Here is a 1,153,433-nt window from a genome sequence, read left to right on the forward strand (position 1 = left end):
GGTAGTGGAAGCAGAGTCATTAGGGACATTTAAACAACTGCTGGACACGCACATTGCCAGCAGTGAGTTGAGGGGCACGTTGCTTAAGTTACTATATTTTACATGAAGATTAATCCTCAGCACAATATCATGTGCCAAAGGGCCTGTTCTGTGCTGTACTTTTTGATGTTCAAGTGTTGAAGGCTGAACTGTAGTCAATGAGTAGGATTCTTACGTAGCTGTTCTTGGTGTAAAGATGTTCTAGGGAGGAGTGAAGGGCAAGTGATATGGCATCTGACATGGATCTGTTGGTCCGATAGGTAATTTGGAGTGGGTCAAGAGTAGTGGGGAGGTTGGAGTTGATTAATGCCATAACCAGCCTTTCAAAGCACTTCATGAAGTTAAGGCCACTAGTGGTAGACGTTGAGACATGCTGCATGATCCTTCAAGATGTTGGCCCTCTTGAAACAGGCAGGGGCAGTGGCCTGTTGCAGGGAGAGGTTGAAGATGTCTGAGAAGACCTCTGCCAGTTGATCTACGCGTGCTGAGAGTGCATGTCCTGGTACACCATCTGGTCCCATCGCTTTCCTTGGATTCACACGAAGGAAAACTGATCTGACCTTTGATTCAGTGACTGTTGGGATAGGTTCATAAGGACTTGTCGGAATAGGTGTTCAGGGGAGATAGGAGGAGGTGTCTGAGAGCTGGCGGTCACCCTTTGCAATGTAGAGGGCAGTCCACTGGAGACAATATTATCAGCAGGCTATTATGTCATATAAGATTCTTAGGTGACTTGACAGAGTAGAGGCTGAAAGGTTGTATCCCCTTGTGGGAGATTCTGGAACCAGAGGATATAAGCTCAACATCAGGGTCACACATTTAAGACAGGGATGTGGAGGAATTTCTTGTCTCAGAGGGTAATGAATCTGTGAAATTCTTGACCACAGAGGACTATTGAGGTTGGAGCAGTATATTCACATGGAGATGGACATGTTTTTAATCAGTAAAGGAATCCAGGGTTATGGGGAAAAGGCAGGATAAGGAGTTGAGGTTTATCAAATCAGCTAAAATCTCATTGAATAGCAGGGTAGACTTGCCAGGTTGTATGGTCTACTTATGGACCAGTGGATGATCCACACTGAGCATCCAAATGCTGCAGATTAATGAAAAAGAAGGATGTTCCAGTTAATACCTTACTCACCCACAACCGTGCTTTTCAGACCTTCTCCATGTTGGTTGCTGCCAATCTGATCTCAGGGCACAGTGGAGAATGTCATCATAACATTTGATGAGTTAAGAAGCCCCTCCCTCAGCTTAGAGAATTTTTATTTCCCCAAATATAGTCCAATGATTATTCAGAATGAGACTCACCATCTCTATAAGCCAATTAGGTCAATAGAGCATTATTCTTGTGCACGGGATCTAAATGGTGAAGCTGAATTGCTCGGTTCTGGATCTTATCAGTTTCTGATTGATGTCCAGGATGTTGATCGGTCCAACCCGTCCATGCCGACCAGATATCCCAACCCAATCTAGTCCCACCTGCCAGCACCCAGCCCATATCAAGTTATTGTTTATGCACAGTCTGATAGTGGCCATGGTGGAGTTAGTATGTGAGCCAAATACACTGAAAATTGAGCTCACCTCCATGGCTCTGGAAAACAACACCCCTCAGATCTGCACTTGTGGGTAATGCTCACGTTTTAATATTTCTTCTGATTACTTAAGTGTCTGTTCCCATACATATAGCTCTACCATCCTTGTTCTCAGTATTACTTGGTTTATTCCTAATAGTGATCACTACCTGAGCAAATGAAGGAAACTAATATTTTAAATTCCTGTTCATTCTTCCAGTCACACAGAAATTTTAGCAACCAATGAGGCTGTGTGGCGGCTCAGTGGTTAGCACTGCTACCTCATAACGCCAAGGACCTGGGTTTGATTCCACCCTCGGGTGACCGTCTGTGTGGAGTTTGCACATTCTCCCTATGTCTGTACGGGTTTCCTCTGGGTGCTCCAGCTTCCTCCCACAATCTAAAGATGTTCAGGTTACGTGGATTGACTACAGGAATTGTAGGGGAGTGGGTCTGGGTGGGATGCTTTGCAGTGGGTTGGTGTGGGCTGAATGGCCTGCTTCCATGCTGTAGGGGTTCAATTTCTCCCCGGTTGTGGTGGGAGTGCTTTCTGTGTTTCTCTCATTTTGGGTTACCATTTCAACAGATGGGCCAGTCAATGTTTATTATTCCTCTTTTATCTTTCTGAACAACTTTTACAATTGTTTGGCTTGCTGGGCCATCTTAAATGGATCAACAATCACTTACAGATAAGATCAAACAACAATAGCCATTTGTTTTTCTTCAATGCTGTTACTGAGCCAGTTAGTACAACAATCTGATAGTTTCATGCGAGTGTTACTGATACCAGCCTTTTCTTTGAGATTAATTTAATTAATTCAATTCCAATCCACTGAAAGCCTTGATGTGATTTGAACATACACCTCCTGAGTATTAGTCCAGCCTCTGGCTAATCAACCCAGTAACATAATCACTATACCACCACACCCGAGACTTAACACAATGAGATCAGTGTTAAAAATCACACAACGCCAGGTTATAGTCCAACAGCATTAATCGGAAGCACTAGCTTTCGGAGCGCTGCTCCTTCATTAGGTGGTTGTGGAGAATAAAATTGTAAGACACAAAAGTTTACAGTGTGATGTAACTGAAATTATATGTTGAAAAAGACCTGGATTTTTTGTTAAGTCTTACATCTTTTAGAATGACCATGTTGGTTTCGGTTCTTTCATACGTAAATCGCAAAACGTTTTTAAAAAATTACATTCTCAAGAGAACTTTAACAATTGGTGTCATGTTGACCCAGATAATGTCATAGAGATGTACAGCATGGAACCATACCCTTCGGTCCAACCCTTCCATGATGACCAGATATCCCAACCCAATCTAGTCCCACCTGCCAGCACCCGGCCCATATCCCTACAAACCCTCCCTATTCATATACCCATCCAGATGCCTTTTAAATGCTGCAATTTTACCAGTCTCCACCACTTCCTCTGGCAGCTCATTCCACACACGTACCACCCTCTGCATGAAAACGTTGCCCCTTAGGTCTCTTTTATATCTTTCCCCTCTCACCCTAAACCTATGCACTCTAGTTCTGGACTCCCCCACCCCAGGGAAAAGCCCCTCATAATTTTGTAAACCTCTATGAGGTCACCCCTCAGCTTCTGATGCTCCTGGGATAACAGCCCCAGCCTGTTCAGCCTCACCCTATAGCTCAAATCCTCCCACCCTGGCAATATCCTTGTAAATCTTTTCTGAACCCTTTCAAGTTTCACAACATCTTTCCGATAGGAAGGAGACCAGAATTGCACGCAATATTCCAACAGTGGCCTAACCAATGTCCTGTACAGCCGCAACATGACCTCCCAACTCCTGTACTCAATACTCCGACCGATAAAGGAAAGCATACCAAACACTGTCTTTACTATCCTATCTACCCACTTTCAAAGAGTTATGAACCTGCACTCCAAGGTCTCTTAATTCAGCAACACTTCCTAGGACCTTACCATTAAGTGTATAAGTCCTGCAAAGATTTGCTTTCCCAAAATGCAGCAACTCGCATTTATCTAAATTAAACTCCATCTGCCATTCTCAGCCCATTGGCCCATCTGGTCAAGATCCCACTGTAATCTGAGGTAACCTTCTTCGCTGTCCACTGCACCTCCAATTTTGGTGTCATCTGCAAAATTACTAACCAATACCTCATATACTCACATCCAAATCATTTATATAAATCCTTGTGGCACTCCACTGGTCACAGGCCTCCAGTTTGAAAAACAATCCTCCAACACCACCCTCTGTCTTCTATCTTTGAGCCAGTTCTATATCCAAATGGCTAGTTCTCCCTGTGTTCCGGGAGATTTAACCTTGCTAACCAGTCGCCCATGGGGAACCTTGTCGAACGCCTTACTGAAGTGCATATAGATCACATCTACTGCTCTGCCCTCATCAATCTTCTTTGTTACTTCTTCAAAAAACTCAATCAAGTTTGTGAGACATGATTTCCCACACACAAAGCCATGTTGACTCTCCCTAATCAGTCCTTGCCTTTCCAAATACATGTACAGCCTGTCCCTCAGGATTCCCTCCAACAACTTGCCCTCTACCGACGTCAGGCTTACTGGTCTATAGTTCCCTGGCTTGTCCTTACCACCCTTCTTAAACAGTGGCACCACATTAGCCAACCTCCAGTCTTCCGGCACCTCACCTGTGACTATCAAAGATACAAATATCTCAGTAACGGGCCCAGCAATCACTTCCCTAGCTTCCCACAGAGTTCTAGGGTACACCTGATCAGATCCTGGGGAGTTATCCACTTTATGCATTTCAAGACATCCAGCACTTCCTCCTCTGTAATATGGACATTTTTCAAGATGTCACCATCTATTTCCCTACATTCTATACCTTCCACGTCCTTTTCCACAGTAAATACTGATGCAAAATCCTCGTTTAGTATCTCCCCCATTTTCTGCGGCTCCATACAAAGGCCAGCTTGCTGATCATTGAGGGGCCCTATTCTCTCCCTAGTTGCCCTTTTGTCCTTAATATATTTGTAAAAACCCTTAGGATTCTTCTTAACTCTATTTGCCGAAGCTATCTCATGCCCTTCTGATTTCCCTCTTAAGTATACTGCTATTGGCATTTTGAAATCCATTGAACAGGAGACCCCCAGCTTCTGTTGTGACACTACACATTTCTTACAGAAACTCAGCACCCATGGACTCGTCAAACCGGGAACATTCCTCGTCACAAAGGACGTTTTGGCACTCTACACCAGTCTCCCCCACAATTACGGCATCATGGCAACAGCCTCAGTACTCAACACCAACAACTGCCAGTCTCCAAACAGCATCCTACAACTCATCTGCTTCATCCTCGATCACAACATCTTCACCTTTGACAACCAGTTCTTCATCCAGACACATGGATAAGCCATGGGGACCAAATTTGCACCCCAATATGTCATCATTTTCATGCACAGGTTTGAACAAGACTTCTTTCTTCACAGGTCCTCCAACCAACACTATACACCAAATATATTGATGGAATTTTCTTCCTCTGGACCCATAGCGAGGAGTAATTGAAACAACTACACAGTGATATCCACGTGTTTCATCCAACCATTAGACTTACCATGGACTACTCTTTAGTATCTGTCTCATTTTTGGACACATGCATCTCCAGCAAGGATGGACACCTCAGGACCTCACTCTACTGCAAACCCACAGATAACCTCACGAGGCTCTACTTCTCTAGTTTCCACCCTAAACATAATTAAACAGCCATCCCCTATGGACAAGCCCTACGCATACACAGGACCTGTTCAGAGAAAGAGGAACATGACAGACACCTCAAAGTGCTCAAGGGTGCCCTCATAAGAACAGGGTATGATGCTCAACTCACTGACCGTCAGTTCCAACGTGCCACAGCGAGAAACTGTATTGACTTCCTCAGGAGACAGACATGGGCTGCAACTGATAGGGTACCCTCCTTTGTCCAGTACTTCCCAGGAACCGAAAAACTACTCCATGTTCTTCACAGCCCGAAACACATTATCAATGAGGATTACCACCTCGCCAAGACCTTCCCCATACCTCCACTGCTCGCCTTTAAACAACCACCAAACCTCAAACGGATCACTGTCCGTAGCAAACTGCCCAGCCTTCAGGACAACATTGAGCCTATCACGGCAAACTCTGCAAGATGTGTCAGACTGTTGACATGGATACCACCATTACATGTGTGGACACTTCCCACCATGTAAGCAGCAGGTATTCATGTGACTTGGCCAATGTTGTCTGTTTCATATCCTGAGGCATGGTACATTGGCGAGACCGAACTACAACATTGGGTGAATGGGCAAGGCGCAACAATCACCAGGCAGGAGTATTCCCTCCCAGTCAGGGAACACTTCAGCGGTCTGAGGCATTCGACCTCGGGCCTTCGGGTGACCATCCTCCAATGTGGACTTCGGGACAAGCAACAACGCAAAGTGGCCAAGCAGAGGCCTTTAGCCAAGTTCTGTACCCATGGGGATGGCCTCAGCTGGGACCTTGGGTTCACGTCACACAACAGATGACCCCACTACACCATACACTCTCTCTCACACACATACACACTCCTACATACTTACACAAACCTTTCTCATATACAAGCTCTACCTCATGTGCACATACATGCACCCCCTTCCCCCTGCAATCACACCCATGCACGCACCTTCACACAGGCCTATAACCCCATCACACTTACACACATACTTGACCAAGCTTATACACATACTTTTTCACATGCACTCACACCCACACGCACACACTCACATGGACACAGTCACTGTCTCTCCTGCACATACACATATAAATGTTTATGGAGTGAATTTGTATTTGCAGAATAAAACTTTATTTTGCTCAAAAACTGCATAAATCTATGTAAGATTCTGTAAGTCCCACTTTAGAAATAGAAACAGTCTGACTCAGTATTGGGACACAGAAAGATTTTAACCTCACACCTTTAAGGCATTGCCTAAGCGGAGATGGCACTTACTGCTGGAAAAGCTAAAGCTACCTTGAGAATGTAACTTAAAAGGAAGCCTGGGATTTACATATTAAATAACTGAAACTAGCATATCCCATTCTAAAAGATGAAAGACTTAATCTAAATTTGTTTAATATATCATTACAGCTCCATGACACTGTAACCTTTTTGCTATAAATTCAGTGTCTTATGATCCTGTACTCCACAATCACCTGATGAAGGAGCAGCCCTTTGAAAATTAGTGCTTCCAAATAAACCTGTTGGACTAAATCCTGGTGTTGTGTGATTTTTAACTTTGTCCACCCCAGTACAACACCGGCAGCTCCAAATCATGATTACTATCAAGTTTAGAAAAGAGAGACGTAGTAGTTATGAAGAAGGTAGACTTTCATATCCCGAAACATTGGTAAGTGGATGAAATGCTTAACCAAGCTGAAGAATGTACAAAAAAGTTAGAGATTGGAAACTCTTTGGACAAGGCTTGGAATTAATAGGTAGTGCTACAGAAAGAAATGATAGGAAAGAGAAGAAAACGAAGTGAAAGGAAATGTGCATGATAACTCGAAAGATAGAACTAAATTAAAGATGCATAGGCATGGGGCCAGAAAACATTACATAAGGAACAAAGTAAAGTTTAAGAATACTCAAATATTATGTAAATGTAGGTGACAGCAACTGGCTAGGGAATTAATGGGAGCACCGTTGAACAGTTCTTGTCCACTGAATAAAGAAGATTTAGAGCAGGTAATTATAGAGAAATTATTCATACCAAATGGAAAAGCAAATATTACTAGATCCGCTACCTATAAGGACTTAACTCGGAAAGATTGACTTATGTAACCTGTTAGTATACAGGAGGTTGAGGTAGCTATCAGTGGATTAGATCCAAAAACTGCAGCAGGGCCAGTTGGAATGAATGTTAAAGATTTGCAATCTATTTATAAGGAGGCTGATAATCGACGTCCTAGACTCTTTTCCTTATGGATAAAGACAAGAGTCATTCCAGGCTGTTTAATAATGAGTAGAACTACATTAATTACAAAAACTAATGATGCAAAAAAATTTAAAAATATAGACAATTAGCGGCCAATCACAATTGGACCACTCCTACTTAAGATTTTTACTAAAAGTTTAGCTAAAAGATTAAGTGAAGCAGTAGACCTAAATCAACAGCAAAAAAGGGTTTTTATCCAGGGTTTCAGGGTACAATGATAATATTAAAATTCTTGATAATATTATTAAAGAAGCAAAAAAGAATAAACAGAAGTTAGCTGTAGTCTTTGTTGATCTAGCTAATGTCTTTGACACAGTTGGGTATAAACATTTACTAAAATCACTCCAACATGTATCTCTCCCTGAAGAATTTATTAAATTAATAGCTTATTTATATACAGGTAATATCACAAGTATAGAGGGATATAAGTGTAGGACGCCACTTATTAAAATAAGACAGGGTGTTAAACAAGGTGATTCTTTATCACCCAGTTTATTCAGTATAGCTATGGATCCCCTGATCTGTACATAAGAAGAATTTAATTGGAAAATAGCTAGAATTAAGTGGAGAGATTCATCATTGTGCATCTTTAGCATTTGCTGATGACATTGCTTTGTTAAGCGGTTCATATACTGGAATGGCAGAGAATTTGAAAATAGTGCAGAAGTTTTGTGAAGGTTAACATAAGAAAGACCAGGGATTTCATTTAATATATAAGAATAAAACTTGTGTTTATAATTATCAGAGAGAATGGAAATTCTCTCTAGATATCCAATATATTATCCCTGGTGAGATCAAGAAATATTTTGGTGCTAAATTTGATCCGTGGGTGGGAGCAGATATGACAGATTGGGAGACTAAAGGAATGGATTTTAAATTTAAAGAAAGTGGAATTACGATTATGCAAAAAATAGAATTCTTTAAAACAGGTTTTGTCTCGCAGTTATATTATCATTTAGCTTTTATAGAGGCTTCCCAAAATTTATTACAAGAGTTAGATTTGATTATAAGGGGTTTTATTAAAGAGATCTACATCTATCACCATATATTTTGGATGGTATTTTGTACGCATGGAATAGGGATTGAGGATTAGGAATTCCAAATTGGGTGTTCTAATACCTATTGCTATTATGAGAAGGCTTTTGGATATTCATTGGACAAAGTTATGCGTGCCTCCTTTAAATTTAATAAGGGAATATTTTAGAGTAATTAATGAAATTAGGTCAACTACATTGTCTTCGATCCAGCAGTAAGTGGTTTGGATTTGAGGGATGAAATGAATTCAGATGAAAAAGAAGAAATTATAGTAGGTATTATATTAACTATGGAAGTTAGAGACAGAAAGAGACGAGTAAGTGGATATCTCTCCCTTATCAAGGTCTAGGGACGCAGTATTTTAAAAATGATAAATTATCAAACGCTTGGATTTAGAACGCTGTACATATTAAGACATCTAAATTGATAAATATAATTCTATAACAAACTAATCTATATTCTGCAAGAAAAGTTTTGACTCATGGTAGACCACAGGCCAATAGGATTGTTGTAAATGTGAATTATCTCTGGAGACTGTACCCCATTTTTCTCGATGGTGTGTTAAGCATGTTAAGATTAAAACGCATGCTAGTCATAATAAGATCTTCGAGAAACTATCAGATTTTGTTGGTAAGCATGGATTGAAGATATAGTTAGAACTTCAATTGCATGATGAGAAAATCCAGATACCGGATTTTCAGAGTGTTACAAGGGGACATAAATTTAAGGGTGGAAGGGTGGAAGGTATAGGGGAGATGTCAGGGGTGGGTTCTTTACCCAGAGAGTGGTGGGGGCATGGAATGCCCTGCCCGAGGGAGTGGTAGAGTCAGAATCATTGGCGACCTTTAAGCGGCATTTGGATAGGTACATGGATGGGTGCTTAATCTAGGATAGATTAATCTAGGATAGAAGTTCAGCACAACATCGTGGGCCGAAGGGCCTGTTCTGTGCTGTATTGTTCTATGTTCTATGTTCTATATTCTAAAAAGAAAAGGAAGTGTTAGTCGTGGATGTTACTATACATTTCGAAAATGAATCCGATTCATTGGAGAAAGCCTGGGATGAAAAATTGAGTAAGTATAGACATCTTGGGGAACAAGTGAAAGAATTAACTAATAGTGAAATATTCTCATGTTATGGCTTTGTTATGGGAACAAGGGGGAAATGGGTCATATGAACAATAAATTGATCGAACATTTGGGAATCCAGAAATTTAAAAGTATTTTCTGAGCAGACCTCTAGCCTGACAATATCATTGACTCTGGAACTACTTTGAATATTTAATAACTTTTAGAATTTTATATAAATGGACTTCTTAATTGCTCTTAGGTTATTAGTTTTAGAAATATTTTTGGAGTAATATTGTGATTTTATATTAGATATTTTAATTATTAATGTTTTAGCATTGCTTAATTGTTTGTATATATATTTTTATTGATATTAATTTTAATCAGTAAAATTTAGGATTTTAAGTCACTATAAGGGTGATGTGTAGAGGGATATAATTGTAATTTCACTAGACACATCAACTTATGTTTTTCTGTGTAAAATAACTTGCCTAGTGGTTCTATAACTTTGGCTCTGTGTCCCTTCACTCGGTGGATAGTACCATCTCTGAATGTAGGTTTGCTCGCTGAGTTGGAAGGTTCATTTTCAGACATTTCATCACCATACTAGGTAACATCATCAGTAAGCCTCTGGAAGAAGGTTCATCCAGAGGCTCACTGAAGATGTTACCTAGTATGGTGATGAAATGTCTGAAAACGAACTTTCCAACTCAGTGAGCAATCCTACATTCAGTACCATCTCTTTTACATCTAGCTGTGGTTTCAGCATTGTAGAGTAGTCATTTGCTGCCGACAAGCAATGTTAATACTCTGAAATTGCACTTTGTATTTTTATATAGTTTAGTGTTTCAACATGCCAAGACTTTCTCTGCCATTGCACATTTGAAGCAGCTGCAGGGGGATCTAATGGGTGGCACTGTGGCTCAGTAGTTAGCACTGCTGCCTCACAACACAGGGTCCCGGGTTCAATTCCAGCCTCAGACTGTCTGCACGTTCTCCCCGTGTCTGTATGGGTTTCCTCCAGGTGCTCCAGTTTCCTCCCACAATCCAAAGATGTGCAGGTCAGGTGAATTGGTCATGCTAAGTTGCCTTTAGTGTTAGGTGATTAGTCGGAAGGAAATGGGTCTGGGTGGGTTACTCTCCGGAGGGTCAGTGTGGACTGGTTGGGCCAAATGGCCTGTTTCCACACTGTCGGGAATCTAATCATCTAATCATGTAGAGACTATCACAGATCTCCTGCAAAGGAAGTCTGGAAAGAGATGTAGTGGTTTTTGTTGAGGTTCATCCCGAGCAGCTCTATGACACAGGACTCTGTGCTATACAAGCTGTTACCTGGGACACACACTGAGACAAACACTGACTGCGCCTGGAGCAGACTGGCACAATCCAAGATCCGTGACTACTTGCTGAGGGACACACTAAAGCTTAAGGCAGCTGCCACCAAGAGGAAATAGGGAAAGACCACCATCTAAGTTCTTTCTGTCGAAGTACAATGGAGATTCATTCAGATATCAGTCCCTTCCAATGCCTCAAACATGTACATTGTATCTTACACAATTAAGATATGCCTTTGGGTTTGTTGTAACTGTCAAGAAAGCCAAACCCCAATGTTTGTTTGTTCTAATGCAAAGACTACAGAACTGAACTACTTTACTGTGTATATATACATAAAGCTTTCTTTATGAATAAAGCGTACTTTTGCAACAAAAAGATATCCCCCGAGTCCAGCCAAAATGCCTTCTCTTCAGAAGGAGGGATTAGGATTTTATATAAATGGACTTCTTAATTGCTCTTAGGTTATTAGTTTTTGATATATTTTAGGAGTAATATTGTGATTTTATATTAGATATTTTAATATTTAATGTTTTAGCATTGCTTAATTGTTTGTATATATTTTAATTGATATTAATTTTAATCAGTAAAATTTAGGATTTTAGGTCACTATAAGGGTGGTGTGTAGAGGGATATAATTGTAATTTCACTAGACACATCAAATTATGTTTTTCTGGGTAAAATAACTTGCCTAGTGGTTCTATAACTTTGACTCTGTGTCCCTTAAAAAACAAGGTTAATTGGGGAGAAAACATTTCTAGGAAATCTCTTCAATCTCCAAAGGCAACTGAAAACCAGTCCAGAACTCTGCTCCAAATAAGGCCATTGTGTGCAAGGTGGTTGCTTTTTACAGTCCTAGCAAAACAAATCCTCAGATCCTGGCTTCCAAAAGTCTCCACCATTCAAGTCCAACATCCTGAACGTTTCTCAATTGTTCAAAAGCTGTTAGTGATTGTTCAGAATCCCTATTTTTTGTGACATTAAAAAACACTATTCCAATTTTTTCTTTTAAAACTGTTACATCTTTAATTCACTGAGATCTCATTGTTTGGTTAGAATCAGTCTGACCATTGTGGCACATACAGCCTCCACAGGGAAGCTCACACCTTCAATACATGGCACAGGAGCTGGTGTGTGGGAGAAGGATTCACATTTTTGGATCATTGGAATGTCTTTTGGGATAGAAGTGACCTGTACAAGAAGGACAGATTGCACCTGAATTGGAAGGGGACTAATATACAGGCAGGGAGATTTGCTAGAGCTGCTCGGGAGGATTTAAACTAGTAAGGTGGGGGGGGGGGAGGTGGGACCCAGGGACATAGTGAGGAAAGAGATCAATCTGAGACTGGTACAGTTGATAACAGAAGCGAGTCAAACCGAAGTTGGACCTAAGGTCTCGTTCTGTGCTTTTATTTTAGATTTCCGAAATGTGGAAACAGGCCTTTTGGCCCAACAAGTCCACACCGACCCTCCGAAGAACAATGCACCCAGACCCATCTCCCTCTGACTAATACACCTAACATCTTTGGATTGTGGGAGGAAAGTACAGCACCTGAAAGAAACCCACACAGACACAGGGAGAATGTGCAAACTCCACACAGGCAGTCACCCGTGGCTGGAATCGAACCCAGGTCCCTGACACTGTGAGGCAGCAGTATTAACCACTGAGCCACTGTGCCACCCAGTGCTGTACATCTCTATGACTCTATTCCCTTGAAATAGTCAGAGGGGTTCTCATACAGGATCCTATTGCCTGATACAATGGGACATCCTGGTGTGTTGGCTTTGTGTATCTTTGGAAGGCAGTAGAAGTCACCTACGCGAGATGAGGGCGTGTAGGGAACTCTGAAGGTCCGGGTCCAGAGTCCTGATTAATGTGTTTAGTTCACAGGTATGCTCTTTGGTCGGATCAGCCTGTAGTGTTCCTGGTTGTTCCGTTGTCGGTAAACTTCCTTGCCCTTTAGTGCTGGACTCTCCCACAAGGGTCTGGATTAGTGGTGCTGGAAGAGCACAGCAGTTCAGACAGCATCCAACGAGCAGTGAAATCGACGTTTTGGGCAAAAGCCCTTCATCAGGAATAAAGGCAGTGAGCCTGAAGTGTGGAGAGATAAGCTAGAGGAGGGTGGGGGTGGGGAGAGAGTAGCATAGAGTACAATGGGTGAGTGGGGGAGGAGATGAAGGTGAGAGGTCAGGGAGGAGAGGGTGGAGTGGATAGGTGGAAAAGGAGATAGGCAGGTCACCTAAGCTAACCTACAACTAACCAGAGTGTATAATTAAGTCTCTTACATTATTCAAAGACGAGAAAAAAAAACAATGGATAACACAGAAATTGGGTAGTGAATGTATTCGGAATGTATTAACATCAAATCGTAACAAAACCCGTACTCTTGCGGGATTCCTCTCCCAAGGGGCCCCAGACACCCAGGTTCGCCATCTCAATTAAATAAAAGCCCTTATTAGGATGGCCAAAATATCTGTATTTATGTAATTCAAGAAGGGCTGCCATATTTTATGGAATAATGCAGTCTTTTGGCGCACCATATTTGTAAAGAAGGCCTGAGTTCTGTTGCAGATGGTGATTCTTCTGGCGGTTTCCCAAATGTCATTCCACGTTTCTATAGAGATTTCCAGTCCCAAGTCCTGATCCCATGTTTTAAGCAGATTGTCCATATCTCCCGATACTTCATCATGTAATAAATGATAAATAGTGCTGACGGAAGATACCCCCATTGACCATAGCACTCTACGTTCTCTATCTGATTTATAAAGACTATCTAATTATTCTGTACCAATTCGAAAGTCCAGGGGGGTCCCTCAGCCACCCAGTTTACCAAAATATTTTTCCCTGTACAGAAAGAGAGAATAGAAAATAATCTCTTCCCGTGCATAGCCAGGGAGGGTAAGTTCGAAAAGCCCAAAAGGAAAGATACAGAGTCCACTCTAATTTCCATTCCTAAGATTTCTGTCAGAGCACTTGCTACTTTAGTCCAATATCTACGGATCTTATGACAGGTCCATAAGCAATGTACAAGAATGCCCACCTCTATTTTACATTTGGGACACATTGGAGATGCTCCTGCCTTAAATTTTCCAATCGATCCGGTGCTATATGGGCCCTATGAAGTATCTTCAACTGAATGGCCTGAGTTCTGTTGCAGATGGTGATTCTTCTGGTGTTTTCCCAAACGTCATTCCACGTTTCTATAGAGATTTCCAGTCCCAAATCCTGATCCCATGTTTTAAGCAGATTGTCCATATCTCCCGATACTTCATCATGTAATAAATGATAAATAGTGCTGACAGAAGATACCCCCATTGACCATAGCACTCTACGTTCTCTATCTGATTTATAAAGACTATCTATTAACGTGGTCTTCTTCTGTATGTAATCTCGAATTTGGAAGTATCGAAAGAGGTCTCCATTAGGTAATCCAAATTTCTGACGTAGCTGTTCAAAAGACATCAGGACCCCTTCTTTAAACAGATCCCCTAAACAGGAGATACCCTGGATCTCCAGAGTTTGAAAATGACATCTGTAAACCCCGGTTGGAATCCCCATACTCCCACTGTCGGAGCATAGGGGGATGTTTTATGTGAGTTGCCCTCATTTTGCCGCATTATATTCCAAGCTTTAATTGTGTTTAGTATTATAGGGTTTTTACAGTGATCTGTAATGGTTTTCCTCTTGTCTGAAAATAGAAAGTTAATAAGTGGGCATTTTACTTGAGAAGCCTCGATGTCCAGCCAAATTGATTGCGGGTAAGACAGGACCCAATCGGCTATGTAACTTAATAGGGAACTTAACTGATATTTCCTAAAATCTGGGAAATCCAATCCTCCCCTTGCCTGTGGAAGCTGTAGCTTCTTCAGCTTAAAGAGGGGCCGTCTATGATTCCAGATAAAGGAACCCAACCAGCCATATAATTTACGTAGTGCCAGCCTCGGCAGCATCACCGGAAGCATTCTCATAGGGTATAGGAGACGGGGCAGGACATTCATTTTAATTAGTGCTATTCTACCCAGCCAGGAAATTGGAAGGTCTCCCCATCACTGGAGGTCCTGCCTTATCCTTTCCAGTAAATGCACAAAGTTAGCCTTGTATAACTGACCAAATACTGGAGTAATAAAAATGCCTAAATATAAGAAGCCCTCCAGGGACCACCGAAAGGGAAAATGGGATCCATCCACTAAGTGGGGTATCATAGCAAGGCCACCCATTGGCATAGCCTCCGATTTTGAGAAATTAATTTTATAGCCTGAAAATACACTAAATGTATTAATAACTTGGATTAAGCGAGGCATGAACATCAAAATTGTGTGATTTTTAACTTTGTACACCCAAGTCCAAAACCGGCATCTCCAAATTGTGTCTTTCATGTTGTCCCAATCTTATTCTTGTTGTAAATTTCATCTCACAGTGCTGACATTGAAATATCCTTTCCTACAACTCTATATTATTTCCTTTACGCTTGGGATAATGACGTCCTATGGCACGATATTCACCATCTTTATCACATTTCCGACATTTAGTGCGAATCGACCAAATGCCTCGACACTTCTTAATATGTAGTCTAAATACTCCTCATCAATAATTGACATTTATCACATACAAATACACCTCCTGGATACTGAATAACGAATCCCTTCCCTTCATTATACACTTGAGATGGTGTTATAACTCTAGGCTATGTTTGTAAATGATCATCCCTCTCTCCTTTATCTTCCTGCTCTTGCTTTAGATAAAATCACCCTTTTATGCTTGCTATTATACGATGTCCTAGTCTTCAAAATACATTCCTCTGAAGGATGGGCATTTCCATCAAGTTCTTTCCATTTTAGTCATTTCATCCTCAACCTCTCTAAAACCTGATTCCTTTAGCTTGTTATTGGACATCAGGAGGGGGAGGGAAATTATGGGTCTCATCTCATCAATTTGTATAGAGATGGATTTCCTAAGCCAATTGGAGTGGTGTGGTGGCTCAGTGGTTAGTACCGCTGCCTTACAGCACCAGGGACCTGGATTCGATTCCAGCCTGAGGTGACTGTCTGTGTGGAGTTTGCACATTCCCCTCGTGTCGGTGTGGGTTTCCTCCCACATTCCAATTATGTACAAGTTAGATGAATTGCCCACAGTGTTCAGAGATGTGTAGGTTAGGTGCATTCGTCATGGGTAAATGTAGAGTAATAGGGGAAGGGAATGGATCTGGGTGGGTTACTCTTCGGAGGGTCAGTGTGGACTTGTTGGGCCAAAGGGCCTGTTTCCACACTGTAGGGATTCTGTGGTTTAGTGCAAGTCACCACCACTAGTGAGCATGCAGGGCAGTTGTTCATCCAGTTTTCTGTCCTGCCCGGATGTCAGGAGATCTGCCAACATTGGGCATATCTACTACTTTTTTGTTTGAGACACCACTAGGTGTTTGATCTTCACAGGCCACCAGCCATCTCGTATCAGTTCTGTGGTCGTATTAGCAGGCCAAGGATCAAGGAAAACCCTTACAACTGACTATAAAACAAGCCTAAAATCAAAACACTTATGACACAATGATCTCACAGGTCGTACCTTTCTCACCAGCAACCACGCATTGTCTTGGTGCTTGTTGGTAAGTTTTGGTAATGGGGCATTTTGGCAAATGCCTTTAACAGCCTGCTCAGGGAATAACCCAACAGGATACACCCTCTCTTTTTCCCTCAGTCTTGAGGATGCTACATGCTGACTGCTTCCTGTTGGACTTGTGGTCAGAGATGGTCTTCTTTCACAAATTATTCCACGCACGACAGGGGAGACGGAATGGTCCAACTGCTTGGTCTGTTCTGTGGCAGCAAGGCCAAAACCATCCTTTGTAACACTGGAGATAGGTAGAACCTCAGTATGTATTGACACCTGGTGTTTGTGTACTGAGAGTCTGCGCGCAGCTTGATGCAGCCACACACAAAGATTGCCATCAGGATGGGTGCAGCATTGGGCACATTCCTCTCTACCTCCTTATTTAGAGATTTATACATGATATCCCTTTGGATCTGGTCCATCTTTGACCTCCAAATGAAGTGTAAGATGGCTCAGGGAATAGGTCAGCCGTGCGCCACATACAGCCTAAGCAACATTGTTGATGAAGGGCTTATGCCCAAAATGTCAATTCTCCTGTTCCTTGGATGTTACATTACCTGCTGTGCTTTTCCAGCACCACACTTTTTGACTGTGATCTCCAGCATCTGCAGTCCTCACTTTCTCCTCCTCAAACCTGATGACCAAGTTGCTACATGCAAGGGAGAAGGAGCAGTGTTCCCATCTGCCAAGCTTCTGCCTCACTTTGGCAATACACTCCTCCCAAGTTTTGGCACACACCCACTGCCTTCAGGTAATAAGACCATAAGACACAGGAGCATAAATTAGTCCATTCAGCCCATTGAGACTGATCCATCATTCAATCATGGCTGATAAGTTTCTCAACCCCATTCTTCTGCTTTCTCCCTGTAACCCTTGATCCTCTTGATACTCAAGAACTCATCTATCCCAGTCTTAAATATACTCAATGACCTGGCCTCCACAGCCTTCAGTGGCAATGAATTCCAGAGATTCACCACTCTTTGGCTGAACAAGTTTCTCCTTATCTCCATTTTAAAAGGTCTTCCCTTGATTCTAAGGCTGTGTCCTCGGGTCCTAGTCTCTCCTATCAATGGGAACATCTTCCCAACATCTACTTTGTTCAGGCCATTCATTATTCTGTATGTTTCATCCTTTTAAACTCCATCGAGTATAGACCCGGGGTCCTCAAACGTTCCTCATTCGTTAAGTTTTTCTTCCTGGGACCATTCTCGTGAATTACCTCTCAACAAAGTCCAGGGCCAGTACATCCATCCTGAGGTATGGGGCCCAAAACTGCACAATACTCCAAATGCGGTCTGAACAGAGCTTTGTAGAGTCAAAGAGTGCAGCGTTGGAAAAGCACAGCAGGTCAGGAAGCTTCCAAGGAGAGTCAATGTTTTGGGCATAAGCGCTTCATCAGTACGTAGGTGAAGGGAAGGCAAGGCAGAAACTTGCCAGGTGAGAGCACTGCTCTTTCTCAATTGCAGGTCGAAACTAGGTCATCGGGTTTGAGGTACTGTTGCTTATGCTGCATGTGGCACAGGTCTGGCCTATTCCCTGAACCTGCACCATTAGTCACCTGAGCCATCTTCCACTTCACTTGAAGGTCAAAATGGAGCAGGTCCAAAGGGATACCATGTGTAAATCTCTGAATAATGGCGTGGAGAGGTTCATGTCCAAAATTTCTTACTCTGCTGCTCCTTGGATGCTGCCTGAGCTGTTGTGCTTTTCCAGCTCCACACTTTTCGACCCTGATCTCCAGCATCTGCAGTCCTCACTTTCTCCAGAGCCTCAGAAGTACATCCCTGCTTTTATATTCAAGTCCTCTCAAAATAAATGCCATCGTTGCATTTGCCTTCCTAACTACTGACTCAACCTGCAAGTTAACCTTGAGAGAATCCTGGACTAGAACTCCCAAGTCTCTTTGCACTTCAAGCTTCTGAATTTTCTCCCCATTTAGAAAATAGCTTATGCCTCTATTCTTCCTACCAAAGTGCATGACCTCACACTTTCCCACATTGTACTCCGTCTGCCACCTCTTTGCCCACTCTCCTAACCTGTCCAAATCCTCTCCACCTCCTCAATATCCTGATGGTGAAAGGGATTGGTTGGTCCAGTTCGCAAAGAACATGGCCTCGTTCTTGCCACAATTTACCTTGACATCCCAGGCCAGTCAAACTGGGTATGTCTGTACTATATCTGATGTTAATACATGATAATGTAGTTCAATGGTATAAGCTGAATAAATAAGTGTTTTTCCTGTCCATCATTTTCCAAATCGTCTTATCTTTTCAGGGTCACATTATTTCAATGATTTAAATTTGAAGCATTTAAGATCTGGAAATAAACACAGAAGAAAAGTGTGTGTTTACTCTGATTTATTCTTGGATCATACCAAGGAACAGAAGATGATGAGATGAGTTCATAATGGGGGGAGTTAGAGTGGGGACTGACATTGGGCTCAGTTACCGACTGGGTGAAGTTTCTCAACCAACACAACCAGCAGGGCCCAGATATACAGTCCAAATGTGTACAGAATTGGCAAAGAATCGTACTCATTCTGCACAGTAGGTAATATCATCATGCAGGCTGCTGTTCAAAAACTTGGTATACTGTCTTTGGGGATGGTACAGAAATATTACTGCTTTAACTCTCCACAATTCCTCCCCCATTTGAGAGACTTCCGGAGAGTCATAGAACATTTCAAATTCACCATGACATCTTCATAACTGGCCGTGTTCACACAAAAATTTTACAAGTTCCTTCTAAGGGACTATCAGAGCCACAAATGCACTGCTCATTGCAGATCCTTGCTTGAGAGCACGAGGACTCTGACAAGTCCTACTGTCAAGTATCTGTTGGCCCAACCTCCAATCTCACTGACCAGTCCCATTGCAAATAACTAGACTGTTTCCAATCCTTTTACAATTTTTAAAATAAGTATATTTATTAGCAATTTTTTAAACTTTCAAACATATAAAATTATTGAAAAATACAATTCATAACAAATATCAGTATAATAAAAAGAAAACAAACACAAAAACAATACAACTACTGTCTCCTAACTATTAACCTACCCTCTAATACAAAACAAACCCTAACACTGTGCAAAGCAATACCAAAACAAAAACCCCACAAAATACAGAACAGCTATGCTCGGCACAAACCTCCCAAACAGAGGAACAGGAGCATTGTATATATACCCGTATTAACTCAGGAGACCCCCTCCAGGCCCAGGGCTTGGTAAATCTAACCACCCTGGTTAAACAAACGGCCTAGTTAAGACAGTTGACAAATCTGTTTCCAAATAACTCAAGTAGGGCTGCCATGTCTTAGAAAAATGGTCTGTTGCGTGGTGCACCATGTTTGTAAAAATGTCCAAGGGAATGTGCTCCATAATTAATTTCTGCCATCCCAGCAAGCCCGGCAGGTTCTCAGACACCCAATTCATCAAAATATTCTTCAGAGCACAGTATGCAAGAATATTAAATAGTTTCTTCCCATGCCCGTCTAAAGATGGTAAATTCGGTAGACCTAAGAGGAGAGATATTGGGTCTATTTTGACTTCAGTCCTTAATACCCTCCCTATCTCTCCCGCCACAGCACTCCAATAAACATGGAGCCTGTGGCATATCCAGAAGCATTAGGTAAGAGTACCTACACTTATTTTACATTTGGGGCACAATGAAGATGCCCCTTTTTTAAACTTCGCCAGATGGTCTGGTGCCAGATGAACCCTGTGCAGAACTTTTAACTGCGAAGCCCATGTCCTGTTACAGATTGAGATCTTTCGAGTATTCTCCCATATGTTCTCCCATGTTTCAGAAGAGGTCTCCACTCCTAGCTCTTGCTCCCAGACCTCACATCCTGCCTGGTTAATATCCTGCCAGGCCCTGTCACCCAGCAGGCGATAGAGAGCACTAACCGAAAGGGTGCTTGTGGAACATAGCAACAGCCTCCCTGTATCGGGTTTATAGTGCTTAGTGAGAAGCGTAGTCTTCTTCTGGATGAAATCCCTAACCTGAAAAAAATGGAAAAGGTCTCTGCTGGGCAACCCGTATTTGCGGCTCAGTTGCTTAAAAGACATCATAACTTCTCCCTCAAACAAGTCTCCCAAACTAGAAACTTCTCTCGCTGCCCATAGTTTGAACCCTGAGTCCATCATCCCTGGTCAGAACCCTAGCATGCCAACTATAGGTGTAAGTGGCGAAGTCTTGGATAAACAACCCTCACTCTGACGCATTGCCCTCCAAGCCCTGACTGTACTAATGACAACGGGGTTCCAGCAGTGGTCCATTACTGTCCTCATCTTATCCATGAACAACTGGTTAATAAGAGGGTACTTTGCCTGGGAGGCCTCAATATCCAGCCATATTGAGTTTGGATCGTTACCTACCCAATCGCAGACAAAGGACAGCAGGGAACTCAATTGATACCTTCTGATGTCTGGGAAATCAACTCCTCCCCCTTCTTGAGGCAACTGCAATTTAGTAAGTTTGATAAGGGGCCGCCCAGGATACCAGACAAAGGAACCAAACCACCCCATAAGCTTCCACAGCGTTGACTTGGGAAACATTATAAGGAGCATATGCATGGGATAAAGCAAACGAGGAAGAACATTCATCTTAATGAGAGATAATCGGCCCAGCATGAAATTGGATGAGCCTCCCATCTCTGGAGATCTCGCCTAATATTGTCGAGCAAGAGAGCAAAGTTGGGAAATAACAGATCAAACTTGGGGGTAATCAAAATGCCTAGGTACTGGAACCCTTCCCGTGACCACTTAAAAGGGAACTTAGGGCCACCTTCAACTTCTGGTACATCCTTAAGGTTCCCCAAAGGCACAGCCTCCAATTTTGCAAAGTTAATCTTATACCCTGAAATAACCCCAAATGAATTGATACATTGTGCCAAATGGGGTACGGAGGTGATTGGGTTTGATAAAAACAGAAGGACATCATCCACATACAGTGTAATATTGTGTACCCTCGATCCCACTTTCGGAGTGGTTATGTGGATGTTCTGACGAATGGCCTCTGCCAGCAGCTCTATCACCAAAGTAATAACGGTGAGAGGGGGCAGCCTTGCCGACTACCCCTACCAATCCTAAAATTCCCAGACTTCATGCTGTTGGTGATGACCTCGGCCAGAGGGTGGTGATATAAAGCCTCCACCCACCTAGCAAAGACTCCACCCAACCCAAACTGTTCTAATTAGATACAGCCATTCCACCCAGTCAAATGCTTTCTCTGCATCTAAGGAAATCACCAAACCATGAATCGATCGTTGCTGACAAACTTGGACTATATTCAGCAACCTCCTAATATTATTAGAGGACCTCTGGCCCCTTATAAAGCCTGTCTGGTCTCTTTAATTATATGGGGCAATATCCTTTCCAATCTCAGTGCCAGGATCTTGGACAGAATCTTGTAATCTGAATTTAATAGAGAGATGGGCCTATATGAGGCATAATCCTCAGGAACCTTCCCCTTCTTAAGAATTAAGGAAATATCAGCTTCTCTCAAAGATGGTGGTAGGCATACATGCATACAGGAGTGATTGTACATCTCCAACATCGGCCCTTACAGAATCCCTATAAACCCCTTATAAAACTCACCCGGGAGACCATCAGGGCCAGGCACTTTCCCACTCTGAAGTTGCCTAGCTGCCTCCTTTATTTCCTGAACTGTCAAGGGGGCATTAAGGAGAGAGGCCTGTTCCAAGGTTACCCCTGGGAGGTCCAGGTTCTTAAAACAGGTCTCCATTTTAGCCCTCCTGTCTTCGCAACCTTCAGACTGATACAATTCAGAGTAAAAGCTCCGAAAAGCCTAAGTAATCTTTTCAGCATTGTATGTAAGGACCCCAGTGCTGTCTCTGATTGCAGTATTGGATTGGGGAGCACGCTTTTTCCTAGTCAGGTACACTAAATACTTCCCTGGCCTATCCCCATATTTGAACAGCCTCTGTCTAGCAAAAGCAAGTTCTTTCTTTGCATTTTGTGTCAGTATTGAATTCAAGGCAGCGCGGAGGGCCGTGATCCGCTGTAGCTTAATCATCGAAGGCTGTGCAAAATGTGCTGCCTCGGCGGCTTTCAACCGTGTCTCAAGTAGACGCTGCTGTTCCTCCTTCTGTCATTTCCGGCTAGCCGAATAGGAAATAACTAATCTCCTAGAAAAGGCCTTAGCAGTCTCCCTTGGCATGGATGGACTACTAGCCGTGCCTGAGTTGATCGTCAAGAACTCCTGAAACTCCTTCAAAAAGTATTCCACAAATTTGGAATCCTTAAGGAGAAAAGGGTCCAAACGCCAGTGCCGCAAATCTAGCCCTAACCTCCAAATAAACTCGCGCGTGATCAGAGATAGCTATATTCCCAATTTTACACCCCACAATCAAATCCAGAAGGGCCGAGGGATCCAGAAAGAGGTCAATCCTCGTGTGACATTTATGTGGGTTTGAAAAAAAGGTGAAGTCCCTGCCGGTAAGGTGAAGACATCTCCAAATATCCACCAGCCCCAACTCCTCGCATAAGTCAACCACCTGCTTGGCCTGTGAAGAAATAGTTGGGGGTCCACAAGGCATCCTGTCCACTGTCAGATCCAAAAGACAATTAAAATCCCCCCCTCTATAATAATGTGCCGTGTTCCAAAAGCACTCAACTTAGAGAAAGCACTAATCAAAGATTTTGAGGGGATGCGCCGGAGGACAGTAGATGTTTAAAATGCCATATTCCTCCCTATGTGTCTGGGCTATAAGTATCACAAACTGTCCCTGCTCATCTTTCACCTGCTCTAATAATGTGAACGGAAGATTTTTCTGGATAAGTTCCGCCACTCCTCTACTTTTATTAGTAAAGGATGAAAAGAATACCCGGTCATAACCCCCCTGTTGTAATTTCAGGTATTTCCCATCATCAAGATGGGTTTCCTGAAACAAAGCAATATCAACCCTTTCCCTCTTAAGATTAGAAAGGTGAATGACTTCCCTTAATGTTCCAGATGCACCATTTAATAAGACACTTAGCCATATCCCCTTTCAGATACCCTTGAACTCCTCGGAGGGAAAACCCTGCTTACAAAGCGCCTAGCATAAGCAAATAAAGACTCATAGAATTGAAAAACTATATATACAAAAATGACTCTATCATAACCATAGACAACTATTACAACCAAAAAACTACAAAGAAAACCAACTACAGAACCTTGAATGGAAGACTCTTCCCCCTGCCCATAGGGGCCTCTCACCTTACCCATCCCCTCCTTCACAGCTCCTTCAAACCCGAACTGTGCCCCAGCCTTAGGCCAGAAAAAAAACAAGGAGATGACCCTTAAATCAACAGAAAAAAAGTCAAAGTCATGATGAGCACTCCACCTATCCTGGCTTCATGTCACCCCTACTTGTGACTAAAAGAGAAGCAGAACAAACAAAAAAAAGGGGAGAGACAACAAAGAATGTGAGGAGCAATTGCAAATGTTGTTGTCTGCAAAAATCACAAGGCTGAATCATGAAGGAGGAAGTGGGATGTAGGTTAAGCTAGATATTATGCTTTTATAAACAGTTATAAGCATCTGTTTCCCGCTTCTGCAAAAACAAAAAAAAAACCACAATCAAGAGGTCATAAGGCTCAGTGTGGACAAAGAATAGGAGGAAATGTTGCTTTAGCAAGCAAGGAAACAGATGGCAGTGAAGGAGGATATATGCTAACAATAGACCACAGAGGGATGTGGTGAAAAGGCCAAGCAAAACCTGCACTTTGTCACACACAAGGCCAGAAAGGCAAGAGATAAACAATGGGCGCCGGGTTTAGAGTAGTGGGAGATGTAAACAGGGGAGGAGCAATGGGAGGAGGAAAGGAGAAATGAATTGTATGAGATTGGATTCTGGGTAATCCAAGATGGAGGATGTGAAAAATTTTTGGTTGTAAGAGTTGCTCCTTTTTTGAGGTATTTTAGGTGCTGGAGGTGATTTCCTTGAATTCCAGGAGAAGAAATGACTGTTTTATATGCTGTTGCATTGTTTTGGAACTTTGGAAAATAAAAAGTCAAAACAACAGCAGTTTGAAAGGGAGAAGACCAGACAAAGGAAGCACATGGTGAGTGTGAGTGTGGCATCGCTGGACATCGGAGTGCATCTGGGAAAATTAACGAACAGTGAAATTCACAACTAATCTTGGAGGATCTATTGGGCGAAGTTCACAGCACAGAATCAAATAAGTTAATTGTTGTTTTAAGTCTGTCCAATAGAAAGGCTGCAGTAGTGAGTATAGTGGATTCTTTCTTGATTATATGTTTTTGGAGATAAGTCTCTTGATTAAACTTAAAATATAAGCCATAGATATTAATTTAACCTGGGGCAGTGTTTGTAGAGAAATAAGACGGTGTTATTTTCTGGGTCTGAGGAGCAAAAATGGCCTTTGCAGTGATATGTACTTCTTGTCAGATGTGGGAGTTTAAAGAGAGTTTAAGGGTTTCTGCGGATTATATCTGCCATAAATGCTGTTGGATGCGAATTTTATCAGATCGAGTGGATCGGTTGGAGAGACAGATAGAAGCGATGAGGAATTTGCAACAGCAGCAGTATGTGATGGATGGCAGCTATAGGAAGGGAGGAAAGTCTCAGATACAGTCACATAGATGGGTTAACTGCAGGAAGGGTGAGAGAGGTCGACACCTAGGGCAGGAGTCTTTTGTGGATAGACCCATTTCAAACAGGTATGCTGTTTTGGAAAATGTAGGGGCTGATGGATTCTCAGGGGAACGTAGCACGAACAGCCAAGTTTCTGGTATTGAGACTGGCTTCAACGAGGAGTATATCGGCTTCCAAGAGATCAATTGTGTTAGGGGATTCTGTAGTCAGAGGTACAGACAGAGAGAAAAAGCAGAATGGTGTGTTGTTTCCCTGGTGCCAGGATCAAGGATGTCTCAGAGGGTGCAGAATGTTCTCACGGGGGAGGGGGCCAGCAGGAGGTCATTGTCCACATTGGAACCAATGACATTGGAAGGGAAAAGGTTGAGACTCTGAAGGGAAATTACAGAGAGTTAGGCAGAAATTTAAAAAGGAGGTCCTCAAGAGTAGTAATATCTGGATTACTCCCAGTGCTATGAGCTAGTGAGGCAGGAATAGGAGGATAGAGCAGATGAATGCATGGCTGAGGAGCTGGTGTATGGGAGAAGGATTCACATTTTTGGATCATTGGAATGTCTTTTGGGATAGAAGTGACCTGTACCGGAAGGACGGATTTCACCTAAATTGGAAGGGGACTAATATACTGGAAGGGAGACTTGCTAGAACTACTTGGGAGGCTTTAAACTAGTAAGGTGGGACCCAGGGAGATAGTGAGGAAAGAGATCGATCTGAGACAGGTATAACTGAGAACAGAAGTGAGCCAAACAGTCAGGGCAGGCAGGGACAAGGTAGGACTTATAAATTAAACTGCATTTATTTCAATGCAAGGGGCTTAACAGGGAAGGCAGATGAACTCAGGGCATGGATAGGAACATGGGACTGGGATATCATAGCAATTACAGAAACATGACTCAGGGATGGGCAGGACTGGCAGCTTAATGTTCCAGGATACAAATGCTACAGGAAGGATAGAAAGGGAGGCAAGAGAGGAGGGGGAGTGACATTTTTGATAAGGGATAGCATTACAGCTGTGCTGAGGGAGGATATTCTGGAAATACATCCAGGGAAGTTATTTGGGTGGAACTGAGAAATATGAAAGGGACGATTACCTTATTGGGATTGTATTATAGACCCCCCCTATAGTCAGAGGGAAATTGAGAAACAAACTTGTAAGGAGATCTCAGCCATCTGTAAGAATAATAGGGTAGTTATGGTGGGGGATTTTAACTTTCCAAACATCGACTGGGACTGCCATAGTGTTAAAGGTTTAGATGGAGAGGAATTTGTTAAGTGTGTACAAGACAACTTTTTGATTCAGTATGTGGATGTACCAACTAGAGAAGGTGCAAAACTAGACCTACTCTTGGGAAAGAAGGCAGGGCAGGTGACTGAGGTGTCAGTGAGGGAGCATTTTGGGGCCAGCGACCATAATTCTACTCGTTTTAAAATAGTGATGGAAAAGGATAGACCAGATTTAAAAGTTGAAGTTCTGAATTGGAGAAAGGCCAATTTTGACGGAATTAGGCAAGAACTTTTGAAAGCTGATTGGAGGCAGATGTTCACAGGTAAAGGGACACCTGGAAAATGGGAAGCCTTCAGAAATGAGATAAGAAGAATCCAGAGACAGTATATTCCTGTCAGGGTGAAAGGGAAGGCTGGTAGGTATAGGGAATGCTGGATGACTAAAGAAATTGAGAGTTTGGTTAAGAAAACGAAGGAAGCATATGTCAGGTATAGACAGGATAAATCGAGTGAATCCTTAGAGTATAAAGGAAGGATGAGTTTACTTAAGAGGGAAATCAGGAGGGCAAAACGGAAACATGAAATAGCTTTGGCAAATAGAATTAAGGAGAATCCAAAGGGTTTTTACAAATATATTAAGGACAAAAGGGTAATTAGGGAGAGAATAGGGCCCTTCAAAGATCAGCAAGGTGGCCTTTGCGTGGAGCCACAGAAAATGGGGGAAGATACTAAATGAATATTTTGCATCAATATTGACTGTGGAAAAGGATATGGAAGCTATAGACTGTAGGGAAATAGATAGTGACATCTTGCAAAATGTCCAGATTACAGAGGAGGAAGTACTGGATGTCTTGAAATGGTTAAAGTGCATAAATCCCCAGGACCTGATCAGGTGTACCCGAGAACTCTGTGGGAAACTAGAGAAGTGATTGCTGGGCCGCTTGCTGAGATATCTGTATCATCGATAGTCACAGGTGAGGTACCGGAAGACTGGAGGTTGGCAAAAGTGGTGCCACTGTTTAAGCCAGGGAACTATAGACCGGTGAACCTGACCTCCGAGGTGGGCAAGCTGTTGGAGGGAATCCTGAGGGACAGGATGTACATGTATTGGAAAGGCAAGGACTGATTAGGGATAGTCAACATGGCTTTGTGCGTGGGATATCATGTCTCACAAACTTGATTGAGTTTTTTGAAGAAGGAACAAAGAATATTGATGAGGGAAGAGCAGTAGATGTGATCTATATGGACTTCAGTAAGGCATTCAACAAGGTCCCCCATGGGATACTGATTAGCAAGGTTAGATCTCATGGAATACAGGGAGAACTAGCCATTTGGATACAGAACTGGCTCAAAGGTAGAGGAAAGAGGGTGGTGGTGGAGGGTTGTTTTTCAGACTGGAGGCCTGTGACCAGTGGAGTGCCACAAAGATCGGTGCTGGGTCCTCTACTTTTTGTCATTTACATAAATGATTTGGATGCGAGCATAAGAGGTACAGTTAGTTAGTTTGCAGATGACACCAAAATTGGAGGTGAAGTGGACAGCGAAGAGGGTTACCTCAGATTACAACAGGATCTTGACCAGATGGGCCAATGGGCTGAGAAGTGGCAGATGGAGTTTAATTCAGATAAACACGAGGTGCTGCATTTTGGGAAAGCAAATCTTATACACTTAATGGTAAGGTCCTAGGGAGTGTTGCTGAACAAAGAGACCTTGGAGTGCAGGTTCATAGCTCCTTGAAAGTGGAGTCGCAGGTAGATAGGATAGTGAAGAAGGCATTTGGTATTCTTTCCTTTATTGGTCAAAGTTTTGAGTACAGGAGTTGGGAGGTCATGTTGTGGCTGTAGAGGATATTGGTTAGGCCACTGTTGAAATATTGTGTGCAATTCTGGTCTCCTTCCTATCGGAAAGATGTTGTGAAACTTGAAAGGGTTCAGAAAATATTTACAAGGATGCTGCCAGGGTTGGAGTATCTGAGATATCGGGAGAGGCTTAACAGGCTGGGACTGTTTTCCCTGGCCCGTCGGAGGCTGAGAGGTGACCTTGTAGAGGTTTGCAAAATTATGAGGGGCATGGATTGGATAAATAGACAAAGTCTTTTCCCTGGGGTCGGGGAGTCCAGAACTAGAGGGCATAGGTTTACGGTGAGAGGGGAAAGATATAAAAGAGACCTAAGGGGCAACTTTTTCACGCAGAGGGTGGTATGTGTATGGAATGAGCTGCCAGAGGATGTGGTGGAGGCTGGTGCAATTGCAACATTTAAGAGGCATTTGGATGGGTATATGAATAGGAAGGGTTTGGAGGGATATGGGCCATCTGGTCGGCATGGACAGGTTGGACTGAAGGGTCTGTTTCCATGCTGTACCTCTCTATGACGCTATAAAAGTCATGTACTCGTTAAACTCGGGGTGCCTACCTTGTAGACACCACTCTTGCAAGAGTGTAATAAATGATACTGCTGCTTCAGATCTTGTCTTGGACTGAAATTATTGAAGTGAGTGGGTTTTATTTCCCACAATTGGGGGCTTGTCTGGGATATCTTCTGTTGCTGGGAGGGAGTGGCCAGCCCTGGATACTGAGAAGATGCGTCCCGTTCCTGGTTGAGGAGTGGTCTCGTGTCTTGGATTGGTCCGCTCCCTTGGGCGACTGGTAACAATCCTTGAAAGGAAACATCTGAACCACACAGTGGGGAGAGTAAAGCCGGCTCTGAATGCGGAGAAGGGCCAGGCAACTCCGTGCACGGACCAAGGAAGGAAAATTGACCTTTAAGTACTGCCTTGGTGGCTGGGATTGAGTTTTAGTAGTTAATAAGGGACTAACGAAGAAACTCAATATGTGCTGTGCCGAGGGTAAGAAAAAAGCCTATGGGGAAAAAAAATGAAATTGAAATGTACGTGGGGTCCCTGACAACATACCTCCAGAAAGGCCATTGGGCAGGATGTTGTGGAATTGGAAAAATAATACTTGTACAAAGGGAAAAGATAGGAAAAATATGATTAAATATTGTTGCTTTGTATGGACTAAGAAATCCATTCTTCGTCCCACCATCTTCTGGCCAAAGTATGGGTCGGACAAAGACTGGGTTTGTAAATATTTGAATTTATATGTCAACGGAAAACAGCCTTACAGTCAGGAGGAATCAGATTATGCTTCGTGTCGTAAGGGCTAGTAGCTGAAGGGCTACTGAGGGTACATTTTGTAACTAAATCACGGCCAGACATCCAGAAAAATATTTAAAAGATAGAGGGGTGAAGCGAGAAGCCTCTAGAGGAGTTGTTGCGGGAAGCTCAAAGTGTGAGAGATATGGTGTGGTGTGTGTGTGTGAGAGAGAGGGAGAGAAAAGAGCTGTGCAGCTGGTAGAAAGTTTAACCCTTTGTTATTTGGTTTGAATGCACATTTGTTTGTTGGCGATTGAGTGTTTGTGCTTTGTTCCCTGGAGCTTGAGATCCGGGACTCTTTTGAATCTGATTTCTATTATGGAAATTTAACATGATTTCTTTTAAGGTTAAGGATTTTACAGTGATTATGAAATAAAATGTTAACTCCTGTTCTTTTTACACGTAACTGCCTTACGATCAGTTTCTAACTAATCTCTTTTTTCTTTACATAAAAGTGATTTATGAAGGACAGCTGAAGTTTCAGTTCAACATTAGATTGTAATAAAAAAAATTCTATGGTTAATATCTGTCACCTTGGATTCGGCCATTATTCATGAATTAGAATTTTTAAAAAAAACTTGAATAGACAAATCCTTTTAAGACAGCTCCAGGTATTTCACGACCTATAGCATTGTAATTGAGAAATGACTGGTCAGGACTACTTCAGAAAACTAATTTTGGATTTAAATTAAGGGACTAAATCTGGGTAATTATAGTGGATTTCAAAGTTGGTAACTGTATGCATTTTACACTTTAAATATTAAATACTGAATAAATGAATTTATAATATATAAATATATATTTACAAGGAAGGTTCCAAAAAGTATAGTTAGGAACTGGCTTTAAAGTTAGACAAGCATAAATTGATGAATTGATATTTGAGGTTACAAGGAGCAAGAAATATTTCAATATTTCTTAAAAAAAATTCAAGGTCTAACCAAAACATTGGGTGATGAAGAATGGCCATTAGGCGGCCCTAAAGCTGTTCAATTAGTTAAATCGGCTCAGCAATTGATCTGGCAACATAACATGAGAAGCAGAAACAAAAGGCAAAAATAATGATAGCCACGGTTGATGAGGTAATAAAGAAAAGGACAAAACTAAAAGGAGAAGGAAACTGGAATGGTGGCGGGCAGCATGTTGAAAATAAAGGGAGGAGAAGAGATCAGGGAGGAGATGTTAAGGGGTCTGGTGGATCAAAGTGGAAATCCCCATAAGCGGGATGTTACTACTGTGGAAAGACAGGTCACTTTAAGTGGGAGTGTCCGGATCTGAAAAGGGAAGAGAGGGCGAAACTGCTTATGAACTTTGAAGAATAGGGATATCGGGGTTCCTGCCCCCGGAGACCCACGAGGAACCCTTGTTAAATTTAAAGGTGGGACCTTACAAAGAGGACGTGGTTTTCCTAGTCGATACGGGGGCAGCAAGGTCATCCTTAAATTTTAAGCCCAAGGGAGTGGGAACGAAAGAGTTAATTGGATTATGGCAATGTTTTGTGATGAGAAGCACGAGGAATCAGTTTTGCGCTCATTACAAGATACTGCTACCAAATTGGGGATTGAATCAACTGCAAATGGTGCTATGAAATCTGTTGAAGTTCTTAAAAATGAATGTGCTTGAGCAAAACAATTAGAAGAAACAGAATGTTTACCAGTCACTTGTGATTTCTCAAACATAACTACGCAATTACAGTTTTAAAAATGTTTTAGTCGCTTGTTGCATTTCCAACCTGAATTACAGATAATTATTTTATTAATATAATTAATATTTATAATAAATTGATTGTGTTAGCCTGAATCAATATTAATTGGCAGAATTCCTTCACAGATTCTCAGTGACCTGTCATATTGTTTCATGGTTAATTTAAAACATGACTGCATTAATTCATTGTTAATTAAAGAATGGAAAGCTACATTACTGGCCGACCAGGTAACTAAAGAAGCAGCCCTGAATCCATAGGGAGCAGTGATATTCTCCCTAATACCTGCAATTCCAGATCTTCAGGGTGCCCCCGTTGTTTACTGCAAAGGAGGAAAAGGAACTAAAAGATTTACAAACTGCAAAGACAGTGGATGGGTGCTGGATGTTACCTGATGGGAGAGAAATGTTGAATAAAATGATGGTGCGAGAAATTATGGCTGTCTTACATCAGGGGAGCCACTGGGGAGTGCAAGCAATGTGTGATTTAGTCTTAAGGAAAGTGGTATATACAATAGCCAAACAGATATGTGAGGGATGCATAACATGCAAAAAAGTAAACAAGAAAGTGTTAAGGAAACAAGTCCCAGGAGGAAGAAACCCAGGATTGAGACCCTTCCAGGGCATCCAGGTAGATTATACCGAATTGCCCCGAGTGGGAAGTTTGAGGTATATGTTGGTAATAGTTGATCATTTATCCGGATGGGTGGAGGCATATCCTCTGGCCACTGCCAATCCCAGAAACTAAAGATTTGTTCTTAAACAAGTATATACTGGGCTTGTCCTCCTCTTTGTCTTTCCTCAGGGAACAGGGTTTATTGGTACAGACTCCACCCTTTAATTTGTTGTTCATCCGATCCAACCGGGAGATTGGGTCTTAGTTAAATCATGGACAGAGACTAAATTGCAACCGGACTGGGAAGGGCCGAACCAGGCTCTCTTAACCACTGAAACAGCAATAAGAACGGCAGAAAAAGACTGAACTCACTACACTCAGATCAAAGGGCCAGTGGAATCTCCAGTTGAGGAAGAAGTCTGGACAGCCGAATCAACGCAAGAACCACTGAAACTCAGGCTAAAGAGACTTTGAGCAACCGATCATACAGTGGCAACCCGAGTGCGGGATTATTTCTGTAGGATTGTATATTAAGTCTCTTGGTGCTTCAGCATGATTTTTAGAATGTTGGGGATGCTTAGAGTTATGACACTAGCGCTCTCAGTATTGGGATTTTGTCAAACATTGTCTTCATATGTGCGATTAAAGGTCCCAGAGTCTGATAATCCACAAGTAATAGACACCGATGCATGCAGCTTAGTAAATTGTGGGGATGTAGATAATCAGAGACAGTACCATAGCTCAGAGATACATCTTAAGTCCTACGGGGATGGTACTTGGTATAATGGTCTCGTCACAGTACACTGGGCACCCTTCTGACCAGCCCTCAATTGTTCCAATAAAACCTGATAGGTGGGGGCACCTATCAGGTACAACAGAATGATACATTTGGGATAGAAATTAAAACAAACGGGAATGATTTCTCAGGCTGTTGTTTTCAAATTACCGTAGGAAAGGGAAAACATGCAGAACTACTAGATAATACGATACAACCTTTCACCCCTCCCGATGACCCTAAAGTGGTAAAAATTATAGAGGCAAAGGACTTTAAACAGACCATCAAAATAGAAACTGGATACGGGGATGCAAATGCCTGGGTTGAATGGATAAAGTACACTGTAAAACGTCTGAATAAGAGCAATTGCTATGCATGTGCCTCCGGTTGACCAGTGGCCCAGGTGGTTCCCTTACCGCTCGGGTGGAAGGGAGACAGGAAGGGCATGAAATGTATGATAGCCCTGTATTAGGATAAGACTGCATTGAATGATAGGAGCTGTACTTCCCTTTCTCTAATGTTCCCTCCCTTGGAGAAGAAAGACTTAAATGCCCTCCTACGTTTTCAGCCGCAGTCGGAAATCACACATCGTGCGTGCGTAGACGAGGTACAAATCGGTCCAGAGACTTGGGGGAGCTGAAGTTATGTACAGAAATTAAGAATGTCACTGAAATGGACAAGGGAGGGAACTATTCAGCACTAAAGGTTCCCCGAGCGGATCTATGGTGGTACTGTGGAGGCAAAATATTGAGACCCACCCTATCTCCAGATTGAAGAGGGATATGTGCAATTGTACAATTGGCAATTCCATTTACTCTGGCATTTGTGAAGGAAAAGATAGTAGGGAAAAAGGGAAGGAGTAAGAGATCACTGTTAGACACTTCTTTTGATGACAGGATTTATCTCGATTCTATGGGAGTCCCTAGGGGGTACCTGATGAGTTCAAGGCTCGCAACTAGATTGCAGAAACAATTGAACGTTAAAAAAAAGAAGTGGGTTCTATTTCCCACAAAGAACACTCACAAAATTTCCCATCAGAAAATCCAGCTCTTAAAAAAAAATAGGAACAATTTATCCCAAAGTCTTTTCCCCCTTTCCAAAAAGGAAACTATTAGGGAGAAAGAAATGAATAAAAAAGGGAAAACGTGGGGAAAGATAGAAAAGAGAACAAACATTAACCATATTCTTCAGACCAATCCATATATTTTAAGGTGTCCACAAAGTTTTTAACCTTTTCCGGCGAGTCAAATGTATAAACTGAGTCCTCGTGGCTGAAACGAAGCACTGTGGATATCTCATGGAGTATTGGATGTCCAGGTTCCTCAGCCTCTTTTTAACTTCATCGAAGGACTCCCTCTTTCGAATTAAAAATGCTGAAAAATCCTGGAAAAACATGATTTTTGACCCCTTCTACAGCAGTGCCTATGGATCTTTTCCCAGGGATCTGGAAGCTTCTATGACTTTTTGCTTGTCCTGATATGAATGGAAGTGCACTAGGACCGGCCCTGACCTGTGCACTGTAACCTGATAAGCCCTTTCAATCTGAAGCCTGCTGGACTCGACGTGAAGGCCCAAAAACTTCGACAGCCAGCTTTCAAAGAAGCTGACTGGCTGCTCACCTTGAGGGAGCCCGACAATTCGGAGATTTATCCTCCAACCTTGATATGGTTTCGCAAGGCCTGCACCTCTCGCTCCAGCACCTGGATCCGACTGGATGAGGACTCCACCGCAGCTTCCGGGGCCTTAGTTCGACCCTCCACCTTCTTCAGCCTCTCCCCGAGGCCCTGGATCTCCTGCTCATGCTTCTGCAGCGTGGATGTGATAGATTGGACCTGGGCACGAACCTCCCCACGGATCTCCTCAATCGCAGCTGCAACTTTCAAGGTATGTCTCTCCATCACCGCAGCCAATTCCTGTGAGTCTGTCAGGTCCTAGGGTGGGGGGAGAGAGGGTTTGGTCAGGAGAGGCAGCTGCTGCAGTCTCTGGTGTTGTAGGTGCTGCAGGGGAGTGTCCTCCCTGCTGCTGTTTGCTTGCTCCTTTTCCCTTTGGCATCCTTCTCACTCCCAAATATTAACAAATGTGTGTTCTGTAAGGTTTTAAACTAATAATTCCACCATATAAGTTGGCCAGGGATGGCAAAAAACACCAGTATGCCTTGGCTGTTAGGCAGAGCTGTCCACAGCAGTTCGACAGAATTATCGCCATCTTGCTGAGTCCCTCTTTTGCATTTTAAAAGCATCGATTATCTCATTTCTCAGCCTATTCAGCAGCTGCCTGATCTTGCCACTGGCCATCTCAGGTTATCTGTTCTAACTCAGGATGACTGCCATTGACATTGGGCTTGCCCTTCCCATTGGCAAGGAAAATGGAATGTTGCCTTCCTTTCAAAGGAAATGGAGTCTGAAAGTAGGGAGGTTTTACTAGTCAGATCACATCTAGAATACCGTGAACCCCTATATAAGCAAAGATGTACTGGCATTGGTAGCAGTCCAAAGAAGGTTCACTTGGCTGATCCAGCTATAGAGTGTCTGTGTTATGAAGAGATTGGATGTGTATTCATTGGAGCTTAGAAGAAGACACCTCATTTTTACAAGATTCTTAGGAGACTTGACAGATGCTAAGGGGATGATTCCTCTATAGGCGAGAGTAGGACCAGACGGCATAATCTCAGCATAAGAGGTCACACTTTTAAGACTGAGATGAGGAGGAATTTTGTCTCTGAGGCTACTGGATGTGATGTTCTTTACTGCAGAGGGCTGTTGAAGCTAGGCCATTAAGTACATGAAGGCTGAGACAGAATGTTTTAATCAGGAAGGCAATCAAAGGTCATTAGGAAAAGGCAGGAAAGTGGAGGGGAAAATAATCAAATGAGCAATGATCTCATTGAATGGTGGAACAAACTCGATGGGTTGAAGTCTTATGGCTTTATGACAAAGAGGCAAGTCCTGAATTCACTCCAGCTGGAATGGGTTTCAAATCCTGGTTGTTAGCATCAATCTGACATACACTGGCCATCTGGCCGACTTTTGAAATCACTATTTGTGCTTCCATGGGCCCTCTTCACACTTCAACTGCACATGCTCAAAATGTCAAAGCTGTGTTGTCCAGCCCCTGTATCATTTTCAAGTTCGCATCTACTACATGCAGGCCTGTCATCAGCGTGTACTCTTCGATCATATCTCCCCTCAACCTTCTCTGCTCCAAGGGCAATAACACCAAGTTTTTCAATTTAATTTTGTAATCATGGAATCATTTTGGCAAACCTCCTCTGCACCCTCTCTAGGACATTCACATCATTCCCATGATTTGGTAACCAGAACTGGATACAATACTCTGGCTGGACCTCATCAGAGCTTTACAAAGATCTTGCATAATCTCCCCACTTTGACAGTTTATATTAGATTAGATTCCCTACAGTATGGAAACAGGCCCTTTGGCCCAACAAGTCCACACCGACCCTCCGAAGAATAACCCACCCAAACCCATTTCCCTATATTTACCCCTGACTAACATACCTGACACTATTGGCAATTTAGCTTGGCCAATTCACCTGACCCGCACATCTTTTGGAATGTGGGAGGAAGCTGGAGCACGCAAAGGAAACCCACTCAGACAAGGGGAGAATGTGCAAACTCCACATGGACAGTTGCCTGAGGCTGGAATTGAACCCAGGTCCCTGGCGCTGTGAGGTACTAGTGCTAACCACTGAACTAGCGTGCCACCCATTAATATTTAAAGCCCACGATCCAAATATTCTGCTACTTTGAAACAATATCTCAATTTTCAAGTTCTGTAAAACAAATTGACAAACTCTAAATATTCCAATGTTACTCTGCATCTCTACACACATACACCTAGTATGCCCTCAATAGGTTCACCCATCCACTTACTCTTTACAAGGTGGGAAATGACTTACTTTCCTTATGGTCACTCCCATTGTATTCTCAGACTGTCTGTTTGCCAGCTTTACTTCTGTCTCAATCTACTGTATTGAATTCACTGGACATTCACTAACTCTATCAAATATCTTCTTTTTTGTTCTACTCTATGACCTATTGCTCTCATTGCCCCAGGAGGCCCTGGTTTGGGTTCTCTCACAATGCCAATTTAGAAATGTACCTGTTCCTTCAGGGTCACTGGGTCAAAATCCTGAAACCCCTTCTCTAATGATATTGTGGGTCTATCTATATCACATGGACTGCAGTGGCTTATTAAGGCAGTTTACTACCACCATCTCAAGGGCAATTCTGGATGGACAATAACTACTGTTTCAGGCTATGACAACCCCCCCCCCCATATCCTGTGATACAATCGAAAGAAGTTGAACCATCTCCCCACTGATGTTTTCTATCATATTTCTGACTTGTGCCATGTAGCTGGCGAATAGGTTTGGCACACATTTGGGGAGCAATTCATTGTAAAGTTTCCAGCCTCTGACCAACCCTTGTAGCCACAGTATTTAGACTGTCAATTCAGTTAACTTGCCAGTTGATGACTTGCCCCATGATGTTGATGCTGCAGATTCAATGCTGGCAACACAGTTGAACATTAATGGGTAATTGTCACTGTCAGAAACGATCATTGCTTCACACAATTGTTGTGTACCACTTAATAGCCCAAGTCTGGACATTTTCCAGATATTTCTGTGTTTGGATATAGGCTGCTTCTGAGGAGTCACGAATTATGAATGGTGGGCAATCAGCCAACACCCCCACTTTTTTATTCCTTTACGGAATGTGGGCATTCCCTGCTGGCTAGGCCAGCATTCATTACCCATCCCTAATTATCCAGAGGCACTTTAGAGTCAGCCGTGTTGCTTTGGGTTTGGAGTCACATGTTGGTCAGATTGGCAAGGATGGAAGATTTCCTTCCCAAATGGACACTCATAAACCAGTAGGTGCTTACAACAATTGACAAGGGTTACACGGTCACCCCTGTCACCAGAATATTAGACTAGGATTCTGGATTACTGGCCCTGTGACATTACCACGATGTGACCACCTCTCCCCAATGATTTTCACTGATGAAGAGGCCAAAGTTGGTTGGGTGGAGAATGTTATAAATGTACAGATATAAGCAAAGAAAGCCCTGTGCATTTGGTTGGAAGTTTAACTTCAGCAACTCCTGTAAAGAAATAATGCATTCTCCTCTGTGGCTAGCAGCCGGTGATTCAGGTTTGCATGGTCCATGATACTGTTTGCCCAAAGCAATAGGATTATTTTAATTTTACTTTAACTCAGTAAACCTGTTCAACAACTTGTATGGAAGCAGAAAAAAAAAGGCAAAGTTTAACAAATGCAGTTTGGCTTGAAGGGTTATTGGACCCAAAACAGTGACTCTGCTTCCTTTCCACAGATGCTATCAGGCCAGCTGAGTTTCTCCAGCAACTTCTGTTTTAGTACCTCATATGTCCAATTTGAAATTGTTCTATTTTAATGCTGGATTTCAGATAACATTTGAAACCCTGCCCCCACCCACCAAAGATAAATTAGTCTCTATCTTTAGTCCCTCTTGAGCCCCACACACTGATGGCAAACACTGTAAACAGAGTGGTTCTGGGAGCATGCCCTACTCCCATTTTGCTTCCTCCTTTGCTGGAATTAGTTTTTACCCAGCTCACGGGCCCGTTTTGTTGCAGCTTCCACCGCATTCATGACAGTGCAGCGTAGGTTCCCCTTCTCCAGCTCATACAGGCCCTGGACGGTGGTCCCACCTGGTGAGCAGACATCACTCTTCAGTTTCTCTGGGTGGTCCTCAGTCTCCAAGATCATCTTTGCAGCTCCCTGAGAAGTTCACATACACAGAAAATAAATTATTAAAAATAAATGTTCTTGTAACTTTATCATCTAGATCATCAAAAGTTCAGGAGAAGTGCAGCAGGGCTGGCAGCATCTGAACCGAAAGAGAGTTACCACTGAGTTCAAGTTCAAGCACTGAAGGTCAGAGCCTTCCCCACTGTGAATGGACGCCTCTTCCTTTCTCTGCTCTGACCAGGAAAGAGGGATCATCTATTTCTGCCTCATCATGAGCTGCAGTTCTCCTTTCTCTCTCCTTTCCCACCAGCTGTATTTGGCAGTTCCAAGCAAACATATTCATCACAATTTTATTTGTCCCTCCCAGATTTTCTCACTCTCTTTCCCAAACTCACCAACTCAGGTTCCCCAAAGCCTTTCTACAATATACAAGCCACAAGTCCGGAATGTGAAGGAATAGAATCTATTTGCCTGGATGATTGGTACCACATCCATACCTTCAACATTTCCTCCCTTCATCACCGACACTCAGTAGTAACAGTAGTGCGTACCATCTACAAGGTTCACTGCAACAAATCACTAAGGGTCCTGTGATAGCACCTTCCAAACCCATCACACTTCCACCCAGAAGAACAAGGGCAGCTGACATATGGGAACACCAGCTCCTGCAAGTTCCTCTCCAAGGCACTCACCATCCTGAAGTGGAAATATATTGTCTTTCCCTCAGTGTTACTAGGTCATAGTCCAGGAATTTCCTTCCTAACAATATTGAGTGTCCCTACCAATGGACTAGGAGGTAGGGAGGACTGCAGATGCTGGAGAGTCAGAGTCAATAAAGCATGGTGCTGGAAAGGCACAGCAGGTCAGGCAACATCCGAGGAGCAAGAGGGTCGACATTTCGGCCAGGACTCTTCATCAGGAGTGGGTAGGTGGGATGGCGATAGATAGATGCAGGTAGGTAATTGTGATAGGTCAGCGGGATGGGTGGAGTGGATAAGTGGGAAGCAAGATGGACAGGTAGGTCAGGTCAAGAAGGCAGTGTCGAGTTAGAAGGTTGGATCTGGGATGGGGTGGGGAGATTATGAAACCCACAAAGTGGACATTGAGGCCGTGTGGTTGTAGGCTTCCGAGGCAGAAGATGAGGTGTTCTTCCTCCAGTTTGCATGTAGCCTTGTTTAGGTGGTGGAGGATGCCCAGACTGGGCATATCACTGGGGGGATATGAGGGAGTTGAAATGCTTGGGTAGTGGAAAGTGGGGATGGTTGGTGCGTATGGACCAGAGATGTTCCCTGAACCATTCTGAGAGTTTGCACTCACTCTCTCTGATGTAAAGGATACCACATCGAGAGCAGTGGATGCAGTAAATGAAGTTCGAGGATGGCCTCAACATTAAATCCATGTGCTTTAGGGTAATTAAGGACAGGCAATAAATGCTGGCCCAGTCAAAGCTCATGCCCCACAAATTTGTTGAAAAAAAAGCCCTAGCAAACCACTCAGTTAAATCAATCTGCTACAAAGTCTAAGAAAAGGAATGAAACTGGATGGGCCACCCTGCACTGATCGAAGGACTGAAGCCAACAGTGACAAACACAGCACTGGTAACTCTACAAATCGCCCTTATTAAATTTGGGAGAGTTGCCCCACACCCTAGTCAAGCAACAGAATGACATAGTCATACACATGGAAAGATACCATATAGATAATGTCCTAGACATCACTATCTCCATCTCTGAGATGGATGTCCTTCTCACCGGCCAGATAGAGATTAGGTATAACAGTGGTATACTGTTGGGAGGGAGTTGCCCTGGGAGTCCTCAACCCGGACTCTGGGCCCCTTGAATTCTCATGGGGTCAGGCCAAATATAGGCAAGGAAAACTGACACTAGCAACACTAGATACATTACTATCGGTCAGCCCACTTTGACTGATGAAGCAGCACTCTTCCATGCTGAAGTGGAAACAGCACAACGGTACAAAACTCTGGGTGGAGAACTTCAATATCCATCAGCAATGGTGGCTAGCTATCACCACCACAGACCACGCTCACTAAGTCCTAAAGGAGATAGCTATGATACCAAGTCCACAACAGGTGCTAAGGGAACCAACAAGACCGAAAATCTACTTGATTCTGTACCTGTCCATGACAGTATTAGTAGGAATGACAACCACAAGGTACTGGTAGAGATGGAATCCTGTTTCCACAATGGGGATAATCGCCACTGTGTTGTATGGCACTACCACCATGCAAATTGGAGATACTTTCAATAGATTGAGCAATTTAAGGCTTGGCATCCATGAAATGCTATGGGCTATCAACAGCAGAATTGAATATAACCACAATTTACCTTTACTATCAAACCTGGTTCAATGAACTTTACATGAGCTCACACCAGCAGCAGCATCAGGCACACCTGAAAGTGAAAATAGCGTGCTAGTGAAGTGACAACATAGAATTACTTGCATGTGATAACACCAAGTGATACCACAATGGATCAGATCTGAGCCCTGCAGTTCAGAAGTCCAATCATGAATGCTGGAGGAATTAAACAAATCATTGGAGAAGGCGGCTCTACAAACATTCCCTGCTTCAGTAACGGGGGGAATCCAGTACAAAAGACAACGCTGAAGTATTTGCATCAACCTTCAGTTAGAAATGTCCAGAAGATGATCCATCACAGACTCCTTCCAGGTCTCCAGCATCAAAGATACCTGTTTTCGGCCAATTCATTTTGTTCCATTTTGCTGATATCAAGAAAAAGCTGAAGAGACTGGATACTGCAAAGGCTCTAGGCGCTGACAACATTCCAACAACAATACTGAAAAACTGTACTTCAGAATTATGAGCACTCCTAGCCAAGATGTTCTACCAGAAGTTTACCAGATTCCTGGATAACAGGACTATCACACAGGTTGTGAATGGATTATTTGGGATTATATTCACTAAAGTTTAGAAGAATGAGGAGGGATCTTATACAAACCTGTAAAATTCTAACAAGATTAGACAGGATAGATGCAGGAAGAATGTTGTCAATGACAGATGAGTCCAGAACCAGAGGGCACAGTCTAAGGATAAAGGGATAGGCCTTTTAGGACAGAGAGGAGGAGAAATTTCTTCACAGTGGTGAGTCTCTGGAATTCTCTACCATACAAACTGCTAAGGCCAAACATTGAAGACTTTTAAGAAAGTGATGGAAGGAATTGTCAACTGTGCTGTCAAACAGCACTTGGAAAACCACCCATTCAGGCTTCCACCAGGCCATCTAGCTGCTGACTTCATTACCCAGTCTTGATCCAGAAGGACAAAACAGTTAAACTCCAGAAGTGAGATAAGACTGACTGGACCTGACATCAAGGCAGTATTTGACTACCTCATTAAAAAGCAAACCAAAACATGATTTATCAAACCAGCTTTCAGCCTAGGATCTGACTTGGCCAGTAGTATCATCATAACATGTGATAACTGGCATGTAACATTGATGCCACACAGGTAACAGGCAATGTCAGGCACAGATAGAATCCCTAACTATCTGTGCCTGACATTCAACGGCACTACCAACACTGCATTCCCCATTATCAACATCCTGTGCACTGCCACAGACAAGAAACTGAACTGGACCAGCCACATAAATATTGTGGGTACAAGAGCAAGTCAGAGGCTAGGAATTCGGCAGCAACTAACTCATCTGCTGAAACTCATTTCATTGGGATGTCTTCCCAAAGTCTGCTCAGGATCTACAAGGCACACTTCAGGAGTGTGATGGAATTGTCTTCAGTCACTTGAATGGGTGCAATGCCGGCAACACTTGAGAAGTTTGACACCATCCAGGACAAAGCAGCCATTTGAATGGCACCACATTCAGCATTGACCACTTTTATTCATTCACAAGGTGACAACGTCTCTGGCTCAGCCACAGGACAGTTAAGACTCAAGTGCATTGCTAAGGATTTGGAGTCACATGTAATCCAAACCAGAAAAGGATGGTAGTCACCCTCCCTAAAGGACTTTAGTAATTCAACATTCACTCATTTCACCAACACTGCTGTGGTAGTACTTTCTACAAGATGCTGCACAATAACTCACCAATGCTCTTTCAACAGCAGTATTCAAACCTGTAGCCTCTACCTTCTAGTAGGACATCAGCATCAGATACACACAGGAACACCATCATCTAAAAGTTCCCTTCCAAGCAACTCGCCACCTTGATTTGGAAATATATTGCCATTGCTTCTTAGTATTTATTTAAAACCCTGTAACCTGCTTTCCCTACACACCAAGGACAACAGTGGTTCAACAATACGGTACACCATCACCTTCTCTCGGGCAGCTAGGGATGGACAATAGGCTTTTAACTTGCCAGTGATGCTTTCATCACATCAATGTTATTGAGCACTGTTTTATTCAAAAAGAGAAGACAACTTCAATTCAAAAATGTCTAAAGAGGTGTCACCTACCAATAGTGTCTGAGCAACCATTTTCTTTGACAATTCATACGGCATTCCCATCCTAACACCCCCCTCTGCCAGAGCCGCAGCAAATACGTAAACCTGTGGAATGAGAAAGAACAGCTTGCATTTATATAGTATCACTCACAAAATCATATTTTCCAAATACTCTTGACAACTAAGCAAGTAGTTCTGAAGAAATTGCTGTAACGCAGAAAACACAGCTACCAAATTGCATTCAGCAACGTGAAAACAACGAGATAATTAGGTTTTTGAGGACGTTGGTCAAAGATTAAATAATGGTCAAGCATCTGAGAGAGCTTTACTGCTCTTTGCTGAAACAGTGCTCCTGTATCAGAGTAGGGAGGTAAGTTCTAGCAAAGAATTGGCAGTCATGATGGACTGAATGATCTCTTTCTGTGCTGTATCATTCCAATTCATGATACAGCTATGTAAATTTTGGAAAGAAAAAATTTAGCATTGCTATGATGCTGACTTAAGTTGAATTACTGACACTTATTTCTAATACTAGAGAACATCGAATAAGCCAGCATGGGGGTCAATAGTTTCAAGACAGGAATGAAGGTCTGGTCTTATCCTTAGAGATACTGACCGGGAATGCCACATATGGCATTGTGCTTCACTAAAGTCCATCAAGCAGCATATTAACATATTGGAGTCCTTGGTTTCCTACAATACCTACATATGCCACTCCACTCCCACTGATCCCTGTGTGGATGTCTATGTAGGATTCTGGAATTTCTTCACACAGTCCACAGGAAGATAGCAGGCTCTTCAGGACAGCACCATCCTGCTCCTTGGCATTGCTCCCACGACAAAATACCATCGTCCCCTGCTGCACCACACACGGGAGGTTTGGCATCATTCGTAACACCTTGGTGCCAACAGGCAGCAGCTGAGGAGAGAGGCACACAGGACAGGGTATGAGAATTACCTCAGAAAATTTGACACTTATGGCAGCAGAGGTGGAGCTCATGAAGCACATGCATTTCATTTAAATAGATCCAAGGGTTTACTTTCATATACATTCACTTTATGAAGCGATCACAATTGGAGTACTTTTGGGAGGAGTGCGTTGGTCTAATCTGTTTTCCTAGTACTCAGCAATGAGAGTTTAGTGAGGCTGAGGTAATTTGCTTGTCATTTATTGACAGGGAACTGTAGGGGCTGGTGACTGGAGGCCATTAACTTATAATCAAGTTGGTGCTGGTGATACAGGAAGAGGTGAGTTTGTAAAGTCTTCTGTTGGTGGAGGGCCCCTGTCCTTGGAGGTGGGTTGGTGGGTGGGGAAGGGAAGAGAAAATTCCACGTGCTCCCACTGGTCTGTGATTCTTCAGTTTCAGATGGAAACACTCCATCATAGCAACAAATATTCTTTAGCGAGAAAAACGCCCATCCTTAGTCCGGACTACATGTGACTCCAAATCCATAACAATGTGGTTCACTCTTAACTATCCTCTGGGATGGGCAACAAAACGCTGGTCTAGCTAGTGGAGAATAAGATTGTGGAGAATATTCTCCACAACCACCTGATGAAGGAGCTGATGCTTCCAAATAAACCTGTTGGACTATAACCTGGTGTTGTGAGATTTTTAACTTTGTCAACTCCAGTCCAACACCTCCAGGTCATGGAAAATAATTAAGGTAGAGACATCATACGTTATCAAGGTGATGGTGTCAAAACAGGACAGTAAGGGTGATTTTACAAATACTGAATAGTATGGTGGGGTTACATGTAGCGTAACATCATGGTTGACGCCATCTTCATGGGTATAGGACTTGGCTATCAACTTCTGCTCGGACAGTCTGTGTTGTTGCATATCTCGAGGGCTGCTTTGGAGGATGCTTACCTGCAGATCAGAGGCCGAATGTCCTCAACTTTTGAAGTGTTCCCGACTGGGAGGGAACATTCCTGTCTGGCGATTGTTGCACTGTGTTCATTCATCTGTTTTTGCAGTGTCTGCATGGTCTTGCCAATATAGCTCACGCATTCTTGCCTGCTGCATATGAGGTAGACAAGACTGGCCGATTCACATGAGTATCTGCTGTGCACATGATGGGGGGGTGCTCCCACATGATGGTGGTATCCATGTTGATGATCTGAAATATGCTAGAAAATCTGTTGTGACAGGGTTATGTGGTGGTGTGGTCGATGTTGTTCCAATGTTTGCTGCAAAAGATGGCCTGTTTAAGGTTTGGCAATTGTTTGAAGGCGAGAAGTGGGGGTGTAGGGATGACTTTGACAAGGTGGTTCATCTGCATAGATGACATGTTGAAGAACATGGCATAGTTTCTCTGCTCTGGGGAAGGTGACGACAGATACTCTATTGGTCATGTCTTTTGTCTATCTTCTGAGGAGGTTGCAGTTGTTTGCTGAGGTACGTCAAAACTGGTGATGAGTTGAGCATTGTATCCCATTCTTATGAGGTCATCTTTCAGCATCTTTAGGTGTCCATTGCATTCTTCCTCTTCTGAGCAGTCTTATTTGTAAACTCTTCCTTACTGTCCTGTTTTGACACTTTCACCATGATAACTTGTTAATGCTGCTGTACCTTAATTGGTTTGTACAGTTTTGGATTATTTATAACTTTGGTTATACCCTCAGCATGCGACTCTTTTACCTGTCATGTTATTCAGCGCCACCTTATTTTTTAATTTTGTAATTATCTCTCTGCCTCAATTATTGGATTATAGGTCATCCTTTCACTTGCTATTCAGTTGTTGACACTTTACTCACACCATCTGACACTTTTGATCACTCTCAGAGACTTATTATTCAGCCCATCGACACTTGATTTTTATAATGTGCATGATCTCTTGATCTCTGCCTACAAACTTTGTGCCTGTGTGCTTTTCTTCATTTCACCTATCGAAGGAGCAGTGCTTTGAAAGCTTATAATTTCAAATAAACCTGCTGGACTATAACCTGACATCGTGTGACCTGTGACCTTGACCACCCCAGTCCAACACCGGCACCTCCACATTATATTAAGACAGGCTGTAAGGAGAAGCCTGGGAACTATAGACTTGTGAGTCTGATATCAGCGGCAGGTAAGTTAGGAGATGATTCTGAGATTCAGATTCACATGTATTTGCAGAGGCAAGGACTGTGTCTCACAAACTTGATTGAGTTTTTAAGGACGCAACCAAAAATATTGAGGGCAGAATGGTAGACATTGTCTACATGGACTTTAGTACAGCCTTTAACGCGGGCCCATCTGTTAGACTAATTAGTAAAGTTAGATCACATGGGGTTCAAGGAGAAATAGCCAATTGGATACAAAATGGCTTGATGGTAGAAAACAGAACTTGGTGGTGGTGGGTTGTTGTTCAGACTGGAGGCCTGTGTTGAGCGATGTTCCGCAGTGATCAGTGCTGGGTTCACTGTTGTTTGTCATTTATATGAGCAATTTGGATGAGAATTCAGAAGGATCATTAGTAAGACTGCAGATGATACCAAAATTGGTGGTATAGTTGACGGTGCAAAAGGTTACTTAAGATTATAAAGGGATCTTGATCAATTGGGCCAATGGGCTAAGGTGTGGCAGATGAAGTTTAATTTGAATAAGTGCGAAGTTTTGCATTTTGGTAAAACGAACAAGGACAGAACTTATACAGTTAATAGTAGGGCCTGAGGAATGTTGTTGAATAGAAAACCAAGGGGTTCAGGTACATAGTTCTTTGAAAGTTGTATCACAGGCAGACAGTGTGATTTTGAAGGCCTTCATTGCTCAGACCATTGAGTAGAGAAGTTGGGATGTCATTGTTGACGTTGTGCAGGATATTGGTGAGGCCACTTTTGGAGTAGTGTACACAGTTCTGGTCTCCCTACTATAGGAAGTATATTAGTAAATTAGTAAATCAGAGAGGGCTCAGAAGAGATTTACCAGGATGTTGTAGGACTGGAGGGTTTAGGTAATAAGGAGAGGCTGGATAGGCTAGGACTGTTTTCACTGGAACATAGGAGGTTGAGGGGTGCCCTTAATGTGATTATAAAATCAGGAGAGGCATAAATAAGGTGAATAGCCTCCCTAGGGTGGGGGAGTTAAAAATTAGGGGGCATATTTTTAAGGTGGGAGGAAAAAGATGTAAAATGGACCTGAAGGGAAATATATTCAGACAGCGGGTGGTTTGTATGTGGAATATACGAGGAAGTGGTAGATGCAGATACAATTGCAACATTTAAAAGACATTTTGATAGGTACATGAATAGGAAAGGTTTGAACGGATATGAGCCAAACACAGGCAGTGGGACTAGTTTAGTTTGAGAAATGTGGTTGACATGGACAAATTGAACTGAAGGGTCTGTTTCCGTGCTGTATGACTCTATAAATTCCAGACCTTGGAGCTTGTCAGCTGAAAACATGGCCAGCAATGGTGGGGCAATGGTAGGCTACGTGAGAAGAGCCCGTGGTGTTGACATAGTATATTAGAATGGATACAGAATTGGCTATATAATAAAAGATAGGGTTTGGATAAAGGGGTCATTTTCAGTATGGCAACATGCTAACTAATGGTGTGCCAAACAGATCAATGCTGAGGCAACACAATATACATGAATGACTTGGATGAGGCAAATGAATATATTATCATTAATGTTGTGGATGACAAAAATAGATAGGACGACAAGTTATGAGGATCTCACAAAGAGTCTGTAGATGGACATAGAAAGCTGACACAAGTTGGTAAAAAATTTGACAGATGGAATATAATGTGAGAAAGTGAGAGGCTATGCACTTCAGAAAGAACAACAGAAGAACTGAATACTATTTAAATGGAGAAAGACTGCAGAAAGCTACAGCATATAAGGATTTGGGAGTCCTTGTGCATACATCACAAAACAAATTAGCATCAGAGTTCGCCAGATAGTAGGGAAGTATAAAAGGAGGGAGGTCTTGGTAAAGTTATACAAGAAACTAGTAAGACTTCAGCTAGAATATTGTGAACAATTTTTATCTAAGGAAAGATATACTAGCATTGGAGGCAGCCCAGAGAAGGTTTACTAGGTTGATTCAAGGTATGGAGTAATTGTCTTCTGAGGAGAGGCTACTCATTGAGGTTAAGGAGAATAAAAAGCAATCTTATTGAAACATACAAGTTTGCAATGTCACAGACACCAAACACTTTAAGTCCAAATGTAGCAAGACTTGGACAGTAGCTAAGTTTGGGCTGGCAAGTGGCAAGTAACATTCATGCCACATAAGAGTTAGGCAATGACCATCTCCAACATCAGAGAATCTAACCATTTCCCACTTGACATTCAATGGCATTACCATCATTGGATCTCCTCAACATCCTGCAGGCTACAATTGACAAGAATCTGAAATGGGATAGACATATTAATACTGCACCTACAAGACCTAGTCAGAGGCTAGAAATACTGTGATGAGGAACACATCTCTTGACTGCCCATAGCCTGTTCACCATCTACAAGGCACAAGTCAGGAGTGTAATGTCATACTCCTCACATGCAGCTCCAACAACATTTAAGAAGCTTGCTGCCATCTAAGTTAAATCCTTGTTTGGCACCACATCCACCACTATCAATATTCATTATCTTTAAAAATCAATGAAAAATGGCAGCAGTAGTACCAACATAAGACGCACAGTACCAAATTGCCAAGGATCCTTTGACAGCACCAAATCCACGACCTCTATCCTTAGAAGAACAAGGACAGCAAATACAATACCTTGACTCACAAATTCCCCTCCAAACTATTCAGACTTGGAAATATATCACTGTTCCTTCGTCATCACTGAGTCATTACCCTAGAGCTCCTGATCAAACAGCGCTGTGGTGTTTCATTTATTCGCTTATAGGACAATAGACAATAGACAATAGATGCAGGAGTAGGCCATTCAGCCCTTCGAGCCTGCACCGCCATTCAATATGATCATGGCTGATCATTCCCAATCAGTATCCTGTTCCAGCCTTATCTCCATAACCCTTGACTCCACTATCTTTAAGAGCTCTATCCAATTCTTTCTTAAATGAATCCAGAGACTGGGCCTCCACTGCCCTCTGGGGCAGAGCATTCCACACAGCCACCACTCTCTGGGTGAAGTAGTTTCTCCTCATCTCTGTCCTAAATGGTCTACCCCGAATTTTTAAGTTGTGTCCTCTGGTTCGGCACTCCCCCATCAGCGGAAATATGTTTCCTCCTGCCAGAGTGTCCAATCCTTTCATAATCCTATACGTTTCAATCAGATCCCCTCTCAGTCTTCTAAACTCAAGGGTATACAAGCCCAGTCGCTTCAGTCTTTCTGTGTAAGGCAATCCTGCCATTCCAGGAATTGACCTCGTGAACCTACGCTGCACTCCCTCAATAGCCAGAATGTCTTTCCTCAAATTTGGAGACCAGAACTGTACACAGTACTCCAGGTGTGGTCTCACCAGGGCCCTGTACAGCTGCAGAAGCACCTCTTTGCTTCTATACTCAATTCCTCTTGTTATGAAGGCCAGCATGCTATTAGCCTTCTTCACGACCTGCTGTACCTGCATGCTTACCTTCATTGACTGGTGGACAAGAACACCCAGATCTCTCTGAACAGCCCCTTTATCTAATTTGATACCATTGAGGTAGTAATCTGCCTTCCTGTTCTTGCCACCAAAGTGGATAACCAGACAGTTATCCACATTAAACTGCATCTGCCATGCATCTGCCCACTCACCTAACTTGTCCAGGTCACCCTGTAATCTCCTAACATCCTCATCACATTTCACCCTACCACCCAGCTTTGTATCATCAGCAAATTTGCTAATGTTATTGCTGATACCATCTTCTATATCATTTACATATATTGTAAAAAGCTGCGGTCCCAGCACGGATCCCTGCGGTACCCCACTGGTCACTGCCTGCCATTCCGAAATGGAGCCGTTAATCACTACCCTTTGTTTCCTATTAGCCAACCAATTCTCTATCCAATTTAGTACTTTGCCCCCAATACCGTGCGCCCTAATTTTACTCACTAACCTCTTGTGTGGGACTTTATCAAAAGCTTTCTGAAAGTCCAGGTACACTACATCCACTGGATCTCCCTCGTCCATCTTCCGAGTTACATCCTCAAACAATTCAAGAAGATTAGTCAAGCATGATTTCCCCTTCATAAATCCATGCTGACTCTGTCCTATCCTGTTACTATTATCCAGATGTGCCGTAATTTCATCCTTTATAATAGACTCCAGCATCTTTCCCACCACTGAGGTCAGACTAACTGGTCTATAATTTCCTGCTTTCTCCCGCCCACCCTTCTTAAAAAGTGGCACAACATTAGCCGCCCTCCAATCCTCAGGAACCGACCCCGATTCTATTGAACTCTGGAAAATAATCACCAGCGCATCCACGATTTCCCGAGCCACCTCCTTCAGTACCCTGGGATGCAGGCCATCAGGTCCCAGAGACTTATCAACCTTCAGACCTAACAGTCTCTCCAACACCAAATCCTGGCAAATATAAATTCCCTTAAGTTCAGGTCCTTCAGCCACTGTTAGCTCAGGGAGATTGCTTGTGTCTTCCCCAGTGAACACAGATCTGAAGTACCCATTTAATTCCTCTGCCATTTCTTTGTTCCAGGATGCGGGCATCACTGGCTAAGCCAGCATTTACTGCCCATCTCTAATCATCAGGAGGGCAATTATAAGGTAACCACATTGCTGTGGGTTTAGAGTTACATGCAGGCCAAGTTGGGTAAGGACAGATTTCTTTCATTAGAAGGACATTATTGAACCAGGTGGGCTTTTATGACAATTAATATTAGTTACATGGCCACCATTAGGCTAATTTCTGTTTTAGATTTTTACTGAATTTAGGTTTCACCATTCGCCATAGTGAGATCGGAGAATGTTAACTTGAGGTTCTGGGTCACCAGTCCAATTACATTACCATCATGCTACCACCTCCCCCTCTGTTCATGCAGGCAGCTCACCATCTTCTCAAGGGCAATCAGTGATGGACAATAAATGCTGTACACCCAAGAATGCCCACATCTCACGAATGCACAAATAAAAAAAATGTTGGTGCTTGGATGTTGTCCAAGTCCCAGAAAAATTTAAAAAGTTCTTGTGCAGGCACTGCATGTAATTTTTTTTAGATTAGATTCCCCACAGTATAGAAACAGGCCCTTCGGCCCAACAAGTCCACACCGACTCTCTGAAGAGCAACTCACCCAGAGTCATTCCATACAATTACGCCTGATTAACACTACAGGCAATTTAGCATGGCCAATTCACCTAACCTGCACATCTTTGGACTGTGGGAGGAAACTGGAGCACCTGGAGGAAACCCACACAGACACAGGGAGAATGTGCAAACTCCGCACAGTCGCCAGAGGTTGGAATCGAACCTGGGTCCCTGGCCCTTTGAGGCAGCAGTCCTAACCAAAGTATATTGTAAGGGGTTGGAGTTCAAGCACAAAGAAGTTTTCCTGCAATTGTTCAGGATTTTGGTGAGATTACACACAGGTTGTATTCACAATTTTGGTTTCCGTTCCAAGGAAGGATATACTTGCTTTAGAAGGGGTGCAACTAAATTTACTAGATTAATTCCTGGGCTAAGAAGATTGTGCTTGAGTGAAGATTTACACTCTGGGGTTTAAAAGAATGAGAACTGTTCTCAGCGAATTAAATTGGCATTTGACAGAAAAAAACGCTGAATGGTTTTCCTTGTTGAGACATTTAGAACTGGGGCTCAGTGTCAAATAAAGGGGTGGCCATTTTCATCTGAGATGAGGAGAGATTCCTGTCTCTAGAGGATTGTGGATGCTCAGCTGTTGAGTTTGTTGAAGACAAAGAATGATGGATTTCATTGAAGTCCAAAAATCTAAGAGAAATGGTGAGCAGATGGGAAAGTAGAGTTAAGATCAAGGATCAGTTATGATTCTAATGCCTGTTCCTGTTTTTTATGTAGGAGGGAGACATAAACATTTGCAGATGGTTATAGCATTGGAGGACAATTAGCCAATATGACACAATTTTCAAGTGAAAAGTTCACAACAGAAGAGAGATGAAAACAGTTGAAAAATACTCACCTCAAACAGCCTATACACTTACTTTTTCCAGAGTTTCTATGGTAACCCCAGCGGCAATAGAGACGATGAGGTGTGCTGGTGTGACGAATGGAGAAATCTCTTTCAGGATGCTGGACATGAGAGAAGGCTTGACACTCAGAAAGAGCACATGGCATTTCTCCACAACAGAGGTATTACAATGTGTTGTCTGCATCCCAGCCTCCTGCAGAGCAAGGATCAGAAGGACAGAAGGAAACCTGGATTGAGAAAAGGCCACTTCAGCAGCAATTTTACCTTATTTCTCATGAAGCCCCATCCTGAAGTTTATCTTGGGAAAGTCTGTTTGACTTCTTGCCTCCCCAATGGACTGCAGTTGTTCAAAAAGGCAGCTCACAACCACCTTCTCAAAGGCAATTGGGGATGGGCAATAAACAATACAATTTTAAAAATTCAATCGTGAATTCTTTTTTCTCTCTCTGACTCTTTTCTGGATATAGCTGTTCAAGCTCAGGTACGATGAATTTCACTCGGCTATTCAGCTGTGGGACACTTCACAACCTAAGCATGATTCCGTCCTTAATCAGGACCCACATGTAGACTTTGAAGGACTGAGCAGGGCGGTACTGGACCGCGATTAGCTGCAGCATGTTCCTTTTCTTCAGCTCAGTGGGCACTCAAGCTAATATTTGTTGAGCAACTGAAGCAGGAGGCCAGCTGCAGCAGCTCAATAACCGATGAAGCCAATATGTGTCTGAGTGTGAAAGTGCACGTGAGAGACAGAGAGAGAGAGAGCGCGCGTACAAGAAAGAGAGAGCGCGAGACAGAAAGAGAGAAAGAGCGCACGCGTGAGAGAGCACGTGTGTGTACATTGGGGTGGGTGGTAGGTGCTCAGCTACCTGTTGAACAGGTTCCGTGGTTCCAGCTGCCTATCCTTGCTAACCCTCGTTCCCCCACCACCGAGCTATAATCCAAAGCAAGTACCTTGAATTTATACAAGTTGTTGTTTGATGGAGCTGAAGCTATCACCTTCTCAGGTTTCACATTTCCTAAGGAGTAGAAAAAGATTTACTTTAAAAATTCACTTTGTACCTTATAGCTCCCTCACCTCCCCAGACCCCAGTAACACAAGAGGAAGCTGGTTTGAAAAATAATCACCAACATTGACTGAGTGGGCCAAATGGGCTGGATATCCCATATAGTCTGTGTCTTTGCTAAATCAGTAATACCACAGTACAAACAGTATGATTGAGATGTGATGTTGTACAAGACCATATGGAGCTGGAGTTGGATGAACTTCGGATCATTCGGGAGGCAGAGGGGGTTATTGACAGGACTTACAGAGAGGTAGTCACTCCCCAGATAAAAGAAAAAGACAGATGAGTAACAGTAAGGGGACAGAAAGGGAACCAGCAGGCAGTGCAGGGATCCCCTGTGGCCATTCCCCTCAACAATAAGTGTACTGTTTTGGATACTGTTGGGGGGGATGGCTTACCAGGGGAAAGCAGTGGGGCACCTGCTGCTCAGAAGGGAAGAGGAGCAGAGCAGTAGTCATTGGGGACTCGATAGTTAGGGGGACAGATAAGAGGTTCTGTGGGGACGAGAGAGACTCACGGTTGGTGTGTTGCCTCCCGGGTGCCAGGGTCCGTGATGTCTCCGATTGTGTTTTTGGGATCCTTCGGGGGGAGGGAGAGCAGCCCCAAGTCGTGATCCATATTGGCACCAACGATATAGGTCGGAAGAGAGATGGGGACTTGAGGCAGAAATTCAGGGAGCTAGGATGGAAGCTTAGAGCTAGGACAAACAGAGTTGTTTTCTCTGGTTTGCTGCCCGTGCCACGTGCCAGTGAGGTGAGGAATAGGGAGAGAAAGGAGTTGAACACGTGGCTACAGGGATGGTGCAGGAGGGAGGGTTTCGGGTTTTTGGATAATTGGTGCTCTTTCTGGGGTAGGTGGCACCTCTACAAGCAGGATGGTCTTCATCTAAACCAGAGGGGTATCAATATTCTGGGTGGGAAATTCGCTAAAGCTATGAAGGCAGATTTAAACAGCATGGTGGCACATGGGCAGCACAGTGGCATTATGGGCAGCACGGTGGTACAGTGGTTAGCACTGCTGCCTCACAGCGCCAGAGACCTGGGTTCAATTCCCGCCTCAGGCGACTGACTGTGTGGAGATTGCACGTTCTCCCCGTGTCTGCGTGGGTTTCCTCCGGGTGCTCCGGTTTCCTCCCACAGTCCAAAGATGTGCAGGTGAGGTGAATTGGCCATGCTAAATTGCCCGTAGTGTTAGGTAAGGGGTAAATGTAGGGGTATGGGTGGGTTGCGCTTCGGCGGGGCTGTGTGAACTTGTTGGGCCGAAGGGCCTGTTTCCACACTGTAAGTAATCTAATTTAATCTAATCTAAACTAATACAACAGGGGGATGGGAACCAAAATTGTAGGACAGGTACAGAAGAGAATGAGAGGAGGGAGTTCCAAAATCAAGTATCTGACACTGGCAAGCGAGAACCTGGTTTTGAGTGTGTGTACTTCAACGCGAGGAGCATCCGAAATAAAGTGGGTGAACTGGCTGCGTGGGTTGGTACCTGGGACTTCGATGTTGCGGCCATTACGGAGATATGAATAGAGCAGGGACAGGAATGGCTGTTGCAGGTTCCGGGATTCAGATGTTTCAGTAAGAACAGAGAAGATGGTAAAAGAGGGGGAGTGTGGCATTGTTGATCAGGGACAATATTACAGTTGTAGAAAGGATGTTTGGGGACTCGTTAACTAAGGTAGTATGGACTGAGGTTAGAAACTGGAAAGGAGAAGTCACCATGCTGGGAGTTTTCTATAGGCCTCCGAATAGTCCCAGAGATGTAGAGGAAAGGAGAGCAAAGATGATTCTTGATAGGAGTGAGAGGGGCACGGTAGTTGTCATGGGGGACTTCAATTATCCAAATATTGACTGGGATCACTCCAGTACGAGTACTATAGATGGGTCAGTTTTTGTCCAGTGTGCACAGGAGGGCTTCCTGACACAATATGTAGACAGGCCAACAAGGGGCGAAGCCACTTTAGATTTAGTACTGGGTAACGAGCCTGGCCAGGTGTTAGATTTGGAAGTAGGTGAGCACTTTGGAGACAGCAATTACAATTCTGTCAGGTTTACTTTAGTGATAGAAAGGGATAGGTGTACTCCACTGAGCAAGAGTTACAGCTGGGGGAAGGGAAATTACGATGCAAATAGGAAAGATTTAGGAAGCGTAGAATGGGGAAGGAAACTGCAGGGGATGAGCACATTAAAAATGTGGAGCTTATTCAAGGAAAAGCTCCTATGTGTCCTAGATAAGTGTGTACCTGTCAGGCAGGGAGGAAGATATAGAACTCGAGAGCCGTGGTTTTCTAAGGAAGTGGAATCCCTAGTCAAGAAGAAGAAGAAGGCTTATGTTAGGACAAAATGTGAAAACTCAGTTAGGGCACTTGAGGGTTACAAAGAAGTCAGGAAAGACCTAAAAAGAGAGCTCAGAAAAGCCAGGAGGAGACATGAGAAGTTGTTGGCGGATAGGATCAGGGTTAACCCTAAGGCTTTCTATAGCTATGTCAGGAATAAAAGAATGATGAGAGTTAAATTAGGGCCAATCAAGGATAGTAATGGGAAATTGTGTGTGGAGTCAGAGGAGATAGGGGAAGCACTAAATAAATATTTTTTGACAGTGTCCACTATAGAAAATGAAAATGTTGGTGAGGAAGATACCGAGATATTTGCATTTAGACTAGAAGAGATTGAGGTTCACAAGGAAGAGGTATTAGAAATACTGCAGAGTGTGAAAATAGACAAGTCCCCTGAGCCAGATGGGATCTATCCTAGGATCCTCTGGGAAGCCAGGGAAGAGATTGCCGAGCCTTTGGCATTGATCTTCAAATCATCATTGTCTACAGGAATAGTGCCTGAGGGCTGGAGGATAGCAAATGTGGTTCCCTTGTTCAAAAAGGGTAGTAGAGACAACCCTGGTAATTACAGACCAGTGAGTCTCACTTCAGTTGTTGGTAAAGTGTTGGAAAAGGTTATAAGAGATAGGATTTATAACCATATAGAAAAGAATAATCTGATCAGGGACAGTCAGCACGATTTTGTGAAGGGTAGGTTATACCTAACGAATCTTATTGAGTCTTTTGACAAAGTGACCAAACAGGTAGATGAGAGTAAACCGGTTGATGTGATGTACATGGATTTCAGCAAGGCGTTCGATAAGGTTCTCCATAGTAGGCTATTATACAAAATACGGAGGAATGGGATTGTGGGAGACATAGCAGATTGGATCAGTAATTGGCTTGCTGAAAGAAAACAGAGGATTGTAGTTGATGAAATATGTTTATCTTGGTGTCCAGTTACGAGCGGTGTACTGCAAGGGTCGGTGTTGGGTCCACTGCTGTTTGTCATTTTTATAAATGACCTGGATGAGGGCTTAGAAGGGTGGGTTAGTAAATTTGCGGACGACACTAAGATCGGTGGAGTTGTGGATAGTGACGAAGGATGTAGTAGGTAGCAGAGAGACATAGATAGGATGCAGAGCTGGGCTGAGAGGTGGCAAATGGAGTTTAATGTGGACAAGTGTGAGGTGATACACTTTGGACGGAGTAATCAGAATGCAAAGTACTGGGCTAATGGTAAGATTCTTGGGAGTGCAGATGAGCAGAGAGATCTGTGTCCATGTACGCAGATCCCTGAAAGTTGCCACCCTGATTGACAGGGTTGTTAAGAAGGCATATAGTGTTTTGGCCTTAATTAATAGAGGGATCGCGTTCCGGAACCAGGAGGTTATGCTGCAGTTGTACAAAGCTCTGGTACGGCCACACTTGGAGTATTGTGTACAGTTCTGGTCACCGCATTATAAGGATGTGGAAGCTTTGGAAAGGGTGCAGAGGAGATTTGCTAGGATGTTGCCTGGTATGGAAGGAATGTCTTACGAGGAAAGGCTGAGGGCCTTGAGGCTGTTCTCGTTAGAGAGGTGGTGGTTAATAGAGACATACAAGATAATCAGAGGGTTAGATAGGGTGGACAGGGAGAGCCTTTTTCCAAGTATGGGAACGGCCAACACAAGGGGACACAAATTTAAAATGAGGGGAGATAGGTACAAGGGGAGGTAGTTTCTTTACTCAGTAAGGGTATGGAATGCTTTGCCTGCAACGGTAGTAGATTTGCCAAGTTTAAGTGCATTTAAGTCGTCATTGGACAGGCATATGGACGTACATGGTATACAGTAGATGGGATGGGCTTCAGATTAGTATGACAGGGCGGCGCAACATCGAGACACTCTGTCCTCAACGTTTAGCATGAATCGTCACAGCTATCAATACAACTGCTTTTAGACAAAACAATAAAACTGAGACTGCTTCCACTCAGGTAGGTATAAAAGATCCCGAGGTATTATTTCAAGAACAGTGGGAAAATTATACCCAATGTCCTGACTGTTATTTATACCTCAATCAAAATTGCAACAGGCTAGAGGGCCATTAGCTGAGTATTTCCTATGTTACAACAGTTCACTCCTCAAAAATATTCCATTACTTGAGAAGCATTCGAGACATTGGTGATCAAGTAAGGCATTACAAAAATTCAAGTGTTTTTGTACTTTTCTTTTGGATGGAACTTAGCTGCTTTGTCAGCAAGTTGGGAATCTCACAAGACTAAGAAAAATACAAAACCTGAACACACACACACACACACACACACAAACCAAACATGGTCGCCTCACCAAAATCCTCACCCAAACCCGGAGACATCCTTCCCCATAAGTTGCAGACACACTTGCCCCAAACCCAGACTCTCTCCTCTCTGCCCTTCTTTTCTCCCCCTCCCATAGAAGATAGAACCCACTCCAGTTTAATAATATCCTTCCTATATAGGCTGACCAGAAGTGGACATAGCACTCCAGAAAGGCCTCACCAATGTCCTGTATAACCTCGACGTGGAGGTGCTAGTGTTGGACTGGGTTGGACAAGGTCAAAAATCACACGACACCAGGTTACAGTCTAATAGGTTTATTTGAAAACACTAGCTTTTGGAGCGCTGCTCCTTCATCAGGTGCTTTAGGAGCAATGCTCCGAAAGCTAGTGTATTCAAATAAACCCAATGGACTATCACCTGGTGTTATGTCATTTTTGACCCTGTTCAAACTCAACTTGACTTCCCAATTCCTATACTCAAAAGGACTGAGCAATGAAGGCAGGCGTACTAAATTTCTTTTTAACCGCCCTGTCTACATATGATGCAAAATTCAAAGAATTATGTACCTGAACCCCTAGGTCCCTCTATTCTACAACACTACCCAAGGGTTGAAAAGCATAGCCCTGGAAAAGTACAGCAGGTCAGACAGCATCTGAGGAGCAGGACAGTCGATGTTTCAGGCCTAAGCGCTTCATGCCTGAAATGTCGATTCTCCTGCTCCTCGGATGCTGCCTGACCTGCTGTGCTTTTCCAGCACCACACTTTTGAAATTAACTGTATTAAGTCTTACTCCATTGTACAAAAATGCAATACTTCACATTTATCCAAATTGAACTCCATCTGCCATTTTTCAGCCCATTGATCCACTTGATTAAGATCTCTTTGTATTCTTAGAAAATCTTCTTCACTGTCAACTATATCACTAACTTTAGCACTGTCTGCAAACTTACTAACCATGCGTTCTATGTTCTCATCCAAATCATTTATAGAAATGACAAACAGAACCAGTCCCTGTGGAACACCGTTGGTGACAGGCCTCCAGTCCAAAACGACCCTACACCACCATACACCGTCTCCCGCCATTAAGCCAATTTTGAATCCAATTGGCAAGCGTGACCTGAATACCATGTGACCTAACTTTGCTAAGTAGTCCACCACACGGAACCTTCTCAAAAGCTTTCACAAGTCCAAGTTAAGCAACATCAACTGCTCTTGGTAGCTTCCCGAAAATAAAACTCAATCAAGTTTGTGAGACATGATTTTCCTCACACAAAACCATGTTGACTATCCCCAATCAATCTGTGCCTCTCTGAATGTTTGTAAATCCTACATTTTAGAATTACGTCCAACAATTCTTCTTCCCCTCTCCTTTCCACACTCCCCTCTCTCTCATACCCAACCTTCCCTCTCACCCTCCTCTCACCCACACCACCCTCTCCTTCGTCCCTCCTCTCACTCCCTCCTTCCTCTCATTCACTCCCCACCACCCTCTCCTGCCCCCACTCTCTCTCCACGCACTCGCCCCACCCTCTCCGCCCTACCCCCCCACCCTCATCTCCACTCCCCCCCTCCCTCTCTCCACTCCACTCCCCCCCCACCCTCTCTCCTCTCCACTACCCCCCCACCCTCTCTCCTCTCCACTCCCCCCCTCCCTCTCTCCACTCCACTCCCCCCCTCCCTCTCTCCTCTCCACTCCCCCCCCACCCTCTCTCCTCTCCACTCCCCCCCACCCTCTCTCCTCTCCACTCCCCCCCACCCTCTCTCCTCTCCACTCCCCCCCACCCTCTCTCCTCTCCACTCCCCCCCACCCTCTCTCCTCTCCACTCCCCCCCACCCTCTCTCCTCTCCACTCCCCCCCACCCTCTCTCCTCTCCACTCCCCCCCACCCTCTCTCCTCTCCACTCCCCCCCACCCTCTCTCCTCTCCACTCCCCCCCACCCTCTCTCCTCTCCACTCCCCCCCACCCTCTCTCCTCTCCACTCCCCCCCACCCTCTCTCCTCTCCACTCCCCCCCACCCTCTCTCCTCTCCACTCCCCCCCACCCTCTCTCCTCTCCACTCCCCCCCACCCTCTCTCCTCTCCACTCCCCCCCACCCTCTCTCCTCTCCACTCCCCCCCACCCTCTCTCCTCTCCCCCCCACCACCCTCTCTCCACTCCACTCCACTCCCCCCATCCTCTCTCCACTCCACTCCACTCCCCCCATCCTCTCTCCACTCCACTCCACTCCCCCCATTCTCTCTCCACTCCACTCCCCCCACCCTCTCTCCTCTCTGCCCCTTCTCTCCACTCCCACCCCTCCACTTCCCCCCACCATCTCTCCACTCCACCCCTTCTCTCCATTCCCCCCACCCTCTCTCCACTCCACTCCCACACCCTCTCTCCACTCCCTGCCCCCCCGCCCCCTCTCTCCACTCCCTGCCCCCCACCCTCTCCTCGCTCCCTCCCCCCCACCCTCTGCTCGCTCCCTCCCCCCCACCCTCTCCTCGCTCCCTCGCCCAACCTCTCTCCAGCCCACACCCTCTCCATGCTCCCTCCCCCCCACCCTCTCCTCGCTCCCTCCCCCCCACCCTCTCCTCGCTCCCTCCCCCCCACCCTCTCCTCGCTCCCTCCCCCCCCACCCTCTCCTCGCTCTCTCGCCCAACCTCTCTCCAGCCCACACCCTCTCCACGCTCCCTCCCCCTCACCCTCTCCACGCCCCCTCCCCCCCCCACCCTCTCCTCGCTCCCTCCCCCCCCACCCTGGCCTCGCTCCTTCCCCCCCCCCCACCCACTCCTCGCTCCCTCCCCCCCCCACCCTCTCCTCGCTCCCTCCCCCCCCCACCCTCTCCTCGCTCCCTCCCCCCCCCACCCTCTCCTCGCTCCCTCCCCCCCCCACCCTCTCCTCGCTCCCTCCCCGCCCCACCCTCTCCTCGCTCCCTCCCCCCTCACCCTCTCCTCGCTCCCTCCCCCCCCACCCTCTCCTCGCTCCCTCCCACCAACCTCTCTCCAGCCCACACCCTCTCCACGCTCCCTCCCCCTCACCACCCTCTCCACGCTCCCTCCCCCCCACCCTCTCCACGCTCCCTCCCCCCCACCCTCTCCACGCTCCCTCCCCCGCTTCCTCCCCCTTCACCCTCTCCTCGCTCCCTCCCCCCCCCCCCACCCTGGCCTCGCTCCCTCCCCCCCCACCCTGGCCTCGCTCCTTCCCCCCCCCCCACCCACTCCTCGCTCCCTCCCCCCCCCACCCTCTCCTCGCTCCCTCCCCCCCCCACCCTCTCCTCGCTCCCTCCCCCCCCCACCCTCTCCACGCTCCCTCCCCCCCCCACCCTCTCCACGCTCCCTCCCCCCCACCCTCTCCACGCTCCCTCCCCCGCTTCCTCCCCCTTCACCCTCTCCTCGCTCCCTCCCCCCCCCCACCCTGGCCTCGCTCCCTCCCCCCCCACCCTGGCCTCGCTCCTTCCCCCCCCCCCCCACCCACTCCTCGCTCCCTCCCCCCCCCACCCTCTCCTCGCTCCCTCCCCCCCCACCCTGGCCTCGCTCCTTCCCCCCCCCCCCACCCACTCCTCGCTCCCTCCCCCCCACCCTCTCCTCGCTCCCTCGCCCCCCCACCCTCTCCTCGCTCCCTCCCCCCCCCACCCTCTCCACGCTCCCTCCCCCCCCCACCCTCTCCACGCTCCCTCCCCCCCCCACCCTCTCCAAGCTCCCTCCCCCCCCCACCCTCTCCTCGCTCCCTCCCCCCCCACCCTCTCCTCGCTCCCTCCCCCCCCACCCTCTCCTCGCTCCCTCCCCCCCCACCCTCTCCTCGCTCCCTCCCCCCCCACCCTCTCCTCGCTCCCTCCCCCCCCACCCTCTCCTCGCTCCCTCCCCCCCCACCCTCTCCTCGCTCCCTCCCCCCCCACCCTCTCCACGCTCCCTCCCCCCCCACCCTCTCCACGCTCCCTCCCCCCCCTCTCCACGCTCCCTCCCCCCTACTCTCGCTCCCTCCCCCCCACCCTTCCCTTGCACCCTTTCCCCACCCTCTCCTCACTGCCTCATCCCACCCTCTCTCCAGCCCCCACCCTCTCCACGCTCCCTCCCCCCCACCCTCTCCACGCTCCCTCCCCCTTCACCCTCTCCTCGCTCCCTCCCCCCCCCCACCCTGGCCTCGCTCCCTCCCCCCCCACCCTAGCCTCGCTCCTTCTCCCCCCCCCCCCCCCCACCCACTCCTCGCTCCCTCCCCCCCCCACCCTCTCCTCGCTCCCTCCCCCCCCCACCCTCTCCTCGCTCCCTCCCCCCCCACCCTCTCCTCGCTCCCTCCCCCCCCCACCCTCTCCTCGCTCCCTCCCCCCCCCACCCTCTCCTCGCTCCCTCCCCCCCCCACCCTCTCCTCGCTCCCTCCCCCCCCACCCTCTCCTCGCTCCCTCCCACCAACCTCTCTCCAGCCCGCACCCTCTCCACGCTCCCTCCCCCTCACCACACTCCCTCCCCCCCACCCTCTCCACGCTCCCTCCCCCCCACCCTCTCCACGCTCCCTCCCCCGCTTCCTCCCCCTTCACCCTCTCCTCGCTCCCTCCCCCCCCCCACCCTGGCCTCGCTCCCTCCCCCCCCACCCTGGCCTCGCTCCTTCTCCCCCCCCCCCCCCCACCCACTCCTCGCTCCCTCCCCCCCCCACCCTCTCCTCGCTCCCTCCCCCCCCCACCCTCTCCTCGCTCCCTCCCCCCCCCACCCTCTCCTCGCTCCCTCCCCCCCCCACCCTCTCCTCGCTCCCTCCCCCCCCACCCTCTCCTCGCTCCCTCCCCCCCCACCCTCTCCTCGCTCCCTCCCCCCCCCACCCTCTCCTCGCTCCCTCCCCCCCCCCACCCTCTCCACGCTCCCTCCCCCCCCACCCTCGCCTCGCCCCCTCCCCCTCGCCTCGCCCCCTCCCCCCCGACCCTCGCCTCGCCCCCTCCCCCCCGACCCTCGCCTCGCCCCCTCTCCCCCCCACCCTCGCCTCGCCCCCTCCCCGCCCACCCTCGACTCGCCCCCTCCCCCCCCCACCCTCGGCTCGCCCCCTCCCCCCCCCCACCTCGCTCCCTCCCCCCCCCACCTCGCTCCCTCCCCCCCACACCCTCTCCTCGCTCCCTCCCCCCCACCCTCTCCTCGCTCCCTCCCCCAACCTCTCTCCAGCCCACACCCTCTCCACGCTCCCTCCCCCTCACCCTCTCCACGCTCCCTCCCCCCCACCCTCTCCACGCTCCCTCCCCCCCACCCTCGCCTCGCCCCCTCCCCCCCCCACCTCGCTCCCTCCCCCCCCACCCTCTCCTCGCTCCCTCCCCCCCACCCTCTCCTCGCTCCCTCCCCCCCACCCTCTCCTCGCTCCCTCCCCCCCACCCTCTCCACGCTCCCTCCCCCCCACCCTCTCCACGCTCCCTCCCCCCCCACCCTCTCCTCGCACCCTCCCCCCCACCCTCCCCCCCCACCCTCTCCTCGCACCCTCCCCCTCCACCCTCTCCTCGCACCCTCCCCGCCCACCCTCTCCTCGCACCCTCCCCCCCCACCCTCTCCTCGCACCCTCCCCCCCCCACCCTCTCCTCGCTCCCTCCCCCCCCCACCCTCTCCTCGCTCCCTCCCCCCCCCACCCTCTCCTCGCTCCCTCCCCCCCCACCCTCTCCTCGCTCCCTCCCCCCCCCACCCTCTCCTCGCTCCCTCCCCCCCCCACCCTCTCCTCGCTCCCTCCCCCCCCCACCCTCTCCTCGCTCCCTCCCCCCCCCACCCTCTCCTCGCTCCCTCCCCCCCCACCCTCTCCTCGCTCCCTCCCCCCCACCCTCTCCTCGCTCCCTCCCCCCCACCCTCTCCTCCCCACCCTCGCCTCGCCCCCTCCCCCCCCACCCTCGCCTCGCCCCCTCCCCCCCCACCTCGCTCCCTCCCCCCCACCCTCTCCTCGCTCCCTCCCCCCCACCCTCTCCTCGCTCCCTCCCCCCCACCCTCTCCTCGCTCCCTCGCCCAACCTCTCTCCAGCCCACACCCTCTCCACGCTCCCTCCCCCTCACCCTCTCCACGCCCCCTCCCCCCCACCCTCTCCTCGCTCCCTCCCCCCCCACCCTCTCCTCGCTCCCTCCCCCCCCACCCTCTCCTCGCTCCCTCCCCCCCCACCCTCTCCTCGCTCCCTCCCCCCCCACCCTCTCCTCGCTCCCTCCCCCCCCACCCTCTCCTCGCTCCCTCCCCCCCCACCCTCTCCTCGCTCCCTCCCCCCCCACCCTCTCCTCGCTCCCTCCCCCCCCACCCTCTCCTCGCTCCCTCCCCCCCCACCCTCTCCTCGCTCCCTCCCCCCCCACCCTCTCCTCGCTCCCTCCCCCCCCACCCTCTCCTCGCTCCCTCCCCCCCCACCCTCTCCTCGCTCCCTCCCCCCCCACCCTCTCCTCGCTCCCTCCCCCCCCACCCTCTCCTCGCTCCCTCCCCCCCCACCCTCTCCTCGCTCCCTCCCCCCCCACCCTCTCCTCGCTCCCTCCCCCCCCACCCTCTCCTCGCTCCCTCCCCCCCCACCCTCTCCTCGCTCCCTCCCCCCCCACCCTCTCCTCGCTCCCTCCCCCCCCACCCTCTCCTCGCTCCCTCCCCCCCCACCCTCTCCTCGCTCCCTCCCCCCCCACCCTCTCCTCGCTCCCTCCCCCCCCACCCTCTCCTCGCTCCCTCCCCCCCCACCCTCTCCTCGCTCCCTCCCCCCCCACCCTCTCCTCGCTCCCTCCCCCCCCACCCTCTCCTCGCTCCCTCCCACCAACCTCTCTCCAGCCCACACCCTCTCCACGCTCCCTCCCCCTCACCACACTCCCTCCCCCCCACCCTCTCCACGCTCCCTCCCCCCCACCCTCCCCCGCTTCCTCCCCCTTTACCCTCTCCTCGCTCCCTCCCCCCCCCCCCCACCCTGGCCTCGCTCCCTCCCCCCCCACCCTGGCCTCGCTCCTTTCCCCCCCCCCCACCCACTCCTCGCTCCCTCCCCCCCCCACCCTCTCCTCGCTCCCTCCCCCCCCCACCCTCTCCTCGCGCCCTCCCCCCCCCACCCTCTCCACGCTCCCTCCCCCCCCCCACCCTCTCCTCGCTCCCTCCCCCCCACCCTCTCCACGCTCCCTCCCCCGCTTCCTCCCCCTTCACCCTCTCCTCGCTCCCTTCCCCCTTCACCCTCTCCTCGCTCCCTCCCCCCCCCACCCTGGCCTCGCTCCCTCCCCCCCCACCCTGGCCTCGCTCCTTCCCCCCCCCCCCACCCACTCCTCGCTCCCTCCCCCCCCCCACCCACTCCTCGCTCCCTCCCCCCCCCCACCCCACCCTCTCCTCGCTCCCTCCCCCCCCACCCTCTCCTCGCTCCCTCCCCCCCCCACCCTCTCCTCGCTCCCTCCCCCCCCACCCTCTCCTCGCTCCCTCCCCCCCCACCCTCTCCGCGCTCCCTCCCCCCCCACCCTCTCCGCGCTCCCTCCCCCCCCCACCCTCTCCGCGCTCCCTCCCCCCCCCACCCTCTCCGCGCTCCCTCCCCCCCCCACCCTCTCCTCGCTCCCTCCCCCCCCCACCCTCTCCTCGCTCCCTCCCCCCCCACCCTCTCCTCGCTCCCTCCCCCCCCACCCTCTCCTCGCTCCCTCCCCCCCCACCCTCTCCTCGCTCCCTCCCCCCCCACCCTCTCCTCGCTCCCTCCCCCCCCACCCTCTCCTCGCTCCCTCCCCCCCCACCCTCTCCGCGCTCCCTCCCCCCCCACCCTCTCCGCGCTCCCTCCCCCCCACCCTCTCCGCGCTCCCTCCCCCCCCACCCTCTCCTCGCTCCCTCCCCCCCCACCCTCTCCTCGCTCCCTCCCCCCCCACCCTCTCCTCGCTCCCTCCCCCCCCACCCTCTCCTCGCTCCCTCCCCCCCCACCCTCTCCTCGCTCCCTCCGCCCCCACCCTCTCCTCGCTCCCTCCCCCCCCACCCTCTCCTCGCTCCCTCCCCCCCCACCCTCTCCTCGCTCCCTCCCCCCCCACCCTCTCCTCGCTCCCTCCCCCCCACCCTCTCCTCGCTCCCTCCCACCAACCTCTCTCCAGCCCACACCCTCTCCACGCTCCCTCCCCCCCACCCTCTCCACGCTCCCTCCCCCCCACCCTCTCCACGCTCCCTCCCCCGCTTCCTCCCCCTTCACCCTCTCCTCGCTCCCTCCCCCCCCCCACCCTGGCCTCGCTCCCTCCCCCCCCACCCTGGCCTCGCTCCCTCCCCCCCCACCCTGGCCTCGCTCCTTCTCCCCCCCCCCCACCCACTCCTCGCTGCCTCCCCCCCCCACCCTCTCCTCGCTCCCTCCCCCCCCCACCCTCTCCTCGCTCCCTCCCCCCCCCACCCTCTCCTCGCTCCCTCCCCCCCCACCCTCTCCTCGCTCCCTCCCCCCCCACCCTCTCCTCGCTCCCTCCCCCCCCACCCTCTCCACGCTCCCTCCCCCCCCCACCCTCTCCACGCTCCCTCCCCCCCCACCCTCTCCACGCTCCCTCCCCCTCACCCTCTCCACGCTCCCTCCCCCCCAACCCACTCCTCGCTCCCTCCCCCCCAACCCACTCCTCGCTCCCTCCCCCCCCACCCTCTCCACACTCCCTCCCCCCCACCCTCTCCACGCTCCCTCTCCCTTCACCCTCTCCCCGCTCCCTCTCCCTTCACCCTCACCCCGCTCCCTCCCCCCCACCCTCTCCACGCTCCCTCCCCCCCACCCTCTCCACGCTCCCTCCCCCCCACCCTCTCCTCGCTCCCTCCCCCCCACCCTCTCCACGCTCCCTCCCCCCCACCCTCGCTCCCCCCCACCCTCGCTCCCTCCCCCTACCCTTCCCTCGCACCCTCCCCCCCACCCTCTCCTCACTGCCTCCCCCGACCCTCTCTCGACCCCCCACCCTCTCCTCACTGCCTCCCCCCACCCTCTCCTCACTGCCTCCCCCCACCCTCTCCTCACCCCCCACCCTCTCCGCGCTCCCTCCCCCCCACCCTCTCCGCGCTCCCTCCCCCCCCACCCTCTCCTCGCTCCCTCCCCCCCACCCTCTCCTCGCTCCCTCCCCCCCCACCCTCTCCTCGCTCCCTCCCCCCCCACCCTCTCCTCGCTCCCTCCCCCCCCACCCTCTCCTCGCTCCCTCCCCCCCCACCCTCTCCTCGCTCCCTCCGCCCCCACCCTCTCCTCGCTCCCTCCCCCCCCACCCTCTCCTCGCTCCCTCCCCCCCCACCCTCTCCTCGCTCCCTCCCCCCCCACCCTCTCCTCGCTCCCTCCCCCCCACCCTCTCCTCGCTCCCTCCCACCAACCTCTCTCCAGCCCACACCCTCTCCACGCTCCCTCCCCCCCACCCTCTCCACGCTCCCTCCCCCCCACCCTCTCCACGCTCCCTCCCCCGCTTCCTCCCCCTTCACCCTCTCCTCGCTCCCTCCCCCCCCCCACCCTGGCCTCGCTCCCTCCCCCCCCACCCTGGCCTCGCTCCCTCCCCCCCCACCCTGGCCTCGCTCCTTCTCCCCCCCCCCCACCCACTCCTCGCTGCCTCCCCCCCCCACCCTCTCCTCGCTCCCTCCCCCCCCCACCCTCTCCTCGCTCCCTCCCCCCCCCACCCTCTCCTCGCTCCCTCCCCCCCCACCCTCTCCTCGCTCCCTCCCCCCCCACCCTCTCCTCGCTCCCTCCCCCCCCCACCCTCTCCACGCTCCCTCCCCCCCCCACCCTCTCCACGCTCCCTCCCCCCCCACCCTCTCCACGCTCCCTCCCCCTCACCCTCTCCACGCTCCCTCCCCCCCAACCCACTCCTCGCTCCCTCCCCCCCAACCCACTCCTCGCTCCCTCCCCCCCCACCCTCTCCACACTCCCTCCCCCCCACCCTCTCCACGCTCCCTCTCCCTTCACCCTCTCCCCGCTCCCTCTCCCTTCACCCTCACCCCGCTCCCTCCCCCCCACCCTCTCCACGCTCCCTCCCCCCCACCCTCTCCACGCTCCCTCCCCCCCACCCTCTCCTCGCTCCCTCCCCCCCACCCTCTCCACGCTCCCTCCCCCCCACCCTCGCTCCCCCCCACCCTCGCTCCCTCCCCCTACCCTTCCCTCGCACCCTCCCCCCCACCCTCTCCTCACTGCCTCCCCCGACCCTCTCTCGACCCCCCACCCTCTCCTCACTGCCTCCCCCCACCCTCTCCTCACTGCCTCCCCCCACCCTCTCCTCACCCCCCACCCTCTCCGCGCTCCCTCCCCCCCACCCTCTCCGCGCTCCCTCCCCCCCCCACCCTCTCCTCGCTCCCTCCCCCCCACCCTCTCCTCGCTCCCTCCCCCCCCACCCTCTCCTCGCTCCCTCCCCCCCACCCTCTCCTCGCTCCCTCCCCCCCCACCCTCTCCTCGCTCCCTCCCCCCCCACCCTCTCCTCGCTCCCTCCCCCCCCACCCTCTCCTCGCTCCCTCCCCCCCACCCTCTCCTCGCTCCCTCCCCCCCCACCCTCTCCTCGCTCCCTCCCCCCCCACCCTCTCCTCGCTCCCTCCCCCCCCACCCTCTCCTCGCTCCCTCCCCCCCCACCCTCTCCTCGCTCCCTCCCACCAACCTCTCTCCAGCCCACACCCTCTCCACGCTCCCTCCCCCTCACCACACTCCCTCCCCCCCACCCTCTCCACGCTCCCTCCCCCCCACCCTCTCCACGCTCCCTCCCCCGCTTCCTCCCCCTTCACCCTCTCCTCGCTCCCTCCCCCCCCCCACCCTGGCCTCGCTCCTTCTCCCCCCCCCCCCACCCACTCCTCGCTCCCTCCCCCCCCACCCTCTCCTCGCTCCCTCCCCCCCCCACCCTCTCCTCGCTCCCTCCCCCCCCCACCCTCTCCTCGCTCCCTCCCCCCCCACCCTCTCCACGCTCCCTCCCCCCCCCACCCTCTCCACGCTCCCTCCCCCCCCCACCCTCTCCACGCTCCCTCCCCCCCCCACCCTCTCCACGCTCCCTCCCCCCCCACCCTCTCCACGCTCCCTCCCCCCCCCACCCTCTCCACGCTCCCTCCCCCCCCCACCCTCTCCACGCTCCCTCCCCCCCCACCCTCTCCACGCTCCCTCCCCCCCCACCCACTCCTCGCTCCCTCCCCCCCCACCCTCTCCACGCTCCCTCCCCCCCACCCTCTCCACGCTCCCTCCCCCCCACCCTCTCCACGCTCCCTCCCCCCCACCCTCGCTCCCCCCCACCCTCGCTCCCTCCCCCTACCCTTCCCTCGCACCCTCCCCCCCACCCTCTCCTCACTGCCTCCCCCGACCCTCTCTCGACCCCCCACCCTCTCCTCACTGCCTCCCCCCACCCTCTCCTCACTGCCTCCCCCCACCCTCTCCTCACCCCCCACCCTCTCCTCACCCCCCACCCTCTCCTCACTGCCTCCCCCCACCCTCTCCTCACCCCCCACCCTCTCCTCACTCCCCACCCTCTCCTCACTGCCTCCCCCCACCCTCTCCTCACTGCCTCCCCCCACCCTCTCCTCACCCCCCACCCTCTCCTCACTGCCTCCCCCCACCCTCTCCTCACCCCCCACCCTCTCCACCCTCGCTCCCCCCCACCCTCGCTCGCTCCCCCTACCCTTCCCTCGCACCCTCCCCCCCACCCTCTCCTCACTGCCTCCCCCGACCCTCTCTCGACCCCCCACCCTCTCCTCACTGCCTCCCCCCACCCTCTCCTCACTGCCTCCCCCCACCCTCTCCTCACTGCCTCCCCCCACCCTCTCCCCGCTCCCTCTCCCTTCACCCTCTCCCCGCTCCCTCTCCCTTCACCCTCTCCCCGCTCCCTCTCCCTTCACCCTCTCCCCGCTCCCTCTCCCTTCACCCTCTCCCCGCTCCCTCTCCCTTCACCCTCTCCCCGCTCCCTCTCCCTTCACCCTCTCCCCGCTCCCTCTCCCTTCACCCTCTCTCCACTCCCCCCCTCACCCTCTCTCCCTCCCGAATGAACGTTCCCGTACAGGTTGCCGATGTCTGAGTTTTTTCCTGAGGACGGTACTGTTTCTCTTTACCTGACACCAGAAGGCCGCTGGCGATGCCGAAGGCCATTTTCCCGGCTCCAATGAAGCCCACCGTCAGCTCACTCACCATCGCCATCACCGCCAGTCCCGCGCAGACCAACTGACAGTTGGAGGTGGAGTTCACCCACTGCGGCTGGCCGACCGCCCAACTGCCCGGAGTTCACCCAGTGCAGCCGGCCAACCATAACCTGCCTACCCATGGCCAACCTCCCACAATCACTGCTGCCGACTGTCCAACATTACCCAGATCCCAGCCAGATCCCCAAAACTTAATGTTCTAACATCCGCCATGAGAGACTCAAATCATTAAAACATGTGAAACTTGTTCCATGTTGCATGTGGTACTGATGCAGATTGGGCAACCAGGAACATAGGAACAGGTTTAGGCCATCAGCCTTTCAAGCCTGTGCCGACATTCAATAAGATTGTAGTTGATCTGTGGACAACTCAATATGCCTGCCTTGTGCCCCAATCCCTTGATACCATTGCTTTATATTTATGGAAATAACAGCGATTTAGCTCAATGCAAGGCAGGACTGGGGATGAAATATTCGTGGATACAAAGTGCTCAGGAAACAAGATAGAAAGAAAGGAAGAAGGTGGCAGTGTTTATTAAAGAGTGCGTTAGTGCTGGTGAGAGGACAAAACATATAAATAAAGTAAAGAACTGCAGATGCCAGAAATCTGAAACAAAAACAGAAATTGCTGGAGAAACTGTTGAGAAAAGTATGTACTGTATGCAGGATCAAATTTACCAGGAAATTACAGCAAGGAACAAGAATGATAGAGTGACTAATAGGGAACCTTAATTAAACTAATGTAGTGGGCTAGTTGTGTAGTTATTTATATTCATTTATGAGATGTGGGTGTCACTGGCCAATGTCTTCATTGCCCATAATTATTTTTGAGTGGGCAAGGAAATGAAAGATAGAATTTGTGTGCAGTTTTGGTCGCACTGGAGGCACTGGAACGGGTGCAGAAGAGGTTTACCAGGATGTTGCCTGGTAAGATAGGAAGATCGTATGAGGAAAGGCTGAGGCACTTGGGGCTGTTTTCATTGGAGAAAAGAAGGTTTAGGGGTGACTTGATAGAGGTGCACAAGATGATTAGGGGTTTAGATAGGGTTGACCATGAGAACCTTTTTCCACGTATGGAGTCAGCTATTAACAAGGGGGCATAGCTTTAAATTAAGGGGTGGTAGGTATAGGACAGATATTAGGGGTAGATTCTTTACTCAGCGAGTCGTGAGTTCATGGAATGCCCTCTTTATGGGCATTTAAACGGGCATTGGATAGGCATATGGAGGATAGTGGGCTAGTGTAGGTTAGGTGGGCTTGGATTAGCGCAACATCGAGGGCCAAAGAGCCTGTACTGCGCTGTATTTTTCTATGTTCTATGTTCTATGTTCTACAATATGGGAAATTAGGCGGTCAAGCACTTTGGGAGGAATAATAGAGACGAAAACTCTTTTCTAAGTGGGAAAAGGTTTCAGGAATCTGAAGCACAAAAGGATCTAGGATTCCCTTAAGGTTAACATGCAGGTTCAGTTGGCAGTTAGGAAAGCAAATGCGATATTGACATTCATTTCAAAAAGGACAAGAATACAAGAGGTGTATTGCTGAGGCTGGATAAGGCTCTGGTCAGACTGCTTATTGAATATTATTTGGGTGCTGCATCTAAGGAAGGATGTGCTGGTGTTGGATGAGTTCCAGAGGTGGGTTATAAAAATGATCCAAGAGGCGAAAGGCTTATCACATGAGAAGCAGTTGAGGACTCTGGGTCTGTACTCAATGGAGTTTGGAAGAATGACGGGTGGATCTGATTGAAACTTACAGAATACTGAGAAACCTAAATAGAGTGGACATGGAGGACTATGAGGACACAGCCTCAGAATGAAGGGATGACTCTATAGAACTGAGATAAGGAGGAATTTCTTCAGCCAGCGGGTGGAGAAACTGGAAAACTCGTTGCCGCAAAAGGCTGTAGATGCAAAGTTATTGAGTGTTATAGAGACAGAGATAGATAGGTTCTTGATTAGTGAGGGGATCAAATGTTATGAGAAGGCAGGAAAATGGGGTTGAAAAACTTACCAGCCATAAACAAATGGCAGAGCAGACTTCATGGGTTGAATGGCCTAGTTCTGCTCCCATGGCCTTATGGTCTTGGAGAAGGTGGTGCTGAGTAGCCTTGATGAACCAATGCAGTTCTTCAAGTGTAAGTACACCCCACAGTTATGAAAAAAGTTCCAGGATTCTGGCCAATGGGCTGAGGATTGACAGATGAAGTTTAATTTAGATAAATGTGAGATGCTGCATTTTTGGAAAGGCAAATCAAGGCAGGACTTATATATTTAACATTAACGTCCTGGGGAATGTTGCTGAACAAGAAGATCTTGGAGTGCAGTTCCTTAAAAGTGGAGTCGCAGGTAGATAGGATAGTGAAGAAGGCATATGATATGCTTGCCCCTATTGGTCAGTGCATTGAGTATAAGAATTGTGAGGTCATGTTGTGGCTGTACAGGACATTAGTTAAGCCACTTTTAGAATACTGTGTGCAATTTTGGTCTCCCGGCTTTAGAAAGGATGTTGTGAAATTTGAACAGGTTCAGAAAAGATTTACAAAGGTGTTGCTAGAGCTGGAGGGTTTGAGCTATAAGAAGAGGTTGAATATGCTAGGGCTATTTTCCCTGGAGCGTCGGAGGCTGAAATCACAGGGGGCACAGGTAGGGTGAATTCATAGAATCCATACAGTGTGGAAACAGGCCATTCAACCCAAAAAGGTCCATACCAACTCTCTGAAGAGTATTCCACCCAGACTCACCACCCCCACTATCCATTGTAACCTTGCATTTCCCATGGCTAATTCACCTAACCCACACATCCTTGAACACGACGGGAAACTTTAGCCTACCTAATTTGCACAGCTTTGGATGGTGGGAGGAAACTGGAGCACCCAAAGGAAACCCACGCAGACATATTCAAACTTCATACAGACACTCGCCTAAGGCTGGAATTGAACCTGGGTCCCTAGCACTGTGAGGCAGCAACGTTAACCACTGGGCCACCATGCCACCCAATAATAGCTAAGACGGGGGAGTCCAAAACTAGAGGGCATAGATTTAAGGTGAGAAGGGAATGATTTAAAAGGGACCTAAGGGGGAACTTTTTCATGCAGAGGATGGTGCACTTATTGAATAAGTTGCCAGAGGAAGTGGTGGTACAATTCCAACATTTAAAAGACATCTGGATGGATATATGAATAGGAAGGGTTTAGAAGGATATGGGTCCAATACTGGCAAATGGGAATGGATTTATTTAGGATATTTGGTTGGCATGGAGCAGTTGGACTGAAGGCTCTGTTTCCATGCTGTACAGCTCTATGACTCTAATCTGCCCCTGCTAAACTGAAGGAATGGCAAAGTAAATTCCAAGTCAGGACGGTGGATGGCGTAGCTAGATACCTGCATGTGGTGGTGTTTCCTTATATCTGTCTTTTCCCTTCTAGGTAACAGTCTCAGGTTTAGAAGGCACTGTCTTGGTGTTTTTGTGTTCACAGGATATGTCCTTCACTGGCTGCGCCAGCATTTATTTTCCATCACTTACTGCCCTTGAGAAGGTGATGGTGAACTGCCTTCTGGAACTGCTGCAATCCATGTGCTGTAGGTAGATCCACAATGCCATTTCAGGACTCTGACCCAGTGACAGTGAAGGAACGGCGATATATTTTCAAATCAGAATGGTGAGTGGCTTGAAGAGGAACTTGCATGTGGTGTTGTTCCCATGTTTCATTCCAGATGGTAGTGGTCATAGGTTTGAAAGGTGCTATCTAAGGATCTTTGATGAATTTCTGCATTGCATCTTGTAGACTGTACCCACTGCTGCTATTGAGTGTCGGAGGAGGTGGTAGTGGATGTTTGCGATATGGTGCCTGTCAAATGAGCTGCTTTGTCCTGGATGATGTCAAGAATCTTGAGTGTTGTTGGAGCTGCAGTCTTCCAGGCAAGTGGGTGGTATTCCATCACAGTCCTCACTTGTGCCATGTAGATGGTGGACAGGCTTTGGGAGTCAGGAGGTGAGTTACCTGCTGCAGTATTTCTAGCTTCCGATCTATCGCTGTAGCCAGTGTATTTATATGGCAAGCCCAGCTCAGTTTCTGGACAGTGGTAACTCCCAAACTGCTGATAGTGGGTGATTCTGCAATGTTAATGTCACTGACTATGAATGGGGCAATGATTCGATTCTCTCTTGTTAGAGATGGTCATTGCCTGACATGTGTGGTGCGAATGTTAATTGTCATTTCTCAGCATTAGTTATCCAGTTTTTAGTTAGTTTACTGCAGTAAACTTCAGTATCTGGGAAGTTGTGAATGGTGTTGAACATTGTGCAGTCACCAGTGAACTATATTTCTGATATGTAATTACTGTACCTTTCAGATATATAATTACTGTATCTCTCCAATATATTACCGTGTCTCTGATATACAATTACAGTCTCTCTCTGACATAAAATTACTGCATCCCTCCAATATAAAATTACTGTATCTCTTCAATATACTACCGCCCCTCTGGTTTGCAATCATAGTCTCTCTCTGATATACAATTGCTGTACCTCTGATATAATAATTACTGTATCTCTGATATGCAATCGCAGTATCTGGTATATAATTACTGTATGTTTCTGATCTATAACTACTCTCTGATATATAACTACTGTATCTCTCTCGATATACTAATTCTACTACTTGTTTGATATCCAATTGATGTGTCTCTGACATATAATGACTAACTGATTTGTTCTGCCATATCTGATATACAATGTCGTATCTCTGATAAATAATTACTGTATCTCTCTGCTATAAAACTACTGTCTCTCTGGTGTACTACTCTGATACACTGCTATCTCTCATATATAACTACTATATCTCAGATATATTACCATCACTCTGATATACAATTACTGTGTCTTTCTACTAGATAACGATTGGCTTTCTGCCTGAACTGCTGTGCTCTTCCAGCACCACTAATCCAGTCCTGATATACAACAATTGTCTGAAATACAGTTACTGTATCTCACTTATATAACTACCATTTGTCTGATATGTATCTTCTATATCTTTGACATGTAACTACTGTATTCACTGATGTATAATTAATGTCTCTCAGATATATACTTCCTGTCCTTCTCTGATATGTAACTACTATATTTCTGATTTATAATTGCGGGATCTCTCATTTATAACTGCTATCTCTCTGATATTGAACTACTATATCTCTGATATGTAACTCCAATCTTTCTCTAACATAGATAGTCAATAGATGTATGCCCGCGATGGTCCGCTCGCTGATTTGATTGCAGTTTTCCAGCTGCTGCAGTACATTACACTTGTAGGCGAGGCCTTGGCGAATAGGCGGATCTGATTGGCCGCTTGGAGGGCCCGCCCCTTGAAAGACAGCAGCGCGCGGCGGATTCAAACCCGGAGACGGTTTAACGGCCGTTTGAACGGGCTCGCTCGCGGACCACCTACCGTCGGTCAGCTATCATGGCGGCAGGCCTCCGTGCCCTTTTCCTTCTCGCTCTCTCTACCCTTGCCGCCAGCAGCTGTTTGGCTGCTTTCGGTTGGTTCCTTCGTAGCGAAGCGGCAGGGAGTCCGACCCCCTCTCCCTCTGCTGCCGGGCCCCCGCACTCCCTGTTCGAGATGACCGTGGTGGACGAGACGTTTGTGCTGGAAGGCCGGCACCTGGAGCTGAGTCCGCTGGACAGCTGTCACCGCCAGGTAAGGCTCGCACTGCCGGCTTCATGGGAAAACAAGTATTGGGATTTAAACAGCTCGCCTTTTCCACGTGGTGGTAAAGCTTTCATGTTGTTTAGATTTATTTTTATTCTTCATTTGAAGATGTGCGGGCATTGCTGTCATACCATTGAGCAGGGACTAAGGGCAGACATACCACAGGCTGTGATAGTGACCTTCAGTGTTCCTTCCAAATCTCAAAGTTAAAAATCTCACAACACCAGGTTATAGTCCAACAGGTTTAATTGGAAGCACACTAGTTTTCGGAGCGACGCTTCATCAGGTGATTGTAGAGGGATCGATTGTAACACAGAATTTACGGCAAAAATTTGCAGTGTGATATAACTGAAATTATATATTGAAAAATTGATTGTTTGTTAAGCCTTTAGAATACAGTGATAGTTTCACTTCTTTCATGTGTAAATCACAAAACCCTTTTTTTTAAAAAAAAATGTTGCATTCTCGGGTTAGCTGTTAACAATGGTGATAGCTAGACAATATGTTGAAGGTGTTAGCCCCCTGTGTTCTCTGCCTATGACCTGATGTTTAGATTGATTCTAATCTAAAAAGTGAGATGAGTTTTACATAAATTCATGCAGTTTTTGAGCTCCGAGTTCTACATGAATGTATGCAGTTTTTGAGCAAAGTGCAATGTAACTCTGCAAGTACAAATTCACCCCACAAAATATATGTGTGAGTGCAGAGTGTCTTAAGTCTGTGAGGGGGTGCATGGGAGTGTGTGTGTCTGTGTGTCCAGTACAGGTGATCCCCATTGCAATGTGACATGAATCCAAGGTCCCGGTTGAGGCCTTCCCTATGGGTACCGAACTTAGCTATCAGCCTCTGCTCGGCCACTTTCCTCTGCTGCCTGTCCTGAAGTCCACCTTGGAGGATGGTCACCCAAAGGTCCTGGACCACTGAAGTGTTCCCCAAATGGGAGGGAACCGTCCTGTCTGTTGATTGTTGTGTGGTGCCCAATCATCCATTGTCTTAGCCTTTGCTCAATTTCCTCAATGTACCATGCCTCAGGGCATCCTTTCCTGCAACGTTGGCTGAGTCACATGAGTGCCTGCCATGTACAAGATGGGAGGTGTTCCCATGCGTAACAGTGGTATCTATGTCCATAATCTGACACAGTTTGCTACGAACAATGATCTGTTTGAGGTTTGGCGGTTGTTTAAAGGCAAGTGGAGGTGTGGTGAAGGTCTTGGTGAGGTATGCACCGCACAACAATCAACAGACAGGAGGGTTCCCTCCCAGTTAGGGAACACTTCAGTGGTCCAGGACATTCAGCCTCGGACCTTCGGGTGACCATCCTCCAAGGTGGCCTTCGGGATAGGCAGCAGAGGAAAGTGGCCGAGCAGAGGCTGATAGCTAAGTTCGGTACCCATAGGGAGGGCCTCAACCGGGACCTTGGGTTCATGTCACATTACAGGTGATCACCATTGCACACTGCACACATTCGTACACACAGACGTGCATACAGGCACCCACACACCCCCTTATAGACACACACACACACTCCCACACATGCACCCCCTCACAGACTTAAGACACTCTGCACTCACTAAACCCACACACACACTCAACCCCCACCCCAGACAGACACATACACAGACAAAGACCCACATGCACACATATATTTTGTGTGGTGAATGTGTACTTGCAGAGTTACATTGCACTTTACTCAAAAACTGCATACATTCATGTAGAACTCTGAGCTCAAAACCTGCATGAATTTATGTAAAACTCTGATTCTAATCTTAAAAAGTGAGATAACAATCTAAACATCAGGTCATAGACAGAGAACACAGGGGGCTAATACCTTCAACATATTGTCTAGCTATCACCATTGTTAACAGCTAACCCGAGAATGCAACATTTTTAAAAAAGGTTTTGTGATTTACACATGAAAGAAGTGAAACGATCACTGTCATCTAACAGATGAAAGGCTTAACGGACAATCAATTTTTCAATGTATAATTTCAGTTACATCACACTGCAAATTTTTGCTATAAATTCTGTTGCAATTGATCCCTCCACGTCAGCTGATGGAGTGTTGCTCTGAAAGCTAGTGTGCTTCCAATTAAACCTGTTGGACTCTAACTTGGTGTTGTGTTTTTTAACTTTGTACACTCCAGTCCAACACTGGCATCTCCAAATCTCACCTCGCGTACGACGAGGTTGGCGATGGCAGTGATAATATTGCTGAGCTAGCCGTTTCTTCCATTTCCTCCCAGGGATGTCTGTGTCGCATTTATTGCATACTCCAAGTTACCCGTTGAGACAGTGGTGGTGAGCTGCCACCTTGAACTGCTGTAGTTCACTTGCTGTAGGTAGACCCCACAGTACCATTTAAGGAGGGAATTCTCAGGATGTTTGACCCAGCGAGAGTGTAGGATATTTCCAAGTCAGGATGGCGAGTGGTTTGGAGGGGAGCATGCAGGTGTTGGTGTCCTCATGCGTTTGCAGCTAAGTGTTCTGGATGTATGTGATTTGAAGGTGTTGTCGTGAAGCCTTGGCAAATTTCTGCACTACATCTCGTAGATTGTGCATAAAAGTAAAATACTAAATATGCTGGCGCACTGAAAAGTGCATAAAGAATGCTGGGGAAACTCCGCAGGTCTGGAAGCATCTGTGGAGAGAGATACAGATTTAATGTTTCCAGTCTGGTATGACTGAAGGAATGGTGCTGGACTTGAAATATTAACTGGAGATTAATTTTGGATAAATGTGAGGTGCTGCATTATTGGAAAGGCAAATCAGGGCAGGAGTTGTACACTTAATGGTCAGGTTCTGGGAGTGTTGCTCAACAAAGAGCTTGGAGTGCATTTTCATAGTTCCTTGAAAGTGGAGTTGCAGGTAGATAGGATAGTGAAGAAGGAAGCATGCTTTCCTTTATTGGTCAGTGAACTTAGTTTAGGAGTTGGGAGGTTATGTTATGGCTGTACAGGGCATTACTTAGGCCACTGTCTAAATATTCTAGTCTCTCTGCTGGAGGAAGGATGTTGCAAAACTTGAAAGGGTCCAGAAAAGATTTACAAGGATTTTGCTATAGTCTACCAGGTTTGGTTGGAAGCACTAGCTTTCAGGGCGCTGCCTCTAAAGCTAGTACTTCTAAATAAACATGTGACCTGGACCATGACCTGGTATTTGTTTTTTTTTTTTTTTGCTTTGTGCATCCTAGTCCAACACCAGCATGTCAAATAAGTACAAGAATTTTGGTGGGCTTTGAGCTATAGGGAGAGGCTGAACAGAGGCAATTTTCCCTGGAGTGTCAAAGGCTGAGGGGTGACCTCCTAGAAGTTAATAAAATAACGAGTATGGATAAGGTTATTAGACAAGGTCTTTTTACCCCTAGACTAGAGGGCATAGGTTTAAAGTGAGAGCGGTAAGATTTAAAACAGACCTGAGGGGCAATTTTTTTTGAGGGTGGTGCATGTATAGAATGAGCTGCCAGAGGAAGTGAAGGAGGCTGGCACAATTACAACACTTTAAAAGGCATCTGGATGGGTACAAGAATCAGAACAATTTAGAATATGGGCCAAATGGGACTAAATTATTTAGGATATCTGGTTGTCATGGATGAGTTGGATCGAAGGGTCTGTTTCGCTGTTGTACATCTCAATGACTCTATAATACTCTTCAGAGTTTCACCACAACCCTTCAGATTTGGAACTGTTACTAACTCCTTGCTCTAAAATAATTGGTTCTACTATTTTCTTAGGAGCGCTGCTGTATACATGCATCTCTATGCAAGGCCTTCATAGAAGTGCCCAGCACAAAGTAAAGCTGAAATAACTTGAACATTGTGAAAACCCCTTATTCAGAGTCGTCTTGCAGAAATCTTGAGATACAATTGTCTACTTTTGAGGGCATATGTTTGCAAACTTACTAACCATACCTCTTATATTCATATCCAAATCACTTGTGTAAAATGACAAAAAGCAATGGACCCAGCATCAATCACTGTGGCACATCACTGGTAACAGGCCTCTGGTCTGCAAAGCAGCCTTCCACCACCACCACCCTTCTGTCTCCTTCAAACAAATTTTCTATCCAAATGGCTGGTTCTCCCTGTATTCTGTGATCTGAACTTGTTAACCAGTTCTACCATGTGGAACCTTGCTGAACGTTAATTCACCACCCGGCCTTCATTAATCCTGTCTGTCAATTCTTCCAAAAAAAACTGTCAAATTAGCCAGACACAATTTCCCATGCACAAAGCCAAGCTAACTATCCCTAATGTGTCCTTGCCTTTCCAAATACATGTAAATCCTATCCCTCTGAAGCCTGATCTGTTCCAGACGTGTTGTAACCCTTGTGATCTAAACTTTGAACTTAAATTTGCTACTCCAATTCTAGAGTCCCTTATGTTCACTAATTGCACCGTGGACTGTTGATTCAAGGTCCCTTTTGCAGTATTTAATGCAGAAATTGTCCAGTACTTTAATAAATAAATGCACTACCAGATGTCAAACCGAGCTTTTAATGAGTAAGAAAATCCTGGCTTTGGTTTCCTGTCTGCTGGCTTGATTTCAGCCAGATAAGAAATCACCTGATCTAAGCTAGAGTGGAGAAGAAAGGGAAAATTAGTGGGAATGTAAAGGGTTTAAAATTGATAGAGATATATTGGATGGGCCATCAGTGTGAAGAACAAAGAGCAGTACAACACAAGTTCAGGCCCTTTGGCCCAGTGAGGCTGTGCTGGCATATGATGCTGTTCTAAATTAAAAACCTTTTGCCTTCACATGGTCGATGTCCCTCTATTACCTGCATTTTCATATATCTGTCAAGGTGCTTCCTAATGTTGCTTCCATGTTTTCAGACAGTGCATTCCAGCCACTTGCAACCCCCAGTGTTTTTTTTTAAAAAAAGCTGACCAGTCACATCTCTTAAATTTGCCTCCTTTTTTACCTAAACACGTGTCCCCTTGTAATTGGTATTTCTACCCTGAGGGAAAAGACTGACAGTCCATTTTATCCATGCCTCATAATTTTGTAAACTTCTAACAGGTATCCCCTCATACTTTGATATTCGAATGAAGAAAATTGTGTTGATCCAATCTCCTCTTTGCTAAATCCCTCCAAACTTTTTTCTGTAATTCCTCCAAAGCCTCTGCATCCTTCTGACGGTGTGGTGACCAGAACTGTGTGCAATATTCCAAACGTAGCCTACAGTTCTATACAGCTGCAACATGACTTGCAAATTTTTATACTGTATGCCCTGAATAATGAGGGTAAGTGTGCTACATGCTGCCTTCTGTTCCCACTTTCAGGGAACTATGGACCTAGATTCTCTGTATATTGATGTTACTAAGGGTTCTGCAGTATTCTGTATACTTCTCGCACTCATTCCATGCTCCTCCTTCTGCCCCCAAGATTAAATCTCCCAAAATGCATTACCTTGTATTTGTCCAGATTAAATTCCACCTGCTACATCTCCACCTGAGTCTCTAACCTACATATATCCTGCTGTATCCTCTAGTAATCCTCCTCACTATTTGTAGCTACCCAAAACTGTCATCTGCAAATTTACTAATCAGACCAATACATTCTTCAAATCATTTACATAAATTACAAACAACAAAAGTCCCAGCAGTAATCCCTGTGGGAACACCACAGGTTACAGATCTCTAATCTGAAAAACTCTTTCTTTTTTCTATGACTGAGCCAGATTAGATTATTTACAGCGTGGAAACAGGCCCTTCGGCCCAACAAGTCCACACCAACCCGCCGAAGCGCACCCACCCACACCCATTCCCCTACATTTTACCCTGCACCTAACACTATGGGCAATTTAGCATAGCCAATTCACCTAACCTGCACATTTTTAGACTGTGGGAGGAAACCAGAGCACCTGGAGGAAATCCACGCAGACACAGGGAGAATGTGCAAACTCCACACAGTCAATCGCCTGAGGCGGGAATTGAACCCGGGTCTCTGGCGCTGTGAGGCAGCAGTGCTAACCACTGTGCCACCCACCGTTCTATATCCATTTTGCCAGCTTACTGGATCTCATGTGACTTTGAGTCATAGATGTACAGCATGGATAGTTATCCTGTATTCTGAGAGATCTAACCTTGCTAATCAGTCTCCCATGGGGAACCTTGTCAAATGCCTTACTGAAGTCCATATAGATCACATCTACTGCTCTGCCCTCATCAATCTTCTTTGTTACTACTTCAAAAAACCCAATCAAGTTTGTGAGACATGATTTCCCATGCACAGCCATGTTGACTATCCCAAATCAGTCCTTGCCTTTCCAAATACATATACACTGTCCCTCCAACAACTGGCCCACCATTGACGTCAGGCTCACTAGTCTATAGTTCCCTGGCTTGTCCTTACCGACTCTTAAATAATGGCACCACGTTAGGCAACCTCCAGTCTTCCGGCACCTCACCTGTGACTATCGATGATACAAATATCTCGCAAGAGGCCCAGCAATCACTTCTCTAGCTTCCCACAGAGTTGTCGGGTACACTTGATCAGATCCTGGGGATTTATCCACTTTCAAGACATCTAGCGCTTCCTCCTCTGTAATCTGGACATTTTTCAAGATGTCACCATCTATTTCCCTAAAGTATATATCTTCCATAAAAATACTCATTTAGTGTCTCTCCCATTTTCTGCGGCTCCACACAAAGGCCCCCTTGCTGATCTTTGAGGGGGCCTATTCTCTCCCTAGTTACCCTTTTGTCCTTAATGTGTTTGTAAAATCTCTTTGGCAAATAGAATTAAGGAGACTCCAAAGATTTCTCAGGTCCCTTTTTTTTTTTGCCCTCCTGATTTTCCTCTTAAGTACACTCCTACTTCCTTTATACTCTAAGGATTCACTTGATCTATCCTGTCTATACCTTGCACATGCTTCCTTTTTCTTAACCAAACCCTCAATTTCTTTAGTCATCCAGCATTCCCTACACCTACCTGCCTTTCCTTTCACCCTAACAGGAATATACTGTCTCTGGATTCTTATCTCATTTCTGAAGGCTTCCCATTTTCCAGCTGTTCCTTTTACCTGCAAACATCTGCCCCCAATCAGCTTTCGAAAGTTCTAGTCTAATATCGTCAAAATTGGCCTTTCTCCAATTTAAACTTCACCTTTTTTAGATCTGGTCTATCCTTTTCCATCATTATTTAATTTTAAATCTAATAGATTTATGGTCGCTGGCCCCAAAGTGCTCCCCCCACTGACACCTCAGTTGCCTGCCCTGCCTTATTTCCCAAGAGTAGGTCAAGTTTTGCACCTTTTTCTAGTAGGTACATCCACATACTGAATCAGAAAATTTTCTTGTACACACTTAACAAATTCCTCTCCATCTAAACCCTTGGTATTTAATGGAGAAGTTGTTGCCTCTATTGGTCTGTGCGTTGAGTATGGGAGTTAAGTGTCATGTTGCAGCTGTACAGGACATTGGTTAGGCAACTTTCACTTCTGGCCTCCCTGCTATAGGAAGGATGTTAAACTTGAAAAGGTTCAGAAAACATTTACACAGATGTTGCCAGGGTTGGAGGGTTTGGGTTGTAGGGGGAGGCTGAATAGGCTGAGACTTGTTTATTTTTTTTCTCTTTTTTTTTAAATTAGTGGTGTTACATTAGCTAACCTTCATCAGTAGGAAGTGGGATGCAGCTAATGTAGTGCATCATCCTTCCTTCTATCATGAATGTAGATGTAAATACCCCTTTTAAAACAGGTCTTCTGGCTCCACTCAGTTTAACTTGGATCCCCAGTGGACCTCTTTCTCCATAATTAACCATTTGTCCCTAACATACTTACCGACTAGTGTTTTTCATGTCCTCTCCTTTGCTTTCCTAACTTACTTTTTAAATAATCCCCTGCCCTTTCTATACACCTCTAGGGATTCTAGTGTTCGGAGTCCTTGGTAACTACAATAAGCTTCCCTTCTTTTCCTTATCCAATCCTTTGTCCCTTGATATCGGGTGTTCTGTGGGATATTTGGTTTCACTCTTCACCTTTTACAGGAACATGTTGACCCTCACTTTTAGTATTTTCAGTTTTGAAAGACACTCATGGTTCAAATGTGGATGCTACCAGTCAATGACTTTATTCTGTCTGATCACATTAAAATTGGTCTCTTCTGTGATTCCCATACTTTATTTCTGGTCTTTCTTCCCTCCTTTTCTATGATTACCTTTTAAATTTTACAGAAACAAAAGCAGGAATTGCTAGAGTGACTCTGCTTTCTCTCTACACATGTCAGACCCGCTCAGTTAACAACATGTTCGGATTCAGTTACCCTTCTGAAGAGTGTTTACTAATCCAGCAGCAGTACCACTATACTATTGATGTTGGGTGTTTTTTACTATTTTCCTGTGAAGATACTAACTATGATAATGTCAATGACTTAAGTGTCAACTGCCATCTGTAAATGTTCTTTGGTTTAGCACTTTTTGTGTTAACAGTAGGGAATCAGAATGAGTTTTTTTTCTCCTTATCGCTGCGTTAGTACCATACTTAATTATGATACCCAAAAGTGAATCTTTTGCTGAGATTGGGTAATGTCTTTCTCAGTAGGCAAACTGGCAAGCTGCTTTCTGTTCTTGCAGTTCATGATGAAGACTGAAAGCTGAAAATTTTGTATTTAATTCTATATTTTGTTTTCTCTCATGGTAGGTAATAGCTCAGTTAACAACCTCCTGCAGTGATCTTTCAGAAGAGGAGCTGGCCAAACTTGGGGTGTCCTTATTCAACTGTCAAGCGGCTGCTGAACATCGGTTAACTTACCTGTGCACTGCAGATATGGTAATCCCATTGGGTGCATTTCTTCCCTAATGAGGTTGGGAACAGGGAGGGAAGAATTGCAATCAAAATACTCAGTCTATTGGTCTGTGATTTAAGTGTCAAGTGTTCTTTAAATAGTGGAATGTAGCTTTCAGGTTATAATTTCATATGGTTAAATTTCAATCCCTTTTGAAATATGCAATTGAACAAAGAATCAGTACTCCTGCATTAAATGTGTGCTGTTCTTTCAATAATAGTTTGGGTGACTAATGGTAGCAAACTGAACACAGAAAAGCTGGTTATTATTAAAGTGCTGCTTAGTCTTTTGTGAGTGACATTGGGTGGTTTCCAGAAAGCTAATTTATGAAGGAGCCAATCTTTGCACACTTATTTTACAGGGGTACACACCACTGATAAACAGTACACTGCTAATGCAGCAACCATCATTTTGGTTGACTTCTAGGGTGCTTAGATATTTTCTAATCAACCTGTTCAAATGTTATACACCACTGGAGTAAGTGGAACTTGAACCTGAGCCTCTTGGCTCAGAGGTAGGGAGAGTTAGAGGAATGGATAGTTGGAGTATTTTTCCCAGGATAAAAATGCCAGTTTCTAGGGGCATAGGCAGAAGGGGATAAGTTCCAAGGAGATGTGAGATACAACTCTAACAGAGGGTGGTAAGTACCTGGAATGCGTGACCAAGAAGGTGGTGGAGATGGATACAATAGGATGTTTAAGAGGCACCTTTGCAGATATATGAATAGGCAGGGAATGAAAAGATACGAACTGCATAGAGGCAAAAGGCTTTTAGGTTAGAAAGGCACAACATGTTAGCATATGTTTGGGCCAAAGGGTGTGTTTTGTGCTGTACTGTTCTCTTGTAATGCCACTGCACCACAAAAACCTCTCTAGATATTTTCTAATCAACATGTTCAGAGACAGACAGACCTGCCTCCCAAGTAGGTGGGGTTTAACCCCAAGTTTCCTGATTCAAAGTGGGGATACTACCACAAGGGTCTTTGCTCTTTTCTGTCAATAAATGCCCATTACATGTTTACAATTAATATGTAATTAGAAGTAGCTGCATCTTCAGTGTAGAATAGAGATGTTGAACATGACGCACCACTTGAATTTGTGTACTATCGAAATAGCCTGTTCTCAACTATTGCGTGAAACATGTGGGCCACCCAATGGGTTCATGTTCTGAATAATTTTTTGGGAATGTGGTGCCCTTTCTCAACCATTCATTGGAGAGAGTTAATTCTCCCTGTTGTTGTTTTGTTTCATTCACCCAATAGACTGAGCTGAGTTGTCCGTCCGTCCTTTGTGAGAACTAGGTTCTCTCCAATCTGCTTTATTGATCCTCAGCACTCTACTGTATTGGAAGCCCTTTGTGTATAGCTAGGAGTTGGTGTACATTCCTTCTTTCACCTTGAGATGGCACAGTGCACTATAGCTATTTTAAAAACTATTAGATAAAATTAATGTTGATGATGGAGTAGTTGTTGTAAGGAAAGATGTGTGTGTCTGGTATTTAAGCTGAATTTTTATTATTCTTCCTTCTTTGTTCCAAGACGTTGGCTGAATGTACAGAAGCTATGGACCCTGACACCTGGAATGCATACCATATAGTCAGTAATCGGGCACGTTCTGTGTGTTATGCCACACGACAGCAGGACTTCAAACAGAAGACTGAGATGACTGTGAATGCACTAGTAGCTTCAGCTTCCAGTCAGTTAGAAGCCATGAAAATGCTCAAGGTAATTGTGCTGTCTTCCTTCACTCAGCATAACTTCTCAGAAAAAGGGGCCCAAAGTGTTTTCTCTATCTTTAATGGCCGCATAAAAATTGATGGTATGTATGTTCAAACTAAACAGATGTATTCCATCCTGTGTAAACCAATGTTTTAAATTACTTGTTCAATTGAACTTGTTAGCTTTTGGTTATGGAGAGCAACATAGATTAAAATGCTGTTTATTATTTTCCCTGCAGTTAACAAATCTCCCTGTAAACCACCCATTAACTGGAGCTAGTCTCCACCCTATATAAAGAGCACTATCTGGCTCTGATTTTTAGCCTCTAGCTGTCTTCTTTTAAAAACTGTCTTGTGCCTTCCTCCTGAATGGAATGCTCGTTTTCTATTGAATTTTGATAGTGTGACTTGGCTTATATAACTTATCATAGGTTGGACAAAAGGAACTACGAGAGCTGACTGCCTCGTCACTTGAAAAAGTTGTTAAGAGTCAGAATGAGTTGCTAGAACAACAGGAGCAGCTTCAGGGGAGTCAGCAAGAGCTGGAGACTTCAATCAATGGAAACTTGGAGAAGCTGACTAAGGAAAAAGAACTAATTGCTAGTGGACACCATCAAGTTGCCAAGTTGATTGAGGGCATCACGTTAACAATGGGTAAGATAATCCTTCCAACTGAATTCACTTCAACTTTTGCAGAGGGCTATAAGTATTTAGTCATTGAATTTATTCATAACACTGAGAATGGGCTCTGAATCTGAGGGATTATGGGAATTGGAATGTGAAATGCAGGCTGATTGCTCCACTATTCAATAAGATCAAACTCCATAGTCTCTTTCCCATCATCTTAAATATATAGCATATAAAGGCAGAAACTACAATCCAACAGCATAAATGAAGATAGAAATAGTTAATGTTTCAATATCTAACTGCAGATCTTCCAAGAGTGAAGTGAATAATGTATTCTGAACTCGCTTTCCCTTTTATAAAAAACTTTTTTTAGTTTCAGTAAATTGTGTGCACACTCCTAACAAGCTCTTATAACGTTTGTTCACTTAACTGCTGGGGTAGGCAATGGCTTGGTGGTAATGTCAGTAGACTAGTAATCCAGATCCCCAGGTGGTGTTCTGGGCAACCACCCTTAAATTCCAAAACAGCAGATGATTAGAATTTTGATTCAATAAAAATCTAAAATTTAAGTCTAATGATAACCATGAAACTATTTCCAATTGTTGTAAAAACAGGAAAATTCTGTTTAATGTCCTTCAGGGAATGAAAATGGCCATTAGTCCCTGGTCTGGCTTGCACGTGACTCCACAACCACAGCAATGTGGTCGGCTGTTCATTATCTTCTGAGATGGCTTAACCAGTCACTTAGATGTATCACATTCTGGAAAAGGGAGTAAAAAAGTGAACCTGGATGACGAACCAGTTACTAATCTAAACCCTGAAACATTAACGACAAATAGCTTTTTTTTTAATGTGGGTGTCACTTAAATTTAAATTCCTGTCAATTCTTGGCTGCCTCACTAAAACAATTTACTTTTGAATTGTTGGTGGAGTTACTTAGTAAATGAGGTTGACACCTTTGCGCACAATACAGGATATTTCTTATTCAAATCAGCACATGGGAGGGGTTTTGATTAAATCCTTTGAAAACCAGTATTCTCCTTGGTTTTTAAGTTCAATTTTGGGGAATGTGCCCAGCTGGTAGGAAGTATTTGAAAATGTACTGAATGAAGCCAATAACTGTAGTATACTCTTCTCCTTTGTGTCAAAAGAGACAGGAAAATTGATAGACTTTTGATTAATCATTTGAGAGGGAGAAGATAGCCTAAATGTACAATCACTAGATGATTAATTCAAAACTTGGCTAATGTTCTGGAGGCCCGGGTTCAAATCCCAGCACAGCAGATGATGGAATTAGAATTTTATTTTAAAATTTGAAATTTAGAATCTACTAATGACTGTGAAATCCATCTCACTCGCTATCATCCTTCAGGGAAGGAAATCTGCCCAGGTTCATCGGGTCCAGCCTACAAGTGACACCAGACCCATTGCAATGTGGTTGACTTCAACTGCCCTCTGAAAAGGTTGAGCAAGCAATGAGTTGCTGCAATCACTATGAAGTCTCATCAAACAAATGACACCAGAGAGACCATTTGGCATTGACCTAGAGACCAGAAAAGATAACAGCACAAACTGCACTGTTGACCCTGCAAAGTCATCTTACTAATATCTGGAGCTAGTGCTAAAATTGGGAGAACTGTCGCACTGCTTAGTCAAACAGCCTGCAGTAGTCATGCTTGCAAAATTTGCAGAAACCACAATCACCACCCCTGAATATACACTGCCCTACCAGCGGGATACACCAGCAGAGATGCAGCACAGTGTATGCAGTCCGGATGGAGTTGCCCTGGGAGTCCTCAACATTAACTACACACCACGTAAAATCTCATGACTTCAGGTTAAACATCGGCAAGGAAACTTTCTGCTGATTACCATGTACAGTCCTCCCTCTGCTGATGAAACAGTACTCCTCCATATTGAACATTTTGGAGGAAGCAGTGCAGGTGACAAGGGTGCAAAATGTACTCTGGGTGGGAATTTCAATGCTCATCACAGAGTGGCTTGTCAACAGGTGACTGATCAAACTGTTCAAGTCCTGAAGGAAATAGGTGTTAGATTGGGTCTGTGACAGGTGGTAATAGAACCAACAATAGGGAAAAACCTACTTGCCCATCTGCTGGCTGTAGATGCATCTGTCCTTGACATTATTACTAAGTGAATACTGCATAGTCTTTGTGGAAATACCTTCACATTGAGAATAACCTCCATTTGTATTGTGTGGCACTATCACTGACAAAGGAGACAGACTTTAGAACATATCTAGCAATTCAAGACTGGGCATCCATGAGACACTGTAAGCTGTCATTAGCAGCAATATGTGCTGTGCAATCTCGTGGCCTGGCATATCCCCCACCCAACCATTACCATCAAGGCAGGAGATCAACCCTGGCTCAATGGAGAGTGCAGAAGGACATGCCAGATGCAGCAACAGGCATACTTAAAAATGAGGGGTCAACTTGTGAAGCTACTGAAACATGCCAGACACCCTAAGCATCAAGTGATAGAATGAAGTGATCATACAGCCAAAAGATTAGAACAAAGGTCTGCAGTCCTGTCACATTCAGTTGAGGTGTTTGACCAATTGCACAACTCGCTGGAGGAGGTGTCTTCTTGAATATTCTCCTCAATGAAGCTATCCAATGCATCAGTGCAAAAGGTGAGGCAGAGTCATTCGCATCATTCTTCAGCCGATAGTGCTTTGTGGATGGTCTATCTCTGTCTCCTCCAATGGCCTTCAGCCAATTTGAAGAACTCCTTATGATATAAAGAAATGGGTGAAGGCACTGGATACTGCAAGGGTTCCTCAGGGTGGTGTCCAAAGCAAGCTATTTTCAGCTGCTTCATAAATGACCTTTCATCAGAAGTGGAGATATTTGCTGACTCCTCAGTTACTGAAACAGTCAATATTGAAATGCTACACAATCTGGCCAATAACCAGGCTTGGGCTCCCAAGTGGAAAACAACACACATGCTAGGCAATAATCACTTCTAATCAAAGGCAGTCTAACCTCTGGCCCTTTATGTTCAATGGTGTTACTATCAAGGAAATTCCAACTAACGACATTCTGGGCATTACCATTGATCAGAAACTGCATCAGATTCGTCACAGTATCTATAAGAGCAGGTCAGATGCTAGGAATACTGAGATAGGTAACTCTCTCCACCTGATTTCCCTGCCACCATCTACAGAGCACCAGTTAGGAGCGTGAAATACTCTCCACTTACCTGGATGAGTGCAGCTCCAACAGCAACTCAAAGTTGCATACCATCCAGGCCAAAGCAGCTCATTTGATTGGCACAATCGCCACCAGCTTCTGTTCCCTCCACTTCAATAGCAATCGTGTGTACTATCTACAAGATTCACTGCAAGAAATTCACCAAAGATCCTTAGACAGCTCATGACCATTTCCATCGAGAAGCACAAAGGTAGTTGATGATATATAGGAACGCAACCACCTGCAAGTTCTCCTCCAAGCCACTCAACTTCTTGATTTGATAATGTGTTGCCGTTGTTTTGCTGTTACTGGGTCAATATTCTGGAATTCCCCATCTAACAGCTTTGCGTGTCAACCAACAGCATCTTGACTGCAAGAGCAATGAGGGAATGCTGGCTATCCAGTGACATCCACCCCTCGAGTAAATGTTTATCATTGCAAGAAAAACTATTTTGCAGCTAGACAGGCTAGTTGGGCTGTATAGGAAGAAATTTTAGTACTTGGTGCTTGTGTCTCCAGTATTCCAAAGTGTTTCACAAAATATAAAGTGTCTTGTACCCTTAATTATGTCAAGAAAACCTCTTTAATTTACGGGACCTACAAATAGTGTTTTTCCGGTGTCAGGAAGACTAGCTTTGAGATCTTTACAACTGACTGAAACATTAGGACAGGTGCCAAGATCTCAATTTCTTAGACTTAGTTACATAAAAGTAGCAGGTTCATCAATGTAGCATTTTAATTGTTAGTCTAGATGTTTAATCTTTGGAGAGGGGTTTGAAACCATAGCATTCCTGACTTTGAATGGAACTATAATTGAAATTTTTTTTATTCACCTGGGCCCATTGCTGTTTAGTATCTACATCATTGTAGATATAAGATGAGAATGTACAAGGCATCATTAGTAAGTTTGCAGATGACACTAAAATAGGCAATATCCTAGACAGTGAGGAGGTTTATTAGAAGTTGCAGCAGGGCCTTGATCAACTGGGGAAGTGGCAAATGGAGTTTAATACAGACCAGTGTGAGGTTTTGCATTTTGGAAAGACAAATCAAGGTAGGAGATTCATGGTGAATGGTAGGTTCTTAAGTGTAATGGAACAGATGGACCTTGGAGTTCGGGTGCACAATTCTCTGAAAAGTGGAGTCATAGGGTGGACTGGGCAGTGGAGAAGGCTTCTGGCACACTGACTGAAGTCCAATGCATTGAGTTGGGAAGTTGTGTTGTAGTTGTGCAGGATGTTGGTGAGGCCACGCTTAGAGTATTGGGTTCAATTTTGGTCACCTTGCTGTAGGAAGGATATTACTAAACCGGAAAGACTGCGGAATAAATTTAAAGCACGTTACCCTGAGTTATAGGGGGAGTTTGAACAAGCTAAACTCTTTTTTTTTTTTTTTTTTCCCTTTGGAGCATAGGAGGCTGAAGGGATCTTTACAGAAGTGTATAAGGTTGAGAGGCATGGGTAAGGTGAATGCACTCAGTCTTTTTCCCAGGGTTGGAGAATGAAGGGCTAGTTTAAAATAAGAGGGGAAAGAATAAATGGGATCCTGAGAGGTAATTTGTTTTACAGAGAGGGTTGTAAACCTATGGAATGAGCTGCCAGTGGAAGTGGTTGAGACAGGTAAGTTAACAACATTTAAAATGCATTTGGACAATACATGGATAGGAAAAGTTTAGAAGGATATAGATTAAGTGCAGGGAAATGGGTTAGCGTAAGTGAACATTTGGTTATCATGGATCATTTTTGGGCTCCAGGGCCTGTCTCCGTGCAATAGGACTGACTCGTGGGATGTGGATGGTGCTGGCAGCCAACGTTTTATTGCCCATCTCCAGCTGCACTTGAACCGAGTGGTTTGCTAGGCCATTTCGGAGGGCGGTAGTGAGTCAACTACATTGATGTGGGTCTGGAGTCGCATACAAGCCTGACAAAGTGAGGATGTCCTGAAGGGTACAAGTGAGCCAGATGGGTTTTTCTGACAATTGACAATAGTTTTGTGGTTTTCAGTACATTCTTAATTCTAGATTTGTTTACCATTTTTAAATTCCACCATCTGCCATGGTGGGATTTGAACCCAGGCCCCAGAACATTAGCTGAGCTTCTGCGGTAATAAGAGTCCATAGTGAAGTATAGCATGGAAACCCTTTGGTCCAACTTGTCCATGCTGATATCCTAAATTTAATCTAGTCCCATTTAGCTCCTATGCCATTTAAACCCTTCAAGAACTCACTAAGATGCTTTTTGAATATTGTAATTGTACTAGCCTCCACCATTACATCTATAGGTGTGATCAATATGGACTTCAGTAAGGTGTGCGACACAGTTCCCCACAGGAGACTGATAGCAAGGTTAGATTTCACTGAATACAGGGAGAACTAGCCATTTGGATACAGAACTGGCTTAAAGGTAGAAGACCGGAGGAGGAGGTGGTGGTGGATTGTTTTTCAGACTGGAGGCCTGTCACCAGTGGAGTGCCACAAGAATCGGTGCTGGGTCCTCTACTTTTTGTCACTTACTTAAATGATTTGGATGCCAGCATAAGAGGTACAGTTAGTAAGTTTGCAGATGACACCAAAGTTGGAGGTGGACAGTGAAGAGGGTTATCTCGGCATACAACAGGATCTTGACCAGATGGGCCAATAGGCTGAGAATTGGCAGATGGAGTTTAAATCTGATAAATGCGCGGTGCTGCATTTTGGGAAAGCAAATCTTAGCAGGATGTATACACTTAATGTTAAGATCCTAGGGGCAGAGACCTTGGAGTGCAGGTTCATAGCTCCTTGAAAGTGGAGTCGCAGGTAGATAGGATAGTGAAGGAGGTGTTTGGTATGCTTTCCTTATTGGTCAGAGTAGTGAGTACAGGAGTTGGGAGGTCATGTTGTGGCTGTACAGGACATTGGTCAGGCCACTGTTGGAATATTGTGTGCAATTCTGTTCTCCTTCCTATTGGAAAGATGTTGTGAAATTTGAAAGGGTTCAGAAAAGATTTACAAGGATGTTGCCAGGATTGGAGGATTTGTGCTATGGGGAGAGGCTGAACAAGCTAGGGATGTTTTCTCTGGAGTGTCAGAGGCTGAGGGGTGACCTTACAAAATTATGGGGAGCATGGATAGGGTAAATAGGCAAAGTCTTTTCCCAGAGTCCAGAACTAAAGGACATAGGTTTAGGGTGAGAGGGGAAAGACATGAGATCTAAAGGGCAACTTCACACAGAGGGTGATACGTGTATGGAATGAGGTGGTGAAGGCTGGTACAATTTCAATATTGAAAATGCATCTGGATGGGTATATGAATAGGAAAGGTTTGGGGGATATGGGTAGTGCTGGCAGGTGGGACTAGATTAGGTTGGAATATCTGGTTGGCATAGACAGAGATCGGACAAAAGGATCTGTTTCCATGCTGTACATCTGACTCTATAACCCTCATGATTTAAAACTTGAATAGGGTCACTCTCCCCATAGCTCAAAGCCTCCAATTCTTGCAACATCTTTTGTAGATCTTTTCTGAACTCTTCCAAGTTTCACAATGTCTTTTTGTTAACAGGGAGACCAGAATTGAATGCAGTATTCCAAAAGTGGCCTAACCAAAATCCTGTACAGCCACCACATTGCCTCCCAACTCCTTTACTCAATGCCTGACCAATAAAGGCAAGCATACCAAATGCCACCTTTGCTTTCCTGCGACTATGAATCTGCATTCTTTGTTTGGCAATGCTTCCTTATGACTTTACCATTGACTGTATGAGTCCTGCCCTGATTTGCCCTACCAAAATGCAGCACCTCATTTGTCTAAATTAAATTTCAACCACCATTCCTCGGCCAATCGACCCAAATCGTCTAGCGATGATATTACTAGGCCATTGCCTAGTGAATGGCCTAGCTAACGAAGCCGATAAGTAGTGAAAATGGCACTTTGTTTCCTGTGAAAATCTGTTTTGTGACATTCCAGCTCTGGGAACTCTAACTGCAAAGCAACATATCAGCACTACAAAAAATGCTAACTCCAGCAAGTTATAAATTGCTTGTCTTTTTATGGTACTGATTTTTTTTTTGTGGTCTCAATACTTATTCACTTTTTCAATTACAAACATGCCAGCAATGAAAATAGAGGAGAGGATTTTAATAGGTCAAAAGGGAGCTAATCAACGGAGGTCCTAGTGGAGTGTAGAAAGTGCAGGGGTATCTTAAGCAATTGGGAGAGGAAAGATGGGGCATTTTAAAAAATTTTTTAAAAGTGGCAAGTAAGATTTGGGAGAATTCTAAAATATTGCATAGATATAACAAGGGGAAAATGGATAACCAAGGAAAGAGTAGGTTCTCTTATGGACCAATGGGGCAATCAGCATGGAACTGGAGAACAAATGAGTAGTTCGCATCTGTCTTTTTGGAGGAGGATGCAAGTATAGAATACAGCAGAAGGACTGAGGTTCTTGAGCAATTTGATAGAGTGAGGAGATATTGGAGGTTTTGGCAAGATTAAAAGTGGATAAATCCCCAGGATCAGGTAACTTGTATCCCAAGCAGCTGTGGGAGATGAGGGAGGCATTTACACTGGCTCTGACCCAACTTTTTAATTCCTCCCTGGCCACAGTGGACTGGAGGACAGCCAGTGTAATTCCACTTTAAAGTGGGGTAGTAGAGGTAAGCTAGAGAATTATAGATCAGTGAGTCTGGCATCATTGGTGGGGAACTTTTTTTTTTCAGAAAATTCTGGAGGAGAGAGTTGATCACCTGGAAAGGCAAGGTTTATTCAGGAATAGCATGACATTGTCAGAGGGAATTAATACCCAACAAATCTGAATGAATTTTCAAGATGATCAGATTTCTAGTTGAGTGCATTGCAGTTATAAGCTCGCATGGATTTCAACAAAGCCTTTGACAATGGAAGATTGTTAAACAAAGTAAAAACACATGTGATCCAAGTTAGATTCAAAATTGACTTTGTAGGAGATGGAAGGTGATGGTAGAAGGCTTTGTCTGCTTGGAGCCTGGTGTCCTATAGGATATCATGGGGAATAATCTGATTTTTAGTGTTCATGTATAAATCATGTAGAAAGATATGGGGGCGATGATATGCTTGCAGATGACAAAAACCTTGGCCAGGTGATTGACCGTAAGGAAGAATGTCTCCTCTTCATAGGAGGCTAGAGATGGGTGGATCAGATGGGTATGTCCGCAGCAGATAGAATTTAACCATGAAAAGTGGAAGGTGATGCATTTTGGAAAATATAACAGTACAAAAGAGTACTTGAAATGTGATAAGTCAAGGTTATTGTCTGTATAGAAAGTGGGACCAGTGCAGATTTAGTAATTGGAACATTTTTATCTTTATGGAAAATACATAGTCTCTGGGCCTAAAAACATCTGTTAAAATTGTAGGGTAGTTGCTGAGAATTTAATTTCAATTGTCCTGGAGAGGAGGGTGGATGAAAGTGTTCACCTCTAGCTAGGGCTCAATATGAGTTGCTAATAAAGCCAATCAGAATTCTGGTAAAACCTTGCCAAAATGATGAGAATGTGACATACTCTACTACATGGACTTGTTGAAGAGGTTAGTATAAACCTTTATAAAGGGAAGCCTGATTTAAGCAGATGAAGAGAATAGAAGGAATAGGGTGAGAAGTGCTACTATCATAAACTTTGTTTGTTTTATAGAAAATGTCACTAAACAATTGGCTCATCAGGACTCTGAGCTACAAGAAGGTCATCGAGCAATTCTAACTGACTTGATGGAGGTCAGGGCACGTGCTTATCAGGTCTACACCAAGCTGGGTAAATCGCCTATTAAGTCTGGCATTGTGAATGTTGTGCTTGAATGTCTTTCTCCAATTGTGTATGTGGTGAAGATCTCATTGAATGAGGGCAGTTATAGATTTTCAGTAGACTAGTTTGAGACTTTGCGTCATTGAGTTTCCAGCACTAACCACATTAGCTCATCAGTAAAAACATCTGTTTGCTCTGTGTATCTAGCTTGCTTGTTTTCCAGTAGACTGTTGCTTCTGACATCTGGCTCACCATTTGAGCTGTCTTTTTATAATGGCAGGATTGTAGTTTACATAGTTGCAGGGTGTCTTCCTATCTCTAGGCTGCGTATAAAAGAAGGAAAATGAACATTGGAACATCAAATAACCTAGATAAAGTTAAACAGCAACTGAGGGAAAACTGGCTCAATATTGGGTCTTCACCCTGTATTGGGAATTGGTTTAACACAGTTGGCAGGATCGTTTGGTTTACAGAGTAATGTGATGCCAAAAGCGTGAGTTCAATTCCCATCACCGGTTTGAGGTTACCACGAAAGACTCCCTTCTCAACCTGTTCCCTTGCTTGAGGACTGGTGGCCCTCCGGTTAAATCACCAACAGTCGCTTCGCTCTAATAAGAGAGCAGCCTCCATGGTCTGGTAAGACTGGCGACACAACAGTGCTGTATTAGAACCTCTGGTATGAGATGATATTGGATACAGAATGGAGGAGAGAAAGAAAAAGCACTTTCTCCTTTTCCCTACTGCATCACATTCCTCAGGGAGACCATAAGACATAGGAGTGGAAGTAAGGCCATTCAGCCCATCGAGTCCACTCCGCCATTCAATCATGGCTGATGGGCATTTCAACTCCGCTTACCCACATTCTCCCCGTAGCCCTTAATTCCTCGAGACAACAAGAATCTATCAACCTCTGCCTTGAAGACATTTAGCGTCCCGATCTCCACTGCACTCTGCGGCAATGAATTCCACAGGCCCACCACTCTCTGGCTGAAGAAATGTCTCTGCATTTCTGTTCTGAATTTACCCCCTCTAATTCTAAGGCTGTGTCCACGGGTCCTAGTCTCCTCACCTAACAGAAACCATTTCCTAGCATCCACCCTTTCCAAGCCATGTATTATCTTGTATGTCTCTATTAAGTCTCCCCTTTAATCTTCTAATACAATCCCAGGATCTTCAGCCTTTCCTCCTATGTTAGACCAACCATTCCAGGGATCACCTGTGGACCATCTGTGGATCATCTGTGAATCTCTGCTGGACACCTTCCAGTGCCAGTATGTCCTTCCTGAGGTGTGGGGACCAAAACTGGACATAGTACTCCAAATGGGGCCTAACCAGAGCTTTATAAAGTCTCAGTAGCACAACAGTGCTTTTATATTCCAACCCTCTTGAGATAAGTGACAACATTGCATTCACTTAATCACTGACTCAACCTGCATGTTGACCTTTAGAGAATCCTCGACTAGCACTCCCAGGTCCCTTGTACTTTGGCTTTACAAATTTTCTCACCGTTTAGAAAGTAGTCTGTGCTTTTATTCTTTTTACCAAAGTGCAAGACCTCGCATTTGCTCACGTTGAATTCCATCAGCCATTTCCTGGACCACTCTCCCAAACTGTCTAGATCCTTCTGCAGCGTCCCTGCTTCCTCAGTACTACCTGCCTGTCCACCTAACTTCGTATCATCTGAAAACTTCGCTAGAATGCCCCCAGTCCCTTCATCCAGATCATTAATATATAATACGAACAGCTGTGGCCCCAACACTGAACCCTGCGGGACACCGCTCGTCACCGGCTGCCATTCTGAAAAAGAACCTTTTTATCCCAACTCTCTGCCTTCTGTTAGACAGCCAATCCTCAATCTATCCCAGTAGCTCACCTCTAACACCATGGGCCCTCGCCTTGCTCAGCAGCCTCCCATGTGGCACCTTATCAAAGGCCTTTTGGAAGTCTAGGTAGACCACATCCACTGGGTTTCCCTGGTCTAACCTACTTGTCACCTCTTCAAAGAATACCAACAGGTTTGTCAGGCGTGACCTCCCAGGCATACCAAAGCTATTAGGATTGCAGGAAAGCATGATAAAATGGATCATCCTTCAGGGGACTCTACTTCTCTTCTAGTGATACAATCTAAGTAAAGCACAGTGCTAGAAGAGTGTTTCCCCTTTTAGGAGAGAATGGGATGAGAGGACAGTGTAGTTTTTTAAAGTTTCCCATTTTAAAACTGCCATGAGAGTTTCATCTAGATGGTTGAGAGTCTATGGAATTCCCTTCGCCAGAGAACAGTAGAGGCAGAGTTATTGAGTATTTGTTTCTAAGGCAAAGATTACTTTTTTGACTGAGTCAAAGGTTATTGGGGAGAGGGGTGAAATTGTCTATTTCTGCTTCTAATTATTTTGTAATGGTCACAGACATCACTTATTTGCACCAATCTCACCTTGAGCAATCCAGTCAGGATAACTCCACCGCCAAAAACCTGGTATTTTTTCTTTTGTCTGCAACTATTTATCCAATTCTCTCATTGAAAGTTGCTATTAAATCTGTATCTACCAGCTAGTCAGACAATGTATTCCAAATCCTTACTAATTGCATTAAGAATTATTTTTTTCTTGTCACCTCTGGCTCTTTTGTCACTTGCCTTTAAATCTATATCCTCTAGTTTTTGATTGTTCAGGCTCAGAAGCTTTTTTTTATGTCCCCAGTTTCTGCTTTTAGGGGATAAAAACTGGGGTTGTATCATTTTAGTCCCTCTGTCCTGAACCATTCTAGTTTATCTCTTCTATGTCCTTAAGCAGAAGGCTGTTTCCAGAATTGGTCATGATGCTTAAGCTGGTGTTTAAACAAGTATTTTTAGTTTTAGTAAAACTTCTTGATCTGTGTATTTTGTGTATGAAATGTGGGATTCTATCTACCTTTATCACCTGCAGGTGAAGTGGACCATTGTACCTATATATGGCATTTTGATAATTCTATATTTACTTAAAGCCCCCACCACCAGGTCTCATTTGGCTCTCCATTGTTTTCTAGATTTCCTCCATTTATAAAGTACTCCTATTCTATCCTTTTTAAAGTCCAAAGTGAAATAACTCCTATCTGGCAATGCTCTTATCCTTTCACTTAAATTTATATTATTGTGATGCTGAAGATCTGTTTGTTTGTAGATTCGAACCTGGCTTTATTTTCTGCTCATCAATCCCAAACTGCCATTTATTATGATCAGTTAATGGAGAAGCTGCAGAAGATGAACCAGACTGTATGCATGGTGATGTACATGATTGACCACCTTGAGCTTGGAGTAAGTCAGAGGTTGAACAGCATCCAGCACTTCCTGAGCTGGACAGGTAAAGAACTGAGTAGAAGTGGATTTCAATGTTCCTGACTGGAGTGCTTCCCAGACTTTCCTATTGTGATCCCATTGGAGAAAGTGAGGACTGCAGATGCTGGAGATCAGAACTGAAAAATGTGTTGTTGGAAAAGCGCAGCAGGTCAGGCAGCATCAAAAGAGCAGGAAACTCGACGTTTCGGGCATAAGCCCTTCATTCCTGAAGAAGGCCGTATGCCCAAAACATCGTTTCTCCTGCTCCTTTGATGCTGCCTGACCTGCTGCGCTTTTCCAACAACACATTTTTCAGCACTGATCCCATATCATGGCTTGAAAACTTTTGGTACCCCTCAAGTGAGAACTGAACAGATTAAGGATCTATGATCAGGGGCTTATTAGTTGTATTACATTGTTAAACTTAGTCACAGCTCCCATAACGTTTTTTTAGAGCTCAGGACCCAAGAATTTGAGCTCACAACTGTGCTTGGGGTCCCAACTACACTTTGATAATAGAGAAGAGATTCCCAATGGGTGCAACTGGTCATGTGAAACTTTCTGATATTTGTATGAACAATGTTCATTCTCATCAAGTCTTTGTGAATAAACAAATGCTCAAAATCTGTTTATGGGGTGGATCTGTTCCAAAACAATGGTTGCCACAGTCACCTAAACAAGTTGTTTAAGATGTGATGGTATTATTCAAAAACGATGGTTTCTATTCTAGTGGTAGTTGGGTATTGAGATCTAATGTTGTTTTACAGTAAAATTGAATGAGAGACTTATTTATATAAATTCCCTTGTTCACACTTGTGTACACTCACATCTTCAGTGACTGAGTAGGCTCGTTCACTGTCTGCTTTTTTTCTTTCTCTTTTTCGCTTCTTTTTATTTTTAGCTTTCTTCTTCTACTTCTACTTCTACTTCTACTTCTACTTCTACTTCTACTTCTACTTCTACTTCTACTTCTACGCGGCTTTGTCAGGACCTGAATGGCTGGCGAGGTAGTAAGGGAGGGTCTCCCAGCATCTGTGGTTGTGGCAAGAGCAGGCAGTCCGAGGTCTCCCAGAGAGTGGCCTAAAGCAAAGGAGATTTGAGGAGTGCAAGCCCAGTATGGCTAAGCATTTAAAAGGCTGTTAAAATGTAACTTTATTTCTTTTATTTTTCTAGTCTGTACCTAAGATTTTGCACCTAGGTACCTTTTTGTACCTAAGATGGCACCAGGAACAACTATGCTGTACATTTTTCACTATACTCTTCTGTATTTGACTATACATGACAATAAAATCTAATTAATTCCATCTTTTTAATCTAACAATAAATACCTCCATTTGAGGTGCTGTTCTAGTGAGAAACTTACATGGGAAGCTTTTTCTTTTGGAACCTTCTATTTATTAAATATGAATTTGAGCATTGACAAATTTTTGTTGACGTATGTTTGTAAAGCTGTTGTAAATTTTGTGGGGGTTGGGGGGCATGGAAAAAGAAAATACTGTGAATATTGCCAGTCCACATTTCTGGAAGTCCCCTGCAGATGCAACTCTGAGTCAACTATCCAGTGAGGTATGAGATGCTGCAAACCTAACACCCAGTGAAACAGCAGAATATCCTATTGTTATCCAAACATGTTTTGGAGCATTGTGTTGCATCAGAAAAATCTGGTTGCTTTACTAGCATTTAGTCTGCTAGCTTCTAACCAGTTGGTTGTAAAATTCAGCCAAGACCAGGTTTGAATGACTTTCCTGTTTTGTATGGCTGTTTTCTTTTAAGTACTCTTGTGTGTCATGACAGATACTCCAGATAATTTGGCTGTTAGTCTTTTGAAATGTTGAGTGTGTAAACTGTTGTGATTTAAGATCATGCTAGGTCTAGATTGTAAACTCTGCTTTTTGCTTTTTTACACTTTTACCATATTTTTGAAATGACCTTCACCAGACTTTTGGATTGCAGTGATTTGTTATTACAGACTAGTAATTAACCCACTTATAATTTTCTATACTGAATTTATATTTTCAGGAAACAACCTTCACGTGATCTATACCTGTACAGTACATGTCGGTTATTTTCTGGTCGCAGCTTTCATCATGACATTCTTGCAAACACCAGGTTTCTCTCGAGCAGTGTTGTTAATCCTGGTGATATTGAATGCTCTCTCCAAGTTCAACCATTGTGTTTCCATGGACTTAAAGTGTCTCAGTCTCTTCCTGTCTATGACGGTAATTGGTAAGTGGAGGAATGAAGGGCATGTTCTGGTTACATGATGGCTTTTGGATAATTAGCTCAGACATAAGATATTGTAACAAAATCTGAGGCTTGCGCAACAGGTGGGTCAATGTTGAAGTAGATGAAAGAAATCTAGTTTGATGCAGGAAATGAGTTATGGGGTTGGTTACATTTCAAACCAGATCTGTCTGGTCCTCAAAAGACAATTGCTTTTCAGCAGAAGGGATAACAAAGCAATGAGGACTTAAGGCAGTAGGAGTATACTTAAGAGAAATCAGGACGGCAAAAGGAGACATGAGATAGCTTTGGCAAATAGGGTTAAGGAGAATCCAAAGGGTTTTTTCCTTACAGATTACATAAAGGACGAAATGATAACTAGGGACAGAATAGGGCCCCTCAAAGATTACTGTGGAAAAGGACATGGAAGATAGAGAATGTAGGGAAATAGATGGTGACCTCTTGAAAAATGTCCATATTAGAGGAGCAAGTGCTAGATGTCTTGAAACACATTAAAAGTAGATAAATCCCCAGAATCTGATCAATTGCACCCTAGAACTCTGGGAAGCTAGGGAAGTGATTGCTGGGCCTCTTGCTGAGATATGTGTATCATCAATTATCAACCTCCAGTCTTCTGGCACCTAACTGTTCAAGAAAGGTGGTAAGGATAAGCCAGAGAACTATAGGCCAGAGAGCTTGACGTCAGTGGTGGGCCAGTTGTCAGAGGGAATCCTGAGGGACAGGCTATACATGTATTTGGAAAGGCAAGGACTGATTAGGGATAGTCAACATGGCTTGTGCGTGGGAAATCATGTCTCTCAAACTTGATTGAGTTTTTTTTTTGAAGAAGTAACAAAGGATTGAGGGCAGAGCAGTAGATGTGACTTGTATGGACTTCAGCAAGGCGTTCGACAAGGTTCCCCATGGGATACTGACTTAGCAAGGTTACATCTTATGGAATAGAGGGAGAACTAGCCATTTGGATACAGAACTGGCTCAAAGGTAGAAGACAAAGGGCTGTTTTTTTTTCAGACTGGAGGCCTGTGACCAGTGGAGTGCCATAAAATTAGTGGACCCAGCACTAATCCTTATTTATATAAATGATTTGGATGTGAGCATAAGATGTATAGTTAATAAGTTTGCAAATGTCATCAAAACTGGAGGTGTAGTGAACAGCAAAGTAGGTTACTTCAGATTACAATGGAATCTTGATCAGATGAGCTGAGAAGTGGCAGATGGAGTTTAATTTAGATAAATGTGAGTTGCTGAATTTAGGTAGGACATGCTTTCCTTTACTGGTCAGAGTATTGAGTACAGGACTTGGGAGGTCATGTTGCAGCAGCACAGGACATTGATAAGGCCACTTTTGGAATATTGCATGCAATTTTGGTCTCCTTCCTGTTGGAAAGATGTTGTGAAACTTCAAAGTGTTGAACCTATTCCATATTGTGGTAGCCAAAGATTTTTCAACAACCTTTCCTTTCTCTTTTTTTTTTGAAAAGTTTCTCACCCCTGACTGTCTCGTTACCAGCTTTGATTATATTGTAACCTTATCTCAAATGGCTGTACAATCATACCCATTTATACTCTTAATTTTATTTTGATTGCTATTGCACTTAAGTTTTTAAAAGTTAAAAACATTGACTTTTTATTTTCCTCCTTCAACCCTAATGTCTGTTTGTATATTCTCGTCTTGTCTTGCTCTGGGTATCATTGCCTTAATACAGTAAGGAATCTGTTAATTAGTACCCAAGCCTTTGGAATTCTCATGCTAACAGATCTCACCGATTTTAGTATTTGTGAGTGGTCCTGATTGTTCATTTTAAAAATGAACATTTTCATCTTGTGCCAATGATGAGTCAAGTTCTCCCAGTCATCACTCGCATTTCTCATGTAAATGTGCATTGCCCATATGTGCCAAATGCAAGGGAGGCTGCCACAGCCACATTGCAATACGGTCATACCTTTTTGGGATTTGTAAGTTCTTATTCAAAGTTTTTGGTAGAAGATTTGTAGCTCGGGTGCTCGTTGTTATGGTTCTGTTCGCCGAGCTGGGAATTTGTCTTGCAAACGTTTCGTCCCCTGTCTAGGTGACATCCTCAGTGCTTGGGGGGCCTCCTGTGAAGCGCTTCTGTGCTGTTTCCTCCAGCATTTATAGTGGCCTGTCTCTGCCGCTTCCGGTTGTCGGTTCCAGCTGTCCACTGTAGTGGTTGGTATATTGGGTCCAGGTCGATGTGTTTGTTGATAGTCTGTGGATGAGTGCCATGCCTCTAGGAATTCCCTGGCTGTTCTCTGTTTGGCTTGCCCTATAATGGTAGTGTTGTCCCAGTCAAATTCATGTTGCTTGTCATCTGCGTGTGTGGCTACTAAGGATAGCTGGTCGTGTCGTTTCGTGGTTAGTTGGTGTTCGTGTAAATGGATCGTTAGCTATCTTCCTGTTTGTCCGATGTAGTGTTTTCTGCAGTCCTTGCATGTGATTTTGTACACTACATTAGTTTTGCTCATGTTGGGTATCGGGTCCTTTGTTCTGGTGAGTTGTTGTCTGAGCGTGGCTTTTGGTTTGTGTGCTGTTATGAGTCCTAGTGGTCGCAGTAGTCTGGCTGTCAGTTCAGAAATATCTCCTGATGTATGGTAGTGTGGCTAGTCCTTTGGGTTGTGGCATGTCCTCGTTCCGTTGTCTCTCCCTTAGGCATCTGTTAATGAAATTGAGGGTATCCGTTTTTGGCGAATACCTTGTATAGGTGTTCCTCTTCCTCTTTTTTTGCAGTTCTGGTGTGCTGCAGTGTGTTGTGGCCCTTTTTGAGTAGTGTCCTGATGCAACTTCGTTTGTGTGTGTTGGGGTGGTTGCTTTCATAGTTTAGGACTTGGTCTGTGTGTGTGGCTTTCCTGTAAACCTTTTGTGGTGAATTCTCCGTTCGGTGTTCTCTGTACCATCACGTCTAGGAATGGGAGTTGGTTGTCCTTTTTTTATATTTCCCCTTGTCTAACCAAAGCCATCCCACACCCACACCCTGGTTTATGTACTCTCCACAGCCCTAGTCAACTATGTTGTTGCAGGTCAACAATCTCACATTGGGCAGATTTCATTTCCTAATGGTCATTTGTGAACCAGGTGCCGCTGTTGATGGTTTTATGCTGGTGTCCTGTCCAATATCTATTCCTCAATCAGTATCACAAACTGATTAGACATCACCATGTGAGTGTGATACTGAGACAGTGACTACTCTCTTCAAACATACTTCATTATAAACTGTTTTGAGGCATTCGGTAGTCATGAAAACTTGTGAGATTTTCTTTTTAAATTGAATTATGTTTACTGGCTCTTTGAAAGAGGTAGCTTTTTGTCAAGTTCTGTTTGACTTTTTGTTTAGGTAACTGGGTGTTGATTAAATGTTTTAGTTCCTGGAAGAGGAAATCTCTACAATGTCATCCATCTACGCCCGTCATTGAACCTTCAACCATCTATGACTCAGTGAAGACTGGATTTTGCACCTCCACACCTGAGCGGTATGGGTTATACTTTATGGCTTTTTGACATTAATTTCCCTCCTGTATCACTGACTTGCAAGGATAACCAGCTCCCCTTGATGGCTCGTCAGCTGATGAGCATTCAAATTTGGGCAGTCTCTAGTTTTAATTTTAGTATCTGTCAATTGATCTGACTTGACAATGGTGAAAATGCTTAATTTTCCTTTCTTTGGGCTAGGGGAAATAGAAAGCCAAGACGCTCATGCTTTTGGTTGTTATCCAGTGATTCTCCCTGTTGGGGCATGGTTTATATTTTCTTTGTTTAACTGAAGTGCACATAATAATGTGAAAAACAAACCTCTTTACTTTGGTTTCCCAGGAAGTATGACATCCTCAGCTTAGAGGAAGAACTTGAGAAACTGGAATGTGATGGCCTGGAAGGTAAAAAAAAAGTCACAAATGGCATAGGGGTTTGGAAGTGTTATTTGGAAAATGTAATTGTCACTTCATATTGTCATGGTGTAAGAATGAGAAGAGTAAATTTGAAGAGGAGCTCAGTAATAATTACATAAGTATGTATTGCAAATGCTGTTGAAGGTCTCCAATTCAGAGAGCAGCTTTGAGTTGAAAGATTCTTGAGGAAATGTGAATGGAGAAGCCATAGCATAAATGTGTGCAGTCTCTGGCATGGCATGAATAAAAATAAGTTCAATAACAAGTAAGCCTTTGGAAATGAATGCAAAGGCTAATGAGGTGGGAAAACTGAATAACACCTTGGTTATGGAGGATGTCATAGGAACATAAGGGATAGGAGCAGAATAAGCCATTTGGTCCATTCAGTCTGCTCTGCCATTTGATTATGGCTGATTGTTTCTTGATCCTATTCTCCTGCCTTCTTCCTATAACCCTTGATCCCTTCCTAATCAAAAACCTATCTATCTCTGTCTTAAATACACTCAATGATTTGATCTCCACAGCCTTCTGTGGCAAACAATTCCAGATTCACCACCCTTCTGGCTAAAGAAATTCTTCCTCCTCTTAACTTTTAAAGGATCATCCCTTCATTCTGAGTTTGTGCCCTCTGGTCCTAATCTCTCCTATTGGTGGAAACGTTCTTTCCATATTTATTCTTTCTAGGTATTTTGTGAATTTCAATCAGATTTTTCCTCTGATCTGTCTAAACTCCATTGAGTCCAAATACAGACTTTGAGTTGCTCCTCATATGCCAAGCTCTTCATCCCTAGGATCATTCTTGTAACCTCCTCTTGACTCCCTCCAAAGCCAGCACATTCCTTCTTTATAATATGGAGCCCAAACTGCTCTCAATATTCCAAATGTGGCATGACTAGAGCCATTTTCCAGCTTTAGCAGTAGTTTCTTGCTATTGTATTGTAATTCTCATGAAATGAATGCCAACATTACACTTGCTTCCAAACTGCCAACTGAAGCTGCATGTTAACCTTAAGTGAGTCCTGAACTGGGACTTCTAAGGCCCTCTGTGCATCAGATTTCCAAAGCTTTTCTCTGTTTACAAAATAGTCGACGCTTCTATTCTTCTTACCAATGTGCATAACATCACACTTCCCACATTGTATTCATCTGCTACTTCTTTACCCACTCTCTCCTAGCTTGTCCAAGTTCTTATGCAGCCTCCCCACTTTCTCGATATTAACCTGTCCCCCCCACCTATCTTTGTGTCATCTGCAAACTTGGTAACAATGCCTTTTTAGTTCCTTTTTATCCACATTGTAAATATATAACATGAATGGTTCTGATCCCAACATGGACCCTCTGTGGAACAGCACTAATTACCCCTCATTATTGTGGTTTTTTTTCCCCTCTGGTTTTTAAACACTTCCCAATCCTTTGGTTTCCCACTATTCTTCACCACAATTTTATGCTTTGTTTTGCTGTTATGCTGTCTCTGACTTTTCTTGTGGCCATGGTTGCCTCATCCTCCACTTAATGTTTCTTGTTCCTCGGGATTAATTTTTGCTGTGCTTCCTGAATTACCCACAGAAACTCATGCTATTGCTGCTCTGATGTCTTAAAGGCTCCCCTTTCAATCAACTTTGGTTTTCTCCTCCCTCATGTCTTTAGTTACTTTTAGTCAGTTGTGATACATCACCTCTGGTTCCAACTTCTTCAAATTTTAAAACTGTATGGAAACCTTGACCACCGGTCCCTTTGTTTTGGAACCGTTGCAAACTGGACTGGTGAGAGGTGAACACAACTGTGGCTCGTAGTTGGAATAGTACATGATTTTAGGGGTGGATGGAAAAATGCTAGCCATTTTGAAAGAGGAAAATGAAAACTGATGAAAGGGAAGAGCTAAGTGGCCAAGAATGTAGGTCTGCTGGAGAATGGGGTGGATAGAAGGAATCTTTAACAAACCTGAAGATCCTTGCTGGGTTGCACAACTGTCTAAGGTAAACAAAAATCTATTATTGGTTCACAAAAAAATTCTAAAGCTAGGTCTCCAAAACACACACTAAATAAACTACCATGGCTAAGAAATGCAAATTTATCTATTAACTTCAGGCGCACACAACCCAGGTGCTACTAATTCAATAACCAACACACATTCTCTTACAATAAATGATATTTAACCACTCTTTTTACATCATGACATACTGGTGTTAGGGTCTCTGTAAAATGTTTGATAGGTTGATTCAAGGTATGAAGGGATTTTGAGGAGGTTGGGTTTGTACTCACTGGAGTTTAGAAGAATGAGAGGCAACCTTATTGAAACATTTAGGGAATTTGACAAGGAGGTATGAAGAGGTTCACAGAATTTCAATTATTACAGAAGGTGGCCATGGGGTCCATTGTGCCTGCAGCAGCTGTTCAGATCAGTGTTATCTAGTCCCAATCTCCTGTGTTTTTTGTCCACTATACCCTTTTACATTTCTATCCAAATAATAATCCAACAGCCTCTTAAATGTCTCAGTTGAACCTGTCTCCATGTTTCAAAATCCTAATCACTTATTTTTCATGTGAAAGTTTGTTTTCTTCCACTATCCTTGTTTCATTTGCACATCACTTTACCCTCTGTTCTTTCATAAGTGGGAACAGATTTTTTTCTTATTTACTCTGTTCAGCCCCTGCTCATGATTTTGAAAAAAAAATTAAACTTCATCTCAGCCTTTCCTTCTCTTGAAGGAGAACAGTCCCATCCTCACTGCTCCAGTTCCTCATCCAGGTCACTTCTTGTGATTACTTTAGGACAAGAGGGTATAATCTCAGTCAAGGGTCACCCAATCAAGACATCCAGAGGAATTGCTTATGAATGTGTGGAATTCTTTATTGTAGATGCTGCAAAGTATTTACAGACTGAAAATGTTAGTAAATGTTGGAATTGAGTTATGGTAATGAGGCAGGTAAGTGGATCAGATCAGCCATGATCTCATTTAAATGGCGAAGCAGGCTCAACAGGCTGAATGACCTACTTCTCACATGGAAGTATGATAGTGCAGTTGAGATGTTTGACACTTCAGTTAACACTGTTTCTCAGATGGACAAATGTCAGACTGGGGAGAGAGACAGATGCTTTAATATAGCACCTTTATCTCCTCCAAGTTTGACTGCATCACCCAACCGAATTTCTTGGATATACAGGGACTTGTATGTGTATTTTAAATGGGGTACTAAAAATAATTATCAGTTAGTTGGTTCTGTCAATATTTTATCACTGGAAGCTGAGATTAGCCTAAACTAGTGAAAGCAGGGAACACCATTCAATTATATTCTTCCTCTGATTAAGTCAGTGAATGTATTTGGTTAAAGTAGTGACTCTTTGCAACATTTCAATTTTAAGTTTACTCTGTTGCTTTTGAGTTTAATGCTCATGCCAGCAGGCAATTTTCAAAGTGAACTTATAAAGGATTTCACTCCCCATCCTTCAAATCTCCAGAAAGAGGATGTGTTGAAGTAGTTAATCAAATTAAATAGTGGATATTCCATAGCTACATATTCAGGATTGACACTACCAGATTTTATTAAACTAATAACACTGGCTGCAACTTGGAAGTTTGTGCTCTGAAGAGGTGCCACATATTGGCCAAGAGATTGTGTGGGATAGGGGAAGGTGAGGTTTTGGTCACTATATATCATGTCCTGTCTGCAAGACTGTGTTTTCCTTGAACCATATTCACGCGCTCTTTCGCTCTGTAATAAAATTTTCTTTTATGTTGCTGTTTTTTGCCAAACTATTTTAAGTCTCATTTAAATCTGATTCTCAATTCTTTTGTCAAATGGAATTGTTTCTTTGGAAACAAAAACAGAAATTGCTGGAAAAGCTCAGCAGGTCTGGCAGCATCTTTGAGTGACCCTTTCTTACAACTCAACTTGAAACAGTAATTCTTTTCTCTCCACAGATGCTGCTAGATCTGCTGAGCTTTTCCAGCAATTTCTGTTTTTGTCTCTGACTTACAGCATCTGCAGTTCCTTTTTTTAAATTCTGAATGGTTTCTTGCTGTTTGCTCTCTATATATTTTCATGATTTTGTGCACCATTATCAAAATCTCCTATTAACTTTTCTGTTGAGAACAATTAGTTTCTGCAACCTACCAGCATACTGAAATCCCTCTTCTCTGGAACTATGCTCGTAAAACTTCTTTGCTTTGAGAAATTGCTTGAACTACATGATGTCTTAACCTTTTCAGTCTGGAGTGTTCATTTGAGAAGTACAATTTATATAGATTTGGAAATCATAAATATACAGAATTGTCCCATTCCTGAGAAACCTCATCAGGAAAAGGAAGGAACTTGAACTAATTTTTTTTAAAACTCTGATTCAGACAACTATGATTTGCGGAACGTAAGAAGCAATACACTGATAAAGACTCCTGTCCAGGCATCATCACAAACTACGACACAAAAGGAATACACCTCCAAAGTTCCTGTAACCTCCATACCCATCTTGAAGAAAAGGCTAGGATTGACCAACTCTGTCCATTGGGAGGCCACTCAGAGAAAAGTATGTTCATCCTTTCAAACAAAAAATCCACAAATGTAGCTGACCTTTGGGAACAAGGTATTTATTTGGCTTATGCATTTCAATTCAATGGAAATACTTGCTCTTGAGTTTGGATAATCCATCTCTCTCCTTCCTGTTTGTGTTCATGACAATGTAACTGGTTTAACGATAGTTCCTTCCAGCAAAGCCCTCCAAGGTGATTGGATTGATTGCATCCTACCCATGAAAATTAGATTGTCCAAGTGACAAAAGAAGTTTCTTGTAATTCAACCAGATGTTATAACTGTTGATGCTTATTGATAGGTGTAGTTTTTTCTTTACAAACTTATTGGACAGCAGAAAGTTCTCTGCTTCATGCAATTCCTTTATTCTTGGCTCATCTTGAGACTACTAAGCTTTCTAAAGGATTAATTACCTCAACTGCCATACTAACTTACCATTTTGACATTTAACAAGTAAACTGTGGCAGAAAACCATGCCATCGTAACTTCAGATAGAATCCCTGTCCTAACAGTTGGTTTTCACCAGAGTTGAGATGATGGGGGCATTCAACCTAGCATCAGCACTCAAGCTAAGGAAGTGAGGAGATGAAGTGAGGTTTCCCATTTTAAAGGGTTTGCAGTCCTAGAACAGTGCCGTACAAGAACTAGTCTTTTTACTCAGTGTTGGTGCTGTCTGTATCCCTTTTATTTCCTGGCTGTTCCTGTGCCTAATTGCTGCTTAAATTTTGCTATTGTATCTGCTTTTGGCACCAATTGTGTTTTGCAAAAAAAAATTAATTACCTTTGTGTGTTTCCTTAAAACTTTACCTCCTCACCTTTAAACGTATTTAACATTTCCATCCTGGGAAAAAAGACTGACTATCTACCCTATCCATGCCTCTCAAACTTTTGTGCTTTGATCACATTGCCCTCACATTCTCTGATGCTCTAGTGAAGTCAAACAATTCGTTTGTCCAACCTCTCCTTCTAGCTAAAACACTTCAATTCAGGCAACATCCTGGTAAATGTCTTTTGCAGCTCTCCAAAGCTTCCATTTCTTCCCTACAGTGTGATGACCAGAACTGTGCACAATAGTTTTATAGAAATAAAAGATAGGTGTTGTAGTGCCGATTTGTCCATGACTAAGTTACTGGGTGAAGTGAATCAGGTTTCAAACAGTTAATTCCTTTTTTTTAACTAAATGCACATGAGTGATGAATTTCTCAAAACACTAGTACCATCAGATCAAATGATTAGGCTGGATTGACTGGTGACTTTTTTTTATTTTGTCTTAGGAAGCCTGGAAAAATCCTTTTGGAAGAGGGGCTCAGCTCTGAAACTAGATCACAAAGGCAAAGAAAAAATGTCTAATCAGCTGTTTGGTCAGATTTGAAATATGAAGATGCCCTGATTGGTCAGAATTTTTAACTGAATTTGAAGTTTTTTTTAAAAAAAGGCTCTAGTTAGAAAGTGGGGTGAGTGAAAGAAAATTTGTGGTGTGCTGTGGAGTCCAGGACAAAAAGGGTCTTCAGACAGTTTTGTCCTTGGCTTGGATCTCATGGCCAGATTTCAAACTCTAGCATTGAGGACTTGGGAATCCAGCATTAATAATCCAAAGGGCAATGCTACTGAGGCAGGAAAAGTGAGAGCTTGCTTTATAGGAATAGCTACAATTAAAGAAAAATACAAGTGAATTTTTAAAAAAAATCTGCCTTTGGCGTTTCAGCTGAACTCCATTTGAGGATCTCCTCCAATCAAGAGATCTGCTGATTTACCACTGGGATAGGGCCAGCTTAGTGATGAGCAATTGGAGCATTCATGGCTTGTGATTTTTTTTTTTAAATTATTGTCTACATTCTGCGTAATTAATGCATTTTGTTGTTTTAGGCAAGGGATGATGGACCCCAGAGTCACCATGTGTGGATGCTTGAAAGTGAAACTTTCAATCTCAATAATTCTGCTGCCAGTAGTGGGTGAGTACCTGACGTGCTGCAATGTAAGGCTGGAGTGCCATAGAGGAAAAGGTGTTTCAAACCAATATTCTGGGAAGGCAGGTGGTGAAACCAGGAAAATTAGAAAGATGAGTAGAAACTACAGAGGAAGTGAAGAAAGCTAATAGGAAATGTTAGAAGTTGATTTTTAGTAGATTGATGCATGTGGTACCATGATGTACTGGTAGTTATGTGTGACAGTATGGTAAAGAAAGTAGGAGGTCTTGGTGAGCAGGTATAGAATGAGAAAAATCACCAATTCATTTGGCTAGTCTTAGAGTTGGAAATACTTGAACACTTCTGTTGTACAATGTATCTCTCATACACTTTTATGCAGGTTCTGCTTGCTGAGGTCTATCACCTCCTGAACTTGTCCGACCTGATCAAAAACCGACCATGGCGAATTTTGGGCTGACGGGGCTTGTGAAGGGGCAAATATAACTGCTTTTCTTCATACTTTCTTCCCACCGACCCCTCTTGCTGTCTTTTTTTTATATTTCTTCTGAGGAAGCTATCACTTGTGTCCATTGACCTTTCAAATTCTGAAGTCCATCAGGGAATGTTCAATCTGATACTTCCCTTCAGGATCATTTTACATTTTGTAATAGTAAAAAGCAAAATAAAATCATCCTTGTTTTTGTATCTAGGGGTATATATTTATTTCAGAATGTGGGCTTTGCCTATCCTTAATTGCCTTTAATAATAGTAAACTGCCACCCTGAGCCACTAAAAGTCTTCTGGGTTTAGGTATGCTCAGTGCTGTTAGGGAGGGATTAAACAGAAGCAAGCAGGCAATTTTCATTAAGCTGTGTTTGGAGTTTTGGCTAATCTTGTGGGAAGGATGTAAAATGTGCTTTGTAGAATTCCTGGGATTTCACCCAGTGAGATGCTCTAGCTGTAGAAATATTTTAAGAAGCTGTCTTTTTTTTTCCATTGAGCTAAAACTTTGAGGTGACATGAATGGGTTTTGTATAATTGTAAGACACACACTGTTTCCCTTTGGTCAGTGAGGATGCAATGTAAACATCAGTTTATTAGATTAGATTACTTAGTGTGGAAACAGGCCCTTTGGCCCAACAAGTCCACACCGACCCGCCGAAGTGCAACCCACCCATACCCCTACATTTACCCCTTACCTAACACTACAGGCAATTTAGCATGGCCAATTCACCTGACCTGCACATCTTTGGACTGTGGGAGGAAACCAGAGCACCCGGAGGAAACCCACGCAGACATGGAGAGAATGTGCAAACTTCACAGTTAGTCGCCTGAGGTGAGAATTGAACCCAGGTCTCTGGTGCTGTGAGGCAGCAGTGCTAACCACTGTGCTGCCCACACGATGGTCTGAGTTAGGGAAAATTTGAGGGTGATTTAGATTGCTTGATTCTTCAACTACTGCCAGAAGAAAGGTGATCCTTTAAACAGAACGATGGATTGGGTTTATTGTGATTGGCAAAAGAATTGACTTTCATATGAAGGACCTGGTTGTTCTCGTCCAGTTTTGGAAAAGCACAGCAGGTCAGGCAGCATCCGAGGAGCAGGAAAATTGACTCTGTCTATATTCCTGATGAAGGGCTTTTGCTGATTCTGCAGAGTGGAGACATAAATGAGAGGAGGGTGGGGGTGGGGAGAAAGTAGCATAGAGTACAATAAGTGAGTGAGGGAGGGGATGAAGGTGATAGGTCAGGGGGGAGTGGATAGGTGGAAATGATAGGTAGGTCAGACAAGTCATGGGGACAGTGAGCTGGAAGTTTGGAGCTGGGGTGAGGGGGGGGGGGGGGAAGAAAGAGGAAATGAGGAAACTGTTGAAGTGTTCTAAGGCAGAAGATGAGGTGTCAGGTGGTGAGGGAGTGGCGGTGAAGGAGGCCCAGGACCTGCATGTCCTCTGCAGAGTGAGAGGGGGAGTTAGTGTTCTGCCATGGGGCAGTGGTGTTGAGTATTGAGGGTGTCCCGGAGATGACGCCTACTCAGAGTGCTTCGGGGAGACTGCATTGGGAACAACTGTCAGTACCACAGTCTTGATTCGATCTCCAGCATCTGCTGTACTCCCTCTTGCCTCATCCAGGTGGTGTTGTGCCAAAACGAAAGACTAGAACTGTCATTCTATTCCATGCTTGTATTTTCTGGAAGCAAATGAGAATCCATAAGGACTGGGTATATTTCCACCTCTTTCTTGGTTTTCCCCCACTTTTCTTTTCTTTTCCCAGGACTATTCCTGATGTCGTGCCCATAGTCAGAGATGTACAGCACGGAAACAGACCCTTCGGTCCAACTCGTCCATGCTGACCAGATATCCCAATCTAGTCTCAGCTACCAGCACCCAGCCCATATCTCTCCAAATCCTTCCTATTCATAAATCCATCCAGATGCCTCTTTAAATATTGCAATTGTACCAGCCTCCACCACATCCTCTGGCAGCTCATTCCATACACATACCACCCTACTGAAAACATTGCCCCTTAGGTCTCTCTTTATATCTTTACCTTCTCATCCCAAACCTATGCCCTCTAGTTGTTGCCCCCCACCCCCCCAACACAGGGAAAAGACTGTGTCTATTTATCCTATCCATGCCCCTCATGATTTTATAAACCTCTATAAGGTTTCCCCTCAGCCTCCGCTCCAGGGAAAACAGCCCCAGCCTGTTCAGCCTCTCCCTGTAGTTCAAATCCTCCAACCCTGGCAACATCCTTGTAAATCTTTTCTGAACCCTTTCAAGTTTCACAACATCCTTCCAATAGGAAGGAGACCAGAATTGCACGCAATATTTCAGCAGTGGCCTAACCAATGTCCTGTACAGCCACATGTGACCTCCCAACTCCTGTACTCCATATTCTGACCAATAAAGGAAAGCATATCAAACACCACCTTCACTATCTTATCCTACCTGCAACTCCACTTTCAAGGAGCTATGAACCTGCACTCCAAGGTCTTTGTTCAGCAACACTCCCTTGGACCTTACCATTTAAGTGTATAAGTCCTGCTAAGATTTGCTTTCCCAAAATGCAGCACCTCACATTTATCTGAATTAAACTCCATCTGCCACTTCTCAGCCTATTGGTCCACCTGATTCAAGATCCTGTTGTAATCTGAGGTAACCCTCTTTGCTGTCCACTACACCTCCAATTTTGGTTTAATCTGTAAACTTACTAACTATACCTCCTGTTCGCATCCAAATCATTTATATAAATGAGGAAAAGTAGTGGACCCAGCACTGATCCTTGTGGCACTCCACTGTGTCACAGGCCTCCAGTCTGAAAAACAACCCTCTACCACCACCCTCTGTCTTCTACCTTCAAGACAGTTCTGTATCCAAATGGCTAGTTCTTTTTGTATTCCATGAGATCTAACCTTGCTAACCAGTCTCCCATGGGGAACCTTGTCAAATGCCTTACTGAAGTCCATATAGATCACATCTACTGTTCTGTCCTCATCAATCATCTTTGTTACTACTTCAAAAAAACTCAATCAAATTTTGTGAGACATGATTTCCCATGCACAGCCATGTTGACTATCCCAAATCAGTCCTTGCCTTTCCAAATACATATACACTGTATCCCTCAGGATTCTCTCCAAAAACTTGCCCGCCACTGACATACGGCTCGCTGGCCTATAGTTCCCTGGCTTGTCCTTGCCACCTTTCTTAAACTTTAAACATGATTTAAGTTTTGAGGGATCCTGGTCACTGCACTTTACTCTGATCAGATCTAGCCACAATGAGCTATTGAGAAATGGTTCACAATGCAGCTAACTTTTTTTCCCTTGCTCGTCTCTCTAATGCCAGATCTCTAGCACAGAGGCAACCGTGTTGTGCAATCACGAAGACTGGTCAACCATGTCGAAATAAAGCAGTTACCGGGCAAGAATTTTGTCGAGTCCACTGTTCAGGACAATCTTCATACAATTAAATTACTGTTGCTTAGTTGTAGAATTTTACAGTTGTTTTGAATTTGATTAATTTAGTGTCATTTTAAAAAGTGACTTCCTGAATATTTAAGAAACACTGATTTAATAATGTCTCATTGTTGAACAATCTCTCTTTCCCTGCCAAAACTCTGCAGAATCAGCAAGACTATTTGGAGCTAGGCATCTGAAGCACAATTGACTGTATCATTTAATTTTAAAAACCTTGTACTCGGCCTGTCTAGTTCTGAGCTTGACATTAGACTATCTTTTCACTCTGCCAGAAGACCTGCTATGGATTTTCAGCACTTTTTTTGCCCCTTTTGATCTCAAATGTTGATTTATTCACTTGGAAAGTGAATAAGTGGTTACTTTTCCCTTTTTTTTAATGGTGTTATTTGAATGTTCTTGACTGACTTATCCCTGGTTACTAATAGCAAGTGAGCCACTGCCAATGTGCAATGCCTTTATTTTTTGGAGTGTCTGAAAGCCAAGAATGGTTAGATTCTGGCTTTCAGTAAAATGAGAATAGTGTTGCAATGCTGTCACAATATCTGCTTACAACTCCCAAAAATTTGAGTTATGGCAAAACAGTTGCAACTAGGAAAATTGTCCAAGTGAGGGGGTGTAGAAAGAATAGTTTCAGAATTATGTACTCCTTTTTGTCTTCTACCTTTTTTGAAAGAAGTCCGATCAGGACAAACTACAATGTAGTCTCTGGAGCCTTGTATTAATTTGCGCACTCATGTTTGTCACTGAAATTTTAAACTGGTTGGCAGAATAGGGGTCCTCCTGCTGACCAGATACTTTTATACAATTGTACAACATTTTATTTAAGATGGATTGAGTCTGACCTCTTACTCTGTGCAGTGTTGGTGCACAAAACCGTAGTCCTGACTCTGCTGTCCCTTGCTGTTCAGTCATGTGTTCTATGTCTGCAGCATTGCTCAGGACAGCAAGTATCCTTTGTATGTTTTACTTTTTGTAGTATGGTGTCACTGTTGCAGATATTCATACAGACAATTGAGGTGGATGGATAGTTTTGACCAATTGACTGTGTTTGGCTTGGAAGTACTCTTTTTAGTGTAACTTGGTTTTTGGGCCTCCCCATTAATCTAGGATTGCAGTATCTTCCTCTGTATTAAATCTGAACTTGACTTGCATGAAGAAATCATTGATATCAGAATTCCTATTGGCTTTTGTTGTGTGGTCTCCCTGGTTGCTTTTTCTGAGGCATAACTATCTGAAGTGATTGGGGTAGAAATAAAAAGATTGTGACCAGGTGGTAATGAACCAGTTAAATACTCTGTTCTTGGACTAGGTTTTTGAACCTGTTTTGATTAACAGTAAAGCTTTATATTTGGACAAGTTGGGCTTGAGGTTTTGCTTGCTTTCCTACTAAAGGAATCCATCACAGTAAATATCAAAATCTTTGAAGCTTCATGTAAGATCTCATTTTTTTTTCATTCAAAATGTTGGAACTGTTTAGCTTAATTGATTTCTCCACGATTTAAAATTTTAAGTTCAAAATTATGATTAGCCATATTTTTGGATCTGCTGATCAATCCTATATTTCAGTTACACTCAATAGATTCTCTGAATTGTCAGTCAAAAAAATCAATACTTCCTATGATTAAAACACTAAGCATTTGTCATATTTCTATTAATCTCACTGGTGTCAATGTAATACAATGTATTTATTTTAATTGTATTTTTAACAACATTAAATAAATTGATTTTGTAAAAATTAAACTTTAGTTTTAAAATTACCTCCCCTCTAACTTAAGGATTTGAAGCATCTCCTTTTTTTTGCTGGGCCTTTAATTTCACTATACTACTGATGGATTGCAGAACTGGTAGAGCTACTATTGTTTAAGACAGGATGCTAAATCAAATTTCAGTCTGCCCTGGGTCCATCTAAAAGATTGAAACTAGGAGGAGCAAGTTATTTGGCACATTGAGCTTGATAGGCCATTCAACCCTGATCATGGCTGATTCTCTATCTCCCAGCTATACTTCCACACTTCCCATTTATAGATTTGGAACAGGTCAATCCAGTCAATTAGAATGAACACACACTGCTATCCTGTACCTTTTTTTTTTAGCCCATTACCTTTTTACAGGTTTTTATTTTCTCTAAACAATTTTTCCTTTTTTTGTCTTCCCTGCCTCTCTCCTCGCCCCCCCCCCCCCCCCCCCCCCCAAGCTGTGGATTGATGTACTGTTTCTCTTGCTATGACACTGTGCAGAGATGGAGTGTTGCAGATGGTAGTGCCCAACTTTTATTCCAGTTAATTCATAGACCAATTTTGCAAGGGAGGAAAGGTCCAAAATGAACAGAGGTGGCATCATTAAAATGATTCAACAGTGGAGATCATTTATCCTGTCAGACTTGTGCCAACTTATTCAACTGAGGGCCAGTGACCCTTGATCAGAACCTCTTAAAACATAACTTTTTGTTTTCTATCCACTTTGCTATCAGACCTGCTGAGTTTCTCCAGCAATTTTGTTTTCAGTCTTTCTTTCCAGTTCTTCTCGGTGGGGCTAGTTGGTTGATTTGATTGGAAAGAGTTTTTTGAATTATTTGTAAATGCATTTTCCCATTCTTAACCAGAAGTTTTTAAAAACCTGAAACTCTAACACAGCTTGTAATTTTTGCACTTATTAAAACCCCAACCTTGTTGCTTTCACAACCGAATTCTAACCTTGCACTTTCTAACTTGCACTGCTGCTCCAAGTTGAGTGTGAAGCACTCCTTTCTCAGAAAAATAAGTCTTAAAAGTGGAATATTTGGAATTCTTCTTCAAAGGAGATGGAAGCAGACATCTGAATATTAAAGTTGGGCAGCATAGCAGCTCAGTGCTTAGCACAGCACCAGAGACTTAGGCATCAGAGACTGGAATTGTACCGAACCTGTTTTCCCTGTCTGCATGGAAATGGGTTTTCCTGCATGTTCTAGTTTTCCTTCCACAGTCCAAAGATGTGCAGGTCAGGTGGATTAGCCATTGTAAACATGAGATCAGATTGGGACCTCATTCAGCACATGAGAAACACACTGGCAGCTGTTTCTCAGAACCCCTTGTCACCCCTCCACACCACAAACTGATCCCCTGCTGAGACTGCAACTGCACACTGCCTGTTTAAACTTAGGGTCTGTCCATAACATGCCTGTTGTCCATGTACCAGTTGCAAGTGTAAAAATGCTATTTTAAGATTATGTAACCATTAGTGTAATTCATCTTTATTATAGCTAACAAAGAAAGTTGGTCACCATGACCAAAATAATTTGCAGTAATGTCTATAATCTGGAAAAATATCCTAAAAAGAGGGAATACACAAATTATTTTCAAAGACCAATTTTATGATAGACAAAAGAACAATGTCACCCGTGGGAGAGAGGGTGGAAATGTCCCTGGACTGGTAGCTCCTAAGTCTGAGCTACTGTTTTGGAGAAACTGGTTAGAATTCCATCACAGCAGCTAGTGGAACTAATTATTATAATGTTCTCTCCAGAAGGAAATCTGCCATCTTTACATAGACAGCATAGTGGCTCAGTGCTTAGCACCTACACAACTCTATATCTATAATTTACTTAAGTCAAGGACAGTTAGAAACTGGTAATAAAGTCACTCATTTCACAAAAAATAAAAACATTTGCTCCCACACTGGGCTGAATTACAACATCACTTGCACATCCACCATCATTCCCTGGCTTTCACAGGGTCAGCAGCAGCTTACTGCAACGATGGGACCATCTTCACTGCCAAAGCCTCAGTGAGGATCAGAAAATACAGAGGAAAACATTGAATTGGAAATGGGAAATAATTGTTTTTTGATTAGTGAGACTGATAACAGCCAACCCTCAGGATATCTACTTTCAACCCAACCCCATAATCATCGTGTGCATGTTTGACTGTGCCAGCAGCTCCATGGTCTGATGTTTGATCACTCTCCACCTCCTCACTTCCTTGCCAGCTCATAATTGGCCACAAACCAATCGCAGGTCTCCTTGATAGCTGAAACAAATGAAAACTCACCCTTATTTTTAAGTGCAAAAAAAAACACATTGTAAAATGCTTTTTAAAACTGTTATTTTAAAAACAAAACATGCACAACAAGAGGGGAAATTGTGGCTGACATGACTGGATTAATGAACAGATCCAGCAGTAATGGGGAAACTAAGGCTTGAATCCTACACACTGCTCCTGAGCAGCTTCTGGAATTGAAAGCCAGTCTCTAATGCTGACCATGAAATTATCAGGTTACCAGTAAAACCCATCTAGTTCATTAACATTCTTTGGGTGAGGATGGGATATTTCCTTCCCTAGTCTTCCCGACATCTGACTCCAGAGTCAGTGATGTGCTTCACTCTGCAAATTCCCTCAAATGAACTCAAACTTCTCATTGTTTAAAGCAACGGTTAATCATGGCCTGCTAAAAGGGAATGAAGAATGGGTGACAACAATCAATCACATAGCTGAGTCTGAAATCACATGTAAGGATGCTAGCACATCAACTCAGTTTTTTCTTTCCTGTAGGGGAGGTGAAGCCAATTAAAAACATTATATGCAAACAACCCCACCAGCCAGGAAGATACTAGCTAACTCTATTCTACAGTATGACTATTGCTGATTCCCACAGCAATATCCATTATAGGGGTCACCACGGGCCAGGAACTAAATAGGCCAGCCAGATAAATACAGGGGCTACAACAATGTAACTCAATGCCTGTCCTCTACTGACAAGGCACATGTCAGTAATGAATCACTTGATCAACACCCACTTCACCACCATTAATGTACAATGGCAACAGTGTGTACTATCTACAAAATGCACTACAGCAACTCACCCAAGCTCCTTTGAAAGTACTTTTTAAATCTATGACCTGTACTATGCAGAAGGACAAGGGCAGTAGAAATATTGGAACACAACCTTGAAGCCACTTATCATCTTGTCCTGGAAATATTTCACCTTTCCTCTAATGTTCCTGGATCAAAGTCCTCAAACTCGAGTCGACTGAAATCCCAGAGACTGCGGCAGTTCAAGGTGGAACTTATCACTACCTTCTCAGGGTAGCAAAGTTCACATTCCACAAATTGAAAAACCAAAATGTAGAAAAGCGTGCTGGCAGTAAACACTGCGCTTCACTGTAACTTCAGAGTTTGTGGAAGAGATGTCAATGCAAGATAAATGTGCTGAAAACATTGAGACTCACCTTGGCTGAAGGGGGTAAACTTGAAGTCTGGCAGGTATTTCCTCAACTTGCTGTTACTCGCTGTCTTCTTGTACTGCCCATCAGACTTGCTGGTGTCAAACTTGATACTCATAATTAAAGAAGAGAGAAAGAAGCATTTGGGATGTCCTTGGTTGCCTGAAGGCTGTCATGCCACAACCTGATGGATATTCCCCAAGCATGGATTAACAGACTCTTCTGGAGTACAGATCACTCAGCACAATACACCCATGAATACATTGCCTGTAATCAGACACTTGTGAATGCAGTAAATTGTTACACTGCAGAAAGCACGTCACAGGTGAGGCTCAGTCCCATGTAGGCTTGCACTTGGATTACCAACCCCATAAGAATTCAGGGTTAAACTCCTGGACAACTGTGGTGAACAATACCTAAAAACAAAGGAGCAGAGCAGATGTCTGCATTCATCGGTCAGGGTTCTTTTTAGAAAAAAGTTGGCCAGTCCTGTTGCAGCTGTATAAAACTTCAGCCACGTCACATTTAGAGTATTGTGTGCAGTTCTGGTTGCCACATTATAGGAAGGATGTGGAGAGTCTGGGGATGTTGCAAAAGAGGTTTACCAGGACATTGCCCGGATTGGAGTGTATTAGCGAAAGGAGAGGTTGGACAAACTTGGATTGTTTTCGCTAGAATGTCAGAGGCTGAGTGGCAACCTGATAGAAGTGTATAAAATTAAGAGACATGGACAGGATAGATCATCAGAATCTTTTTCCCAGTGGAATGTCAAATACTAGGGGACATAGGTTTAAGGTGAGGGGGGGGAAGCGTTTAAAAGGAGATATGCAAGGCAAGCATTTTTACCCAGAGGGTGGTAGGTGCCTGGAACACTGGCAGAGGAGGTGGTGGAAGCAGCAACATTTAAGAGGCATTTAGACAGACACATGAACAGGCAGAGAATAAAGGGAAATTGACAATGTACAGGCAGTTAAAGTTAATTTAGAAAGGCCTCATGGTCAGCACAGACATGGTGGGCTGAAGAGTCTGTACCTGTGCTGTACTGTTCTACACTTAGAAGGAACAGAAGTTGGCCATTTGATCCATTGATTGCTCTGTCATTCATTGGGATCATGACTGATCTGATTATTCTCAATTCCACTTTCCTACCTCTTCCTCAACAATTCTTGATTTCCTAATTAAAAATATCTATCTCAGCCTTGAATATACTTAGGACAGTCAGGAAGAAAGCCACAGAGACCATTAAATGGAACATAAATTGTCTCGAGTAGTAGAGAACTTCACTGTAGTTGAAGAGAACACGTTACTGAAGGATTTCAGTCTTGGACTCAATAGGATAAAAGCTGGAAATCAAATGAGCATAATGACACTACAGGACAAAAAGGACACTGCTTGATTTGCAAGTTGACTCGAATTGACTGAAGTATTGCCCTGGAGAAAACAATAGGGAACTATAAGCTTTCCACAGCAATTCAAAAAAGGTGCAAGACTTCAAGGTATTCTGTTTATTTGTACAGAACAGGTTCCTGTTATGAGGCATATTACCAGCTCAATGCACGTTCTGAAATGGGTTGTTCATGGATCTATTGTGCAGCTAGGACTGTTCAACTGCTGCCCGACTCCAGAATCATATATGACAGCAGACACCTGCTTTGGGTATAGTGAGCACAGGTGTCCACCCAGCTCAAGGAAAGAACTCAAGTGAGAGGAGGACAAAGAGAGCGTTTGAAAGATTCCCTGAAGACCTCCCTTGAGAAATAAAACTGAGGTTAACACACAGGAGACCCTTGTTCAGAAGAAACAGACTTGCAGAAAGCTCCTTTAGAGGGGTACAATTCTTTCAGAACATCCATTGGCAAGAGGAAGCATAGAAAAAGAAACTGGAGAAAGGAATGCCAGCAATCAAAGACAAAGTCTCATCCCACCTCCTGGAAACACCTGCCAAATGTGTGGCTGGAAATGTGGCTCCAGAATTGGGATCATCATCCACACACGGACCTCCAACACCCAGGACCAGAGACATGGAGTCCCTGAGGTGGACAAATCAAAGTTGGTTTTTTTTTTGGCTTGAAACAGGTGGCCTTTCACTGAAATGTAAAGACACAAAGCTGCAGCTCCATGTTTAGCAATTAATAGCACAAAATATGTGAAAATAGGATAGAATAAACCAACTATTTACATAGTTTAAAGAATTTGAAATGCCCAACAAAATACAACCCAATAACCCCCAAAACGCACCTTTACTCACACCAGAAAGAAATCCATTCCCATTCACATTTTTACGGCTTCAGTTGGCTGTGTTTAAATGTCTGAGCTCAAGAATCTGACAGTCTCTTCCTGGAGCCTTATGCATCAGAGCTTAAGATCTCTCAGCTTCAACTAACCCTTTTGCAGTTTTAACCAAATGCTTTTGGTCTGGAACTTTTTGACTGATGTTGTCTATGTGGACTTCAGCAAGGTGTTCAACAGACTCCGCATCGTAAACTGGTTAGCAACATTCAATCACATGGAATCCAGGGAGAGCTAGCCATTTGGAAACAAAATTGGTTTGAAGGTAGGAGACAGAAGTGGCAGTGGAGTGTTGTTTTTCAAACTGGAGCCTTGTGACCAGCGGTTTGCCGTAGGATCGGTGCAGGGTCCATGCTTTTTTTTCAGATATATATATATACTATATATAAAAGACTTGGGTGTGAATATAGGAAATTAGTAAGTTTGTAAATGAGGGGCATTTTTTTCACGCAGAGGGTGGTGTGTGTGTGGAATGAGCTACTAGAGGTGGTGGTGAAGGTGTGTATAATTACAACATTTAAAAGGCATCTGGATGGGTATATGAATAGAAAAGGTTTAGAGGGATATTGGCCAAATGCTGGCAAATGAGGCTTGTACATGCGTTTTTGAATTCCTTTTCGGGTTCGGGTGGCAGGAGCAGAGAGCAGAATAAGAGTCTGTTGGGAAAGTAAGGGTTTCTATAAAGGGACCTACTTTCTTATGCCAGCGGCCTTTTGGGGTTCGGGTGGCAGGAGCAGAGAATGGAAGAAGCGGAGCCTGCTGGGAAGGTAACTGATTGTTTTTTAAGTGGGTGTGATCTAAACCAGAGACCCTATACCATAGGGCCTCCCACCCACCTCCTCTAACCTTAATAAGAGTCTGGAGACTCTAAGTTTTCTCTTTTTTTCCCTTCCTCATTTAGTACTGTGTGGGTTTTCAGAGCAGTGGGGTATGATGTTAGGGCAGTTGCATATTCCTCCTGTGGAATGCGGCAGGGAAAGAGATGCTGGCCACATCTGCGGGAAGTGCACCCAACGCCAGCTCCTCGAAAACAGAGTTAGGGAACTAGAACTGGAGCTGGATGAACTGCGGATCATCCGGGAGCTGTTTTTGTCAGGTGTATTCAGGAGGGTTTCCTTACTCAGTATGTAGACAGACCAACGAGGGGAGAGGCCAGTTTGGATTTGGTGCTCAGCAACAAGACAGGACAGGTGTCAGATCTCACGGTGGGAGAACACTTTGGTGATGGTGACCAAAACCGCCTCACAGTTACCACAGCCATGGAGAGGGAAAGTAGTAGTTATCATGGGAAATATTTAATCGGGGAAAATGAAATTATTATGCTATCAGACAGGAGTTGGGAAGTACAGTTTGGGAGCAATTGTTCTACAGAAAGGGCACAACAGAAATGTGGAGAATGTTTAAGGAGCAGTTAATGCGAGTGATGCACAAATTCGTTCCTCTGAGACAGACAAAAAGGTGTAAGATTAAGGAGCCTTGGATGATGAGAACAGAGGAGCTTCTCGTGAAAAGGAAGAAGGCAACTTACATAAGGTGGAGGAAGCAAGCAAGCACAGCTTGAGAGGATTACAGGCTTTAAAGGCTTGCTAGGAAGGAGCTCAAAAATGGACTTAGGAGAGCCAGGAAGGGGCACAAAAAAGTCTTGGCAGAAATATTAGGGAGAACCCAAAGGCATTTTACTCATACGTGAGGAATAAGAGCATGATCAGGGATAAGGTAGGGCCAGTCAGGTGTAGCATAGGGAACTTGTGGTCTGAGCAGATAGGTGAAGCCCTAAATGAGAATTTTGTTTCGGTTTTCACTAAGGAAAGGGACCTTGTTGTGAAGGAGAACTTTGAGGAGCTGGGAAACAGGCTTAAGCAGATCGAGATTGATGAAGTTGGTGTGCAGGAAATTTTGGCAAACATTAAGATTGATAAGTCCCCAGGGCCAGACCAGATTTATTCTAGGTTGCTCTGGGAAGTGAGAAAGGAGGTTGCTCAGCCAGTGGTGAAGATCGTTGTTACCTCATCCTCCACAGGAGTCACACCGGAGGATTGGGGGGAGGTGAATTGTTCCTCTTTTCAAGAAGGGCAATAGGGAAATCCTTGGCAATTACAGACCAGTCAGTCTCACGTCTGTGGTCAACAAAGTTTTGGAAAGAATTCTGAGGGATAGGATTTATGACTATTTGGAAAAATATAGCGTGATTAAAGGCAGTCAGCATGGCTTTGTGAGGGGCAGGTCATGCCTCACAAACCTCATTGAGTTCTTTGCAGAGGTGACGACACAGGTCGACAAAGATCGAGCAGTTGATGTGGTGTTACGTGGACTTTAGCAAGGCATTTGATAAGGTTCCCCATGGTAGGCTCATTCATAAAGTCAGGAGGTATGGGATACAGGGAGATTTGGCTATCTGGATTCAGAATTGGTTGGCTGACAGAAGACAAAGAGTGGTTGTAGACGGGAAGTATTCTGCCTGGAGGGCAGTAGTGAGTGGCGTCCCATAGGGCTCTGTTCATGGGCCGCTGCTGTGCAGTTTTTATAAATGACTTTGACGAGGAGGTTGAGGGGTGGGTTAGTAAGTTTGCTGATGGCACAAAGGTTGGAGATGTCATTGATAATATTGAGGGCTATTGTAGGCTGCAGCGCAACATAGATAGGATGCAGAGCTGGGCTGAGAAATGGCAGATGGAGTTCAACCTGGATAAATGCGAAGTGATGCATTTTGGAAGGTCAAACTTGAATGCTGAATATAGGATTACAGACAGGATTCTTGGCAGTATGGAGGAACAGCAGGATCTTGGTGTTCAAGTGCATAGATCCCTCTCAAAGTTGCTACCCAAGTGGATAGGGTTGTTAAGAAAGCATTTGGTGTTTTGGCTTTCAATAACGGGGGAATCAAGTTTAAGAGCTGCGAGGTTTTGCTGCAGCTCTACAAAACCCTGCTGAGACCACACTTGGAATATTGTGTCCAGCTCTGGTCACCCTATTATAGGAAAGATGTGGAGGCTTTAGAGTGGGTGCAAAGGTGGTTTACCAGGATGCTGCCTGGACTGGAGGGCTTGTCTTACAAGGAGAGGTTGACTGACCTCTCTCTTTCCAGATCTTTCTCTCTGGAGAGAAGGAAGAAGAGAGGTGACCTGATCAAGGTGTACAAGGTAATGAGAGGCAAGGATAGAGTCGATGGCCAGAGACATTTCCCCAGGGCACGATTGACTCCCATGAGGGGTCATAGTTTTAAGGAGTTAGGAAGAAGGTATAGAGGGGACATCAGAGGTAGGTTCTTTATGCAGAGAGTTGTGAATGCATGGAATATGTTGCCAGCGGTGGTGATGGAAGCAGTCATTAGGGACATTTAAACGATTGCTGGACATGCACATGGACAGCAGTGAATTGACGGCAGCGTAGGTTCGGTTATTTTATTTTAGATTAGGATTAATCCTCGACACAACATCGGGAGCCAAAGGGCCTGTACTGTGCTGTAAATTTCTATGTTCTACTGTTTGGGAATCCTGGTCGGCTTGGACAAGTCTTACTGAGGGATTTGGTTCTGTGCTGTGTGAATCTTTAAACATACATGAAAAAGAGTAGTTGCCATCAATAATGTCTGTAGAAACAACCAAAGGCTCAAAACAAAGTTGCTTTCTGTCCAAACATAAAAACTTTGGAATTAGGGCTGGGGCAGAACAGGTTATTTGACTGACACACAAGGTCCATCCAATCAACCAATGAAGTCTTTAGATTAGATTAACTACAGTATCGAAACAGGCCCTTTCGCCTAACAAGTCCACACTGACCCTCCAAAGAGTAACCCACCTGGACCCATTCCCCTACCCTATATTTACCCCTGACTAATGCCCCAACACTATGGGCAATTTAGGATAGCCAATTCATCTGAACCGTCCATTTCTTGGATTGTGGGAGGAAACCCACACAGACATGGGGAGAACGTGCAAACTCCACACAGACGGTCGCCAATTTGGGAATCGAACACAGGTCCCTGGCGCTGCGAGGCAGCAGTGCTAACCACCAAGCCACTGTACCGCCCTCTTTATTTCCTAGTTGATGGATTGTAGCTGTGGTACAGCAAGGGTCAATGTATCAGTTGGTTAATAGTGAGGTGGTGGGGGGGGAGCGCTGGGCAATCTCTGACACATACCCACACCCACACCCAATAATGCACACCATAGACACACCCACATGCACAGTCACAACACACATACCACTACCCACCCACCCAGAGCTCATGGCTGGTTGGGTTGTATCACTGGCCACACTAATTCAATGAGGAGGTTCCTGGACCTGGGATGCTCCCAGTGGATGTAATACATTACAGGCTGGTGTTCATGTGAAGGATACAGTGACTTCCCCCTTGAAGCCCATCGCTGTCACGATGCTCTCCGCTGCCTCTTTTATGGACACTTCATCTTCCTCACCCACTGCAGACAGAAACACAGCAAAACGGGGCTCAGAAACACTATCCAAAACCCTGCTTCTCAGCCAAAAGCAACCTCTTCACAAACTCCCCCTGCAGCAGGACGAGAACCTTAGAGATGGTCCCCAACAGAATCAGAAGGACACAGTTTCCAGTTTTTACAAAATTGCCCCATTAAGTACTCCCATGGCAAGTTCAGCACAGAGTCAGATACAGAGTAAAATTCCCTCCAAGCTGTCCCCATCAAATACTCTCAGGACAGGTACAGCATGGGGTTAGATGCAAAGTAAAACTTCCTCAACTCTTTTAAGCTAAAAGTAAATGGAAAATAAATCTTTCTCTACTCTTTCAAACTGAAAGTAAAGCTCACTCAACAGTACCCCATTAAATACTTCCAGGACAGCATGGGGGTAGATTTAAGATAAAGCTTCCTCTACAATGTCCCCAGCAAACACACTGAGGACAGGGGCAGTGCAGGGCTAGATACAGCATAAAATTCCCTCTATAATGTCCCATCAAATACTCCCAGCACAGGAACAGCATGAGGTTAGATAGAGTAAAGGTCCCACTACACTCCCATTAAACACTCCCAGAACAGGGACTGCATGGGGTTACAGAGTAAAGCTCCCTCTACACTGTCCCATCAAATGCTCCCAGGACAGGAACAGCATGGGGTTACAGAGTAAAGCTCGATACACACTGTCCCATCAAACACTCCCAGGACAGGAGTGCCATGGGGTTACAGAGTAAAGTGCTCACTTTTCTAAGCTGCAATGGATACAGGCTCGACCTGTCTGATCTTCCCCAGACAGAAATCTGCATTTGAATGGCACCCCTGACTAATAGTTGACAGAAGCTCAATCATACAAACAAATCATTCATACCTGACAGAATGATGGGCTGAATCTCTTCATACTCTCTCAAAACCCAGAGGAAGAGACGGGCCAAATCCTGGAATATGCAGTCATTGGTTATCAAATTGATTCATGAAGCTCAATTACCCTGTCCTGTTTTAATGCAGTTCTCTGTTTATGTATGTGCCATGTACTCAGGACACCCAGGTGATGGGATGGGGACATCCGTGACCCCACTGCTTCCCGGTCAGGAGAGAAGACCAGGCAGATGAGGTGTCAATTTAGACCCTTAGAGGGACCCATCAATCCCAGTGAGCAGACAAAGACTGATTCAATCACACCCCACTCTGCAATTGATCTCCTCCCCTCAGAGAGGGGCACCTCCACACAACTCAGCATCAAGTTGCTGAGTTTTTCTTTTGTGGTAATCTCCTCCTACTGCACCTGTTGTGGATGGGGACAGAGATACAGAAGATTCCTGTGATCTATGGATCCAGTTTCTGGGCTTGGTGAGGAACTTTCCGCAAGTATTTTCATCCATTTCTCTGTGGAACTCACTTGCCCAGACGGTGCCAGATGCTGGGACTCTGAGTAAACGGAAGGAGGTGACAGAATTTTAATTAGTAATGTGTTGAAGGCTTAAGGACAGCAGGAGGGAAAGTGGAGTTGAGGCCAGCCATGATCGTATTAAATGGCAGAGCGGGCTTGAGGGTATGAATGGCCTACTCTTGCTCCTAGCTCTGATGGTCAGGAAGGGGCAGGGAGGAAGATGAAAGGTCCAGCCCAGCTGCTACCTGAAGGTAACCAGTCAGCAGCCTGGGCTGGAGATGGACATGAGAGGCCTAGTTAACCAGTAGCTGGGTTCCAGCTCTCTCCATGGTTCCCCTGCTGGATCTGTTCAGAGGATCAGCTGTGCACGACAACCTACCAAAGAGTATATAAACTGCCTCTTGGGTTTGCCTGATCCCCACACCTCCAGCGCTGTGCCATTTCCTGCAGGAAGGAACCAACAAGAGGTCAGTAACTTCACTAACCTCCACACCTTCAGCTGCCTTGGCCCCTCCCTAAACGTCTCTAAGATAGTGGCCGAAAGTGACATGGTGTCATAAGCTTTTGCTCTTCACTTGTCAGGACGGCACGGTGGCACAGTGGTTAGCACTGCTGCCTCATAGCGCCAGAGACCCGGGTTCAATTCCCGCCTCAGGCGACTTTCTGTGTGGAGTTTGCACGTTCTCCCCGTGTCTGCGTGGGTTTCCTCCGGGTGCTCCGGTTTCCTCCCACAGTCCAAAAATATGCAGGTTAGGTGGATTGGCCATGCTAAGTGTTAAGTGAAGGGGTAAATGTAGGGGAATGGGTCTGGATGGGTTGCGCTTTGGCGGGTCGGCGTGGACGTATTGGGCCAAAGGCCTGTTTCCACACTGTAAGTAAGTAATCTAATAAGGACAGATGCAAGAATGTCAAATATCAGAAGCTGTTAATTTGTTGGCACGTCAACTCTTAGGTCTGCGGTGCCTCCTGGTCAAACAGGGAGCAGACTCACCTTTCACACTCATCTCCGCACTTTTGTAACCTGGTCCAGCCCTAGCCCCACAATACTCAGAGGGACTCAGTTTTATTGGAAGCCACTCAGAGAAGAGCCAATCAGCCAATTTCTGGGATGTTGATGGTGGGGACAGTGAGTGTCTTATGATTGGAGGTTGAGTAGGTTGCCAGGGGGAGGCAACAGCGTAGTGGTATTACCACTGCGCTGTTATTCCAGAGACCCAGGTAATGTTCTGGGGACCAGGGTTCGAATCCTGCCACGGTAGATAAAAATCTGGAATTAACAGTTTAATGATGACCGTGAATCAATTGTTAAAGGAACAAAAATCCATCTGGTTCACTAATACCCTTCAGGGAAAGAAACTGCCATTCTGACCTACGTGTGACTCCAGGTCCACAGCAATGTGGTTCACCACTTAACTGCCCTTTGGGTAATTAAGGATGGGTAATAAATGCTGGCTTAACCAGCGATGTTTTCATCCCATTAATGAATTTTTAAAAACTCACTGGAGTTTAAGGAATTGGTGATTAAATTGAAATGAGATGCACAGGGACCTTGACAGTAGATGTTCAGAGGAGGGTTTCCCCCTTGCTCCTAATGGGGTAACCCACAACAAAATGACATGGTGTCGAAACCTTTTACTCTTCACTTGTCAGGACAGATGCAAGAATGCCAAATATCAGAGGCTGATGATTAGTTGGCAAGTCAACTCTGAATGGCCGAGGCATTGCCATGAGGTAACTATTGTTCCTCATGGGGGCATTGGTCATTTCAAAAGGGCAATGCCTGGACAAGCTCCTTCTGTCTCCAGAGGTTAGGCCTCTGGGTATATATGTACCTTCTTCCTCAAATGCTCTTAAAACCCACCTCTTTCACCAAAACTACCCAAAATCCTAATTATAGAAAGATTTGAAAAAGACATGAGGGGCAACATTTTACACAGAGTGCGTGCAATGAACTTCCAGAGGAAGTGACGGATGTGTGTACAGTTACAACATTTAACAGACATTTGGATAAGTAAATGAATAGAAAAGGTTTGGATATGGGCCAGGAGCAGACAGGTGGGACTAGTTTATTTTGGGATTATGGCTGTTATGGACTGGTTGGACTGAAAAGGTCTGTTTCAGTGCTATATAACTGTACAATATTCAGATGGCTTGTTGTCACTTAAAGCATTCCAAGTCTGATTAAAAATGGTTTCAGGAGATCACAAGAAACAGGCCTTACGGAGGAACGTGTTAAAATCTAACAAAGAAAACTAACAAATAATCAGAGACTCAACTCTGTGCCAGGTACGTCTTGTGAATCAGTCCAGGCAGAACGTGACCGTCCTCGATATTAAAATTGTCATACTTTCCGAATACGTTAGTGGGGATCACGGATGTGAACATACGCTCATGTTGCTCAGAGTAGGCACTGCGACAGAAAAAGAGCAGGGTCAGTGGCTAACCACACCCGAGATAAGGCAACCCCAGCCCTGCTGGGTCAACAGCATCTGTGCAACAAGGCAGAGAAACGGGTGAAAAACATACAAATTGGAGGACAGACTCCATTTCAGATACTTGCCGGTTCTGCACATCAATCATTCGCTTTGCATATGAATATCCAAAGTTTGAATGGTGTGGGGGCCCATTGTGGATCTACGAGGGAGAGAGAGAGAGTTTTATTAAATTTATACTGTCCAGTCAACTCCAAATCCCAGATGGTAGTTTCAGCAGGATTCGCTCTGTAACTGGATGTCAGCTAGCTTAAGACTGCATTACTGGTAACTAGAACAGTGACCGGCCACCAGCTCATACCCAAATGTGGCTTTGAACACAGCCAAGAGCCAGATTAGAATGACAGAATCTCACTTGATGACCCAGATGCAGGCCCTTCAACCCATCGAGTCTGGGACTGGCCTTTGAAAGGACTATCCAGGTAACACCATCACCCTGCAACTGCCAAAACTGCTCTTTCTCCATTGGATATTTATTATTCATACCCCCTTCCATCTCTTTTTGAGGCAGAGCATTCCAAAACATCATCGTGCAGAATCTTTTCCCAGCTCCTCACTGTCTCTCGTGCCAATGCCTATAATTATATCCCCTCTGGTCACTGGTCCTCCGGGCACTGAAATAGCCTCTCCTTCGTGACTCTATCAAAATCCTTCGTGATTTTCAACATGTCTATTAAACAGTCACTTGGTTTAACGGGACTTGACCTTTGTTGGCCAGGACCATTTATCTAATCTTAACATCTTGCACTCAAAAAGAAATGTCTAAAAGGCTGGCAGAGCCAGGAGCCCTGAAGACATTTAAGAACCATTTTGATCAGCACTTGAGACACCACAGTGTACAAGGCTACGCGCCAAGTGCTGGGAAATGGACTAGTATAACTGGATGTTTGATGATGGATATAACGGCCTATTTCTGTGCAGTAAAAACCCTCTGACTATCAGGATAACTGCAAGAATACCATCTTTTACATAATCTTAACAGTTTACACCACTGGAAAAAAGGGTTGCTCAGTTGACTCCTATTGGCTAAGGCACTGCCATGGAGAAAGCAATGGGGATATGAGACTTTTTCAGCTCCTTAATAATCTGAAAGAAACAGAAAAGGAATGGACTTAAATGTATTCCTTTTGTTCAGAGACAACTGGTCCCTCCATATGAACGTATTCGCTTCAAGCAAACACTCCATGTGCCAAGGTCAGAGCTTGACTGATCTTAAATTGGCTGTTACCAGACCCAGAGTACTTGGGAACGTGGACCAACTGTTGCCCAATCAAGAATCTAACTATGGACGCTTTATTTTGGCTGGTTCAGTATAATCCCCACTCAGGAGAAAGTAAGGACTGCAGATGCTGGAGATCAGAGTTGAGGGTGTGGTGCTGGAAAAGCACAGCAGGTCAGGCCGCATCTGAGGAGGAGAGTTGACGTTTCTGGTGTAAGCCCTTCGTTAGCCCTTCACAGTTAACACTCAGTCAATTACAAACGACAAAGGAACGTGCTGTTTGATTATATCGGCCAATTGCTGGGACATCACTGCAGCTGGTTGGATGGACTGAATGGCCTTTTTTTTTGGAGTGATGGCATGTCCTGTTAGGGCAAACAGCTGCTCCTCTCCAGGGAGCTCTCATTCCCAGCTATCACCTTCAGTCCTTCATCAAAAACTCCAGTAGCCCACATCAGGGCTACCCAGAACATGGTACACAGTCCGAGTCCATAAACCTCCAACTCAGGAAAGTCAACTGTTCCCTCAGTATGAGGACAGCCCTAGGGGGAGAGATTGACTAACATTGCTTACGTCACTATTGGAATACTGTGGACAATTCTGGGTCTCCCTGCTCTTGGAAGGATGTTGTGAAACTTGAAAGACTTCACAAAATATTTACAAGGATGTTGCCAGGGTTTGAGACATAGGGAGAGGCTGAATAAGAACAAAGAATATTACAGCACAGGAACAGGCCCTTCGGCCCTCCAAGCAAAAGACTAGGGCTATTCTCCCTGGAGCGTCGGAGGCTGAGGGGTGACCCTTTTAGAGATTTATAAAATCATGAGGGGCATAGATAGGGTAAATAGACAACGTTATTCCCCCCCACTCCCCCACCCCGCCGGGAATAGGTTTAAAAAGGTGAGAGGGGAAAGATATAAAAGGGATCTAAGGAGCACGTTTTTTATGCAGAGGATGGTGTGTGTATGGAATGAGCTGCCAGAGGAAGTGGAGGAGGCCAGTACAACATTTAAAAGGCATCTGGATGGATCTATGAGTAGGAAGAGGTTAGAGGGATATGGGCCTAATGCTGGCAAATGGGACTAGATTAATTTAGGATATCTGGTCAGCATTGATGAGTTGGACTGAAGGGTCTGTTTCTGTGCAGTACATCACTATGGCTCTTTATCTGAGATTATCATCCAAGTTCCTGACAGGATAGACAACCAGAGGATTTGTATAGCTGGAACTCAGCTATCATGGCCTTAGGATAAAGGAGACAGCTATTTCAGATTGAGATGAGGAGTCAACGAGTCCTACAGCATGGATACAGGACCTTTGGCCCAAACTGGTCCACGCCGACCAAAATGCCCATCCACACTAACCCCATAAAACCCTAAAAGGCTGGCAGTTTGGGGTGGGGGGGTGGGGGAGTGGGGTGGGGTGGGGGGGTTACTCTTCGGAGGGTCGGTGTGGATTAGTTGGGCCAAAGGGCCTGTTTCCATACTGTAGGGAACCTCAACCTGATCTAATCTAAAACCTCTACAAAGCACCCCCCCTCAGTTTCCTATGCTCTAAAGAAAAAGTCCTAACTTGTACAATCCCTCCCGAAAACTCAGACCATTGAGTTCTGGCAACATCCTTGTTAATTTCTTCTGCACTCTGTCCAGTTTAATAACATCCTTTCTATAACAGTGATCAAAACTGAACACAATACTCCAAGTGCAGCCTAACCAACATCCTGTACAACTTCAACATAACTTCTATACTGAATACTCTGAATGATGAAGGCCAGTGTGCCAAAAGCCTTCTTCATTGCTCAGTTTACCTGAGAAATTCCTTCACTCAAAGAACCTCTGGAATTCCCAACTCTGACAGATGTGGATGTTTGGTCGCTAAGTAAATTTAAGAATGAAAAGGATAAGTTTCCTGTTACTAAATGAATTAGAGAGATCCAAGAATCGTGTAGGAGGTTGGAGTTGAGGAGATCAGCCATAATCATGTTTAATAGCAGAGCAGGTTCGATGGGCCAAACAGCCAACTGCTCCAATTTTGTTTGCACAATTACAGAACTGGAAAAGGTTCCCTGTCTATCCTTTTGTCTACTTTCCTGGAGTCTCTATCTGCTCTTGTCTGGATTGATTGCTGTCAGCAGATCACTGTGACCTCACGCAGTGGGGTCATCTCCAGCTGGGACCATCCAGGGGACTTTCTTCAGACCTTTAACATATGCATGAATCATCGGAATGCTGTAAAAACACCTCTGAACCCACAATATCCCATCAGAACCTGCTTCCTCAGCTGCCTTCAGTGGGCGGCACGGTGGCACAGTGGTTAGCACTGCTGCCTCACAACGCCAGAGACCCGGGTTCAATTCCCGCCTCAGGCAACAGTCTGTGTGGAGTTTGCACATTCTCCCAGTGTCTGCGTGGGTTTGCTCCGGTTTCCTCCCACAGTCCAAAAACGTGCAGGTCAGGTGAATTGGCCATGCTAAATTGCTCGTAGTGTTAGGTGAAGTGATAAATGTAGAGGAATGGGTCTGGGTTGGTTGCACTTCGGCGGGTTGGTGTGGACTTGTTGGGCTAAAGGGCCTGTTTCCACACTATAAGTAAGTAATCTAATCTCTACCTGGGTCTATGTAACTGCAGTCTTGTACTTAAAAGCCCGGGGGGAATCTGTGGCTGGGAAATAAATATTGGATTCAATCTCTAGTTGGAGGTAGCAAGAGGTTATATTCAATTTGAGATGAATCCACAACTAGACAAGTGTTAGATGGGCATTTTGGAACCATACAGAACACCTTTCAGCTGGATCACGGCAGGTACCGATGTATGAATGAGGGGTAGTAGCCTCTCAGACCCTGAGCCTGCTCCAGAACTCAACAGGATCACCGCTGATCTGATTACTCCACATGTCCATCAGCTCACGTGACCTTCTGAATCACCTCAGCTGCCTTCAGTGGGCAATGCTTTAAACAGTGATCCCCAGTTCTAGATTCTCCTTCAAAACATCTCCGCCACATCAAAACCTTGTATTTTAACCAAGTTACTTCTCACTCCTCTAAACTCCGGAGGAGACAGGACTAACCTGTCCAGCCTTTCCTCATCAGACAACTTGCTCGTTTGAGGCATTAGCCTGGTAAACCTTGTCTAGAATGCTTCCAATGCATTAACATGCTTCCACAAGTGGTGACCTGTCCTGTACACAGTATTCCACACTGGTCTCAACAGTGCCCTGTATAACCGACACATTAACTCCTTACTCTTGTATTCAATTCCCCTCATGACAAACTATGTTTCAATAAATTTCCTGACTACTTGCAGCCTCTGCAGACTAACCTTTTGGGATTCATTCCCTGGGACACCCAGATCCCTCTGCACCTCAGAGCTCTGCCCAGTCACTGAACCTATCAATATCACATGCAGTCTCCTTACATTCTCTTTGCACCTGCTTTCTAACTTTCGATCATCAGCAAATTTGGCAAATTCAGTCCCTTCACCTAAGTCACCTACACAAATTGTAAAACGTTCAGGCTCCAGCACTGTTAGCACACCATTTGTTACTAACATGACAATGGCCCGCAAATCCATGCCAACGCTACCCTCAACACAGAACTAGACAGTAGAGAGACAGGAAGGATGCACCCATTAAATGGAGGCGTCTTGATCCAGGGGCTACTGCCTGAGGACATGGTATAAATCATTTAGAACTGAGATGAAGATAAATTTCTTCACCCAGAGAATGGTGAGCCTGCAGACTTCTCTGCCACAGAAGGTGGGTAAAGTAAAAACATTGTATAATTTCAAGAAGGAGTTGGATATAGTACGTGGGGCTAAAGAGATCTAAGGATACAGGGGAAAAGTAGGAATAGGCTATTGAATTGGTTGGATTAGTGGTGCTGGAAGAGCACAGCAGTTCAGGCAGCATCCGAGGAGCAGCAAAATCAACGTTTCGGGCAATCAGCCATGATCAGACTGAATGGCGGAGCAGGCTCGAAGGGCCAAATGGCCTACTCCTGCTCCTGTATTCCATGTTTCTATGTTACACCACGAGCCTTTATTTTTCACACTGTCCACTGATATTTATCTGTGAGCCTTTTATCCCAGGCATGACATTCGAAGGGGTGGGTGGGTGGGTGGGTAAGGTGGAGGATGGAGGAGGCTGGAGGAGTGTGGCGGGGTGGGGGGGTGGGGAGAAGGGGTCTCACCATTGTTTCATCAATAGGATAGCTGGTCTTGTCTGGGAAGATGCAGGTCGAGAGGCAGGAGACGACCTTTGTAACTCCGTGCAGGTGAGCAGAATGCAGCACATTGTCGTTCATGTGAACATTGTTCCTCTGGGAAAAAAAAATGGAAAAATCAGTGGCAGGTAACAGTCAACAACCACATGATCTCCCCGTCTCTCTCTGTCTGACTGTATCTTGAAACGACTGTCTGTAAACCCAGCTCTCCCACCAATTGTATCCGAACTCCGCATCTCCGTCCGACTGTATCCTGATGCGACTGTCTCTGAGCTCCCTGCCTCTCCCTCCAACCGTACCCCTGAACTGCCTGTGAACACCTGCCTCTCCTGCCAACTGTATCCTAATCTGACTGTATCTGAACCCTGCCTCTTCCTCTGACTGTATCCTGATCTGCCTGTCTGAACACTCACATCTCCCTCCAACGGTATCCTGATCCAACTGTCTCTAAACTCCTTGCATTTTCAGTGTCACTGAAGGTGCTTTTCCCTTTTTGCTTTCAAGAAGGGATCTTGGGTGGAGGGGGAGGGGGAGAGAGACAGAAAAAGAGAGAGAGAGAGAGACAGAGACAGAGAGAGAGAGAGAGAGAGAGAGGGAGAGAGAGAGAAAGAGAGAGAGAGAGAGACAATGAGACAGAGACAGAGAGAGATGTTTTCTCATTCATAGGAAGGATGTTCCTACAGTATTGCAGCCATTCACCCAACCAAGATGTTGTTGCTGTGCTGAATACTCCTGAATAAACACACTATTGGTCCTGGTTGAAAAACTAGTCAAAAGTCTGTCACTGGACAAAACTACACATGGATACCATTCAATGCCGAAAAAACAATCCCAAAGAAACCATATTGTGTCTACTCTTTTTGCCAATGATACTAAAACTTATCTACCTAGTTAGTGTCAATAAAGTGAAATGGTTTCTATCAAACCTCTTCTAATTTTAAACACCTCTATTAAATCTCTCCTTAGCCTTCTCTTGAGGCCAAGGGGAACAGCCTCCGCCTCTCCAGTTTTCCCAGGTAACTTCTCTGAAGCTTTCACATCCTTCTTAACAGCTGGAGCCAAAAAATAATCATGCCCAGGGGATTGTATGTTCCTCTCACACTCCCGACGACATTGGTCAGACACAGTGCTGGAACAAACTGCCACTCACCCAGAAATCCAGGTTGTATTTCATGTTCCGGAAGAGTCCACCCACCATGGCTGCCAGGTGAATGACGTGTGTGGGCTGGTATTTAGCAAACAATGCACTGGTTTCTGCAGCATTTCTGAGGGAAAGACAAAAGACTTTACATTTCTAGAATGAATCCCACCATTCCTAGATTTTCTTCATAGGACATGGGCATCACTGGCTGCGCTCAGCATTTACTGCCAGTTGCTCTCAAGAGCTGCCTTCTTGAACCACTGTAGTCCATTTAGTGTAGTTAAGGAGGTATTTTGTTCCAGTGACACTGAAGGAACAGCGATATATTTCCAAGTCAGGACGGTGAGTGGCTTAAAGGGGATCTTGAAGGTGCTGGTGTTCCCATGTATCTGCTGCCCTTGTCCTTCCAGATGGTAGTGATGTCCCTAATGCTCACATCCCCTAAATTAATTTGAAAGGCTGCCTAAGCATGAACTGTCCTCCAGTAGGGAGAAATGAAATGGTGAGAGGTAATATAAAGAGCTGGTGGGAGGGGAACAAAGAAGAATCTAAAGACATGCAGGCTAGGTGGAATAGCCATGGGAAATGCTAGGTTGCAGGAACAGAAGGGTGGGTCTGTGTGGGATGCTCTTCAGAGGGTTGGTGTGGACCTGATGGACCAAATGGCCTGCTTCCACATTGTAGGGATAAGAAAATGAATGAGTACAAACTGATATCATCAGCACGCCCTGTGACATGCACTCACGTTAAATCTGCATCCTTTGAAGACAGGAAGATCCACTCCTCGTCTGCTTGTCCTTCGCCCTCTGTCACCAGCTGCTCAATGGCTTTACCAACCAAACCTGAGCCTCCGGTCACCAGGATCCTCTTGCTTTTCATTCCCATCCTTTCGCCATCTGCCATTTCTGTAATTTCAGAAACAGACGGCCTGATCTCAGTTGCACTTAGAACACATTCATCACCCAGGACAGTGCATTGCTATAACACCTCAGCACACCCTAGGTACCTTTACTGGCAAAGTTTAGTCATATTTTGAATTAGTGTCAGGAATAATGCATAACTTTAATTGTTATTTAGTGTTAAGAAGGAAGTGACCTGGTTTTAATCTTTTTTTGTAAATAAAAAAGGTTATTCTTGTGGGTTTGGTGTCAGGATGGTTGGTGGCCTTACATGCATTTTTAACTTTTTAATTTGCTGATGACACAAAGCTAGGTGGCAGGGTGAAATGTGATGAGGATGTTAGGGGATTACAGGGTGACCTGGACAAGTTAGGTGAGTGGGCAGATGCATGGCAGATGCAGTTTAATGTGGATAAATGTCTGGTTATCCACTTTGGTGGCAAGAACAGGAAGGCAGATTACTACCTCAATGGTATCAAATTAGGTAAAGGGGCTGTTCAGAGAGATCTGGGTGTTCTTGTCCACCAGTCAATGAAGGCAAGCATGCAGGTACAGCAGGTCGTGAAGAAGGCTAATAGCATGCTGGCCTTCATAACAAGAGGAATTGAGTATAGAAGCAAAGAGGTGCTTCTGCAGCTGTACAGGGCCCTGGTGAGACCACACCTGGAGTACTGTGTACAGTTCTGGTCTCCAAATTTGAGGAAAGACATTCTGGCTATTGAGGGAGTGCAGCGTAGGTTCACGAGGTCAATTCCTGGAATGGCAGGATTGCCTTACACGGAAAGACTGAAGCGACTGGGCTTGTATACCCTTGAGTTTAGAAGACTGAGAGGGGATCTGATTGAAACGTATAGGATTATGAAAGGACTGGACACTCTGGCAGGAGGAAACATATTTCCGTTGATGGGGGAGTGCCGAACCAGAGGACACAACTTAAAAATACGGGGTAGACCATTTAGGACAGAGATGAGGAGAAACTACTTCACCCAGAGAGTGGTGGCTGTGTGGAATGCTCTGCCCCAGAGGGCAGTGGAGGCCCAGTCTCTGGATTCTTTTAAGAAAGAATTGGATAGAGCTCTTAAAGATAGTGGAGTCAAGGGGTATGGAGATAAGGCTGGAACAGGATACTGATTAGCAATGATCAACCATGATCATATTGAATGGCGGTGCAGGCTCGAAGGGCAGAATGGCCTACTCCTGCATCTATTGTCTATTGTCTAATAATTTTTACATCTTTAAAAATTTTTAACAACCTGAGAAGGGACGGGGTTTAACAATTTAGTATGTTCAGAAAAGGTAGAAAACTCTGCTACAGCTCTTCAGAGAGAGACACAGATACCTAGACGGGAGTCAGTCAGTGTATATACATACATACAGTCGGTGTATATGTTTGTGCCAGATTGTGGAGGCAGGACTTGTTAAGCTCTCCAGTGAGAAATCCCACAAAACTGCGGGGAATTAAGCTGAGGGAATTTGTGTTTGCCCTGAAGTTAAGGTAACAGTGAGTTTACTTTTAAGTTTTTTTAGGTCTTTACGGGAAAGAGATACCAGCTGAAGTAAAAGCATTTTGCGAATGTGCAGAAGTTCACTGGTTGCAGCTGTGTTGGCCTGAACCAGAAGTCTCAGTCTGGAGGTCATGGTAACTGATTAGATTAGATTAGATTACTTACAGCGTGGAAACAGGCCCTTCGGCCCAACAAGTCCACACCGACCCTCTGAACAGCAACCTACCCAGACCCATTCCCCTACATTTACCCCTTCACCTAACACTACGGGCGATTTAACATGGCCAATTCACCTAACCTACACACTTTTGAACTGTGGGAGGAAACCGGAGCACCCGGAAGAAACCCACGCAGACACGAAGCGAATGTGCAAACTCCACACAGACAGTTGCCTGAGGCAGGAACTCCACAGGTTTTCGTGTTGTCAAGATTTTGTTGGGTGGCAGAGATAATGAGAGCCTGGATAATTTTCTGGTGTTTGTGATGAAATATTTTCAACCTTATGTCTAATGTAACACTGTTCATGCTTTTACTTTATTCATGTGTTTAGTAACTAATCTCCAGAATCAGCAGAGACACAGCTACGGTCTATTAGGCCAGGATTTGTCTGGTGTTAATAGCACCTGAGATTGTAACACAAGCGGCAGAACAGTGGCAGGCAACCTCTATGCAGCAATGTGACAATCAGAATATATTTTCATGCTGTTCGCTGGAGGATAAATGTTAATCAGAACAGCAAGTCACATCCATTTTCTAGCCCCAACAGGAAAAAATAGTCATACTCATACCAAAGGGCAGAAATTTGTAAAACTTGACAGGGTTCAGAAAAGATTTACAAGGATGTTGCCAGGGTTGGAGAGTTTGAGCTATAGGAAGAGGCTAAATAGACTGGGTTATTTTCCCTGGAGTGTAGAAGATTGAGGAGTGACCATATAGTAGTTCATTAAATCTTGAGGGGCATTGATAGGGTGAATAAGCAAGGTCTATTCCGTAGGAAAGTCCAAAACTAGAGGGCATAGGTTTAAGGTGAGAGGGGAAAGATTTAAAAGGGATCCAAGGGGCATCTTTTTTGGGTGGTGAGTGCATGGAATGAGCTGCCAGGAGACATGATGGACGCCGGAACGATTACAACATTTCAAAGGCATCTGGATCAGTATATGAATAAGAAGGGTTTAGAGGGATATTGGCTAAATGTTGGCAAATGGGACGAGATTCATTTAGGCTATCTGGTTGGCATGGACAATTTGGACCCAAGGGTCTGTTTCTGTGCAGCATGTCTAAGATTTTAATAAAGGCCTCACAAAAGATACAATCCCATCGACAGGTGAAACACAGACCCCTACCTCAGGCAAAATACACGTTCCTTGGAGAGGTGGGATACAGACCCCGCCCCCCCGTCAGACAGGTGGGATACAGACCCCACCCCCCCCTCCTCAGACAGGTGGGATCCAGACCCCGCCCCCCCGTCAGACAGGTGGGATACAGACCCCGCCCCCCCGTCAGACAGGTGGGATCCAGACCCCACCCCTCCTCCTCAGACAGGTGGGATCCAGACCCCACCCCTCCTCCTCAGACAGGTGGGATCCAGACCCCGCCCCCCGTCAGACAGGTGGGATACAGACCCCACCCCCCGTCAGACAGGTGGGATCCAGACCCTGCCCCCCCGTCAGACAGGTGGGATCCAGACCCCACCCCTCCTCCTCAGACAGGTGGGATACAGAGCCCGCCCCCCGTCAGACAGGTGGGATACAGACCCTGCCCCCCCGTCAGACAGGTGGGATACAGACCCCGCCCCCCGTCAGACAGGTGGGATACAGAGCCCGCCCCCCGTCAGACAGGTGGGATACAGACCCCGCCCCCCGTCAGACAGGTGGGATACAGACCCCGCCCCCCGTCAGACAGGTGGGATACAGACCCCGCCCCCCGTCAGACAGGTGGGATACAGACCCTGCCCCCCCGTCAGACAGGTGGGATACAGACCCCGCCCCCCGTCAGACAGGTGGGATACAGAGCCCGCCCCCCGTCAGACAGGTGGGATACAGACCCTGCCCCCCCGTCAGACAGGTGGGATACAGACCCCGCCCCCCGTCAGACAGGTGGGATACAGAGCCCGCCCCCCGTCAGACAGGTGGGATACAGACCCCACCCCTCCTCCTCAGACAGGTGGAATCCAGACCCCGCCCCCCCGTCAGACAGGTGGGATCCAGACCCCACCCCGCCCCCCGTCAGACAGGTGGGATACAGATTCCTCTCAAATAGTGCAGCACTCCCTCTGTCAGACATCCCCATCCCCATCCCCATCCCTATCCCTATCCCTATCCCTCGCCCCACCTTCCTCTGTATTTCTGTCAATTTCTGCCACGTTCTCTACATCTTCCCCCGTCTGTCTATGGCGATACCTGTCTGTTTCTATTTCACACTCTCTATCTATTTCACACACTCTCTCTATCACATATCTTTTTTTTTCTATCTTCCTTTCTTTCCGTCCTTCCTTCTTTCTTTCTCTATCACTATCACATTCTCTCTCTCCCACTCCCACTCTGACTTACTCAGCTCCTTCCTCTGGTCTTCAACGTGTCCCCCTCACACATCCGGGATCAGAGGGCGCAGACACTGCGCAGGCGTCGAACGGTGCCGCGGGGGCCTCTGGGAGTTGTAGTTCCCGAAATTCCCGCCCGCCAGCAACCGCCGTAACCGCCATGAATGGGTCAGGGAGGACATTTATGTTTCAATCACCGTTAATAGTGGGATGTGATCTATGGAGCCGCAGTAACATGGGACCAGGGATGGACAGTTGGCTCCCAAAGAGCACTATCAGGACCTCTATGTCTGTATTCTGGCTCTTATCATTTTCCTAGGTATTTAAAAGTAGTGGATTTTGGGAGGCAGTGACATAATGCTGATGCTAATGTTAATAATCTAGTAATTCAGGTCTCCAGACTAATGTCTGGGGGCCATGGGTTTAAATTCCAAAATGACAGATGGTGAAAACTGAATTCAATGAGGATCTGAGGTAAAATATTGAGGCTGTGGTCAAGGAAACGAAGGGGGCATATTGTCAGACATGGACAGGTCGGATCAAGTGAATCCCTTGAAGTGTGGAGGGGGTATGGGAGTGAACTTGAGCGAAACCGAGAGGGTAAAAATGGGAAATGGGATGGATTTGGCAGATAAGGTTAAAGAGATTGTAGAAGTACGTGAAGGCAAAAGAGTAACTAGGGAGAGAATAGGGCCCGTTAATTAGATTAGATTACTTACAGTGTGGAAACAGGCCCTTCAGCCCAACAAGTCCACACCAACCCGCTGAAGCGTATACCACCCAGACCCATACTCCTACATTTACCCCTTCACCTAACACTATGGGCAATTTAGCATGGCCAATTCACCTAACCTGCACATTTTTGGATTGTGGGAGGAAACCGGAGCACCCGGAGGAAACCCACGCAGACACGGGGAGAATGTGCAAACTCCACACAGTCAGTCGCCTGAGGCGGGAATTGAACCCGGGTCTCTGACGCTGTGAGGCAGCAGTGCTAACCACTGTGGTTCCACATAGTTAAAGATTAACTATGTGGAACCACAGGAGATGGGTGAGACCCTAAACTAATATTTTGTGTTAGTATTTACTATGGAGAAAGACATGGAAGTAGAGTACTCTAGGAAATAAATAGTGATGTCTTTAAAAGAGTCTATATTACAGAAGAGGAGATGCTGGAGGTCTTAAAATGCATAAAGGTGGATAAATCCTTGGAACCTGACCAAGTGCATCCAAGGACATCGTGGGAAGCTAGGGAAGAAATTGTTGGACCCCTAGCAGAGATATTTATATCACCAACAGCCACGGGTGAGGTGCCAGAAGACGAGGGCAGCTAACGTGGTGCTATTATTTGAGAAAGGGGATAAGGAAAAGCCAGGGAACTACAGACCAGTGAGCCTGGTATCAGTGGTGGGTAAGTTGTTGGAGGAGACTCTGAGAGTCAGGATTTACGTGCATTCGGAAAGGCAAGGACTGATTAGGTATTGTCAGTGTGGCTTTGTGTGTGAAAAATCATGTATCTCCAACTTGATTGAGTTTTTTGAAGAGATGACGAAGAAGAGAAATAAAAGCAGAGCAGTAGACGTTATCTACACAGACTTTAGGAAGGTCTTTGACAAGGTTCTGCATGGTAGATCAGTTAGTGAAGTTAGATCACATGGGAGCCAGGGAGAGCTAGCCATTTAAACAAAGAACAAAGAAAATTTACAGCCCAGGAACAGGCCTTTCGGCCCTCCAAGCCCGAGCTGATCCAAATGCACTGTCTAAACCTGTCAGCCAATTCCTAAGCATTTGTATCCCCTGCTCCCCACCTACTCATGCATCTGTCCCGACGCATCTTAAATGAATCTACCGTGCCTGCCTCTACCATCTCTGCTGGCAACGCATTCCAAACGCCACCACCCTCTGTGTGAAGTACTTGCTGCGTGTATCCCCCTTAAACTTTCCATGATTTGGAGATGCTGGTGTTGGACTGGGGTGTACAAAGTTAAAAATCACACAACACCAGATTATAGTCCAACAGGTTTAATTGGAAACACACTAGCTTTCGGAGTGTCGCTCCTTCATCGGGTGATAGTGGAGGACTCAATCCTAAGACACAGAATTTATAGCAAAAATTTACAGTGTGATGTAACTGAAATTATACATTGAAAAATACCTTGATTGTCTGTTGAGTCTTTCATCTGTTTGAATACCATGATAGTTTCACTTCTTTCATGTGTAAATCACAAAACCTTCTTTTTAAAAGTTGCATTCTCAGGTTAGCTGTAACAATGGGTGATAGCTAGACAATATGTTGAAGGTGTTAACCGCTGTGTTCTCTGTCTATGCCATGATGTTTAGACCAAAACACCAAAATAGAGGAAGACCTTTTTCATACAGAAGGTGGTGTGTATATGGAACAAGCTGCCAGAGGCACGGTGGCACAGTGGTTAGCACTGCTGTCTCACAGCGCCAGAGACCCGGGTTCAATTCCCGCCTCAGGCGACTGACTGTGTGGAGTTTGCACGTTCTCCCCGTGTCTGCGTGGGTTTCCTCCGGGTGCTCCGGTTTCCTCCCACACTCCAAAGATGTGCAGGTCAGGTGAATTGGCCATGCTAAATTGCCCGTAGTGTTAGGTAAGCGGTAGATGTAGATGTAGGGGTAAGGGTGGGTTACGCTTCGGCGGGGCGGTGTGGACTTGTTGGGCCGAAGGGCCTGTTTCCACACTGTAAGTAATCTAATCTAATCTAATCTAAAGTGGTACAGGTAGGTACAATTACAACACTAAAAAAAAGATATTTGTACAGGTACACTGATCGAAAAGGTTTAGAGGGATATGGGCCAAATGCGGGCAAATGGGACTAGATCAATTTAGGAAACCAAGTTGGGCCAAAGAGTCTGTTTCCATATTTTATGACACTGCATGAGAGAGACCGTGAGAGGAAGAGAGTGTGGGGAAGAGAGAGACTGAGAGAGATAGAGAGATGGTGACATGGAGATGGAGATCGATAGACAGATTGGAGCGGGGGAGCAAAGGAACAAGAAAGGAGAGAGATGAAAGAGAGAGGGTGGTTGAATGGGGGAGGGGGGTTGACAAAAAGAAGGTGGAGACAGGAGGAGAGGGGAGGTGGAGAAAGAGTGGAGAAAAAGTAGAGAGGGAGCGGGGAGAGACAAATAAAGGTGGAGGGACAGGTAGTGTTGAGGAAACTACAGAAGGACTTGGGCATGCTTGGAGAGTGGACAAAGAAATGGCAGATGGAATACGATGTGGCAAATTGTGAGGGTATGTACTTTGGTAGGAAGAATAGACATGTAGACTATTTTCTAAATGGGGAAAGACTTCAAATATTTGAAGCACAGAGACTTGGGAGTCATAGTTCTGGATTCTCTTAGGATTAAAATGCAGTTTCACTTGGCAGTTAGGAAGGCAAATGTAATGTTAGCATTCATTTCGACAGGGCTAGAATACACCTGCTGCGATGTCCTGCTGAGACTGTACAAGGCTGTACTCAGACTGCATTTAGAATATTGTGAGCAGTTTTGGGCCCTGTATCTAAGGAAGGATGAGCTGGCATTGGAGGGATTCCAGAGGAGGTTTACAAGAATGATCCCAGGAACAAAGTGTTTATTGTATCAAGAGTAGTTGAGGACCCTGGGTCTGCATTTGAAGGAGGTAAGAAGGATGAGAAAGGATCTGATTGAAACTTACAGAATACTGAGAGGTCATATGACCATAAGAGTGGAAGTAAGCCCATTCGGCCCATCGAGTCCACTCTGCAATTTAATCGTAGCTGATGGGAATTTCAACTCCATTTACCCACACTCTCCCAGCAAACCTTAATTCCTTGCGAGATCAAGAATTTATCAATCTCTGCCTTGAAGACATTTAATGTCCTGGCCTCCACTGCGCTCCATGGCAATGAATTCCACAGGCCCATCACTCTCTTGCTGAGGAAATGTCTCCTCATTTCCGTTCTAAATTGACCTCCTCTAATTCTAAGACTGTGCCCATTGTTCCTAGTCTCCCTGCCGAACGGAAACAACTTGCCAGCATCCTGTAAGGTTCTATTAGATCTCCCCATCAAACTTCTAAACGCTAATGAATACAATCCCAGGATCCTCAGCCATTCATCGTATATTAGGCCTACCATTCCAGAGATCATCTGTGTGAATCTCCACTGGACATGCCCCTGTGCCAGTGTATCCTTCTTGAGGTGTAGGGCCCAAAATTAGACACAGTATTCTAAAGGGGCCTAACCAGAGCTTTGTAAAGACTCAGAAGCACATTGCTGGTTTTACATTCCAACCCTCTTGAGATAAATGACAACATTACGTTCCCTTTCTTAATCACAGACTCAACCTGCAAGTTAACCTTTAACAATCCTGGACTAGCACTCCCAGATCCTTTTGTACTTGGACTTTATGAATTTTCTCACCATTCAGAAAATAGTGCACGCCTGTATTCTTTTTTCCAAAGTGCAAGACCTCACATTTGCTCACATTGAATTTCATCAGCCGTTTCCTGGACTACTGTCCTAAACTGTCTAAATCTTTCTGCAGCCTCCCCACCACCTCAGTACTATCTGCCTGTCCACCTAACTTCGTATCATTGGCAAACTTCGCCAGAATGCCTCAGTCCCTTCGTCCAGATCATTATTATCTCAGGTAAACAGCTGTGGCCCCAACACTGAACCCTGTGGGACACCACTTGTCACCAGCTGTCATTCCGAAAAAGAATCTTTTATCCCAACTCTCTCCCTTCTGTCAGACAGCCAATCTTCAATCCATCTTAGTAGCTCACCTCAAACACCATGGGTCCTCATCTTACTCAGCAGCCTCCTGTGAGGCTCTCCTTCCTTATTTCTCTCTTTGTTAATCTGAGGTAACCTTCTTCGTTGTCCACTACACCTCCAATTTTGGTGTCATCTGCAAACTTACTAACTGTACCTCCTATGTTCACATCCAAATCATTTATATAAATGACGAAAAGTAGTGGACCCAGCACTGATCCTTGTGGCACTCCACTGGTTACAGGCCTCCAGTCTGAAAAACAACCCTGTCTTCTACCTTTGAGCCAGTTCTGTATCCAAATGTCTAGTTCCCCTCTATTCTGTGAGCTCTAAACTTGCTAACCAGTCTCCCATAACCTTGTGGAATGCCTTACTGAAGTCCATATAGAGCACATCTGCCGCTCTGCCTTCATCAATCCTCTTTGTTCTTCACAAAACTCAATCAAGTTTGTGAGACACAATTTCCCACAGACAAAGCCATGTTGACTGCCTTTCCAAATACATGTACGTCCTGTCCTTCTGGATTCCCTCCAACAACTTGCCCATCACTGATGTCAGGCTCACTGGTCTATAGTTCCCTGGCTTGTCCTTACCACCCTTCTTAAACAGTGGCACCACATTAGCCAACCTCTAGTCTTCTGGCACCTCACCTGTGACTATCAATGATACAAATATCTCAACAAGAGGCCCAGCAATCACTTCCCTGCCATTGTTGCTCTACTGTTTTCCCCACTAGGCTCTGCTTCCAGTCGATTTTCATCAGTTCCTCTCTCATGCCCCTGTAATTACTTTTATTTAACTGTAATACCATTACATCTGATTTTGCCTTCTCTCTTTCCAACTGCAGACTGAACTCTACCATATTATGATCGTTAGGCAGAAGCCTTTTCCTCAGCTACATTGATGACTGCATCGGCGTCACCTCATGCTCCCATGAGGAGGTTGAGCAATTCATCAACTTCACCAACACATTCCATCCCGATCTTAAATTCACCTGGACCATCTCTGACACCTCTCTCCCCTCCCTGGACCTCTCCATGTCCATTAATGATGACCAACTTGACACTGACATTGTTTACAAACCCATCGACTGCCACAGCTACCTGGATTACACCTCTTCCCACCCTACCTCCTGTAAAAATGCTATCCAATTCCTCCGCCTCTGCCATATCTGCTCCCAGGAGGACCAGTTCCACCACAGAACACACCAGACGGCCTCCTTCTTTAGAGACTGTAATTTCCCTTCCCCCGTGGTTAAGGATGCTGTTCAACGCATCTCATCCACATCCCGCACCTCCGCCCTCAAACTGCAACCCTCCAACCGTAACAAGGACAGAACCCCCCTGGTGCTCACCTTCCACCCTACCAACCTTCACATAAGCTGCATCATCCGCTGACATTTCTGCCAACTCCAAACGGACCCCACCACCAGGGATATATTTCCCTCCCCACCCATTTCCGCTTTCCACAAAAATCATTCCCTCCATGACCACCTGGTCAGGTTCATGCCCCACAACAACCTACCCTCCCATCCTGGCATCCTCCCCTACCACCACAGGAATTGCAAAACCTGCACCCACACCTCCTCCCTCACCTCCATCCAAGGCCCCAAAGGAGCCTTCCACATCCATCAAGGTTTCACCTGCACATCCACTAATATCATTTATTGTATCCGTTGCTCCTGATGCGGTCTCCTCTACATTGGGGAAACTGGACGCCTCCTCGCAGATCGCTGTAGGAAACATCTCTTGGACACTGCACCAATCAACCCCCCCCCCGTGGCCCAACATTTCAACTCCCCCTCCCACTCTGCCGAGGACATGCAGGTCCTGGGTCTCCTCCACCGCCCTCCCTCACCACCCGACGCCTGGAGGAAGATGCCTTATCTTCCGCCTCAGAACACTTCAACACCAGGGCTTCAATGTGGACTTCACCAGTTTCCTCATTTCCCTTCCCCCCCGCTTACCCCAGTTCCAACCTTCCAGCTCAGCAGTGTCCTCATGACCTGTCCTTCCTGCCAATCTCCCTTCCCACCTATCCACTCCACCCTCCCCCCTGACCAATCACCTCCATCCCCACCCCCATTCACCTATGGTACTCTTTGCTACTTTCACCCACCCCCCTCTCTGACCTATCACCTCCATCCCCACCCCCATTCACCTATTGTACTCTTTGCTACCTTCTCCCCAGCCCCATTCTCTCCCCCCACCCCAATTTACCTCTCCAACCTGGAGGCTTCCTGCCTCTCTTCCTGATGAAGGGCTTTTGCCCGAAATGTCAATTTTCCTGCTCCTCAGATGCTGCCTGACCTACTGTGTTTTTCCAGCACCTCTCTAATCCGAACACATATTATGATTGTTGCCTCCTAACTATTCCCTTACCTTAAGATCTTTTATAAAGTCTGGCTGATAACATCGCACTTAGTCCAGAATAGCCTGCTCAGTTGAGGGCTCCATCACAAGCTGTCCCAAAAGCTGTCCCATCCTGTAAGCATTCCATGAATTCCCTTTCTTTGGATCAACCGGCAACATTATTCACCCAGTCCACCTGCATATTTAAGTCCCCCCATGATCACTGGGTCCTTACCTTTCTGACATGCCCTATCTATTTCCTGGTACATCTTGTGCCCCTGGTCCTGACCACTGTTAGGAGGTCTGTACGTAATTCGCGTTATGGTTTTCTTTCCTTTGTGGTTCCTCAACTCCACCCGCACAGATTCCACATCATCTGACCCTATGTCATTTAGTGCCATAGATTTAATTTCATTCTTAATTAACAAGGCAACCCCACCATTCTCTGCCTACTTCCCTGTCTTTACAATGATTTGTAAATCCTTGGATGTTTAACTGCCAGTCCTGAACCCCCTACAACAACACCTCTGTGATGCCTACCACATCATAATCATTCATGATAATTTGTACCATTAATTCATCTACTTTGTTACAAATACTATGAGCGTTTGGGTAAAGTGAATTAATGCTATTTTTCTTATCCTCATGATTTCCAGCATCTCTTGTAATATGTCTTAAGTTATCTTTCCTTTTTGCTTTGTTCCTAGTCTGCCTTGAATATAAACCCTGCATACATGGCAACCTGGTGTTTATCTTTCTACTTTATTCCATACTCCCTGTCACTTTCCCTTCCCTCCGATTCACAAGTTTAAAGTCCCAGTGACCACCCGATTTACCCTTTTCGCCAGAACACTGGTTCCAGATCGGTTCAGGTGGAGACCGTTCCATTGGTATACAGATCCCCCCGGTTCCAAAACTGATGCCAATGTCCCATGAAATTGGAATCCCTCTTTCCCACACCAATCTCTTAGCCACGTGTTTACTTCCCTAATTTTCTTACCCCTATGCCAATTAGCACGTGGCTTGAGCAGTAATCCAGAGATTAAGACCCTCGAGAACCTGTTCTTCAATTTCCTTCCTGGTGCTTGATAGTCCCAAAACAGGTCCTTCTTTCTAGCTTTGCCTATGTTGTTAGTGTCAACATGGACCACAACAACTGGATCCGCTCCCTCCCACTCAATATCCTTTCAAGCCAGTCAGAGATGCCCTGCACCCTGGCATTGGGCAGGCAACACATCTTGCGGGACTCCCAATCCGGCTCGCACAGGATACTATCTGTCCCCCTAGTTATAGAATCCCCTATAACAACTACTTTTTGCTCCCCCTCCCCTCTTGAGAGGCCTTCTGCACCATGGTGCCGTGGTCAGCTGGCTCATCCTGTCCACAGCCCTCTTCCTCATCCTCACAGGGGGCAAGAATCTCATACCCGTTGGACAAGGTCAGGGGCTGAGGATCCTCCACTCCTGTACTCAGAATCCCCCTACCTGCCTCACTTACCTGTTGTCCCTGATTATTAACTGAGTTTGAATGACTTAATCTACTGGGTGTGACTGCCTCCTGAAACAAAGCATCCAGGTAACTCTCCCCCTCCCGGATGTGCCGCAGTGTTTGAAGCTTAGATTCCAGATCATCAATTCTGATCTGGAGTTTTTCCAGCAATCATCACTTGCTGCAGATGTGGTCACTGCCGTTCACAATGAGATCAGCCAGCTCCCACATCATACAGCTACAGCACCTCACCTGTCCAGCCATCTCTACTTATTTAATTAATTTAAACAAATTTATGAGTTAAATAATTTCTAGTACTTGGCTATGGTCTTATTCAGTTAACCAACTAACAGTAAACTTTTAATCTATCACATGATGCACAAGAAATATCAATTGAAACGCCTTACCTTCGCAACACACGAGCGTCCTTTTGTTTTTGGTTAGAGGAGGAGGACAGGTGGGAAACATGTGTAGTGCCTCTGGAATCAAATATATACTCAGCAGCAGTCCTTTACGCCTTGCTGTGGCCTCTCCCTCTGCTGCTCCTTTAAAAACAGTTCTTGCACTCTGCCTTCCCAGCAGCCCTCGCCTCTCTCGGTCCTCTCTCCTTGTCGCTCTGTAAAAATGGAGGCTGGACTCCGGAAGTAAGTCCATTTTGAAGTGGGAAAACTGACCCTGCCTGGCAACCCTCATTCTCTCTGCCCTCTCCTCACCGCGCTGTAAAAATGCATAAAGATAGAGAGAGAGAGTGAGGAAGGGAGATGAAGAGGGGGAGAGAGTGAGGAAGGGAGATAAAGAGAGAGAGTGAGGAAGAGAGATAAAGAGAGAGAGTGAGGAAGGGAGATAAAGAGGGTGAGAGAGAGTGTGAGGAAGGCAGATAAATGGGGAGATAGAGTGAGGAAGGGAGATAAAGAGTGGGAGAGAGAGTGATGAAAGGAGATAAAGAGGGGGAGAGAGTGAGGAAGGGAGATAAAGAGGGGGAGAGAGAATGAGGAAGGGAGATAAAGAGGGGGAGAGAGTGCGGAAGGGAGATAAAGAGGCGGAGAGAGTGTGAGAAGGGATATAAAGAGTGGGAGAGAGAGTGAGGAATGGAGCTAAATAAGGGGATATAGAGTGAGGAAGGGAGATAAAGAGAGAGAGAGAGAGTGATGAAAGGAGATAAAGAGGGGGAGAGAGAGTGAGGAAGGGAGATAAAGAGGGGGAGAGAGAGAGTGAGGAAGGGAGATAAAGAGGGGGAGAGAGAGAGTGAGGAAGGGAGATAAAGAGGGGGAGAGAGAGTGCGGAAGGGAGATAGAGGCGGAGAGAGAGTGTGAGAAGGGATATAAAGAGTGGGCAAGAGAGTGAGGAATGGAGATAAAGAGGGGGAGAGAGAGAGAGTGATGAAGGGATATAAAGAGGAGGAGAGAGAGTGATGAAGGGAGATAAAGAGGGAGAGAGAGTGAGGAAGGGAGATAAAGAGGGGGAGAGAGAGTGAGGAAGGAGATAAAGAGAGGAAGAGAGAGTGAGGAAGGGAGGTAAAGAGGGGGAGAGAGAGTGAGGAAGGGTCATAAAGAGGGAGACAGAGTGAGAAAGGGAGATAAAGGGGGGAGAGAGAGTGAGGAAGGGAGGTAAAGAGGGGGAGAGAGAGTGAGGAAGGGTCATAAAGAGGGAGACAGAGTGAGAAAGGGAGATAAAGGGGGGAGAGAGAGTGAGGAAGGGAGATAAAAAGGGGGAGAGAGAGTGAGGAAGGGAGAAAAAAGGGGGGAGAAAGAGTGAGGAAGGGAGAAAAAAGGGGGGAGAAAGAGTGAGGAAGGGAGATAAAGGGGGGGAGCGAGTGAGGAAGGGAGATAAAGAGGGGGAGAGAGAGTGAGGAAAGGAGATAAAGAGGGGGAGAGAGAGTGAGGAAAGGAGATAAAGAGGGGGAGAGAGAGAGTGATGAAGGGATATAAAGAGGGGGAGAGAGAGAGTGATGAAGGGATATAAAGAGGAGGAGAGAGAGTGAGGAAGGGAGATAAAGAGGGGGAGAGAGAGTGAGGAAGGAGATAAAGAGAGGAAGAGAGAGTGAGGAAGGGAGGTAAAGAGGGTGAGAGAGAGTGAGGAAGGAGATAAAGAGAGGGAGACAGAGTGATAAAGGGGGGAGAGAGAGTGAGAAAGGGAGATAAAGGTGGGAGAGAGAGTGAGGAAGGGAGAAAAAAGGGGGGAGAAAGAGTGAGGAAGGGAGAAAAAGGGGGGGAGAGAGTGAGGAAGGGAGATAAAGGGGGGAGCGAGTGAGGAAGGGAGATAAAGAGGGGGAGAGAGTGAGGAAAGGAGATAAAGAGGGGGAGAGAGAGTGAGGAAGGGAGATAAAGAGGGGGAGAGAGAGTGTGATGCAGTGAGATAGAGAGAAGGGGAGAGAGTGAGGAAGGGAGATAAAGAGAGGAAGGGAGATAAAGAGGGGGAAAGAGAGTGAGGAAGGGAGATAAAGGGGGGAGAGAGAGTGATGAAAGAGATAAAGAGGGGGAGAGAGAGTGAGGAAGGGAGACAAAGAGGGGGGACAGAGAGAGAGAGAGAGTGAGCAAGTGAGATAGAGAGAGGGAGAGACAGTAAGGGAGGGAGATAAAGAGGGGGAGAGAGAATGTGAGGAAATGAGATAAAGACACGGAAAGAGAGAGTGAGGAAAGGAGATAAAGAGGGGGAGAGAGAGTGAGGAAGGAGATAAAGAGAGGGAGACAGAGTGAGAAAGGGAGATAAAGGGGGGAGAGAGAGTGAGGGAGGGAGATAAAGAGGGGGAGAGAGAATGTGAGGAAATGAGATAAAGACACGGAAAGAGAGAGTGAGGGAGGGAGATAAAGAGGGGGAGAGAGAATGTGAGGAAATGAGATAAAGACACGGAAAGAGAGAGTGAGGAAAGGAGATAAAGAGGGGGAGAGAGAGTGAGGAAGGAGATAAAGAGAGGGAGACAGAGTGAGAAAGGGAGATAAAGGGGGGAGAGAGAGTGAGAAAGGGAGATAAAGGTGGGAGAGAGAGTGAGGAAGGGAGAAAAAAGGGGGGAGAAAGAGTGAGGAAGGGAGAAAAAGGGGGGGAGAGAGTGAGGAAGGGAGAAAAAGGGGGGTAGAGAGTGAGGAAGGGAGATAAAGGGGGGAGCGAGTGAGGAAGGGAGATAAAGAGGGGGAGAGAGAGTGAGGAAAGGAGATAAAGAGGGGGAGAGAGAGTGAGGAAGGGAGATAAAGAGGGGGAGAGAGAGTGTGATGCAGTGAGATAGAGAGAAGGGGAGAGAGTGAGGAAGGGAGATAAAGCAAGGAGGAGAGAGAGTGGGGAAGGGTGGATAAAGAGAGGGAGAGAGAGAGAGAGTGATGAAGGGAGATAAAGAGAGAGAGTGTAATGAAGGGAGATAGAGAGAGGGAGAGAGTGATGAAGGGAGATAAAGAGGGGGAGAGAGAGATTGAGGAAGGGAGATAAAGAGGGGTAGAGAGAGAGTGTGAGGAAGGGAGATAAAGAGGCGGAGAGAGAGTTGAGAAAGTGAGATAAAGAGGGGGAGAAAGAGAGTGAGGAAGGGAGATAAAGAGGGGGAGAGAGAGAGTGAGAAAGGGAGATAAGAAGGGGGAGAGAGAGAGGGAGGCAGATAAAGAGGGGGAGAGAGAGAAAGTGACGAAGATAGATAAAGAGGGGGAGATAGAGTGTGATGAAGGGAGATAAAGAGGGGCAGAGAGAGTGAGGAAGTGAGTTAAAAAGGGGGAGAGAGACTGTGAGGAAGAGAGTTAAAGAGGGGGAAAGAGAGAGTGAGGAAGGGAGATAAACAGGGGGAGAGAGAGAGTGAAGATGGGAGATAAAGAGGCGGAGAGAGTGTGGGTGAGGAAGGGAGATAAAGAGGGGGAGAGAGAGAGTGAGGATGGGAGATAAAGAGGGGAAGAGAGTGGGTGAGGAAGGGAGATAAAGAGGGGGAGAGAGTGGGTGAGGAAGGGAGATAAAGAGAGGGAGAGAGTGAGGAAGGGAGATAAAGAGGGGTAGGGAGCGTGAGATAAAGAGGGGGAGCGAGAGTGAGGAAGGGAGATAAAGAGGGGGAGAGAGAGTGAGGAAAGGAGATAAAGAGGTTGAGAGAGAGAGTGAGGAAGGGAGATAAAGAGGGGGAGAGAGAGTGAGGGAGATAAAGTGGGGGAGAGAGAGAGTGAGGAAGGGAGATAAAGAGGGGTAGGGAGCGTGAGATAAAGAGGGGGAGCGAGAGTGAGGAAGGGAGATAAAGAGGGGGAGAGAGAGTGAGGAAAGGAGATAAAGAGGTTGAGAGGGAGAGTGAGGAAGGGAGATAAAGAGGGGGAGAGAGTGGGTGAGGAAGGGAGATAAAGAGGGGGAGAGAGAGAGTGAGGAAGGGAGATAAAGAGGGGGAGAGAGAGATTGAGGAAGGGAGATAAAGGGGGGGGAGAGAGAGATTGAGGAAGGGAGATAAAGAGGGGTAGAGAGAGAGTGAGGATGGGAGATAAAGAGGGGAAGAGAGAGAGAGTGTGAGGAAGGGAGATAAAGGGGGGGAGAGAGAGATTGAGGAAGGGAGATAAAGAGGGGTAGAGAGAGAGTGTGAGGAAGGGAGATAAAGAGGCGGAGAGAGAGTTGAGAAAGTGAGATAAAGAGGGGGAGAAAGAGAGTGAGGAAGGGAGATAGAGTGGGGAAGAGAGAGAGTGAGAAAGGGAGATAAGAAGGGGGAGAGAGAGAGGGAGGCAGATAAAGAGGGGGAGAGAGAGAAAGTGACGAAGATAGATAAAGAGGGGGAGATAGAGTGTGATGAAGGGAGATAAAGAGGGGCATAGAGAGTGAGGAAGTGAGTTAAAAAGGGGGAGAGAGACTGTGAGGAAGAGAGTTAAAGAGGGGGAAAGAGAGAGTGAGGAAGGGAGATAAAGAGGGGGAGAGAGAGTGAGGATGGGAGATAAAGAGGCGGAGAGAGTGTGGGTGAGGAAGGGAGATAAAGAGGGGGAGAGAGAGAGTGAGGATGGGAGATAAAGGGGAAGAGAGTGGGTGAGGAAGGGAGATAAAGAGGGGGAGAGAGAGAGTGAGGATGGGAGATAAAGAGGGGAAGAGAGTGGGTGAGGAAGGGAGATAAAAAGGGGGAGAGAGTGGGTGAGGAAGGGAGATAAAAAGGGGGAGAGAGTGAGTGAGGAAGGGAGATAAAGAGGGGGAGAGAGAGAGTGAGGATGGGAGATAAAGAGGGGAAGAGAGAGAGTGTGAGGAAGGGAGATAAAGAGGGGGAGAGAGAGAGTGAGGAAGGGAGATAAAGAGGGGGAGAGAGAGATTGAGGAAGGGAGATAAAGGGGGGAGTGAGAATGTGAGGACATGAGAAAAGAGGGAGAAAGAGAGTGAGATAAAGAGGGGGAGAAAGAGTGATGAAAGGAGATAAAGAGGGGGAGAGAGAGTGAGGAAAGGAGATAAAGAGGTTGAGAGAGAGAGTGTGGAAGGGAGATAAAGAGGGGGAGAGAGTGAGGGAGATAAAGTGGGGGAGAGAGAGAGTGAGGAAGGGAGATAAAGAGGGGTAGGGAGCGTGAGATAAAGAGGGGGAGCGAGAGTGAGGAAGGGAGATAAAGAGGGGGAGAGAGAGTGAGGAAAGGAGATAAAGAGGTTGAGAGAGAGAGTGAGGAAGGGAGATAAAGAGGGGGAGAGAGAGTGATGAAGATGATAAAGAGGGGGAGAGAGAGTGTGAGGAAGGGTGATAAAGAGGGGGAGAGAGAGTGAGGGAGATGAAGGGGAGAGAGAGCGAGGAAGGGAAATAAAGAGGGGGAGAGAGAGTGAGGAACGGAGATAAAGAGGGTGAGGGAGAATGAGGAGGATAAAGAGGGGAGAGATAGTGAGGAAGGGAGATAAAGAGGGTGAGAGTGAGAGAGTGAGAAAGGGAGATAAAGAGGGTGAAAGAGATGAAGAGATAAACAGGGATTGAGAGCGAGAGAATGAGGAAAAGTGGGTGTGGGGAGAGAGAGATAGGTAGAGAGATATAGAGGGGGAGAAGGAGTTGAAGAAAAATATAGAGAGTGAAGAGAGAGGAAGGGGGAGAAAAAGGGGGGTTGTGAGAGGGAGTGCTGGGTCGGCTAGGGAGTTGGGGAGAGGGAACCAGGAGGTGGAGTTGAGGAAGTGGGAGAGATGTAGGAAGAGGAATGGACAGAGAGAGAGAAGGGGAGAGATGTAGCAGGATGGAGAGACAGAAAGAGGCCATGATGAGATTGAGGGAGGGGCAAGAGAGGGAGAGGAGAGAGAGAGAGAGAGTTGTGGTTCTGTTCGCCGAGCTGGGAATTTGTCTTGCAAACGTTTCGTCCCCAGTCTAGGTGACATCCTCAGTGCTTGGGAGCCTCCTGTGAAGCGCTTCTGTGCTGTTTCCTCCGGCATTCATAGTGGCCTGTCTCTGCCGCTTCCGGTTGTCAGTTCCAGCTGTCCGCTGTAGTGGCTGGTATATTGGGTCCAGGTCGATGTGTTTGTTGATAGAGTCTGTGGATCAGTGCCATGCCTCTAGGAATTCCCTGGCTTGTTCTCTGTTTGGCTTGCCCTATAATGGTAGTGTTGTCCAAGTCGAATTCATGTTGCTTGTCATCTGCGTGTGTGGCTACTAAGGATAGCTGGTCGTGTCGTTTCGTGGCTAGTTGGTGTTCATGGATACGGATCGTTAACTGTCTTCCTGTTTGTCCGATGTAGTGTTTTGTGCAGTCCTTGCATGGGATTTTGTACACTACATTGGTTTTGCTCATGTTGGGTATCGGGTCCTTCGTTCTGGTGAGTTGTTGTCTGAGAGTGGCTGTTGGTTTGTGTGCTGTTATGAGTCCTTGTGGTCGCAGTAGTCTGGCTGTCAGTTCGGAAATGCTCCTGATGTATGGTAGTGTGGCTAGTCCTTTGGGCTGCGGCATGTCCTCGTTCCGTTGTCTTTCCCTTAGGCATCTGTTGATGAAATTGTGAGGGTATCCATTTTTGGCGAATACCTTGTATAGGTGTTCCTCTTCCTCTTTTTGCAGTTCTGGTGTGCTGCAGTGTGTTGTGGCCCTTTTGAATAGTGTCTTGATGTAACTTCTTTTGTGTGTGTTGGGGTGGTTGCTTTCGTAGTTTAGGATTTGGTCTGTGTGTGTGGCTTTCCTGTATACCTTTGTGGTGAATTCTCCGTTCGGTGTTCTCTGTACCATCACATCTAGGAATGGGAGTTGGTTGTCCTTTTCTTCCTCTCTAGTGAATCGGATTCCTGTGAGTGTGGCATTGATGATCTGGTGTGTGTTCTCTATTTCTGTGTTTTTAATTATTACAAAGGTGTCATTCACATATCTGACCCAGAGTTTGGGTTGAATTTGCGGTAAGACTGTTTGTTCTAACCTTTGCATTACTGCTTCTGCTATGAGTCCAGAGATGGGTGAGCCCATGGGTGTTCCGTTGATTTGTTCGTATATCTGGTTGTTGAATGTGAAATGTGTTGTGAGGCACAAGTCCAGTAGTTTAAGTATGCCGTCTTTGTTGATAGGTTCAATGTCCTGTTGTCTGTTCTGTATGTCCAGCAGGTTAGCTATTGTTTCTCTAGCTAGGGTTTTGTCGATAGAGGTGAACAGTGCCGTTACATTGAATGAGACCATAGTTTCGTCCTTGTCTATGTGTATATTTCTGATGATGTTCAAGAATTCCTGTGTTGATTGTATAGATTGTCTGGATCCGCTGATCAGGTGTTTCAGTTTCTGCTGTAGTTCTTTGGCCAGTTTGTGTGATGGTGTCCCTGGTAGTGATACTATTGGTCTGAGTGGGATGTCTGGTTTGTGCACTTTGGGTAGTCCATAGAATCTGGGGGTGTTGTTGCTTTCAGGTTTCATTCTTTGTAGGTCAGACCTGGTTATCTGTCCGTTTTTTTGTAGGTTCCTCAGTGTGTTGTTTATCCTATTGGTGAGCTGTGGGGTGGGGTCAAACTCCCTCTTTTGGTAGGTGTTGGTATCTGCAAGTAGTTGTGCTTTTTGGATGACCGTCATTCTGCCTTTGTCTGCTGGTAGTATGATTATGTTCTTATCGTTTCTTAGTGATTTTAGTGCTTCCCTCTTCTTGGTGTTGAGGTTATGTGTTTGTCTTTTTCTTGTTATCAGAGGTACGATACTTTGTCTCACTGTTTGTTGTGTCTCTTCTGTCAGTCCATTGTTCCTGAATGTGCATTCTAGTGCTGCTAGGAAGTCTGCTGTCTTGGCGTCCCTGTGGTTGTAGTCGACACAGGAATTCTTGGACATCATCAGAAATATACACATAGACAAGGAAGAAACTATGGTCTCATTCGATGTAACGGCACTGTTCACCTCTATCGACAAAACCCTAGCCAGAGAAACAATAGCCAACCTGCTGGATATACAGAACAGACAACTGGACATTGAACCTATCAACAAAGACGGCATACTTAAACTACTGGACTTGTGCCTCACAACACACTTCACATTCAACAACCAGATATACGAACAAATCAACGGAACACCCATGGGCTCACCCATCTCTGGACTCATAGCAGAAGCAGTAATGCAAAAGTTAGAACAAACAGTCTTACCGCAAATTCAACCTAAACTCTGGGTCAGATATGTGAATGACACCTTTGTAATAATTAAAAACACAGAAATAAGAGAACACACACCAGATCATCAATGCCACACTCACAGGAATCCAATTCACTAGAGAGAAGAAAAGGACAACCAACTCCCATTCCTAGACGTGATGGTACAGAGAACACCGAACGGAGAATTCACCACAAAGGTTTACAGGAAAGCCATACACACAGACCAAGTCCTAAACTATGAAAGCAACCACCCCAACACACACAAAAGAAGTTACATCAAGACACTATTCAAAAGGGCCACAACACACTGCAGCACACCAGAACTGCAAAAGGAGGAAGAAGAACACTTATACAAGGTATTCGCCAAAAATGGATACCCCCGCAATTTCATCAACAGATGCCTAAGGGAAAGACAACGGAACGAGGACATGCCGCAACCCAAAGGACTAGCCACACTACCATACATCAGGAGCATTTCCGAACTGACAGCCAGACTACTGCGACCACTAGGACTCATAACAGCACACAAACCAACAGCCACTCTCAGACAACAACTCATCAGAACAAAGGACCCGATACCCAACATGAGCTAAACCAATGTAGTGTACAAAATCCCATGCAAGGACTGCACAAAACACTACATAGAACAAACAGGAAGACAGCTAACGATCCGTATCCATGAACACCAACTAGCCACGAAACGACACGACCAGCTATCCTTAGTAGCCACACACGCAGATGACAAGCAACATGAATTTGACTGGGACAACACTACCATTATAGGGCAAGCCAAACAGAGAACAGCCAGGGAATTCCTAGAGGCATGGCACTCATCCACAGACTCTATCAACAAACACATCGACCTGGACCCAATATACCGGCCACTACAGCGGACGGCTGGAACTGACAACCGGAAGCGGCAGAGACAGGCCACTATAAATGCCGAAGGAAACAGCACAGAAGCGCTTCACAGGAGGCTCCCAAGCACTGAGGATGTCACCTAGACAGGGGACGAAACTTTTGCAAAACAAATTCCCAGCTCGGCGAACAGGACCACAAAAACGAGCACCCGAGCTACTAATCTTCTCCCAAACTTTGAAGAGAGAGAGAGTGCGAGGTGGGGGCAGAGAAGAAGAAAGCAGAAGAGGGAAACCAGGAGGGAGAATGGGAGGGTGAGGAGAGAATGTGGGAGCCAGGGAGAGGCAGTGTGTGCTGAAGAGAGGGAGGGGGAAGAAAGAGAGAAAGGAAGAAAGAGGTAGGGGAAAGAGAGAGAGAATGGGTTAGAGAGGAAGGGAGGGTGAGAAGAGGGAGGGGTGGTGAGAGAGAGCAAAAGAGGGAATATGGGGAGAGAGACGAAAAAATAAACCTTATTTTTGTTCAGTATCTGACAGCGATCTGCTCAGAATGAGGACTGTTTATTTTACTTGGATCCCCTTCAGTTGCACTTTGCTGTCTGTTGAAATCTTCAGCAAAAGCAGGGAATATAACATCATGGAGTCTGTAATTCTGTCCCCAGCCAGCAAGTGGCAGTGTGTCTGCAACATGGGGAGTTCCAAGGAGCCTGACCGAATTCATTCCCCAAACCAGGGCAGTTTGGAAAAATGAAAGCAAGCCACTTCTTTTTAGACCTGTCCACCTCCAACAATTTACTCCATACAATTTCTTTGTTGATTGTGATTTTCCTGAGGTTCTCCTTCTCTCCCATTTCCTGATTCATTGCTGCTTCTGTGAAAACGCTAACATTGTTAACTTTAAATATTTATAGAATATTTATAACTCCTACCTGATCTTATATTTCTGGTTAGCTTTCTCTTGTAATCTTAACATTTCCCCTTTTAAAAATATTTTTTCGGCTATTCTTTGCTGTTTCCAAGATTCATGCCCCCTCAAGCCTTTTTCATGCCCCCTCCTGGCTCTCCTCAGACCATTTCTGAGCTCCTTTCTAGCAAGCCTGTAATCCTCTAAAGCTGTGCAAGATCCTTGCTTCCTTCACCTAACATGAGCTGCCTTCTTCCTTTTGATGAGAAGCTCCTCTGTTCTTGTCATCCAAGGTTCCTTAATCTTACCTGTCTCTGAGGAACAAATTTGTGCATTACTCGCAACAACTGCTCCTTAAACAGTCTCCACATGTCTGTTGTGCCTTTCTGTGGAACAATTGCTCTCCCAGTCTGTAATTCCCAACTCCTGTCTGATAGCGTAATAATTTCCTTTTTCCCAATTAAATATCTGCTCCTTTCCCTCTCCAAGACTATGGTAAATGTGAGGCAGTTGTGGTCACTGTCACCAAAGTGTTCTCCCACCGTGAGATCTGACACCTGTCCTGGCTCATTGCTGAGCACCAAATCCAAAATGGCCTCTCCCCTTGTCAGCCTGTCTACATACTGAGTAAGGAAACCCACCTGAACACATCTAACAAAAACGGCTCCATCCAAACCATCTGCACTAAGGAGGTTCCAATCAATATTGGGATGTTGAAATCACCCATAGCAACAACCCTGCTACATCTGCATTTTTCCAGAATCTGCCAGCCTGTGAGTAAGGTTAGAGTAAGGGGAGGAACCATACAAAGTTCAATCCAAAACAAGTCCTCAATGGAGATCCAAGCAGAAAGTATTTGCATGATATCAATGGTTGTGACAGAGGATTCAGACTGCAGCAGTACGGAGACTTCCAGTTGTCAAGGTTTCATTGCCACTGGAGCTTGTGTCAACTGATGTGCAACAGCATTCTCACATTAAAAGAGGTCCTACACAAGAAGTGTACCTAGAGCGATTCACCCTGCAACCCACACCACCAGCCCTGCAGTGAAACGTAGTCGGAACAGGATTGTGGATCTGGCAGTCCCTAGTTTTAGACTGGCATGTAGATGATGGAGTTTGACTCAGTCGTTTTGCTCTTGCAACAGGAACAGGAGAGTGTTTCAGTAGCTTTTTTCACATCTGAGCAGCTCTCTTCAAGATCCACGCTGCTGCAGACTCCTGCATGGGGTAGAGACTAGAAAAGGTGCTCTAAAAATAGTCTGTTCCATCACCAACCTGGCTGGGAAACTACATCCAGTGAGCTCATCTACCTACGGCCTGTAAAACAAAGTCAACCACTCCCATCTCCTGGAAACTGCTGCTAAATGTGTAGCCGGAGATTTGGCTCGAGGATCAGGCCTATCAGCCACGTAAGGTCCAATGGAACCCAGGACCAGTCATATAGAATTCCCGAGGTGGCTAATATACTAGAGAGCGAGTGATCACTGACAATGATTATGATATGCTTTTCCTTTTAGTTTGATGTTATCTTTAACATTTCTATTTAATCACAAAGAGTGGGTCCATCCTTGGAATTTTTTTTACTTCTTGGACTGCATCTATTCTGTGTATTGTGTAATATCCCCTTAAATGTCTGTCATTACATTTCCCCATCCTTTAACCACATTTGCCAATGCATTTAAGCCAACTTTGCTTTCGTGCCCACCTAATGCCCCTCATTCAAATTTAAACTACTTATCTTGGACTCACTCCTCTCTTCCTCAAACTGAAAGTGAAATTCAATTATACTATGGTCACTGAAACTTTGGGGCAGCTTCTCATTGCATACACCTAGGTCGAGTATAACGTACTCACTGGTTGGCTCCAGGACATGATGTTCTAAGAAACTATAGCAAAGTTAACTCTATGAACTTTGAGACAACATTTTTTAGGCTGAAGTTTCGAGTCTATGTGTTTGTGAAGATCTCCCAGGAGTATCACCTTGCCTTTCTGACAGTCTCCTGTTATATCTTCACTGTATACTGCTCCACTGTACCATGGGGTTACTGTAAGGGGCCTATACCCCACTCCCACAAGTGACTTCTTGCCTTTATTATTTCTCATCATAACCTCAACCATTTCCACATCTTTGCTGGTTATCCATCTCTATTGTCCTGCTACGATCATTAATTAATAGAGCTTGTCCTGTATTCTTCAAAATTGAGGGCTCAGTCCATGCCATTATGTAGCCACGTGTTTATTATCAGATACTTGCTGCCCTTGTCTGTAGAGCTGGAGCCGTTGCTGCCAATCTTTTGAATGAAGTGGCTTCCAAGGACAGAGCCTCTCCTTCAACAGGTGTAAGAGAAAGAATTGGAACCTAGCAAAATAGGTCTTAGGTCACACTCTGGGTGAAGAGCTTTCTCCCATTCTCAGTCCTAAAATATTTACCCCTTATCCTTAAACTATGACCCCTAGTTCTGGACTCCACCATCATCTGGAACATTCTTTCTGTGTTACCCTGTCTAGTCCTGTTATAATTTTATAGGTTTCTGTGAGTTTCCCCCCTCAGTTTTCTAAACTGTAGTGAATTCCATCCTGACTGACTTAATTTCTCCTCATACATCAGTCCAACTATTCCAGAAATCAGTCTGGTAAACCTTCCTGCACGGCCTCTCTAGCAAGAACATCCTTCTTCAGATCAGCAGACCAAGATTGCACGCGGTATCCCAGATGTGGCCTCACCACTGCCCCATATAACTACAGCAAGACATCCTGTATTCAAATCCTCTTGCTATGACCATACAACCATACGATAGAAGAGCCGAATTAGGCCCTTTGGCCCATCGAGGCTGCTCTGCCATTCGACACGGCCAACACCCAGTTTGTTTCCCTTACTGCCTGCTGCACTTGCACGCTTACTTTCAGCAACTGATGTAAGAGGACACCCAGAGCTCATTGAACATTCATTCCCCTGTCTCAATGTATAACCATTCAAATACTTATCTGCCTTCTTATTTTTGCCACCAAAGTGGATAATCTCACATTTATCCACATAATATTGAATCTGCTGTGCCTTTAGATGATGACCACCAATGCATCCATTATTTCTAAGGCTCTTTCCTGAAGTATTCTGGGATGTAGGTCGTCAGTCTTTGGGGATTTATCAGCCTTTAATCCCATAACTTTCTTCAACACCATTTCACTTTTGTTTCCGCCCCCACATTAAACTTTATAATCCTCATCGTTTTTGTGACATTACTTGTCTTCCCCTTTGTGAAGACAGAAGTGAAGCATGAAGTTAGTTTGTCAGTCATTTCTTTGTTCCCCATTTTGTATTCCCTGTTTCTGACTGTAAGGGATTTACATTAGTCTTCACCAAACCTTTCCTCTTTACAGATCTGTTGAAACTTTTAGAGTTAGTTCTTATGTTCTCCCAAGCTTACTTGCATACTCTCTTTCACCTTCTTAATCCTTTGCTGACTTCTAAACTGTTCTAATCCTCAGACCTATTGTATTTTTCTTGCCAATTTGTATGTCTCATCTTTGCATTTAATACTATCTCGAACTTTCTTCATAAGCGATGGTTTGGCCACTGTTCACTTTCCACACTTGTGTCTGTCAGGAGTAAACAGTTTTTGTAATTCACCAACTTGCTCTTTGAAAGTTTGCCATTGCATAGCTACTGTCTTTCTTTTCTGTTACATTTTCCAATCCATCATAGCCAGCTTATGCCTCATGCCATCGTAGTTTCCCTTATGTAGATTTTGGGTCTGAGTCTCAAAATCAACTGCCTCACTCTCTATCTTGACAAAGAATTCTATCAAATTATGGTTACTCATCCCCAAGGGGTCTCTTTTCCAAGTATTCCTTTCATATTGCGTAATACCCACTAAGTTGGCTTGATCTCTAGCTGAATCCTCAATGTATTGGTCTAGAAAACCATCCTGAAGACGCTCCAGGAACTCTTCCTTCATGACATTGTGACTAATTGACTCACTCAGTCTGTATGCAGATTAAAGTCACCCATAATTACAGATGTTCCTTTACAGCATCTCAAGTTTCTGTTTAATGTCATTCCCACCATCACCAATACAGCTTGGGTGGTCTACATACCATCCTTACTAATGTTTCTTACCCCATGGTATTTCTCAATTTTACCCACACAGATTCTACACTGTCTGAGCAAATATCTTTCCTCAATATTGTAGTTATATCCTCTTTAACCAGTAACACAACTTCACTGCCCTTTCAGTTTTTGTCTCTCCTTCCTAACTATTGAATACTCCTGATGTTCTATTCTTATTGTTGGACATCTTGCAGCCATGTCCTCATAATCCCAATTATATCAAAGTCATTTACATCGATTTGCATCCACTTTATTTCAAATGCACCATGTGTTTCAGGCACAATGCCTTAAGGCTTTCTTTAAAATGTCCTTGTCCAATTCCCACTAATTGTTACTGTAGCCTTTTTGAATTTGGCTTTGATTCCTCTGCTTTTCACTTCTCTTATTCCCTTTCAAATTTTTGTCCTTGATTTGCCTTCCTCTGACTTCTTGTATAGGTTCCCCTTCCTCAGCTAATTTAGTTTAAACCGTCCTCAAGCACTCCAGCAAATACTCCCCCGAAGGCATTAGCCTCGGTCCTGCTGGGGTGTAACCTGTCCAGTTTGTGCTGGTCCCAACTCCCCCCCCCCCCCCCCCCCCCCCCCCCGAATTGGTCCCAATGTCCCTGGAATCTGAAACCCTCCACCTCACAACTCCTCTTTAACCACCTGTTCATCGATATTTCCTGCTATTTCTACCCTGATTTGCACATGGCATTGGTTGTAATCCTGAGATTACTACCTTTGTGTTCCTACTTCTCAGCTTGCTTCTCAACTCCCTATATTCAGTATTTAGGGCATCATTCCCTTTTTTTTAACCGATGCCATTCGTACTGGCTGTTCAGCCTCCCCCTCCAGGATCTCCTGTGGCTGCTCGGAGACTTCCTTCACCTTGGCACCAGGGAGGCAACATATCATCCTGGAGTCTCATTTGCTGCCACAGAAATGCCTGTCTATTCTCCTTTCAGCTGAATCCCCTATGACTTTTGCGTTTCCACACTTTCTGCACCTCCGATGTGCAGCAGATCCAACTATGGAGCCAGGAATTTCTGTTGCTGTTTTCCCCTGAGAGGCCATTCCCCTTGACAATACTCAGAGGTTTATCAGAGGAATGGTCACAGAGGAAAATTGTAATGGATACAAACCTCACTGTCCAAATGTTCTTCTCTCCCTTTGAGCTCTATCTTCACCTATTATTTACTCCTTATCCCTCCCCCAACCCTATCTCTACATAAAAAGCAACTTTCTCCTAGCTACCTAAGAAACGGTTACTGGATCAGAAATTTTAACTCTTGATTACTCTCCACAGATGCTACCAGACCTGCTGTTTCATTTTTTGGTTTCCAGCATCCACAGTTCTTTCAGTTTTTACAAATCTAACCTATTTAATCTTTCCTCATATGACCAGCCCTTCATCCCAGGGATCAGATATGTGAATCTTTTCTGAACTGCTTTTAAAACAATGAGACCTTTTTCTTAAATAAGGAGACCAAAACTGTGTGCGGTACTCCAAATATAGTCTCACCTTTGCTCTGTGCAGCGCCAGTAAAATGTCCCAATTTTATATTTCAGTCTCCTTGCAATAAATATCAACATTCCATTTGTCTTTCTAATCACTTGCTGAACCAGTAAACTAGCTGTAATGGATTTACCAGGACATCCATGTCCCTCTGTACCACCAAGTTCTGCAATCTCTCTCCAGTTAAACAGTGGACTGCTCTCTCATTCTCCCAGCCAAAGTGGACAAGTTCACATTTACCCATACTTTACTTCACCTCCCAAAGTTTTGCTTTCTTACTTAATCACTGTATATTTTGTTGTAGTCTTTTTAACCTCCTCTTCACAACTTACTTTCTGACCTATCTTTGTATTGTCATAAAATGCAAGGATTCTTGCAATGAATAACTCACCTCCTAACTCCCAAAGTCTGTCTACCATCTACAAAGCTCATGTCAGGAGTGTGATTGAATACTCCCAACTTACCAGGATGAGTGCAGCTCCAATAACACTCAAGAAGCTCAACACCCTCCCGGACAAAGCAGCCCATTTGATTGGCACCATATCCACTCCCTCCATCACCGATGCTCAGTAGTAGCAGTGTGTACTATCTACAAGATGCACTCCAGAAATTCACCAGGGCTTCTTCTTAAACAACTTCCAAAGCCACAACCACTTCAATCTAGAAGGACAGGGACAGCAGATACATGGGAACGCCACCACCTACAAGCTCCCCTCCAAGCCACTCCCATCCTGACTTGAAAATATATCGTCGTTCCTTCAGTGTCACTGGGTCAAAATTCCTTTTTTGTCATTTTGTGGCAATCATGACCCAAATTACTGTTGTGTTCTCTTAGTTTGTTCTTTCCCTTTACTATTTCTCTCCTCATTTGATCCCTTGCCCCAACTATTAGCTTAAAAACCTCTCTGCTGCCATAGTTACACGACTCAGGGTGAGAGGGGAAAGATTTAAAAGGGACCTAAGGGGCAACCTTTTCACACAGAGGGTGGTACGTGTCTGGAATGAGCTGCCAGAGGAAGTGGTGGAGGCTGGTACAATTACAACATTTAAAAGGCATTTGGATGGGTATATGAATAGGAAGGGTTTAGAGGGATATGGGCCAAATGCTGGCAAATGGGACTAGATTAGGTTAGGATATCTGGTCGGCATGGATGAGTTGGATCGAAGGGTGGGATACCATGCTGTACATCTCTATGACTTGCCAGAATATTTGGCTGGGTCAGTGTGACTTGAAATGAGTTTTGTTTAAGCAATATTTAAGGACAGGCTGAGCTATTTGCATCCAGAAATGAAGAGATTAAGTGTGTCTTGTGAATCTGGTGCAGAGTAGCATTGGGCAGTAGTCCACAGCTTGCAGGTCTTGTATATGTGGTCAGTTTAGTTTTCCATCTTGGTTGTAATTAATACTTATACAGGGGGACAGTTGAACTTTTATATGGTGTATAACCACTGTCAATTACATAGGAAATAGTGTTAGAGCTTGTTTAGACCACATCTACACAGTTTCAGTCTTATCTCAGGAAAGAGATTATTGCCATAGAGGGAGGTTTACTAGACTTGTTCCCAGGCAGGTGAGACTGTCCTCTGAAGTGAGACTGTGAAAATGGGCCTGTATTCTTGAAGAATGAGAGGTGACCACCTTGAAAATTTACAAAATACTTAAAGGGACGGACAGATAAATGCAGTGAGGATGTTTCCCCGGTTAGGAGTCTAGAACCACAGGTTATAATTGTAAAATAAGGCACTTAGAACTGAGATGGGAGTTTTATTTTTACTCAGATAGTTGGGAACTTTTAGAATTCTCTACCTCAGATGCCAATGGAAGCTCAGTCTTTAATTGTTGTTAGAGTCAGAAAATGATACAGCACAGAAACCGACCCTACAGTCCAACTCATCCATGTTGTCCAGATATCCCAACCTAATCTAGTCCCATTTGTCAGCATTTGGCCCATATCCCTCTAAACCCTTCCTACTCATATACCCATCCAGGTGCCTTTTAAATGCTGTAATTGTACCAGCCTCCACCACTTCCTCTGGCAGCTCGGTCCATACATGTACCACCCTCTGCATGGAAAAGTCCTTCAGATCCCTATTAAATCCTTCCCCTCTCACTCTAAACCTGTGCCCCTCTAGTTCTGGACTCCCCCACCCCAGGGAAAAGACCTTGCCTATTTACCCTATCCGTGCCTTTTATGATTTTATAAACCTCTATAAGGTCACCCCTCAGCCTCCACCATTCCAGGGAAACTAGACCCAGCCTTTTCCAATAGCTCAAACCCTCCAACTCTGGCAACATCCTTGTAAGTCTTTCCTGAACCCTTTCAAGTTTAACAACATCTTTCCTATAGCAGGGAGACAAGGATTGTGACCGCAGTATTCTAAAATATATCAGAGTGGAGACATTGTGTTGTGGCTGTATAGGACATTGGTGAGGCCACTTTTAAAATACTACATTTAATTCTGGTCTCCCTGCCATAGGAATAGATTAAAATAAATGGGCCAAAATATGGCAGACAGAGTTTAACATGGATAAGTGTGAGGTTATCCATTTTAGTTAGAGAATTAGAAAGGTAATTTATCACCTAAATAGAAAGAAACTTCACTGTGCTTCAGTTCAGAAGGATCTGGGTGTCCTCAGGTAGGAAACACAGAAAATTAGCCAATGGGCACAGCAGTTAATAAAGAAAGAAAGTGGAAAAGTTGCTAAAGGGACAGAGTATACAAGTGGGGAAGTATTACTGCAAATGTACAAGGCATTAGTGAGATTTCACCTGGCATATTGTGTACAGGTTTAATCCTCCTACTTGAGGAGGGATGTATTTGTATTGGAGGCAGTTTAAAGGAAGTTCACCAGATTGATCCCAGAGCTGACGTAGGGTTGAACAGTGTCTCTGGGATTTAAAAGAACAAGAGATTTAATCATCCAGCAACAGAGCTAACTAAATCCCTTTAGGCTTCTTCAAGACTATAGTAACTAGGAACAGGAGCAGGCCATTTGGCCCCTCGAGCCTGCTCCACATTCAATAGGATTATGGCTGATCCGAAACTCCCCATGTCCTCTTTCATGCATTTTCCCTATAATCCTTGATTCTCTGATTGATCACAAATCTATCTCTCTCAGCCTTAAATATACACAAGTACTCTGTCTCCACAGCTCTCTGTGACCTCCAACCTTTGTGTCATCGGCAAAGTTACTAACCCATCCCTCAAGTTCCTCATCCAAGTCATTTATAAAAACTACAAAGGGCAGAGGCCCAAGAACAGAGCCCTGCAGGACCCCACTCAACACAAGATTGATGAAGTTGATGTACTGGAAATTTTGGCAAACGTTAAATTGATAAGTCCCCAGGGCCAGACCAGATTTATCCCAGGCTGCTCTGGGAAGTGAGAAAGGAGGTTGCTAAGCCACTGGCAAAGATCTTTGCCTTCTCACCCTCCAGGAGGATTGGAGGGAGCCGAATATTCCTCGCAGAATACTTTCCATCTACAACCACTCCCTGCCTTCTGTCAGCCAGCCAATTCTGAATCCAGATAGCCAAATCTCCCTGTACCCATTCCTCCTGACCTTCTGAATGAGCCTACCATGGGGGACCTTATCAAATGCCTTGCTGAAGTCCACATACACCACATTCACTGTTCGACCTTGTCGAAATGTCTTGTCACCCCCTCAAAGAACTCAATAAGATTTGTGAGGCATGACCTGCCCCACACAAAGCCATGTTGACTGCCTTTAATCATGCTATACTTTGCCAAATAGTCATAAATCCTATCCCTCAGAATTCTTTCCAAAACCTTGCTGATAACAGACGTAAGACTAACTGGTCTGTAATTGCCAGGGATTTCCCTGTTGCTCTTCTTGAAAAGAGGAATATTCGGCTCCCTCCAATCCTCCTGGAGGGTGAGAAGGCAAAGATCTTTGCCAGTGGCTTAGCAACCTCCTTTCTCACTTCCCAGAGCAGCCTGGGATAAATCTGGTCTGGCCCTGGGGACTTATCAATTTAACGTTTGCCAAAATTTCCAGTACATCAACTTCATCAATCTTGATCTGTTCAAGCCTGCATCCCAGCTCCTCAAAGTTCTCATTCACAACAAGGTCTCTTTCCTGAGTCAAAACCAAAGCAAAAAACTCATTTAGGGCTTTCCCCAATCTGCTTAGACTCCACGCACAAGTTCCCACACGCAATTCCTGATCGGCCCTACTTTCTCCCTGATCATTCTCTTATTCCTCACGAATGAGTAAAGCGCCTTTGCGTTCTCCCTAATCCTTCCTGCCAAGCCTTTTTCGTGCCCCCTCCTGGCTCTCCTTAGTCCATTTCCAAGCTCCTTTCTAGTAAGCCTGTAATCCTCTAAAGCTGTACTAGATCCTTGCTTCCTCCACCTTACGTAAGCTGCCTTCTTCCTTTTGACGAGAAACTCCTTTGTTCTTGTCATCCAAGGTTCCTTAATCTTACCCCTTTCTTACCTGTCTCAGTGGAACAAATTTGTGCATCAGTCGCAACAACTGCTCCTTAAATAGTCTCCACATGTCTGCTGCGCCCTTTCTGTGGAACAATTGCTCCCAGTCTGTATTTTCTAACTCCCGTCCGATAGCGCCATAATTTCCTTTTCCCCAATTAAATATTTCCCTTAACTGCTTCTTTCCAAGGCTATGGTAAATGTGAGGCAGTTGTGGTCACTGTCACCCAAAGTGTTCATCCACCGCGAGATCTGACACCTGTCCTGGCTCATTGTCAAGCACCAAATCCAAAATGGCCTCTCCCCTCGTCGGTCTGTCTACATACTGAGTAAGGAAACTCTCCTGAACACATTTAACAAAAATGGCTCCATCCAAACCATCTGCACTAAGAAAATTCCAGTCAATATTGGGAAAGTTGAAGTCACCCATAACAACAACCCTGCTTCATCTATGTTTTTTCAAAATCTGCCAGCCTATCAGTTCTTCAATCTCTCTACTGCTATTAGGGGGTCTGTAGAAAACCCCCAATGAGGTGGCTGCTCCCTTGCTGTTCCTAACTGCCACCCATACTGACTCAGTAGACAAACCTTCCTCAACAACCTTTGTTTCTGTAGCTGTGATGCACTCTCTGATTAGCAATGGTACAGCCCCTCCTCTTTTTCCACCCTCCCTGTTCTTTTCAAACGTTCCAAACTCTGAAACATCTAGCAACCATTCCTGCCCCAGTGAATCCCACGTCTCCGTTATAGCCACAACATCATAGTCCCAAGTTCTGAGCCATGCTTTAAGTTTGTCACTCTTATTTCTGACACTCCTTGCGTTAAAGCAGACACACTTTAACCGATCTCTTTGTTTAATCACGTGAGAAAACTTCCCAATAGATTCACTACATCCTGTCACTGCTCCATCTATAACTACCCCCCTCTCAGATGTGTAGCTCTGGTTCCCACCCCCTGTCAAACTAGTTTAAACCCTCACGAATCACATGAGCAAATCTCCCACCCAGGACATTTGTGCCCCTCCAGTTCAGGTGTAACCCGTCCTTCATGTATAGGTCCCACCTTCCCCAGAAGGTATCCCAATGGTCTAGGGTATCTGAAGCCCTCCCTCCTGCACCAGCCCCACAGCCATGTGTTAAGCTGCACTCGCTGCCTGTTCCTCACCTCACTGTCTCGTGGCACCGGTACCAAACCTGAGATCACTGCTCTACTCGTCCTGATCTTCAGCTTTCATTTGTCAAGAGTGTGAGGGAGGAGCAGAGGACTGCTGGGAAGGTGAGTAACAAACAAAATTTTTGAACAGATCGGCGAGGAGAGAGGGCAGAGGGAAATGAGGGCTGCTGGGAAATTTTTAAGTGGGTGACACCATAGGGCCTCCCTCCCACCCACCTCCTCTAACCTTACAAAGAGTCCGTAAACTCACTAAGTTTTCAGGTTTTCTCATTTTTCTTTTCTTCTCTTCCTTGTTTAGTCCTGTGTGGGCTTTCAGATTAGCAGGGTGTGGCTGATGGGGCAGTTGCATGTTCCTCCTGCAGAATGTGGCAGGTGAGAGACACGACATTTCTCTGCTGACCACATCTGCAGGAGGTGCACCCAACTCCAGCTCCTCAAAAACCGAGTTAGGGAACTGGAGCTGGATGAACTGTGGATCATCCGGGAGGCTGAGGAGGAAATTGAGAGGATGTACAGGGAGGTAGTCACTCCTCAGACACAGGATAAGGACAGCTGGGTTACAGTCAGGAGAAGGAAAGGGAACCAACAGACAGAGCAGGGATCCCCTGTGGCTGTTCCCCTCAGCAATAAGTATCCCGTTTTGGATACTGCTGGTGGGGACGGCCTACCGGGAGAAAGCCATAGTTGGCAGGTCTCTGGCACTGAGGCTCAGAAGGGAAGGGGGGAGAATAGAAAAGCACTAGTGGGAGGGGACTCAATCATTAGATGGATTGACAGGAGATTTTGTGGTCAGGAACGGGACTCCCAGAATTCACCATTTCTGTTTTGTGATGTTTAAATGACTAAAATATAACTTACTGCAACCCCCACCAAATTTACTGATCTGTTTCTCTCCATTTCAAATGCATTGGCTTTAAGCTGGGAGCTTGTGATGGAGAGCTTCTTATGGAGCAGTGACAGAGTTGAGCTGAGGGGCCTTCATCTCCCTCCAGCTGGGTCAAAATCCTGGCCTTCCCTCCCTAGGGCATTGTGGGGCATGTCAGAAATAAGGTGGGTGAACTTAAGGCGTGGATCGGTACCTGGGACTACGATGTTGTGGCCATCACGGAAACATGGATAGATGAGGGACAGGAATGGCTGTTGGAGGTTCCTGGTTACAGATGTTTCAGTAAGATTAGGGAGGGTGGTAAAAAAGGAGGGGGGGTGGCATTGCTAATTAGAAATGGTATAACGGCTGCAGAAAGGAAGTTTGAGGGGGATCTGCCTCTGGAGGTAGTATGGGCTGAAGTCAGAAATAGGAAAGGTGCAGTCACCTTATTGGGTGTTTATTATAGGCCCCCCAATAGCAGCAGAGATGTGGAGAAACAGATTGGGAAACAGATTTTGGAAAGGTGCAGAAGCCACAGGGTCGTAGTCATGGGCGACTTCAACTTCCCAAATATTGATTGGAAGCTCTTTAGATCAAGTAGATTGGATGGGGCGGTGTTTGTGCAGTGTGTCCAGGAAGCTTTTCTAACGCAGTATGTAGATTGTCCAACCAGAGGGGAGGCCATATTGGATTTGGTACTCGGTAACGAACCGGGACAAGTGGTGGGCTTGTTGGTGGGTGAACATTTTGGTGATGGCGACCACAATTCTGTGACTTTCACCTTGGTTATGGAGAGAGATAGGTGCGCACAACAAGGTAGATTTTACAATTGGGGGAAGGGAAATTACGATGCTGTAAGACAGGATTTGAGGAGCATACGTTGGGAGCATAGGCTGTTAGGGAAGGATGTGGTGGAAATGTGGGACTTTTTCAAGGAGCAGATACGACGTGTCCTTGATATGTATGTACCGATCAGGCAGGGAAGAAATGGTCGTGTGAGGGAGCCTTGGTTGACGAGGGAGGTTGAATGTCTAGTAAAGAGGAAGAAGGAGGCTTACATAAGGTTGAGGAAACAAGGTTCAGACAGAGCAGTGGAGGGATACAGGATAGCCAGAAGGGACCTGAAGAAAGGGATTAGGAGAGCTAAGAGAGGGCATGAAAAATCCCTGGCGGATAGGATCAAGGATAACCCCAAGGCATTCTATGCATATGTGAGAAACCTGAGAATGACGAGAACGAGGGTAGGTCCGATCAAGGACAGTGGTGGGAGACTGTGTATTGAGTCGGAAGAGATAGGAGAGGTCTTGAACAAGTACTTCTCTTCAGTATTTACGAACGAGAGGGACCGTATTGTTGAAGAGGAGAGTGTGAAACGGACTGATAAGCTAGAAGAGATACCTGTTAGGAAGGAAGATGTGTTGGACATTTTGAACAACTTGAGGATAGACAAGTCCCCCGGGCCTGACGGGATATATCCTAGGATTATGTGGGAAGCAAGAGAGGAAATTGCAGTACCGTTGGCAATGATCTTCTCGTCTTCACTGGCAACTGGGGTGGTACCAGGGGACTGGAGAGTAGCGAATGTTGTGCCCCTGTTCAAAAAAGGGAATAGGGATAACCCCGGGAATTACAGGCCAGTTAGTCTTACTTCTGTGGCAGGCAAAGTAATGGAAAGGGTACTGAGGGATAGGATTTACGAGTATCTGGAAAGACACTGCTTGATTAGGGACAGCCAGCACGGATTTGTGAAGGGTAGGTCTTGCCTTACAAGTCTTATTGAATTCTTCGAGGAGGTGACCAAGCATGTGGATGAGGGTAGAGCAGTGGATGTAGTGTACATGGATTTTAGTAAGGCATTTGATAAGGTTCCCCATGGTAGGGTTATGCGGAAAGTCAGGAGGCATGGGATAGAGGGAAATTTGGCCAATTGGATAGAAAACTGGCTAACCGGTAGAAGTCAGAGAGTGGTGGTAGATGGTAAATATTCAGCATGGAGTCCAGTTACAAGTGGAGTTCCGCAGGGATCAGTTCTGGGTCCTCTGCTGTTTGTAATTTTTATTAATGACTTAGAGGAGGGAGTCGAAGGGTGGGTCAGTAAATTTGCAGATGATACAAAGATAGGTGGAGTTGTGGACAGTGAGGAGGGCTGTTGTCGGCTGCAGAGGGACTTAGATAGGATGCAGAGCTGGGCTGAGGAGTGGCAGATGGAGTTCAACCCTGCCAAGTGTGAGGTTGTCCATTTTGGAAGAACAAATAAGAATGCGGAATACAGGGTTAATGGTAGGGTTCTTGGTCAGGTGGAGGAACAGAGGGATCTTGGGGTCTATGTACATAGATCTTTGAAGGTTGCCACTCAGGTGGATAGAGTTTGTAAGAAGGCCTATGGAGTATTATTGTTCATTAGCAGAGGGATTGAATTCAAGAGTCGTGAGGTGATGTTGCAGCTGTACAGGACTTTGGTTAGGCCACATTTGGAGTACTGTGTGCAGTTCTGGTCGCCTCACTTTAGGAAAGATGTGGAAGCTTTGGAGAGGGTGCAGAGAAGATTTACCAGGATGTTGCCTGGAATGGAGAGTAGGTCGTACGAGGATAGGTTGAGAGTTCTCGGCCTTTTCTCGTTGGAACGGCGAAGGATGAGGGGTGACTTGATCGAGGTTTATAAGATGATCAGAGGAATAGATAGAGTAGACAGTCAGAAACTTTTTCCCCGGGTACAACAGAGTGTTACAAGGGGACATAAATTTAAGGTGAAGGGTGGAAGGTATAGGGGAGATGTCAGGGGTGGGTTCTTTACCCAGAGAGTGGTGGGGGCATGGAATGCGCTGCCCGAGGGAGTGGTAGAGTCAGATTCATTGGCGACCTTTAAGCGGCATTTGGATAGGTACATGGATGGGTGCTTAATCTAGGATAGAAGTTCGGCACAACATCGTGGGCCGAAGGGCCTGTTCTGTGCTGTATTGTTCTATGTTCTATGTCACAGCATATGGACTGCAGTGGTTCAAGAAGGCAGCTCACCACTAACTTGTCAAGAGCAGCTAGTGACAGGCAATAAATGCTGGCCCAGGCAGCGGTATGGGTCTCATGTAATAAGTTGTATTCATATAGAGCTGTTGACAAATTAAAAACCTCCCATGTGCACAGGAATGTTGTAAATCAGTGAGGTGGGTTTGGGAATGACTTAAAGGAGGAAAGTGGAGTGGAGAAATGGAAGGGTTTGGCAAAACAATTCAGAGCTTGGGGCTCTGGCACCAAGTGACTGAGGTAAAGTTGGGATTGGGGTCTAGATTGGAGTGGTGCTGGAAAAGCACAGCAGGTCAGGAAGCATCTGAGGAGCAGGAAAATTGACGTTTTGGGCAAAGCCCTTCATGGGATTGCTCGAGAGGGCAGCATTAGAGGCATTGATAGTTCTGAGGTTAGTGGGATTGGAGGAAATTACAGCGATAGGGAGGCCATTGTAGGGACTCAGAAATAAAACTGACCAAAAATACAAATAAGGAAGCAGAGTTTTCCATTTTTTTTTATTCATTATTCACACAACATGGAGTCTCTACATTTCCATGCGTTATAATTACAGAGTTAGGCTGACATTGCACACTCTTAATCTCTGCACTCCTTTCTAGCCTGGACACTCAGATAGGCTGCAAAGGTGGAAGGTCAAATATTGTGTACAAACATCCATCTCTGTCAACTCAAAAGGGAACTGATGTTACTTGTATTATAAACCTCTGGGCTCATTCGTCCCACCTCCCTTTGTATGAGAGAACAGTGTCTCAAAATTGCCAGCTGATTACTCACTGGCTCAATAAATAATAAATCTCAGGTTGTCAAGGTCAACATATAAAAACTGGAGAAACTTTACAGCAAAAAAAACAAAAAAATTACAAAGATACATGAATAATCTTGAGTTTTGTCTTAAAAAATCCCTCACATGCATGTTATTGTTTTGTGTTACATGTGGACTAGGGCAGGGGTCTTCTCCCTCCTCACACTCTTCATGGAATTATTTGTTGTGTTTGGTTAACAGTGAAAATCAAAAGGATCCATTGATGGAGCTTAAACATAGCTGTGTCATGGCACCGAGAAAGCTATTGTTCTATGGTTACTGTTCTGATGGCCTTTTTTTCTGTGCAGAGTGGATATAAAATAAATTATTCAAAGAATATCACTGTTTGCACACTGCAAAATCAAGTACCAGGTGGCTGACAGTATGTCAGGGAACAGTAGTTCAAACTCCAGTGATCTGGGATGGGACAACTCATGTGGGTGGAATGTGAGCTGCATATAACGACCAACTGCAGCCCTGCACCACCCCAACCACTAAACACACACAAACGTTCATACTCAGATCATAAAATTATTCAGATTCTAAAGGTAACATTTCTTGAACTTGCATCACTGTTAACGACGTCATGGCAGCACAGTTGAAAAGAGTAATGAGAGTTAAGTGACATCTCTGGTACAGTGACCTTTTGTACATAGCATTTAATATTTTTAAAAAGTTTGTGTGTCTGCACACATTTGTGGTAAACCTTTCCCTTGTAACATCCTATGGCCACATATATATTGGGAATTGCTGATGTAAACATGCCTTGCTGTAGATGTTTTCACTGCAGGATGTAATCACTACATGACAAATTCACATTGGCCGTTTCCATTGCAAACGTAGCCATAGAAATTTGTAATGGAAGTAGAATTTGGGCAAAAAAAGAGGCATTGATTTGGGGACGGAATCATGTCTTTGCAATTGGCCCAATTATCGCTCTCTCTATTCCATTCCACCTGAACACTCATGTGATCTCGACTTCTCGTGATATGCCACAAATCAATTCGTGTTCCATATAGAATAGTTTGGGAGGCAGAAGCAAATGGTGGTTACGATATGTGGATTTGGACAATATCACATGTCACAAAACTGAATTTTGTAAGACTCAGGTACATTTATTTATTTAACTTTGATCCTAATTACAGCCTTTTACTCACACACTGTTAGATTAGGTTGTCACAGAACTACAGGACTGATGGACAAGGAAAGAACAAAACCACACGAAGGCCCATCACTAGCTATTGTGCCATCATTGCAATGAAATAATGACATTATCGGGCAATTCACAAGTGGTTGTAAAAAGTGAATAAAAGGCAGACGCTTGTTAGATTATCAAACAAGACAATTCTCTGCAGTTAGGCATCCAATTTCCACATGTCTTAATTGCAAAACCAGGTTAAGGAAGGATAACTGTCAATATCCCAGAGCTTCCCACCAACAACAGTGGGAGCTTCTTCGACGCAGTTGTTCAAGAGTAAAAGTTCACCAACACAACCTGCTCAAGGGCAAGAATGAATAGAATTCACCAAGAATGGATAGAAATTATGGGAAGAATTCTTATAGAAGACAAGGTAAATCAGAAACAGTGACTAGCTGACAGCTTAGGATGGAGGAAGGTAAGGAGTTTGGTGGTCTCAAGTGAAAATAAAAGACAGTATAACGAAGGTTGATTAATAAAGAGCTTTGCATTGGTGGCTTGGCCAATACCAGACAACTGTGTACTTCAATACCTAGTCATAAGATGCACAGTTTAGTATGAAAAGAAGCATTATATTAGAAATTATTTCATTACAAAGTGGAATTGTGGGCTCTTGAGGATAATTTTCTTGGTTTTTTGCAATTAGAGATGAATTTTTCTAAGCAGTGTTTCAAGTTAGTTATAGCTCACGTTTTCCCTTATTGCCAAGGGTGACTCCAATTGTTAGATTTGCTGTGTAAGTGGATGGTGAACTTTAATGGACATGGAAGGATGGGACTCACTGCTCCACTTGTCAATCCATAGACATTCTACCTCTCCTGCCTTGCACTGAGCCCATCTGCAGCATTTTCTGCACACTCTACAACTCTTCCCCCTCATCAGCCAGTTCCTGCCTAAAGCAAAAATACATTGTGTGTAGGTTAAGACTAAACTCCCTGGTTTTTAACATGAAGAAATCAGGGAGAGATGGTAGATTGGTGCAAATATTAATGGACCAGAAAGCCCAGGCTAATGCTGTGGGGACATTTAGGATCCATAAGGGGCTGGATAGGGTCAATGCTGAGAGGATGTTTCCCTTCATGGGAGAGTCTAGGACCAGAGGGAATAACCTCAGAATTAAGGGGTGCCAGTTTAAGATTGAGATGAGGAGGAATTTCTTCTTTCAGAGGGAGAACTTGTTAACATGAGATCTGTGGGGATAGAGTCCTATTTCGGACTAGGATAGATTCTTTATCCATGGGGGAATCAAGGGTTACAAGAAAAGAGTAGGAAAGGTGATGTGAGGAATGTCAGATCAGCTATGATCTCATTGAATGATGGGCAGACTTGAGGGGCCAAATGGCCTCCTCCTGTTCCTATTCCTTATTGTCTTACAGATCTGGGCTCAAATCCCAACATGGCAGATAGTGGAATTTGAATTCAGTTACTAAATCAGGTATTGCAAGCTAATTTCAGTGACAGTGACCATGACAACTATTGATTGCTGTCAAAACCCATCCAAGTTCACTAACGTCATTTAGGGAAGCAAATCTGCCATCTTTATTTGGGTTGGCCTATATGAGACTCCAAATCTATAGCAATGTGATTGGCTTTTAACTGCCCTTGGATATGTTCCCTCTCGGTGATGCATGTGCAGAGTGCTCCATTGTTCTTGGCTCTGCAAGTTGCTGCCTTGCAGGAGCCTTGGAGAATCACTCAGCTGGTAAGGAAACCATAGGGAATGCTGCTTAGCAAGCCACTCGGTTCAAAGGCAATTAGAGCAACAAATGCTGATCTTAAAAGTGACTCCCACATCTCCCGAGAAAACAAAGAATGGAAATTCTCAAGCAATTTCAGTTCTGGTGTGCTTTAGGAACAAAGTGGTCATTTTTCATGTAGCATTATTTGGTTTACTGACGTGGGATAGTTTCTTAACAATTACACATTTCCAGAAACAAAACAAAACTAAAACGTCAAACAGTCTAGCACTCATAAATGTAAAGTTTCTAAAGATGTAATAGTCTGATGTGTTTCAGACAAGAGGATTTTGAACTGAATTGTTAATATTCAATTCTCAGCAATTGATTCACTTCAGTCTCTGTCTCAGTTGCTTCTGCACTTATACATTCTTGATAAATTTATAAAACTACCAGATCTGAATGACATAATAGTTTAAATGATTCAACCTTCAGTTTCAGAGAGGTCATCCGGACAAGGCAAAAAACTCAGAATACTCCCAGGATGAGGAAAATACACCCTTACATTCCTTCAATCATATCAATGTGCAGATTGAACATTGGGAAACATAAACTGTAAGTATTCTGACTATGGCTGGAAGCTCTACGCAACTTTTCCAAGTTAACAATTTCCAGTTAAAGTCCAGATTTTCAAGAAATGATAAAAAATGTTATGGAAAGCAATTCAAGGAAACAGAAGCAATTCAGGAAAGATCATGTTAATATTGGAGAAAGGACATGAATATGGCTTTGAATTCTGGTGGTGGTAGAATGATGAAGGAATGGAATTTGGGTTCAGGGGAAAAGGCTCTAGATTTACAAAAAATCAAAAGTAACATTGCAGGTCTTATAAAGCACTGATATTAATTTTGAAAAGAATAGAATTGAGATGTTCGTTGGTGAAAGTATTGGTTAGACTATAGTTGGAATACTGATCACAGTTCCAGTTGCCACATTACAAACAGAGTACAGTGGTTTTGGAGAAGATGCAGGAAATGTTTACAAGGATGATATCAGAACCAAGAGATTAGAATGATCAGGGAAGATCAAACAGAGTGGGGTTGTTTTATCTAGAAAAAGGAAAGGTGAAAGATTACTTAATAGAAGTTATTAAAATAGTAAAACGAGTTAATATAGGATTGACTGAAAGAAATGCCCAATAGATGTTGCCCAAAATCAGGGGTTATAAATAAACTGTAGTTGACAACACATTCAGTGAGGGATCCAGGAGAAACCTCTACCCAGAGAACATTTAGATGGTGGAATCTGCTACCTCGAGGAGTAGTTGAGGCCAATACCACAGATGGATTAAAGAGAAAGTTAGATAAATCCTTCAAGAAAGAAAAAGGAGCTGATAATATGGTTATAAGAATTTGTGCAGAGCATAAACCAGGTGGACTAAATAACCTGCTTCTATGCTGCAATTCTTGACAAAAGTATGCGCACCCAGCAATTTATTCGCACATATTTCCATTGTCTGCATTTTACACTTGATATACAATGAATCCTGTCATTGTTACTTCAAATAAATGCAATATTTTAAATAATTCATTTCCATTCTAATTCTGTGTTATGTCCCTTACCAAGATAGAAAGTGACCAACCTCATGTGTGTTATGGTTTCATATTTATTTTCAATCCTACTCTTTATAAAATGTGTCAGAGTAACATGCATGAAGACAGTGACATTCGTTTGGCTAACTGCATTGTTGTGGGAAATCAGATTCGGTGTTGCTGAGCAACATTATTTCAAACACTGAATCATGCATCGATGATTTAAAATTATATTTGTGGACTATTTACAGAGGTGAGAACTAATCCAGACCTTTTAATATAGTTCACCTGCATGAAGACATCAACAATACTTCAAAAGCAAAGATTGGGACTTTGGTTAAATCTTGGATGTGTAAGAAATTGGCTGAAGGTGACAGTAAAATGTTTTTTTGCTTTAGCAGGGGTTACAAGGGAAGACATCCTTGTGGTGGTAATGTTGCTGGACTCGTACTCCAGAGGGCCAGGCTAATGTTTTGGGGACATGGGTTTAAATTACACCAAAGCAGCTCGATGGATTTGAATTCACTTAATAAAATCTATAATACTAATACACAGCTAGTTTAGGGAATGAGGCCATGAAACTACCATCAATTGCCGTTTAATAAAGAAGTTAATTTAGTTAATTAATGTCTATTAGGGAAGGAAATCTGCCATCCTCATCTCGTATGACTGACATGTGACACCAGACTCAAAGCAATATGGTTGATTTGTAACTGGGCAATAAAGGATGAGTAACAAATGCTGGCTTAGCTAGTAACACCCAATCATATGAAAGACTAACAGAAAGAAGGATAAGGGAGGAATATTGAGAAGGGCTATCTCCCAGGGCCCAGCAATCTGTGTAACTTCCTCTGATTGAGGAAGCCAACGCAAATTAGTGACGGAGGACCCTGTTTCATTCTGCTGTGAGGACCTTTCTTGTGTTCACTGTTCCCAGTGTAGGAAATATGCAGGAATCCTGGCTGTTACGCTCCTGAAGGCACCTCCAGCACTCTCAGCTGAGACAAGGTTTTCATTGTACGTTCACATCAGGCACACATTAACAGAGGTTTGTAAGGACATGAGAGCAATTACAGGAAAATAATCTTATTCAAAGGTCCAAACTGTCACCTGGAAGAGGAAAGCTTTAGCCAATTATGGTCTCAATCCTACAGTGAGGTTTACACTGTAATTACTGTTAGGCATGTTTTAGACAAGAGCCACCCGCACAGTGCGACCTCCCACATTTAATTTAACAAGGAATCTCCTGAGACACAATGGGGATTAGTGGGGATTTATTGAGACCTGACTATTTCTGTTACACGTGTTACACTGATACCCTGGGCATGGCAGTCAATGTCAATAAATACCCAAATGATGAAAATAAAGATGAAGTCAGCATCTGAAATTCACATAAAAGTGATGTCTCAGCCAAATCTTTTTGCTGAGACTTATAACTTTTTTGATGAATACAAGGAGTGAGCATAATGGATTTCCATTTCACTGCCACACTCCAGGCTTGTAATAATTGTCTCTAATTTCTTATTAATGGTTGTGAATAACTTTTTGCTGTTAGCCTTGCAGCCAGTGTTACATCCAGTTAGATGTTGTGATATTGTGAAAAATGGACTGTGAATTAATCAGAGAAGAAGCTGAAAGTGTGGCATAAGCAAATCAAACCAACACATGGATTACAACAGAATCTTTCTTCACGATGTTATACTGATGCTGCCAGAGGCTGGACAGAAAATGTCTATTCAGTGAATAGTAGGCTCTTCTACTTTAAGTGTAGGACTAAGAACGGCTTACAGTGCCTAGAGAAAGAGAGAAGGATTTAATACCCCTGCAGGGGTGCAAGAGCTTATGGGGTGGGGAAGGTTCAGATGGGGCTGTACAGAGGAGAGAAAGAGAGAGAGAGTAAGTCTAAATAATATCATGTCCCAGACCAAGCAGTGAGGACAACAGATAGGGTTTCTGAAGGATCTTCCATCAAAGCTTCAGTGTGTTTGGCTGCTGCCACTCATTTCCACATGTGAACAGTCTGATCGCTGTGGTCTAGGACCAGGAGAGAAACCAAGCTCCCTGCATATTAAACACTGGAAAACTGGCATCGACATTACTGCAGATCCCAGATTTGTATCTGTGACAAGCAAGTCAGCAGTTCTAGTACAAACTTTACAGGGGCACTTATTCACTGTGGCACACTCGACAATGGCAGAACATTCGTATATAATGATTCATAACGGAAGGTACAGGACAAACTACAGTAGTGTATCATTGTGCTTATGTGACTGGTAGCATTTCCTGAAGCTGCCAATTAAACCATTGTTTTGTTGCTTTCTTCTAATCAAAATTGCTGGCATAAACACTTTATAGTAAGAGTCTATGACTAATGATATGTGATATAATCCTACATGATACAATCACCTATATCAGACCCTCACAAAGCCACATTACATGAAGAGGCTGTAACATGATGTGATGGAAGAGGAGAGCTGTTGACAGGGACAGACAGGCCACCAGGAATAATTCATTGTGACAGCTGGAGTAGGCTGGAAGCTAACTTTCACCACTAAACATACATTGAACATACTTCAACATAGCAATATCTGATATAACATACAACTTTCTGATACGAGTGTCATGGACAGTCACAAAACTCAAAGGCACCAGAACCAGAGTGGTTAAAAAAAGAAAGCCTTCTCATTTAAATTCACATCAGAGCTTAGTTGGGAAGAGTCACCTTGCTGTTTACAGCTCTGAAATCAGGATAAGGAGGTGCTGAAAAAGACACCAGGAAGTGAAATGCAAAAAGGTAAGTTTGAAAGGACAAAGACAATTAGGCAAAGCTCATGGTGCCACGATTAGCGGGGCCCAGCTGAGAGACAAATGGATCGAGCTGGGTGGTTACACAGCCTCATTGGGATCTGGCCCCTCTAGTCTTACAACAAACATTCACTCAGGAGAATAGATGCATTCGGAATCTAAATATACCAGACCGTTATAAATCGAGAGTGAGTAGGATTTATTTAGACAGTAAAGGGGTGGTGGCAGTTACCCAACTTTAGCAGGTATAATTAGTGTGCCCAGTAATGGTGCGCCTGCTGCATAAGGCTTTTTAAGGTAAGGTCCGGAAGTTTCTGCATCATCGTCACTCACTGGAAGTTGGTTGCTAAGGCAGCAACAAGGCTCTTGTGGAGAGACCAGTTATCAAACCTGGACTGTGCTCTGAAAGCAAGACTGAACAGAATAAATCAACACAAATGAAATGTCACTGGCTTTTGCAATGAATCAAATATCTGTCCAGCTGATTCAGTTCAATATTAGATCCGAAGAAAATGGAAGCCAATTTTAGTCCCCTATTACCACACTGAAAAATAGGAGCTTTCCCAGCCCCAATCTGGAAACTATTTATCCTTACAGCAAAGCTAACATCCATCTTTACCAGGGGTGAGACATGAGGAGGAGGGGGAGATGGGAAATGGAGAATTGGGACGGGGGAGCACAGAAGAGAGGGTAAAGAGTGGCTGGGAAATGGGGAGAAAGAGTGGGAAGGAGGGAGAAGTGGAAGAATGTGGGGGGAGGAGCAGAGGGGGCATGGGGAAGGGGGGCAGAGGTAGGGAAGCAGGGGTGGGATGAGGAGGGAAGGATGTTGGGGAGGAGCCTGGCAATAAAGGGCATAAGGGGGCAAGAAAAATATTTCAAAAAAATGAAAATCTGGGTTGATAATAGAAGGGAGCAGCTTGAAAGTAACGATTTTTTAAAAAGGTAGTTATGTCATCTCAACTTGGGTTTTAAAAACCTGCAGCTTGTTTGAAGAAGGGAACACTGAGGAACTGGGCTAAATATGGAAATGAGAGAGGGTGTGACTGACCAGTGGTGACTTCAACTCTACAGACAGTGAGATTACGTATCAACCAGAGAACAAGCAGATTATGGATGCTGAGCATTGGACATTACTCCGAAATAGGTGGGGCTATTCCCCAATAACAGGAATAATTTCTTCCCTTTCTCTCACATACACACAGACACACCTTATTAAGTTTCAGTTGTCGAGCAGTCATCCTTTGACGGAGGACCTAGAAACTTTGTTTAGCCTCTGTGAAAGCTCTGAAATTGACTTTTGTCCATCCAAGTCTATCTGTGCTTTTACCAAGCATCACAGCCAATCTACCTGTTCTCTATCCTCATCCTCAGCCACTGGACCCAACTCAGCATGTTGGCTACTTGAGGGTTCGTTCCAAATTAGACAGTGATCCAGAATGGTTCTGGCACGTTCTTGAGTTTATACGTAGTTCACATTTCAAATCCTTTCAGAGAAGTGGTGATTATTATTCGATGCAGTGAGAAAACCGAAGTTCAACGTTATCAATTAAAAATAGAGTTCATTATAGACTATTAGGTTGCGGCAAGCAAACAGGTTGGACATCCACCTTCACCATGTCAGACTCCGGGACTTCCCACTAACAGTGACTCTCATCTTTGTATGTAAAAACTCACAATCTTGCTGAAAAGGATTAACTATGTAAATCCTGAACCGGGCAACTGGATTAAAACACTTACACTGACGAGAGTTAGCACCAAGTGGGGCAATTCTACACTGACCAACACACCCGAGAAAGAATTGAACTGAATTTAAAAAAACATGGATCATTTAGAGAGAGAGAAAAGAATGCAGCAGAAACATCATTTTTGAAAAAAGGAAGGAAACTGCAGATAGAGTGAATTCCTTTCACGCAAAAGTTAAATGATGTAAGGTTTGGAATACACTTGGTTAAAATTCACAGCAAAGTACCGTCGAGATGGCAAGAAGTGCCAGAAGAAATGAACAGTATGGGGGCATTTTGCCCACATAAAGGATGTCTTGTGTTTTTTTTTAGCCCTGTATAATTAAATGCTATAAAAATAAAGTTACTTTATAAAGAGGTTTAAAAACCCAAGTACGCATGCTAAACGAAAAAATAAACTATTAGTAAACTGTGCCATTGGTGGGGATGGACCTGGATGGGAGCATCATACACAGCAGACCAAAAAAAAAAGCAGCATCAAAACCAGCATCAAAATTTACATATAATACTTTTTTCTTTTTTTTCCCCCTTCTTATTTTTTTATAATGTAGACAACATCGACCAGTAAGGGACTGGCAAAAAAATCTTAAATTGTATAAACAAATGCAGACACAAACCCATTACTTTTTATTATACAAGGCTTATCTTTGCACTTTCTGTTTGTTTCTGTTCCTTTTTTTTCTATTTTTCTTTAACGCTCCTTGCTATAGCACATCTTGCATGAAGCTGGTGTCCAGGTGTTGGATTAGCACTCGGATGAATGACATCTCTTTGCGGGTGTTCTCGAATATGATGCGGGGATTGTCTGATTGACAGCGGAGACAGTTGGGGGCCATGACCATGGCGAGGTTGTTGACATCCATCTTGGTCACAGAGACATTGGCCGGTTGGACAAAAATCTAATTGAAGGGAGCAAAGAAAAAGAACCGTGATAACATTTCTGTTTATCTCACTCAGCTTTGAATACAGGGGACAGGAAGTAGAATTTAGAATTCACATTTGGATTCCTTCCCTGCTTCTTCTGATCTAAATGCAATGAATTGGTGGAAACAGCAGTAACAGGACAGTCAGTCAACCAATAGTTCAGGGAAGTACTGATGGAGTGTACCTCAGCTGAAGGTGCCATTTCTGAGAAATTGGTTCAATTTCTAGAAGCCACACTGACTCTCCAAACAGCAATCCACTCAAGCCCAGGCCCCCAGTCTAACCCTGTAAACCCTGCATTTCCCTTGTCTAATCCACCTAACCTGCACATTCCTGGACACCACGGACAATTTAGCATGGCCAATCTCTCTAACCTGCACATCTTTGGACTGTGGGAGGAAACTCGAGCTCCTGGTGGAAACCCACGCAGACACGGGGAGAATGTGCAAACTCCACACAGTCACCTGACGCTGGAATCAAACCCAGGTCCCTGGCAATGTGAGGGAGCAATGCTAACCACTGAGACACAGTGAGAAAGTCTAAGACTGGGTAAAAACAATGACTGCAGATGTTGGAAACCAGATTCTGGATTTGAGTGGTGCTAGAAAAGCACAGCAGTTCAGGCAGCATTCAAGGAGCAGGAAAATCGACATTTCGGGCAAATGAAGGGCTTTTGCCCGAAACATCTATAGTATAAGACTGGGCCATTCAATAAAATCATGGTTGATCTGTGTCTCAACTCCATTTCCTTGCCCTTGCTTCGGTATATCATAATGTCCTTATTCAACAAGAATCTCTTCATTCTCAGACTGTGCCCTCTGGTCCCTGGACTCTCCCACGAGTGGAAACATCCTCTCAGCATTTATCCAGTCAAACCCCTTAAGAATCATATATGTTTCAATGCGATTACCCCTCACTCTTCTAAACTGAAGTAAGTAGAGTCATAATCTGTTTAGCCTTTGCTAATAAGATAATCCCCCCCATGCCAGGGAATCATACATCACACACACCCTTCTAGCTGCAGTACCATTCCAGTGAATCTGTGGTGCATCTTCCAAGGAGGCTTTCTGAGGTGCAGTTCCCAGAACTGAACACTATATCCAAATGGGGCCCGAACAGTGCTTTATACAACTGTGGATACAACTGTGGATAATATACACTTTCTGTGCTCTGAAACACCTCCCGCAGAGGAGAAAACAAAACTCAATGGAAAATAAAGAGCACTGAGAAAAAAACAGCCCTGGTCAAACTAAAGTCATACAGATCATTTAATAGATGCATTAAGTGATGTGTTGCCTGTGACTCAGGATTAGGGTGCCATAAGAAATAAATGCGGTTTTGACTAAGGATAATGATCCATTTGTGTAATTCTATGCTTCATAAGGAAACCAAGAAATCAAATGTGATACTGAACTGTACAGGACCAAAGAAAAAAAAACAAATTACATTTCTAAATTCACAGCAATATTAACTTGACAAATAAAGCCCCTTGCAGTGGTTAAGTTTGTAGAAATGTGATTGACCTACATGGCTGACACGATTATAACACTCTACCATATAATAAGAGTGCTGCTTCTGTGTAGTTGCCCATTATAATTGAGATGTTACTTATTTACCTATTACATACTTAGGGCACTGTATAACTTACAGCAGAGAAACAGGCCATTGGTCCAACGTATCAATATTGCTGCCACATGTGCCTTCCCCCATACATCATACTCTTCTACACCACCCTCCCCTCATACATTTACCAGGTTTGCCCTTATAAAGCTGAAAATGTGTTGCTGGAAAAGCGCAGCAGGTCAGGCAGCATCCAAGGAACAGGAGAATCGACGTTTTGGGCATCAGCCCTTCTTCAGGAATCAGCCCCCGAAACGTCGATTCTCCTGTTCCTTGGATGCTGCCTGACCTGCTGCGCTTTTCCAGCAACACATTTTCAGCTCTGATCTCCAGCATCTGCAGTCCTCACTTTCTCCTTGCCCTTATAATGCATCAACTTAGGTCTAATCTTGCCTTTAATGCACCATCAAGAGGTACAAGTAAGTATTTGTCCACAATAAACAGAACATGCCTTATTGGGCATCTCTGCACTTGACCTTAGTATGAATGGATGATAGTTATGGTGTTTTGATCACCATGCTGAGTGGGTGTGTAAAATGTGGATACCCTGGGAATAGGCTGTAACTGTGTATACCTGTAGGAAGTGGATGAGGTAGCCAAGGACCAGCCGGTTGAGCTTGGGTAGGGAGTGAACAACTGCAATCGCTGCCTCCGGGTTTTCGTAATGGTTGATGGACTGTTCATAAAACTCATGAGGGATGAGTGGGTCCTCGAGTTCCCGGTACCATAGCTTCAACAACGAGGCTATCAGAAGTGCAAAAAGAGAGGGGAGAAAGAGTCATTCAATCTTATTAGAGATGTACATTTGTCAAATCCAAACTCTAGTCTCCATGCCTGGCATGTTCCCACCTATCAAAATCTTTGTTTTAAAAAGAGTGACATAGGATTCAAAATGTTAATTCTGTTTCTCTCTCCACAAATGCTGCCAGATCTGCTGGGTTTCTCCAGGACTTAGTTTTTCTTAAAATCCTAAATTAAACTCAAATTTTATACTTTTCAAAATATCTCAAGGTAACTGAATGTCAGGCTCTAATCAGAGAATCTGAGCTTTTTTGAAGAAAAAACGACACTTGAGTTATGTTTAAAATAACTCCGCAGATGCTGGTGTCCTGTCATCAAGTCCCCCTCTATTTATAAGTGAACAGTCCTTGACACTGGTCCAGCTCCCTCAATGCCAGAGTGAACAGGATATCTGACACACTGTTTATTTATTTTTTTCTTTTTTTCCTTTCACAAGTATCAATTTTGATGACCATGGTAGCTAAGGAACAGGTAATGAAGGCAACGGTTTTGATATTCCCATGATTAAGCTTGAAGTTCAATAAGACACAATGGAGAAGTTGAGAGAGGATATATATGATAAAGCTGTCAGCATACATGTGGAAACGTAATCCAAGGAGCAGCTTATAAGGGAGAAACTAATTGAAATAGCCCCACAGAGGCCAGTATCCCTTAATCATGTTACTTCCATGTTCATAATACCTGCCACTGATCCAGCTTCCTCAGAGCCAGCTCTCAGAGTGAACAGGATATCTGACACCCTGTTTATATCTGTCAACTGGGGCTCCCTGATTGGACCAGATTAATAGCCCCAATCAGGGAACTCATATTCCATGAGGTCCACCTGGCTGACCTCACTATAATGTCTACATGGATAAAAATGGCCCAATGATCATAACGTTGGTTTGCTCCCAAGATAGTCTTCCTTTTATCATCGCATAATGCATTTTCACAGTTAAAAGCCTACAATCCCTGGCAACTGGATCCAAAATTCTGATAGAAGGTCATCATAAAACCTTAACTCTGTTTCTCTCTTAAAGTCCCTACCTGACCTGCTGAGCATTTTCCACGTGTTTTCAGTTTTTGCTTCAGCCTGCAAGTTCATCTTCAAGCCTCACGCCATCCTAATCCAGAACAATATCGCTATTCCTTCACTGTCACAGGGTCAAAATCCTGCAACTCCCTGCCTAACAGCACTGTGGTGCCCCTACACCACAAGGACTGCAGCAGTTAAAGCAAGCTTCTCACCACCACTTCAAGGGCAATTGGGGATGGACAAATGGCACTGACATTCCATGAAGGGGAAAGGAAAGCTATAGCATTTTACGTATTTGATATTCAGGCTGAGGAAACAAGCCTTACACTAATCACAAACTGGATAGCACAAAAGACACCACTCACTTCAAAAGATGGCTAAAATTATCTATTCTGCATACTTCCAATCATACTAATAACATACATCACATATCCTTTTAAATGCTGTTAAAAGTTCTCAGATGTTTCACAGTGTGATCAGACAAATTATTGACACAGTGACAAAGCTGGAGATAATATGACTCTAACTAACTGTCCAGCTGTACAGGTTTATTCGCAAATAGAATTATTTCCAAAGAAAATGTTGTTGATGAGATATTGAATGGTCAACCAGGAGTTTGGAGAGAGAACAGAAGGATTAATGAAAGATTAATCAAACAGGGTCTTTTCAATTCTTGGCACAGAGCCTGGGGTGAGGCATTACTCAAAGAAGTAAATGAGCTTTCTGATCAGCATAACTGAAGCAAGCAGAACAGGTTTACATCACTCCCATGTGTCAGGGAGAGATAAACTAAAGACAAATATAACCGACACTTCTGGAACATTCAAGACCCAGATTCCACTTTGTTTTAAAAACAAATAGCCTCAAAGAATGTGTCCTCTTATGGGTTTTTCAATGTGGCAAAACATCACAATGGCACTTTACAAGAGCAAACCAGACAACAGTTGATAATACGCCACATGAGATATTAGGGCAGTTGGACAAACCTTTGTCATGGAGGAATTCTTTAAGGAGGCAAGGGGGAGACGGACAGGTGTAGGGAGCTCAGAACCTAGACAGTTGAAGTCACCATCACCAGACAATCTGACAATGCAACCAGTCAAGTCCAGAATCACAGAACTGTCGTGGTGCCATTCAGCACATTGTGTTAGCACTTTCTCTCAGCATTTTAGGATCAAACAAACTGTACTGATGTACAACGTATATAACAAGTTAACAGGACAAGCTCTTGTGGTGAAATAACTCTGGTTAATGTTGCAATTAAAACAAGCTCCTTCAAAGACGTACTGTGGCAGCAAACCTGACAATCAAAACATGAAACAAACACTCTGACCCTTAGGCTCCATTTCAAAACTATACTTGTTTTCCTAAGCAAGTGAGATTTTTAACTAGGACCTTTTCATTTACTGCACGGAAGTATTTATTCTATAAAATGCCCTTTAGTATTTATGATAATGTTTCGAATGCTGCCTGACCTGTTGTGCTTTTTTACTGCCAGATATTTTGATTCTGTTATCCAGCATCTGCAGTCCTCACTTTCTCCTATAGCATTTATCTAGACTAGGAAGAGGACAGGACTGTGAACAGGGCTTCATTCACAGGTACTGAGCCACCTGCCTGGGAGGTGGTCCTCAGGTGGCCTTTTTGATGAGGAATGCACATTAACTGTCAGGGGTTAAGGGTTGGTCAGACAGTGTCCAGGCACATACTTTCCTAGTCAGCTTTTATTTCATCTTAACACATTACAAAATGCCAATCCCAGGTATTATTTATACTTATTGAAGAGCCCATAACCACGCTTATTTAATGTTGTAATTGTACCAGCCTCCTCCACTTCCTCTGGCAGCTCATTCCATACACACACCACCCTCTGCGTGAAAACATTGCCCTTGAGGTCTCTTTTATATCTTTCCCCTCTCACCCTAAACCAAGTCCAGTCCCTATCCACTGTTCCAATCCCTTATCCACAATAAAAAAAAACTTAACGATGTACTATTCTTGCTGACTGACACAATCTGGTTGCCAAATCTGCAAAATGAAAATCTTTTTTCTTCACCCCACACCTTTAAACCTATAGCCATTTCCTCATTTAGATCCCTTGCGAAGGGCAGTTATATCATTGACTGTGATGGTGTCCTTTGGTCTTTCTTTCAAATCTCACATCATGTACTTACCTCTCGTCTAACCTTATTAATAGGGCGGTGGTGGCATTGTGGTCACGTCACTGGGTTAGCTGGTTTTTCTATTTACTCATGGGATGTGGGTATTCTTGGCTGGGCCAATATTTATTCCCAGTTGTCTATGAGAAGATAGTGTTCAGCTGCCTTCTTGAACCACTGCAATCTATTTGGTGTGACTATTAGTTAAGAGAGTTTCTGATTTTGACCCAATGACACTGAAGGAACAGCGATATATTTATCATCCACAAGATGCACTTGTAGAAATTCACCAAGGCTCCTTAGATAGCATCTGACAAAACCCATGACCACTTCCATCTAGAAGGACAGGAGCAGCAGAGACATGGGAGCACCACCAACTGTAAGTTCCCCTCCAAGCCACTCACCAACTTGACTTGGAAACAGATCATCATTCCTTCAGTGTCATTGGGTCAAATTCCTGGAGCTCCCTTCCTAACAGCATTATGGGTTTACCTACATCAAATAAACAATAATAGTTCATGAAGGCAGCTCACCACCACTCTCCAGGACAACCAGGGATGGGTAATAATTGTGGGCCCAGCCGGTGACATGCCACATCTCTTGAATGAATTAAAAGGAAAAGTTTTCATGACACAACCAAAGAAGAGCCACTTGAGATCTCCCCAGTGTCCTAGTTAATATTTATTCTCCACTGAAAAATGTGTTGCTGGAATCCTGAAGAAGGGCTTATGCCCGAGACGTCAATTCTCCTGCTCCTTGGAAGCTGTCTGACCTGCTGTGCTTTTCCAGCAACACATTTTTCAGCTCTGATCTCCAGCATCGGCAGTCCTCACTTTCTCCTAATATTTATTCCCCAACCAACATCGCTTGAAACTAATTACTTGGTGATCATTACATTTCTGTTTGAGAAGTGGCTATTGTGTTATCCATGATACAATAGTGACAGCACCTCAAAAGTACTTTATTGACTGTAGGATATTCTTAAATAATTAAAAGATGCAACATAAATGCAAGGTCATCTTTCTTTTTTTCATTCCAGTCAGCTTGCTTTCTCCATCCCATCCCAGTAACCCAGAGAACTGAGTTTAAATAGCAGCCCTACTCCACCCAAGTGAATTCTGTTTGTGATGCACATCACCAAAGCTTCCTCTGCAGAAAGAGATGGGTAGGTTTACATACTGCTATTCCCTGGCACTAGTGCTACTGCTGTTTACCATATCACAAAAAGGGAAGTTAATCTTTTCTGGCACACAAAGGGTTATTTTGCAAGCAAGCACCAGAGGCACAGCAAGAATTCTAATCAGGTTCCTAACAAATTGCAGCAGTATTGCGGTTACTTAATGTCTTCAAATGTGAAAACAACTCCTGCTGCACTAATAGTGTCTCATGGGGCACCATGTGCCAAAAGTTGCTTTATATTTAATTTGTTAGAATGACATCAAAGCATGACCCTTGCATGTAGTGTGACATTTCTGAGCAGAGGAACAGCAATATTTCAGTTCACCACTTCATCAAAGCTCTCTGCTCTTGTCTGTTCTAGGGTGACATGAAAATCTGCAGCCCATCCTCGGTGTTCTGGCTTTTAAAGCTGCTGCTTACGTTGTCTCACTGATCACTGCCAGCAATACAATCACTTAGAGTCATAGAGATGTACAGCATGAAAACAGAACCTTCAGTCCAACCCGTCCATGCTGACCAGATATCCCAACCCAATCTAGTCCCACCTGCCAGTACCTGGCCCATATCCCCCCAAACCCTTCCTATTCATATACCCATCTGGATGCCTCTTAAATGTTGCAATTGTACCAGCCTCCACCACATCCTCTGGCAGCTCATTCCATACATGTACCACCCTCTGCGTCAAAAAGTTGTCCCTTAGGTCTGTTTTATATCTTTCCCCTCTCACCCTAAACCTATACCTTCTAGTTCTGGACTCATCGACCCCAGGGAAAATACTTTGTCTATTTATCCTATCCATGCCCCTCATAATTTTGGAAACCTCTAGAAGGTCACCCCTCAACCTCCGACGGTCCAGGGAAAACAGCCCCAGCCTGTTCAGCCTCTTCCTGTAGCTCAGATCCTCCAACCCTGGCAACATCCTTGTAAATCTTTTCTGAACCCTTTCAAGTTTCACAACATCTTTCCGATAGGAGGGAGACCAGAAATGCATGAAATATTCCAACAGTGGTCTAACCAATGTCCTGTACAGCCGCAACATGACCACCCAACTCCTGTACTCAATATTCTGGATTAGTGGTGCTGGAAGAGCACAGCAGTTCAGGCAGCATCCAAGAAGCAGCAAAATCGACATTTCGGGCAAAAGCCCTTCATCAGGAATAAAGACAGAGAGCCTGAAGCATGGAGAGATAAGTGAGAGGAGGGTGGGGGTGGGGAGAAAGTAGCATAGAGTGCAATAGGTGAGTGGGGGAGGGGATGGAGGTGATTGGTCAGGGAGGAGAGGGTGGAGTGGATAGGTGGAAAAGCAGATAGGCAGGTAGGACCAGAGTCTCAACCTTTTCCCTTCCAATGTCGTTGGTTCCAATATGGACAATGACCTCCTGCTGGCCCCTCTCCCCCATGAGAACATTCTGCACCCTCTCTGAGACATCCTTGATCCTGACACCAGGGAAGCAACACACCATTCTGCTTTTTCTCTGCTGGCCACAGAAACGTCTGTCTGTACCTCTGACTACAGAATCCCCTAACACAATTGATCTCTTGGAAGCCGATGTACCCCTCGTTGCATTAGAGCCAGTTTCAACACCAGAAACTTGACTGTTCGTGCTACATTCCCCTGAGAATCCATCACCCCCTACATTTTCCAAAACAGCATACCTGTTTGAAATGGGTATATCCACAAAAGACTCCTCCTCTAGGTGTCGACCTCTCTCACCCTTCCTGGAGTTAACCCATCTATGTGACTGTATCTGAGACTTTCCCCCCTTCCTATAACTGCCATCCATCACATACTGTTGCTGTTGCAAATTCCTCATCGCTTCTAACTGTCTCTCCAACCGATCCACTCAATCTGATAAGATTCGCATCCAACAGCATTTATGGCAGATATAATCTGCAGTAACCCTTAAACTCTCTTTAAACTCCCACATCTGACAAGAAGTGCATATCACTGCAAAGGCCATTTTTGTTCCTTCACAATCTACAGTCCCAGAAAATAACACCGTCTTATTCCTCTACAAACACTGCCCCAGGTTAAATTAATATTTATGGCTTATATTTTAAGTTTAATCAAGAGACTTATCTCCAAAAACATATAATCAAGAGAGAATCCACTATACTCACTACTGCAGCCTTTCTCTTGGACAGACTTAAAACAACAATTAACTTATCTGATTCTGTGCTGTGAACTTTGCCCAACAGTTCCTCCAAGATTAGTGGTGAATTTCACTGATTGGTAATTTTCCCAGATGCACTCCGATGTCCAGCGAAACACAAATTCAAACAGCAAACGTCTTGAAGCACAGTCTATTTTCTTCCTCTGCCATTTTTAAATCCTCCCTCGATATGAATGCAATGACTTTCTTGTTAAGGTATAATCCCTCAGGGTGCTCCTGTACCATGCCCAACCAGTTGTTCTTCTGGCCGGGAGAGTCTTTACAACAGAACGGAATTTTACTCCTCATGCCGAGAGGCTCTCGGGAGTGGGAGGAGGACTGATTTGGCCCATTTAAATCTGGAACCTTTCTGGTTAGGCTACACGTAGAAGCTTTTCAATCAAAGAAAGGAAATATAATTGAGGTGATATTATAAGAACATGGCTAAAATAAATAAGCTTTAGTTCCCAGTCTGATCTCACAGGGGAGATAGTGAAAGAATGTTCTTGATAGGAGATGGGAATGAACCATCCCTTTCTATTCTGAGTCTATATTCTCTGGATTTTGGAAGAATGAGGGGAGATCAAATTGCGGTATTCAAAATGAAAAAGATGCAGATAAAATAGACGCGGAGCGGATGCTTCCTCTTGTGGGGCATTTTAGGGCGAGAGATCAAAACAGAGTTGAGGAGAAATTACTTCTCCCAAAGGGTTGTGAATCTGTGGAATTCTTTACCCCAAAGTGCGGTGGGTGCTGGAAGAGTGAGTAAATTTGAGGAGGAATCAGACAGATTTTTAATTGGAAATGGGTTGAAGGGATACAGGAGAAAGTGGGAAAATGGGGATGAGGAGCATATAAACCATGATTAAATGGTGACACACACCTGATGGGCCAAATGGCCTAATTCTGCTCCTGTATCTTACGAGCTTTTGTAAGCACCTTTAACCAATTTAACCTAAATGAGACGACACATGCTCATCTTTTAGGGAAGTAGCTGGAAGTTAACTTCTCAGGCCTAATGGGACAAGGCTGGGAAGGACAGGGGGGGGGGGGGGGGGAAGGATGTGATATAACGGCTGGCATCTCTTCCACAGGTGATAAACTAAAAACTGCACTCCAGAATATGAGCAACAACAGGTTTTACTCTCCTCATACTCCTGACTATGATCAGCGTGTGGCATTACCTGGAACATGGGGGTCTGTCAGCCCTTGTGGAATAACCCACTGATCCACTTGAAGCTTGAGAGCGTTAACCTCATCGATATCCCCGGGAACTCTGCAGAGAGGCAGATGAAGCACACAAGACTCAGCAACAATGTTAATGTAATTCACAGTCATTTGTCAGCAAGCAGCTTCCACCACAAGCCTCTCTTTGTCTCTGTTCTATGCTTTAGTCATCTTGTAATCAACTGACTCATTCCACCAAATGAAGAAGAGCCACGACTTTCTGCAATATCATCAAGAAGACACTAATGAGGTCAACTGGCCAGTGCAGAACAGGAAACTAGCAAATAGGACAACTGCCACACGTTAGGAGTAATTTCCACTCATTAGCAGATAAAGGTGTATAATATTTTATTATCATTGGGTAGATTAGTTTAGATTACTTACAGTGTGGAAACAGGCCCTTCGGCCCAACAAGTCCACACCGACCCACCGAAGTGCACCCACCCAGACCCATTCCCCTACACCTAACACTACGGGCAATTTAGCATGGCCAATCCACTTAACCTGCACATTTTTGGACTGTGGGAGGAAACCGGAGCACCCGGAGGAAACTCACGCAGACACGGGGAGAATGTGCAAACTCCACACAGTTAATCACCTGAGGCGGGAATTGAACCCGGGTCTCTGGTGCTGTGAGGCAGCACTGTGCTACCGTGCTGCCCATTTTTTTTTGGATTGGATTGGATTTTAAAGTAGAGCATTATAAAGTTCGGTTTTGGGATTTAATTAAGAACAGGACTTGTTTGGTTTGAGAAGTCAAAGTCATTTTACAACATAGAGTTCAACCATAAGTTGCACGCTTTCTGGGAAATTAAGTTAAATGACTAGATAAATGACAGGACGTCCCCGGGTCGCAAACAGGTTCTGTTCTGGAGTCATAAGTCAATTTGTGCACAAGTCAAAACATAATGTAGGACAATGTAAAGCAGCCATTCATATGTGCAGGAAATGTTTGTACGTTGGGTCTTTAAAATTACAACCATGTACAGGATCCTGTCCATAAGTACAAGCCTTCGCACGTCGGACATTTGTACACTGGGGTTTCCCTGTACTGGGGAGATAACTGATCAAATGTTTATCAACTAGAAGTTTTATGGCAGATAGAAAGACAAGCCAGGGACCAGTTCAGATTAACTATTTCATATGAGCTCTCCAATTAGCGGCAGTCCAGACTTTCAGAGCCAGAAAGAAGTTTTAAAATAGCTTTAGCAGTTTAAATAGATGGAAAGTTTCTTAAAGTCCAGTTAGAAAAAGTTAGTGAAGTAGATAAAGTCTGTTGATCTTGAGAGACAGCAACGGAGAGAATCATGTTTGGTGAATGCATAGACAGGTGCTGAAAGGAAGTGCTTGTGACCTCGTCACTAAGTAAGAAAGTAAGTTGGGAGTAATACACCACTGGGGTTGACTGTCTCTAAACGATATTGCTAGGGCAATTGTTAATTTTTTTCTTTTTGCTGTTTAATTTAAGATCTTGACAAATTATTTTACATACGTATTTCTTTATGTTTACTTTAACACTTAGTGAATGGTTAAATAAATGTGTCCTTTTGTTTAAAAAGTAATGTTGGCAGTCTTGTAGTTCAGTTACTGATTGCCATGTTAAACAAAACTGCAAAAAAATAAATTTTTGATCTATAAATCCAAGTTTTATTCTGAGCTCAGATTTGCCTAGTCATACCTTTTGCTGGGATCATATCAAAGCCTTTGGCTCAACTCTAATGTTGAGGATTTGGGGTGTCAATTTACTGTCAACTCACTGGAATCTCCGGAGTCAAACGTTAATCTCCAGAACTTTGCTGTGAGCACTTAGTCAGGTAAAACATCGAGGATCATTAAAAAAATGTTTCTTTGTTTTGAAAATGTAATTTCTAATTGACATATTACTGGAGATTAGGAAGTGGTCATTAATAATTCAATTAGGAAAAGGAAAGTCTACTTATTTTTCAACTAGAGACAGAAGCTGCAAAGACACGGGCTGCATATACTGAGTGACCATTGAGGGGGGGAACCCGAGCACAAGGAGATTGGAACCTACCATCAGCTAGTGAAATGTCTCAGTATGCATCAAACCAATGTTAACAATCAACTAAAGAACACTTAATTACCTGATGAAGAGTTATGAGATGCTGGAAGTTATATAAGTGAGATAGATAGAAATTTATTTTAGTAGTTTGATTATGGCAGTAGATTGATAAATTGGGAGTCAATTACTCAATTATTTTTGGGAGTCAGACAAGTTCGATCTGTGGGCAGTCACCTTCACGGTCTATATTATTGACCACAAAATTCAACCCAATGAGAGACTGTTTTTTGTTTCCTCCATTTCTCTGCAGTCTTCCGTGAGGTGTGTGTATGTAAGAGAGAGCATGTGTGTGTGACTGAGTGTCTGGGAGACACTCTGAGAGTATGAATGAGTGTGTGAGTCTGTATGTGAGAGGGTTCGTGGGAGTATGTGTGTGAGACTGTGTATGTGTGTTTCTGAGATAGATATTGATATTGCGAATAAGTGTGTGAGTCAGTTTTTGGGATGGTTTGCGTGATACTGTGTGTGTGTGTGTGTGTGTGTGTGTGAGAGAGAGAGAGAGAGAGAGAGACAGAGAGAGAGAGAGACAGAGAGAGAGAGTGTGAGTGAGTGAGTGAGTGAGTGAGTATTTGTGACATATTATGTACAGTTCTGGTCCCCATATTTCAGGAGGGATATGGAAGCATTGGAAAAGGTGCAGAGGAGATTTACCAGGATGTTGCCTGGTCTGGAGGGAAGGTCTTATGAGGAAAGGCTGAGAGACTTGAACCTGTTCTCATTGGCAAGAAGAAGGCTAGGAGGGATTTGGTAGAGACACACAAGATGATCAGAGGATTAGATAGGGTAGACAGTGAGAGTCTTTTTCCTAGGATGATGACGTCAACTTGTATGAGGGGGCATAACTACAAATTGAGGGGTGATAGATTTAAGACAGATGTGAGAGGCAGGTTCTTTACGCAGAGAGTGGTAAGGGCGTGGAATACCCTACCTGCTAATGTAGTCAACTCAGCCACATTAGGGAGATTTAAACAATCCTTAGATAGGGACATGGATAATTTTGGGATAGTGTAGGGGGAATGAGCTGAGAATGGTTCACAGGTCGGCGCAACATCGAGGGCTGAAGGGCCTGTTCTGCGCTGCATTGTTCTATGTTCTATGACAGAGTGTGTGTGTGTGAGAGAGAGAGAGAGTGTGTTTGAGAGTGTTTGTCTGTGTGAGTAAGAGGGGAGCTTGTATGTGTGTGAGTCTGTGTGTGTGAGAGAGTGGGCGTGCACGTGTGCACGCTTGTGAGAGAGAAAGTGTGTGAGTGTGAGCGTATTGACTTTGTTCAGGAATGCTGAAATTCAAACTTTACCCTCAACTGGCACTTTCCTTGACTTTCTCACCCCATGGTGGGAGTAAGTGAAACAGAGTGGGGTATATTTGTCCAATATCACACAAACTCATCAATATTGGTTTCCTCGCAGTGATACAATGTAAAGAAAATCCTAATTTCATCACCTTGCTTGCACATATACAGCAAAGATCAGGTAAGTAGCTTGAAAAAAGGCCTATTGGAACCGTGACTCTTGTAGTACTCAATCATCTACAAACAATCCATTCTAATTGTATGAAGGGGATTGAGACTACCTATTATGCAGAAAACAGCACCATTCCAAATTCCTGAGACAGAGTTGTATTTATTTAGTAGATTCAGGTCATCAAATACATCTGTGAGGAATGTTTCATTGGAAAGGGCAGACACGGCGGGCAGTATATTGGGGTCTCCTTCTCACTCCTCTCTCGATTGCTTCTAATCTCTGGGAAGTGTTAGTCAATTCTATTTATTTTCCAAAACTGATCAACGATGGGTTTTTGTGTTATGGTTATACTGTCCCTACTTCTGAGCTAGGAGGTGCAGTTCAAGTCCCATCTACTCCAGAGGTGTACAACAACATCCCTGAACGCGTTGATTAGAAATTATGTAAACTAGTTAATACATTTCTTAAATTTAACCTACTGCAATAGATGAAAAACTGATGAAAGGAGGCTGATATGGGGAGTATATGATCGCTTGGATTAAATGGCCCATTCCTTTGCTGTAAAGGCAATATAAGGATTCATATCATTCATCAATATCAAATTAATTTTTGTGGTATTATTGAGAATGTAATGTATTGCTGCAACTCCCTTTGGTGAGGGTCACTGCTCCCAATTGCCAGTCTATAACCTCTGCTGGAACTGTGAGAGAGGAGGACACTGAGATTGGCTTGGATAAGAATGAGCCATTACAGACACTGGACTGCACAGATTAGGACCTGACTCTTGAAGGACATTTAGAACTGACAGGGATGTTGGAGTGGTGGCACTGTTAGTTAATGATGAAAAAAAATCATAACAGAGATCAATCAGATCAGGTCAGAAGTGGTTGGGTAAAAATGAGAAATGATAAAGGAAGAGTTCACTTGCTGACTGTGTAATAGCAACCATACAGTAGGGTAAAGCATAAAGGAAGAAATAATGGAGGCATCTCAGAAATACACAGCAATAATCATGGGAACTATAAACTACATATCAACTGGAAAGCCAGATGGCAAAAGTAGCCTAGATAAGTTGTTTATAGAATGTTTTGAGGCTAGCTTCTTGGAAGCCACAAAACGACATGATCGTCTCTCACTAGTATCCTTACATACAGATAAGGAAGAACACCACTTCGACTGGGAGAACACATCCAGCCTAGGACAAGCCAAACAGAGACACACACGAGAATTCCTAGAAGCATGGCATTCCAACCGGAACTCTATCAACAAACACATTGAGTTAGACCCCATCTACCACCCCTTGAGAAAAACAACAGGAAATGATATCACCACAGGAAATGACATCACCAACCCAAAGAACCTCAAACATAAATTGAAAGCAGGAATTATCAGCAATGCTTTGCCCGGAGGCCCATTGAAGATGTTACCTAGTATGGTGAGGAAACATCTGGAAATGAACCTTCCAGCTCAGCGAGCAAACCTACATCCAGAACCTTAACCTGAGTTACAAATCTTCTCAAAACTTGCTAATATCAGATCTGTATTGTGCAATGAGTGGCATTAATGAAATGAAGGGCAATTCTAAGTCGCAGTGTCCATAATATGATTTAATTTTATATTCAGTTTAGGGGAGGGAAGAGGGATGAGTCTGAGACATTTTTAAAAATGTATTTAAGAGTAATTATGAGAACTTATTATGAAATTTGAGTTGGCTCAACTGAATTGACAAATTTGGTTAAATAGGTTAGTAGAGATACAGTGGCAGTTACTTAAGGAGATATTTCAGAATGCACAGAATAGATACATTCCAAAGAGTAAGAAAATTTCCGACGGACTGACCCACCATCAGTGATTAACCATAAGTATGAAAGATAATGTCAAACTTAAAAATAAAGCACTTCATTGTGTGAAGACATGTGGCAAATCAGAAGATTAGGCAGAATATTAAAAAAAAACAAAGAATGACAAAAAATATTAATGAGGAGGAAAGAATTAGAGCATGGACGAAAGCTAGTCAGAAATATTAAAAACAGGTAGTATGAGTTTCTGGAAATATTTTATAAAGAGGAGTTAATAAAGTGAACATAGGTCTTGAGCCTGGAGAATTGGTAAGGGGAAATAAAGTAAAGCTGGATGAACTGAGGAGATATTTTGCATTGGTCTTCATTACAGAGGAAATAAGTAACATCCAGAAGCAGCTCACAAGACCATTAGGTATATAAGCAGAATTAGGCCATTCAGCCCATCAAGTCTGCTCAGCCATTTGATAATGGTTGTTATGTTTTTCAACTCTGTGTCTTGCCTTCATCCCGTAACCCTTGGTCCCCTTACTAGTCAAGAACCTATCTATCGATGTCTTAAATATTAACAATGTCATGGCTTCCACAGCCCTTGGCGACAATGAGTTCCACAGATTCCCCACCCACTGGCTGACGAAATTCCTCCTCACTTCAGTTCTAAAGGGTTGTCCCTTCACTCTGTGGCTGTGCCTTCAGGTCCTAGTCTCTCCTACTGATGGAAACATCTTCACATCCACTCTATCCAAGCCTCTCTATATTCTGTATGTTTCGATCTGAAATCCCCCCTCATCCTTTTAAACTCCATCAAGTACTGATGCAGAGTCCTTAACTGTTCCTCATATGATAAGCTCTTCACCACCAGGATCACTCTTTTAAACTCCTCTGGACCACCTCGAAGACCCGCACATCCTTCCTTAGATTTGGGGCCAAAAACTGCTCACATTGTAAGCCGGGAATTGGAAGGAAGAGAGGAACATGGGAAATTATGATTAACAGACAAATGGTACTGATTAAATTGTTGGTGGGAACACTGATAAACCAAGGGTGTTAAAATAAGTGGCCAATGAGATAGCTGATACGCTAGTTTTAATTTTCCAATTTTCCCTTTATTTGAGGAAGTTCCCATTAGATTGTAAGAAAAAGAATATAACTCCTTTATTCAAAAGGGAAAGGACACAGAAAGCAGGAAACTACAGACCAGTTACCTATCACCTATCTTGGGAAAATGTTAGGGGCTGTTACTAAAGACATTATAGTGAGATACTTAGAAAAGTTCAAGGTGATCAGGTAGAATCAACAGGGTTTTGTGAAGGGAAGTTCATGTTTAACCAATCTATTGGAGTGACTTGAGGAGGTAATATGTGCTGCAGATTAAGGGGAAGCAGTTGATGTACTGTACTTCGATTTCCAGAAGGTATTTGATAAAGTAGCACATCAAAGTGTACAGCAAAGACAAAAAGCTCATGGTGTAGGAAGTAGTACGATAGCACAGACAGAAGATCTTCTGGCAAACAGTCTGTAAGCATAAATGTGTTTTTTTCAACCTGGCAAAATGAAACGAGTGTGCACCACAGGGATCAGTCCTGGGACTGCAAATATTTGTAATCTGTACAAATGACTTGAATGACGGGATAGATCATTGTCAAATTTGCTAACAACACAAATATAAGTAGGAATATAAGGTGAAAAGAAGACATTAATGAGGCAATAAAAGGTTATAGCTAGGTTAAGTGAGTGGGCAAGGATCTGGTAAATTTTGTAAAGTGTGGCAAAATGTGAAACTGTCCATTTTGGCAGGAATTAAAAAAAACATTTTATTTAAATAGGGAGAGATTTCAGAGCTCTGATTTGCAGACAGGTCGGGGTGTCCCAGTGTATTTAATAAGATCATGATTGATCTGATTGTAACTTCAAATCCAAAGATAGATAAAGTAATTAGTAAAGCTCATAGGATATTATTGATTGAATCATTGATTACGAGAGCAAGGAAATACATAAGTTTATGGTTCAGTTGGACAGGTCTCATGCCTGGAATAATGCATTCTGGATTGATCACCTTATTTAAGGAAGGATGGAAATGCATTGGAAGCATTTTGGAAAGGTTTACTAGACTAATATCTGGAATAGGCGAAAGACAGGACTGCAGATGCTGGAGATTAGAGTCGAGAGTGTGGTGCTGGAAAACCACAGCAGGTCAGGCAGCACCTGAGGAGCAGGAGAATCAATATTTTGGGCAAAAGCCCTTCTTCAGACTGAAGGGCTTTTGCCCAAAATGTTGCCTCTCCTGCTCCTCGGATGCTACCTGACCTGCTGTGCTTTTCCAGCACCATACTCGACTAATATCTGGAATAAGTGGGCTGCCTTATGAGGAAAGGCTTGCTATTACTGGCGTTTAAAAAAGAGACACCTTAACTGAAATATTTAAAATCAAGAGAGGTGTTCACAGGATATGTTCCCTCTTAGCACAATTAAGAACTGGAGTCACTGTTTAAAATTAAGGGTTGTCCATTTCAAACAGAGAAGAGGCAAACTTTGTTTTATTCCAGAGGGTTGAGTGTCTTTGGATTTCTTTTTTTCAACAAGGGGCAAGAAAGCAGAGTCCTTGAACATTTTAAGACAGTGGGAGGTAGGTTCTTGTTCAGCAAGGGGGTGAAAGGTTATCAGGGGTCATCATAAATGTGGATTTAAGGTCACAATCAGATCAGTCATGAGTTTATTAAATGACCTAGCAGACGAAGGCTAACTGGCCAATTCCTGCTCCAGTTCATAAGTTCACATGCCTCTCACAGACCCTTGACATTTGAGGTCTAGGTTCCCTAGGAGTAGTCTAGATCAGATTTGACATAGATTACCCACGAATGGTGGACCAACTCGAGGGACGTCATCTGCTCCTAAGTTCCACTTGGGTAACATATGAGAAGGCTCATAGTGCAAATGAACTGTTTCCAAGGATTTACAATAACTCTTTGATTTCAATAATCAGTCAACAAGTGTTACCTGAAGATACCCTCAGTCTGTGCTCCATTGAGTTTCAGCACTTCCTCGGAGAGTCTAGTTTGGACCCATGGAAGCTGTCGGTCTGAATAGTGCTCATGTTGCATATTCATGATCTCTTCCAGAGAGCTACCAAACATGGATGGGCAGAAAACAGCATTTGTGGCATGTCTGATCTCGTCCGCATTGGGTTTCCGAAGTCCCTGGTTGAAGATCAAGAAGAAAAGACATTGTTCCTTTTTCTCTTTCAAAATCTATTTTCCATCTGAACACTTCCATTTGCTGCAACAAATACCAAGACAGGCTGCTTTTGGCCAACCATTTACTTTCAAATCACAATAGAATTATCAGAATGTACAGCACAGAAACTAGTCATTTCACTCAAACGCGTCTACAATGGTTTGTAGCCATGTCTCATTATATTTCTGTAGCCTATCAGCACATCCTTCTATTTCTTCCTCTCCCACATATACGTTTACGTTCCTCCTAAATGTATCTATGCTACTCATCTCATCTAATTCACACGTCCTCAATGTTCTCTAGGTAAGCAGGTTTCTGCTGAATTCCTTATCAGCTTTTTGAGTGAGTATCTTATGCTTATGACTGGCCGTCTGAAACATCCCATCACAGAATTGTCAAAGAGCAACAGGAGGCTATTCAGCCCAGCATGTCATCACTGGCATCTCTCGATATTCCCATTCTCCTAACTTCTCCCTGTAACCCTGCACATTCTTCCTTTTCACACATCTAATTCTCTTTTGAATACCTCAATTGAATCTGCCTTCACCACATCCTGAGGCAGTGCCCTCCTGAACTTAGACGTTTGCATCGTGAAGAAACAGTATTTATAAGGTTCCCCACAATAGGTTGTTGCACAAATTACGGAGGCATGGGACTGAGGGTGATTTAGCAGTTTGGATCAGAAATTGGCGAGTTGAAAGAAGCTGAAAGGTGGTGGTTGATGGAAAATATTCATCCTGGAGTTCAGTTACTTGCGGTGTATCGCAAGAATCTGTTTTGGGTCCACTGCTGATGTCATTTGTATAATTGACATGGATAATGGCATAGAAGGATGGGTTAGTAAATTTGCGGATGACACTAAGGTCAATCGAGTTGTGGATAGTGATGAAGGATGTTGTAGATTACAGAGGGACATAGATAAGCAGCAGAGCTGGGCTAAGAGGTGGCAAATGAAATTTAATGTGGAAAAGAGTGACGTGATTCACTTTGGAACGAGGAATAAAGAGTACTGGGCTAATGGTAAGATTCTTGGTAGTGTGGATGAGCAGAGACATCTCAGTGATCATGTACATAGATCCCTGAAAGTTGCCACCCAGGTTGATAGGGTTGTTAAGAAGGCATATGGTGTGTTAGCTTTTATTGGTAGAGGGACTGAATTTTGGAATCATGAGGTCATGCTGCAGCTGTACAAAACTCTGGTGTAGCCACACTTGGGAGTATTGTGTACAGTTCTGGTCACCGCATTATAAGAAGGATGTGGAAGCTTTGGAAAGGGTGCAGAGGAGATTTACTAGGATGTTGCCTGGTATGGAGGGAAGGTCTTATGAGGAAAGGCTGAGGGACTTGAGGTTGTTTTCATTAGAGAGAAGAAGGTTGAGAGGTGACTTAATTGAGATATATAAGATAATCAGAGGGTTAGACAGGGTGGACAGGGAGAGCCTTTTTCCTTGGATGGTGATGGCCAGCACAAGGGGACATAGCTTTAAGTTGAGGGGTGATTGATATAGGACAGATGTCAGAGGTAGTTTCTTTACTCAGAGAGGGTGGGGTGTGGAACGCACTGCCTGCAACAGTAGTAGACTTTCCAACTTTAAGAGCATTTAAATGGTCATTGGATAGGCATATGGACGACATAGTCTAGGTTAGATGGGCTTCAGATTGGTTTCACACAGGGCAGAGCAAGATCGTGGGCTGAAGGGCCTGTTCTGCACTGTTCCATGTTCTATCTACTTCTCTCATAGAATCATATCACACGGAAACAGATCCTTTGGTCCAACCAGTCCACGCCGATCGTATTTCCAAACCAAATTAACTGTATCTGCATCTACCACTTCATCTGGCAATTTATTTCACACACTAACCACTCTCTGTGTAAAAAAAGTTGCCCCTCATGTCCTTTTAAATTTTTCTCCTGTCATCTTAAAAATATGACCCCTAGTTTTGAACTTCACAATTTTAGGGAAAGGACCTTTGCTATTCACCTTATCTTTGCCCCTCATGACTTAATAAAGCTCTGTAAGGTTACCCCTTAACCTCCTATGCTCCAGTAACAATATCCCAGCCTATCCAATTCAAATACTCCATTCCTAGCAACATCCTGAATATCCTTTTCAGAACCCTGTCCAGTTTAATAATATCCTTCCTATAACAGGGTGACTAGAACTATTTACAGTACAAAGTTTGGGAGAAGATTTGTAGCTCGGGTGCTCGTTGTTGTGATTCTGTTCGCCGAGCTAGGCGTTTGTGTTGCAGACGTTTCGTCCCCTGTCTAGGTGACATCCTCAATGCTTGGGAGCCTCCTTTGAAGCGCTTCTGTGATGTTTCCTCTGGCATTTATAGTAATTTATAGCACCCGGAGGAAACCCACACAGACACGGGGAGAATGTGCAAACTCCACACAGACAGTTGCCTGAGGAGGGAAATGAACCCAGGTCTCTAGTGCTGTGAGGCAGCAGTGCTAACCACTGTGACATCTCAACTCCTACACTCAAAGGTCTGAGCAATGAAGGCAAGTGTAGTAAACACCTTCTTACCCAATCTATCTACCTGTTATACAAATTTCAAAGAAATATGTATCTGAATTCTTAGGTGTCTCTGTATAAGTCTCACCCTTGTTTGTTTTACCAAAATGCAGTATCTTGCATTTATCTAAACTCCATCTGCTCCTCCTCAGGCCACTGACCCAATTGATCAAGATCCCTTTGTAATCTTGGATAACCTTCACTATATCACCAATTTCGGTGTCATCCGCAAACTTATTAACCATGCCTCCAAAATTCTCATCCAAATCATTGATATTAATGACAACAAAAGTGGACCTAGTACCGATTCCTGTGAAACACCACTGGTCACAAGCCTCTAATCTGAAAAACAACCCTCCACACTCTGTCACCTACCACAAAGGCAATTTTTTTTATCCAACTGGCAAGCTCACCCTGAATCCCATGTGATCTAACATTACTAATTTAGTCTACTATGCAGAGCCTTCTCAAAGGCTTTACTAAAGTCCAGATAAGCAATGTCTACCGCCCTGCCCTCATCAATCTTTTTGGTTACTTCCTCAAAAAACTCATCAAGTTTGAGAGACAGTTTCCCATGCATAAAACCATCTGATTATCCCTAATCATTCATTGGCTCTCCAAATGCATGGAAATCCTATCTTTCAGAATCACCTCCAAAAATCTTTTTACCACCAACGTCAGACTCACAGATCTATAGTTCCCAAGCTTCTTCTTACAGCCTTCCTTAAACAAATGTGTAACATTAGCCACCCTCCAGTCCTCCAGCAGCTCACCTGCGGTTAAAGATGATACAAATATTTCTGTTGGAAGCTCCACAATTTCCTCTCTAAATTCTCACAATGTCCCGTGATTCATTAGATCAGGCCCAGGAGATTTATCCATCTTTATGTTTTCTAGCACTTCTACCTCCAGCACTTCCTCCTTTGTAATGTGAGCTGTTTTCAAAACATCAATATTTATTTCCCTGAGTTCTCTAGCCACCATTTCTGTCTCTACAGTAAAAACTGATGCAAAGTATTTATTTAATTTCTCTCCGATCGCCTGAGGTTTAACAAAAAGATGATCTTATTGATCTTTAAGGGATCCTACTCTCCCTACTTGCTCTCTTTCTCTTAATGTACTTGTAGAATCTCTTCGGGTTATCCTGAACCTTACTTGCCAAGGCTCTCTCATATCCCCTCATTGCCTTTCCGATTTCCCTCTTAAGAACGCCCCTGCACTCTTTATATTTTTCCAGAAGTTCTTTCATCCCAGTTATCTACATCTAATATGATTATTTTTTTATTCTGGACCTGAGCGTCTATATCTTTATTCATCCACTGTTTCCTACTCTTACCAGCCTTACCTTTCACTCTAACAGGAAGATAATGCATCTGAACTCTCGTTATCACACTTCTGAAAGCCTCCCAATTGTCAGTTATCCTGTGAACAGGCGACTCCAGTCAACTTTTGAAAGTCCTTCTCTCATACCATTAAAATTTGCCTTCCACCAATTAAGAAAGTTAAAAATCACACAACATCAGGTTATAGGCCAACAGGTCTATTTGGAAGCACTAGCTTTTGGGGCGCTGCTCCTTCATCAGGTGGTTGTGGAGTATAAGATTGTAAGTCCAAATCCGGCACCTCCAAATCTTGACTACTATCGACACCATTAACTACCGGCTCAAAGTGGAGAGGATCTCCAAGAACATCGCAGCACAGGTGTCTTATGATCTTATACTCCACAACCACCTGATGAGGGAGCAGCGCTCTGAAAGCTAGTGCTTCCAAATAAACCTGTTGGACTATAACCTGGTGTTGTGTGATTTTCAACTTTGTACACCTCAGTCCAACATCGGCTCCTCCAAATCCAATTGAGAACTTTAACTTTTATAGTGGGCTTATCTTTTTCCATGAATATTTTAAAACTAATAGAATGATAATCACTGTTGCCAAAGTGTTCCCTTCAGTCACTTGCCCTGCCTTGTTTCCCAAGAGAAGGTTAAATTTTGCTCCATCTCTAGGAGGAACATTTACATATTGATAAAGAAACTTTTCTTGAACACATTTAACAAATTCCTCACCATCCAAACCTTTAACACAATGGCAGTCCGAAACAATGTGTGGAAAATTAAAATTCCTTGTATAACCACAATCTGTGTCCCTCTATACCTTTCGTATTCGTATATCTGTCCAGTTGCCTCTTACTTTAAGCCTAATTGACATTTTAACTCTGGGAAATAGACTCCAACAATCCATGCCTTTCAACTTTGTAAACTTCTATCAGGTCGCCCCTCACCATTGATGTTCAAGCTCATCATAATTAATGCTCTTCAAACTAGGCAACATCCTGGTAAACCATTGCTGTATCCCTCCAAAGTTTCCATTTCCTTCTGGTAGTGTGGCAATCAGAACTGTACACAATATTCCAAATGTGGCCTAAGTAAAATTCTAAACAGCTGCAACATGACTTGCCAGTTTTTATACTCTATGTTCGTCAATGAGGGCAAGCATGTCATATGCCTTCTTTATCACCTTATCCACTGATGTTGCCACTTTCAGATAACTGTGGACCTGTGCGCAGAGATCCCATTGTATGTTAATACTACAAGGGTTCTGCCATTTACTGTAAAGTTCCCTTCTGCATTAGACCTTCCAAATGCACCACCTCACAGTTGTCCGCATTAGACTCCATATAATATGTTGCAAACAGCAGCGGTGCTAGCACTGAATTACACAGGGTACAGAGGGATATGGATTGTGTAAAGGCAAAAGGAATTTAGCTGATAAACGCACTGTGTGTTGGAAGTGCCTGTTCCTGTGCTATACTGTTCTTTGTTCTTCATATAGACAGCCCATCCAACACATCCCATTATCAATCTTTTGAATGTCTGAATTATCATAGCCTGGGCAGCATCTTCTTCATTGTGAAGGACACTAGCAAAGTGTACATTTAATACCTCAGCCACGTCCTCTTCTCCCCTCGGCTTATATCTGTATTAATGAGATTACTGAGACCAGTACTAAATCCAAGATTTAATTAATTTACATTCCACCAGTTGCTGTGGTGGGATATGATCCCTTGTTTCTAAAGCATCAGTCTGGGCATCTGGATTAATAATCCAGTGTCATTAACATGACGCATTAACTTTGTGTTGTGTGACTTTTGACTCTTTTCATCGTGGGTGCAAAAATGCAAATTCTCAGCCAGCAGTAAGTGCAGAAGATGAGTCAATATACAGTAACAAGAGGAAGGTCAGGGTCACATAAGAAGAAATACACCAATACAGATGGGAAGGACCGAGTGTTCCTTTGCTTGAAGATAGTTTCATTTCACCATTACCCCAATTACAATTACTACACAACTTAATGCACAGAGGCAGTCTCATGGTGCTATAACAATCGAAAACAGTAATGCTATCTCAATGTGCTCTAACAAATGAGAACAGTAATGCTGTCACAATGTGTAACAAGCTATAACAGTAATGATGTCTCAATGTGTAACAAACTAGAACAGTAATGCTGTCTCCATGTGTAACAAACTAGAACAGTAATGATGTCTCAATGTGTAACAAACTAGAACAGTAATGCTGTCTCCATGAGTAACAAACTAGAACAGTAATGCTGTCTCCATGTGTAACAAACTAGAACAGTAATGCTGTCTCAATGTGTAACAAGCGAGAACAGTAATGCTGTCTCAATGTGTAACAAGTGAGAACAGTAATGCTCCCTCAATGTGTAACAAGCGAGAACAGTAACGATGTCTCAATGTGTAACAAGCGAGAACAGTAAAGCTGTCTCAATGTGTAACAAGCGAGAACAGTAATGCTGTCTCAATGTGTAACAAATTGGAACAGTAACGATGTCACAATGTGTAACAAGCGAGAACAATAATGCAGTTTCAATGTGTAACAAGCGAGAACAGTAATGCTGCCTCATTGTGTAACAAGCGAGAACAGTAATGCTGTCTCAATGTGTAACAAGCGAGAACAGTAATGCTGTCTCATTGTGTAACAAGCGAGAACAGTAATGCTGTCTTCATGTGTAACAAGCTAGAACAGTAATGCTGCCTCAATGTGTAACAAATTGGAACAGTAACGATGTCACAATGTGTAACAAGCGAGAACAATAATGCAGTTTCAATGTGTAACAAGCGAGAACAGTAATGCTGCCTCATTGTGTAACAAGCGAGAACAGTAATGCTGTCTCAATGTGTAACAAGCGAGAACAGTAATGCTGTCTCATTGTGTAACAAGCGAGAACAGTAATGCTGTCTTCATGTGTAACAAGCTAGAACAGTAATGCTGCCTCAATGTGTAACTAGCTAGAACAGTAATGCTGTCTCAATGTGTAACAAGCAAGAACAGTAATGCTGTCTCAAAGTGTAACAAGCGAGAACAGTAATGCTGTCTCAATGTGTAACAAGCGGGAACAGTAATGCTGTCTCAATGTGTAACAAGCGAGAACAGTAATGCTGTCTCAATGTGTAGCAAGCGAGAACAGTAATGCTGTCTCATTGTGTAACAAGCGAGAACAGTAACGATGTCTCAATGTGTAACAAGCTACAACAGTCATGCTGTCTCAATGTATAACACACTAGAACAGTAATGCTGTCTCAATGTGTAACAAGCAAGAACATTAATGCTGTCTCAATGTATAACAAATTGGAACAGTAACGATGTCTCAATGTGTAACATGCGAGAACAGTAATGCTGTCTTCATGTGAAACAAGCTAGAACAGTAATGCTGTCTCACTGTGTAACTAGCTAGAACAGTAATGCTGTCTCAATGTGTAACAAGCGAGAACAGTAATGCTGCCTCAATGTGTAACAAGTGAGAACTGTAACGATGTCTCAATGTGTAACAAGCGAGAACAGTAATGCTGCCTCAATGTGTAACAAGTGAGAACTGTAACGATGTCTCAATGTGTAACAAGCGAGAACAGTAATGCTGCCTCAATGTGTAACAAGCGAGAACTGTAATGCTGTCACAATGTATAACAAACGAGAACAGTAATGCTGCCTCAATGAATCACAAAGTGCAGCAGTAATGCTGTCTCTATGTGTAACAAGCGAGAACAGTAATGCTGCCTCAATGTGCAACAAGCTAGAACAGTAATGTTGCCACAATGTGCAACAAGCTAGAACAGTAATGCTGCCACAATGTGCAACAAGCTAGAACAGTGATGCCGCCTCAAAGTGTAACAAGCGAGAACAGTAATGCTGCCTCAATGTGCAACCAGCTAGAACAGTAATGCTGCCACAATGTGTAACAAGCGAGAACAGTAATGCTGCCTCAATGTGTAACTAGCGAGAACAGTAATGCTGTCTTCATGTGTAACAAGCTAGAGCTGTAATGCTGCCTCAATGTGTAACAAGCGAGAACAGTAATGCTGTCTCAATGTGTAACAAGCGAGAACATTATGCTGTCTCAATTTGAAACAAACTAGAAGAAAAATCCTGTCTCAATGTGTAACAAGCAAGAACATTAATGCTGTCTCAATGTATAACAAATTGGAACAGTAACGATGTCTCAATGTGTAACAAGCGAGAACAGTAATGCTGTCTCAATGCATAACAAACTAGAACAGTAATGCTGTCTCAATGCATAACAAACTAGAACAGTAATGCTGTCTCAATGTGTAACAAGCGTGAACAGTAATGCCGTCTCAATGAGTAACAAGCGAGAACAGTAATGCTGCCTCAATGTGTAACAAGCTACAACAGTAATGCTGTCACATTGTGTTACAAGCTAGAAGAGCAATGCTGTCACAATGTGTAGCAAACTCGAGCAGTAATGCTGTCTCAATGTGTAACAAGCGAGAACAGTAATGCCGTCTCAATGAGTAACAAGCTACAACAGTAATGCTGTCACATTGTGTTACAAGCTAGAAGAGCAATGCTGTCACAATGTGTAGCAAACTAGACCAGTAATGCTGTCTCAATGTGTAACAAGCGAGAACAGTAATGCTGTCTCAATGTGTAACAAGCGAGAACAGTAATGCTGTCTCAATGTGTAACAAGCGAGAACAGTAATGCTGTCACATTGTGTTACAAGCTAGAAGAGCAATGCTGTCACAATGTGTAGCAAACTCGAGCAGTAATGCTGTCTCAATGTGTAACAAGCGAGAACAGTAATGCCGTCTCAATGAGTAACAAGCTACAACAGTAATGCTGTCACATTGTGTTACAAGCTAGAAGAGCAATGCTGTCACAATGTGTAGCAAACTAGACCAGTAATGCTGCCACAATGTGTAACAAGCTCGAGGTGTAATGCTGTCTCAATGTGTAACAAGCGGGAACAGTAATGCTGTCTCAATGTGTAACAAGCGAGAACAGTAATGCTGTCTCATTGTGTAACAAGCGAGAACAGTAACGATGTCTCAATGTGTAACAAGCTACAACAGTCATGCTGTCTCAATGTATAACACACTAGAACAGTAACCAGCAAGAAAAGTAAAGCTGTCTCAATGTGTAACAAGCGCGAACAGTAATGCTGTCTCAATGTATAACAAGCGAGAACAGTAATGCTGTCTAAATGTCTAACAAGCGAGAACAGTAATGCTGCCTCAATGTGTAACAAGCGAGAACAGTAATGCTGTCTAAATGTGTAACAAGCGAGAACAGTAATGCTGTTTCAATGTGTAACAAAGTAGAACAGTAATGCTGTCTCACTGTGTAACAAACTAGAACAGTAATGCTGTCTCAATGTGTCACAAACTAGAATAATAATGCTGGATCAATGTTTAACAAGGGAGAACAGTAATGCTGTCTCAATGTGTAACAAGCGAGAACAGTAATGCTGTCTCAATGTGTAACAAGCGAGAACAGTAATGCTGATCAATGTGTAACAAACTAGAACAGTAATGCTGTAACAATGTGAAACAATCCAGATCAGTAATGCTGCCTCAATGTGTAACAAAGTAGAACAGTAATGCCGCCTCAATGTGTAACAAGCGAGAACAGTAATGGTGTCTCAAAATGTAACAAGCTTGATCAGTAATGCTGTCTCAATGTGTAACAAGCGAGAACAGTAGTGCTGTCTCAATGTGTAACTAGCTACAAGAGTAATGCTGTCACATCGTGTTACAAGCTCAAAGAGCAATGCTGTCGTAATGTGGAGCAAGCTGGAACAGTAATGCCGTAACAATGTGAAACAATCTAGATCAGTAATGCTGCCTCAATGTGTAACAAACTAGAATAGTAATGCTGCCTCAATGTGTAACAAGTGAGAACAGTAATGCTGCCTCAATGTGTAACAAGCGAGAACAGTAATGCTGTCACAATGTGTTACAAGCGAGAACAGTAATGCTGTCTCAATGTGTAACAAGCTAGAACAGTAATGCTGTCTCGATGTGTAACAAGCGAGAACAGTAATGCTGTCTCAATGTTTAACAAGCTACAACAGTAATGCTGTCTCAATGTGTAACAAGCGAGAACAGTAACGATGTCTCAATGTGGAACAAGCGAGAACAATAATGCTGCCTCAATGTGAAACAAGAGAGAACAGTAATGCTGCCTCAATGTGTAACAAGCGAGAAGTGTAATGCTGTCTCAATGTGTAACAAGCTAGAACAGTAATGCTGCCTCAATGTGCAACAAGCTAGAACAGTAATGCTGGATTACTGTTTAACAAGGGAGAACAGTAATGCTGTCTGAATGGGTAACATGCGAGAACAGTAATGTTGTCTCAATGTTTAACAGGTGAGAACACTAATGCTGTGTCAATATAAAACAAACTACAACAGTAATGCTGTCTCAATGTGTAACAAGTGAGAACAGTAATGCTGTCTCAATGTATAACAAGCGAGAACAGTAATGCTGCCTCAATATGTAACAAGCGAGAACAGTAATGCTGTCTCAATGTGTAATAAGCGAGAACAGTAAAGCTGTCTCAATGTGTAACAAGCGAGAACAGTAATGCTGTCTCAATGTGTAACAAGCGAGAACAGTAATGCTGTCTCAATGTGTAACAAGCGAGAACAGTAATGCTGTCTCAATGTGTAACAAGCGAATACAGTAAAGCTGTCTCAATGTGTACCAAGCGAGAATAATAATGCTGTCTTAATGTGTAACAAGCGAGAACAGTAATGCTGTCTCAATGTGTAACAAACTAGAACAGTAACGCTGTCTCAATGTATAACAAGCGAATACTGAAATGCTGTCCCAATGTGTAACAAGTGAATACCGAAATGCTGTCCCAATGTGTAACCAGCAAGAAAAGTAAAGCTGTCTCAATGTGTAACAAGCGCGAACAGTAATGCTGTCTCAATGTATAACAAGCGAGAACAGTAATGCTGTCTAAATGTCTAACAAGCGAGAACAGTAATGCTGCCTCAATGTGTAACAAGCGAGAACAGTAATGCTGTCTCAATGTGTAACAAGCAAGAACAGTAATGCTGCCTCAATGTGTAACAAGCGGGAACAGTAATGCTGTCTCAATTTTTAACACACTAGAACAGTAACGATGTCTCAATGTGTAACAAGCGAGAACAGTAAAGCTGTCTCAATGTGTAACAAGCGAGAACAGTAATGCTGTCTCAATGTATAACAAACGAGAACAGTAATGCTACCTCAATGAATCACAAAGTGCAGTAGTAATGCTGTCTCTATGTGTAACAAGCTAGAACAGTAATGCTGCCACAATGTGCAACAAGCTCGAACAGTAATGCTGCCACAATGTGCAACAAGCTCGAACAGTGATGCCGCCTCAATGTGTAACAAGCGAGAACAGTAATGCTGTTTCAATGTGTAACAAGCGAGAACGGTAATGCTGTCTCAATGTCTAAAAAGCGAGAACAGGAATGCTGTTTCAATGTGTAACAAGCGAGAACAGTAATGCTGTCTCAATGTATAACAAACTAGAACAGTAACGCTGTTTCAATGTATAACAAGCGAGAACAGTAATGCTGTCTCAATGTGTAACAAGCGAGAACAGTAATGCTGTCTCAATGTGTAACAAGCGAGAACAGTAATGCTGTTTCAATGTGTAACAAGCGAGAACAGTAATGCTGTCTCAATGTGTAACAAGCGAGAACAGTAATGCTGTCTCAATGTCTAAAAAGCGAGAACAGGAATGCTGTTTCAATGTGTAACAAGCGAGAACAGTAATGCTGTCTCAATGTATAACAAACTAGGACAGTAACACTGTTTCAATGTGTAACAAGCGAGAACAGTAATGCTGCCTCAATGTGTAACAAGCGAGAACTGTAATGCTGCCTCAATGTGTAACAAGCGAGAACAGTAATGCTGTCTCAATGTATAACAAACTAGGACAGTAACACTGTTTCAATGTGTAACAAGCGAGAATAGTAATGCTGCCTCAATGTGTAACAAGCGAGAACAGTAATGCTGTCTTCATGTGTAACAAGCTAGAATAGTCATGCTGTCTCATTGTGTAACAAGCTAGAATAGTCATGCTGTCTCATTGTGTAACAAGCGAGAACAGTCATGCTGTCTCAATGTGTAACAAGCGAGAACAGTAATGCTGCCTCAATGTGTAACAAGCGAGAACTGTAATGCTGTCACAATGTGTAACCATCTACAACAGTAATGCTGTCACAGTGGGTAACAAGCTAGAGCAGTAATGCTGTCTCAATGTATAACAAACTAGAACAGTAATGCTGTCTCAATGTGTAACAAGCGAGAACAGTAATGCTGTCTCAGTATGTAACAAGCGAGATCAGTAATGCTGTCTCAATGTGTAACAAACTAGCACAGTAATGCTGTCTCAATGTGTAACAAGCGTGAACAGTAATGCTGTCTCAATGTATAACAAACTAGAACAGTAATGCTGTCTCAATGTGTAACAAGCTAGAACGGTAATGCTGTCACAATGGAATTCCACAATTGGAGGAATGTGTCAAAAAACATGGGGCAAGCAACTTAGAATCGCAAGTTGGATTTGCTGTGAGGCGACTGGCAAGTACCTCTGTCAGACAGGGCAAAGGCAATTTCGGCTTTCGTGATGCCAAATGGACTATATCAGTTCAAGGTCATGTCATTTGGTATGAAAAACGCTCCAGCCAAATTTTAGAGACTGAAGTCAAGAGTGTGTTGCTGGAAAAGCACAGCAGGTCAGGCAGCATCCTCGGAGCAAGAAAATTGACGTTTTGGGCAAAAGCCCTTCATCAGTCATGAGGCTGGGAACCTTCGGGTTGCAGAGATAAATAGGAGGGAGTGGGGCGGGTGGGGCAAGGTAGGTAGAGTGCAATCGGTGGATGGAGGTGGGGGCAAAGGTAATAGGTTGGAGGGGAGGGTGGAGCAGATAGCTGGGAAGGAAGATGGACAGGTGGGATCGGTCACTGACAATGACTAATAAGATCATTGCCGATTACCGAACTGTGTAGTGTACATTGATGACCTGGTGATTTTTAGTCACTCATCGAAGGAAAATTTATAACATTTATTGGATTTGTTTAATCGACTTTGGAAGGCAGGCTTGGTGGTAAACCTAGCTAAAAGTGAATTTTCCAAAGCCCAAGTCACCTTCCTGGGCCATATTATTGGACATGGACAAATAGCCCCACAGGATGTGAAAACGAAAGTAATTGGGAATTTCCCACGTCATCAACAAAAGAAGCAGTATTGTGGTTCCTGGGGTTAAGTGGATTTTATCCTAAGTTTGTGCCGAACTTCAGCAGTGTGGCTGCTCTACTCACTGAATTGTTAGAAAAGGGCAAGAAGGTTCAGGGGACAGTGGACTGTCAAAAGGCATTTGAAGCCTAAAACCTGTGTTAGCTACTGCCCCAGTATTAGCCACACAGGATTACATGAAGCCTTTCAAGGTGGTTATTGATGCCAGTGATGTGGGTGTCGGTGTGGTGTTCCTGCAGGAGGGTGGCGAGGGGATAGAAAGACCCATCAGGTAATTTTCCAGGAAGTTGAATATTCATCAACAGAAATATTCAACAGTGGAAAAAGAGACTTTAATCTTGGTGTTGGCATTGCAACATTCCAGTGTTTATATTACCAGCAATACATCTGAGACAATCATAGGGGATTGCCTAGAGTTCCTTGAGGAGGTGTCAGATAGGGGAAGCCCTAAATGAGTTTTTTGCTTCGGTTTTCACCAAGGAAAGGGAACTTGTTGTAACTGGAAACGTTGAGGAGCTGGGATATAGTCTTGACCAGATCAAGATTGATGAAGTTGATGTGCTGGAAAGTTTGGAAAACATTAAGATTGATAAGTCCCCAGGGCCAGACCACGTTTATCCTAGGCTGCTCCGGGAAGTGAGAAAGGGGTTGCTGAGCTGCTGGCGAGGATATTTGCCTCCTCACTCTCCACGGGAGTCATACCGGAGGATTAGAAGGAGGCAAATGTTGTTCCTCTTTTCAAGAAGGGCAATAGGGAAATCCCTGGCAATTACAGACCAGTCAGTCTTACGTCTGTGGTCAGCAAAGTTTTGGAAAGAATTCTGAGGGATAAGATTTATGAGTATTTGGCAAAGCACAGTGTGATTAAAGGCAGTCAGCATGGCTTTGAGAGGGGCAGGTCATGCCTCACAAATCGCATTGAGTTCTTTGAGGAGGTGTCAAGACAGGTTAACGAAGGTCGAGTAGTGGATGTGGTGTATGTGAACTTCAGCAAGGCTATTGATAAGTTTCTCCATGGTAAGCTCATTCATAAAGTCAGGAAGTATGGGATACAAGAAGATTTGGCTATCTGGGTTCAGAATTGGTTGTCTGATAGAAGGCAGAGATGGAAAGTATTCTGCCTGGAGGTCAGTGTTGAGTGGGGTCCCACAGGGCTCTGTTCTTGGGCCTCTGCTCTTTGTAGTTTTTATAAATGACTTGGATGAGGAGGTTGAGGGGTGGGGTAGTAAATTTGCCGATGAAACAAAGGTTGGAGGTGTCGTCGATAGTATAGAGGGCTATTGCAGGCTACAGTGCGACATAAACAGGATGCAGAGCTGGGCTGAGAAATGGCAGATGGAGTTCAACCTGGATAAATGCGAAGTGATGCATTTCGGAAGGCTGAACTTGAATGCTGACTATAAGATTAAAGACAGGATTCTTGGCTGTGTGGAGGAACAGAGGGATCTGGGTGTTCAAATGCATAGATCCTTCAAAGGTGCCACCCAGGTGGATAGGTTTGTTCAGAAAGCAATGGTGGTTTGGCTTTCATTAACAGGGGGATCGAGTTTAAGAGCTGCAAGGTTTTGCTACAGCTCTCCAAGGGAATATTGTGTCCAGTTCAGGTTGCCCTATTATAGGAAAGATACAGAGGCTTTGGAGAGGGTGTAAAGAAGGTTTACCAGTATGCTGCCTGGACTGCCTTATGAAGAGAGGTTGACGGGTATGGAATGAGCTGCCAGAGGAAGTGGTGGAGGCTGGTACAATTGCAACATTTAAGAGGCATTTGGATGGGTTTATGAATAGGAAGGGTTTGGAGGGATATGGGCCGGGTGCTGGCAGGTGGGACTAGATTGGTTTGGGATATCTGGTCAGCATGGACGGGTTGGACTGAAGGTTCTGTTTCCATGCTGTACATCTCTATGACTTTGTGACTAAGCTCAGACATTTCCCTCTGGAGAGGAGGAGGAAGAGAGGTGACCTGATTGAGATATACAAGGTAATAAGAGGCAACAATAGAGTCAATAGCCAGAGACCTTTCCCAGGGCAGGATTGACTGGCACGAGGGGTCATAATTTTAAGGTTATAGGAGGAAGGTATAGAGGAGACGTCAGAGGTAGGTTCTTTACGCAGAGAGTTGTGAATGCATGGAATGCGTTGCCAGCGGTGGTGATGGAAGCAGAGTCATTAGGGACATTTAAGCAACTGCAGGACATGCACATGGAGAGCAGCGAGTTGAGGGGTGTGTAGGTTAGGTTATTTTATTTTACATTCGGATTAATCCTTGGGCCGAAGGGGCTGTTCTGTGCTGTACTTTTCTATGTTCTATGTAATGCTTTGATCAAGAGACACCTTGCAGTATATATCACTGATTGGTATTTATGAACATGAAATTAGTAAGAGGAGTAGGCCATTTGGCCCCTCGAAACTGCTCTGCCATTCAATAAAATTATGGCTAATGTAATTTTCTGCACACTCCTGCTCATCCCAGATTAAAACCGTGCTTCACAAGAAACGTGTCTGGCTGTGCCTTAAAAATTCAAGGATTTCACTTCCACTCATATTTGAGGAAGAGAGTTCTAAAGACCCTCAACCCTCAGATGAGGAGAATGTTTTCCTCAGTGTTAAATGTGTGACCCCTTATTTTTGTTCTAGGTTCTCTCTCAAGAGGAAACAGTCTTTCCAGAGTCTCTGTTTGTTTATGAGTGTGGTTGTCTGCGTGTTAGAGAGAGAGAGAGAGGGAGAGAGGGGTTAAGGATGTAAAAACATTAAGAACCAAGAGCAGGAATTGGCAATTCCCCTCCTTGAGCCTGCTGTGCCATTTATTATAATCATGGCTGAGTTCATCTCTGACTCAACTCCTCTTTCCTGCCCTTCCTCCCTAACCCCTCCACCAATTACTTATTAAACATTTGTCCATTTCTTCTTTAGACTAAAACAAAGAACTGCAGATGTCAGAAATCAGAAAAAAAAATACAGAAACTGGCGGAATCAGTGAAGAGAAAACACAATTAACGTTTTGGGTTTAGAACTGATGGTAGATAGGAAAAGGATGGTAATTATGCAGAAATTGGGGTGGGAGAGAGGAGAGGAAGAGTAAGAGGAAACAATGGTGGAGACAGAGTCCAAATAGAGAGAAAAACAGCTGGACAAAGGAGTGGGTAAAGGTCAGCCTGGAGGAACAATTCGCTGCTTATGGGTTGTGTGTAGTAGCAGCCTGCATGGTGACAAGGCCTGGTGTGTAGGGGTGGGGGAAAGACATGGAAAAGATGCTGATGCCCTAAAGTTGTTGAACTCAATATTGAGTCCAGAAGGCTGCAGAGTTCCCAAATGGAAAATTAAGTGCTATTCTTCCAGCTTGTGCTGGGCATTGCTGGAGCACTGTCACAAGCCTGAGACAGAGATGCAAACAGAATGAGGGGAAGTGTCCCTGCAGAAGGCTGACAAGAGAGGGGAGAGGAATGCGTGTTTGGCTGTGGCTTTCCATTAGAGGAGGCAGAAATGGCTGCTAATGATCTTTGGAGGCAGATGCTGGTGAAATAATAGGTGAGGACAAGGGGGATCCTATTGTTATTGTGGAAGGGAAGAGAGGGGGGGTGAGGGCTGAAGTACCGAAGATGGGTCGGACCCGGCTGAGTGCCCTGAGAATTGCAATGCTGGGGAATCCTTGATTGGGGAGGAAGGTGGACATTTTGGAGGCCCCCTTGTCGAAGATGGCATCATTAAAACAGATGAACGGGAGATGGAGGAACTGGAAGAATGGAATAGTTATGGGAAGCAGGGTGTGAGGATGTATAGCCAAGATAATGGCAGGGGTCGGTGGGTTTGTACTGGATATTAGTGGCCAATCTATCCACAGAAATGGAAAGAGAGATGTCGAGGAAAGGAAGGGAGGAGTCAGAAATGGATCAGGTGAAGGTGAGAGTAGATGAAATTAGAAGCAAAACATATAAACTTTTCCAATTTTGGACGAGAGAGAGAAGCAGCACTGATGATATCATCGATGTACTGGAGAAAGAGTTGTGGGTGGGCATCAGAGTAGGAATGGAACAAAAAATGTTCCATGTGTCCCACAAAGAGACAGACATAACTGGGGCCCATATGGGTACCCATAGCAACACTTTAAACAACTCCTGTCATTTCCTTCAGGTCAGAGTGAGGATGAGCTTGGCTAAGTGGAGGACGGGGTGGAGGATGGGGACAGTTCAGGCTTTTTTTCCAGGGAGAAGCAGAGACATCTGAGACCATCCTGGTGGGTGATGGATGTGTATAGGGATTGCAAGTTCATGGTAAAGAGGAGGTGGCTGGAGCCCATGAACTGGAGCAGAGTGCTCAATATGACATTGGCTGCCTCAATGTCTCTGCTCCCCTCACCCATTCCAACCTGTTTCCTTCTGAACTGACTACACTCAGTACTCTCAGATCCAACCCTGACTTGGTAATTAAGCCTGCTGATAAGGGTGGTGCTATTGTTGTCTGGTGTACTGACCTCTATGTTGCAAAGGGTGATTGCAAGCTCTCAAATACCTCCTCCTACTCCCCCTGGATCATGACCTCACCACTGAACATCAGGCTATTGTGTCTGTGATGGTCACTAATCTCATTCCATTTGGGGTGATCTCTCCTCCACTGCCTCTAAGCTCACAGCCTCCTGAGCCTGCAAAGCCCACTTCTATCTCCTTCTCAAAACTCACAAACAGGACTGACCAGACACATCCATTGCTTCTGCCTGCTCCTGCCCCACAGGAACCATCTCTTCCTACCCTAACTCTGCTTTCTCTCTCATTGTCCAGTCCCTTCCCCACTTACATCTGTGATTCCTCGAATGCTTTACCTCAGTTTCAGAATTACCAGTTCCCAGGCTCTAGCCACTTCCTCTGACGTGGTTTGAGAATTGATTAGCAGACAGGAAACACAGATTATGAATAAATTATTTGAGTGGATCATAGTTATTAATAGAGTACTTCAGGATTCAGTGCTTAGGTGTGAGCTATACACAATTGTGATTTGGATGAGAAGTTCAAATATAATATATTCCAAATTGCTGATTGCATAAAACTGGGAGGAATTGTGAACAGTGAGAAGGAAATAAAGAGGCTCAGGCAATTTAGGCAAGTTGACTGAGTGGAGAAATGCACACCGTTTGCTATATAACATGGATATCTGGTAATGTTGATGTACATACCCGTATGCAAGTCACTGAAAGCAAGCATTCAGATGGAGCAAACAACGAGGAAGGCAAATGGTAAACTTGCCTTGATTACTACAGCAAGACATACTGTAATCAAACCCACTTGTAGAGTTTTAGTTTCCTCACTGAAGGAAAGATAGACATGCTGTGGAGGGAGTTCAATGAAAGCTCTGCAGTCTGATTCCCGGAATGGCATCATTCGACAACTACATTAGCTGGTCGGCATTCTCATCCGATTCTGCCACAAATCTAGCCATAGCTCATATTGCTGAGACCCCGATAAGATTCCATCATTTGCCTCAGAAGGCAGTGGAGACAGTACAATAGAGTATTGATGCGTAAGAGGTGGATAGATTCTGAAGAAGAGAAACTCTGTTTTTCCCTCTTCGCAGATGCTTCCAAAGTTGAATTTCTCCAGCACTCTATTTTTATTTCAGATCTCCAAAGGTGCCAACTATTCCCAGGTACTATTCCTAGGTACAATTCCACAGGTGCCAACTATTCCCAGGTAAAATTCCAGAGGTGCCAACTACTCCCAGGTAGAATTCCAGAGGTGCCAACTATTCCCAGATACTATTCCCAGGTACAATTCCACAGGTGCCAACTGATTCCAGGTACTATTCCCAGGTACAATTCCACAGTTGCCAACTATTCCCAGGTACTATTCCCAGGTACAATTCCACAGGTGCCAACTATTCCCAGGTACAATTCCACAATTGCCAACTATTCCCAGGTACTATTCCACAGTTGCCAACTATTCCCAGGTACCAACTGCCCTCAGGTACAGACCCACAGGTACCAACTGCCCTCAAGTACAGTCCCAGAGGTACCAACTGTCCTCAGGTATAGTCCCACAGGTACCAACTTCTCTCAGGTACAGTCCCACAGGTACCAACTGCCCTCAGGTACAGTCCCACAGGTACCAACTGTCCTCAGGTACAGTCCCACAGGCACCAACTGCTCTCAGGTACAGACCCAAAGGTACCAACTGCTCTCAGGTACAGTCCCACAGGCACCAACTGCCCTCGGGTACAGTCGATTTTCCTGCTTCTTGGATGCTGCCTGACCTGCTGTGCTTTTCCAGCACCTCTCTAAGGTTGACTCTAATCTCCAGCATCTGCAGTACCCACTTTTGCCTACAAGATATCATGTTGCTACTTTTAAGACTTTGGTTAGGCCATACTTAAAGTAATGCATTCAATTCTAGTCGTCACATTACAGGAAGGATGTGGAGGCTTTGACAGGGTACAGAAGAGGTTTACCAGAATGATGTCTAGAATTAGCGGGTATGAACAATTAGGAGGGGCTAGTAAAACTGACGTTATTTTCTTTGGAACAGCGGATGCTGAGGGGAGACTTGATAGATGTCTGTAACGTTATGAGATGCATGGATAGGGTTGACAGAATCTTTTTCCCAGATTGAAATGTTGAATAGTCGGGTATTAGTTCAAAGGAGTTGCGAGGGGCAAGTTATTTTTAGGTTAGAGTGTTAGGAGTCTGCCAGGGTTGGTGGTGAAGGCACATACTACAGGGGCATTTAAGAGACTTTTAGATAAGTCTGTGAATTTACATGGAATATCGGGATATGGATTAAGGGCAGCCAGAAGGGATTAGTTTAATTTAGTGTCATGTTCAGTACAACATTATGGGCCATAGGGCCTGTTACTGTGCTGTATTGTTCTAAGGGAAAGTTCTAAGTTATCTTTTTATACATTTAAGTTCATGAGAATGGCAATGATGCATGGAAATGGTATAAACTTTTCACCGTATTTTATATTAACTACAAATGACAATAAATGATTCAATTCAATTCAATTCATAAAAAGTATAGGTGAAGGGTTTAAGATATTAGACTCATGAACTATACCATTTACTCCTTTGGTGCAAAAGTTCAGTGTAAGATTTTAACTTCATAATTTTCACTCATTCCTTTGTGTGATTCTATACAATTAATCAATTTGGCTCCACCAATACATCAATCCACTTTCTTAACCACAAAAACACCGACAGTCACCTGTTCAAAATGAGCCTTCACACAAATGTTTGGTCTCAATTGCGCAAACACTTAGCCTAAGGTCAAGCAGAGCGGAAACAGCAATCAGCTCACACGTCAACAAGGAGTTGGTATGAGTTAGCACTGAATGGGAACAGGTAATAACTGGGGATTGTGAATAGCTTTCTGTCCTGCTCAGACCACGAATTTAACAAAAGGCGCCAGAACCTATTTAGAAATTTGAAGCCGGAGTTGTGTTTCCAATTAGAACTTCTATTGCAGACTAACAGTTTAAGCCTGTAACATAGGGAAAACCAGCTGGAACATCAAAACAATGACAGGAAAGGTTATGATAGACTGCAATAACCAGTTGGAGAGATGGATGAAATGCTACGTTATACTTTAGGAAGAACACAGTTACAAAGAAGCTCGAGATGCTAAAGAAAACCTGGCTATCATTGAGAACTAGATATTGAAACAGTGGAGGAGCTCAGCAAACGTAGCTTCTGTCTTGCCAGGGTAAAGCCCTACATGCTGCTGTTGTGGCTACTTGAAAGCATCAAGTACTCTTGAGGTGTCTGCAGGACTTCGTCGGTTTCTGTTTGGGTGGGGGGGGATGGAGGGGCAGTGTCTCAGGATAAGGGTGATACACAGATCGTCATCCTGTATAAGAACAAGGGTGACCGCAGCAGCTGTGACTATTGAGTGTCATAGAAAGATGTGTCAGAATGCAGACCCTGGCTGGTCACACCTGGAATCCAAGCATAGTTCCAGACTGAAAAATGTAGAATTGGCCTAATTTTCACAGTCTAACAAAAGAATTTCCATGAATGAAGGCATTTGTCAGTCTCACTCAGTGAGCAGTGGCAGTTTACCTAATCTGCTAGGGAAAGTAAAGCTGCACATGATGTCACCTCTCCTAACAGCAGTATGATGGATATGGTCAGCTACATTAGGGCAACACTAGAAATCTTTGAGATCCTCATTCGGGTCAAACAGGACTGTAATCTGGCACTGACACTCTCTGAAACAGTGTTCTCTTTGCAGCTGCCATATGCCTTCAGCTTGATTCAGGGATGATGCTTTCTCTTTGTGAGATGCCCAGAACAAACAGTCATGGTCTTAGGACATGGTGTAGGACATTTCAGATGTGAATTTGTTTATGCAGTGAGTTTTTAAGATTTGACTGACCATCTGAAAGGGAAACTAATAAAATATCAGCAGTCAAAATGGAACCAAATATATACTTGAATAAAGAAATGTATACAGGGCTGCCCTAGGTGGCAGTGGAACTAACTGGGAAGCTCTTTGAAGGCATTAGAAAGGCACATTGGTTGAATAGCCTTCTTCTGTGCAATTATAATTCTCAATATAATTGCATGTACATCATGAGTGGTACACTTGGCTATGTAATGGAACCCAGTGGGGTTAGTCACGCAAATCTCACCTCAAAGAAACAATAGATTTTTCTAAAGATTACACTTCGACTGACATAGCAAAGAATCTGACGCAAGTAGCTTCTCATTTGTATCATCATATGTGACAAGCCCACAATGTGATAGTCACATGGTAAAAATACCTATGGAAATGTTAAATTACATCACAATGACCAAGTAACATCATCTATTTTCTCCTTAGCTTGCTTTGGAGAGGACAGATTTCAATAAAACACACACATACTGTTAAATTCCCAGTACTTCCTTCCTTCTTGTTTGCAATTCAGAGGCTGGCATTGCACTGAGGTCAGGATTACAGCTTGCTTCCCTGATTATGTGGAATTGCTACACACTTGACCTTTTAGCAATGGGAAAAATTAGCAAACTATCATTGTCGGTGTTGATATACAAGTTTTGATTTGACTTTATTCATTATTGTCACGTACCAGTGAAAAGTTTTGTGTGCACTATAGGCAGATCAGACCTTACAAAATGCATCAATGTAATAGAACAAAACAAAGAATACAATGTTAACGGCTGCAGAGAAAGTGCACAAAGAGCAAGATGAACATCTATATTTAAAAAGCTGAGAGGTCTATTCAGAAGTCTAATAACAGTGGGGAAGAAGCTGTTCTTGAATCTGTTGGAACATGTGTTTAAGCTTTTGTATCATTTGCCCGGTGGAAGAGATTAATGTAACGTTGGTGTACATCACAGTTTATAGTCAAGATATATTTTTGTTCATTGGACAGTGATCACAGAGAAGAAGCCCAGACTAGTTGAGTGCTAGATAAGTTATTTTCTTGAAACAGGAATGTTCCTCCTGGACCTATAAAGAGAAATCACAGTTGCTGTTGTCCTTCCTGGTGACTGCAACCGCCTTACCTACACTTACCTTACTCTCAACTATGGACTGGGGCCAAATGTTTCTGATTGCTCTCTTCAGAATGTATACCTCCCCATTAACAAAGTATGAGAGTAACAGAAATATGTCAAGAGACGATTTACTAATTTTATAATTTTGTCAATTTAAATTAGCAAGTAACACATTGAAGTGAATAAGTTAACTGTTATGCCAAAAAACTATCAAAAAATATAATGCAAATCCAATAGAATCCAATTAGATATTCTTCAACAGTTATGAATAACATCTAAGAATAGAAAATCCATCAACATCAGTTTTACCTTAAGTCCCCAGAGAAATGTATTTTTTCTCCCAGTGAGAAAAAAGTACCTTTTAAGAGATTGTGTGACACAAGTACTAGGTGGTGGCTTTCTCATACAGGGGAGAAGGTAATCATTGGCCCAGATGCTCAACAGCAGCATCATCAATGAGTTCCCCAGTATCAAAGTCCTGAGGGATATCATAAACTAGAAACTGAACTGACTAGCCGTAGAAATACTGTGGTTACATTAGTTGGTCAGAGACTAGAACTCTGTGGCAAGGATTTCACTTTCTGTCTCCTTATTCCCTGTCCATCATTCAAAAGGTACATCAGGAGGGTGACGGAATACTCTCCACCTGCCTGGATGGGTGCAGTTCCAACAACACTCCAGAAGCTTGACACCATCCAGGAAAAAACAGCCTACTTGACTGACATCATGTCTACTACCTTCAACATTCACTCTCTTTACCATGAATGCACAGGGGCAGCAGTGTGCACCATTTACAAGGTTCCATAGCTCTGTGGAACCTTTGACACTCTCTACCACCAAAGGACAAAGGAGGCAGATGCATGGGAACACACCATCCTGACTGAGAAATGTATCACCATTTCTTCACGATCATTGGGTCAAATCCTCATTTCTAACAGCACAAGGCTTGCAGCGGTTCAAGAAGGCAGCTCACTATTACCTTCTTCAGTCCAATTAGGAATGGGCAATAAATACCACCTTAACCAGCGATGACTACATCCCACGAAAGAATAAAAACAGTTAATAACAAAGTTAAGTCCCATGAGATTGGAAGTAATATACTGGTATTGATTGAGAATTGATTAATGGTACAAAACAGAGAATAAGTAGGTTGGTCTCAGGTTGGCAGACGAGCCACTAGAATCAGTGTTTGGGTCCCAGCTGTGAAAATCTACAATCAATGATTTGGATATGGTGAGCAAATTGTAATGTTTCCAAACTCACAAGTGGGAATAGGAAGAGTAGGCCATTCAGACCCTCAAAGCTGTTCCGCCATTTAATTATATTATAGCTGATTTGTGGCCGAACTCCACACATGTCTTTGGCCCATATCCCTTAATGCCTTTAGATTCTTAGGATGCTTAACCAAAATTTATCAATCTCAGATTTTAAATTAACAATTGATCAAGCATCAACTGCTATTGGTGGAAGGGCTACCACCATCCTTTGTGTTTGGAAATGCTTCCTTGCGTCTCTCCTGAATGGTCTGGCCTTCATTTTTAGAGTATGCCACCGAGTTCTAGAATCCCCAAGTAGAGGTGTCAAAGAAATTTAGATGGGTTAAGTGAATGGAAGAAAGTGAGGTCTGCAGATGCTGGGGTCAGAGGTGAGAGTGTGTTGCTGGAGAGGCACATCAGGTCAGGCAGCATCCGAGGAGCAGGAAATTCATGATGAAGTGCTCTGGCCCGAAACGTCTAAATTCCTGCTCCTCAGATGCTGCTGGGTAAGTGAATGGGCATCAACCATGTTTGTGTTAGTACCGGATTCTAGTCAGGTGCAGATCAACCACTCCATCCACCTCTTTTTTTTTATCCCCTTGTTTATATTTGTCTATCTGTGTGTTCAAGGGAAGGTTTATGACAGGTTTAGGCTTTTAATTTGTAGAGTTGACTTTATTTAATTTACTTGTTTATCCGTAGCTAGGATCTAATAAGACCTGTAATAAATAAGATTCTTGATAAGTAAAGAAACCTGGTCTATGCTTTCGAATAATCTGGGTCTAAAACTCTGGTAATTTGAGGATTTCACATGTTTCCTTTGAAATCTTTTACTCGCTTATTCCTAGAGTTGGCTCAAAATTTAGCAAACGAGTGAGTGAGTTCTGAAAACACACAGAAATGCTTTCACTGTTGCTGCTATGGCAATGATATTGCAAATTATCATTAATCTATTTAGAAAATTTGTGTTCATTATTTCTGTCTCTATTGATCACATCATAGTTGTACTGTGAGTCGACCTACACTAAGTGGACTGCAGCAGTTTGAGAAGGCAGCTCCTTACCACTTTCTCATGGGCAACTACGGATGGACAAATAACGCTGCCCTAGCGACACCTACATCCCATGAGGGAATAAAAGAAAATAGAAGGAACATCCACACCCACACCTTCTTGCACACAACCACATAGATTAGGAGCAGAGGTACGCCTTGCATTCACTGGGGAATGTTTTTGAGAGTAAGGTCATGGTTTATTGGGTTGCAGTGATCTCTACGTTCCTACATACTTCAGAGACTTGGACAAACTACAGCTTGTATTTCAATAATGGAAAAATATCCACCTGCAGTGCCTTTCAAAACTCCTCCAAATTCAGTGCAGAGAAAGATGTTGTGCCCTTGTTCAAGAAGGGCAGTAGAGATGACCCAGGTAATTATAGACCAGTGAGCCTTATGCCTGTTGTAGGAAAAGTTTTGGAAAGGATCATAAGAGATAGAATTTATAATCATCTAGCATGCAATATTTTGATTTCAGTTAGTCAATATGGTTTTGTCAAGGGCAGGTCATGTCTCCCAAACCTTGAGTTTTTTGAGAAGGCAATGAAGCATGTGGATGAGGGTAGGGCAGTTGATGTGGTATACATGGACTTCAGTAAAGCCTTTGATAAGGTTCCACATGGTAGGCTGTTGGAGAAAACGCAGAAGCATGGGATTGAGGGTGATGTAGCAGTTTCCTTTATTCATTCATGGGATGAGGGCATCGTTGGCTAGACAACATTTATGACGCAAAAGTAGTACTGTAGATGCTGGAGATCAGAGTCAAGAGTAGAGTGGTGCTGGAAAAGCACAGCAGGTCAGGCAGCATCCCAGGAGCAGGAAAATCGATGTTTCGGGCAAATGCCCTTCATCAGGCTGCCTGACTTGCTGTGCTTTTCCAGCACCACTCTAATCTCGACAGCATTTATTGCCCATCCTTAATTGCCCAGAGGGCAGTTAAGAGTCAAGCACATTGCTGAGACTCTGGAGTCTCATGCAGGCCAGACCAGGTAATGATGGCAGATATCCTTCCCTGAAAGACATTAGGTTGTTGTGAAATTTTAGAGAGTTCAGAAAAGATTTACAAAGATGTTGCCAGGGTTGGTGGGTTTGAGCTATAGGGAAGAGCTGAATAGGCTGGGGCTGTTTTCACTGGTGCATCAGAGATTGAGGGGTGACCTTATAGAGGTTTATAAAATCATGAGGAGCACGGATAGGATAAATAGACAAAGTCTTTTCCCTGGGGTGGGGGAGTCCAAAATTAGAGGGCATAGGTTAAAGTGAGAGGGGAAAGATATAAAAGAGACCTAAGGGGCAACTTTTTCACACAGAGGGTGGTGCGTGTGTGGATAGGTTGACAGAGGAAGTGGTGGAGGCTGGTATTGCAACACTTAAAAGGCATTTGGATTGGGTATATGAATAGGAAGGGTTTGGAGGGATATGGGCTGGGTGCTGGCAGGTGGGACTAGATTCGTGTGGGATATCTGGTTGGCATGGATGAGTTGGACCGAAGGGTCTGTTTTCGTGCTGTACATCTCTATGACTATGACATGGATAGGATACAAGGTCTTTTCTCAGGCGCTGAGAGATAAATGGGAGGGGTAGGGTGGGGCTGGGTGGGGGGGGAGGGAAGGTAGCTTGGAAGGCGATAAGTAGATGCAAGCGGGGGGTGATAGTGATAGGTCGGAGCAGGGAGTAGAGAAGATAGGTGGGAAGGAAGATGGACATGTGGGACAGTTCAAGAGGGTGGTGCCGAGTTTGAGGTTGGATCTGGGATGAGGTGGGGGGAGGTGAGATGAGGAAACTGGTGAAGTCGAGCTTGATGAGATGTGGTTGGAGGGTCCGAAAGTATAAAATGAGGCATTTCTCCTCCAGGAGTCGGATGGCTTGGATTAGGTGGGAGGGGGCCCAGGAATTGCATGTCCTTGGGGGAGTGGGAAGGGATGTTGAACTGCTTGGCCACATGGCAGTGGGGTTGGTTGGTGTGTGTTCCAGGGATGTCCTCCGAAATGTTCTGCGAGTTGACATCTCGTCTCCCCAATGTCGAGGAGACCACATCAAGAGCAACGAACGAAGTAGATGAGGTGTTCAGAGGTGCAGGAAAACCTCTGCTGAATGTGGAAGGATCCTTTGGGGCCTTGGATGGAGGTGAGGGGGGAGGTGCAGGTATTACATCTCTTGCTGCAACAAGGGAAGGTGCCTGGGGTGGAGGATGGGTTGGTGGGAGACATGGACCTAACAAGGGACTTGCGGAGGGAATGGTCTCTGTGGAAGGCTGATAGGGGTGGGAAGGGAAAATATACTTTTAGTGGTGGAGTCTGACTGTAGGTGGTGGAAATGGTGGAGGTTGATGCATTGTATCCGAAGATTGGTGGGATGGAAGGTGAGGACCAGAGGGATTCTAACCTTGTTGCGGTTGGAGGGGTGAGGTTCAAGGGCGAAGGTGCAGGAAGTGGAGGAAATACGCTGAAGGGCATTATTGATGGTCTTTTCTTGATGGTAGTGGAGTCCAAAACTAAAGGCTTAAAGTGAAAGAGGAAAGATTTAAAAGGGACCGAAGGGGCAGCTTTTTCATGCAGCGGGTGGAGCATGTATGGAACGAGCTGCCAGAGGAAGTGGTGGAGGCTGGTTCAATTACAGCATTTAAAAGGCATCTGGATGGGTATATGATTCGGAAGAGTTTAGAGGGATATGGGCCAAAAGCTGGCAAATGGGACTAGATTAGTTTAGGAAATCTGGTTGGCATGGAGAAGTTGGATCAAAGGTTCCATTTCTATGCTGTACAGCTCAATGACTCTGTGACTCTAATATGTTTCAGTGTGAGCAAAATTCTTTACAGTTGGCTGTTGCTCTGTCTAAAGCTCGTGTTGAGATGGCTTGGAACTCAGAACAGTTGTGACCTCCCACTCACATGAACAAAATGTGTCATTTTAATAAGGAAGGAAGTGAAAGTTAGTTTTAAATCACTGCAGAATAAATCTAAATGAAACCTCAACTCCAGTCAGTTAAACTGATTAAACACAGTACAGTAGCTAAGGGTGATTCATTTGTCACAACTATTTTCAGACAGCTAAACACAGGTGGGCACAGTTTCTTTCTTAAAGTAATTAGGTATAATTTCTGTAAAAACAGACTTTGAAATAATTCATGCTGGGAGTGTTGCCCTGGCATGGGATACTGCTCACTTGAGCTTGGCCAGCTGGACAATTGATAAGCAAATAGACCATCGATAATTCGATGTTACCAAACACACCATGAGCCATTAGACTCCAATCAATCATTCACACAGTCATATAGTCATAGAGATGAACGGCACGGAAACAGACCCCTCGGTCCAACTCGTCCATACCGACCAGATATCCCAATCTAATCTAGTCGCACTTGCCAACACCTGGCCCATACCCTCCAAACCCTTCTTATTCATATACCCATCCAGATGCCTTTTAAATGTTGTAATTGTACCAGCCTCCACCACGTCCTCTGGCAGCTCATTCCATACACGTACCACCCTCTGTATGAAAATGTTGCCCCTAAGGTCCCTTTCATACCTTTCCCCTCTGACCCTAAACTTATACCTTCTTGTTCTGGACTTCCCCTCCCTGGGAAAATACTGCCCATTTACCCTATCTGGGTGCCTCTTTTTTTTAAAAACCTCTCTAAGGTCACCCCTCAGCCTCTTTTCACGCAGAGGGTGGAGCGTGTATGGAATGAGCTGCCAAAGAAAGTGGTAGCTCCAGGGAAAACAGCCTCTCCCTATAGCTCAAATCCTCAACTCTGGCAACATCCTTCCTTCATTTTCTCAGTGGCAGTTGCAGTGGGAGGAGCGACAGTGAGGACTAGGGGCCTGACAGGAAGTTTTTCAGTAGTCTCGTTGGGAATTTAGAATAGGGGGATGGAGTTTAGGGCAGTAGAGTGCTCCCCCTGCAGAATGTGGGAGGTAAGGGTCACCACTAGTGTCCCTGCCTCCTGCATCTGTGGGAAGTGCACCCAACTCCAGTTCCTCAAAAACCATGTTAGGGAACTGGAGCTGGATCTGGATGAAATTCGGATCATTCAGGACGCGGAGGGGGTTATTGAAAGGAATTACAGGGAGGTAGTCACACCTCAGGTACAGGAAAAAGGCAGGTGGGTTACTGTCAGGGGATGGAAAGGGAACCAGCAGGCAGTGCAATGATCCTCTGTAGTCATTCCCCTCAACAACAAGTGTACCATTTTGGATACTGTTGGGAGGGATGACTAACCAGGGGTAAGCAATGAGGCACAGGTCTCTGGCACAGAGTCTGTTCCTGTTGCTCAGAGAGGAAGGAGGAACAGGAATAGAACATTACTCATTAGGGACTCCATAGTTAGGGGGACAGATAGGAGGTTCTGTGGGGACGAGAGACTCACGGTTGGTGTGTTGCCTCCCAGGTGCCAGGGTCCATGATGTCTCTGATTGTGTTTTAGGGATCCTTGAGCGGGAGGGGGAGCAGCCCCAAGTCATGGTCCACATAGGCACCAATGACATAGATAGGAAGAGAGATGGGGATTGAAGGCAGAAATTCAGGGAGCTAGGACGAATGCTTAGAGCTAGAACAAACAGAGTTGTAATCTCTGTGCCACGTGCCACGTGCTTGCAAGGCGAGGAATAGGGAGAGAGAGGAGTTGATCCCGTGGCTACAGAGATGGTGCAGGAGGGAAGGTTTTGGAATTCTGGATAACTGGGGCTCTACAAATAGGATGGTCTACACCTGAAGCAGAGGTGTACCAATATCCTGGATAGGGGAGGGAGGCATTCGATATTGCTCTTCAGGAGGGTTTCAACTAATTCAACAGGGGGATGGGAACCTGAATTGTAGCTCCAGTGTCCGGGAGGCGAGGTCATGAATAAGGTTTCAAGGTCACAGGAGTGTACCAGCAAGCAAGAAATTGGTTTGAAGTGTGTCTACTTCAATGCCAGGAGCATCCAGAATAAGGTGGGTGAACTTTCAGCATGGGTTGGTACCTGGGATTTTGATTTTATGGCCATTTTGGAGACATACATAAAGCAGGGACAGGAATGGTTGTTGCAGGTTCTGGCATTTTGATGTTTTAGTAAGAACAGGGAAGGTGTAAAAGAGGGGGGAGGCTTGGCATTGTTAGTCAAGGACAGGATTACAGTGGCAGAAAGGATGTTTGAGGACTTGTCTACAGAGGTAGCATGGGCTGAGGTTAGAAACAGGAAAGGAGAAGTCATCCTGTTGGAAGTTCTCTATAGGCCTCCAAATAGTTCCAGAGATGTAGAGCAAAGGGATTGCAAAGATGATTCTTGATAGGAACGAGAGTGGCAGGGTATGTGTCATGGGGGACTTTAACATTCCAAATATTGACTGGATAAAAACTGACCCATCTAAAGTACTTGAACTATAGTATTCCCAATGTGTTCAGGAGGGCTTCCTGATACAGTATATAGACAGGCCAACAAGGGGCAAGGCCACATTGGATTTGGTAGAGGGCAATGAACCCAGCCAGGTGTTAAGATTTGGAGGTAGATGAGCACTTGTTAGGTGAGGAGACTAGGACCCGTGGACACAGCCTTAGAATTAGAGGGGGTAAATTCAGAACAGAAATGCGTAGACATTTCTTCAGCCAGAGAGCGGTGGGCCTGTGGAATTCATCGCCGCAGAGTGCAGTGGATGCCGGGACGCTAAATGTCTTCAAGGCAGAGATTGATAGATTCTTGTTGTCTCGGGGAATTAAGGGCTATGGGGAGAATGTGGGTAAGTGGAGTTGAAGTGCCCAGCAGCCATGATCGAATGGCAGAGTGGACGCGATGGGCCGAATGGCCTTACTTCCACTCCTATGTCTTATGGTCTTAACTTACTAACTACACCTCTTAAGCTCACATCATATCATTTATATAAATGATGAAAAGTAGTGGGCCCAGCAATGAACCTTGTGGCACTCCACTGGTCACAGGCCCCCAATCTGAAAAGCAACCTTCCACTACCACCCCCTATCTTCGACCTTTGAGCCAGTTCTATATCCAAATGGGTAATTCTCTTTGGTTAGCAAGGTCAGATCTTATGCAATACAGTCTTCCACTGGGAATCTTAAGAGATGGAGCAAAATGAAAAGGATGGTGATGTTAAAGTGGCAATTTTTGAGTAAAAGGTTTCAACAGAAGTACAATTCGGACAGAATCACTGGTAGTGAGGTGCGTGTAGAAGCTGAAGTTTATATCAATTTGTGGCAACACATTGGGAATTATAATATAATGGTTGTTATATGACTAGTAAACTAAACACCTGACATAATAATTTGGAGATGAGAATTCAAATCCCAAGCCAGCTGTGAAAGGTAAAATCTTGCTATTTAATTAAATCTGAAATTCAAAGATTGTAATTGTCATTTTCAAATCCCTTCATGACCTCACCCCTTTCTAAGTCTGTAATCCCCTCAAGATGCACAAACCTCCCCAGATATCCATGTTCCTCTAACTGCTTCATCATTGATGACCGTGCCTTGATTTTCCTAGTCTTGACCTGTTGATGATTTTATCAAACCAATACTCGCTCTCTGCTCTTAAAGTTTTCAGTGACCAACCATTCACATAACAAGAGCCCAGTTGACTGCTCTGAACCAATCCTCTTGTAAAACTCTTCCTTAATGAGATAAAATGTTCAAGACATGCCCATGAATCCAACTCACCCTCCTCCTCTAGACACTTTCCATAGCCATTGCAGGTAGCAAACAGAAATAGGAAGGAATATAGACTTCGGAGTGAGTGTAGGTTGGTCAGTTCTTCCAGCCTGCGCTGCCGTTCAGTAAGATCATAGTTGACCTGATGTTGCCTCAATTCCCTTTCCTGTCTGCCCCTTTAACCTGACATCTTGTCTATCATAAATCTACATAATACAGCCTTGAAGAGGTTCAATGTGTCACCTCCACTGAACTCTAGTGGAGTAAAATACTTCCCTCATGTCCATCTTAAAAGGGAAACTTCATTCTTAAACTGTGACTCCTGGTTGTAGTCTCTCTAAAACTTACCATCTTATCTAGTCTACTCAGGATCTTAGTGTTTCAGTAAGATCACCTTCTAAACTTCAATGGGTATAGGCCCAACCCTTTTTTCATAAGAATCATAGAATCTCTACAGTGTGGACGTAGGCAATTCGGCCCATTGAGTCCACACCAACCCTCCAATGAGTATCCCATCCTGACCCACCCCCCACTCCATCTCTGTAATCCTGCATTTGCCACGGCTAATCCACCTGGTCTGCATATCCCTGGACACTATGAGCAATTCAGCATGGTCAATCCACCCTAATCTTTGGAATGGAGGACGAAACCAGAACACCTGGAGGAAACCCATGCAGACACGGGGAGAATGTGTAAACTCCACACAGACAGCCAGCAAAGGCTAGAATTGAGCCCAGGTCCCTGGCACTGTGAGGGAAACAGAGGTAACCACTGAGCAACCATGCTGCCCCTAAGTGGAGCCCTTCATTAGAGTAGTCATTTCCTTTCTAACTCACTTAGCATTTTCAAAGAAAGCCAAACTGTAAACACTATTTCAGATTTGGTCCCACCAAGATTGTAGGAAAATCTCTCGACATTTATATTCCATTCCCTTGTGATAATTACCAACATTCCAATTGCTTTCCTAATCATCTATGGTAAATGCATACTACAGGTAAGCGAAAGGCATGGGTAAGGGTGGAAGGAAAAAAGTAACAGGAACAAAAATAAAAATCAGCAATAGTCTGATTATACAGCAGCTAATTGATATTTACAGTGGTCAAGAGGAGCCCTAGGATTGATACAGTCATGAGGAATGAAAATAAACCTGAATTTGGATGAAGGGCTGAAGAGAGGAAAGACATGAATTATGTAAATAAAGATATTCAGAAACAAATGCAGATAAAACTGCTTAAGACATTCAGAACTGTGCTTGAATTGCAATTGCCTAATCAACTGTTTATATGCAATTAAAGGATGCAGTTGCTCAACCTTCACAAAGATTAACTAAACTCCTTCAACTGGTTGGAAGTGTTTGGGTGAAATTCATTCAAACCCTTCTGTAAGGTTTTGTCAACCGAAGACATGCACATATGAAAAAAATTGTGTAGCTCTCATAAACAGAGATTTAACAAATTGCCCAAGAGTGACATAATAGGTTTATAATGGGAACAATTTATGAAAAATTCTTTATTATTGGCAACAACCCTGAATTCTGTGTATCACTTTCTGTACCACAGCTGGCACTGATTAAATACAGAGTGCTCCACAATGACTGCCTTGTGATATATGTATGTAGTTTATCCACACTCACTAAGCAGTAAATTCCAGGATATGGAGCTGTTGTACATACATGACTCCAACTGCAGCTTAAATGCTTAAGCTGTATGATAGTACATCGATTTCAGCAGGATTAAATATGTTTCCTTTCTTATTCAGTTATGAGGGGGGGGGGGGGGGGGGTTGAAAGGGCAGTTATGAACATTGAAGAAGGACATCCTTAATATTCCAGGTGCACCACCTCATCAAATTAGTTACGATTCCTAGGCACGAGCTCCGTCTGAAACAATCATGCTTTCAATGAGCCACTGGGCCTTACTGCCAATATGTTTATGTTTCATGTTACCAGCAGTTTTCTTTTACATCTGATTCCAGCTCCCAGCATTTGCAGAACAAAACCTGGCATCGCACTAGCCATGACACTGAGAGGTGTTAGGGATGCACCAAAAGAAGTGCACCCACTCCTGCATATGGCACTGATGTGAGGCAACTGTGGCTGACCAGGAAAGTCAGGGACAGCATAAAAGCAAAACAGAAAGCATATAATGTGGCAAAGGGCAGTGGGAAGCCTATAAAGACCATCAGAGGACAATGAGAAAAGAAATAAGGAGGGAGAAGCTAGCCAGTAATATAAAAGAAGATTGCAAGAGTTTCTTTCTGTATATAAAAGGCAAAGAGAGGAAAGAGTGAACATTAGACCGCTGGAAAATGATGCTGGAGTATTAGTACTGGGGAACAAAGAAATGCCTGAGGAACTGAGCAAATACTTTGCATTAGTCTTCACGGTGGAAGACATGAGTAATATTCCAAACATTCAAGAGAGTCGGGGGGGGGGGGGGGGGGGTTAGCAAAAGTGAGTATGGTGGCCATCACCAAGGAGAAGGTGCTAGAAAATTCTGAAGGAGATAGCTGAAGAGATAGTGGAGGCATTTGTGGTGATCTTTCAGGAGTCATTGGAGTCAGGGAGGATCTCAGAGGACTGGAAAATTGCTAATGTAACCCCCCTGTTTAAAAAGGGAGTAAGGCAAAAGATGGGAAATTACAGGCCGATTAGCCTGACCTCAGTTGTTGGTAAAATCCTGGAATCCTTAGTGAAGGATGAGATTTCTGAATACTTGGAAATACGTTGTAAAATAGGGCAAAGTCAGCATGGTTTCATCAAGGGGAGGTCATGCCTGACAAATCTGTTAGAATTCTTTGAGGAGGTAACGAGCAGGTTAGACCAAGGAGAACCAATGGATGTTATCTACCTGGACTTCTAGAAGGCCTTTGACAAGGCGCTGCACTGGAGGCTGCTGAGTAAGATAAGGGCCAATGGCATTAGAGGCAAAGACTGGATAGAAGCTTGGCTGTCTGGCAGGAAGCAGAGAGTGGCAATAAAAGGGCCCTTCTCAGGATGGAAGCTGGTAACTAGTGGTGTTCCACAAGGATCAGTGTTGGGACCACAACTTTTCACTTTATACATTAATAATCTAGATGAAGGCATTCTCGCTAAGTTTGCAGACAATACAAAGATAGGTGGAGGGGCAGGTAGTGTTGAGAAGACGGGGAGGCTACAGAAAGATTTAGACAGGTTAGGAGAATGAGCAAATAAGTGGCAGATGGAATATAAAGTGGGAAAGTGTGAAGTCACTTTGGTAAGAAGAATAGAGGCATGAACTATTTTCTAAATGGAGAGAAAGTGCAAAGTGGCTTGGGTGTTCTAGTCCAAGATTCTCTTCAGATGAATTTGCAAATTGTGTTGGTAGTTAGGAAGGCAAACATAATGATGCCATTTATTTCGAGAGGACTAGAATATAACAGCCGGGGTGTCCTTCTGAGGCTTTATAAAGCTTTGGTCAGATCACATTTAGAGTACTGTGAGCAATTCTGGGCCCCATATCTCAGGAAGGGTGGACTGGCCCTGCAGCAAATTCGGAGGTGGCTCACGAGAATTATGCCAGGAATGAAGGAATATTTGAGGACTCTGGTTCTATACTCAATGGAGTTTAGAAGGATGAGGGGGGGATCTAATTGAAACATACAGAATACTGACTGGTTTGGACAGAATGGACATTGGGAAGATATTCCCATTGGTAGGAGACTAGGACGAGAGGGCACAGCCTTAGAGTAAAGGGAAGACCTTTCAGAACAGAGATAAGGAGAAATTTCTTCAGCCAAAGAGTGGTGAATCTGTGGAATTCATTGCCACAGAAGGCTTTGGAGAGACCATTGAGGATAGTTAAAACAGAGTTATGGGGAGAAAATTAGAGAATGTGATTGAGAAACTTATCTGCTATGATGGAATGGTGGAGCAGATTTGGGCAGATGATGGAATGGTGGGCTGAATGGCTTAATTTCTGCCCCTATGTCTAATGTCTATTATTCTATCTGAAGCAGGAAGGAAGAAGTTTACTTTGGCGGAAGAAGTTAGCAGTATAGTGGGAATGTCACTGCATAATAACCTAGAACCCCAGGTTAATGCTCTGGGGAAACACAAAATACTATGGTTGCTGAAAATCTGAACCAAACAGAGAGAATGTTGGAGGAACTCAGCAGATGTTGTGATGCTGCTCCACAGATGCTACCAGATTTGCTGAGTTTCTCCAGCATTTTCTCTGTTTGTTCAGTTCTGAGAAGTCATACTGGACTTGAAATGTTAACTTTGTTTCTCTCTTCACAGCGCTGTCAGAGATCCTCCAGCTTTCAGACTGTTTAATGTTCTGTGGACAAGTGCACGAATCCTGCCATGGTTGATGACCAAACATTGTTAAGCACTATTCATAACTCCTCCCATACTGAAGCAATCCATGTCCAATTACAGCAAGAGCTGGACAATACCCAGGTTTGGCTGATAAGTGGCAGGTAACATTTAATCCAGACCAGGATCAGACAATTACATCTCCGACAAGAAAGAATCTAAAAACTGCCCCCAATATTCAATGGCTTTACCATGATTGAATAACAGACAAAGGAGAAGCAGTGGATGTAAAATATTTAGATTTTTAGAAGGTGTTTGATGGGATACCACACATTAGGCTACTTAATAAGTTAAGACCCCATGATATTGGAGGCAGTATATTAGCATGGACAGAGGATCTTCTTTATTCATTCACAAGATGAGGGTATCAATGGCCTATTTATTGCCCACCCCTGATTGCCCATGGAATAGTTAAGGGTGAACCACATTGCTGTGAGTCTGGAGTCACATGTAGGCCAGGCCAGGTAAGGACAGCAGTTTCCTTTCCTAAAGGACATTAGTGAAACAGATGGGGTTTTTTTGACAATCAACACTGGATTTATGGTCACCATTAAACTAGATTTTTGTTGAATTTAAATTCCACCATCTGCCGTAGCAGAATTTTAACCCCACTCCCCAGAACATTACCTAGTTCTCTGGATTAACAGTCCAGCGATAATACCACTAGGATGTTGCCTCCCCATTAACTAACAGAAGACAGAAGGTTGAGATATGGAAGGCATTTACAGGATGGCAACTTGTAACTGGTGGAGTGCCACAGGGGTCACAATGTGCTGGGGCCACAATTATTTTTTAAAAATTAGTGATTTAGATGAAGAAAACAGAGTCAGCAGAAGGATACAGACAGATTAGGTGGGTGGGCTAAAATTTGGTAGATAGAACATAATGTGGGGAAAGGCTATGTACTTTGGCAGGCAGAAAACAGGGACTGAATATTATTGACAAGCAGAATGTTTGCAAATAGCTACAGAACACAGAGATTAGGAAGTACTCAAGAATGAATCAATCATATAAAGCTAGTATCCACATTCAGTAGGTAATAGGGAAAGGGAAACAGAATGTAGGCCTCTATTTCAAAGGGAATGGAGCATAAAAATAGAGAGGCTTTGTTAAAACTGTACAAAGTGCGAGGTAGAGCACACCTAGAATACTGTGAACAGTCTTGGGCCCTTAGCTAAGGAAAATATACTAGCATTGGAGACAGTCCAAAGAACATTCACTAGGCTAATACTAGGTACGGAAGCACTTTGATATGAAGAGAGGTTGAACAGGTAGGGCCTGTACTTATTGGAATTTAGAAGAAAGAGTCACAATCTCATTGAATCATGCAAGATTCTGAGGGCTTGACACGTAAATGTGGAAAGGGATTGGTCCCTTGTGGGAGATAAACACTCTGGGACACCCGCACCAATCAACCACACCGCCCCGTGGCCCAACATTTCAACTCCCCTTCCCATTCTGCCGAGGACATGGAGGTCCTGGGCCTCCTTCACCTCCGCTCCCTCACCACCAGATGCCTGGAGGAAGAACGCCTCATCTTCTGCTTTGGAACACTTCAACCCCAGGGCATCAATGTGGACTTCAACAGTTTCCTCATTTCCCCTTCCCCCACCTCACCCTAGTTCTAAACTTCCAGCTCAGTAACTGTCCCCATGACTTGTCCGGACTTGTCCTACCTGCCTATCTCCTTTTCCACCTATCCACTCCACCCTCTCCTCCCTGACCTATCACCTTCATCCCCTCCCCCACTCACCCATTGTACTCTATGCTACTTTCTCCCCACCCCCACCCTCCTCTAGCTTATCTCTCCACGCTTCAGGCTCACTGCCTTTATTCCTGATGAAGGGCTTTTGCCCGAAACGTCGATTTCGAAGCTACTTGGATGCTGCCTGAACTGCTGTGCTCTTCCAGCACCACTAATCCAGACCCTTGTGGGAGAGTCCAGCACTAAAGGGCATATAGAACACAGAACATAGAAGAATACAGCGTAGTACAGGCCCTTCGGCCCTCGATGTTGCACCGATCAATGCCCACCTAACCTACACTAACCCACTATCCTCCATATACCTATCCAAAGCCCGCTTAAATACCCATAAAGAGGGAGAGTCCACCACTGCTACTGGCAGGGCATTCCATGAACTTACGACTCGCTGAGTGAAGAACCTACCCCTAACATCAGTCCTATATCTACCCCCCCTTAATTTAAAGCTATGCCCCCTTGTAATAGCTGACTCCATACGTGGAAAAAGGTTCTCACTGTCAACCCTATCTAACCCCCTAATCATCTTGTACACCTCTATCAAATCACCCCTAAACCTTCTTTTCTCCAATGAAAACAACCCCAAGTGCCTCAGCCTTTCCTCAAAGGATCTTCCTACCATACCAGGCAACATCCTGGTAAACTTCCTCTGCACCCGTTCCAGTGCCTCCACATCCTTCCTATAGTATGGCGACCAAAACTGCACACAATATTCCAGATGCGGCCGCACCAGAGTCCTATACAACTGCAGCATAACCTCAGGACTCCGGAACTCAATTCCTCTACCAATAAAAGCCAGTACGCCATATGCCTTCTTCACTGCACTATTTACCTGGGTGGCAACTTTCAGAGATCTGTGTACATGGACACCAAGATCCCTCTGCTCTTCCACACTACCAAGTATCCGACCATTAGCCCAGTACCCCATCTTTTTGTTACTCTTACCAAAGTGAATCACCTCACACTTAGCTACATTGAACTCCATTTGCCACCTTTCTGCCCAGCTCTGCAGCTTCTCTATATCCCGCTGTAACCTGCCACATCCTTCCTCACTGTCTACAACTCCTCCGACTTTCGTATCATCCGCAAACTTGCTCACCCAACCTTCTAACCCCTCCTCCAGGTCATTTATAAAAATGACAAACAGCAATGGTCCCAAAACAGATCCTTGCGGAACACCGCTAGTGACGGCACTCCAAGATGAACCTTTGCCATCAACTACTACCCTCTGTCTTCTTCCAGCCAGCCAATTCCTAATTCAAACCTCCAACTCACCCTCAATGCCATATCTCTGTATTTTCTGCAGTAGCCTACCATGGGGGACCTTATCAAACGCCTTACTAAAATCCATATATACCACATCTACCGCTTTCCCCTCATCTACCTCCTTAGTCACCTTCTCAAAGAATTCAATAAGGTTTGTGAGGCACGACCTGCCCTTCACAAAACCATGCTGACTATCCTTGATCACATTATTCCTATCCAGATGTGCATAAATCCTATCCCTTACAATTCTCTCTAAGACTTTGCCCACAACAGAAGTTAGACTCACTGGCCTATAGTTACTAGGATTATCCCTACTCCCCTTCTTGAACAAGGGAACCACGTTTGCTAGCCTCCAGTCCTCTGGCACTACTCCTGTCGACAAAGAGGACACAAAAATCAAGGCCAATGGCTCTGCAATTTCCACCCTTGCTTCCCAGAGAATCCTAGGATAAATGCCATCAGGCCCAGGGGACTTATCTATTTTCACCCTTGCCAGAATTTCCAACACCTCTTCTCTACATATCTCAAAGCCATCCATTCTACTTATTCGTGCCTCAGTATTCATATTGACAACAATGTCCTGTTCCTGAGTGAATACTGATGAAAAGTATTCATTCAGTGCCTCCCCAATCTCTTCAGCCTCCACACGCAACTTCCCATTACTATCCTTGATTGGACCTATTCCTTCCCTAGTCATTCTTTTATTCCTAACATACCTATAGAAAGCCTTAGGGTTTTCCCTAATCCTGCCAACTAAGGACCTTTCATGTCCCCTCCTTGCTGCTCTTAGCTCTCTCTTCAGGTCCTTCCGGGCTACCTTATAACTCTCAATTGCCCCTATCGAACCTTCACGCCTCATCTTTTCAAAGGCCGCCCTCTTCCATTTAACAAGGGATTCCAATTCCTTATTAAACCACGGCTCCCTCACACGACCCTTTCCTCCCTGCCTGATAGGTACGTACTTATCAAGGACACTCAATAGTTGCTCCTTGAACAAGTTCCACATATCAATTACGCTCTTGCCTTGGAATCTACTTTTCCAATCCACACATCCTAAGTCATGCCTCACCGCATCATAATTTCCCTGCCCCCAGCTATAACTCTTGCCCTGTAGTACACACTTATCCCTCTCCATCACTAGAGTGATCTCAGAATAAGAGGAGATATTTAAGAATTGAGAAATTTCTTCTCTCAGATGGTAGTGAATTTGTGGAATTCTTTACAGAGGAGGGCAGTTGAGGCTGGATTTTCAAGCATTTGAAGCTGAGATAGACATTTTTAATCAGTAATGAAATCAAGAGTTTTAGGGAAAAGGCAGGAAAGTAGAGTTGAGGACTGTCAGGTAAGCTATGATCTCAATAAATGGTCAAGAGCTTCAAGTTCCTAGGAATAAATATCGCCAACAATCTGTCCTGGTCCATCTATGTCAACACTACTGTCAAGAAAATATCCCAATGCCTTTACTACCTCAGAAGGCTAAGGAAATTCAGCATGTCCGCAATGACTCTTACCAATTTTCAGAGATGCACCATTGAAAGCACCCTATCCAGATGCATCACAGCCTGGTAATGAGGACTGCTCTGCGCAAGACTGCAAGAAATTACAGGGTTGTGAACACAGCTCAGCGTGTCATGCAAACCTGCTTTCCATCTGTTGATTTCCGTTTGCTTCCTGATGCCTTGGGAAAGATGTGCAGGTCAGGTGAATTGGCCATGCTAAATTGCCCGTAGTGTTAGGTAAGATGTAGGGGTATGGGTGGGTTGCGCTTCGGCGGGGCGGTGTGGACTTGTTGGGCCGAAGGGCCTGTTTCCACACTGTAAGTAATCTAATCTAATCTAATCTAATCATCAAAAACCCCTCCCACCCTGGTTATACTCTCTCCCACCCTCTTCCATCGAGCAGAAGATACAAAAGTTTGAAAAGACATACCAACAGGTTCAATAACAGCTTCTTCCCCGCTGTTATCAGGCTTTTGAATGGACCCCTCACATATTAAAGTTGATCTCTCTCTACATGTTTTCCGTAGCTGTAACACTATATTTTGCATTCTGTTTTATTACCCTGATGTATTTATGTAAGGTATGATTTACGTGACTAGCATGGAAAACGATACTTTTCGCTGTATCTCAGTACATGTGACAATATAAATCAAATCAAATCAAAAAATCATAGATTCCTATCTTGTCTGTGCTACATGTGACTCTAGGCCCACGGCAAAGTGAACTAAAGAATTTAAAAAAAAGAAGCAGGTGCAGACTATTTGGCCCCTCAAGTCTGCCCCCACCATTCAACAAGATCGCGGCTGATCTGTGTAAGGCCTTAACCCCTCTTTTGTGATGGCTCAGCATAGCTCTCAACTCTCCGTTATTTCTAAAATCTTTTTACCTTTGCTTTAAATTCAATGATCTAATCTCTTTAGGATAGGGAATTCCAGACATTCACTACCCTGTGAGAAAAGAAATGACTTCACATCTCAGTATTAAATAAGCTTCCCCTTACACTGTAACTATGTTCCCTTGTTTGAAAAGGTGAAAAAAGGTGTCAGCATCTACCCCAAAAAGCCCCCTTAGAATCTGATATATTTCAATAAAGTTAAAAATCACACAACACCAGGTTATAGTCCAATAGGTTTATTTGGAAGCACTAACTTTCGGAGCGCTGCTCCCTCATCAGGTAGTCGTGGAGAATAAGAAAAAAAGACACAGAACTTCTAGCAAAAGATTACAGTGTCATGCAACTGAAATGTTATATTGAACAAACTTGGATTGTTGTCTAGATTAGAGTGGTGCTGGAAAAGCACAGCAGGTCAGGGCAGCATCTGAGGAGCAGGAAAATCGCTGTTTTGGGCAAAAGCCTTTCATCAGGAAGGGCTTCTCATTCCTGATGAAGGGCTTTTGCACAAAACATCGATTTTCCTGTTCCATGGATGCTGCCTGACCTTCTGTGCTTTTCCAGCACCACTCTAATCCAGACTGTGATCTCCAGCATATGCAGTCCTCACTTTCGCCAAACTTGGATTGTTGTTAAGTCTTTCATTAGATTAGATTAGATTACTTACTGTGGAAACAGACCCTTCGGCCCAACAAGACCACACCGACCCGCCGAAGTGCAACCCACCCATACCCCTACCTTTACCCCTTCACCTAACACTACGGGCAATTTAGCATGGCCAATTCACCTGACCTGCACATCTTTGGACTGTGGGAGGAAACCGAAGCACCCGGAGGAAACCCATGCAGACACGGGGAGAATGTGTAAACTCCACACAGTCCACACAGTCAGTCGCCCGAGTCAGGAATCTTTTAGAATGGGTTGTAAGTTTCAGTTCATTAATATGTAAATCCCAGAACTTCTTTTAAGTCACCTCCGCGAAATAAATTCAGGTTTTATTACAAAAGGTGACATCTCAGCTCAGATAATGCATTAAAGGTGTGAGGTTAGAGTCTGGCTGTATCCCAATCTTGAGTCAGACTGGTTCTATTTCCAAAGTGGAATTGACAAAATATAACATGGATTGACTGCCTGCAGCTTGTGCATTTTTTCAGCAAAATAGAATGTATCTGCAAATATAATTCTGTAAATACAAATTCACCCCATAGACATTCAGTCGCGCATCTTCGGGTGACCATTCTCCAAGCGTACTTCAGGATAGGCAACAATGCAAAATGGCCGAGCAGAGGCTGATAGACAAGTTCTGTACCCATGGGGATGGCCTCAACTGGGACCTTGGTTTCATGTCACACTACAGGTGACCCCACTACACTATATTTCTATTAAATCATATGTATAAATGACGAACAACTGTGGTGCCAGCACTGATTCCTGTGGGGCGCACTGCTGGTCACAGGCCTCTAGTCTAAAAAAAACCCTCTACCATCACCCTCTGTCTTCTACCATCAAGTCAATTTTATATCCAATCTGCTTGTTCTCCCTGAATCTCATGTGATCTAACTTTACTCAGCAGGCTACCATGTAGATCTTTGTCAAAGTCGAGAGTGTGTTGCTGGAAAAGCATAGCAGGTCAGACAGCATCTGAGGAATGTTTCGGGCAAAAGCCCTTCATCAAAAATGAGGCTTGTGGGCGGGGGACTGAGAGATAAATTGGAGGGGGATGGATTGGGGGGAAGGTAGCTCAGAAAGCAATAGGTAGATGAAGGTGATAGGTCAGAGGGGGGAGTGGAACAGTTGACTGGGAAAGGTGATGGACAGGTATGTGGCGGTGCCGAGTTGGAGGACTGGGACTGGGATAATGTGGGGGGTGGGGGGGGGGGAGGGAAATGAGGAAACTGTTGAAATTCACATTTATCCCGTGTGGTTGTAGGGCCCCAAGACGGAATATGAGGCGTTCCTCCACCAGGCGTCAGGTGGTAATGGTTTAGCGGTGGAGGAGACCCAGGACCTGCACGTCCTTGACAGAGTGGGAGGGGAGTTGAAGTGTTCAGCCACAGGGTGGTGGATTTACAGGAGACCACACCGGGTGCAACAGATGCAGCAGATGACATTGGTAGAGGTACATGTAAATTTCTGATGGATGTGGAAGGATCCCTTAGGGCCTTAGACGACGGTGAGGGGAGTAGTATGGGCACAGGTTTTGCACTTCCTGCGGTGGCAGGGAAAGGTGCTAGGTGTGGGGTGTGGGCTAGTGGCGGCTGTGGACCTGATGAGGGAGTTGCGGAGGGAATGGTCTCTCTGGAATGTTGATAGGGGTGGGGAGGGAAACATCTGTCTGGTGTAGGGTCCGTTTGGAGGTGGTGGAAGTGGCGGAGGATGATGTGATGTATGCTGAGATTGGTGGGGTGGAAGGTGAGGACCGGGGGGGTTCTGACCTTTTTGTGTTGGGAGGGGTGGGTTTCAAGGGCAGTGGTGGATGAAGTGGAGGAGATGCACTGGAGGGCATCGTTACCACGTGGGAAGGAAAGTTGTAATCTAGGAAGAAGGAGGCCATCTGGGACTTTCTGAGGTAGAATTGGTCATCCTGGGAACAGATGCAGCAGAGGCAGAGGAATTGGGAATAAGGGATGGTGTTTTTACAGGAGATAGGGTGGGAGGATGTGTAGCCTAGATAGCTGTGGGAGTTGGTGGGCTTGTAGTAGACGTCTGTGGTTAGTTGGTTGTTGGAGACGGTAATGGAGAGGTTCCAGGAAGGCGAGGGAGGTGTCTGAGATTGTCCAGGTGAATTTGAGGTCTGTGTGGAAGGCATTGGTAAAATTGATGAGTTGTTCAACCTCCTCGTGGGAGCACAAGGTGGCACCGATACAGTCATCGATATAGCGAAGGAACAGGTGGGGGGTGGTGTCGGTGTAACTGAAGAAGATGGACTCCTCCACGTATCCAATAATAGACAGGCATAGCTGAGGCCCATACAGATGCCCATGGCTACCCCTTTGGTTTGGAGAAAGTGGAAGGATTGGAAGGAGAAGTTAAGGATGGGGACCAATTCAGCCAGGCTGATGAGGGTGTCGGTGGAAGGGTACTGGATGGGACGACGTGAGAGGAAGAAATAGAAGACTTGGAGACCTTTGTCATGGAGGATTGATGTGTACAAGGACTGGATGTCCATGGTGTTGATGAGGCGTTGGGGGCCGGGGAAATGAAAATCTTGGAGGAAGCGAAGGGCGTGGGTGGTGTCACGAATGTAGGTGGGGAGTTCCTGGACTAAAGGGGACAGGATGGTGTCGAGGTCGGAAGAGAGGACTTCAGTTCTCACCTTCTCCTAGATCTTTGTCAAAGACCTTACTAAAGTCTACATAGACAACATCTACTGCTCTGCCCTCATCTATCTTCTTGGTTGCATTCTCAAAAAAGCTTAACTTTACTTTCACTTGATGTAAAAGTACAGGTTATATGAATCAATAATTAGATTACAGCCTTGTAACCATTTCAGTGTCAGCAGTTCCTTAAATGCTGTTCATTTAACAAAGGAACTTGTTCATTCTATACTCGTCCTGTCCCACTTGCGTCAATCACACTTTCATCTTTTGGCTGCATCTCATACTTATGTTCAATCATAACTCCACATGACAGCTGGATACAGGCAATTTCTAATAAGTTTACGATCAGGAGCATTAGAACAGGTAGTGGTCATGTAGCTGTATTCGTCCACCTCAAAAGAAAGACAGATTTGAATTTCTTTAGCACTTTTCAGCACTTCAAGACATCTCAAAGTTCTTTCTGCCAGTACACTTTGAATTACTTCCATTGATGTAAGAAGGAAAGGTGCCAGAAAATTTACATACAGCAAAGTCCCACAAACAAGGGACAGTGACTCAATGTGTTGTTTTTATACTGCTGACACAGTGATGAATATCAGCAAGATCACCAGATAGAACTTCCCTGCTTTGCTTTGAAATAATGACATGAAATCTCTTACAGCCACGATGGGTCAGGTAAGGCCTTAATCTGAAATCTCATCAGAAGTCAAAATTCTTAGGGTTACCATTGGCCAGAAACTGAACTGGAATAACCACATAAATACAGTGGTGACAAGAGAAGGTCAAAGGCTAAGAATACTGCAACGAGTAACTCACCTCCTGACTCCCCAAAGCCTGTCTCCAAGTCACAAGTCGGATACTCCCCACTTACCTGGATGAGACCAGCTGCAGTGACACTCAAGTGGCTTGACACCATCCAGGACATCATCCAGTTTGATTGGCATCACATCCACAAGCACCCACTCCCTCCACCACCAATGCTCATTGGAGCAGCGTGTCTCATCTACAAAATACAGACATTCACTAAGGCACCTTCGACAGCACTTTCCAAACTCACAGCTGCTACCTTGTAGAAGGGCAAGGGTAGCAGCTACGTAGGAACAGTACCGCCTACAAGATCCCCTTCAAAGCACTCGCCATCCTGACTTGGAAACATATCACTGTTCCTTCACTGTTGCTTGATCAAAATTTTGGAGCGTCCTTCCATTTGTGGGTTTACCTACACCAAATGGACTGTCACTGCCACTATCTCAAAAGCAATGAGAGATGTGCAATAAATGTTGGCCCAGCCAACAATGGCCACATCCGCTGAAACAACATAAAGAATATGAAAATGTCAGTCCATCAGTCATCGTTTCCATACTCAAATCCTGAAGTGGGACTTGAATCCTCAATCCTCTGACTCAGGGGTGAGGGTGATACCAAGAGAATCAGAGTTGATTGTTCCATCGACCAATTACATCATACTGACTTGTACCTCAACTCCATTTTTTCCCCCAAATTCTTGATAAGGTTACTCAACAAAACTATATAAATCTTTTCTCAAGATTTCGTCTAGTATTGGGCAGGGGAGCTAGTTGGTTGAGTGGGAAGAAGAGAAATCTCAAATTCCACTGCCCTTTGTGTGGAAAGTGCTTCCTGAGTTAGCTGTGCGTGAATGTGATTCCTTGTTCTTGTTGCTGCCCCTACAACAAACAGTTTCTCTGTACTTACCCTATTCAATCCTTCTAAAATTTTAAACAGTTTGATCAGTCCTGAACTTTTGTACCCAAAGGGGACACATGGCAGGCTTACACATCGAGTCCTGAGAATTTAGCCCCTGATGTCTAGCGGTTTGGTATTATTCTGCTGAATCAGAGGAGGAATGTTTTGACTGATTTTCCTCCTCCCTAGCAATTAGGAATTGGAGTTCATTCCAGCAAGTGAATCACTGCTGAGTTGAGACTGTCACATGTCATGAATCTGTCTTGGGACTTCCTGCTTTCATATCACAACAGTCCATGGGTGCCTTTTAACCAAGTTGCTAACACTGAGATTTTGTTCGGGTTGTTGCACTGACTGGCCCTGATTGCCAGTATATTTGGTACTGTATATGAGCAATGACATTCGCACTGTAGGATAAATGAGCGTCACGCCACTTGTGCAGTTTCACAGGGATGTAATTTGCAGCTGATTACAAGGAAATTGTGAGACCGCTTAGACAACCTGCTTATTAGGAAGCAGTCGACACATCTGCCCCTGCGAGTGAAACGGCTGCAGTGCAAATGAGATACAGCTGGGACAACAGGAGGCTGCCTTGATCTCCATTTACATATCGTGACCTACACCGAAACAGTAAACATAGCCACTAAATATTCTGTCAGCAAACCACTGTCAGTGTTGTGTAGCGTTTCTCTATTCATCCACAGAATGGTGGCATTTCACCATCTTCCACATGAAGCACACACATACGGGTTAAATTTTATAACACGTAGTCCTGGCTAAATAGTCGGGACAAACTGTCACCATCCCGAAGGCTGTCACACAGCAATTTAACACTGGGATTCACAAGCCAACATGAGCCCTGAACAACCACAAACTTGTCACTGACTTCATCTCTCTATTTCAATGTATTGTTGAAAGACTGAAGTTTCAGCCTTTGCCTAATTCGGTCAGTCTACACACCACATTTGCCACTCTTGCAGACTCCGTAAAATTCTCCCATGTGTCAAGTTGTAAAGGCTTTAAATAAATAACCTTAGCAACAATCTTGCCTTCCTCACAGTCCGTTCAGAAGCTGAATTGCTCCTGTAATGTTTGAGTATAGCCAATATGACATGTAGGTGATGCTGGCTGGGCCAGTACATATTGCAGAAGTTCAGCTGAATGATTCAGATATATATAGATAGTTTGTGTAATATAAAAAGAAGGAACTAAATTTGCACCTTGCTGCAGTGCTAGGCATCCATACTGCAGTGCTAGGCATCCATACTGAAGATAAGGTTGGACTTGTAAGATGAAGGAAGAGTTTCACATAAATTTGAATTTGTAGACTGTTGTATAGAAGAAAGTGAGGACTGCAGATGCTGGAGATCAGAGCTGAAAATGTGTTGCTGGAAAAGCGCAGCAGGTCAGGCAGCATCCAAGGAACAGGAGAATCGATGTTTCGGGCATGAGCCCTTCCTGAAGATTCCTGAAGAAGGACTCATGCCCGAAACGTCAACTGTTGTATAGAGCCATAGAGCATGGAAACAGACAATTTGGTCCAACTTGTCCATGCCGACCAGATATCCTAAATTAACTTTGTCTCAAACCAGCATTTAGAACATAGAACATAGAACAATACAGCACAGAACAGGCCCTTCGGCCCACGATGTTGTGCCGAACTTCTAACCTAGATTAAGCACCATCCATGTACCTATCCAAATGCCGCTTAAAGGTCGCCAATGATTCTGACTCTACCACTCCCACGGGCAGCGCATTCCATGCCCCCACCACTCTCTGGGTAAAGAACCCACCCCTGACATCTCCCCTATACCTTCCACCCTTCACTTTAAATTTATGTCCCCTTGTAACACTCTGTTGTACCCGGGGAAAAAGTTTCTGACTGTCTACTCTATCTATTCCTCTGATCATCTTATAAACCTCTATCAAGTCACCCCTCATCCTTCGCCGTTCCAACGAGAAAAGGCCAAGAACTCTCAACCTATCCTCGTACGACCTACTCTCCATTCCAGGCAACATCCTGGTAAATCTTCTCTGCACCCTCTCCAAAGCTTCCACATCTTTCCTAAAGTGAGGCGACCAGAACTGCACACAGTACTCCAACTGTGGCCTAACCAAAGTCCTGTACAGCTGCAACATCACCTCACGACTCTTGAATTCAATCCCTTTGCTAATGAACGATAATACTCCATAGGCCTTCTTACAAACTCTATCCACCTGAGTGGCAACCTGCAAAGATCTATGTACATAGACCCCAAGATCCCTCTGTTCCTCCACCTGACTAAGAACCCTACCATTAACCCTGTATTCCGCATTCTTATTTGTTCTTCCAAAATGGACAACCTCACACTTGGCAGGGTTGAACTCCATCTGCCACTCCTCAGCCCAGCTCTGCATCATATCTAAGTCCCTCTGCAACCGACAACAGCCCTCCTCACTGTCCACAACTCCATCTATCTTCGTATCATCTGCAAATTTACTGACCCACCCTTCGACTCCCTCATCTAAGTCATTAATAAAAATTACAAACAGCAGAAGACCCAGAACTGATCCCTGCGGAACTCCACTTGTAACTGGGCTCCAGGCTGAATATTTACCATCTACCACCACTCTCTGCCTTCGACCGGTTAGCCAGTTTTCTATCCAATTGGCCAAATTTCCCTCTATCCCATGCCTCCTGACTTTCCGCATAAGCCTACCATGGGGAACCTTATCAAATGCCTTACTAAAATCCATGTACACTACATCCACTGCTCTACCCTCATCCACATGCTTGGTCACCTCCTCGAAGAATTCAATAAGACTTGTAAGGCAAGACCTACCCTTCACAAATCCATGCTGGCTGTCCCTAATCAAGCAGTGTCTTTCCAGATACTCGTAAATCCTATCCCTCAGTACCCTTTCCATTACTTTGCCTACCACAGAAGTAAGACTAACTGGCCTGTAATTCCCGGGGTTATCCCTATTCCCTTTTTTGAACAGGGGCACAACATTCGCTACTCTCCAGTCCCCTGGTACCAACCCCGTTGCCAGTGAAGACGAGAAGATCATTGCCAACGGTACTGCAATTTCCTCTCTTGCTTCCCACATAATCCGAGGATATATTCCGTCAGGCCCGGGGGACTTGTCTATCCTCAAGTTGTTCAAAATGTCCAACACATCTTCCTTCCTAACAGGTATCTCTTCTAGCTTATCAGTCCGTTTCACATTCTCCTCTTCAACAATACGGTCCCTCTCGTTCGTAAATACTGAAGAGAAGTACTTGTTCAAGACCTCTCCTATCTCTTCCGACTCAATACACAGTCTCCCACTACTGTCCTTGATCGGACCTACCCTCGTTCTCGTCATTCTCAGGTTTCTCACATACGCATAGAATGCCTTGGGGTTATCCTTGATCCTATCCGCCAAGGATTTTTCATGCCCTCTCTTAGCTCTCCTAATCCCTTTCTTCAGGTCCCTTCTGGCTATCCTGTATCCCTCCACTGCTCTGTCTGAACCCTGTTTCCTCAACCTTATGTAAGCCTCCTTCTTCCTCTTTACTAGACATTCAACCTCCCTCGTCAACCAAGGCTCCCTCACACGACCATTTCTTTCCTGCCTGATCGGTACATACATATCAAGGACACGTCGTATCTGCTCCTTGAAAAAGTTCCACATTTCCACCACATCCTTCCCTGACAGCCTATGCTCCCAACGTATGCTCCTCAAATCGTGTCTTACAGCATCGTAATTTCCCTTCCCCCAATTGTAAAATCTTTCTTGTTGTGCGCACCTATCTCTCTCCATAACCAAGGTGAAAGTCACAGAATTGTGGTCACCATCACCAAAATGTTCACCCACTAACAAGCCCACCACTTGTCCCGGTTCATTACCGAGTACCAAATCCAATATGGCCTCCCCTCTGGTTGGACACTCTACATACTGCGTTAGAAAAGCCTCTTGGACACACTGCACAAACACCGCCCCATCCAATCTACTTGATCTAAAGAGCTTCCAATCAATATTTGGGAAGTTGAAGTCGCCCATGACTACGACCCTGTGGCTTCTGCACCTTTCCAAAATCTGTTTCCCAATCTGTTTCTCCACATCTCTGCTGCTATTGGGGGGCCTATAATAAACACCCAACAAGGTGACTGCACCTTTCCTATTTCTGACTTCAGCCCATACTACCTCCAGAGGCAGATCCCCCTCAAACTTCCTTTCTGCAGCCGTTATACCATTTCTAATTAGCAATGCCACCCCCCCTCCTTTTTTACCACCCTCCCTAATCTTACTGAAACATCTGTAACCAGGAACCTCCAACAACCATTCCTGTCCCTCATCTATCCATGTTTCCGTGATGGCCACAACATCGTAGTCCCAGGTACCGATCCACGCCTTAAGTTCACCCACCTTATTTCTGATACTCCTTGCATTGAAGTATACGCACTTGAGCCCATCTCTGTGTCCGCAAGTAGTCCCTGTCAGTGCTACCTTCTCCACAGCCTCCCTACAGTCTTGGGCATCCTGACACACAGCTAGCTTACTTGCTGGACTACAAGTCCGGATCCCATCCCCCTGCCAAATTAGTTTAAACCCCCCCGAAGAGTGCTAGCAAACCTACCCCCCAGGATATTGGTGCCCTTCTGGTTCAGGTGCAACCCGTCCTGTTTGTACAGGTCCCACCTTCCCCAGAATGCAGTCCAATTGTCCAAATATCTGAAGCCCTCCCTCCTACACCATCCTTGCAGCCACGTGTTCAACTGCACTCTCTCCCTATTCTTTGCCTCTCTGTCACGTGGCACTGGCAACAACCCAGAGATGACGACTCTGTCTGTCCTAGCTTTTAGCTTCCAGCCTAACTCCTTGAGCTCTTGAATGACCTCCCCACCCCTCTTCCTACCTATGTCGTTGGTGCCAATGTGTACCACGACTTCTGGCTGCACACCCTCCCCCTTAAGGATTCTGAAGACACGGTCCGAGACGTCTCGGACCCTGGCACCCGGGAGGCAACAAACCATCCGAGAGTCTCGCCCATGTCCACAGAACCGCCTGTCCGTCCCTCTAACTAGAGAGTCCCCTATAACTAGCGCTCTCCTCTTCTCCCCCTTTCCCTTCTGAGTCTCAGAGCCACAGACCCCTTCACTGCAGCTTACAACTGCAAGGCTGTCCCCCCCAACAGTTTCCAAAGCTGTATACTTATTTTTTAGGGGAACGACCACAGGGGAACCCTGCACTGGCTGTTTCTTCCCCTTCCCACCTCTAACTGTTACCCAGCTACCTCTGTTCTCCGGCGTAACTATGTCCCTGTAGCTTCTATCGATCACCCTCTCAGCCTCTCGAATAATCCTCAGCTCATCCAGCTCCAGTTCCAGTTCCCTAACTCGTTCGGTGAGGAGCAGGATCTGACTGCATTTCCTGCAGACGAAGTCGGCAGGAGTATCGGTGGTCACCCCTACCTCAAACATCCTGCAGGAGGAACATTCCACCGCCTGCGCTGCCATGACTGTACACTTTGTCTCCAAAAACAAGAACACTGAGTCAATAACCTGTGGACTTTAAAGTTAGGTTAGAGGAGGAGGGTGGGAGGGTTTGAATTATTTATTAGAATGGCCCTACAGTGAGGAAGAGGAGGAGAGATTGGGACAGACGTTCAAAAGCGTAGGTTTTAAGGAGTATCTTGGAGAGGGGAAGGAGGCAGGCCCAGGAGCTGCTGGAGATACCACTTCAATGGTGAGGAAGGACCCTTCAATAGCAAGCTGCCACTGTCTGCCCAGTTTAAACAGACTGGTCTCTTGATTTTTGCTTATCTTCCTGTATCGTTGAAGCTCCTTTAACTCCCCTGCTGGAAGCTGTTAACGTTTTTGCTTCACTAACGTGATTAACAGAGTGATATAAAATAAAAGATGGAAATTACTGAACATCTGACAGAATTAAATGGCAGGGTAGATTTTTCAGAAGAAAGGTCACTAGGCCCAAAATGTTAACTCTGCTTTGTCTCCACAGATGCTGCCAGACCTGCAGAGTTATTTAAGCAATTTCTGTTTTTGTTTCTGATTTCCAGCATCCATAGATCTTTCAGGTTTTCTGTGACGTGGTGTAATCCTGTAAGGAGTAGGGCAAATTGGACTCCTTTACATATCTGAGCAACTTTATGAATAACCACACTGGCTTTTAAAACCATGTCAAACTGGAACACTAGAAGACATGGAAGTTAATCAAAGTAAAGTCAAAATGGCCCCCACACATGTACAGTGGTAGCCCGATATGTCAGCTGGTTATGTGTGGAGTGAGGTCAGCACCTACGCGTGCTCGTACAGTCACTGCTCCTTCGGTATGCCTGACGTGGTGCTGCTGCTGCCTTGCTGCACTCAGCCTCTCAGTCACTGCACTGCCTGGGCTGCTGTGGTAATGGTCCATTTCCCTTCACTCCCCACAATATCTCCTTACTCAGGTTCCAGACGAGCCGTGGTACCTGCTGGAACAGTGCCACTGCCCGCCCTTCAAACACTTCAGAATCTGACCCCCACCACTCACACTCAATATGGAATGGGATTCAGGCCACTGGGCCCTGGATCACAAGAACTGCCCATAGTGTCACCTTTGAAAGCGGCTGCTGCTTTCTCTCATTTCAGTATGACACCAGGTGCCTCTTCATGTATGCTCTTGCTTCATCCCGAGATAGCATTTGTAGCATTCACAGTCTTTAGAAACACCAGCATAATATAAGCACCATATCTAAACTGATCTGTTATTTTTCCTAGATTGGCCAATAATCCATTAAAATGGTGATTTTTAAAAAAAAATTATTTCATAGGATGTGGATCGGTGTAGCTGGTTCAGCCAGCATTTGTTGCCCATCCACAATAGCCCTGGAGAAGGTGGAGCCTTCCTCAATTCCTACAATCCATGTAGTGCACGTACACTGGCAATACTTTTAGTGAGGGAGCTGCCGAATTTTGACAAACAACAGTGAAGGAACAGTGATATGGTTCCATGTCAGTGTGTGTGTGTCAGACAGTGAGACATTGGGAGGGGGTGTGAATGTGAGTGCAAGACTAGGTGTTTGTTGGAGAGACAGTGGGTGCGTGTGTGAGAGAGGGAGCGTGTGTGAGTGTATATGCCTCATTCGAGTCTTGATCGCATCCGCGATCACGTTTTCACGACCTGCCACATGCACAACTGCCAAATTGAATGCTGCAACAAGCTCCGTCTAAACAGCTGGCATTTTTGTCCTTAAACTTTTCCACAAATGTCAATGAGTTGTGATCAATGTATACAGAACATGGAACATAGAAAAGTACAGCACAGAACAGGCCCTTTGGCCCACGACGTTGTGCCGAGGTTTAGTCCTAATGTAAAATATAGTAACTTAACCGATGCACCCCTCAACTCACTGCTCTCCATGTGCATGTCCAGCAGCCACTTAAATGTCCCCAATGACTCTGCTTCCACCACCGCAGCTGGCAACGCATTCCCTGCATTCACAATTCTCTGTGTAAAGAACCTACCTCTGACATCTCCTTCATACCTTCCTCCTAATATCTTAAAACTATGACTCCTTGTACCAGTCAATCCTGCCGTAGGGGAAAGTCTCTGGCTATTGACTCTATCTATTCCACACATTATTTTGTACATCTCAATCAGGTCTCCTCTCTTCCTCCTTCTCTTCAGAGAGAAGAGTCCAAGCTGAGTCAACCTCTCTTCATAAGACAAGCCCTCCAGTCCAGACAGCATCCTGGTAAACCTCCTTTGCAACCTCTCCAAATCCTCTGTATATTTCCTATAGTAGGGCGACCAGAACTGGACACAATATTCCAAGTGTGATCTCACCAGGGTCTTGTCGAGCTGCAGCAAAACCTCGCGGCTCTTAAACTCGATCCCTCTGTTAATGAAAGCTAAAACACCATACGCTTTCTTAACAACACTATCCACTTGGGTGGCAACTTTGAGAGATCTATGCACTTGAACACCCAGATCCCTCTGGTCCTCCACACTGCCAAGAATCCTGTCTTTTATCCTATATTCAGCATTTGAGTTCGACCTTCCAAAATGCATCACTTCAACCTGGATAAATGTGAACTCCATCTGCTATTTCTCAGCCCAGCTCTGCATCCTGTCTATGTCGTGCTGCAGCCTGCAGTAGCCCTCTATACTATCGATGACATCTCCAAACTTTGTGTCATCTGCAAATTTACTAACCCACCCCTCAACCTCCTCATCCAAGTCATTAAAAACTACAAAGAGCAGAGGCCCAAGAACAGAGCCCTGTGGGACCCCACTCACCACTGTCCTCCCGGCAGAATATTTTCCATCTACAACCACTCTCTGCCTTCTGTCAGCCAACCAATTCTGAATCCAGATAACTAAATCTCCCTGTATCCCATACTTCCTGACTTTATGAATGAACCTACCATGGGGAACCTTATCAAATGTCTTGTTGAAGCCCATATACACCACATCCACTTCTCGACCTTTATCGACCTGTCTTGACACCTCCTCAAAGAACTCAATAAGATTTGTGAGGCATAACCTGCCCTTCACAAAGCCCCGCTGACTGCCTTTAATTATGCTATGTTTTGCCAAATAGTCATAAATCTTATCCCTCAGAATTCTTTCCAAAACTTTGCTGACCACAGACGTAAGACTGACTGGTCTGTAATTGCCAGAGATTTCCCTATTACCCTTCTTGAAAAGAGGAACAACATATCCTTCCTTCCAATCCTCCGGTACGACTCCCGTGGAGAGTGAGGAGGCAAATATCCTCACCAGCGGCTTAGCAGCCTCCTTTCTTGCTTCCCAGAGCAGCCTAGGATAAATCTGGTCTGGCCCTGGGGACTTATCAATCTTAATGTTTTCCAAAATTTCCAGCACATCAACTTCATCAATCTTGATCTGGTCAAGACTATATCCCAGCTCCTCAAAGTTTCCAATGACAACAAGTTCCCTTTCCTTGGTGAAAACCGAAGCAAAAAACTCATTTAGGGCTTCCCCTATCTGACACCTCCTCAAGGAACTCTAGGCAATCCCCTATGATTGTCTCAGATGTATTGCTGGTAATATAAACACTGAAATGTTGTAATGCCAACACCAAGGTTAAAGTCTCTTTTTTCCACTTGAATATTTCTGTGAATGTTCAACTTCCTGGAAAAATACCTGATGGGTCTTTCTATCCCCTCGCCTGCCTTCCAAAGTTGATTGAACAAATCTGATAAATGCTATAAATGTTCCTTGTTGTGGTTCTGTTCGCCAAGCTGGGAATTTGTGTTGCAGACGTTTCGTCCCCTGTCTTGGGGACATCCTCAGTGCTTGGGAGCCTCCTGTGAAGCGCTTCTGTGATGTTTCCTCCGGCATTTATAGTGGTTTCTCTCTGCCGCTTCCGGTTGTCAGTTCCAGCTGTCTGTTGCAGTGGTTGGTATATTGGGTCCAGGTGGATGTGCTTATTGATTGAATCTGTGGATGAGTGCCATGCCTCTAGGAATTCCCTGGCTGTTCTCTGTTTGGCTTGTCCTATAATAGTAGTGTTGTCCCAGTCGAATTTATGTTGCTTGTCATCTGCATGTGTGGCTACTAAGGATAGCTGATCGTGTCGTTTCGTGGCTAGTTGGTGTTCATGGATGCTGATCGTTAGCTGTCTTCCTGTTTGTCCTATGTAGTGTTTTGTGCAGTCCTTGCATGGGATTTTGTACACTACATTGGTTTTGCTCATGCTGGGTATCGGGTCCTTCGTCCTCGTGAGTTGTTGTTTGAGAGTGCCTGTTGGTATGCGTGCTGTTATGAGTCCTTGTGGTCGCAGTAGTCTGGCTGTCCGTTCAGAAATGTTCTTGATGTATGGTAACGTGGCTAGTCCTTTGGGTTGCGTCATGTCCTCATTCCGTTGTCTTTCCCTAACGATAGCTAACAATCCGTATCCATGAACACCAACTAGCCACGAAATGACACGACCAGCTATCCTTAGTAGCCACACACTCGGATGATAAGCAACATGTGTTTGACTGGGACAACGCTACTATTATAGGACAAGCCAAACAAAGAACAGCCAGGGAATTCCTAGAGGAATGGCACTCATCCACAGATTCAATCAACAAACAAATCGACCTGGACCCAATACACTGACCACTGCAACGGACAGCTGGAACTGACAACCGGAAGCGGCAGAGACAAACCACTACAGATGGTGGAGGAAACTTCACAGAAGCGCTTCACAGGAGGCTCCCAAGCTCTGAGGATGTCACCTAGACAGGGGACGAAACGTCTGCAACACAAATTCCCAGCTCAGCGAACAGAACCACAACAACCAGCACCCGAGCTACAAATCTTCTCACAGACTTTGAAATGTTCCTTCTATCAGTGACTAAAAATCACCAGGTCATCAATATTCACTACACAGTTCGGTAATTGGCAATGACCTTATTAGTCATGCAAAGTATCTGGGCTAATGCAAAGTATGCAAAGTACCGGGCTAATGGTAAAATTCTTGGTAGTATAGATGAGCAGAGAGATCTCGGTGTCCAGATATACAGATCCTTGAAATTTGCCACTCAGGTTGACAGGGCCGTTAAGAAGGCATACAGTGTTTTAGCTTTTATTAATAGAGGGATCGCGTTCTGGAACCATGAGGTTATGCTCCAGCTGTACAAAACTCTGGTGCGGCCGCACTTGGAGCATTGTGTACAGTTCTGGTCACTGCATTATAAGGAGGATGAGGGAGCTTTGGAAAGAGTGCAGAGCAGGTTTAATAGGGTGTTGGCCTGGTATGCAGGGGAGGTCTTTTGAGGAAAGGCTGAGGGATTTGAGGCTGTTTTCATTGGAGAGAAGAAGGTTGAGAGGTGACTTAATAGAGACATATAAGATAATCAGAGGGTTAGATAGGTTGTACAGGGAGAGCCTTTTTCCAAGTATGGTGATGGCGAGCACGAGGGGGCATAGCTTTGAATTGAGGGGTGATAGAAATAGGACAGATGTCAGGGGTAGTTGCTTTACTCAGAGAGTAGTAAGGGTACGGAATGCTTTGCCTGCAATGGTAGTAGATTCATCAACTTTAAGGGCATTTAAGTCGCCATTGGACAAGCATATGGACGTACATGGAATAGTGTAGGTTAGATGGGCTTCAGATTGGTATGACTGGTCGGCGCAACATCGAGCACCGAAGGGCCTCTACTGCGCTGTAATGTTCTATGTGACCGGTCCCACCTGTCCATCTTCCTTCCCATCTATCTGCTCCACACTCCCCTCTGACCTATTACCTTTGCCCCCACCTCCATCCACCTATTGCACTCTACCTCCCCCCCCCCCCACCCCCCCACCCCCCTCTTTCCCATTTATCTCTGCACCCCTGAGGCTCCCAGCCTCATTCCTGATGAAGGACTTTTGCCTGAAATGTCAATTTTCCTGCTCCGAGGATGCTGCCTGACCTGCTGTGCTTTTCCAGCACCACACTCTTGACTCCAGTCTCTAAAATTTGGCTGGAGCGTTTTTCATACCAAATGACATGACCTTGAACTGATATAGTCCATTTGGCGTTATGAAAGCCAAAATTGCCTTTGCTCTCTCTGAGAGAGGTACTTGCCAGTAGCCTCTGAGCAAGACCAACTTGCAATTCTAAGTTGCTTGCCCCATTTTTTTGACACAGTCCTCCAATTGTGGAATTGGATATGCATCAGTCTTTGTAACGGTGTTAACTTTGCAATAATCCACCCATAACCATTGGGTACCATCTGGCTTTGGCACCATGACTATGGGTGAGCTCCACTCACTGGAACTCCACTTTGATTATGCTTTCTTGGATCATGCGCTCTATCTCCTTCTGAACCTGTGCCAGCTTTAGAGGGTTTTGCCGATAAGGATGTTGCTTAATCGGAATAGCATCTCCTATACCTACAGCATGCACAATTAGGTTGATACTTCCCAGCTTATTTCTGCATATCTCCCCATGTGATAGTAATAACTCTTTAAGGTCATTTTGATTTTCTTGTGGAAGGTAACTCAATAATTTATCCCAATTTTTGACAACTTCCTCCTTGTCCAATTTGATTTGAGGAATGGCCAGTGCAGAATCCTCTGAACTTGGTTCTTCCTTCTGTACTGTAATCATTAACACCTTCTCCTCTTGCTTTCCTTCCCGAACAAAATACCTTAAAAACATATTCACATGACACACTCTGTGAGATTTCTTCCTGTCTGGAGTCCTTATCAAGTAGTTCACTCCACTCAGTTTCTTTTCAATTTGATAAGGTCCACTAAACCTTGCTTTTAAAGGCTCACCTGTTGCTAGAAGTAACATCAATACCTTATCCCCAATTGCAAAATTGCAAATTTGTGATTTCTCATCCGCTTCCTGTTTCTATCCCTCATGGACTGAAATTCATTCTGTAAGCCAAACCGAGTTTTATGGACCAGCTCATTATAATCAGCCACTTCAGCTGCTAACCTTGCTGCATTAACTCTCTGCTCTTCCACATGAGTTCGTACCTCTCCCACTGCAACTCCCAGGTCATTTCCTCTGCCCTGAAGCTCTTCAACCATGTCGTGAAACACACTTCAACCCCAGGGCATCAATGTGGACTTCAACAGTTTCCTCATTTCCCCTTCCCCCACCTCACCCTAGTTCTAAACTTCCAGCTCAGTAACTGTCCCCATGACTTGTCCGGACTTGTCCTAACTGCCTATCTCCTTTTCCACCTATCCACTCCACCCTCTCCTCCTTGACCTATCACCTTCATCCCCTCCCCCACTCACCCATTGTACTCTATGCTACTTTCTCCCCACCCCCACCCTCCTCTAGCTTATCTCTCCACGCTTCAGGCTCACTGCCTTTATTCCTGATGAAGGGCTTTTGCCCGAAACGTCATTTTCGAAGCTACTTGGATGCTACCTGAACTGCTGTGCTCTTCCAGCACCACTAATCCAGAATCTGGTTTCCAGCATCTGCAGTCATTGTTTTTACCATACTGCTGTAATTATCTGTCCTTTCCTCACAGAAGCAGGCAGTTCCAATTCCAGCATCTCTGCTAATTCTTGCAACTTGTTCTTATTTACTTTTTACAAAACTTCCCAAGTTACTGCATCTACATCCAGACAACTTTTGGTGACTGAAAGAGGCATTACTATCTCAAACTTTGTCTACCGAACCAAACCAACACTTGGAATAAAGACCCTAGCACCTACAACTCGTTGTTTAAAATCCTGCAAAGAGTCCCCAGTCTATTATGGACGAGGCCAGACCATTCAAAACATTGTTAATCAGGCAGCCCTAAACCTAACTTTGCAATTTATTTCGGTAAGTGTACATTGAAAATTACCCGGAGTAAGTTAGCTAGGTTGATTACAAGATTTTAAAACAGACAAAAATATATTCACAAAAGTACACAATGAAACACAAAGAACAGAATAAAGAACCCTATAGAACTCAACCTATCCAGCTTAATTATGCTGTTCCGAATACACACAACAGTCCGAATAAGCAAACTTCCTTTAAAATCCAGTATAGATGGAACACATGTTTACAGGTTGAAGTGGAAGGGCAGAAAAGAGAGAGAGTTTCCACACAGCTCCCTGTTGAACTTCCCAGTTCAACAGTGAACTAAAAACTGCCCAGCTCAGCTAGCTAAAGAGCTGACCACACTCCTCTCTTTATACAGGTCACTGCTAAAGCATAACTACTTTGGCCTGAAGTCTCATTTGTTTATATGTAAACAGAAGACCTCTCAAAATCCTTTTCATCTCTGTACCAAACCAGACTGATTGGAGCCCAGCCTGGTTTATGCCCCTCTGAAACAAATCAAGGAGAGAGGCTCCATGAGCCAAAGAACAGCTTTTAGCAAAAAAAAAGGACTAGCTTTGTGACAGCTGTCCTTGTGCCTCTAGATGCAGACAGCATGGGTTTGGAAAGGTGTTGTTAAAAGAGCCTTCCTGAGATAGCGTAGCATAGTTTTTAGATGGTACACACTGCTGACATTGTATGTTAGTGGTGGACCCACTTTGTTGACCGTCAACAATGACTCCATGCACTGCAATACTATGTAATTGTCTCACTTACACCTTCAGATTCTTCCATTAATGCAGACAGATTGACACTAATGGGTCAGGGCATTGCTCTAAGAAATGAACCAGTGAATGGCTGTAACCTATTGTGCTGAGTTGAAGCAGGTGCAGTACATGTTCAAATTGAAAACAGCCTGGCAGTTAACTGTCAATCAGCATATTGACAGCATTCTCCATGATATTGCTTATCCCAGAATCCACTTGCCAACCAATCCACAATCTCCTCTCATGCACTAGAAATGTCGGTTCTCTCAGCGATTGGTATTCTTGTGAAATGTCCTCACGAGGCTGAGAAAAAATGTCTTTTTTTCAATAATAAAGTTGTTTACTTGAATAAGAATCATTGATTTAGCCTTGCCAAATCATACAATGACTGGAACTTCATGTCATTTTGTGAATTCGGCAGCTGGCATTGTTCACCTTAGCTCCCTGGGAAGGTCATTGTTCGAGCTGTCAGTGGCTTGTGTCTAGGATACCTCCCAGAGGTACTCCTGCAGTGACAGAGCATGCAAGATGGTTCAGGAGTAAGGCAAATTGCATATTGCATAAACCATAGGTATAAATGGCAGAAAATTGTACTTTCACCTCTGTGAGGGTCTACAGTGAATAAGAAAGATCTTGTGGCCTTATTTAAAAAAGATGGGAACAAGGTTCTTCCTGGTGTCTTGGGCAATAATCATCTCTCAACCAAAACCATTAAAACAGATGATATAATTGTTATCTAATTACTGTTTATGGGACCTTGACTGCTACAATTCCTACATTATAACAAACAATACTTTAAAAAAAATGACTGAACTGGATGGAAAAATTCTGAAAGGTCCTATAGAAAATCAATTCATTTAAATTTATTTACAATGTGTATAAAGAAGAAGGGGCAAATATTTCTTGCCAGTTATGATATATGTAGAAAATTCTAAGGGTATAATACATATACACATGATATTTTATTTTGTCTGCACAACTATCTTATAATCTTGTAATCAAATACTACTCAGTATAACATCATTCAAACCCTGCTGAATAAAGTAAAAGGTTAGATTAAATTGAGACGGGCCAGAGAGAATATTGCAAATTATATCAGCCAATTTAAAAGAAAATTCCAGGATATGAAGTGATTAGCAATGACTTTGATGACGACTTTCTGGAAAGCAGATTGGATTTATTGAATACATTCCAAAATAGATCCAAACATTACAGAAAATCCTAGAAAACCATGTTCAAAACTGGAATTTTTCAATCTATCGTCAAGTCAAACAGATGACCTATAAGCATAGGATGCAGAAATGTGGTACGAATTTCAGTATTAATGTAACACCAACTAAACAGGTCAAAGTAATGGATCACATTAAATAGCATGTCCCTTTGACTGCTCACAATGGGATACTGACCATAGTCATACAGCTTGGAGAAGGTCAGCACTGCAGATGAAGGAGATCAGAGTCAAGCCCTTCCTGATGAAGGGTTTATGCCCAAAATGTCGATTCCCCTGCTCTTCAGATGCTGCCTGACCGGCTGTGCTTTTCCAGCGTGATACGCAACCAGCTTGTCTTACAAAATGCAAAACAACGTCTAACATTAGATGGGATTCTGCAATTGTACAACACCAACTGAAGCGAACAATCCCAAGTGGGCTAATAATTACATGAAAAACGGATTTAAAATGATCAACTGAGCTCATAGGGTGGCTCACATATGTTTGCTGCAAGTGAAAAGTATTTATGTTGCGGTAATTATTTTACAGAAGAGCCTCAAGATACAGGGTAATGATCATTTACTGAGCCAACATTGGGGAAAGTCTATCCCACAAAAGATTCTGAGGTAGCACACTAACTCAAAAGAGGATTCATCAGATAGTCATATATTGTGAATCACGTAGATAATACATTACTTGAACTCCTAAATGGTCTACTTTAGACAAACACTGTTTTTCCTGTATCCTCAAAGGCAGCAAGGCATCTGTTATCCCTAATCTTACTACTCCCTATCTTGCCAGGTGCCAACCTGCCTCCTCTCTGAAGCCTGTACTGAATTCCCACCCCTGACTAAACCCTATTCTTTGTCCTTCTCTGGGATCATCCTCACATTCCATTTTCAAATAAGGTCTCAGGGTTAATGCTGTTTCAACCATGTTGCATTTTCATAGAAATTCTGTCTGCTGCGTCAGCATTTGATCAGACTTATGCAGTTTAACTAACTTTTAACCTGACTACTTTCTTCACTTGATTAAGTGAAAATGCATCTTAAATGATTTATATTATTATTGCTTATGAAGTTAACTAAACTCTCTACCTCATTCTAATCCCAGCTGGCACTTCATGTGGATTTACAGATTACCTCAAGTCATACCCAAACTTCCCCAAAAGTATAAAAATAGAACATTAGTATGCAGTGCCCTGTGCTCTGCAAACAAAAAGAACATGTCCAGATTTCTAGATGGATTCTGCTCAGGACTTTAACCACTGGATAAATTAAAAATATAATTTTTGCTGGTGGAGGCACTTAGCAGGCACCAGGCTGGTAATGAAATGGACACACATGTTCCTGATCAATAATACTTCTCAGCATAAATTAAAAACAGGCCAGAGATACAGTTACAATTACAGATTCTTATAGAACTAATTCCACGGATTTACAGCAGCCTCTGCTACAGCCTGAACAATGAAACAGATCAGTTTCTCCAGGACCTGCATGATGCAGTCTCCTCCATCCACTCAATTATGGAGCTCAAACATGTAACTATTGTTTCTCTAATAGATTATTGTTAGTGTTTACTGAGTGAGGAGGAAAACACGTGAGGTTATACTTTTCAGGAAATAGATAATGTCTCCTATTTAGTTGTCCTTAAGATAATGAAGGAATTCAATTGGGGAAATGTGGAGAAGTTGCTTCCTGATGACACAGGACCTAGGAATAGGAGTTCGCCTTTTGACCCAAAACAAAATTCCTGCCCTATATGTCGTATTTGTATAGCCTTTGTGCCTTCTAATTTTATTTAGCTGTAGATCCGCCATCAATATCACGCGGATACCTTCTGACTGGATCATTGCTGAGGTCTTGGCCCTGCCAGGAGTTGGGAATGCCTGACAGCATCACCCTTGGGATCAATGGAACACTTAAGTCTCTCCATTGTAGCAAAGTGACAATCTACAGAATGAAAAGCCATTCATCTAGATTGTTCTATTCTGTAAACCTAATACCTTTCTCTACCCTCACTTGGCTCCTCACTGTTTATGGGTAGATATATGTCTTGTCCCAGAACCAGGCTCCTTTAAAATGGCCTGGAACCGGGACCATGTTGGGAACTGCCAGGCCCCTTGTCATTGGCAGTCTAGATTACATTACAGTGACTAGATTAGATTACATTACAGTGTGGAAACAGGCCCTTCGGCCCAACAAGTCCACACCGACCCGCCGAAGCTCAACCCACCCATACCCCTACATTTACCCCTTACCTAACACTACGGGCAATTTAGCATGGTCAATTCACCTGACCTGCACATCTTTGGACTGTGAGAGGAAACCAGAGCACCCGGAGGAAACCCACGCGGACACGGGGAGAACGTGCAAACTCCACACAGTATGTCGCCTGAGGCGGGAATTGAACCCGGGTCTCTAGCGCTGTGAGACAGCAGTGCTAACCACTGTGCCACCGTGCCGCCCACCATATCTCAGTTCTCCACATCTCAGCCCATAGAGTCATTCATGTTGCGGTAATTATTTTACAGAAGAGCCTCAAGATACAGGGTAATGATCATTTACTGAGCCAACATTGGGGAAAGTCTATCCCACAAAAGATTCTGAGGTAGCACACTAACTCAAAAGAGGATTCATCAGATAGTCATACATTGTGAATCACATAGATAATACATTACTTGAACTCTTAAATGGTCTACTTTAGACAAACACTGTTGTGGTTCTGTTCGCCGAGCTGGGAATTTGTGTTGCAGACATTTCGTTCCCTGTCTAGGTGACATCCTCAGTGCTTGGGAGCCTCCTGTGAAGCGCTTCTGTGATATTTCCTCTGGCATTTATAGTGGTTTGAATCTGCCACTTCTGGTTGTCAGTTCCAGCTGTCCATTGTAGTGGTCAGTATATTGAGTTCAGGTCGATGTGCTTTATTGATTGAATCTGTGGATGAGCGCCATGCCTCTAGGAATTCCCTGGCTGTTCTCTGTTTAGCTTGTCCTATAATAGAAGTGTTGTCCCAGTCGAATTCATGTTGCTTGTCATCTGTGTGTGTAGCTACTAAGGATAGCTGGTCATGTCGTTTCGTGGCTAGTTGGTGTTCATGGATACGGATCGTTAGCTGTCTTCCTGTTTGTCCGATGTAGTGTTTTGTGCAGTCCTTGCATGGGATTTTGTACACTACATTGGTTTAGCTCATGTTGGGTATCGGGTCCTTCGTTCTGGTGAGTTGTTGTCTGAGCGTGGCTGTTGGTTTGTGTGCTGTTATGAGTCCTAGTGGTCACAGTAGTCTGGCTGTCAGTTTGGAAATGCTCCTGATGTTTGGTAGTGTAGCTAGTCCTTTGGGTTGCAGTATGTCCTCGTTCCGTTGTCTCCCCCTTCGGCATCTATTGATGAAATTGCGAGGGTATCTGTTTTTGGCGAATACCTTGTATAGGTGTTCCTCTTCCTCTTCCTCTTCCTCTTTTTGCAGTTCTGGTGTGCTGCAGTGTGTTGTGGCCCTTTTGAATAGTGTCTTGATGCAACTTCTTTTGTGTGTGTTGGGGTGGTTGCATCAAGTTGCATCAAGACACTATTCAAAAGGGCCACAACACACTGCAGTACACCAGAACTGCAAAAAGAGGAAGAGGAACACCTATACAATGTATTCGCCAAAAACGGATACCCCCGCAATTTCATCAACAGATGCCTAAGGGAAAGACAACGGAATGAGGACATACCGCAACCCAAAGGACTAGCCACACTACCATACATCAGGAGCATTTCCGAATTGACAGCCAGACTACTGCAACCACTAGGACTCATAACAACACACAAACCAACAGCCACTCTCAGACAACAACTCACCAGAACGAAGGACCCAATACCCAGCATGAGCAAAACCAATGTAGTGTACAAAATCCCATGCAAGGACTGCACAAAACACTACATCGGACAAACAGGAAGACAGTTAACGATCCGCATCCATGAACACCAACTAGCCACGAAACGACACGACCAGCTATCCTTAGTAGCTACACACGCAGATGACAAGCAACAGGAATTCAACTGGGACAACACTACTATTATAGGACCCAAACAGAGAACAGCCAGGGAACTCCTAGAGGCATGGCATTCATCCACAGACTCCATCAACAAACACATCGACCTGGACCCAATATACCGGCCACTGCAGCGGACAGCTGGAACTGACAACCGGAAGCGGCAGGTACAAATCACTATAAATGCCGGAGGAAACATCACAGAAGCGCTTCACAGGAGGCTCCCAAGCACTGAGGATGTCACCTAGACAGGGGACGAAACGTCTGCAACACAAATTCCCAGCTCGGCAAACAGAACCACAACAACGAGCACCTGAGCTACAAATCTTCTCACAAACTTTAGACAAACACCAGTTTTCACGTATCCCCAAAGGCAGCAAGGCATCTGTATCCCTAATCTTACTACTCCCTATCTTATGAAGCATTTCTAATAAAGAAATTTGTTTGTCTTGTCTGTTCTGAAATACAAAGTCCTGTAAAAATAAATTCAGTGTTTTTTTCTTCTCGTACCACCTTGTGTAACTAGTGAATCACAATATTAAACCATTAATCTTGCTCACTGGTGATAGAAAATGAGCCTTCCAGCTGTTCAAACAACAGAAATTATCAGCATTTTCTTTCAATGTCCTACTGTTCAGCGCACAATGTTTTTCAAAGACAAGGTTCCCAATGACAATACAATTCTTATCCACAAAACCACAATCAACAATTTCAACACTTAAATACGCAAAAGAGGAGCTTGATTGGATTCACACAGAACAACCAACAGGGAAACGTTTGAGCCTGCTAGAATCACTGACTATAGGATATGAAGTATGTACGAATAGATCACAAAATTACAGAAATGTGAAGGTGCAGGAGGCTATTTGACCCACCAAGCTTGTATCAGTTTATTAAATGAGCATCGTTACTTAGTGCCAATCCTCTGCTTTCTGCCCATTCTCCTACACATTATTTCAATCCAAATAATCATCCAATGCTCTCTTGAACACCTCAATCGAACCTGCCTCCACCTCATTTCCAAGCAGTGCACTCAGAGTGAAAATAGCTTTCCTCTTTTCACTTCTTTAGCAGATCACTTCAAATCCATGGCCTTTTATTCTTGCTCACTTTACAAGCAGCTTTCCTCTTAAACTATTAACTCATTCAAGAGCTACCCATAAGGAATTTAAATCCACAGAGTTGCTTTAGGTTCCCTTAAACAAGACTAATCATATTTAAAAGGCATTCATATATTTATAACTGGTAAATTAACACAAAATACAAAGTTGTCTTCCACCTTTTATGACAAATATTACTTCCATTGTCAAAATACTCTTTAAATTCTATGCACTTTAAAATGCCCTGGCATTGACATCTCACGAAGGGCACCTTAACAGATGCCAAACACAGGAAAGAGGAGTCGGCCATTTAGCTCCTTCAGCATGGTGGCTGTTTGTAATCTAACTCCATTTACCTACCTTTGCCCCATATCATGCCATACCTTTAGTCAACAAAACTCTATCAATCTTAGCTTTAAAATTAACAATTTATCCAGCAGGAATCACTATTTGTGGCAGAGAGTTCCAAACTTCTACCACCCTTTGTGTGAAGGGTTTTTCCTAACTTCATTCTTAAAAGATCTGGCTCTAATTGTAGACTGCCTCCTCATCCAAGTTTCCTCAAATGGAAATAGTTTCTCTATATCTAATCCATCGATTCCTTTAGATATCTTAAAAGTTCAATCAAATCATCCTTTAACAGTCTAAATTCCAGGAAGCTGTAGTTTGCTTAATCTCTCCTCATATCTTGACCCTCACTGTTTAGGCATTTTTGCAGTAAATTCACACGTCACTCCTTCCAAGACCAATGAAAGGTAATTTCCAACACTGTGTTTGTTTCAGAATTCCAGCATTTGCAGTTCAACATTTATGAGAATTAGGTACAGGAGTAGGCCATTTTGCCCTTTGAACCTGTTCCAACACTCAATAAGATCATGAACTGATTTGGTTTTAACTCTATACTCCTGTCTCCCATCCCATAATACCAGAATCCCTTGAAAACTAGATTTAACATCAGCCTTCACTAAATTTAATGATTTAGCCTCACTGCTTTCGAGGGAATAGAATTCCACAGTTTAATGATCCCTTGAAGGAAAAAGAATCTCCTCCCCTCAATCTTAAAAAGGAGTCCCCTCTAGACAACCACACCATGAACAATATTCACCTGAAACACACTTTCACTATAAACTTACTTCAACAGAAACAATTTGGTAGTGCAATTAAGGATAACACTAAATACATGATAACTTGCTCTCAGCAAATTCTCTCTGAAAATGAGGAATTTGTTCATGCACATGGGTTCAACTTTGGTGCCCTCTCACTATCGTAAATGGGAAGAGGTATTCGCTGAGATTGAATTCCTTCATTACCAGTTTATCTAATCACAAACTACTGTCGAACAAGGATGTTTAACCTGAAGGCAAGCCTGGCAGATCGAGCACATGCATATTGTGAAACACCTAATGACTTGACAGATTTCCATCCACAATATGAATGGCTGGTAGTGTTGAGTGATCTTAAGACAAACCCTGATACACACCTATGTAAACCTGACAAAGTGACTGGAATTGTTAGACTCAAACATGACTACAGCAATAAAATGGATGCTGTGCTCAATGATGGTCCAAGTTGATATCTATAGAACCTGCCAATACACATGACCAAATAGCCACACTCAATAGCAAGCTAAATAGGTGCAAATTGGACTTGTGTAAGGATGGTAACCTGTGGAGAGATATCATAGGAATCAATCTCATGGCTTACCACATACCCAAGAGAAATAAAAGTTATATACTATTGAGAATTCCTTTATACGAGAGTGACATATTGAGGGCATTAGAATATCCATGTCATCTTTCAACATTGCCAACTTGCTTACTCATAGAGACATACAAAGGTCTCTTTAAATGGTATATATCATGACAAAATAGATGGATCAATGGTGTCTGAATCTGTGTTCTCCAAACTTGAACTGTGCAACTCATGCAGTTAAGTTCGGTTTCACTATCACCATGTGCAACCAAATAGATGATGTTCTCATGGGATCAACTCCAGGCCCCACCCTTGATACCATCTTTGTTGCTGAGGGAAGACGTATCACACGAATGTTATGGTGCAGAAGGAGACCATTCAGCTCATCGTTTACCAGATTTATCCTGAGCTGCTCCGGGAAGTGAGAAAGGAAGTTGCCAAGCTGCTGACAAAGATCTTTGCCTCCTCACTCTCCACGGAATCGTACTGGAGGATTGGAAGGAGGCAAATATTGTTCCTCTTTTCAAGAAGGGTAATTAGAGACCAGTCAGTCTTACATCTGTGGTCAGCAAAGTTTTGGAAAGAATTCTGAGGGATAAGATTTATGACTATTTGGCAAAGCATAGCTTGATTAAAGGCAGTCAGCATGGCTTTGTGAGGGGCAGGTCATGCCTCACAAACCTTATTGAGTTCTTTGAGGAGGTGACAAGACAGGTCGACAAAGGTCGAGCAGTGGATGTGGTGTATGTGAACTTCAGCAAGGCATTTGATAGGGTTCCCCATGATAGGCTCATTCATAAAGTCAGAAAGTATGGGATAGAGGGAGACTTGCCGTCGATAGTATCGAGGGCTATTGCAGGCTACAGTGCAACATAGACAGGATGCAGAGCTGGGCTGAGAAATGGCAGATGGAGGTCAACCTGGATAAATGCGAAGTGATACATTATGGAAGGTCAAACTCGAATGCTGAATATAGGATTAAAGACAGGATTCTTGGCAGTGTGGAGGAACAGAGGGATATTGGTATGCATGTACATAGATCCCTCAAAGCTGCCACCCAAGTGGATAGGGTTTGTTAAGAAAGCATATGGTGTTTTGGCTTTCATTAACAGGGGGATCGAGTTTAAGAGCTGCGAGGTTTTGCTCCAGCTCTACAAGTCCCTGGTGAGACCACACTTGTGTCCAGTTCTGGTCGCCCTACTATAGGAAAGATACAGAGGCTTTGGAGAGGGTGCAAAGAAGGTTTACCAGGATGCTGCCTGGACTGGAGGGCTTGCCTTATGAAGAGAGGTTGACTAAGCTCGGACTTTTCTCTCTGGAGAGGAGGAGGAAGAGAGGTGACCTGATCGAGGTATACAAGATTGTGAGAGGAATGGATAGAGTCAATAGCCAGAGTCTTTTCCCCAGGGCAGGATTGACTGGTGCAAGGGGTCATAGTTTTACAATATTAGGAGGAAGGTGTAGAGGGGATGTCAGAGGTAGGTCTTTATGCAGAGAGTTGTGAATGCGTGGAATGTGTTGCCAGCGGTGGTGGTGAAAGCAGAGTCAATAGGGACATTTAAGCTACTGCTGGACATGCACATGGAGAGCAGTGAATTGAGGGGTGCATGGGTTAGGTTATTTTATTTTACATTAGGATTAACCCTCGGCAAAACATCATGGGCCAAAGAGCCTGTTCTGTGCTGTACTTTTCTATGTTCTATGTTCTATTTCTGCATCATCTCGTTAAATGAGCATTACTTATAGCCAATCTCCTGTCTTTCCCCCATATCCATTTAGATTATTTTTATCTAAGTAATCACCCCACATTCTCTTGAACGCCTTAATTGACCCTGCTTCTACCACACTTACAGGCAGTGCATTCCATACTCTACCTATCAAAATGATCCTGCATGATCATGGATGATCAAATCACCATTTGTTGTACATTGTCTAAAATTATGATAGGGTGAATAGCCGCCATGTTTGGCCTGAGTGTTTTCCCAGTCTATCTCAGAGCACCCTGGAAGGGGAAGGCATCTCAGAAATTTGAATATGAAGTTAGCCAGTATGATTATGATTTATCCAGTAATAGGATGCTGCTGTGCAGTCAAGAAGAGATTTTTGCCACCTGCACATATGTGTATAATGTGATACGTGGGTTTTGGTGTCAGTCTGGTGCTAGGTATGTAGGCTGTACGTCCCAGCGACTAGGGGGCTATATAAAACAAAACACCCCAGTGACCATTCACAGATGGTAACACACTGACTGTGCACAAACAGCCTGCATGTGCAAGCCTCAGAAAATTATATCCACCACTAGGATTGATTCTGCTATTGGAAATTATTTAGTAAATAATCTGGATTATGCTAAACTACATTGGGAACTAGTTTAAGATCATCTGTTGGGCTCATTGTGATATATATTTATGCATCCTTGATATATAAATAGGCAAAAGTAAGGACTGCAGATGCTGGAAACCAGAGTTAAGATCAGAGTGGTGCTGGAAAAGCACAGCAGGTCAGGTAGCATCCAAGGAGCAGGAAAATTGATGTTTTGGGCAAAAGCTCTTCATCAGGAATATATATATAAATACACAGAGCTGCTTTATGTGGGGAAAAGGAATTTGTACATACATTGCACTTTTTCATATAAAAAGGTCATAGGGACAACCAATCTCTGCTGTATCTGCATGGTAGTACACTGACCATTCAGAATGTACCTACCTAGTCTGTGAATTAAGGTTGAGTATTAACCGTTTTGCTGCATCTGAAATGCCAACGATGGCACAACAAACCAGCATCCTCTTTTAATTCTGTCTAAAATGGCATCCCTTTATTCAAGTCTGTTTCTTGTGTCATAGTTCTGATGAGTGCAAGACTAAAAGCTTCAAATTCTAGTTTCTTTTAGCAATGTCTAAATTCTTTACTGCTAAGCAATCACTTACAGACTTCTTATCCTTAATCTGATTCTCCTAGTTCTAGTCTGCCTCACAAGGGGAACTATCCTTCTAGTATCTACCCTTCCAAATTCTCATGGGATCTTATAGTAATCCAATAAGATGATTCCCTCATTCTACTAGATTTCAAAGGGTATAGAGCCACCTTCACATTAACCGTATGTGAGTCATGTACCAGAATACCCAGGTCCCTCTGTACCACGGACGTCTTCAATTTCTCTCCACTTAAATAGCATCTGCTTTTCTCTTCACATTCACATTTTCTACATTATATTCCAGCTGTCAGATTTTTGCCCACTCAACCTATCTAGATTGCTTTGCTGACATCCTGCTTCCTCTTAACTTATTTTTCTAAATATCTTGGTGTCATCAGAAAATGTACCACCATAGATTTGGTCTCTTTGTCAGGAAATTGATGTAGTTGTACACATTTGAGGCTCAGCATTAGCCCTTCTGGAACATCATTAGCTACTGTTTGGCAGGGCAAAAAAAACACATCACCTCTCTCTATTCTCCTGAGTAGGTAACAGGAAACAATTCTTAATTCATGGTAATATGTCATCTCCAGCATCATGTGCTCTTATCCTGTGTAGTAATCTTTGATGTGGCACCTTTTCAATCATCTTTTGGAACAAAGATCAAAGAAACAAAGAACAATACAGCACAGGCATAGGCGTTTCATCCCTTCAAGCCTGCACTGACACATTTTGCCTTTCCATACTAAAACTGTCTTCACTTATAGGATCTGTATCCCTCTATTCCCTTTCCATTCACAGATTTGTTCAGGTACCTCTTGAATGCTGCTTTTGTGTCTGCTTCTACCACCTCCTCTGACAGCACATCCCAAGCATGCACCACCCTTTGTATGGAAATCTTACCTCGTACATCTCTTTTAAACTTGCCCTCTTGCACATTGAACCTCTGTCCCCTAGTAATTGACCCCTCTGGCCTGGGAAAAAGCCTCACGTTTTCCACTCTATCAATGCCATTCACAATCTTATACATTTCTATCAGGTCGCTCCTCAACTTTTTGAGTTCCAATGAAAACAAACCCAGTTTATCCAACCTTTCTTTATAGCTAAAATCCCTCCTACCATGTATCATCCTGGTAAACCCTTTCTGTGCCCTCTCCAAAGCATTCGCATCCTTCTGGTTGTGTGGTGACCAGAACTGTACACAATATTCCAAGTGTGGCCTATCTAAAGTTCGATAAAGAAATCCTAGTGCTCCCCTATTTAAAGGCTTCCCTTCATCCACTTGTTATTTTCTCAAAAGCTTTCAAAAGGTGGGCGGCACGGTGGCACAGTGGTTAGCACTGTTGCCTCACAGCGCCAGAGACCCAGGTTCAATTCCCGCCTCAGGCGACTGACTGTGTGGAGTTTGCACATTCTCCCCGTGTCTGCGTGGGTTTGCTTCGGTTTCCTCCCACAGTCCAAAAATGTGCAGGTTAGGTGAATCAGCCATGCTAAATTGCCCATAGTGTTAGGTGAAGGGGTGAAATGTAAGGGAATGGGTCTGGGTTGGTTGGGCTTCAGCGGGTTGGTGTGGACTTGGTGGGCTGAAGGGCCTGCTTCCACACTGTAAGTAATCTAATTTAACCTAGATTAGATTTTAAACACTATTTCCCTATCACACATCCAAGATGACTCTTCAAAATTACATCATGCTTTTCTAAGTACCCTTCTACAGCCTCCTTAATAATGAATACTAGCAACTTTCCTATGATGATATAAGCCAAACTGCTCTATAGCTTTCTGCTTCAGTTTCCCTCCTTTCTTGAACAGAAAAGTTATAATGGCTATTTCTCAATCTGCTGTGACTCTTCCAGAGTTTATGGATTTTTAGAGAATTATAATTAATGCCTCTATAGCTCTGCTGACACTTCTCTTCCAACACTACAATGTAGGTGATCTGGTCCTGGATTCTTGTCAGACATTAATTACAACATCTTTTGCCAGCATTGTTTCCTGTGTGATAGTGATTATTTTAGGTTCCTCCCTCCCTTCAACTCATGCTTTTGAAGTGTCTTTGAAATATTCACTCTGAGGCCGTGCCTTGGATCCTAGTCTCTCCTACTAGTGAAAACATCTTCTCCATGTCCACTCTATCCAGGCCTCACATTATTCTGTAAGTTTTAATGAGATTTCCCCCCTCATCTTTCTCAGCTTCCCTGAGTACAGACCCAGAGTCCTCAATCACTCTTCATATGAAAAGCCCGTCTTCCCCAGGACCATTCTTATAAATCTCCTCTGGAACCCCTCCAATACCAGCACAGCATTCCTTAGATACAGGGCCCAAACCTGCTCACAATCCAAAGGCTTGTGACCAGACTCTTATTCAGCCTCAGAAGTATACCTCTGTTCTTGTATTCTTGCCTTTTTGAAATGAATGCCAATATTGCATATGCGTTCCTGCACATGCATGTTAACCTGAAGAGAATCCTGAGTTAGTACTCCAAAACCCATTTGTGCTCAGATTTCTGAAACCTTTTCCTATTTAGAAAATAGTCTAAGCTGCTAGTCTTCCTCCTGAAGTGCAAAATCTCATCCTTTTCCACATTGTATTCCATCGGTCACTTCTTTGCCCATGCTCCTAGCCTGTTTTCTGTAGCCAAAAAGTGTGGTGCTGGAAAAGCACCGCAGGTCAGACAGCATCCAAGGAGCAGAAGAGTCCATGTTTCAGGCATAATCTGCAGTCCTCATTTTCTCCCTGTCTTCTGTAGCCTCCTTACTTGCTCAACACGACATGCCCTCCAACCTGTAAGTCTGCAAACTTAGTGCCAGTGACCTTCATTCAGCCTAAATAGTCCATTCCTGTGTTTCTGCTCTGTTTGACCTTCCTCTAATTTATTCTCATCTGGAAGTCTGAAAACACGTACCAACAGATTTAAGAACAGTTTCTTCCTCACTGTTATCAGATTTATTAATGGATCTCTCAAATATTTTAGTTGATCTTTCTCTGCACCTTCTCTATAGCTGTAAAACTATATTGTACATTCAGTTCTATTATCCTTATGTACTTATGTAATGTATGATTGATCAGGTTAGCACGCAAAACCATACTTTTTACTTTATCTCGGTGCATGTGGCAATAATAAATCAAATCAAATCATCCAAATTGATCATAACTATATAATCTCTTCTCCCTAGCTTGTATGTTTTCCCCTTAAATGCACCTATATGACTCACTTTAATCACTCCCTGAATTGGCAAGTTCCACATTTTGATCACTCTTTTAGTAGACAGATTTCATTTGAATTCCCAGTGGGATCTCTTGGTGACTACCTTATAGTGAAGACCTCTATTTATGTCCCATTTCCAACAAAAGGGAATGTTCACTCTCTATCCACTCAATTAAAACCTCTCAAAAATGTAAAACTCTCATAATTCTCTGTTATGTCACCCCTCAACCTTATTTTTCCCCTAGACAGAAGAGGCCCAAGCCTGTTAATCCTTTCCTGACATTTACCCAGAGTTTTTTAGTGTCATTTTCCTAAACCTTCCCAGTTCCACTGTAGAAAGGCTTTCCAATGTGGGGGTCAATAACCCAAATGGGACAATGAGCTAAGATTTTGGGGTTGTGGGATTGAAGCTGTAATGGCTACTGTGGGCTTCTGAGTAAGTTACAACAACTATGTGCCCACTCCAACCTCTTGTTTTCACAGCTGTCTCTGAAGACTCACCACAACTAACGAGCTTTGAAATGGGGTCACAATGGAAAAATGCATAGGGGGCACTGCTCTCCACCTTTTTAAAAGCAGGACATCCAAAACTGCACTCAGCATTGAATCAAGATTTGATAGAAACGCAGAGAAATCAGAGGAGTAGGCTATTCAGCTGCTCAAGCCTGTCCTGCCATTCCTTTTGATCTTGGCTGATCAACCAACTCAACAGCCTATTCTTGTTTCTTTTCTCCTCAGCTTGATCCCTTTAGCCCTAGGTTCTATATCTAACTACTACTTGAAATCATTCAGTGTTTTGCCCAATAACTGTTTTTGTGGTCGTGAATTCCACAAGCTCACCACTTTCTGGGTAAATAAATTTCTCCTCACCTCAGTCCTAAATGGTTCAGGCTGTATCCATACACTGTGACCCCTGGTTCTGGACTCATCTGCCATCAGGAACATCCTTCCTACATCTACCTTGTCTAGCCCTAGGCGATGGTCTAGTGGTTTTATTCTTAGATTATTGATCCAAAAACTCAGATAATGTTCTGGGAACTCAGGTTTGAATCCCATTATGACAGATGGTGGAATCTGAATTCAATGAAAAAAAAATCTCCTGATGATCATGAAACTATTGTCAATTGCTGAAAAACCAAACTGGTTCAGTAATGTCCTTCAGGGAACAAAATCTGCTATCTTCACCTGGTCTGGCCTACACAGGACTCCAGACCCACAGCAATGTGGTTGACTCACAGTTGCCCTCTGAAATGGCCTAGAAAGCCACTCAGTTGCTCAATTACCACAAAGTCTCAACAAAGAAATGAAACCAGATTGGCCACCTAGCATCGACCGAGGCACCAAAAAAGATAATGGCAGAAACAGCCCAGTCAACCTTGCAAGTCCTCCTGACTAACATCTGGAGATTAGCACCAAAATTGGGAGAGCTTGACATAGTCATACTCACGGAATCAAACCTTACAGATAATGTTCCAGACACTACCATCACTATCCCTGGATTGTTCTGTCCCAGCAGAGGTCGCAGCACAGTGGGATACAATTGGGAGTTGCCCTGGGGGTCTTCAACATTGAGTCTAGACTCCATGAAGTCTCATGGCTTAAGGTTAAACATGGGCAAGGAACTCTCCTGCTGATTCCCATGTACCATCCTCCCTCAGCTGATGGATCAATGCTCCCTCCATGTTGAACAACACTTGGAGGGAGCACTGAGGGTGGTAAGGACACAGAGTGTACTCTGGGCGGGGGGTTTCAAAGTCCACCATCAAGAGTGGCTTGGCAGAAATACTATTGATCGAGCTGGGCAGGTCCCAAGGGAGATAGCTGCTAGACTGGGCCTGCAGCAAGTGGTGAGGGATCCAACAAGTGGGAAAAACATACTCAATCTCGTTCTTACCAATCTGCCGGCTGCAGATCCATACGTCCATGACAGGATCAGTAAGAGCGAACTTCTAGTGGAAACAAAGTCCCGATTCACATTGAGAATAACCTCCATCATGTTGTGTGGCACTATTACAGTGCTAAATGCACAGACTTCAAACAGGTTTAGCAACTCAAGGCTAGGTATCCATGAGGTGCTGTGGGCTAACAGCGGTACCAGAAATGTACACCAATACAATCTGTAACCTCATTGCTTGGCATATCCCCCACTCAATCATTACCATCAAGTCAGAGGATCAACCCTGGTTCAATGAAGAGTGCAGGAGGGCATGCCAGGAGCATTCTTGTGCAATGCCATGTTAGAGAAAAATCACGCTTTAGAAACAGTGTGTAAAGTGTTGGCATTGTAATCACGTTGCAGCCAATACACGTTTTAAAAATTCGTGTTGAGGAACTAGCATCCCCAATTCATCAATCACATTACAGCGAATTTGTGTTGACGAAATGTGCGTTATAACAGAATGACCTGTACTTTAATGACAAACAGTATAAGCTACAAGAGATCGAGCTAAGTGATCCCACAACCAATGGATTAGATCTAAGCTCCGTAGTCCTGCCACATCCAGTCGTGAATGATGGTGGACAGTTAAACAACTCACTGGAAGAGGAGGCTGCACAAATATCCCCCCCTCAATGATGAAACAGTCCAGCACATCAGCGCTAAAAAGAAGGCTGAAGCACTCACAATAATCTTCAGCTAGAAATGTCAAGTGGACGATCCATCTTGGGTCTTCCAATGATTTGATTTGATTTATTGTCATGAGCACCCAAGTACAGGTTTGTTTGCGAGCAGTACAGGCAGATCACAGAAAGCAAGGAGCTACAGATCATAGGGTGAAAAAAACTTGGACATAGTGAGGCATACAGGTTACACACATACAGGGCGTGTGCGAAGCCCGATCAACATTAACAAGATCAACATTATTTGAAATTAGAGAGTCCATTCATCAGTCTAATAACGGCAGGGAAGAAGCTGTTCCTGAACCTGTTGGTGCGTGTGTTTAAGCTTCTGTATTTTCTGCCTGATGGAAGGGGTTGTAGAAGAGCGTTATTGGGGTGGAAGGGGTTTTTGATGATGTTGGCAGCCTTTTCGCAGCAACGAGAAGTGTAAATGGACCACTACAGTGGTCTCCAGCATCACAGATTCAAGTCTTCAGTCAACTCAATTCACTTCATGTGATATCAAAAAAGGTTGGAGGCAGTAGACAGTGCAAAGGCCATCGGCCCTGACAACATACTGGCAATAGTTCTGAAGACTTGTGGTCCAGAACATGCCACTCCCCTTGCCGAGCTGTTCCACGTACAGTTACAATACTGGCATAGACTTGACCAGGTATGCCCTGTGCAGAAAAAGCAGGACAAATCCAACTCAGCCAATTACCGTCCCATCAGTTTACTCTCAATCATCAGTAAAGTGCTGGCATGTGTCATCAACAGTGATGTCAAGCAGCACTTGCTCAGTAATGACCTACTTAGTAATGCCTAATTTGGGTTCTGCCAGGACCACGCAGCTCCTGACCTCATTACAGCCTTGGTTCAAACATGGACAAAAGAGTTGAATTCCAGGGATAAGGTGAGAATGACAGCCCTTGACATCAAGGTGACATTCAACTGACTGCGACATCAAGGAACCTTAGCAAGACTGGAATTAATGGGTGTCGGGGGCAAACTCTCTGGTGGTTAGGGTTATAGCCAGTACAAAGGAAGATGGTTGCGGTTATTGGAAGATCAGTTATCTTAGCTCCAGGACATCTCTGCAGAAGTTCCTCAGGGTAGTGTCCTAGGCCCAACCACCTTCAGCTGCTTCATCAATGACCTTCCCTCCAGCATAAGGTCAGAAATTGGGATATTTGCTGATGATTGCACAATATTCAGCACGATTTGCAATTCCTAAGATATTGAAGCAGTCCATGTTCAAATGCAATAAATCTGGACAATATCCAGGTTTGGGCTGACAAATGGAAAGTAACATTCACGTCACACAAATACCAGGCAATGACCACCTCCAATAAAAGACAATCTAATCGTCATCTCCTGATATTCAATGCTGTTAACAGTACTGAATTCCCCACTATTAACATCCTTGTGGGTATCATTAACCAGAAATTCAACTGAATTCACCACATAAACACAGTGGCTAAGAAAGCTGGTCAAACGCTAGGAATACTGCGACTCCCCAAAGACTGTCCACTATTCACATGGCACAAGTCCGGAGTGTGATGGAATAATCCCCACTTGCCTGGATGGGCGCAGCTCCAACAACACTCAAGAAGCTTGACTCAAAAGCAGCCCATTTGTTTGGCACCACATCCACAAGAATCCACTCCCTCCACTGTCAAAACTCAGTACACACTGCTGCCAAGATCTACAAGACACACTGCAGAAATTTACAAAAGATCCTTAGGTAGAACCTTTGAAACCCACAACCCTTTCAGTCTAGGAAATGGAATAAAGGAAGCAGATACATCAGAACACCACCAACTACAAGTTCCTCTCCAAGCCACTCATCATCCGAACTTGGAAATATATCGCAGTTCCATCTCTGTTGCTGGATCAAAATCTCGGAATTCCCTCCCTCAGGGCATTCTGGGTCAACCTACAACACAAGCACTACAGCAGTTCAAGAAGGAAGTTCCCCGGGCAACTGGGGACAGGCAATAAATGCTGGTCATCCAGTGATGCCCATGTCCCACAAGTGAATAAAAAAAACGTTTCAACTTGCTTGGCCAACTTCAGAGAACTGTGCAAGTGAACCCTGAGGTCCTTCTGCTCCTGTACTCCTGTATTGTTCCTTTTACCAAAGTGCATTACCTCACATTTCTCTGCATTGAAAGTCCTCTGCTAGGTACCTGCCCATTTGGCTAACTTGTCAATGTCCCTGTGAAGTTGTTCAGTATCATTGTCATGATTCACTATTCTCCTTCACTTAGTATCATCTGCAAGTTTAAAGATTTTGCCAAATTGTTTACTTAAATCAAGAAAATATTAGGGTCCGAACACCAATCCCAGGGGAACACACCTTCAACTCACCTCTAAACGGAGAATTGCCCCTCGGTTTCCTACCTTATAGGCAACTTCTAATCCATGCTGCCATAGAGTCATCAATTCCAAATATTTCTAATTTGCTAACCAAATGCTAGCACCTTATCAAATGCTTTCTGGAGGTCCAAACATACAGCATTCACAGCACTAGCCTCATCCAGAGCCAGTTTCACCTCATCAAAGAACACAGTCAAATCCAGCCGCTGAAGGTTTGTTTGTGTGAGCTCAGTGTTTTTCTGATTCCTTGATGCCATTTCAATCGGCCAATGCCTAAATATCAGGATAGCTATCCTCACCTGTCCTTTTAGATGTTTGATAACGTGGAGATGCAAAGCATTTTCTTGATGTCTATGTGAAGTAATACTATCAAAATCAGATTCTCTGGCCATTTCATTCACTTGCAAGTAGGCACAAAACCAGTGTCACGTTTACCTGGATACCATCAGTGATTGCATGATGAAGGTAATCCACTGAAAGTGCTTTGTGACCTCCTAGTAATATGAAAGATAGTTAGACTTTTAAAAAATTTATTGTTTTAAAGTCCTTTAGAAAGCAAGCAGTTACTCTCATGTGATTTCTTTTTAATCTGTTCACTCTTAATTCTGGCTGAGACTGATTATGCAAAGTTGTGTCTAATTCAATTTCTACCTCTGCTTTGATAAGGCAATTACGCACCAGAGATGCAGAGCACACTCTCATGCTCAATAAAACATTTCTGTTGAAAGGGGCATTTGCTCTTCATTAAAGCAGACCTTAACAGATACAGATTAAAGGCAACTCCTGGGCTGTGAAGAAAAAGGTTTCCAATTATTTTCTCTTACTTGATGTGAGACAAATGAGCAGCCAAAAGGTGAAATGAATGGTGGCAGGATTAACATCTGCTGAAGGCAATGGTAACCTTACACTGATTTCACTTGTCAGCCAGAATCCTCTGGAGCTGCATGCTCACATTTGTTTGCAATTTGCAGTCAGTGCTTCTGTTTAAACAGTAAGAAAAATTCTTCCCTTAAATAAGTAGGAGCTGAGGTAGCTAATACTGTGAACCACAATTGCCTGTCAGGTAGTTTAGTTCAAATGAATTATTTGCGCCAGTAAATATGCACCCTATGTGCACTGAAGTAGCAGTCCATAGAGTAAATGGTCTTGTTCCAATATCAAAGATCAACAAGTCTGTTGCACCGCTCAATTAGTTCATGGCTTGTTTGAAGAAATAACCACTTCTACCTGCTCTGGCTCCATATCCATTGACGGTCTTGCTGATCAAAAATATTCATAGGTTTTGGGAAATTATTGATCAACTCCTAGTTGTTTGGGGAAGTGGAAGAGAGAGTTCTAGATTTCCATGTTGAGTTTTGTGAAGAATCACTTTTGGACATCACATCTAAGCAGTTTGGCTTGTTAAAATGTTAAAATTAAGATCATATTAAAATAATATTAAGATTAAATCCCTTTACTTTGGATTTCCCTAGCAGGGGACATAGATTGTGATAGGATTTAATGATGTAGATATAGAGAAACTATCTTAACTACCTTAATTAATTCTTTCTCCACATACACTGTCATAATATACTTCCAGCATTTTCAGGTTTCAAGCATCTGCTTCATTATGAGTTCCAAATAAGTCATCTGTTTAAATTCTATACTTAAGGGAATACAAACCAAGCACATATAACTTTGTCTATGTAGTATAACACAAAGCTGGTGGGAGGGTCAGCTCTGAGGAGGGTGTAGACTTGCTTCAAGGTGATTTAGAAAAATTTGAGTGAGTGGGCAAATTCATGGCAGATAAAGCATAATGTGGATAATTGTGACTATCAACTTGGGTAGCAAAAACATGAAGGCTGATTAATATACAAATGGCTATAAATTAAGTGTGGGAATGTGCAACAAGAACTCGGTGTCCTTATACACCAGTTCCTGAAGATAAAACTAGGATCAGACAAGGTAGATGCAAACAGGGTGGTCCCAGGGGTCACAGTCTAAGGATACAAGGTAAACCCTTTAAGACTCAAACCAGGAGAAATTTCTTCACCCAGAGAGTGGTGAACCTGCAGAATTTGCTAGCATGGACAGCAGCTGAGGCCAAAACATTGTACAATTTCAAGGAGGAGTTAGATATAATACTTGGGGCTAAAGGGATCAAAGGATGTGGAGGAAACACAAGAACAGGCTGTTGAGTTGGATGATCATCTATGATCATAATAAATGGTGGAGCAGGCTTGAAGGGCTGAATGTAAAAACAATGACTGCAGATGCTGAAAACCAAATACTGGATTAGTGGTGCTGGAAGAGCACAGCAATTCAGGCAGCATCCAACGAGCAGTGAAATCAACGTTTCGGGCAAAAGCCCTACTCCTGCTCTAATTTCCATGTTTCTAAACTGCCCTCATAATTTTTTTACCTTTATAACTCTGTTGGGCCCAGATTTGGACCTATTCTCACCAAGTGAGTTAAATCAAAATCAGGGCTAATGTGAACTAGACACTGCTAATAGAAGAGGTAGCCTGATCTGAGAAGTCAGCCAAATTATGGGGAGGTGTTGGCGAGTAATATTATTGCTAGACTGACAACCTAGAGACCCAGCTAATGTCTGGTGACCCGGGTTCAAATCCCGTCATAACAGATGGCGGCGTTTGAATTCAATAAAAAATATCTGGAATTAGGAGTCTAATGATGACCATGAATCCATTCTTGCTTGTCAGTAAAACTCATCTGGTTCACTAATGTCCTTCAGGGAAGGAAACTGCCATCCTTACTCGATCTGACCTACATGCGACTCCAGACCCACAGCAATATGGTTGACTCTTAATCACCCTCTGGGCAATTAGGAATGGGGCAATAAACGCTGCCTGGTCAGCGATGCCCTCTTCCCATTAAAAAAATAAAGAATTTATAGTGTTTAACTCTGTATATGTGTGGATGGTTGCGTTTGTGACAAATGCCACCTGAAATGGAGTCAATCATGTCAACATATGCAACAGTTCCTCCCTTGGCTCAATGCTTGATCATTTTGAACACAACTCTGTTGGATCATGGCACCATATTTGTGTTGGGAAGATACAGTGTGTGTGTGTGGAAAGGCCACTTCAGCAAGATCCTGCAAGGTGTCCAGTGCCCCTGGAACCCCACCACAGAGGTACTCATTCATGTGCAGAAAATATATGCAAGGTGTTGTAATTCCAACATATTGGATCATGAAATTCTGGGTATTGTATTCATCACTGCCTTAACTAAGTCACTCTGCTGCAATTTCCAATTTCACCTATTGGTCAGAAGGTGGTTAGATGAGCCAAGTCACTTTCCCATCATTGTCTAAGGCACTTTGTTGAGCGATATAAATGACCATCGTCTTCCAAACTTTTTCACAGGGCCTACATTAGCGTAGAAGGATCATTACAACACTGAAACAGTTGATTTTGGTGAATGTATCACAGTCACCATTCATAACTACCTCTCAGCAGTCATCAACCAGTGCTCTTGAGATACATCTTTGTTCTGGTGTTAAATCAGTTCTCTTGGATTGTTCCGCTCAGTAATTCCTCCCCAGCTAGACCCATTGAATTACTATCTCCTGCTATGGTAATCGAGCTTTCACACTCAGCTGGACTGAATTAGTGCAGCCTTTGACCCAATTGTCTTCAATCTCATCATTTTCTGACCTGGTTATCAATCCTAGCTCAACAGTCAATGAACCTCACCATTGCCAGTGTTCCACCCAAGCCTGCTCCTTTCGTTGCCCAACCCTACTCTCCTTCACAATGTTATTCTTCCTAAAGCATCAGTTGCTTTACTTTTTAAATTTTGAAACGAGGGAATGCTGGAAAAATGAACAAACATGGTGAACTACTCATATTAGCACATCAGCATAATTTATATTAGGTAAAAAGAATGAAGAATCTTGATTACCTTCTTTGCTCCAGTCAGAGCCGATTTCTGTAGTTTACGGTAGCAGTACTTAGCATACGTGCTAATAGCAACACCTATCAAAGAGGAACAGAAAACCATTAGACATGGCAGAAACACCAAGTGTAACAGTGGGGAGCAAGGTGCATGCAAGCTCATGTATGTTTTTTTTTCCTTTCTCTAGAACATCATTGGTTTTCAGTGCAATTGTTCCACAATTTAGCATTAAAAAGAAATGCTCAATGTTGATCAAGACAAAAGGGTGTCACAATTCCTTTCATTGAGTAGGATATTCATTGACGGTCTGACCTTCTGTACCTTTGGTGAGGCATTACGTGCTCAAGTAGGGTTTTCTCTTGGCTGGCCTGAAAAATGGATCATCAGACACTAGGTGATACAGGCTGGAGAAAACCTTTAGATTAGATTACGTACAGCATGGAAACAGGCCCTTTGGCCCAACAAGTCCACACCGACCCTCTGAACAGCAACCCACCCAGACCCATTCCCCTACATTTACCCCTTCCCCTCACACTACAAACAATTTAGTATGGCTAATTCACCTGACCTGCACATTTTTGGACTGTGGGAGGAAACCGGAGCACCCGGAGGAAACCCACGCAGACACAGGGAGAATGTGCAAATGCCACACAGACAGTTACCTGAGGCGGGAAATGAACCCGGGTCTCTGGTGCTGTGAGGCAGCAGTGCCACCACGCCGCTGGATACTCTGTGTGAATCTTAGCTCCCCGTGGCTATTGATCTAAGGAGAATTCTGATGGTTTGCGTCACATTGGCCAGTGAGAGGAACACTTTATGCATCTCCAATTCCAGAAAAATTGTTATCTGACGGACAACTGTCACCCCAATTCTTATCTGTCACTTTATCTTGATTGATATTACAACCTGTCTTCTTCAGACCTTCTGAGCTACACGTTTTTACTGGCCACACTTCCTCCTCTAAGGTGCTAACATGATTCTAGTATTATCTTCCCGGAGTTAAAAAGTTATGGTTCCTAGTCAAAGCCATTAGAATTTGACCTATATAATCTAGTCTGATACTTCAGTTTGGCAGAGATGAGTGCTGGATTATTGTATTTTGGGGAGCTGTTAAATTGGGCCTCGTACAGATGGAAATTGAAGATCCCTAAGGTCTTATTTCAAGAATAGTAACAAATTTTCTCCCTCATGTCTAACTCAACATTCCTTCCCTAAGCAAACACAAGAAAAAAAACAGGTCATTTATATAATACTCAAGATATTAGTATTTGCAAATAAGTTACCATACTCATTTACAGAGCAGTGACATGTTACAAATTACTATTGTGGCTGTGAAGCAATTTGGGAATGTTCTGAGTAAATATTAGGGACTTTATTAATGCAATTTCTCTTGCCTCATTGTGCTGAAATAAAGATCGATGACACTATTTCCTCCAACTCCTGAAACCTTGTCAAATGCAAGCCATTGCACCTTTCTCAACTTCCTACTTCTATTCATCATGACATGCCTAACTAACAAAGCATGCAGTGATCTGCTCAAAATCCTTAACAAATATTGCTCAAAGGGGCATGTCGGTTTCCCAGTGAGTCTCAATTTAGTGTATTTTCTTGCTCCCTGTTGAGAAATCCCATGTCCTTCACTTGACATTTCTTCACAAAGATATAGACCAACAAGTCACTCCGTGATCTAGTACATTTTTCTCAGCCTACTCTGCTGCTACAGAACTGCACTGTCTTTCAACAAGGAATTTAAACAGATATCATTCAGTGCACTGGCGTAGCTGCACTCACAGCTCAAATAAAGAGCATGGCTCCTATAATGGCGTCACACAATTTATATTTGATTTATACTCTACAAAGATGCAAATTTGGGATGTATCCCATGTCTCATTCAGACTTAATTAATGGCTCTACTTGAAGTCAGACGGGGATTTGTCTAATGTCCTATTGAGCAATCCTTCCTTAACTAACATGGTCATAAAACAAATTAACTACTCAATCTATCACTGATAGTGGTCATTCTGTGCAACCAGCCTTCCTTTCTCTAAGCAATAAGTGACTAATGCAAATTTTACTTTTTGTCTAATTTTATAGAAGAAAATTGCATTTGGATAATTTTTAAAATTCTTTAATGGGATGTTGATGTTGCTGGCAAGACCAACATTTGTTGCCCAAACCCAATTTCCCTTCAATTGAGTGGCCACTTCAGAGGGTAGTTAAGAATCACTTTGCTATGGATCTGAAGGTACATGTAAAACAGACCAGGTAACGAGATTAGATTTCCAGTTAACCAAATGGGTTTTTATGTTAATCAATGATTGCGTTCAATTTCAGATTGTATTGTTGAATATATCAGCTGCCAAGGTGGGATTTAAACCCCTGTCCCAGAGCACAGCCTGGTCTGGATTATTAGTTCAGTTAAATTGCCGCTACATTATCTTGCTCCTGTCCCAGACAACGTTGTGACATATTAACATGACAATATCTCACAACACTTTTAATTGTTCCAGAGGAACTCAGGGCTGCTTTCTCATTAGCAAGAGATGAATTTTGGTGTCTGAGGATCAGTTGGCTGGATGCCTGTTTTTTGACGTTGAGTGAATCCAACAGTGCTAGCTCAGTTCACACACCAGTTGAGGTTACCATCTAGGTCCCACCTCTCAACCCCTCCCCTCACCTGAAGTATAATGACTCTTGGGTTAAACTCATCACCATATCTCTTTAATAAGAGAGCAGTCCGATGGTCCCCTGGGACTATGGTGACTTTACTGTTTTCTTTATTGTTGCAGTGGTAGAACTATGACATTCTGTTCTTCATTCTATCTTTGCATGACATAGAATTTTACAGCACAAAAATAGGCCATTTATCATCCCACTCTTCATGCAATGCTATCAGCATAACCATACTTGTAAAAACACAGAAACATTTGTATTATAGAAGGCAGCTATTTGAGTGATTTTGTCAGTGATGGCAGAAGACAGTATTTCAGTCTAAACCAATTTTCCAGCACGGAAAGTACATATCTAAGTGATTTTTAAAAAAATGCTGCGAGGGCTTCTGCCCCTACCACCTATTCAGGCAATGAGTTCAAGACCCCAACTACACTCTGGAATGGAAACATTTCTCGACTTCCCTCCAATCAATGCACCAATGGCTTTAAATCTATGGTCTTCATGTTACTGACCTCTCTGCAAATGAATTAAGTCCTTCTTATCCACTCTGTCTAGGCTGCTCATAACTTTATACATTTCTATTAAAACTATCCTCTGCCTCTTCTTTCTCAGAGAGAACAACACCAGTCTCTCTTTCCTCCTAGCTAAAATGTCTCATTTCCCGCAGCAGCCTTATAAATTCCTTCTGTACCTGCTCGAGTGTGATTATGGCTTTCCTGTAATGCAGTGACCAGAATTGTATGCAATGCTCGAGCTGCTCTAACTAGTGATTAATGCCCAGGTGCTTACATCTGTGCTAAAAAAAGTGTGTTTTTTTGATCACCATATCTGAATGTCCTGCTACATTCAGAAACCTGTCAGCATACACTCCAAATTCCCTTTGATTCTCTACATTTCTCAAGAATCTGGTTATTTATAAAATATTCCCTTCCCTTGTCTGTCCTCCCCAAATGACATTCTCTGCACTAATTTCATTTACTGCATGCTACCTATCTCACCAGCCCATTGACATCCTCCTTTAGTTCACAGTGCTCTTCCTTGCTCTGAATTTTATCTCATTGTGATATCATCGTCAAAATTCTTAACTCACTCCCTTACAGTTAAGTCTAAATCATGGACATACATCATGAACAACAAGTGACCCTGACTGAGCCCTGTGGAACTCAGTCACAAAAATGCTGTCAACCAAAACACTTTGCTTTCTGCCACTCAGCCAATTTTGAATCTAATTTGCTAATTTTCCCTGGATCACATAAGCTTTTAACTTCTGACTAATCCACCATATGGGACCCCGTCACAAACCTCGCTAAAAGCATTTGGATTACATCAAATACCTCACCTCTATCAACCCTAATTTCAATTCCCTCCAAAAATTCAAACACTTTAGGCAAACATTAACAAATCCATGCTGACTGTTTGTGATTAATTTATACTACTTTAAATAACAAATAAGTTTAAGATTTTTTTCCAATTAGTTGCTGAGGTTAGTTTGACTGGACTGTAATTACTTGTGCTATTTCGTCCCCCTTTTGTCAACAATAACGCAAATGCTGATGCTTCAGCACCACAGAGGATTAGAAAACAATGGTCAGAATTTCTGCCAATTCTTTCATTGATTCCCTTAGCATCCTGAAATACCTATTAGCCGAAACTCATGTTTTATTCACATTCAAGGATGTTAATTAAACAATTAATATTTCCTCCCTTGCTACATCCAACATATCGCACACAATTTCTCTACAAAAGCAGGTCAGTGAAAAATACACCACGTGATTCCACATAGCCCTTCCACCATCGAAAAGGCACAAGGCAGGAGTGCTCCAACAATACTCAAGAAAACTGATATCATCCAGGCCAAAGCAATCCACTGGATTGGTTCCACATACATCATGTTAAGCATCCACCACCAACACAATGTGGCTGCAATATGTATTCCTTCACACAAACCATTACAGAAACTTGTCAAGGTTTCTTTAATCGAAGTCTTCAAAGATCTGGGTATTAAATTTAGACTGGCATTCCTGTGTAGCATTGAGGGACTGTTGTGCTCCTGGATATGTACATTCAATAAGATCACGGTTAATAATGATTACTTAACTTTCTCACTTACCCTGGAAAATCTTTCACCCTTGAACTTACCAATAATTTATCCACCTCTAACTCTTCCATCTTTTAAGCAAGAGATTTCCAAAGACTGATGATTTTCTGTGAGGTAAAAAGAACCCCTCATCTCTATCATCAATAGAATGGCAGGGTGGCACAGTGGTTAGCACTGCTGCCTCACGGCCAGGACCCGGCTTTGATTCCAGCCTCGGATAACTGTCTGTGTGGAGTTTGCAAATTCTCCCCACGTCTGCGTGTGTTTCCTCCGGGTGCTCCAGTTTCCTCCCACAATCTAAAGATGTGCAGGTCAGGTGGATTGGCCGTGCTAAATTGCCCATAGTGTTAGGTGCATTAGTCAGAGGGAATGGGTCCGGGTGGGTTACTCTTCAGAGGGTCAGTGTGGACTGATTGGGGCCGAAGGGCCTGTTTCCACACTGTAGGGAATCTAATCAATGATTGACAAGCCTAGCCTATCCAACCTTTCCTCCAAAGGCATTCCAGCCATTAGTCCTTCAATGAAATGCTTTCAACGTATTTACACCCTTCCTTTAAACAGAAAACCAATACAATATATAGCATTCCAGGTGTGGTATCTCTGTGTAAATGAAGCATAACTTCCCTACTTTTATATTCAATTCTACTCGCAAGAAAGGATAACATTCTACTTGCTTTGATAATTACTTGTGGCATCTCCACCCCTAATATTGTGATTAATGCATCAAGAGACCAAGGCGACTTTGCAATCTCTCAGTGTTAAGACAATATGCTTTTAAAAAACACTCTTCCTGCCAAAATTGACAATTTCGCATTTTCCCACGTTAAATTCCATTTGCCAGATCATAGCCCGCTCACTAAAATGAATTATATCCCTTTAAAGCTCTTGTGGCCACTTCACAATTTACTTTACAAATGTCCCTTTGTGTCATCAGGCAAAATAGCAACCATACTTTTGGACATTTTACTCAAGTTATTTTTAGAAATTGTAACAAGTTGAGGCCAGCACTGATCCCTATGATAATCCAGTCATTATACATTACCAACCAGCTGATGATGCCTGCACTCTGGTTTTCCCATTAGCTGACCAATCTATTTTCCTAGGCGGAAGCGGGTTTGTCAGAGGACACAGTCAAGAATAGAGTGGTGCTGGAAAAGCACAGCAGTCAGGCAGCATCCGAGGAGAAGGAAAATCGACATTTCAGGCAAAAGCCTTTCATCAGGGCCTCATTCCTGATGAAGGGCTTTTCCCCAAAACATCAATTTTCCTGCTCCTCGGATGCTGCCTTATCTGCTGTGCTTTTCTAGCACCACTTTAATCTAGATTCTCAATCTACTATCCACGTCAATATGTTACTCCTTACACCATGAACTATTATATTCTTTGATATGGCACTTTTTTTCTTTATTCATTCATAGGATGTGGGTGTGACTGGCTACTGCCCATTCCTAATTGCCCAGAGTCAACCACATTGCTGAAGGTCTAGAGTCATGTGTCAGCCAGAGCAGGTAAGGATGGCAGTTTCCCTCCCTAAAGGATATTCATGGGGGTTTTCCAATAATTGACAATGGATTCATGGTCATTAGACGCTTAATTCCAGATTTCTTTTTTTAAATGAATTCAAATTCCACTCTCTGCCATTCTGGGACTCGATCCTTCGGTCTCCAGATCACTACCTGGTCTCTGGATTAGCAGTCCAGCGATATTACCATTACACCATCGCCTTTATCTTATCAAATATTATCTGACAATCCAACAACAGTACACTTACAGGTTCCCCTTTGCTCACAACAATCTTACTTTCTCAAGAACTCCAACAGGTTGGTCAAACACAATTTCCCTTTCATAAAACCAGATTAACTCTATCTGATTACCCTGCACATCTCTGAATCTCTGCTGTAATTTCATAAAATGTAAAAGATCCCATACCAATATTATGAAGAGATGCAGTAGTCCACCCCTTGTCTTGGTCCAAAGTTACCCCTCACACAATATCAATTAAAACAAGCTGCTGAATGTGGGACCTTGCTGTGTGCAAACTGGCTACCATGTCCCCTACTTTCCATGAACTAGGCTGGTTCAAAAGTACTTAATTGACTATAGAACACATTAGGATGCTGTAAGGTCATGAAAGTATTGTAAAAGGAAAGAACTTTCCCCTTCCACTGCATGCCTGGTGAGAGGCTGGGTCTCTTTAAACTAAAGGGAGAACAACATCATCTGAAGAATCTGTAATGTCAGTATCAAGTTAGACAGGGAGACTTACTTTTACAAGAAGGTGAGAACTGCAGAAGCTGGAGATCAGAGTTGACAGTGTGGTGCTGGAAAAGCCCAGCAGGTCAGGCAGCATCCAAGGAGCAGGAGAATCGACGTTTCCGTCATAAGCCCTTCATCAGGAACCCCTCATTCCTGATGAAGGGCTTATGCCTGAAATGTTGATTCTCCTGTTCCTCAGATGCTGCCTGACCTGCTGTGCTTTTCCAGCATCACACTCTTGACGTACTTTTCCAGCATGGCTCCATGGATGTTGATTCCTTCAAACTCCTTCTCTGTAGCTATTGTTTACCTCTGCAAATTATGGTGAATGTCAGAAAATTTATATCTGTGGTGTCAGAATCACAAATCCTGCCAGGTGGACTTACCTAGAGTCCTCAGACAGCATCTTCCAATTCCACAACCTCTACCCTATTTAGAAGGGCCAAGGGTAACAAATACATGAAAGCACAACCACATGCAAGTCAATCCATTCCTTCACTGCTGTTGGGTCAAAATCTTTGCAATTGGCACTATGGGTATTCTCACATCACATATGATTCAACAAGGTAGCTCACCAACATCTTCTCAAGGGAAATTAGGGATGGGCAAATACTTGACAGATCAATTACACCTACATCCTGTGAATGAATAATAAAAAAAAAGTGTTGCATAGTTATTTCGAGCAGGAATCATGTGAGTTTCATCTGCCCTTTAAATTTGGGAAACAGGGAAATGAGCAAGTTGTGAAGATCTAGAATGCATTGTCTGAAAAGGCCATGGAAGCAGATTAGTACAATACTCAAAAGGAAATGGGAAAAACGCTCAAAAAGGAATTAAGTTGAAGGTGTTGTGGGGAAAGTGCAAAGTCATGGGGTCAAGTGGAGAGCTTTATCAAAGGGCAAGGACAGGCACAGTGGGCCAAACAATCTCCTTCTGTGGAATGTGATTTCAAACAGCATATATTCAGCACTGCACTCACTGAAATCAGTTAACTCAGTGAAGATAGGTCAGGATCTTCTCAGCTCTATGGCTGCCTTTGACATCTCAGCTATGCAGTAGGTACACTAAGGGCACAATAATTAGCTTCAATGTTCATGCTTAAAAAATGATATTTAGAGGTCTCTTTTGGAATGTACAGTTAACAACTGGACCAAGTTTATGTGATTCCCCCCTTACCTGCCAAACCGTTGTTCAGAATTCACAAGGATGCTGACTTGGCGAGGTCAGGGAAATTCTACTGCCTTCAGAAGGTCACTGCAGCCTGAATTAGCAGCTTCAGAAGAGAAAGCTGCTGATGGGAGGCACGAGGAAACTTGTCTCTCTCACCTTCATCTTGCTCTCTGCCATGTCCTTCACCAAGTTGCTTAAATTCCAGCGCCAGTGAAGAAATTATTTTTATTTAAAATGAGACTGACTATTTGTGAATGATTATATGCGCAAGGTGCACCGACAGAGATTGGTCCTTAGGGAGGCTTCTGCAGTCTTTGGCCCAGTATTCTAGCAGCCCAGCGTGGACAGCCTGCTCCAGCAGAGTCTTCCAGCCTGGTGTGGTCATCTTGCAGTGGTACTCTCTTTTCCCATTTGTTGAACTAAGATGGAATTTGTCTTAATGTTTTACTTTTTCTTATCTATACCTTCTGGTATTAATACACATTCCATCATTTGGCAACTTAAACAGTTTTTACTGTACTTTTTTTGTTAAAAAATACAAATGACAATAAATGACTATTCAATATGATTCTGTATAACATTAAACACATTCTGTTGTACTGTTACATTGTCACAAACAATAGTTTTGTCATGTGCTGAGCAGCTGGCGCAATTCTGATTGAAGATTATGAATACAATCTGCAGAAGTCACTTGTCAGAACTGACCTTCAATATACTACTGCAGTGATATAAACCACTAGGTGGCCCAATCACTGCTATCTTTCTTCATCAAACTGGTATTAGCATGACAAGATCCCATTAGTATCCCAGGGATAAATGATCTCCAGCTTTTAGATACTCGGTTTAAATTCTGACACACACAGTGATGCTATGAATAAATCTCAATAATTTACTCAGTATTAATGGTTGAAGGTTCAGACTTCAATTCTCAATTATCTAAAACACAGTGTTCCACAATAACAGGTCAATGAGTGTTGCCATCTAAAGCACTGAAAGTAGCAGTAGGCTGGTGCTTGATTGCAATAACTGCTACTTGTATGTTTCTCAAGATCAACAGCAATGTGTTTGATTCTGAATTGCCTTCTTAAGAAGTCTAGCAATCTACTCAAGTGAAGAAAACTAGGGCTGAGTGGCACTGCCAGCAACACCCACATCCTGTGACAGTATTTTCCCAAAATTTGTGCAATCACAGAAAGAAACTTACTTTGGACAATCTTTTAAAATGTGCAATTCCAACTCTGCTCCACTATTTTACTCCCTACTGAATGCACCTTTCATTTACTCCTGTCTCCTGGCTCCAGGATATGAAGTAAAGTTTTCCAAAGCATTCCAAAGGAGGGTAATAAGCTGACCAAGCCAAAGGTGGAGATATTAAGACAGTTATCATCACGAAGCTGAATGAAAGGTCTCCCATAGCAGCCTCTCAGCATGGCATGGCAAGCTCATGGTCGGGCTCAGCAGCCTCCTGGTATGGCGTACTCTTGGTCTGGCATGGTGGCCTGAAGAGATCTCCCAGCCTCATGATCCCCAAGGTGAAGCCTGGCATGGCCTGGAGCCAGGCCCTAGTGTGGACTGGAAGCCAATTCCCAGGGTCTGTTATTCTGAACTTTTACCTTTGCAATGCTGGACACTTTATTTTTCTACTGTCTAAAATCCTGTAACTAAAGAAACTGCACCTGGGTACCTTGTAAGTGGCGTCGTAAAAACGATTCACTATACTCATTGAGTGCATGTGACAATAAAGGCTAATTCTAATTCTAAGAGGTGGGAAATGTTTCCTTGTTTGTCATGTTATCTACCAGTAAATAATACAGATTGACTGATTTGGATTCAGTTTACTTGAAAAGCTCTAACAGATTTATAAACAGCTCAGACCACTACAGGCAGTTACCAATAACTCTCTGTGCATCTTCATGCAAATTTTCTGGTGCTGAACTGCACATGGCAGTTGGTCATGTGGTTTACATCTTGGTTCGAATAAAGGAACAGGTATATCTTACTGCAATTGTAATAGCCTTGGTGAGTCTTCACCTGGAGTTAGCGAGTTTTGAGAAGGCTTGAAGCTCAGGTTGAGATTGTGCAAGTAAATTTGCTCGCTGAGCTGGAAAGTTTATTTTCAGACATTTCATCATCATACTAGGTAACATCATCAGTGAGCCACCAATGAAGCACTGGTGTTAGTGTCCCGCGTTCTATTCATGTGCTTAGGTTTCCTTGGGTTGATGATGTCATTTCCTGTGGTGATATTAGTTCTAGTGGTGATATCAGTTCCTGTTCTTTTTCTCAGATGGTGGTACATGGGGTCCAAGTCGATGTGTTTGTTGATAGAGTTCCGGTTGCAATGCCATGCTGCTAGGAATTCTCATGCATGTCTCTGTTTGGCTTGCCCTAGGATGAAATCTAAACACATAAATAGAACGTGGGTCACTAACACCAGTGCTTCACTGGATGCTTACTGATGATGTTACCTAGTATGATGACAAAACGTCTGAAAATAAACTTTCCAGTTCACCTGGAGTAGTGTGTGAAGTCTTCCTCTCTATATCAGAGGAAGGGTGTTCTGGCAATAGAAAGGCCTACCAGACTAATTCCTGAGGTGGCAGGACTGAGGAGATATTCAGTAAATAAGGATTATATTCGTGGAGTTCAGAAGAATAAAGGCTGGCGGGGGGGGGTATCTTAGAAACCTATAAAATTCTAACAAGATTGAACGCGGGGGGGGTATCTTAGAAACCTATAAAATTCTAACAAGATTGAACAGGAGGAGGATGGTCCCAATGACAGAGGAGTCCACAACCATGATCACAGTCTAAAGATATGTGATAAACTATTGAGGACTGATAGGAGGCAAAATTTCTCCACCAAGAGAGTGGTGAAACTGTGGAATTTGCTACCACAAAAAGCAGTCAACACCAAAATACTGTTTGAGTTGAAGGAGATGTATATAGCTCTAAAGGCATCAAAGGATCTGAGGAATAAGCAGGAACATACTATTAAGTTGAATGATCAGCCATGATCAGACTGAATGATGGAGCTGGGTCGAAGGGCCAAATGGCCTACGTCTGCTCCTATTTTCTGTTTCTATGGTCCTTGGCTCATTAATAACCAAGCATGTTCAAGACAAACTTGATAGACTAATTTATTTTTTGAGGCTTCAGGTTAAAGGATTGTGGATGCTTGAACCCGTTTTTTAAAACTGGATCACTGAAAGGGCATTGGGACTTTCTTCTTGGAAATCACATGGCTTAAGCTAATTGCATGGACCTGTTTACAGGAAATCACGTACTTTTTGGAGTTCAGTTAGGGCACAAATCCAAGAGAGAGAGAGCAAAACCACTCAGTTCAACCTCTGCCTTTTTGAGACAATGAAACATCCAGTGAGGCATTAAAGAGGGAGTTGTATACAGTTGTGGTTGCCACATTTTAGGAAAAATGTGAATGTATTGCAGAGTGCAGAAGCAATTTACCAGAATGCTTCCAGGAATGAGAAACCTCAGTGGTGATGATAGATTGAAGATGATAAATTGAAGCTTCCTTGGAGAGAAGGCGGCTGAGAGGAGATTCGATGGAGGCTTTCAAAATCACTAGTGGGCTAGATATTTTAGATAGGCAGAAGTTGTCCTCACTCGTAGAATAAAAAAGAATCATTAGGCATAGATTTCAAGATGTACGCAAGCAAAATAAAGGTGATGTTAGAAAAAGGCTTTTTCACAAAGCAAGTTAATAGGGTTTGGTATGCACTGCTTGGAAATGTGGTGGATGCAGATTCAATTGATGCATTCTAAAGGACACGTATGATTTTTTGGATAGAAATTATGTGGAGATATATGGGCAAAAGGCAGGAGATTGGTATTAGGTAACAGAACCAGTGCAGGCACAATGGACCAAATGGCCTCCCTCTGCACTTTAACAATTCTATGATTGTGGCATTACGTGATTATTTGGATAGAAATAATGTGCCATTGTGTAGGGAAAAAGCAGGAGATTGGCACTAGATAATGATGCTTGTTTAAAGAGCTGATGCAGGCATGATGGGCTGAATGGCCTCTTTCTGCACCATAATACTCCTGCAAATCAGTGTGGTAACTGAAACACTGATCCAGCTGTTTGCCTGAAAAAGCCTCTAAATCCTGTGTAATTCCTGAATGAACTGGGAAACTTGAACACACAATCTAGTAACTCAGAGGCATGGGTCACACTGACACCTTGTCTTCTTGGACCAGAGCTAACGGTCTTAACATATAACACAGTCAGAAGTCACACGACACCAAGTTATGGTCCAACAGGCTTATTTGAAATCACAAGTTTTCAAAGCACTTTGTCAAGTGAAGTGGAAGGAAGCGCACAAGCATAAAATGTATTGATCTCTCTGTGCTTGTGCACTTCCCTCCACTTCACCTGACGAAGGAGCAGTACTGTAAAAGCTTGTGATTTCAAATAAACCAGTTGGACTATAACCTGGTGTCATGTGACTTCTGACTCTGTCATATGATAATGTGTTATATGTTAAAATGGTTAGCTCTAATCCCAAAAGATAAGATGTCAGTGGGACCCCTGCCTCTGAATTACTAGATTGTGTTCAAGACCCATTCTAGAGACTACAGTACATAAATAGAAATAACAACTCACATTTATGCAATGCCTTTCATGTGACAAAATACCTTATGTTTCAGAGAAGCATTATAAAGCAAAATATTACACACTGAGTCACAGAAAGAGAAATTTAGGTCAGATGATCCAAAGCTTGATCAAGGAGGAAAGTTTAAGGAGTATTGTAAAGGAAGAAAAGGTGGAAAATGCAGATAATAAAGATTTGAAACAAGAATGAGAATTTTCAAACTGAGTACTTGCTTAATTAGGACCCACTGTAGATGAATGGGAGTCTTTTGGATGACCTCAACTTGCTTAAGGGTAGAATGTGGGAGGCTTAGGGTTACATTTCTGTGCAGCAGTGAGGGAGTTCCACCCTGTCAAAGTGCTGTCTTCAGTAAGATATTAAAATCTGGCTTCTTCTTCCCTTTAAAGTGTGTGTAAAGGACTTAATAGTACCATGGTGGCTCAGTGCTGCTTCACAGAACCAGGGACCCGGGTTCAATTCCCACCTCGGGCAACTGTCTGTGTGGAGTTTGCACATTCTCCCCGTGTCTGCGTGGGTTCCCTCTGGGTGCTCCGGTTTCCTCCCACAGTCCAAAGATGTGCAGGTTGGCGAATTGGCCATGCTCAATTGCCCATTGTGTTAGGTGGATTAGTCAGGGATAAAATGTAGGGGAATGGGTCTGGGTGGGTTGCTCTTTGGAGGCTCGGTGTGGACTTGTTGGGCCAAAGGGCCTGTTTCCACACTGTAGGGAATCTAATCTACCATTCAAAGAGAAACAGGGAACTTCTCTCAGTGCGGTCGACAACATATTGAGCATCTTAATCAAATCTCTTCTTAAGCTCCTTTGGTTTGAGGAAAATAATGATGGATTTTCTAGACACCTCTTCATCTCTGGCATCAACCTGGTAAATCTCCTCTGCACCCTCTTCAAGGTTCTCCCTGAAGTGTGATGCTTAGAATAGGTTATCGTAATCCAACTGAAACCCGAAGAGTAATCTGTAACGTTACGACATAAATTACAAACTTTTTCACACAGATGGTCAACGTTCGGTAAATATATTGGTCCCCTTATAAAACGAAATGTTGAATATTGGGGCCCAATAAAACTGAAATTGCCCAGTACTCACTCTGTAGCATGAAATTTCATTTAGCAGCTATTACAACATTAATTAACTTTCCAAAATTCTTGTGTATGAGAACAAAGAGAAGAATTGAAAGAAACATGGAGGCCACATTGCCCAATACACTAGTGTCAATGATTTATCTGATGCCAAATATACCCTATTATCATTTTTTTTTGCAAAGATAAGTAGTACTTCTCTTTGAAAGATTGATAAACTAACCCATAGATTAAGGTGGACAAAGGGGACAACAGTCGTCCAGCGTCATTGGCCGAAAGAATTCAGACAAGTGATTGGCCCAGTGCACGTTACCCTTCCCCTAAAAATACAATAATAACAGCTTTGCAAGAGCAGTGAATCATTTACCACCCGCAGTTAGTGCTGAAAGTCTGAGAAAGGCCTGTTGGAGTATCAAAGAATCTGAAAGGAGTACTCAGGACAGGAGGCACGGGGCGGGGGGGGAATCCTGCAAAGGTTAGGCCTATTTTGTGCTGGGGGCCAAGGAAATTAGGGAAGCCAAATCCGCAGTGGAAAAGCTGCAGAAGGGCCAAGAGAGTTCTGGAGTCAGATCCGTGCTGGAGGATCCATGCTAGGACAAGAATGAATAGGCTAGTGTGTGCTGGGGCAGAAAGGAATTCTATCGGAGGACAGTTCTCTAAAGCAGTCTTCACCGGGCAGACAGAAGGACCAGTAGGAGAAGAGAAAGACCCAAAAAAGAACTCCCTAACATCTCAGACAGAGAGGAGGATGCTGTCCTGACCACTTTAAAGAGATTGAAACATTTCTCACCAATAGCATGTTTGTCTTCTGGTATCACTGAACCAACAATCCCAACTGTCACAGTTGCATACTTGCTTCATCTAATTAACTAATGTATTACATTTAAATTGCTGCTTCTTAACAAACTCAATAAACCATCAGGACATCACTTACAAATCATTGATTGTCTATATTAAGGAAACTGCGTGTGTGAATCCCTACAAAAAAGCAAGGAATGAAGGAAGGCATAGGAGGAAAATAAAATAGTGAAGGAATCAAGATTAAACCATAATTCACACCTCAACCAGCAAATTAGCTAAGGAGGCAGAACTTTGTTTCAGGTTGCAGGATCCCACAATATTTGGTGCTGAGTAATGATACAAACACAATGCTGCTTCTCCAGTGTTCAGTTTAAAACTACATGATACTTGCTGGATAATTGTGCACTGCTGGCAGGCAGTGAGACACACTTAGCTGAAAATGGTGTAAGAACATTAGGAAGGGAGACAGCTATTTAAACCATAGAGATTTCTGCACCAGTCACTCAAATCGTCACTGATTAGTACCTCATTCTTCTGCCTACATTGTTCACCCCCTCACACTGTTACTGAACAAAAGTTAATCTATCTTGATTGTCAAAGTTCCAACTGAGCCAACATCTAAAGCCTCCCAGATGACAGAATTACAGATCTACTCCACCCTCTGTGCAAAAATTGCTTCCTGATTTTCCTTCACAATTTGGCTGTAATTTTATGATGCTCCCGTGCTCTGGATTCCGCCAGTTAATGTGACCTAGCCCTGAGCACAACAGCAGCTTTAGCGTCTATGCACTTATGCTCCCAAAGGCCAGCATTCTGTACAACATAGTCAAAGCAAGATGTTCCTACAATGTGAACATTCACCTCATTTGGAAAGCCAGCAGCTATCCATCAACAAAATATGCTGAGACTGTTAGCGAAAGGCATTGGATAGTCTAAGTAGCAGCAAATTGGTTGGTTTCTGATAGAAGAGAATAGCTGCCAGCTTAACATTAAATTGATTGTACTAGTTGCAAGATGAGCAATGACTTCCATTAATCGTGACTGCAGTACTATCTAGCAGCTAGCTTCAGTGGACATGTCACATCAGTTTAAAATTGAACAAAATAGACTTCCTCTGTTTTCAAAGCTCAACAACAGCATTATGCTGTTTACAATACAGGATGCTCCTGATGGGAGTGAACTGTAAAACTGAGGAAACCCCATGCCATCGAAATGGTGTTTCTTCAATTACAGCAGTCTAAAAATGGTATTTCTTCCATTTTCAACAAATCCAAAGGTAGTTCTTCGGTGAAACAGGTCTCTATTGATCCAGCAAGAGTAATGAGCCTTTGAATAGCACGATAATTTTCTGAGCATACTCCAGGGATCCAGATTGAGGACAATGAGGGAGTGGGTGAGCAGTGTGAAGCACTTTTTACAGTTTTGAAGCACCAAACAAACAAAGTGCTCTTGTTCAATGACATACGAGTTAGACTTCCAGGTAGAGTAGTAGAAAAGGAAATTCTGAAATCGTTCGAGACCTAAAAAGATGAGGAATCTTTCTGGGTGGAGAACTAAGGTCTGCCGAATGGTTTACTCACCCATAGCTCTCTGCCATTTTACAAGACAGCAAGTGGTAAACATTGATATTTAATGCATACATTTACAATAGAAACTCAAAAGCAAATGAGCTAGGTGCATGATGTCATGAGAATACATTTAAATATTAAGATTTTGTATGTTTTAAGAATTAATTCACTGCACGTAGGCATCCCTAGAAAAACTAGCATTGTTCTTAGTCAAGGTCACCTTCAAGGCCAGAGTGGTGTTGACAGAGTGGTGGCTACAGCATCAGCGGCATAGATCGGGACTCATGGTGGTGGTGGCGGTGGGCCTGGAGTCTGGATCCTAGTGGTGGTAGGCCCAGAGTCTGCATCCCAGTGGTGGTAGGCCCGGACCCTGGATGGCGGTGGCAGTGCCTGGAGCAAGGATTTCTAACAGTGGTGGTAGGCCCTGGGCCTGGACTCTTAGCTGTGTTGATGAGACAGCAGCACAGCTAGGTCTCCTGGGACATCCATGTCATCGTTGCTGTTCCTGGAGCGGGACTTCTTAAGGACTGAAACATTTTACAGAAGCCCTGAGCAGTGCTTGAGACCCCAATTTGAAGAGAAGACGAACCACTTATTTAAATAATTTCTTTTTATCCTTATTGTAACTCAAAACAGTGCCAGATTGTGACACCAAAATGTTTTCAATGTGTCTTCAAGATATATGTGACAATAAATCATTAATTCATTTAGCAGACTTATAATAGATAGTTACTGAAATATCACGAGCATCAGCATAGCCAAAGCTATTCTTCTGGAAATTTGGAAAAATGACACATGAACAGAATCTAAAATATGTTCTAACTCAAAATAATCAGTTTCCTGATTGGAAGCCAGAATCCCAGAGTTGTAGGGATAGGAACTGGAGCAGGAGGAGGCCACTCAATCTCTTAAGCTTATTCCATTGAAATGACTTTGATCTTAAATGCCACTTTTTTGCACCATCCCCATACCCCTTGGTATCTTTAATAACAAGGAACCTATCTATCTTGGTCTTGAATACATCACAGCCCTTTCCGAAAGTGCATCACCCTTTGAGATTATTTTGTTCTTTCATGAGGTCTGGGCCTTGTTGGTAAGACCAGCATTTGTTGCCCATCCCTGCCCTCTGACCACACGGGATCAATGTCGATTTCACCAGTTTCCTCATCACCCCTACCCCCACATCATCCCAGAACTAACCCTCCAAGTTGGCACCGCCCTCTTGAACTGTCCTACCTGTCCATCTTCCTTCCCACCTATCCACTCCAACCTCCATTCCAACCTATCACCACCACCCCCCACTTCATCTACCTATCATCTTCCCAGCTACCTTCCCCCCCAGTCCTAAACCCCTCCCATTTATCTCTCAGTCACTTGGACACGCTCCCCACCACTGATGAAGGGCTTCTGCCCGAAACGTCAACTCTCCTGCTCCTCGGATGCTGCCTGACCTGTTGTGCTTTTCCAGCGCCATACTTTTTGACTCTGATCTCCAGCATCTACAGTCCTCATTTTCTCCTAATAGCGCTTGGACTGAGTGGTTTGCTGGACCATTTCAGAGGGTATTTAATAGTTAACCACAATGCAGGAGGTCTGGAGTTACACGTAGGGCAAACGGGGAATGGATTGGAAAATTTCCTTTTTCACAGGTATTAGTGAAGTAAATGGGTTTTCATGACAATTTTTGCTAATTTCATGGTCATCTTTACTGATAGCTGGCTTTTAATTCTTAATTTTACTCATTGAATTTAAATTCCAACAGCTACTATGGTGCGATTTGAAGCCACGTCCCCAAAACATTTGTTTGGACCTCTGGATTACTAATCCAGTGTCAGTACCATGACACCAGCCGTCTCCCCAAGAGAAATTACTTCAAACCTCAATCCCCAAACAACCTAAACTCTTAATTGGAGACTCCATGGTGCTCTCTGGTTCTAGATATGCCCCAGGGGAATATAGTCATGGGAAAATTCCTTCCTACATCTACTCTGGAGAGCCCTTTAAAATGCTAAATTTTTAAACAAGACACATGAAAGCATCAATGCAGAAGGGATGCTCTGCCCAGAGTGATCTTTGTTTCTTCCTTTTTCGCCTCCTCTTGCTCATCCAGAGAGGACAGGATACTGTTCCATATTGACTGGTTATGTGACACATCCTAATGAAGGGCTCCTGCCCGAAATGTCGATTTTCCTGCTCCTCGGTTGCTGCCTGACCTGCTGTGCATGTCCAGCACCACTCTAATTTGGACTCTGATCTCCAGCACCTGTAGTCCTCATGTTCGCCTATGTGACACATCCTGCCTGCCCCCCACACAAGATGCGGGGTCGGCAGCTACTCTTGTGAAACAGAGGAAGACCATCAAGTTGGGGTAGTGGGAGTAGTGAAAATTTTATTTGAGCAATAATGGGGGGACTGGGGAAGCTTGAATAACTAAGCGAAGAAAACTAAATTTGGAGTGACTCCAATTTCCCTTTTTTAAGTTCATTCACAGGATGTGGACATCGCTGTCTAGGCCAACATTTGTTGCCCAACCCTATTTATCCAGAGGGCATTTAAGAGTAAGTCTTTCTCTGAAGCGATATCAGTGAACCAGATGGGCTTTTCCAACAATGGTTTCACAGTCATCTTTAGACTCTTAATTCTAGATTTTGAATTCGAGATTCAAATTCCACTGTGGCAGGATTTGAATCCAGGTCCCCAGGTCGTTATCTGCTCTCTGGATTAATAGTCTGGTGATAGTAACATTCGGCCATCACCTCCCTTCCAGTATGTATTTAGCTTCACTGTAAAGTAGTTGAAAAGTGTGGCGCTGGAAAAGCACAGCAGATTAGGCAGCGTCTGAGGAGCAGGACTGCCCGAAACGTCGATTCTCCTGTTCCTTGGATGCTGCCTGACCTGCTGTGTTTTTTCAGCATCACACTTTTCGACTCTGATCTCCAACATCTGCAGTCCTCACTTTCTCTTACTCAGTGTAAAGTACACAGATCTCAACTGAGAGAGTCTTCCATCATGCAAAGAAACTTAGAAGATTTTTGTTTATTCATTATCAGGATGAGGACATTGCTGGCTATGCCAACAATTATTTATCATCCCTAATTGCCCAATTTAAGAGTTAGCCACATTGCTGTGGATCTGGGTCCCAGTAGACAACATCAGTAAAGAATGGCAGTTTCCTTCCCTAAAGGACATTAGTAAACCAGATGGGTTTTCTTCCAACAATTGACAGTGGATGCATCATCATCATCATCTCTTAATTCCAGAATTTTTAAATTGAATTTAAATCCACCCATCTGCTGTGGCGGGATTCAAACTGGATCCCCAGAATATTGCCTGGGTCTCTCAATTAACAGTCCAGTGATAATACCATTAGGCCATCACCTCCCCAAAGGGAGGCAAAGCATTAGAAATCATTAGAATCCTTCCAAAGCATTAGAAATCATGAGTGCAGTGGGGTTAGTGAGTCTTTGTCAAATTACTTTTTACATGTCCCAAAGTTGTCTCATTTATGACTTTTCCAACTTCCAAGTTGAAATGGAAACTGAAAGGACATCATTATAATTCACAATATGAACAATTTTATTCAAAATCAAAGAAACTGCTCCATAACATCGGGGAAGGAAGAAAAACTAGCACATGTACAGCATCTTTCATAATCTCATGACAGCTGAAAATACTCTTCTGCCAATGAGGCACCTATTTTTAAAAGTGTAGTCACTATATACAAAATAATGAGTGGAATAGATAGAGTCAATAGCCAGAGACATTTCCCCAGGGCAGGACTGACTGGTACAAGGAGTCATAGTTTGAAGGTATTAGGAAGAAGGTATAAGAGGTAGGTTCTTTATGCAGAGAGTTGTGAATGCATGGAATGCGTTGCCAGCGGTGGTGGTGGAAGCAGGGTCATGGGGGACATTTAAGCGACTGCTGTTCATGCACATGGAGAGCAGTGAGTTGAGGGGTGCGTAGGTTAAGGTACTATATTTTATATTAGGATTACACCTCGGCACAACATAGTGGGCCAAAGGCCTGCTCTGTGCTGTACTTTTCTATGTTCTATGAAACATGTCAGCTGAACTGCACACAGCGCTGCATTGGAGTGACAGTCCAGATTTTGTGTCAAGTCTCTAGAATGAGACATGAACCTTATAGAACAGATGAAAGCCTCAGCTTCTGGGCTCGAAGGGGATATCATTCAATTCATATTTTATTATTTAACTGAAATAGGTCTTACAGGGGGGTAACTTCATTCTAAGTGATTTGATTTATTTATTATCATGTGTACCTAAGTACAGTGAAAAGCTTTGTTTACAAGCAGTACAGGCAGATCATAGTCAGCAAGGATGTACAGATCATAGGGCGAAAAAGAAAATTAGAGGCACACAGGTTACGTTGCACAGGGTGTGCACGAGGCAAGATCAACAGTAGCAAGATCAGCACTATTTAAAGATAGACAGTCCATTCATTGGTCTAATGACAGCTGGGAAGAATGACTGAAGAATCAGTCATTTTTGTTTCCATTTTACTCTCTCTGTGTGGTTAACATACAAGGACACAGTTGAGGCTACCTCAATGAAAGTTTTTAGGGCAATGATTGATAGCTTTTTGAACAGTAAAAGAGTTAAGGGTTATAGTGAGTGGGCAGGTAAGTGAAGCTGTATCCATGAAAAGATCAACCATGATCTTATTGAATGGTGGAGCAGGCTCGATGGGTCAGATAGCCCATTCCTGCTCCTATTCCCTATGTTCTTACGTTAACTTGTCAAGTTCAGAAAACCTCCTACTGAAAATCTCCAATTGATACATACACTGGGGTCAACCTATTAATCCTACACACTCAACATAAGCTAGACTAGGAATTGTGAAAACACAAATAGGAAGATAAAATTGCAGAGATTATGAAGGAGAAACAGACAATCCAGGCAACCTGTGCATAAATCATGTTTATGCAATTGGGTGCACATTGTCCTTTCAAATCAATGAACTCAATCCAAATCCCACATAATTAATAGCGATTCTCAACCAAAAAAAAAGTGCTAGAAGATTATAAACAAAATATCTGCTTTACTAAACTACCAAAATATTACCTTTCCCCTCCTGTTCAATCAAAGGGGCAAATTATTTGCCAATAAATGAATAAGCAAAGTGCTACTCACCGTTAGTATGTTAAACTGAGACAAACAGTGAACTGGAGCAATGGAGAACAGAATCAGTGCATTTATTGATGTTTCACCACAGCTAAACCACCACAGAACTGAAAGAAGCAGCAGAGACTTTATAAAATGCAGCAATGGATGGATACAGACAGGTAAGTGAGAAGGATTCGGATTTCCCATTAAGTTCTTTCACACTGAAGTAATTTAAAAAAACAAACACAAGACAAACCTCTTAATATTCTTTGTCCTGCATTTTTACTGAGTAGAGGTCACTGGGTTTAGAAAGTTGGAGATTGGAAAAGGAGAGCTTTTTGGAGAGGGCTGCGATGGGTAAGAGACTAGACACTGATAAGTGATGTCAAGTAGAATCTTTCGTGTTGGTAAGAGTTATGAAGACTTTTATATTTAATATTGCTTGGAGAATTTAAGCATTGAAGGATTGTGGACAAAGGAATTTATTTCTGGTGTGGTTTTTTTTTAAAAGAGGTCATCAAACGCTCACTGTGAATAAGAGATTTTTGTTTTAACAAGGCCTCCGAGAAACTGAATGCTTTTAAGGCAAAGATAGATAGATTTTTGAACAGCAAAGGAATTAAGGGTTGTGGTGAGTGTTGGGTAAGTGGAGCTGAGTCCACGAAAAGATCAGCCATGATCTTATTAAAGGTGTAGCAAGCGCAATGGGCCAGATGGCCTATGCCTGGTCCTATTTCTTACGTTCTTAAATCACAAGACTGGGGATAACTGCCTGCATGCTGTAGATCCTGCTCTGAACAATGACTAGCTTTAGGAGTTCTTGTTTTATCTAGTTCAGCTGGAGGAAAGCCTATTAAGGACAAGTTGAGCTGGTGGAAAGATTTCTATGAGCGAGCTGCCCAGTTGAACACTCTTATCTCTGCTTTAGTTCAGGGTGAAATCTATTTATTCCTTTGCAAGAAGGATTGAAAAAAAATCTCAAAATTATATTTCCTGAGCATATTGCATCTGCAAGACAACAGAGGCAACCATACTGATTAGTGACTTGACCACATGTGCCATCCGATCAACGGACCCCGGAACATTGTACACTTCATCCTTTTGCCTTCAAGGTAACCCAATAATCAAAATGTTTTATTTTCAAAAAGCCAAACTGTATAGAGGAATCTATTACTTGTGTGAGTATGTTTTGGAGATATTTCTCAAGATAAACATTTATACTTCTACATTACTGACTGTGTATGTCAACCAATTATTGTATCCTTATTGAAAAAGTGTTATGTGCTATTTTAAAAATAAACCAATACTGGGAAAAAGTAGTTTCATTTTATGTTGTGTATCATACTTTGGGACTGGAGCAACGGTAGATTCCTCCAGCCTCAGTTGTAGTTAAAAGTGGGGGAGTTGTCCAAGGTAACCAACAGCAACATCATTTAATTTGAAGTGGGTTACTAATAATTGGAAAAAAAATGTGCATCAGGTTTCTTTTGCAGTATTATATCAAAATAGCTATAGCAGTCGTTATGACTTTTCTGGAGGTGAAGGATTTGCAAGGAATAACTAAGATTAGCTGAACTGAATTGGCTAGGAAGTTGAGGATTGGAGTCAAAATGCTGGGACGACGTGGTTGATATAGGGACAAACCTGAAGCTGTAAGAACAACAACACAAACCAGATGGTGAGTCAACTGATTTCGTGGGGATTCAACCCAAATGAAGCAGCTTGAAATAACGGAAGCAGGAAGGAGAATTTGAAATTAAAAAAACACAAACTTGAGAAAAAGAAAATAAAAGAGCACTTCGGCGGGTAGAAGAAGAAAGGAATTGAGCATTTCAGGCAAGAGGAAAGGAGAGAGAAAGTAAATCCTGGCTTAAAAGGCCTAAACTAAACAATAAAACCCCTGACTCTGAGGAGAATTGATCTGCGTCTAATCTAAGACACATTGCGGAGGTGTTCAAATTTGCATAAGTCCTCCCAAAATTTATTGAAAGGGATACTGAGGCATTTTAAAAATTTACTTTGTAAAGCTAGCTAAGCAGATACAGTGGTTACAAGAAACTGGTCACTGCTCATTCAAAGTAGGCCACTGGGCAGAGCTTGTGAGCCTTGCTTTCTGAGGAGGTTTGTATAGATTATGAGGTGGCAAAAAGGCTATATGCAGTGCGTACCATGTTTGTCTTTGAGGCTTATAAGGTGCATATCCAGGAACAGCCTAGGTAGACCTTGATAAAATTTGAGAGGGTGAAGCTAATTAACTTTCACTGTTGGATGTGAGCCCTAAAAGTAGAGATTACATGAGACTGTTAGGAAAGTAATTCTCTGAGATGAGGTTAAAAATTTACTTTCCCCTTAAATAGAGTTCATACAGACATTCAAAATATTGTATCTGCAAGGCAGGCAGAGGAAATGGTTGATCAACACAAGTTGTTCCACAAATTGAAATATATTTTCTGCCACTCTTATAAACCTGAGAAGGCGAAAGGAAGACAAGTAGCTATGGATGAGAAAAGAGAGCTGGAAGGCCCCAGGATCTCCTCGTCTGGACTGAAGAGGAAAGCACTGATGCTGTTAAGTGCGAAGGCCTATATGTCACATGTGGGACACCTTTATGCAGATTGGAGAAAGTTGTGGGGCTGAGGTAACCAAGGCCCATCCACGTTTAACTCATAGCAAGAATTTACTTACACCTAGGGAATGATTTGGCAGGAAAGAAGGCAGTACCTTCTCCAGAAGTCAAGGAATGGACAAATTAAGTCAAGGAAACAAAATAGGTACAAGAAAAATTTTGAGGAATATTTCCTTTATATTCAAACTACTACGCAGCATATTCATGCTGATTCATGCTATGTCTTATCAGAAATGAATTTGCAAAAGGAGCAAGTAACTTAGGGCATATCAAAGGAAAAAGACAAGTAATGCCAAGAACAGCAAAAGTATGGGCATCAGTGGAGTCCCTCATCTCTAAAGCTAAACAGAAAATGACACAACATTTGGCTATACCTGGTTTTATTGCAAATTAATCCCAAATTTCAGCACTATAGCTCTGATCATTTGCTTTAAAAGAAAAACAATGTCGTGTGCTTAGGGGAATGTCAGGTAAATTTTGATAAATGGATTAGCTTTAACTGCAGCAATTTTAAACTAACCTTCAAGGTGACAACTGATTCTAGTCTTTGGGAGTGGCTCTAGAAATGTTACAGGATGGGTTAGGTATAGAGAAGCAAGTAACATAACTGTGCTAGCTAGGTCGATTCCAAAAGAGATACTCTGGTAAGATAAGGCCTGGGATTGCTATTGGCTGTTGGAAAATTTTGAAGTATATGTCCATCATAGCGACAGAAGGAAGTTGAGAATAAAGTGATTGTAAATCTATAGCCTTGATGGTACAATTAAAAACCAAAAAGCCACACTTTTTAAATAGAGTTTGCCATTACAGCCCTATCTTTTAAGAATTGATCACACTGCAGTGGAAAACAATGTAATGACCAATGTTTTGTCCTGAATGAGACCTTATTTGAATTGTATAAGTATTAAGAAGGTATAGAGATAATTGTCTAGGTTATGTGCAAAGAGCAAATGAGAATGAACATATGAACAAACGTGTGAACATGTCTTAACATATTTTTACTTTGTTCACACTTTATTATGAAATGCAGTGTTTTATTTCTCTGAGGGTGAAGTCATTACAAAGGTGATTTATGTTTAACAATGCTTGGAGAACTTAAACTTTGACGGATTGTGGGAAAAGAATAATTCATCTCATGTTTTGTGAACATATTGAGGATAGTTCTTCAAAACAGGTCACTGAAAGTTCATTATGGACACTAGAGATTTTTTGTTAAACAAGGCTTCTGAGAAATCACATAACTGGTGATAACTGTTTGCTTTATTGTACACACTGCTGGGGCTGCTTTGAAAAGTGACTTTTTTGAAGAGGGTTTTGTATTATCTGGTTCAGCTGGAGGATACAAAAACAGAAATTGCTGGAAAAACGCAGCAGGTCTGGCAGCATCTGTGGAAAGAAATCAGAGTTAATGTTTTGGGTTCAGTGACCCTTCCTCAAATCCTTCTTCTGCTAGCGAGAGGTCTGCTAGAAACAAATGGCCAAGCTCCCATTTTTGAAAAGAACATCCTGTATAAAAATTCAGGGTGAAAACTTTTGGTTTTTTTTGGAAGAAAATGAAAGGAACATCTCGAGATTGTATTTCTTCTGCAAGACATCAGAGAGTACCATGCATAATTATGAAGTGACCACAAATATCAGAGCAACAGACTCTGGAATATCCTTCGTTTTATTCTGTTGCCTTCAAGAATAACCAATTAGCTCAAGTGTTTTTTCTTATAGAAAGTTGCTCTCTGCAAAGAATTTCTTTTCCCCTTTTGCCAGACGTGTGAAAAAGAGAGAGAGAAAAAAAGTGTGTGTGTGTTTTTATAAGAATAAGCAATTTATTTCGATACTGCCTTACATTAAGGACAAAAGGGTAACTAGGGAGAGGATAAGGCCCCTTAAAGATCAGCAAGGCGGCCTTTGCGTGGAGCCGCACGAGATAGGGAGGATACTAAATGAGTATTTTGCATCAGTGTTTACTGTGGAAAAGGACATGGAAGATATAGAATGGAGAGAAATAGATGGTGACATCATGAAAAATGTCCACATTATAAAGGAGGAAGTGTTGGATGTCTTGAAACTCATTAAAGTGGATAAATCCCCAGGACCTGATCAGGTGTACCCTAGAACTCTGTGGGAAGCTAGGGAAGTGATTGCTGGGCCTCTTGCTGAGATACGTGTATCATTGATAGTCACAGGTGAGGTGCCGGAACACTGGAGGTTGGCTAATATGGTGCCATCATTCAAGGACGGTGGTCAGGACAAGCCAGGGAACTATAGACCGGTGAGCCTGATGTCAGTGGTGGGCAAGTGTTTGAAGGGAATCCTGAGGGACAAGATGTACATGTATTTGGAAAGGCAAGGACTGATTAGGGATAGTCAACATGGCTTTGTGCGTGGGAAATCATGTCTCACAAACTTGATTTTTTTTTGAAGAAGTAACAAAGAGGATTGATGAGGGCAGACCGGTAGACATGATCTATATGGACTATAGTAAGGCATTTGACAAGGTTCTCCATGGGAAACTGGTTAGGAAGGTTAGATCTCATGGAATACAGGGAGAACAGGGAGAGTAGGGCAGTTGATGTGGTACATATGGACTTCAGTAAAGCCTTTGATAAGGTTCCACATGGTAGGCTGTTGGAGAAAATGCAGAGGCATGGAATTGAAGGTGATTTAGTAGTTTGGATTAGAAACTAGCTTTCTGAAAGAGGGCAGCGTGTGGTGGTTAATAGAAAACATTCAGCCTGGAGTCCGGTTACTAGTGATGTGCCACAAGGATCTGTTTTGGGACTGCTACTGTTTGTCATTTTCATAAATGACTTAGATGCACGCATAGGTGGATGGATTAGTAAATCTGCAGATGACACTGAAGTCAGTGAGTAGTGTATAGTTTGGAAGAATGTTACAGGTTGCAGGGGGACTTAGATAAATGGCAGAATTGGGCTGAGTTGTGGTAGATGGAGTTCAATGCAGCTAAATGTGAGGTGACGCACTTTGGGAAGAATAACAGGAAGGCAGAGTACTGGGTCAATGGAAAGATTCTTGGTAGTGTGGATGTGCAGAGGGATCTTGGAGTCCATGTACATAGATCCCTGAAAGTTGCCATCCAGGTGGATAGTGCTGTTAAGAAGGTATACGGTGTGTTGGGTTTCATTCGTAGAGGGATTGAGTTCCGGAGCCGCAACATCATGCAGCAACTATACAAAACGCTAGTGCGGCCACACTTGTAACATTGTGTACAGTTCTGGTCGCCATACTTCAGGAAGGATGTGGAAGCTTTGGAAAAGGTGAAGAGGAGATTTACCAGGATGTTGCTTGGTCTGGAGGGAAGGTCTTATGAGGAAAGGCTGAGAGACTTGGGTCTGTTCTCATTGGAAAGGAGGAGGCTAAGAGGGGATTTGATAGAGACATACAAGATGATCAGGGGATTAGATAGGGTAGACAGTGAGTGTCTTTTGCCTAGGATGATGACATCAGCTTGTACGAGGGAACAAAACTACAAATTGAGGGGTGATAGATTTAAGACAGACATCAGAGGCATGTTCTTTACTCAGAGAGTGGTAGGGGCGTGGAATGCCCTACCTGCCAATGTAGTTTACTCAGCCACACTGGGGAGATTTAAACAATCTTGTTGCACTGTTAATCTGGAGATCCAGGTAACGTTCTGGGGAACTTGGGTTCAAATGCTGCCATGGCAGCTGGCATTTGAATTCAATCAAAATCTGGAAGTCTACCGATGACCATGAATCCAATGTCAATTGTCAGGAAAAACCCAGCTGGTTCACCCATGTCCTTTAGGGAAGTGCTATCCTTACCTGGTCTGGCCTACATGTGACTCCAGACTCTCAGCAATGTGGTTGTCTCTTAACAGCCCTCCAGGCATTTAAGGATGGGCAATAAATGCTGGCATGGCCAGTGAAGCCCACATCCTGTGAATGTATTTTAAAAATGGAACTCTCTTAACCAATGCTATTCTCCATTGTAAACCTTCAGAATACATTAAGATCCCTGTCAATTTCTACTAATTAATGATAAAAGCATTCTAACATTAATGCCTTTTTTATTTCTGTATCTGTAAAATAGCTTATAACTATTTTGAGTAATTCTGAAATTTCTTTCTCATAACTCCTCTTTGCTTTCTGTACTCCTTACTCAATAAGGACTTGACGGCTTCAGGTGAGAAGGGTCAGGTAAGCACAGCAGAGAATAAAATAAGGAATTTGAGGATGTGTGTCAGTCATTAAAATTCACCACCAGCGAAGATGGTTTCACTTGAACTATGAATAGCAACTTGTCATCAGTACTCTCTCCATAAATTAATATTAATAACACCAGTATCCTTTTTATTTGTTGCCCATTTCCAGGATTTAAACAACAATTGAAAAAAAAAGTTGTTTTGGCTTTTTGTTTTAAACATCATCATGACTGAGCTTGAATATAGCCAAATATGAATAGCAATTAAATCTGAGAAGGGGTCTGATATATTGCACTGTGTATTGAAATTAAAGCTAGATTAATTAAGGCTGTTGATTAAAATTACACCGAGGCTTTTTGGAAAAGAAAGAAATGGCATTAGAATTATCCACTCAAAATAGTTTAAGTAAAAAATAGCATCAAAGAGGGGATAAAATCTGCACATCTGACTCAGGAAATCCGAAACCTTTTACCAAAACCTTAAACTAGCTGATGGGCTAATCAAGGTTTGCTCACACCCTGCCTGTGATTCAATGGAGTAGATCTGTTTTTCCATCCTAGAGCCCTGTGGCCATTGCACTGCATCTTAGAATGGTGCCAAGCTGAAGGAGGAACAGCGCAAGCACATGCAACTGGACACTAGGCCAAGACACGCTGGCTCTCAGCATCAAACCCTACCATCAGCATCCGCATTACAAGGCTTTGCTTTCTTTCGCAATTTCAATTTCTTCTCATTTTTCCTTTCCTGGAGTTCTTTAATGTGTCGCGTCACTGGTAAAATAAATGAAAGTTTGAACAAAACGAAACCAAAAAATGGAACAGGCTCTGCTGTTCAAACATACTATCACAAAATGAGACAACACAGAAAGTGGCCATTTGATCCAACTTTGAAAGAGCTATCAAATTAGTCCCACTTCCCTGCTATTATTCTAGAGAATTGTAAATTCCCACCAAGTTCCATTTTTATATGTTTCTGAGTTGACTCCTGCTACCTTTTCCAAGTGGTCTCTTATAGAATCAGAGAATCCCTGCAGTGTGGAAACAGGCCAATTGACTCAACAAGTCCACACCAACCCTCTGAAGAGTATCAAACTCAGACCTATTCTCCTACCCTATTACTCTACATCTCCCCTGACTAATGCACCTAACCTACACATCCCTGAACACTATGGGCGATTTAGCACAGCCAATTCACCTAACCTGCACACCTTAGAATTGTGGGAGGAAACCGGAACACCCAGAGGAAACCCACGCAGTAATGGGGAGAATGTGCAAACTCCACACAGACAGGCGCCCGAGGTTGGAATCATACCTGGGTACCTGGCGCAGTGAGGCAGCAGTGCTAACCACTTGAACCACCATGCCGCCTGCAATTCTAGATTACAAAATTCAATTTGTAGAATGTTTTCAGCATATATTACTGTAGGTCATGGAAATAAACTTGTTTAATTACAAAAGAACTTTTTTTGGCTTTTTGTGTATGCCACTTCCTGGCCAAGAGGTGGTCAGCCCTTTGTAACTACATGTGAAAACCCTGCATTCTAATTACTTTCTCTTGGATTTTCCCTCCTCATATTACTGGGCCAATATTCTAGAAGTCTACTCTTTTGTCTCTAATCTAAACTACTAGAATATTGGTTAATGATCTAGAGATGTGAGTTAAAATCCCAACATGGCAGCTGGGGAAACATAAGTTCATTTAATTATAAATCTGGAAAAAAAGGTTGATCTCAATAATAGTAATTACATTGGCACCACACCCCGTCTTTTTCTCCACTACATCGATGACTGTATCGGTGCCACCCCATGCTCCTACATGCAACTTCACGACTAACTTCCACCCTGACCTCAAGTTCATCTGGATCATCTTGGACACCTCCCTCCCCTTCCTGGACCTCTCCGTCTCCATCTCTGGCATCCGACTCACCATGGTCATCTATTTCAAACCCACCCACTCCCACAACTACCTGGACTACACCTCCTCCCATCCTGCCCCCTGTGAAAACGCAATCTCTTTTCACATCCGGCAGAGATTTTCCTGCACCTCTAAACACTTCCTCTACTGTGTCCATTGCTCTCAATGTGGTCTCCTCTACACTGGGGAGACAGGACATCAACTTGCGGAATGTTTCAGGTAACATCTCTGGGATACACGCACCAACCAACCCCACTGCATTGTGGCTGATCACTTCAACCCTCCCAAGGGCATGAAAGTTCTAGACCTCCTCCACCACCAGATCCAAGCCACCCGACGCCTGGAGGAAGAACGCCTCATCTTCCTCTTCAGTACCCTCCAACCTCACAGCATCAACATCAACCTCACTGGTTTCCTCATCTCCCCTTCCCCTACCTTATCCCAGATCCAACCCTCCAACTCAGCACCACCCTCCTGAACCGTCCTACCTGTCCATCTTTCTTCCCACCTATCCGTTCCACCCTCCCCTCCGACCAATCACTATCACCACCCACCTCCACCTACCTATTGCCTTCCCAGCTACCTTCCCCCCACCCCCACCCTCCTATTTATCTCTCAGCCCCTTTCCCCACAAACATTCCTGATGAAGGGCTTATGGCCGAAACGTCAATTCTCCTGCTCCTCGGATGCTGCCTGACCAGCTGTGCTTTTACGTGCCACACTTTGACTCAATAATAACAATTATGACTACATTGTCATAAAAACACATCTGGATCATTAATGTCTGTTAGGGAAAGAAATCTTGTACACTTGTCCATTCTATCTATGACTCCAGAATGAAAGCAATATGAATGACTTGTGGCTACCCTCTGATAAGGCCTAAGTCACTTAGTTGTATCAAACTGATACAGAAACAAGCACTTTGGATATAAAAACTCCACACAGACTGTACTGGCCAAGTTGGCTGTATACACTTTCTTAAAGACAACTAATCTGATTTGACAACAATGCTCACATCTCAAGAATGAAAGAAAGAACCTGGAGATCTTCATTAGGTGTTTCTCCCCACTAGTGTGAGAAGCTCTCCATTTGAGGAGGAACCTAAGCGTCTCAGTATCATATTTACTGAAATTAAAAGCTGCATGTGTCTCACAAAATGATCATTTTTACCAACCCCATATGCAGCTATGTGAAGGCAAGGACAACAATTCTCACATATTATCTGGGATGAATGTCAAACCAAGGTTGGATGCTGCAACATACCAAAGCACCAGGTCCATTATTCTCCTTAAAAATGATCAAGCTGGTTATGTCACAGAATCACTGCAGCACAGAAGGAAGCCATTCGGCATATTGTGTCTGCACTAGCCATCTGAATGAACAAATGAAATGAACCACTCCAGATGTAATATTAAAATCCTTTGCACTGGACTGAACCACGTATTCAATTACTTCCCTTTGGAATATAAACTTGAGGGAGCACATGGTTTAGTCCTGCTTGTGCTTTTCACTTTAGTTGCATCAACATGTTGAAATAAAACAATGGTGTACCACTAATTATCTACAGAACAGAAAGACATATTGATTTAAGCACATAACATATGCTGAAGACATCAAACGGTGAATCACAATGCACCAATGCATGCTGTAGATTTGATGTCTCAATTTTCAAATGGAGTGCATTCAGAGTTTCAGACTAAGAACTAACAGACAAGTTCATTCTTTTTCCACTGTTCCTATTTAGTAATCTGCCCATGTGTCAGATTTGGACAACTTGTCAGGCACTTGACACAGTAGCATATTCTTCCTTGGAAACCCGACCACTTTGACTAACACTCATTTTATCATTAGATTATTACAAACCATAATCAACTGATAAACAGGACCTTTCCATGTTTACTGGTATCATGAAGAATAAAACAGTGCACCAGCAGCTGTGACATCACCAGGTGAAAGCATTCCAAAATGCTTTTTGCATTTCCCACACAAATCATTACATGAAAATCATTACAAGAAAATCTCTGGGGAAAACCAACCTGATGATTAAGAACACAGGCCCTCAATTTTGCCATTGCTTTTGACAAAATAGCTCTGTTAATGAAGAAGTAAATGGTCATTTTATGTCCTCCTTTTGCTTTATGTCAAGTGAACCACGTTGTAATCCTAACAACAATCTCCTCAGAGGGTCCAAACTCTACAAAAATGTAAGATTGGTTCCTAGGACATGCTCAAGATTAGCCCCCTATTAATTTATGCATTCCATTGGATTCTTCTCTCTTCCTGACCTAGTCTTTCAGCTAAAATGGCAACGTGCCACAAGTGTAAAACAATGACTTGTGTTCATTGAACACTAGTGATGCGGTAAAACTCACTGTGCTTCACAGGACCATTACTAGGCAAAGTTAAATACTAAACCACACAAGGGTGTGCTCAGACAAGTTAGAGGAAGCTTCTTCAAAGAGGCAGGTTTTAGGCAACATCTTAACAAAGAGAAAGAAGAGTTGGGGAGGTTTAGTGAGGAAATTCCTCAGCTTAGAATATAAGTATCTGAATATATGGCTGTCAGTCTTGAAGAAGAATCCAGAACTGGAGGAAAGCTGAAATAGTTGAGTATTATTGAGCTGGAGGAGGTGGGGAAATTGTTGTTGGATCTTTCTAACATCAAGGAAGAGTTGTATGGGACTCCATGTCCAGCAGTGAGCAGAAGGGTACTTGATAGCTGATATTCAGTGAAAATTAGGATATGGGTAGCAGAGTTTGGCTGATGTAAGTTTATAAATGGTGCTCGTGGGAGAGTTGGGCATCAGGAGGCATTTTAACATTCCCATGGCATTGCACCAGGCCCTGCTAACACCCATTTACAGGGATTTGTTGCTTTCAAGATGCTTTGTGTCCTCTCAGTTCAGGACGTGACTCCAACAATTAAAGGTTTAACATTATTAAAATTCAGTATTGTCAGAAACCTTTGCTGGTTCTTCATTATTTTATCCTTTTCGTCATTTTTGGTTTGAAACTATGAACTATAGGCTGAGCTAAAAGACGACCTTTGGAGTGGGCAGCAGCTTGTTTTTTTTTAAACAAACAGAGAACAAACCGATATTTGTTGATGAGGCCAGGCCTGGAAGTTAAGCACAGATTGATTCCTGTTCAAAAGTGCTCCATAGATGCTTCAACTCCAGAAAGGCTTTATGCTCAAGCAGATAACAGATGTTGAATATCATCTGGGACTCATTGGGAGACAGCCAATCTAACAAACAGAGGCCAGAATTTAAATGTGCTTTTTGGAATTCTACTCATATCAGAAGGATTGTGCCTGTGAAAGTTACAGGATGGGGTTTGATTGCACCCTCATTGTCCTCTCATTATCAACTTATTGAAAGTTTGGAGAGTAGAATCTCAGTTATAAGCATTAAGTGAATATTTATCAAAGTTCAATGGAAGACATTTGCAAGCATCAATGTTGTCAGAAACCCTGCAAGATCCAAAATCCTATGAGCAGTGATGTTATGGATGACAGACTGCTTAAGTGAATTTGCCAGTTACATTTTATTTATTATTTTTCCTTTTGATTATTCCTCTAATTGTGTCCTTGTGCCTGTCTGTCCTTGTGTGACAGTGGGGGCTACAGTTAAAGAGGATTAGTTTCAAATCATAGACATTAATTAAATTACCTTGTGGTTTCACTCTGCTCTGCTAAGCTACAGTATTATGAATAAATTGTTAGACCTTTGTTTAAGCTATAAACTTGGTATCTGGTATCGGTTATTCACAAATAACCAACTAGCCATGAAACGACACGACCAGCTATCCTTAGTAGCCACACACACAGAAGACAAGCAACATGAATTCGACTGGGACAACACTACCATTATATGGCAAGCCAAACAGAGAACAGACAGGTAATTCCTAGAGGCATGGCACTCATCCACAGACGCTATCAACAAACACATTGACCTGGACCCAATATACCGGCCACTACAGCGGACAGCCGGAACTGACAACCGGAAGTGGCAGAGACAGGCCACTATAAATGCCGGAGGAAACAGCACAGAAGCGCTCCACAGGAGGCTCCCAAGCACTGAGGATGTCACCTAGACAGGGGACGAAACATTTGCAAGACAAATTCCCAGCTCGGCGAACAGAACCACAACAACGAGCACCCGAGCTACTAATCTTCTCCCAAACTTTATTCACAAAGTATGGTTATGAACCATTGGTGTCAATTTTTAGGGTCTCTGAGGGTTTTAATCTTAACTGTGTTGTGAATACAGAGATAGGGAGGCCAATTGATTCAGCTGTCTGTCTCCATGGCATAAGAGGATCATCAGCATTGTTTAGTTTAAAAACAAACAAAATTCCTTCCAGGCTAGTGCATGTATCATTTAGAATATTAAAGTGGTAATAAGGCTCTGAATGAATCGTATTCAGTTCATGCAGTAGATTCAGCATTCTGAAGCATGTGTGTGGTTTTAAATGTCATCCTTGGAAAGATGCATTTGGAACTTCAGTCCTCCTTTCAAGGTGAAAGTCCATATAAAAACTTCTCAATGGATTGTGACAGGTTTTTAGCAGATATAGGTTGAAATATCAGAAGAATTAAAAGATGTCCTGACATCTTCAGCAATGCCTGTGCAGCAATTTGCTGAGTGCAGAATCATTTGACTCATCAGTCTCAGTGCCTCTCCGAGTACTGTCGAGTGAGAGTTCAAACATTTTCTCACACAATTTTGTCATTTAGTGATGGAGCTACATATTCTATAAGAGCCAGAATGCACTGGGAAACTCAGACTTCTTTTTTATTACAATAAAGGATAATGTCAAAGGCAAATTTGATGGAAAAAATAATGATAGGTTTTAATAATGTATTTCAGGAAAAGCTATTTCCATTGGTTGCTAAATCAGTAAACAGACAGCACTGCCAGTAAAAAGAATAAAAGGACAGGCTAGCTTTCTTTCTACAAAGAAATGACTGAGGACACGGAATACATTACCAGAAACAGGAATGGAAACTGAATGCAATAGAGGTTTAAAAAGGAAATAAATCCATTTGAAAAATAAGAATATTGAGTTGCGACAAGGAAGAGAAATTAGATTAAATTAACTTTCTTTTAAAAGACCAGCAGAGCTGTAACTGGCTGAATGCCGCCTATTAAATAAAACCACATGGTTTACTCTGAAGTAATTTCCGGGGTGAAGGGACTGACCTAGTAGGAGTTACCAGGTAAAAGCCTCTGTGAAGGGATGTCCTCCATTTGTACTGCTGGTGCAATTAATCTCAACACCATTCAAGACAAAGTAGATCACTTGGTTTGAACCCCATTCACCATCTTCAACAGTCATCCCTTCACCATTGATGCACATAGCTGCAGTTTGTACCATCTACAAGACACAATGCAGCAAATCACCAAGGTTCCTTCTACAGCACCTTCCCTACCCTGAGTGACTGCGCTGTGCTCTGTTTAACATAAACGTGGCTCACTCCTGCCACACCTGACTATGCCTTACAACCTGACTCTATATATCACGTGGCATCCTTGGGTAAGGTAAGGGACTGTGAGTCTGCTTCCTAATCAATATCGCTTGGTGTTCAGACGTGGCGACCCTGGTGAGTTAATGCTCCCTGAACTTTGAGTATCTTACAGTAAATGCTCTCCTGACCACTTCCCATACAAGTTCACCTTCGCCATCCTGACAGCAGTCTACATAACATCCCAGACAGAAGTGAAGAATGCTCTAGATGAAATTTACACAGCCACAAATGCACTTGAGATGGAATACCCCAAGGCCCTTATTCATTGTAGCCGGTGACTTCATCCAGGCCAAGTGGGTGCTACCGAAATACCATCAACCAGTCTCCTCTTCCACCGGGGGCCATACATGACCAGCAAAGTTGTCTATTGCTCCATACCTCATATTCACTTTGGAAAATCAGATCTCAACATTGTGTTCCTCCTCCTAGCTTACAAGCAGAAACTGAAATGTGAGGACCCGGGACAGAAAGTAGTATAGTGCTGGACTCAGGCAGTGGAAGAGCTTCTGCGGAACTGCCTGGAATCGGTGGATTGGTCCATATTCAAGAATTCAGTGGTCAACCGAGATAAGTATGCCACGCTGTCACGGACTTCATTAGCAAGAGTGTAGAGGACTGCGTGCTGAAAAAGTCAATCCATATGTTCCCCAACCAGAAACCATGGATGAACCAAGAAATCCATTGCATACCTGGTCTTCAGTGGGCAGTGTTCAAGTTAGGAAAAGGAATTTGTGGAATGTCTAAGAGATGGCTTTTTGGAGCAGCTTTTGGTGGAGCCCACTAGGCAACAGGCAATACTGGATTTAGAGTTGTGCAGTGATGCAGACTTGGTAAGGGAGCTTAAGGTGAAGAAACAGGAGAAAGTGATCATAATATGATTGAAATTAATCTGCAATTTGAGAGGGAGAAGATAGAATCAGAGGTAACGGTGTTATACTGAATAAAGGCAACTACAGAGGCATGAGGGTGGTGCTGAATTGGCTGGGAGAGGAGCTGAGCAGGAAGGACAGTGGAACAGCTATGGCAGGGGTTTCTAGGAGTAATTCAGGAGATACAGCAGAAATTCATCCTGAAAAAAAAAGCATGGTACAGGGAGGATAAGACAACCAGGGCTGACTAGGAAAGTCAGGGATAGCAAAAAGCAAAAAAGAAAGTATATAATGTGGTGAAGGGAAGTGGACATCAGAATGATTGGAAAACTTACAAAGACCAACAGAGGGCAACATAAAAAACAAAAGAGGGAAAAGATTAAACATGAGAGTAAGTTAGCCAGTAGTATAAAGTAAGTGTTTCTTTAGATATATAAAGGGCCAAAGAGATGCAAAACAGGACTTTGGACCACTGGAAAAGGACATTGGAGAGGTAGTAGTGGGGAACAAGGAAATGGCTGAGGAACTGAATAATTACTTCATGTCAGTCTTCATTGTGGAAGACATGAGTAATATGCCAAAAACTCAAGAGAGTGAGGGGGCAGAGCTGAATGAGGTGGCCTTCAAGGAGAAGGTGCTGGAAAAACTAAATGGCCTGAAGGTGGATAAATCACTCGGACCAAATGGATTACTCCTCAAGAGATCTAAGGGAGATAGTTGAAGAGATGGTGGAGGTATTAGTGATGATCTTTCAGGAATTGCTAGAATCAGGAAGGATCCCAGAGGACTGGAAAATTGTGAATATGACGCGCCTGTTTAAAAAGGGAGTAAGGCAAAAGACAGAAAATGACAAACCAATTAGCCTCAGCTTGGTCATGGATAAGATCCTGGAATCCATTATGAAGGACGAGATTTCTGAATACTTGGAAGTGTATGGTAAAATAGGGCAACATCAATATGGTTTCATCAAGGGGAGGCCAAGCCTGACAAATCTGCAAGAATTCTTTGAGGAAGTAACGAGCAGGTTAGTCCAAGGAGAGTTAATAGCTATTATCTACCTGGATTTCAAGTAGGCTGATGAGTAAGATAGGTTCTTGTAGATCAAGGGTTACAGGGAGAAAGCAGGAGAATGGGGTTGAAAGACTTATCAGCCATGGTTGAATAGCGGAGCAGACTTGATGGGCTGATTAGCCTAATTTCTGCTCCCATGTTTTATGGTCAAATGACCCGGACCTTTACAGGAAATCCAGATGCGACACCCATTAGGCCATTAAAGATGTCAAAAGGCAATACAGATTAAGTTAGAGACCCAAAATAACCACACGGACACCTTCTGTCTGTGGCAATACATACACGATATTATGGGTTACAAAATGAAGAACAGAATAGCAGACAAAGATACATCCCTCCCTTAACTGTTCAATGCTTTTTACACTTATTTTGAACTGAAGGTCAGTGTCACCTGCCCAATAGCCTCGGGTGCACTTGCTCCCTCAGTCACTGCAATTGACGTCAAATTGGCCTTCTTGGGAATGAAACCATGGAAACCAACTGGCCCAGATCCTGTGCAGACCGGTTTGCGGGAGAATTCGCAGACATCTTTAACCTCCTCTTTCTACAATCTGAAGTCCCCAGCTGCTTCAAGAAGACCACCATCATTCCGGTACCAAGGAAAGCACAAGCAACGTGCCGCAATGACTACCGCCCAGCAGCTCTGACCTCCCTAATTACGAAGTGCTTTAAGAGGTTAGTCATGGCTCACCTCAACTCCAATCTCCCAGTCTACCTCAATCCCTTGCAATCTCTCTACCAACACAATGGGTCCATGGCGGATGCCATTTCCCTAGTGCTACATGCATCCCTGGACTTTCTGGATAATAAAGATACCTATGTCAGGCTTCTACTTAATGATAAGGAGAAAGTGAGGACTACAGATGCTGGAGATCAGAGCTGAAAAATGTGTTGCTGGAAAAGCGCAGCAGGTCAGGCAGCATCCAAGGAACAGGAGAATTGACGTTTCGGGCATAAGCCCTTCTTCAGGAATGAGGAGGGTGTGCCAAGCAGGCTAAGATAAAAGGTAGGGAGGAGGGACTTGGGGGAGGGGCGTTGGAAATGCGACAGGTGGAAGGAGGTTAAGGTGAGGATGTTAGGCCGGAGGGGGGGTGGGGGCGGAGAGGTCGGGAAGAAGATTGCAGGTCAAGAAAGTGGTGCTGAGTCCGAGGGTTGGGACTGAGATAAGGTGGGGGGAGGGGAAATGAGGAAGCTGGAGAAATCTGCATTCATCCCGTGTGGTTGGAGGGTTCCTAGGCGGAAAATGAGGTGCTCTTCTTCCAGGCGTCGTGTTGCCATGGTCGGGCGATGGAGGAAGCCAAGGACTACTTAATGACTACAGCATAATCCCAACCAAACTAATCTCCAAACTCGAAGACCTAGATCTTTGCTCAACCTTCTGCAATTGGATCCTCAGCTTCCTGACCCACAGACCACAATCAGTGAAGATTGACAACAGCACCTCAACACCGCAAGGATGTGTACTCAGCCCCCTACTGTACTCCCTGTATACTCACCACTGTGTGGCCAAATTTCGTCTGAACTCCATCTACAAGCCTCCCAATGACACTACCATTGTAGGCCGGATTTCAAACAAAGATAAGACAGAATACAGAAAGGAGACAGCATGTTTGGTGAAGTGGTGCTAAGATAACAATATCTGCCTCAATGCTAGCAAAACTAAAAAACTAATCATCAACTTCAGGAAGGAGGAAGGCACACCTCTATTTACATCATGGAGCTGAAGAGGAGATGGTCGAGAGCATCAAGTTCCTGAGAGTCACCAACAATCTGTCTGGGACTTGCCACATTGATGAGATGGTCAAGAAGGCACAACAACACCTTTTCTTCCTCAGGAGGCTAATAAAATTCGGCATGTCCATAAGGACCCTCACCAACCTTTACACATGCACCATAGAAAGCATACTGTCTGGATGCATTATGGTTTGGTACAGCAACTGTTCTGCTCAGGACCTTAAGAAACTACACAGGGTTGTGAACATAGCCCAGTCCATCACACAAATCAACCTTCCATCCATTGACTCCATCTACAGTTCTCATTGCCATGGAAAGACAGCCAACATCATCCAAGACTCCTCCTACCTCAGTTAAAATATTCCAATGTCTTCCATCAGACAGAAGACACAGAAACTTAAACACATGCACCAACAGGTTCAAAAACAGCTTTTTCCTACTGTTATTAGACTTTGGAATGGACCTTTCAAATTTCAAATCTCATGTTGATCTTGCTTTTTGTGCATTTTCTTTGCAGCTATAACTTTGTATTCCTTGCTCTATTCAATCACCTTATGATCTTTGTATATTATAATCTACCTGTACCACACAGAAAATAAAACTTTTCACTGTACCGAGGTACATGTGCCAACAAATCATCAAGTCATTGCTGAGCACTACAATCCAGAAGGTGAAGGGCAGCAGATGCATGGGAACACTGCAAATGCCCTCCCAATCCACATTCCATTCAGAGGTGCAAATGCACTGCTGTTCCTACATCATGGATGGACCAATACTGCCTTTCAAGCAGTACTTTAGGAATACATGTACTGCTGTGGTTCATCATAGATTTTTCAATGAAAATTGGGGATGAACAGCAAATGCCAGTACTGTCAGCGAGGTCCAAACTTTGTCAATGAATAAAAACGTTTGCAATGCATCCCTGAGATGAGAAGATTAAGGGATTATGATCGGAGCTCATAATTATGAAGGGAATTTGTAGGAAATGACTTCTCTTTCTAGTGGAGGATTCAGCAGAAACATACACCTGAAATTAGAAAGAAGCTGGAGAAAAGCAAATCCTGGAAAAAATCCCTTTGTCCAAATACTGATAAGAATGTGTAATCCAGTGTTCTGGAAAACCAGAGCTGCAGAATCAAGTGAGCTGTTAAAAAGGTGCTAGGATTAACTGAGTAGCAAATGTTTCGAGGGATAAAGAGACAAAGCAGAGAACTGTTTAAAATGTTTTAACTGGACTGCAGCAGTTAAAGAAGGCAACTCCCTACCAACTTCTCAAGGGCAACTAGGGACGGGCAATAAACACTGACCTAAACAATGATGCCTATATCCCATGAATGAATTAGAAAAAATAAATGGCAGTACTGTCTGGACTACACTACTGCATCAGTGAGAAGCTCCTGGACTCTAATCCAGAGACATTAGCAGCTGGAGATTTAAATTCAGTTAATTAATTGAAGAAATCGGAATTAGAAAATGCCTATATCAGTGATGCCAAATGTATAGTTGTAAAAAGCTATCTGGTTCACTCATTAGGGAAGGAAATTTGCTAACCACATCCTGTGCAGATCAACCACGGTGCGGTTGAATCTTAACTGCCCTGTGAAATGGGAGAAAATGAGCACTACAGACGCTGGGGAGCAGAGAGTGTGGTGCTGGAAAAGCATAAGCCCTTCATCAGGAACGAGGCTTGTGGGCTGGCGGAATGAAAGATAAATGGGAGAGGGCTGAGACTGGGGAGAAGACAGCTGAGAATGCAATAGATAGATGAAGGTGGGGAGGTAGTGATAAATTGGAGAGGAGGGTGGAGCGGATAGATGGGAAAGATGATGGACAGGTCAAGAGGTCAGTGCCGAATTGAAGACTTGGGACTGGGATAAGGTGGGGGGAGGGGAAATGAGGAAACTGGTGAAATCCACATTAATCCCATGTTGTTGCAGGGTCCCAAGGCGGAAAATGAAGCATTCATCCTCCAGGTGTCGGTTGGTTAGAGTTTGGCATTGGAGGAGGCATCTGAACTGCCTCCAATGCAATTGCATCCCTCCTCAAGTAAGGGGACCGAAGTGAATAAAACACTCCAGGTGCAGTCTCACAAAAGTCTTGCATTAATTGGAGCAACATTTCATTACTTTTATACTCTAGTCCTTTAGCAATTAAAGCCAACATTCCATTTGCCTTACCAGGAATATACAACTCTAAATAGAATATAAATTAAATTAACATAAAAATGACAGAACAAGTATAAAAGGAAAAACAAATGGCTGCTGATATACATCGATATCCTGGCACTTGCAAGAATTCTACTGTTATGAAATAGCATATCCTTAATGACACTGACAGATTTTTGAGTGGAGATCCCAGCCATGGGAAGTGAAAACAAATTCTGGAGGCTCATATTCTCACCAGCTTAACTGAAAAACAAACTTATACACTTGTTTAGTGAGCAAGTATTTAAACAAAACCCCATGAGGTGTTGGTCTACCATAACAGAACCATCTGACAACTGAGAGGAGCTCAGCACAGTCATAGCTGAATGATTTAAGAGGCAGTAGTCCTGGGCACTTGGAAACCTGCAGCAAGGATTGTGCCTGGAGGTGATGGCAACGGTCATACTAATGGGCAGCATCCCACAGGCCTGAGGGAACAGAGCATTTCAGATGGTAGCTGTCATTTTCATTCAGGCATACTGATGTCAAATGATCAGTACAGTAACAAATACTACTGTAATCATTTTTCATATTATCGGGCCTAAATCACACAGTGAAAAATAAAAGGATGGTGCCTTTGCAAACTCAGGACCTTTCAAAGCACTTTACAAACAAAATGAAGTGCAGGCTTCGTATTTGCCTCTTTTGAGGCGCCTCTGGGAAGGTGGCAGGAAAGGCAAATAATTGGACTGGTTAGCACTAGAGAGATACTTACCCCTTCTCCAGTCAGGGCCATGTTCGACCATCCTGAACCATTGCGAGCTAAAGTCCTTAAATGGTCAATAATGAAATGTGGTGTCTTCAAGGCAGCCTGTCCGACAGGTAGGGAGCAGGGAAGTTTCCATTTGCTTCAACCTGGCAGCAACTGGGGAGGCACAGGTGGAGGGCACCACTGAAAGCCACCATTCTGCTCTTGACTCTGAACCCACTTCCTCAGCGACCTCAATCCCCTCTGAAAGTAACATTGCCCTTCTCAGTGCAGCAGATGTCATGGCAATGCAGCATGGCTTCCCACAGTGACACCGTCCAGCCCTTCCTGACTGATGGCCTCTGACTGGCTGACAGGGCATCTCTAGCAAGGTACCTGATAGGCTGAGAGACCCACCAGTCGGTATTTATGTGCCACCTTGGTGCTAGACCTGCTGAGCTTTCTCACTAGTGAGGTTGGGGGTAAAGGTTAGCCACCACTAAAGATGTCCACCTCCACTACTTAGAACAAAAAGAGGTGTAGTCACAGCTATAGTCACTATTGTAACTTGGGAAATGCACAATCCAACTTGCGCACAGCAAGTTCCACCAAACATTATAATGGAAAGATTGGCACCTTCAACATTGCAGCATTTAGTCAGACCTATGCAGACATTGTTAACACAAAACTGGTGCTGCAAGCAGACCTGACAACACAGGGAGGGACTGTGCAGATCTGCCAGTGAAAAACAAAATTCCAAGAATGTGACTCAGTCCCTTTAAAAAAGGTGATGGATAAATTTAGAGTTGTTTACATATGATTTTCCCTTCCAATTCCAGCTCCCATTCCTAACACAAAGTAGAATAGCAGTCCATCGATGTGAATGAAGCTGGTGCCTCAGAATCATATGAACAACGAAACAGGAAGAGGCCATTCAGCCCCTCAAGCCTATACCACCATTCAATTAGATAATGCCTGAACAGCATCTTACCTTCATCAGACACAAAACCTATTGTTTCTCAGTTTTCTGACATTTTGACTGATCCCTAAATTCAGAAGTTTGTTTTTAGTGGGGAAATGGGAGTAAAGAGCTCATGATATTTACTCATGTTTTCGTAAAGATGTACTTCCTGACATCACCCCTGAATGATTCAGCTCTAATTCTAATAATGGGCAGGTGCTGACAACACAAGATTTGATGAGCAAGTTATTGGAAAATCTACTTCCATATTTCTGCAGATGCTGGAGAACAGAGTTAAAGTTAGAGTGGTGCTGGAAAAGCACAGCAGGTCAGGCAGCATCTGAGGAGCAGGAAAATCGACATTTAGGGCAAAAGCCCTGATGAGGGGCTTTTGCTAAAATGTCGATTTTCTCTTTTTTCTTCAGTTAGGTGGCTTTGAGTTTTGAGTTCAAGTTCCAAGACAAGAAGATTGAACACAGAATTTAGGGCTGACACTCCCAGCGCAGTAGTGAGATAATGCTACACTGTCAGAAGTGTTGACTTATAGATGAGATGTTAAACCTCGGCCCCAGTTGCTCTCGTGTGGACTTAAATGATCCCGTGGCACAACTTCAAAGAGGAGCAGGGGCACTCTTTTTTGGGTCTTAGCTGACACTCATGCCTAATTAAACATGCAAAACCAGGTGATCAGGTTGGCTGTGTGTTTCTTATGTTAAAAAAGTTAATAAGCCTCATGGGGAGACTGTGATATAGTGGTAATGCCACTGGACTAGCAGACCAGAGTACCATCCTAATGCTCTTGAGGACAAAGGTTTAAAATCACATTGCAGCACATGGTGGAATTTAAATTCAATTAATAACTGTGGAATTGAAAACTGCTCTCAGTAACAATGAGGTACCATGAAATACAAACTGCTTTTTTTCTGTTCCATGTGACAAAGATTGTAAAACAGACGTAAAATGTGCAGCATAAAACTATCATCAACTGTTGTTAAAACCCATCTGGTTTGCTAATGCTCTGCACGGAATAGAATCTGTCATCCTTACCTGGTCTGGACTATATGTGACTCCAGAGCCACAGTAATGTGGTTGACTGTTAGCTGCCCTCAAGCAACTCAGTTCAAAGGCAAATAGGGATGAGCAACAAATGCTGTCCTTGCTGGCAGTAACCACACCCAATGAGAAAATAAAAAGCACTTCATTGTCAAATACTTTGGTACAACCTGAGGTTGTAAAAGCTGCTTTATAACTGGAAGTCTATTTATTGAATAAGTTGCATTCTGTACCACCCCTCCATCTTTGATGTGGCAGGGCACAGATTCATCGCAACCAATATAAAGTAGAAAGCAGCATGCTGCTATGACTTGGCATATTAAGTCACTGCCAATTTCATAGAGAGAGTCCACAAGGACTGACCATGCAGTGAAGAAATCAAAGTGACATTTTACACAATGACTTTTCAATCTAGAGATTACTGTTGTCAACATTAAGAACAGGCTTTTAGCAATGTGCATGCAATGAGTACAATAACATACTCTATGTAAAACCCTGCCTTTATAGTCTGTGGGCAATACATCATTTCCTCAGCTCATAGCTAAAATTAAAACTTGGCAACTTTGAATAACTTTTATCAACAACAAAAATAAGCAGCAATGTACAAAGAAGATTAAAATGGTCAAGAGGGCAGGATGTAGCCTATGATAAAAAGCTCATTTTGAGAATGTTTACAACCTACTCCATATGAAACAGAACAAAAGTCCCTTTTATTTCTTGGGAAAAAAACATGCTGGTTTTGCAGCACTACATATGACATGGAACAATGCAGTCCTCCTGCAGATGGCATCTCTGACAGACAGATTTTGTGAAGCTGCTGAGGGAGGGCACTGGGGTGGGGGATTTTGATGTACTGCAAGAATCCATGCTCCCTCCAGGGACCAGCATAAAACACAGGTATGTCAGCTCACTTCCAGAATCATTCAACATCTTTTAAACATCTCCATTAATGACTGAATGGATTGACGGATGGTGTTTCACAGAATTGAACCACACAGCAAGATTCTACCTTTTGATCACTGGTGCACACTGTTAACCAACTTCAAGCCTAACCTGAAAAACAGGGACTACAGCTGGACTCTGAATCCTGAGAAAGGGAAACGGGGGAACTAATCTGTGTGTTTGCCAGGGCACCAACTAAGTACAGGCTTATGTGAAACCTCCTCAGAGTTCATAGCCATAACAATTATCCGGGATCATTGGTCCAGACTCAGAAATACAAAGCAGATTCTACGTAAAGAATTTGAATTTGAATTTTGAATTGAATTGAATTTATTGTCACATGTACTGAGGCACAGTGAAAAGCTTTGTTTTGTGAGCAATACAGGCAGATCACAGAGTTAAATAGCATAGATACGTAAATAATAGGTTAACAGCTTTAAAAACCAAGTAGAATTAAAGCAAAATATTTCAGATGCTGGAAATGTAAAACAAACACAAAGAATGCTGGTGAGACTCAGCAGGTCTGGCAGCATCTGTAGAGAGAGAAACACAGTTAATGTTAACATTCCGAATCTGACATTTGAAGTAGACAGCCTGCCTTAAGTTCAGAGAGAAGAGTTTCCTCAGCGCAGTGATTAGCACATGAGAATAATGGACTGGATGACCACTTCGCAGAACACTTGCAACCAGTAAACAAAGACCCAGAGCTTCCAGCTGCCTGCCAGTTCAACATACCACCTTGTTCCCTGGCCAACATCTGTCTCAGGCTTGCTGCAATGCTCCAGTGAAGTTCAGCGTGAGCTGGAAGAACAATCCACTTTGTTTTCAGCAGGGGAACAGCCTTCTGGACTCAATATCGAGTTCAACAATTTTAGGGCTTGAGGCACCTTCTCCCCAACCCCCACACAGCAGGCCTTGTTATCACGTAGTCTATTATTACACCCCAGCCATTGTTAGCCACTAATACTCCCCATTAGTGCTCATTCACTCTCCTAGCCTGACCGTTATCCACTCTTTTGTCTGTCCAACTGTTCTTTCTTTGGGTTCTACCTATATATTATTTATTCATTACAGATCAGTACATCTCTAACTAAATGAACAGGAAATCAAATTGTACAGAAAGTACACCAATTCTGTGAAGGCTGCAGGACCATATCTTTTTATTTAGTGTTTTTAAAACTTGTGGAGAGAAGTGAGAATGTTTTAAAAACTGGCATTTGAAAGGGTGTTTGCAGTTTTGAAAGCAAGTAACCTAACACCCATGTCAAGCATAGTGCAAGCAAATATTTGAATAAACAGCAATTGGAGTTTCAGTTGCAGACCATTCTGAGCCAAGGGGTGTACAGATGCAGCTTTTGCAGGCAACAAGAGATTGATTGATTTATGGACGATGACAATGTGCATGCTAACAACAATGTGATTAGTTCTCAGGTAACTGAGCAGCATGGGGCTGGGAACAAAGTACAGAGAGTCAGCGAGAGAGATAGATGGAGAGGAAGAGAGTTCAGTTCTTCTCCAGCTCAGAAGCAGTCTCTCTCTGTTCTCTGCAGTCAAAACTCACATGAAAACTTGAAGAAAACCAGATTACCTCTCCTGCAACAATTGCCATAGCTGTGACTTTTAACTAATAAGTCAGTGACTTTTTCTGAATGAACCTGCCACCCTGTATCCCTTTCCAACCAGTGGAAGTATCTGGAGAAAGATGAATGAAGCAATGCACTGGCCAGCAGAAGAATCATAAGGATCATCTCAACAATAACACTTGGGAATGAAGATTACTGAACTGTCTTTCTGGTTTATCCCCTCTATCCATAGTCTATTCTAAAATAAACACATAAATTAAAGAGCTGAATATGCTGGAGAACTGAAACAAAAACGGGCATTTCTGGCAAAACTCAGCAGGTCTGGCAGCATCTATCAGGAGAAAGGAGAGTTAATGCTTTTAGCAAAATGTCAACCCCGTTTTCGCCCATAGATACTGCAAGACCTGCTGAGTTTCACCAGCAATCTATTTTACCCTGTCTGTTTGTCTGTCTGTGTGAATAAAGGGCAGTTTATAAGGCGATTAGAGAGTTTTCATAAGTATTGTATTATGCTGTGGTTTAAAACGATTTACCTGTTGCTGGAGTTCAATTACTTTCAGTAAACAGTGATTCTTGTTCAGTACTGTGTCAGATGATTGCAGCATGGCAAATATTATTCCTTTGTCCAAGGAAGGGAATAGGGATAATCCTGGGAATTACAGACGAGTCAATCCCACATGTGTGATAGGTAAAGCATTGGAGAGGATTCTGAGAGACAGGATTTATGTTTACTTGGAAAACTATACTTCGATTAGAGATAGTCAGCATGGCTTTGTGAGTGGCAAGTCATACCTCACCAGCCTTGTTGAATTCTTTGAGGACGTAACAAAACACATTGATGAAGGTAGAGCAGTGGATGTGGTGTATGTGGATTTTAGCAGGGCATCTGGAAAGGTTCCCTGTGGTAGGCTCATTCAGAAAGGAATGAGGAATGGGAAACAGGGAAATCTGGCTGTCTGGATACAGAATTGGTTGGCTCATAGAAGACAGAGGATGGTGATTGATGGAAAGTATTCAGCTTGGAGCTTGGTGACCAGTGGTATTCCGCAGGGATCGATTCAGGGACCTCTGTTTTTTGTGATTTTTATAAACAACTTTGAGGAGCAATTGGAAGGGTGGGTTAGTAAGTTTACCAATGACACAGAGGGTGGCGGAGTGGTGGATAGTGTGGAGGACTGTGTTGTTTCCAACAGAATATTGACAGGATGCAGAACTGGGCTGATAAGTGGCAGATGGAATTCAACCTGGAAAAGTGGAACCTGATTTACTTCAGAAGGTCGAGTTTGAATGCAGAATACAGGGTTAATGGCAGGATTCTTGGCAGTGTGGAGGAACAGAGGGATCTTGGGGTCCATGTCCATAGATTCCTCAAAGTTACCACCCAAGTTGATAGGCTTGTCAAGAAGGCATATCGTGTGTTGGCTTTTATTAGCAGGGGATTGAGTTTAAGAGCTGCAAGGTTGTAGAGCACTGGTTAGGCCACACATTTGGAATATTGTGTTCAGTTCTGGTTGCCTCATTATCGAAAGAATATGGAAGCTTCAGAGTGGATTCATAGAGGATTTACCAGGATGCTGCTGAGATGGTGGCATGTCTTATGAAGTAAAGTTGAGGGAGGTAGGGCTTTTCTCATTGGAGCAAAGAAGGTTGAGAGGTGACATCTTAGAGGTGTACAAGATCAGCACAGAAACAGTTAAGCGAATATTTTTAAGCATGGCCTTACAGTAAGTCTGCAGTAGTGAGTCGAGTGGGTTCTTTCTTGATTATCTGTTTTATTGAGATGTGGCTTATATTTTTAAGTTTAATCAAAAGACATAAGTATTAAGTTAGCCTGGAGCACTGTTTGCAGAGGAATAAGACAGTGCTATTTTTTGGCTCTGGAGATTGAAAGAAGTAGCAATGGCCTCAAGGAGAGTTATATGCTCTTCTTGTCAGAGGTGGGAGTTTAGGGAGAGTTTACGTGTTACTGAAGGTTATATCTGCAATAAATGCCGTTGGTTGTGAATCTTATCCAACTGAATGAATTGGTTGGAGTGACAATTAGACGCAATGAGAAATTTACAAGAGCAATGGGATGTGATGGATGGCAGTTATAGGAAAAGAAAAAAGTTGCAGTTACAGTCACATAGATGGGTTAACTCCAAGAAAGGTAAGAGAGATAGGCAGGTAGTGTAGGAGTCTTCTGTGGCAATCCCCATTTCAAACAAGTATGCTGTTTTGGAAAATGTAGGGGCTGATAGATTCTCAGGGGAACGTAGCACGAACAATCAAGTTTCTGATTTGGAGACTGGCACAGAAGACTCCTACACTACCTGCATTTTGGGAAAACAAATCTTAGCAGGGCTTATACACTTAATGGTAAGGTCCTAGGGAGTGTTGCTGAACAAAGAAATCTTGGAGTACAGGTTCATAGCTCCTTGAAAGTGGAATCGCAGGTAGATAGGATAGTGAAGAAGGCATTTGGTATTCTTTCCTTGATTGGTCAGAGTATTGAGTACAGGAGTTGGGAGGTCATGTTGCAGCTGTACAGGACATTGGTTAGGCCATTGTTGGAATATTGCATGCAATTCTGATCTCCTTCCTATCAGAAGGATGTTGTGAAACCTGAAAGGGTTCAGAAAAGTTTTACAAGGATGTTGCCAGGGTTGGAGGATTTGCGCTACAGGGAGAAGTTGAATAGGCTAGGGCTGTTTTCCCAGGAGCATCAGAGGCTGAGGGGTGACATTATAGAGGTTTATAAAATCATCATAAATAAACAAAGTCTCTTCCCTGGGGTGGGTGAATACATAACTAGAGGGCATAGATTTAGGGTGAGAGGGGAAAGATATAAAAGAGACCTAAGAGGCAACTTTTTCACACAGAGGATGGTATGTGTATGGAATGGGCTGCCAGAGGAAGTAGTGGAGGCTGGTACAATTACAACATTTAAAAGGCATTTGGATGGGTATATGAATAGGAAGGGCTTGGAGGGATATGGGTTGGGTGCTGGCAGGTGGGACAAGATTAGGTTGGGATATCTGGTCGGCATGGACAAGTTGGACTGAAGGGTCTGTTTCCTTGCTGTACATCTCTATGACTCTGACTCTGAATAGGTAGAGTGGATGGCCAAAGACAGTTTCCCAGGGCAGAAATGGTTATCACGAGGGGGCATTGTTTTAAGGTGACTGAAGGAAGGTTATGGGGAGATGTCAGAGATTGATTCTTCATACAGAGAGTGGTGGGTGTGTGGAATCCACTGCCAGCAGTGGTAATAGAGTCAGGTACATTAGGAATATTTAAGTGACTCTTGGATAGGCACATGGAAGATAGTACAATGAAGGGTATTTAGGTTAATCTGATCTTAGGGTAGAATAAAAGTTCGGCACAACATTGAGGGTCGAAGGGCCTGTTCTGTACTGTACTATTCTATGTTGTATGAAACATTTGTGATGATTCCAGGAATACTGGCGCTCAATTTCCAGCACACTACCCCAGTGAGTCATAAAAAGATCATGAAGCTGCTTCACGTAATAGGATCCACACAGTGGAAGAGTTTTCAGAATTACATATAAATAAAATCATTGTACACTAAAGCCAGTCTATGTCTCAGCCAAGCCTATCCACCTCCAAACTCTCTCTCTCTTTGTGTATTTTCTTTGTATAGATATATCTAACCACACACCTGAAATCATTGAATATTTCTGTCCCTTGCTAGTTATGTCACATAACTCTGGCCAATGACTGAAAGATTTCTGCTTAACCAGTCCGCTCACCCCATCCTCATTCTAAGTACTCTTGGTTTAGAATTGCCTCCCCCAATATTCTAGCCCTTCATCATTACAATAACTTTTTATCATTATTTCAAACACCTGAATAAATTTTAGAATCCATACAGTGTGGAAACAGGCTATTTGGCCCAACAAGTCCACACCGATCCTCTGAAGAATATCCCATCCAGACCTATTCCCCTAGCCTATTACTTCATATTTCCCCTGACTAATGCACCTAACCTACACATCCTCAAACACTGAGGGCAATTTAGCATGCCCAATTCACCTAACTTGCACATCTTTGGACTGCAGTAGGAAACCAGAGCACCCAGAGGAAATCCACGCAGACATGGGGAGAATGTGCAAACTCTACACAGTCATCTGAGGCTGGAATTGAACCTGGATCCCTGGTGCTGTGAGGCAGCAGTGCTAACCACTGAGCCGCCGTGCGACCCCACACTGTAGGGAATCTAAATGTAATTAAGCAAGTTCTTGGAAATTGCAATTGAGCTGCCTTTTTCAAAGAAATCAAAGTATATTTCCACAATTGTTTTTATGGGTCAGAATATCTGGAATCCTCATGTTTGCTTCCTCTATTCTCATGCTCTTCTGAGTACCTGGGCTAGGACCACTATACTCTTTCAGAAAATGCTTCATTCCCAATTACTTGTTGACTCTGTATACCCACCTTTTCAACAGCTACTTCTCATCAGACACTCAATATTTCCTACTGTACCTTGTGAAGATTCTTTCCAACCCTGAATATTTCTTAGTTCAAGTACCTCCCTCCATATCTCTCTCAATACCATTCTGAAGCAGGCTGGTATGAAGAAGCTGTGCTGTCTTGGACAATGTTTCTCTGGTCTCAGCAACTAAAAGTTCGGCTGTTTCTAGTTGAGTGAACTCAGCTCAAGCTGGAATCTGAAGATGTAAACTCTTCATCCCTCTAACTTAATGCAAAAACTAGCAAGTGCTGCATCTTACTGTAACATCCTTCTCTACATTTTTAAAAAGTTCGCTCATGGGATCTGGGTGTCGCTGGCTAGATTGCCCTTCTCTAATGGCTATATTGCCTATCCCTAATTGCTGTAAAGTGGTGAGCTGCCTCCTTCAACCGCTGCAGTCCTTGGAGTGTGGGGACACTTGCATTTCTGTTGGGAAGGGAGTTCTAACATTTTGACCCAAGAACAATGAAGGAACAGCCAATATAGTTCCAAGTCAGGATGGTGTGTACCTTGAGTTCTGAAGAAGTATTGCATCAGACATGAAACATTACCTCTGCTCATCTCTCCACAGAGGATGCCAAAACTGCTGAGTTTCTGCAGCATTATTCTTTTATTATTTCAGAATTTCAGCACTCGCAGTGTTTTTGTTTTAATTGGCACGTGTCCCTGTCCTTCAAAGGGGTAAAGGTTACAGGTTAATTTCTGGTTTCTTGTATATGATCTGAGAGGAAAACTATGCCTTAAACTAAATGCTCATGTTCGAACTCTGATAACTCTAATCGCAATGCTGGGTGATCGTCACCATTAGTTAGGGAACCACTACAGCTCTGAGCTAGATAATTTCCATGTGTTCTGATGAAAAGGTGCAATAAACATTGCAAGTGCAGTTCATATTTTAAAATAACTCTAACATATCCAAAGGAACACATTATTACAATTAGAAAAAGACTTGCATTTCTACAATGCCTTTCACAGTGCCTCTTAATATTACAAATTGCTTTATAACCAATGAAAAACAATAGCTGTTGTGACAAGAAAACGTGCAGCCAATTCACAAAACGCAAGACTCTACAATCAGCAACAGGATAGTGAATTTGTTTTGGTGAGATTGGCTGAGACTAAATAATAGCCAGAATAACTGGCAAGAGTGCGCCTGTTTTTCTTTAAGTCGTGCCCTGGGTTTGTTCACATCCAAATGGGGCCTTGACTTAATAACTCACCTGAAAGACAACATCTCTGACAGTGCATCACTTAGAAGCAGTAGATGTGCTGCATTTAGATTTTCAGAAAGACACATGACATTAGTAAACAAAATGTAAACAAATTGTCAGTCAGAAAGCAGTAGGAATAAACAGGTCATTTTTGGGCACGCAGTCTGTTCCTACTGAGGCAAGGAGTACTGCTCACGTCACAGCTGCTCACAATTTCTGAATGATTTGAATATGGGAGCCACAGTAGAGGATCAGCCATGATCTAACCTCATGGTAGAGCAGGTTCGATGGGCTGAATGCCCCACGCTTGTTACTATATTCTTTCGCAATAGTGCACTAATGTTCTCACATTTCTAGCCTGGGAATTGAACACTCAATCTTCTGAGGCAGAGCGTGGGAATGCTTTCAATAAGCCACAGCCAACGCAAAAATAAGCAAGTGTTGAGGACATCAAGTAAGTGAATTTAAAGGAAGTTTTGGGAGAAATCAAACCGCTTTTCAACAGAAGAACGGTAAAAATGCTAATTGTAGCCTTGTTCTGTCCCACTGTGGTGAATGTTAGGAAAGATATTGCATAATTTCTGTCTGAAAGGCTTCTCCTTCTTCAAGGACAATTGATTTTTTATGTTCTATCAAGGGCCCCATGCTGCTGAAACCTATTGATTTCCATTGTTTCACAGATCATGATTTCAATGAAAAAGATTGAGCAGCAAGTATGAAACGTAGAGCTCAGAACAATGGAGGGGCAAAATAAAGAAATTTACAGTATCTTAGACTCTCTTCAAGTTCACCTTTGGCATTTAATTATATTCATTTTAAAAATGAAAGGTATGTATTTGACTCGAATGGCACCTCCCATTTCAGAAAAACGCACCGTATCTTCCAGCCTCCACCTCCAATCTCAACATCTGAGACTCGAGTGGCAAAAATATTCCAGTGCAATGAAATAAACTTGCAATTTCTATGAGTCTTACAATCTCTTATGCTGAACAGCATACCTCTCTCCCCAAAAGTAGATTTTGGACAAACAGTTTTGAGAACCAAGTTGAATGATCATGTCAGACATCCTACCAGTAAAAACAAGAAAATTGTTGGGTAAAAATATAGCATTGACACAATAACAGCACTCTGGATTAGTGGTGCTGGAAGAGCACAGCTGTTCAGGCAGCATCCGAGGAGCAGTAAAATCGACGTTTCGGGCAAAAGCCCTTGATTCCTGATGAAGGGTTTTTGCCCGAAACGTCGATTTCGAAGCTCCTTGGATGCTGCCTGAACTGCTGTGCTCTTCCAGCACCACTAACCCAGAATCTGGTTTCCAGCATCTGCAGTCATTGTTTTTACCACAATAACAGCACTGCTTCTTTCCAGAGACATTTTCGTCCTCAAAGCATATAATTGATTTTAACATCAGTGTCTAATCAGACAGATTTGAAAGTAGATGCAGAGTGAGATCCTACAATTAAGAGTGGTTTGAATACATATTTCCAATTAGCGATATGCACTGCATAAAGTAATCATTGAAATAGATTACCAAAACGGAATCTAATTGAGCTTAGATGATGTATTCTCATAAACCTCAGGTTTGCCATAGAAAGGTTTTGGATAATTCAGTAGCTACAGAAATCCAGCACCTCACCCTTTCTGATCAAAGGTTTATCTTCACCGCCAATGTTCAGTCATGATGTGGAGATGCCAGTGTTGGACTGGGGTGGACAAAGTTAAAAATCACACAACAGCAGGTTATGTTCCAACAGGTTTATTTGGAAGCATCAGCTTTTGGAACGCTGCTCCACAACCTCCTGATGAGCAGTGCTCCGAAAGATAGTGCTTCCAATTAAACCTGTTGGACTATAACCTGGTGTTGTGTGATTTTTAACAATGTTCAGATAGACAATTGCATGATCCACAGGGCCACAGCAATGAAATCCCTTGTTACAGGCAGTGGATGCAGTCACATGGTTCACCAATCTCGTGATCAACACATTCATGAGAGAAAGACTAGGTGAATCAAGTTTGTGATTACAAATTTAGTTTGTAATTAGCAAATGCATGTGAAGGAGGAAGTGAGTATCCCTTAACTTAATTCAGAAATACTCATAGAAGGTAACAAACATCCCTTACTGTTACTGTTAAAACTTATATAATCAGTAATCTTTCTGGTAACTTTATGGTGAGGAGTAAGCTGTTTAGAGGAGATTGGAGGAAAACTGTTTTTACCCAGTGGGTGGTAGAGATATGGAACATGCTGCCTGAGAGGGTGGTGCAGCAGGTACTCTTCCAACGTTTAAGCAGCATCTGAATGAGCACCTCAAATTCCAGGGCACAGTTAGTTACAGACCAAGTGTAGGTAAGTGGATGAGTACAATTTGACATTTGTTGGTCAGCATTGGCATGGTGAGTAAAAGGGCCTGTTTCTACACTCTGTGAATCTCTTTAAATTTCCTCTGTGAAGCAACTTGACACCTTTACAGTATAAATGCAAGCTGTTGTTAGGCATATGTGCAACTGTCATAATGACTTAGATATGAGTAAAAAAAAAATCAAGAACACAAGATCGTCTCCATATATAAAGTCATTAACACAAGAAGCTGCACTATGAAGAGTGATCAATTTACTTGGTTCCTGCAAATGCAATCCTAAAACTCTTGGATTATAAGCATCCTGGTCATTCCATATGTGTATTGCACAATATATCTGCTAAAAGATTGTTTTAAATTTACAATCTTTTTTAATTGTAAATTGTTTTACTTCATTTGCTTTTATCCAACTTGCTTGAAAGTGACCCTTTGTTGAGATTTATTTCCAAGGGCAGTTGTTACTCTTGTGGAGATCACTTAAATTGGTCTAAGAGTTGCACTGCAGTATCTACAAATTACTGGATCCACATTAAGCATCACAACGGAGTTCAGTTCTGTCCACAACCTGGTCATTTTCAAAGAGGTAACCAGGTGTGCAGATGAGGGCAATGCATTCAACGTAGTCTTCTTCTACTATGGCCAGGCTTTTGATATGTTAATAATCAGTCTTCCATCTGAGACCTAAGAGCCAATGGGATCCAAGGAAACTTGACTAATTGGATCCCAATAGCTGAGTGGCAGTAAGCTGAGGGTGATGATTGAAGGTCACTGAAGCCTGTCTTCAGTGGCGTTCATCAGGGAACTATGTTAGGGCGCTTGCTATTTGTAGTATATCTATAATGATTTAGATTTGAGTAGAGTCATAGAGTGATACAGCACGGAATAAACCCTTAGTTCAACATACCAAAAAGAGAAAACACTGGAAAATCTCAGCAGGTCTGGCAGCATCTGTAAGGAGAGAAAAGAGCTGACGGTTCGAGTCTAGCTGACCCTTTGTCAAAGCTGAAAAAAGGGGAGAAATAGGGTGGTGTTTATACTGGGCTGAGAGAAGGTGAGTCATGGCTTCAGAAGCAAAGGTGATAATGACAGTGCATAGAGAGATTATAGGGAGATGAGGAGTTATAAATGACCAAGGCTGAAGCCAGTGCTATGTGACAAAATATGGGGGGGGATGGGGGGGGGGGCGAAATGGGTGAAGCAGAGACAAAATGTAAAACAGGGGAGAAGGGTAGCAAAGGGGGAAGAGGAGAGGAAAAAAGTGATGAGAGAGTGGGGAGCGAGAGAAAGAGAGACAATCAAGAAATAAGAGGAACAGAATAATGAAAAAAAAATTTAAAATTTTAAAAGATAAATAAAATAAATGAAATAAAATTACGGAGCAGAATGAAAACAGAGGGGTCGAGATGGGATAATCATCTGAAGTTGTTGAATTCAATGTTGAGACCGGCAGGCTGTAACGTGCCTAGTCGGAAGGTGAGATGCTGTTCCTCCAGTTTGTGTTGAGCTTCACTGGAACATTGCAGCAGGCCAAGGACAGACATGTGGGTATGGCAGCAGGATTGTGTGTTGAAGTGGCAAGCCACGGGAAGGTCTGGGACCTGATTGCGTACAGACCGAAGGTGCTCAGCAAAGCGATCGCCCAGTTGGCGTTTTGTCTCCCCAATATAGAGGAGACCACATTGGGAGCAATGAATGCAATAGACCAAATTGAAAGAAGTACAACTGAAAGGCTGCTTAATCTGAAATGAGTGTTTGGGGCCTTGGATGGTGAACATGGAAGAGTTAAAGGGGCAGGTGTCGCACCTTCTGCAATTGCATGGGAAGGTGCCGTGTGTGATGGGAGAGGTGTTAGGTGTGATGGAGGAGTGGGCTAGGTTGTCCCGGAGGGAACGATCTCTACGGAATGCAGATGGGGGAGGGCAGGGAAAATGTGTTTAGTGGTGGCGTCGTGTTGGAGTTGGCGAAAATGGCGGAGGATTTCTCTCAGCTTCTTTGCCTCCACCGTATTTGTTCCGATGAGGTCACTTTCCAAAGTGGTGCTCTTAATATGTGCTCCTTCTCCAACCGTGGCTTCCCACCTACAGTTGTTGACAGGGCTCTTGACAGTGTGCAGTCCATCTCCCACGCCACGACCCTCACCCCCTCCCTCCCCTCCCAGAACAAGGATAGTGTCCCTCTTGTTCTCACCTTTCACCCTCCAGCCTTCACATGCAAAGAATAATCCTCCGCCATTTTCGGCAACTCCAACACAACCCTACCACTAAACACATCTTTCCTCTCCCCCCCCCCGCCCCGTCTACATTCCACAGAGATCGTTCTCTCCGGGACAACCTAGCCCACTCCTCCTTCACACTTTAGGAGCTGGTCATTCACAGCTCTTAATCTCCCTATAATCTGTCATTATCACCTCTTTATTGCTACCTTTGCTTCTGAAGCCATGACTCACCTTCCCTCAACCCAGTATAAACACCACCCTATTTCTCCTCTTTTTTCAGTTTTGACAAAGGGTCAGCTAGACTTGAAACATCAGCTCTTTTCTCTCCTTACAGATGCTGCCAGACCTGCTGAAATTTTCCAGCATTTTCTCTTTTGGTTTCAGATTCCAGCATCCGCAGTAATTTGCTTTTATCCTTAGTTCAACATATCTGTTGTTCAACATAGTTCAATATATCCCCGCCACCAGGGATATATTTCCCTCCCCTCCCCTATCAGCATTCTGAAAAGACCACTCCCTCCATGACTCCCTCGTCAGGAACACACCCCCCACCAACCCAACCTCCACTCCCGGCACCTTCCCCTGCAACTGCAAGAAATGCAAAACTTGCGCCCACACCTCCCCCCTCACTTCCCTCCATGGCCTTAAAGGATTCTTCCATATCCGCCACAAATTCACCTGCACCTCCACACACACTATTTACTGCATCCGCTGCACCCGATGTGGCCTCCTCTATATTGGGGAGACAGGCCGCCTACTTGCGGAACGTTTCAGAGAACACCTCTGGGACACCCGGACCAACCAACCCAACCACCCCATGGCTCAACACTTCAACTCCCCCTCCCACTCCACCAAGGACATGCAGGTCCTTGGACTCCTCCATCGCCAGATCATAGCAACACGACGCCTGGAGGAAGAACGCCTCATCTTCCACCTAGGAAACCTCCAACCACAAGGGATGAACTCAGATTTCTCCAGTTTCCTCATTTCCCCTCCCCCATCTTGTCTCAGTCCCAACCCTCGAATTCAGCACCACCTTCCTAACCTGCAATCTTCTTCCGGACCTCTCCACCCCCACCCCCACCACCACTCCGGCCTATCACCTTCACCTTAACCTCCTTCCACCTATCGCATTTCCAACGCCCCTCCCCCAAGTCCCTCCTCCCTACCTTTTATCTTAGCCTGCTTGGCACACTCTCCTCATTCCTGAAACGCCGATTCTCCTGCTCCTTGGATGCTGGCTGACCTGCTGCGCTTTTCCAGCAACACATTTTCAGCTCTGATCTCCAGCATCTGCAGTCCTCACTTTCTCCTTCAACATATCTGTGCCGACCACCAGATATCCTAAATTAACCTAGTCCCATTTGCAAGCATTTGGACCATATCCCTCTAAAGCTTTCCTTTTCATGTACTCTTTCAGATGCTTTTTCAATGCTGTAATTGTAACCAGCTCCAAAGACAGCTCGTCCCCCTGGTACTCACCTTCCACCCTACTAACCTTTGCATAAACCAAATCATCCACCGACATTTCTGCCACCTCCAAACGGACCACACCACCAAGGATATATTTCCCTCCCCACCCCTTTCTGCCTTCCGCAAAGATTGTTCCCTCCTTGACTACCTGGTCAGGTCCACACCCCCCTACAACCCACCCTCCCCTCCCGGCACCTTCCCCTGTCACCGCAGGAATTGTAAAACCTGCGCCCACACCTCTTCCCTCACCTCCATCCAAGACCCTGAAGGAGCCTTCCGCATCCATCAACGTTTTACCTGCACATCCACCAATATCATTTATTGTATCTGTTGCTCCCGATGCGGTCTCCCTTACACTGGGGAGACTGGACACCTCCCAGCAGAGCGCTTTAGGGAACATCTCTGGGACACCCGCACCAATCAACCACACCACCCTGTGGCCCAATATTTCAACTCCCCCTCCCACTCAGCCGAGGACACGGAGGTCCTGGGCATCCTTCACCACCGCTCCCTCACCACCCGACGCCTGGAGGAAGAACGCCTCATCTTCCGCCTCGGAACACTTCAACCCCAGGGCATCAATGTGGACTTCACCAGTTTCCTCATTTCCCCTTGCCCCACCTCACCCCAGTTCCAAGCTTCCAGCTCAGCACTGTCCCCATGACTTGTCCTACCAGCCTATCTTCCTTTCCACCTATCCACTCCACACCCCCCTCCCCCCTGACCTATCACCTTCATCCCCACCTCCATCCACCCACTGTACTCTTTGCTACCTTCCCCCACTCTCCTCCCCAACCTATCACCTTAATCCCCAACCCCACTCACCTATTGTACTCTATGCTACTTTCTCCCCACCCTCCTCTCATTTATCTCTCCACCCTTCAGGCACTCTGCTTGTATTCCTGATGAAGGGCTTTTGCCCGAAACATCGATTTTTCTGCTCCTTGGATGCTACCTGAACTGCTGCTGTGCTTTTCCAGCACCACTCTAATCCAGACCCTTGTCCCATACTCTGCATGAAAAAGTTGCCCCTCCGGTCCTTTTTAAAATCTTTCCCCTCACCTTAAACCCCTGCCCTCTAATTTTGGACTGTCTCACCTTGGGAAAAAGACCTTGGCTACTCACTCTATCCATGCTTCTCATGATTTTATAAACCTTGATAAGATCATCCCTCAGCTTCCAATGCTCCAAGGAAAATAATCGGAGGGTTGATCAGTAAGTTCAGGGATGATATAAAATCGGCCACATGGAATTCAACCCAGGTACGTGTGATGTGATGCACTTGGGTAGGACAAATGAGGCAAGCAGGTCGGACCCAGGGGAGCACTGAGGATCAGAGGGACCTTGGTATGCAAGTCCCCCCATCCCTCAAGGTGGCAGGAAGGGTAGATACAATGGTTAAGGCAACAACTGGGTTATTTGTCGATATGAGCCAAGGCACAGAGTTTAAGAGGAGTGAGGTAATGCTGGAACTGTAAAAGAAGTTGGTTAGGCCACTGCTAGACTGTGTGCCGATCAGGAATCACATTAGAAGCAGGATGTGACTGAACTTGAGGGGGTGCAGAGCAAATTTACCAGGATGTTACCTGGGTTTGAGAGTTTTAATTATGAAGATAGATTGGATTGACTGGGCAAAAAAAATTCTGCAGATACTGGAAATCAAAAATTACCAGGAAAACTTAACAAACCAAAACATAAACTTTGATTTCTCTCCACAGATGCCGCCATACTTGCTGACTTTTCTAGCAATTTGTTTTTGTTTTGGATAGTCTGTAGTTGCTTTCATGTGAGCATCTTTGTCCTGGACGGTGTCAAGCTTCTTGTGAGTTGCTGGAGTTACGTTCATCTAGTCAAGTGGTGAGTTGTGCCTTATAGATGGTGGACAGGCTTTGGGGAGTTAGAAGGTGAGTTACTTGCTGCAGTCTTCCTAGCCTCTGACTGGCTCTTGTAGCCATTTTATTGATGTGGCATGTCCGGTTGAATTTCTGGTTAATGGTAACTGCAGAGTATTCATTGTGGGTGATTCAGTGATGGCAATGCAATAAGGGGTGTTGGTTTGATTGTCTCTTATTGGAGGATAGTGGGCAGGAAAGGAAAGTTGAAGCCTAAGGTTAGACATGATTGTATTACAAGGCAGGGCAGGCTTAACAGGCTATATGGTCTACTCCTGCTCCTTTTTCTTGTGAAAAGGCAGTCAATAGAAATGAGAACTTGTTCAAATTGTTCCCATGTCTATAAGAATTGATCTCTCTAGATTAGATTAGATTACTTACAGTGTGGAAACAGGCCCTTCAGCCCAACAAGTCCACACCGCCCTGCCGAAGCGCAACCCACCCATATCCCAACATCTACCCCTTACCTAACACTAAGGGCAATTTAGCATGGCCAATTCACCTGACCTGCACATCTTTGGACTGTGGGAGGAAACCGGAGCACCCGGAGGAAACCCATACAGACACGGGGAGAAGGTGCAAACTCCACACAGAGAGTCGCCTGAGGCGGGTATCGAACCCGGGTCTCTGGTGCTGTGAGGCAGCAGTGTGCCACCGTGCTGCCCTCTCTACATTCAGCTACTCAACTCCAATTGTCTACACGCCTCTAGAGTTTTCCATCCCCAGACCTCCTGCAGTGTTTGTTCTTGCCCAAATCTGCACCTGCACATACAGTATAACTACCTCCACAAAAGAATGAACACATTACCATTCTCCTTAATCTTTTAGAACTGCTGTAAGATGAGTAAACACGCAGCAGCCTCTTATAGCCCCTCATGTCAGTTCCTTTCCAAACAGCAAGTTTTTAATGATTTATTATGGAGGGTTGATCAGATTTTTTTTAAATTCACTTGTGGGGTGTGGGTGTCACTGACTGTCTTTATTCTCTGTCCCAAGTTGCCCTGGACTAGCTGGTGGTGAGCTGCCTTCTTGAACCACTGCAGTTCATGTGCTGTAGGTTGCCCCACAACGTCCTTAGGGAGGGAATTCCAGGATTTTGACTCAGCGACAGTGATATGGTTCCAGGTCAGGATGGTGAGTGGCTCGGAGGGGAACTTGCAAGTGGTGATGTTTCCATGTACCTATTGCCCATGTCCTTCTCAGTGGAAGTGGTGTGGGTTTGGAAGGAGCTGTGTAAGGATCATTGGTGATTTTCAGCAATGTAGACAGCACACACTGCTGCCACTGAGCATTGGTGGTGGAGGGAGTGGATGCTTGTGGATTTGGTGCCAATCAAATGAGCTGTTTTGTCCAGGATGGTGTCAAGCTTGAGTGTTGTTGGAGCTGTACTAATCCAGACAGGTGGGGAGTATTCCATCACACTCCTGACTTGTACCTTGTAGATGGTGGACAGGACAGTCAAGAAATGAGTTACTTGTCACAGTATTCATTGCCTCTGACTTGCTCTTGTAGCCACTGTGTTTATATGGTGAGTCCAGTTGAGTTTCTCGCCAATGGTAACTGCTAGAATGTTGACTCTGGGGGATTAGTGATGGTGACACCATCGAATGTCAAGAAATAGTGGTTAGATTCTCTCTTATTGGAGATGGCATCTGGCTGGCGTGAATGTTACTTGCTACATGTCAGCCCAAGCCTGGGTAATGTCCAGATCTTATTGCATTTGGATATGGACTGCATAGTACAGTTGCCAATGGTGCTGAACATGGAAGAACATTTCCATGCCTGATCCTATGATGAAGGTCTTTGGTGAAGCAGCTGAAGATGGTTGAGCCTAGGACACTATCCTGAAGAACTCCTGTAGCGATGTCCTGGAACTGACCTCCAACAACTATAACTGTCTTCCTACATGCTATTCTGACTATATCCAGCAGAGCTTTTTCTCTGATTCCCATTGATTCCAGTTTTCTTGGAATCTTTGATGCCACACTCCGTCAAATATGGTCTCAATATAAAGGGCTGTCACTGTCACTTCACTTCTGAATAAACTCTAGAATAACTCAAGAAGAAGATAAGTCCAATTCCTTATGGGTTTAGGTACTATTGTACAAAACCTTCTGGTATTTGGCACGAATTGTCAGCATCAGTCAGACAGGATGCCTAGTGAGGGAAATGTTCTGTAGCAAATCACACTCTCAAGTATGCAGAAGCACAATCGAAGGCTGCTGCTCTATGACCAAAGTTTCTTTCATTTTGTGACAGTGGGATGTTGATGCTGTCAGGTTCCAGAATAGATTTCATACAGCTGACATCAACCACAGAAACACAGGAACAGGAGGAGGCCATTTCATATTTGAACCTACTTCAACAATTAATCAGATTGTGACTGACTAGTACCTCTCCTCAAAACACTCACACATTGATCCATGTCACTTGATATCCTGACTGACAAAATAAGTCAATCAGAGTCTTGAAGGTAAACATGTCAAATTTGGTAGGACCCATCTTCACATTGTTCTCTTAGGCTGAATGGGAGTCATGCTTTGGGACATAGTGACACAAACACACTGCATCACCAAAGTAAAAACATTTTAGTTGCACTTTGCTTGAGAGGAATGGTGCATCGAAATTGCTGCATTTCTCAGCACTAGCATTTTAGAACTTGGTGGTTATAAAATGCCAAAGAAACAGATATATAGACCAGTATCGAGATCAATTATTTAAACCACTTTCTTCAGTATTCATACACGCAAATTCTAGAGACTGGGTAGAAAATCATACCTGCTCTACACACTTGGATGCATTACTCAAATGGTGACAGAACAAAAAAAACTGTTCTGATATCTATCACCTTCTGCGAGTGGTACATGTAGAAAGTATATGAGGAGCAGTGATAGCAGTGAGCTATATAATTTATAGCTCAATAGTGGCCTGTCCTGTTAATTCATCATCAGTGAGTTATGGCCAATAATGTGTTGGGATTACAACTCTACTAAATACCGTCCTCTTTGTCCTTATACTATATATTAGATAAGCAATTAAAATGACAACTTCAAACAGCTTGAGGCCAGAATTAGTTTTAAACAAGGACTAAGCAGATGGCTTAACTATAGACCTGTTGTGGTAAGATTGTCATAAAACCTTTTATTTCTAGTGTCGTCTATCTTCAATTGTACCATTATCTTCATGAAATTCTGAACAGATTTACAAGGTGACTCCTTTTCCTTAGTAGAAATCTAAGGTTGATTAGGAGACTCAATATTGAAAGCCACATGTGTCATTGAATGATGTTATTGGTCAACTTCCACTGATCATAATCAAAACAGTTTTCTGTTTATTTAGTTTTAATTTTGAAGTGATTAATTTATATTTTGAATATACTATACACTCCAGTATATCAATACCAAAACCTATGGAAGACTCAAAGAAATTGCATGGGTGACCTACTCGTGGTACTTAGGGCAGATCGGGAGAAATGATTTCCTTGACTGGAGGAATGATAATCCAAGGGTAGCTCTTTAAAATTACAGCTTGTCAGGATGTCAGAAAGCATTCCTTCACATAAAGGGAAGGGAAAATCAGGAAACCTCCATGTTCTCTCCAACTTTCTCAAAAATAACTGTGAATTCTGGTGTGACTGAAAATTTTGAAACTGAGATTAATAAATCTTTGTTGGATGAGGGTAAACGTAAAGATAAAATCTTAGTTGGATAAGGGATTAATTGATGAAAACAGGTAGATGGAATGGAGATTATAGGTAAATTTTGAATATTGATTGAATAGCCTCCTTTTGCCATGACTTCCTCCTGTTCCTATTTTTCCCACAAACTACACTCAATATGGATATCTCAATCAGCATTTCAGCAGTGTCCTTCCCAACCCCTGCCTGGATCTCCTACACGTCCTCCTTTTACACACACTTCTAAGTGTTACAAAGGCCCCTTGTCTCGCAGCAGCTACACATTTTATGGAGGAACTGCCTGCTTCAACTAGATATCATTAAAAAAAAGCCATGACCAGCAGCCACAAGTTCACAAAGTCTGTAATAAATAATATTTAGGCAGGGGAGCTAACGTGATGTGCATGTTATGGAGGTGTACTTGATAGATGTATATAACATGCATGTAACATATAAGAAGCAGTGAAATGTTTTGATGCACTAACCATTTCAGAGAAGGGAGGGCAAAAAAAGGTTCTCATTTGTCCTCTTGTGAAATATATAAGTTTATACATAGTCCACTTGGCTGTTTTTTCCACCATAGAGGCTTACCTTTTGCATCATTCACGGGATCCATGTGCCTGTAGATATAGCCTTCCAGGTAGGAGTGAAATTTGGGAGTAGGAGGGAAGAAGGCCAGGCAGATGGCCATTAATTCCCAGCCCCTGGCAAGACTCTCATATCTAAAGTTTTCGGTGGTCTGCCGGCACAGTTGGATGTACAGTTCGTCCCTCAGGCCCTGCATGCTCCAGCCCTTTGTGGCGATCTCCAGGGCCACGTTAACCTGGTCCACCTTGGCCCTCCGGTCCCCCATGTACATTTGGATCAATTTGAACACTTCGCATGCTTCCTTCTTTACATTACGGTCAGCTGTCATTATCATGGGCTTCTTGATCGATTCGCTGCTCCAGGCCAGCATGTTGGCAATGGATACTTTGCGACGGAATATTCCCTGTGTGTGCTTGTTGAAGTGTTTGGAAGCCCAGTTCTCAATATCTGTCTCAGAGGATGGCTTTCGCAGCATGAATCCAGGGAAGACGCAGCTAGCACTGGGCATCATGCTCCGGCTCTGCCTTCCAATGTCATACTGACTGCAAGTGCCCAGGTCTTCAGACTGTAGGAAGAGAAATGGGTCGTCAGTGTTTGATAATGTGATAGATTCCATTTATGCATTGAGAAACTGTTCAATCATGAAAGAAAACACAAACTGAACATAAAAAGATACTCGAAATGCATAGCATCTGTTGAGAAAAAAGGGGGTTAACTATCCGCTCAGCTGGCATGGCATGTCTAAAACATTACATGTCTTTCTTTTTACAGATGGTGCTTGACCTGCTGAATATTCCGTTATTTTCTGACTTTGTTCCATATTTCAAAGTAGTTTTGCTTTTAATCATGTGCACTCACACTTTTATTTGCAATGTAAAATGATTGCTCCTACCTAAGCATCAGAAAAAAACAAGAACTGCTTTAACACACCAATACAATGACTCACAAATTACATACCTAAAGAAACCAGCCAATGTCTCCTGCTGATTTGAGTTCATCTCTATCCAGCACTTACTGGGTAGTACTAAAGTACTTTAGCCAGTCAGGCCATAAAGCTTACTAGCTCTCCCTGGGGGGAAAAGGAATGGAGTAAAGAGCTTTTCAACACCAATCCAGAATTGCATTGCACCTCAAACAGGATTTAAACTGAAGTTGATTTTGAATTTTATTGCAGTTCCTCTTATTGTGATTAATTGAAGATGCTCATGACCATTACAATCCACATTTTGGGAAGGGCAACAATTTGCCATAAGCTCAACAGCCAAGCATTTCTCACTACTGGAGTCTCTTATTTGCATTTCCCACACCATTAATTTTTGTAGCCTCTCCAAGGATGCTTTTAGATTGAGCCAAGACATTTACAACTGGAGCCAGCTTCTCTGATGGGTTGTCCTAATTGCTGGCATTAGTAAATTCCAGAAGCCTCACTTTTGATTTACAAGAATGTCCCTGAGATCCATGCTTGAGAATCAGCATCAACGATATACAACATACACAAGAGAATGAGAGTTATCACTAATTTTGCCCCAAATTTCAGTCTTGTGTAGTAAACCCGCACTAACTTGGAACCTGGTTTAAAACACCCCAAGTTTAACTTGTATAACTTTTCACAACCCAAGACAGATTTCATCTTTGCTCTTAGCAGAGTGGACCCATTGTTTAGATTAGATTCCTGTCTGATTAGATCAGATTCCCCTACAGTGTGGAAACAGGCCCTTTGGCTCAACAAGTCCACACTGATCCTCCGAACAGTAACCCACCCAGACCCATTTCCCTGACTAATGCACCTAACACTATGGGCAATTTAGCATGGCCAATTCACCTGACCTACTATCTTTGGACGGTGGGAAAAAACCAGAGCACCCGGAAGAAACCCACGCAGACACGAGGAGAATGTGCAAACGCCACACAGACAGTCACCCAAGGCTGGACCTGAACCTAGGTCCCTGGCGCTGTCAGGCAGCAGTAGTAACCACTGAGCTACCATGCCGCTTGTAAATTTTTCACATTGTCATTCAACGTAAGACCATAAACTATAAGAGCAGAATTAGGCCATTCGGCCCACTGAGTCTGCTCCATCATTCGATCATGGCTGATATGTTTCTCAACCCCATTCTTTTGCCTTCCCCCAGTAACCCTTGATCGCTTTGCCAGTCAAGAACCTATGTGTCTCTATTTTAAATACACTCAATGACTTGGTCTCCACTGCTCTCTATAGCAACGAGTTCCACATAGTCAACAACCTCTCACTGAAGAAATTCCTCCTCACCTCAGCTCTAAAGAGTCATCCCTTCACCCTGAGGCTATGCCCTCAGGTCGTAGTCTCTCCTAGCAGTGGAAACGTCTTCTCCATTTCCACTCTATCCAGGCCTCTCAGTTTCTGTAAATTTCAATCAGATCCACCTCCCACCCTACCCCACCACCCCACCACCCCTCCCTCCCCCCACCCTTCTAAACTGCATGGAGTGCAGACCCACCAGAGTCTTCAACTGCTTCTCATATGACAAGCTCTTCATCCCTGGGATCACTCATGTAAATCTCCTCTGGATCCCTCTCCGATGCCAGCACATCACTCCTTTGATATGGGGCCCAAAACTGCTCTCAGTATTTCAAATACAGTCTGACCAGAATCTTGTACAGCCTCTGCAGTACATTCTGCTTTTGTATTCTAGCCCTCTTCAAATGAATGCCAACATTGCATTTGCCTTCCTAACTGCCAACTCAACCTGCATGTTAACCTTAACAGAATCCTGAACTAGGATTCCCAAGTCCCTTCACGCTTCAGATTTCCAAAGCCTCTTGGTGTTGAAAAAATAGTCTCGATTCTTCCTACCAAAATGGAAACCTCACACCTTTCCACACTATATTCTATATACCATTGCTTTGCCCACTCTTCTGCAACCTCCCCGTTTCCTCAACATTATCTGTCCCTCCACCTATCCTAGTGTCATCTGCAAATTTAGCAACAATGCCCTCAGTTCAGATTGTTAAGATATAAGTGAATAGTTGTGGTCCCAACACTGAACCCTGTGCAATATCATTAGTCACCACCTGCCACCTTGAAAAAGACCCCTTTATCTCCTTTCTCTGCCTTCTGTCAGTCAGCCAATGCTCTATCCATGCAATACTTGCCCCGAACATTATCTTATCCTATTTAGCAGCTTCTTGTGTGGCACCTTGTCAAAGGCCTTCTGGATTCTCAAATAGATCACATCCATTGGCTCTCCTGTCTAAGTTGCTCATTACCCCCTCAAAGAATTCTAACAGATTTATCAGGCATGTAATGAAGCCATGACGACTCAGCCCTATTTTACCAAGCATTTCCAAGTACTCCAAAAGCTCATTGTTAACAATGGACTCTAAAATCTTACCAATGCCCAAGGTCAAGCTAACCAGCCTTTAATTTCCTGTCTTCTGCCTCCCTCCCTTCTAAACAGGGGAGTTAGATTAGCCACTTTCCAATCCTCTGGTACCCTCCTTGACTCCACTAATTCCTACAATCAGAACTCTGGGGTGGTATCCATCCCAACCCTTCAGACCTTTCAGCTTCTCCAGCACCTCCTTAGTGATAGCCACGACACCCACCTCTGCCCCCTGACTCTTGAAGTTCTGGTATGTTGCTGCTGTCTTGCATTGTGAAAACTAATGCAAAGTACCCATTCAGTTCCTCTGCCATTTGTATTCAGTTCCTCTGTCATTTCTTTGGTCCCATTGCTACTTCGCCAGACTCATTTTCCAGGATCCAATGTCCATTCTTGCCTCTCTGTTAACACTTTTTTTTCCATCTCTATTGCTCCTTCACCACTACTGGCGCTTCCAGTTTTTTGCTCTAGACACCGTCACAACCTGTTCCACTTACTCCCCCTCCCTTTTTTTTTCTCTCTCTCATTATTCAGCCTGTTTCAGTTCTGAAGAAGTCATTTCAAACCTGAAACAGTCACTGAATTCGTCTCCCCACAGATGCTGTCAGACCTGCTGAGTTTCTCCAGCACTTTGTTTTTATTCCAGATTTCTAGCATCCACAATATTTTGCTTTGATTAGAGTTTCATCCTATTGGTTGGAGCTGCATTTACATCTCAGCCCCAGAGATGAAAGGAGACAATCCTCTTCCATTTAATCTAAGTCACTTTCATGGTAATTATTTCCTTTTTTACTATAAGGTATTACTGATGTGCTAACAAATTTTCAAAAGAAAAGGTCACTCTCATAATAAGCTTTCAATACATAGAGATTTTTCATTCTTGTATGGGATACAGGTGTCGCAGGCAAGGCTAGAATTTGTTGCTTATGTCTGTGGTGTCATTGAGTCATATGGTCATCCAGCATGGAAACAGATCTCTCGGTCCAGCCAGTCCATGCCGAACATACCCCAAACTAAACTAGTTTCACCTGCCTGCTATTGGCCCAGTTGCCTCCAAACCTTTCCTATTCATGTACTTAACCAAATATCTTTTAAATGCTGTATTTAGACCCACATCCAACACTTCGTCAGGAAGTTCTTCCACACGTGAACCACGCTCTTTGTAAAGAATTTACCCCTCATGTCTTTTTAAAATCTTTTTCCTCTCACCTTAAAAATATGCCCTTTAGTCCACATCCTTTCTGAATGGATTGGCTAAGGTATTTCAGAGGGCAATGAGAGTCAACCACATCACTGTGAATCTGGAGTCACATGCAGGCCAGATGAGGTATGGTAAATTTCCTACCCTAAAACACATCCATGAACCAGATGGGATTTTACGACAACCACCATTGGTCGCCATTAGACACGTCTGCCTTTCAGATTTTCTTGAATTAAAATTCCACCATCTGCCCTGGTGCGATTCAAGTCCATGTCCTCAGAATATTAGCCCAGGGTTCTGGAGCACTATCTGGTGATATTACCATGACACCACCATGTCCCTAAGTTGTTATAAGGCAGAAAGCAGTAAAAAGAATACTGTGTCAGATCAAAAGGGAAAGAAACAAAATCAAAACAAAGCATAAAACAAAAAAGAAATAAAGAACTGCAGATGCTGGAAATCAGAAACAAAAACAGAGATTACTGAAAAAACTCTGGTCTGGCAGCATCTGTGCAGAGAAAGCAAAGTAAACGCTTCAAATTCTTCTTCAGAACAGTTCTGAGAAAAGATAGTTACAAAGAAATTTTTACATCAGTTTTCTAAATAATGTTTTTTTTAGAAATGAAAGAAAGAAATTTTGTTTTCCTCAACTGTCATTGAGAAGACAGAAAACTTGGTCCTAGATCTCTGCCAATGCCCACCTGCACACAGATAATTTTTCTTTCAAATTTATTCTCAGGGTGTGGGGTTGATGGCAAGACTAGCATTTAGTGCCAACCTTGGAGTTGCCTGAAATGGTGAAACTCGGCAATTCCTCTGGTGAGGACACTTGCAAAATGCTCCCATAACACATTGCTGAAGCAAGATACCACCTGCAGCACTTTATACAACTCAGAACTCCACAACAGTGTGGGACAAAGTTTACTGCTCTAATGATTAGCATCACCTCCAACAAACTGCTGACCTTTAAAGTTTTCAAATTGCTGCTGATCAATGAGGGGAATGTCTGCATTACACATACACTTTGCTTGAAATTCTAGAAGGCAGTTGCCATTGAGTGTTTCAACAGTTTACTAGAGTGGAGCTCCTTTGGTAGAATGGCAGAATTGTCAATTCATGAAAAACTGCGATGTTCAAAGGGATAAGGAAGCGGGATTAATCCATGTAAAGGCTCGGAGCCAGCTTATGATCTTAAGAAAGCTCAAAGTAAGCAGAGTCAAATGAAATGGGTTTGCATCGCATTCCAATGTTTCTTTTCTCCCATCTTCCTTGAATATTTCTCAGGGCACTGATAATCCTCAAGTTCCTCAGGAGATCCCCGACACTAAGTGTTTACAGCCTATTTTTTTCTGGAAGAATAGCATGAATGGTAGTCATTTTGCTTTTATCATAAAGTAGTGAAACATGCTAGCATTTCATATAATTTCATAAACATGTATGGCATGGTGGCTCAGTGTTAGCACTGCTGCCTCACAGCGCCAGGAACCTGGGTTTGATTCCAGCCCCAGGCGACTGCCTGGTGAGTTTGTACATTCTTCCTGTGTCTGCGTGGGTTTCCTCTGGGTGCTCCGATTTCCTCCCACAGTCCAAAGAAGTGCAGGTTAAGTGAATTGGCCATGCTAAATTACCCATAGTGTTCAGGGATGTACAGGTTAGGTGCATCACTCTGGGTGGCAGGGTGAAATGTGAGGATGATGTTAGGAGATTACAGGGTGACCTGGACAGGCTAGGTGAGTGGACAGATGCAGTTTAATGTGGATAAATGTGTGGTTCTCCACTTTGGTGGCAAGAGCAGGAAGGCAGATCACTACCTAAATGAAGTCAAGTTAGGTAAAGGGGCAGTACAATGAGATCTAGGTGTTCTTGTATATCAGTCAATGAAAGCAACCATGTAGGTACAGCAGGCAGTGACAGTAGACAATAGACTATAGATGCAGGAGTAGGCCATTCTGCCTTTCGAGCCTGCACCACCATTTATTATGATCATGGCTGATCATCCTCAATCAGTATCCTGTTACTGCCTTATCTCCATAACCCTTGATTCCACTATCCTTAAGAGCTCTATCCAACTCTTTCTTAAACGAATCCAGAGACTTGGCTTCCACGGCCTTCTGGGGCAGAGCATTCCACACAGCCACCACTCTCTGGGTGAAGAAGTTTCTCCTCATCCCTATCCTAAATGGTCTATTCCGTATTTTTAAGCTGTGTCCTCTGGTTCAGGACTCGCCCATCAGCGGAAACATGTTTCCTGCCTCCAGAGTGTCCAATCCTTTAATAATCTTATACGTCTCAATCAGATCCCCTCTCAGTCTTCTAAACTCAAGGGTATATAAGCCCAGTCACTCCAATCTTTCAACATAAGATAGTTCCAGGAATTAGATAGTCCTCGTGAACCTACACTGCACTCCCTCAATAGCCAGAATGTCTTTCCTCAAATCTGGAGACCAGAACTGCACACAATATTCCAGGTGCGGTGTCACCAGGGCCCTGTACAGCTGCAAAAGAACCTCTTTGCTTCTATACTCAATTCCCCTTGTTATGAAGGCCAGCATGCTATTAGCTTTCTTCACTACCTGCTGTACCTGCATGCTTGCCTTCATTGACTGGTGTACAAGAATACCCAGATCTCTTTGTACTGCCCCTTTACCTAACTTGATTCCATTTAGGTAGTAATCTGCCTTCCTGTTCCTGTTGAGGGGATCTGATTGAGACGTGTAAGATTATTAAAGGATTGGACACTCTGGAGGCAGGAAACATGTTTCCTGTTCTTGCCACCAAAGTGGATAACCATACATTTATCCACATTAAACTGCATCTGCCATGCATCTGTCCACTCACCTAACCTGTCCAGGTCACCCTGTAATCTCCTAACATCCTCCTCACATTTCACCCTGCCACACAGCTTTGTATCATCAGCAAATTTGCTAATGTTACTATTAATACCATCTTCTATATCATTAATATATATTGTAAAAAGCTGCGGTCCCAGCACTGATCCTTGCGGTACCCCATTGGTCACTGCCTGCCATTCCAAAATGGAGCCGTTTATCACTACTCTTTGTTTCCTGTCAGCCAACCAATTTTCAATCCAAGTCAGTACTTTGCTCCCAATACCAAGCGCCCTACATTTGCTCACTAACCTCCTATGTGGGACTTTATCAAAGGTTTTCTGAAAGTCCAGGTACACTACATCTACTGGATCTCCCTTGTCCATCTTCAGAGTTACATCCTCAAAAAATTCCAGAAGATTCGTCAAGCATGATTTCCCCTTCATAAATCCATGCTGACTCTGACCTATCCTGTTACTGCTATCCAGATGTGTCGTCATTTCATCCTTTATAATTGACTCCAACATCTGTCCTACCACTGAGGTCAGACTAACTGGTCTATAATTTCCTGCTTTCTCTCTCGCTCCTTTCTTGAAAAGTGGTACAATATTAGCCATCCCAATCTGCAGGAACTGATCCTGAATCTATCGAACTCTGGAAAATAATCACCAATACATCCACGATTTCTCGAGCCACCTCCTTCAGTACCCTGGGATGTAGACCATCAGGCCCCGGGGACTTAACAACCTTCAGACCAAACAGTCTCTCCAACACCAATTCCTGGCAAATATAAATTCCCTGAAGTTCAGGTCCTTCAGCCACTGTTACCTCAGGGAGATTGCTTGTGTCTTCCCCAGTGAACACCGATCTGAAGTACCAATTCAACTCTTCTGTCATTTCTTTGTTCCCTGTAATATATTCCTCTGTTTCTGTCTTCAAGGGCCCAATTTTAGTCTTAACCATTTTTTTCCCTCTTTCACATACCTAAAAAAGCTTTTACTATCCTCCTTTATATTTTTGGCCAGTTTATCTTCGTACCTCATTTTTTCTCTGCGTATTTCCTTCTTCGTAATTCTCTGTCGTTCTTTAAAAGCTTCCCAGTCCTCCATTTTCCCACTCATCTTTGCTATGTTATACTTTTTCTCTTTTGACTTTATATGTTTCTTAACTTCCCTCGTCAGCCACGGCTACCCATGCCTCCTCATAGGATCTTTCTTCCTTTTTGGAATGAACTGATCCTGCATCTTCTGCATTATACCCAGAAATATCCGCTATTGTTCCTCCACTGTCATCCCTGCTGAGGAATTGCACCATTGAACTTTGGCCAGCTCCTCCCTCATACCTCCATAGTTCTCTTTATTCAACTGAAATATTGTCACTACTGATTGTACCCTCTCCCTTTCAAATTGCAGATTGAAGCTTCTTGTATTATGGTCACTACCTCCTATTGGCTCCTTCACTTTGAAGTCCCTGATCAATTCTGCACAATACCAGATCCAGAATTGCCTTCTCCCTGGTAGGCTCCAGCACCAGCTGTCCTAAGAATCCATCTCAGAGTCACTCCACAAAGTCTCTTTCTTGAGGTCCAATACCATCCTGATTCTCCCAGTCTATCTGCATGTTGAAATCCCCCATAACAACTGTAGTAACATCTTTGCTACAGGCCAATTTCAGCTCCTTATTCAACTTACACCGTACACCCATACTACTGTTTGGGGTTCTGTAGATAACTCCCAAGAGAGTCTTTCTACCCTGAGAATTTCTCGGCTCTATCCATACTGACTCTACATCCCCTGATTCTAGGACGCCCGCGCAAGGGACTGAATATCATCCCTTACCAACAGGGCCACCCCACCCCCTCTGCCCGTCAGTCTGTCCTTACGATGGTATGTATAGCCTTGAATATTCATTTCCCAGGCCCTGTCCACTTGAAGCCACGTCTCAGTTATACCCACAATATCGTAGCTGCCAATTTCCAAAAGAGCCTCAAGCTCATCCATCTTATTTCTAATACTTCGTGCATTCATATATAGTATTTTTAATTTGTTACTGCCCTCACCCTTCCTATCAACCCCTATTTCACTCAACCTTACGGCATGATCTCTTTTTGAGTTTTCTGCTTCATTGATACCATTGTCTTTCTTGACTTCCTTTGTTCTAACTTTTCCTTCAATTTCCTTCTTAAACTTTCAGTTTGTCCCCTCCCCCCCGCTACTTAGTTCAAACGCAGCTATGTTGCAGTAGCAAACCTGCCTGCCAGAATGCTGGTCCCCAACCTATTAAGGTGCAAACCGTCTCTTTTGTATTATTTATGCTTACCACAAAACATACCCCTGTGATTCAAGAATTTAAATCCTTGCTTCCTGCACGAGTTCCCCAGCCACACATTCAAGTCCATTATCTCCCTGTTCCTGGCCTCTCCAGCCAGAGGAACTGGAAGCAAACCAGAGATAACCACTCTGGATGTCCTGCTTTTCAGCCTTCTTCCTAGTTCTCCAAAGTCCCGCTGTGGTACGTTCCTCCTCTTCTTCCCAACATATTTGTGCTGACATGTACCACCACTTCTGGCTCATCACCTTCACCCTTGAGGATTTCCTGCACTCTGTGTGCCATGTCCTTAGTCCTGGCACCAGGAAGGCAACACACCATCCTTAAATCCCGCCTGTTGCCACAGTGAAGAAAGCTATTAGCATGCTGGCCTTCAGAACAAGAGGAATTGAGTACAGAAGCAAAGAAGTTCTTCTTCAGCTGTACAGGGCCCTGGTGAGACCGCACCTGGAATATTGTGTGCAGTTTTGGTCTCCAAATTTGAGGAAAGACATTCTGGCTATTAAGGCAGTGCAGCGTAGGTTCACGAGATCAATTCCTGGAATGGTGGGACTATCTTACGTTGAAAGATTGGAGCGATTGGGCTTGTATACCCTTGAGCTTAGAAGGCTGAGAGAGGATCTGATTGAGACATATAAGATTATTAAAGGATTGGACACTCCGGAGGCAGGAAGCATATTTCTGCTGATGGGTGAGTCCTGAACCAGAGGACACAGCTTAAAAATAAGGGGTAGGCCATTTAGAACAGAGATGAGGAGAAACTCCTTCACCCAGAGAGTGGTGGCTGTGTGGAATGCTCTGCCCCAGAAGGCTGTGGAGGCCAAGTCTCTGGATACTTTCGAGAAAGATTGGATAGAGCTCTCAAGGAGAGTGGAATCAAGGGTTATGGGGATAAGGCAGGAACAGGATACTGATTGAGGATGAGAATACTTGTATTCCCGATGAAGGGCTTTTGCCCGAAACATCGATTTTGCTGATCCTCGGATGCTGCCGGAACTGCTGTGCTTTTCCAGCACCACTCAAATCTAAACTCTGGTTTCCAGCATCTGCAGTCATTGTTTTTACCGACTGACTGAGGATGATCAGCCATAATGAATGGTGGTGCTGGCTTGTAGGACAGAATGGCCTACTCCTGCATCTATTGTCTATTGTCTATTAGTGAGGGGTAAAATGTACATTAATAGGGTAGGGGATCGGGATGCGTTGTTCTTTGGAGGGTCGGTGTAGACTTGTTGGGCTGAATGGCCTGTTTCCACTCTGTAGGGATTCTATGAATTCTATGCACATGACTTATGTATGAGAAATGATCGGTCAAGAAGCAGTGGGGTATCTAGAAATTGCAAAATGTGCAATAATGGACTCATATGACTTTTGAACAGACTTCTCAAATGTTAATTTTGTCACACTCTCTGCACCTTCTTTTCAGCTGTAACACTGTATTCTGCACTCTGTTGTGCTATCCTTAAGTACTTTGTATGGTACGATCTGTCTGTATAGCATGCAAAACAACACTTCACTGTATTTCAGTACATGTGGCGACAATCAATCAATACCTGGACTTTTTTCACTAAGGTCAATGACAAGGTACACTGGAACTTATTTTCTTCAAAACAGCATTTCTTGGAAACCCCAGGTTCTACATAATTACTGGTCTTGGTCATTTGAACTCACTTCAGAGAAACTACCTGACTGTGTTTTCTGGCTATCCTGTTTGAACAGCATTTTACCTTTCAGTTGTGGGAAGAATTTGCCTGCTACAGAACAAGCCACTCAGGTTGTCTCTTTGTGGTAAATCCAGAGTGACTGGATGTCTTCTTGATTCAATGTTTCCTGAGCCAGCTATATCTGCCAAAGTCCTGAAGATAACTCCTATAAGTGACATAGCACATGCCAGAAAATTAGCCATCTGAACACCTCAAAATCTCACCCTTTTTGTCTTCAAGAACAAAGACAGATAGGCCAGAAGTATTATTCTCTCCCCTGAAAATGAACCTGTGCAGAGAAAAATCATATATTTTCCTTTTACTATGTGTTTGTGCATGCTTTCTTTGGGTGGGTAAACATTTTACATTTTCATATTACAAACCATGTTAATCAGTTTTGCATCTTCATTGTCAAGATTTCCTTTAAAATACATCAATAATTTTGTCTTTATTAAGGGAACTTGATTGATGCAGTTTTTAAGTTTAATATAGAGAAAGCATACAATTGGCTATCAGGAAATGGGTAAAACAATTCACCTTATGTTTAACTGATAGAATACTGGAACTCAAGAAAGACAGTGTATTTTTCCTATCTCAGTCATGACAGACAAAAAAAACCTCCAAAATTTATCCAGTTTGCCTTCTACCATCTAGCAGTTATTGATTGTTGAACAATCATGGCAATTAATCTCTTGTCTATTTTTCTAGAACTAAGCCAGATGAGGTAATCAAAAACCTGGAGCAGGAAGATTTGAAAATCAATCTGCTCTCCCAAGCAGGGTACAAATTGGAATTTCTTTCAAATTTTAAAACCACAATGAATTACATAATATGTGCAGATCACCACCTCTTGTATAGAAGGATTACATACTTAGAAAAAAAATGACTAATGATCAGAAGCTCATCTCCAGGGAGGAAACAGGAAAGTTTTCCCCCAGGTCGTCAGATTATTAAGTTGCTACATGAAGATGAATTGAACTTAACCCACTGTTTGCCCTTGGGCTGCAGTCTTTGACTGTCTGAAAACCCAGGGGTATAAAGCAAAGGTCTGCTGTGAGAGTACATCAACCACAGATTAACTGTAATTCTTCTCTATTGCAGGACTTTTAAGAAGTAAGTAGCATTATGTTTCTAATCTATCTTCCTATTCCCCTCTCAGCAATCACCTCTTACCTCTACCATATGTTTTTGTAGTACATTTGTGGGCCATGGCTTTTAATATATGAAGCGGGTCATATGGAAGGTACAGCAGGAAGCAATCTGAACAAGGGCTAAGTGATTAGGTCTCAGGCAGAACATTCAGTCCAATACTGAGCACCCTATATCAGGAAAGACGTCGGGATGTCAGTGATAGCGTGGAGGAGATATACTAGATATACAAGGATTAGCATCATTTGTTGTGTAGAATAATTAAAGAGACCATGATTGTTCTAATTAGAGGAGATAAGGTTAAGGATAAATTTAACAGAACTGATAATACGTAGGGAGAAATTGTTCCTATTGGTGAAAGCATCAGTAAGGTGAAAACACAGCTTTAATGTCATTGGGAAAATTTCTTAAGGAAAATAGAGAGAATAATTTTACATTACAATTTGGAAAACAGTGGAAGAAAATTCAAGAACAATCTTCAAGAGAGAACTGGACAAATAGTTGAAGCAGATGAAATAATTGGAGTGTGGGATAAGAATATGGGAATGAGACTAAATAGATAGCTCTTTAAAGTAGTCAGCAAAGGCACAGAGGGCTGAATCATCTTCTTTTATCCTGAAGATTCTATCATCATGTGAATCTAGACAATTCTCAGAGGTACAAAGGCTGCTTGGTATAACCCATCAGCTTCTAATTTTGGAAAAAGTTCAAAAGCTTCTCCTTTTAAGATACCTTCCTTGAAATTTACGTCACAGGTAGACGGGGTGATTAAGGTGTTTAGCACGCTTGCCTTCATTGCTCAGACCTTTGAGTATAGGGACATTATGTTGAGGCTGTACAGGATGTTAGTGCTGCAGAAGAAGCCTCACCGTGTCCAGGTCTGGTCACCCGTTATAGGAAGGACATCATTAAACCGGAGAAGGTTTAGAAAAAGATTTACTGGGATGTTGCTGGCAATGGAGGGTTTGAATTATAAAAACAGCCTGGATAGACTAGGACTGTTTTCAAAGGAGTATAGGAAGTTGAGGGTGACCTTATAGCAGTTTATAAAATCATGTAGGGTAGAGATAAGGCGAATAACAAAGATCTTTTCCCAAAGGTGGGAGATTTCAAAACTACTGGGTATATGTTAAGGTGAGAGGAGAAAGTTTTAAAGAAGACATGAGGGGCAGAGAGTGGTTCGTGTGTGGAATGAACTGACTGATAAAGTGATAGATGCAGATACAGTTACTACGTTTAAAAGACATTTGAATAAGTACATGAATAAGTACATGGTTTGGCAGGATTTGGGCCAAATGCAGGCGGGTGGAACTAGCTTAGTTTGTATACATGGTTGGCTGGACCAGTTGAACTGAAGGGTTTGTTTCCACGCTGTACGAGTCTATGACTCTAATAAAGAAAAAAAATGTCCTTTCCATAGATGTTGATAAAATATAACACTGTAGTGCTTAACTGCTTTATCTCTACAAAGTCTCATTGATTTATACTCGACTTTGAAGACCGTCAGCGGCAACAAAACCCGGAAGGATTGACTGTTTTGATATAGCTCCTTTCACATTCTTATGATCTTCTAAAATACTGGACAACCAAGTAATTGCTTTATTTGACTTGGTCCCCAATTTAGTTCTGAATAATTCACTTTTTTCAAGCACTGAAAAAAGTACAGGTAATTCTGCTCTGATGCATGTTTCTTCAGCGCAAATTGGATACAACATGGTTGATGAATGTAGACATCGTTTGGATAATACGAACTTTCTACTGAATGGGTATAGCGATTTTCTATTAGTGATCTTCTACAGCATGATTTTCTATAGCGGTTTGCTATAGTATAATTTTCTAAAGTGTGAGGTCACGAGGAACACAGCTGTCGTGTTATAGCAGAACAACCCATATTGAAAAAAAGGATTGCTGTACTGCACATGTTAAAGTTGAATTGTGCATTTTTATACATTTCAAGTTGAAGAATATCCATGAGAAGAAATGAAAACATTTTTCTTTTACTTCACATTGCATTTCAACTTTAAACATTCCCAGGGAAAGCTGTCAAAACATCAGCAAGAACAATCTCAAGTACTGTTTTCTAAGGATCCCTGTGCTCACTGACCTACGTTGGCTTCAGGTCCAACAATACTTCAAATTTATGTACAAATCCCTCAATAGCCTTGCCCCTCTCCATCTGTGTGGCTTTCATAAACTCTACAATCCTTCGGGAACTCTGTTGCTCCAAATTCCCTTCTCCTATCCCGCCTCAGTTTCCAATGGTGCCTTCAGCTGTTGAGGTCCCTCCCTGAACCTCATTATTCTCTCATCCTTACTGCTCTCCTGCTTCTTGAAGCCTACTACTGCCTTGTCCAACCTTTTGATCATCTGTTCCAATATCTTGTGGCACAGTTTTAGCAGATAATGTGTCCTGAGAAATTGGGAAATGTTACTACATTAAAGGTACACTGCCAACATGTTTTTGTAATGCCTCCAATTTAGCGAACCACCTTCTGCAAATATCTCCATTTCCTGCACCAAGAATTTTTATACTCCAACTGAGACCGATGCTTTACTGTTAAATTATGGACAATTTCCTACAGTGGATTTGGGCCAGAGAACCATCTGACTTTATACTTGTAAACTCACATTATTTAGATATAAACCATCAGAGAGAGGATACTTTTCTCCAAACAGCATGATCTGGATGCAAACCCATGCCCACAGGTGTGAAGCAGCAGGTAAGTGTTTCACCTGAGAATGTCAGTCAGCCAGCCCAGGCAGTGACAAATTAATTTACCACAGGAGGCATCTTTTTAAACAATTGTGCAGCACTGTGCTAAAGTGGAAATTGTTGATTACAGGAAAGAAACACTCCTGAGGAGAAAACATCACTTTTGCTTCAAAAAATTAAATTCTGCTCCGACAGAGTGGCAAGATAGAAGCTGTGTTCCTGATTGCTGACACAGTGAGTACAATAGAAGCAGCAATAGTTGGACCAGTGTTTGCATTATCTAGCAGCTGCAGTATCGACCTGCTTTTTTTCTTGGCTGAGGATGAGGGAGCAGAGGAAAGGTCACAGAAACAAAATGAAATTCATTTACAATTCCTTTAATGAATCGACTGGGCCAAGAGTGTGGGCTCAATACCAGTAATCAAACGCCAGTGAGCTATTGCAGTGTAAAAGTCCAGGAAAAATGTCATAATGTAAAACAAACCACCATGACAAGTATGAAACATATCCACTTTGAATACAAGTCACTGAAGTTTAAAAACAATGTAATTAGATTAGATTCCCTACAGTGTGGAAACAGGCCCTTCGGCCCAACCAGTCCACACCGACCTTTCGAAGAGTAACCCACCCACCCATTCGCCTCTGACTAATGCACTGAACACTATGGGCAATTTAGCATGGCCAATCCACCTGACCTGCACATCTTTGGACTGTGGGAAGAAACCCAACGCAAACACAGGGAGACTGTGCAATCTCCACACAGACAGTCACCTGAGGCTGGAATCGAACCTGGGTCCCTGGTGCTGTGAGGCTGCAGTGCTAACCACTGAGCTGCCGTGCCACCCTTAATAAAAGGAAAATAAAACAAGTTGGTGACCATGTGAACCTGCCAAGGAAACAACAACAAAAAATCCATAATCTTATGCCAGAATATTTAAACAACAAATTAAACAGAAACATAACTTTTGAAAAATTCAGTAAAATACTGATTTTTAATTTTCCATATATTTAATGGTAAAGTTTTTTTTCAGTAATATTCCTTTAAATGATGCACAATCTGTGGTAACTATAGCAACTTAGCAGATTCCTAAAGTGGAACAAATTCCTCTTGTAATAAATGAGGTGACATACAGTGCATGATTTCTAGAATTAAAATGAACCTCAAGATATGTACATTCATGCAGAAAAGATTAAAATCTCGAAATCCACAATTCCTTGCTTTTACCCAAAGTAGTCTTGCCACCTGCAAGGAGCTTTCCTCACCGGTTACCGTATAAAGGCAGCTGTCTGATGCTGAGTTTTGAAGTAAGGATTTTATGCCCACCTTCCAGCTGCACCTCGAAGAGAGCAGACTGGCACTTTCCCACAGAGTGGGCAGTAATATTCTAAGGAAGCAATGTCACTGGGCCAGGTTCATGCTGATCTGAGCAGCTGGACTCAAGCAGTACTGTGAAAGGCTGGAAATCATTTACTCACTTCTAAGTTGCCTGCTGAGATAAAAACAAAACTGGGGACTGGGAAAAAGCAATAACCTGCTCAGTGTGACTCAGCTTTGGTTTCACCAGGGTCATTCTGTTCTTGAATTCATTACAATCATAGATAAAAGACCTTAACCGCAGAGGTGAGGTGAGAGTAATTGTCCTTGACTTCAAGGTCACATTTGACTCGCTATGGTACCAGAGTCCCTAGCACAACTGAAATTAATGGGAATCAAGGGCAAACTCTGCACTGGTTTGAGTTATACCTGGCACAAAGGAAGATGGTGTGGTTATTGAAAGTTAATTGTTACCGCTCCAGGACATTGCTGCAGGAGTTCCTCAGAGTATTATTCTATGCCCAACCATCTTCAGTGTTTCATCAATGACTTTCCCTCCTTCATAAAGTCAGAAGTTGGAATATTCACCTATGGTTGCACAATGTTCAGCACCATTTATGACTCCTCAGATACTGAAGCAGTCCATGTGCAAATGCAGCAAGATCTGGACAATACCTAGATTTGGGATGACAAGTGGCAAGTAACATTTGTGCCACACAAGTTTAGGCAACTAGTGAAAATTGAACCATTACCTCATGACATTCAAATGGAATTCCCATTTCTGAATCCTTCAGCATTGTTCGCTGATGACTGGACAATGATCACCACTATTCATGGCTCCTCAGATCCTGAAGTATGACCTAGACAACATCCAGGTTTAGGTTGACAAGTCATATTCACACCACAAAAATGATCACCTTCTCTACAAGAGAGAATCTAACCATCTTTCCTTGGCATTTAATCACAGAATCCTCATTACCAAAATCTTGGAGCTACCAGTGATTAGATCTGGAACAGGAACAGCCAAATAAATGTTAAGCCTCCAAGAGTAGGTGAGATCTAGAAGATTTGCAACGAGCAACTCATCTCCTGACTCCTTAATGACTGTGCACCATCTATAAGGCACAAGTCAGAAATGTATTGGAATACCTTCCACTTGACTGGGTGAATACAGTTCCAACAACACTCAAGAAGCTCAACATCATCCAAGGTAGAATAACCTGCTCAATTGGCAGCCTGCACCCACCACCCTCAAAATTCAATCTCTTCACCATCAGCACATAGTAAAAGCGGTGCGCACCATGTACAAAGTGTACTGCAGCAACTGCTTCAACAGCACTTTCCAAATCTGTGGCCCCTACCATCTACAAGGATGAGGACAGCAGGTGCAGAGTAAAACCTCTACCTGTAAGGTCTTTTCCAAGCCACACACTATCCTGACTTGGAACTATGTCACCGTACCTTCACTGAGGCTCAGTAGAACCTCTGGAACTGCCTCCCTAACAGCAATGTGGGTGTACGTACATCATATGCACTGCAGCAGTTGATGAAGGCAGCTCTCCACCACTTTCTCAAGGGCAACTAGGGATGGGCAATAAATGCTGGCCCAGCTGACAATGTCCACATTTTGTGGATGAATAAAACAAAGAGAATTTTCAATGCTCGCTAATGTCCGGCGCTTTGTCCAATCAATGGGCCAAATAAACCAAAGGAACCCAGGTTTGACCAGAGTGAAATTCTACAAGCAGACCTATACTTTCCTTAAACTGAGATAGTGCTCAGTCATGACCTGAATCAGGTGGCCGGTTGATAAATACTCAACTGCTCTTTCACCTCCCTGTTCCACAACAGAGGTTACAGTTAAAGACTGGTGTTCAAGACTGAAATTGGTAGATTTTGGCTGGGTAATGGGAGAGGTATTTGGGTTAAGGCACAAAATAGGCCCGATCTAAATGAACGGGAGAAAAGTCCGAAGAGATTTCTCTTGGCCCTTCCTTGCATCAGAATGTAATGACTGAGCTTATCTGCATAATTTACACAACACTTAAAACACTCTAAAAATAGGCAGGCAATCACATTGGTTGATTATGCTACTCAAGTCAGAGTGTGAACAGCAATATTCCATGCATTCCTGCGGCTTTGTTTGTGTTTGACAACTATAATTTACCTGTTAACTATAAATAAAATAAGCCAGCAGTGTACATATTTTAAGACGTGTGTGTAAAGTTTTATTTAAAAAGGGTTGCTCCATCAGCTTGCCACCTCTCAGACTATTTCTCAAGCTAGAGCAACCAAATAAGGATCTAACAGGGAGAATTCCAAAATAAAAAGCATTTCTTTCACCTCACAGATCAAAATTTGAAAACTACAACAGGACTGTGAACAGGTTTCAACTGAACAAGGCATTTTACAGGATTGATCAGACAGATGCCAAATAACTTCAGCGCAGAGAAGTAAAACAATTCATTCTGGATCGTCAAATACACAAAATAGTAAAAAGAGAGAGTGAGTGAGCTTGGGTACCTAAATCTACAAAAAGAACCAAGTGCTGTTTGATATAGATGTATTGAAAAAGAGAGATCTTATGTTTAGAAAGAGGAATTAAAAAGCAAATGCAAGGAGGTAACAAAGACCAATAGTTTGCATTTATATAGCGCCTTTAATTTAGAAAGTGGCATTTCATCACCGAAAATCATTGAGTATAAGTAAGGCAGATACCCAAAAGCTTGATCAAAGATGTTAGTTGAAATAATACTCTTAAGTTTGGAAAATGAATTACAGAGGTTCATGATGGGATTCCAAAACTTACAAATATTAATGCGGTGATCAAAATCAGGGATGCTCAAGGATTTGAGGAATGCTTATATCATAAGGATTGCAGAGCCAGAATAGATTAGAGAGAAGGAAATGGTGATCCCATTGACGGATTTGAAAACATTTGTAACTCATTGACTAGGTTGCATTTCAAGTTATGATGTCATACTTTGCAAGGATGTATAGGTGAACAAGGGTATGAGGGATCAGAGACTTTAGAAATGTACTTCTTTTCAGTGGCGTGCTGATGGGAAGTTTTCATAATGTGAATAAGGAAAAATAATGCACACTAGTCAATAAGTTCACATCAAGAGCATTTCCAGAACTAATGATAGTAAGGGATATGGTAATAGTATGGAAAATAGCACTGAATAGTAGGGCAGGTTTGATGGGCAGAATGATCTACTCTTGCATCTATGCTCTTAAGAACAGTATCAATCAGTAGAATTCATTTCTTGCTTAATTGAGATTTGCTCAATTACAAACCATGGTAGAAGCTGAATTTGTAATGGCTTTTAAAGAAGAAGTCAATGAATGTTTGAAAAAGAAAAGTTTAAAATGGCATAGCAAAATGAACTGAGAGATAGATTTTCAGCAAGACGGCATAGTGGGATGAGTAGACTCACATGCAAAATTTGCCTATGCTACCATTTTTGCATCTGTGCAGTGCTGCTTCTCCCTTGCATCAACATGAACTTGTGCACTGAAGATTCAGAGACAAAGTATGGCCTGACAACAGCAACCAAAACAAACAAGGTAGCTCATCTCAGAAGCTTCAATGTCCTTCGCTCTGTGGAGGGGTGGACTTACTCCAAGTTAAGACTGCACTTATAATTGGTGCAAAGCCATGAAGTCATTAACATCCTACTTAAAATATTAACAGGGACTCCGTTTGAGCACTGCACCCACAGCTGGGCATCATTGATGGGAGGCGATTGAAATTGGAGATAAGCTACAACACAGAATGCATCAGATGCTCCATGTCATGAAAAAGCGCTCTGTAGTCACAACCGAACAGTACCGGGGCAGCAGCTGACACAGGGGAAAGCAGACTGGGAACATATACATGGCAGGGAAACAGTCCCAGAGCAGAGGGAAGTGTGGGGGAAACATTCCAGGAGCGGGGGCAGAGAGAGGGGGAAACAGTCCCAGAGCAGTGTGCGGGGCGAGGGGGAAACAGTCCCAGAGCAGTGTGCGGGGCGAGGGGGAAACAGTCCCAGAGCAGTGGGCTGGGCTGGGCTGGGCTGGGCTGGGCTGGGCTGGGCTGGGCAGGGCAGGGCAGGGTGAGGGGGAATCAGTCCCAGAGCAGTGTGCGGGGCGAGGGGGAAACAGTCCCAGAGCAGTGGACAGGGCGAGGGGGAAACAGTCCCAGAGCAATGGACAGGGCGAGGGGGAAACAATCCCAGAGCAGTGTGTGGGGTGAGGGGGGAAACAGTCCCACAGCAGTGGGCGGGGCGAGGGGGAAAAGGTCCCAGAGCAATGGACAGGGCGAGGGGGAAACAGTCCCAGAGCAGTGTGCAGGGCGAGGGGGAAACAGTCCCACAGCAGTGGGCGGGGCGAGGGGGAAACAGTCCCACAGCAGTGGGCGGGGCGAGGGGGAAACAGTCCCACAGCAGTGGGCGGGGCGAGGGGGAAACAGTCCCACAGCAGTGGACGGGGCGAGGGGGAAACAGTCCCAGAGCAGTGTGCGGGGCCAGGGGGAAACAGTCCCAGAGCAGTGTGCGGGGCGAGGGGGAAACGGTCCCAGAGCAGTGTGCTGGGCGAGGGGGAAACGGTCCCAGAGCAGTGGGCGGGGCCAGGGGGAAACAGTCCCACAGCATTGTGCGGGGCGAGGGGGAAACAGTCCCAGAGCAGTGGGCAGGGCGGGGGGGGAAACAGTCCCAGAGCAGTGGGCAGGGCGGGGGGGGAAACAGTCCCAGAGCAGTGTGTGGGGTGAGGGGGAAACTGTCCCAGAGCAGTGGACAGGGCGAGGGGGAAACAGTCCCAGAGCAATAGACAGGGCGAGGGGGAAACAGTCCCAGAGCAGTGTGCGGGGTGAGGGGGGAAACAGTCCCAGAGCAGTGTGCGGGGTGAGGGGGGAAACAGTCCCAGAGCAGTGGACAGGGCGAGGGGGAAACAGTCCCAGAGCAGTGGACAGGGCGAGGGGGAAACAGTCCCAGAGCAGTGTGCGGGGTGAGGAGGGAAACTGTCCCAGAGCAGTGGGCAGGGTGAGGGGGAAACAGTCCCAGAGCAGTGTGCGGGGCGAGGGGGAAACAGTCCCAGAGCAGTGTGCGGGGCGAGGGGGAAACAGTCCCAGAGCAGTGTGCGGGGCGAGGGGGAAACAGTCCCAGAGCAGTGTGCGGGGCGAGTGGGAAACGGTCCCAGAGCAGTGTGCGGGGCGAGGGGGAAAATGTCCCAGAGCAGTGTGCGGGGCGAGGGGGAAACGGTCCCAGAGCAGTGGGCTGGGCGAGGGGGAAACGGTCCCAGAGCAGTGTGCGGGGCGAGGGGGAAAATGTCCCAGAGCAGTGTGCGGGGCGAGGGGGAAAATGTCCCAGAGCAGTGTGCGGGGCGAGGGGGAAAAGGTCCCAGAGCAATGGACAGGGCGAGGGGGAAACAGTCCCAGAGCAGTGTGCAGGGCGAGGGGGAAACAGTCCCACAGCAGTGGGCGGGGCGAGGGGGAAACAGTCCCACAGCAGTGGGCGGGGCGAGGGGGAAACAGTCCCACAGCAGTGGGCGGGGCGAGGGGGAAACAGTCCCAGAGCAGTGGACGGGGCGAGGGGGAAACAGTCCCAGAGCAGTGTGCGGGGCCAGGGGGAAACAGTCCCAGAGCAGTGTGCGGGGCGAGGGGGAAACGGTCCCAGAGCAGTGTGCTGGGCGAGGGGGAAACGGTCCCAGAGCAGTGGGCGGGGCCAGGGGGAAACAGTCCCACAGCATTGTGCGGGGCGAGGGGAAACAGTCCCAGAGTAGTGGGCAGGGCGAGGGGGAAACAGTCCCAGAGCAGTGGGCAGGGCGGGGGGGGAAACAGTCCCAGAGCAGTGTGTGGGGTGAGGGGGAAACTGTCCCAGAGCAGTGGACAGGGCGAGGGGGAAACAGTCCCAGAGCAATAGACAGGGCGAGGGGGAAACAGTCCCAGAGCAGTGTGCGGGGTGAGGGGGGAAACAGTCCCAGAGCAGTGTGCGGGGTGAGGGGGGAAACAGTCCCAGAGCAGTGTGCGGGGTGAGGGGGGAAACAGTCCCAGAGCAGTGTGCAGGGTGAGGGGGAAACAGTCCCAGAGCAGTGGACAGGGCGAGGGGGAAACAGTCCCAGAGCAGTGGACAGGGCGAGGGGGAAACAGTCCCAGAGCAGTGTGCGGGGTGAGGAGGGAAACTGTCCCAGAGCAGTGTGCGGGGCGAGGGGGAAACAGTCCCAGAGCAGTGTGCGGGGCGAGGGGGAAACAGTCCCAGAGCAGTGTGCGGGGCGAGGGGGAAACAGTCCCAGAGCAGTGTGCGGGGCGAGTGGGAAACGGTCCCAGAGCAGTGTGCGGGGCGAGGGGGAAAATGTCCCAGAGCAGTGTGCGGGGCGAGGGGGAAAATGTCCCAGAGCAGTGTGCGGGGCGAGGGGGAAACGGTCCCAGAGCAGTGGGCTGGGCGAGGGGGAAACGGTCCCAGAGCAGTGTGCGGGGCGAGGGGGAAAATGTCCCAGAGCAGTGTGCGGGGCGAGGGGGAAAATGTCCCAGAGCAGTGTGCGGGGCGAGGGGGAAACAGTCCCAGAGCAATGGACGGGGCGAGGGGGAAACAGTCCCAGAGCAGTGTGCGGGGCCAGGGGGAAACAGTCCCAGAGCAGTGTGCGGGGCGAGGGGGAAACGGTCCCAGAGCAGTGTGCGGGGCGAGGGGGAAATGGTCCCAGAGCAGTGGGCGGGGCAAGGGGGAAACAGTCCCACAGCAGTGTGCGGGGCGAGGGGAAACAGTCCCAGAGTAGTGGGCAGGGCGAGGGGGAAACAGTCCCAGAGCAGTGGGCAGGGCGGGGGGGGAAACAGTCCCAGAGCAGTGGACAGGGCGAGGGGGAAACAGTCCCACAGCAGTGTGCGGGGCGAGGGGAAACAGTCCCAGAGTAGTGGGCAGGGCGAGGGGGAAACAGTCCCAGAGCAGTGGGCAGGGCGGGGGGGGAAACAGTCCCAGAGCAGTGGACAGGGCGAGGGGGAAACAGTCCCAGAGCAATGGACAGGATGAGGGGGAAACAGTCCCAGAGCAGTGGTGAGGGCAGGGCAGGGTGGGGCGCGAGAAACAGTCCCAGAGCAGTGTGCGGGGCGAGGGGGAAACGGTCCCAGAGCAGTCGGCAAGGCGAGGGGGAAACAGTCCCACAGCAATGGACAGGGTGAGGGGGAAACAGTCCCAGAGCAGTGTGCGGGGCGAGGGGGAAACAGTCCCAGAGCAGTGTGCGGGGCGAGGGGGAAACAGTCCCAGAGCAGTGGGCGGGGCGAGGGGGAAACTGTCCCACAGCAATGGATAGGGTGAGGGGGAAACAGTCCCAGAGCAGTGTGCGGGGTGAGGGGGAAACAGTCCCAGAGCAGTGGGCAGGGCGAGGGGGAAACAGTCCCACAGCAGTGTGCGGGGTGAGGGGGAAACGGTCCCAGAGCAGTGTGCGGGGCGAGGGGGAAAATGTCCCAGAGCAGTGTGCGGGGCGAGGGGGAAACGGTCCCAGAGCAGTGTTCGGGGCGAGGGGGAAGCGGTCCCAGAGCAGTGGGCGGGGCGAGGGGGAAACGGTCCCAGAGCAATGGACGGGGCGAGGGGGAAACAGTCCCAGAGCAGTGTGCGGGGCGAGGGGGAAACAGTCCCAGAGCAGTGTGCGGGGCGAGGGGGAAACAGTCCCAGAGCAGTGTGCTGGGCGAGGGGGAAACGGTCCCAGAGCAGTGGGCGGGGCCAGGGGGAAACAGTCCCACAGCAATGGACGGGGCGAGGGGGAAACAGTCCCAGAGCAGTGTGCGGGGCGAGGGGGAAACAGTCCCAGAGCAGTGTGCGGGGCGAGGGGGAAACAGTCCCAGAGCAGTGTGCGGGGCGAGGGGGAAACAGTCCCAGAGCAGTGGGCAGGGCGAGGGGGAAACAGTCCCACAGCAGTGGGCAGGGCGGGGGGGGAAACAGTCCCAGAGCAGTGTGCGGGGCGAGGGGGAAACGGTCCCAGAGCAATGGACGGGGCGAGGGGGAAACAGTCCCAGAGCAGTGGGCAGGGCGGGGGGGGAAACAGTCCCACAGCAGTGGGCAGGGCGGGGGGGAAACAATCCCAGAGCAGTGTGCGGGGCCAGGGAGGAAACAGTCCCAGAGCAGTGGGCAGGTCGAGGCGGAAACAGTCCCAGAGCAGTGTGCGGGGCGAGGGGGGAAACAGTCCCAGAGCAGTGGGCAGGGCGGGGGGGAAACAATCCCAGAGCAGTGTGCGGGGCCAGGGGGGAAACAGTCCCACAGCAGTGTGCGGGGCCAGGGGGGAAACAGTCCCAGAGCAGTGGGCAGGGCGAGGGGGAAACAGTCCCAGAGCAGTGTGCAGGGCCAGGGGGGAAACAGTCCCAGAGCAGTGGGCAGGGCCAGGGGGGAAACAGTCCCAGAGCAGTGGGCAGGACGAGGGGGAAACTGTCCCACAGCAATGGATAAGACGAGGGGGAAACTGTCCCACAGCAATGGATAAGGCGAGGGTGAAACAGTCCCAGAGCAGTGTGCGGGGCGAGGGGGAAACGGTCCCAGAGCAGTGTGCGGGGCGAGGGGGAAACAGTCCCAGAGCAGTGTGCGGGGCGAGGGGGAAACAGTCCCAGAGCAGTGTGCGGGGCGAGGGGGAAACTGTCCCACAGCAATGGATAAGACGAGGGGGAAACTGTCCCACAGCAATGGATAAGGCGAGGGTGAAACAGTCCCAGAGCAGTGTGCGGGGCGAGGGGGAAACGGTCCCAGAGCAGTGTGCGGGGCGAGGGGGAAACAGTCCCAGAGCAGTGTGCGGGGCGAGGGGGAAACAGTCCCAGAGCAGTGTGCGGGGCGAGGGGGAAACAGTCCCAGAGCAGTGGACTGGGCTGGGCTGGGCTGGGCTGGGCTGGGCAGGGCAGGGTGAGGGGGAATCAGTCCCAGAGCAGTGTGCGGGGCGAGGGGGAAACAGTCCCAGAGCAGTGGACAGGGCGAGGGGGAAACAGTCCCAGAGCAGTGTGCGGGGTGAGGGGGAAACAGTCCCAGAGCAGTGTGCGGGGTGAGGGGGAAACAGACCCAGAGCAATGGGCAGGGCGGGGGGGAAACAATCCCAGAGCAGTGGGCAGGGCGAGGGGGAAACAGTCCCAGAGCAGTGGGCAGGGCGAGGGGGAAACAGTCCCACTGCAGTGTGCGGGGCCAGGGGGGAAACAGTCCCAGAGCAGTGGGCAGGGCGAGGGGGAAACAGTCCCACAGCAGTGTGCAGGGCCAGGGGGGAAACAGTCCCAGAGCAGTGGGCAGGGCGAGGGGGAAACAGTCCCACAGCAGTGTGCAGGGCCAGGGGGGAAACAGTCCCAGAGCAATGGGCAGGGCGAGGGGGAAACAGTCCCACTGCAGTGTGCGGGGCCAGGGGGAAACAGTCCCAGAGCAGTGGGCAGGACGAGGGGGAAACTGTCCCACAGCAATGGATAAGGCGAGGGTGAAACAGTCCCAGAGCAGTGTGTGGGGCGAGGGGGAAACAGTCCCAGAGCAGTGTGCGGGGCGAGGGGGAAACGGTCCCAGAGCAGTGTGCGGGGCGAGGGGGAAACGGTCCCAGAGCAGTGTGCGGGGCGAGGGGGAAACAGTCCCAGAGCAATGGGCAGGGCGGGGGGGGAAACAATCCCAGAGCAGTGTGCGGGGCGAGGGGGAAACAGTCCCACAGCAGTGTGCGGGGCCAGGGGGGAAACAGTCCCACAGCAGTGTGCGGGGCGAGGGGGAAACAGTCCCAGAGCAGTGGGCAGGGCGAGGGGGAAACAGTCCCACAGCAGTGTGCGGGGCCAGGGGGAAACAGTCCCAGAGCAGTGGGCAGGGCAGGGTTGCGGGGAAACAGTCCCAGAGCAAGTGGACAGGGCGAGGGGGCAACTGTCTCAGAGCGGTGGGCAGGTCGAGGGAGAAATTGTCTCAGAGCAGTGGGCAGGGCAAGGGGGAAACAGTCCCAGAGCAATGGACAGGGCGAGGGGGAAACAGTCCCAGAGCAATGGACAGGGCGAGGGGGAAACAGTCCCAAAGCAGTGGGCTGGGCAGGGTGGGGGGGAAAATCAGTCCCAGAGCAGTGGGCTGGGCCAGGCGGAAACAGTCCCAGAGCAGTGGGCAGTGCAAGGGGGAAACAGTCCCAGAGCAGCGAGCAAGTTTGGGAGTGGCAGTCCCAGAATGTATCGTGGAGCATCTGAGTGCTGGTTTGGAGCAGATTGGGAACAGTTGTTGGCCTGGGGTCTTGTCCGGGCAATCAGAACATGTGTGGAAGCACTGAGCTACTGCTACTTGGAGGTCGCCACTGATGATGTTACCTAGCCAGGTAATGAAACGTCTGGATATCAAACCTACAGCTCAGCGCGCAAACCTACACCCCATAGTGCAATGTAATGTTCAGTTCAATTTTCTTTTATCAGATGGCAATGTCAATCCTTTAACTATGCCTTATTTCTAACTTACTGTAGAAACAGTGTAAAGTAATGCAACTCCTTTTCATTTTATTCCCTTTTTGTATTTAAGATTTGTAACTCAGCCCTTGTACTGAAGATGGCACCATAACAGACAACATGGTAAAACTTTTCACTGTACCGCACTTCTGAACTTGAGTACATGTGACAATAAAGGATATTCTATTCCAGATTTATGGAAGGAAGGGGCAAGGTGGATTTTTCCTCTTTGCTGATAAGACAAGAACAAAAAGCAATATTGATTATGTTGTATATATGGCAGAGAAATAGGTCTTCCAGCTGAACAAATCTGGCAGATACACGGGGACAGCACTCCCTGCAGATACCCCTCTGAGCCACCCATCTCCTGACTTCGAAATATAATGCTGCTCCAGCAGTATCACTTGGTCAAAATCTCGAACTTCCTAACAGTACTAAGGATGTAAGGATACTGGGCCAGCAGGGGTTCAAGGCAGCAACTCATTACCATCTTCTCAAGAGCAATTATAGATGAACAATAAATGCTGGCTTGGACAATGTTACCCACATCTCATGAATGAAGTTATGCTTCTGTCAAGCCTTTTCTCACTTTCCTTCTCAAAATCAGCAACCATCTCTTATCCATGCTGTCAAATACTTGTCCAAATGTATCTGCACTGTTCACGTCAATTCCTGTTGGCATGGTGGCACAGTGGTTAGCACTGCAGCCTCACAGCACCAGGGACCCAGGTTCGATTCCAGCCTTGGGCGACTGTGTGGAGTTTGCACATTCTCCCCGTGTCTGTGTGGAGTTTGCACATTCTCCCAGTGTCTGTGTGGGGTTTGCACATTCTCCCCGTGTCTGCGTGGGTTTACTCTGGATGCTCTGGTTTCCTCCCACAATCCAAAGGTGTGAAGGTCAGGTGGATTGGCCATGCTAAATTGCCCATAGCATTAGTCAGAGGGAAATGGGTCTGGGTGGGTTACTCTTCGGAGGGTGAGAATGGACTTGTTGGGCCGAAGGCCTGGTTTCCACACTGTAGGGAATTTAATCATTATTGGATTTCTTGATGACAATCTCATATTGAGAGCCTCCAGTTATGATTTTTCCCACAAGAGGAAACAGTGTCAAGAGGACAAAATTCCAGAGTAAGGCATCGCTCATTTAAGACAGAGATGAGAAGGAATTTCTTCTCTCAGAAGGAAGTGAATCTGTTACTTCACTCTTTTATCAAAACAAAAAAGGCCCAACCCGATCGTTCTTTTTTACTATGATCACCCATGTCTTTCTGGTATCAGCTTTGCAAATCTTCACTGAATGCTCTCCAGATCCTCTGACACAGCAAGGCTCTAACCATAGCCAAACTAAGGTTTGGAAGTGGTGCTGGGTCCCTAGTTGTTTGTTGCGTTTATTAATGATCAGGACATGAATGTGGGAGGTATGATCAATAAGTCCATGGGTGAAATAAAAATTGATGGCGCAGTAAATAACGTGGAGAAAAGCCTGAGGCTTCAGGATTTTATCATCGGGCTGATCAGATGAGCTGAACAGTGGTAAATGGAATTTAAACCTGAAAAGTGTGGGGCGCTGCATTTTGGGAGGACTAACAAGGCAAAGTACTGGGCTAATGGTAAGATTCTTGGTAGTGTAGATGAGCAGAGAGATCTCGGTGTCCAGGTACACAGATCCTTGAAAATTGACAGAGTTGTTAAGGAGGCTTACAGTGTTTTGACCTTTTATTAATAGAGGGATCAAGTTCTGGAACCACGAGGTTATGGTACAACTGTACAAAACTCTGGAGTGGCCGCACTTGGGAGTATTGTGTAAGTTCTAGTCATCGCATTATAAGAAGGATATGGAAGCTTTGGAAAGGGTGCAGAGGAGATTTACTAGGATGTTGCCTGGTATGGAGGGAAGGTCTTATGAGGAAAGGCTGAGGGACTTGAGGCTGTTTTTGTTAGAGAGAAGAAGGTTGAGAAGTGACTTAATAGAGACATATAAGATAATCAAAGGGTTAGATAGGGTGGCTAGGGAGAACCTTTTTCCAAGAATGGTGACGGCGAGCATGAGGGGGCATAGCTTTAAATTGAGGGGTGATAGATATAGGACAGATGTCAGAGGTAGTTTCTTTACTCAAAGTAGTAAGGGGATGGAATGCTTTGCCTGCAACAGTCATAGATTCGCCAACTTTAAGTACATTTAAGTCGTCATTGGACAAGCATATGGACGTACATGGAATAGTGTAGGTTAGATGGGCTTCAGATTGGAATGACAGGTTGGTGCAACATCGAGGGCCAAAGGGCCTGTATGCGCTGTAATGTTCTATGTTCTAAGGGAGTATATCTCAAGGAGTAGGAGCCTAGGGAGTACAATGAATCAGAGGGAGCTTGTGTGCATGTTGAAGGTAGCAGGACAAGTAAATAATATGGTTAAGAAGGCATATGACTTCCATTAGACAAGGCTTTGAAGATAAGAGCAGGGAGATCATGATGGAGCTGTATATAATTTTAGGCAGGCCATGATTGCTGTGGGATCTGGTTATCACATTATGTAAAGGATGTATCTGGAGAGGGTGCAGAAGAGATTCACCAGGATGTTGCCTAGAATGCGAAAATCAGCTACAAAGAGAGACTAAATAGGCTGGAGTTATTTTCCTTAGGGCATGCTGAGGGGGATATCTAACTGAGGTGTACAAAGTTCTTTTCCAGCCTTGAGTGATTGTCTATGGGGAGTTTGCACACTCTTGCTGTGTCTGCATGGGTTTCCTCTGGGTGCTCTGGTTTTCTCCCACAGTCCAAAGATGAATGGTGGACTGGCCATGCTAAATTGCCCATAGTGTCCAGGGATGTGCAGGCTAAGTGGATTAGCCAGAAGAAATGCAGGGTTATGTGGATTGGGTCTTGGTGGGATGCTGTTCGGAGGATCGGTGTAGATTTGATGGGCCGAATAGTCTCTTTCTGTACTGTAGGGATTCTATGATTCTCTTAAGCATCCCTCTGATTTTATTGCTCCACCATTGGTGGTCAAATCTCCACTGCCTTAATCCTAAATGTCTGGAGTATGCTATTTCTCTGCCACTCTACCTCACTACTCTCCTTTCAGACACACTTTAACACCTACCTCTGACTAAGCTTTTTGTCACCTGTTTTAATTCCTCTTTCTGTGGCCCAGTGTTGTACCTTGTTTTAAAATGCTCCTATGAAAACGTTGGAATGTTTCATCATATTAAAGACACTATAAATACAAAAGTTGTTGAAATAGCTTCAAATTGATGTTACAAATAATAATGAAAAAGCCCATTAAATCTCAGAACTTGAAAATTGATTTATAAAGTGCAAGAGGGAGTTACCAACACAATAAGCGTGATTACTGCTGTCAGTGCACAGTTAATTATTAACTTATTCCATTCACAAGATGAAACAACCACCAGGATCAGCAGGGTTAATTATTCTAAACTTCAAGATATAATCAAGTAGTTAGTTCAGCAATTATCATGTTTGCTGTCACATATATATTTTGATTTAAGTTGCTTGAGATTGCAGAAACACATTGATAATCTAAGTATGTATGTAAAATTAGCCAGTCATATAAAATAGAAAAGGTACTGATCTCAGCCTGAAATGAAGTTAAATGCTAAGTCGGCGACAAAGTAATAGCAAATTTGTAGAAGGTTTATTTGTTGTTTAGTGCGTAATGGCTGCAGACTATAGCAGAGGCTCCATTAATACAGATTCCACCATAAATTAGCAGGGAAATTCAATGTGGAACTACACTTTGCTGATGTTTAATATTCAGCACAGGAGAGCTACATGCTCACAAGTGCAAGCATAATGATTATACACACAATCAATCACAGGCAACAACTGAAGAATGCAGATGCTTACCTGCTTTCCAAACTCAATGTGAATAAAGTATGCCTGCTTATGAAGTCCAATACTAATTAAAACAGTTGACAATTTCTGAACAGTTTCTCAGCTTGAAGTTCTCCTTGATTAGGGTTAATAAAACATTTTTTTGTTAAACCTGATATATAATTTGGTAAGGAATAAAAAGGAGTCTCTATTTTTAGTGTGTTGTAAGGTCTCCATTGTTATTAATGTTACAGTGCTTCCTTAACTTTAGGATGAAGGTTTGAAAGATCCAAGGAAGAAGAGCAAGAATCTATTGAGGAATAGGCAAACAAAAACCAGAAAGAAGAAAACTGGAGAGAAAAATACACCTTTAATTTTCTCTCTTTCCTTAATTAATTCTCTTGCTCTCCACATCCAATGTTGCCAACTAATTTATTCCTTACTTTATGCTTCATTGTTACTGTGCAAGTTTATTGCCCTACTCTCCTGGGAGTTTATGTACAGCATTATAGACGGCAGCAAAGTTCCATCTAATATGTGGTACTTCACATATTAGTCTAGACAGACAGTGAGGGCCAACAATATGGAATTTTATCTCATTCTCATTCGGCCCCCTCATCCACACACAAGGTTTTTTCTCATCTGGAGTTGTTGTCGAGGAATTGTTTCTGAAATTTTTCCTCATGAGCTTGAGGAAATTATTGCGCAAATACAGCATTCGCTGCTCTGGCATTCTAGCTCAGGTCAGCTAACTCACGACATACCTCAGACCTTAAAATAAACGCTTGAAATCTGAATCAAAAACAGAGTGCTGGAGGAACACAGAAGGGTCAGATGCTGCCAGATCTGCTGTGTTTCTCCAGCATGCTCTGTTTGTTCCTGAGACCTTCATGGTCTGTGCAGTACAGAAACACACTAAGTTTCACATGTACTGCAAAAGTAAACCAATGCTCAAGATAACAATGATGTGGAAGTGCGGTGTTGGACTGGGGCGAACTTGTTGTTATCGTGTACAAAGTTAAAAATCACAAAATGCCAGGTTATATCCAACAGGTTTATTTGGTACCTGATGAAGGAACAGTGCTCTGAAAACTTGTCGTTCCAAATAAACCTGCACAACTGGTTGTTGTGTGATTTTTAACTTTGTATACAATAACAACAAGTTACCTAGCATAGAAATGAACAGTAAAATAAAACTGAGAGTTTAAATTAGATAGAAATTAGTCCAAAATAAAAATATTTAATCTGGGAAATTTGGGTGAAAACAAATCTGGCCCAGGTAAACCAAAGATTGGCACAATAACTGTCATTAAATAAGAGGAAATAGTTTGGGTACAGTTGAGGTACATTCCAATGAGGAGAAATGGCAAGGCAAAGAAATCTCGAGAATTAAAAAAGAAACAGTGAGTTAGATGAAGCAGAAAACTTGAGACATATAGCAAGTGTATAATATAGTTGAGAGCCAGGTCAAAGATAGAAAGTTCAAAAAGCAAGTGAAAAAATAAAGAAGAGAAACAAAGGGAGCATGAGAAAAGACAGATAGCTAGCATTAAAGGTCTACTAACAGGTAAAAGGGTGGTAAAAGCAGGAGCACAGCCAATGGGGGATTTACATGCTGAGCAGTAGGAATGGCTGACCTACTAAATGAAAGATTTGTAGATGTCTTTACCAAAAGGAATACACAGCCCAAGTCACAGTGGAAATTGAGATGCTGGACAGGCTAAAACATAGACCATATTTAAAGGTGCTAAGTTACCAGGATGAGATGCCTCTGAGGATTACGAGGAAAGTAAGGGTGAAAATAGCGGAGGATCTGGCCATGTCCAATCTTCCTTTATATGGAGGAATGGTGCCAGAGAACTGGAGAATTCTGACTGTTGCATCAATGTTCAGAAAAGGGAATGAGGAAAAACCCAACAAAGACAAGCCAATCATCTAGAACTCAGGCAGTGAAGTTCTTAGAAATAGAAGTTTTGGACAAAATTTAAGAATCACTTAGACAAACGTGGATTAAGGAAAAACAGCATAGATATATTAAGGCAAGTTATTTTTTACAACTGGATTAATACTTTTGATGAGGCGATAAAGGGTGGATGAGCATAGTGCATTTGATGTAGTGCACGTGTTTTGAAAAGGCATATAATAAGGTGCTACATAACAGGCTAGGCAACAAAATTAAAGCTCATGGAATATAAGGGATAGTGTTATAATCAGGGAGAAGGAACATTGGTAAAAGATCCACAGTCCATGAAAAGATAGCCCATATAAAAGATTTAATAGCAGAGCACTTGAAAAACAGCAACAGGATTGGACAGCGTCAGCACTTATTCAAGAAAGGGAAACGAAAGTTAATGCTTCAAATCCAATAACATTTCTTCATAACCATGTCAAAGGAAACTGTAAACGTTTGCTGTTGGAATATTGTACTTTTACTGTGTTCAAAATATTTCAATTTTTGTATTTCTTTACAATGAGGTTTATTTCTATGTTATCTTATTTGCAAAATAATCTTTTTATAAACAATTGTTAAAACAAATCATGCTTATTCTTCAGTGACAGACCATCTCTTTAAACAAAAACTAAATATGATCTATCAAGCCAGATTTCAGTCAGGGATCTGACTCATCCAGCAATAACATCAGCTGGGATCATAACAGAAGCATATTATGTAAATGGAGAGAGATTGTAGAGCTCCAAATGCAGGGGGATCTGGATGCTCTACTGCATGGATTGCAAAAGATTGGTATGCAAGTACATAAGTAATTAGGAAAGCTAATACAATATAAATGTTTATTGCAGGGAGAATCAAATACAAAAGCTGGGAGACTATGCTTCACTTATACAGAGATCTGATGAGATCCTTTCTGGAGTAAAATGAACCGTACTGGTCTGTTTATTTAAAGAACCATGTAAATGTATTGGATCATAGATTCCTTACAGTCTGGAAGCAAGCTGTTCAGCCCATCGAGTCCACACCCCCAACCCTCAGTAGTCCATTCAGACCCATCCCCCTACCTTATCCCTGTTATGCTGCATTTCCCATGGCTAACCCATCTACTCTGCACATCTCTGGACACTATGGGCAATTTAGCAGGGTCAATCCACCTAACCTGCTTGTCTTTTGACTGTGGGAGGGAACTGGAGCACTCAGAGGAAACCCACACAGGGGAGAATGTGAAAACTCCACACAGACAGTCCCTCAAGGGTGGAATCGAACCCAGTTCACTGGTGCTGTGAGGCAGCAGTGCTAACCACTGAGCCACCGTGCCATAATGGAAGCAGTTCAGAGAAGGTTTGCCAGATTAATATCTGGAATGAGAAGGTTTACTTGAGGAAAGATTAGGCAGGTTAGGTTTGTACTGACTGGAACTTTGAAGAGTAAAGAGAACTTGATTGAAACATATGAGATCCTAGGTGGATGTGGAGAGAACATTTCCTCTTCTAGGTCAATCTAGAACTTGGGTCACTGTTCAAAAATAAAGGGTCACTCATTAAGGAAAGAAATGAGGATCCCTTTTTCTCTCTCAAAGACTTTGGAATCTTCTTTTGAGTCTCTAAATTACCCTCCTCACAGATTAGAATGCTTCCAAGTTTTGAATCTATCAGAAATTTTGAAATTGTACCCTGAAGACCCAGAACTTGATCATTAGTATGTATCAGGAAATGCTGCAAAATCTATGACAGCTCAAAAAAAAATCCATTCACACTATGACTCTGTTTCTCATCACTCAGTCAAGTTGGTCTCCATGTTGTTACTGTCCTTTTTATTCCATGAACTCTGACTTTTAGTTTTAGTTCAATGAGAAAAATATTCCTGCTCATGATCAGAAAATGTCAAAGTTGTTACAAGAATAGCTCGTGCAAGCAAAGAGCATGTCACATTCAGGAAGTATGGCTGTTCTTCCTTTGTGGAACACGGAGAGTTTTAATCTGCTTTAATCTTGTTTTGCACCAGATCTGCACAAATAGTAACACTGAGCATAAAAGTGTCACCCCAACATCCTACACTTGGTGAACATGGAAGGTATCTAATATGACCTTTTTTTTGCTAGCTTTTACAGTTACTCTCTCATGTTAACTCTGATCTGGTTGCATTGAAGACCTACCTGTGATGGGTGTAAGTAAGGTTCCGGTGAAGCTAAGTTAGTTTGGACAGAAACACTCTTTTCCAGTAGCACTTGAGGGAAGCCCAGCTTTTCAAATGTGTTCCTTTTCCAGTGTTTGCCCTCCTGCTGAGCCAGAGCTTCATCTTCACTGAAAGCCCGAACGACAGGCCCTGGCATAGGTAAAGGAAGGGCGCCATCACTCTCATAACCAGACACTTCTTTCTGGGAATCCCAGCTGCTGCGCTGTTTGATGTGATGGAGCTGCTGTGCCTCCCGTGCCAGCCTTGCCTGGGTTGTGTGTACATCCGAGTATCCCCGCAGCATCTCTGCCTCAACAGTCTTGTTGTCACTCTGGCTCACCTGAGTCTTGTCAAGGGGCGAGTGCCTTTCTTCAGCCAGCAGCCGCTCTGGGACAGGATTAATTTCTCCACAGCTTTCCCCGACCACACCGCAAGTCTCTTGGGTCAGTGAGGGCTTCCTGCTTTTCCTTTTCCTTGTGCTTGGGGAGTAGCCTATTGAAGATAACGAGTCATGCTGGCTGGACCATGACATGGAGTCCTCATGAATCAACTGACTGCCTTGCTGACTATACCTGGCTTCAGATCCTTCCAGGCCATTGTAATCGGCAGATCTTGAATCAGAACACTGAAAGTCTCTAACCAATGAATGGCTGTGCTGTAATGAGTAAGAAATAGTGGATGTAGCACTAGGTGAATATCGATGTTTTGTACTTGTTTTGAACTTTGGGCTGGAGCCAGACTGCTCTACATATACCAGCTGCTTCACTAGTTCTTTGCCCACTGGACTGTATTCTAAGCTCATTGATTTCTCTGGACATTTTTGCTTTGTTAATACTAGATGCTGATAAGGAGAGTTCTGGCCCTGTTTGGGTGAGTGAAGCATTGGATGTGGCTTCCGGACTGGTGATTTCTGTGGTGACCCTGCTTTGTAGAGGCTCATTCCCTCACACTGCACTTCCATGGGTGGCTCATCATAAATAGGTGCCTGGTATTCAACAGGAGGCTCCTCATAAAGAGGAGGCTCATAGCCATAGCGAGGAGATGAGGGCTGGGATTCAAAGGAATATTTTCTGTGTTGGTAATGGATTGGGGAATGATAAGGCTCCCCTCTTGCCAGTACTGGGGAACAGCCACCAACATGCTCTGCCCTTTTCAGGTAAGGAGATGATTTGCGCTCTGTAAAGAAGACCTGGTTGTCACTATCTGATGCGAAGCTGTGAGCGTGAGACAACTGGTGACCTGAAGGCCGGCGTGACCGTGTTCCTGGCTGGCTCTCAGCATTCCCATTACCCTGATGCAATAAATAACTTGGTTCCCGGTCTGTAACTTTAATTAACATTCGCTCCTTTGTTCCGGTCATCCAGCGATGAGGTGATGTCCTGCAAACAAAAAGTGAAAAGGAAGAAAAGCACAGAGTTAAAACAAGAAGCCCAACAATATGAACAGTAGCTACAGAAAGTGAAACTATTGATGCATGGATCCCTGTTTTTCACTCTCTTGTTTGTTTAATCCACTTTGAACACTGAAAAAAATCTTTTAAGTGAATTATTTTTGTTTTCCATTTAGATCAATCTAATAATGGCAGTTCAGGTAATACTTTGGTACAGAAGCAATGTGTGATCACTTCAACCATTTCCAAGCTGCTTCACTCCAGCAAAGTCTAAAAACAGTCACTTCCAATAAAAGATTGCATGTAAACCTTTGTACCATTTCCTGGCTTCACCTCAAACTTTTCACAGAATGCATCAATTATCAAGCAATTTCCTTTGTGGCTGGATATTCACATTTGGGTTAGATGTGGCATAACATTTCTGAACAGTTCAATTAGAAATTATGTTAATGAAAAATAAACGAGTAACAGATTAATAATTATTTTTGAAAAAAATTCTTTCCAATGTAACCTATTGTCACCATGCTTTATGAAGAAACATAGTTTCATTTAGCTTAGAATCATAGAATAGTGCAAGGAGTCTATTGTGTTCATCAAGTCAGTGCCATGTTTTTGAAGATCAATATAGTTAAGTTCCACAACCCTGCTGTTTCAGCATATCCATATAACTTTTTTCTCACTTTCATCCACTATCCCCATACCTTTGGATTACCTTATTATTGAAAAAATCTCTCAGCCTTGAAGATAATTACTGACACAGCCTCTATAGCCTTCTGCTATAAAGAATTCCACAGATTCACTGCCTTCTGAGAGAAGAAATTCCTCATCAGCTCTGTCCTAACTAGGCAACTCCTCATTCCAAGACTATGCTCTCTGATTCTAGACTCTCCCAACAGGGGAAATAACCTCTCAGCAACTACCATGTCAAGTCCTCTAAGAAATGAAAGTTACAATAAAGTTCCCTCTCATTTTCTATAATCCAACAAGTACAGGCTCAATCTACACAACCTCTCTTCATAAGACAGTCCCTCCAAACCTTACATCAGCCTAGTGAACCCTCTCTGGACTACCACCAAAGTCAGCATATCTTTCTTTTGATAAGTGGGCCAAAACTCTCCACTATGTTCTCAGTATGATCCAACTAGTGACTTGTATGGTTTCAGCAATATCTTCCTTTGAAGGCTCCATCCTCCCTGCCTTTCTTATCATCCACTGGATATGGAGGCTAGCTTTTTGTGATTCATGGACAAGAACCCCAAAATAGACAATAGATAATAGACAATAGGTGCAGGAGTAGGCCATTCTGCCCTTCGAGCCTGCACCACCATTCAATATGATCATGGCTGATCATCCTTAAATCAGTATCCTGTACCTGCCTTATCTCCATAATCCTTGATTCCACAATCCTTGAGAGTTCTATCCAACTCTTTCTTAAATGAATCCAGAGACTGGGCCTCCACTGCCCTCTGGGGCAGAGCATTCCACACAGCCACCACTCTCATGATTCACACGGATGATCCCTGGAATGACAGGTCTAGCATATGAGGAACGGCTGAGGATACTGGGATTGTATTCGTTGGAGTTTAGAAGATTAAGGGGAGATCTAATAGAGACGTACAAAATAATACATGGCTTTGAAAAGGTGGATGCTAGAAAATTGTTTCTGTTAGGCGAGGAGACTAGGACCCGTGGACACAGCCTTAGAATTAGAGGGGGTCATTTCAGAACGGAAATGCGGAGACATTTCTTCAGCCAGAGAGTGGTGGGCCTGTGGAATTCATTGCCACGGAGTGCAGTGGAAGCCGGGACGCTAAATGTCTTCAAGGCCGAGATTGATAGGTTCTTGTTGTCTAGAGGAATTAAGGGCTACGGGGAGAACGCTGGCAAGTGGAGCTGAAATGCGCATCAGCCATGATTGAATGGCGGAGTGGACTCGATGGGCCGAATGGCCTTACTTCCACTCCTATGTCTTATGGTCTTATGGTCTCTCTGGGTGAAGAAGTTTCTCCTCAGCTCTGTCCTAAATGGTCTACCCCATATTTTTAAGCTGTGTCCTCTGGCACTCACCCATCAGCGGAAACTTGTTTCCTGTCTCCAGAGTGTCCAATTCTTTAATAATCTTATATGTCTCAATCAGATCCCCTCTCAGTCTTCTAAATTCAAGTGTATACCACCCCAGTCGCTCCAGTCTTTCAGTGTAAGGTAATCCGCCATTCCAGGATTCTCTCCATGCAGCAGTTATTATTCATTTAAATAACATTCAGCTCCTGTATTCTCCCTGCCAAAAGCATAATCTCTCATTTCACATGCTATATTCCATCTATCAAGTTTTATCCCTACTTGCTTAATCTGTCTATACCCCCCTTCCAGTATTTTTGTGTCATTCTCACCACTTGCCTTTCCACCTAGTTTTGTGATACCCACAAAGCTGGCTGTAGTGCATTCACTTTTCTCATCTATGTTAGCAATATCTATTGTAAATTACAGTTGCCCCGGCACTGACCGCTGTGGCACTCCACAATTTACAGGTTGAAATCCTGAAAATATGCCCTTATCTCAATTTTCTGTCTTCTACTAGTTAGCTGGTTCTATTCATGCTGTCATACTTCTAAACCAGGGGCTCTTATTTTATTAAGTAGCTTAATATGTGGCACCCTATCAAATATCTTCTGAAAATCCAAATAGATTATATCCACATTGTCCCCTTTATCTATCCTGCCTGTTAGCTCCTCAAAGAAATTTACCTCCAACATCATGGGCTCTTATGTGTGTGGTACTTCAACAGAGCTCAAGGCATCTCTCCAAGCATAACTGTGTTTGAAAAGTTAAACGGCATTGTTTAATGGCTCAGTTCAATTTGGCTACCTTTTTTTTCCCTAAAAGGCTCAGCCCTGGATAAGGGTCCAATCATTAGAGGTTGGATAAACCACTGAAAAATGTTGTGATCTTACTATTGTTACTATTGGTGATGTCACTATTGAATGAATCAGATCCCAAATACAAAACAAATGAGTTCAGAGGAAGGGTCACTGGACCTGAAACGTTAACTCTGATTTTTCTTCACACATGCTGTCAGACTGCTGAGCTGTTCCAGCAATTTCTGTTTCTAATTTACAGCAGCTGCAGTTCTTTCAGTTTTTAAATGAGAACCCAGAATGGAATCTGACCAGGTAGGACACAGTTTGTTTTGTTTTAGTTTAAAGTGGCCAAAGCATAAACACCCAAGAGTTTTAACAACAAGACAAACTTCATTATATGTAATAAATAAAAATAAAATAAGCTTAAGCTGTTTATATAAAACAATTTGAAAGACTTCAAATCACTTGTCAAAATAAAGTCCTAAGTGGTCCCCAATATCATATTAGTTACTCAAAAAGTAGGGAAATTTTCCTTTCCTATCAAAGGAACAGGTTTGACAATTGTTTCTTCTCAGTTCCTGTCCTGTGAGCGTAGGCATTTTCTCTTGACCACTCACGCAACATAGAGCTTACACTTCCTCAACTTTTTTTATTGATCTGCTGAGTTAAGACCATTAAAAAAAGTGGAAGTAAGGCCATTCGGCCCATCGAGTCCACTCCGCCATTTAATCATGGCTGATGGGCATTTCAATGCCACTTACCCGCACTCTCCCCATATCCTTTAATTCCTTGCAAGATTAAGAATTTATCAATCTCTGCCTTGAAGACATTTAACGTTCCGGCCTCCACTGCGCTCTGTGGCAATGAATTCCACAGGCCCACCACTCTCCAGCTGAAGAAATGTAATAGAAATATTTACACATATTCCCTATAATGTGGAAGCAGGCCATTCAGTCTACACCAACCCTCTGAAGAGTACCCCATCCCTGTAACCCTGCATTTCCCATGGCTAACCCACCTAGCCTGGACAGTGCGAGGAAGCCCACACAGACACGGGGAGAACACGCAAACTCCACATAGACCAATGACTGAGGGTGGAATTGAACCTGGGTCCCTAGCACTGTGAGGTAGCAGTATTAACCACTGAGCCACCATGCCACTGAGTTTTGTCCTGGAAGCTGCAAAACCTATATCCATTCACTGAGGTAACTTATTTTGCGAATGTCTCTGCATCTTTTTTAAAAGGAGAGACTCTGTTTGCTGGCCTGTAGTACTCTTTCAAACTACTTTTCAAAAACCTTTATATTAAATTAAACAAAAAACTTGTTTTACCTAGCTTCTGCTCAATTAAGATTTCTCTTGCCATTCATTAACCTCTCAGTGCAAACAAATTTCCATTAACACTCCAGGAGGCACACTCTAGTTTAAAGTCATAGTTCTAGAAGGACTGACCTAATTAATTGTTAAATCCCTTCAAAAAATAGACCGACATTCATATTACACTAGTTTAAAATCACAAACCTTTCATGCAAGGAAAATTGCAAATCTTTGGATATGCCTACCTCAGGGAATAATGAATGCTTTCTTTTGAATATATTTAAGGCTGGAATAGACAGATTTTTGGTCTCTTAGGAAATCAAGGAATATGGGGAGTTGGCAGGAAGGTGGAGTGGAAGCCAGGTATCAGCCATGGCCATGATGAATGGCAAAGTGGGTTATAAAGTCATGCAGCACGGAAATAGACCCATTTGTCCAACAATCCATGCCAACCATAATCCCAAACTAAACAAGTCCCATCTCCTAGAACTTGGCCCATATCCCTCTGAACATTTCTTATTCATGTACTTATCGAAATGTCTTTTAAACATTGTAACTGTTATCTGCAACCACCACTTCCCCCGGACGTACATTCTACACATGAATAACTTTCTGTGTAAAACAGTTGCTTCTCATGTCTTTTTAAAATCTCCTTTGACCTTAAAAATATGCCCCCTTTTCTAGAAATCCCCCACCCCAGGGAAAAGACACCAGTCATTCATCTTATCTATACTCCTCTTGATTTTAGAAACCTTTATAATATCACCTCTTTCCCAGACTCCAGTGAAAAAAGTCCCAGCCTATCCAGCCTCCCTTTGTAACTCAAACCTTCCATTCCTGGCACCATCCTGGTAAATCTCTTCTGAACTCTCTCCAACTTAATAATAGCCTTCCTTTTAGAGGGAGACCAGAACTGATACAGTACTCCAGAAGAGGACTCACCAATGTGCTGTACAACCTCAACATAATGTCCAAACTCGTACACTCAGAAGTCTGAGCAATAAAGGCAAACATGCTAAACACGTTCTTAACCATCCTATCTATACGTGATGCAAACTTCAAAGAATTATGTGCCTGAACCCCAGGTCTCTCTGCTCTACAACACCGTCCAAGGCCTTAATTTTAATTGTGTAAGTTTTGTCTTTGCTTGTTTTATCAAAATGCAATACCTCACATTTATCCAAATTAAACTCCATTTTCTACTCTTCAGTCCATTGACCTAATTGATCAAGATCTCTTTGTAATTTCAGATAACCTTCTTTACTGTCCATTGCACCACCAATCTGCAAAAACTAACCATGCATGTCAATGTACAAGGCCAATGTAACACCTTTATTTAAAAAGGAAGGAGATAAAAACAAATAACTCTCGGCCAGTTAGCTTAATGTAGCACAGCGCTTAGAAATGTATAATAAAATCAAGTAGAGTCAGCATGAAATTATACCTGTCAAATTTGAGAATTCTTTGAGGTAGTAACAAGCCAGATAGATAAAGGGAATATTTGGATTTTCAGAATGCTTTTGATAGGTACCACACATTAGGTTACTTAGTTCGACAAGAGGCCATTGTGTTGGGAGCTGTATATTAGCAAAGACATAAGATTGGTTAACCAATAGAAGACAGAGACTTGGGAATTTTCAAGATTGCAACCTGTAACTAGTGGTGTGCCACAGGAATCAGTGTTCCGGCCACAATTCTTCACATTCATAATTTGGACGAGGAAAGTGATTGTAATAAAGCCAAGTTTGCAGATTACATGAGAACGCGTAGGAAGCCCAGTGGTGAGGATGACACAAACAGGCTGCAGAGCGTTAAATAAGATAAAGTGAGTGGGCAAAAACTTGGCAGATGGAATATAACGTGAGGAAATGTGAGGCTTTGCATTTTGGCAGGACGAATGGAAGTGCTAGATATTTTCTAAATAGAGAAAGACAACAGAAAGCAAAAGAAAAGAGGGATTGAGAGTCTTCATCCATGAATCACAAAAACCTAGCATTCAGTGGGTAACAGAGAAGGCAAACGGAATGTTGACATTTATTTCAAAGGGAATAGAATATAAAAGTAGGGAGATTTTGCTAAAACTGTACAAGCCCAAGTCAAACCACAGATGGAATAATGTGAACAGTTTTGGACCCTTTATCTAAGGGGAGTATACTGGCAATGGAGGTAGGCCAGGGAAGGGTCACCAGGCTGATATCAGTTATGGAGGGACTACCTTATGAGGAGATATTGAGTAAAATGGGACCAATGCTCATTGGAATATAGGAGATTGAGAAGTGACCTTATTGAAAATACAAGATGCTTAGGGGACCTGTTAGGGTAGATATGGAAAGGTTGTTGCCCCTTATCGGAGCATCTAGGACCAAAGGGCATAACCTCAGAAAAAGGGGTTTCACATTTAGACGGAGTTGAGGAGGAATTTCTTCTTTCAGATGATTGTGAATCTGTGAAATTCTTTACTGCAGAGGGCTGCTGAGACTTAGTCATTAAGCATATTCAAGGATGAGAGTTTTTAATGAGTAAGGGAATCATGGGTTATGAGAAAAAAGCAGGAAAATGGAGTTGAAGATGATCAGATTAGCCATGATCTCATTGAATGGCTGAGCAGATTTGATGGGCTGCAAGGCTTACATTTGCTTCTATATTTTAGCCTGTTAATGGTGCTATAATGTAAAATACAAATTGTTGGCATTATTGCAGCGAATATGATTTTGTTAAAAAAGCTGTGCAGTTTTGCTCAACTATTTCAGAGGGTATTAAGATTAAATAATGAATGTGTGACAGGGTATACAGAATAGATTCTGTTCCCTCAGGATATTGATACACCAGTTGGGTTTCATGATAATCTGGCAGCTGTCATGATCAGTTTTTCACCAATACCAGACGTATTAACTTCAATGTCACAATTTGTTATAATGGGAATTATAACTCCACATCCGAATTATTATGACAGTGCTACAGTAATTGCATTTTCTTAGGAGACAGGGAACATTTCAATCTCATTTATTGAGCCCTTTCACAATACCAACCTTATCAATTACCCATTTTAATACTAGGTTGTTTAAATCGATTCAGTATTTTGTCCTAACATTCCATCCAGTTACAACACAAAACTAGGTTGAGTTGTGAATGGTGATGAAGATCTAAAGTGGCAAATTAGATCAGTTTAAGTGAGGAGGTAAATGCCTGAAAGATACCGATATTACTATAATGTGCATTAGTGTGAAGTTGTGAAGTAGGAAAAGAAAACAGTGATAGATGAGAAATGCCAATGCACAAAGGAATCTGGATGTCCTTGCGCATCGGTCACTGAAAATAAGCATGTAGGTGTAGCAAGCAGTTAGGAAGGATGCTAAATTGGCCTTCATTGCAAGAGAGTATATATATATAGGAGCAAAGAAATCTTACTGCAGTTGTGGGTTTCATGAGACCACATCTGGACTAGTTTGCACATTTTTGGTCTCCATATTAAGGAAAGATATACTTAACATTGATGGGGTGCAGCAGAAGTTCAACAGACTGATCCCTGGGATGGCAGGCTTGTCATAGAAGATTAATGCAAATAATGATCTGATAGTCATTAAGGAGATGTGGTTGTGGGATAAGGATTGGATCCTGAAGTTTGAAAGGTATATGATATTCAAGAAGAATAGGAAACTAGGAGGGAGTATTACTGTTAATAAAGGATGGCATTTTGTGCAATAGATAGGAAGTTAAAGATGATTTGGTTCAGAAGATTAAGATGTAGAATCAGTTTGAATAAAAATGTGGAATAGTAGGATAAATAAGTCACTAACGGGAGTTGCCTATAGGCCTCCATCAGTATACACAATGTGCAGTGATTGTAACAAGATCAACCATGTGGACCCCATTGATTGAGTTCCCTGATTGGACCAGGTTAACAGCCCCAATCAGGGAGCTCTGGCTGACAGATATAAACAGGAGTGTCAAAGGTTCTGTTCACTTAGAGCAGGAAGCTGGATCAATATCAAGAACTTTCCACATGTACATAAAGGGTGACTTGGTGACCAACCCCTGTAGAGTTATTTCACAATGCAAAACATATACGAGGAGAAATACCTGGGTGTTTGTGATAATGGAATGGCAATAATTGTCTGTGACACTAATCTCATAAAAACTAGAAAAATCAGATTGAAGATAGTAGCCTGTGAGATGAGTTCAAATGGTTTGGTAAAGCAGCACGTTCTGGAACCAACCAGAGAGAAGATTATATTAGACATATAATAAGCTGGGATGAATTAATGACCTCAGGATAAAGGCAGTTCCAGCTGTCAACAATGACATTATGACTGAATTTTACATCCAGTTTAAAGGAAAGAGATTTGCTAAGGCTTATAATTTAAAGTTAAATAAGAGTAACTATATCAACATAAAAGCCAAACTAGCTGCAGCAAACTGGCATACTATGCTAGAGGATAGATCAAGAGAGACACAGTTGCAGATGTTCAACCGGATATTTCAGAATAAGTATATTCCTATAAGAAAAGTTCTGAAGGAAGGACCAACCATCCACAGTTAACTACAATGTTAGAGAAAATACCAAACTGAAGGAAAAACCATATAACTGCAAGCTTTCATGGTAGGGTCAAATAGGAAGAACAGTAGAGAATAAATAAAAGGTTAATCAGTTCAAATAAAACAGAATATGAGAGGAAGATAGCTAGGAATATAGAAATGAACGGCAAGACTTTCTTCAGGTACTTACAAAAGAAAAGATTAAGTAAAGCGAAAATTGGTTCTCTGGAATGAGAATGGGGAGTTAATAGTAGAAAATAAGGAAATGTAAGAGAAAGTGAACAATATTTGACTCCTTCCTCACTATAGAGTATACAAATCTCTTCCAGGAATAGCTGGAAATTACAAAGTATTAGGAAGAGAGAAAGTTAATGAAATTACAATCACTAGGGAATCCCAGAAGAAATTACTAGGATGTTGCCAGCTATGGAAGGTTTGACTTAGAGAATAATGTTAGACAGGCTGAGATGTTTTTCACTGGAGCATAGGAGGTTGAGAGGAGGCCTTATAGAGGTTTATAAAATCCATGAGGAGTATAGATAGGGGAAAAGCACTTACTATTAACCCTAAGATAGGGGAGTTTAAGAATGGGGGCATTGTTTTAAGGTGACAGGAGAGAGATTTTAAAAAGACACGAGGGACAAATGTTTTACACAGAGGGTGGTTCGCATATGGAATGAACTTCCTTGAAGAAGTGGTGGATATGGGCAGTTACAGCATTTAAAAGACACTTAAATAAATATGTAAATAGGAAAGATTTGGAGGTGGGGATGTGGGTCAGGAGTAGGCAGGTAGAACTAGTTTAATTAGGGAACATGTTTAGCATGGACTGGTTGGTCCATACCGTATGGTTCTGTGACATTAAGAAAACTGATCAAGCTGTGAATTGTCAAGTGTTCAGGTCTCAGTGGACTTTGTCCTAGGATCTTAAAGGGAGGTGTCTAATGAGGTAGTAGATACATTGGTGATAACTTTACAAAAATCCCTAGTTTCGGAAAGATTCCATCATACTGGAAAGTAGTAAATGTTTATTTAAGGAGGGGGAGGCAGGCATTAAAAAGGATACTATAGACCAGTTAGTTTGAAGACTGTCATAAGAACAGTGTAAGGAACAGCCATTAAAGAGATTATAACTGGATACTTAGGAGAGTTCATGGTACCCAGGGAAAGTCAGTATAGTTTTGTGGAATAATAATCATGTTTAACTTATTTATTAGAGTTCTTTGAGGGAGTAACATGTGCTGTGGATAATGGAGAACCTTAGCCATGCTATACTTGTATTTCCAGAAGGCATTTGATAAGGCATCATATTAAAGTTCATCACAGGAAATAAAAGCTCATAGTGTCGGGGACAAGGCATTAGCATGGGTTGTGTGGCAGGGCTCTGTGCTGAGGTTTTCAACTTTTTCAATTTATACGAATGAATTAGATGAGGATGAATGAAGACATGCTCAATCTATTTGCAGAGAACATAAAGATACCCGGTAGGTAGAAAGGTAAGTAGTGAAAAGACCCAATGAGTTTGCAGATGGATACTGATGAGTTGAGCGAATATGCAGAAATCTGGCAGATGGAGCATGATGTGGCAAAGTGTGAAGTAATTGGGGCGGCATGGTGGCTCAGTGGTTAGCACTGCTGCCTCACAGCGCCAAGGATCCAGGTTCAATTCCACCTTCGATTACTATCTGCGTGGAGTTTCCTCTGGGTATTTTGGTTTCCCCCCACAGTCCAAAGATGCGCAGGTTAGGTGAATTGGCCATGCTAAATTGACAATAGTGTTCAGGGATGCCTAGGTTAGGTGTTTTAGTCAGGGGTAAATATAGGGGAATGGGTCTGGGTGGGTTACTCTTCGGAGGTGCGGTGTGGACTTGTTGGGCCGAAGGCCTATTTCCGCACTGTAGAGATTCTATAAGTTCACTTTGACAGGAGGAGTGTGAAAATAGAGTATTCCTTAAACAGAGAATGACTGTCAAATCCTGAGGTGCTGGGGGTCAAAGTCCTCTACTGTACTTGTCACAAAAAGCTAGTATGCAGATACAGTAATGTAGAAGGCAAAGAGGATGCTACCCTTTACTAAAAGAGGAATTGAACATAAAAGTAAGGATTTTATGGTTTAGTTATACAGAGCATTGGTGGGATCACATGTTACAGCGTATGTGTAGTTTAGGTTTCCTTATTTAGGAAAGAATGTAAGTGCAGTCAAGGCAGATCAGAAGATGTTTACTGGATTGATAGAATTAGTCAGGGATCTCGAAGTGAAGGAGCCATTGGGAAGTAGTGACCATAATACAATAAACTTCAATCTGCAATTTGGGAGGGAGAGGGTACAATCGGAAGTGACAATTTTTCAGTTGAATAAAGGGGACTATGGAGCTATGAGGGAGGAGCTGGCCAAAGTTCAATGGTGCAATACCTTAGCAGGGATGACAGTGGAAGAACAATGACAGATATTTCTGTGTATAATGCAGAAGATGCAGGATCAGTTCATTCCAAAAAGGAAGAAAGATCCTAGGAGGAGGCATGGGTGGCCGTGGCTGACGAGGGAAGTTAAGAAACATATAAAGTCAGAAGAGAAAAAGTATAACATAGCAAAGATAAGCGGGAAAACGGAGGACTGGGAAGCTTTTAAAGAACAACAGAGGATTACGAAGAAGGAAATACGCAGAGAAAAAATGAGGTATGAAGGTAAACTGGCCAAAAATATAAAGGAGGATAGTAAAAGCTTTTTTAAGTATCTGAAAGGCAAAAAAATGGTTGACTAAAATTGGGCCCTTGAAGACAGAAACAGGGAAATATATTATGGGGAACAAAGAAATGGCAGAAGAATTGAATTGGTACTTCAGATCTGTGTTCACTGGGGAAGACACAAGCAATCTCCCTGAGGTAACAGTGGCTGAAGGACCTGAACTGAAGGGAATTTATATTTGCCAGGAATTGGTGTTGGAGAGACTGTTAGGTCTGAAGGTTGTTAAGTCCCTGGGGCCTGATGGTCTACATCCCAGGGTACTGAAGGAGGTGGCTCGGGAAATCATGGACGCGTTGGTGATTATTTTCCAGAGTTCGATAGATTCGGAATCAGTTCCTGCGGATTGGAGGGTGGCTAATGTTGTATCACTTTTTAAGATAGGTGGGAGAGAGAAAGCAGGAAATTATAGACCAGTTAGTCTGACTTCGGTGGGAAAGATGCTGGAGTCTATTATAAAGGATGAAATTACGAAGATCTGGATAGTAGTAACAGGATCGGTCAGAATCAGCTTGGATTTATGAAGGGGAAATCATGCTTGACTAATCTTCTGGAATCTTTTGAGAATGTAACTCTGAAGATGGACGAGGGAGATCCAGTAGATATAGTGTACCTGGACTTTCAGAAAGCTTTTGATAAAGTCCCACATAGGAGGTTAGTCAGCAAAATTAGGGTGCATGGTATTGGGGGCAAAGTACTAACTTGGATTGAAAATTGGTTGGCTGACAGGAAACAAAGAGTAGTGATAAACGGCTCCATTTCAGAATGGCAGGCAGTGACCAGTGAGGTATCGCAGGGATCAGTACTGGGACCGCAGCTTTTTACAATATATGTTAATGATATAGAAGATGGTATTAGTAATAACATTAGCAAATTTGCTGATGATACAAAGCTGGGTGGCAGGGTGAAATGTGAGGAGGATGTTAGGAGATTACCGGGTGACCTTGACAAGTTAGGTGAGTGGTCAGATGCATAGCAGATGCAGTTTAATGTGGATAAATGTAAGGTTATCCACTTTGGTGGCAAGAACAGGAAGGCAGATTACTACCGAAATGGAATCAATTTAGGTAAAGAGGCAGTACAAAGAGATCTGGATGTTCTTGTACACCAGTCAATGAAGGTAAGCATGCAGGTACAGCAGGTAGTGAAGAAGGCTAATAGCATGCTGGCCTTCATAACAAGAGGGATTGAGTATAGAAGCAAAGAGGTTCTTCTGCAGCTGTACAGGGCCCTGGTGAGACCACACCTGGAGTACTGCTTGCAGTTTTGGTCTCCAAATTTGAGGAAAGGCATTCTGGCTATTGAGGAAGTGCAGCACAGGTTCACGAGCTCAATTCCTGGAATGGCGGGATTACCTTACACTGAAAGACTGGAGCGACTGGGCTTGTATACCTTTGAGTTTAGAAGACTGAAAGGGGATCTGATTGAGACATATAAGAATATTAAAGGATTAGACCCTCTGGAGGCAGGAAACATGTTTCCGCTGATGGGTGAGTGTCGAACCAGAGGACACAGCTTAAAAATACGGGGTAGGCCATTTAGGACAGAGCTGAGGAGAAACCTCTTCACCCAGAGAGTGGTGGCTGTGTGGAATGCTCTGCCCCAGAGGGCAGTGGAGGCCCAGTCTCTGGATTCATTTAAGACAGAATTGGATAGAGCTCTCAAGGATTGTGGAATCAAGGGTTATGGAGATAAGGCAGGAACAGTATACTGATTAAGGATGATCAACCATGATCATATTGAATGGTGGTGCAGGCTCAAAGGGGAGAATGGCCTACTCCTGCACCTATTGTCTATTGAATGGTTTGCACTGTAAAGGAAAGGTTGGACAGGAAAGGATGTTTCCTCTTGTGGGGGGTGGGGGGGAGCTGGGAAGGCAATAAGTAAATTGAAGTTGGGGGTGATTGTGATAGGTTGGAGTGGAGGGTGGATCAGATAGATCGGATTGAAGATGGACAGGTAGGACATGTTCCAAGTAGAAGGGTTGGATCTGGGATGAGGTGGGGGTAGGGGAGATGAGGTAACTCCTCCAGTGCCACTGACCACTTCAACTCCCCTCACCACTACCCCCGCCCCCCAACTCCGCCAAGGACATGCAAGTCCTGGACCAAATCCAAGTCGCCTGACAACTGAAGGGAGAATGACTCATCTTCCGCCTTGGAACCCTCCAACCACACGGCATCAATGTCAACTTCACCTGTTTCCTCATCTCCCCTCCCTCCACCTCATCCCAGATCCAACCCTCCAACTCGGCACCACCCTCTTTAACGGTCCAACCTGTCCATCTTTCTTCCCACCTATCCACTCCACCCTTCTCACTGGCATATCACCATCACACCCCCACCTGCATCTACCTACTGTCTTCCCAGCTTCCTTCCTCCCAGCTCCTCACCCACCCTCTTATATAACTCTCAGTCCCTTTCCTCCCCACCGACATGAATATTTTCAAGTCAGAGGTAGATTGACTCCCTCACCTAAAAAGTATTTAAGATGATTGAGGGGAGATGGAAACATGAAATTAAAAACAGAACAGATTAGCCATGATCTTATTAAATCATGGAGCAGGAGCAAGCTTGAGGGGTCAATTGACATACTCTACTACTCCTATATCTTATGTGTACAACCTAGTATACCTTAACTGAACCATCTCCAACTGAATATATTCTTGCTTAAATAAAAAGACCTAATTGTACACAATAGTCCAGGAGTGGTCTCAACCTAAACCCTGTGTAATAGTGGTAGGAGTTCTAATTTTGTACTTCAACCCATTTGCAATAAAGGTCAACATGCTGTTTGCTTTCCTAATTGCTTGATATACCTGCATGTCAACTTGCTGTTTTCTTCTTTGAGGTATCCAAAAAAAGGTTTGCATTGAAAAACAGTTACGCTTGCTCACTGGGCAGGAGTTAATTTTAGTTCAGCAGGGTAAAACAACTATATTGCTATAGTTGAGAAGCAAGTTGATAGAACACGAACAACACAATCATAAAATAAGACTTCATCACACTAACCATCGGCTTTTAAGATGTCAGCAAGGACTCAGCTGGTAACACATGAAATTAAGTCACACTTAAGACAAGCACATAATCTCGACTGACATGCCAGTCTAATACTGAGGGAATGCTGCACTGTCCATGTGCTAATTTGTGGCCAGATGGACATAGCAGATCACACAGTATTGAAGAAAAATTATTCAAGTTCATAATTACATGTCAATCAATATCACCAAAAATAGTTTGTTCTGAAGGTTTGCTGGACTCAAAATGCTAATTGTTTTTCTCTCTACAGATGTAGCCAGACCTGCGGTGCTTCTCTAGCACTCTTTCTTGTTTCAGATTTCCAGCATTTACAGTTGTTAGTGTTTATGAAAGCTTTTACATCATTACTTAATGCTGCATTTCCACATTACAACTGTGAATACATGTTGAGAGGTACTGCAATTGGCTTTGAAAGTGCTGAAAGGTGGTGGTGTCTTTTTCAAGTTGACTTGCTACATGAAAAAACAGCACTTTTTTTACTCAATTGTAACATGCTCTTGTAAAACTTTACCTGTCGTCAAGAAAGATGAAGTTCTCTGACTGTTATCCTCTATCCTGGAGATATTAATGAGATTGACAGCCTTGTATTAGAAGAACTGATGAACATAAAGCATGTTTGAAGACTGACAGTTATTTCTAATTTGCTCCTTGCTGAAATTTCTAACAAATGGTTCAAATTGGAATAGAACTGATTGAATGATCACTGCATATCTTTGATACATTTATGAGCAAGAAAGTGAATTCCATGATTTTTCTTTACTACTTAAAATATGGACATGCATTTACAAATGCCAGCTTAAATGACAGCATGTTCATGTTCCACTGAATTTCAGTTTAGCCCGTTGTCTTCGGGTATCATTTAGCCTACATATTGTTGCATTTTGAGTTAACTTGCTATTTATTTTAAAATTACATTAGCTTATTTGTCAACCTTTGCTCGCGCTCTCTTACCATGTTGCCAAATGTAATATCCCTGAAGGCTTCACTATATCATCCAGTTCACCCTGGATGAACAGCTTTTTTTTTTAAAACTGTTCCAATTTTTTTTTATAGATGAGAAAATTTAAAAGCCACATCATTTCCACAATGCCCATGTTTTTTATTCTCCTGGATTTTGTTCATAGCAGAGTTTTATAGTCTAATCTTTCATTCCTGGAAAATCTTGGAGGGCTCACAACCCCACAACTAAGTTGCCATGTGTGATCCTTTGCATAATCTGAGGCCACTCTAAACCAGGCACTGGTAAACCCAATAGCAAAGCACTCTGTCAAATTAACAAATTAGATTAGGTTGGATTGGATTGGATAGGTGGATGAAGGAAAATAGGCTGAAATAGACCTTGGGAACAGGGTAAATAGAATTAGCCCACTATCAGCTCTCTGCTTCAGCTGGATGATCAGCAGCTGAATGTAACACTGCTGATTATAGAGTTCTTCATCTTCACTTTTTACTGTGAAATTCCCAGAGCTTACAATTGTCCCCAATCAACTTCCACTTCACATCTGACAGATTTGCAAACTTGCACAATTTTCTAAAACCTTGCAATTATTATTCAAAATTTCCAACCTTTGGTTTTGAACATGTAAAATATACAAGAGAGCTTGTGTCACTACTGCCTGAAGTGGTTGCAATTTCTGTATATGAATCTCAGTCAAGATTTACAGGATTGAGAATAACCATATTCTTCCAAAACCTTCTCTTTAAATTGTAGATCGTTCCTGTGTTGACTCTTTCTCCCATCTACAGTGTCTGGATGACTTGTAGCACTGGTTCTAACTCTGCTCTGCCCTGGTAACCTCTAGCATTGGTTCTAACTTGGCTGTGTCCAGACAACCTCTAATATAAATTCCATTCACTTTAGCCTACAACTGTGCAACTCCCAAATCATCACTGGGTTTTAAAAAATATGTTGAAGTATTATTTATCTACACATTGAAAAATATTTGCCCTTATTTTATTGCAAATTAGACTGGGTCAAAAATTAGGAAGTTACTGAAAGCTTTGATGATCCATCTTGGCTACAGTGATTCCTCAGCCACTTTTGTTGGCTCAGCCAGGATTTATTGACTACCTCCAGCTGCCATTGAGAAGGTGATGGTGAGCAGCCTTCTTGAACCACTGGAATCTATTTGCTGGAGATACAACTTTAATGCTATTAGGGAAGGAGTTCTGGGATTTTGACCCAGCAGCATTGAAGAAACAAGCCTCTGACTTGCTCTTTTAGCTTCTTACTTATATGGCTAGTCCAGTTCAGTTTCTGGCTACTGGTTGCCCCCAGGATGTTGACAGTGGGTCATTTAATGGCGATATTGTTAGCGAATGTCAAGGGGTGATGGTTAAATTCTGTCTGGTTGGAGATGGTCATTGCCCAACAATTATGTGGTGCAAATGTTACTTGCTACTTATTAGCCACGATGCTGGCTGCAGTTCATACCTGACACATAGGAAGATGGATATGGTTATTGAAGGTCAGCCATCTCAGCTCCAGGACATCTTTGCAGGTGTTCCACAGGATACTGTCCCAAGCCCAACAATCTTCAGCTGCTTCATCAATGACTATCCCTCCATCATAAGATCAGAAGTGGGGATGTTCACTGATGATTGCACAACGTTCAGCAGCATTCAGAACTCCTCAGGTACTGAAGTGGTCCATGTTCAAATGCAACAAGATCTTAACAATAGCAAGGTTTGGGCAGACAACTGACAACTGCCAGTGCCAGCAATGACCACCTCCAAAAAGAGACAATCATCCCTGGACATTCAATGACATTTGCCATCACTGAATCCCCCACTATCAACATCCTGGAGTTCCCATTGAACAAACACTGAACTGGACTAGCCACGTAATTACCATGGCTACAAGAGCAGTTAAGAGGCAAATAACACTGCAGCAAGTAACTCACCTCTGCCTCCCTAAAGCCTATCCACCCCTGCAAGGCACATGTCAAGAGTGTGATGGAATACTCCTGGATGAGTGCTGCCCTAGCAATGCTCAAAATTTGACACAGTATCCACAGGACTGGACAAAGCAATCATTTGATATGCATCACTTCCACATACATTCAATCTTGCCACCAAAGACACCATAGACAGCATCTTCCAAACCCATGACCACTTTCATCTAGAAGAACAAGGGCAGCAAATACATGGAAACACCACACTTGAATTTCCTGTCCAACCCACTCACCATCCTGATCTAGAAACATATCACTGTTTCTTCAGCACTGCTGGATCAAAATCCTGGATTCCTCTCCCTCTCTAACAATACTGTGGGGTACCTACACCAAATGGACTGCAGTGGTTCAAGAAGGTGGTTCACTGACTCGTTCTCAAGGGTAACTGGGATGAACAAAAATACTGGTCCAATTAGTGATGTTCACATCTCATGAATGATTTTTTAAAAATAAAATGCTAGTAATAATTCACCCACTATCATCCTGGGACTATCATTGAGCAGAAACTGAAATGGACCAGCCATATGAATACTGCGGCTAGAACAACAGAGCAGAGGATAGGAATTCTGAGGCAAATAACTAATTTGCAGGCTGTCAATCAACCTGTCGATCATCTCCAAGAGACAAGTCAGGGGTGTGATGGATTATTTCCAAACAACACGGAAGAAGCTTGACAACATCCAGGACACAGCAGCCCATTTTGTTGACAAAATCCTTCAATATTCTTGCTTTTTATCACAATAGTAGCAGGGTTTACCATCTAGGTGGTCTAGATCTGGATCTAGATCAGTGTAGTAACTCACCAAAGCTTCCAATAACATCTTAAAATACACAATCCCTGCACCCTAGAAGGACAAAGGCACAAGATGCTTATGAAAATCACCACTCTCAAAATCCTCTCCAAATCACACATCATCTGATGTGGGACAACATCACTGTTCCTTCACTGTTACTGAGTCAGAATTTGGAAACTCTTTCTTGACAGCCCTTTGATCTTCTACAATACAAGGACTGCAGCAGTTCAAGAAGACAGCTTACCAGGGCAACTGACAAGGGTAATGAATGCTGGCCCAACTAACAACACCCACGCACCATAAATACTGATGGGAGACCATACAGTTAAAACTGGCGCATGCCACATTGTTTTAATAATAAAGCCAGCATTTGAGGGAATTGGTTGCATTTTTCCAGAACAAGAAAATAAATAATGAAGTAGCATTAGAAATTAAAAACAATAAGGTTGATCAGAGTTCATCAAGTGTGAAATGTATATACCTGATATTACAGTAATGTTTAAAAATATGCAGGAAAAACTGGAGGTTTCTATAACATGAGTCAAGTTTAAAAATAAAACATCAGGCCCAAGCCACCGCAACGCCTTCAGATCGTTTAAACCCACAACTAAAAGCTTAATCAGTGTTCTCGGGGAAAAAAAGTGTCTCCGCTTTTAAGCTTTGTCAATGGCGACATTGTGTTTCACTGAAAGCCCTTCATTACAGCATCCAAACCATTCTCGTGATGCACGGTAGGGAGATCTGCTCATTAAAAAAAATTTACGAGGCTCTTTTAAAATCAGCTTGATTCATCAAATCCCCCACACATAATTGTACTTGCAAACCAAAGAAAAATGCATATGCTAAATGGAAGGAAAGCAATCCAAATTTAAATACGTATATTACTGAAAAAAACAATTGTACTGGGACAGGAGCTAGATTGGAATCAATCAGTGGCAGTATTTCACTGCTTTAACAAGTAATGGTAACATTCTGCCTGGAATACACAGTGAAGCTACAAATGAACTGAACCTGAAACAGTCATTTGCCTGATCTTTCTGTAGTAGCTAAAAACTCATTTGAATAGGTGTTCGGTAGTTTTGTTTATGTAAGTGCCACAACATTCCATTCCAACACAGGGTCTCACCTAACAGGTTCAAGCCCCTTGCAGCTTCCAGGGATGAAAGCAGAGGCTGCAGGTTAGATGAGCAAACTGATGCTGAACCGTGATACAGGAAGCCACTCAGGCAGGGGTGCGGGGAGAAGAGAGTTAGGAATACAGCCAGGGGTTGCGATAGTTATCTATGTAAAAAGGATTGAGTGTGAGTCCAGATGGATGCGTGGCCTACCGTTGCCAGGGTATGGGCCTGGAAACTAACTTAAAGTGGAGGTGGTGGAGAGGGTGAGAAAGGGAGAGAGAGCGCGAGAGAGACAGAGCGTGAGCGAGAGTGACAGCATGAGAGACAGACAGAGCGCGAGAGAGAGAAAGTGCAAGAGAGAGAGAAACGTTTAGGTGCTGTAGTCCACTGGAGTTTGTATGGGTGGCATGGTGGCTCAGTGGTTAGCACTTTTGCCTCACAGCGCCAGGGACCCGGGCTGAATTCCACACTCAGGCAACTGTCTGTGTGGAGTTTGCACATGTGAAGTTTCCTCAGGGTCCTCTGGTTTCCCCCGACAGTCCAAAGATGTGCAGGGTAGGTGGATTGGCCATGGGAAATTGTTCATAGTGTCCAGGGATGTGTAGGTTAGGTAGATTAGCAAGGGAAATGCAGGGTTATAGAGATAGGACATTGGGAGGTCTGGGTGAGATGCTCTTTGGAGGGCCAAATGGCCTGCTTCCACACTGTAGGGATTCTATGATACATAGGTACTGATGACAAAGGTAGGGCTTGAAAAGAGCTTTGGCTTACCCAAGGTCCAAATTAAAAAGCATAACCTAAAGGTAATGACCTGGGATTTATTCCCAGGATCTTGAACAAAGTTGAGTACAATAAATAAGATCAAAGAGCTAAATGCATGGCTCAAAGACTGATGTGGGAGAAATGGGTTTCCATTCAGGTTGCAGTAAAGTGGGAGCTGATCTGTTGGGACAGTCATTGCCAAACCCATGCTGGGACCAGTGTTCTGGCAAATTGTATACCTAGGGCAGTAGAAAGGACTTTAAAGGAAATATAGAGAGCGAGAGAACAAGCACTGAAAGAAGTCATAAACTGAAGGGAAAGATCAAGATAAGAATCCAAGGCAGGAATAAGGGAAATGATAACCAGAGTAAGGCGGGCAAGGACAGAGTATATAAACATTCCAAAGCACTAGCAGAAAAAGCCAGAGGTTGCAAAAAATAATAAAAAGGCACAACAGAAAGTGCTGAAGCTGAAGGAATTTGGAATTTGTAACAAAACAGGTCAGTTGTCAGCTCAAGTAGAAATAAATATATACAATCAAATAGCCATTACAGGGACATGGCTGCAAGATGACACAGGTAAGGATCTGAATATTCAAAATGTTTTGGGAAGACAGGAAGCTAGGAAAGGGTTATAGGGAAGCTCTGTTCATTGCAAATCATGATAGCACAATAACGAGTTGGACATACTGCTAAATATCAATCTTATCAGTGGAATCAGTTTGGAAATAAGAAAAAGGAAAGTAAGGAAGCCATTTGTAGGAGTAATTTACAGAAGGATGGGGTATACTGTAAGAAATAATAGGAGTAATGAGAAAGGTGCAACAACAATTATGGGCGATTTTAATCTATGTGCAGATTAGAACAATCAGATTGGCAAAAATAAGCTGGAAGATGCATTCATTGTATGTATTCAGGGCAGCTTCTTACTGTAGCACATTCTCATGCCAATCAGACAGCAATCTATGCTAGATCTGGTAATGTGCATTATTTTATTTTTTGACAAGATGTGAGCATCACTGACAATGCCAGCATTTTGTTGCCCAAGCCAATGGTCTCTGAGAGCAGTTAAAAGTCAGCCACATTGCTGAGGATCTGGAGTTATGGATAAACTTTCCGAACCAGATGGGTCCTTACAACAAACGATGATAGTTTTACAGTTACGGTTACCTAAACAAGATTTTGATTCCTGATACTTTACCGATTCAATTGAGAGTCAACTAGTTGCTGACTTCCCTGGAGGACTGTCACTAGGTGGCTTATCTAATGACAGTATGCACTAAGCCACCATATCTGCTTGCAATGAAACAGCATTAATTAATGACAGGGTTCTCCTAGGTAGCAATGACTATAACTGTAACTCCCCACATACGTTCGAGACACCACCCATGCCCTCCACCTCCTCCAAGACTTCCGTTTCCCTGGCCCCCAACGCCTCATCTTCACCATGGAAATCCAATCCCTCTACACCTCCATCCGCCATGACCAGGGCCTCCAAGCCCTCCGTTTTTTCCTCTCCAGACGTCCCCAACAGTACCCTTCCACCGACACTCTCATTCGTTTGGCCGAACTGGTCCTCACCCTTAACAATTTCCCCTTTGAATCCTCCCACTTCCTCCAGACCAAAGGGGTAGCCATGGGCACACGTATGGGCCCCAGCTATGCCTGTCTCTTTGTTGGCTACGTAGAGCAGTTGATCTTCCGTAATTACACCGGCACCACTCCCCACCTCTTCCTCCGCTACATTGATGACTGCATTGGCGCCAGCTCGTGCTCCCGCGAGGAGGTTGAGCAATTCATCAACTTCACCAACACATTCCACCCTGACCTTAAATTTACCTGGACCATCTCTGACACCTCCCTCCCCTTCCTGGACCTCTCCACCTCCATTAATGACGACCAACTTGACACTGACATTGTTTGCAAAACCACCGACTCCCACAGCTACCTGGATTACACCTCTTCCCACCCTACCTCTTGCAAAAATGCCATCCCGTATTCCCAATTCCTCCGCCTCCGCCGGATGTACTCCCAGGAGAACCAGTTCCACCACAGAACATACCAGATGGCCTCCTTCTTTAGAGACCGCAATCTCCCTTCCCACGTGGTTAAAGATGTCCTCCAATGCATCTCGTCTACATCCCGCACCTCCACCCTCAGACCCCACCCCTCCAACCGTAACAAGGACAGAACGCCCCTGGTGCTCACCTTCCACCCTACCAACCTTTGCATAAACCAAATCATCTGCCGACATTTCAGCCACCTCCAAACAGACCCCACCACCAGGGATATATTTCCCTCCCCACCCCTTTCCGCCTTCTGCAAAGACCGTTCCCTCCGTGACTACCTGGTCAGGTCCACGCCCCCCTACAACCCACCCTCCAATCTTGGCACTTTCCCCTGCCACCACAGGAACTGTAAAATCTGCGCCCACACCTCCTCCCTCACCTCTATCCAAGGCCCTAAAGGAGCCATCCACATCCATCAAAGTTTTACTTGCACATCCACTAATATCATTTATTGTATCCGTTGCTCCCGATGCGGTCTCCTCTACATTGGGGAGACTGGGCGCCTCCTAGCAGAGCGCTTTAGGGAACATCTCTGGGACACCCGCACCAATCAACCAAACCGCCCCGTGGCCCAACATTTCAACTCCCCCTCCCACTCTGCCGAGGACATGGAGGTCCTGGGCCTCCTTAACCGCTGCTCCCTCACCACCAGACGCCTGGAGGAAGAACGCCTCATCTTCCGCCTCGGAACACTTCAACCCCAGGGCATCAATGTGGACTTCAACAGTTTCCTCATTTCCTCTTCCCCCACCTCACCCTAGTTCTAAACTTCCAGCTCAGTAACTGTCCCCATGACTTGTCCGGACTTGTTCTACCTGCCTATCTCCTTTTCCACCTATCACTCCACCCTCTCCCCCTTGACCTATCATGTTCATCCCCTCCACCACTCACCCATTGTACTCTATGCTACTCTCTCCCCACCCCCACCCTCCTCTAGCTTATCTCTCCACGCTTCAAGCTCACTGCCTTTATTCCTGATGAAGGGCTTTTGCCTGAAACATCGATTTCGAAGCTACTTGGATGCTGCCTGAACTGCTGTGCTCTTGCAGCACCACTAATCCATAACTGTAATGAATGTTGTATTTAATGCAAGTTGAGTAAAAAGTAAACAAAGTACAATACGTGAGGTGAAGTTGGTTTCAGGGAAGTAAGTTAATGGTATGCTGACATAAGCACAATTATTATTTCCTTTAGAAAGGAGAATAACTAAGAGGCTTAAAGGAAGTCATGACAGCAGAGCTCGCAACCGTGATCATGCTCCTCCTGTGCATTGTGGCACATTATGGAAACTTCCATTTTCCCTGATGAGCACGTGTGCAGGATGTGTGTCCAGCTGCAGCTTCTGGCCAACAGCATTTCAGAGCTGGAGCTGGACCTGTGGGGTGTCCCCAGTGCTGAGCATGTTGTGGATAGCACATTCAGTGAGGTAGAAACAAGCAGAAATCACAGAGTAGCAGAAGGCAAGTCGTTCAGAAGTCACCTATGGCCTTCTAGCAGATATACCATTTCGGATAGTGTCGGGGTAGATGATTATGCACAAGAAAGCAGGAGCAGTCAATTTCATGACACCATCTGCTATAGTGGTAAGGGACTCAAATGTAAGGAGAACAGACATTTCTGCGGCTGCAAGAGAGACTCTAGGAGGGTAGGTTACCTCCTGGTGTCAGAATTAGGAATGTCACTGAAAGGAAGAAGGATTACATCCGAAACGTTGACTTCTCCACTTCCTGATGCTGTTTGGCCTGCTGTGTTCTGTCAGCCTCCTGCCTGTCTATTATGGATTCCAGCATCTGCAGGTTTTCGGATTCTAACTGAATGGCTGCAGGGCATTCTGAACAAGCAATGTAAACAGAGAATGTGATACATATTGGTACCAAAGATATAGGTAGAAAAAGGGATGAGATCTTGCAAACTGATTTTAGGGAGCTAGGAAGTAGATTAAAGAACAGGACCTGGGTTGGACCGAAGGGTCTGTTTCCATGCTGCTCATCTTTATGACTCTATGGCTTACAGCATCAGGTGATTAGTTCAGATGATTGCTGGAGAAACGGTGCTCAAGGGACAGATTTACAGAGGCACTGGGATCATTTGGGGCGGGGAGGTTTGGAGCAATGGGACCTATACAACCCTTGTATAGGGTCTTCAGGCAATTCAGGGAAGGAGGTGAAAGAGGATGGAGGGGATGTTTCAATATTGATCAGAGAATCAATTACAGCAGTAAGCTCCTCAAATTAAGCCAATTTAACAGCAAAAAAATCACATTGCTGGAAGTGTACCTCTTAGTCAGACAGAAATAGAAGAGCTAGAAATAGAAATAGTAGACAATTTCAGAAAAGTGTAAAATTATTAGGGTGGTGATAGTAAATGATTCAACTTCCCCAACATTAACAGAAGTAATCATACTACAGAAGGTTTAGAGGGAGCAGAGTTCTTACAATGCATCCAGGAGAGCTTTGGAAGCTGATATATGGAAAGCCCTACAAGAGAGGGAGTGACCCAGGACTTAATGTTGGGTAACGTGGTCAGGCAAGTGACTGAAATATCAACTGAATAGCATTTTTCAGACAACAATCATTGTTCTGTTAAATTCAAGATTGTTATGGAAAAGGACAAGGATGGGCCTGAAATCAAAGCTTTAAACTGAGGGAAGATCGATTTTAATAAAATCTGACATGATTTGGCCAGAGTGGACTAGGAGCAGATACTTTTAGGTAAATCTGTCTTAGAGCAATGGGACACATTCAAATAGGACAGCAAAATTGGCGGCATAAAAGAATAATTACAAGTAAACTAAAGGAAAATCCAAAGTAATTTTACAAGTACATTAAGAATGAAAGGATAACGAAGGAAAGAATAGGGACCATAGTGTTCATTTGTGTGTGGAGCCAGAGGATGTAGTCACAGTTCAAAATGAATCCTTTGTATCAGTGTTGACTCGTGAGAGGGACAGACAATTTGGATATAGCAATCAGTGAGAAGGGCTTAAACATATACTTAAAAGAAATTATCATAGGCAGAGAGGAAGTTCTAAGTGCTCTGGCAGGCTTAAAAAGTAGGTGAAGTTCCACAGCCAAATGAAGTGCATTGCAGGCTGTAGAGTGAGGCAAGGAAGAAATAGCACAAAATAATTTTCAATTGCTTTCTGGCCACAGGAAACTGAAGGACAGTCAATGCGGTTTTGTTGTTGAAGGGAGATAGAGATAAATCATGGAATTGCAGGTCAGACAGTCCAACCTCATGGTGGAGAAACTACTAGAAGCAATTCTGAGGGACAGAATTAATTTGCACTTGGAAGGCCAGGGATAAATCAGGAACAGACAGCATGGTTTTTGTTCAAGGGAGGTGATGTCTGACCATCTTATGTGCATTTGGAAAAGCAATGATTGGTTAGGGATAGTTAACATGGCTTTGTGTGTGAGAAATAATGTCTCACTAACTTTTTGAGTTTTTTGAAGAAATAACAAAGAGCATTGATTAAGCCAGAGCAGTGGATGTGATATATATGGACTTCAGTAAGCTGTTCAATAAGGTTCCTCATGGTAGACTCATTAGCAAGTTACATCACATGGAACACAAGGAGAACCAATCATTTAAATACAGAACTAGCTCAAAGGTAGAAGAAAGAGGGTGGTGGTGAAGAGTTGCTTCTCAGACTGGAGGCCTGTGACCAGCAGTGTGGCACAGGGATCGGTGCTGGGTCCACTGATTTTTGTTGTTTTTATAAATGATTTGGATGTGAACATAGGAGGTATATTTAGTAAGTTTGCAGATGACACCAAAATTGAAAGTGTAGTGGACAGCAAAGAAAGTTACCTCAGAGGACAATGAAATCTTAATCAGACAGCCAATGGTCAAGGAGTGGCAGATGGACTTTAATTTAGATAAACGTGAAACGCTGCATTTTGGAAAGGCAAATCTGGGTAGGACTCATACACTTAATGGAAAGGTCCTGGGGAGTGTTGCTGAACAAAGAGACGTTAGAGTGCAGGTTCATCGTTCCTTGAAACTGGAGTCACAAGTAGATAGGATAGTGAAGGAGGTGTTTGGTATGCTTGCCTTTATTGGTCAGTGCATTGAGTATAGGAGTTGAGAGGTCATGTGGTAGTTGTACAGGACATTGGTTTGGAATACTGCGTTCAATTCTGATCTCCCTGCTATAGGAAGGATGTTGTGTAATTTGAAAGGGTTCGTAAAAGATTTACAATGATGTTGCCAGGGTTTGAGCTATTGGAGAGGCTGAAGAGGCTGGGGCTATTTTCCTTGGAATGTTGGACACTGAGGGGTGACCTTATAAAGGTTTGTAAAATCGTGAGGGGCACAGATAGGGTAAATAGACAAGGGATGGGGGAGTCCAAACCTCAAGGGTATAGGTTTAAGGTGAAAGGAGAAAGATTTAAAAGGGACCTAAATGCAACATTTTCATACAGAGGGTAGTGCGTATATTGAATGAGCTGCCAGAGAAAGTTGGTACAACTACAACATTAAAAAGACAACTGGATGGGTATATGAATAAGAAGGGTTTAGAGGGATATGGGCCAAATGCTAGCAAATAGGACTAGATTAATTTAGGATAACTGGATGGAAGAGTTGGACCAAAGAGTCTGTTTCCATGCTGTTTGACTCTATGAATTCGTGATGCATCAAGGCATCTCCTCAATAACATTGTGATCCAGGTTAAAAATCACACAACACCAGGTTATAGTCCAACAGGTTTAATTGGGAGCACTAGCTTTCAGAGTGCTGCTCCTTCATCAGGTGGTTGTGGAGTATAAGATTGTAAGACACAGGATTTATAGCAAACGTTTACAGTGTTTATAACTGATGTATAATTCTAGTTACATCACACAGTAAACTTTTGCTATAAATTCTGTTTCTTACTCTCTTACTGTTTCTTATTCTCCACAACCACCTGATGAAGAAGCAGCGCTCCGAAAGCTAATGCTTCCAATTTAACCTGTTGGACTGTAACTTGGTGTTGTGTGATTTTTAACTTTGTACATCCAGTCCAACATGGCATCTCCAAATTGTGATCCAGGATAAGCACATCTGCATTAAGTATTTGAAGTTAAAATATAAAGAGTTGATCAGGCAACAGCTGGAGTATAGTGTGCAGTCTATGATTTACTATTGACCAATGAGACTGCTAGAAACTGGCAGTTTGAAGAGCCACATTGCCATGATTAGTAAATTAGCCAATAAAATTCCTCAAGGGTACATCAATTTACTTCTGTATAGAATAGTTAGATTTACAAATGGGAGAATTGAACTTGAAACAAGTTAACCTTTATTTTTAGAGAGGTAGTTAATGGAAATGTAACGGTTGGCTAGTTTAAAATAAAGACCATCACTGAATCTAACTGTGAACATTTCAGTTTTGTCAAACTCTTTCACAGTTCGGAAACCACACTGCCCTTTAATCGTAAACGTTTAGCATGACAGCAACACAGTCTCACAAAAAACTAGATTGCTGAGGTTCACAGTGGCCAGTCCCATGAGTCTCACAGCTTTACCCAATAGATTGGCCTGATTATACTATATTGTAATCTGTCATGCATGTGTCCGTGTCAGACCCTTAGTAATGGTCACAGTGAGAAAACAAATTAAGATAATTTTATAATCCAGAGTCTCTTTTAACATGCTATTGTGGCGTGCTCGAATCAATACGATTCTAGCTTGATTAACCATAAGGTGCATGTCCAGGTACCAGGATGGGCGGACATGTGCAAAGGTTTGACAAAGTTCCCTGTGGGCATTGGCAAAATAAAATCTGAGGAAATGGATTGTATTTCTATCAAATGTCTGGTCATTGAATTGAGATTAATTACTAAATACAGGACTTCTTTCTCAATAAATACTGGATGCACATGTACTTAAATTTCAAATGCTTTTTTTTCTAATTACTAACAATTAGCTGACTTGCTTTAACACAGCACAAATACATTAGTCCTGGAGAGACTAAATCTGGAAAATTCATAATATGAAATTAAAACAGGCATCGAACAGATATTTTGTGTCTGCCTTCACTAAGGAATTTAAAATAACTCCATCACCAGAAAAAAGATGCTGGGAAAACTATCAGATGTAAAGGTTAACAAGTATCCAGAATCAGGTAGCCTCCATCCAGTGCCCCCAACCCCCCCACCAAAAAATGTGACTGCAGAGACCGTTAAGGCATTGGTTATAATCTCCTAAAATTCCTTAGAATTTGGAAGGATCCCAATGGATTGGAAAATAGCAAATGTAACGTATTTAATTAAGAAAGAAGGAAGATAGAAAACAGGAGACTAGAGGCCAGTTAGCTCAACATTTGTCTTGCTAGAATCCATTATTAAAGAGGCTATAGCAGGGTCCTTAGAAACTTGTAATGCAATGAGCAGTGTTGCCATATTTTTCAGTCCTCGTTTACAGGCCTGGCTGTGTTCCTGAAAATTACAACTTTAAGTTGCTTTACTTTATTGGTCAGAGTAGTGAGTACAGCAGATGGGAGGTCATGTTGCGGCTATACAGGAACATTGGTTAGGCCACTGTTGGAATATTGCGTGCAATTCTGGTCTCCTGTCTATCAGAAAGATGTTGTTAAACTTAAAGGGTTCAGAAAAGATTTACAAGGATTTGAGCTACAGGGAGAAGTTGAATAGGCTAGGGCTGTTTTCCCTGGAGTGTCGGAGGCTGAGGGGTGACCTTATATAGGTTTATAAAATCATGAGGGACATGGATAGGATAAATTGACAAAGCCTTTTCCCTGGGGTGAGGAGTCCAGAACTAGAGGGCATAGGTTTAGGCTGACAGGGGCAAGATATAAAGGAGACCTAAGGGGCAACTTCTTCATGCAGAGTGTGGTACATATTATAGAATGAGCTGCAGAGGAAGTGGTGGAGGCTACTACAATTGCAACATTTAAAAGGCATTTGGATGGGTATATGACTAGGAAGGGTTTGGAGAGATATGGGCCGGGTGCTGGCAGGTGGGATTAGAGTGGGTTGGGATATCTGGTTGGCATGGACAAGTTGGACCGAAGGGTCTGTTTCTGTGTTTATTTTTAAGATTTCCTACAGTGTGGAAACAGGCCATTTGGCCCAACAAGTCCACACCGACCCTCCGAAGAACAACCCACCCAGACTCATGCTGGCAGGTGGGACGAGATTGGGTTGGGATATCTGGTCGGCATGGCCTATTTGGACCAAAGGGTCTGTTTCCATGCTGTACATCTCTATGACTCTAAGTGAAGCATTCATTCCGATTGGAATAAATGTTAAAACTGGAGTTAGATTACATGGAGTCTTCCTTAGCAGGAAAAAAAAGACATTAAAAAAGTCTGGATTTTCTGAGTTGAAATATGTTAAATGGTTAAATACCTACATTCGTAAATGAAATACTGTTAAAATAAATTTTAAAACTTTGAAAAAAAAAACATTCCACAGTCCTCCAGTGTATACAGAGTGGATCTTTGGGGATTCCCTGTGCTCACTGGCCTCCAGACCACCTTCTTGGGCTATCATATGTTCTTAGATACATCGTGGCCCCTGCCTGGTGGCTACTCTTTGCATATCTGTGGCACACCCTCTGGCTAACAGCTGTGACCACCTCTCAGGTTCACTCAAACTGTGGAGTGAGGGCCCTCCTCTTGGCCAGCTACGTACTCCTGACCTTCCTCCTTATACCCTCCCTGGCATGGGATGGGGGAAGAGGTCGTTGGCCATGGCTGGGCTCAGTGATTGTTTCTCTCTCTCTCTCTCACATGGTGACTAGGTTGCAGGGCTCCTGTAGTGGATTCTGGCAGACCCCATGGGAAGGCTGAGACTTGAAAGCTGATGGGCTGATTGGTCTGATGGAGCTTGGAGGCTTCCTCGCTGGTCGTGAGATGATGCCTGTATTGGTGGTCCTACCATGAATTGCCAGGTGGGTGGGGGGGGGGCGCTCCTAATTCAATGTTCCTTAACAATAGAGAGTTTTAGCCTTAAATTTGTTAGTTGGATCCCAATTCTGATGATCGATGTGTATTGATTACTTATATTAACTACTTCTTGTTTATTGATGCTGCCACACAGATAAAACAGCAACAGCCTGTTTCACATCCTGGCTTTCCCTTACAGACAGTTCTTTAACAAATCTGTGACCATGCAGGTGAATACTGTGACACGTCTCCTTACAGGCTGAGCATTTAGTACACCCCCAGGGTGAAGCTATGGCATGCTCCAAGTGGCACTGGTTTCTGTGGATGTCACTCCCAAGGTCCTGCACAAGACCTACAGTAGGCAAATGACAAGCCACTTACTGCCAGGATAAGGTTATAAATCTTAACTATCCAATCAATTCTCTGAAACAAACAAAAGCAGCCTGGATAAAAGGGGTGCATCTAGCCACCTGATTGATCCATTAGAGAATACAAAAGCCTTTATCATTTATACATCACCCTGTTGTGGGCTGACACTACACAAGTAAACAATATACTTCACTCCAGAATTCTTACTATGATCACTTCCAAGGAAATAAGCATACTGCAGTTTTATCATAATCAAACTGAATTCACTAAACTGAGGAACTTGGAGTCTTTCCAAAACATAACATTTTACTTCCTTCATCCTGCTCAGCATCGCTTCTCATCCTAGTTAACAAGCTGCTATTTTATTGTCAGTTGGAAGAATCACATGAAATGCTATGGCGCTCGCTCAGGCTCAGTTACTAATTTCATTCTTACTCTCAGTGATGGTGTCAGCTGTGGCTCAGTTGGCAGCACATTTCCTTCTGAATCACAAGGTCATGAGTTCAAATCCCATTCCAGAGACTTAAGCAGAGAACCCAAGCTGACATTCTCAGCTTAGTATTGAGCAAGTGCTAGAATGTCAGATGTGCCATCTTTTGAATGAGATGCTTAACTCAGGCCTCTCAGATGAATGCAAAGTTTTTTTTTGTAGAACTGCAGGGAAATTCTTCCAAGTGTCTTGGTCAATATTTATCACCCTCATCCAAAAGCACAAATAGATACTCTGGTCACTATCTCAATGCTGGCTGTGGGATCTTTCTGTGTGCAAAATGAGTGCCCACATTTCCTTAATTGCAAAAGTAATTAGATTAGATTAGATTAGATTAGCTACAGTGTGGAAACAGGCCCTTCGGCCCAACAAGTCCACACCGCCCCACCGAAGCGCAACCCACCCAGACCCATTCCCCTACATTTACCCCTTAACCTAACACTACGGGCAATTTAGCATGGCCAATTCACCTAACCTGCACATTTTTGGATTGTGGGAGGAAACCGGAGCAGCTGGAGGAAACCCACGCAGACACGGGGAGAATGTGCAAACTCCACACAGACAGTCGCCCAAGAATGGAATTGAACCCAGGTCTTTGGCACTGTGAGGCAGCAGTGCTAACCACTGTGCCACCGTGCCGCCCACTGATTGCACTTTAATTGTAAAAGTGATTGCATGTGTTTCATTGCCCATGAAAGGCTTTACAACATCCTGAAGTTGTGAAAGGCATTATAAAAATGCAAGTTCCTTCTTTCTTGAACATTTGGTTTGGACAGAAAAAGTCAAATTTTGGGGGATTGGATGATGTATTGGACAGCACAATGACTTTTTAACTCAGGGAGCAGGGACCAAATTCAGCCCAGGATGAAACTATCCTCTTGCACCAAGTGGAAGATCCTGCTGGAAACTGACAGTCGGTACATGTTCAAAATGGAAGTTAGCCCAGAATGCAACACTGCTCCCAAATGCTGACTAATACTGCACACTGATAGATGATATAGAAAATGACAAAGATAATAGTGTAGCATGGGGTGCCTTTCTATACTCAACCCTGCAGCTGGAGAAGAATAATCTTGTAGCCACTATGTCATAGTAGGAACTCAAGGGAACTTAATATTACTATAACAGTCTAAAGCCATGTTCTCAGAATTCTGAAAATAAATCATATTGACGTTGAAGTGACTCTAATCTTCTAATGTTAATGCTCTAGGGACCTGAGTTTGAATCCTGATGGTGGAGTTAAGAATCTTATGATGATCATCAAACCACTGCTGATTGTCAGAAAAATTTACCTGGTTCACTAAAGTCCTTCATAGAAGGAAATCTACCATTCTCATCTAATCTTGCCTATACGTGACTGCAGATCCACAGCAATGTGCTTAACTCACTAACTGGGAACTTAACATGCAGGGTTATTTGTCATTTCAGAGAGACAGGAGGGGTGGTAAAGGTGTAGGGCCACACCACTAATAACACATCAAATGAGAGACAATCCAGGCTCAGAAGATTTGGAGTCCACTTGAGCCGAGGTAAAAAAACAAGGAAAAGAAGACATTATGGAAGTAGTGTACAGACCTCCAGAAGCCACTGGAAATCAACAAATAATGGGAACATGTAAAAAGAAAGCAGAAATAATTATAGGTGACTTTAATCTTCATGTTAATTGGTTTAATCAAATTGGACAGTTTAGCTACAACAACAAATTTACAGTATATATTAACGACTTGGAAGAAGAATATGAATGGACTGTAGCCAAATTTTCAGACGACATAAAAATAGGTGGAAAAGCAATTTGCGGGAGGGATACAAGCAGTTTTCAGAGAGATAGTGATAGGTTAAATAAATGGGCAAAAAGTTGGCAAATGGAACATAATATGGAAAAAAATGTGAAGCTATTCATTTGGGAAGGGAGAACAACTGCAGGAAGCTGGGGGTATTTGTGCACTCAACACAGAAAGCCAGCACAAAGATAGGGCAGGGAATCAGGAAAGCTAATGGCATGTTGGCCCTTATTTCAAGGGTGTCGGGGGTAATTAGAGTAGGAAAGTCTTACTGCAATTGTACAAGATACTGGTGAGACTATATTTGGAGCACTGAGAGCAGTATTGGTCCTCTCATTTAAGGATGAATGTTATTTCACTGGGGACAGTTCAGAGAAGGTTCCCTAGGATGATCCCTGGGATGGAGAGATTGTCTTATGAGCAAAGATTAAACAGGTTCGGACTCTACTCACAGGAGTTCAGAAGAATGAGAGGTGATCTCATTGAAACACACAGGATTCTTAAGGGCCTTGACAGGGTAAATGCTGAGAGGACTGTATGGTGGTCCATCTCACGGGACTAGAGGCAACAAAAACAGAAGTTGCTGGAAAAGCTAGGCAGAGCTGACAGTATCTGTAAAGAAAAATCAAAGTTAACGTTTCAGGTCCAGTGACCCTTCCTCAGAACGATGCTGGGAGACCTGGCTCACAGACTTATCAAGAAACAGCCTGACATAGTCATACCCAGACATCACCATTACTGAATATGCCCTGTCCCACCAGCAGGACAGATCCAGCAGAGGTGCAGCACAGTGGTACACAGTCCTGGAGTCCTCCGGGTCTAATGAAGTCTCATAGCCTCAGGTTCAACATGGGTAAGGAAATCTCCTGCTGATTACCACATACCGTCCCCCCTCAGCTGATAAATCAGTACTCCTCTGTATCAAACAACACTTGAATGAAGCACTGAGGATGACAAGGGACAGAATGTATTCTGGTGAGGGATTTCACTGTCCACTACCAAGAGTGGCTTGGCAGCAGTGTACTGATCAAGCTGGTTGGGTCCTAAACGACATAGCTGCTAGACTGGGTTTGTGGCAGTGGTGAGGGAATCAACAAGTGGGAAAAAACCTACTTGACCTCATCCTTAGCAATCTGACTGCTGGAAATACATCTATCCGTGACAGTATCGCTAAGATGAGTCAGCACACAGTCCTTGTGGAATGAAGTCCCATCTTCACACTGAGAATACCCTCCATCATATTGGTGTCATTATCACCATGCTAAATGGGACAGACTTTGAATAGATCTAACAACTCAAGACTGGGCATCCATGAAGTGCTGGAGGCGATCAACAGCAGCAGAATTGTACTCCAGCACAATCTACAATCTTTTGACCCAGCATATCCGCCACTCAACCATTAACATCAAGCCAAGGCATCAACCCTGGTTCAATGGAGAGCAGGAGGGCATGCTAGGAGAAGTAGCACATCTACCTGAAGATGAGGTGTCAACCTGGAGAAGCTATCAAACAGGATTACTTGCTTGCCGAACAGCATAAGCAGCAAGTGATAGCACTAAGTGATTTCACAATCAATGGATCAGATCTGAGCTCTAGAGTCTTGCCACTCCAGTCGTTAATAGTGCTGGACAATTAAACAATTCACTGGAAGACACAGCTCCTCAAATATCCCCATCCTCAATGATGGAAGAGCTCAACACATCAGAGCAAAAGATAAGGCTGAAGCATTTGCAGCAATCTTCAGCCAGAAATGCCGAGTAGATGATCCATCTTAGCCTCCTCCAGTGTCTCCAGTATCACAGACATCAGTCTTTATCCAATTCGATTCACTCCAGATGATATCAAGAAACAGTTGGATACACTGAATACTGCAAAAACTATGGGTCCTGACAATATTCCAGCAACAGTACTGATGACTTGTGCTCCAGAACGTGCTGTACCAGTGCAGAATATATCTTGCAAATAGATCTCGACTGCTTCACTGTTGCTGGCTCAAAATCCTGGAATTCCCTCCCTAATGGAATTGTAGGTCTACCTACCACATGGACTGAGTGTTAAGAAGGTAGCATGCCACCACCTTCTGAAGGGTAACCAGAGACAAGCAATAAAAGCTGGCCAGCCAGTGACGCCCAAGAATGAATGTATAAGAACATAAATTGTCCATGTTAAACTTAGCTTCAGAGCTTATTTAAACTGCTGTGCCAAAAATATCCAAACTCTCTTCATTCAGCTTGCAACCAATTCCATATCAGGACCAGTACTAACTCAGATCCATATCTGTAGAACCCAACAGCAGATTCCAAGCCAGGTATTCAACACTGTGCCAGAAAGAAGCACATTGATAAAAGAAGGGTGTGGGGGCAGTTGTTGATGCTGGTGGTGTCGTGGCGTTGTGACTAGTCCAGCAATCCAGAGGTCCATGTTAATGCACTCAGGGGTAAAGACTCAAACTCCACCATGGCAGCTAGTGGAATTTAAAGTCAATTCATAAATCTCAAATTGAAAGAGAGTGTCAGTAATGGTAACTGTAAAACCATCATCTATTTACAATACCAAGCCCACAGTAATGAAGTTCATTCTATATTGTCTCCTGAAATAGCCTCAGAAGCCGCTCAGTTCACAGGCAATTGGAAATGATCCTGAAGTACTGGCTTTGTTGGTGGAACAAAAGAATACATTTTTAAACATATTTCTTTTCAATCCTGTGAATGGTGGAGTCTGTGGATGGGAATACGGAGGGGAGCGCAGCTGGAACATTAACCTGTCGCTGCTCCACCTGCTGTGTTACTTCCTGATTTGGTTTCAGATATACAGCATGAACGTAGTTCTCTCCTGATTTGCATTTCTTACCCTTTTATTACTGCCTGGTGAGCCTACCTCTGAATCATCGATAAAACAAAACAATGTCACAGAATTAAAACCAGAAAGTGCTCAAAATACTCAGGGTACCTACAGAGAGAGAAAGAGAGAGAAAGAGAGAGAAGAGAGAGACAGAGTTAACATTTCAAGTCAAGTTCTACATGAATGTATGCAGTTTGGAGGTAAACATTTCCTGATGAAGAGCTTTTGCCCTTCCATGCCCGAATATGAACAAGAATATGAATCTTCTGCCAGATCTGCAGAGTATATCCATCTTGGATGCAAAAGAAGCACAAGCTTGGAAAAGACAGAAACTCAGCAGAACTTCGGATTATTGTACAGAATGACAGAAGAACCTAGTGGTCTTTCTAGATCATTCTAATGTATAATTTGTATGTCAGCATTACTGGCAGAGAGTCTACTGCATTGAAAAACGTCTTTCAGCCCATCAAGTCCATGCTGGTCAAAAACAACCAGTAACTATTCCAAAGCCATTTTCCAGTTCTAGGCCCATAGCCTTATATATATATACACACACATATGTTATATCCTTCTGTTCAAGATATTCTCCTGCTTTTTGTTCAATTCTAACTTGAATTTACTCGAAAACAATGACATTTGGATTGTACCTCGAATGCAGTAAAATATCCCTTGCTAATTCAAAATAGGCAAAGGTCATATGACCAACCCACACATTCACCAACATGCATGTGAAATAATTAAATCATAACAGAAGAATGCTGGAAAATTCCTAGCATCTGGATAGAGAAACAGGTCATATCGTAGTGTGGTGACTTTGAAGGATAGTGAAGCTCTGGGAGAAGGCAGAGGACAGGAGTGATAGAACAAAAAAAATGCAACGATGATGCAAATCAAAAGGGGGTGGTTACGGGACACCAAACAAAAAAATAATGGCTCCCACAGTAGGTGTAAATAGATTCTGCAGCATAGAAAAAGTCAAATTTAGTTAAATATTTTTGACACCATTCTAACTTTAAGATTATCCTTCTATATTAAGTTTGATGACATTTATTTCATTTAGGATCTTGATTAATAAATAATTTATATTATATACATCTCACATGACCTTAAGATAGCCAGTCAATTACTTTTGCAGCACAGTCACTGTTGTAATGCAGAAAACATGGCAGCAAATTTTCACACAGTAAATTCTCACACCAGCTAAACTGTTTTTGTGATATCAAGGGATAAATATTAGTCGTGAGAACTTTGCTGAGTTGGGTAACATTGCCTTCAATCCCTCTGCTGCTCTTGGGAAGCCCCTTTAGATACTCTATTACCCAAGTGCAGTGTGTAATACAAGTGGTTGATTATATTGCACAAGGATTGAATGAATATTAGTCTTCTTTCTGTTGGATTTCTAATGATTTTAGTGTTCAAAGTTAAAAATCACACAACACCAGGTTATAGTCCAACAGGTTTAATTGGAAGCACTAGCTTTCGGAGCATAGCTCCTTCATCAGGTGGTTGTGAAATTCCTGATGAAGGGCTCCTGCCCGAAACGTCGATTTTCCTTCTCCTCGGATGCTGCCTGACTTGCTGTGCATTTTCAGCACCACTCTAATCTTGACTGTAATCTCCAGCATCTGCAGTCCTTATAGAGTCATAGAGATGTACAGCATGGAAACAGACCCTTCGGTCCAACCCGTCCATGCCGACCAGATATCCCAACCCAATCTAGTCCCACCTGCCAGCACCCAGCCCATATCCCTCCAAACCCTTCCTATTCATATACCCATCCAAATGCCTCTTAAATGTTGCGATTGTACCAGCCTCCACCACTTCCTCTGGCAGCTCATTCCATACACGTACCACCCTCTGCATGAAAAAGTTGCCCCTTAGGTCTCTTTTATATCTTTCCCCTCTCACCCTAAACCTATACCCTCTAGTTCTGGACTCCCCGACCCCAGAGAAAAGACTTTGTCTATTTACCCTATCCATGCCCCTCATGATTTTGTAAACCTCTATAAGGTCACCCCTCAGCCTCCGACGCTCCAGGGAAAACAGCCCCAGCCTGTTCAGCCTCTCTGTATAGTTAAAATCCTCACTTTCGCCTTTCTAACTATTTTGTCTGGTTTAAAGCAATCAGAATTGTGTGTGGTAAATATACTTTCCCCTGCCTCTTAAAGTAACATCTGTTCAGGGTTTAAACAGTCATTGTGCAGCTCTATGTAAGCCTCTTATATGAACACAAAAACTATTTGAAAGGAGAAAACAAATGGAAAAAAGAATGATGAGTGCAAGTGGTGATGAGATGCACAGGGACTAGGGCGGTAACCACAAATCTGCAACTTTTAGACCAAACAATTAATCTCTAATCTGAAGTGAAATGACATTTCACTTTTTCGTTCTAAACTTCAGGGAATTAAATTCTTTTTCTTGTAGCCTTTCCTGAGCAGTATGCATCCTGTGTTGGAATCCTATTTACATCTCAGCCAGTGTAATCATCAATTCCAGCATGATTCAGTACTGTAGAGACACTGACATACTCGACGCTGGTGATCTTGCTGAATACTAAGTAACCTGGAGACTTGTACTAATAGTCCAGAGACTGCGAGTTCATATTTACCACAACCACTTCGAGCAGTTGAATTCAGCTATTAAAACATTCCACTGAAAGCAAACATTAAGGAGGAGGTTTGATACAGGTGTTCAAAATTCTCTACTCTTTATCCTGACAGAGGAGTAGTTAACTAGAGGACAGCAATTTAAGGCAATTGTCAAAAAAAAAACCAGAGGCAACATGGAAAAACAAGTGAGTAGCTGAGACCTGGAATTTACTGCCTGAAAATAGTGATGCAAGAAGATTCAATAAAAACTTTCATAGGGGAATTGAATAAATACTTGCAGACAGAAAAAAATTTGCTGAGGTGTGGCACTCCCTAGATAGCTTTTTGAAAGAACTGGTAAAAGACTGTAGCGCTCCATGATTCTGCCCTAAGTGTGACTATGAAGCTATCACACTGTAGTGAAAATTGCAACTGGTTCATAAACATTCTTTAGGAAGGGAAACATCCAGTGCTTATCTAATCTTGCTTATATTTATCTCTCTTCTGCTATTAATATGAGTGACTCTTATCTGCCCTCTGAAGCCACACAATTGCATCAAGATGCCCATCTCAGGGAAACTAGAAATAATTTAAGAGTTGAATTGAGAAATAATTTGCATTACACACCAGCTCACATGAACAGCCAGTCAATTACTTGCTGGCTTTGGTTGTCTATCAGACCAAGGGTGGAATCTTACAAGGTTCTAAATGACATGGGCTATGTTGAGAAATGTGGCAGAATCAGGGGAAAAGTCCACCAAGACCTATCTCAATGTCAGGAGCAATTCACTGAATTGTTTAAGTGAGTTCTGGGTGTTTCCATGGGATTCACACTCCTGAGCAGACACTTTCCTGTTAAGAGGGATTATTGCTTGTTAACAACCTTATCACAGCACATCTCGCTTCATTAGTATTCAGCTCCCCATTCTACCACCAACTGCAATCACACTGCACAGACAGAATTCTCAACATGGAAGTCAAGTGGGTATGTGGAGAGTTCAGCTCACTGCAAACAACCTCCATGTTAGTTAGCACAAAACAGGATCTCAGGGCACAATCCATCGACACCAGCTTCATGCACCCCTCATCGACGGTCATCCAATATTTGCTAATCTCTCAGGATCTTCCTGGTATCTCTCCAATCCACTTGCAGAATGTTTAGGAGGCAGTGACTTGCATTGCAGGATGCAACAGCTACTGGCACTGAAAGGTTGGTTGCTGCGAGCAAGTGTTCTGCACAGGGATAAGCACCCAGCTCATGGATTGGATCCCAAACTTTTTAAAAGCTACATTCCCACCAAGGTGTCCATATCTGAGCAGGTGGGAAATGCAGGGGGCAGCCTTTGTCAAAGGTTCCTCTGATGCCTCGAATTTCTCTTCCTCAGAGGTATAAGTAGTAGTTTCTAATGCAGTAAGTTGTTTCACTGCTGAGGCCACAGAATATAATGTGGGGAAATGTGAGTTTGTGCATTTTGGCAGGAAGAACTCACATGCTGAATATTACTTAAGTGGAGAAAGAATGTAGAAAGCTATGGAACAAGATGGGATTCACACTCAGGAGTTGGTTAACGACCCTACCAACTGCATATCTTGCTTCATTAATATTAACAAAAAATTAACATCCAAGTTTAATAGAGAAGGCGAATGGAATGTTGGCCTTTATTTCAAAGAGAATGGAATATAAAAGTGGGCAGATTTTGCTAAAACTGGTCAAAGCACGAGCCAGATTAAAGCTGTAAACCGTTTTGAACCTGTTTTCAAAGAGTCAACGGAGGAAGCCCAGAGAAGATTCATTAGGGTGATACTGAGTATGAAAGTACTGTATTTTGAGGACAAGCTGAATAGATTGGACCCATGCTCATTGGAATATAGAAGAATGAGATGCGACTTTATTGAAATATACAAATATATAGGAGACTTGACGAGGTAGACACGGTAAGTTGCTACACCTTGCTGGAGAGATTAGGACCAGAGGATATAATCTTGGGATGGGTGTTGTACATTTAAGACAGAGATAAGGTAAATTTATTTTCTCAGTAGGTTTTGAATCCGTGGAATCCTTTATCGCAAAAGGCTGAGTTATTAAGTATATTCAAGGCTGAGACAGACAGATTTTTAACCACTAAGGAATTTCAGGGTTGGGGGAAAAGGCAAAAAAGTGGACTTAAGGATCATCATATCAGCCATGATTTCATTGAACCCGTTTTCTGTTTATATGTCAGATTTCCAAAACATGAAACCAAAAGAGAAAATGCTGGAAAATCTCAGCAGGTCTGGCAGCATCTGTAAGGAGAGAAAAGAGCTGACGTTTCGAGTCTGGGTCAGTTAGACTCAAAACGTCAGCTCTGTTCGCTCCTTACAGATGCTGCCAGACCTGCTGAGATTTTCCAGCATTTTCTCTTTTGGTTTCAGATTCCAGCATCTGCAGTAATTTGCTTTTTCCCAAAACATGAAGCATTTTACATTTTTGTGTGGAGTCACAGGCACTGCGTAGCTCTCCAATGACCATTAAAGCTACTAGAAATATATTTTCATTCAGGGCTTTGTGCCAGCATGAAGCACATTGAAACTTACTCTTCTCAAACATTCAGACTGTGACATCTGCAGATGAGAAAAAAAGTGAGAATGTAACTGGAACATAAACCTCTTTCTGGAATGATGCAGATAGATCAGCCAATCCTTCCTAATCTTAGAAGTAATGCCAGGAACCCAAATTTCAATCAGAACCTGATCAGCAACTGTTAGTAACTGTTAAATGAACTGCTATCTTAATCAATATGGCAATGACAAACTTAATTAGCATCATCAAAACTCTGGTTTTGACAGACCTTGTGAACACAACACAGATCAGGGAGTTGTGGTTCTGTTCGCCGAGCTGGGAATTTGTCTTGCAAACGTTTCGTCCCTTGTCTAGGTAACATCCTCAGTGCTTGGGAGCTTCCTGTGAAGCGCTTCTGTGCTGTTTCCTCCGGCATTTATAGTGACCTGTCTCTGCCGCTTCCGGTTGTCAGTTACAGCTGTCCGCTGTAGTGGCTGGTATATTGGGTCCAGGTCGATGTGTTTGTTGATACAGTCTGTGAATGAGTGCCATGCCTCTAGGAATTCCCTGGCTGTTCTCTGTTTGGCTTGCCGTATAATGGTAGTGTTGTCCCAGTCGAATTCATGTTGCTTGTCATCTGCGTGTGTGGCTACTAAGGATAGCTGGTCGTGTTATTTCGTGGCTAGTTGGTGTTCATGAATATGGATCGTTAGCTGTCTTCCTGTTTGTTCTATGTAGTGTTTTGTGCAGTCCTTGCATGGGATTTTGTACACTACATTGGTTTTGCTCATGTTGGGTATCGGGTCCTTCGTTCTGGTGAGTTGTTGTCTGAGAGTGGCTGTTGGTTTGTGTGCTGTTATGAGTCCTAGTGGTTGCAGTAGTCTGGCTGTCAGTTCGGAAATGCTCCTGATGTATGGTAGTGTGGCTAGTCCTTTGGGTTGCGGCATGTCCTCGTTCCGTTGTCTTTCCGAACTGACAACCAGACTACTGCGACCACTAGGACTCATAACAGCACACAAACCAACAGCCACTCTCAGGCAACAAGTCACCAGAACGAAGGACCTGGTACCCAACATGAGCAAAACCAATGTAGTGTACAAAATCCCATGCAAGGACTGCACAAAACACTACATAGGACAAACAGGAAGACAGCTAACGATCCGCATCCATGAACACCAACTAGCCATGAAACGACATGACCAGCTATCCTTAGTAGCCACACACACAGATGACAAGCAACATAAATTCAACTGGGACAACACTACCATTATAGGGCAAGCCAAACAGAGAACAGCCAGAGAATTCCTAGAGGCATGGCACTCATCCACAGACTCTATCAATAAACACATCGACCTGGACCCAATATACCGGCCACTACAGCGGACAGCTGGAACTGACAACCGGAAGCGGCAGAGACAGGTCACTATAAATGCCGGAGGAAACAGCACAGAAGCGCTTCACAGGAGGCTCCCAAGCACTGAGGATGTCACCTAGACAGGGGACGAAATGTTTGCAAGATAAATTCCCAGCTCGGCGAACAGAACCACAACAACGAGCACCCGATCTACAAATCTTCTCCCAAACCTTGAACAGATCAGGGAGGTTGGCAGGTTTGATTCCTAGTTGTGGTTACAAGTGCACTTACAAATAGCCTCAGCATTACAGAGGTAGCAATGGGAAAAGAGTTGAGGTTCTTGCTTCAAACACCTAAGTAGTGGTCATGATGAAAATGCACTTAAATATTAGCAAAGGATAAGGTCAGTTATAGACACTGATGCCTCCACAGCCAAATAAACTGCCAGCACTCACCATCAACACTTACATATAAGTATAAGTATACATATATATTTTTTCCTAAAAATCCTAAACACTTAAGCATTTAACTCATTAGAAATGTCCCTACAGCTTTGGTTAGAGCTGACATATATGGACGGAACAGAATACAAATGGGTAAACAGAAAATCTTATACTCACTTTGTTTCAATTTCTTGAATTTCAGAAAGCAACCCACAAATGTGACTCTTCAGTCATATTGATTCACTCCAGGCCCATATGAAGAAATGGCTGAAGGCAATGGGTACAGCAAGAGCTGAGCTCTGAGAACATCCAGGTCGTAATATGGACATAAGCTGCTAGAGCTTATGTAGAACTTGCTGCATGTTTGCTAAAGCTGTTCCAGTACAGCTAAAACACAGGCATCTACCCCACAATGTGGAACATGTCCAATGTCCTCAAAATGCAGAACTAAACTAGTTTATTGTTGCTTATCAGCAAAGTGATGGATGGGGTCCATGACTGTGCTATAAAAAGACACTGTCAAAAGAATAACCTGCTCACTCATACTCAGTTTGGGTTCTTCCAGGGATGCTATCATGATAATGGTCACACTTAACACAAATGAAAATGGTTATGGTTTTTAAGAGGTTCGTCATCTCAACTCCAGGAGTTCCATCTCTGCAGCAGTTCCTCAGAGCAGATACTTTCTAATCAACCTTGTCAGAAATGTTATGACATACCTCCGGAGCAGGTGCAACTTGAACCCAGACCTCCTGCCTCAGAGGTAGGGTCAGTACCACTGTGTCACCAGAGCCCTCTAAATTCCTCAGGGTAGTGTCCTCAGCCTAAACATCTTCATGTGCTTCATCAAAGATCTTCCCTTTGTCATAAAGTCCGAAGTCGAGATACTTGCTAATGATTGCAGGATGTTCAGCACTATTTGCTAATCCTAATACTGGAGCAGTGTGTGTGTCCATACGCAGCAAGACGTGGGGAATATTCAGGCTTGGGCTAATAAGGGGCAAATAACATTTATGCCACACAACTGCCAAGCATCTCCATCAACAGAGAACCTGATCATTGCCCCTTAACATTTAATGGCATTACCACTGTTGAATAACTCGCTATCAACATCTTGGATATTATCAGTTACCGTAAACTAGTGTTGAGCTTCTTGAGCGTTATTGCAGCCGCACCCATCCAGGCAAGTGCGGATTATTTCATCACATGCCTGACTCGTGCCTTGTAGATGGTGGACAGGCTTTGAAAAATCAAGTCAGTTACTTGTCGAAGAATTCCCAGTCTCTGAATGGTCTGGTTCGGTTTCCGTTTAATGGTAGCTATAGATGATTGATTTTGGGAAATTCAGCAATGACAATGCAATGGAATGACAAGAGAGATGTTTGGAATTTGCCTTGCTAGAAATAGCCATTGCTTGGCACTGGTGGGGAAGAAATGTTACTTGCTCCTATTCAGACCAAGCCTGAATGCTGTCCAGGTCTCGCTGCTTTTTGCTATGTATTTTTTGTAACATTCTTATCTCTGACCAAATGATGGAGGTAAAGTCATTAATAATAGACAATAGACAATAGGTGCAGGAGAAGGCCATTCTGCCCTTCAAGCCTGCACCACCATTCAATATGATCAAGCCTGATGAAGAGCTTTTGCCCGAAACGTCGATGTCGCTGCTCGTTGGATGCTGCCTGAACTGCTGTGCTCTTCCAGCTCCACTAATCCACATTCTGCCCTTCGAGCCTGCACCACCATTCAATATGATCATGGCAGATCATCCTTAATCAGTATCCTGTTCCTGCCTTATCTCCATAACCCCTTATTCCACTATCCTTGAGAGCTCTATCCAACTCTTTCTTAAATGATCTAGAGACTGGGCTTCCACTGCCCTCTGGGGAAAAGCATTCCACACAGCCACCACTATCTGGGTGAAGACGTTTCTCCTCAGCTCTGTCCTAAATGGTCTACCTCATATTTTTAAGCTGTGTCCTCTGGTTCAGCACTCACCCATCAGCGGAAACATGTTTCCTGCCTCCAGAGTGTCCAATCCTTTAATAATCTTATATGTCTCAATCAGATCCCCTCTCAGTCTTCTAAACTCAAGGGTATACAAGCCCAGTCGCTCCAGTCTTTCAGCGTAAGGTAGTCCCGCCATTCCAGGAATTGACCTCGTGAACCTACGCTGCACTTCCTCAATAGCCAGCATGTCTTTCCTCAAATTTGGAGATCAGAACTGCACACAATACTCCAGGTGCGGTCTCATCAGGGCCCTGTACAGCTGCAAAAGAACCTCTTTACTTCTGTACTCAATCCCTCTTGTTATGAAGGCCAGCATGCTATTAGCCTTCTTCACCACCTGCTGTACCTGCATGCTTACCTCCATTGACTGGTGTACAAGAACACCCAGATCTCTCTGTATTGCCCCTTTACCAAAATTGATTCCATTTAGGTAGTAATCTGCCTTCCTGTTCTTGCCACCAAAGTGGATAACCATACATTTATCCACATTAAACTGCATCTGCCATGCATCTGACCACTCACCTAACTTGTCCAGGTCACCCTGTAATCTCCTAACATCCTCCTCACATTTCACCCTGCCACCCAGCTTTGTACCATCAGCAAATTTGCTAATGTTATTACTAATACCATCTTCTATATCATTAATATATATTGTAAAAAGCTGAGATCCCAGCACTCATCCCTGCGGTACCCCACTGGTCACTGCCTGCCATTCTGAAATGGAGCCGTTTATCACTACTCTTTGTTTCCTGTCAGCCAACCAACTTTCAATCCAAGTTAGTACTTTGTCCCCAATACCATGCGCCTAATTTTGCTCACTAACCTCCTATGTGGGACTTTATCAAAAGCTTTCTGAAAGTCCAGGTACACTACATCTACTGGATCTCCCTCATCCATTTTCAGAGTTACATCCTCAAAAAATTACAGAAGATTAGTCAAGCATGATTTCCCCTTCATAAATCCATGCTGACTCTGACCTATCCTGTTACTACTATCCAGATGTGTCGTAATTTCATCCTTTATTATAGATTCCAGCATCTTTCCCACCACTGAGGTCAGACTAACTGGTCTATGATGAAGCAGCTGGTGATGTTTGGGCCTAGCACACTCCCCTGAGGAACTCCTGCAGGGATGTCTTGGGACCAAGAGCATTGGCCTCCACCAAAGAAACATCTTTCTTTATGCCAGGTAAGACTCCAACCAGCAGAGAGCTTATCTCCTGACTCCCAATGACGTGGGTTTTGCTAAGTTTCCTCATCGCTATACGCATTCAAACGCAGCCTTCATATCAAGGACTTTCACTCTCACCTCAGTTCTGCAATTCACTTCTTTTGTCCAAATCTGAACCAATAAGATCAGGAGTGGTTCCTGTAGAATCTAAACTGAGTGTCAGTGAGCAGGTGTTGCATAATAGCAATGTTGATGACACCTTCCATCACTTTATTGACAACTGAATGTGTATTGATGGAGCTGTTGGATTTATCCTTCGTTTTGTGTACAGGACATACCTGGAAAGTTATCCACATTGTCAAGCAGATGCCAGTGTTGAAGCTACACGGAATTACCTTAGCTCGGGCTGCAGCAAGTTCTAGAGCACAAGTCTTCAGGACTATTACCGGAATGTTATCAGGGTCCATAGCTTTGGAGTATCCAGTGTTTTCAACCTTTTCTTGATATCACAGAGTGAATTAGATTGGCTGAAGACTAGCATCTCTGATGCTGGGATCCTCTGCTTGAGCCTGAGATAAATCATCCACTCGGCACTTCTGCCTAAAGATGCTTACAATTGTAGTTTGCTTGTAGCTTGCACTCATGTGCTATGATCCTCAATCATTGAGAATGGGGATACTTGTGGAGCTTCCACCTCCTGTTAGTTGTTTAATTTTCACTACCAATCAAGACTGGATATCTCTGCAGAGCTGAGGTCTGATCCAAGTGTTGTGGAATCACCTAACTCTGTCTATTATTTGCTGCTTGGCAAACAAGTGGCCCTGTTTAGTAGCTTCACTAGGTTGAATTTAGAATTAGAATTCCTACAGTGTGGAAACAGGTCCTTCGGCCCAACAAGTCCACACTGAACTCCTCCAAAGAGTAACCCACCCAGACCCATACCCCTATTATATATTTACTTCTGACTAATGCACCTCACCCTACACATCCCTGAACACCATGGGCAATTTAGCATGGCCAATTCACATAACCTGCACATCTTTGGACTGTGGGAAGAAACTGGAGCACCAAGAGGAAACCCACGCAAACATGGGGAGAATGTGTGAACGCCACACAAAAGGTCACCTGAGGCTGGAATCGAACCCAGTCCCTGGCGCTGTGAGGCAGCAGTGCTAACCACTGAGCCACCGTGCCACCCCTGACATCTTACCTTTTTGGTTTTTCTGGCGCTGCTCTGGAACATCTTCCTGTTCTCTTCAGGGAGAGTATATGTGGTTAGAGTAAACAGTTTTAGCTCAAAACTGTGCATAGCTTGTTTGTATTGCTGTCGTTTCTGAGTTTCTACACAGACCAACATTTTTATGACTGTTGTGCAACAAAAAGCTAAACATATCTACCACAGATGAAATGTCAAAATGCTTAAATTTTATTTTCATAAACTAATTCTAAGATGCCTGACTTGGCCTTTTAGCAGGACACCATTGTTGTGAGGGGTGGTGATCACTCCTCAAATAAGTAAATTATTTGCTTGTGATATCTTCTCTGCTTTACCAATGGTTGTTTCCACCAATTGAAATTTCATTCCTTAGTACATCTTTCTTTCTGTGTGTAGTGATTGGAACCAGCTGGATCTCATTGACCAGGAGATCCTTGACTGGGGCTGTTAATCTGAACCAATCAGGGGCACAGGCTGACAGATATAAACAGGGAATTATGCCCGGGTGTCCTTGGAGAAGGAGCACGCGGGTGTCCACCAACACCCTGGAGTTGTGACTGGCCACTTGAGAGAGGAAAAAAAAAAAAAAAAAAAAAAAAAAAAAAAAAAAAAAAAAAGAAAAAAAGAAAAAAAAAAAAAATAAACAGGGAATTATGCCCGGGTGTCCTTGGAGAAGGAGCACGCGGGTGTCCACTGACACCCTGGAGTTGTGACTGGCCACTTGAGTGAAAAAAAAAACAGGGAATTTTTGCCCTTTGATGTGAAGGGCAGTGCTTGTCACTGGCCACTCGGGTGTTTTTCCTATCTTCCTGGTGGTGGAAATTCAATAAAGATTCGTGCACTTTGTGTCCTTCACTGTGTTTTACACCTGCGCACACACACACCATGGGTGCTGGGGAAAAAATAAGCACTACCGCACTTAGGCGGTAGTGTGGGGGTTTTAAAAAAAAATAAATAAATAAATAAATAAATAAATACAAACTGGGGAATCACGCAGCATTGCCCTTTGATGTGGAGGGCAGTGCTTGTCACTGGCCACTCGGGTGCTTTTCATATCTTCCTGGTGGCGGAAATTGAATAAAGAGTTGTGCACTTTGTGTCTTTTCACTGTAAAAAAAAGAAAAAAAAATAAACAGGGAATTTGCCCGGGTGTCCTTGGAGAAGGAGCACGCGGTGTCCACTGACACCCTGGAATTGTTCAGGGAGAGGTGGGCGCCGCAGGGAGTGGAGTGCATTATTTCTCCCTCCAACTCTATTTTGATTTAGTCCCTACCCTCCCCTTCACTGTTTTGATCACACAGCATTGCCCTTTGATGTGAAGGACAGTGCTTGTCACTGGCCACTCGGGTGTTTTTCCTATCTTCCAGGTGGTGGAAATTGAATAAAGATTCGTGCACTTTGTGTCTTTCACTGTGTTTTACGCCTGCACACACACACACACCATGGGTGCTGGGGAATAAAAATATGCACTACCGCACTTAGGCGGTAGTGTGGGGGTTAAATTTAAAAATATATATATAAATATACATGGTTTTGATCACACAGCAAAAAAAAAAGAAAAAAATAGAAAAAAAAAATAAACAGGGAATCTGCCCGGGTGTCCTTGGAGAAGGAGCACGCGGTGTCCACTGACACCCTGGAGTTGTGACTGGCCACTCGAGAATAAAAAATTTAAAAAAAGAAAAAAAAAAGAAAAATATAAACAGGGAATTTTTTTCCTTTCTTCCTGGTGGTGGAAATTTGAATAAAGATTCATGCACCTGTGTCTTTCACTGTGTCTCACACCTGCACACACACAACATAGGAGCTGGGGAAAAAATAAGCATTAGGTGGTAGTGTGGGGGAAAAAAATTTAAAATAAACAGGAGGTTCTGAGAGCTGGCTTTGCGGGAGCTGGATCAATGTCAAGGACTCTCCACCTATAGATAAAGGGTGACATGGTGATGGGGTAGCAGCCTCTGCAGAGTTATTTCCACAACTCCTTAAAAAAAAACAAATAAAAAGGAAAGAAGAGAAAAGGAAAAAAAAACAGAATTTTTAATCCCTGCCCTCCCTTCACTGTTTTGATCACACAGCATTGCCCTTTGATGTGAAGGGCACTGCTTGTCACTGGCCACTCGGGTGTTTCCTTTCTTCCTGGTGGTGGAAACTGAATAAAGATTCGTGAACCTTGTGTCTTTCACTGTGTCCCACACAAAAAATAAAATAAATTTTAAAAAAAACCAGGAATGTCAGAGGTCCTGTTCGCTCTGAGAGCTGGCTCTGAGGAATCCAGATCAGTGTCAAGGACTCTCTATGTGTAAATAAAGGGTGACTTGGTGATGGGATCCCAGCCTCTGTGGAGTTACCTCAGAATCAATCACGAAAAAAAATAAACAGGGAATTTTTAAATCCTGTCCTCCCCTTCACTGTTTGATCACACAGCATTGCCCTTTGATGTGAAGGGCACTGCTTGTCACAGGCCACTTGGGTGTTTCTTTTCTTCCTGGTGGTGGAAATTTGAATAAAGATTCATGCACCTTGTGTCTTTCACTGTGTCTCACACCTGCACAAACACAACATGGGTGCTGGTGGAAAAATAAGCACGACCGCAGTTAGATGGTAGTGTGGGGGTAAAAACAAAGAGAAACTAAAAAAAAATAAACAGGGAATTATCACGTCGCACCTACCCTCCGGCAGGAGTAGTGGCTGTCATCAGGGAGCTGTTGCTCAGGAATCCGCACCTCCGTACTCGCAGGTTCGAGTGGCTGTCAGAGGGGAGGGCCGTGGCAGCGAGGGTGACCAGGGTCGGTGACGTGCTGGGTGCCGGGGGCCTGGGCTAGACGCTGCCACAGGACATAGCTAGCAGGGCAGCGGTAGACGTCTGGTACGTGGCCACCGCCATCCGACGCCTTAAAACGGCGGTGCTCGGACCCGACGTAGTGCACCGGTTGGAGGACGCTCAGGTGTGCGGTGGGATCCCGTCCGCGCTCACCCCAGCCCAGATGGAATTTCACATTGGCCCCAAGGTCCCATACTTCACATGGGAGCCTGTGCCCCACAACCTGAGCCGCCTCCAGAATTTTAGTTTTGTCCCTTTTAAGGATGTAAAAAGACGGGCCCTGTATCGACTGCTGCTGCACACAGTCCACCTCTTGGCGGCACGGTCGCACAGTGGTTAGCACTGCTGCCTCACAGCGCCAGAGACCCAGGTTCAATTCCCGCCTCAGGCGACTTGACTGTGTGGAGTTTGCACGTCCTCCCCGTGTTTGCGTGGGTTTCCTCTGGGTGCTCCGGTTTCCTCCCACAGTCCAAAAATGTGCAGGTCAGGCAAATTGGCCATGCTAAACTGCCCGTAGTGTTAGGTTAGGGATATGGGTGGGTTGCGCTTCGGCAGGTCGGTGTGGATTTGTTAGGCCGAAGGGCCTGTTTCCACACTGTAATGTAATCTAATCTAATCTTCTCCCTCATCCACCGCCTTGGCATGCCTATTTGCCATTGGGCAGTGGGGGGCTCTCTACGCGGGAGTCCTCCCCCTTTCTCTCGGGGATCTGGGGAGGAGGGGGCTGCAGACAGCGGTCCCCTGCAACCGCAGATTGCAGTGGTTCACGGACTCCCAGCCCAAGAAATATTAAAAAAAGATAAACACGAGTGTCAGGCATCCTGTTCACTCTGAACGCTGAAAAAAAAACAGGGAATTGGGATTTGAGAGTTGTCCTCATTTCCCTGAAAACTGGTTGAACGGTAGGGTTTGGGGCCTGGCTTTGCCATTCCTCTCCCTTGTAAAATTGTTGTTTCTCTGTTTACAGCTGTTAATTGTTTTGTAAACTGTGAATTGTTTAGTAACATAAAAAAAGCAGGGAATTTAACTGAATAAAGATTTGTGCACCTTGTGTCTTTCATTGTCTCTCACACCTGCACACACACACAACATGGGTGCTGGGGAAAAAATAAGCACTACTGCAGTTAAGCGGTAGTGTGGGGGAAAGAAAAAGAAAAAAAGAACAAGAGTGTCACACATCCTGTTCACTCTGAGAGCTGGCTCTGAGGAAGCTGGGCAAGTGAGAAGGGCTCTCCAAAAAAAAAGAAAAAAAGAAAAAAGAGAGAAAAAAAGTAAGGAGTAAAAATAAATAAACAGGGAATTTGATCACACAGCAGTGCCTCTAAGGGGGGCAGTGCTCGTCACTGGCCACTTGGGTGTTTTTTTTTCCTCCAGGTGGTGGAAATTTGAATAAAGTTTTGTACATATTGTGTCTTTCACTGTGTCCCACACCTGCACACACACACACATGGGTGCTGGGGGAAAAATAAGCACCACCGCAGTTAGGTGGGGGTGTGGGAGGTAAAGAAAAAAGAAAAAGGAAAAAAAAACACAGGGAATTTGATCACAAAGCATTGCCTCGAAGAAGGGCACTGCTTGTCACTGGCCACTCAGGTGTTTCTTTTCTTCCTGGTGGTGGAAATTTGAATAAAGATTTGTACACCTTGTGTCTTTCACTGTATTTCACATCTGCAGACACAAAAAAAAAGTGTGTCAGAGAATCTGTTGTCTCTAGAAAAAAGAAAAGAAAAAAAACAGGGAATTCAGAATCTTCTCTCTTTGGGGACTGAGTCTGAGTTGGCTGGCCACAGCCAATATACTGTGCACACACAATCAAAAGGTGGCTTGGTGACAGTGAGATAACTGCACAGAGGCTGGTATCCTGTCTTTCTGCCCACCATCAAAATAATCTCTTGAATATCCTAATTTTTACCTGGAAGGTTTTGCTTTCTTTTAAATCACTCACTGTTCTATAAAGCATATTGTGGTGTGCCTCTACATGTCAGCATTCTGTACATTAGTTAAAGTTCATCTTTTTGCATTACCCAGGATACATTTATAGTGGCCTATATCTCAAATGTGTGATTCCTGAAGGCTCTTTCAAGTCCATTTTACTTCAACCTTCTGGAGGACCAGCCTAAATCATCTATGTGTGTATCACAATCACTATGGTAAAGGGATGCTTCCTGAAGTGAAATGGAAAATAAATTTACTCCCTTGACAAATAAAATCACAAAGATTCGGGCTTCTCAAGTGATGACAGTAATTCAGTAATTACTTACCATCTCAATATATAATCTCCTTTAGGCTGTAATCCTCCATTAGATAAATTGTTTTTTCGTATCCCGAAGGAAGTAACAGGATCCACTAGAAATAATAAATTTCTTTAAGCTCAGCGGGGGCCTTATTACAATATCTGATTTGCCAAGCATAGTCATTAATTGGGTGTATGAGTCAAAAAAAGGAACAATCTGACTTACTGCAGAGAATATAATGTCTGAAAGAATGGACAGCAGGACACTGCATCTCCAACACACTGCGCTGTAAAACGGAGTCTGTAATTAGACACACATTTCCTGACATTAGTCATAGCGTTATTGGAACATTACAAGCTACAGCATGAGGAGGAGAAAGGTCCATGGAGTAAAAGACAGATGGTAACTCTACTGTATTTCTAAGGGTTGTTGCAAGGATGATAGCATAGTGTCAATGTCATTTGCCTAGTAATCCAGAGGACCAGGCCAATGCTCTAAAGACTGGTTTCAAATCCTACAAAAGTAATCAAATTCAATCAGCAATTCTGGCTCAACAATGGTAAAAGTGAAACCATTAATTGTCATAAAAACCCATCTGGTTCTCTAATCCCCTTCTTTAGGAGGGGATCTACCACCTGGTCATGCGTATATTGACTCCAAACACACAGAAACATGTGTGCCTCTTACCTGTGCTTGGACATGTCTTTGCACCCACTCAGTTCAAGGGCAAATAGAATAAACAACAAATGTTGGCATTACCAGTGACAACATCCTACACACAAATAAACATGAGCACTGACTGAAACCTTGCAGCAAGTCAGATGATCAAAGTGACAGAAAATAATTTCTTAAAAGGTCCAAAATGGCCGGCTGATTGCAGAAACGTTATGAAATAAAGTTTAAAAAAATCCATATAATAATTATCTCAATGGTCAAGGCTTAGTCAAATGATGAAGACTAAGTCAAATGGTTGATCCAATCCTGCAGTCATGAGTTGTGATAATCCATATTACTCCCAAGTTCAGAATCATTCTTTGAAACATTAACTCTGTTCCTCTGTCCACAGATGCTGTCAGACCTGCTAAGCATCTCCATTTTCCGTTTTTACTTTAAATGTAGCATTAAGAATGCAAAAGTCAATGATAATCTGAAATACTAGGAATAATTCTGAATCCAGCAAAGGAGGTTTAAAAAGCTAATAAAGACAAAGAAAATAGACAATAGACAATAGGTGCAGGAGTAGGCCATTCTGCCCTTCGAGCCTGCACCACCATTCAATATGATCATGGCTGATCATCCTTAATCAGTATCCTGTTCCTCCCTTATCTCCATAACCCCTGATTCCACTATCCTTGAGAGCTCTATCCAACTCTTTCTTAAATGAATCCAGAGACTGGGCTTCCACTGCCCTCTGGGAAAAAGCATTCCACACAGCCACCACTCTCTGGGTGAAGAGGTTTCTCCTCAGCTCTGACCTAAATGGTCTACCTCGTACTTTGAAGCTGTGTCCTCTGGTTCAGCACTCACTCATCAGCGGAAACATGTTTCCTGCCTTCAGAGTGTCCAATCCTTTAATATTCTTATATGTCTCAATCAGATCCCCTCTCAGTCTTCTAAACTCAAGGGTACACAAGCCCAGTCGCTCCAGTCTTTCAGTGTAAGGTAATCCCGCCATTCCAGGAATTGACCTCGTGAACCTACGCTGCACTCCCTCAATAGCCAGAATGTCTTTCCTCAAATTTTGAGACCAGAACTGCACACAATACTCCAGGTGCGGTCTCACCAGGGCCCTGTTCAGCTGCAAAAGAACCTCTTTGCTTCTATACTCAATCCCACTAGTTATGAAGACCAGCATGCTATTGGCCTTCTTCACTACCTGCTGTATCTGCATGCTTACCTTCATTGACTGGTGTACAAGAACACCCAGATCTCTCTGTATTGCCTCTTTACCTAAATTGATTCCATTTAGGTAGTAATCTGCCTTCCTGTTCTTGCCACCAAAGTGGATAACCATACATTTATCCACATTAAACTGCATCTGCCATGCATCTGACCACTCACCTAACTTGTCCAGGTCACCCTGTAATCTCCTAACATCCTACTCACATTTCACCCTGCCACCCAGCTTAGTATCATCAGCAAATTTGCTAATGTTATTACTAATACCATCTTCTATATCATTAATATATATTGTAAAAAGCTGAGATCCCAGCACTCATCCCTGCGGTACCCCACTGGTCACTGCCTGCCATTCTGAAATGGAGCCGTTTATCACTACTCTTTGTTTCCTGTCAGCTAACCAACTTTCAATCCAAGTCAGTACTTTGCCCCCAATACCATGCGCCTAATTTTGCTGACTAACCTCCTATGTGGGACTTTATCAAAAGCTTTCTGAAAGTCCAGGTACACTACATCTACTGGATCTTCCTCGTCCATTTTCAGAGTTACATCCTCAAACGATTCCAGAAGATTAGTCAAGCATGATTTCCCTTTCATAAATCCATGCTGACTCTGACATACCCTGTTACTACTATCCAGATGTGTCATAATTTCATCCTTTATAATAGACTCCAGCATCTTTCCCACCATTGAGGTCAGACTAACTGGTCTATAATTTCCTGCTTTCTCTCTCCCACCTTTCTTAAAAAGTGATACAACATTAGACACCCTCCAATCCGCAGGAACTGATCCCGTATCTATCGAACTCTGGAAAATAATCACCAACGCATCCACGATTTCTCGAGCCACCTCCTTCAGTACCCTGGGATGTAGACCATCAGGCCCCGGGGACTTATCAACCTTCAGACCTAACAGTCTCTCCAACACCAATTCCCATGTGTCTTCCCCAGTGAACACAGATCTGAAGTACCAATTCAATTCTTCTGCTATTTCTTTGTTCCCCATAATATATTCTCCTGTTTCTGTCGTCAAGGGCCCAATTTTAGTCTTAACCATTTTTTTGCCTTTCACATACCTAAAATAAACTAGAAGGGCAAATCAATATAAAATTTGACAATAAGAGCTTCTTTAAACATATAAAAAGGAAGACAAGTCAGAGTGAATATAGGCTCCTCAGAAAATAAATCTGGTTTGGAAGATGGTTTGGGAATAAGGTGTTAAACAGACACTTTGCATCAGTTTTTGTAGTGCAAGATACTTCAAACATAACACTAATTCGAAGGAATGTGAAAGGTGAATTAAATACTATTACTATCACTATCACTAGTAACAACAGACATATTAATGGGGATAAAGACAGATAAGTCCCCTAGCCTTGATGGCTTGCATGCTAGGATCTCAAAAAAGGTAGCTACACAGATAGTAAATGTATTGATCATAACTTTCCAAAGATTGCTGCAATCTGAAGAGGATTAGAAAATTGCTAATACGAAACCCCTATTCAAAAAAGGGGGAGAGGCAAAATCAGGTAACTACATGCCGATTAGCCTAACATCTATTCTTTTTAAAATATTGTAATCAATTATTAAGGAAGTAGTGGCAGAACATTTGGAAGAATATAATCTAATCAAGTAGAGTCAACATGACTTCATGAAAAGGAAATCATGTATGACTAATTTATTAGAAATTTTCGAGCAGGTCTCAACCAGAGTAGATGGAAGGGAACCAGGAGATGTGCTGCATTTGGACTTCCAGAAGGTGTTCACAAAAGGTTATGTCTTAAGAGCCCATAGTGCTGGAAATAACAATAAACTATGTTGGCACGGACAGAGAATTAGCTCATGGGCAGGAAGCAATGCTTGGGGATAAGGAATTCTTTTTGAGAGTGGTGGACTGCTATCGGTTCCACTGGAATCAGATATAGAAAGATGGCACCGGCAAGCAAGAAGTTGGTTTGAAGTGTGTCTACTTCAACACCAAGAGCGTCCAGAATAAGGTGGGTGAACTTGCAGCGTGGGTTGGTACCTGGGACTTCGATGAGATGGCCATTTCAGAGACATGGATAGAGCAGGGACAGGAATGGTTGTTGCAGGTTCCAGGATTTAGATGTTTCAGTAAGAACAGAGAAGATGGTAAAAGAGGGGGGAGGTGTGGCATTGTTGGTCAAGGACAGTATTACAGTTGCAGAAAGGATGTTTGGGGACTCATCAACTGAGGTAGTATGGGCTTAGGTTAGAAACAGGAAAGGAGAGGTCACCCTGTTGGGAGCTTTCTATAGGTCTCTGAATAGTTCCAGAGATGAGGAGGAAAGGATAGCAAAGATGACTCTCGATAGGAGTGAGAGAGACAGGATAGTTGTCATGGGGGACTTCAACTTACCAAATATTGACTGGGAACACTATAGGACCAGTACTATAGATGGGTCAGTTTTTGTCCAATGTGTGCAGGAGGGCTTCCTGGCACAGTATGTAGACAGGCCAACAAGGGGCAAAGCCACATTAGATTTGGTACTGGGTAATGAGCCTGGCCAGGTGTTAGACTTGGAAGTAGGTGAGCATTCTGGTGATAGCGATCACAATTCTGTTATGTTTACTTTAGTGATAGAAAGGGATAGGTGTATACCATTGGGCAAGAGTTACAGCTGGGGGAAAGGCAATTACGATGCAATTAGGCAAGATTTCGGAAGCATAGTATGGGGAAGGAAACTGCAGGGGATGGGCACATTAGAAATGTGGAGCTTATTCAAGGAAAAGCTCCTGTGTGTCCTAGATAAGTATGTACCTGTCAGGCAGGGAGGAAGCTGTAGAGCGCGGGAGCCGTGGTTTATGAAGGAAGTGGAATCTCTGGTCAAGAGGAAGAAGAAGACTTATGTTAAGATGAGTTGTGAAGGCTCAGTTAGGGCACTTGAGGGTTACAAGGTAGCCAGGAAAGACCTAAACAGAAAGCTCAGAAGAGCCAGGAGGAGACATGAGAAGCTGTTGGCAAATAGGATCAGGGTAAACCCTAAGGCTTTCTATAGGTATTTAAGGAATAAATGAATGACGAGAGTAAGATTATGGCCAATCAAGGGTAGTAGTGTGAAGTCAGAGGAGATAGGGGAAGCACTAAATGAATATTTTTCGACAGTATTCCCTCTAGAAAACGACAATGTTGTCGAGGAGAATACGGAGATACAGGCTACTAGACTGGGTGGGATTGAGGTTCACAAGGAAGAGGTATTAGAAATCCTGCAGAGTGTGAAAATAGCAAAGACCCCTGGGCTGGATGGAATCTATCCTAGGATCCTCTGGGAAGCCAGGGAGGAGATTGCCAAGCCTTTGGCATTGATCTTTAAATCATCATTGTCTACAGGAATAGTGCCAGAAGACTGGAGGATAGCAAATGTGGTTCCCCTGTTCAAGAAGGGGAGTAGAGACAACCCTGGTAATTATAGACCAGTGAGCCTTACTTCAGTTGTTGGTAAAGTGTTGGAAAGGGTTATAAGAGATAGGATTCATAATAATCCAGAAAATAATAATTTGATTAGGGATAGTCAGCACAGTTTTGTGAAGGGTAGGTTGTGCCTCACAAACCTTATGGAGTTCTTTGAGAAGGTGACCAAACAGGTAGATGAGAGTAAACTGGTTGATGTGGTGTATATGGATTTCAGCAAGACGTTCGATAAATTTCCCTACAGTAGGCTATTGTACAAAATGCGGAGGAATGGGATTGTGGGAGATGTAGCAGTTTGGAACAGTAATTGGCTTGCTGAAAGACGACAGAGGGTGGTGGTTGATGGGAAATGTTCATCCTGGAGTCCAGTTACTAGTGGTGTACCGCAAGGGTCGGTGTTGGGTCCACTGCTGTTTGTCACTTTTATAGACTACCTGGATGAGGGCATAGAAGGGTGGGTTAGTAAATTTGCAGACGACATTAAGGTCGGTCGAGTTGTGGATAGTGAAGAAGGATGTTTTAGGTTACAGAGAGACATAGATAAGCTGCAGAGCTGGGCTGAGAGGTGGCAAATGGAGTTTAATGCGGACAAGTGTGAGGTGATTCACTTTGGTCAGACTAACCGGAATGCAAAGTACTGGGCTAATGGTAAGATTCTTGGTAGTGTAGATGAGCAGAGAGATCTCGGTGTCCATGTACACAGATCCTTGAAAGTTGCCACCCAGGTTGACAGGGTTGTTAAGAAGGCATACAGCGTTTTAGTTTTTATTAATAGAGGGATCGCGTTCCGGAACCATGAGGTTATGCTGCAGCTGCACAAAACTCTGGTGCGGCCGCACTTGGGGTATTGTGTACAGTTCTGGTCACCGCATTATAAGAAGGATGTGGAAGCTTTGGAAAGGGTGCAGAGGAGATTTACTAGGATGTTGCCTGGTATGGAGGGAAGGTCTTACAAGGAAAGGCTGAGGGACTTGAGGCTGTTTTCGCTGGAGAGAAGGTGGTTGAGAGGTGACTTAATAGAGACATATAAGATAATCAGAGGGTTAGATAGGGTGGACAGGGAGAGCCTTTTTCCAAGTATGGTGATGGCGAGCATGAGGGGGCATAGCTTTAAATTGAGGGGTGATAGATATAGAACAGATGTCAGAGGTAGTTTCTTTACTCAGAGAGTAGTAAGGATATGGAATGCTTTGCCTGCAACGGTAGTAGATTCGTCAACTTTAAGTACATTTAAGTCGTCATTGGACAAGCATGTGGACGTACATGGAATAGTGTAGGTTAGATGGGCTTCAGATTGGAATGACAGGTCGGGGCAACATAGAGGACAGAAGGACCTGTACTAGGCCATAATGTTCTATGTTCTAGGTTCCCATTTCCTGACAATATTAATGATTTAGATGTCACTGTACAGGAAGCAATTTTAAAGGATGACATAAACTTGGAAGCATTATAATCTGTGAGGATTCCAAAAAGACTTAAGATAGGTTGGTGGAGTGGGTAGAAAGGTGACAGATGAGGTTCAATGTGGAGAATTACAAGGTGATGTTTTTTAAGTGGGAAGAACTTGGAGAGACAAGGGAGCAGAGGGTTCTGGGTGCATATGCACACTGGACAGAAATAAATCAGTAAATAATGAGGGCATGTAACAAAAGTAGTACATTAATCACTATAATCTTCACGTGAACTGAGACAATTAGCAGAGGTAGCCCAGAGAAAGAATAAATAGAGTGTATTTAGGATATTTTCCTAGAATAAAATGTAAGGGATACAAACAGGGATCAGACTTTTGCATCATGATGTGAGGCAGGTTTAATATGTGCTGTGAAAGTAAACCCATGTTCTAGAAAACAGTGATCATAACATGGAAGAATTTAGCATTCAGTTTGAGAGGGAGGAACTTGGAGGGGAAACAGCTGTTCTAAATGTAAATTAGAGCAATTACAAAGGCAGAACATGTTGGAGTGGAATGGCAGAAGGGTTTATTGAGGAAAGACTATTGAGGAGCAATGACAATTATTTGAGAAAATAGTTCAATTCTCACAGGGAAGACATATCTCAGTTAAGGGGGAGATTTCTAGGAACAGGATGAGCGAACCATGGTTAACCACATAAAAGTTATAAACAGCATCAAATTGAAAGAGAAAACATACAATTTGGCAAAGATTGGTGGTAAGCCAGAGGACTGGGAAACTTTAAAATCCAATAATAGATGACCACAAAATAATAAACTTTAAGGGTAAACTTGCAAGTAATATCAAGAAGGAAAGCAAGAGTTTCCTTAAATATACAGAAAGAGAGAAGCCAAAGTGAATATAGGCCTCTTACAGAATGATAGTGAGGAAATAATAATGGGGATCCAGGAAATGGCAGGGGAGTTGAATAATTTTGCACCAGTCTTTATAGTTTAAGGCACTAAAAGCTTTCCAAAATTGCTAAATAATCAAGGGACAAAGGGAGGAGAGTAAATAAGTACAATAACTATCACGCGAGCAAAAGCGCTAAGATAACAAATAGGGCTAAAGATCAATATGTCCCCTGGATCTGATAGGGTATGTCCTAGAATATTACAAGTAGTAGCTACAGAAATAGTGGATGCACTGAAAATAATCTTCCAAGTATCCTTAGATTTGGAGAAGTCCTGTGGGATTGGAAATCTGTCAATGTTACACCTTCATTTAAAGAGGGAGGAGGCAAAAAAAACTGAGAAATTGTGGCTGACAAAATTAATGGAATTATTTGAGGAGGCAACCAGCAGGCTAGATAATGGGGAACCAGTGGATGTATTATATCTGTTTTCTTACGGTGTTTGATAAAGTACCACAGAATTGGTGTTGCAGGCAGTATACTAGATTAGAGAACTGAGTAGGGTAGGTTGAGTAGATTGGGCCTGTACTCATTTGAATTTAGAAGAATGAGGTGAACTTTTTGAAACATACAAGATTCTTACAGGCCTTGGCAGAGTAGATGTGGAGAGGAGTTTTCCCTTGTCTAGGACCAGAGGGTACAATTGTAGAATAATGTGTCACCTGTTTAAGAGAGAAATGAGAAAGAATTTCTTCTGTCAGAAGGTAGTGAATCTGTGAAACTCTTTACTGCAAGAGCTATCAAAGCTGAGTCATTAAGTATATTCAAGGTTGAGATAGAAAGATTTTTAAATCAGTAAGAGTATCAAGGGTTATAGGGAAAAGGCAGGAAAGTGGGGTTGAGGATTATCAGATCAGCCATGATTTCACAGAATGGTGGAGCAGACTCGATGCTGAATGGTCTACCTTTGCTCATACGTCCTATCATCCTATTAGATCACTGAAGATGGAGAAAGCAATAATTAAACGTACAGTATTCTGGGCTTCAGGAAAGGGTCAGAGACTACAAGAATGAGGACATTCTGCTGAGCTTGAACAAAGAACTTGTTAGACTTCTGCTAGAGAATGTCCATGTTCTGAGCACCACATTATAAAATGTGAACGTACTAGAGACAGTGCAGAAGAGATTTACAATGAGGGATGAGAAACTTCAATTATGTGGACAGGTTGAAGAGGTCAGGGTTAAACTCCTTGGAGAGAAGATGGCTAAGAGGAGATTCAATAAAAATGTTTTAAATCATTAAAATAATGGAATAGAGTAGATAGTGAGGAACTGTTTGCAGCAGTAGAAGGATTAAGAATTAGAGGACACCAATTTAAAGGGATTTGCAAATGTAGCAAATGCAAAGTGAGAAAAGACTTTCACACAATGATTGACTCAAATTTGCAATGCATTGGCTGCAAGTATGGTAGAGGGAGTTCAATCAAGGCATTCAAGAGAGGACACTGGATGATTATTTGAATAGTAACAATGTGCAATGGTGTTAGGAAGTGGAAGGTGAATGGAATTAACTCATAATGCTTGCTGGAGACACAATGGGCTGAGTGGTCTCTTTCCATGCCATAATAATTGTGATTTTGTGAACACACTTGGCTGAAGACCTCCAAGGAAGGGCCAAAGAATCACAAACTGTTTAATCAGAGACTTGAGGTAGTAGGAAATCTGTAATGGCCAGATCTATCAGAAAACACACTCAGGCAGAGAAAGAAAAACAAAGGAAGTTGAAAGTCATGAGGCAATGAGTGAAAATTAGAAGGAAAATGTTTCCTTCACTATTCAGTGTTGATACAGGTGAATTGGTCATTTTCTCGAGTTCAGTAATATGACGGGTCAACAGGAAAAAAAATGGCACATTGATCATCCTATAAGCATCAGCTCTAAATAGCCTTCATATGTCATATTATGATGGCATAAGAAGTGAAATGAAAATGAAGATGAGAGTGGTCCTAGGGGACGAGTACTAAACTAGGCCAAGGCTAATTATATCAAAATTAGGCAGGAGGTGAGAAATGTGGATTGGACACAGCTATCTAAAGGAAAGTCCACATTTGATATGTGAGAGGCTTTCAAAGATAGGTTAAAGATAGTGCAGGATAGGCATGTCCCTTTAAAAACAAGGGACAGGAAAGGCAAGATTCGTGAAACATGGATGACAGGAGAAATCGTGTGACTAGCCAATAGGAAAAGGGAAGCGTACATAAGGTCCAGGCAGCTAAGAACAGAATGGCCCTGGAGGAATATCAGGAGAGTAGGACCATTCTTAAATGAGGAATCAAGCGGGCTAAAAGGGGTCATAAAATAGCTCTGGCGAGGAGAATCCCAAGGCCTTTTATTCTTAAATAAGTAGCAAGAGGGTAACCAGAGAAAGGATTAGTCCACTAAAGGATAAGGAAAGAAGGTTGTGTGGGTCAAACCTGAGATTCTCAATGATTACTTTGCATCAATGTCTGCTGAGGAACAGGAGGCGACGAATATTGAGATTAGAGATAGAAGTTTGTTTACTCTGGATCACGTTGACATAAGGAGGGATGATTTGTTGGGTAGGTTAAAGGATGTTAAGATGGACAAATCCCCAGGACCGGATGGGATCTATACCAAGTTGCTGAGGAAGGCAAGAGAGGAAATATCTTTGTAACATCCTTAAACACAGGTGAAGTGCCGGAGAACTGGAGGGTTGCTTATGTTGTCCCCCTGTACAAGAAGGGTAGTAGGGATATTCCAGGTAACTACAGATCAGTGAGCCAGACGTCAGTGGTGGGAAAGTTGCTGGAGAAGGTACTGACAGATAAAATTTATATTTGGAAAAGAATGGGCTTATCAGTGATAGGCAATATGGTTTTGTGCGGGGAAGATTGTGCCTTACCAAAGTAATAGAGTTCTTTAAGGAAGTGACCAAGTTGATAGATGAAGGAAGGGCTGTAGATGTCATATACATGGCCTTTAGCAAGGCATTTGATAAGATTCCCCATGGTAAACTAATGGACAAAGTGAAGTCACATGGTGTGCACAGTGTTCTAGCTAGGTGGATAAAGAACTGGTTGAGCAACAGGAGACAGAGAGAAGTAGTTGAAGGGAGTTTCTCCAAATGGAGAAAGGTGACCAGTGGTGTTCCACAGGGGTCAGTATTGGGGCCACTGTTGTTTGTGATACATATATATGATCTGGAAGAGGGCACTGTTGGTATGATCAGCAAGTTTGCAGATGACACAAAGATTGGTGGAGTAGCAGAAAGCATAGGGGACTGTCAAAGAATACAGGAGAATATAGATAGGCTGGAGAGTTGGGCGGAGAAGTGGCAGATAGAGTTCAATCCAGGCAAATGTGAGGTGATGCATTTTGGGAAGTCTAATTTGAGAGCAAACTATACTGTAAACGGAAAAGTTGAGACCTGGGAGTTCAGGTCCATTGTACCCTGAAGGTGGCTGCACAGGTGGATAGAGTGGTCAAGAAGGCACATAGTATGCTTGCCTCCATCGGATGGGGTATTGAATATAAGAGCTGGCAGGTCATGTTAAAATTGTACAACACTTTGGTTTGGCTGCATTTAGAATACTGTTCTGGTCGCCACATTACCAAAAGGGTGTGGATGCTTTGGAGAGGGTGCAGAGAAGGTTTACGAGAATGTTGCCTGGTACGGAAGGTGCTAGCTATGAAGAGAGGTTGAGTAGGTTAGGATTGTTTTCATTACACAAAAGGAAATTGAGGGGGTCCTGATTGATGTCTACAAAATCATGAAGAGTATAGACAAGGCAGATAGAAACAAGCTTTATCCCACGGTGAGGGATTCAAGAATGAGAGGCACGGACTCAAGGTGAGAGGTGAAAAGTTCAGGGGGATAAATGTGGTAAGTATTTTATACAGAGGGTGGTGGGTGTCTGGAACGTGTTGCCAGCAGTGGTAGTAGAGGCAGGCAGGGTGGATTCATTTAAGATGCATCTAGATAGATGTATGAGTAGGTGGGGAGCAGAGGGATACAGAGGCTTAGGAATTGGGCGATAGGTTTAGACAATGAATTTGGATCGGCTCAGGCTTGGACGGCTGAAAGGCCTTTTCCTGGGCTGTAAATTTTCTTTGTTCTTTCGTGTTTTGTGACTGTTGACAGCAGAGTTGCAGAAACTGCCAAATATGTAACATGTGGCTGTACCACAGAATCCAAATCTAAAACACCAGGGAGGACATAATCGTCACAGCATAGCAAAGAAAAGGACGAGGAGAACAAAATGGTAACACAGATACGGCACAAACACTGCTGTTATCCGACCTACAGCACAGACAGAACAAAAACCTTGCCTTAAATCCCAAATACTTTTAAGCCTGCTCGCTATTTTAAATCTTTACTGGAGGGAATTTAAAGAAACTTACAAAAGGAATATTACTCAATTGAAATGGAAGACATTTGTGTTTGCCTCAACCTCACACATACACACAAGTGCACGCTCAGCTTAGTTCTGGAGCCTAAGATAAGAATAGATTTTCTGCTATACAGTGCACACTAATCTTCTTAATGGAGAATGCATTCCTTTTGCTGGATTCAACAAGAGGGATTACAAGCTGCAGGAGCCTGAGTTTAACTGTTGTTTTCTGACTACTGATAGAAATTTGAAAGGGTGAAGGGGAAGCTGAAGGGTTCTAGCATTTTACAGAATGTAGGGACGAAAGAGAGATTCTTTCCTCAGTCCTCAAGAAAGGAAATGATTTGTAAAATTACATTCCAATGTAATTGTGAATGTCACTCTCCAATTCTTCACCTTTTTAATTCTTCACTATTTACCTTTGGTTAATGACTGACTGAGAAACTAGGAAGGCAATAAACAGTTAAGTGCTATAACCACACAATGCAGAAGAAATTTACAAAATGGCTCCAGTGTGAGGATAGACTGAAGCTATTGGGACTGGATTAGAGTGGTGCTGGAAAAGCACAGCAGTTCAGGCAGCATCCGAGGAGCAGGAAAAATGACATTGCGGGCAAAAGCCCTTCATCAGGAATAGAGGGAGGGTGCCTGTAGAGTGGAGAAATAAATGAGAGGAGTGTGGGGGTGGGGAGAAAGTAGCATAGCGTACAGTAGGTGAGTGGGGGTGGGGATGGAGGGATAGGTCAGAGAGGAGGATAGAGTGGATAGGTGGGAAGGAAGATAGGCAGGTAGGACAGGTCATGGGGACAGTGCTGAGCTGGAAGTTTGGAACTGGGGTGAGGTGGGGTAAGGGGAAAATGAGGAAACCGATGAAGTCCACATTGATGCCCTGGGGTTGAAGTGTTCCGAGGCGGAAGATGAGGCGTTCTTCCTCCAGGCATCAGGTGGTGAGGGAGCGGCGGTGAAGGAGGCCCAGGACCTCCATGTCCTCGGCTGAGTGGGAGGGGGAGTTGAAACGTTGGCCACAGGGCAGTGTGGTTGATTGGTGCGGGTGTCCCGGAGATGTTCCCTGAAGCGCTCTGCTAGGAGGGTTCCAGTCTCCCCAATCTAGAGGAGACCACATCGGGAGCGACGGAGACAATAAATGATATTGGTGGATGTGCAGGTAAAACTTTGATGGATGTGGAAGGCTCCTTTAGGGCTTTGAATGGAGGTGAGGGAGGAGGTGTGGGCGCAGGTTTTGCAATTCCTGCGGTGGCAGGGGAAGGTGCCAAGAGGGGAGGGTGGGTTGTTGGGGGCATGGACCTGACCAGGTAGTCACAGAGGGAATGGTCTTTGAGGAAGGCGGAAAGGGGTGTGGAGGGAAATACGTACCTGGAAGTGGGGTCCATTTGGAGGTGGCAGAAATGTTTTCGAATGATTTGGTTTATGCGAGGAGGTTGAGCAATTCATCAACTTCACCAACACAATCCACCCGGATCTTAAATTTACCTAAACCATCTCTGACACCTCTCTCCCTTTCCTGGATCTCTCCATCTCCATTAATGATGACCAACTTGAAACCGACAAATTTTTACAAACCCACTGAGTTCCACAGCTACCTGGATTATACCTCTTCTGACCCTACCACCTGCAAAAATGGCATGCCATATTCCCAATTCCTCTGCCACCGCCGTATCTGCTCCCAGGAGGACCAGTTCCACCACAGAACACACCAGATGGCCTCCTTCTTTAGAGACCGCAATTTCCCTTCCCATGTGGTTAAAGATGCCCTTCAACGCATCTCGTCCACATCCCGCACCTCCGCCCTCAGACCCCACCCCTCCAACCGTAACAAGGACAGAACACCCCTGGTGCTCACCTTCCACCCTACCAAACTTTGCATAAACCAAATCATCCGACGACATGTCTGCCACCTCCAAACAGACCCCACCACCAGGGATATATTTCCCTCCCCACCCCTTTCCGCCTTCCGCAAAGACTGTTCCCTCCATGACTACCTGGTCAGGTCCACGCCCCCCTACAACCCACCCTCCCATCCTGGCACTTTCCCCTGCCACCGCAGGAATTGCAAAACCTGCGCCTACACCTCCTCCCTCACCTCCATCCAAGGCCCCAAATGATCCTCCCACATCCAGCAAGGTTTTACCTGCTCATCCACCAATATCATTTATTGTATCCGTTGCTCCCGATGCGGTCTCCTCTACATTGGGGAGACTGGGCGCCTCCTAGCAGAGAGCTTTAGGGAACACATCTGGGACACCCACACTAATCAACCACACCATCCTGTGGCCCAACATTTCAACTCCCCCTCCCACTCTGCCAAGGACATGGAGGTCCTGGGCCTCCTTCACCACCTAACACCTGGAGGAAGAACGTCTGCCTCGGAACACTTCAACCCCAGGGCATCAATGTGGACTTCACCAGTTTCCTCATTTCCCCTTCCTCCACCTCACTCCAGTTCCAAACTTCCAGCTCAGCACTGTCCCCATGCCCTGTCCTACCTGCCTATCTTCCTTCCCAGCTATCCACTCCATCCTCCTCTCTGACCTCCATCCCCACCCCCATTCACGTATTGTACTCTATGCTACTTTCTCCCCACTCCCACCCTCCTCTCATTTATTTCTCCACTCTGCAGGCACCCTGCCTCTATTCCTGATGAAGAGCTTTTGTCCAAAACGTCGATTTTCCTGCTCCTCGGATGCTGCCTGAACAGCTGTGCTTTTCCAGCACCACTCTAATCCAGAATCTGGTTTCCAGCATCTGCAGTCATTGTTTTTACCCTGAAGCTATTGGGACTGCCTTCCTTGGAGAGATGAATGCTAAGAGGAGATCTGATAGAACATTTCAAAGCCAGGGAATTTCCACTTACATAGGGCACACATCTTAACTTGATTTGCAAATGCAGCACATGTACTGAGAGGAAACAAAGCTTTTATTAACACAAGTGTTTAGGATGGAATGCATGATCTGGAAGTGTGGTGAAGGCAAACGTAATTGAGTTATCCAAGAGGGTATTAGAGATTATTTGAATAGAAATAATGTGCAATGGTATAAGAAAAGGGAATGGGGCTGGAGAATGGCACTAAGCCATAATGCTTGTTGGGTGACCAGAGTAGACATTCTGGGCCAAATGTTGTCCTTCAGTGTCATTAACAATTCAGTGATTCCATGAAATGGAATATTAGCCTTTTACTTTGCACGGGAATGGTACTTTAAAAGTCGGGAATTCTTGCTCCAGCAATACAGCGCAACAGTATGTATTCCATAGCATAAGGAAAATTATGTCAAATCTTTACAAATCACTGACTCGGCCCCATCTGCAGTGTTGTGCCCAATAACAAGATCTAAGGAAAGGTGCCAGAGACAGATTACTGGAACAGTACTAGGGAGGAAATAAAATTATTATAGAGCTGTGATCATGCTCTTTGAAGCAGGATCCAGGCAGATTTAATACAGGCGTTCAAAATTATGAGTGGTTTTAATAGTGTACATAAAGACGAACAGTTACCACTGGCAAAAGGGTCAGCAATTAGGGTCACAAAATTAAGCCACCTAAAAAGCCAACAGTGTTTATATTTTCCACACAACAATTGTGAACATTACAAAAGCATTGCCTGAAAAGGGCAGTGGAAGTGGATTCAATTGGAACTTTCAAAGGGTTATCAGTGTGTCTATCAAAGACCCAGAAAGACATAAAAAAAAGTGGCCTCTTTTACGTTACATGATTCTATGTAATACCTTTCAATGGAAGTGGCATTCCTTCTGCCTCAGAGAGGATACCTGCAACAGCAAGGAGGCCCAGTAGCACAGAACAATATCTATTGGACAATATGATAATTATTTCCCTCTCTGTCATAGTTAGTGCGAGCAAAATGCGTCAAGAACTATCTCGTGTGAATTATACATTTGCATGCATTTCTACCAAATTCTGGGACCTGTTCGAGGTCGAACACTTCATTGCCCTGTGTGAGCTGAATCATTTGGAGGACTTTGTTATTAAATCAACAGGTACAATTGACAAGCTGAGCAGATCTCTGGTATTACCTTGACATGAAGATGTGTTCACCCAGAGCAGAAATGATCCTCCTGAAGGACTGACTGCCCTGAGCTATTTTAAAACATATGATGCCTTGAGCTATTATTTCAGCACTAATTTTAAAATGATTTTGAATTTTGAAGTATTTTATTTTAAATATCCTTTTCAAAATTTTACATTCTCCCTGGATCCCATCCATGAAAATCATTCTTTCCAGAATCCTAATACTGTGGAACTTCTCTTTCAGACACTATGATTTGTGCCATATAATCACTAATTCCAGATTGTAATCTTGATTTCTCAATGAAAAGTGGACATAACTAAATTGGTTATCACTTTTCAAGTGACTATATCAAGCTGGTGAAAACATTAAACAAAATGAATTAAAAGGAAATAACTTGCATTTTTGTAATAACCAGGACACCCCAGAGTCTCTGACAGCTATGTAAATTATGTTGGTAATTGAAAAAATATGCATCTGCCAATCCTCAAAAGGCAAATGAAATCCAAGGTCAGTCAATCTGTCCCTGGTACTTGTCAGGGTGAAGGAGTGGAAAGGTCAAAGAGAAATAGAACGGTGTTCAGTGGTTAGACAATGTTTATCACAAACATACATACATCAACTTCCGAAACAAAGTACAGATTTCCCCAACTTTCTCAGAATAGTAAAATGGGGAGTGCAAGAACAGACGGGGGTACATCTGAAGATTTGTGAAGTGATTGGAATTGTATGGACATTGGGTATGCACATAAACTACATTGAAAAATGTAAAAATGTCAGGAATGGAAATGAAAAAGGGAGGCTTTGAGGCTTTTCAATTCACAGACAGTGTACATATTCAATACTAGTCAAAGTACTATTAAAAAGGCAAGAAAAGTGTAAAGGGTAATAGGCTGAGCCCTACTGTAAAGGGGATGGTCTAAGGGATAAGATTAAAAAAGCTTAAGGTTTACAGACTAGAAAGAAAGCAGCGAAAGGGAGACTTTGCTGTAAGATTTGACAGATGAGTCAACAGAGCCATGGCCTGTGTTTATATTCCAGATGAGCATTCTCCCACTTTTCATCTCACCCTAACAGTATCTTTATAATCCTTTTCACTCATATTTTATCTAGCTTCCTCCTTAATATGTCCATCACAGTGTCAATTCAACATATTACCTCTGGGTAAACCGTGAAACCGGCTGAGAGGACATGAATGAAGATGACCGAAAAATATATTCAGAAGAATATATTTTCTCAAATAGTGACATATGATTGTAAGAGTCTGCTGTATAAGATAGCGCTGTGGTTATTAAGGGTAATATGGATATTGTGAGTGGCGGATCAGGGCTCTAGAGGATGATCATCCATGGGATAAAAGGCCTTTGTTAATATTATTGTGAAAGGAGCTTACCATAATTTAGCTCAAAATAAAAGCAGGCCTTTTGACACCAATTCTTTCTTCCACAAAATACCACAAGATATCTTGACAATACTATCATTTCTACAGCATAATGTGAAATCTCCTGTACATAAATCTTCTCAGCAAAGCTGGTTAATGCCAAGTGAATTAAAACCACTTTAAATCTAGCTGGTAATTTTAACAATTAAAACATCGAAAATTAGAGAACAAGGGCAAGCAAGCAACTCAGCACAGACCACCATTTCAGTTGAGTGGGTAATAGGGAAGTAAATGGAATGTTGACCTTTATATATTGTCTGTTTCCATGCTGTACATCTCTATGACTCTATTTCAAAGGTCTTATTATAATTGAACAAGGCTCAAGTCAGACCACAGCTGTAATACTATTAACAGTTCTTGTGCCCTTACCTAAGGGAGTGAATGCTGTATTGGAGGCTGTCCAAAGGAGGTTCAATTGTTGATCCCAGGAATGGAGGCATTTTCTGATGAAGAATGGCTGAGTGGATTAGGCCTGTATTCACTGGAGTTTAGGAGAATGAAAGGAGACCCTATTGAAACATAGAAGATTCTCATAGGTTTGCATAGGTAAATGCAGAAAGATTGTTTCCCCTTGTGGGGAGGTCTCGCATCAGAGAGCATAATCTCAGAGTAAAGTGTCGCTCACTTAAGTCAGAGGTGAGGAAGAAATTCTTCTCTCAGAGGGTAGTGAATCTATGGAATGCTTGACCTCAGAGTCTATTGAGACTGGGTCATAAAGTATATTCAAGGCAGAGGTAGACAGAGTTCCAATCATTAAGCAAAGAAAGGGCTATTGGCAAAAGGCAAGAAAGTGATGTTAAGGACTATCACATCAGCCATGTGCTTCCTGAATAGCACAGCAGACAGATGGGCTGAGTGGCCTACTTCTGCTCCTATGTCTTATCACCTAAGCTGTTGTGTACACTTGTGAATTATTACTACAGACTCAGTAAATGGAGCATCATGAGTATGTGTGACAGGCAGGGGGAGGTAGAGAAATAGTTAAGTATTTTGTGAGATTGTACAGAAAGATCAACCAAATGGGTTTAAAGCTTCCTGTTCAACATAATTCCTCTGGGCAGGATGGACAACAGGTGCATCGGAACAGGACAAAGACAGCTGTTACATGCAGATATATCTCTGACTCAGATATCTGGGGGATATTCTAATAATTGAGCATATGTGACTTTTCTAGGAAAGAAGGCATAAACTTTAGTATTCTTTTCAAACAATCCTGTATTGTACCAATATTTAATTTCATAGTCACTAAATCTCTTCAACTGTTAAGTGCGACTGCACTAGTTTTTCAGTTACATTTGTAAAGACTTCCTCCTCTATTTAGGCAATAGTTCATTTGAAATCACCTCCCTCCCATTATACACTAATTAAACAGTTCCCTCAAAAGGTATCCCCCTCAACCCATTACACAGCACAGGCAGCACGGTGGCACAGTAGTTAGCACTGCTGCCTCACAGCGCCAGAGACCCGGGTTCAATTCCCGACTCAGGTGACTGTCTGTGTGGAGTTTGCACATTCCCCCCGTGTCTGCGTGGGTTTCCTCTGGTTTCCTCCCACAATCCAAAAATGTGCAGGTTAGGTGAATTGGCCACGCTAAATTGCCCACAGTGTTAGGTTAAGGGGGAATGGGTCTGGGTGGGTTACACTTCGGCGGGTCGGTGTGGACTTGTTTGGGCCGAAGGGCCTGTTTCCACACTGTATGTAATCTAATCTAAATCACGCTATCAATACAGTGACAGGAAAGGAACAGAAACAAATTACATATATAGAATTTATAACTGTCCAGTCAAACCAACTGATCAGCAAATCCACATTATTAGTTTTCATATGTATGAGCTGTATCTCACCACCAGCTCTCAACTTTCCACTGTTGATGAACTATCATTATGTTGTTTATCCAATATCTGATTGGAAGGGGAGCTATTACCCAAAATCAAACACAGGGAAGACAGAAACCACTTTTCCGGTTACCTAACCAAACTCTGTTCCTGAGACTCTTTCTGGTAATACCGAAAGAACTGTAAATGCTGTAAATCAGAAACAAAAACAGAAACTGCTGGAAGAGCTTAGCAGGTCTGGCAGCATCTGCAGATAGAACACAGAATTCATATTTCAGGTCAAGTAACCCTTCCTCAGAACGATTCTGAGGAAGGGTCACTCAACTTGAAATGTTAACTCTGATTTCTCTCCAGAGATGCTGTCGGACCTGCTGAGCTTTTCCAGTAGTCATGCTCCTCTAATTCTTGCAGGTTGAGTCTCTCTGGACATCTGATATTGCCAGCTTCAGTAGCTAAGCTCGAAGTTCTGAAATTTCCTCTCTACACTTCTCTGTCACTGTACCTCTCTTTCATCCTTCCAGACATTCCTTAGAATCTATCTCTTTTTACTAATCCTCTGATCATTTGACCGACCGCGCCACAACATCTGGTCTCAGGGTTTCGGGGGTCACCTGTACAAATAAAGATAAAGAAATCTGGACACATGGCAGATGGATTTTAATGCAGATCCAAATGTCTGCCCACTTGGCCAACTTATCAATGCTCCTCTTAAGTCACTCAGCTTTACCCTTACAATTCATTATTCTCCTAAGCTTCATCTGCAAATTTAGAGATTTTGCCGTATCGCCCATCTTGAAATTGATAATATAAATCAGGTAAAGCAAGGATCCCTGAGGAAATCACTTTTAACTCCTCTCCAATCTGAGAAATGCCCATCTATAACTACTGTTTCCTATTATTTAGCCAAATTCTCACCCATACTGCTAAGGACCCATCAATCCCAAACATTTCTAATATGCTAACCAACCTGTTGTGCTTTATTAAAGTCTAAATATACAACATCCACAGCATTACCCTTATTCACTGCCTGTGTCACCTCATCAAAGAACTCAATTACGTTTTCAGACATGACCTGCCCTTGACAGAGCCATGTTGACTGTTGAGTATGAACTTATTTCTCTAAGTGTATATTTATCTTATCCTGTATTATGGCCTCTTCTAGTTTTCCCACTATTGATGTCAAGCTGACAGGTCTGCAGTTTCCTTGGTTATTCTTTCCTCCTTTCCTAAACAATGGTATCTTATCTTCCGACTCCAGGGACTGTTCCTGTGTTCGGAGAGGTCTAGAATATTTCTGGCAATGACTCTGCAATTTTCTCCCTTACCTCTCACAGCAATCTAGCATGCAACACATTTGGTCCTGGCAAATTCTCCATCTGGACTGTTGCCAGTCTTTTTAGCATCTCTTCTTTATCCATCACTATACTGCTCAGTTGCTCAACACCCACATTTCCAACCAGACCATCTCCACCATTTTCCTATTTGGTAAAGACAGAAGCAAAGTATTCATTTACTACCTTTGCCATACTCTTTGCTTCATTGAGCATCTTACCCTACTTGTTCCTTATGGGATGCCTCGGACTATCTATTCAGTCAAAGGCTGGGAACAGTTCTATAGCATCGAAATAGGCCCTTCAGCCCAACTCATCCATGTCGACCAGGTTTCTAAAGAGAACTAATCCTGCACCTGTCCAAAAGTTTTTAAAATATTGTAATTTTAATCACCTCTACCACTTCCTCTGGCAGCTCGGTCCATACACACACCATCCTCTGTGAAAATGTTGGCTCTCAGATTCCTTTTAAATCTTTCCCATCTCACCTTAAACCTATGCCCTCTGGTTTTGGACTCTTCTACAATCCGGAAAGGACCATGGCTATTCACCTCATCAATGACCCTCATAATTTCCTAAACCTCTATGGAGTCACTCCTCAGCCATATACGCTCCAGGGTAAGTTTCAGCCTCTTCAGCTTCTCCTTACAACTCAAACTTTCCAGTCTCGGTAAACATCTTGTAAATCTTTGCTTCACCATGGGATCAGTGTTGGAACTGCAATTATTCTCAACCTACATAGATGATTTGGAGTTGGAGACCACATGTAGTGTGCCAACATTTGCAGATGACAATAAGGCAAGTTTAAAATCACACAACACCAGGTTATAGTCCAACAGGACTATAACCTGGTGTTGTGTGATTTATAACTTTGTCCACCCCAGTCCTCATCTCCTCATCATGACTAAGGTGAATGGGAGAGCAAAGTGTACAGAGGACTGTGAAACTTTGCAAAGGGTTATAGATATTTTGAGTGGGAAAAGGTCTGGCAGATGGAGTACAATGTTAATAAATATGAAGTCATCCATTTTGGGAGTAACAGTAAAAAGGACTATTATTGGAATTGTAAAAAGTTGCAACACGCTGCTATGCAGAGGGACCTGGGTGTCTTTGTGCATGAAGCACAGAGGGTTGGTCTGCAGGTACAACAGGTAATTAAGAAGGCAAATTGAATTTTGTCCTTCATTGCTAAAGGGATTGAGTTTAAAAGCAGGGAGGTTATGTTGCAGCTGTACAAAGTGCTGATGAGGCCACTTCTGGAGTACTGTGTGCTGTTTTGGTAACTTTACATGGGAAAGGATGTCCTGGCACTGGAGGGGGTGCAGAGGAGGTTCACTAGATTGATCCCAGAGCTTATGAGGAGAGACTGAGTAGACTGGGATTATATTTATTAGAAGAATGAGGGGGGATATCTTATTGAACCACATACATTATGAAGGGAATAGATAGAAGCAGACATAATGTTTCCACTGGCAGGTGAAACTAGGACAAGAAAATTAGAGGGAGTAGATTTAGGACTGAATTGAGGAGGAAGCTCTTCACCCAGAGGGTTGTGAATCTATGGAATTCCCTGCCTAGTGAAGTAGTTGAAGCTTCCTCAATAAATGTTTTTAAAGCTAAGATAGATCATTTTATGAACAATAAAGGAACTAAGGGTTATGGTGAGACAGCAGGTAAGTGGAGCTGAGTCCACAAAGAGCTCAGCCATGATCTTATTGAATGATGGAGCGGCTCAAAGGGCCAGAAGACTAACTCCTGCTCCTAGTTCCTACCTTATGTTCTTTCTAGTTTAACAATATTCTTTTTACAGCAGAATGGCCAGAATTGTATGCAGTACTCCAAACAAGGCCTGACTAATGTCGTGTACAGCCGTAATATGACTTCCTATTTCCTGCATGCACTGCGCTGACCAATGAAGGCAAGCGTGCCAAATACCTTCTTCACCACTCTGTCTACATATAACTCCACTTTCAACAAAATATGTACCTGCATCCTTAGGTCTGTCTGTTTGACAACATTCCCCAGGCCATACCATTAACTGTGCAGGTCCTGCCCTGGCTAGCCTTCTCAAAATGGAACATATTTATCTGAATTAAACTCCATCTGCCATTCCCTGGCCCATTGGCCCAGATGATCAAGATCCCATTGTACACTTAGATAACCTTCTTTACTGTCCACTTTACCGCCAATTCTGGTGTCAGCTTCAAACTTACTAACCATGTATCCTATCTTTTCATCCAAATTGTTTACACAAATGATGAACAACAGTGGATCCAGCATTGATCCTTGTGGCACACCAGTGGTCACAGGCCTCAACAATAATCCTCTACCACCACACTCTGTCTTTTATCTTCAAGCCAATTTTGTATCTAATTGGCTAACTTTCCCTGGACTTTATCCAGAAAATGTTAGACATGGATGCAGGATTGCTCACTGAGATGGAAGATTCATTTTCAGACATTTTGTCACCATACTAGGTAACATCTTCAGTGAGCCTACGGATGAAGCACTGGTGGTATAGCCTGCTTTCTATTTATGTGTTTGAGTTTCCTTGGGTTGGTGATGCTATTTCCTGTGATGACGCCATTTCCTAAGGTGATGTCATTTCCTGTTCTTTGTCTCGGGGGAGGTAAATGAGATCCAAGTCAATATGTTTATTGATAGAGTTCTGGTTGGAATGCCATGCTTCTAGGAATTCTCGTGCATGTCTCTGTTTGGCTTGTCCTAAGATGGATGTGTTGTCCCAGTCGAAGTGGTGTCCTTCCTCATCTCTATGTAAGGATACTAGTGACAGTGGGTTCATATCTTTTTGTGGCCAGTTGGTGTTCATGAATCCTGGTGGCTAGTTTTCTGCCAGTTTGTCTAATGTAGTATTTGTTACAGTTCTTGCAAGGTTTTTCTGTTATTTGTCATTGTCATTTACAAAAATACCATGCAAGAACTGTAACAAAAACTACATTGGGCAAACAGGCAGAAAACCAGCCATCAGGGTAATTGAACATCAACTAGCCACAAAAAGACGTGACCCACTCTCACTAGTATCCTGACATATGAATGAGGAAGGACACCACTTCGACTAGGACAAGCCAAACAGAGACATGCATGAGAATTCCTAGAAGCGTGGCATTCCAACTGGAACTCTATCAACAAACAAATTGACTTAGATCCCATTTACAACCCCTGAGAAAAAGAACAGGAAATGACATCACCATAGGAAATGGCATCACTAAAGGAAATGACATCACCAACCCAAGGAAACCCAAACACATAAATAGAAAGCGGGCTATACCACCAGTGATTCATCCAGAGGCTCACTGAAGATGTTACCCAGCATGTTGACAAAACTTCTGAAAACAAACTTTCCAGCTCAGCGAGCAATTCCACATCCAGGTCCTCAACCTGAGCTACAAATCTTCCCAATCCTCACTAATATTAAACATGTTAAAGTGTAGTCTAATATACACAACTGACCCCACCATTATCCCCTGACACAAACATCTCACCAGCCCCTCGAACCTCCTCCTCCCAACCCAAGAACCCTCTTACCTGACCACTGCTTCTGGAAACCTGACTACCCTCACAGCAAAACCAGACAACCCATCCCAACCACTCAACTAACCACCTGAGTCCACCACCGACTGACCCCCATCACTCACTGTCAAAACAAACCCACCTCCTCCTTCACCATTCATTTACATTCAAAGATTGGACCTTTATACTCCTTACCAGACAGCTTAAAAAGGTGTATCCTGCCTTCACTTACACAACTGCAGAGTTCTTGAGAGTCACTACATTGCTGATTTTTGAAAAAACCAGGATCAGAAAATCCTGGAAGAAATGAACAGTTGTGTCAAGTCAGGGGAATTTATGATCACAAAAACCTACTTGTCATTCCAACTGCTCAAAGATTCAGGTCAAAGTATCCTTAGATGGGTCAGTGTCATGCTTTGCTTTCTAATCCCCCTGTGAAATGCTTTGGGTTCTTTTAATTGCATAAAAGTCATCACATAAGTTGTTATCATCTGTCATAGTGTTTGTAGTCCCGCCCCCATGGCTGACCACTTTAACTCCCCCTCCCACTCTGCCATGGACATGCAAGTCCTGGGTCTCCTCCACTTCCAAATCCAAGCCACCCAACACCTGGAGGGACCCTCCAACTACATGGCATCAAAGTCAACTTCACCAGTTTCCTCATCTCCACTCCCCCCACCTCATCCCAGAACCAATCCTCCAGCTCAACACTGCCCTCTTGAACTATCCCATCCGTCCATCTTCCTTCCCACCTATCCACTCTAACCGATCACAATCACACTCCACCTGCATCTACCTATCACTTTCCCAGGTATCTCAACCCCATCCCCACCCTCCTATTTATCTCTCAGCCCCCAGCACCCCCAATATTCCTGATAAAGAGCTTATGCCCGAAATGTCGACTCTCCTGCTCCTCAGATGCAGCCTGACCTGCTGTGATTTTCCAGTGCCACACCTTTTGACCTTGTAGACCACACAAGACTACAGCAATTCCACCTCAGCCTTGTAGCATACCTTTCCATTGGTTTTTCTCTCTGGATGAATCTAATGAAAAGCCGCGCACACAACTGTGATACTTTGGATATCACTGATGTGACTGAATCAGAACAAAGAGGCTGTATCATATTAAGAAATCATACTGTTAAAGCTACAAGCTTATCAGTAATATACTCAGCTGGGTTTTAAACATGCCTGGCTTTATGTAAAACTGACAACCCACCGTAAATGAACCTAGCCATTTTATGTCAATCTTGTGCGTTAAGCATATTTTAATTTTGCCAATGTCTAATTAGCATGATACATTTAAACTGCCACCCACTTGTATGATTACTAATGCATTATATAAAATTTATAATGTATAATTAGTAATGTTCATAGGATATGTCCAAGCACCCAGTGCAGCATCTAATGGCTAGCCTTAAGATATGTTTAATCGTGCTATCTTCAGTAGGCTAATCTGAAAATGTTAGTTCACAATTTCGCTGCCTGAATTCTCACTTAATGACTAAACAAAATCATTTACTCAATTATGTATCATGTGATCTAAACAGAGGGCTTGGATGGCAGAATGTTGCATATGTTTTGGATCATTTTGATAAGAAAAACCATGGCAGGACTTACACAATTAATGGTAGGGCTTTAGGAAGTGTTGGCAAATACAGAGACCTCGGGATTCATCTACAATGGTCAATGAAAGCGGTGTCACAGATAGACAAAGTGGTGAAGGTGGCATCTGGTACAGCTTGCTTTCATTGGTCAGACCATTGAGTGCAGGAGTTGGGATCTGAAAATGTGTTGCTGGAAAAGCGCAGCAGGCCAGGCAGCATCCAAGGAACAGGAGAATCAACGTTTCAGGCATAAGCCCTTCTTCAAGAATGAGGAAAGTATGTCCAGCAGGCTAAGATAAAAGGTAGGGAGAAGGGACTTGGGGGAGGGGCATTGGAAATGCGATAGGTGGAAGGAGGTCAAGGTGAGGGTGATAGGCCGGAGTGGGGTGTGGGCGGAGAGGTCAGGAAGAAGATTGCAGGTTAGGAAGGTGGTGCTGAGTTCGACTGATTTGACTGAGACAAGGTGGGGGGAGGGGAAATGAGGAAACTGGAGAAATCTGAGTTCATCCCTTGTGGTTGGAGGGTTCCCAGGCGGAAGATGAGGCGCTCTTCCTCCAACTGTCGTGTTGCTATGATCTGGCGATGGAGGAGTCCAAGGACCTGTATGTCCTTGGTGGAGTGGGAGGGGGAGTTGAAGTGTTGAGCTACGGGGTGGTTGGGTTGGTTGGTCCGGGTGTCCCAGAGGTGTTCTCTGAAACGTTCCGCAAGTAGGCGGCCTGTCTCCCCAATATCGAGGAGGCCACATCAGGTGCAGAGGATGCAATAGATGATGTGTGTGGAGGGGCAGGTGAATTTGTGGCGGATATGGAAGTATCCCTTGGGGCCTTGGAGGGAAGTAAGGGGGGAGGTGTGGGCGCAGGTTTTGCATTTCTTGCGGTTGTAGGGGAAGGTGCCAGGAGTGGAGGTTGGGTTGGTTGGGGGTGTGGACCTGACGAGGGAGTCACGGAGGGAGTGGTCTTTTCAGAACACTGATAGGGGAGGGAAAGGAGATATATCCCTGGTGGTGGGGTCCGTTTGGAGGTGGCGGAAATGACGGCGGATGATACGATGTATATGGAGGTTTGTGGGGTGGTAGGTGAGGACCAGTGGGGTTCTGTCCTGGTGGCGATTGGAGGGGTGGGGCTCAAGGGCGGAGGAGCGGGAAGTGGAAGAGATGCGGTGGAGGGCATCGTCGACCACGTCTGGGGGGAAATTGTGGTCCTTGAAGGAGGCCGCCATCTGGGTTGTATGGTTTTGGAACTGGTCCTCCTGGGAGCAGATGCGGTGGAGACGAAGGAATTGGGAATATGGGATGGCGTTTTTACAGGGGGCAGGGTGAGAGGTGGTGTAGTCTAAGTAGCTGTGGGAGTCGGTCAGTTTATAGTAAATGTCCGTGTTGATTCGGTCGCCAGAGATAGAAATGGAAAGGTCTAGGAAGGGGAGGGAGGAGTCTGAGACGGTCCAGGTGAATTTGAGGTCGGGGTGGAAGGTGTTGGTAAAGTGGATGAACTGTTCAACCTCCTCGTGGGAGCACGAGGCAGCGCCGATACACTCATCGATGTAGCGGAGGTAAAGGCCTCCCCACTTACTTCCCTCCAAGGCCCCAAGGGACACTTCCAAATCCACCACAAATTCACTTGCACCTCCACAGACATCATCTATTGCATCCGCTGCACCCGATGTGGCCTCCTCTATATTGGGGAGACAGGCCGCCTACTTGCGGAACGTTTCAGAGAACACCTCTGGGGCACCCGGACCAACCAACCCAACCACCCTATAGCTCAACACTTCAACTTCCCTCCCACTCCACCAAGGACATGCAGGTCCTTGGACTCCTCCATCGCCAGACCATAGCAACACAACGGTTGGAGGAAGAGCGCCTCATCTTCCGCCTAGGAATCCTCCAACCACAAGGAATGAACTCAGATTTCTCCAGTTTCCTCATTTCCCCTCCCCACACCTTGTCTCAGTCAAATCCCTCGAACTCAGCACCACCTTCCTAACCTGCAATCTTCTTCCTGACCTCTCCGCCCACACCCCACTCCGGCCTATCACCCTCACCTTGACCTCCTTCCACCTGTCGCATTTCCAACGCCCCTCCCCCAAGTCCCTCCTCCCTACCTTTTATCTTAGCCTTGCTGGACACACTTTCCTCATTCCTGAAGAAGGGCTTATGCCCGAAACGTCGATTCTCCTGTTCCTTGGATGCTGCCTGACCTGCTGTGCTTTTCCAGCAACTCATTTTCAGCTCTGATCTCCAGCATCTGCAGTCCTCACTTTCTGCAGGAGTTGGGATGTCATGTTGCTGCTGTGCAGGACATTGGTGCAGCCACTTTTGGAGTTCTCGTCTCTCTGCTATAGGAAGGATATATTAAACTGGAGAAGGTTCAGAAAGGGTTGACCAGGATGCTGGGACTGGAGAGTTGGAGTTACAAGGAGGTTGGGATTATGTTTGGCATGGACTGGTTCAACTGAAGGCTCTGTTTCCATTCTGTATGACTCTACATCAAAAGCCTTCTTCAGTTTCCTATCCACCTATGATTCCACTTTCAAGGAACTATGGACCTGCACTCCAAGGTCTCTTTATTCAGCAACACTACCCAGGACATTACCATTAAATGTTTAAACCCTGCCCTGATTTACCTTTCCAAAATGCAACACCTCACTTTAAATTAAGCTCCATCTGCCATTCCTCGGCCCATCAGCCCATCTGTTCAAGATCCTGCTGTACTCTGGTAACCTTCTTCGCTGTCCACTCCACCTCCAATTTTAGTGTCATCTGCAAGTTTACTAACCACACCTCATATATTCACATCCAAGTCATTTATATAAATAACGATAGGCTGGGACATTTTTTCCCTGGAGCGTAGGAGATTGAGAGGTAACCTTATACAGGTTTATAAAATCATGATTGGCATAGATAAAGTGAATAGCAAAGGTTTTTTTTCCCTCAGGAAGGGGAGTTTAGAGAGCACAAGTTTACGCTGAGAAGAGAAAGATTTAAAGAGAGCCTGAGGGGCAACTTTTCAAATAGAGGGTGGTGTGTGTACAGAATGTACTGCAATAGGAAGTGGCAAAGACAAGACTGTTTTCTGTAAAGATGCAATAACTGGTTCACATACACAGTCTGTAATATACAAGTATAAATGTAATATACAAGTATATATATCTCCAAACAGACATGCAAACATTAACACACTCTTCCAAAAAAGAATAATAAAGGATATCTCTGCAACAATTGACTTTCTTGGAAAAAAAGCTTTAGTCAATATTCTTAAAGGCAACAGGTTAAGGCTCAAACTATTCCAGAGTCTGGTCTTCTGATCTGGCTAGCATGGCCAACTCACTAACTGTGTATGGTGATCTCTGAAATCCTGCAGACAGAGCTTGCTTAAAAAAATACAATCTCAAGACTTTCTTTCAATCACTCTTTCAAAAGAATAGGTTTCACCTTGAAGTATGCAGCTGGCTTTCTTTTTAGAAATCAGCTGAGCATCTTGTCCATAGCAAACGTTCTTCCAATTCAGCTTGTTCCCAGCAGGATTACTTTCAATACATTGGTTATTAACAGGCCTTTTTTTAACCAAATTAACTGAATAAAATAAGAACCGCTCCAAGCCAGTCACTGTTCAAAGTGCCCCAACAGTGCAAAGCAATAGTGAAAAGTGATTGCCTACTAGTATTGGATTATTAATCCAGAAACATCTGGATTATTAATCTGAAATTCAGCATATGTTCTGTAGTCCTGGGCTCGAGTCCCACCACAGAAGATGGTGGAACTTGTATTCAACACAGAAGATCGGAAATTAAGAATCTACTAAAGACCATGAAACCATTGTCGATTGTTGGAAAAATCAATCTGGCTCAATGTCCTTTTGGGAAGGAAGTCTACCATGCTCACCTGGTCAAGCCTATATGTGACTCCAGACCTATAACAATGTGGTTGACTCTCAACCACCCTCTGAAATAGCCTACCAACCCTGGAGTTGTATCAATTGCTACAAAATCTCAACAAAGAAATTAAACCAGTTGAAATACTGGTCATTGGTTTAGGCACAGGAAAAGACAGAAGCAGAAACAGCCCTTGTCAACCCTGCAAAGTCTTCCTTACCCCTAACATCTGAGAACTAGTGCTAAACTTGGGAGAGCTGTCTTACAGACTAGTCAAGCAATAGCCTGACACTGTCTGTAAGGTATGATTCCGTGAGTATGACTATGCCCCACACACCAGTATCACCATCCCGGGATACATCCTGTCACATCAACAGGACAGACACAGCAGAAGTATTGGAACCGTGATATACAATTGGAAGGGAGTCGCCCCAGGAGTCCTCAACATTGAGTCCAGACAGCATTAAGTCATATGGCTTCACACTAAATATGGGGCAAGGAAATTTTCTGCTTGTTACCACGTACTGTCCTCCCTCAGCTGATGAATCAGTACTCCTCTACGTCAACCAATACTTGGAGGAAGTACTAAGGGTCGCAAGGGTCGGGGATTTGCACATTATATATTTGATTTATCAGCTGAGTTTAAATGTCATGATGGGGTTTGAAGCTATAATTCCAAAGCATTAGCCAGGGTCTTTGGATTACTAGCCTAGTGATATTACCACTGCACCACCTCCTCTCTCAACACTTGAGCAACTGGCTCTCATTGTACAAGCTCACACCAAAACTGCGCTGAAGGTCTTCCGACATCTCTAAAAAACTGAGATAAATAGATAAGATGGTTTAAGGACCTAATATTCCTGAAGATCTCCATGCAGATGAAATTGAAAGAAACCACTTGAAGGAAAAGAATTATCACTTCTTTTACAATACACTTTTATAACTTCTTTCACAACCTCAAGATGTTCCAATAAAGTGAATACATGTTATAACAAAGAAAACATTCTAAAACGAGAAACCCCTCACCAAAAGTCTTAACTTGTTTCTACTAGAAATCTTGATACCTAAAAGTGAATAGTTGTAATAAAGTAGATTTCTCAATTTAATAGTCTTAGCAGAATGATGACACCCCTGTCAGTACGACATTGCATGGTCAGTGTGGATTGTCACACCCAAAATGAGATAAGAGTGATCATTTATAAACTGAAGAGTCTCGTGTAGAAATCTTCCTGTCAATTTTAGCTGGTGGAAGCAGGCAGTGCACATGTATCAATATCTGCATGACCCTGGAATGCATATGGAGTAACATCAGTACATTTAATACTAAACAAAAACTCCTCAAACCAAGGAGAATGCAATTTAATCCTTTAATACGAGGCAGATAGTTGGTAGATGTCAGTTATCTAGAAGGATGAAGTCACAGACAACTGCTTTAATATCCGATTCAAACTGAGGCCCGGATATCTGTGAAACCTCAGGCCAAGCTATTCCTACTGTTACAAGTAGACTCTAATTGCAATGTTTAACCTTCTAGTCTTGACACTATCTCCAGGTATCACTGTGTCTGTTTATAAATCTCACACCAATCATGCTATGTTACATGCTGGAAGCATCAATCAAATCAGAGTTGTCAGAAACAATAAGCTGCCAGTATTAGGTGACTGGCTTTTACATTATTGGAATAGCGTGCAAAAGCTGTCACACACAAGCATCAGTATTTGTTTCTCAAATGGGAAACCAGGGTGACCAGTTAATAGTGCAGAAGACCACAAAAGATTGAAAACAATAACAATATTAACTTAACATCTAGGTACTAATCATTAAGATTGCAAAGTGGCCCATGGAGCATCATGAAGGGTAAGTGAGATACAGTGGGGAGTTTAGGGACAAAGCAAAGACTGAAAATGCAAGCGTGGATGGAATAAGATCCTGCACAGAAGACAGGCTTAGAAAGATAAATGAAAGCTCTGCTGCTTATGGCAGAGACAAAGGGAAACACACAAAAGAATACTCAGAAAGCAAAATCTTTGCAGAGATGTTGTGAAGAAAAAAGGGACTTTATATTGAAGAGAATGGTTTTTGAAATCAACATGCTGCGAGTAAAGTCATTCAGCTAAATAATAGAAACACCCATCATTCATTACATTTAAAGTAATATTTCTCACTTCTTACAACTTAAAAAAAAACTAAGCAAATTTAAAATCACAAATAATCACCAAGAAAGCAGAAGAATACAAAGATTTGGGTGAGGAAGTCTAAGTAATAATTTGTATTTATATAGAGTGAAGATTGTGATTTCAGTGAGAAGAACTCCAAAGATATTAAAAGAAGTTTCAGTCATGGTGGGAAGAAGGGAGCAGGCAATATGTAGCAGCCTGAAAGATAGTTTTAATGGTTCCTCAATGTGGGGCTAGAGGATCAGCTCAAAGTCAAGCAGGGCAATGAGGTTACTTAAAAGTCCAGTTCAGGCTGAGTGAACAGCTTAATAGGATGACTGGTTCAATATAGTCAATGCTAGGAAGCTCTAGCTGATCCAGACAGTTGAAACGGCACTGCAATATTTATTATTAAAAATGGATGCAGGCTGAAGCTGTTCACAATGGGTACTGGTGTCACCTGCTGACGAGGAATATAATCTCCTAAAGCCTGAATGAATTTGAGGAATACAGAAGCTGATAGAGGGTGCTTGAGTGTTTTAAAATCAAGACAAAGGACATTTTAAATCTGTGTCTATGAATTTGCTAGTCATTTGAATTCTATCATTTTTTTAACGTTTGGAGGAGTGCAAAATATGACTAACCATGTTGAGAGATTCATCCGTCTTATTATTAAACTGGATATTTGCAAACAATCAGTTCAATTTGGGAATTAATCTAATCAGTTGGTAAAATATATCATTCCTATGTAAGTTAGCTCGTTGAGCTTGAAGGCTTTTTTCAGACGTTTCGTCACTATATTTGGTAACATCATCAGTGAAGTGCTGGTGGTATGTCTCACCTCTCTATTTATAGGTCGGCTTCTTCAGGTGGGTGACGTCACTTCCGGTTCTCTTTTTTTTCAAGGGGTGGTAGATAGGATCAAAATCGATGTGTTTATTGTTCGGGTTCTGGTTAGAATGCCATGCCTCTAAGAATTCTCGTGCGTGTCTTTGTTTCTCCTGTCCTAGGAGGTGTGTGTTGTCCCAGTCAAGGTGATGTTCTTCTTTGTCTGTATGTATAGAAACTAGTGATAGTGGGTCATATCTTTTGGTGGCCTGTTGGTCTTCATGTATCCTGGTGGCAAGTTTCCTGCTAGTTTATCTTATGCAGTGCTTTTTGCAGTTCTTGCATGGTATTTTGTAAATGACGTTAGTTTTGCTGGTAGTATTTAACGGATCCTTTAGGTTCATTAGTCGCTGTTTAAGTTTGTTGGTAGGTTTGTGGGCTCCCATGATGCCAAGGGATCTCAGTAGTCTGGTAGTCATTTCTGAAATGTCTTTGATGTAAGGTAATGCGGCTATAGTTGTTGGTTGTGTTGTGTCTGCTTGTTTGGATTTGTTTCTGAGAAATCAGCGTATTGTGTTTATTCGGTACCCACTTTCCTTAAATATATCATTCCTAACAGGGCAGATACCAGACACCATTTTGTATAAAATAAAAATCAGTTTTGATTAATATTTTAAACTCAGCTTTGTGCCCTGAATTCAAGGTGAGAACAGAATATGACTCAAGGCAAATCCAGGTTTAATGTTCAATTGACAGAGAATGGCTAGGGTCGGACTATTTACAGTTTTCTTTCAATTCAATACCTCTTCTTCCACAGATGCTCAATAACCATCGTGTACTTGCTTTGTCATAGTCCATGATTAGCAACGTCGGGAGGGCTAGGAAAGTGTTATTTCCTCCATAATTTTTGCACCAAACAGGTGTGAACTATGTATTCTATAACCAAGAAGGTAGGGCTGTTGTGCAGTGATACTGTTCCTACCTCTGAGCCAGGAGATCTGGATTTAAATTTCACCTTTTCCAGATTACATTCTGAACAGGTTGATGAGAAAATATCCATAACCATACTTACTTGAAAAATTTGCTACTATTCATAATCTTATTTCTTTATGAAACCCAATCCTAATTGATTGCCCAATCCTAATCATTTTTCTGTTCCCTAAGGCAAGAATACAAGAGGGTTTGTGTCATTTCCAGTCAGTAATTATGTTCACGGGGCGCTCTAACAGAAATGGCTCGTGGGAGACCTAGAAACGTAACAAGGATAAATAAGGAAATTAAATGGTTTTAAGGAAATGAAAGTAAAATATTGGGTCAGTGTGTTTCTGTTAGAGTGAAAGGCAGCAAGTTCAGGGAACCTTGAATGCCAAGGGATATCGACAGTTTTATAACAAAAACGAAGAAAGCACATGTTAGGTACAGAGAATTAAATCAAGTAGGCTCTTCAGTGTACAGTATAGAGAAAGTAGCAGTATCCTTAAAAAAGAAATTGGGAGGCCAAAGAGAGGCCATGAAATATTTTTGGCAGATAGAATTAAGGAAAACCTCAAGACATTTTATAAGTACATTAAGAGCAAGGGAATGGCATGGAAAGAGAGAAGCCTATTAAGGAGCAAAGAGGCAATCTGTGCATGAAACCAGAGGATGTGGCTGTGGTCTTAAATAAATATTTCTCATCTGTAATCAGAAAGGAGAAAAACATTGTTGCTGGAGATTTCAGTTGGGTTGCTGAGATTCCAGAGCACATTAAGATTAATATGGAGGAGGCATTCAATGTTGTAATGGGCATAAAGGTACAATAATCTTCAGGGCCTGATCAGATGCAGGTAAAGATAGAGATTGCAGGGGCCCTGGCAGAGATATTCAATATTGCACAAGGTATTGCAAAGAGCATTCAGTAATTTGTCACACAAAAAAAGGCTATGATACAAGATGTCGGGTGATATATCAGTTAGGCAAGCTTCTATCAATGATAACAGCAAAGAGAGAGTTGGGATAAATATTCAACTTGGTAAACTGTAGAGAGACAGAGAGATTGGGAAGGTTTGCTGACCAATTAATTTGTCCAAGAGGCATCAGAAAAGCCTTGTCAAATATTAGAGCAGATGGATGTTGGTTTTATCCAGATTGTTAAAATCTTTTGAAAATAAAAGAACTGTTTTGCATGGAAAAGGACGCCAAGTCTTTTGGGTGCAATGGAGGCATGTGGCAAATCTCCTGCTGTCTACTAGGATGTTAATCAATGAATAACTACAGGACAACCATACAGTAAGAGATGACAACACAGACTTTATTTTGGTGCGCTTCTGCCAAGGGTCGATAAAATTTCTGTTGATGTGAGCTCAATATAGAAAGGGTAATGTTAACTAAAAGTTGTATTGAGCGTATTTATTCCAGTTATTCCACAGAACACAGTCTTTTAACTACTATTTAATTTAGTACAACTTCACAAGGAGAACAGTTCGTGATTTTTAATAGTAGCTTCATAGAATTTTAAACATCTACAACAAGAACATTTCATTAATAACAGTCCCCAGGCTCTTTTCAATCTCCATCAGTTGATGACCTGAAGTCCACATCTGAAATATTAGAAGAATACTTAGGAACCCTTCCAAAATCTCAGCATTGTCATTTACAATCTGTCAATTATCCTGACAGGCCATTTAATGAAGGACAACTACACTTTTCAAGACAGAAAAGCTGATACCACCAACTTCAACCTACTTGAGTTATCCTTTCTGCTCTTCATCTGCACAGTAACACTGACTGTAATTGCAACAAGAGTTGCCCCACTATCTTGACTTCTCTTCTGAAAGATAATATTTGACAATGAACAGTGCACGAAAAGAAGTACTACTGCAGATGTTAAAATAACATTATTTGGAAACTCTAGACGGCAATCTGTTAGTTGAACTAAAGTGGATCAGTGCCTTTAATATCCTTTCAATAATGGGCCATCCAAAATATATTCTTGTCTCTTTGTTTTTATATAGTATCGCCCCATTCATAAAAGCAAGAAAAAGTTCGTCTTTTTTGATAGCGTTAATTTACCTTTATTCACACAAAAGAAACGTATTTGCACCACCAGATGCCTCCGTCCCTTTATGCCCATCCCATTGTTCTCTTTACTTGCATTACATGAGCTATAAATACTGGCCAGCCAGCATTGCCCATGCCCCACAAGTGAATTTTTAAAAAAAATAGATGTGAAGATGATCAAACAACTGAAGTTAATTTTTCTGGAGAAAGTAATGTCATGATTCTTTTTAAAAAATACTCATTTCCAGCAGCATTCTGCAGCCTGACACTTCTACCAGTCAAAAGAGAGGATATTTTTGTTCTTGTAAATGAGATGCTTCAGACAGACTTAAAAGTGCTAAGGTCATAAATCCTGTCCTGTTTTATGCCAATGCTAAAGGCATGTTACACTGTCAAATGATCCATGCCATTCAATGACATATCCAAAATAATTCAGAAGAAACTCATTCATGCAACAAATCTAGGAATAAAAATGCTTTAGCTGCCATTGCAGGTATATAAATACTGCCATATCAGGAGGTGTGGGGTGTGAACAGCTAAGATTTCAAATAATGTAGCAACAATTTTCAACAAAGGCGTGCTTCATTAGCGCCTCTAATATCCCAAAATTCTTCACAGAGGTACAAGGAGGAGGAAATGGAAACCATGCTCAAGAAGGAGCTAACGGAAGGTTGACCAAAAGCGTGGACAAAAAAATGGGTTTTAAGAAAGTTTCTCAAATGGACAGTCAGCAATCACACACCAGGTTATAGTCCAGGAGGTTTATTTGAAAACACATGCTTTCGGAGCGCTGCTCCATCCACCTGCTGAACTCACCTCAAGACAAAACTAAGAACAGCTAGAGAAAGCTTTACTGAGCTGATGAAAGTGAATATATGAGTTAACCTTCTGGGGTCAGGTTCCAAATATTTTACCCAGTTATTACTGCACTTCACAATATTTGCTCAACATCTTTGCTCATGTAAACCGTTTTATGTCTACAGCAGTTTAAGTCTGTAACAACCAACTCCCAAGTACTTTCTCTCATTTAAGAGCTATGGTGAGATTTTTATTCTGCAGCGTTTCTGTAAAAATGGATAACTGCTTGCCCTGGGCAAACTGATATTCATTTCTGATTCTCAAGCAACAAAGATAACTTGAGGGGGAATATGATAAAACCATTAAAAGAAAAATAATGTTTAAAACAGCCCAAACTGCAAGTTGTGCAATGAGTTAACATAATTTGTGTAAGAATAGCTCCCAGCATCCATGATTACACAATTTCAACTCCTTATTTTGATCAGTTATAAATGCTTTTCATGCATGACTGCTTTCTGAAAGTCCCAGTCACTTACATTGACATCATTTGCTCTAACCAGTGAAATTACTTTTAACCAAATCACGTGCAGGGTGGGAGCATAAGAGTGATCTCTAAATCTGACATCGGATAGTAGTATCCCGATAGTGTGGAAGCAGGCCGTTTTTCCCATCAAGTCCACACCAACTTTCCAAAGAGCATTGTGTCCAATCCTTGTAACCCTGCATTTCCTATGGCTGATCCACCTGGCCTGTGCATCCCTGGACACTATGAGCAATTTAACATGGCAATAAACCTAACCTCACATCCTTCGACTGTGGGAGGAAATTGGAACACCCAGAGAAAACCTATGCAGGGAGAATGTGCGGACGCCACACAGACAGCAATCTGAGGCAGGAATCAAACCTGGATCCCTGTCATTGTGAGGCAGCAATGGTAACCACTCCAATGCTGCACTGTATCACTCCCTCTTCAAAGATCCTACAAGATATGGAGCGGTTTCCAGCATCTTCTGTTTTTAACCTATTTTTGTATTTATTCACAGGAGCAGCATTTATTGCCCGTCCCTAGTTGCTCTCAAGAAGGTGGTGGTAAGTTGCCTTCTTGAACCTCTGCAGTCCATTTGGTGCAAATAGCCACAATGCCCTCAGTGAGGAAATTCAGGAATATTGACCTAAAAACACTGAAGGAACAGCAAAATATTTCTAAGTCAGCATGGTGAGCAGCTCAGAGAGACATTTGTAGGTGTTACATGTCCCAATGTAAACATTCCCTCCCCCTTCTGGGTGACAGTGGTCATGGAATTGGAAGGTGTTGTTGAAGGAGCCTTGAAGAATTTCTGCAGTGTTATCTCATCAAAAAAACTGAATGTGTTAACAATCAGACAGGTACCGTCCACAGTATCAGGTTTAATTAGATATTGAATTAGTATCAATTAATTCTCTAGAGCTAATAAGATACATTTTTTAAGCCCTAGGTTTTAACTAATGATAAAAAGCCAAATATATTTATGTATGGATACAGGGGTTTTTAGAAACATTAAAGGTTTTTTGTCCATTCTATCTCTAATCATCACTTCGTGCTTACTCTTGTGAAAGTGTTTACCATGTTCATTTCAACGACATTCTCTAGGAACTCATCTCTGGGGACTTTGCTTTTCTCTGGTTTACTTTTAATTCTTAAGTTCTTAACCTTGATTCTCTAATTCCACACCATAAAATTACCTATCTCAGCCCCCTTTCAATTCATCTGTTGTTTGAACCCTAATTTAATCCTCTATTATATCCAATCTGGGGTTTTCCAAGTGTTCCTGGCCTCCCAACTTCTGGCCAATATAAAATTCGTTCAAATTCATCCCAGTGGTTTGCTGCTCAAAACTGACTCTTGCCAAGTCCCATTCACCCATCACTTTTGTGCTTGTTAAGTTTATCCTAGTGTTGAGATCGCTGTATTGTTGCATACACTTCAGAAAAGGAATTGTATTTTTAAGACTCTAGGTAACATCATGACATGCATACAAAGTCCCCATCATAATCCCACTAACTCAGTTAAGCGGTCAGCTGCTAAGTTCTGTCCATAATGCAACAGTAAATGAAGCAAGCATACACGCCAGACGCTATGCATATCTGAGATAAGGATGGAGGTGCCACTGTCCTTCTGAAGGATACGGCTGCTCTCTCAGAGAATGACATCTAGCGATGGTTTAATCTGGGGTTCACCAAGGGACGGCCTGATGGCTCACAGTGCCAGAGACTCGGGTTCGATTCCAGCCTCAGGTGACTGTCTGTGTGTGGAGGATGCACATTCTTCCAGTGTCTGCATGGGTTTCCTCCGGGTGCTCCGGTTTCCTCCCATAGTCCAAAGATGTGCAGGTCAGGTGAATTAGCCATGCTAAATTGTCCATAGAGTTAGGTGCATTAGTTGGACGGAAATGGGTCTGGGTGGGTTACTCTTCGGAGAGGTTGGTGTGGAGTTGTTGGGCCAGACAGCCTGTTTCCACACTGTAGGGAATCTAATCTAATCTACAAGCCTCAGGCAAGAACGAGTCCTTCATGGTAACCTCAGTCAATGCTGGAATGGAACCCATGCTGTTGATATCATCCTGCATTGTTAACCAATTCCCAGGGTTGTTGTGAAATATATAATGTTGTGTACATAATATTGTTAATAAATTTCAAGAGAATTGTCTTACCAAGGGAAACCACATCAGAGATCATTCCATGGCTTTTTTCCATTTACTAAATCAGACCAGGAGAAAGTGAGGACTGCAGATGCTGGAGATCAGAGCTGAAAAATGTGTTGCTGGTAAAGCGCAGCAGGTCAGGCAGCATCCAAAAAGGGCTTATGCCTGAAACGTCGATTCACTTAATCAGACCAGCCCAATAAACCTTCTAAAAACTTTGCCTTCTTTCAATTCTGGCCACTTGCATATCCTTGTTTTCCTTTGGTCATACGAAAATGGTGTTCATGCCTTCAGATGTTTACCCACCATGAATGTGTTGCCTGGAACACTCTGCTTCTCTATCCTGTTTTAAGACCCTAAGTAAAACCTTCTCTTCTTGAACAGACTTTCGGCTCACCTGTCCTAATATCTCCTTGTGGTTGACTGTCAAATTTTGTTTGATAATGGTTCCTGTCAAGCCTTATGATGTTAAAAGTGCCAAGCAATTGCTGAAAATTGAACCCACTTCCAGCACTCGTTCAGCCAATGTACTCCAGATCAATAACAGCTCACAATATAGAAGCATTTCCCCCACATCTCCCTCTGGATTTTTTGCCAATTATTTTAAACGTGTTCTCTCTGGTTACAGTGAGAACAGTTACTCTTTCTCTAATTGATAAAGACAGCTCATAATTCTGAACACTTCTATAACCTCATGTCTCATTTGCATTTTTATAACTGCTGAGCACATGGATGCAGGGACGTTAGCTTTGCAAATGATCTGAAGGTTCTTTCTGATTAACACACCATCACTGCTCCAAATGCAAAACCAAACAAAACACCAGATCAGAACAAGTCAGAAAGATTTTTCATGTAGAAATACTAAATGAGTACGTTCATCTGTCTTTACCAATTTAGAAGATGGTGACAATGGCCTAGTTGAAAATGTGGGTGTTGAGCAACTGAGCAGTGTAGTGATAGATCAGGAAAAGGTGCTGAAGAGGCCCACAGCCCTCCAGATTGAGAATTGGCCAGGCATGGATGGGATGATTCCCAGATTACTGATAGAAGTAAGGGAGCAAATCGCAGAGCTATTTGTAAAATTCTCTCATTCTGTGTGTCCATATACCTAGACAAGACAGCAATGGGTATAATGAGGGTACAGTAAAGTGGTGTGTAGTGGTCACTTTATTGGACTAGTAATGCACAGCACAGAATCATAGAATCCCTACAATGCAGAAGAGGCCATTCAATCTAACAAGTCTGCCCCGACTCTCCAAAGATCCCACCCAGACACCCTCACCTTATCCCTGTAACCATGCATTTACCCTAGCTAATCCACCTAGCTTGCACATTCCTGGACACTATGGGCCTATTTAACATGGCCAGTCTACCTAACCTACTCATTTTTTTATCTATGGGAGACAATAGAGAACCAGGCGGAAACTCACACAGACAAAGGGAGAATGTGCAAACTCCACATAGGTCAGTTTTGAGAGTCACTGGACCCAAAATGTTAACTGATTTCTCTCCATAGATGCTGCCAGACCTGCTGAGCTTTTCCAGCAATTTCTGTTCTGGTTCCACACAAGTAATACTCAGGGATGTAATATTCTGAAACTCCCCATGGCAATAAAATCTGGAGTTAAAAACTAGCCTAATGGTAAATGAAAACAGAAGATGCCGAAGAAACACAGGTCTGGCTTTACTCGTGGAGAGTGAAACAAAGTAAACAGTTTGAGTTGGATATGTCTTTTCTCTGAAAATGAATTGTGTGTTGACTAATCCGATATCTTAATTGAAAAGGTTTTTCAATCATTTTTTGTTTATTAAGAAAACCCAGTTGATGGATCTTTTCCTTCCAAATCAAACATAGACCATGTTTCCACACAAGAATTCAGTTAAACATTTTATTTTCAGAATCTGCAAATCAATATTGTGCAGGCTGGGAAGCAGTTCTTGTATATTCTTTGCACTTTACACATGGGCAGTGAATTCTCAGAATCAGCTATATTCTCCAACACTGTGATCATTACTTTTTAATAAATGTTATTTTAAATAAATAAATGGCTCAAAATTCTCAAATGCACAGCAAACAGTATCATGTTGAGAGAAGGGCTCAGTTAGCTCGGTTGGCTGGATGCTAGTTTGTTTCTGGATTAGTGGTGCTGGAAGAGCACAGCAGTTCAGGCAGCATCCAAGTAGCTTCGAAATAGACGTTTTCGGGCCGAAACGTCGATTTCGAAGCTACTTGGATGCTGCCTGAACTGCTGTGCTCTTCCAGCACCACTAATCCAGAATCTGGTTTCCAGCATCCTCAGTCATTTTTTTTTACCTGGATGCTAGTTTGTGATGCAGAATGAGTCCTACGATGTGGGTTCAATTCTGCACCAGCTGAGGTTACTGTGAAGGTTCCTCCTTCTCAACTTTTGCCCTTGTCTGAGCTGTAGTCACTCTCAGGTTAGTCCACCACCAGTTGTCACGCTCTAACGTGGGAGCCACCCTATGGTCTTCAGGGACAATGGTGACTTACCTTTACCTATTGGCAGACTGTGAGGCGAAAGTGAGGACTGCATGTGCTGGAGATTAGAGTCGAGAGTTTGGTGCTGGAAAAGCATAACAGGTCAGGCAGCATCCGAGGAGCAGGAGAATCCTGATGAAGGGCTTTTGCCCAAAACTTCGACTATTGGCAGATAGAACTCAATGCCAATAAGTCTACAATATGGGATCCCAAATTGCTGCCAGTTCTTCAGTACATGGGACAGGCTAACCTTTGAGAAGACAATGCATTGAATGGCATCAAACTAGCCCGTCATTGAGGGATTTGCAGCTACGTCTAACCCTGCCATCATGCAACAATTTGTGCACATTCCTATTGTAGATAGAGGGGGGAGGGGAGTCTCTCTGAACTAGTCTGTTCTTTATTCACTGGTGGGACATGGATATCTCTGGCTGGCCAGCATTTATTGTTCTTCTCTAGTTGCCCTTGAGAAGCTGGGGGTGAGCTGCCTTCTTGAACCGCTGTAGTATATGTGCTGTAGGTCAACCCACAATGTCCTTAGGGAGGGAATTTCAGGATTTTGATGCAGCAACAGTGAAGGAAGGGAGAGATGGTGAGTAGCTTGCAGGGGAACTTGCAAGGGGTGGTGTTCCCATGTATCTGCTGCCCTTGTCATTCTAGATGGAAGTGAGCAATCAAGCAGCTACTTTGTTCTGGATAGTGTAAGGCTTCTTCAGTGTTGTTGGAGTTGCACCCATCCAGGAAAGTGAGAAATATTCCATCACACTTCTAACTTGTGCCTTTTAGATGATGGACAGGCTTTGAGGAGTCAAAAGGTGAGTTACTCACTGCAGTAATCCTCATCTCTGACCTGCTCTTGTAGTCACATGTCCAGTTGAGTTTCTGAGGAATGACAAGCCCAGGATGTCAATAATGGGGGATTCAGTGATGGTAACACCATTGAATGTCAAGAGGCAGAGGTCAGAATATCTCTTATTGGAGGTGATCATACCATGGCATTTATTGTGCAAATTTACTTGCCACTTGTCAGGCTAAGTCTGGATAATGTTGCATTTGAATATGGACTGCTTCAGTCTCCGAGGAGTCGTCAATCAGGAGTCACTACCCCACTGAGGAATGCACAGAGGAAGTTGTGCTGTGGTGAGCCCTGTCCCCAAAATATCAACAAACTAAGTTGAAAAGATAACCCAGTAGAACCTTTGAATAAAAAGCATGATCCTCATGTGCGAAATTACTTTTTTTCGAAAGCAAACTGAAAATACATTTCAACCAATTTGCTTCATTATAAAATTACAAATTGCTCAGCTGTGTATTTTCTACGACAAAGCATTTTCTAAAGATGCATCGTCTCATGCCCTGTAGCATGTTCTTGTGATATCTATCGCACTACATTTTTAACTACATTATACAGAGGGCTTTAAAATTCTAATGCACAATCTGGTACACCTATTGAGACTGCGCATCTCAATAATGATTATACAGCTTTTGAATAATCCATAGGTCAGAACTCTTTCAAGTTCATGACTGCAGCTAGATCAAAGTTTTAATTATCTATACTCAGAGCCATATCTAATGCCCACTGCAACAGGGACTGAACGAGTTGTTAGACATTGACAACAACTGGAATGATGTGGACACAGAAATTCAGACAGCAGCAAAATATTGCTGCCCCACTCATTGCTCAAACCCATTCATGTAGTTGCTATTTATCATGTTCCTTGCAAGCCGCACGAACTTGTCACACCTTTCAAACAAATCAGCACTAAAATAACTTTATCTAAAGTAAAACATGCCCTCGCTCTTCAAAGGAGTTTCCTAAATAATCTGTTATTAAAACCTTTGCCTTGTTGTACATGAAAAGCATTGCCAAAACTTTGGGGAATGAAATAAAAGTTAGTAATCATCCAATTCTCTTAACTGCAAGATTTCAATAAAAAGTCCAGAGTTATGAGATGAAGTTTTAAAAAATAACTTCAACTTATTTGACATTTACTCCAATACTCAAATTTTCTTGCTCTGAATGCCAACATATCATTTACCTTCTTCACCGCCTGCTGCTGATCATTGCTGAAAGTAGGCATGCAGGATGTACAAAGACACCCAGGTCTCGATCTGCCCCTTTTCCCAATCTAATGCCATTAATTCTGCCTTCCTGGTTTTGCTACCAAAGTGGATGACTTCATCTGTCTTGCATTTTTACACTCACTTAACTTTTCTAAATCACATTGAAGCATCTCTACATCCTCCTCACAGCTCACCCACCTTCCCAGCTTCATGTTATCGAAAAACGGAGATATTACACTTAGCACTGTCATTTAAATCATTTTTTTTTAAAACCGGGATCCAAGCTCTGATCCCTAAGTACCCCACTAGTCACTCATTGCCACCTGGAAAAAGATTCTGTTTCTGGTCAGCAATGTCATACAGCCATATGACATGAAGCTGAAGAGGTCCTTCAGCTCATCGAGTATGCACTGGCAAATAGATCCTATCACCTGTCCACACTAAACCCACTTTCCAGCAAATTTTCCATGCTAATCTCTTATGTGGGAATGTATTCTGAAAGTCCTCTTTATAAACTCTACCAGTCATATACTCAAAAAATTCCACAAGATTTATCAAGCCTGATTTTCCTTACCTAAATCCATGCTGACTGTCCAATCCTGTCACTGTTTTCCAAGTGCTCTATGCGGCCTTAATTAGCAGCCAAAATTCCTAAATTCTCTGAATGTGGACTGGAAAATGCTAATATAACACTCTTATTCAAAATCAAAGGGAAACAAAGTAGAACGCTACAGACCAGTTAGTTTAACATGCATTATTGGCAAACTGTTAGAATCCATTGTTAGGAAAGACATTTAGAGAGCCAAAATACAATCCAGCTGTGTTTCAATGTAGAAGGATCTGGGTGGCTTCGTGCATGAATCACAGAAAACTAGTGTGCAGCTACAGCAGATAATAAGGAAGGCAAATGGAATTTTGGCATTTATTGCTCAAGGAATAAAGTAAGGATGTGTTGCTGCAACTGTAGCAAAAGATGTTAGTGAGACTTCACCTGGAATATTGCATACAATTTTGATCCCCTTACTCAGGGAAGGATATAGTTGCATTGGAGACAGTTCAGAGAAGGTTCACCAGAATCCAGGTGAGGGGTTTGTCTTATGAAAAGAGATTGCGCCATTTAGTCCCATGCTGTCCGGAGTTTGGAAGAGTGAGAGGAGATTTAAATGGGATATACAAGATGCAAAAGGAAATTCACAAAGTAGATATACAGAAGATGTTTCCTCTTGTGGGGCAATATCAGCTTAGGGGTCATCGTTTTAGGATGAGGAGTTGCAGATTTAAAACTGAGCTGAGGAGAAATTACCAGTCAAGAGGCCTGTGTAATGGTGGAATTCACTCCCCAGAGTGTGCTGAATGCTGGGACATTTGAGTAACTTGGAGGAGGACATGGAGAGATTTTTAATTAGTAATAGGTTGGAGCTTTATGGGGAGCAGGCAGGAAAGTAGAGGTGAGTCCAAGATGAGATCAGCCATGATCATACGGAATGGCAGAGCAGGCTCAAGGGGCTGAATTGCCTTCTCCCGCTCCTAGTTCTTATGTTCCAATCCTCAACAGGAATGGTTCCAGAGCCCATAAAACCTTGGAAGATGACCACCAATGCATCCACTCTTTCTAGGGCTATCTCGTTTAGTAGTCTGGGGTATAGATTATCCCTAGGACTAATTGACCTTTACATAGAAACATAGAAAATAGGAGCAGGAGTAGGCCATCCAGTTCTTTGAGTCTGCTCTGCCATTCTGTAGTGATTGGAACGAGGTTGGCTAGGTGGGTCTCATTTGAGTACAAAGGATGTACAAAGACACCCAGGTCTCTTTGAACTGCCCCTTTTCCCAATCTAATGCCATTAACTCTGCCTTCCTGGTTTTGCTACCAAAGTGGATGACTTCATCTGTCTTGCATTTTCACACTCACTTAACTTTTCTAAATCACATTGAAGCATCTCTACATCCTCCTCACAACTCACCCACCTTCTCAACGTCATGTTATCTGAAGACACAGATATTACACTTAGCTCTTTCATTTAAGTCATTTTGTTTGAATACCTGGGATCCCTGACTGGGACTGTAAAACTATGCTAGTGAGGGAGCCCTGGCCGACAGACATAGCAAGGACCCCCAGGGGTTCTCCCCACTCTAAGGACTAGCTCTGAGCTAGCTGGTCAGAATCCATGTACTGTGCATTGATAATAATGGGGACTTGGAGGTGGGATACCTGCCTCCATAGAGTTAGTCCTCTATGGTGACGAGAGTGGGATGCTGACAGTGGTGGGACAGTGCCCAGAGTGCCAGCAAGGGCAAAGATTACTGTCAGCAGCTCCCCATGGGAATGGCCTGGTAAACCATGGATTCGGTTACACATCGATTATGAGGTCCTCTCATGGGGTCAATCCTCTTGGTCATTGCGGATGCCCAATTAAAGTGATTGGATGTGGATAGAGTTCATTTGGCAAACCATTGATAATCTGTCAACCATCATTTGCAATCCACGGACTCCCAGAAGTATTAGTCACGGATAATGGGATGTCATTTACTGTAATGGATTTCAAGTACTTCTGAATGTTGAATGGCATTTGGCATGTTCAGACAACTCTATACCATTCATCATCCAATAGTATGGTGAAAAGAGCAATCCAAACGTTAAAGGCAGGCTTAAAGGAACAACCTACAGCTTCACTCAATACCCAACTGTCCCGGTTTCTGTTTGATTATAGGACTACTGTTTGGACTGGTACACAATCACCACTATTATATTCTGCCCCTTGGTGTTTCTAAGTTCTACTCATACAGCCTCCATTGCATCAGAGCAAATAGCTTTCCCTATTATTGGGTTAATTTCCTCTTTAAGCAATCATGCTATGCTGCCAGTTTTTTTTTCTTTGTCTGTCCTTCCTATAAACCGGATATTCAGTTCCCATCCCTGGTCACCTTGCAACTACGCCTTAATAATTCCAATGATATAATACTTATTTAAATCTACTTGCACAAATAAATCATCCACTTTATTGCAAATGCTCCACACATTACGACACAAGGCCTTAAGGAAGAGCTTTTTCACATTGTTACTCCCGTTTGTATTGCGATTCTGTTTGGCTCTTGTCCTTGAATTCTCAGCCTATCACTTTTCTTATTTCCCATTTTGTCTTTTGTTTTAGCCCTCATTTCTCTCCCACTGTCTCTCTGTATAGGTTCCCATCCACCTGCCATTTTAGTTTAAACCTTCCACAACCATGCTAGCAAATACTCTCCCCAGGAAATCAGTTCTGGGTCCTGCCTAAGTGCAACCCATCCAACTCGTATTGGTCCCACCTCCCACAGAATGGTCCCAATATCCCAGTAGTCTGAAGCTCGTGTTCTCATCTGATATATCCTACTATTTCTACTCTGACTGGAGTCACATGGTAGCAATCCTGCACTTATCCTTTGAGGTCTTTTTAAACTTGCTTCCCATTGGAGTTAATTTGTCAGTTACACATCCATTCTATAAGTTATTGTTGTAGTGCATTGTACCAACCACAGAAAGAATGCTGCCAACAATATTCCTTCCTAATACTTTTTAATCAACTGATTTGAACACAAATCCAGTGCAAATGGGACTTGAACTTGGGCCTTTAATTCAAAGGTCCAGGGACACTACCATGCACCACATACATTTAGTTACTTTACAATTGTGTCTTGGTCTATCACAAAGCCAGGCTCCACACTTGCCTTACCAAGATTTTAATAAAAATGAATTATGTGTCCCGTTAGTCAAGGTTTCCCATCGGAAATAAATTGAGCCTACTTAGCCTCCTTTCATAGCTCATTGATTTAACTAATTCTATTCTTGTTCTTTGAAGCCTTCCCAATACCTTTAAATCTTTTAATGAATGCAGTGAAAAAAAACCTCCTAGGTAAAGTCTAACGAATAACTCAAAATGTCAGGATGATTCCCCAAGGGTTCATAAGCTCTCTGGATCTAGTTGTATGCCTAAAGTTTATGTAACACAGCAAAATTGCTTAAAAAAAAACTTGTGGTTGAGTTCAATGCGCAGATCATTTTTTTCTGCTGTATTCACACAATCTGCTTTGTTTAATAACGTTCATTATTTACCTGTTATGATGTGCCCCAATTGTAAACACCACTTTTGTCCTTCACCTGCCCAGCTTCAGTGTCACTCTTTAAAAGAAATAATTATTCTTTCTGGAACATCCCAGCTTTAATATATCTTTCCACCAAATGAAAAGTAGATGCAGATTAGTTCCAATTTGTAAAATAAGGGAAGTGGAAATATTGACATTAACTAGCCAAAGAGTCAGGGGGGAGAGGAGGAGAAACTGTTTTTATAATTGTTTTGATCTCGAATGGAGCAAGTGAAAAACTGACAATGTCTTTCAATAGCAAATTGGATAATTAAAAGGAAAAATTTGAGTCAAGAGGAAGGGGGTGTGACCAATGGAATAACTCTTTCAAAGAACTTACATACTCTCAAGATGTACCTACACTGTACAACTGCAGTGCTTCAAGAAGACATCTCATCCCCCACCTTCAAAGGCAAATATATCCCACTGTTCTGGATCCACAATCATTTACAATTAAATTAATTCAAAATATCTCTTTCCGTATTGTATCATTTTATGTTTCTATGATGCGCTGCCAATAGCACAAATACTGTGACATTGGCAATTCTTGTGGACTCATTTGAGAAAAGACTCTCATTTGTATCTGTCTTGTATTTGCAGGATCAGCCTGCATTCTGGTTGGCTGAAAGTTGCAATTTGGAGTCATTCAACACCTCTTCTGAGGTCACTGTTCATCGCTAAAAGAGAAGCTTCCTTCCTCACATTGAAACATGGTGTAAAATTATAGACTTTGAATACAGTGAGGGTTATGTCTCACTTAGTAATGACTTCTTTGGTCTCTTGCCAGGAATTGTAGAGAAGAAGACTGGCATTCTTTGTTATAGCGCAGTACACTGCAGTCAGAGTGAAACTAGTTAACAACTACTTACACTTCCATTGCACTTTTAAAATGGCTAAATTTGCAAAACATTGAGAAGAATAATATCAATAAAATTTGACACTAGACAACTCGACACTTGGCACTGTGAGACAGCTGCGCTAACCATTGAGCCACCCAGCAAAGAGTTACCAGGACAAACATCCAAAAGCTTCATCAAAGAGGTAGATTTTACAGAGCATCTCACAAGTGGAGAGAGAAAGGTCGAGAGACAGAGAAGTTTATTCCAGAGCTTAGAACCAACAAATGTCAAAAGTGGACTGATTAAAATCAAGAATACAAAAGTTCCAAAACTGGAGGAGTTCAGAGATCTCAGAGGGCTAAAGGGATGGAGAGCATTTCAGAGAATGCAAATGGTAAAGCTGTGGAGAATTGAAAAGAAGGATCAGGATATTAACACTGACTGTTGTGGAACCGAAAGCTATTACAGATCAGTATGTGCATAGTGATGGGTAAATGAGAATTGATGAGAGATTAAACTTGAAGAGATAAGTTTGGATATGAACAGGGAACAAAGTAGGCCACTTGGACCTTCAAGCTTGTTCTGCCATTCAATAACATCATGGTGGATCTAATTTTAATCTCAATTCTACATTCCCGTATATTCCCAACAATCTTTCATCCGAGTTTTGAGAAGATTTGTCGCTCAGGTTGAGGTTCTGGATGTAAATTTGCTCACTGAGCTGGAAAGTTCATTTTCAAATCACCGTACTGAGTAGCATCATCAGTGAGCCCCCATTGAAGCACTAGTGGTATGGCCCACATTTTAATTATGTGTTTGGGTTTCCTTTGGTGGGTGATGTAATTTCCTGTGACGTCATTTCCTGTTCTTTTGCGCGCGCACACACACACACACCCCGGGGCGTTAAATGGGATCCAAGTCAAATCCAGCACTGAAAAAGCCATCTTGTAAAAGGATTAAATTACAATGTCCAGGATGCGGACAAGAAAGATTTCTTAGCAGCATTAGAAACACTGAAAGGCAACAAACTCAGCAAACCATCAGACAGACAGTTGCATCAACATTACGCATGAAATGCATCAACACACAAGAAAAGAAAGCACTATGTGGGCAGCACAGTGGCACGGTGGTTAGCACTGCTGCCTCACAGCGCCAGAGACCCGGGTTCATTTCCCGCCTCAGGCGACTGACTGTGTGGTGTTTGCACATTCTCCCAGTGTCTGCGTGGGTTTCCTCTGGGTGCTCCGGTTTCTTCCCACAGTCCAAAGATGTACAGGTCAGGTGAATTGGCCACGCTAAATTGCCAGTAGTGTTAGGTAAGGGATAAATGTAGGGGTATGGGTGGGTTGAGCTTCGGCGGGTCGGTTGGACTTGTTGGGCCGAAGGGCCTGTTTCCACACTGTAATGTAATGTAATCTAAAAAAATCTAATCTAAAGGACGAAAAAAAATTAAAATATCGCTATCCTACCAGCAGACAAAGGACACTTTACAATCATTTTAAATCAAAGAGATTACATTGAGAAAGCAAATACACTGCTTGCAGAAATAACACTTACCAACAAGTGGCGATAGACCACCCCCACCCCCCCACCACCAACAACTGGAGAACAGAATCACAGCCCTAGTCAAAAAAACTTCAGAAATCTGGAGAAATGAAACTAGATGGATCCAACACACCATGCTTCTACAGATTACCCAGAATTCACAAACCAGGAGCTCCCCTCAGACCCATAGTCTCACTAACTGGAACACCAACTTACAGCTTGGCCAAGGAGCTACACTAAAGACTAAAACACTTAGTAGAAGACTCACGCCACTCCATCCACTCCACCCAGGAATTCCTGAGAACCAAAGACACTAAGATAGAAGAGGATGAAGTAATGGTCTCCTATTCACATCCACCAACATCAACCTGACCAAAGAAACACTGACTACACTATTAGAAGAAGCAAAGACACATACACCAAACACCACTAACTTCATCAGTAAGGACAATATCGTCAAGCAAGTGGACCTATGCCTGACCACTCACTTCACCTTCAACAACAATATCTACAGATAAACCAATGGAACACCCATGGGATCTCCAATATCAGGGGTCTTAACAGAGACAGTAATGCAGAGACTCGAACAAACAGCTCTGCCAACCATCCAACCTAAACTTTGGGTCTGCTACGTGGATGACACCTTTATCAACACTAAAATGAAACAAACTGGAAGAAACCTTCAAGACCATCAATAATACCCATAATAGCATAAAATTCACTAAAGAGGAGGAAAACAACAACAAACTGATATTCCCAGATGTCATAGTAGAGCAAACAGCCAATGGGGAACTTCAAACCAGCGTCTACAGGAAAACAACACATACGGACCAAATATTGAACTACAGAAACAATCATCCCAACACCCACAAACAAAGCTGCGTTAAAACATTATTTCAATGAGCCATCACACAGTAGAGCACAGAGGAACTGCAAAGAGCACAGGAAAATCATCAATAATGTATTCAAAAAGAACAGGTACCCAATGAACACAGTCAACTGATTTCTCAGCAACGAACCCAAACAAGCAGACAAAACATATCCAGAAATCCTGGCCACTCTCCCTTACATGAAAGGCATCTCAGACCCCTTGGCATCATGGTAGCCCACAAACCTACCAATACACTAAAACAGCAGCTAATGAACTTGAAAGATCCTATACAGACAACAAATAAAACTGATGTCATTTACAAAATACCTTGCAAGAACTGTAACAAACACTACATTGGACAAAAAAGCATAAAACTAGCCACCAGGATACATGAACAACAAATAGCCACAAAAAGACATGACCCACTCTCACTAGTATCCTTACATACAGATGAGGAAGGATTCCACTTCGACTGGGACAACACATCCATCGTGGGACAAGCCAAATAGAGACACGCACAAGAATTCAATATAATAGACAAAAGACAATAGATGCAGGAGTAGGCCATTCTGCCCTTCGAGCCAGCACCACCATTCATTACGATCATGGCTGATCATCCTCAATCAGTATCCTGTTCCTGCCTTATCTCCATAACCCTTGATTCCACTCTCCTTGAGAGCTCTATCCAACTCTTTCTTAAACGAGTCCAGAGACTGGGCCTCCACTGCCTTCTGGGGCAGAGCATTCCACACACCCACCACTCTCTGGGTGAAGAGGTTTCTCCTCATCTCTGTCCTAAATGGCCTACCCCGTATTTTTAAGCTGTGTCCTCTGGTTCGGGACTCACCCATCAGCGGAAACATGTTTCCTGCCTCCAGAGTGTCCAATCCTTTAATAGTCTTATACGTCTCAATCAGATCCCCTCTCAGTCTTCTAAACTCAAGGGTATACAAGCCCAGTTGCTCCAATCTTTCAACATAAGATAGTTCCGCCATTCCAGGAATTGACCTCGTGAACCTACGCTGCACTCCCTCAATAGCCAGAATGTCTTTCCTCAAATTTGGAGACCAGAACTGCACACAATATTCCAGGTGTGGTCTAACCAGGGCCCTGTACAGCTGCAGAAGAACCTCTTTGCTTCTATACTCAATCCCTCTTGTTCCTAGAAGCATGGCATTCCAACTGGAACCCTATCAACAAACACATTAATTTGGACTCCATTTACCATCCCCTGAGTAAAAGAACAGGAAATGACATCACCAACCCAAGGATAACTAAATACATAAATAAAAACTGGGCCATACCACCAGAACTTCATCAGAGGCTCACTGATGATGTTATCTAGTATGGTGATAAAACGTCTGAAAACGAACCATCCAGCTTAGTGTGCAAACTTAAATCCAATCTTTCATCCCCTTGATAATCAAGATTCTAAACATCCTTTCGACATCCATCCGGACAGTACCCCTCAGGATCTTATGTGCTTCAATTAAGGCACTTCTGACTCTTGCAAACTCCAAAGGATACAGGCCCAGCCTGCCTAGCCTTTACCCAAAGGCAATCTGCTCATTCCAGGTATTAGTCTGGTAAACCTTGTGAGAACTGCTTTCAATGCATTAACCTCCTTCTGTAAGTGTGTTTTATGTACACAGTATTCCAGATGCACTCTCACCATTGCCCTTTATAACTTAAGTGTCTTTGTGACATCAGCGAATTTAGTTGCACACCTTTGGTTCCTTCACGTGAATTGTATAAATTGTAAAGAGTGTGAAGAGTTGAGGCCCCCACACCAACCCCTATGACACACCTTTCATGACAACTTGCAGCCTGAAAAAGACAAGTTTATCCCTGTGCTTTCTGCTAGCCAGCTAATCATCTATCCATACCAAAATGTTCCCCCAAAACCATAAACTTTTAATTTCTTCATCTTTGATGTGGACCATCTCAAATGCCTTATGGAAATTTAAGCCTCCCTTTATACACAGCACCAAGATACCTCCCCAAATAACTTCAATAAGTTACTTAACAGGAGTTCCCCTTGATTGAACAACGTTGGCTCTCCCTGATTACCTTGAACTTATCCAAGTGCCACATTATTACATCTTTAATAATAGCTTTTAACATTTTCCTTCTGACATATATTAAGTTAACTAGCCTGTAGTTTCCTGGTTTTCACCATCCTTTTTGAATAAAGGAGTTACATGAGCTATTTTCCCTATCCAAAGGATCATTCCATTAATTTAATGAGTTTTGGAACATTAAAAACCATTGCATCAGTTAGCTCACTTGTAGACAATCTCAGGAAGGTGAACTTGTGTCTCACAAATGAAGCAGCAGAGGAAGTGGGCCTGACAAAGTCCACAGTACATGAAAAGTTGTGCATAAAACATGGCGATTTTGGTTTGATTGTAAAGCATCATGGTGGTATAACGGTCATGTCACTGGACTAGTAACCCAAAGTTAATGCTATGGGGACTTGGATAAACTGCAGCTGGCAGTTAATAAAAATCGAGAAATGAAAGCTTGTCTCAGTGTTGGTGACCATTAAACTATTGGATTTTTGTAAAACCCATCCATTCATTTATATCCCTTAGGAAAGGAAACCTGCCATCTTTGAACTAATCTCCACATGACTCAAGACCCACAAGACACAGCAATGTGGCTGACCCTTAACTGCCCTCTGAAATGTTCAACCACTCAGTTCAGGGGTAATTTGGAATAGCCAAGGAATGCTAATGACACCAACATCCCCTGAAAGAATAAATAACCCTGCACAAGTGATCTGAAAAAAAACCCCATAATTGTTGAGCTGGCACATTCATTAGCTGTGGAAGATCTCGTTGAGTCGGCAATCTATTTCTGTGTGGGGAATTCTAACTGGGGCCATCAGCCATCACTGCAACAGAGGGACGAGCCTAATTTCACTGAAGTAACTTGCTTGCAGCACTAATAAAATTCACTACTTGCAAGAGGAGTGGCCAAATTTAAAACACACTGACTCAGCTTTGCAAAAATACAGCCATTAATATTTAAAACTTTTGCTTTATCTAAAAAAAAAACCATCTGCATAAACAGCAAAATCCTACAATGGATGTCTGTGGCACTCTGCTACTCAGAGCTCATTACAACTGATAACTAACCTTGATTTTCAATTCAACCACTTATAATTTTAATAATGCTTTTCACCTACAAATCAGTCTAAGATGCTTCATAAGAGCAGCGTAAAATAATATTGAATATCAAGCCTATACGGCTGATAGCCAAAAGCTTGGACAAAGGGGTTAGTGTTAAGGAGGAGAGGGAAAAGAGAGGGAACTCCAGAGCTTTGAGCCTTAGCAACTGAAGGCACATCCACCAATTACGAAGTGATTTAAAAACAATTAGAAACCAATTTAAAGTTTCACTTTGAACACCATCAGCTTTCATTTCAAAATACAGTTGATTGTACAGTTATCTTTAAATTCTCTTTTGTGCATCTTAAACTTATGTGTGCCCCGCTGGTTTGCTGCAGATCCTTGCATTCATGTACCTTAGAGAAAACCATTGGTACAATCTTTATCAAGTAGTTTCTAAAAATCATGCAGTTATCTGATGCTGCATCCAACATTCTGTTGCATCTTCGAAACATTCCAATATATTTGTTTGGCATGACATGGCATTCATAAATCCATGTTGACTTGGATTTAATATCCCTCATGGAATAAGGTCTGTCATCATGTCAATGTTCAGATATACTGTTGTTAGTGAAGCTGAGAAGATTATATTACACAATGGCCACAGGCTCTGCAGCAGTTTTGGTCGAGCTGTTTTGTTGATCGTGACGTGCATACGATTAGAATTCCCTTGGCTGCTATCATGTTACTATCCTATTTCATTCATATTCTCAAAGTATAAAGCGGAACCATACTCGTACTCAAACTCCAATACGGCAAAACACAGAAATTTATAAGGCGCATGTTTGGAATGGTTGAATTTAAAATTAAATGCTAAAGAAACCAGAGCTGGCATTTTTAAAGAGCACAAGGTCATGATCTCCTGTGGGAAGGCTTTGGAAATCATGTCGCTGGATATCATGTCGGCATTTTGATGTTCTTCAAGATAGTTCTGAATTTTAAACGGTCCAGAGGAGTAGAGATTGAGCTTATTAAGGCATTTATCTGGAATGTAATTAGATTGTCAAAACTTTTCTCAGTGAGCCTGAACAGTATTGTGCATATCAATGCAGCTGTTGGATTTGTGGCAGAGCCCATTTAAGGACTTTGGAGATGGTTTTGAGATGAATGTGTGGGAATATGTAATATGCTCTACATTGGTTCTGCAAGGCCAATGTCTACTTTGTTTAACTTCCTGGTCTTATGAAGAGCTGTCTGCCCACATCATTTATACAACACTTTTCATCACCAGACATCTCAAAGGACTTTACTGCCAAAATGGAATGTTGTCAAGTTGTCATGTAGGAATCACAGCAACCAACTTTCACTCACAAACTCCCACAAACAGTAATTTGATGAAGATCAGATGAGTTGAACAGCTTGAAAGTGGAAATTGTTCCACTTGTTGCATTATCGCTAATGTTCCTTTCTCAAAAAGATTCTACATTCAAACCTAACCCCAGGATTTCAGTACACCTGCAAGTCTCCTTCAAACCACTCAGCATGCTGGCTTGGACTGGTATCACTCTTCCCTCAGTATTACTGGGTCCAAACCAGCCTTGATCAGATTAAACGGTGGAGCTTAATTGAATTCTGGTCCACAACGGCAGTGGAATACAGCTCCTGAGCCAGTGCTCATCCACTCCAACTGCTTTTCTTTTTCTTTCCTCTTTTCTTTTTTTTTTAAAAAACTTACCTTGCCCTGAGTTTGGATAGCATCAGCAGGAGCAAGAGCCCAACACACGGATCTTTTGAGCATGCCCAGTGGGGGGATCTCGAATGGGCCTCACACGGAGGAGAGTGAGCCCCTATTTACTTTTCCAGAGCAAGCACAGGACCTGGAATTGGTTGTTGTTACATTGGCAGAGGCGACTTCAGCGAGGTAGGCTGAACAGCAAAAGATGGCGTCTGAGGATCAGTGATTTTATTATTGGTTGGGTCCAGTGCTTGCAGTGGCGCAAGGGCATCATGGCAACAATCAGGTGTGTGCCAAGCTGTTAGAGACGCAACTCTGACGTTGTTTGGTCCGGCGCAGGTGGCAATGAGGCAGTGGAGGAGGAGTATAAGCCCAGCAGCTAAAAATGTTGTCAATGGTGATGAACTACCTCAGGACTAATTGGACTGACTTACATCAAGCTACATCTTTTCTTCTTTATTCTTAAATTATTCAAAATGGTGCCATATTGTGTTGACAAATGAAAGCTTTTCACTGTATTTTATTATATCTTTACTTTAAAATACATATGACAATAAAAGCAAAATCAAGTTCAAAGGAGGGGTTTGGAGTGATATGGGCCGGGTGCTGGCAGGTGGGACTAGATTGGGTTGGGATATCTGGTCGGCATGGACAGGTTGGACCGAAGGATCTGTTTCCATGCTGTACATCTCTATGACTATGATTGAAAGGCCTACTCCTATTTTCTATGGCTTGTTCAGGATAATGATTTGGGGATAAATATTAATCAGAACACCATCAATAAGTACATTTCTCGTCTTTGAAACTGTACCTCAAGACCCATTACACCCACTTGAGAAGACGGATAGGACTTGTGCAACACTGACAGTACGATGCTCCCTCATTACTGCACTGGAGTGTCAACCTTTGTTTTTTTTTAAAATCAGGAGATATGGGCTTGGCTGGCTGGGCCAGCATTTATTCCCCATCCCTGTTTGCCCTCAAGGTGGTGGTGGTGAACTACCTTCTTAAAACAGTTCCAGTCATGAGGTATAGGGAGACCCACAGTGCTGTCAGGGAGGGAATTCCATGGTTTTGATCCAGCAACACAGAAGAAGTTGCTGTAGGTTTCCAAGAGAGGATGCAGAGTGGTTTGGAAGGGAGCTTGAATGTGCACTCAAGTCCTAAGGTAAAGCATTGATGTAGAAGCTTTTAGAGAAAAGAATCTTTTAAAGAATATAAACTAGGGATAACACTGCAAGCGGTACAGCTTTCACTTTCAAACTGTTCAAATCAAAACCTTCAGAAATTGCAGATACTGCCAAAACATGACTTTTGTCCATGAGCAGTGAGAGTTCGCTAACCACAATATTTAAACCACTCGTGTCTCTCCCAATAAATGGCTAGTCAACAATCAATATATCCTGTCTCACAGATTTTGTGTGTAGTTTCTCACTGGCGTTTTTGAGAAGGGGGGGGAAGGTTAACATTTAATAAGCATTGTTAAATTATAGATTACCTTCACAGCAGTTTCAAAAAAAATCACTTGAGCAAGGTTCAATAATTTTAACACAAAAGACAAAGGTACAAGACAGTGATAATTATCATAATTATTTTCTCCAGCTGGCTTTTTTAAACACATTAAACTAAAAACCCATTCATGTGAAAGTCAGGATAAAAAAAATGAACACGCATGTAACATATGGAATACATTGTTGGACAAAACACAGCTAATATTTGGTTCCAAAAAATGGATATGAGAATTTGCATGGTTATTAATGCTTTTAAATTGATCCTTGCTTTTTGACCTTGATCCCTGTAATAACAACTTCAGTCCTGCAGAAACCACTGGAGAGGATTGCTACATCTTGACTGGGAGAGCACTTGTAGGTGGCAAACACAAATATTCACACTGCCAGCCATTCTGTGGGACCGCCAGCTCCATCCCAATGGCAGGCTGTTTAATCGGAAGCGGGATTGGATTTTTTTTGGGAGGTGCGGTGTAGCTGAGAGGGATGCATAGGATAAGAGTAAGTAATCTCAAATCGTGGGTAGGCAACTCAACTGATTAATGTCTTACTAAAGCCCACTGAAATTTCCAGCAGGGTGCAGCATTCCTGATAGGCAGGAAGGCCTGCCTAGATTCAACTGCAGCCACAGGCCACCTTGTGAATGAGCTCGACTCTAGATCGGTGGGTCAGCTTGGTCTTATTCTCAAAGTTAAAGATGATGGAGAAGGACTGCGTTGATCTTAAGATTCCCTCTCCCTCACTTGCCTGCAAAAGCATCCTGATGCTGTCTCCTTGCTAGAGGGCTTCCTACTGGCCTTCCATCTTTGAGAGGCCACCCAAAGTTCTTACCTGCATATGGAAGCTTTGCTTTAGACCTCAATTGGTGAACTCAGGGAAAATTGCAGAGCAGTCACTACTCAACACACGGTCCAAGCTTCCGATTCCCATTTAATCAGGCAGTGGAATCTTGAAACTGTGGAAAAAATTCTGTCTCCTGTGTTTTGTGCACTGTACAAACAGCTCTATTGTATTTTTATTGTTGAATATGTTGAATTGTTGAATGTCTACAAGGTGCTAATCCAACTCTCAGGTATTGATATTTTGGATGATTTTAGGGAAATTGAAAATAAAAAAAAATTTTGTGAATTTCTTGCTTGAATTTGTGGTTTGATTATTCAGTTATAAAGTCAGAGATGTACAGCTCGGAAACAGACCTTTCGGTCCAATGCGTCCATGCCAACAAAACTAGTCCCACCTGCCAGCACCTGGCACATATCCCTCCAAACCCTTCCTCGTCATATATCCATCCAGATGCCTTTTAAATGTTGAATTGTAATAGGAGGAGTAGGAGGGATTTGGAGGGATATGGGCCAGGTGCTGGAAGGTGGGACTAGATTGGGTTGGGATATCTGGTCAGCATGGATGAGTTGGACCGAAGGGTCTGTTTCCGTGCTGTACATCTCTATGACTCTATAACTGAATAATCAAACCACAAATTCAAGCAGAACTTCATAAAAGAAAACAATCTATTAAAAACAGAGAGGAGCCAAAACAAGATAACACCTAAGTAAAAACAGATAGAACTGCAGATGCCATAAATCAAAAATGAAAACAGAAATTGCTGGAAAAGTTCAGCAGGTCTGGCAGCATCTGTGGAGAGAAATCAGAGTTAATGTTTTGGATCAAGTGACCCTTCCTCAGAACTGCTGAGCTTTTCTAGCAATTTCTGTTTTTGTATAAAATAACATCTCTTCTTTCAAAGGACTGGATCTAAATTCCAAGGAAATGCAAATGATAAGACAGAAGTTGTCTGTCCAGAATTCAAAGTGTAACAAACTATGTTGCAGTGCATTTATTGTGTCTAAAAGCAAAAATTACAAAGTTTAAGAGAAATCACTGGGCTGATTGAACAGAAATCACACTTAAGCTACTGCCCCAGTATGAATAGCTGCAGTGAAACTGTCAGTGGTCACCGTCATTAACCTGTAAAATCGACAACTTATGAGGTCCACAAATGGACCTACATATAGAAATCTATAAGTTCTTTCACTGATATTTAATGCAGATACACTCGGTATAGAATCAGTGATTCAACGTAAACTTTAAGATTTTGCATGCTAACTCCAAAGTAAAAATCAATGAAGTATTAGGACTTGTTTGAGTTGGAGCAATTTAATTTTACTTTTTATTCCAGACTTAGCTGAGTAGGTCATTATTACTCTTATTAATAAGACACTTATTACTCAAATCATACTTCAGAATTTGATGGCAAAATCAAAAAGGCTGATACTACAGATGAGTTCAGAAATTGTAGAGGGTATTGCACTATCAGAGACGCCATCAGATCAGATATGAAACCCAGAAGTTGTCTGCCCTCTTTCTTCGACACAAAGTATCCCATAGCACTATTTCATAGTGAAGCAGGGGACTACCTCTAGTACTTTAAATATGATTTATACCACAAATGACTTCACACAAATTTCTAATCTAGGCATTATCATTGAAATCATCTGTCAGGATCCTTTGTCAAAGCCTTTGGATTATTGATTCAATAATAATACCACTGTGCTATACTACCCTCTAAGAATTATTGCCTTACATTTTATTTTTATAAATGATACACTAAGAAACTGAACAGAGCAAAGGAATGAGGGCTGACAATATCCTGACAGTCAGACTCCAAAATTAGGTGTACCCCCAACCAAGCTATCTCAGTACAGCTGCAATACTGGCATCTAAAAGACGAGGAAGATTGCCTGGCGTTGTCCTGGACAAAGTTGCCAAGACAAATCCAATCTCAAAAATTACCCCGTCTACTCTGAATAAGTAGTGATGGAAGCTATCACCATCATCCTCAATGCTGTGACAGGACACTAACACAGCACTAAGCTGTTTGCAGAGGTTGGGCTTGGGCTCTAGAATGACTGCTGAACTGCAAACGTCATTACTGCCTTGGTTCAAAATGGGTAAAAGAGCTGAAATATCGAGGTGGGATGAGAGTAACTGACTCTCACACCAAACCAGCATTTGACCAAATTTGGCATAGAACATAGAAGCCCCCAGCTCCACTATTCAATACAATCATGGCTGATCATCCAGCTGAGTCCCCTGTTCCCACTTCCTCTCTGTACTCTTTGATCCCTTTACATCTAAGAACTGTGTCTAACTCCTCCTTGTAAACATTCAATGTTTTGACCTCAGTCATTTTCTGTGACAGAGAATTCCACAGGCTCGCCAACTTCTGGGTGAAGAAATCTCTCCTCACCTCAGTCCTAAAAGGCCTATTGCATTTTCTAAGACTGTGACCTCTAGTCTGAATTCCCTGGGAATGGGGAATATCTTTCCTGAGTTTATCTTGTCAAGAATTTTATAGGTTTCAATAAGTTCCTCCCTCTCATTATTCTGAATTCTAGTGAATATACTCCTAACTGATCCTGTCTCTCTTCACATGTCAGTCCTGTCATCCTCGAAATCTATCTGGTAAACCTTCATCGCAATCCGTCCACTGCTGGAACAACCTTCCTCAGGTAAGGTGACTAAAACTGTACAAATACTCTGGGCATGGTATCACCAAGGCCCTGTATAATTGCAACAAGACATCCCTGCTCCTGTACACAAACCTTTGGCTATAAAGGCCAATATAACATTTGCCTTCTTCACCTACATGCTCACTTTCGATGACTAGTATGGAAGGACACACAGGTCTCATTGCACCTCCCACTTTCTCAATCTATCGCCATTCAGGTAATAATCTGTTTTCCTGTTCTTTTTTCGGCCAGCATTTATTGGTGATTCGAAATTTTCAAAAAGGGCAGTTAAGAGGCAATCACATTGCTATGGGTCTGGAGTCACGTGCAGGCCAAACCAGCTAAGGACGTCAGATTTCCTTCTCCAAAGGAATCAGTGATCCAGATGGGGTTTTCTAGACAGTCGACAACAGTTTCATGTCCATCATTGGACTGGTAATTCCAGGAATTAATTGAATTCAAATTCCACCATGTGCCATCTACAGGATTTGAACAGAGGTCCCTGGATTACCCACTTTCGCCATCACATTTCTGTTTTTGCTACCAAATAACCTTATATTACATTTCATCTGCTTGGCAGTTGCCCACTCAACCTGTCCAAATCTCACTGAAGCACCTGTCCATACTCCTCACAGTTCACTCCATCACCCAGCTTTGAATCATCTACAAACTTGGAAATGTTACAATTAGTTCCCTTTTATAAATCATTAATATATTGAGTGTGGTTGGGTCTAAACACTGGATTCTCCAGGACCCCACTTGGCACTGCCTGCCACTCAGAAAAAGACCCATTTATTCCTACTCTGTTTCCTATCTAACAACCAGTTCTCTAACCACGTCAGTACACAACCCCAATTCCATGCACTTTAAGGCAACAAAGAACTCTAAGAATATTGAAATCAATGGGAATTGGAGGAAAACTCTACACTGAATCCTTTCCAAGCACAAAGTAAGATGATTGCAGTTGATGGAGGCCATTCATTAATCATAGCCCCAGGATACTGCATTTTGATAAAACAAACATCAGTTTACTAAATACAGCCTTCGAAGAAAATCAATAACTCTTTTGAATACTGTACCATTCAACATGATGCTCACATTCCAATGTAGCTATTTTACAGGTCTCTTTATTCTCCCACTTTCATTCTCCTTTCAAGAAGTCCATGCCTCCCTCCAAATCATACAAACTTCTCAATCTTCCACTATCCCAAAACCTTCAACCATAATATGTAGAAACAAAAGTAGGCCATTCAGCCCATTGAGTCTGCTTCACCATTCAATGAGATCATGGCAGATCTGATCCCAAGGGTAGTCTGGAACAGGCCGATGAGAAAAAGACCCTCAGACAGATAGAGATGGAGCTCGATGGCAGAATGAAGCTGATTTAATAAAATATTTCGAAAGCAACATATGTAGACAGATAATGTAACTAAATAATTAAAACTAATTGAAGGCTTTTGGCACACTTGCCTTAATTGGTCAGTGTATTGAGTATAGGTGTTGGGATGTCATGTTGTGGTTGTACAGGATATTGATGAGGCTACTTTTCGAATACTGCATTTAATTCTAGTCTCTCTGCTATAGGAAAGATGCTGTTAAATTGGAAAGGATTCAGAAAAGATTTACAAGGATGTCGCCAGGATTGGAGGGTTTGACCTAAAGGGAGTGGCTAAATAAGCTGGAGTGATCTTACAGAGGTTCATAAAATCATGAAGGGCCTGGATAGGATGAATAGCAAAGGTCTTTGTCCCAGAGTAGGGGAGTCCAAAACTAGAGGGCATAGGTTTACACTGAAAGGGGAAAGATTTAAAAGATACAGGAGATAAGTTTTTCATGCAGAGGGTGGTACATGTATGGAATGAGCTGCCAGAGGAGATGGTGAAGGTGGAAACAAGTAAACATTTAAAAGACATCTGGATGGGTACATGAATAGGAAGGGTTTAGAGGGATATGGTCCAAAGGCTGGCAAATGGGACTAGATTAACTTAGGATATCTGGTCAGCATGGAAGAGTTGGACCAAAGGGTCTGTTTCGGTGTGGTATAACTCTTATGAATAGGTGACGCATCAAGGCATCTCCTCAATAACAGGACAATACATTAGGGTATTTGAAGTTCAAGTAGCTCTGGCTCAGAGTTTGCTAGCTGGAGGCTAAACTACTGTGATGCATGACGGAAAGGGAAAGTTATCTGGATCCTTTGTACCATTCTTTGTTCATGGTCAGAGGCAGGAGTATGCGACTGTGACTGACACAGGTAAGGAGACTCAGAGTGTAGGAGTGTCAGTCTCTGCAATTGTTCATTTGTTTTGAGGATCTCTCGGCCTGTTTGAGAGAGCATGGATTCTATAAAATGGATAAGAAAACTTGTTAATGGCACCATGGTACAGGAAGTCTTTCAAATTTGGGAGCAACAGGAGTGTATTGGTAGTTAGGACTGGAAAGGAACTTACGGTGAAGGTAGGAGGAAGATTCAGTGGCCATGGCCCTCATTGCTCCAAACTAGGAAGTTGGTACAATTAGGAAGAGATTCTGCACAGAAAATCTAAGGAACCATGCACTAAGTTAGAAAGCAAAACCTCATTGGTTATAATCTCTGGATTACTGCATGAACTTCATGCAAATTTGTATAGGATACATAAAATTAGTGAAAAATACATGCCTCAAAGACAGGTGTGGATGAATTCAGTTGGGCCATTAGGACCAAAACTAGAGAAAGTTAGGGGCTCTAACATTGTCACAGTCTATACCTAAACTGCACTAAGGCCATTGTTCTTGCAAACCACATAACTAGGGAAATAGACTTGAGGTTGTTAATTAATGAGGACAAGGAATCAGATGTAGAAAGAAGTAGCATATCAAGGAATAGATACATTTGGGAAATGGAGATCAGAAAGTGGCAAGAAAGGATGGTGGGAAAAAACCCTATGTATACATCAACAATCAAGACAAGACATTACAAACAAAAAGGGAAAAAAACTTAAGGTTCAATATCTGAATCCACACAGTATTCAGAGCAGGGTAAACAAACTGATAATACACACTGAAGTAAATAAATATTATCTGATAACCAGGAAACAGATTTTTAACCAACATGGAGTACAATTACTTCCTTCTGGAGGATTAACCACTAGCCATGTTATTGCAAAAATACTCTCAATCCTCAATGCTTCAGGAATTCCCCAAGACATTGTCAGAGGCCCAATTAACTAATGTTTAAGGGTCAGACGGAGAAGCACTTGACAAAACGAATTGCTCACGGAGTAAACTGAAGAAAAATAGGAGGTGGTAACACAAATACCTGCATACACAATGATTGTTTCTATTCTCCAAATTTTAGACAGTAATACTGCAAAACAGAAATGCTGTCAAAGGTTTGCATTCATCATAACAGATGCAAGAATACCAAATTTCAAAGGGAACAACAATTAATAGTACCTGAGAAAAGGCTGCTGATTGGTTGACAAGTGAATTTTGCTTGGTGAAACCTTGTCATGGAGAACGTACCAGGGAACAATTACCCTAACCCTTTTGTTTAAATTCACAAAGGAAAAGTCAACTCCAAATGGTTCAGACATTGCCATGGTGAAACACGTCAGACAGTGGTCTGGAAAGCTTCTGTTTAACCAAAAGGATTCATTGCCCAGACACATTTCATTAGCCTGCAGAAGACCAAGCATTGCATATGAATCAATCTAGGTTCTAGCAAGCACAAGTGGGCCACATTATGTTCTGTGCAATGTGCTATTTTTTCTCCTAACACTTCTGAACACACAGTGATTTTCAGTACAGTACTACATTGAGCAAGGTGCATATCTTCATATAGACAGCAAGGATTAAAAGGTCAGTTGGCCTGTGCTGTGAGGGCACAACAGCAGAGTCCAAACCTGTTCTCACCCAACATATCTTCACAATTGAAGCTGAAGGCCTAACTGAGATGCTGCCTCAATAATCAGCTGGTGGGGAGGCGAATTCCAGCAACTCCTCAGATGGGAACAGAAGGCTGAGCTCAGCCTGAGGTATTGAGGTTGGAACTGACCTTGTAGGTATGGTTCAATACCACAGCACACTGTGTATTTACCACTGGAGTCTTTAGGAGAATTATGATGGTTATTTAAAGGAGAAAAAAATCTGCTGATTAGGAGTTAGGTACTGGACTGAGAACACTGCATTAGTACTGTATGTAGTTATTGGCACACATTGAGCATATGTCAGTGAAGTTTGTAGAGAAGTGTTTAGAATAGATTAAAAAATACCCTTTCCATACTTACATCCTCGATGTGAATCTAATCCATACTTATAGGCCCGTTCTCTCTCTGCCAAATGTGATCATTTGTAGTGAATGTGCAGTACACTCAATCAAATCTAATGAGTGTGGGTCTGAACATAAAATTGTCCATAATTCAGCAAAAAAAAATTGCCACAAGATTGACAGCCTCTCCTCATTGCACAAGGATAGCTGGTGTAGGAAATGGAAATGTCATGCTGCTGCAGGAATGCTCTTCTGAAATTTTCATAAATGAAAAGGAGATTTAGACAATATAAAGGGGGATATGGTCTGTATCTAACTGCGCTGTAATGGAGGTGGGCAAGTCCTGCTTACCAAATGACAAGCCCAAATATCCACCCAAAAATGGCAAACTATATGACAAAGGCATAAAGCAAAATGGTCAGTGAAAATAAAGGAAGCTGAAATGAGAGGGAAAACTGTCAATAGCTTACACCCTGTACATATACACATCCACACAAGGAAGCACTCCAAGATATACAAGCTGATTGACTTTAAATGTGTTAAACTGATGAAAAGGCCAATTTGAAAAGGGCTATTGTAGTAACTATAAAGCTGTTATGTAAATATAAAGCAAAAGAGATTAGTCTAAAATGTTAATCCTTCTCCAAGTGATATTACTTTAAAAGATTCCATAAAAGGAAAGACTTTATTATACAATTACCCACTAACATCTTCTGAAAGGGATAATGCAGCATTAACTGGAGGGAATTGGACACTCTCCCTCCTGCTGCTTTGCTCTGATGACAATCTGTCACTTATAGGATGTGAGCACTCAGGAAAGCTACAGCAGTTAAAACAGTAACAGATCAGGAAAGAAACAGCTGACAGACCTAAATTGGTCATGCTACCTGCGACAAAACAGCACATTTACAATCAGTAACTAGGTCAGGTCATAGTTTCTATCTCTGGAATTTGATTAGACTCTGGACTGCTTGGAATTAAACTGTGGTATTTCAATCTTTTGAACATTTCCTTAGATAGACGGCAATAGATGAAGGGAAAAGCAGAATGAGTCTGTCCATGTGCTTCATCCATTAGCTGAGTCCCGATGTAATGAACAAGGTGGTGAAATATAAATTAATATAGAGTTACTAAATAGGATCTTGTAAAATTACCGTGCTCAAACACTGCAATGGAAGTTACAACTGGTGCATCTACACTCCACCCTGTAATGCTCCCACAGCTGGTCACAAGACTACAAGATAATTTCTGCTGAAAATGCCATCTATCTCATCTTTATTCAGCCAACCCAAATTGGCTAACAGTCTTCCACACTGTACCCAACGTACTGACATATGCACTTCCATCAACAGTAAAGCTGACATGATCAGCAGCTAACATTCTGGATGTAATTGATTGTTACAATATTATATTTAAGGAATAATATCAACTGCTTCCATCCCTCAAAATCAACTGAATAATCACTTTGCATTATAGAATCTGTTTAGATGAAACCTTTGAATCTGTCTCAGGTCCTGGTCACTACGAATGAAGAAAAATTTGTTTTCATTGGTCTAAATTTTATTTTTATTAGTCTCAAGCAATATTTCTACTCCAAGTCCCTCATTTAAGTTAACAGCACTATTTGGAATCTGTTTCTCTTCCTTATCTGTCTTGTATATCACTTTCAGATCACCTCTCAGCTCAAATTTCTCACTTCCTTCTTCATAACTCAGACCTCTGACTCTAGGCAATCTGCTGGACAATCATAGAATAAGGTGAAAAGTGAGGACTGCAGATGCTGGAGATTAGAGTCAAGAGTGTGGTGCTGGAAAAGCACAGCAGGTCAGGCAGCATCCGAGGAGCAGGGAAATAGACATTTTGGGCAAAAGCCCTTCATCAGGAATGAGGCTTGGAGCTTCGGGGTGGAGAGATAAATGGGAGGGGGTGGGGCTGAGGAGAAGTAGCTGAGAGTGCAATAGGTGGATGGAGGTGGGGGTAAAGGTGATAGGTCAGAGGGGAAAGTGGTGCAGATAAGTGGGAAGGAAGATGAACAGATGGGACAGGTCATGAGGACAGTGCTGAGCTGGAAGGTTGGAACTGGGGTAAGGTGGGTGGAGGGGAAATGAGGAAACTGGTGAAATCCATTTGATGCTATGGGGTTGGAAGGTCCCGAGGCGGAAGATGAAGTGTTCGTCCTCCAGGCGCCGGGTGGTGAGGGAGTGGCGGTGGAGGAGGCCCAGGACCTGTATGTCCTCAGCAGAGTGGGAGGGGTGAGTTGAAGTGTTGGGTCACAGGGTGGTGGGGTTGATTGGTGCGGGTGTACCAGAGATGTTCTCTGAACTGCTGTGCGAGAAGGTGTCCAGTTTCCCCAATGTAGAGGAGTCTGCATCGGGAGCCAACGGATACAATAAATGACATGTGTGGAAGTGCAGGTGAAACTTTAATGGATGTGGAAGGCTTTTTTGGGACACTGGACGGAGGTGAGTGGGGAGGTGTGGGCACAGGTTTTGCAATTCCTGCAGTGCCGGGAGGGGAGGGTGGATTGTTGAGGGGTGTGGACCTAACGAGGTAGTAGCATGGGGAACGGTCTTTACAGAAAGCAGGTAGGGGTGAGAAGGGAAATATATCTCTGGTGGTGGGGTCCATTTGTAGGTGGTGGAAATGGCAGAGGATGATGCGATGTATACAAAGGTTGGTGGGGTCGAAGGTGAGGACCAGGGGTTCCGACCTTGTTACAGTTGGAGGGGTGGGGTTTGAGGATGGAAGTGCACGATGTGGATGAGATGCGCTGAAGGGCATCATCGACTACATGGGAGGGGAACTTGCGGTCTTTAAAGGAGGAGGCCATCTGGTGTGTTCTGTGGTGGAACTGATCCTCCTGGAAGCAGATGCAGCAGAGGTGGAGGAATTGGGAATAGGGGATGACATTTTTGCAGGAGGCATGGTGGGAGTCGGTGAGTTTGTAGAAAATATCAGTGTTAAGTTGGTCACCGTTGATGGAGATGGAGAAGTCTAGGAAGAGGAGAGAGGTGTCAGAGATGGCCCCGGTGAATTTTAGATTGGGGTGGAATGTGCTGGTGAAGTTGATGAACTGTTCAACCTCCTCGTGGGAGCACAAGGTGGCGCTGATGAAGTCATCAATATAGCAGAGGAAGAGGTGGGGAGTGGTGCCGGTGTAACTGCGGAAGATGGACTGTTTCACATAGCCGATAAAGAGACAGGCATAGCTGGGGCTCATGTGGAAACCCACGGCTGCCCCTTTCGTCTGGAGGAAGTGGGAAGATTGGAAGGAGAAATTGTTGAGGGCGAGGACCAATTCAGCCAAACAAATAAGATTGTCAGTGGAAGGGTACTGGTGGGAACGTCGGGAGAGGAAGAAATGGAGGGCTTAGAGGCTCTGGTCATGACGGATGGAGGTGTATAGGGACTGGATGTCCATGGTGAAGATGAGGTGTTGGGGGCCAGGGAAACGAAAGTCTTGGAGGAGGTGGAGGTTGTGGGTGGTGTCTCAAACGTATGTGGGAATTCCTGGATCTGGGGGAATAGGACAGTATCGAGGTATGTGGAGATGAAATTGGGGAGGCAGGAGCAGGCTGAGACAATAGGTCAGCCGGGGTGTTCAGGCTTGTGGATCTTGGGAAGGCGGTAGAACCCATCAGTACAGGGTTCCCGAACAATGAGGTTGGAAGCTGTGGGTGGGAGAATCCCTGAACTAATGAGGTTGTGATCAGTCTGGGAGATGACAGTTTGATGATGGGAGGTGAGGTCGTGGTCAAAGGGGCGGTAGGAGGAGGTGTCTTCAAGTTGGCGTCTGGCTTCAGTGGTGTAGAGATCAGTGCACTAAACTACCACTGCATCCTCCTTGTTCACTCGTTTGATGGTGAGGTTGGGGTTGGAGCAGAGTGTGTGGAGGGCTGCGCATTGTGAGGGTGGGGGGGGGGTGAACAGGTTGAGGCAGTAAATGTCTTGGTAGCAGTTGGAAATAAAGAGGTCAAGAGTGGGTAACAGACCAGTGCGGGGTGCCCAGGAGGATGGGGTGTGTTGGTGGCGGGTGAAGGGATCCTCAGAGGGCGGACGGGAGTCTTGATTGAAAAAGTAAGCTCTGAGGCGAAGGAAGAATCACAACGTATGTTGAATTTGTTGATCTGTGAATGGAGGGGGAATGAAGATAAGGCCTTTGCTGAGGACTGATTGTTCATCCCCAGCACAAGAGGAATCCTATGTCCCACTGAGTCTGCACTGATTAAAAAAAACTATTCTAAATCTATATTTGTCCTACTTTCCAGCATTTAGCTCATATCCTTAAATGTTAAAGACACTCCAAGTGCACATCCAAGTAATTGTTAAAGGTTGTGAAGTCACCCATCTCAACTTCCCTCTGAGATAATGCATTCCAGATTCCCACCACCCTCTGGGTGAAATCCCTTCTTCCCTTTCATCTTAAAAATTATGCTCCCGTTATTAATCCTTCAACTAAGCTGTGTACTATCCACCCTGTCCATGCCCCATGCTTCATGCACCAATCTGCTCCACCACCAATTCAGAACTTAATCCTTGCATTTTAGCAACTGAAATGAAACACAATACCCCAGATTCAAAATAGCCAGGTGTACCATATACCATTCCTCAGGTTCTGTGTTTCAAAATGTCATTTTTGTCATGAGTGCTGCTTTGCTTTGGTTGATGATTTTAGTATCAAATCTACTGAGACTGCCATATTTCCTTAGATATCTGACCATTCATGGAATATGAGATTTAAGTAGTTGTCCAAATTACACAGAGAACTACCTGCTTTATTCTATCATTATGTTTATGTTGTGCACTCACACTTTCCTTGCTAACTTTTAAGTCATTCTGCGTCCCAGTTTTCTTTCATCTGAATCACTTCTTTGTTCAGCCCTAACTATGAAGTTGATCAAAATTATTTGCAAATCTTTGCATCATCTCCAGGTAAATACTACGTATATTGTTTTCTTACCAAATTGTGAATCACAAGGATAGGATCTGTATTTATATAACACCTTTCATGACCAGTGGAGCACTCCTGAGCATTCCAAAGCTGTTTAGCCAAGTAAGTACTTAATTGTAATTACTGTTGTTGTGTCGAAAATGTAGTAGTCAATTTACAGACAAGGAATTTTTTCCAGCTTTTCCTGGGATGTAGGCATCACAGCCTGAGGTAGCATTTATTGCAAACCATTTAACAGCCTTCAAAAAGCAGTCTCCTTGAACTGCTCACAGTCCTTGGGATTTTCAGAATTTTGGCAAGCACCAAGGAAAGAACAGTGATATAGTCCCAAGTCAGAATGGTGCGTGACTTGGAACGGACCTTGCAGGTGGTGGTAATCACATGCGTCTGCTGCCCTTGTCCTTCTGAGTGATACAGTTTGTGGGCTTGGAAGGTGTTGTCAAAGGAGCCTCTGTGTATTGCAGCACTATAGTAGATGGTACACATTGTTGTCACTGTGCATTGGGAGTGGAGAGGGGACTCAGTCGGATGATCAGCCATGATCATATTGAGTAGTGGAGCAGGGGGCTCCTATGTTCTGTGCCAAATTCAATCGAATGCTGGTTTGATGTAAGAGGCAGAAGTGGGTACTGCAGATGCTGGAAATCAGAGTCTAGATTAGGGTGGTACTGGAAAAGCACAGCAAGGTCAGGCAGCATCCGAGGAGCAGGAAAGTCGATGTTTCAGGTAAAAGCCCTTCATCACTCTCACTCCATACTCCTTCATCCCTTTACACCCAAAAACTGTGTCTAAATCCTTTTTGAAAACATTGAATGTTTTGACCTCAGTCGCTTTCTGTGGCAGAGAATTCCACAGACTCACTAACCTCGGGGTGAAGAAATTTATCCTTATCTCAGTCCAAAATGGCCTATCCCATATTCTAAGACTGTGACCTCTCGTCTGAATTCTCTGGGAATGGCTGATTCAATCATGGTCTGAAATCCACTTTCATGCCTGTCTAAATTTACCTCTCATTCTTATAAACTCCAACGAATATCAACACAAGTTGCTCAACCTTTCCTCATAAAGCAATTCATTAATTCCAACCAAACTAGTAAACCTCAACTGAAGTTCTTTCAATAAAGTAAGACTGTCCCTAAGTGATGTGGCCAAATCTGCACACAGTATTCAAGGTATGGCCTCACCAATACCCTGCACAGTTGTAGCAAGACTGAGCAACTTCTAAACTCCATCTCCTTGCAGTAATTACTAGCTGTTAACTTTTCTGTGATTTGAATAAAAGGAAACCCAGATCTTGCTATACTGCAGCATTCTGCATCTCTCTCTCTCTCTCTTTAAATAATAGGGCAAAAGGGTTAGGAAAAAGGATAGAAATTCACACTTTCCTACATTATAATTCATCTGCCAAATTTGGTCCACTTGCTTAGCTGAACTAAATTGTTTTGCAGACTCAAGAAAAAACATTGGAAATCTTCAGGTTAGGCAGTGTAAAGGTTATGCCCAGAGTTTCCAAATCCAATTGCTGTCCTGTTGAGTAATTCCTGCTGTATTATAAGGTCACTATCAAAGGAAACTGACAAGTGGCCTTAGCTATTAAGATATTCACAAACAAACAACCTGATAATGATCCTTATCCATCCTCAGGTATGACTAGTCTTCGGGATGAGGCACTCGAAGACTACTGTCACCCACTGAACTCTTAAGTATGTTAAATGGTGAAGAGGTTGTGGAGGTCAACATGGAATACATGGATTCATCAAAGGAAAATCATTTTGTTTAAGCTACGTTTTGATTATTAAAGCTTATTACTCTCCAGACGAAGAGGGGGCCAGTGGCATCAGATAAAGTAAACATAGGACATGCAGCGCACATGACTTTGCAAAAGGCATTTGAAGAAGGAGTCTTATACCAAGTCACAAGGATATAGTACCAGTAGGCTACTTCCTGAGTGGAGAGTCAGCTTGTAGAGCCACTAACAACCACAATTTGGATTTACATAGCAACTTTAAAATAATAGAATGCCCAAAGATTCTTCATAGGAATATAACACAAAATTTAACTCTACCTATTAGGGAGCTATTAGGATAACGGACCAAATGTTTGGTCAAAGGGATATGTTTTAAAAGGAGTATCTTGAAGAAGGAAAGAGAGATAGTGAGGATTAGGCAGGGAATTCCAGAGCTTGGACACTTGACAGCTGAAGGCACAGCCACCAATGTTGCAATGATTAAATCTGAAGTTGATAAAGCATCCAGAATTAGAAGAATGCCTCCACCTTGGTGGGTTGAAAGCTTGAAGAGGATTACAAAGGCGGTCAAAGGCATGGAGTGATTTAAAAACAAGCACAAGAATGTAAAAAACAGTTTAAAAAGTCACTCAGTAAGCAGGATGACAGAGCAGGAGACATTTCTTTACAGGGGTTGGTTAGAACGGAAGAATGCTTGCAGCAGGAGCGGTTGAGACAGAGGCCACTGCACCTTTCAGTGGAAACTGGATATATATTTTAAATACACAAAGAGACAGGGCTTTGGAGAGATGACAAGACAATGGGAGAAGGGCAGATTGCTTTAGTAGAGAGCGAGCAGAGAAACAATGGCTCCCTATGTGCTGTAAGCATTACATTATCATGCTTTAGAGAAAGATGTTGCTCCACTTCCATTAACAAATAGATTAGAGTAAAATAACAGTTTAAAAAAACTGGACACTGGAACCTAGAAATTAAATCAGAAACTGTTCAGTTATACAGCACCTCCATTTGTTTACTAGCGAGGACAGTTGAGATTACACATGAACTTCGAAAACTATGAATGCATTTTCAAGATCAGAGAAGCAGTGAGTAATGGGGAAATATACCATGTTGCTGTACCATTTACTTCCATTATATCTATTACACAGTGGATGTATATGCACCTAATCACAGAAACGTCATCTCACCAAATAAGATAAAAATATCAGATGCCTCACTTTAACAACTACCCGGAGGCAAATCTCTATTAAATCTCAAAGGGAAACCAGACATCTGAAATACAGGTTTCAGGATTTGAAATACGTAACATCATGCTCATATCAGATTCCATTTTTAGAAAAAATCCAAATCAGAATGTGTAATAATTTTGAAAAGTAAACAACTTGTCCATTGCTACCTTCGTGACACTTAATTCTTAGTATGCAACATTAAAATGTCAGGAATCTAAGCTTAAGAAAAAAATGTTCACTTTAAACTTCAGAGGTGAGACTCCATGACTCTCTGAACTTTCACATTCAAAACAGTAACAACCAGTGGAGTATTTTTTTGAAGCATTATCACTGTTGTAGTGAAGGAAACATAAAGGAACACTCAAACGTGGGAGCAGGAACTGGCTATTTGAATTGTCAAGCTTGCTCTGCAAATTAGTAAAATCTTGGCTGCTCTCATTACTCCATATCCCATCAACTCCCAAAAATCATTCACCACTTGCTTATCAAAAAACTACCAATCTCTGCCTTAAAAATATTCAAGTAGATTCATAGAGATGTACAGCACGGAAACAGACCCTTCGGTCTAACCCATCCATGTCCCAGCCCAATCTAGTCCCACTTGTCAGCACCCGGCCCACATCCCTCCAAACACTTCCTATTCATATACCCATCCAAATGCCTCTTTAATGTTACAATTGTACCAGCCTCCACCACTTCTGCTGGCAGCTCATTCCATACACGTACCACCCTCTGGGTGTGTGAAAAAGTTGCCCCTTAGGTCTCTTTTATATCTTTCCCCTCTCACCCTAAACTTATGCTCTCTAGTTCTGGACTACCCCACCTCAGGGAAAGGACTTTGCCTATTTATCCTATCCATGCCCCTCATAATTTTGTAAATCTCTATAAGGTCACCCCTCAGCCTCCGATGCTCCAGGAAAAACAGCCCCAGCCTGTCCAGCCTCTCCCTATAGCTCAAATCCTCCAACCCTGGCAAGATACTTGTAAATCTTTTCTGAACCCTTTCAAGTTTCACAACATCTTTCCGATAGGAAAGAGACCAGAATTGCACGCAATATTCCAACAGTGGCCTAACCAATGTCTGGTACAGCCGCAACATGACCTCCCAACCCCTGTACTCAGTCAACCCACCCTCCAATCCTGGCACTTTCCCCTGCCACCGCAGGAACTGTAAAACCTGCGCCCACACCTCCTCCCTCACCTCTATCCAAGGCTCTAAAGGAGCCTTCCACATACAAAGTTTTACTTGCACGTCCACTAATATCATTTATTGTATCTGTTGCTCCCGATGCGGTCTCCTCTACATTGGGGAGACTGGGTGCCTCCTAGCAGAGCGCTTTAGGGAACATCTCCGGGACACCCGCACCAAACAACCACACCTCCCCATGGCCCAACATTTCAACTCCCTCTCCCACTCTGCCGAGGACATGGAGGTCCTGGGCCTCCTTCACCGCTGCTCCCTCACCACCTGGAGGAAGAACGCCTCATCTTCCGCCTCAGAATACTTCAACCCCAGGGCATCAATGTAGGCTTCAACAGTTTCCTCATTTCCCCTTCCCCCACCTCACCCTATTCTAAACTTCCAGCTCAGCACTATCCCCATGACTTGTCCTACCTGCCTATCTCCTTTTCCACCTATCCACTCCACCCTCTCCTCCCTGACCTATCACCTTCATCCCCTCCCCCACTCACCCATTGTACTCTATGCTACTTTCTCCCCACCCCCACCCTCCTCTAGCTTATCTCTCCACGCTTCAGCTCACTGCCTTTATTCCTGATGAAGGGCTTTTGTACCTTCTTCACTATCCTATCTACCTGCGACTCCACTTTCAAGAAGCTTTGAACCTACATTCCAAGGTCTCTGTTCAGCAACACCCCCTAGGACCTTACCATTAAGTGTATAAGTCCTGCTAAGATTTGCTTTCCCAAAATGCAGCACCTCGCATTTATCTGAATTAAACTCCATCTGCCATTTCTCAGCCCATTGGCACATCTGGTCAAGATCCTGCTGTAATATGATGTAATAATGTAATGATGTTGCTGTCAACAACACCTCCAATTTTGGTGTCATCTGCAAACTTACTAACCGTACCTCTTATGCTCGCATCCAAGTCATTTATGTAAATGATGAAAAGTAGAGGACCCAGCACCGAGCCTTGTGGCACTCCACTGGTCACTGGTCACAGGCCTCCAGTCTGAAAAACAACCCTCCACCACCACTCTCTGTCTTCTTCCTTTGAGCCAGTTCTGTATCCAATGGCCAGTTGTCCCTATATTCTGTGGGATCTAACCTTGCTAACCAGTCTCCCATGGGGAACCTTGTTGAACACCTTACTGAAGTCCATATAGATCACATCTACTGCTCTGCCCTCATCAATCCTCTTTGTTACTTCTTCAAAAAAACTCAATCAAGTTTGTGAGACATGATTTCTCACGCACAAAGCCATGTTGACTATCCCTAATCAATCCTTGCCTTTCCAAGTACACGTATATCCTGTCCATCAGGATTCCCTCCAACAACTTGCTTCCACCAACTTCCCCTCTGTGATAAAACAATTTTCTTTTTATCTCTATATTACATAGCATGTTCTTTATATTTAAACACTGACTCTTAATTTATATTTTCCCAGAACAGGAAACAACATCTCCATATCCACCCTGTCAGGACATGAATGAGACTTTGTAACTGTATTGACTTTGCAACAGTCCCCACATAATCATCAGGTACCATCTGGTACTATGGGTGAGCTCAATTCGTTGCAACTATTTTGATAGTTTTTGAGCAAGCATTCAATCTCTTTTTGAACACATGCCAACTTTAGAGGGTTACGTATATAAGGATGTTGTTTACTTGGAACAGTATTTCTTATATCATGCATGTTAGTACTTCCTAGCTAATTCCCACATATCTCCCCATCTAATTGCAATAACCCCTTAAGGTCATTTTGATTTTTCTCTGAAGGCAACACAATTACATATGCTAATTTTTAAAAACTTCCTCATTGTCCAATTTAATGAGGCAAGTCTAATTCAGAATCATCTGAAATTGGTTCTTAACTGTGTCGCAACCATTAACGCATTCTCCTTTTGCTTTCCTTCCCTATCAAAATACCTTTTGAGCATATTCACATGACACATTGTGAAATTTCTTTCTCTCTGATGTTCTAATCAAATAATTCACCTTAGTCAATTTCCTTTCAATTTGTTAAGGTCCACTAAACCTTCCTTTTAAAGGTTCATCTACAATTGGGAGTAACACTAACACTTTATCTCTACTAGCAAAATTGTGAATTTATGGTTTCTTGTTTGCTTGTTATTTCACCACATGTTACTTTTAAATGCTGTCTAACCAATTTGCCCACTCTATTTAATCCTTCCCTAAAAATTTGACACGTTCCAAACGTGTCCATCTCTGAACTCTGACTCACCAATTTCTCCTTAATTAATTTGTGGTCCTCTCACCTCAGGCTCAAAAGCTAATTCAAATGGACTGAATTTAGTTGATTCATTAGGTGCATCCCTAATGGCGTAAAGCACAACTTAAATTCCTTTCTCCCAATCTTCTGGATAGTCTTGATGACAAGGTCTTCAACATGGTCTTTAAAGTTTAATGCCACCGTTCTGATGCTCCCTGTGATTCTGGTTGGTATGCAGTGAATTTAAATTGGGTTATTCCTAAGATACCCATAGCTTTCTTGAATAATTTGGATGTAAATTCTTATTATTAATCTGACTGTATCTCTGTGGGTAGTCAGTATCTAGTTAAAAAAAAGAGTAACTCTTCAATAATCCTTTTAATCATGATACGACATAATGGAATGGTCTCTGGAAATCTAGTGGACACATCTATTACAGTCAACAAATATGGATTCCTTCCTTTTGTTTTAGGTAGGGGTCCTACATAATCAATTAAGATTCTTGTAAAAGATTCCTCAAATGCAGGAATGAGTATTAAGGGTACTGGTTTTATCACTGCCTGAGATTTTCCAGTGATCTGACATATATTACATGTCCAGCAAGATTCAACTATATCCTTTTGCAGTCCATGGTTATTAAAAATGTTCCTATATTTTGGCTGGAGTTTTCCTTAATCCTAAACGACCTCCTACTTGTAATTCATGTGCTACCCAAAGCACTATCTTTCTATAACCCACTGGTAATACAACTTGAATTTCTGCACATTTCTTATACTACTGCACATGTAATGGTCTCCATTTCCTCATCAAGACGTCATTTTAAAAATAATCACATTCTGAAATATGCTCAGATTCTTCTTCTGTGCATAGAGCAACCTCGATTATCCGGCATTCGATTAACCAAATTTCGGATTATCTAACCAAGATCACAAGGTCCCAATGCTTGGCTAACAATGTATTCTGGCATTCAATTAACTGAACAAAGTACTCTCTGCCCGTGTCCTTCAATTAATTGAGGTTCCTCTGTATACTTTTTGATACAACTGTTTTAGTTATTCATCTTTCGGTTGTAATTCAGTTAATTTCTCTGAACTAAAAATATCCACTTTGCCCTCCAACTGTTCTTATTTTTTCTCAAGCATTTGACCAAAAATGGTCTCTGATCATTCAACTTCCTTATCTTTATGCTTTGTTTTCTCCTCCTGTTTCAAACTGTGCCTTTGTGACATTGTTACCACAGAGTCAGGAAAAATCCCAGGATATATTTCCTGTAATACCTCAGTTACCTGATTTTCCACTGGCTTTTTAACCATAGTCAGCATCACTCCCACCTGTGATACAGCCATATCATTACCAAGGATAAACTGTATGTCTGGAGCTGAGAGTTTCTCTATTAATCCTAACACCACTTCACCACTTTTCACCTCACTTTACATAATGGAACTCTGCTCTTCTCACTATGAATTCCACATATTACCACCTTTTCTGGTAATACTCATTCTGAATTACATATCCCATCTCTTACCATCAATTACTGACTTGCTCCCATATCTCTTAATATCTTAACTTCTTTCCCTGCTCCTCCTGGCATACATGAGTAAACCTTACCCTCACAAGTAAATTCTTTCAAGAGGTATAGTACTTTCTTCTCAATCAACTCCTGATCAGCTGTACATTCTTTTGTAGCTTTTTAGCTTCCACTGTGCTTTTCTCAACCACTTCAACAAAAACCACTGGCTTACCTTGTTTTCCCACATCCATCTTTCCAGTGCTTCTTCTAAACCACCAACACGACAACTTTATTACAGTGAAAACTCTTGAGCTTTTTTACTTCACTTTCTCCCTTTCGTCTGTAGGGGCCTTCCTCTCATTTTCTTTTTCCTCCGCTTTTAATCATAATTAATTTCCTTTTTGCTTTGTTTTTGTTCTGCCAGGGCTGTTCTTTCTTCGTTTTTTCCCCCTTGCCATTGCCTCTAATTCAAACTGCTGCATTTGCAATTGCATTTTAGCCATTTCCAAAGTTTCCAATGGTATTCCTGGCAATTGTAAATGCTGCAGGAATACCATAATTATCTCCCCTTTCCCTAAAGACACAGGCAACCCCAACTCCAGCTTGTTTGCGAATTCCAAAGCTTTGCTTTGCTCGCTTTTTATAAAACTCCCAAAAGTGACTTCCTCCACACTCCCAGGAAATTCTTAGTGACTGAAAAAGCCATTATTACACTCTGCACACCATGCTTAAACTAAGCACATTCAACACCCATAATAAAAAAACATTAACACTCACTACTCACTGCCTTTGAGTCCAACAATCCTAAACCCAACTTTGAATTAGAGATTTTGATCCTACCAAGAGCCCCAGTTTTTTATGGACCGGATCAAACCACCTCAAAATATATAAGAAGATACTATAGACCCTAACTTTTTCTTATTCTAAAGGCAAGTGCCAGGCGTTGTGTTCTGGATGCAATTCAATTGGTCAGACTACCAGATTTGAAACAAAACACACTATAGTTAAAATACAACAAAAGAAAGAAGAAATTTGAATACCATGACTCTATCAGGAAATTTAACAGAATAATAGATTAGTTAACTACTAAACAGTAACTGTTCCAATATGCAGTTGGCTCTGCTATAACACAGTAGTTCCATTCTCATGCAATCCCGTGTTATAAGAAATAGCAGCACCATTTAAACTAATGGGGCCAGAATCACATTATAACCGATACATGCTTTAAAAGTCCATGCTTTAGAAACAGCGTCCCCAATTCGTTAATCATTTTATAGTTAATTCACATTAACGAAACGCGTATTATAGCAGAACGACCTGTCATAACATCTCAAAAACACACCCTTGACAAAGACAAATTCAGTAAAATTGGTTGTTTCACAGGCAGTCCAGAAGAGAAAACATCAAGGAGAAAACTCAGAGGGAGAGAGAGAGAGAGAGAGAGAGAGAGAGAGAGAGAGAGAGAGAGAAGCAGAGAGAGGTATACTGCAGCTTTCAAACCCAGCTTCTAGACCCCAGTAACTGCTACTGAAAACCTAAAATTAAAAATCCTAGTTTTGCCGGAGCTTGATCCGACCCATTCAAGCTGTTTCTATTGTTCTAAAATGGAAAAACAAACCAGACTGCCCAGCACTTTCTTCATAAAGAAAAGGAACAAAATGTACCTCTGAACGTCATAGTATCTTCACAGACTGACCACTGCACAGTCCTGCTGGAGACAAAGTCCTGCCTTCACAATGAAGCCACCCTCCACTGTGTTGTATGGCACTACTATCATCCTAAATGGGACAGATGTAAAACAGACCTTTTACCTTCATCCCCTCCCCCACTCACCTATTGTACTCTATGCTATTTTCTCCCCACCCCCACCTTTCTCTCATTTATCTCTCCACCCTTCAGGCTCTCTGCCTACATTTCTGATGAAGGGCTTTTGCCTGAAACGTCGATTTTACTGCTCCTTGGATGCTGCCTGAACTGCTGTGCTCTTCCAGCACCACCAATCCAGAATCTGGTGTCCAGCATCTGCAGTCATTGTTTTTATCTAGTAAAACAGACCTAGCAATGTAAAATTTAAGAATCCATGTTGCACCATGGGGTCAGCAGCAGAACCATAGTCAACTGCACTATGAAGGGAACACAGTGATACAGATCCTGTAATTGGAGACACTTTTAATATGGAAGGGCAAAATGTGGCAGTACAGGCTTGGAGGGCCAAAGAGGCTGTCCTTTACTGTTCTTTGTCCTCATGGCCCATTACAGACCCCACTTTACCACTGCCATCGTGCCAGAAAATCAATCCTGGTTCAATGAAGAGTGAAGAAGCAGCACAAGGCATATTTAAAATGAGGTGTCACCATGGTGAAGCTACAACATGGGACTATTTGCACACGTGCAGTAAATGGAGTGAAGTGATCCTATAATCAACAATAAAGATCAAAATACTACAGTCCTGCACATCCAATAGTGAATGGTGGTGGTCAATCAAATAACTAACAACTAGTTAGTCTTAGGAGAGAATCTCCATCGTTAATGATAGGGCATTCCAGCACAATAGTACAAAAAGCAAGGCTAAAATATTTACATCCATCTTCAACTAGAAGTGGATGATTAATCTTATTTTCCTCCTGCTAAGGCCCCCAACACCATAAATGCTATCTTCAACCAATTTGATTCAATTCAAATAGCTAAAGACACCGAAATGTGAAAAACGCATGGGCCTTAACAACATTGCTTCACTAGTGCTGATGGCTTGTGCTCCAGAACTAGTTGTATCCCAGGAGACGATGTTCCAGGATAGCAACAGCACTGCCATTATACCCAAAATGAGATGACGAGGACATCAACATGTGATCAAGCAGCATGTGCACAAGAATAACCTGTTCAGTGATACTCAGTTTGAATTATGGCCTCAGCTCCTGACCTCATTATTGCCTTTGTCCAAAACAAGGAAAAATGCTGAACTGCAGGGGTGAGGTGAGATTAACTGCCTTTGACACCAGGGTGTTATTTGACAATATGCACCGTGTCCTGAAACTAAGATGATTGACCTCCAAAAGTCACAACCATTTTGGGAATCATGGGTTAAAGTCTCAGCTGGTCATAGTCATATCTAGCACAAAGGAAGATGGTTATGATTTCTGAGGTCAATCAGCTTAGTTCTAGGACACAGTACAGAAGTTCCAAAAGATAGTATCCTCGGGTCACCCACATTTGTCTGTTTCATTATTGACCTTTCCTTCATGATAAAGGGTGGAAGTGGGAATGTTCGCTGATTTCACAATGTCCAGCACCATTCATATTAGGTATTGAAGCAGTGCCTGTCCATAAGCAGCAAGACTTGGACAACATCCAGGTTGGGCTGATAAGTGCCAAGTAACATTCATGCTGCACAAGTGCCAAGCAATAATCATCTCTAACAAGCAAGAATCTAACTAATACCCCTTGACATTCAATGGCATTATGATTGTGAAATACCTGAGTATCAAAATCCGAGGAGCTGCCATAGACTAGAAACAGAACAGGAGGATAAGGGGTGACCTTGTTGAGGTTTTTAAAATCATGAGGACTACAGATAAGATGAACGACAGGTGTCTTTTCCCTAGGGTGGGGGATTTCAAAACTAGGGGATTTGGAGGAATATGGGTCAAACACAGGCAGGTTAGACTAGTTTAGTTGGGATTATGGTCAGTGTGAACTGGTTGGACCAAAGATTTCCATGCTGCATGACTCTCAGACTCTACATAAATCCTACAAGAGCAGGTCAGATGCTAGAAATCCTGCAGAAATTATATTACCTCCTGTCTGTGCAATGTTTGTCCATATTTTAGAAGACATAAGTCAGGAGTCTGATGGAGTACCCTTCTGGATGAACATACATCTGATAAAACTCAAGAACCTTGACACCATCTGAGACAAAGCAGCCTGTTTGTTTGGCACTGTATCCATCACCTTCAAAATTCAATTCCTCCACTACTGGCACACATGGTCACGTCTACCAGGCATACAACATCATTTCATCAAGGCTACATCAATAGCATCTTCTAAACTTATCCACCATGTGGAATGGTGTCAGGGGTATGGGAAAACGTCAGGAGAATGGCAGTAGATAATAGAGCTGGACTAAATAATAGAGCTGACGCAGACATGATGGGCTGAATGGCATCCTACTGATAAATCTGTAAGAGGCCAGAGGTAGCAGATACATAGGAACACCACTAATTGTAATTTCCCCTTCAAGTCACACACCATTCTGACTTGAAACTACATTGAAATTCCTTCATTGACACTGGGTCAAAATCTTGGAATTCTTTCCCTAACCACACTTTGATTGTCTCTATACCCTTAGATCCACCGTGGTTCAAGACGACAGCTTAATACCACCTTCTCCAGGGCAGCTAGGGATGTACAAGAAATGCTTGCCCAGCCAGCGGCACCCACATCCATGAACAGCTGACTGGATGCTAATAGTGTTTATTTTTAATTTGTTCATACCTCAAGCCTTGACAACAGAGATCAACATGTAACAAAAATGCCAAATGCAAAGTATCTAAATACATCACAAAACCAGATATTGTTAGAACACAATAACAGCTTGCATTCAGACTTTGGCATTCTTCCAAAAAACATACATGAAAACAGAATTAAAGAAACAAATGAATCCAAGGCCATGACAGCAAAGATTAAAATGGATGATCAAAAGCTTAGAAGAGAGGGATTGAAGGAAAGCTTTACAAGGTGGAAATAAGGGTAAAGAGATGAATGAGATTAGAGACTTAATTCCAGAAAAAATAAAGTCCAGCCTGCTGAGTTCTCCACAGCGAATGGTTAACAATGGAGCAGTGCAGTGAGAATAGTACACTGGTCATAGGGGCATAATTGGGAACACATCATGTGCAAACTCTGTGTTTTTCCTGACATTAACACACAGGGGTGGCTGCATTAATCACAGAACCAACCCTCCACCATCGCCCTTTGCCTCCTATTTGTAAACCAATTTTGGATCATTTTTCCAATTTACCTTTTATACCATGGACTTTTAACCTTTTATACCTTTTGGACGAGCCTTTCATGTGGGACTTTGTCAAAGGCCTTACTGAAGTCCACGCAAATCACATCAATGCACTACCCTCATTAACATATTTAGTCATCTTTCAAAAAAACTCAAGGGGTGGCACAGTGGCTCAGTCGTTAGCACTGTTGCCTCACAGCGCCAGGAACCCAGGTTTGATTCCCACTTGGGCGACTGTGTGGAGTTTGCACATTCTCCCAGTGTCTGCCTGGGTTTCCCCCCGGTGCTCTGGTTTCCTCTCACAATCCAAAGATGTGCAGGTCAGGTGAATTGGCCATGCTGAATTGCCCACAGTGTTAGGTACATTAGTCAGGGATAAATGTCGGGAGTGGGTCTGGGTGGGTTACTCTTTGGAGGGTCGGTGTGGACTTGTTGGGCCGAAGGCACTGTTTCCATACAGTCGGGAATCTAATCTAATCTAAAAATTAGACAGGATCTCCCCCCCTCAAATCCATGCTGACTATCCCTGATCAATCCCTGCCTTCTCAAATATTAATTATTCCTGTCTTTCAGAGATTTTACCAATAATTTCCCTAGCACCTTCAGGTTAACTCGTCTATAATTACCTAGCCTATCCCTGTTGCTCTTCTTGAGCAAAGGAACAACATTCGTTATGCTCAGTCATCTGGCACTTCACCTGTAAAGTATTAAACATCTCTGCCAGGACCTCAGCAATCTCCTCTCTTGCATTCCATAGCAGCCAGGCATACATCTCATCAGGCCCTGGGGATTTATGCATCTTTATACCTGCTGAAATTGGCCTTTACACTTTGTAAGAAAAACACTGATTATGTTTTGTTATAACTCTCCAGGGGCAATCACCAGTTGGATGCTTTGGATAAGTGAAGGTATTAAAGTCATGGAAATTCCAACTCCACATAAGAACAATTTGCTCTAAACCTTAGTTATTTTTCTACAAGCACTCATTTAATTTGAATTGAATTAGCATCAATATAAACTTGCACTGACAGCACCGTATTTATGCAGCTTCAAATTTGTGGATTTTGCCAAGGCAGTGGTTCATTCTGAAGCCAATGACTACTTGAGTCCCTCCCTCAATACAGCTGCGAAGTGTCAACCTAGATTTTGTGCTCAAGACTCTGGAGCTGGAGTTAAACCCACAACCATTTGACTCTGATTATATTAGACCATAAGACATAGGAGTGGAAGTAAGGCCATTCAGCCCATTGAGTCCACTCTGCCATTTAATCATGGCTGAAAGGTGTTTCAATTCCACTTACCCACACTCTCCCTGTATCCCTTAATTCCTTGCGAGATCAAGAATTTGTCAATCTCTACCTTGAAGACATTTAACGTCCGACTTCCACTGAGCTCCGTGGCAATGAATTCCACTGACCCACCACTCTCTGGCTGAAGAAATGTCTCCTCATTTCCAGTGACCATGTCTAATTCTGACGCTGTGCCCAGGTCCTAGTCTCCCTGACTAACAGAAACAACTTCTTACATAGTCGACCCGACCCTTTCTCAGCCATGCATTATCTTGTAATTTTCTATTAGATCTCCCCCAACCTCTAATTAATACAATCCCGGGATCCTCAGCCATTCATCATACGTTGGCCTACCATTCCAGGGATCATCTGTATGAATCTCTGCTGGACATGCTCCAGTGCCAGTTTGTCCTTCCTGAGGTGTAGGGCCCAAAATTGGACTCAGTATTCTAAATGGGGCCTAACCAGAGCTTTATAAAGTCTCAGAAGCACATCGCTGCTTTTCTGCTCCAACCCTCTTGAGATAAATGACATTACATTCGCTTTCTTAATCACGGACTCAACCTGCAAGTTAACTTTTAGAGAATCCTGGACTAGCACTCCCAGATCCCTTTGTACTTTGACTTTATGAATTTTCTCACGGTTTAGAAAATAGTTCATGCCTGCATTCTTTTTCCCAAGGTGCAAACCTCACATTTGCTCACGTTGAATTTCATCAGCCATTTCTTGGACCATTCTCCTAAACTGTCTAAATCTTTCTGCAGCCTCCCCATCTCCTCAGTACTACCTGCCTGTCCACCTAACTTTGTATCATTGGCAAACTTTGCCAGAAAGTCCCCAGTCCTTCATCCAGATCACTAATATATAAAGTGAACATCGGAGGCCCCAACACTAACCCTGTCACCAGCTGCCATTTCAATAAAGAACCTTTTATTCCCATCTCTCTGCCTTCTGTCAGACAGCCAATTCCCAATCCATGCCAGTAGCTCCCCTCGAACACCTTGGGCCCTCACTTTACTCAGCAGCCTCCCATGAAGCATCTTATCAACGGCCTTTTGGAAGTCTAGATCGATATCATCCACTGGGTTTCCTGGTCTAACCTACTTGTTACCTCTTCATAGAATTCTAACAGGTTTGTAAGGCACGACCTCCCCTTGCTAAATCTATGTTGACTTGTTCTAACCCGACCCTGCACTTCCAAGAATTTAGAAATCTCATCCTTAACGATGGATTCTAGAATTTTACCAATTAGCATGGAGCTGTGATGACGCTATCACTTTAAAAAAAAATTTCCCTTTTTTTTGAAGAGAGGTTGTAAGACAGAGGTACCAAAGTGGCTACTGAAGATGACTTAAGTAAACAACCTGTGAGGCCTTAGGGTGTTATTTTTAAAGTTGGAACAATGGAAGCAGCCTGGGTGTGGCCAGCTCTCTCAGACTAGGCTTTCTCATTTGTTTTAGCTTTAACAGAAGCTGTTGGGGTCGGAAAAGAGTTGGAAGCTTCAGTGACTGTCTCTTGGCTGCTACATTCTGAATTTTCTCGATGTTTTCCTCCTAGATTGGAAAACTGCATGTGAAAATCCGTGTCTGAATTTACCTTTTTGTCAAGAGGTGCGTTTATGGTATGTGACTATACTGGAACAATTAATTAGTAATCAGCACCACACCTATTATTTGGTTAAGTTTTCCAATACTTAAGCTTTTATAAATTCCTCTTCCTACTTTTTATATTTTACTATAGTGTTTAAATAAATTATGTTTTGCCTAATGTCGAGTAGTTTGACCAGTTGTATCACATCTGGAATACTTTACATCTACCTTTAATAGAATAAAAAGTTAGGGTCTAGGCTCCCTTCTTAAAATATTTTGATAGGATCTGGTCTGATCTGATCCATACCAAACTGAAAAAAACACCCCAAGGCCTCACGTTTTCAGTAGTCGGTTCCTGCCTATGCCTTACAACCTCTCTTCAAAGAAAAAGGACAAAATAACCTTTTAAAGTGACAGCATTGTCACAGGAGCCCAGTTGAAACAAAACATTCCGCGTTACAATAAAAGTTACATAATTCCTCCAGTGCATTGAGGGACAATGGCTCAAACACACAGCAAGCTATGGTGCTCCATCAACAAGATGCAGTACAGCAAGTTACTGAGGTTCCTTTGATAATATCTTCCAAACCCATAACCTTCTGAAGGACAAGGGTAATAGACGTGTAGCAGACAAGATTAGACTAGATTACTTACAGTGTGGAAACAGGCCCTTCAGCCGAACAAGTCCACACCGACCCACCCAAGAGCAACCCACCCAGACCCATTCCCCTACACTTACCCCTTCACCTAACACTACAGGCAATTTAGTATGGTCAATTCACCTAACCTGCATATTTTTGGACTGTGGGAGGAAACCGGAGCACCTGGAGGAAACCCACACAGCCACGGGGAGAATGTGCAAACTCCACACAGACAGTTGCCTGAGGCAGGAATTGAACCCAGGTCTCTGGTGCTGTGAGGGAGCAGTGCTAACCACAACACCACATAACCAAATCAGAGTTTTTTCATTGTCACTGGGTCAAACCTCTGGAGGTCTCCTCCTAATAGCACTCTGGGTGCTAGAACAATGGACTGCAGCAATTCAAGAAGGCAGTTCACCACCACCTTCTCAAACTGTAAACAGATTGATTTCGTCTAAACAGTTGTCAGAAAGAGAGCTTGTGGAGAGGAGCAAAGTCAATTAATTTGATCATCTAACTAGAGGAAATTTCTGGTCATCCATTATGAAATGTTGAATTGAGAGGCAGTAGTGGAGTCAAGAGAGGAGGTAATGCTGATGACAATGAGACACACAAATACAATTTCTGGATTAGGGGTGCCCGAAACGTCAATTCTGAAGCTACTTGGATGCTGCCTGAACTGCTGTGCTCTTCCAGCACCACTAATCCAGAATCTGGTTTCCAGCATCTGCAGTCATTGTTTTTACCGACACAAATACAATTTTCAGGTTTTGTTCTACAACAAATAAATAGAAAACTGCATTGTAGAATAGCTTATTTATTATACTTACGAAGTGAGTGCAGACATTTAAACATTAGGGATCAATATTTATTACATCCAAAGGACAGCATAAAGTGCCTGAGTCACAGAGTCACAACAGTACAAAGTTATATCCACCCACCAGAAGTTACATTTGCCTAGCTGTTCAATGCCAAGATTTTTTTCTGTAACATAAGAGCAAACGAGAAGGGGAATGATAGTGAATGGAATCAATTAGAACTGATCTTGTATCGAGTGGTATAGTGGTTATATTACTGAACTAGTAACCAGATGCCTGGACCAAATCTGGAAAATACTTGTACGAGTCCCATCACAGAAGTTCATAATATTCTGACCACCCATTTCCTTTCAGTTGTGAAGTTCAAGGCCTGTGTGACATTGAGAAAAATTGTCTAATTATTTCTCTTGGTTCGCTTCCAACACTGCCTTAAAGGGTCTGGTACATTCTGTCCAATATTTCCATTCCTTTCTCTCCACAGATTACTTGCTGACTGGTTCAGCATTTTCTGTCTTAATTTCAGATTTCCAACATGTACATTGTTTTGCTTTTATATTACATGCAAGGTGACAGATTTGGTCAGTGGGCTAGTCACTGAGTTAGGCTGGACTCTACTGGGAACAGGAGTAAAGACAAAACTACAGCTAATGGTCCCAATTTTTACTGCATTCAGATCTTATAGCATCAAAGATACAGCTCATAAAACTATCCTGCCAGAAGGAAGTGTGCTATCAGGAAGGACAATGAATAGAAAGAAGAAAAAAAAGTCAGTGACTTGTACAAGACAAAGTTACAATGAACAATGCATCATTCTCCATGTGGATTATTCAAGGTCAAAACTGTGGTCTACAATACTGGTACACACACAGGTTCATTTAATGTACTGCACATTATTTTGATGATAGAAGTCACTCTGCACTTAAATACACTTGATATTTCAGAATTAAAAATGTACAGCTTTTCAGGAAGCATCCAATTGACAAGACAGCAAGTCAGGGTGCTGTGAGGAGCCCCTCTGAGAAATTTAATGCACAGTTCATTTATTAACTCTGAAGGCTTGTAATTTTGGTGCTCTGAAGTACACCCACAAATTATTTTGAAATCTGCTTCTTGGCACAGTCCAATTTATCCTCTCCAGCTTAAGAGATAACATAATCATTTACAGTTCTTTTAGTTTTTATATGAACATTTACAGAGCTGTTCAGATACCCAGTGGAAGGTATTCACTGCTTCAGCAAATTAGTTAATGAATATGCATGAAGTTAACCATTTGCACCTACATGTATTGGACTAGGCAGACTGCCATGTCTATGTTAGAAATGTATTTCCTTAAAAGATCAACCAGACGTTTTCTGAATTATGCTGTTCAGATGTGTCATAACACACCTCTGGAACAGGTGGGATTTGAATGTGGGCCTGGTCTTAACCAGCTCTGGAACTGTTCTGGTTGGTCCTTCCCCTGGCCAAGGAAACCTGGTTTCCAGTCTCACCTGCGCCAGACATGTGTCATGACGTCTGAACAAAATATACTTAAAATGTACAAAAAATGAATAAATTCTGGTTGATCCTCGAGAGATTTTGTGATGCAGTGGTAGTATCCCTACCTCTGAGTCAAGAGGCATGTGTTCAAGGTTCCATTGCTCCTGAGTCATGTTTTAACTTCTCTGAACAGGTTGATTAGAAAATATCGAGGGGAGTAGAAACACAGGTGTGAACGGGCAGTGAAGGAAAAGTGAAAAAAAATGATTTGGTGGTGGTAAAAGAAACTGTTTAGTGGTGCATAAAGTAACAAAAACAGATTGAGGGGATTAGAAAGCTTCAGCTGATGGGCTTTTCCTCTCAAACAATGGGATCCACAAACTTCAGAAAAGTCACAAAAACCTTCATCTGTGTGTCATAATACAAATGAAGAATTTAATATAAAATAGAGAATGAAAGAAAGGAAGGAAGGAACTGGCTTCTTGTGGTGCAGTGGTAGTGTCACTACCTCTGAGTCAGGCAGCTCAGGTTCAAGTCCCACCTGTTCTAGAGGTTTGTCTTGACACATCTAAACCAGTTGATTTGAAAGAACTGCGTTCTTTAACCCACCTTTTAACGTTTGTTATTCTCACTGTCCTTGGAGAGCAGTGTTTGTTAACTGTTGATTGGTTGACGAGGTAGCTTGGCGATAGGTTTTCCTGGACAGGGAAAGGGTCCAGGAGGGAATGTTAGAAACTGGTATTTGTGCTTATAGTGATTAGAACAAGGGCCAGCTGGATCTTATCAACTAACGAGATTCTTGATTAACAACCGGGTTAACAACCTTAATCAAGGATCTCATAGTCAATGAGATCCACCTGGGCCTCGCTCCAATCACATCATAGCTAAAAGACAGATTTACAAAGAAGGTTTTTGTTTCCTAATTCAACAAATGGACATCAGTCTGTAAAACATGTCACTCTACCTATTGTATACAACACCAAGTGGTGATGCATAAACTTTTCACTGTACTCAGTTGAATACATGTGACAATAAAGCTAATTCAATTCAATTCAGTATTAGGAAGTTGATGAATGTTCAGGTAAAGAGTATGAATTTTTGTTAAGTCACAAAAGACTAAAATAAGATTACCAGAAAAATATAAGGGTCTAGCCAGTATCAACACCAAGAATTTACTAAATGTATCACATGAGCACCAGATTCTACAAGAAAGAAAATTAAGGATCATTCATCAAATTATAAGCATTTCAGTGCAAGCTGATCTCAAGATCTGGCCAGTATTGCAAACAAACTATTCTTTACAATCAATTGGTATTGAAGAGGGAGCTGAGAAACATTGCCAAATCTCACAATCTGACAACTGAAACCTCACTCTATCACTCCACAGCGACAGTACTGCAGTTGGCACAGTAACGCTTTCAAAACTAAAGAAATGATATTCATAGAGTCATAGAGAGGTACAGCATGGAAACTGCCCCATATCCCTCCAAACCTTTCCTATTAATATACCCATCCGGATGCCTTTTAAAATGTTGCAATTGTACTAGCCTCTGGCAGCCCATTCCACACACGCACCACCTTCTGTGTGAAAACCTTGCCCCTTAGGTCTCTTTCATATCTTTCCCCTCTCACTCTAAACCTATGCCCTCTAGTTCTGGACTCCCCCACCCCAGGGAAAAGACCTTGCCTATTTATCCTATCCACACCCCTCATGATTTTATAAATTTCTTGAAGGTTACCCCTCAGCCTCCAACACTCCAGGAAAAACAGCCCTAGCCTATTCAACCTCTCCCTAAAGCTCAAATCCTACAACCTTGGCAGCATCCTTGTAAATCTTTTCTGAACCCTTTCAAATTTCACAACATCATTCCGATAGGAAGGAGACCAAAACTGCATGCAATATTCCAAAAATAGCCTAACCAATGTCCTGTATAGCTGCAACATGACCTCCCAACTCCTGTACTCAATACTCTGACCAATAACGGAAAGCATACCAAATGCCTTCTTCACTATCCTATCTACCTGCGACTCCACTTTCAAGGAGCTATGAACCTGCACTCCAAGGTCTCTTTGTTCAGCAACACTCCCTAGAACCTTACCATTAAGTGTATAAGTCCTGCTAAGATTTGCTTTCCCAAAATGCAGCAGCTCACACTTATCAAAATTAAACTCCATCTGCCATTCCTCAGCCCACTGGCCCATCTGATCAAGATCCCATTGTAATCCGAGGTAACCTTCTTTGCTGTCCATCACACCTCCAATTTTGGTGTCATCTGCAAACTTACTAACTATACCTCTGATGATCACATCCAAATCATTTATATAAATGATGAAAAGCAGTGAACCCAGCACCGATCCTTGTGGCACTCCACTGGTCACAGGCCTCCAGTCTGAAAAACAACCCTCCACCACTACCCTCTGTCTTCTACCTTTGAGCCAGTTCTGTATCCAAATGGCTAGTTCTCCCTATATTCCATGAGATCTAACCTTGCTAATCAGTCTCCCATGGGAACCTTGTCGAATGCCTTACTGAAGTCCATACAGATCACATCTCCCACTCTGCCCTCATCAATCCTCCTTGTTACTTCTTCAAAAAACTCAATCAAGTTTGTGAGACACGATTTCCCATGCACAAAGCCATGTTGACTATCCCTAATCAGTCCTTGCCGTTCCAAATAAATATTAAAACTGCAGTCTCCAAGGGAACAACTGCACTGGAGGCTGTGAATAACTCACTTTAGGTAAGAGTGTAAGCACACTTCACACACATATTCCACATATTGTCGGCTATCAATCATGCTACATTACTTCACTAACCTATATCTAATTATATTGCTGTGTTTCCTATTAGACATTAAACTTTTGATAATTACAAGAGTCCTTACTACCCACACATTAGACACTATACAAATCATTCTCTAATTTTAGTTCCAGCTGGACAATGGAGTCAATACAATCACAGTACCCACTACATTAGCCTGCAATGTATTTCAAAGGCTTGATACCTCTCTGGTAAAAGAACCACCTAAATCCACTTGATTCTTATCCCTACATTGTTTCAACATTCAACCCTGGTCCTCTCAAATTTATCAAACTAGATTAATCTATCAGTAGGGATGCTATCCAGCCATTCATTTTGTTTTAATATATAGCTTTGTTACCTGCAAATGATATGCATTCTGTATTCATTTTGTGGTTTTCATGCTAGACTAAATAAACTAATCCAAATTTCAAATCTGCTAAGCCAAGTTGGGGAAATTGAATTCAGTAAATCTGGTATTGTTGGCCAGACACCAATTAACTAACGAAAATGCTGTTGTAAAATCTCACATCATACATCAATACCCTTCAATGAATGCAACCTGACACCCCTGTCTGATGTAGTCCATTCATGGCTAAGTCTACACAGTTAAAGCCTTCAGGGGTGAGCAGTAAATGCAGCCTTGCTAGCACTTAGTATTTTCTTTGGGATGTGAGTTATAAAAAAAAGAGAGATGGAGACTAAGAAGGAGTTCATTACATCACATGGAGCCTTGCCAATAGAGCCCAGAGAACAATCTGCTCATACAACAGCAATGGAAAGAAAGAAAAAGAACACAAGAACAAGACGGGATCATTCAAGTCTTTAAGACTGTTCCACCATTTAATTAGATAATATCTGATTTGTATCCAAACTCCATCTCGTCACCTTGGTTCAATTTCCCCTAATATGTTCACCTAACAAAAATATATAATCTTAGTTTTGAAATTTTCAATTGATTCTGTCTAGATGTCAACTACCTTTTGAGTGAATAACAAGAAATAGGGGCAAAAGTTGATCTACAGTCCATCAAGTCTGCCCTATCATTTAATGTGACCATTCAATATGACCTTTGCCTGTGGTTCTCTGACCCTTTAACTGAAAAACAGCTTATGTATGCACAGAATGGAGGAAAAATTAATAAAGTAAATCTATCAGCATGTTTGAGACTTAAATCAATAATGTGGTTTCTTTAATATCCATAAACTGAGACTAAAGCTCAAGTAAAACATCAGCACAGCCTCCAAATCTAAATCACAGCCTATAGCCAGCTGCCAAATGCATTTTTGGATAATTTTTTTTAGAATAAACAAACACTTGAAGAATACTTGCAATGATATTTAATAACTTTAAAATAACTTCTAACAAGGCTATCTCAACATTTTTATTTACAGTAGAGCCCTTGTATCCTCGAATTTGGTTTCCGCGGTTTACTGCAGCCCGAAAATATTACATGGAACATTCCAGAAATAATGCCAGGGGAGGGGGGGCAAGTTTCCCATTTAAATGATAGGGTTCACTATTGTCCGCGGTTTTGGGAATCTGTGGTAGGCCTTGGATCGTATCACCTACCGATGGGGGTGGGGGGGGGGGCAAGTGTATGTTATTTTCATATTTTGTTAAATTGTAAACAGTTATTTCTTTCAGGGATTAAACAACAAAACTAAGTTACACTGACTTGTCAGCTCTGTTTCGAATCCCGTCAATGAGAAAACATGAATTCAGAGGTCCAATTACTGCGATTGCTCGAGGAAACAATACAACATACTGTACCTCAATCGATCTGCATCAGATTCAAAACCCAGACAAACAAGTGATAGCAAATTAGAAAGAAAGGAGGATTGGTTTCACATGACTGAAATAAAAAGATAAAAATCAGCAAAAACAGTGAAAAATATTAGACTGCCCACTGTGGCAAAGAATGCTATCAAATAACAAACTGACTTTTATTAGCCTCTGTGATGCACATGCAGAAGATTAGAAATGTCACACCACTATCTCTAATACAGTCAGTACAGATTGTCTCAGCACAATCGCAGAATGCACAATTGTGAAAAAAAATCAATTGACTAAACATCTAATTTTTGTTCTTAAAAAAGGTTAATCTTCCAGGGATAAAGGAAAGCATCTGATTGGGTACAGGACACTTTCCCATCTGGTCAGTTTTCACCACTTGTACTGTTGACCTATTCACTGGGCACTTGTCACACAATCAGCATTGCTGAAATATTAAGTCCCCAAATATAAATACAATAAAGACCTCGCATTTAGCATTGTCCTCCCACCACAATAAATTTTGACATGCTTTACAGTCAACAAGGTATCTTTGTGGAGGAGATGGAATGGTAAATCCTCAGAAACTCCCTTAAGGGCAGACTCTCAAAACCAAGCATGCTTCTCATATTCAACGGACTGGGTTTGTTACACACATTTGTGTATATATCATATACAATATGATAGCAGGAATTTCATTGCTGCTTTACTTTGAAAGGTGATGTTACTTTCAGAGGGTTGTGTGTTTTACAAGAGGGAGGGAGGGTCACAAAACACAAAACAATAACTTAATGTTCACACAGATAAGCCCTAGCAGCATTGCGTTATTATCCCCTAGTCTGACTGAAAAATATTTGAAGCCATTCAATATTAGGGGAAGTAAACAGAAAAGTTGTATTAAGTCAGCTAAACAGAACTTTCCTGAAGCAAGCCACTTGACTCAAACTTAACTTTCACGAGAAATAAACTTCAGTGGAGACCCTCACTGCAGGGACAACACGAATACTATGTTCTGAAGAATGGTCACTGGATGCAAATATTAACTCTGATTTCTCTCCACAGATGCTGCCAGATCTGCTGAGTTTTTCCAGCAATTTCTGGTTTTGTTTCTGATTTCCAGTATCTACCGTTCTTTGCTTTTTTTTACAACAATGTATCTTGGAGCTGTGATATTTTCAACATCAAGGAAGCGACATATTTTTGTGGGAAAGCAAGTAACAACTACCATGGCCCCATCAGCAGAATCCTCAAATTTCATTGCATGTATTATACTGGGGAGGAGATTGTGTGGGGCAGTGCTTAATCTCTCTGCCACTGAGCTGGAAGCTCCAGACTTTCATGCCAAATAGTTTGAGGGTCAACTTGTGAAACTTTCCAACACACACCAATAGTGGGCAGCAAGAGTGGGGGATATTTCCGGTCAGTCATATGATGGAAAGAAAATTGGAGCACCTATCAACCTTATCCATAAATCCAAGACAGTACAATATATATGTATAATTGAATATTGCCATAGCAATTCAGTCACCTTACTATTTCTGTGAGTCACCATGCTCTAATGCTAACATTACTATTCTGGGCCAGCTGCAAATATTCCAAATGAAGCACAATGCAACATCTCGTTTTCCACTTAGATCCTTTACAGCCTCTAGGACTCAATACTGAATTCTACAATTTCAGAAACAAAAACCGAAAGAACTGTGGATGTTGTAAATCAGAAACAAAAACAGAAATTGCTGGAAAAGCTCAGCAGGTCTGGCAGCATGTGTGAAAAGAAATCAGAGTCCATGTTTCAGGTCCAGTGACCCGTCCTCAGAACTGATGGTAGCTTGGAAAATGTTGCTAAAGATAGGATGGGAGGAGAGGGTAAGGAGTAAACAATAGGTGGGAATAGAGCCCAAAGAGAGATAAGAACAGTTGTACAGACAAAGGAGTTGTGTGTGTGTGTGTGTGTGTGTGTGTGTGTGTCAGTGTTGAAGACATAGGAGGGACTTAAGGTACCCTAAGTGGAAACTGAGGTGTTGCTATTCAAGTTTACGCTGAGCTTCACTGGAGCACTGCAGCAAGCCTAATATTGTCCAGGGAACAGTGCGGTGTGATGAAATGGCAGACAACTAGAAGCTCAGGGTCATTTTTGCAGGCAGAATGTAGGTGTTCTGCAAAGCGATCACCCAGTCTATGCTTCACAGAACATTGAACACTACAGAATACTACAGGCCCTTCAGCCCTCAACATTGTACTGATCTTTTATCCTACCCTAAGATCAAACTAACCTACATACTTTACATTTTACTTAAATGACTCTAATGTATCTGGCTCTACTACCACTGCAGTGCATTCCATACACCCACCACTGTCTGTGTAAATAACCTATTTCTAACATCTCCCCTAAACCTTCCTCCAATTACCTTAAAATTATGCCCCTTCGTTATGGGAAATGTCTCTGGCCATCCACTCTATCTATGTCTTTCATCATCTTGTACACCTCCATCAAGTCACCTCTCATCATCCTTTGCTCCAATGAGAAAAGCCCTAGTTCCCTCAACCTTTCTTCATAGGACATGCCCTCCAGTCCAGGCAGCATCCTGGTAGATCTCCTTTGTACCCTATCTGAAGCTTCCACATCCTTCTTATAATGAGGCATCCAGAACTGAACACAATATTCCAAGAGTGGTCTAACCAGGGATTTATACAGCAGCAGCATAACCTCGCTGCCCTTAAATTCAATCCCCCTGCATGAAAGCCAACATACCATACGCCTTCTTAACAACGCTATCAACTTGGGTGGCAACTTTGAGGGATCCAAGGACGTGGATCCAAAGATCCCTATATTCCTCCGCACTGCCAAGAATCCTGCCTTTAACCCTGTACTCTGCACTCAAATTTGACCTTCCTAAATAAATCACTTCACACTTTTTTTAGGTTGAACGCCATTTGCCACTTCTCAGCACTGCTCTGCATCCTGTCAATGTCCTGCTGCAACCTACAACAGCCTTCCAACTATCCATTGTTCCACTAACCTTTGTGTCATCAGCAAACCTACTAACCCACCCTTTCACTTCCTCATACAAGTCATTTATAAAAATCACAAAGAGCAGAGGTCCCAGAACCGATCCCCGTGGAACACCACTGGTCACCAAGCTCCAGGATGAATACTTTCCACCTATTACCAACCTCTGCCTTCTATGGTTCAGCCAATTCTGCATCCAGACAGCCAAATTTCCCTGCATCCCATGTCTCCTTACTTTCTGAGTGAGCCTCTCATGGGGAACCTTATCAAATGCCTTGCTAAAATCTACATACACCACATCCATTGCTCTTTCTTTGGGTTCACATTTTGTCACATCCTCAAAGAATTCAGTAAGGCGTGAGAGGCACGACCTGCCCCTCACAAAGCCATGCTGACTATCTCTAATCAATATATGCTTTTCAAAATAATCAAAAATCCTGTCTCTCAGAAACCTGTCCAATAATTTGCCCACCACCAATGTAAAATCCTGGTCTGCAAATCTCAGGGTCATCCCAATTCCCTTCCTTGAAATAACATTTGCCACTCTCCAATCACCTGGTATTACTTCAATGGACAATGAGGATGCAAAGATCATTACTAAAGGCACAGCAATCTCTTCCCTCACTTCCCATAGTAACCTTGGGTATATTCCACCTGGCCCAGGGGACTTAGCTATCCCCTCATGTTTTTCAAAATTTCCAGCACATCCTCCTGTTTACCATCAACCTGCTCGAGCTATCAGCCTTTTTCATGCTGCCCTCGCAAATGACAAGGTTCCTCTCACTAGTGAATACCAAAGCAAAGTATTCATTGAGGACCTCCCCTCCCTCCTCCAACTCCAGGCACAAGTTCCTCCACTATCCCTAATCGGCCCTATTCTCATTCTGACCATCCTCTTGTTCCTCATGCGCAGAAAACCTTGGGGTTTTCTTTATTCATTCCCACCAAAACTTTTTCATGCCCCCTTCTGGCTCTCCTAAGTCCATTCTTCAGTTGCTTCCTGGCTGTTTTGTGACCCTCAAGAACCCGGTTTCATCCTTGCTTCCTCAACCTTAAGTAAGCTTCCTTCTTCCTCTTGACTAGATGATCCACATCACTTGTCACCCAAGGTTCCTTCACCATACCATCCCTTCCTTGCCTCAGTGGGACAAAACTATCCAGCACTTGCAGCTAGTGCTTCCTAAACAACATCCACATTTCTGTTGTGCATTTCCCTGAGAATATCTGCTCCCAATTTATGCTCCACAGTTCGTGCCAAATAGCATTGTAATTCCCCATCCTTTAATTAAATACCTTCCCATACCATCTTCTCCTAACCCTCTCCATGACTATAGTAAAGGTCAGGAAGTTGTGATCACTATCATCAAAATGCTCTCCCACAGAGAGATCTGACACCTGGCCTGGTTTGTTGCCAAGGAGCAATTCCAATATAGCTTGCCTCTCGTTGGTCTATCTACATATTGAGTCAGAAATCCTTCCTGAACACACCTGACAAAACCTGCTCCATCCAAACTAACATTAGCAAAGTTGAAGTCGCCCATGACAACAAGCCTGTTACTTCTGCACTTTTCCTAAGTCTGCCTCCCAATCTGCTCTTCCATGTCTCTGTTACTATTGGAGGGTCTATAGAAAACTCCCTGTAAAGTGCCCACTCCTTTCTTGTTTCTGACTTCCACCCATAATCTCTCAGTAGACAAACCCTCCTCGATGACCTCCCTTTCCAGCTGTTATACTATCCCCGATTAGCAATGGCACTCCCTCACCTCTTTTATCTCCCTCCCTATTCTTTTTGAAATATTCCAACCCCAGAACATGCAACAACCATTCCTGCCCCTATGATATCCAAATCTCCGTAACAGCCACAACATCGTAGCTCCAAGGACTGATCCAAGTTCATCACCCTTATTCCTGACACTTCTTGCGTAATGAGGACACGCTTCAACCCATCCCACTGACTGCGACTTTGCCCTATCAACTGTCTATCCTTCCTCACAACTCTCTGCACACTGTATCTGCCTGTTCACCAGCTAGCCCCATCCTCTGATCTGTAGCTCTGGTTCCCATCCCCCTGTCAAACTAGTTTAAACCCTCCCTGAGAGCTCTAGCAAACCTCCCACCCAGGATATTAGCACCCCTCCAGTTCAGGCACAATCCGTCCTCCTTGTACAGGTCCCACCTTCCCCAGAAGGTATCCCTATGATCCACATATCTGAAGCCCTCCCTCCTACACCAGTTCTGCAGCCACGTGTTCAGCTGCACTCACTCTTTGTTCCTAGCCTCACTAGCCCATGGCACTGGTAGCAATCCTGAGATTATTACTCTGCTTGTCTTGCCTTTAGCTTCCAACCTAACTCTCTATATTCACTTTTCAGGTCCCCATCCCTTTTCCTAGCTACGTCATTGGTACCAATATGTACCACGACTTCTGGCTGTTACCCCTCCCCCTTAAGAATCCTGTAGACTTGATCCAAGACATCCCTACCCTGGCACCCGAAGGCAACATAACATCTAGGAGTCTTGTTCACGACGACAGAATCTCCTGTCTGTTCCTCTAACCACCGAACATCCTATCACTAACTGTCTCCTATTCTTCCCCCTTCCCTTCTGAACCATGGAGTGAGGCGCAGTACTAGAGACTTGGCCACTGTGGGTCTCCCCTGGTAGGTCCCCCTGCCCAACAGTATCTAAAGCAGCGTTTCCATAATGCAGAGGAAGTGAGCAGTGAATGCAGTAGGCTATATTGTGTGAACTGCAGGTAAAGCGCTGCTTCACCAGGAAGGTATGTTTGGGCCCTTGGATACTGAGGAGGAAGGTGGTAAATGGGCAAATGTTACACCTTTGGCAATTGCAGGGGAAGGTGCTGCATGGCTGTGGGAGGGATTTTGGGAGTGGAGGAAGATTGGACCAGTGCATCCCTGAGAGAACGGTCCTTGAGGAAGGCGGACAAGAGAGGGGAGGGGAGGGGAATGTGTCTGGTGGTGGTATCTCCCTGGAGGTGGCGGAAATGGTGGTTAATGATCCTCTGGATGTGGATGGTAGGTCGCTGTTGTGGGAGGAAAGCGAGAGGGTGAGAGCTAAAGTGTGGGAGATGGGCCGGACCCGGTTGACAGCCCTGTCAACATTGGTGCTGGGGAATCCTCGGCTGAGGAAGAAAGTGGACATTTCAGAGGCTCCTTTGTCTAGATTGGCATCATCGGAACATGTGCAATAGAGACAGAGGAACGCGGAGAATGGAACAGTCTTTACAGGAAGCAGGGTGCTAGGATGTATGGTCCAGGTAACTGTGGGAGTACGTGGGTTTATAGTGGATATTAGTGGCCAGTCTATCCCCAGAAATTGAAACAGAGATGTTGAGGAAGTGAAGGTGTGGGGAGTCAAAGATGGACCAAGTGAAGGTGAGAGCGGGTGCTAACTGGATATGTTTTGAGTACTGCAGCATGCAAGGTAAAAACAAGAATATTTGGAATCAGAAGGAAATATGAGAGAATTCTGTAGTGTAGAAAGGTCCCTGAAGTGTACAAGATAATTAAATTCAAGAAGTGATTAAATGCAATGTTTGAAAAAGAGGGGGAAAGCACAGGGGTAATTTAAAAATAAAGGATCTTTCACTTAATAAGATAGGAGCACATTTTCTCTTGAGGGTTGAGAGCCTTTGAGTGTGGAGGAGGCAAAGTGATTGAAGTTTTAAGTCAGAGGTAGACAGATTCTTCACTAACAAAGAAGACAAATGTTACGGAAGGTAATTGGGAACATGGCTTTCAGGTCACATCAGAACAGCCACGATTTTACTGAATAGTAGGACAGACTCAAGGGTCCGAATAGCCTACTCCTGCTTCCAAATCATATGTTTGTAAAAGAAAACAGAAAAAGACCAAAGGTACTCAGTGGTCTAAAAGGAAATGGGTGGGATCTCTCAAAAAAATGTTGTGCATTCATGGTCATTTCTGATTCTTATTCTTGTTTGTAAAACATCAAATTCTTTCAACCGTTCTGGAATGACTATATATTCAAGATACTTATTCAATTGCTAACTAAAGTGATTCTCGGGGACATTTAATTTATTATATTTACACTTTGCAGTTCAGAAAACAATTATCTATATTTGGATCTGTAATAGTTTCTCAATGCTTATTTGTATTATTCAATGCACTATATCACTCCATAGGTCTGAATTGTGGTGAAAAGGCACACTTCTTGTGAAGTTTACTGTCAAATGATTCCACCACCTTTGATAAACCCTTGTGTATATTAATTCAAATGCACAGCTAGCAATTAAACACTGAACACAATCATTTAAGGATTCATTAGGCCGAAGGAAGGCTGTAAGCTCACATACTGACAACTAGCATTAACTCTCTATCTACCCAATGAAATCAGTCATCAAATGTCTATTACCTCAATATGCCATCTATTAGCTGAACCAAAAAAAGGAAACAAAAACTAAAACTTCATTCCCAGATGGCAGGTATATTTTTCTGGTCATAAATAGGTGGGGGAGAGGGTTAGGAACAAGCATGAACAAATGTATTACTGACACAGATATACAGGATCTCTAAACCTTACCTCTCTGGTTCCTCTTTCCCAATAATCTGCTGGGCTTGTTTTAATCGTGTTTGTTCGTGTGTCCTATCAGCTTCCAGTTCCTGCTCCAGGGAAGAGCTGGTACTCCCTTCCCTACTCATATTACTACTCCGGCCTGGACTGTTCTCCGCCGAAGCGCGGCTTGGCGAGTCAGTGTTCTGTTTTAATGTCTGCAATTTGGCCAGCGGGATGATATCACAGTTCTGAGGCCGATGCCAGACAGTCCTCTGTGTTGTGGCATTGTAATAATAAAACCTAGAGGTATTGGGATCAAAGAGCTCCCACCACTGATTTTCATTGGTGCGCTTTATCCGGACACCAGAAGGTGGATCCCAGACACATTCTCCAGTGGTAAGGTTAGCATACATTCGCTCTCGAGTTCGAGGCTCAATGATCTCCACCCACTCCAGCCTTAAAAAGAAAGAGAGATACGAACTTATAAAATATGCAGACACATAAACATGAAGTCTTTAGAAAGGATATTACTCATAATAGTTTAAAAATGTTAGCACTTTTGTCAAATAACTGCTACCTATTCAGAAGGGTAGACATTTACAAGTCATTTACTTTGACATTTACCCTGGAGTACCTGATATCTACGGTATAGATATTCCACTACAAAGACCCTGTCTTGAATGAATATTTGAGACAAAATGGTAACTTGCAATCTCTAACATCATCTGGAGAAAAGAAGAATGATTACATAGTGTTGTCAAATCACAAGATCATTGCCAGTTGAAAGAATTTAGACAAAACAGATGTTTAAGAAATGTAGAAAACTAGAGCACAGAAACAGGCCCAATCTGAATAGGTTTTGAATTTAGTCTTTAAATTTGCTCATGGGACACAGGCATCACTGGTTAGGCCAGCATTTATTGAAGGAGGTGATAGTGAGCTGCTTTCACACTCCTTACTTGTGCCTGGTTGATAGTGGACATATACTTGGGAAATAGGTGGTGAATTACACACTGCAGAACTCCTAGCCTCTGGCCTGCTCTGCAACTACAGTATGCATATGGGAGTCTAGGTGAAATTCTGGTGACTCGTAACTCCCAGGATATTGATCATGGGGAAATTTAGTGATGGTAACACCATTGTCAAAGGGTGATGACTAAATTCTCTAATATTGGAGATGGCCATTGTTTGGCATAAATGTTACTCTTCCGTGGGTTATGAGTGTTGACAGCAAAGCCAGCATTTGCTGTCCATTCCTATTTACCTTTGAACTGAGTGTCCTTCTCGACCATTTCAAAAGGACAGTTAAGAGTCACCCACATTGAAAGTCTGGAGTCACATGTAAGTCAGAATGGGTAAGGATGACAGATTTTCTTCTCTAAAGAACACTACTGAATTAGAAACAGCAATTCCTGGAAAGTCTCAGCTGGTTTAGCAGCATGAGTGGAGAGAAATCAGAGTTAACACTTTGGGTCCAGAACAGAATCAGATTCGTTTTTACAATTATGGTGATAGTTGTCACAGTCACTGACACTAATTTTATATTCCAGATTTGTTAATTGAATTTAAGTTCTACCAACTGCTTTGACAGGATTTGAAACAGTGTTCCCAGAGCAATAGGCTGGGCCTCGGGATTTTAAAAATATTCATTCGCAGGGCAAGGGCATTGCTGGCTGACCCGCATTTATTGCCCATCTGTAGTTGCACTTGAGAAGGTGGTGGTGAGCTGTTTTCTTGAACTGCTGCAGGGTAGACCTACATCGTCATTAGGATGGGATACAAGGTGGTCTGTCTTTGTTAAGACTTTGTAGCAATTGTTACAACTGCTATGGTGGGATTCAAATTCACACCTGCGAACATTAGCTGAGCTTCAGTCCGAAGTTCAGTCCAAAGATGTACAGGTTAGGTGGATTGGCCGTGCTAAGTTGTCCATAGTGTCCAGGAATATGCAGGCTAAGTGGACTAGCCATGGGAAATCAGGGTTACAGGGCTAGGATAGGGGGCTAGGTCTGGGTGGATACTATTCAGAAGGTCCATGTGGACTCGATGGGTTGAATGGCCTGCTTTCACACTGTCAGGATTCTATGATTCTGGATTAATAGTCTAGCAATAACATCACTAGGCCATCACCTCTCTCTTCCCTGAGAACACAAGTGGATCAGATTTGTTTTTACAAGCATTGGTGATAGTTTTCACAGTCATCACCACTGACACTATTTTATATTCTAGATCTGTTAGCTGAATTTAAATTCCACCAGCTGCTTTGGTACGATTTCAAACAAATTTGAAACAAGAATATTAGCCTGCACCTTGGGATTACTGGCCCATGAGTCTAATCCAACTCTATAGTTTGGACTGTATATTCTTTGGTATTCATTTTAATCAGGCAACTGTGTAATTCCCTTAAAATAATTCACAGATTTGGTGAATTTATTTAACAAAGCAAGGAAACTGGGGCATAGATGTGGTTTTGAGAGGATTTTTAAAAGAAGGCAGTTATGAAGTCTCCGGGAACTACACCCAATATTTAAGCCCAATGGCTGTGAGGCTTACCACAACATAGTAGCATTTATAAACAAAGGAAGAACAGCATAAACATTCCTATTCTACTTTCATAATGTTATGTGGAGAAGAACACCTTACTGGAAAGAATTTCAAGACACACAATTTTCATATTTATTGGCCAGTCATGGATGTGCAAGAAATAATTCGAAATTAAACCTTCTCTAAGTAAAGAAGGAAATAACCCACCTAAACTTGTCAGATGTGAGGCTTTTTCTTTGATTACATAGACAGCCACTCCTCTAGTAAAGAAATAACAAATTGCCTGCTATATTGTGAAAGATGGTATTTATTTGGCCATTCTGGTGAGTACACACTGAAGAGCACTGATTTTCTGAACAAGCAACTCCCAACATAGCTCCTCATCAGGAGTGCACTTCATGAAGTTACTGGGGCATTCACCATGTTTTCCAGCCATCTATTTTAACCGATGAAATAACATGGGAAATGTGCCTGGAATTTCCTGATACACCCTCCCTGCCAGTAAAGCTCCATGCCTGGCAAAGCTATTTGAAAAATTATCACCTTATATAAGACATGAAACTAATTTTCCTTGCTATTTTCCACTATACCACTACAAAATGTGGAAGTAGGCCAGTTGGCCCAACAATGAGATTGTGGCTGATCTGATAATCTTTAATTTCACTTTCCTGCCTTTTCCCCCATAACTCTTTATTCCCTTATTGATCAGAAATCTGTTTATCTTAGCCTTTAATATACTTAATAACCCAGCTTTGAAAGCCCTTGGCGGCAAAGAATTCTACAGATCTGCAATCTCCAAAAGAATATATTCATGCTCATCTGTATTAAATGTGCAACCCCTTGTTCTGAGATTATGCCCTCTGGTCCCACGCTCATCCATAAGAGAAAGTGTTCCTTAGCGGCCTCCCGGAGTGCCGTGGTAATCTCCCGACCTGGCACGGTGACCTCCCAGCCAGATGCAGCGACCTCCTAGCATGATGCAACAGTGTCCTGGCACGGCATGGCATACTTACAGCCTCCTGGCATGTACAGTGACCTCCCCCAAACAGATGCCGCAGCCTCCTGGCATGGCACGGCATGGTAACCTCATGGCCTGATACGGTGACTTCCCCAGCCTGGCATAACAGTCTCCCAGCCTGCCATGGCTGCCTCCCAGCGTGTCACAGCAGCCTCTCATAGGAGCCTCCCACTGTCATGTCATGGTGACCAACCGGCCTCAGGCAGCGGCCTCCCTATGTGGCATCCTCTCGTCCCAGTATGGTGGTCTGAAGTGATCTCCCAACCTCATTATACTCAAGGTGAAGCCTGGCACAGTCTACAGCCAGGGCCCGGTGTGAACTGGAAGCTAGGTGTCAGTGTGGTCTGTTGTTCTGAACTTTTACCTTCTGCATTACTGGACATTTTATTTCTCTATTGTCTAAGATCTTATAACTAAAGAGCTGCACCCAGGTACCTTTGTACATAACTCAGTGTTGTAAGTGGCAACGTATAAATTTTTCATGGTACTCACTGAGTATATGTGACGATAAAGGCTAATTCTAATTTTAACCTCTTCACATCTACCCTGTCAAGTCTCCTAAGAGTTTATATCTTTCAATAACTCCCCCTATGATTTTTCTGGATTCGAATAAGCACAAGCCCAACCTATGCAACCTCTCTTCATAAGGGGATCCTTCCATACCCTTGGATTAACCTAATGAATCTTCTCTACACTACTTCCAAGCCAGAAGATCTTTGATTAAGGGACCAAAACCATTTGTAGTATTCAAGCTGTCTCATTTTTGCCTTACCTACTACCCACTGAATTTGGATTCCCTTTGAAATAAAGGTCAACATTCCACTCACCTTACCTATTACCCACTGAATTAGAATGCTAGCTTTATATGATTTAAACAACAGGACCTCCAAGTTCCTCTGTGTTGTACCTTCATTTATATAAGATTCAGCACTCCTATCGGAAGGATGTTGTGAAACTTGAAAGGCTTCAGACAAGACTTATGAGGATGTTGCTTACGAGGATGTTGCCAGGGTTGGAGAGTTTGAGATACAGGGAGAGGCTGAATAGGCTGGGGCTGTTTTCCCTGGAGGTTTGGAGGCTAAGGGGTGACCTTATAGAGGTTTATAAAATCTTGAGGGGCATGGATAGGATAAATAGACAAGATCTTTTCCCTGGGGTGAGGGAGTCCAGAACTAAAGGGCATAGATTTAGGGTGAGGGGAGAAAACGTAAACGGACCCAAGGGGCAACTTTTTCACACAGAGGGTGGTGCGTGCATTGAATGAGCTGTCAGAGGAAGTGGTGGAGGCTGGTACAATTACAATATTTAAAAGGAATCTGGATGGTTAAATGAATAGGATGGATTTAGAGGGATATGGGCCAGGTGCAGGGCAAATGGGTCTAGATTAGGTTAGAATATCTGGTCAGCATGGACGAGTTGGATGGAAGGGTCTGTTTCTGTGTTGTACATCTCTATGACTCTCTGACTCTATTCTTCCTGCTGAAGAGTGTAATCTCACATTTTCCCACATTAAAATCCATATTTCGAGTTTTGTACACTTCAATTTTCTTAAAATAATCCTCAGGTTTAGCTAATTTATTTAACTAAACGATGAAACTGGGGGCATATGTATCCCTTTGCAGAATCTTTTGAGTCATGACTTGCCTTCCTGCTATTTTTGTGCCTTCCACAACCTTAGTTGTAGTACATTCACTTCCCTCATCCAAGTCATTAATGTACATTGTTAATAATTGTGGCCCCATCACTGATCCCTATGTTACTCTATTAGTTACAGCTTGCCATCTTGAAACTGCTCCTTTAGCCCAATACTCTGTCTTCTACTAGTTAGCCTTGATATTTCACCCATTTAGCAGGGATGGCTGAAATAAAGACTGCTTTATTCTTAAAAATTCGTTCATATGTTATGGGTGTCATTAGTAAGACAATTATTAGTTGCCTTCACTAAGTTGGTGGTAAGCTACTGCTGTCCATGTGCTGCACGTTCATCATCATGCTGTTATGGAGGGGCTTTGAGGATTTTGACTCCGAGACAGTGAAGGAACAATGATAGAGATCTAAGTCAAGGTTGTGTGTGCAGGCTAGTAAGAACACCGTTTAATAACAACCTCAATTTCCCAAGGGGAACTGCTTTCTAGAATTTGCTCCAAACTACTGTTAGGAAGGGAGATCCAGAATTTGCAAAGTTAAAAATTCCTGATGAAGGGCCTATGCCCAGAAAGTCGATTCTCCTGCTCCTTGGATGCTGCCTGACCAGCTGTGTTTTTCCAGCACCACATTTGGAAGTATAAGTTTTTGGAGCATTACTCCTTCGTCAGGTAGCTAGTGAGGCAGAATCATAGGACACAGAATTTATAGTAAAACATCATTGTGTCATGGAACTGAAGCGATATATTGAACAAACCTAGATTGCTGTTAAGTCTTTAATCTTTTAGAATGGGTTACAGGTTTTGGCTCATTAATATGTTCATAAATCCCAGAACTTCTTTCAAGTCACATTCCAGAGATAACTTACGGTTTTATCAGTATATTAAAAAAATTACATCTCAGCTCAGACAATGCATTAAAAGTGTGAGGTTAGAGTCAGACTGATCTATTTCCAAAGTTGCAATTTATAAAATGTCACATGGATTGACTGCTCATAGATTACGTGCTTTTTGAACAAAATAGATTGTATCTGCAAATGCAAATTCACCCCATAGATTTATATGCATGTGTGTGTGCGCAATGTGAAGGGATGGTGAGGTTGGGGGGGGGTGGGATGGAAGAGTTAGTGTGAGTGTGTTTGCGCGCGGGGGGGGCGGCGGAGTGAGAGAGAGTGCGCGCATGCTTGATAGCGTGTGTGCATGTGACAAAGTATATGCCTGTGAGAGGGTGTGCGTGTGACTTTGTGCTTGCATGGGTGCGTGCGCACGCGTGGGTGAGAGAGAGAGCATGAAAGTGTGCGTGCTTGATACAGTGTGTGCGAGAGTGTGACCGGGTATATGCCTGTGAGAGGGAGTGCATGTGGGTGTTAGCGTGGGTTGGGTGTGTGTGTCTCTGTGCTGTTGCGTACCCTGCAGTCCGCCTCGGAAGATGGTCATCATAGCAACAACGCAGAGTGGCCGAGCAGAGGCTGATAGCCAAGTTCGGTACACATGAGGAGGGCCTCAACCAGACCTTGGGTTCATGTCACACTTACAGGTTACCCCACTGCACTATACACACTCACGCAGACCCTTTCTCATACACACGGTCTCTCTCAGACACACACACCCACCCACCCCACACTCTCATCCTTTCACAGGCAGATAATCCGTCACACTCATGCACACACTCTATCAAGCGCGCGCACACACACTCTCTCTCCCCCTCACATATGCGCGCACACACACACAAATCCATGGGGTGAATTTGCATTTACATAGAACATAGAAGAATACAGCGCAGTACAGGCCCTTCGGCCCTCGATGTTGCGCCGATCAAAGCCCACCTAACCTACACTAACCCACTATCCTCCATATACCTATCCAATGCCCGCTTAAATACCCATAAAGAGGGAGAGTCCACCACTGCTACTGGCAGGGCATTTCATGAAGTTACGACTCGCTGAGTGAAGAACCTACCCCTAACATCAGTCCTATATCTACCCCCCCTTAATTTAAAGCTATGCCCCCTTGTAATAGCTGAAAATTTGCAGAATTGTATTTGCAGAAACATTCTATATTGTTCAAAAAGCACACAGTCTATGGCAGTCAATCCATGTGACATTTTATAAATTGATACTTTGGAAATAGAACCAGTCTGAAGTTCTGGGAGTTGCATATTAATGAATTGAAACCTGCAACCCATTCTAAAAGATGAAAGACTTAACAGCAATCTATGTTTGTTCAATATATTGCTTCAGTTGCATGACACTAGGATCTTTTGCTATAAATTCTGTGTCCTATGATCCTGCCTCACTTGCTACCTGATGAAGGAGCAGCGTTCTGAAAGTTTGTACTTCCAAATAAACCTGTTGGACTATAACTTGGTGTTGTGTGATTTTTAACTTCCTTTTAAAGCTTTAAATTCCATAAGATAGCAACACAGTATCTTTGTACTGCTTACTGGAGGTTTCCCATTCTTTTGCCATCAAAATGGAGGCTTCCTTCCTTCTATTGGAAAAACAGAAACTTTGCACTCTCCACAGACAAAATGGATAATTACCTAGCTTTCATTATCTAATAATTAATGTCAATCCTTTTCCATGACATTCCCAGCTGAAGACCGGTGCCTGCAGCTGAACTGTGGTTCTACTTTATAGATCTCCCATTCTTACTGAGGGGTTCACATTTTGTGTGTGTGTTTGTGTGTGTGTCTGAGAGCGAACGTATGAGAGACAACACCACCCACCACGTGCATGGCAGGTATTTATGTGACTTGGTCTTTTCCTCACACTGTATGGGGTTGTAGCACCTAATCAGTCCAGCCTGATATAATGAAGTGCTCAAGTCACATGCAATTAGTTGTCCAACATAATTACTCATCCAAATAGGGCAATTGCACAACACAAATGAACGTAGCTGAAGATGGTTGTGTTGCAAATTTATACAGTGCAGTCTCACTTCAATGCATGTTGAAAGTCAGGCGTTCACATACATCAAAACTGATAGGTCTACCAATCGCTACTCCCTGCACTCAGTACACCCTTGACATTATCTTTTAAATTCTATCATAGACTGGGATGGAAATTACAACTTCTCTTGATATTTCAAAGGCAGCAAAAGGCAGAGACATATTTAAGAAAACACTTTACTGAAATCTTAGGATTTAAACAGACAATATCTATAAACAATGTTGAATCCTCAACACTCAACTATATATTTCAGAAACACAGAACATGGAAACATGCCATTCAATGTAACAAGTCTATATTACACAAATCTCCTACCAATTTGCACTATCACCATATCATCTATTCCATCCCTCAGATACTTATCTTTATTATTCCATGTAAAAGTAAGCTCCACATTTGCCCACTTTCTGGGTAGTTTCTCCTAAATTCCCTACTGGACTTATTAATAAGTAATTTTGTTGGGGAAAAAGAACAGCAATGGCTTTTATCTCCTCAAACAAAAGGCACTGAAATGAAGGGGAGTGAGTTATACACAGAGATTCTCAAATCAACCATCTCACTGGATCATCAGAAATGGTACAGGGATAATTTAATACACAAAAAAAGGAAAAGTACAGTTCTTTTTTAAAAGAGTGAGAGACCAGGTCTTCCTGCTTCACTACAATAGCAGTAGCTAATAACAACACTAACTTTAACAAATGTATTTTTTTAAGGAAAATGGAATCTCAGCTAAGATCAATTTGCTGCATCAAAACAGTATACAATAAAAGATCTATCTCTCAACCAACTAGTCGAGAGGTGGTGGCATTGTTGTAATCCCAAAAGCCAGGCTAATGTTCAGGGGCGATGTGCTTGAATCCCATCATGGCTGATAATGAAACTGGAATTCAATAAAAATCTAGAAGTAAAAGCTCTGCAGTGACCACGTAGCCACTGTCAATTGTTGGTAAAAGTAACCTTGTTCATAATCTAACACTTACCCAGATTGTATTCTGTCTGTCACCTCTTTGACCATTCTGCCATTTTGAAACATTGCAGCCCACAATGTCATCAGAGAGGGAGGTCCAGGATGTGACTCAGTGATCTGAATGAAGGAACTCAGAGCATTGTTGCTAAGTTTGCAGAGGTCACTAAAGCAGATGGAGGGACATGTAGCGTTGAGGAAAAAGGGAGGCTGCAAAAGGACCTGGATGGGTTAGGATAGTGGGCAATAAATAGCAGATGGAATACCATATGGGAAAGTAAGAGGTTATGCACTTCAGAAGGAAAACTAGAACATAGACTATTTTCTAAATGGGGAAAGGCTTCAGAAATCTGAAGCACGAAGAGACTTGGGAGTCCTAGCTCAGGACTCTTTTAAGGTTAACATGCAGCTTCAGTTGGTAGTTAGGAAGTCAAATGCAATATTGGCATTCATTTCAAGATGGCTAACATACAAGAGCAGGGATGTACTGCTGAGTAAAAATTCTTCATGGGCACAGTCACCAGGCCTTCAGCCTGGAGTGACAACAGCCACACTCCACCAGCTTGTTCCATTTAGATTACTTCAACTCCATCTACCTGTATGAATGTCATGATCCTTGATACCCAACAAAAATCTATCAATACAGGTACATAATTTTCAACACTGGTGTTGTGAATTTCCTTAATTTTTACTTGTATACCACCCACTTAACTCACAAATAAATCAATCTTGTCAAAAATGCCTAAAAAAGCTAGCTTAGTCGGTCTTCAACAGATGTGACATCAAATTAAAATGACAATATGATGGTCAGCAACACTGGGATGGAAAATATGAAGCAATTAACAATTGAGCGCAACTGCTTCTGAAATGTAGCTTTAGGAACTGAAACCAGATATTTCAGCTAACATATTCTTTATTTGTCCACATATTAGTTCTCTCTTTTTAGATTGGAGGGAGGGTGATAAGATAGGGAATACCTGATCTTCAAATGCAATTCAAAATAGACTGTTTAAAATACATGGATTGAATATCATGAAATTTGTTGTAAGTGGAGAGAATAACAGGTACATTGCATTTCATTTCATACGGTCTATATATTTTTAATATAAATTTATAGGGAAGAGGCTGGTAATTTTAAATTCTATTACTACCTATTGCAAACTGTGCAGCTGCGGTCTCCCAGCTGATTTGTTTTTGTTTGGTTGAAGAGGATACACAGTGTTGTCTGGTACGCATAATGTCACTTCAAAGTCATCCTTTCGTTTGCAATTATTGCAAAGCAAGTCGAACTGCTCAACACAGACTGCTTGCTTGGTCCTGGAATCAATCAATTTAAAGCAAAGAGTTTAAGTTGCAAAAATAAAGGAAAGAACTGTGGATGCTGTAAATCTGAAAAAAACCCAGAAATATCTTCAGAACTGAAGAAGGGTCACTGGACCTAAAATGTTAACTCTTGATTTCTCTCCACAGATGCTGCCAGACCTGCTCAGATTTTCCAGCAAATTCTGGTTTGGGTTGTGTTGCAAGCTTCGAAAGGCTCCAGTATGGTATTTGTTTGTCATTCAGGAATAATTCAATGAACTTCACTCAATTAAGGAGGACATCTGTCAGTTCCCTGCGTGCCAGTTTTAAACTTCAAAAAAGGTACAAAAGGGTAGATCACAAGGTGATTACTTACAGATGAGATAGACTTTTTGGCACATCTCAGGACAACCTTCATGTTCATACCACTGCAGAATCTAATTAGTTTGGATAACAACCCTAGAATTTCCAGCTATTCAAATGCGCTGGTCAATAACCATGGGCAGATCTCCCTAACATCAGTTCTAAATGTGCCTTTTATGTTTTAGTTGCCTTATTCTCAGTTTAATGCAAGATGATGGATGTAGGTTTGCTCACTGAGCTGGAAGGTTCATTTCCATGTTACCCAGTGCCGAAACGTCTGGAAATGAACCTTCCAGCTCAGTGAGCAAATCTACATCCAAAATCTCAACCTGAGCTACAAATCTTCTCAAAACTCGCTAATGCAAGATGATTTTCCACATCATTTCCAATCTCACCTGCCTCCCTGATCACATATGCAAGACAGCATGCCTCTCGCTCTTTCTGTATTAGTGCCATGTTGACTTGGATGAAAGAATGATTTTTTTGTTTAGAAATGCCTAAATTTCACGTCACAGATATGTTGGGCTCGTATAAGCAGGAGTGTTGCTGCGGTGTCACAACCATTACTTCTGTACTCAAGATAGTGTAGCTACACATTCTTAAACAAATTAATCATGCAGTATTGATTTCCTGTTACTGTCTAATTCGGCTTTTGATTAACCTGATGCTTAATTTATATCTCACCTAATGTAGTTTCACAACTGTGTTTATTAGTTCACCAGATGAACAACAGGAGAATACAAGAGGATTTGTCAATTAAGTGAGCTCATTACAGTTTAAAGATTCCTATTTGACACCTGGGCAGCTTAACATTACCAGTGGTTGAATGTATGAAGTTACACAGGACAATACGAGAAGCTTATTCAGTCTCAATTGCCTGCTTCATCATTCAATTAGATCATGTCTACCTGTACCTCAACCCAGTGTACCTGTCTTTTTTCTTTATTGCTTGATACCCTTACCTAAGTTGAAGTGGCTAAGTTCTGTGGTACTGCTGTGTGGTACTCAACAACAAGATCTAGTCACAGGTAGTAATTTCTATTATTACTACAGTAGCATATTTTAACATCTGACTCCAGCTTATAGACGTTGTAGCTAATGGCAGCATTCCAGCCAAGATCAGCTAAGTCCCACAGAGACAATACGGGCGATTCCCCATCTCTATAACTCACTACCACTTTTGGCAATTCAATATCCTGTTAAGCAAAAGAGGTAATTCCGACCACCATGAGCTTAAAGCAAACCAAAACGCACACCTGATTTCTGGGAGGGAGAAGAAAGTGCTTGCTCTACATTGAAAACTGATCATTCCAGTAATAGAATTTTAATTACATCACAAACTGCAACTCAAAGCAAAAACAAGACTTTTCTTTGAGATTGTTCTCTTACCATGTTGTAGCACTTTCTGTCTCAGTTTCAAGTTGCATGTCGTAAGACCTAAAAAAAGTGATTTCATAAAATTACTAAGTACACTGTTACCATGCTATTTTTCCAGAAACTATTACAATAAAACCTTTTTATAGGAGTGCAAAGATTATTTTTTTTTAAATTTCAATAAAATTTCTCCTTCGATTAACAGACAACATATGGGCATGCCTTACCATGGCACTCTTTACCTAACGCAATAGTGGGAACACCATCATCAATTCAAGAAGAACCACTGTCAGAGGATGGGCAATAAAGTCAGCTTTGCCAATATCATTCACAGTAGAGGAACTATTTTCATTTCATAAATTTATTTCTGTTTGTTACCTGTCATTCATTTATCAGAACCAGAGTGCCTGATCCCCAGTGGGGTATGTTGATGAGAGGAGACTGTAAAGTATTCTATGTAGTGAGAAGGAGAACAAGGGAGAAAGAAAATCAAAGACATGCCTTTCATGATAACTGGATGGCTCCACGTACTTCACATCCAATTTAGTACCTTCAAAGTGCAGCCACTGTTATTAAGTAGGAAACGGGATAACCAATTTTAGAACAGAGAACTCCCACAAAAAGCAATGTGAGAATAACCAGATAGTGTTGTCTTTTGAGATGTTGGTTGAGAGATACTAAATATTAGCCAGAACACTGGGAGAACCTCCCCTCTGTTCTTTGAAGTAGCACCATAGGGTCTCTTCAAGTGAACTGAGTAGGCAGGAGGAAGCTTTGATTCACGAATTGCAATACTGTCTCAATATTGCATTAGAGTGTCAGTGTAGATTTTGTGTGTGTGTTCTGGAGCAGAACTTAAACATGAGGATTTATGATCCATAGGCAAGAGTGTCTTCAATCAAGCCACAGCTGACAAAGGGCAAACAAAAGCACTCAGGTGACATACAAAACATCAAAAAGCTCCAGTAAAGTTCCACGAGCACATTCTCATGCGCAGAGACTAAACATAAAAACATAACAGTCTACTGTCGATTACAAGGCAGCAATTTAGAAGTGAATTAAAACAGCTTTACAAATAACAGACTTATTGGTTACATGACCTCAAGGCTGAATGATAGGCTGTTAAAAAAAAGACTTGAATTATATAGCGCTTTTCACGTCTTCAGGTCATCCAAAAGCATTGCTGCAGCCAATGAAGTACATGTGTAGTAGAGTGACAGTTGTGAAGTAGGATATCCCACAGCCAAAGATGACAGCAAGATTGCACAGTAGCAATAAGATCAATGCATTGATAATCTATTATTAGATGTTAAGTCAGGATGATTAACATTCAGGGCACTGGTTCTTCCAAATAATACCTTGAAATCTGTATCCACCTGAGACAGCAACTCAGTTTTCAGTTTAAGATCCAATCCAAAAGACCTCGAGACGTTCAAGATTCCTTCAGTACTATAAGTCTACATCAAGAATTTTAGGTACCTGGAGAGGTATGTACCCAACATTTTCAGTCATCCAACATCCTCTACACTGTAGGGAATCTAATCTAATCATCCTTTGAAAATCTTTTGCCTAGTAATATGGTGAAGAGGATCAAATTCTGTTAAATTAGAATGATTACCTTTTGTAAGATTCAGAATGGGATAGTATATGCCATTAGACATGCTAGATCAGTAAGAATGGCTATCAGGAATAAGTGCATAAATTTCAAATCAGGGTCAATGAGTTACATCGCACAAGTAGGTTGAGAAATCTGAACAAACTTTTTTCATTTCTTAAACCAGAACTCTATGTTAGCAGCTGCTTGGACTACAAATGGTGGCAAATTGTATTATATGTATCACAACATTATTGAACTGAGGAGGGAAAATGATCACTTGTTTCAAGTATTTTATTTTCCTGCTAGCTCAGCAAGTCTTAGCCAGGGGCTTCTGGCTGAATGGATGAGAAAGGTTCCAGGTCTGAGAATTTCAGCCAGGGTGAAGTATTGCCAATGGTCTCAGAGCTCTGGGAGGAGGTGGCGGAGAACCTTACATACTCCCACACTTGACTGCTCTTCAGTGATACACTCCCACCCAGGTGAGAAATGCACTTAGACTTAAAAAATGAAATGTTGGAAACACTCAGCAGGTCTGACTTTCTGTCTCTCCACAGATGGTGCAAGTTAAAAACTGTGACCTTCCATCAGGACTTGGACACCAAGTGAGGGCAAAATCAAGTTTGGCCGTGGTGCTCTGTTGGTGGAACAGCCCGCCAACATTCACTATGTTCACAAGCAGAACGCTGAGATACCTTAAGTGAGGTTCCAGAGGGTGGCCAGTAACTGTAAAATCGGACCCCAGCAGAAATCGATGCCCTCTGATGAAGCCCTGAGGGGAGAAAATTAGCAAATAAAAAACATTTTAAAGGAAGGACTCTTGCTGCAACCAGTGAGAAGATAAGCTTCCCCTCCTGCAGTGAAGTCACACTGCTCCAACTTAAGTGTGTGAATTCAATAACCAAGGAATGGATACATACGCCAATCACAGCACATGATGTACAGTTTCCACTCAAAACTGAGTACATAACAAAAGAAAAGTGAGTCTTTGAGCCAATTTTGCCAAACAATAAGATCATGCCTGATCACTACCTCAACCTCGTCTTCCGACACAATCCCTATATCCCTCACCTTCCTTCGTATACAAAAATGTATCAATTTCAATCTTCAGCATCCTTCATATTCTCAACTAAATAACTGCAACGCTTTTAAAATGAAGATATTTCATCTCAGATCTAAATGGCTGACTATTTCTTCTATGGTTGTGACCCGAAGTTTTAGACTCTGCAGACATCCCACAAGCATTTCTTTAAAACTTTATACTTCAATGAGATCAGGTTTTTTTTATTAATATATAAAAGCTTCAGGGAATAAAGGCTTAAATGACAATTCTTTCATCTCATCGCAGGAATCAACTGATGAATCTTCAATGCACTCACTCTTCTAAGCACTGATAAGACACCACATCTTCTGTCCTCTATCCATTAGGTACTACCTAATAACTACAATTAGACCTCTTTACATTTATAATTATACCTAAAGACTAACATATCATTCAATATCCAAATTGCTCACTTAACTTTATGTTAATTTGTCAACTTTCTGCAATTCCTGTACAAAGTCACCTCAGTCCCCCTGAATGCTAACATTTCCCAGTCACTTACAATTTAAAATATATTTCATTTTTCTATGCTTCGTACCAAACTGCTGGTTTCTCATGAAATATCGGCTTTCCTGCTCGAATTTGTACTGAAGCCATTAAGAGTTAACAGAGAGTACAGACAGCTTCAATGTATCCCAGAAGATTTGAGGTGTACTTCACCTGAAAGCTTGAACAAGGTACAAGTCCGATTACGATGCATGTCTGAGGATGTGACCGACATGTGGCTTTGCAAAGCAATTGCACTGAATGCAGTGCACTGCTGTGTTTACTTTGTGGGATTTTAGATCAAGCAAATCTCAAAGTGAATATTACCTCATCCAGCTGTGACTCTGAAGATTGTCTGTATGAAAACTCTTTTGTTATGAGATCCTTGTTTTGTAGGTAACTTACACAGGTAATTGGCTGCATGCTATCAGACAGTCATTGTACTGAATGGGTCACAAGTCCTAAATGAGATTTCAGTGTTGTTTCAATCTCTGACCAACTAAAACATAACCCATTCTCTGTATACATTGCTACTTTGTAAATTCCTCTTGGCAATAGCTTTCACAAAATGTAATTTCCACTGTCACTGAATGTTACAGATATGAACATCACTAACAGAGACCATTTCTGACTGTTAACTCATTGCTTACTGTGACGTCTTATTTCTTACAAACCGCTCATTGATAACATTCCTTAAAGATGTTGCTTTCACATCAAAGAAAGGGGCAGCCTTAGGCTCAAAAGGCTCTCCCAATTTTTTGAATATCTATGAATGGGGCTGGAGCCTCAAAATGCCACAAAAAAAGTGTATCAAACAACAGCAACTGTATTCCAAAAAAAAGATGAGGAGAGTTACAAACTGTATTCGCCAGTTAGAGACAAATCTTAATATGGAGTATTGTGTTAGAATTGGGGGTACACCAGTTCATATCCAACACAGGATAAAAACACAGGCTTTAGTTTTGGAGAACTCAATTGATTATCAATAATGCTAATCAAAAAATACAGGATTTGAGTTTTGGAGAGTGTCATATTGCAAAAACTCCACCATATAAGGATTTTGAGGAAATGCACAGATCAGCTGAACTCAATTAATTATCTGAAGATTGGTCACAAAATTAATTTTTGTATTTGTTAATGAGATGAGGGTGTCACTGGCTAGGCCAACATTTTCTACCCATCCCTAATTGCTCTGGAGAAGGTAAATGTGACCTATTTACTTGAAACACTGTTATCCTTATGGCATGTACTCCCACAACATTACTAGAGTCCCAGAATTTGACCCAGTGATGGTGAAGGAACATTTCTGAGTTAGGATAGTTTGTGAATTGGAAGAAATCTTGCAGTTAGTGGTGTTTCCATGTCTCTGCAGCCCTCGTTCTTCGAAGAGGTACAGATTGAGTTTGGAACTTACTGTTGGAAGATCCTTCATCATAGCTGGTAAGCACTGTTACCATCATATATCAGCACTGAAGGGAACTAATCTTTAAGGTGTTACACAAATCTTAAATCAAGTAGGCTGCTTTGTCCTGGATGGTGTTAAGTATTGTTTAAGCATTGTCAGAACTGCACACATCTAGGCATGTGAGGACTTTACCATCACACTGTATCATGCACCATATTGATGGTGAAGACCATATGACATAGGAGTGGAAGGAAGGCCATTCGGCCCATTGAGTCCACTCCGCCATTCAATCATGGCCGATGGGCATTTCAACTCCACTTACCTGCATTCTCCCCGTAGCCCTTAATTCCCCGAGACAACAAGAATCTATCAATCTCTGCCTTGAAGACATTTAGCGTCCCGGCCTCCACTGCACTCTGCGGCAATGAACTCCACAGGCCCACCACTCTCTAGCTGAAGAAATGTCTCCGCATTTCTGTTCTGAATTTACCCCCTCTAATTTTAAGGCTGTGCCCACGGGTCCTAGTCTCCTCACCTAACGGAAACAATTTCCTAGCATCCACCCTTTCCAAGTCATGTATTGTCTTGTACATCTCGATTAAGTCTCCCCTTAATCTTCTAAACTCCAATGAATACAATCCCAGGATCCTCAGCCGTTCCTCATATGTTAGACCAACCATTCCAGGGATCATCCGTGTGAACAGGTTATGAGGGCTCAGGAAGTGAGTTACTCATTGCAGGGCCTCTAGCCTCTGACCTACCCCTTTAGCCAATGGCTAGTACAGTTCAGTTGCTAGCTAATAGCGACTCCCAGGATGTTGACAGAAAAGTATTCAGAATTGGGAATTCCAATTTATGTCAAGGGGCAATGGTTAGATTCTCCCTTAGTGCAGATGGTTATTGCTTGGCATTTGCTTGCCACTTGTCAGCATAAGTCTGGATATTGTCCAGGGTTTGCTGAATTTGAACATGAACTGCTTCAGTAGAGAGGCATTGTGAAAGGTGATGAACATTATGCAGACATCTGCACTTCTGTCCTAATAATGCAAGAAGGTTATTGATAAGATCATAACAAATAGTAACAAGAATAGGCTGTTGGCCCCTCAAGGCTGCTCCACCATTCAATAGAATCATGCTTAACTGCTAGTCCTTACATCCACTTTCCTGTGTTTTCCCCATAATCCTTGATTCTACTATTGATCAAGAATCTATCTTTTTCAGCCTTAAATATACACAATAAGTTCCAAAGACTTAACCTTTTGAAAGAAGAAATTCCTCCTCATCTCAAGCTTAAATGAGAGACCTGTAATTTTGAGACCATGTCCTCTGGTCCTACACTCTCCCATGAGGGGAAACATCCTCACAGTATTTCTCCTGTTAAGCCCCTTATGAATGAAACAGCTAAATATGGTTGAGTCCAAGACACTGCTCTGAGGAACTCCTGCACAGATGCCCAACATCCATATTCCTTTGTGTTCTGTATGACTCCAACCTGTGGAGTGTTTCTCTCAGATTTCCAGTGACTCTAGTTTTGCTAGGGCTCTTTGATGCCAGACTCTGTCAAATGCTGCCTTGGTATCAGGGGGCAGTCACTCTGGATTCACCTCTGGGATCCAGCTCTTTTGTGTACCAAACCTATGATGAGTAACCAGTGTGTGTTGTCCTGGTGGAATCCAAACTGAGTACCACTGAGCAAGTTATTCCTTTGCACTTGACAGCACTGTTGACAACCCCTTTCATCAATGTACTAGGTTGTTCAAGGATGGACTGAATGGTAATTGATCAGGCTGGATTTGTTATGCTTTTTGTGCATAAAACATACTTGGGGAAATTTTTCACAATGTTCGGTAGATGCCAGTATTGTAACTGTACTGGAACAACTTGGCTAAGGACACAGCTAGTTCTGGGGCAGAAGACTTCAGTAATATTGTTGGAATGATGTCAGGGCCCAAAGCCTTTGCAAAATCCAGAGCCTTCAGTTCTTTCTCGATGTCATGTGAATTGAATTGTTTGAAGACTGGCATCAGTGATGCTCAGGACCTCAAAGAGTCTGAGATGGATCATACACTCATTAATTCTATAAGAAAAAAATGCTGTTTCTATTGTGGAGTTTAAGGCAATATGGATTATTAATTTCTCTCCAAATAGAACCATTTAGTTTCCAGTTAGTGAACTGAGATTGCAATTTGCTGGGAATGATTAAGGCTTTTGTGGCATGCTAATTAAAGAGATTCCTTTGAGATCTTCGTTTGCCCATTGTGTTAAGTGTTTTCACACATTTAGTAAATTTCTATTTCTGACAACAGCCAATGCTGTCAAAATGGGAAAATGTAAGAAATAAGGGAGGATTATGCAGCATGTGTTCCAAACATACACCAGCTCAGGCAGTTTCACTACTGTGTTAAGTCAACAGCTGCGATGTGCTTAATCTCAGTTTCACTATCACTTAGGTTTCGCCAGCTTTGCTGACAAGACCTGCAACTATTGCCCACCCAGGACTGCCTCAGGAAGGTGGTCGAGGTGGACCATCTTCTTCAACTCATTTGTGGTCACTTCAGAGGAGTTGAGTCCAACACGGTGCTGTGGGACTGGAATCACTTATTGGCCAAATATGGAAAGATAAGGATGGCTGATATCCTTCCCTAAAAGAACATTAGTGACCCAGTTGGAGTTTTTACGTCAGTCCGACTGCTTCTCGCCAGGTATTACTAAACTGAAATCAGATTCCTAATCTGCATTTGAGGAATTGAGTTTTTTGTTCGCTCTCTTTGACTACTTGTGCAGTAACATACCCACTGTACGATCAGATCCACATGATCTTTTTCATTAAAGTACAGTGCTGCAGTAACAGCATCAACTGAAAAAGAAAGGGCAAGGTATTGGTGTAGATAAGCACACACATGCAGGAATATACAGAAACACAAACGTACGAATCAGGAGCAGAATTAGGTCATTCAATCCTTCAGGCCTGTTCTACCATTCAATACGATCATGGCTGCTTTGTTTGTGTTCTGAATACCCATCTACTCAGGTAATCTTTGATTCGCCTGCCTATCAAAAATCAATCTACTTCGGCTTTAAAAATATTCAAGATGGCAGCAGGGGCTGGGTGGAAAGTGTTTGGGCTCAGTGCCCGTACACTCTTGCTCACCCAGCTGGCCGCATTCCTGTTTTTCGTTTTGTTTCTTCATTTCTCTTTCATACCATAGTTCACCTTTTCTTCTTTCCTGTGGCTGCTGTGGAAGGCGGCCATTACAAGGCCCTGCTGTGATGGTGGCAGCATGGTGCATCCAGGAGGTCTGTTCCTTAAGAGGGCCATGGCTTTGTTAAAGGCTTCATCATTGGTGGGTCTGGTCTGTTCCTCCTGACGGCGCTGTCAGCTGTGGTTGAAGTGAAGGTGTCATGGTTCCAGTTTGTTCCTGATGGTTATGGTGGCAATGTGGCAGCTTTGCAACTAAGCAGGTGACGCCTTCAGTGTCAGCAACTTGGTGGATCCAGTCTGCCCCTCCTAGCTATGGTGACAATGCAGTTGGTTTGGCATCAGCTTCAGCAGTGTCAGCATGGTGGGTCTGGTCCAGAAACCCTTGCTTTGCTGGCTTTGGGGGCTTCCCATAGCCACACTATAAACCCAAATTGCTTTGGAGGGAACAAAAGATTAACTCTGTCCTAACTTTATCTCAATTATTTCTTTTTATTATTTCTGTAATTAAAATAGTGCCAAATTGTGGCAACTTATGCACATCTCACTGTATTTTCATAAATACAAGTGACAATAAATTGTTACTCTATTCTATTCAATGAATCCACCCACTCTGCATCCTAATGGCAGAGCTCCAAAGTTGAGAAATAAATTTCCTTCATTTCAGTCTGAAAAGGGTGAACCTGAATTTGGGATTTACTTATGATGGAGTATCCTTTTCACATCCACCTTTTCAAGACCAATCAGGATCTTATAAACTTCAACCTCAGTCTCCAATATTCCAGTGAAAGTAAGACCAATCTGTCAATTCTTTCTCATAAGACAAGCTGGTTGTAAGTTTGCTTGCTGAGCTGGTAGGTTTGTTCTCAGACGATTTGTCACCATGCTAGGCAACATCATCAGTGAACCTCTGGTGTTCTGCCCTGCTTTCTATTTGGGGGTCTTGGTCTGTTGGGGTGAGTGGGTGATATCACTTCTGATTCTTTTTCTCAGAGCTTGGTAAATGGGATCCAAATCGATGGGTTTGTTGATGGGAGTGCCAGTTTGAATGCCCAGCCTCTAGGAATTTCCCTGCAAGTCTTTGCTTAGCCTATCCTGGGATAGAGGTGTTGTCCCAGTCGAACTGGTGTCCCTCTTCATCTGTGTGTAAGGATACTAGTGATATCTGATCATGTCTTTTGGTGGCTAGTTGATGTTTGTTTATCCTAGTGGCTAGCTTCCTGCCCGTTTGTCCAATGCAATGTTTGTTGCAGTTTTTGCAAGTTATTCTGTATATTACAGTCATTCTGCTGGTTGCTAGTAAAGGGTCCTTTAAATTCATCAATAGCTATTTCAGTGTGTTGGTAGATTTGTGGGCTACCATAATGCCAAGGGGCCGGAGTAGTATGGATGTCATCTCTGAGATGTCCTTAATATGTGGTAGTGTGGCTAGAGTCTCTGGGCGTGGTGTGTCTTCTTGTTTAGGTTTGTTGTTTCAGCATTGGCAGACTGTGCTTATCGGGTACCTGCTGTTCTTAAATACATTGTATAGGTGTTTTTCTTCGATTTTCATAGTTCTTGTGTACTGCAATATGTCATGGCTTGTTTAAATAACTTCTTGATGCAGGTCCGTTTGTGGGTATTGAGATGATTGCTCCTGCAATTGAGTATCTGGTCTGTGGGTGCTGCTTTCCTGTAGACGCTGGTCTGCAGTGTTCCATTGGCTTTTCATTCTACTGTGACATCTCGGAAGGGGAGTCTGTTGTTGTTCTCTTCTTCTTACAACCAGAACCACAACCTGAGTTCCAAATCATCTCAAACATTGCATAAGACAACCTGTTCATTCCAGGTATCAATCTATGAATTGCCTCCAACATATCTGCATCCTTCCTTAAATGAGGAGACCAGACTGTGAACAATATTAAAAATATTGTTTCACCAATACCCTATATAACAAACCGATGAGCACAACCACTTACATAACAGAACAAGACTGTACATAGACCTACTGACCCAGTATAGGTGTGGAATCGCCATAAGAGCCAGAAACTTTCATTAAAGAAATATAGAAACATAAAGGGAGCAAGAGTCAGCCCATTCAATGTAATGACCAATCATTTTACTCAGTACCGTTCCCACTTTCTCCCCATTCCCTTTGAGACCTTTAGTCCTAAGAAGTACATCCAACTCATCCTTGAAAACATTCAGCTTTGGCCTCAACTGCTCTCGATGGTAGAGAATTCCACAGGGTCACCACTCTCGGTGAAGAAATGTCTCATCATCGCAGTCCTAAATGGACTATCCCGTATCTTTAGACCGTGACCTCTGGTTCTGGACTCCCAGTCGTCAAGAACACATGTCCTGAGTTTAATTTATCTAATTCTAGCCGAGGATTTTGTAGGCTTCTATTGAGAAAGCATGATCTATTCCCAAAGAGGAACCAATTGTACTGTTCTTTTTGAAACAAACACATTATAATTTGACACAGTTTACTTTCTGTTCTTTGTGACAGTAACAGAATTCCGTTGAAGAGTTGGCCAGAATGTATTTCTTATTTACTAATCCTTCCTTACTTTCAACATCCTTTCTTCACACTGGCTACCAGATAGATAATCTACTCTCAGGAAACGCTCCAATACTATTTGATCTAATCACAGGTGTATTTAAGAACACAAGATAAGCAACTCAACAGTTCAGAACATTGCCTTACAAAAGGAAAATAATACTAAACATTTACAGTTGAATGCCAAATTGAGAAACAGCAATACAAAAACTCTGTAAATAACTCTAGTATTGTTCAACATGAACTAGGGAGAAACCAATGAGCCAGCGAACTATTCGACTCATCACATTCGAGCTCAAATCTGTCACTGCACTGCATCTAAAGGGACACCTTTAAGTTGGGGCAGATGAGTATTGGGGGCCTCAGATTGCAAGCATCATGGTCAACATTTCTCCTGCTCAACCAAGGAATGTGAAGGCTAATGCACCATATTCACTGTTGGCATAAAGCAATTATATCTGGCCAAATAAATATAAAATTTCTACCTGCCATTACATTTTCATTGTAAAGGCTACAATGGAGGACCCCAAAAAGCTTGGATTAATGGCATGTCTCATGATGCTCTAGTATTTGTTCATAAAAACAATGGAACCTTGTGCCCACCTCATTAATGTCTTCCACAGACTGTCACAACTCTGAGGTTCTGAGGTAGATCATACAGAGAAAGGTGTAAGGTACCTCGGGTTGACTTCTCTGTCAATATATGAATTGCATTACAGGTTGGGATGGCATGATATTTCATTTATGACATTCAGATCACTGTTGTGAAAGGTTTAGTTCAAAACATCTATCCAAAGCCATCTTTGCTCCATAGTGGATATGGTAGCATTGTGATTATGTCACTGAATAAGTTCCCAGAGAAGGGGAGAAAACCATTGGCAATTTGAGAATTTGAATTCACCTTTTAAGAAGTGAAATTAGAATTTCATAAATTGACCATGAAATAAGATAGCTGTGCTAAAACTGCTAAATTAACATCCTTTCTGTTAGGAAATCTGCCAATCTAATCTATTCTGACCTATCTTTCACCAGACTCCTTGACATGTCTTAATATTTCCTTATGCAGGTTGGTGCAAAATTTTGCTAGAAGTGCTCCTGTGAAGCACCTTGCAATGTTTTACTGCGTTATTTAAATACAATATTTTGGATGTTGGTTAGTTCAGTCAGCGGGATGGCTGGTTTGCAATGCAGAATGACACCAATAGCACGGGTTCAATTCCTATACTGGTTGAGGTTACAATGAAGGATCCTCCTTCTCAACCTCTCCCCTCTCATGAGGCAAAGTGACCTTCAGGTTAAACCACCAATCAACCTTTCTCTAATGCCAGAGCAACCCTATAGTTTGGTAGGACCATGACAACTTCACTTTTTAAAAACAACTTTTGATGTTTATATGGGATTCCAATTCCACACCATCTCAGCTGACTCTTCTCCATCCACTGAAGTGGTTGAGCAAATCAGTCAGCTAAGATGAGGAATCAATAGCGAATACTGATCTTGTCAGTGACCTTTGCACCCCATAGATGAATATCAGAACTTCTAGAAACATTGAAATAAAGATTCATGACACATTGAAAGGAGTTTGACCATTTCTTCAGCTGCTTTTTACTGGGTTTACCAAGTCTCTTGTTCTGCTGAATCGAGTGGTAACTTCCTTGTGTTGGCACAGAGTTGACAGGATTTGCTCCAACACTGCCAACAGAACCTGATCGGAATAGTGTTGACAAGCTTTCTCCCACACTTCCAGTGTTGGCAGGATATGCATCTCCCCCCAAAACAATGTTGCCAGGACTTGCCCCTCACATCCTGTCACAGTCAGCAGGATGCTCCCTCACTTGTAGGCAGGATTTGCCCCTTACAGTGGCTGATCTACTCAGGCTCCATTCCAGTTTTGGCAGAATTTCTACCCCGACCCCCCACCAAATGTTGGCAAGATTTATGAGCCTCAGCACTGATGACTAGATTTGTCACATAGCATCCCACTCCGTGACTATAGTACCAATAGCTCCACCCCCCCCCCACCCCATACACCTCTTCACCAGTTCTAGCCCCCAATTTCACCAGTCTTCCCCACCAGGGAATGCATCAAGTTCAACCCAACCTCACATTCATCAGATATGCTGCATATATTCCAGCAGATGGTGACAGGGTAACAATCTGGAATGGAAACACTTAACAAGAAGACACGGACACCAATTACACACCATTAACAGTTTGCCTCAGATGAGCACGCATTCCAACTTTCCTAAACTTTCCTCATCCCTCTCCTTTCCCTTCATTAGTCCCTTTGATTCGTATAATTTCCTTTAGATTTTTAAATCAAGTTTAAGAATATATAAACAGAAAAGGTAAAAATTTTCATCAGCCTCTACCCAAATTTCATCATATATTCATCACTGCTACATTTTCAGGAGGAAGAGCAGTGTCATAATAAGAGAAATACTCCTGTTGGTGTACACACATTCTCTGAACTATGAGGTTGATTGAAGTTCAGCTCCTCATATGGAATATGGGATTTTATATACTGTAACTGAATACTGGTGGTCTATCATTACTTTGAGAGTCAATGGTTTTAATTTTTCCATTGACACCCTTTAACCCTCTCAATGAGATCAACTTTGAATCTTCCCAGACATATCATTACAGATGTCTGGCATAGTTCATTACTGTGTTATTTTAAAAAAAGATTTCAGGGGTGATGCATTAACTTGGACAGAGCCCCGAATATGGGCCATACACCTACCCTCTGTGCTCAGATCAATGCCTGAGGATGGTAGTGCTAATATATCCACACAGAAACAGGCATGCATGGAGAGAATGTGGAATCCTGGTGAGAAGTATCAATCCCAATTGCTCATGCCTCTGACTTCAGACAGATGACTTAAAATCCTTCAGATAAGATGTTAAAAATTGAAGCGCTGTCTGCTTTTTTTTTGGGAAGCTGTAAAAGAGCATTAATTCTCCAAAATATCTGGTAAAAATAGATATCCTTAATCATCACTAAAACAGATGAAATGGACATTATCACCTTACTGATCATGGGATGGGGTGTGCAAGTTGGCTGCCCCATCTCCGAGATCACATCAGTGAGTACACTTTAAACAGATTCCTTGAGCCATGGGGATGTCCTAAGGTTGTGAGAAGTGCTATAGAAAGTCACATCAGTTCTTTCTTTCTACAGTAAGAATGCAAGCAAATCACTGAAGGGTTGCCTCCCACTACCCATGTTCCTCATGAACTGCACTAGGGAGTTACCTTACTCTAATACAGCTTCTTGTGGATGTTCCAGTAAACTCCAACTGTTAACTCCAGAAAGATAAATACTCCACAATAGCAACCCAAGCTTAGGAGAAACTGCACTTTCAGAAATGAGCCAATAAGATGTATTCAGACAGAAATGAATCCAGGACACACACAATTGTCTACGAAGCAAAAGCAGAAAGCCAAAGATCGAATGCCCTCGATTTCGATTTGAATCTGATGACTAAGATATAATGATAATGATATAATGATATAACGATACATGGATTGGAGAGGGTGGACGCTAGGAACTTGTTTCCGTTAGGCAAGGAGACTAGGACCCGTGGACACAGCCTTAGAGTTAGAGGGGGTAAATTCAGAACAGAAATGCGGAGACATTTCTTCAGCCAGAGAGTGGTGGGCCTGTGGAATTCCGTAACAAGGACAGAACGCCCCTGGTGCTCACCTCCCACCCTACCAACCTTCACATAAACCAAATCATCCGCCGACATTTCCGCCACCTCCAAAAAGACCCCACCACCAGGGATATATTTCCCTCCCCACCCCTTTCCGCCTTCCGCAAAGACCGTTCCCTCCGTGACTACCTGGTCAGGTCCACACCCCCCTACGACCCACCCTCCCATTCTGGCACTTTCCCCTGCCACCGCAGGAACTGTAAAACCTGTGCCCACACCTCCTCCCTCACCTCTATCCAAGGCCCTAAAGGAGCCTTCCACATCCAAAGTTTTACCTGCACATCCACTAATATCATTTATTGTATCCGTTGCTCCCGATGTGGTCTCCTCTACATTGGGGAGACTGGGCGCCTCCTAGCAGAGCGCTTTAGGGAACATCTCCGAGACACCCGCACCAATCAACCAAACCGCCCCGTGGCCCAACATTTCAACTCCCCCTCCCACTCTGCCGAGGACATGGAGGTCCTGGGCCTCCTTCACCGCCGCTCCCTCACCACCAGACGCCTGGAGGAAGAACGCCTCATCTTCCGCCTCGGAACACTTCAACCCCAGGGCATCAATGTGGACTTCAACAGCTTCCTCATTTCCCCTTCCCCCACCTCATCCTAGTTTCAAACTTCCAGCTCAGCGCACACTCCTTGACTGGTCCGGACTTGTCGAACCTGCCTATCTCCTTTTCCACCTATCCACTCCACCCTCTCCTCCTTGACCTATCACCTTCATCTCCTCCCCCACTCACCCATTGTACTCTATGCTACTCTCTCCCCACCCCCACCCCCACCCTCCTCTAGCTTATCTCTCCATGCTTCAGGCTCACTGCCTTTATTCCTGATGAAGGGCTTCTGCCCGAAACGTCGATTTCGCTGCTCGTTGGATGCTGCCTGAACTGCTGTGCTCTTCCAGCACCACTAATCCAGTATTTGCTTTCCAGCATCTGCAGTCATTGTTTTTACCTCTGTGGAATTCATTGCCACAGAGTGCAGTGGAGGCTGGGACGCTAAATGTCTTCAAGGCAGAAATTGATAAATTCTTGATATCACAAGGAATTAAGGGCTACGGGGAGAATGTGGGTAAGTGGAGTTGAAATGCTCATCAGCCATGATTGAATGGCGGAGTGGACTCGATGGGCCGAATGGCCTTACTTTCGCTCCTATGTCTTATGGTCTTATAACTTATTTTCACAAAAACCTGCAGTGACAGACAGATCTACAAATATCAGTTAAATTAAAATGCACCTTACTGTACAAGACAGATGCTAAACGTTTCACACTACACTGACTTGAGCAGTTCAAATTCAAAGTGGAAAGAGAAATACCATCTATGATCATATTTGGATAACAACAGAATATAATTTAATCTTCACACTAACACAAAAAAGGACCACATTTTAGGGCAGCACAGTGGTTCAGTGGTTAACACTGCAGCCTCACAGCACCAGGGACCCGAGTTCAATTCCTGCCTTGGGCGACTGTCTGTATGGAGTTTGCACATTCACCCCGCATCTATTTGGGTTTCCTCTGGGTGCTCCAGTTTCCTCTCAAAATCCAAAGATATGCAGGTTAGGGTGGATTGGCCATGCTAAAATTGCCCATAGTGTTAGGTGCATTAGTCAGAGGGAAATGGGTCTCAGTGGGTTACTCTTCGGAGGATTAGTGTGCACTTGTTGAGCCAAATGGCCTGTTTCCACACTGTAGGGAATCTAATCTTAATCCTAAAGCCTTAAAATCCCTTCTTACCTTCAAAGCAACATATGCACTTCCACCAGCTTTCAGTTGAAAGTACACAGCAAGCCAAGTAGCATGAGGAGGCGGAGAAGTCAGCGTTTTGGGTGTAACTCCTCTGCCAGTCCTGGAGAAGGGTTACACTCGTAACGTCAACTTCTCCACCTCCTGATGCTGCCTGGCTTGCTGGGTTCTTCCAGCATCCTGCCTGTGTACTTTGGATTCCAGCATCTGCAGTTTTTTTTGTCTCTAACTCAGTTGAAAGTAGATCTGGAATCTTATTGCTCATTTGCACATTTGCACTATTACAGTTACAACAAACTTTGAAAATCTTAGATTTAATACATTTGTTTTCTTTACCCTCCTTTTTCCATCTGATCTTTATCTTTCCTTCCACCTTCCACCTTTATAGATTTGGACACGTTGCTGAGGTACAATCCTGCTGGTAGTGGTTCACTCCTCACTTCAGCCCTCAATGATCATGCTTCACAGGTAATTCTACACACCAATGTCAGCAGGTTACTTAACTGTGGGATCGTCAACAGACAGAAGTAATCCTGCAGCCCTCATTGTATAACTAAACTATTGAACTTTTAACAGATTTTTGGATATTGATCTCCCACTCCCCAATAACAGAGATAATCACGTGTTGGTTAATTGTAGAGCTTGACACTGACCAATAATGAGCTACCTTTACATTAATATGGAACATTTCTCATCTGACAAATTTAGCTAATTTATTACATGCGTAGTGTATTTTATGGAATTCACCCAATAGAAACAGGCCTTTCAGTTCAATGGGTCCATACTTCTGCTTTTTCACTCATCCATATCCAGCAGAATATGGAGCGGGGCGGGGATAGCCAGTGGGCTGTAGGCCTGAGCGGGACATGGATGGTCAGTAGGCTGGAGGCCCGAGTGGGGTGGGGATGGTCAGTCGGCTGTAGGCCCGAGCGGGGTGGGGATGGTCAGTGAGCTGTAGGCCTGAGCGGGGTGGGGATGGTCAGTCGGCTGTAGGCCCGAGCGGGGCGGGGATGGTCAGTGGGCTGGAGGCCCGAGCGGGGCGGGGATGGTCAGTGGGCTGGACACTCGAGTGGGGCGGGGATGGTCAGTGGGCTGGAGACTCAAGCAGGGCAGGAATGGTCAGTGGGCTGGAGGCCCGAGCAGGTTGAGGATGGTCAGTGAGCTATAGGCCTGAGCGGGGCAGGGACGGTCAGTGGGCTGTAGGCCCAAGGGGGGCGGGGATGGTCAGTGGGCTGTAGGCCTGAGCGGGGCAGGGACGGTCAGTGGGCTGGAGGCCCCAAGCGGGGCGGGGATGGTCAGTGGGCTGGAGAAAGTGAGGACTGCAGATGCTGGAGACCAGAGTTGAAAAATGTGGTGCTGGAAAAACACAGCAGGTCAGGCAGCATCCGAGGAGCAGGAGAATCGACGTTTCGGGCATAAGCCCTTCTTCAGGAGTGAGGCTGGTGTGCCAAGCGGGCTGAGAGAAAAAGGTAGGGGGGAGGGAATTTGGGGCAGGGCGGCTGGTAGTACCTGGGGGGGGTGGTTGCAGTGAGAGAGGGACTCACTGAGATCCTTGTAGAGGGAGCAGGACAGCTTCTTCAAGATAGGCATCCTTAGAAGAGGATTTGCAGTAGGTTGAGATCAACTAGGAGAAAGTGAGGACTGCAGATGCTGGAGACCAGAGTTGAAAAAGGGCTTATGCCCGAAACGTCGATTCTCCTGCTCCTTGGATGCTGCCTGTCCTGCTGTGTTTTTCCAGCACCACATTTTTCAACTCTGGTCTCCAGCATCTGCAGTCCTCACTTTCTCCTAGTTGATCTCAACCTACTGCAAATCCTCTTCTAAGGATGCCTATCTTGAAGAAGCTGTCCTGCTCCCTCTACAAGGATCTCAGTGAGTCCCTCTCTCACTGCAACCACCCCCCCCAGGTACTACCAGCCGCCCTGCCCCAAATTCCCTCCCCCCTACCTTTTTCTCTCAGCCCGCTTGGCACACCAGCCTCACTCCTGAAGAAGGGCTTATGCCCGAAACGTCGATTCTCCTGCTCCTCGGATGCTGCCTGACCTGCTGTGTTTTTCCAGCACCACATTTTTCAACTCTGGTCTCCAGCATCTGCAGTCCTCACTTTCTCCTAGTTGATCTTAACCTACTGCGAATCCTCTTGCAAGGATGCCTACCTTGAAGAAGCTCTCCTCCTCCCTCTACAAGAATCACAGGTGAGTCCCTCTCTCACTGCACCCCCCAGGTATTCGCAGCGCCCCTCCCCCAAATTCCCTCCCCACTACCTTTTCTCTAAGCACACCAGCCTCATTCCTGAAGAAGGGCTTATGCCCGAAACGTCGATTCTCCTGCTCTTCAGATGCAGTGAGCTGGAGACTCGAGCAGGGAGGGGATGGTCAGTAGGCTGTAGGCCTGAGCGGGGCGGGGATGGTCAGTGGGCTGTAGGCCTGAGCGGGGCGGGGATGGTCAGTGGGCTGGAGGCCCGAGTGGAGCGGGGATGGTCAGTGGGCTGGAGGCCTGAGCGGGGCGGGGATGGTCAGTGGGCTGGAGGCCCGAGCGGGGCGGGGATGGTCAGTGGGCTGGAGGCCCGAGTGGAGCAGGGATGGTCAGTGGGCTGGAGGCCCGAGCGGGGCGGGGATGGTCAGTGGGCTGGAGGCCCGAGCGGGGCGGGGATGGTCAGTGGGCTGGAGGCCCGAGTGGAGCGGGGATGGTCAGTGGGCTGGAGGCCCGAGTGGAGCAGGGATGGTCAGTGGGCTGGAGGCCTGAGCGGGGCGGGGATGGTCAGTGGGCTGGAGGCCTGAGCGGGGCGGGGATGGTCAGTGGGCTGGAGGCCCGAGCGGGGCGGGGATGGTCAGTGGGCTGGAGGCCCGAGCGGGGCGGGGATGGTCAGTGGGCTGGAGGCCCGAGTGGAGTGGGGATGGTCAGTGGGCTGGAGGCCCGAGCGGGGCGGGGATGGTCAGTGGGCTGGAGGCCCGAGTGGAGCAGGGATGGTCAGTGGGCTGGAAGCCCGAGTGGGACGGGGATGGTCACTGGGCTGTAGGTCTGAGCGGGGCGGGGATGGTCAGTGGGCTGTAAGCCTGAGCGGGGCGGGGATGGTCAGTGGGCTGGAGGCCCGAGCGGGGCGGGGATGGTCAGTGGGCTGGAGGCCCGAGTGGAGCAGGGATGGTCAGTGGGCTGGAAGCCCGAGCGGGGCGGGGATGGTCACTGGGCTGTAGGTCTGAGCGGGGTGGGGGGATGGTCAGTGAGCTGGAGGCCCTAGTGGAGTGGGGATGCCCAGTGGGCTGGAGGCTCGAGCAGGGCAGTTCAGTTGTTGGTCTGGGGACCAGTATGAGCCCAGGCAGACCATATGTGCTCTGATCTAATGAAAAATGTAATGCTTATTTTTTAACTTCATTCTCATTTTCTAACTTAATTGTTCATATTACAAGTAATAATACAAGTTATTCTTTCTTTTTCCCCTTTCTTTCTGTATTTTCTATCTAAATCTATATTTAGGTACCATATGGGGCAACACTGTAAACTTCTCACTGCACTCCTATACTCTGTACTTGAGTACATGTGACAAAGGATATTGTAATTCGAATTCTATTAGTTTAAACCACAATGCTTCTAGAGAGGAAATTCATGGTTTGACATCGCAACAATGAAGAAATGGCAATATATTTCCAAATCAGGCTGGTGAGTGGTTTGGAGGGAAACTTAGAGGTGGTGTGCTTCCCATATATTGGCTGTTCTTCTTTCTAGATGGAAATGATTGTGGGTTTAGAAGGTCCTGTCTCAGAGCCTTAGTGAATTTCTGCACTGCATCTTGTAAATGGTACAAGCAGGTCCAAGTGAGCTCCAGCAAAAGAGGGAGTGGACATAGTGCCAAGAAAGCTGGCTGCCTTGTTGAGGTGTCGAGCTCCTTGAGTGTTGATGGAGCCGCACTCATCTGGACAAATGGGAACATTCCACCACACTGTTGACTTGTGCTTTGTAGATGGAGAACAGGATTTGGGAGTCAGGAGGTGAGTTACTCACTAAAGAATTTCAAGTCTCTGACCTGATCTTGGAGCCACTGTAGTTATGTGGCTGGGCCTCATTCCTGAAGAAGGGCTTAATGCCCGAAACGTCGATTCTCCTGCTCCTTGGATGCTGCCTGAATATCCCAACTTCTGGTCCTAAAGATGGATTTTGGTAAGGCAAACCAGGACAGGGCTTATACAGTTAATGGCAGGGTCCTGGGAAGTGTTGCTGAACAAAGAGACCTAGGCTGCATAGTTCCTTGAAAGTGGAGTTGTGGGTAGACAGTGTGAAGGCAGCATTTGGCAGACTTGCCTTCATTGGTCAGAACATTTGAGTATATGAGTTGGGATGTCATGTTGCATCTGTACAGATCACTGGAGAGACCACTTTTAGAATACTGTGTACAATTCTGATCACTCTTTAAATAAAGTTAATTTTTAAACTTGAGAGAATGCAGAAAAGATTTACAAGAACATTGCCAGAATTGGAGGATTTGAGCGATAGGGAGAGGCTGAATAGACTGGGGCTTTTTTTCGCTGGAGCATGGGAGGTTGAGGGGTTACCTTATAGAGGTTTATAAGGTCATGAGGAGCATGGATAGGGTGAATAGATAAGGTCTCTTCCCCAGGGTAGGGGAGTGCAAACCTAAACAGCGTAAGTTTAAGGTGAAAGCAGGAAGATTTAAAAGGGACCTGATGTGCAACGTTTTCACACAGAGGGTGGTGCACATATGGAGTGAGCTCCCAAAGGAAGTGGTGGAGGTGGGTACAATTACAACATTTAAAAAAGCATCTGGATGGGTATATGAATTGGAAGGATTTGGAGGGATATGGGCCAAATGCTGGCAAATGGGACGAGATCAAATTGGGATGTCCAGTCATCAGGGGCAGATTGGACTGAACAGTCTGTTTCCCTACTGTGTAACTCTATGATTCTATAATCAAAGAATCCTACAGTGTGGAAAAAGGCTATTCAGCGAACAGCATCCCACCCAAACCCATTGCCCTGAGAAACTCTTGCAGAGATATCCAGGAGCTGACACAACACAACCATCTTCCGATGGGCTAGGTACAATTCTAAGCAGCAGAGAGTTTTCTCCCGATTCCTGTTGACTCCAGTTTTGCTTCAGTTTTTAAATGCTGATTAAATACTTTTAATGTTCACATTTGTATTAGCTGTTAATGTTTTCTCCTTTTTTTTTCATTCAGTCATGGGATATGGGAATCGCTGGCTAGGCCAGTATTTATTACCCATCTTTAATTGCCCAGAGGGCAGTTAAGAGTCAATCACATTGCTTTGGGTTTGGAGTCACATGGAAGTCAGACCAAGTAAGGACAGCAGATTTCCTTCCCAGATGGGTTTTTACGACAATTGACGCTGGTTACACGGTCACCATTAAACTATCTTTTTTGTTTAATTACAGATTTTGTTTTGTTACCGAATTAAAATTTCAGTTTTGGTCATGGTAAGATCTGAATTCACGTCCCTAGTCTGGGGTTCTAGATTAGTCACTGAATGACATTACCACTACACCACCATCTGCTCTTATTTTTTTGTGTGTATCAGAGAGGAAAAACAAGACAGACGAGGGAGAGAAAATGAATCATATTATATATGATAGCTATTATAGTTCAATACAAAAGCAGTTGCTTTTACTCCAACTCGTATCACAGCTTTAATTTTACAAGATTGTAAAAGTGCCACACTGGACAACCCTGTAAAATGAAGGAGGTAAAAACAATGACTGCAGCTGCTGGAAACCAGATTCTGGATTAGTGGTACTGGAAGATGCTGTCTGAACTGCTGTGTTCTTCTAGCACCACTAATCCAGAACCCTGTAAAATGAACATAAGTCTAATGCATCCTGGGCTTCTCAAGAAAGGGCATCAGCTGATCTGTACTGGCAGTGGAAAACGTAGAAATCAGAAAAGTGACCTAGTCAGTCATTTTGGGCTTGAATTTAGGCCAGCATTGGTCAGCAATTAGAGACCTTTCTAATATTGACATGGTCTCAGCCAAAAGTGGCAAACAACTTGGCATTAACCACACATGTCTACAGCTACTGAAAAGTTATTTGGCAGCTTCAAGTACCTGCAGAGATCCCATATACAGTAAAAAATGCTAAATTCACCTCTCAGTCTAAGGTAGAAGGAGTAGCACAGAAAGATCAGTTTATATTACAGAAACATCCCACCCATGAAAATGATTCTGTCATAACACCATGAGATGCACAAGCCTATCAAGTCTGCTCGGCCAGTCAACAAAACCAAGGCCGCTCTGATAATCCTCAACTTCACTTTCCTGCCCTTTTCCCCATAACACATGATTCTGTCTATTTCAGCCTTGAGTGTACTTAATGACCTCTATGGTAAATAATTCCACAAATTCACCAGCCTCTGAGAAGAATTCCTGCTCATCTGTCTTAAATGGGCAACGGTTTATTCTGCCCTCTGGGTCTAGACTCTCTCACAAGGCGAAACAATCTTTCCACATCTCCCAAGTCAAGTCCTCTAAGAACCTTGTAGATTTCCATCACGTCAGTTCTCATTCTTTTATATTTCAATGAGTATGGGCTCAGTCTACTCAACGTCTCCTAAGTCTCTCCACACCTGGTATCGGTCGAGTGGACCTTCTCTGGACTGTCTGCTCCCAGGAGGACCAGTTCCACCACAGAACACACCAGATGGCCTCCTTCTTTAGAGACCGCAATTTCCCTTCCCACGTGGTTAAAAATGCCCTCCAACGCATCTCATCCACATCCTGCACCTCCGACCTCAGACCCCATACCTCCAACCGTAACAAGGACAGAGCCCCCCGGTGCTCACCTTCCACCCCACCAACCTTCGCATAAACCAAATCATCTGCCGACATTTCCACCACCTCCAAACGGACCCCACCACCAGGGATATATTTCCCTCCCCACCCCTTTCCGCCTTCCGCAAAGACCATTCCCTCCGTGACTACCCGGTCAGGTCCACGTGCCCCAACAACCCACCCTCCCGTCCTGGCACCTTCCCCTGCCACTGCAGGAATTGCAAAACCTGCACCCACACCTCCTCCCTAACCTCCATCCAAGTCCGCAAATGAGCCTTCCACATCCAAAGTTTCACCTGCACATCCACCAATATCATTTATTGTATCCGTTGCTCCCGATGCGGTCTCCTCTACATTGGGGAGACTGGACGCCTCCTAGCAGAGCACTTTAGGGAACATCTCCAGGTCACCCGCACCAATCAACCACACTGCCCTGTGGCCCAATATTTCAACTCCCCCTCCCACTCAGCTGAGGACATGGAGGTCCTGGGCCTCCTTCACCGCCGGTCCCTCATTACCCGACACCTGGAGGAAGAACGCCTCATTATCTGCCTCGGAACACTTCACCAGTTTCCTTATTTCCCCTTCCCCCACCTCACCCCAGTTCCAAACTTCCAGCTCAGCACTGTCCCCATGACTTGTCCTACCTGCCTATCTTCTTTTCCACCTATCCACTCCACCCTCCTCTCTGACCTATCACCAGTCATCCTCACCCCCATTCACCTATTGTACTCTTTGCTACCCTCCCCCACCCTCCTCTCTGACCTATCACCTCCATCCCCACCCCCATTCACCTATTGTGCTCTTTGCTACTTTCTCCACACCCCCACCCTCCACTTATTTATCTCTCCACCCTGCAGGTACTCTGCCTCTATTCCTGATGAAGGGCTTTTGCCCGAAATGTTGATTTTCTTGCTCCTCGGATGCTGCCTGAACTGCAGTGCTTTTCCAGCACCACTCTAATCCAGAATCTGGTTTCCAGCATCCGCAGTCATTGTTTTTACCTTCTCTAGACTGCCAAGGTCAATAAGGACTGCAGACACTGGACTGCCTCTCATTTCAGTACGACTTGCCTTAAGTAAGGGGAAAATAACTCTTCACAGTTTTCTGAGGTCTGACAAGTTTTTTGTTTAGTTTCAGCAAAACCTCCCTGCATTTATGCTCCATTCCCTTTGAAATAAAATCCATTTGATTGCCTTGCCTATTACCCACTGAACGTGGATGTAAGTTTGTGTGTGATTCATGAATCAGGATATTCAAATTTCTCTGGGGAAAGGTTACAGGATTTCTGTACTGGACAGACATGTCAAGATACTGCAGTAAAAGAAGTTCCAACTAAACTACTGGGAATATATCAAAGTTTTTAAGTTTCATCACAGGCTCTTTTAAATTCAATAGCATTGAAAAGGAAATTCACCCTCAGGGACCTTGGTCTAATTCAATTCCCTCGAAGAGATAATATTCTTTCTCTGCAGCTTATAAAGATCCTAAATAAAATTAATTTTAGATGTGGGAATAAAAACGGTCCCACGATCCAGAATTAAATGGGCAATCTCATTCTGAAAAGCCACTGGAATGTGAGAAAGGAGTAAATGGCACTCTGGTATAACAGAGAACACTTGTTATCAATCATTGCTCAGTGATGATGCTCGTGATATCTGAAATATGCAGGATGTCTTATGAGGAAAGGATGGACAGACTGGGCTTGTTTTCATTAGAGTTTAGAAGAGCAAGAGGTGATTTGATTGAAGTTAGAAGATCTTGAATGGTCTTGACAAGGTAGATGTGGGAGACATTTACTCATGTGGGTCAGTCCAGAATTAGGGGAAATGTATTTTAAAATTATCCATTAATAATTAGGTTCACTAATATCCTAATCTGCTGTTTTTAACTGGTCTGGCCTCTAATTAAATTAGTTCCCGAAATGGCTGAGGCAGAGACCATATGAAGTGGGGGAGGAAAACATGTGTGTGTATGTGTGTGTGTATAGAAGTTATGCCTCAGTGGTACAATAACCTGGTTCAATCCCACTTGGGAGTACTGAGAGCACCTTAAAAGAGGATATATTGGCCTTGCAGTGTTTACAATATAGGTTTATAAGAATGATATCTGGACTTCAGGGGTTAAGCTCTGATGAGAGATTATACAATTGGGCCTGTTTTCTCTATAATTTAGAAGGTTAAGTGGTGATCTGACCAACGTCTTCAGGATAGTAAGGGGAAAAGATACAATACATGAAGATAAACTATTTCCTCTAGCTGGGGATTCCAGAACTATGGGGCATAACCTAAAAATTAAGGCCACTTCATTCAGGAGAGAAGCTAGGAAGCACTTCTCCATATGAAGGGTAGCAAAGGTTTGGAACTCTCTTTCACATATGGTAGCTGATGCTGGATCAGTTGTTCATTTTAAATTTGAGGCAATGTGAAGCAAATGTATTAAGGGATATGGGCCACAGGCAGATATATGAAATTAGGCCACAGATCAGCCATGATCTCACTGTAGAATAGGGTTGAGGGGCTGAATGGCCTACTCCTGTTCCTATGGCTATTTTAAAAGTTTACTTGGCATAGTCAAATACCATACAGATTGAAGCATGCAAACAAGACTCGTGTATCAGTATTAGAGTTCTGGTAAAGAGCCTGAAATGCTATAGTTTATAGTCAGTGTGAATGAATGGTCTCCTTACCCACAGACCTACAACAGGCTTTTGTACTATGATTTGTGGTTATTATATACCCAAAACTGCACTGTGCATTTTACAGGTTCTGGTACACATATAAGCAGTGTGGTTGCTCAATCAACAAGAGAGTCTAAATTAAGGTGTAATATTTAGAATATTTAAGTCAGCGTTAAAATTACCTGTAGAAAATGTGATAGTTGGAAAGAACATGGAATTGAGAGAAAGAACATAAGATAGAATGAAAAATTTAACATAAATTTTAAGCCTACTTAATCTTTAACAATAATGAAAATCTCAAGAAAATACTCCAATCCACTTTTTGGAGCCTTCTCCACTGCTGAATTGAAATGTGCGAAGAAAGTCTTATTTTAAATATATATCCATATACAACATCTATCTATACACATTAGTTTTGTGCTACAAAACTTGAGTATTGGTGTGAAAAAGACACATTTTGTTCAGGTTTTTCATTGCGCACTCCTCAGGACAGTTCACAAGAGTATCAATGAAAAGGTAAACTAACATTACACTGTATGAGAGAGAGTGCTAACTGGCTTGCAAGTGGACTTTGATTCTTAGAGAAAAGTACTTTGCAGACAGAAAGAACACGGAGTCTCCCTCAACTCAAGACAAAACAGGTGACAGGCATTTCCTGATCAATGTCCTGACCAAGCAGAGGAAACATCATATCATAGAATCACTAGTTCAGATAGAGGCTGTTCGGCCCAACAAGTCCGCACCAACGCTCCAACCAGCATCCCATCCATACCCACCTCTTCCTCATAATCCCACATTCACCTTGGTTAATCCACCTAGCCCGCACATCCCTAGAGACAATAGAGTAATTTAGCATGGCCAATCAACCTAACCTGCACATTTTTGGATTGTGGGAGGAATCCAGAGTACCCAGTGGTCCCTGGTGTCGTGAGGCACTGTCAGGCAACAGTGCTAACCTGCTTAGTTTAAAATCTAAACAAAGCCTGGCACTTAACTGTCAATCATTAACTGCTGCATTCTCCATGGCAATATTCTACCCGAGTCCACTTCCCAAGCGATCAGCATTCTCCTCTCTCATTCTGTGCATATGTTGATGTTCCCAGTTATTGGTATTCTAGGAATTGTTTTGAGGCAAGACAAAAAGCTTTGACAAAATGTGTGTTTATTTTCAACAATACCTATTTATATAATTTCACTTCAGAAATAACCCAAGGACATCACAAAATGTTCAGTGTTATAAGAGATCAAAACTTGTATCCAGTCAAATGTAGCAATTACTTTACACACAGAAATAACATTCATTCTGTTAGAAAGGGACCTGTCCTGGATGGAAAAGCAAGTGCTGTCAGGGAATGGCCATTTAAAAATAATAGGCAGAAGTGGGTACTGCAGATGTTGGAGATTAGAGTCAAGATTAGAGTGGTGCTGGGAAAGCACAGCAGGTCAGACAGTATCCGAGCAGCTGGGACATCGACGTTTCAGGTAAAAGCCCTTCATCAAGAATCAGGGTTCTGATGAAGGGCTCCTGCCCGAAACGTCGATTTGCCTGCTCCTCGGATGCTGCCTGATCTACTGTGCTTTTCCAGCACCACTCTAATCTTGACATTTAAAAATAATGCAGATGGTATTGCATATTGAAGAGCCTACTGTATACGTAACTCATGTTGGTGGTTTAGACAGCAAGCATTGAAAGGAATTTAGACTAGCAAGAGATCAAAATGGAGGAACGGAGGGAGGGAGGGAGGGAAGAAATTGCTGGATAAAAGCTAGCTGTATTTTGCGGTGCAGAACACAAGATTTCTTTTTTTATAAACAGAATCATTAAAATTATTTAGGATGACAGCACTCTCTAATTTTAGCAAGGTTTTAAATGACATCTCTTAAACCATTTAAAAATAAATATCCATATTTACAAGAAAAAAGACTTCAGTTCAAAGCTATCAGTCTCTTTAACCAGTCCTGGGTGGATACAGTTGAGGTTTGGCAAGTCAGTCTCAATAGCTGTTTCTCATTGCACATGTGTTAAAAATTATCCTCATGTTACACAGATAGGAACTATCAAATGAATGAAAGAGGGAGGTAACTGAGCATTATTACAACATGAAAACAAGCATGTCTCTCAACATTTCCCTGCTCACCTAAATAAGAGACCCATAGATTTGTCTTTCCTCCTTTAAACTGGGAATAAAAATCAGAAAAGGTAGGAGCTAAATTTATAGCTTTAACCCAAATTGCACTGGGTAACTCTGGGGTTTCATACCTTTTTAAACTCACCACCAGGATGTAGGTATGGCTGGATGACCAGCATTTATTGCCCATCTCTAGTCACCCTCAAGAAGGTGGTGGTGAGCTGCCTTCTTGAACGACTGCAGTCCATTTGGTATAAGTACAACCACAATGACATCAGAAAAGGAGTTCACTGAAAGAACAGTGCTACATTTCCAAGTGAGGGTGGTGGATGGTTTGGGGTGGAATTTGTAGATGGGAATATCAATTGCCCTCATTCTTCTAGATGGTAGGAATCACGGGTTTAGAAGGTGCTGTATAAAGAGCCTTGGTGAATTTCTGTCGTGCATATTGAAGCGGAATTGCAGACTGGCAAGTAGGAAACACTGACTGAGACGCTTAGCATTGCTATTACATTTTCATACCATTGTACACATTCAAAACCCAGAAGAATGTTTTTTCGCCACTAGACCATGAAGCTTGAATTTTGAAATCCACATTAACTTGTTCAGTGAGAGACCACAGATGTAACACCATGCCTGCTTTTGAATGAGTATTTCGCACTTCAGAAAAATATTCCACCTTCATAGCCAACATGGCATCAACAGATTGCTTAACTTAAGGTGCTGTGACAAAAGATGCTACAGTGCATTCAAACGTAACAGTTAACAATGAATGCTCCAAGTCCTCTTGAACTATGCAAAAATGCATAAATCAGTTAGGTTCTTTAAAAAAGCTATTTCAAAAAGACTATCCTTTACAATTACCATTTTCATTCATTGGACTTAAAGAAGCCTGAGCAATGAAACTATAAAATCAGTAGATAATATAAGGTACAAAGATATTCCTCGGTGATAAATTATTCAAGTGTATTACTCTATCATGTGAACAAATTATGGGCAAAACTGGGTTAGTAACCATTGGGGTTAAACCTAGAAAAAAATCTATATGCTCCCCATGTTTTAAAGGAATTTGCAAAGTTTAACTGCAAAAAGAATGACTCCATTCCAATCGGTCTGAACTCACTTTCATTAAAAGCAACCTTTGGTAATATGGTTCACTGAACAGTGTTACCACCCCTGAATCATCTCTATAAAAAGAAATGACTGTCAGCATTTGAGAAAATTACCCCCAGTCGGGAAATGTACAAGCTGACAGTCACGTTAAACAAAACTATATTTTTGTCCCACTCAGTGACTGGCACCTGGCGCTGTGAACAGAATTTTCTTCTAATTTTTGGCACTTCTGTTGGCATGACACATACGCTAACTGATGAGAATAGCCTTCTGTACACAACATGATACAAGCAGTCCACACTACACCACGAACATTTCCATTGCCAGCCATCTGAGTTAGTGACAATTTTGCAACAATTATGAGCAGGAAACTAGAAAGATATTGGGAATTCTGCTCAACATTCCCACATGAATCTCAGGTTTATTTAAACGAGAAGTCTTTTATTCCAGTGATTGAAAGTGATACTTCCATATTCTTACAGACAACTCCTGGCAAAGCATTCCCCTTTTCCGTGTTTAGCAAATTCTGTGAAAATCCTTAATTCCATGGGTTCATTCACATGATACATTTTGAAGCCTGAGTTGTTGTTTTTCACCTTCATGCAGCTCACCACGGATAGTTAAGAAAACTTAACATGCTGATCAACATCTAGGAAATTAGGCTGAAGTAATCTACAATATTAAGACAATAAGAAATAGGAACTGAAGTAGGCCATTCAGCCCTTCCAACCTGCTCTGCCATTCAATAGGAGTCATGGCTGATCTGACATTCCTCCCATCCACTTTCCTGCCTTTTCTCCCTAACCTTTGATTCCCCTGCTAATCAAAAATCTATCTATCTCAGCCTGCCCTCACAGCTCTCTGTGGCAAGGAGTTCCAAAGACTCTCACCCTGTGACAGAAGTCATTCCTCCTCATTTCTGTCTTAATTTTGCACCCGTCTATTCTGAGACCGTGCGCTCTGGTCCCATGAGGGAAAACATCTTCTCAGCAATTACCCTGTCAAGCCCCTGAAGAATGCGACATGTTTTAATGAGATTGTTTAAACTCTGCTCATAAGGCAACGCCTCCAGTCAATCCTCTCTGAATGGCCTCTAATGAAATGATTTCTTTCCTTAAATAAGGGGACTAAAAATGCTCACAGTACTCCAGATGTGCACCTACCAGCACCTTGTACGGTTCCAGTAATACCCCTCTGCTCTAATACTTCAATCCCCTTTAAATAACATTCCATTTGCCTTCCTGATTACCTGCTATACCCTGTGTATTGGCTTTCCATAGGAACAAAATATTGCAGTTGCTGGAATCTGTACTGAAAACAAAAATGCTGGAAATCACAGCGTGTCAGGCAGCAACCATACTTCAGGCAAGCTAATATTTCGAGTCTAGGTAACCTTTCATCAGAGCTGAAGATGAGGCATCACATCAGTTCTGATGAAGAGTCATCTAGATCCAAATGTGAGCTTACTCTCTTTCCATGGATGGCGTCTGACGCTCTGTGATTTCCAGGATATTTTGTTTTCTGTGCTAGTTTTCTGTGTTTTGTGCAAGGTTCCCCACCACCACCACCCAAGTTCCTTTGTGTTGGAGCTTTCTACATATAGCTTTCTGTAGTTTCTCTCCATGTAAAAAACATTGTTATTTTGTTTTCGCTTCCAAAATTAACATGCTCATATTTTCCCACATTATACTCCTTTTGCAAATGTTTTGCTCACTTACTTAATCTATCACGATATCTCTCAACTGTTTGTACCTCTCTTACAACCTGCCTGGTCATCGATTTCAGTGTCACCTGCAAATTTGGATATAGTATATTCACTTCCTTCTTCCAAGTCATTAATATATATTGTAAGAAGTTGCAGTCCCAGCACTGATGCCTGTGGAGCCCCACTAGTCACTGGTCACCAACCTAAAAGAAAATCCCTTATCCCCAATCATTGTTTCCTGCCCATTAGCCAATTCTCTATCCATGCTACTACACTACCTCCAACAACATGGGCTCAAATCCTACAACTTTATCTTTTGTGAGATACCTTGTTGAATTAACAACCATAAATTCTTATAAGTAATGAATTACAAAAATATCATTGATATAGATGACTTGGCTACCTCAGTTGGCTGATTCGCTGAGGATGTGAAACTCAGGTCTTTATTTTGCACTTTTTTTCATCTAACCAGCACAACCACAGTTTATGTAATGCTTTTCAAAGCTACCAGGCAACACATAGCACCTTACAGTTATCATACTTTTGAAATGGAGCTACTATTGTAATTTGGGGAACACAGCCACATAGGAAGTATATATAAAACCAGCCATGAGAGAAAAACAGACAATCGGGTCATTGTGATAGTGGATTGAAGAATAACTGCTGGCCAGGACACCAAAATAACTACCTTGTTCTTTTTCAAAAGAATACAATGGGATTTATTTTCTGAGGAAAGATAATGCCTCAGTTAAATACATAATTCAAAGTATGGCACCTCCAACAGTGCAGCCTTTCCTCAGTACTGTAATGGAGTGTCAACCTGATTTTAGCGTCCAACCCACAATCCTCTGACTCACCCAGTAAGCCTTGGCTAACACACTAGCAATAGAACACAAATGAAGAGTTTTACACAGAAATTACAGGGAGGTAATGCCAGAAGGAGGCTGGGGGCAAGTTGCCCGCATTCAACTTTTATCTTCATCATTGAAACAGTTCCAACCTCAAGTGCTCATTCAGCTTCCTTTAGCCCTTTCTTTTATCCACCTATCTAATCTATTCTGAGATAATCAAATGGCTGATGCTCCGTCACAATTTGGGAATGAATTTTTACCAAAAAGAAAATATCATGCATCTAAATTCGAAGAGGTTTTGCTCTAGGCTCCACAGCCACTTCTGGCTCTATCTGCGCTGTCTTGTCATTAAAAAATATCAAAGAATGAATTCTGGGTAATCCAAGATGGAGGAGGGGAAAAATTTCTGGCTGTAATAAGCTGCTCCCTTTTTGAGTATTTTAGGTGTTGGAGTGAGTTCCTTGAATTCCAGGAGCAGCAATTACTGCTATATACGCTGTTGCATTGTTTTGGAACTTTGGAGAGAAAAGAAAGTCAGAACAACAGCACTTTGAAAAGGGAGAGGAACACAGAAAGGCAGCACATGGTCAGGTCAGTGCAGGAGAGAGAGATAGAGTGGACCTGCGCAGTTACTGCCTTTGCTGTTGAATTCATGTATCGCTGGACATCGGAGTGCATCAGGGAAAATTCACAAACAGTGAAATTCATAACTGATCTTGGAGGAATCTGTTTGGGAGAGGTCACAGTGCAGGTAAGTGAATGGTTTTAAGTGTGGCCTTGCTGTAAGTCTGCAGTAGTGAGTAGAGTGGGTTCTTTCTTGATTGTATGTTTTTTTGAGATATGTCTCTTGATTAAATTTAAAAATATAAACCATAAGTATTAAATTAGCCTGGAGCAGTGTTTTGTAGAGGTATAAGATGGTATTATTTCCTGGATCTGCAGATTGGAAGAAGCAAAAATGGCCTTCAGTAGAGTAATATGCTCTTCTAGTCGGATGTGGGAGTTTAGGAAGAGTTGATGGATTACTGAGGATTATATCTGCAATAAATGCCATTGGTTGCAAATCCTGTCAGATCGAATGGATCAGTTACAGCGACAGTCAGAGGCAATGAGGAATTTACAAGAGCAAGGGGATGTAATGGATGGCAGTTATATGAAGGGAGGAAAAGTCAAGATGCAGTCATATAGATAGGTTAACTCCAGGAAAGGCAAGAGAGGTAGGCAGGTAATGCAGGAGTCTTCTGTGGCTATCCACATTTCAAACAAGTATGCTGTTTTGGAAATGCAGGGGGTGATGGATTCTTAGGGAACGTAGCACGAACACCCAAGTTTCTGGTATCGAGACTGGCTCTAATGCAAAGATGGGTATGACCGATTCCCAGAGATCAATTGTGTTAGGAAACTCTACTCAGAGGCACAGACAGACATTTCTGTGGACAGCAACGAAAAATCAGAATGGTGTGTTGCCTCCCTGGTGCTAGAATCAAGGATGTCCCAGAGAGGGTGCAGAACGTTCTCAAGGGGGAGAGGGCCCAGCAGGAGGTCATTGTACACATTGGAACTAATGACCTAGGAAGGAAAAAAGATGAGATTCTGAAGGAAGAATGTATAGAGTTTGACAGGATTTTAAAATAAAGAGATCATCAAGAGTAGTAATATCTGGATTACTCCCAGTGCTGCGAGCTAGTGAGAGTAGGAATAGGAGGATAGAGCAGATGAATGCAGAGCTGAGGAGCCGGTGTACGGGAACAGGATTCATATTTTTGGATCATTGAAATCTCTGTGGTAGAAGTGACCTGTACAAGAAGGACGGATTGCACCTGAACTGGAAGGGGACTAATATACTGGCGGGGAGATTTGTTACAGCTGCTCGGGAGGATTTAAACTAATAAAGGTTGGGGTGGGTGGGACCAAGGGAGATAGTGAGGAAAGAGATCAATCTGAGACTGGTACTGATGAGAAAATAAGCAAGTCAGTCAGGGCAGGCAGGAACAAAGCAGACAATAAGGTAGGACTGATAAATTAAACTGCATTTATTGCAAGTCGAGACTGTGGTGCTAGAAAAGCACAGCAGGTCAGGCAGCATCTGAGGAGCAGGAGAATCGATATTTCAGGCTTTTGCCCAAAATGTCGATTTTCCTGCTCCTTGGATGCTGCTTGACCTGCTGTGCTTTTCCAGCACCACACACTCGACTCTAATCTCCAACATCTGTGGTCCTCACTTTTGCCTGCAGTTATTTCAAAGCAGGGAAGTCAGATGAATTTAGGGTATGGTTAGGAACATGGGACTGGGATATCATAGCAATTACAGAGATGTGGCTCAGGACTGGCAGCTAATGTTCCAGGATACAAATGCTATAGGAAGGTGAGAAAGGGAGGCAAGAGAGGAGGGGGAGTGGCGTTTTTGGTAAGGGATAGCATTACAGCTGTACTGAGGGAGGATATTCCCGGAAAGACATCCATGGAAGTTATTTGGATGGAACTGAGAAATAAGATAGGGATGATCACTTTATTGGAATTGTATTATAGACGCCCTAATAGTCAGAGGGAAATTGAGAAACAAGTTTGTAAGGAGATCTCTGTTATCGATGTTTGAGCTGATTTGTAGTTCAGCTTGATGATAAGTGTGTAAGTTAACTTGCTGAGTCAGTGAGCTAACTTACATACAGATCTCAGTTTTCTGTAAGAATAATAGGGTGGTTATGGTCGGTGCAAAAAGACCTACTCTTGGGAAATAAGACAGAGTAGGTGATTGAGGTGTCAGTGGGGGAGCACTTTGGGGCCAGTGACTATAATTCTAGTAGTTTTAAAGTAATGATGGAAAAGGATAGACCGGATCTAAAAGTTGAAATTCTAAATTGGAGGAAGCTCAATTTAGGCAAGAACTTTCAGAAGCTAATTGGGGAAAATGTTCGCAGGTAACAGAATGACTGGAAAATGGGAAGCCTTCAGAAATGAGAAAAGGAGATTCCAGAGAAAGTATATCCCTGTTACGGTGAAAAGATAAGGCTGGTATCGGTATAGGGAATACTGGATGGCAAAAGAAATTGAGGGTTTGGTTAAGAAAAAGAAGGAAGCATATGTCAGGTATAGACAGGATAGATCAAGTGAATCCTTAGAAGAGTAAAAAGGCAGTAAGAGTTTACTTAAGAGGCAAAAAGGGGACATGAGATAGCTTTGGCAAATAGAGTTAAGGAGAATCCAAACAGTTTTTACAAATACATTAAGGACAAAAGGATAACTAGGGAGAGAATATGGCCTCTCAAATATCAGCAAGGCAGCCTTTGTGTGGAGCCACAGGAGATGGGGGAGACATTAAACGAGCATTCTGCTTCGGTGTTTACTGTGGTAAAGTACATGGAAGATATAGAATGTAGGGAAATAGATGGTGACATCGTGAAAAATGTTCATATTACAGAGGAGGAAGTGCTGGATGTCTTGAAATGCATAAAAGTGAATAAATCCCATGACCCGATCAGGTGTATCATAGAACTCTGTGGAAAGCTTGGGAAGTGATTGCTGGGCCCCTTGCTGAGATATTTGTATTATCAATAGTCACAGGTGAGGTGCCAGAAGGCTGGGGGTTGGCCAACGTGGTGCCACCGTTTAAGAAAGGTGGTAAGGACAAGCCAGGGAACTATAAACCAGTGAGCCTGACCTCGGTGGTGGGCAAGTTGTTGGAGGGAATCCTGAGGGACAGGATGTACATGTATTTAGAAAGGCAAGAATTGATTAGGGATAGTCAACATAGCTTTGTGTGTGGAAAATCATGTCTCACAAACATGTTTGAGTTTTTGGAAGAAGCAACAAAGAGGATTGGTGAGAGGAGAGCAGCTGACGTGATCTATATGAACTTCAGTAAGGCGTTCAACAAGGTTCCCCATGGGAAACTGGTTAGCAAGGCTAGATCTCATGGAATACAGGGGGAACTAGACATTTGGATAAAGAACTGGCTTAAAGGTAGAAGGTGGTGGTGGAGGGTTGTTTTTCAGACTGGAGGCCTGTGACCAGTGGAGTGCCACAAGGATCAGTGCTGGGCCCTCTACTCTTTGTCATTTACATAAATGATTTGGATGCAAGCATAAGAGGAACAGTTAGTAAGTTTGCAGATGACACCAAAATTGGAGGTGTAGTGGACAGCGAAGAGGGTTACCTCAGATTACAAAAGGATCTGGACCAGATGGACCAATGGGCTGAGAAGTGGCAGATGGAGTTTGATTCAGATAAATGAGAGGCACTGCATTTCGGGGAAGCAAATCTTAGGGATGGAGATATCACCAGAGGAGTGGGAGGATATTTGGGAGAACGTAAGGATGATTTTGATTTTGAATAGGACACAGGCTATGCAATTGAAGGTATTCCACAGGGTTTATTTGGCACTGGAGCAGCTTGTGAAATTTAAAAGAGGAGTGTTCCCCAATGAGCCCCAAATGTAAAATAGATGTTGGTACTCTTACTCATTGCTTGTGGTCATGCCACAAGCTTCATAGGTATTGGGGCGCTATAGCAAGTGTCATGGAAGGGGTCTTGGGAAATAAGGTCAAGGTAGACCCAGTCGCCCTCCTCCTGGTTTCGCCGAATCTCCCCTCTTTGGATGCACATGGGAAGAAATTGTTTAGTATTCTTTCATTTTGTATGAAGAACATTCTGATGAGCTGGGTGTCGGAACATCCCCCAGGACTCTTGGGGTGGTTGGGTTAGTTATGGAGCACATCCCCCTAGCTTCCTTACAAGAATGATGCACCAGGAAACAGAACTTTCTTAAAGGATGTGGTGGCCCTTTTTGAACCATACAGATGCGGACTTATCGGCTATATTGGCCAGGGCCTTTGTGTAGCCATGAGGGCTGTGTCCGACTGCCTAGGGGCCCCTGGGAGGAGGGATTCTGAACAAATACATGTGTACCAACAGATGCTCCCAGTGTTGGGGAGCTTTGGTGGGATTGCACTGAGTGTTGTAACTAAGCGTAATTTAATTTGTCTTGTTTCAACTCAGTTTAAGTTTAGTTGCTTTTTGTTTTGATTTAGTTATTTATTGAATTGTAGTTTGTGTAGAGGTTTTGTTCAAGATTGTTTCTGGAGTAGAGTAGTAGTTTTTTACAGTTATTGTTGTTATATTGCAAGATTGTTCTATTATTTTGTAATAATTTCATATTTTTGTAAAAAATTCAAAATCTTTTTCTCAATAAATATATTTATTTTAAAAAACCTGCTTCCACACCTCCCTGCTCATCTCCATCCAAGGCCCCAAAGGATCCTTCCACATCTGGCAGAGACTTTCTTGCACAGCCAATTGCCTCATCTATTGTGTCTGTTGCTCTTGATGTGGTCTCCTCTACACTGGAGAGACAGGATGCCAACTCACGGAATGTTTCAGGGAACATCTCTGGAACACACACACAAACAACCCCACTGCCCTCTGGCCGACCACTTCAACGCCCCCTTCCAATCCACCAAGGATGTACAAGTCCTAGGCCTTCTCCATTGCCAAATCCAAGCCACCTGACGCCTGAAGGGAGAACGCCTCATCTTTTGCCTTGGGACCCTCCAACCACATGGCAGCAATGTCAATTTCACCAGTTTCCTCATCTCCCCTTCCTCCAACCTCATCCCAGATCCAACCCTCCAACTTGGCACTGCCCTCTTAAAATGTGTGTCTTCCATCCCACCTATCCGCTCCACCATCCCCTCTGACGTATCACCCCCCACCTGCATCTACCTATCGCCTTCCCAGCTACCTTCCAACCCTCCCATTTATCTCTCAGCCCCCCCATTTATCTCTCAGCCCCCACCCCTCCCACATTCCTGTTGAAGGGCTTATACCCGAAATGTCAATTCTACCACTCCTCTAATGCTGCCTGACCTGCTGTGCTTTTCCAGCACCACACTTTTCAACACAATGGCTAAGGTGGTCAAGGAGGCATATAACACACTTGTCTTCATCAGTTGAAACCTATAGAATAAAACTTGGCAAGTCATGTTGCATTTGTGTAGAACTTTAGTGAGGCTACATTTGGAACATTATCCACAGTTCTGGTCATCATATTACCAGAAGAATGTGGAGAGGGTACAGAAAAGGTTTACTTGGATGTTGCCTGTTTTAGATGGCATTAGCTATGAGGAGTGTTTGTTTTCACTTAAACAGTGGAAGCTGATGGGCGACCTGGTAGAAATTTACAAGAGGCAAAATTATGAGAGACATGGATTGAATGGATAGTTGGAGTCTTTTTCCCAGGATAGAAATGTCAATTACTAGGGCACATGGGTTTAAGGCAAAAGAGGGAAAATTTAAAGGAGATGTGAGAGGCAAGGTTCTTTTGCACAGAGGATGTTAAATTCCTGGAATGCACTGTCAGAGGGGGTAGTAATAGCAAATACCACATACCACAACAACGTTTAAGAGGCATCTTTAAAGATACATGAACAGGCAGGGAATAAAGACAAAGGGGTTTAGTTTTGAAAAGTGTCATGTATCAGTGCTGGCTTGCTCCTGTGCAGTTACTTGCTCTTTGTTTCTGAGCGAAAACCGACACAGGAATCATTTACCTTCTCTGCCATTTCTCTTTGCCGTATTACAAATTCTCTTGATTATACCTGTAATGGATCCAGATTCATTTTAGATAAAATGTTACCTTTTTAACATACCTATAGATTTTACACTCTTTTTTTACACTTTTTGCTCAATTGCAATCATAATCCATTCCCCCTTTACTCAATAATTTCCTGGTCCGCCTATACTGTATTCCATAAACTTCCCAATCCTCAGAATTACTGGTATTTTCAGCAAATTTATAGTCTTTTCTTTTAATTTTATGCAATCTTGAGTTTCCTTTGCCAACATGAGTTATTTTACACTTTGAAAGAATTTATAGCTGCTATAATTTGTACTGTAGTTTCTTTAAAGACCATTCATGGTAAAGTTGTGCTTTTTAATATATTTTCTCAATCCACCTCAACCAATTTGTGTCTCATGTCTTCATAATTTCCCTCACTCAAATTGAATACCCTTGCTTCAGAATTAAGTATCTCACTTTCAAACAAAGTAAAATTCAAGCATACTCATTCCTAAAGGCTTTTTTAAATGAGATTACGAGATCTAAAACAGTAAGTCCTCTTGTTGGCTCCTCAGCACAGTTCTTGAAAACTATCCCTAACTCATTCTAAAAACTCATTCTCCACAGCTTTCGTCCTCAATTAGTTTACATGCAGATTGAAGACATCTAGGATAAATACATTAATCATGCTACATCTATCTCTCATCTTTTCTTTGTTTTCATTTATTGGAAATGGGTGTTATTGGCTCGACCAGTATTTATAGCCTATGCTTAACTGCCCTTTAAATAGTGGTGGTGAGCTGACTTCTTAAACTGCTGCAGTCCATTTGCTACAGGTATATCCACAATGGCACTAAAGAAGGAGAACCAGAATATTGACCCAGCAACACCTAAGAAATGGTGATATATTTCCATATCAGGATGGTGAGTGGCTTGGAGGGAAGCTTGCAGGTAATAGTGTTCCCATGCATCTTCTGGGATTAATGTCCTGATTAATACCCCACACAGCCACTCCTATTTGATGGCCTATCAACACCTCCAATCAATGGTCTTCTGCTCATTGCGGTTTCTTAGTGCCACCCAAAGATTCCACATTTCTGATTGGAAATCCTCCCCTACTAATGTACTGATCCCATCCCTTATTATCAATAAAACTCCACTTCCTTTTCTTTCTTAACTAGTTTTCCTGAACAATGTAAATCCTTGAACAATCAGTTTTTAGTGCTGATCACCTTGCAGTCCTGTTTCTGCCCAGGCAGTTAGATCACATCCACGTAGTTCTAGTTATGCCTTTAGACTGTTTATCTTGTTCCAAATGCGATGTGAGTTCACGTGAAGTACTTTTTACTTTGTATTATGGACATCCTTTTGCTTTAGAAGCAGACTTGATGCTCGGCTTTGCTTCTCCTGCCTTCTGGTCTCTCTAGTATCTTTGCAACTTCCTGTTACCAACTTTACTTCCTTACTTCAGAACTTCACCATTCTGAAGATGTGTCACTAGACATTAACTCTGCTTTCTCTCCAAAGATGCTGCCAGACCTGCTGACCTTTTCCAGCAATTTCTGATTTCCAATATCCATAGTTTTTTTTATAATTTCCTTCCAATTTGTGTGACCCCTTAGCTTCCCATTCCCAATAAGTTAATTTAAAACTGCACTAGCAAATATCCCTATAGAGGATATTAGTCCCAGACTCAGTAAGGTGTAACATGACCAGCTTGGGCAGGTCCTGACAGCCACAGAACCAGTCCCAATTTCACAGAAATCTGATGTCCTCCTTCCTCCATCCAATTTCTAGCAACATATTCAATTGATCAAACCACCTGTTTTGTGCTCACTAGCATGTGGCACTAGGAGTAATCCTAAGATTACTGCTCTCGATGTCTTTCTTTTTAATTTCCAGAGTTCATTCCTCTACCTACCTAAGTTGTTGACACCAGTGTGGCCCATGACTTCTGGATGCATGGCAGCCATTCTGTGACGTCCTTGACCCTGGCACCAGAGAGGCAACACATTTTCCTGGAGTCATATATTTACTCCCACTGAAATGCTTGTCTGATCCCCTGACAATGGAAATACCTATCACTTTGCTCTTTCATTCTTTTTCCTTCTTCCCTGTACAACTGAGTCACCCATGGCGCCATGGGCTTGGCTCTGGCTTCACTCCCAAGGAACCAGTTTGCTCACCAGTTTCCAAGTTGGAATATCAATTAGCATGATAGAAGAGAGAGGAAACCTGCAAGTTACCACCTTTGCTGTTTGAATTAGTGTGTCGCCGGACATCGGAGTGCATCTGGGAAAATTAACAATCAGTGAAATTCACAACTAATCTTGGAGGAACTGTTGGGCAAAGTTCACAGCACAGAATCAGATAAGTTAATTGTTGTTTTAAGTCTGTCCAAGAGAAAGGCTGCAGTGGTGAGTATAGTGGATTCTCTCTTGATTATATGTTTTTGGAGATAAGTCTCTTGATTAAACTTATTAATATTAATTTAACTTGGGGCAGTGTTTGTAGAGGAATAAGACGGTGTTATTTTCTGGGACTGTAGATTGTGAAGGAACGAAAATGGCCGTTGCAGTGATATGTACTTCTTGTCAGATGTGGGAGTTTAAAGAGAGTTTAAGGGTTACTGCGGATTATATCTGCCATAAATGCTGTTGGTTGCGAATCTTATCAGATCGAGTGGATCGGTTGGACAGAGAGATAGAAGCGATGAGGAATTTGCAACAGCAACAGGATGTGATGGATGGCAGTTATAGGAAGGGAGGAAAGTCTCAGATACAGTCACATAGATGGGTTAACTCCAGGAAGGGTGAGAGAGGTCGACACTTAGGGCAGGAGTCTTTTGTGGATATACCCATTTCAAACAGGTATGCTGTTTTGGAAAATGTAGGGGCTGATGGATTCTCAGGGGAACGTAGCACGAACAGTCAAGTTTCTGGTATTGAGACTGGCTCTAATGCAACGAGGGGTACATCGGCTTCCAAGAGATCAATTGTGTTAGGGGATTTCTGTAGTCTGAGGTACAGACAGACGTTCTGTGGCCAGCAGAGAAAAAGCAGAATGGTGTGTTGTTTCCCTAGTGGCAGGATCAAGGATGTCTCAGAGAGGGTGCAGAATGTTCTCACGGGGGAGAGGGGCCAGCAGGAGGTCACATTGGAACCAACGACATTGGAAGGGAAAAGGTTGAGACTCTGAAGGGAAATTACAGAGAGTTAGGCAAAAATTGAAAAAGGAGGTCCTCAAGGGTAGTAATATTTGGATTACTCCCAGTGCTACGAGTTAGTGAGGGCAGGAATAGGAGGATAGAGCAGATGAATGCATGGCTGAGGAGCTGGTGTGTGGGAGAAGGAGTCACATTTTTGGATCATTGGAATCTCTTTTGGGGTAGAAGTGACCTGTACAAGAAGGACGGATTGCACCTAAATTGGAAGGGGACTAATATACTGGCAAGGAAATTTGCTAGAACGGCTTGGGAGGATTTTAACTAGTAAGGTGGGGGGGTGGGACCCAGAGAGATAGTGAGGAAAGAGATCGATCTGAGACGGGTATAACTGAGAACAGAAGTGAATCAAACAGTCAGGACAGGCAGGGACAAGGTAGGACTAATAAATTGAACTGCATTTATTTCAATGCAAGGGGCCTAAACAGGGAAGGCAGATGAACTCAGGGCATGGTTAGGAACGTGGGACTGGAATATCATAGCAATTACAGAAACATGGCTCAGGGATGGGCAGGACTGGCAGCTTAATGTTCCAAGATACAAATGCTACAGGAAGGATAGAAAGAGAGGCAAGAGAGGAGAGGGAGTGGCATTTTTGATAAGGTAAAGCATTACAGCTGTGCTGAGGGAGGATATTCCTGGAAATACATCCAGGGAAGTTATTTGGGTGGAACGGAGAAATAAGAAAGGGATGATCACTTCATTGGGATTGTATTATAGACCCCCCAATAGTCAGAGGGAAATTGAGAAACAAACTTGTAAGGAGATCTCAGCTATCTGTAAGAATAATAGGGTAGTTATGGTAGGGGATTTTAACTTGCCACACATCGACTGGGACTGCCATAGTGTTAAAGGTTTAGATGGAGAGGAATTTGTTAAGTGTGTACAAGACAACTTTCTGATTCAGTATGCGGATGTACCTACGAGAGAAGGTGCAAAACTAGATTTACTCTTGGGAAAGAAGGCAGGGCAGGTGACTGAGGTGTCAGTGGGGGAGCACTTTGGGGCCAGCGACCATAATTCTATTCATTTTAAAATAGCGATGGAAAAGGATAGACCAGATTTAAAAGTTGAAGTTCTGAATTGGAGAAAGGCCAATTTTGACGGTATTAGGCAAGAACTTTTGAAAGCTGATTGGAGGCAGATGTTCGCAGGTAAAGGGACGGCTGGAAAATGGGAAGCCTTCAGAAATGAGATAACAAGAATCCAGAGAAAGTATATTCCTGTCAGGGTGAAAGGGAAGGCTGGTAGGTACAGGGAATGCTGGATGACTAAAAATATTGAGGGTTTGGTTAAGAAAAAGAAAGAAGCATATGTCAGGTATAGACACGTCAGATCAAGTGAATCCTTATAAGAGTATAAAGAAAGTAGGAGTATACTTAAGAAGGAAATCAGGAGGGCAAAACAGGGACATGAGATAGCCTTGGCAAATAGAATTAAGGAGAATCCAAAAGGTATTTATGAATATATTAAGGACAAAAGGGTAACTAGGGAGAGAATAGGGCCCTCAAAGATCAGCAAGGCGGCCTTTGCATGGAGCCACAGAAAATGGGGGAGATACTAAATGAATATTTTGCATCAGTATTTACTGTGGAAAAGGATATGGAAGATATAGACTGTAGGGAAATAGATGGTGACATCTTGCAAAATGTCCAGATTACAGAGGAGGAAGTGCTGGATGTCTTGAAACACATAAAAGAAGATAAATCCCCAGGACCTGATCAGGTGTACCCGAGAACTCTGTGGGAAGCTAGAGAAGTGATTGCTGGGCCTCTTGCTGAGATATTTGTATCATCGATAATCACAGGTGAGGTGCCAGAAGACTGGAGGTTGGCAAACGTGGTGCCACTGTTTAAGAAGGGCAGTAAAGACAAGCCAGGGAACTATAGACCGGTGAGCCTGACCTCGGTGGTGGGCAAGTTGTTGGAGGGAATCCTGAGGGACAGGACGTACATGTATTTGGAAAGGCAAGGACTGATTCAGGATAATTAACATGGCTTTGTGCGTGGGAAATCATGACTCACAAACTTGATTGAGTTTTTTGAAGAAGTAACAAAGAAGATTGATGAGGGCAGAGCAGAAAATGTGATCTATGTAGACTTCAGTAAGGCGTTCGACAAGGTTCCCCATGGGAGATTGATTAGCAAGGTTAGATCTCATGGAATACAGGGAGAACTAGCCATTTGGATACAGAACTGGCTCAAAAGGTAGAAGAAAGAGGGTGGTGGTGGAGGGTTGTTTTTCAGACTGGAGGCCTGTGACCAGTGGAGTGCCACAAGGATCAGTGCTGGGCCCTCTACTTTTTGTCAATTTACATAAATGATTTGGATGCAAGCATAAGAGGTATAGTTAGTAAGTTTGCAGATGACACCAAAATTGGAGGTGTAATGGACAGCGAAGAGGGTTACCTCAGATTACAACAGGATCTGGAGCAGATGGGCCAATGGGCTGAGAAGTGGCAGATGGAGTTTAATTCAGATAAATGCGAGGTGCTGCATTTTGGGAAAGAAAATCTTAGCAAGACTTATACACTTATTGGTAAGGTCCTAGGGAGTGTTCCTGAACAAAGAGACCTTGGAGTGCAGGTTCATAGCTCCTTGAAAGTGGAGTCGCAGGTAGATAGGAGAGTGAAGGTGGCGTTTGGTATGCTTTCCTTTATTGGTCAGAGTACTTAGTACAGGAGTTGGGAGGTCATGTTGCGGCTGTACAGGACATTGGTTAGGCCACTGTTGGAATACTGCTTGCAATTCTGGTCTCCTTCCTATCGGAAAGATGTTGTGAAACTTGAAAGGGTTCAGAAAAGATTTACAAGGATGTCGCCAGGGTTGGAGGATCTGAGGTATAGGGAGAGGCTGAACAGGCTGGGGCTGTTTTCCCTGGAGCGTCGGAGGCTGAGGGGTGACCTTATAGAGATTTACAAAATTATGAGGGGCATAGATAGGATAAATAGGCAAAGTCTTTTCCCTGGGATCAGGGAGTCCAGAACTAGAGGGCATAGGTTTGGGTGAGAGGGGAAAGATATAAAAGAGACTTAAGGGGCAACCTTTTCACGCAGAGGGTGGTACGTGTATGGAAAGAGGATGTGGTGGAGGCTGGTACAATTGCAACATTTAAGAGGCATTTGGATGGGTATATGAATAGGAAGGGTTTGGAGGGATATGGGCTGGGTGCTGACAGGTGGGACTAGATTGGGTTGGGATATCTGGTCGGCATGGACGTGTTGGACCGAAGGGTCTGTTTCCAAGCTGTACATCTCTAGGACTCTATGACTCAGGGCTCTCCTACACTTACCTGCTTTGTTTTTTTAGACAGCCTGATAGTCTCCCATTCCCCCACTGCCTGCATACCTCGAATTTTGAGTGTGACCACGTGCTCGTCATATACCCCTCTGCCTTGCAGATAAACAACAGTATTCCAGCTGCTCCTCTATAGCCATAGGGTAATATGCTTTGGTCCAAGTTGCCGGACACCCCAATGTGACCTAGTTCCATTTACCAGCATTTGGCCCACATCCTTCTAAAGCCTTTCCATTCATATACCTATCCAGATGCTTTTTAAGTACTGTAATTGTACTTGTCTCCACCAACTTCTTTCCAGCTTGTCCCATACAAGCACTACCTTCTGTATGAAGGTTACCCCTCAGATCCTTTTTAAATCTTTCCCCCTCACCTTAAAGCTATGCTTTAGATTATGCTAGTCCAACTCTAGATTTGGACTCCCCTACCTTAAGAACAAGACTATTGCTATTCACCTTATCAGTGGCCATGATTTTATAAACCTCTTGTAAGGTGACCTCTCAGCCTCTGGGGAAAGAAGCCCCAGTCTATTCAGCCTCTCCCTACATCTCAAACCCTCCAGTCCTGGCAACATCCTTGTAAATCTTTTCTCACCCTCTCAGGTTTAGCAACATCCATCCTATAGAAAAGTGACCAGAATTGAACTCAGTATTCTAAAAGTGGCCTCATCAAATTCCTGTACATTCGCAACATGATGTCGAGACACCTATATTGTTCTGACCAATGAAGGCAAGCATGCATTATGCCTTTCTCGTCACCCAGTCTACTTGCGATTCTAGTTCCAAAGCTTGGAGCACAAGCATATGCAGCCAGTGAGACTTCCTGCAAATGTATGTCTGACACACATGATGTCCACATCATGTCACATGATGTTATGACTTCATAAATAACACAGGAGGCACACACCACTTAGTCTTTCTGCAGGAAAGCACAGGCCAGTTAGCTTAACATCTGTCAAAGGGCTTTCCTTAAAAGGATTATAGCGAGGCACTAAGACAATTCAAAGTAATTAAACAAAGACATCATGGATTTATGAAAGAGGAATAATATTTAACCAATTTATTAAAATGATTTTGTTTTGAAGTAACAGGTGCAGTGAATAAAGGGGAACTGCAGTTGAACTTAAAATTTCAAAAAGGCATTTGTTAAGGTACAACATCAAAGGTTATTGCAGAAACTAAAAGCTAATAGTCTTGAGGTTGAGGAGGTAGAATATTGGCATGAGTAAAGGATTGTATACTGTATTTCCTCTTAGCTTGGCCACGCACATGTCACTTTCATGCCAGCAAGATATAACATAGTATGCCACAGGCATCAATGTTGGAGCCTCAACATTTAACAATTTATGTAAATTTAGATAAAGTGACTGAAGGTGTGGCTGCTAATTTAGCTCATGACATAAATAATGCTGAAGATAGGTGGGCAAGTAAGTTGCGAAGACGACGTAGGAAGGCTGCAGGAGAACGTTGATCAGTTAAATGAGTGTGAAAAGATGTGGCAAATAGAGAATAGTGTGAAAACGTGAAATCACTCATTTTGGGAGAATGGATAAAATAGGAGCATTATCTAAATATTGAGATTGCAGAGCGAATTTAATATCCCAGTGGATGATGAGTTACATAAGGTGAATATGCAGATTTAGCAAGTAATTCAGAAGGTTAATAGAATGTTATCGAATCTTGATAAGCAAAGGGTAGAAAGGTTATCGTGGGTAGTCAGGAATGTGGAGTAATCATATCAGTCATTTCTTTACTAATGGCAGAGCAGATTTAAAGGGCCCAGTGGCCAACTCCTGTTCATAATTCATATGTTCCTATGTACCCTTTTCTAATTGTAATCACTTCTGTTAAATTACCACTTAAACAGTTCTCTTTCAGTGATGTTAGCAGTCAAGATTAAATCACAGTCAATGTGGCATTAAAGGCCTCTCACAAATATTCATCCTATGTCCACTCAAGTTATTAAAATATTCATGAATGCTATTGTATGTTTTGTTCTTGTTGAGAATATTTCAGATATATAGCTTGAGAGTGGGATACTGGAGGGGATTACATCAGTGAGAATAATGTGGAGGTGCTAGATTAAAAGAGATCGAATGTTTAAGATTGTGATTTCTTCGTCAGAACTATTCTGAAGAACCACCATACCAGACTGAAGCATTAATTCGGTTCTCTCCACAGATGCCACCAGACCTGCTGAGTTTCTCCAGCATTGTGATAATCTCAAATTATTGAACGTTTCCACTTGTTTTACACTCCAGGAGCCCAGATTATGACAAGCAAGCTGGTGCTTTTACATAGAACAAACTCTTAAAATGGATATTGGACAACAGACCACAGGGAGAGTTGGAACAGCCCCTCAAGTCAAATTATTCATGTTTTACTGAGCTTCTAGAAATACACACAGGCAGTACACAATACCAAAACGTTTGTTACCAATACAAGAACTTTAAATAATAGGGCTAAAGCCAGCATCATGCGAAGGGACAATTTGGCTAAAATCAATTCAGGCATTATACTGATGCCAAACCCAAAAACTTATTCAAGAAATGAATGACTTTACTGAACCTTCAGTCTAAGTAGGCTTTTATAAAGCAGCAGGGCAGAGATCAGATCAAAGGGAACATACAGAACATATGTTCTGATCATATGAACACATACATATAAACATTTCTGACAGTAATGACACAATTCTACCTCTTCCCATTTTTATTTGGGATTTAAGTCCCTATATCATAACACAATGATATGGTTATTTTCCAATCCAGCAACTGACCGGCTTTTTCATCCATAGTAATTTGCTGGAAAATTTGTGCAATCTGTATGCATGTGGGACACATTGGGGCTACAGCTGGAAGAATTGACATGTCTGATGAGGATGGCTTCACGTGCACAGTTCTGCACACAGAAAGAAGGTTGTTTCGCAGCTCACTGCACACATTTTATAATTACTTGGTGTCACTTACTCGTAAACTGGAATCCATTTATTGTGTGAAAAAATAATCCAACAAAATAAACAGCATTTTACGGTGTAATGCATAAAGGGGTTACTAAAAAAATTCCTTTCATTGTGCTGGACTGTAACGCCTAAAGAATCCAATCTATCGATTTGTCCTCAATATCACTCAAGAACATCAAGGCTGACAGCTGAGGTTACTTTGAGAGGGTTTCCCATCAGTTTCCAAACACTGGTTATGTAATCAGAAATATAAAGCAAAAGTGACAGTCTCACAAAGGAATATAATACAGAGAAACTGGAGTCAGCTATTTGACTCTTTATGTCTGTTACACCATTTAACAAGATGATGGCTAATACTCTTGCACCAACACCACCGATATCCTTCCTTTCTCTGACCACCCAGAATCCATTGACCTTTATCTTGAATCTACCCAATGACTGGGCTTCCATAGCTCTCCTTGGATACAGAATTCCAGTGATTTAATTTATTTTACAGTCAGTTCTGCCATAACATGGTAGTTCCATTCTCATGCAACCCTGTATTATAAGAAAATCACGTAATAGCAGCACCATTACACAGGGCCGGAATTGTGTTACAACCAAAACACGCTTTAAAAGTTCACAGTGTTCCCAATTTGTCAATCACGTGACAGCAAATTCACATGAACGAAATGTAGTCATTTGTGAAAAGCTTAGTTTTGCATGCAATACAGGCAGATCATAGCAAATAAGGACATAGAGATCAAAGGGTGCTTAAACAGAGTGAGGTATGCACACTACATTGCACAGGAGGTCCACGAAATAAGATCAACATTATTTGAAGTTGGAGAGTCCACTCATCATTCTAATAACAGCAGGGAAGAACTGTTCTTGAACCTGTTGGTGGTGAGAGTTCAAGCTTCTGTATCTTCTGCCTGAATAGAAGAGGTGTATGATAGCACTACCGGCGTGAATGGGGTCTTTGATGATGTTGGCAACCTTTCTGCAGCAATGAGACGTGTAAACAAAGCGTGTGAATGACAGGTTGGCTCCCGTGATGGTCTGGACTATGCACACAACCTTCTGTAGTTTCTTAGGGCTCTGGACGGAGCAGTTGCCATACTCGGCAGTTATGCACCCAGATAGTATGTTTTTTGTGGTGCATCTAGAAAAGTTAATGATGGTCCTTATGGATGTGCTGAATTTCCTAAGCCCCCTGAAGAAGAGGAGGCATTGTTGTGTTTTCTTGACTGTCGCATCTACATGGGAAGTCCAGGACACACTGTCGGTTATCACCACTCCTAGGACGCTCTCGACCCTGTTCACCTCAGCTCCACTGAAGTACACAGAGGCATGTTCTCCTCTTTCTTTCTGAGGTCAATGTTCAGTTCTTTTGTTTTACTGACATTGAGAGGGGGTTGTTGTCAATGCACCACATCACTAAGCCCTGTCTCCTTTCTGTATGGACTCATTATTGTTCGACATCCATCCTACCACATCACGAGCAAACTTGATGACATTTGTTCAGAATTTGGCTACACAGTCGTGTGTGTACAGGAAGTACAGTCGGGGCCTGAAAACACATCCTTGGGGAGCCTCAAAATAAAGACATTTCAAAGAGTCATCACAGATTCCCTACAGTGTGAAAGTAGGCCATTTGGCCCATCTAATCCACACCCACCCTTCAAACAGCATCCCACTCAGAATCCCCCACACTCCCAGTCCTGTAACCCTGGCCAATCCATTTAGCCTGCACATTCATGGATACTATGGGCAATTTAGCATGGCCAATCCACCAAACTTGCACATCTTTGGACCGAAAAGGGAAACCAGAATGCCTAGAAGAAACCCATGCAGACAAAGGGAGATGTCTGTCTGTGTGAAGTTTGCACAGTCACCGAAGAGTAGAATCAAACACGGGTCTCTGGCACTGTGAGGCAGCAGTGCTAACCACTGAGCTACCAATCCCTCCTCTTCGCGGTCGTAAATGGCCTGAACCTTTATTTCGAAATTGATAGCCTATGTTCTAAGTTTACCAACTGAGAGACAGCAAATCTATCAAGCCATTGAATATTTTTAATTTTAATTAGATTACTATTTTTTTGTTAATATAACTCCTAGGAATATAAAGCTAATTTACTCAATCTCTCCTCAAAAGACCCATGCCCTCATTTCAGGAACTAGTCTAGTAAATGTTTGTTGTCTTCCCTCCACAACAAGTATGTCATTCCTTAACTAAGACCATTAAATCTGCATGTACTATTCCAGGCCTAGCCTCAACAATACCCTCCATAATTGTGGCAAGACTTTCTCACTCAGATATTCCAATTCCTTTGTAACGAAAACTACCATACAATTTGTCTTCATAATTCTACACTTTAACTGCATGTTAAATCTGAGTGCAAACATTTCTCAGTTTGTCAACAGTCTAAAGCTATTCTGTTATTTCAATTTTCTCAACAAACAGAAGGAGGAAACAATTCATGGCATTGTGTTCTTGCCACCTCATCTTTCTGCAGTTTCCGAATCTTCCACACCATTTACTTTCCTAAAGAACTTCATATTGTGAGAAAATCTCAATATGTTACATGCAATTCCATTCTTCAAGTTTTGAGGGTAAAGAAGTCAGACAGATGAGAAAAAAAGAGGAGTTCCCTGTTTGGACCAGAATAACAGACCTAAGCAGGGAACCCTGGCTGACAGATAAGAACAAGAGTGTCAGACAGCCTGTTCACTCTGAAAGCCGGCTTTGAGGGAGCTGAATCAGTGTGATGGACTCTCCTCAGGTAAATTAAGGGGGATTTGGAGATGGGATACCAGCCTCTGTGGAGTTATTTCAGCGTCAAAGAAAGAAAAGCACGCTCGTGAAGAAATTCACTTGCAACAGTCATCCTGAAGTTGGAGTTTCTTACGACATACCATTATCTGGGAAGCATGACTTGTTCAATCGTGCCAAAGACCGGACCCAATACGTGGAAAGAATCTGTTATTTTGCCAGGCAGATGAAAAGCAACAAATAATTCTTCTGACGGCTTGCAGACCGCAGCTTTTTTCAGATGTTAGGGGCCTAACTTTCCCTGAGGTACCAGATAGGAAAACTTTTCAGGAGATGCTGGATTTAGTTAAGGAATAACATGGCCCCACATCTCCTCTAATTCTGAGACTACCTGTCATTCAAGAACCTAGTTGGTGTGTGTACATGTGTGCATTCTTGCATCTAACAGCATCAGGAAAACCAATGCCAGACACAGGGCTCCACTGAACGAAAGAGACAGTTTACTTCAGGGGACAAAGTTTGGTGTGGGAACTACAGGAATGTCCCTGCATGTTTAAGAGGCATGGTCAACATGAGATTAGGGCTAGTGATATATAAAACTCGCAAACTGTGCGAGAGTAAAACAAGCCTAGCTCGTCAACGGACTTTCTGACTGTTTTGCAACCTATGGGTTCTCCTGCTTAGTCAAGCATTGATGATACCTCAAAATCTCAGATGTCACTACCTTGATGCCTTTGCTGCCTGAAGAGAATGAATTTCTGAGACACTGTGGGCACAAGAGGTGAGGTACTGAGCATTACATGCCACCTGTATCAGATGTTGAGGTGATGAAACCAGACCTAGTGCTAAAATGCTCCAGGAGGAGTTACAACAGAACAAAAATGGCCTATGTCCTCAGACACAGAGGGGGGAGGAATGTAGTTTCCTGGTTGAGGCTGCTAACCTGGTCCAATCAGGGAACCCTGACTAACAGGACTATCTCCCTCACATTTGTGGCAATGGCCGGCTAAATCCCCCACATTTATGGGAATGGCCGGCTAAACCCTGGACTCAGTTAAAGGACAATGTTTTATGTTCTTTCATGAGCTGAATGTCCTTAGTCGTTGTGGATGCCACACAAAGTCGTGTGTAGAATTCCTTCATGGGGATGATGAGAGAAAAACTGTGTGCATCTTTTGCAACACAGACTCTCAGAAGTGTTGGTCTTAGATAACGGGCCATCATTTATCATCAGGGAATTTGAGTATTTCCTGAAGTTGAATGGTATTCGACTTGTAAAAAAAAAGAAAAGAAAAGAACAGGACTATCGGACACCCTGTTCACTCAGAGCTGGCTCTGGGGGAGCTGGAGCAGTGTCAAGGACTTTCCACATACAAATTAAGGGTGGCTTGATAATGGGATACCACCCTCTATGGAGTTATTTCTGGAAATGTAGATTGTAAACAGTTGAAGTTCCAATGGTCCACACTGCTAGTTACAGCCTGCCAGACTGAAAATATCCCGTGTATTCCTGCTCATTATTTCATCACCATTAATTACCCTCTCAATCCATTCTAATGTACTATCCCAATCTATAAGACCACCTGTCATTTTCCATTGCACTGCATTTCATCAATTTTTTTTTTGAAAATCCAAATTTATTACATTAACTGGTCTTCCTCTGATCTATTTAGTTATAGATTATGTGTAGTATATTCTGTCGTCAGTATTCATTACTGTAGTCAGTAGTCATTATTCAGTTTTATAGCTTTGATTGAACTTCAAATGCTGTCGAGTAAGATAATTATTGATGTCCCAAGAATTCCTCTTACTCCATTCAAACAGCCCACTCGCTCAGTGCCAAGTAACCCAGTCAAACCTTCAACAATGTATCAGCATTCTAGCCTTCCAATTAGGAATGGACATAATTGGGAGGACAGACATGGAAATGGGAAATTTACAGCAGCAATCATTAAAAGCACGTAAATGCATATCACCACTTAAAGCACATGATGTCTTGCACTATGATAGTGACTCAAAAGTATTTTATTAGTTCTGAAGTGCTTTGGAATGTCTTGAGGATGTGAAATTATAATATGTTATATAAATGCAAGTCTTTCTTTTGTTTCTATATCACATTTCACCAATATTTTAATTTGGATTTAAGACAAAGCACCTCAAATGTTGTTTAAATTACTTTTAGCATCTTCCCTACTTTCACGTTACAATTGACTTTTTTTTGAGGGGGAGTATTTATTAGTTATACATACATCGATCAAAACTGAATGCCAATTCTGAATTATTTATTTCAGTCTGACACTTAGAATGATAGTTCCTTGTATACATCACTTCAATCTAAGTCATGTTCACAGATATGAATTACTGCTGTGGTCCACACACAGTAGCCTCTTTAAATCAAGTCCATTTAATACGATCTGTGACAAATGGCACAACAAATGACCGTGGAGAACATTTGAAACCAATAGTGCGACTCCCTATTCATAAAGCTGTTTCATATAGCTCTTTGCCCTGTTCTCCAAGTTCAGGACCTCACCAGCATCCAGAAGAGTATTAATGCCTGAAGCACACTCATTTATCTTATGTTCTTGACTATATATTTTGCAGTTCAGACGGAGAGGTGTTTTTTTATTAATAGGTCTAGGTCACTACCATTATCTCGATGATAGGACTACAGATCTTGCGTTTGTGTTTGTCAACGACCAGAGATGTGAAAAATCATCAACCAAAAGCAATGGCAACCCTCTGAACGGCTTTCTCCCTTTAAGGTTTTGATGAAATGTTTTGGGTACAGTAATGAAAACTGTGATGCAACTTAAGTATTCAAATTTCAGCAGAATGAGCATCAGCATAAAATGCACAAATAAATAAATTCTACATTGATCTCTACAAAAGAAATCAAATTGAGAGAGCATGGCAAGTAAAGGCAGCGAATTATATATGATTCGATTTTACATACAATTTAAAAGGGAGAGAAGTATGATTTCAAGATTACTACAGTATTTTGAATTTAAACAAGGGCAATTATGAGGGCATGAAAAGAGAGATAGTGAAAGTGAACTGTCAATTTAGATCCAGGGATATGCTAATAGAAATGCAGTGGCAAACATTTAAGGGAAATAGCCAGAAAGCACAGAATAGGTATAAGAAAAAAATCTAAAGGATGGATCCAGCATTCAGTGGTTAACTAAAAACATCATCAGATACTATCACATTCAAAAAGACCTATAATTTCGAAAAGATAGATGGCAGGTCAGAGATTGGACAGAACATAAAACACAGCAAAGAATTACCAGAAGTTTAAAAAGGAGCTAAAAATTAGAATGCAAGTGAAAATTTGCCAAAAATAAATTTAAAACAGATAGAAAAAGGTTTCTTCAAATATTTACAAAATGTATGAACAAAGTAAAGTGTTAGTCCAACAGAAAATTAGTCTGGGAAAGGGTAATGGAGGATAAAGAAATGGCAGACGAATTGAACTGATATTTTGAGTTGATTTCACCAGAGAGGATACAAGTAAAATCCTGGAAAGAGCTGTAATTCAGGAACTGAAAGGGAGGGAGGAACTCAAGAAAATTACAAATACCAAGGAAGCCACACAAGGAAGTAATTGTTGGAACTGCAAGTTGACAAGCCCGCAGGTCCTGACAGATTTCATTCTACAGTCTTAAGTGAAGCAGCTAATGAGACAGATGACGTGTTAGTGTTAATTTTCCAAAACTCATTAGATTCAGAGAATTGAATTGAATTAGCTTTATTGTCACATGTACTCAAGTGAGTACAGTGAAAAGAGTACAAGTCGCCACTTATGACACCAGCTTAGGTACAAATCCTCCCAGGTACAACTTCTTCAGTGACAGTTCTTAGAAAAACAAAAGTCCAGCATTGCCGATTTTAGGAATAAATCATAAAATGGAGAAAGAAAATACAAAGTTCAAAATAATGGCCTTCCAACTCAATCCATGCTGGCACCCAGCCTTAAGTCCGTACCAGCCTTGACTTGAGACCATGCCAGGTTTCACCTCAGAGTTCACAAGGCCAGAAGATCACTGCAAGTCCATGCTAAGACCATGCCAGGCTGAGACGTTTCTACATACTGTCACTCCTTTATCCAAAAAGGAGTGGAGCAAAATGCAAGAAATTACTGACCAGTGAGCTTAACATCTGTTAGAAGGTGTTATTGCTATAACAAGGCACTCAGATAAAGATCAAAAAAGGTAATCAGGCAGACCCAACATGGTTTTGTCAAAGGGAAACCATGTTTCACAAATTTATTGGAGTTTTTGAAGTAGTAACTTGTGATGTAGATAATGTAATTCAGTCTCGAGAAGGTATTTGACAAGGTGTCACATCAAATGTTATTGTGGAAAAGAAAGCTCAGTGTCAAGGCTAACATACTGGCACACTGGCATGGTTAGAAGATTGGCTTTGCAGGAAGCAGAGTAGGAATCAATGTACCTTTTTCAGGCTGGGAGGGATATCACAAGTGTGCCATGGGAGTTGGTGCTGGGGCCTCAACTCAATACAATTTATATGCATTACTTGGATGAAGGGGCCAAACATATGGTAGCTAAGTTTGCTGATGACACAAAGGTAGGTAAGAAAGTGTTTTGTGAGGATACAGGGACCCTACAAAGGGATACAGATAAGTCAGTGGGCAAAAATACAGCAAATGGCATATAATGTGGCAAGTCAGCCTCAAAAGAGAGAGGATGCAGAATCTTTAACTATGTGGGAAATTGCCTATCTTGGCAGAAAGAATAAAAAAGCATATTATCTAAATTATGGACTTCAGTAAAGCCTTTGATAAGGTTCCACATGGTAGGCTGTTGGAGAAATTGCAGAGGCGTGGGATTGAGGGTGATTTAGTAGTTTGGATTAGAAACTGGCTTTCTGAAAGAAGGCAGCGAGTGGTGGTTGATGGAAAATATTCAGCCTGGAGTCCAGTTACTAGTGGTGTGCCACAAGAATCTGTTTTGGGACCATTGTTGTTTGTCATTTTTATAAATGCCTTAGATGCAGGCATAGGTGGATGGGTTAGTCAATTTGCAGATGACACTAAAGTTGGTGGAGTAATAGACAGTTTGGAAGAATGTTACAGGTTACAGGGGCACTAGGATAAACTGCAGGATTGGGCTGAGACGTGGCAAATGGAGTTCAATGCAGCTAAATGTGAGGTGATGCACATTGGGAAGGATAACAGGAAGGCAGAGTGCTGGGTCAATGGAAAGATTCTTGATAGTGTGGATGTGCAGAGGGATCTTGGAGTCCATGTACATAGATCCCTGAAAGTTGCCACCCAGGTGGCTAGTGCTGTTAAGAAGGCATACGGTGTGTTCGGTTTCATTGTTAGAAGGATTGAGTTCTGGAGCCGTAGTCTCGTGCTGCAACTATATGAAACTCTAGTGTGGCCACACTTGGAATATTGTGTACAGTTCTGGTTGCCATATTTCAGGAAGGATGTGGAAGCATTGGAAAAAGGTGCAGAGGAGATTTACCGGATGTTGCCTGGACTGGAGGGAAGGTCTGATGAGGAAAGGCTGAGAGACTGGGGTCTGTTCTCATTGGAAAGGCGGCGGCTAAGTGGAGATTTGATAGAGACATACAAGATGATCAGGGGATTAGATAGGGTAGACAGTGAAAGTCTTTTTCCTAGGATGATGACATCAGCGTGTACAAGAGGGGTCATAACTACAAATGGAGGGGTTTAAGACAGATATCAGAGGCATGTTTTTTATGCAGAGAGTGGTAAGAGCGTGGAATGCCCTACCTACTAATGTAGTTAACTCAGCCACATTAGGGAGATTTAAACAAAGCTTGGATAAGGACGTGGACGATATTGGGATAGTGTATGGGGATGAGTTGAGAATAGTTCACAGGTCAGCACAACATCGAGGGCCGAAGGGCCTGTTCTGCGCTGTATTGTTCTATGTTCTAAATGAGAGCCTGAAGAGTTCTGAGATACAAAGACATGAATCATGGACAGTTAATAAAAGGAGGTACAACAAGTAATCAGAAATACAATGTGTCAATGTGAGGGGAACTGAATGCAAGAATAGGGAGGTCATGGTTCAGTTATACAGGGCTTTGGTGAGACTACAACTGGAGTACTGTGTGCGGTACTACTCACTGCACATGGAAGGATATTAATGCTTTGGAAGCAGTTCAGGCAAGGTTTATTAGACCTATATCCAGAATGAGCAATTACCTTACGAGGAAAGGTTAGATCTCTATCTTCTGGATTTTGGAAGAGCCAGAGATGACTTAATTGAAATATATAAAAGATGAGAGTCAATTTGACCAGATGGATGTGTAAAAGGTTGTTTCCTCTTTTGGGGGGGGGATGTAGAGCTGGGGTCATAGTTTAAAAATAAACGGTCACCAATTTAAGACAGAGATGAGGAAACATTTTTTAATCTGAGGATTGCAAATTCCCTTCCTCAAAAGAGAGGATACAGAATTTTTAACTATTTTTAAGGCAGAGATGGAAGATTCTTGAATACCAAGGCAATGAAAGATGATCAGATATATGAAGGTATGTACAGTTGAAGTTCAAATCAGATCTCATTGAATGGCAAAGGAGGTTTGAAAGGCTGAGTGGTCTATTCTTTTTCCTTCTCCATATGTCGGCAGGTATGTTTGTATTGCTGAACAACAACAACTTGCTTTTCAAATAGTGGCCTGAATAAGTACTAATCTAAGTTTAGATACAGGTTGTGAACGAATAAACTCTTAATTATATCTCAAGTATGTATTTTTCAATACCACTTAACATTAATTTTTTTCTCACTAAAAATTAATTTGAAACCATGTTTACGGTGAACAACTTTTCAACAAACACCCACTGGTTAAGTTAGCTTAGGTGGCCTATTGGTTATGGATCAGTCACTGTCTTTCATGTTCACTTTTGTTGACTGTGGGAGTCTCAAATCAGTTTCCATCAATCACAGAGGACTCCCATTAGTCAAAGTCATGCCCATTTATCATTGGTCTCTGAAACAGTCTTTAAAGTCCAGATCCCAATTGTGGCCAATTGTAGAACTGTGAAAAGAGGGAAGAGAATTCATCACTTTGGTCCCACCTCAATATTTGGAACTTTATATCATCAGCATTTGTAATTTGTGAGGAACAAACCAATATTTCCCCTTGAGAAATGCCAATTGTTATGTTATTTAAATACTTTATAGGCTGGTTCTAACAATGCAAAGACACAAATTTAAAAACTTAACTTGGCCAAAAAACTATTTTGTTCATGTGGCCATGAGAAATCCAGAAGTATTCTTGCCAGGGAATGCAATTTTTCCAGATATTTTCCATGATTTCTGGAAAGCTAACTTTCAAATTGCAGCAAGCTGTGTGTGATGGTTGCCTATCGGTCTTTGTCTTGTAGCTTAATATTCTTACGGGGATTGTGATCATATTGACACAACTTATATTATACTTTCAAAACATGCTAGCCAGCAGTGGTCTAATAAAATCTAATACATAAACTCTGTGGGATTTTCAGTGGAACCAGAATTAAAATAAGTAGTTCAAGCAATATTTGCACCAGAACTATTTTCAAATTAACAGATAATCAAATTAAATGACTCTGAATTAAGAGAAAATTTTATTCACTTTCCGAAATTCAACTATTTATACCTTTCCATTTGAGATCTTACTTGTTGTGAATATCTAGTTCATGGTTCATGAGTTTTAAAGTATACATTTTAGTTTTACAACACAACTTACAGTTTCGAGAATGAGAAAGCTTGCACTGTACAAAATGGGGAAAATGCAATATCAACAAGCTGAGATGCTATTACACAGAGAACGGTTAGAATAGCCGTAAAACAGCAGATGGCAAAACATAAACAATGCCAAACTGAACACAGAAACTGAAATAGAAACAGAAAAGGCAAACATGGAAAGGAAATTGACCTTCCTATTTATAACAAAACAAAAACTGAACCCAAGGTTTGAAAACCAAAATTTCTCATCAGACTGAAAGTGGTTGAGATCATATAAAGGGATGCATGGCATCTAAGTACTATTTGCAGTTTGGAAAAGGCATGTACAGTTTCAACTCAGAGAATATTGCCAACGTAACTTAAAATGTATTTTTCAGGAGATATCAGCATTCTTGATTATCCCAGCATTTGCTGTCCATCACTAATTGCCCTTGAATGGAGTGGTTTGTTCACCCATTTCAAAGATTAGTTAAGAGTTAACCACAATGCTATTGGTCTGGAATCACAAATCAGTCAGACCAGATAAGGATGGCAGATTTCGCTCTCTAAAGGACATGACTGAACTAGATGGGTTTTTACAACAATCAACAGTAATAATTTCATTACCACATGACTGAGATGGGCTTTCAATTCCAGATTTTTAAATCTTTGCTAACTGAATCTCATTCAATGAGAGGTATATAAAACTTGCACTGTAAGAAAAGTAAAGAAAAAGCAACTTCATTAACTGAACAGTCTGTAGGTGAGGTTTAATCTGTTTGAATGCTATGAGGGAACAAAAGCTTTAAGATTGCCTACTCTGAAACGAGTAAAACAAAACCTAAAATGGTCCATGAATCTTGTGGCAACAAATGCAACAGATGAGTTTGCAAGTATTAGGAAGTGACCAGAGTAAGGAATTAAAAGGTCTACCATAAAGACATGACAAATTAAAATGTTAGTCTTGAGAAAGCTCAAGGAGCTGAGAGTTCTTCACAAATTCCAGATATTGTTGCATACTTATGGTTGTTATTCCAATAGAACTAAATTATTTTTAATAGGTTACAATATCTTAAAGTATTGGGGAAGAAAGAAGCAAACCTAAAAGTCTGGAATTTGTAGGTATAAGTTGATTTCATCGATAGACCCTCTAACATTCGTCATATGTTGGTACAGAGAAAATATCAGGATATTATCAGAGTATATAAGAAAAAGCGACAGTGATTATGGTGCATCTTGCATCTTTATGTAGATTGGATCGTCCAATTGGCAGAGGTAACTTTGAGGAAAAGTTTAGAGTGTATTCAGAACAGTTTCTGAGAACAATATGTCGTGAGTCCAACCAGGGACCAGATGATGTGTAATGAGGCAGATTTATTTAAAAATGTCAGAGTAAAAGATCTCTGAGGAAACTGGGACCATAACGTGATAGAATTTAGCACTCAGTTTGAGAGGGAGGAATGTGGGTTAGCTTATTTGAGTGCAATTACACAGGAATAAGAACAGAGCTACCTGGAGTGGATTGGGAAGAGAGTTTTGAAACAAAGATGAAAATCCAAATGTATTATTCATAACCAATGGTAGACACTTAAGAAAATAGTCAACTCACAGCGAAAGATATATCCCAGTGTGAAACTGGATTCTAGGAAGGGGATATTTCAAGACAGAAAGCAAGCGTTCTTTAAATAAATAAAAAAAGAAAAGGGAGACCAAAGTTAATGTAGGTTCCTAGGAGAACAAGGCTGGGGAAATAATAATGAGGAACCAAGAAATGGCAGAGGAGTTGAGTAAGTACTTTTCATCAGTCTTCACATTGAAAATATTAATTATTTCCCAAAGTCACTAAATATTCAAGGGACAAAAAGGAGGAGAGGAAATAGAAACACAATAACTATCATCCAAGAAACAGTGGCTAAAGACCAATACGTCCATTGGTCTATGGACCAATAAGTAACACCTTTATCTAAAAAGGAAAGGAGACAAAAACAGGCCGTCTGTGAATGAGAAAATGTTAAGTCTAATATGAAGGGTGTAATAATAGAGCAGAGCATTTTAAAATATATAATATGATCAAGCAGAGTCAGCATAGCTCCATGAAGGGGAAATCATACCTGACAAATTTATTAGAACTCTTTGAGGAGGCAAACAAGATAGTTAAAGGGGGAATAGTAGATGTAATATATTTGGATTTTCTAACAGTGCTTGAATGGGTGCCACATATTAGTTTATTTAAGATAACACCCCCATGGTAATAGCATTGACAGAGGATTAGCTAACAAACAGAAACCAGAGGTTTTTTAAAGATTTTTTAGATTACTTACAGTGTGGAAACAGGCCCTTCGGCCCAACAAGTCCACACCGACCCGCCGAAGCGCAACCCACCCATACCCCTACACTTACCCCTTCACCTAACACTACGGGCAATTTAGCATGGCCAATTCACCTGACCTGCACATGTTTGGACTGTGGGAGGAAACCCACGCAGACACAGGAAGAATGTGCAAACTCCACACAGTCAGTCGCCTGAGGCGGGAAGTGAACCTGGGTCTCTGGCGCTGTGAGGCAGCAGTGCTAACCACTGTGCTACCGTGCCGTAAAGTGCAGTAAAAAAAATCTAAAATCTAAAATGATATAGACATTAAGTAAGTGGGCAAAACTTGGCAATTAGAATATAATGTGGGAAAGTGTGAAGTTTTGCATTTTGATACAAATAACATAAGAGCTGAGTATGACCTAAATGAAAACAATACAGCAGAAAGCTACCATGGAGCAGTTTGTGGTAATAGGGAAGGCAAATACAATGTTGGTCTTTACTTCAAAGCGAATGTAGAATAAAAAATAGGGAAGTCTTACTAAAACTAAAATAATGCACTAGTCAGACCACAGCTGGCATACTGATGTACAAGGTTTAGGCACAATGCCAGTATATCTTTGAGGTAAGGAACGAAAAACGATTTCATCCAAGACAACATATTCTAGCACTGGAGGCAGTCCAGAGAAGGTTCAATAGGTTGATCCCAGGTATGGACGAACGGTCTTATCAGGAGAGGTTGTGTAGCATGTGTGGATGTTTAGAACAATGAGAGATGACCTTACTGAGACACATAAAATTCTTAGAGACTCGACAGGTAGATGTTGAAAGGTTGTTTGAAATAATCTCTCGAACATTCTTTTTCAGTGCGCAGAACTCTGGAGGTCCATTAGTGCTATCAACTTCTGAAATCATAACATTGTTCAGTTGGGGTAAAGTGCAGTGTATTTTTTAAAATATATTTTTATTGAAAAAAGATTTTTAAAAATATTACAACAAACACAAAACAAGACAATTCAAAACAGTGCAAAGAAAAAGTACAGATCTACATCAGTGTATAAATAAGTTTATATAAAAATAATTTAAGGAAAATAACCCATTAAATACATAAATAAATAATAACTAATTAATAAACAAGTAATAATAACAATAATACAGCTCAGCAAAACAAATCAGTAGCTCCCAATCATCGAACGCATAAATTTATATATACACCTGTATTCATATATTCATAATTCTTCCTCTGAGTATTAATTCATTAAACACAATCATTATGGCTATATAAAAGCCCTTAAGTGTTGCAGACAAATCTGTTCCCAGGTAGTCCAGAAAGGGCTACCACGTCTTATAGTAATTCTCGGTTTTATGGCTTGTGAGAAAATCCAAAAGGATGTGCTCCATGACTAGCTTATGCCAGTCTAACAACCCCAGGGAATTTTCAGAGACCAACCCTAACAGAATGTTCTTTCTTACGCAAAAGGTGAGGATACTGAGAAACTGTTTTTTGTGCGCATATAAAGGAAGTACACTAGTCAGGCCAAGAAGAGGAGATACCAGATCCATCTCCACCTCTGCCCTCAAGACATACTCTATTTCATCTTCCACAGTGCTCCAGTATGTCCGGTGCCTGTGGCAGGACCGGAGAAAACGAGTAAGAGTACCCATACTCATTTTGCACTTTGGACATTTTGGAGATCCTTCCACTTTAAATTTAGAGAGACGATCTGGAGCCAAGTGGACCATATGGAGAATCTTCAATTGCAAGGCATGGGTCATATTGCAAATCAAGATCCTTCTTGCATTTTCCAAGATACCCTCCCATGTCTCAGAGGAGATCTCAACACCTAGCTCCCTCTCCCATATCCTGCAAAGTCACTTGGTCTCGTCTGAGGGGTCCTCAGATGATAGAGATTGCTGACAGAAAGTGTTCTTAGCACTAAGCACCATCTTCTCTGTGTTGGATCTATACGAATCAATTAAAAGTGTAGTTTTCTTTTGAATGAAGTCCCTAAGTGGTCCCTACTGGACAACTCTGAGCTAACTGGTCAAAAGACATCAATGTGTCCTCCTCAAATAAGCCACCCAGGCAAGACACACCCAAAGTCAAGAGTGTGATGCTGGAAAAGTACAGTAGGTTAGGCAGCATCCAAGGAGAAGAATCGATATTTTCGGCATAAGCCCTTCATCAGGGAAATCCCTAGATTTCTCTAGACACACCCCTAGCTGCCCATAGTTTAAACATCGAGTCCATCATCCCCAGTTGAAAACCCGGCACACCAAGTATGGGTGTAAGAAATTATGTTATGGCAATATTGCCTTCACTCTGCCACATTGCCCTCCATGCTTTAACAGTATTAAAAACTATTGGATTATGGCAATATTCCTTAACTGTCCGCATTTTGTCCAAGACCAGTAAGACCGTAAGGGGGCACCCTACCTGAGGTGCTAAAATGTCTAACCATCGTGAAAGAGGATCCCCACAGGCCCAATCACTCATGTATGATAACAACGAGCTTAACTGATAAGTTTTCAATATCTGGGAGGTCCACTCCTCCTAATCTGTGAGGTAGTTGTAATTTAATAAGGGGTTGCTTGTGATGCCAGCTGAAAGAACTGAACCAGCCGTTCAGTCTCCTGAATGTTTGCCTAGTAAAGATCAAAGGAAGCATTCACATTGGTTACAATAGGCAGGGGATAATATTCATTTTAATGAGGGCTATCCAACCTAACCAAGAAATCAGAAGCACCTCCCATCTTCGAAGGTCTTGTTTGAGTCTGTCAAATGAATGAGCAAAATTGGCTTTAAACAGCCGATCAAAAACAGGAGTAATGAATATACCAAAGAAAAGAAAACCCCCCAGTGACCACTTAGAGGGAAATCAAGATTTGTCTTCATAGTCGGGCATTTTGGGAGACCACGGATAGGCATGGCCTCCGATTTCAGAAGTTGATCTTGTAACCCAAAAGAACGCCAAACAAATTAATGCATTGTATCAAATGATGTACTGAAACTGCTGGGTTTGATAAACAGACAACAACATCATCCACATACAACACAATTTTATGTGACTTTATCCCAACTTCTGGAGTAGATATAGTGAGATCCCTACGTTTGGCCTCCACCAGCGGCTCGATCACCAACGTGAAAAGCAACGGCAATAGAAGACAGCCCTGTCGACTGCCCCTAAAGATATTAAAATTAAAAATCAACATTCAAAAGTGAGATGGGCCTATAGGAAGCACAATCCTCCGGGGCCTTCCCTTTAAGGATAAGCAATTTATTAGCCTCTCTTAAAGATGGCGGGAGGAGGCCACGACTGTATGAATCATTGAACACACTGAGCATCGGTCCTGACAGTATGTTTATAAATTCCTGTTAAAATTCACTGGGAAGTCCATCAGGACAAGACACTGGATCTGCCTCCTGCACCTCTTGCACTGACAATGGGGAATTAAGGAAAGACCCTCGTTCACAAGGTACTCCCAGGACATCCAACAACTTGAAAAAGGATTCCATCCTAGCCTGCCCATCCTTACAACTTTCAGACTGGTATAACTTGGAGTAAAATCTTCAAAATATCACATTAATGCTTTGAGAATCACAGGTTAGGTTTCCAGCACCTTTCTTGATCCAGGTGATGGTTTGGGGGCGCTCTTTTTCCTGGCAAGATATGCTAAATATTTGCCCGGTTTATCACCGTGCTCAAACAACCTTTGCTTTGTAAAGCTAAAGCTCCTTCTTAGCTGTGTGTGAGATCATGGAGTTCAGTGTATTTCCTATTCTGCCAGTGTCTTTAATACACTAACAATTTAAATGGGAGCTTCTTCCGAACAAGTATGGCCACTCCACTGCTCCTGATATTAAAAGATGAACAATAAACCCAGTCATATCCATTTTGTTGCAATTTTAAATGTTCTCTATCATCTAGATATGTCTTCTGCAATAAGGTGACATTCACCCTATCCTTTTAAAGACTGCACAGTACCTTTTTCCTCTTGACGAGCGAGTGGCTCCCCTTAATGTTCCAGGGGCGCCAATTAAACACGTCCTTAGCCATAACATTCTGTAGCAACATTTAGATTCCAGAGAGGAAGAACTTGAATTACAAATCGCTGAGCTTCAAAGAAAGAAAATCCACAGAACATAGAAACTACATGGACTAAAACAGCAACAACTAACAAACCTACAAAAAACTTTTTAAAAATATATTAATCAAAAAACCAAAAAAAAATCACAATCAGCGCCATTGGCGCTTTATAAGGGAACTTGACTCCTCCCTGCTCAAAGGGGGCACCTACGCACCCCTACCTAGCCATCTCACCCACCCTCTTGACTTCTCCTAGCTATGAGTGCACCACAAACACTGGCAGAAGAGAAATAAAAAAGAAAAAAATTAACAATATAAATAAATGAGTTAAAACTAAATACGCCACCCATCCCCCAATGTAGCTCAATTTAGAAACTAAAGGTAATACTCTGTTCATCTCGAACATAATTTAATGCAACTTATTATCGACAAAAAGGAGACCCCCAACAAGACCTCCCTTAAGGAAATCAAACCCGAACAATGCTGTTATCTGTACCTGTTCAATCATTTAATTTAAGTTAGCGTGTCCACAATGTTCCTCACTTTCCCTGGTGAGTCAAATACATGTACAAATCCATTAAAGGTAAGCCGAAGCAGCGCGGAGTATCTTACAGAGTACTGGATCCCGAGCTCTCTGTCTTTTCTTGATGCTATTGTAGGATTTCCTTTCTGGATCACCACCACTGAGGAATCTTCAAAAAACATGACCCTGGAGCCCTCACAAACCAAAGCCCTCGGATCCTTCCCTTGGGCTCTGGAAACTTCCATGACTGTTTGTCTTTATAATGATGGAACCGCACAGAATAGGGCGAGGGTGTTGGTCCATACCTGGCCTCCGCGCCACTGACCCGATGAGCTCTTTCAATCTTTATTCTTCTCTTTTCAGCTTCTAAGCTAAGGAATTGCATTCACCACTTCACAAAAAATTCCACGGGCCACTCACCTTCCTTCTCCTCCGGCAGACCATCAACACAAAGATTCATCCTCCTGCCCCTGTTCTCAAGATCATCAACCAGATCATTTCAACCACTGACCTGCGTTTCCAGGGCTTCAATCAGTCTCTTGGATGAATCGCTCTCAGCTTCCATGACTGTGACGCTGCGTCCGACTTCATCCAACCTTTTCCCAGAGGTCTCCCAGCTGCTGTTCGTGCTTTTGGAGCATAACAGAGATCAGGGCCAGCTTTTCCTCGATCTGCCTCCCCAGCACCTTGCGAGATTTGGTGACCAAGGCCTGGTGAGCAAGCAGGCCCGCCACGTCAGTGGATTGAACCGCAGTCCTGGCCTCAAGCAGGCTTCCTCCTTTCTTCAGCATTTTTCCACAGCAGAAATAAAGATAAGTAAAATTTTTAAATTCTATGGCTTTTTTACTGTTTGTTGGTCAAAATGACTTAAGTGAGGTGAGCTTCAGCTCTGTCCTGCCACTGTTATAGCGCAAAGTCCAGCAACGCGATCCTCCTAGATTGCCGCCATCTTTTATCCCCGCATGTATTATTTTTAATGTTCAAGGTCTCGGGCCGGATCATAACATGCTGCAGTTGTCATTTGTCTTCAGCATTATCAATGTATACTTTCAAGAGAACCTACTACAAACCAAAAAGATTTTTGCCTATAAAACAGAAGTGTACAGTTCTGTCATGAATGGGGAGCGAAAATGTTCCAAAGAAAATTATGGCCTTTTACTAAATCATACATAATGTGGTACTGAAAAGAGTCCTAATGGCCATTTAGGTAAATTCATCACGTACAACTGCACTGAGCTATATCCAGCATTGCATTTTATATTCAGTGCACGGTCTCTAAATTAGCTGATCTCAGCAACACAATAGGTTTCAATATCCCGTAACATAGGAAATAGTCTGATTGTTCTCTAGTGACACGCCTCATGAGTACGTGTGTGACAATGGCATCAATGATCAGCTATCATGCTCTTCCCATTCAACCATCTGCAGGACAAGGCAGAAAACTGTGAGAGAGAGAGAGTAAGAGAAGGAATCATTGGGAAGATCGGTGTGATATAATTTCTTTCCCAAATAATCAACATTGGAACCTACAGGAAATCAAAGTCCAAGTTCCAGTAACAGCCAGGAGTGGGATAGCACAAGATCCCTCTTTACTCTATGTTAAAATTTAAATTCAAAGTAGGATAAAAGTCAATTAGGGAGGGGTAGGAAAAGATACTGAACAGAATGCTGCATTTCCATGGGATGGTTTATATTAAAATGGAGACTGTGAAATGTGAAGTCTTGCGCAGTTTAGGATTAGTATGTTTTCTATTCTGAACACTATTATTTAAATTTTCTCAGGAAAAGCAATTCTAGATCATCTCTATCAAATTTAAAAAAGCATTTGATGACAGTTCCATTTTTCAAATGGATCATTGTTTCCTATTTACTAGTGATGTACAGATTTACTAACTGAGTGCTTCGTATATAAAATCCTCATTTAAACAAAAAGAAATTCTCACTTGTCCACCTCTTGATGTCCATGGCACTTGATTTGATCTATCACTAACACACAACTTTAAAAACCTGATCACACTCCTAAAAAATAAGTGTACTGACTTTTTAATAACTCTTGCTCACAAGAAATAACAAGACACTAAGGCGCTGTGCCAACAGATTTGCCAACTGACCTACCAAATAAGGAAATGACAAAGTGCCAACATTGTCAAAAACAGAAAATCTCCTTCCTGCCATCCAGTTCGTCTGCAGTGTGCTTAGAACTAACTAAATGAATGAAAATGGATACAGATATCAGGTGAATGAGTAGCACGGGAGACAGAAGATATAAAATGTGAGGTGAGGGAGAGGGGATACATTAGAAGTGTGAACTGTAGTCAACAACTCACCAACATATATCAGCAAATTGACACCATGTGCAGCAGATACAACACTGACAAATATCAGACTCCAACAGATTGTGATTACATCCAACCTCTGATTAAGTAAATGTTAAACTGTGCTGATGTCCCAATTTATGTTGATGATTGATAAGATTTAGTGAGTGAATGGCAAAGTTACATAGATTAGAAAGTGCCAGGCCGATTCTGTAACTGTTCTAATTAGCTGATTAAAGCCATCAAAAATTAGTTTTTAAATAGCTTCCACTACACAATATATTTGCTTAAAATTCATGCAATGGTCATCTAGCAAGGACAGGACTAGGCTAGACTCTATATGGCTGAATGATCATTGATGCTACTGTCCAGATTCTCATTTGGTGACTGTCCACATGGCATCAGAGAAAAGGAGCAAGAAGTCAGAGGTACTGGGGAGGAACTACAGAAAAAATACAAAAAACAATCAGTACAGAAAACTGGCAAATGATTGTTAGTTTTTTTTTAAACTGCCCCTGCACTTTATTATTCGCATGTATGCATATTGTGTTCAGAAAAGACCAAACCAAGAAATGGTATCATACAGTACGGGAGGACATTGTGCTTTAGCCGGCTCTTTCAAGGATCTATTTGGTTAAAGTCTTTCCCCACAGATCTGTATTCTTTTCCTTTTTTCAATTTATACATCAAATTTCCTGTTTTAAGTATCATTGAATCTGCTTGTATCAGTCTTTCAGGTCACCTCTTCCAATCCTAACACCACCACAACAAAAAGGCTGATTGCTCAGTGTAGAAATGAGACAGCAAACCAGATATTCAAACAAGACTGATAAACTGATAGAGGATGAGTGGGAATGCTGGATAAGTATCGGCAACTTCCGAAAGAACTTCAGCTGCAAAGAACTTCAACTGGAATTTATTGATCCTTACACACACTCTGCTCAAATGTTTTACCCTTTAATGTCAAGCTAATTGATTCAATTCAGCTGAAGAAAGAAATAAAGAACAAAAAAGAAAGACTAATTTAAGAATGAGTGAGAGTCCGAAACAAAAGGGACAGAAAATAAATATTTCCCAATTGTTTTCTAAATCTTGAACAATTAAATCGCTATCTATAAACTGAGATCCCACAAATTAAATTGTTGCCTTCATGTTCCAAGTTGCACACCACCCTCACTTGGATGGGTATTGCTATTGCTGATTCACAATACTGGAAGTCCCTGCCTAACTGCATTGAAGGAGAACCTTCATCTTGTAGACTGCAAAGTTACAAGGAGGCCAAGCTCCTCACTCTGAAACGGAACATGGAATGGGAAGCAATATCTACCTTGCTTGCAACATTCACAGCCCAAGAGTTAATAAAAGAAAACTGCAGACAAGCAAAAACTATTTTATGATGACACTCATATTCCATCTTAAATTCACCATAAACGAAAAATTCTGAACTTTGTAAAGTTATGTAGAACAGCTAGAATTCTCCCTATGTGTTTAAGGAATAAGGGGACAGACTGGACCTTTATTGTTCGACACAAGTGATTGCTAGTGCTCAGAGCTATTGCTCCTGGCAGCTAAAATGTAGATGAGGCCCCAGATAATTTGCACACTCAAACACACAAAAAACATTGCTGATCTGAGCAGTTAATGTTGCCTTAATTCTATTAAATTTGAACATGTGCAAGCTTTATCCCAAGATATTCGACTGCTCACCCTCAAAAGACTTTGTCAGATCATTAAGGATCTAATTCTGAGAAGTACAATTCAGAAACTTTCACGGAACTACATATTCATTGTTAAGAAGAATCTGAAGACATTAAACTGAACAAAGCTTGCACTCATTTGGAGGAATCTGAACTACTTTTACTGCAGGCTTTAAAGAGTAGAAAATCGACAAATAACTGACCCCAAAATGGCTTTTACTCCAGAGATAGATTGATTCCTGTTTGCCTGTTTGCCAGCTGAAAACAAACAGCTAGGAAAGAGGTGAGATGAGGTTAAAGGCACAGTGCAACTCTGGATCAATAGGAAATCTGAGTGGCACTATCATAGGAAACTTTCATACTGTGGGTTATCGGACCCTGCCGATGCCTCAAATATATGTAAATATAAATCTTGCACAAGAAAGAAATACCCTCAGGTGGTTTGCTTGATAGTCAAACTCCAATGTTTGTTTCTCCATCTGCGACTGGACAGATCCAAACACCTTTAGCAACTATGTATATAAAGATATTTTTTACGAATAAAGTATATTTTGGAAATAAAAAGAAGTGACAGGAGGAAAGCTAAATGACTCCAAAGACATGTCTGTGAGTCAATCACATAACAATCCAAAACACAGACTAAATATTACACCATCTATCAACCTTTTCTCTTCACCAACGCTTCCTTTTCTTTGAAGCCTTTGATTTGGTTCAATACTGTAGGAAGCATTCATAAGACCACAAGACAAAGGAGCAGAATTAGGCCATTCACTCACGGCTGATAGATTTTTCAATGCAATTTTCCCGTTTTCACCACGTAATCTTTGATCTCATTGGCAAAGAACATATCAATCTCTGTTTTAAATGTAAATTTAAATTTTAAAAGGAACGGCACAATAGCTTAGTGGTTAGCACCGCTGCCTCACAGCACCAGGGACCTTGGTTCGATTCCAGCCTCGGGTGACTGTCTGTGTGGAGTTTGCACAATTCTCCCTGTGTCTGCGTGGGTTTCCTCTGGGTGCTCCGGTTTCCTCCCACAATCCAGAGATGCACAGATTAGGTGAATTGGCCACGTTAAATTGTCCACAGGGATATGTAGGTTGGGTGCATTAGTCAAGGGATAAATATAGGGGAGTTGGTCTGAATGGGTTACTCTTCGAAGGATCAGTGTGGACTTGTTGGGCCAAAGAGCCTGTTTCCACACAGTAGAGATTCTACTCAAGTGACCTGGTCTTCACAGCCTTCTGTGGTAATGAATTCCACAGATTCACCACTCTCCGGCTAAAAAAGTTTCACCTTATTTCCATTCTAAATAGTCTTCCCCTTACTCTAGGGCTATGCCCTCAGTTCCTTGTCTTTCCTGCCAATGAAAACATCTTCCCAACATCTACTCTGTCCAGGCCATTCAGTATTCCAAATGTTTCAATTAGATCCCACTCCAGGGCTAATACATCCTTCCTCAGGTATGGGGCCCAAAATTGCTCACAATACTCTAAATGTGATTTGACCAGAACCTTATAGAGCCTCAGAAGTACACCCCTGCTTTTATATTCAAGTCGTTACAAAATAAATGCTATCATTACATTTGCTTTCTTAACAACTGACTCAGCTTGCAAGTTTACCTTGAGAGAATCCTGGACTAAAATTCCCAAGTCCTTTTGACCATTAATCTAGATTGATAGTATATAAAGTCAAAAGTTGTGGTCCCAACACTGATCCTTGTGGAACACCACTTGTCACCAGCTGCCATCCTGAGAAGGGCCCTTTTATCCCCACTCTCTGCTTCCTGCCAGACAGCCAAGCTTCTATCCATGCTAGTACCTTGCCTCTAATACCATGGGAAAAAGTGAGGACTGCAGATGCTGGAGATCAGAGCTGAAAATGTGTTTCTGGAAAAGCGCAGCAGGTAAGGCAGCATCCAAGAAGCAGAAGAATCGACATTTCAGGCATGAGCCAGTCTTCAGGAATGAGGAATGTGTGTCCTTGGACTCCTCCATCACCAGACCATAGCAACACAACAGCTGGAGGAAGAGCGCCTCATCTTCCGCCTCGGAACCCTCCAACCACAAGGGATGAACTCAGATTTCTCCAGTTTCCTCATTTCCCCTCCCCCCACCTTGTATCAGTCCCAACCCTCGAACTCAGCACCACCTTCCTAACCTGCAATCTTCTTCCTGACCTCTCCACCCCCACCCCCACTCCGGTATCACCCGCACCTTAAATTCCTTCCACCTATCGCATTTCCAATGCCCCTCCCAAAAGTCCCTCCTCCCTACCTTTTATCTTAGCCTGCTGGACACACTTTCCTCATTCCTGAAGAAGGGCTCATGCCCGAAACGTCGATTCTCCTGCTCCTTGGATGCTGCCTGACCTGCTGCACTTTTCCAGCAACACATTTTCAGCTCTAATACCATGGGCCCTCATCTTACTCAGTAGTCTTCAGTGCGGCACCTTGTCAAAGGCCTTCTTGAAGTCCAGGGAGATAACATTCATTGGTTCTCCTTGGTCTAACCTGCTCGTTACTTCCTCAAAAAATTCTAATAGATTTGTCAGGTATGACCTCCCCTTGAGGAAACCATGCTGACTTTGCCCTGTTTTACCATACACTTCCAAATAATTAAAATCTCATCCTTCACAATGGACTCCAAAATCTTACCAACAACTGAGGTAAGGCTAATTAGCTTATAATTTTCCATCTTTTGTCTTACTCACTATTAAATTGGGGGGGGGGGGGGGGTTACATAAGCGATTTAACAGTCTCTGGGACCCTCTCCGACTCCAGTGATGCCTGAAAGATTATTACTAAAGCCTCCACCACCTCTTCAGCTATTTCCCTCAGAACTCTAAGATGTAGCCCATCTGGTCCAGGCATTTTATCCAATTTCAGTTTTTTCATTTTTTCCTAGCACCTTCTCTTTGGTGATGGCCGTCATACTCCTGGACTCTTGAATTTTTGGATATTACTCATGTGTTCCACCGTGAAGACTGATGCAAAGTCTTGATGAAGTTAAAGTGAAGACTCATTCAGTTCAACTGTTTCTTTGTTCCCCATTACTACTTCTCCAGCATTATTTTCCAGTGTCCCACTATCCACATTTGCCCTTTATATTTATAAAGAAACTCTTGCAATCTTTCCTATTAGTGCTAGCTAGTTTACCCTCATATTTAATCTTCACCCTCCTTATTTCTTTCTTCACTGTCCTCTGTTGGTCTTAGTAGTCTTCCCAATCCTCTAGCTTCCTACTGCCCTTCACCACATTATGTGCTTGTTCTTTTGCTTTTATGCTGTCCCTGACTTCCCTGGTCAGCCATGGTTGCCTCATCCTCCCTTTAGTATACTTCCTTTTCCTTGGGATGAATGTTTGCTGCGTCTCCCAGATTACTCCCTTGAGCTCCTGCTATCGCTGTTCCACTGTCTTTCCTGCTCAGCTCCTCCCTCAGTCAATCCTCCCTCGGGCCTCTGTAGTTGTTTTTATTCAACTGTAATACTGGTACATCTGATTCCACCTTCTGCCTCTCAAATTGCAGAGTAAAGTCTATCATATTATGGCTGCACAAATAGCAACATCACCTTGAGATAAACTTTTCGGCTCTGAAAATTTCAACTGCTTCACCAATTTTTTGAACCACTATATCACTACGTAGCAATTAGAACAGTCAGAGTGTACAGTGCCGGAACAATGAAGCTAAGATTGAGACCATTTTGGATATTGTGTTTCTCAGCATTAGTTCTGACAGCCCTTAAACTCAAAAGTTCAAACTGATCTACCTTGATATAACCTGACGGAATTGCGTATAGTGCCTTCACTATTTCAAAGGAGCTTCTTTCCCTCTACCAAGCTAGCTGTGGTTTATTCCAGAACGCTTTCAATCTCACTTCTCAAGTAAGCTTACTGGGGAGTACAAATCTGGCTCTGTGGTATCTCTCTCCCTCCAGTTCCTCTTGACACATGCTGTTCAAAGAAAGATTGTGAACTCAGAACAGTGGGTATATCGTGGAATTAAAACCACAGGATATCTTGAACTGTACAGAAAGATGCATTTTCTTTAATAAAGTGTTATTCTGAAAAGAGATGATGTCTTGAGGAAATCAAACAATAATGGAATTCTTTACATCCATCTGAGAGGGCAGCAAGAGTCACAGTTTAAAGCTTCAATTTAAAGATGGCAATTTTGACAGTGCGGAATACTCACAGTCCTGGCACTGGAAGGCAGCCTGAATACTGGGCAGACATCAGCAGGGAGTCTCAAACCCCAACCTTCTGACTCAAGCAAGAGTGCTACTCGTTGAGCCATGACTGACTCTTAAAGCTTCAGAATAGGGAAAACTAAGCAATATTTTCCTCAAGTTAAAACAAAGTATTGTGGATGCTGAAAATTTGAAATAGAGTCATAGAAATGTACAGCACAGAAACAGACCCTTCCATCCAACTCGTTCACACCGATCAAATATCTTAAAATAATCTGGTCCCATTCGCCAGCATTTGGCCCATATCCCTCTAACCCCTCCCTAGTCATATACCTATCTAGATGTCTTTTAAATGCTGTAATTGTACCACTGCCTCCTCTGCCAGCTCATTCCAGACACACTTATCACCCTCTGCATGAAAATGTTGCCCCTTAGGTCCCTTTTAAATCTTGTCCCTCTCACCTTAAACCTATGCCCTCTAGTTTTGGAGTCCCCTATTCTGGAGAAAAGACACTGACTATTCACTTTATTCGCACCCTTCATGAGTTTATAAACTTCTATAAGGTCACCTCTCAGCCTTCCACTTGGACCATTAACTTTTAAAGCCCTTAGCCAGGGTTCAGGTATAAACTTCTGTTCAGACTCACTTCTCATCTAAACCAAAATGATTCTATTCTTTCAGGAAAGCTGTAGGAACAGTTTGGGAACTAATCTTGTTGATTTGCAATTTTCCACAATTTTGCAAAACAAAAAAAAAGCAGTGGAAATTTTAAAAGGAGGTTCCAATATTAAAATCCCAGGCATTAATCTTTCAGTTTTTCCCACATTACATGGGGTTGCCACAATGCTAATCAATCACCTCGGTGTTAACCACCACTTTGGATCTGCCAGCTGCTTTTACAGCCAGATTCTCTTCCTGCCTCTGACTGCCCTTATTCATCGGGAGTAGGGAACAAAAACAAGACTGACCAGAAAAACTCTCCCCCTTCTTAGTGCCTGCATAGGCATGTTGGAAGAATTTAGACAAATGTAAATCATAGGTGAAATTCAATAACAGTCAAAAATTCAGCTGTAAACCAAAATAATTTCTTAGATTCAGAAAACATCAGGGAGATGTCATTCTATCGGGAGTTGAGAGCAACAGCCTACACAATACTGTAATATCTCGATCAGCCTTTAAAATTAATAATGCATTTTACCCATGACTTTCTGAAGTTAAACCCAATTTAATACATCCTGTTCATCTATCTGCTAGACAATCTACTGTAAAATAATATCTGGCAGTGTACGTTCAACAAGCTGGATTTACATAATTATAGACTTCAAAATGCTAGAAACTAAACAGCAAAAGGAAAGATTAGAAAATAAATTACTTTTGTATACATGTTTCCTGAAAGCCAACCAAATCTATTCCAAACAAAATGACATTCAACAAGCACACAAATATGAGCTGCCTATTCAGTCAGCAAATCTAATCATGATCTCAACTCCTTTTATCTACAATACCCACAAGTAATAAAAATCTCTCTATCCCACTTCTTAAATTTTAAATCACAATCTATGGCTTTATTGGGGGAAGACAGTGCCATTGGAACACTATCACTCAAATGAAGAAATGCATCCAAACCTCAACTGCACACTATTATTCTGGAATGTCCGACTGGAATGGACAGTCTTAGACAGGCAGCAGCTTCACACAGGGACAGTTCCTTGCTATAAGGTGTTGCTGTCCCATGAAGAACAGAGGGATTTCCCAGGTTTCCTGCTAGAACCTGTTCAGAGATGTCTATACTCTCCTCTAGGGCAAGTGGTATTTGAACCCAAACATCTTAGCTCAGAAGTAGGGGCTCTACCACTGCCACATGAGCCCATGAATTAACTTTTCATATGTTCAGCTGGTTTGAAATATTAGGAACTACTTCAATTGTGGTGAATTTATAATGTGGACAACGACAGATAGGATAACACCTCCAAATCAGTTCATTCAGTGAAATATGAAGATTATGGCAAATGTCTGTGTGTATTAACCCAAACTGAGAAAATAGAATGTCTTCAATTCTGATGTGAGTTTTTTTTAATATGTGCTTTGGAGATAAGCATCGTTGGTAAGGTCAGTACTTCTGATCCATCCTTAATTCCTTACAGAAGGACAAATAATGCAGCTTATCAGTACATCTTAATGATAGGAGAAACTGATAAATGTCTTCCTTCATAAGCTGAGGTGAAGGATTTTCACCCTCTTATTTCTCTTCATAAATGTTGTCTACCAAAGTAATTGATGATCGATCAGTCTCAGCAGAAACATGGCTGAAAGAGATACATATTTACGTAGTGCTTTTCTCAAGACAAGACATCCTACAGCCAGTGAAATCCTTTTTGAAGTGTAGTCATTGGTGTAATATAGAGATGCAGCTACCAATACGTTCACAACAAGTTCCCTCTAGCACAGAAATAGGATAATGATCAGAGAACCTGTTTTTGGGACACTATTTGGGGGACACATTGGACCAGTACACCACAATTAACTCCCTGGGTCTTCATAACAGTTTCATAGAATTTCTATGTTCATGGAAGAGCGCAGTGGGGTATCAGCTTGACATCTCATTCAAAATACCACAGCTCTAGCAATGCAACAGTCCCTCAGTATGTATTGCACGGGAGTATCAGCCTTGATTATAGTGCTGTAGTCTGGAGACAACTTGCAAAGTAGTGATAAAACAAATCCAAACTCAATGCAACAGTCATAGCGTCAGATGTGTACAGCACAGAAACCGAACCTTCAGTCCAACTCGTCCATGCCGACCAGATATCCCAACCCAATCTAGTCCCACCTGCCAGCACCCGGCCCATATCCCTCCAAACCCTTCCTATTCATATACCCATCCAGATGCCTCTTAAATGTTGCAATTGTACCAGCCTCCACCACATCCTCTGGCAGTTCATTCCATATATGCACCACCCTCTGCGTGAAAAAGTTGCCCTTTATGTCTCTTTTATATCTTTCCCCTCTCACCCTAAACCTATGCCCTCTAGTTCTGGACTCCCCCATCCCAAGGAAAATACATTACCTATTTATCCTATCCATGCCCCTCATGATTTTATAACTCTCTATAAGGTCACCCCTCAACCTCCGACACTCTAGGGAAAACAACCCCAGCCTGTTCAACCTCTCCCTATACCTCAAATCCTCCAACCCTGGCAACATCCTTGTAAATCTTTTCTGAACCCTTTCAAGTTTCATAACATCCTTCCGTCAGGAAGGAGACCAGAATTGCATGCAATATTCCAATAGTGGTCTAGTCAATGTCTTGTACAGCTGCAACAAGGCCTCCCAACGTCTGTACTCAATACTCTGACCAATAAAGGAAAGCATACCAAATGCCTTCTTCACTATCTTATCTACCTGCAACTCCACTTTCAAGGAGCTATGAACCTGCACTCCAAGGTCTCTTTGTTCAGCAACACTCCCTAGGACCTTACCATTAAGTGTATAAGTTCTGTTAAAATTTGCTTTCCCAAAATACAGCACCTCGCATTTATCTAAACTCCATCTGCCACTCCTCAGCACATTGGGATCTTGACCAGATGGGCCAATGTATTCTGAGGTAATGTCCTTCGCTGTCCATTACACCTCCAATTTTGGTGTCATCTGCAAACTTACTAACTATACCTCTTATGCTCCCATCCAAATCATTTATACAAATGATGAAAAGTAGTTGACCTAGCACCGATCCTTGTGGCACTCCACTGGTCACAGGCCTCCAGTCTGAAAAACAACCCTCCACCACCACCCTCTGTCTTCTACGTTTGACTATCAATGACACAAATATCTTAGCAAGGGGCCCAGCAAACACTTTCCTAGCTTCCCACAGAGTTCTAGAGTACACCTGGTCATGTCCTGGGGATTTATCTACTTTTGTGTGTTTCAAGAAATCTGGCATTTCCACATCTGTAATAGTAACTTGGGAAAACTTCTCAACGCCAATGCACTAGAATACGTCCCATGATCTCTTTCTCTCTCTCCACCTCAACAGTTAGGAGTACAGGTGCACGAATAGGATTTACATGAAAACATGCATGATTTATTCAGTGGTACATTTCACTATTACAATGTTCACTATAATTCTTCAGTGGGCAAAATTGAGGACTGCAGATGCTGGAGATCAGAGTCTAGATTAGAATGATGCTGGAAAAGCACAGCAGGTCAGGCAGCATCCGAGGAGCAGGAAAATCGATGTTTCAAGCAAAAGCCCTTCATTAGGAATGAAGTGTCCAACATTCCTATTCTAACATGCAAATCATTCAACACAGACTTGTGAAAAAAAACAAGCCACCCCTAATTTTCATACCTTCAATTCTCTCCCCTGGAGAGCAGCATTATGTAGCAAAAGGATTTATAGGTTAGGTGATAGGGCAATTTATCCTAGATAATGTAGAAGTTAGGAGGCATTCAGTGAACTCACTATGCAATGAAGCAAGGCAAGTGACAGACAATGACTGGATGTGAACCTGTTGGATACGAATCCAGAGTTTTGGAGTGCAACCTTAGTTTCTTCTTGCTAGTGACTCCCTTAAAAAGCATGAAAATCTCAGATACCTTGGGCAATGTAGAATGTTGAGTTAGGGAACCAAACATTCACTTTCACTGTCAAGACATCTTTCCTCTTGTACAGCTTTTGAAAGATCCACTGATGTCAAACAAAAATTGACACAAAGAGAATAAGATTTGTCCAGATTCTAGTAGGTGTAAGCTATTGTAAAAACTGTACTAAAAAGCAAAGAGCAAAATAACAAAATGTTCAATTATTCAATCTTGAACACATACCTGGACAACTCATTTATTCTATAGTTTGGACCTTGTGCATGAATCACAAAATGTTAATATCTAAGTTCATTGGATATTAGGAAAGGCAAATGGACTACTGGTTTTTATTTCCACTGTTACTCCACCATTATCTTGACCAGAAGTGGAGTAGCTTTGGCTTGCATTCATTGGAGTTTAGAAGGAGACAACTTTACAGAAACATGTAAGATTCTTAGGGGCTTGACAGAGTAGCTGCGGAGAGATTGCTTGTCATGACCTCATTGAATGGAGAGCTATATTATGGTCTTATGGATGAATCTTGGTCAAGTAACTGAAGTTAAATGTGAGGGGAAATATATCAGCCTGTTGTGGACTCAACTTAAATAGGCTTGCAATGTAGACAATGTGTGCTTACTTTCAGCACAGTAATCTCTGTCAACATCAATGGATACTTAAACCATTTCAGCTTTCAGATCCTGATGACTTTTTTCAGATTTAAAATTTATTCTGACAAGCCCAAAATCTTCCTGAATCACGAAAAAATGAATTAAAAACATTAAACTTTCCAAACTGTTGGATAGTGTATGCAGTGATAGTTTGCACAGAATTCTCTCAGCTCACACTGAAGCATTCTCAATTTCCCATTTACTCTCTTATAATCGGAAGGGTGGCCACTGCCATGACATGAGCCAACAGCATGGCACATCTCAAATATGTTCCATAAGAAAATAAGACATTGGATTAGGAACAGTCCATTCACCACTTCAAGCCTGCTCCATCATTCATTAAGATTGTGTCTAATCTGATTGTGGTGTCAACTGGGCTTATCTGTCTGACCCCATTACCTGTTTACTAACAATCTAACTCAGTCCCTGCTGCTTTCTGGTCAAGAGAATTCCACATAAGAGCATAACCTCGAAAGAAATTATTTTCATCACCATCTTAAAAGGGAAAATATTTACTCTTAAACAGCGCCTTCTAGTTCTTCTCACTGCCACAAGAGGAAACAATTAACTCCCCCCTCCCAGGATCCACCCTCTCAAGCCCTTAGACCTTTCAATGAGATCACCTTTCATTTTCTTAAATCTTAACGGGTATAAGTTTAACCTGTTCAATTTTCCATAAGATATACCCTCTAAAGTTCCAAAGATAAATTCATTCAAGTCATTGGACTAGAGAGATCTACTTTGTCTGTCTCCACAGATACTGACAAAGTTGAATTTCTCCAGTATTTTCTGTTTTCAAACTGGTTTGCCCAGTTTACCTGAGCAGCTCTGCTTTCATACCCTTTTAGTTACCTTGATTTTGGTTTAAACCAATTTTAAGTTTATGATTGCTGTCACCGAGAAGCTCCCTTACCATGAGGTCATTGATTAATCCTGTTTCATTGTATAGTATAAGGTCTAGAATAACTTGCTCATTTGGATCTATAACACACTGCTTAAAGAAATTTTCCCAGATAGAATTTACATGAATTCATGTAAATTCTTCGATGATTATTGCAGTACCCATTTACTTCTTTCTGTATTCTTTGTTCTACACCATAAGGGATGTATAAATTAGTCCCACAAGAAAACTCTAACATTTAATTTTTGCTTTCCCCACCCAAACTTCCTGGTCTTTGAACCAAGGGTCATCTTCTACAAGTGTACCAAGAACATCCTTAATTGACAGTTATCTCACCAACTTCTCCAAGAATTGATATCTTATGAAATGTCAAAAACCTTTCAATGTTCAGGTTTCATCACGCAGAGGATGATACATGTATTGAATGAGCTGTCAGAGGAACTGGTGGAGGCTGGTACAATTGCAACATTTAAAAGGCATTTGGATGGGTATATGAATAGGAAGGGTTTGGAGGGATATGGGCCGGGTGCTGGCAGGTGGGACTAGATTGGGTTGGGATATCTGGTCGGCATGGACAGGTTGTACCGAAGGGTCTGTTTCTATGCTGTACATCTCTATGACTCTATGCAATCATGTCTCTGTGATGGCCATTAGGTCATAGATATTTATTTCTCTCTGTGCTAACTATTTACCAATATTATTATGTATGCTGTGAGCAGTCAGGTTGACCTTTAACCTCATAATTGTACCACTTTTGTAATCTCAGGCCTTACATGGATATTCTTCAATCTGTACACACTGTACTTTCCTGGCACACTCCGGTTATCATTTTCCAAATTGCTACTACAGTGATTGGAGCAAGGGCCTGGTGGATCTCATTGAGCATGAGATCCTTGATTAGGGCTGTTAACCTGGGTTAGTCAGGGACCCTGGCAGGCAGTTATAAACAGGAGTCTCAGATATTCTCACTATTCTGGGGATTTGCTCTGGGCTTGCTGGTCAGAGCACATGTGCTGTGGACGTGTAAATAAAGGGTGACTTGGTGACAGCATTCTGGCCTCAGTGGAGTTATTTCAGCTACTTGGCTCCATTACCTTGTTTTTTCATTTAATTTCCAGCAAACTGCATTTTAACCGCCACCTTATGAACTGGCACTCATGATAAACCAGCAAAAATTATATAGCTTGCAGTTTACTGCATTATTATAATTCTAGAAAGGTATTTACCTCAATGCAAATATACTTATTGTTCAATCAAGTGGACACACAAAACATTGACTCAAAATTTAACCAATTGTCAATTTCTCCTCAAATACCACGATCTACTGCGACATCAGAGTAGTCAGTTGAGGGTGCAAGTGAAAAGATTCTCTGCCAGTAAGTTTAAGTTAAGGTGAAGTTGCATTACTATTTAAGTGATTTATGCTGTACATAAAGTCTAACAGTGATGTTGCCATCCCCTGCATTATGTTTCTATTACTTAGTGTTTGTTTTTACATTGATGTGGATCTCTTGACTATTTGGAATATTTGATCAACCAGCACACTTCCTGTTCCAAAGGTGTTGGTTAATAAAAAGTTTGCTTCATCACATTCAGATGATTCATCCCCCATTTTATTTAATTTAAAGCTTCCAGATTCATTGAATGAAATGAACCTATTTGTTCTGTAGCTCCTGAACTAGTAGTAATTAGATGCAAAAAGGGTTGGGAAGATGGCGAGGAAGGCTGGAAGGCAGTAGCAACTTAGCAAGTTCTAATTTCATTTTACTTAACAGTTTGAAAGAAAGCATCGGAAGCAAAAGAACAGCAACAGATGAGGGGGGGGGGGAAGGAAATAATGGCGGAGGAGAGTAGAGAAAGGAAACATTTAAATGCAATTTGAATTTCACTGGAATGCAATTACACCCCCACAGCCTTGTCTTTTTTTCTTTTTTACAAGCCATCTTTCACACTGATTTTTTTTAAAAGAAACAAACTTAAAAATGACACATTACCCACGTAAAAGCAATAAAAGAAATGACAAAGTGCATTTTAAAAATTGCTGCAATTCACTATTCTAAATCACAATTCCTAAATAGAATCTAACCAGGCCAACTATACCAGAACTCAGACCTGGATTGTTTGATGAATTATTCAAATAAAATGGCCAAGCTGCCTGATCTCAACTCTTTTTTTCAGAATGGCAGTGTCAATCTGTGTTTTTCCACTTGCACAGACTAAATCTGCAATTAGTCCTACAAGCTGCGCCTCCTATAGGCTGGATCCTAAAAGTGTCATGCATGGAGAAGCAACAGGGCATTGGAAAATCTTTTGCAATGCTGAACTTAAAGAAAAAGCTAAAAACACAGAATGATGGGGAAAGGTGTAGATGCAAGCAAGAAAACAAAAGCTCCAGAGAATTTTGTATGATTAAGATTAATCACTTTGTCAGAATGCCCAAATTATACAATGAGAGTCACTGCATTTAAAGGGAGAAAAAGCAGTGAAGGGAGTGGAAAAAACTGAGGTCAGATCTCAGGCAATAGTGACATTAGCTCTGGACTGAAGTCTGGAGCACTGAAACAGACCTTTTGGTCCAACTCAACCAAGTTTTCCAAACTAAAGCAGTCCCACTTGCCTGCATTTGGTCCATATCCCTCGAAAGCTTTCCTATTCACGTACCTGTGTAAATGTCTTTTACATGTTGCAACTATACGCATTTCTACCACTTCCTCTGGTAGTTCATTCCACATACAAACCACCCTCTGTGAAAATGTTACCCCTCAGGTCCCTTTTAAAACCTTCTCCACTCACCTTAAAATTATGCTCTCTAGTTCTGAACTCCCCTATCAGAAGGAAATGACTTTTGCTATTCACCGTATCAACGCCCTTCATGATTGTAAAAATCTTTGTAAGGTCACCCCTCAACCTCATATGCTCCAGTGAAATTAGTCTCAGCCTCTCCTTATAACTCAAACCCTCCAGTCCCAGCAACATCCTTTTAAATCTTTTCTGAACCCTCTCTAATTTAATAATATCCTTCCCATAGCAGAGTGACTAGAACTGTACACAATGCTCCAAAAATGGCCTCACGAACACCCTGTACAATGAGAACTCCCAACTTATACTCAATGGTCCAAGCAATGAAGCTTGCTTAGTCTTAAGCATTTCAGGACTTCAGAAACCAGTTCTGAAGAATAGTCATTGGACCCGAAATGTTCACTGATTTCTCTTCACAGATGCTACCAGACCTGCTGAGCCTTTCCAGAAATTTCTGTTTTGTTTCTGATTTCCAGTATCTGCAGTTCTTGTGGTTTTTACTATGCCATTGACTTGGATGCATTTGAAAGAGTCACAGTTCGTGCCATAATTGTAGAAAATTTCACACTTCTAGTCTGATACTAAAAAGAGAATATCTTTGCATTCAACCTTTTAAGCATCTTGATGCAACATAATTTCACAGACACCAGCCTCTCCACACCTTGACTGAAGTGGCCATTTTCCTCTGCATACAAGTCAAGACAGAAAAGCAGCAATAGGCAGTCATGTTGCAGAGGTACATCCCTGGCCTCATACTAATAATACTAATACTAATACCTCATACTAATAATCTACAAGTAGGAACCCAGTCGAATTGATTTTTTTATTGAAAGAAAGATCAGTTAATTTGCAAAGGGATAAAGCCATAAACATCATCTAATGAAATCAGGGTACAAACTCAATCATAGGCCTTCCCAATTTGAAATTACTGCACCTTCTGCTGTTTATCCATGGAATAAGTGGAGAGCACCCATCATCAAATAAAGCTTTTAAAGTATTCAGATTATTTTGGTTCAAATGGTGAATGTATACCTTTTGAAGCAACACATTCTGAAGTGCCACGAATGGCTTCCCAGGAGAATTTAAAATAATCCATAGCATAATTTTGAACAGCAAGGGAGCTCTTTCTGATGGCCTGATCATTATTTAAGCCTTATCACTTAAAATTCACTACGTTTTGCGCAGAGTAGCTGCCAACAGTTCCGACGATACTGCAATCACATAATTTCAAAGCTACTTCATTGATTGTTAAAGACCAATACAAGCAAATACAAGCCTTCCTTTTCCGTTTAATAAAATAGTAGATCCATTTGTAAAAGAAAGAATCCACACATAACAGAAATGCCATATGTACCTTAAGCAAGACCATCTGCCTCAAATACACAGCAATGATTTCTGTGTGAGAATAAAGCTCACGCTACACACCAGCTACTATAAAGCAACATTATTCACCCTGCTGATATCATGTTAGCACTTAAACACTTGGAACCAGGCCCATAACCACAAGACACGTCTGGCCACCAAGGCACTCATGTAAGTTTAAATCTGGTTGTACTCAGGGAATTAAGACTAACTGTTTCTTTTAAAAAGGGAAAATTTGCAACCTTGCAGGGTGGTAGAATGCGGCAAGACAATAATTTTTTGCTCTCCATCACCACCCCCAACAATTTTTCTCTGCTTCTATTCCTGGAAGTGGCTGTTACAAAGGCTACAAGTCATCTTGCATTGCCTTACTTGTGCTTAAAAATGTATTGCTGGAAAAGCGCAGCAGGTCAGGCAGCATCAAAGGAGAAGGAGAATCGACGTTTCGGGCATAAGCCCTTCTTCAGGAATGAGGAGGGTGTGCCAAGCAGGCCAAGATAAAAGGTAGGGAGGAGGGACTTGGGGGAGGGGCATTGGGAATACGATAGGTGGAAGGAGGTCAAGGTGAGGGTGATAGGCCGGAGAGGGGGTGGGGGCGGAGAGGTCAGGAAGAAGATTGCAGGTCAAGAAGGCGGTGCTGAGTCTGAGGGCTGGGACTGAGAAAAGGTGGGGGGAGGGGAAATAAGGAAGCTGGAGAAATCCGCATTCATCCCCTGTGGCTGGAGGGTTCCTAGGCGGAAGATGAGTCGCTCTTCCTCCAGGAGTCGTGTTGCCATGGTCTGGCGATGGAGGCGGCCAAGGACCTGCATGCCTTACTTGTGGCCATTATTCATGTGCAGTCCTGCATTCAGAGGTTCACCTGACTGTTTAACCATTTGGGCATCACATCGAAGCCCATTTTCATCTTCAGACAAAGTGAATATGTTGAAAGAACTGCCGGAATGGTATCGGGGTGGTAACTCAAGCCAAAGCCTTCTCATCATGAACTCAGGGAGTAGAGGCTAATTGCAACATTGCTAACTCTGATGGGTCAGAACTCAAGAGTATTGAAGATGATCTTTATTTTGTCGGATTAGGTCAGATTGAATAATTGTAATTCACAGATCAGACTATTTTCTCAGCCTTCTTTGGCATAGGTCACCCAATCTCCAGTGTACCCATAACCAGAGTCATTTAGTCCTTGAACCTGACCCTTTCCATAACTACGAAAATACCCACCTTTGTTTGATAAGCTTTTATCCTTAAGTACCAACATCCACTTAAGTTACTGCTAACACCACAGCTTTTTGAGAAAACAGAGTTCCAGGCTTTCACAGACATGAATTAAAAAGTTTTATGATGGTGCTTTCTTGTTTTTGATTCCTACAACTCAGTGTTAAACTGTCAGCAGTACTTGTTATACAGGTTATTAAGGAAACAAGGCTGAATGGACATGTAAGAATTAAAGAAGAAATTAGTCACAAAAAAAATGAGGATTTGCTTTGTTTGCGAAATCGGAGAGAGAGCTGTTGACTATGTACATTGGTATCTATGGGACAGCCAGTTGTTCGATGGCTAGCACCAGTGCCTCTGAGCAAAAGCTCGGGGTTCAAGTCTTTACTCAAAGAGAGTCAATATGGGCCAAAGAGGTTGATAAGCAGCCAACATATTTTTCTAACACACCCATGGTAGGCAATCAGAATGGGAGAGATTCTTGGTTAGCCCTGCTGGGTATGGAGTGATCCCCTTCAAACTATAACCACCTGTCTCTCTTCAAAGAGAGTACGACACGTTCAGTTCCTTGTGGAACACGGTGGTTATGTTACTACACTAACAATCCCTCCAGTTTTGAACTCCCCACCCTAGGGATAATACCTTTGCTATTCATCTTACCCATGACCCTCATGATTTTATAAACTTGTATAAGGTCACCTATCAAACTCCCATGCTCTAGTGAGAAAGATCCTAGCCTATCTAGGCTCTCTTAATAACTCAACTTACAGTCCCAGCAACAACCTTGTAAATCACATCTGTGTTCTCTCGAACTGAGTATCATACTTCTTACAGTACAGCAATCAAAACGGTACACAGTACTCCAAAAGTAGTCTCACTAACATCTGTACGACCTCAATATGACATCCCAATCAATGGTCTGAGCAATGAAGGCAAGCATGCTAAATGTCTTCTTAACCACCCTGTCTATCTGTGACACAACTTTCAAAGAACTATGTACCTGAAACTCTAGGTTTCTCTGTTTGACAACACTACCCAGTGCCATCCCATTAATTATACAAGTCTTGCCCTTGTTTGACTTACCAAAACACAATACTTCACATTTATCCAAACTAAATTCCACCTGCATTCCTCAGCCCCTTAGCCCAAAAGATCACGATCCCTTTGTAGTTTTTGGTAAATTTCTTCACTGTCCATTATACTACCAATTTTGGTGTCATCCACAAACTTACTAACCATGCTTCCTAAATTCTCATCTAAATCATTTGTATAAATGACAAACAAATAGCACAAATTCCTGCTAAACACAACTGGTCACAAGCCTCCAGTCTGAAAAACAACTCTCTACAACACCTTCTGATCTCCTATTATCATGCCAATTTTTTATCCAACTGGCAAACACTCTCAGAATCCCATGTGATTGAACTTTACTAATTAAGTCTTTCATGTAGAACCTTGTCAAAGGCCTCACAAAAGTCCATGTTGACAATGACTACCACTGTTTTTGATCATATCCTTAAAAAACTCAACCAAGTTTGACAGACATGATATCCCACGCACAAATCCATCTGATTATTCCTAATCAATCTGTGCCTCTCCAAACATATGTAATCCTATCTCACAGAATTCCCTCCAACAACTTATCTACCACTGATGTCAGACTCACCGATTTTGGATTCCCAGGTTTCTTGTTACAGCCTCTCAAATAAAGGCAGGAGGGGACTTAGTCGCTAAAGTATCCCAAACCTCTGTCCTGTTCTTGTAGCCACTGTACTTGTATGACAAGTCCAATTGACTTTCTGATCAATGGTAACCCCAAAGATGTTGATTAATGGGGATTCAGTGACAATAACACCATTGCATGCTAAGTGGTTAGATTGTGTCTTACTGGAGATGGTCATTACTTGGCATTTGTGTGGCATGAATGTTACTTGCCACTTGTCAGCCCAAACATTGATATTGTCTTCTGACCTTATGACCACCAGTAATAAATGCTTAGTGGACCATGCAACTCTCCATATCTCAAAAATACCCATAATATGTTAAATACATCAAAACAATTCACACGATGAATTATTTTTTGAAATACAGTGAGTACCAAGTTTGAGCAAATATAGAGGTTTACTCACAAGGTCTCTCAAAGATGAATTATTGAGTTGATTTAGTTTTGGCTGTGCAGCATAGGGAACAGTGTCAAACAACTCATCCGATTTAATAGTGCAATGGACCTTGAAGATGCACCTGAGCCACCAGACAAGGCAGCTTTTATAAACAATCATTTTCACAATGTGTCTGTCACTAGCAAAGCCAGCATTTATTAATCATCCTTAGTTGTCCTAGATAACGGAAAGACTTGCTTGAAACGTCTAAAGTCAGTTTAAAGTCAATTAATTGATTTTTCAGAAGAGATTATTTTGCATTTCTGAGGGAAGATTATGAACCTAAATCATAATTCACCATCTTCATAGTCACTGCCTGACCTGAATATTACTAGCATATTCCAGTTTTTTTTGTTTTATATTAGTCTAGATCTTCTGATTACCAATAGATCAAATCCAACCTATCAAAGAATGCCCACTTACCTGTCAGTGATCATTCTAGTCAAATTCCTGAATCTACACTGTGCAAGAGACCTCATTTACAGGAAATCAGCTAGGAATGCACTCAGCACAGATTCAAAGTTGCAGGTCAAAACAAGTTGCCTTTTTTCCACAATAGCTACCATCTTGCACATACCATAGCTACCAAAAGGGCAGCATGGTGGCACAGTGGTTTGCACTGCTGACTCACAATGCCAGGGACCTAGGTTAGATTCCATCCTCGGTCAACTATCTGTATGGAGTTTGCACATTCTTCTTCTGTTTGCATGGATTTTCTCTGGATGCTCCAGTTTTCTCCCACAATCCAAAGATGCACCGATTGGGTGGATTGGCCAAGTTGATTGCCCATAGTGTCTGGATCATGGATGTTCAGTCCAGGTGGATTAGCCATGGGAAATTCAGGGTTACAGGATTAGATAGGGAGGTGGGTCTGGATGGGATGCTCTTCAAAGGGTTGTTGTAGACTTGATGGTAAAAACAATGACTGCAGATGCTGAAAACCAAATACTGGATTAGTGGTGCTGGAAGAGCACAGCAGTTCAGGCAGCATCCAACGAGCAGTGAAATCGACGTTTCGGGCAAAAGCCCTTCATCAGGGCTTTTGCCCGAAACGTCGATTTCACTGCTCGTTGGATGCTGCCTGAACTGCTGTGCTCTTCCAGCACCACTAATCCAGTAGTAGACTTGATGGGCCCAATGGCCTGCTTCCACACTTTAGTGATTCAATGATTCCATATTCCAGTAAGTAAAGCATTTAAAAGTTGCAAAGTCATGTTGTGAGCTTCTGAGACCAGTTAAGTACACAAGGTAAGTAGGTCGGTGAATAGGGTGGTAAAGGGGGGAGATGGCAGCTAAGTGGTGAGAGGGTAGGGTCGGGTCTTGGGGGAATACTTAAGAGTAATTGGCTGTGATGGTGGTGGTGGTGGTGGGGGAGTAGGGGAGCAGCTAGGTTAGTCAGATCCTCTCTATGTCTCTGACTTTAATTAATGAGTTGGCTATATTTTCATTGACTTTCAGATGGCAGGCAGTAGTCCATTTACCTCCACGACAATACAATACCCACAAAGTCAGAGTGCTAGGACTTCCAAGTAGTCTAATATGCATCCACTACCAACTACTCAGACACTAGAAGATCTGGGTTCCAAAAGAGAAAATGCTGGAAAATCTCAGCCAGTCTGGCAGCATCTGTAAGGAGAGAAAAGAGCTGACATTTCGAGTCTAACTGACCGTTTGTCAAAGATCTGGGTTGCTGATTTGAGGTAGCATTATAATCCCAGGGCTAGTGAAGATCCCAGAATGAAACCTGGCTTGATGGATCATATTCTCTTATTTGATGTGGTGGATCATTCACTGAAACATAGGTACTCAAAGCTGGAAATATTCTTTAGCAACAAAACAGAAATTTATTACACAAAAATAAAACAAACCAAGTAATCTAAATAGAGAACACAGTTTGAAAGATCTTAAACATACAGCAAAAGAAAGTCTCATCCATTCCCCAACACCACTCAAAAGTGAGAGATTACCCCATAATATCAAATCTTTGGTTTCAGCTTAACTATTTCTCCTCAATCTATCCTCTGAACTGAAAAGTCTCCAAACACAAAAGATTTTTTTCAGTCTTTTAATAATTGCAGTGGCTGGAATTTTTACAAATTAAAAACTGTAACCAAAGTAACTGAACATTCCCTGAACTGTTCAATTCATCCTTCTAGGAGAATAGCCAACTGCTTTGACGCCCAAGTTAAGCCTCCAACAGTCACCACAGTATTATCTTTGGATACTGCAGCATGAGAGATCAGCTCGCAGTATCTAAAAAGGAGCAAAGTGACACCTTTGGGAGGTGGCATAAGGGTATTGAGCTCAATTATCAGCCATGATCATATTGACTGGCACAGCAGGCTTGAGGGGTTGAATGGCTTACTCCTGCTTCTGTCTTCAAAGGTTTTATGTTAAATACATAGGAAATAACAAGGATGTACTTGATGGCTTTAAGATATTTGATACAAGTAGAGAAACTAAACTTGGAATATTAACTTAAAATATAGGAATAGGACAAGGTTTCACCAGTTAAAACTAGGGAAAGGAAAACTAAGGCAGAAAATTACAGATTTGGAAATCTGAAATAAGAACTGGAAACGTTGAAAATTCTCAGAATCGGAGAGAAAAATCATTAGACGCTGCCTAATCTGCATATTTCCGGTGTTTTCTGATTACATTACAGCAACATTTAGGATTGATATCAGGACCTATTTCCTCAATAAAGATCAAACAGATGGGTTCCCAAATAGAGTAATGGAACTGAATATTTTGTAATCATTTACAAAGAAAACAATACTTAAGAAGGACTGATTTTAACCACAGTACAACCATGACTATACTCTCAAAGGCCTGAAGCTACAAAAGATATAACAGAAATCTAAATTTAAGTCCTTTTTATTCAAAAGTTTCGAGTCAGTGAATTAAAATGGCCAAATCAAAATCCACATCCACAGCTGTCATATAATGTTAAGCAACAGAGAGATAAGACAGGCAGACAAACAAGGAAACTGAATTTCCCATTCAATGTTGTATCAGTACAAAAGAATTGACGATTTTGCTGCTCACAACACTTGATTTATTCAAAGGATGTGAACATCACTGTTAGTTACTGCTCAACTTAAATGCTCTTATGAAAGGTGTGGTGAACCACCTTCTTGAACTGTTCCAAGAACACTCAAGAAATTCAACACCATCAAAGCCAAGTCGTCTCCTTGATCAACTTTCTACCCATCAGTATTTAAGGCCAAAATAGATAGATTCTTTATCAGTAGAGTAATCAAGGATTATGGACAAAAGACACTAAAATAAACATGAGGAATGATCAGCTATTACAGGTTGTCAACTTATCACTTTCAATGTATACTCTTTCCATCAATGACACATAGATGGTAAACATTAGTGCCACAATATTGTGAGTCTGCAGAGCTTCAAGGCAACCACTTCTCACAAGGAATTAAGTGAGGGCAATAAAAGAGTTTTTTAAAGTCCACCATATTGTTAGGAGCGCTCTCCAGGACTTTGACTAAGCAACAATGAACTTCATTCCCAAGTCCAGATTTGTGACTTGCAGGGGAATTTGTAATTGTTGGTATTCCCATAAATCTTGGTGCTCTTGTCCTCCCAGTTGGTAGAGGTTACAGGTTTGTAATAGTTGTAAAAAGAGTTGCTGCAGTGCATCTGTAGATGGTGCACACTGCTACCACTGTGCCAATGGTGAAGGAACTAACTAATTAAACGAGTTGGCAGGATGCTGATCAGACAAGCTGCCTGATAGCGTTGAGTTTGGATATCATACACATCAACCAAGTCAACAATGTTCGATTACAGTCAGAGTTTGTCTGTAAATGGTGAACAGTTTGGCAAATCATTGAGTTTCTTGCAGAATTCCTAGCCTCTCATGTGTTTTTGTAACCATAGTAATTATAATGGCTGGTACAGTTTAATTTATGATCAATGGTAACCCCAAGGATGCTGACAGTAAATTCAGCAGTGGCAATACAACTGAAGGGTATTGATAATGTGAATGATAAAGGTCTTTTCCACAGGGTGGGGGATTGGGGGGGGGGGGGGGGGGGGGGGGTGTTCAGAACAAGAGGGCATATTTTTAAAGGTGAGAGAAGGAAAATTTAAAAAAGGACATGAGAGGCAACTCTTTGTTTAAATACACAAAATGTTCCATGGATGGAATGAACTACCAGAGTAAGTGGTGGATGCAGGTACAGTAACAAGTTTTAAAAGACATTTGGATCAGTTCACGAACAAGGAAACTTGAGGGATATAGGCCAAGTGCAGACAGGTGGGACTAGTGTAGTTTGGGAACATGTTCAGTGTGGACTGCTTGGACCTAGGATCTGTTTTCGTGCTGTGCGCCTCTATGGACATCAAGGGCAGATGGCTAGATTCTGTAATTTGAAATGTTCATTGCCTTGCATTTGTGAGACATTCATGTCACTTGCTACTAAACAGATTAAGGATGTCTGCAGTCCAGGTTTTCCTGCATGTGAGCAGACCTTTGGAGTAGCTGTGAATGGCACTGAATACTCTTCAATCATCAGTGAACATCCACTTCCAATCTTATGATGAAAGAAAAGGGAATGATGAAGCAATTGAAGACAGTTAGTACTCTGAACAATTTTCTGAAGGACTGGTCTTCAGGCCAAAGTGGTTGTGTCTCTATCTCTGCACCACGAGGTCCAGGTTCAAGTCCCACCTGCACCAACCTTGCACTTCAATCTAGCTTTTGGTCACATGTACTAATATCTCTTCCTTTAACTTGACATCAATTTTTGTTTGTTACTTATCTTGCAATAATCTTGCATTCTGTTAAAGGGGTTCTATACAAATAGGAGTTCTAATCTCTATTTCTCTTTTTTGTATGTATAAAAAAAACAAACTGAAAAAGTCACCCATCCCCCTCCCATCTGCTCCACCAGTCCTGTACAATTTCAATAAAAACCTTCAAATATTAGGGATGTCATCGCTGCAATTTAATAAATTGGTGTATTCTTACTGATAAGTAAAATGCAAACTGAAGAAAGGGGATTGAATCACTGCTACTCTTCCATTACTATTCAAGTCCTAGGGTTGCAAATGTAAGAAAGTTTAAGTGGTTGAAGCAACATGAAAAAATAGGAATTTTTTGCTGCCAGTTGTCTGCTTTTCATCCCATTCATTGGGATGCACACAGAAAACCTGGTCAGAGAAATAACCCTAAAGCACGATACGAGTCAGGGCATCACAAGTCTAATGCTGTCTTTACTCAAGAGAAAGATATGTGATATTCAAAAAACAGAAAGTTGATAAAGGTAGACAATAATGGCAGTTATGCAATAGTTAAAAATGGATTTGGTTCAGGAGATTACCATATGGAATCAGTTTGGGTGGGGATGAGGAATAGTAGGGCAATGAAGTCTCTAGTGGGAGCAGGCTACAGGCCTTTAACCATAATGTAGAGCAAAGCATACAAGAAATACTGGATGCTTATGATAAAGAGAAGATAATATCCACCTGTAACTTTAATCTATATAAAGCTGGACAAAATCAAATTTGATTTAATCAGTTTTTTCACTCACAGGATATGGGCACCTCTGGCATTTATTGTTTATTATTTATTTGTTTTTTGACAATTGACAATGGCTTCATGGTCATCATTAGACTCCTAATTCCAGATTCTTTATTGAGTACAAATTCTACCACCTGCCATGGCAGGATTTGAATCCAGGTCCCCAGAACACTAGCTCAGTTTCTGGATTAATAGTCTAGCAATAATACTACAATGCCATTGCCTTCCCATAGTAGTAGACTGGAGTTTAATCATGGGTTGGATGAGCAGTTCATAGAATGCTTAGAGATGATTCCTTAGAACAGGAGGTTTTGAAACTAACCAGAGGGCAGGTTATATCAGACTTAATGTTGTCATGTGACAAGATTAATCACTTCAGAAAAAAGGCACTTGCTGGTAGAGTGAATGATAGTATGATTCAATTTTACACTCAGTTTCAGGTAAGGAGGAATTTCTTCAACCAGAGAGTGGCAAGTCTGTGGAATTTTCTGCAACAGGAAACTGTCGAGGCCAAATCATTGAAGGCTCTCAAGAAAGATAGAGATATAGTTCTTAGGTCTAAAGGGATCAAAGGATATGAAGAGAAAGCATGAATAAGGGACTGAGTTAGATGATCAGCCATGATCATGTTGAATGGCTGAACTGTCTCAAAAGGATTGAATGGTCTATTCATGCTCCTATATTCTATGTTGCTATGTTTCAAAGGCAGAGGGTTGGGTTTAATACTAATACTAAATCTAAATAAGTGCAATTATGTGGACAACCAAGCTGAGCTAGCTGGAGCGATCTGACGTATTAGATAAGGAAATAGATCAGTGGAGACACAGAGGCAGACATTTAAGCGCATGTGTCTGTTACTAAGAATAAGTATATTCTTATTATAAAGAAAAGTTCTACAGGGAAGATGAATATTTGTGGTTGACTGAAGTAGTTCAGGAAATACACGGCAAACTATACCAAGATGAATGGTAGGTCAGATGACTGGTCAGAATATAAAAACAATAGAAAATAATTCAAAGGTTCATCAGGATCTTGTGGGACAGTCCAAAATTAAGAGGCACGGTTTTAAAATTAGGGGTCACCTTTTCTGCACAAAGTTTCTTCAGATAGCTGTGCGACTTTGGAAATCTTTATGTCAGAAGGGTCATGTCAAGATTGTTGATAGGCAGGAGAATCCAGTTATGGGGTATACTGAAATGTAGGGTTAGAAACATAATCTGCCATGATCATCTTGAACTGTGGAAAAGGCTTTATTTCATATCAGATGAAAACAAAAGATTTTGTGGCACTACTTCGAAGCGAGGGAGAGAAATTATTCAGCCAAAGTTCTTTTGTCATAGGGTCACAGATGCCTACAGCACAGAAAAAAGGCCTTTCAGCCCATTAAAAGTTTGGTTAGTTGGTTATATAGTTTTAGCCTGGTGCTTAGCTCATTCAGATAAAGCAACAACAATGAATCCCATTTTCTCCTGAGATAAAATTACATGCACTAAATGTAGACATGCGTATATAGCTGACTATGGAGAAACAAGAATTTTAAAATTTAAGAGTTTAAAATTTTTGGAATCAGATTCATAAATTGACAGCACAGAAAAAAGGCCTTCAGCTTATCGAGTCTGCACTGGTCGAAAACAAGCAACTCCTATTCGAATCCTATTTTCCAGCATTTGGCCCACAGCCTTGTATGCCTTGACATCGCAAGTCTACATCTAAATACATTTTAAATGTTATGGTCTGCCTTTGTCACTGCTATAGGCAGTGAGTCACAGATTCTCATCACCCTGAGTGAAAGTTTATTCCTCCATACCCTCAATCTCCTGCACCTTACCTGTCATTGATCCCTCTATCCAGGGGTAAAGTTTCTTCCCATCTACACTGTTTATGCAATATACATAGAACAGTACAGCACAGTAACAGTCTCTATGACCCACCATATCTGTGCCAACCATGATGCCATTCTAAAGTAATCCCATCTGCCTGTACATGGTCTGTATCACTCTATTGCCAATCTGTTCATGTGTCTGTTGAAATGCCTCTTACACGTTGCTTTCGTATCCATTTCTACCAATTTCCCAGGGTAGAAATGCCAAATACAAGTGGGATAGGTTTAAAGGTGAGAGGGGGAAAGTTTAAATAAGATGTATGAGATGAGATAAGTTTTTACGCAGGGGATGACAGGTATCTGGAATGTGTTGCCAAGGAAGATGGTGTCCTTTACTTTGTTTGATTTGATGTGGAGGAGCTGGTGTTGGACTGGGGTGGACAAAGTTAAAAAATCACACAACACGAGGTTATAGCCCAACAGGTTATTTGTTAACACTGGCTGCTGGACAGCTACCTGTAGAAGGAGCAGCGCTCCAAAAGCTAGTGCTTCCAAATAAACCTGTTGGACTATAACCTAGTGTTGAGAGATTTTGGACCTGCCCAAGTGCATCACGTCACATTTATCTGGATTGAATTCCATTTGCCGCTGATTAGCCCAACTGGCCAGCCTGTCTATATCCTCCTGTAATCTAAGGCTATCCTCCTCACTATTTACCATCGTACTAATTTTCATAACGTTTCTTAATCAACATAAAAAAAATATATGGTCATCACCAATCTTGCTGTATGTAAACTGGTTGCTGCATATTCTACATTTTAATAGACTTCAAAAGTATTTCATGACTGTAAAGTGTTTTGGGAAGACCAGAAGCCATGAAAGATGCTGTACAAAACTATGCTTTTGTTCATGGTAGAGAAGATCAAATAGCACAAGATCAATATTTTATAGGGGCAACTTATTTGCTGCATTAAAAACAATTCAGGTGCAATTGTGATGTTATAACATTCATGGATTGCACAAAAGTCAGAAAGTCTACACAGTCCTGTTTAATTAACTTATCAGGATGGGACCCTCTCTGTACTCACAGCTTTCTCTCCTTGAACAGTATTAAGTTCCAAATACATCATTCTGCATATTCCATTTATCCTACCCTGACCCCTCTTGCAGCATCACTACTGAAGACTAATTTATTGCTCCAAATTCTTCATGATGATCTCAAAGCTGTGAAACTGTCCAACTCCATTAGTCTTTCCTCCAGTAACCTTTTAAATCCAAATAAGATGTTGCATATATTCTCTACAATTTTCATGGTGTTGTCCTCAAAGAACCTGCATTTCTGCAAGGTGTGGTAACAGAAGTGGGCCATTCAGCTCTACTATTCATTGAAATTATGGCTGACCAGAGAAGACTCAGTCATACAGCACAGAAACAGGCCCTTCGGCCCACCACGTCTATGTCAATCAAAAAAATACTAAACTACACTAATCCCATTTACCTGTACTTGGTCCACAGCCTGGCATTTTCAGCACTCAATGTTTCTTGCGAGAATATCTGCCTCCAATACCCTGTCAAGCAGCGCATTCTAACATTTATATCACCCTCTGGGTGAAACATACTCCTCAGATCTCCACTAAACCATTTACTCTTCATCTTAAAAACTTGTGTCCTCTGGTCTTGTATAATCGTCAACTTCACTTTTCTGCCCTACCCCATAACCCTTGATTCCCTTACTGATTAAATATCTGTCTCAGCCCTGAATACACTTAACGACCCAGGTTTGATAGCCCTCTGCAAATTCCACAAATTCACCACCTCTGAAGAAATCTCTCATGTCTACCTCAAGTGAGTGACCTCTTATTCTAAAATTATGCACTCAAGTCCTTGACTCTCCCACAAAGGGAAACAACCTTTCCGCATCTACCTTGTCAAGCACTCTAGGAACACCATGTTTCAATAAAGTCGCCTTTCATTCTTCTCAATGCCCATGAGTACCCACTGTACTTTAATCTTTTCAAATCTGTTATCATGCTTGCTGGTCACTTTCGCTAAAACTATCATAACCTGTATATAACAGGGTGCCCAATATAGCCTACAAACACATTACAGATAATGCACATTTCTTTGCTTTTATTGTGACTCATGATGGAGTCTGAAATTCCATTGGCTCTTTAAAGCCTGCAGGTAAATCATTAAGAGTCAAACCAAAGGAAATAATTCCATTGAAGTCTTATTCAACAAAGCTTGGAGCTAACTAACGAGGCTGGTATGTCACCTGAATTCCCTAGAAATACACCACCTCGCAATGGCCTGACATTGGGAAAAGGTCTGAAAAAAACCTTAAGTGAACTTTTTCAGCTTAGAACACTCTTCTTTTGACAAGCATGAAACAATCTGCCACGTCATTAATGCAGTCAAATGTGTTTGCGTGCTACAGTGTGAAATCCCAGAGCATCTCCAAGCAGCTTCAGCTGGGGAAACAGGCTGGTGAGTGGGTGCGCTCCTTTCAGGATCATTTTTCTCTTCCGTTGAAGAGCATATTGCCTCATCTGTCAGTTCTTTTGTGGAACACACAATGATTTATATTCTAGCAGGGCCCATCTTCTAATCTAATCAGTTGGTCCATCACATAAGTTCAACCAGAGTTACCAGTCCAGAACTTTGGCTCATCACAGGCATTATTCTATTGGATTCCATATCCTGCTGGCAGACAAGTTCAACATATCTGGAATTTCGGGTTATTTGAGTTTGACTTATCACAATTTTACTGAACCTTTTATTGGCATTTACAGAGTTCAAAATCCCATTGCTCATGTTTTCTACTGCCAGCACTTAAGACTTACCACATTGTTTTTCTAACTCAAACAATTTGAGGTACACTAGAATTTTCACACAGGACATATCTACACCTCACAATATACCCCTTTAAAACTTCATAGCAATCCAGTTTGAAGAGGAATGCTATTTGCTTTGAGGATTTAAAACAAATGGTTTGGAGACATGCCAAGGTGTGAATTCGATGAGAAAGCAGAGGTTGCTGGGAATTAAAGCCACAGCAGGTACTTATGGGCATTTCTTGGGGGTGGGGTTCACCAGAGCATTGATTGACATCCACAACCTCAAACAAATTAAAACATAGCAAATTTGAGAGCCCTTGCTAGTGTCACTCAGGAGTGTTTGAACTAATGTGGCGGGGGGTTAGAACGATAGAGTCATAGAGATGTACAGCACGGAAACAGACCCTTCGGTCCAACCCATCCATGCCGACCAGGTATCCCAACCCAATCTAGTCCCAGCTGCCAACACCCGGCCCATATCCCTCCAAACCCTTCCTATTCATATACCCATCCAAATGCCTCTTAAATGTTGCAATTGTACCAGCCTCCACCACTTCCTCTGGCAGCTCATTCCATACCTGTACCACCCTCTGTGAAAAAGTTGCCCCTTAGGTCTCTTTTATATCTTTCCCCTCTCACCCTACACCTATGCCCTCTAGTTCTGGACTCCCCAACCTCAGGGAAAATACTTTGCCTATTTACCCTATCAATGCCCCTCATAATTTTGTAAACCTTTATAAGGTCATCCCTCAGCCTCTGACGCTCCAGGGAAAACAGCCCCAGCCTGTTCAGTCTCTCCCACTAGCTCAAATCCTCTAACCCTGGCAACATCCTTGTAAATCTTTTCAGAACCCTTTCAAGTTTCACAACATCTTTCCGATAGGAAGGAGACTAGAACTGCATGCAATATTCCAACAGTGGCCTAACCAATGTCCTGTATAGCCGCAACGTGACCCCCAACTCTTGTACTCAATACTCCGACCAATAAAGGAAAGCATACCAAACGACTTCTTCACTATCCTATCTACCTGCGACTCTACTTTCAAGGAGCTATGAACCTGCACTCCAAGGTCTCTTTGTTCAGCAACACTCCCTAGGACCTTACCATTAAGTGTACAAATCCTGCTAAGATTTGCTTTCCCAAAATGCAACACCTCACATTTATCTGAATTAAACTCCATCTGCCACTTCTCAGCCCATTGGCCCATCTGGTCAAGGTCTTGTTGTAATCCGAGTTAACCCTCTTTGCTGTCCACTACACCTCCAAATTTTGGAGTCATCTGCAAACTTACTAAATGTACTTCTTATGTAGTCGGCCAGCAAGTGACATGACCAAGGAGTTAGAAACCAAAGCCAATAAGGCAAAGGATAGACGGGGAGAGGTTACTGAACTAGCAGTCTAATGTATGTTTGTTTTATTGTGAGGATTATGACAGGTAAAGCAGGTGAACTTACAAGCTTGGATTAATGCACATAATTATGATGTTCTAACCATTATACATACTTGGTGGCAAGACAGTGACAAGACTGGCAGCTTAATGTTCCAGGATTTAGATGGTTCAGGCAAGATGAAGGGGGATGCAAAAGAGATGGGTGAATTACATAACTGATTATGTAAAATATCGCAATACCAAGGAAAGACACCGTGGAGGGCTGTCCATCAAGGCCATACAGGTAGAACTCAGGAAAAGGAAGGGTGCAATCCTTTTGAGAGGGTCGTACCACGGGTCTCACAACAGTCAGCAGGAGATAGAGGAACAATTATGTGGACAGATTATGGAAAAATGTGAAAAAAACAGGGTTAAAAACCCCAAGAACTGCAGATGTTGTAAATCAGAAACAAAAACAAAAATTGCTAGAAAAGCTCAACAAGTCTGGCAACATCCATGGATAGAAATCAAAGTTAATATTTTGGCTGAAGTGACCCTTCCTCAGAACTGGCATGGGTGAATGGGTTCGACCAGGTGATCAAAGTCACAATGAGGAAGCATTTTGGGAACAGTGACCATAATTCCACAAGTTTTAAATTAAAAATTACTTGTGGATAAAGATTGGAGCAGTCTTTATGGGAATTGAGTTTAAGAGCCATGAGGTTACATTTTAGCATCAAAAGGTCCTGGTTAGATCACACTTGGAATATTGTTTTCAGTTCTGGTTGCCTCATTATATGATAGATGTGGAAGCTTCAGCAAGGGTGCAGAGGAGATTTACCAGGTTGCTGCCTGGACTGGAGGGCATGCCTTATGAAGGAAGGTTGAAGGAGCTAAGGCTTTTCTCATTGGAGCAAAGAAGGATGAGAGGTGACTTGATAGAGAGTGGATAGCCAGAGACTTTTTCCCATGGCAGAAATGTCTATCACGAGGGGGCATAATTTTAAGGTGATTTGGAGGAAGGGTTAGGGGAGATATCATAGGTAGAATCTTTACACAGAGTGGTGGGTGCGTGGAACACACCACTAGCAGTGGTAGTAGTCAGATACATTAGGGACATTTAAGCAACTCTTGGATAGGCACACGGAAGATAGTACAATGAAGGGCATGTAGGTTAGTTTGATCTTAGAGTAGGATAAAAGGTCGGCACAAAATCGAGCACCTAAGGGCCTGTTCTGTACTGTTCTATGTTCTATGAAAGTAGTAAATTGGGGTAGACTACTCCAACAATGTTAAGCAGCAATATAGATTGGGGGTATCTGTTGAGGGTAAAACATCTGTCACGTGGAAATCTTATAAAGAGTTCAGGACCAGCATGCTCCTGTGAAAGTGAAGGATAAGGATGGCATGAGTCAGAAACCTTGATTGACAAGAGAAATTGTGAGTTTAGTCAGAAAAAGAAAGGAGGCATATGTAAGGAAACCGAAGACAGAGCCTTTAAGGAATATAAAGAAAGCAGGAAATAACTAAAACAAGGAGTTGGGAGTGCTAAAGGGACCAGGAGATGTCTTTGGCAAACAGGATTATGGAAAATCCCATGATGTTTTATACATGTATAAGAAGCAACAGGGTCGTTAGGGAAAGGGTAGGTCCACTCAAATACAAAAAGAGAAAATGTGTGTGAAGGATATGGGTGAGGTCCTTAAATGAATACTTTGTGTAATTACCCACAAAGGAGGAGGACATGGTGGATGGTGAGTCTACAGCAGGATACGCTATATTCCAGGGCATGTCAATACTTTTTTAAAAAAAAAATAAGAGGGTGAAGTCATTTGGGTGTAAAATGGATGCAGAACTTGCTTGGGCATAGAAGACAGACAGTAGCGGTGGAAGGGTGTTTTTCTGACTGGAGATCAGTGGTGTTCCGCAGGGATCAGTACTGGGATCCCTGCTGTTGTATTACATACAAATGATGTAGAGGAGAATGTAAATGGTCTGATTAGTAAATTTTCTGATGACACAAAAGTTGGTGGAGTTGCAGGTAGTGAGGAGGATTACCAGAGGATACAGCAGGATATACATAAACTGGAGCCTTGGCTGGAGAAATGGCAGATGGAACTTAATCCAGACAAATGCAAGGTGAAGCATTTTGGAAAATCTAATGCAGTGGGGAAATATACAATAAATTCCAGAATCCTTAGAAGTATTAATATACACAGGCATCTTAGCATACAGGTCCACAGTTCCCTGAAAGTGGCAATACAAGTGGATAAGGTGGTCAAGGTGGTGTAGGGCACGCTTCCTTGGTCTGAGCATAATAATTGGCAAGTCACGTTGTAGCTAAATAGCATTTTAGTGAGAATACTTTTGAAATATTACATAAATTCTGGTTGCCACACTACCACAAGGATGTGGAGGCTTTCAAGAAGATAAGGAAAATGATGGTGCCTAGTTTGGAGGGTATTAGCTATGAGGACTGGACAACCCTGTTGTTTTCCATTTGAAAGTCAGAGGCTGAGACGCAGACATATATAAGTTTACAAAATTAGACGCATAGATAGAATGTATGGTCAGAGTCTTTCTCCTCAGGGTAGAAATGACAATTACTAGGGCACATAGGTTTAAGGTAAAAGCGGGAAATTTAAAAGGAGATGCAAGATGTAAGGTTCTTATTTTTACAGAGGGTGGTAAGTAACTGGAATATACTGCCAGAGGAAGTGATAGAAGCAGATACAACAGCAACATTTAAGGAGCATCAGATAAAGACCATGTAGAGGCAAAAGGTTTTTAGCTTAGAAAGTTGTCAAGTATCAGTGCAGGCTTGGGGGGGCAGAAGAGCCTGCACCTGTGCTGTATTGATCTTTACTCATTGTTCTTTGTTCATCAGGTGGCAGTTCAGATACAGCATGACCATCAGGATCCTCAAACTGCAGGACACACTACAAATCCACATTCAATGTAACAAGGAACAAGGTTAATCCAAGAAGGTGGAGGAATATGTGGGCAAAAAGTATTATTGGACAGCTCCATCAAAACTTGAAACGTGAAAAAGGATAAATAGACATCATGTGGACAATTTCTGCAACCTTCATATAGCTTTAGTGCATCATGTAGTATTCTCCTGGTAGAGTAGATTCTTCATTAGTAAATAAATTAGATTAAAAGTGCTCATGTCCTCAGTGTGATTTTTCGTACCTTGCAGATTGACTAGGGATATGGTGAGAATACCGTGCAATTTCCAATGCAGTGTGTTGCTGCTAAATAGGGTAATTATTAGCTCTTGGCTATTCAATTCACATACTGCCAGCTCTCAACAGGCACAGCCCATTCAAGTAGAAATTATTACAACCATTAGAGTGCTGTGTTTAAGAAGCCTGAACCATTAACACCATTACTGTTTTAATGGCATCATTTTTAGTGATGCAAGAAAGGAATATTACAAGTACATTATAATAAGTCCCAAGCTCTGGAATAATCTCCTTATATGTCTTCAGTCTTTATTTGATTTTCCTCCTTTAAGGAACTCCTTATAATTCGCTTCCTCAATCAAGTTTTTGGCCATTTAATCTAATGTCTTCTTGTATTATTTGGTGTCATGTTCTGTTGTATAAAGATCCAGTGAAGCACCTAAGTTTTTTTTAACTAAATGGCTACAGTGGGTCTGGGAAGAATCGTTCAATCCGTTGTTTAAATCGGTTGAATTTGCCAAGGGCATCAGATGCTTTCCCCTTCATCTCTGGAAGCCTGGCTGCTGTTGCCTCAGCTTTCTACACTTTTTACTCCCTGCAGAGCAATTCTTCTTTTAAAAATTGCAGAAGAATATAGCAAAACTGAGGAAGACACACACACTAAACTATAGTTGTTACAATGCAGAATGAGCTGCCAGAGGAAGTGGTGAAGGCTGGTACAATTACAACATTTAAGAGGTATTTGGATGGGTGTATGAATAGGAAGGGTTTGGAGGGACATGGGCCGGGTGCTGGCAGGTGGGACTAGATTGGGTTGGGATATCTGGTCGGCATGAACGGGTTAGACCGAAGGGTCTGTTTCCATTCTGTACGTCTCTCTGACTCCACAGAAATTTACATAAACTAATATTAACTGGATAATCTAAGAAAGAAGAGATTCTGAAGTATGCTCAGGAGATTCTTTTAATCAGTAACATTTTCAGCTGAAAGACGACAGAATTGCTCGATTTGACTCTGGGAAATGTGGTGGGGTAAGGGGATTTAGCGACAGTCAGGAAGATTTAGGGTTTCAGAAATCAGGTATTTTTCTCATCAACCTGTTCAGGGTTGTTATTACACATTTCTTGAGTAGGTAGGACTTAATCAAGGCCTCCTGGCCCAGAGGCAGGGATATTACCACTGCACAAAAGCCCTTTGGAGTCAGGGATTTAGAATAAGCAATTTAGAGTGAAAACAGTTCAGTGGCAGAGATCTAACTTCAGCAGGGTGACAATAATTCCAATAAACCCAAGACAGATACAAACATTGACAGGTAAATCTGAAAAAGAGCTGCTTTTCAAAAGGGCATGTTTGGGTAGTTTTTCAAAAAACTATTTTACAAAACGTGGGCTTTGCTGGCTGGACTAGCACTTATTGTTGATCCCTAATGCTTTAGTGCCTGTACTAAGATATATATTTCCTTCCCTAAATATCTGATGGGTATTTACAACAATTGATAATGGTTCAATGGTCATCATTAGACCAACTTTAGTAGGGTGCAAAACCATGTTTCCAGCATATTAGTCTGGGTCTCTGGATTACCAAGCCAGTGGCATTTCCAATATGCCAGCACCTCCCACTGTGATGGGTACAGATAGAGCAATCTGGCCATAGTTCCCTGGATGAAAAGAGTAACAGAGCAAAATGAAATGGAGAATGGTTGAGTGTGACAAATGTTGGGTTGATGCACATGAAAATCAGATTAAACATACGAAGTTCAGATGTACATGAGAAAGGAAATCAATGCAAAGAGACATGAAAAGAAATGGCAGCTAATACAAAACCAAGTCCAGAAGAATTTTATATGTATAGGAATAAAGGGAAGCAAGAGGAGAGTCATAGAGTTATCGAGAGGTACAGCACGGAAATAGACCCTTCGGTCCAACTCATCCATGCCGACCAGCTTTCCTAACTTAATCCAGTCCCATTTGCCAGCACTTGGCCCATATTCCTCTAAGGCGAAAGTGAAGACTACAGATGCTGGAGATTAGAATAGAGAGCATGGTGCTAGAAAAGCATAGCAGGTCAGGCAGCATTTGACGTTTCAGGCAAAAGACCTTTGTCAGGAAGGGCTTCATTCCTAATCTTCTGCCCGAAGCGACGATTTTCCTGCTCCGCGGATGCTGCCAGACCTGTTATGCTTTTCCAGCACCACGCTCTCGATTCTAATCTCCAGCATGTGTCGTCTTCACTTTTGCCTCGTTGATTTTAACCTCACTGCGAATCCTCTTCTAAGGACGCCTACCTTGAAGTTCTCCTCTCTCTACAAGGAACTCAGTGAGTCTCTTCCTCACTGCAACCCCCCCCCGGGTCTTCTCTTCTGCCCTGAAGCTCTTCAGCCACGTCCTGAAATAGACTCACTACCAAAGCCACATTTCCTTCATCAGTGCCTGCCTACGGAACCAACTGATCCCACATGGACTCCAGACTACATATCCCTCTAAACCCTTCCTATTCATATACTCATCCAGATGCCTTTTAAATGTTGTAATTATATCAGCCTCCATCACTTCCTCTGGCAGCTCATTGCATATATGTACCACCTTCTGCATGAAAACGTTGCCCCTTAGGTCTCTTTTATATCTTCCCCCTCGCATCCGAAACCTATGCCCTCTTGTTCTGGACTCCCCCACCTCAGGGAAAAGACCTTGCCTGTTTACCCTATCCATGCCCCTCATGATTTTATAAACCTCTAAAAGGTCACCCCTCAGCCTCCAACACTCCAGGGAAACAACCCCAGCCTATTCAGACTCTCCCTCTTGCTCAAACTCTCCAACCCTGGCAACATTCTTGTAAATCTTTTCTGAACCTTTTCAAACTTCACAACATCCTTCAAATAGGAAGGATACCAGAATTGTATATAATATTCCAAAAGTGTCCTAACCAATGTCTTGTACAGTTGCAACATGAACACCCAGCTCCTATACTCAGTGCTCAGACTAATAAAGGAAAGCATACCAAATGCCTTCTTCACTATCCTTTCTAACAATTATGATTCAAGAAAGAAAATTTATGCAGAGACAATACCAAGGAGCTAAGAGAGTGTTTTGTACTTCCCTTAATTGAGGAAGGTGCTGCCAAAGTCATTATCACAAAAGAGGCAGTGTTGGGCAAGCCCTTGGGGCTAATGGTAGACAAGTCTCCTGGCTCTAATGGAATGCATCTCAGAGTACTAAAGAGATGGCAGCAGAAATAGCAAATGTGCTCCTGATAATTTTCCAAAATTCACTGGACTCTGGAGCAGTTCTAGCAGATTTGAAAACAGCAAATGTGACACCACTGTTTTAAAAAAGACGTGGATAAAAGATGGGGAATTATAGGTCCGTTAGCGTAACCTCTGTAGTGGGGAAAATGCTTAATCTATCATCAAGGAAGATGAGGATCATCAATATAAATTGTCCCAATGGGCAAATGCTGCATGGGCTCATTAAAGGCAGCTCATATTTAACTAATTTACTAGAATTCTATGAAGACATTACAAGCGGAAGGGACAACAGGGACCCAAAAAGGTGCCACACAAAAGGCTGCTGCATAAGATAAAGATGCATGGCATTACAGGCAATTTATAAGCGTGATTAGAGGATTGCTTAACTAACAGGAAGCAAACAGTACGGATAAATGAGTGCTTTACTGGTTGGTGATCAGTGACTAGTGGTGTGCTCGGGATCTGTGTTGGGACCGCAATTATTTACAATTTACAAAAATGATTTGGAGTCGGGGACTGCTACGACATGGTAAGCCCTTCTGCTAATTAAACCAAACACACAGAAAAGATCACCTCGCCTCGTAATCTGTTGAAGTATGAATGACAGAGAACTACCTAAATTTCACTATTTAAACAAAAAATAAAAATGTTATTCTTTAACTCTAAAATGCACATTAAACAATAACTATTTACAACTCTAAGCCTCCTTTCTCTTAAAGGTTTGTTGTATACCTCCCATTCTATAACAATATACAGATCCAATAAAACCCCTATTAAATTTACAGCAACTTAATTTTCAAAACCAGACAGCAGCCGTCATCTCCTGTGTCAATCTTCCTCTGCTTGTAGATCTTCCTGGGTAGTCTTTGGTCTTCTGCTGCAAAGACGTTTCATCAGAAAAAGGTACCTTCGACAGAGAGAGTGTGGTGAATAGCAGTCTCTCAATGGCATTTGGTGGTCTTTCTGGCTAACTGCTCAAAATGCTTTTCTTGTTAAATCACCCAAACATCAGATGGCTTCATTGGTTCGATAATGTTGTCAAAACACTAAAACTCAAATTCAATTCAGTTTGAGTGAGTGGGAAAAGGTCTGGCAGATGGAGTACAATGTTGATAAATGTGAAGTCATCCATTTTGATAGGAATAATGATAAAAAGGACTATTATTTGAATAATAAAGAATTTGTAGCATGCTGCTGCGCATAAGGACCTAAGCGTTCTTGTGCACGAACCACTGAAGGTTGGTCTGCAGGTCCAACAGGTAATTAAGGAGGTAATAGAATTTTATTCTTCATTGCTAAAGGCAAGGAGTTTAAAAGCAGGGAGGTTATGCTGCAGCTGTACTGGGTGCTAGTGAGGCCACATCTAGAGTACGGCTTTCAGTTTTGGTCTCCTTACTTGAGAAGGGATATATTGGCACTAGAGGGGGTGCACAGAAGGTTCACTTGGTTGATTCCGGAATGTAGGGGATTGGTTTATGAGGCGAGGCTGAGTAGATTGGTATTATATTCATTAGAATTTAAGAGAATGAGGGGGGTCTTATAGAAACATATAAAATTATGAAAGGAATAGATAAGATGGAAGTCAAGAGGATGTTTCCACTAGCAGGTGAAACTAGAACATGAGGGCATAGCCTCAAAATTGGAGCAGATTTAAGACTGAATTGGGAGAAATGTCTTCACTCAGAGGGTTGTGAAGTTCTGGAATTCCCTGCCCAATGAAGTAGCTGAGGCTTCCTCATTGAATGGTTTTAAAGCAAAGATAGAAAATTTTCTGAACAGTGAAGGAATTAAAGAATATGGTAAGAGGGCAGGCAAGTGTATCTGAGGCCATGGAAAGATCAGCTATGATCTCATTGAACGGCGGAGCAGGCTTGAAAGGCCAGATGGCCTACTCCTGGTCCTTATGTCTTTAAGGAAGAGAAGGTAATAGAGATGCTGGGTAGGCAAATGTTGAGAAAGAACTATCAGAAAGGTTGTGCTTAAAAATCAATAAGTTATTAGAACCAGGTAGAATGCATCCAGGGATGTGGATGGTATGAAGGTTAAAAAAAAGAACTGTTTTATTTGGTCAGAGGCCACCATTATTGACCCACCCCAAATTGCCTTTTAAGAGCAGTTGAGAGAGCCACATAGAGGCCAGGAGAAAGTGAGGACTGCAGATGCTGGAGATCGGAGTTTAGAGTGTGGTGTTGGAAAAGCACAGCAGGTCAGACAGCATCCAAGGAGCAGGAAATAGACGCTTCGGGCAAGAGCCCTTCATCAGCAATGAGCATTGAGAGTCGAGGGAGTGAAGAGATAAATGGGGAGGAGAGTGCTGAGAGTGAGATAGGTAGATGGAGATGGAGGTAATGGTGATAGGTCAGAGAGGAGGTGGAGCAGATAGGTCAGAAGGAAGATGGACAGATCATGAGGGCAGTGCCGAGTTGGAAGGTTGGAACTGGAGAAGGTGGGGGATAAGGGAAATGAGGAAACTGGTGAAATCCACATTGATGCGGTGTGGTTGAAGGGTCCCAAGGGGGAAGAGGAGGCATTATTCCTTCAAGCGTCAGGTGGTTAGACTGTGGAGATGGAGGTGGCCCAGAACCTGCATGTCCTTCACCTACAAACGGACCCCACCACCACAGATATATAGCTCTTTCTACTCTTATATACTTTCCGTAAAGACCATTCCCTCCGTGACTTTCATCAGGTCCACACCCCCCACCAACCCACCCTCCCCCTGCCACTGCAGGAATTGCAAAACCTGCACCCACACCTCCCCTTCACCTCTATCCAAGGCCCCAGAGGAGCCTTCTACATCCATCAGTGTTTTACCTGCACTTCCACACATCATTTACTGTATCCATTGCTCCAGATGTGGTCTCCACTACATCGGGGAGACAAGATGTCTACTTCAGAGCGCTTTAGAGAACATCTTCGGGACACCTGCATCAACCAACCCCACCACCTCGTGAATGAACACTTCAACTCCACCTCCCACTCTGCCAAGGACATGCAGGCTCTGGACGTCCTCCATTGCCATACCCTAACCACCCGATGCCTAGAGGAAGAACGCCTCATCTTCCACCTTGGGACCTTCCAAACACACGGCATCAAGGTGGACTTCATCAGTTTCCTCATTTCCCCTCTCCCCACCTTACCCTAGTTCCAACCTTCTAACTCTGTACTGCCATCATGAACTGTCCTCTTGTCCATCTTTGTTCCCACCTATCCACTCCACCCTTCTCTCTGACGTATCACCATTACCCCCACCTCCATCTACCTATCACAATCTCAGCTACCTTTCCCCCAGCCACCACCACCCCCCCCCCCCCTCCATTTATCTCTCCACATCCTCGGCTTACAAGCTTCATTCCTGACGAAGGGCTCTTGCCTGAAACGTAGATTCTCCTGCACCTCTGATGCTGTCTAACCTACTATGCTTTTCCAGCACCACACTCTCAAGTCACATGGAGGCCAGACAAGGTAAGAACAACATATTTCCTTTGCCAAAGAGCATTAATGAAGCAGGTATTCTTTTTAAAATAACAATCAATGACCATTCCACTGTTACCAGTACTGAAACTAGCTTCCAATTCCAAGGTTTTTAAATTAATTGAATTTACTTTTCATCAGCTGCCAGAATGGGGTGTCAACCTGTGCTCTACAGCATTTGGGCCTCTGGGGTATTCCAAGAAAGTGAGGACTGCAGATGCTGGAGAGTCAGAGTCGAAAAGTGTGGCATTGGAAAAGCACAGCACTGGAAATGCACAGCAGGTGAGGCAGAATCAGAGGAGCAGGAAAGCCTTACTAATCCATTGATATTGCCACATGCCAGCATCTTCCAATATATATTCATCATGATTTCTTCAAACCTCCTTACATACAGGAGTGGTTCCAGAGGACTAGATAATTGCAAATGTTACACACAGAAAAGGATACAAGGACAAACATGGCAAACATGGCCCAATCAATTTAACCTGGGTGGTGGAAAGATTGGTAGAAATGAGAACCTGGAACAAAATTCACATGGTCAAACATAGATGGGAAAGTCAAAACAGATTTGTTAAAGACAAATTGAGTGAAACAAGCTTATTGAATTTGTTCATGAAGTAACAGAGGTCTGATAAGAATAATGTGGTTAATGTGGTCTATAAGGACTTCCTAAACACCGTTGGTAAAGTGCTGCATAACAAGCTTGACAGAAAGATTGGCTGAGTGACAGGAAACAGTAGCAGTGAATTGTGGTTTTTCAAATAGAAGTTATATAGAGGGAATCCCAAGAGATTGACATGATGGCTAATGCATTTCTCAATCTATATAAATGACAATGTTGGATCTGGAGGGTACAATTTCAAAATTTACATTTAGAAATATTGGAGAGGAGATCAGAGGTTTGTTTGCACAAGTTGTTGAAATTCCTGGTGCAGGTGGAGAAAGTAATTAAAAATGGGTTTTATATATAGAAATCAAAAGCAAAAATGAGCCCTATGTTTTGGTCTCAGCTAGAACATTGTATTTAATTCTAGAAATTATCTTTAAGCGAGGTTATGAAGGTTTGAGAGAGGGTAGAAACATGATTCACAAGGTGGGCAGGGTGAAAAACTTGAGTTACGTGGATAACTTGGGAGAAGCTAGGGACATTCTCCTTAGAGGAAAGAAAATTGAGAGGAGAATTGATGTTCAAAATCACGAGGGATCTAGATAGTAGAAAGGGAGAAACAATATGTATTGCCAGAATGGTTGAGAACAGAAAGCACTGATTTAAGGCAAATAGAAAAAGAACAAGAGTAACAAGAGTAAAAACCATGCTATCAATAAGGAGTTAGGATCTGAAGTATACTGCCTCAGAGTGGTGGAGGCAGATTCAATTGTGGCTTTCAAAAGTAAGCATCCAGAGGAAAAAGTTGCAGGTGTTATCCAAAAAAGTATTGATTTAAAACTAGATACATACATTAATCTTGAATGTTTTGAAAAGAACACTTTGCAAAGAAAGGACAATGTTACACCAATAGCAACAATGTTGCATTTGTAAAGTACATAAGCTGCAACACTTTCAGAGAGTGGTCCCATGACAGTTTGCAGGTGTGTCAAAATACTGGTTTTGAACACTTAGAGAGAGCTGGCTTTACAAACAACAGTCTCTGCCCTCTATTTATCTGAACCCGTGTTAGCTGAAGACTTCACCATTGCTCAGAAATTCAGAAATCTGAAACTACGCCACTGTCTCCAGAAAAACAATTCAACCGTTCTAGGAAGAAATGCTAGAAATAAGAACTTGTGTGGAAAATGATTACAGTGACAGACCAGCATTTAGAATTAATTATTTTTCCCCTTCTGAACATAACTGCTAATTAGCTGAAGTACTTATATTCTGTAGAGTTTAATGTTCCCCAGACAAAGTGGTGGTTGTTTGTGGGGTTTATTTTTCATGAAGAGGATAGTTGGATATTTTGCACATTTGAAATTGTGTTCATAATCATTGCTTTTGAAAACATTTTTCCCCAATAGTCTTAAACTTTATCAGTTATGGACAACCTGGCCAACTCATTTCTGATAAAATCAGCAATATCATCTTCCATTTGATTTCAAACTTTCTTGATGGGACAAGGTCAGAATTCTCTCCATTCCTCCTAATTGGATCAAAACAGTATAATAGGGAAAGAGTGGCAAGTGGGCATAGTCATGAAAAGTGCTACAAAAAGGCAACTTTATTTCTTTCCTCAGTGATATACTTTTAAATCAAAAGCATCTCCAGAACACTGCATAGCATACACTAAAATAGAAAGTGACTTACCTTTTCCAATCCTCTCCATCCATGAATAAGGATTGTGTATTATGCTATCCTTCCAGTCATAAGATGTGAACTCAATTTCAGTTCAAACCAATAAGACAACATTCTCCTCATTGTCTACTGCACTTCATAACACTACAGCAATAATGGCAATTCAAAAGTACTTCTTATTAGCTGAGAAGCCCTTTGGAGTGAACTGTGGTTATAAGGAGTATGAGACAATTTTCTTTAAATTTGCTGCCGACTTGTTACAAGAGCTTGCTGCATGACTCAGTGTACACTTGCATTTTAAGGCACAGAACAAAGCCACAAAGCTCAAAAAGTAACAGTATCTACCCAAGTCTTATTTCCGTAACACAGTCACAATTTGACAGAACTTAATTGTTTGACAATATTATGTTACAATTTCCATTGAGAACAACTTTTAAAAACATTTGAATTTCCAGTGACTGAGAAAAAGGATCACACAATGAGACTTCAAATTTTCAGATGAGATAAAGCTGGGTGGGAGGACGAACTTTGGGGAGGGTGCAGAGATGAGTCACTGTAATTTGGACACGTTGATTAAGTGTGTGAATGCATGGCAAATGAAGTACAGTATAATGTGGATAAATGAGAGGTTAGCCACTTTGGTAGCAAAAACAGGAAGGCAATTATCTGAATCATAATATGTTTGGAAAAGGGAAGGTGCAAACAGACCTGGATGCCCTTGTACACAAATCGTTGAAAGTGAGCAAGCAGGTGCAGCAGGCTGTGAAGGAGTCATTTTGATACGTTGGTCTTCATATTGAGAGGGTTGGAGCACAGAAGCAGGGACACCTTGCTGCAATTATTTGCGAGACCACACCGGGAGTATTGTGCGTGTTTTTGGTCTCCTTATTTGGGAAAGACTAGTAGCAGCTAGATGGAGGGAGTGCTTAAAAAGGTTTACCAGACTGACTGCTGGGACGGTAAGGCTGACACATGAAGGGAGCCTGGATCAGTTAGGACTATATTCACTGGAGTTTAGAAGAATGAGGGGAGATCTCACAGATACCTATAAAATTCTATGAGGGCTAGACAGAGCAAACTCAAAAGAACATTCACAATGACCAGGAGTCCAGAGTATTCAATCAAAGCAGATGGGGTAGGTCATTTAGGACTGAGATGAGGAGAAACATCTTCATCCAGCAAGTGGTGCACCTGCAGAATTCTCTGCTACACCAAGAGTTACAAAGTCAGTAATCCCATTGTACTTAAAATGATATTTTGATATGGAATTGAGGTAGCATAACCAACAGGCCAACAATCTATAAAAAAACTAAGCTGAAAATTAGATCAAACTTGATAACTCTTTGGCAAGTGCCTATATGATGGCCTGAATGACATGCTTCTGTGACATTAACTTTGCATGTTTCCATGTTTCTATGTCTTTGACAAGCTTCTGGTCACCCCCTCATCATTATTTGCCTGGTTAAGGTAAAGTTCCTTCGGATAATTTTCTACATTAAAAGTACTACAAGTACAACTTGTTTATGTAGGCTGGAATGAATAACAAGTCCATTTATGACTGATTTGAGAATTTTTTTTGAATAGATAATTTAAGGTGGGTAGAAATTGTTAAGATTGACAAGGAAACAATGTGATGAATATCAGTTATTGGACAATACTATATTAAAAAAGAAATAGCCACAGCATTTAAAAACTAGTGATTTTAAATTCTCTAACTTCAAATTTATCCAAGTGCCAGACTTGCTTATTGCGGAATTTAAGTTGCTTCAGACATCTGGAACTGGCATCAAGCATTGGGAAAGATGCCAGCTCTGACAAGCTCCTTGCAAACAGCCACATATTTCAGTGGCACATGCCTCCCTCTTGTGAGCTTAGTACTTAAAAGATGTGGGCCTCCATCAGCTCTGCTGGTATTTTTTTTGACGTAAGAGATTTGAATGTTTCTCAGACAGTGTGAGGCAAATCAGCATTCTGTTGATAACACCATATTAGACAGTTCCAAGCCCTGAAATTATTTTAAATCTCTACATTTTCTTAAGTGGGGATAAAGATGAGGTCTTTTTTTTCTACACTCAGTTTGAAGAGTGGTCAGTTTGTTCTCTGTGGCACCCATTATTAGGGTCAACATCACAACAACATAGTGAGCGAAAATACAAACAGCTTTTATCTGCAGCTGGTCAGTTGTTTAAAAACAAAGAACAAAGAAAATCTACAGCCCTTCGGCCCTCCAAGCTCGAGCTGATCCAATGTACTGTCTAAACCTATCGGTCAATTCCTAAGCCTCTGTATCCCTCTGTTCCCCACCTACTCATACATCTGTCCAGAAGCATCTTCAATGAATCTACCGTGCCTGCCTCTACCACCTCTGCTGGCAACGCCTTCCAAACGCCCACCACCCTTCTGTGTGAAGTACTTGCCGCGTATATCCCCCTTAAACTTTCCACCTCTCACCTTGAAAACATGACCTCTCGTTATTGAATCCCTCACCCTGGGAAAAAGCTTGTCGCTGCCCACCATGTCTATACCCTTCATGATTTTGTAAACCTCAATCAGGTCCCCCCTCAATCTTCTTTTTTCTAGTGAAAATAAACCTAACCTACTCAACCTCTCTGCATAGCTAACACCTTCCATACCAGGCAACATCCTCATAAACCTTCTTTGCATCCTCTCCAAAGTGTCCACATCCTTTTGGTAACGTGGCAACCAGAACTGTACACAGTATTCTAAATGCAGCCGAACCAATGTCTTCTACAATGTTAAATGACTTGCCAGCTCTTATACTCATTACCCAGTCCAATGAAGGCAAGCATACTATATGCCTTCTTGACCACTCTATCCACCTGTGCAGCAACTTTCAGGATACAATGGACCTGCACTCCCAGATCTCTCTGCTCATCAATTTTTCCCAAGGCTCTCCCATTCATTGTATAATTTGCTCTGTAATTAGACTTACCTAAATGCATCACCTCAAGTTCAAGTCAGAACATCAATAGATGGACTTTGGGCCATATTCTCCATACTTAAAAAGTGACAAATCTGACTATTAGATTCAGAGTGCCAGAACAAAACTAGATAGAGGGACGTTAGGTGTTTATTAATTTCTTACAGATATGAAGTTCATAAGATTGTGTTTTGGGACTAATTTTTTCAATTTGGGAAGGTAATTGAAAGGGTTCACGTGGACTGTTCAGAATTCTGCCTGACCACATGGGAAGAAATATTCAAATTCTGCATAGTCACTCTAGGCTGGAATCGAATGTGAGGCAGCAGTGCTAACCAGTGTGCCACCTCGTTCTTATGCAAGGGTAACCATTATACAGTATTGTAACTGCAGTCTGACTAGTATTTCAGAGTTTTGATGAAAGGTATTGGACCTGAAATGTTACCTCTGCTTCTTTAAACAGATGCTCTCTGACTTGCTGCACATTTTCAGCCCTTGTTATTTTTTATTTCAGACTTACAGCAACTGCAGAATTTTGCTTTTATCATCTAGATGTCCTGCTAAGATATTGATCCAAAATTCTTCGGTTTCAACACATTTATTCATTTGAAGTGATTCAGCTATAAAGAGAGGCTGAGACTGTTTCGTTAGAGCAGAGAAGGCTGGAGAGGGGAATGTTTTTCAAAAAGTTCTGGAGAGCATGGACAGGGCAGAAGAGAGAAACCTTTCCCCTTAGTAGATAAGTCAATAACGAGGGGTACAGTTTTAAGTTACAAAGCAAGAGGAAATACTCTTTCTCACAGAGGGTGGTGGAACTCTGAAAACTACTGCCTAAGATTATGATAGTGGCATGAACCCTCAAATACATTTAGGAACCATTGGCCAACTGCTGAAATATGGGATCAGAATAAATGGATGTTTGATGATTGGCACACACATGGGCCAAAGGTCCTCTTTTCATGCTGTAAAAAATCTTATGACTTTCTAGGATTCCCTGACTTGTCTGTCCTCCCCAAATCAAGGTATTGTAGAGGAAGGGGGAAAGTGAAGAAAACTGAGCTTACAGGTGGGTTAATCTAGATGGCGAAAAACATGACCAGCATTGGAGGGCAGCACTGTGTATCAGAGTTAGGCAAACACAGATTTCTCATATTATGAGGACGAAGGAGTTTACACAGGTGCATTAGTCGCTGGAGAGATTCAAACTTGACATAAAGCATTTTAAACTTCATGTGTAACAGGACCAGAAACCAGTTTTAGGTCAGTAATGACCAGGGTGTTAGTTGAATGGGACTTGTTGCAGAATATTATACAACAAATGAGATTTGAATGAACTAAGTTTTATGTTGGTTGGGAACATGAGCTGTTGTCCTCTCCTGCTCCACATACTATAAAGAATTTATCCCCTTCCTAAAGCTTTCTTCCGCACAGGGATATGTTTGTTGAGAATCATGAACCTATTGTCAACCTAGTCCACTCTAACTAGCTGCCCTCATTCCCTTATTTAAGTTTAACACAGTTATTTCTTACTCCAAAGTTTCTCAACCTCAAATTGAATATTAAATTCTACCATGTTGTGGTCACTGTTTCCAAGACAGTAAACAAAAGGTGCAGGAGTAGGCCATTCTGCCCTTCGAGCCAGCACCACCATTCATTATGATCATGGCTGACCATCCTCAATCAGTATCCTGTTTCTGCCTTATCCCCATAAACCTAGATTCCACTATCCTCGAGAGCTCTATCCAACTCTTTCTTGAAAGTACCCAGAGACTTGGCCTTCACAGCCTTCTGGGGCAGAGCATTCCACACACTCACCACTCTCTGGGTGAAGAAGTTTCTCCTCAACTCTGTTCTAAATGGCCTACCCCATATTTTTAAATTGTGTCCTCTGGTTCGGGACTCCCCATCAGCAGAAACATGCTTCCTGCCTCCAGAGTGTCCAATCATTTAATAATCTTATACGTCTCAATCAGATCCCCTCTCAGCCTTCTAAACTCAAGGGTATACAGGCCCAGTCGCTCCAATCTTTCAACGTAAGATAGTCCCGCCAATCCAGGAATTGACCTCATGAACCTACGCTGCACTCGCTCAATAGCCAGAATGTCTTTCCTCAAATTTGGACATCAAACTGCACACGATATTTCAGGTGTGGTCTCACCAGCGCCCTGTACAGCTGCAGAAGGACCTCTTTGCTTCTATACTCAATTCCTCTTGTTATGAAGGCCAGCATGCTATTAGCCTTCTTCACTACCTGCTGTACCTGCATGCTTACTTTCATTGACTGGTGTACAAGAACATCCAGATCTCTTTGTACTGCCCCTTTACCTAACTTGACTCTATTTAGGTAGTAATCTGCCTTCCTGTTCTTGCCACCAAAGTGGATAACCACACACTTATCCACATTAAACTGTATCTGCCATGCATCTGTCCACTCACCTAGCCTGTCCAGGTCACCCTATAATCTCCTAACATCCTCCTACCATTTCACCCTGCCACCCAGATTTGTATCATCAGCAAATTTGCCAATATTATTTTTAATACCATCTATATCATTAATGTATATTGTAAAAAGCTGCGGTCCCAGCACTGATCCCTGCGGTACCCCACTGGTTATTGCCTGCCATTCCGAAAGGGAGCCGTTTATCACTACTCTTTGTTTCCTGTCAGCCAACCAATTTTCAATCCAAGTCAGTATTTTGCCCCCAATACCATACGCCCTAACTTTGCTCACGAACCTCCTATGCGGGACTTTATCAAAGGCTTTCTGAAAGTCCAGGTACACTACATCCACTGGATCTCCCTTGTCCATCTTCAGAGTTACATCCTCAAAATGTCTGATCAAGAAGATCTTTTACTCTGGCATTATATATTAAGCCTGCCTCATTACATATAACTAGATCCAAAATAATCTGATCCCTACTTGGATCACAACGTTGTTAAACATAGAACATAGGACAGTACAGGCCCTTCAGCTCCTGATGTTGTGCTGGCCTTCTATCTTCCATATGCCCATCCAAGAGTCACTTAAATGTCCTTAATGTATCTGACTCTACTACTCCCGCTGGCAGTACATTCCACACACCCACTGCTCTCTGTGTAAAGAGTCTACCTCTGACATCTCCCATAAACATTCCTCCAATTACCTTAAAATTATGAGCCCTCGTGAAAGCCATTTCCATCCTGGGAAAAAGTATCTGGCAATCCACCCTACTTATGCCTCTCAACATCTTGTACACCTCTAACAAGTCACCTCTCATTGTTCTTCGCTCCAATGAGAAAAATCCCTAGCTCCCTCAACCTTTCATAAGAAACGCCCTCCAGTCCAGGCAGCATCCGGGTAAATCTCCTCTTCACTCTCTCTAAAGCTTCCATATCCTTCCTATTTTTCCTCGTGGCTCTGATCACAATCCCCTTGCTAATGAAAGCCAACACACCATATATGTCTTCTTAGTAACCCTATCAAACTCCGCAGATAGATCCCTCTGTTCCTCTACACTGCCAAGAATCCTGCCTTCAACCCTGTATCCTGCATTCAAATTTGACCTTCCAAAGTGAAGGACTTCACATTTTTCCAAGTTGAAGTCCATCTGCCACTTATCAGCCCAGTTCTACAACATGTCAATGCCTCGTTGAAAGTTACCACGGCCCTCCACACTATCCACAACTCCAACAACTTCAGGTCATTGGTTAACTTATTAACCCACCCTTCCACTTCCTCATCCAAGTCATTTATAAAAATCAAAGAGCAGAGATCCCAAAACCAATCCCTGCGGAACACCACTAGTCACCAAGCTCCAGGCTACATACATTCCATCTATCACCATCCTGTCTTCTATGGGCCAGCCAATTCTGTATCCAGACAGACAGGTTTCCCTGTTTTCCATGCTTTCTTACTTTCTGAATAAGCCAACCATGGGGAACCTTATTAAACACCTTGCTAAAATCCATGTACACCACATCTACTGCTCTACCTCCAATGTGTTTTGTCACATCCTCAAAAGAATTCAGTAAGGTCTGTGAGGCAGGACCTGCCCCTCACACAGCCATGCTGACTACATTCTAGGATACTATCCTGAATGCACTCTATGAATTCTCCCTCTTGGCTATCTCCATCAATTTAACTTTCCCATTTGACATGAAAATTAAAGTCACCCAGAGTTAATGTAGTACCTTTTTACATGTCCTTGCCAAGTCTCCTTAGGATCTTATGCTTCAATACAATCACCTCTCATTCTTCTAAACTCTAACAGATACAGCGAGTTTTCAGAAGATTTGTAATTCATGTTGTGGTTCTGGATGTAGGTTTTCACGCTGAGCTGGAAGGTTCATTTTCAGATGTCTCACTACCCAACTAGGTAACATCTTCAGTGGGCCTCCGGGCAAAGCACTGCTGATGATTCCTGCTTTCTATTTGTAATGTTTGGTTACTTTGGGTTGGCGATGTCATTTCCTGTGGTATAATTTCCTGTTTTTCTCAGGGAATGGTAGATGGGGGTCTAACTCGATGTGTTTGTTGATGGAGTTCCAGTTGGAATGCCATGCTTCCAGGAATTCTCATGCGTATCTGTTTGGCTTGTCCTAGGATGGATGTGTTGTCCCAGTCCAAGTGGTGTCCTTCCTTATCTGTCTGTAAGGATACTAGTGAGAGAGAGTCATGTTGCTTTGTGGCTAGTTGATGTTCATGTATCCTGGTGGCTAGTTTTCTGCCTGTTTGTCAAATGTAGTGTTTGTTACAGTTTTTGCACGGTATTTTGTAAATCACATTAGCTGCTGTTTTAGTATGTTGGTGGGTTTGTGGGCTACCATGATGCCAAGGGGTCTGAGTAGTCTGGCAGTCATTTCAGAGAGGTCTTTGATGTAGGGGAGAGTGGCTAAGGTTTCTGGACGTGTTTTGTCTGCTTGTTGGGGTTTGTTGCTGAGAAATCTACGGACTGTGTTTATTGGGTACCCATTCCTTTTGAATACATGGTTTGGGTGATTTTCCTCTGCTCTACGTAGTTCCTCTGTGCTGCAGTGTGTTTTGGCTCATTGAAATACTGTTCTCATTCAGCTTCATTTGTGGATTGGGCTGATTGCTTCTGTCGTTCAATATTTTGTCCATATGTGTTGTTTTCTTGTAGACGCTGGTTTGAAGTTCCCCATTGGCTGTTAACTCTACTGTGACATTTAGGAATTGCAGTTTGTTGTTGTTTTCCTCCCTCCTCTTTGGTAAATTGTGTCAGTAAGGGTATGCTAGGAAATGACATCAGCAACCCAAAGAAACCCAAACATATAAATAGAAAGCAGGAATCATCAGCAGTGCTTCGCCCAGAGGCCCACTGAAGATGTTACTAGTAGGGCGACGAAACGTTTGGAAATGAACCTTCCAGCTCAGCAAGCAAACCTCCATCTAATAGATACAGGCTTATATCTGTCCAATCTTTTTTCAATAGATCACCAAAGTATCAATCAAGTGAATCTTCTCAGAATGGCTTCAAATATAATTACATCCTTTCTTTAAAAAGGAGCCCAAAACTGTGCACAATGCTCCATCTGATCTCTCATCAATGTCCTGAACAACTGAAACAAGGTCACCCTGATCCATCTGTACACCTGAATGTATCACCATTTAAATAATACTCTTAACATTTCTGCTTCTTACATAAAAGTTAAAACTTCGCAATTAGACACATTGCACTTCATTTCTTGGTGTTTGCCCACTCAGTCAGCTTGACTAAATCACCCTGAACCCTTCTTGTATCCTCCTCACAACCCTGCCCAGTTTTATGCCACCAAAATTGGAAGTGTTAGATTTGGTTCTCTCATCCAGGTTATACAAACGAACAAGATGGGAAGCACAGAAGATTGGAAGCAAGGAATACAGGCCCTCTGAGCCTGATCTGCCATCCATTAGGATCATGGCTGACTATCCAACTCAGCAGCTTATTCCCACACTCCCCACCCACCCCCCACCCCACCCCCATATCTTTTGATGTATTTAGCCCCAAGTGTAATATCCCACTCCTTCAAATATGTAATATTTTGGCCTTAACTACTTTCTGTGGTAGCAAATTCCACAGGCTCACCACACTCTGGGGTGAAGAAATTTCTCATCTCAGAGAATCATTGACAGTGGGTTCAGAATCATTGTTAATTTTAAATCGGAGATCGGTAATACCTTTCCCTTAACCAAAAAAAAATATTATGGGCATATTATGGTATGTGGAGATAGGGCACAGAGTAGCCATAACCTCATTGAATGGCAGAACAGACTCAAGGGACTGAATGGTCCACTCCTGTTCCTGTATATGGAGAATAACTGGGGCCCAAGCATTGATCCTAGTAGTACCTCACAAGCCACTATCTGCCACTTGGAAAAAGATCCATTTGTTTCCACACACTGTTTTCTGTCTGTTAACCAATTATTGATCCATGCCAATGTATTTCTCCCTATTCAATGCACTTTAAAGTTGCACACTAAACTCTTACGAGGGACCTTATAAAAAGCCTTTTGAAAATCCAAAATGCTGTCCAGGTCTTGATTACTTATGTCCATTCCATGCTATATTCTTAATTGATCAAAACTTGTGTCCATTGGTTTCCTGTCTAAAGATTTTAACACCTTTTCTTTAAAAGACTGAATGTAGGGTTAATAGAAAGCCAACACAGTTGTTTTCAACAATGTCTAATCAGGACATATAATCTTGAAAATAAAAACACAAAATGTATTATCAGTGATACAATTGTGAAAAAAAGATTAAATTAGCCAACCTCCGAGCATGATTCTTTACTCAGTCCCCCAAAGGACTCAAACTCTGGAATGTCACGAAAACCAGGCCTGTCAAGACACTTTCATTTTGATTAAAATTTGATGAAAAAAATCCAATTATTAATTCCCCAAAACGTATTCATCTGCCACACTAAGACAGTTTTTGTCTATTAAATGTGCCATCTGTAGTAGAACGGTGTTTTAAGCAGAATTGATAAATAGTTTTAATTTCATCTTTGCTATAAGACATAACCAACATCTGTATAAACAAAATTTTACATGCTGCTTTGTCTACTGAAATCAAAACGAAATAAGCTCTACATGCCAATTTAAGATTAAAGTTTTCCATTTAAAGTATACATTGTACTTCAATGGCATGCTTGATGATATTACTGAGTGCCTTTGCAGATTTTCAAGACATTCAGTTTAATGTTTAAAACCTGATGGAATTCAGGTGGAATATGGAAAGTATTTCCATTTATTTTTCTGCCTTCTCTTTACTAAAGCCAGAAAAGTATACTTAAGTACTTGAGGTACAGGATTACATATAGATGAGCTGTAATTGGAGAAGATTTTTAGGTTTAATAAAGAATACACCTCCAGCATCCCTGCTGCACCACAAGGGCCACTGCAGGGATGCCCATTACTGGCAACCACACAACTCAGAAACAACAGCATATATGTGCTTGGAAAGAAAGAAATTCTTGCTGTGCCTTCAGGTGGCAGGTCAAAGTATTTAATTATGTATTTATGGCATTTCTGTAGTGTACACTATGGATGTTTTGAAATCAGGGCAAGACAGAGTGTGTTCTTGCACAATGATTGCAGTCATTTTGACAGATTGTCGACAAAGGGTAGGGAAGTCCAAAACTACAGGACACAGGTTTAAGGGGAGGGGGATAAAGATTTAAAAAGGAACCTTAGGGACATCATTTTCAAACAGAGGAATGTGTATGTATGGAACGAGCTGCTAGAAGAGGAGGAGGTGGGTATAAATTACAACATTTAAAAGGCATCTGATGGGTACATGAATATGAAGACTGATATGAGGCAGATGCTGGAAAATGGGGCTAGATCAGTTTAGGAAATGTGGTCGACACGGACATGTTGGACCAAAGGGTCTGTTTCCGTGTTGTATAATTCTATGATTACCTGATGGTGTAGACTTAAGACTCACTCTGACAATAACCTGAAAATATTAGCAATGTTTAAAAGCAGGGGAAGTGTTCATCCCTACCTCTGGGCGAGAAGGTCCAGGCCCAAAGTTCAACCTATCCCAAAAGTATGACATAACATGACCAAACAGCAGAAATGAAGTTCCTTATCGCTGGAACCATTCCCCAGAACTTAATAGTCAATGTCATTACCATCGCTGAATTCCTTCACTATTAACATTAGGTGGCTAGAAACTAAATGGGATTAGCCATACAAATACAATAGTTACAAAAGCAGGTCAGAGATTAGGATTCCTGTTGTGCATAACTATCTTCCCACTCCCCAAAGCCTGTCCATCATCAATAAAGGTACAAGTCAGGATTTCAATGGAGTAATCCTCATTCACCTGAATGACTGCTGATCCAACAACAATCAAGCAGCTTTAGATCATCCAGGATAAAGCAGCTCGCTTGTCTGAACACCACACCCACAAACATTCACTCCCACCAATGATACCATCTACAAGAAACACTGCAGAAATTCACCAAAGTTCTTTACATACCACCTTCCAAACCAATAACTATATTGAAGTACAACAGCAGCAGATATGTAGGAATACCACCATCTGCAACTTCCGACTTGCTTTGAAAACATATCGCCATTCTTTTGTGGTCACTGCATCAAAATCCTCAAATTTCTGGAGTCCCTTCCTAACATTGTAGATATACCTACACCAAATGGACTGCTGCAGTTCAAGAAGGGAGCTCACTGCCACCTTCTCTAGAGCAACAGATGTCCGCCCAGTGAACAAATCCCACTTCCCCTTAATAAACCAAAAATACTTTCAGTAATCTTTAATGCCAACACATCCTTCTTAAAATGTAGTGCTTAGAATGCTGGATGCAAATACACCATGAGAAGCCAAACTAGTGTGATCACCTTCAAATGATTTTAGCGTTTGTACATTCAGATCCTTCTGCACCTGCATTCTCTTCAAAGACCTACACTTTCTACTGTCTCACTACACTTTTTCCACTTTAAATTCTTTCTGCCACAATGATTCACTTCACACTTTTCTGCATGAAATTTCATCTGCCATTTACTTGCCCATCCAAACAACCGACACCTTTTTGAAGCTCTCTATCATTCTGGCTATTGAGGGAGTGCAGCGTAGGTTCACGAGGTCAATTCCTGGAATGGCAGGATTGCCTTACACGGAAAGACTGAAGCGACTGGGCTTGTATACCCTTGAGTTTAGAAGACTGAGAGGGGATCTGATTGAAACGTATAGGCTTATGAAAGGACTGGACACTCTGGCAGGAGGGAACATATTTCCGTTGATGGGGGAGTGCCGAACCAGAGGACACAACTTAAAAATACGGGGTAGACCATTTAGGACAGAGATGAGGAGAAACTACTTCACACAGAGAGTGGTGGCTGTGTGGAATGCTCTGCCCCAGAGGGCAGTGGAGGCCCAGTCTCTGGATTCTTTTAAGAAAGAATTGGATAGAGCTCTTAAAGATAGTGGAGTCAAGGGGTATGGAGATAAGGCTGGAACAGGATACTAATTAGGAATGATCAGCCATGATCATATTGAATGGCGGTGCAGGCTCGAAGGGCAGAATGGCCTACTCCTGCATCTATTGTCTATTGTCTATTGTCTCCCAGTTCACAATATTTCCAATTTTTGTACCATTCATTAGTTTTGGAATTGTATTCAGCATACAAAAGGTCTACGCCATTAACAGAAATGAGGAACAGTGTTCCCAACAACAACTGATGATCAGCATTTTCCCCAAATCAGATAGATCAACTGGACCTTTATTATTTAGATTGAAACATACAAAATTCAACAGGATTGAACAGGATAGATGCTAGGGGGTCACAGTTTTAGAATAAGAGGTAAACTAATTAGGGCTGAACTGTAGGAACTGTGAGAATATATTCAGAACAGAAACAGACAGATTTCTGGACATTAAAGGTATCAAGGGTTAAAGGGATTTACAAGAAAATGGCATTGAAACGGAAGATTAGCAATAATCCACAGGAGGTCAGCACACTCACAGTACAGCTCAGAAGGGAGTTCCAGGATTTTAACACAGTAATTGTGAAGGTACAGCAATATAGTTCCAGGTCAGAATAGTGTAGCTTGGCAGAAAACATGCAGGTTGTGGTGTTGCCTTCATCCATCTAGATGGTAGAAGTCACAGGTTCAGAAAGTGCTGTTGGAGATTTTTGCTGAATTGTTGTAGTGCATCTTGACGATGACATACATTGCTGCCAATGAGCCTCGATGATTGAAGGAGTGAATTTTGAAAGTGTTTGACGGAACATCAATCAAAGAGACTGCTATAACCTGGATGATGTGGAGCTGGAGCGTCATTAGAGCTGTATCCACTCAGGAAATGGAGAGCACTCCTGCACATTGCTGACATGTGGACAGTCTTGGAGAAGTTAGGAGACAAGTTACTCGCTGCACTCTTCGAAGCCTCTGACCTGGTCCTGTATTTGTACGGCTGGTCCAATTCAACTTCTAATGAATAGTAACCACTAATATGGATAATGATTCAGTGATAACAATGCCAATGAATATCAAGTAATGATAGCTAGATTCTCTCTTTTTGGAGATGGTTATTACAGTAGTTGTCAGACATAAATGTTACTTGTCATTTATCAGGCCAAACTTGAGATATTTTCTAGGTCTTATTACATTTGGACATGACTGGCCTTAATAGCTGACGAGTCATGATTAGCAGTGAAAATTGTACAAATCAATCAATTAACAACTTACTTCTGGTCATTTTATAGAGAGAAAGATCATTGATGAAGCATTGATGGTTGAGCCTTGGAACATTATCTTAAGGAGCTCCCACAGAGATACGTTGGAATTAAGATATATGACCTCCAATAATCACAACCGTCTGCCGTGTGTTAGATAGGATTTCAAACAGTAAACACAATTTTCTTCTTTGACTCCAATTTTAAGGCATTTTGATACCACACTCAGACATGATAGGAAAGGCAGTCACTCGCACCTCCTGAAGCTCTTTTGACCATGCTAAGAGACCTGATGTGTCTTTCTGTGATTGTCTCCCTCTTTCCCACTCTCTGTTTGTCTGCATGAGTGCAACAGGAGAGCTAGATTAAATTCATTGTGGTTGACGAACTACCAAAATTTTTTGTTTAGACCTAAGGCAAAGAATTATCATTTGATTAAAAATACCGGAAAAATTGTATCCTTTTAAAGGTACTGCACTAAAGGTCTGATGAGTTTGCTCCCTTCCGTTCTACTCCTTAATATTCAAATTACAAAATGTGTGTAGAAAATAAATGCGAAGTTTAATGTCAGTGCAGAATGAGACAATTTGGAAATGTGTCATGATTGAGTTTAAACTACTCCTGAGTGCAGTGGATGCCAGGAAATTGAATAAAATTAAGGAGGAGATAGACAGATTTTTAATTAAGGGTGGAAGGGTTATGGAGAGATGGAAGGAAAGTGCAGGTGAAGCTAAAATAAGATCAGCCATGATCGGATTAAATGGCAGAGCAAGCTTGAGGGGCTGAATTTCAAACACCTACTCCTAACTCTTACGTCCTTACATTTAAAGTTCTGTTACCCAGACTAACACTTAGCATTCTCCTGCCTCCTCTGTGTTCATGAACACATATAGACTCTAGGTCTGGCAATGCTTCCCTTCTTTAAGTACTCATTTGGAGAGCTTGACGGCATTAATAATTGTAGAAACGTGGAAAACAGGAGCCACTTCAGTCAACTTTGCCATCCATTATGATCATGGCTGATCATCCAACTCAACTGCCTGTTCCTATTTCTTTTCCCATATCCTTTGATCTAGACCAGATGGGCTAATGGGCTGAGAAGTGGCAGATGGAGTTTAATTTAGATAAATGCAAGTTGCTGCATCTTGGGAAAGCAAATCTTAGCAGGACTTATACACTTAATGGTAAGGTCCTAGAGAGTGTTGCTGAACAAAGAGACCTTGGAGTGCAGGTTCATAGCTCCTTGAAAGTGGAGTCGCAGGTAGATAGGATAGTGAAGGCGGCGTTTGGTATGCTTTCCTTTATTGGTCAGAGTATTGAGTACAGGAGTTGGGAGGTTATGTTGCAGCTGTACAGGACATTGGTTAGGCCACTGTTGGAATATTGCATGCAATTCTGGTCTCCTTCCTATCGGAGAGATGTTGTGAAATTTGAAAGGGTTCTGAAAAGATTTACAAGGATGTTGCCAGGGTTGGAGGATTTGAGCTACAGGGAGAGGCTGAACAGGCTGGGGCTGTTTTCCCTGGAGCATCGGAGGCTGAGGGATGACCTTAGAGGTTTACAAAATTATGAGGGGCATGGATAGGATAAATAGACAAAGTCTTTTCCCTGGGGTCGGTGAGTCCAGAACTAGAGGGCATAGGTTTAGGGTGAGAGGGAAAGATATAAAAGAGACCTAAGGGGCAACTTTTTCATGCAGAGGGTGGTACATGTATGGAATGAGCTGCCAGAGGAAGTGGTGGAGGCTGGTACAATTGCAACATTTAAGAGGCATTTGGATGGGGATGTGAATAGGAAGGGTTTGGAGGGATATGGGCTGGGTGCTGGCAGGTGGGACTAGATTGGGTTGGGATATCTGGTCGGCATGGACGGGTTGGAACGAAGAGTCTGTTTCCAAGCTGTACATCTCTATGACTCTACGGCTCTAAAAGACCATATGAAAAAGAAAAGTAGAATTTCCTTAAGAAGGTGACCAAATAGGTAGATGAGAGTAAACCGGTTGATGTGGTGTATATGGATTTCAGCAAAGCGTTCGATAAGATTCCCCACAGTAGGCTATTGTACAAAATGCAGAGGAATGGGATTGTGGGAGATATAACAGTTTGGATCAGTAATTGGCTTGCTGAAAGAAGACAGAGGGTGGCAGTTGATGGGAAATGTTCATCCTGGAGTCCAGTTACTCGTGGTGTACCGCAAGGGTCGGTGTTAGGTCCATTGCTGTTCGTCATTTTTATAAGCGACCTGGATGAGGGCATAGAAGGGTGGGTTAGTAAATTTGCAGACAACACTAAGGTCGGTGGAGTTGTAGATCATGACGAAAGATGTTGCAGGTTACAGAGAAACATAGATTAGCTGCAGAGCCGGGCTGAGAGGTGGCAAATAGAGTTTAATGCGGACAAGTGGGAGGTCAGAGTAACCGGAATGCAAAGTACTGGGCTAATGGCAAGATTCTTGGTAATGTCGATGAGCAGAGAGTTCTCAGTGTCCATGTACACAGATCCTTGGAAGTTGCCACCCAGGTTGACAAGGTTGTTAAGAAGGCATACAGTGTTTTAGCTTTTATTAATAGAGAGATTGAGTTCTGGAACCATGAGGTTATACTACAGCTGTACAAAACTCTGGTGCAGCCACATTGGAGTATTGTGTACAGTTCTGGTCACCACATTATAAGAAGGCTGTGGAAGCTTTGGAAAGGGTGCAAAGGAGATTTACTAACATGTTGCCTGGTATGGAAGGAATGTCTTATGAGAAAAGGCTGAGGGCCTTGAGGCTGTTCTCGTTAGAGAGAAGGTTGAGAGGTGACTTAATAGAGACATACAATATAATCAGAGGGTTAGATAGGCTCTCTCTGTCCACCCTTTCTCCAAGTATGCTGATGGCGAGCACAAGGGGGCATAGTTTTAAATTGAGGGGTGATAGATATAGGACAGATATCAGAGGTAATTTCTTTACTCAGACAGTAGTAAGGGTATGGAATGCTTTGCCTGCAACAGTAGTCGATTCGCCAACTTTAAGTACATTTAAGTCGTCATTGGACAAACATATGGACGTACATGGAATAGTCTAGGTTAGATGGGCTTCAGATTGGTATGACTGGCACAACGTCGAGGGCCGAAGGGCCTGTATTGCGCTTAATGTTCTATTTTCATGTTCTAGAATTTGGCCATGCGGCCCATTGAATGGTGGAGTAGACTCAATCACGGCCGATACATTTCTCAACCCCATTCTCCTGCCTTCCCCCCATAACTGTTGATCCTCTTACTAATCAAGAGGATAACTATCTGTCTTAAACACACCCAATGACTCAATGCCACAGAAGGTTGTGGAGACAGGGTTCCATTGATTCAACACCTTGGGCTGAAAAACATTCCATCTCTTCTCAGTTCTAAAGGGTCATTTCTTCACTGAGACTTTGCCCTCAGGTCCTAGTCTGTCCTACTAATGGAACCATCTTTTTCCAGGTCTTTTAGTATTGAGAATTTCAATCAGATCCCCACCCATATTATCTTTCTAAACTCCAGGTACAGACCCAGAGTCCACAATCACCCCTCATACGACATGCCCCTCATCCCCAGGATAATTCTTGTAAACATCCTCTGGACACACTCCAAAACCAGCGCAGCCTTCCTTAGATCCAGGGCCCAAGCCTACTCAATATTCTAAATGCCATCTGACCACAGCCTCATACATCAGCAGTACATCTCTGCTCTTGTATTCTAGCCCACTTGAAAACGAACACCAATGTTCCATTTGCCTTCCTAACTGCAATTGCACTTGTGTTTTAACCTTAAAAAAACCTTGGTATAGGACTCGCAAGTCCCTTTGTGCTTCAGGTTCCACAGCCTTTGCCCATTTAAAAGTCTAGACCTCTATTCTTCCCACCAAAAGTGCATAACCTCTCACTTTCCCATGTTATATTCCATCTTATTAGCCTACTCAGATTGTTCTGCAGCCTCTCTGCTTCCTGAACTCTACATGTCCCTCCAAATATCTTTGTGTCATCTGCAAACATAGCAATACTCCGCTCAGTTTGTTCATGTAGAACGTGATCATTAATGAAGAACCTGAGTAACTGTGGTTCCAACACTGACACCTGTGAAACTCCACTATTCACTGGCCTGAAAAGACCCCTTTATTCTTATGCTCTGCTTTCTGCACGTCAGCCATTCCTCTAAACATGCCAGTAACCTGCCCTAATACCATGGGCTCTTATTTTATTTAGCAGAACCCTGTGTGGCACCTTGTCAAAGTCCTTCTGGAAATCCAAATTGATCATGCCTCTCTTTTGTCTAATTTGCTCATTACCTTCTCAAAGAATTCTAACAGATTTGTCAGGCATGACCTCCCTTTGACGATGCTGTGCTGACTCCACCTTATTTTACAATGCACTTCTACGTTCTGCACAATCTCATCCTTAATAGTGGACTGCGTCTTACCAATGACTAAGGCCAGGCTAACCAGTCTATAATTTCCTGTCTTCTGCGTCCCTCCCTTCATAGTAAAACAAAAAAACTACAGATACTGGAATCCAAAAAAGGTAGATAAGCAGGAGGCTGGAAGAACACAGCAAGCCAGGCAGCATCAGAAGGTGAAGAAGTCAACGATTTGGGTGTAAACTGAAGAAGAATTACACCCGAAACATTGACTTCTCCACCTCCTGATGCTGCCTGGCTTGCTGGGTTCATCCAGACTCCTGCTGGTCTCCCTCCCTCAAACAAATATTAGCCATTTTCCAGTCCTCTGGAATCTTCCCTGACTTTCAGGAATCACTAGTGTGATTTCTAAAAGACCACCACCAATGTCTTGACAATTTCCTCAGCTATCTCCTTCAGAATACCAGGATGTAGTCCATCTGGTCCAGGTGATTTGTCCACCTTTCAGCATGTTATCCTTGGTGATGGCCACAACACGTTTTTATGCCCTCTGACTCTCCTGAAGTTATGGTGTCTTCCACCATGAAGACTGACGCAAAATACCGAATGAATTCCTCTGCCATTTCTTTGTTCCCTATTTCTACTTCTCCATCCTCATTTTCCAGTGGTCCAATGTCTACTCTTGCCTCACTCGAATCTTTTTATAGATCTAAAAAGGCTCTTGCAATATTCTTTTATATTATTAGCTAGCTTACCCTCAAAACTTATCTTCTCTTCCTTCCCCATTGCTTTTTTAGTTGTCCTCTGCTGGATTTTTAAAAGCTCCCACTAATATTTGCCACACTGTATGCATCTTGTGCTTTTATGATGTCTCTGACTTCCCCTCATCAGCCATGGTTGCCTCAACTTCCCTTTGGTATGTTTCTGCTTCCTTGGGATGAATTTGTGCTGTCTCTCCCAAATTATCCCCAGAAACTCATGCCATTGCTGCTCTACTGTCTTCCCTTCCAACCAACACTAGCCAACTTCTCCCTCATGTCCTTATAGTTACCTTACTCAATTATAATACTGTTACATCCAATTCCAACTTCTCCCTATCAAACGGCAGAATGAATTCTATCATATTATGGTCACTGCCTCAGAGAGGGTCCATCTCCTTCAGCTCCCTTATCAAGTCTATCTCATTACACATCATCAAATCCAAAATTGCCTCTTCTCTCGTAGACTCTACTACAAGCTACACCAAAACTTCATTTCATACACATTCCATGAATTTTTCTTCTTGGGATCTGCTACCTATCTGACTTTGAGTCCACCTGCAAATTGATTATTTTAGCACTAAGTATCATATCTAACTCTTTCTTGAAATCATGTAATGTTTTAGCCCTGACTGCTTTCAGAGATAATTAATTACATAGATACATCACTATGGATGAAGACAGTTTTTATTTGCCCATAACCTTAGACTGTGACCCCTGGTTCCGGACTCCCCCATCAGGAATATCCTTCTTGCATCTACACTGTCTAGTCCTATTCAAGTTTCATTTCAACAAGATCCCCCTCATTCTTCTGAAGCCCAGTGAATATCATTCTAACCAATTCAACTTCCTCCTCCCACCATCATAGAAATAAGTCTGGTAAACTTTACTGCACTCCCTCCATTGCCAGAACATTCTTCCTCCAATAAGGAGACCAAAACTGCGCACAATATTCGAAATGTGGTCTCACCGAGGCCCTGTACCATTGTAGCAAGGCATCAGTCAGCAGTGAAGAAGGTTAACTAAGCTTACAAAGGGATCTTGATCAATTAAGCCAATGGGCTGAGGAGTGGCAGGTGGCATTTCATTCAAATAAATGTGAAGTGCTGCATTTTGGTAAAATGAATAAGTGCAAGACTTAATAGTTAATCGTTGGGCCCTAGGTACTATTGTTTAACAGAGATCTAGGGGCTCACGTACGTTGTTCTTTGAAATTTGCATCAGAGAGAGACAGGGTGGTTAAGAAGGTGTTTAGCGTGCTTGCCTGCATTGCTTAGACCATTGAATATAGGAGTTGGGATTCATGTGGAGGTTCAGCATGACCTTCATGAGGCCACTTTTGCAGTACTGCTTATAGATCTGGTCACCCTGCTATAGGAAGGATATTATGAAATTGGAGAGGGTTCAGAAAAGATTTACCAGGATGTTGCCAGGACTGGAGGGTTTGAGTTATAAGGAGAGGCTGGATAGGCTGGGGACTTTTTTCCCCACTGGAGCATTGAAAGTTGAGGGGTGACCTTATGGAGGTTTAGAAAATCACGAGGGGCCTAGATAAGTTGAATGGCCAAGGTAGTTTCCTTAGGGTGGAGGAGTTCAAAAAGAAAGAAAGAGAACATTTTTAAGGTGAGAGGAGAAAAATTTAAAAAGGTCCGAGAGGCAAATATTTCACACACAGGGTTGTATGTATGTGGAATGGAATGCCAGAGGAAACGGTAGATGCAGGTACAGTTACAACATTTAAAAGATATTGGACAGGTATGTGAATAGGAAAGGTTTAGAGAGAAAAAGGGCCAAACACAGGCTACTGGGATTCGCTTAATTTGGGAAACTCTATCAGCATTGACTAACTGGACCGAATGGTCTGTTTTCATGCTGTATGACTCTATAATCTTTTTGCTTTGAAGGCTGACACACCATTTTTTGCCTTTACCACCTACTGTACCTGCTTACCTTCTGTGATTGGTGTCCAAGGACACCCAGGTCTTGTTGCACATTCCATCCTCTTAAATTGATAACCAGTAATAATCGACCTTTCATGGTTTTGCTACCAAAATGCATAACCTCCCATTTATCTCCTTTCTACACTATCAGCTCTGAATTTGCCCACCTCATCCTATCCAAAATATACTGAAGGCGTTTCTGCATCCACTTCATAGCTCACAGATCAGTTCACTTATGGCCAATTACAAACCAGAAGGAACCAGCCTAACTGTTCCAGGACCGAATCACACCAAAAGAATCCAGCTAATTGTTCCCCTCCCAATACAGTGCGTTGTACGAAGCTTGAACTTCTGCACATCAATTCTGAGCCAAGCTTCCTCAGCTGCAGACATTTACTGCAGATTGGTTGACATAAATCGAGGAGGTTCTTTTGTGATGCAGTGGTAGTGTTTCTAGGTCTGAGCCAGGAGGCTCAGGTTCAAGACCCCTCCGGTCCAGGGATACATAATAACATCTCTGAACAGATTGATTAGGAAATATGTAGACAGCGTCTTTTAGGGCTGTGGTGGTGGTGCAGTGGTAGTAAGACCATAAGAAATAAGAACAGGAGTAGGCCAATCTGTCCATTGAGTTTCTTCCATCATTCAATAGGATCATAGCTGATCCAACTTTCCTCATATCCACTTCCTGCCCTTTCACTAAAATCCTCGATTCCCCAACTGAACTGGTATGTATTTCAGCCTTAAATGGACAGAAGGACTCTGCCCACATAGCTGTCTGTGGCAAGGAGTTCCAAAGATTCTCAACCCTCACAAAAAAATTCTTCCTCATCTCACTTTTAAATTGGGACCCCTTTATTCTGAGACTATGCCGTCTGGTCCTGGACACTCATGAGGGGAACCTCCTTTCAGCATTTCTCCTGTCAAGTCCCTTAAGAGTCCAATATTGAATTGAATAGAATTTACTGTCACATGTACGAAAGCACAGTGAAAAGCTTTGTCTTACAAGCAATACAGGCAGATCACAGAGTTAGGTAGCATAGATAGTAAATAATAAGTAAACAGCAGCAAAAACAAAAACACAAGTGCAGGCAAATGTTAAGAGTTTGAGAGTCCATTCAATATTCTAACAACAGTAGGGTAGAAACTGTTTCAAAACCGGCTGATGCGTGTGTTCAGGCTTCTGTACCTTCTCCCCGATAGTCGAGGTTGTAGAAAAACATTGCCAGAATGAGCTGGATCTTTGAGAAGGCTGGTGGCCTTTCCTTGACAGCGGGCCTGGTAGATGGATTCTATAGATGGGAGGTTGGCCTTTATGATTGTCTGGGCCAAGTTCACCACTCTCTGTAACCGTCTCCGATCTTGAATGGTACAGTTGCCATACCAGGTAGTGATACATCCAGACAGAATGCTCTTGATGGTGCACCTATAAAAGTTGGCAAGGGTATTCACCATCATGCCAAATTTCCTCAGCTGCCTGAGGAAGAGATGTTTATGGGCCTTTGTAACCAGTGTGTCCACGTGAAGAGTCCAAGAAAGCTTGATATGGATGACCATCCCAGGAGCTTGACACTGTCCATTCCTTCCACCTCCTTGCTGTTAATGTGTAGAGGGCATGAGTAACATCCGATCATCTCTCACATTCTTCTAAACTCCAGTGAGTTTAGCCTTTGATCATAGGACAATCTCTCCACATCAGGAACCATCCCAGTGATCCTCCTCTGAACTGCCTCGAATGAAATGATATCTTTCCCGAAATAAGGGGACTAATACTGCTCACAATGCTCCAGATGTTATCTCACCAGCATCTTGTGCAGCTGCAGCAAGACTTCCTTACTCGAATATTCCAACCCCCTTGAAATAAGGGCCAACATTCCATTAGCCTTCCTGATTCCCTGCTGTACCTGTGTGCTACTGCACAAGTCCTCAAGCTCTTTTGTGTTGCGTTTTTTTTCCTATTTACGTATTCTGGTCTTTTGTCCTCCCTTCCAAAAGGAAAAACTTCACATTTTCCCATGATGTTCCATTCGCCAACTTTCCGCCCACTAAATTAACTTATAAATATCACTAAACTGTTTGTATCCCTCTTACAATCTGCCTGGATTGACTGGGATTGTACTTGCTGGAATTTAGATGGGGGTGTGCAATTTCATAAAAACAAAATCCAGATGTGACTTTATAGGCTAGATGCTGGAAGAACATCCCCAATGTAGAGAAGTCCAGAACTAGGGACCACAGTCTAAGAGTAAGGGGCAAAGCCATTCAGGACAGAGAGGAGGACAAAATTCTTCACTCAGTTGTGAGCCTGTGGAAGTCTCTACCACAGAAAGCTGTTGGGCCAGTTGTTTAGATAAATTCAGGAGGGAGTGGAGCATGGCCCGTGCAGCTAAAATGCTCATGTAATATGAAGAGAAAGCAGTAGTGGGATACTGAAATTGCATGGTGATGAAGGCTGAAGGGCTAAATGGCCTATTCCTGCATTTTCTAAGCCTTGCCACCTATTTTTGTCGTCTGCAAATTTGGCTACAGTCCATTCACTTCCTTCCTCCAAGTCATTAATACATGTTGTAAACAGCTGCAGCCCCAGCACTGATCCCTGCAGAACCCCACTTATCCCTTATGCCCACTTATTGTTTCCTGGTTTTAGAAAAGTTGGGATCTATGTGCTGAAGGCTGCCAAGCCCAATCTTCTAGAGTTCATTTCTCTTGGCAAGGAAAAGACTTCCAAAGCTTAAAGAAAGCAAGACTCTCTTTCTCTTCTGAAAGAAGAAATTTATTACGAAAACCAACTGAAAATATATAGAATCATAGAATCCCTACAATGCAGATAAAGGCCAGTTGATTCATAGAGTCTGCACAACCCTCCAAACAGCATCCTAAGGCTACTACCTTAATCCAACATTTACAATAGCTAATCCTTCTAACCTACACACTACAGGGCAACTTAGCATGGCCAATCTACCTAACCTGCACATCTTTGAAATGTGAGAGGAAGCCAAAGCACCCAGAGGAAACCCTCACAGCCATGAGGAGAACGTACAACTTCCTCACAGCCAGTGAGCCGAGACTGGAATCGAACCTGGGACCCTGGTGCTGTGAGGCAGCAGTGCTAACCACTGAGCCACCCTCTCTCAGTGAAGCATTTCTACAAACCTGAGGAAGCTCTAAATACCAGTCTCTGACTACCTCATAAACCTGAACGAGTGATTAAAGTCAAGAATGCTCAAGAGATCAGAATTATTGCAATGAAAATATGTCAGAGGTTTCTAGGCTATTTTTCTTTAACTTTTGTAGTCAGGACATATCTGGGAAATTTTACACATTATCAAGCAGATGCCAAGTATTATAGCTGTACTGGAACAGATTTGTTAGGGAACACAGCTAGTTCAAGAGCACAAGTCTCCAGCAATACTGCCTGAATGCTGTCAGCATCCATTGCCTTTTACAGAACCAAGTGCCTGCCTGTATTTCTTGATAGAGAGAAGTGTATTGGCTGAAGACCTGCATCTGGTAGGCCAGGGCCCTCAGGAGGAAGCAGAGATAAAGCTCAGACCATTCAACATAGGAGCAGGAGCCCATTCAGCCCATCAAGTCTGTTCCACCATTCAATGGCTGATCTGATAATTCTCAAAAGTTGTACCTTTTCTACAAAACTCTTTATTCCATTACTAACCACACTTAATGATTCAGACTTGACAGTCCTCTGTAATAAAGAATTCCACATATTCACTACACTCAGAAGAAATTCCTCCTAATCTGCATCTTAAATATGTGACTCCTCCACCTTATGGTTGTGAATCTTTGAAATTCTCTACCTCAGAACTGTGGAAACTCAGTCCTTCAATATATGTGAAGTACAGGTTGATAGACTTTGGATTACCAATAGCAAAAAGGGTTATGGAGATAAAGCATGCAAAAGTCTTTGAATTGTTCAGTCACATCTTACCACGGTAGCACATTAGAAATCAAGCTCCAGTATTCCCAGAGCGGTCACAACAGTTCATATTTTGTCAAAGCCATTAGCTTTAAAACCCTGGTTAACATAAAACACAACCATGTTCCTGCACATAACAAGAATTACTATTATTTACAAATAACCAGAGTCTAGCTAAACAATTATGAAACAAACATCGACATATAACTCAGTAGTTAATATTTTAAATCACTTATAAAATTCCCAATACACACAGAGACAGGCATAGGAAAGTGGTGCTCTGGGTGGGTGGGAGTGGAGAGAGATAAAAATTGGGAAAGAAGTCTCCCCCTCCCCCACCCCACCCCACAGAGCTTGCTGAGATGATCCCTTGGCTTGCCAGGACATGTTGCTCTTCAACCTCTCTTCTCCAGGTACGTCCTGCTTCTTTGCGGGAGGCAAAGTTTGACTGGTTCACAAACTGCAATGTTTCTGAATTGGTTAGAACCAACCATTTACAGCAACCACTACAGTATCCTTGTGGATGAGAATATAAAGAGGCATGTTTAGTAAGTTTGCAAATGACACCAAAATTGGTGGTAGAATGGAAAAAGTTAACTTTCATAAGTTATGGATAATGCTGGGAAGACCAGCATTTATTGCCCATCCATGAGTGACTTGAGAAGCTGGTAATAAGTGATCTTCTTGAACCAGTGCAGTTCATTTCTATGCTGTACGATTCCACGACTCTATAACTGGTGGGCAGAGATAACTGGTTTGGTTCAGATATTCTTGACAGAGATACACTACCTTCCCTTCTGGAAGCCCAAAGGCTTCCAACAATATTGTTCACACCCACAAGTTGTTCAGCTACCCAGCAGCCAGTCACATAATTGCTGGCAGACAGATGGCCTTTGTCATCCACAGCTGGTCACAACTTTACAAACCGATCGCTATTGGTTGCCGGCCAAATTTTACTTTGCACACTTTTCCGTCTGTTAGTCCATTGGCAACTACCGTTTCCCAAGGATCGAAAACAAGAACAGTGTAAAGACCGCTTACAAATGAGTTTTGTAACTTGTTTTTAAAGTGCAGTAACTCTTCCAAAATCCATGGATTTTGAACAGCCCTTTTCTGATTCCAGTTCACAATCAAGAAAATGAAAAAGGTAAGATTGTTACAATTGTATTAGATTTCTGAACAGGCTAAACAGAACACCTATTCCTGTGCTCCTAATACGGATGGCCTAGAGTGTCTCACGGAATCATAGAATTTCTAGTATGGAAAAAGGCCATTTAGCCCATTGAGTTCATACTGACCCTCCAAAGAGCACCTCATACCAGACCCACCCCCACTTCCTTATCGCTGTAACCCTGCATTTCCCAGCACTAAATCCACCTAGACACCATGGGCAATTTAGCATAGCCAAACCACCTACTCCACACCTCTTTAGAGTATGGCAGGAAATGCACACAGATACTGGGATAATGTGAAGACTCCACACAGATAATCACCCAAGGGTAGAATTAAATCCTGATCCTGGATGCTGTGAGGCAGCAGTGCTAACCACTAGATGGGCTCAAAATCTATTCCAGTTAGCACACTGGTAGTGCCACAAAACACAAAGGATTGGAAAATGAGCTAGCATGGGCCAATATTATGGTGGAATTTGAAAAATAATAATGAGCATTTTCAAGATGTTAATGATAAGAAGCCAATGTACATCAGTAAGCACAATAGCAATGGGTGAACAGGACTTGCTGAGAAGGACTTGCAGAGTGTTTGGCTGACCAAGTCTATGTTGGGCAGAATATGGAGAATCAACCAGGCAAGAATTGGAATACTTAAGTCAAAAGTTAGGTTTATGGAAGCTTGTACATTGTTGCATTGAAAGGTGACCACATGTTCAACAGCCATTTCAAAAAAATTCCTCAGAATGTAAAAGCATTTTACAGCCAAAGATCTCAAAAATGTTAAGCAATAGTGAGTCTTTCTTTCTCTTCATTTAGCTTCTTCTTAATTCCTACTCTCAGGTTTTAAAGCTGCTGAACAACTAGGCTAGATAAATCATTTAAATAACTACAGCTCCACTCAGTAATAAGAATCCATTAAAATGCAAATTCAGCATTTGCATCTCTTCCCATTCTGTCAAAGTGCTAATTAAAATCAAAAGCACAAGGGCTCAAAAGCGTTGGAAGGATCAAAACTTGCAGAGGTTGAGTCAAGAATTGTTCTGTAATAGTACACATCAGATGGGAAACATGTAAGGGAAATTAAAATGCATTTGGGGTACACAGCCATAAAATAAATTGGTAAAATGCAGCAGCAAATAACCACCCAGGATTATAATATCATAACAATAATGGACACTCAATTTAAACAAGAAAGGAATGGAGGTTGGATATCTGTGGCCGCAAAAATACTCAAGAAAGGTGAAGGAAAGAAAAAGGAAAAGGGAGGGTAACACTGAACAAAAGATAGCTTGGCCACGCTTGAAAGGGATAATGTAGTTGAGAGTTCAAAGGAAGAATGTAGTAGAATTAAACAATGGAGAAACAATTGAACTGCAGTGTGCGCACAATAAAAAATGAGAATGGGGAATGTGAACAAATCTCTTCCAAAAGCATTTTACAGCCAAAGATCTCAAAAAAATGTTAAGTATGAGTGAGTCTTTCTTTCTCTTCATTTAGCTTCTTCTCAATTCCTACACAGAAAGGGCATGGTTTTAGAAGATGGTCAGCAGCCTTTGTATCTTTGCAGTGCATTTTATAAATGGTCAACATTCCCTTCACCAGCAACACAAACTGGCAGCAGGGGAGAGTTGGACAGAAATGGCAGATGGTGTTCAATCCGGACAAATTATAGGTGATGTATTTTGGAAGATGCAATTCAAGAATGAACTAAACAATAAATGGTAAAGCCCTGAGAAAAATTAATGTACAGAGAGATCTGGGTGTTCATGTCCATTGTTCCCTGAAGGTGGCAACGCAAATCAGTAGAGTGGTCAAGAAGGCATATGGTATGCTTTCCTTCATCAGATAGGGTTTTGAGTACAAGAGTTGGCAGATCATGTTACAGTTGTATAAGACTTTGGTTCATCCACATGTGGAATACTGAGTACAATTCTGGCCACCACATTACCAAAAGAATGTGGATGTTTTGGAGAGGGTGCAAAGGAGGTTCACCAGGATGTTGCTGGGTATGGAGGGTACTAGCTAGGAGAAGTTGAGGAGATTAGAATTATTTTCATTGGAAAGGAGGAGGATGAGGGGGGACCTGACTAAGGCCTTCAAAATCATGAGAGGTGTCGACGGGTGGATAGCAAGAAACTTTTTGCCCAGAGTACTGGCTCAATTACTTGGGGTCATGAGTTCAAAGTGAAAGGGAAGTTGTGCAGGGAAGGTTCTTCACGCAATGGGTGGTGGGTGCCTGAAATGCGTCGCCAACAGAGATGGTAGGGGTGAAAGTGATAGCATAATAAGATGTATCCACACAGATATATAAATGGCAGGGAGCAAAGGGATACAGATCCTTAGAAAATAGGCAGCAGGTTTAGATAGAGGATCTGGATTGGCGCAGGCTTGGAGGGCTGAAAGGCCTGTTCCTGTGCTGTAGGGTTCTTGGTACATTAAAGATGGTAGATGAGAGGTCAATCAAGCAGGTTGCTCTTCCTGAATGAGTCAGGCATCTTATTGGAGCTACAGATATCTGGGTAAATGGGAGTATTTTAGATGTGGACCTGGATTCAGGAGGTGAGTACCTCACACATAATCCCTAGCTTCTGACCTGCTGTTGTAGTCACATTAGTTCTCTAGTTGGGCCAATTCAGTCTCTGGTTAACGGTAATCACCAGGATGTTGACAGTCGGTGATTCAGAGGGTAATGAATTAATGTCAAGGAGAAATGGGTGGATTCTCATGTTGAAAACAATCATAGCCTGACAGTGTGTCTAACAAATGCTGCTTGCCACATCTCAGCTCAAGCTTGAATCACATCAGGCTTACTGCATTTGAAAACTTGACTGCTTCAATATCTAAGGACGTGGAAATGGTGCTGAATATTGTGCAAATCAGTGACCATCGATGCTTCTGACCTCATGGTGGAAGGAAGGTCATTGATGAAACAGATGAAAATGGTTAGGTCTACATCACCACATTGGGGAAATAGGACTCTTATGGTGCAGTGGTAGCATCCCTACCTCTGAACCAGATCTGGGTTCAAGTCCTGCCTGCTTTAGGCATGTTTAATAACATCGCTGAACCAGATGATTAGAAAATACCCTGAGAGATTCCTGCAGTGATGTCTTCGGACTCAGAAGCTTGGCCTCCAACAACCATAATCCTCTTTCCTTGTATGTGGTATGACGGCACGGTGGCACAGTGGTTAGCACTTCTGCCTCACAGCACCAGAGACCCGGGTTCAATTCCCACCTCAGGCGAGTGACTGTGGAATTTGCACATTCTCCCTGTGTCTGCTTGGGTTTCCTCCGGATGCTCCAGTTTCCTCCCACGTCCAAAAATGTGCAGGTTAGGTGATCTGGCCATGTTAAATTGCCCGTAGTGTTAGGTAAAGGGGTAAATGTAGGGGAATGGGTCTGGGTGGGTAGCGCTTCGGCAGGTTGATGTGGACTTGTTGGGCCGAAGGGCCTGTTTCCACACTGTAAGTAATCTAATCTAATGACTGTAACCAGCAGAGAGTTTCCTGCCCAATTCCCATTGACTCCACTTTTTCTAGGACACCTTGATGGTGAAATGCTACCCTTGGGTTAGGGAAACAACTGGCCAACTGGATTCAGCCTATGTGGTGTGTATCAGATAAATCTGAACAATTTTCCACTTTGTCAGATAAGGTCACTGGAGCAGCTAGGGGAGAAATCAGTGGTGGAGAACAAGTCTTCAATATTTTAGCCAAGTGGCTGAGGCCAAACGAAAGAGGGAGGAATTTCCAAACTGTGCACGAGAGGTTTCTGGATCAGAAGAAAGCAATTGCAGGAACCGATGGAGTATGTTTCAGCAGAAGAACATTTCGGAGTTTGTAATCCTCTTCATCAGAGCTACGAGGGAATTTCTCCACTTCAAAGTCTATATCAAACACTCTGCGAAATATTGATACTTCCTGATTATAGTTTGACAGATTTATATTGGATTCTAAAGGATAATTTGTAGGAGGTTCAACAACCATTTTACAAATCTTTAATTATACAAAGGCTGCCTGCATTTCTCCAGTCTCCCCTTCACCAGACAGCTTTGCCATATCCAGAGCACAGTATTGCACAGATTGTTAAAAGGATCTATGATATTATGTTCATTTAATTGCACAGAATTTTCCTACATTTCCTGGTCCTCTGCACACTGGGCAAAATTACTAATTCCTGTACACAGCAATCAAAATTTAAAACTGATGGCTTAGAGGAACCCACCAGACACTGAACAGTTGTTTTACATTCATCTAACTGAATAACGTTTTGTTGTTCTTTTTTGAGTTATGCATTGCACATTCTCTCACTATAGCTTCAGACTCCAAGCTTTTACCCCTTGCTTCATTAAAACAGCGACTTATCACAATTAAGACTTATCACAAATTTCCTTTGAATCGACTAACATCTCCTCTGGATGAACAAAATTTTCCTTCCAGGGATCATCGTTGAATTTTATATTACAAACCTCACTGGACAAAGCTGTAATTGTCCTCAAAAGGAATAGCTTCTGCAAATCACCCATTACTCTAAGGATATATTGGGGTGCTGCTTTCATTTTCATTAAGGGCCCTACACAAATTTACTAACACTCGACAGAAAAGGTTTCCAAAAATTGGTATGATTATCAAAGGTGCTAGCTTAATGAAACATAGAAAATAGGCGCAGGAATAGGTCATTCGGCCCTTCAAGCCTGCACCACCATTCAATAATAGTGTGGCTGATCATGCAATCTCAGTACCCCATTCTCATGCTCTCTCCATTCCCCTTGATCCCTTTGGTTGCAAGGACCACATCCAGCTCCCTCTTGAATATAGCCAACCATCTCTGTGGTTGAGAATTCCACAGATCCACAACTCTGAGTGAAGAAATTCTTTCTCATCTTAGTCCTAAATGGCCCTTATTCTTAGACTGTGGCCCCAACATTGGGAACATTCTTCCTGCATCTAGCCTGTCCAGTCCCAACAGAATTTCATATATTTCTATGAAACTTCCCCGCCCTCATTCTTCTAAATTCCTGCAAGTAGAAGCCCAGTCAATCCAGTCTTTCGTCATATGTCAGTCTGCCATCCCGGGAATCAGCCTGGTGAACCTTTGCTGGACTCCCTCAATAGCAAGAATGTCCTTTCTCAGATTAAGAGACAATGTTGAGGGTTTCCTATACTTGACACAGAACTGCACCACATCTACAACTTCACAACAAGTCATCTTGGGCATGCAAAATACCTGTTTATCGATGCTCATGTTTTCCTTGTCTGGTCCTGCCCTGCCTGCCCTAGAAATTTCAACTGCTATTCAATTTCTTCTTAAAATATTTGGGCAGTATCACTAGCTGTTGTTCAGCCATTCATTCCTCGTCCACAGGTCTCTCTCTCTCTCTCTCTCTCTCTCTCTCCACTTCCTCATCTGAACTCCTTCAGCCTGAGCTTCAGTGAGAACTGCCTGTGATAACTTACTTAACTGTGAAAGGAGGATAATTCTAAATAAAAACTAAAAATTTTACAAAAAACAAGAAACAATAATGTTAAACATTCAGCTGGAAGGGGGCTAATTTTAGAGAGAGTTTTTAAAAAGCGTGTTTAAAAAATCCAAGTTGGATTTTAAACAAAAAGCTGAAACCATAAATAAGCAAATGGGCAGCAGCGTGGTTTGGGTACAACATGTTCACATTAAAAGAACAGGAAGGGCATCCAAAGAGCGAGCTGTCAGGGTGGCTTAAGGTATTGACAGTATGATGAGTTGGGGGAAATAAAAAGGCTCATGATAAATGCTTCGTTCATAATTCAGTAGAGAATCAAGCCTACGATTGAAAGCATAGAAGAGCAACGAAAAAGGAAACAAAAAGCAAAGTATTTGAGCGAATAAATTAGTGGGCAACACAAAAGTAATACAAAAAACAAAATGGCAGATAAAAGGAAAGGTAGGTCCATGAGGGACAGAAAGGTTTTGTTGTAGCGGTACAGGGGATTGCTGAGATACTAAATGAGTGCTCTGAATTAGTCTTTAGCACAATGAGGATGCTGCCAATGCCACAATAAAGGAGGTGGCAGGACAGAAGTTGGCTGTTCACCTTATCAGTGTCCCTCATGATTTTAAAGACCTCTGCAAAGTCACCCCTCAGCCTCCAACACTCCAGGGAAAATCTGGCCCACTGAGTCTGCTCCGCCATTCGATCACGGATTGTATGTTTCTTAACCCCATTCTCCAGACTTTTCCCTGTAATTTTAGATCCCCTTACTAATCAAGAACCTATCTACTTGGAGAGAAGTGATGGCCTAGTGGTATTATCACTGGACTGTTAATCCAGAGTCCCAGATAATGTCCTGGGGATCCGGGTTTGAATCCCACCAGGGCAGGTGGTGTTATGTGAATTCAATGAATCCACTATCAATTGTTGGAAAACCCCAGTGGGTTCACTCATGTCCTCTAGGGCAGGAAACTGCCATCCTTACCTGGTCTGGCCTACATATGACTCCAAACCCATAGCAATGTGGTTGACTCTCAACCTCCCTCTGGGCAATTAAGAATGGGCATTAAATGCTGGCCTAGCCAGAGATGCCTCTATCCCATGAATGAATAAAGAAAAATAAAAATGTTAAACACACTAATAACTTTGCTGCCACAGCCTTCTGAGGCAATGTGTTTCACAGATTCACCACCAATAGATGAAGAAATTCCTCCCAATGACTGAAGAAATTCCTCCTCATCTAAGTTCTAAAAAGGTCATCCCCTCACTCTGTGGCTAGTCTCTCCTACTCGTGGAAACATCTTCTCCACGTCCACTCAATCAAGGCCTCTCAGCATTCTGCAAGTTTCAATTGTATTCTTCCTCATCCTTCTATACTCTTTGAGTACAGATGTACAGTCCTTAACTGCTCCTCATATGACATGCCCTTCATCCCAGGATCATTCTTGTAAACCTCCTCTGGACTCCCTCCATAGCCAACACCTCCTTCCTTAGGTAAAGGGCTCAATACTGCTCACAATATTCTAGATACAGTCTGACAAGAGCCTTACACATGCCTTAGCAGTACATCCTTGCTCTTGCATTATTCCCATCCTGTCAACTGAACCTGCATGTTAACCTTAAGAGAAACCTAAAATAGGACTCCTTATACCCTTTGTGCTTCAGATTTCCAAAACCTTGCCCCATTTAGAAAATAGTCTACACCTCTTTTCTTCAATGCATAGCCTCACACTTTCCACAATGTACTTCATCTGCACTTTTGTCATTCACATACCTTAAGTCCTTCTGCTGTCACTGCTTCCTCAACCTGTCCCTCCACCTATCTTTGTGTCATCTGCAAACTTAGCCCTCAATTTCTTCATCCAGATCGTTAATGTATAGAGTGAATAGATGTGGTCCCAACACAGACTCCTGCAGAACTTCACTGGCCACTGGCTGCCAACATGAAACATCTTTATCCTCACTCTCTGCCTTCTGCCAAATCAGTCAATCCTTCATCCATGCCAGTACCTTGCCCTTTATTTCGCAGCCTCCTATGCAGCACCTTGTCAAAGACCTTCTGAAAATTCAAATTGATTGTGACCACTGGTTCTCCTTTGTCTAACTTGCTCATCATCTCCTCAAAGAATTCCAACAGATTTGTCAGATATGACCTTCCCCTTGACAAAGCCAAGCTTCCTCAGCCCTACTTTACATTACTTCCCAAGTGCTCCGCAATCTCATCCTTAATAACAAGATATTAAAATCTTGCCAACGACCAAGATCTGGCTAACCAGTGTACACAATTTTGTATCTTCTGCCTCCAAAGAGCAATACAGCACAGGCCTTTCAGCCCACCAAGTTTGTGCTGGCACATAATGCCTTGCTAAACTAAAACCTTTTGTCTCAGAGATCCATACTCCTGTATCTCCTCCCTGTTCATGTATCTGTAAAGATGCTTCTCGAACATTGCTGTGGTGTCTACTTCTACCACCTCCTCCAGCAGCACATCCCAGGCACGTACCACACTGTATAAAAAAAATTGCCTCTCACATCTCTTAAACTCCTCCCCCCCCCCCCCCCCCCTTAAACATTAAGCCTTTGTCCCCTAGTAATGGATATTTCTACCCTGGGAAAAAGACTCAGACCATCCATGCCCCTCAATGTTCAAGTGAAAACAAACCAGGTTTGTCCAATCTCTCCTCATAGCTAATACCCTCCATACCGGGCAACATTCTGATAAAGCTTCTCTGTAGCCCCTCCATATCTTCCACATCATTTTGGTAGTGTGGCAACCAGAACTGTATGCAATATTACAAATGTAGACTAACCCCTCCCTTCTCAACAGGGATGGTACATTAACCATTTGCCAGTTCTCTGCAACTTTCCCTGACTCCAGTGATTCCTGAAAGATCACCAGCAATGCCTCTACAATATCCTCGGCTATTTCCTTCAGAACCTTGGGTTGAAATCCATCTGGTCTAGGTTATTTATCCACCTTCAGACCTTTCAGCTTCCCCAGTACCTTCTCCTTAGTAATGGCCACCTCACTCACCTCTGCCCCCTGACTTTCAATGTTCTGATATGTTGCTGGTGTCTTCCTGAGTGAAAATCAATGCAAAATGAAAAGTGCCTATTCAGTTACTCCACCATTTCTTTGTTCCCCATTACTACTTCTGTAGCCTCATTTCCCAATTGCCCAATGACCACTCCTGCAACTCTTATCTTTGATATATCGAAAAAACTCTTGAAATCATCTTTTATATTACTGGCTAGCTTACCGTCGCATATTATCTTCACCACCTTTACTGCTTTTTTAGTTGTCCTCTACTGGTTTCTAAAAGCATCCCAAACCTCTGGCTTCCCAGAGATCGTCATCTCACACAATCTTCATTATATGCTTTTTACTTTGCTTTTATGCTGTTCCTGTCTCCCTTGTCAGTGAGATTGCCTCATCCCACCACATGTTTCTTCTTCCTTGGGATGAATTTCTGCTATACCTCCTGAATTACTCCCAGAAACTCCTGCCATTGTTGATCTACTGTCTTTCTTGGTTGGCTCATTTTCCAACTCTGGCCAGCTCCTCCCTCATGTCTTTGTAATTACTTTCACTCAGTTGTAATACTGTTCCATCAGATTTAAACTTCTCCCTCTCAAACTGGAGGCTGAATTCTATCATATTATGGTTTCTGTCCCCTCAGGGTTCCTTCACAATAGCTCCTTAATCAAGTATGCCTCATTACATATCACCAAATCCAGAACTACCTGTTCTCTTGTGGGCTCTAGCACAAGCAGCTCCAAAAAAGCCATCTTGCAGACATTCTGTGAATTCCTTTTCTTAGGATACATTACCAACCTGATTTTCCCAGTCCATCCCTATACTGAAGTTCCCAAGATTATTGTAGCAGTGCCTTTCTTACATGCCTTTTCTATCTCCTGATTTATTTTCTGCCCCACATCCTGGCGACTGCTTGGAGGCCTGTTCACAACTCCCATGAAGGTCTCTTTTCCTTTGAGGTTCCACAACTCTACCCACACAGATTCTATGCCTCCCAACTCTATATTACTTCTTGCTATCGATTTACTTTCATTTCCTACTAACAAGGCAACTCTGCCCCCTCTACCCATTTATCTGTCCTTTTGATAAGATGCATATCCTTAAATATTTAGTTATCAGTTTACAGCCACATCTGTCATGCCCACATCATAGCCGCCAATTTCAATCTGCACAAGCTTATTTACCTTGTTTTGTACACTGCACATGCTTAAACACATCCTCAGACTAGCATCAACTGCCCCTCTTCTCAGGCTGTGCCTGAAGTTAGATCCCTGAACCTTTCCACACATTCTGTCCTATTACTTGTTCCAGAAACTTCAGTAACCTCGCCTGAGCCCTCTCCCACTTGAACTATTTTCAAGTTGTTGTGACCTTGGTTGACCTCGAATTGCACAAACATTTCACCTCCTTATTCAGAATGCTTTGTGAATTAAGGTATAAAGCCTTTAAGTCTATTCAGTTATCAAGTTTCCCTACACTGTCATTCCTTGGTACAATATGACATTCACATACTCTATCCCTTCCTTCTATTTTCTGGTAACAATCAACCTCATTATTAAGTAGTAATCCTTTTCCCAGCACTGAACCACCCCTTCACCCTATTTAGTTTAAAGCCCACCTACAGTCCTAGTTATGCGATTCACAAGGACTCTATTCCAAGCATGATTCAAGTGAAGCCTGTCTCACCAAAATAGATCCCTCCTTCCCCAGTACTGGTGCCAATATCATATGAATGCAAACCTGTTTCTCCCACACTAATCTTTAAGCCATGTGTTAATCAATTTAATCTTGTTGACCCTGCGCCAAATTAGCTCATGACTCAGTAGTAATCTGGAGATTACCACCTTATTGGCTCTGCTTTTCAATTTAGCCACGAGCTACTCATATTCCAATCAGCAGAACCTCTTTCCACCTATATCATTGGTATCTAAGTGGACTAAGACAACAGAATCTTTCCCCTCCCACTCTAAATTAGGACAGAGATAACATTTCTTCAGCCAGGGAATGGAGAGCCTGTGGAATTCACTGACACAGAAAGCAATAGAGGCCAAAACATTGTTTAATTTCAAGAAGGAATTGGGTATAGCACCTGGAGCTAAAAGCATCAAAAAAAGTTATGAAGGAAAAGGGTATCAAGTTGGATGATCAGCCATGGTCATAATGAATGGCAGAGCAGGTTCAAAGGATCCAATAACCAACTCCTGCTCCTATTTTCTATGTTTCTATGTGACATCAACACAAGTTCTGGAAGGACTGCCAGACTACCTATAAATTATAAAGGCTCTTGGACACTTGGAAAAGCAGGCCGTAATCATAAACAGTTTGGATGGTTTTATTAAAAAGGGAGGTCATGCCCAACCAACCTGATTGAATATTTGAAGGGATAACCAGGTGTGTACATGAAGGAAATGCATTTGATGTAGTCTAATTGGACTTCAGTAAGACTTTTGATCCTACATGGAAGATTGACAGCAAAAGAAATTTGATTCCTCGGAACCAGAATTGGCTGAGTGGCAGGAAGCAAGGAGTGATGGTCAAGGGATAATTTTGTGACTGGAAGATTGTGCACATTGGGGTTCCACAGGGATTAGTGAAGGGGGAATTTGCTATTTGGGGTATATATAAATTATTCAGACATATGCGTAGGAGGGTCAATCAGTAAGTTTGCAGATGATACAAAAATTCACAAAGTGGTAAATAATGAGGAGGATAAAATTATCTTCTCAGGAGGATACAGACAGGCTGGTCAGGTGGGCTGACAGTGGCAAATGCATTCAATCTGAATAAGTGCTTGTGATGCACTTGGACAGGACAAATACGATGAACAGCAGCATGTTGGGCAGCACGAAGGGTCAGAGACCTTGGTATCCACGTCCACCAGTCTCTTTAAAAAGGTGGTTGAGGTAGCATTTGGGATAATAAATACTATGCTTTGGATAGTAAAGGTAAGAGCAGGGAGATGATGCCAGAACTGTATAAAAAGTTGGCTATGCCAGATCTACAGTATTGCGTGCAGCTCTGAAACCTACATTAAAGGAATGCACTGGAGAAGATGCAGTGGAGATTTACCAGGATGTTGCCTGGGTCCTGGACAGAGTTATAGTTATGAAAAGTGATTGGGATAGACGGAGGTTGTTTTCCTTCGAGCCGACAAGACAGTGGGGACATGATCGAGGCATACAAAATTATGAAGGGTATAGACGGGAAGAAACTGCTCCCCTTGAAGGAGGGAATCAATGACAATGGGGTATAGATTTAAGGTATGAGGTTTAGAGGCAATGAGAGGTTTCCCTCCACACTCCCACTCAGAGTGGTAGAAATCTGAAATACACTGCCTGTAGAGGCAGAAACCCTCATAACATTTCAGTATTTAGATGCACACTTGGAATGCCAAGCCATACAGGGCTCTGGGCCAAGTGCAGAAAAAAAATGATTAGAATAGGATTGCTGGGTGTTTTTTGACCAGTGCAGACTGAATTGGCCAAAGGGTCTTTTTCTGTACTATAGATTAAGTTTAAAAATTCTTGCTTCTGTTTAATTAGTGTTGCGAATACTCTAACGTTTCCACTTTTAATGTATTTAATTGAATCTCATTTTTCCTGAGAAACAGTGTTGTTGTTTTAAGACATGAACATGCAAATGAGTCAAACACAGGCTAAAACTACATAACCAACTATCATTTGCAGTTTGCCAGAAGCCAGCCAGCAGGAGGATGCATACAATTATTGCAACTTGCTGTCTGAGTTGTTAAACCTGTATTAGAATGTCAAATTAATCTGTGCTACTTAATGTGCGTTAGTTACCAATAAACACTAAAAACACAATATTGTGACCTCAAAAGCAGACTCAGTGGAATAAATACTTGGAACAGGAAAAACAAAATGCTTGGCCTATCCCAATCTTATTCTTAGTGATCAGAAAGCTGCCTTGAGCAGGGTAACATTTGCAAAGGCGTGTTTACTGCCATCACCACTAGGTGGCACCTACAGGCTCAAAGTATCAAGCCGTGCAGCAACAGATGTTGCTAACAGGAAGGTGGTGTCAGTAGATAGTAGCAAGGTGAGGGCAGTGGACAACAGGTAAGAGGGGTGATAACACAGAAACCTCTGTTGCAAGGAGAGCAACCATAAGACCATAGGAAAAGTAGTAGGGTCATTCAGCCCACTGAGTCTGCTCCACCATTCAATGACTGGCCTGGTAATCCTGAACTCTACTTTCCTGCACAATCACCATAATCCTTGATTCTTTTACAGATTAAATATTTGTCAATCTTTATCTTGAATATATTTAATAATGCAGTTGCAACAGCCTTCTGTGGTAAAGAATTCTACAAAGTCATTACACTCCATGACTCTGACTCAGAAGAAATTCCTCATTTTTGTCTTAAAAGCACAACTCCTCATTCTGAGGTTATGCCCTCTGGTCTGAGATTCTTCCACAAGAAGGGCCAACAAAGTTTCAGCATCTACCCTGTCAAGCCCCGTAAGAATCCTGTGTTTCAATAAGGTCACCTCTCATTCTTCGATATTCCAGGGAGTACAGGCCCAAACTAATCAATCTCTCCCCATAACAGTGTCCTTCCATTCCTGGTATCAACCTAAGGAACCTTCTCTGGTCTGCATCCAATGCCAGTATATCTTTCTTTAGACAGGGGACCAAAACAGTATTCTCAGCATGTTCTAACTATGCCTTGCATAGTTTCAGCAAGACTTGCCTATTTTTAATACTTCATTTTCTTTGAAATAAAAAGGCCAACATTCCATTTGCCTTCCCTATTACTATGTGAATCTGTACTCTGGTATTTTTGTGATTCATATATGGATACCACACCCCAAATTCCTCTGTGTTGCTGCAGCTTTTTGCATTCTTATTCTATTCAAATAATATTCAGCTCCTCTATTCTTCCTACCAAGATGCCTAACCTCACATTTTCCCACATTAAATTTCATCTGTAAGTTTTTACCCACTCACTTAGCCTGTCTATATCCCTGTTTGTATCTTTGTATCACCCGCACCACTTGCCTTCCCACCTATTTTTGCATCATCCAGAAATTTCTTTTACAGTATATTATACATTAATGACTTGGGCGAAGGAAGTTATTGTAAATAATTGTGATTCCTATGGGACACCACTAATTACAGTTACCATCCTGAAAATGCCCCCCTTATCCCAACCCTGTCTTCTGTTAGTTAGCGAATCCTTTATCCATGCTAGTATCCTACTTTCAACACCACAGGCTCTTATCCAATAACCTTATTTTTTTTTTTGGAAACCCAAATATATTATTTCTACTGATACTCCTTAATCTATTCTCCATATTACCATCTCAAAAGAATTTAATATTTCTCAGGCATTATAAATGCATGCTCATAACTGGCAATGTAGGCAGCATCCTGGTTATAAGTCCATGGCTCGTCCACTCTGTCCATTTTTTTGTTTACTTCTTTTCTCATTTTCTTTCACCTCAAGTGTTTGTTTGCTTTTCTTAAACCTACCTCCTGGAGAGAGCTTGGTCATGGAGGCATGGGCATTGGGGTGTTATGATGGCCATTTTTCAAATATCTAGGGCTTACTTAGAAGGATTCTTGGAAGTTTACTACCAGTACATTCATCACTTTCATAACTATTTACCTTAATATCCTGGGATGCAATGCATCAGTCCATGGAATTTATTGGCCTTTAGTACCACTGGTTTATATTTGTTGTACTTATTTCCCACTCTGGCCTCATTTTCTATGGGACCCATGTTCACTTTGGCTCCTTTTCCTTTTTTATATATTTAAAGCTCTTGCTATCAGCTTTTATATTACTTGCTAGTTTGCTGAAGTTTATTTCTGCCTTTTTTAGGCCATCCTTTGTCAGCATTTAAAACCTTTTCAATTCTCTGTCTTACCAATCTTTGCCATATGAACTTTAATTTCCTTTGGTAACTCATAATTGGTTTATTTCCTTCCTGGAATCATTCTTCCTAACTGGGGTACATCTGTTAACAGCCATGAGTTAGTTTCTTAAAAGATGTGCCATTGCTCATCAACTATCTTTAGCTAAATTCCTTTCCCAGCACACTCCGCCCTCAATCCTTTATAATTACCCTTAAGTTGTTACTGACCCAGGTTTCTTGCACTCAAACGGAATACTAAATTCTACCACATTTTGGTCTCAGTATCCGAAAGGATCTTATACGGAGAGATCATTTATTAAACCTGTCTCATTATACATCAGATCTACAATAATCTGATCCCTGGTTGGATCCACAACATATCATTCAAGGAAACTACCAAATACACTATGAATTAACAAAAACAGAAATTGCTGAAAAACTCGGGTCTGGCAGACAGAAAGCAGAATTAACATTTCTGATCTGGTGTCTCTTCTTCAGAAGCAGCAGTAGCTAGGAAAAGATTGGCATATATGTGTTACGTATATCTGGTATATACACTGAATTCTTCCTCATGGTTTCTTTTGCCAATTAATTTTCAAACTACATGAAGATTGAAGTCACCCAAAATGAATGTACTGCCGTTTTTACATGCCCTCGTTATCTCCTAATTTATTCTCTGTCCCACTGTATAGCTACTGTTAGGAGGACTATAGGCTATTACCAACAGCGGCTTCTTATGCTTTTTATCTGGTCTCTACCCATATGGATCCCACATCTTCCAATCCAAGGTTATTGCTAGCTATTGTACCTATTCTAACACATACTAACAAAGCTATCCCACTGACTTGTCCTTCAAAAAGTTACATGCCCCTGAATATTTAGCTCCCAGCTTTGATCTCCTTGTAACCATGTCTCCGTAATGGCTAGATGATCATACCTATTAAACACAATTATGATATCACAGCTGTCACCTTGATGTTGGCAACACATTTTGATTGTACAATTAGCATTGGAAAAGCATTAAGGCAGTAGGAAGCAGCAGCCAGGGGCAGAGAGGGAGATCTAATGCGATAGTTGGGATTATAAAAATTTAGGTAAAATAGATATCTAGCAAGTACCATCCACAAACCATGAACACTGTTTTTAGCCCCAAGAAAAATCACTCAATTTGATCTGATCTTTATGGACATTAATCAAGAGGAGCACAAAAGCTACTCAATTTAATACACAGGCAATTATTTTTTTAAAATGAACATTAATATTTTGATAACAAGCATGCCATTCTTCTCTTTGATCATCCTGACAACTTTGCCATGAGCAACTAAAAGACACAGAGGTTATAGCAGGGCAATGGATCACTGGAGAACAGGGGTAGGTTTTACTGCATCTTTGCGACAGCACAAAGCTCAAATTTCCATTGAAGTGAGGGACAAATGGAAGGGAGGGGTGCAGATGGCAAGAGTGAGCTTGGAATCCAGAAATCAAAACAAGCTATAATTTTAAATGCACTCAATGCAAAAATTAGATTTCTTTTAGCTTTACATGCACAGTTACTTTATCTTCTTTTCTGCTCCCTCCCACTCACACTGGGAGTGGTTTCAGAGCTAGCTTATACAAGCAGTCTGTTTCCACTATCCATCATCCCTGTTCAAAAGCAACCTTATAACAGGGAAAGACACCAGTGCAATATTATTCCAGGATGACTTTACCTTGCATCATGGTGAAAAGACATGAGAAAATGTGAAGTGCATTTCCCAAATCTCAACTGTGTACCTGTCTCCTACCTCTGCATAGCAGAGACTGGCTCCACACCAAACCATGCTTATATATCCATCACTCCACCAACTCCACCCCACCCTCTCAAAATATCTTCATTTAAATGCATTACAGGAAAATAAACAATTAAAACATTGCAATCTACGGTTATGCTTATTTTGTTCACCATTAAGAAATGTCATCAATAAAATGAACTAAAACAGTTTTTCCCCCAATATGCCTCTTCTAAAAATATACAAAGCTTGAAATTATCGATGTAGCACAAAAACCTGTATCTGCAGTCACATCACTATGCAATAATTCAGCACTGAAATCGCTGCCACACTATAGCAATCTGCTACATCTGCCCGAAACTGATTACAGCAATCTTGAAAAAACAAAAATCCATCAACTGTTAATCAGTTTTCCATTTACAGTATTTACAGATTGAAAATACTTTACCAAGGTGCGCAGCTGAGACGCCACATCTCATTTACAGGGTGGTGACAGCACGGAGCTCTTCCAGGGAGCAGGCATGCATACTGCCCACATTCACACAAAAGGTGGTTCAAGCTGCACAGAGAACCTGTGCGCTTATCAGGTACCATAAAATGCAGTACATACATCGCACAAATGTATATATTTTTTTAAAAAACAACCTTCAGGAACAATGAATTTGACAACTATGGCTTTACAATTTACAGATACATTATGCTATATAGAAGATGCTTGAACATATATCAGAAAACATAGAACTGTACAGCATAGGAGAGGGCCCTTCAGCCCACCACATCTGTTTCGATCATGATGCCATTCTGAACTAATCCCACTCACCTGTTCATAGTCCATTTCCCTCTATTCCCTGCTTGTTCATGTGTCTAAATGCCTCTTAAACTTTGCTAATGTATCTGCTCCCCATACCCCACCCCATACCCACTATTACGTGTAGCAGAATTGCCTTGCACATCTTTGAACTTTCTCTCTCACCTTAAATCTATGCCCCTAGCATTTGACATTTCCACCCTAGAAAAAGGACACTGAAGATTCACGCTATTCATGCCTGTCATAAATTTTACATACTAACAGGTTGTCCCTCAGCCTCTGAAGCTCCAGCTAAAACAATCCAAAATGTGACCAACCTCTCCTTGTAGCTTCAATCCAGGAAACATCCAGGTAATCCTCTTTTGCACCCTTTCCAAAGCCTTCAGGTCCTTCCTATAGTGTGGGAACCAGAACTGTGCACAATACTCCAAATGTGGCCTAACTAAAATGTTACATAGCTGCACCATGACTTGCCAATGTTGATACTGAATGCTCTGACTGATGAAGGCAAACATGCTTCTTTATCACCTTACACACTTGTGTTCCCACTTCCAGGGAGCTATGGACTTGCACCCCAACATCTCTTCTATATATCAATGGTCCTTAGGGTCCTGCCATTTACTGTATACATTCCTCTTACATTTAACCTCCCAAAATGAATTACATCACATTTGAAATAGTGAGCACAATTTTTAAAAAATACAGAATGCATTTGGAGGAATTATCAAAGATTACAAAACTGAAATTTTAACAAAAATATGCACGGTGTACAGGTTGAGGTCGGGAAGGGAAATCAACTTTTTTTTAAAAACAAATCACAAAAGGTTAGTCTTGGTGAACTTGCTATTAGCAATAAAACAAACATTCGCCATTACCTAGGCCCGTACAGCCAGCAAATGCTTCCAGATTGGGAGTACTTTGAATAGGCCAGTTGAAAGGCACAAAGCTAACCCAAAACACAAGCAGACAATCACAAGTTTCCTCTCAAGAGGAGAGTAGTTTACTAATAAACCGCTTGACAAATAGCCTGTCCAAGCTACATAATGAACAAGTATCCCCGGCATTACTTTCTTGGGCACTGCATTTAATTACCAGCCCTGAAATACACACTCCACAAATCCTGGAGTTTGACTTGATCCAGTAACCTTCCAACTCAGGTGGTAAAAAAAAAACTGCCAAATCAAATAATTTCACATACCACAGTGCAATCAGAAGTCATCTCCTCTGGCCTGCTACTTCAATACTCCCTGGTAACCACTATGGTGTCATGCCCAATTCATTGCAGACATATGTCCAGCTAAATTTCATTGACTCTGTATTGATCAGCATATCTCAATTCCAATTTCAGGAAATTTGATGCCACCACAGTGAATTTCTCAGTTTCCCACTCCAGTTGGCAAAATAAACTTTTAAACAGTTATAAGCCTTCTACCTACTCGATCTGCAGTGTTGACAATTAAGCAATCTGTTCTAACCTCAAACTTTTCAATGTCTTTTCTGGAGTTTTTTTTATATATAAAAAAATCCTATGCCCAGCAGCCAATACTTACACTTCAGTATGTATAGAGAGAAAATGAAAGGCAGTCAATTCCTATGACTTGCGTTGAACTTGATAATCGTCTCTCTCCCATAGAGTCTGAAATGAATCGGGAGCTAAAACTGAAGAAACCTATTAATTAGCCTCAGGATATGCCTATCACAGGGAGAATGTCACAATTATGCTCCAGAAATCTACATGAAATTCACAGGAGGATAACTGGTTTACTCTTCGAGTATCAGAATTGATCTGGTTGCAAGAGTCACTTCCAGTAATGCTTTTCTGATGACTGACAGCAAGATCAGCCATTCAGTGCCATCATAATCCTTTTGCATAAAAAAGTAGCTTATCTTAGGTTTCAAGTACAGACCCATATTTTAAAACCTGAACCATCCTCTGAACACTCAGTGAATTCCAGCTTTCACATTTATTATGACAAAAGACAATAAAGTTAATATTTCAGCTATCTTACTGAAGAAATGTTGCACCTTTACCAGGTCTCTAATAGAGTTCTCAAAACTACACATAATATTCTAATTGGCATTTTAATAAATCACTTGCACCCACTGGCCTTTGTAGTCAGCCTTTAAGGGAATGTTCCAACTAAACCCCCAAGATCTCTTGCTCCTCCAATCCTTTGTGAATTATACTTAGAGTATATTTAGAGTACATTTCTTTTGCCCCAAGCAGCACTAATTCACAGTTAGCCATAAATATTTCAGTATTATTATTCACTCTTTTGAGACAAAGCAAGATGGTGATCAGAAAAACCACTTCAAACTCACTTTCTCCATCTTATTTGAAGAGCATGTTGAATGTGAATGATTTAACACTTGCCTGTTTTATTACCCCTTTAACGGTAGACTTTTTTTATCCTTGTGCTCAAACTTAATTTATCTTACTCAGTTCAACAGGAAACTTGTTTCATGAATATGAAATCTGAGCAATCAATTCATTTATTTCAGTATCTCATTATGATGATAACATGACACACAAGAAGCAGAAACACAAAAAGGGACACAATATGTCACAAATACTGTATGGTCCACCCAACCTGATGGACCATTCACCTTATGACAGTGAACATTCTGTGATTTCAAGAACCGGTTACAGTTAAGCTAAACGTAGGGAACTTTGCATCTGAGCTACAAGAACAGGAGGGCTGGAAACGTTTGCACAGAAGGAATAGTATTTGGGAGATCTTGTTGAACTTCCTTTCGTTCATCCTTTCATGGGACTTGGGTGTCACTGGCAAGGCCAGTATTTCTTGCCCATTCTTATTGGCCTTGAAGTGAGTGGCTTGCTGGGCCTGTTCAGGGGGCAGTTGAGAACCAATTGCGTTGCTGTGGACCTGGAGTCACATTTAGGCCAGACCCTGTAACGAAGGCAAACTTCCTTCCCTAAAAAGATCAATAGTGAATCAGTTGTTTGTAGAGGAACCAGAGTCACCAGTCTAACATACCATCAGTCTTGCAGCGCTATCATATAATCCAAGCTGGAAGTTTAACACTCTTCTTGAACCCTGGCTGACTGGCATAATTGTTTTAAAGTTCAATGAAAAACATTTTTCTAAATATTAATATTAATACTTCTTAAATTGTGGTCCAAACCTACCTACACCATTATGTGGGAGAGGTTGATTAAAAGTTTGAAATCAAAGAACAAGCTTTATAAAAGCAGCAGCATTGGTGGTTTTAAAAATTACAGCTTTTTTAAAATATAAGTGCTAGTTATGTTGAATGGTATCATCTTGCTCTAAAAGCACTTATAAAAGCAAGAAAAAAGGTTACCCACTCAGACTTACTTTCAACTCCAAGCCACTATGACGAAGGGCAATTAGGGACTGTGAAAAATTTCTGGCCTTGTACATTTCTTATGAAATACATCAGAACATCTTAGGCCATATATAAAAAAAATATCGCAATACAAATGAAATTATAGGGCCATTACCTCTGCAACATGTACCCTATCTCAGGGCCAGAGTCCCAGGGTTCAAGTCCCAGACAGGAGTAATAACATGTCAGAACATGTTGATTAGAAAATAGCTACTTATGCAATTATTCTTTTAAAACATCTTCCATTATTATTGTCTATTTGTTTTTCTCAAGTTTATTCTGTTCTAAAACTGTACTTTGGCTTTGAGCATTTCTCACATTTTAAGTTGTAAAAACAAAAATTTAGATTTACATTGACTAAAAATTACAAAATTAGGAACATAACAATAGAAAGAAAACTCAACATGTCACCATGGTTTCCTAAGATTACAAAGGGATCAAATGGGTCAATGGGCTGAAAAATGACAGATGGAGTTCAATCTGGATAAACATGAGATATTGCATTTTGGAACAACAAACAAGGGTGGGGCTTATATAATTAAGGGTAGGGTCTTGGGTTGTAGAACAGAGAGACCTAGGGGTTCTGGTACATAATTCTTGAAGATTGCACTACATATAGACAAGGTAAAGCCTGACCACCCTGGCCGACCCATTGTCTCAGCATGCTCCTGCCCCACTGAACTCATCTCTACTTACCTTGACACTGTCCTATCCCCCCTAGTCCAGGAACTCCCCACATACGTTCGAGACACCACCCACGCCCTCCACCTCCTCCAAGACTTCCGTTTCCCCGGCCCCCAACGCCTTATCTTCACCATGGATATCCAATCCCTCTACACCTCCATCCCCATGACCAGGACCTCCAAGCCCTCCGTTTTTTCCTCTCCAGACGTCCCCAACAGTACCCTTCCACTGACACTCTCATTCGTTTGGCCGAACTGGTCCTCACCCTTAACAATTTCTCCTTTGAATCCTCCCACTTCCTCCAGACCAAAGGCGTAGCCATGGGCACACGTATGGGTCCCAGCTATGCCTGTCTCTTTGTTGGCTACGTAGAACAGTTGATCTTCCGTAATTACACCGGCACCACTCCCCACCTCTTCCTCCGCTACATTGATGACTGCATTGGCGCCACCTCGTGCTCCCGCGAGGAGGTTGAGCAATTCATCAACTTCACCAACACATTCCACCCTGACCTTAAATTTACCTGGACCATCTCTGACACCTCGCTCCCCTTCCTGGACCTCTCCATCTCCATTTGTGACGACCAACTTGACACTGACATTTTTGACAAACCCACCGACTCCCACAGCTACCTGGATTACACCTCTTCCCACCCTACCTCTTGCAAAAATGCCATCCCGTATTCCCAATTTCCCCGCCTCCGCTGTATCTGCTCCCAGGAGGACCAGTTCCACCACAGAACACACCAGATGGCCTCCTTCTTTAGAGACCGCAATTTCCCTTCCCACGTGGTTAAAGATGCCCTCCAACGCATCTCGTCCACATCCCGCACCTCCGCCCTCAGACCCCACCCCTCCAACCGTAACAAGGACAGAACGCCCCTGGTGCTCACCTTCCACCCTACAAACCTTCGCATAAACCAAATCATCCACCGACATTTCCGCCACCTCCAAAAAGACCCCACCACCAGGGATATATTTCCCTCCCCACCCTTTTCCGCCTTCCGCAAAGACCATTCCCTCCGTGACTACCTGGTCAGGTCCACACCCCCCTACGACCCACCCTCCCATCCTGGCACTTTCCCCTGCCACCGCAGGAACTGTAAAACCTGTGCCCACACCTCCTCCCTCACCTCTATCCAAGGCCCTAAAGGAGCCTTCCACATCCATCAAAGTTTCACCTGTACATCCACCAATATCATTTATTGTATCTGTCGCTCCCGATGTGGTCTACTCTACATTGAGGAGGCTGGGCGCCTCCTAGCAGAACGCTTTAGGGAACATCTCCGAGACACCCGCACCAATCAACCAAACCGCCCCGTGGCCCAACATTTCAACTCCCCTCCCATTCTGCCGAGGACATGGAGGACCTGGGCCTCCTTCACCGCCACTCCCTCACCATCAGACGCCTGGAGGAAGAACGCCTCATCTTCCGCCTCGGAACACTTCAACCCCAGGGCATCAATGTGGACTTCAACAGCTTCCTCATTCCCCCTTCCCCCTTCCCCCACCTCATCCTAGTTTCAAACTTCCAGCTCAGTAACTGTCTCCTTGACTTGTCTGACCTGCCTATCTCCTTTTCCACCTATCCACTCCATCCTCTCCTCCCTGACCTATCACCTTCATCCCCTCCCCCACTCACCCATTGTACTCTATGCTACTCTCTCCCCACCCCCACCCTCTAGCTTATCTCTCCACGCTTCAGGCTCACTGCCTTTATTCCTGATGAAGAGCTTTTGCCCGAAACGTCGATTTCGCTGCTCGTTGGATGCTGCCTGAACTGCTGTGCTCTTCCAGCACCACTAATCCACTACATATAGACAGCTTGGTTAAAAAAGGCATTTGGCACACTTGCCTTCATTGCTCAGTCCTTTGAGTATAGGAGTTAGGAAGTAATGTTGAGGTTGTACAGGACATTGGTGAGGCCTCTTCTGTAATACTGTGTTCAGTTCTGGTCGCCCAATTATAGGAAGGATATTATTAAATTGGAGAGAGTTCAAAAGAGATTTATCAGGATGTTGCCGAGTATGGAAGGTTTGCGTTATTTTAAAAAAAGTTGGACAGGCTGGGACTTTTTTCACTGGAGCATAGGAAATGGAGAGACAACTTACAGAAGTTTATAAAATAAATGAGAGGTATAGATAAAGTTAAATGGTAATTGTCTTTTCCCTAGGATGGGGAATTTCAAGGCTTGGGAGCACGTTTCTAAGGTGAAAGGAGGGAGAGAGAGAGAGAGAGAGAGAGAGAGAGAGAGAGAGAGAGAGAGAGAGAGAGAGAGAGAGAGAGAGAGAGAGATTTAAAAAAGACACGAGGAGCAAACTTCTTTTTAAACACAGAGGGTGGTTCAACTGTGGAATGAAATTCCAGTGGAAGTGTTGGATCGGGTGTACAATTACAACATCCAAAAAAGACATTTGGAGAAGTACATGAATAGGAAAGGTTTGGAGGGATATGGGCCAGGAGCAGACAGGTGAGACTAACTTAGTTTGGGATTATGTTCAGAATGGACTGGTTGGATTGAAGGGTCTGTTTCCTTGCTGTATGATTCTATAATATGAAATCCATAATTCTAATATGAAAATCTATGGACAGAATAACTAAAACACAACTTGGTATTCAATTGAACAAAGCTAAGCTTGACATTATTCACTCAATCAACATCATTTCCAAGGCTGAGAAGTTATTTGGTGAATATTTTTCAGATTGATAAGGCATGCACTGTTTTTGTGGATAAATGAGAAACATTCCTGGATTGACTCCTAGTTGTGAGGAGTAATTGGTGAAGGTACAATTGGTTTCATTGACCAAAGCTGGAGCAGGAACAGACAGTTCAGTTAAATCAGAAACGTAACAGCTCGCTCACCAGTAACATCATGGCTACATATTAATGTAGTGTACACTCAAAAACAGACATAACTTAAATAACAGATAAAGAGAAACATCGAACTAGGGTCCTGAAAAATTGGCAGCATCCAAGGATCCATTCATGTTATTCACTGTATTTTACAAACATAGGAACAGGTGTTCAAAACTCTGGTTGGGGATAGGGAGGAGAAGGAGGAAGTGTGTTGAAAGTGGGTGGCATTCCCATGAAAAGACATCCAGAGGTACTGGCTGCACTGAATGCTCTAGAATTGAATACTGCTGCCATGCTTGGACAGGATCTTCTCAAATCAACTGCACTTTTGGACGGGATGCATAAGAAAATTATTTTTGTCCAAGCTCACATCTAACATCCAGCTTCCTGTCACTGTAACCTTCTTGGGCACTCTGCTCCATCATCCTCTCCGACCTATCACCTTCTCCCTCACCTTCATTTACCTATCGCTTTCTCAGATACCTTCCTCCCCAACCCACTCCCCTCTCCCATTTATCTCTCAGCCCCCCAATCCTGGCCCACAAGCTTCATTCCTGATGAAAGGACTTATGCCCAAAACATCGATTCTCCTGCTCCTCGGAAACTGCCTGACCTGTTGTGCTTCTCCAGCATCTTCAGTCCGGACTATCTTCTAGTTGATTTTAACCTTATAGAACATAAAACATAGAACAATACAGGACAGAACAGGCCCTTCGGCCCATGATGTTGTGTCGAACATTTGTCCTAGCTTAAGCACCTATCCAATTGCCGCTTAAAGGTCACCAATGAACCTGACTCTGCCACTCCCACAGGCAGCGCGTTCCATGCCCCCACCATTCTCTGGGTAAAGAACCTACCCCTGACATCCCCTCCTATACCTTCCACCCTTCACCTTAAATTTATGTCCCCTTGTAACACTCTGTTGTACCTGGGGAAAAAGTCTCTGTCTATCGACTCTTATCTATTCCCCTGATCATCTTATAAACCTCTATCAAGTCACCCCTCATCCTTCTCTGCTCCAATGAGAAAAGGCCTAGCACTCTCAACCTATCCTCGTACGACCTATTCTCCATTCCAGGCAACATCCTGGTAAATCTCCTCTGCACCCTCTCCAAAGCCTCTTTATCTTTCCTAAAGTGAGGCGACCAGAACTGCACACAGTACTCCAAATGTGGCCTTACCAAGGTCCTGTACAGCTGCAACATCACCTCACGACTCTTGAATTCAATCCCTCTGCTAACGAACGTTAATACACCATAGGCCTTCTTACAAGCTGTATCCACCTGAGTGGCAACTTTCAAAGAGCTATGAACATAGACCCCAAGATTCCTCTGCTCCTCCACCTTACTAAGAACCATACCGTTAACCCTGTATTCCGCATTCTTATTTGTCCTTCCAAAATGGACAACCTCACACTTGAACTTATTGCGAGGCCTCATCTAAGGACGCTTACCTTGAAGTTCTCCTCCTCTCTCTAAAAGGATCTTAGTGATTCCCCCTCACTGCACCAACCAGGTCATTTCCTCTGCCCTGAAGCTTTTCAGCCACATCCTGAAGCAGACCCGTTACCACAGTCACATCTCCTTCCTCAGTGCACCTGGTGTGGTCTCCTCTACATTGGGGAGACAGGATACTTACTTGCAGATCGTTTCAGAGAACATCTCTGGAACACTCACACCAATCAACCCCCCGTGGCTGAACACTTCAACTCCCCTCCCAATCAGTCAAGAACATGCAGGTCCTGGATGTCCTCCATTGCCAAACCCTTACCACTTGACACCCGGAGAAGGAACACATCTTCCGCCTTGGGATCCTGTAACCACATGAGATCAGTTTGGATTTCAACAGTTTCCTCATTTCTCCTCTCCCCACATTTTCCCAGTCCCAAGCCTCCAACTCGGCACCGCCCCCCCTGACCTGTCCATCACATTTCCCACCTATCCGCTCTACCGTCCTCTCTGACAGATCACCTTCTCCCTCACCTTTATCTACCTCCCATTTATCTCAGCCCCCTGGCCAACAAGTCTCATTCCTGATGAAGGGCTTATGCTCGAAAAGTCAATTCTTCTGCTCCTCGGATGCTGTGCTTTTCCAGCACCACAGTCTCTACTCTGATCTCCAGCATCTGCAGTCCTCACTTTCTCCTACTATCTTAGAGATGCATAACATTCCACTGAATCATTCTCTTGCTTAATCTAAACTGCAAATACATTGAAGTCAGTCTTCTGGCAACAATTCATTGTATTCAAGAGTAACTGTCTTTTTAGTCTACCTGCCCCAGGATTTGGGGCTTTAAACAATTACTTTTGAGTCTCCTATTTCTCAATATACCTCACATTCCCACCTCTTTTCAACTTTTGTGATTTTACCTGAGTTTCAAGCAGATTTTTCAATTCTTTAAACAAATAAGGCAAATAAGGGTTGGACTTATACACTTAAATGGTAAGGACCTGGGGAATGTTGCTAAACAAAAAGACTTAGCATTGCAGGTTTACTGTTCCTTGAAAGTGAAGTCATGGGTAGCTAGGATAGTGAAGAAGGTGTTTAGTATGCTTTCCTTTATTGGCCAGAGCACGGAGTATAGGAGTTCGGAGGTCAAGTTGTGACTGTACAGGACATTGCTAAGGTCACTTTTGGAATACTGTGTGCGATTCTGGTCTCTCTCCTATAGGAAGGCTGTTGTGAAACTTGAAAGGGTTCAGAAAAGATTTAAAAGGACATTGCCAGGGTTGGATAGCTTGAGCTATATGGACCGGTTGAATAGGCAGGGGCTGTTTTCCTTGGAGCAGAGGCTGAGGAATGACCTTATAGAACTTTATACAATCATGAGAGGCATGGATAGGGTAAATAGACAAGGTCTTTTCCCTGAGGTGGGGGAGGGGAGTCCAGAACTAGAAGGCATAGGTTTCGGAAGAGAGGGGAAAGATTTAAAAGGGACCTAAGGGGCAATTTTTTTCACGCAGAGGGCGATACATGCATGGAATGAGCTGCCACAGGGAGTGGTAGAGGCTGGTAAAATTACAACATTTAAAAGGTACCTGCTTGGATAGGAAGGATTTGGAGTGATATGGACCAAATACTGGCAAATGGGACTAGATTAATTAAGGATATCTGGTCGGCACAGACAAGTTGGACCAAAGGGTCTGTACATCCCTATGACTAAATCCACAAAGATAGAGAAGGATGCCAGATGCAGAGTCAGATTAGAGAATATGTTATTGAGTTCAACTCTTATGCTGAAATTAATAACTGACAGAGGAATTGGAGCAGTTTATGTATATATGCATCACTCAAGTCAATGTGTATGCCAATTATACGTGGGCACTCATTTTACAAAGCATGCAAATCCATCAGAATATTGTTCAAAAGGAAGCTTAGTACACACACAATACTTAAATTTCAAATACTCATGGAGTTTAAAACCTGACATTCACCCACGTTGACAAAATATCAAGCAATGCAAATTTGTTGCTGGATCACTAGTATTGAACCAACACCACATGCAAACTGCGAGCGCTGCCTACAAATCTCAAGGACAAGAGTCTTCAATGACCCCGACATCCATGCTGATACCAAGATACTTGTGTACAAGGCAATCATCCTTCTGAAAATTCTATATGGCTCTGAAACATGGTCCACATATAGATGCCACCTTAGTGCCTTTGATAAGTATCATCACTGTTCAAAAAGGATTTACCACATCAACTGGGGAAACAGGCACCAGTGTCCTTGAAGGAGCCTATAGCACCAACCGAGACCATGATCACCCAAAACCACTTATGATAGCTGGCCAAGTGCTTAGGGTGCCAGAGATTGAAGGTTTTTTAAAATCATTCACAGCATGAGGGCGTAACTGGCCAGGATTGCCCATTACTGACTGCCTAGGAGGCAGTTAAGAGCCACACTGCCGTGGATCTGGAGTCACATGTAGGTCAGAACAGGTAAGAATATCAGGTTCCCTTCCTAAAGGACATGAGTGAGCCAAATCAGTTTTTCTGACAATTGACAATAATTTCACTGTCATCATAATCTTAATTCTAGAATTTTATTGAATTCAAAGCCACTATCTGCAGTGGTGGGATTCAAAGCCAGGTTCCCAGAACATTACTTTGGTCTCTGGGATGCACTCGAGTGAGAGGAGGACAAATGAAGCAGTTCAAAGATTCTCTGTAGGCTGTGTTCAGAAGAAACTGACTTAGAGAAAGCTTCTGTATGAGGGGTAGAATTCTTTGAGAATACCCATTGGGAAGAGGAAGCACAGAAAAGGAACTGGGGAAAGGAATGCCAGCAATCAAAGCCAAGGTCTCATTCCACCTCCTGGAAACACCTGCCAAATGTGAGGCCAGAGACGTGGCTCCAGGATTGGGCTCATCATCCACACAAGGACCCCCAGAACCAGAGACATGGAGCTCCCAAGGTGTACAAACATATTTGATAGCTAGTGATTGCCAATAACCCTACCAGACATTCTGCAGTAGCATCCATGAAATTCATCCGTGGAAGATATATCCATGATTTATTAAAAAGTCATTCCTGATGATGGGCTTTTGCCCGAAAAGTCAATTTTCCTGCTCCTCAGATGCTGCCTGATCTGCTGTACTTTTCCAGCATTCTAATGGGCGGCACAGTAGCACATTTCGCTGCTCGTTGGATGCTGCCTGAACTGCTGTGCTCTTCCAGCACCACTAATCCAGTATTTGGTTTTCAGCATCTGCAGTCATTGTTTTTATCTCAGTGGCTAGCACTGCTGCCTCACAGCGCCTGAGACCCGGGTTCAATTCCCACCTCAGGCGACTGACTGTGTGGAGTCTGCACATTCTCCCTGTGTCCATGTGGGTTTCCTCTGGGTGCTCAGGTTTCCTCCCACACAGTCCAAAAATGTGCAGGTTAGGTGAATTGGCCATGTTAAATTGCAGCTTAAAAATGTGTTGCTGGAAAAGCGCAGCAGGTCAGACAGCATCAAAGGAACAGGAGAATCGACGTTTCGGGCATAAGCCCTTCTTCAGGAATGAGGGGGGTGTGCCAAGCAGGCTAAGATAAAAGGTAGGGAGGAGGGACTTGGGGGAGGGGTACTGGGAATACGATAGGTGGAAGGAGGTTAAGGTGAGGGTGATAGGCCGGGGAAGGGGTGGGGGCGGAGGGGTTGGAAAGATGATTGCAGGTCAAGAAGGCGGTGCTGAGTCTGAGGGTTGGGACTGAGAAAAGGTGGGGGGAGGAGAAATGAGAAAGCTGGAGAAATCTGCATTCATCCCTTGTGGTTGGAGGGTTCCTAGGCGGAAGATGAGGCGCTCTTCCTCCAGGCATCGTGTTGCCATGGTCTGGCGATGGAGGCGGCCAAGGACCTGCATGTCCTTAGCGGAGTGGGAGGGGGAGTTGAAGTGTTGAGCCACGGGGTGGTTGGGTTGGTTGATGCAGGTGTCCCAGAGGTTTCAGTCATGGGGCGGTTGGGTTGGTTGGTGCGGGTGTCCCAGAGGTTTGGCCTCCTCGATCGCCAGACCATGGCAACATGATGCCTGGAGGAAGAGCGCCTCATCTTCCGCCTCAGAACCCTCCAACCACAAGGGATGAATGCAAATTTCTCCAGCTTTCTCATTTCCCCTCCCCCCACCTTTTCTCAGTCCCAACCCTCAGACTCAGCACCGCCTTCTTGACCTGCAATCTTCTTCCCGATCTCTCCGCCTCCAACCCCTCTCCGGCCTATCACCCTCACCTTAACCTCCTTCCACCTATCGTATTCCCAGCGCTCCCCCAAGTCCCTCCTCCCTACCTTTTATCTTAGCCTGCTTGGCACACCCTCCTCATTCCTGAAGAAGGATTTATGCCCGAAACGACGATTCTCCTGTTCCTTTGATGCTGCCTGACCTGCTACGCTTCTCCAGCAACACATTTTTAAGCTCTGATCTCCAGCATCTGCAGTCCTCACTTTCTCCATGTTAAATTGCAGTAGTGTTAGGGGCAGGGGGTAAATGTAGGGGAATGGATCTGGGTGGGTTGTGCTTCGGCGGGTCGGTGTGGACTTGTTGGGCCGAAGGGCCTGTTTCCACACTAAGTAATCTTAAAAAAAAAATCTAATCTAGACTCTGATGTCCAGCATCTGCAGTCCTCACTTTTGCCTCCATGAAATACACACAACTGTCGAGCTAGGTTGTCAATACTTGACCTCCTGAAAATTTAATAAAAGGGTACTATGCGCATTTTGCATGGTACACCAGGCTGTCTGTACAAAGGATTATTGTTAACACATTGCTGCATGTGACAAAAAAAGGTTGGAAGAATAAAAGGGCATCGAACATTATTCCAGTCACCTTAATAAAATAAAACAAAAAACAGAGGTAAGCATTATTATGGAAATGCAAGACAGAATATACTCCCTCCTGTTTCAGTTCTTGAAATATGCAATCTGTGAAATAAAATGGAAGGTACTTAAACAAAAAGAGAAGAAATTAACAACAGGCTACAATCAAGGTAGTTGAAAGCCACTTTGGTGATTTTTTTTAAAATCAGAGAACAAACTTTTAATTAGCAATTTAATCTTATGCGTTCTAATTAGTGAATTACTGTTACTCAAATTATAAAGCCAACTGGGAGAAGAGAAGCTAGCACCTTATAGGATGTTCTGAAAGTAATATTTCAAAGATATTAAAGTAATGACAAAAGTTCAGACATGTATTACCTTAATCTATATAGTGGGACATTTAATTAGATACCCAGTTCCAGTACCAGTCTAGTATTAGACTCTAAGGGCTTTTTTAAGTAAAGAGTGATCTTTCTCATGCCATGTTCAATTAAAAGAACTGTGCACCATAATTAAAAGAAACGGTAGCAATTTGAAATCCACATCTTGTCTCAATAAACAGCTTAAAGGAAATAAGGTTCAAAACAGAATAACTTCACTGACCCAACCACCAGGCAGACTGGCTTGTAACTCAAATCATAGATCCTTTCCATCACATGGTTTCAAGGGGCTCAACTACTTTTACACACATGAAACCAATACAGAGATACCCTCAGTGGAAAAGCCTGTTAAAATTACTAGACTCTGTTCATATCTTAGTTCATTTGCTGCCTAAACTATCATCCATCCCTTTGTCACTTCTAGGCTGGACAGTCAAGACATTTTGGCTGATCTCCCATATTCTACCCTCTTAAACTTGGAGGTATCCAAAACTCTACTGGTTGCATCCTCATGTGCATCAAACTCCATTCCCTCCTAATTCCTCTGCTCGCTGATAAGACGCCCTCCCCACTCAAGAAATGCTGAGTGGATGTTGCATTTTCAGCCTCCATGAGGTCCCCAACAACATTGATACCAGACATGAATCAATTTGATTAATTCCAGATGATATTAAGAAATAGCTGAAGACACAAATTTCAAAAGCTATGGGCCCTGACAACATTCCAGTAATGATGCTGAATGATGTAGAACCAGCTGTGCTCCAAAAAGATCCATCAACCTGAATTCTTTAATAGAAAGAAATTTATTGGCTATGTAACAATTTATTCAATGGCAGTTAGTAATATGAAAATCTAATTGTTGACTCCTGTAAATAATCCAAAACATGCACAAACAAGCACACAAGGTATAGGTAGGAAAAAAGATTTCTCTTTGCAAAGATTATTTTTGTTAAGTTATTCAAGTCAAAAACAAAAAGGACAATATGAAACATCCAGAGGAATGTCAAACCTATATCTGGCTCACAAAGTGAATGTCAACTAAACAACAAAAAAAAAAGCTTCTGGAATATTTGTCAAAACAACTTGCTCAGGAAATACAGTATTAAGGATTTTTCTCAACAGTTTTCAGCAGGACAGAGTTCAGAGAAACTAGTCTTCAGGTGCTGCACCAGACTCAAAAAGCAAGAGATTTTCTGGAGATAGGAAAATCAAGGAAGCTCTTTTCTTTCCCCAAACTGGCCACCAATGAAAAATCCAAACAAACCAAGTGTAGACTGCAAACAGACAGACAGGCAATCTGCAATAAACAAACAGTTATCACAAAAGTGAACTACAATAAATTTCTTATTTGAAAGAAAGTTTCACTGTCCTTTTAATCGGCCCCTTAAAAATAATGAACAAGTCCACAAAACATTCTTAAATATAAAGCCAAATGTAACATTTGCTTGGGTACTGCTATAGCCACTCAGCTCCTAACTCATTTGGACCAAGGCTGTAATTATGGACGAAAGAGTTGAAGTCCAGGAGGTGACTGTCCTTGATTTCAGGACTGATTTGACCAAATGTAACAACAATAAGCCCCAGCAAAACTGGAGTCAGCAGGAAACTGGGCAAAACTCTCCACTGGTTGGAGTCATATTAAATGTACATGGAGATTATTGTAGCTGTTGGAGGTCAATCATCCCAATCCCAGGTTATCATTGCAGGGATTTTTCGGGCTAGTATCGTAGCCTGAACTTTCAACTGCTAATCATTGACCTACCCTCCATCCTTGTGTAGTGGTCTTGTCCTGGCATGGTACTCACGTCTCGGTATCATCCTGGCTACATCTTCCAGGTAACCCATGGTTCCCAAGCCCAGGAGCCATTAACTGAACTGTGATGAACTTTGTATTAGATTAGATTAGATTACATTACATTACAGTGTGGAAACAGGCCCTTCGGCCCAACAAGTCCACACCGACCCGCCGAAGCGCAACCCACCCATACCCCTAACCTAACACTACGGGCAATTTAGCATGGCCAATTCACCTGACCTGCACATCTTTGAACTGTGGGAGGAAACCGGATCACCCGGAGGAAACCCTAGTTTTACTTTTTTTTTTATTATGTATGATTTCTGTTATTAATGTGGATGCCATGGTAAGATATCCTATAAAATATTCACTGTATTTTGCATGTTAAAGTATACATGACAATAAATTTCTATTATCATATAATCAGAAGTGGGAAAGTGTCCTGATAATCACACAATGTGTGGCACCATACACCACCACTCAGATACTGAAGCAATCCATGTCCAGTTGCAGCAACCTGGATAACATTCAAGCTTGGACTATTAAGTGGTAATTAACATTTGCACTACACAAGTGCCAGGCAATTACCTTCTTCAACAAGAGAAAAATCAAATAATGAGCCCGTGTAACTCAATGGCATTACCATCACTATTGCCTACATCCTGGGACCAGCCACTGCCCAAAACTGAACTGGTCATATAATCACTTTGGTTACAATAGCAGTCTGAGGCTGAAAATTCTGCAGTGTATAACTCCTGATCCCTTGAAGCTTTGCCAGCATCTACAAGGCACCAATCAGGAGTGCAATGGAATGTTATTCAATTGTCTGGATGTCAGCATCTCCAATGAAGTTAAAAAAGCTGAAGCTTGGAGGCGGTCACTGAATGAGTAATCCAGAACTCGAGGACACAAGTTCAAATCCCACAATGTCAGCTGGAGAAATTAGAATTCAATAAAAATCTGGAATTTTTTTTAAAAACTGCCCTGATGGTGACCACATAGTTGATGTCAATTGTTATTAAAACCCACCTCGTTCACTAATCTCTTAGTAGGCAGACCTGCCATCCTTACCTGGTCAGGCCTACGTGTGAATAAAGATCTACAGTAATTTAATTGACTCTTAACAACCCACTGGGAAATTAGGAGCAGGAGATGCTAGCCAGTGATACTATCCCCCCCATGAACGAGTTAAAGACAACAAATCAGCCGTTGTCCAGTGCCCAATTTAAGACCTTCAACAATCATTCCCAGAGATGACATGAGTGAACAAAAATTTTTAAAATATATCAACAGGAGATCATGACGTGTGTGAAAAAGAAAGAAAATATATAAACAGAGATCACGACACGGGTGGAAAAAAAACGTTTTTAACAAATCATTCCTTCCACTGTCACCGTGTTGGCAGTGTATACCAGAATGAGCTGCAACAATTTACCAAGGCTCCTTAAACAGAACCTTCCAAATCTAAAATCTCTGCCATCTAGAGAGATAAACAGTAACACAAGCATTAAAACACCACTACCTGCAAACTCTCCTCCAAGCCACATCATTCAGATTTGTAAAAATAGCTTTTCCTTCATTGTCAATGGATCAAACTCCTGGCATTCACTCACTAACAGCACTGTGGGTGCAAATGCACACAATGGACTGCAGCACATCAAAACCAAAAGCTCACCAGCACCTTGTCAAGGGCAATTACGGCTGTGTAAAACTGCGAGCCCAACTTGGAATGTTCATACCCTGTGAACTCATTTTAAAAATCTATTTTAAATTCCTCAATGGTATTGTCCTGCCCAAACACCTAGATATCTATGCACTTCCTTAATCCTGGCCTCTTAAGCATTCCCAATTTTAATTGTTTCACAGCATTAGTGACTGAGCAAAGGCTCCAAATTTTCTGCCACAAAATAACTGTGACTTGAAAACATGACCAGCAATATTTATTGCAGAAACTCCATTCAATATTTTCAAGCATGTTGGATCATAAATATTTTATCATCTAATGGAAGCAGTGTCACTTTTGTACCCTTTATTGTTGTACATTGTTCTTTTAAATATCAAGAATGATTTATCGAAGTCTCTTTTAAAAATTGTTATGATCTCTACTGAAGATGTTTCTGAAAAATTCTAATCAGCTACAAAAAAAAGTCCACAATTCACCTTGAATAAGCTCCTCATAATGCTTGTTACTGAGTGACCAACCAATGTTGACTGATCATTTCAAAATGTCTTGAACACCTCTACTATATGTCCATTTCTTAACCTCGCAGATTCCAACAAATTATTAATTGTGTGCACGCACTTGTAACCTAGTATCGCTCTGGCATACAGTTGGTTCTGCCATAACGTGGTAGTTCTGTTCTTGTGCAACCCCACGTTACAAGAAAATCGCGTAATTGCAGAACCATTTAAACTATGAGGCCAGAATTGCATCATACAATACATGCTTTACAAGTCTGTGCTTTAGAAACAAAGTCCCAAATTTGTCAATGTTACAGTGAATTTGCATTAATGAAACATACATTATAGCAGTACAACCTGTATCCTGATTGTATCTTTATCCTGACTGTAAAGTCCTGTCTATAGTATGCACCCAGAACTATCCACAACACTCAAACGGAGGGTGACAGTGAGCCTTGGTTCAACAGTAGCTCTCTTCCATTAGACTGTAGATGTTAGTCCTAATGGAAGACTCAAGGGCATCTTCTCAACTGGCCCAGACTGTCAGAGACACCATCTTTAGAATGTGACATTAAATCAACTCTCTCTTTCCTCTGAAGGGCCGCTGGACTCTGATTTCTCTCCCCAGATGCTGCTGGACTTGTTCAGTTTCTCCAGCAATTCCTGCTTGCTTTACCCCCTTTTCTGGTCAGGTAGAATGATCTGATCCTAAGTTTTGAGCAGGAAATTCAGACTAGCAACATTTATCCTTTAACTAACAAAACTAAGTAAATTAAATAGCATATCCTACTTGTGTCTGCAGAATTTTCTTAAGAACAAACTAGCTGCTGTGTTTCTTGTTTCATAACTTCAGAAAGTAATTTATTGGCTGAAATACATTTTAGTAAATCCTGCAGTTGTGCAGTTGCTTATAACAGCAAATCCATTTCTTAATGCCTTTTACATTCTTGAATTCTAGACCCCTCTAGAATTCCATTTAATCATTTTATGCCATTATATTACCTGCATTACAATTTACTGGATAGTACAACATAAATCAAGCTCCACTATCCCCAGACTCAAACCAAATGTTGAAGGTTTTTTGTAAAAAGGTACAGATATTATCCCAATTTACCTGACTTTCAGGCCAAGGTTGATTGATAGTACAGACCAGGTGTCTTAACTAAAAATAATTATTTATTAGTAACTAGACTCAACTACAGGTAAAAAGTATAAATAATCACTGGTAAACATCACTAACTAAAACTCTAACCCACATACAAACACAAATAAACAAGGAAAACAGATTATTGGCCAAGGTGGAACATAGAACATAGAACATAGAACAATACAGCACAGAACAGGCCCTTCGGCCCACGATGTTGTGCCGAACTTCTAACCTAGATTAAGCACCCATCCATGTACCTATCCAAATGCCGCTTAAAGGTTGCCAATGATTCTGACTCTAACACTCCCACGGGCAGTGCATTCCATGCCCCCACCACTCTCTGGGTAAAGAACCCACCCCTGACATCTCCCCTATACCTTCCACCCTTCATCTTAAATTTATGTCCCCTTGTAACACACTGTTGTACCCGGGGGAAAAAGTTTCTGACTGTCTACTCTATCTATTCCTCTGATCATCTTATAAACCTCTATCAAGTCACCCCTCATCCTTCGCCGTTCCAACGAGAAAAGGCACAGAACTCTCAACCTATCCTCGTACGACCTATTCTCCATTCCAGGCAACATCCTGGTAAATCTTCTCTGCACCCTCTCCAAAGCTTCCACATCTTTCCTAAAGTGAGGCGACCAGAACTGCACACAGTACTCCAACTGTGGCCTAACCAAAGTCCTGTACAGCTGCAACATCACTTCACGACTCTTGAATTCAATCCCTCTACTAGATACTAGAAAGGAATTTAATGGTTTTTGCCTCCTGGTTCTTCTTCGGCTGGCAAGGCCCTTGACGTTCAGTTGCCTTCTGAGTGCTTCTACTGGTTTTATACAAATACAGGGTGGTTGATTTGGTTCAAAAAAATGTCTTGGTCTCTGACTTATCAAATTCAAAAGTCACAGTTCATAGTTTCTGCTGCAGGAAATGTACTGGCTTTCTTAAAAGTTTAAATTGAATTTTTATTTACTGCAAAGAACAGACAGCTTCTGCTGGGGAGACAACACCACACTCTGCCTTTTTCCTCAGAGTCTATATCTGACTTGTTTCTAATTCCAATCTGCTCAATTAGCCGAGAAGCCATCAGGTTCACTTGGAAACAATTCCTCAGCTCCTTATCACCTACACATTGCAGGAACCACAGCCACAAAGAGAGTTTGCAATGGGCATCAAATTCCTTGCTGTGAAATTATGGAGCCACTCTAGTTCATTTCTGCTTAAGAACAGTTCATTCTCCTTGCAGTCCAGTTTAATTGGAGGATAAGATTAGGGAAGTTTTACTGCAACTGTACAACAGACTGGTGAGACCATTTCTAAAAGTACCGTAAGTAGTTTTGCTCCCTTATTTAAGGAAAGGTATTATTTAATTTGAGGCAGTTCACAGAAGGTGATCCCTGTTATGGATAGATCGTCTTATGAACAAAGGACAGTTAGTCATTCTACTCACTGGAATTTAGAAAAATAAGAGGTGATCTCATGAAAACACATAGGATTCTTGAAGGTTTTGAAACAGTAAATTCTGAGAGGATGTGTCCCCTTCTGGGAGAGGCTAGAACTAGATGGCATAATCTCAGAACAAAGAAGTGACAATTTAAGTCTAAGGTGAGGCATTTCAGAGGACTGAGTGTCTTTGGAACTCTTTGCCAGAGACGGCTTTGGAGGCACAGTCCTAGAGTCTATTTAAGGCTGAGATAGATAGACTCTTGATCAGTCAAGGGATCAAGAGATTGGACGTGAGAAATACCAGATCAGCTATGATCACATAATGGCAACGCAGGCTAGAAGGGCCAAATGGCCTATTCCTGTTTCTACTTCTTATGCCCACAAGTATAAAGGAATATATTGAAGGGTATAAAGAAGGCTTACGCCTGAAGTATTCAATTAGTGCTTTGCATTCCCAGTAAATCCTATTAATTCACTTGAGGTTGAATTTTAACAGCAAAATAAAATAGAAAAAAGAAAAAAATGGGCTGCATTTGGGACAGATGGTGAAATCTGAACGCTGATCCCACAAACCAACTACAGGGTAACCTCAATTATCCGAACGACATGGGCAGGGAGTATTTTGTTCGGACAATCGAATGTTCCGACAATACAATTTACCCAAGCATCAAGACATTGAGATCTTGTTCGGACACTCCAAAATTCGGGTAATCGCGGTTGCCCTGTACTTCTGGTTTAAACAGAGTTAGAACACGGAGCAGGCAACCAATCCATTCCCAGGAAACAGTTTGATAATTTAAATATTGTAATAAGCAGACTGCTAGGTTTTACAAAGTTAAAAATCACAACACCAGGTTATAGTCCAACAGGTTTAATTGGAAGCACACTAGCTTTCGGAGCGTCGCTCCTTCATCAGGTGGTAGTGGAGGGCTCAATCCTAACACACAGAATTCATAGCAATGATGAAGGAGTGACGCTCCGAAAGCTAGTGTGCTTCCAATTAAACCTATTGGATTATAACCTGGTGTTGTGTGATTTTTAACTTTGTACACCTCAGTCCAACACCGACATCTCCAAATCATGACTACTATCGACACCACCAACCACCAGCTTAAAGTGGAGAGGATCGCCAAGAAGATCGTACATATTGACATTGACATGAAGTTTCTACAGGAATGCAGGCAAGCAGGAAAGATCCCACAGTGCATAATTTCAGTTACATCACACTGAAATCTTTGCTAGAAATTCTGTGTGTTAGGATTGAGCCCTCCACTACCATCTGAAGGAGCAACGCTCCGAAAGCTAGTGTGCTTCCAATTAAATCTGTTGTTGTGTGATTTTTAACTTTGTACACCCCAGTCCAACACCGGCATCTCCAAATCATGCTAGGTTTTAGAATTGGTAAGACAGCAGTTCAAAGGAGTCAGGACAGACTGGCAAAAAGCTAAGCACTTTTACAGTGCTACTTGTTGGCCAGGAGGTGCAGGAATGAATCTCACAGCCCCAATGTCTTGTAAGCCCAAACTGGCAACCTTCAATAAATAGACTTTCAACATCAGACCTCCCCCCCCCCCCCCCTAGTTATGGGCAGGGCATACTTGGGCCTGAAGGTTCCTCCAGAGTTTTTCTGTTTACTGGAAGTCAAGCCAACGTTTAGGTGGGAAACTAGTCAATAGTGGCATTAAAAAGTCTACAGTGTGGAGGAATCTGGAAATTCCCATTCAAAAGTCTACCCAACCCAAGAAGAACTTGCCCAAAAATATCTAGAACGTAATTTTAAGTGACTGGAAACAATAGCAGTACAAATACAAATATCACTCTGGTCTCTGAAAGCTGCATTTTCCCTTTCTTACAGCATTCTCGTCATTTGTCTACAGAAGTCAGTACCAGCATAGACAATAATCGTCGTAACCAACACCCACTTTAGAAATTTGCAGACTACGTTAAACAAAGGATACTGACACTGGAAGCAGGGCATTCCATTCTCAAAAGGCTCTCCTCTCATCACATTAATTACAGTTCAAATATTTAGATAATTATAAATTTTGAAGAGGTTCATAGCATTGAAGAACCATTCAATAATGCTGTATATTAAGCAACCAGATCTCCCAAATAGTTCAATGGAAGTGATTTGCTCATTGTATTTGATGTAATGAAATCAGAATCTACCAGCATTCTAATGAGTTTGCACCAATGCAGCAGTGAAGGCACATAGTAAAAGCAATTTGCACAACTCAAACAGAACAGATTTTGTAAACAAATTACCAATAAAATACAGTCCACTATGACAGAGGGTTGTGAATTGTGAATACATGACATATTGGCATCTTATGAAAAAACATTTTTGTAATAAATCTTCTAACAGTGCTAGGGGCTCTACACAAAATCCCTACTCGGTTCTCAGCACCAGGGTGCCCTTAGTAGAAACATGCTTTAACAGTGGACAAATTATTAATTCAATGAGGTCACTTTACTAATATAAGGAAGGTGGTGAACAGAGGCAAGGTACACCTATAGGTTAAGGTCGGAAATGAGTAAATTGGCATATAGAACAGCTCCTAAATCTGGAACTGCAAAGCACAAGAGACTTATCTATTTAACCGTCAGAGAAATGCCTTTTCCATTCATTACATCAGATACAATCCGGAGCCTAGATGCAAGAAAAGGCGACAAGTGCTCCTTTGTCTGGCAAATGTATTGGAATACAAATTCTTCAAAGTGATAAATACTTATTATGTTTCCATAAGTAAAATAACAGCACTCGTGAGAGACATGGAGAATCGCAACAGCAAGAGGAAGTCATATAATTCAATTACAGTACATGAAATACTATGAAAAAATATTTTGCCAAATTTTCACGACCCTTTTACAACAGAGGGTTTTACTTTTATTGAATTAAAGTAGTAACGATTGAAAATGTACCATTTGTTTGCGTTGTGTTAACTTCACAACAATATATCTGACACAGGTGAAATAGAACTCAGTTAGTGGCAATGTATTCAAAGCAAAACAGCCAAAAATTTTAAATCATTCGAAGAATGCTCATACAAGAGAATTGCGCTTCAGCATGTAAGCAAAATCAACTAAGACATTTAACAGTAAAAAGACAGATATTTACAGGTGAGTATTTTGGCTGTGGCTGAATATTTTATTTTGTCTTAAAGTTAGCACATAGATACTGCTTCATTCATTTACTGCACGCAATGGAACTCAATTCAAGATGAGTAAAAATGCATGTTCGAAATTCATGCATTGATTAGTTATACACACAGTGTTAACTTGAAATTATACCACGATTATACAAAATACTTTACCACACAATGTTTGGGGTGCAGGGCAGGTGCAAATTAAAACTGACATCCCATTTCAAAACCTGTAATTGAGTAGCAACAATCAGCAACACATGAATTCATAACAGGAGGTCGTTACTCAGACATTCAATTAGACCATGGGCTGATCTAATCATTCCATATTCCAGCCTACCACTATAGCCTTATAACCACTTGATTCTCTAGATTGAATATTTTTAAGGTAGAAGTAGACAAACTTCCACCATGCTTTGAAGAGAGTTCCAAAGACACTCTACTTTCTGAAAACACAAAAATGTCTCATCTGTTTTAAATGTGTGACCTCTTACTTTTAAGCAATGACCCTTAGTACACATACTAAAGCATTCAAATACAAATCAAATAACATTTATTCCATTTTGAGATTCACGACTGATTTACAACAGGATGTGGTGAGAAGCGTGTGGGAAGAATTGGTGACTTTGTACACAAGGATCGCAAAGCTCTCCATCACCAGAATGTCCTCCCCTACTGTCGGAGTCTGTTGCAAAATAATAGACAGCAATTGATTGCTTGAATTAACGAACAACTTGATTATCATTAGACCGTAACTCAATTGATTTTGATTTTAATTGTATTTCTCATCAACATGAATGCCATCAACATCCCAGCAGACATCCTCCTCCCTGATTAAATATCCTACTCATCTCATTTCTGCCGATTAACGTCACTTTTCTCATCCCAGATACTGTCTGACCTGCTGGACATTTCCAGCACTTCTGTTTTTATTTCAAAATGCCAACACCTGCAGCATTTTGCTTCTATGTGGCAATGCCAATGGTGTAAACCAGAGATGCAGCAGGCTTTCATTTTAAAGGATTTTACAGGTGGAGATGCAGAGGCACAATGCTATGTAGAATAGTTTGCTTCAGCCTTACAGGGTGGGTGTAACAGATCACACCGAGGTCACATTGCTGCATTCATGTGCATGTCGTACATTTAGATAGCAACAACAGAGGGCTCCAAAGGTCTGAGTGATCAGGAATGCTGTTTTTAACCATCTAATATTGACATGCATTCTCCATTCAACTTGACCATGACATACCTTCCTTGGGGAGATTCAAACACTGACATTTTGGTTCAGAGGGAGGGTTGAAGCCGCAAGCCCAATTCAATTCTCACCCTAACCAAACCTTCCACACAGCCAGTCAACCATTCCCACCATCCCAACCCATCCAACAGAAAATCCCCCAGCACATGCGCACACGGTTGCACCTGTTGCCGGGTCGCGCTTGCTCAGTGTGGAAGGGGAGGAGGACAGTATTTGGCAGACCCGCGCCTGCGCACTGGCCCTCCCGCAGGCTGACGGCGGGCACGGGCTGGGCTGCACCGTTTGGAGCTCACTATTAGGCAGCGGGCACCAAGCATCACTGGCAACCCGGGCGGAGAGGCAGCAAGCGACGCGGGGGCACAGGCACCCAGCCAGCCTCACAGCACTCACCAGCTGCAGAAATGTGTGTGTAAGAGAAAAAATACCACCAGTTCAACAATCAGTCAACAAGCTCACACAGAAAAAAAAACATAATCACCTCACAAGGAGTGAAAGAAATATAACAATCGTTTATAAAAACACAGCGAGTTTATTCTGAATGGAAGTAAACCGACCTCTCTGCCATCTTGAGGGATCAGCGTGTATAAGATTGAGCGGTAACGATGAGCGGCTCCATCCGAAGCAGAGCGCTTGCCGGCTCGAGCATCATTAATTAATATTGAAGCGGCGTCCACCAACCGCCCGCCCACTCCATAACACCATGGCGTCAACACGTTACCACGCCCCACCGCTGCGTCATGACCTCATTACGTCCCGCCCCGACGTGTCCCCATGCCAACACACCGTTCCGCCCCATCCCTCCCGCGGCGTCCTGACGTCCCCGCGTCCGCCCCCTACCGTCACGACCATGTGAGGTCGGTCCTTCACCCAGTTCCATCCATGACGTGGGGCGGTACCCCGCCCCTCACCACCGTCCCGCCCCGCCCTTTCCATACATGTCAGCCTGCCCCACGGCATCCAGACGTCACCACGCCCCTTCAGGTGTCCATACGCCGTTCCACAGTCCTGACGTCAGTGCCCGTCCCCACACGACACCGTGACGTATGCACGTAGCGTTACGTCCCACCCGGGTCTAGCGGGGTACGTCGGGAGTTGTAGTCTTGGTCAGCACATTGAGAGGAGCCCCCTCTACAGATTTTTCAGAGTAGTGTCAAATTCTCCAGATGCAGAGGTTAAAAATTACACAATATCAGGTTGGAGACCAACTTCTTATTTGGAAGCACTAGCTTTTGTAGCGCTGCTCCTTCATTAGGAGGTTGTGGAGTATAAGATTGTAAAACAGAATTTATAGCAAAAGTGTGATGCAAATGAAATTATGTATTGAAAAAGACCTGGATTGTTTGTTAAGTCTCTCATCTTTTAGAATGACCATGTTGATTTCAGTTCTTTTGGATGCAAATCCAAGAACTTATTTTTAAAAGTTACACCCTCAAGCGAAATTTAACAGTAGGTAAAAACAATGACTGCAGATGCTGGAAACCAGATTCTGGATTAGTGGTCCTGGAAGAGCACAGCAGTTCAGGCAGCATCCAAGTAGCTTTGAAATTGACGTTTCGGGCAAAAGCCCTTCATCAGAATCAATAGGTACCATATCGGTCTCAGATAATGCTTTGGAGGTGTAAGGTTCAAGTCTGTCTGTCTGTGTCCCAATGTTCAGACTGATTCTGTTTCAAAAAAGGGAATTTACAGAATCTGACACGATTTAATGCAGTTTTCGAGCAAAATAAAATGTAATTCTGCAAGTACAAATTCACCCTACAAACTTGTATGTGTGTGCTTGCATGTGTTGGGGGGGGGTGTCTGTGATAAATTGTGTGTAAGTGCGCGAGTGTAAACGGGTATAAGTCTGTGAGAGAATGGAACCGTGTGTGGTTGTGAGTGTGGGGGTGTAAGCATATGTGTAAGCATATGAGAGAGAGCCTTGTGTATGAGAGAAGGTCTGCGTGAGTATGTGCTGTAGTGGGGTCACCTGTAGTGTGACATGAACCCAAGGTCCAGGTTGAGGCCATTGTCATGGGTACCGAGCATGGCTACCAGCGTCTGCTTGGCCACTTTGTGTTGTTGCCTGTCCCAAAGTCCGTCTTAAAGGATGGTCACCCGAAAGTCCGAAGTCGAATTTCCCGGACCGCTAAAATGTTCCCCATCTGGGAAGGAACACTCCTGGTTATGCAGTGTCTATTCATCTGTTGCCATAGCCTCTGCTTGGTCCTTCAGGACAACACCAGACAACCCTGTTACAGAGTCACAGAATCATATAGATGTACAGCATGGAACAGATCCTTCAGTCCAACCTGTTCATGCCGACCAGATATCCCAACCCAATCTAGTCCCACCTGCCAGCACCCGGCCCATATCCCTCCAAACCCTTCCTATTCATATACCCATCCAAATGCCTTTTAAATGTTGCAATTGTACCAGCCTCCACCACTTCCACTGGCAGCTCATTCCACACATGTACCACCCTCTGTGTGAAAAAGTTACCTCTTGGGTCTCTTTTATATCTTTCCCCTCTCACCCTAAACCTATGCCCTCTAGTTCTGGACTCCCCAACCTCAGGGAAAAGACTTTGTCTATTTACTATATCCATGCCTCCCATGATTTATAAACCTCTATAAGGTCACCTCTCAGCCTCCGACGCTCCAGGGAAAACAGCCCTAGCCTATCAACCTCTCCCTATAGCTCAAATCCTCCAACCCTGGCAACATCCTTGTAAATCTTTTCTGAACCCTTTCAGGTTTCACAACATCTTTCCAATAGGAAGGAGACCAGAATTACACACAATATTCCAACAGTGGTCTAGCCGATGTCCTGTTCACCCGCAACATGACCCCCAACTCCTGTACTCAATACTCTGACCAATAAAGGAAGGCATACCAAACGCCTTCTTCACAATCCTATTTACCTGTGACTCCACTTTCAAGGAGCTATGAACCTGCAGTCCAAGGTCTCTTTGTTCAGCAACACTCTCTGGTACCTTACCATTAAGTGTATAAGTCCTGCTAAGATTTGCTTTCCCAAAATGCAGCACCTCACATTTATCTAAATTAAACTCCATTTGCCACTTCTCAGCCCATTGGCCCATCTGGTCAAGATCCCGTCGTAATCTGAGATAACCCTTTTCGCTGTCCACTACATCTTCTATTTTGGTGTCATCTACAAATGTACTAACTGTACCTCTTATGCTCACAACCAAATCATTTATATAAATGATGTAAAGTAGTAGACCCAGCACCGATCCTTGCAGCACTCCACTGGTCATAGGCCTCCAGTCTGAAAAACAACCCTCCACCACCACCCTCTGTCTTCTACCTTTGAGCCAGTTCTGTTCCAAATGTTTAGTTCTCCCTGTATTTCATGAGATCTAACCTTGCTAACCAGTCTCCCATGGGGAACCTTGTCAAACACCTTACTGAAGTCCATGTAGATCACATCTACCACTCTGACCTCATCAATCCTCTTTATTACTTCTTCAAAAAACTGAATCAAGTTTGTGAGGCATGATTTCCCCCACAAAAAGCCATGTTGACTATCCCTAATTAGTCCTTGCCTTTCCAAATACATGTACATCCTGTCCCTCAGGATTCCCTCCAACAACCTACCCACCACCAACATCAGGCTCACTTGTCTATAGTTCCCTGGCTTGTCCTTACCATCCTTCTTAAACAGTGGCACCACATTGGCCAATCTCCAGTCTTCCGGCACCTCACCTAGGGTACACCTGATCAGGTCCTGGGGAGTTATCCACTTTATGCATTTCAAGACATCCTGCACTTCCTCCTCTGTAACATGAACATTTTTCAAGATGTCACCATCTATTTCCCTACATTCTATATCTTCCATGTCCTTTTCCACATATTGTTAAATTTCATTTGAGAACATAACTTTAAAAAAGTTCTGAGATTTACATATGAAAGAACTGAAACCAACATGGTCATTCTAAAGGATGAGGGACTTAACAAACAATCCAGGTCTTTTTCAATATATAATTTCAGTTGCATCAGACTGTAAGTTTTTTGCTATAAGTTCTGTGTCTTACGATCTTATATTCCACAACCACCAGCTGAAGGTACAGCGCTCCGAAAGCCAGTGCTTCCAAATAAGAAGTTGGACTATAACCTGGTGTTGTGTGATCTTTAACTTTGTACACCCCAGTCCAATACCGGCATCTCCAAATCATAGATTCAGAGGGACAGACAGACTGGCCATAGATACGTTTAATCTGCTTTCATTGGTAGACCTGTTGGATTTCTCCAGCAATTTCTGTTTTAGTTTCTAATTTCCAGCATCAGTGGTTCTTTGTGTTTCCCCCCACATCAATCAACCTGTTCAGAGATGTTTTTACATCTCCACAGGAGCAGGTGGGACTTGAACCCAGATCTCATGGCTCAGAGGTAGGGACACTACAACTGTGCAACAGGAGCCCAAATGCCCTGGGACTATTCCTATATTCTTCTTATAAAATGCTGAGTCAGTTCAGGCTGTTGGAATTTAGGAAAATAAGCTGACTTTATTGAAACATTTAAGCTTCATACGGGGCATGACCGGGTAGATTCAAAGAGGATGTTTCTCCTTATGGAAGTGTCTATTACCAGTGGGCATAATCTCAGAATGAGAGATTGCAAATTTAAAACACAGAGGAGGAAGAACTTCTCTGAGTAGGTAGGGAATGTGAGGAATTCTTTATTGCAGAGGTCTGTCAAGTCAATAAGTCTATTCAAGGCTGAAATACATGGATGTTTAATCAAAAAGAGAAGTAAGGTTCAAGGGGAAAAGCCAGCAAAGTGAAGTTCAGGATATTCACATCTGATTGAACATCAGAGCATTCTCGGTGGATGGAATGACCTACTTTTATTATTCATTTGTGGGATGTGGCATCGTTGACTGGCAAAAGCATTCACTTGATTGGCATCACGTCTAGATCCTCTCTCTCTCCAGCACCGACTCTCAGTAGCATTAGTATGTACTTACTCTAAGATGCACTGCAGAATTTGACCAAAGATCCTTAGTCAGCACCTTCCAAACTCACAAACACATCCATCTAGAACGACAAGGGCAGCGGATGTAAGGAAACATCAACATCTGCAAGTTCCCCTCCAAGCCACTTATGGTTGTGACTTGGAAATATGTCCCCATTCCTTCACTGTCGCTGGGTCAAGATCTTGGAATTCCCTCTCTAGGGGCACTGTGGGTCAACCACAGCAGGGGAACTGCAGCGGTTCCAGAAGGTAGCTCACCACCACCTTCTCAAGGGCTTGCTTTATCCTGGATGGTGTTGAGTTTCTTGAGTGTTGTTGGAGCTGCACCCCTCCAGGAAATATGGTTGCATTCCATCACTTTCCTGACTCATATGTTGTTGATGGTGGACAAGCTTTGGAGAGTTAGGAAGTGAGTTACACGTCACAGTATCTCTAGCTTCTGACCTGGCTCTTACAGCCACTGTGTTTACGTGGTGAGTCCTGTTTCTGTTTGATAGTAACCCCCAGGATGTTGAGAGATTTACACAGTTCTGCTGAAAGGTCATCATCCTGAAATGTTAACTATGAAGTCATAAGATGTATGAGTAGAAGTAGGCCATTCAGCCCATCGAGTCTGCTCTATCAGTCAATGAGATCATGGCTTCTCTGATAATCCTCAACTCCACTTTCCTACTTTTTCCCCATAACCGTGGATTCCCTTCATGATTAAAAATCTGTCTATCCTACCTTTCTATCTCCACAAATATTGATGATCCATTGCATTTTCTGTTTTTGTTGTTTTTAATGTGGCCAATTCTAGAAGTTTCCCACATGACGGACACCATGAAGTATTGAATGCTTAACTAACCCAAATTTCACAACAGGCTTGGTTTTTAAGGTTTTATGTGAAGATCTGTAGCTCAGATTGTGGCTGTAGGTGTTGGTCGGTTTGCCGTACCAGGTTTTTTTTTGCAAACATTTTGTCTCCCAGCCGGAATTGCTGTGTAGCCTCTGGATGAAGCACTGTTGTGATCGGTCCAGAATTTATATGAGTCTGTCTGTCATGGTGGGTGGATCTACTTCCTGTTTTGTGCTGTGCTGTAGTGGTCAGCAGATTAGATTACTTACAGTGTGGAAACAGGCCGTTCAGCCCAACAAGTCCACACCGACCCACCGAAGCGCAACCCACCCAGACCCATTCCCCTACATTTACCCCTTCACCTAACACTACGGGCAATTTAGCATGGCCAATTCACCTAACCTGCACATTTTTTGGACTGTGGGAGGAAACCAGAGCACCCAGAGGAAACCCACGCAGACACGGGGAGAATGCGCAAACTCCACACAGCCTGAGGCTGGAATTGAACCCAGGTCTCTGGCACTGTGAGGCAGCAGTGCTAACCACTGTGCCACCGTGCTGCCCAGATGGGGTCTATATCGATGTGTTTGTTTGTGGAATCGGTGGATGAATACCAGGCCTCCAGGGCTGTCTTTGTTTAGCCTGTCCCAGTAACATAATGATGTCCCAGTTGACCCAAGCAGTTGCTGCCTGGTATTTTGTATATCACATTCGTCCTGCATGTTGTGGGTATAGGGTCTTCTGTCTTGGATAGTAGCTGGCAAAGTGTGGCTGTAGGTTTGCAGCATGTAGCAACAGCAAGAAACATTACATAGGACAAATGGACAGGAGACTCGCCACCAGACTACATGAGCATCGAAACAACCCAACCAGTCCTCCCTCATGTCAACACACACTGACAATGAAGGACATCAATTCAACTGGGGCAATGTTACGATATTGGGACAGGCAAAACAAAGACAAGCTCTGAAATTGCTGGAGGCCTGGTTTTCGTCCACTTGTGCCATAACAAACACATTGATATCAACCACATCTACAGACCACTACAGTACAAAACTAGAAGTAGAACCAATTTCCATGACAAACAGAACGGTATGAGTTCTGGGCAGGTCACAGCACTGAAGCTGTCACCCAGTTGGGGGACAAAATGTTTGCAAAAAACAATCGACCGTTGTTGTTTTTGTCAAAAAAAACCAGTGAATTCAGACCACTCGTATCTTGAATTAGTTGCTTTTTTTTAAGTGAAAGAGGTTCTTGAATCGTTCCCAGCTTTGCATAAAGCAGAACATTATCCAATTGAAACAGCAACCATAACAAGTCAAACTGTCACATTACAGGAGAATGGGGTTAGTCCGTTAAAAGACATGACCAGATTAGAAGTTAATTCACTATCTCAATATAAAAAGAATCTCCTTATCCGCATCCTGGTCTTGAACACTTTATTGTATGCATTTGGACTTGTGACTTTTTCTTTAATACATCATTAAGGTTTATTGATAATTAATATCAATAAATTATTAATTCCATTCAGGAATGACATACTTAATAGCTACAATTTAGATATTATAATGAACCAAGGATCCAATCAGTGTTTAATTATTCAGCGTATCAGGGATATTATTATTTTGAGAACTGATCAATTATTCATATTTCCCCATCAGATTAATGAAATATTTATTCTTTAAAGGCGATTGTGTTGTTAAGCCCCACAACATTAGTCATCAACTAATTGATCATTAGTTATTACAGCTAATCAATTCATCTGCATTTTTTTGAAACCAACTGAATGTTATTTAATAAAATCCTAATTGAATTCTTCAAAGCCAATCTATAATTAATTGTTAAAGATTCGAGAATATTTTGATCATCGTTTTGCGCTAATTTTTACTATGATTGAAAGCAATTATTGTTAATTTATTCTCCTGGAAGGTGTTACTTACTGAATATGTAATTCTCAAGTGTTGTGTGTTAGTGGGGACAAGTGATTGAAGAGCACGATTCATCTGAAGGTTCATCTGAAAGTTATGACCAGTGAAGTGGAAGTGAATTGGTAAACATATCCTCCATGTAAACTAAATTATAGTCTTAAAACGTTCCAAAATACTTCACAGCACTAGACACATTGTCTAGGTAAACAGGAAAAAATGTGTGTTAATTTAGGACATTATCGTGTCTCTAAGTATGTTCCAGCCAATGACTTGAATATGAACACGCAAATCAGGTAGGCCATTCACCCTTGAGCCAGAATCTCCATTCAATAAGATTGCAGCTGATTTGTTTATAGCCTCAAATCCTGCCTATGCCTGATAACCTTTAATCCCCTTTGCTTAACAAGAATCTGTTGACCCACGCCTTAAACATATTCAAGGAATCTGCTCCCACCATCTTTTCATGAAGAGAGTTCCAAAGATTTACCTCTACCTTGTGTGAGAACTATTACAAAGTGGTGTCAATGCTGTAAACAAACAAAATGACCATTTCTGCACGGCAAAGTCCCATAACAAATGAGGAAATAAACAGAGGAGTTATGCTTGTGGGTGTTATACAGGGTCAAAACTCATGCAGCACCAGGTTATAGTCCAATGAGTTTATTTGAAAACACTAGCTTGCAAAGCCTTGCTCCTTCATCGGGTGTTAGTGAGAGAGTCATAGAGACACAGAATTTATAAGGAAAAGATCAAAGGGCCACACAACTCATGTGATTGTGGGTGTTGGTTGAGGACAAATGGTGGAAGGGACACCAGGAGAACTTGCCTGTTTTTCCATGAATGTTTCCATGTGGTATGGTATCCTCATCTCTGACTGAACTGTCTAACATGCTTGGTTTCACACCCTATCTGAAAGATGACATCATTGCCAATGTAGTACTGGTACTGCATGAAAGCATTTCACTGGGTGATATGTCCAAATTTAGCATCTGGTTGGTCCAATCAGAGCTATATTGTGACTACCATTTGGATGCTGTAGGTTTTCTTTGTTAACAAACTTTCATCTTTAAACCATCCAATGAATCATTAATACAACAAACATAGAACTTTACAGCACAGAAACTGTGCGTATTGTGCCCAGTTCTGGTCACCACACTACTAGAAGGATATAGATGCTTTGGAGATGGTACAGAAACGGTTTACCAGGATGTTGGCTGGTATGAGGGATTTTAGCTAAGAAGCAAGGTTGGATTTACTGGGTTTGTTTTCAAGAGGTTGAGAGGCAATCTGATAGAAATTTATAAGATTGTGAATGGCATGGATACAGGGGAAAGTTTGAGGCTTTTACCCAGGGTGGAGAGGGATCAATTACTAGGGGACATGAGTTCAAGATGCAAGGTGGGGGGGGGGGGAGGAGTTTAAAAGAGATGTGCAGTGCAGGTTTATCACACAAGAGATGGTGAATGCCTGGAATGTCTTGCCAGAGGAGCTGATAGTAGCAGACACAATATCAGCATTCAAGAAGCATTTGGACGAATACAGGAAGGGAGTAGAGGGATATAAATCCTGTAAGTGAAGATAGTTTTGGTATGGAAGGGAAAAATATGTCAGTGCAGGCTTGGAGGGCCGAAGGGTCTGTTCCTGTGATGTATTGTTCTTTGTTCTCTGTTCTTTGAACAGGCTCTTCAGGCCACCATGTTGTACCGAACATGACTCCAAATTAAACAAAGCCCTTCTGTCTGTCCTTGGTCCATATCCCTCCATTTCTTGCATATTCATGTACTTATCTAAAAGTCCCCGAGGTGCCCCTATCATATTTGCCTCCACCCCCACTCCTGGCAGCGTGTTCCAGACTCCTACCACTCTCTCTGTTAAAAACTTGCCCTTCACGTTTCCTTTGAACATCCCCCCCCCCCCCCCACCACTTCCCTTAAATACATGCCCCGTAGTATTAGACATTTCAACTCTGGGAAAAAGATTCTGACTGTCAATGAATCTCACAACTTTATAGATTTCTACCACTCCGTTTTCCTCTCAGATTAGTTTCACAGGCTCACAGTGCATCAGGCTTAGGGGTTCTTCATGGGGTTTGCTATTAGAATGCTGTCTTCGTGGCTACAAGAGGTTGGCAGGACTCCAGGACCAAGTATATCTGATGGGACACCGAGAGAAACCGGAAACAAATTACTTCAGAGCTATTGGTCAGGTGCTTATAGGAGCACTATCCTGATAGAAATACCGAGTATAAAATTTTGACAGTTTTAGTGAACCTGTGTAAGTCGCTGATTCAGCCTCAACTCTGTTTTGATTGGTCATGAGTTGTGAGTATCATTGGCAAGACCAGTAATTATTGCCCATTCCTAATTGTCATTGAATTGAGTTGCTTGTTTGATGTAGGTAGGACAGTGAAGAAGGTGTTTGGTGCGCTTGCCTTTATTGGTCAGTGCATTGGTCAGTGTAGGAGTTGGGAGCTCATGTTATGGCTGTACAGGACATTGGTTAGGCCACTTTTGGAATAATACATTCAGTTCTGGTCTCCCTGCTACAGAGAGGATATTGTAAAATTTGAAAAGATTCAGAAAAGATGTATAAGGATGTTGCCAGGGTTGGAGGGTTTGAGCCAAAGGGAGAGGCTGAAGAGACTGGGGCTGAATTCCCTGGAGTGTTAGAGGCTGAAGGGTAACCTCAGAGAGGTTTACAAAATCATGAGGGTAAACAGACATGAGTAAATAGATAAGATCTTTTCCCAGGGTTGGAGAGTCCAAAAGGTGAGAGGGGAAAGATTTAAAAGGGACCTAAGGGGCAATCTTTTGTATAGAAGATGGTGCATGTATAGAATGAGCTGCCAGAAAAAGTGGTGGAGGCTGGTACAATTACAACATTTGACATGAATTGGAAGGGTTTAGAGGGATATGGGCCAAATGCTGGCGAGTGGGACTAGATTAATTTAAGATATCTGGTCTGCATGGACAAGTTGGACCGAAGGATCTGTTTCCATGCTCTACAACTCTATGTCAGAGGGCAGTTAAGTGTCAAACACATTGTTGCGTATTTGGAGTCACGTGTTATTTCAGTGATCATGGTCTTGCTCATCAGGCATTTATTAACTCTGTGGGTTAGTTTATTTGAAACAGTAAAACACGTTACAAGTAATGAAGCAGACATTACAGCAAGTACTGATTTCTGTGTGTGCAGCTTGTTATCTCATTGCAGATCAGCTTCCAGGCAGAGTCACAACACTGCTTATGTACAGCACATGGAGTTGTTAAAGATAAACTTTCTTAAAGGCAGGGTATACATAAAACAATATGTAGGTATCAGGTAAACTAGGAAAAGATGGCAGGATTATTTCCCTGGAGGACACTACTGAGCTAGATGGGCTTTGCAATAATCAGCAATAATTTCACAAGCTTTCAATCCCAGATTTAATTTGATTGAAATTTCGCCAGAGGCACTTCCCTGGGGTATTATCCAAACCTCCCAGTGACATTCCTATGGTGCTTCTGCGTCCACCAATTGAATTACATGACCAATACTTTCCGAGGACGTGAACATCATACAGAGGATGCAGAAAAGATTCCTGAGAGTTGGTCTATATGGATGAACACAGCTCCACTCCCTGTGATGATCTACAGATTGTGAAGGACTGAGCTGCCATCATACGTTCTGCACCAGACCTGCTGACACTCTCGATTTCTCTGAGTCTGCATTTTTTTAAAAAGTGTATTCATGGGAAGAGGGCATCGCCGGCTAGGCAGCATTTATTGCCCATCCCTAATTATTAAAAGGGCAATTAAGAGGTAACCACATTGCTGTGGGTCTGGAGTCACATGTAGGCCAGATCAGGTAAGGATGGCAGCTTCCTTCCCTAGAAGACATTAGTGATCCAGATGGGTTCTTCCAACGATTGACACTGCGTTTGTGGTCATCATTAGATGACTCTTAATTCCAGAGTCCTTCTTAATTGAATTCAAATTCCACTATCTGATCCAAACCGAGGTCACTAGGACATTATCTGGATCTCTGGATTAACAGTTCAGTGATAAAACTCATATCAACACAGAACTGGTCAGTCAACTAACCAACCCCTCCCCAAGATGTTGAAGGAAAGACTCTGGGACATGTTGGGCATTTCCCAGACTCTGCCAGCCTTCCTCTTGAAAGGCCACAATTGACGAGGAGCTTCAGCACCAGCTCAACATCCTACAAACTATAAAGGTTTAACCCAGGGGCCCTGAGAATGATAGTGGGCCCACCTTCCTGTGGATGACAGAGAGCTAACCCAGCACTGAATCAGGATCAAACAAAGCACCCACTGAGTGTGTGGATCCTGCTGATAGAGACAGGTAAAAGCTGCATTCACTCCTCAGGTATAATGACAGAGACTGTCAGCAGCCAGGGCATGAGCTGAAAATGTGTTGCTGGAAAAGCGCAGCAGGTCAGGCAGCATCCAAGGAACAGGAGAATCGACGTTTCGGGCATCAGCCCTTCTATAGGAATGAGGAAAGTGTGTCCAGCAGGCTAAGATAAAAGGTAGGGAGGAGGGACTTGGGGGAGGGGCGTTGGAAATGCGATAGGTGGAAGGAGGTCAAGGTGAGGGTGATAGGCTGGAGTGGGGGTGGGGGCGGAGAGGTCAGGAAGAAGATTGCAGGTTAGGAAGGTGGTGCTGAGTTCGAGGGATTTGACTGAGACAAGGTGGGGGGAGGGGAAATGAGGAAACTGGAGAAATCTGAGTTCATCCCTTGTGGTTGGAGGGTTCCTAGGCGGAAGATGAGGCGCTCTTCCTCCAACCGTCGTGTTGCTATGGTCTGGCGATGGAGGAGTCCAAGGACCTGCATGTCCTTGGTGGAGTGGGAGGGGGAGTTGAAGTGTTGAGCTACAGGGTGGTTGGGTTGGTTGGTGCGGGTGTCCCAGAGGTGTTCTCTGAAACGTTCCGCAAGTAGGCGGCCTGTCTCCCCAATATAGAGGAGGCCACATCGGGTGCAGCGGATGCAATAGATGATGTGTGTGGAGGTGCAGGTGAATTTGTGGTGGATATGGAAGAATCCCTTGGGGCCTTGGAGGGAAGTAAGGGGGGAGGTGTGGGCGCAAGTTTTGCATTTCTTGCGGTTGCAGGGGAAGGTGCCGGGAGTGGAGGTTGGGTTGGTGGGAGGTGTGGACCTGACGAGGGAGTCACAGAGGGAGTGGTCACGGAGGGAGGGAGCAGCCAGGGAATGACCCATCTGACTCCATCTAGATTGCTTTCCTGTGGGTCATCATCAGAATGGGTGGAGCTTGACGGTTCTTCAAACATTAACTCTTTCAAAACCATTATCTTACGCCTCGGAGTCCTGATGCTCCCAGTGCTGCACTGTCAGAGGTGCAGTGATTCCTGTTTAGGCAGGAAAGAAGAAGAACAAAGCGAGAGTCCTGGCCAATATTCATCCCTCAATCAACATCACACAGGGAGGATGGATAATCTGGTGGTTATCAGACTGTTATTTGTGTGGGATCTTGCTGTGTGCAAGTGATTGCTGAAATATGGGAACCACGACTCCCTGTTTTGGACGTTCTGGTTGTGAGCAGTGTTTTATATCATGGCAGGTTCTTCTTGTCTCTTTTTTCACATGTGTCACACCCTAGAGGAATTGATTAAATATTGTGGCCCAGTCCCTCTCTGTCTGTGTCAGCTATAATGATCTGAGATGTCATTTCAACTGGAATTCCACCCACACATACACACACACACATACACACACACCCACACACACACACACCCACACACACACAACGCTCCCCACCACCGACACACACACACACATACACACACACACACACATACACACACACCCACACACACACAACGCTCCCCACCACCCACACACACACACACATACACACACACACACATACACACACACCCACACACACACAACGCTCCCCACCACCCACACACACATACACACCCACCCACCCACACACAACACTCCAAACACCCACACACACACATACACACACCCACACAACGCTCCCCACCACCCACACACACACATACACAACGCTCCCCACCACCCACACCCACACACAACACTCCCCACCACCCACACACACATACACACACACCCACACACACACAACGCTCCCACCACCTACTCACACACACACACACACACACACAACGCTCCCCACCACCCACACACACAACGCTCCCCACCACCCACACACACACACACACACACACACAAACGCTCCCCACCACATACACACATACAAACGCTCCCCACCAACCACACACACAATGCTCCCCACCACATACACACACAACGCTCCCCACCACACACACACACAAAAAACGCTCCCCACCACCACCCACCCACACACACACACACACACACACACAATGCTCCCCACCACCCACACACACACAACGCTCCCCACCACCCACACACACAACGCTCCCCACCACCCACACACAAACGCTCCCCACCAACCACACACACACAACGCTCCCCACCACCCACACACACACACACACACACACACACAACGCTCCCCACCACCACACACACACACTCATACACAATGCTCCCCACCACCCACACGCACACACACACACAATGCTCCCCACCACCCACACGCACACACACACACAACGCTCCCCACCACCCACACACACACACACACAAAACGCTCCCCACCACCCACATACACACACACAATGCTCCCCACCACCCACCCACACACAACGCTCCCCACCACCCACATACACACACACAATGCTCCCCACCACCCACCCACACACACACACACAAAACGCTCCCCACCACCCACATACACACACACAACGCTCCCCACCACCCACCCACACACACACACACACACACACAATGCTCCCCACCACCCATTCACACACAACGCTCCCCACCACCCACACACACACACACATACAAAACGCTCCCCACCACCCACCCACACACAACGCTCCCCACCACCCACACACACACACACACACAATGCTCCCCACCACCCACCCACACACAACGCTCCCCACCACCCACATACACACACACAATGCTCCCCACCACCCACACACCCACACACACACAACGCTCCCCACCACCCACACACACACAATGCTCCCCACCACCCACCCACCCATACACACAACGCTCCCCACCACCCACACACACACGTTCCCCACCACCCACGCACACAGACACACACACATAATACTCCCCACCACCCACACCCACACAATGCTGCCCACCACACACATACACACACACACAACGCTCCCCACCACCCACACACCCACGCTCCCCACCACCCACACACACTCAACGCTCCCCACCACCCACACACACACACTCAATGCTCCCCACCACCCACACACACACACTCAACGCTCCCACCCACCCACACACACACACACAATGCTCCCCTCCACCCACACACACACAACGCTCCCCACCACCCACACACACAACGCTCCCCACCACCCACACACACACAACGCTCCCCACCACCCACACACACACACACAAATTCACACACACCCACACTACGCTCCCCACCACCCACACACACACGCTCCCCACCACGCACACACACACACACAAATTCACACACACCCACACTACGCTCCCCACCACCCACACACAAACGCTCCCCACCACCCACACACACACACACACAAATGCTCCCCATCACCCACACACACACACACAAAAACTCCCCACCAACCACACACACAACGCTCCCCACCACTCACACACACACACACACACAACGCTCCCCACCACCCACACACACACACACACAAACGCTCCCCACCACCCACACACACACACACACAAACGCTCCCCACCAACCACACACACAATGCTCCCCACCACATACACACACAACGCTCCCCACCACATAAACACACAACGCTCCCCACCACACACACACACACAAAAAACGCTCCCCACCACCACCCACACACACACACACACACACACACAATGCTCCCCACCACCCACACACACACAACGCTCCCCACCACCCACACACACAACGCTCCCCACCAACCACACACACACAACGCTCCCCACCACCCACACACACACACACACAACGCTACCACCACATACACACACACAACGCTCGCCACCACCCACACGCACACACACACACACACAACGCTCCCCACCACCCACACACACACACACAAATTCACACACACCCACACTACGCTCCCCACCACCCACACACAAACGCTCCCCACCACCCACACACACACCCACACAAACGCTCCCCATCACCCACACACACACACACACAAAAACTCCCCACCAACCACACACACAACGCTCCGCACCACTCACACACACACACACACACACAAAACGCTCCCCACCACCCACACACACACACACAAACGCTCCCCACCACCCAAACACACACACACACACACAAACGCTCCCCACCAACCACACACACAATGCTCCCCACCACATACACACACAACGCTCCCCACCACATAAACACACAACCCTCCCCACCACACACACACACACACACACAAAAAACGCTCCCCACTACCACCCACACACACACACACACACACACAATGCTCCCCACCACCCACACACACACAACGCTCCCCACCACCCACACACACAACGCTCCCCACCAACCACACACACACAACGCTCCCCACCACCCACACACACACACACACAACGCTCCCCACCACATACACACACACAACGCTCGCCACCACCCACACACACACACACACACAACGCTCCCCACCACCCACACACACACACACACACACAAAACGCTCCCCACCACTCACATACACACACACAATGCTCCCCACCACCCACCCACACACAACGCTCCCCACCACCCACATACACACACACAACGCTCCCCACCACCCACACACACACACACACACAATGCTCCCTACCACCCACCCACACACAACGCTCCCCACCACCCACATACACACACACAATGCTCCCCACCACCCACACACCCACCCACACACACACACACACACACACACAACGCTCCCCACCACCCACACACACACAATGCTCCCCACCACCCACACACACACACACACACACACACACAACGCTCCCCACCACCCACACACACCCACACACACACAACGCTCCCCACCACCCACCCACCCATACACACAACGCTCCCCACCACCCACACACACACGTTCCCCACCACCCACGCACACAGACACACACACATAATACTCCCCACCACCCACACCCACACAACGGTGCCCACCACACACATACACACACACACAACGCTCCCCACCACCCACACACCCAACGCTCCCCACCACCCACACACAATGCTCCCCACCACCCACACACACTCAATGCTCCCCACCACCCACACACACACACTCAACGCTCCCCACCACCCACACACACATACACACATATCGCTCCCTACCACCCAAATATACACAACGGTCCCCACCACACACACACACACACACACACACACACACACACAATGCTCCCCACCACCGACACACACACAATACACCCCATCACCCACACACACACAACGCTCCCCACCACCGACACACACACACACACACACACACACTACCCTCCCCACCACCCACACACACACGCTCCCCACCACCCACACACACACATACACACACACCCACACACACAAATGCTCCCCACCACCCACACACACATACACAATCACACACACATATACACACACACATACACACACACCCACACACACATACAACGCTCCCCACCACCCACACACATACAACGCTCCCCACCACCCACACACACATACACAATCACACACACATATACACACACACATACACATACACCCACACACACAACACTCCCCACCACCCCCACACACACACAAACGCTCCCCCCCACCCACTCACACACACAATTCTCCCCAACATCGACACACACACACACACACACAAAACGCTCCCCACCACCCACATACACACACACACAATACTCCCCACCACCCACCCACACACAACGTTCCCCACCACCCACATACACACACACAATGCTCCCCACCACCCACCCATACACACACGCACACACACACAACACTCCCCACCACCCACACACACACACACACAACACTCCCCACCACCCACACACACACACGAACACAATGCTCCCCACCACCCACACACACACACAACGCTCCCCACCACCCACATACACACACACAACGCTCCCCACCACCCACACACACACAACGCTCCCCACCACCCACACACACACAATGCTCCCCACCACCCACACACACACACACAACGCTCCCCACCACCCACATACACACACACAACGCACCCCACCACCCACACACACACACTGCTCCCCACCACCCACACACACACACACAACACTCCCCACCACCCACACACACACAATGCTCCCCACCACCCACACACACACACAAAACGCTCCCCACCACCCACATATACACACACAATGCTCCTCACCACCCACACACCCACACACACACACACACACACACACAACGCTCCCCACCACCCACACACACACAATGCTCCCCACCACCCCCACACACACACACACAACGCTCCCCACCAGCCACACACACATACACACACACAACGCTCCCCACCACCCACATACACACACACAATGCTCCCCACCACCCACCCACACACAACGCTCCCCACCACCCACACACACACAATGCTCCCCACCACCCACACACCCACCCACACACAACGCTCCCCACCACCCACACACACACAATGCTCCCCACCACCCACACACACACACAAACGCTCCCAACCACCCACACACAACGCTCCCCACGACCCACACACACACACTCAACGCTCCCCACCACCCACACACACACACTCAATGCTCCCCACCACCCACACACACACACTCAACGCTCCCCACGACCCACACACACATGCACACATATTGCTCCCTACCACCGAAATATACACAACGGTCCCCACCACACACACACACACGCACACACACACACACACACAACGCTCCCCACCAGACACACACACACACACACACAAAACGCTCCCCACCACCCACATACACACACACAATGCTCCCCACCACCCACCCACACACACACACACACAAAACGCTCCCCACCACCCACATACACACACACAATGCTCCCCACCACCCACCCACACACACACACACACACACAAAACGCTCCCCACCACACACACACACACACACACACAAAACGCTCCCCACCACCCACATACACACACACAATGCTCCCCACCACCCACACACACACAATGCTCCCCACCACCCACACACACACACTCAACGCTCCCCACCACCCACACACACATACACACATATCGCTCCCTACTACCCAAATATACACAATGGTCCCCACCACACACACACACACACACAACGCTCCCCACCACCGACACACACACAATACTCCCCATCACCCACACACACACAGTGCTCCCCACCACCGACACACACACACACACACACACACTACCCTCCCCACCACCCACACACACACGCTCCCCACCACCCACACACACACATACACACACACCCACACACACAAACGCTCCCCACCACCCACACACACATACACAATCACACACACATATACACACACACACATATACACAACGCTCCCCACCACCCACACACATACAACGCTCCCCACCACCCACACACACATACAACGCTCCCCACCACCCACACACACATACACAATCACACACACATATACACACACACACACATACACCCACACACACACAACACTCCCCACCACCCACACACACACACAAACGCTCCCCCCCACCCACTCACACACACACACAAAACGCTCCCCACCACCCACACACACACACACACAAAACGCTCCCCACCACTCACACACACACACACACACACAACGCTCCCCACCACCCACACACACACACACACAAACGCTCCCCACCACCCACACACACACACACACAAACGCTCCCCACCAACCACACACACAACGCTCCCCACCACATAAACACACAACGCTCCCCACCACACACACACACACAAAAAACGCTCCCCACCACCACCCACACACACACACACACACACACACACACACAATGCTCCCCACCACCCACACACACACAACGCTCCCCACCACCCACACACACAACGCTCCCCACCAACCACACACACACAACGCTCCCCACCACCCACACACACACACACACAACGCTCACCAACACATACACACACACAACGCTCGCCACCACCCACACGCACACACACACACACAACGCTCCCCACCTCCCACACACACACACACAAATTCACACACACCCACACTACGCTCCCCACCACCCACACACAAACGCTCCCCACCACCCACACACACACACACACAAACGCTCCCCATCACCCACACACACACACACACAAAAACTCCCCACCAACCACACACACAATGCTCCGCACCACTCACACACACACACACACACACACAAAACGCTCCCCACCACCCACACACACACACACACAAACGCTCCCCACCACCCAAACACACACACACACACACAAACGCTCCCCACCAACCACACACACAATGCTCCCCACCACATACACACACAACGCTCCCCACCACATAAACACACAACGCTCCCCACCACACACACACACACACAAAAAACGCTCCCCACCACCACCCACACACACACACACACACACACACAATGCTCCCCACCACCCACACACACACAACGCTCCCCACCACCCACACACACAACGCTCCCCACCAACCACACACACACAACGCTCCCCACCACCCACACACACACACAACGCTCCCCACCACATACACACACACAACGCTCGCCACCACCCACACACACACACACACACACACAACGCTCCCCACCACCCACACACACACACACACACAATGCTCCCCACCACCCACCCACACACAACGCTCCCCACCACCCACATACACACACACAATGCTCCCACCGCCCACACACCCACCCACACACACACACACACAACGCTCCCCACCACCCACACACACACAATGCTCCCCACCACCCACACACACACACACACACACACACACACAACGCTCCCCACCACCCACACACACCCACACACACACAACGCTCCCCACCACCCACCCACCCATACACACAACGCTCCCCACCACCCACACACACACGTTCCCCACCACCCACGCACACAGACACACACACATAATACTCCCCACCACCCACACCCACACAACGGTGCCCACCACACACATACACACACACACAACGCTCCCCACCACCCACACACCCAACGCTCCCCACCACCCACACACAATGCTCCCCACCACCCACACACACTCAATGCTCCCCACCACCCACACACACACACTCAACGCTCCCCACCACCCACACACACATACACACATATCGCTCCCTACCACCCAAATATACACAACGGTCCCCACCACACACACACACACACACACACACACACACACACAATGCTCCCCACCACCGACACACACACAATACACCCCATCACCCACACACACACAACGCTCCCCACCACCGACACACACACACACACACACACACACTACCCTCCCCACCACCCACACACACACGCTCCCCACCACCCACACACACACATACACACACACCCACACACACAAATGCTCCCCACCACCCACACACACATACACAATCACACACACATATACACACACACATACACACACACCCACACACACATACAACGCTCCCCACCACCCACACACATACAACGCTCCCCACCACCCACACACACATACACAATCACACACACATATACACACACACATACACATACACCCACACACACAACACTCCCCACCACCCCCACACACACACAAACGCTCCCCCCCACCCACTCACACACACAATTCTCCCCAACATCGACACACACACACACACAAAACGCTCCCCACCACCCACATACACACACACACAATACTCCCCACCACCCACCCACACACAACGTTCCCCACCACCCACATACACACACACAATGCTCCCCACCACCCACCCATACACACACGCACACACACACAACACTCCCCACCACCCACACACACACACACACAATGCTCCCCACCACCCACACACACACACACAACGCTCCCCACCACCCACATACACACACACAACACTCCCCACCACCCACACACACACACGAACACAATGCTCCCCACCACCCACACACACACACAACGCTCCCCACCACCCACATACACACACACAACGCTCCCCACCACCCACACACACACAACGCTCCCCACCACCCACACACACACAATGCTCCCCACCACCCACACACACACACACAACGCTCCCCACCACCCACATACACACACACAACGCACCCCACCACCCACACACACACACACAACACTCCCCACCACCCACACACACACAATGCTCCCCACCACCCACACACACACACAAAACGCTCCCCACCACCCACATATACACACACAATGCTCCTCACCACCCACACACACACACACACACACACACACACAACGCTCCCCACCACCCACACACACACAATGCTCCCCACCACCCACACACACACACACACAACGCTCCCCACCAGCCACACACACACACAACGCTCCCCACCACCCACATACACACACACAATGCTCCCCACCACCCACCCACACACAACGCTCCCCACCACCCACACACACACAATGCTCCCCACCACCCACACACCCACCCACACACAACGCTCCCCACCACCCACACACACACAATGCTCCCCACCACCCACACACACACACACAAACGCTCCCAACCACCCACACACAACGCTCCCCACGACCCACACACACACACTCAACGCTCCCCACCACCCACACACACACAATGCTCCCCACCACCCACACACACACACTCAACGCTCCCCACGACCCACACACACATGCACACATATTGCTCCCTACCACCGAAATATACACAACGGTCCCCACCACACACACACACACGCACACACACACACACACACAACGCTCCCCACCACACACACACACACACACACACACACACAAAACGCTCCCCACCACCCACATACACACACACAATGCTCCCCACCACCCACCCACACACACACACACACACACAAAACGCTCCCCACCACACACACACACACACACACAAAACGCTCCCCACCACCCACATACACACACACAATGCTCCCCACCCCCCACACACACACAATGCTCCCCACCACCCACACACACACACTCAACGCTCCCCACCACCCACACACACATACACACATATCGCTCCCTACTACCCAAATATACACAATGGTCCCCACCACACACACACACACACACACACACACACACAGTGCTCCCCACCACCGACACACACACACACACACACTACCCTCCCCACCACCCACACACACACAGTGCTCCCCACCACCGACACACACACACACACACACTACCCTCCCCATCACCCACACACACACAGTGCTCCCCACCACCGACACACACACACACACACACTACCCTCCCCACCACCCACACACACACGCTCCCCACCACCCACACACACACATACACACACACCCACACACACAAACGCTCCCCACCACCCACACACACATACACAATCACACACACATATACACACACACACACATACACCCACACACACACAACACTCCCCACCACCCACACACACACACAAACGCTCCCCCCCACCCACTCACACACACACACAAAACGCTCCCCACCACCCACATACACACACACAATGCTCCCCACCACCCACACACACACACACAATGCTCCCCACCACCCACACACACACACACACACAAAACGCTCCCCACCACCCACATACACACACACAATGCTCCCCACCACCCACACACACATACAACGCTCCCCACCACCCACACACACATACACAATCACACACACATATACACACACACACACACACGCACACACACACAACGCTCCCCACCACCCACACACACACAACGCTCCCCACCACCCACACACACACACACAAAACGCTCCCCACCACCCACATACACACACACAATGCTCCCCACCACCCACATACACACACACAATGCTCCCCACCACCCACACACCCACACACACAACGCTCCCCACCACCCACACACACACACACACACACAACGCTCCCCACCACCCACACACACACACACAACGCTCCCCACCACCCACACACACACACAACGTTCCCCACCACCCACACACACATGCACGCTCCCGACCACCCACACACACAACTCTCCCCACTACCTATACACACACACCCACACAACGCTCTCCACCACCCACACACACACATACACACACACAGCCTCACACACATACATACACACTCCCTCATATACACACACACACACAGCCTCACGCACACACTCACATGCACATATACACTGCCGCACACACACAAACCACCCTCAGGCACACTCTCACACACACAGCCACACCCACACATACCCTGCCGCGCACACACACAACCAACCCCCACACAGTCACACACACACATACACATACATACACACTCCCTCACATACACTCTCATACCCACCCACACACACTCTCACCATAGACTCACACCCACACATACTCTGACGTATGCACGCACACACACCTGCACCCACCCACACACATGGAGACAAACACACTCATACACATACACCCACAGACACACATTCACGCACACACCCACACACACTGCCACAAATACCCACACATACAGACACCCACACCCACCCACACACACTCACATACACAGACATTCACAAACACACATTCACACAGGCACAGAGACACACACAGACTCACCCCCCCACACACACACCCAGACAGACAAACTCACACACACTCACACAGACACACACATTCACACAGGCACACATTCACACAGACTCACCCACACACACAGACATTCACACAGACACACACTTACACAGACGCACCCACACGCACGCACACACGGACACACAGACATTCACACACACACTTACACAGACCCACACACACACACACACAGACACACACAGACACACACAAACATTCACACAGACACACATTTTCACAGGCTGACACACACACACACAGACACACACTTACACAGACCCACCCACAAGCACACACACACAAACATTCACACAGACACACACTCACACAGACTCACCCACACACACCGACACACACGTATACACCTGCAGACACACACACAGACTCACACACACACACTCACACGTATACACATGCAGACACACAGACACAGAAACCACTCTGTGACAAGGAGCATGCAGCTGCACCTGAGCACTCATTTGCATGTAAATTGTATTCATATCCTGCCGATTGGCTTAATAGGAATTCACACTGAAATATTAAATGTGTGAGCTTTTGCAAAGATAATTTCAGCCAGACTGTCAAAGGCAATTAAATAGCTCACCCATTTAGATGAAAGCCAAAGCTCATTATATGAGGCACACACAATCCAAATCCCACATCCCATACCAACAGGCACCAAAAATGAGATTTGTCACACGATCCCTGTTCTTCCTGTTGATGCTGTGCAGTTTTTAAAGATATTTCTTTACAACGGGAGATGGTCATGTTCTGTTCATGTCACCGGAGAGACAAACACTGAGTCAACAGCTTTGAATCCCACCCCAGCAGCTGGTGGAATTTAAATTTGATCAAATAGATGTTGCCAGGATTGGAGGGTTTGAGGTATAGGGAGAGGCTGAACAGGCTGGGGCTGTTTTCCCTGGAGCGTCGGAGGCTGAGGGGTGACCTTATAGAGGTTTATAAAATTATGAGGAGCATAGATAGGGTAAATAGTCTTTTCCCTGGGGTAGGGGGAATCCAGAGCTAGAGGGCATAGGTTTAAGGTGAGAGGGGCAAGATATAAAAGGGTCCAAAGGAACAACTTTTTTCACGCAGAGGGTGGTACGTGTATGGAATGAGCTGCCAGAGGAAGTGGTGGAGGCTGGTACAATTGCAACATTTAAGAGGCACCTGGATGGGTATATGAATAGGAAGGGTTTGGAGGGATATGGGCCAAATGCTGACAAATGGGACTAGATTAGATTAGGATATCTGGACGAGTTGGAATGAAAAGTCTGTTTCTGTGCTGTACATCTCTATGACTCTAATAAAGTTTGGAATTGAAATCTCATCGATCATCATTAAAAATCCATCTTGGTCATTGATGATCCTCCCTATAAGGGTGGAAATCTGCCATCCTGACCTGGTCTGACCGACAGGTGACTCCAAAAACAGAATGAAAGCAAACAGACCCTGTCTGGCATCAGCCAAACTGCCAGAAACGCTAATGAAACACGCAGCCATGTTGAGCCATAGAGACGTACAGCATGGAAACAGACCCTTCGGTCCGACCAGTCCATGCCGACCAGATATCCCAACCCAATCTAATCCTACCTGCCAGCACCCGGCCCATATCCCTCAAACCTGATGCTGCAAAGTCCTCCTCACCCACAGCTGGGCACTGTGCAAAACTAGAAGGACTTTTCACAGACTCACACCTGAGAGACAATATCAGAGACATCACGCCTGGGTATGTCCTGTTCCACAGGTGAGATAGATCCACCAAAACCATGTGGTATCCGGTCACCATGAGAATCCTCCCCATCACCTTGGGACCCCGTGAAATCTCATGAAGAATGAACATGTGACTCGGAAACAGGGGAAACCCATTCAGCCCCTTCAGCCTGTTCCACCATTCAGTAACATCATGCCTGATTCAATTGTAGCCTTAAATCTGCATTTCCACCAAACCCACAAAAATCTTTCACCCCCCCCCCCCTCCATACTTAACAAGAATCAATTTATCTCTGCCTTAAAAACATTCAAGGACTCTGCTTCCAAAATCTTTTCAGGAAGAGAGTTCCATTGATTCACCACCCTCAGAGAAAAAAAAATTGTTAAAACTTGGTGATCCCTGATTTTTAAGCAGTGGCTCCTAGTTCTAGATTCTGCCATAAGAGGAAACTTCCTCTCCAATTCTACCTTGTTCAGACCCCTCAGGACCTTCTTTGTTTCAATCAAGTCGCCTCTTACTCTTCTCAACTCCAGCTTATACAAGCACAGTCTGTCCACCCTTTCACCACAATATAACATCCTCCAGGTATCAGTGGAGTAAACCTTCTTTACAAACGTAGAAACTAAGAGTAGGAGTGGCCTATTTGCCCCTCAAGCCTGCTCCACCAGTGATTATGACCAGGGCTGATTATCCAACTCAATAGCCTGCCCTCATTGTCCCCCATATCTGTTGATCCCATTATTATAACCAAGTGCTACTTGAAACCTTTTGGCCTTAATTGCTTTCTGTGGCAGAAAATTCCACAGGCTCACCACTGTCTGGGTGAAGACATCTCTTCTCATCCCAGTCTTGAATGGTTCACCCCTTATCTGTAAATTGTGACCCCTGGGTCTGGGCTCTTTTGCCATCAACAGGTGCTCAGTGGTTGGCACTCCTGCCTCACAGTGACAGGGGCCCGGGTTCGATTCCAGCCTCGGGTGACTGTCTGTGTGGAGTTTGCACATTCTCCCTGTGTTTGTGCGGTTTTCCTCCAGGTGCTCCAGTTTCCTCCCACAGTCCAAAGATGTACTGATGCCACACGCTCAGTGACTCCCGCCACCCCTACTGCCATGATCACCACCACTTCCGCCCCCACCAGCGCCACTCACCTGCATTCTGCTGACACGCCCCCCACAGACCCCACTGTCACTATCCCCACCCCCCAGAACCCTGAGGGGAACATTACCCCTGCTCATGACTCCACCCACATTCCCCCCAACATCACACCCACTCCAGGTACTGGCTCCGACCCCACTCCCAGCTCCACACCCACACCAGATCCCAGCTCCCGGCCCTGCCGAGTTTTCACCATCCCTCCAGACCTCCCCCTCACTGAGGACGAACGATCAGTCCTCAGCAAAGGACTCGCCTTCATCCCCCTCCGTCCACGCATCAATGAATTTAATACACGACGTGACATCGAACAATTCTTCCGTCGCCTCCGCCTCCGAGCTTACTTTCACAATCAGGACTCCCGCCCACCTTCTGAGGACCCCTTCGCCCACCTCCAACACACTGCATCCACCTGGACACCCCGCGCTGGCCTATTACCTGCCCTCGACCTCTTCATTTCCAACTGCCGCCGGGACATTAACCGCCTCAACCTGTCGTCCCCCCTCCCCCACTCCAATCTCTCACCCTCACAACGCGCAGCCCTCCAATCCCTCTGCTCCAATCCCAACCTCACCATCAAGCCAGCGGATAAAGGGGGCGCAGTGGTAGTCTGGTGCACTGACCTCTACACCACTGAAGCCAAACGCCAACTCGAGGACACCTCTTCCTACTGCCCCCTCGACCATGACCCCACCCCCCATCACCAAACCATCATCTCCCAGACCATACAGAACCTCATCACCTCAGGAGATCTCCCACCCACAGCTTCCAACCTCATAGTCCGGGAACCCCGCACTGCCCGGTTCTACCTCCTTCCCAAGATCCACAAGCCTGACCACCCTGGCCGACCCATTGTCTCAGCCTGCTCCTGCCCCACTGAACTCATCTCTACCTACCTCGACACTGTCCTATCCCCCCTAGTCCAGGAACTCCCCACATACGTTCGAGACACCACCCACGCCCTCCACCTCCTCCAAGACTTCCGTTTCCCCGGCCCCCAACGCCTCATCTTCACCATGGATATCCAATCCCTCTACACCTCCATCCCCATGACCAGGGCCTCCAAGCCCTCCGTTTTTTCCTCTCCAGACGCCCCCAACAGTACCCTTCCACCGACACTCTCTCGTTTGTTTGGCCGAACTGGTCCTCACCCTTAACAATTTCACCTTTGAATCCTCCCACTTCCTCCAGACCAAAGGCGTAGCCATGGGCACATGTATGGGCCCCAGCTATGCCTGTCTCTTTGTTGGCTCCGTAGAACAGTTGATCTTCCGTAATTACACCGGCACCACTCCCCACCTCTACCTCCGCTACATTGATGACTGCATTGGCGCCACCTCGTGCTCCCGCGAGGAGGTTGAGCAATTCATCAACTTCACCAACACATTCCACCCTGACCTTAAATTTACCTGGACCATCTCTGACACCTCGCTCCCCTTCCTGGACCTCTCCATCTCCATTAGTGACGCCCGACTTGACACTGACATTTTTTACAAACCCACTGACTCCCACAGCTACCTGGATTACATCTCTTCCCACCCTACCTCTTGCAAAAATGCCATCCCGTATTCCCAATTTCTCCGCCTCCGCCGTATCTGCTCCCAGGAGGACCAGTTCCACCACAGAACACACCAGATGGCCTCCTTCTTTAGAGACCGCAATTTCCCTTCCCACGTGGTTAAAGATGCCCTCCAACGCATCTCGTCCACATCCCGCACCTCTGCCCTCAGACCCCACCCCTCCAACCGTAACAAGGACAGAACGCCCCTGGTGCTCACCTTCCACCCTACAAACCTTCGCATAAACCAAATCATCCATCGACATTTCCGCCACCTCCAAAAAGACCCCACCACCAGGGATATATTTCCCTTCCACCTCTTTCCGCCTTCTGCAAAGACCGTTCCCTCCGTGACTACCTGGTCAGGTCCACACCCCCCTACGACCCAGCCTCCCATCCTGGCACTTTCCCCTGCCACCACAGGAACTGTAAAACCTGTGCCCACACCTCCTCCCTCACCTCTATCCAAGGTCCTAAAGGAGCCTTCCACATCCATCAAAGTTTTACCTGCACATCCACCAATATCATTTATTGTATCCGTTGCTCCCGATGCGGTCTCCTCTACATTGGGGAGACTGGGCGCCTCCTAGCAGAGCGCTTTAGGGAACATCTCCAGGACACCTGCACCAATCAACCACACCGCCCCATGGCCCAACATTTCAACTCCCCCTCCCATTCTGCCGAGGACATGGAGGTCCTGGGCCTCCTTCACCACCGCTTCCTCACCACCAGACGCCTGGAGGAAGAACGCCTCATCTTCCGCCTCGGAACACTTCAACCCCAGGGCATCAATGTGGACTTCAACAGCTTCCTCATTTCCCCTTCCCCCACCTCATCCTAGTTTCAAACTTCCAGCTCAGCACTGTCTCCTTGACTTGTCCGGACTTGTCCGACCTGCCTATCTCCTTTTCCACCCATCCACTCCACCCTCTCCTCCTTGACCTATCACCTTCAGCTCCTCCCCCACTCACCCATTGTACTCTATGCTACTCTCTCCCCACCCCCACCCTCCTCTAGCTTATCTCTCCATGCTTCAGGCTCACTGCCTTTATTCCTGATGAAGGGCTTTTGCCCGAAACGTCGATTTCGCTGCTCGTTGGATGCTGCCTGAACTGCTGTGCTCTTCCAGCACCACTCATCCAGTAAAGATGTGCAAGTTAGGCGAATTGGCTGTGCTAAATTGCCCATAGTGTTCAGGGATGTATAGGTTAGGTGCATGGGTCAGGGGTAAATGTACAGTATAGGAGAATAGGTTTAGGTGGGATACTCTTCAGAGGGTCACTGTGGACCTTTTGGGCCAAATGGCCTGTTTCCACACTGTAGAGATTCTATGATTAGAGTCATGAGGAGCATAGATAGGGTGAATGACAAGGGTCTGGGGTAGGGGAGTTCAAAACTATGGGGCAAACCTTTAAGGTGAGATGAGAAAGATTTGAAAAGGATCTGAGGGGCAACTATTTCACACAGAGAATGTTTCCTGTGTGGAATGAACTGCCAGAGGAGGTGGTGGATACAGGTACAGTCACAACATTTGGACAGGCACATGAATAGGAAATGTTTGGAAGGATATAGGCCAAATGCAGGCAAGTGGGACTAGTTTAGTTTGGGGACAATGTTTCACAAACTTGATTGAGATTTTTGAAGAAGTAACAAAGAAGATTGATGAGGGCAGAGTGGTAGATGTGATCTATATGGACTTCAGTAAGGCGTTCGACAAGGTTCCCCATGGGAGACTGATTAGCAAGGTTAGATCACATAGAATACAGGGAGAACTAGCCATTTGGATACAGAACTGGCTCAAAGGTAGAAGAAAGAGGGTGGTGGTGGAGGGTTGTTTTTCAGACTGGAGGCCTGTGACCAGTGGAGTGCCACAAAGATCAGTGCTGGGCCCTCTACTTTTTGTCATTTACATAAATGATTTGGATGTGAACATAAGAGGTACAGTTAGTAAGTTTGCAAATGACACCAAAATTGGAGGCGTAATGGACAGTGAAGAGGGATACCTCAGATTACAACAGGATCTTGACCAGATGGGCCAATGGGCTGAGAAGTGGCAGATGGAGTTTAATTCAGATAAATGCGAGGTGCTGCATTTTGGGAAAGCAAATCTTAGCAGGACTTATCCACTTAATGGTAAGGTCCTAGGGAGTGTTGCTGAACAAAGAGACCTTGGAGTGCAGGTTCATAGCTCCTTGAAAGTGGAGTCACAGGTAGATAGGATAGTGAAGAAGGCATTTGCTATGCTTTCCTTTATTGGTCAGAGTATTGAGTAAGGAGTTGGGGGTCACGTTGCGGCTATACAGGACATTGGTTAGGTCACTTTTGGAACATTGCGCGCAATTCTGGTCTCCTTCCTATCGGAAAGATGTTGTGAAACTTGAAAGGGTTCAGAAAAGATTTACAAGGATGTTGCCAGGGTTGGAGGATTTGAGCTACAGGGAGAGGCTGAACAGGCTGGGGCTGTATTCCCTGGAGTGTCAGGGGCTGAGAGGTGACCTTATAGAGGTTTATAAAATTATGAGGGGCATGGATAGGGTAAATAGGCAAAGTCTTTTCCCTGGGGTGGGGGAGTCCAGAACTAGAGGGTGAGAGGGGAAAGATATAAAAGAGACCTACGGGACAACTTTTTCACGCATGGTATGTGTATGGAATGAGCTCCAGAGGAAGTGGTGGAGGCATTTAAAAGGCATCTGGATGGGTATATAAATAGGAAGGGGTTGGAGGGATATGGGCCGGGCGCTGGCTGGTGGGACTAGATTGGGTTGGGATATCTGGTCGGCGTGGACGGATTGGACCGAGGGGTCTGTTTCCATGCTATGACACTAACACCTCGAGGAAGAAGGAACACAAAGAGCGAGGTCAACATGCTGTAACATCTCTATGATTGTATGACTCTATGACATGGTCTGGGCAGATGTGAAAGATTCACATGGTGTTGGGAGGACTCTCCTGATGGTGTTGTCTGCAGCAGCAGAGCCAGGGACTCCAGGGATATCAGCATTGTCATTGCTGTTTCTGAAGTGGGACTTTGTGAGGACAGGAACACCTCGCAGAGACCTTGCAGAAGCTCTGAGCAGTGCCTGAGACCCTGATTTGAATGGAAAATGAACTCGTATTTAAGTAATTTCTTCTTATCCTTACTGTAACTCAAAACAGTGCGGGATTGTGGTGACAAAACACTTCTCACGGTATCTTCAGGATACATTTTTTTTTAGATTAGATTACTTACAGTATGGAAACAGGCCCTTCGGCCCAACAAGTCCACACCGCCCCGCCGAAGCGTAACCCACCCATACCCCTACCCCTACCCCTACATCTACCCCTTACCTAACACTATGGGCAATTTAGCATGGCCAATTCACCTGACCTGCACATCTTTTTGGACTGTGGGAGGAAACCGGAGCACCCGGAGGAAACCCACGCAGACACGGGGAGAACGTGCAAACTCCACACAGTCAGTCGCCTGAGGCGGGAATTGAACCCGGGTCTCAGGCGCTGTGAGGCAGCAGTGCTAACCACTGTGCCACCGTGCCGCCCACTAGATGTGACAATATAAAATCATTTATTCATCTATCCACCCACCCCTCTGTCAGCAAGCCCTCACTTCACAACCCGGTCCTGAGACATGAACATCTGATCAATATGGGTACTCCGTTAAAGGACAAAAGCCACACTCCCTTAGGTAAGAGATGAACGGCTCATCGAAACGTAGAAACCATTGGGAGCACCTCAAGCCTGCTCCCTCATTCAACATGATCCAGGCCAATCCTTTATCTCAATGCTATATTTCCTGCATTGTCCCCTTGTCCTTTGATGCTTTTGGAATCTAAAAACATTGTCAATCTCTTCCTTGAACACACTCAGTGACACAGCCTTCTATGGGAACTTTTGTTTCCAAGAAGGAGTTTGCTATCGTTTTCAGGGCAAAGGGACCAAAGTGTACGGGGGGGTGAAAGGAGGACCAGGGGAATGAGTTGGATAATCAGTCTTCATCATACGGATTGGCTGAGCAGGCTCAAAGGGCTGAATGGCCTCCCTCCGCTCCTATTTTCTATACTTCTATGAAGTGAGTTCCAAAGGTTGAAACCTTTCCTCATCTCAGTCCTAAACTGAGTCCTCAGACCCTGTATCGTGTGACCCTCCCGATTCTAGACTCATCCACAGACTCTATCAACAAACACATCGACCTGGACCTAATATCCCGGCCACTACAGCGGACAGCTGGAACTGACAACCGGAAGCGGCAGAGACAGGCCACTAGAAATGCCGAAGGAAACATCACAGAAACGCTTCACAGGAGGCTCCCAAGCACTGAGGATGTCACCTAGACAGGGGACAAAACGTTTGCAAGACAAATTCCCAGCTTGGCGAACAGAACCACAACAACGAGCACCCGAGCTACAAATCTTCTCCCAAACTATTCTAGACTCCCCCACCCAGGGGAAACGTCCTCCCTGCAGCAAGTCTGTCCAGCCCTGTCAGAAATGTGTACAATTCAATCAGATCTCCTGCTCATCCTTCTAAACCCTAGAGCATACCAGCCCAGGAGGGAGTCAGGACTGCAGATGCTGGAGATCAGAGTAGAGACTGTGGTGCTGGGAAAGCACAGCAGGTCAGGCAGCATCCGAGGAGCAAGAGAATCGAAGGGCTTATGCCCGAAACATCAATTCTCCAGCTTCTCGATGTCAGATGTGGAAGGATTCTTTTGGTGCCTTGGACGGAGGTGAGGGGAGAGGGAGATGTGGGCACAGGTTTTACATCTCTTGCGGTGGCAAGGGAAGGGGTCAGGTGTGGAGGGTGGGTTGGTGGGAGGCATGAACCTAACAAGGGAGTCACGGAAGGAATGGCCTCTTTGGAATGCTGATAGGGGTGGGGAGGGAAAAAGTTATCTCTGGTGGTGGGGTCTGGGTGTAGGTGGCAGAAATGACAGAGGATAATGCGTTGTATCTGGAGATTAGTGGGGTGGTAGATGAGGACCAGGGAGGGGGTATCCTTGTTGCGGTTGGAGGCGTGCGGTTCAAGGGCGGAGGTGCGGGAAGTGGAAGAGACGCGCTGGAGGGCATTGTTAATCACATGGGACAGGAAATTGCGGTTCTTGAAATAACAGGCCATCTGAGATGTCCTGGAGTGGAATCGCTCCTCCTGGGAGCTGATATGGTGGAGGCAGAGGAATTGGGAATAAGGGATAGCATTTTTACAGGAAGCAGGGTGGGAGGAGGTGTAGTCCAGGTAGCTGTGTGGGGGTTGGTGGGTTTGAAGTAGTTGTCCATGTTGAATCAGTCGCCAGAGACCGGCTGAGAGTAAGCTGGAGGTATGTCAATTTTGGCTTCCAAGTGGGAGTTTACAGCACCAAGATGAAAGGTAGCAGAGTGGGTCAAGCTGATTTGTTGATTGTATCAAGGTGACAGGTAGAATGGCCACCTGCCCTGTAAACCAGTTTAATTCAGTCTGTTTAATAGTCTCATGGTGCCCCCTTGTGGTTTATATATTGGGCCCTCCCAAACTATCTTGTCTTCAGTTCATCCTGCACAGTACCTTGTCACACAAGTCTGATCACGAAGTATAATGTCAGAAACGCAGTATTCAACTAGCACAAAAATTCAAACAGAAACCGCTGCCGAAACCTGGCAGGTCTGGCAGCATCTGTGGGAAGAAAGCAGAGTTAACGTTTCGCGTCCCAGTGAGTCTTCATCAGAACACAGAAATTGTTTAAATCGGGGTCTCTCTTCCCTCCCTTACAGACATTTACACCACATGCTAAGAGCATTGTGGAAGACCCCACACACTCCTCACTCAAACTCTTCTCCATCCTGCCACCTTGCAGAAGATACCGGAGCATTCGGTCTCTCACGGCCAGACTGTGCAACAGTTTCTTCCCCCAAGCCATCAGGCTGCTTAACACAGTATGATCGGACTCTTTCCCATCTGAAATTCTTTCCTATTGCTGCTATAAAAATGTCTATCATTCATCATTCTTCTGTTACACTGTAACTTGCGTGTTTTGCATTTCTTGTGCACTTTAGGCCACGTACGATTGTGTAGTTTGTGCTGTCAATGTAGCACCCTCAGTCCTGGGGGAACGCTGTCTCGTTTTTACTGTATCGGCTGTATATGGTAGAAATGACCAAAAAAGCTCCTCTACTCGATAAAAAAGACTTGAGTTTGTGAATAATTGTAGATATGTAATAACAGTTCTGATGCTGACTCTCAGTCTCTCCAGCAGGCTCGGTTTTCGTTTCAGATCCCCAGCATCTGCAGTTCTTTGTTTAAATTTAGCACAAAGGTTGCTCCCACAGAGAGCGATTAAATCAATGACCAAGCAGTCAGTTGTTAGTGTTGTTGATTAAGTATTGAGCTGGGACAGAGCTTCCTTTTGACTGCTGGATCTTTAACACTTACCTGAGAGGGCAAATAGAGCATTGGTTCAACATTTCATCCATTAGACAGGTCCTCTAATAGCTCACTCTGAGCGAGCTCTGCATTGCAAGCCAGAATATAAGATATTGGGGTCAAATCTCTGCACTGAGATTTAAATCTGGAATGAACCCAACCCAACAGAGGGATTGAGCCACAGCTACCACCTAATATCTCTCCTCATAGGAATATTTGTTGCACCATTTTGTGCTTTTTAAAATTTATGGGTTTTTTTATTCATTCACGGGATGAGGGTGTTTAAACATTTATTGCCCATCCCAAATTGAGAGTCAACCACATTGCTGTGGGTATGGAGTCCCATGTTTGGGAGACCAGGTAGACGGCAGTTTCCTTCCCTAAAGGAGATTAGTGAACCAGTTGGTTTCCCCCCCCCCGACAATCAACAATGGATTAACAGTCATCATTAGATTCTTAATTCCATATTTTTATTGAATTCAAATTCCACCATTTGCCACTGCGGGATTTGAACCTGGGTCCCCTGAACATTGCCTGGGTCTCTGGATTAACAGTCCAGCAATAATACCACTGGGCCATCCCCTCCCCATGCAATGGATAACTGCCATTAGACACAGGAACAGAAATTGCTCAATGAGTGTGCTGCACTATTCAATGAGATCTTGGCTGATCCCGATAACCCTCAATTCCATTTTTCTGCCTTTTACTATAACTCTAGATTCCCTTCTTGATTAAAAATCTACCTCAGCCTTGAATAAATTTAATGATCCAGCCTCGACATCTCTCTGTGGTAAAGAATTCCACAGATTCGCCATTCTCTAAGAGAAGAAATTCCTCCTCATTTCTTTGTAGTTCTGAGATGATGCCCTCTGGTCCCAGCCTCTCCCACTTAAGAGTCATAGAGTCCTACAGCACAGAGATAGGCCCTTCAGCCCACACTGATTGATGCCAACCAGGTAGTGCCAATGTTCTTTCTAAGCTGTGCAGCCGCTCCCAGGATCCATGCATGGCGATCCCGTGTACCGACACCATTCCCAGCATTGACCATGGTTTTGGAAATCTCTGAGGTCAATGCAGAAGGAGACAGAACAAGAGGAAACGTAGCTTAGGGCTGAACAGTGTGATGTCTTTGATGCCAGATTTACAACAACACTGACCTGGCAACCCTTCTCCTTGCTTCTAAGTTTCAGTTGTTTGAATCTCTCATATCCTTATCCCAACTCACATTAAATCCCATTTATCAATCGTTCCCCTGTCCAGCAATCCCTCAGATTGAAACTTCACATTGCCATGTTCAAATCATAACATGGACTGAGCACTCCCTATTCCTGCCAATCTCCTCCAGCCTCACAACCTACACAGATATCAACATTTCTCTCATTCCACCCTCTCCACCACCCTGATGTTCATTGGTTCACCATTGGTGGCCATGTCATTAGTTGCCTGGAGTCTTAAGTTCTGCAATTTCTGTCCTTCAATTCTCCTCACCTTAGCTTATCTCTTTGGGAAAGTTATTTTTAAAAGCTTTTAAAAATCTTGCTCCTGTGAAGTGCATTGTGAGTCAAGTTTTTGCTAGTTTTATAATAAATTATATTTCTAAATAGCTGCATTCAGTACCACAGAAGGCTGTGGTATTTTCAAAAAAGATAGAAAAGTTATTTGGTATTAGAGGCATCAAGTGGGAAAGGGGAAAGTCGGAATATGGTATTGAAATAGAGTATCATAGAGTCATAGAGATGTACAGCACAGAAACAGTTCTGTCAGTCCAATTTGTCCATGCTGACCAGATATCCAAAATGAATCTAGTCCCATTTGTCAGCACTTGGCCCATACCCTTCTAAATCCTTTCTATTCATATACTCACCAGAATGCCTTTCAGATGTTGTAATTGGACCAGTCTCCACCACTTCTTCTGGCAGCTCATTCCATACACTCACCATCCTCTGCATGAAAAAAATGCCCCTCAGGTCCGTTTTAAACCTTTCTCTTCTCACCCTAAACCTATGCCCTCTAGTTCTGGACTCCCTTACCCCAGGGAAAATACCTTGTCTATTTATCCTATCTGTGCCCCTCATGATTCTATAAACCTCTATAAGGTTACCTCTCAGCCTCTGATGCTCCAGGGAAAATAGCCCCAGCGTATTCAGCCTCTCTCTATAGCTCAAACCTTCCAATCCTGGCAACATCTGTTTAAATTTTTTCTGAGTTCTTTTAAGTTTCACAACATCCTTCTGATAGGAATGAGACCAGAATTGCATACAATATTGATCAGAGTGAATGGCACAGCATGCTCTCGGGGTTAACAGCCAACCCAGCCCAAATTTTCTAGTAATAGAAAGTTTTAGAGTCATGGACTCCCTACAGTATGGAAGCAGGACATTTGGCCCATTGAGTCCACACTGATCCTCTGAAGTAGTACTAACTACTGAGCCACTGTGCAATATCTTGGGACTAGATTAGGTTGGGATTTCTGGTCAGCATGGACGAGTTGGACCAAAGGGTCTGTTTCCGTGCTGTACATCTTTATGACTCTAGCTGTCTTACCCGAAATATATACATAATGACAGCTACACTTGAGTGACGCTGTATGGCCTGACTTCTCCCCTCCAGGTCATACATGGAAACGGAGTAGGCCTTTCAGCCCGTCAAGTCTGTTCCACCATTCAATGTGATCATGCCTGATCTGTGGCTTACCTTCTGCCTTTAGCTTGTTTCCTTTAATCCCGTTGCCTAAGTAAACGAAAAGTTTTAGATTTAAAATTAGCATTTGATCCAGCTTTAACTTCCAATTGTGGAAGAGAGTTCCAAACCTCTACCACTCTTTGTGTGTAGAAGTGCTTCCTAACATCTCTCCAAATGCTCTGGCCCTAATTCTATATCTATGTCCCCTAATTCTAGAATCCCTGACCAGTGGAAATAGTTTTATCTTTAACCACCCTGTCCTTTCCGCTTAATAAGGCATCTGGATGGGTATATGAACAGGGAGGGTTTAGGGCGATATGGGCCAAATGCAGGATAATGTGATGAGAATAATTTAGATATCTGGCCGGCATGGATGAGTTGGACCAAAGGGTCTGCTTCCGTGGTGTACATCTCTCTGGCTTTGATCAGGTCACTCCTTAAGCTTCTAAATTCTAGAGAAACTTGACCTAATTTGCATTATCTCTGCAAATTAACTTAACAGGTATTGTTCTTGTAAGCCTACATTGTACTGCCTACAGGGCCAACACAGCCATCCTAAGGTTTGGTGCTCAGATCTCCTCTCAGTTCTCCAAGTACCTCTAGATCCAACTCCAAACTGTTCCAGTCAAATTATCCTGGAGGAGAGGGGTGGGGGGAACCATTGTATCCCGGAACCACTTGCGCGGCCCCAGGCTCTCCAGCCGGAGCGCTTTAACGGCGGGGAGCAGGTTCCGTGTGTTTGTCCTCCCCCGGCCCCTGGAAACGGGGGTCACCATGGAGGCGGTGATAGGTCGGGGGTCAGAGGTCAGAGGTGGGCCTGCGCGATGGCGTTGCCTCTTGCCGCCTCCGGCCGCCGCCTCCTGCAGCAGCTTCCCCCCCGCGGGGCCTGGGGCACCGTCCGCACCGGCCCCGGCCCCGGCTACAGGCAGGGCCAGAGCCCGGAGCCCAGGATCCGCGAGTATTTCTACTACATCGACCATCAGGGCCAGGTAAATAAATAAACACCCGGGGAGAGGGGTAAATACCCGGGGAGAGGGGTAAATACCCGGGGGAGAGGGTAAATACCCGGGGGAGAGGGGTAAATACCCGGGGGAGAGGGGTAAATACCCGGGGGAAAGGGGTAAATAACCGGGGAGAGGGGTAAATACCCGGGGGAAAGGGGTAAATACCCGGGGGAAAGGGGTAAATACCCGGGGGAAAGGGGTAAATACCCGGGGGAGAGGGGTAAATACCCGGGGGAGAGGGGTAAATACCCGGGGGAAAGGGGTAAATAACCGGGGAGAGGGGTAAATACCCGGGGGAAAGGGGTAAATACCCGGGGAGAGGGGTAAATACCCGGAGGAAAGGGGTAAATACCCGGGGAGAGGGGTAAATACCCGGGGAGAGGGGTAAATACCCGGGGGAAAGGGGTAAATAACCGGGGAGAGGGGTAAATACCCGGGGGAAAGGGGTAAATACCCGGGGGAAAGGGGTAAATACCTGGGGGAAAGGGGTAAATACCCGGGGAGAGGGGTAAATACCCGGGGGAAAGGGGTAAATACCCGGGGGAAAGGGGTAAATACCCGGGGAGAGGGGTAAATACCCGGGGGAAAGGGGTAAATACCCGGGGAGAGGGGTAAATACCCGGGGGAAAGGGGTAAATACCCGGGGAGAGGGGTAAATACCCGGGGAGAGGGGTAAATACCCGGGGGAGAGGGTAAATACCCGGGGGAAAGGGGTAAATACCCGGGGAGAGGGGTAAATACCCGGGGAGTGGGGTAAATACCCAGGGGGGAGGGGGGTAAATACCCGGGGGGGAGAGGGGTAAATACCCGGGGAAAGGGTAAATACCCGGGGAGTGGGGTAAATACCCGGGGAGTGGGGTAAATACCCGGGGAGTGGGGTAAATACCCGGGGAGAGGGTAAATACCCGGGGGAGAGGGGTAAATACCCGGGGAGTGGGGTAAATACCCGGGGAGTGGGGTAAATACCCGGGGAGAGGGTAAATACCCGGGGGAGAGGGGTAAATACCCGGGGAGTGGGGTAAATACCCGGGGGAGAGGGGTAAATACCCGGGGGAGAGGGGTAAATACCCGGGGAGAGGGGTAAATAACCGGGGGAGAGGGGTAAATACCCGGGGGAGAGGGGTAAATACCCGGGGGGTGGGGTAAATACCCGGGGAGTGGGGTAAATACACGGGGGAGAGGGTAAATACCCGGGGGAGAGGGGTAAATACCCGGGGGAGAGGGTAAATACCCGGGGGAGAGGGGTAAATACCCGGGGGAGGGGGGTAAATACCCGGGGGAGAGGGGTAAATACCCGGGGGAGAGGGGTAAATACCCGGGGGAGAGGGGTAAATACCCGGGGAGAGGGGTAAATACACGGGGGAGAGGGGTAAATACACGGGGGAGAGCGTAAATACACGGGGGAGAGCGTAAATACCCGGGGAGTGGGGTAAATACCCGGGGAGTGGGGTAAATACCCAGGGGGAGGGGTAAATACCCGGGGGAGTGGGGTAAATACCCGGGGAGTGGGGTAAATACCCGGGGGGGAGGGGTAAATACCCGGGGGGGAGGGGTAAATACCCGGGGGAGGGGGTAAATATCCGGGGAGTGGGCTAAATACCCGGGGAGAGGGGTAAATACACGGGGGAGGGGGGTAAATACCCGGGGAGTGGGGTAAATACCCGGGGGAGAGGGGTAAATACCCGGGGGAGAGGGGTAAATACCCGGGGGAGAGGGGTAAACACCCGGGGAGAGGGTAAATACCCGGGGAGAGGGGTAAATACCCGGGGAGAGGGTAAATACCCGGGGGAGAGGGGCAAATACCCGGGGGAGAGGGGTAAATACCCGGGGAGATGGTAAATACATGGGGGAGAGGGGTAAACACCCGGGGAGAGGGGTAAACACCCGGGGGAGAGGGGTAAACACCCGGGGGAGAGGGGTAAACACCCGGGGAGAGGGGTAAACACCCGGGGAGAGGGGTAAACACCCGGGGAGAGGGGTAAACACCCGGGGAGAGGGGTAAATACATGGGGGAGAGGGGTAGACACCCGGGGAGAGGGGTAAATACATGGGGGAGAGGGGTAAATACCCGGGGGTGAGGGGTAAATACCCGGGGGTGAGGGGTAAATACCCGGGGGTGAGGGGTAAATACCCGGGGGAGAGGGGTAAATACACGGGGAAGAGGGGTAAATACCCAGAATCTGCAGTAAATACCCAGGGTGTGTGGTTAAATACCTGGGGAGAGGGGTAAATACCCGGGGGAGAGAGGTAAATACCTGGGCAGAGGTGTAAATACATGGGGTGAGGGGTAAATACCCGGGGGAAAGGGGTAAATACCCGGGGAGAGGGGTAAACACCCGGGGAGTGGGGTAAATACCCGGGGAGAGGGGTAAATACCCGGGGGAAAGGGGTAAATACCCGGGGGAGAGGGGTAAATACCCGGGGGAAAGGGGTAAATACCCGGGGAGAGGGGTAAATACCCGGGGGAAAGGGGTAAATACCCGGGGGAAAGGGGTAAATACCCGGGGGAGAGGGGTAAATACCCGGGGAGAGGGGTAAATACCCGGGGAGTGGGGTAAATACCCGGGGAGAGGGGTAAATACCCGGGGGAAAGGGGTAAATACCCGGGAAGAGGGGTAAATACCCGGAGGAAAGGGGTAAATACCCGGGGAGAGGGGTAAATACCCGGGGAGAGGGGTAAATACCCGGGGGAGAGGGGTAAATAACCGGGGAGAGGGGTAAATACCCGGGGGAAAGGGGTAAATACCCGGGGGAAAGGGGTAAATACCCGGGGGAGAGGGGTAAATACCCGGGGGAGAGGGGTAAATACCCGGGGAGTGGGGTAAATACCCGGGGGAGAGGGGTAAATACCCGGGGGAGAGGGGTAAATACCCGGGGAGAGGGGTAAATAACCGGGGGAGAGGGGTAAATAACCGGGGGAGAGGGGTAAATACCCGGGGGGTGGGGTAAATACCCGGGGAGTGGGGTAAATACCCGGGGGAGAGGGTAAATACCCGGGGGAGAGGGTAAATACCCGGGGGAGAGGGGTAAATACCCGGGGGAGAGGGGTAAATACCCGGGGGAGAGGGTAAATACCCGGGGGAGGGGGGTAAATACCCGGGGGAGAGGGGTAAATACCCGGGGGAGAGGGGTAAATACCCGGGGGAGTGGGGTAAATACCCGGGGAGAGGGGTAAATACACGGGGGAGAGGGGTAAATACACGGGGGAGAGCGTAAATACACGGGGGAGAGCGTAAATACCCGGGGAGTGGGGTAAATACCCGGGGAGTGGGGTAAATACCCAGGGGGAGGGGTAAATACCCGGGGGAGTGGGGTAAATACCCGGGGAGTGGGGTAAATACCCGGGGGGAGGGGTAAATACCCGGGGGAGGGGGTAAATACCCGGGGAGTGGGCTAAATACCCGGGGAGAGGGGTAAATACACGGGGGAGAGGGGTAAATACACGGGGGAGGGGGGTAAATACCCGGGGGAGAGGGGTAAATACCCGGGGGAGAGGGGTAAATACCCGGGGGAGAGGGGTAAATACACGGGGGAGAGGGGTAAATACACGGGGCAGAGGGGTAAACACCCGGGGAGAGGGTAAATACCCGGGGAGAGGGGTAAATACCCGGGGAGAGGGTAAATACCCGGGGGAGAGGGGCAAATACCCGGGGGAGAGGGGTAAATACCCGGGGAGATGGTAAATACATGGGGGAGAGGGGTAAACACCCGGGGAGAGGGGTAAACACCCGGGGGAGAGGGGTAAACACCCGGGGGAGAGGGGTAAACACCCGGGGAGAGGGGTAAACACCCGGGGAGAGGGGTAAACACCCGGGGAGAGGGGTAAATACATGGGGGAGAGGGGTAGACACCCGGGGAGAGGGGTAAATACATGGGGGAGAGGGGTAAATACCCGGGGGAGAGGGGTAAATACCCGGGGGAGAGGGGTAAATACCCGGGGGAGAGGGGTAAATACCCGGGGGTGAGTGGTAAATACCCAGGGGTGAGGGGTAAATACCCGGGGGAGAGGGGTAAATACACGGGGAAGAGGGGTAAATACCCAGAATCTGCAGTAAATACCCAGGGTGTGTGGTTAAATACCTGGGGAGAGGGGTAAATACCCGGGGGAGAGAGGTAAATACCTGGGCAGAGGTGTAAATACATGGGGTGAGGGGTAAATACATGGGGGAGAGGGGTAAATACATGGGGGAGAGGGGTAAATACATGGGGGAGAGGGGTAAATACATGGGGGAGAGGGGTATATACCCGGGGAGAGGGGTATATACCCGGGGAGAGGGGTATATACCCGGGGGTGAGGGGTAAATACACGGGGAGAGGGGTAAATACACGGGGAGAGGGGTAAATTAATGGGGGAGAGGGGTAAACACCCGGGGAGAGGGGTAAATACATGGGGGAGAGGGGTAGACACCCGGGGAGAGGGGTAGATACATGGGGGAGAGGGGTAAATACATGGGGGAGAGGGTTAAATACCCGGGGGAGAGGGGTAAATACCCGGGGGTGAGGGGTAAATACCCGGGGGTGAGGGGTAAATACCCGGGGGTGAGGGGTAAATACACGGGGGAGAGGGGTAAATACACGGGGGAGAGGGGTAAATACCCAGAATCTGCAGTAAATACCCAGGGTGTGTGGTTAAATACCTGGGGAGAGGGGTAAATACCTGGGGGAGAGAGGTAAATACCCGGGGGAGAGGGGTAAATACCTGGGGAGAGGTGTAAATACCTGGGGAGAGGTGTAAATACCTGGGGAGAGGGGTAAATACCCGGGGGTGAGAGGTAAATACCCGGGGGTGAGGGGTAAATACACGGGGGTGAGGGGTAAATACACGGGGGTGAGCGGTAAATACACGGGGGTGAGGGGTAAATACACAGGGAGAGGGGTAAATACATGGGGGAGATGGGTAAATACATGGGGGAGAGGGGTAAATACCCGGGGAGAGGGGTAAATACATGGGTGTGAGGGGTAAATACATGGGGGAGAGGGGTAAATACATGGGGGAGAGGGGTAGATACATGGGGGAGAGGGGTAAATACCCGGGGAGAGGGGTAAATACCCGGGGGTGAGGGGTAAATACACGGGGGTGAGGGGTAAATACACGGGGGTGAGGGGTAAATACACAGGGAGAGGGGTAAATACATGGGGGAGATGGGTAAATACATGGGGGAGAGGGGTAAATACCCGGGGAGAGGGGTAAATACATGGGGGAGAGGGGTAAATACATGGGGGAGAGGGGTAAATACATGGGGGAGAGGGGTAAATACATGGGGGAGAGGGGTAGATACATGGGGGAGAGGGGTAAATACCCGGGGAGAGGGGTAAATACCCGGGGGTGAGGGGTAAATACATGGGGGTGAGGGGTAAATACATGGGGGTGAGGGGTAAATACATGGGGGAGAGGGGTAAACACCCGGGGGTGAGGGGTAAACACCCGGGGGTGAGGGGTAAACACCCGGGGGTGAGGGGTAAATACCCGGGGGTGAGGGGTAAATACCCGGGGGTGAGGGGTAAACACCCGGGGGTGAGGGGTAAACACCCGGGGAGAGGGGTAAACACCCGGGGAGAGGGGTAAACACCCGGGGAGAGGGGTAAACACATGGGGGAGAGGGGTAAACACAGGGGGAGAGGGGTAAATACCCGGGGAGAGGGCTAAATACCCGGGGAGAGGGCTAAATACCCGGGGAGAGGGCTAAATACCCAGGGGTGAGGGGTAAATACCCGGGGGTGAGGGGTAAATACCCGGGGGTGAGGGGTAAATACCCGGGGAGAGGGGTAAATAACCGGGGAGAGGGGTAAATACCCGGGGGTGAGAGGTAAATACCCGGGGGAGAGGGGTAAATACCCGGGGGAGAGGGGTAAATACCCGGGGGAGAGGGGTAAATACCCGGGGAGAGGGCTAAATACCCGGGGAGAGGGGTAAATACCCGGGGGAGAGGGGTAAATAACCGGGGAGAGGGGTAAATAACCGGGGAGAGGGGTAAATAACCAGGGGAGAGGGGTAAATACCTGGGCAGAGGGGTAAATACCCGGGGGTGAGAGGTAAATACCCGGGGGTGAGGGGTAAATACCCGGGGGTGAGGGGTAAATACCCGGGGGAGAGGGGTAAATACCCGGGGGAGAGGGGTAAATACCCGGGGAGAGGGGTAAATACATGGGGGAGAGGGGTAAATACCTGGGGGAGAGGGGTAAACACCCGGGGGAGAGGGGTAAACACCCGGGGAGGGGGGTAAACACCCGGGGGAGGGGGGTAAACACCCGGGGGAGGGGGGTAAATACATGGGGGAGAGGGGTAAATACATGGGGGAGAGGGGTAAATACATGGGGGAGAGGGGTAAACACCCGGGGAGAGGGGTAAACACATGGGGGAGAGGGGTAAACACACGGGGAGAGGGGTAAATACCCGGGGGAGAGGGGTAAATACCCGGGGGAGAGGGGTAAATACCTGGGGGAGAGGGGTAAATACACGGGGGAGAGGGGTAAATACCCTGAATCTGCAGTAAATACCCAGGGTGTGGGGGTAAATACCTGGGGGGGGGGTGAATACCCAGGGGAAAGGGGTAAACACCTGGGGAGGGTGGTGAACACCCGGTGAGTGGGGGTAAAATACCTGGGGGAGAGGGGTAAATACCCGGGTAAGATGGGTAAATACCGGGGGAAGAGGTAAATACCCAGGTAAGATGGGTAAATACCCGGGGAGAGGAGTAAATACCGGGTGGAGAGGGGTAAATACCAGGGGGAGTGAGGTAAATACCGGGGGGAGTGGGGGTAAACACCTGGGGGAGTGGGGGATACCCTTGGGGGAGTGGGGGGATACTCGCAGGGGAGAGGGGAGTGGGTGAGGCTGTATTTGTCTGTGTGTGGAATCAAGGAGCCCCAGCAAACCTGAAATCAATGAGAGTCATGGGAAATGTCTCCCCTGGTTGGAAATCTGTCATCTCAGCTCCAGGGCATCTCTGCAGGAGTTCCTCGCGGTACATATTTTCTGGGAGAAAGTAAGGATTGCAGATACTGGTCAAAAAGTGTGGCACTGGAAAAGCACAACCAGTGAGGCAGCATCTGAGGAGCAGGACAGGCAATGTTTCGAGCATAAGCTCTTCGTCAGGAATGTGCCTGTTCAGTGATGTATTTACACCCCTGCGGTAACAGGTTTATCTGTCTTGGATGAGCTTGCAGCAATGCACCACCTCTAAGTCTGAAGAAGACTGGCAAATTATAGCTAACATCTCCAATTCCTTCAGTATCCTTCGATGCATCTCCTCCCCCGATAACCTATTTATTTTAAGTACTAAATAAAAACCAAAAGTAAATCAGAAACAAAAACAGAAACTGCTAGAACACCTCAGGAAATCTGGCAGCAGCTGTGAAGAGAAATCAGAGTTAACATTTCGGGTCCGGTGACCCTTCCTCAGTACCAGATCACCTTGTGGTTTAACACAGATGCCAAGCATGAATTTTACCATCTCATATGTTTCGCCAGTAGAGGTTGCTGCAGCTCTACATATACAGAGCATGACAGAAATAGAACATTATTAGTGTGTCATGTTCTATTTATTAAAGGGGCAGTGTATGTCACTGAATTGTCACAAACTCAGCACTACATGTGTTTGTCATGCTCTCCCTCAGTCTTGCTTGGTGTTTAGAATGGTGGGTTAGAGGGACTCTGGCCCTGTATTTTAAGCTGCCTTTGAGAATTTGTCATGATTCTTATGATATTATGAATGAAATACTGAGCTGTGTTGAGCACCAGTTGCTTGTCATACCAGGGGGAGGCGTGGTGCACCGTGTCTTCTCTACAGCCACCCTCTAACCTGCTGTACCTGCTCTACAGCAACATGGAAAGTGAAAGAGAGCAGAACAACTTTAGACCATTATCCCTGCCCTTTTTGTTCTGTATATATTTTTTCCATGTTTCTTTCTTTTATTTCTTTGCATTCTGACAGCTGCCATCACCCCCCGCCCCCATTCACACCTCCTCAATACACACGATTTGTTTTTGTTTCTTTACCCATTTTACCCACTTCCCCTTTGCCGTTGTACCATGAAGTATTTTGGTACTTAATCTCCCCAGCTCTCCATCCTAACACAGACCTTCATTTTTATTGTTCTCCCTCCCACCCTCTGTCCCTTGAAGGTTTCATACTAACTAGAGTTACAGGATTTGAAATGTTAGCTGTGTTTCTCCAGCACTTGCTGTTTTTATTCCTATATTCCTTTCACTTGCTCAAGTCCTATTAGAACTTCTAACTTTCCTTTGTTCTAAGGAGAGGCTGCAGGCCTGAAACATTGCTCTCACCATAGATGCTCTGAAGAGGATGCATGAAGCAACTCTCCTTTAGTTAGCAACATCTAGATAAACTGTAGTGAAGATAGTCGTGCTAAACAATCAAATTGTCAGCAAAACCAATCCCCACAGGACCACAGTGCCACATCCATTAAAGAACAGCACTGAGTTCAATTAACTCTTATTTGTTAATCATTAAACATGATACTTGGTTAACGGAAGACTAACCTATATTTCTGCTGGCCATTTCAAGATCTCTGTATGTCCCAAAGGACTTTACAGCCAGTGAAGTAATTTTGAAGAGTATTCATTGTCATCTGTAGGAAAGTGAACACTGATGTTATAGACTCTGATCTGGGTGGGTATTTCAGCAAGTCAGTGCCTTTGAGCTCTCTGTCCATTACAGTCCTGACTGAAAGAGTAGATTGCAGGGTGATGGTGACGTTGTGGTAATGTTACTAGATGAATAATTTAAAGTCTGGGGTCACGTTCTGGAAACACGGATTCCATAAGATACAGGTGCAGAAGCCTTTGATGTCAAGATCCAGGTTCAAATTCTGAAGAAGAGTCATATCAGATTCAAAACATTAACTCAGCTTTCTCTTCATAGAGTTTCTCCAACTTCTGTATTTCCTTCAGATTTCCAGCATCTGGAGTATTTTGCTTTTGTTCAAATCCCACCATGCTGCGGGTGGTGGCATTTAAATTCAGTTAATAAAATCTGTAATTGAAAGCTGGTCTCATTAACAAATCAAATCAAATCATGGTCACTGTTATTGTCACATGCACCAAGATACAGTGAAAAGTATTGTTTTGCACGCTATCCAGAGAAATCATACCATATATATGTACGTCAGGGTAATTGAACAGAATGCAGAATATCATGTTACAGCTGCAGAGAAAGATCGACTCTAATATATGAGAGGTCTGTTCATAAGTATGATAACAGAGGGGAAGAAGTTGTTCTTAAATCTGTTGCTACATGTTTTCAAATTTTTTATATCTTCTGCCTGATTGAAGAGGGTGAAGGCAGTACAACCAGGGTGGGAGGGGTCTTTGATGATGTTGGTTGCTTTCCCAAGGCAGTGCGAAGTGTAAATGGAGTCAACGGATGGCCTGTGTTGTGTGATGGACTGGGCTGTAATCACCACTCTCCGTAATTTCTTGTGGGCTTGGGAAGCGCAGTTGCTGTACTAAGGTTTCTTGCATCCAGACAGGATGCTTTTTATGGTGCATCTGTAGATATCTAATGAAACCGTAATTGTTGTAATAATCCCAGCTGGTTCAATAGGGATCAGTTCTGCTTTTTAGATAAGGAAGTCTGTTATTCTTACCCTGTCTGGCCTACATGTGACTCCAGAACCCAACCAGTGTGGTTAACTCTTAACTGCCCTCTGAAATAGCCTGTCAAGCCACACAGTCCAAAGGATGGGTATCAAAGAGCAGTACAGTACAGGAACAGGCCCTTCGGCCCATCAAGCCTGCACTGACACATGATGCCTTTCTAATATAGAAACCTTTTGCCTCCACACGGTCTCTCTATTCCGATTTATTCATACATCTGTCAAGGTGTCTCTTAAACTTTGCTCTTGAATCTATCTCCACCATCTCTGGCAACACATTCCAGGATCTCAACACCTTCTGTGTGGGGAAAATAAAAACTTGCCTCTCCTGTAAACTTTCCCCTTTTATTGTTTACCTACGTCTCCAAGTAGATTTCTAACCTGGGAGAAAACATTGACTATTCACCCTGCCCATTCCTCTCATAAGTTTGTAAACTTTTATCAGCTTGCCCCACAGCCTCCAAAGTTCAAGTGAAAACAAACCAAATTTATCCAGTCTCTCCACATAGCTAGTACCTGACCTTGTCAGTGATGCCCACATCCCCTGAAAGAAGAAAACGATAGTGTGAGTTTAGTCATAACAATGAAAAACTGAATATGTCATCCTGCACAAGGGATTCCCTCCCGTCTGGTCCTGTGTAGACAGGCTATTTATAAATGAAGGCTGACTTATTTTTAGACATAATATGTGAACAAACAATATGTTTGCAATGATTTTTAATCTTATGTTCTAACAGACATGATATGTTTTATTGATTTAATAGTTTTTCAGAAACTTATTGGCACCAAACTTTAATAGAGAGTTCCTATTCTGTCCAAAGATACTCCACAGTTCAGGCAGCATCATCTGGGAGAGACATAATGTTTCCATTCAGTGACTCTTCCAAGGTTTGTGTCTGGTTTCTTAGCTGGACAAATGCCAAAAGACTAGACCTATGACTCTTCACCTTTCTTATATACTTATAAGGAAACAAAAGCAAAGTATTTACAGAACTTAATCTGGCCTCTATCCAAATGTAATCACAGTGGATTTTTAAACTTAACTTTCGGGGTTGTGTTTGCGGAGATAATAGGAGAAAGTGAGGACCGCAGATGTTGGACATCAGAGTCGAGAGTGTGGTGCTGGAAAATCCCAGCAGGTCAGGTGGATGCTGCCTGAACAGCTATGCTTTTCCAGCACCACACTCTCAACTTTGAGAATACAGTAGTCATGCCTGGCCTCTTGTTGACCTTAGCATCTGCTAGAACTGATCTAAGCAGCGGGTCTGAGTTACTCTGTGTGCTGCTGAAGGCATGCATTCAATTGTCTTTACAAATGGCTGCAGCATAATGATATCATCTTCCTGTTCCTATAAACCAAGAAGTGCTCCGAATTATTGCTAATGATATCTTGGGAAAGCTCCCACACTGAATTGCCAGCTGTAGCTCAATAGAGAGCTCACTCTGCTCTGAATCAGAAGGGTGTGGGGCCAAGTCCTGCTCCAGGGCAGTGTTGCATGACCAGAGGTCACTGTATAAATGTGTCCTTTTCCTTGTTTCTGGAGCAGGTTGATGGTGGTGCAAGTCATTGTATCACTGGACTGGGAAGCCAGAGGTCCAGATAAATACCTTGGCGCCAAATCCCACCATGCAGTTGGTGTAATATTTAAGTTCAGGTAATTAATAAAACTGGATGGATAGCTAGTCTCAATAATGGTGACCATAAAGCTGTTGTAAGCCACTCAACATGTCCTCTACAGAAGGAAATAATCATAGAGTAGTACAGCACGAAACAGGTCTTTTGGTCCAACTCATCCATGCTGATCAGATATCCTAGGAATAAGTAAGGACTAGTGATCAACGAGTCGAGAGTGTGTTGCTGGAAAAGCACACCTGGTCAGGCAGCATCCAAAGAGCAGGAGAATCGATGTTTCGGGCATAAGCCCTTCATCAGGAATGAGGCTTGTGGGTGGGGGTTGAGAGATAAATGGGAGGGGGATGGGGTTGGGGGGAAGGTAGCTGAGAAAGCAATAGGTGGATGAAGGTGAGGAAGAAGTTGATAGGTCGGGCGGGAGTGATGGACAGGTCCTGAGGGTGGTGCCGAGTTGGAGGCTTGAGACTGGGATAATGTGGGGGGAGGGGAAATGAGGAAGCTGTTGAAATTCACGTTTATCTCGTGTGGTTGCAGGGTCCCAAGGCGGAATATGAGGCTTTTCCAACATCTGATCAGATATCCTTATCTAATCCAGTCCCATTTGCCAGCATTTGGCCCATATCCCTCTGAACCCTTCCTAGTCATAGAACATAGAAGAATACAGCGCAGTACAGGCCCTTCGGCCCTCGATGTTGCGCCGATCAAAGCCCACCTAACCTACACTAACCCACTATCCTCCATATACCTATCCAATGCCCGTTTAAATACCCATAAAGAGGGAGAGTTCACTACTGCTACTGGCAGGGCATTCCATGAGCTTACGACTCGCTGAGTGAAGAACCTACCCCTAACATCAGTCCTATATCTACCCCCCCTTAATTTAAAGCTTATGCCCCCTTGTAATACCTGACTCCATACGTGGAAAAAGGTTCTCACTGTCAACCCTATCTAACCCCCTAATCATCTTGTACACCTCTATCAAATCACCCCTAAACCTTCTTTTCTCCAATGAAAACAACCCCAAGTGCCTCAGCCTTTCCTCATAGGATCTTCCTACCATACCAGGCAACATCCTGGTAAACTTCCTCTGCACCCGTTCCAGTGCCTCCACATCCTTCCTATAGTATGGCGACTAAAACTGCACACAATATTCCAGATGCGGCCGCACCAGAGTCTTATACAACTGCAGCATGACCTCAGGACTCCGGAACTCAATTCCTCTACCAATAAAAGCCAGTACGCCATATGCCTTCTTCACTGCACTATTTACCTGGGTGGCAACTTTCAGAGATCTGTGTACATGGACACCAAGATCCCTCTGCTCATCCACACTACCAAGTATCCGACCATTAGCCCAGTAATCCATCTTTTTGTTACTCTTACCAAAGTGAATCACTTCACACTTAGCTACATTGAACTCCATTTGCCACCTTTCTGCCCAGCTCTGCAGCTTCTCTATATCCCGCTGTAACCTGCCACATCCTTCTTCACTGTCTACAACTCCTCCGACTTTCGTATCATCCGCAAACTTGCTCACCCAACCTTCTAACCCTTCCTCCAGGTCATTTATAAAAATGACAAACAGCAATGGTCCCAAAACAGATCCTTGCGGAACACCGCTAGTGACGGCACTCCAAGATGAACCTTTGCCATCAACTACTACCCTCTATGTCTTCTTCCAGAGAGCCAATTCCTAATCCAAACCTCCAACTCACCCTCAATGCCATATCTCTGTATTTTCTGCAGTAGCCTACCATGGGGGACCTTATCAAACGCCTTACTAAAATCCATATATACCACATCTACCGCTTTCCCCTCATCTACCTCCTTGGTCACCTTCTCAAAGAATTCAATAAGGTTTGTGAGGCACGACCTGCCCTTCACAAAACCATGCTGACTATCCTTGATCACATCATTCTTATCCAGATGTGCATAAATCCTATCCCTTACAATTCTCTCTAAGACTTTGCCCACAACAGAAGTGAGACTCACTGGCCTATAGTTACTAGGATTATCCCTACTCCCCTTCTTGAACAAGGGAACCACGTTTGCTAGCCTCCAGTCCTCTGGCACTACTCCTGTCGACAAAGAGGACACAAAAATCAAGGCCAATGGCTCTGCAATCTCCTCCCTTGCTTCCCAGAGAATCCTAGGATAAATGCCATCAGGCCCAGGGGACTTATCTATTTTCACCCTTGCCAGAATTTCCAACACCTCTACATATCTCAAAGCCATCCATTCTACTTATTCGTGCCTCAGTATTCATATCGACAACAATGTCCTGTTCCTGAGTGAATACTGACGAAAAGTATTCATTCAGCACCTCCCCAATCTCTTCAGCCTCCACACGCAACTTCCCATTACTATCCTTGATTGGACCTATTCCTTCCCTAGTCATTCTTTTATTCCTAACATACCTATAGAAAGCCTTAGGGTTTTCCCTAATCCTACCAACCAAGGACCTCTCATGTCCCCTCCTTGCTGCTCTTAGCTCTCTCTTCAGGTCCTTCCGGGCTACCTTATAACTCTCAATCGCCCCTATTGAACCTTCACGCCTCATCTTTACAAAGGCCGCCCTCTTCCATTTAACAAGGGATTCCAACTCCTTATTAAACCACGGCTCCCTCACACGACCCTTTCCTCCCTGCCTGATAGGTACGTACTTATCAAGGACACTCAATAGTTGCTCCTTGAACAAGTTCCACATATCAATTACGCTCTTGCCTTGGAATCTACTTTTCCAATCCACACATCCTAAGTCATGTCTCAACGCATCATAATTTCCCTGCCCCCAGCTATAACTCTTGCCCTGTAGTACACACTTATCCCTCTCCATCACTAGAGTAAAAATCACCGAATTGTGGTCACTGTCCCCAAAGTGCTCACCTACCTCTAGTTCTAATACCTGGCCTGGTTCGTTACCCAGAACCAAATCCAGTATGGCCTCACCTCTTGTTGGCTTATCTACATATTGTGTCAGGAAACTCTCCTGCACACATTGCACAAACACTGACCCATCTAACGAACTTGAGCTATAGCTTTCCCAATCAATATCAGGAAAGTTAAAGTCTCCCATAACAATCACCCTATTACTGTCACTCTTCTCCTGAATCATCTTCGCAATCCTTTCTTCAACGATTCTAGGACTATTAGGAGGCCTGTAAAAGACTCCTAACAGGGTGACCTCACCTCTCCTATTCCTAACCTCAACCCAAACTACCTCAGATGGCAAATCTTCGTCCATCTTCCTTTCCACCGCTGTAATACTATCTTTGACAAGCAAAGCCACACACCCCCCCTCTTTTACCCCCACCTCTGACCCTGGAACCTGCAACAGCCAATCCTGTCCCTGATCTAGCCACGTCTCCGTAATAGCCACAACATCGAAGTCCCAGGTACCAACCCACGCTGCGAGTTCACCTACCTTATTTCGTATACTTCTGGCATTAAAGTATACACACTTCAAGCCACCTTCCTGTTTACAGCACCCTCCTTTAAGATTGATGCCATATTCCTAACCTCCCTACACTCCAGGTCCTGCACCCTAAAGCTACAGTCTGGGTTCCCATGCCCCTGCAGAGTTAGTTTAAACCCCCCCCAAGAGCACTAGCAAACCTCCCCCCAAGGATACTGGTGCCCCTCAGGTTCAGGTGCAGACCATCCTGTTTATAGAGGTCCCACCTTCCCCAGAAAGAACCCCAGTTATCCAAGTACCAAAATCCCTCCCTCCTGCACCATCCCTGTAGCCACGCATTTAACAGTTCCCTCTCCCTATTCCTCGACTCTCTATCACGTGGCACGGGTAACAAACCAGAGACAACAACTCTGTTCGTTCTAACTCTGAGCTTCCAACCTAGCTCCCTAAAAGCCTGTCTAACATCCTCAGCCCTCCTCCTACCTATGTCATTGGTGCCAATATGGACCACGACTTCAGGCTGCTCCCCCTCCCCCTTAAGGACCCGGAAAACACGATCAGAGACATCACGTACCTTTGCACCTGGGAGGCAACATACCAAACGTGAGTCTCTCTCGTTCCCACAAAACCGCCTATCTGTGCCCCGAACTATCGAGTCCCCAATTATTATTGCTCTGCTCTTCTCCACCCTTCCCTTCTGAGTAGCGGGGACAGGCTCCGTGCCAGGGGCCTGAGCCCCGTTACTTACCCCTGGTAAGTCGTCCCCCCCACAAGTATCCAAAACGGTATACTTGTTCTTGAGGGGAACAACCACAGGGGGTCCCTGCACTGGCTGCTTCCTCCCACTCCCCCTCACTGTCACCCATCTATAAAGCTAACCTTTATTTTAAAACAAAACTGGGTCTAAAGAATACAACAAGCAAAATTCGGCACTTACCTCCTTATCACAACGGATCTTATTATTAGGTTAGAGGAGGAGGGCGGGTGGGAGACGCTACCTCCGTAGTGCCTCGGGTTCTTCAGCTGCGCGCTTTTAAAGGGGAAACAAACCTACCCAGGTAAGCTTACGCTCTACCTGCTTCCGGGTCTCGGCTGCCTCTCTGGTAGTCGTCACTTCCCCCTACTGCTCCCGCTCTTTCTGTGAAGAGAGAGTGTAAAAAAACACCGCTGCCCGCTACCGGTAAGTACTTTTAAAACAAACAGTCTTACCTTAGCTGCTGCTCGCACTCAAATTGTTGGTTCATGTACCCATTCAAATGCCTTTTGTATGCAGTAATTGTACCAGCCTTAGCCACTTCCTCTGGCAGCTCATTCCATACACACACCACCCTCTGCATGAAAATGTTGTCCCTTGGGTCCCTTTTAAATTTTTCCCCTCTCACCTTAAACCTATGCCCTCTTGTTTTAGACTCCCCTGTGCTGGGAAAAGGCCTAGTTTATTCATCCTATCCATGCCCCTCAGCGATGTACAGGACGGGGACAGACCCTTCAATCCAACTCGTCCATGCCTACCAGATATCCTAAATTAATCTAGCCCCATTTGCCACCACTTGGCCCATATCCCTCTGAACCCTTCCTAGTCATGTACCCATTCAAGTGCCTTTTAAATGTTGTAATTGTGCCAGCCTCCGCCTCTTCCTCTGGCAGCTCATTCCATACACACACCACCCTCAGTGTGAAACTGTTGTACCTTAAGTCCCTTTTAAATCTTTCCCCTCTCGCCCTAAACCTATGCTCTCCATTTCTGGACTCACCCACCCAGGTAAAAGACCTTGTCTATTTACCCTATCCATGCCCCCCATGATTTTATAAACCTCTATAAGGTCACTCCTCAGCCTCTGACGCTCCAGGGAAAACAGCCCCAGCCTGTTCAGCCTCTCCCTATAGCTCCAACCCTGGCACCATCCTTATAAGTCTTTACTGAACCCTTTCAAGTTTCACAACATCTCCACTATGGCAGGGAGACCAGAATTGAACACAGTATTCCAAAAGACAAGGCTCATAAAAATCCGCGATCCTTACTTGGTTTGGACTACAAGTGATTCCAGACTCAGCACACTATTGTTGGTTCATAACAGCCCTGACAATCAAATCAATCCAAGGGCAGTTAGGGATGGATAACAGTTGCTGGCCTAGGTGGCTAGAATCCCTGAAAAGATTCCGTAGAAGAATTCCCGCTGTAACTTGTGAACAGTCCTTTTGACATTCCCAGTGTCATTAAAATACTTAATTTTACAGTGATTACAACAAAAGATGCGATACTGTAAGATATGGCGATGACACTGTTCTACCACGTACGGTGTGGATGTGACACTGTCCTGTGGTGTACGATGTGGATATGACACTGTCCTGTGGTGTACGGTGTGGATATGACACTGTCCTGTGGTGTACGATGTGGATATGACACTGTCCTGTGGTGTACGATGTGGATACGACACTGTCCTGTGGTGTACGATGTGGTAATGACGCTGTCTTGTGTTTTCTTGCAGCTGTTCCTTGATGATACCAAAGTGAAGAATTTCATCACCTGCTTTAAAGGTGAGTGTAGCTCTATCCCTGACTACCTTCAAGTTAAATAAATACAGCTGATACTCCGCAATTAAAACCTCACCCACTGAATCAGATATAGGTCACTCTGCTATAGTGCTCATTTTGCCAACTCGATTTATCAATTGATTGGTAAATTGGGGAGCAGTTTTTGTAAAACATGAACTTCCATTGCCTATTATGTGATTCCATCCCTGGTACCTTCAGTCGCTCTTGGTGTTTAGTTCAGGTCAAGCAAGGGAGGTTGGATGATAGAGCAAATTTTTTCTAACTTTACTGTTGGCATTTTTGAGGACGTTTTTAGAAATTATTGCAGGAGAAAAGATTTGGATTTCAAGATTGTTCTCGTTCTGGACAATGCGCCAAGCCATCCTCCCACCATTGGTGAGCTTTCTGAAAACATCAAAGTGCTATTTCTACCTCCAAACGCAACCTCTCTCATTCAACCCAAGGACCAGGGTGCAATAGCACCTTTTAAAGGTTATTATTTAAGGCACATATTCATGAGCTGATTGCAGGTACTGAGAGGGTTAATGAGGACAGTGTTCTTAAATTTTGGAAGAGCTTTAACATTAAGAATGCTACTGACATCAGTGTGGAGGCCTGGGGTGATGTCAGTAAAAGCTGCTGACATGCGGTTTGGTGGAAGTGTCTCCCAGAGTTTCTTCATGGTTTTAAAGGGGTTGAACCGTCAGAGGAGCTTCCAGCAATCAAAGAATATTGTGTTGTTCTTGCAAAGCCGTTGGATTTGAAGAAGTGGGGACTGACAATGTTGAGGAGCTGCTCGAGTCCCAGTGTGAAGATCTCTCCATAACTGATCGACAACATCTTGTTGCTGTGGAGGAACCTGAAGCTCGAGATGAAGATGGTGAAGTCCAGGATGCAGCACTAACGAGAGCTTTCCACTTTGTGTTTTGTCATTTATCCTGAGGGAAGTTGAGAAGCAGTTAGCAGCTCTTAGAAGACAGTGACGACGATGAAGACTGCAGCAGGATGGCGGTTTGTGGCATAATGTCTTATCTGACACCCTACCCTATGAACAGCTTCTTCATGGAAGAAGAAAGATAGCAAGGCAGCAAAAAGTAGATGCCTTTTTTAAGCCAAGTCCCAATAAACAGTCTGTGGACAATGAACTACAGCCATCAATTTCTGGACTAAACATTTTCTTACTAAGAACCCTGTGCGCAGAACCGCACTTCAAAGTGACGATGATGACCCTCAGCCCCTGTGTTAATACAGTACTGTAACCCAGCAAACTCAGAAACCCTTTAAAGTGTTAAATTTATTGTGTTATTTCATTAAAATATATGATTTTAACATTTACTTAGACTGTGCCATTGTTTGTGTTAAGCTAACTACTATTTTTGTTTTGATTTTTGGTGGTCTGCCCCAGCCCTGTTTTCTCCCTCAGACCCTGTTATTTTTATTGCCCAACTTTCTATAACACGCGGTCACACGAAAATGCACCTACTGTGTTATAGCAGAACAGTCTGTAATGTGGCAGACCAGTTAGGAAAATCTTCACGTGCTCACAAAAACATTGTTTCTCATGAGCAGATCAAGACTCCTGTTATCACCCTGACCGGTTCTGGCCTGCATGTGTCCCCACTGCAAAGTGATTGACTCTAAATTGCCCTCTAAATAAATGCTGGCTGTTCATATACTGCCTGACTTGCTGTGATTTCCAGCATTTTTTGTTTTCAGTCATGTTATAACAAGTGTTTAGTTATTGCTCTCTCAAAATATAGAGTGAAAATTACCCCAAGTCTTTCTTTTATCAGCAATTGAATGAAGATCTTCTAGTGAAATGGAGTTTCCTTTATAATAAATATTGTCAACTCTAGGGGCTGATAGGTTTGTACTTTTAGTATCTAAGTGTTTCATCCATCTCTCTTTCATTAGCTGTTGCCATTTAGAATATGGAATAAAACTCTATATTAACCCTGCCACAGTAATTGCTGTAGGCTTACAAGAGCTATTGAACCTTCATTTCCCGCGATATTGTCCCCTTCTAGTCCTGAGCTGGGTTAGGAGATTGATCTGTGAGAATCCGAACTAAATTAAGCGGCAGAGTGGCTCAGTAGCTTGGACTGCTGCCTCACAGCACCAAGGACTTAGGTTCGATTCCAGCCTCGGGTGACTGTATGGAGTTTGCACATTCTCCCCGTGTCTGTGTGGGTTTCCTCTGGGTGCTCTGGTTTACCCCCAAAATCCAAAGATGTGCAGGTCAGGTGAATTGGCCATGCCAAATTGCCCATAGTGTTCAGGGATGCCTAGGTTAGGTGCATTAGTCAGGGGTAAACATTAGGGGAATGGGTCTGGGTGGGTTACTCTTCGGAGGGCCGGTGTGGACTTGTTGGGCTGAAGGGCCTGTTTCCACACTGTAGGGATTCCATCAATTTACCTTCATCTTTGATGGTGTCCTTCAGCCAGTTAACCTGATGCAAATGGAAGCTCAGTTCAGGACGAGAGGGTTGAGTTTTCTGAACGTGTAGAGCATCCAGGAGAGCTTGAGTTTTTTTTTAACACCATAAAGTCAAACCTTCAGAAGCAGGTCCTCCCTCCCGTCTCCCGACTGATCCGAGCTCCAACACTGACAGACCAGTTTGCCACTAGGTGCTGTGCTTGAGTCTCGGAGTGTTCTTCAGTCAGTTGGACCCTATGTGTGACCACACCAGAGTGCTCTTCATCAAACGGACAGCTCATTCCATAGGAGAGGGACTCCAGTGTCATGGTTGGACCTGGATGATACCAGTACACAGCAGTGTGAGGGGACATGAGTGCTCTTTCATGGACACATCTCAGAATAAGCTGTGTTGTTGTGCACAGTTTTCACCAAAAGAAGTAGTAATTGTGTGTGTGTGTGTGTGTGTGTGTGTGTCGGGGTGATGCAGTGGCGGGATGAGAGAGATTCTTTTTATTTAGATTCCCAAGAGCTTTGTGTGGTCTGTGACAATCAAAAGCACTTTTCCCATGGGTTGGCCTTCAGCTGCAGTTGCTAATATAAACATTATCTCAGAATTGGATAATTTAGGTTGAATCCACCAAGGAGGCAGCAGTGCTAAATACACACCCACCATACTCAACCTTCAAACGGAGAACAGCAGTGAATAAATAGGACCCAGTCTCCTGAGCTACGAAGGCTGGATTGCTGCAAGATGATCTCAAAACTCAGGCTGTGGTATGAATAGCCCTGGGCAAGGAAGCTGCAGAGAATTTACAGCCCCAACAGGCCATTTGGTCCAGAAGGTGTGTATCAGTTTTTATGCGGTAAAGGAATCTCTGACCACCTTACTTCAGCCATCAGATGATCCTCCTGTTCTTTACTCCGCAATTTCATTTCAGATCGTCAACATGGTTTCGTCAGGGGCAGGTCGTATCTCACAAACGTCATTGAGTTTTTTGAGAAGGTGACCAAGCATGTGGATGAGGGTAGGGCAGTTGATGTGGTGTACATGGACGTCAGTAAAGCCTTTGCTAAGGTTCCACATGGTAGGCTGTTGGAGAAAATGCAGAGGCATGGAATTGAGGGTGATTTAACAGTTTGGATTAGAAACTGGTTTCCTGAAAGAAGGCAGTGAGTGGTGGTTGATGGAAAATATTCAGCCTGGAGTCTGGTTACTAGTGGTGTGCCACAAGGATCTGTTTTGGGACCATTGTTGTTTGTCATTTTTATAAATAACTTAGATGCAGGCATAGGTGGATGGGTTAGTCAATTTGCAGATGACACTAAGGTCAGTGGAGTAGTGGACAATGTGGAAGAATGTTACAGGTTGCAGGGGGACTTGGATAAGCTGCAAAATTGGGCTGAGAGGTGGCAAATGGAGTTCAATGCAGCTAAATGTGAGGTGATGCACTTTGGGAAGAATAACAGGAAGGCAGAGTACTGGGTCAATGGAAAGATTCTTGGTAGTGTGAATGTGCAGAGGGATCTTGGAGTCTATGTGCATAGATCCCTGAAAGTTGCCATCTGGTTGATAGTACTGTTAAGAAGGCATACAGTGTGTTAGGTTTCATTTGTAGACGGATTGAGTTCCGGAACTGCAATATCATGCTGCAACTATACAAAACACTGGTACGGCCCCACTTGGAATATTGTGTACAGTTCTGATTGCAGGGTAGACAGTGAAAGTCTTTTTCGTAGGATGGTGACGTCGGCATGTATGAGGAGGCATAACTACAAATTGAGGGGTGATAGATTTAAGACAGATGTCAGAGGCAGGTTCTTTGCGCAAAGAGTGGTAAGGGTGTGGAATGCCCTGCCTGTCAATGTAGTCAACTCAGCCACATTAGGGAGATTTAAACAATCCTTGGATAAGCACATGGATGATGATGGGCTAGTGTAGGGAGATGGGCTGAGAATAGTTCACAGAGGGCCAAAGGGCCTGTTCTGCGCTGTATTGTTCTATGTGTGTAGAGCTTCTGCCTGGATGCATTAATTGAATGTATTCCAGATAGGAATCTAACAATTGCGCTCAGTGACATCAAAGGATATGGAGTGTGTGTGGGTGTGAAGGTAGATGGTCTATGAGATGGATTATCTAGAGTGGTGGCACACACCTGTTAAACTGAAAAGCCTACACCAACAGTTTGATTCCCATCGGGGAGGTGATGACCTAGTGGTATTATCACTGGAACTGTTAATCATGGGGAACCTGGGTTTGAATCCCACCATGGCAGATGGTGCAATTTGTTTTCAGTAAAAAAACGTCTGAGATCCAAGATGGTAGCGGTCCAAGAGGTCGCCTGTGCCCTGCTCTGTGCCATACCCCAGCCAAGGTGCCCCCCCCCACTACCTCGAGGAAAAAATTGATAACATTGTGTTGTTGACTATCTAGAGCTTCTAAAACTGTGATTTGAAAGATCTATGCTCAAAATGAAGTTGGCCAAAGGAAAAGGGGCGAAAAGAGTACAGCAGGCAGGCCACTCCCCGAATGTGTTGGGGTACCCGCAGCCATTGCTCAAACACCCGAGGCTAAACTCCGAGAAAAAACAAGGCAGCGCTGGAGCCGATCTCTGCCATGTTAAAGAAGCATGAGCAGGAGATCCAAACACTGGACTGATGAGTGGAAGTGGTCGAACAGAGGACCGCAGCTTTGGAGACCACGGTGGGGGTCTCAGTAGGACGGCTCAGGAAGACCAGGTTTGGATACACCAACAACAAGTGGATGACCTTGAAAATAAAAGCAGAAGGAAAAGCTTATAGCTCATGGGTCTCCAGGTCTTACAGATTCTGTACTGCCTTGGTGTAAAACCAAGGCTGTTCTTTTCTTGATTGGGGGTGGCTATATCTGTGGTTAAGATGTATGGAGAAGAGGGAGTGAGGGTGAGCATCCATTGTTAAGTCTTAGTAATGTAAATAACAACATATTCTCTTTGTCTGTGAATTGCCTGGGACTTGGGCATGGCCTCAACTGGAAGGAGCCAGGATGGTTGCAAGGATAGGGAGGATTGCCCCAGTGGGCAAAGGGGAAGATCTCTCGTGAATTGGGGTTTATTTAGGTGTTTCTTTAAGTTAAATGTAATGGTTAGTTTTTTAGTTTTCATGGTTTTCATAGGTGTAGTTTTTAGTTTTTATGGCATTAATGTTTTTTCGTTCACTGCGCCTCAGAACGGCTTCCTCCTCTTGGGAAATCAGTGGGCTGCCCTGGATGACCATCGGCAAAAGTGGGTACTGCAGATGCTGGAAATCAGAGTCTAGATTAGAGTGGTGCTGGAAAAGCACAGCAAGTCAGGCAGCGTCCGAGGAGCAGGAGAATTGGCGTTTTGGGCAAAAGCCATACTTACCTGGATGACCATGGCTCGTGATCTGTTTCGATGGTGCACCTGGAATGTAAAAGGGAACCATTCCCCCATTAAAGGAAAGAAGGTGCTGTCAAGCCTTAGAAAGGAAAGGGTGGACATTGCCCTGCTGCAGGAGACGCATTTAACTGATAAGGAACATTTGAAGATACAGCTGGGGGGTTATGACAGGGTATTCGTCTCCTCCTTTAACTCTAAGGGTAGAGGACTGGCTATACTGGGAAGAAAGAACCTCCCATTCCTGCTAATGGAGCAAATTAAGGACGAACATGGACAATTCATCATTCTTAAAGCTTTAATACATGGAGAAGACTATGGCGTCCTGAATGTTTATTGTCTCTCAGCGCACCTTCTTAAATTTCTAATTGATGCAGTTGCTAAATTAATGATTCTTGAGCTGCACTGTATGATCATAGGAGAGGATTTTCACCGCCCAATGGATCTTGGGGTAGACAGGATGCCATGGGGCCCAATCGGCGCACCCATGTGTGAGGAGTTGGGATTGGTGGATGTGTAGAGGTATCTCCACCCTAATGAAAGAGACTTTACTTTCTATTCTAACCCACACAAGTGCCACATGCGAATTGACATGCTCTTTATGCTGTCGGTCTGTTTGGACAGAACATTGGCATGCAAAATTAGGAATATAGCTGTCCCGGACCATGTGCCAGTGTGTTTACATGTTAAAATCAAATGTGGTGGAATAGATGCACGGCACTGGCGCCTGGGCTCATTCCTGTTAAGGAACAGCAAATTTGTTGAGTACCTTACAAGAGAATTCAGGGCCTTCTGGGATGGCCCTGGGATGACTCTGGTACGGCCAGTAATCCATCGGTACTTTGGGAGACCACGAAGGCATATTTATAAGGCCTGACCATTTCATAATCAATGGCTAGAAAGAGGCAGAACGGGGAGCAGCAATGGATGCTGGAAGTCTGGCTGAAGCTAGCTGAGGAAGCATAGTATAATAGGCTGTTACTGGTCAATCTGCAGCGGGTCACAGCTCTCCGGGCTGCTCTCGACTCATTGCACACACAGGTGGCAAGAAAAGAGGTCTCCTTTGCTAAACAAAGGTTGTTTGAATTTGGAGATAAGCCAGGCAGATATTTGGCTTACCTGGCTAGAAAGAAAAGTGCTTTGCAAGCCATTATATCTATCAGAGAGAGAGCTGGCAGTAACCCGTGAGTTGAAGAAGATCAGTGTTAGATTTTGGGAATACTTTGCAGAGTTGTACTGGTCGGAGGGCGGTGAAGACAATGCAGGGAGAATGCAGTCCTTTTTTGAGAACCTGGACTTCCCAGTGTAAACGAGGAGCAGGCCTCCCTGTTAAATGTGCCTACGACAATACAAGAGGTGCAAGAAGCAATAAAGCATCTCCAGGGTGGTAAAGCACCAGGACCAGATGGATTCCTGAGTGAGTTTTATAAGGAATTCATAAATGTGTCAGTGATGCCACTTCTGGGGATGTATAGCTGTTCGTATACACAGGATTGTCTTCCACCTTCCCTTAGGGAGGCTTAATACCTCCCTCATTTTAAAGAACGGGGAAAGACCCCGAAGAATGTGCTTCATACAGACCCATTTCATTGCTGAATGTAGACTTTAAAATTCTGTCAAACGTGCTGACCTTGAGGTTGGGAAAGGTATTTTCTGATATTAGAAAAGAAGATCAGGCAGGTTTTATCAAGGACTGTAGCTCTTCCAACATTATCAGGCTGGTACTGAACATAGTGCAGATATGCCAGCAAAGATTGATCCCGGGTTTGGTGGTCTCCCTAGACGCGGAAAAGGTGTTTGACTGGGTAGAATGGCCGTCCCTGTTTGGGGTCCTCGAGCGTTTTGGTCTGGGGGGAGCCTTTGCCCGATGGGTAGAGATATAATGATCCTAAGGTGGCGGTCATCACTAACAGCACTCAGTCGGATAACTTTAATATTGGGAGAGATAGGCGACAGAGGTGTCCTCTTTCACCGTTGTATTTATCTTGGCAATTGAGCTGTTAGCTGAGGCTATCAAGAGGGATCCTGAAATAGTGGCGCCAAAGGTAGGAAATGGGGAGCATAAGATCACCCGATATGCTGATGACCTTCTTCTGTTTATTGGCCAATCTGGAGAAATCCATGCCCCGATTAATTCAAAAAATTAATTTATTTGGCAATTCTTTGGGGTGCAGGATCAGATTAGATTAGATTAGATTACTTACAGTGTGGAAACAGGCCCTTCGGCCCAACAAGTCCACACCGCCCCGCCGAAGCGTAACCCACCCATACAACTTTTACAAAATCGGAAGCCGTGCTGCTGGTGGTGGTGGTGGTGGGGTGGGGGGGCGGGGGTTGGTTAGTGGAGGTGCCTGATCTGAAGGATGGAATGCAGTTCCTGTTTAGATGGTCGTCAAAAGGTTTTGGGAATTTTTTTATCCCTGCCTTCCACCAGCTGTATAAAGCTAACTAAGTACAATTACTGGAGAGGATAAAGCAGGATTTTCAGCAGTGGGAGGGATTACCGTTATCATGGTTAGCCGGATAGCCCTGATTAAAATGAATGTTCTTCCTCGCCTGTGGTATCCCATGAGAATGCTCCCGTTGTTGCTACCCAGACGAGTGTAATAGAGGCTCAATAGTTGGCTTGGGTCCTTTTTTTGGTGTTGTAGGCACTCCCAATTAAATTTACTAAATTGCAACTCCCGCAGGGTGGGGGTGGACCTTCCGGACTTGAAGAGATATCAAATAAGCACGCCGTTAGCATATGTGGGTAACTGGGTTCGGGGAATTCGGGGTCAATTTAGCTTGATGTTGAAGCCTTTCAATTGAGATGTCCCCTAGTTAATCTATTATTCGTGGATATGATGAAATCCGTGATCGAGCAGTGTAAGAGCCCAATCATTTTAAATATGGTGAAAGCTTGGAGGATAATGAGGCAAGACGAGGGCAATTGGTTTAAGACTTCACCGTTTACCCCGTTGGTGGGATCCTCAGGATTTAAACCTGGAGCATTGGACTCTGGCTTTAAGCTATAGGAGAATAAGGGAATCTCTTGTCTGGGAGATTTAATCGGGGGGGGAGGAGGGCGATGTTAATGTAGTTTAGCCAGCTAAGTCAGAAATATGGATTGTCTAATCGGGACCTTTTCCGGTACTGTTCAAGATAAAGGATTATATCCAAAGGAGAACCACACTCCTAGCTCAGCCTTACAAGTCAGACAGGGAGAAGAGTGCTCCAGTGCACGGGTGCTCTTTCAATTAGTACTTTGTATCATTTACAGAAAGGGCGTGCCTTAGGAGATGTGGAGGGACTCTGTCGGAGTTGGAATCGAGAACTAAGAGAGTATATTTCATTGGAAACATGGGAAGATGTATGGGAAAATGTAAAGAAAATCTCAATCTGTAACAACGCACAGGCCATGCAATTGAAGATTTTACATAGGGCTCATATGGTGCCAGAGAGGCTAGCTAAGTTCAAGAGAGGAACATCTCCAGAGTGCCCCAAAGCTAAAATAAGTGTAGGCACTCTTACACACTGCTACTGGTCATGTTACAATATACTGGAGTGCCATAGTAAGGGAGCTGAAGGAAATCCTGGGAATTTAAATCATGGTGGGATCGGTATTTCTTTTCCTGGGGTTACCAAACTTGCCCTCTCTGGGGGAGCATGGGAAGAGGTTGTGTAACATTCTTACGCACTGTGTGAGCATGAAGATTTTAATGAAGGACGTCGGAAAAACCCCAGGTCTTATGAGATGGCGCAGGCCGGTGACGGAGCATCTCCCCCCCCCCGACTACCTCACAAATATGTTGCACCACAAAACGGAGCAGTTTTAGAAGATGTGGCAGCCCTTTCTAAATTATATAGACGCAGATGTATAGGCAATATGAACCAGGGCTGTGGTATAGCCGCAGGAGTTGGGTTGGGTGGTCTGTAGGGCCCTGTGAGGGGAATGCTGGGAAAATATGGGTACAATGACTGGTGCTTCCAAGGATGGGAGCTTCAGTGGAGGTGCGCTGAGTGAAAAATAGAATAAGATAATGTGATGTAATTTAATTTAATTTAACTTGAATTCAACTTAATTTAACCTTTGTTTAATTTGATTGTAGTTTAAGTACATACGTTTGTTCTGGTAGAATAGTAGGTAATTATTAAGAGTATAGTGATATGACACTGTTATACTACTACTATCCTTTAGTATTCTGTTTTTTTTATACATACAGTTTTTGTAAAACATTTGAAAAAGTTTTTCATAAAAATATTCTTTAAAAGTCTGAAATTAAGTTTAATGATATCTGTGAATTCATTGTTGATTGTCAGAAAACCCCATCTGCTTCATTAATTCCCTTCAGGGAAGGCAACTGCCATCTTTACTTGGTCTGGCCTACATGTGACTCCAGACCCACTGCAATGCAGTTGATTCTCAACTGCCTGGTAGGCCATTAGGGATGGAGACAAAAAAAAAAGCATATGCTGCAATCCGAAATAGACAGGCAGGAGGCTGGAAGGACAAAGCAACCAGGCTGCATCAAGAGGTGGAGAAGTCGACATTTTGGGTATAACCCTTGTACAGGACTGGGCGTGGGTGTGGGGGGACTCACTGAGTGCACTTCTGAGGGAGGTAGAGAACATCATCAAAGTGGGCATCCTTTGAAGAGACTTTGCAGTAGAACAAACTTGGTTAGAGACAAAAAAAAACGCAGATGCTGGAATCTAAGTAGATAAACAGGAGGCTGGAGGAACACAGCAAGCCAGGCAGAATCAGGAGGTGGAGAAGGTGTAACCTTCCTGCCTGTCTTATTTTGGATTCCAGCATCTACAGTTTTTCTTTGTCTGTTAGTAAGTTTGTTTCACCTCAAAGTCTCTTCAAAGGATGCCCACTCTGAAGAAATTCAGACGTGCACTCAGTTAGTCCCCCCCACACCCACCCCCAATCCTAAAGAAAGATAGTTAGGGATAGGCAGTAAATGTTGGCCTAGCCTAGCCAGCAAAACCCTCATCCCGGGAATGATTTTTTAAAAAAAAATTCCTTGACTGTATCTATATTATTTTTCTCCACCACTGGCTGAGGTAGTGAGTTGCACGTTCTGCTGAAATCCATTGTAAAGGTAATAGTGGTGAGTTATTTTTATGGTAATTTGGGGACTCGGTGCTTGGTGGAAATGCTGTGTGTGGCCCATTTCATTAAAACTCCTCTTTTTCTCTCTCTCTCTCTCTGTTGTCGAACAGATAAACAGTTCCTCGTTTTCTTCTTCAAGCAACTCAGGAAAAACTCCACCGGCCGGTACCAGGAGTTCCCCTACGTGTCACTGTGTGGCCGTGAGCGTAACTTCCTGCGCTGTGATGACCTTCCTGTTGTCTTCACCCACCTGATCAAAGGGCTCGGCTCGGAGCAGGAGCTGCTGTCCTACTGCGGGGGTGGGGACAAGCTGGCTGTGCCCTTTGAACCCCAGCGGTTGTTCATGCCGGAGAACGGCCGCGTCTATCACCCGGCCCCGGAGAGGTCAGGGGGCATGGGGCTGGTCAAATCCTCCCTGGCCTTTGAGCTCAGCCCCCAGTTTGAGTACAGTGCCGGTGGACCTGACAGTGGCCCACCGTCACATTTCCACTGGAACGGTCAGCGTTACAGACTGACCAATGAACTCTCCTCGATCATCGTAGGTAGAAAACCAGCCTAGCAGCAGCCTGGCTTTCCGTGCTTATGATGGGGTCATGTGCTGTCAATAACATCTAATCAGGGTCACACTGGACTGTTGGAAAAATGAAATATTGTAATTCTAAACCCCACCCTCCCCATACCCACTGCATTGAAGGCTGTGTGAAAGGAACTGTAACTGGCCAGCTGCTAGGGAAACTGTACATCTCTGCAACCTGGAGGTAGAAGGCAATACAATCGCTGCTCAGCTCCCTATCCAAGCTGACTGTGATTTACTTGTCTTCTCACAGTTGAATTGTCAATAATGGACCAGGTAAGGTGCCATGCAGCATTGCTTCTTTTCATAGTTCAATACAGGCCCTTCCACCCTTGAGGTTGTGCCGGCCTTTTATCCTAAATGTGCATTGGCTTGGAAGTCATTATCCCGAGAGCATTGGTACAACAATATTTTCTCTCCCTATGCCATGCTCCCTATCCAGTTTGTACCTGCAGCCATTCCACCATCCTCCCGGAGAGAGAGAGAGAGAGAGAGAGAGAGAGAGAGGGAGAGAGCGCACGCCCTTCAGTGTACTCACTACGGCTGAATGTCAGAGCAAAGCCTCCGGTGAACACTGCACATTTCCAGTTTGACTGAGAGCCTGAGGTGGGGGGAAGAGAAGGAGCGCGGCTGTAGTTGAAAATCTTGATAAGTACCAAGCAGGGATTGAACCTGGGATCTGCTGATGTCTGCAGCATGGTGTGACCGTCTGAATCTCAACACCAAATATCTTCAGCATTCCTTATGGGTTTGACTGTGGAGCCATTAAAATGCTTGGCATTGCTGGCGTGGGTCTGTTTGACTGAGACTGTCAACATGCACTTCTGTCGGAAGCCTCAGAGATTTGTGTATTCTGAAGAAAGAATCCAGTGTCACTGCACATTTCCAGTCACATGTGCTACTGTCTGTTTAAGTGCCGACTGATGTCAGTCACTGAAAATGTCTGGTCATGCATGTAGCAGTCAGCAGGTGTAAGTACTTTATCACAATGCTCATTTCAACAGCACTTTTGAATACTTCATTCTGTCAATACAAAAAGAAAATTGTTTTAATATTGAATGCAGCACTAATTCTATTTACTCAGTGAAGCACGAAGCACATTTTCTGTAAAATATTTATTGGTGAAAATGACAAGTAAATGTTCTTGACATTACGGGATTTAGGAACACCAGTTAGGAGCAGGGGTAGCCATTCGGCCCTTCAAGCCTGCTCTGCCATTCAATAATATATGTCAGGTATAGACAGGATAGATCGAGTGAATCCTTAGAAGAGTATAAAGAAAGTAGGAGCATACTTAAGAGGGAAATCAGGAGGGCAAAACGGGGACATGAGATAGCATTGGCAAATAGAATTAAGGAGAATCCAAAGGGGTTTTACAAATATATTAAGGACAAAAGGGTAACTAGGAAGAGAAAAGGGCCCCTCAAAGATCAGCAAGACCGCCTTTTTTGGAGCCACAGAAAATGGGGAGATACTAAATGAATATTTTGCATCAGTATTTACTGTGGAAAAGGATGTGGAAGATATAGACTGTAGGGAAATAAATGGGGACATCTTGCGAAATGTCCAGATTACAGTGGAGGAAGTGCTGGATATTTTGAAACGGTTAAAGGTGGGTAAATCCCCAGGACCTGATCAGGTGTACCCGAGAACTCTGTGGGATGCTAGAGAAGTGATTGCTGGGCCTCTTGCTGAGGTATTTGTATCATCGATAGTCACAGGTGAGGTGCTGGAAGACTGGAGGTTGGCAAACATGGTGCCACTGTTTAAGAAGGGTGGTAAGGACAAGCCAGGGAACTATAGACCAGTGAGCCTGACCTCGGTGGGCAAGTTGTTGGAGGAATCGTGAGGGACAGGATGTACATGTATTTGGAAAGGCAAGGACTGATTCGGGATAGTCAACATGGTTTTGTGCGTGGGAAATCATGTCTGACAAGCTTGATTGAGTTTTTTGATGAAGTAACAAAGAGGTTGATGAGGGCAGAGCAGTAGATGTGATCTACATGGACTTCAGCAAGGCGTTGACAAGGTTCCCCATGGGAGAGTGATTAGCAAGGTTAGATCTCATGGAATACAGGGAGAACTAGCCATTTGGATACAGAACTGGCTCAAAGGTAGAAGACAGAGAGTGGTGGTAGAGGGTTGTTTTTCAGACTGGAGGCCTGTGACCAGTGGAGTGCCACAAGGATCGATGCTGGGTCCTCTACATTTTACATAAATGATTTGGATGCGAGCACAAGAGGTACAGTTAGTAAGTTTGTAGATGACACCAAAATTGGAGGTGTAGTGGACAACGAAGAGGGTTACCTCAGATTACAACAGGATGTGGACCAGATGGGCCAATGGACTGAGAAGTGACAGATTGAGTTTAATTCGGATAAATGCGAGGTGCTGCATTTTGGGAAAGCAAATCTTAGCAGGACTTATACACTTAATGGTAAGGTCCTAGGGAGTGTTGCTGAACAAAGAGAACTTGGGGCGCAGGTTCATAGCTCCTTGAAAGTGGACTCACAGGTAGATAGGAAAGTGAAGAAGGCGTTTGGTATGCTTTCCTTTATTGGTCAGAGTATTGAGTACAGGAGTTGGGAGGTCATGTTGCGGCTGTGCAGGACATTGGTTAGGCCACTTTTGGAATATTGCGTGCAATTCTGGTCTTCCTATCAGAAAGATGTTGTGAAACTTGAAAGGATTCAGAAAAGATTTACAAGGATGTTGCCAAGGTTGGAGGATTTGAGCTATAGGGAGAGACTTCAATCATGTCACCGCCCAGTCTTCTAGATGTTTTTAACCAACTTGTTCAGAGATGTTACTACACACCACTGGAGTGGGTGGGACTTGAGCCCAGCCTCCTGGCTCAGAGATAGGGAAACTGTCACTGCACAAGAGCCCACTACCCAATCTTCAAAACTCCAGTGCTAACAAGATCAGCCTGTCCAATCATTCATCATAAAGCTAGTCACTTTAATACCAACCTTGTAACTCTCTTCTGAGCTGCCTCCAATGATATATTTCCTTAAACAAGGAGAATAAAACTGCGCTCAGTATTTGAGATGTGGCCTCATTAATCTTTGCATAAGTGCAGTTTAAGGATGGCACAGTGGCTCAGTGGTTAGCACTACTGCCTCACAGTGCCAGGGACCCAGGTTTGATTCCAGCCTCAGGCGACTGTGTGGAGTTTGCACATTCTCCCCGTGTCTGCGTGGGTTTCCTCTGGGTGCTCCGGTTTCCTCCCACAGTCCAAAGATGTGCAGGTCAGGTGAATTGCCCATAGTGTTAGGTGCATTAGTCAGAGGGAAATGGGAATGGGTGGGTCACTCTTCGGAGGGTCGGTGTGGACTTGTTGGGCCGAAGGGCCTGTTTCCACACTGTAAGTAATCTAATCTAATTACTAACCCAGTGACATTACCTCAGTACCTGTGCATCCCTTAAAGAGCACCTTGTACACATAGCTACACCATCAGGATGACAGACCTTCAAGAAGGCAGCTCACCTCCCCCTTCCTAATGGCATCTAGGGACGGGCAAGAAGTGCTGACCCAGCCAGCTACTCCCACAGCCCTCATTCCAAGAGTAAAAATCACTGTGGTGATCTGAAAGGAAGTGTGTTTCTGCTCAGCTCATGTCCTTGATGAATGTTTGCAGCCTATTCATAGGAAGCTGTAAGGCCAGTACGATGGAGAGTGTGTTTATACCATCTCTTTTCCTGTTGGAGTGATCTACAGCCTGATCAAAGATCAGCTGTGTGTGTCTCATCCTTTCTGCCGATCCTGCAGAGTGGTGTTTTTCACACGGATGTTCATTATGTGTCGTACTGCTGGAGGAGAATGTGAGCTGACATCCAAGGGTCCATTCACTCATTAAGGATGAACATGTCAAAGTGATTAATATCAAGGAGGCATTTATACATCAGTCTTGCTGAAGATTCTAAAGATCAAAACACAATAACCTCAAATTCACTGAAGTAAGGCAAAATGACCGTGAGTTCTTGTTCCTGTGTTGTTTCTGTGTGAGTTGTTCCTCAGCGTTTATCACTCCCAATCCTGCTTCTCCAAAGAATCAAGTCCCAAATGAGGGACTTCAGCACAACACAGACACTGACCACCAGCTAGGAGCAGTATTGAGGGTATACTGCAGGTAGGGGGCAGTACTGAGGGTATACTGCAGTATCAGGGGGCAGTACTGAGGGTATACTGCAGGTAGGGGACAGTACTGAGGGTATACTGCTGGTAGGGGGCAGTACTGAGGGTATACTGCAGTATCAGGGGGCAGTACTGAGGGTATACTGCAGGCAGGGGGCAGTACTGAGGGTATACTGCAGTATCGGGGGCAGTACTGAGGGTATACTGCAGTATCAGGGGGCAGTACTGAGGGTATACTGCAGTATCAGGGGGCAGTACTGAGGGTATACTGCAGTATCAGGGGGCAGTTCTGAGGGTATACTGCAGGCAGGGGTCAGTACTGAGGGTATACTGCAGTATCAGGATCTCTCCACGCTTCAGGCTCTCTGCCTTTATTCCTGATAAAGGGCTTTTCCCCAAAACATCGATTTTCCTGCTCCTCGGATGCTGCCTGAACTGCTGTGCTTTTCCAGAACCACTAATCCAGAATGCAGTATCAGGGGACAGTATTGAGGGTATACACTAGGCAGGGGCAGTACTGAGGGTATACTGTAGGCGGCGGGGGGGGGGGGCAGTACTGAGGGTATACTGCAGGCAGGAGGCTATACTGCAGGCTGGGGCAGTACTGAGAGGATACCGCTCTGTCAGGAGGCAGTACTAAATGTATACTCAGGCTGGGGCAGTACTGAGGGGATACTGCACTGTCAGGGGACAGGACTGAGGGTATACTGCAGGCCGGGGCAGTATTGAGGAGATACTGCACTGTCAGGTGGCAGTACTGAGGGTATACTACAGGCAGGGGGCGGTACTGAGGGTATACACCAGGCAGGGGCAGTACTGAGGGTATACTACAGGCCGGGGCAGTATTGAGGGGATACTGCACTGTCAGGGGTTAGTACTGAGGGGGTACTGCACTGTCAGGGGGCAGTACTGAGGGTATACTGCAGACAGGGGGCAGTACTGAGGGTACACTGCAGGTAGGGGGCAGTACTGAGGGTATACACCAGGCAGGGGTAGTGCTGAGGGTATACTGCACTGTCAGGGGGCAGTACTGAGGGTATACTGCAGGTAGGGGGCAGTACTGAAGGAATATAACTTTGACAAACTGTGGGAGTGCTGCATTGTCAGGGGGCCTTGGTGAGGGGTTTTGCAATGTCAGAAGGCAGTATTGAGCAAGTGCTGCACCATCCGTGGGCCCGACTGAGGCAATGCTACACTGTCTGAGCAAACATGTTGAGGGAGCACTGAAGAAGAATTACTGGACCTGAAACATTAACACTGTTTCTCTCTCCACAGATGCTACCAGACCTGCTGAGTTTTTCCAGCAATGTCTGTTTTTGATTCTGAGAATAACTATTCATTAACAGGGTTATATTCTAGTGGGATGTTTGAACTCTGTCCGCGAAGGGTAACAGATGGGGACTCAAGTGTAGATGTCTGGAGAACAGCACTCAATCAGGTGAGGACAGACATGAATGCAATGATGTACTTATATGGGATACTTGTAAATTCTACACTGAATCACTGACTGTTCCAGTCAGCTTAACCACGGACTTGTACAAATCAAACTGCTTCCTTTTGCTTTTGAGTATTGACTATTCTTCCTTCTTATTTTTGGACAATTGTATATCTCCAGTGAGACACCTCTTCTGAACTCGCTCTCCTGCTCACCTCCCATAACTTTTCATATTTCTCTTCTTCAAGCAACCATGCAATTTAATTTTCAAAGGAATTTATGATCGCTATTTCATTAATGATCTGTGACAGTGAGTTCCATATTCCAGCCGGTCTCCATGCACACTCCATGTGCTGATCCCCTTAATTTTATCGGATGACTTTAAACATGAGTTCTACGTCACAGGTCAGGAGGAGATGGTCCATCATTGTTTGTTGCAACATAATCATTTGTAATCTTAAAGACCCCTCCTTAACCTTCTTAGCTCTAGTCGGAAAAGCTTGTAATTCATCAAAGATCTCCTCATAACTGTAATTGCTCATGCCTGTGAACATCCTCATGAATCTTCACCACACCCTTTCTGATACTTTCACATTCTCTCAACTGTGGGACATCGCCCAGTTGACACAATTCTCTGCTTGCAGCTTAACCACAATCTTGTATAAATCAAACTGCTTCCTTTTGCTTTTGAGTTCTGAATCTCGTCACAACTCGTAAGAATCTCATTTGATTTTTTTTGTCAGTCTTACCTGCAGTCTGTAGAAAGGGTGGTCAATCTTACCTGTTGGCGACTCTCGCCAGTCTCAGGGTGGGGTCCCATACTCAGCGTTATGGACCACAGGCAAAAAAAATAATAAAGTTTGGCAGCGATGGCAGAAAATCTAAAACCCCAAGGGGCAACATGTCCTTCCAGACAGCGGAAGAATCCTTCTAGAAGAGGACCTGTGCTTTTTTCTGAGATTGATAAGTTTCTAGATTTGAAAGGAACAAAGAGACCTTGGAGTGAAGGTTCACAGCTCCTTGAAAGTAGAGTTGCAGGTAGATAGGATAGTGAAGAAGGCGTTTGTAAGGTTTCCTTTATTGGTCAGAGTATTGAGTACAGGAGTTGAGAAGTCATATTGCGGCTGTACAGGATATAGGTTGGAATATTGCATGCAATTCTGATCTCCTTCCAATTGGAAAGATGTTGTGAAACTTGAAAGGGTTCAGAAAAGATTTACAAGGATGTTGCCAGAGTTGGAGGATTTGAGCTACAGGGAGAGGCTGAACAGGCTGGGGCTGTTTTCTCTGGAGCGTCAGAGGTTGAGGGGGGTGACCTTATAGAGGTTTACAAAATCATGAGGGGCTTGGATTGGATAAATAGACAAGGTCTTTTCCCTGGGGTCGGGGAGTCCAGAACTAGAGGGTATAGGTTTAGGGTGAGAGGGGAAAGATATAAAAGAGACCTAAGGAGCAACATTTTTATGCAGAGGGTGGTACGCGTATGGAATGAGCTGCCAGAGGATGTGGTGGAGGCTGGTACAATTACACCATTTAAAAGGAATTTGGATGGGTATATGAATAGGAAGGGTTTGGAGGGATATGGGCCAGGTGCTGGCAGGTGGGGCTAGATTAAGGTTGGGATATCTGGTCGGCATGGACGAGTTGGACCGAAGGGTCTGTTTCCGTGCTGTACATCACTATGATTCTATATGAGAATAGTGCAGGATATCAGAAGATCTACCTGGATAGTGGAGCAGATTTGACAGGCCAAATAGCATACCCTGTTTCCTATTTCACTTTCCTTAAGCACCCATGAGGGAGGAAGTGAGGCCTGGCTCAGATATTCTGTCTCCCGGTCGTACAGCTTTGCTTTCTCACTAAAAGTAAGATGCTATTGTAACCGAGTGAAGTGGAAAGCAGGAGAATTCAGTGCCCTCAGGCAGAACATTACCATCATTGTTATCATGCTGTTGGGGACCATTAATGTTCAAGGAAGAAATTTGAACATTCAGTGGTTAACTGGCAGATTTCATGCTTTTAACTAAAATAACAAACTTTATTGTGGATCGAAAAGAATTTAAAAAATAAGTATTATTAACTTGACACTATAGCTTACAGGAACTGATGCTATAGTCTCCATTTTACTTTCTACTTCCCTGAAACGTTCCTTTATCTTAGACAAAATCCTGAAGTTTCATTCACTCCTCCTTGGACCAACCCCAAGCCACAGCCCCTGAAAGGCACTTTGATTTCTCCTTTGGCATCCTGCTGTTCCTTGAGGTACAAGGAATGGAGGGATTTGGACCAAGGGCAGGCAGGAGGGATTTGTTTAATTTGGCGTCATGTTCAGACATGTTCATCTCTGTACTGTTCTGAGTTCTGTGTAAATTTTGTAGCAATAGCATTCAGAAGAGCAACCTCCCACCTTTTTTTAAAGACCTCACAACGATGGGCTCTTCAAACCCCATGTCCCACCTTTGGACATATTTAAACTGCATTTTTAACCAGTTTGCAACTGCAGCTTCTGTACAGCTCTTTCCAAGATAACACCTGAAGTGTCTGCCCCCTGCCCCAAGGTTCTGTGAGCAAATCCTTCGGCTGTTTGTCCATCATGGAACCCGACCTGAACTGCCAGCTTCAGTCGGCGAACAACTGTGAATAAATAACTAGAAAGAAGGAGGGTAAGGGCGAGAGAATTCGGAAAAAGGAAACGGGATGGTTGCCACAAAACCATCAGAACATGATGACACCATTCACTAAGTAATGGCAACGCAAAGTAAGATTTGTATTGACTCTGAGACGTTCCAGAGCCCATCACAGCTCACACAGCAGTGTGTTGAAGATGGGTTGCCTCTGATATTAATTTAGAATGAGGTTTTGCATTAACTGGCAGAACTATGTCATTAGATTTCATGCTTTTAACAAGATCAGGGCTTCCACAATTAAAAGTAAAGCCATGGGTAGCGTTGGAGAACAGAGAGACCTCGGGGTTCAGGTACATAACTCTTTGAAGTTTGCGTCAAGTGTAGACCGGGTGATTAGGAAAGTGTCTGCTTGTCTTCATTGCTCAGACCATTGAGTACAGGAGTTGGTATGTCATGTTGAGGTTGTACAGGACGTTGTTGTTGCCTCGTCTGGATTACCATGTCCGGTTCTGGTTGCCCTGTTATAGGAAGGATGCTATCAAGCTGGAGAGGGGTCGGAAGAGATTTACCAAGATGTTGCCGGGAATGGAGGGTTTAAGTTAGAAGGAAGAGTTGAATAGGCTGGGACTTTTCCCATTGGAGTGTGGGAGGTTGAGGGATGACATTGTAGAGGTTTACAAAATCATGAGCATCGTAGAAAAGGTGAACACCAGGTGTCTTTTCCCTCGGGTGGAGGATTATAAGATGAGGAGGCATAATTTTAAGGTAAGAGGAGAAAGATTTTAAAAAAGACCTGAGGGTGGTTCGTATGTGGAATGAACTTCCAGAGGAAGTGGTGGATGCAGGCACAATTACAACATTTAAAAGATCTTTAGATAGGTACATGAAAAAGAAATGTTTGGAGGAATATGGGCCAAATGGAGGCAGGTGGAAACAGTTTAATTTGGGATTATGGTTGGCATGGATTGGTTGGGCCAAAGTGTCTGTTTCTATGCTGCATCGCTCTATGACTCTCCAACATCATTGATGTGACATGTAACTATATCTTGGACATTTTTGGAATAAACACTTTGCAAAGCAAAGGAGACTGGCAACAAGAGGGAACCATCTGTGAGGAATACAAATTGCATGATTAGAGTCACTGAGTCTAAAATACTTTCAGAGAGAGGTCATGTGACTCAGTTTGTTCATTTAAAAATGCTATTGGATTTGACCGTCAGAGAAACAACTTGCCTCGAGCAACAGTCTTTGTTCTTTCTCTCCCCTTTTCTCCGAAGTCCCATCCATCAAAATGTGAAAGCTGAAAACCTACTGAGAGGCCTCATCACCACAAGTGAAGGGTTCCTACGTCACGATCTGCAGAAAAGCAAATTCGACCAGCCGCAACTAATCCAGGAGTGTCAACAGCTTACATGCAAGATGGTTCTCATTACAGACCAACATTCGAATAATCTTTGATTAATGATCTTCCCTGACTTGAATGGCTACTTACCTAAAATACATTACAACCTTCTACAAAGGTTCATTCTTTCCCCCCTCATCTGGGAGATTGTGGTGTGTGTTTGTGTATTTAGAATAATTTAAGGTTTATTTAAATCCAAACTTTGTTGCACCCAGTGGGGGAGGAGTCAAGGAAAGGAATCAGTTTATCTGTTCCTAACTGGATCATAAAATTAATAATTTGAAATGTTAGAATACTTATACTGTATAATGTTCAAATATGCAGCTAATTGTCACACAGCAAGGTCTCACAAACAACGATGAGATAAAACACCAGGAACAGGAGAAGGCTGTTTAACCTCATTTGGTCAGTGGTGAAGACCAAGACTAATTTGTGTCTTTATTGCATAAACCAACCCTTGCTCATTTCCCTTGATATCCTAAACGAGCAACAAAATCAAACAACAGTACAGCATAGCAACAGGTCCTTCAGCCCACCAAGCTTAGAGTCATAGAGATGTACAGCATGGAAACAGACCCTTCGGTCCAACCTGTCCATGCCGACCAGATATCCCAACCCAATCTAGTCCCACCTGCCAGCCCCGGCCCATATCCCTCCAAACCCTTCCTATTCATATACCCATCCAAATACTTACCACCCTCTGTGTAAAAGAAATCTGCGTCTCACATCTCCTTTAAATTTTTCCCCTTTAACCTTAAACCTGTGTTCCCTATGAATTGGTATTTCTATCCTGGGAAAAACACTCTGACTATCCATTCTATCATGCCTCTTATAATTTTGTAAATGACCGATGTTGGTTGTGGATGGTAAACAGTACACTGGGAAACCCCTTCATCATTTTAAAATAATTCTGTGAGATCTCTCGACATTTACTGGGAAAGGAAATATCCCTTTGTTTTCATGAATCACCCATAAGGTAGCAGCTGTAACAGTGCAGCACTCCCTCAGCACTGCCCTTCAACTCCATCTGAATTATATGTTTAAGACCTTTGAGTTAAAGTTCAGATAAAGCACTTTAAGGTTGAAGACTAACTTTCCCATCACATACTAATTTAATCCGAGTGTGCACTGACAGGGAGGTGAGAGTACTCACTTACACAAAGGGGTGGCTAATACTTAGGAAAACCAAAAGAACTGCGGATGCTGTAAATCCGAAACAAAAACAGAAACTGCTAGAAAATCTCAGCAAGTCTGGCAGCCATCTGTGGAGAGAAATCAGAGTTAAAGTATCGAGTCAAGTGACCCTTCCTCAGAAGCATGAAATGAGAATTTCAGAGTCACAACTGAGGAAGGGTCACTCGACCTGAAATGTTAACTCTGCTTTCTCTCCACAGATACTGCCAGACCTGCTGAGCTTTTCCAGCTATTTCTGTTTTTGTTCATGGTTGAGGAAAACCTGCTCTCCCAAACATTCCATTGGAACCCTGGTAGGTTTTCAATAATTTCCATTTAGAAGTTGATGATTGGGGTTGGGTGGGGCTGGTTTTCAAGGACAGGTTGCAGAATTGCAGGGGAGATTGATAGATTTCTCAAACCCATTCTCCTGTAACACTTGATCCCCTTACCAATCAGGAACCTATCGACCTCTGTCTTAGATACACTCAATGACTTGGCCTCCACAGCCCTCTGTAGCAATGAGTTCCATAGATTCCCCACCCTCTGGCTGATGAAACTCCTCCTCGTCTCAGTTCTAAAGGGTTGACCCTTCCTTCTGAGGCTGTGCCCTCGGGTCCTAGTCTCTCCTACTGGTGGAAACATCTTTTCCATGTCCACTCTATCCAGGTCTCAGCATCCTCAGGTATTGTGCCTTGAGCTTGTACTGTGCTTCACTCCAGCACTGCAGCAGGCCCAGGTCACAAATGTTTTTTGTGAGAGCAAAGTGATCTGTTGAAATAGCAAGCTTTTATTTGGGGATTTCAGAGTGTTGGGTTGAGGACACACTAGCTCAGAATGGAAGGAGTTGTCTGTCACTGAAGGTCTCAACGTGATATACAGGCCTGTCAAAGTAAAGAAGGTGAAACCGAAATAGGAGAGTGAATGATTGACATGTTTGATGTGAAGATTTGAGCTGTTATATTCAGGTTGGAGATTGATCATCCACGCCTGTAATGTTCCTCTGTGATTCATGATTTCAGCTATAACAAGACAGTGCAGGTGAGGCTTTCATGAACAATATTTTCCAGTGTTATTTATAATGTGAGGTTTTTCTCACTTGAAGGTCACCTAATGATGTGTTCAGACACACCATGTGTGATTCATTTATTGTGCTTCGGATACCAACTAGACTGGACCATTCAACCCTTCAGACTGGTTCTGTCAGACCCTGGTTGACCTAACTGTACAAGTGGCACGGTGGCACAGTGGTTAGCACTGCTGCTCAGAGTGCCAGAGACCCGGGTTCAATTCCCACCTCAGGTGACTGTCTGTGTGGAGTTTATTCCTGATGAAGGGCTTTTGCCCGAAACATCAATTTCGCTGCTCGTTGGATGCTGCCTGAACTGCTGTGCTCTTCCAGCACCACTAATCCAGTGTGTGGAGTTTGCACATTCTCCCCGTCTCTGCGTGGGTTTCCTCCGGGTGCTCCGGTTTCCTCCCACATTCCAAAAATGTGCAGGTTAGGTGAATTGGCCACGCTAAATTGCCCGTAGTGTTAGGTGAAGGGGTAAATGTAGGGGAATGGGTCTGGGTGGGTTGCGCTTCGGCGGGTCGGTGTGGACTTGTTGGGCCAAAGGGCCTGTTTCCACACTGTAAGTAATCTAATCTAAATGAGTTAAGAATCGAGTAGGCCATTCAACTTCTGGATCCTGATTGTTTTTGGAATTCCATATTCCCACCTCCCCCAAATAACCTTTGATTCCCATGACTAAGAAGAACCTACCCAACTTCACCTTAGAAATATTTAATGGCACTCTCTACTGAGGCATGGATTCCAAAGTAACATTCCTGCTACACAAATGCCAGGTAATGCCCATCTCCATCAAGAGAGAATCTTACCATTGCTCCTTGCCATCCAATGGCATTTCCATCACTATTCCCCCACAATCAACAGCCTGGGGGTTACCAATGAATGAACTAGACCAGCCATATGAATACAATGGCTACAAGAACAGGTCAGAGGCTAGGGATCTTGCAGCGAGTAACTCACCTCCTGACTCCCCAAAACCTGATGTTGATAATGGGAGATTCCCACAAGTCAGGAGAAATGCACCAAAGTTCTTATGCAGCACTTTCCAAACCCACAGCCACTTCCACATAGAAGGACAAGGGCAGCAGAGACATGCGAACACCACCACCTTCAAGCTCCCTTCCAAGACACTCACCACCCTGACTTGGAAATATATTGCTGTTCTTTCACCATCGCAGTGTCAAAGTCCTGGAATTCCCTTCGTAAGGGCACTGTGGGTCAACCTACAGCATATAGACTACAGTGGGTCAAGAAGGCAGCTCACCCCCACCTTCTCAAGGGGCAACTAGTGACAGGCAATAAATGCTGGACCCAGCCGGTGATGCCCACACCCATGAGTGAATTAAAAAAAGACACGCAAAACTCTGGTGAAAAAGATTTCTCCTCATCTCTTTCCTAAAAAGAAGCTGCAAAATTTTAAATAATACTCCCAACTCCAGGCTCACCCATAAGAGGAACCATCATTTCCACATCCACCTTGTCAAGACCGTTCACTTCAATCAAATCACCCCTTACTCTTCAAAACCCTAATGGGAACAAGCCTGTCCTCATGAAGCCACCTGCCCCTTCCAGGGATCTGTCTTTTGGACATTTACACACTTCCTTAAATCAGGAGACCAAAACAGTAGCTTTCTTACCTGGGGCACTAACGTTTTTATGACTCAAGCACTAGAAAGCCTTTAATCCTGGATGGTCTCCTTCTAAGCCATGACCTGTAAACCTTCTGTAAAATTCCAAGCTAAGCTCTCACTTTCTCAACAGCCTCAGTTGGGTGTTCTCCATTGGTCAGCAGATTCCTGTCCTTGCTCCTGAGCTGCCCCTGGTTGCATATGTCCATCAGAGGAGCTAAGAACCAACTGTTTTCCGTAAACCTCAGCATTTCTCAAAGCTCTTCACAAGCTGAGGAAGTATTTTTAAAATGTAGCATGGCCTTGTTACAAGTTAAAGCAAAGGTCATCATTGCATTGTATTGAAGGCAGTTCAGAGGAGGTCCATTGGGTTGCTCCCAGAGCTGATAGGTTTGTCTGATGAGGAATGATTGAGCAGGTTAGGCCGCTACACTCTGGAATTTCAGAAAATGACAGAAATCTAATTGAGGTTCATAAGATGCTGAAGGGGACTGACGAAGGAGATGTCGAGAGAATGTGTCCTCATGTGGGACAACCTACAATGAGACAACATAGGTTTAGGTTAAAAAGGAGCCGATTTAAAACAGAGATGAGCAGAAATTACTTCTCTCAAAAGTTCATGAATCGGTGGAATTCGCTCCCCCCCCCCCCCCCCCCCAGGAGGAGGTAGACAGATTTTTAATCAGTAACAGGTTGAAGGGTTATAGGGAGTGAACAGGAAAGTGGAGATGAGGCTGAAGTGAGATCAGCTCTGATCATATTGCATGGTGGAGCAGGCTCAAGGACTGAATGGTCCTGTTCCTCATGTTTAAGTAAAATTGCTGAAGAGGGACTTGGGCAAGGAGTGAGGGGTGGAGAGTGATGGCAAAGTGATAATGTCACTGGACTATTGCCCTAGGGACAGCCAATCCCACTACGGCAGCTGGGAACATTTAAACTCAATTCATATAATGTGGAATGGAAAGCTACTCTTAGGAATGGTGATCATCAACTAATGTAAAAACCCATCAGCCTCACTAAGGTCCTCTGAAATGACAGAGTACATGCCTGTGAGAGAGTGGCGCTCCGAAAGCTAGTGCTTCCTAATAAACCTGTGGGACTATAACGTGTACATTTTAACTTTGGCCACCGCAGTCCAACACCAGCACCTCCACTTCATGTATCTCTGCAACGGGAGAGCAACCCACTCCTTTCAAGGTCAATGAGAGACGGGCAATAATGACGGGACCTGCCGACAATATGCACATTTCACGAAAGAATTTTTTTTTTAAAAACCGTGTCGTTAAACTTGGAGCTAATGTCACAAGTGCGTTCTCATCAAAAATTCATAAATTAGTTCCAATAAACTGGCCCTGATTTAAACTTGAGATGTGTCTAGTGGAACTGGCTTCAGTAATTGCAATCAGCTCTAAAATTCCCTTCCCTGATCACTTCACTGCACAATTGTCTTTTTCAATGTGTCTGGTGCTCACATTTATCTGCATTAAAACCCATCTGTCATCTTTACCCTCACATACTTAATTAATCCAAACATCTTCGAATCCTATTATACTGTTCTGGTGAGCGTACAGCTGTGATTTCAGCAACACATTTTCCAATTCTTAGGAAGAAACCTTTTATCATTCATGTGCTGTGTAAAAAGCAGGGTTTCCAAGACACATGTCACACATTGTCACTTATCAGTGCCTGCCTCTCCTGGAACCCAGCTTGACTTCCATTTCAGCCTGAAATTAGTTTCCATGTCTGTTTCAGATCCAGCCAATTAATTTCTCATTATTTCCATGAGCGTTAATCTTCTTTAGAGTCCTCTATTTCATTCTGAAGACCCAGGTTAATAACTGTCATAAGGGAGCTCTCATCTGCTCCTTTAATTACTGCCCGAGAAACACCACTATCTTTCTGAGAGGGGAAGACTTGCATTTTATAATACACACCCGCACCAACCATGGCTTGTCTCAAACAGCCCTACGGCCTATGTAATGTAGTCATTGTTGAAACGTAGGAAATGTGACAGACCATTTGCACAGAGCAATACCCATGAATATCATGTGATGGATTATAAGAGAGATTCAGAGCTCACGTTTCAGATTAATGACCTCTTTAAAGAGAATATTTTCCCCCAGAGGGTGGCAGGTATCTAGTACTCACTTGAATAATAGCAAAATTCAGCAGATGCTGGAAATCTGGAACAATTATAGAAAACTCAGAGGCAGAAATTCACTGCCTGAAAGGGTGGTAGAAGCAGAACTGCCACAACATTAAAGAACTGATGCGTACATGAATAGGAATGGGATAGAGAGATTTGGGCCAAATGCTGGCTAGTGGGATTAGATTCATTTCGGATATCTGGACAGCATTGGATGTGTTTGACCGAAGGGTCTGTTTCCGTGTTCTACATCTCCAAGATTCAATGACGCTATCTATTTGGATGATCTCTCGAAGTGCCATAGCTTATAAGGATTTCGGCCAAGTGCTCCAAAGTGGGATTAGGATAGATAGATGCTCAATGACTGGTAAGGACAGGATGGGCCAAAGGGCCTCTTTTAGTGCTGTAAACTTTCATGACTTCCTACGAGGCTATGCACTCTAGTTTCAGAAGTGCTCCCTAGGAGGGCTGGGCATTGCTGGGATTGCAGCCAGTCCCTGGATCTGCCACACTGCAGGAAACATTGGGATGAATTTGTGAATTGCCTTTTGGAGGTGGGTTGGTGCAAGGAGAGAACACGGATGGGGAAAATGGCAGGAGAACTCACCAGAGTGGCTGTTCAATATCCGGTAATTGACCAGAGGCAATTGGGAGTGAGCACGGAGCCTGTTGGTCACTGAGGAGCACCCCATTGAGGCAGTCAAGAAAGTACAGACTGATCACCTCAGATGAGGCAGGGCCGGCTCTGAAGAGATTGCCACCTGAATTTGCTCAGCAACAACTCATTCAGTTACCAAGCAACAAGGCCCTGAACAGACAAGGCAAACCTAAACACTACAGGCAATTTAGCATGGCCAATTCACCTGACCTGCACATCTTTGGACTGTGGGAGGAAACTGGAGCACCCGGAGGAAACCCACGCAGACACGGGGAGAACGTGCAAACTCCACACAGTCAGTCGCCTGAGGCGGGAATTGAACCCGGGTCTCTGGTGCTGTGAGGCAGCAGTGCTATTCAGTCATGCAGTCCCATCAGAATCTTACATGGATCAATGAGATTCCTATCCCTATTCCTGTTCTTTACCCGGTCTTTGTTCCTGTCCCTGTTCTTAACCCTGTCTCTGCCTCTATTCTGTAATGTGGAGGTGCTGGTGTTGGACTGGGGTGGACAAAGTCAGAAGACACATAACATCAAGTTATAGTCCAACAGGTTTATTTGGGTGGGCGGCATGGTGGCACAGTGGTTAGCACTGCTGCCTCATAGCACCAGAGACCCGGGTTCAATTCCCACCTCAGGCGACTGACTGTGTGGAGTTTGCACGTTCTCCCCGTGTCTGCATGGGTTTCCTTCGGGTGCTCCAGTTTCCTCCCACAATCCAAAGATGTGCAGATCAGGTGAATTGGCCATGCGAAATTGCCTGTAGTATTTAGGTAAGGGGTAAATGTAGGGGTCTGGGTGGGTTGCGCTTCGATGGGGCGGTGTGGACTTGTTGGGCCGAAGGGCCTGTTTCCACACTGTAATTAGTCTAATCTAATCTAATCTAAAAACCTGACAAAGGAGCAGCGTCCCAAAAGCTTGTGATTTCAAATAAACCTGTTGGACCATAACCGGGTGTCTTGTGACATCTGATTCTAGTCTATAGCCTTTGCTACTTGCTTCTTGATGGTCAGAGAAGAATACAAGGTTTGTGTTGCGATCTGACCAAAGCTCTGTGCAGTTTGGTCACAGCCTCCTTAGAGTTATATTCTACACTTCAGCCTGGTTTTTAGAATGGTTTGCTCTTTTTAATTGATCACCGGCTCTGCACCGATTGACATGTGGAAAGTCATTGACGTTGTTGGATATTGCTTGTGTCAGCACTGTTCGGGAATTATGACATCTGTTTATTTTTCTCTGTATCCGTAATATTTTGTACTTGCCGGCAATTGATTTTCATTTGCCCCCAGTTGAACCCATTATTGTACAACTGTATATTCAGAGTTGTTTCGTTCCCATCTGGTATCATCTGCTTTAGGGACAAGTTATTCTGTGTGTGGCTGAGAGGGTTAGATTAGAGTGGTGCTGGAAAAGCGCAGCAGGTCAGGCAGCATCTCAATTAAAGGGTTCTCGTGGCACTGTGGTAGTGTTCCTACCTCTGACCCTGATGAAGGGCTCCTGCCCTAATTGTCGATTTTCCTGCTCCTCGGATGCTGCCTGACCTGCTGTGCTTTTTCAGCACCACTCTAATCTTGACTCTAATCTCCAGCATCTGCAGTCCTCACTTTTGCCTGAGAGGGTTAGATGCTTGCCTAGTCAAGAGGGAGTCCTGAGTTCCAATCTTCACTGGGCCTTTGTCTTGTTGTGGATGGTGGGGAACTTTGAGGCATCAGAAAAGTGTCACTGGACCAGTACTGATGAAGGGCTTTTGCCTGAAACGTTGATTCTCCTGCTCCTCGGATGCTGCCAGACCTGCTGTGCTTCTCCAGCACCACACTTTTCAAATCAATTATCCTGAGAACCAGCCTCATTCTGTGGTGAGATGGGGTCAAATCCCAGATGGGAAATTTGATCTCAATTAAAGGGTTCTCGTGGCACTGTGGTAGTGTTCCTACCTCTGACCAAGGCGGTTTGGCCAGGTAAGAAAATGTTAGGCCGGAGGAGTAGAGTCTTTGTCAGAGCAGTAGGAGTGACTGAAGGAGGAAAGTGAGGCAGACGGATTTAGGGAGGGAATTCCAGACTTTGAGTTTCAGGCAGCTGAGAGAACAGCCTCCTGAGGGTGCAGCGGTTAACACCAGAGATGTCCAAAAGCGTGTAGGGTTGTGGAGATTCCAGAATTGGGGTGTTGGGGGCTGGAACTGCCATGGAGGGATTTGAGAAAAGGATAGGAGTGTCCAAGTGCCAGTATTCATCAGTAAGCACAGGGGTAATGGGTGACTGAGCAGTTGGGAGTTCCTGTCTGAAAAGTAGTTTTGGATAATTTTGAGTTGACAGAAGGTGCTAACTGGTGAAACATTCCAGTCTGGAGAAAACAAAAGTACATGTTGGAGGGTTTTCAATAAAATTACAATAATCTTCACCCTAATGAATACATAAAAGAACATTTTGCTGTGTTTTGAAAAGGTGAGAATCAGGTTTGTGGTCCTTGGGAGATGTTCGAGCTGAGGAGAGATTGGCAGGGTGAGTTTAGAAACGAACACCCCTCCCCCTCCTTGAGGGCATAGCCAACACTGCCAGGTTTGGGATCTTCCTCTTCAAACATGTTGTTCCCTCCCCCTCACCACACCCCTCACTCTAGAGCTGGCACAGGCCCCCACCACAGTGAGGTTGAAAATCTGAGGAGGAGGGACTCAAATGATTAATGAAAGAAGAAAGCCAAGGCTGCAGCAGGAACATGTTTGTCAAGAGGCAGCCTCCTTCACCTCGGCTGGTTGCCTGGCAACCTATAGGCCTATTCCAATCCTGGCACCTCACTCCCGCCCCAGTTAGTTACAGATAATAAATAAAGACCGAAATTAGTCACAGACAACACACAAAGACTGCAAATATGGCACATAAACAGTTAAAAATCACAAATAAAGATTGAAGAAAATGACAAATAAAGACTGAAAAATGACAAATAAAGACTGAAAAAAATGACAAGTAAAAATTGAAAAAGATGACAGATAAAAATTGAAAACATGACAAAGACTGAAAAGATGACACGTAAAGACTGAAAAGATGACATAAACTGAAAAGATGACAAATAAACAGTTAAAAAACGACAATTAGAGACCGAAAAGATGAGAAATACAGAGTTAAAAATAACAAATGAAGTCTGGTAAAATGACAAATTAATGAGTGAAAAATGACAATTAATGTCTGGAAGGGAAGACGGGCCAGATGACATCACCCAGTGAGTCTGCGGTTGGCCATTTTATTGAGCTGATGTAAACAAGGGTCACCAATCACGGAGAGAGGCAGGCGAGTCTTTGATTAGCGATTGTTTGAGATTTTAGTAGAGTGGAGACAGAGAGAGAGAGAGAGAGAGATGGAAGAGAGAGAGAGGCAGAGGGCCAGACAGACTGAGAAAGAATTCATGCTCATTGCCAGTTGATCTGGTCTCAGTGCTGCCACACGACTTCAATACCATGTGTGGTCTACGTTTGTCTGCAGGTATTGAGAGGAGCTCCCAAGGAGTCAGCTTGCTATCCAGGTAAGGACACAGCCTCCTACTTTATATGATGGACAGAGCTGGTGTGCTTCGATAATCCCATTGAAGTAATTTACATCTCATTCAAACAGTGTTCAGCACAACTACCTATGCAGTCAGTCTGTGTTAAGTTATTTGTCAGCCTTCTTTACTATTCACCTCACACAGCATTTTAAACAACCCATCGCAGTTAATACATTATCCTCCACTCACTCGAATCCTGTCACTAAAGCCAAGAGTATATTTACTCTGTTCTGAAATGCAGAGCACAGCATAATAGGTGTAAAGAATTGGGTTATTTCAGGAACAGGGACTGGGATAGATTCTGCAACAGGGAATGGGAATATTCCATGCAGACAGAAAGGGAATATTTCACAGTCAAAAGTGGAAATGTTCGGTGGATAGGGAGTGGGAATGCTGCATGTACTAGCAGTGAGAATATGTTACACACACAAGGATTCAGAGTTTTCATTCAGAGTATTCATAGGATGAGGGCATAATTGACTAAACCAGCGTTTATTGCCTGTTCCTAGTTGCCCTTGCGTAGGTGGTGGTTGAGGAACAGCGATATATTTCCAAGTCAGGATGGTGAGTGACTTGGAGGGGAACATGTAGGCATTCCATGTATCTGCTGTCCTTGTCCTTCTAGATGGAAGTGGTCATGGGATTGGAAGGTGCTGTCTAAGGATCTTTAGTGACTTACTGTGATGCATCTTATGGGTAAAGTCACTGAAGCCCTACCAAACTATGAGATTGCTCACTCATTAGAGAAAGACGTGATTGGTGATAGTCACCACGCCTCAGGCAAAGGGAGGGATTAAGAGGAGAGTCCGTTATGGGTACCTCAGCCAGTGCAGGGATTGAATTCACGGCTTTGGTGTTACTCTGCATTGCAAACCAACCATCCAGCCAACTGAGCTAACCAGCTCCCGCACATTTCTCTCCAAGGCAACCAGCATTCTGACCTAGAAATATATCATCGTCCCTTCAGTGAACCTTCACCACCATCTTGTAGATGGTATATTGATGCCATGTGCATTGGTAGTGGGGGAAGCAAGCATTGAACGTGGTGGATGTGGTGCCAATCAAGCGGGCTGCTTTATCCTGGATGTGTCAAGCTTCTTGAGAGTTGTTGGAGCTGCACCCATCCAGACAAGTAGGGAGTAATCTATCACATTCCTGACTTGTGCCTTGTAGATGGTGGACAGACTTTGGGGAGTCAGGAGGTGAGTTACTCACCGCAGTATTCCCAGCCTCTGACCTGCTCTTGTTTATATGGTGAGTCTAGTTGAGTTTCCGCTCAATGGTATTCCCCATTGGGAAGGGTGTTGATAGAAATGCAGAAACATAGTAAATAGGAACAGGAATAGGCCATTCAACCCTTCAAGCTTTGATCATGGTTGACCATTTAACCCCTGCTTTCTCCCTATACCCTTTGATCCCTTTAGCCCTAAGGACAATATCTAACTGCTCCTTGAAGCTATTCAACGTTTTGGTCTCAACCGCTTTAGGTAGCAGTGAATTCCACAGGCTCACCATTCTCTGGGTGAAGAAAGTTTACCTAATTGCGGTATAAGTTTCTGACTCCATAGCCTTGGAGTGTGACCCGTGTATCTGAACTCCCCAATCCTGTGTTTACCCTCTCCAGTCCTGTTAGAATCAGATAGGTTTCTCTGTGATCCCCCTTATTCTTCTAAACTCCAGTGAATACAATCCGAACCGTTCCAGTCTCTCCTCAGTTGTCAGTCCCACTGTCCCAGCAATCCGTTGGGAAAGCTTTGCTGCACTTTCTTCTTAGCCAGGAAATCCTTCTGTAGCTAAGGGTACCAGAACTGCACTCAATACTCCAGGTGAAGTCTCATCAAGGCCCCTGTACAGTTGCAGCAAGACCTCCCTGCTCCTGTATTTGAACCCACTCACTATGAAGATCTGCGTACCATTTGCCTCCTAACTGCTGCACCTGCACGTTCACTTTCAGTGACTGGTGTACAGGGACACGCAGGTCTGACTGCACCTCCCCTTCTCCCAATTTATCGCCATTCAGATAATAACCTCCCTTCGTGTTTTCGTCACCAAAATGCATAACCTCACATTTCTCCACATTACATTGTATCTATCATGTATTTACCCATTCACTCAACTTGTCCAAATTGCACTGAAGATTCTCTGCATCGTCCTCAGCTCACCCTCCCATCCAGCTTTGTGTCAGCTGCAACTTTGGAGATGTTATATTTAGCTGCCTCATCTAAATGATTTAATATATACAGTATAGTGAATAGCTGGGGTCCAATCACGGATCCCTGTAGTACCTCATTACTCACTGCCTGCCATTTGGGAAGTGACCTATTTATTCGTGCTGTTTGTTTCCACTCCTCCAAACCAGTTCTTTATCCAAGTCACAGCACTACCCCCAATCCCATTCATTTTAATTTTACATGTGAATCTCTTCCATGAGGACCTTACCAGTAGCCTTCTGGAAGTCCAAATAAACCACATCCACTAGCTCCCCCGATCATCTTCACTAGTTACATCCTCAAAACATTCCAGTAGATTTGTCAAGCATGATTTCCCTTCTTAAATTCATTCAAATTCTATCCAGTCCAATCACTGTTTTCCAAGTGCTCTGCTGTAATTGACTACACCACCAAAGACAGTTAGTAATGGTAATTCAGTAATGTTAATACCATTGAATGTCAAATGGTTAGATTCTTTCTTATTGGAAATTATTATTACTTGGTTTTACTTGGTATTTGAGGAAAATATCACTTGCCACTTTTCAGCCCAAATTTGGATATTGTCCAGGTCTTGCTACATTTGGATTCAGATGTATTGCCGTTCATTCACTGTCACTGGGTTCCCTCCCTAAGGGCATTGTGGGTCAATCCACAGCAGGTGGACTGCAGGAGTTCAAGAAGGCAGTCAGGATTAGAGTGGTGCTGGAAATACACAGCAGGTCAGGCAGCATCCAAGCAACAGGACTGCTCCTCGGATGCTGCCTGACTTACTGTGCTTTTCCAGCACCACTCTAATCTTGACTCTAATCTCCAGCATCTGCAGTCCTCAGTTTCACCTAGTTCAAGAAGGCAGCTCAGCCCCACCTTCCCAAGGGCAATTAGGGACGGGCAGTAGATGCTGGCCCAGCCAGTGACCCCCATATCCCATGAATGATTTTTAAAAATCATGAACTCTGTTTCTTTCTACACCGCTGCTGCCAAAACTTGTTGAGTTTTTTTCTGCACTTTAGACCATAAGACCATAAAATATAGGAACAGAATCAGGCCATTCAGCCCATTGAGTCTGCTCCACCATTCGATTATGGCTGATGTGTTTCCTGCTCCTCCCATAACCTTTGATCCCCTTACTAATCAAGAATCTATCTGTTTCGGTCTTTAATACACTCAATGACTTGGTATCCACAGCGACCACCACCCCCCACCGCTCCCCCACCCCTTGATGATGAGTTCCACAGATTCACCCTCTGGCTGAAGAAATTCCTCCTCATCTCAGTTCTAAAGGGTCGTCCCTTCCCTCTGAGGCTGTGCCCTCAGGTCCTAGTCTCTCCTACCAGTAGAAACACCTTCTCCACGTCCACTCTATCCAGGCCTCTCAGTAGTCTATAAGTCTCAATCAGAACCCTCCCCCTCATCCTTCTGAACTCCATTGAGTCCAGACTCCGAGTCCTCAGCAGCTCCTGACATGACAAAACTTTCATCCCCAGGATCATTTTTGTAAACTCCTCTGGACCTCCTTCCGAGCCCAGCACGTCCTTCCTTAGAGACGGGGCTCAAAACTGCTCACAATATTCCAAATGTGATCTGACCAGAGCCTTATACAGCGTCAGTCGTACATCCCTGCTCTTGTATTCCAGCCCTCTCAAAGTGAATGCCAACATTGCTGACGGAGACTTTCTGACGGAGTTTCACAAGCTGACCCAGGAATCCACTGTCAGTGCTGTTGTAGGTGCAGTGATGCTGAGCTCAGTACCTCTACTGCATGAGAAGATTCCAGCAATTAAAAAATATAGAGTCATAGAGATGTACAGCACGGAAACAGACCCTTCAGTCTAACTCGTCCATGCCGACCAGATATCCTAAATAAATCGAGTTCCATTTGTCAGCACTTGGCCCATATCCCTCCAATACCTTCCTGTTCATATACCCATCCAGATGCCTTTTAAATGTTGTAATTGGACCAGCCCCCACCACTTCCTCTGGCTGCTCATTCCATACACGCACTACCCTCTGCGTGAAAAAGTCCTTTTTCAATCTTTTCCCTCTCACCTTAAATCTACACCCTCTACTTCCGGACTCCCTCACCCCACGGAAAAGACCTTGCCTATTTACCCTATCCATACCTCTCACAGTCTTTTTCCTTTGGGTTAATGCTGACTCCACCGAGGGGAGTCTTCTCTCTGATCGCCATTGAGTTCAGTTTGCACTGGCTCTTTGACGCTGCTTTCCCCTCCGTCTCTAGGAGCCTGTCAGGTTCAAGAGTCATTTGCTTTACAGGGCAGGGGGAGTGGGTTCGGCGGGGGCTGAATGGTCCAATGCTGGAGCCTCAGGGTCTATGAGGGGATGGGATGGGACACTCTTCCTGCTGCTTGCACATGGCCTCCAGCTGCTCCATTCGGAAACATTGCAAGTGGTTGGCATCTTCGCAAACTCTTCTTAAGTTTGCATGTTCTAGGGCGAGAGATTCACACGTGTCAGTGTTCCATAGGGTGAGAGAAAAGATGTGTTCCACACCTCAATGCTGCACAATGTAGGGGGGGTAGTGCATCTAGAAAGAGAGCTGGTGATTCAGTATTTCTGAGCGTGAATTACCACTCTGCTGTTCAAATGAGGCTGATATTTTAAATACTGCCATTGACAGTCTGCCATACAATCTAACATCCTCGCAGGAGCTTTGAGATGATCTTTCATCACTTCCCCACTGACATCCCTCACTCCAAACCAACCTGCTGTTCCAAAGCTGTGCACGTGAGTTCGGAAGGATCCCAATTGTCTTACTGGTAAAGATCTTGATTTGATTTGAGTTATTATGGTTGCATGTACCTCAGTACTGTGAAAAGTTTTGTTTTGTGTGCAGTACAAGCAGATCATACTGTACAAAGTTCATAGGCATTTTGGGAAAGCAAATCTTAGCAGGACTTATACACTTAATGGTAAGGTACTAGGGAGTGTTGCTGAACAAAGAGACCTTGGAGTGCAGGTTCATAGCTCCTTGAAAGTGGAGTCGCAGGTAGATAGGATAGTGAAGAAGGCGTTTGGTATGCTTTCCTTTATTGGTCAGAGTATTGAGTACAGGAGTTGGGAGGTCATGTTGCGGCTGTACAGGACATTGGTTAGGCCACTGTTGGAATATTGTGGGCAATTCTGGTCTCTTGCCTATTGGAAACATGTTGTGGAACTTGAAAGGGTTCAGAAAAGATTTACAAGGATGTTGCCAGGGTTGGAGGATTTGAGCTATAGGGAGAGATTGGACAGGCTGGGGCTGTTTTCTCTGGAGCGTCAGAGGCTGGGGGGTGACCTTATAGAGGTTTACAAAATCATGAGGGACATGAGACAAAGTCTTTTCCCTGGGGTGGGGGAGTCCAGAACTAGAGGGCATAGGTTTAGGGTGAGAGGGGAAAGATATAAAAGAGACCTAAGGGGCAACATTTTCACGCAGAGGGTGGTGCATGTATGGAATGAGCTGCCAGAGGATGTGGTGGAGGCTGGTACAATTGCAACATTTAAGAGGCATTTGGATGGGTATATGAATAGGAAAGGTTTGGAGGGATATGGGCCGGGTGCTGACAGGTGGGACTAGATTGGGTCGGGATATCTGGTCGGCATGGACGGATTGGACCGAAGGGTCTGTTTCCCGTGCTATACATCTCTATGACACTAACAACTCGAGGAATACAATGTTACGGCTGCAAAGAAGGAGCACAAAGAGCGAGGTCAACATTAGAATTGAAATTTGGGAGATCCATTCAGAAGTCTAATAACATTGTGGAGAAGAAGGTGTTCTTGAGCCTGTTGGTGTGTGTATGTTCAGGCTTCTGTATCTTCCACCTGATGGAAGAGATTCTAACCGGGGTGGGTCTTTGATGAAATTAGCTGCCTTTCTGAGGCAATGAGAAGTGTAGATGGAGTCTGTGGGCGGGAGGTTTGGCTCCCGTGATGTTCTGGGCTGTGTTCACAACTGTCGTTATGTTGAAAGACTGAAGAGGTTTGGATTGTTTTCCTGGGGGGAGATTCGGTTGTGTGGAGTTGTGACAGAGGTGTTTAAAATCACGAGGGGTCTAGACAGAGTCGATGGGGAGAAACTGTTGCTATTGGTGGAAAGGCCAAAAAGCCTTGACGGAGACATGAGGAAAAGCCTTTTCAAGTATCGGGGAACTTGGATCTGGAATGCAGTGTCTTAAGAGTGTAGTGATGGAGAGCGCGATGATTGAGATATTCAGGAGAAGCTTGCAATATAATCTGAAGAGGAGAGCTCTTGTGGCATTGTAGTAGTGACCTTACCTTGGAGCCAAGAGGCCTGGCTTCACATTCCACCGACTCCAGAAGTGAGTCATAACATCTCTGAACACGTTGTTTACAAAATGTCTATATTTCTCAAAAGGAAGAATGTACAGGGCTGTGGACAGAACGTGGGGAGTGGCACTGGGCCCTGCAGAGGGCTAGCACAGAAATAGTGGGTGGAATGTCCTCCTTTTGTGCTGTGGCATTTTGATGATTCTATCCAATCTATTAGCTCTTTCCAGGAAATGAGTTCTGTGTTGGATTGTATTAATCCCGCCCTGCTGGCTTATTGCATTAATATGCATTTTATATACTATCATTGTGTTCTATCATATGGAACTTGATGTGTTTTTTCACTACTTTTGAGAATAACAGAGAACTATTTGCTTGAGCTTTCCAATTCGGTCACCAATACAGATTAAACCAAAATATTGTGCATTGCATTTGCAGTTAAGTTGCCCAAACCAATGACAATAGCTCCTGTTTTACAGAATATCTGCTAACATATCTACTTTCCTAATCATAGCAGTAAAAACACAGCTCAGTCATGGTCTTGTCAAAAATGTGCACTTTTTAGTTTCTATTGTGGGCGGCACGGTGGCACAGTGGTTAGCACTGTTGCCTCACAGTGCCAGAGACCTGGGTTCAATTCCTGCCTCAGGTGACTGACTGTGTGGAGTTTGCACGTTCTCCCTGTGTCTGCGTGGGTTTCCTCCAGGTGCTCCGGTTTCCTCCCACAGTCCAAAGATGTGCAGGTCAGGTGAATTGGTCATGCTAAATTGCCCGTAGTGTTAGGTAAGGGGTAGATGTAGGGGTACGGGTGGGTTGCGCTTTGGCGGGTTGGTGTGGACTTGTTGGGCCGAAGGGCCTGTTTCCACACTGTAAGTAATCTAATTCTCAAAAAATTACACAGGTCAGGAGTTTAACCTTTTTCCAGCTTAAATTGATTAAAGCAATTACGAATCGCATCTTAACAGTAAACTACCGACAGAAATCTGGTTATTGTTTCTTGGGGGCGTTTGGGGATCAGTGACATAACTACCTTTTGTTGTCCATGTTTAACTGTCCCTGAGATGATGCTGGTGAGACATCATCCCGACTTGGAAATATATCGCCGTTCCTTCACTGTCGCTGGGTCAAAATCCTGGAATTCCCTCCCTCAGGGCATTGTGGGTCAACCCACAGCAGGTGGACTGCAGCGGTTCAAGAAGGCAGCTCACCCCCACCTTCTCAAGGGGGCAACTAGGGACAGGCAGCAATGCCCACATCCCATGAATGAATTTATCAAGTTTAGGAATGTTCTTGGGGAAGGAATTTCATAACTTTAATGAAAGAGCTATTCCAGGAGCCTTGGTAGGTTGTTTCCTGAGTGTTGTTGGAACTGCACTCATCTGTCTTCTTGCAAAGTCAGAATGAAGTGACATCAGTAATCTTTTCAAAATAAAATTATGAAGGAGGGACTTGCCATTCCACAAAGTGTCCTTGAAGACATCGTCATTATTATAATGCAGGGATGATACCATCACAGGGCACACTGGGAGATGCCTGAGCAATGCTGCTGTTTGAGGGGTGGCAAACACTCAGGAGATTAAAATCCTTGAGGCCCTATCCATCGTGGCCAGCCCCTTCAACCAAGCCAACCTCAAGGGTGCTGCCAAAGTAACACCAACACATCTCCCGTCCCACCAGAGGACCCAACATTCTGGACCAATGCCACACAACCATCAAAGACACTTGGCGCACCATCCCCTGCCTTCACTAAAAAAAAAATCAGATCACAGCATTGTGTTCCTCCTCTCAGCTTACAAGCAGAAGCTGAAATGGGAGGATTCTTCATTGTTGGTCAGAGGCCGTGGAACAGCGTCTCCGGGACTGTTTGGAATTTGTGGACTAGACCATGTTCAAGTACTCAGTGGAAATCCAAGACAAGTGTGCCACCCACTGTCATTAGCAACTGAGTGGAGGACTGCGTACCAAAGAAGTCAACCTGAGTGTTCCCCAAACATAAACCTTGGATGAACCAGGATATCCACCCCCTATTGAGGGTTCAGAGGGGCACTGTTCAAACTGGACGACCCAGACCAATACAGGAAATCCAGATATAATATCCGCAAAGCCATCAGGGATGCCAAGAGGCAGTACCTGACCAAATTAGAGGCCCCAACCAACCAGATAGACCCCTGATGTGCCCAAGGCAAGGCCGAAACAACATAATCGGATACAAAATGAGGGAGAGCAAGATAACAGGCAAAGATACATCCCTCTCTGATGTGCTCAGTCCTTTTGATGCTGGGTTTCAGAATGCTAGTGGCGCGGAGCCATCTGCCCCACAGTCTTGGATGCGCCTGTTCCCTCGGTCCCACTGCAGACATCAGATCAGTCTTCCTGCGAGTCAACCCAAGGAAAGAGACGGGCCTGGACAGAGTTCCCAGCCGAGCACTCAGATCCAGTGCAGACCGGCTGGTGGAGGTATTCACTGAGATCATCAGCCTCTCCCTCCTACAACCCAAAGTCCCCACCTGCTTCAAGAAGACCACCATCATCCCTGTCCCTAAGAAAGCACATGCAACATGCCTTAATGACTATCACCCAGTGGCTGTGACCTCAATAAGCTTGAAGGGCTTCGAGAGGCTGGTCATGGCCCACAACAGCTCCACTCTCCCAGCCTGCCTTGATCCCCTACGATTGGCTTATCGACATAACAGGTCCACAGTGGACACCATATCCCTAGACGTGCACTAGTCCCTGACATATCTGGATTACAAAGACACCGATGTCAGATTCTGCTCGCTGACTAAAGAGCTGCCTTCCACACCATTATCTCCTCCAGATTGATCTCAAAACTCCGTGACCTTCATTTCGGCTCCACCCTCTACAACCGGATCCTCAGCTTCCTGACCCACAGACCGCAATCAGTGACAACAACTGCACTTCCTCCACAATAACCCTCAGAACTGGAGGACTCCCCCCCCCCCCCACCCCCCACCACCCCACCCCCCTTAAGGATGCATTCTCAGCCCCCAACTGTACTCACTGTACACCCACGCCTGTGTGGCCAAATTCCATTTACAGGTTTGCTGATGACACCACTGTGGTAAGATGGATATCAAACAACGACTCAGAGTACAGAAGGGAGACAGAGGGCTTGGTGACGTGGTGCATTAGGAACAACCCCTCTCTCAACGTCAGCAAAACTAAAGAACTGATCATTGACTTTGTGAAGGAAGGAGGAGAACACGCCCCCATCTACATCACTGGAGTAGAGGTTGAGAGGGTGGAGAGCATCAAGTTCCTCAGAGTGACAATAACTGACAACCTGACCTGGACTTCCCATGGAGATGTGATGGTCAAGAAGACACAATAACGCCTCTTCTTCCTCAGGCCACTCAGGGAATTTGGCATGTCTAGAAGGACCCTCACCAACTTTTACAGATGCACCATTGAAAGCATACTGTCCTGTGCATAACCGCCTGCTATAGGACACTGCTCTGCCCAGGACTGTAAGAAACTACAGAGGGTGGTGTGTGTAGCCCAGACCATCACGGAAGCCAACCTCCCATCCATGGTCTCCATTTACACAGCTTGCTGCCTCAGAAAGGCTGCCAACATCGTTAAAGACCCCTCCCACCCAAGTAATGATCTCCTATAACCTCGTTCGTCAGGAAGAAGATACAGAAACCTGAACACACGCACACACTAACAGGTTCAGGAACAGCTTCTTCCCGACTGTTATTAGACTGATGAATGGACCGCTCTAATTTCAAATAATGTTGATCTAGTTAAGGTTGATCTTGTTTTGGGCTCCTCATGTGCAGTGTAACCTGTTGGCATCATTCTGTTCAAGTACCCTGTGATCTGTACGTCCTTGTTTGCTATGATCTGCCTGTACTGCTCACAAAACAAAGCCTTTCACTGTATTTAGGTTCATGTGACAATAAATCAAATCAAATCCAGGCTGGATCTACCCCAAGAACTGCCCAGGTTACCTCAGAAACAAAACCTTTCCCACCCGCCCTCACTCTCACGTCTGAGAGTCTGTCCCTCAGAGCTCACCATTGGCTGAATGTGAGGGACAGTGGGTACCAGACAAGAAGGGGCATGGAGACCTGTGGGTCAATACATTGCAGGGAGGGGGAGAGGGTAGGGAAATATTGGGGGTGATGGAGGGGTGGGAGCTGAGGGGGCTGCAGAGGGTCAGGGGTGTGGTTGGGAAGTGGATTGGGGTGAGACGATACTGTGGTTTGGAAGGAGGGGGCATGATAGGAGAGGGGCAGGGGTGTTGATATAGTTGGGGAAGGGAATGGGGGATATCGATATAGTTAGGAGGGGAAAATGAAATATTGATATATTGGGGGAGGGGAATGGGGGGCTGTTGATGCAGGGGATGAGGGGAGTGGGGAGGGGAATGGGGGGCTGTTGATGCAGGGGGTGAGGGGAGTGGGGAGGGGAATGGGGGGCTGTTGATGCAGGGGGTGAGGGGAGTGGGGAGGGGAATGGGGGAGTGTTGATGCAGGGGGTGAGGGGAGTGAGGAGGGGAATGGGGGGTGTTGATGCAGGGGGTGAGGGGAGTGAGGAGGGGAATGGGGGAGTGTTGATACAGTGGAGGAGGGGAATGTGGGGGAAGTATGTTCTATTCCAATGCTGTTAGTGTGCGGGAGATAATCTCCTAGTTGTGCCTCATGGTCAAACACCTCGGGTGACTGTGTGGAGTTTGCACACTCTCCCCGTGTCTGCTTGGGTTTCCTCTGGGTGCTCCGGTTTCCTCCCACAATCCAAAGATGTGCAGGTCAGGGTGAATTGGCCGTGCTAAATTGCCCATCGTGTTCAGGGATGTGTAGGTTAAGTGCATTAGTCAAGGGTAAATGTACAGTAATAGGGTAGGGGAATGGGTCTGGGTGGGTTACTCTTCAAAGGGTCAGTGTGGACTTGTTGGGCCAAAGGGCCTATTTCCACACTGTAGGGATTCTACTCTATCTATAATAATGGGAGCGAGTTACAGACTGGAATCTAATCGGGGGGGTTCAGCGTGGATCATATATACAATAACAGATACCCGAGAGTGACTTACAGATTGGAATCTAACCGAGAGGTTTGGGTTGCTTTACATATACAATAATGGATACCTTGGAGTGAGTTATAGACTGGAATCTCATCGAGAAATTTGGGCTTTTTAAATTTTGAATATGGATTGTTATTCTCAGTGGTTATATCATAACCAACAAGGATAAAGTTTGAGTTGCTCAACTTGAAGTGACAACCTCCCTTCATGCCTGATTAGAGTCTGCTGTTAACCTCTCTCCCTCTAAAGTGGCTAGTTTTATCAAAGTGCTGTGGAGATAGGGAGAACACTAAGGTCTGTGTTTCTATTGGGGTGGGATGCTTTAGTTTGTGCCAAGTCCATAAGGAGAGAACCCAGACAACAACTTAAACTTCTGTTTACATTTCCCAATCGGAAACCATGAAGGAACCGGGAAATCCATTCACGGCTGAGTCCAGGTCTGAGGTGTTCAAGTCGGGTGAACACTGACCTGTACAGGAAATCCAGGTATAACCTTCATAAGACCATCAGAGATGGCAGGAGACAATACCAAACTAAGCTTGAGACCTAGACTAACCACGCAGACACCCATTGTTTATGGCAAGCTTACATGGCATAATCGGCTACAAAGGAAGTCGAACTGAATTGTGGGTAACAGGGCATCCCTCCCTGATGACCTCAACATAATCTCTGCTCGTTTTGATCACAAGGTCAGTGAAATGACGCCCTCACAGTCTCGGGTGCACCTGTACCCATGGTCACTGCCACAGATATTAGATCAGCCTTCTGGAGAGTAAACCCATGGAAAGAGACCAGCCCAGATGGAGTCCCTGGCCATGCACTCAGATCCTGCAGGGGTCAGCTGGTCGGAGTATTCGCTGACATCTTTAACCTCTCCTTACTACAATCTGAAGTGCCCAACTGCTCCAAGAAGATCACCATCATCCCAGTGCCGAAGAAAGATCATGCAGCGTGCCTCAATGACTGCCACCTGGTGGCTCTGACCTCCATTATTACAAAGAGCTTCGACAGATTAGTCATGGCTCACATCAGCTCCAGCCTCCCAGCCTGCCTCAATCCCTTGCAATTCACCTACCGGTGCAACAGGTCCCTGGCAGACGCCATCTCCCTGGCCCTACCCTCATCTCTGGAACATCTGGACCACAAGGATACCTACTCCTGGATTAGTGATGCTGGAAGAGCACAGCAGTTCAGGCAGCATCCGAGGAGCAGTAAAATCAATGTTTCGGGCAAAAGCCCTTCATCAAGGATACCTATGTCAGGCTCCTACATATTAACAACAGTTCTGCCTTCAACACCCGTAATTCCAAATCAACTCATCTCAAAACTCCACAATCTAGACTCTGCGACATCCTCTGTAACTGGGTCCTTGACTTCCTGGCCCGCAGAATGCAATCAGTCAGAATATACCTCCTCCACTGTAATCCCCAACACCAGTACCCCATAAGGCTGTGTAACCAGCTCCTTACTATACTCCTTATACACTCACAACTCTGTGGTCAAATTCCACAACAACTCCATTTACAAGTTTGCTGATGACGCCACTGTTGGTGTTAGATCTCAAGCAATGGCAAGATAGAGTACAGGAAGGAGACTGAGTGACCTTAACAGCACGGTATAAAGACCTCTCCATCACGGTCAGCAAAACGAAGGAGCTGGTCATCGACTTCAGGAAGTGGAGTGGAGGGCAGGTTCCTCTCTGCATCAATGGTGCTGAGGTGGGGAGGGTCGAGAGCATCAAGTTCCTGGGAGTGATGATCACCAACAATCTGTCCTGGTCCGCCCACCTTGACACAATGGTCAAGGAAATTTAGCATGTCCACAAGGATTCTCGCCAATTGTTAGAGATGCACTACAGAAAGCATCCCAACTGAATGCATCACTGCAAGACCTAAAAAGAGTTGTCAACACAGGCCAGTCTATCACACAAACCAGCCTTCCATCCATTGACTCCATCTACACTTGCTGCTGCCTTGGGAAAGCAGCCAACATCATCAAAGATCCCTCCCACCCCAATTGTACTCTCCTTCATCCTCTTCCATTGGGCAGAAGATATAAAAGATAAATCCCCAGGACCTGATCAGGTGTACCTTAGAACTCTGTGGGAAGCTAGAGAAGTGATTGCTGGGCCTCTTGCTGAGATATTTGTATCATCGACAGTCACAGGTGAGGTGCCGGAAGACTGGAGATTGGCTAACGTGGTGACACTCTTTAAGAAGAGTGGTAAGGACAAGCCAGGGATCTATAGACCGGTGAGCCTGACCTCGGTGGGTAAGTTGTTGGAGGGAATCCTGAGGGACAGGATGTACATGTATTTGGAAAGGCAAGGACTGATTAGGGATAGTCAACATGGCTTTGTGCGTGGGAAATCATGTTTCCCAAACTTGATTGAGTTTTTTTGAAGAAGTAACAAAGAGGATTGATGAGGGCAGAGCAGTGGATGTGATCTATATGGACTTCAGTAAGGTGTTCGACAACGTTCCCCATGGGACACTGGTTATAGCAAGGTTAGATCTCATGGAATACAGGGAGAACTAGACATTTGGATACAGAACTGGCTCAAATGTGGAAGACAGGGGTGGTGGTGGAGAGTCATTTTTCAGACTGGAGGCCTGTGACCAGTGGAGTGCCACAAGGATCGGTTGCTGGGTCCTCTACTTTTTGTCATTTACATAAATGATTTGGATGCGAGCATAAGAGGTACAGTTAGTAAGTTTGCAGATGACACCAAAATTGGAGGTGTAGTGGACAGCAAAGAAGGTTACCTCAGATTACAACAGGATCTGGATCAGATGGGCCAATGGGCTGAGAAGTGGCAGATGGAGTTTAATTCAGATAAATGCGAGGTGCTGCATTTTGGGAAAGCAAATCTTAGCAGGACTTAATGGTAAGGTCCTAGGGAGTGTTGCTGAACAAAGAGACCTTGGAGTGCAGGTTCATAGCTCCTTGAAAGTGGAGTCGCAGGTAGATAGGATAGTGAAGAAGTCGTTTGGTATGCTTTCCTTTATTGGTCAGAGTACTGAGTATGGGAGTTGGGAGGTCATGTTGCGGCTGTACAGGACATTGGTCAGGCCACTGTTGGAATATTGCAATTCTGATCTCCTTCCTACCAGAAAGATGTTGTGGGACTTGAAAGGGTTCAGAAAAGATTTACAAGGATGTTTCCAGGGTTGGAAGATTTGAGCTATTAGGAGAGTTTGAATAGGCTGGGGCTGTTTTCCCTGGAGCGTCGGAGGCTGAAGAATGACCTCATAAAGGTTTATAAGATCATGAGAGGCATGGATATGGTAAATAGACAAAGTCTTTTCCCTGGGGTCGGGGAGTCCAGAACTAGAGGGTATAGGTTTAGGGTGAGAGGGGAAAGATATAAAAGAGACCTACGGGACAACTTTTTCACACAGAGGGTGGTACATGTATGGAATGAGCTGCCAGAGGAAGTGGTGGAGGCTGGTACAATTACAACATTTAAGAGGCATTTGGATGGGTATATGAATAGGAAGGGTTTGGAGGGATATGGGCCGGGTGCTGGCAGGTGGGATTAGATTGGGTTGGGATATTTGGTCGGCATGGACAGTTTGGACCAAAGGGTCTGTTTCCATGCTGAACATCTCTATGATTCTATGAATCTAATACAGGTGTGAACATGTTCAAGATCAACTTCTTCCCCACTATTATCAGACTTTTGAACAGACCTCTCAAATATTAATGCTGATCCCTCTTTCTGTCTTTCTCTCTGCGGTTGTAACATTGTATTCTGCTGGAAGAGCACAGCAGTTCAGGAAGCATCCAAGTAGCTTCGAAATCGATGTTTCGGGCAAAGTCTGCAGTCATTGTTTTTACCACATTGTATTCTGCACTCTGTTCTGTTACCCTGATACACCTTCTCTGGTATGATCTGCCTGTGTTGCACGCAAAACAACACTTTTCACTGTATTTTGGTACACATAACAACAATAAATCTAACTATCAAACTATGTTTTATGTCAAATTACAAAACCACTTCATTGGTCCAGTGTATTGCAGCATTGCCAAGATTTCTAGCGTTCCATTTGTATGCAATGCTAGTTCGTGTTTGCTGCTGGAATTTTGATTAAATCTCATTACCTGATTACAGTGGGGTGGAAATAATTCAGATTGACAGGTCCTGATGTGCATGACGTTGCCAACAGACTGAAAGGTTCCCTGGAAAATGAGCTTGGAGCGTCTCCCGTCACATCACGCTCCTGAAATCAAGGAACAGCTTCTCTCACCTTTCCCATCGCTCTCTCTGTGTTCTACTCAATTTCATCATTTAAATCTCATGTGGTTCAAAGGTGATGGCCAAGGAGGGACGGGAACAGGAAGGGATGAAGGAATCCATGAACAGATCCTTGTTAACCAGAAATAGGTTAAAGAGAATCTGGAATCCAGGCATACATCCTGGCGAATATGTGATAAAGTCCAATCAGTTCTTCTGTAATGTGGTGGTTGTGCTCTTGTGCAACGCTACGTTGTAACAACTTTAGAAATAGCGCTGAAAGTGTTGGCGATGTAATCATTGTACAGCCAACACATGTTTTAAATGTTTGTGCTTTCGAAATGGCATCCCCAATTTGTCAATCATGTTACAGCGAATTCGCATTGACAAAACGCACGTTTGGGAGAATGACCTGTAACAGATCCGTTGGAAGGAGTAATCCAAACACAACAGGTAACGTTTGCTCCAGTAATCAATCCCAGGGAATGAATGATGAACGCCCCAAAGGGTCTGGAAAATCCACGGGAGACAGGAAGCAAACCTCAGGGGAGTTTGGAATTCCGAGAAATGACATGTTGGGGAGAGGATGGTGAGTTCTCTTTTCAGACCCTGGGGAACAGCGGGAGCTGAAAATATCGATGGAGGATGTATGATAATGAAGAACGTTTCGCTGTGTGAGAGAGACAGGTAGAGTGAGCTGATTGCTGAGTGAAGAGAACCTGGTCCGCTGCTTCTATCTTGTTCCGTTTATTGTTCTGGAATATCAGAATCATAGGACTGGATTTGACCATCACAGTGAGAGCTGAGGCCCTGAAAACCACCTCGAACGGAGGCCTTAATGAGGACCATTGTATCATTCCTCACTAGGGGAGTGTAATGGAGAACCCTGAGGGTCATCACAAATGTTAAAGATTATTTTTTGAAAAGTACACAGCGTTCCTCAATTTATCAACCTTCCAGAGCCACATTGGTAAAAAGCATGGATTTAATGAAAATTATTATTTATTCCAAGCAATTAGACTCTAGCTACAGATAGAGTCGAAAGGTGTAGTGCTAGAAAATCGCAGCAGGTCAGTCAGCAACCAAGGAGCCGGAGAGTCGACATTTCGGGCAAAAGCCTTTCATCGGGAATTTGGGGTGGAAGGGGGCTGAGAGATAAATGGGGGATGGGGGTGGTTCTAGGGGGAAGGTAGCTGAGAAGGCGATAGGTAGATGCAGGTTGAGGGGTAATGGTGATTGGTCGGTGGGGAGGGTGGAGCACGTAGGTGGGAACAAAGATGAACAGGTGGGACAGGTCAAGAGGGCAGTGCCGAGTTGGAGGGTTGGATCTGGGATGAGGTGGGGGGGGGGAGATCTGGAAATTGGTGAAGTCGACATTGATGCTGGGTGGTTGGAGGGTCCAAAGGCAGAAGATGAGGTGTCTTTCCTCCAGGTGTCAGGTAGCTGGGATTTGTGGCGGTAGAGGAGGCCCAGGACTTGCATGTCCTTGTCAGAGTGGGAGGGGAAGTTGAAGTAGTCAGCCACAAGGTAAACAATTATGAATCGTTAGTACATAGTTCAACTAATTAAAGATCAAATCTCCTTACATAATCCCCCTTACATGTGGGCAGACACAAAGAGGAGAATAAAATGTGTTGTTAATGAAGGGAACACTAGACAGCAATTTGCAGGATGTACTGAGATGAAAAACTAAAGAACTGAAAATGCTGGAAATCAGAAGCAAAAGCAGAAATTACTGAAAAAACGCAGCATCTGTGAGAGAAAGCAGAGTTTCAAGACCAGTGACCCTTCTTCAGGCCTGTTGAGATGACTCTTGTGCTGGTTAGAATGCTGCTTCTCAGTCATCGTTCTCCAGATGCTTCCACTTGTTCCTTGGACTAGGCAGTCAATCTTGATTCCCAACATTACATTGGGAAAACTCCCTGGCAGTGGGAATGTATTGGAATCTGCCACCCCTTGGCCTCCAATCCCACTGGGGTGGAGCCGGGGAAAATTCTGCCCGTGGTTAGGAGAGCTAGTCCCATAGTGCACATTGTCCACGGTATCTCCAAATATAGAATGCTAATGATCAATCCCACATCACTGGACTGAGTTAGGGGAGACAGTGTGCATCTGTGGAATTCTTTACCTCAGATGGCTGTCGATGCTAGGATTAACTTTATTCAAGGCTGAGACAGACAGATTTTAATCAGTGAAAGGTTATGGGGGAAAGGCAGGAAAGTGGAGTTGAGGATGATCAGATCGGCCAAGACCACACTGAATGATGCAGCAGATGTGATGGGCTGAATGGCCTACTTCTTCTATGTGTTACGGTCTTAAAACTTTTACTGTTACAAATTAATTAAAATTGGCATTAACCAAATTAGAGCCGAGTGTTATGAAAGGAAAATGTGCTTTAAACAGCTGACACAACCCAATGTAGTTACTTATCCACACTTGTGTTGCTTCTGTCAAAAAATTGGGATCGTGTGCAATCTCACAGACTTTCCATTGTCGATTTGTCGGTCTGGGGACCTGGATAATACTCGTCATTGATTTTTCTGTCAGTTTGAAACACTACACCATCCTTCTTGCTTCCCTTGAGTTGTTTCTCCTAATCTGCTTCTCTCTTGATTTTGAACATCTGATTCACTAACGTCCTTCAGGGAAGGAAACTGCCATCCTTACCTGGTCTGGCCAACATGTGACTCCAGACTTACAGCAATGGGCTTGACTCTTAACTGCCCTCTGGGTAACTTAGCGATGGACAATAGAAACCGGCTTCATCATGTGACATCATTGTACCAAACATCCTCTCAACTCTCTCTTCTCCAGGGGAAACACCCTGAGATTCTCAAATCCACTTAGAGTCATAGAGATGTACAGCACAGAAACAGCCTTTCGGTCCAACTCGTCAATGCTGACCAGATATCCCAACCAAATCTAGCCCCATTTGCGAGCAACCGGCCCATATCCCTCCAAACCCTTCCTAATTATATACTCATCCAGATGCCTTTTGGATGCTGTAATTGTACCAGCCTCCACCACATCCTCTGGCAGCTCATTCCATACATGCACCACCCTCTGTATGAAAAGGTTGCCCCTCAGGTCTCTTTTATATCTTTCCCCTCTCACCCTAAACCTATGCTGTCTAGTGTCAAGTTCTAGGGTCAAGTCCAAACCCTTCTGATGCACTGACAGCAGGAGTGTCTCCTGTCCAGCCACAATTGTGTGGCATCTGAGGCTCACCAGACTTCCCACGTTTAAAGAAATGACTTGATGCACAAGCTCTTGCCTTGAACAAGTGCCACCCTTGCTCCCTGGGATGTCTACACACTTCCCAATGACTCAACATGGGAGGAGTGTTCGCAGATTTGAAAATGCCATTAATATTTTCTTGCACTGAAAATCAAGTACCAATGGAGTTTGATGAGAGACTGCCGTCTCCTAACTCGTTCCCCACCCCTCCCCACCCCCGACCCCCCCTCCACCCCACCCACCCACCTCCCCCCAACTCCAAACACATTATCATTGCTGTAGTGGTCATGCTGCTCTGTAATACAGCTACCTCCCTGCTGTTTATTCACAGTATCTGCTGTCCAATGTAAGGAGATCAGCTCTACTTTTAGCTGAGACCAGACGTTGTATTGGAGAGAAAATGTTCTTTACAAGGAGAAAGATAAACTTTATCAGAGGGTTCTGCCAGACCTTTTCAAGCTCTCCATCCCAAATATCTGCAGAGTCTGGGGCCAGCCCCTGATGTGTTAACCAGGGTCTGGGGTCTGCCCCTCGGTGTGTTAACCAGGGTCTGGGGCCTGCACCTCGGTGTGTTAACCAGGGTCTGGGGTCTGCCCCTCGGTGTGTTAACCAGGGTCTGGGGCCTGCACCTCGGTGTGTTAACCAGGGTCCGGGACCAGCCCCTCGGTGTGTTAACCAGGGTCCGGGGTCTGCCCCTCGGTGTGTTAACCAGGGTCCGGGACCAGCCCCTCGGTGTACCAGGGTCTGGGGCCAGCACCTCGGTGTGTTAACCAGGGTCCGGGGCCAGCCCCTCGGTGTGTTAACCAGGGTCCGGGGTCTGCCCCTCGGTGTGTTAACCAGGGTCTGGGGTCTGCCCCTCAGTGTGTTAACCAGGGTCTGGGGTCTGCCCCTCGGTGTGTTAACCAGGGTCCGGGTTTGCCCTTCGGTGTGTTAACCAGGGTCCGGGACCAGCCCCTCGGTGTACCAGGGTCCGGGGCCAGCACCTCGGTGTGTTAACCAGGGTCTGGGGTCTGCCCCTCGGTGTGTTAACCAGGGTGTGGGGTCTGCCCCTCGGTGTGTTAACCAGGGTCTGGGGTCTGCCCCTCGGTGTGTTAACCAGGGTCCGGGACCTGCCCCTCGGTGTGTTAACCAGGGTCTGGGGTCTGCCCCTCGGTGTGTTAACCAGGGTCTGGGGTCTGCCCCTCGGTGTGTTAACCAGGGTCCGGGACCAGCCCCTCGGTGTGTTAACCAGGTTCCGTGACCAGCCCCTCGGTGTGTTAACCAGGGTCTGGGGTCTGCCCCTCGGTGTGTTAACCAGGGTGTGGGGTCTGCCCCTCGGTGTGTTAACCAGGGTCTGGGGTCTGCCCCTCGGTGTGTTAACCAGGGTCCGGGACCTGCCCCTCGGTGTGTTAACCAGGGTCTGGGGTCTGCCCCTCGGTGTGTTAACCAGGGTCTGGGGTCTGCCCCTCGGTGTGTTAACCAGGGTCCGGGACCAGCCCCTCGGTGTGTTAACCAGGTTCCGTGACCAGCCCCTCGGTGTGTTAACCAGGGTCTGGGGTCTGCCCCTCGGTGTGTTAACCAGGGTCCGGGACCAGCCCCTCGGTGTGTTAACCAGGGTCTGGGGTCTGCCCCTCGGTGTGTTAACCAGGGTGTGGGGTCTGCCCCTCGGTGTGTTAACCAGGGTCTGGGGTCTGCCCCTCGGTGTGTTAACCAGGGTCCGGGACCTGCCCCTCGGTGTGTTAACCAGGGTCTGGGGTCTGCCCCTCGGTGTGTTAACCAGGGTCTGGGGTCTGCCCCTCGGTGTGTTAACCAGGGTCCGGGACCAGCCCCTCGGTGTGTTAACCAGGTTCCGTGACCAGCCCCTCGGTGTGTTAACCAGGGTCTGGGGTCTGCCCCTCGGTGTGTTAACCAGGGTGTGGGGTCTGCCCCTCGGTGTGTTAACCAGGGTCTGGGGTCTGCCCCTCGGTGTGTTAACCAGGGTCCGGGACCTGCCCCTCGGTGTGTTAACCAGGGTCTGGGGTCTGCCCCTCGGTGTGTTAACCAGGGTCTGGGGTCTGCCCCTCGGTGTGTTAACCAGGGTCCGGGACCAGCCCCTCGGTGTGTTAACCAGGTTCCGTGACCAGCCCCTCGGTGTGTTAACCAGGGTCTGGGGTCTGCCCCTCGGTGTGTTAACCAGGGTCCGGGACCAGCCCCTCGGTGTGTTAACCAGGGTCTGGGACCAGCCCCTCGGTGTGTTAACCAGGGTCCGGGACCAGCCCCTCGGTGTGTTAACCAGGGTCTGGGACCAGCCCCAGCCGTGTTAATCACGGTCTAGGGTCTGCCCCTGATGGTCAAACCTAAAGAAGAATTGTACTGAGAAAGCTTCAATTAATTCTCCTGTCCTTGTGGGTCTATGTTTGGTACACTGCATTACCCTTTCAATGAAGGTATGGCCCAAAGACAATATTACGGTACAGGGCGCAAGGCAGCTATTTCCGACATCCTCACATTGAGGACGCAATAAAGTCCAGCCCGATATTGAAGATCAGATCAGGGTGGCAGGTGTGTCAGACAGAATGGGTGTGGCTCTCTGCATTCATAGTCCTCACTAGTTCTGGGTTCATTAGGAACAGCAAGGCTGAGGTCAGTTAAACAAGCAGCTGCCAGTGGCCTCGGGTGGGTGGAAACTTTTCACATTTGACTGAAACCAAAGACATGCCTCAGACTGGAGGTGCTTTGTAAAGTGGAAGTAGGCCCAGTCCTGTGTGAATCATAGAAATATTAGAGATAGGAGCTGGAGGAGGCCATTCAGCCCTTTGAGCCTGCTCTTCCATTCATCACCATCATGGCTGATCGTCCAACTCAATAACCTAACCCTGCTTTCTCCCCATAACCTTTGATCCCATTCATCCCAAGGGCTATATCTAGACCCCTCTTGAATACATTCAATGTTTTGGCTTCTGGGCATATACCATCTGCCTTGATTTGGATGCTGTTGAGTGATATACAGGTCTCTGTTCGCACTCCTGAATGTGTGTGTTCCTGGCTGGGCCCAGCAGTTATTGCCCGTCCCTAGATGCCCCTAGAGAAGGTGGGGGTGATCTGCCTTCTTGGACCACTGCAGTCCACCTGCTGTGGGTTGACCCACAATGCCCTTAGGGAGGGGAATTCCAGGATTTAAACTCAGGGACAGTAAAGGAATGGCAATATATTTCCAAGTTAGGATGGTGAGGGGCTCAGAGGGGGACTTGCAGGGGGTGGTGTTCCCATGTATCTGCTGCCCTTGTCCTTTTGGATAGAAGCGGTCATGGATTTGGAAGGTGCTGTCTATGGATCTTTGGTGAATTGCTGCAGTGTATCTTGTCGATAGTATACACCGCTGCTCCTGAGTGGCAGTGGTGGAGGGAGTGAAAGTTTTAAACTGAGCTTGTGTTTGTGAGCTGACTGCACCAGAACTGTTAGATCTCCAAGTGAAATCTATGGGTCATCTGTGAAACATTCGTTTTAAATCTGGTCAACTATAAAGTGATTTCAAAAGTACGTGGAACCATAGAATCGCTACAGGGTGGAATCAGGCCGTTTGGCCCATCAAGTCTACACTAACCCTCCTAAGAGCATCTCACTCACCCTATTTCTGCATTGTCTCAGCACACACTGGCCGACCCATTGTCTCAGCATGCTCCTGCCCCACTGAACTCATCTCTACCTACCTCGACACTGTCCTATCCCCCCTAGTCCAGGAACTCCCCACATACATTTGAGACACCACCCACGCCCTCCACCTCCTCCAAGACTTCCGTTTCCCCGGCCCCCAACGCCTTATCTTCACCATGGATATCCAATCCCTCTACACCTCCATCCGCCATGACCAGGGCCTCCAAGCCCTCCATTTTTTCCTCTCCAGACGTCCCCAACAGTACCCTTCCACTGACACTCTCATTCGTTTGGCCGAACTGGTCCTCACCCTTAACAATTTCTCCTTTGAATCCTCCCACTTCCTCCAGACCAAAGGCGTAGCCATGGGCACACGTATGGGTCCCAGCTATGCCTGTCTCTTTGTTGGCTCCGTAGAACAGTTGATCTTCCGTAATTACACCGGCACCACTCCCCACCTCTTCCTCCGCTACATTGATGACTGCATTGGCGCCACCTCGTGCTCCCACGAGGAGGTTGAGCAATTAATCAACTTCACCAACACATTCCACCCTGACCTTAAATTTACCTAGACCATCTCTGACACCTCCCTCCCCTTCCTGGACCTCTCCATCTCCATTAATGACGACCGACTTGACACTGACATTTTTTACAAACCCACCGACTCCCACAGCTACCTGGATTACACCTCTTCCCACCCTATCTCTTGCAAAAATGCCATCCCGTATTCCCAATTCCTCCGCCTCCGCCAGATCTGTTCCCAGGAGGACCAGTTCCACCACAGAACACACCAGATGGCCTCCTTCTTTAGAGACCGCAATTTCCCTTCCCACGTGGTTAAAGATGCCCTCCAATGCATCTCATCTACATCCCGCACCTCCGCCCTCAGTCCCCACCCCTCCAACCGTAACAAGGACAGAACGCCCCTGGTGCTCACCTTCCACCCTACCAACCTTTGCATAAACCAAATCATCTGCTGACATTTCCGCCACCTCCAAACAGACCCCACTACCAGGGATATATTTCCCTCCCCACCCCTTTCCGCCTTCCGCAAAGACCGTTCCCTCCGCGACTACCTGGTCAGGTCCACGCCCCCAAACAACCCACCCTCCAATCCTGGCACTTTCCCCTGCCACTGCAGGAACTGTAAAACCTGTGCCCACACCTCCTCCCTCACCTCTATCCAAGGCCCTAAAGGAGCCTTCCACATCCACTTGCACATCCACTAATATCATTTATTGTATCCGTTGCTCCCGATGTGGTCTCCTCTACATTGGGGAGACTGGGCGCCTCCTAGCAGAGCGCTTTAGGGAACATCTCCGGGACACCCGCACCAATCAACCACACCGCCCCGTGGCCCAACATTTCAACTCCCCCTCCCACTCTGCCGAGGACATGGAGGTCCTGGGCCTCCTTCACCGCCGCTCCCTCACCACCAGACGCCTGGAAGAAGAACGCCTCATCTTCTGCCTCGGAACACTTCAACCCCAGGGCATCAATGTGGACTTCAACAGTTTCCTCATTTCCCCTTCCCCCACCTCACCCTAGTTCTAAACTTCCAGCTCAGTAACTGTCCCCATAACTTGTCCGGACTTGTCCTACCTGCCTATCTTCTTTTCCACCTATCCACTCCACCCTCTCCTCCCTGACCTATCACCTTCATCCCCTCCCCCACTCACCCATTGTACTCTATGCTACTTTCTCCCCACCCCTACCCTCCTCTAGCTTATCTCTCCACCCTTCAGGCTCACTGCCTTTATTCCTGATGAAGGGCTTTTGCCCGAAACGTCGATTTCAAAGCTCGTCGGATGCTGCCTGAACTGCTGTGCTCTTCAAGCACCACGAATCCAGAATCTGGTTTCCAGCATCTGCAGTCATTGTTTTTACCTATTTCTGTATTTCCCAGGGCTAACCCACCTAGCCTACATATCCCTGGGCAATATGGGTACTTGAGCATGGCCAATCCACCTAACCTGCACATCTTTCGATTGTGGGAGGAAACCGGAGCACCCAGAGGAAACCTGAACAGACACGGGGAGATGTGCAAACTCCCCAGTTACCCGAGGCTAGAATCGCACACGAGTCCCTGGCACTGTGAGGCAGCAGTGCCAACCACTGAGCCACTGTGTGCAAGTTAGTCCCCAGGACGTGGTGAGTGTCCTCTTGTATTTTAAATGAAAAGTTACGAACAAAAAGTTCAAGACCCTCCTGACCCTACCCCCATCAGACACCCTGGGATAGGGACAGCGCTGAATAAACTACAGAGTAAGGTTTTCTCTACTCTGTATGTAAATAGAAAGTTTCCTTGATTTTTGAAACAAGCATAAAGTCCCTTCGATTCTGGAAAAGGATAATGAATAAATAAACAAAAACTGGCTTTCCCCTGACTCCGTCCCCACCAGCCACTCTCGGGGTAGGGACACCAAAGGGTCCAAAAGTAAAATAAACCTTCCCTGACCCAGTCAAAGCCCCATCAAGCACACCTGAGGCAGGGACACTACAGGGCTGAAATAACAAAAACCCATGGCTCTTTCTAAGGCGTCCAAAATCTATATGAAAGAAAAATAAAACAGCCCTTTCCAGAGAGCAAACACAAACACAAAAAAAAACAAACAGAAACTTAACTACTGAATCCTAATATCATTATCCTAACTGATGATGCCCTCCAGCACCCATTAGTCACAGAAGGGTGAGTTTCCCCAGTAATCTCTGCCCACAAGTTTGTAGAGAGATCTCTCTCTATCTAGTAGGCCCCAAGCCCTTGTTTTCTAAGGCCTCAGGCTCCTGAAGTGGGAGACTTTGACCTCTTTAAGATCCCTTGTTGCTCTGTCTGTGCTGTGTCCCCACTGGCAATTTCTTGCCTGTACTGCTGGGCCCAGTCTCGTGGAGGTGAGGTTATTAGATTAGATTAGATTACTTACAGTGTGGAAACAGGCCCTTCGGCCCAACAAGTCCACACCGACCCGCCGAAGCGCAACCCACCCATTTCCCAACATTTACCCCTTTACTTAACACTATGGGCAATTTAGCATGACCGATTCACCTAACCTGCACATCTTTGGACTGTGGGAGGAAACCCACGCAGACACGAGGAGAATGTGCAAACTCCACACAGTCAATCGCCTGAGTCGGGAATTGAACCCAGGTCTCTGGCGCTGTGAGGCAGCAATGCTAACCACTGTGCCACTGTGCCGCCCCAAAGTTAGAATTCAGTCACCCCATATTCACAATGAATTCAATGGTTGAGGGGCCAAATGGCCTACTCGTACTCAGGATTGCAGTGTTTTAATGGGAGTTTACAACCTGTTGAGTACATACAGTGACCCCTCATCCAAGGGCAGTCGGTCACCGGGAGGGAGTCTGGGTGGGACAAAAGCCTTGTACCTACTCCCATGTAGGTTGGCGGGATAGAGGCCTCTCCAAAAGTGACCGCACTTTAACCACCAGGGGCCTAAGGTCTGGAACACCACCACCTGCACAGGCCCTTCAAGCCATTCACCATCCTGACTTGGAAATATATCACCATTCCGTCACTGTTGCTGGGTCAAAATCCTGGAATTCCCTCCCTAATGGTATTGTGGGTCTTTCCACAGCAGGTGGACGCTGTTGGACTTTCATAACTAGAGGGTATAGGTTAAAGGTGAGAGGGGAAAGAATTAAAAGGGACCTGAGGGGCAAATATTTCATATAGAGGTTGGTGAGTATATGGAATGAGCTAGGTAAAAACAAGGACTGCAGATGCTGGAAACCAGAGCCTACAGTAGCGTGGTGCTGGAAAAGCACAGCAGGTCAGGCAGCATCTGAGCTGCCAGGAGAGTGGTAGATGCAGGTACAGTTACAGCATTTAATAGACATTTGGACAGGTACATTAATAGGAAAGGTTTAGAGGGATATGGGCCAAACACAGGTAACTAGGCCTGGTTTAATTTGGGAAACCTGTTTGGCATGGACGTGTTGGACCGAAGGGTCTATTTCTGTGCTGTATGACTCGACATGTACAGTCAAGACCTGATCTTGAGAATTTAGAGTGGTTACAATGAGATTGTTAGCAGGGTCCTTTTAAGGATGGACAGAATGTACTGAGAAGTTAATTTCTCTGCCTTTGTTTACACAGAGACGATCCACACTGACCCAATGGAGTTCATTATCACCGTTCTCATCCTCAGCCTTCAGGTGCTGTGCTCCCAGGGCTGTCTGGAAGGATGTCGTTGTTACAGTACAACAGTCGAGTGTGGCTCTCTTGGTCTCACAGCTGTGCCGCCCAATATTCCCGCTTTTACCCAGGTAACACCAGCTGACTGACTTGGCAATTCCATCTGGCACACGTCTGTTTGCACGGAGTCAGTAACAAGAGGTGAAATTCATTTCAACAATATAGGGGTGGCATGTTGGCTCAGGGGTTAACACTGCTGCCTCACAGCGCCAGGGACCTGGGTTTGATTCCAGCCTCGGGCGACTGTCTGTGTGGAGTGTGTATGTTCTCCCCGTGTCTGCGTGGGTTTCCTCTCCCAGTCCAAAGATTGCAGGTTAGGTGGATTGACCCTGCTAAATTGCCCATAGTGTCCCGAGTTGTGTATGTTGGTTGGGTTAACTGTGGGAAAGGTAGAAGATGGGTCCAGATGGGACGCTCTTTTGGAGGGTCAGTGTGTAGCTTAAAAATGTGTTGCTGGAAAAGCGCAGCAGGTCAGGCAGCATCAAAGGAACAGGAGGGTCAGTGTGGATCTGATGGCCGAATGGCCTGCTTCCACACTGTAGGGATTCTGTGAAACTCAAAGACACAGTGTAGTTAGGAAGGCTAAAAAAGAAGCCCATCATCGAAACGGTGAGAGATTGCAGAGCTCCGAGATGCAGAGGAATCTGGGTATCTGAGGGCATGAATCAAAAAAGTGTTAGTGTACAGATACTGCAATGAATTACAAAAACTAACAGAGTGGTAAAGTTTAATGAAAGAGGAATCGAGTGCATATTTGGGGAGATTATACTTCAGTTACACAGGTCGTTGGTGTGACCACATCTGGAGTACTAGGACATTATTGTTCGGATTATTAAGGAAGAATGTAGATGCTTTGGAGGCCGTTCCGAGAGGGTTTGCTAGACTAATATCTGGAGTGGGTGTGTTGCCTTATTAGGAAAGAGTGGACAGGCTGAGCTTGTATCTGCTGGAGTTTAGAAGAGTAAAAGGTATTTAATTGAGATATTTAAATTCGGGGGGGTCTTGTCAGGGCAGATATGGAGAGGTTGTGGGAGAATGTAGAACAAGGCATCACTGTTTAAAAATCAGGATCACCCATTTGAGATAGGGATGGGGTCATTCTTTTTCTCTCAGAGGGTCATGATTCCTTGAAACGGTCTTCCTGAAAAGGTACTAGAAGGAGAGTCACTGTCAAGAGGGTTACCTAAGGTGACAATGGGATCTTGACCAGATGGGCCAATGGGCTGAGAAGTGGCAGATGGAGTTTAATTCAGATAAATGTGAGGTGCTGAATTTTGGGAAAGCAAATCTTAGCAGGACTTATACACCTAATGGTAAGGTCCTAGGGTGTGTTGCTGAACAAAGAGACCTTGGAGTGCAGGTTCATAGCTCCTTGAAAGTGGATTCACAGGTAGATAGAATAGTGAAGAAGGCGTTTGGTATGCTTTCCTTTATCGGTCGGAGTATTGAGTACAGGAGTTGGGAGGTCATGTTGTGGCTGTACAGGACATTGGTTAGGCCACTGTTGGAATATTGTGTGCAATTATGGTTTCCTTCCTATCGGAAAGATGTTGTGAAACTTGAAAGGGTTCACAAAAGATTTACAAGGATGTTGCCAGGGTTGGAGGATTTGAGCTATAGGGAGAGGCTGAAGAGGCTGGGGCTGTTTTCCCTGGAGCGTCGGAGGCTGAGGGGTGACCTTATAGAGGTTTACAAAATTATGAGGAGCATGGATAGGGTAAATAGACAAATTCTTTTCCCTGAGGTCGGGGAGTCCAGAACTAGAGGACATAGGTTTAGAGTGAGAGGGGAAAGATATAAAAGAGACTTAAGGGATAACTTTTTCAAACAGAGGGTGGTACGTGTATGGAATAAGGTACCAGAGGAAGTGGTGAAGGCTGGTACAATTGCAACATTTAAAAGGCATTTGGATGGGTATATGAATAGGAAGAGTTTGGAGGGATATGGGCCAGGTGCTGGCAGGTGGGACTAGATTGGGTTGGGATATCTGATCGGCATGGATGGGTTGGACTGAAGGGTCTGTTTCCGTGCTGTACATCTCTATGATTGTATGACTTTATGAGTGTTCCTGACTGAGAGGAGGATACATTTTCAATGAGCACGAGGTGGGGGAGGGGGAGATCGGTGAAAGATTATTGGGATCAGGCGGGATTGTGGAAAAATCAGATCACCTGAGATCTTACTGACTTGAAGAAACTGTGGATACTGGAAATCAGAAACAAAAACAGAAATTACTGGAAAAGCTCAGCAGGTCTGGCAGCATCTGTGGAGAGAAATCAGAGTTAACGTTTCGGGCCTGGTGACCCTTCCGCAGAATACGTCTGAGATAGATAAATGTGAGGTGTTGCATTTTGGTAAGACAAATCAGGGCAGGATTTGTACACTTAATGGTAAGGTGCTAGGGAGTGTTGCTGAACAAAGAGATCTTGGAATGCAGGTTCATAGCTCCTTGAAAGTGGAGTCGCGGGTCGATAGGATAGTGAAGTAGGCATTTGGTATGCTTTCCTTTATTGGTCAGAGTATTGAGTACAGGAGTTGGGAGGTCATGTTGCAGCTGTACAAGACATTAGTGAAGCCACTTTTGGAATACAATTAGACCAGTTCAGTTCTGGTCTCCCTGCTACAGGAAACATGTTTTTAAACTTGAAAGGGTTCAGAAAAGATTTACAAGGATGTTACTGGAACTGAAGGGTTTGAATTATAAGGAGCGGTTGGGTAGGTTGGGACTTTTTTCCCTGGAACATAAGAGATTGAGGGGTACCCTTACAGAGATTTATAAAATCACAAGGACACAGATCCATCGGTCCAATCCGTCCATGCCGACCAGATATCCTAACTTAATCTAGTCCCATTTGCCAGCACCTGGCCCACATCCCTCCAAACCCTTCCTATTCATATACCCATCCAGAAGCTTTTTGAATATTGTAATTGTACCAGCCTCCACCACTTCCTCTGGCAGCTCATTCCAGACACGTACCACCCTCTGTGTGAAAAAGTTGCCTCTTAGGTCCCTTTTAAATTTTTCCCCTCTCACCCTAAACCTATGTCCTCTAGCTCTGGACTCCCCCATCCAGGGAAAAGACTTTGTCTATTTATCCTATCCATGCCCCTCATGATTTATAAACGCCTATGAGGTCACCCCTCAGCCTCCGACGCTCCAGGGAAAACAACCCCAACCTGTTCAGCCTCTCCCTATAGCTCAAATCTTCCAACCCTGGCAACATCCTTGTAAATCTTTTCTGAACCCTTTCAAGTTTCACCATATCCTTCTGATAGGAAGGAGACCAGAATTGCACGCAATATGCCAACAGTGGCCTAACCAATATCCTGTACAGCTGCAACATGACCTCCCAACTCCTGTACTCAATACTCTGACCAATAAAGGAAAGCACGAGGTGGCATGGTGCCTCAGTGGTTAGCATTGCTGCCTCACAGCACCAGGGTCCCAGGTTCAATTCCAGCCTCAGGCAACTGACTGTGTGGAGTTTGCACATTCTCCCTGTGTCTGTGTGGGTTTCCTCCGGGTGCTCTGGTTTCCTCCCACAGTCCCAAGAATTGGCCGTGTTAAATTGGCCATAGTGCTAGGTGCATCAGTCAGAGGGAAATAAGTCTGGATGGGTTACTCTTCGGAGGGTCGGTATGGACTTGTTTGGCTGAAGGCCTGTTTCCACACTATAGGGACTATAATCTTCTTCACTCTCCTATCTACCTGCGACTCCACTTTCAAGGAGCTATGAACCCGCACTCCAAGGTCTCCACACTCCCCAGGAACTCACCATGGATAGGCATTGATTGTGAAGGTTATTTTTTCCCTCGAGTGAATTCCAAACAAGAGGGTATGTTTTTAAGGTGCGAGGGGAAAGAATTAAAAGGGATCTGGGGAGGCAACGTTTTCGCGCAGAGGGTGGTGAGTGTATGGAGCAAGCTGCTACAGTAAGTGGTAAATGCAGGTATAGTTACAACCTTTGAAAGACATTTGGACAGGCGCATGAATAAAAAAGGTTTCGAGTGATATGGGCCAACCACAGGCAAATAGGACTGGTTACATTTGGGATAGCTGGTTGGCATGGGTGAGGTGGACCCAATGGTCTGTTTCTGTGCTGTCTAACTCTTAAGACTTTATGACTCTCTGTCTGTCTCTGTCTCTGTCTCTGTCTCTCTCTCTCTCATTCTCTGTCTTCCTCTCTGTCTCTCTGAGCTGACCGGGGTTTTATTCATTTTGTTAGACACTATTTTTACAAGATAATGACATCACTCACATCAGCCAGTGGGACTTTGGCCACCTCTCCCAACTCCAGAACCTCTACATTCAGAACAACAGCCTCAGCACTATCGACCCTGGTGCTCTGTCCCGGCAACACTCGCTGGTTGAATTAGCTCTGAACGGAAATCGCATCCAGCATCTCAACCACAGCATCTTCGAGGGGCTGGACCACCTCAGGGTCTTGTACTTGGCAGGGAATTACATCAGCTGGTTAGCAAGCCTGACATTCCGAGGACTCCAGGTACCCGCCCCAGACAGGGAACTGAGGGGGGGGCGGGGGAATGGGCACTGATGGGGAAGGGTAGAGGGCCTTGGGGGGAGGGGAAGAGGGCACTGGGGAGGGAGGAGAGGGCATTGGGTGAGGGGAAGAGGGCACTGGGGAGGGAGGAGAGGGCATTGGGGGAGGGGAAGAGGGCACTGGGGAGGGAGGAGAGGGCATTGGGGGAGGGTGAGAGAGCACTGTGGGAGGGGAGGGGAGAGCGACCTGGAGAGTGGGAAATGAGGTGGAGTGAGGGTGGTTGAAGACTGGGACTGGACAGAGGGAGAAACTGAGACTGGACAGAGGGAGAGACCGAGAATGGACAGAGTGAGAGACTGAGACTGGGACTGGACAGAGGGAGAGACTAAGACTAGGACTGTACAGAGGGAGACACTGAGACAGGACAGAGGGAGATACTGGGACTCGACCGAGTGAGATACTGGGACTGGACAGAGGGACTGAGACTGGACAGTGGGAGAGACTGAGACTGGACAGAGTGAGAGACTGAGACTGGACAAGGGAGAGACTGAGACTGGACAGGGGGAGAGACTGAGACTGGACAGGGGGAGAGACTGGGACTGGACAGAGGGAGAGAAAGAGACTGGGACTGGACAGAGGGGGAGACTGAGACTGGACAGAGGGAGAGACTGTGACTGGACAAGGGGAGAGAGACTGGGACTGGACAGAGGGAGAGACTGGGACTGGACAGAGGGAGAAACTGGGACTGGACAGAGGGAGAGACTGGGACTGGGACTGGACAGGGGGAGAGACAGATACTGGACAGAGGGAGAGACTGGGACTGGGACTGGACAGGGGGAGAGACAGATACTGGACAGAGGGAGAGACTGGGACTGGGACTGGACAGGGGGAGAGACAGATACTGGACAGAGGGAGATACTGGGACTGGACAGAGGGAGATACTGGGACTGGACAGAGTGAAAAACTGGGACTGGACAGAGGGACTGAGACTGGACAGTGGGAGAGACTGAGACCGGACAGAGGGTGAGACTGGGACTAAACGGGGGAGAGACTGAGACTGGACAAGGGAGAAACTGAGACTGGGACTGGACAGAGGGAGAGACTGGGACTGTACAGAGGGAGGGAGAGACAGAGATTGGGACTGGACAGGGGGAGAGACAGATACTGGACAGAGGGAGATACTGGGACTGGACATGGGGAGATACTCGGACTGGACAGAGGGACAGACTGAGACTGAACAGAGTGAGAGACTGAGACTGGGACTGGACAGAGGGAGAGACTGAGACTGGACAGAGGGAGAGACTGGGACTGGACAGGGGAGAGTCTGGGACTGGACAGGGGGAGAGACTGGGACTGGGACTGGACAGAGGGAGAGACTGGGTCTGGACAGGGGAGAGTCTGGGACTGGACAGGGGGAGAGACTGGGACTGGGACTGGACAGAGGGAGAGACTGAGACTGGACAGTGGGAGAGACTGGGACTGGACAGGGGGAGAGACTCGGACTGGACAGGGGGAGAGACTGGGTTTGGACAGGGGGAGAGACTGAGACTGGACAGAGTGAGAGACTGAGACTGGGACTGTACAGAGGGAGAGACTGAAACTGGGACTGGACAAAGTGAGAGGCTGGGACTGGACAGAGGGAGACACTGAGACAAGACAGAGGGAGATACTGGGACTCGACTGGACAGTGGGAGAGACTGAGACCGGACAGAGGGTGAGTCTGGGTCTGGACAGAGTGAGAGACTGAGACTGGACAGGGGGAGAGACTGAGACTGGACGGGGGAGATACTGGGACTGGACAGAGGGAGAGAAAGAGAATGGGACTGGACAAGGGAGAGACTGAGACTGGGAATGGACAGAGGGAGAGACTGGGACTGTACAGAGGGAGAGACTGGGACTGGGACTGGACAGGGGGAGAGACAGATACTGGACAGAGGGAGATAGGGACTAGACAGGGGGAGAGACTCGGACTGGACAAGGGAGAGACTGAGACTGGACAGAGGGAGAGACTGAGACTGGACAGAATGGAGATACTGGGTCTGGACAGGGGAGAGTCTGGGACTGGACAGGGGGCGAGAGATTGGCATTGGACAGGAGGAGAGACTGGGATTGGAGAGAGGGATAGACTTGGATTGGACAGGGGGAGAGGCTGGGACTGGACAGAGTGAGAGACTGGGTCTGGACAGAGTGAGAGACTGAGACTGGGACTGGACAGAGGGAGAGACTGAGACTGGACAAGGGGAGAGAGACTGGGACTGGACAGAGGGAGAGACTGGCACTGGACAGAGGGAGATACTGGGATTGGCACTAGACAAAGGGAGAGACTGAGTTTGGACAGGGGAGAGTCTGGGATTGGACAGGGGGAGAGACTGAGTTTGGACAGGGGAGAGTCTGGGACTGGACAGGGGGAGAGATTGGCATTGGACAGGGGGAGAGACTGGGATTGGACAGGGGGAGAGACCGGGTTTGGACAGAGGGAGAAACAGAGATTGGGACTGGACAGAGGGAGAGATTGGGACTGGACGGGGAAGAGACTGGAACTGGACAGAGGGAGAGATTGGACTGGACAGAGGGAGAGACTGGGACTGGATGGGGGAGAGACTGGAACTGGACAGAGGGAGAGACTGAGAGTGGACAAGGGAGAAACTGAGACTGGGACTGGACAAAGGGAGAGACTGAGATTGGACAGGGGGAGAGACTGGGTCTGGACAGGGGGAGAGATTGGCATTGGACAGAAGGAGAGACTGGGATAGGACAGGGGGAGAGTCTGGGATTGGACAGAGGGAGAAACAGAGACTGGGACTGGACAGAGTGAGAGATTGGGACTGGACGGGGGAGAGTCTGGAACTGGACAAGGGAGAGACAGAGACTGGACAGAGGGAGAGACCGAGAATGGACAGAGGGAGAGACTCGGACTGGACAAGGGAGAGACTGAGACTGTACAGAGTGAGTGACTGAGACTGGGACTGGACAGAGGGAGAGACTGAGACTGGACAGAGGGAGATACTGGGTCTGGACAGGGGAGAGTCTGGGACTGGACAGGGGGAGAGACTGGAATTGGACTGAGTGAGATACAGGGACTGGACACAGGGAGAGACTGGGTCTGGACAGGGAGAGAGACTGGGATTGGACAGGGGGAGAGACTCGGACTGGACAAGGGAGAGACTGAGACTGGACAGAGGGATAGACTGAGACTGGGACTGGACAGAGGGAGAGACTGAGACTGGACAGAGGGAGATGCTGGGTCTGGACAGGGGAGAGTCTGGGACTGGACAGGGGGAGAGACTGGGACCGGACAGGGGGAGAGGCTGGGATTGGACAGAGTGAGAGACTGGGTCTGGTCAGAGTGAGAGACTGAGACTGGACAAGGGGAGAGAGACTGGTACTGGACAGAGGGAGAGACTGGCACTGGACAGAGGGAGATACTGGGATTGGCACTAGACAAAGGGAGAGACTGAGTTTGGACAGGGGAGAGTCTGGGACTGGACAGGGGGAGAGATTGGCATTGGACAGGGGGATAGACTGGGATTGGACAGGGGGAGAGACTGGGTCTGGACAGGGGAGAGTCTGGGACTGGACAGGGGGAGAGATTGGCATTGGACAGAAGGAGAGACTGGGATTGGACAGGGGGAGAGTCTGGGATTGGACAGAGGGAGAAACAGAGACTGGGACTGGACAGAGGGAGAGATTGGGACTGGACGGGGGAGAGTCTGGAACTGGACAAGGGAGAGACAGAGACTGGACAGAGGGAGAGACCGAGAATGGACAGAGTGAGAGACTGAGACTGAGACTGGACAGAGGGAGAGACTGAGACTGGACAAGGGGAGAGAGACTGGGACTGGACAGGGATAGAGACTGGGACTGGACATGGGAGAGACTCGGACTGGACAAGGCAGAGACAGAGACTGGACAGAGGGAGAGACTGAGATTGGACAAGGGGAGAGAGACTGGGACTGGACAGAGGGAGAGACTGGGACTGGACAGGGGGAGAGTCTCGGACTGGACAAGGGAGAGACAGAGACTGGACAGAGGGACAGACTGAGACTGGACAAGGGGAGAGACTGAGACTCGGACTGGACAGAGGGAGAAACTGAGACTGGGACTGGACAGAGGGAGAGACTGAGACTGGACAGAGGGAGAGATTGGGTCTGCGACTGGACAGTGGGAGAGACTGAGACTGGAACTGGACAGAGGGATAGACTGGGACTGGACAGAGGGAGAGACTGGGACTGGACAGAGTGAAAAACTGGGACTGGACAGAGGGACTGAGACTGGACTGTGGGAGAGACTGAGACTGGTCAGGGGGAGAGATTGGGATTGGACAGAGTGAGAGACTCAGACTAGACAGAGTGAGAGACTGAGATTGGGTCAGGACAGAGTGAGAGACTGAGACTGGGACTGGACAGAGGGAGAGACTGGGACTGGACAGAGGGAGAGATTGGGACTGGACAGAGGGAGATACTGGGTCTGGACAGGGGAGAGTCTGGGACTGGACAGGGGGAGAGATTGGCACTGGACAGGGGGAGAGACTGGGATTGGACAGGGGGAGAGACTGGGATTGGACAGAGGGAGAAACAGAGACTGGGACTGGACAGAGGGAGAGATTGGGACTGGACGGGGGAGAGACTGGAACTGGACAAGGGAGAGACAGAGACTGGACAGAGGGAGAGACAGAGAATGGACAGAGGGAGAGACTGAGACTGGACAGAGGGATGGAGAGACAGAGACTGGGACTGGATAGGGGGAGAGACAAATACTGGACAGAGGGAGAAGCTGGGTCTGGACAGGGGGCGAGACTGGAATTGGACTGAGTGAGATACAGGGAATGGACAGAGTGAGACACTGGGTCTGGTCAGAGTGAGAGACTGAGACTGGACAAGGGGAGAGAGACTGGGACTGGACAGAGGCAGAGACTGGCACTGGACAGAGGGAGATACTGGGATTGGCACTAGACAAAGGGAGAGACTGAGTTTGGACAGGGGAGGGTCTGGGATTGGACAGGGGGAGAGACTGGGATTGGCACTAGACAAAGGGAGAGACTGAGTTTGGACAGGGGAGAGTCTGGGACTGGACAGGGGGAGAGATTGGCATTGGACAGGGGGAGAGACTGGGATTGGACAGGGGGAGAGACTGGGTCTGGACAGGGGAGAGTCTGGGACTGGACAGGGGGAGAAACAGAGACTGGGACTGGACAGAGTGAGAGATTGGGACTTGATGGGGGAGAGTCTGGACCTGGACAAGGGAGAGACAGAGACTGGACAGAGGGAGAGACTGAGACTGGGACTGGACAGAGGGAGAGACTGAGACTGGACAAGGGGAGAGAGACTGGGACTGGACAGAGGGAGAGACTGGGACTGGACAGGGGGAGAGACTCGGACTGGACAAGGGAGAGACTGAGACTGGACAGAGGGATAGACTGAGACTGGACAGAGTGAGAGATTGGGTCTGGGACTGGACAGGGGAAGAGACAGAGACTGGGACTGGACAGAGGGAGAGACTGGGACTGGACAGAGGGACTGAGACTGGACTGTGGGAGAGACTGAGACTGGTCAGGGGGAGAGATTGGGATTGGACAGAGTGAGAGACTGAGATGGGGTCTGGACAGAGTGAGAGACTGAGACTGCGACTGGACAGAGGGAGAGACTGGGTCTTGTCAGGGGAGAGTCTGGGACTGGACAGGGGGAGAGATTGGCATTGGACAGGGGGAGAGACTGGGATTGGACAGGGGGAGAGACTGGGATTGGACAGAGGGAGAAACAGAGACTGGGACTGGACAGAGGGAGAGACTGAGAATGGACAGAGTGAGAGACTGAGACTGGGACTGGACAGAGGGAGAGACTGAGACTGGACAGGGGGAGAGACCGAGAATGGACAGATGGAGAGACCGAGAATGGACAGAGTGAGAGACTGAGACTGGGACTGGACAGATGGAGAGACTGAGACTGGACAGAGGGAGATACTGAGAATGGACAGAGTGAGAGACTGAGACTGGGACTGGACAGAGGGAGAGACTGAGACTGGACAGAGTGAAAAACTGGGACTGGACAGAGGGACTGAGACTGGACTGTGGGAGAGGTTGAGCCCGGACAGAGGGTGAGACTGGGACTGGACAAAGGGAGAGACTGGGACTGGACAGAGGGAGAGATTGGGACTGGATGGGGGAGAGACTGGAACTGCACAAGGGAGAGACAGAGACTAAACAGAGGGAGAGACCGAGAATGGACAGAGTGAGAGACTGAGACTGGGACTGGACAGAGGGAGAGACTGAAACTGGGACTGGACAGAGGGAGAGATTGGGGCTGGATGGGGGAGAGACTGGAACTGCACAAGGGAGAGACAGAGACTGAACAGAGGGAGAGACCGAGAATGGACAGAGTGAGAGACTGAGACTGGGACTGGACAGAGGGAGACACTGAGACAGAACAGGGGGAGAGATTGGGTCTGGACAAGGGAGAGACCGAGAATGGACAGAGTGAGAGACTGAGACTGGGACTGGACAGAGGGAGACACTGAGACAGAACAGGGGGAGAGATTGGGTCTGGACAAGGGAGAGACTGAGACTGGACACAGGAAAAGACTGGGACTGGACAGGGGGAGAGACTGGGTCTAGATAGAGGGAGAAACTGGGATTGGACAGAGGGAGAAACAGAGACTGGGATTGGACAGAGGAAGAGATTGGGACTGGACGGGGGAGAGACCGAGAATGGACAGAGTGAGAGACTGAAACTGGGACTGGACAGAGGGAGAGACTGAGAATGGACAGAGTGAGAGACTGAAACTGGGACTGGACAGAGGGAGAGATTGGGGCTGGATGGGGGAGAGACTGGAACTGCACAAGGGAGAGACAGAGACTGAACAGAGGGAGAGACCGAGAATGGACAGAGTGAGAGACTGAGACTGGGACTGGACAGAGGAAGAGATTGGGACTGGACGGGGGAGAGACCGAGAATGGACAGAGTGAGAGACTGAAACTGGGACTGGACAGAGGGAGAGACTGAGAATGGACAGAGTGAGAGACTGAAACTGGGACTGGACAGAGGGAGAGATTGTGGCTGGATGGGGGAGAGACTGGAACTGCACAAGGGAGAGACAGAGACTGAACAGAGGGAGAGACCGAGAATGGACAGAGTGAGAGACTGAGACTGGGACTGGACAGAGGGAGACACTGAGACAGAACAGGGGGAGAGATTGGGTCTGGACAAGGGAGAGACTGAGACTGGACACAGGAAAAGACTGGGACTGGACAGGGGGAGAGACTGGGTCTAGATAGAGGGAGAAACTGGGATTGGACAGAGGGAGAAACAGAGACTGGGATTGGACAGAGGAAGAGATTGGGACTGGACGGGGGAGAGACCGAGAATGGACAGAGTGAGAGACTGAAACTGGGACTGGACAGAGGGAGAGACTGAGAATGGACAGAGTGAGAGACTGAAACTGGGACTGGACAGAGGGAGAGATTGGGGCTGGATGGGGGAGAGACTGGAACTGCACAAGGGAGAGACAGAGACTGAACAGAGGGAGAGACCGAGAATGGACAGAGTGAGAGACTGAGACTGGGACTGGATAGAGGGAGAAACTGAGACTGGACAGAGGGAGAGACTGAGGCTGGACAGGGGGAGACACTGAGACTGCACAGAGTGAGAGAACGAGGCTGGCATTGGACAGAGGGAGAGACAGAGATTGGGACTGGACAGAGGGAGAGACTGAGACTGGACAGGGGGAGAGACTGGGACTGGACAGAGGGAGAGACTGGGACTGGACAGGGCGAGAGACCGAGAATGGACAGAGTGAGAGACTGAGACTGGGACTGGACAGAGGGAGAGACTGAGACTGGGGCTGGACAAAGGAAGAGACTGGGACTGGACAGAGGGAGAGACTGAGACTGGACAGAGGGAGATTCTGGGTCTGGACAGGGGAGAGTCTGGGACTGGACAGGGGGAGAGATTGGCATTCAATAGGGGGAGAGACTGGGATTGGACAGGGGGAGAGACTTGGATTGGACAGGGGGAGAGGCTGGGATTGGGCAGAGGGAGAGACTGAGACTGGACAGACGGAGAGACTGAGACTGGACAGAGGGAGAGACTTGGACGGGACAGAGGGACAGACTGGGACTGGACAGAGGGTGTGACTGAGACTCGACAAAGGGAGAGACTGAGGCTGGACAGGGGGAGAGACTGGGATTGGACAGAGGGAGAGAACGAGAATGGACAGAGGGAGAGACTGAGACTGGGACTGGATAGAGGGAGAGATTGGGACTGGACATGGGGAAAGACTGGAACTGGACAGAGGGAGAGACTGAGACTGGACAGAGGGAGAGACTGAGACTGAGACTGGACAGGGGGAGAGATTAAGACTGGACAGAGGGAGAGACTGAGACTGGGACTGGACAAAGGGAGAGACTGGGACTGGACAGAGGGAGATACTGGGACTGGGACTGGACAGAGGGAGAGACAGGGACTGGACAGGGGGAGAGACTGAGACTGGACAGAGGTAGATACTGGGACTGGACAGAGGGAGAGACTGAGACTGGACAGAGGGAGAGACAGGGACTGGACAGGGGGAGAGACTGAGACTGGACAGAGGTAGATACTGGGACTGGACAGAGGGAGAGACTGAGACTGGACAGAGGGAGAGACAGGGACTGGACAGGGGGAGAGACTGAGACTGAGACTGGACAGGGGGAGAGACTAAGACTGGACAGAGGGAGAGACTGAGACTGGGACTGGACAAAGGGAGAGACTGGGACTGGACAGAGGGAGATACTGGGACTGGGACTGGACAGAGGGAGAGACAGGGACTGGACAGGGGGAGAGACTGAGACTGGACAGGGGTAGAGACTGGGATTGGACAGAGGGAGAGACTGGGACTGGACAGGGGGAGAGACTCGGACTGGACAAGGGAGAGACTGAGACTGGACAGAGGGATAGACTGAGACTGGACAGAGTGAGAGATTCGGTCTGGGACTGGACAGGGGGAGAGACAGAGACTGGGACTGGACAGAGGGAGAGACTGGGACTGGACAGAGTGAAAAACTGGGACTGGACAGAGGGACTGAGACTGGACTGTGGGAGAGACTGAGACTGGTCAGGGGGAGAGATTGGGATTGGACTGAGTGAGAGACTAAGATTGGGTCTGGACAGAGTGAGAGACTGAGACTGGGACTGGACAGAGGGAGAGACTGAGACTGGACAGAGGGAGAGATTGGGACTGGACAGAGGGAGATACTGGGTCTGGACAGGGGAGAGTCTGGGACTGGACAGGGGGAGAGATTGGCACTGGACAGGGGAGAGACTGGGATTGGACAGAGGGAGAAACAGAGACTGGGACTGGACAGAGGGAGAGATTGGGACCGGACGGGGGAGAGACTGGAACTGGACAAGGGAGAGACAGAGACTGGACAGAGGGAGAGACCGAGAATGGACAGAGTGAGAGACTGAGACTGGGACTGGACAGAGGGAGAGACTGAGACTGGACAGATGGAGATACTGAGACTGGACAGAGGGAGAGACCGAGAATGGACAGAGTGAGAGACTGAGACTGGGACTGGACAGAGGGAGAGACTGAGACTGGACAGAGGGAGAGACCGAGAATGGACAGAGGGAGAGACCGAGAATGGACAGAGTGAGAGACTGAGACTGGGACTGGACAGAGGGAGAGACTGAGACTGGACAGGGGGAGAGACAGATACTGGGCAGAGGGAGAGACCGAGAATGGACAGAGGGAGAGACCGAGACTGGGACTGGACCGGGGAAAGACTGGAACTGGAAAGAGGGAGATACTGGGACTGGACAGAGGGACTGAGACTGGACTGTGGGAGAGATTGAGCCCGGACAGAGGGTGAGACTGGGACTGGACAGATGGAGAGACTGAGAATGGACAGGGGCAGAGATTGGGATTGGACAGAGGGAGAGACTGAGACTGGATGGGGGAGAGACTGGAACTGCACAAGGGAGAGACAGAGACTAAACAGAGGGAGAGACCGAGAATGGACAGAGTGAGAGACTGAGACTGGGACTGGACAGAGGGAGAGACTGGGATGGGACAGAGAGAGAGACTGAGACTGGATGGGGGAGAGACTGGAACTGCACAAGGGAGAGACAGAGACTAAACAGAGGGAGAGACCGAGATTGGACAGAGTGAGAGACTGAGACTGGGACTGGACAGAGGGAGACACTGAGACAGAACAGGGGGAGAGATTGGGTCTGGACAAGGGAGAGACTGAGACTGGACACAGGAAAAGACTGGGACTGGACAGGGGGAGAGACTGGGTCTGGATAGAGGGAGAAACTGGGATTGGACAGAGGGAGAAACGGAGACTGGGACTGGACAGAGGAAGAGATTGGGACTGGACGGGGGAGAGACCGAGAATGGACAGAGTGAGAGACTGAAACTGGGACTGGACAGAGGGAGAGACTGAAACTGGGACTGGACAGAGGGAGAGACTGAGACTGGGACTGGACGGAGGGAGAGACTTAGACTGGACAAGGGGAGAGAGACTGAGACTGGACAGAGGGAGAGACTGAGACTGGGACTGGAAAGAGGGAGAGACTGAGACTGGACAGGGGGAGAGACTAAGACTGGACAGAGGGAGAGACTGGGACTGGACAGAGGGAGAGACTGAGACTGGGCTGAGGGAGATACTGGGACTGGACAGAGTGAAAAACTGGGACTGGACAGAGGGACTGAGACTGGACTGTGGGAGAGATTGAGCCCGGACAGAGGGTGAGACTGGGACTGGACAGATGGAGAGACTGAGACTGGACAGGGGCAGAGATTGGGATTGGACAGAGGGAGAGACTGGGCTGGGACAGGGGGAGAGACTGGGATTGGACAGGGGAGAGACTGGGATTGGACAGAGGGAGAGACAGAAACTGGGATTAGACAGAGGGAGAGACTGGGACTGGACAGAGGGGGAGACTGAGACTGGACAGAGGGAGAGACTGAGACTGGGAGTGGACAAAGGGAGAGACTGGGACTGGACAAAGGGAGAGACTGAGACTGGGACTGGACAGAGGGAGAGATTGGGACTGGATGGGGGAGAGACTGGAACTGCACAAGGGAGAGACAGAGACTGAACAGAGGGAGAGACCGAGAATGGACAGAGTGAGAGACTGAGACTGGGACTGGACAGAGGGAGAAACTGAGACTGGACAGAGGGAGAGACTGAGGCTGGACAGGGGGAGAGGTTGAGAATGGACAGAGGGGGAGACTGGGACTGGGACTGGACAGGGGGAGACACTGAGACTGCACAGAGTGAGAGAACGAGGCTGGCATTGGACAGAGGGAGAGACAGAGATTGGGACTGGACAGAGGGAGAGACTGGGACTGGACAGAGTGAGAGACTGAGACTGGGACTGGACAAAGGGAGAGACTGGAACTGGACAAGGGAGAGACAGAGACTGGACAGAGGGAGAGACCGAGGATGGACAGAGTGAGAGACTGAGACTGGGACTGGACAGAGGGAGAGACTGAGACTGGACAGAGGGAGAGATTGGGACTGGACAGAGGGAGAAACAGAGACTGGGACTGGACAGAGGGAGAGATTGGGACTGGACGGGGGAGAGACTGGAACTGGACAAGGGGGAGAGACTGGGATTGGACAGAGGGAGAAACAGAGACTGGGACTGGACAGAGGGAGAGATTGGGACTGGACGGGGGAGAGACTGGAACTGGACAAGGGGGAGAGACTGGGATTGGACAGAGGGAGAAACAGAGACAGAGACTGGACAGAGGGAGAGACCGAGGATGGACAGAGTGAGAGACTGAGACTGGGCTGGACCGAGTGAGAGACTGAGACTGGACGGAGTGAGAGACTGAGACTGGACAGAGGGAGATACTGGGACTGGACAAAGGGAGAGACTGGGACTGGACAGAGGGAGAGACTGAGACTGGACAGAGGGGCAGACTGAGACTGGACAGGGGGAGAGACTGGGACTGGACACAGGGAGAGACCGTGACTGGATAGAGGGGGAGACTGGGACTGGGACTGGACAGAGGGAGAGATTGTGACTGGACAGGGGGAGAGACTGAGACTGAACAGAGGGGGAGACTGGGACAGGGACTGTACGGGGGAGAGACTAAGACTGGACAGGGGAGGGACTGGGATTGGAGAGAGGGAGAGACAGAGACTGGGATGGGACAGAGGGAGAGACTGGGACTGGACAGGGAAGAGACTGGGACAGGACAGGGGGAGAGACTGGGATTGGACAGAGTGAGAGACTGAGACTGAGACTGGACAGAGGGAGAGAGTGGGACTGGACAGAGGGAGAGATTGGGACTGGGACTGGACAGAGGGAGAGACTGAGAGTGGACAAGGTAGACACTGAGACTGGACAGGGGGAGAGATTGGGACTGGACAGAGGGAGAGATTGGGACTGGGACTGGACAGAGAGAGAGACTGGGGCTGGACAGAGGGATAGACTGAGAGTGGACAAGGTAGACACTGAGACTGGACAGGGGGAGAGATTGGGACTGGACAGAGGGAGAGACTGGAATTGGATAGAGTGAGATACTGGGAGTGGATGGGGGAGAGACTGAGACTGGACAGGGGTAGAGACTGGGACTGGACAGAGGGAGAGACTGGGACTGGATGGGGGAGAGACTGAGACTGGACAAGGGGGAGAGTGGAGACTGCACACGGGGGGAGAGACTGGGATTGGACAGAGGGAGATACTGCGATTGGACAGAGGGAGAAACAGAGACTGGGACTGGACAGAGGGAGAGATTAGGACTGGATGGTGGAGAGACAGAGACTGGACAGAGGGAGAGACTAAGACTGGACATGGGGATAGACTGGAACTGGACAGAGGGAGAGACTGAGACTGGACAGAGGGAGAGACTGAGACTGGACAGAGGGAGAGACTTGGACTGGGACTGGACAGGGGGAGAGACAGATACTGGACATAGGGAGATTCTGGGACTGGACAGGAGAGAGACTGTGACTGGACAGAGTGAGGTACTGGGATGGACAGAGTGAAAAACTGGGACTGGACAGAGGGATTGAGACTGGACAGTGGGAGAGACTGAGACCGGACAGAGGGTGAGACTGGGACTGGACAGGGGGAGAAATTGGGATTGGACAGAGGGGGAGACTGGGATGGGACAGGGGGAGAGACTGAGACTGGACGGAGTGAGAGACTGAGACTGGGAGTGGACAAAGGGAGAGACTGTGCCTGGACAGAGGGAGAGACTGAGACTGGACAGAGGGAGGCACTGAGACTGGACGGGGGAGAGACGGAGAATGGACAGAGGGAGATACTAGGATTGGGACTAGCCAGGGGGAGAGACTGGGACTGGGACTGGACAGAGGGAGAGACTGAGACAGGACGGAGTGAGAGACTGAGACTGGGAGTGGACAAAGGGAGAGACTGGGACTGGACAGAGGGAGAGACTGGGACTGGACAGAGGGAGAGACTGAGACTGGACAGAGGGAGAGACTGAGACTGGACAGAGGGAGACACTCGGACTGGACAGAGGGAGAGACTGAGACTTGGACTAGGGAGAGACTGAGACTGGACAGGGGGAGAGACTAGGACTGGACAGAGGGAGACACTCGGACTGGACAGAGGGAGAGACAGAGTCTGGGACCGGTCAGAGGGAGAGACTGGGCTTAGACATGGGGAGAGACTGGGACTGGACAGGGGGAGAGACTGAGACTGGACAAGGGAGAGACTGAGACTGGACAGAGGGAGACACTCGGACCGGACAGAGGGAGAGACAGAGTCTGGGACCGGTCAGAGGGAGAGACTGGGATTAGACAGGGGGAGAGACTGGGACTGGACAGGGGGAGAGATTGGGATTGGGCAGAAGGAGGGACTGAGACTGGACAGAGTGAGAGACTGAGACTGGGACTGGATAGAGGGAGAGACTGAGACTGGACAGAGGGAGAGACTGAGACTGGACAGAGGGAGACACTCGGACTGGACAGAGGGAGAGACTGAGACTTGGACTGGACAGAGGGAGAGACAGATACTGGACATAGGGAGATTCTGGGACTGGACAGGAGAGAGACTGTGACTGGACAGAGTGAGGTACTGGGATGGACAGAGTGAAAAACTGGGACTGGACAGAGGGATTGAGACTGGACAGTGGGAGAGACTGAGACCGGACAGAGGGTGAGACTGGGACTGGACAGGGGGAGAAATTGGGATTGGACAGAGGGGGAGACTGGGATGAGACAGGGGGAGAGACTGAGACTGGACAGAGGGAGAGATTGGGACTGGACAGAGTGAGAGACTGAGACTGGACGGAGTGAGAGACTGAGACTGGACGGAGTGAGAGACTGAGACTTGGAGTGGACAAAGGGAGAGACTGTGCCTGGACAGAGGGAGAGACTGAGACTGGACAGAGGGAGGCACTGAGACTGGACGGGGGAGAGACGGAGAATGGACAGAGGGAGATACTGGGATTGGGACTAGCCAGGGGGAGAGACTGGGACTGGACAGGGGGAGAGACAGAGACTGGGACTGGACAGAGGGAGAGACTGAGACAGGACGGAGTGAGAGACTGAGACTGGGAGTGGACAAAGGGAGAGACTGGGACTGGACAGAGGGAGAGACAGGGACTGGACAGAGGGAGAGACTGGGACTGGACAGGGTGAGAGACAGAGACTGGGACTGGACAGAGGGAGAGACTGGGACTGGACAGAGGGAGAGACTGAGACTGGACAGGGTGAGAGACTGAGGCTAGAGAGAGGGATAGACTGGGACTGGACAGAGGGAGAGACTGGGACTGGACAGGGGGAGAGACTGGGACTGGACAGGGGGAGAGAATGGGACTGGACAGTGGGAGAGACTGAGACTGGAGAGAGGGATAGACTGGGACTGGATGGGGGAGAGACTGAGACTGGACAGGGGTAGAGACTGGATTAGTGGTGCTGGAAGAGCACAGCAGTTCAGGCAGACTGGGACTGGACAGGGGGAGAGATTGCGATTGGGCAGAAGGAGAGACTGAGACTGGACAGTGTGAGAGACTGAGACTGGGACTGGACAGAGTGAAAGACTGGGACTGGACAGAGGGAGAGTCTGGGACTGGACAGGGGGAGAGACTGGGACTGGACAGAGGGAGAGACTCGGACTGGACAAAGGGAGATAGTGGGACTGGACAGAGGAAGAGACTGGGACTGGACAGTGGGAGAGACTGAGACTGGAGAGAGGGATAGACTGAGACTGGGACTGGACAGAGGGAGAGACTGGGACTGGACAGGGGGAGATAATGGGACTGGACAGTGGGAGAGACTGAGACTGGACAGGGGAGAGACTGGGACTGGACAGGGGGAGAGACTGGGACTGGACAGGGGGAGAGACTGGGATTGGACAGAGGGAGAGACAGAGACTGGGACTGGACGGGGGAGAGACTGAGACTGGACAGGGGTAGAGACTGGGACTGGACAGAGGGAGAGATTGGGATTGGGCAGAAGGAGAGACTGAGACTGGACAGAGTGAGAGACTGAGACTGGGACTGGACAGAGGGAGAGACTGGGGCTGGACAGGGGGAGAGATTGGAATTGGACAGAGGGAGAGACTAGAATTGGACAGAGTGAGATACTGGGACTGGACAGAGGGAGAGACTGAGACTGGACAGAGGGAGAGACTGAGACAGGACAAGGGAGAGACTGAGACTGGACAGGGGGAGAGACTGGGACGGGACAGAGGGAGAGACTGAGACGGGGACTGGACAGAGGGAGAGACTGAGACTGGACAGAGGGAGAGACTGAGACTTGGACTGGACAGACGGAGAGACTGAGACTGGACAAGGGGAGAGACTGAGACTGAACAGAGGGAGATACTGGGACTGGACAGGGGCAGAGACTGAGACTGGACAGGGGGAGAGACTGGGACCGGACAGGGGGAGAGACTGGGATTGAACAGAGGGAGAGACAGAGACTGGGACTGGACAGAGGGAGAGACTGGGACTGGACAGGGGGAGAGACTGGGACTGGACAGAGGGAGAGACTGGGACTGGACAGAGGAAGAGACTGAGACTGGGACTGGACAGAGGGACAGACTGGGACTGGACAGAGTGAGAGACTGAGACTGAGACTGGGACTGGACAGAGGGAGAGACTGGGACTGGACAGGGGGAGAGACTGGGACTGGACAGAGTGAGCGACTGAGACTGGGACTGGACAGAGGGAGAGACTGGGACTGGACAGGGGGACAGACTGGGATTGGAGAGAGGGAGAGACTGAGACTGGGACTGGACAGAGGGAGAGACTGAGACTGGACAGAGGGAGAGACTGAGACTGGACAGAGGGAGAGACTGAGACTGGGACTGGACAGAGGGAGAGACTGAGACTGGACAGAGGGAGAGACTGAGACTGGGACTGGACAGAGGAAGAGACTGAGACAGGACAGAGAGAGAGACTGAGACTGGACGGGGGAGAGACTGGGACTGGACAGGGGTAGAGACTGGGACTGGACAGGGGGAGAGACTGGGTTTGGACAGGGGTAGAGACTGGGACTGGATAGAGGGAGAGACTGGGACTGGACGGGGGAGAGACTGAGACTGGACAGGGGTAGAGACTGGGATTGGACAGGGGGAGAGACTGGGACTGGACGGGGGAGAGACTGAGAATGGACAGAGTGAAAGACTGGGACTGGACAGAGGGAGAGTCTGGGACTGGACAGGGGGAGAGACTGGGACTGGACAGAGGGAGAGACTCGGACTGGACAAAGGGAGATAGTGGGACTGGACAGAGGAAGAGACTGGGACTGGACAGTGGGAGAGACTGAGACTGGAGCGAGGGATAGACTGAGACTGGGACTGGACAGAGGGAGAGACTGGGACTGGACAGGGGGAGAGAATGGGACTGGACAGAGGGAGAGATTGGGATTGGGCAGAGGGAGAGACAGAGACTGGGACTGGACGGGGGAGAGACTGAGACTGGACAGGGGTAGAGACTGGGACTGGACAGAGGGAGAGATTGGGATTGGGCAGAAGGAGAGACTGAGACTGGACAGAGTGAGAGACTGAGACTGGGACTGGACAGAGGGAGAGACTGGGGCTGGACAGGGGGAGAGATTGGAATTGGACAGAGGGAGAGACTAGAATTGGACAGAGTGAGATACTGGGACTGGACAGAGGGAGAGACTGAGACTGGACAGAGGGAGAGACTGAGACAGGACAAGGGAGAGACTGAGACAGGACAGGGGGAGAGACTGGGACGGGACAGAGGGAGAGACTGAGACGGGGACTGGACAGAGGGAGAGACTGAGACTGAACAGAGGGAGATACTGGGACTGGACAGGGGCAGAGACTGAGACTGGACAGGGGGAGAGACTGGGACCGGACAGGGGGAGAGACTGGGATTGAACAGAGGGAGAGACAGAGACTGGGACTGGACAGAGGGAGAGACTGGGACTGGACAGGGGGAGAGACTGGGACTGGACAGAGGGAGAGACTGGGACTGGACAGAGGAAGAGACTGAGACTGGGACTGGACAGAGGGACAGACTGGGACTGGACAGAGTGAGAGACTGAGACTGGGACTGGACAGAGGGAGAGACTGGGACTGGACAGAGTGAGAGACCTAGACTGGGACTGGACAGAGGGAGAGACTGGGACTGGACAGGGGGAGAGACTGGGATTGGAGAGAGGGAGAGACTTGGATTGGACAGGGGGAGATACTGGGATTGGAGAGAGGGAGAGACTGAGACTGGGACTGGACAGAGGGAGAGACTGAGACTGGACAGAGGGAGAGACTGAGACTGGACAGGGGGAGAGACTGAGACTGGACAGAGGGAGAGACTGAGACTGGGACTGGACAGAGGGAGAGACTGAGACTGGACAGAGGGAGAGACTGAGACTGGGACTGGACAGAGGAAGAGACTGAGACAGGACAGAGGGAGAGACTGAGACTGGACGGGGGAGAGACTGGGACTGGACAGGGGTAGAGACTGGGACTGGACAGGGGGAGAGACTGGGTTTGGACAGGGGTAGAGACTGGGACTGGACAGAGGGAGAGACTGGGACTGGACGGGGGAGAGACTGAGACTGGACAGGGGTAGAGACTGGGATTGGACAGGGGGAGAGACTGGGACTGGACGGGGGAGAGACTGAGAATGGACAGAGTGAAAGACTGGGACTGGACAGAGGGAGAGTCTGGGACTGGACAGGGGGAGAGACTGGGACTGGACAGAGGGAGAGACTCGGACTGGACAAAGGGAGATAGTGGGACTGGACAGAGGAAGAGACTGGGACTGGACAGTGGGAGAGACTGAGACTGGAGAGAGGGATAGACTGAGACTGGGACTGGACAGAGGGAGAGACTGGGACTGGACAGGGGGAGAGAATGGGACTGGACAGTGGGAGAGACTGAGACTGGAGAGAGGGATAGACTGGGACTGGACAGGGGAGAGACTGGGACTGGACAGGGGGAGAGACTGGGATTGGACAGAGGGAGAGACAGAGACTGGGACTGGACGGGGGAGTGACTGAGACTGGACAGGGGTAGAGACTTGGACTGGACAGAGGGAGAGATTGGGATTGGGCAGAAGGAGAGACTGAGACTGGACAGAGTGAGAGACTGAGACTGGGACTGGACAGAGGGAGAGACTGGGGCTGGACAGGGGGAGAGATTGGAATTGGACAGAGGGAGAGACTAGAATTGGACAGAGTGAGATACTGGGACTGGACAGAGGGAGAGACTGAGACTGGACAGAGGGAGAGACTGAGACAGGACAAGGGAGAGACTGAGACTGGACAGGGGGAGAGACTGGGACGGGACAGGGGGAGAGACTGGGACGGGACAGAGGGAGAGACTGAGACGGGGACTGGACAGAGGGAGAGACTGAGACTGGACAGAGGGAGAGACTGAGACTTGGACTGGACAGACGGAGAGACTGAGACTGGACAAGGGGAGAGACTGAGACTGAACAGAGGGAGATACTGGGACTGGACAGGGGCAGAGACTGAGACTGGACAGGGGGAGAGACTGGGACCGGACAGGGGGAGAGACTGGGATTGAACAGAGGGAGAGACAGAGACTGGGACTGGACAGAGGGAGAGACTGGGACTGGACAGGGGGAGAGACTGGGACTGGACAGAGGGAGAGACTGGGACTGGACAGAGGAAGAGACTGAGACTGGGACTGGACAGAGGGAGAGACTGGGACTGGACAGAGGGAGAGACTGGGACTGGACAGGGGGAGAGACTGGGACTGGACAGAGTGAGAGACTGAGACTGGGACTGGACAGAGGGAGAGACTGGGACTGGACAGGGGGAGAGACTGGGATTGGAGAGAGGGAGAGACTTGGATTGGACAGGGGGAGATACTGGGATTGGAGAGAGGGAGAGACTGAGACTGGGACTGGACAGAGGGAGAGACTGAGACTGGACAGATGGAGATACTGAGACTGGACAGAGGGAGAGACCGAGAATGGACAGAGTGAGAGACTGAGACTGGGACTGGACAGAGGGAGAGACTGAGACTGGACAGAGGGAGAGACCGAGAATGGACAGAGGGAGAGACCGAGAATGGACAGAGTGAGAGACTGAGACTGGGACTGGACAGAGGGAGAGACTGAGACTGGACAGGGGGAGAGACAGATACTGGGCAGAGGGAGAGACCGAGAATGGACAGAGGGAGAGACCGAGACTGGGACTGGACCGGGGAAAGACTGGAACTGGAAAGAGGGAGATACTGGGACTGGACAGAGGGACTGAGACTGGACTGTGGGAGAGATTGAGCCCGGACAGAGGGTGAGACTGGGACTGGACAGATGGAGAGACTGAGAATGGACAGGGGCAGAGATTGGGATTGGACAGAGGGAGAGACTGAGACTGGATGGGGGAGAGACTGGAACTGCACAAGGGAGAGACAGAGACTAAACAGAGGGAGAGACCGAGAATGGACAGAGTGAGAGACTGAGACTGGGACTGGACAGAGGGAGACACTGAGACAGAACAGGGGGAGAGATTGGGTCTGGACAAGGGAGAGACTGAGACTGGACACAGGAAAAGACTGGGACTGGACAGGGGGAGAGACTGGGTCTGGATAGAGGGAGAAACTGGGATTGGACAGAGGGAGAAACGGAGACTGGGACTGGACAGAGGAAGAGATTGGGACTGGACGGGGGAGAGACCGAGAATGGACAGAGTGAGAGACTGAAACTGGGACTGGACAGAGGGAGAGACTGAGAATGGACAGAGTGAGAGACTGAAACTGGGACTGGACAGAGGGAGAGACTGAGACTGGGACTGGACAGAGGGAGAGACTTAGACTGGACAAGGGGAGAGAGACTGAGACTGGACAGAGGGAGACACTGAGACTGGACAAGGGGAGAGAGACTAGGACAAGACAGAGGGAGAGACTGAGACTGGGACTGGAAAGAGGGAGAGACTGAGACTGGACAGGGGGAGAGACTAAGACTGGACAGAGGGAGAGACTGGGACTGGACAGAGGGAGAGACTGAGACTGGACAGAGGGAGAGACCGAGAATGGACAGAGTGAGAGACTGAGACTGGGACTGGACAGAGGGAGAGACTGAGACTGGACAGATGGAGATACTGAGACTGGACAGAGGGAGAGACCGAGAATGGACAGAGTGAGAGACTGAGACTGGGACTGGACAGAGGGAGAGACTGAGACTGGACAGAGGGAGAGACCGAGAATGGACAGAGGGAGAGACCGAGAATGGACAGAGTGAGAGACTGAGACTGGGACTGGACAGAGGGAGAGACTGAGACTGGACAGGGGGAGAGACAGATACTGGGCAGAGGGAGAGACCGAGAATGGACAGAGGGAGAGACCGAGACTGGGACTGGACCGGGGAAAGACTGGAACTGGAAAGAGGGAGATACTGGGACTGGACAGAGGGACTGAGACTGGACTGTGGGAGAGATTGAGCCCGGACAGAGGGTGAGACTGGGACTGGACAGATGGAGAGACTGAGAATGGACAGAGGGAGAGACTGGGATGGGACAGAGAGAGAGACTGAGACTGGATGGGGGAGAGACTGGAACTGCACAAGGGAGAGACAGAGACTAAACAGAGGGAGAGACCGAGATTGGACAGAGTGAGAGACTGAGACTGGGACTGGACAGAGGGAGACACTGAGACAGAACAGGGGGAGAGATTGGGTCTGGACAAGGGAGAGACTGAGACTGGACACAGGAAAAGACTGGGACTGGACAGGGGGAGAGACTGGGTCTGGATAGAGGGAGAAACTGGGATTGGACAGAGGGAGAAACGGAGACTGGGACTGGACAGAGGAAGAGATTGGGACTGGACGGGGGAGAGACCGAGAATGGACAGAGTGAGAGACTGAAACTGGGACTGGACAGAGGGAGAGACTGAGACTGGGACTGGACAGAGGGAGAGACTTAGACTGGACAAGGGGAGAGAGACTGAGACTGGACAGAGGGAGACACTGAGACTGGACAAGGGGAGAGAGACTAGGACAAGACAGAGGGAGAGACTGAGACTGGGACTGGAAAGAGGGAGAGACTGAGACTGGACAGAGGGAGAGACTGGGACTGGACAGAGGGAGAGACTGAGACTGGGCAGAGGGAGATACTGGGACTGGACAGAGGGACTGAGACTGGACTGTGGGAGAGATTGAGCCCGGACAGAGGGTGAGACTGGGACTGGACAGATGGAGAGACTGAGACTGGACAGGGGCAGAGATTGGGATTGGACAGAGGGAGAGACTGGGCTGGGACAGGGGGAGAGACTGGGATTGGACAGGGGAGAGACTGGGATTGGACAGAGGGAGAGACAGAAACTGGGATTAGACAGAGGGAGAGACTGGGACTGGACAGAGGGGGAGACTGAGACTGGACAGAGGGAGAGACTGAGACTGGGAGTGGACAAAGGGAGAGACTGGGACTGGACAAAGGGAGAGACTGAGACTGGGACTGGACAGAGGGAGAGATTGGGACTGGATGGGGGAGAGACTGGAACTGCACAAGGGAGAGACAGAGACTGAACAGAGGGAGAGACCGAGAATGGACAGAGTGAGAGACTGAGACTGGGACTGGACAGAGGGAGAAACTGAGACTGGACAGAGGGAGAGACTGAGGCTGGACAGGGGGAGAGGTTGAGAATGGACAGAGGGGGAGACTGGGACTGGGACTGGACAGGGGGAGACACTGAGACTGCACAGAGTGAGAGAACGAGGCTGGCATTGGACAGAGGGAGAGACAGAGATTGGGACTGGACAGAGGGAGAGACTGGGACTGGACAGAGTGAGAGACTGAGACTGGGACTGGACAAAGGGAGAGACTGGAACTGGACAAGGGAGAGACAGAGACTGGACAGAGGGAGAGACCGAGGATGGACAGAGTGAGAGACTGAGACTGGGACTGGACAGAGGGAGAGACTGAGACTGGACAGAGGGAGAGATTGGGACTGGACAGAGGGAGAAACAGAGACTGGGACTGGACAGAGGGAGAGATTGGGACTGGACGGGGGAGAGACTGGAACTGGACAAGGGGGAGAGACTGGGATTGGACAGAGGGAGAAACAGAGACTGGGACTGGACAGAGGGAGAGATTGGGACTGGACGGGGGAGAGACTGGAACTGGACAAGGGGGAGAGACTGGGATTGGACAGAGGGAGAAACAGAGACAGAGACTGGACAGAGGGAGAGACCGAGGATGGACAGAGTGAGAGACTGAGACTGGGACTGGACAGAGTGAGAGACTGAGACTGGACGGAGTGAGAGACTGAGACTGGACAGAGGGAGATACTGGGACTGGACAAAGGGAGAGACTGGGACTGGACAGAGGGAGAGACTGAGACTGGACAGAGGGGCAGACTGAGACTGGACAGGGGGAGAGACTGGGACTGGACACAGGGAGAGACCGTGACTGGATAGAGGGGGAGACTGGGACTGGGACTGGACAGGGGGAGAGATTGTGACTGGACAGGGGGAGAGACTGAGACTGAACAGAGGGGGAGACTGGGACAGGGACTGTACGGGGGAGAGACTAAGACTGGACAAGGGGAGAGACTGGGATTGGAGAGAGGGAGAGACAGAGACTGGGATGGGACAGAGGGAGAGACTGGGACTGGACAGGGAAGAGACTGGGACAGGACAGGGGGAGAGACTGGGATTGGACAGAGTGAGAGACTGAGACTGAGACTGGACAGAGGGAGAGAGTGGGACTGGACAGAGGGAGAGATTGGGACTGGGACTGGACAGAGGGAGAGACTGAGAGTGGACAAGGTAGACACTGAGACTGGACAGGGGGAGAGATTGGGACTGGACAGAGGGAGAGATTGGGACTGGGACTGGACAGAGAGAGAGACTGGGGCTGGACAGAGGGATAGACTGAGAGTGGACAAGGTAGACACTGAGACTGGACAGGGGGAGAGATTGGGACTGGACAGAGGGAGAGACTGGAATTGGATAGAGTGAGATACTGGGAGTGGATGGGGGAGAGACTGAGACTGGACAGGGGTAGAGACTGGGACTGGACAGAGGGAGAGACTGGGACTGGATGGGGGAGAGACTGAGACTGGACAAGGGGGAGAGTGGAGACTGCACACGGGGGGAGAGACTGGGATTGGACAGAGGGAGATACTGCGATTGGACAGAGGGAGAAACAGAGACTGGGACTGGACAGAGGGAGAGATTAGGACTGGATGGTGGAGAGACAGAGACTGGACAGAGGGAGAGACTAAGACTGGACATGGGGATAGACTGGAACTGGACAGAGGGAGAGACTGAGACTGGACAGAGGGAGAGACTTGGACTGGGACTGGACAGGGGGAGAGACAGATACTGGACATAGGGAGATTCTGGGACTGGACAGGAGAGAGACTGTGACTGGACAGAGTGAGGTACTGGGATGGACAGAGTGAAAAACTGGGACTGGACAGAGGGATTGAGACTGGACAGTGGGAGAGACTGAGACCGGACAGAGGGTGAGACTGGGACTGGACAGGGGGAGAAATTGGGATTGGACAGAGGGGGAGACTGGGATGGGACAGGGGGAGAGACTGAGACTGGACGGAGTGAGAGACTGAGACTGGGAGTGGACAAAGGGAGAGACTGTGCCTGGACAGAGGGAGAGACTGAGACTGGACAGAGGGAGGCACTGAGACTGGACGGGGGAGAGACGGAGAATGGACAGAGGGAGATACTAGGATTGGGACTAGCCAGGGGGAGAGACTGGGACTGGGACTGGACAGAGGGAGAGACTGAGACAGGACGGAGTGAGAGACTGAGACTGGGAGTGGACAAAGGGAGAGACTGGGACTGGACAGAGGGAGAGACTGGGACTGGACAGAGGGAGAGACTGAGACTGGACAGAGGGAGAGACTGAGACTGGACAGAGGGAGACACTCGGACTGGACAGAGGGAGAGACTGAGACTTGGACTAGGGAGAGACTGAGACTGGACAGGGGGAGAGACTAGGACTGGACAGAGGGAGACACTCGGACTGGACAGAGGGAGAGACAGAGTCTGGGACCGGTCAGAGGGAGAGACTGGGCTTAGACATGGGGAGAGACTGGGACTGGACAGGGGGAGAGACTGAGACTGGACAAGGGAGAGACTGAGACTGGACAGAGGGAGACACTCGGACCGGACAGAGGGAGAGACAGAGTCTGGGACCGGTCAGAGGGAGAGACTGGGATTAGACAGGGGGAGAGACTGGGACTGGACAGGGGGAGAGATTGGGATTGGGCAGAAGGAGGGACTGAGACTGGACAGAGTGAGAGACTGAGACTGGGACTGGATAGAGGGAGAGACTGAGACTGGACAGAGGGAGAGACTGAGACTGGACAGAGGGAGACACTCGGACTGGACAGAGGGAGAGACTGAGACTTGGACTGGACAGAGGGAGAGACAGATACTGGACATAGGGAGATTCTGGGACTGGACAGGAGAGAGACTGTGACTGGACAGAGTGAGGTACTGGGATGGACAGAGTGAAAAACTGGGACTGGACAGAGGGATTGAGACTGGACAGTGGGAGAGACTGAGACCGGACAGAGGGTGAGACTGGGACTGGACAGGGGGAGAAATTGGGATTGGACAGAGGGGGAGACTGGGATGAGACAGGGGGAGAGACTGAGACTGGACAGAGGGAGAGATTTGGACTGGACAGAGTGAGAGACTGAGACTGGACGGAGTGAGAGACTGAGACTGGACGGAGTGAGAGACTGAGACTTGGAGTGGACAAAGGGAGAGACTGTGCCTGGACAGAGGGAGAGACTGAGACTGGACAGAGGGAGGCACTGAGACTGGACGGGGGAGAGACGGAGAATGGACAGAGGGAGATACTGGGATTGGGACTAGCCAGGGGGAGAGACTGGGACTGGACAGGGGGAGAGACAGAGACTGGGACTGGACAGAGGGACAGACTGAGACAGGACGGAGTGAGAGACTGAGACTGGGAGTGGACAAAGGGAGAGACTGGGACTGGACAGAGGGAGAGACTGGGACTGGACAGAGGGAGAGACTGGGACTGGACAGGGTGAGAGACAGAGACTGGGACTGGACAGAGGGAGAGACTGGGACTGGACAGAGGGAGAGACTGGGACTGGACAGGGTGAGAGACAGAGACTGATACTGGACAGAGGGAGAGACTGAGGCTGGAGAGAGGGATAGACTGGGACTGGACAGAGGGAGAGACTGGGACTGGACAGGGGGAGAGACTGGGACTGGACAGGGGGAGAGAATGGGACTGGACAGTGGGAGAGACTGAGACTGGAGAGAGGGATAGACTGGGACTGGACAGGGGAGAGACTGGGATTGGACAGGGGGAGAGACTGGGATTGGACAGAGGGAGAGACAGGGACTGGGACTGGACGGGGGAGAGACTGAGACTGGACAGGGGTAGAGACTGGATTAGTGGTGCTGGAAGAGCAGAGCAGTTCAGGCAGACTGGGACTGGACGGGGGGAGAGATTGCGATTGGGCAGAAGGAGAGACTGAGACTGGACAGAGTGAGAGACTGAGACTGGGACTGGACAGAGTGAAAGACTGGGACTGGACAGAGGGAGAGTCTGGGACTGGACAGGGGGAGAGACTGGGACTGGACAGAGGGAGAGACTCGGACTGGACAAAGGGTGATAGTGGGACTGGACAGAGGAAGAGACTGGGACTGGACAGTGGGAGAGACTAAGACTGGAGAGAGGGATAGACTGAGACTGGGACTGGACAGAGGGAGAGACTGGGACTGGACAGGGGGAGAGAATGGGACTGGACAGTGGGAGAGACTGAGACTGGAGAGAGGGATAGACTGGGACTGGACAGGGGAGAGACTGGGACTGGACAGGGGGAGAGACTGGGATTGGACAGAGGGAGAGACAGAGACTGGGACTGGACGGGGGAGAGACTGAGACTGGACAGGGGTAGAGACTGGGACTGGACAGAGGGAGAGATTGGGATTGGGCAGAAGGAGAGACTGAGACTGGACAGAGTGAGAGACTGAGACTGGGACTGGACAGAGGGAGAGACTGGGGCTGGACAGGGGGAGAGATTGGAATTGGACAGAGGGAGAGACTAGAATTGGACAGAGTGAGATACTGGGACTGGACAGAGGGAGAGACTGAGACTGGACAGAGGGAGAGACTGAGACAGGACAAGGGAGAGACTGAGACTGGACAGGGGGAGAGACTGGGACGGGACAGAGGGAGAGACTGAGACGGGGACTGGACAGAGGGAGAGACTGAGACTGGACAGAGGGAGAGACTGAGACTTGGACTGGACAGACGGAGAGACTGAGACTGGACAAGGGGAGAGACTGAGACTGAACAGAGGGAGATACTGGGACTGGACAGGGGCAGAGACTGAGACTGGACAGGGGGAGAGACTGGGACCGGACAGGGGGAGAGACTGGGATTGAACAGAGGGAGAGACAGAGACTGGGACTGGACAGAGGGAGAGACTGGGACTGGACAGGGGGAGAGACTGGGACTGGACAGAGGGAGAGACTGGGACTGGACAGAGGAAGAGACTGAGACTGGGACTGGACAGAGGGACAGACTGGGACTGGACAGAGTGAGAGACTGAGACTGAGACTGGGACTGGACAGAGGGAGAGACTGGGACTGGACAGGGGGAGAGACTGGGACTGGACAGAGTGAGCGACTGAGACTGGGACTGGACAGAGGGAGAGACTGGGACTGGACAGGGGGACAGACTGGGATTGGAGAGAGGGAGAGACTTGGATTGGACAGGGGGAGATACTGGGATTGGACAGAGGGAGAGACTGAGACTGGACAGAGGGAGAGACTGAGACTGGACAGGGGGAGAGACTGGGACTGGACAGAGGGAGAGACTGAGACTGGGACTGGACAGAGGGAGAGACTGAGACTGGACAAGGGGAGAGACTGAGACTGAACAGAGGGAGATACTGGGACTGGACAGGGGCAGAGACTGAGACTGGACAGGGGGAGAGACTGGGACCGGACAGGGGGAGAGACTGGGATGGAACAGAGGGAGAGACAGAGACTGGGACTGGACAGAGGGAGAGACTGGGACTGGACAGGGGGAGAGACTGGGACTGGACAGAGGGAGAGACTGGGACTGGACAGAGGAAGAGACTGAGACTGGGACTGGACAGAGGGACAGACTGGGACTGGACAGAGTGAGAGACTGAGACTGGACAGAGGGAGAGACTGAGACTTGGACTGGACAGACGGAGAGACTGAGACTGGACAAGGGGAGAGACTGAGACTGAACAGAGGGAGATACTGGGACTGGACAGGGGCAGAGACTGAGACTGGACAGAGGGAGAGACTGGGACCGGACAGGGGGAGAGACTGGGATTGAACAGAGGGAGAGACAGAGACTGGGACTGGACAGAGGGAGAGACTGGGACTGGACAGGGGGAGAGACTGGGACTGGACAGAGGGAGAGACTGGGACTGGACAGAGGAAGAGACTGAGACTGGGACTGGACAGAGGGACAGACTGGGACTGGACAGAGTGAGAGACTGAGACTGGGACTGGACAGAGGGAGAGACTGAGACTGGGACTGGACAGAGGGAGAGACTGGGACTGGACAGAGTGAGAGACTGAGACTGGGACTGGACAGAGGGAGAGACTGGGACTGGACAGGGGGAGAGACTGGGATTGGAGAGAGGGAGAGACTTGGATTGGACAGGGGGAGATACTGGGATTGGAGAGAGGGAGAGACTGAGACTGGGACTGGACAGAGGGAGAGACTGAGACTGGACAGAGGGAGAGACTGAGACTGGACAGGGGGAGAGACTGAGACTGGACAGAGGGAGAGACTGAGACTGGGACTGGACAGAGGGAGAGACTGAGACTGGACAGAGGGAGAGACTGAGACTGGGACTGGACAGAGGAAGAGACTGAGACAGGACAGAGGGAGAGACTGAGACTGGACGGGGGAGAGACTGGGACTGGACAGGGGTAGAGACTGGGACTGGACAGGGGGAGAGACAGGGTTTGGACAGGGGTAGAGACTGGGACTGGACAGAGGGAGAGACTGGGACTGGACGGGGGAGAGACTGAGACTGGACAGGGGTAGAGACTGGGATTGGACAGGGGGAGAGACTGGGACTGGACGGGGGAGAGACTGAGAATGGACAGAGTGAAAGACTGGGACTGGACAGAGGGAGAGTCTGGGACTGGACAGGGGGAGAGACTGGGACTGGACAGAGGGAGAGACTCGGACTGGACAAAGGGAGATAGTGGGACTGGACAGAGGAAGAGACTGGGACTGGACAGTGGGAGAGACTGAGACTGGAGAGAGGGATAGACTGAGACTGGGACTGGACAGAGGGAGAGACTGGGACTGGACAGGGGGAGAGAATGGGACTGGACAGTGGGAGAGACTGAGACTGGAGAGAGGGATAGACTGGGACTGGACAGGGGAGAGACTGGGACTGGACAGGGGAGAGACTGGGACTGGACAGGGGGAGAGACTGGGATTGGCCAGAGGGAGAGACAGAGACTGGGACTGGACGGGGGAGAGACTGAGACTGGACAGGGGTAGAGACTGAGACTGGACAGAGTGAGAGACTGAGACTGGGACTGGACAGAGGGAGAGACTGGGGCTGGACAGGGGGAGAGATTGGAATTGGACAGAGGGAGAGACTAGAATTGGACAGAGTGAGATACTGGGACTGGACAGAGGGAGAGACTGAGACTGGACAGAGGGAGAGACTGAGACAGGACAAGGGAGAGACTGAGACTGGACAGGGGGAGAGACTGGGACGGGACAGGGGGAGAGACTGGGACGGGACAGAGGGAGAGACTGAGACGGGGACTGGACAGAGGGAGAGACTGAGACTGGACAGAGGGAGAGACTGAGACTTGGACTGGACAGACGGAGAGACTGAGACTGGACAAGGGGAGAGTCTGAGACTGAACAGAGGGAGATACTGGGACTGGACAGGGGCAGAGACTGAGACTGGACAGGGGGAGAGACTGGGACCGGACAGGGGGAGAGACTGGGATTGAACAGAGGGAGAGACAGAGACTGGGACTGGACAGAGGGAGAGACTGGGACTGGACAGGGGGAGAGACTGGGACTGGACAGAGTGAGAGACTGAGACTGGACAGAGTGAGAGACTGAGACTGGGACTGGACAGAGGGAGAGACTGGGACTGGACAGGGGGAGAGACTGGGATTGGAGAGAGGGAGAGACTTGGATTGGACAGGGGGAGATACTGGGATTGGAGAGAGGGAGAGACTGAGACTGGGACTGGACAGAGGGAGAGACTGAGACTGGACAGAGGGAGAGACTGAGACTGGACAGGGGGAGAGACTGAGACTGGACAGAGGGAGAGACTGAGACTGGGACTGGACAGAGGGAGAGACTGAGACTGGACAGAGGGAGTGACTGAGACTGGGACTGGACAGAGGAAGAGACTGAGACAGGACAGAGGGAGAGACTGAGACTGGACGGGGGAGAGACTGGGACTGGACAGGGGTAGAGACTGGGACTGGACAGGGGGAGAGACTGGGTTTGGACAGGGGTAGAGACTGGGACTGGACAGAGGGAGAGACTGGGACTGGACGGGGGAGAGACTGAGATTGGCAGGGGTAGAGACTGGGATTGGACAGGGGGAGAGACTGGGACTGGACGGGGGAGAGACTGAGAATGGACAGAGTGAAAGACTGGGACTGGACAGAGGGAGAGTCTGGGACTGGACAGGGGGAGAGACTGGGACTGGACCGAGGGAGAGACTCGGACTGGACAAAGGGAGATAGTGGGACTGGACAGAGGAAGAGACTGGGACTGGACAGTGGGAGAGACTGAGACTGGAGAGAGGGATAGACTGAGACTGGGACTGGACAGAGGGAGAGACTGGGACTGGGACTGGACAGAGGGAGAGACTGAGACTGGACAGAGGGAGAGACTGAGACTGGACAGGGGGAGAGACTGAGACTGGACAGAGGGAGAGACTGAGACTGGGACTGGACAGAGGGAGAGACTGAGACTGGACAGAGGGAGAGACTGAGACAGGACAAGGGAGAGACTGAGACTGGACAGGGGGAGAGACTGGGACGGGACAGGGGGAGAGACTGGGACGGGACAGAGGGAGAGACTGAGACGGGGACTGGACAGAGGGAGAGACTGAGACTGGACAGAGGGAGAGACTGAGACTTGGACTGGACAGACGGAGAGACTGAGACTGGACAAGGGGAGAGACTGAGACTGAACAGAGGGAGATACTGGGACTGGACAGGGGCAGAGACTGAGACTGGACAGGGGGAGAGACTGGGACCGGACAGGGGGAGAGACTGGGATTGAACAGAGGGAGAGACAGAGACTGGGACTGGACAGAGGGAGAGACTGGGACTGGACAGGGGGAGAGACTGGGACTGGACAGAGTGAGAGACTGAGACTGGACAGAGTGAGAGACTGAGACTGGGACTGGACAGAGGGAGAGACTGGGACTGGACAGGGGGAGAGACTGGGATTGGAGAGAGGGAGAGACTTGGATTGGACAGGGGGAGATACTGGGATTGGAGAGAGGGAGAGACTGAGACTGGGACTGGACAGAGGGAGAGACTGAGACTGGACAGAGGGAGAGACTGAGACTGGACAGGGGGAGAGACTGAGACTGGACAGAGGGAGAGACTGAGACTGGGACTGGACAGAGGGAGAGACTGAGACTGGACAGAGGGAGTGACTGAGACTGGGACTGGACAGAGGAAGAGACTGAGACAGGACAGAGGGAGAGACTGAGACTGGACGGGGGAGAGACTGGGACTGGACAGGGGTAGAGACTGGGACTGGACAGGGGGAGAGACTGGGTTTGGACAGGGGTAGAGACTGGGACTGGACAGAGGGAGAGACTGGGACTGGACGGGGGAGAGACTGAGATTGGCAGGGGTAGAGACTGGGATTGGACAGGGGGAGAGACTGGGACTGGACGGGGGAGAGACTGAGAATGGACAGAGTGAAAGACTGGGACTGGACAGAGGGAGAGTCTGGGACTGGACAGGGGGAGAGACTGGGACTGGACAGAGGGAGAGACTCGGACTGGACAAAGGGAGATAGTGGGACTGGACAGAGGAAGAGACTGGGACTGGACAGTGGGAGAGACTGAGACTGGAGAGAGGGATAGACTGAGACTGGGACTGGACAGAGGGAGAGACTGGGACTGGGACTGGACAGAGGGAGAGACTGAGACTGGACAGAGGGAGAGACTGAGACTGGACAGGGGGAGAGACTGAGACTGGACAGAGGGAGAGACTGAGACTGGGACTGGACAGAGGGAGAGACTGAGACTGGACAGAGGGAGAGACTGAGACTGGGACTGGACAGAGGAAGAGACTGAGACAGGACAGAGGGAGAGACTGAGACTGGACGGGGGAGAGACTGGGACTGGACAGGGGTAGAGACTGGGACTGGACAGGGGGAGAGACTGGGTTTGGACAGGGGTAGAGACTGGGACTGGACAGAGGGAGAGACTGGGACTGGACGGGGGAGAGACTGAGACTGGACAGGGGTAGAGACTGGGATTGGACAGGGGGAGAGACTGGGATTGGACAGGGGGAGAGACTGGGACTGGACGGGGGAGAGACTGAGAATGGACAGAGTGAAAGACTGGGACTGGACAGAGGGAGAGTCTGGGACTGGACAGGGGGAGAGACTGGGACTGGACAGAGGGAGAGACTCGGACTGGACAAAGGGAGATAGTGGGACTGGACAGAGGAAGAGACTGGGACTGGACAGTGGGAGAGACTGAGACTGGAGAGAGGGATAGACTGAGACTGGGACTGGACAGAGGGAGAGACTGGGACTGGACAGGGGGAGAGAATGGGACTGGACAGTGGGAGAGACTGAGACTGGAGAGAGGGATAGACTGGGACTGGACAGGGGAGAGACTGGGACTGGACAGGGGAGAGACTGGGACTGGACAGGGGGAGAGACTGGGATTGGCCAGAGGGAGAGACAGAGACTGGGACTGGACGGGGGAGAGACTGAGACTGGACAGGGGTAGAGACTGAGACTGGACAGAGTGAGAGACTGAGACTGGGACTGGACAGAGGGAGAGACTGGGGCTGGACAGGGGGAGAGATTGGAATTGGACAGAGGGAGAGACTAGAATTGGACAGAGTGAGATACTGGGACTGGACAGAGGGAGAGACTGAGACTGGACAGAGGGAGAGACTGAGACAGGACAAGGGAGAGACTGAGACTGGACAGGGGGAGAGACTGGGACGGGACAGGGGGAGAGACTGGGACGGGACAGAGGGAGAGACTGAGACGGGGACTGGACAGAGGGAGAGACTGAGACTGGACAGAGGGAGAGACTGAGACTTGGACTGGACAGACGGAGAGACTGAGACTGGACAAGGGGAGAGACTGAGACTGAACAGAGGGAGATACTGGGACTGGACAGGGGCAGAGACTGAGACTGGACAGGGGGAGAGACTGGGACCGGACAGGGGGAGAGACTGGGATTGAACAGAGGGAGAGACAGAGACTGGGACTGGACAGAGGGAGAGACTGGGACTGGACAGGGGGAGAGACTGGGACTGGACAGAGGGAGAGACTGGGACTGGACAGAGGAAGAGACTGAGACTGGGACTGGACAGAGGGACAGACTGGGACTGGACAGAGTGAGAGACTGAGACTGGGACTGGACAGAGGGAGAGACTGGGACTGGACAGGGGGAGAGACTGGGACTGGACAGAGTGAGAGACTGAGACTGGGACTGGACAGAGGGAGAGACTGGGACTGGACAGGGGGAGAGACTGGGATTGGAGAGAGGGAGAGACTTGGATTGGACAGAGGGAGAGACTGGGACTGGACAGAGGGAGAGACTGAGACTGGGACTGGACAGAGGGAGAGACTGAGACTGGACAGAGGGAGAGACTGAGACTGGACAGGGGGAGAGACTGAGACTGGACAGAGGGAGAGACTGAGACTGGGACTGGACAGAGGGAGAGACTGAGACTGGACAGAGGGAGAGACTGAGACTGGGACTGGACAGAGGAAGAGATTGAGACAGGACAGAGAGAGAGACTGAGACTGGACGGGGGAGAGACTGGGACTGGACAGGGGTAGAGACTGGGACTGGACAGGGGGAGAGACTGGGTTTGGACAGGGGTAGAGACTGGGACTGGACAGAGGGAGAGACTGGGACTGGACGGGGGAGAGACTGAGACTGGACAGGGGTAGAGACTGGGATTGGACAGGGGGAGAGACTGGGACTGGACGGGGGAGAGACTGAGAATGGACAGAGTGAAAGACTGGGACTGGACAGAGGGAGAGTCTGGGACTGGACAGGGGGAGAGACTGGGACTGGACAGAGGGAGAGACTCGGACTGGACAAAGGGAGATAGTGGGACTGGACAGAGGAAGAGACTGGGACTGGACAGTGGGAGAGACTGAGACTGGAGAGAGGGATAGACTGAGACTGGGACTGGACAGAGGGAGAGACTGGGACTGGACAGGGGGAGAGAATGGGACTGGACAGAGGGAGAGATTGGGATTGGGCAGAGGGAGAGACAGAGACTGGGACTGGACGGGGGAGAGACTGAGACTGGACAGGGGTAGAGACTGGGACTGGACAGAGGGAGAGATTGGGATTGGGCAGAAGGAGAGACTGAGACTGGACAGAGTGAGAGACTGAGACTGGGACTGGACAGAGGGAGAGACTGCGGCTGGACAGGGGGAGAGATTGGAATTGGACAGAGGGAGAGACTAGAATTGGACAGAGTGAGATACTGGGACTGGACAGAGGGAGAGACTGAGACTGGACAGAGGGAGAGACTGAGACAGGACAAGGGAGAGACTGAGACAGGACAGGGGGAGAGACTGGGACGGGACAGAGGGAGAGACTGAGATGGGGACTGGACAGAGGGAGAGACTGAGACTGGACAGAGGGAGAGACTGAGACTTGGACTGGACAGACGGAGAGACTGAGACTGGACAAGGGGAGAGACTGAGACTGAACAGAGGGAGATACTGGGACTGGACAGGGGCAGAGACTGAGACTGGACAGGGGGAGAGACTGGGACCGGACAGGGGTAGAGACTGGGATTGAACAGAGGGATAGACAGAGACTGGGACTGGACAGAGGGAGAGACTGGGACTGGACAGGGGGAGAGACTGAGACTGGACAGAGGGAGAGACTGAGACTGGGACTGGACAGAGGGAGAGACTGAGACTGGACAGAGGGAGAGACTGAGACTGGACAGGGGGAGAGACTGAGACTGGACAGAGGGAGAGACTGAGACTGGGACTGGACAGAGGGAGAGACTGAGACTGGACAGAGGGAGTGACTGAGACTGGGACTGGACAGAGGAAGAGACTGAGACAGGACAGAGGGAGAGACTGAGACTGGACGGGGGAGAGACTGGGACTGGACAGGGGTAGAGACTGGGACTGGACAGGGGGAGAGACTGGGTTTGGACAGGGGTAGAGACTGGGACTGGACAGAGGGAGAGACTGGGACTGGACGGGGGAGAGACTGAGATTGGCAGGGGTAGAGACTGGGATTGGACAGGGGGAGAGACTGGGACTGGACGGGGGAGAGACTGAGAATGGACAGAGTGAAAGACTGGGACTGGACAGAGGGAGAGTCTGGGACTGGACAGGGGGAGAGACTGGGACTGGACAGAGGGAGAGACTCGGACTGGACAAAGGGAGATAGTGGGACTGGACAGAGGAAGAGACTGGGACTGGACAGTGGGAGAGACTGAGACTGGAGAGAGGGATAGACTGAGACTGGGACTGGACAGAGGGAGAGACTGGGACTGGACAGGGGGAGAGAATGGGACTGGACAGTGGGAGAGACTGAGACTGGAGAGAGGGATAGACTGGGACTGGACAGGGGAGAGACTGGGACTGGACAGGGGAGAGACTGGGACTGGACAGGGGAGAGACTGGGACTGGACAGAGGGAGAGACTGAGACTTGGACTGGACAGACGGAGAGACTGAGACTGGACAAGGGGAGAGACTGAGACTGAACAGAGGGAGATACTGGGACTGGACAGGGGCAGAGACTGAGACTGGACAGGGGGAGAGACTGGGACCGGACAGGGGGAGAGACTGGGATTGAACAGAGGGAGAGACAGAGACTGGGACTGGACAGAGGGAGAGACTGGGACTGGACAGGGGGAGAGACTGGGACTGGACAGAGGGAGAGACTGGGACTGGACAGAGGAAGAGACTGAGACTGGGACTGGACAGAGGGACAGACTGGGACTGGACAGAGTGAGAGACTGAGACTGGGACTGGACAGAGGGAGAGACTGGGACTGGACAGGGGGAGAGACTGGGACTGGACAGAGTGAGAGACTGAGACTGGGACTGGACAGAGGGAGAGACTGGGACTGGACAGGGGGAGAGACTGGGATTGGAGAGAGGGAGAGACTTGGATTGGACAGAGGGAGAGACTGGGACTGGACAGAGGGAGAGACTGAGACTGGGACTGGACAGAGGGAGAGACTGAGACTGGACAGAGGGAGAGACTGAGACTGGACAGGGGGAGAGACTGAGACTGGACAGAGGGAGAGACTGAGACTGGGACTGGACAGAGGGAGAGACTGAGACTGGACAGAGGGAGAGACTGAGACTGGGACTGGACAGAGGAAGAGATTGAGACAGGACAGAGAGAGAGACTGAGACTGGACGGGGGAGAGACTGGGACTGGACAGGGGTAGAGACTGGGACTGGACAGGGGGAGAGACTGGGTTTGGACAGGGGTAGAGACTGGGACTGGACAGAGGGAGAGACTGGGACTGGACGGGGGAGAGACTGAGACTGGACAGGGGTAGAGACTGGGATTGGACAGGGGGAGAGACTGGGACTGGACGGGGGAGAGACTGAGAATGGACAGAGTGAAAGACTGGGACTGGACAGAGGGAGAGTCTGGGACTGGACAGGGGGAGAGACTGGGACTGGACAGAGGGAGAGACTCGGACTGGACAAAGGGAGATAGTGGGACTGGACAGAGGAAGAGACTGGGACTGGACAGTGGGAGAGACTGAGACTGGAGAGAGGGATAGACTGAGACTGGGACTGGACAGAGGGAGAGACTGGGACTGGACAGGGGGAGAGAATGGGACTGGACAGAGGGAGAGATTGGGATTGGGCAGAGGGAGAGACAGAGACTGGGACTGGACGGGGGAGAGACTGAGACTGGACAGGGGTAGAGACTGGGACTGGACAGAGGGAGAGATTGGGATTGGGCAGAAGGAGAGACTGAGACTGGACAGAGTGAGAGACTGAGACTGGGACTGGACAGAGGGAGAGACTGCGGCTGGACAGGGGGAGAGATTGGAATTGGACAGAGGGAGAGACTAGAATTGGACAGAGTGAGATACTGGGACTGGACAGAGGGAGAGACTGAGACTGGACAGAGGGAGAGACTGAGACAGGACAAGGGAGAGACTGAGACAGGACAGGGGGAGAGACTGGGACGGGACAGAGGGAGAGACTGAGATGGGGACTGGACAGAGGGAGAGACTGAGACTGGACAGAGGGAGAGACTGAGACTTGGACTGGACAGACGGAGAGACTGAGACTGGACAAGGGGAGAGACTGAGACTGAACAGAGGGAGATACTGGGACTGGACAGGGGCAGAGACTGAGACTGGACAGGGGGAGAGACTGGGACCGGACAGGGGTAGAGACTGGGATTGAACAGAGGGATAGACAGAGACTGGGACTGGACAGAGTGAGAGACTGGGACTGGACAGGGGGAGAGACTGAGACTGGACAGAGGGAGAGACTGAGACTGGGACTGGACAGAGGGAGAGACTGAGACTGGACAGAGGGAGAGACTGAGACTGGACAGGGGGAGAGACTGAGACTGGACAGAGGGAGAGACTGAGACTGGGACTGGACAGAGGGAGAGACTGAGACTGGACAGAGGGAGTGACTGAGACTGGGACTGGACAGAGGAAGAGACTGAGACAGGACAGAGGGAGAGACTGAGACTGGACGGGGGAGAGACTGGGACTGGACAGGGGTAGAGACTGGGACAGGGGGAGAGACTGGGTTTGGACAGGGGTAGAGACTGGGACTGGACAGAGGGAGAGACTGGGACTGGACGGGGGAGAGACTGAGATTGGCAGGGGTAGAGACTGGGATTGGACAGGGGGAGAGACTGGGACTGGACGGGGGAGAGACTGAGAATGGACAGAGTGAAAGACTGGGACTGGACAGAGGGAGAGTCTGGGACTGGACAGGGGGAGAGACTGGGACTGGACAGAGGGAGAGACTCGGACTGGACAAAGGGAGATAGTGGGACTGGACAGAGGAAGAGACTGGGACTGGACAGTGGGAGAGACTGAGACTGGAGAGAGGGATAGACTGAGACTGGGACTGGACAGAGGGAGAGACTGGGACTGGACAGGGGGAGAGAATGGGACTGGACAGTGGGAGAGACTGAGACTGGAGAGAGGGATAGACTGGGACTGGACAGGGGAGAGACTGGGACTGGACAGGGGAGAGACTGGGACTGGACAGGGGAGAGACTGGGACTGGACGGGGGAGAGACTGAGACTGGACAGGGGTAGAGACTGGGACTGGACAGAGGGAGAGATTGGGATTGGGCAGAAGGAGAGACTGAGACTGGACAGAGTGAGAGACTGAGACTGGGACTGGACAGAGGGAGAGACTGGGGCTGGACAGGGGGAGAGATTGGAATTGGACAGAGGGAGAGACTAGAATTGGACAGAGTGAGGTACTGGGACTGGACAGAGGGAGAGACTGAGACTGGACAGAGGGAGAGACTGAGACAGGACAAGGGAGAGACTGAGACTGGACAGGGGGAGAGACTGGGACGGGACAGAGGGAGAGACTGAGACGGGGACTGGACAGAGGGAGAGACTGAGACTGGACAGAGGGAGAGACTGAGACTTAGACTGGACAGACGGAGAGACTGAGACTGGACAAGGGGAGAGACTGAGACTGAACAGAGGGAGATACTGGGACTGGACAGGGGCAGAGACTGAGACTGGACAGGGGGAGAGACTGGGACCGGACAGGGGGAGAGACTGGGATTGAACAGAGGGAGAGACAGAGACTGGGACTGGACAGAGGGAGAGACTGGGACTGGACAGGGGGAGAGACTGGGACTAAACAGAGGGAGAGACTGGGACTGGACAGAGGAAGAGACTGAGACTGGGACTGGACAGAGTGACAGACTGGGACTGGACAGAGTGAGAGACTGAGACTGGGACTGGACAGAGGGAGAGACTGGGACTGGACAGGGGGAGAGACTGGGACTGGACAGAGTGAGAGACTGAGATTGGGACTGGACAGAGGGAGAGACTGGGACTGGACAGGGGGAGAGACTGGGATTGGAGAGAGGGAGAGACTTGGATTGGACAGGGGGAGATACTGGGATTGGAGAGAGGGAGAGACTGAGACTGGGACTGGACAGAGGGAGAGACTGAGACTGGACAGAGGGAGAGACTGAGACTGGACAGGGGGAGAGACTGAGACTGGACAGAGGGAGAGACTGAGACTGGGACTGGACAGAGGGAGAGACTGAGACTGGACAGAGGGAGAGACTGAGACTGGGACTGGACAGAGGAAGAGACTGAGACAGGACAGAGAGAGAGACTGAGACTGGACGGGGGAGAGACTGGGACTGGACAGGGGTAGAGACTGGGACTGGACAGGGGGAGAGACTGGGTTTGGACAGGGGTAGAGACTGGGACTGGACAGAGGGAGAGACTGGGACTGGACGGGGGAGAGACTGAGACTGGACAGGGGTAGAGACTGGGATTGGACAGGGGGAGAGACTGGGACTGGACGGGGGAGAGACTGAGAATGGACAGAGTGAAAGACTGGGACTGGACAGAGGGAGAGTCTGGGACTGGACAGGGGGAGAGACTGGGACTGGACAGAGGGAGAGACTCGGACTGGACAAAGGGAGATAGTGGGACTGGACAGAGGAAGAGACTGGGACTGGACAGTGGGAGAGACTGAGACTGGAGAGAGGGATAGACTGAGACTGGGACTGGACAGAGGGAGAGACTGGGACTGGACAGGGGGAGAGAATGGGACGGGACAGGGGGAGAGACTGGGACGGGACAGAGGGAGAGACTGAGACGGGGACTGGACAGAGGGAGAGACTGAGACTGGACAGAGGGAGAGACTGAGACTTGGACTGGACAGACGGAGAGACTGAGACTGGACAAGGGGAGAGACTGAGACTGAACAGAGGGAGATACTGGGACTGGACAGGGGCAGAGACTGAGACTGGACAGGGGGAGAGACTGGGACCGGACAGGGGGAGAGACTGGGATTGAACAGAGGGAGAGACAGAGACTGGGACTGGACAGAGGGAGAGACTGGGACTGGACAGGGGGAGAGACTGGGACTGGACAGAGTGAGAGACTGAGACTGGACAGAGTGAGAGACTGAGACTGGGACTGGACAGAGGGAGAGACTGGGACTGGACAGGGGGAGAGACTGGGATTGGAGAGAGGGAGAGACTTGGATTGGACAGGGGGAGATACTGGGATTGGAGAGAGGGAGAGACTGAGACTGGGACTGGACAGAGGGAGAGACTGAGACTGGACAGAGGGAGAGACTGAGACGGGACAGGGGGAGAGACTGAGACTGGACAGAGGGAGAGACTGAGACTGGGACTGGACAGAGGGAGAGACTGAGACTGGACAGAGGGAGTGACTGAGACTGGGACTGGACAGAGGAAGAGACTGAGACAGGACAGAGGGAGAGACTGAGACTGGACGGGGGAGAGACTGGGACTGGACAGGGGTAGAGACTGGGACTGGACAGGGGGAGAGACTGGGTTTGGACAGGGGTAGAGACTGGGACTGGACAGAGGGAGAGACTGGGACTGGACGGGGGAGAGACTGAGATTGGCAGGGGTAGAGACTGGGATTGGACAGGGGGAGAGACTGGGACTGGACGGGGGAGAGACTGAGAATGGACAGAGTGAAAGACTGGGACTGGACAGAGGGAGAGTCTGGGACTGGACAGGGGGAGAGACTGGGACTGGACAGAGGGAGAGACTCGGACTGGACAAAGGGAGATAGTGGGACTGGACAGAGGAAGAGACTGGGACTGGACAGTGGGAGAGACTGAGACTGGAGAGAGGGATAGACTGAGACTGGGACTGGACAGAGGGAGAGACTGGGACTGGGACTGGACAGAGGGAGAGACTGAGACTGGACAGAGGGAGAGACTGAGACTGGACAGGGGGAGAGACTGAGACTGGACAGAGGGAGAGACTGAGACTGGGACTGGACAGAGGGAGAGACTGAGACTGGACAGAGGGAGAGACTGAGACTGGGACTGGACAGAGGAAGAGACTGAGACAGGACAGAGGGAGAGACTGAGACTGGACGGGGGAGAGACTGGGACTGGACAGGGGTAGAGACTGGGACTGGACAGGGGGAGAGACTGGGTTTGGACAGGGGTAGAGACTGGGACTGGACAGAGGGAGAGACTGGGACTGGACGGGGGAGAGACTGAGACTGGACAGGGGTAGAGACTGGGATTGGACAGGGGGAGAGACTGGGATTGGACAGGGGGAGAGACTGGGACTGGACGGGGGAGAGACTGAGAATGGACAGAGTGAAAGACTGGGACTGGACAGAGGGAGAGTCTGGGACTGGACAGGGGGAGAGACTGGGACTGGACAGAGGGAGAGACTCGGACTGGACAAAGGGAGATAGTGGGACTGGACAGAGGAAGAGACTGGGACTGGACAGTGGGAGAGACTGAGACTGGAGAGAGGGATAGACTGAGACTGGGACTGGACAGAGGGAGAGACTGGGACTGGACAGGGGGAGAGAATGGGACTGGACAGTGGGAGAGACTGAGACTGGAGAGAGGGATAGACTGGGACTGGACAGGGGAGAGACTGGGACTGGACAGGGGAGAGACTGGGACTGGACAGGGGGAGAGACTGGGATTGGACAGAGGGAGAGACAGAGACTGGGACTGGACGGGGGAGAGACTGAGACTGGACAGGGGTAGAGACTGAGACTGGACAGAGTGAGAGACTGAGACTGGGACTGGACAGAGGGAGAGACTGGGGCTGGACAGGGGGAGAGATTGGAATTGGACAGAGGGAGAGACTAGAATTGGACAGAGTGAGATACTGGGACTGGACAGAGGGAGAGACTGAGACTGGACAGAGGGAGAGACTGAGACAGGACAAGGGAGAGACTGAGACTGGACAGGGGGAGAGACTGGGACGGGACAGGGGGAGAGACTGGGACGGGACAGAGGGAGAGACTGAGACGGGGACTGGACAGAGGGAGAGACTGAGACTGGACAGAGGGAGAGACTGAGACTTGGACTGGACAGACGGAGAGACTGAGACTGGACAAGGGGAGAGACTGAGACTGAACAGAGGGAGATACTGGGACTGGACAGGGGCAGAGACTGAGACTGGACAGGGGGAGAGACTGGGACCGGACAGGGGGAGAGACTGGGATTGAACAGAGGGAGAGACAGAGACTGGGACTGGACAGAGGGAGAGACTGGGACTGGACAGGGGGAGAGACTGGGACTGGACAGAGGGAGAGACTGGGACTGGACAGAGGAAGAGACTGAGACTGGGACTGGACAGAGGGACAGACTGGGACTGGACAGAGTGAGAGACTGAGACTGGGACTGGACAGAGGGAGAGACTGGGACTGGACAGGGGGAGAGACTGGGACTGGACAGAGTGAGAGACTGAGACTGGGACTGGACAGAGGGAGAGACTGGGACTGGACAGGGGGAGAGACTGGGATTGGAGAGAGGGAGAGACTTGGATTGGACAGAGGGAGAGACTGGGACTGGACAGAGGGAGAGACTGAGACTGGGACTGGACAGAGGGAGAGACTGAGACTGGACAGAGGGAGAGACTGAGACTGGACAGGGGGAGAGACTGAGACTGGACAGAGGGAGAGACTGAGACTGGGACTGGACAGAGGGAGAGACTGAGACTGGACAGAGGGAGAGACTGAGACTGGGACTGGACAGAGGAAGAGATTGAGACAGGACAGAGAGAGAGACTGAGACTGGACGGGGGAGAGACTGGGACTGGACAGGGGTAGAGACTGGGACTGGACAGGGGGAGAGACTGGGTTTGGACAGGGGTAGAGACTGGGACTGGACAGAGGGAGAGACTGGGACTGGACGGGGGAGAGACTGAGACTGGACAGGGGTAGAGACTGGGATTGGACAGGGGGAGAGACTGGGACTGGACGGGGGAGAGACTGAGAATGGACAGAGTGAAAGACTGGGACTGGACAGAGGGAGAGTCTGGGACTGGACAGGGGGAGAGACTGGGACTGGACAGAGGGAGAGACTCGGACTGGACAAAGGGAGATAGTGGGACTGGACAGAGGAAGAGACTGGGACTGGACAGTGGGAGAGACTGAGACTGGAGAGAGGGATAGACTGAGACTGGGACTGGACAGAGGGAGAGACTGGGACTGGACAGGGGGAGAGAATGGGACTGGACAGAGGGAGAGATTGGGATTGGGCAGAGGGAGAGACAGAGACTGGGACTGGACGGGGGAGAGACTGAGACTGGACAGGGGTAGAGACTGGGACTGGACAGAGGGAGAGATTGGGATTGGGCAGAAGGAGAGACTGAGACTGGACAGAGTGAGAGACTGAGACTGGGACTGGACAGAGGGAGAGACTGCGGCTGGACAGGGGGAGAGATTGGAATTGGACAGAGGGAGAGACTAGAATTGGACAGAGTGAGATACTGGGACTGGACAGAGGGAGAGACTGAGACTGGACAGAGGGAGAGACTGAGACAGGACAAGGGAGAGACTGAGACAGGACAGGGGGAGAGACTGGGACGGGACAGAGGGAGAGACTGAGATGGGGACTGGACAGAGGGAGAGACTGAGACTGGACAGAGGGAGAGACTGAGACTTGGACTGGACAGACGGAGAGACTGAGACTGGACAAGGGGAGAGACTGAGACTGAACAGAGGGAGATACTGGGACTGGACAGGGGCAGAGACTGAGACTGGACAGGGGGAGAGACTGGGACCGGACAGGGGTAGAGACTGGGATTGAACAGAGGGATAGACAGAGACTGGGACTGGACAGAGGGAGAGACTGGGACTGGACAGGGGGAGAGACTGGGACTGGACAGAGGGAGAGACTGGGACTGGACAGAGGAAGAGACTGAGACTGGGACTGGACAGAGGGACAGACTGGGACTGGACAGAGTGAGAGACTGAGACTGGGACTGGACAGAGGGAGAGACTGGGACTGGACAGGGGGAGAGACTGGGACTGGACAGAGTGAGAGACTGAGACTGGACAGAGTGAGAGACTGAGACTGGGACTGGACAGAGGGAGAGACTGGGACTGGACAGGGGGAGAGACTGGGATTGGAGAGAGGGAGAGACTTGGATTGGACAGGGGGAGATACTGGGATTGGAGAGAGGGAGAGACTGAGACTGGGACTGGACAGAGGGAGAGACTGAGACTGGACAGAGGGAGAGACTGAGACTGGACAGGGGGAGAGACTGAGACTGGACAGAGGGAGAGACTGAGACTGGGACTGGACAGAGGGAGAGACTGAGACTGGACAGAGGGAGTGACTGAGACTGGGACTGGACAGAGGAAGAGACTGAGACAGGACAGAGGGAGAGACTGAGACTGGACGGGGGAGAGACTGGGACTGGACAGGGGTAGAGACTGGGACTGGACAGGGGGAGAGACTGGGTTTGGACAGGGGTAGAGACTGGGACTGGACAGAGGGAGAGACTGGGACTGGACGGGGGAGAGACTGAGACTGGACAGGGGTAGAGACTGGGATTGGACAGGGGGAGAGACTGGGACTGGACGGGGGAGAGACTGAGAATGGACAGAGTGAAAGACTGGGACTGGACAGAGGGAGAGTCTGGGACTGGACAGGGGGAGAGACTGGGACTGGACAGAGGGAGAGACTCGGACTGGACAAAGGGAGATAGTGGGACTGGACAGAGGAAGAGACTGGGACTGGACAGTGGGAGAGACTGAGACTGGAGAGAGGGATAGACTGAGACTGGGACTGGACAGAGGGAGAGACTGGGACTGGACAGGGGGAGAGAATGGGACTGGACAGTGGGAGAGACTGAGACTGGAGAGAGGGATAGACTGGGACTGGACAGGGGAGAGACTGGGACTGGACAGGGGAGAGACTGGGACTGGACAGGGGAGAGACTGGGACTGGACGGGGGAGAGACTGAGACTGGACAGGGGTAGAGACTTGGACTGGACAGAGGGAGAGATTGGGATTGGGCAGAAGGAGAGACTGAGACTGGACAGAGTGAGAGACTGAGACTGGGACTGGACAGAGGGAGAGACTGGGGCTGGACAGGGGGAGAGATTGGAATTGGACAGAGGGAGAGACTAGAATTGGACAGAGTGAGATACTGGGACTGGACAGAGGGAGAGACTGAGACTGGACAGAGGGAGAGACTGAGACAGGACAAGGGAGAGACTGAGACTGGACAGGGGGAGAGACTGGGACGGGACAGAGGGAGAGACTGAGACGGGGACTGGACAGAGGGAGAGACTGAGACTGGACAGAGGGAGAGACTGAGACTTAGACTGGACAGACGGAGAGACTGAGACTGGACAAGGGGAGAGACTGAGACTGAACAGAGGGAGATACTGGGACTGGACAGGGGCAGAGACTGAGACTGGACAGGGGGAGAGACTGGGACCGGACAGGGGGAGAGACTGGGATTGAACAGAGGGAGAGACAGAGACTGGGACTGGACAGAGGGAGAGACTGGGACTGGACAGGGGGAGAGACTGGGACTAAACAGAGGGAGAGACTGGGACTGGACAGAGGAAGAGACTGAGACTGGGACTGGACAGAGGGACAGACTGGGACTGGACAGAGTGAGAGACTGAGACTGGGACTGGACAGAGGGAGAGACTGGGACTGGACAGGGGGAGAGACTGGGACTGGACAGAGTGAGAGACTGAGATTGGGACTGGACAGAGGGAGAGACTGGGACTGGACAGGGGGAGAGACTGGGATTGGAGAGAGGGAGAGACTTGGATTGGACAGGGGGAGATACTGGGATTGGAGAGAGGGAGAGACTGAGACTGGGACTGGACAGAGGGAGAGACTGAGACTGGACAGAGGGAGAGACTGAGACTGGACAGGGGGAGAGACTGAGACTGGACAGAGGGAGAGACTGAGACTGGGACTGGACAGAGGGAGAGACTGAGACTGGACAGAGGGAGAGACTGAGACTGGGACTGGACAGAGGAAGAGACTGAGACAGGACAGAGAGAGAGACTGAGACTGGACGGGGGAGAGACTGGGACTGGACAGGGGTAGAGACTGGGACTGGACAGGGGGAGAGACTGGGTTTGGACAGGGGTAGAGACTGGGACTGGACAGAGGGAGAGACTGGGACTGGACGGGGGAGAGACTGAGACTGGACAGGGGTAGAGACTGGGATTGGACAGGGGGAGAGACTGGGACTGGACGGGGGAGAGACTGAGAATGGACAGAGTGAAAGACTGGGACTGGACAGAGGGAGAGTCTGGGACTGGACAGGGGGAGAGACTGGGACTGGACAGAGGGAGAGACTCGGACTGGACAAAGGGAGATAGTGGGACTGGACAGAGGAAGAGACTGGGACTGGACAGTGGGAGAGACTGAGACTGGAGAGAGGGATAGACTGAGACTGGGACTAGACAGAGGGAGAGACTGGGACTGGACAGGGGGAGAGAATGGGACTGGACAGAGGGAGAGATTGGGATTGGGCAGGGGTAGAGACTGGGACTGGACAGGGGGAGAGACTGGGTTTGGACAGGGGTAGAGACTGGGACTGGACAGAGGGAGAGACTGGGACTGGACGGGGGAGAGACTGAGACTGGACAGGGGTAGAGACTGGGATTGGACAGGGGGAGAGACTGGGACTGGACGGGGGGAGAGAATGGGACTGGACAGAGGGAGAGATTGGGACTGGACAGGGGGAGAGAATGGGACTGGACAGAGGGAGAGATTGGGATTGGGCAGAGGGAGAGACAGAGACTGGGACTGGACGGGGGAGAGACTGAGACTGGACAGGGGTAGAGACTGGGACTGGACAGAGGGAGAGATTGGGATTGGGCAGAAGGAGGGACTGAGACTGGACAGAGTGAGAGACTGAGACTGGGACTGGACAGAGGGAGAGACTGGGGCTGGACAGGGGGAGAGATTGGAATTGGACAGAGGGAGCGACTAGAATTGGACAGAGTGAGATACTGGGACTGGACAGAGGGAGAGACTGAGACTGGACAGAGGGAGAGACTGAGACAGGACAAGGGAGAGACTGAGACAGGACAGGGGGAGAGACTGGGACGGGACAGAGGGAGAGACTGAGACGGGGACTGGACAGAGGGAGAGACTGAGACTGGACAGGGGGAGAGACTGGGACTGGACGGGGGAGAGACTGAGAATGGACAGAGTGAAAGACTGGGACTGGACAGAGGGAGAGTCTGGGACTGGACAGGGGGAGAGACTGGGACTGGACAGAGGGAGAGACTCGGACTGGACAAAGGGAGATAGTGGGACTGGACAGAGGAAGAGACTGGGACTGGACAGTGGGAGAGACTGAGACTGGAGAGAGGGATAGACTGAGACTGGGACTGGACAGAGGGAGAGACTGGGACTGGACAGGGGGAGAGAATGGGACTGGACAGTGGGAGAGACTGAGACTGGAGAGAGGGATAGACTGGGACTGGACAGGGGAGAGACTGGGACTGGACAGGGGAGAGACTGGGACTGGACAGGGGAGAGACTGGGACTGGACGGGGGAGAGACTGAGACTGGACAGGGGTAGAGACTGGGACTGGACAGAGGGAGAGATTGGGATTGGGCAGAAGGAGAGACTGAGACTGGACAGAGTGAGAGACTGAGACTGGGACTGGACAGAGGGAGAGACTGGGGCTGGACAGGGGGAGAGATTGGAATTGGACAGAGGGAGAGACTAGAATTGGACAGAGTGAGATACTGGGACTGGACAGAGGGAGAGACTGAGACTGGACAGAGGGAGAGACTGAGACAGGACAAGGGAGAGACTGAGACTGGACAGGGGGAGAGACTGGGACGGGACAGAGGGAGAGACTGAGACGGGGACTGGACAGAGGGAGAGACTGAGACTGGACAGAGGGAGAGACTGAGACTTAGACTGGACAGACGGAGAGACTGAGACTGGACAAGGGGAGAGACTGAGACTGAACAGAGGGAGATACTGGGACTGGACAGGGGCAGAGACTGAGACTGGACAGGGGGAGAGACTGGGACCGGACAGGGGGAGAGACTGGGATTGAACAGAGGGAGAGACAGAGACTGGGACTGGACAGAGGGAGAGACTGGGACTGGACAGGGGGAGAGACTGGGACTAAACAGAGGGAGAGACTGGGACTGGACAGAGGAAGAGACTGAGACTGGGACTGGACAGAGGGACAGACTGGGACTGGACAGAGTGAGAGACTGAGACTGGGACTGGACAGAGGGAGAGACTGGGACTGGACAGGGGGAGAGACTGGGACTGGACAGAGTGAGAGACTGAGATTGGGACTGGACAGAGGGAGAGACTGGGACTGGACAGGGGGAGAGACTGGGATTGGAGAGAGGGAGAGACTTGGATTGGACAGGGGGAGATACTGGGATTGGAGAGAGGGAGAGACTGAGACTGGGACTGGACAGAGGGAGAGACTGAGACTGGACAGAGGGAGAGACTGAGACTGGACAGGGGGAGAGACTGAGACTGGACAGAGGGAGAGACTGAGACTGGGACTGGACAGAGGGAGAGACTGAGACTGGACAGAGGGAGAGACTGAGACTGGGACTGGACAGAGGAAGAGACTGAGACAGGACAGAGAGAGAGACTGAGACTGGACGGGGGAGAGACTGGGACTGGACAGGGGTAGAGACTGGGACTGGACAGGGGGAGAGACTGGGTTTGGACAGGGGTAGAGACTGGGACTGGACAGAGGGAGAGACTGGGACTGGACGGGGGAGAGACTGAGACTGGACAGGGGTAGAGACTGGGATTGGACAGGGGGAGAGACTGGGACTGGACGGGGGAGAGACTGAGAATGGACAGAGTGAAAGACTGGGACTGGACAGAGGGAGAGTCTGGGACTGGACAGGGGGAGAGACTGGGACTGGACAGAGGGAGAGACTCGGACTGGACAAAGGGAGATAGTGGGACTGGACAGAGGAAGAGACTGGGACTGGACAGTGGGAGAGACTGAGACTGGAGAGAGGGATAGACTGAGACTGGGACTGGACAGAGGGAGAGACTGGGACTGGACAGGGGGAGAGAATGGGACTGGACAGAGGGAGAGATTGGGATTGGGCAGGGGTAGAGACTGGGACTGGACAGGGGGAGAGACTGGGACTGGACAGAGGGAGAGACTGGGACTGGACGGGGGAGAGACTGAGACTGGACAGGGGTAGAGACTGGGATTGGACAGGGGGAGAGACTGGGACTGGACGGGGGGAGAGAATGGGACTGGACAGAGGGAGAGATTGGGACTGGACAGGGGGAGAGAATGGGACTGGACAGAGGGAGAGATTGGGATTGGGCAGAAGGCGGGACTGAGACTGGACAGAGTGAGAGACTGAGACTGGGACTGGACAGAGGGAGAGACTGGGGCTGGACAGGGGGAGAGATTGGAATTGGACAGAGGGAGAGACTAGAATTGGACAGAGTGAGATACTGGGACTGGACAGAGGGAGAGACTGAGACTGGACAGAGGGAGAGACTGAGACAGGACAAGGGAGAGACTGAGACAGGACAGGGGGAGAGACTGGGACGGGACAGAGGGAGAGACTGAGACGGGGACTGGACAGAGGGAGAGACTGAGACTGGACAGAGGGAGAGACTGAGACTTGGACTGGACAGACGGAGAGACTGAGACTGGACAAGGGGAGAGACTGAGACTGAACAGAGGGAGATACTGGGACTGGACAGGGGCAGAGACTGAGACTGGACAGGGGGAGAGACTGGGACTGGACAGGGGGAGAGACTGGGATTGAACAGAGGGAGAGACAGAGACTGGGACTGGACAGAGGGAGAGACTGGGACTGGACAGGGGGAGAGACTGGGACTGGACAGAGGGAGAGACTGGGACTGGACAGAGGAAGAGACTGAGACTGGGACTGGACAGAGGGAGAGACTGGGACTGGACAGGGGGAGAGACTGGGATTGGAGAGAGGGAGAGACTTGGATTGGACAGGGGGAGATACTGGGATTGGAGAGAGGGAGAGACGGAGACTGGGACTGGACAGAGGGAGAGACTGAGACTGGACAGAGGGAGAGACTGAGACTGGACAGGGGGAGAGACTGAGACTGGACAGAGGGAGAGACTGGGACGGGACAGAGGGAGAGACTGAGACGGGGACTGGACAGAGGGAGAGACTGAGACTGGACAGAGGGAGAGACTGAGACTTGGACTGGACAGACGGAGAGACTGAGACTGGACAAGGGGAGAGACTGAGACTGAACAGAGGGAGATACTGGGACTGGACAGGGGCAGAGACTGAGACTGGACAGGGGGAGAGACTGGGACCGGACAGGGGGAGAGACTGGGATTGAACAGAGGGAGAGACAGAGACTGGGACTGGACAGAGGGAGAGACTGGGACTGGACAGGGGGAGAGACTGGGACTGGACAGAGGGAGAGACTGGGACTGGACAGAGGAAGAGACTGAGACTGGGACTGGACAGAGGGAGAGACTGGGACTGGACAGGGGGAGAGACTGGGACTGGACAGAGTGAGAGACTGAGACTGGGACTGGACAGAGGGAGAGACTGGGACTGGACAGGGGGAGAGACTGGGATTGGAGAGAGGGAGAGACTTGGATTGGACAGGGGGAGATACTGGGATTGGAGAGAGGGAGAGACTGAGACTGGGACTGGACAGAGGGAGAGACTGAGACTGGACAGAGGGAGAGACTGAGACTGGACAGGGGGAGAGACTGAGACTGGACAGAGGGAGAGACTGAGACTGGGACTGGACAGAGGGAGAGACTGAGACTGGACAGAGGGAGAGACTGAGACTGGGACTGGACAGAGGAAGAGACTGAGACAGGACAGAGGGAGAGACTGAGACTGGACGGGGGAGAGACTGCGACTGGACAGGGGTAGAGACTGGGACTGGACAGGGGGAGAGACTGGGTTTGGACAGGGGTAGAGACTGGGACTGGACAGAGGGAGAGACTGGGACTGGACGGGGGAGAGACTGAGACTGGACAGGGGTAGAGACTGGGATTGGACAGGGGGAGAGACTGGGACTGGACGGGGGAGAGACTGAGAATGGACAGAGTGAAAGACTGGGACTGGACAGAGGGAGAGTCTGGGACTGGACAGGGGGAGAGACTGGGACTGGACAGAGGGAGAGACTCGGACTGGACAAAGGGAGATAGTGGGACTGGACAGAGGAAGAGACTGGGACTGGACAGTGGGAGAGACTGAGACTGGAGAGAGGGATAGACTGAGACTGGGACTGGACAGAGGGAGAGACTGGGACTGGACAGGGGGAGAGAATGGGACTGGACAGAGGGAGAGATTCGGATTGGGCAGGGGTAGAGACTGGGACTGGACAGGGGGAGAGACTGGGTTTGGACAGGGGTAGAGACTGGGACTGGACAGAGGGAGAGACTGGGACTGGACGGGGGAGAGACTGAGACTGGACAGGGGTAGAGACTGGGATTGGACAGGGGGAGAGACTGGGACTGGACGGGGGGAGAGAATGGGACTGGACAGAGGGAGAGATTGGGACTGGACAGGGGGAGAGAATGGGACTGGACAGAGGGAGAGATTGGGATTGGGCAGAAGGCGGGACTGAGACTGGACAGAGTGAGAGACTGAGACTGGGACTGGACAGAGGGAGAGACTGGGGCTGGACAGGGGGAGAGATTGGAATTGGACAGAGGGAGAGACTAGAATTGGACAGAGTGAGATACTGGGACTGGACAGAGGGAGAGACTGAGACTGGACAGAGGGAGAGACTGAGACAGGACAAGGGAGAGACTGAGACAGGACAGGGGGAGAGACTGGGACGGGACAGAGGGAGAGACTGAGACGGGGACTGGACAGAGGGAGAGACTGAGACTGGACAGAGGGAGAGACTGAGACTTGGACTGGACAGACGGAGAGACTGAGACTGGACAAGGGGAGAGACTGAGACTGAACAGAGGGAGATACTGGGACTGGACAGGGGCAGAGACTGAGACTGGACAGGGGGAGAGACTGGGACCGGACAGGGGGAGAGACTGGGATTGAACAGAGGGAGAGACAGAGACTGGGACTGGACAGAGGGAGAGACTGGGACTGGACAGGGGGAGAGACTGGGACTGGACAGAGGGAGAGACTGGGACTGGACAGAGGAAGAGACTGAGACTGGGACTGGACAGAGGGAGAGACTGGGACTGGACAGGGGGAGAGACTGGGATTGGAGAGAGGGAGAGACTTGGATTGGACAGGGGGAGATACTGGGATTGGAGAGAGGGAGAGACGGAGACTGGGACTGGACAGAGGGAGAGACTGAGACTGGACAGAGGGAGAGACTGAGACTGGACAGGGGGAGAGACTGAGACTGGACAGAGGGAGAGACTGAGACTGGGACTGGACAGAGGGAGAGACTGAGACTGGACAGAGGGAGAGACTGAGACTGGGACTGGACAGAGGAAGAGACTGAGACAGGACAGAGGGAGAGACTGAGACTGGACGGGGGAGAGACTGCGACTGGACAGGGGTAGAGACTGGGACTGGACAGGGGGAGAGACTGGGTTTGGACAGGGGTAGAGACTGGGACTGGACAGAGGGAGAGACTGGGACTGGATGGGGGAGAGACTGAGACTGGACAGGGGTAGAGACTGGGATTGGACAGGGGGAGAGACTGGGACTGGACGGGGAAGAGACTGAGAATGGACAGAGTGAAAGACTGGGACTGGACAGAGGGAGAGTCTGGGACTGGACAGGGGGAGAGACTGGGACTGGACAGAGGGAGAGACTCGGACTGGACAAAGGGAGATAGTGGGACTGGACAGAGGAAGAGACTGGGACTGGACAGTGGGAGAGACTGAGACTGGAGAGAGGGATAGACTGAGACTGGGACTGGACAGAGGGAGAGACTGGGACTGGACAGGGGGAGAGAATGGGACTGGACAGTGGGAGAGACTGAGACTGGAGAGAGGGATAGACTGGGACTGGACAGGGGAGAGATTGGGACTGGACAGGGGGAGAGACTGGGATTGGACAGAGGGAGAGACAGAGACTGGGACTGGACGGGGGAGAGACTGAGACTGGACAGGGGTAGAGACTGGGACTGGACAGAGGGAGAGATTGGGATTGGGCAGAAGGAGAGACTGAGACTGGACAGAGTGAGAGACTGAGACTGGGACTGGACAGAGGGAGAGACTGGGGCTGGACAGGGGGAGAGATTGGAATTGGACAGAGGGAGAGACTAGAATTGGACAGAGTGAGATACTGGGACTGGACAGAGGGAGAGACTGAGACTGGACAGAGGGAGAGACTGAGACAGGACAAGGGAGAGACTGAGACTGGACAGGGGGAGAGACTGGGACGGGACAGAGGGAGAGACTGAGACGGGGACTGGACAGAGGGAGAGACTGAGACTGGACAGAGGGAGAGACTGAGACTTAGACTGGACAGACGGAGAGACTGAGACTGGACAAGGGGAGAGACTGAGACTGAACAGAGGGAGATACTGGGACTGGACAGGGGCAGAGACTGAGACTGGACAGCGGGAGAGACTGGGACCGGACAGGGGGAGAGACTGGGATTGAACAGAGGGAGAGACAGAGACTGGGACTGGACAGAGGGAGAGACTGGGACTGGACAGGGGGAGAGACTGGGACTGGACAGAGGGAGAGACTGGGACTGGACAGAGGAAGAGACTGAGACTGGGACTGGACAGAGGGACAGACTGGGACTGGACAGGGGGAGAGACTGGGATTGGAGAGAGGGAGAGACTTGGATTGGACAGGGGGAGATACTGGGATTGGAGAGAGTGAGCGACTGAGACTGGGACTGGACAGAGGGAGAGACTGGGACTGGACAGGGGGAGAGACTGGGACTGGACAGAGTGAGAGACTGGGACTGGACAGAGTGAGAGACTGAGACTGGGACTGGACAGAGGGAGAGACTGGGACTGGACAGGGGGAGAGACTGGGACTGGACAGAGTGAGAGACTGAGACTGGGACTGGACAGAGGGAGAGACTGTGACTGGACAGGGGGAGAGACTGGGATTGGAGAGAGGGAGAGACTTGGATTGGACAGGGGGAGATACTGGGATTGGAGAGAGGGAGAGACTGAGACTGGGACTGGACAGAGGGAGAGACTGAGACTGGACAGAGGGAGAGACTGAGACTGGACAGGGGGAGAGACTGAGACTGGACAGAGGGAGAGACTGAGACTGGGACTGGACAGAGGGAGAGACTGAGACTGGACAGAGGGAGAGACTGAGACTGGGACTGGACAGAGGAAGAGACTGAGACAGGACAGAGAGAGAGACTGAGACTGGACGGGGGAGAGACTGGGACTGGACAGGGGTAGAGACTGGGACTGGACAGGGGGAGAGACTGGGACTGGACAGAGTGAGCGACTGAGACTGGGACTGGACAGAGGGAGAGACTGGGACTGGACAGGGGGAGAGACTGGGACTGGACAGAGTGAGAGACTGAGACTGGGACTGGACAGAGGGAGAGACTGTGACTGGACAGGGGGAGAGACTGGGATTGGAGAGAGGGAGAGACTTGGATTGGACAGGGGGAGATACTGGGATTGGAGAGAGGGAGAGACTGAGACTGGGACTGGACAGAGGGAGAGACTGAGACTGGACAGAGGGAGAGACTGAGACTGGACAGGGGGAGAGACTGAGACTGGACAGAGGGAGAGACTGAGACTGGGACTGGACAGAGGGAGAGACTGAGACTGGACAGAGGGAGAGACTGAGACTGGGACTGGACAGAGGAAGAGACTGAGACAGGACAGAGAGAGAGACTGAGACTGGACGGGGGAGAGACTGGGACTGGACAGGGGTAGAGACTGGGACTGGACAGGGGGAGAGACTGGGTTTGGACAGGGGTAGAGACTGGGACTGGACAGAGGGAGAGACTGGGACTGGACGGGGGAGAGACTGAGACTGGACAGGGGTAGAGACTGGGATTGGACAGGGGGAGAGACTGGGACTGGACGGGGGAGAGACTGAGAATGGACAGAGTGAAAGACTGGGACTGGACAGAGGGAGAGTCTGGGACTGGACAGGGGGAGAGACTGGGACTGGACAGAGGGAGAGACTCGGACTGGACAAAGGGAGATAGTGGGACTGGACAGAGGAAGAGACTGGGACTGGACAGTGGGAGAGACTGAGACTGGAGAGAGGGATAGACTGAGACTGGGACTGGACAGAGGGAGAGACTGGGACTGGACAGGGGGAGAGAATGGGACTGGACAGAGGGAGAGATTGGGATTGCGCAGAGGGAGGGACAGAGACTGGGACTGGACGGGGGAGAGACTGAGACTGGACAGGGGTAGAGACTGGGACTGGACAGAGGGAGAGATTGGGATTGGGCAGAAGGAGAGACTGAGACTGGACAGAGTGAGAGACTGAGACTGGGACTGGACAGAGGGAGAGTCTGGGACTGGACAGGGGGAGAGACTGGGACTGGACAGAGGGAGAGACTTGGACTGGACAAAGGGAGATAGTGGGACTGGACAGAGGAAGAGACTGGGACTGGACAGTGGGAGAGACTGAGACTGGAGAGAGGGATAGACTGAGACTGGGACTGGACAGAGGGAGAGACTGGGACTGGACAGGGGGAGAGAATGGGACTGGACAGTGGGAGAGACTGAGACTGGAGAGAGGGATAGACTGGGACTGGACAGGGGAGAGACTGGGACTGGACAGGGGGAGAGACTGGGATTGGACAGAGGGAGAGACAGAGACTGGGACTGGACGGGGGAGAGACTGAGACTGGACAGGGGTAGAGACTGGGACTGGACAGAGGGAGAGATTGGGATTGGGCAGAAGGAGAGACTGAGACTGGACAGAGTGAGAGACTGAGACTGGGACTGGACAGAGGGAGAGACTGGGGCTGGACAGGGGGAGAGATTGGAATTGGACAGAGGGAGAGACTAGAATTGGACAGAGTGAGATACTGGGACTGGACAGAGGGAGAGACTGAGACTGGACAGAGGGAGAGACTGAGACAGGACAAGGGAGAGACTGAGACTGGACAGGGGGAGAGACTGGGACGGGACAGAGGGAGAGACTGAGACGGGGACTGGACAGAGGGAGAGACTGAGACTGGACAGAGGGAGAGACTGGGACTGGGAGTGGACAGAGGGAGAGACTGGGACAGGACAGAGGGAGATACTGAGACTTGGACTGGACAGAGGGAGAGACTGGAATTGGACAGAGTGAGATACTGGGATTGGAGAGAGGGAGAGACTTGGTTTGGACAGGGGGAGAGGCTGGGATTGGACAGAGTGAGAGACTGGGTCTGGTCAGAGTGAGAGACTGAGACTGGGACTGGACAGAGGGAGAGACTGAGACTGGACAGAGGAAAAGACTGGGACTGGACAGATGGAGAGACTGAGACTGGGACTGGACAGAGGGAGAGACTGAGACTAGACAGAGGGGGAGACTGGGACTGGGACTGGACAGCGGGAGAGACTGAGACTGGACAAGGGGAGAGACTGGGATTGAACAGAGGGAGAGACAGAGACTGGGACTGGACAGAGGGAGAGACTGGGACTGGATGGGAGTGAGACTGAGACTGAGACTGGACAGGGGCAGAGACTGGGATTGGACAGAGGGAGAGACAGAGACTGGGACTGGACAGGGGGAGAGACTGGGATTAGATAGAGGGAGAGACAGAGACTGGGACTGGACAAAGGGAGAGACTGGGACTGGACAGAGGGAGTGACTGAGACTGGACAAGGGGTGAGACTGGGACTGGCACTGGACAGGGGGAGAGACTGAGACTGGACAGAGGGAGATACTGGGTCTGGACAGGGGAGAGTCTGGGACTGGACAGGGGGAGAGATTGGCATTGGACAGGGGGAGAGACTGGGATTGGACAGAGGGAGAAACAGAGACTGGGACTGGACAGAGGGAGAGACAGAGACTGGACAGAGGGAGAGACCGAGAATGGACAGAGTGAGAGACTGAGACTGGGACTGGACAGAGTGAGAGACTGAGACTAGACAGAGGGAGAGACTGGGACTGGACAAGGGGAGAGAGACTGGGACTGGACAGAGGGAGAGACTGGGACTGGACAAGGGGAGAGAGACTGGGACTGGACAGAGGGAGAGACTGGGACTGGACAGAGGGAGTGACTGAGACTGGACAAGGGGTGAGACTGGGACTGGCACTGGACAGGGGGAGAGACAGAGACTGGACAGAGGGAGAGACCGAGAATGGACAGAGTGAGAGACTGAGACTGGGATTGGACAGAGGGAGAGACTGAGACTGGACAGAGGGAGAGAGACTGGGACTGGACAGAGGGAGAGACTGGGACTGGGACTGGACAGGGGGAGAGACAGATACTGGACAGTGGGAGATACTGTGACTGGACAGAGTGAAAAACTGGGACTTGGCAGAGGGATTGAGACTGGACAGTCGGAGAGACTGAGACCGGACAGAGGGTGAGACTGGGACTGGATAGGGGGAGAGATTGGGATTGGACAGAGGGAGAGACTGGGATGGGACAGGGGGAGAGACTGGGATTGGACAGAGTGACAGACAGAAACTGGGATTCGACAGAGGGAGAGACTGGGACTGGACAGAGGGAGAGATTGGGACTGGACAGAGGAGAGACTGAGACTGGACAGGGGGTGAGACTGGGACTGGACAGGGGAGAGACAGAGACTGGGACTGGACAGGGGGTGAGATTGGGATTGGACAGGGGAGAGACTGAGACTGGGACTGGACAGGGGAGAGACAGAGACTGGGACTGGACCGAGGGAGAGAATGGGACTGGACAGGGGGAGAGACTGAGACTGGACAGAGGGACAGACTGAGACTGGACGGGGGAGAGACTGGGACAGAACAGGGGGAGAGATTGTGATTGGACAGAGAGAGACTGGAATTGGACAGAGGGAGAGACTGGGACTGGACTGGGGAGAGACTGAGACTGGACAGGGGGAGAGACTAGGATTGGACAGTGGGAGAGACAGAGACTGGGACAGGACAGAGGGAGAGTTTGGGCTGGACATGGGAGCGACTGGAACTGGACATGGGGAATGACTGGGACTGGACACAGGGAGAGACCGAGACGGGACAGAGGGGGAGACTGGGACTGGACAGGGGAGAGACTGGGACTGGACAGGGGCTGAGACTGTGAGTGGACAGAGTGAGAGACTGAGACTGGACAAGGGGAGAGACTGAGACTGGGACTGGACGGGGGAGAGACTGAGACTGGACAGGGGTAGAGACTGGGACTGGACAGGGGGAGAGACTGGGCTTGGACAGGGGGAGAGACTGGGACTGGACAGAGGGAGAGACTGGGACTGGACAGAGGGAGAGACTGTGACTGGACGGGGGAGAGACTGAGACTGGACAGGGGTAGAGACTGGGATTGGACAGGGGGAGAGACTGAGAATGGACAGAGGGAGAGACTGGGACTGGACAGGGGGAGAGACTGGGACTGGACAGGGGGAGAGACTGAGACTGGATGGGGGAGAGACTGGGACAGAACAGGGGGAGAGATTGTGATTGGACAGAGAGAGACTGGAATTGGACAGAGGGAGAGACTGGGACTGGACTGGGGAGAGACTGAGACTGGACAGGGGGAGAGACTAGGATTGGACAGTGGGAGAGACAGAGACTGGGACAGGACAGAGGGAGAGTTTGGGCTGGACATGGGAGCGACTGGAACTGGACATGGGGAATGACTGGGACTGGACACAGGGAGAGACCGAGACGGGACAGAGGGGGAGACTGGGACTGGACAGGGGAGAGACTGGGACTGGACAGGGGCTGAGACTGTGAGTGGACAGAGTGAGAGACTGAGACTGGACAAGGGGAGAGACTGAGACTGGGACTGGACGGGGGAGAGACTGAGACTGGACAGGGGTAGAGACTGGGACTGGACAGGGGGAGAGACTGGGCTTGGACAGGGGGAGAGACTGGGACTGGACAGAGGGAGAGACTGGGACTGGACAGAGGGAGAGACTGTGACTGGACGGGGGAGAGACTGAGACTGGACAGGGGTAGAGACTGGGATTGGACAGGGGGAGAGACTGAGAATGGACAGAGGGAGAGACTGGGACTGGACAGGGGGAGAGACTGGGACTGGACAGGGGGAGAGACTGAGACTGGATGGGGGAGAGACTGGGACAGAACAGGGGGAGAGATTGTGATTGGACAGAGAGAGACTGGAATTGGACAGAGGGAGAGACTGGGACTGGACGGGGGAGAGACTGGGTTTGGACAGGGGAGCCACTGGGACTGGACAGGGGGAGAGACTGAGACTGGACAGGGGGAGAGACTGGGACTAGACAGGGGGAGAGACAGAGACTGGGACAGGACAGAGGGAGAGTTTGGGCTGGACATGGGAGCGACTGGAACTGGACATGGGGAATGACTGGGACTGGACACAGGGAGAGACCGAGACTGGACAGAGGGGGAGACTGGGACTGGACAGAGGGGGAGACTGGGACTGGGACTGGACAGAGGGAGAGACTGAGACTGGACAGGGGCTGAGACTGAGAGTGGACAGGGGGAGAGTCTGGGACCGGACAGGGGAGAGACTGGGACTGGACAGGGGCTGAGACTGAGAGTGGACAGGGGGAGAGACTGGGACCGGACAGGGGGAGAGACTGGGATTGAACAGAGGGAGATACAGAGACTGGGACTGGACAGAGGGAGAGACTGGGACTGGACAGGAGGAGAGACTGGGACTGGACAGAGGGAGAGACAGAGACTGGGACTGGACGGGGGAGAGACTGAGACTGGACAGGGGTAGAGACTGGGCTTGGACAGGGGGAGAGACTGGGACTGTACAGAGGGAGAGACTGGGACTGGACAGAGGGAGAGACTGGGACTGGACAGAGGGAGAGACTGGGACTGGACGGGGGAGAGACTGAGACTGGACAGAGGGAGAGACTGGAACTGGACAGAGGGAGAGACTGAGACTAGACAGGGGGAGAGACTGGGACTTGACAGGGGGAGAGATTGAAATTGGACAGAGGGAGAGACTGGAATTGGACAGAGTGAGATACTGGGACTGGATGGGAGTGAGACTGAGACTGAGACTGGACAGGGGCAGAGACTGCGACTGGACAGAGGGAGAGACAGAGACTGGGACTGGACAGAGGGAGTGACTGGGACTGGACAGGGGGAGAGACTGGGACTGGACAGGGGGAGAGACTGGGACTGGACAGAGGGAGAGACTGGGACTGGACGGGGGAGTGACTGGGACTGGACAGGGGCAGAGACTGGGACTGGACAGAGGGAGAGACAGAGACTGGGACTGGACAGAGGGAGAGACTGGGACTGGACTGGGGGAGAGACTGGGATTAGACAGAGGGAGAGACAGAGACTGGGACTGGACAGAGGGAGAGACTGGGACTGGACAGGGGTAGAGACTGGGATTAGACAGAGGGAGAGACAGAGACTGGGACTGGACAGAGTGAGAGACTGGGACTGGACAGAGGGAGAGACTGGGACTGGACAGGGGGAGAGACTGGGACTGGACAGGGGGAGAGACTGAGACTGGACTGAGGGAGATACTGGGTCTGGACAGGGGGAAAGTCTGGGACTGGACAGGGGGAGAGATTGGCATTGGACAGGGGGAGAGACTGGGACTGGACAGAGGGAGAGATTGGGACTGGATGGGGGAGAGACTGGAACTGGACAAGGGAGAGACAGAGACTGGACAGAGGGAGAGACCGAGAATGGACAGAGTGAGAGACTGAGACTGGGACTGGACAGAGGGAGAGACTGAGACTGGACAGAGGGAGACACTGAGACTGGACAGAGGGAGAGATTGGGACTGGACATGGGGAAAGACTGGAACTGGACAGAGGGAGAGTCTGAGACTGGACAGGGGGAGAGACTAAGACTGGACAGAGGGAGAGACTGGGACTGGGTCTGGACAGGGGGAGAGACAGATACTGGACAGAGGGAGATACTGGGACTGGACCGAGTGAAAACCTGGGACTGGACAGAGGGACTGGGACTGGACTGTGGAGAGACTGAGACCGAGGGAGAGATTGGGATTGGACAGAGGGAGAGACTGAGATGGGACGGGGGAGAGACTGGGATTGGACAGAGTGAGAGACAGAAACTGGACAGAGTGAGAGACTGAGACTGGGACTGGGGAGAGACTGGGACTGGACAGGGGCAGAGACTGAGACTGGACAGGGGGAGAGACTGGGACCGGACAGGGGGAGAGACTGGGATTGAACAGAGGGAGAGACAGAGACTGGACAGAGGGAGAGACTGAGACTGGACAGAGGGAGAGATTGGGACTGGACAGGGGAGAGACTGAGACTGGACAGGGGGAGAGACTGGGACTGGACAGGGGAGAGACAGAGACTGGGACTGGACAGGGGGTGAGATTGGGATTGGACAGGGGAGAGACAGAGACTGGGACTGGACAGAGGGAGAGAATGGGACTGGACAGGGGGAGAGACTGAGACTGGACAGAGGGACAGACTGAGACTGGACGGGGGAGAGACTGGGACAGAACAGGGGGAGAGATTGTGATTGGACAGAGAGAGACTGGAATTGGATAGAGTGAGTTACTGGGACTGGACAGGGGGAGAGACTGAGACTGGACAGGGGGAGAGATTGGGACTGGACAGAGGGAGACACTGAGACTGGACAGAGGGAGAGATTGGGACTGGACATGGGGAAAGACTGGAACTGGACAGATGGAGAGACTGAGACTGGACAGAGGGAGAGATTGGGACTGGACAGGGGGAGAGACTGAGACTGGGACTGGACAGAGGGAGAGACTGGGTCTGGACATGGGGAAAGACTGGAACTGGACAGAGGGAGAGACTTAGACTGGACAGAGGGAGAGACTGAGACTGGACAGAGGGAGAGATTGGGACTGGACAGGGGGAGAGACTGAGACTGGACAGGGGGAGAGATTGGGACTGGACAGAGGGAGACACTGAGACTGGACAGAGGGAGAGATTGGGACTGGACAGGGGGAGAGACTGAGACTGGGACTGGACAGAGGGAGAGATTGGGACTGGACATGGGGAAAGACTGGAACTGGACAGAGGGAGAGACTGGGACTGGACAGAGGGAGAGACTGAGACTGAGACTGGACAGGGGGAGAGACTGAGACTGGACAGGGGGAGAGACTGGGACCGGACAGGGGGAGAGACTGGGTTTGAACAGAGGGAGAGACAGAGACTGGGATTACACAGAGGGAGAGACTGGGACTGGACAGGGGAGAGACTGAGACTGGACAGGGGGAGAGACTGGGACTGGACAGGGGAGAGACAGAGACTGGGACTGGACAGAGGGAGAGAATGGGACTGGACAGGGGGAGAGACTGAGACTGGACAGAGGGACAGACTGAGACTGGACAGGGGAGAGACTGGGACAGAACAGGGGGAGAGATTGTGATTGGACAGAGAGAGACTGGAATTGGACAGAGGGAGAGACTGGGACAGAACAGGGGGAGAGATTGTGATTGGACAGAGAGAGACTGGAATTGGATAGAGTGAGATACTGGGACTGGACAGGGGGAGAGACTGAGACTGGACAGGGGGAGAGACTGGGATTGGACAGGGGGAGAGACTGGGACTAGACAGTGGGAGAGACAGAGACTGGGACAGGACAGAGGGAGAGTTTGGGCTGGACATGGGAGAGACTGGAACTGGACATGGGGAATGACTGGGACTGGACACAGGGAGAGACCGAGACTGGACAGAGGGGGAGACTGGGACTGTTACTGGACAGGGGGAGAGACTGAGACTGGACAGGGGGAGAGACTGGGATTGAACAGAGGGAGATACAGAGACTGGGACTGGACAGAGGGAGAGACTGGGACTGGACAGGAGGAGAGACTGAGACTGGACAGAGGGAGATACTGGGACTGGACAGGGGAGAGACTGGGACCGGACAGGGGGAGAGACTGGGATTGAACAGAGGGAGATACAGAGACTGGGACTGGACAGAGGGAGAGACTGAGACTGGGACTGGACAGAGGGAGAGACTGAGACTGGACAGAGGGAGATACTGGGACTGGACAGGGGAGAGACTGGGACCGGACAGGGGGAGAGACTGGGATTGAACAGAGGGAGATACAGAGACTGGGACTGGACAGAGGGAGAGACTGGGACTGGACAGGAGGAGAGACTGGGACTGGACAGAGGAAGAGACTGAGACTGGACAAGGGAAAGACTGAGACTGGACAGGGGGAGAGACTGGGACTGGACAGAGGGAGAGACTGGGACTGGACGGGGGAGAGACTGAGACTGGACAGAGTGAGAGACTGGGATTAGACAGAGGGAGAGACTGGGACTGGACTGGACAGAGGGAGAGACTGGGACTGGACAGGCGTAGAGACTGGGACTGGACAGAGTGAGAGACTGGGACTGGACAGGGGGAGAGACTGGGACTGGACAGGGGGAGAGACTGAGACTGGACTGAGGGAGATACTGGGTCTGGACAGGGGGAAAGTCTGGGACTGGACAGGGGGAGAGATTGGGATTGGACAGGGGGAGAGACTGGGATTGGACAGAGGGAGAAACAGAGACTGGGACTGGACAGAGGGAGAGATTGGGACTGGATGGGGGAGAGACTGGAACTGGACAAGGGAGAGACAGAGACTGGACAGAGGGAGAGACCGAGAATGGACAGAGTGAGAGACTGAGACTGGGACTGGACAGAGGGAGAGACTGAGACTGGACAGAGGGAGACACTGAGACTGGACAGAGGGAGAGACTGAGACTGGACAGAGGGAGAGATTGGGACTGGACATGGGGAAAGACTGGAACTGGACAGAGGGAGAGACTGGGACTGGACAGAGGGAGAGACTGAGACTGGACAGAGGGAGAGATTGGGACTGGACATGGGGAAAGACTGGAACTGGACAGAGGGAGATACTGGGACTGGACAGAGTGAAAAACTGGGACTGGACAGAGGGACTGAGACTGGACTGTGGGAGAGACTGAGACCGGGCAGAGGGAGAGATTGGGATTGGACAGAGGGAGAGACTGAGATGGGACGGGGGAGAGACTGGGATTGGACAGAGTGAGAGACAGAATCTGGGATTAGACAGAGGGAGAGACAGAGACTGGACAGAGGGAGAGACTGAGACTGGACAGAGGGAGAGACTGAGACTGGACAGGGGCAGAGACTGAGACTGGACAGGGGGAGAGACTGGGACCGGACAGGGGGAGAGACTGGGTTTGAACAGAGGGAGAGACAGAGACTGGGATTACACAGAGGGAGAGACTGGGACTGGACAGGGGAGAGACTGAGACTGGACAGGGGGAGAGACTGGAACTGGACAGAGGGAGAGACTGAGACTGGACAGGGGGAGAGACTAAGACTGGACAGAGGGAGAGACTGGGACTGGGTCTGGACAGGGGGAGAGACAGATACTGGACAGAGGGAGATACTGGGACTGGACAGAGTGAAAACCTGGGACTGGACAGAGGGACTGAGACTGGACAGTGGGAGAGACTGAGACCGGACAGAGGGTGAGACTGGGACTGGACAGTGGGAGAGATTGGGATTGGACAGAGGGTGAGACTGGGACTGGACAGTGGGAGAGACAGGAACTGGGATTAGACAGAGGGAGAGACTGGGACTGGACGGGGGAGAGACTGGGACTGGACAGGGGGACTGAGACTGGACTGTGGGAGAGACTGAGACCGGGCAGAGGGAGAGACTGGGATTGGACAGAGGGAGAGACTGAGATGGGACGGGGGAGAGACTGGGATTGGACAGAGTGAGAGACAGAAACTGGACAGGGTGAGAGACTGAGACTGGGACTGGACAGAGGGAGAGACTGAGACTGGACAGAGGGAGAGACTGGGACCGGACAGGGGGAGAGACTGGGATTGAACAGAGGGAGAGACAGAGACTGGGATTACACAGAGGGAGAGACAGAGACTGGACAGAGGGAGAGACTGAGACTGGACAGAGGGAGAGATTGGGACTGGACAGGGGAGAGACTGAGACTGGACAGGGGGAGAGACTGGGACTGGACAGGGGAGAGACAGAGACTGGGACTGGACAGGGGGTGAGATTGGGATTGGACAGGGGAGAGACTGAGACTGGGACTGGACAGGGGAGAGACAGAGACTGGGACTGGACAGAGGGAGAGAATGGGACTGGACAGGGGAGCGACTGGAACTGGACATGGGGAGAGACCGAGACTAGACAGAGGGGGAGACTGGGACTGGGACTGGACAGCGGGAGAGACTGAGACTGGACAAGGGGAGAGACTGGGATTGAACAGAGGGAGAGACAGAGACTGGGACTGGACAGAGGGAGAGACTGGGACTGGATGGGAGTGAGACTGAGACTGAGACTGGACAGGGGCAGAGACTGGGACTGGACAGAGGGAGAGACAGAGACTGGGACTGGACAGGGGGAGAGACTGGGATTAGATAGAGGGAGAGACAGAGACTGGGACTGGACAGAGGGAGAGACTGGGACTGGACTGGGGGAGAGACTGGGATTAGACAGAGGGAGAGACAGAGACTGGGACTGGACAGAGGGAGAGACTGGGACTGGACAGGGGTAGAGACTGAGACTGGACAGAGTGAGAGACTGGGACTGGACAGGGGGAGAGACTGAGACTGGACTGAGGGAGATACTGGGTCTGGACAGGGGAAAGTCTGGGACTGGACAGGGGGAGAGACTGGGATTGGACAGGGGGAGAGATTGGGATTGGGCAGGAGGAGGGACTGAGACTGGACAGAGGGAGAGACTGGGACTGGACAGAGGGAGAGACTTGGACTGGGACTGGACAGGGGGAGAGATTGGGACTGGACATGGGGAAATACTGGAACTGGACAGAGGGAGAGACTGAGACTGGACAGAGGGAGACACTGAGACTGGACAGAGGGAGACACTGAGACTGGACAGAGGGAGAGATTGGGACTGGACATGGGGAAAGACTGGAACTGGACAGAGGGAGAGACTGAGACTGGACAGAGGGAGAGACTGGGACTGGGTCTGGACAGGGGGAGAGACAGATACTGGACAGAGGGAGATACTGGGACTGGACCGAGTGAGATACTGGGACTGGACAGAGTGAAAACTTGGGACTGGACAGAGGGACTGAGACTGGACTGTGGGAGAGACTGAGACCAGGCAGAGGGAGAGATTGGGATTGGACAGAGGGAGAGACTGAGATGGGACGGGGGAGAGACTGGGACTGGACAGGGGGAGAGACTGGGATTGGACAGGGGCAGAGACTGAGACTGGACAGGGGGAGCGACTGGGACCGGACAGGGGGAGAGACTGGGTTTGAACAGAGGGAGAGACAGAGACTGGACAGAGGGAGAGACTGGGACTGGACGGGGGAGTGACTGGGACTGGACAGGGGCAGAGACTGGGACTGGACAGAGGGAGAGACAGAGACTGGGACTGGACAGAGGGAGAGACTGGGACTGGACTGGGGGAGAGACTGGGATTAGACAGAGGGAGAGACAGAGACTGGGACTGGACAGAGGGAGAGACTGGGACTGGACAGGGGTAGAGACTGGGATTAGACAGAGGGAGAGACAGAGACTGGGACTGGACAGAGTGAGAGACTGGGACTGGACAGAGGGAGAGACTGGGACTGGACAGGGGGAGAGACTGGGACTGGACAGGGGGAGAGACTGAGACTGGACTGAGGGAGATACTGGGTCTGGACAGGGGGAAAGTCTGGGACTGGACAGGGGGAGAGATTGGCATTGGACAGGGGGAGAGACTGGGACTGGACAGAGGGAGAGATTGGGACTGGATGGGGGAGAGACTGGAACTGGACAAGGGAGAGACAGAGACTGGACAGAGGGAGAGACCGAGAATGGACAGAGTGAGAGACTGAGACTGGGACTGGACAGAGGGAGAGACTGAGACTGGACAGAGGGAGACACTGAGACTGGACAGAGGGAGAGATTGGGACTGGACATGGGGAAAGACTGGAACTGGACAGAGGGAGAGTCTGAGACTGGACAGGGGGAGAGACTAAGACTGGACAGAGGGAGAGACTGGGACTGGGTCTGGACAGGGGGAGAGACAGATACTGGACAGAGGGAGATACTGGGACTGGACCGAGTGAAAACCTGGGACTGGACAGAGGGACTGGGACTGGACTGTGGAGAGACTGAGACCGGGCAGAGGGAGAGATTGGGATTGGACAGAGGGAGAGACTGAGATGGGACGGGGGAGAGACTGGGATTGGACAGAGTGAGAGACAGAAACTGGACAGAGTGAGAGACTGAGACTGGGACTGGGGAGAGACTGGGACTGGACAGGGGCAGAGACTGAGACTGGACAGGGGGAGAGACTGGGACCGGACAGGGGGAGAGACTGGGATTGAACAGAGGGAGAGACAGAGACTGGACAGAGGGAGAGACTGAGACTGGACAGAGGGAGAGATTGGGACTGGACAGGGGAGAGACTGAGACTGGACAGGGGGAGAGACTGGGACTGGACAGGGGAGAGACAGAGACTGGGACTGGACAGGGGGTGAGATTGGGATTGGACAGGGGAGAGACAGAGACTGGGACTGGACAGAGGGAGAGAATGGGACTGGACAGGGGGAGAGACTGAGACTGGACAGAGGGACAGACTGAGACTGGACGGGGGAGAGACTGGGACAGAACAGGGGGAGAGATTGTGATTGGACAGAGAGAGACTGGAATTGGATAGAGTGAGTTACTGGGACTGGACAGGGGGAGAGACTGAGACTGGACAGGGGGAGAGATTGGGACTGGACAGAGGGAGACACTGAGACTGGACAGAGGGAGAGATTGGGACTGGACATGGGGAAAGACTGGAACTGGACAGAGGGAGAGACTGAGACTGGACAGAGGGAGAGATTGGGACTGGACAGGGGGAGAGACTGAGACTGGGACTGGACAGAGGGAGAGACTGGGTCTGGACATGGGGAAAGACTGGAACTGGACAGAGGGAGAGACTTAGACTGGACAGAGGGAGAGACTGAGACTGGACAGAGGGAGAGATTGGGACTGGACAGGGGGAGAGACTGAGACTGGACAGGGGGAGAGATTGGGACTGGACAGAGGGAGACACTGAGACTGGACAGAGGGAGAGATTGGGACTGGACAGGGGGAGAGACTGAGACTGGGACTGGACAGAGGGAGAGATTGGGACTGGACATGGGGAAAGACTGGAACTGGACAGAGGGAGAGACTGGGACTGGACAGAGGGAGAGACTGAGACTGAGACTGGACAGGGGGAGAGACTGAGACTGGACAGGGGGAGAGACTGGGACCGGACAGGGGGAGAGACTGGGTTTGAACAGAGGGAGAGACAGAGACTGGGATTACACAGAGGGAGAGACTGGGACTGGACAGGGGAGAGACTGAGACTGGACAGGGGGAGAGACTGGGACTGGACAGGGGAGAGACAGAGACTGGGACTGGACAGAGGGAGAGAATGGGACTGGACAGGGGGAGAGACTGAGACTGGACAGAGGGACAGACTGAGACTGGACAGGGGAGAGACTGGGACAGAACAGGGGGAGAGATTGTGATTGGACAGAGAGAGACTGGAATTGGACAGAGGGAGAGACTGGGACAGAACAGGGGGAGAGATTGTGATTGGACAGAGAGAGACTGGAATTGGATAGAGTGAGATACTGGGACTGGACAGGGGGAGAGACTGAGACTGGACAGGGGGAGAGACTGGGATTGGACAGGGGGAGAGACTGGGACTAGACAGTGGGAGAGACAGAGACTGGGACAGGACAGAGGGAGAGTTTGGGCTGGACATGGGAGAGACTGGAACTGGACATGGGGAATGACTGGGACTGGACACAGGGAGAGACCGAGACTGGACAGAGGGGGAGACTGGGACTGTTACTGGACAGGGGGAGAGACTGAGACTGGACAGGGGGAGAGACTGGGATTGAACAGAGGGAGATACAGAGACTGGGACTGGACAGAGGGAGAGACTGGGACTGGACAGGAGGAGAGACTGAGACTGGACAGAGGGAGATACTGGGACTGGACAGGGGAGAGACTGGGACCGGACAGGGGGAGAGACTGGGATTGAACAGAGGGAGATACAGAGACTGGGACTGGACAGAGGGAGAGACTGAGACTGGGACTGGACAGAGGGAGAGACTGAGACTGGACAGAGGGAGATACTGGGACTGGACAGGGGAGAGACTGGGACCGGACAGGGGGAGAGACTGGGATTGAACAGAGGGAGATACAGAGACTGGGACTGGACAGAGGGAGAGACTGGGACTGGACAGGAGGAGAGACTGGGACTGGACAGAGGAAGAGACTGAGACTGGACAAGGGAAAGACTGAGACTGGACAGGGGGAGAGACTGGGACTGGACAGAGGGAGAGACTGGGACTGGACGGGGGAGAGACTGAGACTGGACAGAGTGAGAGACTGGGATTGGACAGAGGGAGAGACTGGGACTGGACTGGACAGAGGGAGAGACTGGGACTGGACAGGCGTAGAGACTGGGACTGGACAGAGTGAGAGACTGGGACTGGACAGGGGGAGAGACTGGGACTGGACAGGGGGAGAGACTGAGACTGGACTGAGGGAGATACTGGGTCTGGACAGGGGGAAAGTCTGGGACTGGACAGGGGGAGAGATTGGGATTGGACAGGGGGAGAGACTGGGATTGGACAGAGGGAGAAACAGAGACTGGGACTGGACAGAGGGAGAGATTGGGACTGGATGGGGGAGAGACTGGAACTGGACAAGGGAGAGACAGAGACTGGACAGAGGGAGAGACCGAGAATGGACAGAGTGAGAGACTGAGACTGGGACTGGACAGAGGGAGAGACTGAGACTGGACAGAGGGAGACACTGAGACTGGACAGAGGGAGAGACTGAGACTGGACAGAGGGAGAGATTGGGACTGGACATGGGGAAAGACTGGAACTGGACAGAGGGAGAGACTGGGACTGGACAGAGGGAGAGACTGAGACTGGACAGAGGGAGAGATTGGGACTGGACATGGGGAAAGACTGGAACTGGACAGAGGGAGATACTGGGACTGGACAGAGTGAAAAACTGGGACTGGACAGAGGGACTGAGACTGGACTGTGGGAGAGACTGAGACCGGGCAGAGGGAGAGATTGGGATTGGACAGAGGGAGAGACTGAGATGGGACGGGGGAGAGACTGGGATTGGACAGAGTGAGAGACAGAATCTGGGATTAGACAGAGGGAGAGACAGAGACTGGACAGAGGGAGAGACTGAGACTGGACAGAGGGAGAGACTGAGACTGGACAGGGGCAGAGACTGAGACTGGACAGGGGGAGAGACTGGGACCGGACAGGGGGAGAGACTGGGTTTGAACAGAGGGAGAGACAGAGACTGGGATTACACAGAGGGAGAGACTGGGACTGGACAGGGGAGAGACTGAGACTGGACAGGGGGAGAGACTGGAACTGGACAGAGGGAGAGACTGAGACTGGACAGGGGGAGAGACTAAGACTGGACAGAGGGAGAGACTGGGACTGGGTCTGGACAGGGGGAGAGACAGATACTGGACAGAGGGAGATACTGGGACTGGACAGAGTGAAAACCTGGGACTGGACAGAGGGACTGAGACTGGACAGTGGGAGAGACTGAGACCGGACAGAGGGTGAGACTGGGACTGGACAGTGGGAGAGATTGGGATTGGACAGAGGGTGAGACTGGGACTGGACAGTGGGAGAGACAGGAACTGGGATTAGACAGAGGGAGAGACTGGGACTGGACGGGGGAGAGACTGGGACTGGGCAGAGGGAGAGACTGGGATTGGACAGAGGGAGAGACTGAGATGGGACGGGGGAGAGACTGGGATTGGACAGAGTGAGAGACAGAAACTGGACAGGGTGAGAGACTGAGACTGGGACTGGACAGAGGGAGAGACTGAGACTGGACAGAGGGAGAGACTGGGACCGGACAGGGGGAGAGACTGGGATTGAACAGAGGGAGAGACAGAGACTGGGATTACACAGAGGGAGAGACAGAGACTGGACAGAGGGAGAGACTGAGACTGGACAGAGGGAGAGATTGGGACTGGACAGGGGAGAGACTGAGACTGGACAGGGGGAGAGACTGGGACTGGACAGGGGAGAGACAGAGACTGGGACTGGACAGGGGGTGAGATTGGGATTGGACAGGGGAGAGACTGAGACTGGGACTGGACAGGGGAGAGACAGAGACTGGGACTGGACAGAGGGAGAGAATGGGACTGGACAGGGGAGCGACTGGAACTGGACATGGGGAGAGACCGAGACTAGACAGAGGGGGAGACTGGGACTGGGACTGGACAGCGGGAGAGACTGAGACTGGACAAGGGGAGAGACTGGGATTGAACAGAGGGAGAGACAGAGACTGGGACTGGACAGAGGGAGAGACTGGGACTGGATGGGAGTGAGACTGAGACTGAGACTGGACAGGGGCAGAGACTGGGACTGGACAGAGGGAGAGACAGAGACTGGGACTGGACAGGTGGAGAGACTGGGATTAGATAGAGGGAGAGACAGAGACTGGGACTGGACAGAGGGAGAGACTGGGACTGGACTGGGGGAGAGACTGGGATTAGACAGAGGGAGAGACAGAGACTGGGACTGGACAGAGGGAGAGACTGGGACTGGACAGGGGTAGAGACTGAGACTGGACAGAGTGAGAGACTGGGACTGGACAGGGGGAGAGACTGAGACTGGACTGAGGGAGATACTGGGTCTGGACAGGGGAAAGTCTGGGACTGGACAGGGGGAGAGACTGGGATTGGACAGGGGGAGAGATTGGGATTGGGCAGGAGGAGGGACTGAGACTGGACAGAGGGAGAGACTGGGACTGGACAGAGGGAGAGACTTGGACTGGGACTGGACAGGGGGAGAGATTGGGACTGGACATGGGGAAATACTGGAACTGGACAGAGGGAGAGACTGAGACTGGACAGAGGGAGACACTGAGACTGGACAGAGGGAGACACTGAGACTGGACAGAGGGAGAGATTGGGACTGGACATGGGGAAAGACTGGAACTGGACAGAGGGAGAGACTGAGACTGGACAGAGGGAGAGACTGGGACTGGGTCTGGACAGGGGGAGAGACAGATACTGGACAGAGGGAGATACTGGGACTGGACCGAGTGAGATACTGGGACTGGACAGAGTGAAAACCTGGGACTGGACAGAGGGACTGAGACTGGACTGTGGGAGAGACTGAGACCAGGCAGAGGGAGAGATTGGGATTGGACAGAGGGAGAGACTGAGATGGGACGGGGGAGAGACTGGGACTGGACAGAGGGAGAGACTGAGACTGGGACTGGACAGAGGGAGAGACTGAGACTGGGACTGGGGAGAGACTGGGACTGGACAGGGGGAGAGACTGGGATTGGACAGGGGCAGAGACTGAGACTGGACAGGGGGAGCGACTGGGACCGGACAGGGGGAGAGACTGGGTTTGAACAGAGGGAGAGACAGAGACTGGGATTACACAGAGGGAGAGACTGGGACTGGACAGGGGAGAGACTGAGACTGGACAGGGGGAGAGACTGGGACTGGACAGGGGAGAGACTGAGACTGGACAGGGGGAGAGACTGGGACTGGACAGGGGAGAGACAGAGACTGGGACTGGACAGAGGGAGAGAATGGGACTGGACAGGGGGAGAGACTGAGACTGGGAATGGACAGAGGGAGAGACTGAGACTGGACAGGGGGAGAGACTGGGACTGGACAGGGGCAGAGACTGAGACTGGACAGGGGGAGAGACTGGGACCGGACAGGGGCAGAGACTGGGACCGGACAGGGGGAGAGACTGGGATTGAACAGAGGGAGAGACAGAGACTGGGATTGGACAGAGGGAGAGACTGGGACTGGACAGAGGGAGATACTGGGTCTGGACAGGGGAGAGACTGGAATTGGACTGAGTGAGATATAGGGACTGGACACAGGGAGGGACAGGGTCTGGACAGGGAGAGAGACTGGGATTGGACAGAGTGAGAGACTGAGACTGGGACTGGACAGAGGGAGAGACTAGGACTGGACAAGGGAGTGACTGAGACTGGGACTGGACAGAGGGAGAGACTAGGACTGGACAAGGGAGTGACTGAGACAGAACAGGGGGAGAGACTGGGACTGGACAAGGGTGAGACTCGGATTGGACAGAGGGAGAGACTGAGACTGGGACTGGACAGAGGGTGAGACTGAGACTGGACAAGGGAGAGACTGAGACTGGACAGAGGGAGACACTCGGACTGGACAGAGGGAGAGACAGAGACTGGGACCGGTCAGAGGGAGAGACTGGGATTAGACAAGGGGAGAGACTGGGACTGGACAGGGGGAGAGACTGGGACTGGACAGGGGGAGAGATTGTGATTGGGCAGGAGGAGGGTCTGAGACTGGACAGAGTGAGAGACTGAGACTGGGACTGGACAGAGGGAGAGACTGAGACTGGACAGAGGGAGATACTGGGACTGGACAGGGGAGAGACTGAGACTGGACAGGGGGAGAGACTGGGATTGAACAGGGGGAGAGACTGGGACCGGACAGGGGGAGAGACTGGGATTGAACAGAGGGAGAGACAGAGACTGGGACTGGACAGAGGGAGAGACTGGGACTGGACAGGGGGAGAGACTGGAATTGGACTGAGTGAGATATAGGGACTGGACACAGGGAGGGACAGGGTCTGGACAGGGGGAGAGACTGGGACTGGACAGGGGGAGAGACTGGGAGTGGACAGGGGGAGAGACTGGAATTGGACAGAGTGAGATACTGGGATTGGAGAGAGGGAGAGACTTGGTTTGGACAGGGGGAGAGGCTGGGATTGGACAGAGTGAGAGACTGGATCTGGTCAGAGTGAGAGACTGAGACTGGGACTGGACAGAGGGAGAGACTGGGACTGGACAAGGGAGAGACTGAGACTGGACAGGGGAGAGAATCGGACTGGACAGAGGGACAGACTGAGACTGGACAGGGGGAGAGACTTGGACTGGACAGAGGAAGAGACTGAGACTTGGACTAGGGAGAGACTGAGACTGGACAGGGGGAGAGACTAGGACTGGACAGGGGGAGAGACTGGGACTGGACAAGGGAGAGACTGAGACTGGACAGGGGGAGAGATTGTGATTGGGCAGAAGGAGGGACTGAGACTGGACAGAGTGAGAGACTGAGACTGGGACTGGACAGAGGGAGAGACTGAAACTGGACAGAGGGAGATACTGAGACTGGACAGAGGGAGAGACTGAGACTTGGACTGGACAGAGGGAGAGACTGGGACTGGACAGGGGGAGAGACTCGGACTGGACAGAGGGAGAGACTGAGACTGGGACTGGACAGAGGGTGAGACTGAGACTGGACAGGGGGAGAGACAGAGACTGGACAGGGGGAGAGACTAGGACTGGACAGAGGAAGAGACTGAGACTGGACAAGGGACAGACTGAGACTGGACAAAGGAGAGACTGAGACTGGATAGAGGGAGACACTCGGACTGGACAGAGGGAGAGACAGAGTCTGGGACCGGTCAGAGGGAGAGACTGGGATTAGACAGGGGGAGAGACTGGGACTGGACAGGGGGAGAGATTGGGATTGGGCAGAAGGAGGGACTGAGAGTGGACAGAGTGAGAGACTGAGACTGGGACTGGACAGAGGGAGAGACTGAGACTGGACAGAGGGAGAGACTGAGACTGGACAGAGGGAGACACTCGGACTGGACAGAGGGAGAGACTGAGACTTGGACTAGGGATAGACTAAGACTGGACAGGGGGAGAGACTAGGACTGGACAGAGGGAGAGACAAAGTCTGGGACCGGTCAGAGGGAGAGACTGGGATTAGACAGGGGGAGAGACTGGGACTGGACAGGGGGAGAGACTGGGACTGGACAGGGGGAGAGATTGGGATTGGGCAGAAGGAGGGACTGAGACTGGACAGAGTGAGAGACTGAGACTGGACAGAGGGAGACACTGAGACTGGACAGAGGGAGATACTGAGACTGGGACTGGACGGAGGGAGAGACTGAGACTGGGACTGGACAGAGGGAGGGACTGAGACTGGACAGAGGGAGAGACTGAGACTGGACAGAGGGAGACACTCGGACTGGACAGAGGGCGAGACTGAGACTGGGACTGGACAGAGGGAGAGACAGAATCTGGGACTGGTCAGAGGGAAAGTCTGGGATTAGACAGAGGGAGAGACTGAGACTGGGACTGGACAGAGGGAGAGACTGAGACTGGACAGAGGGAGACACTCGGACTGGACAGAGGGAGAGACTGAGACTGGGACTGGACAGAGGGAGAGACAGAATCTGGGACTGGTCAGAGGGAAAGTCTGGGATTAGACAGAGGGAGAGACTGAGACTGGGACTGGACATGGGGAGAGACTGGGACTGGACAGAGGGAGAGACTGGGACTGGACAGAGGGAGAGACTGAGACTGGACAGGGGGAGAGATTGGAATTGGACAGAGGGAGAGACTGGAATTGGACAGAGTGAGATACTGGGACTGGACGGGGGAGAGACTGGGACTGGACAGGGGCAGAGACTGCGACTGGACAGAGGGAGAGACAGAGACTGGGACTGGACAGAGGGAGAGACTGGGACTGGACGGGGGAGAGACTGGGATTAGATAGAGGGAGAGACAGAGACTGGGACTGGACAGAGGGAGAGACTGTCACTGGACAGGGGGAGAGACTCGGACTGGACAGAGGGAGAGACTGAGACTGGGACTGGACAGAGGGTGAGACTGAGACTGGACAGGGGGTGAGACAGAGACTGGACAGGGGGAGAGACTAGGACTGTACAGAGGAAGAGACTGAGACTGGACAAGGGAGAGACTGAGACTGGACAGAGGAAGAGACTGAGACTGGACAAAGGAGAGACTGAGACTGGACAGAGGGAGACACTCGGACTGGACAGAGGGAGAGACAGAGTCTGGGACCGGTCAGAGGGAGAGACTGGGATTAGACAGGGGGAGAGACTGGGACTGGACAGGGGGAGAGATTGGGATTGGGCAGAAGGAGGGACTGAGACTGGACAGAGTGAGAGACTGAGACTGGGACTGGACAGGGGGAGCGACTGAGACTGGACAGAGGGAGAGACTGAGACTGGACAGAGGGAGACACTCGGACTGGACAGAGGGAGAGACTGAGACTTGGACTAGGGAGAGACTGAGACTGGACAGAGGGAGACACTCGGACTGGACAGAGGGAGAGACAGAGTCTAGGACCGGTCAGAGGGAGAGACTGGGATTAGACATGGGGAGAGACTGGGACTGGACAGGGGGAGAGACTGAGACTGGACAAGGGAGAGACTGAGACTGGACAGAGGGAGACACTCGGACCGGACAGAGGGAGAGACAGAGTCTGGGACCGGTCAGAGGGAGAGACTGGGATTAGACAGGGTGAGAGACTGGGACTGGACAGGGGGAGAGACTGGGACTGGACAGGGGGAGAGATTGGGATTGGGCAGAAGGAGGGACTGAGTCTGGACAGAGTGAGAGACTGAGACTGGGACTGGACAGAGGGAGAGACTGAGACTGGACAGAAGGAGAGACTGAGACTGGACAGAGGGAGACTCTCGGACTGGACAGAGGGAGAGACTGAGACTTGGACTGGACAGAGGGAGAGACTGAGACTGGACAGAGGGAGAGACTGAGATGGGGACTGGACAGAGGGAGAGACTGAGACTGGACAGAGGGAGAGACTGAGACTGGACAGAGGGAGACACTCGGACTGGACAGAGGGAGAGACTGAGACTGGGACTGGACAGAGGGAGAGACAGAGTCTGGGACTGGTCAGAGGGAGAGTCTGGGATTAGACAGAGGGAGAGACTGAGACTGGGACTGGACATGGGGAGAGACTGGGACTGGACAGAGGGAGAGACTGGGACTGGACAGAGGGAGAGACTGGGACTGGACAGGGGGAGAGATTGGAATTGGACAGAGGGAGAGACTGGAATTGGACAGAGTGAGATACTGGGACTGGACGGGAGTGAGACTGAGACTGAGACTGGACAGGGGCAGAGACTGCGACTGGACAGAGGGAGAGACAGAGACTGGGACAGGACAGAGGGAGAGACTGGGACTGGACAGGGGGAGAGACTGGGATTAGATAGAGGGAGAGACAGAGACTGGGACTGGACAGAGGGAGAGACTGGGACTGGACAGGGGTAGAGACTGGGACTGGACAGAGTGAGAGACTAGGACTGGACAGAGGGAGAGACTGGGACTGGACAGGGGGAGATATTGAGACTAGACGGGGACGAGACTGGGACTGAACAGGGGGAGAGACTGGGATTGGACAGAGGGAGAGACAGAGACTGGGATTGTCAGAGTGAGATACTGGGACTGGACGGGGGAGAGATTGAGACTGGACAGGGGTAGAGACTGGGATTGGACCGGGGGAGAGACATAGACTGGGATTGGACAGAGTGAGAGACAGAGACTGGGATTGGACAGAGTGAGATACTGGGACTGGACAAGGGAGAGAATGAGATTGGACAGTGGAGAGACTGGGACCGGACAGGGGGAGAGACTGGGACTGGACAGGGGGAGAGATTGTGATTGGGAAGAGTGAGAGACTGGGACTGGACGGGGGAGAGACTGGGACTGGACGGGGGAGAGACCGGGACTGGACAGAGTGAGAGTCTGGGATTTGACGGGGGAGAGACCGGGACTGGACAGAGTGAGAGACTGGGACTGGACGGGGGAGAGACTGAGACTGGACAGGGGCAGAGACTGGGATTGGACAGGGGGAGAGACTGGGATTGGACAGAGGGAGAGACAGAGACTGGGATTGGACAGATTGAGATACTGGGACTGGACAAGGGAGAGACTGAGATTGGACAGTGGAGAGACTGGGACTGGACAGGGGAGAGACTTGGATTGGACAGGGGGAGAGACTGTGATTGGACAGGGGGAGAGATTGGGATTGGCAGAAGGAGAGACTGAGACTGGACAGAGTGAGAGACTGAGACTGGACAGAGTGAGCGACTGAGACAGGGACTGGACAGAGGGAGAGACTGAGACAGGGACTGGACAGGGGTAGAGACTGGGACTGGACAAGGGGAGAGTCTGGGACTGGACAGAGGGAGAGACTGAGACTGGACAGAGGGAGACACTCGGACTGGACAGAGGGAGAGACTGAGACTGGACAGAGGGAGACACTCGGACTGGACAGAGGGAGAGACTGAGACTTGGACTGGACAGAGGGAGAGACTGAGACTGGACAGAGGGAGAGACTGAGACGGGGACTGGACAGAGGGAGAGAATGAGACTGGACAGAGGGAGAGACTGAGACTGGACAGAGGGAGACACTCGGACTGGACAGAGGGAGAGACTGAGACTGGACAGAGGGAGACACTCGGACTGGACAGAGGGAGAGACTGAGACTTGGACTGGACAGAGGGAGAGACTGAGACTGGACAGAGGGAGAGACTGAGACGGGGACTGGACAGAGGGAGAGAATGAGACTGGACAGAGGGAGAGACTGAGACTGGACAGAGGGAGACACTCGGACTGGACAGAGGGAGAGACTGAGACTGGGACTGGACATGGGGAGAGACTGGGACTGGACAGAGGGAGAGACTGGGACTGGACAGAGGGAGAGACTGAGACTGGACAGGGGGAGAGATTGGAATTGGACAGAGTGAGATACTGGGACTGGACGGGAGTGAGACTGAGACTGCGACTGGACAGAGGGAGAGACAGAGACTGGGACTGGACAGAGGGAGAGACTGGGACTGGACAGGGGGAGAGACTGGGATTAGATAGAGGGAGAGACAGAGACTGGGACTGGACAGAGGGAGAGACTGGGACTGGACAGGGGTAGAGACTGGGACTGGACAGAGTGAGAGACTAGGACTGGACAGAGGGAGAGACAGAGACTGGGACTGGACAGAGGGAGAGACTGGGACTGGACAGGGGGAGAGACTGGGATTAGATAGAGGGAGAGACAGAGACTGGGACTGGACAGAGGGAGAGACTGGGACTGGACAGGGGTAGAGACTGGAACTGGACAGAGGGAGAGACTGAGACTGGGACTGGACAGGGGGAGATATTGGGACTAGATGGGGACGAGACTGGGACTGGACAGGGGGAGAGACTGGGATTGGACAGAGGGAGAGACTGGGACTGGACAGGGGTAGAGACTGGAACTGGACAGAGGGAGAGACTGAGACTGGGACTGGACAGGGGGAGATATTGGGACTAGATGGGGACGAGACTGGGACTGGACAGGGGGAGAGACTGAGACTGGGACTGGACAGGGGGAGATATTGGGACTAGATGGGGACGAGACTGGGACTGGACAGGGGGAGAGACTGGGACTGGACAGAGGGAGAGACTGGGACTGGACAGGGGTAGAGACTGGAACTGGACAGAGGGAGAGACTGAGACTGGGACTGGACAGGGGGAGATATTGGGACTAGATGGGGACGAGACTGGGACTGGACAGGGGGAGAGACTGGGATTGGACAGAGGGAGAGACAGAGACTGGGATTGGACAGAGGGAGATACTGGGACTGGACGGGGGAGAGATTGAGACTGGACAGGGGTAGAGACTGGGATTGGACAGAGTGAGATACTGGGACTGGACAGGGGGAGATACTGAGACTGGACAGGGGGAGAGACCAGGACTGGACAGAGGGAGAGACTGAGACTGGGACTGGACAGAGGGTGAGACTGAGACTGGACAGGGGGTGAGACAGAGACTGGACAGGGGGAGAGACTAGGACTGGACAGAGGAAGAGACTGAGACTGGACAAAGGAGAGACTGAGACTGGACAGAGGGAGACACTTGGACTGGACAGAGGGAGAGACAGAGTCTGGGACTGGTCAGAGGGAGAGACTGGGATTAGACAGGGGGAGAGACTGGGACTGGACAGGGGGAGAGATTGGGATTGGGCAGAAGGAGGGACTGAGACTGGACAGAGTGAGAGACTGAGACTGGGACTGGACAGAGGGAGAGACTGAGACTGGACAGAGGGAGACACTCGGACTGGACAGAGGGAGAGACTGAGACTTGGACTAGGGAGAGACTGAGACTGGACAGGGGGAGAGACTAGGACTGGACAGAGGGAGACACTCGGACTGGACAGAGGGAGAGACAGAGTCTGGGACCGGTCAGAGGGAGAGACTGGGATTAGACATGGGGAGAGACTGGGACTGGACAGGGGGAGAGACTGAGACTGGACAAGGGAGAGACTGAGACTGGACAGAGGGAGACACTCGGACCGGACAGAGGGAGAGACAGAGTCTGGGACCGGTCAGAGGGAGAGACTGGGATTAGACAGGGGGAGAGACTGGGACTGGACAGGGGGAGAGATTGGGATTGGGCAGAAGGAGGGACTGAGACTGGACAGAGTGAGAGACTGAGACTGGGACTGGACAGAGGGAGAGACTGAGACTGGACAGAGGGAGAGACTGAGACTGGACAGAGGGAGACACTCGGACTGGACAGAGGGAGAGACTGAGACTTGGACTGGACAGAGGGAGAGACTGAGACTGGACAGAGGGAGAGACTGAGATGGGGACTGGACAGAGGGAGAGACTCGGACTGGACAGAGGGAGAGACAGAGTCTGGGACTGGTCAGAGGGAGAGTCTGGGATTAGACAGAGGGAGAGACTGAGACTGGGACTGGACATGGGGAGAGACTGGGACTGGACAGGGGGAGAGACTGGGATTAGATAGAGGGAGAGACAGAGACTGGGACTGGACAGAGGGAGAGACTGGGACTGGACAGGGGGAGAGACTGGGATTAGATAGAGGGAGAGACAGAGACTGGGACTGGACAGAGGGAGAGACTGGGACTGGACAGGGGTAGAGACTGGGACTGGACAGAGTGAGAGACAAGGACTGGACAGAGGGAGAGACTGGAACTGGACAGGGGGAGAGACTGGGACTGGACAGAGGGAGAGACTGGGACTGGGATTGGACAGAGGGAGAGAGTGGGACTGGTCAGAGGGAGAGACTGAGACTGGACAGGGGGTGAGACAGAGACTGGACAGGGGGAGAGACTAGGACTGGACAGAGGAAGAGACTGAGACTGGACAAGGGAGAGACTGAGACTGGACAGAGGAAGAGACTGAGACTGGACAAAGGAGAGACTGAGACTGGACAGAGGGAGACACTCGGACTGGACAGAGGGAGAGACAGAGTCTGGGACCGGTCAGAGGGAGAGACTGGGATTAGACAGGGGGAGAGACTGGGACTGGACAGGGGGAGAGATTGGGATTGGGCAGAAGGAGGGACTGAGACTGGACAGAGTGAGAGACTGAGACTGGGACTGGACAGGGGGAGCGACTGAGACTGGACAGAGGGAGAGACTGAGACTGGACAGAGGGAGACACTCGGACTGGACAGAGGGAGAGACTGAGACTTGGACTAGGGAGAGACTGAGACTGGACAGAGGGAGACACTCGGACTGGACAGAGGGAGAGACAGAGTCTCGGACCGGTCAGAGGGAGAGACTGGGATTAGACATGGGGAGAGACTGGGACTGGACAGGGGGAGAGACTGAGACTGGACAAGGGAGAGACTGAGACTGGACAGAGGGAGACACTCGGACCGGACAGAGGGAGAGACAGAGTCTGGGACCGGTCAGAGGGAGAGACTGGGATTAGACAGGGTGAGAGACTGGGACTGGACAGGGGGAGAGACTGGGACTGGACAGGGGGAGAGATTGGGATTGGGCAGAAGGAGGGACTGAGTCTGCACAGAGTGAGAGACTGAGACTGGGACTGGACAGAGGGAGAGACTGAGACTGGACAGAAGGAGAGACTGAGACTGGACAGAGGGAGACTCTCGGACTGGACAGAGGGAGAGACTGAGACTTGGACTGGACAGAGGGAGAGACTGAGACTGGACAGAGGGAGAGACTGAGATGGGGACTGGACAGAGGGAGAGACTGAGACTGGACAGAGGGAGAGACTGAGACTGGACAGAGGGAGACACTCGGACTGGACAGAGGGAGAGACTGAGACTGGGACTGGACAGAGGGAGAGACAGAGTCTGGGACTGGTCAGAGGGAGAGTCTGGGATTAGACAGAGGGAGAGACTGAGACTGGGACTGGACATGGGGAGAGACTGGGACTGGACAGAGGGAGAGACTGGGACTGGACAGAGGGAGAGACTGGGACTGGACAGGGGGAGAGATTGGAATTGGACAGAGGGAGAGACTGGAATTGGACAGAGTGAGATACTGGGACTGGACGGGAGTGAGACTGAGACTGAGACTGGACAGGGGCAGAGACTGCGACTGGACAGAGGGAGAGACAGAGACTGGGACAGGACAGAGGGAGAGACTGGGACTGGACAGGGGGAGAGACTGGGATTAGATAGAGGGAGAGACAGAGACTGGGACTGGACAGAGGGAGAGACTGGGACTGGACAGGGGTAGAGACTGGGACTGGACAGAGTGAGAGACTAGGACTGGACAGAGGGAGAGACTGGGACTGGACAGGGGGAGATATTGAGACTAGACGGGGACGAGACTGGGACTGAACAGGGGGAGAGACTGGGATTGGACAGAGGGAGAGACAGAGACTGGGATTGTCAGAGTGAGATACTGGGACTGGACGGGGGAGAGATTGAGACTGGACAGGGGTAGAGACTGGGATTGGACCGGGGGAGAGACATAGACTGGGATTGGACAGAGTGAGAGACAGAGACTGGGATTGGACAGAGTGAGATACTGGGACTGGACAAGGGAGAGACTGAGATTGGACAGTGGAGAGACTGGGACCGGACAGGGGGAGAGACTGGGACTGGACAGGGGGAGAGATTGGGATTGGGCAGAGTGAGAGACTGGGACTGGACAGGGGGAGATATTGGGACTAGATGGGGACGAGACTGGGACTGGACAGGGGGAGAGACTGGGATTGGACAGAGGGAGAGACTGGGACTGGACAGGGGTAGAGACTGGAACTGGACAGAGGGAGAGACTGAGACTGGGACTGGACAGGGGGAGATATTGGGACTAGATGGGGACGAGACTGGGACTGGACAGGGGGAGAGACTGAGACTGGGACTGGACAGGGGGAGATATTGGGACTAGATGGGGACGAGACTGGGACTGGACAGGGGGAGAGACTGGGACTGGACAGAGGGAGAGACTGGGACTGGACAGGGGTAGAGACTGGAACTGGACAGAGGGAGAGACTGAGACTGGGACTGGACAGGGGGAGATATTGGGACTAGATGGGGACGAGACTGGGACTGGACAGGGGGAGAGACTGGGATTGGACAGAGGGAGAGACAGCGACTGGGATTGGACAGAGGGAGATACTGGGACTGGACGGGGGAGAGATTGAGACTGGACAGGGGTAGAGACTGGGATTGGACAGAGTGAGATACTGGGACTGGACAGGGGGAGATACTGAGACTGGACAGGGGGAGAGACCAGGACTGGACAGAGGGAGAGACTGAGACTGGGACTGGACAGAGGGTGAGACTGAGACTGGACAGGGGGTGAGACAGAGACTGGACAGGGGGAGAGACTAGGACTGGACAGAGGAAGAGACTGAGACTGGACAAAGGAGAGACTGAGACTGGACAGAGGGAGACACTTGGACTGGACAGAGGGAGAGACAGAGTCTGGGACTGGTCAGAGGGAGAGACTGGGATTAGACAGGGGGAGAGACTGGGACTGGACAGGGGGAGAGATTGGGATTGGGCAGAAGGAGGGACTGAGACTGGACAGAGTGAGAGACTGAGACTGGGACTGGACAGAGGGAGAGACTGAGACTGGACAGAGGGAGAGACTGAGACTGGACAGAGGGAGACACTCGGACTGGACAGAGGGAGAGACTGAGACTTGGACTAGGGAGAGACTGAGACTGGACAGGGGGAGAGACTAGGACTGGACAGAGGGAGACACTCGGACTGGACAGAGGGAGAGACAGAGTCTGGGACCGGTCAGAGGGAGAGACTGGGATTAGACATGGGGAGAGACTGGGACTGGACAGGGGGAGAGACTGAGACTGGACAAGGGAGAGACTGAGACTGGACAGAGGGAGACACTCGGACCGGACAGAGGGAGAGACAGAGTCTGGGACTGGTCAGAGGGAGAGACTGGGATTAGACAGGGGGAGAGACTGGGACTGGACAGGGGGAGAGATTGGGATTGGGCAGAAGGAGGGACTGAGACTGGACAGAGTGAGAGACTGAGACTGGGACTGGACAGAGGGAGAGACTGAGACTGGACAGAGGGAGAGACTGAGACTGGACAGAGGGAGACACTCGGACTGGACAGAGGGAGAGACTGAGACTTGGACTGGACAGAGGGAGAGACTGAGACTGGACAGAGGGAGAGACTGAGATGGGGACTGGACAGAGGGAGAGACTCGGACTGGACAGAGGGAGAGACTGAGACTGGGACTGGACAGAGGGAGAGACAGAGTCTGGGACTGGTCAGAGGGAGAGTCTGGGATTAGACAGAGGGAGAGACTGAGACTGGGACTGGACATGGGGAGAGAATGGGACTGGACAGGGGGAGAGACTGGGATTAGATAGAGGGAGAGACAGAGACTGGGACTGGACAGAGGGAGAGACTGGGACTGGACAGGGGGAGAGACTGGGATTAGATAGAGGGAGAGACAGAGACTGGGACTGGACAGAGGGAGAGACTGGGACTGGACAGGGGTAGAGACTGGGACTGGACAGAGTGAGAGACTAGGACTGGACAGAGGGAGAGACTGGAACTGGACAGGGGGAGAGACTGGGACTGGACAGAGGGAGAGACTGGGACTGGGATTGGACAGAGGGAGAGAGTGGGACTGGTCAGAGGGAGAGACTGAGACTGGATAGGGGGAGATATTGAGACTAGACGGGGACGAGACTGGGTCTGTACAGGGGGAGAGACTGGGATTGGACAGAGGGAGAGACAGAGACTGGGATTGGACAGAGTGAGATACTGGGACTGGACAAGGGAGAGACCGAGATTGGACAGTGGAGAGACTAGGACTGGACAGGGGAGAGACTTGGATTGGACAGGGGGAGAGACTGTGATTGGACAGGGGGAGAGATTGGGATTGGGCAGAAGGAGAGACTGAGACTGGGACTGGACAGAGGGGGAGACTGAGACTGGGACTGGACAGAGGAGGAGACTGAGACAGGGACTGGACAGGGGTAGAGACTGGGACTGGACAGAGTGAGAGACTGGGACTGGACAGGGGGAGAGACTGGGACTGGACAGGGGGAGATATTGAGACTAGACGGGGACGAGACTGGGACTTGACAGAGTGAGAGATTGAGACTGGACAAGGGAGAGACTGAGACTGGACAGGGGGAGAGACTGGGACTGGACAGGGGGAGAGACTGGGACTGGGATTGGACAGAGGGAGAGAGTGGGACTGGTCAGAGGGAGAGACTGAGACTGGACAGGGGAGAGACTGGGACTGGACAGAGGGAGAGATTGGAATTGGATAGAGGGAGAGACTGGAATTGGACAGAGTGAGATACTGGGACTGGACGGGGGTGAGACTGAGACTGGACAGGGGGAGAGACTGGGACTGGACAGGGGGAGAGACTAGGATTGGACAGAGGGAGTGACAGAAACTGGGATTGGACAGAGGGAGAGACAGAGACTGAGACTGGTCAGAGGGAGAGACAGAGACTCAGACTGGACCGAGGGAAAGTCTGGGACTGGACAGAGGGAGAGACTGGGACTGGACAGAGGGAGAGACTGAGACTGGACAGGGGGAGAGATTGGAATTGGACAGAGGGAGAGACTGGAATTGGACAGAGTGAGATACTGGGACTGGACAGGGGGAGAGACTGGGATTGGACAGATGGATAGACTGAGACGGGACAGAGGGAGAGAATGGGACTGGGACTGGACAGAGGGAGAGACTGGGACTGGACAGGGGGAGAGTCAGAGACTGGGACCAGACAGGGGAGAGACTGGGACTGGACAGGGGGAGAGACTGGGATTGGACAGAGGGAGATATTGAGACTGGATGGGGAAGAGACTGGGACTGGACAGGGGGAGAGACTGGGACTGGACAGGGGTAGAGACTGGAATTGGACAGGGGGAGAGAATTGGACTGGTCAGAGTGAGAGACTGGGATTGGACAGAGGGAGATATTGAGACTGGACGGGGAAGAGACTGGGACTTGACAGAGGGAGAGATTGGGACCGGATAGGGGGAGAGACTGGGACTGGACAGAGTGAGAAACTGAGACTGAGACTGGACAGAGGGAGAGACTGAGACTGGACAGGGGGAGAGATTGGGATTGGACAGGGGGAGAGACTGGGATTGGACAGAGGAAGAGACAGAGACTGGGACTAGACAGTGGGAGAGACTGGGACTGGACAGGGGGAGAGGCTGAGACTGGACAGAGGGAGAGGCTGGGACTGGACAGAGGGAGATACTGAGACTGGACAGGGGGAGAGATTGGGATTGGACAGGGGGAGATACTGAGACTGGACAGAGGGAGAGACTGGGAGTGGACAGAGGAAGAGACAGAGACTGGGACTAGACAGTGGGAGAGACTGGGACTGGACAGAGGGAGAGGCTGGGACTGGACAGAGGGAGATACTGAGACTGGACAGAGGGAGAGACTGGGAGTGGACAGAGGGAGCGACTGAGACAGGGAATGGACAGAGGGAGAGACGGACTGGACAGGGGGAAAGACTGGGATTGGACAGGGGGAGAGACTGGGACTGGACAGGGGGAGAGACAGGGATGGGACAGGGGGAGAGACTGGGACTGGACAGAGTGAGAGACTGAGACTGGACAAGGGAGAGAATGGGACTGGGACAGGACAGAGGGAGAGACTGAGACTGGACAGAGTGAGAAACTGAGACTGAGACTGGACAGAGGGAGAGACTGAGACTGGACAGGGGGAGAGAGACTGGGACTGGACAGAGGGAGAGACTGGGACTGGACAAGGGAGAGACTGAGACTGGGACAGGACAGAGGGAGAGACTGAGACTGGACAGAGTGAGAAACTGAGACTGAGACTGGACAGAGTGAGAGACTGAGACTGGACAAGGGAGAGACTGAGACTGGGACAGGACAGAGGGAGAGACTGAGACTGGACAGAGTGAGAAACTGAGACTGAGACTGGACAGAGGGAGAGACTGAGACTGGACAGGGGGAGAGAGACTGGGACTGGACAGAGGGAGAGACTGGGACTGGACAGAGTGAGAGACTGAGAATGGACAAAGGGAGAGACTGAGACTGGGACTGGACAGAGGGAGAGACTGAGACTGGACAGGGGGAGAGATTGGAATTGGACAGAGGGAGAGACTGGAATTGGACAGAGTGAGATACTGGGACTGGACGGGAGTGAGACTGAGACTGAGACTGGACAGGGGCAGAGACTGGGATTGGACAGGGGGAGAGACTGAGACTGGACAGAGGGAGAGAATGGGACTGGGACTGGACAGTGGGAGAGACAGAGACTGGGACTGGACAGAGGGATAGACTGGGACTGGGACTGGACAGGGGCTGAGAGACTGGGACTGGAAAGTGGGAGAGACAGAGACTGTACAGATGGAGATCCTGGGACTGGACAGAGTGAGATCCTGGGACTGGACGGGGGAGAGACTGAGACTGGACAGGAGGAGAGATTGGGACTGGTCAGAGGGAGTGATTGGGACTGGGACTGGACAGAGGGAGAGACTGGGACTGGACAGAGGGAGAGTCTGGGACTGGACGGGGTAGAGACCGGGACTGGACAGAGTGAGAGACTGGGACTGGACAAGGGAGAGACTGAGATTGGACAGTGGGAGAGACTGGGACTGGACAGGGGGAGAGATTTGGATTGGACAAGGGAGAGACTGAGACTGGACAGAGAGAGAGACTGAGACTGGCACTAGACAGAGGGAGAGACTTAGACTGGGACTGGACAGAGGGAGAGACTGGGACTGGACAGGGGGAGAGACTGGGACTGGACAGAGTGAGATACTGGGAGTGGACGTGGGAGAGATTGGGATTGGACAGAGGAAGATACAGAGACTGGGACTGGACACAGGGAGAGACTGGGACTGGGACTGGGCAGAGGGAGAGACTGGGACTGGACAGGGGGAGAGTCTGGGACTGGACAAGGGAGAGACTGAGATTGGACAGTGGGAGAGACTGAGAATGGACAGAGTGAGAGACTGAGACTGGGACTGGACAGAGGGAGAGACTTAGACTGGACAGAGGGAGAGACTGGGACTGGACAGAGTGAGATACTGGGAGTGGACGTGGGAGAGATTGGGATTGGACAGAGGAAGATACAGAGACTGGGACTGGACACAGGGAGAGACTGGGACTGGGACTGGGCAGAGGGAGAGACTGGGACTGGACAGGGGGAGAGTCTGGGACTGTACAGGGGGAGAGTCTGGGACTGGACAGACTGAGAGACTGAGACTGGACAGAGGGAGAGACTGGGACTGGACAGGGGGAGAGTCTGGGACTGTACAGGGGGAAAGTCTGGTACTGGACGGGGGAAAGACTAAGACTGGACAGAGGGAGAGACTGAGACTGGACAGAGTGAGAGACTGAGACTGGGACTGGACAGAGGGAGACACTTGGACTGGACAGAGGGAGAGACAGGGACTGGGACTGGACAGAGGGAGTGATTGGGACTGGGACTGGACAGGGGGAGAGACTGGGGCTGGGATTGGACAGGGGGAGAGATTGGGACTGGTCAGAGGGAGTGATTGGGATTGGGACTGGACAGAGGGAGAGACTGGGACTGGTCAGAGGGAGTGATTGGGATTGGGACTGGACAGAGGGAGAGACTGGGACTGGGATTGGACAGGGGGAGAGATTGGGACTGGTCAGAGGGAGTGATTGGGATTGGGACTGGACAGGGGGAGAGACTGGGGCTGGGATTGGACAGGGGGAGAGATTGGGACTGGTCAGAGGGAGTGATTGGGATTGGGACTGGACAGGGGGAGAGACTGGGGCTGGGATTGGACAGGGGGAGAGATTGGGACTGGTCAGAGGGAGTGATTGGGATTGGGACTGGACAGAGGGAGAGACTGGGACTGGTCAGAGGGAGTGATTGGGATTGGGACTGGACAGGGGGAGAGACTGGGATGGGAGAGGGGGAGTGAGTGGGACTGATACAGCGCTGACCTGCACCTGCGCATAGGGGAGCCAGGGAGTGTAGACAGATCAGGAGGAAACTTCATTTGATGACCGTAAAATTTGTGGAGATAGCTGAGCCATGCATGGAGCACATAGGTCAGAGTGCAAAGGGGAAAGGGCAAAGTATGCGTGGTGTTGGTCAAAGTTATGACAGTGAGTGTACAGAGTGAAGGGAATGGGGAAGCAGTAGGGAGTTGGGGGAGGGACTTGGTATTTTGGAAATCTGATGATGTATTTTTTCTCCTTAATAACTTGACTCCCCTTCCAGAGACTACAGGAACTCCACCTTCAGGAAAATAATATCCAGTCTTTGGCTGACCAAGCTTTTGAGGGGCTGTCATCACTGGCCTTGCTGGACTTGAGCAGTAACCAGCTCCACACACTGCACCAGGCATCAATCCGACCGCTGAAGAGTTTACAGGAACTCCGACTGACCGGTAGGAAGACACCGTTAACATTGAAACATCTTCCTCTGCTGTCGGTGTAAAATAGAAACTCGGTCCATTGGTCAGAATGAAATCAAGACACACATAGCTTTATCCATTGTGGTGGGATTTTATTAACGTCCTCAGTCTCACCCCTCTGAGATGTGACAGATGCTCCCTGCAGATATGCTCAGGTGATTACCAGCCATCATTCGGGTGTTCTTAACCAGAACATAGGGCATCAATAAATGTGTCAAAATCCATAGACATAAAATATAAGAACAGAATTAGCCCATTCGGCCCCTTGAGTCCACTCTGACATTTGATCATGGTTGACCTATCCTCCTTGACCTATCACCTTCATCTCCTCCCCCACTCACCCATTGTACTCTATGCTACTCTCTCCCCATCCCCACCCTCCTCTAGCTTATCTCTCCACGCTTCAGGCTCACTGCCTTTATTCTTGATGAAGGGCTTTTGCCCGAAACGTCGATTTCGCTGCTCGTTGGATGCTGCCTGAACTGCTGTGCTCTTCCAGCACTACTAATCCAGTAACCAATCAGAGATAGATCCTATCTAACTCTGTCTTAAATCCACTCAATGACTTATTCTCCCCAGCCCTCTGCGGCAATGAGTTCCACAGACTCACCACCCTCTGGCTGAAAAATTACTCCTCATCTCAGTTCTAAAGGGTCATCCCTTCCTTCGGAGGCTGTGTCCTCAGGTCCTAGTCTCTCCTACTGGTGGAAACATCTTTTCCACGTCCACCCTATCCAGGCCTCTCAGTATTGTCAAAGGTTCAGTCAGCCTCCCCCCTCATCCTTCTAAACGCCATCAAGTACAGGCCCAGAGTCCTCAACCACTTCATCACAAGCCCTTCATCCCCAGGATCATTTGTGTAAACCTCCTCTGGACTCCTTCCAACATCAGCACATCATTCTTTAGATACAGGATCCAAAACTGCTCACAATATTCCAAACGCGGTCTGACCAGAGCCTTATCCAGCCTCAGCAGTATACCCCTGCTCTTGTATTGTAGCTGTTTTGAAATTAATGCTAATATTGCATTTGCCTCTCTAACTGCCAACTGAACCTGCATGTTAACCTGAAGAGAATCCTAAACTAGGACTCCCAAGTCCCTTTGTGCTTTAGATTTCTGAAGCCTGACCCTGTTTCGAAAACAGTTCATGCCTCTATTCTTCCTAACAAAGTGCATAACCTCACACTTGCCCACATTGTCATCCATCTGCCACTTCCATGCCCACCCTCCCAGCCAATCCTAGTCCTTCTGCAGGTTCCCCACTTCCTCAACACTACCTGCCCCTCCACCTATCTCTATGTTAGCTGCAATCTTCGCCAGAATGCCCCCAGGTGCTCTATCCAGATCATTAATGTAAAATGTGAGATAGTTGTGGTCCCAACACTGACCTTTGTGGAACTTGCTAGTCACCGGCTGCCAGCCTGAAAAAGACCCCTTTATCCCCACTCTTTGCCTTCTGCCAGTCAGCCAATCCTCTATCTGTGCCAGTACCTTGTCCCCAACACCATGGGCTCTTATCTTATTCAGCGACCTCCCGTGCAGCACCTTGTCAAATGCCTTCAGGAGAACTGGAAAGGTAGAAATCAGAAATTAACAATCAAGAAGAGAGCTCAATCCCACCTTCTCCACGGCATTCAGGGATTAGCAATAAACGCGGGCCTAGCCAGTGAGGCTGACATCTTATTAATGGATTTTCAATAATACTGACCAGCAGCAGGAGAGAGGACCAGGCAGACAGTGTTGGAAGGAGAGATTGTATACCTCAGGGAGGTTTGTAGGATACAGGGAGGGGTCACCTGTCTTCAGGGAAGGGCTATCAGATCGCAGTGCAAAGTTCCTAGGTATAGGGAATGGGTTACTTGGATTCAGGGAAGGCTGGCTTGGATAAGGGAGATGTTGCTCCATGGAAAGTTGCCAGGAATGATGAGGGTTTTGCTGCTGGTGCTACTGGTAAAGGGAGGGGTACCAAGAAAACAGGGAGGGGTTGGTGGAGCACAGAGAGGGGTTGATGGTGCACAGGGAGGGGTTGGTGGTGCACAGGGAGGGATTGGTAGAGCACAGGGAGGGGTTGGTTGTCCTCAGCTGCTTTGGGAAACGAGAAATGCAATTGCTTTACCACTTGTGAAGATCTTTTCATCCTCACTCTCCACTGGAGTCGTACCTGAGGACTGGAGAGATGCAAATATAATTCCTCTCTTCAAGAAAGGAAATAGGGAAATCCCCGGCAATTACAGTCCAGTAAGTCTCAGGTCTGTCGTCTGCAAGGTGTTAGAAAGGATTCTGAGGGATAGGATATATGATCATCTGGAAGAGCATGGCTTGATTAAATGCAGTCAACACGACTTTGTGAGGGGCAGGTCATGCCTCACAAACCTTATCGAGTTCTTTGAGGATGTGACTAGAAGTGTTGATAAGGGTCGGGCTGTGGATGTGGTGTATATGATTTCAGCAAGGCATTTGATAAAGTTCCCCATGGTAGGCTCATTCAGAAGGTCAGGAGGAATGGGATACAGGGGAACTTATCTATCTGGATACAGAATTGGCTGGCCAACAGAAGACAGCGAGTGGTAGTAGAAGGGAAGTATTCTGCCTGGAAGTCAGTGGTGAGTGATGTTCCACAGGGCACTGTCCTTGGGCCTCAACTGTTTGTAATTTTTATTAATAACTTGGATGAGGTGCAAAGGGAAGGGTTCGTGGAGCACGGGGAGGGGTTATTGGAGCACGAGGAGGGGTTGGTGGTGCACAGGGAGGGGTTAGTGGAGTTCAGGGAGGGGTTGGTGATGCACAGGGAGGGGTTAGTGGAGCACAGGGATGGGTTGGTGGCACACAGGGAGGGGTTAGTGGAGCACAGGGAGGGGATGTGGAGCACAGGGAGGGGTAGTGGAACACAGGGAGGAGATAGTGGAGAACAGGGAGGGGTTGGTGATGCACAGGGAGGGGTTGTTGGTGCACAGGGAGGGGTTAGTGGAGCACAGGGAGGGGTTGGTGGAGCACAGGGAGGGGTTGATGGAGCACAGGAAGGGTTTGGTGGAGCACAACCCCTCCCTGTGCTCCAACAACCGCTCTGTGTGCTCCCTATGCTTTGCCAACCCCTCCCTGTGCATCACCAACCCCTCCCTGTGCACCACCAACCCCTCCCTGTGCATCACCAACCACTCTGTGTGCTCCCTATGCTTTGCCAACCCCTCCCTGTGCATCACCAACCACTCTGTGTGCTCCCTATGCTTTGCCAACCCCTCCCTGTGCATCACCAACCACTCTGTGTGCTCCCTATGCTTTGCCAACCCCTCCCTGTGCTCCACCAACCACTCTGTGTGCTCCCTATGCTTTGCCAACCCCTCCCTGTGCTCCACCAACCACTCTGTGTGCTCCCTATGCTTTGCCAACCCTTCCCTGTGTTCCACCAACCCGACCCTGTGCTCCACTAAACCCTCCCTGTGCAACAACAAACCCTCCCTGTGCTCCACCAACCCCTCCCTGTGCTCCACCAACCCCTCCCTGTGCTCCACCAACCCCTCCCTGAGCACCACCAACCCCTCCCTGTGCTCCACCAACCCCTCCCTGTGCAGCACCAACCCCTCTCCGTGCTCCACTAACCCCTCCCTGTGCTCCACCAACCCCTCCCTGTGCTCCACCAACCCCTCCCTGTGCTCCCTATGCTACACCAACCCCTCGCTGTGCTCCAACAACCCCTCCCTCTGCACCACTAACCTCTCCCTGTGCACCACTAACCTCTCCCTGTGCTCCACCAACCTTTCCCTGTGCTCCCTGTGCTACACCAACCCCTCCGCGTGTTCCACCAAACCCTCCCTGTGCTCCAGCAAACCCACCCTGTGCTCCACCAACTCCCTCCCTGTGTACCAATAACCCCTCCCTGTGCTCCCTGCACTACACCAACCCCTCCCTGTGCTCCAGCAACCCCACCCTGTGCACCACTAACCCCACCTTCATCACTACCAACCCCACCCTGTACTCCACCAACCCCTCCCTGTGCACCACCTTCCCCTCCATGTGCAACACCAACCCCTCCCTGTGCTCCACCAATCCCTCCCTGTGCTCCACCAATCCCTCCCTGTGCTCCACCAATCCCTCCCTGTGCTCCACCAATCCCTCCCTGTGCTCCACCAACCCCTCCCTGTGCACCACCTTCCCCTCCATGTGCAACACCAACCCCTCCCTGTGCTCCACCAATCCCTCCCTGTGCTCCACCAATCCCTCCCTGTGCTCCACCAATCCCTCCCTGTGCTCCACCAATCCCTCCCTGTGCTCCACCAATCCCTCCCTGTGCTCCACCAATCCCTCCCTGTGCAACACCAACCCTTCTCTGTGCATCACCAACCCTTCTCTGTGCATCACCAACCCCTCCCGGTACTTCACCAACCCAGAGGGGTTAGTGGAGCACAGGGAGGCGTTGGTGATATACAGGGAGGGGTCAGTGGAGCACAGGGAGGGTTGGTGGATCACAGGGAGGGTTTTGTGGATCACAGGGAGGGGTTGGTGGAGCACAGGGAGGGGTTGGTGGAGCACAGGGAGGGGTTGGTGGAGCACAGGGAGGGGTTGGTGGAGCACAGGGAGGGGTTGGTGGAGCACAGGGAGGGGTTGGTGGTGCACAGGGAGGGGTTGGTGGTGCATGGTGAGGGGATAAGGAGCACAGGGAGGGTTTTGTGGAGCACAGAAAGGGCTTATTGGGGCACAGGGAGGGGTTAGTGGAGCACAGGGAGGGGTTAGTGGAGCACAGTGAGGCGTTGGTGCGGCACAGGGAGGCGTTGGTGGTGCACAGGGAGGGGTTATGGAGCATAGGGAGGGGTTGGTGGAGCACAGGACCGGGTTGGTGGAGCACAGGGAGGGGTTGGTGGAGCACAGGGAGGGGTTGGTGGAGTACAGGGAGGGGTTGTTGGTGCACAGGGAGGGGTTGGTGGTGCACAGGGTGGGGTTGGTGGAGCACAGGGAGGGGTTGGTGGAGCACAGGGAGGGGTTGGTGCTGCACAGGGAGGGGTTGGTGGAGCACAGGGAGGGGTTGGTGGAGCACAGGGAGGGGTTGGTGGAGCACAGGGAGGGGTTGGTGGAGCACAGGGAGGGGTTGGTGGAGCACAGGGAGGGGTTGGTGCTGCACAGGGAGGGGCTGGTGGAGCACAGGGAGGCGATGGTGGTGCACAGTGAGGGGTATTGGAGCACAGGGAGGGCTTAGTGGAGCACAGGGAGGAGTTGGTGGAGCATAGTGAGGGGTTGGTGGAGCATGGGGAGGGGTTGATGGAGCACAGGGAGGGGTTGGTGGAGCACAGGGAGGGGTTAGTGCTGCACAGGGAGGGGTTGGTGCTGCACAGGGAGGGGTTGGTGGAGCACAGGGAGGGGTTGGTGGTGCACAGGGAGGGGTTGGTGCTGCACAGGGAGGGGTTGGTGCTGCACAGGGAGGGGTTGGTGGAGCACAGGGAGGGGTTGGTGGAGCACACGGAGGGGTTGGTGGAGCACAGGGAGGGGTTGGTGGTGCACAGGGAGGGGTTGGTGCTGCACAGGGAGGGGTTGATGAAGCACAGGGAGGGGTTGGTGGAGCACAGGGAGGGGTTGGTGGAGCACACGGAGGGGTTGGTGGAGCACAGGGAGGGGTTGGTGCTGCACAGGGAGGGGTTGGTGGAGCACAGGGAGGGGTTGGTGGAGCACAGGGAGGGGTTGGTGGAGCACACGGAGGGGTTGGTGGAGCACAGGGAGGGGTTGGTGGAGCACAGGGAGGGGTTGGTGCTGCACGGGGAGAGGTTGGTGGAGCACACGGAGGGGTTGGTGGAGCACAGGGAGGGGTTGGTGCTGCACAAGGAGGGGTTGGTGGAGCACAGGGAGGGGTTGGTGCTGCACGGGGAGAGGTTGGTGCTGCACAGGGAGGGGTTGATGGAGCACAGGGAGAGTTTGCAGGTGTAGAGGGATGGGTTGGTAGGCCACTGGCAATTATCCTGATAATGGGTGCAATTGCTAGGCTACAGCTTACAGTGCAGCTATTGGGATACAGGGTGGTGTTGCTAGAATTTGGAGAGGGACAGCTGGGGAGTCAGAAGGGTTTATGGAAATGATTGAGGGGTTGCTGGGATACAGGGAGGGGTTGCTCTGATCCAGGGCAGGATTGTTGGGACACCGATCATGGTTTTTAGGTATCAGGACCTGGTTTGCAGGGACCAGAGTGAGGTTGCTAGGATACAGGCAGGGGTTGCTAGGATTCAGGGAGAGATTGCTAGGCAGTAGTGCAGTTTATTGGGATACCCATGGTGGTTGCTAGGGTGAAAGGATTTGGTTGCTAGGGCCCATGGTGGGACTGCTGGGTTACTGGTGATGGTTGCTCGGGTTTAAGGATTTTGGGCACTTCGTGAGTTTCTCAGTTGGTCTGCTGTGGATGTTTGACAGACGCTTGGAGGTCTGAGTAATGCACCAACTTGAATTGTAGACACAGCTTCATCAGAGTAATCCCGGGGCTAAGGAGGTTAAACTGCTGGGGAGCAGACTGGGTGGATAAGGTGGATGGACAAGCTAACTGATGTAGGTGAGGAGGAATGATGCAGAGTTTGCCTGATGATTATTTTTCTCTCTCTCTGTGTCTGTCTCCCTGTTTCTCGCTGTCTATCTCTCTCTCTCTCTCTATCTCCTTCTCTCTCTGTCCCCCTGTATCTTCCCCTTCTCCCTCTCTGTCTCTCTGTCTTACTCTGTCTCACTCATTGCCTCTCTCTCCCTCTCTCTCTGTCTCTGTCTCTCCCTTTCTCTCTATCTCTCTGTCTCTCTCTGTCTCTCCATTTCTCTGTCTCTCCTTCTCCCTCCCACTGTCGGTGTCTCTATCTCTCTCTGTCTCTCTCTCCACATCTCTCTCTCTCTTCTCCCTTCCTCGCTCCCTCCCTCTGTCTCTCTCTCCCTCTCTCTCCCTCTCTCTGTCTCTCTCTCCCTCTCTCTGTCTCTTTCACCTTCTGTCGCTCTCTCTCCCTCCCTCTGGCTGTCTCTCTCCCTCCCTCGGTCTCTCCCTCCTTCTGTCTCTCTCACTTTCCCTCCGTCTTTCTGTCTGTCCCTCAATCTCTCTCCTTGCCTGTCTCCCTTCTTCTCTCTCCCTCCTCTCTCTCCCTCCTTCTCTCTCCCCCTCCTTCTCTCTCCCCCTCCTTCTCTCTCCCTCCCTTTCTCCCTCCCTCCTCTTTCTATCTCTCTCCCTCCCTCCGTCTGGCTGTAGGGAACCAGTGGAGATGTGACTGTGCGCTACACTGGCTGCGGGCCTGGACGATTGGGGAAGGTCAGCGGCGGTTGCTGCTGGGTAAGAAGATGGTGTGTGCTGAGCCCCCTCGCTTGGCCGGACAAAGTCTGCTGCAGGTCCCGGGGAACAGCCTGGTCTGCATCCCGCCAGCCGTGAGGCTGGACCGCAGCCAGGGACTGGTGAGCCGCTGGGGGGACGAGCTGAGGGTGAGCTGCCAGGCCACCGGTTACCCTCCACCGGCGGTGAGCTGGAGGAAGGTGAGCAAGGCTGGGCCTGGGCCTTCAGGCCTACTCTCCGGAGGAGGGACACTGACTCTCCGCAATGTGACAGCCTGGCACGCCGGGATCTATGAGTGCGAGGCCCACAACCCAGGCGGGAAGGCCTCTGCCACCTTCGAGCTGCGGGTGAACCTGTCGTCAGGCCCAGGCCTGGGCCTCAGGAGCCGGGAGCCACCCTCACTGGGCCTTTCTCCCTACCAGAGGGCGGGGTCTGGCAGTATGGAGTTCACCACCTTGGGCCCTGGCACCCAGGCCAGCATCGCGGCTGGCATCTCCCTGCTGACTCTGGTCGCCCTCCTGCTGCTGGCGGCCATGATCTGTCAGAGGAGAGTGAGCGAGCCGGGCCAGAGTGGGGAGGAGGGCGGCCTCTACCTCAACGATTACTCGGATGGTCCGACCACCTTCGCTCAGCTGGAGGAGTACCGCGATGAAGCAGGCCGGGAAATGCTGGTCCTCGACCGGAACAAGACAGACTTCTGCACCTACAAGGACACGGCTGCCCAGCCAGACCAGCAGCTCCACATGTTGGGGCCTCTCCACCAGGTCCAGACTCAAGCCCAGGCCCAGACCCAGGTCCAGGCCCAAGCCCAGGCTCAGTTCCAAAGAGGCCCCGGGGAGTTGTTTGAGAACCTCAGCAGTGGGGCCTTCAAGCGGGAGATCGAGTACGAGATCCATTGCTGAGAGACAGAAAGGGGGATAGAGAGAAAGAGAGAGAGGGGGAGAGAGAGACGGAGGAAGTGAGTTTGGTGCTGGGATGGAACATTATGGATCAATTCCCTGTTTGCTCCTTCCTGATTGGAATAAAGGCGAAATATTGCAGACATTGGAAATCTACAACAAACGCTGAAGTTGCTGCAGGAACTCAGCCGATCTGGCAGCTTGTGTGGAGTTAACGTTTCGATGTGACTCTGAGTGTACCGAGGATTCAGGCAGACAATACCCCACCCTCCCTGGTGCTGTACTGAGGGGGCAAGTGCTGTACTGTCACAGATACTGTATTTCGGATGTGACACTGGAACGTGTGGGATGTAAAAGATGCCCCAGGGCACCATTCCATTGGATGTAGGAGCAGCAGTAGGCCATTCAGTCCATCTCGTCCACTCCGCCATTCAATGAGATCGTGGCTGATCTGATAATCCTCAACTCCACTCTCCTGTCATTTCCCCGGTATTTGATTCCCTAACTGATTAAAAATCTGTCTCAGCCTTGAATATAATTAATAACCCAGCCTCGACAGTCCACTATGGTAAAGAGTTCCACAGATAATGGCAGGGAAACCCCCTTTCCCAGGGGCCCCGGTCTATAGTTAGACCCCAATCAATATCTTGAAGCCAGAGTGTTTTTGGGAGCTTGCTGTGCACAAATTGGCTGACGTGGTACATCAGTGACAACATTTCTGAGGTACTCATTTGGCTCTGAAAAGCATCATGGTGGCGATAGGGGCTATGTGGATGCAGGTCTTTTGTTGTTGTGTTGGGGGAAGTGTCAGTCATCCCATCATCACATTCCCCAAAGCACTCAAGTCACCTGCAGCTGGACGCAGAGAGTCTCTGAGGGAGACAGAGAGAGGGAATGAGAAAAGGGGAAAGTAGCAGTCTGATTGAGGAGAGAAACGCAAGAGGTAACAGGTGAGATGATGAAAGAGAAAGAGTGTTCAAGATAATACAGGAGGTAGAAAAGCTGAGAAGCAGAGGTGAAAATGTGGGAATAATGTGGAAAGTGTAAGACACAACCAGGGAGCTAGAGGAGATTGTGATAGTAAAAGAGAGCGAGAGAATAAATCATAGAATCCCTAAGTGTGGAAGCAAGTCAAGTCAGCCCACTGAGTCACATCTACCCCCTGAAGAGTATCCCACCCAGACTCTTCCCCTATCCTTATCACTCTCATGGCTAATCTACCCACCCTGCATAGCCCTGGACACTCTGGGCAACTTAGCATGGCTAATCCACCCTAACCTGCACATCTTTGGACCGTGGGAGCATCCAGAGGAAACCTGCACAGACGCGGGGAGGATGTGCAAGCTTCATACTGTTGCCCAAGGCTGGAATCGAACCCAGGTCCCTGGTGCTGTGAGGCAGCAGTGCTAACCACTGAGCCATTGTGCCACCCCTTGAGTGACTATATTCCTGTGTGTGTAAAGACATCTGGTTTATAGTGCACTCAGTTCATACTTCAGGGAAAGATTTCTGTGGAGAATCTGGCAAATATTCCCTATCTCCTGGGACACAAGCCTGGGACAGACTGAAGCAGGGGAGATACAAGAAAATGAAGCTCTTAAATTCAAGTAGAGCCTATCAGGCTGGTGAAGTCAGAAATTGATCAAATGAGGTAAAATAGGGTGCAGGATTTAATTCTTTGAGGAGGTAAGAAGTTAGACAAAGGAGAGGCAGTGGATGTTTCTATAATCATAGAATACCTACAGTGTGGAAACAGGCCATTTGGCCCAACAAGACCTCACCACCCCTCACTCAGACCCATTCCCCTACACTATTACATTTACCCCTAACTAATGCACCTCACTTTCACAGCCCTGAACATTATGGGTAATTTAGCGTGGCCAATCCACCTAATTGCACACCTTTGGACTGTGGGAGGAAACAGGAGCACCCAGAAAACACGGGGAGAATGTACAAATTCCACACAGACTGTCACCCAAGGCTGGAATTGAACCCGGATTCCTAGTGCTGGGAGGCACCACTCTGCCATCAATCATTCCGTGTTGTCGATCAGCTGCCGTGACCGATTTGGATTTCCAGAAGGCCTTTGACAAGGTGCCACACAGGAGGCTGCTAAATGAGAAGAGCCTATGGTGTTGGGGGCAAGGTACTGGCACGGATAGAGGATTGGCAGGCTGGCAGAAGGGATAAAGGGGTCTTTTTCAGGATGGCAGTCGGTCACTAATGGAGTTCTGCTGGGATCAGTGTTGGGACCACAACTTTTCATGTTATACATTAACGATCTGGATGAAGGAGCATTGTTGCTAAAGTTGTCAAGGATGGGTGGAGGGATGTGTAGTGTTGAGGAAGTTGAGGTTGCTGCTGAAGGACAGAAATAAACATGTTTATGGTACAGGGTCCTCGAAATTAATTTAAATTATGCCAGGCAAAACCCTGATTGGTTTGACCAATTTAAAGGCCTCCAAGATTTAAGGAGGGGAAACATATTTGATCACATTCTCATGAACTGAGTGCAGGAGTGTATGCCAGGAGCGGCACCAGGTATCCCTGAAGATGAGGTGTGAACCTGCCAAACAGCAGAAGCAGCAAGTGATAGACAGAGCTAATCGATTCTACAACCAACCGATCGGATCTAAGCTCTGGAGTCCTGCCACATCCAGTCGTGAATGGTGGTGGGCAATTAAACAACTCATCGGAGGAGGAGACCTCACACATATCCACAATGTAGGAACAATTTACTGCAGTTGCTGGAATCTGTACTGAAAACAAATAATGCTGGAAATCACTGCAGATCAGGCAGTATCCATGATGAAGAGTCACCTAGACTTGAAGTGTTTGCTTGCTCTGTCTCCATGGATGCTGCCTGGCCAGCTGTGATTTCCAGCTCTTTTTGTTTTTCCCAGCATCAATGATGGAAGAGCCCAGCACATCAGAGTGAAAGCTTCAGTCAGAAGTGCTGAGTGGATGGTCCATCTCGGCCTCCTCCAGTGGTCCCCAGATCCCAGTCTTCAGCCAATTCCATTCACCCCACGTGATATCAAGGAATGGTTGGAGACACTGGATACTGCAAAGGCTATGGGCCCTGAAAACATTCCGGCAAGAGTACTGAAGACTTGTTCTCCAGAATGTACCGCTCCCCTAGCCAAGCTTTTTCAGTTACAACGCTGGCATCTACTCACCAATGTGGAAAATTGGTCGGGTATATCCTGTACGTAAAAAAGCAGGACAAATCCAACCCAGACAATGATCACCCCATCAGTCTACTCTCAGTCACCAGTAAAGTGATGGAAGGTGTCCATCAACAGTGCTATCAAGCAGCACTTGCTCAGCAATGACCTGTTCAGTGACGCCCAAGTTGGGTTCTGCCAGGGCCACTTAGCTCCTGACCTCATTACAGCCTTGGGTCAAACATGGACAAAAGAGCTGAATTCTAGAGGTGAGGTGAGAGTGAGAGCTCTTGACATCGAGGCTGCATTTAACCAAGGTGCCCAAGGTATCAAGGTGCCCTGTTCAAATGCAACAAGGTCTGGATAACCTCCAGGCTTGGGCTGTCAAGTGGCAACTAACATTGGCACCACAGAAATGCCAGGCAGTGACATTCCTTAAAAAGAGACCATCCAACCATAGACCCTTGACATTCAATACTGTTACCATCTTTAGATTCCCCCACCCACTGCAACTCCCAGGTCATTTCCTCTGCCCTGAAGCTCTTCAACCATGTCTTCTTTTCCACCTATCCACTCCACCCTCCTCCCCGACCTATCACCTTCATCCCCTCCCCCACTCACCTATTGTACTCTATGCTACTTTCTCTCCACCCCCACCCTCCTCTCATTTATCTCTCCACCCTTCAGGCTCTCTGCCTGAATTCCTGATGAAGGGCTTTTGCCCGAAACGTCGATTTTACTGCTCCTCAGATGCTGCCTGAACTGCTGTGCTTTTCCAGCACCTCCAATCCGGAATCTGGTTTCCAGCATCTGCAGTCATTGTTTTTACCATTATTGGAACATAGGAGTAGGCCATTCAGCCCCTCAAGCTTGTTCCACCATTGAATAGGATCATGGCCTAACTACATTTACCTGGCCCATATCCCATCATTCACCTGCACATCCACCAATATCATTTATTGTATCCATTGCTCCCGATGTGGTCTCCTCTACATTGGGGAGACTGGACGCGTCCTTGCAGAGCACTTTAGGGAACATCTCTGGGTCACCCGCACCAATCAACCACACCGCCCCGTGGCCCAACATTTTAACTCCCCCTCCCACTCTGCCGAGGACATGGAGGTCCTGGGCCTCCTCCACCGCTGCTCCCTCACCACCAGACGCCTGGAGGAAGAACGCCTCATCGTCTGCTTTGGAAACTTCAACCCAGGGCATCAATGTGGACTTCAACAGTTTCCTCATTTCCCATCCCCCCACCTCACCCCAGTTCCAACCTTCCAGCTCAGCAGTGTCCTCATGACCTGTCCTACCTGCCAATCTCCCTTCCCACCTATCCACTCCACCCTCCCCTCTGACCAATCACCTCCATCCCCACCCCCATTCACCTATTGTACTCTTTGCTACCTTCACCCACCCTCCTCTCTGACCTATCACCTCTATCCCCACCCCCATTCACCTCTTTGCTACCTTCTCCCCAGACCCACCCTCCCCATTTATCTTTCCTCCCTGGAGGCTTCCTGCCTCCATTCCTGATGAAGGACTTTTGCCCGAAACATCGATTTTCCTGCTCCTCAGATGCTGCCTGACCTGCTGTGCTTTTCCAGCACCAGTCTGATCTCAACCCATATCCCATCATACCTTTGCTTAATAAATGGTTTATCTATCTCATTAAAAGTCTTAACTGATCCAGCATCCATGTTCATCTGTGGAAGAGAGGTATAGCTGCTTAGACCAGGACTAGGGAGTACACAGATTTGTGGTTTTGGGTAAAGGGTAAATGGAGGAATCGTTTTTTCCATACAGTAAGTACGCGTGATCTGGAACCCACTTCCTACAAAGAGACTGAGTGTGAGGAAAATCTCAAAAGAAAATCAGATGGGTATTTGCAACCAATGTGCTGCCAGCGGGTTGGGAAACAGGATGATTTCTCAACAGAGACTTGAGGAACCAACTGCTTTGATATTGTTAATGACACAGTGATAGTCTGAGGAACCGAGGGTCTACAGAAGACTGAATGGGATGGGAGAGGTTTCAGGAGAACTGGGTGATAGCACATCAAGATTGCTGACTCCTACAGCAATTTAAAAAAGGCAGCCCTGGAGAAAGTCAGCAGTGTCTGGCAGCATCTGTGGAGACTTTTGAAGAGTTGTTGCTTTGAGTCCGGCATTTATTTCCGATCTCCAGGGTCTACAGTGTTGAATTCCATGGAATCTGATCCAGGAGGCCTGCCAAAGTGTAACGCCAAGGCAAGGCCACATGGAGAGTCGAACTCCATCACATCATCATCCCGAAGGTTAAACGTTTCAACCAATGAAATGGTTAGCTGGCTCTAACTCAAAGGTGTGGTAACATGTATCTGAAAGGCATTCCCATTGAACAAACTACAGTGGGTTAACACTGGGGTAATGTCTGCATTACTTCCTTTGGTAATAAAATGGTGGATTTTTTTTCCGTTGTACTTTACTCCCAGAGACTAACAATGTTCCAGTGACAGTCCAACAGGGAACACTGGAGCAAGTTCTTTACAAAGAGTAAGTGAGGAGCTTGCAGCCACAGGGAACGGTTGAACTGAATTGCATGGAGATACATAAGAGAAAGCTGGATAAATACATGAATGAGTTGGATGATCAGCTATGATTGTGTTGAATGGTGGAACAGGCTCAAGGGGCTGAATGGCCTGCTCCTGCTGCTACCTTCTATGTTATATCCTGCCACTGCTGAAGTTGTATCTGGATTGGAGACTAATATCTGTATGGGTGGGGTAGCACTCTGCTACACCAGATGTGACACAAAGTCTTGGTTATGACAATGTCCAAATGGAAATAAACTGCAGCTAGATCTTGGAAGGTTTCCCAGTGTTAGGACTGGGATTGTTCTCTCTGGCAGCTTGTTCAGTCGCTAGATTGAAAGATTGGGAAGAAAGATAGTTGATAAGCTACCTTGGAAATAAATGGTCTGTGTGGTTTTTAGGATGACCACCTCATAGATTGACAGCTACTTTCAATTCCTCCCAGTTCAAGTGAGGGAGAAGGAGGAAAAGGCAGCACAGTGGCTCACTGGTTAGCACTACTGCCTCCCCAGGGCAAGGGACCCACTTCGATTCCAGCCTCGGGCAACTATCTGTGTGGGCTTTGTGCATTCTCCCTGTGTCTGTGTGGTTTCCTCCCACAGTCCAAAGATGTGCAGGTTAGGGGGATTGGCCATGCTAATTTACCCATCATGCTCAGGGATGTCAAGGTTAGGTGGGTTAGCCATGGGGAGCACGGGATCCCAGGGATAGGGTGGGTCTGAGTAGGATGCTCTTCAGAGGGTTGATGTGGCCTCGATGGGCCGAATGGTCTGCTTCCACACAGTAGGGATTCTATTCAATGAAAGGGTATGCTTGCAGAGTGACATGAAGCAAGAAAGGTCAGAAGAGACCTCTATGGAACACTAACACATGTCGGCACAGTCCTGATGGGCCAAATAGCCATTGACTTTGAGAGAGGTGAAGGGATGTGTTCACCTTGCAGGTTAGACATGTTTTAGCAGGGAGGGAAATGGCTGACAACCAGGCTGCCCCAGAATACCAGGCGGCTGCTGCACCAATCCTCTGAGCTTACCGTGTTTGCTACTCGCTTCCATTTCCAACACGGGGGGAGGGCAATGGCTCCTCAGGGGTGTGTGGTCACACAAGTGGGTCAGCTGTACGTGGGAAACTGAAGGAGAAAAGGAGTCCGACCGTGATAGTTGATTCCACAGTCAGGAGATCAGTCAGGCATTTCTGACACCATCAATGTGATTCCAGAGCAGTATACAGCTCCAAGGCACCATTGTAGAGATGGCTACAGGACATTGAAGGGGGGACTGGGGATGATTATTCATAAGACATAGGAGCAGAAATTAGTCTATTCAGCCCATCAGGTATGATTTGCCATTCAATCATTGCTTATAAGTTTCTAATCCCCATTCTCCCGCTTTCCCATAACCTTTAATCCTCTTGTTACTCAAGAACCTATCTATCTCTGTCTTAAATATCCTCAATGACCTGGCCTTCACAGCCTTCTGTGGCAATGAATCCCACAGATTCCCCACTCTCCAGCTGAAGAAGTTTCTCCTTAACTCCATTCTAAAAGGTTTGCCCTTTACTCTAAGGCTGTGCCCTCGGGTCTGAGTCTCTCCTGCCAATAAAAACATTTTCCCAACATCTACTCTGTCCAGGCCATTCAGTGTTCTGTATGTTTCAATTAGATCCCTCCTCATCCTTTTAAACTCCTTCAAGTACAGACCAAGGTCCGCAAACATTCCTCATATGTTAAGCTTTTCATTCTTGGGACCATTCTTGTGAACCTCCCCTGCACACGCTCCAGGGCCAGTACATCCTTCCTGCTCACAATACTCCAAATGCAGTCTGACCAGAATCTTATACAGTCTCAGAAATACATCCCTGGTTTTATGTTTAAGTCCTCTCAAAATAAATTCTAATATTGCATTTGCCTTCCTAATACTGACTCAACCTGCAAGTATACCTTGAGAGAATCCTGGACTCGAATTCCCAAGTCTCTTTGCACTTCAGACTTATGAGTTTTCACCCCATTTTAGAACATAGTACATGCCTCTATTCATCAACCAAACTGCATTCCCTCACATTTTCCCATGTTGCATTCCATCTGCCAATTCTTTGCCCACTCTCCTAACCTGTCTAAATCCTGTACCTCCCCGTCTCCTCAATATTACCTGCCCCTCCACCTGTCTTTGTATCATCTGCAAATTTAGCCAGAACGCTGTCAGTTCCTTCACCCGGATCATTAATGTATAAAGTGAAAAGTTGTGGTCCCAACACTGACCCTTGTGGAACACCACTTGTCACCAGCTGCCATCCTGAGAAGGGCCCTTTTATCCCCACTCTCTGCTTCCTGCCAGACAGCCAAGCTTCTATCCATGCTCGTACCTTGCTTCTAACACCATGGGCCCTTATCTTACTCAGTAACCTCCTGTGTGGCACCTTGTCAAAGGCCTTCTTGAAGTTCAGGTAGATAACATCCATTGGCTCTCCTTGGTCTGACCTGATCGTTGTCAGCTCAAGGATTTCTAACAGATTTGTCAGGCATGACCTCCCCTTGATGAAACCATGCTGACTTTTTCCTATTGTACCATGTACTTTCAAGTATTCAGAAATCTCATCCTTCACAATGGATTCCACGATCTTTCCCATGACTGAAGCAAGGTTAATTGGTCTGTAATTTTCCGTCTTTTGCCTTACGCCCTTTTTAAACAGGGGTGTTACGCCCTTTGGGACCCTCCCTGACTCTAGCAATTCCTGAAAATTCACCACGAACACTTCCACTATCTCTTTAGCTTTCTCCCTTAGAACTCTGGGGTGGAGTCCATCTGGTCCAAGTGATTTATCCACCTTCGGGCAATTTAGATTTTCTAGCATCTTCTCCTTGGGGATGGCCACCATATTCAGCTCTGATCCCTGACTCTCTTGAAGTTTTGGGATATTACTCACGTCTTCCACTGTGAAGAGGTTGTCCAGAGGTCATGGTCCACGTTGGTACTGATGTCACAGCGAGGAGTGGGGATGAGGTCCTGGAAGTAGATTTCAGAGAGTTAGGTAGGAAAGTGAAAGGCAGGATCTCGAAAGAGTAGTCTCTGACTTCCAAAACACAGGAACTAGCGAGTGTGGAAATGGGAGAACTGTAGGAGCTATAGTTAGTAAGTTTGAAGATGACACCAAAATTGGAGGTGTAGTGGACAGCGAAGAGGGTTACAATGAGATCTTGATCAGATGGGCCAATCGGCTGAGGAGTGGCAGATGGAGTTTAATTTAGATAAATGTGAGGTACTGCATTTTGGAAAGGCAAATCAGAGCAGGACTTATACACTTAATAGTAAGGTCCTATAGATTGTTGCTGAACAAAGAGACCTTGGAGTGCAGGTTCATAGCTCCTTAAAAGTGGAGTCACAGGTAGATATGATAGTGAAGAAGGCGTTTGGTATGCTTTCCTTTATTGGTCAGTTGCCTGGAGTGGGAATTGAACCTGGATCTCTGACGCTGTGAGGCAGCAGTGCTATTGACTGTGAATACTATAGTTCAAGTAGTTTGGATGGGTCAGTTTTTGTTCAATGTGTGCAGGAGGGTTTTTGACACATTATGTAGACAGGCCAACAAGGGGTGATACCATATCGGCTTTGGTGCTGGGGAATGAACCAGGCCAGGTGGTTGATTTGGAGGGAGGTGATAGTGACCATAATTCAGTTATGTTTGCAATAGTAATAGGCAGGGATAGGTATATACCGCAGGGAAAGAGGTATAACTGGGGGAAAGGCAATTATGATGCAATTAGGCAAGATTTAGGATGCACAGGATGGGGAAGGAAACTGTAGGGAATGGACACCCTTGAAATGTGGAGCTTATTCAAGGAACAGCTACTGCGGGTCCTTGATAAGTATGTACCTGTCAGGTAGCTGTCAAGAGAGGGAGCCATGATTTACTAAAGAAGTTGAATCTCTTGTCAAGAGGAAGAAGAAGGCTTATGTGAGGATGAGGCATGAAGGCTCAGTTAGGGGGCTTACGAGTTATAAGTTAGCCAGAAAAGATCGAAAGAGAGGGCTAAGATAGCCAGGAGAAGACATGAGAAGTTGTTGGTGGAAAGGATCAAAGAAAACCCTAAGACCTTCTATAGGTATATCAGGAATAAAAGAATGACTAGAGTAAGATTAGGGTTTAGATTAGAGTGGTGCTGGAAAAGCACAGCAGGTCAGGCAGCATCCAAGGAGCAGGAAAATCAACGTTTCAGGCAAAAGCCCTTCATTCCAGCACCACTCTAATCTAAACTTTGGTTTCTAGCATCGGCAGTCCTCACTTTTGCCTAGAGTAAGATTAGGGTCAATCAAAGATAGGATTGGAAAGTTGTGTGTAGAATCTGAGGACTTAGGGGAAGTGCTTAATGAATACTTTTCGTCAGTATTCACATTGGAAAAGGACAATGTTAGTGAGAATATGGAGATACAGGCACGGTGGCACAGTGGTTAGCACTGCTGCCTCACAGCACCAGAGACCCGGGTTCAATTCCCACCTCGGGCAACTGTCTGTGTGGAGTTTGCACATTCTCCCCGTGTCTGCGTGGGTTTCCTCCGGGTGCTCCGGTTTCCTCCCACACTCCAAAGATGTGAAGGTCAGGTGAATTGGTCATGCTAAATTGCCCGTAGTGTTAGGTAAGGGGTAGATGTAGGGGTATGGGTAGGTTGTGCTTCGGCAGGGCGGTGTGGACTTGTTGGGCCGAAGGGCCTGTTTCCACACTGTAAGTAATCTAATCTAATCTAATCTAGATTAGATGGGATTGTGACTGACAAAGGAGTTTTAGCAATTTTGGAGGATCTGAAAACAGATAGGACCCTGGAACCGGATGGGATTTATCCTCGGATTCTCTGGGATGCCATGGAGGAGATTGCAGAGCCTTTGACTTTGATCTTTATGTCATTATTGTCGATAGGAGTAGTGCCAGAAGACTGGAGGATAGCAAATGAACCCTTGTTTAAGAAGGGAAGTTGGGACAACCCTGGTAATTATCGGCTAGTGAGCCTTACTTCGGTTGTGGGTAAGGTGTTGGAAAAGGTTATAAGAGGTAGGATTTATAACCATCTGGAAAGGAATTATTTGATTAGGAATAGTTAATACGGTTTTGTGAAGGGTAGGTCGTGCCTCACTAATCTTATTGAGTTCTCCAAGAAGGTGACAAAACAGGTGGATGAGGGGAAAGCAGTTGATGTGATGTATATGGCCTTTAATAAGGCGTTTGATAAGGTTCCAGATGGTAGGCTATTGCACAAAATACAGTTTCGAGATTGAAGGTGATTTAGCGGTTTGGATCAGAAATTGGTTAGCTGAAAGAAGACAGAGGGTGGTGGTTGATGGGAAATGTTCATCCTGGAGCTCAGTTACCTGTGGTGTGCCACAAGGATCTGTTTTGGGGTCACTGCTGTTTGTCATTTTTATAAATGATCTAGATGTGGGCATAGAAGGATGGGTCAGTAAATTTGCAGATGACGCTAAGGTAGGCAGAGTTGTGGATAGTGCTGAAGGATGTTGTGGGTTACAGAGGGACATAGATATGATGCAAAGCTGGGCTGAGAAGTTGCAAATGGAGGTTAATGCGGAAAAGTATGAGGTAGTTCACTTCAGAAGAAATAAGAGGATCGCAGAGTAGTTGGCTAATGACAGTGTAGATGAACAGAGATCTGTGTCCAGGTGCATAAATCCCTGAAAGATGCCACCCAGGTTGATAGGGTTGTTAAGAAGGTATATGGTGTGTTGGCGTTTATTGGTAGTGGGATTGAGTTTTGGAGCCAAGATGTCATGCTGCAGATGTATAAACCACTGTTAAGGCTTCATCAGGAGTATTGAGTCCAGCTATGGTCACTCCATTGTAGGAAGGATGTGGAAGCTTTGGGAAGGGTTCAGAGGAGATTTACCAGGATGTTGCCTGGTATGGAGGGAAGGTCTTATGAGGAAAGGCTGAGGGAACTGAGGCTGTTTTTGTTGGAGAGAAGAAGGTTGAGAGGTGACTTAATCGAGACATACAAGATAATCAGAGGGTTAGATAGGGTGGACAGGGAGAGTCTTTTTCCTCGGATGGTGAAGGCTAACACGAGGGGAATTAGCTTTAAATTAAGGGTTGATAGATTTAGGACAGGTATTAGGGTAGTTTCTTCACTCAGTAGTAAGGGCGTGGAAAGGCCTGCCTACAACAGTAGTAGACTCGCCGATGCTAAGGGTATTTAAATGGGCATTGAATGTGCATATGGATAATAATGGAACGGTCTAGGTTAGATGGGCATCAGGTTATTTTCACAGGTTGGCGCAACATCAAAGGGCCGAAGGGCTTGTACTGTGCTGTAATGTTCTATGTTCTATGTCTTTCCCTGGGGTGGGGCAAGTCCAGAACTAGAGGGCATAGGTTTAAGGTGAGAGGGGAAAAATTTAAAAGGGAGCTAAGAGGCAACTTTTTCATACAGAGGGTGGTGCGTGTATGGAATGAGCTTCCAGAGGAAGTGGTTGAGGCTGGTACAATTACAGTATTTAAAAGGCACCTGGATGTGTATGTGAGTAGGAAGGGTTTAGAGGGATATGGGCCAGGTACTGGCAAATGGGTCTAGATTGGGTTGGGATATCTGGTCGGTATGAATGAGTTGGACTGAAGGGTTTGTTTCTATGCTGTACAGCTCTCTGACTCTAACTGAATGATTGAACACGAGTGGAAAACTGATGTTGGAGGGAAGGCATCAGATTTCTGCGCATTCAGCCAGTTCAATGTGATGGCTTTGGTGAAGATTTAAGGACAAACTGAATGAAGTACAGCTGGAGTTCTTAGTTCTTAACTGGAACAAAAATTAAACAGGAAAGATGGCTGAACCAGTTCTGGAGAAGGTGGGATCCCTGTAGAAATGGTCCAAGCCTGAACAGGCTAAACGTTGTTTGCAAGGAGACTTGGTGACCCTACTGGGGGAGGGTTTACAAAAGTTTATTAGAATGGCAAGTTGTCTTTTCCCTTGGATGGAGGACTTTAAGGGTGCATATTTTTAAGGTGAGAGAAGAGAGATTTAAAAAAGACTTGAGAAGCAATGTTTTTTACACAGAAGGAAGGAAGTTGTGGAATGAACTTCCTGAGGAAGTGGTAGATACAGGTACAATTACAATGATTAAAATACATTTGGATAGATCCATGAATAGGAAAGGGATATGGACCAGGAACAGGCAAGGGGGGCTAGTTTAGTTTGAGATTAGGTTCGGCATGGACTGGTTGGACTGAAGGGTATGTTTCTGTGCTGTTTGACTCTTTGACAGAAGATGGGAATTTGAGCAGGGAGACAGAGGAGGGAAAAGCAAGGATAAAGACAGAAGACAGAAAAAAAAAGAAGAAAATGTAAAAGGCAGAAGAACAAGGGCAAAAAACAAATGGAGCCATAGTGCAAAATAAAGTTAAGGTGACTAACAAGGTTAAAAAGATTAACCTAAAGGTTTTGTGTCTTAATGCACAGTGTATTTCACAATAAAGTGGGTGAATTAGCAAATAGACACAAATAGTTGTGATTACAGAAACATGCTGCAGGGTGACCAAGGATGAGAATTAGCATCCAGAGAGTATTCAATATTTGGGAAGGACAGACAGATACTGAAAGGGGGTGGGGTAGGGTTGTTAGTAAAGGACAAATTCATTGCAATCGTGAGGAAGGATATTGGTTTGGAAAATCATGATGTGGGATCTGTCAGATGAATATAAGAAATACCAGGGTTCAGAAAACATTGTTGGATGTTGTCTATACATCACTGAAGCAGTGGTGGAGATGGAAGGGAAGACATTACACAGGAGATTAGAGATGCATGCAATAAGACTACAACTGTAATTATGAGTGATCTACATATGGATCAAACTAGCCATATTACTGAGTAGGAACCACCTCTGTTTTACAATCCAGTTGGAATCCAAGGTCTAAATGAAGTTTGGGGGAAAGCTAGCGGTGGGCTGTGTTGTCTCCCCAAAGCCTGTCCACCATCTACAAGGCACAACCCAACACAGTGATGGATTACTGCCCACTTGCCTGGATGAGAAGCTGGACACCATCCAGAATGAAGCAGCCTGTTTGATTGGCCCCCCAGATGCCCCATAGTGTTAGGTGTAGGGGAACGGGTCTGGGTGGGTTGCTCTTCGGAGGGTCGGTGTGGACTTGTTGGGCCCAAAGGGCCTGTTTCCACACTGTAAGTAATCTAATCTAATCATCACCAGGGATATATTTCCCTCTCCACCCCTATTTGCTTTCTGCAAAGACTCTTTCCTTTGTGACTACCTGGTCAGGTCCATTTCCCCAACAACCCACCCTCCCATCCTGGCACCTTCCCCTGGAAGGAATTGCGAAACCTGCGCCCACACCTCCGCCCTCACCTCCATCCAAGGCCCCAAAGGAGCCTTCAACATCCATCAAAGTTTCACCTGCACATCCACCAATGTCACTTATTGTATCCTGTTGCTTCTGACGCAGTCTCCTCTACATTGGGGAGACTGGACACCCTCTTGCGGAGCTCTTCAAAGAACACCTTTGGGACACCGCACCAAACATTTCAACTCCCCCTCCCATTCTGCTGAGGACATGTAGGCCCTGGGCCTCCTCCACCGCTGCTCCCTCATCACCCGACGCCTGGAGGAAGAACGCCTCATCTTCCGCCTCTGGACCCTCCAACCCCAGGGCATCAATGTGGACGTCACCAGTTTCCTCATTTCCCCTCCCCCCACCTTACCTCAGTTCCAACCTTCCAGCTCAGCACGTCTCCATGACCTGTCTGACCTGTGCATCTTCTTTTCCACCTATCCGATCCACCCTCCCCTCCAATCTATCACCATTACCCCTACCTCCATCCACCTATTGCACTCTCAGCTACCTTCCCCCCAGCCCCACCCTTCCCATTTATCTCTCCACCCCCTGAGGCTCCCTGCCTCCATTCCTGATGAAGGACCTTTGCCTGAAACGTCGATTTTCCTGCTCCTCGGATGCTGCCTGACCTGCTGTGCTTTTCCAGCACCACCCTAATCTTGACTCTAATCTCCAGCATCTGCAGTACCCACTACTGCCTATCATTTCTGACATGTCTGGATCCCTGCGCAAAGAATCGCTTTGGGGCTTCACTCAGTTGGATTTCCCCCAATTAGAGTCACCTAGAAAGTCATTGGGGTTTTTACAGATAGGCAGAGAGGCTCTTCAGCCCATTCTGACTGTACCGGCCATTGAATGTCCAACTATTCTAATCCCAAGTTTCAATACTTATCCGATACCCATTTCAAGTATTCATCCAAGTCGCCCTTAAATAGTCTTGATGGTTCCTGGCTCCATCACCCTTTCAGGAAGTGAGTTCCAGGTATCTCAAATCCTCTCTAAATTTTTTCCTACTCTTTATCTTACAACTCATTGATCTCTCTACTAAGGGGAATTCTTTTTTCCCCTATTCACCCTGTCCATGCCCCTCATAATCTTATATACATCTATCAGGAGCCCCTTCTACCTTCGCCGCTCTTTAATGGACAGCACGGTGGTACAGTGGTTAGCAATGCTGCCTCACAGCGCCAGGTCCCAGGTTCGATTCCAGCCTCGGGCGACTGACTGTGTGGAGTTTGCACATTCTTCCTGTGTCTGCGTGGGTTTCCTCCGGGTGCTCCGGTTTCCTCCCACAGTCCAAAGATATGCAGGTCAGGTGAATTGGGCATGCTAAATTGCCCGTAGTGATAGGTGTATTAGAGGGAAATGGGTCTGGGTGAGATCCTCTTCGGAGGGTCAGTGTGGACTGGTTGGGCCAAAGGGCCTGTTTCTGCACTGTGAGGAATCTAATCTAATCTAAAGAGAACAACCTGAGCTTATCCAGTCTCTTCATTGTTGAATCTCTCTGTCCCAGGCAACAACCTGGTGAATCTCCTCTGCCCTCCCCAGTATAATCATGTCCTTCCCACAGTGTGTTGGCCATACTTGCTGGGAGAAGGTGACGTCTGTAGATGCTGGAGATTAGAGTCGAGAGTGCGGTGCTAGAAAAGCACAGCAGTTCAGGCAGCATCCGAGGAGTAGAAGAGTCGACGTTTCAGGCAAAAGCCCTTCATCATTCCTGATGAAGAGCTTATGCTCGGAATGTTGATTCTCCTGCTCCTCGGATGCTGCCTGACCAGCTGTGCTTTTCCAGCACCACATTCTCAACCATGTTTGTTGACCTATATCAGAGTCATCAGCCCTGTAACTGTGTGTGACTTACACAGTTCCTGGTCAAGTCACACAAAGGCTTGTGAATTTTCGGACTTGGATTCTCCATCATTCAATCACTAAAGGCTGTGATTGTCGTGGAGAAAATGTAGAGAATCACCAAGAGACGCAGAGAGTTCTTCAGGGAGTAGGTCTTTATTTGCAAACAAAAAACAGTGACGCTCAGAAAGCAAATTCTTGAATGCCCCCAAACCATGGGTCTGTGGTTCTTTATATCTTTTTTTATCATGTTTTTAGCATGTCCAACTGTGTTAATCAGAATTACCTCACTCCAGCTATACAATAAACCAACGATGTTAATTCCCATTATCTCTCTAGTTCTGCCACTATAGTTTTTCCTACATTCTACTTAATGTTATTCTAATGTCACAATTAGACATTTTATTGTCAGCTCTGCAACAATAGTCTTTCATCCCAGACCCTACTGAATATTTTTTTAGATATTTTACTGTCAAGGGTCTCGAGTAGGCTGACTCTACTAACTATTAATTACATATATAATGTCATGTCCCAAATATTTGTCACAACCTGTCCCAACCAGCCATGATGATATTTAGCAGGCGAGGCTGACTTTACTAACTGTGTTATCTCATCCTTTCAGCCCCAATCTGCTAATTGTAGGAGCATTCTACTATCCTTATCCCATCCTGTCACACTGACCTTTTCAATAGTGTAGCATTCCACAGACCCATTGCAACAGATCGCCAGTGGTCTTCATGTTTAACCCTTCCCATGCTTTCATGCTCCTTATTTTCTATATGATAGAGCTATATGGTGTGTGTGTGGGGGGGGGGGGGGGCGTTGGGGCTGGGGTAAGACAATAGACAATAGACAATAGATGCAGGAGTAGGCCATTCTGCCCTTCGAGCCTGCACCGCCATTCAATATGATCATGGCTGATCATTCCTAATCAGTATCCTGTTCCAGCCTTATCTCCATACCCCTTGACTCCACTATCTTTAAGAGCTCTATCCAATTCTTTCTTAAATGAATCCAGAGACTGGGCCTCCACTGCCCTCTGGGGCAGAGCATTCCACACAGCCACCACTCTCTGGATGAAGTAGTTTCTCCTCATCTCTGTCCTAAATGGTCTACCCCGTATTTTTAAATTGTGTCCTCTGGTTCGGCACTCCCCCATCAACGGAAATATGTTTCCTCCTGCCAGAGTGTCCAATCCTTTCATAATCCTATACGTTTCAATCAGATCCCCTCTCAGTCTTCTAAACTCAAGGGTATACAAGCCCAGTCGCTTCAGTCTTTCAGTGTAAGGCAATCCTGCCATTCCAGGAATTGACCTCGTGAACCGACGCTGCACTCCCTCAATAGCCAGAATGTCTTTCCTCAAATTTGGAGACCAGAACTGTACAAAGTACTCCAGGTGTGGTCTCACCAGGGCCCTGTACAGCTGCAGAAGCACCTCTTTGCTTCTATACTCAATTCCTCTTGTTATGAAGGCCAGCATGCTATTAGCCTTCTTCACGACCTGCTGTACCTGCATGCTTGCCTTCATTGACTGGTGGACAAGAACACCCAGATCTCTCTGAACAGCCCCTTTATCTAATTTGATACCATTGAGGTAGTAATCTGCCTTCCTGTTCTTGCCACCAAAGTGGATAACCAGACATTTATCCACATTAAACTGCATCTGCCATGCATCTGCCCACTCACCTAACTTGTCCAGGTCACCCTGTAATCTCCTAACATCCTCATCACATTTCACCCTACCACCCAGCTTTGTATCATCAGCAAATTTGCTAATGTTATTGCTGATACCATCTTCTATATCATTTACATATATTGTAAAAAGCTGCGGTCCCAGCACGGATCCCTGCGGTACCCCACTGGTCACTGCCTGCCATTCCGAAATGGAGCCGTTAATCACTACCCTTTGTTTCCTATTAGCCAACCAATTCTCTATCCAATCTAGTACTTTGCCCCCAATACCGTGCGCCCTAATTTTACTCACTAACCTCTTGTGTGGGACTTTATCAAAAGCTTTCTGAAAATCCAGGTACACTACGTCCACTGGATCTCCCTCATCCATCTTCCAAGTTACATCCTCAAAAAATCCAAGAAGATTAGTCAAGCATGATTTCCCCTTCATAAATCCATGCTGACTCTGTCCTATCCTGTTACTATTATCCAGATGTGCCGTAATTTCATCCTTTATAATAGACTCCAGCATCTTTCCCACCACTGAGGTCAGACTAACTGGTCTATAATTTCCTGCTTTCTCCCGCCCACCCTTCTGAAAAAGTGGCACAACATTAGCCGCCCTCCAATCCTCAGGAACCGACCCCGATTCTATTGAACTCTGGAAAATAATCACCAGCGCATCCACGATTTCCCGAGCCACCTCCTTCAGTACCCTGGGATGCAGGCCATCAGGTCCCGGAGACTTATCAACCTTCAGACCTAACAGTCTCTCCAACACCAAATCCTGGCAAATATAAATTCCCTTAAGTTCAGGTCCTTCAGCCACTGTTACCTCAGGGAGATTGCTTGTGTCTTCCCCAGTGAACACAGATCTGAAGTACCCATTTAATTCCTCTGCCATTTCTTTGTTCCCAGTAATATATTCCCCTGTTTCTGTCTTCAAGGGCCCAATTTTTGTCCTAACCATTTTTTTGCCTTGGACATACCTAAAAAAGCTTTTACTATCCTCCTTTATATTCTTGGCCAGTTTACCTTCGTACCTCATTTTTTCTCTGCGTATTTCCTTCTTACTAATCCTCTGTTGTTCTTTAAAAGCTTCCCAGTCCTCAGTTTTCCCACTTATCTTCGCTAAGTTATACTTTTTCTCTTTTAACTTTATATGTTTCTTTACTTCCCTCATCAGCCACGGCCGCCCATGTCTCCTCCTGGGATCTTTCTTCCTTTTAGGAATGAACTGATCCTGCAACTTCTGCATTAAACACTGAAATATCCGCCATTGTTCCTCCATGGTCTTCCCTGTTAAGGTATTGCACCATTGAACTTTGGCCAGTTGCTCCCTCATAGCTCCATATTTCCCTTTATTCAACTGAAATATTGTCACTTCCGATTGTACCCGCTCCCTCTCAAATTGCAGATTGAAGCTTATTGTATTATGGTCACTACTTCCCAATGGCTCCTTCACTTTGAGGTCACTGACCAATTCTGGTTCGTTACACAATACCAGATCCAGAATCGCCTTCTCCCTGGTCGGCTCCAGCACCAGCTGCTCTAAAAATCCATCTCTGAGGCACTCCACAAAGTCTCTTTCTTGAGGCCCGATACCATCCTGATTCTCCCAGTCTACCTGCATGTTAAAATCCCCCATAACAACTGTAGTAACATCTTTGTGACAAGCCGATTTCAGCTCCTGATTCAACTTACATCCGACATCCAGACTACTGTTTGGGGGCCTGTAGATGACTCCCATGAGGGTCTTTTTACCCTTAGTGTTTTGAAGCTCTATCCACACTGACTCTACATCCCCTGACTCTAGGTCCCCCCGCACAAGGGACTGAATATCCTCCCTTACCAACAAGGCCACCCCACCCCCTCTGCCCATCAGTCTGTCCTTACGATAGCACGTGTAGCCTTGAATATTCATTTCCCAGGCCCTGTCCCCATGAAGCCACGTCTCAGTTATCCCCACAATATCGTATCTGCCAATTTCCAAAAGAGCCTCAAGCTCATCCACCTTGTGTCTAATGCTTCGTGCATTCATACATAGAATTTTTAATTTGTTACTGCTCTCACCCTTCCCCTCAACCCTTATTTCACTCAACTTTACAGCATGATGCCTTTTCCAGTTTTCTGCCTCCTTGATACAGTTGTCTTTCTTGACTTCTCTTGTTCTAACTACCTCTTCAATTTCCTTTTTAAACATCCAGCTTGTCCCCTCCCCCCGCTACTTAGTTTAAATATAGCGGTGTTGCAGCAGAAAACCTGCCTGCCAGAATGCTGATCCCTGATCTATTAAGGTGCAAGCCGTCTCTCTTGTAGAATTTATGGTTACCATAAAATATACCCCAGTGATCCAAGAACTTGAAACCTTGCTTCCTGCACCAGTTCCCCAACCACACGTTCAAGGGTAAGGTGGAGTGAAGAGAGCTCCTCCGCTATCATTGTTATTACAACGTAGAGGTTGATACTTCTGAGAACTAAAACCAAATCACCCAGAAAGGAGCACCTTGCTTTGTAACCTGTTAAAAGAAAGGTGACAAAGAGTATACCTACCTCTCACACCCCCCAATCTGTTATAAAGGACCGGTTGAATGAAAGGAATCCCTGATACTCACTTTATCAGTAACAAGTAACAATTTATTTATTTAACAGTGAACAAATTAACAAAATTACTAACAAACCAGATAATTCCTCCCTAACTACTACATGGTCCTGAGCTCAACTAAATTCTCTTGACATGCTATTTCAGTAACACAGGTCCCACTTAGAATCATAGTGATGCACAGCATTGAAACAGACTCTTCGGTCCAACCCGTCCGTGCCGACCAGATATCCCAACCCAATCTAGTCCCACTTGCCAGCACCCGGCCCATATCCCCCCAAACCCTTCCGATTCATACATTCATCCAGATGCCTTTTAAATGTTGCAATCATACGACCTCCACCACTTCCTCTGGCAGCTCATTCCATACACGTACCACCCTCTGTGTGAAAAACTTCCCCCTTAGGTCTCCTTTATATCTTTCCCCTCTCACCCTAAACCTATGCCCTCTAGTTATGGACTCCCCGACCCCAGGGAAAAGACTTTGTCTATTTATCCTATCCATGCCCCTCATGATTTTATAAACCTCTATAAGGTCACCCCTCAGCCTCCGGCGCTCCAGGGAAAACAGCCTCAGCCTGTTCAGCCTCTCCCTGTAGCTCAAATCCTCCAACCCTGGCAACATCCTTGTAAATCTTTAACGAACCCTTTCAAGTTTCACAACATCTTTCTGATAGGTGTTGTATGAATCCATGAAGTAATGAAAAGGCAATAAATTAAAAGTTACCTTCTCAAAATTGCAGCAAAAACACATCTTCCAGAATGTTCTATATCCTCTCCACTGATTCTGCTGTCAGGGATATTTTCTCTGAAAATTCTTCTGTTCTGAATGCCCCTCTCCATTGAATTCTGCTGTCAGGAATATTTGCCAAACGTGCCATGTACCTTTATGAATAGATGGTGCTTTTTTTAGAGAGCGAGGAGATTCCTTGTGGGAGCCTGGTATTTATTTCTCGGATGGTGGATTTGCTCACTCTTCAGATGGCAATTACTTCTCCCCCGAATTTCAAAAACCGCTTCTCATATACCCCATATGGCACATTGAATTCTTATACTATGATTGGTTGTCCACACTATCAGTTTTAAAGTCAATTGGCTTTCATTCGCTGCATGTTGGGTTGAAATTAATTGGCTGAGTCCAACTTGTTGTCAAAACATCAAAATAAGTCTGCGGTTTTCCAATTACACAGCCAATTGTTACATGTTTCTGATTTAGATCTGTCTGCAACCTACAGCTGCTGGCAAACATCTTGTTTTTTATTAACATTTCCAAGTTTTGAAAAGCACATCACCTCTTAAAGGGACCACACACTCATCCTTCCTACCATTTTTAGAAACAAACTCCAGGTTTCTGCCCTTCACTTCAAAGTACTCGACACAACGTTGTGACATTGTACTGAATGGAGGAACAGCCTCAAAGGGCCAAATGGCCTGCTCCTAATTTCTACATTACTATTTGAAGGTGCGGTGAAACGCGTAGAGAAATAATCTCAACTTTGAAATGTAAAGAAGAGGGAACTTAACTACTGGTCTATAGAATTTAAGATGAAAACCTAAGCCATTATAATTTAATGATGAATTGATTGAGATTTGTATGTTAAATATCAAGTATTTCGGATTTATTGATTATACAGTGTGCACAGTTCTCATTAAACACACACTAAAAAGGCAATTCATTCTGAGCAAATGACAGTTTGAGACTTTTTATTCATCCATGGATGTAGGTGTCACTAACTAGGGGAACATTTATTACCCGTCCCTAGTTGCCCCTTGAGAAGGTGGGGATGAGCTGCCTTCTTGAACCACTGCAGTCCACCTGCTGTGCATTGACCCATAATGCCCTTAGAGAGGGAATGTCAGGGTTTTGACCCAGTGACAGTGAAGGAACGGCCGATATATTTGCAAGTCAGGATGGTGAGTGGCTTTTGGAGGGGAACTTGCAGGAGGTGGTGTTCCCATGTATTGTGTATCACTATTAATCATTTGTCCTGGATTGAAACATCCTGAGTTTGATTACTTATGAAATCGGTTATGGGGATTGGGTAGCTCAGTTGGCTGGATGGCAGGTTTATCATGCAGAGTGAGGCCAACCATGTGAGTTCATTCCTACATTAACTGAGGTTTCAATAACAGACTCTCCTCTTCAATCTCTCTCCTTGCTTTCTCTGAGACAACTGCCCTATAATCTGACACGACTGCGGTGACATTTCCTTGACTTTTTACTTTGTGAGGCCAAACACTTGATTATTTATTTTCCATTTCTCCGACCCTTTCTCTGCAACATTGTAACTCATAGGGGATTGGGAGTTTGTTTAACTTGCCATTTATCTTGCCAGTGGTTAGCACTGCTGTCTTACAACATCAGGGTGCGAGGTTCGATTCCAGCCTCCGGTGACAGTCTGTGTGGAGTTTGCACATTCTCCCCGTGTCTGTGTGGGTTTCCTCCGGGTGCTCCGGTTTCCTCCCACAGTCCAAAGATGTGCAGGTCAGGTGAATTGGCCATGCTAAATTGCCCATAGTGTTAGGTGTGTTAGTCAGAGGGAAATAGGTCTGGGTGGGTTACTCTTCGGACGGTCGGTGTGGACTTATTGGGCCGAAGGGCATTTTTCCACACTGTAGGGAATCTAATCTAATCTAATCAATACTTTTACACTTAAGGAGATATTTTTCTGTACAATTCTGCCATCCATTTCCCCATTGCCTCTAACTGTCTCTCCAACCGATCCATTCGATCTGGTAGGATTCGCAACCAACAACATTTATTGCAGATACAATCCACAGGAACTCGTAAACTCTCCCTAAACTCCCACATCAGACAAGAAGCGCATATCACTCTACTAACGGCCATTTTTGCTCCTTCACAATCTACAGACCCAGAAAATAACACTGTCGAGAGTGGTAAGGGCATGGAATGCCCTACCTGCCAATGTAGTCAACTCAGCCACATTAGGGGGATTTAAACAATCCTTAGATAAGCACAGGGATGATGATAGGATAGTGTAGGGGGACAAGCTGTGAATAGTTCACAGGTCGGCGCAACATCGAGGGCCGAAGGGCCTGTTCTGTGCTGTATTGCTCTATGTTCTAAATCCCTTGTGTTGCTAACTTCACATTAATTGAATTCTTTGTGACTGTTCTTGGCTGAGGTTGGAGGGGTGCATCAATTCCCTTCTCTCCCACTCCTTCACAAGTCACCGTGAGGTTTAACTGTGGCCACTTATATTGGTCTCAGACTCTAACAGGTCTAGTGTTTGGAACAATTCAGCACGGTTTCCTTTGTCAATATTTATACAAATAAAACTTCCCCGAACATGCTCACAAAGATTTTTTTAAAAGTGCAAAGATAGATATGACATATTTTAACGACCCAAATTAACATGAGGTATATATGGGTAGCAGCAAACTATGTTTGAAAGGCCCACAGGAAATATGAAATAGCAAATGTGATCATTAAGTATGGAAACAAGTCCTTTGGCCCATGCTTCCTAAACTGAACTAGCCCCACTTGCCTGTGTTTTGCTCATGTCCTTCTAAGCCTTTCCTGTCCATGTACCCGTCCAATTGTTTTTTCAATGTTGTAATTGTATTCACCTCTACCGCTTCCCCTGGCAGCTTGTTCCTTACATACACCACCCTCTGAATGAAACAGTTGCCCCAGAGGTCCCTTTTAAATCCTTCCCCTCTCATCTTAAACCCATGCCCTTTTGGTTTATGCTCTCCCTACTCACGATTTTATAAACTTCTATAACGTCCCCCCTCAGCCCCCCAGGGAGAAAGGTCCTAGCCTATCCAGCTACTCCCTATAACTCAAACTTTCCAGACTATCAAAACAGATTAGTAGCAACTACCCCCACCACACGCTCCAATCAGTGAACGGTGGGGCACCAAATCTCATTAAAACTTCATGAGGCATTACAATTATTTTCGTACCCAGCCTTGAAACGCACTCAAGAGCCACTCCATCTTAGACAGCATCAATAACTGCTTCCAGCCATAGGTGGGATTGGAGGATGACATATAGGGGGGCACAGACTGGGGAACTGAGTGGTGGAAGTGGGTACTGCAGAAGCTGGAGATTAGAGTCAAGATGAGAGTGGTGCTGGTGAATTTAGTGGGCCAAACCATAGCAGATGGGACATGTTGTGAGGAAATACGATTATGCACTTTAGCAGGGAGAATGGAAGAGCTGGATATTTCTTAAATGGAGAAAGACTGCAGAAAGCTGCCCCATGGAGGGATTTGAGAGTCTTTAATCACAAAAGCTAACATCCAAGTTCATCAGGATATAGGGAAGGTAAGTGGAATGAAAGCCTTTATTTCAAAGTGAATGGAATAAAAGTAAGGAAAGTGGAATTGTGAGTTATCAGATCAGCATGATTTCATTAGTGGAGCAGACTTGATGGGCCGAATGGCCTACATCTACTCTACTCTTATGCTCTTTTGCTCATGTTTTGGTGGTTAACCTTCCTTTCCTGAAACATTGCTACACTAGAATCTTGGAAACTGGACTTCAGAGGTTACAGGTTCATCTCCATCTAACAGCGTGCTTCACTGAGCAATAACTGCCTCTGGGTTTATTTCCTGAGCTCTAAACTGGCTCAGCTGCAGAAAGCAAATGCTGCTGTTGGGCTTCCTTCAGCCTCGGTCACAGCTGTACTGAACTATTCATGGCACATTATGTCCTCTGAGTCCCACAGCTCTTAGAACAGCATCCTAACTTCAAAAACCACAGTTTCCAGCTGATCTTAACTTCACGCTGAGTCCTAACTATACAGTATTTGTTGCCTTTTCTGATGTGCAGCTTAACAGTGCTTTACTGCATGCAGATTGCTTGTTTTTGTTACCTTTCCCAATTTGACTGTGACTCTATAACTACTCTTCAGTGCCTTGAGTTGAGTGACTATTGAAAGCATTGCAACAAGTTCTGTCCTTGGTCCCGGGCAAAATTAAACGTAATCAATATTTTGGAAAACTCACGTGTAACGAGCTCCTTGTACTGATGTGCAGGTTGCTGCTGGATGAATTGATGCGAAACTTAAAAAGGAATTGATCATATTACACAGAACTGCTTTTCCAGTATCACCACTTCAAGTCTGCATTTAATTCCTGACCATTCTTCACAAATCTCCAGACTCAACACAATAAAAAGGATGATATTGAGCTGATGTATCATTGTTGACCCTGGGCAAAGAATACTGTCTGAGTTTACCGATATATCTTTCAACTACCTTCACTGAAGTAACTAAAGCTGTGTTTTAATGTCAGTCCTGGATCAATCGTTCCAAAAGGATACAATAATTAGGATTAGGAGGAGTATGCCAGTCAGTCCCTGAGCTTGTTCTATCATTCAGTAAGAAAATGGTTAATCTGACTGTGCCCTTCGCTTTCCCCAGATGTATGCGTTCATTCCCTGTCATGGCATCTATAATGCCAAGCCACAGATAGTTATTAAATTCTACCATCTGCCCTAGCGAGTTTCGAACCCAGGTCATAAGAGATGTACAGCACAGAAACCCGTCCATGCCGATCAGATATCCCGACCCAATTTAGTTCCACCTGCCAGCACCCGGTCCATAACCCTCCAAACCCTTCCTATTCATATACCCATCCAAATGCCTCTTAAATGTTGCAATTGTACCAGCCTACACCACTTCCTCTGGCAGATCATTCCATACACGTGCCACCCTCTACATGAAAATGTTGCCCCTTTGGTCTTGATTAGATTACTTACAGTGTGGAAACAGGCCCTTCGGCCCAACAAGTCCACACTGCCCCGCCAAAGCGCAACCCACCCATACCCCTACATCTACATCTACCCCTTACCTAACACTACGGGCAATTTAGCATGACCAATTCACCTAACCTGCACATCTTTGGAGTGTGGGAGGAAACCGGAGCACCCGGAGGAAACCCACGCAGACACAGGGAGAACGTGCAAACTCCACACAGTCAGTCGCCTGAGGCGGGAATTGAACCCGGGTCTCTGGCGCTGTGAGGCAGCAGTGCTAACCACTGTGCCACCGTGCCACCGTGGTCTCTTTTATATCTTTCCCCTCTCACCCTAAACCAATGCCCTCTAGTTCTGGACTCCCCCATCCCAGGGAAAAGACTTTGTCTATTTATCCTATCCATGTCCCTCATGATTTTATAAACCTCTATAAGGTCACCCCTCAGCCTCCGGCGCTCCAGGGAAAACAGCCCCAGCCTATTCAACCTCTCCCTATACCTCAAATCCTTGTAAATCTTTTCTGAACCCTTTGAAGTTTCACAACATCTTTCCGATAGGAAGGAGACCAGAATTGCACGCAATATTTCAGCAGTGGCCGAACCAATGTCCTGTACAGCCACACATGACCTCCCAACTCCTGTACTCAATAAATTGAAAGCATACCAAATCATTGCTTGGCAGCTTTTTCATGGATGTTACTTGCCACTTATCAGTTCAAGCCTGGATATTGTCTGGGTTTTGCCTCATTTGAACATGAACTGCTTCAATATCTGAGGAACGGTGCTAAACATTGTACAGCCATTGGCAAATATCTTCACTTCTGACCTTATGATGGAGGGAAGGTCATTGATGAAGCAGCTGAAGATGGTTGGGTCTGAGGAACTCCTGAAGAAGGGCTTATGCCCGAAACATCGATTCCCCTGCTCCTTGGATGCTGCCTGGCCTGCTGTGTTTTTCCAGCACCACATTTTTCAACTCTGGTCTCCAGCATCTGCAGTCCTCACTTTCTGGGTAAAAACAATGACTGCAGATGCTGAAAACCAAATACTGGATTAGTGGCGCTGGAAGAGCACAGCAGTTCAGGCAGCATCCAACGAGCAGCGAAATCGACGTTTCGGGCAAAAGCCCTTCATCAGGAATAAAAGCCTGATGAAGAGCTTTTGTCCGAAACGTCGATTTCGCTGCTCGTTGGATGCTGCCTGAACTGCTGTGCTCTTCCAGCACCACTAATCCAGTCCTCACTTTCTCCCTCCTGAGGAACTCCTGCAGAGATGTCCTTGAGCTGAGATGACTTGGTAAAAAACACTGAAGTGTTCAATCAGCCATGAATTATATTGGAAGCACACTAACTTTCGGAGCGCCGCTCCTTCATCAGGTGATAGTGGAAGACACAATTGTAAGGCACAGAATTTATAGCAAGAATTTACAGTGTGATGTAACTGAAATTATACATTGAAAAATACCTTGATTGTCTGTGCAGTCTTTCATCTGTTAGAATACAGTGATAGTTTCACTTCTTTCATGTGTAAATCACAAAACCTTTTTTAAAAGTTGCATTCTCAGGTTAGCTGTTAACAATGGTGATAGCTAGACAATATGTTGAAGGTGTTGGCCCCCTGTGTTCTCTGTCTATGCCATGATGTTTAGATTGATTCTAATCTAAAAAGTGAGATAACAGAGTTTTACATAAATTCATGCAGTTTTTGAGCAAAGTACAATGTAACCTTGAAAGTACAAATTCACCCCACAAAATATATGTGTGCATGTGGGTTTTTGTGTCTGTCTGTGAGTGTGTCTGTCTGGATTGGAGGTTGTGAGTGTGAGAGAGAGTGTATGTGTGTATGTAGTGAGTGTAGAGTGTCTTAAGTCTGTGAGGGGGTGCATGTGTGACTGTGGGAGTGTGTGTGCGTGTCTGGGGTGGGGGTTGTGAGTATCTGTGAGACAGAGTGTATATGTGTGTGCATGAGTGTAGAGTGGTCTAAGTCTCTGAGAGGATGCCTGTGTGAGTACAGGATCTCCAACCAACATTATACACCAGGTACCATTGATGACATTTTCTTCCTCTGGACCATGGCAAGGAGTCACTGATAAAACTAAACAGTGATATCAACAAGTTTCATCCCACCATCAAACTCACCATGGACTACTCTCGACTATCTGTCTCATTCTTGGACACATGTATCTCCATCAAGGATGGACATCTCAGCACCACACTCTACCGCAAACCCACAGACAACCTCACAATGAGTGCGAGCAGCGGCTGTGTTTAAATGAACCTGGAAGGCTACAGCTAAGGTAAGACAGTTTGTTTGAAAATTACTTATCGGTAGCGGGCAGCGGTGTTTTTCTTTCTTCACAGAAAGAGCGGGAGCAGCAGGGGGAAGTGACGACGACCAGAGGGGCAGCAGGGACCCGAAAGCTGGTGTAGCGCAAGCTTACCTGGGTAGGTTTTTTTTCCCTACAAAAGCGCGCAGGAGAGGCAGGAACATGGCATCAATCTCGAAGGAGGGTGCCTGTAAACAGGGAAGTGGCTTGAAGTGTGTATACTTCAATGTGAGAAGTATACAAAATAAGGTAGGTGAACTTGCAGCGTGGGATTTCGATGTTGTGGCTATTACGGAGACATCAGTAGAACAGGGACAGGATTGGCTGTTGCAGGTTCCAGGGTTTAAATGTTTTAGTAGGGTCAGAGGTGGGGGTAAAAGAGGGGGAGGTGTGGCATTGCTGGTCAAAGATAGTATTACAGCGGTGGAAAGGACGATGGATGAAGACTCACCATCTGAGGTAGTTTGGGCTGAGGTTAGGAATAGGAAAGGTGAGGTCACCCTGTTAGGAGGTTCCTACAGGCCTCCTAATAGTCCTAGAGATGTAGAAGAAAGGATTGCGAGGATGTTTCAGGAGAAGAGTGAAAATAATAGGTTGGTTGTTATGGGGGACTTTAACTTTCCAGATATTGACTGGGAAAGCTATCGCTTGAGTACATTAGATGGGTCAGTGTTTGTCCAATGTGTGTAGGAGGGTTTCCTGACACAATATGTAGACAGGCCAACAAGAGGTGAGGCCATACTGGATTTGCTTCTGGGTAACGAACCAGGCCAGGTGTTAGAATGGGAGGTGGGTGAGCACTTTGGGGACAGTGACCACAATTCGGTGACTTTTACTGTAGTGATGGAGAGGGATAAGTCTGCACTGCAGGGCAAGAGTTATAGCTGGGGGCAGGGAAATTATGATGCGGTGAGGCATGACTTGGGATGCGTGGATTGGAAAAATAGGCTTCAAGGGAAGGGTACAATCAATATGTGGAGCTTGTTCAAGGAGCAACTATTGAGTGTCCTTGATAAGTATGTACCTGTCAGGCAGGGAGGAAAGGGTCGTGTGAGGGAGCCGTGGTTTAATAAGGAATTGGAATTCCTTGTTAAAGGGAAGAGGGCGGCCTTTGTAAAGATGAGGCATGAAGGTTCAATTGGGGCGATTGAGAGTTATAAGGTAGCCAGGAAGGATCTGAAGAGAGAGCTAAGAGCAGCAAGGAGGGGACATGAAAAGTCCTTCGTTGGTAGGATTAGGGAAAACCCAAAGGCTTTCTATAGGTATGTCAGGAATAAAAGAATGACTAGGGTAGGAATAGGTCCAGTCAAGGATAGTAGTGGGAAGTTGTGTGTGGAGGCTGAAGAGATTGGAGAGACACTGAATGAATACTTTTCGTCAGTATTCACTCAGGAACAGGACATTGTTGCCGATGTGAATACTGAGTCACAATTAATTAGAATGGATGGCTTTGAGGTATGTAGGGGAGAGGTGTTGGAAATTCTGGCAAGGGTGAAAATAGATAAGTCCCCTGGGCCTGATGGCATTTATCCTAGGATTCTCTGGGAAGCAAGAGAGGAGATTGCAGAGCCATTGGCCTTGATTTTTATGTCCTCGTTGTCTATAAGAATAGTGCCAGAAGACTGGAGGATAGCAAATGTGGTTCCCTTGTTCAAGAAGGGGAGTAGGGATAACCCTAGTAATTATAGGCCAGTGAGTCTCACTTCTGTTGTGGGCAAAGTCTTAGAGAGAATTGTAAGGGATAGGATTTATGAACATCTGGATAGGAATAATGTGTTCAAGGATAGTCAGCATGGATTTGTGAAGGGCAGGTCGTGCCTCACAAACCTTATTGAATTCTTTGAGAAGGTGACTAAGGAGGTGGACGAGGGTAAAGCGGTAGATGTGGTGTATATGGATTTTAGTAAGGCGTTTGATAAGGTCCCCCATGGTAGGCTACTGCAGAAAATACAGAGGTATGGCATTGAGGGTGCGTTAGAGGTTTGGAGTAGGAATTGGCTGGCTGGAAGAAGACAGAGGGTAGTAGTTGATGGTAAAGGTTCATCTTGGAGTGCAGTTACTAGCGGTGTTCCGCAAGGATCTGTTTTGGGACCATTGCTGTTTGTCATTTTTACAAATGACCTGGAGGAGGGGCTAGAAGGTTGGGTGAGCAAGTTTGCGGATGATACGAAAGTCGGAGGAGTTGTTGACAGTGAGGAAGAATGTGGCAGGTTACATCGGGATATAGATAAGCTGCAGAGCTGGGCAGAAAGGTGGCAAATGGAGTTCAATGTGGGTAAGTGAGAGTTGATTCACTTTGGTAAGAGTAACAAAAAGATGGGGTACTGGGCTGGGATACTTGGTAGTGTGGATGAGCAGAGGGATCTTAGTGTCCATGTACACAGATCTCTGAAAGTTGCCACCCAGGTAAATAGTGCGGTGAAGAAGGCATATGGCGTACTGGCTTTTATTGGTAGAGGAATTGAGTTCCGGAGTCCTGAGGTCATGTTGCAGTTGTATAAGACTCTGGTGCGACGGGATTGTGTGTGGTTTTGGTCGCCATACTATAGGAAGGATGTGGAGGCATTGGAACGGGTGCAGAGGAGGTTTACCAGGATGTTGCCTGCTATGGTAGGAAGATCGTATGAGGAAAGGCTGAGGCACTTGGGGCTGTTTTCATTGGAGAAAAGAAGGTTTAGGGGTGACTTGATAGAGGTGTACAAGATGATTAGGGGTTTAGATAGGGTTGACAGTGAGAACCTTTTTCCGTGTATGGAGTCAGCGAAGGGGCATAGCTTTAAATTAAGGGGAGGTAGGTATAGGACAGATGTTAGGGGTAGATTCTTTACTCAGTGAGTCGTGAGTTCTTGGAATGCCTTGCCAGTAGCAGTGGTGGACTCTCCCTCTTTATGGGCATTTAAACGGGCATTGGATAGACATATGGAGGATAGTGGGTTAGTGTAGGTTAGGTGGGCTTGGGTCGGCGCAACATCGAGGGCCGAAGGGCCTGTACTGCACTGTATTGTTCTATGTTCTATGTTCTAATGCTACACTTCTCCAGCTTCCACCTAAAATATATTAAAACAGCCATCCCCTATGGACAAGCCCTATGCATACACCAGATCTGCTCAGGTGAGGAGGAATGTGACGGGCACCTGGAAGTACTCAGGGATGCCCTCACAGAACGGGGTACGATGCTCAACTCATCGACTGCCAGTACCGACATGCCACAGCGAGGAATCGTAATGACCTCCTCAGGAGACAGACACGTGCTGCAACCGACAGGGTACCCTTCGTTGTTCAGTATTTCTCAGGAGGTGAAAAACTACGCTATGTTGTTCGTGACCTGCAACACATTATCAATGAGGACGAGCACCTCACCAAGACCTTCCCCACACCTCCACTTGCCTTTAAACAACCGCCAAACCTCAAACAGATCGTTGTTCGTAGCAAGCTGCCCAGCTCTCAGGATAACACCATACAACCCTGTCACAGTAGGCGCTGTAAGATGTGTCAGTGTGTGGACATATACACCACCATTCCACGTGGAGACACCTCCCATCTTGTACATGGCAGGCACTCATGTGACTCAGCCAACATTGTCTATCTTATACGTTGCAGGAAAGGATGCCCGGAGGCATGGTACATTGGGGAAACCGAGCAAAGGCTACGACAATGGATGAATGGGCACCGCACAACAATCAACAGACAGGAGGGTTCCCTCCCAGTTGGGGAACACTTCAGTGGTCCAGGACATTTGACCTCGGACCTTCGGGTGACCATCCTCCAAGGTGGACTTCGGGACAGGCAGCAGCGAAAAGTGGCCGAGCAGAGGCTGATAGCTAAGTTCGGTACCCGTAAGGAGGCCCTCAACCGGGACCTTGGGTTCATGTCACATTACAGGTGATCACCATTGCACTATACACACAAACACAGACACTCCTACACACACACACACACACACACGCACTCCTACACACACACACACACACACACACACAGAGGCACTCCTACACACACACACACACACGGGCACACATATACACAGACACGCACACACACCCTTACAGACACACACACACTCCCACAGGCATCCTCTCAGAGACTTAGACCATTCTACACTCATGCACACACATATACACTCTCTCTCACAGATACTCACAACCCCCCACCCCAGACACGCGCATACACACACATTCACCTATGCACCCCCTCACAGACTTAAAACACTCTACACTCACTACACACACATATACACTCACAACCCCCAACCCAGACAGACACAGACAGACAGACATAAAAACCCACATGCACACATATATTTTGTGGGGTGAATTTGTACTTGCAGAGTTACATTGTACTTTGCTCAAAAACTGCATGCACTTATTTAAACTCTGTTATCTCACTTTTTAGATTAGAATCAATCTAAACATCATGGCATAGACAGAGAACACAGGGGGCTAACACCTTCAACATATTGTCTAGCTAACATCAATTGTTACAGCTAACCTGAGAATGCAACTTTTTAAGAGTCAGAGAGTCAGAGAGATGTACCGCATGGAAACAGACCCTTTGGTCCAACCTGTCGATGCCGACCAGATATCCCAACCCAATCTATTCCTACCAGCCAGCTACCAGCCAGCACCCGGCCCATATCCCTCCAAACCCTTCCTATTCATATACCCATCTAAATGCCTCTGAAATGTTGCAATTTTACCAGCCTCCACCACTTTTTCTGGCAGTTCATTCCATACACGTACCACCCTCTGCGTGAAAATGTTGCCCCTTAGGTCCATTTTATATACTTCCCCTCTCACCCTAAACCTATGCCCTTTAGTTATGGACTCCCCGATCCCAGGGAAAATACTTTGTCTATTTATACTATCCATGCCCCTCATAATTTTGTAAACCTCTACAAAGTCACCCCTCAGCCTCCGACGCTCCAGGGAAAACAGCCCCAGCCTGTTCAGCCTCTCCCTATAGCTCACATCCTTCAACCCTGGCAACATTCTTGTAAATCTTTTCTGAACCCTTTCAAGTTTCACAACATCTTTCCGATAGACCAGAATTGCACACAATATTCCAATAGTGGCTTTTAACCAATGTCCTGTACAGCCGCAACATGACCTCGCAACTCCTGTACTCAACACTCTGACCAATAATGGAAAACATATCAAACACCGCCTTCACTATCCCATCTACCTGCAACTCCACTTTCAAGGAGCTATGAACCTGCACTCCAAGGTCTCTTTGTTGAGCAACACTCCCTAGGACCTTACCATTAAGTGTATAAGTCCTGCTAAGATTTGCTTTCCCAAAATGCAGCACCTCGCATTAAAAAAAGTTTTGTGATTTACACATGAAAGAAGTGAAACTATCATGGTATTGTAACAGATGAAAGACTCAACAGACAATCAAGGTATTTTTCAATGTATAATTTCAGTTACATCACTGTGTAAATTCTTGCTATAAATTCTGTGCCTTATAATTGTGTCCTCCACAATCACCTGATGAAGAGTGTCGCTCCAAAAGCTAGCGTGTTTCTAATTAAACCTGTTGGACTATAACCTGGTGTTGTGTGATTTTTAATTTGTACACCCCAGTCCAACACCAGCATCTCCAAACCATGATTATATTGAGTGGCAGGACAGACTTGATGGGCTGAGTGGCCTTACTCCTTTTCTATGCAAGCCCATCTGTATTCTAAACTTGTCTTTGTCCCATCATAGACAAGAGTCACTACAGTGCAGGATGCAATATTGCTGCTAGCTCCTAGTGAACAGCTAACCTTTGCCCTGCAGTTATCAGCAGTCATTCATTTGGAGAGCTCACAGTGAGTGACCTCCGGCCTTCAGGTGGCGCTGTGACCGAGCCCACAATTCAGCGCCGGGCCGCTGGAGGGCGCACCCACGCCCTTGCGGCTGCGCGGGTGCTCTCACGCCATTCCCCAAACTAGGCTCCGCCCTTAGGTCACACCACGCCCCTTCCTCTAACCCCGCCCATTTACGGACAACGCCCTCCGCACTAGCCCCGCCCTCTCCAAATTCCCAGCCCTTGCACCAGATCGCGTCCCATACCTTACGCCCCGCCTCTTTACCCAGACCACGCCTCCTCCATGGAAGACGGTCATCTTTCACTCCGCCCCTTCCCCCGCTATAGGTCCCGCCCATTACCCAACGCTCGCAATTTCACATAGGCCCCGCCCCTTCCCGCTGTGACCCGCCCACTGCTCCTCACTTCCGACCCCGCCCCGTGATGACGTCATAATGTGGAGAGCAGGACGGGAAGGCGGTGCTAGTGCGCAGGCGCGGCCCGCCGGTCCCGGTAACGGCCCCGTCTCCATGGAGTGTCACCCCGCCGTCCCGCAGCGCACACTCCCGTCTCATCCGCGGCCGGACAACAGGCAAGGTGTGGGCCCGCCCCCGACCCCGACCCCGACCCCGACCCCGGGATCAACCTCCCGCCTCACCTCACTCTAATGGAGGGGGGGGGACTGCAGGCCTGACCTTCCCCTGGGGGTGGGGGGGACTGCAGGCCTGACCTTCCCCTGGGGGTGGGGATGGGGGACTGCAGGCCTGACCTTCCCCTGGGGGTGGGGGGGGGGCTGCAGGCCTGACCTTCCCCTGGGGGTGGGGGTGGGGGGGACTGGGGGTGGGGGTGGGGGACTGCAGGCCTGACCTTCCCCTGGGGGTGGGGATGGGGGACTGCAGGCCTGACCTTCCCCTGGGGGGGCTGCAGGCCTGACCTTCCCCTGGGGGGGCTGCAGGCCTGACCTTCCCGTGGGGGGGCTGCAGGCCTGACCTTCCCCTGGGGGTGGGGATGGGGGACTGCAGGCCTGACCTTCCCCTGGGGGTGGGGGGGACTGGGGGTGGGGGTGGGGGACTGCAGGCCTGACCTTCCCCTGGGGGTGGGGATGGGGGACTGCAGGCCTGACCTTCCCCTGGGGGGGCTGCAGGCCTGACCTTCCCCTGGGGGGGCTGCAGGCCTGACCTTCCCGTGGGGGGGCTGCAGGCCTGACCTTCCCCTGAGGGGGGGGGCTGCAGGCCTGGTCTTTCCCTGGGGGTGGGGGGGCTGCAGGCCTGACCTTCCCCTGGGGGGGTGGGGGGGGGGCTGCAGGCCTGACCTTCCCCTGGGGGTGGGGGGACTGCAGGCCTGACCTTCCCCTGGGGGTGGGGGGACTGCAGGCCTGACCTTCCCCTGGGGGTGGGGATGGGGGAGCTGCAGGCCTGACCTTCCCCTGGGGGTGGGGATGGGGGAGCTGCAGGCCTGACCTTCCCCTGGGGGTGGGGATGGGGGAGCTGCAGGCCTGACCTTCCCCTGGGGGGGTGGGGGGGCTGCAGGCCTGACCTTCCCCTGGGGGTGGGGATGGGGGAGCTGCAGGCCTGACCTTCCCCTGGGGGGGTGGGGGGGCTGCAGGCCTGACCTTCCCCTGGGGGGGTGGGGGAGAGGAGGGTGCTGTAGTCCCGGTCTCCTTTCCCCTAGGCGTTGAGAGGAGGGATGCATCAGCCTATAACTGTCCAATTACTCCTCAGTCTGAAGTAGATATAAAGTTAAATTGAATTTATTGTCCCGTGTACCGAGGCACAGTGAAAAACTTAGTCTTGTGAGCAATACAGGCAGATCAGAGTAAAGTAGCATAGATAAGTAAATAATAGGTAAACAACAGCAAAAATAAAAACACAGTTTGAGGTGAATGTTAAGAGTTTGAGAGTCCATTCAGGACCCTAACAGCAGTAGGGTAAAAACTGTGTTTCGAAACTGGCTGGTGTGTGTGTTCAGGCTTCTGTACCTTCTCCCTGATGGTAGAGGTTGTGGAAAAACATTGCCAGGGTGGGATGGATCTTTAAGAATGCTGGCGGCCTTTCCTTGACAGCGGGCCTGGTAGATGGATTCTCTCAACGGGAGGTTGGCCTTTGTGATTGTCCGGGCTGACTTTACCACTCTCTGTAGCCGTCTCCGATCTTGAATGGTACAGTTGCCACACCAGGTAGTGATACATCCAGACAGAATGCTCTCAATGGTGCTCCTTTAAAAGTTGGCAAGGGTATTCATGTGTGTAATTTGTTGGCGCAAGGTTGAGTCGGCCCCCACTTTTGCCAGGCACTGATCAAGCCTGTGCCAGACTCTTCACAACCTTGGCCCAAACATCGTTTGACCTCAATTCCCCCTCCCCTTGTATGCCATACAGGGCTTGACTGACAGATTTCTTTCCTTAAAGATCATTAGTGAATGAACGTGCAAAACAGCAAGGTCAGAGGACACCAGGTTATAGACCAATAGGTTTCCTATGAAATCTTTTGTAAGCCAAAATGGCGTCAAGTGAAGAAGCATTCATTTATATGGGAAAAATTTCACCTTTTCTTGTAAAACTGAAAATCCTCTTTAGATTTCTTTGGTTAGTGCAAACATGTACTAATGTCAGTCTTTTGTAAAATGAAGTGACGTAAAGCAAACTTTTGAAAAACGGGGATACCTGTATTTGAAATCACAAGCTTCTGGAACTCTGCTACTTTCTCAGGTGAAATGTTCTTTTAGCAGATTCAACTTGCCAAATAAGCATTTGTCGAGCTGGGATCAGGTACTGCTGGATGGTGACAGTCTGTCTGAGATATAGAGGTTCACTTGAGATAACAATACACTCTTCATTCCTGGAATATGTCTTTAATACTGCATGTGGTTGAAATATTGCCATTGAGAATGCTCTAGGTAGTGATTCTCCACACATACCCTGGTTTAAGCTTAAAGGCACAAAGTTTAGACAAGTTCTTCCTGTCTGCGGAGGACAGGCTCCAGTGCGTTAGTATAAGTGGCTTCTATTAAGTGTATGTTAGCCACACAAAAAAAGCAGATGTGTTCTTGACACTGAGTGTTGTCCTGTTTCCCTTATCCCCTTATCAGTCAAAGCAAAACACTCAGACACAGTATGGCTTTACCTCCTTCATCTTTATTCCAGGCCCTGGAGGGAGAGAGAACGATTGCCCATGTGTACAGAGACATGAGTTCTCGGTCTTCTCTCGAACTGCAGAATTCTGTTGATGAAGTATATAGTCACTTACAGGAAGGATCATCCAGATAAGGCAACATACATATTGATTGGGTGATCATTACAACCAGCGAGTGTCAATGGTAAAGATTAAGCCATCTGCTGTGACACAATGAACATTTTTAACTGACTTTACATAATGAACGGCTCTTCATCTTGTTAAATGGCTTTACATAATAAATGCTTTTTCACCTTTTTAACCCACTACCCTTGCCTCCAGCACCTCATTGTTTACTGCAAGTTCTGATCTGATCCAAGTCATGCTTAGCTGAGCCTTTTGTTTCTCACAAGCCAAAACTGAACTCTTTCCCTAACTGCTCCTATCTTATACACATTCTCATGACCACCATCTTTCTCTTATCCACCAGCCACCCACTGACTGCAACATCAACTTGATCCGCACTGTTTGTCAAGAAGGATGCATTCTCTGGTGTTCTTTTGCGCGCAGAAAGTGATCTCTGACTATGCCTCGACTCGTAAAGCCTTGGACTATATCCCCCGTGAAATCTACCCGGTGCTGTTTAAAGCTGCCTTTTTGGACATCCGGACGCTGGTGCTGCGTGATGTGGTGCAGAGGTGGCCCTTTGGTGTTCTCAACTTCTCCACCATCCTGAAGAAGTGCAAACACTGTGACCGGGACGTGATCCGAGAGAAGCCCAACAAGCAGTGCTTGCAGGCAGTGATAATGGGAGTGAAGGATTATCTACTGAATGAGTTACGCCAGAGCCGCTCTGCTTCCAACAGGTACAAAACTAAACTGGCTCTGCCTGAAGCAATATTTAATAATGATGGGGGGCCTGTCGATGATTTGTTAGCTCAGTGGTTAGCACTGCTGTCTAACAGCGCCAGGGATCTGGGTTTGATACCTGTCTTGGGTGACTGTCTGTGTGGAATTTGCGCATTCTCCCCGTGTCTGCGTGGGTTTCCTCAGGGTGCTCCGGCTTCCTCCCACAATCCAAAGATGTGCAGGTCAGGTGAATTGGCCATGCTAAATTGCCCATAATGTTAGGTGCATTAGTCAGTGGGAAATGGGTCTGGGTGGGTTACTCTTCGGAGGGTCGGAATGGACTTGTTAGGCCAAAGGGCCTGTTTCCACGCTGCAGGGAATCTAATCTTAAAAAAAAAACTGATTGTTCCACTGATGTTGTAACCAGCTGATTGACCCACACCAAGGGCTTGCTGACCCTGCTGTCAGCAGTGGGCACTGCTACAACTTACCCTGCGGAGTCTCCACAGGACCGGGAAGGAATATTTAAAACCCCACCCCATGCTGATATTCAATGACATGCCTCCCACATGATGAATGATCACTTGGCTGAGGGTGCCCTGGATGTTTACAGTTCTGTGACCCTGCACACAGCGGCTCTGTAGGGCCAGGAACAGAACAGTATCCACCCTGAACTGGATTTACATTTACTTTGTGGATTACACTGTGCGCAACTGATCTGGAGGGGGAAGGGTGTAGCTAATGTCCATTGAAATGATGATCAATTTCTGCAGCAAAATAGGGTCATCGTCGCTTGACCTCTTACTCAGCTGTAGTGCTCAGCTACAGCATAATTTCGGATGTGTCTGTCAGTCTCTGTAGGGGCCTAGCCTGTTGTGTTTGAGCATCAGGCTGCTGGGAAGTGTACCCAAGCCTTGTTTTTCTGTATCTCTACCTTGATGTTGTGGAGAGGACGGAAGAAATTTGTAAAGAGAGTAGCATTGAAACTGCTGGTGTTTGTTCCAGCTGTATCTCAGCAACCCTCAGTGCCTTGCCAAGTTGAAAAGAGGCAGAAAGTAAGCATTATGACACCTCTACAGGACAAAAAGGTTCAGTTTTACATTCATGCACACTGAGTTCATTAGAATGACTGAGCTCTCCTTCTCCAGGATATAGTGTGTGGATTATTATGTTGAGTGAGATTTGATCTTGAGAGGGAAATGCTTAAAACAGAAAGTATGGCAGAGAGCTTGGCAGGGTTTCGGAGGGCTGAGGAGAAGACTGTGTAAGTAGGTGATAGTAGAGATAAGGATTGATGTGTTGGAATTGTTAACTTCCTTTTTGTTATTTTTCAGAAAAACAAAAGCATCAACATCACAGGACAGTATCAAGCTTAGGTACAGCACATGTCATTAATCTGGATGAGTGACAGAACAGGAAGCGTGTACTTTTTCATGCAAAGGTTTTCTTTGTGTCTCACGGCAAAGGTTCAAAACAAAGCAACAGCTGCTAAGATGAATTTGTGACGGACCTCTGTACCTCTCCAGTGTTTGGCAGAGGTCTTTGGTTTTGTACCCCCCCCCCCCCCCCCCTAGTTAAACTGGAGGATGGTACAGGCCTTTATTGTATCATGTAGGAAAGTCATGGAGCCATCTGTGGGAGAGTCACAGACTGTTCCCTGTAAAACCTTGGGGAGGGAACCATTTGGCTGCTTTATGTTCAATCAGTACAAATGCTATACTGGAGTAGTTTCCTCTCCCTGTGGTTCTGATGAAAGTCTTGAGGGTTGAGTTTAAAACTGGAGACTGTTGCTCCTGTTTTCTGAACTCTGCATGAGCTGTCCCCTAGTTTATGCTTTCCATCAGTATTCCCATTCCGCGCCAAAGGCTAATTAGTGGTATTCATCTGCCCTCGTTAGTCCACGAGGGCTTTTAAAGGCTTGTGGTACAATAACATGGATGAAAAAGAACCTTACATTCGAGCTACTGTGTATCCCAAGCCCTGCTGTCACCTAAAGGTAAGCTTACTGGTAAAACCCCAGTATTGATGATCTTTACCTTGGAGGGATGTGATGTCCAACCCCTGGAAGTAGGACATAGCAACCAGTATTCTTCCTCGGTGTCACAAAGAAGATTGCTCTTAAAGCTGGCGTTGTGGGGAATTATGGGGCCATCACCCCTACATCTCTCTTGCAGAGTTGTAATGAGCATGGGGCAGGTTTTGATTTGGTGCCCTCAATAAAGGGGAGAACTTCAGGTGGCAAAAAGAAATATTTGTAGTTGTTAAAATTAACATATTGCTGTATTTAAAATCCATTGTGATAGCATCGTTTGACAGCAATTAACTATGCTCAATGACTGAAGTTTGGAAAGATCAAGGTTAGTCATAGAAAGGTTGAAGGGAGCAAAAGAGAAATAAGTTGGATCTAGATTTGATTATTGACTAATTGAGCTTTTGACAACATTCGCGTTGCAGAGAGACAATTCATTCACAAAATCTGTGTGTCATCGGCAAGGTCATTTATTGCTCATCCTTAATTAACTTTAAGAAAGTAACGGGCCACCATCTTCAATATAACTAAAGCTGGGTCACTGGAGAATGTAGGGTTGGGCGAGGTTGTGCTGTTACATTGCTGTCGGTCTGATGTCAGCTATCTTCCTCCTTATGATTTGGTGTCAGATTGGAAGCACAAGGGATTCATCTGGCTTTCAGTGACACTCAGCTTAATGTTACTGTGACAATCTTTCAGATTCTGGATTCTGTTAATCCAGAGATACGGCTAATGTTCCGGGAACGACACCAAAATTGGAGGTGTAGTAGACAGTGAAGAATTACAGCAGGATCTTGACCAGATGGGCCAATGGGCTGAGAAGTGGCAGATGGAGTTTAATTCAGATAAATGCGAGGTGCTGCATTTTGGGAAAGCAAATCTTAGCAGGACTTATACACTTAATGGTAAGGTCCTAGGGAGTGTTGCTGAATTAAGAGATCTTGGAGTGCAGGTTCATAACTCCTTGAAAATGGAGTCGCAGGTAGATAGGATAGTGAAGAAGGCGTTTGGTATGCTTTCCTTTATTGGTCAGAGTATTGAGTACAGGAGTTGGGAGGTCATGTTGCGGCTGTACAGGACATTGGTTAGGCCACTGTTGGAATATTGTGGTCAATTCTGGTCTCCTTCCTATCAGAAAGATGTTGTGAAACGTGAAAGGGTTCAGAAAAGATTTACAAGGATATTGCCAGGGTTGGAGGATTTGAGCTACAGGGAGAGGCTGAATAGGCTGGGGCTGTTTTCCCTGGAGCGTCAGAGGCTGAGGGGTGACCTTATAGAGGTTTACAAAATTATGAGGGGCATGGATAGGATAAATAGTCTTTTCCCTGGGGTGGGGGAGTCCAGAACTAGAGGGCATAGGTTTAGGGTGAGAGGGGAAAGATATAAAAGAGACCTAAGGGGCAACTTTTTCACGCAGAGGGTGGTACATGTATGGAATGAGCTGCCAGAGGATGTGGTGGAGGCTGGTACAATTGCAACATTTATGAGGCATTTGGATGGGTATATGAATAGGAAGGGTTTGGAGGGATATGGACCGGGTGCTGGCAAGTGGGACTAAATTGGGTTGGGATATCTGATCGGCATGGACGAGTTTCTGTGCTGTACATCTCTATGACCTGGGTTCGAAACTCGCTAGGGCAGATGGTAGAATTTGAATTTGATAACTATCTGGAATGAAGAGTCTAATGATGACCATGAGTCCGTTATCGATTATTGGAAAAACTGATCTGGTTCACTAATGTCCTTCAGGAAACTGCTATCCTTGCCCGGTAGATGTACATGTGACTCCAGACCCACAGCAATGTCGTTGACTCCTATTTGTACTTTGGGCAATTAGGGATGGGCAATAAATGGTGGTCTCGCCAGCAACATCCTCGTCTTGTGAATGAATAAAAAAAAATTGCCCAACAAATTGAATTCAAACTCTCCAGCTGACAAGGTGGCAATTGAAGTCATGTCTCTGGATCATTTGATCAATGTGTACTGGATTACGTGGCCAGGAACATTTTACCCTTTAAATAGGTCACAGAGTGATACATCTTGGTTTTAACACAGAAAGTGGGAAATAGTGTGGAGAATTGTGAATCTGGAGAATCTTGCATAGATTTAGAAACTTCTGTGACGCACAGATCACACAAATATTAAACTAGTAATGACGGTAGAATATGCAAAGGTTGTTTCCATACCTGTGGAGGATTTTTAATATTACCAAACGATGTCCCACGATAAGGGCAATGTCAGTTAACACTGCTTCGAGACAGGAACAGTGTTCTCTTATTGGCTGGACTTGCCTTAATGGAGTGGATTTGTTAAATGGAGGCTTTCTGGGGGCAAAAAAGATAAGAGATTCTTAATTAATGCTTTGCCAGGAGGGAATGATGCATGGCATTAGTCAGAGTGAAGCCCAGAGGTTCATAAATCAAGGCGTGATGCCACAACTATTAGAAGAGAGTTTCAGGGAGGAATAAAGGACATTGTAGCTGGGTTTAGCTCGGCCGATTGGGAAGTTGTGGTTGATTGACATTATAGACTAGTGAGGAGGGGGAGCTGCCTGGTTACACTGGTCCCAGAGGCTGACTGTTTCCCAACCGCATGACGACAAGATTGTCTCCAAATTCATTTGGAAGCTGTAGTTGAATCACTTCTCAAACCCTTTCAGGCGCTGGTTCCAGATGACACGTTAGTGCGTATTATAGTCTCTCCCCAACCTCCTCTGTTCCATTACTTTAAAGCTCTTCCCTTGGTTTATCCAACTCTTCAGACAGTGAGAATGGTTTGTCATTATTTGCTCTATCAAAGCCCTTAATGATTTTGGCTGCCTATTGAAATTTCTGCTCCAGGGTGGGCGGCACGGTGGCTCAGTGGTTAGCACTGCTGCCTCACAGCGCCAGGGTCCCAGGTTCGATTCCAGCCTCTGGCGACTGTCTGTGTGGAGTTTGCATGTTCTCCCTGTGTCTGCGTGGGTTTCCTCCGGGTGCTCCGGTTTCCTCCCACAGTCCAAAAAGATGTGCCGGTCAGGTGAATTGGCAGTGCTAAATTGCCCATAGTGTTAGGTGCATTAGTCAGAAGGGTGTGGGTCAGTGTGGACTGGTTGGGCAGAAGTGCCTGTTTCCACACTGTAGGGAATCGAATCTAATCTAATCTAAATGTTCGAAGCCATCCTTCTCCAGTGTCTCTGAATCGTTAAAGTCCCTCATGAGCGATCTAGCGAGAGCGAGCCATTTGGATTCAGAATTGGCTTGCCAATAGGAGACAGAGGGTGGTGGTAGAGGGTTGTTCAGATGGGAACCCTGTAACCAGTGGTGTGCTGCAAGGATTGATGCTGGGTCCACTGTTGTTTGTCATTTATACAAATAATTTGATGAGTATGTAGCAGGCACAGTCAGTAATATAGTGGACAGCGAAGAAAGTTACCTAAGATTACAACTAGGGCAGCAGGCTGAGGAATGGCAGATGGAGTCTAATTCAGATGAATGCGAGGTGTTGCATTTTGGTAAGACAAATCAGGGCAGGATTGACACAGTTAATGCTAGTTGTGAAGAATAATTGATGAACTCACAGAAACAAGCTTAGCAAGCTGGGTGAAGATATGAAGCAGGGAATGCTCGAATTAACATGACCTTGGGGTTACCATTGACCAGAAACTCAACTGGACTCATCACATAGACACAGTGGCTACAAGAGCTGGTCAGAGACTAGGGACACTGGTGAGTAACTCACCTCCTGACACCCAAAAGTCTATCCACCATCTGCAAGGCACAAGTCAGGAGTGTGATGGAATACTCCCCACGTGCCTGGATGGGGGCAGCTCCAACAGTACTCAAGAAGCTCGATGCCATCCAGGACAAAGCAGCCTGCATGATTGGCACCACATCTACAAACATTCAATCCTTCCACTGCCAGCCCTCAGTAGCAGCAGTGTGTACTATCTACAAGATGCACCGAAGAAATTCACCAAATATCCTTAGACAGCACCTTCTTAACCCCCGACCACTTCCATTTAGAAGGACAAGGGCAGCAGGTACTTGGGAACACCACCACCTGCAAATTCCCCTCCAAGCCACTTGCCATCTTGGCTTGGAAATATACTGCCGTTCCTTCACAGTTGTTGGGTTAAAATTCTGGAATTCCCTTCCTACTGGCATTGTGGGTCAAACCCACAGCAAGTGGACAGGAGCAATTCAAGAAGGCAGCTCACCACCACCTTCTCAAGGGCAAATAGGGATGGGCTATCAATGTTGGCCAGGCAGAGACGCCCAAGTCCCACAAATGAATTTTAAAAAACTCTCCGGATCTTAGAAGATTGGGGTCAGTGTAAGGGATTGCATATTTAAGAGAGACGAGGAACATTTTCTTGTTGGTGTTGCAAATCTGTAGGTTTTTTTTACTAAAGAGAAACGTAGAAGCAGAGACATTTTTAATCAGCAAAAGGGAACCGAGGGTTAACTAAACTCTGTGCTGGAGAGCTTCATCTGGTCTGAGCAGCATGTATGGAGTTCGAAACCGAGTTAATGTTTTGAGTCTGATATGACTTTTCTTCAGAATGAGTTCATGATTTCAGGGAGGGTATAGCCTACTGCTGTTCCTATTTTAAATGTTCTCTCTAATATTCCAGCATTTTACTTGTTCACAGTAATTACATCCAGTGCAGTGCTGACATTTAACAATTATTTCGTACTTTTGGTGATCCTGAAATCTGTCAAGGTTTAGACTGCAACACTTCCATTCTGGAAAATTATTTTGTTTAAACATCAGGGTTTATGTCGAGGTGTAATTTGTATTTTACTCCATTCTGACTTGGGGGGGAGTTTTGTGTCTGTTATGACCAGGGATATCAGTTGTTGGGTGTGACTAGCTTTCTAATTACTGTGCCAGGTCAATGACAGGGTGAAATGCCTAAAAATGTTGCTTAATAATTACGTTGAACTCTGTAATTCGGAGCAGTATCTGATCATTTGGATTGCAGTGTGACCATTGACTTTGCACTGAATGTGGCCTCTGCTTGATCCTCACCTCCACTCTTCACTGGCTGTCAAAATCCCCAGTGAAGTGTAGCACCTGTAAGCTGTTATCCAAACCACTGGCTTACCGCAGTGGAAGAGCTATCCTGTGGATTTGGTGTTATAATTTGAATATCTAGTTGGACCCGCTCTCATTAATAACAAACAAATCCTAAAAATCAATTCCATCTGATCGACCTAATACCTGCACCACCTGTCAAGAGGATTTGACAAGTTTATCGTTGAGGCTTTTAACGTTAACTCTTGAGGTTCACTTATCTGTCGCCCCTCTTTCTGGAGCAGTCTAACAGAGGCACCAATGGTCATGTTAATTCGAGCATTCCCTGCTTCATATCTTCACCCAGCTTGCTAAGCTTGTTTCTGTGAGTTCATCATTTATTGTTCACAACTGGAACGGCAACTTTTCAGGGACAATTTGAGGGGAAAAATAACTCTCTGCAGAGAAGGACTTATTGGGAAGGGGAGGGGCACAGAATTAGACAAAAAGTTTTAAGGAAGTGGTGTTTAGGATGGGAATTAATAAGAAATAGGGTGTGGATAGCTTCCACTGTTGGTTGTTTGGGTGGGGGGGGGGGGCTGCAAGATGCCGAAGGGACAGGAGCCTGGGTGAATATGTAGAAATTGTAGATGCAGAAATGGAGGGGAGAGAAAAACACCACCCACAGACCTCAATTTGGAGTTGGAAACTTATCGTTGTCAATCTTTGAGATTCAGAAACCCTTTTGCTAACGTGATCACCTAAGGACCGAGTTTGTCCAAGTTAGATCCACATTTGAAGAGAATACATGCAGTAGAGTTCTGAATGAGCTGAAACTACTTTAGTATATTAGTTATAGATCTGACTGACCTGTACTCTATACCACATCTTGTGTTTAAGGACAAAAGTCACACCACACTGACAGGTTTATTTGAAATCACAAGGTTTCAGCGCACTGCTGTTTCATCAGTTGAAGTCTGTCACCTGAGGAAGGAGGTGTGCTCTGAAAGCTTGTGATTTTAGATCATCCTGTTGGACTATAACCTGGTGTCATGTGACTTCTGACCTTGTCCACTTGAGTCCAACACTGGCACCTTCACATCATGTTTAAGGAGACTTGTCACTGGCAAAGTAACAGATTCTAGCTTAAAGTCACAAGTGGGGACAGTAATTTGTGAAAAACATTGCTTTGAATCTGCTGAACAGACTGTTCAGCACTTTTGGAGTGTCAATACTCTGTTGGAACTGCTTCTCATTATATTTCATCCCGCCCTCACAGAACAGGCTTCTGTTCCTTTGTCATGAATCACCTAGCTTCCCTTTAAATGTGTTCCAAGTTATTCATCCAATTTCTCCCTGAGATAGCACATCCCACGTTCTCTGCAGTTTTCTAGGTAAAATAGTTTCTCCTGAATTGGAGTGATTTAATAACGACCTGATTGTATATTTGACCTGATGTTGTGGTCGCCCCATAGATGGGAATATCTTGTTAAAGATTTGTATAATCCCATTCTCCAACCATCACCGCCCCCACTTCTCTTTGAGAGAAGAGCACCCCCGTCTGTGCAATGTGAAAAGCTGTAGAACACTGTAATAGGTATTTTTGTTCATCCTGGGTGATGCGTTTGCCTTATTGTATTGTTGAGTCATTGCATTGAGAGTGTGTTTGACACTCTAGTGATTCTGTTGTTCACAGGAAACACCGATTGCTCCGTGTTGTGGATCTCACAGGACTTCAAGATGATGGAGACAGGCAAGATGCAGATACCATTGGCCAGTGGTCCCGAACTGTGGCTTTGGCCAAGGCTTGCATTGATATATCCCGGACCAGCAGGAGGGATGAATACAGCTCATCTAAAAGGAGGAAGGGCAGAAGTGGTACTGCCTTGGATGCAAACTGTGAAAACCAGCTGTGCGTAGAATTACACGCCAATCTTTTCATCACCAGTAACTCTTACACTACGGTAAAAGATGCACTGCAAATCGGCAAGTCCTCTCCCTTGTGTTTGAAATGTCGGGACCTTCGAGCAGAGGAGTTATCTGCAAAGAAGACCGTCAGTATCCTGGAGCTCCTGGACCCAGTGGTTCTCCGGAAGATTGAGTTGCGTTACAATAACCTGGGCCTCGCTGGGCTCAACACGCTGTTCCCTTACTTCCCCTTGTTTGGCAATCTGAGCAGCCTGAGACTTCCCTACAGTAACATCGATGTGAGGCACATGACTCCTGAGATGGAAGAGTCCTTCCAGAGCATGGTTTCAATGTTAGGCCAGCTGCCTAATGTGAAGGAGTTGAACCTGGCGTCGTCCAGACTATCTGGACGCATCCGCGAGCTGCTGAAGTAAGTGGTCAGACCTGCGTCCTGCTCTAACTCAGTGCTTCAAATCCCAGCCACCTTTGGCATGATTGCAATGTCAAAGGTGAGTGATAGTTTGGAAGGAAAGGTTAGTCAGTGTCCAAATGAGTACCTCTGATCTTCTCAACTACACCTGGTGTATACCTTCCTAGTGAGCTATACCTTAGCAAGTGTCTTCCCATTGTTCTCATGCTTGCGCTAACACACTCACCATGGGGTCCACAAGAGTTGTGGGTTAGAGATCCTCCTTGCTAAAAGCCCTTCATGGTAACCTCAGCTGGTGCGGGAGATGAACCCACACTGTTTGACATCACTCTGCATCGCAAACCAACCATCCAACCTACTGAGCTAACCAGGCTGTGTAGGTGGCACTCAGCTCAGTCAGGAAGCTGTGGGTTCAAGTCCTCCTCCTTAAACCCAAGCACTGAATCCAGTTGGCACTGGCTCTGCTCTTTGAGGTGCCATCTTTTTGATGAGGGGTCTCAAGTGGACTCTGAGGGGTGCTATTTCAAACAGAGCAAGGCAGTTATTTCCAGCACAGTGGCAAATATATACTCCACAACTAAACATTACAAGTTGGGGCGGGGGGGGTGTGTGCAAATGGGTTGCTCTATTTTCCCACACTCAGTGACTAAATTTCACCATCAGCTGTAAAATGGAAGCCAAGAATGGTACTGTATGAGTGCAAGTCTTTTAACTGTATCTCGATATTTAAATGATCAGGAGACAACATAGTTTCACCAGTCATCTGACATGGTGAAACTTGAAAGGCTTCAGACAAGATTTACAAGGATGTTGCCAGGGTTGGAGGGTTTGAGCTACAGGGAGAGGCTGAACAGGCTGGGGCTGTTTTCCCTGGAGCGTCGGAGGCTGAGGGGTGACCTTAGAGAGGTTTATAAAATCGAGGGGCATGTACAGGGTGAATAGAAAAGGTCTTTTACCTGGGGGTGGGTGAGTCCACAACTAGGTTTAAGGTGAGGGGGGAAAATTTAAAGGAGACCTAAGGGGCAAGCTTTTCACACAGAGGGTGGTGCACGTATGGAATGAGCTGCCAGAGGAAGTGGTGGAGGCTGGTACAATTACAACAGTTAAATGACATCTGGATAGGTATATGAATAGGAAGGGTTTAGAGGGATTGTTGGCAAATGAGACTCGATTAATTTAGGATATTTGGTCAGCAGGGATGAATTGGACCAAAAGGGTCTGTTTCCATGCTGTGTATCTCTTATTATCTCTTGGTGGGAGCTTTGGTTGCTGCATTTCTGTTTGTAACAGCAGGGGGTCCACTTCAAAAGTTATGAGGGGGTCTCTCAGACAAAGGCGCTTCATGTATGCTTGTTGCTTCTTGCAAAGAGACAGTATTCGAGAATCTCTGTGTAATGCTCCGTTGGTATTTGGAAATCCCTGTTGACATACTGTTAGTTGTTTGGGCTGTTTTCTGTTGGATATAGTGAGAACCAGATGAGTATTTACATCTGCAGGTACCAGTGACCTGCTGTGAACTTCCTTTTAATGCCCTATTAACCTTCACTGGAACACTGATTTAATGTCAAGGAGCTGTTTCTTGATCAGTTCTAGTGCAAAATCTGTCCATTTAAACGTTGAGATACAGTTAAAAGACTGCAAGATTTTGACTCTTTCAAATATGGTGTCAGTCCCTTATTAAAAAATCCTTTGCCCCAAGATGACCTCTAACTAGTTAACTACAGTAACTGGTTTGATTCTAGTGGGTTTGCTGTATGACTGTCACTGCTTGTGTGGTGTCTAATGGATTTGTTTTAAACAGTGTTTTGCAGAAATCCTTGGAAAGCCTGGAACTCGCTTACTGTTACCTTCTCCCAGCGGATGCTACCTACCTGGCTAACAGCCATCACGCCCCTTACCTGAAGAAGCTGGATCTGAGCGGCAACAACCTCTCCGACGTCCTGCTGGGCCCTTTCTGCCAGATCCTGCAGCACTCCTCGACCTCGCTGGTCTACCTGGACATCATGGAGTGCAGGGTGATGGACAGGCAGCTAACCACCTTCCTGCCTGCCCTCGGCCTGTGTTCTCAGCTGCAGTATTTCAGCTGCTTCTGTAACCCGATTTCCAGCCAGGGCCTCAAGGCCTTGCTTCACACTGCAGTGCAGCTTCCGGTCCTGAAAGTCGTCGTGCACCCTATCCCAGTCGACTGCTATGAAGAAGGGCTCCCCTGGCCCCCATCTACATATGACCTTATTGACTATAGTATCGATCAGGAGAAGCTCAGTCGGGTTGATGCAGAACTGAACGAGATACGGTTGAAGGCAGTGAGAACAGATATTCTTACAACAGTTGAATTATACAACGACTTCTCACTCGACATATTGCAGTTGTACTGAAGCAAACACCCGTCATTTCTTTTACAAAACAACAGGAACAGCTTGTATTAAATGCGTTTGAGACAGATACAATTTATATGAATTGGTTTTATATATTCAGTTACCTGAGATTTTTTTATATACATACCTAAATCTTATATATAGTTTAAAACCTCAGTACAGATGTAATAAATTTCATTTCATTAACTTGTCTTTCCAAGGAAGGAATGAGATGAACCATTTTCTTTGTCTTCTGTCTAGGGATTACACACAGGTTGCGCAATGCAACCATTGGGTTTCTCTCTCCCCTCCTCCCCTCGGAGTCAACCCTGTTTGAATTAGAAGGTGCTTGTCAAGTAGGTGTGTTGAGGCCTGCGAGGAAGACTTGAGAGGCTGGTTTGTGGATGGGGGAAGGGAAGGGCCATACTGAATGAAACATCTGTGGCATGAATTGATCAAATACTCACCAAAAGGTTGATTTGACTGACAGTGCATGCTGTTATAAAGAGCACGCCTGACCCTGGGTCATGTCCAACTTATGAGTGGATGTGGCAGTGAGAAAGACAGGATCTTTGGAATTCTGATGCCCTCATCCTGCTGCTTAGAAATCAATTTGAGCATTGTAAGGCTGTAAATATAGAAAGAAGTTATACCCAGGGTGGATGTTTTCTTTTTTAAATGTTCAAAGAATAAGCTTATTGTGCTCCCAGATCAGTTCACCATGCTGTTTAGTTACAGCAGCTGTTGAACCAATAACACTTCTGCAGACTCAGCCATGTCTGGCCTTTAGAAGATTGATGTTGCTCGAATCCTCGGATTGTGCGCCCTAGCTTTGGGTGCAGGCATTTAATACAACACAGTGACTGACTCGGTGCAAACTCCGATTTCCATGGACGGAGGTGCTGCAGTGCTTGGGGACACCACACAAGGTGTGTAGATCGCCCAGGAACTCTGGGGCTTCCACCCAGCTGTACTGAATTCAGACCCAGGTGCTCTTTCCCTGAAGAGGTCGTCTTGCACATTAGTAATGTCCCTCCCTGGCTCTGGAAGCTGGGGTTCAAGTCTCACCTGTTCCAGAGGTTGGCTGCAACATGTCTGAGCAGGTTGATAAGAGAGCTTTTCCAGTGTTCCACACATGCTGGAATTTACAAAAGCCAGGAGCCAGTTGCTCACCAGGGACTGAAACCCCTCCCTGGTAAAGTGCGGCATGATTCCGTTATATACAGTGGGCGGCACGGTGGCACAGTGGTTAGCACTGCTGCCTCACAGCACCAGAGACCCGGGTTCAATTCCCGGGCGACTCTGTGTGGAGTTTGCACATTCTCCCCGTGTCTGCGTGGGTTTCCTCCCACAGTCCAAAGATGTGCAGGTCAGGTGAATTGGCCATGCTAAATTGCCCGTAGTGTTAGGTAAGGGGTAGATGTAGGGGTATGGGTGGGTTGCGCTTCGGCGGGGCGGTGTGGACTTGTTGGGCCGAAGGGCCTGTTTCCACACTGTAAGTAATCTAATCTAATCTAATCATACAGTGTTTTCAGTAAGTTCTGTGTGAGGGTGGGTTGCTGTGTTGCAATGACCTATTTAGTTGGATTACCAGCTGTACGTTAGAGGGTGTGAGAGTGAGGCCGGGCTGTTACGTGTGCAGCACATGCCTAATTATTGCACGTCCTTGCTCCCTTGTAGATCCCAGGGACCACTGATCACCAGTGAGTAGTGGAGTTTGGGGTCTCTCTGTTCCGTGATTGGTCAGTAAACGCTAGCAATTCAGTCCTTTCTGTAAGATTTCACACTTAGTCTCCTGAGGAGAAACTGCGCGCATGGCTTAAAACAAAGATTTTTTAACATCTATTTTGCAAAAGACGTGCAGCCGTCATTGCAGAGCAAATTCAAACAATTACCAATCAAGTTTAATAAAATGTCTTTACTGACATCAATTTAGCCCAATAATATTTTCTGGGAACAAACCTTACTTTCCACATCCAAGCATGCCTATCTTGCACCTGCACTTGCCAGGTCAGTTAGGATGGCTAGTAATGTCTTGTCTGGTTATTTATATGCTGTAAAGAAAGTATTGTAGTTCAGGACTGCAGCTCTTAGCAGGGTTAAAAGCCATTTTATGCAGCTTTAAGCAGAATTGTCAATTTGTAGCCTAGAAGCCATTTTGTCATGTTATTTGCAATAAGCCATTTTATTGCTGCCTTTGTTAGTAAGAGCAGGTATTAAATGGTTCCTGACTTCAACCAGTTACTTCAGCCTGTATTCCGATTTCTGATCCTTAAGATCAACATGCAAGCCAGGGAGAACCGGCCAATTGGATACAAAATTGGCTTGACAGTGGTGGTAGAGGGTTGGTGTTTGGGACTGCAGGCCTGTGGTCAGCGGTGTTCCACAGATCATTTTTGCAAACGATTTAGGTGGGAATTTAGGAGCACGGTCAGTAAGTTTGTAAAATAGGTAGAAGTTTCCAAAGGGATCTTGATCAACTGGGCCAACAGACGAAGGAGTGGCAGGTGGAGTTTAATTCCGATCAATGTGAGGTATTGCATTTTACTAAGTCACATATGTGCAGGGCTTACACTTGTTAATTGTTGGGCCTTGGTGAGTGTTGTCGGACAGAGACCTAGGGGTGCAGGTACGTAGATCCTTGAAAGTGGCATCACAGTGAGAGAGGGTGGTGAAGATGGCATTTGGCACACTTGCCTTCCTCACAGCATTGGGATGTCATATTGAGGTTGTACAGGATATTGGTACGGCCACTTTGGAGTACTGTGTACAGTTCTGGTTACCCTATTATAAGAAGGATATTATTAAATTGGTGAGGGTGCAAATAAGATTTACAAGTATGTTGCTAGTAATGTTGGGTTTGAGTTATAAGGAGAGGCTAGGACTTTTTTCACTGGAGCGTAGGAGGATGAAGGGTGACCTTGTATAAGTTTACAAAATCGTGAAGGGGTATAGATAAGGAGTAGTAGAGGTCTTTTCCACAGGGCGGATGACTTAAAAACGAGGGGCATAATTTTAATATGAATTTGAATTAAAATAAAAATCTGGAATTAAAAGTCAAATAATTGTCAATTGTAATAAAAATCTGTTTGGTTTGCCTTTACTGAAGGAAATCTGGTGTCCTCACCTGTTCTGGCCTACGTGTGACTCCAGACCCACAACAATTGCCCTCTGAATTGGCTGAATAAGCCAGTCCATTGTATTCAAGAATTCATACATCTCACAAAAGGAATAAAACTGAAGGACCAATTGGCATTGAACGAGACATTGCAACTACAACAGCAACAACCGGCCCTATTGACCCCTGCCAAATCGGTATTGAGGGTCAGAGCCAAACCTGGGAGAATTGTCTTACAGACAAGTCAAGCACCTAACTGAGTCTGATACCTTATAGATAATGTCCCAGACACCACCATCACTGTCCCTGGATATATCCTAAATCACTAGCAGAGGTGGTAACACAGTGGTATATTATCAGGAGGGAAGAGTGTAAACTGCAGCCAAGGCTTGAGGCCTACGCTTACCTGGGGCTCTGAAGCAGCGCCTCTGAGCTTGGGACTGTAAGAGCACTGCCTTAACCTGTGAGAGCGAGCACAAACCTTGGGATGGATAGCAGATTCATTAGTTGGGGGTACAGCTGAATTTCTGTTGCTTCTCTGGCACCAGGGTCACTGGTGTTATAGAGTGACTACAAGGCATTCCACTGAGGAGAGGAGCCAGAGGTTGTGGTCTGTATTGGCACCAATGACTTTGATAAGAAGGAGGATGTTGTGGTCAGAATTTAGGGACCTAGTTAGCAAACGGCTGCAAACGTTGTGATCTCCAACTTGCAGCTTATGCCACAAGCTCTGGAGCAACAAGCTGCATTTTCTAACTCTGCTGCAGCCATCGAGATGAGACTCGCTGGGCAGTGATGAGTGGCCGATTCACTTGGATTCTTGCCTGTTGGCAGCATCACAGAAACACAATCTCCTCTTGTTAACCTGCAAGCAGTGCAGAGGTAACAGGATAAGGCAAATGAATGTGTATCAACAGATGAGTACAGGAGGAAGGGCTTTGGAGCCCTGGGACCAGCTCTGGGAAAGATGGCACTTGTCCAAGTCAGGTACGTTGCACCTGAACAGAGTTTGGAGTGAGATCCTTACAGAGCATTCTGTTAGTGCTGTTGGGAGGGCTTTAGCTTAACTTGGTAGAGGTGTGGGAACTGACAAGGAACAGTAGAGGAGAATACAACGGCTTGGAATACACAAGCTACTGCAGAGAACAGCAATGGCATGAGTAACTGACTCTTATGGATGGGGTTTCCATCAGAGCCTTCCCTAGCTGGTTACTGCCTTTGTGGTAGCTTGTACGTTTTCTTGCCTACCACATTGCCTTGTTGGTAACAGCAGTATCTTTTGATTCTGACCAGCTAAACAAGCTGGAGATAGACCTTGCGAGATGGCCACGTGATCCACACAGATGGGGATACCTTGCAGTGCTGGATGCTGGTTTAGGAAGAGTTGCTCATGGAGGGTTTGAATTTCCCATCTGGGCTGTGGTAGATTGTGGCCCGGAGGGAGGAGATCTCCCCACAGGTACGCACGTGGCTGCAATCTGCAGGAAATGCCAATGTTACATAGGGTCCAGTGGAGGTAACAAATCCATCTCTACACAGATAGAAGGGCAGACGAGAGACCCAAGAGACCGTATGTTATTTCCTACATTGACCTGGATCTGGGAGTCAAGCCCAGAGGATCAGGGTAGATGCTGACAGACCCAGATACAGGAGTTTGCCTTTCCAGCAGAGAGTATTACCAACAGAGAGGCTAACGGGTGGAATTAATGTCACTGTTGATGACGAAACATCCGAAATGGTGGTAGTAGATACTGAGCCTGTGATAATCAAGGTGCCCTATGACTGCACCATCATGAGAGAGGTCACAATTCATTACCCCACTGCTGGGATATGTTGCTTGCTCTGTGACTCCCCTCCAACTGTGGGCCCTTTACATGTCTACTTAAGTAAGAACATTAGAACAAGGTGTGAGAAATGTGGGGAATATCGTGTGACGGCATGCCATTATTCCAAAAGTAATGGAGGACAGCCATCAAAAGCCCCTTCACTTGTTCTATGTGCAACGATCGCTGAACTAACACTGGCGTTTGACTAACACACGAACTGTAGACATGCCATGCTGCACAATCAATAAAGTTTGAAAGCTTTAAAGTGAAAGACAAGACCAAGAGGGAAAGTGTATAATTGAGCAAAGGGAAAAAAATAAAGCTTCTCTACCAATTAGAATAGATACATTTGCAAGCCTAAAAGAACAAGAACACAAGCAAACCTTTGGTAAATACAGAACACCCACGTGACTTTTGTTTCTCATCTATATAAATGATTCAGATGAGAATACAGTACAAGAGGCATGCTTAGTAAGTTTGCAGATGACACCCAAGTTGAAAATAGTGGAAGGGAAGAAGGTTATCTAAGATTACGAAGTGATCTTAATCAATTGGGTCAATGGGCTGAGGAGTGGCAGATGGAGTTTAATTTGGATAAATAAGAGGTATTGCATTTTGATAATACAAATAAGGGCAGGACTTATACAGTTAATGGTAGGGCCCTGGGTAGTGTTGTCAAAGACCTAGGGGTTCAGGTGCATAGTTGTTTGAAATTTGCTTCACAGGTATGCATCTGTGGTTAAGGCAGTGTTTGGCATACCTCCTTTCATTGCTCAGATCATTGAGGATCAGAGTCAGGACTTTGATGAAGCCTCATCTGGAGTAGTGCATGCAGTTCTGGTCACCCTGTTACAGGAAGGATACGATGAAACTAGATAAGTACCTGAGTAGGAAAGGTTTGGAGGGATATGGGATGGTAGGACTAGTTTAGGAACATGGTTGGTGTGGGCTAGTTGAACAGCAAGGTCTGTTTCAATACTGTGTGTCTATGACTCAATAGACAATAGACAATGGGTGCAGGAGTAGGCCATTCAGCCCTTCGAGCCTGCACCGCCATTCAATATGATCATGGCTGATCATTCCTAATCAGTATCCTCTTCCTGCCTTATCTCCATAACCCTTGATTCCACAATCTTTGAGAGCTCTATCCAACTCTTTCTTAAATGAATCCAGAGACTGGGCCTCCACTGCCCTCTGGGGCAGAGCATTCCACACAGCCACCACTCTCTGGGTGAAGAAGTTTCTCCTTTGTCCTAAATGGTCTACCCCTTATTTTTAAGCTGTTTCCTCTGGTTCGGCACTCACCCATCAGTGGAAACATGTTTCCTGCTGCCAGAGTGTCCAATCCTTTCATAATCTTATATGTCTCAATCAGATCCCCTCTCAGTCTTCTAAACTCAAGGGTATAGACTCCTCCACTTGCAGTGCCTGACAAGACTGGCAAAGGTACTGGCAAAGAAGTTGTCCCTTGGGATTGCACCAATACCCCAGGGTGATAGCCAAAAGACCCAAAAAAGGTTTGTCCAACTGATGTCCCAAAACACCAGGACATAGATAATCAAGTAACTCAGGCTGAAGAATTTTTAAGCAAAAAAGGACGATCCAAATATCAGAGCGCTGGGATTAGGGTGGTGGAAATTATCATTGTCTTAATAATGATTGTTGATGAAGAGCTGGGTAAGGAGAACACAACAGCAATGAAGTGAAATGTGAGAAAGTCTAAAAGGCGCAGTTGAGTGAGTAACACCAGGTCAAGGAAATAATGGGTCAAAAGGAAAGAGACGTTCAGAGAAGCTCCATTCTATAACAGGGATAGATGACAACCAGCCTGGCAAATAATGGGCACACCAACCATATTGTTATGTCCCCTTTCCAAACAGGAATTTGAAAGTTCAGAAATGAAGTTAAATCCGAAGTTCAGCACTAAGGTGAATATTGGTAAATCTGCACAGGTCAGAGGGATGACAGATAATTCATTGCCCCATAGGGAAGGAGGAGGAGGAAGAGGTTAACATAGTCATTATGAGAATAGACCCAAAGAGTGCAGCAGGTCCAGACATCTGCCCCTACTCTTTCCTGTGGCTGAGATTGAGCACGTCTCCAGAATCCTTCAGTAAGAGTCCAGCTGATCATTAGAAACATTTTTCAAAATAATCAGCAATGTCACAAGTCAATTTCTCTGTCTCCTGCTCCATACAAATGGATGGTATTTGTTTTATAATGAGGACAAAAGGCTAGGATTACCCACAATCCCTGCTGCTGTCGTTAGGCAAAGAGAATCACCTGAGGTTTCAGGAGGTCCCATGAAGGCCTCTCTTCAGTTGGCAGGGAAGAACAACTTGGAGATTGTAGAGGGATTGAGTGAACTGGAGATGCTGGAAGAGGTTGAGGTACCACGTCTGCAGTTGAAGGAGCTGAGTCCCAGGTATCCAAGTCCAGAACATTTCACACCAGAGATAGTGCCATTAAGTAACTACAGAAAGTGAAAGGGAAAATGGCCAAATGAATGGAGCTAAGGATCTGGGCTTGGTTATTTAAAGAATGACTGTCTTAAATACTTGAATGAAACCTTATAATAATAGTACATCAAGACTAATTAATGAACTATTATGATGCAATTGATATCCAACTAGGATAGCTTTATCTAGAGGTAGACCGCACATACAAACAGGGTGTCAAAGCTGTGAAGACCCAAAGGAAACAATAGGATATCTTTCAGGTAGAGATTGCTCATTCATTAAGAATGCATGAAAATAGAATAAAGATTGCTGACGTTACAGGGAGAGTATGGATGGACAACAGCACCAGTGGAAACCAGATGAAATTTAAGAACCAAGATATCGCAGTCATGGACATGATGATTTGTGTTGAAAATAACAATAAATATTTAGGTGGTGCCTGGAGTGAGAAAGCCATGTAATACAATCATCATAACTAAGAAATGAAGGAGCTCACTGGAGATTCCTCATGTAACTACTTTGGATTAGTTATGGGAGCAAGGGAGAAATGGTACAAACAGAAAAATAGTCTGGATGTACATTTGCTTGCTGTGATGGAAGGTTCGTTTCCAGACATTTCGTCACCATACTAGGTAACGTCATCATTGAGCCTCCGAATGAACTACTAGTGATGTAGCCCCCTTTCTATTTATATGTTTAGGTTTCCTTGGGTTGGTGATGTCATTTCCTGTTATTTTTCTCAGGGAGTGGTAAATGGGATCCAAGTCGGTTTTTGTTGATAGAGTTCTGGTTGGAATGCCATGCTTCTAGGAATTCTCATGTGTGTCTCTGTTTGGCTTGTCCCAGTCAAAGTGGTGTCCTTCCTCATCTGTATGTAAGGACACTAGTGAGAGTGGGTCATGTCTTTTTGTGAATAATAATCTGAATAATAGTCTGCTAAGGTTTCTTGGGATTTAACGCTTTAAACAAACGATATCTTGGGCAAATGACTTACCAATTGCCCAGATGTTCGAGGTCTTGCCAATTTTCAAGAACAGATGAAGGTGACCATAATTTGTAATTGATACATGGCCTTTCATTGTAGTAATATTTTTAATATAAGATTTAGTTGAAACAATATAGAATGTTGTATATAAAGTAGATACAGGGTGATGGGTTAAGGAGACACGTATCAAATGATGTAAATGTCTTTAGACAGCTGACCAGAATGGCTTTGAGTCCCTGTTGGTGGGTGATATTTGTTGTTTGGTGAATTTAGCCCCTTGGGCCTATCTTTTTCTGTTCTGCTTGGTATTGGCTGCAAACCTCCAACCTGTACAAAGGATGCAGACGAACAAATCTGCAGAGGTAGTGCCATTAAGTAACTACAGAAAGTGAAAGGGAAAATGGCCAAATGAATGGAGCTAAGGATCTGGGCTTAGTTATTTAAAGAATGACTGTCTTAAATACTTGAATGAAATCTTATAATAATAATACATCAAGACTAATTAATGAACTATTATGATGCAATTGATATCCAACTAGGATAGCTTTATCTAGAGGTAGACCGCACATACAAACAGGGTGTCAAAGCTGTGAAGACCCAAAGGAAACAATAGGATAGTTACTGAAAAGTACCAATGTTATAGAATAGATAATGCAGAGGACTTCAATTACCCAAACACATAACTGGAACACTGATAGATCGTGTTCAAGAAACTTTCCAACAGCAGTGATGTTTCCAGTCCAGGAAGGAAGAAAACATTCTTTAGAAATGAAGTATGCCAAGTAGACCAAACGATAGTGAGGGAATATTTAAGAGGCAGTGATTCATTGTATCACAAGGTTCAGGATGGTGTTGAAGAATGATGAATAGCAATGTAGACCAAAAACAAATCAATTGGCAGAGAACTGATTTCACTGGGGCAAGAGCAGAGCTAAGTGGGATTAACTAGAATAAGAGATCTGGCAGAAATCCAGTAGCTGAACAAAGGATCACTTTCAAAGGGCTGATGGTTTGAGTACACATGCGATACGTTCTCTCAAACAGGAAAGGTAGGACAGACAAATCCAGAATTCCCAGGTAATCAATTAGCACGAGAGAAAAAGTGGCATGTGACGGGTTAAGGCAGAAAAAACACAAACTGAAAATGAACAGATATCCTGAGGTCTTAATCTTTCATACCTAATGGACCAAGGGTGAGGTGCCAGAAGACTGAAAGGAAAAAGTCACAAACATTAGTCTTGTTCAAGAAAGGTTGTAAAGATAATCCCAGCAATTACAGACAGGTTAGCCAAACTTTGATGGTGGGGGAAACTTCTAGAAATAATTATTTGGGATCGAGCTAGTGGTCACATGGTAAAAGGTGGATTGACTAGGAAGAGTCAGCTCTGATTTCTAAAGGCAAAATGGTGTTGAACTAACTTAATAGGTAACAGAAACAGTCAATGATGGTACCACTGTTGATGTGGTATATATTGATTTCCAAAAGGAATTTAAATAAATTTCAGTGTTTAAATACATTATTTCACTTAACATCGAGTAGTTTGACCAGTTGCATTGCTTCAGGAACACAGTACTTCACATTATTTTATCTTGAAGGCAAACGTCTAGGCTACCTTATTCAAATAATATGAGAGAGTCTGGTCTGCTCCATTACATAGCAAGATGTGAATACATTGGAGACACTATCGAAGGGAATTATAGGAATGGTTCCAGGAATAAGAAACTTCAGCGATGAGGATAGATTGAGGAAGTTGGGACAGTTCTCCTTGGAAGGATGGCTGAGGAGTGATCTGAAAATGAAAGGATTCTGGGTATTCTAAGATGGAGGATGGGAAAACTTTCTGCCTGTAACAAGCTGCACCTTTTTTGAAGATTTTAGGCATTGGAGGTGATTTCCTCGATTTCTAGGAGCAGCAATGACTGTTTTATATGCTGTTGCATTGTTTTGGAACTTTGAAAAAAAGTTTTAAAATGGCACTTTTTAAGGGTAGAGGAACAGACAAAGGCTGCACGTGGTGGGGTCAGTGCTGGTCAGAGAAGAGAGAGAGAAAAAGAAACCCACACTGCTCCCTGATACAGCAGTGAACCTGCGCAGTTACTGCCTTTGCTGTTGAATTCAAGTATCACTGGACATCGGAGTGCGTCTGGGAAAATTCACAAACAGTGAAATTCACAACTGATCTTGGAGGAATCTGTTTGGGAGAGGTCACAGCGCAGAAACAGGTAAGTGAATAGTTTTAAATGTGGCCTTGCTGTAAGTCTGCAGTAGTGAGTAGGGTGGGTTTTTTAAAAATTAGATTAGATTACTTACAGTGTGGAAACAGGCCCTTCGGCACAACAAATCCACACCGACCCGCCGCCCACCCATACCCCTACATTTACCCCTTACATAACACTACGGGCAATTTAGCATGGCCAATTCACCTAATAACCTGCACATCTTTGGACTGTGGGAGGAAACCGGAGCACCTGGGGGAAACCCACGCAGACGCGGGGAGAACGTGCAAACTCCACACAGTCAGTCGCCTGAGTTGGGAATTGAACCCGGGTCTCAGGCGCTGCGAGGCAGCAGTGCTAACCACTGTGCCACTGTGTCACCTTTCTTGATTATATGTTTTATTGAGATATTTGATTAAAATTTAAAACATAAGCCATAAGTATTAAGTTAGCCTGGAGCAGTGTTTTGTAGAAGAACAAGATGGTACTATTTTCTGGGTCTGCAGGTTGGAAGAAGCAAAAGTGGCCTTTAGTAAAGTGAAATGGCCTTCTTGTCGGGTGTGGGAGTTTATGGAGTGTTTACGTGTTACTGAAGATTATATCTGCAATCCTATCAGATCAAATGGATTGGTTGGAGCGACAGTTAGGGGCAATGAGGAATTTACAAGAGCAAGGGAATGTGATGGATGGCAGTTATGGGAAGGGGGAAAAGTTACAGATACAGTCACATAGGTGGGTTAACTCCAGGAAAGGGAAGAGAGGTAGGCAGGTAGTACAGGAGTCTTCCGTGGCTATCCCCATTTCAAATTAGTATGCTGTTTTGGAAAATGTAGGGGGTGATGGATTCTCAGGGGAATGTGGCATGAACAGCCAAGTTTCTGGGGTTGAGGCTGGCTCTAATGCAATGAGGGATATGTCAGGATCCAAGAGAACAAATGTGTTAGGGGACTCTCTAGTCAGAGGCATAGACAGACGTTTCTGTGGCCAGCAGAGAAAAAGCAGAATGGGGTGTTGTTTCCCTGGTGTCAGGATCAAGGATGTCTCAGAGAGGGTGCAGAATGTTCTCACGGGGGAGAGGGGCCAGCAGGAAGTCATTGTCCACATTGGAACCAACGACATTGGAAGGGAAAAGGTTGAGATTCTGAAGGGAGATTACAGAGAGTTAGGCAGGAATTTAAAAAGGGTGTCCTAGAAAGTATTAATATCTGGATCACTCCTGGTGCTATGAGCCAGTGAGGGCAGGAATAGGAGGATAGAGCAGATGAATGCATGGCTGAGGAGCTGGTGTATGGGAGAAGGATTCACATTTTTGGATCATTGGAATCTCTTCTGGGGTAGAAGTGACCTGTACAAGAAGGACGGATTGCACCTGAATTGGAAGGGACCAATATACTGGCAGGGAGACTTGCTAGAGCTGCTCAAGAGGATTTGAACGATTAAGGTTGGGGGGAGGTTGTGGGACCCAGGATATCCTGACGAAAGGATCAATCTAAGACAGGTACAGTTGAGAAAAGAAGCAAGTCAAAGTCAGGGCAGGCAGGGACAAAGCAGAGAACAAGGTAATTAAATCCTGAGGGGCATGGATAGGGTAAATAGAAAATTAATGCATTTTAATTTATCAGACCCTTTGGTCCAACCCGTCCATGCCGACCAGATATCCCAACCCAATCTAGTCCCACCTGCCAGCACCCAGCCCATATCCCTCTAAACCCTTCCTATTCATATACCCATCCAGATGCCTTTTAAATGCTGTAATTGTACCAGCCTCCACCACTTCCTCTGGCAGCTCATTCTGTACACGTACCACCCTCTGTGTGAAAAAGTTGCCCCTTAGGTCTCTTTTATATCTTTCCCCTCTCACCCTAAACCTATGCCCTCTAGTTCTGGACTCCCCCACTGCAGGGAAAAGACCTTGTCTATTTGGTCAGCATGGATGGGTTGGACCGAAGGGTCTATTTCCATGCTGTCCATCTCTATGACTCTATGCCCCTCATAATTTTATAAACCTCCATAAGATCAACCCTCAGCCTTCGACGCTCCAGAGAAAACAGCCCCAGCCTGTTCAGCCTCTCCCTGTAGCTCAGATCCTCCAACCCTGGCAACATCCTTGTAAATCTCTTCTGAACCCTTTCAAGTTTCACAATATCCTTGCTCAATCCACATGCTCAACAAATGGTTTTTCTGTTTATCGGACATTCCCAGAACTCTGCTGTACTCCCTGAGTAGGAGAACTTACTGTTCGAAATCTGTGCTCTGATTTCAGCCACATCCAGACCCACCCCTCCACCCCGTTGCTGCCATTACCCACGTGAAAACCTCACCCCATTCCCCCACCCTCTCCAGTCTGACGCTGCTCTGGAACCCAACTCTTCCACATTGACCGGGACACACAGGAACTCACCTTCACCCTTCATCTCCCCTCCTGTTGAATCCTCCAACGCTGCCTTGGATTCCACTGAAAGGACTGGGACTGGCCTCGACTTCCCGGGAACTCCCACCCCCATTCCGGACTCCGCCCACTCTCCAATCAACATACGGACTCTGATCCCCAGGGTCACTCCTGAGTCCTACTGCCCATCTACAAGTAGCCAGCACACCAGCTGTCCATCATCACCTGCCCAGTCCCACAATGCCCCCACCCCTCCACCTCTCCTCTCTTCTCCACACCCCTCCCCACATCCCACTCCTCCTCCCACACATGCTCTTCTCCCCCCCACCACCACATCCAACCCTTACCTATTACACCCTGTCGCCCTTCCTCCCCTCCTTTCCTTTACCCTCAAGACCCCCCCCCAAAAACCCCACCCCTGAGCCTTGCCACATATTCACTGTCCCCTCCCAACCTTGAACTCTGAAGGGGAACAGTCCGTCCTCAGGAAAGGGCTCATGTTTGTGCCCTTCCACCCCACCTCGACGAGTTCCGCCATGATGTGGAGCTCTTCTTGCGCCGCCTTTGCATCTTCGTCTCTGACAAAGACTCCCAACCTCCCTCCGAGGATCCCTTCTCCCGCCTCCAACCTTCTGCTTCCCTTTGGACACCACCACCCCTCCATCCCGGCCTCTTAACTTCCCCCCGGACCTCTTCATTGCAGACTGCTGACGTGACATCAACCACCTCAATTTCTCCACCCCCCCCCCCACCCCATCCCATCCTCTCCAAACAGGCAACACTCCACTCACTGTGCACCAATCCACAGTTCACCATGAAACCTGCTGACAAAGGCAGGGTGGTGATCTGGAGAATGGACCTCTCTGTTGCAGAGGCCGAACGCCAACTCTCCGACACCACATCTTAACTCCCCCTTGCCCGCGACCCCACTGCGACCCGTCAGGCCAAAATCACTCGCACTGTCTGTGCCCTCATTGCCTCTGGTGATCTCCCCTACACTGCCTCCAAACTCATAGTTCCCCAGCCCCACACTGCCCGGTTCGACCTGCTCCCCAAGATCCACAAACCCAACTACCTTGGCCAGCCCATCATCACAGCATGCTCCTGCCCCACCGAACTCATCTTGTCCTACCTCAACTCCATCCTCTTCCTCTTGGTTCAGGCACTTCCCACCTACATCCTCGGTACAAACCACTCTCTTCAGTAAGTTCCAGTTCCCTGGCCCTCAGTGCTTTATCTTCACTATGGACATGAGTCCTTATACATGTCCGTACCCTACATGGATGGCCTCTAGGCCCTCCACTTCTTCCTCTCCAACAGACCCATCCAGTCCCCTCCACCAATACCCTCTTCTGCCTGTCTGAACTGGTCCTCACCCTCAACAATGTTTCCTTTAGCTCCTCCCATTTTCTCCAAATCCAGGGTGTGGCCATGTTCCCGGATGGGCCCCAGCTAGGCCCTGCCTCTTTGTCGTACAGTCCCTCTTTAGTACCTACACAGGCACTGTGCCATAACTCTTCCACCATTGCAGTCATCGATGTATTGGTGCAGCATCCTGCACCCAGGCTGAACTGGAGCAGGTCATCAACTTTCCCCACAACTTCCACCCTGCCCCCAAATTCACTTGGTCCATCTCAGACACCACCTCCCCTTTCTTGATCTCTCCATTTCTCTCTCTGGCGACAGATGGACTGGAGACTCCCATAATTAACTGGACTCTGCCTCCTCCCACCCAGTATCCTGCAAGAGCTCCAACCTGTTCTCCCAATTCCTCCCCCTCCGCTGCATATGCTTGGACATGGAGACGTTCCACTCCCAAGCATCCCAGATGTCCGCCTATTTTGAACAATGTGTTTCCCCCCCCCACCCCTCCGTCATCCAGACAGCCCCCCCCCCCACCGCACCACCTTCATTCCCCGTTCCACTGCTCGAAAACCCCTCTCCCAACACAATAAAGACAGAGTTCCCCTTGTCCTCACCTACCACCCCACCAGTCTCTGCATCCAATGCATCATCCTCAAACCCTTCCACCAACTCCAACTAGACCCCACCACCAAGAACACCTTCCTGTCCCCACCCTTCTCTGCCTTCCGCAAGGACTGTTCCCTTTGACAGTCCTTGGTTTGCGCCACTCTCCCCACCGACTGCACCCCCCCCCCCCCCCCCCGAACCCCCAGGTAGTTTCCCCTGTAACCAGAAAAGGTCCAAAACCTGCTGGTATACCCCCCCCCCCCCCCTCACCTCTATTCAGGGCCCCAAACTGTCTCACCTGGAAGGACTGAGGTTCATCTGCCTCTCCTCCAACCTAGTTTACTGCATCAGGTGCTCCCAATGTGGTGTCCTCTACATTGGGGAGACCAAACGTAAACTTAGGGAACAGCTCACTGAGCATCTCAGCCGGGCCTGCAGGGATTGGCCTGACCTCCCAGTCACCCCCCATTTTAATTCCCCTTCCCACTCCCCTCTGATATAACCGTCCTTGGATTCCTCCATTGCTACAATGGATCAGACAGCAAATTGGAGGAACAACACCTCATCTTCCACCTGGACAGCCTGTAGCCAGGGGGACTCAACATTGAGTTCTCCGATTTCAAATGACCTCCCTTCCTATCCCCTGGCCCCTTCCCAGCCCCTCCCTTCCAGCTACGAACTGGATCAATTCTTCCCATTGACCAACCCAGGTCATACCCTCTCCCAGTCTTCACCTATCCCCGCCCCTCTCCACACCCCAAACACCACTCCCCCAAATACCACTCCCCCCCCACCTTTTACCTGCAGCTCCCCTTCCACCGACCCCGCAGTCCTGAGGAAGGGTTACACCCGAAAAGTTGCCTTCTCCACCTCCTGATGCTGCCTGCCTTCCTGTGTTCATCCAGCCTCCTAATTGTCTACCTGGGATTCCAGCATCTGCAATTTTTCTTCCTCTACCTCCTCCTGCCAGACAAATTGGTGGAGACTGGTACAATTACAATGTTTAAAAGATATCTGGATAGGTATATGAATAGGAAATGTTTAAGAGGGATACGGGCCAAATGCTGGTAAATGGGACTAGATTAGGTTGGGATATCTGGTCAGCATGGACAGGTTGGATCAAAAGGTCTGTTCCCAAGCTGCACATCTCTATGGCTGATAGAAAACCTGAGCCCCCCTTTTTCTTACCTAATCACTAGCTGACCCCATTTGCCCCGGAAGGCTGTGGAGGCCAGGTCATTGAGTATAGTTAAAACAAAGATAGATGAGTTCTTGGTTGTTGAGGGGATCAAAGGTTACAGGATGAAAACAGGAACAGAACTGGACCAGATAATCGGAATCAAAGGTTGCTGGGATAACCGCAGCTGACCAATGGCCTGCTTCCAAAGGCGGAGCTATTTTGGACACGTTGAGGTCTACTCCCTCAGAAGGCTTCAGTCGGGCAAACAAATTGAGAACTCGGTGACTGAGAAAGGAGATAGGAATGAAGTCACATTACAAAAGAATGCTCTGACAGCTGTCACGCAGTAGGGCCAGTTCAGAGTCAAATCCAGAAGGTTTAGAGATGTGACAAAGCAAAGGGATTCTGCATTACGAATGAAGGAATGGCAGCTAACACACAGGGAAATCCCAAAGTCTCCCAAACTCATCCATAATGGCCGAGGAGTGGCAGATGGAGTTCAATTAGAGTAAGTGAGAGGTGTTTCATTTTGGTAAGGCAACTAGGCTAGATCTTATAGAGTTTAATGGTAGCACTCTAGGGAGGGATGCTGAACAAAGAGACCTATGGGTGCAGGTGCGTAGTTCCTGGAAAGCAGAGTCACAGATAGACTGAGTTGTGAAGGCGACACTTGCTTTTATTGGTCAGAACATTGAGTATAGGAGTTGAGAGGTCACGTCATAGCCATACAGGCCATTGATTAGGCCACCTTTGGAACACCCACGTACAATTCTGGTCTCCCTCCTATAGGAAAGATGTTTTTAAACTTGAAAGAGTTTAGAAAAGATTTAGAAGGATGTAACGGGAGTTGAAGAGTTTGAATTGTAGAGGGAGGCTGTTTTCCCTGGAGCACCGGAGGCTGAGGGGTGACCTCAGAGATTTATAAAATCATGAGGGGCATGGGTAAGGTAAAGAGACAAGGTCTTTTCCCTGGGGTGGGGGAGTCCAGAATTAGCGGGCTTAGGTTTAGGGTGAGAGTGGAAAGGTTTAAAAAGGATGTAAGGGCAACTTTTTCACACAGAGGGTGGTGCATGTATGGAATGAGCTGCCAGAGGATGTGGTGGAGGCTGGTACAATTACAGCATTTAAAAGGCATCTGGATGGGTATATGAATAGGAAGGGTTTAGAGGGGTATGGGCCAAATGGGACAAGATTAGATTGGGATATCTGGTCGACACAGATGAGTTGGACCAAACGGTCTGTTTCTGTTCTGTATAACTCTATGAACAGAAATCAGATGGATTAGAGATCAGAAAGAGATTTATACATGCAGGAGAGGAGCAGGGTTGAGATGTTAAATGAATACATTACATCTGTGTTTACCGAAGAGAGAGGGATGTTACCCACACATTGGCAACAGGGGAGGGCACTCTGTCACCCTGAGTCCAACTTCAGGAGAAAGCATCTGATGGATAAGCTGTTGGTAATTAGAGGTGGCCAAGGCTGACCAGTGAAGTCAGGGACAGCATAAACGCAAAAGCGAAGGCATATAATATGGCAAAAGGGCAGTGGGAAGTCAGAGGATTGGGAAGCCTATCAAGACCAACAGAGGACAACGAGGAAAGACATAAGGAGGGAGAAGATTAAATATGAGGGTAAGCTAGCTGATAATGTTAGGAAAGATTGCAAGAGTTTCTTTAGATATATATAAAGGGCAAAAGAAAGGTGAAAGTAGACATTGGGCTACGTGAAAATGATGCTGGAGAAGTATTGATGGGGAGCAAATACTTTGTGTCATTACGATGATGGAACACACAAGTAATATCACAAAAATTCAAGAGAATGAGGAGGCAGAGGTGAGTATGGTGGCCATCACCAAGGAGAAAGTGCTAGAAACACTGAATGGTCTGAAGGTGGATAAATCATCTGGACTAGATGGACTATAGGCCAATGTTCTGAAGGAGATCGCTGAAGAAATAGTGGAGGTGTTAGTAGTCATCTTGCAGGTATCACTGGAGTCAGTGATATTATACGCCAATTAGTTTGGAGTCCATTGTGAAGGATGAGATTCTGGATACTTGGAAGTGTAAAATAAGGCAATGTCAGCATGGTTTCATCAAGGGGAGGGCATGCCTGACAAATCTGTTAGAAATCCTTGAGCTGACAACAATCAATCAGGTCAGACCAAGGAGAGCCAATGGATGTTATCGACCTAGACTTCAAGAAGGCCTTTGACAAGGTGCCACACAGGAGATTACTGAGTAAGGTAAGGGCCCATGGTGTTAGAGGCAAGGTACGAGCATGGATAGAAGCTTGGCTGTCTGGCAGGAAGCAGAGAGTGGGGATAAAAGAGTCTTTCTCAGGATGGCAGCTGGTGACAAGTGGTGTTCCACAAGGGTCAGTGTTGGGACCACAACTTTTAATGATCCGGGTGAAGGAACTGAGGGCATTCTGGCGAAGTTTACAGATAATACAAAGATCGGTGGAAGGGCAGGTAGTATTGAGGAGAGGGGGAGCCTTCACAAAGACTTGGTCAGGTTAAGAGAGTGGGCAAAGAAGTGGCAGATGCAATGCAACATGGGAAAGTGTGAGGTTGTGCACTTTGGTGGGAAGAGTAGAGACATGGACTGTTTTCTAAATGGGAAATAAAATCAGAAATCTGAAGTGCAAGGGTACTTGGAAGACTTAGTCCAGGTTTCTCTAAGATAAACTTGCATGTGGAGTCGGGAGTTAGGAAGGTGAATACAATGTTGTCATTCAGCTCACTGGGACGAGAATACAAAAGCAGGGATGGACTTCTGAGGCTTTAGAAAGGTCTGGTCAGATAACATTTGGAGTATGATGAGCAATTTGGACCCCAAACCTCAGGAAGTATGTACTGGCCCTGGAGCGGGTCCAGAGGAGGTTCCCATGATCAATGCCAGGAATTAAAGGCTTAACATATGAGGAATGTTTGAGGACTCTGGGTCTATATTCCATGGAGTTTAGAAGGATCGGAGGGGTGGGATCTGATTGAAACTTATAGAATACTAAACAGTCTGGACAGAGTGGATGTTGGGAAAATGTTTCCATTGGCAGGAGAGACTGGGGCCCAAGGACATAGCCTTAGAGTAAAGGGGAAAGATTTTAGAATTGTTACAACCTGGAAGTGGACGGCTCTGCTAATTAAACCAAACCCCCAGAAAAGCTCACCTCACCTTGTAATCTGTTCAAGTAGGAGTGACAGAGAACTCCCAAATTCCACGATTTAAAGAAAAATATCAATTTATTCTTTAACTCTAAAAGTGAACATTAAACAACAACTATTTACAACTCTAAGCCTCTTTTCCCCTAACTGCTTATTATCTGCCTCCAACTCTGTTTTTACCTTGAATATTGGAACAGTATATTGTTACAATGACTGCAGATGCTGAAAACCAAATTCTGGATTAGTGGTGCTGGAAGAGCACAGTAGTTCAGGCAGCATCCAACGAGCAGCGAAATCGACATTTCGGGCAAAAGCCCTTCATCAGGAATAAAGGCAGTGAGCCTGAAGCATGGAGAGATAAGCTAGAGGAGGGTGGGGGTGGGGAGAGAGTAGCATAGAGTACAATGGGTGAGTGGGGGAGGGGATGAAGGTGATAGGTCAGGGAGGAGAGGGTGGAGTGGATAGGTGGAAAAGAAGATAGGCAGGTCGGACAAGTCTGGACAAGTCAAGGAGACAGTTACTGAGCTGGAAGTTTGAAACTAGGATGAGGTGGGGGAAGGGGAAATGAGGAAGCTGTTGAAGTCCACATTGATGCCCTGGGGTTGAAGTGTTCCGAGGCGGAAGATGAGGCGTTCTTCCTCCAGGCGTCTGGTGGTGAGGGAGCGGCGGTGAAGGAGGCCCAGGACCTCCATGTCCTCGGCAGAGTGGGAGGGGGGAGTTGAAATGTTGGGCCACGGGGCGGTTTGGTTGATTGGTGCGGGTGTCTCGGAGATGTTCCAATATTCATCCATATTAAAATTACATCAACTTAATTTCAAAACCAAACAGCAGCTGTCATGTCTGGTGTCCTCCTTCTTTCAACTGTAGATCCCCCTGGGTCATCTTCTATCTTTTGTTGTGAAGATGTTTTATATGGAAAAGGTACCTTTGATAGAGAGTTTGAATGGCAATCTCTCTCTCTCTCAGTGGCAGTTACTCTCTGTCTAACTTTCAAAATGCCTACAGCTTTATACCCCAAACATTTGATTGTCTCATTGGTTCGATGTTGTCAAAACAGTAAAATTGAAATTTGATTGGGTTTTAGTATCTTGGGGCATAATTTAAATTGGTTGGTTAAATTCAAACTGCTGGGAAAACAACTCAGGTATCTAGATTACAACCAAATGTTACATCTTCAAATTTCCCAGTTCATTTTATGCCTGCTAGTCAGTCACATGATAGATGCTTGCCAACTTTCAGTCTCTCTTAAAGGTACAGTACATGCTTTCAACTTCGTAACACCTTCCCCCTTAAGAAACAAATGAACCATCATAATGAAAAGATCGCTTCATTTTGTTTTCAATTTCTTAACCCCATCACAATGAAATACATAGGACATTAACATAGGACAAGTTCATATTAATTTCTGCACACATATATATAACATTGGAATCTGGTCAATCTTATCTATACTTTATCCGTTAAATCCTTGATAACACACCAGCTATCACATTTTTACGACCTGCAACATGTACAATTTGTAAATTAAAAGTCTGTGACATAAGACTCCAATGAAATAGTCTCATTTTCTTGTCTTTAAATTGTTCCAAGAATGTAAGAGGATTGAGATCCGTGTACACAACTGTCTCTGACACATTATTCATCACAAACATTAAAATGTTGTAAGGCCAGTACCAAACTCAATAATTCCTTTTCGATGGTAGAATATTTTCTCTGGTGGGTGTTGAGTTTCTTTGAAAAGTAGCCAATTGGCCGTTCGTTTCTATCATCATCTTTCTGTAGCAGTACAGCTCCAACTCCTATGTGGCTAGATCGATTGCAACTTCAAAGAGTTTCAAAATGTTTGGTGTAGCTAAAACTGGTGCAGTGGCTGTAACTGCTTTTAAATTGTCAAATGCCTCCTAGCATTGTGCTTTCCACCAAAATTTTGTGCTCTTCTTCAGTAAATTGGTGCTGCTATGCTGCTGAACAAACTTCCGGTAGAATTAGCTTAGTCCCAAAAATGGAAGCACCTCTTTCTTTGAGGTTGTTTGTGGAAATTCCTTGATGTCCATTGTCTTGATGTTCCTTGGGGTCAACCTTCCATGACCGATATTATGTCCTAAGAATGCCACCTCTGCTTTTGCAAATTCTGTTTTCTTTAAGTTTATTATGGGCGGCACGGTGGCACAGTGGTTAGCACTGCTGCCTCACAGTGCCAGGGACCCAGGTTTGATTCCAGCCTCAAGTGACTGTTTGTGTGGAGTTTGCACATTCTCCCCATGTCTGCGTGAGTTTCCTCTGGATGCTTGGTTTCCTCCCACAGACCAAAAGATGTGCAGGTTAGGGTGAATTGCCCATGCTAAATCGCCCATAGTGTTAGGCGCATTAGTCAGAGGGAAATGGGTCTGGTTAGGTTACTCTTTGGAGGGTCGGTGTTGGCTTGTTGGGCCGAAGGGCCTGTTTCCACTGTACAGAATCTAATCTAACTACCAGTTTTGCTTCTCTTCATCGTTCAAAGAGCTCTGTCAAGTGTACCATGTGATCTTTCCATGATTTATTCAAGATCACGACATTATCCCGATTGACTGCACAGTTTGTTAACCCAACCACACCCCTGTTCAAGGGCCTTTGGAATGTGGCTGGAATGTTTTTCATTCCAAGAAGCATCATTTTGAATTGATATTGCCCATTTGAAGTTACAAACGCAGCGATTTCTTTCGCTTTCTCTGATAAAGGTACCTGTCAATAACCATTGAGTTATTCCAACTTTGTGATGTAACTGGTGTGTTTAACTGGTTTCTCTATGCAGTCCTCCAATCTTGGTGTTGAGTAGGAGTCCAATTTTGTTATGGCATTGTCCTTCCAATAGTCCACACAAAATCGTTGAGACCCATCAGGCTTGGGAACTAACACAATTGGCGAACTCCACTCACTCTGACTTGGTTTGATGATATCTTCGTAGAGCATCGCATCCACTTTCTTCTGAAAGAATTAAGCCTGTAGGGGTGTTGTTTTATCGGAACAGCATTCCCTATGTCTACCTCATGCACAATCGTATTAGTCCTCCCCATCTTATTCCTGCGTATGTCCTCATACTGCTACAACAAACCTTTTAACTGGGTTAAAAGCAATTTACTGCGGCTGCTGGAACCTGAAACCAAAAGAGAAAATGCTGGAAAATCTCAGCAGGTCTGGCAGCATCTGTAAGGAGAGAAAAGAGCTGATGTTTCGAGCCTAACTGACCCTTTGTCAGCTCTTTTCTCTCCTTACAGATGCTGCCAGACCTGCTGAGATTTTCCAGCATTTTCTCTTTCGCTTTTAACTGGGTTCTTTGCTTCTGAGACAGAGAGTTCACTAACCTACCCCACTCCTGAAGGACCTCCTCATTGTTTAACATATTTTGAGGCGCATCGAACTCCACATCACCTGGATTTCATTCCTCACTCTGCGGGGCAGTCACTAACTCCTAGTTCTCCAGTTCCTTCTTTCTATTACAATATAATTTCGACATATTCAACATGACATACCTGATACAGTTTTTTTCCCATCTGGCATCTTTACCAGATAGTTTACCTGACTCAACTTTTTCTCAATTTGATAGGGACCACTAAACCTGGCTTTGAAGGGATCTCCTACCACTGGTAACAACACTAATACATCATCCCCATGGGAAAATGGCCGAATTTCCAAGATTTTATCTGCCACTTGCTTCATTCTATACTGTGTCAAGAGTGTGGTGCTGGAAAAGCACAGCCAGTCAGGCAGCCCTTGAGGAGCAGTAGAGTTGACGTTTCAAGCATAATTCCTGATGAAAAGCTTATGCCCGAAAGGTTGACTCTCCTGCTCTGCAGATGCTGCCTGACCTGCTGTGCTTTTCCAGCACCACACACTTGATTCTGATCCACAGCATCTGCTGTTCTCGCTTTCTCCTTATTTAATGCTGTACCCTCTTCAAGTGTTGTTTAGCTAACCCACCTACCCAATTTAATGTCTCCTTCCCCTCCGATACATAATCCAAGTGTGAGATCTCTGACTTCAGTCCTGTCAATTTCTCTTTAATTAATATCAATCATTCGGGTAACCCTGACTGTACGCTCTTAACGTGGTCTTCAGGGTCTGATGCCTACCTTTCAAAGCTCCCTGGGATTCAGCATGATATGCACTGGATTTAAAGTGCTGTTATACCTAAGCTATCCATGACTTCTTTAAAAAACCTTGCAGTAAAATTAGATCCTTGGTCTGACTCAATCTTTCTGGGTAGCCCATACCGTGTGAAAAAAGCTATTAACTCCAGTACCACCCTTTTTGCCTTAATACTTTGTAATAGAATTGCATCAGGAAATCTGGTAGACACATCCATTATGTTTAACAAGTACTGGTTCCCACTTTCAGTTCTCGGGAGGGGACCTACACAATTCCAGCGCAAAAGGTTCTTCAAATGCGGGAATTAGCAACAAAGGTGCTGGTTTTATTACCGCCTGTGGCTTCCCTACCATTTGGCATGTATGACACATACGGCAAAAGTTAACCACATCCTTGTGCATTCCAGACCAATAGAAATGCTTTTATACCTTAGCCTGAGTCTTCCGTACCCCTTGGTGATCTCCTACTGGTAATACATGTGCTACCCGTCTGGCTAGATGCTCCCGGTAACACAGTCTGGTGCACTTTGCCCGTTTCTCCTCTACAATAACCTGCCGTGGTCTCCAGTTCCACCTTAGGATTCTACCTTTCAGATAATGACCGTCAGGAATATTCTCTGCCTCCTTTTCTGATTATGCATCAACGTATAGATCTTTTATCGTCTTGTCTTTCTGTTCTAAGTCCATTAGCCTTTCAGCACTGAACTCTTCTGCCTGACCCTTTACCTGTTCAGCTTTTTCCTGCACCATTACGTCAAACAAGGTGTCTGCGAACTGAACCTCAACTCCTTCATCTTTCTCTTTAGTTTTTGCTTTGTGCTGTGCCTAATGACAGTGGGATCTGATCACTACACAGTCTGGGAAAATTCCAAGGTATTTTCCTTTTAACTCCACAGTTACCTTGTCTTCCTTGAGCTTCTCCACACCCACCAAGATGTCACTCCCACCGTGGATCCTGCTAAATCGTGCCCAAGAACAAACTGGATTCCTGGAACTGACACTCTGTCAGTCACTCCCACTGTCAGTCACTCCCACTGTTACTCCCACTGTCAGTCACTCCCACTGTCAGTCACTCCCACTGTTACTCCCACTGTCAGTCACTCCCACTGTCAGTCACTCCCACTGTTACTCCCACTGTCAGTCACTCCCACTGTCAGTCACTCCCACTGTTACTCCCACTGTCAGTCACTCCCACTGTTACTCCCACTGTCAGTCACTCCCACTGTTACTCCCACTGTCAGTCACTCCCACTGTCAGTCACTCCCACTGTCAGTCACTCCCACTGTTACTCCCACTGTCAGTCACTCCCACTGTCACTCCCACTGTCAGTCACTCCCACTGTTACTCCCACTGTCAGTCACTCCCACTGTCAGTCACTCCCACTGTCAGTCACTCCCACTGTTACTCCCACTGTCAGACACTCCCACTGTCAGTCACTCCCACTGTCGGTCACTCCCACTGTCGGTCACTCCCACTGTTAATCCCACTGTCAGTCACTCCCACTGTTACTCCCACTGTCAGTCACTCCCACTGTTACTCCCACTGTCAGTCACTCCCACTGTCAGTCACTCCCACTGTTAATCCCAATGTCAGTCACTCCCACTGTTACATCCCCAGTCTTGCCTTGGCACTCCAACTTGACCTTACATAGGGGAACGCTAAACTTCTGTCCGTCTGTCCCACAAATTACTGCTCTCTCGGGTAACAGGTCAGAAAGAGTCCAAATATGTTCATCTCGTACCATTAGAGACTGATTCGATCCTGTATCTCTCAAAATTATAATTTCTTGCCCTCCTCCCCTTTTCTTTCTGGGAAAGACTACTAGACGGGATGGGATTGAGGTTCACAAGGAGGAGGTGTTAGCAATTCTGGAAAGTGTGAAAATAGATCATTCCCCTGAGCTGGACGGGATTTATCCTCGGATTCTTGGGGAAGCCGGGGAGGAGATTGCAGAACTTTTGGCTTTGATCTTTAGGTCATCATTGTCATGAACAGATGACTGGACGATAGCAAATGTTGTCCCCTTGTTCAAGAAGGGGAGTAGAAACAACCCTGGGAATTATAGACCAGTGAGCCTTACTTTGGTTATGGGTAAAGTGTTGGAAAAGATTGTAAGAGATAGGATTTATAATCATCGAGGGAGGAATAAGTTGGTTAGGGATAGTCAACAAGGTTTTGTGAAGGGTAGGTCGTGCCTCACAAATCTTACTGAATTCTTTGAGAAGGTGACCAAACAGGTGGATGATGGTAAAGTGGTTGATGTGGTGTATATGGATTTCAGTAAGATGTCTGATAAGGTTCCCCACGGTAGGCTATTGCTCAAAAATGGAGGCATAGGATTGAGTGATTTGGTAGTTTGGATCAGAAATTGGTGAGCTGCAAGAAGACAGAGGGTGGTGGTTGATGGGAAATGTTCATCCTGGAGTTCAATTTCTAGTGGTCTACTACAAGGATCTGTTTTGGGGCCAACGCTGTTTGTCATTTTTATAAATGACTAGATGAGGGCTGAGAAGAATAGGTTTGTAAATTTGCTGAGAACACTAAGGTCGATGGAGTTGTGGACAGTGTGGAAGGATATTGCATGTTACTGAGTTACAGAGATAAGCTGCAGAGCTGGGCTGAGAAGTGACAAATGGAGTTTAATGCAGGAAAGTGTGAAGTGATTCACTTTGGAAGGAGTAACAGGAATAAAGAGTACTGGGCTGATGGTAAGATTCTTGGCAGTGTAGATGAGCAGAGAGAGCTTGGTGTCCAGGTACTTAGATCTTTAGATCCATGAAAGTGGCCACCCAGGTTGATAGGGTTGTTAAGAAGGTGTACGGTGTGTTAGCTTTTATTGGTAGAGGAGTTGAGTTTCAGAACCATGAGTTCGTATTGCAGCTGTACAAAACTCTGGTGTGACCACACTTGGAGTATTCGTTCTGGTCACCACATTATGGGAAGGAGGTGGAAGGTTTGGAAAAGGTTCAGAGGAGACTTACCAGGATGTTGTCTGGTCTGGAAGGAAGGTCTTATGAGGTAAGGCTAAGGGACCTAAGGCTGTTTTGTTAGAGACAAGGTGGTGACTTAATTGGGACATACAAGATAATCAGAGGGTTAGATAGGGTGGACAGGGAGACTTTATCCTCAGATGGTGATGGCTAGCATGAGGAGACATAGCTTCAAATTGAGGTGTGATAGATGTAGGACAGATGTTAGAGGTAGTTTATTTACTCAGAGTAGTAGGGGTGTGGAATACACTGCCTGCAACAGTAGTAGACTCGCCAACTTTAAGGGCATTTAAATAGTCATTGGATAAACATATATTTGAAAATGGAATAATGCAGGTGAGATGGGCTTCTGATTGGTTTTACAAGTCAGCGCAACATCAAGGGCCAAAGGGTCTGTACTGTGCTGTAATGTTCTATGCAAACTTTACCCACAGAGGCAAATTCTTCATAGAACTCAGGCACTAAGTCCATACCCAGCTCCTGCCTAGTCTGTGCACTCTCCTGCAGCTCCTCAACTTTTCTTAAAGTCTCCTTTCCTACTTTCAGTAATGCTGCTGGCTTAGCCTCTTTTACCACATCTTTTCCCACAATGCCTTTCTTTACCGACCAGCACTGTGACTTTACATATCCTACTTTACCACATGGGAACGCCTGAGGCCTAGGGTGTAGGTCTGCTCGCTGAGCTGTAGGTTTGATATCCAGACATTTCATTACCTGGTTGGGTAACATCATCAGTGGCAACCTCCAAGTGAAGCGAAGCTGTTGTCTCCTGCTTTCTATTTAGGTCTTTCTGCTGGATGGGGTTCCTGGGGTTTGTGGTGATGTCATTTCCTGTTTGTTTTCTGAGGGGTTGATAGATGGCATCTAGATCTATGTGTTTGTTTATGGCATTGTGGTTGGAGTGCCAGGCCTGTAGGAATTCTCTGGCATGTCTTTGCTTAGCCTGTCCCAGGATAGATGTGTTGTCCCAGTCGAAATGGCGGGTTTTTTTCATCCATGTGTAGGGCTACGAGGGAGAGAGGGTCATGTCTTTTTGTGGCTAGCTGGTGTTCGTGTATCCTGGTGGCTAACTTTCTTCCTGTTTGTCCTACGTAGTGTTTGTGGCAGTCCTTGCATGGAATTTTGTGGATGACGTTGGTTTTGTCCATGGGTTGTACTGGGTCTTTTAAGTTGGTTAGTTTTTGTTTGGGAGTGTTGGTGGGTTTGAGTGCTACGAGGATTCCGAGGGGTCTTAGTAGTCTGGCTGTCATTTCTTAAACTTCTTTGATGTATAGTAAGGTGGTTAGGGTTTCTGGCTGTGTTTGGTCTGCTTGTCGTGGTTTGTTCTTGAGGAATCTGTGCACTGTATATTTTGAGTATCCATTCTTCTTGAATACGTTGTATAAGTGGTTCTCCTCTGTTTTCTGAAGTTCGTCTGTGCTGCAGTGTGTAGTGGCTCGTTGGAATAGTGTTCTGATACAGCTTCGTTTGTGTGTGTTGGGATTGTTGCTGGTGTAGTTAAGTATTTGGTCAGTGTTTGTCGGTTTTCTGTATACACCGGTTTGTAGTTCGCCGTTGTCCTTTCTTTTGACTGTGACGTCCAGGAATGCGAGTTTGTTGTCGGTTCCTTCCTCCTTGGTGAACTTTATGCCTGAGAGGGTGTTGTTGATGATGTTAAATGTCTCTTCTATCTTGTTTCATTTTGTGATGACCAAAACACCAAAATAGAGGAAGACGAAACAATGATCTCCTTCGACGTAACAGCACTGTTCACCTCCATCAACATCGACCTGGCAAAGGAAACACTTAACCACAAATTTTAGAAGAGACCATCACACACACCCCAACCACCATCAATCACATTACCATCGAAAACATCATGAAGCTAGTGGACCTGTGCCTCACCACCCACTTCACCTTCAACAACATAATCTACAAACAAACCAACAGCACACCCATGGGATCTCCACTTTCAGGATTCATGGCAGAAACAGTAATGCAAAGACTAGAACAAACAGCCCTATCAACCATCAAACCAAAAATCTGGGTCCGCTACGTAGATGACACATTTGGTAGCTGGGGCCCTGACAGATATTTTTGTGGCATCCTTAAACACAGGTGAGGTGCCGGAGGACTGGAGGGTTGCTCATGTTGTCCCCCTGTACAAGAAGGGTAGTTATTCTGGGTAACTATCGACCAGTGAGCCCGATGTCTGTGGTGGGAAAGTTGCTGGAGAAGGTACTGAGGGATAGGATCTATTTATGTTTAGAAAAGAATGGGCTTATCAGTGATAAAGCTGAAAATGTGTTGCTGGAAAAGCGCAGCAGGTCAGGCAGCATCCAAGGAACAGGAGAATCGACGTTTCGGGAGTAAGCCCTTCTTCAGGAATGAGGAAAGTGTGTCCAGCAGGCTAAGATAAAAGGTAGGGAGGAGGGACTTGGGGGAGGGGCATTGGAAATGCGATAGGTGGAAGGAGGTTAAGGTGAGGGTGATAGGCCGGATTGGGGTGTGGGCGGAGAGGTCAGGAAGAAGATTGCAGGTTAGGAAGGTGGTGCTGAGTTCGAGGGATTTGACTGAGACAAGGTGGGGGGAGGGGAAATGAGGAAACTGGAGAAATCTGAGTTCATCCCTTGTGGTTGGAGGGTTCCTTGGTGGAAGATGAGGTGCTCTTCCTCCAACCGTCATGTTGCTATGGTCTGGCGATGGAGGAGTCCAAGGACCTGCATGTCCTTGGTGGAGTGGGAGGGGGAGTTGAAGTGTTGAGCCACGGGTGGTTGGGTTGGTTGGCCTGGGTGTCCCAGAGGTGTTCTCTGAAACGTTCCGCAAGTAGGCGACCTGTCTCCCCAATATAGAGGAGGCCACATCGGGTGCAGCGGATGCAATAAATGATGTGTGTGGAGGTGCAGGTGAATTTGTGGTGGATATGGAAGTATCCTTTGGGGCGTTGGAGGGAAGTAAGGGGGGAGGTGTGGGCGCAAGTTTTGCATTTCTTGCAGTTGCAGGGGAAGGTGCCGGGAGTGGAGGTTGGGTTGGTGGAGGGTGTGGACCTGACGAGGGAGTCACGGAGGGAGTGGTCTTTTCGGAACGCTGATAGGGGGGGGGGGGGGGGGGGGAATATGTCCCTGGTGGTGGGGTCTGTTTGGAGGTGGCGGAAATGACGGCGGATGATACGCTGTACATGGAGGTTGGTGGGGTGGTAGGTGAGGACCAGTGGGGTTCTGTCGGCGATTGGGGGGCGGGGCTCAAGGGGGGAGGAGCGGGAAGTGGAAGAGATGCGGTGGAGGGCATCGTCAACCACGTCTGAGGGGAATTAGCGGTCTTTGAAGAAGGAGGCCATCTGGGTTGTACGGTTTTGGAACTGGTCCTCCTGGGAGCAGATGCGGCGGAGACGAAGGAATTGGGAATATGGGATGGAGTTTTTACAGGGGGCAGGGTGGGAGGAGGTGTAGTCTAGGTAGCTGTGGGAGTCGGTCAGTTTATAGTAAAGGTTCGTGTTGATTCGGTCGCCCGAGATAGAAATGGAGTGGTCTAGGAGGGGGAGGGAGGAGTCTGAGATAGTCCAGGTGAATTTGAGATCTGGGTGGAAGGTGTTGGTAAAGTGGATGAACTGTTCAACCTCCTTGTGGGAGCACGAGGCAGCGCCGATACAGTCATCGATGTAGTGGGGGAAAAGGTGGGGGATGGTGCCAGTGTAGCTGCGGAAGATGGACTGTTCCACATATCCTACGAAGAGGCAGGCATAGCTAGGGCCCATGTGGGTGCCCATGGCTACTCCTTTGTGATAGGCAGTGATTATCAGTGATAGGCAACATGGTTTTGTGCAGGGGAGATCATTCCTTACCAACTTAATAGAGTTCTTCGAGGAAGTGACCAAGTTGATAGATGAAGGAAGGGCTGTTGATATCATATACATGGACTTTAGTAAGGCTTTTGATAAGGTTCCCCATGGTAGACTAATGGAGAAAGTGAAATTACATGGTGTGCAGGGTGTTCTAGCTAGGTGGATAAAGAACTGGTTGAGCAACAGGAGACAGAGAGTAGTAATTGTAGGGAGTTTCTCGAAATGGAGAAAGGTGACCAGTGGTCTTCCACAGGGGTCAGTGCTAGGGTCACTGTTGTTTGTAATATACGTAGGTGATCTGGAAGAGGGGACTGTTGGTATGATCAGCAAGTTTGCAGATGACACAAAGATCGGTGGAGTAGCAGAAAGCATTGGGGACTGTCAGAGAATACAGGAGAATATAGATCGACTGGAGGGTTGGGCGGAGAAGTGGCAGATGGCTTTCAATCCAGACAAGTGTGAGGTGATGCATTTAGGCAAGTCTAATTCTAGAGCAAATTATACAATGAACAGAAGAGTTGGGAAAAGTTGATGAGCAGAGAGATCTGGGAGTGCAGGTCCATTGTACCCTGAAGGTGGCTGCACAGGTGGATAGAGTAGTCAAGAAGGCATATGGTTTACTTGCCTTCAGCGGACAGGATATTGAGTATAAGAGCTGGCAGGTCATGTTAACATTGTACAAGGCATTGGTTCAGCTGCATTTAGAATATTGTGTACAGTTCTGGGCGCCACATTACCAAAAGGATGTGGACGCTTTGGGGAGGATGCAGAGAAGGTTTACGAGGATGTTGCCTGGTATGGAAGGTGCTAGCTATGAAGAGAGGTTGAGTAGGTTAGGTTTGTTTTTATTAGAAAAAAGGAGATTGAGGTGGGACCTGATTGAGGTTTTCAAAATCATGAAGGGTGTCGACAGGGTGGGCAGCGACAAGCTTTTCCCAGGGTGAGGGATTCAATAACGAGAGGTCACACTTTCAAGGTGAGAGGTGAAATGTTTAAGGGGGATACACGCAGCAAATACTTCACACAGAGGGTGGTGGGCATCTGGAACGAAGAGGTGGTAGAGGCAGGCACGGCAAATTCATTTAAGATGCTTCTGGACAGATGCATGAGTAGGTGGGGAGCAGAGGGATACAGAGGCTTAGGAAGTGGGCAAAAGGTTAAGGCAGTAGATTTGGATCGGCTCAGGCTTGGAGGGCTGAAGGGCCTATTCCTGGCTGTAAATTTTCTTTGTACAAATGTGTTTCACTTTATTAACTTTTACCTGTTACCAAATTGGCTTCTTCCTTTCTTCTGGTTTATTTTGATATTTTTAATTTTTGAGCTTTAAAATTTAAATATTTTAGTCACATTTTAAGGTGGAGGATAGATAAAGGTGTGAAATAATAAAATTATCTCATCACATCAGATGATAATTGGGAAATGACTAACTTCATGGTCATGTAACTTGGACTCTAACCCTTCACTTGGTATACTGCTTTGATAATGAAAGTAACCAGCCCTATTACATTGAGCGGTGGTTTCAACTTTATAGCAGTTTTACAAATACATTGACGACCGACAAATTAAAACTCTGATGGTGCACAAAATTAATATTTTATTATTGCTTTTAGTGTTTTAAATAGCGAAATACATTGTCACCTAATTAGTAATGCACCTGAATGGACAAATGATATTCCCACTGAAAAAAGGCCGAAGAATGTTTAAATTTTTCAAGTTATTCATTCACTCTTCCCAGCCACATCCCCACCCTCTTTTTCTCTCAGCGCCTTCCCTCCCCTTCATTCCTGATGAATGGCGCCCTGAATGGTGGCTCCCCTGCTCCTCAGATGCTGCCTGACCTGCTGTGCTTTCTCCAGCATCACTGACTCTGTCTCTCCAGCATCGACAGCCCTCACTCTCTCCTAGTCACTGTAACCTCACTGTGAAGCCTCTTCCAAGGATACCCACATTGAAAGTTCTCCTCCTCCCTCCACAAGGATCTTGGAGTCTCTCTCCCACTGTACGCCCCCCAAGTCATCTCCTCTGTCCTGAAGCTCTTCAAACACATCCTGAAGCAGACCCACTCCTACAGCCCCATCTCCTTCCTTAGTAAAAGACTGATCCCCCCCTCCTCTCAGACCAAACAGGACGACCATTACTTGCAGCAAGCCTCCAGAAACTGTTCTCCCTGCGGATCCTCCGCTCCACCCTCACAGCCAGGCACCGGCACCCACTCTCCCTGCAGTCAGCCGTACCCCAGCTCAGGGTCACACTCTCCCAGATCTGCAAAGGACCTCTGCTGTTCTTCATCCAGAGAAGGATCCACACCCTCCACCAACGCTATTTCTCCAGTGTATCGGACACTGAGGAACATAGGTACACCAAACTCTGAGTTACTTCCAAACCCGGGATTCCTTGCCAATTTGCATGACATGGTGATTTAGGTAATTAAGACCCTTTTCCAGGGAATATCATTGGATTAGCCTGTCAATCAGGTCACCTTATTATATGTGATAAGACTAATCTCTTAAAAAAAATGATGTGTAATTTTCGAGTGTAATTGCGCCATTTCTCCACGGAACACAGAAGCATTTAACCTCCATGTTGCTGGACAAATCTGCGCCAGGCTGCCTTATTTTATTAAACTGGTAACCTTGCTTTAAACAGACCGTACTCCTAGTGATTCTTTTGACCGATCTTGAACCAAGGGGTCCCTTTGGAGGGGGTCCAGATCTTTACTACAGGAGAAACAACTGATCCACTGTCACGACAGTGACAGGTCAGACACACTTTACAAGAAGTTTATACAAAAGAACTCTAACAAACACTGAAAAACAAATTGTCCTGGTACGTGGACTGAACCACAACCGTAAAGACGCAGACAAAGTGGGCTTCCGAGCTGCACTCAAATCCACACTTGAAACCAATGTGTATAAAAGGGGCAAAAATTCCCCTCAGCTTGTGGCTATATCCTCGACTAAAATCCTCCGAACATTGGACTTAAGTTCACTGACCTTTGAACTCAGGCAGCTCTGGGCCTCAGCTGAGCCAGAGACTGTAATACACAGGCCTCAGGGGCAGCTGTCTGGAACAGGGACTAGCTTGTAGAACTAAAGGAAGACCCCCATTCCCACCCCAGCTCAAAAACCGTGAAAGCCAGACTGCAGAACAAAACAACTTCACACCTTCTGGAGCCTGAGGGACACAGCCATTCAACTTGCAACCAGGGCTTGGGCACAGAAATACCCAACATTCCACACCAGCGTGCTGCACGTTAACCCGTGTCCCCTTTTGGAGGGGTCGGTGTTGGACTGGGGTGGACAAAGTTAAAAATCACACAACACCAGGTTACAGTCCAACAGGTTTATTTGGAAGCACTAGCTTTTGGAGCGTCGCTCCTTCATCAAGTGGTTGGACTATAACCGGGTGTTGTGAGATTTTTCAACTTTGTTTCACCTTTGACTGTAAGAGCCTTCACACGACTGGTCAAACCTTTATCAAAACCCCATCCAAGGGAGATACTGGAGATTCCAAACCATCGGAAAACCATTCCCACCCCACCCAGTAATCAGGAGGCTCCTTCAGCCCCGAGGAGGAGCAACAATAACTCACTGATCCAAACCAGGTTTGGTGGAAGATAGGGGCCTGCAGTTGAGTATATCTGGGGGAGTCCCTGAGGATTTAAAATTTGAATTTAGGCTGTTGTCAGGAACACGTATATGTACGCTTTTATTAACCACAAAATGGCTTTTCAATTTAAAACAACGAAGTGGCTTCAAGTTACGGTTTGACACTGTGAACCTGCATTTCTGCTTTGCCGAGTTAGCTGAACTAGAAGATAAAGCAGACAAGGAAGTCTTCATAAAATGAATAAGACATTAACAGACGACTCAAACAAACCTTGAACTGTAAGCATAAGATGATGTATGTAAGACAAAAACCATTTTCCAGGAAATATTCCAGGATTTTCCTATTGTCAATCATGTGACCTTATTACATTTAATTGGTCATTCCTTGTAATTAAGGCTGTACTGTCTCTTAAACATAAAAATTGTTTATTGTTCAATTTAAATTGCGCAGTTTCTCCACAGAACACAGAAGCGTTTAACCTCTGTGTTGCTGGATAAATCTGCGCCAGGCTGCCTTATTTCATTAAACTGGTAACCTTACTTTAAACAGACAGTACTCAGTGATTCACTGAGCCAAAAGGCCCTCTCGAGAGGTCCAGATCTTCACCCCAATCTCGGAGGAGGGGAGGGAGGAACAAAGACACCCTGAGACCAGCAACACAATCCTCACAACCATCGAATACCACCCACAAACCCCGAACCTCCACCCAATGACTGGAGGGGACTGAAAGCATCCAGAGAGTGAAGACACTGAGTGGGGCATCAGCAGCAACATTCTCCCTATCCACCACCCCCCCACCCCACCCCCCCCCCAATGTCCAGGCCAACAGGAGGATCAGTCCTCACAGTCCACTGCAGAGCCCAGCAACAAGAGACTACAGACACGAGCAAGCCAGGCCTGCATTCCACTCCGGGGTGGGGGGGTAGCCTAAGGTCATCGAGACCCTCTGTCCCAGCTTGGGTCGTTGGGATAGGGGGAGGTGGATATTGGGGCCTGACTGTGCAGGCCATCCCCAGGGAAGGGAAGCAGGGTCAGACTCTGGGATTAGAGAGTTGTTTTCCTTCCCCTCTGTCACCTATTAGTTAACAACAACTCGCTGTAGTGTTAAACCCACAGACGTTTTTATGTATTTTTATCGGCTGTGAAGTTGGTTGAACTTCCTTGTGGTTCCCCCGGTAACTGCCTGGTGGAGGAAACTCAATAGACAGTGAATGGTTTTAATTAACTTCAGTGGTTTTATCAATTCAGATTTTATCAAATACTGATTTTAACTACAGCGAGTAATTTTAGCCAATTCATTCTGTTGCTAGAGTATTACTCTTTCCAGGCCAGCTAATATAACCCGGAAGTAAAAAAAAAAGAGACCACTGGTGACCTTATGGTCAATTTTTGAGAAAAACCTTTGTTGGAAGAGCAGCGATTATGGTGAACTCTTCATATCCCGGTTGAGTGGGAAACCAGGAAAATAACTGCCCCACACGGTTGCTTTTGGCGGCACCGTGTGCCAAATGTATTTGCCAACAAGGAAACAGTCGTCCGTTGTAACACAAGCGGAAGAGACCATAAAGACATTTTTGGGCGGGCACGAAGCAGCCCAGATGACGACTGAGAGAGAAAAAGTGACAAAGAAAGACACTCTCGCAAAATGGCCCCTCCTGACGTAAGACTTCCTAACACTAGGATTTTTTATAACACCAACTTTAAAGGGCCAGTTGATTTTATGACCAGTAGAGCACATGGAAGTGAGGAGGCATATCCTTCCACTGAGCCAGCAGATACGGAGCCAACGCCTGTAAATAGCTGTAATTATAGAGTACCCAGTAGATAATTTTAGGTGAGAGTCATGTTTAAATTATTATAATCCTGTAGGCCAGTTGAGAAAGCATATGAAAATTTGTAAGGGAATAAGGTCTGTGAGAGTGAAGTGTAATTGGGAAGTGGGGTACCAAGCTATTGCATGTCATTATCCCAAATGTAGCGTACTAAAGATGAAAGTATGAATAAGACTTATCAATGTGATTTTTGTCCTCAGAAATTCAGTTCAGCGATCGGCTTAGGGCAGTATGATAGCCACAGACATGCTGCCCTTAGGAGTAATGAAAGAACAGAATGAAAGAATGCAGAATACAAAGGTTAATAAGAAAGATCAGGTTAAATCAGGAAGGTACTAGTAGTAAGACTAAACAGGGAACCTGGACGAATGAGGAAACTAATAGAGCTTGAAAAACAATTCATAGGAAATAAATATATAAATAAAGCGATTGTCAAGTGTTTGAAAAGTAAAACTCCCAAACAAATATCAGATAAGAGAAGATTGTTAGCTAAACAAATTAATAAAGGTAATAAAACTAATGAAAGAAGAATCGACAAATTTATAGATAATCAAAAAGGAAGAGAAATTAGAGGGGAGTAATCATAATGAGGTAATGGAGAATAACGAAAAAAAGAAGAATAGAGTCAGACAATATAATATACAAGTGTAGTTATCGAAATAAAGAGTCAATTAATGACCTTCTGATCTAATTGATGACAGTATTAATAAAAATAATAGTACCAAGATTAATAATAATAATGATAATGGATGAGGTAGTCAAGAGAACAATGAAAACAGACAAAAAGAAAAAGACAACGAAAACAATAACTGAAGTTAATAGGAGTTCACCTAAACAAAGATACGATTTGGGAATCAATAATGCTAGAAGGAGAAATGTTAAAAAGAAGAGTAAATATAGAGAGGGCCAAATACTATTTAAATACAAAACGCAATACTTGGCAAGAGAGAAAATGGGAGCACCTTCAAACCGTAATTGTCCCCTGGAAAAAGAATTAGAAAGATTTTTAAATAATAGATTAGCTGTAACATATGAAAAGGTGTAACATTAGAGGTTTTGTCAAGTATGAGAGGGTTAATCAGGATAATACCTCCATAATCCAACCAGTGACTACAGACGAGGTAAATCAGGCTATTCTAGCGATGGACCCAAAATCTGCGGCTGGTCTGGTTGGTATGGGAGTTAAAGATATTATCTCAGTATTTAACAAAGACACCATTATTCCTAGAATCTTTTCCATTTAGATAAAGACTCATAATATCCCGGATTGTACTAAAATAAGTAGGACAGTGCTCATCCTAAAGTCAAAGTCAAATAATAAGATCTTAAAACAAATAGATAATTGGAGGCCCAATATTATTTAGGCTATTTACAAAAATTATGGCCAAAAGATTAAGTCAAACAATTAATTTAAACAAAAGATATAAGGGTTTCCTCGAAGGAGTTGCCAGCTGTGATCAAAATATCAAGATATTAGAGATTATTATTAAAAAGGAGCTAAAAGCAATCTGAGATATTTATTGATCTGGCCAAAGCGTTCGATTCTATTGGGCACAAACACATTATTAAAGCATTAAATAGAATATCAGTACCACCAAAACCCATAAAATTGATTACGAATTTACATACCAACAATTACACAGTTATCGAAGGACAGAAGTGTAAAACAAATAAAATTCCATATTTAAAAGGAGTAAAACAGGGGAACTCCTGGTCACCAATCTTATTTGAACCGTCAATAAGCACTTTAGAGGAAAATAGGAATTGGATAGAGGTGAGGGAGGAGGTGTGGGCGCAGGTTTTACAGTTCCTGCGGTGGCAGGGGAAAGTGCCAGGATTGGAGGGTGGGTTGTTTGGGGGCGTGGACCTGCTACCAGGAGGACCAGTTCCACCACAGAACACACCAGATGGCCTCCTTCTTTAGAGACCGCAATTTCCCTTCCCACGTGGTTAAAGATGCCCTCCAACGCATCTCGTCCACATCCCGCACCTCCGCCCTCAGACCCCACCCCTCCAACCGTAACAAGGACAGAACGCCCCTGGTGCTCACCTTCCACCCTACCAACCTTCGCATAAACCAAATCATCCGCCGACATTTCCGCCACCTCCAAACAGACCCCACCACCAGGGATATATTTCCCTCCCCACCCCTTTCCGCCTTCTGCAAAGACCGTTCCCTCCGTGACTACCTGGTCAGGTCCACACCCCCCTACGACCCACCCTCCCATCCTGGCACTTTCCCCTGCCACTGCAGGAACTGTAAAACCTGCGCCCACACCTCCTCCCTCACCTCTATCCAAGGCCCTAAAGGAGCCTTCCACATCCAAAGTTTTACTTGCACACCCACTAATATCATTTATTGTATCCGTTGCTCCTGATGCGGTCTCCTCTACATTGGGGAGACTGGGCGCCTCCTAGCAGAGCGCTTTAGGGAACATCTCCGGGACACCCACACCAATCAACCACACCGCCCCGTGGCTCAACATTTCAACTCCCCGTCCCACTCTGCCGAGGACACTGAGATCCTGGGCCTCCTTCACCATCGCTCCCTCACCACCAGACGCCTGGAGGAAGAACGCCTCATCTTCCGCCTCAGAACACTTCAACCCCAGGGCATCAATGTGGACTTCATCAGTTTCCTCATTTCCCCTTCCCCCATCTCACCCTAGTTCTAAACTTCCAGCTCAGTAACTGTCCCCATGACTTGTCCGGACTTGTCCTACCTGCCTATCTCCTTTTCCACCTAACACTCCACCCTCTCCTCCTTGACCTATCACCTTTGTCCCCTCCCCTACTCACCCATTGTACTCTATGCTACTTTCTCCTCACCCCCACCCTCCTCTAGCTTATCTCTCCACGCTTCAGGCTCACTGCCTTTATTCCTGATGAAGGGCTTTTGCCCAAAATGTCGATTTCGAAGCTACTTGGATGCTGCCTGAACTGCTGTGCTCTTCCAGCACCACTAATCCAGAATCTGGTTTCCAGCATCTGCAGTCATTGTTTTTACCTCCCATTAAACCTGTTGGACGATAACCTGGTGTTGAGATTTTTAACTTTGTACACCCCAGTCCATCACCGGCATCTGCAAATCATGACACCAAAATTGGGGGTGTAGTGGACAGCGAAGAGGGTTACCTCAGATTAAAACAGGATCTTGATCAGATGGGCCAATGGGCTGAGAATTGGCAGATGGAGTTTAATTCAGATAAATGTGAGGTGCTGCATTTTGGGAAAGCAAATCTTAGCAGGACTTATACACTTAATGGTAAGGTCCCAGGGAGTGTTGCTGAACAAAGAGAACTTGGAGTGCAGGTTCATAGCTCCTTGAAAGTGGAGTCGCAGGTAGATAGGATAGTGAAGAAGGCGTTTGGTATGCTTTCCTTTATTGGTCAGAGTATTGAGTACAGGAGTTGGGAGGTCATGTTGCGGCTGTACAGGACATTGGTTAGGCCACTGTTGGAATATTGCATGCAATTCTAGTCTCATTCCTCTTGGAAGGATGTTGTGAAACTTGAAAGGGTTCAGAAAAGATTTACAAGGATGTTGTCAGGGTTGGAGGATTTGAGCTATAGGGAGAGGCTGAACAGGCTGGGGCTGTTTCCCTGGAGCATCGGAGGCTGAGGGGTGACCTTAGAGGTTTTCAAAATTATGAGGGGCATGGATAGGGTAAATAGGCAAAGTCTTTTCCCTGGGGTCGGGAAGTCCAGAACTAGAGGGCATAGGTTTAGGGCGAGGGGAGAAAGATATAAAAGAGACCTAAGGGGCAACTTTTTCACGCAGAGGGTGGTACGTGTATGGAATGAGCTGCCAGAGGATGTGGTGGAGGCTGATGCAATTGCAACATTTAAGAGGCATTTGGATGGGTATATGAATAGGAAGGGTTTGGAGGGATATGGGCCGGGTGCTGGATGGTGGGACTAGATTGGGTTGGGATATCTGGTCGGCATGGACAGATTGGACTGAAGGGTCTGTTTCCATGCTGTACATCTCTGACTATGACTCTATGACCCCACCAACACCTTCCACCTCCTCCATGACTCCTCCTCTCCCACCAACGCAAACAGTCCCCCTTCACTGACACTCCCATCCAATTGGGTGTAATGGCCCTCCCCCTCAACAATTTCTCCTTTGAATCCCCCCACTTCCTTCAGACCAAAGGGGTAGCCATGGGCCTCAACTATGCTTGCCTCTTTAAATGTGTGGAACTGTCCATCTTCCATACTACACCAGCACCATTCCCCAGCTTACCCTCCCCTACATCGATGACTGTATCAGTACCACCTTCCACCCCGACCTCAAGTTCACCTGGCCCATCCTGGACATCGCCTTCCCTTTCCTGAACTTCTCCATCTCCATTTCTGGTGACCAACTCAACACTGACATCGACTACAAACCCACCGACTCCCACAGCTGCCTGGACTACACCTCCTCCCTTACTCCCAATTCCTCCACCTCAGCGGAGCTGGGAAGGGCTGCTTGAAGGCTCAGTGACGTTTGTTTAAAGGTTTAAATTTGAAAGTTTTTTTTAGAAAAAACGCGGAGCGGACCCGGAAGCTGGTGTAGCACAAGCTGACCTGGGGAGGTTGTTTTCCCAATAAAGGCGCGCAGGAGAGGAACCCAAGGCACTACAGGGGGAGTGCCTCCCACCCGCCCTCCTCCTCTAACCTCATAATAAGACCTGTTGTGGTAAGCAGGGAACTGCTGCATTTTGCTGGTTTTATTCTTTAGACCTAGTTTTTTTTAAAGGTTACTTTGAGGGATGGCAGTGAAGGCAGTGCAATGTTCCTCAGTATTCACTCAGGAACAGGATATTGTTGCCGATGTGAATACTGAGTCACAATTAATTAGAATGGATGGCTTTGAGGTATGTAGGGGAGAGGTGTTGGAAATTCTGGAAAGGGTGAAAATAGATAAGTCCCCTGGGCCTGATGGCATTTATCCTAGGATTCTCTGGGAAGCAAGGGAGGAGATTACAGAGCCATTGGCCTTGATTTTTATGTCCTCGATGTCTACAGGAATAGTGCCAGAAGACTGGAGGATAGCGAATATGGTTCCCTTGTTCAAGAAGGGGAGTAGGGATAGCCCGAGTAATTATAGGCCGGTGAGTCTCACTTCTGTTGTGGGCAAAGACTTAGAGAGAATTGTAAGGGATAGGATTTATGAACATCTGGATAGGAATAATGTGATCAAGGATAGTCAGCATGGTTTTGTGAAGGGCAGGTCGTGCCTCACAAACCTTATTGAATTCTTTGAGAAGGTAACTAAGGAGGTGGACCTGGGTAAAGCAGTAGATGTGGTATATATGGATTTTAGTAAGGTGTTTGATAAGGTTCCCCATGGTAGGCTACTGCAAAAAATACACTGAGGTGTGGCATTGAGGGTGGGTTGGAGATTTGAATTAGGAATTGGCTGGCTGGAAGAAGACAGAGGGTAGTAGTTGATGGTAAAGGTTCATCTTGGAGTGCAGTTACTAGCGGTGTTCCGCAAGGATCTGTTTTGGGACCATTGCTGTTTGTCATTTTTATAAATGACCTGGAGGAGGGTCTAGAAGGTTGGGTGAGCAAGTTTGCGGATGATACGAAAGTCGGTGGAGTTGTTGACAGTGAGGAAGGATGTGGTAGGTTACAGCGGGATATAGATAAGCTGCAGAGCTGGGCAGAAAGGTGGCAAATGGAGTTCAATGTGGGTAAGTGTGAGGTGATTCACTTTGGTAAGAGTAACAAGAAGATGGGGTACTGGACTAATGGTCCGATACTTGGTAGTGTGGATGAGCAGAGGGATCTTGGTGCCCATGTACACAGATCTCTGAAAGTTGCCACCCAGGTAAATAGTGCTGTGAAGAAGGCATATGGTGTACTGGGCTTTATTGGTAGAGGAATTGAGTTCCGGAGTCCTGAGGTCATGTTGCAGTTGTATAAGACTCTGGTGCGGCCGCATCTGGAGTATTGTGTGCAGTTTTGGTCGCCATACTATAGGAAGGATGTGGAGGCACTGGAACGGGTGGAGAGGAGGTTTACCAGGATGTTGCCTGGTATGGTAGGAAGATCCTATGAGGAAAGGCTGAGGCACTTGGGGCTGTTTTCATTGGAGAAAAGAAGGTTTAGGGGTGACTTGATAGAGGTGTACAAGATGATTAGGGGGTTAGATAGGGTTGACCGTGAGAACCTTTTTCCACGTATGGAGTCAGCTATTACGAGGGGGCATAGCTTTAAATTAAGGGGAGGTACGTACAGGACAGATGTTAGGGGTAGATTCTTTACTCAGAGTTGTGAGTTCATGGAATGCCCTGCCAGTAGCAGTGGTGGACTCTCCCTCTTTATGGGCATTTAAACGGGGATTGGATAGGTATATGGAGGATAGTGGGCTAGTGTAGGTTAGGTGGGCTTGGGTCGGCGCAACATTGAGGGCTGTACTGCGCTGTATTTTTCTATGTTCTATGTATCTGCTCCTCGGATCACCAATTCCAGCATAGAACATTCCAGATGGCCGACTCCTTCAAAGACCACAATTTCCCCTCCCACGTGGTCAACGATGCCCTCCAGCACATCTCCTCCACTTCCCACATCTCCGCCCTTGAACTTCATCCCTCCAACTACAAGGACAGAAGTCCCCTGGTCCTCAACTTCCACTCCTCCAACCTCCTGATACATCACACCATCCTCCACCATTTCTACCACTGACAAACAGACCCCACCACCAGGGCTATATTTTCCTCCCCACCCCTATCAGCGTTACAGATGGACTATTCCCTCTGTGACTCCCTTGTTAGGTCCACGCCCCACGCCCCCCACCAACCCACCCTCCACTCCCAGCACCTTCCCCTGCCACCGCAAGAGGTGTAAAACCCTGTGCCCACACCCAGCTCCCCGCTCATCTCTGTCCAAGGCCCCAAATGATCCTTCCACCTCCTGCAGAGATTTACCTGGAGTTCCACACATCATCGATTGTGTCTGTCCCTCTCGCTGTGGTCTCCTCTACACTGGGGAAGCAGGACGTTAACTTGGGGAATGTTCCTCCTGCAGAATGTGGGAGGTAAGGGTCACCACTAGTGTCCCTGCTGACTGCATCTGCGGGAAGTGCACCCAACTCCAGCTCCTCGAAAACCATGTTAGGGAACTGGAGATGGATGAACTTTGGATCATTCAGGACGCAGAGGGGATAATTGTGAGGAGTTACAGGGAGGTAGTCACACCTCAGGTATCGGAAAAAGGCAGATGGGTTACAGTCAGGGGATGGAAAGGGAACTGGCAGGCTGTGCAGGGGTCCCCCGTGGCAGGTGATCACTTTGGTGATAATGACCACAATTCGGTTATGTTTACTTTAGTGATGGAAAGGGATAGGTATATACTGCAGGGCAAAAGATATTGCTGAGGGAAGGGCAATTAAAATGCAATTAGGCAATATTTAGCATGCATAGGATGGGGAAGGATACTGCAGGGGATGGGCACAGTTGAAACGTGGATCTTTATCAAGGGACAGCTATTGAGTGTCCTTGATAAGTAGATACCTGTCAGGCAGGGAGGGAGTGGTCGAGTAAGGGAGCCGTGGTTTACGAAAGAAGTTGAATCTCGACAAGAGGAAGAAGACGGCTTATGTGAAGAGAGACGTGAAGGCTCAGTTAGAGCACTTCAGAGTTACAAGTTAGCCAGGAAAGACCTAAAGAGAGAGCTAAAAGGAGCCAGGAGTGGATGACAGAAGTCTTTGGCAGTTAGGATCAAGGAAAATCTAAAAACTTTCTATAGGTATATCAGGGATAGAAGAATGACAAGAGAAAAGTTAGGGCCAATCAAGGATAGTAGTGGGAAGTTGTGCTTGGAGTCGGAGGAGTTAATGGAAACGCTAAATGAGTATTTTTTGTTAGTTTTCACACTGGAAAACTGATGATGTTATCGAGGAGAATACAGAGATACAGGCTATTAGGCTAGGTAGGATTGAGGGGCACAAGGTGGTGGTGGTATCATCTATTTTTACACTTTCCAGAATTGCTAAGTCCCCTGGGCCGGATGGGATTTATCCTAAGATTCTCTGGGAAGACAGGGAGGAGTTTGCAGAGCCTTTGGCTTTGATCTTTATGTCATCATTATCTACAGGAATAGTGCCAGAAGACTGGAGAACAGGAAGTGTTGTGCCCTTGTTCAAGGAGGGGAGAGACAACCAAGGAATTATGACGTTTTGATGTATTTTTGGCACATGGTTTGTGTCATGCCTCCTCATCGGCCCCTCTCGGGAAGCTCAGTAACCTTGGCTGTTGAGTGACTAAGCGACTGAGAAAAAGTACAAGATGGCCGTGGTCCACGCAGACTGGATATCTCGGTATCGTTCTCAAAAAAGAATGAGTTTTCCATAGTCAATGGAGCAGTCCGGTTGGGAAAACGTCCCGGATAAACAACCTCCCGCAGCTTCATCCACAACGGTGAGCTGTGTTCAGGCAGTTGTAAAGCTGTCTGCACTACAAAACTGGCAGCAAGATCAGTCTCGGATCAAACCGAGAGAGTGATCCTGGGATGATGTCTCCTGCCCTACTTGGAGCTGAGCTCGGCTATTCCCCCTGGGGAGCCGGCACGTCCAGTAGGGGATGACACAGATAACGTTGGAGAAGGAGCTGTGTGGGTGGTCCATCCACCGGATGGGATCAGCATCATCACCCAAACCTTCTACAACAGGGATTACCAAATTTCAAAACAGGGCACAGAGCATTCGGCTAACGAGACCAAAACAGAGACCAATGGTATGACAACAGAGACAGCTGCCTTCATGGAAGGAGTTGTGATCGAGCCAGTGTAGGACAGAACATCTGTCCGAGAGGTAATAATCCATTACCCCATCGATGGGCTGTTCTGTACAGACTGACACCCTCTTCCCCACGGTGAGCCTGTTCAAGATCCATGTGACCAAGGTGCACAAAGTCAAGAACATCCGGACAAAATGTTCACGCTGCGAGAAAGCAGGAGGGTCTCCCCCAATCTCCTGCCATTCCCCTCGATGTAACAGTAAGAACCCCCCCTCCCCATCAGGGGACTGTGCATGCAGCGTGACCAGAGGTTTCCAACCCAGGCAGGACTTGGTCAACACGAGAGGCATCAACATCCCATTCTACAGAATGAAAAGCACCTCAAAACAGCACCCAAGGTCAAAGGGCAAACTGGGGAGAAGGGATCGCATATGGTCACAGGAAGAGGTTACACTCTTGAGGGAATTCAGAGGGAGATTTGCAGGATGCTAATTTGTTAATAAATCCATCGCCAGCATCCTTAAAATGAGAACACCCAAACAAACTCAGACAAACACAGAATCCTTACAAACATCTTGACAGAGCTCCAAACCCCAAACGATGTGGGCATAGCTGATGACTCGCAAATCGGAGGCGGAGAATGTCAGGGATAAGTCCGATGATCCAACACCGCGCCAAAGAGACAACTGCAGAACACCAGCCTCAATCCCTAAGTACAGGGACATAGACGACCAGCTAACACAAGCTGAGGGGCTCCTGAGTGTGAGGGACGACCCGGACACTCTGGCCCGAGGGGTTGGACTGATGGAGTGTATTCCCGACCGACTAATCAATAGGAGGGTGAGACAGAACAAAAGAAGCCTCAAAAAGACCAGGCCAAGAAACACAAAAAGACCGGTAACAATCCCAGGGCTAAGTAAAGATGGGCAGCATGTAGAGTGCTGTTCAGAGCGACACAGCAGCTCGACAAGACCAACCGGTGCCAGCTAGCTCACGGGATCATGGCAGCACCATTTGAAATGTTGGGAAAACTCCCCCTCCCACTCTGCTGAGGACATGGAGGTCCTGGGCCTCCTTCACCGCCGCTCCCTCACCCGACGCCTGGAGGAAGAACGCCCCATCTTCCGCCTCGGAACACTTCAACCCCGGGGCATCAATGTGGACTTCACCAGTTTCCTCATTTCCCCTTCCCCCACCTCACCCCAGTTCCAAACTTCCAGCTCAGCACTGTCCCCATGACTTGTCCGACCTACCTATCTTTTCCACCTATCCACTCCACCCTCCCCATCACCTTCATCCCCTCCCCCACTCACCTATTGTACTCTATGCTACTTTCTCCCCACCCCCACCTCTCTCATTTATCTCTCCACCCTTCAGGCTCTCTGCCTCTATTCCTGTTGAAGGGCCTTTGTCCGAAACGTCGATTTTCCTGCTCCTCGGATGCTGCCTGAACTGCTGTGCTCTTCCAGCACCACTAATCCAGAATCTGGTTTCCAGCATCTGCAGTCATTGTTTTTACCCATTCTCCCCAAGTGGCAACAACTCCCATCCTGGTGATGAAGTCTAACCTACAAAGCTATGGCCAGGGGCTGGTTAGTGGGTTGAGCCTGGGGAAGGGAGTGTTAGTATATTCAGCCTGTGAAAATGTGCCCTGAATGGTCTCTTTGTTGTGTAACCTTCCCCATGTTTCTATTCGGATCACAGGGAACTAACCCTTGTTCCTTGGCACTGATTGATGCATCAGGGTGATTGAGTGCTCTCAATGACTGCACGGAGATTAAATTAAAACGATTCCCAGTTTTACATCCTGAAGGTTCCCATTTTAATCCAAGGTCGGGGCCTGTGGAATGTCTCTATTTTGGAAAAGGAATCCCTGTTATTAAACACAGTCTGTTGGTCCCTAGACCAAGGAGGACAGGAGCTGTAAGGACTGAACTAAACACCCCAGGGACACCGGAGCCAGTAATGGAGGGGGGAGGAAATCAAAGTGGCTGCAGAAAGAATGATGTCCAGCTCGGTATGAAAGCAACAAAACAGCAGGCCATTCAAAACAAGGAGCTGGATCACAATGTTCCAGAGAGCTCCCATTGTCCAACAACACCAGCTCAATGGGGGTGGATAGACCATGTTCAAACAAAGCTCCGGTTAGGACAACATCAAGGCTTGGCAGTGGATGTTCCTCCCAACATCCAACACATGAGGCTAATGGCAGACAGTCCCTCTGACCTTGATGGCTTATATCCCAGGATCGTCAGATCACTACAGAGTGACAGTCAATGCATCCGCTGTAATTAACTCCAAAACCATTGGATTCTGGAGTTGTCCCAGAGGATTTGAACACTGATGGGACATCCCTATTGAGGGAACAGAAAGCAGGGGCAGATGGTTCCTTTTTCTGCTCAGTGACTCGTACGCAGTGGGGCCCCACACGGAGAACAAGAGAATGTTTACTGTGGGAAACACTGGTCAGCTCCAATACAAGGGACAGGGTGGGGAAACACTGAGCTAGCCCTCAGGGACAGCAGGTAATCAGGAAGGGTCATGGAATGTTGGATATTACTAGGGGGTTGGAATATTCGAGAAAGGAAGCCTTACTGCAACTGCACAAGGTGCTGGTGAGACCACATCGGGAGCACTGGGAGCAGCTTTAGTCCCTTATTCCAGGAAAAGGAATCATTTCATTCGAGGCAGTTCAGGGAAGGTTTACAAGGAGGATTCCTGGTGTGGAGGGAGGGAGTGTCTTATGAGCAAAGGCTGAACAAGTTGGGACTCGACTCACTGGGGATTAGAAGGATGGGGGGGGAGGGGGCGGGGGTAGAGCGGATTTTCCTTAAAACAGGATGCTTGCTGAAATATTCGGGGCTTGGTAAGCTAAAATGATGAGGGGGTGTGTGGGAGTGTTCAGCATAGCCTCAGAGTAAGGGGCACGAATTAAAGACTGAACTAAAGAGCTGTTGGAGGGTTGAGTGCCTTTGGAACCCCTTGCCAGCAGAGGCTATGGGGGAAGAGCCCTAGTGTATGTTGAATGCTGCCATGGATAGACTGTTGGGGAAAGAGGGGAGGTTGGGGACCGAGGGTAGGAAGGTGGATCTGAGCAACATCAGAGCAGCCATGATCTGACTGAATGGGACAGCAGGCAGGAGGGGGCTGAACAGCCTGCTCCTGTCCCTGTTCATTGCCTCAACAGCATTTCCTTCCAATGTTGGGAAGGTCAGGCTGTCAGAAAGTTGTACAAGTGGGACACAGCCTCAAAAGGAAGGGGTAAGACTGCAGGCATGGGGAGAGGGGGTGTAACGAGACACAGGGACATACAAGGTCATTACAAGTCAGTCCCTCTGAAACCAGGACTGAAAGGAACTCACCTCCTCCCAAAAGGCAAAATTACCAAGAACTTGGCCTAGAGAGGAAACAACCCAAAATTCCTGGTCAATAGATAGCCCACAGCATCCTCAGCCCATTGTGGTGTGGAGAATTGTCCTGCATCTCTTGATGAAATAGAGAGAGTTATTGTGGAGTGGGACAGGAAGGATAAAGTCACCCCAGAGGGGCTTCACTCAAATCCAAGGGGGACTCACATCTGGGTTATTGGTCAAAAGGCTGTATTGGGCCAGACTGGTATTTCCTGGACAGTCAGCGCATCATTTCCTGTTTGAATCCTGGGTCAATGCCTTTCATGAAGTGAAGCCCAGGCCTCGGGCTGAACAACAATTCCGTGGGAATGAGCACCCAGGCACTATAGTGTAGGGCAGAGTCTGATTGGAATGGGTTCGTCAGTGCAATCTCAACAACAGAAATCCCAAAAAGGGAGTTTTATTTTATTTCTGAGACAGTGGAGGGACAGCCCTCAATCCCTGAAGTGGGGTCAGAATGAAAGCAGACAGCTGGGAGTGCAGCACAACTCCCACTTCCACCTGGGACTTCAAGCACAATGGAAGCAGGATCCAGAAAGGCCCAAAGGGACATTTCCCCAGGTCACTTTCTTCAGGACATCCCAAACTTCAGCTTTCTCCATTTGCCGAGAGGTGCGAGGGAGGAGCGAAGGACTTCTGGGAAGGTATATATCTGTGGTTGTGTTCCCCAACCACTCGGACAGTGTCTCTCACCCACCCTCCTCCAACCAAAAAAAAAACGGTTCTGTGCGCCAGATTGGGAAGGTAACGAGTTTGTTTATTCCTTATTTGTTATTAAGTCTCTTTGGGAATTTAGAATCGTGGAAATGGAGGTTAGGGCAGTTGAATGTTCCTCCTGCAGAGTGTGGGAAGTAAGGGTTACCCCTAGTGTCCCTGCTGACTACATCTGCAGGAAGGGCACTCAACTCCAGCTCCTCGAAAACCACATTAGGGAGCTGGAGCTGGAGCAGGATGAACTTCAGATCATTCAGGAGGCAGAGGGGGTTATTGAGAGGAGTCACAGGGAGGTAGTCACTCCACAGGTACAAGAAAAAAGCAGATGGGTTACAGTCAGGGGATGGAAAGGGAACCGACGGCAGTGCGGCGATCCCCTGTGGCCATTCCCCTCAACAATAAGTGGACTGTTTTGGAGACTGTTTTGGGGGTGGGATGACTTACCAGGGGAAAGCAGTGGGGCACAGGGCTCTGGCACAGAGTCTGTCCCTGCTGCTCAGAAGGGAAGGGGGAAGAGCAGCAGAGCTGTAGTCATTGGGGACTCCATAGTTAGGGGGACAGATAGGAGGTTCTGTGGGGACGAGAGAGAGACTCACGGTTGGTGTGTTGCCTCCCAGGTGCCAGAGTTTGTGATGTCTCCAATCGTGTTTTTGGGATCCTTAAGGGGGAGGGGGAGCAGCCCCAAGTTGTGGTCCACATAGGCACCAATGACATAGGTAAGAAGAGAAATGGGGATTTAAGGCAGAAATTCAGGGAGCTCGGGTGGAAGCTTAGAGCTAGGATGAACAGAGTTGTTGTCACTGGTTTGTTGCCTGTGCCACATGCTGAGGTGAGGAATAGGGAGAGAGAGTGAGAGGAGTTGAACACGTGGCTACAGGGATGGTGCAGGAGGGAGGGTTTTGGATTCCTGGATAATTAGGGCTCTTTCTGGGGTAGGTGGGACCTCTACAACAGGATGGTCTTCATCTGAACCAGAGGGGTACCAATATCCTGGGGTGGGGTGGGGTGGGAGGGGAGGTGGGATTCATTAAGGCTATTGGGGTGGGTTTAAACTAATCGCAGGGGAATGGGAACCAACATTGTAGTTAGAGTACAGAAAAGGTCAAGAGTAGGGAGGTTCAAAATTAAGTTTCAGGGACACAAGGTGGCACTGGTAAGCAAGACGTTGGTTTGAGGTGTGTCTACTTCAACGCCAGGAGCATCCAGAATAAGGTGGGTGAACTTGCAACCTGGGTTGGTAACTGGGACTTCGATGTTGTGGCCATTTTGGAGACATGGACAGGAACGGCTGTTGCAGGTTCCAGGATTTAGATGTTTCAGTAAGAACAGAGAAGATGGTAAAAGAGGGGGAGGTGTGGCATTGTTGGTCAAAGACAGTATTACAGTTGCAGAAAGGATGTTTGGGGACTCGTCAACTGAGGTAGTATGGGCTGAGGTTAGAAACAGGAAAGGAGAGGTCACCCTGTTGGGAGTTTCCTATAGGCCTCCGAATAGTTCCAGAGATGTAGATGAAAGGATAGCAAAGCTGATTCTCGATAGGAGTGAGAGAAACAGGGTAGCTGTCATGAGGGACTTCAACTTTCCAAATATTAACAGGGAACACTATAGGACCAGTACTATAGATGGGTCAGTTTTTGTCCAGTGTGTGCAGGAGGGCTTCCTGGCACAGTATGTAGACAGGCCAACAAGGGGCAAAGTCACATTAGATTTGGTACTGGGTAATGAGCCCGGCCAGGTGTTTGACTTGGAAGTAGGTGAGCATTCTGGTGATAGCGATCACAATTCTGTTATGTTTACTTTAGTGATAGAAAGGGATAGGTGTATACCACTGGGCAAGAGTTACAGCTGGGGGAAAGGCAATTATGACACGATTAGGCAAGATTTGGGAAGCAGAGGATGGGGAAGGAAACTGCAGGGGATGGGCACATTAGAAATGTGGAGCTTATTCAAGGAAAAGCTCTTGTCTCCCCGAGATAAGTATGTACCTGTCAGGGAGGGAGGAAGCTGTAGAGCACGGGAGCTGTGGTTTACAAAGGAAATGGAATCTCTGGTCAAGAGGTTGAAGGCGGCTTATGTTAGGACGAGATGTGAAGGCTCAGTTAGGGCACTTGAGGATTACAAGGTGGCCAGGGAAGACCAGGGAGGAGATTACCGAGTCTTTGGCATTGATTTGTAAATCATCATTGTCGACAGGAATAGTGCCAGAAGACTGGAGGATTCGGTGGAGTTGTGGATAGTGACGAAGGATGTTGCAGGTTACAGAGAGACAGAGATAAGCTGCAGAGCTGGGCTGAGAAGCAGCAAATGGAGTTTAAAGTGGAGGGGAGTTTACAGTGAGGGGAGATAGGTATAAGACAGATGTCAGAGGTAGTTTCTTTACTCAGTAGTAAGGCAGGTCAGGCAGTATCCAAGGAGCAGGAGAATCGACATTTCAGGCATAAGCCCTTCTTCAGGAATGAGGCTGGTGTGCCAAGCGGGCAGAGATAAAAGGTGGCCGGTGGTGGGGGGGTAGAAAGTGGAATTTGGGGGAGGGGCACTGGGAATATGATAGGTAGAGGGAGGTGAGGGTGATGGTGATGGTGATAGGCCGCAGAGGTCGGGAAGATGATTGTAGGTCAAGAGGGTGGTGATGAATTCGGGGCTTGGGACTGAGATAAGGTGGGGGGAGGGAAAATGAGGAAGCTGGAGAAATCTACATTCATCCCGTGTGGTTGGAGGGTTCCTAGGGGGAAGATGAGGTGCTCTTCCTCCAGGCGTCGTGTTGCCATGGTCTGGCAATGGAGGAGGCCAAGGACCTGCATGTCCTTGACGGAGTGGGAGGGGGAGTTAAAGTGTTCAGCCACGGGGCGGTTGGGTTGGTTGGTGCGGGTGTCCCAGAGGTGTTCCCTGAAACGTTCCACAAGTAGGTGGCCTGTCTCCCCAATGTAGAGGAGACCACATCGGGTGCAGCGGATACAGTAAGTGATGTATGTGGAGGTGCAGGTGAATTTGTGAAGGATATGGAAGGATCCATTGGGGTCTTGGAGGGAGGTGGTGGGGGGAAAAAAAAAAAAAGAGGTGTGGGCGCAAGTATTGCACTTCTTGCCGTTGCAGAAGAAGGTGCCGGGAGTGGAGGTTGGGTTGTTGAGGGGTGTGGACCTGACAAGGGAATCGCGGAGGAACAGCTACCGAACAGTCCAAATGGCCGCCTCCTTCAAAGACTGCAATTTCCCCTCCGACGTGGTTGACAATGCTCTCCACCACATCTCCTCCACTTCCCGCACCTCTGCCCTTGAACCCTGCCCCTCCAATCGCCACCAGGACAGAACCCCACTGGTCCTCACCTTCCACCCCACCAACCTCCGGATACATCGTATCATCCTCCATTATTTCCACCACCTCCAAACAGACCCCACCACCAGGGATATATTTCCCTCCCCACCCATATCAGCGTTCCGGAGAGACCACTCCCTCCGCGGGGCCCTCGTCAGGTCATTAACTGCCATTTCTGCCCCTTCCAGAGAGAGATGCCACCCTGAGACACATTCCCCTCCCCTTCCTTGTCTGTCTTCCACAGGGACCGTTCCCTCTGGGACATCCTGGTCTGCACTTACTTGACTCCAAACACCCCCGTCCACGACAGCCTCTTCCCCTGAACCAAATATGGAATACCTGCAGATTTTCCTCCTCAGTATCCAAGGGACCAGACCCACCTTCCAGGTGAAACAGTACATTACCGACACTTCCCACAATCTAACCGACTGCAGTCACTGCTCACAATGTGGCCCCCTCTACACTGGGGGGAAATGAAGCGTGGGCTGGGTGACCACTTTGTTTAGAATGTGGGTGTTCTGCAAAGATAGGCAACTGGAAGCTTTGAGTCGATCACTTCACCAGCCCACCCTGTTCCCTGACCAATGTCAGTCTCAGGCTTGCTGCAGTGCTCCAGCGTGTAGGGGCAGCAGGCAGGAGGCAGATGGTACGCTGGCCTCCAGATCAAGACACCATCCTCCAGATCATCCACTTCATCCCCAACCACAACATCTTCACCTTCACCAACCAGCTCTTCATCCAGACTCACGGAACAGTCATGGGGACCACATTTGTCCCCCAATACACCAACATTTTTCATACACAAGTTCAAACGAGATTTCTCTGCTGCACAGGACCACCAGCTGATGCTACACACCCGATACATCTGTGATATTTTCATCCTTTGGACTCACGGTGAGGAATCACTGAAACAACTACACAACGATATTAACAAGTTCCACATGCCCAGACTCACCGTGCACGACTCTTCAGGTTCAGTCTCATTCTTGGGGTCACACATCCCCATCAAGGACAGACCCCTCAGTACCTCACTCTACCACAAACCCACAGATAACCTCACCATGCTGCACTTCTCCAGCTCCCACCCTGAACATGTTAAAGAAGCCATCCCCTACAGACAGGCCCTGCCCATACACAGGATCTGCTCAGGTGAGGAACGTAATGGACACCTGAAGATTGAGGGACACCCTTATAAGAACGGGATACCATGTTCAACTCATCAATCGCCAGTTCTAATGGGTCAGTGGGAAACTACAACAACCTCCTCAGGAGACGGACACTGGACACGCCCAGAGTACCCTTTGTTGTCCAGTATTTCCCCGGAGCAGAGAAACTACCCCATGTTCTTCACAGCCTTCAACATGTCATCAATGGCAAACGATTCACCAAGGCCATCCCTCCACCCAACTCCTCACCTCACCTCAAACAGATCATCACCTCACAGCAAACTACCCAGCATTCAGGAGAACATCGACCACAACATCACACAACCCTGTCACAGCAACCTCTGCAACACATGGCATTTCAGAGACATGGACACTACCATCACATGTGGGAAAACTCCTCCCACCACACACATGGCAGATACCCATGTGACTCAGTCAATGTTGTCTCCCTGATACACTGCAGGCAAGAATGCCCCGAGGCATGGTGTACTGGCTGGAGCAGAAACGGATCATCTCAACCGTGATCTTGGTCATGTTCCACGTGACCCCACCACAATGTTCTGTATCTGTAAAACATTCTCCTGGTTTTGACACCATCACCTTGGTAACTTGCGATTCTCTCTGCCTTTAGTTTATCCAACTCTGGGTTGTGTTACTTTGGTGAGATCCTTGTCATGTGACTGACACCAACTCACATTATTCCATCTGTTCGGTTTGTCTCTCGCACCACCTGATTTTTTTGTAATTGTCTTGGCTTTAATTAATTGGATCATCGCTCATTCTTTCCCCCCCCCCCCTTATTCAGCTGTTGACACTTTACTCCCTATTAGTATTTGTTAATATCCTTCAATATCTGGAGTTAACTGGCCATATTCTGCCGATATATTCTGTGCCTGGACACACCCCTCTCCACTTCACCTGAAGTTGGAGCAGCGCTCCGAAAGCTTGTGATTTTAAATAAACCGGTCGCACTATAACCTGGTGTCACCTGACTTCTGACTATGTCCACCCCAGTCCCACACCAGCACCTCCACATCGTTCACATCGAGAGGATTCGAGTCCAGGAACACTGATGTCTTGCTCCAGATGCACAGGGCATTGGTGAGACCACACCTGGAGTGGTGTGTGAAGTTCTGGTCTCCTTATCTGAGGAAGGATGTTCTGATGACAGAGGGAGTGCAGCAAAGCTTTCCCAGAGTGATTGCTGGGATGGTGGGACTGACGAATGAAGGGACACGGAATCAGTGAGGATCACATTCCGGGGTTGAGAGGAATGAGGGGTGGGATCTCACACAAACCTGTAAAATTCTGACAGGACTAGACAATAAACAGAGTCAACTCCCCAAATGGCTGGGAGCCCAGACCCAGGGGTCAGTGTAAGGATACGGAGTAGGGCAGTGAGGGACTGAGATGGGGAGAAATGTCTTCACCCAGAGAGTGGGGAGGAAGGGGAATCCTCTGCCTCAGGAAATGGCTGGAGGGCAAAACACAATGTTTACAAGGAGGAGTTAGATATAGTTCGGAGAGCTGTTCAAGGAACAGATATTGAGTGTCCTCGATAGTATGTCCCTGTCAGGCAGGCAGGAAGTGATAAAGTAAAAGGAACTATGGTTTCCTACAGAAATTGCTTCTCTTGTTAAGCAGAAGGAAGCTTGTGTTGATGGGCAAGATGGTTCAGATGAGGCGATGGAGTGTTACAGGTCAGCTCGGAAGGATTTAAAGAGAGAATTAAGAAGAGCAAACAGAGGACAAGAGCAGTCTTTAGCAAATAGAATAAAGGAGAAATCTAAAGCTTTCTCTAGGTATGTGAGGAATAAAAGGATGACTAGGGTAGGAATAGGGCCAAAGACAGATGTGGGAAGTTGATTGCGCACCCTGTGGAGATCAGAGAGATGCTAAATGAGCATTTCCCCTCAGGTTTCACTCAAGAAAAAGGAGAATATTGTAGAGGAGAAGAATGAGGTACGAGATATTAGACTAGAAAGGATCGAGATTAGTTACGCACAGGTGTTATCAATTCAAGAAGGAGTGAAAGTAGACAAGTCCCCTGGGCCAGATGGGATTTATCCGAGGCTTCTCTGGGATGCTGGAGAGGAGATAGCAGAGCCTTTGGCTTTGATATTTGAGTCGTCACTGTCTGTAGGTTTAGTACCAGAGGACTGGAGGATTGCAAATGTGCCCTTGTTCAAGAAGGTAATTATAGACCAGTGAGCCTTACCTCCATTATTAGAAAGGGTTTGGAAAGGATTATAAGAAATAAGATTTATTATCTAGCAAGCAATTTGATTTCAGATAGTCAACATGGTTTTGGTCAAAGGCAGGTCATGTCTCACAAACCTCATTGAGTTTTTTGACAAGGTAACCAAGCATGTGGATGAGGGTAGGGCAGTTGACGTGGTGTACATGGACTTCAGTAAAGCCTTTGATATGGTTACACATGGTAGGCGGTTGGAGAAAGTGCAGAGGCACGGAATTGAGGGTGATTTAACAGTTTAGATTAGAAACTGGCTTTCTGAAAGAAGGCAGCGAGTGGTGGTTGATGGAAAATATTCAGCCTGGAGTCTGGTTACTAGTGGTGTGACACAAGGATTTGTTTTGGGACCACTGCTGTTTGTCAGTTTTATAAATAACTTAGATGCAGGCATAGGTGGATGGGTTAGTAAATTTGCAGATGACACTAAAGTTGGTGGAGTAGTGGACAGTTTGAAAGAATGTTACAGGTTGCAGGGGGGACTTGGATAAACTGCAAAATTGGGCCGAGACCTGGCAAATGGAGTTCAATGCAGCTAAATGTGAGGTGATGCACTTTGGGAAGAATAACAGGAAGGCAGAGTACTGGGTCAATGGAAAGATTCTTGATAGTGTGGATATTCAAAGGGATCTTGGAGTCTACGTGCATAGATCCCTGAAAGTTGCCATCCAGGTTGATCGTACAGATAAAGCAGCATACGGTGTGTTAGGTTTCATTGGGAGAGGGATTGAGTTCTGGAGCCGCAATATCATGCTGCAACTATACAAAACGCTGGTGCGGCCACACTTGGAACGTTGTGTACAGTTCTGGTCGCCGAATTTTTGGGAGGGATGTGGAAGCATTGGAAAAAGTGCAGAGGCGATTTACCAGGATGTTGCCTGGTCTGGAGGGAAGGTCTTATGGGGAAAGGATGAGAGACTTGGGTCTATTCTCATTGGAAAGAAGAGGGCTAAGGGGGATTTGATAGAGACATACAAGATGGTCAGAAGATTAGACAGGGGAGACAGTGAAAGTCTTTTTCCTAGGATGATGACATCAGCGTGTACAAGAGGGCAGAGCTACCAAATTGAGGGGTGATAGATTTAAGGCAGATGTCAGAGGCCGGCTCTTTACTCAGAGTGGTAAGGGCGTGGAATGTCCTACCTGCCAATGTAGTTAACCCAGCCACATTAGGGAGACTTAAACAATCCTAAGACAAGCACATGGATGATGATGTGATAGTGTCGGGGGACGAGCTGACAATAGTTTACAGGTCAGCACATAGAGGGCCGAAAGGCCTGTTCCGCGTTGCACTTTTCCATGTTCTATGATAGTTTGAGGAGGAGGAGGAGTAGTTTGTTCCTATTATTGTTATTATATTACAAAGTTGTTAGACTGTTTTGTAGTGGTATTTTCCAATTAGGGGGAAGGACAAGGATGGCAAGGTATTAGACCCTTCGACCAATGGGTTTGTGCATTTGGAGTGAAAAATCTGCCGACATTTCTGCCACCTCCAAACAGACCCCACTACCAGGGATATATTTCCCTCCCCACACCTTTCCGCCTTCCGCAAAGACCGTTCCCTCTGTGACTACCTGGTCAAGTCCACGCCCCCCTACAACCCACCCTCCAATCCTGGCACTTTCCCCTGCCACCGCAGGAACTGTAAAACCTGCGCCCACACCTCCTCCCGCACCTCTTTCCAAGGCCCGAAAAGGAGCCTTCCACATCCAAAGTTTTACCTGCACATCCACTAATATCATTTATTGTATCCGTTGCTCCCGATGTGGTCTCCTCTATATTGGGGAGACTGGGCGTCTCCTAGCAGAGCGCTTTAGGGAACATCTCCGGGACACCCGCACCAATCAACCACCCCGCCCCGTGGCCCACCATTTCAACTCCCCCTCCCACTCTGCCGAGGACATGGAGGTCCTGGGCCTCCTTCACCGCCGCTCCCTCACCACCAGACGCCTGGAGGAAGAATGCCTCATCTTCCGCCTCGGAACACTTCAACCCCAGGGCATCAATGTGGACTTCAACAGTTTCCTCATTTCCCCTTCCCCCACCTCACCCTAGTTCTAAACTTCCAGCTCAGTAACTGTCCCCTTGACTTGTCCGGACTTGTCCTACCTGCCTATCTCCTTTTCCACCTATCCACTCCACCCTCTCCTCCTTGACCTATCACCTTCATCCCCTTCCCCACTCACCCATTGTACTCTATGCTACTCTCTCCCCACCCCCACCCTCCTCTAGCTTATCTCTCCACTCTTCAGACTCATTGCCTTTATTCCTGATTAAGAGCTTTTTCCCGAAACGTCGATTTCAAAGCTCCTTGGATGCTGCCTGAACTGCTGTGCTCTTCCAGCACCACTTATCCAGCATTTGGAGTGAGGCAATAGAAGAGATTGCTGGGGCCTTGACCAAGATCAGTGTGGCCTTTGGTTAAGCTGCATTTAAGAGTCTTACCTTCAATTCTGGTCACCACGCTATAGGAAGGATGGGGGGAGGGGGGGGAAGGGTGTGCCTTGGAGAGGGTGTAGAAGAGTTTCCCCAGGATGCTGCCTGGATAAGAGCCCATGAGCTGGACGGAGAGGCTGGACAGATTATGTTTGTTTTCTCAGGAGCGGTAGAAGGAGGAGGGGGCATTTATTGAACTTTATTAAATTACGGACGCATTGTTCGGGTTGACAGTCAGAATCTCTCTCCCCTCCCCCTCGAGAGGAGAGATATCTAAACTGGAGACCACATGCATTTAAGCTCAAAGGCAAAATGTTCAAAAGAGATTTAAGGGGCAAAGTTTGATTTTAAAAGAAAATACACAGTAGCAGCTGCCTGGAACATACTGTCGGGGGGTAATGGTGGAGGCAGATCGGATTGAGGCATTTAAAGGGCTTTTAGATAAACACATCAACACACAGGGGACGAAATGTCTGCAACACAAATTCCCAGCTCGGCGAACACAACCACAGCAACGAGCACCCGAGCTACAAATCTTCTCACAAACTTGGAACATCAATATCCAAGGGACAGAGGGATATGGACCAAGGGCAGGCAGAAGGCATTAGTTTAACATGGCGTCACGTACAGCACAGCATTGTGGGCCGAAGGGCCTGTTCCTGTGCTGTACTGTTCCATGCTCTATGCGCTTTACAACATTTCAAAAAGCATTTGGACAGGCTCGTGAATAGGAAAAGGGTTAGAGGAATGTGAGCCAAACACAGGCAGATGGAGCTAGTTTAATTTGGGAAACGTGGTCAGCATGGATAAGATGGGCCGAAGGGTCTGTTTCCCTGGTGTATGACTCTGACCCTGTCTTGTCTATTAACCGGAAGTTGCTCGATCTAAATGGGAGCGTTACAGTCAGAAACTCCTGAAGGATGTATGTTGCCACAACAACAGGGAGAGCCATGATGATGTTTCTGTATTCCCCTGTCCCTGTGCTGTAGAGTTCTTTGTAACCTTAGTAAGTGTAGGTGATAGACCACCCTTCCCCATCTGAAGATGCACGCTGAGCTACATGCCTGGTCTGTATCCAGTGACCGATATCACAGCCTTGCTGTAAAAAGGTGATCTGTTCCCAACACACGGTCAATAGTTATTGATGCTCTTCCAGAGCAAGCGTGTAGCTGCTGGAGGTAACAATCACTTCCTTTCAGTGATTTGATCCTAAAGCCAGGAATACAAGCACAGCAGCTGGAAATGGAGACGGGGGCACACACATTGGCCAGAAATCCCAGAGTGCTGGGAATCTCAGTCCACAACAGACAGATTCTGCCTGGAGACAGCATTGTGCTCAGACAGAACAAACAGATGCACCAGAACACATTAAGCCAGTGTAAAAAAACTACCCAGCCTTCAGGAGAACATTGACCACAACATCTCACAACCCTGTCACAGCAACTTCTGCAAGGCATGGCAGATCAGAGACATGGACGCTACCATCACACCTGGCAACACCACCCACCATGTACACACCAGATAGTCATTTGACTTGGCCAATGTTGTCTACCTCACACTGTAGGCAAGGATGGCCCAAGGCATGGTGTATGGTCTCCCCAGTGCAACGGGTGGATAGACACCAGACAACAATCACCAGACAGGAATGTTCCCTCCCAGTTGAGAAAAGTCAAGGATATTTAGCCCCTGATCTTCAGGTAAGCGTCCAAGGCAGCCCGAGATTACACACAACACAGAATCAGTGTTCCTGTTCCATATCCATGGAGACCACCTCAACCATGACCTTGGGGTCATGTCACGGTCCATGTGACCCCACCACACTGTTCTCTGTAAAATCTCCATCTTGCTGACATCTTGATTAGTTGTGTTGGTCTTTAGTTTGTACAGTTTGATGACTTGTTAGGCCTGTGTCATGTGACTGATACTCATGTTATTCCAGCCTCTTGGAATATCTCTAGCACCATCTTTTGGTTTTTTTTGTAATTATTTATCTGCCTTAAGTCAGTTTGTCGATCATCCCTTCACTTACTCAGTTGTTGACACTACTCACTGAAGTGATCTGAACCTTTTGATCACCTGGAATCCTTTCCATTCTCTCCCCACCTGTGTATTCTGTGCCTGTGACCCTCTCTCCCCTTCCCCTGATGGAGCAGCACTCCGAAAGCACGTGGTTTCAATCAACCTGAACTCCAACCTGCTGTCATGTGACCTCTGAACAAGGCAGCTTGACGTTTGCTGACAGAGTCACCATGAGATACATGGGTGGGGGGGGGGGCGCAGATGTGTCTCAGTGACACAAGGTCAGGTACATATTCTGGGACAAAACCATGTCCCCAGGCCCCAAAGCAGACACACATTGGGATCACCGTTAGCAAGGGACTGAAAGCCATTACCAACACACCAAGGTGACAGAACCAATTCACTCAACACCCTGAATGTTTACGTCATTCAAAGCTTCAGGAAAGGGTCACCCGAAAGGTGTAAGAATTGGCCCCAGGCAGGGCTCGAGCTGACCCCTCCCCCACTCTCCAGCCCAAAGACCCAATGCAAGACAGCAGCTTCCCCTCTGACTCAGGGAGAGAGGGGGAAAGGAAATGGGAGCAGAAGAATTCACTCCAAAGTTTGGAGACACTGTGGTACCCCCGCGAGGCTGGGAGTCACATGGATACCACTTTCAGAGACAGTCACACTGTAGCTGAAAGGGACTAGAACAATGGGGGACTGTGGGAAAAGATCTGCCACCCTGACAACCAATGATAGGTCCACAAAAGCAAAATTGGACAAACTGTACCAAAAATACCCAGAATTCCCAAGGAGGCTGACAAGCTAAACCAGACAGGCCACACAGACAAAAGAATACACTTCAAGCTCCCACGAACTGACACAGCTATCCCAATGCCCCGAGGGTAGTTTCACAACCCAGCAATACCAAAGGCACAGAAAGGACAGGTCAGACAGAGGCGCCCCAGCAAGGGCATTGCTCCCAGAACAGGACAATGGAAGCACCTCACCCCTTCAGTGGGGCCATTAACAACTACCTGCGAAGGGGAATGGACCCATCGATACTGTCAGGATGTTGCATTGTGTGAAGGAACAGGACATTCACTGATAACTAACTGGTTTCCAATGAGCATCCTTGTAACGAGATTACTCCATTTCCAGGCACATTGTAGTTTCCCCATTTGTTAACCAGCCTCATTGTGCAGCATTATAATAAAAACTGGTCTCATCCACAGCTCTGGGAAGAGAAATTCGGATCTACCTGGACAGACTGTCCGTTCTGTGTCAGCCTGGTCAGTTTCCCTTCCAGCCATATCGCTTGTACTAAACGGTTTGTCAAATTCCCTTTGAGCTGTGTTTTGTGATCTCTAACCTATTGGGCAAATTTCTCCGACAGGTTCGTCACCAGCGACCTTGTTGAGTGGGAGCAGCAGCAGAAGTGACACGGACCAGAGGGGCTGCTGGGAAGGAAAGTAATTGACCATATATTAGCAAGGCGGCTAAGCCCGAGGCAGTACAAGTGTACTGTCTCCCATCCACCCCCCTCCTCTGACCAAGTTAATAAGATACGGTTCATTTCGAAACTTCATTTATTGAATATAAGTTTATTGCTTGATTTTACAGCAATTGAATTAATCTTTCTTGTTTAGAATTGTGTGGGTGTTCAGATCAGTGGGGTATGGATGCTAGGGCAGTTGCATGTTCCTCCTGCAGAATGTGGCAGGTGGGAGACACGACATGTCGCTGCAGGCCACATCTGCGGGAAGTGCATCCGACTCCAGCTCCTTAAACAGTGTTAGGGAACTGGAACTGGAGCTGGATGAACTGTGGATCATCCGGGAGGCTGAGGGGGGAAATTGAGAGGATGTACAGGGAGGTGGTCACTCCTCAGACACAGGATAAGGACAACTGGGTTATAAGTCAGGGGGAGGAAAGGGAACCAACAGACAGAGCAGGGATCCCTGTGGCTGTTCCCCTCAGCAATAAGTATCCCATTTTGGATTCTGCTGGTGGGGCCGGCCTACCCGGGGAAAACCAAAGTTGGCAGGTCTCTGGCACTGAGCCTGACATTGTGACCCAGGAGGGAAGGGGGAATAGAAAAGCACTCGTGGTAGGAGACTACGGTTAGGAGAATTGACAGGAGATTTTGTCGTCAGGATCGGGATTCCCGGAAGGTTTGTTGCCTCCTGCCTCCCTGGTGCCAGGACACCTCTGATCGGGTGTATCAGCTTCTGAAAGGGGAGGGCGAACAGCCAGAAATAGTGTTATATATTGGCACCAATGATATCGCTAGGAAAAGGATCGAGGATATAAAAAGTGACTTCAGGTAGTTAGGATGGAAGCTGCAGAGCAGGACGAACCGAATAGTGTTCTCGGGTTTACTACCGGTGCCACAAGATAGCGAGGGGAGGAACAGGGAGTGGGCGCAGCTTAACACGTGGCTGCGCAGCTGGTGGAGGAGGGAGGGTGTGCTTCAGATATGTAGATAATTGGGATACCTCCTGGGGAAGGGGGGACCTGTACATGAAGGACGGGCTGCATCTGAACAGGAAGGGAACCAATGTCCTGGGTGGAAGGTTTGCTCGAGTGGTTCAGGAGGGTTTAAACTAGTATGGCAGGGGGGGTGGGAACCTGAGCTATATACTGGGGGGGGGTGGGGGGGGGAGAGTTGATGGAGATGAGGCAATAGCGAGAGGTCGCACAGGCAGTGGGAAGGAATTTCCTGGGAAAGAACCATCGGATCGGTTAAAGTGTGTTTGCTTTAATGCAAGGAGTATCAGGAATAAAAGTGATGAGCTTGGAGCATGGATCAGTACCTGGTGCTATGATGTTGTGGCCATAACAGATGTGGGTTTCTCAGGGGCAGGAATGGTTGCTGGATGTTCCAGGGTTAAGAACATTTAAAAAGAATAGGGAGGGGGGGATTAAAAAAAAGAGGGGATGTAGCATTGCTAATCAGAGAGGGTTTCACAGCTACAGAAAGTATCATTGTCGAGGAGGGTCTGCCTACTAAATCAGTATGGGTGGAAATTAGGAACAGTAAGGGAGCAGTCACCTCATTAGGGGTTTACTACAGGCCCCCCCAATAGCAGCAGGGGGATTGAAGAAAGCATAGGGCAGCAGGTTTTGGAAAAGCGTGAATATAGTAGGGATGCTGTAATGGGTGACTTGAACTTTCCCAATATTGATTGGAACATCCTTCGAGCAGATGGTTTGGAAGGAGCTGTTTTTGTAAGGTGTGTTCAGGAGAGTTTCCTAACTCAGTACGTTGACAGGCCGCCGAGGGAGAAGCCATTTTGGATTTGGTGTTCGGCAATGAGCCGGGGCAGGTGTCAGATCTTGCGGTGGGAGAGGATTTTGGTGATAGTGACCACAACTGCCTCAGATTCTACATAGCTATGGAGAACGAGAGAAGCAGGCACAATGGGAGGATATTTAATTGGGGAAAAGGAAACTATGATGCTATCAGACGTGAGTTGGGAAGGAAGGACTGGGAGCAATTGTTCCATGGAAAGGGCACTATAGACACGTGGAGACTGTTTAAGGAACAGTTGTTGCAAGTGATGCATAAATATGTTCCTCAGAGACAGGCAAGAAGGGGTAAGATAAAGCTTCTGGTCAAAAGAAAGAAGACAGTTTACGTAAGATGGAGGAAGCAAGGTTCTTGCTCAGCTCTAGAGGATGACAGGCAGGCGAGGAAGGAGCTCAAATATAATCTGGGGAGAGCCAGGAGGGGGCACGAGCAAGGCTTGGCAGGAAGGATTAGGGAGAATCCAAAGGCATTTTACATGTATGTGAGGAATAAGAGAATGATCAAAGAAAGAGTCGGGCTGATCAGGGATAGCATCGGGAACTGGTGTATAGAGTCTGAGGTGGGAGGGGAAACCCTAAATGAGTTTTTTGCTTCTGTCTTTACTAAAGAAAAGGACCTTGTAGTGAATGAAACCATTGAGGAGCAGGTAAGCATGCTGGAATGGGTAGAGATTGAGGAAGCTGATGTGCTGAAGATTTTGACAAACATTAAGATTGACAAGTCGCCAGGACCAGACCAGATTTGTCCTCGGCTGCTTTGGGAAGCGAGAAATGAGATTGCTTCGCCGCTTGCGAAGATCTTTGCATCCTTGCTCATCACCGGAGTCGTACCTGAGGACTGGAGGGAGGCAAATGTAATTCCTCTCTTCAAGAAAGGAAATAGGGAAATCCCCGGCAAGTACAGACCAGTGGACTTCAGCAAGGCATTTGATAAGGTTCCCCATGGTAGGCTCATTCTGAAGGTCAGGAGGAATGGGATACAGGGAAACTTAGCTATCTGGATCCAGAATGGGCTGGTCGACAGAAGTCAGCGAATGGGAGTGGAAGGGAAGTATTCTGCCTGGAAGTCAGTGGTGAGTGGTGTTCCACAAGGCTCTGTTCTTAGGCCTCTACTGTTTGTAATTTTTATTAATGACTTGGATGAGGAGATTGAAGGATAGCAAGGTTGGAGGGGACATTGACAACATAGAGGACTGTTGTAGGCTGCAGCGTGACATTGACAGGATGCAGAGCTGGGCTGAGAGGTAGCAGATGGTGTTCAACCTGGATAAATGCAAAGTGATGCATTTTGGAAGGTCGAACTTGAAAGTGGAGTATAGGATTAAGGATAGGATTCTTGGCAGTGTGAAGAAACAGCGGAATCTTGGTGTGCAGGTACATAGATCCCTTAAAATGGCCACCCAAGTAGACAGGGGTGTTAAGAAAGCATATGGTGTTTTGGCTTTCATTAACAGAGGGATTGAGTTTAAGAGCCAGGAGATCTTGTTGCATCTCTATAAAACTTTGGTTAGACTGCACTTGGAATACTGCATCCAGTTCGGGTTGTCCTATTATAAGAAAGATGTGGATGCTTTGGAGAGGGTTCAGAGGAGGTTTACCAGGATGCTGCCTGGAATGAAGGGCTTGTCTTACGAAGAGAGGTTGATTGAGCTCGGACTTTTTTCATTTGGAAAACAAAGAAAGAAAGAAAGGGGACCTAATTGAGGTGTCCAAGATAATGAGAGGCATAGAGTTGATAGCGAGAGACTGTTTCCCAGGGCAGAAATGACTATCACGAGGGGTCATAGTTTTATGCTGTTTGGCGGAAAGTATAGAGGGGATGTCAGAGGTGGGTTCTTTACGCAGAGAGTTGAGAGAGCATGGAATGTGTCGCCAGCAGCAGTTGTGGAAGCGAGGTTTTTGGGGATATTTGAGAGACTGCTGGACATGCATATGGTCCCAGAAATTGGAGGGTTCTTACATTAGGTTTACCCCACATGAGGATCAATGGTCGGCACAACATCGTGGGCTGAAGGGCCTGTTCTGTGCTGTACTGTTGTATGTTCGATGTTCGAATATTTATAATACAACTGGTCAATTTAGGAAGCATTTAAATAAATGCAGTGGGATAAAGTCAGTTAGAGTTAAATGTAGTAAATGCGTCTGGGAGAATAGTTATCATGCAGTCACATGTCATTGTGCTAAATGTAATGGTAATAAAGATGTTAAAGAACCAGAGAATACCGTCCAACGTGAGTTACGTCCTCTTCAATTTACTCCGACTATAGGGCTGGGACAGTGAGAGAGGCTCATGCATCCTGCAATCAGAAACATTCAAAGGAATCAAAGTAATAATGGAAAGGCAGAGAAAAATAAAAAGGGAGGGTGGTCCAGCTTAGAGGCAGAACTACTAAAAAAGGTTAGAACAAGAGTTTAATGGCCGTAGGATTACTAATAAATTATTTGCTGAAAAGTTAGATTGCAGAGTGAATGCTTTTTCGGAGAAGCTGAGACGGTGCCCTCTGAGTAAACTAACATTTATTCCCATTGCTGTATTAGGAAAGTGTGAATCGTTATACGACTCTTCAGACAAACTTTTACATCTCATTTGCGTTTGAAGGGACTAGTATAACAAAAAGTGGAAAATGAGTAATTTAAAAAGGGTATTGAAAGAAATCTGGAATCCACATTTAATCAGCCAATCGGAAGAACGAACGAGTGTCAATGATAGAGAATATAATAAAGGAATTGAAGAAGACAGCAGTAGAAATGATATGAAATGGAGAGAATTGGAGCTGCAGGAATGGATGGCCTTGCCCTGTCAGGGCGCAGACATTCATTTTAAACGATCAAATCTCCAACAATCGGTTGAAAGGATTACAACATACGAAGACCTCGAAAGTAATTAATTCGATCCTTTTCAGAACAAACCTGTATCCAACCAGGGAGACATGATCATATGGGAGGCCATTTAATGTCAAGAGCTGGAGGAGATACAACGAAGGGACTGAGACTATCGCACACACGTCGGGTTGGTGCCCATGGGTGAAAAATATGGGAATTAAAACGGAATAATATAATAGTGGAATAGTAACTAAATTCATAAAAACTAAAGGATGGCCTACTGATATTGAACCCCTTAAGAATAATGGAGGAAATCTGTGGATACCAGATATAATATTTAAGGATAATCATATGATTGTGGGAGGCGGAACAATTCTGAAGGATAACCAAGAGAATTCACTAGAACAAGCTTGGGATGAAACACATGGAAAAATACAAACATTTAAAGAAGGAAATTCTGGATCTTGTTAAAGGAGCCAGTATATCTTTCTACGGATTGGTGATGGGATCCCGAGGCAAACGTTTCAATAAAAATAACAAACTGATGAAGGATCTCAGGATCGTAACATTGAAGACATTTGTACAGAATATCACCAATCTGGGTTTATCCTGGACTCTCGAGCTGCTTCACATTTTCATGGGTCTTTAATGGACTCTATTAGGATCACTATTGGACAGAATTGATTCAAGTTTTAGATGGATTTTAGGAACAAAGTTATTTGTTTTTAGATCACAGTCATGGTGGTGGGTAGTTAGGGTGAATAAAATTAACTCTTCACCTGCCAGCACAACAGGTGATGAGCTCGTTGGGTCGTGAGTCTGGCGATGGAATAACCCTGGCTCAATCCTCGCTTGGTTCTGCTCTACAATGACCGACCCCGTTCCCTTTAACATCATCTGGCTGTGGTTAGCTCGACAGGAGTTACTTTTATGTTGACGAGCGATGGAATAACTCTAAATGGACACAATCCATTCTGATGGGGAGTGCAATAATAGCCTCGTCATCTAATTATTGACCGTGACGTTTTCACGTAGTTTTAGCTGTGATAAGTCATTAGGTCGTACATGTTCAAAAGCCCCAACAAGGTCCATCTCAGTCCAAACCGAGACAAGGACCTTGAGACGATAGCTCCTGCCTTACTTGGAGCTGAGACTGGACACCCCTCTCAGGGAGCTGGCTCGCCCAGTAACGGATGACCCAGATAATGTTGAGGAAGGGACCGTAAGGACAGCCCACCCTACAGATGAGGCAAGCACAACGACACAAACCTTCGACAACAGAAGTGATCAAGACTCAATACAGGGCACAGAATACAAAAACAACTACACAAACAAAACTGGCGAGGTGACAACAGCCTTCATGGAAGGAGTGGTTATCGAGCCAGTCTACGACAGAACATCTGACCCAGAGATAATTATCCACGACCCCGATGGGCTGTTCTGCAAGGACTGCAACACCCTCTTCCCCACGGTGAGCCAGTGTCAAGAGGGACACAGACACCCTATTCCACAGAATGAAAAACGCCTCAAACCTGCACCCAAAGTCAGGGGCAAATCTGGGAGAAGTGATCGTGTCTGGTCACAGGAGGTGGCGGCACTCCTGAGGGAACTGGAAGGGAGATTTGCAGGATGCAAGTTGATAAATAAATCCATCGCCAGCATCCTTAAATCATTTACACCAAAACAGATCTCAGATAAAGGCAGACTCCTGGCAAACACCCCGACAGAGTTCCCGACCCCAAACGAGTCCATGACAGGTATAGGACTCGCACGAATCAGAGGCAGAGTGTGTCCAGGAATGTTCCAACGATCAAAACCTGCACCATAGAGCCAGCCGAAGAACACCAGCTTCAATCCCTAAACACAGGGACGTAGGTGACCAGTGTACATTAGATGAGGACCTCTTGACCGCGAGGTATGACCCAGACCCCCTTTCCCCTGGGGTCGGACTAGTGGAAAGCATGACTAACTTGCTAATGAACTTGCAAAGGACAGAGCAAATGCAAGAGGCCTCAAAAAGACCAGGCCTCAGTATTAACATCACAAAGACAAAGGGATTCCACTTAACGTTTAAAAGGAAGACCTTCCTGTACAATCACTTCACAAACTGGAAGCTGTGAGATGAATCTGTACCCTACATACCCCCAGGCGACACAAAAGTAGCTGGGTGCACATATCGATCCATGGGCAGGTGTGGCAGAAGGGGAGTGGGAGCAGAAGCTTAAGTCCTGGGTGAAAGGAATACAGGCAGCACCACTCCAACCACAACAACGGTTAGAAATCCTGAAAATACGTCATTCCCAGACTGTACTTCCACCTGATCGGAACAGAAGCATCTCAGGAAACCCTCACTAAACTGGACCAGATCATCCGTAACGCCACGAAAGAATTCCTCCCCCTCCCACCTCATCCCACTGATGGAGTCCTGTACACCAACAACAGGAACGGCAGGCTAGGCATCCCCAAACTGGAACTGCAGATTCCATCCGCGATTGTTCACAAGCGCGAGGCACGTGAGATGCCCAATGATGTGGGACTACGATGTTGTGGCCATCACAGAATCGTGGATAGAAGGAGGGACAGGAATGGTTGTTGGAGGTTCCTGGTTACAGATGTTTCAGTAAGATTGGGGGTTGGGAGAGGTGTTGCTAATTAGAAATGGTATAATGGCTGCAGAAAGGCAGTTCAAGGGGGATCTGCCTTTGGGCTGAAGTCAGAAGTAGGAAAGGAGCAGTCACCTTGTTGGGTGTTTACTATAGGCCCCCCAATAGCAGCAGAGATGTGGAGAAACAGATCGGGAAACAGATTTTGGAAAGGTGCAGAAGCCACAGGGTAGTAGTCATGGGCGATTTCAACTTCCCAAATATTGATTGGAAGCTCTTTCGATCAAGTAGATTGGACAGGGTGGTGTTTGTGCAGTGTGTCCAGGAAGCTTTTCTAACTCAGTATGTAGATTGTCTGACCAGAGGGGAGGCCATATTGGATTTGGTACTTGGTAACGAACCGGGACAAGTGATGGGCTTGTTAGTAGGTGAGCATTTTGGTGACGGTGACCACAATTCTGTGACTTTCACCTTGGTTATGGAGAGAGATAGGTGCGTGCAACAGGGCAGGTTTTACAATTGGGGGAAGAGTAAATACGATGCTGCAAGACAGGATCTGAGGAGCATAAATTGAGAGCATAGGCTGTCAGGGAAGGATGTCGTTGAAATGTGGAAAATTTTCAAGGAACATATACGACGTGTCCTTGATATGTATGTACCTGTCAGGCAGGAAAGAGATGGTCGTGTGAGAGAACCTTGGTTGACGAGGGAGGTTGAATGTCTTGTAAGGAGGAAGAAGGAGGCTTACATAAAATTGGAGGAAACAGGGTTCAGAGAGTGTTGGAGGGATACAGGATAGCCAGGAGGGAGCTGAAGAAAGGGATTAGGAGAGCTAAGAGAGAGGGCATGAAAAATCTTTAGCGGGTAGGATCAAGGATAACCCCAAGGCCCTTTATGCCAAACAGAAAAATGACGAGAACAAGGGTCGGTCCGATCAAGGACAGTAGTGGGAGATTGTATTGAGTCGGAAGAGATAGGAGAGGTCTTGAATGAGTACTTTTCTTCAGTATTTCTAAATCGGAGAGGGGCCGTATTGTTGAAGAGGAGAGTATGTAACGGATTGGTGGGAGTAACTATGACTCTCTTCCGGTGCCCACCTGACCCCACCACCACATAGTTACAGCTGTGATTGGTTTTGTGAATTTTGATTTTCACAGTTTAGTCGTGCCTCCCCGTTGGCCTCGCCAGTAACCTGGGTCAACTTTGACCGAGGGCCAAACGACTGTTAAAATTCAAGGGTTTTTGCCTTGTGGTGAAAGCGATTGTTAAAAATATGAGTGCATTAAATCTGCCTTTGGTAGATCAGTCCGGTTGGGAAGCGTCCCGGATAAACAACCTCCCCGCTGCCGCGGTTGTAACTCCGCGCAGTGTTAAATCTAATATCTGCAGTTACAGAGACACAAGACGATCCACCTCAAGTCTGTCAGACGAGGGGAGCGTGAAACCGCAGGCTCACCTTACTCCCAGCGAGGATTCTGGAGTGGCAGACAAGATCACAGAACCCAAGGGACAGAAGGAAGCAGATGTAACACCCGTGATGGAAAGTGCTGATAGGACCACCAATCCTCCAGCGGAAGGAAGCATTATTACTAAGACCTTCTACAACAAATCTTTCCATAAGACCAACAAGAGAACGGTATCTTCAACCCCAAAGGACATTAACTTGCCTGGGGAAAAAGGACAATATCAACGTCCTGGATAATAATTCCGAAACTATCGTTGTTCCACCATCGCACGACGGAACGACAATTAAAGAGGTCGTAATACACTACCCTGTCGATGGGCTGCTGTGCAAACCCTGCAACACACTCTTTCCGAATGTCAGTCTTTTTGCAAAACATCTAAGGCACTTGCATCAAACCAAGATCTTTCGAACCAAATGTTCACGATGCCAGAAGACGGGTGAATTTCACTCAATTGCCTGTCACTATCCCAAATGCAAAGGTGCTCTGCAGATGGTAATGGGAGAGTTTCCATGTGAAGCCTGTGAGGACAACTTCACAACAAAAAGCGGTCTTAGTCAGCATGAAAGACATATGCCCCTGGAATGGAGGAACAACGAGCGCATAGAGGCCGACAAGCCTACAGCAAAGAGACGGAAAGGGGCGTGGTCCGAGGAGCAAGAAACCCTCTTGGAACAACTAGAAATAAGCCTCGCTGGCGCCAGGTTTATCAATGACGAGATTGCTAAAGTCCTAACAACGAAGACCGCCAAGCAGATCTCAGACAAACGCAGGTTGCTCCAGAAGAAACGTCTAGCCCAAGTCAAAACCCCGACAACCCCGAAATCGTCCGAAAAAGAGAGGAGCAAGAGCCCGTACAGGAAGAGGAAAATGGCTCGGCGGCACCAGTAGATCAACAAATTCCATATAAAATCCCGGCTACACTCCCTAAACACAGGGAAGTAGATGAACAGATCAGACAGGCCGAGGAACTACTGCAGAAAGCCAATGATCCACTCTGTATGGCTCAAGCTCGAGGGTTGGTAGAATGTATTACTGACGAAATAAACGGTGGACATAACGGGAAACACCCCCGCAGACGGCAAAGAGATCAACAGAAAGGCCGAAAAGAAGGACAACAACAATGGTGCGAAGAAACGTTGTGCCACTAAAAAAAACGGTGTATAAAGAGACCCAAGATTTATACAGAACCAACAGGCGCCAGCTAGCCAGGAAATTAATGGGTGCACCCGATACATCTCAATGCCCCATCTCACGAGAGGAACTTGAAACCAAATTTCATGAGAAATTGTCCAAGGCAAATAATAGGGCGGACATAAAGAACTTTACTGGTTATGCTGGCCATGTTGATGAAAACCTACAACTGGGACCAATCGGTGAAGAGGAGGTCGACGAAACCCTGAGAGGTATCGATAAACACAGTGCACTGGGGCCAGATGGCAAAAAGCTGCAAGATCTAGAAGCCATCCAAGAGACTGACGCCTCCCGTATACCTCGACTCTCTTTACCCTTTGGTTAAAAATGAGATCTATCCCAGAGAGCACGAAGAAGAGCCAGACAGTACTCATTCCCAAGTGCGAGGACCCAGATCGACTTAAGAACCTGGACAACTGGCGCCCCATTACAATCGGGCCAATGCTTCTCCGCCTATTCACAAAAATTCTGGCAAAGAGGTTAAGCAAGGCTGTGAACATCAATCCGAGACAGAAGGGTTTCCTGGCATCCACACCTGGCTGTAACGAGAACATTGCTCTCCTCCAGAATATCATCAAGGGCTCGATAAAGAACAGAAAGGAGCTGGCCGTTGTTTTTGGTCAATCTGGCCAAAGCGTTCGACTCAGACGGACACAAATTACTCCTCGGTTCACTGAAGAGGATGAAAACACCTGCTGCCTTGGTGGATCTGATCCACGACCTCTCCACCAATAACACTACGGTGATTGAGGGCAAAGGCAAGCCCATGGATCAGATAAAGATCGAGTGAGGCGTCAAGTAAGACGATCCGCTTTCCCCATTACTATTCAACATCGCGATAGACCCTCTGATTAGTGCCCTGGAGCAGGCAGGCCAGGGCATTCCAATACCGTACGGGAACAGGACGCTTAACTGTACAGCATTGGCCTTCGCGGATGACATTGCACTGCTGAGCAACTCTCACGCTGGGATGCAAGAGAACTTAAAGATCCTCCAGTCTTATTGTGATAAGACAGGTCTAGACATCAATGTCAATAAAACCAAAGGCTTCCACTTCACATGATCCTCCAAGACCATGTTAGGGAACTGGAGCTGGAGTTGGATGAACTACGGATCATTTGGGAGGCAGAGGTGGTCATAGATCGGAGCTTTAGGGAAGTCGTTACTCTGAAGGTTATAGACAGATGGGTGACAGTGAGGGGGACTGGGAGGAAGCAGCCAGTGCAGGGACCCCCTGCGGTCGTTCCCCTCAATAATAAGTATACAGTTTTGGATACATGTGGGGGGGGATGACTTACCAGCGGTAAGCAACGAGGTTCAAGCCTCTGGCATGGAGCCTGTCCCCGTTGCTCAAAAGGGAAGGGTTGAGAAAGGTAGAGCGATAGTTATTGGGGACTCAATAGTGAGGGGCACAGATAGGCGGTTTTGTGGGGGCGACAGACTCACGATTGGTATGTTGCCTCCCAGGTGCAAGGGTACGTGATGTCTCTGATCGTGTTTTCCGGGTCCTTAAGGGAGAGGGGGAGCAGCCCCAGGTCGTGGTCCACGTTGGCACCAACGACATAGGCAAGAAGAGGGATGAGGATATTAGACAGGCTTTAAGGGAGCTAGGTTGGAAGCTCAGAGTTAGAACGAACAGAGTTGTTGTCTCTGGTTTGTTACCCGTGCCACGTGATAGAGAGTCGAGGAATAGGGAGAGAGAACAGTTAAATGCGTGGCTACAGGGATGGTGCAGGAGGGAGGGATTCCAGTTTCTGGACAACTGGGGTTCTTTCTGGGGAAGGTGGGACCTCTATAAACAGGATGGTCTACACCTGAAACTGAGGGGCACCAGTATCCTTGGGGGGAGGTTTGCTAGTGCTCTTTGGGAGGGTTTAAACTAACTCTGCAGGGGCATGGGAACCTGGACTGTAGCTTTAGGGTGCAGGACCTGGAGTGTAGGGAGGTTAGGAACATGGCATCAATCTCAAAGGAGGGTGCCTGTAAACAGGAAGGTGGCTTGAAGTGTGTATACTTCAATGCCAGAAGTATAAGAAATAAGGTAGGAGAACTTGCAGCGTGGGTTGGTACCTGGGACTTCGATGTTGTGGCCATTACAGAGACGTGGGTAGAACAGGGACAGGAATGGCTATTGCCGGTTCCAGGGTTTAAATGTTTTAGTAGGGTCAGAGTTGGGGGTAAAAGAGGGGGAGGTGTGGCATTGCTTGTCAAGGATAGTATTACAGCGGTGGAAAGGACGATGGAGGAAGACTTGCCATCTGAGGTAGTTTGGGCTGAGGTTAGAAATAGGAAAGGTGAGGTCACCCTGTTAGGAGTTTTCTATGGGCCTCCTAATAGTCCGAGAGACGTAGAGGAAAGTATTGCGAGGATGATTCAGGAGAAGAGTGAAAGTAATAGGGTGGTTGTTATAGGGGACTTGAACTTCCCAGATATTGACTGGGAAAGCTACAGCTCAAGTTCGTTAGATGGGTCGGTGTTTGCCCAATGTATGCAGGAGGGTTTCCTGACAATATGTAGGCAGGCCAACAAGACGTGAAGCCATACTGGATTTGGTTCTAGGTAATGAACCAGGCCAGGTGTTAGATTTGGAGGTAGGTGAGCACTTCGGGGGCAGTGACTACAACTCGGTGACTTTTACTCTAGTGATGGAGAGGGATAAGTGTGCACTGCAGGGCAACAGTTATAGCTGGGGGCAGGGAAATTATGATGCGGTGAGGCATGACTTAGGATGTGTGGATTGGAAAAATAGGCTTCAAGGGAAGGGCACAAATGATATGTGGAGATTGTTCAAGGAGCAGCTATTGGGTGTCCTTGATAAGTATGTACCTGTCAGGAAGGGAGGAAAGGGTCTTGTGAGGGAGCCGTGGTTTAATAAGGAATTGGAATCCCTTGTGAAAGGGAAGAGGGCGGCCTATGTAAAGATGAGGCGTGAAGGTTCAGTTGGGGCGATTGAGAGTTATAAGGTAGCCAGGAAGGACCTGCAGAGAGAGCGAAGAGCAGCAAGGAGGGGACATGAAAAGTCCTTGGTTGGTAGGATTAGGGAAAACCCTAAGGCTTTGTATAGGTATGTCAGGAATAAAAGGATGACTAGGGTAGGTATCGGTCCAGTCAAGGATAGTAGTGGGAAGTTGTGCTTTGAGGCAGGAGGAGATTGGAGTGACACTAAATCAATACTTTTCGTCAGTATTCACTCAGGAACAGGACGTAGTTGCTGATGTGAATATTGAGTCACAAATGATTAGAATGGATGGCTTTGAGTTATGTAGGGAAGAGGTCTGGGGAATACTGGAAAGGGTGAAAATAGATAAGTCCCCTGGGCCTGATGGCATTTCATGTAAAAACAATGACTGCAGATGCTGAAAACCAAATACTGGATTAGTGATACTGGAAGAGCACAGCAGTTCAGGCAGCATCCAACGAGCAGCAAAATTGACCTTTCGGGCAAAAGCCTTAGGGTTCTCTGGGAAGCGAGGGAGGAGATAGCGGAGCCATTGGCCTTGATTTTTATGTTGTCGTTGTCTACGGGAATAGTGCCAGAAGACTGGAGGATTAAGAATATGGTCCCCTTGTTCAAGAAGGGAAGTAGGGACAGCCCTAGTAACTATAGGCCAGTGAGTCTCACTTCTGTTGTGGGCAAAGTCTTAGAGAGAATTATAATGGATAGGATTTATGAACATCTGGATAGGAATAATGTGATCAAGGATAGTCAGCATGGTTTTGTGAAGGGCAGGTCGTGCCTCACAAACCTTATTGAATTCTTTGAGAAGGTGACCAAGGAAGTGGACGAGGGCAAAGCAGTAGATGTGGTGTGTATGGATTTTAGCAAGGCGTTCGATAAGGTACCCCATGGTAGGCTAATGCAACAATTACGGAGGTATGGCATTGAGGGTGCATTAGAGGTTTGGATTAGGAATTGGCTGGCTGGAAGGAGACAGATGGTAGTAGTTGATGGTAAAGGTTCATCTTGGAGAACAGTTACGACGGGGTTCCTCAAGGATCTGTTTTGGGACCGTTGCTGTTTGTCATTTTTATAAATGACCTGGAGGAGGGGCTTGGAGGCTGGGTGAGCAAGTTTGCGGATGACACGAAAGTCGGGGAAGTGGTGGACAGCGAAGGAGGATGTGGCAGTTTACAGCGGGATATAGATAAGCTGCAGAGCTGGGCAGAAAGGTGACAAATGGAGTTCAATGTAGCTAAGTGTGAAGTCATTCACTTTGGTAAGAGTAACAAGAAGATGGATTGCTGGGCTAATGGTAGGCTACTTGGTAGTGTGGATGAGCAGAGGGATCTTGGTGTCCATGTACACAGATCTCTGAAAGTTGCCACCCAGGTAAATAGTGCTGTGAAGGCGGCATATGGTGTACTGGGCTTTATTGGTAGAGGAATTGAGTTCCGGAGTCCTGAGGTCATGTTGCAGTTGTATAAGACTCTGGTGCGGCCTCATCTGGAGTATTGTGTGCAGTTTTGGTCGCCATACTATAGGAAGGATGTGGAGCCACTGGAATGGGTGCAGAGGAGGTTTACCAGGATGTTGCCTGGTATGGTAGGAAAATCCTATGAGGAAAGGCTGAGGCACTTGGGGCTGTTTTCATTGGAGAAAAGAAGGTTTAGGGGTGACTTGATAGAGGTGTACAAGATGATTAGGGGTTTAGATAGGGTTGACCACGAGAGCCTTTTTCCGTGTATGGAGTCAGCTATTACTTGGGGACACAGCTTTAAAATTAAGGAGAGGTTGGTATAGGACAGATGTTAGGGGTAGATGTTTTACTCAGCGGGTTGAGTGTTCATGGAATGCCCTCCCAGTAGCAGTGGTGGACTCTCCCTCTTTATGGTCATTCAAACGGGCATTGGATAAGCATATGGAGGTTATTGGGCTAGTGTAGGTTAGGTAGGCTTCGGTCGGCGCAACATCGAGGGCCGAAGGGCCTGTACTGCGCTGTATTTTTCTATGTTCTATGTTCTATGCAAAAGGAAGACCTTCACGTAAAATCATGCGGCAAAGTGGAGGATCAGAAACGAGACCATCAAATCCATCCCACCAGGAGACACAGAGATACTTGGGCGCCCGGATAGACCCATGGGCAGGCGTAAAAGAGAGTCAATGGGAAGAAAAGCTCAAAACCTGGGTTGAAGGCTTCCGGACGGCGCCGCTCAAACCAACTCAGACTGGAACTTTTCAGGGTGCACGTCATTCCAAGATTAAACTTTCACCTGATACTGACAGAGGCGTCTCAAAACACATTGGGAAAGCTGGATCAGATCATTCGAAATCCGGTATATGAATTCCTACACTTGCCACAACACGTTGCAGATGACTTGCTGTACTCGATGAACAAAGACGGAGGGTCTGGCAACGCCGAAGGTCAAGGTTCAAATTCCAGCCGCCATAATTAGAAAGTGTGAATCTCTTGAGCGCTCAACCGATCCGATCATAAAAGCTTCTTTCCAATTCAGGGAAGAGAGCAATAAGGAAACCATCGAGGAATATCGATCGCTAAATGTACTTCGAGAAATTAAAAGGTTTCCTGGTTGAGAAAAAGGTACCCGTTGGACCTAGCACAGAAGACCTGGCAATGATGCTAGAGGGTGGACAATTGTCAGAAAAGCAACGACAGCGCTTACTAAAACCTCCCAATGAGTACGGAGCGTGGCGAGAATGGGAATTCGAGAAGTGGAGAAAGATGGTGTGCCAGGGAGATGGCATTAAATACTTCCAGGAAGACAAGATATCCAATTCCTGGCTCAAGCCACACACAAACACCAGATCGAGAAACTTCATCTCCAGCCCGCTTCTCAGATCTAATCTGTATCCGACGAGAACGACCCTATCCAGGGGCAATCCTCATGCGAACAAAAGCTGTAGACGATGCAACAATCGAAACGAAACGTTGGCACACATATCGGGGCACTGTCCGTACGTCAAGAACAAGAGGATCAAAAGGCACAACGTGGTCCTTGAACATTTAAGAAAACACGTCGGCAAGTATGGATGGACATCATACCTGGAGCCAAGGTTTGTGACCTCGGATGGCAATCGATGGAAGCCGGACATCATCTTCAAGAAGGAGGACAGCTCCAAAGTGGCGGTAGAAGACGTCACAGTCCGGTTCGAAAATAACGACCAGTCCTTAGAACAAGCTTGGACCGAAAAAACCCAGAATTACAAATGTCTGAGCGAGGAAGTGGAGCGCCTCCCAGGAGGTACCAAGGCACAATTCTTCGGGTTCGTCATCGGCGCCAGAGGAAAATGGTTTGGGAAGAATGACTCCCTCATGAAGTTTCTGGGCATAAAGAGGTTTCAGACCTTTGCCTCTATGGTCTCGTGTGAGACACTTTTCATGACTCTGCAGCTCTTGCAAATATTTAATGATTGTTAATTTATTTTTTTTTAAAAATTGGGACGCGTCCATACCATCGACACTATGGCTGTCAACGAGCGACATGAAAACTCGAAATGTGCACTCACGTGAGTGTTGTTAGATAGAGGAGATACTTGTTAGGAAGGAAGATGTGTTGAGCATTTTGAAAAACTTGAGGATAGTCAAGTCCCCCGGGCCTGACGGGATATATCCTAGGATTATGTGTGTGAAGCAAGAGAGGAAATTGCAGAACCGTTGGCAATGATCTTTTCATCTTCACTATCAATGGGGGTGGTGCCAGGGGACTAGACAGTGGCGAACGTTGTGCCCTGTTCAAAAAAAGGGAATAGGGATAACTCCGGGAATGACAGGCCAGTTAGTCTTACTTCGGTACATAGAAAAATTCAGCGCAGTACAGGCCCTTCAGCCCTCGATGTTGCGCCGACCCAAGCCTACCTAACCTACACTCGCCCAATAACCTCCATATGCTTGTCCAATGCCCGCTTAAATGCCCATAAAGGAGGGAGAGTCCACCACTGCTACTGGCAGGGCATTCCATGAACTCACAACCCGCTGAGTAAAAAATCTACCCCTAACATCTGTCCTATACCTACCACCCCTTAATTTAAAGCTGTGTCCCCTCGTAACAGCCGACTTCATTAGCGGAAAAAGGTTCTCACTGTCAACCCTATCTAAACCCCTAATCATCTTGTACACCTCTATCAAATCTCCCCTAAATCTTCTTTTCTCCAATGAAGAAAGCCCCAAGTGCCTCAGCCTTTCCTCATACGATCTTCATCGTAGTAGGCAAAGTATTGGAACGGGTACCGAGGGATAGGATTTAGGAGTATCTGGAAAGACACCGCTTGATTAGGGACAGCCAGCACGGATTTGAGAGGGGTAGGTCTTGCCTTACAAGTCATATTGAATTCTTTGAGGAGGTGACCAAGCATGTGGATGAGGGTAGAGCAGTGGATGTAGTGTACATGGATTTTAGTAAGGCATTTGATAAGGTTCCCCATGGTAGGCTTATGCGGAAAGTCAGGAGGCATGGGACACTGGGAAGTTTGGCCGGTCGGATAGAGAACTGGCTAACCGGTCGAAGTCAGTGAGTGATGGTAGATGGTAAATATTCAGCCTGGAGCCCAGTTACGAGTGGAGTTCCGCAGGGATCAGTTCTGGGTCCTCTGCTGTTTGTAATTTTTATTAATGACTTGGAAGAGGGAGTCGAAGGGTGGGTCAGTAAATTTGCAGACGATACGAAGATAGGTGGAGTTGTGGATAGTGAGGAGGGCTGTTGTCGGCTGCAAAGCGACTTTGATATGATACAGAGCTGGGCTGAGAAGTGGCAGATGGAGTTCAACCCTGTCATGTGTGAGGTTGTCCATTTTGGGAGGACAAAAGAATGCGGAATACAGGGTTAACGGTAGGGTTCTTAGTAAGGTGGAGGAACAGAGGGATCTTGGGGTCTATGTTCATAGCTCTTTGAAAGTTGCCACTCAGGTGGCTCGAGCTTGTAAGAAGGCCTATGGTGTATTAGCGTTCATTAGCAGAGGGATTGAATTCAAGAGTCGTGAGGTATTGTTGCAGCTGTACAGGACCTTGGTGAGGCCACATTTGGAGTAGTGTGTGCAGTTCTGGTCGCCTCACTTTAGGAAAGATGTGGAAGCTTTGGAGAGGGTGCAGAGGAGATTTACCAGGATGTTGCCTGGAATGGAGAATAGGTCGGACGAGGATAGGTCGAGGGTGCTTGGCCTTTTCTCATTGGAGCAGCGAAGGATGAGGGGTGACTTGATAGAGGTTTATAAGATGATATGAGAAATAGGTAGAGTAGACAGTCAGAGACTTTTTCCTTGGGTACAACAGAGTATTACAAGGAGACATAAATTTAAGGTGAAGGGTGGAAGGTATGGGGGGTGTGGGGAAAGGGATGTCAGGGGTAGGTTCTTTACCCAGAGAGTGGTGGGGGCATGGAATGCGCTGCCTGTGGGAGTGGCAGAGTCAGAATCATTGGTGACCTTTAAGCGGAAATTGGATAGGTACATGGATAGGTGCTTAAGCTCGGACAAATGTTCGGAACAAAATCGTGGGCCGAAGGGCCTGTTCTGTGCTGTGTTGTTCTTTGTTCTATGTTCTACTCCAGGAGGCAGACGGTGGGTGACAGAAACCACCTGCCGGGGATGCAGGATGGAGAGAGGCGGAATTTAAAACAAGTGGCAAAAACTGGAATGGCAAGGGGCAGTGCGGTCCGATAATGACAGGAAAACGCTGGAAATGGCGTAGAGTGAAAAGTGACAAATACAAACACCTGAACGCCGAGATAACGGAATTGTCAGGAGGCTGGGAACCCAAGCACTTCGGCTTCGGGATGGGCACACGACGCAAGGGGCCGGGCTGGAATAACAGCCTCAGGAAATTCCTCGGCATCGAGAGATTGGAGACCTTCACCCAAATGACATCAAGACTCACGTTATCACTGACACTCGAACTGTTACAACTCTTCAATGATAAGTGAGCAAACCACTGCTAGACTGTGATAACACAGAGACAAGGATCGGCTAACCCCCATCAAAAAAAATAAAAGGGGGCGTCGATCCATTAAGGTCAAGGCAGGTCGGAGACCCCAACTGACGATAAACCAGAGTCTCATAACACCAGTACCACCCCGGCCCTTGGCCTGTGGTGATGCTGAAGAGTCCAAAACATTGACCAGCGATGTCAAGACTCAAAAAAAATGCACTCGTGAGAGAGAGAGTGTGTTTCAAAATAGCCAAGTACCTCGTCATCTAATTAGTGACGTGCATGAATGGGTGAACGAGATTCCCACTGTCCCTACCTACTATCTCGTGAAACCATAGTTAAGGGAATGGGCTTGGCAGAGTTAGTGGGAAAGACGACCCTGTTGAGGTTGACTGTAACCTGATGCTGTGAGGAAACTGGAGAGGGGGAGAATAAGTGGAGGCTTCAGCCGCTGTTAAATCCCACTCCTCTAAATCGGTTTCTCACTTACCCAGGGAGGCGAGCCCTGAGGGGGAGGGGTGGTCTCACTCCTGGTGGGAATCGCCCAGGCATGACCTGCTCCAGGGACAGTCGCAGGTGGGGAGTTTGACTGGGAGGATGGGGGGGGGGGGGGGTAAATCTGTCAAACCGTAACACAGGGGTCCTAAAGTGGTGAGCTCAGGGAGGACAGAAATCTCCTGTGGAGCAGAAGGACAAAAGCTGGCTTGATCTGGAATTTCAGTCCGAGTACAGACCATGAAAGCGGGGCCTCACATTCTCTGACCTTTAGGTTTGAATCAGGAGGGGTCAGAAACGTTCCCACAGGGATAACTGGCTTGTGGTGGCCAAGCGTTCATAGCGACATCGTTGTTTGATCCTTCGATGTCACCTCTTCCTATCGTCGTGAAGCAGAATTGACCAAGTGTTGGATTGTTCACCCACTAATAGGGAACGGGAGCTGGGTTTAGACCGTCCTGGGACAGGTTAGCTTGACCCGACTGATGTTGTGTTGTTACAATAGTAATCCTGCTCAGTACGAGGGGAACCGCAGATTCAGACAGTTGGTGGATGTGCTTGGCTGAGCCACCAATGGTACACAGCTACCATCTGTGGGATTATGACTGAACGACTCAATCTGGCCGTTGTCCTGCCGCCGTTAAGTGGCTGCAGCCTGAAAACAAACTCTAGTTGGGGAAGTCTCACCAGGGAAATATCCAAACCTGTCTGACCTACCACCTTCATCCCCACGTTCACACAACCACCTGATGAAGGAGCTTCCAATTAAACATGTCGGACTATAACCTGGTGTTGTGTGATTTTTAACTACGGTCTGTTACCTCCACGTGAGCAGGGAGATCGGGCCTGGGTTTACGGTTCCATCTGGATGACGACACCTCGGACATCACAGGGACATGTGCAAGGAATTTCCAACTCTCAGCAGAAACTATGGAAACCTCCACAGAGGAACTGGAAACGGGGAACTCCGGACCAAAGCCGGCGACACACAAATGACATTTCCTTCTCTTGCTAACGTAGCACCCCACTGTTAAGGTAAGGAGTAAGGCAAATGTCAGGAAATTACAGGCAGATTCCCCTGACCTCGGTCATTGTTCAGATTTTGGAGTCCATTGTGAACAATGAGATTTCTGAATATTTGGAAGTGCAGGGTACAATAGGGCAATGTCAGCGTGGTTTCATCAAGGGGAGGGCATGCCTGACAAATCTGCTAGAAATCCTTGAGCTGACAACGATCAGGTCAGACCAAGGAGAGCCAATGGATGTTATCTACCTAGACTTCAAGGAGGCCTTGGACAAGGTGCCACACAGGAGATTACTGAGTAAGATAAGGGCCCATGGTGTTAGAGGCAAGGTACGAGCATGGATAGAAGCTTGGCTGTCTGGCAGGAAGCAGAGAGTGGGGATAAAAGGGCCCTTCTCAGGATGGCAGCTGGTGACAAGTGGTGTTCCACAAGGGTCAGTGTTGGGACCACAACTTTTCACTTTATACATTAATGATCCGGGTGAAGGAACTGAGGTGATTCTGATTATGTTTGCAGATGATAAAGATCGGTGGAGGGGCAGGTAGTATTGAGGAGGTGGGGAGGCTGCAGAAGGGTTTAGACAGGTTAGGGGTGTGGGCAAAGAAGTGACAGATGGAATACAACGTTGGTTAGAGAGAGGGAATGCACTGTGGTCGGAAGATTCGAGACATGGACCATTTTCTAAAATGGGAAGGAAATCCAAAATGCAAAGGGACTTGGGAATCCCAGTCCGTGTTTCTCTTCAGGTAAATTTGCAGGTGGAGTCGGGAGTTAGGAAGGTGAATACAATGTTGTCATTCAGCTCACGGGGACGAGAATCAAAAGCAGGGATGGACTTCTGAGGCTTTAGAAAGGTCTGGGCAGACCATGTTTGGAAATATTGAGCAATTGTGGGCCCTATATCTCAGGAAGGATGGACTGGCCCTGGAACAGATCCAGAGGAGGATCACGAGAATGGTCCCAGGATTGAAAGGATTAACATATGAGGAATGTTTGAGGACTCTGGGTCTATACTCAGTGGAGTTCAGAAGGATCAGAGGGATCTGATTGAAACTTTCCAAATACTGAATGGCCTGGATGGAGTGGATATTGGGAAGATGTTTCCGTTGGAAAGAGAGAAGAGTATTCCAAGGCTGTTCCCTCGGGTGAAGGGAAGACCCTTTAGAACGGAGAGAAGGAGAAACTTCTTCAGCCGGAGAGTGGGGAATCTGTGGGATTCATTGCTGTGGAGGAAGGAAGTTAGGAGATCAATAGAAGATCTCAAAAAAGGTAGGAATGGCAGGATTGGTCCCAGGGCTAGTCAGAGGAGGAACAGCAGGATAGTTAAGATGAATGTGTGGCATTAGGGATGGTGCAGGAGGGGAGGATTCAAACTGGGAAGGTGACTGCCCGGTAATATTATCACTGGGATATTAACTCCAGAAACCCCAGGTAATGTTCTGGGGAGCAGGGTCCGAGTCACACCACAGCAGATGGTGGTACCTGAATTCAATCAAAAAGCAAATCTTGTGTTAAGCATCTACTGAGGAGCACGAAATCAGTGAATTGTCAGAGAAGCCCATCTGGTAACACTAATGGCCTACACGTGACTCCAGACCCACTGCAATATGGTTCCCTCTCAGCTGCCCTCTGAAATGGCCGAGCGAGCCACTCCGTTATACAGATCGTGACCAAGGTTCAAGACAGCAGCTCACCACCCCCTTCTCCACCAGACTCACCGTGCACTACTCCTTCAGATTCAGTCTCATTCTTGGACTGAGGCATCTCCATCAAGGACAGACCCCCTCAGTACCTCACTCTCCCACAAACCCATGGATAACCTCACCATGCTGCACTTCTCCAGCTCCCACCCTGAACATGTTAAAGAAGCCATCCCCTACAGACAGGCCCTGCCCCTACACAGGATCTGCTCAGATGAGGAACGCAACAGACAACTGAAGATTTTGAGGGAGACCATCATTAGAACGGGATATGATGCTCAACTCATTGATCACCAGTTCCAACGTGCCACAGTGAGAAACTACAACAACCTCCTCAGGAGATGGACACTGAACACGACCAGAGTACCCTTTGTTGTCCAGTATTTCCCCGGAGCAGAGAAACTACACCATGTTCTTCACAGCCTTCAACATGTCATCAAAGACAAAATCTCACCAAGGCCATCCCTCCACCCAACTCCTCACCTCACCTCAAACAGACCATCACCTCACAGCAAACTACCCAGCCTTCAGGAGAACATTGACCACAACATCACACAACCCTGTCACAGCAACCTCTGCAGACATGGCAGATCAGAGGCATGGACACTACCAACACTTGGGTATACCACCCACCATGTACACAGCAGATACTTATGTGACTCAGTCAACGTTGTCTACCTCACGCTGCAGGCAAGGATGCCCCAAAGGCTGGATGTATTGGGGAGACCATACAACGGGTGGATGGACAATCACCAGACAGCAATGTTCCATCCCAGTTGAGGAACACTTCAGTGATCAAGACAATTCAGCCCTCAATCTTCAGGTGACTGTCCTCCAAGGCAGCCTTCGAGATGCACCACAAGGCAGAATCTGTGATCATTTCTGTGCCTGGACACACCCCTCTCCACTTCACCTGAAGTTGGAGCAGCGCTCCGAAAGCTTGTGATTTTAAATAAACTGGTCGCATTATAACCTGGTGTCACCTGACTTCTGACTATGTCCACCCCAGTCCCACACCAGCACCTCCACATCGTTCACACCAAGAGGATTCGAGTCCAGGAACACTGATGTCTTGCTCCAGATGCACAGGGCATTGGTGAGACCACACCTGGAGTACTGTGTGAAGTTCTGGTCTCCTTATCTGAGGAAGGATGTTCTGACGACAGAGGGAGTGCAGCAAAGCTTTCCCAGAGTGATTGCTGGGATGGTGGGACTGACGAATGAAGGGACACGGAATCAGTGAGGACCACATTCCCAGGGTTTAGAGGAATGAGGGGTGGGATCTCTCACAAACCTGTAAAATTCTGACAGGACTAGACAATAAACACAGTCAACTCCCCAAATGGCTGGGAGCCCAGACCCAGGGGTCAGTGTAAGGATACGGAGTAGGGCAGTGAGGGACTGAGATGGGGAGAAATGTCTTCACCCAGAGAGTGGGGAGGAAGGGGAATCCTCTGCCTCAGGAAATGGCTGGAGGGCAAAACACAATGTTTACAAGGAGGAGGGAGATATAGTTCGGAGAGCTACAGGGATCAAAGGGTGTGGGGAGAAAGCAGCAACAGGGACTGAGTTGGATGAAGGGCCATGATTCTACTGAATGGAACAGACTATCTCTGTTTGACCTGCTGTGCTTGTTCCAGCTCCACTCTTGATCCACTCAGACTCTCCAGCATCTGCAGTTCCCACTATCAATGGGCTGAATGGCCTCCTCCTGCTCCTAGTTTCTCAGGTTTAAGATCCCTCGTGTTTGCTGTCACAGCTCATCTGCTGCTGAAACCCTCATTCATCCCCTTGCTCACCTCAACAAACCCAACAATTCCTGGGGGGAGCTCCTGCATTGTCCCCTCTGTAAACCAGAGATCTTCAAAACCTCTGCTCTCTCCACACAAACAGTACCATATCCCCAACCCCCCTGTGTCCATGGACCTACACAGACTTGGTAGGATGTTGGAGGAGCGTTCATGATAACATTGTTTCCAATTCCTCCAGGCCCTTGTCCCTCATTGTTTGTCCCCAGCTACCAAGAGGAGCAACACTTCTTCCACACAGTAGGGTCTCCCTCCCTCCCACCCACCCCCTCTAACCTTACTAAGAGTCTGTAAACTTGGTACGTTTTCAGGTTTTTTTTTTATTCCCCCCTTTTCTTCTCTTCCTTGTTTAGTCCTGTGTGGGCTTTCAGATGAGCAGGGTGTGGCTGATGGGGCAGTTCCATGTTCCTCCTGCAGAATGTGGCAGGTGAGAGCCACTACACGTCTCTGCTGACCACATCTGCAGGAGGTGCACCCAACTCCAGCTCCTCGAATAGAGTTAGGGAACTGAAGCTGGATGAACTGGGGATCATTCGGGAGGCTGAGGGGGAAATGGAGAGGATATACAGGGAGGTAGTCACTCCTCAGACACAGGATAAGGACAGCTGGGTTACAGTCAGGGGGAGCAAAGGGAACCAACAGACAGAGCAGGGATCCCCTGTGGCTGTTCCCCTCAGCAATAAGTATCCCATTTTGGATACTGCTGGTGGGGACGGCCTACCGGGGGAAAGCCATAGTTGGCAGGTCTCTGGCACTGAGGCTCAGAAGGGAAAGGGGGAGAATGGAAAAGCACTAGTGGGAGGGGACTCAATAGTTAGACGGATTGACAGGAGATTTTGTCGTCAGGAACGGGACTCCCAGAAGTTACGTTGTCTCCCCGGTGCCAGGGTCCGGGATGTCACCGATTGGGTTTAGAGGATTCTGAAGGGGGAGGGTGAGCAGCCAGAAATCGTGGTACATATTGGCACCAACAATACAGCCAGGAAAGGGATGGAGGATCTGAAAAGTGACCACCGAGAGCTAGGATGGAAGCTGAAGATCAGGCCGAGTAGAGCAGTGATCTCAGGTTTGGTACCAGTGCCATGAGACAGTGAGGTGAGGAACAGGCAGAGAGTGCAGCTTAACACATGGCTGTGGGGCTGGTGCAGGAGGGAGGGCTTCAGATACCCTAGACCATTGGGATACCTTCTGGGGAAGGTGGGACCTGCAATGAAGAATGGGTTGTACCTCAACTGGAGGGACACAAATGTCCTGGGTGGGAGATTTGCTCGTGGGGTTCAGGAGGGTTTGAACTAGGGAGGGAGGGTGGGAACCAGAGCTACATATCTGAGAGGGGGACAGATGCAGATGGGGCAGTGACAGGGTGTAGCGAATCTATCAGGAAGCTTTCTAACACGGTGAAGCAAAGGGATGTCTGCATTAACACAAGGATGGTCAGAAATAAGAGGGATGTACTTAGTCCCAAGTACTGATCCATGCTGTATGATGTTGTGGCCGTAACAGACAGGTTTCACAGGGGCAGGAATGGTTGCTAGATGCTCCAAGGTTGGAACATTTAAAAAGAACAGGGAGGGTGGAAAAAGAGGGGGTATAGCATTGCTAATCACAGCGTGCATCACAGCAACAAGAACCAAGGTTGTTGGTGAGATTAGATTACTTACAGTGTGGAAAACAGGCCCTTCAGCTCAACAAGTCCACACCGACCCTCCAAAGTCCAACCCACCCAGACCCATTTCCCTGACTAAACGCACCTAACCTATGGGTAATTTAGCATGGCCAATTTACCTGACTTGCACATCTTTGGACTGTGGAAGGAAACTGGAGCACCCGGAGGAAACCCACACAGACACAGGGAGAATGTGCAAACTTCACACAGAGTGTTGCCTGAGGTGGGAATTGAACCCAGGTCTCTGGCACTGAGGCAGCAGTGCTAACCACCCTAAAAGAAGCAGGACTGACAGGCTAAATGGCTTAATTCTACGTTCCAAGAATACAAGAATAAGCCACAAGCTTGCTCTGGCATTTACTAAACTCCATCATTGATTCCCAACCTGATCACTAGTTTCTCAATTAATCTCCAAACCTTCTTACAATTCAAAAAGATGGATTGCTGTTTTGATTATACCCAGTGAGCATGCACAACTCCTGGGTAGATAATTCAATGATTCACATTCGGTTCCAAGCGGAAAAACATTTTTAAACTCAGTGCTCATGACTCATTTCTTAAACTGAGACCATACTCCCTCGTTCTTGGCTCGAAAACAAGACCATAAGCCGAACACAACCTTGTTAAAAAGGAACAGTTTGAGAGAGACAAGAACCAAACATTTTGTAAAAAAGCTGAAAGGTGGCAATGGATAAATTGGAAGCCCAGGTTCCATATTTATTAATACTACTACAGTGATCAAGCTCCTCATGGGACAGCTATTTAATCAATGAGCTCCATGTTAAAGAACTTTACCCAAATCTAATGAATTTAGGAAAATTAAATCAAATGTATAAATTCTCACTCGCTTCTTCTAAGACCTTCGGATGAAATTCATCAGGATCCAGGGGCTGGATAATTCACTTCACTTTGGTCACTTCAAAACAAACATTTCTGGATTTTATATTTTTGACTAATTTTCTCTTTATAATTACTAAAAGATTAATTTAGTGTTTTAGATCATCTGTCCAATTTTCTGACCTGTCACCGATCTTTGTGCAATTGCCTGCCTTGGAGCTTCATACATTGATGGTAGATCCATCCCTTAGAAACCTGCTTATCTATAATCTGATTTATCCTGCAGGAGCAAATTGCTGCATACGGTGGAACCTGTATTGAAAACACAAGATGCTTGAGATCACAGTGGGTCAAGGCAGCATCCACAGAGAGAATGCGAGTCAGTGTCTGTGCTTTCTAGAATATCCCCAGAAATGTTTGGCACTGCATCTCTCCTGACCTATCCCTGAACCTAAATTACCCGTTTACCTTTGCCAGCTTTGTTTTCATGCCCTTAGAAAGGGTTTGTTTTCCTTCAAGGAAGGTTCCCTTCTAGATGTTGCCCTAAATCAAATCGGAGGTTTAGGTCTGTTCATTTGTGAAATAAAGCAGACTTCTGATGAATCAATAAATTTTAGCATTAGAGGGTTAAAATGATCCAGTTACTCAAATTAGACAACTGAAAGAAAACAATGAGTTTGCTCAAAAAGTCAGATTATTTTCTAATTCTAATTAAGGTAACTAACGAGGGACATGGATAAGGTGATATGGCATAGTAGGGGAGTCGAAAACTGGAGGATATAGGTTTGAGGTGAAGGCAGAAAGATTGAAGGCATTTTAGGAGTAACCTTTTCACACAGAGGGTGGTACATGTTTAGAATGAGCTGCTGGAGGAAGTGGTTGAGGCTGGTACAATTACAACATTTAAAATGGCATCTGGTTGGGTATACAAATAAGAAGGGTTTGGAGAAATATGGGCCAAATGCTGGCAAATGGAACCCCAGATTAAATTGAAGATATCTAGTCGGCATGGACCAGTTGAACTGAAGGATCTGTTTCCATGTTGCATAGGTCTATGACTCCAAGTTACCAAATTATATTAACGGGGATTTCAGTTCTGATCATTTTTGCAAACCAGCTCGCGACTGCATGTTGTTTTCTATTCATTTCTTCCCACTGCATTTTTCATCACACCAAGTTAAATAATTCCTTCAATTTTAACAACCACAACAACCTAACTTCCACCCATACTGACTCCGTAGACAAAGGACGGTTTGTCAGCCGAGTGAGTATTGGAGGAAGTTAGGAACAGCAAGGGAGCAACCACCTCATTGGGGGTTTTCTACAGACTCCCTAAAAGGGGTCAGAAGATTGAAGAACTCTTAGGCTGGCAGATTCTGGAAAAATGCAGATGTAGCAGAGTTGTTGTTATGGGTGATTTCAGCTTTCCCCAATATTGATTGGAACCTCCTTCATGCAAATGGTTTGGATGGAGCAGTTTTTGTCTGGTGTATTCAGGAGGGTTTCCTTACTCAGTATGTAGACAGGCTGACAAGAGGAGCGCCATTTTGGATTTGGTGCTCAGCAATGAGCCAGGACAAGTGTCAGATCTCACGGTGGGAGCGCACTTTGGTGACAGTGACAATCACTGCCTCACATTTACCATAGCCTTGGAGAGGGAAAGGAGCAGTTACCGAGGGAAGATATTTAATTGGGGACAAGGAAATTATGACACTAATCAGACAGGAGTTGGGAATACAGAATGGGAGCAATTGTTCCACAGAAAGAGCACAGACATGTGGAGACTGTTTAAGGAGCAATTGTTGTGAGTGATGCACAAATTTGTTCCTGAGGCAGGAATGGGGTCAAGATTAAGCAGCCTTTCATGACGAGAACAGAGGAGATTCTCATCAAAAGAAAGAAGGCAGCTTACGTAAGGTGGAGGAAGCAAGGATCTAGAACAGCTTTAGAGGATTACAGGCTTTCGACGAAGGAGCTCAAATGGACTGAGGAGAGCCAGGAGGGGGGCATGGAAAAGGCTTGGCAGGAAGGATTAGGGAGAACCCAAAGGCATGTGGCTCATACGTGAGGAATAAGAGAATGATCAGGGAGAAGGTAGTGCTGCTCAGGGATAGTGGGGGGGATCTTGTGTGTGGAGTCTGAGCAGATCGGGGTAGCCCTAAATGAGATTTTTGCTTTGGTTTTCACAAAGGAAGAGGGACCTGGTTGTGAACGAGAACTTTGAGGAGCTGGAAACATGATTGGACAGATCAAGATTTCTGACAAATGGCTTTTGCCCGAAATGTCGATTTTCCTGCTCCTTGGATGCTGCCTGACCTGCTGTGCTTTTCCAGCACCACTCTGATCTAAATTCTGGTTTCCAGCATCTGCAGTCCTCACTTTTACCTCGTTGATTTTGACCTTACTGCGAATCCTCTTCCAAAGATGCCTACCTTGGAAAGTCGTCCTCTCTCCACAAGAATCTGAGTCTCTCTCACTGCAACCCCCAGGTCATCTCCTCTGTCCTGAAGCTCTTCAACCAATGTCCTGAAACAGACTCGCTACCACAGCCACATTTACTTCCTCAGTGCCTGCCTCCGTAACCAACTCATCCCACACGGACTCCGGACCACCTTTAAACCAGAGTTCGGACCCGAACAGGACAACCAGTACAGACTACAGATTCAAAACCACCAGAAACAGTTGTCCTTCAGGATCCTCCGCTCCACCCTCGCAGCCATGTGCTGGCACCTAACCTCTCTACAGTCAGCCCTGCCTCAGCTGAGGGCCACACACTCCCAGAACAGAAAAAGGACCCACTCTGTACTACATCCTCAGGAGAATTCATACTCTCAACAAACAGTATTTCAACTCCATCTCAAACAACAAAAACTGAGTATAACAAACTATTATACAACCACCTCCATAACCAGTGCTCAAAACATTCCAGAAGGTTCCCCTGGCCTCTGGAACTGCTCAGACGCCATTGACCATGTGGCTGGTACACCTACCATCCAGACAGTGATCGATGACATCACTTCTGCCCCTCAATTCCTCATACATCACATCACATGTGACATCACTTATACCCCCCCACATCGCTGACATCACACGCTCAGCGACTTCTACCCCCTCTGCCATGTTCACCACCGCTTCGGCCCCCACCAACGCCACTCACCAGCATACTGCCGACACAAAACCCCCACAGATCCCAGTGTCACCATCCCAGGACCCTGGAGGGGAACACTACCCCTCCTGACTCCACTCCTATTCCTGTCACAACCACTCATTACAGGCTCCGCCCCCCACTCCCAGCTCCATACCTCCATCAGGTCCTAGCTCCCAGCCCCACTGCGTTTTCACCATTTCCCCCCAGACCTTCCCCTCGCTGAAGACAAACGATCAGTCCTCAGCAAAGAGTCCTGATGGAGGGCTTTTATTCCTGATGAAGGGCTTTTGCCTGAAACGATTTTCCTGCTCATCAGATGCTGCCTGATCTGTGCTTTTCCAGCACCACTGATCTCAACATCTTGATCAGATCAAGACAGATGGAGTTGATGTGCTGGAAATTGTGGAAAACATTAAGATTGATAAGTCCCTCGGGCCAGACCAGATTTAGAGACTGCTCTGGAAAGTGAGAAAGGAGGTTGCTCAGCCACTGGTGAAGATCTTTGCTCCCTCACTCTTCACAGGAGGCATCCCAGAGGATTAGAAGGAGGTGAATTGGTCCTCTTTTCAAGAAGGGGAAAACAGGGAAATCCCTGGCAATTACAGACCAGTCAGTCAGTCTTATGTTTGTGGTCAGCAAGGTTTTGGAAACAATTCTGAGGGATTGGATTTATGACAATTTGGAAAAGCATCGTGTGATTAAAGGCAGTCAGTATGTCTTTGAGGGGGCAGGTCATGCTGAATTATTTGAGGAGTTGACAGGACAGGTTGAAGATTGAGTAGTGGATGGGGTGTATATGGACTTCAGAAAGGCATTGGATAAGATTCCCCATGGTAGGCTCATTCATAAAGGCAGGAGGTATCGAATACAAGGAAATTTGGCCAACTGGATTCTGAATTGGTTGGCTGACAGAAGGCAGAGAGTAGTTGTAGATGGAAAGTATTCTGCCTGGAGGTCAGTGGTGAGTGGTGTCCCGCAGGGCTCTGTTCTTGGGCCTTTGCTCTTAGTAGTTTTTATAAATGACTTGGATGAAGAATGAGTTAGTAAATTTGTAGATGTCACAATGGTTGGAGGTGCCGTTGATAGTATCAAGGGCTATTGTAGGCTACTGCGCGACAGACAGTATGCAGAGCTGGGCTGAGAAATGGCAGATGAAGTTCAACCTGGATAAGTGAGAGGTGATCATTTTGGAAGGTCCAACTGGAATGTTAAATATAGGATTAAAGACAGGATTATTGGCAGAGTGGAGGAACAGCAGGATCTTGGTATTCAAGTGCATAGATCCCTTCAAGTTGCCACCCAAGTGGATAGGGTTGTTACAAAAGCACGTGGTGTTTTGGTTTTCATTAACAGGGGGATTGAGTTTAAGAGCCTCGAGGTTTTGCTGCTGCTCTACAAGTCCCTGGTGAGACCACATTTGGAATATTGTGTCCAGTTCTGGTCGAACTAGTATAGGAAAGAGAGAGGCTTTGGAGAGGGTGAAAAAGGAGGTTTACCAGGATGCTGCCTGGACTGGAGGGCTTGCCTTATGAAGAGAGGTTGACTAAGCTCAGACTTCTCTCTGGAGAGGAGGAAGAGAGGTGACTGATCGAGGTATACAGGACAGTGAGAGGCATGGATAGAGTCAATAGCCAGAGTCTTTTCCCCAGGGCAGGATTGACTGGCACAAGGGGTCATAGATTTACAATATTAGGAGGAAGGTATAGAGGGGAGGTCAGAGGTAGGCTCCTTATGCAGAGAGTTGTGAATGCGTTACCAGTGAAGGTGGTGGAAGCAGGGTCGTTCGGGACATTTTAGCGACTGCTGGACATGCACATGGACACAGCAGTGAACTGAGGGATGCGTAGGTTATTTTATTTTAGATTAGGAATAATCCTTGTCACAACATAGTGGGCCAAAGGGCCTGTTCTGTCTGTACATTTCTATGTTCTAATCACAGCCTCTAGACCATCCGATCAATGACTCCAACATGGGGGGTTGGGGGGGGGGGGGGGGGGGGGGGTGCTGAGTCTTCAGCTGTCAAGCCCCACACTCTGGGATTGTTTCCCTAAACCTGTCTCTCTCCCTCTCCCCTTCCTCCTTCAGGATGTTCCTTAAAACCCCCCTCTTTGACCCGACCTAAACCACCTCCTGTCCCTAGTGTCCAATTGCCTTTAGTGAAAGCTTCTGTGAGGCACCTTGTCGTGTTGGAGATGCCCCACACAGACCCCCCCAGAGACAGGGGCACTGCAGGGGTTTAGAACTTCGACTTAGACTAGGGCTTCCTGTCGTGTTACTCTGTAACTGAGACAGTATTAAATAGGAAAATGTACCAATAAATATACTACAAACCTTGAAAGGGACGACTCACAAGAATTTGAGGAAAGACATTCTGGCTATTGAGGGAGTGCAGCGTAGGTTCACGAGGTCAATTCCTGGAATGGCGGGATTACCTTACACGGAAAGAGTGAAGCGACTGGGCTTGTATACCCTTGAGTTTAGAAGACTGAGAGGGGATCTGATTGAAACGTATAGGATTATGAAAGGATTGGACACTCTGGCAGGAGGAAACATATTTCCGCTGATGGGGGAGTGCCGAACCAGAGGACAACTTAAAAATGTGGGGTAGACCATTTAGGACAGAGATGAGGAGAAACTACTTCACCCAGAGAGTGGTGGCTGTGTGGAATGCTCTGCCCCAGAGGGCAGTGGAGGCCCAGTCTCTGGATTCATTAAGAGCTCTATCCAATTCTTAAAAGATAGTGGAATCAAGGGTTATGGAGATAAGGCTGGAACAGGATACTGATTGGGAATGATCAGCCATGATCATATTGAATGGCGGTGCAGGCTCGAAGGGCAGAATGGTATTGTCCATTGTCCATTATTCTAGGTCATTGAACGATCTCAGGGAAAGCAGTTCTTGGGGAGGCTTCGACACTCCCCTCTGATGCTGCCTGACCTGAGCTTTTCCAGCACCACACTCTCTACTCTCATCTCCACCATCTGCAGTCTACACCATCTCCTGGTCGATTTTAACCTTAGTACAAAGCCTCTTTCTCCAGTGTCACTGACTGTCTCTCCAGCATCTACAGCCCTCACTCTCTCCTAGTCACTGTAACCTCACTGCGAAGCCTCTTCCAAGGATACCCACATTGAAAGTTCTCCTCCTCCCTCCACAAGGATCTTGGAGTCTCTCTCTCTCTCCCACTGTACGCCCCCCAAGTCATCTCCTCTGTCCTGAAGCTCTTCAAACACATCCTGAAGCAGACCCACTCCTACAGCCGCATCTCCTTCCTCAGCACCTGCCTACGTAACCGACTGATTCCCCCATGGACTCCAGGCTACATTCAGACCAACACAATTTGGATCAGAACAGGATAACCAGTACCTACTACAAATTCAAAACCTTCAGAAACTGTTCTCCTTCCAGTCGAGAGCAGCTTCTTCCCTGCTGTGGGTTTTGAATGGACCCTCATATTGAAGTTCCTCTTTCCCTTCCCCTAGTCTGGAGCAGACACCACCCTCTACATTGGACTATTACCCTGATGTAAACAGGATGGGTTCCCTGGGTAACATGGGAAAGAAGACCTTTCAGTAGGTGAAGAGGACAATTGGGGGAACTTGTAGAAACATAATCCTGATGAGATTCGACAGGCTGGATGTGGGAACAGTGTTCCTGATCCCGGCCAAGTCCTGAACTAGGGGTCAGTCTCAGAATAAGGGGGAAGCCATTCAGGACTGAGCTGTGGAAGAATTTCTTCCCTCAGTTAGGAACCTGTGGAATTCACTCCCACAGGAAGCTGTTGGGGCCAGTTCATTTGATACCTTCAGGAGGGAGTTGTGTGGGGCTCTTACAGCTGGAGTGATCAAGGGGGATGGGGAGAGGGTGGGAATGGGATCCTGAGATTGCATGATCGGCCAGGATCATATTGAATGGCAGTGCAGACTCAAAGGGCCGAATGGCCTCCTCTTGTTTAGTGTTCCTATTTGAACACAATTAATGTTCTTTTGCTGCTTTTTAATTACATACTGCAGTTGATTGTATGATCATGTTCTTGCAAAGTTAGTATTGACTGATGAGCAATCAAGTCCCAATTTTAACCTGAATTCACCTCCCATCTGCCTCATGATCCGATCATGCTCATTATCCCCAAGTGGGTCAGTCCCTCTGAAACCAGGACTGAAAGGAACTCACCTCCTCCGAAAATTACCAAGAACTTGGCCGAGAGAGGAAACAACCCAAAGTTCCTGGACAATAGATAGCCCACAGCATCCTCAGCCCATTGTGGTGTGGAGAATTGTCCTGCATCTCTTGATGAAATAGAGAGAGTTATTGTGGAGTGGGACAGGAAGGATAAAGTAACCCCAGAGGGGCTTCACTCAAATCCAAGGGGGACTCACATCTGGGTTATTGGTCAAAAGGCTGTATTGGGCCAGACTGGTATTTCCTGGACAGTCAGCGCATCATTTCCTGTTTGAATCCTGGGTCAATGCCTTTCATGAAGTGAAGCCCAGGCCTCGGGCTGAACAACAATTCCGTGGGAATGAGCACCCAGGCACTATATAGTGTAGGGCAGAGTCTGATTGGAATGGGTTCGTCAGTGCAATCTCAACAACAGAAATCCCAAAAAAGGGAGTTTTATTTTATTTCTGAGACAGTGGAGGGACAGCCCTCAATCCCTGAAGTGGGGTCAGAATGAAAGCAGACAGCTGGGAGTGCAGCACAACTCCCACTTCCACCTGGGACTTCAAGCACAATGTAAACAGGATTCAGAAAGGCCCAAAGGGACATTTCCCCAGGTCACTTTCTTCAGGACATCCCAAACTTCAGCTTTCTCCATTTGCCGAGAGGTGCGAGGGAGGAGCGAAGGACTTCTGGGAAGGTATATATCTGTGGTTGTGTTCGCCAACCACTCGGACAGTGTCTCTCACCCACCCTCCTCCAACCAAAAAAACGGTTCTGTGCGCCAGATTGGGAAGGTAACGAGTTTATTGTTTATTACTTATTTGTTATTAAGTCTCTTTGGGAATTTAGAATCGTGGGAATGGAGGTTAGGGCAGTTGAATGTTCCTCCTGTCGAATGTGGGAGGTAAGGGTCACCAGTGTCCCTGCTGACTACGTGTGGGAAGTGCACCCAACTCCAGCTCCTCAAACCACGTCAGGGAACTGGATTTTCCACCCATTAAACACTTGTCTCTACATCACTTGGCTAGGTAACATCAGGGGCGACCTCCAAGTAATGAAACATCTGGATGGCAAACCTACAGCTCAGTGAGCAAACCTACACCCTAAACCCCCTCTACAAGCAAAGCCTGATGCAAAGGACAAAGGATCCCACAGATTCAAAGCCAAGCTGCCTGGATGGAGGCTGGCTCAGGGGAGAGGGGAGAGTCCCAGGAGGGAAACAGTGACCTTGGAGCAGCTGGGAGCTGGTATGGAGTGGACAGGAGGCTTGGAGCAGAGCAGGACTGGGTTTGGAACTGGGGTCTGGTGTGGATGGTCAGACCAAGTGTGAAAGCCCCTGTGCTGAGCGACTGCAATGTCATTTGTATCTCCCTGTAATGATTATCCTAACGAGGACATTTCTAACTTGTACTACGAATCACTCAAATACTGCAGCCACTTCACCACAGTACTCCTGTACTAGAGTACACAGGAAGGATATTCTAATCTGAAGGAGCAGTCAGCCCACCGTGTTTATTTGCCCCGAGGGGATTGACCTTAACCTTGGGGAGTGAATGGTTCTCAGCTGAAGCCGACAAAGGGGTTCTCAGCCGGAATGGGCCAGGACATTGTGCACTGCCCAGACCCCCCAGCGTCATGGGAGGCATCTTGTAAGGAAGGGGTGTGTACACTGAGCATGACCTGGCCTCATCTCATTGGGTGCTGCGACCTGTCCTCTAACCCATTGGCTGGAACCAGAGAACCTTCCAGAAGGCTCAGGAAAAGGCTGAACATGGCCATCTGAAGATAACTGATGGAAGACTCACCTAGTCTGCTGAGAGACAGGCCCTGGGAGGGGCAAGACCCCATCTTGGTACGAAGAGGAGTTCATCTGTTGATGGAGCTCAGTCAAGTGCAATGTAACAGCCCACGTTGACCAGAGTGGCCACTTTCAGGCAGCTAGAGTTTGGGGCAACATTCACTTCATTTGCTGTTGAAGAGTTGTCCCTTAGTTTTGTGAAGAGGACGTGCAGGTCGAGGTGTGAACCATCTTCCTGTGCTTCAAAAAAGAGGGAACCACCTTAGTAAAGATGTTTTTATAATTATAATTACACGATACTCCCTAAACAACGTAACGGACTTCCTTCCTCCCCACAGCCTGTCCACAAGGCAGGAGGGTGGTGGAATACTCCCCCTTGTCTGACACTGCTCCAACAACCCTCCAGCAGGTTGACACCATCCAGGACAAAGCAGCCCCCCCCCCCCATGTGACTGGCCCCACACCCACCACTGATTCCATCTGCCAGTGTCCCCACACCAGCTGCAGGATACACTGCAGATACTGAGCAAGGCTCTTAGTAAAACCATAACCTCGACCTGAAGACAGATGGACAGAAATCCCACCTACACACTCCCCTTGGAAACACCATCCTGAGGGGCTGCTGTGCACAATGGCCCTGCCAGGTCTGACTGGGAAGAGATTCTGCTCGAGTGTTGGAGGTTCGACGCAGCAGAAGCGTGCTGGCGGGGGAAAAACTGCGGGGGTCGTGTTGCGAGTCGTCGGAGCTGCTGGAGACCATCGCTGGATCGTGATTGGACGTTGGAGGATCGTTTGGTTGTGCTGACCTGCTCTTGGTGGATCTTCATGCTGGCTTCGGCCTAACGCCAATTCAGGGACCAGCCAACCTCAGAGCTATGGCCTCAGCAGCCACTCGCCGCCCAGGCCAGGGCATTCGGAACACAGTCAGGGTGACTGTGAAGAAGGTGGAGGAGCACACACCAGTCGATCGGACGGTGTTTGTGAAGAAAGTTCTGCTGGAGTGTTGCGGCCTTGCAGCTGCAGACGGAAATTGGATCAGACTGCTCTACACCAACATTGTCAGTGCAGTCTCAATCAATGGGTGGGAATCAGATAGCTTCCCTGTAAGATCTGGAGTCAGGCAGGGATGCCCCCTCTCACCCGCCTTGTTTGTGTGTTGCATAGAGCCATTTGCCGAATCCATCAGGAAGGATGCGAGCCTGAGAGGGGTGACTATTCCTGGCAGCGGGGGCCTGCAGGTTAAGGCCTCCCTGTACATGGATGACGTCGCTGTTTTCTGCTCGGATCCGCTGTCCGTGCACAGACTCGTGTGCATCTGCGACCAGTTCGAACGGGCCTCGGGGGCCAAGGTAAACCGAGGCAAGAGCGAGGCCATGCTCTTCGGGAACTGGGCCGACCAATCCTCTATCCCCTTCACCGTCAGGACTGACCACCTGAAGGTGCTGGGTATTTGGTTCGGGGGGGCTGGGGCGTGCGCCAAGACCTGGGAGGAGCGGATCAGGAAGGTGAGACAGAAACTAGGCAGATGGGGACAACGGTCGCTCTCCATCGCGGGAAAAAACCTGGTCATCAGGTGTGAGGTCCTCTCAGTATTGCTATATGTGGCACAGGTCTGGCCTATCCCCAGGACCTGTGCCGCCGCAGTCACCCGGGCCATCTTCCAATTCATTTGGAGATCAAAGATGGACCGGGTCCGAAGAGACTCAATGTACAAAGACCGGTGCAATGGGGGAAAAAACACGCCCAATGCCACCCTCACCCTGATGGCCACCTTTGTGTGTGGCTGCATCAAGCTGTGCGTGGATCCCCGGTACGCAAACACCAAGTGTCACTACGTACTGAGGTTCTACCTGTCCCCGGTGTTGCGAAGGATGGGCCTGGCCTCGCTGCCGCGGAACGCTCCGAGTAGTTGGACCGTTCCATATCACCTGTCCTTCGTGGAGAAATTTATGAGGAAAAACACCTTTGACCACAAGTCCATCAGGAAGTGGTCAGCACGTAGCGTCCTTGAGACCCTTCGGGAAAAGGAGAGGGCGGATCCTGTCGAGCGGTTCCCTGAGCAGACTGTCAAAGCCATTTGGCAGAATGCCTCATCGCCAGAACTTTCCAACAAGCACCAAGACGTGGCTTGGCTGGTGGTGAGAAGGGCTCTGCCTGTGAGATGCTTTATGCACGTCCGGACTCTCTGCCGCACCGCACGCTGCCCTCGAAGTGGCTGCGGGGGGGACGAGACTGTCACACACCTCCTTCTGGAATGTGCCTATGCAGAGGAAGTCTGGAGAGGAATGCAGTGGTGCTTGTCGAGGTTCGTCCCGAGCAGCGCCGTGACGCGGGACTCCGTGCTCTACGGCCTGTTCCCCGGGACTCACACCGAGACGAACATTAACTGCGCCTGGAGGATCATCAACTCGGTGAAGGACGCTCTCTGGGCGGTCCGAAACCTGTTGATCTTCCAGCTGAAGGAGTTGACCCCGACCGAGTGTTGCAGACTGGCACATTCCAAGGTCCAAGACTACGTGTTGAGGGACGCGCTGAAGCTTGGGGCAGCTGCCGCCAAGGCGCGGTGGGGAAAGACCACCGTGTAAGATCGGCCTGCCGAAAGTAGAACAGGGGGCCCATACAGACATTTTTGGGCTCTGCTGATGCCTCAGCCAAATATATGTATATATACAAGATTGAAAAATGCACAGGATTGTAAAGGACAAGAATAAAGTCGAATCTGTGTTTGTAAATATGGACATATGTATGGCATGATCAAATGTACAGACCATCAAATCATTTATGAATAAAGTATATTTTTGAAATAAAAAAAAAGACGTGTACTGCCTGCAGGATTTCCCTGGGGCAGGCTACTTCGATGTGACCTTCAGAAGCGTGAAGCCGTGAGAACAGCTCCTGAAGGTCTTCAAGGAGAAGGAAGGGGAGCCACTGTTCTCCATCTTGTCGGCGACCCCATTGTGTGTGCTTCCTGCACAGAGGAACCGGGTTGTTACAATCCATATGTACAACCCCTACGTTCCAGCGGCTGATGTCCTGACCTTCCTGGGAAGGTACGTCCAAGTCGAGGGAGAAGCCACCGATGTGATCGACCCCTTTGGGATCTGGACCAGTAAGAGGCAGGTCAAGGTAACTCTGAGGGCCGATGACAGTGGGAACATCCTCCACCCACCCTCGAGCTTCGCAATCGGAGGGAGCAGAGGCTACCTGACATATGCAGGGCAGCCCAAAGTGTGCCGAACCTGCGGGAAGTCGGGACACGTGGCGGTGGATTGCAAAGTGACCATCTGCAGGAACTGCAAACAGGAGGGTCACTTGACGAAGGACTGTCGGGAGGAAAAGAGCTGCAACCTGTGTGGAGAGGCAGGCCACATGTACAAGGCCTGCCCAAGACGAGGGGGCCCCACTTACGCACAGATGGCCGGAGGTGGCAACACGAGCCGCGGACCGACAAAGTCCAACGAGGTACCGCGAATCAGCAAAGGAACGGTGCCTGGAGGCACCCAGAAGGAAGGGAAAGTTGTAGAGGAGCAGGCAGCAGACAGCGGGGAGATGCAGCAGCCGACCCAAGCTCCTGCAAGACAGACGGAGGAAATGGAAGAGGAGGGATCAAAGGAGGCAGAGCAGTGGATTATCGTTAAAAACAGGAAAAGGAAACCTCTCGAGGGCCCCAAAGCCACCAAGCGAAGGGGGAAGAGACACCTCCAAGAGGAGGATACAGGCAGCTCCTCCGAGGGTGAGGACGGGCGCAAGAAGGGTCGCCTCCGGAGGAAGAGGCAGAGCGCCGTGGGGAGAAAGGAGGGCAACACCGCCCAAGAAGGAAAAGACGATCCCTCTGAGGGGATGGGTGAAGGCCTCCCCCTACCCGGTGAGAACCAAGGGGTACCCACCGGCCCACAGCTCCAGGGAACTGGGAGCAGCGTCCCAGTGACAGCCCTGATGTCAGATGGAGAACGGGGCGATGCGGACACTGGGTCTGACACGATGACACCAGAGCGGGGAAATGACTCCAGCGTGGAGCCGGACAACTACCTCAGCCCTGGGAAGGTCCAGCAGTTTGCTGTCACCACGGGGATGCACGCAGCTACCCCACTGGAGCAAGACCAGAAGAAAATGGACACTGGTAACCCCGCAAACTGTTAAAATGGGGTTTAAAATTGCCAGCATAAATGTGCGTAGCATTAAAGCGGCTACGCGATGTGTTTCAACGCTGGCCTTCCTGGCCAACGTCAAAGCCGATGTCCTGTTTCTGCAGGAGTGTGGGATACCGCACCTCAGCAGTTACAGGAGATGGTCGAGCTTGTGGGCCCACGGGCCGTCAGTGTGGTCGGGGGGCAACGATAGCCGCGCCTCCGGCCTGGGTATCCTGTTGCGGGGAGGCAACTTCACCATCTCCGAGGTTAAGGAGGTGGTGGGCGGGCGCCTCCTCGTCGTGGACGTCAAATACAGAAACGCTCCCGTGAGACTAATCAACGTGTACGCCCCAGTGGGTAAGAGTGAACGGTTGGCCGTCCTGCAACAGCTTCCACTGCTGCTGGCTACGTCCAGGCCGGTCATTCTGGCCGGAGACTTCAACTGCATCATTGATGCTGATGGACGATCCGGCGGGGGGGGGGACAGTAAACCGGACGCTACGTCCAGGGCCCTGATGGAAACGGTCAAAGACGCCAAGCTGCACGACGTCTTCAGCGCCCCTGCAGATGGAGCGCAGCGTAGATACACCTGGTCACGGGCAGACGGGTCTATCCGCTCAAGGATAGATTACCTGTTTGTGTCCCGAACGCTCTCGGTCAGATCCACCGACGTCAAGCCGGTGTTCTTCTCTGACCACTGCCTCCTGCTGGCCGACTGTCACCTACAGGACGAACAGCGGGCGGGCAAGGGAACGTGGAAACTGAACACTAAGCTGTTGACCCCGGGAAACATCGAAGAGCTCAAGAGGGATTACGCAGGTTGGAGAACCGTGAAGCCCCTCTTTGAGTCTCCAGCGGACTGGTGGGAAACGGTAAAAGGGAACATCAAGAGGTTCTTTATCCTCAAAAGGTGTCCAGGAGGCGAGAGAGAGGCGGGGAAAACTGTCCCAGCTCCAGGAAAGTATGCAGAACCTGCTCCTGCTGCAGACGATGGGGGTGGATGTCACGGAGGACCTCAAGGAGGTGAAGGGCCAGCAAGCCTCGCTCTTTGCCTCGGAGGCCTCCAGGATAATCTTCCGGTCCAGGGTCCGCTCGGTGGAGCAGGACGAGACGTGCTCACGTTTCTTCTTCCAGAAGGTGCACAAAGAGCTCCGTGCTCAGCAGCCTGAAGAAAGAAGATGGCTCGGTAACGTCATCTCAGGCTGACGTCATGAGGATCAGCAAATCCTTCTACGCCAGCCTGTATGACTCGAAGCCGACCGACAGCGCGGCCTCCCAGTCGTTCCTGTCCTCTATCACGGAGGTCCTAGATGACGGAACACGAGAGAGGCTGGACCAGCCGCGATCTCTGGATGAACTGACCAAGGCCCTCGAGTCCTTCTAAAAGAATAAAACTCCCGGAAGCGACGGCTTACCGGTCGAGGTTTATTCCGCTCTTTGGGACTTGATGGGCCAGGACCTGCTGGAGGTGTATGTCAGTATGTTTTGGGCAGGTACCATGAGTGAATCCATGAGGAAAGGCATCATCACCCTCGTCTACAAGCGGAAGGTGGAGAGGGAGGAAATTAGAAATTGGAGACCGATCTCACTGTTAAATGCAGACTACAAAATCCTGTCAAAGGTCATCGCCAACCGGGTCAGGTCTGCTCTGGGATCGGTGATCCACCCGGACCAAACCTGTGCTGTACCGGGCAGGAAGATCTCTGAGAGTCTCGCACTCCTCAGGGATACGATCGCCTACGTGCAGGACAGGGGGGTGGACACCTGCCTCATCAGCCTGGACCAGGAGAAAGCCTTTGACAGGATATTGCATACATATATGAGGGATGTCCTCTCCAGAATGGGCTTTGGGGAGGGAATCGGAAATTGGATCAGACTGCTCTACACCAACATTGTCAGTGCAGTCTCAATCAATGGGTGGGAATCAGATAGCTTCCCTGTAAGATCTGGAGTCAGGCAGGGATGCCCCCTCTCACCCGCCTTGTTTGTGTGTTGCATAGAGCCATTTGCCGAATCCATCAGGAAGGATGCGAGCCTGAGAGGGGTGACTATTCCTGGCAGCGGGGGCCTGCAGGTTAAGGCCTCCCTGTACATGGATGACGTCGCTGTTTTCTGCTCAGATCCGCTGTCCGTGCACAGACTCGTGTGCATCTGTGACCAGTTCGAACGGGCCTCGGGGGCCAAGGTAAACTGAGGCAAGAGCGAGGCCATGCACTTCGGGAACTGGGCCGACCAATCCTCTATCCCCTTCACCGTCAGGACTGACCACCTGAAGGTGCTGGGTATTTGGTTCGGGGGGGCTGGGGCGTGCTCCAAGACCTGGGAGGAGCGGATCAGGAAGATGAGACAGAAACTAGGCAGATGGGGACAACGGTCGCTCTCCATCGCGGGAAAAAACCTGGTCATCAGGTGTGAGGTCCTCTCAGTATTGCTATATGTGGCACAGGTCTGGCCTATCCCCAGGACCTGTGCCGCCGCAGTCACCCGGGCCATCTTCCAATTCATTTGGAGATCAAAGATGGACCGGGTCCGAAGAGACTCTATGTACAAAGACCGGTGCAATGGGGGAAAAAAACACGCCCAATGCCACCCTCACCCTGATGGCCACCTTTGTGTGTGGCTGCATCAAGTTGTGCGTGGATCCCTATACGCAAACACCAAGTGTCACCACGTACTGAGGTTCTACCTGTCCCCGGTGTTGCGAAGGATGGGCCTGGCCTCGCTGCCGCGGAATGCTCCGAGTAGTTGGACCGTTCCGTATCACCTGTCCTTCGTGGAGAAAATTATGAGGAAAAACACCTTTGACCACAAGTCCATCAGGAAGTGGTCAGCACGTAGCGTCCTTGAGACCCTTCGGGAAAAGGAGAGGGCGGATCCTGTCGAGCGGTTCCCTGAGCAGACTGTCAAAGCCATTTGGCAGAATGCCTCATCGCCAGAACATTCCAACAAGCACCAAGACGCGGCTTGGCTGGTGGTGAGAAGGGCTCTGCCTGTGAGATTCTTCATGCACGCCCGGACTCTCGGCCGCACCGCACACTGCCCTCGAAGTGGCTGCGGGGGGGACCGAGACTGTCACACACCTCCTTCTGGAATGTGCCTATGCAGAGGAAGTCTGGAGAGGAATGCAGTGGTGCTTGTCGAGGTTCGTCCCGAGCAGCGCCGTGACGCGGGACTCCGTGCTCTACGGCCTGTTCCCCGGGACTCACACCGAGACGAACATTAACTGCGCCTGGAGGATCATCAACTCGGTGAAGGACGCTCTCTGGGCGGTCCGAAACCTGTTGATCTTCCAGCTGAAGGAGTTGACCCCGACCGAGTGTTGCAGACTGGCACATTCCAAGGTCCAAGACTACGTGTTGAGGGACGCGCTGAAGCTTGGAGCAGCTGCCGCCAAGGCGCGGTGGGGAAAGACCACCGTGTAAGATCGGCCTGCCGAAAGAAGAACAGGGGGCCCATGCGGACGGTTTTTTGGGCTCTGCTGATGCCTCAGCCAAATATATGTATAAGATTGAAAAATGCACAGGATTGTAAAGGACAAGGATAAATTGGAATCTGTGTTTGTAAATGTGGACATATGTATGGCATGATCCAATGTACAGACCATCAAATCATTTATGAATAAAGTATATTTTTGAAATATAAAAAAAAATTTCCCTGGGGCAGGCTACTTCGATGTGACCTTCAGAAGCGTGAAGCAGTGCGAACAGCTCCTGAAGGTCTTCAAGGAGAAGGAAGGGGAGCTGCTGTTTTCCATCTTGTCGGCGACCCCATTGTGTGTGCTTCCTGCACAGAGGAATCGGGTTGTTACAATCCATATGTACAACCCCTATGTTCCAGCGGCTGGTGTCCTGACCATCCTGAGAAGCTACTGATGTGATCGACCCCTTTGGGATCTGGACCAGTAAGCGGCAGGTCAGGGTAACTCTGAGGGCCGATGACAGTGGGAACATTCTCCACCCACCCTCGAGCTTCGCAATCGGAGGGAGCAGAGGCTACCTGACATATGCAGGGCAGCCGAAAGTGTGCCGAACCTGCGGGAAGTCGGGACACGTGGCGGTGGATTGCAAAGTGACCATCTGCAGGAACTGCAAACAGGAGGGTCACTTGACGAAGGACTGTCGGGAGGAAAAGAGCTGCAACCTGTGTGGAGAGGCAGGCCACATGTACAAGGCCTGCCCAAGACGAGGGGGCCCCACTTACGCACAGATGGCGGGAGGTGGCAATGTGAGCTGTGGACCCCCAAAGACAAGTAAGGTCCACCCGGACAGCAGGGAAACGGAGTCTGGTGGCACCCAGAAAGAAGAACAGGCTGGAGTGGAGGAGGCGGAAACCAGCAGAAAGACACAGCAGCTGATCCTAGCTCTAGCCGGGCAGATGGAAGAAATGGAGGAGGAGGAGGTAATCAAGCAGGCGGAGGAGTGGATACCTGTTAAAAACAGGAAGAGGAAATCTTGCCAGGCTCCCAAAGCCCCCCAGCAAAAGGGGAAAAGACAGCTGCACGAGGGAGGGACGGCCAGCTCTTCGGAGGGGGAAGATGGACGCAAAGAAGGTCATCACCACCAGAAGAAGAGACAGAGCGCCGTCGGTAAAGAGGAGGGCATTTCCTCCCAACCAGGAAACAATGGAACCCCCGAAGTCCACCCTCCACCCAGTGAGAACCAGGGGGTGCCCACTGCCCCACAACTACAGGCAACCGAGAGCTGTGATCCTCTGACAGTCCCACTGTCAGACACAGAACTGGACAGGGAGGACCCTTGCCTTGGCTCAATGACACCAGAGCGGGCAAATGACCCCAGTGAGGAGCTGGATAGCTACCTCAGCCCAGCGAAGGTCCAGCAGTTCGTGCTCACCATGGGGATGTAGACAAGTTAATAAATGTAACTGTTAATAGGATAACTGTGAATTTGATTAATTCAATTTGTTCTTTGTAATGTTAAGACATGCAATGTATATAACTATGAACAACATGGAAAAATTGTACAAGTACCAGAGATTTATTTACATGAATAAAGTATATTTTGAAATAAAAAAATAAACGTTACCGATTGTTGAACCGCACTCTGGGCTCGGACTGATATCATTTCATCCGCGCTAACAAGAGGGAGGGGGTGCAGCCCGAAGTCGTGGTCCATGTTGGCACCAACGACATAGATAGGAAGAGGGATGAGGATGTTAGACAGGCTTTCAGGGAGCGAGGTTGGAAGCTCCGAGTTAGAACAAACAGGAGTTGTTGTCTCTGGTTTGTTACCCGTGCCACGTGATAGAGAGTCGAGGAATAGGGAGAGAGAACAGTTAAATGCGTGGCTATAGGGATGGTGCAGGAGGGAGGGATTCCGGTATCGGGATAACTGGGGTTCTTTCTGGGGAAGGTGGGACCTCTATAAACAGGATGGTCTGCACCTGAACCTGAGGGGCACCAGTATCCTTGGGGGAGAGGTTTGCTAGTGCTCTTTGGGAGTGGGGGGATTTAAACTAACTCTGCAGGGGCATGGGAACCTAGACTGTGGCTTTAGGGTGCAGGATCTGGAGTGTAGGGAGGTTAGGAACATGGCATCAATCTCAAAGGAGGGTGCCTGTAAACAGGAAGGTGGCTTGAAGTGTGTATACTTCAATGTGAGAAGTATACGAAATAAGGTAGGTGAACTTGCAGGGTGGGATTTCGATGTTGTGGCTATTACGGAGACATGTGTAGAACAGGGACAGGATTGGCTGTTGCAGGTTCTAGGGTTTAAATGTTATAGTAGGATCAGAGTTGGGGGTAAAAGAGGGGGAGGTGTGGCATTGCTTGTCAAGGATAGTATTACAGCGGTGGAAAGGACGATGGATAAAGACTGAGGTAGTTTGGGCTGAGGTTAGAAATAGGAAAGGTTAGGTCACCCAGTTAGGAGTTTTCGACAGGCCTCATAATATTCCTAGAGACGTAGAAGAAAGGATTGCGAGGATGATTCAGGAGAAGAGTGAAAGTAATAGGGTGGTTGTTATGGGGGACTTGAACTGTCCAGATATTGACTGGGAAAGCTCTAGCTCGAGTTCGTTAGATGGGTCAGTGTTTGTCCAATGTGTGCAGGAAGGTTTCCTGACACAATATGTAGACAGGCCAACAAGAGGGGAGGCCATACTGGATTTGGTTCTGGGTAACGAACCAGGCCAGGTGTTAGAAAGGGAGGTGGGTGAGCACTTTGGGGACAGTGACCACAATTCGGTGACTTTTACTCTAGTGATGGAGAGGGATAAGTCTGCACTGCAGGGCAAGAGTTATAGCTGGGGGCAGGGAAATTATGATGCGGTGAGGCATGACTTAGGATGTGTGGCTTGGAAAAGTAGGCTTCAAGGGAAGGACACAATCGATATGTGGAGCTTGTTCAAGGAGCAGCTATTGAGTGTCCTTGATAAGTATGGCTTCAAGGGAAGTACACAAATGATATGTGGAGATTGTTCAAGGAGCAGCTATTGGGTGTCCTTGATAAGTATGTACCAGTCAGGCAGGGAGGAAAGGGTCGTGTGAGGGAGCCGTGGTTTAATAAAGAATTGGAATCCCTTGTTAAAGGGAAGAGATGTGACTATAGTGTGACTATAGTGGGGGGGATGTGACTATAGTGTGTTTTGGTTTTGGTCCCAGACCACTGCCTGCATAGTCACCTTTGCAGTCGTTTTACGTATTTTACCGACTGCAAAGTTAGGTCGAACCTCCACGTGGTTCCCCCTGGTAACGGCCGAAACGAGGAGGCTCTTGACGGAGGCGATTTTAATCAGCCCATGGTGTTTTAATCTGGTTTTATCAGTGTTTTACCATTGTTTTATCTTTTGGTTTGACCTGATTTTACTAGTGCTTTGCGCCGTGGGTGGTTTTATCGTTTTAACCATTGTCTGAGCAGTACTCGGAATAGGCCGGCTAATACGACCTGTGAGAAAACATACCAGACGGCTGGTGACCTTTCGGTCTATGAAAACAAAACTTGGCTGATGTCAAAATATCCGGTTGGGTGGGAGACCGGGTAAACAACCGCCCCGCACGGTGGCTATTGGCGGCCCCATGTGTAAAATGTGCTAGCCAAAACCGATTTGTACAATCCGTCTCTATTCAGACGCAGACAGAGGAGACCATTCGAATTATTCCGGCTAGGTTGTCCTCGGGCAGGCACGAGGTCACCTTAAAGATAGTTCAGAATAATGAAGACAAAATTCGATTAGAAAGGCTGGGAAAGAAGGCCCCTTTACAGCCTGGTTCACTCAAGAGCCGGACGATTTTTAACTCGAATTTTAAAGGGCCATTTAATTTTAGTCGATGCGGAGTTCCAGAGAGCGATGAGGAGAGAGGGGAAGAGAGGATTATCCACCCTATAGAAACCGAACAGAAACTAGAAGTAGTAATTAAATACCCCATAGAGGATTTTAATGGTAATTCTTGTAATAATATTTATAATACATCAGGGTTATTTAGGAAACACCTAAATGTATGTAAAGGGATTAAGGCGATCAGGATTAGGTGTAGTAAATGTAGTTGGGAAGCGAGCTATCAGGCGGGAGCGTGCCCCTTCCCGAAATGTCCAAGAAGTGTTGGTGATAATATAAATCTTGATGCTAATGGGAGTAATAATATTAATAATATAGAAAGGGAGTTGGAGAAGGTATATGCCTGTGAATTATGCCCGTCACGATTTAGTTCAGTTAGAGGTCGAGGGCAACATGAGCGACACGCACACCCCTGTTTAAGAAATGAAAAAAGAGGAAGAAAGGTAAGATTGAAGCTCGGGTTAGTAGAGACTGTGCGGATTGTAATAGGAAGGGTGTGTGGTCAGCAGAGGAGGTTGAAAGGTTGCAGCTTTTGGAGTCAGAGTTTTCGGGCAATAGAAATATTAATAAGATGATAGCTGAGAAGCTTGTCTCGAGAACGGCTAAACAAATCTCCGATAAGAGACGGTTGTTAAATAAGAAGATTAAGAATAACGAGAAGAATTCAGAGGTAGAGGTAGAGGTTTTTCCGAATATTAGTGGGGAGGAGGAAGGAGAAGATAACGAAGGGAACTTAAATAGGTCATTGGAGAGGATGGGAGTTACTCAAGAAAACACAAATATTTCGGATTGCCCAAATGGGTCGGTGATAGAATTAATTGGTTTGATTGAAGGAGATTTGGGTAAAAATAAAACGGGCAGGAAGGATCATGACAGGATTATGAAAGTGATCCTGGATAAAATAGGAAAGAGTAAGAAGGAAAGCACTTGTATCAAGATTAAGGATAATAAACGGAAGAAGGTTGAAGTAAGGGGTAGTGGATTAAGGAAAAGTAGGAAGAGTAATGAAGCAAAGAAAAGGTATCGTAAGAAGAAAGGTAAATTTGAAGAAATACAGGTCTTGTACAAAACCAAAAGACAGTATTTGGCTAGAACTCTAATGGGGGCTCCTGTCAGGAGTAAATGCCCCCTGGATAAGAAGGAATTGGAAGAACATTTTAAAGAAAGGTTAATGAATAATAATGAGAGGAATAACCTAAGAGGGTTCGCCAAATATAAGGGTCAGGAGGAAGAGTCCCAGTTCGTTGCTCTAACCGATCCCGTAACGGTGGAGGAAGTCGATCATGCCATTATGGCGATGGACGTGAAAACCGCTGCGGGGCCGGATGGGGTGACGATGGGAGATATAATTAAAGTTTTTAACAAGGATAATTCGCTACTGCCTAGGATATATTCAATTTGGGTTATAAAGGGTAAGATTCCTGACCAGCTTAAGGTCAGTAGAACTGTGCTTATTCCGAAAGTGAGCAGTGAGGAAGAGTTGAAAGATATTAATAATTGGAGGCCGATTACAATTGGCCCGATATTGCTCAGAATTTTTACCAAAATTATGGCCAATAGGTTGAGTAAAGTAATTATTCTAAATAAGCGACAGAAAGGGTTTATGAAAGGTATCTCAGGGTGCGAGGAGAATATTAAAATTTTGGAAAACATTATAGACGGGGCGAAAAGAAATAGGAGGGACTTGGCAGTAGTCTTTATAGACTAATAGTTACGGCGCTTAAAAGACTTCAGCTCCCGACATTATTCATTCAATTAATCAAGGATCTGTATGAAGGGAACTTTACCCATATTGAAGGTTTTAATAGTAAAACCGAAAATATTCCAATTCTACGCGGAGTAAAGCAGGGTGATGCGTTATCACCGATTTTATTTAATATTATTATGGATCCCTTGATTTGTACTATCGAGGAGAAACAAAAGGCAATATTTTTGGGAGAGGAAGGGAATGGGTGTCATTGTGCAACATTGGCATTTGCTGATGACATCGCCCTGATTAGCGGGTCGTATGAAGAGTGCCCCCATTAAACCCGTCCAAAAAATTGAACTTTTTAAAATGTATTTTATTCCTAGATTATTTTATTACCTGGTTTTATCGGAGGTTTCTATAAATTATTTGAATAGATTGGATAATATTATAAAGGGTGCGGTTAAAGAGATTTTACACCTTCCACAGTCCATCACAGATGGTATTTTATATGCCAAAGCTCGTGATGGCGGTCTTGCCATAAGTCGGCTGTCAACGTTTATTCCGATATCGATAATGAGGAAGTATGGGTCGCTACGGAAGTCAGAAGACGCGGTGTTGCATGCATCATTGCGCTTTAATGGAAGTAGCGTGATGGAAAGAATGCAAAGATTGAGTAAGTTGAAGACGATGGAGAATATCTGGAACCCGAATATTATCCGAGGATCGGAAGAGAGGGATACTATCGATGAGAATAGTGAAGAGGGTTTGGAGGAGTTTGCGAGTAATAACTACGCAGGATGGAGGGGACTTGAGATGCAAAAATGGATGGCCCTTCCCTGCCAAGGGGCAGGAATACACTATTTTAAAAATGATAGTATATCCAACAGTTGGCTACAGAGATTACATTATATGAAATCGTCCAAAGTGATTAACTTGTTGTTGATACGAACCAACTTGTATCCAACCAGGGCGTCATTGGCGTATGGCAGGCCATTTAACATCAAAAACTGTAGGTGGTGTAATGAAGTGTCAGAGACTGTAGCGCATATTTCGGGATGGCGCCCCTATGCGAAAGGGATGCGGATTAAGAGGCACAACAAAATTATAGATGCGTTTGTTGGTTTTGTGGATGGACAATTTTCGTCGAACCGCGGATCAAGGATAAGTCTGGGAAGCTTTGGATTCCAGATCTTATCTTGAAAAAGGAATTGCATAGAGTGGTGGTGGATGTTACAATAAGGTCGGACTTCCAGATTAACTCTCTCGAGGAGGCCTGGGAGGAAAAGATTAAAAAGTACAACCATCGAGATAAAGAGATAGGGGTCCTCACTGGAGGTGGAACCATATCTTTTTACGGGTTTGTTATGGGTGCCCGGGGAAAGTGGTTCGAAAAGAACGCAGACTTGATGAAGATCCTCGGGATTACGCGATTTAAATCGTTTGCCCAGAACGTTTCAAACCTAACTTTATCTTTGACTCTCGAGCTTCTAAGAATTTTTATGGACTCGTAGGAGCTCCGTGCAATTTAATATGTTTTATTTTTAGGTTTAATTGTAAGATTTTAGTATTTTAGTAATAGTTTAAATAGTTTTTATTGATAGCTTTTTTTAAGTAGAGATAGAATAGAGTTTTAGAAATGTTTTAATAGGTAGATTTTAAGTAGAGTTAATTTCTTATTTATTAATTTATTAATAAAGTTGTTTGATTTTAGATCACGTAGTTTAAAGGTGGTGGGTAGTTTGGGGGTTAATTAATAAATTTACACGCTTCACACAATAAAGGATGAGGGGTTGTCCTGTTGAATGGTTGAGAACCTTAGCTCGTCCTTGCCTTGCTGGAATTCTGCTTGACAATGTCATTTAATTTTTTTATATTGATTTTACCGTCCCCTTTTTTTAGATCTCTGGCTGTGGTTCAGAAACTCCTGAAGGATGTATGTAGCCACAACAACAGGGAGAGCCATGATGATGTTTCTGTATTCCCCTGTCCCTGTGCTGGAGAGTTCTTTGTAACCTTAGTAAGTGGAGGTGATAGACCACCCTTCCCCATCTGAAGATGCACGCTGAGCTACATGCCTGGTCTGTATCCAGTGACCGATATCACAGCCTTGCTGTAAAAAGGTGATCTGTTCCCAACACACGGTCAATATTTATTGATGCTCTTCCAGACCAAGCGTGTAGCTGCTGGAGGGAACAATCACTTCCTTTCAGTGATTTGATCCTAAAGCCAGGAATACAAGCACAGCAGCTGGAAATGGAGAGGGGGGCACACACATTGGCCAGAAATCCCAGAGTGCTGGGAATCCCAGTCCACAACAGACAGATTCTGCCTGGAGACAGCATTGTGCTCAGACAGAACAAACAGATGCACCAGAACACATTAAGCCAGTGTAAAAAAAACTACCCAGCCTTCAGGAGAACATTGACCACAACATCTCACAACCCTGTCACAGCAACTTCTGCAAGGCATGGCAGATCAGAGACATGGACGCTACCATCACACCTGGCAACACCACCCACCATGTACACACCAGATAGTCATTTGACTTGGCCAATGTTGTCTACCTCACACTGTAGGCAAGGATGCCCCAAGGCATGGTGTATGGTCTCCCCAGTGCAACGGGTGGATAGACACCAGACAACAATCACCAGACAGGAATGTTCCCTCCCAGTTGAGAAAAGTCAAGGATATTTAGCCCCTGATCTTCAGGTAAGCGTCCAAGGCAGCCCGAGAGATACACAACACAGAATCAGTGTTCCTGTTCCATTTCCATGGAGACCACTTCAACCGTGACCTTGGGGTCATGTCACAGTCCATGTGACCCCACCACACTGTTCTCTGTAAAATCTTCATCTTGCTGACATCTTGATTAGTTGTGTTGGTCTTTAGTTTGTACAGTTTGATGACTTGTTAGACCTGTGTCATGTGACTGATAAACATGTTATTCCAGCCTCTTGGAATGTCTCTAGCACCATCTTTTGCTTTTTTTTGTAATTATTTCTCTGCCTGAAGTCAGTTTGTCGATCATCCCTTCACTTACTCAGTTGTTGACACTACTCACTGAAGTGATCTGAACCTTTTGATCACCTGGAATCCTTTCCATTCTCTCCCCACCTGTGTATTCTGTGTCTGTGACCCTCTCTCCCCTTCCCCTGACGGAGCAGCACTCCGAAAGCACGTGGTTTCAATCAACCTGAACTCCAACCTGGTGTCATGTGACCTCTGAACAAGGCAGCTTGACGTTTGCTGACAGAGTCACCACGAGATACATGGGGGGGGGGGGTGGGGAAAGAGAGGGCAGATGTGTCTCAGTGGCCCAAGGTCAGGTGCATATTCTGGGACAAAACCATGTCCCCAGGTCCCAAAGCAGACACACATTGGGATCACCGTTAGCAAGTGACTGAAAGCCATTACCAACACACCAAGGTGACAGAACCAATTCACTCAACGCCCTGAATGTTTACGTCATTCAAAGCATCAGGAAAGGATCACCCGAAAGGTATAAGAATTGGCCCCAGGCAGGGCTCGAGCTGACCCCTCCCCCACTCTCCAGCCCAAAGACCCAATGCAAGACAGCAGCTTCCCCTCTGACTCAGGGAGAGAGGGGGAAAGGAAATGGGAGCAGAAGAATTCACTCCAAAGTTTGGAGACACTGTGGTACACCCACGAGGCTGGGAGTCACATGGATACCACTTTCAGATACAGTCACACTGTAGCTGAAAGGGACTAGAACAATGGGGGACTGTGGGAAAAGATCTGCCACCCTGACAACCCATGATTGTCCAATTTTGCTTTTGTGGGCCTAACTGTACCAAAAACACCCAGAATTCCCAAGCAGGCTGACAAGCTAAACCAGACAGGCCACACAGACAAAAGAATACACTTCAAGCTCCCACTAACTGACGCAGCTATCCCAATGCCCCGAGGGTAGTTTCACAAATCAGCAATACCAAAGCCGCACAAAGAGCAGGTCAGACCGAGGCACCAGTAAGGGCACTACTCCCAGACCAAGACAATGGAAACACCTCACCACTTCAGAGACAGTTTAACGTTAGTCAGCAGGCCCCTTCTCTCTCAACAGGGTAAGGAAACCTCATTTTAAATTTAGCCCAATCCAGACCTGGCAGCCAGCCCTGCCCGAGAGGGTCAGACCAGAGAAAGGCTGGATGGCCACTATTCTGATCAGCAGCAAATTGGTTTCAGCTGCAGTTTGGAACGAGAGTATTGACTTGGCCTGTGGAGGTAGTTTGGTGGGAAAGTAAGTTAACTGGCAGCCGGTAATTCGGTATTGAGCATCGTGGACTGGGCTTGTGGAAGTAGCCAGCTGTGAGAAATTAAATAGCAAAACCTTGTGCAACAATCCTTCATTTGGCCCACGCGTGATTTACCTTGAGCCCAGACTTGTCACGAACCTGTTCTCTCCAGCAGAAAAAACAGCCAGGCAGAGAAAGTTAGATACAATACGCGGAGAGAGCACTCATCAAATTCTCACTTTACTCCTGATAGACCCAGAGCTCAAAGGGAACTGACTGGGGCCCCAGCTGTGTTGTCCCTGTCCTGTGCTGTCTCAGTGTGTGTTTCGGGTGTGTCTGCTTGTTCTGCGGTTACTGAGGGCTTGCCTTGTAAATTCCAGGTGTCCCATCTGGCCGGGTTTGGTCAGCGCTGAAGTGTCTGTTTACTTTGTGGTCGGTGATTACACGCGAGATTACCCTTTACTGCTGAACCTGTCACTCACTCACTGTCTGGGTGTTCTGTTAGCTCGGTGTATTTCCCTCTAAACCAAAAATACAGCACTTACAAATTGACCCAAGACACCCAGGATGCCATGGGGACACGGGCATCCACCCTCAGCTGGGAGGTGCCAGCTGTGGGAGCTGCACAAACCCAACCACATGGTTAGACCGGCCCGGTGCCAAAAATGAACAGGAGGTCCCTGAAAAGGCATGGTCAATATTTAAACTACAAGAACAAGGTAGGGGACGGTCTTGTTCCCCCCGGGTAACTGGCAGAAACCCCCAACCCACGGGTAGGAGACAGCAGTTACCTTCTCCCCTTCACAAGGGACCTTTACTCCTGGTCCCAAGGGCTCCTTCAAGATTGACAAAATTGATTACAGGACACAGCCATTACAGGGATCCCTCATGGGACACTGTCTACTTGTCTCGCAAAATTTCGGGACATTACCAAACCCCACCAGCTCCCTAAAGTTAAAGGCTGCAGCAACAAAACCCTGACTGCAGAGACCACTACGCCCCACAATACCCTAAACTTCCCGGAATCAGCCCCAGGGGCAGACCTGCTGCTGAATGAAGTGGCTGCCTTTGTTATCACCCCCCCCCAGCCCCAGCCCCAGCCCCAGCCCACAGGAAGCTCACAGCAGGACACAGCAGCCACTGAGCAGACTGACCCAGTACCGCTACCCAACCCAGATAACCCCAGGGTCACACACAACACAGCTGCTGCCATGAGAAACCAGGGCACTGAATACCAACTTCCTCTTATGATTGGATTCACTCCCCTTGATATACCCTGGACCCACAGAGGGCTGGGCCATGTTGCAAGGTGCCCCAGACTTATTGAAAAGACTCCTCGCATTTTATAATTGGCTGCTACAAAATTTCCACGATTTACAACTCTCTGCCCCAGGATGTGCAGACCCTGTTCCAACTCACCTATGGTACCCACTGGGTGACCATTCCCCCCGACCATTAACTTCCCCACCTGGCCCTGGGACACTGCTGCAGACCGGGACAGATGGATGGACAGCACTGGGAAGGTGGCAGGGAAAAGCCAGTGTAAGACAGCACACAGACTTTGGTGCTGTTACCCAGTGTCTGCAGAGGGCAGACCAGCCCCTGCTAGACTTCATTGCCTGCTTTAGGGAGGTCTGGGACACCTAACAATGACCAAGCACCACAGCTATCCCAAAACCCCGAATACAGTTTCACAACCCAGTAATACCAAAGGCACAGAAAGGACAGGTCAGACAGAGGCGCCCCAGCAAGGGCATTGTTCCCAGAACAGGACAATGGAAGCACCTCACCCCTTCAGTGGGACCATTAACAACTACCTGGGAAGGGGAATGGACCCATCGATACTGTCAGGATGTTGCATTGTGTGAAGGAACAGGACATTCACCGATAACTAACTGGTTTCCAATGAGCATCCTTGTAACGAGATTACTCTATTTCCAGGTACATTGTAGTTTCCCCATTTGTTAACCAGCCTCATTGTGCAGCATTATAATAAAAACTGGTCTCATCCACAGCTCTGGGAAGAGAAATTCGGATCTACCTGGACAGACTGTCCGTTCTGTGTCAGCCTGGTCAGTTTCCCTTCCAGCCATATCGCTTGTACTAAACGGTTTGTCAAATTCACTTTGAGCTGTGTTTTGTGATCTCTAACCTATTGGGCAAATTTCTCCGACAGATTCTCGTCCCCATATCTGCAAGCCTCAGGAGGACTATATATTCATCGGGCAGGGTAGTGAGTATAAGAGCTGGCAAGTCATGTTAAAATTGTACAAGACATTGGTTAAGTCGCATTTAGAATACTGTGTCCAGTTCTGGGCGCCACATTACCAAAAGGATGTGGACACTTTGGAGAGGGTGCAGAGAAGGTTTAAGGATGTTACCTGGTATGGAAGGTGCTATGAAGGGTGTAGACAGGGTGGGTAGAGACCAGCTTTTTCCCCCAAGGGTGAGGGATTCAATTACACAGTGAGGTACGAGAATGACAGGAAAACGCTGGAAATGGCGGAGAGTGAAAAGTGACAAATACAAAACACCTGAACGCCGAGGTAACGGAATTGTCAGGAGGCTAGGAACCCAAGCACTTCGGCTTCGGGATGGGCACACGAGGCAAGTGGCCAGGCTGGAATAACAGCCTCAGGAAATTCCTCGGCATCGAGAGATTGGACACCTTCACTCAAATGACATCAAGACTCACGTTATCACTGACACTCGAACTGTTACAACTCTTCAATGATAAGTGAGCAAACCACTGCTAGACTGTGATAACACCGAGACAAGGATCGGCTAACCCCCATCAAAAAAAATAAAAGGGGGCGTCGATCTATTAAGGTCAAGGCAGGTCGGAGACCCCAACTGACGGTAAACCAGAGTCTCATAACACCAGTACCACCCCGGCCCTTGGCCTGTGGTGATGCTGAAGAGTCTAAAACATTGACCAGCGATGTCAAGACTCAAAAAAAAGGCACTCGAGAGAGAGAGAGAGTTTCAAAATAGCCAAGTACCTCGTCATCTAATTAGTGACGTGCATGAATGGGTGAACGAGATTCCCACTGTCCCTACCTAATATCTCGTGAAACCACAGCCAAGGGAATGGGCTTGGCAGAGTTAGTGGGAAAGACGACCCTGTTGAGGTTGACTGTAACCTGATGCTGTGAAGAAACTGGAGAGGGGGAGAATAAGTGGGAGGCTTCAGCCGCTGTTAAATCCCACTCCTCTGATCGGTTTCTCACTGACCCAGGGAGGCGAGCCCTGAGGGGGAGGGGTGGTCTCACTCCTGGTGGGAATCGCCCGGGCATGACCTGCTCCAGGGACAGTGACAGGTGGGGAGTTTGACTGGGAGGGGGGGGGGGGGGGGGTACACCTGTCAAACAGTAACACAGGGGTCCTAAAGTGGTGAGCTCAGGGAGGACAGAAATCTCCCGTGGAGCAGAAGGACAAAAGCTGGCTTGATCTGGAATTTCAGTCCGAGTACAGACCGTGAAAGTGGGGCCTCACATTCTCTGACCTTTAAGTTTGAATCAGGAGGGGTCAGAAACGTTCCCACAGGGATAACTGGCTTGTGGTGGCCAAGCTTTCATAGCGACATCGTTGTTTGATCCTTCGATGTCACCTCTTCCTATCGTCGTGAAGCAGAATTGACCAAGTGTTGGATTGTTCACCCACTAATAGGGAACGGGAGCTGGGTTTAGACCGTCCTGAGACAGGTTAGCTTGACCCGACTGATGTTGTGTTGTTACAATAGTAATCCTGCTCAGTACGAGGGGAACCGCAGATTCAGACAGTTGGTGGATGTGCTTGGCTGAGCCACCAATGGTACACAGCTACCATCTGTGGGATTATGACTGAACGACTCAGTCTGGCCGTTGTCCTGCCGCCGTTAAGTGGCTGCAGCCTGAAAACAAACTCTCGTTGGGGAAGTCTCACCAGGGAAATATCCAAACCTGTCTGACCTACCACCTTCATCCCCACGTTCACACAACCACCTGATGAAGGAGCTTCCAATTAAACATGCTGGACTATAACCTGGTGTTGTGTGATTTTTAACTACGGTCTGTTACCTCCACGTGAGCAGGGAGATGGGGCCTGGGTTTACGGTTCCATCTGGATGACGACACCTCGGACATCACAGGGACATGTGCAAGGAATTTCCAACTCTCAGCAGAAACAATGGAAACCTCCACAGAGGAACTGGAAACGGGGAACTCCGGACCAAAGCCAGCGACACACAAATGACATTTCCTTCTCTTGCTAACGTAGCACCCCACTGTTAAAGAAAGAGATAAGGCAAATGTGAGGAAATTACAGGCAGATTCCCCTGACCTCAGTCATTGTTCAGGTTTTGGAGTCCATTGTGAACAATGAAATTTCTGAATATTTGGAAGTGCAGGGTACAATAGGGCAATGTCAGCATGGTTTCATCAAGGGGAGGGCATGCCTGACAAATCTGTTAGAAATCCTTGAGCTGACAATGATCAGGTCAGACCAAGGAGAGCCAATGGATGTTATCTACCTAGACTTCAAGAAGGCCTTGGACAAGGTGCCACACAGGAGGTTACTGAGTAAGATAAGGGCCCATGGTGTTAGAGGCAAGGTACGAGCATGGATAGAAGCTTGGCTGTCTGCAGGAAGCAGAGAGTGGGGATAAAAGGGCCCTTCTCAGGATGGCAGCTGGTGACAAGTGGTGTTCCACAAGGGTCAGTGTTGGGACCACAACTTTTCACTTTATACATTAATGATCCGGGTGAAGGAACTGACGACATTCTGATTATGTTTGCAGATGATAAAGATCGGTGGAGGGGCAGGTAGTATTGAGGTGGTGGGGAGGCTGCAGAAGGGTTTAGACAGGTTAGGGGTGTGGGCAAAGAAGTGACAGATGGAATACAACGTGGGAAAGAGAGGCAATGCACTGTGGTCGGAAGAGTCGAGACATGGACCATTTTCTAAAATGGGAAGGAAATCCAAAATGCAAAGGGACTTGGGAATCCCAGACCGTGTTTCTCTTCAGGTAAACTTGCAGGTGGAGTCGGGAGTTAGGAAGGTGAATACAATGTTGTCATTCAGCTCACGGGGACGAGAATCCAAAAGCAGGGATGGACTTCTGAGGCTTTAGAAAGGTCTGGGCAGACCATGTTTGGAATATTGAGCATTTGTGGGCCCTATATCTCAGGAAGGATGGACTGGCCCTGGAACAGATCCAGAGGAGGATCACGAGAAAGGTCCCAGGAATGAAAGGATTAACATATGAGGAATGTTTGAGGACTCTGGGTCTATACTCAGTGGAGTTCAGAAGGATCAGAGGGATCTAATTGAAACTTTCCAAATTCTGAATGGCCTGGATGGAGTGGATATTGGGAAGATGTTTCCGTTGGAAAGAGAGAAGAGTATTCCAAGGCTGCTCCCTCGGGTGAAGGGAAGACCCTTCAGAACGGAGAGAAGGAGAAACTTCTTCAGCCGGAGAGTGGGGAATCTGTGGGATTCATTGCTGTGGAGGAAGGAAGTTAGGAGATCAATAGAAGATCTCAAAAAGGTAGGAATGGCAGGATTGTTCCCAGGGCTAGTCAGAGAAGGAACGGCAGGATAGTTAAGATGAATGTGTGGCATTAGGGATGGTGCAGGAGGGGAGGATTCAAACTGGGAAGGTGACTGCCCGGTAATATTATCACTGGGATATTAACTCCAGAAACCCCAGGTAATGTTCTGGGGAGCAGGGTTCGAGTCACACCACAGCAGATGGTGGTACCTGAATTCAATCAAAAAGCAAATCTTGTGTTAAGCATCTACTGAGGAGCACAAAATCAGTGAATTGTCAGAGAAGCCCATCTGGTAACACTAATGGCCTACACGTGACTCCAGACCCACAGCAATGTGGTTCCCTCTCAGCTGCCCTCTGAAATGGCTGACCGAGCCACTCCGTTATACAGATCGTGACCAAGGTTCAAGACAGCAGCTCACCACCCCCTTCACCACCAGACTCACCGTGCACTACTCTTCAGATTCAGTCTCATTCTTGGACTCTGGCATCTCCATCAAGGACAGACCCCCTCAGTACCTCACTCTACCACAGACCCACAGATAACCTCACCATGCTGCACTTCTCCAGCTCCCACCCTGAACATGTTAAAGAAGCCATCCCCTACAGACAGGCCCTGCCCATACAAGGATCTGCTCAGATGAGGAACACAACAGACAACTGAAGATTTTGAGGGAGACCATCATTGGAATGGGATATGATGCTCAACTCATTGATCACCAGTTCCAACGTGCCACAGTGAGAAACTACAACCACCTCCTCAGGAGATGGACACTGGACACGACCAGAGTACCCTTTGTCGTCCAGTATTTCCCTGGAGCAGAGAAACTACCCCATGTTCTTCACAGCCTTCAACATGTCATCGATGGTAAACATCTCACCAAGGCCATCCCTCCACCCAACTACTCACCTCACCTCAAACAGACCATCACCTCACAGCAAACTACCCAGCCTTCAGGAGAACATTGACCACAACATCACACAACCCTGTCACAGCAACCTCTGCAGACATGGCAGATCAGAGGCATGGACACTACCAACACTTGGGTACACCACCCACCATATACACAGCAGATACTCATGTGACTCAGTCAATGCTGCCCACCTCACACTGCAGGCAAGGATGCCCCAAGGCAGGATGTATTGGGGAGACCATACAACGGGTGGATGGACAATCGCCAGACAGCAATGTTCCATCCCAGTTGAGGAACACTTCAGTGATCAAGGATATTCAGCCCTCAATCTTCAGGTGACTGTCCTCCAAGGCAGCCTTCGAGATACACCACAAGGCAGAATCTGTGATCATTTCTGTGCCTGGACACACTCCTCTCCACTTCACCTGAAGTTGGAGCAGCGCTCCGAAAGCTTGTGATTTTAAATAAACTGGTCGCATTATAACCTGGTGTCACCTGACTTCTGACTATGTCCACGCCAGTCCCACACCAGCACCTCCACATCGTTCACACCAAGAGGATTCGAGTCCAGGAACACTGATGTCTTGCTCCAGATGCACAGGGCATTGGTGAGACCACACCTGGAGTACTGTGTGAAGTTCTGGTCTCCTTATCTGAGGAAGGATGTTCTGACGACAGAGAGTGCAGCAAAGCTTTCCCAGAGTGATTGCTGGGATGGTGGGACTGACGAATGAAGGGACACGGAATCAGTGAGGATCACATTCCCAGAGTTTAGAGGAATGAGGGGTGGGATCTCACACAAACCTGTAAAATTCTGACAGGACTAGACAATAAACACAGTCAACTCCCCAAATGGCTGGGAGCCCAGACCCAGGGGTCAGTGTAAGGATACGGAGTAGGGCAGTGAGGGACTGAGATGGGGAGAAATGTCTTCACCCAAAGAGTGGGGAGGAAGGGGAATCCTCTGCCTCAGGAAATGGCTGAGGGCAAAACACAATGTTTACAAGGAGGAGTTAGATATAGTTCGGAGAGCGAAAGGGATCAAAGGGTGTGGGGAGAAAGCAGCAACAGGGACTGAGTTGGATGAAGGGCCATGATTCTACTGAATGGAACAGACGATCTCTGTTGGACCTGCTGTGCTTGTTCCAGCTCCACTCTTGATCCACTCAGACTCTTCAGCATCTGCAGTTACCACTATCAATGGGCTGAATGGCCTCCTCCTGCTCCTAGTTTCTCAGGTTTAAGATCCCTCGTGTTTGCTGTCACAGCTCATCTGCTGCTGAAACCCTCATTCATCCCCTTGCTCACCTCAACAAACCCAACAATTCCTGGGGGGAGCTCCTGCATTGTCCCCTCTGTAAACCAGAGATCTTCAAAACCTCTGCTCTCTCCACACAACCATTACCATATCCCCAACCCCCCTGTGCCCATGGACCGACACAGCCTTGGTGCGATGTTGGAGGAGCGTTCATGATACCATTGTTTCCAATTCCTTCAGGCTCTTGTCCCAAGAGGAGCAACATTTCTTCCACACAGTAGGGCCTCCCTCCCACCCACCCACCCACCCCTTCTAACCTTACTGAGAGTCTGTAAACTTGGTACGTTTTCAGGTTCTCTTTTCTCCCCCCTTTTCTTCTCTTCCTTGTTTAGTCCTGTGTGGGCTTTCAGATGAGCAGGGTGTGGCTGATGGGGCAGTTGCATGTTCCTCCTGCAGAATGTGGCAGGTGAGAGCCACTACACGTCTCTTCTGACCACATCTGCAGGAGGTGCACCCAACTCCAGCTCCTCGAATAGAGTTCGGGAACTGAAGCTGGATGAACTGTGGATCATCCGGGAGGCTGAGGGGGGAAATGGAGGGGATATACAGGGAGGTAGTCACTCCTCAGACACAGGATAAGGACAGCTGGGTTACAGTCAGGGGGAGCAAAGGGAACCAACAGACAGAGCAGGGATCCCCTGTGGCTGTTCCCCTCAGCAATAAGTATCCCATTTTGGATACTGCTGGTGGGGACGGCCTACCAGGGGAAAGCCATAGTTGGCAGGTCTCTGGCACTGAGGCTCAGAAGGGAAAGGGGGAGAATGGAAAAGCACTAGTGGGAGGGGACTCAATAGTTAGACGGATTGACAGGAGATTTTGTGGTCAGGAACGGGACTCCCAGAAGGTACGTTGCCTCCCCGGTGCCAGGGTCCGGGATGTTACCGATTGGGTTTACAGGATTCTGAAGGGGGAGGGTGAGCAGCCAGAAATCGTGGTATATATTGGCACCAACAATACAGCCAGGAAAGGGATGGAGGATCTGAAAAGTGACCACCGAGAGCTAGGATGGAAGCTGAAGAGCAGGCCGAGTAGAGCAGTGATCTCAGGTTTGGTACCGGTGCCACGAGACAGTGAGGTGAGGAACAGGCAGCGAGTGCAGCTTAACACATGGCTGTGGGGCTGGTGCAGGAGGGAGGGCTTCAGATACCCTAGACCATTGGGATACCTTCTGGGGAAGGTGGGACCTATACATGAAGGATGGGTTGTACCTGAACTGGAGGGACACAAATGTCCTGGGTGGGAGATTTGCTCGTGGGGTTCAGGAGGGTTTGAACTAGGGAGGGGGAGTGGGAACCAGAGCTACATATCTGAGAGGGGGACAGATGCAGATGGGGCAGTGACAGGGTGTAGTGAATCTATCAGAAAAGTTTCTAACACAGGGAAGCAAAGGGATGTCTGCTTTAACGCAAGGATGGTCAGAAATAAGAGGGATGTACTTAGCCCCAAGTACTGATCCATGCTCTATGATGTTGTGGCCGTAACAGACAGGTTTCACAGGGGCAGGAATGGTTGCTAGATGCTCCAAGGTTGAGAACGTTTAAAAAGAACAGGGAGGGTGGAAAAAGAGGGGGTGTATCATTGCTAATCACAGCGTGCATCACAGCAACAGGAACCAAGGTTGTTGATTAGATTAGATTACTTAGTGTGGAAAACAGGCCCTTCAGCTCAACAAGTCCACACCGACCCTCCAAAGTCCAACCCACCCAGACCCATTTCCCTGACTAAACACACCTAACCTATGGGTAATTTAGCATGGCCAATTTACCTGACCTGCACATTTTTGGACTGTGGAAGGAAACTGGAGCACCCGGAGGAAACCCACACAGACACAGGGAGAATGTGCAAACTTCACACAGAGTGTCGCCTGAGGTGGGAATTGAACCCAGGTCTCTGGCACTGAGGCAGCAGTGCTAACCACCCTAAAAGAAGCAGGACTGACAGGCTAAATGGCTTAATTCTACGTTCCAAGAATAAGCCCCAAGCTTGCTCTGGCATTTACTAAATTCCATCATTGATTCCCAACCTGATCACTAGTTTCTCAATTAATCTCCAAACCTTCTTACAATTCAAGAAGATGGATTGCTGTTTTGAATATACCCAGTGAGCACGCACAACTCCTGGGTAGATAATTCAATGATTCACATTCGGTTCCAAGCGGAAAAACATTTTTAAACTCAGTGCTCATGACTCATTTCTTAAACTGAGACCATACTCCCTCATTCTTGGCTCGAAAACAAGACCATAAGCCGAACACAACCTTGTTAAAAGGAACAGTTTGAGAGAGACAAGAACCAAACATTTTGAAAAAAAGCTGAACGGTGGCAATGGATAAATTGGAAGCCGAGGTTCCATATTTATTAATACTACTACAGTGATCAATCTACTCATGGTACAGCTATTTAATCAATGAGCTCCATGTTAAAGAACTTTACCCAAATCTAATGAAGTTTGGAAAATTAAATCCAATGTATAAATTCTCACTCGCTTCTTCTAAGACCTTAGGATGAAATTCATCAGGATCCAGGGGCTGGATAATTCACTTCACTTTGGTCACTTCAAAACAAACATTTCTGGATTTTATATTTTTGACTAATTTTCTCTTTACAATTACTAAAAGATTAATTTGCTGTTTTAGATCATCTGTCCAATTTTCTGACCTGTCACCGATCTTTGTGCAATTGTCTGCCTTGGAGCTTCATACATTGATGGTAGATCCATCCCTTAGAAACCTGCTTATCTATAATCTGATTTATCCTGCAGGAGCAAATTGCTGCATATGGTGGAACCTGTATTGAAAACACAAGATGCTTGAGATCACAGTGGGTCAAGGCAGCATCCACAGAGAGAATGCGAATCAATGTCCCCAGAAATGTTTGGGACTGCATCTCTCCTGACCTATCCCTGAACCTAAATTACCCGTTTACCTTTGCCAGCTTTGTTTTCATGCCCTTAGAAATTGTTTGTTATCCTTCAAGGAAGGTTCCCTTCTAGATGTTGCCCTAAATTAAATCGGAGGTTTAGGTCTGTTCATTTGTGAAATAAAGCATACTTCTGATGAATCAATAAATTTTAGCATTAGAGGGTTAAAATGATCCAGTTACTCAAACTAGACAACTGAAGGAAAACAATGCGTTTGCTCAAAAAGTCAGATTATTTTCTAATTCTAACTGAGGTAACTAACGAGGGACATGGATAAGGTGATATGGCATGGTAGGGGAGACGAAAACTGGAGGATATAGGTTTGAGGTGAAGGCAGAAAGATTGAAGGCATTTTAGGAGTAACCTTTTCACACAGAGGGTGGTACATGTTTAGAATGAGCTGCTGGAGGAAGTGGTTGAGGCTGGTACAATTACAACATTTAAAACGGCATCTGGTTGGGTATACAAATAGGAAGGGTTTAGAGAAATACGGGCCAAATGCTGGCAAATGGAACCCCAGATTAAATTGAAGATATCTAGTCGGCATGGACCAGTTGAACTGAAGGATCTGTTTCCATGTTGCATAGGTCTAGGACTCCAAGTTACCAAAGCATATTAACGGGGATTTCAGTTCTGATCATTTTTGCAAACCAGCTCGCGACTGCATGTTGTTTTCTATTCATTTCTTCCCACTGCATTTTTCATCACACCAAGTTAAATAATTCCTTCAATTTTAACAACCACAACAACCTAACTTCCACCCAGACTGACTCAGTAGACAAAGGAAGGTTTGTCAGCCGAGTCAGTATGGGAGGAAGTTAGGAACAGCAAGGGAGCAGCCACCTCATTGGGGGTTTTCTACAGACCCCCTAAAAGGGGTCAGAAGATTGAAGAACTCTTAGGCTGGCAGATTCTGGAAAAATGCAGATGTAGCAGAGTTGTTGTTTTGGGTGATTTCAGCTTTCCCCAATATTGGCTGGAACCTCCTTCGTGCAAATGGTTTGGATGGAGCAGTTTTTGTCAGGTGTATTCAGGAGGGTTTCCTTACTCAGTATGTAGACAGGCTGACAAGAGGAGAGGCCATTTTGGATTTGGTGCTCAGCAATGAGCCAGGACAAGTGTCAGATCTCACGGTGGGAGCGCACTTTGGTGACAGTGACCACCCACTGCCTCACATTTACCATAGTCTTGGAGAGGGAAAGGAGCAGTTACCAAGGGAAGATATTTAATTGGGGACAAGGAAATTATGACACTAATCAGACAGGAGTTGGAAATACAGAATGGGAGCAATTGTTCCACAGAAAGAGCACAGACATGTGGAGACTGTTTAATGAGCAATTGTTGTGAGTGATGCACAAGTTTGTTCCTGAGGCAGGAATGGGGTCAAAATTAAGCGGCCTTTCATGACAAGAACAGAGGAGATTCTCATCAAAAGAAAGAAGGCAGCTTACGTAAGGTGGAGGAAGCAAGGATCTAGAACAGCTTTAGAGGTTTACAGGCTTACGAGGAAGGAGCTCAAATGGACTAAGGAGAGTCAGGAAGGGGGGCATGGAAAAGGCTTGGCCAGGAAGGATTAGGGAGAACCCAAAGGCATGTGACTCATATGTGAGCAATAAGAGAATGATCAGGGAGAAGGTAGTGCTGCTCAGGGATAGCAGGGGGAACTTGTGCGTGGAGTCTGAGCAGATAGGGGTAGCCCTAAATGAGATTTTTGCTTTGGTTTTCACAAAGGAAGAGGGACCTGGTTGTGAACGAGAACTTTGAGGAGCTGGAAACATGACTGGACAGATCAAGATTTCTGACAAACGGCTTTTGCCCGAAATTTCGATTTTCCTGCTCCTTGGATGCTGCCTGACCTGTTGTGCTTTTCCAGCACCACTCTGATCTAAACTCTGGTTTCCAGCATCTGCAGTCCTCACTTGTACCTCGTTGATTTTGACCTTACTGCGAATCCTCTTCCAAAAGATGCCTACCTTGAAGAAATTCTCCTCCTCTCTCCACAAGAATCTGAGTCTCTCTCTCACTGCAACCCCCAGGTCATCTCCTCTGTCCTGAAGCTCTTCAACCAATGTCCTGAAACAGACTCGCTACCACAGCCACATTTACTTCCTCAGTGCCTGCCTCCGTAACCAACTCATCCCACACGGACTCCGGACCACCTGTAAACCAGCAGAGTTCGGACCCGAACAGGACAACTAGTACAGACTACAGATTCAAAACCACCAGAAACCGTTCTCCTTCAGGATCCTCCGCTCCACACTCGCAGCCATGTGCTGGCACCTAACCTCTCTACAGTCAGCCCTGCCTCAGTTGAGGGCCACACACTTCCAGAACAGAAAAAGGACCCACTCTGTCCTACATCCGCAGGAGAATTCATACTCTCAACAAACAGTATTTCAACTCCACCTCCAACAACAAAAACTGAGTACAACAAACTATTATACACCCACCTCCATAACCAGTGCTCAAAACATTCCAGAAGATTCCCCTGGCCTCTGGAACTGCTCAGACGCCATTGACCATGTGGCTGGTACAACTACCATCCAGACGGTGATCGATGATATCACTTCTGCCCCTCAATTCCTCATACATCACATGTGACATCACTTATACCCCCCCCCCCACATCACTGACATCACACGCTCAGCGATTTCCACTCCCTCTTCCATGTTCACCACCGCTTCTGCCCCCACCAACACCATCACCAGCATACTGCCGACACCCACCCACCCACCCCCACAGATCCCAGTGTGACCATCCCAGGACCCTGGAGGGGAACACGACCCCTCCTGACTCCACTCCTATTCCCCTCACAACCACTCATTACAGGCTCCGCCCCCCCCCACTCCCAACTCCATACCTCCATCAGGTCCTAGCTCCCAGCCCCACTGCGTTTTCACCATTTCCCCCCAGACCTTCCCCTCACTGAAGACAAACGATCAGTCCTCAGCAAAGAGTCCTGACGGAGGGCTTTTATTCCTGATGAAGGGCTTTTACCAGAAAAAATTTTCCTGCTCATCGGATGCTGCCTGACCTGTGCTTTTCCAGCACCACAGATCTCAACATCTTGAACAGATCAAGACAGATGGAGTTGATGTGCTGGAAATTGTGGAAAACATTAAGATTGATAAGTCCCTCGGGCCAGACCAGATTTCGAGACGGCTCTGGAAAGTGAGAAAGGAGGTTGCTCAGCCACTGGTGAAGATCTTTGCTCCCTCACTCTTCACAGGAGGCATCCCAGAGGATTAGAAGGAGGTGAATCGTTCCTCTTTTCAAGAAGGGGAAAACAGGGAAATCCCTGGCAATTACAGACCAGTCAGTCTTATGTTTGTGGTCAGCAAGGTTTTGGAAGGAATTCTGAGGGATTGGATTTATGACAATTTGGCAAAGCATAGTGTGATTAAAGGCAGTCAGTATGTCTTTGAGGGGGCAGGTCATGCTGAATTATTTGACGAGTTGACAGGACAGGTTGAAGATCGAGTAGTGGATGGGGTGTATATGGACTTCAGCAAGGCATTGGATAAGGTTCCCCATGGTAGGCTCATTCATAAAAGCAGGAGGTATCGAATACAAGGAAGTTTGGCCAACTGGATTCTGAATTGGTTGGCTGACAGAAGGCAGAGAGTAGTTGTAGATGGAAAGTATTCTGCCTGGAGGTCAGTGGTGAGTGGTGACCTGCAGGGCTCTGTTCTTGGGCCTTTGCTCTTAGTAGTTTTTATAAATGACTTGGATGAGGAATGTGTTAGTAAATTTGTAGATGACACAATGGTTGGAGGTGCCGTTGATAGTATCAAGGGTTATTGTAGGCTACAGTGTGACAGACAGTATGCAGAGCTGGGCTGAGAAATGGCAGATGGAGTTCAACCTGGATAAGTGAGAGGTGATCATTTTGGAAGGTCCAACTGGAATGTTGAATATAGGATTAAAGACAGGATTCTTGGCAGAGTGGAGGAACAGCAGGATCTTGGTATTCAAGTGCATAGATCCCTTCAAGTTGTCACCCAAGTGGATAGGGTTGTTACGAAAGCATGTGGTGTTTTGGTTTTCATGAACAGGGGGATTGAGTTTAAGAGCAGTGAGGTTTTGCTGCTGCTCTACAAGTCCCTGGTGAGACCACATTTGGAGTATTGTGTCCAGTTCTGGTCGCACTACGATAGGAAAGATAAAGGCTTTGGAGAGGATGCAAAGGAGGTTTACCAGGATGCTGCCTGGACTGGAGGGCTTGCCGAATGAAGAGAGGTTGACGAAGCTCAGACTTCTCTCTGGAGAGAAGGAAGAGAGGTGAACTGATCGAGGTATACAAGACAGACAGTGAGGCATGGATAGAATCAATAGCCAGAGTCTTTTCCCCAGGGCAGGATTGACTGGCACAAGGGGTCATAGTTTTACAATATTAGGAGGAAGGTATAGAGGGGACGTCAGAGGTAGGTCCCTTATGCAGAGAGTTGTGAATGCGTGGAATGCGTTGCCAGTGAAGGTGGTGGAAGCAGGGTCATTCGGGACAATTTAGCGACTGCTGGACATGCACATGGACACAGCAGTGAATCGAGGGAAGTGTAGGATTTTATTTTAGATTAGGAATAATCCTTGTCACAACATTGTGGGCTGAAGGGCCTGTTCTGTGCTGTACATTTCTATGTTCTAATCACAGCCCCCAGACCATCCGATCAATGACTCCAACATGGGGGGGGGGGGGGGGCTGAGTTTTCAGCTGTCAAGCCCCAAACCTGTCTCTCTCTCCCCTTCCTCCTTCAGGATGTTCCTTAAAACCCCCCTCTTTGACCCGACCCAAACCACCTCCTGTCCCTAGTGTCCAATTGCCTTTAGTGAAAGCTTCCGTGAGGCACCTTGTTGTCGTGTTGGAGATGCCCCACACAGACACCCACAGAGACAGGGACACTGCAGGGGTTTAGACCTTCGACTTAGACTAGGGCTTCCTGTCGTGTTACTCTGTAACTGAGACAGTATTAAATAGGAAAATGTACCAATAAATATACTACAAACCTTGAAAAGGGACTACTCAAGAATTTTATTCCAGGTCATTGAACGATCTCAGGGAAAGCAGTTCTTGGGGAGGCTTCGACACTCCCCTCTGAGGCTGCCTGACCTGAGCTTTTCCAGCACCACACTCTCTACTCTCATCTCCACCATCTGCAGTCTACACCATCTCCTGGTCGATTTTAACCTTAGTACAAAGCCTCTTTCTCCAGGGTCACTGACTGTCTCTCCAGCATCAACAGCCCTCACTCTCTCCTAGTCACTGTAATCTCACTGAGAAGCCTCTTCCAAGGATACCCACATTGAAAGTTCTCCTCCTCCCTCCACAAGGATCTTGGAGTCTCTCTCTCTCTCCCACTGTACGCCCCCCAAGTCATCTCCTGTGTCCTGAAGCTCTTCAAACACATCCTGAAGCAGACCCACTCCTACAGCCACATCTCCTTCCTCAGCACCTGCCTACATAACCGACTGATCCCCATGGACTCCAGGCTACATTCAGACCAACACAATTTGGATCAGAACAGGATAACCAGTACCTACTACAAATTTAAAACCTTCAGAAACTGTTCTCCTTCCAGTCGAGAGCAGCTTCTTCCCTGCTGTGGGTTTTGAATGGACCCTCATATTGAAGTTCCTCTTTCCCTTCCCCTACTCTGGAGCAGACACCACCCTCTACATTGGACTATTACCCTGATGTTACCCAGGGAACCCATCCTGTTTACATGGGAAACAAGACCTTTCAGTAGGTGAAAAGGACAATTGGGGGATCTTGTAGAAACATAATCCTGATGAGATTCGACAGGCTGGATGTGGGAACAGTGTTCCTGATCCCGGGCAACTCCCGAACTAGGGATCAGTCTCAGAATAAGGGGGAAGCCATTCAGGACTGAGCTGTGAAAGAATTACTTCCCTCAGTTCGGAACCTGTGGAATTCTCTCCCACAGGAAGCTGTTGGGGCCAGTTCTTTTGATATCTTCAGGAGGAGTTGTGTGGGGCTCTTACAGCTAAAGGGATCAAGGGGGATGGGGAGAGGGTGGGAATGGGATCCTGAGATTGCATGATTGGTCAGGATCATATTGAATGGCAGTGCAGACTAAAAAAGGGCCGAATGGCCTCCTCTTGTTTAGTGTTCCTAATTGAAAACAATTAATGTTCTTTTGCTGCTTTTTATTACATACTGCAGTTGATTGTATGATCATGTTCTTGCAAAGTTAGTATTGACTGATGCGCAATCAAGTTCCAATTTTAACCTGAATTCACCTCCCATCTGCCTCATGATCCGATCATGCTCATTATCCCCAAGTGGGTCAGTCCCTCAAACCAGGACTGAAAAGGAACTCACCTCCTCCCAAAATTACCAAGAACTTGGCCTAGAGAGGAAACAACCCAAAATTCCTGGTCAATAGATAGCCCACAGCATCCTCAGCCCATTGTGGTGTGGAGAATTGTCCTGCATCTCTTGATGAAATAGAGAGAGTTATTGTGGAGTGGGACAGGAAGGATAAAGTAACCCCAGAGGGGCTTCACTCAAATCCAAGGGGAACTCACGTCTGGGTTATTGGTCAAAAGGCTGTATTGGGCCAGACTGGTATTTCCTGGACAGTCAGCGCATCATTTCCTGTTTGAATCCTGGGTCAATGCCTTTCATGAAGTGAAGCCCAGGCCTCGGGCTGAACAACAATTCTGTGGGAATGAGCACCCAGGCACTATAGTGTAGGGCAGAGTCTGATTGGAATGGGTTCGTCAGTGCAATCGAAACAACAGAAATCCCAAAAAGGGAGTTTTATTTTATTTCTGAGACAGTGGAGGGACAGCCCTCAATCCCTGAAGTGGGGTCAGAATGAAAGCAGACAGCTGGGAGTGCAGCACAACTCCCACTTCCACCTGGGATTTCAAGCACAATGGAAGCAGGATCCAGAAAGGCCCAAAAGGGACATTTCCCCAGGTCACTTTCTTCAGGACATCCCAAACTTCAGCTTTCTCCATTTGCCGAGAGGTGAGAGGGAGGAGCGAAGGACTTCTGGGAAAGTATATATCTGTGGTTGTGTTCGCCAACCACTCGGACAGTGTCTCTCACCCACCCTCCTCCAACCAAAAAAACGGTTCTGTGCGCCAGATTGGGAAGGTAACGAGTTTATTGTTTATTACTTATTACTTATTTGTTATTAAGTCTCTTTGGGAATTTAGAATCGTGGGAATGGATGTTAGGGCAGTTGAATGTTCCTCCTGTCGAATGTGGGAGGAAAGGGTCACCAGTGTCCCTGCTGACTTTGTGCGGGAAGTACACCCAACTCCAGCTCCTCAAACCACGTCAGGGAACTGGATTTTCCACCCATTAAAACACTGGTCTTGCCATCACTTGGCTAGGTAACATCAGGGGCGACCTCCAAGTAATGAAACATCTGGATATCAAACCTACAGCTCAGTGAGCAAACCTACACCCTAAACCCCCTCTACAAGCAAAGCCTGATGCAAAGGACAAAGGGTCCCACAGGTTCAAAGCCAAGCTGCCCTGGGTGGAGGCTGGCTCAGGGGAGAGAGGAGAGTCCCAGGAGGGAAACAGTGACCTTGGAGCAGCTGGGAGCTGGTATGGAGTGGACAGGAGGCTTGGAGCAGAGCAGGACTGGGTTTGGAACTGGGGTCTGGTGTGGATGGTCAGACCAAGTGTGAAAGCCCCTGTGCTGAGCGACTGCAATGTCATTTGTATCTCCCTGTAATGATTATCCTAACGAGGACATTTCTAACTTGTACTATGAATCACTCAAATAACGCAGCCACTTCACCACAGTACTCCTGTACTAGAGTACACAGGAAGGATATTCTAATCTGAAGGAGCAGTCAGCCCACCGGGTTTATTTGCCCTGAGGGGATTGACCTTAACCTTGGGGAGTGAATGGTTCTCAGCTGGAATAGGCCGGGACATTGTGTACTGCCCAGACCCCCCAGCATCATGGGAGGGCATCTTGTAAGGAAGGGGTTATACACTGAGCATGACTTGGCCTCATCTCATTGGGTGGTGTGACCTGTCCTCTAACCCATTGGCTGGAACCAGAGAACCTTCCAGAAGGCTCAGGAAAAGGCTGAACATGGCCATCTGAAGATAACTGATGGAAGACTCACCTAGTCTGCTGAGACAGGCCCTGGGAGGTGGTAGGGAGGGGCAAGACCCCATCTTGGTACAAAGAGGAATTCACCTGTTGGAGCTCAGTCAAGTGCAATGTAACAGCCCACGTTGACCAGAGTGGCCACTTTCAGGCAGCTAGAGTTTGGGGCAACATGAGCTTCATTTCCTGTTGAAGAGTTGTCCCTTAGTTTTGTGAAGACGACTTGCAGGTCGAGGTGTGAACCGTCTTCCTGTGCTTCAAAAAAGAGGGAACCACCTGAGTAAAGATGGTTTTATAATTATAATTACACAATACTCCCTAAACAACGTAACGGACTTCCTTCCTACCCACAGCCTGTCCACAAGGCAGGAGGCTGGTGGAATACTCCCCCTTGTCTGATGCTGCTGCTCCAACAACCCGCCAGCAGGTTGACACCATCCAGGACAAAGCAGCCCCCCCCCCCCCCCCATGTGACTGGCCCCACACCCACCACTGATTCCATCTGACAGTGTCCCCACACCAGCTGCAGGATACACTGCAGATACTGAGCAAGGCTCTTAGTAAAACCATAACCTCGACCGAAAGGCAGATGGATAGAAATCCCACCTACACACTCCCCTTGGAAACACCATCCTGAGGGGCTGCTGTGCACAATGGCCCTGCCAGGTCTGACTGGGAAATGGTACTTCCTTCCCAACAGCAGTGTCGCTGTGAATGGAGTCACGTGGAAGGGCATGGTGACAGCTCACCACATTCCAAGGCAGTGAGGAATGGACAATACCACCATAGCCTAGGATATCCTCATCAGCAAAACAAAGCCCCAAGACCATTCCAACTAACTGGTTAACAAGATGCTCCATGATGGAGGAGGTTGGAGTGATCCATGTACAAACCATCACACAAGCTTCTCCCACACTCCACAAGGGCCACTTCTCAGCCCAAGTTGGAAACATTAAAATTCCTCACTCCAGACAGTCTCAGGGAAAGGAAACACTGGGAAACTCAGCTGCTGATTCCAAGTACAATATTATCTTCAAGAACGGTAAAATTCTCCCTCCCATGGTCACAATGCAACTCCAGGAAACCCAACTCCGCTCTCTCCAAGGCAGCACTGTGTTACCGTGGGGACTGGAGGGTCCCACTCCCCTTCAGCTGATGGAGCAGTTACCTGGACCCTTTTCAACAAACAGCATTTTCACCACACGGACTGATCCTGGGAATTGGGCAGGGTGGGCTTGGAGGTGGGACCCACTGAAGCCTGCATTAACTATAAGGGGATGTTCCAAGGCATTATTGGATAGGCATGGACAACTATCGTCAACAATACTTTCCCCTCCAGTATCTTCGTGTCTGACATGAGGAATAACCAGCAAGTGCTTTGGTGGATGCATTACCACAGGGATGGAGACTCTGATTGGAAGGTTTAATCATTACGTGGGTAACTGGATATTCATCCAGTTCATCCATCCTGTGGGTCAAGTGGAAGGATGGGCCTATTGACTGTATCCAGTTCCCCCTCCAATCCTGGGCAGTTGCAGCTTGAGGACCACAGCAGACTTGTGCAAGTGGTTTCTTGAGGCATCTCTTTCCTCAGGGTTGTGCTGGGATCCCTGTACCTGGTGGAGCTGCTACAGTGGATCGTTGTCAGTGAGACAGACATTCCCTGGAGGCTGTATCCTTACCCAGTGCAGGATGCAGCACTTCCAACTGCTTTTGTTCCTTTTCCTACTTTGTACCCAAGAGTTGGTACCCAAGGGTTGGTACCCAGGTACCTTGGCACCCCAGAGGATGCTGGAATGGCACCTTTACCCACTTCACTGTGGCCCTGTATCGGGGTACAGCTAGTTCTGTATAAAGCATGGTTCAGCAGTGCTATTTGGCTATAATGTCAGTGAAGAATTAAGGAACAGGAGTTTAGAATACTCATCTGTTCACAATGTGATTCTAATGAGATTGTTTTGCATGCTCCATTCTGTATACGTGCCAATGTCAGCTACTGTCAGAGCAGGACGGGGAGTGTACTGTGAGCAGCTGAAATCACAATTAAACTCATTAACCTGCAAGACTTTTGCCTGAAACAAACATCAATTCTCCTGCTCCTCGGATGCTGCCTGACTTCCTGTGCTTTTCCAGCACCACACTCTTCTGTAGTCCTCACTTTCTCCTCATTAACACTCATTGCTGTCCCTGAGACAGGAATCCTGTCTAATTACTGGGTGAGCCTGATATAATTCCTGCAGGACTGTATTACCCTTACACATAGCCTTTATCTATTTTGTCCTTGTGCCTGTGTATCCCAATCTAAACCAAACCCCCAAGAAACAAAAAAGTCAGAAGACAAATCAATCGATCACAGCCATCCACTTCTACAGCCACACAACTGCACTTGAAGGTGATGACCCTCTGTCCCGACATTGACAATATTTTTTCCATTTAGTGTTAAATTACGGAGGAGCTCTGTGGGAAGGCAACCTTTGCTCAGGAAAGCTTCTTTGGCAGAAAGCCTCCTCTCGCCTGGGAGAAGCTTTGCCCAGTAATAATTACATTGTGGGCACAGATGGAGGTTATTAGAGTTCAAAGTTGAGGCATTTCCAAGATGCATAGTCTTTAGTGTTGGAAACCTCAAGCAGATACTGGACTTGTACTTGAAGTAATTTTGGAGAGTGAGAGAAATAGACAGCTAATAAGACATCAAAAAGTAGATCAAAAGCTAAATGAACAGGTTCAGAGACTAAATTCACCCATTTAAGTCAAACATCTAATCCAGGCCCTTGACTAACAAACCACACCTAGATTTGATTTGGATTCAGTTAAGATTAACAAAATTCTTTCTGGACTTTCTGGAGCATTAAAGATTTTAAGAAAGGTGTTATTTGCAAAACTCACACCCCAGCCCTATCCCCAGTGTCCCAGTCTGGGAAAGAGCCAAAGCTGAACTGTGGCTTCACAGCTCCATCACCTTGGGCGGGGCTTAAATTAGGTCATCAGTTAACACTAGAACATTCACTCCATTAATTCTTGTAAATCACCACCTATTCCCCTCAGTCCCGGTTCCAAAGGATAATAATTTCAAATGCACATGAGAAATATTCCTCAGTGCAGGTCTCAAATATATTCCCAGTTTTCAACAAAGTGAAGAAATGAGCATCAATTTGAACATATAAATTAACTACTTTTGCTTGTTAAGAAAAAAAAAAATTGGAATTCAAATCCATGTCTATTAATTTGATTTGTTTGAAGAAAATTCACAAAAAAAAGTTGTGTTTCAGCTCATTTTCAGAGCAGATTGGTCTATTACTCAACTTTATTCTCCTTTTATTATATTTCAAATTAAAGGTTTATTCTAACACTTCTATTTCCTGAGAAAGGTGAGATAATCAGGTGAGTACTCAGTCTCTAAACCCTCCCTTGTCTGGCTGCCATTTCAGTATCTTGACCCTCAATAGAGTCATTTAACAGTCTCACACAGCAATGTTTCTAATGACATTGCCAGATTCTAACCAACATACACCCTACACAACCCATTTCTCTCTGATTTACACCATTCCATTAACAGACTACACTTTCCCCCACACCGCCCTCAGGTCTGTATTTATAATGGAGGGAGACCATGTGGGTGTTGGGAGGGAGTGGTAAAAACAACAATCTTCATCTGGGACAAGAATGGTCGCTTGGGACCAGCAAAGGGTTGTATTGGAGATATCGCCACCTGGTGCCCTGGAGGACTTCAATCCTGTTTGAACAGGAACCGCACCGTGTGAATGGCGGGGTATTGAAGCAGAACAACAGGGGGCGCCCTTTATAGACACCGGAAGGAGTGAGCTTTCTCCACCCTGACAGGCCTCATCTCCAACTATAAATAGAGGATTTGACCAGTAGTTAGGGATATAGGATAGGAAAGAGAGAAGGTGTGATTCTGGGGATTTAAAAGGACAGTGAGTTTTTTTTTAATCTAAAAGGCTTTTTAGTATCAAGCTGACAAAATGAAGTCTTCTAAAGGCTTTTTTAAAATGATTGCCTTTATTTTAAGTGTAATAAGCAGTTATTTCTTACTTGATTTCAGGGTTTGAGTAAATGTAGAATTTTTAAAAAACCACAAAATTAAATATGTAATTGGATGCTTTCATTTATCATCTGTTTCAAACTGTGATTCTTAACAGCAGAAAATTGTTAACTTGACAGTGAACTAAAACCTTAATCTTTTGAAATGTTCAACTCATTGGGATGAAAGATTAATGTTTCAGGTCTGATCCTCTATCAGGTCCTGGTAATAAATGGTTCCTGTGTAGAATATGGGGAAGGGTTAAAAGGCTAAAAAGACTCTTCTGGGAACAGAAAGGGAGCAGCTTGTGGGAGTGAGTAGTTTCCAGATTTGTGATAGTCATGAGTGGGTGGGGAACTCTACGGCTGTAGAAGGAAAGATTATGGACTATTTCAGAAGGGTATGATATGAGAAGGAAGTCAACTTGCAAAGTAAAAGCAAGAGTTGGGGATAGGATGGATTGGGATTGATTGGGTTCACCCTACTCTTTCCCCACTTTTCTCTCATTCTGCTCCCCCGTCCCCCACTCAGTGGGTAGAGACTTTGCAGAGAGTCCCCCTTCTGGGATTGAGTAGTCTCCTGGCCTGATGAGAATTTAATGTCTGTGATGGTTGGTATGGAAGAGCTGTATCCTGGGTCATAGGGCTATCTCGAAGAAGACCCTGTACATTTGCTACACCCCTTGCTGTAGTTTCTCCTGGATTCTGTCCAGTGTCTCATTCATTAACTATTGTCCTGTAATCAGAAACTGAGGAGGATTACTGGAAGCTGTTATTTTGGAATCCCTCCTTTGAACATCTTGGAATGACCCTATGGCTGCCTTAGTCTGGTAGTGGTGGGGTGTGACCTTCGATACAAGTTAATGAAGTGGGGGAAGGGATTAATATGCTTGGGTAATTGGTTCTCTAGAACTGCTTTGTCATGCAGAGGTTATGTCCTGACCTCTAAATTGGGAGACCCACCTGCTCCAGAGGCAGGTAATACCATCTCTGAACAGGTTGGTGAGGAAAACTCTGTTAAACAGAACTAATCTCTGGGCATTAGTGACCATGGATGTGGGTAAATGATTCACAAAGAATTAATTATCTGAGATGGGAGTGGAGAAAGGATTCCCTCTCCAGGAGAAATGATCAGAGCAAGTTTAGTATTGTTTTTTTTCCCCTCTAAAGGAAATGAGCGATGATCCTGAATCCTGTGGTTTCTCTTGGCTTATTGTTGTTTCTGTGGTCAACCCACCCGGCCAAATTGTCTCTTAGTGATCTGTTCAGTTACGTGAATCTGTTTCAGTAGTACTAAAAATCACCACCTCCCTTGTATAAATTCCAAGTCTCTGGAATGTTGTATTTCTTGATGTCAATACTGCCCTTTTATAACCAGAGGGAAGGTTTTTCGGCTAAATCCACTTGCCTTCCTACTACCCCCTCACCCCCCGAACCTGCTTTCAAAATCCCCTTCACTAATATCTCTCCAACCAGATCCTGCCTAGCCATGACATGATGTTTTGTGTGACCTTGCTATCTGCCAATTACCTACTACGTTTCCTAATGTCCCAACAGTGACTACCCTTCCAAGCCTCCTCCGCACGGTTCAGTGATGTGCTGTTGTGGATTGTAGGGTTGAAAAGAAAGTTCTGGAACAGAGCCATTCCCCTTCCAGTCCACAAATGGTTTCTCCACAGGGTGAATAAAGGAGTCTGACTTTGAAGGAAATGTGGCTGAATATCCCAAACGTAACGGTGTAGGAGGCCATTCAGCCCACAGTCTAGTCTTTGGCTCTCCAACAGAATGTCCTTCCTCTGTGACACTGTCCTGCCCTTTGTCCCACAATTCTGCACATTATCCCCATTTACATCATCAGCTGTGACCTCACCAATGCCTTGCTTTGAATCTACCTCCACCTCCAGGTGGAGCATTTCAGACCGAACCCACTCCGTGTGTGAAGACGTTTCTGGTGTGTTTCTCTGGCAAATCATTAAACCTGGGCCTCTCTTGATTTTTTTTATCCTTTTTCGTCTCTCTCCAAGATGCTCAAAAACAGATCTCCCCTCCACCTTCACCTTCTCCTTCCACTGTGTCCAATCTAACCTCCAGCCTCATCGCTGGGGTGAGTGCTTTGGTTTACCGTGGGGTTCCTGTCATTCTTCGGAAAACAGAACATTGAAGGCAAGTGAATAGCTCCAGTCTGACCAGTAACATCACCTCCTTTATTACAGCCATGTTGGAAACGGAGGCAATGATCCAAGACACTTTCTCCCTGGAGCCAGGGCATTCTTGTAGGAACCCAGTGGAAGGATCTCCTCTACATCTGCCTTTTCGGGGCAAGTCAGTAACTAAGCTCCTGTCCCTTGTTGAATTTCCTGGTATTTGTTTTGGTAAAACTGGTTCCCATGAGCAACTTCAATACTGGGTCACCAGGAGGAGGTTACCTCCAGAGACCCCCAGTCATGTAGAATGTATTTCTGTTCATTGGTTCAGACTGAGGTGCACTCTCTCTCACATCCTGCTACAAAGGGATAAGGTATGATGGGTGTAAAGGGCTTGCAGCTCACTGTCCCTGAACACTTGTTGCTAAACATGTGATCTCCACAGAGATACTCCCAATGGAGTGGAATGTTGGGTCGGGAACTGTCGAGAGGAAGTTTCTGGGTTTCTGGAGAACCTCAGCATCTCTACTCCTGGAATGGGTTTCCAAGAAGGGTTTTTCTTGAAGGTGGTGTGGGATAGATTGGGAAGTTGATCTTGACAGGCTTACACCAGCTGAACTGAACTCCAAGCAATCCCCATGAAACCCCACCTCCTGATGGCCATAAACTCCGATATGACTCCCAGTAGTCCGATCACCCAGTCTGCAAGGCTCTCCTCATTCAGCTCCATTATTGGGTCGACTAAGCGTTCGAAACATTGCAAGTAACATGGCATCTCCCAGTCTTGCTCATAAACCACACCCCCTCAACAAGGTTATTTGGGCATGTCCTCAAAGTAGTGAGAATGGAAGCCTATTATTGGTAACTCCATCCTGTGGTGAGGGATAGACAAGAATATCAGCCAACCTTTACCTGATGTAGCACCAACATCCATGTTTGGCCCAGCCCTCTTCCTTCCCGATTTGGAGACCAAGGCCATCCTGAAAGGATACCTGGGACAAAAGCAGGAGCTCTGCGCTGGGCAATGAGACTTGTTTGTTGAGCTGGTATAGGTGTGCTGGGCCTACCTACAGTGTGGAACATCTGTTTTGGTGTTGGTTTGCAGACATTCTGGCTGGGGTTGGGATAAGAACACGGTTTCCCCTGAAGAAGGCAGACCGTTCGGAATAGTTGGAAATGGGTTACCTCCGTGGAAGGGTTTCATTGGAAATGGAGCCTGGAGTGTTGGTCAGAAGGGGTTTATTTGAAACTGTGGAGGTCTGCGCTGTTAAAGAATAAAAGGCTCCGTCTCTCCAGGCTGGGAATTGAAAGAATGCTGACTGTTAGCATCATCCAATCACCTGGAGAAAGTGAATATTAAACCCCCAACACACTGGGTTAGGTGGGAAATGGCTCTGATTATTCAATTTCACAAGATCTCTCTAACAGCTCCTTGCACGGAATCATTTGAGGAGAACACTAATTTCTATTTGTGACCCTTTCACAGGAGCACATTGATGTTACAGTTCGGTGGCAGTTTACAGAAATACATGCAGAATGGGAGTGCTTTAGGCAGAGCTCTGTAAATGAAGGGTTGAGTCCACAGAATCCCTACAGTGTAGAAACAGGCCCTTCGGCCCAACAAGTCCATACTGATTCTCTGAAGAGCATCTCTCCCCTCTACCCTATCCATGTAACCCTGCATTTCCCACGGTCAATCTGTTCACCTTGTGAACAGTAGGAGGATACTGGAGCACCCGGAGGAAACCCACACTGACACAGGGAGAATGTGCAAACTGAACCCAGTCACCCAGAATCAAACCCAGGTCCTTGGTGCTGTGAGGCAGCAGTGCTAACCAGTGAGTCACTGTAGGCCACCCACTTGGTAGACATTACCCACTTACCCCTGAACTGCCCAGGCTCTGATCCAAGGAGGGTTCTGTCTTCACTCAGCTCTCTGAGCTAACATTGCATTTGTTCCCTGGTGATGGTTGATCTTTAGCGTTCGCTCTGAAGTGAGCTCTGTCCCACTTGTTGTGTTTAAATCTGGGTTTTCTCCAGTCTTCAGGGATGTCCCATGACCCCACGACTCAATGTGCCAGGGTCAGTGGGAGGGTCACTCCCTGTGTCTGTCCAGCCTGACCAATAAACCTCCAGCCACATTATCCCCATCGTTCTCTGACAACAGTCAGCAGTGAATGTAGATTGGCTGATGGCCTTAGTGTTTGGGATGTTTGTTCTGATTTTAATTTGGTTTCTATGACCCTTTTTGCTCCATGACGACTCATGAATAACCAGCCAAATAATGATCCCTCTCCTGACACCAGTCACCTGAGAACTGTGGAGTCAGACTTCGCCAAGGTCAGGGCCACTCTGTCTCAAACCTGTCCAGACCGGTTTGAACAGGTCACCATTGTCCATTTGGAAGGTTTGAGCTGTTAGCCACGTGGCTACAATAGACCGTTCAAACCTGGAGCTGGGACAGATGGGAATTCTCTCTGGTGCTTGAATTGTCATGTGATGGCATTGGGGTGGATTCTGTCCAAGCTGTGCCCGTGTGCAGACACTCTGTTCCACACACTGAGCAGCAAAAGCACTTGTGACAGATATAGGACAGCTGTCTGCGGTAGTTTCTTTACTCAAGAGTAGGGGCGTGGGACGGCCTGTCTGCAACAGTAGTAGACTCGCCAACTTGAACGGCATTTTAATGGTCCTTTAGATAAACATATGGATGACAATGGAATAGTGTAGGATGGATGGGCTTCAGATTGGTTTCACAGGTTGGCACAACATGTGGGCCGAAGGGCCTGTACAGTGCTGTTATGTTCTAGATGTAGTCCCACTGTAGCTGAGCAGTCAGTAAGAACACGAGAGAGAGAGAGCATAGATGACAGTGTTTATCCTGCGTTCTGAAAGATTTCAAATGGTACGAGATAAACTAGAATAAAACAAGCTATCTCTTGGCATAATAAACATGTTTTATTCAACAAACTCACTATTTTATTTAACCCAACTCTCTTGAAGAGAGCCCTCAAGGGGGTTGTTAAAATTGAACTTGTCCTGAAGACCAGAAAGGTCCCCAACAGGACGATGAGGTGATGTTTCTCCAGGTTGCTGAGTCTCACTGGAGCACTGCTGCAAACCTGAGACTGAAATGAAATGGCAGGCTCCTTTGTCTCCCTTATCTGTGGGATGTCGGTGCCACTGACTGGGCCCAGCGTTTCTTGGAGAAAGTGAGGACTGCAGATGCTGGAGATCAGAGCTGAAAATGTGTTGCTGGAAAAGCGCAGCAGATCAGGCAGCGAAGGTCTGATGCCCGAAACGTCGATTCTCCTGTTCCTTGGATGCTCCCTGACCTGCTGCGCTTTCCCAGCTTTTCTTCCCCTTCCCCAGTTGCCCTTGAAGGTGGTGAGTTTCCACCTTGAATCGCTGTAGGCCACCTGCTCTGGGTTTACCCATAATGCTGTTAGGGAGGGAATTCTGGGTAGAAAGGAGAAACTGAAGGTCAGTTTTGCAAACAGTAGGTGTTCCGTGAAGTGGTCACCAGTCTGTTTTACCATTTCCCCAGTGGAGAGGAGATGATATTGTGAGCAGCAAGTGATTGTGAAGAGTAAGGAACTGGCTGTGTTTGTGGGGAAAACCACCCATCTGAGTCAGAATCAGGATTCAGCGACAGTGTATTGTCCAAAGAAACCAGAGCTCTGGAGGGAGGGACACACACGTGCACTCGCACATGCGTGCACACACCCCACCCCCCCCACACACACACACCACAAACCAGAGCTCTGGAGGGAGGGACACGCGCGCACACCCCACCCCAACTGTTAGCTGTGAGCCTTCTCCCACCCTCTGAGCACATGTCACAGTATTTTATACATTTCATGGTATAATGGTCCAGATATTGAGTCTGTTTGTGCAGCGTGGTTTGTTTACAGAAAACACAGTCACTGTCCTTTTTCAGAGGAATGTTACTGAGTCACTGTCCATTTCAGCAGCTACACAGAAGTCCATTGCTGCAGTAATTGCTCGTGATGGTTGTTCCTGAGAAGGAAGATGGTTTTTCCATTCCTGCAAATCAAAGGTTTTAACATTCTTTTATACCAGCCAGCTCAGCTCGTTAACATTACTGTTTGTAGGTGGTGGCTGGGCTCAGACACTTTGTGGACAGTAGTCATTACTGAAGGGTATTCTCTCCCCCACCCACCTTTTAAACTAACCACCGATGCTCTGTGTCTATTGTGCTGGTATCCTGTTAGCCTCAGGCATTATCTGGGTATGCTTCACTGTACTTTTCCATGTAATGGCTCAGTGGCCATCTTGTGTGCAAAGTGACCAACTTATGGCTCAGTGGCCATCTTATATCTGTGTGCCCCATGTCAACTCTCACTTCAGCTGCTGTATCTAGAAGGTGTCTAGGGCCTTGGATAGGCTGGAGCTAGGAGATCAACAGGCAAGGGTTGTAGCTTGTGTGGTTGGAGGAGAAGGTGCCAGGATGGTGTTGGGAGTTGAGTGGACCACTGTGCCCAGGAGAGAACAGTCCCTGTGAAATCCTGACAAGGGAGGGGAAATCTTGATACATAGAAAATAATAGGTACAGGAGGAGGCCATTGAGCCCTTCGAGCCTGCGCCATCATTCAATATGATGTAGCAGCCTCCTGGCTGCAAAATCCCAGATTGTTAACTTGGCCAAACTGCAAGGGATGCTGGGTACACTGGCCAAGTGAAACTTTGAAATCATTAAACCCACACCATGCAAACACAGCAGCTGGGTGCTAATCACATTGGCTACCATTCAGATAATGACCTGCCTTCCTGTTTTTGCAACCCAAGTGGATAACCTCCCATTTATCCACATTTATATTGTATTTGCCCACTCGGCCAGCCAGTCCAAGACACCCTGCAGCCTCTTAGCATCCTCCCAGCACACACTGCCGCCCAGCTTAGTGTCATCTGCACATTTGGAGATCTTGTATTCCATTCCTTTATCCAAATTGTTAGTGTATATTGTGAACAGCTGGGGTCCTGGCCCTGAACCCTGTGGTGTCCCACTGTCACTGCCTGTTATTCTGAAAAGGTGAGGAATCACACACCAGGTTATAGTCCAACAGGTTTATTGGGAAGCACGAGCTTTCAGAGTGCTGCTCCTTCAGGTGGTTGTGGAGAAACATTGTAAGACAGACTTTATTATTAGATTCCCTACAGTGTGGAAACAGGCCCTTTTTTGAACTACCAAGTCCACCCTGACCCTCAGAGTAACCCACCCAGACCCATTCCCCTATCCCATATTTACCCTTGACTATTGTACCGAACACTACAGGCAATTTAGCATGGCCAATTCACCTGAATCGCTCATCTTTGGACAGTGGGAGGAAACCAGAGCACCCAGAGGAAACCCATGCAGCCACGGGGAGAGTGTACAAACTCCCCACAGTGTCTCCTGAGGCACGAATCAAACCTGGGTCCCTGGTGCTGTGAGGCAGCAGTGCTAACCACTGAGCCCATCGTGCCACCCCTGTGTTTAAGAAGTTTCATTCTCAAGTGCACTTTAACAATGGGTGTCATGTCAGCCCAGACAGGGAGTTATCACCTTCAATACCTTGAGGCTGTCTGTGCCACAATGGTCAGACTGATTCTAATCTTAAAAAAACAGATTTACAGAATCTGACATTGATTCATGCAGTTTTCAAACAAGGTAAAATGTAATTCTGCAAGTCCAAATTCACCCCCCACACGTGTGTGCATGTGCGTGGTCACCTGGAATGTGACATGAACCCAAGGTCCTGGTTGAGGCCATCCCCATGGGCACCGAACTTGGCTATCGGCTTCCGCTCGGCCACTTTTCGTTGCTGCTTGTCCCAACATCCGCCTTGGAGGATGGTCACCCGAAGGTCTGAGGTCGAATGTTCCAGACCACTGTCTGGGAGGGAACACTCCTGTCTGTTTGTTCTGCAGTGCCCATTCATCTGGTGCCATACCCTCTGTTTGGTCTCACCAATGTACCATGCCATGGGGCATCCTTGCCTGCAGCGTATGAGACAGACAATGTTGACTGAGTCACATGAGTACCTGCCACGTACATGGTGGGAGGTGTCTCCATGTGTAATGGTGGTATTTATGTCCACACTCTAACACGTCTTACAGTGCCTACTGCGACAGGGTTGGATGGTATTGCCCTGAAAACCGGGCAGTTTGCTACGAACAACGATCTGAGAGGTTTGGTGGTTGTTTAATGTCAAGCAGTGGAGTTGTGGGGAAGGTCTTGGCGAGGTGCTCATCCTCATCGATAACGTGCTGTAGGTCATGAAGAACATGGCGTAGTTTTTCATGGGAAGTACTGAACAACTGAGGATACCCTGTCGGTTGCAGCTCGTGTCTGTCTCCTGAGGAGGTCATTACGGTTCCTTGCTGTGGCACGTCAGAACGAGCCGTCAATGAGTTGGGCATCGTACCCTGTTCTTATGAGGGCATCCCTGAGTACTTCCAAGTGCCCTTCACATTCCTCCTCATCTGAACAGATCCTGTGTACATGTAGGACTTGTCCAGAGGGGATGGCTGTTTAATGTTTCTGGTGGAAGCTGGGGAAGTGTAGCATCGTGAGGTTCTCTGTGGATTTGTGGTCGTGTGATGCTGAGGTGTCCATCCTTGATGATGGTGATGCATGTGTCCAAAAATGAGACAGAGTAATCCATAGTGAGTTTGGTGAGATGAAACTTGTTGATGTCGCTGTGTCGTTTTTGTAGTGACTCCTCCTCTTGATCCAGAGAAAGAAAATGTTGTCAATGTACCTGGTGTATAGTGTTGGGTGGAGGTCTTGTGTAGAGAAGAAGTCTTGTTCTAAAGTGTGCATGAAAACGTTGGCATATTGGGGTGCAAATTAGGTCCCCCATTGTCTGTTCAGTGTCTGGATGAAGAACTGTTGTCAAAGATGAAGACATTGTGATCGAGGATAAAGCGGGTGAGTTGTAGGATGGTGTTTGGAGATTGGTAGTTGTTGGTGTTGAGTACTGAGGCTGTTGTCACGATGCCATCATTGTGGGAGATGCTGGTGTAGAGTGCGGGAACTGTAACGAGGAATGTTCCCATTTCGACTGGTCCGTGGGTGCTGACTTTCTGTAAGAAATCTGTCGTGTCACGACAGAAGCTGGGGGTCCCCTGTACAATGGGTTTCAAGATGCCTTCGACCTAGCCGGAGAGATCCTCATACAGGGTTCCATTGCCTGATACAGTGGGACGTCCTGGTGTGTTGGCTTTGTGTACCTTTCGGAAGGCAGGAGAAAGTGAGGACTGCAGATGGTGGAGACGAGAGCTGGAAAAACAAAGCAGGCCAGGCAGCGTCCGAGGAGCAGGAGAATCGATGTTTCAGGCATTAGCCCTTCTTCAGGAATGAGGTTGGTGTGCCAAGCGGGCTGAGATAAAGGGTAAGGGGGAGGGAATTTGGGGGAGGGGCACTGGGAATACGATAGGTGGAAGAGGGTGAGGGTGATAGGCCAGAGAGGGGGTGGGGGCAGAGAGGTCGGGAAGATGATTGCAGGTCAAGAGGGTGGTGCTGAATCCAGGGGTTGGCACTGAGATAAGGTGGGGGGGGGGGGAGGAGAAATGAGGAAGCTGGCGAAATCTTCATTCATCCCGTGTGGTTGGAGGGTTCCTGGGGGGGGGGGGGGGGAAGATGAGGCGCTCTTCCTCCAGGTGTCGTGTGGCCAGGTCTGGCGGGGGAGGAGGCCAAGGACCTGCATATCCTTGGCAGAGTGGGAGGGGGAGTTCGTCTTCAGCCACGGGGTGGTTGGGTTGGTTGATGCGGGTGTCCCAGAGGTGTTCTCTTAAACGTTCCGCAAGTAGGTGGCCTGTCTCCCCAATGCAGAGGAGACCACATCAGGTGCAGCGGAGACAGTAAATGATGTGTGTGGAGTTGCAGGTGAATTTGCGATGGATATGGAAGGATCCCTTGGGGCCTTGGAGGGAAGTGAAGGGGGAGGTGTGGGCGCAAGTTTTGCATTTCTTGCGGTTGCAGGGGAAGGTGCCGGGAGTGGAGGTTGGGTTGGTGGGGGGTGTGGACCTGACGAGGGAGTCACTGAGGGAGTGGTCTTTTCAGAATGCTGATCGGGGAGGGGAGGGAAATATATCCCTGGTGGTGGGGTCCGTTTGGAGGTGGCGGAAATGATGACGGGTGATGTGATGTGTATGGAGGTTGGTGGGTGTGGACCAGTAGGGTTTTGGCCTGGTGGAGATTGGAGGGGCTGGGCTCAAGTGCGGAGGCGCGGGAAGTGGAGGAGATGCGGTGGAGAGGATTGTCGATCACGTCTGAGGGGGAAATTTCAGTCTTAGGAGGCCATCTGAGTTGTTCGGTATTGGAACTGGTCCTCCTGGGACGATGAAGATGAAGGAATTGGGAATATGGGATGGCGTTTTTACAGGGGGCAGGGTGGGAGGGGGTGGAGTCTAGGTAGCTGTGGGAGTCGGTCGGTTTATAGTAAATGTCTGTGTTGATTCAATCACCCGAGATAGAAATGGAGAGGTCGAGTAAGGGGAGGGAGGAGTCTGAGACAGTCCAGGTAAATTTGAGGTCGGGGTGGAAGGTGTTAGTAAAGTGGATGAACTGTTCAACCTCCTCGTGGGAGCACGAGGCAGCGCCGATACAGTCATCGAGGGAAAGGTGAGGGGTAGAGCCAGTGAAGCTGTGGAAGATGGACTGTTCCTCGTATCCTCCGAAGAGACAGACATAGCTGGGGCCCATGCGGGTGCCCATGGCTACTCCTTTGGTTTGGAGGAAGTGGGAGGATTGGAAAGAGAAGTTGTTCAGAGTGAGGACCAGTTCAGTCAGTCAAAGGAGGGTGTCAGTGGAAGGGTACTGGTTGGAACGGTGGGAAAGGAAGAAGCTGACGGCTTTGAGTCCTTTGTTATGGGGGATAGAGGTGTACAGGGACTGGATGTCCATAGTGAAGATAAGGCGTTGGGGGCCGGAGAAGCGCAAATCATGGAGGAGGTGGAGGGCATGGGTGGGGTCCCAAACGTAGGTGGTGAGTTCTTGGACTAAGGGGGACAGGATAGTGTCGAGGTATGTAGAGATGAGCTCGGTGGGGCAGGAGCAGGCTGAGACAATGGGTCGGCCGGGGCAGTCAGGTTTGTGGATTTGGGGCAGGAGGTGAAACGGGCGGTGAGGGGTTGTGGGACTGAGGTTGGAGGCGGTGGATGGTCTGGGAGATGATGGTTTGGTGGTGGGAGGTGGGGTCATGGTCAAGGGGGCAGTAGGAGGAGTTGTCCTTAAGTTGGCGTTTAGCCTCAGTGGTGTAAAGGTTGGTGTGCCAAACTACTGCTGCGCCTCCCTTGTCTGCAGGTTTGATCGTGAGGTTGGGGTTGGAACGGAGAGAGTGGAGGGCTGCATGTTCCGACGGTGAGAGGGGTGGACAGGTTGAGGCGGTTAATGTCACGACGGCATTTTTAACCGAGCTTTAACCTAGTTTTGACAGCCTCCCACATACAAAATGTGGACTTTCCATCAAATTGTTATGTCCAATCCACATTTGCCAGCTCCTGCCTTATTGTGATAGAATTAGCCTTGGCCCAGTTTAGTACTCTTCCCTTCGGACCACTCTCCTCTTTATCTACGAGTATTCTAAAACTGACAGAATCGTGGTCACTGTTCCCAAAGAAATCCCCCCACTGCAACTTCCCCCACCTGGCCTGGCTTGTTCCCCAGTACCAGGTCCAATATGGCCCCTTCCCTCATCGGACGATTGGCATACTGTTCTAGAAAACTCTCCTGGATGCTTAGACAGAAAAATACAGCGCAGTACAGGCCCTTCGGCCCTCAATGTTGTGCCGATCCAAGCCCACCGAACCTACACGAGCCCACTATTCTCCATATGCCTATCCAATGCCCATTTAAATACCCATAAAGAGGGAGAGTCCACCACTGCTACTGGCAGGGCATTCCATGAACTCACGACTCGCTGAGTGAAGAACCTACCCCTAACATCTGTCCTGTACCTACCCCCCTTAATTTAAAGCTATGCCCCCTCGTAATAGCTGACTCCATACGTGGAAAAAGGTTCTCATGGTCAACCCTATCTAAACCCCTAATCATCTTGTACACCTCTATCAAGTCACCCCTAAACCTTCTTTTCTCCAATGAAAACAGCCCCAAGTGCCTCAGCCTTTCCTCATACGATCTTCCGACCATACCAGGCAACATCCTGGTAAACCTCCTCTGCACCCGTTCTAGTGCCTCCACATCCTTCCTATAGTATGGCAACCAAAACTGCACACAATACTCCAGATGCGGCCGCACCAGAGTCTTATACAACTGCAACATGACCTCAGGACTCCGGAACTCAATTCCTCTACCAATAAAAGCCAGTACGCCATATGCCTTCTTCACAGCACTATTTAACTGGGTGGCAACTTTCTGTGTACATGGACACCAAGATCCCTCTGCTCATCCACATTACCAAGTATCCGACCATTACCCCAGTACCCCATCTTCTTGTTACTCATACCAAAGTGAATCAACTCACACTTACCCATTTTGAACTCCATTTGCCACCTTTCTGCCCAGCTCTGCAGCTTATCTATATCCCGCTGTAACCTGCCACATCTTTCCTCACTGTCAACAACTCCACCGACTTTCGTATCATCCGCAAACTTGCTCACCCAACCTTCTAGCCCCTCCTCCAGGTCATTTATAAAAATGACAAACCGCAATGGTCCCAAAACAGATCCTTGTGGAACACCGCTAGTAACTACACTCCAAGAAGAACCTTTATCATCAACTACTACCCTCTGTGTCTTTTTCCAGCCAGCCAATTCCTAATCCAAACCTCTAACGCACCCTCAATGCCATACCTCCGTATTTTTTTTGCAGTAGCCTACCATGGGGAACCTTATCAAACGCCTTACTAAAATCCATATACACCACATCTACCTCTTTAGGATCATCCACCTCCTTCGTCACCTTCTCAAAGAATTCAACAAGGTTTGTGAGGCACGACCTGCCCTTCACAAAACCATGCTGACTATCCTTGATCACATTATTCATATCCAGATGTACATAAATCCTATTCCTTACAATTCTCTCTAAGACTTTGCCCACAACAGAGGTGAAACTCACCGGCCTATAATTACTCGGGCTATCCCTACTCCCCTTCTTGAACAAGGGAACCACATTTGCTATCCTCCAATCTTCAGGCACTATTCCTGTCGACAACGAGGACATAAAAATCAAGGCCAATGGCTCTGCAATCTCCTCCCTTGCTTCCCAGAGAATCCTAGGATAAATGCCATCAGGCCCAGGGGACTTATCTATTTTCACCCTTTCCAGAATTTCCAACGCCTCTTCCCTACATACCTCAAAGCCATCCATTCTAATTAATTGTGACTCAATATTCACATCGGCAACAATATCCTGTTCCTGAGTGAATACTGACGAAACGTATTCATTCAGTGTCTCTCCAATCTCTTCAGCCTCCACGCACAACTTCCCACTACTATCCTTGACTGGACCGATACCTACCCTAGTCATCCTTTTATTCCTGACATACCAATAGAAAGCCTTTGGGTTTTCCCTAATCCTACCAACCAAGGACTTTTCATGTCCCCTCCTTGCTGCTCTTAGCTCTCTCTTCAGATCCTTCCTGGCTACTTTATAACTCTCAATCGCCCCAATTGAACCTTCACGCCTCATCTTTACATAGGCTGCTCTCTTCCCTTTAACAAGGGATTCCAATTCCTTATTAAACCATGGCTCCCTTACACGACCCTTTCCTCCCTGCCTGACAGGTACATACTTATCAAGGACACTCAATAGCTGCTCCTTGAACAATCTCCAGATATCGATTGTGCCCTTCCCTTGAAGCCTACTTTTCCAAGCCACGCATCCCAAGTCATGCCTCACCGCATCATAATTTCCCTGCCCCCAGTTATAACTCTCTCCCTGCACTGCAGACTTATCCCTCTCCATCACTACAGTAAAAGTCACCGAATTATGGTCACTGTCCCCGAAGTGCTCACCCACCTCCCATTCTAACACCTGGCCTGGTTCGTTACCCAGAACCAAATCCAGTATGGCCTCCCCTCTTGTTGGCCTGTCTACATATTGTGTCAGGAAACACTCCTGCACACATTGGACAAACACTGACCCATCTAACGAACTCGAGCTATAGCTTTCCCAGTCAATATCTGGACAGTTCAAGTCCCCCATAACAACCACCCTATTACTTTCACTCTTCTCCTGAATGATCCTCGCAATCCTTTCTTCTACGTCTCTAGGAATATTATGAGGCCTGTCGAAAACTCCTAACAGGGTGACCTCACCTTTCCTATTCCTAACCACAGCCCAAACTACCTCAGATGGCGAGTATTCATCCATCGTCCTTTCCACCGCTGTAATACTATCCTTGACAAGCAATGCCACACCTCCCCCTCTTTTACCCCCACCTCTGACCCTACTAAAACATTTAAACCCTAGAACCTGCAACAGCCAATCCTGTCCCTGTTCTACACATGTCTCCGTAATAGCCACAACATCGAAATCCCACGCTGCAAGTTCACCTACCTTATTTCATATACTTCTCACATTGAAGTATACACACTTCAAGCCACCTTCCTGTTTACAGGCACCCTCCTTTGAGATTGATGCCTTGTTCTGAACCTCCCTACACTAAAGGTCCTGCACCCTAAAGCTACAGTCTAGGTTCCCATGCCCCTGCAGAGTTAGTTTAAACCCCCCCATTCCCAAAGAGCACTAGCAAACCTCCCCCCAAGGATACTGGTGCCCCTCAGGTTCAGGTGTAGACCATCCTGTTTATAGAGGTCCCACCTTCCCCAGAAAGAACCCCAGTTATCCAGAAACCGGAATCCCTCCCTCCTGCACCATCCCTGTAGCCACGCATTTAACTGTTCTCTCTCCCTATTCCTCGACTCTCTATCACGTGGCACGGGTAACGAACCAGAGACAACAACTCTGTTTTTTCTAACTCTGAGCTTCCAACCTAGCTCCCTGAAAGCCTGCCTAACATCCTCATCCCTCTTCCTATCTATGTCGTTGGTGCCAATGTGGACCACTACTTCGGGCTGCTCCCCCTCCCCCTTGTTAGCGCGGATGAAATGATATCAGTCTGAGCCCAGAGTGCGGTTCAACAATCAGTAACGTTTATTTTTTTTATTTCAGAAATATACTTTATTCATAAATTGATTTGACGGTCTGTAGATTTGGTCATGCCATACATATGTAAACATTTACAAACACAGATCAGAATTTATCATTGAGAAATTCACAGACAATCTTATACATATATTTGGCTGAGGCATCAGCAGAGCCCAAAAAATGTCTGCATGGGCCCCCTGTTCTTCTTTAGGCAGGCCGATCTTACACGGTGGTCTTTCCCCACCGCGCCTTGGCGGCAGCTGCCCCAAGCTTCAGCGCGTCCCTCAACACGTAGTCTTGGACCTTGGAATGTGCCAGTCTGCAACACTCGGTCGGGGTCAACTCCTTCAGCTGGAAGATCAACAGGTTTCGGACCGCCCAGAGAGCGTCCTTCACCGAGTTGATGATCCTCCAGGCGCAGTTAATGTTCGTCTCGGTGTGAGTCCCGGGGAACAGGCCGTAGAGCACGGAGTCCCGCGTCACGGCGCTGCTCGGGACGAACCTCGACAAGCACCACTGCATTCCTCTCCAGACTTCCTCTGCATAGGCACGTTCCAGAAGGAGGTGTGTGACAGTCTCGTCCCCCCAGCAGCCACTTAGAGGGCAGCGTGCGGTGCGGCAGAGAGTCCGGGCGTGCATGAAGGATCTCACAGGCAGAGCCCTTCTCACCACCAGCCAAGCCACGTCTTGGTGCTTGTTGGAAAGTTCTGGCGATGAGGCATTCTGCCAAATGGCTTTGACAGTCTGCTCAGGGAACCGCTCGACAGGATCCGCCCTCTCCTTTTCCCGAAGGGTCTCAAGGACGCTACGTGCTGACCACTTCCTGATGGACTTGTGGTCAAAGGTGTTTTTCCTCATAAATTTCTCCACGAAGGACAGGTGATACGGAACGGTCCAACTACTCGGAGCGTTCTGCGGCAGCGAGGCCAGGCCCATCCTTCGCAACACCGGGGACAGGTAGAACCTCAGTACGTGGTGACACTTGGTGTTTGCGTACCGGGGATCCACGCACAGCTTGATGCAGCCACACACAAAGGTGGCCATCAGGGTGAGGGTGGCATTGGGCGTGTTTTTTCCCCCATTGCACCGGTCTTTGTACATTGTGTCTCTTCGGACCCGGTCCATCTTTGATCTCCAAATGAATTGGAAGATGGCCCGGGTGACTGCGGCGGCACAGGTCCTGGGGATAGGCCAGACCTGTGCCACATATAGCAATACTGAAAGTACCTCACACCTGATGACCAGGTTTTTTCCCGCGATGGAGAGCGACCGTTGCCCCCATCTGCCTAGTTTCTGTCTCATCTTCCTGATCCGCTCCACCCAGGTCTTGAGAGATGGGGATTTAAGGCAGAAATTCAGGGAGCTAGGATGGAAGCTTCGAGCTCGGATGAACAGAGTTGTTGTCTCTGGTTGGTTGCCCGTGCCACATGTTGGTGGGGGGAAGGAAGAGAGAGAGAAGGGAGATAGAGACAGAGACAACACATGGCTACAGGGTTTTGGATTCTTGGATAATTGCGGCTCTCTCTGGGGTAGGGGGACCTCAACAAGCAGGATGGTCTTCATCTGAACCAGAGGGGTACCAATATCCTGGGGGGGGGCATATTCACCAAGGCTATTGGGGTGGGTTTAAACTAATCGCAGGGGGACGGGAACCCAAATTGTAGATAGAGTACAGAAAAGGTTGAGAGTAGGGGAGGTCCACAATCAGGTTTCAGGGACACAAGATGGCACCGGCAAGCAAGAAGTTGGTTTGAAGTGTGTCACCTTTAGCGCCAGGAGCATCCTGATTAAGGTGGTTTAATCTCAGCATGGGTTGGTATCTGGGAATTCGATGTTGTGGCCATTTTGGAGACATGGCTAGAGCAGGGACAGGAACGGTTGTTGCAGGTTCCAGGATTTAGATGTTTCAGTAAGAACAGAGAAGATGGTAAAAGAGGGGGAGGTGTGGAATTGTTGGTCAAGGACAGTATTACAGTTGCAGAAAGGATGTTTGGGGGACTCGTCAACTGAGGTAGTATGGGCTGAGGTTAGAAACAGGAAAGGAGAGGTCACCCTGTTGGGAGTTTTCTATAGGTCTCTGAATAGTTCCAGAGATGAGGAGGAAAGGATAGCAAAGATGATTCTCGATAGGGGCGAGAGAGACAGGGGAGTCATCAGGGGGGACTTCAACTTTCCAAATATTAACTGGGAACACTGTAGTACAAGTACAATAGATAGGTCAGTTTTTGTCCAGTGTGTGCAGGAGGGCTTCCTGGCACAGTATGTAGACAGGCCAACAAGGGGCAAAGCCACATTAGATTTGGTACTGGGTAATGAGCCTGGCCAGGTGTTAGACTTGGAAGTAGGTGAGCATTCTGGTGATAGCGATCACAATTCTGTTATGTTTACT

At 45.6% G+C, this 1,153,433-nt stretch overlaps 7 protein-coding genes and 1 long non-coding RNA gene across 23 annotated transcripts; 4 read left to right on the forward strand and 4 right to left on the reverse strand.

The window, feature by feature from the left end:
• Positions 1-37,906: 37,906 nt before the first annotated feature.
• On the reverse strand, positions 37,907-69,703 carry pycr3 (pyrroline-5-carboxylate reductase 3). The gene is made up of 6 exons (XM_072576392.1): positions 69,551-69,703; positions 52,915-52,979; positions 51,977-52,156; positions 43,610-43,822; positions 42,916-43,008; positions 37,907-38,493 (listed from the first exon to the last, which is right to left on the reverse strand). Exons 1-6 carry the CDS (start codon positions 69,633-69,635, stop codon positions 38,311-38,313), a joined length of 819 nt encoding a protein of 272 aa, XP_072432493.1. The 5' UTR covers positions 69,636-69,703; the 3' UTR covers positions 37,907-38,310.
• A 5,314-nt stretch (positions 69,704-75,017) lies between these two features.
• On the forward strand, positions 75,018-180,893 carry bmb (brambleberry). 5 transcript variants are annotated; one of them, XR_011961420.1, is made up of 12 exons: positions 75,018-75,331; positions 83,984-84,112; positions 85,666-85,851; positions 86,276-86,498; positions 95,336-95,452; positions 98,599-98,778; positions 100,773-100,979; positions 104,348-104,483; positions 104,824-104,885; positions 109,244-109,479; positions 111,291-111,376; positions 115,176-115,205. XR_011961420.1 is itself a non-coding variant. In XM_072576403.1 (12 exons), exons 1-12 carry the CDS (start codon positions 75,098-75,100, stop codon positions 180,891-180,893), a joined length of 1,863 nt encoding a protein of 620 aa, XP_072432504.1. In that variant the 5' UTR covers positions 75,018-75,097. The 5 variants fall into 5 exon arrangements, 4 of the variants coding, with proteins under 4 accessions (XP_072432504.1, XP_072432503.1, XP_072432505.1 ...); XM_072576403.1 differs by lacking the exon at positions 115,176-115,205 and adding an exon at positions 180,770-180,893 and having other exon boundaries at positions 109,244-109,422; XM_072576402.1 differs by having other exon boundaries at positions 109,244-109,422; positions 115,176-116,989.
• LOC140480870 (GDP-L-fucose synthase-like) lies at positions 118,520-151,705 on the reverse strand. 2 transcript variants are annotated; one of them, XM_072576406.1, is made up of 11 exons: positions 151,642-151,705; positions 138,429-138,588; positions 137,693-137,807; positions 136,510-136,638; positions 131,173-131,246; positions 130,889-131,022; positions 128,992-129,056; positions 128,094-128,160; positions 127,134-127,213; positions 120,510-120,609; positions 118,520-119,310 (listed from the first exon to the last, which is right to left on the reverse strand). In XM_072576406.1, the coding sequence occupies exons 1-11, from the start codon at positions 151,700-151,702 to the stop codon at positions 119,255-119,257; spliced, it is 1,041 nt and encodes a 346-aa protein (XP_072432507.1). In that variant the 5' UTR covers positions 151,703-151,705; the 3' UTR covers positions 118,520-119,254. The 2 variants fall into 2 exon arrangements, with proteins under 2 accessions (XP_072432507.1, XP_072432508.1); XM_072576407.1 differs by lacking the exon at positions 151,642-151,705 and adding an exon at positions 142,637-142,694.
• On the reverse strand, positions 177,082-733,703 carry arhgap39 (Rho GTPase activating protein 39). 8 transcript variants are annotated; one of them, XM_072576396.1, is made up of 11 exons: positions 733,547-733,683; positions 557,829-557,905; positions 555,555-555,602; positions 543,408-543,836; positions 388,981-390,379; positions 354,061-354,622; positions 289,414-289,487; positions 205,831-206,030; positions 197,449-197,540; positions 189,532-189,701; positions 177,082-187,312 (listed from the first exon to the last, which is right to left on the reverse strand). In XM_072576396.1, the coding sequence occupies exons 3-11, from the start codon at positions 555,590-555,592 to the stop codon at positions 187,118-187,120; spliced, it is 3,159 nt and encodes a 1,052-aa protein (XP_072432497.1). In that variant the 5' UTR covers positions 555,593-555,602; positions 557,829-557,905; positions 733,547-733,683; the 3' UTR covers positions 177,082-187,117. The 8 variants fall into 8 exon arrangements, with proteins under 8 accessions (XP_072432497.1, XP_072432499.1, XP_072432498.1 ...); XM_072576398.1 differs by lacking the exon at positions 557,829-557,905 and adding an exon at positions 731,909-731,967; XM_072576397.1 differs by lacking the exon at positions 733,547-733,683 and adding an exon at positions 708,076-708,163.
• Positions 733,704-765,690: 31,987 nt separating this feature from the next.
• On the reverse strand, positions 765,691-771,924 carry LOC140480872 (uncharacterized). Its single transcript, XR_011961421.1, has 3 exons — positions 771,787-771,924; positions 771,202-771,237; positions 765,691-768,516 (listed from the first exon to the last, which is right to left on the reverse strand). It is a non-coding gene; the product is annotated as an uncharacterized lncRNA (long non-coding RNA).
• Positions 771,925-772,011: 87 nt separating this feature from the next.
• c8h8orf82 (chromosome 8 C8orf82 homolog) lies at positions 772,012-801,939 on the forward strand. The gene is made up of 3 exons (XM_072576408.1): positions 772,012-772,178; positions 789,349-789,397; positions 800,417-801,939. Exons 1-3 carry the CDS (start codon positions 772,014-772,016, stop codon positions 800,863-800,865), a joined length of 663 nt encoding a protein of 220 aa, XP_072432509.1. The 5' UTR covers positions 772,012-772,013; the 3' UTR covers positions 800,866-801,939.
• Positions 801,940-820,429: 18,490 nt separating this feature from the next.
• Positions 820,430-954,861, forward strand: lrrc24 (leucine rich repeat containing 24). 2 transcript variants are annotated; one of them, XM_072576410.1, is made up of 5 exons: positions 820,468-820,672; positions 847,441-847,610; positions 851,766-852,044; positions 940,883-941,051; positions 948,271-954,861. In XM_072576410.1, the coding sequence occupies exons 2-5, from the start codon at positions 847,461-847,463 to the stop codon at positions 949,248-949,250; spliced, it is 1,578 nt and encodes a 525-aa protein (XP_072432511.1). In that variant the 5' UTR covers positions 820,468-820,672; positions 847,441-847,460; the 3' UTR covers positions 949,251-954,861. The 2 variants fall into 2 exon arrangements, with proteins under 2 accessions (XP_072432512.1, XP_072432511.1); XM_072576411.1 differs by lacking the exon at positions 851,766-852,044 and having other exon boundaries at positions 820,430-820,672.
• A 28,899-nt stretch (positions 954,862-983,760) lies between these two features.
• On the forward strand, positions 983,761-1,002,035 carry LOC140480874 (leucine-rich repeat-containing protein 14-like). Of its 3 annotated transcripts, none has more exons than XM_072576412.1 (5): positions 983,761-983,889; positions 986,893-987,268; positions 988,586-988,627; positions 995,975-996,616; positions 998,418-1,002,035. In XM_072576412.1, exons 2-5 carry the CDS (start codon positions 986,943-986,945, stop codon positions 998,989-998,991), a joined length of 1,584 nt encoding a protein of 527 aa, XP_072432513.1. In that variant the 5' UTR covers positions 983,761-983,889; positions 986,893-986,942; the 3' UTR covers positions 998,992-1,002,035. The 3 variants fall into 3 exon arrangements, with proteins under 3 accessions (XP_072432513.1, XP_072432514.1, XP_072432515.1); XM_072576413.1 differs by having other exon boundaries at positions 983,761-983,884; XM_072576414.1 differs by lacking the exon at positions 988,586-988,627 and having other exon boundaries at positions 998,418-1,002,033.
• Positions 1,002,036-1,153,433: the final 151,398 nt, after the last annotated feature.

This window comes from Chiloscyllium punctatum, chromosome 8 (genome assembly GCF_047496795.1).
Source record: "Chiloscyllium punctatum isolate Juve2018m chromosome 8, sChiPun1.3, whole genome shotgun sequence".
NCBI classification, from domain to species: domain Eukaryota; kingdom Metazoa; phylum Chordata; class Chondrichthyes; order Orectolobiformes; family Hemiscylliidae; genus Chiloscyllium; species Chiloscyllium punctatum.

Bases quoted from the DNA above. Each gene is read 5' to 3' on its own strand.
- c8h8orf82 (XM_072576408.1), top strand. From the start codon at position 772,014: ATGGCGTTGCCTCTTGCCGCCTCCGGCCGCCGCCTCCTGCAGCAGCTT. The intron at 772,179-789,348 runs GTAAATAAATAA...GTTTTCTTGCAG, and splicing joins ACATCGACCATCAGGGCCAG to CTGTTCCTTGATGATACCAA. The intron at 789,398-800,416 runs GTGAGTGTAGCT...GTTGTCGAACAG, and splicing joins TTTCATCACCTGCTTTAAAG to ATAAACAGTTCCTCGTTTTC.
- LOC140480874 (XM_072576412.1), top strand. From the start codon at position 986,943: ATGCATTCTCTGGTGTTCTTTTGCGCGCAGAAAGTGATCTCTGACTAT. The intron at 987,269-988,585 runs GTACAAAACTAA...GTTATTTTTCAG, and splicing joins AGCCGCTCTGCTTCCAACAG to AAAAACAAAAGCATCAACAT. The intron at 996,617-998,417 runs GTAAGTGGTCAG...TGTTTTAAACAG, and splicing joins CGCATCCGCGAGCTGCTGAA to TGTTTTGCAGAAATCCTTGG.
- arhgap39 (XM_072576393.1), bottom strand. From the start codon at position 708,101: ATGTGGCGTCTCAGCTGCGCACCTTG. The intron at 543,837-555,554 runs GTAAGAGAACAA...TTTCTTTTTAAG, and splicing joins ACAGAAAGTGCTACAACATG to GCTGGAGTGGGTGGAGATCA. The intron at 197,541-205,830 runs GTAACACTTGTT...GCCTCTCTGCAG, and splicing joins CAGACTGAGGGTATCTTCAG to AGTTCCCGGGGATATCGATG.
- lrrc24 (XM_072576410.1), top strand. From the start codon at position 847,461: ATGGAGTTCATTATCACCGTTCTCATCCTCAGCCTTCAGGTGCTGTGC. The intron at 847,611-851,765 runs GTAACACCAGCT...TCATTTTGTTAG, and splicing joins ATATTCCCGCTTTTACCCAG to ACACTATTTTTACAAGATAA. The intron at 941,052-948,270 runs GTAGGAAGACAC...GTCTGGCTGTAG, and splicing joins ACAGGAACTCCGACTGACCG to GGAACCAGTGGAGATGTGAC.
- pycr3 (XM_072576392.1), bottom strand. From the start codon at position 69,635: ATGGCGATGGTGAGTGAGCTGACGGTGGGCTTCATTGGAGCCGGGAAA. The intron at 43,823-51,976 runs GTAAGTGTATAG...CTCTCTCCTCAG, and splicing joins CCATAGAAACTCTGGAAAAA to CTGCTGCCTGTTGGCACCAA. The intron at 43,009-43,609 runs GTAGGTATTGTA...CTCATTCCACAG, and splicing joins GTGGGAGTGGAGTGGCATAT to GTTTACGTATTTGCTGCGGC.
- LOC140480870 (XM_072576406.1), bottom strand. From the start codon at position 151,702: ATGTTTCCCACCTGTCCTCCTCCTCTAACCAAAAACAAAAGGACGCTC. The intron at 131,247-136,509 runs GTGAGACCCCTT...TCTCCCTCGTAG, and splicing joins ATCCTATTGATGAAACAATG to ATCCACAATGGGCCCCCACA. The intron at 128,161-128,991 runs GTAGGTTGTCGT...TGCATATTCCAG, and splicing joins GGCAGTTTATATACTCTTTG to GATTTGGCCCGTCTCTTCCT.
- bmb (XM_072576403.1), top strand. From the start codon at position 75,098: ATGGCGGCAGGCCTCCGTGCCCTTTTCCTTCTCGCTCTCTCTACCCTT. The intron at 84,113-85,665 runs GTAATCCCATTG...CTTTGTTCCAAG, and splicing joins ACCTGTGCACTGCAGATATG to ACGTTGGCTGAATGTACAGA. The intron at 95,453-98,598 runs GTAAATCGCCTA...GTTTGTTTGTAG, and splicing joins TCAGGTCTACACCAAGCTGG to ATTCGAACCTGGCTTTATTT.